Below are 1,150,383 nucleotides of genomic sequence, written 5' to 3'. Positions count from 1 at the left end.
TCTCTTGCAAGCTATGGTCAAGGCCACAGCCCCGAAGTTGAAAGAAGAGTTGCGATCCTTCCTGGGACTCGCAGAGTACTACGTGAGGTTTGTGCCAAGGTTTTCAGAGACTACTGCCTGTTGAGAGAATTACTCAGGAAAAGGGCACAGTACCAATGGGGCCAAGAACAAACAGCTGTTTTCGAAGAAGTCAAACTGAGAATAGTCAATTCCCCATGCCTGAAGCCATTCGATCAAGCATGGGAGACGAATAGCACCACGGGTGCAAGTGCCTACGGACTGGGGTATACGCTAACCCAGATGAAAGGTGACGTTGAATACATAGTTGCGTTCACGTCCAAGGCACTCTCTGAAGCAGAAAATAATTACCCCACGGTAGAAAAGGAGACGCTCGCCTGCGCCTGGGCTCAGGAGTATTTCAGAACGTATGTATGGGGAACAACATTTCTGTTAGTCACTGGCCACAAACCCCTGGTCCACATGCCAAGTCCAGGAGGCACGAAGGCCTCAACGCCGAGACTGGTGCGGATAGCAGCCAAACTGAAAGAATACACCTATGAAATCATGCATTTAGCATGGCCGAAGAGTGCACAAGCGGACTGCATGTGACGGTTGCAATTAGAGAAAACCACTGGAAGGAGGAACTAAGAAAAGATGAGTCCCTGAAGAAAGTGGCCATGTGGGCCGGGAATGGGTGGCCCAGTGAAAGAGCCATTCCCGAAGGATTGAGGCCCTACTGGAAATTCAATGAAGACATCTTCGAAGCCAACGGGTTGGTGATGAGAGGGGATCAGGTAATGCCACTAGCAGGGATGCAGAAGGTAATTCTATGCAGGGTGCACTTGGGAAATCTTAGCAGCAACATGACCATGGGAAAAGTGCGAGAGGCATACTGGTGGCCGTGCATGGACCAAGACAAGGTGCCATGAGTGTGTGAATAGTGACAAAAGGCTTAAAGTGTGGTAAGCACCTATGATCCCCACCGAAATTCCAACAGGAGTATGACACAAAGCATGCCTTGATTTCATCGGTCCGTTGGACACCATGGAAACTATCCACACATACAGGGTTTTCATATTTGTCAAAATGGGTGAGGCAGAATGTGTACCCAACATCACCATACCCACTGTCATTGAAGTTTTGAATGAAATCTTCCAGAGGGAAGGCCTGCCTAAAGAAATAGTGACTGACAATGGCATCCAGCTGGTGTCAGGAGAAATGGAGGAGTTCCTATGGAAGTACAACATCAAGCAAAACAGAGGCAGCCCCTATCACCCCCAGGCAAATGGGCTAGTGGAGAGGACCAACAGGTTCATAAAAGGAGCCCTGCAACTTGCGGCAGATGCAGCGATGGATCCCTACAAGACAGCCAATTAGGTGATAGCATCTCATCGTCTGACCCAGAACGCGATCACTAGTGTGTCGCTGTTCCAACTGTTGAGAGGGAGGCGTGCCGCGTCCACCCTAGTACCCCCGTGGTTGTCTCGAGTGAGGCAGGATGACGCTGTAAACATGAAGGATATGGTTTGGAGAATACAAAAGAACAAAGACAGACTGAAAATGCAGAGTGACATCCGAAGGGCAGCCCTAAGAACGGAAGTTGAGGAAGGGGACATGGTGAAAATAAAACTGCCACACGTGGATCCAGTGACGGGATCCAAGTACAGTCTACCCGTAGAGGTTACGTGCAAAGGAACAAATCACATCTACACCCGAGATGGAAAAAGGTGGAATCTGGAGAGGGTTACTATGCTCAAAAGATGCCCCCCGGAAAGAAGAGAACAATCTGAAGGGGAGCCAAGTCAAGAAGATCAAGAACCATATAGAGAACAAGAGTCAGTAGAAACAGAGAGCGGTGTGGCGGACATTCAAGAAGAGAGTGGCAACAGATATGCTACCCAAGGAGAACGAGAACAGCACCAAGAGAGAGTCATGTCACCTCGTCACCACAGGTCCAAGAGGGAGCAAGAGAAGCAGAAATCACAACTCTGAGATCATTGGCCGCGGAGAGTCGTCCTCAGCGAGTGAAGAGAAGACCCACCAGGAATTTATTTTTGAACCCCCCTTTATGTAGGGGGGTTTAGAATATAATATTAATATGGAGGGAATGCGGGGGGTCTCCCCCCACATATATATGTGGTGTAAAGGGTTAAAAAGTCATCATTTTCAGCCGTCGCAATAATCACATAGATCCGTATTTTGCGTTTTTGGTTCGGGCATTGCCCTGTTTCCCTATAGGCCAGTCCGAGCTTGCTTGCAAGCCCCGTTGTCTTCGCTTTCTAACACTATTACGGGAAGGATCCCCTTCGGCCTGACGAATGGAAAATAACAGACTTTTTTAATCCCATAGAAGATTCCTCTATTCTTGCAGTCATTGATGACATCGTCCCACCTGGTACCTTTTTTAGCAGAAACTGACTATGGATACCCATTGCCTTTTATGGATGAACACCTATTCACTCTTTGCAAATCTCTGCTCCTAATGGAATTGCTAGTGAGCTTTGTGGAGAGACTGCTAAACACTCGGATTTCAGCTCAGCAATGCACGAGCCAGATGCCTCACTTGCTAGATCGCCTTGCCGTTTTGAAAAATGCTCAAGTTTTTTAACCTTAGGCCTTTTTCTATCAGTCGTCGCCTACTCCCTTAAACTCTCCAAGGCTACTGAACTTACCTTCCCAATCACAGCACAGTGAGTCTGTCACAAGGTTTGGTTTGAACATTGTATTAAATTCACTAGTCAAGCTGTATGAACATATTATCTAAAATAACAGAAATCCATCTTAACTCTGAATTCAAAGCTCCGTTTTTGGAAGGTTTTATTTGCCCACGGCCCCCATTGACTGGCCGGAGTGAGCGGGCCACAGGGGCTACACTTATTAATTTCTCTACTTAGCCATTTTCGTTAGACATACTCAGGAGTCATGCAACCATTGCCCTGAAGCACCAGAGAGTCCCTTTTCACTTACAAGAGCTAGTGGACAAGGAACTGGAGAATCTGGAGAACTTGGACATAATCGAGAAGTCGGAAGGCCCGACGCCCTGGCTGTCACCCATCATGATTGCTCGAAAACCCAAACAGCCTGACTCTGTCAGGATTTGCGTCGATATGCGATTGCCAAACATGGCGATTAAAAGGGAGAGACACCTTACCTCGATGATTGATGACATCATGGCAGAGCTGCAGGGTGTGAGGTTTTTCTCCAAGTGAACTTGAGGGCTGGATACCACCAGGTTGTGTTGCACCTGGAGTCCAGGTACATCACGACATTCACGACACACCGGGGACTGTACCGATACAAACGCCTGCGCTTCAGTGTGTTGTCAGCTGCTGAGGTGTTCCAGAACTTGATACGAGGGGCTCTGGCAGACTTGGAGTCTGTCTTGAATATCAGTGACACTATCCTAGTGTTTGCCAAGCTGGAGGTAGAGTACATGGCACGCCTGGTGAGAACCCTAGAATGCATACACGCACTGGGCTTAACGCTGCATCGGGAAAAGTATGGGTTCCTGCAGACAAGCATTGAGTTCTTTGGCTTTGTGTTTAAAGAAGGAGGGATGTCTCCTGACCCCCACAAGATCAAGGACATAATGTAGGCAAGGCCCCCGGAGAACGCAACAGAAGTTCACAACTACCTGGGCATGGTGAATTACTACGTTCGGTTCATAAGGAACCTGACCATGCGGTCGGAGCCCCTAAGGAGCCTCTGAGGAAGGATACCACCTGGCAGTGGGCCCTATTGAGCAGGCAGCATTTGAGGATGTAAAAAGGGCCCTTTTGGCTGAAGATACGATGGCGTTCATTGACCCGTTTCTTCCGTCTGAGGTGGTGGTGTACGCCAGTCCATTTGGTCTGGGAGCGGATGGACACTGAAGGAGAAGTGAGGCCCATTGCTTATGCCAGCTGCGCTTTGTCGGAAACCGAACAGAGCTACTCTCAGATTGAGCACGAGGCACTGGCTGTGCTGTGGGGGTGCCAGCATTTACAGCTATATGTGCTAGGCAGACCGGTGGTGGTGGTGATGGATCACAAGCCCGTGCTGCCCATCATGGCAGGTTCATCATCAAAGCCACCAGCCCGGATTGAAAGGTGGATGCTGGCGCTGTTGTAATATGGCATATCGCTGGTGTACCAGCCAGCGGCAAACAACACGGCTGACTATTTGTCACGCCTTCCCCAGGATAAAGCTGAAGGGGAGGATGCGACCAGTGTCAAGGAGGCAGACGAGCACGTGCAGCTCATCGTGGAGTCCGCCACCCCGAACGCAATGCCCATCGAGGAACTGGAGAGGGTGTCAGAAAGTGACGAGTGCTTCCGGATCCTCAAAGATGCACTGCAAAGAGGGGAATGGAAGTCAGTCCTGGAGGGCCTGGGGAAGAGAACTCTGCAGGCTCGAGTGACTCTGGAACAGCTATGGAGAGTCTGAGATGAGCTGACCTTCACAGACTCAGGGCTACTGTTGCGGGGGGAGAGGATGGTTGTACCCGCCAGGTGATTGATCTAGCACATCAAGGACACTAGGGAATGGCCAAGACCAAAGCCCGACAGTGGCTGAAGGTGTGGTTCCAGGACTTGGAAAGGAGAGTAGAGGGGTTTGTAGCGGCCTGTGTGTGCTGCCAGGCGGCATCGCCGGTGCAGAGGGACCCCCGATCGAGTCCATGCCTTGAGGAACACAGCCATGGGAGGTGATACATGTGGATTTTGGGTCCATGGTGAGGGACGTCTTTTTCCTGGTGGCGGTGGACTGGTGATCAAGGTACCCCGAGGTTAAGTTTTGGATTCTGTGTGGTTCGACAACGTGGCTGTGGCGCTGGAGAAGAATTATGCTCGGACAGTGCACCGCTGTTCCAAGGGAAAAGCTTCGGGCAGTTTTTGAAGGCATATGGTGTACAGTCTGGTATGTCATGGGCCAACAGCGAAGCAGAACGGTTCATGTGGACCCTCAACAAGGTATTTAGGAGCATCCATGGGCAGGGTCAGTGCCTTCTTAGGGCCTTATACCAGTTCCTCTGGGAATATCGTGCAACTCCCCGTTGCTCGACCGGAGTAGCCCCAGCGGAAACAATGTTCAAGAGATGCCCGAGGGGCCTCTTGCCAGACGTAGGTGACCGGGAACCAGCTGCAATTGATGATGCCCCGGTGGAGGTGGAGAGGACATTCCGAAATGAGGGCGAGAACATGAGAAGGGGGCTTCGACAGCACCAGTTAGCCCTGGGAGACAAGATGATAGTAAGAAATAGGCAACCCCAAGGGAAACTGATGTTGACATATGAACCGAGCCCCAAGGACATGATTGTGATGAAGGGGTTGATGGTGACAGCTTTGGATGGAAACGCCACCGTTACCAGGAATGCCAGTTTCCTCAAGAGGCTGGGAGATGACCCCCGGCTGGGGGCTTTCCCGGGCAGAGATTGTGCTGAGGAACCTGATGAAGGTGGTGGGGCTGACTGATCTCAGACTCCCCCAGACCGAGGGGACGCAGGTGAGGGGAGGTCGAGCTGGGAAGGGGACAGACGGTATCCCCAGCAAGCTGGAAAGGGGAGACCTGCCCGCCTGAATGACTATGATCTGGACCCCCGAGTCAAGCAGCTGGGAGTTGCTGGAGACTGTTTCACCTGTTTTAGTTTAAGGATGTGATTTGCCACGTGTTTTGTGTGAGTGGTGGTTTTGTGTTGTTGTTATGAAAAATTAGGAGTGTGGTGTCCCTTTAACAGGCACACGCAGTGGAGTGACGTAAGTCTGTAGCTTGTGGGTTTAAATAAATGGGGCATTCCACGTGCGCTTTAGAGCACATGTGCAGCCCGGATGGGAAACAGAGTCTTGTGTGTCTTCTGTTGGCCGGGGGGCTCATGGTGCAATCGGAGGCCTCATAGTAGGGGGGCCCTTTCCACAGCCTCTCGTCCCAACATACTGCTCCAGACCTGATTAGACACTCTTAATATGAGAACTGACTGAAAGTGGAAGTGGTGAAACACCTGAAACACACCCATGAAGCTACGCCTCCGGGAGAGGTGTATTCTTATTACTACTTGTGTTAGTAAGCAATGCAAATGTATGGCTTGGGCATAACATATTCTCACGCTATTGCTTTACCAAAGTACTAAAGGCCCTGTGGTATAGGAAGAAAGATCAAATTAATGGGTCACGTGTGTTTCAAAAAGATACTTGCCATGCATTGTTTGCCTAGACAAGTACTACAACAGTAAAAAAGCGTGATGAAATACCTTCTGCTGACTCAGCCCTCACACAACCTCTAAACCAGAGTGATCCCAATCATAAAGGTGAAATTGGTAAGAGATATACCACCTTCGTCCTTTGCGGTAATGTGGCCTGAGGGCAGGCTTTACTCTTAATAGATGTGTGAATGTGAGCAAGTGGCAACACAACCAGCAAAGTACAACAGTCCAAAATAAAAGAATGTCCATTCAAAGTTCTATAAATATATATATACTCTAATTAAACACACACATGCACAAATAATTGATTTCAAAACACAACTTATTTTATTTTTTTTATTTGTTTTGGTTAAAGAAAAAAACCTTTACAAATAATTTCTTCAAAACATTGACAAAATATCGGCAGTTAAACACAAGCAGATAATTTAGTAAATAAATACCTAGACTCAAAAAGTATAACAAACAAACCATTAACAAAAAAAACAAAAAAATGACAAAAAATTAAGAATGTACAATCAATCATCACACAATTTTAAAATCAGAATCTTTTGCTCAATTCATAGAAAAGATAAAAGTACTAGATAGAATTACATCCATCCGCACACAAAAAAAATGTATACAAAATTTCAATCAGACATTAGGGTTTAGAAGAGAACATTAAACAATTCATGTAAAACATCAGAGTCTAAAAAGATAAAAGTACAATGTGTTGTCCCAAGTTAAGAAAAAATGCTAAGTGAACATTTCAGACCATACAGAAAGTTTACCTAAGCAGCTTTAAATAGTGCCAAATACACAAAAGAATAATGTCATTAAAAATTATTTCTCTGTTGAGTTATTTAATTAATTAGTTAGGCTTTTGAAAAGTGAGTCATAGGGTCAAATTATTTCTCCGATTTATTTTTGGATCAAATCAGAACCCAGCCCACATACTTCTGATAGAAATGTCATGGTGGCTATTTTCAGTGGTATTTATTTTCCATGTAGCATCTCCCACCAAAGCGTGTCCAGATCAACAAATTCTGGATTAGGGACAAACTTAATAAAGGCTTTCATACATTGGGGTTTTATATTGTCACATTCTAGCAAAAGGTGCTTCAAGGTTTCTATTACAGAGGGACATTTACAAAAACGACAGGGTATATGTTTTCCTTTTTTTCCGCTGTCTCTAACTTATTTTATCTCCCCCGTCAATAACACATTGAACCGAAATCCTAAGTAAGCAATACGGAGAACATGATCAGGAAATTTAAGTAAGTATGATTCAGGAGTTCCCATGAGTTTCCCGTGGGGGACAAGATGGTAGTAGGTCTTAGATGCTCGTACAGTGTCCATAGTATGGCTCCAGTCATGATATCGTAGGAGTTGCTTAGCTTTAATCAGATTTAACATCAGAGTGTTGTGATTTAAGCCAATTTCCTCTAATGCTTTAAGACAGTCTACCTTTAAGGTCAGTAACCAGCATGACTCAGAGCAGCCCCTTTTCAGTTTAGCCCCTAATCCAGCATAAACGTTTTTATGGCCAGCCATAATCAAATTTCTGTAGAGTGCCATTCTTCTCCATTGAGTCATACATACCAGTGACAGAAGTCCCCGCTGACATCGCAGGGCATTTAGGGGCACACACTTGGGTAGATAGTAAATGACTTTACGGCAAATTTTGTTTTCCAATTTCCTCAAGAATAAAGGTGAGTAAAAAGGCAAGATCTCTAGTCCGCAAATAGGTTTTGCCATGACTTTTAATTTGTAAAATCTCAATAAAGGGATCAGAGAATATTTACAATACTTATGTGCCACCTGCTCATCTGCGATATCAATTGGGCACCCTGTCTAGAATGCAATTCCAATGCAGGTGTTTCTTACTAGAATCAAATGCAGGAAAACCCAGATAGCGCATTGATCTAGTTCTAAGGAGGATGTGTTTGTTTAATACCCATCTAAATGAGACTCTTTTTTATGATTGGTTACACACATTATAACTGTTTTTTTTCGTTAATTGTTAGGCCATTCTCTTTAGTATATATTTCAAAGGCAGTCATCTTATGTTGGAGACCTATGGAGTGCCATCTACTAGCAAAAAGTCATCTGCATATGCACACCAGTTGGTATTGGAGCCTTCGATTCAGGGAGATATCAGAGAGTTAACTTCCAGGATCTTCCAGGCATCCAACATGTATAAATTAAAAAGTGTCGGAGCAAAAAGGCAACCTTGACAAAGTCCATTTGCAGTTTTTATTAGGCTCGAAAGATCTCCCTGTAGATTTAATCGAACCTGGTCAAAGAGCCCTTGTGGAGATGAATTAGTATAGCAAGGATGCCCCACGGCATCCCAAGATGGAGAAGCCTATTCCACAGCCGGGCTCTATCTACTTTGTCAAAGGCTAAAGAGAGATCAACCGAGGCCATATAAATAGGAGGAGCTGAAGGTTTACAGGCCTTTTCCAACAGAAAGGTAAATAACAAACCTCCGATTTCTGTTCCCATTCCTTTATGGAAACCAAATTGTTTATTAGATAGAATATCACAGGACTATGTCCATTCAACTACATGTTCAAGTACAAGTCCCGTTAATATCTTTGATTCCGTATCCATAATCGCTATCGGATGATAGTTAGCAGGAAGCCTCCTATCACCTTTCTTATAGATTAGAATAATATACGAGATATTCCAAGAAACAGGAATTGTCTGAGTTATTTTTATGTCTGAGAATAAGAGAAAAAGCCCTTTCGTCCATACCTCTGGATTGGCCTTTAGAGCCACCTTTGCCAGCCCATTTGGACCAGGAGCCCTTGATGACCTAGATGATTTAATCTGATGCTCAATATCAGAGATAGTGAAATTACAGTCCCAAGAATGGGCTTTTACTTTCTTCAAACTCTGCGACCTTACGGCTCCACCTTCATACAAAGAGTTGCCATGAGCAATCCATGTGTTTCCATTATACAATCTGACTGAATTGCTGCCTGAGAGCATTCCAAGTGGTTTATTAAGGACCAAAATTGGCGCCTGGAAGTCTCCCTTAAAGCCTTCAGCATTGCTTCATTATCTGCTTGGAGCATGTTTACTTTATGATTCCTCAGCCAATATTCAAATTCTGTTTTAGTAGTGAAATTTGTTTCTGTTTTAGTGACCATTCTGTATTAGTATTCAAGATTCTTCTAATATTTCGATTGGTCCAATTTTTTCTGGATCTAACTAGTGGATCATATACATGGGTTCGAGGGGCATGAGAAATACACTTTTCAGAATCTTTAATAGAGTGTTCTATCATTGATTTTAAATATTCAGGAAATTAATCAACCCAAAACAAACACTGTTTTTTATTCCAGGGATAAGTTTGATGTTCATGCAAAAAAAGTAGCAGTTAACTTGTTCACATTGCCCTGGTGCCATGTAATTCAATTACCTCTAGGATTTGTTTCCATGCCTTTGACCATTTTTGCCGATTCGGTATACCTTAAAGCCAATAACACTGTCATTTCCAGAAATTTATGGTCACTGAAACTTGAATCCCCCACAGCAAATTTTACATATGCGTCCAACATTTTTTTTGACATAAATACCTGATCTATACAGGACATTTTGGATCCATTGGTCCATGTGTAAACATCGGTTGATGAATTAAATAAAGAATTTACATGAGAGAGACCCCAATTTTTAAACAAGTTGCACCAGATATGGCCATAAGCAATTTTTCTGTTCGAACCACAAGGAGCTCCTTCAATAGTCTGGCCATTAACTGAATTTAGGGGCGTAATTGAGCCCAGATTTGTAGTCGAAGCCAATTCCATGTTTAATTTCAGCATTAAAGTCACCTGCCACTATAACATGCAAGCCTTTATATTTAATCAGCATAGTAGTCAGACAGGCGTGCACCTGGTGTACCGGGTTTTCCAGGTCTGCAGTCAGAATCCAGTAAATGTTAATGACCAGAATATGAGAGACAACGCTCTTAATAAGTATCTCCAAAACCACCATCACAGCAACCGTAATTATGTCCAAAGGATCTGGTATAATGGTTCCTACCGCATTTCTAATTGCAATTAAAAGGCCCCCTGGTGGTCTGCCTTGCCCACCTTTTCTAGCTAACTGATATAAGGGTAAGGGTAAGTCCAAGTTTGAAGTAGCAATAGTTAGAGGAGGAGGGCCTTCACTGATACTGAGGAAAATGGTGTGAGAAATAGGCCAGTTTGTTTGTACAAGTTTATGAGGAGTAGAGTTCAATTCCTCGACCTCAATACAAGGTAGTGAAATTTGCGCTTGAAGTTGACAGTGCATATAGGCAAATTCCACTTCTTGTAAAAGCTCCAATTTCGCACTTTGGATGTCTGAGAAACTTACAGGCATTTCCTCTTGAGAAGCCAGGATATGCGGTTTGGATTGACATGATGCCTCTCTGACATCCATGTTTGCTATCACATAGTTATTTAATGATAACTGGTTAGGTGGAATAGGAGGTGGAGCAGTTACAGGTAATTTACATAGTTTACCGCTTCTAAGCTGAGTGGCCATAATTCCCCTAAAGTGCCAAATTTCATACAATGAGCAGAATTGTGGCAGGCAGAAGGCTATGAAAAATCCCCTTACTGCCAATGCAGTTCGTTGTATTTGTTAGTAACTCAATTTACCTAAAAGGCGCGGTTCACTGTATGCAGGGAAAAATCTGTTAACCGCTTCCAAATTTACAGCATATATGTGCAAGCATGAATCAGAGAGATACAAATAATGCCAACATTTATACAAGAACGAATACTCCTGGAAAATGTAACGGACATGCAGTCAGTTACGGCTCAATCTGAAACGTGGTGGAAGCTCCTCCCTTAATTAGATCTAGTAATTCTTTATCGTTGTCCATCTAAGGAGATGTTCAGCCTTACCGAAATAAACATCAATCATGTGCTTTTTTGCCGTCAAAAGAAAACTTTCTTACAAAACCCAAAATGAATATGAAGTGTCCCCTGCCCCCTGAGACTCAGATGCCGAACAGCCAAACAGCCACTTGCGTGCCACTTCCGGGTGTGCGCACGGGTGCCGAAGGCCGGGCTGTTTAGTAGGCGGGCGGTGAGGCTAGGGTGTGGGGTCACAGCATGGGAGACGCTACAGAAAAAGAAAAAAAAAGGAGAAGCAAGTTACAAATGAAACCAGTAGTCCCAGCACAGTTGTCCAAAAAGAGTCAAAGATATCAGCAGGAGAAAGAGTCAAAGATATCAGCACATAAAAAAAATGTTAAGGTCTTTACTTATTCAGTAAATCGAGCATGTTATGTGTGCAATAGGTGCACAGTAACTTCCATTTGCCGACTCAGTGTCAGCAGGCTCCAATTGTCGAGGTGTTGCAAATAGACGAAACGCTGCAGCAGACAATATCCTCCAAAGAGTCCCACGCCAAACAGCCACTTGCGTGCCACTTCAGGGTGCGCGCGCGGGTGCGCAAGGCCGGGCTGTTTAGTAGGCGGGTGTTATGTTCCGCCCTGCGTCCCGCTACGCGGTGACGCAGGGCGTCCTTAATAAAAGCCCCGCCCCCGCGTTCGGGAGGCAGTTCCGGGCAAACCGTTATCCAGCGTGGGTGTGAGTTATTGCCAGCTCCCGCTGGAGCTGCGCCACAGGCCGCGCGGCCTACCCGCGTAACGCCAGCCCCCGCGCGCAGGCCGCGAGTCGGCATCACAACAATGGCGACGAGGAGAGACGAGCTCCACAATAAGCTCGGTGCTCTGAAGGCACCACAACGACATACAGCCATCGCGGCTTAATTTTTGGACACCCGGTGGGGGTGCCATCACACACGTGACCCCCCACCCCAAAAAAAAAAAAAAAAAAAAAAAAAAATTTTTTTTCTCTGTCTCTCATCTATTCATGCGCTCTGCCTCCAAGACCACAGCTCTTCCCATCCAACACAGGAGAGCAGCACCACAGAGTGTGGGGAGTGCCAGGCCAGGAGTTGCAACACGGCGCCTGGGCACGGCGGCACCTCCAAGGCAGGCAGACGACGCAGCACAGCATTGGTGGCCGTCGGAGGCACCTACGACAACACGGATCAGGTACACGCCAGCATGGCGGCCGGCACATCCACGCCTGGGCCCTCCACGCCGTCCAGAATTGCGGCAAACCTGTCCATGACGCCGCCTCCACCTCGAACTCAAGGCACTTCGTCGACACTGGTCCAACCGTTTGACCCATTCACGGATCCGTCGTCATGCGGACCCAGATGGCAGCTATGGATCCAGAAGTTCGAGATGGCGATGGAGTGCAAAGAGATCACTGCGCCCAGGAAACTGAAGGCACACCTGCTACTCAGTGTGGGTGATGAGGTACTGCACATTTTCAATTCGCTGAACGTTGATGATGGCCTGGATGGGTACCGAAGCGCGAAAGACGCCCTCACCGATCACTTTCTCCCTCAATTAAACCCAGACTATGAGACGTTTCTCTTCTGCACCACATTACAGACAGCGGAGGAAACCCTTGATGCGTACAACACCCGCCTGAGGAAGTTAGCCATGTCCTGTGAATTCACAAATGTGGAGAGGGAAATCAGGAGGCAGATCATCAACGGGATTCATTCGGAAAAACTGAGGCGCCTGATACTCAGCGAGAGGGGTATCCCCCTACAGCGTATCCTTGAACTAGGACGTCAGAGGGAACTGGCACACACCAGAGCGGCCAATATGGAGGCCACGCTACACAGGCTGCAACCTGCTCTCAACACGGCTATGGTGGCCCGCATCGCCAACAAACAATCCTCGAGAGACGACAACAGTGGCGGATACGGACAAAACAGGTGGCAACCGCGTATTCCGGGACCCACTGAGTGTGGTTGGTGCGGTGGCCCACGACATGGCCGTCGCAACTGTCCTGCTCAAGGCACCACGTGTGGGGCATGTGGCCGGAAGGACCATTACGCGAAGGTATGCCGATCAACGGACACCCCCATACAGCCTCAGCAAAGCCAGCCGGAGAAGATCGCGACCAAGAAAAAGAAGCAAGCCAGTGCCAGAAGGGTCGCAGTGGCCAGCTCTTCCACGGAGGATGAAGGGGACGATGTCTCGGCAATGCTGCAGGCCCCCTCCAAGGACACAGACAGGAAAGGAAGGAAGGTATACCTGGTGTCTGCACTATGCCAGGACCGTGGACCTCGAGGAAAAGCCACCCGAAGGCGCAAATGCATGGTCACCATCCAAAATCAGTGCGTTCAGATGACCATCGACACAGGCGCTTCGGTGAACGTAATGCCTGAGAGCATCTTCCTGACTCTAAGTCCTCCACCAGAGCTGAAAAGCACCGACACTCTGCTCTATGCATACGGCTGTCGAAAGCCCCTGCCGGTAATTGGCAGGTTCCGCACCACGCTGGAACACGGGGAAAACAGACTATGGTCCAAAGTTTATGTTGTGAAGGCAGGTGTTGAGAGCCTCCTGAGTGGGGACGCAGCGGAGGACTTGGGAGTGGTCCAATTCATCTGCCATGTCAACGAAGAAATGGAGATCGAGCAGATGCTTAACCAATACCCTGACTTGCAAGAAGGCATAGGCTGTCTAAGAGGCAAAACCATCAAACTGCATATTGATGAGACTGTGCAGCCGAAAGCCGTCCGGCACCGGAGAACGCCGTTCCACATGAGAGAACAAGTGGAGCAGGAACTCAAGGCACTGGAAGAAGCGGGTATCATTGAGGAGGTCACAGGGCCCACACCGTGGGTCTCCCCAATGGTAGTCACACGGAAGCCCAAGCAGCCTGGAAAGGTGCGGATCTGCATAGACATGCGCCTCCCCAACACCGCCATTAAAAGGGAACGCCACATAACCCCAACAATCGACGAGATTGTGGCTGACCTCACAGGGTCGAAGATATTTTCAAAGATTGACCTAAAGGCGGGGTATCATCAACTCAAACTCCACAGAGACTCTCGATACATAACAACATTCTCTACGCATCTGGGGCTGCGGAGATACAAACGCCTAAGTTTCGGAATATCATCAGCTGCGGAGGTGTTCCAGCAGACCATCCAGGAGGTCATCCGGGGCATCCCTGGTGTCCTCAACGTGAGCGATGATATTCTGATCCACGCCCCCGACAAAGAGACACACATCAAGAGGCTTCACGCCCTACTGGGCCGACTACAAGAGGTTGGGCTCACAATACATCGGGAAAAGTGTGAATTCCTCAAAGCGGAGATCACGTTCTTCGGATACAAGTTTGGCAGCACAGGCATCTCCCCGGACCCGCAGAAGGTCGCAGACATCCAGGCGGCTAGCCCTCCGATGACACCCACGGAAGTGCGCAGTTTTCTAGGCATGGCCACCTACTGCGGGAGGTTCATCCGAAACCTGGCCACACTATCTGAGCCGCTGCGGGAACTCACGAAAGCCAACGTCAAGTGGGAATGGGGGCCAACATGCCAGGACTCGTTCGAAAGCATCAAGGACTCCCTCTCAGCTGACACCAAGATGGCCTACTACAATACTGAACTGCCCACAGAACTATTCGTAGATGCCAGCCCCGTGGGGCTCGGAGCCATCCTAATGCAAGTCACGAGGGAAGGGGAGAAAAGACCGATCGCGTATGCATCGAGAGCCCTCACCGAGACCGAACAAAGGTACTCACACATCGAAAAGGAGGCCATCGCCGTGCTGTGGGGGTGCCGGCATTTTCACCTCTACCTATATGGACGTCACTTCACGACGATCACGGACCACAAGCCCCTTCTACCAATCTTCATGGGAACCTCAGCACACCCTCCGGCACGAATAACCAAGTGGCTACTGCACCTCCAGCAATATGACTTCAACCTCGTCTACCAACCAGGCAGCGGGAACCCGGCGGATTTTCTATCCAGGCATCCGCGAGAGGCCACTCAACAAGAGATCCAAGTAGCGGCAGAAACAGAGGAACACATATGCCAAGTGGTGCGAGCAATGAGGCCCAGAGTGGTGAGCATCGAGGAAATCGAGGCGGAAACGCACCAGGACCCGTGTTGCGACTTGGTGAAAGATGCCATCCTGTCCGGTGACTGGAAGACTTTCATGAGACATACACACAACAGAACAGCGGAAGCAAAGGGGTTTTTGTCAGGCATATTCACAGTGCGGCAAGACTTGTCAGTCACGGAAGGTGGACTGTTACTTCGAGGAAACCGCATCGTGATCCCTCTCAAACTACAGGACAGAATAGTGGCCCTAGCACATGAGGGACACCAAGGACTGGTAAGGACGAAAGCCCGCATTCGGCACCGAGTATGGTTTCCCCAGATCGAGGAGCGGGTCGAGACACTCATCACCACGTGCCTAGCCTGTCAGATAACAGGGGGGCCGCCAGACCCGGAACCCATCATATCGGCAGAACGGGGCCGCTCTCGCTGGGAGGCCATCAGCATTGACTTTTGCAAGCTCCGGGAGGGCCTCCACTTGCTGGTGGCCGTCGATGACCACTCCCGCTACCCAGAAGTTGAGATAGTTGAGTCCACAGCAGCTGAAGTGGTCATTCCGGCCCTAGAGAAAATGTTCGCAACCCATGGACTACCCATTTCAATCAAAAGCGACAATGGCCCGCCGTTTACGGGAGAGGATTTCAAAAAGTACCTACAAGATCTCAATGTGAAATATCACCACATCACTCCAAGACACCCCCAGGCAAATGGGGACGTAGAACGATTTATGCGGACTATCAATAAGGTACTCCGAGTGTCTAAGGCTAACGCCAGCCCCTGGAAGGTTGACCTCTTCCGATTCCTCCGAAATTACCGGGTCACGCCTCACAGTACAACCGGCATACCGCCTGCGGACCTCATGTTCGGCACCGTCATCAGATCCTCGATCCCGCATCACCCAAGCAGAACCCCGGACACGGTGAACGAGGAACGCACCGAGAGAAGGAGGAGGGATGCCAACGAACACATGAGTGGCAAGCGGAGAGCGAGGCCGTCCCATCATCAAGTGGGTGACCAGGTTATCATGCTACGTAACCCTTCCAAGTCAAAACTTGACACAAGGTACGAGGAACTTCCATGGACCGTCAGCAACCGGCATGGAACCATGGTCACTGTGACACGAGGAAACCGCCAAGTGACGAGAAATGCGTCATGGTTCAAAGCCATACCCCGTACACTATGGACTGATAAGGAATGCCATCGGGAAGGCATGGACAATCCACCCAGCGAAGAAGAGCCGGAGGCCATCCCTGAGGAGGATGGAGCGCGGGATGGAAGCTGGGAACCGGTGGATGAACCTGGCCTCGAGGACCCGAACAGCGACGATGGAACCGAGTCTGAAGCAAGGGGGAAGGACCCCCGCGAAGGACGATACCCCCTGAGAACAACGACGAGACCGCCAGCCAAGCTAAGTGACTACGTGTGGCAACTGGTGCAATAGTGCCATGAACCCCAATGGCAAGGTGGCTGAGTGTTGAAGACTGAGCGTTTATGCTGGACTTGGCCGGTGTTCGGCTGTTAGAGTTATGTGTTTTGTTTTGTTTTATAATAAAGGAGGAATGTTATGTTCCGCCCTGCGTCCCGCTACGCGGTGACGCAGGGCGTCCTTAATAAAAGCCCCGCCCCCGCGTTCGGGAGGCAGTTCCGGGCAAACCGTTATCCAGCGTGGGTGTGAGTTATTGCCAGCTCCCGCTGGAGCTGCGCCACAGGCCGCGCGGCCTACCCGCGTAACGCCAGCCCCTGCGCGCAGGCCGCGAGTCGGCATCACAACAGCGGGCAGTGAGGCAAGGGGGGCGGGCTCACAGCGTAGGAGACGCTACAGAAAAAAAAAAGGAGAAACAAGTTACCAATGAAGGCCGCAACCAGTAGTCCTAGCACAGTTGTCCAAAAAGAGTCAAAGATATCAGCAAGTGAAAGAGTCAAAGATATCAGCAGTTGAAAGAGTCAAAGATATCAGCACGTTAAAAAAAAACGTTAAGGTATTTACTTATTCAGTAAATCGAGTGTGTTACGCGTGCAATAGGTGCACAGTAACTCCCACTTGCCAACTCAGTGTCAGCAGGCTCCAATGGACGAGGCATTGCAAATAGACGAAAAGCTGCAGCAGACAAGATCCTCCAAAGAGTCCCACGCCAAACAGCCACGTGTGCACCACTTATCAAAACACTACACAAACCCACCCCGTGGAAAGAACACCGAACATGGATAAGATAGAATGATGCATTACTGTGGTTAATGAAACTGGGCTGAAAGTCAACCAACGACCACATTGTTCTTAAAAGCATATGCTCTTGAGTGAAAAAAGGGATTAAAGGTGACCTAGACACACTATAGGGCCCAAGGATGGACATGATGGGCTGTTATCAGTCAATGATACTTTCCTGATTTTTCCTATTGGTTCACCAGCAGTGAACCAGACCTTTCAGTGCTGTGCGAGCGGTTTGAACGGGGCTGGAATGCACAAGCCCTGTTATTCCAGACAGGGAGCAGGTGTTGATCTGGGGTTGAGTGATTGTTCCACCCTCGATGTGGATCAGTGACAAAGATGCAGGCTGTTCGAAAAGCAGTCGAACTTGGAGGTTGCATCCATGAGCTTCTAGTTCAAACTGGGGCAACAATGCACTTGGCTGGTGTGGTGCGACAGTGAACTGGTTTGAATGTGTGGTACAGGGGTTTGAAGATTGGTAGGTGCCAAAGGCAGCTCTGGAGGGTCCTGTTGACGCAAAGCTGTTCAATGGTGAAAACACAGGAATACTGGCTGTTCAGGGTCTCAGGTTGATGTGAGTCCCAATCCAGGGCCTCATGGACAAGATAGGTTGTAGGTTCTTGTTCTCGTTCTCCCAAATACGGGGGAGGCTGGCAAGCACCTGCAGGCGTCCTTGACCGCCAGTGAGGTCCTGGGTATTGGTGTAGCTGGCAGAGAGGCAGGTCTTTCTCGAGCAGCAGTTCCCACCTCTTCCCTCCAATGTGCTCTGGGGGATGGTTACGGAGAGAGCTTGCCTCTGCCTTTGGAGCATATGTCTTCACCTCACTGATGGAGGACTCTGAAAAGGACTGCTCTCCCAGCAGGATCCACATGAGTTCTTCTTAAAGGATTCAAGTCCAGAGAAGAATCAAAGAAGGAATGGGAGACCCCCTCTTTTATAGGATAAAGCGAACAGGCCATTGGAAAAAATTAAGCCTGTTTTAAGGGGTCCAAACCCTGTCTTTGTTACAAGTGGTCTTTGTATTTCTGCATCTAGCAAGGTGAGCCCCCCCTGACTCCTGAATACCTGTGTGTCAGCTTTGATGGTGGTCCAGGATAGGGCTGGGAAGTCATGCCTGTCCGGTCCTGTAGGCAGGGCGATGTGGAAATCCACCTCCTGACCCCAAACCAGAAGGTGATAACTAGTGAGGGACAGGAAGCAGTTCCCCAGCACCACAAATGAAAGACTCCCCACGATTAACGTGTTACGAGGCAGTGCAAGGCACTGAGCGTGGGAGATCTGAATTAAGCAAAGAAAAGAAGTTCAAGAATAGTTGCAGTAGGAAAATAACTGAGATATCCAGCACTCTTGAAATAGGTGCAGGTAAGAAGGAAATAACAGAGACTAGACTGGCCAGCTAGTAAGGAAGGAGACAAGGGTTGCAATCCAGCAAGAGAGCAGCAGGTTCCAGGCAAGGCAGAAGAAGGACTAAGCAGCGCTCAGCAACATTTCCCCAAGAAAAGAAAAGGTTGCGGCACACCATGGTCAGTGTTCGCATTGTTTATATACTGTGCAGCATTCATTGGAGTCCGCGCACTTGTTTCCATTTTTTGATGGCAACGGACCAAGCCGTCCGCACCATGCATGCGTGGAAGTCAGCCGCTGGTCCCAGAAGCATGCGTGTAGTGACCAATATGGCAGCCCCGGGCAGAGGGGAAGACCGAGCCGCATACGCCAGCAAAGGTAATTGCGAAGCTGCCTTCAAGTCCACCACAGAAGGGAGTCGTGGCAGGCCAGCTGGGTAAGTGTTGTTACAGCATCATACACAAAGTGCTTTGTGATAAAGGAAGTGAATGAGACAGGAAGGAAGGAGAGGTACAGAGCGAAAAAGGTGGTGGTACCCTTCCCCCTTTGCTGAGCTCTCACTGACTAAACTAACACTGCCCCCTTCTCAGACCCACACCACCAAAGGCCCTTTGGTATGCAACACTCTGCTTCGAGGTTCGTGTTCGGATACAAGTTCAGGTCCCATGCCAACCCAAACGATTTAGATTGAGGAAAATATAATAGTGCACAAGGAAATGCATGTGCACGACTGTAGGGGATGGGGCATGCAACGTGGGAATAACAAATGTAGTGTTTTTTAATAGTCATGGCAACATAGGTATTGCCCTTGTATAGGGCATGAGTGAAGGTAAAGTATAATAGGTGAACTCTAGTATGTAACAATGTTAACGTAGGCCCTGGTCTCCGCCGCAAGAAATACTGAGGTACCGCCATATTCAAAACAAGGCCTAGTCTGCCGCAGGCCAATGGCGAAAGTAGCAGTATAACATGGCAATGAGTTCCAAATCACTTTCCAATCCCAAGCCCCAGCAGGGAAACTAAACGTAGATGCCTTCAGACCTGATAGACAAAATACTATTTTCTCGTGTTGCATGCCTGCGAAACCCGAAAGGAATGTAAATGACTGAACATTGGCAGGGGTACACCCGTCCCGAAGGACAAACCCATGGGAGCCGGGCAGAGGTTTTGAGCTGCAAAAGGCCAGGTCTAGAGTTAGGGCACTAGCCCCCCCAGATTAATTATAATCCCTTTGGAACTGCCATATGCCCACAAACAAGACCCCTAAATCCTTTCCGAATGTGGCTGATTAGTGTAGTCTCCAAGAGGCCCAGGAAGAGCTCCCAGGAGGGGCAGCCGATAAGGGGAGAGCAAGGAGTGAAACATTGTGTGATTTGTACTACGAGGAGCAAGGGGTGATGCCAACAAATTTAGCCCTGGAACGGGGTAGCATGATGGGGCATCACCCGTATGCCTCGGATCAAGAGAAGCTCTTATTTATCACGAAGGGCCAATTTGACCTTGAAAGAATCAGCTGAGCTCATGTTAACGATCAGGTGCACGCCATGTGACTAGGCCCGTGGGGAGGGTAACATATCACGTAACCTACCAATCAGGTAGCGGCGAACCAAGGTCACGGAGTAGAAGACCCCGTGTTGGGGGCAGGGATAGATGAAGATGTGGCCAATCGGTCGAGGGTCTATAGGAGACTGGTAGTCTGTATATAGATGGTAGCCAATGAGGGTGGTGGGATAACACTGTACACTGTTAGCATCACAAGTAACACCGTTTTGGTATTTAACTACTTGCATTTATTGAACTAACTCAGTGAGCTACATGGCAGGTGGGTTCTACAGCACCCTTTGTCACCTTTTACCTTTTTGTATACAAATTAGATCTTGTTTTCCTTGCAAAGAGGTGCAGAGAGCTTTTTTCCTTGGAGAATTGATTTTTCTCTGGATGGTTGTCTGGGGTTTTTTCGTATACTCGTCCTTTTGTGTAGGGTGTGCCCTTTGATTCCTATTTCCCAGGACAGCTCATTCTGGGAGTCTGTCCTGATGGAGAGAGGTGTTACCAGAACTCACAAAGGATCACAGAGAGGCAGAGTCTTTCAGTTTCTTGCCCTGCAAGTCCAGGCTGTCTGATCAGAATACACACAATCCTTTCACATTTGGCCTGGGCTCAGTGTTGACACATGTCCGATATAAATCAGAAGTGGAGCAGAGGTGCAGACTTTAAATGCAGCCTCTTTGCTGTAATGACTTGGCTATCACAACATCTGTCAATAGGGCACCTATGACCTCTGAACTGGCTCTATACAACTGGAGAGCAAACACTACAGACCAGGAGACTGATGCAGCAGTAGCCATGTGTCACTATGCTTCTGGAATGAAACGTATTAAAGGGGGATCTGGATAGCAGACACCCTTTGTGAGGTGATATTACCCACATCATTTTATTAGTTAATAAAAATCAAAAATGCAAGGACTTCTACAACCTTGCCAGATGGCAATTCCTCACATAAAGATACACACTTCCCCTCCCCCAATGGCAGCTGCTAGCCGGAATAGGCTATGTTTACATAGGTTCATAAATGCTCAATGTTGTACAAAATTAATTACTTGTAATCCCCAACTATAGCATTTGGGACACCACGATAAAAAGGAAAATAGGGGGATACTGAGAGGTATGGGTGCCCTGCTCAAATTATTTATTTGAACTAATGTGTTTTTTCTACATAATGCTGAAGTCCACACTTGTTTTTGCTCACAAATGTGTGAAACTCTGGATCAAACTGCTAACCTACCAGACACCAGCTTCTGTGCAAGTATTGACCTTCCATTAGGGCCCGCCACAAGAGCAAATGCCGCTGATAAGGAGATAACAACCCTTTTGCCCAACATCTCGTTGACACAGAAGCAGATCCTCTCTGTCGTGTTCTCTCTTGGTTACAATTTCATATGCTTATGAACTAGAGATCATCATGTGTCAAGAATAGACTGATTTAATTGGCACAACACCAGATCCACGTGAATATGTTCTCTCTTTTTGAAGCCCTAAGTACTTTGATTACCATTGTTTTGAAAAAAACAGTAGCGGTTGTGAGGATTTTGGTCACAAACACCCACGCACATACACCCTGCTTGCGCACAAGCACACACACACCCATACTCTCTCAAGTTGTCAATGGCCCTCATTACGACCCCGGCGGTAAATGAAAAACGATGCCCGTAAATGATTACCGGCATCGTTTACCGCTAGGTCCGATCATGACCCGTGAAAGTGCTATTAGCGGCATCGTAGTTAACGGTGCCGCTAACAGCACCAAGCTTGCGCGCACGAGACCTTCCACGCCGTAAGTACTGGCACTGCGCAAAGGTAGGCAAATCACGAACCAAGCGGCCATGCTCTTAACGCCATCGTGAAGGCCGTAAAGTACCTTACCGCCATGGTGCTAATTCCGCCATCGCGAACCAACCGTAAATGGCCATGTGCAGTGTTCCCAGCTGCCACAGGTGCACAGAATCAGCACATGTGGAGGCAATACAGACTCACCAAGTACAAAAAGAGCACACCCCACCCCTTCCCACACCCAGTCACACTCCACAATGATTCCAATACGACTAGCAATGTTGGGGCTGGAGGACCTGATTGCAATGCAAGTGCTACAACTACAACAACAACAGGCAGCACAGAGGAGACGCAGGAGGAGAAGGAGGTGAAGGCAGAGCCAGCAAGCCCCACCAGCACAGCCAGTGCCACCACGCAGGCAGCCCCCAATCCCACGCATCCGAGCCAGTCCATTCAACCTCACCGCTGAGCAGATCCATACCTTGTACCGTTTGGACCGGGACACCATCACCACCATCGTTGACATGATACACAACGACATCGTCAGCATGATAGAAACACCCACCGCCACCCCCCCCCTACTGAAGGTAGTGTCCGTGCTCCACTTCCTGGCCACAGGCACCTACCAGCACACAGTGGGGCACTTGCATGGCATTTCACAACCATTATTCTCACGTACACTGATCCAAGTGCTCGATGCCCTCCTCAAGCACAGAGACAACCACATTTCCTTACCACGGTCTGCCCAGGAGATTGCAAACACCAAAGTGGGTTTCCATGCACTAGCCGGCATACCTGGTTACATTGGTGCCATCGACTGCACCCATGTGGAATTGGTGGTCCTACATGCCATTGAGGTAGCGTACCGCAACCGTAAACTATTTCACTCAATCAACGTGCAAATGGTTTGTGACTCCAACAGGATCATCACACATTGTTGTGGCCGATTCCCTGGATCAACCCATGATTCAATGGTCCTGCGTAACTCCACAATACCACGCTACATGGAGCGACATGCAGGGCCAAGATCCTGGCTACTCGGTGAGTCTCATGTCATGGCCATGGAAATGTGAAGTGGGTAGGTGATTGACGTACCAATGCATACTTTACCTGGCTGAAAGGGGGGGGGAATGATGCATACTTTACCTGGCTGAAGGGGGTGGGGGGAATGATGCATACTTTACCTGGCTGAAAGGGGGGGGGGGTGATGCATACTTTACCTGGCTGAAAGGGGGGGGGATGATGCATACTTTACCTGGCTGCGAGTAGCAGAGGCTATGGAGCCAGCTCATACCCTAAAGCAGCCCAAACGTCAAGTGACACCTGTACAAATAATGCCCGATGTAAACAGCCCTACCATGTGAATGAAGGTGTGTCCCAACCATGACACAACCATCTGCAAGTGCATTGTACCGATTCGGACCACATTGACCTCAACGAAATGCACCTACATGCAATGACTTTAGCCAATACACGGCACCAAACACCATCAACTGAAAGGCCAGTCCCCGATAACTGCGCACATAGGAGGCACATGATGGACAAAACCATCAATACACCACTACACAGACACCAAGGCCCCAAAAATGTGCCTATCAACATTAGTAGTGCTCAGTGGGGTCATCATGAGGCTGACAGCAATGTTGCCATGATGAGAGCGTTGATATCACAGGGCACCTGCCAGGTCACCAAAACAAACGCCATGAACGAACACAGTGGATGGGCACTCACAAGGCAATTGACCCCCATGCATACATTGGTTGATGGCATGCAAAACAGTCCATGAGAGGAATACACATATACCGGTCACATGGTGTGAATCCATTTGTGCATGTAAAAGTGGTACAAAGTAACAGTTGAATGTATGCCATGGTGGCACGTCATGATTTCAGATTTGATGTCATGACTGACACATACATTGTTGCCCACATACAGGTGATGCAGGCTATCCCCTGAAGAGGTGGCACCTTACACCAGTCCGGAACCCACAGAACCAGCACGAGGAGGACTTCAATCGTGCACATACACGAACCCGTGTGGTAATTGAGCCGACATTTGGCCTATTGAAGGCACGGTTTTGCTGCCTCAGCAGGTCTGGTGGGGCACTCTTGTACCGCCATGAGAAGGTGGCAAAGATCGTCATGGCATGTGTCATGCTACACAATATGTGCATCAAACGGAATGTGCACCTGCCCCCTGACGCTGAAATGCAACCACCTGACGATGAGGATGAGGAGGGTGGGGATGGGGCAGCACCTCAGGGAGGCAGCGATGCACAGGAGGGGCGTAACATGCGTCGGACTCTGATCAACCAATGTTTCTAGCACACAAGGATGGGGGGTGTCACATGGAGATGGCAATTGGGGCACTGTGTGTGTCTGGGATATGCACACTGTGGACTGTTCACCAATAAATCACACATACGCAATGAGCAATGTCCACACATGTGATTTGTGATCAAGCACAACTCCCCAATACACCCACTGCCCCCTCCCCCCTCATCTCCCCAACACACCCACTCCCCCCTCCCCCCTCAACTCCCTGCAAAAGTGCGTGGATGCCTGTGTTGAAGTGCCTAATGTGGAATTGATCCACTGGGTGGCCTCTATTGGCAGCCCCCTCTGCCGGCCCCCAGGGCACCCCTGCCTGTACTCCGCAGGTTCCTGGCCGACCTGCGGACGGGGCTGCTTGGGGCAGAACTGACAGCGGAGGAGGTACTTGGCTGCTCACTAGGACGCATGTTCCTCATTGTCTGTACAAGCTCCGAGAGCACGTGCCGCACCGCGGCAAGTTCGGCACAGATGTCCTTGGTGGAGGATTGTATGGCTGCCTTCACAGTCTCTGCACATTTTTGCATTTCAGCACTTGCACCTCCACAATTGGCCACATGCTGAGTGAGGAGTGAAGACAGTTGGTTTTGCCTTGTTAATATTTGGTCCAGCGACTGTTGGTATTTTTGGGCATTGGATGATGCCATTGGCGCGTTCATTGGGCTACTCCCCTCCTCCACACCTTCCACTGGGCATGGAGTGGCTGGCCATGAGTTATCAGGGGATAGCCCCTGTGTGTTATCAGCATGCAGGCTACATGGGTACAGGTAGGGGGAATGAGGGTGGGCAGTGGGGGGACTTTCTATGACATCCTCATCATTCCCCACATCCCTATCAGAGCAAGCTGCAATGGCAGAAGTCTCCCCAATCGTACTGCTTCCTGCAGACACAGTCCCTTCAGTGGCAACCAGTTGTTGAATGTCTCTTGCTAGTGGTACCATGCTGCTTGCCTTGGTGCTTATCGTTGCCGTGGCCTGTGTTGTGGCAGTCGATTTTGGCTGCTGTGTTTTTTTTTTTGGTCCAGCAGAGGTGGAGGGTTGGTGTGGTGTTGCCTCGGGCTTGGCCTTCTTGGCAGGTGTGGTGCCAGTCTCGTCCTCGCCTGGGTCCGAATGGGAGCCTGTGGTGGAGCAAAGGAGGGAAAGTGTTATTGATGGGTCTGCGGACATTGAGCAGGCATTGTGTTGACTGCCATGATTTTGATGACTAGATGGTGCACTTTGGAGGCAGTGACATACAGGTTGTCTCCGTTTTGGGTGGGAGACGCATGCAGGAATGTGGGTGCCTACAGTGAGAGTGTGCATACTGCATGTGTACAGGGTGCAGGTCAATGATGCCTGTTGGCATTCTTCTGCTGATGTGTTGCGTTAACCCTATTAGGCAACATTGTGCTTCCCATGAAACTGGACTTCAGGAAGTTTAGCATGGCTTAATTTGAAGCACCTACCTGCGTCACCTGATGTCGGGGCTCCTCTCTCCATTTCACCAACCCCCTCGATGCTCTCGATGCCAATGGTTGTGGCACATATCTCCTCCCACGGCTCCATTTTAATTGGTGAGTCTGCTCCCCCACCAGTTGCCATGCCCAGGTTTCTGTTGGCAGACAGTATGCTCCTTACACAGAGCCGGAGGTCGTCCCACCTTTTCCGGCACTGTTTTGTGGTGCGGGGTGTTGTTCCTACTGCACTGACCTGCTGTGCGACTAGGTCCCATGTGGCCTTCTTCCGTGCTATTGCCGGTCTGGTCATTTCAGTGGAGAATACGATGTCCGCGTTTTCCTGTAGGGTTTCCGCCAACATGGTGAGCTCTTCCCTACTGAAGCGCTCCTGCCGCAGCCGATCGCAAGATTTTTTGACAACTTTCGGCATTCTGACGATGGGTGGATGTGGGTGAAGATTTGTGGCGGGTCTCGGGGTCAGATGTGCACTGGTTGTGGAGGATTGCAATGGATTGTGTTTTTAAAGATGGCCGCCATACTCTTTCCCTTTCCGGTGCGATGGCATAACTTCCGGATCCGCTTCTTTACGGTAACCGCTAATAGCAGTCACCGCTATTTGCGGTGATCGCTAATATCGGTGGGTAGGGTGGCGGTGGGGCAGCTTGCACGGCATACGATGCCGGTAGGTGACGTTTTTGGGACGTTAACGGCATGGCGCAGATTACATTACCGGCATGGCGCAATGCTCGTGCCCGAGAGGTCGTAATTTACTGCTTTTAACGGTTTCAGGCCAGCAGGGACACGTTAGTTGCGCCATGCCGGTAATTTCCATTACTTACCGCCGGGGTCGTAATGAGGGCCAATGTGTTGTTTGTGTTGATGTCTATGATTGGGTGTATCTACATAGGAATTTGTAAAATATGGAATAGGGAAATTGAAAATGCAGAGATAAGTTACCCTATGTTTGAATGTGTAGTTTATTTTGTTGCTGCTGTAATGGCCTGATGAATGCTATTAGTTATGAGAAGACAGCAACTGGTAGAGAGCTTTCAATATATCAGCATCATTACAAGTTTTAATGCAGTGTCATAGTGAATATGATTTTAGATTCAACATCTTTATACTGCTACTGATGGCAGGATTAAAAACTGTTATTTCTCTCGGGATAACAATTTTCATAATGTTACACCGTTATTTCACATACAAAGTGGCTATTTAGTGTGCTTGTGTGACCAATTATAGAGATTGAGTCCTGTGATAGATAAAGGGATTTGTATGTAAGGATAATAATTGAGAACCTTTGATTGATTCTTTTTCTTAGATAAACATAAGAATCTAATCAGGTAGTTTTCTATAGCCAGCACACAACCATAGTTTCTCTAGAGCCAACTCACCTCTTTCTTGCTGAGGGATAGGTGTAGCTTTCCTACACTTGTTGTGCCTATTTAACTTTTATATTTACCATTCCTTCTAAGCGTTACCAAAAGAATGGGACTTCAAGAGCTCCAATTCTAACTCTATCCTCCTTCATTTTCGGAAGGCACAAGGCAGAAGAGGTTGGGCAGATGGGAGGGGGCTCTGGAAGATACGTTCTCCGGGTTTGATATCACGTAGCTTGTGGGCATTAGGTATCCTCTAAAGTGACTTTATAACAAATACCTAGCAATGCTATGTACACAGTTACAATAGGGCCACAACAGAGCTGGAGGCTACTAAAAGATCACTGGGGGCTGTAACGTGTCTGGTGACAGTCCTTGGCAGGGATATCATAGGCTCTTTAAAAGTAAATGTGTGCAATTGAGTACAATATGAAGGGCAGCAAATACATGGTGGCAGCAGTGTGTGGAACTCAGATAACGAAATTCAGGATTGAGGGTCAGCAAAAACATGCATCTGTGTTAAAGATGATGTCCTGCACAAGAGGTTGATGTGGCTCAAATAAAGCCTCAAATACAATCTTCTTATGGGGTGACTGGGCAGCCACAGTGGTCCTGCACGGTGTTCCATAATTCAAGTGATCTGGGACCCATCTAGTGGCACAGTGCAGCACAAGGGGAAGTGTGCTTGTACTTTGTGAACCTTGCGGATGATACCAGATTTCTACAGGCTCTAGGTTCTTGGCTTTTCTCTTTCCCCTGCAGTTACATTTGTTGTTGGGTTCTGCTCCTGGGTCTCTCTGGATGGCCTGCACCTTCTGCTTAACATTTAACATAATCATCCCTTATGAAGGGAAATCAAATCTTCAATTGCACCAAGGTTCTACCAAATGTTCTACCATTTCCTCTGTGACCTTCTAAGCTAGGCACAGTTTGGGACAGTGAAGGATTCTTTATTAAGTGAATTTCATCAGCTGGATTTCTTGCTATTGGGAGTCAGTTCTTAACCCATATGCTATCTCCATCTGCACTAGGTTATATATAGTGACTCCTCACTGCATAGAAACCTGACCTCCTACAATCCTATTATCTTTAGTTACATCTTTCTCTTTGAGGACTAGCATTTTGGCCAGCACTTTACATTTTCTGTAGCAATTTCAATACACTTGTGATACCCATGTTAATGTGCTTGTTGTGAATATTCCTTGGGATTTCTTTTTCTGATCATTTCTACTTTTCCTACCCAGTCCACAAGAATGATGGCCTAAGACAAAATATATGTCCTCTTTTCCCATTTTTATTTCCCAAATTGGAAATCCTATCCTCTCCACCATACAGGATTAACTAATTTTCCTGTTGCATACATTTCCACTTCCCAGTATCTCAGTTTAGCTTTGCTTCTCAACACCCAACAGACACTGTCCCACTTACTACTTTCTTCAGTTTCTTTGCCTTTAAATTCAGGTACTTGGTGCCTGTTAAGAAGTTGTAAAATGACCCCTTTTCCGTTTGATAGTATTAAAAATAGACACTTGGAGAGAAGAATCAGATAGGAAACCAGGGCGACTAGCCCCACACCACTCACCTTTCTTTCGTTCTATATGATTCTCCTCTCAGGGTCGGACTGGGCCATAAAATTACCTCGAGCACCAATGAAAAAGTGGCCCACAGTTGCAAAGGTCTATTCATTCCTTTTGTGGCACTGTTTGAATAGTACCCAGGGAGGAGTTTTTTGTTTAACATGTGATACAAATTGGGCATTTTAAAGAATATTTATTCAGCTGCACTGGTCAAAACTACTAACTGCATAGTGACGTAACGCATCAAACTGACCCACATTGGCCAAAAAAGTGACCCAATTTGACAAATATAACTACCTCACAGCAGCACTTTGCGTTTTTAGTTTGGCCATGGGCGTATTGCCCTATAGGCCTGTCCAAGCCTGTCTCCTCTAACAAACCATACTGTCTTCTGTCTTCAAAATAAACTGCCTTTAAATTACCTCTTAAATGCAGGGACATAATTTCACCAAAAGGCCAGGGGTAGCGGAAGTGACATCACACAGTCCTTGACCTCTGATGACATCACAGGAAGTGATGTCATTTGACCCCAACCCAAAGTGATATCGCAGGACGAGATGGAACACAACATTTCACCCCTTGACAAAACAAAAAGTGGCATCACATAGCATTGTTCCTAAGTACACTATGAAAAATATGGTTAATGTATCACTATAATGTGATGTACATTTCATACAAGAATAGATCGCCATATTTATCATTAAGATCAGTGTGTATAGACCCATATTACTAAATTACTGTGAATGCCAGCAGACGTCCATGGCCAAATGATAATGATGTGTCATTAAATAGCACTTACGCTTAAGCGATTTATATAGAAAAACCTTTATATAGAAAAAAAATACATACAATATTACCCAACTTGTGCTGGTACTCATTTATTGACCTCAGAAGGATGAAAGGCTGAGTTGAGGTGTTTAGGAACAGACTAAATCAGTGACTTACTACATGAAGTGTGCCTGAAATAAACCTTTAATGCGTCTAGCAATTATTGTATAGAATTCCAGAAAGACACACTATGTGGTATTCCTTTTCTTTCTTATTTAGGGTCACTGCTGAAAGTATTAGACTTCTGGAACCCATGTTCTTTTTTTTTTTTAAGCGGCATGATGAAGAAAGCCAGCCACTCCAAAAGCAAAGAGCCACATGGCACTGGCCACAGGCCAGTAGCTTGCATTAAAAAATTAAAAAATAAAATACACTTTTTTAAAAATGTTGTTTTAGGGGTAGCAAGGGAGACCACAGGGGTAGCAAGAGAGACATCAGAGGTCACAGTTGCGACTCCTGGTGATCCCTAAATAACGTCCCTGCTTAAATGTTCATAGTATTGCAGTTATTTTCTATACTGAGCGATCTGGGCAATACTATGGAATATAAAATATGAAAGCTGAGGTGCAAAAAAAGTACACATGTCTTGCAGCATAAAAGAGAGCCGCAAACATACTTCATTCACTGTTACATTACATCAAAGGGCGTTCCAGATCTCTTTCTCCTTGAGGTCTATATGCCCATTTAACAAAGTTCAAGCAGAGACCAAACCTCTTACAATGGGTGTTGCAGTACTAAGAAAGCACTACAGCGCTAATCCCTTCAGCTATTTAACCCATTCTCGGTGAGTGTCTTTCCAGCCTTATCCACCACATGTTTCCATTGGACACCTATCACAACACATAGGAATGGATGATGTTATTTTACACCAGTATGGCACTGTCATTGCATTTAAAACGGGCATACTGTTGAATCATTAGTTACATTAAATCATTTGAATCGTTTTAAAATGCTATATTTCTTTCACTATCCCTTAATTATAATGTGTTTAGTTATGCAAATAAGTGTGGACTGCCCTTGTGGGTGGGACAAAGACTGATAAGCAAATGGATATTTCTCCTCTGTGAAGGGTGCAGTGAGCTAAAACGTGGTTGTAGACCCTCCTGAGTGGAAGAAATCCAATAGAAAAGGGTATTTGACCCATGTTAATTCTCAGTAGAGGCACTCCCACACTTCTTTGTAACTTTGTAAAACTTGGGGTTTCACCCTAAGTAACCCAGGTTAATCCATACGTGGACCCCTTGCTCACTGTGTCTTAGAGAGGCTAAGCTTCACCTCACTGATGAGGCCTGACTAGGCCAAAACACGTATTTGGGGTTGCTGATGGTACTCTTGTTCAGAAGAGATTTGCATAGCATTTCAGTGCTGCACAGCCTTGTGGTTGGGACAAAGACTGATATTCAAATGGAAAATGTTTCCTCTGTGAATGGTGCAGTGAGCTAAAACGGGGTTGTAGACCCTCCTGAGTGGAAGAAATTCCATAGAACATGGTATTTGACCCATGTTAATTCTAAGTAGAGAGTCTCCCACACTCCTTTATAACTTTGTAAAACCTGGGGTTTCACCCTAAGTAACCCAGGGTAATCCAGACATGGACCCCTTGCTCACTGTGTCTTAGAGAGGCTCAGCTTCATCTCACTGATGATTCCCTACTAGGCCGAAACATGTTTCTGGGGTTGCTGATGGTACTCTTGTTCAGGGGAGATTTGCCTAGCATTTCGGTGCTGGACTGCCCTTGTGGTTGGGACAAACACTGATATGCAAATGGTTATTTCTCCTCTGTGATGGGTGGAGTGAGCTAACATGTGGTTGTAGACCCTTCTGAGTGGAAGAAATTCAATAGAACAGGGTATTTGACCCATGTTAATTCTCAGTAGAGGGGCTTCCACACTCCTTTGTAACTTTGTAAAACCTAGGGCTTCACCCTAAGTAACCCAGGGTAATCCAGACATGGACCATTTTCTCACTGTGTCTTAGAGAGGCTCAGCTTTACCTCACTGATGAGGGCCGACTATGCTGAAACACGTGCCTGGGGTTGCTGATTGTAATCTTGTTCAGAGGAGATTTGCCTAGCATTTCAGTGCTGGACTGCCCTTGTGGCTGCCAAAAGACTGATATGCAAATGGATATTTCACCTCTGCGAAGGGTGCAGTGAGCTAAAACGCAGTTGTAGACCCTTCTGAGTGTAAGAAATTCCATAGAACAGTTTATTTGACCCATTTTAATTCTCAGTAGAGAGGCTCCCACACTCTTTGTAACATACTAAGTATTATTTATACATTCATGGCAGCCAAATATAAGGGGAAAAAATTACAGAAAGGAGGTCTTAGAGTTAGGGAAAATGGTGGAGGATTTGAACGACGTGTCTACAGAATCCATTAAGATGGTGAGCGAGGTGGCCATCCCTTGCGCCCTAATAACAACTATGCCTACCACCTTGAGTGCCCCTGCACCCCTCATCATGGTCCCCCACTGTCCCCGTTAGGATGTTATCCTATGCATGCTGCATCAGGATATATGAATCCCACATATGCCTTATTACCCTCCACATCTCCCCTGCCACCCATGCCGGTCCAGTACCATAATCTCCATAACCATATAGCGGCTGCTGCCGTGAGGGGCAAAATACCACCGGAGAGGATGATACAAAACTACAGAAGGAGTTAGTAGATGCACTAAAGAAAGTGGAAAGTGAACTGGCATGATTAAAAGTAGATAGGAGAGATGGGCAGTGCATACTTGTGGGAACAGATGAATGGAGGGTGGGAGACATTTTCTTTTTGAATAGAGATTACAGCTATCAAGGATGTAAATATAGAGGAGGACAGAGAGGCGAGGAGGAGAGAAGATGAGAGCTTGGATTATGGTACAGTACGGTTGGATGATGAGTATGACCGTACGTGAGAGGAAGAGGAAGAGTGGGACACTGTAGATGAGTTGTAAGAGGAAGAACAGCCACCTGCCATTTCCACACGAGTGGAACGTTTGTGGGAACTTAGGTCATGAACAGATATGGGGCAGTGGCTAAGAGATTGGTGACAGGAAAAAATAAGTGGTGAATACGGTATGTGCAGAGTTGCCATTATTACACAAGGGACCTGGGAGAGTGCAGTATATATACCATATGCCCACATGGATAAAAACAATCTTATAAAGGCACTCCTGTCTCTCACCGCTGGAGCAGGGAATTGGTTACATCCTTTTGAGAAGCAAACAGCTGATACAACTTTGGCCGTGGGAGATCTGAAAAGCTTGTTTATTTCGACGATAGGAGATCAGGCTGACCACATATGGGTTAAAGCTGGGTTACCCGAGTGTGAAAGTTGGATGATGATAGTCATTACGGGAAACATTTTAGTGATATTCGTCCGCAAGTGTGGGCAGTGTTATGGCACACATATTTCAAAAAAGTTAGCAGGCACTCCTCTCCATAAAGAACATGGCATGATAACCTGTTCTGAGATGAGAGTTTGCAGCACACGCTTTTTGCTCACTGTACCTTTCACAGATGGGAAATATCCATTTACATATCAGTCTTTGTCCTGCCCACATGGTCAGTCCAGCACCGAAATGCTATGGCAATTCCTCTGAACAAGAGTACCAACAGCAACCCCATACACATGTTTCAGCCTTGTTGTGCCTCATCAGTGAAGTGAAGCTGTCCTTCTCTGAGCATAGTGAGCAGGGAGTCAACGTCTGGTTGCCCCCAGGTAACTCAGGGTGACCAACCCCAAGTTCCTTGCAAATATTTCAAAAAAGGCACTCCTCTCCAGAAAGAACATGGCATGATAGCCTGTTCTGAGATGAGAGTTTGCAGCACATGCTTTTTACTCACTGTACCATTCACAGATGGGAAATATCCATTTGCATATCAGTCTTTGTCCCGCCCACATGGGCAGTCCAGCACTGAAATGCTATGGCAATTCCTCTCTGAACAAGAGTACCAACAGCAACCCCATAGACGTGTTTCAGCCTTGTTGTGCCTCGTCAGTGAGGTGAAGCTGTGCCTCTCTGAGCACAGTGAGCAGGGAGTCCACGTCTGGTTGCCCCCAGGTAACTCAGGGTGACCAACCCCAAGTTCCTTGCAAATAACATATTTGCAAGGAAATTGGGGTTGGTTACCCTGAGTTACAGGCGACTCTTCGGATCGAGTGATTCCATTCTTTTATTATGTTGTAAAAAGGGGACTTCCGAAGGAAGTACAGAAAGCCCTCAACAAGATAGTGAGGATTGATGCAAAAGGTTGGGCGGAAATTCAGTCTATTATTAACAGCCGTTGTAAACGGTTGAAAGAAAAGGAGAAGGAAGCAGTGCAGCGAGCGCAAGCAGAGGAAGCAAAACTTTTTCAAAAGGAGTTATCAAAAGTTGCGTTGGAGGAGGCCATAGTGGCAGTGCAGACAGAAGGATCGACAGAGCTCAGTGCAGGTCAGGTTGATGTGCGAGTGGCGCTTGTGTGGGGAGGTGAAAACGATTGGGCAGGTGGATCTCAGCCCCAATATCAAAGGGGATTCCCGGGCATTTTCAGTGAGGAAGAGGGGGATTTTCTGGGGTCCAGGGAGGGTGAGAACGTTTTGGAGGCATGGGCCCTTGAGGTGGAGGAGCGGGTCAGTGTTGGACATGTGGGCAAATGGGCCATTTTTCGAGAGGGTGCAGGAGTAGACAATTGTTTGCATATCCCCCAGAAACAAATGTATCCTTAGCCCCAGGGAGGTCCGGCCCCATACCCCCAGTCATACAGTCAACCACCCCCAGCAGTTTTTTATCGTGCGATAGTATCCTTTGCCCTGCCTGCACCCCCACTGTCATTTCTACAGTTGCCAGCTCCAGTAACATGCCACCGTATGTAGTGCATCAAGGGCAACAACAGCGCCCTCAGATACTGAACAGTAATGCTGAGCTGAATGGCACAGTGACGCATTACCAAGGAGCCACTGTGGTCGGAGGAAATTCAATTTGTCTTCCAAGTAACAAACACATATCCGCATTAGGACAAACCACAGATAGCCTAAGTGTGCCCATTCCTATCGGTCACTGGCGAACCAGAAGAGGAACCCTTGGTGGACGTGGAGATAGGAAAAAAACAATTTATTTTTATGGTGAACACAGGTGCGACCAAGTCATGAATTTGTGAGGGAGGATTCTCTTTGTCAGGCAAGGTCATGGACACATAGGGCTTCTCTGGGGGAATTCAATTGGTTCCTTTCACAAAAAATGTTCCAATTAAGGTGTGGACGGGGCGTTCTGGGTCCCTTTATTGTATTCTACTGCAACCCTGATAATTCTACTGTGAAGGGACATTCTGTGTAAGCTCAACATGACCATCTCGTTCATCAAAAAGGGCGTGGTGTGTTCAATGCCCGGTATGTGTACTGTGAGGGTGATGTTGACTTTACACACATTGGGTATTGAATTTGTAGTGAGCAGAATAACAGTGGCCTCTCATCTGTTCATATACAGTTTCCCAATACTGCTTAGTGTAGTACCATATGTGGCTAACAGGTACTGGCGAGTGCCCTCTGAATTCTTGTTCAGCCCTGCCCAACCTCGGTAGGTAGTTGCAGGAACTATTAATATGCTTGACATGGAAGGAGTTGCAGTGTCAAAGGACCGGATTGTGTTGATTGCAGTTGATTCTGATAATGGGGAGTGGCGCAAAATGTTGTGTATTGACCCTACCATACCAATGAAAGATAGTTCAGATGAGGACCTCTTTGAGAACAAAGGAAATGAGGGAGAGATAATATTGGAAGTGTGTATCCTGTGTGAAATAATGATACAATATAAGCATGTGTCTTGTTCCATATCATTGGTAGGGAATGCCCCCACTTTTGCTTCAGGAGACTTGTCTCAGGTACCTGATAAGTTGTGGATGAGTAATCCGCATGACTAAGGACTGTTGCACCAATACGTATCACGTTGACACCTGGCCATGTGTGCCCAGAGCTAAACAGTATCCCTTACAAAAGGCAGCAGAGGGAGGGATGTATGACACCATTATGGCGTTCTTGCATTAGGGTGTCATAGTGCCATCTAATTCACCATGTAATATAGCTATCTATCCCGTGAAGAAGTCAAAGTGGGCTAGTTGGAGGATGATTCAGGGTTTGCGCCTCCTCAATGATGTGGTACTGTCAGAGTTTTCAGTGGTTCCAAACCCTGCAGCAATACTGTGTAACATACCTGTTGAGGCAAGCCATTTAACTGTGGTGGATTAGAAGAATGCCTTTTTCTCAGTGCCTCTGCATCCAGACTTACAATATCTCACAGTATTTATGTTTGCCGGGAGCCGATTTCAGCATACTAGGCTTCCCCAAGGGTACTGTGAATCCCTGAGTATTTTTATTTAGGGTCTTACATGAGGATATAGGAAACATTGATGCCCACAGCACTATTATGCAATATGTGGATGATCTGTTGGTATGTAGTCCTACCGAATAACAGTGCAGGGAGGACTCAATTGCCTTGATACAACTACTGGTTCGCAAAGGATATATGGTGGACAGAACAAAGCTGCAATACTGCCAGCAGGAGGTGCTGTATTTGTGTCAGTTGATTTCTGGAAATGGTAAGACAGTGACTCCAGAATGGGCAGCAGCATTGCATGCTACTCCCCAGCTAGTGACGGTTAAGAACATGCAAACATTTCTTGGTCTGTGTAATTATTGTAGAGCATGGATATTTGAATACATGTCATATACTTGACCCCTACTCCAGGCCCTCAAGAAACACAACAAACAAAAAATATTATCTTGTGGACTGATGAGATAGTCAACAGTGTTCTGGAGCTAAAATGAATGTTATCTCCTCTGCTCCTGCACTGGCAACTAGTTATGACGCAACACATCACTATGAGTCATAACTATCTAACATATTGCAGTGGCATGCTAAACTCCATTATGCATGGACAGTTCCTGTGTGAACAGGCATTGGCTGCTGCTCATTTTGCCATTGAGACATATGTGACTGTTGTTATGGGGTGTTCATTGATGTTGTACGTCAAACACGCCGTATTTGCAATATTGGAAAGGTCCAAATCCACATTGACTACGCAGATAGCTTCAGCCTATGAAGTGATTCTCTCAAGCCCATCTGTTCACATTGTTTGTTGCAAAACAACAAATTCAGCTACTTTTCTGACCGCACCCATTACTTATGATGACATGTTGCATGACTGTGCTACGTATGAGGGTCCTGAGGATGATATTCGCAAAGCACACACCTATGCTTTAGATGACGGAGAAGTGTTTTATGTTGACAGGTCCACAACTATTGACTAGGAGACAGGTCAGCGACATACTGGTGCGGCAGTGGTGCGATTAGTGGGCGGGGAGATTGAGGTTTTTGTGCAGCGACGGTTACCAGGCCACTATTCAGCACAGGCAGTGGAATTGATTGCTCTCATTGAAGCACTTGAGGAAGCGCAAGGATGTTGGGTTGCAATTTATTCTGATTCGGCTTATGTTGCCACCACTGTTCATTCAGGGTTGCCGAGATGGACGAGAAGAGGGTTTCGTAGAGCAGATAGTCCCCAGTTCAGAACATGGCCCTTTTGGTTGATTGATCCATGCCCGGTCACAACCCACAGTCGCTGCCGTTGTCAAGTGTGCCGCCCACGCAAGTGGTGCAGACTTTGTTTCCCTTGGGAACAAAGCCGCAGACACACCAGCAAAACTGGACATGTACTCGCCAGTACCAGAAAACCCAGAGCATCCAAGTTTGATAAAAATGCAGTTGCAGGTTCCATATACTGCACTTCCCGCCACCGAAATAATTGAGATACAAGGCCAAGCACTGCAAAGTGCGAAGTTGTTGTGGCAGAAAAGGGGGTGTGCTCAGTCCCCAACTGATTTAGTGTGGAGACAGACTAGTAGAGGAAAGGTGATGATGCCCCAAGATTTGGCCTTAGTGGTGTTCGATCAACTCCATTAACCCACTCATGTGTCCAAACAACATTTTGCCGCGGACATACAAGAAGATTGGGATGTGCCCAATATTCAGGAATTGTTGTCTATGTTTAGGTCCAATTGTGCTGTCTGTCAGACATATAGCAGTGGCCAGACATTAAAAACATTGAGAGGAAAACTGCCTCATCCTATTGGTCCCTTTAGAGAATTTCATATAGACTTTGCAGATATGGGTGAAAGATGTAATACCTTCCGTTACCTCATGGTCTGTCCATTCTCCCATTGGATTGAGGCTGGTCCATGTGCACATCCTGATGCCAAATCGGCCACCAGGTTTTTGGTGAGAGAAGTGTACCCTCGATGGCGGGTGTGCGACACGCTTAAAAGTGACAACGGCACTCACTTCTTTAATGAGTTGTTCAAGGAAATTGCAGCCCTTTTGGGAATTGAACACAAGATGTGTACCATTTATCACTTCCAAGCCAGCGCCATAGTGGAAAGGATGAACAGTTTATTGAAGACCCAGTTGTCCAAACTTTGTGTGACACTAGAAAGGAATTGGGTGCATTCCCTCCCTCTTGCCCTATTCAGTTTGAGGACCCATCCCTGGAAGGATCATCACCTCTCCCTGCATGAAATAGTAATGGGGAGATGTGTGCACATGCCACTGTCTCCTCTGCGTAGTGCATCTGATGCTCACAGGGCTACATCAATTTTGGGTGATGAGTTTCATTCATATTTGACTCAGTTAACAAAGTGTATTAAATACCTTTCCCAACAGATTGCTCCATGTCGGACGGAAGAAGGTGAAAACAGCGCTGCAACAGAATCTGAGAATTTACCACCATTACAACTGTTCCCTGGGAGCAGGGTTTATGTTAAAAACTTTGTCCACAGGTAGAGTGAGTCTCAGTACAACAGCCCTTACACTGGGGTGTACGCTACTCCACTTGCAGTCAAGGTGAAGGAATTATGGTACTGGGTGCATTTGTCTGATGTTAGGAAGGCACGACAAACATCACCCCCAACTAGCATTTTATCAGAGTTGATGTTGTACTCTATGTGACAATAATATTTGCAGTATATCCTTTTTTTGAAGTGTTTTCACGTTCTATCATTTGAATGCTTTCTGGATATTTCATTTGAGCGATTTTTTCGAAATTATGTTTTTTAACATGTATTCGCAAGTTTTAGCATTCTTTAGTGGTACGAACATTACAGGTTTTAAGGTTTTTTTGTCGCAGGATATTTTGTCTTCTTATGTGTGGATCTTTCTTTGGTTCATTTGTATACTTCTCTTGTGAAGTTATATGGTAAGGTCATATAAATGGGCTTTGGGTGTAACATAAGGGGATATGATATGATTAGTCATGATAAGTCATATATAACGCACCTGTACACAAGTATTTCTAGGCTTGACAAGACAAGGGAGGGAAGACAGAGCGAGGACAAGACAAACAATCTTACTAGGCCTTGTGTCTTTTAGATCGTGCAAGTGCGAGAGCGATAAGTGCAAGGGGAAAGAGGGGAGAAGTGCAGGGCAGAGGGACCGGGAAAACAGGGCAGCAATAAGTGCAGCACAGGGCAATGCAGCTCTGGGTAAGTGCAAGGAGGCAAGGGACTGTAGAGGTTACAGTTACAGCCCCTAAGTGCGCGGAAGGCCTGGAGGCAGTGCAGGGGGGGTGGTGACTGATCAAGAGAGAGCCTGATACCCAATGAGACTCTGAAGGTAGCCAAGCAACCAGTCGTTGTGGCAGACAGGTAGCTCAGTAGGGGAGGGATAGAGAGAAAGCAGAGGCGAAGAGGAACATTTTGATCTGCTCTGGAACTTCAGGTTGTCGGGCTCCAGTTTGAGAGGGGCAGGAGGCCATTACTGAGGGATAGAGAGGAGAGAGATCTACCCTCACTCTCTGCCTGGAAAAGCGTTGGAGGTAGCTGAGTGAAGGGCTTGAGATGGAAGGTATTAAGGAAGAGAGTATTGGATGTAGTGCGGGCCACGGTCCCAGAAAACCTTGTCGACAATGCAAAGGGTCTTGAACTTGATCCTTGCAGCCACCGGGAGCCAGTGGAGAGATTTCAGGTCTATAGAGATATGGTCCCTGGGCTTGAGGTCAAGGATACGTCAAGGATAAGTCTTGCAGACCTGTTCTGAATTAGTTGCAGAGGGAGGAGAGTAGCAGAAGGCAGATTGAGAAAGAGGCTGTTGCAATAGTCCAGCCTAGAGAGAACCAGGGCTCTGGAGAGGGCCCAAAGATGGCCGCCAGAGTGAGAGAGGGAAAGCAGGAGCTGGAGTCCCAATGAGAAGGATCTCCGTCTTACTGGCATTAAGGCAGAGATCATTGGAGGTGCACCTGTCCAGAACGGTGGATAAACAGTCAGGAATGAGCGAGAAAGGAGAGGAGGCTGAGGGGAGCCTGAAGGAGAGCTGAGTGTCATCCCATAAAACTGAAAGTTAGAGGAGACGGTAAAGATGAGGTGGGCCAAAGGGTAGAGGTTGAAAACCAGGGTGAGAGGACAGAGCCCTGGGGAATGCCACAGGTGGAGAGGGAGGTGGCATAGAGAAAGGAACCAAGTTGAACCTGGGAGGGGTGGTCCAAGAGGAAGGAGGTCAACCACTCTGGGGCCTGATCCGTGATGCCCATGTTCTCACAGAGTCAATTGATCAGGATGGTTGGTTGACCATGTCAAAGGCAGAGGAAGTATCAAGGAGGATGAGGACAGAAGGAATTTATTTATTTATTTATTAAATTTATATAGCGCGCAGGCAGCCCGGGGGCATTGTGGCACTGTTACTTGCAAGGAAGACTTAGTTACAATGTGAGCAGGTTGTGCCTTGGGTTACAGTAAGGCAGTGACCTGTGATCAGATATATCACATAATACAACATAGAATACAATTATGAGGGCTAGGCCATGTAATTGTTAGATGAACAGGGTCGTTTTCAGGGTTTTCCGAAAGGCGGTCAGTGAGGGTTCAGAGTGCAGGGAGCTAGGGAGGGTGTTCCAGTGTACGGCAGCGAGGTACGGGAAACTGGAGCCCCCTGCTCTGGTCCTTTTTACCCTGGGTACTGAGAGCATGCTGGCATAGGGTGATCTAGTGGGTCTTGTGGAGGAGACCAGGTGGATCCTCTGCGAAAGATACATTGGGGCGGCAAGATGGACACATTTGTGGGTGATGCTTAGAGCCTTGAATAGGATCCTCTCCTTTATGGGGAGCCAGTGGGAAGCTTTTCTGGCAGCGGTGATGTGCTCTCTCTTGGCAATGCCTTGTGCAGCGCGTAGGGCACTGTTCTGTATTATTTGGAGCTTCTCAAGATTTTTGTTGGAGGTCCCAAGGAAAAGAATATTGCAGTAATCAAGTCGCGAGCCGGTTATGGCCCTGGCTATGTTAGTGCAGGTGTCTTTTGACAGATAAGGTCTGATTGCGTTAAGGAGTTTTGCATGGTAAGCGGCCGAGGAGGCAATGGCGTTTACTTGTCTGGTCATGGATAGATTGGAGTCTAGGTAGACGCCTAGTGTTTTTACCGTGTCAAGTACTGGGATCGTGACTGAGTCAATGGTGAAATGGCTGAACTGAGCGTCAAGTTTCTTGATGGTGTCAGGGGAGCCTACGAGTAGGAGCTCAGTTTTGTCGGAGTTAAGGCAGAGGCCGTTGATAGCCATCCACATTTGAATTGTGTTGTAGATGTTGTTGAGGGTAGCAGAGTCCGTGTCATAGTCGCCTGTCAGAGTGAGAAGGATCTGTGTGTCGTCGGCGTAGTTGGTGTAGTTGGAATCAAGGTTAGAGATCAGATCTTCACGGGTGTTCAGAAGAGCAGTCTTTGGTGCCTCTGGCAGCTTTGAAGCCAAACTGACGGTCATGGTGATAACCAACAGATTCAGTATGTAGAGGAAGCTGGGAGATGGCCAGCTTTTCCAGGAGTTTGCCCAGGAAAGGGGTGATAGAAATTGGGCAATAGTTTGCCAGACATGTAGGAACGGCAGACAGCTTTTTGAGGAGGGGTGCACCAGGGAGTGCTTGAGGAGAGAGAGCAGAAATTTCCAGTGACAAAAGAGTGATTACAGAAATCGGCCAAGGCTGGAGTGAGGGTGTCAATATGGTCCTTGATGGTTCTGGAGGAGCAGGGAGCACCTGTTTGGACAACACTTTCATAGATCGGATCTGTCTAGAAACCTCGTCAGGTGTTGTCAGAGAGAAAGAGGAGAAAGGAGGAGGAGAGGGAGAGTTGACCAAAGGGAGGCTGAGGAAGAGGAGATAGAGGACAGGATGTACTGAGTTTTAGTGCTGAAGTGAGAGGCCAGAGCTGTACAGAGGGCCTGAGAGGTGTGATAAACCTAAAGGTTCTCCCTAGCTAGTCCCAAGGGATCTGTCATCCAGGTGGACAGGACACTGCCATCGCTATTGGATCCAGTTCCTGGGGGTGGATTAGTGAGGGACAATCACCTGGAGGGGGGATCCTTGGGGAGTGGGAGTGGAACACTGATGGGTGAGATGCTGTTTCCCCCTTCTTTAAACACCTTTCCCCATCCTACCACATAGGATATTCCAAAACACTGCCCCTTTTTACAACATGAACACTTTCGCACAACACAAAAGACAGCAGACTAACACCAGAGCTGTTTAACTGACTTGTCCTAATGCAAGGGTCAGGCAAAGTCAATCAACTGACCAGAATCCCACACACCTGACGGCCCTTTCCCTTCCCCACAGGGATAAAAGGTGAAACACAATAGCACAGGACAGGCAAGGCAGACCGCACACCGTGATAGCTAACTCAGCACGGCAATTCAAGAGGAGGCAAAAGACGACGCATACCGACCAGGAGAAAAGGTGACCTTGCCCTTTCCGAGCAAGGCCCTTGAAACCTCCACATATGGAAACATAAGACTGTGAACAATAGCCAGCGTGTGTTGCAGCAGACATCAATGGTACACAAGACCCTCCTCTGCTGATTACCAAGCCAGGGAGAGATGCTTGATTCTGTGGTACGAACCTTGACTCCAAAGAGAGAGAAAGCCAAGCGGTTCATCACAGCCGGTGAGTCGAGGGGAGAGACGATAAGAGACAGAACTGTGTTGAACAAAAAATAGCTAAAGGCTAAATGGAACTGTAAAACGCTTAAAGAGCAATTGATGAAGAGGGGGAAACAAGCAAGAGAGATTTTAGGGAGAATTCTCAGAAATGTGCTATTTCCCTTCTACCTTAGAGACCCCCAGCTCTTTCTGCTGGACTTTAGGACTTTTAATTTCGATCATGGGGAGAACTTGGAAGAGATGCTTGCTGCAACTCTTGGACCGTTGATTGGCCTGGTGAAGCCCTGCTGCAGTGCTGAAGCTCTGAATTCGGCTCAACTAGAGAAGCCCTGCAAAGGACGACTTCTCTCCTTGGCTTGGTGGGACCAATCGACCCCAAGACGAACTCATCTGGAAATCCTCTTGGAGCTGGCTGTACTTCCATTGCTGCTGCAGGAACCGATTGCCAGGGAGAGGAATACCAGAATCGAGTGTATCATTTTTAAGTAAGACCCGAGCTCCAGGAAGATCCTCCAGACTCCCTCGAAGCAGGGCTAACCATGCCTGAGCCACCTGAACAGAGTGCTAGACCCGATAAGCAATGAAAGCCTGCAAGGTATCCGAGAACCGCAGTGGTGCTATTTGCGAGAAGCTGAAACCCGAAGTGCTGCTGATCTGAAGTTTGTCCATTGCTGCCGCCGACTTTCGAATCGTAGTGCAGGAGTCCCCAGACGTCAACCCTCTTGTCCCAATGGCTGAGGCCCAGGAACAACCGGATCTGCCATACTACAACAGGAACAGAAGCCAGCTGGAACCAATTTCTTCAGACCAAGGGCACTGTAAACTAAGGGGTACTTACCTCTTGCTGTGTAGCATTGCTAGCTCTCAGTTGAGACTTGCCTTTGTTACATTTTGCAGAGTTGCTTGCAGCTTTGTCCATCACAAGCCTCCCAGCTTGTGGCCCAACAGTGATTTCTTTTTCAACAAAAACTCTCTAGAACATTGTGCAAGACTCATTACTTATCGTCAACTCCATCTCCCCTTGACTTTGCTCAATTGACATTGGCTCCCTCAAGACTCTTCTTACCCTGGAATTTGCGTTTTGATCTGTCCCTCCAAAGAGTCACACATTCTTTACTTGTGTGGCTGGGAAATGGTTAATCTACATTGAATTAGGGGGGTTAAAAGTGCTTACCTGTTTGAGACAATTGTTAATCATTGTTTTCTCCCTTAACCTTTTCCTTTTGACACCAAACTCAGTATTGTTCTAAATGTACCAGTGATATATCAATGTCCACAGTGTCCTAGTTATTTAAGTCACCCCAGGGTGTAGGAAGTGTCTGTGTGCTATCCCAAATAGGTATCTACTGATTTGTTGAAACTGAGAGTGTTTATTTTTTAAGTATATTTAAGTGTTACATATTTGCTCCTTTCTAAAAAAGGCTTATTCAAACTGACTATTAAATTAATAAATAATTGTTTAATCAAGAAACTTGAGTGTAAGTGTTATTTGGATACTTATCACTGTGAAACTCTATGTTGCAACCCTACAGCTCACATTGACCCAACTTGAGATAAGCCTGGCTGCTCAGTCACTCTACCAACTTGTGTAGTACATGCTTATACCAAAGGTTGGGTTAACTATTGCCAAGAGGACACGGCTGGTCAGTCTCTTATAGGGTACTGCATACAATCTTGCCTAACAAGAGGAGCCCAGCACCACGTGGGTGCTCACACAGGAAACTCTTGGCGATTACCCGATGGTACAAACTACCATAACCAAAAGGCCTTGGGAAAGGCAGAAAGAGGTCAAAGTGGTCATACAGGGGTCTGAGTAAAATCCTTAGCGCAGTCGAAAGTCTTTTACCATCAGACGATTGTGAAGAAAAGGGAAATGATTACCGTTTGGTGAAACTAGCGTATGAATAGTATGTTGTAAAGGTTGGCAGGAGTGAACCCGAAAGGAGGCATGCTAACTAGAAGGGCCGAAGTCTAAAGTCTCGAAATACATCATGTTGACAAGAGTGAACCTGACCGAGGTCCACAGTGAACTGTTTAGTAAAAGTTGGCAGAGTGAACCCGGTGGAGGCATGTTAAAAAGAAGGGGCAAAGCGTGAAGTCCCATGAACAGTGTGTTGACAGTAGTGAACCCGACTGAGGGATGTCCACAGTGAGTTGTTTGAAAAGACATTAAGGTTCATGAATGTATGGAAGATTGTAAGACCAGGGGAAGTGGATTGTCCCCCTTGGAAGTTGGCACCAGTGAACCCGGCAGAGGGAAGCCAACCAAAAGGGGCAAACCCTGAGGAGCTGTTTAAAAAGACATTGGGCCTCACCACGAGTTGCGCGGTAGCCCTTAAATGTGGAGGTAACGCTATTACCGCTGCATTTAAGGGCCCTCCCAAACATGGATCTGGCTGGTTTACCCCCAGCTGTGAGCTGTTTAGCCCAGGAAATATTGCCCTTGGATGCCCAGTGTTTGGTGCATTTAGCGCTGTGTCGGGTCCGCAGTCTATTCCAGGGGCACAAGGTACAAGTTGTACTAATGGATAAAGATGAAGAGAAGTGTGCCAAAGACGACAGGGCACCTCAATGCAAGCCACGACCCATGTTGAAAATGGACAGAGTATTGTTTGTGTCAAACTGATGCGAGAAGGCAGTTGTAAACTGCGTGGCAGGGGGCCTGGCAGGGTTCGGAAAAGAAGTTAGATGCAACATCAATAAGAACTGTTTCACAACATGAACTGCATACATACCAAAGCTATCCCAACCTCCCTCCAAGAAGAAGAAGAAGCGGTCGGTGAAGCAGCGAAGATGGAGGTCAAATTATTTGTCTGAAGGTTCATCCAAGTTACTCAAAGCAATTCCAGACAAATACAGGTGTGGGAGTGTTTGCTGTGTTGGTTCGGAAAAGAAGTTAGATGCAACATCAATAAGAACTGTTTCACAACATGAACTGCATACATACCAAAGCTAACATGGCTAGAAGCACGAGAAACGCCAGCAAAGGTTGAACCAGCAGAAGAATATCAGTTTTGTTTTCAAGGGCATGGGACTGTTCCTGTAGGCATGAACAACAAGTGCAACAAGACAAGATTCATTCCAGATCTTGCAAAAAGGAACAGTGGCTCTGATGGACCTGTACTGGGTATGCAGTCAACAAGTATACTTTCCTCTTCCTCCTTCCTGGCGAGGCACATGTAAATTAACAACATTGGACTCAGCTATCCTAGTGCTGCCTGAAGCTCACCTCACAATAGCATCCAAGCGTGGGGTGTCGCAATCTATCCCAGCCTCCCTCCAACCCTCCGGGATGAAGAAGAAGAAGCGGTTGGTGAAGCAGCGAATATAGAGGTCAAATTATTTGTCTGAAGGTTCATCCAAGTTACTCAAAGCAATTCCAGACAAATACAGGTGTGGGAGTGTTTGCTGTGTTGGACACTCTTGGCTCTAACTTGCCGTGGAGTACCTGCTGTTGACGATTTCTTCCACTTCCATTGCCAGGAAACTAAGAACACATAAAACCCCACCACCTGACACGGAGCATCGCAGAGTGTGTGGGAGTGTTTGCTGTGTTCGCTGGGTGAGCGAGAGTGCGAAGAAACCAGTCAGAAGGAAATTACCTCGCTACGATCTGGCACACTGCAGCACTCAGCGGCGACCCACGCTGTAACCGGAACTACAAAACTGCAAATAAGTGATGCAAATGTGATGAGATTTATCACTGGCGTGGATGTAGGAAAGGAAATGACTGCGCTTAATGGTAAGCAATACAACACAGACGTGTTAAATAACGATCGCCTAAATTCCTAAATTCCCTCTCCTTTTCCCACCATATTTCTCTTACCTCTCGCACCTGTCGCTATCACCTCTTCAATATTCGCAAAGTCCGCTCCGTCCTTACCTTCCATGCAACAAAACTCTTAATTTCCTCCCTTATCTTCTCTCGCCTCTTCTATTGCTCCTCCCTATTCTTTGGACTACCTGCTTCTCATCTTGCCCCTCTCAAATCTATCTATCACTCAGCCGTCCGTACCCTCTGTCTCCTTGCCCCGCATTACTCCATTTCTTCTTCACTGTCATCCCTTAGCTGGCTTCCCTTCCACTCCCAACTTAAATTTAATTTCCTCTGCCTAGTCTTTAAGTCTCTCCATGACCTGGCTCCCCCTTATCTCTCCTCTCTTTCTATAATCCCTCCCGCTCCCTTCACTCAGCCAACCACTTCCTTCTCACCGTCCCCTCTTCCCCATGTGTTTCCTCCCGTTTCCACTCCTTTCATCTCCTAGCCCTCCTGCACTGGAACGCCTTACCTCTCTCAATCCGCTCCATTCCCAACTTTTCCTCCTTCCACTCTTCCCTGAAATCTCTCCTTCTCCATTTTCCGCCATGATACCTTCCCCACCTCTCATTCTCTTCCCTTCCCTTGAATCTTCACTATGTTCCTCTCTTCCCTCCCCCTTCCCCTTATCCTCCCGCATTTTCACCCTATTCCCCTCCTGTTTTCTCCCTCCTCCTTCCTTCCTCACCCCTTCCCCCTCCCCCTCTCCCTACAGATGAATTGCTCGACTTTCTGTTTTTATTGGTTCGAGTCATGATTGTAAATTGCTTCTACTGTTATATTGTTTATGTATTCTGTTGTTTAATGTAAAGCGCTTTGGATGAAAGCGCTCTATAAACTAAATAAATACAAATACAAATACAAAGTATAATCCTGAGAGAACACGCACTCCGAGTACTGGAGACACCTCGCCCAGTTGTAATCAACCTAAGTCTGATGCAAAAAGTACGTGCAGTCAGACACGCGAGCTGTGGCTTGAGCTGCCTCCTTTACCGGAAAGACCAACCGGAAACGTAACCCCCGCCTCTAAACTTGTCCTCAACCGACCCTTCTCTACCGGTGCAAGCGATTGCAGAGAGAAGTTGCTGCAGCGATCCTGAGACAAATGGAGATGTTGAGAAGGTGAGAGTTTCGGAAGGGGAGGTGGAAGCGCCAGGGAGGACCTTTTCACATAAAAACCAACTACCACATGGAAACGAGCCAGACAACATAACAAAATTGCAAAGTGAACACAGAATTGGCAAACCAATTTGCCAACTACCACAGCAAAAGACGGCACAAGGTGCTCAGATGCAACCACCAAAAAGACGAAGAAGAGACTTAAGCCCCACAACGATGCTCATGTGCTCACAAAAAAGAAGCTACAATGCTGCCTCTGAAAAAATAAAACAAATTAAACAGCAGCCAAGAGACCATCAAAGAGCACAACTGAGCCTCGAGTAGTGTGACTCCTCAGACTCAGAGACTGAGACATCAACAGACTCTTCAATTATAGAAAGAGACTACCCAAAGAAGTGGTGTACTAACCTAGTGGAGCAAGTCATCAACGAGCTGCGACCAAACTTAACATCTGCTTTGACCATCACAGTAGCCCTGTTGATCAAATTGTATGAGCAATTAAACGAAACAAGCAAAGACCGAAACACGCTGATAGCACTGCTGAATTCAAAAACAGCGAACTTAGAAATAGAGATTCAGGACATGAAACAACAAGCTAAAAACAATGTTAAATCATACGAATTGATGACTATGCTGCTAAAGGAACAAATGAAAACTAACGCTGAGGACCAACGACACTTGGCCGAAGTGGCAAAAGAAGCTGTTCAAATGCTGAGAAGCCACCTCCTATTGACAAACAATCACTGGTGGACGGGGAGAGTGAAGACTTAATGAGACACAATGGGAGCTACAGACTAGAAGAAGAACTCCCATATATCACCAAGAACTTGATGATAGTCATAAAAGTGACCCAAAGATAGTGCACCACATTATAAAGAAAATGGATTTAAAGAACGTTTCAGAAGGTGTTATTGACCTCGAGTATACCGACACAAATATACGGAAGTGCGAATGAACTACTCTCGTGCCCTGAACCTGAGGTCATACCATCTGAATATGTCAATGTGCCTGAAAGTCTACCCTCAACCTCAGCCAACGCAGTTGGACTGGAGGTCATGCCTGAATCTGAGACTGTCCCAAAAGAATGTCCAAACAAGACACCAAGCAGGATTTTCCCAATTTTCAATAAGACTAGCCATGATCCTAACTCAAAAGAAAACTCAGACGACAAGGCGAAGCCAAAAAAACAGACACAGAAGACAAAAAATATGCCTACACGAAAAAAAACAACCAGGCAAGGAGCTCTTGCAAACCTTTGAGAAACGTTAAAAACCTAAATGCTCTACTACAGACAAACAGAGAAAAAGAAGAGAGGTGCAACCTCAAAGAAAAAACAAGCTCCCCCAACAAAGATGAAGGAGAGCGATTAAAGGACAAAACGAAGGAACTGAAAAGTCACAAGCTTCAAGAAGCGGAAGATGCCGAGATGATCGAGCTCCTGGTGAATCTATCTACGCATGATCCAGACATGGCTAACGACGATGACAACAAACTTGACCACTCAGAGGAAGAAGTGGTAATGGAAGAAGGTACAAAAATTGCTATCCAAGTACAGAGAGATATTGGGCCTTATTACGAGGCAGGCGGAATGGGTTTAACGGCGCCGGTAAAGGTGCCAGCGCCATTAAACCCATTCCACCCTATTACGAGGTCCCCTTGCGGGACGCACTCAGGACGTCTGGTTTTAAAAAAGGAAAGAAACATAAAACGTATGTTAAGGGATCGTGTTTTACCAGACGTACTGAGCGGGTCCTGCGAGGGGACCAGGGAGGTAACAATGGGCCCGTTACTGACGGGTCCGTTGTTAGCTCCCTCCCATTCCCATTGAGCCCTATGGGGGCTCAAATGAGAATGGGGATGGTCCGGGTCCGGGTTCCCTGAATGGGGAAATACCGGGCCCTCCAAGGTCAGAATGGCGCGGTATTTCCCCATTCAGGGAACCCAGACCCTTATTAAGGGCATGGCTATCTCCAAACTCCTAATGAGGCCCATTAAGTCTAACAAGCAGAGCGAGGAGCCGGTAAGACGTATCTGTGAGATAGTACAACATGAAAACAAGGTTGCTAACGATTCCTCGAGACCTGATATACCGCAAACAGCAGTTAGAAGATTTACAACTCTCGGCGAGCGATGGGCACACTGGGAAAAAACACCACAATTGCCTACCGCCAAAGAGGTTACTGAGCTTAAAAGAGATGAGATTGATACACACCCGCTAAAGACTGAAGGTGGTCAATACAAGAGAGCAGGAGGCACGAATTTAACACAAAAAGAAAACAGGCAGCAAATGCTGAATGGGGAAAAACATTGGACCCAAATCTACCGCCAGTAACAAGAAAAAAGACTCCATCAAAAAGAACGAAAACTAGCGCAAATTATTGCTTGATGTTTGAAATAGTCCACGGTAAAGACACACTCATATTAAATAGACGAAACGTCTTGCAGCTTTGTAAACACATACTACAACTACGATCCATTGACACGGAGGACATTAAAACAGTGGAGTTCATAAAAGTAAGCATAATGGATCAAGTATTATTGCACATACATTCAAGGATTGGGAGAGATTGTTAAGCTGGGTATCTCGTGAGTGAAGCGTACCTGAAGACTTGGAAGAAGATCTTGACGTGGCAGCCAGACTGACGATGAGCGTATGACGCGAGGAACCGGCCTCTCCGCCACCCAAGGTTTAAACAGGGTGGAAGATGGACCGACTCCCAACGCCACGGGACGCACTCTCCTGATTTGCGTGGCGTCAGGACAGTGCAAGCACTGACAGGAGAGGCAGATGTAGTAAGTCCAAAGACTGCAAAGTCCGAAGTTTGGTGGTAGAGTCGAACTTCCGCAAACACTGGAGGAACAGGGATCGCAGGCAGATGGTAGATCCGACTGAAAGCAGCTGGGAGACTCAATGCTTCAAAGAAAACAGGCGATGACTCAGGCAGAGTGTGGGAACCTGACCCCCAGAACAGGACTGGGAACCCAACCCAGGAACTGAACTGGAAAACCAAACCAGGAAAAGGACTGGGAAACCAACCCAGGAACAGGACTGGAAAGCCAACCCAAGAACAGGACTGGAAAACCAACCCAAGAACAGGACTGGAAGACAACCCCAGGAACAGGACTGGAAAGGACTGAGAAGGGGAACCCAGGGAAAACTAAACAGAACCCCAGGGAGAACTCAGAAGCCCAACAGGATCCCGAAGACCCCAAAGGGAGAAGGACCAGAAAAGCTGCAGGTACAGGAACCCAGGGAAGGATGCAGGCTGAAGCTGGAGACTGAGCAGAGCCAGAACAGGTAAGTAGCGTAACGAGCGTAACCACGATCAGGGCAAACCGCGTTGAGACGCGACTTGCTCCTGATCGAGGCTCGCTTTATAGGATGGCCGGCACCTAAGAGAGGCTTGAAACGCAAGCCGCCTCGTTACTGGGTGCCGGCACATCCAAGGCGAGGCTCGGAACGCGAGCCCTTGCTGAGGAGAGAGCCCAATCAACTGCGCATGTGCGGAATCGAGACCGTGGTCTCCCGCGCATGCGCAGAGGACTCCCGACGGGAATCCCAGAAGCTCTCCCCATGGCGGATCCCCGCAAGCGGAAGCGCGTGTAGATCCGCCAAGAGGGAGGAGAGCGAGTTGGAGCAGAGGACCCCGGTCTCCAGGTAAGTGGCGTGACACTATGACCCATCCCAGGAAGACCCGGGGCCCCAGGCTTCCAAGGGAACTTCTCATAAAAAGCATGCACTAGACGAGGTGCGTGTACGTGCTGTTGCGGTTCCCAAGTGCGGTCACAAGCTGAGTATCCCTTCCAATCCACTAGAAAGTGCAGTACCCCTCTACGATAGCGGGCATCACAAATCTCCTAAACCTCAAATTCGGGGACACCCTGAACTAAAACTGGGGCCGGACGAAGGGGGGAACGACCAAAGGTGTCATTGACGTGAGGTTTCAGAAGGGAAACATGTAAGACTGGGTGAATATGCCAAGAACGTGGGAGCTCAAGGCGAAAAGCTACGGAGGACAGGTGCTTGGTTATTCTAAACGGGCCGAAATAATGTGGAGCCAGCTTAACCGGCAAATTGTTAAGTGGCAAATTCCTAGATGATAACCAGACCTTATCCCCCACCTGGAGATCTGGTTCCACACATTGCCTTCTGTCAGCCTGAACCTTCATACGACTCCTTGTATACTCCAAAGTCTTACGTGCCACTTCATGTTGTCTCTGAATGGAAGACACCAGGTCATCAGCAGACAGAACCGTACTAGTGGGTACAGGATGGAAGGGCATCAGTTTCGGATGCTGGCCAGAAGAACAGTAGAACGGACTGATTCCAGTAGAGGAATGGATGGAATTATTGTATGAAACTTCGGCAAAATCCAGACACGCCTTCCAGTTGGACTGAGTAGTGTTGGCAAAGCAGCGAAGATACCCCTCTAGGGTCTGATTGGTCCGTTCGGTTAGACCATTGGTCTGCGGATGATAACCAGAGCTCATGGCCCTATGAATGCCAAGATGGCCACACACCCTACTCCAGAAAGACGACACAAACTGCGATCCCGGATCAGAAATAATCTTTTCTGGAAGGCCATGTAAGCGGTATACTTCATGCAGGAAGGCTGATGCCATCTGTAAAGCCGTGGGTATCTTGCTAAAGGGAATGAAATGAGCGTATTTAGTAAAGCAGTCAATTACCACCATTATGCAGGTACATCCGTCGGAGGGAGGTAGGTCTACAATAAAGTCTGTGGCTATGGTGTGCCACGGGTACCGTAACAATTCCGTAGGAAGAAGCAGTCCTAGAGGCTTTCTTCTCGGTACTTTCGTCTGGGCACAGACGGGGCAGCTCTCCACATACTTCTTGACGGAACTGGCCCAACCCGGCCACCAGAATTGTCGGGACACTAGTTCTTGCGTAGCTTTAATTCCTCGATGTCCCCCAATCAAAGAGTCATGAAAACCATGTAGTATGCCATCACGGATTGGCCCTACCGGAATATACAACCTCTTCTGAAAAAACAGCAAACCGTCTCGTTCTGACACCAATGATTGCTGCAGTAGGTTCGCTCGTTCTGGATCCGCTTGGGTAGCATCAAAAATGGCTTGCAGGTGAGGAGACAATGCCAGCAAGAAATGGTGTGGAGAAATCAAACTCCCACCAACCTCTCTCTCCACCCTCTCCAGAGAACGAGATAACGCATCTGCCTTCAGATTGGCGGTACCAGGGATGTAAGTAACATGGAACTGAAACGGAGAAAAAAAGAAAGCCCATCTAGCCTGGCGAGGCGTACGGCACTGTAAGGAACGTAAATACTGCAAGTTCCGGTGATCTGTACGGACCTCTACAGAAAAGCGTGCCCCAAGCAGGAGATGTCTCCATTCTTCAAAAGCCATCTTAATGGCAAGCAATTCCCGCTCAATAACCGCATAGTTCCTTTCGCTGGAATTCAATTTTCGTGAATAATAGGCTACTGGATGTTCAACAGAGGTCTTAGGATCACACTGCAGAAGGACCGCTCCAATGGCGAAATCGGAAGCGTCTGCCTCCACAATATAGGGCAATTCGTCCTGGGGGTGACGCAGAATAGGGGCAGTGGTGAAAGCCGTCTTTAAGGTGGCAAAGGCTTGTGAAGCTAGAGAATCCCACTTGAAAACAGTCTTGTTGCTGGTCAACCTTGTGAGTGGCGCTGTGGTTTGGGAAAAATGAGGAATAAAGCGCCTATAAAAATTGGCAAAACCCAAGAAGCGCTGCAGAGACTTTACATCATGTGGCTGCTTCCAATCTAGGACGGCCTGGACCTTCTTGGGATCCATCTCAATACCGGTATGATTGATCACATATCCCAGGAATTCGATGCTGTGTTGATGAAAAGAACATTTCTCCGCCTTGGCGAACAGCTGGTTAGAGGATAAACGGAGAAGGACTTCACGAACGTGTCTCACATGTTCCTCAAGAGATCTTGAAAAAATCAAAATATCGTCTAAGTAGATCCAAACTGAAATTCCTATTAAATCACTGAAGATTTTATCCATGAATCTCTGGAAGACAGCTGGAGCATTACTTAGACCGAAAGGCATCACCCTGTACTCAAAGTGTCCCAAGGGGGTCTTAAATGCGGTTTTCCATTCGTCTCCATCTTTAATGCGAACCAAATGGTAAGCCCCTCGTAAGTCAAGCTTAGTGAAGATCCGAGCTGTGTGGAGGGTTTCCAGGATGTTACGAATCAAGGGTAAGGGATAGCAGTCCTTAATAGTTATATCGTTCAATTGACGATAGTCTATGCAGGGTCGTAAAGCGCCTTCCTTTTTCTTTACGAAAAATAATGGAAAGCCCCCAGGTGACTTTGAAGGGGGCAATATATCCCTTACTTAAACATTACGATAAGTAGTCTTGTAGCACTTGCCTCTCTTCCTGGGATAACGTATACAGCCGTCCATGAGGAATTTCAACGTCTGGCAACAAATCAATTGAACAATCAAAAGAGCGATGTGGGGGCAATGGTATATTTCCTGGTTCTGAGAACACATGACCAAAATCAGCATATTCCTGAGGAACATGAGATATGGAACAAAGTCTCGGACTTCTGCCAATTGAATCCAAAGGTGTAGAAGAAACAAGAGTCTGGGTTGGCAGGTTGCAGTTCAGGGAACAGAAGGTGGAAGAGAAAGACAAGGTACAGGTTCTCCAGTTAATCACCGGATTGTGGCATTGCAACCATGGTAATCCCAAAACCAACTTGTGGATGGGTGACTTGATCACGTCCAAGGCCAGAGTCTCTAAGTGATCATCAATCTTCAGTACCAGTCCCACAGTATGAAGACGGACGGGTCCAGAGGACAGAGGTGAACCATCGATGACTTCAACCAGTAGGGCTGCCTGTTTGGAGAGCAGGGGTATACCGTTGCTGTTGGCAAATGATTCGTCGATGTAATTACCAGAAGCTCCGCTATCCAGCAGTCCGTGAACTTCCAGAGTCTTATCAGGCAAAGATATCCCGATCTTCAGGGTCAATAAGACAGCTGGTTGCATGGGGTGAGAAGAAAAACAAGATGCGGTAAGGCCTGAGAGAGAGGCTGGACCTGTTGCTGCCCTTCCATTACGCAACAGGTCTCCTAGTTTTCCGCCTTCTTCTTCTGAGGTCGTAGAGGGCATGAACCCAGATAATGCCCAGCCGCTCCACAATAGAGACATAAGCGCAAGGTTCTTCTTCTTCTCCTTTCTTCTTCAGATAGAGGTCCTCTCATGGCCCCTAATTGCATAGGTTCAGAACCAGACTCTGGAGAACCAAAAGATCCGACTGGTAAGTTAGGCATCTTGGAATGAAACTTCTCGGACCGACGTCTCTCTGCCCTTCGCTCCGTAAGTCTCTGGTCTATCCGGAGCACTTGTTCAATTAGACGTTGGAGGGTCTCGGCTCGGGAATATGGAGTAACTCGTCCTTGTATTCATCTCTCAACCCTCGACGAAACAAGGTACTTTGTGTTACTTCTGGCCATTGGGAGTCGGACGCCAGTTGACGGAAGCGGCTTATGAAAGTTATTATGTCAGCACTTCCTTGTCTCATGTCCATCAACTGGTTCTGGGCTACGGAAGCCAGGTTTGGTGATTGAAACACCTCCAAGAAAGCCTTTTCAAAGGCCATGAAGTCATTCAAAATTGGACTATTGGTGGCCACCAATGGAGTGGCCCAAGCAAGAGCGTTTCCAGATAGATTCCCCAGGATATATCCAATCTTGGCCTTGTCGCTGGTAAAATGAGATGGTCTGAAGAGAAAATGGACTTGGCAATGATTGCAGAATTCTGCTACATGTCGGGGGTCTCCATCGAACTTGATCTGAGTAGTATGTGCCAGTGAACTCTCTCCTTGCGATGCACTCATAGCCCCCTGCGATACCATTTGACGTAAAGTCTGATTTTCCTGACGTAAAGCCGTCATCTCAGCACGAAGAGCTTGAAGTTCTTCTCTGATGTCTTGACCGTCTTCCATCTCCAAATCCGAAGGTAGGCGTCTCAATCTGTTAAGCTGGGTATCTCGTGAGTGAAGCGTACCTGAAGACTTGGAAGAAGATCTTGACGTGGCAGCCAGACTGACGATGAGCGTATGACGCGAGGAACCGGCCTCTCCGCCACCCAAGGTTTAAACAGGGTGGAAGATGGACCGACTCCCAACACCATGGGACGCACTCTCCTGATTTGCGTGGCGTCAGGACAGTGCAAGCACTGACAGGAGAGGCAGATGTAGTAAGACCAAAGACTGCGAAGTCCGAAGTTGGTGGTAGAGTCGAACTTCCGCAAACACTGGAGGAACAGGGATCGCAGGCAGATGGTAGATCCGACTGAAAGCAGCTGGGAGACTCAATGCTTCAAAGAAAACAGGCGATGACTCAGGCAGAGTGTGGGAACCTGACCCCCAGAACAGGACTGGGAACCCAACCCAGGAACTGAACTGGAAAACCAAACCAGGAACAGGACTGGGAAACCAACCCAGGAACAGGACTGGAAAGCCAACCCAAGAACAGGACTGGAAAACCAACCCAAGAACAGGACTGGAAGACAACCCCAGGAACAGGACTGGAAAGGACTGAGAAGGGGAACCCAGGGAAAACTAAACAGAACCCCAGGGAGAACTCAGAAGCCCAACAGGATCCCCAAGATCCCAAAGGGAGAAGGACCAGAAAAGCTGCAGGGGCAGGAACCCAGGGAAGGATGCAGGCTGAAGCTGGAGACTGAGCAGAGCCAGAACAGGTAAGTAGCGTAACGAGCGTAACCACGATCAGGGCAAACCGCGTTGAGACGCGACTTGCTCCTGATCGAGGCTCGCTTTATAGGATGGCCGGCACCCAAGAGAGGCTTGAAACGCAAGCCGCCTCGTTACTGGGTGCCGGCACATCCAAAGCGAGGCTCGGAACGCGAGCCCTTGCTGAGGAGAGAGCCCAATCAACTGCGCATGTGCGGAATCGAGACCGTGGTCGCCCGCGCATGCGCAGAGGACTCCCGACGGGAACCCCAGAAGCTCTCCCCATGGCGGATCCCCGCAAGCGGAAGCGCGGGTAGATCCGCCAAGATTGAGGAGAGCGAGTTGGAGCAGAGGACCCCGGTCTCCAGGTAAGTGGCGTGACAGAGATCTGGTTTTGAACAACAGCTCTGACCTAAACTCACTAAGCTTTGATGTCTGTGAGATAACAGATGATATGACATTGTCAAACGAAACCGAGAAGAAATACCTTCAAAGAGCGAACGATCAGACATGAAACAAACACATGGCATGTAGCTCAAATGATGAAAGGACAGATGAGAGAAGAATGATGGAGGAATCCTGCAAAAGAATAATTAACAAAAGTGCCTTAACGATCTGACAAGACATGACAAAAAATACCATAAAGGATTAAATTAGAATTACTATTATGCAATCAGAGAAAGCAGGAGATGAGACACCTTGTAGCTCCATGGGAGACGACTTGAAGATGGAACTAGCTAGGTGGAATTGGATAGCCGAATCAATGAATTGCAATCCAAGAAGATAATGTCAAAATAGCCCAATGAAGGAAGTCATAATATTGGGATCGTGGAACACTCGAGGGTTCATTCATTTGTACAGCACTTGCCCGAAGGAACTTCAAGATCCGGATATAATTTGACATGGATGCTAACCTTACCTAGTTCCGTAAACTATGAACTTGCCTTCAACCCAGCAATAAAACAACCTAAAGGAAGAGCTAAGGCGGGCTTACTAACATTAATAAAAACAGGGAGAAACATACATCTAATCTCCTCTGTAAATCCATCTCCCTACATTCAGGTGTCACAGATAGAAATGTATTCCGCCCGTGCTAAAACATTCAACATACTACACATAATCAACATCTATTGGCAGCACAAAGCCACAGATGAATCAGCTTTCTTGGATCTGATATGTCGAATAACTGATACAATCAACGGGGCGGAAATAAATGCTGCAATCATCCTATGTGGGGACCTGAACATGGACTGTGTTCTCATTGATCAAAAGAAAAAAAAAACAGAAAGGAAAAGAAATGACCAATATCAAATTAACTCTGCATGGTCTGAGGAGATTAAAATAAGGAATATGATACTACTGAACGGCAATGTGACCAGTGACATCCCTGCAAAACATACTTGGGATAGAGGCCAAAGCAAATCTATTCTATATTGCTTCTATGCTTCAGAGACTATAATCAGCGCTGTGACAACATTAAAAGTCATACGATGGCACAAAGTGATCACAATCTAGTTACATTATATCTGGAGATGGCTCAAAGAGAGAAAATAGATGCATGGAAGAATCCGATAACGGTTGTTCCCGGAAGACATAGGGTTCGGCTTGACGAGCGAAAAATTAACAACATGGCAAATCTACTCGTCGATGCAATAAAATCCATAACCCTTGACCACATCGACTACACTACCTTGTTAGACAAGTACACGGAACATCAAAGCGTAAACCGAAAACCAGCGTTTAAACATCAGCTCGCTTACGATGAAAAAATAGTGCAAATAAAACGCAAATTACGCTAAATGATTAGAGCCATCAAGAAAGCCGGAGAAGCTGACTTTTGGTTAGAAATTAAAAGATGTAAGAAACCTTACACTGCTTGGCTAGCCTCACATAAATATAACATCTTGCAACAAGATGCTGAGGTGATGCTAAGTCTGGTAGCAAACAGAGAGGTGAGCAGATTCTGGGCTACAATAAATAACATGGAGGCACCCCAAAGAGCACTCCTCTCGAGTTCTGTAACCGAAAGCAAGTGGATTGAGCAAGTCACAGAACTATTCAAAAAGCATAAACAAATAGTATACGTGCAACCTGATAAGATGGATGAGTGGCCCGCAATATCACCAAAGAGGTCATCCTTCTAAATCTCAGAAACCTAACTACTTCCAGGGCCCCAGGCCCTGATGGTCTAACAAACATACTCCTCAAACAACATCCAGAGGCATGGGCTGTATTCTGCCACAGTCTCTTCCACAATATCCTAAAAGAAAAGAGAGTGCCAAAGTCTTTGAAGATGGCAGTGATTGTGCCGGTGTTCAAAAAAGGCGACGGAGCAGAACCAAAAAAATGTAGATCTATAGCACTGCTCGATGTCATTGGGAAGGTTTTTGCCACACAGCTACTTAAACAACTAGGGGCCTGGATCAAAGAAACAGAAATGTTTGACAGCCGACAAACTGGCTTTGTTAAAGGCATAGGTTGCTCCGTAAACCTATTGATGCTCAACCTGTTAAAGATGGAAGCCATAAGGAAAAAAACAAAAGTATATGTGGCATTTGTAGATCTGGCATATGCCTTTGACAGTGTGGACTGCCAGTTACTTTGGTCCAAGATGACACTAATGAATTGCCCCCCCCATTTGCTGATGGCTATTCAGGAACTATACTCAGAAATCACCATTAAAATCAGGCGGGACACGGCAGGCTCTCTATCTGCACCAAAAAAACGGCAAGAGGTGTAAAGCAAGGCTGCTCATTGGGGGCAACGCTATTCAGCCTGCTGACGGCCAACGTGAGACACGACCTAAATGAAGTTAGATCTTTTCCTCTGAAGATGGACGGTCAAGAACTAGTACACATGGTTTATGCTGATGACATGGTCCTATTCGATCAAACACCAATCGGCCTACAAAGGAAACTGACTGCCTTGAAGATCTACACCGAGAAAAATGGCTTAGTGATCAATGCCAATAAAACCGAGATTCTGGTGCTACAGAATCTAAATGGAGCAAAAAAAAATTGCACTCAACAATAATTGGACAATTGGAGGTGTTCCAATTGCGTGCGTAAATCAAGTGCAATACTTGGGAGTAACAATAAACTCCAACATAATAGACAAACCAATGGTACAGAGAATAAATAGGAAATGCAGCATGCTGGGGGCTCAAGCAGCAGCCATAAATCGAAAATACGGCTAATTCAGCCTAAAGCCGGTAATGGAGTTCTACCGAGCTAAAGCAACTCCGGCTCTGATATTTGGTCAGAAACAATGTTGGGGTGTTCATTCAATGTTTGGACATGGTGCGAGAACATCTTTTTGTCCAAGATTCTTCAACTCCCGAAAGAAGCACCAGTCACTTGTTTGTGATCCGAACTAGGCCTGCTATCAATCAATGCCAGAATACAATGGAACACATTCACTCTGTACAGGAAAGTTCTGGGGGCCGATGCCTTACCACAATTCAAAATACTAAATATATCGAATGAAACAATAACAGACTCAATCTTTACACATTGGAAGGTAAACTGTGAAAATCGGCTAGGGCAACTCGAAACAAATGCCGAAACCCTGATGCAAAACCCGAACAAAGTGAAGAAGAAGCTATGGGAACTCGATTGGTGTGAATCCTCTGCTCAAATAATGAGTTACAAACGTATGAAAGATGCGACCCCCGAAGCAAGGGCCTGTAACAAGCTCCTGAAATATCTTGAACGATTTCCCTGTACCATTAAAAGAAAATGATATATTATGTTCCGTTTGAACCTATTCCACACCAAGGAGGTATTAAATCTTTGGCAGAAAGCTGAACTAAGTGACGATCTGTGCCATTTTTGTGCGAAAGATGAAGAAACCTTGAAACATTTGATCCTAAACTGCACAAACCTACAACAGCTACGATCCACACACCTAGAAAAAGTGAACATCCTTAAGACATGTCAGAATATTGATGAAGTATGGAATTTAATGCACGAAGGAACAAACAGACAATTAATATTTGTATATACTGCTTATTTGGGAGAACTGGCAAAGAGACTAGATGCCAACGTATAGGTCCCGAAGTAAGAAGGATTGCACATCAGGGAAATTATCTACTATTAGATTAAGCAGCGTGATGTAAAGGGGAGATCGAGGAACATCGAAGAATTGACTTGGCTTTCTTTTTTTTTTTTCCTTTTCTTCCTTTGATTTTCTTCTTTTTAAAAGTTTGTAATGAACTAAATAAATAAAAAAAAATACAGGCTGTACACCAAGACAGAGGTATTCGTTGCATCCCTCCAAACACCAGGGATACAGATTGCAGCGAATGCCAAGTGGTTGCAAATTTTCCAGTGGGAAGTGATCCTGTTGGTGAATGATACAGAACAAGGCCTAAATGTTATCAAATTGTGAGCTGAGGGCGATCCGGTTGATGACGCTTCAAACCCAGTATGTCCTCGATCTCTTGACGGTAATAGAGGGGGGCACATATAATAAGAAAGGGTTATCCTGCTGCAATTAAATACCCCCAAATGACAGAGAGAACAGGTCCCTGATGCACATCATAGGGGCCCTGCACAACTTAAAGACTGACATGGGAAGTGAAGCAGGTGTGCAGGCTGAATATTGGTTTGACACGTTTTCCTGGGCACCATCCTGGCTTGGGGCAGTGATGAAGATACTGGTTCCGATTGTTTTGCTCCTACTGGTGCTGTTCTGAATGTATGTGTCCTGAAAAGAGGATCCAGAGGGCAACATTTGTAAGAAAGTATCAAAATTATTTTTTTAGAATGATACAAAATTGTTTATGAAAAAAATCATGAATAAATCCAAAAGAGCAACAATTCAATGCACGTAAAATCAGTTAAAAAAAAGACATAGAAGGTGAAAAAAAAATGTCATTCACATCCAACAATCAGAAATGATCTAAAAATCGGACCTAATTCAATCATCCAATAACAACTCACCAATCATATTTATACAAAGCAATGAGTAAAATGTCATCTCATTTCCTTTCAACACCAATACAATACAATATTCAACATCATGTCTGTGTTTTCTTTTTCTAACTTGGAGTAGACCTTAATAGTTATCAAAGGTGGACCCAAGCATATTTCCAAGACTGTAACAAGACTGTTCTGCATGTACCAGATGATGCTTCAATGCTGTGCAAAGACTATTCTGAACAGTGCAATGATGATGGTTGCTATTGGGGCAGGAATGGCTCTCCCAGGTAGAAAGGATGGGCAGGCTCAAACAGAGGACCCCAATAAACCATGAATCGTGAGGATTGAGAATCCCATAGATCCCACGGTAACACTGACTTCACCCTCACCAGACCCAGAAAATTATGTAGAGCACTGTGTCGATTTAGCAGGGGATAGAGATTCTCTTTACCTCACATGTACCCAAGAAAAATATGCCAAAGATGGGGGAGCTTGTGTCATGTACGTAAAGTGTGGGTGCTGTGAGAAACCTGATGGTGTTCTCCCAACCACTCCTTCGGGATCTTCCATTCAGGTGGCATGGGAAGGGCCATTGCTTTTGGATCCCGACCGTGGGGTTGGACAAGCGAGGGAGAATCACCTGAGTGGAGGGGGATTGGGAGGAGAATATTTGAAGGCGAGACATGGTATTCCCCCAGTCCTAAAGATACCCTAACCAACTCTGCCTCAGATTTTGTAGGGTGTTTACAATCACACATCATCTCCCCCTCCCCATTCTTAACGCATACTGAGACAAGGAGGAGGCTGCGAAAATCCTCCAAGATTACCCATAGGAATAACATGAGGAAAGTAAGTGCAACCAACTGCAGAATGAGCTTAGATTGTCCCACTAATATGGTCAGGCAGAGTCAGGATCTCAATAGTGACTACTCGCACCTGAATCCACTTGACAACCTGGTTCATTATAAAAGGTGCAGTCATGTACAGATGAGCGAGCGAGCTGCAGAAGCACAGTGGACCCGAGATGCTGAGAAGCTGGGAGCAGCAGGAGGGAGGATCCGCAGGAGAGCCGACGTGCTGGAATGCTAGCCCGGTGTGCAGGGAGGGCTGCAGCATGTCAGTGGAGCTGTGCCTCCTACCAGCCGGAGCATGGCAGCTGGGACCCTGCTGGCAGGGTCTGTACAAGTGCTCGTTTCCGTGGTCCATGTGCCGGGCCCAAGGGTGTCAGAGGGGCGGGTGGTGAGACCCTGACCTCGACCAACAGCACCTGGGAGAAACCGCTTTCCAGCGTTGCGCTTCCCTTTGAGTTTCGCATGAGAGAGAGAAACTCAGGGAAGCGCGAGTGGCTGGAGTGAGGGAAAAGAAAGAAAGCCAAGTTGATGAAAGCAGCAGAAAGCAGCGTAAAATTAAAGGTGTGCGCAAGTGGCACAAAAAGCAGAAAGGACAGAAAGCAAGGCAATTTGAAAGCGGCAAGTGGCACGAAAGTAAACTCAGAAGTGGACAGAGAAATAAAGTGGGACAAGTAGCCTGAGAGGAGTGAAACCAATAGAAAAGCAAATTGGAAAGTAGGAAGGTGCAAGAGGCACGAAGCAGGGAAAAGGAGAAATGAACAGTGCAAGAGTGCACAATAAGGCGAAGAGAATGAAAGCCATCAAGTGTGTATGGAAAAGGCATGAGAGATACCAAGCAATTGAGAAACCAAGAGAGGTCCAACAGGGTGAGAGTGGTCGTGCCTAGGAAAAGCTAAGTGCCTAGCGTATTCAAAAGCCTCTGGTACCATCCCAAGAAAGTGGTTTATGAAATGGAATTGTTAAGCAGAAGATGTACACATGGTTTTGTGGTTAGGAATTGAAAACTTAAGAAATCAAAGTGCATCCTGAGCAAAAGTGTTTTTGTGTTTGAACATTGAAAGGGGCCTGAAATTGTGGAAGGGAACCTCGAGTGGCCTGAACAAGTTGAAGACTTGCCATTTTTGTTCTGTAAAAAGGGTTGAAGCGTGGGAAAAGGGAACCCCAAAAGGCTTACAGAAGGAACTGTTTTATAAACTTTTATGGTGTTTTTGGAACTTGACTGAACTGAACCTTGGGAAAGGAAACACCAGGGAACTTGAGAGCTTTGATCATTGCAATAGGCCCGAGAGGAAGGTCTTACGAACAGCTCTATTGATTGAACTAATTTGTGAAACATTGACCAAGCAGCACCTGGAACCAACCCCGGTTCACCTTTTTGTTGAACCACTATTTTTCTTATGTTTAGAAAGACTTCCTATCACATTTTTGTATGGAGTGAGGGCAAGCATAGGTTCCTACAGACTTTTGTTTTGGACTATTAGACAACAACGGCCATTAGAAACATCAGTTGAGGCAATTATCCCTTTAGAGTTAGGGCCAGTTAGGCAGTACACCAACCCAAAGTTTTTAGTAAATTAAGGTTTTCAAACGAACCCTTTTAAGTCAGTGTCACTCTTGATACCATGCCTGTCTCATAGTGCCCAAAGATGATGATTATAGTAGAACGGAATGAGCTGGGTTAGTTAATAAAGGATTAACTAAAGGGGGGAATGCTGGGATGCATGTTCAGATTACCGCCCCTCCCAAATGATTTAGATTGCGGAAAATATATGAAAACGTGGAGAATGTGCAGATGGTGGTGTACGGGGCATGGGGGATCCTATGGGTGGAAGTAGCTTGTGGGTGACACATGTATCTTGGGAGTTTATACAGGGGAAAACTAACCATTTGCCCTGCGATAGTGTCATGTAGAATACATTGCATGTGTGTGACATTTATAGTATGAATTAGTGCCGCATTTAACAGCAGGTCTGAATCATCGCAGGCTGTGTTGGAGACACAGAACAACGAGGCCTCATCTGTTGCTTGATAATCACATTCCAATTGCCAGGCACAGGAAGGAATACACACGTATACCCACATATATATGGACCAAGTTAGACACGTGAACAATAAGGGAGGCATGCGAGAAGTTGAATGGGAGAAGAGCTGCGGACCATTATGAAGGCCATACTCATGGGAGCCTGGCCAGAGGGCTTGAGCTGCCAAAACAGGAACTGAGATTTAGGGCACTAGCGCCACACAGAATAATGGTCATTCTATTTGAACTACCAGATGTACACAAGAAGCTCTCTTAAATCCTTCATGAATTGGATGGATTAGCGGGACACTAGCTCTACCACCTGGGAGGGATGACTGATACAGGGGGAGCAGGGCACACCAACGTCCGTACTTTGGTCCAGTGAGAGCAAAGGGCGATGCCAAAATTGTAAGATTGCAACATGGAGGCATGATGGGGGCGCCAACCTGTCTGGGATGAGAAAAGAGTTTGCAAGGACCAGGCTGACCTCAAAGTCATCTGCCGAGTTCATGTTGACGACGAGGTGCACATCATGTGGCAAGGAGTGAAGATAGGGTAGTGTCTCTTAAGCTTAAACAATTACCTTGCAGTGCTCCAAGGTGAAGAACCTGCTACCCACGTTTGGAGAAGTTGGAAGAGAAGATGACACAACCAATCGGCAAAGGGTCCATATGTAATCATTATCATGTAAATCGGTGGTAGCCAATGCGGGTGGGGGATTAATACTGTATATTGAATACGTAATGAATGACGATCTGTGTGTTTATAAGACAAACATCACTTTGATGATGAGACAGAGCTCTGTGGCAGTGGACTTACCCTATTGCTATTACCTTTTTGTATACAAAATAAATCTCTTGTACTTGTTGATAAGAGGTGCACTTAGCCTTTTTCCATGGTGGGTTGTTTTTTCTATGTCTGGTTGTTGTGGAGTTACCCTACATTATCAACACATAGAATAGCATCAATTATTCAATACATTTCTAATAGAATGTTATCATTCCAAGATGGGCCATGTGTTACACTCCTAGTCTACCCCTTTTAAATATCCCTATGAGAAAGGGGAAGGGGACAAATAATACTAGCGAGGCTTCCAGCTGCTTTGCATACGATTAAAGCATTTTAGAAATTCAAGAATGACCACTGTTAATTATATTTTACAAATATGTCTGTGATAAAAGAGTTGAATGGTTGAATCAGGAAGTATATAATGCACAGTGGGCTTGGTTCTCAATACATTTTTCACAACACTGACCTTAACGTTAAAATATTTGTAAAATGTAACCATTTATACTGATTTGGAGAGCTTGAGGATTTAAATGTGAGAGTTGAAGGGGTGTGACATCACTCATTCCATTACAAATGTTTAGCCACTACTCTGAGTAAGGATGGCTGCGCATATATGCTCATTTCCCAATGCACAGAGACCTTAAGAGAATTATATATGAAGAATATATATCTATATATAAATGCAAAAAGTAGGCAACTTGTTACAGCATATATATTTGTTTTTCTCTGTGGCACCAGGTAGAGGCATGGGAACAGTGCTCAGTGAATCTCTCACTGGGCTTTTTGGAGACCCCTTATGTGTAGTAAACACTACTGCGTAAAACTCAAACCAATTGCTTCATTAGTTGAATTTTAATACAACTTATGAGGTTGTGTCCAAGTAATACTCTTCAACTGTTCATATATCTTTTTCAAGTATTTTTTTTATTTTGACAATTTTTGTCATTATAGCAAAGACCCCAGCCAATGCATTTCGGACATACTGTCAATCCTCGGGGCAGGTTCTTTGTAGGCTTGTTTCCAAGAAGCCAGATTGTTTTTTGGTGCTTATCAGCCCATAAAATGTGGATGCTGGGGAACTGCATGGCGCCATCACGACAGTCCATTCATTCTCTGCACCATCTCATATATAAGGCGGCAGAGGAATGCAGGCCAGGGACAGCAGAGAGTGACTTGGGTTGGGTTTTAGAAAGAGGCCCAAAGGGTGGTAGCAAAGAAGTGCATGAAGTTGGGTGATGCTGGGGCCAGGGAAAGAATGTAAGTAATTTGAAGGAGACATGGGGAGCGCCTGATACCATTCTTCAACACTAGCTTTGAGACTGTAGCTAAAAAGTGTGCTTCAGAGATCAACGTGTATATGTGCTGTACTAAGTTGCCTAGATCATTTCAATTTGAAAAGTTTTGCACATGTTTTGTATATTTACTGTGGCAAACCAAAAGGAGGATTCAGACTCAAGGATGTGTGACAGGCCAGAAGGAGGACGCTGACTCTTTTAGGACATTATTCAGCAAGATTTATTAAATAATAAGGTGTAAACCTAACTATCCTTATGGCTATGGGGTATTCCCTGCCAAAAGGAATAACTAATGTGCTTTTCCAATGTCCAAATAGAAGTTGTTCACTGTCCAAAAACAAACACTATCTGACCCTATCACTATTCCAAACTAAATAAAGGGGCAGGAGAATGACTCAGTGCTTCCAGCACTTGTCTTCTCAATATGTGCTTTTTCAATAGTTCTTGGTAACTTGTTTATCAGTTCATTCAATTCTTTCCTCATATTTCTATATGTATTCTTCACTTTAAATGTCGATTTACTTGGTTCGGACTGATTTATCATAAAGACCGCTTTGGTCTTCATATGCTCTCTTTCTTAGGTCTCACTCTTCTGCTTGGGACACAGGTATTTTCTTTCTTTCTTTCTTTCTTTCTTTCTTTCTTTCTTTCTTTCTTTCTTTCTTTCTTTCTTTCTTTCTTTCTTGGACAAATAGTCACTTCAATACTCCCTGTTTCTCTGTGTCTTGCTGTCTTTTTGTTCAAAACATGTAATTAGTGTTGACGTTAAGCTTTTCTCACTCTCCTTCACCTCTCATTTTGGGATCATTATTATTCCTTTTCTTGTATGTGCACGATTTGGTTTTAACAAGGATATCCCATTTCCATTCTTCTCTCTTTCATGAATCAATATAGTTCTCTTTCTCAGACTGTCGCAGGTCACATTCAACAAAAATGTTTGACTTCCATTCAATTCTCCTTTAGAGAGTGGTATTGCTCTCCTCTTTGCCTTATCACAGTTCAAATTCAATAGATTCACCTTCAGGGTTTTTTCATTAGTACTGACACAAGTTATTTGTGTTGTATAATACTCGTCAGTGATCTTCCCATGCCTCCCCTGCCCTCTATTACCTTCGGTCTCACCAGAAAACAGCTTCAGGGATCTTACAGGTCTGGCAACGGTTTTGTTTCTCCACTACACAATTGAGCTGACTTCCTCAATGTCTCTCACATACGCTTGCCGCTCCTCTTCCCGGTTATTCAGAGTCTCAACAGGGAGCTGCTCTGTTTGTTGCAGCTTCTCTGTGGTGGTATCAGGGTAGTTGCGTGTGCTGGCTGCCCACAATGATTCTCTCGCAGTCATGCCACCACCGATTCTTGAGCCTCATCTTGTCCTTTCTCAGGCTCTCAGTTCTGCTGGCTTCTCAGTATTCTCTTTGCTGCTTCCGAGTAGATTTGGATTTTGCAAGCTCTGCAACCTCCTTTGGCTCTTCTCTTCCCAGGTTCATGTTATCAGTGTACCTTCCCTGAGTGTATACAGCTTCCTCCCTTGCTTCTCCTCTCCCTGTTTGCCTCATACTTGATGAGTATTCCTCTTTCAATCCACTCCTCTCAGTGGATTGGTCACTTTTTCATAAGGAGACAGTTTCTCTTTCTTCTGAATGTAACATTGGTTATCTTCTTCTTCGGCCTAGTCCTGATAGTTGACTGGGTTTGACAGACCCATGTATGCCATCATGGAACAGGAGTCCTTGTCCCCTAAGGGGGAGTCTCTCCCGGGGAGGTCCCACTTGCCTCTACCCCTAGGGAGGGTATTGTGAAGCTGATCACTTCATAGCCTCATGGGGGGGGAGGCCCCTTTGGGAAGAAGCGACAAATTCCCTTGATTCATCACAGATGACATTTCAAGGGTGTTTATTCAACTAAAAAAGAAAATGCCTATCTATTCCTACTGCTGATAGAGATTTTCCATATCTACAAGACTAAGCTAAGGGTGCTCGTCCGTCGTTAAAATCAAAAGTAGTTCTCAGTCCAAACCTAATCGCTATCTGGCCCTTCCACTGCAGAAAAAACAACATTAACATATAATCCAAAGTGATAGCCTCTCAGCTTAGACTATGTCTGGCCAAGTGCCCTTTTGATGTCTCTCTGGAGATGGTTTCCAGTACAGACAAAATAGTCCAGAAAGAAAGTGTTCTAAGCTCTCCTGTTAGCCTCTTCAGATAGACTTGTTAACCTCCATATATATACCTCAAGTTCATTACATGGAGGAATGTTTCCCTTATTCCTTTTCCACCACCTTGACCACTTTCTCTCTATTGGCTCTATATCTAGAGCAGGTTGATTGAACCCTCCAGGTTCCTTCTCTTTGTGATAGCACCAATGTCACTTATTTCCTCAAGGGTTCTCCAGGCCCCTCTGGCTTTCAACTTTCGTTATCCCCTCTGGATGGGTCTGTGTTTCGGGACAGCCTTCGATACTTGGGTTTCGAAGGCTCCCGTAGCCAAAGCGTCCCAGCCAGGCAAAAAAGGTTCAGGCTGAGAAAAAAACGATTAGTACGTGCTACAGTGTGCTTGTTGTGTTCTGCGTGGCAGAAGGCACATGTGTCCCTTGTAGTTCATTTTGACATATAATAGATACTTCATTAAGCAACACAGAATAGGCAAATAATATATTAATGTTGCTGGTGCAGAGGTTATAGATTGGGCAGTGTGTTATAGGCCCTGTGTTTAGAAGCAGTATACAAAATCACATTTTCATTGAGGTGTGAGAAGGGAGCTGAAGTATGTCATGTTATGTTACTGCTATTTGTAGAGCACAGGTCGCCCAAAGGCATCATGGAGCTAGAGAGGATGAACTGCTGAGCCGGTAGGTGGAAGATGGAGTCAGAAAGGCATTGTGCTAAGAGCGATATCAGCGGGTCGGCATGGCAAGAGTGCAAGAGTGCAGTCATATTGGATGTTAAATCGTAATAACAGATGAGCAGAATGAAGGCCCTGATGTGGAGTCGCAGTTCTGTTTAGCTCAGTCCCAAGACGCCAAGGTCAGAGGCAGCCGTGCTGCTCAGATAAAACCTAATCGGATCCAGCTGCAGCAGTGGTAATGAAATGCTGGATGTGGGGAGGGCAGCTAGGGCTGTACTCTTTGAAGGACAAATTCATGAGAACAGGGCATAAGGATTTGTGATACCCACAGGCCAGATGAAGATTTAGAGCACTACTGCCCTCACCCAAAGAGCGGTCATCCCATTTGAACTACAAGTAGACGCGTAACCAGAGCAAATACATCCCTGAAATTGAAGCCTAAGAGTGCTGCCCTGGTCACGCCACTACTGGGCATCTCAGATTTGAAGGAGCTAAGGAGGTAGCTGTGTCTGGAACGTTCTGTGATTTGGGATAGAAGGAGCAGAGGTGATGCCAGTAAATTTAGTCCAAAGTCGAGGGTGCAGCTTGTGTGCACTGCAGAGTCGGGTATAATGACAATGCCTATTGTCTTAACAACGCAGAACTGGCCTCACCTGTCTCACTTTGAATGTGCCTGGATCGGAGGGGTGCACATCACGTGAAGTTCGAGATGTATTAGTGTGTCAATATTCCTGCATCCAAACATGTATTGGGACTCAATCATGACAATCTAGTGGGCCACTTGCTTAGGGGAATAGCTTTAGCTAATGTGTGGCCAATTGGTCAAGAGAATATAGCATGTCATATAGGTGGTGGCCAATGATGGTTGTGGGATGACTTTGTAACCTATGTATGTTATTATGTGTTTTTCCACTATATAACATGTAACTTCTTGGGACTTGGAGAGCTCTGTGTCAGTTCCAGTCTACGGGACCATCTGAGACCTTTTGCATGTAAACCTTGTTTTCCTTTGCAAAACTTGCAGTGGTTATTTGGCCTTTTGGATTATATTTTATCGTATGGGTTTTGGGTCACATCTCCCTTTACAAAATTGGTGACCCTGATGTGATGCCACACTCTCCGTAAGGATGGGGATGTCCCAGCCACAAATCCTCTGTTTCGGTACCCGTATGCAGTGACCAGTCTGCTGTCCACAACTTGAAGAGGTTTGCAGGTGCCATGTTGCTAGAAGGCATGCCTGCTCCTTGGAGTGGGATGCTGCACCCTGTTGTGCAGGCAAATAGGTGTGGACCCCGTATTGGAGGCGCTCGGGAGAATTCATAGATGTAAGTGCACCTTTGCGGGATAAAACAATGAAGGGAGAGTGCATATGGAGTGAGTTGTTCATTGTGAGTGCGTGGATTGTGAAAGACCACTTGGCAATGTATACATTGGTTTTTGTTTATATGGAGGTGGCCAAAGGGATCTCCTCCGCTGAGAGTAAAGGTGACATCACAGTAGTATAGTGTGAGAAAAAGAGAAGATAGAGGAAACAGGATTTCCTCCATTATGGGGGAAAGGCAGCGCTGCAGGTAGAGTAGAGGTCCAGTATATGCAGGACCTGAGATCCTGCCACTCGACAAAAGGCAGTGTGACAAGGGGAAATTGCCTCGTCCCGAGGCAAGGGGACAGAAGAACGGTCTAAACCATTGTGTAAATAAGTGCAATTTTGTTGTGTAGGTCCATGTTATGGCGAACCTGGGATCCCTTTGCCAAGCATAAGGGGGCGTAAGGATGTAAATCCCCTCGTCACGAAGAGGATGCTGAGGAAGTGTCTAAACTATTGTGCATATAATTGTGTTTTATTGAATTATGGTTTACAGTCTTTATGGAATTGTTATACCGTGGAGTAGTGGGGTTTGAGTTGTGTGAAGAGAGGTGTGGTGTGTGGGGCGAGTAGAAAGAGGAGGGGGATGGGGAGTGTGTTTGGCATTGGGAGGGGGCGGTAGAATGGCACCACTGGACCAGCATTTATGGAAACATAACGAGTGCATAACCAATGTACTACTACTTGTGAATGCATCATGAAGTAAAACACAGACAACAGACTTAAAGTTAAAACAATAATGCTTTATTAAATCAAATTCCCTACCTGAATGATACTAAGGAAAGTTTGAGTCAAAGAGTTCAACTTAAAAATATGTATGTCTCCAAAACCTATACTTGCCCCCACATCGAAAGCTAAACAATGCGTATGTATGTCAATAATACAAGAAATAGTGTTCACCTCAAATTTCTGAGCTTTTTTCAGCTCCTGGCTCTCTTTCAGCTCCCCCTCCCAAAGTGAAAGAAAGTTCCACAACCACACAGAAATTCTCAATATTACCTTTCTCCAGTTCATGGCAACACAGTTCGAAACAATCCTCGGGGTTCCATTCCCTAGGTTTCAAGCAACACAGTTCAAACACAAAAGGTCTTGAGGCTCCGTCCTCAAGACAACACGTGTGGTTTCTCAAGTCTCAGGGTTGCCTTCCCCAAGACTTTATCTTCACCACTTATGCTTGCTTCAGTCTTTTCAAAAGGTTTCACACAAAGCAAGGCCTACTTGACCCTCCTTCTGGTTTGCCTCACCAGTTCCCTTCTAGTGCTTTCATTGGTTTGTTTCACAATGTCTTTGGTATTGAGCATTCAGGGCTCACTGGTCTAGGCACAGTTGTCACACCACACGGTCTACCCATCACTGGCCACGCAACCAGGACCAAATCACCTCCACTTAGTGCCTATTTGTTGGCCTCTTGGCTTTATGTGTTGTATTTCAATCCTCTGGTTTTCCTTTGTCAACCTCTTGGCTCTGCATCACGTGTCACACACCTCTTGCCAGTCTTTGGCCTTGATGCATTGCATCCATTCATAAATGTTCACTTTGGTGTATTTTGTTCCTGCCCCACACACTTGCACCCTACTTGTCATTCACTTTCACATGGGCACTTGGGCAGTTCTCTGTTATTTGCTTTGCCCATAAGGTTTTATTCCATTTAATATTCAAGGTGTTTCGTTTCAAGGTTTCAATCAAATCATTGTTCAGTATATTCAGTATTCAATATGCACTCATGTTGCTTAATTTTAAGTTTCCATTCAGTACGGCATTTAATATCCATTTATTTTGCTTAATTTGAAGTTCCCATTTAGTTTTAAATCACAATCCATTGTACCCCACTTAGGCACATCACATCGCTCTCGTCTCTCCTCAAGAACATACACCACACATACACTCTCAAGACCCATACTAGGAGCCATAAGGAAAGCGAGACTTTCCTTCCATACACACCTTGAACCCATACTTAAAAAGAATTATAGTATTCCCCCTTCCAGTAGCAATCCAGTCATGAACCAAACTCCTAGCACCTACAAACCTGCCACCACCACCACAAGACCTCATCCCAATCCCATAAACCCACATCAAAAATCACAGTGTGACACCATAGCACCACCACTGGCTCCACCAGTCCAAACCCCTGATTCTCCTTCTCCTAAAGCACAATTAAAAGGTGCTCTACTAAATGTAAGATCCTTAGGCGCTCACACTATCGACGTGCACAACCTCATTCTGGAATTCCAATTAGACTTTCTAGTAATGACCAAATTGTGGCTCCACCCAGCCTCAGGACCACTTCTTACGCTAGCCATGCCACCTGAATATACCATATTCAGAGCTGACCGTCATGATGCCACCGGAGGAGGTGTTGCCATCATCTCAAAAACCACTCCCAAGTTTAGAGAATGTAAAACGGAGTCCCTATCAGGATACAAACTATTATCTCTCAAACTAACCACCGATCCCAAAACCACCATTCATTTCCTAGTAGTGTACAGAGCCCCTAGCTCAACTAATAACCCAGACATTGACCTACCACTACTCATCACCCGCTCCTCAAACCCCAAACTAAACTCATTCTGTTAGGAGACATTAACCTGGGCTATAACAATATATCAGATCACAAAGCCACTGCCTTTCATAATGCAATTCACGCATATTTTCAATGTCCCAACCCACTCAAAATGCAGAATCATAGATTGGATTCTAACATTGAACACCTCAGTCATCCTAGAAGACATCCTAGAGATATCCTGGACTGATCACTTCCTAATTAAGTTCAACATAATTATGACCAATGACCCAGTCTCATCTACCACCCCTGCTATTCCCATCCTGATGAGAAATACACAGAAAATCACCCCGGAAAACCTGACCTCCATTCTGAACAAATTACTCAATGCACAACCCTCAGACGATGCTAACCCTGATAGTATCTCACTACATTACCATAATTGCCTGAAAACAGCCACAGATGAAGTAGCTCCTCAAAGATCTAAACTTCCAAAGTCCAAACGCCGGAACCCTTGGTTCAACGATTAACTCATTGAACTTAGAAGGAAATAAAGAGCCCTAGAACACCTATCCAGAAAAAAAACCCACCAGTGAATCCAAAAAATAACTCCACTTAATTTCCAAAACCTACAAACTCAAAGTGATTACCCATAAAGAAAACTCTCTGAATCTACGCATCACTAATGCTGCCTCAAATAGCAAAGAGCTGTTCTCTATCATTAGCGAACTAGAAACACCCATTATACCTCCCAGCCCAGCCACAGTGAGTAAAGCGTGGTGTACTACCATCCAGGGCACACTAGCATCCAAAGTAAACACTCTTCAAAGCAAAATCGCTCTACAAAGAAAGCTCATAGCACATACCCTTTCTCGTCAGACTCTACCACCAGCATACCTCAATTTCACTTCACTCCAGTGACCACTACCCAAGTTCTTAAAACTATAGCCTCTTTTAAACCCTCCAATTGCAAAGGAGACAACTTTCCTGCTAAATTAGTTAAGGCCTGTGCCCCCACCCTAGCACCCACCATCACTAACTTAATTAATACTTCATTCACCTCCAATTCCATCCCAGCTAATATCAAAGAAGCTTTGGTTACACCACTTCTTAATAAACCTACCTTAGACCCCACTACCCCCACCAATTACAGACCCATCACCACAGTCCCCTTTCACCTTAAAGTCATAGATAAAATTGCCTATACCCAAGTTCAATCCCACCTTCAGAACAACCAGCTATTAGGGGGCAGACAATCAGGTTTCCCTCCCAGGCATAGCACTGAGACAGCCCTACTGGACTTAAAAAAAACAGATGGAAGCCATCAGAGAATGAGGAGACTTATACATCCTACTACTACTTGATCTGTCCACAGCATTTGACTTAGTGCACCAAAATAAACTATGCCTAACACTAGCAAATAACTTTCCCTTCTCAAAGGAGGCAACCACCTGGATTAAACCATTTGTGTCAGACCACACCTCTATAGTAGCCATCGGTGATGAAGCAGCAGATCCCATAACAGTCCCACTGGGCAGCCCACAAGCATCCTGCCTCTCCCCCATGCTCTATAATGCATACACTAAACTCCTCTTCTCTGCCCTTGAGGCGATGGGAGTAATATATACCAATTTCGCTGATGATACACAGATACTCATCCCAATCCCAGGCAATCTTGAATAGGATACTATCTGTGTAAATAAAATCTACACAATAATCTAGAACTGGATGGCGACCAACAGCCTCTGGTTCAATGGAGAAAAAACAAAGATCCTCATAATAGGTACTCCAGCCCGCCTAAAAAAGCTTCACCCAGAGTACACATCCATAGTTATAGATGGCACCCCAATTACCATTTCTAACCAAGTCAAAAGCCTTGGTGTTTACCTCGATTCAAGCCTCACCATGGGTAAACACATCAGCTCTCTTGCTTCCACCACTGCATTCACAGCCAAACGTATTGCTTTGAGTCAACCTTTCCTCACACCCCAAAACTGCATCACTCTGGCAAGAGCCCTCATCTTGACCAAGATCGACTACTGTAACATACTACTAATAGGGACTTCAAAGAAAAACTTAAACAAAATGCAATTACTACAGAACAAGGCCCTGAGTGCAGCGCTAGGTATAAATAAGAGGGACCACATATCCCAGTACAGGAGAGAGGCACACTGGCTGCCCATACAAGTCAGAATACTACACAAAACACTCATCATCACGCACAAATGCATCACAGCTAATGCCCCTATCTATCTTAACCAATGCCTTACACGCAAAACAGCAGCCAAAACACTCAGATCCAACGCCAATACGCACCTACTCATCCCCCGCTTCAAAAACGCTAGAACAGGTAGATCTAGCTTCCTGGTAGCATCCCCCAGAATCTGGAACTCACTCCCACCCAACCTGGTTCTTTAATAAATTCTAAGCTCACGCTAGGCACTGAATATGACATCTGCCTGCCTTCCTGGCCCTGTGTATATTATTGTAAAATGTATATATTATCTATGCTCCAACCATGTTTACCGTGAAGATCAGCAATCCTACAACTACCATTGTAACCATTTCTAAGTCTCTCTACCATGCAACAAATAACCTTGTAAGCCATCTTCTACTGTTTTTCTTATCTTGTAACCATTAAATGTGTAAAGTATATTTGTAACCTATGCTGTGATACCCACGGGTTTGGGCGTACAATTCAATGCAATAAATAAATAAATTAAATAAAAGATGGCATAATTCTGTTCACATGTTGTCAATTTATGAGAGAAGTATGCCACTGGGTGTAGAAATCCTTCCCCATCTGCCTGTGACAGAATTTCCCCTATGGCCAGATTAGAGGCTTCAGTCTCCACCTGAAACAGTTTCTCCAGATTGGGGTGACAAAAATCAGGGCCTCTGGGAATGCAGCCTTTAATCTCTCAAAAGCACCCTTTGCCTCCTGATCCCACTGAAACTTGGTAGCTTTCTTTAAAAACCTAGTAATGGGTGTGATCATTGCAGAATAATTGTGGATAAATCTTCAATAGAAATTGGCAAAGCCCAGAAATGATTGAATGTCCTTCACACACTGGGGTGCCGGCCACTTGGTCACCGCCTGCACTGTCCTATCATCCATAATTACTCTTGATGGTGTCAAAATGAAACCCAGAAATTCCACGCTGGTGGTATGCAATTCACATTTCTCCAATTTGGCAAACAAAGGATACTCCTGTAATCTAGTAATCTAGTCAAGACTGTTCTGACATGCAGTACATGCTGTTCCTCAGATTCAGAAAAAAATCCAAAAATCATCTATGTACACAATTGCAAACACATCCAAATATTCCTGCAAAACCTCCTGCAGAAAATATTGGAAGGGAGCAGGAGCGTTGCATAAACCAAAAGGTATCACCAAATATTCAAATAAACCAAACTTTGTCATGAAAGCCGTCTTCCACTTGTCACCCTCCTTCACCCTGATGAGATGGCACGCGCAGCTCAAATCAAACTTAGTATAGGTCTTAGCCATCTTGACCTGGTCTAGCAATACACAAATTAAAGGTAATGGGAACCGATTCTTAATGGTTACCCTATTTAGTGCTCTATAATTGATGCAAGTCCTTAACGTGCCCTCCTTCGGCACGAGAAACAAAGGAGATGAAACGGGCGACTTAGAAGGTCTGATAAACCCACATGCCAACATCTCATCTAAGTATTCCTGCAAATGTTGTGTCTCTTTTTCAGATAAGGCATACACTCGACTGCAAGGTAGCTTCGCCTGTGGTTTCAACTCAATCACACAATCGAATGGCCTATGGACCGGTAACTGAGATCCCCCCCTTTTTCAAAAACATCAGCAAATTCTTGATACATTACTGGCAGGGAGGTAACTACTGCCCCAATCTGAACATGCTGACTAACTCCTTCAACCAAAAAGGCAGTTGGACACCCCTATACCTGTCAAATGAGAGGTAACCAGGCTCCTTCTCAAAAGTCAAAGTTCTTCCTCAGCAAATCTATGCGAGGATTATGTGCCACTTACCAGGGCATTCCCAAAATCACACAGAATTGAGGAGCCGCAATCAAATCAAATGTGATTGCCTCCTCGTGACCCTCACCACACCACATCCGCACTTCTTGAGTCTGAGTGTGTCACAACTCCTTCTGTCCTTGCTTCCACCAACCTTAAAGAAAAACCACACACACACACGTTCATAGAGCCCCTCATGGGTTATTTAGATCTCTCCAATGTTCATCTAGCACCAGGGAACCCAGTTGGACCAGAGCATGGCGCTCTTGGATCCAATCACAGTTTAACATGGAGGAGATATGAGGCAGCAGTATACTTGGGGGCCGCAGTCTAGTCTCTTCACTCCCTGGGTGTGGCTGACTATTTACGCCACACCCAGGCTTCAATCCACGCTTTGCGTTGTTTCTGTCTACTGACAGCGGAGCGCTCACCGCATTCCTCCGGCCCCGGCACCATCTCCTGCAAGGCAGCCCCTCGCTTCTGCAACCCACTTCTAGCCCCCAATACTTACCTGGACCTGTCCCGCGAGGGCCCGGCTGCCAGTTACTTCCACGGCTGCAGCATCCATTTCGGGTCCGCGGCCCCTCCCACCAGCAGCATCCACGTCGGGTCTGCGGCCCCTCCCGCCGGCAGCATCCACATCAGGTCCACTGTCCCTCTGTAGGCGCAGCCCGCCATACTGCTCCCCACGGCTCCGGACAACACCTGGAGAAGAAAGCACAGAGAGCGCACGTTATTAAAGTAAGAAACATCCATGGACAACAGGCACACTAAGATTAAAGTAAGAAAGGAAAGGAAGCACAAGACAGCCACGAACACCAGGCACAAGAAGAGCAAGAAAGAAAAGGAAAGCATTAGCAGCCACGGACATCAGTAGAAAGGCTGCACAGCAAGGTAAAGACAAGAGGAGAGAAGCACTAACCTTGCCAGTAGATATTGGACAAGACATCAGCCAGCAAATTCTGGCTAGGACACTGTGCAAGGCATAGAGTAAGACATTGAGCAACAACGCTTCAAAAGCGCAGAGTATCCAAGCCACAGCAGGTCTGGGCAGAACCATTGAGTGAAGCAACTGGTGCAATTGGACAATTGCACCCCTGCTACAGAGTGAGAGCAAGATGGAGGGAGGGGGGTTGCAGCTACTTCAGATCCTGGTTTTCACCACAGTTTCACTTACTTCCCCCTGCAGGCACAGTCCTCCTGGCAAGTAGAGAAGGTTCCGAAAGGAGGCTCCTGATACCCCCGCAGAGCTAAGGTGAGCGTGACAGAATGCAAAGCCAGCTTTGAAACCTCTGCCAGGGTATCATGGAGACTTCCGATACTGACCAATTAGCACAACTATTAGGGGAATTACGGGCCGAGGTCCATGCTGCCTGACAAGAGACAAACGCCTTGCAGCGAGAGCTAGTTGTAAACAGACCGAACAGAAGAAATAGCACGACAAATGCTGCAGCACCAAGCTGGACAAGCACCATTTCCAGGCACCCAGCCTTCTCGCCCCCTCAACAGCTCTGGTGCAGGTGGTCCTTTCAGGGGCGGTACCTCTAGCTACTCCCGAACGCTTTTCCGGAGACCCTAACAAATTTGCGGTCTTTATGAATCAGTGCCGTCTGCACTTCCTATGCAGGCCACGGGCGTTTCCTAATGAACAATCACGAGTTGCCTTCGTTTTGTCTTATTTAGGGGGAAGCGCAGCAGATTGGTACATCCCTCTGGTGAATCGGGATGACCCATTGTTACGAAATTTTGCTGGTTTCCAACGAGAATTGGAGAAGTTGTTTGTCCGATACACTAGGGGCCAAACTCTGGACAACGAACTCCTGTCACTACGACAGGGACACCAAGACCTTTTAACATATATAGCCACGTTTAATAGACTAGTAGCAGAGACTAACTGGCTGGAGGAAAAGAGGACCACTCTCTTTCATCGGGGACTACGGGGGGAATTAAAGGACGTTCTAGCCCAAGTCGTGAATCCTCCCGACGATTGTGCAGAATTTATTGACCTTGTGGTGCGCCTTGATCACAGACTGCAAGACCGGAAGACTGACCGAGCCCGGTCAGAAGGAAGGGCCATGTTTGTTCGCCCTCGAGAATCACAACCTCATCAACCAGAGAACCACCCAGAACCCATGCAGATCGGCAAAGTACAGGGCCCCTTAACAAAGGCAGAATGGGAGAAAGGCGTCAGCAACAACTGTGTTTATATTGTGGCAAGGCTAGACACTTCCTGCGGGATTGCCCGGTGAAACCACCTAGGAGGACGCTAGGAGTACTGGACGCTGAGGAAACTAAGTCCGACTCGGAAAACTCCAACACCTGGCAGACGTAGTGGTTCGTTTGTCGAGCAAGGGGAAGGATCCACAGACCTCTCATCTCGTCAGCCCAGTAATCTTGATTAGTTAGCAGCAGCCCTCTCGTATGCATGCCCTCGAAGCATTCATAGATAGCGGGGCCGTAGGCAATTACATAGATCAGGATCTTACAGGCCAAATTGGTCTTCTCACTCATCTAAAGGCTGTATCGGAGAACGTAACGGCGGTAGATGGTACCCAGTTGTCCTCTGGACCAGTAACCCACTGCACTGAAGTCGTAACAATCCTTTGCCAGGATGGCCACAGAGAAGACATTGCCTTCGATTTGATAGGCGCCCCTCAGTTTCGTATGATCCTGGGGATTCCGTGGTTGGAGGCCCATAACCCGCAAATCGATTGGCGAGTGAGGGTGTTAACCTTCTCTAAGGAGTGTTTTAGTTCCTGTTACAAAGACATGGTGGCACAGGAAGATCAAAGACAAAGCACCCCAAGAAAGAAAGAAGTACTCGGTCTCCTAGGCGTTCTGCCCTTCGCTTATGCTGATTACCAGGACGTCTTCCAGAAAGAGCAGGCTAACACCCTGCCACCACATCGGGCATATGATAGCTAAATTGACCTTGTTCCTGATGCCCAGGTTCCATGCAGCCGGATTTACGCGCTGACCGAGCAGGAGAACACCCACCTGAAGACCTACCTAGAGCAGTATTTGGCAAACGGTTTTATCTGACCCTCTAAGTCCCCGGCAGCCTCGCCTCTTTTCTTCGTCCCGAAGAAAGAGGGGGATCTTAGGGCTTGCATCGATTAACGGTTATTAAATCAGGTGACGATCAAGAACCGGTAACCCCTGCCACTCATCTCGGAGCTGTTGGACCAGGTGAAGGGTGCGCAAATTTACACCAAGTTGGTCCTACGAGGGGCATATCACCTGGTGCGGGTCAAAAGTGGGGATGAATGGAAAACAGCATTCTGGACAAAATACGGCCTTTACGAGTACCAGGTAATGCCTTTTGGGCTATGCAACGCCCCCGCTGCTTTCCAAAATTTTATGAACGACGTACTAAGGGAATTGCTAGACGTCTGTGTCGTGGTTTTCATCGACGGCATCCTGGTATATTCAACCACCGAACAGGAACACGCCAACCATGTGCGGGCAGTCCTTGATAGAATCAGAAAAAATCAACTCTACGCAAAACTAGAGAAATGCTCCTTCCATGTGTCTGAGGTGGAGTTTTTAGGCTTTATCCTGACCCCTCAAGGAATCAGAATGGACAACAGGAAGGTGGATGCAATCGTAAACTGGCCCTCTCCCACCTCCATCAAAGGGATCCAAAGTTTCCTAGGCTTTGCAAATTTTTATCATCGGTTCATACCAGGTTTTTCTCAGGTCGTTCATCCGATCACCACCCTGCTACGAAAAAATAAATGTTTTGACTGGCCCATAGAAGTGGAAACAGCTTTCCAGACTCTGAAATCAAAGTTTATCTCAGCTCCGATTTTACGCCACGCAAGACCCGATCTTCCTTACATAGTCGAAACAGATGCCTCCAGCACTGCCATGGGTGCAGTTCTTTCACAGAAAGACCCCAATACCGGCCAGTTACATCCGGTCGCGTTCTGGTCAAGGAAGTTCTCTCCAGCTGAAAAAAACTATGCAATCACCGATAAAGAACTATTGGCAATCAAAGCAGCCTTCCGGGAATGGAGGCATTACCTCCTAGGAGCCCGACACACGGTTACCGTCATCACTGACCATCGTAATTTGCAGTACCTAAAGTCAGGTAAGGCAGAATCATCTACCAAAACCATGGCCCAGATACAAAGAACCTATTGGTGGCCCACCTGGTGGAGGGACGTCATTCCATTTGTGCTCTCATGCAGCGTCTGTGCACAAAACAAATCCCAAAAGCAGAAACCAGCAGGCCTCTTACGCCCATTAGCCGTTCCGCCGACAGCATGGCATACCCTGTCCTTAGATTCCGTTACCGCCCTTCCTCCCTGTAATGGCTATAATACTATACTGGTTGTGGGGGACCTGTTTTCAAAGATGTCCCACTTTATACCATTGAAAATACTTCCCACAGCACTCACCTTGGCAAGAACCTTCCTGGAACAAATAGTCAGGTGTTACGACCCTCGCCCAAAACCCCCTCTGGCAAACCATTGGCCAGGTGGAGTCAGGACTCGGGCATCTAGAGCCTGGCATCCTCTTCAAAAGCCCTCATGGGTCCAGTCCTGGCGCCTATGGCACCAGGCTCATAAACCATGAAAAACAGTGTGCTTGGGAACTACTTTATTGTATTGTCAGCCAACATGGAGGCATTCACATAGCTCGGTTCCTAAGGCTACCTCGAACTCTAAAGAATTATTTAAAATTCTAAAAGAACAAGAGACTGTCCCAGAACCTGCAGTATCGACGATTATAAAAAATGATGACTGGTGCTTGAATATTCAGAATGCCATGACCAATAAACTTAATGGCATCTGAGAATCTATAGCTACCAAAAAAAGTGCACTTGATACTCAGGGCACCCACTCGGCCAATAACATCTTTACTAGGGATCCAGACATCCCAATCTTTGACTTTGTTCCCATATCAGAGGTGGAACTTGCCTCCATTATCGACAAACTCAAAGCAACTAATTGCACAGGTGATCCATGTGCCTCTACTATTATTAAAACATGCCCCCCTACTTTGGTACAAGTGATATGTAAATTCGTTAATGCTTCTCTTCGGAGTTGTACAGTTCCAAATGACCTGAAACAAGCCTGGGTTACTCCATTATTGAAAAAACCCAATTTGGATCAAGGAGTACCCACTAATTATAGGCCAATAACTAATACCCCGTTCTTGCTAAAGATACTAGATCGGGTTGCCTATACTCAGCTGGCACAACACCTTAGCTCACACCCTATTCTCAACCCTTTCCAGTCAGGGTTCAGACAAGGTTTCGGCACCGAGACCTCATTATTGGATATCAAGTCACAACTGCTCCAAAGAATGGACAATCAGAAGGTCTCCCTCCTCATCTCTTTGGACCAATCGGCAGCGTTCGACCTTGTCGATCATGCCATACTGGCAGAAAGGCTTATGTCTGTAGCCAACTGCTCGCAGTCCGCCACTAACTGGCTACTCTCCTTTCTGTCTAATAGATCTAGCAGAGTTTGTGCTCATGATGCCAAGGCTCCTGCAATTAAGATACATTTTGGCGTGCCACAAGGAGCCAGCTTATCACCTTGCATATATAATATTTTTATGACCCCTTTCTTCGCCCACCTTGCCCAGGAAGGCATTCTATTCTCTAATTACGCAAATGACACGCAATGTGTCATCCCCCTCACTGGTCAGCACAATCAGGATGAAAGAGAACTAAATTGCATATTCACAATCATCGAACACTGGATGATGCTGAACAATCTCGCCTTCAACCGAGGAAAAACGGAACTCATGGTTGTGGGTTCTGACAGTATTTTGTCTAAACTAGACCCAGCGTATAAACATTTTCAGTTGGGAGATGCTCTCATTCCCTCTCTTCCTAATGTAAAAATTCTAGGGGTGGTGCTGGACCAATCGCTTACCATGAATTCCTATGTGGCTAGTACCTTGTCCTCGGCCACCTACTATATCAAACTGCTATCCCACATGCGACCACTTATCTCTCAACCTAATGCAGAGTCCATTGCTCGTGCCATCATAGGATCTAAACTGGACTATTGCTGCAGCCTCCTAGCAGGTGCAAGCAAAAAGACCATTAGTCACCTGCAGGTGGTGCAGAATGGAGCGGTCAGAGTTATCTCGGGTCTGGCCTACAGAGCACATTTGTCTGAGGCACGTCGAGCGTTGCACTGGTTGCCCGTGGATGCGCGTATTACCTTTAGACTCATGGTCATTACCTTTAAATGCCTCAAGGGCATTATGCCCACTTACCTTCAAAGATACATAAGAATAAAATCCAATGGCAGAAATCTTCGCTTCGACAATCAGAACCTGCTTCATCAGCCTAAAGTCAAAACCAAAAAAGCACAATGGGGTGCCTTTGCCTTTGCGGCACCAGCTATCTGGAACACCCTACCAGTTCGGTTGAGATACTCTGTCGATCTGACCAACTTCAAGAAAGACCTAAAAACCTTCCTTTTCAAGTAGCAGCACTTGATCCTCAGTCTTCCCTTCTGCTTCCGGATCTACCTATATGCTTGACCTTTTTGTCCTGTCTGCGCCCTCACACCTATGGGTTTATGGTTGCGCAATATAAATAAAATAAAGTAAAGTAAAAGTAAAGAACCAAGCTATGCGGTCTAGTGTTTTGGGTGTGGTAGCCTAGGGACTTCTTTACCTGGACTATTTTGTTGGGGCTTTTTAAATCACACCCGAGCAAGACAACACGCTTCGCGTTACTTTGCAGCTTGCAACCTGACGCTCACCATGTCCAGCTATTCCCTCGAACCTCAGAGAAGCAGAACCTGCATGGAGACAAAAGGAACATCATTAGCAGCAGCATCTTACCTGCAGTCTTCATCTTTAAACACTCGCAGCTACTGAGAACAGCTTCCTCGAATCTGCACGCCTCCCGGACAGAACGACCTGAAAGAGGAAGATAGAGGCAACATTAAAGAAAGCAGTAGAGACATTTACAAATTACAAACTGCTCAAAAAGGTTACCTGGCTGGTCGCCTCTCGGCTGCCACCACTCCAGACATTCCACTCATGCTGAAGAACACCGCAACCTACGAGGAAGGAAAACACAGGTTAGCAAAGGCAAGACTTTGCAGCGCTGCGCATAGCGCTTACTTACTGCATCATAGCGCTCTTATTGCGCCTTCATTTACCAGCGGGGCTCAACCAAGCCAGTTCGCCGCGCTGAAGCTCTGCATACCTAAGGGAGAAAAAAGAGACATTTTAAACAAAGAAAGGCATGCAGGATAGCAACAAAACTAAAGAACATTCAATAAGACCTACCTGAACAATATCAAACGGGCCGTCGTCAGTGAAGTAACTGGACCGCACTTGCCCATGAAAGACAACGCGCCCCTGCAAAGAAGGCAAATTCTACCACAAGGCAGAACCTTCCCCGCAGACCACATCAGAGCAAAGCTGAGAAGCATACCAGCGAGTAACCCGGCTGGGTGGCGTCCCTGTGGATACCAGGTGAGCGTAACAGAATGCGAAGCCTACCATAACAAATCCACCTGGGCACCATGGAGACATCAGAAATGGACCAATTGGCCCAATTACTAGGAGAGCTTCGTGCAGAGGTTCATTCTGCCCGACGAGAACTAATGCCCTCCGGAGAGACCTAATAGTGACCAAAGAACGCACTGAAGAGATTAGCAGGCAATACTTGCAATCACAGGCAGGACAGACGCCTCTACCTGGAAGCAATCCAATGATGCAAAACCCTGCCATACCACCCACTCCGGTACAGATCACGTTACCTGGAACAGTGCCCCTGGCACACCAGAAAGGTTCTCAGGCGACCCACGGAAGTATGCGGTGTTCATCAATAAGTGCCGCCTTCATTTTCTTTGTAGGCCTGGAGCATTTCCAAAGGACCAAGCTTGGGTAGCTGTGTTTTATCATACCTGAGTGGTAGCGCAGCAGATTGGTCGGTGCCGTTGGTAACCTATGACGATCCTCTATTACATGACTTTGGGGGATTCCAGAGAGAAATGGAAAAACGTTTTGCTCGCCATACCCAGGAACAATCAGTAGACAATGAACTCTTGTCCCTCTGACAGGGGAATCAGGACTTTTTAACTTACATTGCTACCTTCAACCGACTGGTTGCCGAAGCTAGGTGGCCAGAAAACAAAAGAACCACATTTTTCCATCGAGGCTTACGAGGCGAATTAAAGGACGTCTTAGCCCAGGTGGTTGATCCACCCAGAGACTGTGCAGAATTCATAAATCTGGTCGTGCAGCTAGACCACCGGTTGCAGGACCGAAAGGCAGAGCGGTCTAAGATGGACCCTCGGACCGTATATGTTCGACCAAGGGAAAACACACCCCGTGTACCTGAAAGTGCTGTAGAACCCATGCAGATTGGAGGGATACGGCCTCCAATAACAAAACAAGAGCGAGACAAAAGAAGCCAACAACAGCTTTGTTTGTATTGTGGGAAACCAGGACATTTCCTGAAGGACTGTCCAGTAAAACCCCCAAGAAGAACAGTCAGGGCCACAGAGAAGGATGAAGCTAAGGAATCGGAAAACTACCAAGCTCAACAAACGTAGAGGTCAGTTTGTCGAGTGAGAAGAAAGAGTTGCTGACCTCGCACTTTGCAATACCAGTGATCTTAATTAACCACCAACAGTCGTCAAGAATGCATGCCGTTGAAGCATACATCGATGGCGGAGCAGTTGGAAATTATATTGATCAAGAACTGGCAGCAGAGATGGGGCTTCCTTTGTGTTCTAAGCCAACTATGGACAAGGTAACCACCGTGGATGGGACAGAAATTGCTTCCGGACCAGTAACCCAGTTCACAGCCAGGGTAGCCTGGCTGTGCCAGGACGGACATCGGGAGTCTATTTCATTCGATTTCATCAAGGCACCTCAGTTCAGGCTAATACTAGGGATGCCATGGTTGGTTGCTCACAACCCTTTGATAGACAGACGGGCATGAAAATTAACCTTCCCCGGTGACTGCTCCCCTGCCTGCTATTACCAAGAGGAGAAACCCAACGTCTGTATCCCCATGACTCCCGGAGCGACAGTATCAACGCTGGGAGCAACTAATACCTTGGCAAGTGAATACCATGATTTCCAGGATGTTTTCCGAAAGGACCAAGCCAATACTTTGCTGCCGCACAGGCCCTATGACTGTCACATCGACCTTGTTCCTATTGCGCAAATCCCTTGTGGCAGGATCTATGCTCTCACAAAACCAGAAAACCTTCCTTTGAAATCCTATTTTGACCAGTACCTTGCAAACGGATTTATCTGTCCTTCGAAGTCCCCCGCAGCCAGTTCTTTGTTCTTCGTACCGAAAAAGGAAGGAGACTTGAGAACCTGTATTGACTACCGCGCATTGAACCAGATCACCGTGAAGAACTGCTACCCCTTGCCACTTATCCCTGAGATGCTAGACCATGTTAAAGATGCCCAGATTTATACCAAATTGGACCTTCGAGGAGCATACCACCTGGTCCGAGTCAGAAAAGGAGATGAATGGAAAACCGCCTTCCATACTGCTTGTTTGAATACCAAGTCATGCCCTTCGGGTTATGCAACGCTCCTGCGGCATTACAGTATTTCATGAATGACGTCTTAAGGGAGTTAATTGATGTGTAAAGCCTTAGTGTACATAGACGACATCTTAGTATACTCAGCCTCGGAACAAGATCATGAAAAGGTTGATTACGGGTGCACACCTCAAATTCAATGAAGATTATAATATAATTTGAAAATTGTTTGAGGTTTGTTTTAGGTGCGGGGAGGAACTGGGGCCATGGCACAAAACCCCAACATTAAAAGACAGAAAAGCAGATGATTCAGTCTAGGAACCCTCCCGTCCCCTGCACACTTTCAAATGTGTGGACTGGGTCCACTACTAAATTTAGGTATTAATATCAAGAAAAAATATAAACCAGAGGATCCAGTTCTGTAAGATAAAGTGAGAATTTATATCATAAGTATATAGTCAATGTTCATTCACAAAGATACATTATAAAGTAAAGAAGCAAAAAGTGCATCAATGGGTCACAGCAAATTTGAAGAAATGGTGGAACCCAATTCAAGTGGCGACGCGTTTTGAGGATACTTTCCTCTTCTTCATAAGGCCAAAATTGAATTCTTAATGCAAAAAGAAAGAAAGGGACATTTGTACAAAATTGTCATTGTTACCTTAACATAGGCTATAATGCATGTGCTGTACATTCAAGTGTCATCAGTTAACATATCTATGTCATTTTTGTATGTCATATATTAGACAAAAGAACATCAATTTAGTTTACCCTGTACTGGGTGGGCACATTGACTCAAGATTCAAGGTTAAGTGGTGCTGGTTAAATTTTATAGCGTTAATCTATTTATGTCCACAATGGGGATTCACTCAAGACGACGATTTGACAGACAAGCAACATGAACACCCAGTGACTAGAAGAGTTTCAAGGTGAGTGTGTCTGTCCTAAAGATCCATATAGCCCACAATAAGGACAGTGAGGGATAGTTATGGAAAAGTCTAATTACCAACAAAGGCAGTGTATTCCAAACTCAAGGTGTAGAAAAGATTGAGAATGGTGATTCAGCTAGTGTGATTAACCTCTGTGGGTAAGATCCTCCAACTGGAGAGCGTTTAATTACTGTAGCGACAGGAGACATAAAAGAAGATAAATGGTATGTAAGTAGGAACAAGCTGATGAACAGTAGAAGTAGAACGGCTAGTGCATATCCAAAAGGTATACCTGAAGAATGAATGTAGACAGTGGATTGGTCCCTAATAACGGGAATAGTGAGAAACGGACAGTCTCAGATTCAGGCACTCGCAAGGCAGCGGGGCTTCAGAAGAACAGCCTGTTATAAGTAGACTGGTCTGCAAGTCCAAAAAATATCAGGGGCGTACCTTAACAACCTTATATATAAAGTACAACGATAATCTGAGATAATAACTTCTGGAAGTCGGTAAATAAAATACCTTGTGAATATGTCCTCAAAAAAATGATGTAGCATGGACAGTCACGCTCCATGAGCTGAGTATACAGATGCGCGGTCAGGCGGTCCGGCGGCTGTAAATGCGCCGATCAGATTATGTACACATTCGGATGTTAAGCAGCTAAGTGAGAAAACTCACGATATGCCCATATGCACGTATTAAACCCTGCAAGAATGAAACAATAGGTTAACCCCGCTAACGGGTCAGATCTGTGATGGATGTACTATCTCGGGGAGGGGATAGTGTAGTACTGCAAGCACTTGCCTTCATCGAGGGGGACCGATCTGAACAGCAGCTGCTGTGAGGTTAAGCGTCTTTCCTTTGCAACTATGGAGACGGCGCGAGTTCTAAGATGTCTGATAACAGATATGGCGATAGGAAAGGGACTGTAGGAGTCTCATCGGAGTTCGGCCATCTTTGACCGGTCTCGTAACATTAGAACAAGATGTTTGCAAACGCAAATGTGATAAAATAGAGAAGTAAAAGTATGAAAAGATAACAAGAGGTGGTACGTAGTATGGGTACCAGGATAAAGATCAGATAAAGATATATGAAGTTCTAAACAAGATGGAATGAATGACTGAAAATAAGAATAGGATTAGATCGATATATGTCAATGCTGTCAAATCGTGGGGCGAGGAATTCTCCAACCTCTGTGGGGCTAACAAGAATTTGTTTTGGACAACCCAGAGGGTCATCTATTTGGTGCAAGGAATGCAAAGATTCACCAGCATAGACATGGATCTAGTGCATATGTTTTAAAGCAACAAGTCAGAATAATTTTACACAATTTAACCATAAGTAAGACATATCTTGAGAGGATATCAGAGTAAATCAAAGATTACAGTACAAAGTTACTTATTGACACAAAGTTCACAGTGGAATGGTATGTACATAGTTTGATCATCCCAAAAAACCATAGGTCTAACACTGGTAGTCTAGCTCCGTCAACATCGCTTGTTTGCTAAGCTTGAAAAATGCTTTTTTCATGTCACCGAAGTAGAATTTCTTTGTTTTATCCTTACTCCAGGAGGCATCAGAATGGACGTGCACAAGGTAGATGCCATTCTGAAATGGCCTTCACCGACGTCTCTGAAAGGGGTACAAAGCATGCTGGGCTTTGCGATTTTCTACCGCCGGTTCATCCCAGGCTTCTTTCAGGTTGTGCACCCAATCACAGTACTATTACGAAAAAACAATACAAAGTTTGCTTGGACCGAAGAAGCAGAAGAAGCCTTTCAGGAACTTAAACAAAGGTTTACCTCTGCTCCAATCCTGCGACATCCTCGTCCAGACCTCCCTTATGTCGTTGAAACTGATGCGTCCAGTCTCGCAATGGGGGCTGTCCTTTCACAGAGAGACCCAGAAACCGGCCAGCTACATCCTGTGGCAGTCTTGGTCGAAAAAGTTCTCACCTCCAGAGATTAATTATGCCATCACGGACAAGGAACTCCTGGCTAACAAATCCGCCTTTAAAGCCTGGAGGCACTACTTTCTGGGGGCCAGACACACCATTGTAGTCATCACAGACACCCGAAACCTGCAATATCTCAAAACAGCCAAGGCCCAGTCCTCGCGCCAATTACGGTGGGCACTTTACTTTGCCGAATATGATTATGTAATCACATTTCGACCAGGAGTCAGAAACGGAAAGGCGGATGCCTTATCTCGCATTGGCATAGATGAAATAGTATATACAACTCCAGATCCAGTACCTATTATACCTGAAGACAAACTCTTGGGTATCACGACAGTCTTAACACAAGCAGAACTACAAAAAGAAATCCAACGGACAATGAATCCTGATGCCTACCTTGCATGGCAAACTCAAGGAGAACAATATACCATCAAGGACCATCTACCCTTTTTTAGGGATCGCCTATATGTACCCAAGAAGGAATTACAACAGCATATTATTTCAAACTATCACGATTCACTGATTGAAGGGCATCCTGGGATCGCCAAAACCCTAGCGAAGGTGAAAGAGAACTTTTGGTGGCCTACCTGGCGTAAGGACATCATTCAGTATATTCAGTCCTGCAGTGTCTGCACACAAAATAAATAACAGAAACAAAAACCATCTGGTCTCCTGCAACCATTGGACATTCCTCCAGTTTCATGGCACACTCTTTCCCTTGACTTCATCACTGATCTACCTCCAAGCCAAGGGTTCAACACCATCCTTGTAGTTGTGGACTTATTCTACGAAGATGGCCCATTTTATTCCTCTCAAAGGCCTCCCAGACGCAGCCACTTTAGCAAAAGTGTTCCTGGAGGGCGTGGTTAAGCTACATGGCTTCCCTTCGGTTCTGGTCTCTGATCGAGGCAGCCAGTTTGTTTCAAACGTCTGGGAAAAATGTTGTACAATGGCGCAGATCGACGTTCGGCTATCTACCAGTCACCATCCCCAAACGGACAGCCAAACCGAAAGAACTAATCAGACACTCGAGTAATATTTACGGTACATGCTGCACCACGAACAAAGGAATTGGAAAGACCTACTATGGATAGCCAAATATGCATATAACAATTCTTTTCATTCAAGCGCAGGACAAACGCCCTTCTATACCCTTTATGGCAGACATCCACGTACCTCTGAACTAGGCCTTCCAGCCAGCTTGGAAATCCATTACTCAGGCTTTCAAAAGGGCAAAGGAGCACCTTAGTCATGCCAAAGAAAAACAAAAGAGATTCGCCGACCAACACCGGAAAAAGGCCCCTGATTATCAAGTAGGAGACAAAGTGTGGTTAGCTGCTAAATTCCTACACATCAAGGAAACCCAGACCTTTCATCCCAGATTCTTAGGAGCCTATACCATTAAGGCAATTATCAACCCAGCAGCCGTGAAACTGGATTTACCACCTAATCTACACATCCACCCGGTATTCCATGTGTCCCTCCTGAAACCAATGCAACCCGGCACACGGATTGGGACACCACCTAAGCCCATACTTGTTGACGGAGAACCAGAATTCGAAGACAAAGATATATTGGACTCTAAATACTCTATGTCACGCCCTCACACACACCCCATCTCCCACTTCCCCCTCACACCTGTCTCTCCCATCAGGCGCTTCTCGCCGTCGTGTTCTCCATTCACATCAGCGGGGGAAGCACGGCAGGCGGGATACCATGTTGGGCGGACCCGCCTCTTTTTGCCCTTTTCCGCGTTGGCGGTTGCCATGGCGCCTCCTGCACAGCCGGCGACGCCAGGATACCAAGAAGTGCCGGCAGCCCCAATCGCTGGCCGCGTTGCGCTCCACGTAACGCGTGCGAGCGGTCACGTGATGCGTCACGTGACGCCGCTCGCTGCTTCAAAAGAAGCCGGCAAACAAGACACTTTGCTTCACAGCTACTTCTACGGAGGACTGCCAGGCGTTACCTTTGCTTCTTGTTACTCTCCTTGCCTCGACCTTGGAAGGTTTCACTTGGACCTGCTCTCGCATTACCCTTGGACTCTGGCGTGCTCTCTGATCTCCCGGACGCATGACACCTGTTTGTACTCTGGACTTGCCTTTGGATTACCCTTCTGTTTCTGCAAACCTCGGATTGCTTCAAGTTTTGCCACGGATCAAGTTCTTGCTCCACCAGGTGCTTTCAGGAGTGCCAAATACATCATCTCAGCCTGCTGTGGGTTCCCCTGCTGTCTGTATAGGTCTCTTACCTATACTCCACCCCTTTTAGGTAAGCTGGTGTCACTGCATCTTGTTTGCTCCCTCTGCCAATTGCCTTTTGGGTGTTTCCTTGATTATAACCCTTTGCCTTACAGCACTCAGGGGTCCTTCCGGCGTTCCCGGTACCAGGCTGACGACGACACTCCCACCTGTGGCCTCAAAGATTGCTAGGGCAGTGTTTACATTCTGCTCGAGCGGTACTTGGGGACAGAGGCATTACATAACTGCACGACCATCAAGTCGGACCCATCAAGTTAGAACAGAAAAAGAAGCCGGCAAACAAGACACTTTGCTTCACAGCTACTTCTACGGAGGACTGCCAGGCGTTACCTTTGCTTCTTGTTACTCTCCTTGCTTCGACCTTTGAACGTTTCACTTGGACCTGCTCTCGGATTACCCTTGGACTCTGGCATGCTCTCTGATCTCCCGGACGCCTGCCCCATGTTTTGGTGTCTGATCGAGGCACGCAGTTCACCTCCCGTTTCTGGCGGGCCCTCACCTCTCTGTTGGGTATTGATGCTCATTATTCCTCTGCTTACCATCCAGAGAGCGACGGGCAAACCGAGAGGGTCAATCAGACATTGGAGCAGTACCTACGCTGCCTAAAGTTACAGTATCAGGACACTTGGCTTAACCTCTTGCATCTCGCCGAGTTCGCTTATAACAATACACTTCACTCTGCTACTGGGTTCTCACCTTTCTTCGCCCTCTATGGCCAACACCCCCGTACTCTCCCCATTCCGGACTTCTCCTCTTCTGATACCCCCGCCGCTTCGGCCTGCGCTCGGGATTTGGTCTCAGTCCATGCCCAAACGTTGGTCCACCTGCGCAAGGCCCAGACCTCCATGAAAACCGCTGCTGACAGGAGGAGGCCGGATGCGCCTGCTTACAAAGTGGGGGACCGGGTTTGGCTCTCTACCCGCCATTTGCACATCCCTGGCTGTCGCAAACTTCTCCCTCGCTTTGTGGGTCCATATGAGGTGGTCATGGTCCTGAACCCGGTGGCAATGCACCTGGCGGTGCCTCCCGCCTGGCGGATCCACCCGGTATTTCACATCTCCCTGCTTAAGCCATGCCCTGGCCCTACCCGGTTGGCTGCCCCTCCTGCCCCGGTCTCTGTCTCGTCCCCCGATGTATTTGAGGTTCCGGCTATTCTGGGTTCCCCTATATACAGGGGCGGGTTGCAATATCTAGTAGACTGGCTGGGTTACGGCCCTGAGGACCGCTCCTGGGTTGCTTCCCGGGATGTTCACGCTCCTCACCTAGTGGCCCGATTTCACCGTGAACATCCATCCAGCCCACGCGGTCGTGGACCTTTGAGGGGGGACTCTGTCACGCCCTCACACACACCCCATCTCCCACTTCCCCCCTCACACCTGTCTCTCCCATCAGGCGCTTCTCGCCGTCGTGTTCTCCATTCACATCAGCGGGGGAAGCACGGCAGGTGGGATACCATGTTGGGCGGACCCGCCTCTTTTCGCCCTTTTCCGCATTGGTGGTTGCCATGGCGCCTCCTGCACAGCCGGCGACGCCAGGATACCAAGAAGTGCCGGCAGCCCCAATCGCTGGCCGCGTTGCGCTCCACGTAACGCGTGCGAGCGGTCACGTGATGCGTCACGTGACGCCGCTCGCTGCTTCAAAAGAAGCCGGCAAACAAGACACTTTGCTTCACAGCTACTTCTACGGAGGACAGCCAGGCGTTACCTTTGTTTCTTGTTACCCTCCTTGCCTCGACCTTGGAACGTTTCACTTGGACCTGCTCTCGGATTACCCTTGGACTCTGGCGTGCTCTCTGATCTCCCGGACGCCTGACACCTGTTTGTACTCTGGACTTGCCTTTGGATTACCCTTCTGTTTCTGCAAACCTCGAATTGCTTCAAGTTTTGCCATGGATCAAGTTCCTGCTCCACCAGGTGCTTTCAGGAGTGCCAAATACATCATCTCAGCCTGCTGTGGGTTCCCCTGCTGTCTGTATAGGTCTCTTACCTATACTCCACCCCTTTTAGGTAAGCTGGTGTCACTGCATCTTGTTTGTTCCCTCTGCCAATTGCCTTTTGGGTGTTTCCTTGATTATAACCCTTTGCCTTACAGCACTCAGGGGTCCTTCTGGCGTTTCCAGTACTAGGCTGACGACGACACTCCCACCTGTGGCCTCAAAGATTGCTAGGGCAGTGTTTACATTCTGCTCCAGCGGTACTTGGGGACGGAGGCATTACATAACTGCACGACCATCAAGTCGGACCCATCAAGTTAGAACACTCTAGGACCAAGCTATATTATCTTGTCGATTGGAAAGGATTTGGACCACAAGATAGATCCTGGGAGCCCAGTGAGAATATCCACGCACCACGCCTAATCAGGAAATTCCATCGGAACTTCCCAACCAAACCTGGGCCAGACAGAAGGAACAACATGAGAGGGGCCTTAGGGGGGAGTGATGTCACGACCCTCACCCAAAACCCCCTCTGGCAAACCCATTGGCCAGGTGGAGTCAGGACTTGGGCCTCTAGAGCCTGGCATCCTCTTCAAAAGCCCTCATGGGGCCAGTCCTGGCGCCTATGGCGCCAGGCTCATACACCATGGAAAACAATGTGCTTGGGAACTACTTTATTGTATTGTCAGCCAACATGGAGGCATCCACATAGCTTGGGTCCTAAGAACCAAGCTATGCGGTCTAGTGTTTTTGGGTGTGGTAGCCTAGGGACTACTTTACCTGGACTATTTTGTTAGGGCTATTTAAACCACACCTGAGCAAGACAACAGGCTTTGCATTACTTGGCAGCTTTCAACGTGACGCTCACCGTGTCCAGCTATTCCCTCAAGCCACGGGGAAGCAGAACCTGCAAGGAGACAAAAGGAACATCATTAGCAGCAGCATCTTACCTGCATTCTTCATCTTTAAACACTCGCAGCTACTGAGAACAGCTTCCTCGAATCTGCATGCCTCCCGGACAGAACGACCTGAAAGAGGAAGATAGAGGCAACATTAAAGAAAGCAGTAGAGACATTTACAAATTACGAACTGCTCAAAGGATTACCTGGCTGGTCGCCTCTCGGCTGGCACCACTCCGGACATTCCACTCAAAGAACACTGCGACCTACAAGGAAGGAAAACACAGGTTAGCAAAGGCAAGACTTTGCAGCGCTGCGCATATCGCTTACTTACCGCATCATAGCGCTCTTAATGCGCCATCATTTACCAGCGAGGCTCAACCAAGCCAGTTCGCCGCGCTGAAGCTCCGCATACCTAAGGAAGAAAAAAAGAGACATTTTAAACAAAGAAAGGCATGCAGGATAGCAACAAAACTAAAGAACAGCAATAGGACCTACCTGAACAATATCAAACGGGCCGGGGTCAATGAAGTAACTGGACTGCACTCGCCCATGAGAGAGAACACACCCCTGCAAAGAAGGCAGGATGGAGAGCACGTCTAATTCTACCACAAGGCAGAAACTTCCCTGCAGACAACATCAGGGCAAAGCTGAGTAGCATACCAGCGAGTAACCCGGCTGGGTGGCGCCCCTGTGGATACCAGGTGAGCATAATAGAACACATCAAGTCTCCCACCGAGCTATCCTATTTTGGGTACAGTCTCATTTCCGTACCTGTGAAAGATTCCCTCCATCGACAGTGACACCTCCTGTGCTAGGAGTCATTAATTCCCCTGAGCTTGTGCTTTTCTGTATTTGCAAAGGTGACTGCTGCGACTGCCCTTGCAGCGGATTCATTGGCGGCTGCTGTGTTTGTAAATGTTGCTGTTCTCTCAGTACTTGAGTCTGATGTAGTATCTGCTTTTGAGCAAACCCATCTCCATTCTGCTGCGAATATGCAGGCGGGATTAACATCCCCCTCTCAAAAATGGATTGTTCTTTATAAATCCTTGATTTCCACACATATGTGCATTATGCCCTGTCATTCCACATGTCCAACATACAGGAGGTCGCCTAATCTGTCCTGCCTGCATGCCTTGGTTATCATTCTGTATGTTCTGGAACCCACTCTGATTATTCTGGAAGTTTCCCTGATTATTTTGGATGCTTCCCTGATTATTCTGGAAGCCTCTTCCTTGAAAACCTCCCTTTCGCCATGGTATAAACCCATTATTACCTTGGTCAAACTGTCTTTGATTATTCCCTTGCGGCATGTTTGCTGATTGCTGTGAACCAGATCCGTCTCCACTCGTCAGCATTTCCCCTTTAATGGCGTACTTGGAAAGTTTTTTATGCACTACTTTGGCCTCTTTGCCTATCCTATTATCATCTTTCTTTCGATTCTTTTCTTGCAGAAGCCTGCAATAATGTGCAATGGTCAGCTGAATCTCTGACCATGGCTTGGCTTCCATGCCCACTAACTTCTTGAGCTGCTTTTGTGGCGGGTCTGGCATACCTTGGCATAATATATGATAGAACACAGGTATGGACTTTCCCCAAGCCTCGCGGGTCTCCAAAGCCCATTGCTCTTGCAAATTCAGAATGTAAACAAGCAGATCATCCCCTTCTTGCATCTTTTTGTCCTTATAGCTCCCATAACTGATGTGTCCAGATATACCACTCTAAGCGCCTGCCAAACTGCCGCTCTGCATTTGTTGAATGGTGCTCCATCATGAGCAGGGTTAACCGTGGCAACACTAGAATATCCTGCTCTGGACCAGACATCATCAGCTCTTTCCACAAGAATAGCAATAATGAGACCCTTAATGTCCCCATAGCTAATATATCCACTCCCCAGCACCAGAAGTTAAACTAGGGAGTTTGCACCTTAAATGATCCTTATCCATTTACAACCACAGTATATTTATTTATTTATTTATTTATTTGGATGTGTATAGCGCACATCTGCCCAGGGGCATTGTGGGGCTGAAAGCAATCTTACTTGTTACAGGCGTACATGGAGTATATATAGAAACAGTGCAGAGCATTTTGCATATTTACTTACAGTTGTGCTTATTTAAATACAGTTGTGAGGGTACAGTAGGATTGGGTGGAGTTAATTAAACAGCGTGGTTTTGAATACTTTGCGGAAGGCGTGGTATGAGTTTTCGTTCCTTAGCGCGGTAGGGAGTGCGTTCCAGTTTTTGGGTGCTAAGTGTTGAAAGTTAGACCCACCGGCTTTGCTTCTTTTGAATGTGGGTTCATAGATCTGGTTCGTCAAGTGTGACCTAGTGGGTCTGGTGGATGTGTTAAGAGTGATTCTTTCAGAAAGATAGGGGGGAGCCTTGGCGGAAAGGCATCTGTGGGTGATGGCCATGGATTTGAATAGTACCCTTTCTTTTATGGGTAACCAGTGGGCTTCTTTCCTGGCTTGAGAGATGTGCTCCCTTTTAGGGATTTAGGGATGCTTAGGGCTGCTCTTAGGGCATTGTTTTGTGTGACTTGCATTTTTTTTAGGTTTTGTGCAGACGTGCCCAGGAAGAGAGTGTTGCAGTAGTCCAATTTGGTGCCTACTGTGGCTCTGGCAACGGCCAGGCAGTTTTTTGTGGATAGGAAAGGTTTAACAGCGTTGATTACTTTAGTGGTAAGTGCAGCAGAGGAGGCTATGGCATTGACTTGTCGTGTCATGGAGAGAGTGGAGTCAAGGTATACTCCTAACCTTTTAACTGCAGTGGAGACTGTGATGGTGGAGTTGTCTATGTTAAAGGATTTGTACCGCGGTGGGAGTTTTTTTAGAGTTTCTTTGGTGCCAACTAGTAGGATCTCTGTTTTGTCCCCATTTAGGCAGAGGCCGTTGGCTGCCATCCAGGTTTGGATGGCTGTATAGATCTTGGTTAATGCCGCTGCGTCTTGTTCATAGTTCCCTGTGAGACGGAGCAGGACTTGCGTGTCGTCAGCATAGTTGGTGTAAGCTATGTGACGACGGTCCAGGTCATTGAACAGTGGGAGGGTGAAGATGTTGTATAAGGTGGGGGCAGTGCAGGACCCTTGTGGGACGCCACAGTGGATAGTGGTAGGGGTAGCGCTCACCGAGTCAGAAAAGACCTTCATGAGTCGACCCTCGAGGAATGATTTGACCCAGAAGATGGCTTCTGGCGAGAAGTGGGCTTCATTTTTGAGTTGCGTGCCTAGAATATCGTGATTGACCAGGTCAAAAGCGGCAGATAGGTCTAGCAGGAGCAGGAGTGCAGGTTTGCCTTTGTCCATGATGTCATTTAGTTGGATTTTGAGATCTAGGAGGGCCGATTCGGTCCCATGTCCCGGGCGGAAACCCGATTGCCTTTTTCCTAATATGCGATTTTCTTCCAGGTATTGCTGTATTTGTGTGTATGCAACTTTGTCGAGGATCTTAAGCAGGAAGGGAACGGTTGTGATGGGTCTATAGTTGTTGGCGTTTTCAGGATCTAGAGTGCTTTTTTTGAGAAGAGGGCGCACCCAGGCTTCTTTTAGGCTGGTCGGGACTGAGTTTGTGTTGAAGGATGCATTGATGAAGGTTTTAAGAAATGGGGCTAGTGTTTCTACGCAGTTTAGCGGGGCAGGCGTCACCTTTGCAATTAGAGGGTTTGATTCTGTTAACGATATCGACTATCTCTTTTTCTGAGTCTTCTCTAAATTTGAATGGGGTAATGGGATTTGTCTTTTTATTCTCAGTCACTGTTTCCGTATGGGATGCTAATAAGATGTACTGAGTGAGATTTGTGTGATGGTCTAGGATTTTTGCTTGGAGGAGTTCAATTTTGTTTATGAGGGCGGACTGTATGGTGTTACACCAGGCTTGGTCCTTAACAATCTCTTGAGACTGGCGTGGATAGTTCCTTGAAGATGGCGAAAAGCTTTTTAGATTCTGATGTGGCGTTAGCGATTCTTTCATTGTAAGATGTGGATTTGGCTTCTATGATACTTTTTTTGTATTGGGTGGCCAGTGATTTGTAGGCGGATAGTGATGATGCGTTAGGCACACTTTGCCATAAGATTAGGGCTTTGCGTTTTTTGGTTCGTAATTCTTTTAGTTCTGCTGAGAACCAAGTATTTGAGTGTTTGGTATTTTTTGATTTTTTCTTTTGTAGAGGGGCGATGATATCTAGGGCAGTGCTAATGGTGGATTTGTAGATATCCGCCAGAGCAGCAGGGTCTGGTGTGGCAAGGAGGTTGGTAGTGAGGGTCTCTAGGTAAGGGGAAATGTTTTCTTTGGTGAGGTTATTGGCGCTTCTGGCTAAGGCTGGCGGTGCTGGCTTGAGTTTTTTTATCGAGTTGTTGGGTGTAGGGATGAGGAAATGAATGAGAAAGTGGTCGGGCCAGGGGGTGGGTGTGACGGAGCTGAAGTCGATGCCACAGTTATGGTCGGCTATCCAGTCAAGAGTACGTCCTTTGTTGTGGGTAGGATGGAGTACTTTTTGTTCAAAGCCCATTTCTTGGAGAGCATGTGCTAATTTAGTGGAGGGTCTATCTTTTAGGTCGTGGAATCCCAGATTAAGGTCTCCTAAGAGAATAGTTTTGGTAGTAGTTTTAAGGTTTTCACCCAGCAGATCTGAGAGGTTGTCCTGAAAGTCCAGTTTTGGGCCTGGGGGGCGATATACTAGATTAAAGGTGATGGTGGTATTGGGGGAGAGTGCGATCTTGGCCGATAGAGCGTCTATGTTCTCGCCTAGTTTGGGGGAGAGTTGTCTTATTTCTAGGCGATCTTTGACTATGAGGGCTACCCCCCCCCACCTGTGGACAGTGTTCTGTCCTGTCTAAGGATGGAATATCCTTGGGATAGCTAGGGAGATGGCTGGGCCTGCGGCATTGTGTAGCCAAGTTTCGGTGATGGCGAGAATGTCAAGGTCGAGGTTGGTAAGAAGGTCATGAATTTCTGTAGCGTGGGCAGGGAGGCATCTGGCATTAATTAGTGCACATTGTAGGTCTGGGCGTGGCAGTGGGGGTGGGGTGGTAATCCGCCCTTTGGCTGCCTTCTTGGTATTGGTAATTTTGTAGTGTTCGGAGGTAGGTTTGTTTTCAGTTTTGGCTAGTGGGGTTTGTGGTGCGGATCTGGAGCGGAGGCCCAGTATTTGATTTCTAGAGTCAGTAGCTCTAGGGCCCGTCGAGCGAGAGCTAGGCTTGTGATAAGTGGGTTTGGTGAAGAAGGATGGAAGGAAGGGCGTGGGGGGGCTGGGTGCGGAGGGTGGCGGTGTGATGTTGGCCATGGTGGGAGGGCACAGGGCAGCAATCAGCTATCAGTTTTGGGCAGGGCACCAATCAGTTAGCTGGGCATATGCAGTACAATGACTAGGCATGGGCAACAACGTGGCTAGGCATGGGCAACACAGTGGCTAGGCATGGGCAACACAGTGGCTAGGTATAGGCAACAATGGCTAGGCAACAATGGCTAGGCATGGGCAACACAGTGGCTAGGCATGGGCAACACAGTGGCTAGGTATAGGCAACAATGGCTAGGCAACAATGGCTAGGCATGGGCAACACAGTGGCTAGGCATGGGCAACACAGTGGCTAGGTATAGGCAACAATGGCTAGGCAACAATGGCTAGGCATGGGCAACACAGTGGCTAGGCATGGGCAACACAGTGGCTAGGCATGGGCAACACAGTGGCTAGGTATAGGCAACAATGGCTAGGCATGGGCAACACAGTGGCTAGGCATGGACAACGCAGTGGCTAGGCATGGGCAACACAGTGGCTAGGCATGGGCAGTGCAGTGGCTAGGCATGGGCAACACAGTGGCTAGGTATAGGCAACAATGGCTAGGCATGGGCAACACAGTGGCTAGGTATAGGTTATTAAGTAGTATGGCACAGTTATTAAGCATTGGTCTTCAGAGTGCACTCCAATCACTTAACAGTAAATAGCAATCTGTACTGGTGTATTTAACAAGGCAGTTATCGAGAGACTAGCAAGGGTAACTCATTGTCTAATCATCTATATGTTTTAGCACGTCAGGTGCATCAGGGGCACGTAGAGCGGCTTAGCAGCGTTTCTCCTGATTGACAGTGTGCTTTTACTTACAGTTCCCGCCAAGGACTTTCTGGAACTTGCAGTAAAATAGAGTAAATGGGCTTGAAGGTTTGCAGCGGGCACGCCGCAGACAGACGCAGACAGGCCCTTAATGTTGCAGCCCTTGCTGGAGCGGCCGGCTTCCGCCTCCGGTTCGGGTCTGCAAAGTAAATATTGGCGCGCGGCCAATCAGCTGTGGTGGGCGGGGAGAGGAGGAATTAGCTGTTCTCCGACGAGAACATGGCCATCATTGTATGGCTCCTGCGGGCCTCGATCCTGATGCTGGAGGCCGTGATGCACAGGGATCGGGTCGAGTGAAAGCAGATGCTAGCTTTCCTGTATGAAGGGGAGGCTTCCTTCTGGTGCTGGTGCTAAAGTGCACCGCGGCGATGCTTCGTGCGCGGAGATTAGCGCACGTTGGTGCAAGTGGTGCCACGGGTGAGGGGGCTCTTGCCCTGCCCTGGGTGGCTGCCTGAATGAGTCGGACAGACGCAGACAGGCCCTTAATGTTGCAGCCCTTGCTGGAGCGGCCGGCTTCCGCCTCCGGTTCGGGTCTGCAAAGTAAATATTGGCGCACGGTGGTCTTGTTCTTCCCTTCTCCAACAAAGGAAACTGTGAAACCCCAAACTCGCATTCGTCACTCATCGTTTGCCTATTCATCGCCGGAACAATAGTTCCACATCTCCTTCTACCTGGTAGTGATCTTAGCCTACTCACATATGGTGGCAAGTCCCCCCTCTGACCATGGGATTTCTCTTTAGTTCGATTTAGCCGCGTCACGGAATCTGATGCCCGGGATGTAAGGAGGTGTACATCCGACCATCTTACTTCCTTGTCCATTGACAAACACCCTTCAGGTCCACATATATTGCTTTCTTCTCCATAAGTGGATTTTCTATCTTCATATGACATTTCTTGTCCCCAACTTATGCGACCTCTCTCTTCGTCACCTTTGTTCAGAGTCAGTCTATCTAAAGACACCTTTGGTTCAAAACTTCATGAGGCTCCTTCCTTATCGTATAACTGCGTACTCTCAAGTCGATCATTTTTATCTTTCCCCTGCAACGTTTTCTGGGACTTCATGTCATGATAAACTTTATTGATTGCCTCTCCAGTACTTCTACAGTCAAACTCATCCTCCAGATTTGCTCCGGACAGACCTGCTATCAGGTCATGTGCTGGGAAGAACTCTTCTAAATCCTCCCATAACACTACTGGATTAGGATCCATTACCTCCTTTTCCATGCGATCAAGATTGCGTTCTCTGTGCCTTCTCCTTCGTTCCATTTCATAGTCAAATTCCTTTTGCTTTCTTGCTTCTTCTCTTACTCTATCTTCTTCTTTCCGTTTCATGTCCCTTCTCTCATTTGCGCTTCGTATTTCTTCATCTCTTCGTCTTTGCATTCTTTTATTCCTCAATTTCTGTTACTCTTCTTCCCTTCTTTTCCTTTCTTTTCTTTCTTGCTCTTCAATCGCTCTCTGCCTGTTATCATATTTTCTCTGTTCCTCTGCTCTTTACTGTTTTCTCAGTTGCTCCTCTTGGTATAACTCTTCCCATCTCTGTCTACCCTTTCTTTTTGTTCTATCGTCTTTTAATCTTTCCTCTCTTTCCTTATTCTTTTTGTCCTGATCATCTTGATCTTCTCTTTGCCTTACGTCCTCAATGCTCTTACCATCGAGTTTGAGCAAAATCTTACCACCCATCCGTTCGTGCTGTAAAAGTGCTAACTCATCAGCCTTATCTTTTTCTCCTTTCATCTCTTTATTTCTCGTCCTATACCTACAGATGTACTTGGTCGATCACTTTTCTCCTTATCGTGTCTCTCCTTGTCTCTCAGGACCTTAAAGATTAAATTTCTCTCAGTGGTTTTCTCCGGGCCCTCGTCGCTAGTTTGCGCAGGTGACTCATATGCCAGGTTGCTATATCATGTTGCTGCCTTGAGATCCCTCAGTGGGTACAGCCCTTCATCTTTCTTACTATCGCCGTCTTCTTCAGGCGTGGTGGGTGGAGCAGAAGGCTCTTCACCCCCTCTGTGCATACATTAAGTAACCAATCTACAGGAGGCAGATCTTCTCTCTCCTCCTGGTACATCTTCCAGAGCTCTAAGCTCATTAGTCGGTTGTCTAACTTTTTCCCTGTATATGCAGCATGCAATTATGTTGTCATGTGCTGCAGGACAGCCTTGTGGCCACGGCATGAACATCTTGTCCGTGGATCCTTTAACCCATTCCGCACTACACTGTCTAAGCTTGGATGTATGTTTTGGCAATTGCTTGCAAAGGTGTATAAGCGGAGTAATATCCTCCATTTTGATACATCACTCTTTGACCGTCAATACTTACCGTTTACTCTTTGCAAATTATACTAATACTTTTTAATACAGTCAAACAATATGAGCAAGCACCAATCGTCACAAGCTCAAAACCTTTTATAGTTTTGTTTTTTACTTTAATCTGCTAAAAATATCATCAACTCAAATTTGTTAAATATATGCTTAGTTCTTAACAACTCTTGCGTTTTTCATCAACTATGTTTTTATCGTTTCATCATTTTTTCTGCAATCACATAAAACAAACAGACAGACAAACACACTCGGCCGACCACATATACTTCTCGTCTTCTCTCATAAGACTAATTCTGCCCCTAAAAATACCCCATACGGCGTGTGAACAGCCCTCATTAGGTTCACCTTTAATCGAACCCGTCTCCTACGGCTTCCTCTATGGGATTTTAGGTGCTGTTTCTTCTGTTATGTTCTTTAAAATGCAGGCACTAGGCATACTGTCTATCGGGGCTCCTCTTCACGATTTTCCATTAAATTGCTTGGCCTCCCCTCAAGTAAATTTTTACACAATATTTAACACTACCTCCCTCCGTTTCTTGTTTTCCCTTTGATCACTTTCTTCACCCACTGCCCATTCACTCTTTTGCCACCTCGCTCAGTTTTTTACTCACCATTCGAATCTTTCAACTTCCGAATCTCGGGATTGTACGCCTCCTCAGTGGCCTCTTGAACTTTTCGTCCGTTCAGCTTCCTGTAGATCCGGGAGGGGTTTCTGCATGAAAACAAGGGGACTCGTCTAACCTGGCTTGCAAGACTTTGCGTTATCCCCAAAAACGCTATCTATAGGGAGCCTCACATCCTTTCAGCCCAATGGCAGAGGTTGTTCGATATTTCCAGGACCTCAAAAGCTTACTTAAGTCGATGGATTATCTCACCATCCTCTGCTACCACATGAACTGGACTATCCAGCCCTTTAAGATGTGATAGCAATACCCTTGAGATAGATGGGGATGCAGAATTGTATTCATACATGAATAATGAAAACAACTCAGGTAGTTGGAAAAAGGATAACTGTTTTAATATCAATTATCTAAAACAGGGAGTACAACAAACATCAGCAGACGTCTCTCATCACGATCTCAAAGCATTTCATAAAAAAATCACACTTTTATAGTAAATATTCGTCATTGATGATGTTAACCTGCATATCACCAACGTCATCCTATGTGGCAAAACTTAAAAACCTATGGGTGAATTTGATAGGGTCTAAACAGATCATCTAGTTATACGATCCATACTCGTTTGGGCAGTGAAATAAAGTGATAGACTTCTAAAGATCAGGTGGGGCAACTAAGCCCTTCCCTAAAATATGTCACTATGAACCTCACAAAATATACAACATCTTATTGGCTACACAGCTATAGGACCATTGATCCTGCGGTCCCCTATCATTGGTTACTTTCTAACCTCCATCAGTACCCTCCCAACCTATGTTACCAGCACGCAGGCTGAGCGTCCAGGTGCAGATAAGTTAATCTTAACCATAGCTTCACACCAATTAACATGACCATCCATCATCAACTCAGTGGTCTGTTGTCAATTAAGGCTTTGAATTCGTCCTTGGAAATGTTCCTTGCTACTGAAGAAGCCAGGGGAGTGAAGGCACACTCTGCCCTCGTGTGTAGGTGTGACCATCATGCTCGTTCGACTTCTCTTGCCACGTAAATGAAGACCACGAAATTCAGCTTTCAGTGTATTAAAATGCTATTTTCTAATAGACCTCTGACGTCTTCTTGTTTTCGTCCATGCCTTCTGAAGAGGAAGCTTCGTTCTTTCACACGATTTGTATTTAATGTCATCTCACCCCAGTCTGATAAGGACTTGACTTCTTGGCTCATCCAACCTTGCCTTTCTGAGTCTTTGCCTGTAATTCACTTGTTTTTCTATGACAAAATGAAAAAAACAACCTTCCTTCTTTTGCTCAGCACTGCTATCGTACGTAGTGGGAACATCCATTTTCTACTGACTCCAATATATATACATATATGTACATGTTGGTGCATGCTGCACTCTATTTACTATAAAGCTAGCCTCAAGATTACTTCATCTGCTTGCATTTCTTTCCATATTTACACATGTGAAATTGCTTGGTATCTCGATACTTTCTTGATGCCTTATAGAATTTGTCTACAGCCTCTGGTCTCTTCATATCTTCTCTGTGTACGTCAGTTTTGCATTTGCATGACGTCATTATTTCTCTTTGTTTCTTCAATTTGTCCCGCTTTCTTCCGGACTATCACTCGGACAGCCATCATACTGCCTCACATGCGGGTATGGTTGTCTAAATGGGAACCTTGCTTCCAGGATTGTCCTTGGTATCTGTAATTCAAATGGTTTTTTACGAGTGTCATATTCGGTTTTCCAGCAGATAGGCAATATGGGTGACGGGATTGAGGTGGGTCTTCTCTACACTGCTGTGCCATATTCCCCGGTTCAACCTATGACTCCATGGTGCTGCCGAACTCCACGCTGCCAGGGTACATGGCACGTCACAGCGGAGAGCGTACCTGGCTGTTGGGTGAGTGTATCTACCAAAGCATGTGCACTGTTCAGGGGAGGCAGAAAACACCATAGCATACTTGGCTGTGTGTGAGTGTATCTACCAAAGCATGTGCACTGTTCGGGGCATAAAAAACCACAGCATATCTGGCTGTTAGGTGAGTGTATCTACCAAAGCATGTGCACTGTTCAGGGCGGGCAGACAACACCATTACGTACCTGGCTGTTGGGTGAGTGTATATACCAAAGCATGTGCACTGTTAAATGGGGGTATGTACAACACCTATGAGCAGTGCATGTGCACAATGCACAGTAATAGCATGCCTGAGTACCAGGCCTTGACTGGCGTGTCCCAATTGACCAAACTGATCATGTGCATGCATAACAACATCAAATCTGTACAGCAACATGTACCAGAATGCATCACACCAATGCCCCAAAACCCACCACAAACACAATCAGTACAGCCCACACCACCTGCTGCACAGAATAATAATCCTTATGCATCAGAACACCTCACCTCCATACCACTAGTGTCCCGCACACCAAGTAGCCAGGTCCCCTGTCTGTTTGAAGTGCACATACTCATATGCATGTGACCTGAAGCATACATTTTACCACACATATCTATGATTGTGGTATATGCCCATCATAGAACTATTGAATTGGACCACAATAAGAACACACACCAGTCTCATTTGTGTGTGTTGTAGTGAAAGGGTCAGAGGTTATGGTGGGTGTGAATGGGACATGTCAAAGTGACAGCAGACCACACACCCACCACGCATATTGACATGGCGTATTGGCTTGTTGGCAATCATTAGGCTGTCATCGCCTTCCCCAGCCATCCAATTCCTCGTATGGTATCTCTCTGTGAATATGTCCACATCCATCATTTTTGCATAATCATTGATGCTGTTCAACCACTCCCATGCAGCACGTCATGTACCTCAGAATGCAAGTACGCCTTCAGGATTGTACTGATTCCCAAAAATATTTTAAATCTCATCTCAACGCAGATTAATGTCCTTACCTGTGTCAGCCATGCCGACCAGGTCTGCGGCCCCCGGTAGGGTCTGCCCTGGCAGGCACTCCAGCTGTGTCAGGCCGAAGGCTATTTAGCAGGCCCGAAAACATTGTCACCCTGTAACGGCACCCCCACACCTACACCCGGACAAGCCACAATTGCATTTAACACTTGTCATTACATTGACATTGAAGACTGCAGACATATATCCCAAGGCTCACCCTGGTCCTATGCAAAATGGTCCATACAATGAATGGACATCCATTCCCACTGACAATGCACATTTTAACATGGCCAAATATGACATATGCTACGTCAGCAGCAGTTAGCATGTGTAATTTTTCATTGTTTAGTCAATACTATACAGACTGTACCAACATGATACGGGCACAACTATGACATTCTACCCTTTCTGTCGCTCCCGTGCAGGTGATGCTGGATATCCCCTGATGCCATGGCTGATGACCCCCGTGAGGCAACAACACAACTGGCATAAGCAGGAATACAACTGTGCCCTAGCCGTACTTGTTGTACAATAGAGCAGACATTTGGCTTGTTAAAGTCAAGGTTACGGTGCCTGAGCAGATCAGGGGCGCACTTATGTACAGCCCTGTGAATGTGGGAAAGATAGTCCTGGCCTGTGCCATGTTGCACAACATGTGTGTTAGGCACAACACCCCACTGCCCCCCAACATGGACCTGCACCCACCAGAGGTGGAGGAGGATGACAGTAATGATGAACTGCCATTTGCACATCACTGTGTTGGCATGGATGGCAATGTTGCACGCAAGGAACTGATTTAACACTATTTCTGATCACTTCACACACGCACGCACGTAGCATAAGCCAGCTAACACACTGGGAACTGCACAGTAAATAAATCACTCACTTACACTGAAATAGCAATGTCCAGTCATGATTTCTATGCAACATCAACTGTAATGTGTATAATGGAAATATTATCGGCCAATACTATCCCGCCCCACTCACTCTCTCCAACTATCCCTCCCCACTCACCCTCCCCAATTGTCTCTCCACAAGTCCTGTCATGTTCTGCAAGGAGTAATTGCACAAGTCACAGACAGGGAACAAGTGTGTCCTGTGCCTATTTACGTCCCCTTTTCGTGTAAGGCATGTGGCTGTGTGCCGAGCTGGACAGCTGCATTGAACACCTCCTTGGACTGCTGGGCACAGAACAAGCAGGCGTTGTACTGGTGGATGGTGCACGGGGGAGTTACATGGGCCGTCGGTCTAGGAAGGCCTGGAGGAACATAGCCATTGTCTCAGCTATTGATGACATAACACTGTTGCAGTCCCGTACCCTCCTGGACATCTGGACTATGTCTCTCGTACAACGCCCAAATGCACGGGCATTACGACACCCACTTGCCTGGACACTCTAACGCATCAATTGTGCCTCCTGGAGGTGCTGGTGCACCAGGGCAGACAAGGCATCCTGGTGTTGCTCCATGTGGTTGAGTCTGCCATCAACTTCCCTCACATTGGGGAAGGGTGGGCGTTGTGGGCTAATTGGGGCCATGTGGCTGGATAGCAATGGCTCATCAGTGCTGTGGTTGGTGGTCTCCCCTGTGTCCACTCCACCGATGTTTGCTATGTCCTCTGCACTGGACATACGTGCACGTGCATGTGGCTGTGATGGTGGTGGTGGTACTGCTGCAGCTGAGGCTGCTTGGGTGGGTGCAGCTTGTGCAACCGGTGGTGGCTGAACGGGTGCAGCTTGTGCAACTGGTAGTGGCTGAATGGGTGCAGCTTCTGCAAACGGTGGTGGTTGAATGGGTGCAGCTTCTGCAATGAATGGGTGGATGAATGGGTGCAGCTTCTGCAACCGGGGGTGGCTGAATGGGTGCATCTTCTGCAACCAGTAGTGGCTGAACAGGTGCAGCTTCTGCAACCGGTGGTGGCTCAACAGGTGCAGATGGGGTGGCAGTGACAGTTGTGCCTGTTGAGGCTGTGGTGTCCTGGGTGGAGGTGGTGGTGGTGGTCCGTTGGGTCGTGTGGCATCGATGGCTGGTGCCCCTTGAGGTGCTTGGATGGGCCTCTTCATTGTCAGATGATGTGCCTGAGGGAGTGAGAAAGGCAGATTGTCAGTGAACAGTGTGGATTGATGAGGGAGAGATACATGCATCATCTTGTTTGTGCCTGTGCTGTGTCGGGGACATGGTGGGGTACATGGCATGGCACACACATGCTTGTGTCATGCATACTGTGCAGGTGGATGTCTGATGTCCGTACATGGTAGAGTGGTGTGCTGGAGATACTGTTGAGGTGTACTGACAATTGCTGGGTATGGTGTTGGGGCTGTAGCCTTCACGCTGCCATGGGCCTGCTGCCTGTAGCACCTACAGGGGTAGGTAGGCATTTCTGCTCATTGGTCGGGCTGGCTGGGACGAGGGAGTCACATGTTTCCTTTGTGTGTGACGCTGGTCATTTGTGGGTGAGAAGGGGCTTAGCACTGATGTGACTTTGTGCTAGGGGATACACGGCGGGCACACGTGCATTTAGCTGTGGCAGGGTGATGGGTGTCTGTGTGGAAGCAGAAGCATGTTCTGTTGGCTGTACATGGTGCCTGTGCTGTTTCTAGTTGTATTAGTGGTATGAATCATATTTGGGTGGGGGGGTGTACATCAGTGTATGCACCCAGGTTGTTGGTCTCTTGGGGAGGGGCATGCAGGGGTTTATGGGTGTTGTGGATGATGCACTTGACATTCATGTCATATGTTGCTGCATTAGTGGGTGCAGAGTGGACAGGGAAGTTGACATTACATTGGGGTTACGTGTCCTCAGCAGCCTCTTCAGGTGTCCCGGCTATGGCCTCTGCAGCACCAAACTCTTCGATGGCCTTGAGGTGCAGCACACTGCTGTATGTCTCCTTCCAGGGCTGCACACATATTGGGGATGTTCTCCCACCACCTGTGGCCATGCCCTGTCTGTGCTGGGCCGAGAGGAAGTTGCGCACCCTCAAGCGCATGTCATCCCACCTCTTGTGGCATTCTCGCACTGTGCAGGGGGTTGTGCCGACTGCAGAGACCTTCTGGGCGACCTCCTGCCAGATATTATTCTTATGCAGCTGGGCCTGCCTGCGCTGGTCATTTGAGAAGAGCTCTGCAGCAGGATGGACAGTGGTGTCCAATAACATGTTCGGCTCTGCCTCACTGAAGCATGGCTTGCACTTTCGGGTGTCATGATGATCTCTGCTTCCAAGAGATCAGGACTTGCCCGACTCCCTTGGAAGCAGACCCATAACCCCGGTTCCGAGTGCCAGCCAGTCCCAATTGGGACCTTTTGGACCCTGTCCTGGCGCCAGTGGCACCAGGCTCATAAAGATGCCCAGTCCCAGCGCTGGAAGCGCCGGGCTCATAATGCTTGGGTGGACTTACCTGCAGCAGACCATGCTGCTTACTTACCTGCCAGTTGAGCCCCTGATCCTCTTCTGTTTGGGACTACTTTTCCTGTTGGGTGGGGCAGGAGCCACTCCCTAGGTTCAGAACACTGGAACTCTTCTGGAAAGCAGGAACTCTTTTCTTACCTAGGCGAGGCTGTGGAAGGAGACACCTAAGCACTACAGGAGGCTATTTAAACCACACCCGATGGATGAATCTTGCTTTGCGTTATTCTGCATTCTCTGCAGCAGAACGCTCATCGTGTCTTCTGCTTCTGATCCTGGGCCTAAGGGAACAAAGGCTTACCATCCTGGAATCCAGTCTTCAGCAGCACCTGTAAAGACAAAGAAAGAACAGGTTAGCACTACGGTCTTCAGTGGCAGCGCATCTCTTACCTGGTCCATCGGCTGTCACCAACGCCTCGCGCTGCATTCCGGCATCTGAAAGACAAAGGTTTACCTACTCTTCGCATGCTCCGGAGGTCTTCGAAACTGCATCCCGCATCTGAAAGACAAAAGAAGGTGCGTTTAAAGACATTGGGCAACTTTATTACTCACGTGCCATTACTCCTTCCCACGCCGAATCCAGTGGGTATTCCAGCACCCTTCAGCTTCTCTAAAGCGCCGAACTTGTACCTGCAAGATAAAAGGGACAGTTAGTGCGCATCGTGAAGCAGGCTCCAAGCGCTTACTTACGTGCTTCCAGGCGCTTCTATTCCTCACGTGGGTTCGATCCTCAACTCTCATCAGCCCGCCATCCGCCATCGCCGGAACCCTGCAAAACAAGAGATATCATTACAAAAGACTTTTAAGACATTTGAAGTGCCCAGAACTTACCGTTCGTGCAGTTAACGACGGACAGCAGTCCTCTGAGGTCAAGAGGCCTGCACCCTTATCCAGTGAAGAAACTGGTTACGGCACCCTGCCCCGAGGCAGATGGAGAGCTCGGCGTTCACTTACCTAAGACATCTTACTCTTCGAGTCAGACATACAGTGCACAGAGGTCCAGCCCAAAGAGCCAACCGTGTGTTACACATCACCTTTGAAGATACAGCATTCACCCAGTCAAGACCGGCGCCTCTGCGGGAATCAGGTGAGCGTTACAGAACGCAAAGCCTACCGCAAAACTCCCACCCAGGCGCTATGGAAACCTCGGATACCGACCAGCTAGCCCAGTTACTTGGGGAACTAAGAGCAGAAGTGCATGCAGCCCGTCAGGAAACGAATGCTCTAAGAAGGGAACTGATTATTTCCAAGGAGCGAACAGACGATCTCGCTAGACAATTGCTACAGTCACAAGCCGGACAAACTCCGTTACCCGCATCAGGGGCAAATCTTCCTTCAACATCCTCTACGAACCCAGTGCAGATCAACCTACCTGGGAATGTACCTCTGGCTCCGCCCGAACGATTTTCAGGTGACCCAAAGAGGTTTGCAGTATTTATTAATCAGTGCTGGTTGCACTTCTTATGCCGGCCAGCAGCCTTTCCAACTGATCAAGCTAAGGTAGCTTTCGTGCTTTCGTACCTTAGTGGCAATGCGGCAGACTGGTCGATCCCTCTAGTTAATCAAGATGATCCGGTTCTCCATGATTTTCAAGCTTTTCAGCTCAGTATGGAAAAACTGTTTGCAAGACATTCACAGGGGCAGGCCTTGGACAATGAGCTCCTTTCATTGCGACAGGGTAATCAAGACCTTTTGGCTTATATTGCGTCTTTCAACAGACTGATAGTGGAAACTCGATGGCCTGAGGACAAAAGGATTACGCTGTTTTATAGAAGTCTACGTGGAGAGCTCAAAGATGTGTTAGCCCAAGTAGTGAATCCCCCGTAAGACTGTTCAGACTATATTGACTTAGTCGTTCAAATTGACCACAGACTGCAGAACAGGAAGGCCGATCGTTCCATGTTTGATGCTCGAGTATTTTCCAAACCACCAACTCCTACCAAAGGAGTAGACTCCGGGGAACCCATGCAAATAGGGGGCCTGAAAGGACCACTAACACAAAAGGAGCAGGAAAGGAGAAAACAGCTGCAATTATGCCTCTATTGCGGAAACTCGGGGCACTTTCTTCGAGACTGTCCGGTGAAACCAGCCAAGAAGGCAGTAGGAGCTGCAGTTACCAGGGTCACAAACTCTGAGCAGGGAAACAACCTCGCCCGACAAGAATAGAGGTCCTCTTGCCGAGCGTTAAAACCAGTTCCGTGACCTCGCATTTCGTGATACCTATGGTCCTCATTAGCCCTGAACATCCGGATCGATTACATGCGATTGAAGCTTACGTCGACAGCGGTGCCATCGGCAATTATGTGGATCATGAAATGGTTTTGAGGATGAATCTGACTCTTTGTCCAAAGGCTGTAAAGGACGTCATTACTACGGTGGATGGTACGGAGATAGCCTCCGGACCAGTAACGCATACCACCCAAGAAGTGACGCTAGTAAGTCAAGATGGACACCATGAGAAGATCGTGTTCGATGTGATCAAGGCCCCTCAGTTCCAGATTATTCTAGGAATTCCTTGGTTAGAGAAGCACAATCCTCAGATCGATTGGCGAGCAAGAACGGTTCAGTTTCCAGAATGTGTCTCTACCTGTCACCCTCGACCTGGTGTTGCACTGGCAGCAATTTCCTCGGAGGCTCCCCAGTTACCTCCTGAATACCTAGAATTCCAAGATGTTTTCCGGAAGGAGCAGGCTAACTCTCTACCTCCTCATAGGTCTTATGACTGCCAGATAGACCTGATACCTGGATCTACTCCTCCTTGTAGTAGAATTTATGCCCTCACCGAGCCTGAGAATCTTCACCTCCGACAATACCTGGATCAATACCTAGCGAATGGGTTTATTCGTCCTTCCAAGTCCCCTGCTTCCTCAGCTTTGTTCTTTGTCCCAAAAAAGAAGGGGACCTTAGAACTTGTATAGATTATCGCGCCCTGAACCAGATCACCGTTAAGAATAGATATCCGTTACCTTTAATCCCTGAACTCCTGGACCAAGTCAGAAAAGCATGCATATATACAAAGCTGGATCTTAGAGGAGCCTACCACTTGGTACGAGTAAAAGAGGGCGATGAATGGAAGACGGTCTTCCGCACCAAGTATGGGCTATTTGAATATCAGGTCATGCCCTTCGGACTTTGCAATGCCCCGGCCGCCTTTCAATATTTTATGAACGATGTCCTCAGAGAGCTCATAGATGTGTGTGTTGTTGTTTACATTGACGACATCCTCGTTTATTCTTCATCGGAAACTGAACATCGGAAACACGTGAAAATGGTCCTCGAGAGATTGCGTCAACACAAACTTTTCGCTAAGTTGGAAAAATGTGTTTTCAACGTGACTGAAGTTGAATTCTTGGGATTCATATTATCACCTAGCGGAGTGCGTATGGATTCAAAGAAGGTCGATGCAATTCTCAAATGGCCATCGCCATCCTCCGTAAAAGGTGTTCAAAGCATGTTAGGCTTCGCTAACTTTTACCGCAGGTTTATCCCTGAATTCTCTCGAATAGTCCAGCCCATCACCGCCTTGTTAAAGAAAAACAAACGTTTTGAATGGTCTACCGAGGCGGAACAAGCTTTCCAGAATTTGAAGACTAGATTTATCTCTGCACCGATCTTAAAACATCCTCGCCCAGAACTCCCCTACATCGTTGAAACTGATGCTTCGAGCCTAGCCATGGGAGCAGTTCTATCACAAAAGGACCCAGTAACCAATCAGTTGCATCCCGTGGCATTTTGGTCCCGCAAATTCTCGGCTCCTGAAATCAATTACACTATTACTGATAAGGAACTTCTAGCTATCAAGTCCGCCTTTAAGGCTTGGGGGCATTATCTTCTGGGGGCCCGACACACCGTTACTGTGATTACAGATCACCGAAACCTGCAATATTTGAAAACCGCAAAAGCTCAATCCTCTAGGCAACTCCGTTGGGCACTATTCTTTGCCGAGTTTGACTTCATAATTACCTATCGACCTGGTACAAAAAACGGTAAAGCTGATGCCCTTTCTCGGATGGGAGTGGAAGAACATTTGATCAATCCTAAACCTGTACCTATCATTCCCGAACAAAGAATTCTAGGTGTAATCGCCACACAATCCAAAGAGGAAGTTAAGGATAAAGCCAGGCTACTGGTAACTCCAGCAGACATACAGAATTGGCATCTGCAGGGAAAGGACTTTACGGTGAAGGACAACCTATTATATTTCCAAGAACGGTTATACCTGCCCAGCACAGATTTACAGAAAAAGGTAATCTCTTGTTATCACGATTCTTTAATGGAAGGACATCCCGGTATGACCAAGACCTCGGAAAAGATCAAGCGCTACTTCTGGTGGCCGTCTTGGAAAAAAGATATCAGAGACTTTATAATGTCCTGTGGAGTATGCGCCCAAAACAAGAGTCAAAAGGAAAAACCAGCCGGCCTCTTACGCCCTATTGACATCCCACCTCGCCCTTGGCATACGCTTTCTATGGACTTCATCACCGATCTACCTCCATGCTCCGGATACAATACGATCCTAGTAATCGTGGACCTATTCTCCAAGATGGCGCATTTCATTCCACTCAAAGGCTTACCAACAGCAGCATCTCTGGCCCGAGAATTTCTCGAAAACATCGTCCGACTGCACAGTTTTCCTTCAGTTCTAATTTCGGATCGAGGTAGTCAATTTATTTCTCATTTTTGGCGAAGTTGCTGTCGGTCGGCTCAAATTGATGTGAGACTTTCGACCAGCCACCACCCTCAAACCGACGGACAAACCGAGAGGACCAATCAAACTCTGGAACAGTATTTGCGCTGCATACTACAATAAACTGAAAAAACTTGGAAAGATATCCTTTGGATAGCCGAATATGCCTACAATAACTCTGTCCACTCGGGAACGGGGAAGACCCCGTTTTTTCTTTTATACGGTAGTCACCCTCGAACCTCGGAGTTGGATCCACTCCAAGATCTTGGAACACCAGCAGTAGACCACCTGCATTCTACAATCACCCAAGCCTTAAAGGAAGCCGTTTCTCACCTTCAAAGGGCTAAAGAACAATACAAGAAAGGAGCAGACCAACATCGGAAGGAAGCCCCCCAATATCAAGTAGGAGATCAAGTCTGGTTATCCACCAAATATCTACCTCTAAAAGGACCACGCACATTCAACCCAAGATACCTTGGTCCCTATTCCGTCACTACCATAGTAAATCCAGTAGCGGTCAAGTTGGACTTGCCCCCTCACATGAAGATACATCCGGTCTTCCACGTCTCTCTATTAAAACCCGTGCAACCTCAAACCCGACTAACTAAATCTCCAAAACCTATTCTAGTTGATGGAGAACTCGAGTTTGAAGTCAAAAGCATCCTGGATTCCAAGATCTTCAAATCTAAACTATTTTACCTGATTGACTGGAAAGGCTACGCTCCCCAAGAAAGATCCTGGGAACCTGCAGAATATGTCCACGCGCCTCGCATAATCAAAAGATTTCATCGAACATTTCCTAACAAGCCCAAACCCCCGGAGAAGCCCGGTTTGGGAGGGGCCTTGAGGGGGGCTGCTGTCATGATCTCTGCTTCCAAGAGATCAGGACTTGCCCGACTCCCTTGGAAGCAGACCCATAACCCCGGTTCCGAGTGCCAGCCAGTCCCAATTGGGACCTTTTGGACCCTGTCCTGGCGCCAGTGGCACCAGGCTCATAAAGATGCCCAGTCCCAGCGCTGGAAGCGCCGGGCTCATAATGCTTGGGTGGACTTACCTGCAGCAGACCATGCTGCTTACTTACCTGCCAGTTGAGCCCCTGATCCTCTTCTGTTTGGGACTACTTTTCCTGTTGGGTGGGGCAGGAGCCACTACCTAGGTTCAGAACACTGGAACTCTTCTGGAAAGCAGGAACTCTTTTCTTACCTAGGCGAGGCTGTGGAAGGAGACTTCTAAGCACTACAGGAGGCTATTTAAACCACACCCGATGGATGAATCTTGCTTTGCGTTATTCTGCATTCTCTGCAGCAGAACGCTCATCGTGTCTTCTGCTTCTGATCCTGGGCCTAAGGGAACAAAGGCTTACCATCCTGGAATCCAGTCTTCAGCAGCACCTGTAAAGACAAAGAAAGAACAGGTTAGCACTACGGTCTTCAGTGGCAGCGCATCTCTTACCTGGTCCATCGGCTGTCACCAACGCCTCGCGCTGCATTCCGGCATCTGAAAGACAAAGGTTTACCTACTCTTCGCATGCTCCGGAGGTCTTCGCACTGCATTCCGGCATCTGAAAGACAAAAGCTTACCAGCTCTTCGCACGCTCCGGAGGCCTTCGGCGCTGCATCCCGCATCTGAAAGACAAAAGAAGGTGCGTTTAAAGACATTGGGCAACTTTATTACTCACGTGCCATTACTCCTTCCCACGCCGAATCCAGTGGGTATTCCAGCACCCTTCAGCTTCTCTAAAGCTCCGAACTTGTACCTGCAAGATAAAAGGGACAGTTAGTGCGCATCGTGAAGCAGTCTCCAAGCGCTTACTTACGTGCTTCCAGGCGCTTCTATTCCTCACGTGGGTTCGATCCTCAACTCTCATCAGCCCGCCATCCGCCATCGCCGGAACCCTGCAAAACAAGAGATATCATTACAAAAGACTTTTAAGACATTTGAAGTGCCCAGAACTTACCGTTCGTGCAGTTAACGATGGACAGCAGTCCTCTGAGGTCAAGAGGCCTGCACCCTTATCCAGTGAAGAAACTGGTTACGGCACCCTGCCCCGAGGCAGATGGAGAGCTCGGCGTTCACTTACCTAAGACATCTTACTCTTCGAGTCAGACATACAGTGCACAGAGGTCCAGCCCAAAGAGCCAACCGTGTGTTACACATCACCTTTGAAGATACGGCATTCACCCAGTCAAGACCGGCGCCTCTGCGGGAATCAGGTGAGCGTTACATCGGGTCTCACAAACTCTTGATGACATGGTAAAGGTGGAGTTTCTGTGGTCATGAGTGGTGGATGTCGCCTGTGCTTTCAGGATTGCAATGGATTGTGTTTTTGTAATGGCCGCCGGTCGATTTCCTGTTCCGCGATCACTGTGTTTCTGGTCACAGTATTTGTGGGGCCGCTCTTACTGGTGCTGGTGGCTCTGGGACCATGCTGCTGGATTCAGAGTCACCGGCACCGAGGACAACAGTGTTGGCATTTTTGGACGGTTTTGATGTTGTTTCCGGGATGCCGGTAACGCCGTTTCTGGCATGCCGGAATGTGCGTGCACGCTAACACGTAATCTGCCGGAGATTCTGGCAACACGGGTTGCCGGACACGGTGGCACCGGCATGCTGGAATATAATTTTTCTTACTGGCATACCTGTAATGAGGCCCAATGTCCCATATGAATATACTAGGTTTTTCCTAGAACATTTTGGATCAATTATAGGTCTTTCTTAACTATATGTATTTGGTTTGTGTATTCAAGGAACTTTCAAAGGAATATGATGCACTGATTGAGTCAAGAAGACTACACGTACATACTGTAAGAGCACCCTGATGAATGTCTGACAGAATCAAGCCTTGATGACAGAAACTTGAACAAGTTGGGCTAGACGGGGAGTATAGAATTGCATACTATCTGCATACTACTCCCTCTCTCTCTTTTTTTCATTAAACAAAGGGGTGTATTATGACACAGCTGTTTTTAATACATGTTTTATGTTTCAAGAAATGAAATATTTTTCTACTATATACTACAATAGGTATCATGAAAGATGAAATGTGCTTCTATTCTTCTGGCTCCGGTTCTTCTGTACCATTGGTCCTGGACACTATCTAGAAAAGAAGACCATTTCACAGGATAACTGTAAGTCTATTTATAATTTGTCAAATTTGAAAAGATTGATCCCTTGTTTAAGATGTCTTTATGTGCTCGTCATTCTTCTCGTTCTTGCTTCTTGGTCATTAAACGAGTCAGCATGCGCAGAACTACTTCTCTTGCTTCACTGCGGCCAGCTGCAGGAGGGGTCAGTGTTTCTCCTTTGTATGGCTTGATATCATGTAAATGCAGCCATGCTCATGTCTGTCACGCTCACCTGAATCTCCGCAGGAGCGATGGAGTCCACCAATCTCAGCCCTGCTTTTCCACTCCACCCCGGGTAATGGGAAGTCTACCTGTAAGGAGAATAATGGGTTAGCGAGTGGTGTTAATAAGACCCTGGGAGCCCTCTTCCCCTAGTTCCCTGTGTGCTGGAATACTGTGGTTGAGTGGCTCAGCTCTTAGTTTAGGATGGTGGGCTCTCTTTCCTGCATCTGCAGGAGCGCTATGGTTCGGAACCCGATGACCGGTGATCTGGCTTGGTGCAGGTTTTGCTTGCTGTCGCGGTTGCACTGCGGTGTAAAGCACTGCTGTTTGGTTGCAGCGAAGTGGCCACTGTAGAATGAATGTGCTGGTTTGGAGGAGTTCTGTAGTTCTCCTGATAAATGTCCCGGGAGCCAGTTACCTCACTGGATCCTCTGAGCTTACGAATAGGCAGATGAACACAATTGGATCACTGAATTCAGATTCAGGTAAGTGCAGTATCCCTGCGGTCCCCCAGTTGTCTCACTGGGTTAGGGCACGTGGATAATCCAAGTTCTAACCTGTTTTCTCTGATGTTCTCTTTTGCAGGTTTTCGGAGAGTTGCTGTGGAGACAGATGCCTGAATGCGGCTGAAGAGAAGGCAAAGCGGGAGCGACTCGCCGGTACGCGAGTCAAAGTGAGAGCTGTGGGAGTCTCCGAAAGTCGTGTTCCACAAGCGGCCGCTGGAGAGGTAAGTGTAAACAGCTGGGTTTTAGCAGCGGAACTAACGTCTTCTTTCCTTCTTCTTTCAGGCGCAAGAGTTCACAGAGGAGAGCGGTGGCTTGCCGGGCCACGAGCGCTGCGAAATGCTGTAGAAAACTCTGGAGTCAGGAACAGGTAAGCGTGTGCCTGAAGCTTACAGAATGCATGCGAAGCATGGTTTGTTCATTGGGTGTGGCTTTTATAGACAGCCACGCCCGGAGACTAGAGCGTGCAAGATAGTTCTGAACTGGCACATAAGGATCCATTTTGTTGGAAACAGGAAGTCACATATTATTGTATGGGCGTGGGGAATTCCTATGCATGAAATGGATGTTAACCTATTTCTTGCTCGCCAGTCTCTCACCCACAATGTTCCTGCCTGTTTTCCCCCTCTGCCATCATGAATTAAGGACAGAGGTGACTTGGTCGTGCTAATCAGGCCTGTACCCATGACAGTCCTCCGCCTCAAGGCCCCACCCAATGGTGTCTTCCCTGGACCTGGCTTGGTGGGATTGTTTCTTTGGAATTTGTGTAATAACCGAGGGGCATGGATGTTCTCGCTTGGGTCCCATGATCTATCCTGGGGCCCATATCCCTTCTAATCCACTAGGTAATACAGAGTGTTTCTTACCACTTGGGAATCTAGTATTTGCTTGACCTCGTACTCTGGTTCGCCACCTTCTATTACTATGGGGGCTGGTGGCGTTAGTGTTCTAGTCCCATCCCAGGGTGTACGGGTTTCAACAAAGAAACATGGAAAACCGGGTGTATGCGCATTTGTGGAGGTAAGTTCAACCTCATGGCGACAGGAGTGATCACACTTTCTATTGTGAAAGGACATAAGAACCTGGGTTGTAATTTCCTGCCTCCTTTTAATGCTATATACTTAGATGCTAACCACACCCAATCCCCTACCTGGTAGTCTGGGGCCTTTTTATGGTGACGATCGGCACACCTCTTTTATGCAGCCTTAACATACTCTAGATGTGCCGCTGCATCTTTGGTTGCTTGAGTGATCATTTCATGTAAAGTCTTGATAGCTGGCATTTCGATAGCCTCTGGTGGGTCATATGTTGATGTCCTTGGGTTGCATCCATACAGAGTGTAGAAAGGAGTCATGCGTGTAGAAGCATGTGTTGAGTTATTGTATGCGTATTCGGCCATCCACAGGATCTCCTCCCAAGAGCGTTCTGTTTGGTGCAAAAGACAATGGAGGTATTGCTCCAGAGTTTGGTTTGTGCGCTCTGCCTGTCCGTCTGTTTGTGGATGATGGCTGGTGGACAACCGGATTTCTACTCCAGCCAAGGCGCAACATTGTTTCCAGAACCGTGACATGAACTGACTGCCCCTGTCAGAAATTAGTACGGTTGGGAACCCATGCAACTTCACGATATTGTTGAGAAAGACTTGGGCCAAGGCCTGGGCAGATGGGATGCCTTTTAAAGCTATGAAGTGGGCCATCTTGGTGAATAGATCCACCACCACAAGAATGGTGTTAAATCTGGAGCTGGGAGGCAGGTCCATGACAAAATCCATCAAGACGGTGTGCCAGGGAGTAGGCGGTACCGCCAGTGTTGTAATAAACCGGCTGGTCTTTGTCTTGAGGCCTTGCTTTGAGCACATGTCCCACATGAGTTGACAAATTTGGTGGCGCGTTGTTGCCAAGTTGGCCACCAGTAGGATCTTTCAACCTTTTCTGCAGTCTTTGCCATTCCAGGGTGCCCTTCAATTGGCGAATTGTGGTAATTGGTGAGTATTTCTTCCTGCAAAGCATGTGTCGGAAGATAAAGACGATCTTAGTTATATGGTAGGCCGTCTTTGATGGAAAAGTTGGTTCCTTTTTTGCTCCATGTTTGTAGTTCCCTTGCGGGCAGGTTGTTTTTTTACCTTTTGCTTGAATGCCTCCCATGAAGAAGAATCATCTCCATAGAGACCTAGGATCTTTTCCCTGGAATGATGTCTACTGGGTCAGAAATGTTGTAAACTTGTTCCCCTTTGCCGATACATGATAATGCGTCTGCCTTGATATTTTTTACTCTGGGTCGGTAAGTAATCACAAAATCATACTCCGATAAGAACAGAGCCCAACAGAGTTGTCGGGATGATTGCGCAAGTACTGGAGATTTCGATGGTCAGTTATAATCGTAATTGTATGCTTGGATCTGAGTAAGTAGTGCCTCCATTCCTTGAGGGCTTCTTTGATAGTGAGCAGTTCCTTATCCGTAACTGCATAATTCAATTCTGCTGGGGAAAACTTCTTTGACCAGAAAGCCACAGGATGTAGGTGACCAGTATCGGGATTCCGTTGGGATAGGACCGCCCCATGGCTACACTTGAAGCGTCAGTCTCAACGATGTATGGGAGATCTGGTTGTGGGTGTTGTAACACAGGGGCTGATGTGAATTTGTTCTTTAGAGCATGAAAAGCCTCTTCTGTTGCGGGGTTCCATTTAAATTTTTTGGTGCTTGCGTAGGAGGGAAGTAATAGGGTGTACCATGTGCGAAAAACGGGTTTAAAGCGTTGGTAAAAGTTTGCAAAGCCAAGAAAGCTCTGCACTCCCTTTAGGGACAAGGGTGATGGCCAGGTGAGAATAGCCTCTCCTCTCCTGTTGTCCATTCGGATGCCTTGTGGTGACAATACGAATCCTAGAAACTCCACTTCGGTGGCATGGAAGGAGCATTTTTCAAGTTTGGCATATAAATGGTTTTTCGCGTAACTTGTGGAGAGCTGCCCACACATGCGACATATGTTCTTGTACAGTGGCCGAGCTGATGAGGATGTCGTCGATGTATACTACAGCACATACGTCTAGCAGTTCTCGCAGGACATCATTCATGAAGTGTTGAAATGCCGCAGGCGCATTACATAGCCTGAACGGCATTACCTGATATTTGTAGAGGCCATACCTGGTGCGAAACGTGGTCTTCCTTTTGTCACCCTCTTTTACGCGCACCAGGTGGTAGGGCTCTCAGAGGTCCAGTTTCATAAACACTTGCGCTTGTCTCACTTGATCGAGCAACACAGGGATCAGAGGTAACGCGTACCTGTTCTTTACCGTTACCTGGTTTAACGCTCGATAATCAATGTATATTCTTAGGTCCCCCTCCTTCTTGTGTACAAAGAAGAGGGGAGAGGCCGCCGGAGACTTAGATGGGCGGATGAAACCATTTGCGAGGTAGTGGTCTAAGTAGGTTTTTAGATGAGTGTTCTCCCCTCTCGCCATGGCGTAAATGCAGTTGTATGGAACTTTTGACCCTGGTACCAGGTCAATTTGGCAGTCATAAGAACGATGCGGGGGTAGTGTGTTGGCTTGTTCCTTGGCGAATACATCTTGGAACTCCTGGTATTCGGTGGGTAGAACTCCTAGTATCCCCAATACTGGTAGTGTCTTTGGGTTGTGGGTATTGGGTGTTCTGATGTCTGGCCTGTCCCATAACAGTGGCTGCAGTCACTGTGAAAAGTTAGAGTTCTGTCACGTCAATCTATGAGAGGGTTGTGTTTCTCGAACCAAGGTATACCAAGGATCATCTGGAATTGTGGAGCCGAAATAAGGTCAAATGAGATATCTTCCTTATGTCTGTCTTGACAGAGCAGGATAACCTTTGCTGTACAACGGGTTACAGGCCCCGAAAGTAGCTGAGTTCCGTCGACTGCGGTTACATTGTCTACGGTATCCTTTGAGCAAACTGGTTACCCAATCCTGTCCGCCGTTTCCAAGTCCATGTAATTTCCGATGGCTTCACTATCCATAAATGCTTCAAGAGCGTGTAACTTGGAAGAATATCGTTGGTCCACGATGATTACCGGGATGGTGAAATGACAGGTCAGGTGAATCTTGGTTGCGCTTGACAAACCAACCTCTATGTCTGTTGGGCATTGGAGTTTTCCATCTTGGTTGCTTCCTTCCCCCGTCTATAGCTCCAACAGTTTTCCGAGGGGGCTTAGCCAGGCAGTTACAGAGGAAATTACCAGATTGTCCACAGTACAAGCACAACTGCTCTTGCCGTCTTCTGTCACGTTCTGCCTTGGTGAGCGGACCTCAGACTCCACCCAATTGCATGGCTTCATGTTGTGCTTGCACGGACTGATGAAAAGATGTCTCCTTGGGCCGCATGTAGAACATTCTGCCCTCTGAACTTGCGCCGTCGGCCCTCTGGGTTTGTAGTCAATGATCGAGCTGGATTGCCAAGTCAATGTATTCCGCACAACGGTCTGGGGGATTGACGACTTGTGCCAGGACGTCCTTGAGCTCTCCTCGTAGGCCTCTGTAGAACAAAGTTGTTTGTTTTTCCTCGGGCCAGTTTGGTTCGGCTACCAGGCGATTAAAAGTTGCTACATAAGCCAGGAGGTCCTAACTTCCTTGCCGGAGGGATAACAACTCGTCATCCAAGACTTGTCCTTGTGTACTACGGGCAAAGAGTTTCTCCAACTCACGCTGGAAACTAGCATAATTCTAGAGTAAGGGGTCGTCCGTGTTTACTAATGGCATCAGCCAGTCTGCTGCATGACCCCCCAAGTATGACAACACAAAGGCCACTTTTGATTGGTCTGTAGGGAACAACACCGGCTTGCACAGAAAATGTAAATGACACTGGTTCACGAAAGTCCCAAACCGTTTTGGTTCTCCTAAGAACCTCTCCGGTGGGGCCAATGGTATGTTGCCTGGAATAACTACTTGTACTGGTACTGCAAGGGGCTGAGGTGGTAATGATGGAGTTGCTGTGGCCCCCCCTGGCAATGGGGCCAAACCTACTTGGGTCTGTAATAATTGACGGGCAATCTCGTCTGTTTTTTCCCTGTTAAGTACCAATTTACGCCTCTAGGCGTTTGTCTCTGCACGAGCTGCGTGTACCTCTGCCCGCAATTCCCCCAATAACTGTGACAGCTGATCTACCTCTGAGGTCTCCATCGCTCAGGCAGAGGAGGTTTAAGGTAGGCTTCATGTTCTCTCACTCTCACCTGAATCTCCGCAGGAGCGATGGAGTCTGCCGATCTCAGCCCTGCTTTTCCACTCCACCCCGGGTAATGGGAAGTCTGCCTGTAAGGAGAATAATGGGTTAGCGAGTGGTATTAATAAGACCCTGGAAGCCCTCTTCCCCTAGTTCCCTGTGTGATGGAATACTGTGGTTGAGTGGCTCACCTCTTAGTTTAGGATGGTGGGCTCTCCGTCCTGCATCTGCACGGGCGCTATGGTTCGGAACTCGATGGCCGGTGATCTGGCTTGGTGCAGGCTTTGCTTGCTGTCGCGTTTGCACTGCAGTGTAAAGCACTGCTGTTTGGTTGCGGCGAAGTGGCCACTGTAGAGTGAATGTGCTGGTTTGGAGGAGTTCTGTAGTTCTCCTGATAAATGTCCACGGAGCCAGTTACCTCACTGGATCCTCTGAGCTGCCGAATAGGCAGATGAACACAATTGGATCAGTGAATTTGGATTCAGGTAAGTGCGGTATCCCTGGGGTCCCCCACTTGCCTCTCTGGGTTATGGCACGTGGATAATTTAGGTATGTAATATAAAGGTCTACGATATTTCAACTTAACGATGCACTCCAAGTTCTAACCTGTTTTCTCTGCTTTTCTCTTTTGCAGGTTTTCAGAGAGTTGCTGTGGAGACAGATGCCTGAAGGCGGCGGAAGAGAAGGCAAAGCGGGAGCGACTCGCCAGTATGCGAGTCAAAGTGAGAGCTGCGGGAGTCTCTGAGAGTCGTGTTCCGCAAGTGACCGCTGGAGAGGTAAGTGTAAACAGCTAGGTTTTAGCAGCGGAACTAACGTCTTCTTTCCTTCTTCTTTCAGGCGCAAGAGTTCGCAGAGCAGAGGAGTGGCTTGCCTGCCCGCGAGTGCTGCAAAAATGCTGTAGAAAACTCTGGAGTCAGCAACAGGTAAGCGTGTGCCTGAAGCTTACAGAATGCACACAAAGCATGGTTTGTTCATTGGACATGGCTTTTATAGGCAGCCACGCCCAGAGACTAGAGCGTGCAACATAGTTCTGAACTGGCACATAAGGATCCATTTTGTTGGAAACAGGAAGTCTCATGTTATTCTATGGGCGTGGGGAATTCCTATGGTTGAAATGGATGTTAACCTATTTCTTGCTGACCAGGCTCTCACCCACATTGTTCCTGCCTGTTTTCCCATCCTGCCATCATGAATTAAGGACGGAGATGACTTGGTCATGCTAATCAGGCCTGTACCCATGACAGTGTCCTTTTAACTTTACTGAGGTGGGACTAACTTCCTCTACCTCGTGTGGACCTTCAAAATTAGGTGTGCTCCAGGTACGCACACATTTCCATACTAGCACCTGCTCTCCTGCATACAAAACAGGTGTCTTTATCGCTGCTTTTTGAGCCCTTCCATCTGTGTTTGACCTGTTGAGACATGAAAGAAATACTTGCAGTCATTGTTGTTAGGTAATCATGCATCACATCACCTAATGTCTTTGCTACACTGAGGGCATCAGTTCTTACCCTAGTTGGAAGAATAAGTGGGGTTCTCATACAGCGTCCAGTCACCAACTCATGAGGAGTTAGATGGTGATCTGAACCAGGATGATTTATCAGAGCATATAGGGCAAGGAGTAGACAATGTAGCAATCCCTTTTTTATGGTCATTTTGAGTTTCGTTATTCTTTCCTTTAATAGTCTGTTTAGTCTCTCACAGTTCTCATTCACCTGTGGGTGATAAGCGGAAGAAAACTTGTGCTTAATACCTAATAGAAGAACTATTTGTTCAAACATCTCATTTACAAAATGTGGTCCATTGTCAGACCGCAAAACCTTGCACATCCCCTATCTGGGGAACACCTTGCGTGCAAGGAACTTGATGACACACGTGGCATCAGGGTGCGTGCATGGGCCTGCCTTGATCCATCTAGAAAAAGGACATAATACGACCAGCATATATCTGTAGCCGTTGCTTGTCTGGAACATATCCAGATAATCTATAAGTAGATGCTGAAATGGGCCATTGGGTCTCGGAATTCTGCCTCTTACTGTACGGAAAGTTTGCCCCGCAGTACATTTCTACTACATAATGCAATTTACAATAAACTGTGCCACATGCTCTAACAGATTGGCCGAGAACCATTCTTCTGCAATTGTAGCAGCAAGACTCTCTCTAGTCGTGTGTGCTGGGTAGTGAAGCTGCTCCATTGCCACTCTCAATAATGCTAGAGGCATAACTGGCTTTCCATTGCTATCTTGTGTCCAGATTGCCTCAGTGGCGGATAAAGAACACCCCTGCTTTCTCCATAAATCCTGTTGTTCTTGTGGGGCTCAACCTTGTATCTGAATTAACTGGACAATAGACAGAATGTCAAAGCCCTCCTTTGCTAACATGCATCGTCCTGTCATCTGTTTAACATTTTCTACTTCAAAACTAAAAATGGGTGGATAATAGGCTGCTTTTTTGGCCTCTAAATTTGTGGCTTCATTTCTGCAGGAGATTAAATCTGTTCTTTTGGAATGCGCTCCACATTTTACGATGGCTAGGGTCAATGGGAGACTTAATGCTTCTATAAGCTTATCCAATAGGGCTGTATGTTGCACTGGAGTGCCCTCTGCACGGAGGAAGCCCCTCCTTTTCCAACGTGACAAACCTATGTGTGCAGTTGATGTCACATAGGCGGAATCACACCACACCGTCACTTCCTCATCCTCAAATCTCCTCAGCGATTCGATGAGCGTCACTTATTCTGCAGCCTGTGCTCAATAATTAAAAGACAATACTTCTCACTACTTCAAATTTACCTTCTCGATTCAGCTTTACTGCTGCTGCTCCATTATGCCTTTCCCCAGTTGTGTGGTAAATTCATGATGACCCATTAATTAAAGCAACTTCCCCGCTCCTGAGGGCATTTTCTCCAGCCTGGGGAATATCATTATAACATTCAGCATACATTGTGCAATCATGTACATAATCATCCTCTCCTACTGGTTCTGCTATGAACGTTGCTGGATTTACTGTCTTACATCTAACAATTTTGATCACAGGTTGGAATAGGGTTGGAAATAATCACCTCATACCCTGATGCTCTTTGTGTAGTCAATGTACTTTTGGGTTTCTCTAAAATCGCAAATAATGCATGTTCTACAAATAACATTATTGAACACCCCATTGTTATGCTTGAAGCCTTTTCAATTGCAAATGCTGCAGCAGCTAAAGATTGCTCACAATGCCCCTTCATAACTGAATCTAAAATCCCACTGTAATAAGCCAACAACTTATGTTCATATCCTAATGTTGTCTTCTATGTGAGAACTGCTGTCATAACTTCTCCATTTGAATGGGAAAATAAATACAACTCTTCATTATAATCTGGGATTCCCACACATAGGCTGCACTGATTTTTAGTTTTTTAATTCTTCAAATCCTTCAGTCATCTCATCTGTCCATGGTGTTGTGCTCTTGTCCACCTGTGCTTCTTCAAGTCCTTTTAAAAGTTGTCGAATATATGTACTGTAATTGAAAACACAGGCTCTGCAGTAATTACATACGCCTAGAAACTGTCGGTTTTCTCCCTTCATTAGAGATCAACTGTTCTATGTACACTACATCTTCCTGACAGTATGGTAACTTTTCCTTGTCTACCTTGTTTTCATATCAATATTTTATTGAGTTTTACAGATAAGCAAGACATCAACAACACTACAGTGATCGTTAATTGCTTCGGCTCGGAAAGACAGAATCATATAAATGTCCAGGGATGTATTGATGGCAGCCTGCACTCTATTTTCCGTGAATCTGCTCGATCCTGGTGATTATGTGGAGATCCATGTGTTGAGTGGCTTTAGTTTAAGTCTGTGGGTTGACTAATAGAGTGGCCTGCTTTGTAGCCATCTAGTGAGTGGTGGCCTTCTAGTTAGCGCTAGGAATCTGGCTGCATAGTCCATAAATGGATCCCAGATGTTTAAAGTCTTGTTGAGCGTACCTGATCTAATTGCAGTTACCTTTTCGGTTACCACGATGTCCCAACATTTGGACCACCATAACTCTACTGAGGGACCGTCTTCGTTTTTCCATAGGTGGGCAAGTGCAATTTTTGCTGCAAGAAGTAAGTGCTGATATTGGGAGTGCTCCCCCCCCTGTTTCGCCCAGTAGGATAACTCCAGGATCCCAAGGTATGGATAGGCCAGTAATTTCCTTGATGTGTTTTATCACCTCCCTCCAGTATACCTCCGCATGTGGGCAAGCCCATACCATGTGAAATAGGGAACCAGGGGTTGAGCAGCTGCGCCCGCAGCAGTCGGGGATATTCAGGTTGGCCCTATTGAGCTGGACTGGGGTCACGTAGTATCTACAGCAGAGTTTGTAGCCTCCCTCCCTGTTCGTGATACATTGTGAGCTCTTATGCAATCTGCTCCAGATTTTTGCCCATTCGTCAACCTCAATTTCCCGGTCCAAGTCCCTCTCCCACTCGAGCATGTACCTTTCTTTTTTCAAGGGGTCAGCCCTATCTAGTAGACAATACAGAATGGAGGTTTTGCCTGATTTCATTGGGGTTGTGAGGGTGGTTTCCAGAGCTGTCAGTTCTCTGGCACATCTATCACGGACCGTCCTGTGAGATAGCCAATGCTGAATTTGACCGTACTGGAATCTTTTTCCTTCCCGCTCACCCACCTCAAATTTTGATTTGCATCTTTCGAAAGAGATGGGGGATCCCTCCTCTAAGAAGTCTCCTGTTTTTAATAGTCCACCCTCCCTCCAGGATTGAAATCTGTTGGGGTGATAGCCTGGTGAAATATCTGGGTTGTTCCAGATGGGAGTTAGGGGCCCAGAGCACCCCGAATACCCCATTTCCTGGCTGCTGCCTTCCAACATCGCACAATTGTGCTTGTGGCAGTTAGGGGGCCACTATCTGCTTGCGATTTTATTTCTGGCAGATGAGGGAGTTCCGCAGGGTTGACCGGGCACCAGGCCTCTTCAATCTGCATCCATTTTGGTGTATCGGTTTCTTGCACCCAAGAGAATGCATGTGGTAGCTGAGCTGCTAAGGTGTATCTAGTTATGTCTGGTACTCCCAGCCCTCCCTGGGCCTTACCCCTAAGCATTATTTGTTTGCCAATACGAGGCTTTCCCCCCCATACAAATTCTTGAAGTTTCTTCTGTATGTCCCTCAATGCTGGGCCCGGGATACGGGTCGGTATAGCTGTACAGTAATATATCCATCTAGGGATCAGGTTCATCTTTATGGTGGTAATCCGCCCGAACCATGAGATTTCTTGGGCTGACCAGTTCTTTAGGTCCTTTCTGAAATCTTTGATCAGTTAAGGGAAGTTCGCTGCATACAGTTGGGACGGGTCTTTAGTTATAGGTACCCCTAGATATTCAATTGCGTCCTTCGCCCATGGTATCGGCATTAGGGGACTGAGGCTGTTTCTTTCCTGTTTCTGGATATTGATAGCCAGGCTGATGATTTATCTGGGTTTATTTTGAACCCTGATAGAACCCCAAACTCTTTAATCTCCTCCCACAAGCACTTGAGGGATGTCACCAGATTTGACGCTGTTATTCATACGTCATCCGCGTATAACACAATTTTATATTTGCTGTTTCCCACCATGACCCCCTTTATTCTAGCGTTCTTTCTAATTTTGGCTGCAAAAGGCTCCATGGATAGAGCGAAAATTAAGGGAGAGAGTGGACACCCCTGCCTAGAGCCCCTTGTTATATGTATTATCTCAGATCTGATGCCGTTAACCCGTAGTTGTGTAGTGGGAGTTTGGTAATTGGCCAGTACCCATGTGATAAAGTTTGGGCCGAAGCCGAAGTGTTTTAATATTGCCCGCAGGTACCCCCAGTCCACCCGATCAAAGGCTTTATGAGCATCCAACGATATCAGTGCCATCCCGTCCCCAGATCTATGGGCACTTTCTATGATGTCTATTGTTCTCAGAATATTATCGTGAGTCCCCCTCCCTGGTATAAAACCCGTCTGATCGCTGTCGACCCGGCTTGGCAGGACCGCACTCAGCCTGCCCGCCAGAACTTTAGCAAAGATCTTACCATCATTGTTCATGAGCTTAATCGGGCGATAAGAGGTGGTCAGTTCGGGTGCTTTACCGGGTTTGGGCAGCAAGACCGTTAGCGACTCCGCCATCGATCCAGTGACAGATCCAGATGACAGAAAAGGGTTGAATAAGGTCTTCTGGAAACTACGATTCTGGAATATTTCTTGTAGAAGGCTGCGGATAGACTGCCTGGGCCGGGGGCAGTGGATTTAAGAGATTTGATGGCTTCGGTTACTCCCTCCGCCGAGATGGGTGCTTCGAGGTGCTCAAGCTGGGCCGAATTCTGAGCGGGCACAGACTGCAGATACTCTGGTAGGTTGTCTAATACTGTTGGTGTCCCTTTCATAATGTCTGAGTGGTACCTCGACAGTTCACCAATTTTGTCAGCTTCTGAGTAGAGCATTTTCCCATCCGCCCTCCTAATTTGGGTATGTTGTTTCTGCTGCGAGTCTTTTTCAGTTCTTGCACTAATACTTTGTTCGCTTCATTTCCTTTAATATAATAGAACTGCCTCGTGTAGGCTAGAGATTTGGCGGTGTGGTCAGCGCAATGCATTTCCAGTGCTGTCTTGGCCTTCTTCAGCTCTCTTTCTACTTTTCTGGAGTTGCGTCGTTTCAGTTCGGTCTCTATTTGGTTCACTCTCTCCTCCAGTTTGGCTGTGGCGATGTTTGAAACTCTTCGCTGCTCTGCTCTCGCACTGATCAGAGTGCCTCTGACGACTGCTTTCATTGCATCCGAGATGATGTTGATAGGAGAGGTCTCCGTGGTGTTTTCCTTGAAATAGTTGGCTATTGTGTCCTCGACTTCCATTTTAATGCAGTCATCTAATAAAAGAGAGTCATTCAGCTTCCAGTGTTCCTGAATTGGGTGCTTTTGACCCGATATGGCCATTTTTGCAGACACTGGGGCGTGATCCGAAATCATGCAGGTGTGGATTGCTGTCTTATTTAAACATGGATAGAGGACTCCTGATATCAATATGAAGTTGATTCTCGAGAACCCTATGTGGACACAGGAGTAGTGAGTATAGTCTCTGGGGGTCCCATTGAAAAGGCTTTAGGCATCTACGACCTCCGTTTTCCTGAGTAGTTTAGCTAAAGCTAATGCTTGTACGAAGTCGGAGTTTGTAGGTGGTAGGGTCTTATCAGTTTGGGGATCTGGCATGGCATTGAAGTCCCCACCCATAATCTGATGACCTTCTTGAAAGGCTAGGATAGTTGGGATTAGGTCTGAAATAAAGTTGGCTTGGGCTGTATTGGGACCATAAATTGAAGCAATGGTAATGGGGAGTTCCTCGAATAGCCCCTTGATTAAGAGGAAGCACCCGTTCAGCTCTCTTTTTATGGTCATTTTTTATAGAGGGATCCTGTCACTCAGGAGCACCGCCACCCCTCTTTTCTTCTGACCGGAAGTGGCAAAGTACGCTTTTTTGTATCTTTTGAATTTCACTCGGTGTTCATCTTCTTGCAGTAGATGGGTTTCCTGAAGGAGTACTATGTCTCCAGATAATTGCCCCAGCCTGTGTTCGACTGATCTCCGTTTCCTTGGCGAGTTTAGGCCTTGAACATTCCATGAAAGGATTACTATCTTGCTTGTGTTAGCCATTCTTCTTCTTTAGCTGCATTTGGTTCTGTGCCAGCTGATGGTAGCTGAACTTCCAAGTCTGAGGCTAGGTCGTTGCACTTATGAGACTTCCCTGGTGTTGCTGATAGGATGCCTTGTGATGTTGAGCTCTGGGTCGAGTCAATAGTGCCCCAAAGCCCAGGATTTATGATTGTCTCTTGGTGACCCCCTCTCCCCCACCTTGAAAACAATTAGTAGGAATAGCCACATCCTACTGTCACTGGGAAACTGGTGGCACCAACGCGCCATGAGTGGCATCTGGTATAGATGTTGGGATCCCACGAAGGCGGATATTATTTCTTCGGGAGCGATTCTCAGCGTCCTCTTGTTTGGCCTCTAGGAGATCGCATCTCGCTTCAAGGGCTGCAATCCTGTCCCTATCACATACCTCTGATTCAAGTACAGCTGTCTGTATTTCCACCTCGACTACTCTCTTGTCCAGGGAGTTTATTTTTTTCGTTACCTCTTCCGTACTCCTTTGAATTTCTTTCATTAATGCGGTTAGTAGCTCCTGAAGATCCACCTTAGTTACCATTTGTGATGAATTATGAGCTGTTGCGGAGGTGGTAGATGTAGTATAGCTGACAGGGTCCTCAGACACGTCCCCCTTTTTTGGCCGCTCAGTGGAGGAGCTGGCCATTAAAGCCAAAATGTCTGATTGTTTGGACGTCGTCCCACTTCTGGACATTTCCTTATTGCTATGTACTTTCCGCTTTTCCCCCTGAAAAATATTTTGCTTGCACAACTTTATGGGGGAGCCCGGGGCCAGACTTGTCTCTAAAGTCCAAGTGGGGGGGGGGGGGGTGAGATGACTGAATAAGATAGTCTGAGCCTCTGAGGGATCCTGGTGGTTTGTTGTTGATGGCACTGTTAAATAAGATTGCTGGTCTGGGATTCAGCAGTAGGCACTTAGGAGGAATTGCTTATTTGGAGCCTCCAGGATATGGGGACAGAGGCGACCAGCGTGTAGCCGGCTAGGAGCCTCCTATGATTCCCTCAGGCCTCCCTGTGTCAGCACAGTGCAGCCCCCCAGAACCCTGACCACCCACCTCTGAGTGAGATGAGCCCTGGGTGGGAGCACGGCGAGCCGACCCCCACCGTGGGTGCTGGCCTCAGATGGGACTCAGTCCGGGCAGTTCTCCGGGTGATGTCGTCTGCTCCGGACGGAGCCTCGATAGCTGAGGGATGAGTTGCAACGTCGGGGCCATTGGTGGAATGGGCGGATGGAGGGCGCCGGAACTCCACAGAGCCACTTCGAGACGCTGCCCCTCAGCTCCCCCGTACTCAGCTCCATAGTCAGGCTCTCCTCATCTCCGTTGCGCATCGTGTGGCCCCTCACCAGCGTCTGAGTTAGCCCCTTGGCAGGATGGTTCGTTTTTTTCAAGGCAGTGCGGTGACATGTTCAAGACTTTAGGCGGTGTGCGCTGGCTGTTTCCATGCGCCTGCTCCTCCCCCTCATCACAGCTCCTTGCAGTTTGGAGTCCCGGCTGCCATCTTGCCGCCGGACGATTCCCGGGCACCGAAATTGGATCTGAACTCAAGGATCCCGCAACCAGCCCGGTTCCAAATTTCTGGGCAGCTGCAGAAGACCTTCCCCTGCATGGTGTCACATTCCCAGCGAGAATCGGAGGATAGAAATGGCGCAATTGCTGTCAGCGCGTTGGGCCATGCAGGAGCTCCTAAGAAGGCATGCCGTTTGCGGCAGCTAAGAGCCACGCCCCCCCTTGTCTACCTTTTATCCTTTCTCTGAGAGTATAGTCATGAGTTTAACTGAGTCTTCTCTGCATCTTTCTTCCGTCTGCGCACCAAAATGTCATCCACCTACTGGATTATTGAAATTTTGAGTTGGACATTACCCAGCTCCATCTGGAGGACTCTGTTAAAGATCGAAGGGGACGTGCAGTACCCTTGGGGCAAACATTCAGGCGGGTATTTCTATACAAAAAGGAAGGCAAATCTTGTGAATCTTCATGAAGGGGAATCAAAAAGAATTCATTTTTTAAATCTATAACTGAAATAGTTGGCCTTAGAGGGGATGTTACACAGTATTGTCGCAGGATTTGGAACTAAAGGAAGCTCAGCTTCAACTATATTGTTTAGGGGTGAATGTCCTGTATCAATATCCATGACCTCCCTTTGATTTCTTCACGGGGTACACGGCTGTGTTACATGATAAATCTGATGGCACTAATATGCCTTGCTGCATTAAAGCGGAAATGGTCTCAAATATACCTTCATCCGCTTCTCTGGACATGGGATATTTCTTTGATCATGGCAAAAGAGCTCCTGGTTTTAGTTTGAATGCAACTGCTCCTATCCCTTTTAACAGACCCTCATCATATGGGCTTGTGGTCCATAAAATCTTTGTAACTTTTTCCAAGTCTTCCTGAAAGAATGACGGTCTTCTTTTTACCAGTGCCATTCTCTGCGGTATTTCTATATCCCCTACTGTAATCCAATAAGTGAGACTTATAAAAAACCCTATTTTATATTCTGAGTATTCATCTCTAACCGGTTCTTCCATCTGTCAAATATGTAAACCTGTATCCTTCATTGAGGGCTATCACTGTTCTCTATCCTCTTCTTTCATCATCTGTCCATGAAGCTCTCTTCTCTGACCACTGCTGTTTCTAATTTTAAGGGGATAATTTGCCCTTCTTCATCGTACATGGGAATCTCTAGCCTAAACAAGAATTAATCAGGTATTCTAAATATTTTATCTACCAATCTGGGTAACTATGATAATAAAACATTCACTCCATACAAAATACCTCTGGATCTAAAGGAACTTCTCATAATGCCTCCTGGCCTGTAAAGGGTAATATAAACTCTCCCACATTCATCTAGTGTATCCCTGGAGTAGAACAGACTATTCCTTCATTAGTAAAGGATATCCTCATGTTAAGCTTCGCCATCAAGTCATGTCTTAATATGTTAACTAGAGTCTGCCTTCAATATAGCAATGGTATTGACATATCATGTTCTCCTATAGAGATTGGCAATTCATCTGTAAAAGGAACGAAACTCATTGCCCCAGAGAATTTCTGAGCATTCATGGCAGTACATGACATTGGGTATTTTCCCTCATTGACAAAGGAATGAGTGTCTCCAGTGTCTACAAGAAATACAAATGTCTGCCTCCTATCATTACCCTGACCCTTGGTTCCTCTTGGGGGTCTGGTGTCACCAAAAGTACTGAACACATCAGGTTGCTCGGTGTGCTTTCCTGTTGTGGGTATAAATTCATCCCCGTACCTGTGAAAGCATTTTCTCCTATAGCAGTCACATTCACCAATTTGGGTGCAGATGCTTGTTGGGCTCCTGGGGTCATGTCCCATTGTGGTACTATAGCACAGTATTTCTGTGCCTGCTGTGCTTGCATGGGTGCTTGCTGTGATTGCCCTTGAGACAATTGCATTTGCAGCAGCGCTTGTTGAATCTGTTGGGGTGTGGCGCATATGTCTGAGCCTGTGTGTGATCTTGGGAATGATTTTCCTGTGGTTCTGTATTATATTGTGGAGCATAACCCATCCCCCTTTTTGGAGCTTGCCAATTCTGTTGCCTGCCACCTCTTCTTCTGAATGTTTTGGCTATGTGACCTATTCATCCGAATTCCAACATTTTTGCGGCTGGCCATGAATTGTACCCACCCTGATCAATGCGGTACGCTATGTTGTTTTGCTGCACTGCTTGCATTTCCTGTATCACCACACCCTCGTTACTTGTAAATACTGCTCGCTATATAGCGAGTTTAGATAACTTTTCGTGGACTAACTTCACCTCTTCCAGCTTTCTGCCCTCAGCATTCTTTTTTATTCTTCTCCTGTAAAAATTGGCAGTGATGCACAATCATCAATTGTATTTATGTCAATGGCTTTGCTTCCATTCCCAACTGTTTCTTTAATTGCTGATGCACTTGCTCAGGCAGCCCTTGTCACAAAATGTGGTAAAATAATACCACTGTTTTATCCCAAGGTTCATGCATCTCAAGACGCCATTTCTCTTGAATATCTTGAATGAAAGCAACAGGGATTTCATGCTCCCCCATTTTTCTAGTCATAGTCACACCCATGCCTGATGTATCGGGATACTGTATTCTGAGCGCCCACCAGGTTTATAGTGATTCCATCGAAAAAAAGCAACGACAAACCAAAGCATCTAATAAAAAGCATGGACTGCCAAAGCATCAACAGGCTATTTTTTACATGTAAAAGTGCCTTTCCATCTAAATCAGTCCATCGAAAATATGAATGGACTGATTTCAATGGAAATGCACTTTTAAATTTAAAAGATAGCATTTCAATGCAGATTTTTGTAACTTTAAAACTTTACTTAATTTTTGGCAATGTAAAGTTTTAATTTTTTTTGTATATTGTGGGGGGATGGTTAGGGTCCCCCCAAGCCCCAACCCCCTCACCTGCCCCCCAATCCTAACCCTAACGTAACCCTTAATCTAACCCTAGCACCAACCCTAACCATAATGTAACCCTTAATCTAACCCCAGCCCCAACCCTAACCCTAATGTAACCCTTAATTTAACATTAGCCCCAACCCTAACCCCCAACCCTAACCCTAATGTAACCCTTAATCTAGCCCACCCTAGCCCCAACCCTAACCCAACTCTAACCCCTAACCCTAACCCTAATCTAACCCCTAATCTAACCCTAGCCCCAACCCTAACCCCACTAATTTCGATGGATCCATTAAATTATATACAACGAAATGGCTATTCGATGGAATGGAATTTCGTGGCATATAATTCGATGGTTTGGTATTAGATGCTTTGGTGTTAGATGGATTGACCAGATACTGTCCATCATACATCTGCTCTGCAATTATTAATGTGTCATGTTTTGTGTGGTCACACCTGCGTATCATGCTCGCTTCCAAATGGGTGCTAGCAAGCCTTTTATGTCACCTATATCTAGCGTCATCCCTGATGTCATCCTTTCTAACTCATAAATCCATTTTCCCACCCCAAAAGTCAAACTCAGCAATTTACATCTCAAATTATCTCTGTCCATTTGTAGCCACGGTATATATTGTGGTCATCCTCCCCCTTTTCCAATAATGCGAATTGTGAAAATCCCAGTGCATAACCATATTTGCCTGCACTCCTCGTCTTGCAGGCGGGGCTAGTCTTGCCCATTTGTCTCCTTCCTGGTAGAGACCTTAATCTGCTTACATAAGGGGAGGATAAATCTCCTGTACTGAGCTATCGTGCTTGTGGTGGCTCAATGCATGGTGTCGGTTCTGGTGTTTTTTCTTTAGGGTTCTCTAGGTCTGACCATTTTACCCCTTTTTGTACTCTTGATTCTTTTGAAAACCTGCATGCGCCTTTTCTTCGCACCCTCGTGTTCACCTCCCTTTCTTCGTCTGACATCAATATGCCCCAGCTTGTATGACTGTTGTCCTTCTCCAAGTCATCAAGATCTAATCTGTTTAAAGACAACTTTCTGTATTCGTCTGTTATGATGTCATCTGATCTACCTTCAATTCCCCTTGATAGAGATCCTATTACATTCTCTTGGGTGTTATGCCCATCTTTATCCCTTATTTGCCTGTATACATTCCCAAGTCTTTGCACTATATCTTCTGTTTCCTGCTTATCAGCCCATGCTGATATCAGAATCACAGGTCTTCGGGGCTGTATGACCCTCTCTCTTCCTTCAATCATTTTTGTGCATCAATTGGTACTATGCTCTTATGACATTGATATTCTAAATCATCATCTTTTAAACTCCTAGTACTGTTAATCTCTTTTTCTCTTCTCCTCATCTCCCTCAATTCATCTTCCTCTCGCCTTCTTTGCAACCTATGTAATTTCATTTGTTGGGCTACTATCTCTTCTCCTTTCTTCTCTTCTAATTTCTCCTTTTCTTTCCTTGCCTCGTATCTTCTTTGTTCTACCCTTCGCTTATATTCTTAATTCCTCTCTTCTTTGCATGCTCTTTCCTCTTCCTTCTCTTTCTTTTCCTGCTCTTCCCTTTCCTCTCTTTCTCAATGCCCTTATCATCCAACTTAAGTAATATTTGTCCTCCCATTCATTCATTCATTCATTCTGTGCTATTGTTATTCCCTTAGATTTATCCTTTATTTCTTTCTGTTTCCTTGCTTCTTCCTCTATCTGTCTATCCTCTCTGTCCTTTCTCACATAACACTGTTTATTTTCATTGTGTTTTGATGTATATTTGTGTTCTCTTCTTTTGCTCTCTTCTGTGTTATCCTCGCTGCTATAAGTGAGGGGTGCATATATTGGATTAACATACTCCGCCGCTGCTTTTAATTCGATTCTTTTTTTTATCAAATATACCACACCGATCAATTGGTGCAGGCACCATCAATCACTGCTTACAATCCCCAAAAATGTCAATCAGTGTTCAACTTGCACTGCTCGAATACATATGTATTGCCAAGGCTGCTGCTACTAAGAAGTGGCAAACGTTGCCTACCAACTCTGTGTGATTTCCTTCTGTGAAGTTCGTTAATTGAATTTGGTGCTAACTTGCCATTCAGAATTATACATTTTAAACATTTGAACATCTTTGTTTGAGTATTTTAGAATGCTTCAATGGTGCCAACAATGTGTGTTCTATATTTTCCTGTGATGTCATTGTTATGCGAATAATTATTTTTGAAACTTGAAAAATTCTACATCTTTTTGGGCACAGAATGTTGGCAAGTATGCTCGTCGGCCCATCCTGGAACCTGGAATCGAGGTATCTACTTCTTCTCTTTATAATCTTGCAGAATATCCAGTTACTTTGTACGTATTAATTACGACACAATCCCTGTCCCTATTTTTTGCCACCTTTGTTGTTCTACTTACATCTGTGGCTCAGCTCGAGTCCCCTGACTCTCCCTCAACTGACCAGTTCGCCTTCTGTCCATGGAGCACCTGCGGGGTACGGACAGGAATTTCATCAAAGGGGGAACCTGCCAACCGTATCTTCTTATTCGTGACTCTCTGTGCCGATCTCCACAGGAAGCTACATGGTCTTCTGGCTAATGGTGGGAGCAGCCACGCATCTGAGGGTCTGGATCTGGCCTAGGTCAATTAGATCGCAACCATCCACACTGCTACCAAAATGTGCTCTAGCACCTTGAAGCGTCTCTTGTGCTAGATGGAGTTACAAATAAAGATCTCAGACGAAATAACTGGACAGACTCAAACAATACGGCAAAGTGATACTGTATTCTCATTTAATAAAGCAGGGAGAACTGACAGGCATTGGACTGATGCATGCACACTCTCACATTAACTTGACTACACAGAGGTCTTAAACACCAGTATGTGTCATCTATGGCATCATTCTATGTGCCAAAGTGCCAAATCATAAAACCTTTCGAAGAGAGGGATTGGTTAGGGGAACATATAAACATTACAAGGCCTGCGGTAGCAGCCATGTAGTTATGGTTAAGTTGCTAAACCCATAGGAAGAGCACTTTTTGGGTCACTTACAACTTTGCCCAGGCCTGCAAATAAAGTATATGGCCCACTCTGAATCTGTTTGCAAAGTTTGGTGAGGTTTGGTCGAGGGGGGGCAAAGTTATAGGGGGGTCCCACATTTGTTTTTTCCATAGACTGAATGGAGAAGAAATTTCCGTCATGCCTACAGCTCAAACCGCTGGACGGATTTTCACCAGATTTGCGGCAGGAGCGGCGGCTTGGTCCAGAAGGCATGCATTTGTTAATTTGGTGTAAATCCGTCCAGTAGTTTTTGTTTTAACGACCAAAATGTAAGGTAGAAAAATGTGTGATATCTATGTCCACTCCGCGGACTCACTTCCCTGCTCGGTCTGCAGACTGGCCCCTGATTGGCCAGAAAAATGTGCAGACTTTTGCACGGTCTGCGGACATTGGGGCACGGCTGCTGATTGGGTGGTGAGAAAACATGAAATGTGTCATTTTTCCCGAAACGCCTGCTGTCTTGGATTTGCAGACTTTTTTGGGGTCCGTGGACAGCATGGTGAAAACATTTAAAAAAAGCAACATTGCACTTGTCAAACTCAACAAACAATCTCCGAGGATGTGGGGGGGGATGAGGATGGGATGGGATATGGCCATAAGAAGCCAGAAAACGGGTTTTTTAACCCCCCGACAGTCCGCGAACATTCCAGATGTCCTGGGGCAATCCTGTCTTGTTCGCGGACACTTCAGATGTCCTTGGACATCTGTCCCTATTTCTGCATTACAGGGTTCGGGAAAAGCTGTTTTTGGTTGGCTTATAACTTTTGCGCCACTCAATGAAACTGCATGTAATTTTGCAACTTTACTCTAGAACTAATCCTGAATGGGTTTGCAAAGCTTTGTGGGATTCTGTCAAGAGGGGGCAAAATTAGAGGGGCAGTCCTAAAATATTGTAAAGGCATATAAATGTGGTGTCATTTGAAGAATCAGCACAACATTTGGCAAAACGAATTTGGATATAGATATAAATGGTATTCTAAAGTTTGGTGAGATTTTCTAAAGAGGGGGCGAAATTATAGGGGGGTCTCAACATTTTTAGATGGCTTATAACTTTGTTGCTATTTGAAGAATGTGGACAAATGTTTTGAGAAAGATTATAGACCCAAACTTCAATGTTTGTGTAAAGACTGAATGGATTTTGTCAAGTGGGGGCTAAATTATATGCCTATTGTATGTACATACATTTTGACCCTTTTAAAAAAATAAAACTTGGGCGGATTTCGAGCACACTCGTGAGGAGCATTGGCAAGGACATTAAAGCATGATTTTACAAAGTGTCATAACGTGGGTACAAAAAATAGTCATATACCTTTGGTGACTGAGGTATATAGCCTGTGGACATGGGCAGTAGCCAGATTGTCTGGGTCATGGCATAAGGTCATGATGCAGAAAATCTGGCTACTGGCCAGGACCTCTAGGGACGAAAAATGGTGCTAAAGTGGCGATTTCTTCCTGGGACCGGCTATGTGGTAAAGTTATTAGAAGGTAGGATAGGTTTGAAAGTGAAAACAAGTGTTTGTGGTAATATGTTCATAGGGTTTTGTAGGCTGCCATGGCAAGGGAAGAGGGGCTGTGTATGGAGTCCCGCCTTCTCTTTCCATGTTGGCTGTCTTGGAAAAGGATTTTTCTTCCTTGCGGCTTCCCGCTATAGGAAGAAAAATCTATGTTTTAGCACCCTGGGTTCCCGCTTTGGGAACCAGGGGTGCTAACGGCCTTTATCTCCCATTTCAGGGGCTGCAATGGACGATAATGGTCCGTAGCCCTCCTTATTTATTTATTTGTTTATTTATTTATTTATAACGTGCCAATGCCCGCAGACATCAGGCTGTGTGGTTACAGTATTTGTTGAGGAAGATGAGGTGGAAGAAGACAGCTTACTACTTGCTGAGAAAGGAACAACCTTTCTGAGAGCATTGCGGTCATTGGATTTGGTGTGGCAGCGCATGGAGGTGGTAAAAACCTATGAAATTCAATGGAAAAACATTGTTACAGGGACGTTATGGTCACAGGTAAAACCGAAAAACCTCAGAAATTCACCAGTTATGGTAAGCTAAGCAACCATAACTCACGCCACCACCGTGCACTGCTAAGACTAACACTCTGAACATCAAAGATGACATCGCAAATGTAATTGATGACATCACTGATGACATCACATATCTGGCTCACTTATTTTGGTTCACTGAAAAATCTAGGCCAGGTGGTTTTATTCACTGACAATCAGAATATTAACATTCAAAAGGTGCTGTATATCAAAACGCTAACCTTATCGTATGTTCTTAAAGTACTTTCCTTAGGGTTTGGTCTCAGCTTATGGTGCACATGTCTGGAGCAATAGCAGGCCTCAAGCACACAATTCATTTGTATACAGGAAGATAAACTTTAATGCTATTAACATTTTCTGATGATTTTGTTTCTTTCTTCCTTACTTAAGTTTCCATGTATGTGCTGATTTATATGCATTGTGGGTCTTCATATGTATTGTTTGTACTATCACAAGTGTGTAGTAAGTCTTGAATTGTTAGCTAGCTACTACATGTTTAACATTACACAATCACCCCTGCCATCTTGTTACCAACATAATAAAAACAACCCCTTGTAGGTAGAGACTTTTCATCAACATTAATTTCACATGTGATGTCATCAGTGATGTCATCAATGACATTTGTGATGTCATATTTGATGTCCTGGGTGTCAGTCTTAGCAGTGCACGGTAGTGGCATGAGTTATGATTGCTTAGCTTACCATACTGGTGAATTTCAGAGGTTTTTCAGTTTTACCTGTAACCATAACGTCCCTGTTACAATGTTTTTCCATTGAATTTCATAGGTTTTTATTAGTGCAACTTAACCATAACGTCCCCTTAACTACGTTTTTTCATTGAATATATACTATGTAAGTACTAATAATATTACTGGATGCCCCTTATCTGGTGGGCACGCCTTTAACTACCTGATTATAGCGGCCAAAATAGCAGCGGATTGGTCTATGCAACATTGTATACCAGGTTGCCCCTTATACCCACTGGTTGGTTGGCATACTATCCCAACCTTTGACTTTTGGCTCTTTAGCAGCACATACGTGAAAAGAAACCAAGGTGCTTTGAATTGCGTCACATTACTCCCTGTTGTCCCAATTAATCCATCATCCCTCATCCGTCGGCCATAAGCCAAAGTCTTTCGTCCGTAGTTGACCTTGTAGCCTGCTCACATACCTGGAACATTTGAGGGAGTGTGAGCACACCAGTATCTTCATCCGAGGCTCTAATGAATAGCCCTTGCCTTCAACTTCTGAGGCACATGTGAAGAGACCACATATTTGTCAATTTCAGCCTCTTATTTACTGCTATTTGATTCAATTATGCAGGGTGCTGTTGCTCCTCTTGGCCTCTAGTGACTTGCTCAGTCTATCTTGCACAGACATCATGCACCTTTAATTGTCCAATACTTTGGCTGTTGCAGATTTTTTCTTCTTCCTTAATCTAAGAGGAATGTCTCACGTTCAGGAATTATCCGTGTAACTCCCCTTCTGACTTGCAATTATTTCTTAAAATGTTATCCTTCATCCTAGGCCAACCACGACTTCATTGCTGTTTTGCACAGGAACTGTATTTCCAGCACCTCCTGATTCTGCAGCCTTGGTCTGTCTTTGAGGTAGCTTGGTTAAATTCGACATGAGCCAGCGTCCATTTTTCTATCTTGACCATCCTTGCCACATTATATATAACTCTATAGCAAGCTTATATATGTCTCATTTATCTTGCCTTACTGCGTATTTACAGTTATCAACCAGTAAGTTACTTCATTCCTTTATATCCATGAGTACTTTAGGTTTAGGTACATATTCTTGGTGCTTCAGTTACATTGTCACTCTTAAGTATTTTCACATTGTTTCAGCATAGTTTCATATATATTCTTCATGACATCACTCTGTCCTCATCAGATTTCACTTAAAGCGCCATGATGTCCATAGGTGCGTGGTGACATCCTTCCGCGCAGCATCCTTCCATACTTTCAATGAAAGGGTACATTCTATATGGCTGTCTGAGTGCATAATGTCTCTCATATACTCGTTGCAGTAGTGGGATTATACAAGGGGTCCCAGTCATAGTCTTTTGTCTGCTGTTCCAATATGTCGGTGGTGAAGGGGCAGGAACTAGTGAGATTGCATTCACCTGCTCCTCTACAATACTTATCCGAGTTCCTTGAGTCAATTGTCAACAATGGAATTCTTTTCCCAGAATTCTCCAAATAGTGGGAATAGGAGGAGGCATCGAGCAATGTGGAGAAAAAGAGACTAGAAGCTCAGTGTGCGCTCTAGCCTACACATGTGCCTGGGAAATTTAAGCAGCCAAAGCAGAAAGCTGAGTTCTGCTGCTACAGCTACTGGAGAGAGAGGGTTGCACCTCTCTGCAAGGACTGGAAAGGCTGGGGCCGGCGTGGTAGAGCCAAGTGGCTCACAGATGGAGAATAAGTAAGCTGCTGCCCCAGGACACGTTGAGGGAATGCCAGGAGCCGGCGAGGAACTCCTGGGCTTTCACAGGTGCAAGAAAGCAGTGCTTGACTTACTGAAACCAAGAAGAAAGCAGACATGTTAACCAGCAGCGGCGGGAAATAACAGCGGTCATGAGAAGAAAACAGACAGGAGCCCTTAAACAACAGACCACAAGAGAATCCTTGAACGCCAACAGGAGCTTGTGAGTCCACCTAGAAGCATCGGGGCTACCGGGGAGTATCATCGAGCATGTAGAGTGCAAATATTTGTGAACAATGTAACAGAGGGAGAGGAAAAGAATGGACATATTGTAAAAGGTAAAAGGGGGAATTCAATTACAAACAGCCGCTCTTCAAATGTGTGAATCCATATAGTGCAAATATGTGGGAAACACAGAGAGGATACTATATCACAAAGACACATTATCCAACAATATATATAAACAACTATGGGAGTGGGCAAAGACCCTGAATGAACAGAAACACTGGCAGGAGAGTATACCGGGCAATTGCAAGTGTGTGAACAAGAAGTCCTGGCAGGAAAGTATACCAGGCAATTTCAAGTGTGTGACCAAGAAACCCTGGCAGGAAAGTATACCAGGCAATTTCAAGTGTGTGAACAAGAAACATTGGCAGGAAAGTATACCAGGCAAGTGAGTGAACCAGAAGTCCTGGCAGGATAATTCACCAGGCAGTTAAAGGATTGTGTTGAGAAGCTTCAAAGAAATCCTGAGAAGAACCGTCATGATTAAGAAAATTGTTGTATCAGTTAGACCAGGAGAAGTCCTGAGAAGGAGTATCAGGACTGGGAAAAGGGATTGTGTTAATCAGGAGAGAAGGAGCAACATTATCTGGCAGACTGAAGGAAACTACAGTTATAAAGCCAGGAAGTTTTGAGTGCAAGTGGTGATGTTGGGCAAGAGAGGCCCAAGGAACAGTTGTGTATAAAACCTCAAGGAGTAAAGAAGAGTCAAGGCGAAGGAAACAACCCTCTGGAGCAAAGACATTTATCCTTGAAGAACTTTTTGTTGAACCTTTTTTCTTTATGAACACTTTTCTAAACCACCCAAGGCTAAATACATTTCCCTCTTCACCTTACAGCTAGGTTTATAGTGTGTGTCAGAATAGAACTTTGGACACTGGGTGGTTTTCTCATTTGGTCATTCCGAGGCAGACAGATCCGTAGTTTGGTATAGCTAGGGAAATTCCTTTTGGAAAGCAGGGCCAGAGAGGAATTTTCCCAACCCCTTTCATTTTTAATAAAGGTCTTTAACCAACATCATGGCTACACTGTGTCTGACTTTCATTCTTGACTCCTCACAGCAGCCATATTGGATGATATGGCCTAATAACAGATAAGATGAATGAAGGCCCTGATGTGGAGCTGTGGCTCAATTTAGCTCATTCCCAAAACAAATCCCCTTTCTATCCCAGAAGGGAGGAGCTGAGGCCAGAGGCACCCGTGCTGTGCAGATAAATGCTAAGTTTATCCAGCTTCAGAACTTGCAGGCAGAGGGAATGGAATGCTGGATGCGGGGAGGGCAGGTTATGATGCGCCCCATGAAGGAGAAATTCATGAGAACAGGGCACATGGTTATGTGATGCCCACAGGCCAGACAAAGATTTAGAGCACTACTGTCCTCACCCATTTGAATTACAAGTAGATGCGTAACCAAAGCAAATAAATACCTGAAATGTAAGCCTAAGACTTGTGCCCTGGCCACATAACTACTGGGGTTTGAAGGAGATAAAGGGGGAGCCATGTCTGCAACGTGCCATGATTTGGGATAGGAGGAGAAGAGTTGATGCCAGTAAATGTATTCCAAGGTCGGGTGGAGCTTGTGTGCCCTGCGGTGTCTGGTACAAGGAGAATGCATATTGTCTTATCAAAGTAGAGTTGGCCTTGCCAGGCTCACTTTGAATGTGCCTGGGTCAGAGGGGTGCACATCATTGATGGGTGAGATCTATTAGTGCATCAATATACCTGTAGCCAATCATGTATTAGAACTCAATAGTAACATTTTAGTGGGTCACGTGCTTAGGGAAATTGGATTTGACAAGGTGTGGCTTATCGGTCAAGGGACTAGAGGGGGCTATTAGCATGTCATATAGGTGGTAGCCAATGAGGGTGGTGGGATGACTTTGTAACCTATGTATACCTAATACAGGTTTCTTTTGCATTATAACCTGTAACATCTTGGGGCGTGGAGAGCTCTGTATCAGTTCGGTTCTACAGGATAATCTGAGATCTTTTTGCATGTAATAAACCTTGTTTTCCTTTGCAAAATGGTGCAGAGGTTATTTGGCCTTTTGGATTCTTTTTTATGGTGCGGGTTTTGGATCACGTCTCTTTTTACACCCTCCTTGTCCATTTCTTTCTCTTTGAGTGGTTCTGCTCGCCTCCTTCCACCGTGGGCAGCCCTGGTACCTTCTCTGCCTTTGGGTGTGCTCCATTGGGATGGAGTCCCAGCGGGGATGTTGCAGTTCACCCCTCTCCATGGCATCACCTGCATGTAAGTGTCTGCTTCTCTGCTTCTGCCTGATTCAGCAGTCTCTTTGGCCCTTGCATTCCAGTGGGAGGAGTCGTTCTGCTGTTCTGTCCTTGCCTCAGCATAGCTTCCCGGGGCTCAGACCCATCATAACTGCAGGTAAAATGGTCCTTCCATCACTGTCTCTTACTTGGCTGCATTGCCTTTCTCGGTGCTGGCCCTCCAGCGACGCTATCTTTTCTCTGTGTTTCTCCACGCCACCAGTGGCTCTGCAGTGTACGCTCCTCCGCTGCTCCGGGAAGTCTGTATGTCAGAGGCCTGCCGCTGCATAGGATTCTTCCTTCTCCATCGTCCCTTTATTCTTGCTGACATACCTCAAAGGGGCATGTTGCTTTCCATCAGTTGCTGATGTCAAGGGAATGCCAGTATTACCTTGAGCCATTGATATAAAAGCAATGTCAGAATGTGTTGGATGCAAAACAGAAGAGAGGAGTCACTCCTGTTGAGGTACCTCTTTCCCTCACCCATAGGGATGGTCTTCTTTAGCGGGCTTGACTCCCTAGCCTCAAAGGGAGTTGCTCCTTCCTGGGAAGAAGGGACACATTGTCCAGATTCATAACAATACACATATATATATTATGGTTAAGTTGCGCTACTAAAGACCTATGCAATTCAACGGAAAAACATTGTTACAGGGACGTTATGGTTCCAGGTAAAACCGGAAAACCCCAGAACTTCGCAAGTTATGGTAAGCTAAGCAACCATAACTCGCGCAACCACTGTGCACTGCAAGGACACTAACACCCATGACATCAAAGATGACAACACAAATGTAATTGTTGACATGACTGATGACATCACATTGGACATAGTTTTCATAAACAGCCTCCACAAGATTGTCATTGTAATGTTGGCAGAAAACTACCAGATATCATTGGAAGAACTATCATGTGATAAATAGTTCATTAACGAATGCATTGTTATGAACACCATTGCATTACAGAGTTCTTTCCAGTACATGACCCCACTCATGTAGAAAGGTAGCTATTGTCTACAGCATGCATCATACAGGTGCAATAATCAAATTCTTCGCATGTTGGATAGAGTTTTGTGTACTGTGAAATATGTAATAAGTAGCTAAGAATGCCTCTCTTACTACATAATTGTACTACTGTGCACAAAATATAAAGGGAACACAACGTATACAAACATGAGCATACACAGGGAAAGGAAAGTAAGCAAAAAAGTAGCAGTACTACCAGAAAGTGTTCATACCATAACTGCTTATCTTCATGCAAAGAAATGATTGCTGTGTTTCAGGTTTGCTTCTTCCCCTATGTATATGTATGTGACTGAACCCTAAGGAAAGTAGTGTAAGAACCTTTTGAATTTTTAGTTCTTGACTGTCAGTAAAGAAATGCACCTGCTGTACATATGTCACTGAACAAAAAAAGAGGGAGCCAGACATGTGATGTCCTCAGTCATGTCATCAATGACGTTTGTGATGTCATCTTTGATGTTATGGGTGTTAGTCCTTGCAGTGCATAGTGGTTGCACGAGTTATGGTTGCTTAGCTTACCATAACTTGCGAATATCTGGGGTTTTCGGTTTTTCAGTGAATTTCATTGGTTTTTAGCAGCATACCCTTAGTTTGTAAAGCTGTACTGTGCAACATAGTGAAGCTTCTGGCACCATGTTAATGCGAACAGCAGTCGGGGACTATGCGTCTGGTTGCGGACATCGGGTGGCATCCAACCAGCTCAGGAAGGCAGGTGCTCTCTTACATAGAGGTACCAATCACCAAACACAAAGAACATATACAAACAGCACCATGTACACGAATTGCAAGGGAAAATAGAGTAGTTGTGCAAACTGTGTACTTTTGAAGCAAACAGGACAAAGGCATAGGGAGTGCACCATAATGGAATGCATCAACAACAGAAGTGACATCTGCCTTCAGCAATCTTACCGCACTGCTACTGTACATGGGAACAAAGAACAAATAGCCATAGTAAGGACTGGAAATACTAAGACCAGCATGCCACTACAATGTATTAAGCACACTTTCTGATAATTGCACAAGTGCTGCGGTATCCAATAGTAGCAAAGCATAACATTTCTTTTTTTACGCAGCAATGGCAAGCACGTTAGAGTGGCTGGAAGGAAATTTCCCTCATGACGCGATGACTTACAATACTAACACCATTGGTACTCACAGTAGTGTGAAGAGTAAATTATGTAATATATATTGCTACATGTACACCAAGTACATTTTCTTTTCTGTAAGAGAGCATATTGGAAAGAAAAGCAAGGCAGCACAAGCAGCAACCCTTCCACAACAGCATACGGCCACAGGAAAGGAAAGAAACTCTCTGCATAGCAAAATGGACAGCCTGGAAGCCAAAGTTGAAAAATTGGTGAACAAATGTGCCGCCTTAAAGGTTGCGTACACAGGTATATTATGGACAAAATAAAACAGCACTGGCAGACCTGCACGTGTACCCCTTCCCCATGTCAGAACCCGCCATCCCCTCAAAATCCATGTGAGCTGAGGCGCTACAGTGATACCACAATCTCTTCCTCCCCCCACAACCAACTTGTGCAAATCCACAATTCCCCACAATAAGTATCCACTTCTACTACCCCTTCCCTTTTCTAATGGTGTGTATGAATGTGTACAAGTAAACATTAATATTTAAAATGTTGTTGTGTGTATATGTAGTATTGTTTTTTTTTTTTAAATGCCATTCTGACTCAGCGGCACAAAGTACTCATTGGAATGACCGCAATTAAGGAAAAGGTACGTGTCCTACGGATACCGCAGCTGCCCGGCCTATCGACAAACACAATGGAGGCATCCGTTCGACGCCAGCATGCTCTGCATGTTGTCCTTCAATTTTTACTGAAGTATGGGCAACGCTTCGTGCACAGTGTACTAGAAAATGGTATTGCCAATGGCGTTCAAAGAAATGCCATTTGCATGGAAGCAGTGCATGTTTTGGAAATTCATGCTCTCATCGTGGGTGGAGAACATCCCATCAGTGCACATAAATGCAGACATGCCTCTGTTCATAAGACAACGTCCTAGCTGTGGCTGGGGACAAATTACACCGGCATGGTCTCATAATCCTCTTGGGGAAATGGGTGAGAAAACGACCTTGGCAGTGGGAAAAATCTTCATTCATCAACTTCTTCAGGTGATTGGGCAAACGTTCACATGACATATAACCCAAATGTAGACCTCCATAATGCACCACGACAACTTCACCAGTAACGATAGAGGCCACATATCTGCAAAGGTGAACCATCCCACCAAAACTGCACGCATCGAGACTGGCCCACAAAGCGTCCACTCCTTCCAACTTGAAATTAGCAGCAACGCCTCTCTGCACGGCATACCTGTGCAGATCTTGTACAAATGTATCACCCACGATCAGCACTGTGTGTCTCTTCATGTCAACCAACCTCATTACACAGAGAGCATTGGGATAAAGTAGTACCACCCCTTCCTGTGAACCACACCTTTGACACCTGATTCCATAATGCCCACAGTTCTGTTTGCATGCCTACCGTGCTGAGAATGGCAGGATGTGGCGCATGCACTCTCCCTGTTACAGCGAGGACTACACTGCAGTAAAGCAGGGACAGTCCTTCTCCCCTCTCCACTGTTCTTCTTCCAGCACTCCCTTATTGAGGACTGTGAAATATTCATGCATGCATGCTGCAATCACAGCCAAGAAGTCTGCATCCAACACTATCATTTCTGTACAGCACTCCATATTTACTGTTCAACACTCTGAGTACACGTCGCGTGTGCTTCCGAAGCACCTTCCGTACAAAGGTGTGGAGAATTAAACATGATTTCAGCATCCAAAAGCATCCAGAGCAGCACCCATCACACTTTTGACCATGTATACAAGAGTCTACTTCTTGCCAACACCCATCACAACATAATGGAGCCATGCATGAGAACATGTGGCCATAGACCGTATCTTCTCTGCTGTTCCCCTAACCATGGAACATGAATATTGTCTCATCTTTAATTATGTGAACTTGTACCTAAGAGCTATACCTATGTTTAACTTGCACCCAAGTGAATATTCTGTAACAGCGCCATGATGCCTGAGGACAGTTGTGCGCTTTATAAATGGAAATAAATAAAATCAATAAATAAACCACAATCCACAAACGCAACATAGCCAGCAGCACTTCTACCAAACCCCAGCACCATAAACATGTAACAGTTAGCAGATTCCACGAACATACCACTGACTCCACCACCCTTACCCACTTCCATTCACAAAGTATTATGTCACTGGCAACCAAACGGCACAATCTTCACAACATTGGGCCTACTCCCAGTGAGCTACACAAACCAGAATGTCCAAGCTCATAGAAGATTCACTTCAACCCTACCCTCTTCTATACTGACAGGGTTCCAACACTGCATCTAGTGGGCACACTGCAAGACTTTTTACTGCACAATCTCCAGCCATACACTGAAAACCGTAGGATGTTCTAACAATGACCGCACCCATGGAACCAACAATGTATGCATGTCAGCGCACTTCTGGTTCTCTGTGAAGAGTAAAATGTGCTCCACAACCATTTTGTGAAGGTGACTACACTCTGAGAGATGCAGTAAAAACTGCATTGTTGCGGTGGGTGTGGTGAAGGCCTTGGTGGTCAGATGCATGGCCTACGGCCTACGGCCTTTGGCCATGCACCCAATAGTCTAGACCTTGGCCACACCCACCGCAATGTAATCCAGCCATGCATCGCAACATGTCACCAAGTACCACAATCCACACACATACCACAGCCACTGGCACTCCTACCCAAGGTCTGCACTGTTATAGGGCTATGCATAGAAAGATTCAACTTCTACCAGAATCTACACACTTAACACAGCCTCCAGCACCCGGAACCACTTTCATTCACATACAATGGTGTCACTGCCAACCAAACCAACCAACAGTATATGCATGTCAGCTGACTTCTGGTGCTCTATAAAGTCTACAATTTGCTCCACAACCATTATGTAAAGGTGAGGAGTCTGTGACAGATGCAGTCTAAACTGCATTGTTGCGGTGGGTGTGGACAAGGCCTATACTATTGGGTGCATGGCATACAGCCTTTGGCCATGCACCCAATAGTATAGGCCTTGCCCACACCCACCGCAATGTAATGCAGCCATGCATGGCACCATGTGCTCGCATACCACAATGCACACGTACCACAGCCACCACCACTACTACCCAACCTCCACACCGTAATAAAGCTATGCATGGAAACATAAAACAACCTCCTGCACCCATACCCACTTTCATTCACATAGTACGTCTCCCAGCTCTCTATTCAGTACACAAAAGCAATATGTCATTCTGCAGTACAGTAGTCACCACTACGCAATCCTATGCGACATGCAGTTTAGCCCTTATCCACTTCTATGCACACACTATTGAATAATTGCGCCCACTTTACACACTGCAGTATCCATGCACATAGAAGGTGCACTTTACCCCTACCGTCTTCGATACTGTCAGTATTATAACACTGCACTCAGTGGACTCACTGCACAATTGTTCACTACAGTAGCTGCAGCCATGGAGTAAACACTGTAGACTGTGCTAAGAATCACCACACCTATGGAATCAACCATCTATGCAATGCTGACAAACCACACACAGAAGGGAACAATGTGAAACCTAATTCTAACCATGGCCAATAGTTTTTGCTGCAAGGCCTCCATCCATACAACACACTGGAGTACACACTATCTTACAATGTGCATGTCATGTGCAATGCACTCCCATTCTGCAATTGAGCTCCCACCAGTCACCACGGGAAGAGGTCTCCGCACCAGCTATTGTGCTTTAATGAAGCCTGTCTGAATGCAGCACACATGTGAGTCGGCTGTGTAGAGACCTGCAAATTGGCGCTGTTCGCAAGGACACTGCAAGGACACTGCAGGCACATCAACGTCTTCGTCCACCTATTGACATATCTCAGATGATTCACTTCTCACTCCCCCACCCTTTCCAACCCTTCTTACCACCACCACATGCCGTAATATATGTTTTGCAATGCACTCCCGTCTGCTATTCAGGTACCACCAGTCAGCACAGTAAGAAGTTGCGGCACAAGCTATCGTGCCGTAACGAAGGCTGCCTGCATTCACCACACATGGAAGTCACCTGTGCAGGGACCAGCAAATTGGTGCAGTACACACAGATACTGTAGGCACACCACCGTCTTCGTCCACCTAATAATCACATATCTCTTATGAACCCCTTCTCTCTCCCCCACCCTTTCCATTCCCTCTTCCCACCACCACATACCGTACATTATGTTTGTCAGTCCCTTTGGCACTGCACTGTCCTCCATACACCATGGCAGCGTTTCCCAAAAACATTCACGCTAAGCACGCTTCCCTCCAGTCAACCACCGGCCGTGTCCAAAGTTTGCCGACAACACGGCGTACTGCAAGCCAATGAGCCTTCTGTCCGCGGAGCAAACAGGGAAATTGGTTCGTGGAGCGGAGCTAGATATCACACATTCTTTGAGACGTACATTTCAGTTCTTTGCAACAAAAGTACTGGTCGGATTTCCACCAAACACACAAAAGCATGCTTTCTGACCCAAGCCCCAGCTCCTGCGGCAAATTTGGTGCAAATCTATCCAGCCGTTTGGCCTGTAGCCGTGCGCAAAGTTTTCGCCCATTCAGTCTATGAAAAAAAAAATGTTTTGGCACCCCCCCTATAACTTTTCCCCCCCTACACGAAACCTCACCAAACTTGCCAAAATTCAGAGTGGGCCATATACTTTGTTTGCAAAGTTTGGTGAGGATTCCTCCAGGGGGAGCAAAGTTATAAGCCGCCGAAAAAGTGGTCTTCCTATGGATTTAGCAACTTAACCATAACTACACGCCCACTACCGCGGGCCGTGTAATACACTTAATTGATGGTGCAAATGTTTTTCTTGAAGTGATTAAGCTATATGCTATTTTGCATTTATTTAATCGATTCTTCTTTACACCCACGTTTTAGCAATCTTTCTCTGTAGTCAATGTTTAATCTTGCAGCAAACCTGATCCACTTACCATTTGAACCCAAGGTTTTATGTAACATAGTCAATCTAATTTGGAAGGACAACCTTTTGTTTTCAGCCAATGCCTCTGCAAGAGGTATAGATGAGCGACATACTTTCGTCTTCAAAAGACTCTTACTAAATATGATTTTCAACAAAAAATACAGTTGTAAGTGCCTTTTTTGGCCTAATTTAGTGACATGCTTTCATCTGAATCTGGATATTGGGCCTCATTACAAGTTTGGCTGGTATTTTGGTGGTAATTCAGCTGAAAAACCACCAAACAGATATACTGTTATCACAACTTGGCCCGGCGGAATTTCTTCCATATTACAAGTTACGGTAGGCGATGTTAGTCCCCATAATTCGACTAAATAGGATTCCATTGGAATTTCAGTGAAATTACCACCTTCAGTAATTCCACTGATTTTGCAAATTTTCTGCAGTAAAGTGGCAGATTTACCTCCCAGCTTTTTGCTGAAGGTGAATTCTCCACTTCACTGCATAACATTTAGTAAGGCGGAACGGTAATGCAGCGGTAACGGAATTACTGCTCCATTACCGCTGTTTTTAATGCGCCGCCATACTTGTAATGAGGCCTATTATCATTGTATTTCATTCTATTTCTCTTACCTCATGCTCACAGCTTTGGTAGTTTGCATAGCGCAGCAAAAGTCTTTCAGAGATTCCAATCAAATATTTACACCACTTAGTGCTCTTTAGGGCAGGGGGATATCTCAGTGGGGATGCACTTGTCTTGGAAACAAGACAATGCAGATGAGTACAGGCTAGAAATACGGTCCTGTGGTCCCGAACTAGAGCCTGCAGCTCTCCTGATGTTTTGTGCCACAACTCTCATGGTTCTTCACCATTGGCTATGCTAACTGGGGCTTATGGAAGTTGTACTCCAAAACATCTGGAGAACTAAACTACCAACCCCTGCTCTATAGCGACATCACCACCATTATTCTATAGGTAAGGCAGCATCAGAGACCTTTCTGAGCCATGTTCGTGTTTTGAAAAATTGTATGGGCTCCACCTCTTTAATTCTGCAAGTAAGTCTCTTTAGATGAGATTCCCGGAAAGATGCTTCATTTGGCAAAGAAGGGATTAACAATTAATGATTGAGGCCTGGTAGGTATATGGTCCTTTATGCACTTAGTGCCATTTCTGACCCTATAGTCTGGTCCAAGCTGGGGAGAAGGTAGTGCACCAAAAGATGTGGTATGAAAAAGAATTCATAGTGATTCAAGTTACGTAAGACCTCAATGCCCTTCCCTTACAAAACCAGCCCCACAATAAGCACATATCGTAATCCAGCTGCCTCAGGGATTGGGTGGGGGTTTTGGTGATGAACTGTTTATCATACCACTGGCCACTAGAGATGGTGCCAGCGTGAAGGCCTTACATTTCAAATTTTGAATTGACCCCTTTGGAGACAGATTTCAGATCCCTGCTTGAAGACCACGGCATAGGCCAACCAGCTGAGAAGGAACAAGAGCTCCCAAATACTTTCCACGTGACTATGGACTAATAGCGCTTTGAATTGCTTGGAAATCGTCACTTCTCATTAGCTGAGCTGATCAGAACGTTCTTCCAAGTGTGCTAAAGTATTGTTCTGGGCCCCATCTGCATTGCAAGACAAACACCAATCCATATTATCCCAACATGTTTCAGTTTTTAAGCCTACTTCAGGGCTTTTCTCAGGAGGGATTTCTCGTTCCTCAGAGTCATTGCTGCAGGGTCAATCGTGACAGTGAACGGCTACATTCACAATGTGTTAATACAACAATACATTTAAGACAGGTTGCACAAAAGGTCATGCAGAGGTTGTGTGCTCCTATAACTGCTTCTGCTACATGCTTCTAAATCATTATCTAGAGTCAGGAACTAGTTCCCAGAACACAATGTTTGGCCATTAGCCCAAACATCTCACGTGGACAGCAGAATACCAGCACCAGACTCGGTGACAGTGAGATCTAATTATTCAAGTGAGGTATTTTATCTGCAAACTGACGAGTCATGCACATGCTTGTCTGACTAACAGGCCACCAATGTTCATTGGAGGTGAATTCCAGATTCTAATTGATTTAATTGAATGTCTTAACACACTAATTCATTCAGTCAATGGGCCTCATTACGAGTCAGGCGTTAAGGGGTTAAGGGCGCCGTAAACGGCGCCGACCCTTAACGCCTGATTCCGAGGTCCCTTTGCGTCATGGTGAGCTTAACGCCTGCTTTTTGCAGGCGTTAAAATCCATGGCGCTAAGGGACCATGGTGCTAATTACGCCACCGTAATTTACGGTGGCGTAATTAGCGCCTTGCCCACTCCCATTATGACCTATGGGGCAAAAATGGGAATGGGGAAGGGTAAATGGGAAATGGGGATTTACCGCCCCACTCACCTTGGAATGGGGCGGTAAATCTGCCATCCACCATGGTGTAAACTTAGTGTACACCATGGTGGTAAGGGTACGACCCAGGCGGTAACTTACCGCCTGGGTCGTAATGAGGCTAAATGAGTCTGGTTTTGGGTGTAACCTAAGTAAATACTGCTAATGTATTTGACAGGGTGTTTGTTCATGTTTACCTCTTTATGCCTCAGACTTTTCCTGGTACCTCATTTTTATAGAATGATACTCTGCGGTGGAGCTGAAACTTTAAATGAAATGTAATGTCTGGGACAGGGGTCTGCAACCTGCCCCTCACAAGATGTTTTCGACTGAGACTCAGAGACGTCCTTTCACCAAAATGCCAGGAGTAGCAGAAGTGACATCACACAACCCTTGACCTCTGATGACATCACAAGAAGTGATGTCATTTGACCCCCCACCCGAAGTGAAATCAGGGGAAGCGATGGAACATGACCTTTCACCCCTTGACAAAACAGGAAATGGCATCACATAGCATTGTTCCTAAGTACACTACGAAATAAATATGGTTACAATATCACTGTAATGTGATATACATTTCATACAAAATTGGCTGACCATATTTACTGTTAATATCAGTGTGTATAGGCCGATATTAGCAAATTACTGTGAATGCAAGCAGATGTCCAAGACCAAATGATAATGATGTGTTATTATATAGCACTTACCCTTAAGTGCTTTATTTAGAACAAATATACATACAATATCCCCCACCCTGTGTTCATACTCATTTATCTACCTCAGAAGGATGAAAGGCTGAGTTGGCCTTGCCAAGATTCGAACCTGAAACCTGCAGATCACACACACACCTCGCAGCAGCAAGCGTCCAACCCCTTGAGCTATTTTACCGGCTAAAGCTAGTTTACCGGCTATAGTAAAATTAGCAATTACATGTCTGAATGTTGTCAAAGTCAGAAAGCAAATTACACTCTGTTGTGGATACCATTAAACTGGTAACTGAGATTTAACAGCAGGTCAGTTCATCTGCAGGTCTGGTGCAAAGTTGGCCACATGTCAAAGAGAGCGCCAGGGGACCACTCCGGTGGTGATAGTGTGCGGTACAAATATCCTTTAACATTAACATTAACATTAACATGTCAAGCCTGAGTGGATCTACTTTTCAGGCTTCAGGGGTTGACAGAATACATACCATTGGGAGGGTTCATAAGTGTGTATTAAAGAATTTAGAGTAGCACAGGGAAAGCAGTGCACTCACACGGCCTCCAGCACTCTGGGCACTCGTTACCTCCTACATGCAAACAAAAATCCTGAACAGCATGCCATGGAGATAGGAAAGATAGGCGCATTACAACAAAGCATTAATTGCAGCGAAATGAGATCAAAGGCCACTTTATGTGCTATGGTCAAACATTTCTACATTGAACACAAGCTTTAAAGCACAAGGATGTTGTCAAGAGACAGAGGACACCAAAATGGAATGTCTTGTGATAATTTAACAGAGACAACTGTCAGAAAAAAACATGCTATAACTGCATTTTGCGAAAAGCAAAATACATAGGGCCTGATTCACAGAAGCGTTTTCTAGTGGGACAATCCAATAGGAAAACACTGTGAATCAGGCCCATAGTCCGAAATGGATGCTTATTCTACTCTAAATGCTTTTTGGAGGTTCTTGTCTGCATTGTAAATTTGAGGTTTGCTTGTTTGTTTGTTTGTTTTATTATTTATAATGCGCGCCACACCCAAAGGTATCAGGGGGCAAAAGTAGAAAGAAAATGTTCAGCTTCGGTTACATTGATGTGCAGTTATATACATATATAAACAAATATACAAATTATGTACAGAAAAATGAAGGCAGAGGAGATGGACAGGGAAAAGTGGTGTAGGAGTGGGGCAGTCTATGCGTTAGCGGTCGTTTCCCTTATTCCAGTGGATGGCGTTGTGCCTAAAGTGTGGGTATGTTTGGTCTACTCTTAAGGCGTGAGGGAGTTCCAGAGTTGGGCGGCTTTCACCGGGAAGCTGCTTCCTCTGGTTTTTTAGCGTTTAAATCTGGGCACCGTCAGGAGGTTGGAGTTGGCAGTTCTAGTAGGGAGGTTGGAAAACTGTCTCTTGAATCTGTCTATGAGGTATCGTGGGGCTGCGTTATTGAGGCATTTGTGTGTGAGTGAGGCTACTTTTAGTGAAATTTAGTCCTTTGTGGTGAGCCCGTTGTTTGATCTCCTTATTTCAGAGATGTGGGCTTTTTTTGGGATATTCAGTGCTGCTCTGAGAGCATTGTTTTGTAAAATCTGGATTTTGTTGGTGATATATTTGTTCGTCCCTAGGTACAGGGCGTTGCAGTAATCCAGTTTTGACAAAATTAAGGCTTTCGCCAAGGTAGTGCAGCTGTTGGTGGAGAGGAAGGACGTGGCCGCTCTGATTATTTTACATTTGTAGGCAGTAGAGGAGGCCATGAAGTTGACCTGTCTGTTTTAGGTAAGGGTGGCATCTAGGTAGACTCCTAAAGTTTTGACTTCTTTGGCTACTTTGATGGTGTGACCATCTATGATAAAGTTGGTGTAGTAGTGGCCAAGTATGTTGATGTTGGATGAGGTGCCGAGGATTATAAGCTCTGTCTTGTCATCATTCAGGCATAGACCATGAGAGGCCATCCATTCCTGGATGATGAGGTACACTCTACTCACCAAGGCTAAATCCTTGTCATAATCTCCCGTCAACGGTATGAGGATCTGGGTATCATCGGCATAGTCGGTGTAGGTGATACCAAGACCATCAAGATCATCAAAAAGGGGCTTTGTGAATATATTGTACAGAATGGGGGAGACAAATGATCCCTGGGGCACTCCACAGGTAATAGGGATGGGGGTCAGTGGACGCTGAGGTTTAGAGGACGCGCATGCTCGTATTGTTTAGGAATGATTCAGCCTATTGCTTCATGCAAAAAGTGTGCGGCCGAATCCAGGTGGTTACAGAGCGTTGTATGGTCTACTAAGTCAAACGTTGCTGATAGGTCGAGTAGTAGTAGTAGTAGTGCGGATTTACCATTGTCTCTAAGTGTGTCAATTTTCAGCCTTGAAGTCGATTAATGCGGTCTCAGTCTTGTGTTGGGGTCTGAAACCGGACTGGCGGACTTCAAGGAGGTGATTTTGTTCTAGGTATTGGTGTATTTGGAGGTATGCTACCTTGTCTAAGATTTTGAGCAGGAAGGGGACTGTGGTGATGGGTCTGTAATTAGTGGGTATAGAGGGGTCCAGTGATTGCTTTTTAAGTAGTGGGAGGACCCAAGACTCTTTGAGGTTGCTAGGGATGGTACCAGTGGAAAAGGAGGAGTTAATAATCTTTCAGATAAACGGTGATAGGTCTCTGGCTGTGTCCTTTATGATTTGAGATTTGGCATGGATCGCCTTGGCAGTTTGAGGGTTTAAGGGAGAGTATTACTTTTTCAACCACTAAAATGGTTACTTTGGAAAAAATAAAGCGGTGTGGGGGTTTTTGTGAGGGTTTTGGCATGTGCTGGGACATGGGGTTGAGTGGTGAGGGGTTTCTTTTTTGTTGGCAATCTTGACTTGGAGGGCTGCTACTTTATTGGAGAGGGTGTCTTGGATACTGGTGCACCAAATGTTATCCTTTACGCAGGTGTCTGGACTGGAATAGGGGTTTCCAGTTCTTTGAGGATTGTGAACAGCTATTTTATACTTGAGTTCGCTTGAGAGATTCTCAGGTTGTAGGAGTCATGCTTGGCTAGTAGGATTTCTCTCTTGTAAAGGGAGGTTATTTTACTAAGGTTGAGCTTGTCATCTGATGGTGATTGTCTCCATATCAAGTGCCTATTAGGTTTACTTTTTCTAAGTTTGAGTGGAGCGATAGAGTCTAGTGCATCGGTCATTATTTTTTTATATTCATCGACAAGGGTGAGGGGATCAGTGGATTCTGTTAGTGAGTTCAAAGTTGGTAAAATAAGAGGGACAAGTTTTTTGGCCGTAATGTTTCTTTTGTTCCTGGTGGTAATGGCGGGGGCCAGAGGGTTATTCGTTGGAGTCAGTGTTATGTCCTCGAGTGAGAAGGTTATGAGGTGGTGGTCAGACCATGGCTGAGGAGAGATGGAGGTAATTGAAGCATAGCAGCTGAAGTCAGCTACCCAATCGAGAGTTCTCCCTTTGTTATGGGTAGGTAGAGTCACTTTTTGATTGAAGCCTAATTCTGACAGGGAGCCAGTGATTTGTGCGGCATACTGGTCATTAGGGTCATTGAACCCCAGGTTGAGATCGCCTAGAAAAAGGCTTTGGGACGTGTTTTTTAAATTGTCGGAGAGGATGGTAGTTAAGTCCTCCTCGAATGACCCCAGGAGGACTAGGGGTCTGTTAAGAAGATGGATGGTCAGAGCTTGGGTGTCAGCAATGGGTAATTTGGCTGTGAGGGATTCACAAGATTCAAGGTTTTGTGACAGGGAGAGTCTCATGGTTAGACTAGTTTTGGCAATTATAGCAAAGCCTCCGCCTCGGGTTTTAGTTCTATCCACTCTAAGTATCGTGTAGGCTTCTGGGATTGCTAGCATAAGGGCAGGACCTACTGCCGTGTGGAGCCATAATTAAGTGATTGCTAGGAAGTCCACTTTTTCTTGCTGTAAAAGGTCAGCTATTTCTGTTGCATGTGCTACGATGGAGCTGGCATTTATAAGGGAACCTCTGATGTTTTGGATGTTAGTATCAGTAGATGCTTTTAGTGGGGCTTGATTGTTGAGATTATACTTAGGAGGAGTATTGTCTTGTTTGTTCTGTTGAAGGTTCTTGGGTAATAGTGGGTGAGGGAGGTGGGTGGTATTAGGGGGAAAGTTGGTGGGTTTGGCTTGAGGGCAAGGTTTCCTGATGTTTTCTGATTTAGTAGGGAACGTGGACCTGGCAAGGTGCTCGAACAGTTTAGGTAACCTAGCGCGGAGTCTGAGGTTTCTGAAGGTGGAGCTACACGGACTGGGAGTGATAAGTAGGTTGTGGCTGTGGGCGTTGGGTATAGATGAATGAGCTGGAGTCATGTTTTTTGGTGGTGGTGCTACTGCGTCGGGAGCTGATGAGATGTGCAAACTTGTGTGACTGGAGAAGCAAATCAGGTCAAGAATGGTCCTTAGTAGGACTGTGTAAATGCCTGGCACATACATAGTGCAGTAGAGTTATGATAATGTGCAGGTAGTTCCAGATTATGGGTAGTGCAGTAGCTGGGCAGTCTTGGCAGGCAGGTGTGGCGGATTATGAGGACAGTTCGGGTTGGTACAGTGGTACAATGCAGTTATTGTGGTAGGCTTATCAGAGTACGCTAGGGTGATTACCGTTCAGTACTAGTGCACACAGTTGCTGTGATAGGCTAGTTCAAAAATACATACAATTGCTGTGATAGACTAGTTCAAAAGTACATTAGGGTGAGTACAGTTCGCTACTAGCTAAAATCAGTTATGGTGGTGGGCTAGTTCAGGGTGCCCTAGGCAAATACAGCTAGTTCAAGTACACTAGTTACATACATATAGTTGCTGTGATGGGCTGGACCAGAGTACACTAGGGTGATTACAGTTCAATACTACTGCATACAGTTGCTGTGATAGGTTAGTTCAAAAGTACATTAGGCTGAGTACAGTTAATACTAGCTAAAAATAGTTATTGTGGTATGCTGGTTCAGAAAGTCCTACGTCAAAAACAGATCAGGATTCATACACAACAGTTACAGAGATAGGCTAGTACACTAGGGGGCATACATAATCACACTACTACAGTAGAATTACTGTGTATGGCTAGATAAAAATGTACAGACAGGGAAATACAATTCAGGGCACATTCGGTGCAAATGCTGATGTAGGCAGGTTCAGTTTGCACAGGCTGGGGAGAATACAGATCCGATGCGATGTGGTACATGTGTAAGGCAGTAATCACTCTCCGGCATGAAAGGAATCAGAGGTGTTTTGGAACAGACTAAATCAGTGACTCACCCCCTGAAGTGAGCCTGAAATAAACCTTTAATAATGAGTCTAGCAATTATTGTACAGAATTCCAGAAAGACACATTATTTGTTATTCCTATTCTTTCTTATTTAGGGTCACTGCTCAAAGTGTTACACTTGTGGAACCCCCTGTTTTTTTTTTTTAACAAAGTCTGATCAAGAAAGCCAGCCACTTTAGAAACAAAGAACCACATGGCACTGCCCACAGCCAGAGCTTCAATTTGTAAAAAAAAAAATCTTTTTAAAAAAACACATTTTTTCGTTTTTATTTAGGGTTAGCAAGGGAGAACACAGGGGTAGCAAGGGCGACCCTCAAATAACTCCCTGCTGAGACTCCCACGATCTCTCTCTCACCATTGACTAAGCTGGACAGGGCTGATGGGAGTTATAGTCCAAATCGTCTGCGGAGCAAAAGGTTGCAAACACCTGCACGGTCTGACTCATACTTTGGCATTTAACTCTGTCTTGCTAAGAACTATCACTGTATTCATAAATAGACAAGAGAGAGGCACACATTCATAGCAACAAGCATTCGGAAACGAAATATTACGCTTCTTAACTGAGCTGAAGCACAAACCATGTATAAAGAAATAATCGAGAAATGAAGAGAATGCGACAGGAAAATGAAGAGAGGACAGTTTGATATCAAAATTATGGAAATGCATTGTTTCAGCACACGATGTTTCCAAGTAGAAAGCAGATTGGATTTTACTGTACGCGCGCGGGCACACTGGCACACTGGCACACCCTCATTAGCATGCCGGATGCGCAGATGCTTTCCAGAAATAGAAAGTACTATTTCAAATGAAGGGTCCGCCATGGAATCCTCTTGAATTAGCGGACTAAAAAAAAAGGTTCTATTTTTAAGGCCGCCTGAGGAAAGCTTCGTGTGCTACATTTTTCCTTTTTTAATCGCGCGCACTAATTTCGGAAGATATTTTATTAATGGTGTTTTGTAAAGTGAAACAGTGGAACGTTCGTTAATTTTTATTCAGTTTGTCCCAAGCTGGCATACTTTTCCGTTGTTTCTCATTTCCGCTTTTCTGTTATTGGCGTTGCAGTCTAGTGGGTTTACCTGGAAATGGAGATTAAGGTACTGGTGCACATCATCCTATAGAATGGGGAAGCGCCTGCGTGGGTCCGCCCACGCTTCCGATAATTAAGAAGAAGAAGAAGAGATTGAGGTTATGTGATCAGCAAGGGTGAGTCGAGGGTTTGCTGCTGACTGATTGTTGTACGTGATTAAGAACAGGCACGCGGAGGAGCGGGAAGAGGGTGGAAGGGGAGGGGACAAGGGAAAAGGGGCATTTATGATGTAGACTTGAATAAAGAATGTTCACTGTCTAAATGGCTCCGTCTATCTGTTTCGTATGACCATGTGTGTCTGGTGAGAGCCCCAACAACTGGCGACGAGGCCGTCACAAACCTTTGTGTAACGGCAGCAGATCGGGAGGGCCCGTGCGCCCAGCAGTTCGAGTGGGCCCATGTGCCCTGCAGTTGAGGAAAGGCCCGTGTGGGAGAGCCTGCGTGGCCAACGCATCTGAAGGGGCCAGTGCGCCCAGCTACCGAGGTGGGCCCATGTGCCCTGCAGCAGAGTAGAGGCCCGTTGCCCTACAATAGAGCAGAGGCCCGTGTGCCCTGCAGCAGAGTAGAGGCCTGTGTGCCCTACAATAGAGCAGACGCCCGTGTGCCCTGCAGCTACCTAAGGCCTGTATATCGGGACGACCCCGAGTGCCCAGCGACCCAGAGTACACGAAGTAACAGAAGACCCCATTCCACCAGCGTTAAGAAAATCATGCAAGCCTTCCCTGCAAAAGTGTAATGTTGTGGTAACCACCCCATGCAGGATGAGGCAGATATGGTAGTGCTGACAGGACCTAAAGAGGCACATCTAGAAGCTGATCTTCAGTCACCACCGGTAGTCTCGAGCCAAAGGAGGTGCTCAGCACCACAACAAGCCATGTCAGGTCAGAGTGCTCTGATACCCACCATACCCAGAGGAGAGCCTAGTCAAAGCACTCTATGGCACAGCTCCCCCGTCAAGGGACATGCACCATGTGGCAATTGTTCTATGTGTGCCCAGACCTCCAGGACCACAGAGATAGACATAGGTTGGAAGACCCCCTGGAGACAGAACACCTTCACTAATTGCAACACAAAGGGTACATGCCCTTGCAATTTAAGGTACATAGGCATGACCACTAGGCCAGCCCGCACACACATGATCGAGCATCGATCATGCATAAGAACCAACAAGCTGACTGCTCCCTTGGTGCCATATTTTGTAGCTGAGGGACATACCGTGGACCAATTCAAATGGACCATCATAGAGAAGATTACACCACCCATAAGAGGGGGCAACTTCCATAACATCCTGTTCAGGCGAGAACAGATGTGGATTTTTAGACTCAAAACATACTCCCAAGGCCTAAAGGAAAATATTCAGTGGCATGACCTAGCGGTGTTGGCATAGGGCTCTCCACCATGGCCAGACCCTTGCCAGTCATTTGTGTTCTCCAACCAGCACCCCTACCTTGGGCCACTCCTGTAGGGTGCAACACTGGTTCATTTTTCAACCTTTTTTCCATCATCTTTTGTAAGAGGTGCTCTGGTGTCATGTTGGGTATGTGTCCATCTAGTGCTCCCACCCAGACTGCAGGGTGCAACACTGGTCGTTTGCCATGTTTTGGCATGTCCAACTTGTGCTCACACTTGGGCTTCCTTTTTTCCCTGTGAACCACATGTTCTCCCTCACTTCTCCCCCCCTGCTCCACTAGCACCTTTTTTTCCTCCCTCCACACCCCACCCTGGCTGCCCATACATTGGTACACCGTGGTACACGCATCCCCTCCACATCCGGGCTCCAGGCAGGTTTTTGGAGGCAATCAGGCTCTTTTTTTTTAGAATGAGCATACGGCTCACACTGGGCGTTACCTAGACGCCCGTCCGCGTCACAGGGACGCTAGCGTGACCACGCTCTTGATCTGTTTTAGAGGCGATGGGGCACACCTTTGCACGTACGCCTCCTGAGCTGTACATCGCAGTACAGCACCCGGCACCCACAGAGCCAGCAGCTTGAATCAAAAGGTACATCTTTTAGAGCCTGCCTCCATTAGACCTACTGGTATCTCCCCTTAGCAGGTCATTGTTGGTTGACCTCCAATCACTCTTGTTTTTGCAGCTGTTTAATGTAACACCACTCGACAAGAGCGGCTCCCCTCCATCCTTGTTTTCCATTGTAGAGGTAACTTTTTTTGATCCACCAATCTGCCCAGCATACCCCAGCTGCATAGAGCACTCAGTGCACCGCCTGACTGCCTGACCCCATCACATTTCAGCTAGTGTTTGACAGAATGGTGTGCTTCAGCACCATCTTATGGGGACCTGGGTTCACCTCTTGCATAGCCCTTCCCTTCACAACCCCCCGCCTCTTTTGACAGTGAGACCCGCTTCACTGGTGACCAGGCACCTTAAACCATTCCTGTAATTCTTGCCAAACTATTTGGTTTCCTTTCGCTCCTTCAGATGAAGGATGACCACCACTCCCCCAGTGTTGTAAATCTCCCCCCCGTCTCACCTGGGATCGCTTCTTGCTCTGTTCTGCGGGAGGATTCCTCTTGTGGACGGATCGGGTCTTGTATAGGCTCGCTCGTGTCTCGTCCGGCTGCAGAGCTCGTTCAGAGTTCCGGGAAGGCCGCTGTTCCAGGATGTCCAGGAAAAAGGTAGCGGTCGCTAGGAATCAGGATCCCGGGAGCAAATTAGAGGAAAGGGATGAAGGGAAGGAAGAAGGAACCAGGAACAAGGAATAGTGGATTCGCCGAACAGCACACACACGTCAAGTCACTACCTATTGATAGCGTTGAGACGCACGGGGCCGCAGGGGCGTGGCCAATTTATAGAACGTGCCGTGTGCGACGTGAAGGCTGGTGCGAGGCAAATCGCTTGGCGCAGCCATGTTCGGAGTAACAAAGAATACAAGCCCAGTCGCGATAAGGACCAGGAAGTCCAGAAAGGGCAAGTTCTATGGATCATGACAGCATGCCTCCTCCGAAGACCTGTTCCACCAGGTTTGCCCGGGTGTATGAGATGGAATCTTCTAAGCAGTCGAGGGGTATATAAGTTAGAAACTGGTTCCCAGGTTCTCTCGCTAGGAGGATATCCTTTCCATTCAACCAGGTATTGAAGTCGACCCTGTTTATACCTGGAATTGCATATTCTGGACACTTCATATTCCAGCTGATCGTTCACAACAACAGGACTGGGTCTGCAGGATTTTCGGGTGGATTGGATGTAAGGTTTCAATAGGGAAGTGTGAAAGACTGGGTGTATTTTCTTCCAGGAATCAGGTAGCTTGAGTCAGAATGAGACAGGATTGATGATTTCCTTTATGGAAAATGGTCCATAGTACCGAGAGGCCAATTTGTTTGGCCGTAGATGTCTCGGTGATAGTTTCGAGGACAACCAGACTTGATCACCAACAGAATAAGAAGGCGCTGGTCTTCTTTTGGAATCCGCATAAAGCTTAGTGCGTGTTTGAGCCTCTTTCAATTGTTCCTTGGCTTCCTTGTGTATGTTGATGAGAGTCTGTATCCCTGAGTTGAGAGTAGGTACTAGAGTGGGATGTGGAATGACAGAAGGTAAAACGGACGGGTGAAAACCTTGACTGCAATAGAAAGGGCTGAACTTGAGTGCTGAGTGATCAGAATTGTTGTAGGCAAACTTGGCCAGGGTTATGAGGAGAGACCAGTCATCCTGAACCTTGGTGGCAAAACAACGAAGATATTGCTCCAGAGTTTGATTTACACGTTCCGTGGCTCCGTTGGTTTGTGGGTGATAACCTGATGAGAGAGCGCGTTGGATCCCTAGAATATGACACAGATGTTTCCAGAATTGTGAGACGTATTGAGGTTCTCGGTCCGATATGATCTTGGAAGGAAGTCCATGAAGACGGAAATATGTTCCAGGAAGATTCCAGCAAGTTCTGAGGAGGATGGTAGTTTATACAAAGGTGTAAAATGAGCCATATGAGTGAACAAGTCTATGGTTACCATGATGGTCGTGTATCCTCGGGAAGGTGGTAATTCCACAATGAAGTCTGTAGCAATAAACTCCCATGGTCTTGTTGGCAGCGATGGTTGCAGTAGAAGACCCGCCAGTCTCTTGTTATCATGTTTGTTTTGACTGCAGATAGCACAAGCCTTGACGTACTGTTGTACGTCGGTCTTCATTCGAGGCCACCAAAACTGCCTTTGTATAAAACGGAGGGTGTTAGTTATACCACGATGACTGGAGTGAAGGGTATCATGGCAGAGGTTTATTATCCTGTGTTGTAATTTCTGCGTAGGAATGACCAGTGCATTGTCCTTGAATAGATATTCTTCCTTAACTCTTAGATTCCATGGATTCTTCCTTGAAATATCCTTCCAGAGGTCAGAGGACTGGGTTTGCACTCGGATTTCTTCCAGGAGGTTAATTGCTTGAGCTACAAAGATGGTGTGGGGAAACATCTTAGGATAGGCCTTGTCCTCAGTGGCTACGTAGTCAGGACATCGAGATAAGGTGTCAGCAATCATGTTTTGTGATCCGGGAACATGAGTGATTTGGAATTGGTACTGGGCAAAGAAGTAGGCCCAATGCGCCTGAAAACTGTTCCTGCACTCCAACGACTGTAGAATTTGGAGATTCCGATGGTTTGTGCGGATATCTAGCACCCAGAAGTAGGTGTTGCCATTCAGTGAAGGATTGGCGAATGGCCAGCAGTCCCTTCTCCAGGACGGAATAGTGTGTCTCGCTGGGAGTCAAGGTTCGTGAGAGGTAAGCAATGGGGTGCTCCAGTCCATCCTCGAGTTCCTGTTTCAAAACCGCCCCTATGGCGTAGTTAGAGGCATTCATTTCCACTAGGAATGGGCGATTTATGTTGGGCTGGGTCAGGATGAGGGCTTTCCGTGAATTCTGTCTTGAATCATTGGAATGCTTTATCTTGCGGCGTAGACCAGATAAAGGGGGTGTCTTTCTTTAATAGAGCAACGATCGGCTGAACAATCTCGGAAAAGGTAGAAATAAACTTCCGGTAGAAGTTGGCGAACCTCAGGAAGGATTGAACTTGTTTCACAGATGTGGGAGCGGGCCAGGCCAGTATGGCCTTTACCTTTGAAGGGTCCATACCAATTCCTTCTGGGCTAAGGATGAATCCTAGGTAGTGAACCGAAGTAACATGAAACAAGCATTTTTCGGGTTTGGCTAACAGTTTGTGTTCACGAAGTCGTTGTAGTACTGCCTTTACATGTTCTTCATGTTTTAGAGGATCCTTGGAAAAAATCAATATGTCATCCAGATAGACAATGACGAAGAGGAACAACATATCAGAGAACACTCTATCCATAAAACGCTGAAAGACTGCGGGAGCATTGGCAAGTCCAAAGGGCATGACTAGGTATTCATAGTGACCAAAGGGTGTTCTAAAGGCTGTCTTCCATTCGTCTCCTTCCTGGATACGGATGAAGTGGTAGGCACCCCGGAGATCCAACTTTGTGAATATTACGGCGCCTCTCACAGCTTCCAGGATATATGAGATCAGGGGTAGTGGGTACCGATCTTTGAGGGTGCATTGATTTAAGCCTCGATAATCTAAGCAAGGTCTGAGTTCCTTGGTATCCTTCTTGGGGACGAAAAGCAACGAAGCACCCGCTGGAGATTTCGAAGGTCAAAGGGTGTTCTAAAGGCTGTCTTCCATTCGTCTCCTTCCTGGATACGGATTAAGTGGTAGGCACCCCGGAGATCCAACTTTGTGAATATTACGGCGCCTCTCACAGCTTCCAGGATATCTGAGATCAGGGGTAGTGGGTACCGATCTTTGAGGGTGCATTGATTTAAGCCTCGATAACCTAAGCAAGGTCTGAGTTCCTTGGTATCCTTCTTGGGGACGAAAAGCAACGAAGCACCCGCTGGAGATTTCGAAGGTCTTATGGTGCCGTTTTCAAGATTGGTGTCTAGGTATTCCTGAAGGGCCTTTTTCTCAGGTTCGGAAAGAATGAACATTCTGCCAAAGGGAATTACAGCTGAGGGATCTGTATCTATGGCATAGTCTTCGGGCCTGTGAGGGGGTAAGGCTTGGACTATGGCAGTAGAAAATACATCAGCATATCCCTGATAGGCCTCTGGAACTTGTATGATATTGGAAACAATGAGTGGTGTTTCTTGGTCTCTTGGTGGTTCTTTAGGAGTTATCGAGGAGGGATCCAGGGATAGACAGTGGGACATACAGAACTCTGAGCCCAGGAATAATGATCCTGCTGTCCAATTGATATACGGATTGTGCTTTTGTAACCAGGGCATATCCAAAACCATGGGGTAATGGGCTGACTTAATGATGTCGAATGTAATCCGCTCTTGATGATGGTTTATGGAAAGTTGGATCTCTTTAGTCTGCAGGCTTATGGGTCCTGAAGAGAGGGGTCTTCCGTCAATTGCCTCCACCGGCTGCATGGTGTTTCGTGTCTCGTACGGAATATGATGACTAACAACCCAGTCTTGATCAATGAAAATTCCCATGGCTCCGCAGTCCACCAAGGCCAGAATGGGATAGGTCTTGTCTTTGGAGGGCGACAGGAAGGCCTGTAGTATCACCAAATTGTTTTGTCCAGGAGAGTTCAAGGATGGAATTGTTGTGGAGCTGTTACACTTCAGACTTCCCCGCGGGCATCCTTGCAAAATACAACTTCTTTACAGGCTCCTCTATGGTCCAGGTACAAGCTACCATGGCGTCTATACAAACGTCGACGTACTCCAGGTCACCTGACACGTATTGTACGTGGAAGACGTACAGCAAGCCACGCCTCTCTTACGACTATAGAACCACCGTCTTCCAAGGGGCTTGTTGCTGCTAATTAGCGTTACCAGCTACACACGGTTTTTGTACCGTTTCCTCTTCGTGTTTCCTTACACAAATCCTTATCTGAACTCCTGGTTTGGACCCTTTGCCTGACTTTTGGATTGCCTCGTCTCATCCTTTATTCCTGTCGTGCTCATCTGGTTTTTGGATTCGGAACGCTACTGGATACGGCTCTCTTCTGTGGCGGTTCTTCCCAGCTGCTGCTCTACTATTCAATTGCCGTCTTCTATCCGGATCATCTCAACAGCTACTCAGTTATACTCATGTACTCAGGTACATTCCTATTGCCTTCCTTGGATATTGTCTTCTGTTGGATTCTGGGACATTGAGTGACTTTTCTTGTGATTGTTCTTAAGTGCACATGAACGCCCTCCTGAATTGCACCAACCCGGCACTAGTGCGTCCCTCGTGCCGTTCGGGGTTACTTACCTGTACTAACTTCCCTGTTTGTTATTTTCTCCTATCGTTGTCTTCAGAATCCTGGACTCCTCTTACTCTACTATCTTATTTCAGATCATTCCCGAAATTCAACTCCACTCCAATATCTATATAGGTAGTTGTCCCATTATTTCATCTGTTCTAATTACTTGCATAATATCAACACTGTCTAATATCTTGGCATTCTTTTGTAGCATTGGTATTGGCGGTGTGTGTTCTCCCCGCTCTTTTATTCAATTGACATCTCTGTCTGTTCTAACTAAAACAGCAGAGAGGTACATTGTGGAAAAGAGCCCCTCTCTGAGGAAGCCTGAGTCGTGTACTCAGGGGAGCTGGGATGGAAGGCTGAGTTGGAAACTTATACCACCAACATCTCCAAGGCATTATCTCTGTATCTTCGGCCTACTCGGAGTGGTGAGTAACAGAATTAGCAGCCTTAAAAAATGTCCACAGAGGCCAGTGATGTTTTCAATCAAATCGTGCAAATGGTCAGCGATCTACGTACCGACTTGACAAATGCACAAGAAGCACTGCGCCAACGCATGGACGCCATTCAGTCTTTGGTTACCACACCAGCGTCACAGATGGCTGGTGCTGGAGCTACAGCATCAGGTTCAGGGTTTCCACCTCTACAGCAGGAATCAAACCCGATCATGCTTACCACCCAGTTCCCTCTAGCTCCTCCTGAACGCTTCCTAGGCGACCCTAAACAATATCGAACCTTCATTAATCAATGCAAATTGCATTTTCTGTGTCACCCCGCCTCATTTCCCACATCTACAACCAAAGCAGCTTTTGTTTTGTCTCATTTGGGAGGCACCGCAGCTGCATGGGCTAACCCATTGTTAGAATATAATAGTCATGTTCTTTACAATTGTGATGCCCTTCTTGCTATGATGAGTAAAGTATTTGATACATGTTCTACTACTCAAGCTACTGATTTGGAACTTTTAAAACATCGACAAGGAAACAATTCTTTATTGGTTTATTTGGCACGATTCAATCAGTTGGCAGCAGAAACTGACTGGCCTGAAGAAAAGAAGACAGCTGTCTTCTATCAAGGCCTTTCAGATGAATTAAAGGACATTCTCTCCACTTTTCCTGTAGTTCCCACAGCATTCGGGGAACTACTAGACTTAGTCCTTCAGATTGATGCTCGCAAGTCTGAAAGACGCGGTGAAAAGAAAACAGCATTATTCAGCACGGTTTCAGCAGAGGCCTCGTCTTCGTCATCTCCTGTGCCTGAACCCATGCAGATTGGGGCGGTTAGGGGACCACTTACCCCTGCTCAACGAGAATATCGTCGATCACACAATCTCTGCATGTATTGCGGGGCCTCTGATCACTTATTACCTGAGTGTACCAAAAAACCTAAAATAAAGGCGGGAAACGCCAAATCCCGACAGTAGACAGAGTCCCTATGTCGGGAAACTCACCCTTGGACTCTACCTTACAGAATCCGAGTCATTTAGTCCGCCTACCAGTTACATTTTCCTTCGATCATGGTGTTTTATTCCAGACAACAGCTGTGATCGATTCAGGTGCAACAGGAAATTATTTTGATCAATGTTTTGCCGCCATGTCAAGAATACCACTGGTTCGCAAAACTATACCTGAAACAGTGAATGCAGTGGATGGTTCACTTCTTGTCTCAGGAATGGTTACTCACCAAACACTTCCATTACTTATGAGTACTGATGAAGGCCATACTGAAGACATATCATTTGATATCATTAAAGCACCAGCTTACAAAGTCATTCTGGGAATTCCATGGTTGAAACTTCATAATCCTGCCAGCGACTGGTCGACATCCCAGATTCAATTTCCTTCCAATATGTGCAACACTCGATGTACTACATTACTCGGTATTACACATGATAGTCCAGTCAGGGCGCTAGTTTCGCCTACGATGCATATTGGAGCTGTCTCTAAAAACGTTACCTCTGTGATACCTTCTCAATATGCAGATTACACAGATGTTTTTGCAAAGGGATGGCAGAGACTCTACCCCCACATAGAGCTTATGATTGCCCAATAGACCTAATTCCCGGAGTAAAAATACCATCCGGCAGAGTATACTCCCTCACTCTCAAAGAAGACAAAGTCCTTAAAGATTACATAGACAAGGCTTTGACCATGGGATTTATTCGTCCTTCCAAATCACCATTTTCATCTCCACTTTTCTTTGTTCCTAAGAAGGAAGGGGATCTACGTCCTTGTATTGATTATCGTGCTTTGAATTCAGCAACCATAAAAAACCAGTATCCTCTTCCTCTGATTTCTGTCCTTCTTGATCAATTGGGTTCTTCCAAGATATTCACTAAACTGGATCTCAGAGGAGCTTACAATCTCGTCCGCATGAGAGAGGCGGACGAATGGAAGACCGCATTCAAAACACGTTACGGTCTATTTGAGTATCTTGTCATGCCTTTTGGCTTATGTAATGCCCCGGCCACTTTTCAAGCTTTCATGAATGATCTGTTTTATGACATTCTTGATCAATTTGTTGTTGTCTACCTGGATGACATTTTGATTTACTCTCAAAACCAGGAAGACCACGAAAAACATGTCAAGACAGTACTCCAACGGCTGAGAGAACATAGATTGTTTGTTAAAGCCGAAAAGTGCATATTTCATGCCTCAGAGGTGGAATTTCTGGGATATGACCTCACTAACAATAGTGTGCGCATGAGTCAATCCAAAATTAGTGCGATCCTAGAATGGCCTGTGCCCAATTCACTCAAATCATTACAATCATTCCTGGGATTTGCAAATTTTTATAGACGCTTCATCAATGGCTTTTCGGAAATATCTGCACCACGTACCTCTCTGACAAGTGCCAAAGTACCATTTGTATGGTCTTCAGAAGCTCAGAGAGCCTTTGATCAATTAAAATCAGCATTCACTTCTGCTCCTGTCCTCAAACATCCTGATCCTGAGCTTCCTTTTTTTGTTGAAGCTGATGCTTCAGGTTATGCCATTGGGGCGGTATTTTCTCAAACCTGTCCGCATTCGGGAGAGATCCATCCTTTTGCCTATTTCTATCGTAAATTGACAGCTTACGAAAATAATTACTCCATCACAGAACGCAAACTTTTAACCATCAGAGATGCATTCTTGGAATGGAGGCATCATCTTTTGGGGGCCAAACACCTTGTAACTGTATTCTCTGATCACCACAGTCTGTTAGCCTTCAAATCTATGAAATGTCTTACGGCTAGACAGGCGCGGTGGCATTTATTCTTTTCACAATATCAATTCGTTATCACATACCGTCCTGCTAGAGCCCAAGTTCCGGCTGATACTCTCTCACGCTTACATGCGGATGGTCAGTCTCAACAGCTCGAAGCTCTTCCTCTTCTACCAAACAAGGTTGTTTGTGGTTGTTCGGTTCAGCCCTCTTTGCGTTCAATCATCCTTGATTGGGTTTCAAAACATCCAAAGGAGATCATTGACCTCAATCTAGAAATCATTCAAGGTATGCCGTTTATTCAAGGACGCGTCTATATACCCTCAGGTCAAGCTAGAGAATTAGCTCTTCAATGGTCTCACGATTCCTTGATTGCTGCACATCCAGGAAGTCAAAAAACTCTTGAAACCTTACGGCATTGGGCTTGGTGGCCTTCCATGGTTCGTGATGTAAAGGATTACATTTTGACTTGTTCCATATGCACTCAGTGTAAAACTTCGAGAGCCAAACCAGTTGGATTGTTGCAACCTCTTCCTGTGCCGTACAAACCTTGGCAGATGCTGTCAATGGATTTCATTGTGGAACTTCCAGACGTTCAGGGCTATGACACTATTTGGGTAATCGTTGATTACTTTACTAAATATGCATTGTTCATACCTTGTTCAGGTTTGCCTGCAGCTCCAGAATTGGCTAAACTGTTCTTGACGAATGTGTTTCGTTTCTTTGGCTTACCCTCGGTTATTGTTTCCGATCGTGGCACACAATTTACGTCACGATTCTGGATGGCTCTTACAGCTTCTTTGGGTATTGAGGACAGGTATTCCTCGGCTTACCATCCTCAAACGGATGGGCAGACTGAGAGAACTAATGCTACCATCGAACAGTATCTACGCTGTTTATGCCTTCAGTACCTACAGTCTTGGTTTACTTCTTTACCTTATGCAGAATTTGCATATAACAACTCTATGCATACATCAACTGGAGTTTCTCCTTTTTTTTGCCCTGTATGGTGGTCATCCTAGGGCACTTCCACTTGATCCGGTATTACCGGCCATTAATCCTGCAGCAAAAGATTGCATCAGAGATCTCGATAAGATTCATCGGGACGTACGCTGTCATTTACTCCGAGCTCAAGATCGTGCCAAGAAGTATGCCGATGTACATCGATCACCTGCTCCAGTCTATCGCAGTGGCATGAAGGTGTGGTTATCGTCCCGCAATTTGCGAATTGCAGGCAAACGCTCGCTTCTGCCCAAATTTGTGGGACCCTGTGTCATTACTGATGTCATCAATCCTGTGGCAGTTAAGCTTTCTCTGCCGCAATCTTGGCGCATATATCCAGTCTTTCACGTCTCCTTGATCAAGCCTTTCATCCCTGGGACCCGTCTGCCTACTCGTCCTTCGCCAATCTTGGTGGATGGTGAGGAGGAATATGAGGTCTCGCGTATCCTGGACTGCAGGGTGTCTAGGGGTACGTTGTTCTACCTCGTGGATTGGAAGGGGTATGGTCCTGAGGATCGTACTTGGGAGCCACTCTCCAATTTGCATTGTCCGGTTCTTCTGAGGAGCTTCCATTCCGCCAGGGGGTTGCCGGTGTCTTTGGGGGAGGATGCTGTTACACTTCAGATTTCCCCGCGGGCATCCTTGCAAAATACAACTTCTTTACAGGCTCCTCTATGGTCCAGGTACAAGCTACCATGGCGTCTGTACAAACGTCGATGCACTCCAGGTCACCTGACACGTATTGTACGTGGAAGACGTACAGCAAACCACGCCTCTCTTAAGACTATAAAACCACGTCTTCCAAGGGGCTCGTTGCTGCTAATTAGCGTTACCAGCTACACGCGGTTTTTGTACCGTTTCCTCTTCGTGTTTCCTTACATGAATCCTTATCTGAACTCCTGGTTTTGACCCTTTGCCTGACTACCTGAGGTAGAACGACAGGTGTGTTACTCTGTACATGGTACTGGAAAAGTGAAACTGTCCTTTATGCGCTGTATCCAATTGCAAGTTCGTTCCATGTGTTGGTTATTGCAGGGACTGTTAAGGTCTCGTTCAGTTGCTTTGGGTGGGCATCCTGTCTAACTGCCCAGCTAAGTTTAGCTTTGAGCAGGGTTTTTTCGTATTAGAAGAAGTTTGTGTTAAAATGGTAGTAACCAAATTGATCTTTTACAATTGACCTTTTGTCCTAATTGACTTAATAATAGTGGTCCTAATTGACCTTCTGCACAATTAACCTTTACCTTTATTTTACTTTATATATATATATATATATGTGTGGGGTGGGTTTGGGGCAATAAATAATATAATGGGATTGGGTAAGGGGTTGCAGGGGGTTTTGAATTGAGTGGGGGGTTGCGAGGGGTTTCCCCCTGCATATATGTCCTAATTGACCTTCATTTCGCGATCAATTGTGTAGAAGGTCAATTCTCCTGCGATCAATTGTGAAAAGGTCTATTAGTATACATCCGTTAAAGTATTTGCAATGGTGAATCTGAGTTCGAATGGATGATTTTTCATTTAGATTTTATGTGTGAAAACTCTGCGTGTTTGAAGGTGGTGGAATGGCAGATTTTAATAGGTGCGGTTTGACAACCTTCACATGGACAGTGTTTCTTTAGGTATTTTCTGTGCAATGTGTACACACGTAAGAGGCATTTGGACCGTTATGGCAGGTGCATTGGAACGGTGAGTACATTCTTTACACATAGTTTTACGCACATCTTTTACACTCTGAAGACTTGGAAAAGGACCATCAAAATGCTTGCAAGCATCTCCTGCCAAGTACTTAGCTGAAACACATGAAGCATGGCATACAGAAAAAAGGCCAAACTCAATGTTTTTAAAACTCAATTTTTAAGTCCCTGGAGCGAAAATAAAGGTGCTAAAGACAGGAAAAGGGGTGTCACACCTGTTTTATCACTTTGATTCATGCTCTTACATCTTTTTTTAATTTGCAGGGGGACGCGGAATGCTGGTGTAAAACAAATGGACATTGTTTAACAATGTTCAAATAGGATTCACGACTTTGAAGAATGAATGTGATATGAATGAATTGAGAGCATATATGATTTGGATCAATTGCAATAATTGCTACCTTGAGATGGTTTTGTTCATTGTGGTTTTACAGAAAGCACTCCATTCTTTAGGATATACTGAAATGAACCAAAAACGATTTGAATTTATTTCTAATTTTTGATCTTTCATTGTGGTATTTATCTGTAAAATAAATACATTTTGTTTACACAAAAGTTTCTAGGAGCAAGCCCTCTTCTTTTGAAAAAGTATATAATTCCCCAGCTTCTGGAGTAGAAAAGGGAAAACCCACAGTACATATATATGCTAGAGGTTTTGTGCAATCAAAAATTAATTTTGAAAAGTTCTTTTGGTAATGAATGGACGTATGTAGGTGATTTATACATCACAAACCGAACTAGAAAGCAGCGGAGTAAACACATTTCTTGCTAATATTCTGGCCTCTAATTAAAAAAAAAACTCTGTTGGCGGCACAATTTAAACATTTTAATTATCTTTAAGGACATTTTATCCTGTTACCACTGCAGTGGATATGTCAATAATAAATTATTCACATCATTTTGTATGTCCCAGAGTTTGAAATCTGTGTCAGTTGGAATGGCTTGAAAAAGATGGACACATGGATTTGGAGATCACTGCTAGGCCTACCACAATCGATGCTCTGTGCAGGCACTAGGATTGAATTAGGTGCAACCTCTTTAAGAGGTTCAGCTAAATTCTTGTAAATGACCCTATATGTCAAACTTAGAATAGCTGAGCCTTTGTCTTCATTACATGATATAAGTAAAAAAGACATTGATCGAACATCTTCAATCATTAATAAGTATATGCAAACCTCTGCTAAGATTTAATCAGAGAAATACACTGTGATCCCACACAATGCAGAGAAGCAATGTTTATGCAAAAGGTAAGGTGCAAAAGAAAAATTATGACAGATGTTATAGCCAAATGGCATTAAATGAATTAGTGACAATGGACCATTATATAACATCTATACCAACATTTTTTTCAATCCAAAAAGAAAGGAACTTTTTGGGAAATGTTATTTTAACCATTTTAACCAATTCAACACTTTGAATGGCTAACAAGAAATTAAAGAAACTGGAGATTATGCCTGGACAAGGACCCACTGTAGACATTAAAAAGTAGGGAGCCCAGCAATCAGAACATCAGAAGAACACAATTTTGCAAAAATGTGTACATTATGCTGCCACAGTGGAGACTGATCGTTTTGTGGGAAACTACAGGGAAAACAGATGTCTTTAATCATTGGTTAATAATTTATGTAACTTTTGTAAAAGGGTTTTTAAGAAATTGGAGAAAATTCCTTCAGCTAAATTGTAAATGTAAATTGAGAATACTTTTTAGACATATTTGGGACGATTGTTCCACTTTTAAATGTTTTTGCTCTTGATTGTCATACAGTTAACTCTGGTGTTATTTTTCATATTTTAAGAGACCACCATGTGGGAAATTTGACAATTCTTCCATTCTATCTGTTTTTTAAAACATTTTTTAATAGTCTTATTGGAGATTTATTTTGCTATTTTAGGATTGACAGCAGAGCTTTCTAAAGGTAGAATCTTTTGAGGCACTGTATTCAGAGCTAAATGTGGAGTATACATATATCAAAGAATACTATGCTAGGGATGCCAGCCTTTTCTCTGTTTGTGTTGAGGTCTGCGAGTGTATGAACAAGTGAGGATGCCAATTTACTCATATTGTCTTTGAAAACATTTGACCCTAAATCCACAAGAGGATAATCACATCTGAGGCCTTGTGGCTTCTAAATCGTAACCAGAGAAAGAGATTTTCTTTTACCTTCATATATTGAAGAGGAAGCATTGTTCAGATGATCAGGTAGTCATTTTGATTTTGCTCAGTTTTCAAACTTGACATTGGCAAACCAAATTCCACTTGGTAGGGATATGGCTTTAAGCCATTCACAGGACCTATTAGCCTATTTACCAAGCAGTGGCCTATGCCCAGAGTACATCTGAGAATTATAAGCAGTTAAGTCAAAAAGACAGCACACTCTATAAATCAGCTTTGTAGGACAACTACTTTTCCATTTGATTGAGGCGTACAGTGAGTTGTTGGTAATACGCTGTATTACCCCGTGTACGGTTAATTGATCCCTAGATTTGATATAGGTAAATGGCTGCATTTCATTTTGAAGCATGCTTTAATGAAATTGAGCACTCTGAGCCAATGTCAACATCGAGCAAATAGACTTGGTGAGTGGCATGTAGCCAATCAAGTTCAACAACAGACAGACATAGAAATACATAGTTCAAGTGAGGTTTATTATGACTATTTTCATTATTGTGTAAAATAAGTACCACAAAGCAATGTAAGCTAACGTTCAATAACAACAACAAGATGGCTTCTTCTTTGGTTCAACAGATCCAAGTCTCAATCGGGCTCCCTTTCCAGAAAGGTCACTTGACTCACAATCTTGGAGTTTTGAAGTTTCCAGACACTTCTTTCCTGTATCCTGGTTCCTCTGGCTTTGGCCATCTTCTTCTTATCAATGTTGCAGGAAATCCTCCCTGGGGTTCTCCACGTACATCTGTACCTGTACAATAGGCTTTAAAGGAGACTGAGATTGGGGCTTGGTAAAGACTGACAAAACCCTGAGCTTCAAATAGGGAATTATTTGTCTGGTTCTCTCACTTGGTTCTCACTCGCTATCATTGTCACAGGGTACAAGCAGTATCGCCCAAAAAACAAGTCTTGTCTTCCTCCTTGAAGAGTCACAATGGCCTCATTCTGAATAGGGGCTTTATTTCTTCTGATGCCTCTTCTTCTCCTATTAACAGCCACCCCATTAACAATCCTTGGAGCCCCTTTCTCGGGTCTCTCTGTATTTTACTCTTACGGTTCACTACCACCTCCTACACCGAACTCCTTTCCACAACCCTCCTGATATTGCAATCAGTCCCCTTCTTGGTGGCCCCTCCTACTTTCCCCTTCTAATTTCCTCTTCACAGCTACTGCCAACCTCCTCTCTGATGTTCATTTGCCCACCTTCCTCAAAACTCCTTGTCACCTTCACACTTTTGTTCTTTTCACCACCCCTCAAAGCTTTCTACCATCCCCTATACATTGCTCTTTCCACTACCTTTCCCACAACTCCAATGGTATTTCCACCACTTCCTTCACATTACCAACTCTTAAGCTGAAGCAGCAAGTTCTATTACTTTTATGGGTCACAGTCCCTCCCTCTGGTCTGTGTTTCTCATATGTGAATACATCTGCTTGTGACAATTGGTTTGAGACTGTGATAGGTCTTTTAGAAAACTCTACTTCTGTGCATCTGATATAGGTGTAGTTGTGCTGGACTTAGGCGGAATGTTGACTGAGCTTACAAAAGGCTTTTCCGCTATCTTGAATTGGTCATGTACCTTCTCGATACTGTTGGTTACATGTCCCCTGCTCCATTCGCTGCTCCTGAGGAGTTTCTGCCAGTATGTACAGGGCTGAACCAGCATCCAATATTTCTTTAGCAAAAGTAAGTTATTGTAAGGACCTTTATGGAACATATTTACATTTCAAGCATTTGATTTTTTTTTTTTTACAGAGAAATATCCCTCATCTAATAACTTCCAATGCAACAATCCCACCCCCAAAATATTGGACAATAAATAGGCTGTTTTTAATGTGAACATTCTGTTTTATTTAAAGTAATAGAGCAAGAAATGAAAGTTCTATATAAAGAAAAATGCATGACTATTCTAGATAAAAATGGAATCTCCTAATATCTTTAGATACTCAAATCTAAACACTTAATTTTCTGTTTGAAATGTCAAATAACACAAGAAGCAGTTCAATAATATGGGGAAAATAATTCTATTAGTCACTTATCAAATTATATAAGCAAACTAGCTAGACTTATTTTTGGTCTCAAGCCCAGGTACTGCAGAAAGACCTACCCTTGGCCTCATGCCCAGGGACCACATCTCTCCAGCCCTAAAATCACTCAATTGGCTCCCGGTGACAGCAAATATCAAATTCAAGACCCTTTGCATCATCCACAAGGCTGTCTGGGGCCAAGCAAATCTCTACATCCATCTTTCTCTCTCTAAATATCTCCCTGCTAGAGTTCTTCTGTCCTCTAGCTCCAACTCTCTGCAGGTGAGACGTTCTCCAAGCAGAGAGTGGGAGGTAGATCCCTTTTCTCAGCAGGCTCCTCCTGCTGGAACACCCTCCCTGCCCCCCTCAGACTTGAGCCAAATCTTAAGTTCCGGAAACCTCTCAAAACCTTCCTTTTCTCATTTTCCTTCCCTCTCCTCCTCCTGTGCTAATGTCCCGCTGCCACTGTGACTGGTCCTTTCTGAGTCATGTAGGGGCCAGACCACCCCCAACCAGTCCCCCCAGCATCCCTTACCAACACTTTCCTTCCCCAGACTAGCTTGAATCTGGTCCAACCTATCCATTGCACTTATCTGCCCTTCCCCTTTTTATTTTCTCCAGCACTTTTCCTGGTTGACCTCCCTCAGCACTTGCTCACCCCCTTTGAGCCCACTGTGCCCCACTCCCGCACTTCTCCCCCTCTTATCCCTGTCCCCTACTCCTACCTCCCGTGCACTTATCATCTTTGTCTTTGAACTTGAACAGTATGATTGTTGCAAGGCCAATATGACCGTCATTGTTGTTTTCTTTCTTCTATGCCCCCATTGTTTGTCTTGTGGCACCTGGAAACACTTGTGTATAGGCACCATACAATTTCCCAATAAATAAATGAATAGAGTAAAAACCATGGTGTCTAAAAGAAAGAAATAAGTTCCCTATATTTCACACAGTAATTTCTAAATGATTTTCACTAAAAATGATAAGTTGTTATGCAATTGCCCAATGATCTAAAAAGTTGTTATACCTGTAACATAGGCAAGGCATTTGGAAGAGTCTCGGGTTTTCTTGTTGACATATCTGGAAATCACTACCAGATATTGGCATTTACTTTGGAGAGTAAAATATCTTCATGTGTTAAAAAGTCACACAAGCATGAGATTATAAAATTGAAATGGAAGAAGAATTGAAAACCTCATTCTAATTGGCATTGGGAGTCCATTTGAAGCAGAATCCAATTTCTCTGTAATGCTATTTGGAAAAATGATGTTGGTTATTTAAACTGACATTAATTTCTTAGGAAGTAATAGGAAAAACTAACCTCCAGCCTGGTGTCAATGGTGAATCCTAAGTAGTTTGCAGAATCCAAGAGTTACAGATGAAATCCTTCTAGCAGCATATCATTGAGCCATTGTTGGACATGTTGCTGTGTAGCAGAGGAGCAGCCAGGTGGACCAATGAGGAGACATTTAGCCTTGAATGGTTTAAGTGTAATGTAGGCATTAGACATCCAGGACTGAAAGATGGCTAGGTAATCACAGAGATGATGTAACGCTCACCTGATTCCCGTAGAGGCACCGGTCTTGACTGGGCGTATACCGTATCTTCAAAGGTGATGTGCAACGCACGGCTGGCTCTTTGGGCTGGACCTCTGTGCACTGTATGTCTGACTTGAAGGGTAAGATGTCTGCAGATAGAAAATATGGGATTAAGGAACTGGGTTATTGAATGTCTCTCTCTTCTTCCCTTTCTCTTCTCCTGTAGAACCCCAAAGGTTAACGCTCTCACCTTAGGTAAGTGAACGCCGTGCTCTCCATCTGCCTCGGGGCAGGGTGCTGTAACCAGTTTCTTCACTGGATAAGGGGAGCAGGCCTCTTGACTTCAGAGGACTGCTGTCTGTCGTTTACTGCACGAACGGTAAGTTTCGAGTAACTCTAATGTCTTTAAAGTCTTTAGTAATGATGTTTCTTGTTTTGCAGGGTTCCGGCGATGGCGGATGACGGGCTGAAGTGAGTTGAATATGGAGCCCGTGTGATGAATAGAAGCGCCTGGAAGCACGTAAGTAAGCGCTTGTTGCCTGCTTCACGATGCGCTCTAACTGTCTTTTTATTTTGCAGGTACAAGTTCGGAGCGGCTGCAGGGTGCCGGAATACCCACTGGGTTAGATGTGGAAAGGAGTAATGGCACGTGAGTTTTAAAGTTCCCCAATGTCTTTAAACGCACCTTGTTTTGTCTTTCAGATGCGGGATGCAGCGCCGAAGGCCCCCGGAGCGTGCGAAGAGTTGGTAAGCTTTTGTCTTTCAGATGCCGGAATGCAGTGTGAAGACCTCCGGAGCGCACGAAAAGTAGGTAAGCCTTTGTCTTTCAGATGCTGGAATGCACCGCGAGGCGTTGGTGACAGCCGATGGACCAGGTAAGTGAAGAGCTGTCACTGAAGACCGTAATGCTAACCTGTTCTTTCTTGTCTTTATAGGTGTTGCTGAAGACTGGATTCAGGATGGTAAGCCTTTTTCCTTAGGCCCAGGATCAGATGCAGAAGACACGATGAGCGTTCTGCTGCAGAGGATGCAGAATAACGCAAAGCAAGATTCATCCATCGGGTGTGGTTTAAATAGCCTCCTGTAGTGCTTAGGTGTCTCCTTCCACAGCCATGCCTAGGTAAGAAAAGAGTTCCTGCTTTCCAGAAGAGTTCCAGTGTTCTGAATCTAGGGAGTGGCTCCTGCCCCACCCAACAGGAAAGGTAGTTCCAAACAGAAGAGGATCAGAGGCTCAACTGGCAGGCAAGTAAGCAGCATGGTCTGCTGCAGGTAAGTCCACCCAAGCATTATGAGCCCGGCGCTTCCAGCGCTGGGACTGGGCATATTTATGAGCCTGGTGCCACTGGCGCCAGGACTGGGTTCAAAAGGTCCCAATTGGGACTGGTTGGCACTCGGAACCTGGGTTATGGATCTGCTTCCAAGGGAGTTGGGAAAACCCTGACCTTTTGGAAGCAGAGATCATGACAGTACCCCCCCTCAAGGCCCCTCCCAAACCGGGCTCCTCCGGGGGTTTTGGCTTGTCAGGAAATGTTCGGTGAAATCTTTTGATTAGGCGAGGAGCGTGGACATATTCAGCAGGTTCCCAGGATCTCTCTTGGGGGCCGTAGCCTTTCCAGTCAATTAGGTAAAATAGTTTAGATTTGGAGATCTTGGAGTCCAGAATGCTTTTGACTTCAAACTCGAGTTCTCCATCAACTAGGATAGGTTTTGGAGATTTAGTTAGTCGGGTTTGAGGTTGCACGGGTTTTAATAGAGAGACGTGGAAGACCGGATGTATCTTCATGTGCGGGGGCAAGTCCAACTTGACCGCTACTGGGTTTACTATGGTAGTGATGGAATAGGGACCAAGGTATCTTGGGTTGAATGTGCGTGGCCCTTTTAGAGGTAGATATTTGGTGGATAACCAGACTTGATCCCCTACTTGATATTGAGGGGCTTCCTTCCGATGTTGATCTGCTCCTTTCTTGTATTGTTCTTTAGCCCTTTGAAGGTGAGAAACAGCTTCCTTAAAGGCTTGGGTGATTGTAGAATGCAGGTAGTCTACTGCTGGTGTTTCAAGATCTTGGAGGGGATCCAACTCCGAGGTTCGAGGGTGACTGCCGTACAAAGAAAAAACGGGGTTTTCCCAGTTCCCGAATGGACAGAGTTATTGTAGGCATATTCGGCTATCCAAAGGATGTCTTTCCAAGTTTTTTCAGTTTGTTGCAGCATGCAGCGTAAATACTGTTCCAGAGTTTGATTGGTCCTCTCGGTTTGTCCGTCGGTCTGAGGGTGGTGACTGGTCGATAGTCTCACATCAATTTGAGCCGACCGACAGCAACTTCGCCAAAAATGAGAAATAAATTGACTACCTCGATCCGAAATTAGAACCGAAGGAAAACCGTGCAGTCGGACGATGTTTTCGAGAAATTCTCGGGCCAGAGTTGCTGCTGTTGGCAAGCCTTTGAGCGGAATGAAATGCGCCATCTTGGAGAATAAGTCCACGATTACTAGAATCGTATTGTATCCGGAGCATGGAGGTAGATCGGTGATGAAGTCCATAGAAAGCGTATGCCAAGGGTGAGGTGGGATGTCAATAGGGCGTAAGAGGCCTGCTGGTCTTTCCTTTTGACTCTTGTTTTGGGCGCATACTCCACAGGACATTATAAAGTCTCTGATATCTTTTTTCCAAGACGGCCACCAGAAGTAGCGCTTGATCTTTTCTGAGGTCTTGGCCATACCGGGATGTCCTTGCATTAAAGAATCGTGATAACAAGCGATTACTTTTTTCTGTAAATCTGTGCTGGGTAGGTATAATCGTTCTTGGAAATACAATAAGTTGTCCTTTACTGCAAAGTCCTTTCCCTGCAGATGCCAATTCTGTATGTCTGCTGGAGGTACAAGTTGCCTGGCTTTATCCTTAACTTCCTCTATGGATTCTGTGGCGATTACACCCAGAATTCTTTGTTCGGGAATGATTGGTACAGGTTTAGGGTTGATCAAGTGTTCTTCCACTCCCATCCGAGAAAGGGCATCAGCTTTACCGTTCTTTGTACCATGTCGATAGGTAATTATGAAGTCAAACTCGGCAAAGAATAATGCCCAACGGAGTTGTCTAGAGGATTGGGCTTTTGCGGTTTTCAAATATTGCAGGTTTCGGTGATCCGTAATTACAGTAACGGTGTGTCGGGCCCCCAGCAGATAATGCCGCCAAGCCTTAAAGGCAGACTTGATAGCCAGAAGTTCCTTGTCAGTAATCGTGTAATTGATTTCAGGAGGCGAGAATTTGCGGGACCAAAATGCCACGGGATGCAACTGATTGGTTACCGGGTCCTTTTGTGATAGAACTGCCCCCATGGCCAGGCTTGAAGCATCAGTTTCCACGATGTAGGGGAGTTCGGGGCGAGGGTGTTTTAAGATTGGTGCAGAGATAAATTTAGTCTTCAAATCCTGGAAAGCTTGTTCTGCCTCGGTAGACCATTCAAAACGTTTGTTTTTCTTTAACAAGGCAGTGATGGGCTGGACTATTCGAGAGAATTCGGGGATAAACCTGCGGTAAAAGTTAGCGAAGCCTAACATGCTTTGCACACCTTTTACGGAGGATGGTGATGGCCATTTGAGAACTGCATCGACCTTCTTTGAATCCATACGCACTCCGCCAGGTGATAATATGAATCCCAAGAATTCAACTTCAGTCACGTTGAAAACACATTTTTCCAACTTAGCGAAAAGTTTGTGTTGACGCAATTTTTCGAGGACCATTTTCACGTGTTTCCGATGTTCAGATTCCGATGAAGAATAAACGAGGATGTCGTCAATGTAAACAACAACACACACATCTATGAGCTCTCTGAGGACATCGTTCATAAAATATTGAAAGGCGGCCGGGGCATTGCAAAGTCCGAAGGGCATGACCTGATATTCAAATAGCCCATACTTGGTGTGGAAGGCCATCTTCCATTCATCGCCCTTTTTTACTCGTACCAAGTGGTAAGCTCCTCTAAGATCCAGCTTTGTATATATGCATGCTTTTCTGACTTGGTCCAGGAGTTCAGGGATCAAAGGTAACGGATATCTATTCTTAACGGTGATCTGGTTCAGGGAGCGATAATCTATACAAGTTCTAAGGTCTCCTTCCTTTTTTGGAACGAAGAACAAAGCTGAAGAAGCAGGGGACTTGGAAGGACGAATAAACCCATTTGCCAGGTATTGATCCAGGTATTGTCGAAGGTGAAGGTTCTCAGGCTCGGTGAGCGCATAAATTCTACTACAAGGAGGAGTAGATCCAGGTATCAGGTCTATCTGGCAGTCATAAGACCTATGAGGAGGTAGAGAGTTAGCCTGATCCTTCCGGAAAACATCTTGGTATTCTAGGTATTCGGGAGGTAACTGGGGAGTCTCTGAAGAAATTGCTGCCAGTGCAACACCAGGTGGAGGGTGACAAGTAGAGACACATTCTGGAACCTGGACCGTTCTTGCTCGCCAATCGATCAGAGGATTGTGTTTCTCTAACCAAGGTATTCCTAGAATAATCTGAAACTGAGGGGCCTTGATCACATCGAACACGATCTTCTCATGGTGTCCATCTTGACTTACTAGCGTCACCTCTTGAGTGGTATGCGTTACTGGCCCGGAGGCTATCTCCGTACCATCCACCGTAGTAATGACGTCCTTTACAGCCTTGGGACAAAGAGTTAGATTCATCCTCAAAACCATTTCATGATCCACATAATTGCCGATGGCACCGCTGTCGACGTAAGCTTCAATTGCATGTAATCGATCCGGATTATCAGGGCTAATGAGGACCATAGGTATCACGAAATGTGAGGTCACGGAACTGGTTTTCACGCTTGGCAAGAGGACCTCTATTCTTGTCGGGCGAGGTCGTTTCCCTGCTCAGAGTTTGTAACTTTGGTAACTGCAGCTCCTACTGCCTTCTTGGCAGGTTTCACCGGACAGTCTCGAAGAAAGTGCCCTGAGTTTCCGCAATAGAGGCATAATTGCAACTGTTTTCTCCTTTCCCGCTCCTTTTGTGTTAGAGGACCTTTCAGACCCCCTATTTGCCTGGGTTCCCCGGAGTCTACTCCTTTGGAAGGAGTTGGCGGTTTGGAAAATACTCGAGCATCAAACTTGGAACGATCGGCCTTCCTGTTCCGCAGTCTGTGATCTATTTGAACGACTAAGTCTATATAGTCCGAACAATCTTGTGGGGGATTCACTACTTGGGCTAACACATCTTTGAGCTCTCCACGTAGACCTCTATAAAACAGCGTAATCCTTTTGTCCTCAGGCCATTGAGTTTCCACTATCAGTCTGTTGAAAGACGCAATATAAGCCAAAAGGTCTTGATTACCTTGTCGCAACGAAAGAAGCTCATTGTCCAAGGCCTGCCCCTGTGAATGTCTTGCGAACAGTTTTTCCATACTGAGCTGAAAAGCTTGAAAATCATGGACGACCGGATCATCTTGATTTACTAGAGGGATCGACCAGTCTGCCGCATTGCCACTAAGGTACGAAAGCACGAAAGCTACTTTAGCTTGATCAGTTGGAAAGGCTGCTGGCCGGCATAAGAAATGCAACCGGCACTGATTGATAAATACTGCAAACCTCTTTGGGTCACCAGAAAATCGTTTGGGCGGAGCCAGAGGTACATTCCCAGGTAGGTTGATCTGCACTGGATTCATAGAGGATGTATAAGGAAGATTTCCCCCAGATGCGGGTAACGGGGTCTGTCCGGCTTGTGACTGTAGCAATTGTCTAGTGAGATCATCTGTTCGCTCCTTGGAAATAATCAGTTCCCTTCTTAGAGCGTTCGTTTCCTGACGGGCTGCATGCACTTCTGCCCTTAGTTCCCCAAGTAACTGGGCTAGCTGGTCGGTATCCGAGGTTTCCATAGCGCCTGGACGGGAGTTTTGTGGTAGGCTTTGCGTTCTGTAACGCTCACCTGATTCCTGTAGAGGCGCCCCAAACTGCAAGGCAGAAACAGCAGCTGCCCTGATGATTAACCACATCTTTTCCCGTTTTGGTCTACCTCAAAGGATTGAGTCAGACAGGGGTAGCCACTTCACCAGTGAAGTAATGACAAAGATGTGGGAGATACTGGGGGTCAAAAGAAAGCTACATATTGCTTACCGGCCAGCTTCTTCTGGAGCAGTGGAGAGATATAACCGAACCATTGTGAGCATCTTAAAAAAGTTTGTGGCAGATTCTGGGCCAAGTTGGGATATCCGATTACCTCTGGTCCTAATGGCCATCAGATCTACCCCTTCATCTGCAACCAAAATGTCACCCTTTGAGTTGATGACTGGACGCAAGATGGTGCTTCCCCAGCATTTGCTCTACAGAACCCAAGAGCAAACGTTGATAAATGCATCCACAACTCATGAGTATATGGAGAATTTAAGGAAACACCTTCAGCATGCTTTTGCCTATGCTCAGCGGAATCTAGAAAGATCAGCCGAGAGCATGAAGACCCACTATGATTTAAAAACTACCTGTAACGCTCACCTGATTCCCGTATAGGCGCCGGTCTTGACTGGGCGTATACCGTATCTTCAAAGGTGATGTGTAACACACGGCTGGCTCTTTGGGCTGGACCTCTGTGCACTGTATGTTTGACTCGAAGGGTAAGATGTCTGCAGATAGAAAATATGGGATTAAGGAACTGAGTTATTGAATGTCTCTCTCTTCTTCCCTTTCTCTTCTCCTGTAGAACCCCAAAGGTTAACGCTCTCACCTTAGGTAAGTGAACGCCGTGCTCTCCATCTGCCAAGGGGCAGGGTGCTGTAACCAGTTTCTTCACTGGATAAGGGGAGCAGGCCTCTTGACTTCAGAGGACTGCTGTCCGTCGTTTACTGCACGAACGGTAAGTTTCGAGTAACTCTAATGTCTTTAAAGTCTTTAGTAATGATGTTTCTTGTTTTGCAGGGTTCCGGCGATGGCGGATGACGGGCTGAAGCGAGTTGAAGATGGAGCCCGTGTGATGAATAGAAGCGCCTGGAAGCACGTAAGTAAGCGCTTGTTGCCTGCTTCACGATGCGCTCTAACTGTCTTTTTATTTTGCAGGTACAAGTGCGGAGCGGCTGCAGGGTGCCGGAATACCCACTGGGTTAGATGTGGAAAGGAGTAATGGCACGTGAGTTTTAAAGTTCCCCAATGTCTTTAAACGCACCTTGTTTTGTCTTTCAGATGCGGGATGCAGCGCCGAAGGCCTCCGGAGCGTGCGAAGAGTTGGTAAGCTTTTGTCTTTCAGATGCCGGAATGCAGTGTGAAGACCTCCGGAGCGCACAAAGAGTAGGTAAGCCTTTGTCTTTCAGATGCCGGAATCCACCGCGAGGCGTTGGTGACAGCCGATGGACCAGGTAAGTGAAGAGCTGTCACTGAAGACCGTAATGCTAACCTGTTCTTTCTTGTCTTTATAGGTGTTGCTGAAGACTGGATTCAGGATGGTAAGCCTTTTTCCTTAGGCCCAGGATCAGATGCAGAAGACACGATAAGCGTTCTGCTGCAGAGGATGCAGAATAACGCAAAGCAAGATTCATCCATCGGGTGTGGTTTAAATAGCCTCCTGTAGTGCTTAGGTGTCTCCTTCCACAGCCACGCCTAGGTAAGAAAAGAGGTCCTGCTTTCCAGAAGAGTTCCAGTGTTCTGAATCTAGGGAGTGGCTCCTGTCCCACCCAACAGGAAAAGTAGTTCCAAACAGAAGAGGATCAGAGGCTCAACTGGCAGGCAAGTAAGCAGCATGGTCTGCTGCAGGTAAGTCCACCCAAGCATTATGAGCCCGGCGCTTCTAGCGCTGGGACTGGGCATATTTATGAGCCTGGTGCCACTGGCGCCAGGACTGGGTCCAAAAGGTCCCAATTGGGACTGGTTGGCACTCGGAACCTGGGTTATGGATCTGCTTCCAAGGGAGTTGGGAAAACCCTGACCTTTTGGAAGCAGAGATCATGACAGATGACTGATCTGATGTGGGCTTTTCTCTCATGTACAACTGAATATCATCCATGTATTGGTGGATGGCCATATTGGGATCTTTGAGGAGTGTGCCCAGATGCTCCATGTAAAGGTTAAAAAGGATTGGTGAGAGGATGGAGTCTTGGGGGACACCACAGGAGAATGGGAGTCGGTCAGAACGCAACGTGATCAACTGGACGGTCTGGTGTATGCCGAGAGGTAGGATGTAAACCAGTTTAGGACAGTTCCAGAGAATCCTCTTCCTGTCAGTGAGGACGGAGAGGAGGAGGTTGTGGTTGATCATGTTGAATACTCCTAAGAATACAAGTATGATGAGGAGACATGAGTGGCCTTATTCTTGATTTTGAGAGCATCATCCATTAACCAGATGGTGGCTGTCGCGATGCTAAACTTGAGGTGGAACCCAGACTGATAGTTGTTTAAGAGGACTACTTTTTCCAAGATTCTGTTACTAAATGAGAGGTTTATAGTGGTCTGGTGGTTGGCCAGGCTGGCTGGGTCATGGGTAACTTCTTTTTAAAAGAGATTTGGCCTCATTAGGAGGCTGGCGGCAGCCCTGCCTGTAATACAGGCACGGCTGCCACTGGTATTTATTTTTCCGTTGCCCAGGAATGGGCAATTACCAGGCCATTACTACCTTGTCAGACCCGGTAATTGCCCATTTCTTGGCACCGGAAAATATTGTTCCCCATTCTCATTTGAGCCCCATAGGGCTCAATGGGAATGGGGAAGCCGCTGGCCGCAATGGAACCTGCGAGCAGAACTCGTAGTATGCCGGTCCGGGAATTACAGTACCGGCATGCTTACCGGTACCGTAGTTCCCGGACCGGCAACCTTATAATGAGGCCCATTATATGAGATCAGTCTTGAGGGTGTCCTGTAATGACCTATCTGTGAGAGAGCCATTAATTATGCTGAGGAGTGTAGAGGAGGTCCCAAGTACCACCCGCACTCCAACTGTCCATTTTGAAGTACCAGGAACGTTCACGCCAAAGTATGTGACGTATGATGAGCAAATAAACCAGCAGAGAGCCGCAGTGGGGCTCTGTCCAGTACTTATTAGAAGAACAGCACCTATTGAAGTGCCGACACCAAAGAGAACATGGACAGTAAGTTGAGAAAACCATATCAACAGATGAAACGGAATGAAGATCGTCTGAGTACAGTCCCTGAAGAAGCCAAAAAGTTCTTAATGGAAGACGAATGGTGATGTCACAAGAACCTGGACTGACTCACATATAGAAGACATGATGACCTGAGAATGACGTAAAGAGAGAAAATGCCATAGACAAGGGACATCGTGAACCTAAAGTGAAGGGACGATGTCAAATGTAAGAAGCTTATGCCATGAGCATGATGAAGATATTAGACCAGTTTACGCATGTACATATGCTTGGAACCGCAAGAAAGCTAAGAAAATCGTGCAGCTTTCTATGCTTAATAGTAAGATAGATTGCAGCAAGCGCCACCTATACATATCTACCTCAAAAGAATCACGTTATATAAGTATACTTCCACTATGCACAAGAATTAAAGTTACCTTCCTAGAACCAATAGAATTGCATGCCAACATTTAAGCGTTACACATTAGTGATGACGAGTTTTCAGTACAAATGATGTGTTTCTTATGAAGTTCGTTGGAGTTGTGAAGCGAGAAGGAAGATCACGCATCTGCTGATATTTATGAAACTCCTTGTTTTTTGTACATGCCATTAAACGGACTCCCTTTGCCAAACCGTTGGGTTGTCATTATTGATTTGATGCTTGAGTATTAATCTGCATCCCCATCTATCTCACGGGTGCTGCTATTCCATCTTAAAGTTCTATGGGCCGGCTGGGGTCCTGGTGCACACTTGGTAGTAGAGATAGGATGGTTTATCGATTAGATAAGCCAGCCATTGACTGTCGACATAAAGTAACTCTAGGTCCTCGGCAATATCACAAGTTCATTGCCATTGGCTAAATAGGCCGTGAAGTTCCCCGTAGATAGTGGTTAGAATAAAGAGCAAAACCTGCAGGTATAGTTCTGAAGGGAGCTGTGTTTCTCCCACAAATCCCCTTCCCACTTCTACAAGCAGGTGAGCGGGTGAACAGCAGGAGAGGCAGTGACAAAGGCGCTGATCCCGAGCATCCAGAGAGGAAACATGCAAACGGTGAGTGAAAAAGACTAAATGCTTTGGCAAAAAAGTGCATGCCATAGAACAAGTAAGGGAAGGTAACGGAGGGAGGCAGGAAAACAAAAATATAGTTAGAAGTAGAGTGAAATGTATATATACAATATATATTTATACAATATATATTAAATGTATATATAATATATATTTATATATATATTCAGTAAAATACCTTTGTTAAAGGGACGTTATGGTTAAGTTGCGCTACTAAAAACCTATGAAATTCAGTGAAAAAACTTTGTTAAAGGGACGTTATGGTTCAAAGTAAAACCGAAAAACCCCTGAAATTTGGCAGTTATGGTAACATAAGCAACCATAACTCGCGCCACCGTGCACTGCTAACACTAACACCCAGGACATCAAAGATGACATCACAAATGTCATTGATGACATCACTGATGACATCACATGTGCATTTACTTTTCATAAAAACTCTGTACAAGGGATTCTTATAATGCTGACCAAAAACTGTCAAGGATCATTGGGATAAATATCATGAGCTGATTAGTATATTAAGCAATGCATTGATATAAATAGCATTCTATTATGAAGTTCTATCCAGTATACTAAGCTACTCATGCAGAAACATAGGCAGTGTGTGCAGCATACATGATGAAGGTGCCATATTCATAATCTTGCCATGTTGAATACTGAAATGATAACTGCTTTCTTATTAGAGTTTTGCGTACTGTGAAACATGTAATAAGTAGATAATAAAACCCACTTAATACATAATTATTACACACAAAGAGACAACAACACATACAAATATGAATATATACAGCGACAGTGAAGTAAACAAAAAAGCAGAAGTAGTAGCAGAAAGAGTTCATAACCTAACTGATTGTCTTTATGCAGAGAAACTATTGCTCCGTTTCAAAGCTGCTACTTACCATATGTATGTGTATCACATGATGTGACTGCACCCAAAGGAAAGGAGAGTGAGTATAATGTATACAAATATGAGCATATACAGGGAAGGTAGAGTAATAAAAATAAAACTATGAGAAAGTGCTGATAACCCTAATGATTATCTTCATGCACAGAAAGGATTGCTCTCTTTGAAGCCTGTGTCTTCCGCTATGTATATGTTTCATATGATGTGACTTGACCCTAAGTCTACAAATACAGTACCTTTTCAATTTTTACTTCTTGACTGTTACTGAAGAAAACTATGTGGCTTCGATATGTCAGTAAAGGATAAAAAGGGAGAGCCAGCCATGTGATGTCATCAGTGATGTCATCAATGACATTTGTGATGTCATCTTTGATGTCCTGGGTGTTAGTGTTAGCAGTGCACGGTGGCGCGAGTTATGGTTGCTTATGTTACCATAACTGTCGAATTTCAGGGGTTTTTCGGTTTTACTTTGAACCATAACGTCCCTTTAACAAAGTTTTTTCACTGAATTTCATAGGTTTTTAGTAGCGCAACTTAACCATAACGTCCCTTTAACAAAGTTTTTTTACTGCATTTCATAGGTTTTTAGTAGCGCAACTTAACCATAACGTCCCTTTAACAAAGTTTTTTCACTGAATTTCATAGGTTTTTAGTAGCACAACTTAACCATAATATCCCTGACTTCATATACATGTAACAGAGAACATACAAACCCCCTCGTAGTGATTTTCATGTCCGCGGACTACCGCCATGTCCGCAGACATATCGAAAATCTGAGCGTGGTGAATGTAAATTTAAATAGTGTGCCCCATTTCCCCTTTGAAGTTGGCTCTGAAAAGAGCCGTTCTTTTTTGTTTTTTTTTACAGATGCTTGACAGACACCTGTTATTTTATATTTATTTTCTTGTTTTTTTTTTCTTACTTTACTCCTAAAATCTTCACATAACCTTCTCCAAAGCAACCCTTACATTCCAAAATAGAAAGGCATTTCCTGTAAAAGATAAAGAAATGCCATCTTCTTTAAAATTAACAGCATTACTGGCATCAATATTCTCATTGTTACAGAAGAACATACCAACTCTAAGCATGAAGGCACACATGCCTCGGTTGATGACACACCTAGCAATGTTTTGCTGAGGGCATAAAACTGAACTATTGTCCCATATTGCCTTAGGTAGTAATCCAGAAAAAATTACTTTCGCATTTTGAAGGATCTTCATTATGGCTTGAACCAAGCGTTCCAAATCAGCCAACAAAGTAGGGGCACTGACGTTGCCCAAATGGAAAGCACCATAGTGCAAAAATACCACATGCGGACTGTTCATCGTGGCCATATCCTCACAAACTTGTACAATTCCCTGTACATTGCAATCAGGCGCAGTGCTCCACACCACCTCCACTCCTTTCACATCAAAGTTCTTTGCAACATGCCTGCATTGAGCGTACTGTTGTAAACCATACACAAACATATCTCCAATCACCAACACCCTGACTTTCTCTACTTCTGCCATCTTCACCACACACAGTCTCTTTCAACACAAATCCACAACCTTGACATCTGATTGGCTGATCCGTACAGTCTTCTTTCCATGTTGGATTTCCTGGAAAAACCCCGATGTAGCACGCCCTGTCCACAAACAGCCCCGGTGTCCGCGGACCGCGTCCACTTTACTCTCTGTGCCATTCCCTCATTGCATAAAGCTAAGCAATCACACAATACGAATAACGTCCTCAGAACACCCCCATTTTGTGAATTTTCAAACATTTCAGGACAATTATCATTTCATTATTCAACATATTAACATTACAAATATTATACTTTCATCTTGTACTCTGCACACAATGCTATGTTTCTCCATTAGTAGCTCAGTATACTAGATAGAATCCGATAATACAATGCTATTTATATCAATGCATCGTTCAAAGCACTAATAACGGTATGATATTTATTGCAATATCCTTGACACTTTTTTCGCAACATTATAATAAAAATCCCTAGTACACAAATTCCATGAAAAGTACATACACATGTGATGTCATCAGTGATTTCATCAATGACATTTGCGATGTCATCTTTGATGTCCTGGGTGTTAGTCTTAGCAGTGGACGGTGGTGGCGCGAGATATTTTTCATAGCTTACCATAACTTGCGATTTTCAGTGGTCTTCCGGCTGTACTTAGAACCATAAAGTCCCTTAAACAAACTTTTTTTAATATCACGCAAACAATATGCAAACATGGCGTGCAAAAACCAACTTCTCACAGATGGCTTTACACAGAATGTTGCAAAGTAAGAATTTATGCTCGTTCACAGTGAAGGTCAGCTGCTTCCATTTTTTTCTCGGGCCCCGGAGAGGCTCACGAAGCGGACTATAAGGTTGTATTGTGTTTTGACCTTGACAGACAGAGATTGTGATGAAAGACTTCTCTTGAAGGAGTGTTGCTAAAACGTAAGAAAAGATAAGGATGAAATTTCTGAAACGAAACCACTTTTATATATTACATCACTATGCGAAAGATCGTTGGCACACGCAGAGTCATATTTTGGGACTGCACTACTCGTAGACAATGGAAATTGCAATTGTACTGTAAGTAACCCTTTAGATTATTTTATACCAAATATAATTACAATAGCGTAGCATTAAAGACCGCTCAAGTTGAACTTGTTCGTTGAAAGTGGCATAATGTTTTCTACTGCGCACTATCACCGCCGAATTGATCCCCTGTCATTTAGAGGGCTCTGAAAAAGGCAGACGACACAGGGTGGGTTAATAGAAATAATTTAACCAGTCTATTGGCGGTCAAGCGCTCTACTCGCTGTGCCACTTCACTGTAGCCTGTCAAGTGGCACAGCGAGTACAAAGCTCGCTTTGACATCCGTGCACAGCTTGCTAACGCAAGTTCTAATCCCGGCAAGGCCAAACTCAGCCTTTCATCCTTCCGTGATCGATAAATGAGCACCACACACCGTGGTTAATAATAAGCACTGCTTAGATACCTCATGGTTCTTAGCGCTATATGAATGGGAAAATATTATTATTTTATTATTAACATACTCCGTTGCACTATCTTTGATAGCAAATAGTTTCACGCCCTAATAAATAAAATCATGATTTTTAATGAAGATCGGCTGGTGAGACTAATTTATGTTTTTTAAAACAGGTATGTGGCACCATTTTGCCTATGTCACGATTTACAGACTCCAGCGGATGGGGTCTTCAACTGCCAGGTGCAGGTCCAAATATGCAACTTCATGACCCTCACCATTTTATGGGACAATCGCCAAGGACCAATATGCCCTTACGCAGTACTAGCGGCTACAAACAACATACCAACCAATAGGGTGGTCTAATGGCTCATTGTTGGAGCAACCTTCCGATTATCAGAGCGACCATTTACTGCTTTTATCATAAACCAACAGTCTATCTACCGCAAAGGAACAACGCGTGGCTCAAAATAAACTTTTGCTGATCGCCAGCAGAGACAATAGCAAATCGCTGAATATTCACTAAACATTTCATGTGAAATAAATGTACTTTACCAAATGTACAATCCTGCTGTTTACTTTTAAACCACAGTTTCATATTCCGAATTGTGGCGCACTGAGCTGTAAGCTGATCTAACACCCTCTGTACTGCAAAGGAACATCGCGTGCCTCAACATGAACTTTTGCGGATCGACAACAAAGACAAATGCAAATTGCTGAATGTTCTCTAAATATTTGATGTCAAATAAATGTACTTTACAAAATTTACAATCTTGCTGTTTGCTTTTAAATCACTGTTTCATATTCCGAATTGTGGCGCGCTGTGTTGTGACATAATATGTGTTGTCTTCCAGGTTCTGTGTAAAGTCACTTAGGACTGCAGAGAACTGGGTGCGTTTGATGACGCACCCTATAACGTCACGGAGAGAGGCGGGGAATATGAATGCTTTGATAATATCAGGCTTAGGGGCGGGAGATATGATTTAGTGTCGCAAAAGCAAGTCAGCCAGGTCAATAGCGCTAGTCATAGGATTATCACATAATGTCGGCGCACACCAGCCGGATTTATCGTTTCTTTAGTGGACAAAAAGTCGGTTGACGTCCATAGGAAATTGGACTATTAGCGGACAAAAGGAGTGGTCTTAAAACACTTTCACCCTGACAACGAACAATACAAACAACGTTCTCAGAACACCCCCATTTTGTGTAATTGCAACCATTTCGGGACACCGCGAGTGTTCTTAGAACACATTCAACTAGACAGATTACAATACAGACAGCGTCCTGAGGACACTCCCAGTTTGTGTATTTACGAACAATTAAGTACACCGTGAGTGTTCATAGCTCATTTTTACCTTCCTTGTGAACATAAATGACACATACTCCGTCCTCTAAACACCCCACCATTTAGTTTATTTACAAAATGTCAGAACAGCCGTGTTCTCCACGGACAAATCGAGCGCAACAAAAACGTCTAGCATATAAAAAAACAAAACATTAAACCTATCTCATACTCCCCCACCCTCCCCAAACACTCTTGCACACCAATACAATTTTTTATCCACGTTTCACCGCGCTGTACGCAGTCGACGGCGAATACAAGATGGCGGGCGCCACAGAAAATCTGACGCGCTCCATGCCCCTCGCCGTCCAATCAGCGGACATGACGCAAGGCCATGGGCCAGTCGGGGTGCTGTCCGCAGAGCGAACAGGGAAGTCCGTCCGCGAAGCGAACACAGATATCACTCATTTTTTTGCCTTACGTTTTGGTCATTTTATAAAAAACTACTGGACGGATTTACACCAAATTTGCAAAAGCACGCTTTCGGGACCAAGCCCCCGCTCCTGCTGCAAATTTGGTGTAAATCCGTCCAGCGGTTTGGCCTGTGGCCATGCGCAAAGTTTTTTCCCATTATGTCTATAGGAAAAAACAAAAGTTTTGGGACCCCCCTTATAACCTTGCCCCCCCTAGACCAAACCTCTCCAAACTTTGCAAAAAAAAATCAGAGTGGGCCATATACTTTTTTTGCAAAGTTTGGTGAGGATTCGTCCAGAGGGAGCGAAGTTATAAGCCACCCAAAAAATGCTCTTCCTATGGAAACACCAACTTAACCATAACTACATGGATGCTACTGCGTCCATGTATATATATATATATATATATATATGGATGGAGAAGGAAATAGTGACTCAAAGGGTGACTGAGTAGTAGAGAAGAATACCAAGGAGGACCCCCGAGAAGAGGAGAATACCAGGAGGATACCTGACTAGAGAGAGATACTGGGGGGACACACAAGAAGAGAGGATATGCCCAAATTCCTACACTTAATATAGTGGTTAGAAGAAGCCTGCATCCAAAGTCCTGAATAAAATAGGAATAAATAGAAAACCACAGCGGTTAAAGACGCTTGTGAAAGGGATGGGTTTACACCATGTCGGTGTAAAATTTAGGGGCAGAGATCTGTATGGCCAGCTGGATTTTGTCTAGTCTGTTAACGTCTGTTTTATGTATTGTTTGTTGTGACATCATAGGATGAAATTTTTCCTTCTAGGAACTAGCATAAAAATTACGTGATTGAGTAACTGAGATATTGTAGAATACGAATTGATGTTTGTTGATTGAAAAAGGAGGTATACAGTTTTGTGAAAAAAACAGGATTGGAGCTTGCGACGATTGGTGCTCGCTCATATTGTTGAAGTTGTTTAAGAAACGAAAGACATAACAACTGTTATATGAAGAGAAAGTGAACAGATGTAAGCATGGAAGACATGACTCTATTAGTACACCTGTGCAAACAGTTGGCAAAACATTCACCTAAGTTAAAAAAGTACAGTGCACAATGGGTTAAAGGAACCGCAAATAAAATGATTGTGCCATGGCCCCAGGGTGGATTGCTATCTAAAATGTTCTTACAGCACATGACAACATATTCAACATATTTGCACGCCACATACACAGGCAAAAAGTTAGACAAAAGCCTAGTTAGTTTAGAGCTTTTGAAGATGTACCAAGAGGATAAGGAGGAGGAGCCGCCGTTAAATTGGATACTTAACGTATGCACAGAGGGGGGTGAGGCGTCTTCCGCACCACCCGCCCCATCTGAAACGAAAAATGAAGTCAGTAAGGACGAAGGGTTATACCCGCTAAGAGAACTTAAAGCAGCTACGGGTATAGCAACCCGGCATACGAGTCACCTACGCAAAGTAGTGACGAAAACCCAGGCAAAGAAAGAGATAGAAATATCACCTACAAAGTCCCGAGGGACAAGGAAAGAAGGGAGAATGAGAGAAAAGACCAGGCACAAGCAAGTACATCTCTTGATACAGAGAGAGAGGGCAAAAGATGGAAAGGAAATGAGGTTAGAACTGATGAGATAGCATGCACACAGAATGAATGCATGGGTCAGATTTTATTGAAACTCGATGGTAAAGGCATTGATGATGCGAAACAAAAAGGGAAGCTAGACGATTTACAGAAAAAGGAGAATGAAAAGGAAAAAGGATTGAGAGACGAAAGAATCAGGAAAAAAGATAGGCAGAGACGTGTGCAGTTATATCGCAAAGAGCAAGAAAGACAATGCAATCATAAGCAGACAGCAGCTAATGATCAGGACAGACAGGAGCAGCGGAGAATAGAAGAGCAAAGGATACGGGAGAAAAGAATAAAGAGATGAAGGGATGAGGAAATTTGAAGGGCAAATGAATGTAGAGATGCAAAGAAAGAGGAAGAAGATAGGGTCAGAGAGGAAGCAAGGAAGCGCAGATAATTCGATGACGACGTAGAACATAAGCGAAGACAGAGAGCACGCGATCTTGAACATATGGAAAGGGAGGTTAAAAAACCTGATCCAGTAGTAGATTGGGAAGACATAGAAGAATTCTTTCCTGAGTACGATTCAATACCATGCACGTCTACGGCAAATATCGAGGATGACTTTGACACCAGAAGCGTCAGAGAGATCGATAGAATATATGATGAAATGGAGCTAGAACAAGTACCCCAAGGGGAGGGGGAAGACAAGCGCCCGGAGAGCAGTCAGCTTTACGATAATGAGGACGTCTCCCGAAGTAGTAGAAATAGAGAGCTGTCCCTAGATAGGTTCAAAATCAGTAACAACAAAGAGGATGCGAGAAGTTGTACAAGTTGGGCACAGACAATGTCAGACACCGAAAGAGAGGAACATGAGGAAAAGGAGGAAGAGGAGAGACGCGAAAAACGATTCTCAGGAGGAAGAGGGATAAGATGGTCAGATTCTGCACCTAGGGCATCAGAGTCAGCCACACAGTCAGACCGACGCGAAGAAATATCTTACGGTCAGAGAGGGGTGTCTCCACCACCCAATGTGAGCCGATGGAGGACTCCTGCAATAGACAGAAAAACAATGAGAGAAGAGAGAGAGGGCTATTGTTAGGCAGAAACCTGTGCAGTTCCCTCTGGAACCACTGCAAAAAGTTTAAGTCTACAGGAGTTAGCAGTAAACCCAATTGGTAGCAGTCTGCACCACCCAGATTTACCTGGTAGCTGTGGCTGAGCAGTCAGACTTCTCTCAAGATGAGTTAGGCAGTATTTGGAGTATACAAGATAGGGCAATTTACACAGTAGAACAAGCAGACACTGATCAGACTTGGGTGTAAAGATATATAATTATTTATTTAAAAACACATCTATGAAAAAAACACTGGCACTATTATGGCAAAACACTTCAATCACAATTACTATAAGTATATCAATCCTCTAACAATACTTGAACAAGTCTAGGTTCACCGGCACCACTTATTTGCAGACAGAGGTGAATGCCTTAACCTAGATGGCACTCTAATATTTGTTAGAACGGGAGAGAAAAAGGCAGGGTATGAAACCAACTCGATACCAAGACTTTTACGAAGCAAATGCAAGACAAGCAAGACAGGGTCTACGGTAGATCACAAAGTTCAGAGGCCAGGCCCACTCGGAGAGAAGCAAGGCGGTATGTCCCAAAAGTATCACAGTGGAAATGCACTTCGAGTCTTTGTAGCAAAATGTCACAGAAAGGTTGGACCAGTTTAGAACAAAAGTTAAGAAGGTCTGGAGGCGACCCAGTGGAAAGGTAAGGATTTAAGACACCTCACGCTAACCGTCACAAGGGAAGCCAGGCGGGCACGGTACCTTGAAAGTGAAGAGACAGCTCCGGTGGGGGCAGTTGTTCCTGGTGGTGCATGCAAGTCGGGACTTTGCCAGAAGAAGAGATGCTCTCGTCGTCGAGGAAAACGAAGATCGTTGCACCACCAGGGAAGAGACCAGCCGCGGAGTGATCAGTCACAAGGCACCACCTTTTGGTCGCGGTACAGTGGTTAGTGGCTATCCGGTTGCCGGGGTGCTCAGCACGGGCAATTCGACCACTACGTCCTGGAAGCGAAGAAAAAGCAAGGGACCGGTTGTTCCCACCAGTCAAGGGAAGAAGACTCTCCAGCAGGGAGATCTCCTCTGTCGTTGGGAAGTGGTTCAGCAGGGAGGTGTCGTCATTGCAGGTCGGCTCAGCTTTACCCTCGTCGGATTCTTAGGTCCTGTGGCGACGTCTGAAATTCCAGTCCCAAAAGCCCTGCTTTTATGCAGAAAACCCCCATTCATTCAGCCTACGTGTCACTCAAACATGCTAAGTGGTGAGGGGGGTGGCTCACCACTTGGGCCAATCACACCAGAGTGCGACTTGAGTTGGCAAGACAACTCAGTCCAGGGTGCCTAAACCCCCTCCCACACCCACTGTGGTACCCAGACAGAATGGCACCACTCTGGAGGGCTTCTGTGTAGACGCCCGCCAAAAGTGGAACAAAGGGCTCAACCTTTGGTTTCGGAGTTACAGAGGCGAACACATACGCCATTTTAAAAACCGAGTTCCGGCAGAAAATACCAACCGGTGGATTTATTTAAGATAAATAAACCGGTGGTATGTTAGAGACCAATGTGAAAAAGTATTAGCCTCCAACAATGGGAAGAATCCCATAGGAATATCTTTGCGGTCGAATATAAAAAGTAGTTTCCACTGCCACCAGCCAAAACTCGACGAGGGGGGACGGGACAGTGCCCCCTCGAATAACAGACCCAGGGGTAATCGAAGTACCCCTACCAGTACGTCCACAATAGGATGGTTTGTCCTGGTTCTGTTAGTAAATTTAGGTCTAGTAAAGCCAATGGTGACTTTACATGCCCTGGGAGACAGTAGTCAGTCCCAGGGTATGGCGTCTATGGTGGGGATCCTCTAGGACACCCCAGTGTTACGGCACGGAGGGTGCGGTGTAACACACATAGCAAAACACATGAGGCCCCATGGAGTAAAAGACCCCACCCATAGCCCATAGAACACATTGACATTCAAAGGAATCAACCACATTCATGTCCAAGAGTGGAAAAAAAAGAGTCTCACTCTTGGCAGGATGAAAAAAACAAACTCCAGAAATCCAGCAAAGCTGCTGGGGGACTCACTAGGTTAGGAAATTCAGCCTAAACAGAGAATTCTCCCTAACAGCTATGCATCCCAATTTCCATTGCTCGAGAAAGGAGGAACGAGACCACAGTATATTCCATGGCCACACATCCATCGGGAAAACCTGAAAAATAAGCTTCCAATGTTGACATCGGGAGCCGGAAAATGAATACACGAGCTAGTAAAAATAACAGGGGGAACACGTTAGCTATAGGGGATATCAAAGGTCTTTTAATCGCCATACTTGGTGATAGAGCTGACGATGTGTGGACATGGGCAGGTTACCCTGGTGTGACTACAGTTAATACTGTGCATAACGGAGCACCGTTTAACAATTGCAGAGTCGTGTTATGGTAAGCATTACAATTGCTATATCCCGACACTTCAGACATGGGAGCCATAATGACACGTAAAATGAAGGAGTCAGAGGATCCTTTGCTTTACATTCAGAATTTCCAAGATGCCTGGGTGCTGGAAACTTGTGAATCTTGGGGGAAATCTATATCCGTGTTCTACCATATATTATGCCAAGGGCTGCCAGATCAGGTACAGAAACAGCTCAAGAAATTGGTGGGAATTGAGGCCAAACCGTGGCCTGAAATCCAGTTGACCATAGCGCATTATTGCAGAATTCTGCAAGAGAAGAATCGCAAAAAAGAGGCTGCATGAAAAGGTGAAGAAAAAAAATGAGTGCAGAAGAAATTGTTAAAATATGCCATTGAAGGGGCAATGATAACTAGCACAGATGGACACAGAGCATGCAGCAGGTCAATAATCTACACCAGAGTAATCAGGGCAATAATGGGTTTTACCCCAGAGGGAGAGGATTTAGAGGAAGAGGATGGCAGAGTAATCAGGGAGGCTTTCAAAACATGAAAAATGGCAATCAAGATATGTCAAATGGGCAAATAATCAGACCACCGCCAATATGTTGGGTGTGTGGGATGACAGGGCATCTAGCACACACATGCAGAAGTCAAGGCATGATGCAAAATGACCAAGGAACAAGAGCAGGTATGGAGAATCCACCGTTGTTTTTACAACAGGGAGAACATGGAGTTGCACAGAATCACACGGTGCAACAGCAAACTCCAGGAGCACAGCAAAGCTTGCAACCTCAGAATTTGATGAATTTTCCACAAGGACAGTCTCAACAGTCGCGGATGCAACTGTCACAGACAGTAAGTGCAGGACAGGCTGTGAACTCTGGAATGAGAGCTAACACTAGTGATGGAGGAAGTCCATTCACGCAAAATGGGACAAAGTTGTATATGGACTAGGACAGCTCACTGGGAAACCTGATGTGTTCTATCCTATCAGTGACACCAGACCCTCACCAGGAACCAAGGGTGGATGTCGTTATAGGGGATAAAGAGTATTCCTTCTTAGTCGACACGGGTGTAAAGCGTTCGTGTATACGTGAAGGCAAGTTTTCCTTATCCGACGATGCTATAAATACTCAGGACTTCACAGGAGCTTCAAGTCATGTTCCTTTTACAGATGCACTTCCAGTCTCTAATGGAGAATGTGATATGAATGTACCACTATTATATTCAAGACAAACCCTTGTAAATATCTTGGGGCGAGATCTAATAACAAAGTTGAACATGACAATTTCGTTCACAGAGAAAGGCATAGTATGCTCAACTCAAGGAATGCACTATTTGAACGTATGCAAGATGATTAGAGCTTACGCAGGACACACAGCTATGAGAGCTATCCCGTTAGAGCCAGAAATATTTGCATATGGGGTACGTGTGCTAAAGGCAGAGCAGCCAGGCCTTGCAGACAAAACCACGAGGAATCCCAGATGAATTTCTCTTTAGGCCAAGAATACCTATGTACAAGGAAAAGAGACAAGTATTTGCTTGGTGATGCACACAGCCATAATACGAGGGAAAATGGCTTTGATCAAAGGTTGTGATGATGAGGGCGATCAAGCAGATGGGAAAGAAACAACAGTTGAGGTAAATCTCACTTTCTGGGTGAAAATGATCAAACAAGAAGTGCCCCAGAGAATGATGTTGGCACAGGATCCTGAATATTTTGAGGACAAAATGGCCCAGGTGTCTGACTCAATATGGACCACAGGCCTCTATGACTTAGGCTTATTGAAAGGAGTCAGAGAAGTAAAAATTAAACTGAAGCCAGGAGCAATTTTACCAAAAGCACAATAGTATCCCATGTCTAGGAAGGCAGATGAAGGAATTTTCAACACAATTTCGGCTATGATGGAAAAGGGCATCTTAGTGACGTCAGAGTCGTCATGTAAGAACACGGTTCATCCGAATAAAAAATCAAAGGGAGGGTCTTGGAGACTAATTCAAGATTTATGCCCGATTAATGATATTGTAGAGGCCGAGTTCCCTTTAGTCCCTAGCCCGGCTACGATTCTATGTAAATATTTCAAAGTGATTCATTTGAAAAATGCATTTTTCTCAATACCATTGCAATGAGACTCGCAAGATCTGACGTCATTCACATTCAGACAGATGCGTCTGAAAAGCACAAGGTTACCCCTGGGGTACTGTGAGTCTCCTTCAAATTTCAACAGAGTTCTGCAGATGGATTTAAGCAATATTGCATTAGAAAGTGTTGTCTTGCAATATGTGGATGACATCTTAATTTGCAGCACTACAGAGGAAAGATGCAGACGCGATTCTATTCAGCTATTGACTATATTGGCTGAAAAAGGATATAAAGTTGACAAAGAAAAGTTACAATATTGTCAATGAGAAGTGCTGTACATAGGCCAGTTGATCTCACATGAGGGGAAAAGGGTTACCCCAGAAAGGTCTGAAGCCATACTGAACACAGCTAAGCCACACACGATAAAACAGATGCAGAACTTTTTAGGTATTTGCAATTATGTCTGGGCATGGTTCTTTGACAACAGCTCATATACCAAGCCCTTGTTACAGGCCCTAAAGAAGGCAGAGGTGACGAAAGGAAAAATCGACTGGTCTGAGACCATGGAAGAAGGGTTTATTGAACTCAAGAGAGCCATTTGCACGGCACCAGTTTTAGGGATTCCCAATTATGCAGAGGAATTCTACTTGTTTTCACACACGAATGGCAGCATTATGACGGCAGTGTTCACCCAGAGAACCACATTGGGGTACAAGCCCCTGGCATTCTACAGTGGGAACTTGGACCCAGTGACGAGAGGCCATTTCCCTTGCAAACAAAGTTTAGCTGCCGCAGCGTTCGCCATACAGAAGGCTACAACTATTGCGATGGGATGCTCCATGACGTTGTATGTCGAGCACACACTATTTGCTAGCCTAGAGAAACCAAAAGGCACATTGACATTACAGAGAGCTTCTGCCTATTAAGTGATCATATCGAATCCATCGATTAAGATAGTTCGATGCAAGATAGTGAACCCAGCTATGTTCATAGCAGAGCCAGTCAGTGAAGAAGAACAGATCCATGACTGTGCAAATTATGAAGAATTCTATGATGAGATTCCCAGAGTGAAAGAAAATGCATTGGCAGAAGGAGAAATTGTCTTCGTTGATGGTTCCTCGAGAATCGATCAAAACGATGAGCAAAGATATGCAGGCACTGCTGTGATGAAGCACACAGCAAATGGAGAATTTGAGTACTCATTAGTGCACGATTACAATCTCACTACACAGCACAGGCTGAAGAATTATTGGCATTGATACTCGCAATTGAGAATCACGCAGACCAGGAAGTAACGGTGTACAGTGACTCCGCTTAGCGCTCTGGAAAAGGAGGGGCTACCTCTGAGCGGATGGCACGCCAGTGCAGCACGCAGCCCTATTGGATAGGTACATTAAGGCACTACAGCTCCCAGTGGGCATAGCAGTCGTGAAATGCGCCACCCACACAAAAAGGACAGATTTTATCTCACAAGGGCATCAAGCAGCAGACACAGAAGCCAAGCGTATGGCATACAAGGGCAAGGGCAAGTCCATCATGAAAAAATGAAAAAATGATTGTTGCACGAAGTGAATCTGAAAGCTACAATAACATGGGGCAAACCCAGTTAATGGAACTCCAAGGGGAGGCACCACAGGAGGAGAAGAATCTCTGGAAGCGGCGAGGGGGATCTTTAAACCCCTCCAAACGCTTGTGGCAACAAGACAGCACTGGTAAACAAGTAATGCCTATAGCCCTGTTAAAAATCGCATTGGAACAGTTGCACTATCTAGCGCACATGACAAAAGAGAATCTCGCGGCAACGCTTGCTGAAGACTGGTTTATACCAAACTTAGCAGAGCACATTGCATTTTTTATGGTGAACTGTATAATCTGCCAGCAGTTCATGGCTGTGTAAGAGGATTCAATTCAACACTACAGCCAAGTCAATGCCTAGTCTGGGATGCTGAATGGAAACCCTTGTTGATATATCTTTATGTCCAGTTCATGAGTTCTGGATGACTACCCCTGTATAACACCCCTCTCTTAGAATCCCCCTGACCAAACTGAGCCAAGAAGTAGTTCTGTTTTGCAAGTTTAAAAGGTTTATTTGAGAAATAAAACAAAATATAGATACCACGCTTTTATAATAAATTAATAATCGATATCGCCCTTATAAATATAATGTTAATCAACAATGGGTAATCTGACACTAGCACACTTCTTTATAATCAATGAGGAGTTAGTATAGGATGGATAAAGTAGCAAAAATACTTTTATGATTTCAAGGGAAAAGCAATGAGGAATAAAATGCAGTACAGAAATACTTGATATGATTTTAGCAAAAGATAATATAATCACTTTTTCTCTGGAAATTCACCCCCCTCCCCTATGTAATGTAAGAAATGGAAGGAGATGGAAAGAGGAGCACACAGTTCTCAGGAATGCAATCAAATACAATACGAAATTCGGTTCCCCCCCAGCAAGCTTAGAGGAAACAGGTAGGAGTTTGAAACACAGGCCCAAAATGCTTTTTAAATGTGATGGCAATGAAGTGAGAAATATGCTGAAAATGCTCCTAATTCCCTTTAGGAGGTGCAGGGTGAGTGAGAGATAGTTGGGATGAGCTCAGGCTCACTTTAGCAATGATTCAGGGATGGTTATTAAGAGGCAAACAAATTTTTAGCAAAGGAAAGCAAAAAGCTGCTATCTTTTTACAGGTAAAGAAATCAGGCCAAATCGCAAATCGCGGCAAAATTCGCAAGTGCGTGAATCGTGATTACGGCAAAAGTATAAGGAGTAGCAAGTCGGTTCTAGGTTCGTTGGAAAGCTGGAAAGTTAAATTTCGTTCCTAGCCCAAACGGTTCCAGAGATACGGACGATTAAATAAAGGTAGATTTTCGGATTTAAGGTAAAACTCAAAATGACAGGTGACAGTTTGCAGCTTCAGAATTGACAGGTGACAGTTGTGCAGCTTTACAAATGACAGATGACACGATTTCTAGGAGGCTGTTCTACTTAGGTTAAAATAGTTTGGATTAGATTATTTTAACTAAGAGATTGGTTCTCCACAGTTCTGCTAGGTACTCACAATATATTTTGTGCAGGAATGGGCCTCGCCACGGATCTGGTCAGGTTTTGGACTGGACTCCGGTTCTGGTCTCGGCACTTCACAGCGATCTGGGTCACTGGTTCTGCTCACAGCGGTCTGGGTCAGCTCTGCTCTGCTGGTCTAGCCCCTCTGGATTCAGCGGCCTCTGGTTCTGGATACTGCTCTGCTTTCCGGTCCGGATCAAGTGGAGTCTGGATGTAACACTGCTTTCTGGGTACTGGCAAGAGTTCTTGGCAAAAGAATTCAGACAGCTTGCCCGGCTGTGGAAGAGTTTGCAAATGATTTTGAGGCCTGCTGACAAATACTTTTGCTTGCAGTGGGCCTTCTTGGTTCAAAGTTCTGTAGTCTCTGTTTAGCTTGGAAGTCTAAGTGTTGGATCTCTGGATGTGAAGTCGTCGGTCAGCATGCTCCGCAGCAAATGGAATTGAATGTCTCTACCTGTCCCAGCAGTCTTTTTTTATGTGTTTTGGAAAGTGGGTGTGTGCATTGGTCATAACTAAACCTGCCCCTCTCACTTATCATTGGCCAATTCCTCCTCTCTCCATTGATTGGGGGAAGGAAATGTGAGTCAGAGTGATGCTGTAGGTTTTATGGTCAGAGGAACCTCCCCTTGTCAGATTGCACACAAATCTATTTCTGACCCAAATACATATATATCTATGCACCATTTTTCTAATATTATAGGTCCAGTTAACATATTTTCTGTAGCACCAAACCATCCGATCCCCGTCTTTGTACGATGTTGTGTCCACTGATGACAGAATTCTCCCCTTTTCATCCAGATAACGACCTCTAAACCTTTCCAGATTTTACACAAATGTGCACCAGGGATATGGGTTACAGATGATAAAGTGTCAGATTTTTAACATGAATACATTTGGAGTGAGACCCTATTTTCCGCTAGCAACCCCCCAGAATACACCACAGGGTCCTAACGCCTCTTAAAATGTCCACAGAAAAATCACAAAAATAATGATATTACTTATATAATTCTGACAAGTCCGCACTATGAGTTATCTATCTTTTTAAAATTATGCCCTTGTCAAAAAGGGGTGTGGCTTCCCACATCACAGGGTGGAATAACTGGTTTATCCACTTCCCCCAAGCTCAGCTGCTAGCAGAGGCACTGCCCCTCCCAGTTTCCCCTAAGAGGAAGCCACTTTACGGCCCCCCAATATAACATTTTCCTGAGTCCAGGACAGGCCTTTTTTCAACTCCCTGTAGTCCCCAGCTGCTCCACCCCTAATCTAATCAGAGAGGTGACAACTCCTTTTGGCAAGGGGAGTGGCTGAGCAGGTTTCTACTCCTGTCGGGGGTAGTTGTCAGGCAGAATCCAGTTTCATTAAGCCAGGTTTCAGCTAAATGTCACTTTTTGTTCCCAGTTTTCTACATTCAAATCAAACTGACAATTTTTACATATACATTAAATAATTACTTCCTTCAAGTCATTTCAGAATATAGTTTTACATTGTATCCACCTCTAAGCAAATTTTTCCTTGGTCTGGTTTTGTTTCATTTGTTCAGTTTTACACAAAAGTCTGGTGGTTTTAAAACGCCGGCTTTCTGATAGTGGTGAGTACTGGTAATGCAACCATTTTTGGGATTAAGAAAATGAATTCCCCACAGTTCTGAGTTGCTTTTTTGGCAATCAGCATTGCCATTCCTAATGGTTTCAGGCTACTGTGTGTGTAGCCCACTGGTGGTTTTAGGCAGTGCCCTCCTGTGCTCACAACATGGGCAAAAATGGGTGGCAGCCAATTCTTCATGTTTTCCCTGTGCACTCTCTGGGGAGTTCTGGCCATCATGATGTTTTCCATGCCAGTACTGCACAGTTTTATTGTAGGGCTTGGGTGCATGGGTAAAAACATCCCACAAGCCCCCCCTCTTGCGATGGCCACTCTCTCCTTTCACTGATGGAACTCGCAAGATCTGGGATGTTCGCCTCCTCTTCTTCCAATTCCATAGGTGGCACAGTTCAGCATCTTTTCCTCCCTCCAGTCAATCAATCAATTCTCCTTGCTGGTCCTGATGGGAGGATTGGGCGGTAGCCCGGGCCCCTTGGGTCTCTGCTCCCGGTCTCCGGATCGTCCTCCTTGGCCAGTCTCCAGGTTTTCTTTCTCCTAGGACGACAAAGGAAAAGTGGCAATACCTATTCGTAGACATTTTTCCATCACTACTAATGGTGTGGCAGACATATACATTTTATACTTTAACATACCTAACATTTTACTTTTGAGATACAAGTTATCATTCAAAGACAGTGGCTTACAAGAGTATAATATTTTAGAGACCATATGTGGGATATTTTAGGGTTGGAACTGAATTAATCTGGAGCGGTCCCCTCTGGTATTGCAGAGGACTCCTCCAGTTGCTGCAAAGTGTGCCTGGGATGGCAACACTTTAGCTGGTTAATATGGACCCACTTGTCTTCCCCTTCCGCCAGACTGCCTTTGGGGATGCAGATCTTATAGGCAACAGGGGAGAACTTGTCTATAATTTCAAACGGTCCCTTCAATGTAGGCAAGAATTTTCGCTGTTTGGCCTGGTTCCTTTGGAAATTGTATAGATAGACCCGATCACCCACTTTATATTCCTTTCGGGTAGTGTCATGATCTCTGCTTCCAAAAGGTCAGGGTTTTCCCAACTCCCTTGGAAGCAGATCCATAACCCAGGTTCCGAGTACCAACCAGTCCCAATTGGGACCTTTTGGACCCAGTCCTGGCGCCAGTGGCACCAGGCTCATAAATATGCCCAGTCCCAGCGCTGGAAGCACCGGGCTCATAATGCTTGGGTGGACTTACCTGCAGCAGACCATGCTGCTTACTTGCCTGCCAGTTGAGCCTCTGATCCTCTTCTGTTTGGAACTACTTTTCCTGTTGGGTGGGGCAGGAGCCACTCCCTAGATTCAGAACACTGGAACTCTTCTGGAAAGCAGGAACTCTTTTCTTACCTAGGCGTGGCTGTGGAAGGAGACACCTAAGCACTACAGGAGGCTATTTAAACCACACCCGATGGATGAATCTTGCTTTGCGTTATTCTGCATCCTCTGCAGCAGAACGCTCATCGTGTCTTCTGCATCTGATCCTGGGCCTAAGGAAAAAGGCTTACCATCCTGAATCCAGTCTTCAGCAACACCTATAAAGACAAGAAAGAACAGGTTAGCATTACGGTCTTCAGTGACAGCTCTTCACTTACCTGGTCCATCGGCTGTCACCAACGCCTCGCGGTGCATTCCAGCATCTGAAAGACAAAGGCTTACCTACTCTTCGTGCGCTCCGGAGGTCTTCACACTGCATTCCGGCATCTGAAAGACAAAAGCTTACCAACTATTCGCACGCTCCGGAGGCCTTCGGCGCTGCATCCCACATCTGAAAGACAAAACAAGGTGCGTTTAAAGACATTGGGGAACTTTAATACTCACGTGCCATTACTCCTTTCCACATCTAACCCAGTGGGTATTCCGGCACCCTGCAGCCGCTCCGAACTTGTACCTGTAAAATAAAAAGACAGTTAGAGCGCATCGTGAAGCAGGCAACTAGCGCTTACTTACGTGCTTCCAGGCGCTTCTATTCATCACACGGGCTCCATCTTCAACTCACTTCAGCCCGTCATCCGCCATCGCCGGAACCCTGCAAAACAAGAAACATCATTACTAAAGACTTTAAAGACATTAGAATTACTCGAAACTTACCGTTCGTGCAGTAAACGACGGACAGCAGTCCTCTGAAGTCAAGAGGCCTGCTCCCCTTATCCAGTCAAGAAACTGGTTACAGCACCCTGCCCCGAGGCAGATGGAGAGCATGGCGTTCACTTACCTAAGGTGAGAGCGTTAACCTTTGGGGTTCTACAGGAGAAGAGAAAGGGAAGAAGAGAGAGACATTCAATAACCCAGTTCCTTAATCCCATATTTTCTATCTGCAGACATCTTACCCTTCGAGTCAAACATACAGTGCACAGAGGTCCAGCCCAAAGAGCCAGCCGTGTGTTACACATCACCTTTGAAGATACGGTATAAGCCCAGTCAAGACCGGCGCCTCTACGGGAATCAGGTGAGCGTTACAGAACGCAAAGCCTACCACAAAACTCCCGTCCAGGCGCTATGGAAACCTCGGATACCGACCAGCTAGCCCAGTTATTTGGGGAACTAAGGGCAGAAGTGCATGCAGCCCGTCAGGAAACTAACGCTCTAAGAAGGGAACTGATTATTTCCAAGGAGCGAACAGATGATCTCGCTAGACAATTGCTACAGTCACAAACCGGACAGACCCCGTTACCCGCATCTGGGGGAAATCTTCCTTCTACATCCTCTATGAATCCAGTGCAGATCAACCTACCTGGGAATGTACCTCTGGCTCCGCCCGAACGATTTTCTGGTGACCCAAAGAGGTTTGCAGTATTTATCAATCAGTGCCGGTTGCATTTCTTATGCCGGCCAGCAGCCTTTCCAACTGATCAAGCTAAAGTAGCTTTCGTGCTTTCGTACCTTAGTGGCAATGCGGCAGACTGGTCGATCCCTCTAGTAAATCAAGATGATCCGGTCCTCCATGATTTTCAAGCTTTTCAGCTCAGTATGGAAAAACTGTTCGCAAGACATTCACAGGGGCAGGCCTTGGACAATGAGCTTCTTTCGTTGCGACAAGGTAATCAATACCTTTTGGCTTATATTGCGTCTTTCAACAGACTGATAGTGGAAACTCAATGGCCTGAGGACAAAAGGATTACGCTGTTTTATAGAGGTCTACGTGGAGAGCTCAAAGATGTGTTAGCCCAAGTAGTGAATCCCCCACAAGATTGTTCGGACTATATAGACTTAGTCGTTCAAATAGATCACAGACTGCAGAATAGGAAGGCCGATCGTTCCAAGTTTGATGCTCGAGTATTTTCCAAACCGCCAACTCCTTCCAAAGGAGTAGACTCCGGGGAACCCATGCAAATAGGGGGTCTGAAAGGTCCTCTAACACAAAAGGAGCGGGAAAGGAGAAAACAGTTGCAATTATGCCTCTGTTGCGGAAACTCAGGGCACTTTCTTCGAGACTGTCCGGTGAAACCTGCCAAGAAGGCAGTAGGAGCTGCAGTTACCAAAGTTACAAACTCTGAGCAGGGAAACGACCTCGCCCGACAAGAATAGAGGTCCTCTTGCCGAGCGTGAAAACCAGTTCCGTGACCTCGCATTTCGTGATACCTATGGTCCTCATTAGCCCTGATAATCCGGATCGATTACATGCAATTGAAGCTTACGTCGACAGCGGTGCCATCGGCAATCATGTGGATCATGAAATGGTTTTGAGGATGAATCTAACTCTTTGTCCCAAGGCTGTAAAGGACGTCATTACTACGGTGGATGGTACGGAGATAGCCTCCGGGCCAGTAACGCATACCACTCAAGAGGTGACGCTAGTAAGTCAAGATGGACACCATGAGAAGATCGTGTTCGATGTGATCAAGGGCCCTCAGTTTCAGATTATTCTAGGAATACCTTGGTTAGAGAAACACAATCCTCTGATCGATTGGCGAGCAAGAACGGTCCAGTTTCCAGAATGTGTCTCTACTTGTCACCCTCCACCTGGTGTTGCACTGGCAGCAATTTCTTCAGAGACTCCCCAGTTACCTCCCGAATACCAAGAATACCAAGATGTTTTCCGGAAGGATCAGGCTAACTCTCTACCTCCTCATAGGTCTTATGACTGCCAGATAGACCTGATACCTGGATCTACTCCTCCTTGTAGTAGAATGTATGCCCTCACCGAGCCTGAGAACCTTCACCTTCGACAATACCTGGATCAATACCTGGCAAATGGGTTTATTCGTCCTTCCAAGTCCCCTGCTTCTTCAGCTTTGTTCTTCGTTCCAAAAAAGGAAGGAGACCTTAGAACTTGTATAGATTATCGCTCCCTGAACCAGATCACCGTTAAGAATAGATATCCGTTACCTTTGATCCCTGAACTCCTGGACCAAGTCAGAAAAGCATGCATATATACAAAGCTGGATCTTAGAGGAGCTTACCACTTGGTACGAGTAAAAGAGGGCGATGAATGGAAGACGGCCTTCCGCACCAAGTATGGGCTATTTGAATATCAGGTCATGCCCTTCGGACTTTGCAATGCCCCGGCCGCCTTTCAATATTTTATGAACGATGTCCTCAGAGAGCTCATAGATGTGTGTGTTGTTGTTTACATTGACGACATCCTCGTTTATTCTTCATCGGAATCTGAACATCGGAAACACGTGAAAATGGTCCTCGAAAGATTGCGTCAACACAAACTTTTCGCTAAGTTGGAAAAATGTGTTTTCAACGTGACTGAAGTTGAATTCTTGGGATTCATATTATCACCTGGCGGAGTGCGTATGGATTCAAAGAAGGTCGATGCAGTTCTCAAATGGCCATCACCATCCTCCGTAAAAGGTGTGCAAAGCATGTTAGGCTTCGCTAACTTTTACCGCAGGTTTATCCCCGAATTCTCTCGAATAGTCCAGCCCATCACTGCCTTGTTAAAGAAAAACAAACGTTTTGAATGGTCTACCGAGGCGGAACAAGCTTTCCAGGATTTGAAGACTAAATTTATCTCTGCACCAATCTTAAAACACCCTCGCCCCGAACTCCCCTACATCGTGGAAACTGATGCTTCAAGCCTTGCCATGGGGGCAGTTCTATCACAAAAGGACCCGGTAACCAATCAGTTGCATCCCGTGGCATTTTGGTCCCGCAAATTCTCGCCTCCTGAAATCAATTACACGATTACTGACAAGGAACTTCTGGCTATCAAGTCTGCCTTTAAGGCTTGGCGGCATTATCTGCTGGGGGCCCGACACACCGTTACTGTGATTACGGATCACCGAAACCTGCAATATTTGAAAACCGCAAAAGCCCAATCCTCTAGACAACTCCGTTGAGCATTATTCTTTGCCGAGTTTGACTTCATAATTACCTATCGACCTGGTACAAAGAACGGTAAAGCTGATGCCCTTTCTCGGATGGGAGTGGAAGAACACTTGATCAACCATACACCTGTACCAATCATTCCCGAACAAAGAATTCTGGGTGTAATCTCCACAGAATCCATAGAGGAAGTTAAGGATAAAGCCAGGCAACTTGTAACTCCAGCAGACATACAAAATTGGCATCTGCAGGGAAAGGACTTTGCAGTAAAGGACAACTTATTGTATTTCCAAGAACGATTATACCTACCCAGCACAGATTTACAGAAAAAAGTAATCTCTTGTTATCATGATTCTTTAATGGAAGGACATCCCGGTATGGCCAAGACCTCAGAAAAGATCAAGCGCTACTTCTGGTGGCCGTCTTGGAAAAAAGATATCAGAGACTTTATAATGTCCTGTGGAGTATGCGCCCAAAACAAGAGTCAAAAGGAAAGACCAGCAGGCCTCTTACGCCCTATTGACATCCCACCTCGCCCTTGGCATACGCTTTCTATGGACTTCATCACCGATCTACCTCCATGCTCCGGATACAATACGATTCTAGTAATCGTGGACTTATTCTCCAAGATGGCGCCTTTCATTCCGCTCAAAGGCTTGCCAACAGCAGCAACTCTGGCCCGAGAATTTCTCGAAAACATCGTCCGACTGCACGGTTTTCCTTCGGTTCTAATTTCGGATCGAGGTAGTCAATTTATTTCTCATTTTTGGCGAAGTTGCTGTCGGTCGGCTCAAATTGATGTGAGACTATCGACCAGTCACCACCCTCAGACCGACGGACAAACCGAGAGGACCAATCAAACTCTGGAACAGTATTTACGCTGCATGCTGCAACAAACTGAAAAAACTTGGAAAGACATCCTTTGGATAGCCGAATATGCCTACAATAACTCTGTCCATTCGGGAACTGGGAAAACCCCGTTTTTTCTTTTGTACGGCAGTCACCCTCGAACCTCGGAGTTGGATCCCCTCCAAGATCTTGAAACACCAGCAGTAGACTACCTGCATTCTACAATCACCCAAGCCTTTAAGGAAGCTGTTTCTCACCTTCAAAGGGCTAAAGAACAATACAATAAAGGAGCAGATCAACATCGGAAGGAAGCCCCTCAATATCAAGTAGGGGATCAAGTCTGGTTATCCACCAAATATCTACCTCTAAAAGGGCCACGCACATTCAACCCAAGATACCTTGGTCCCTATTCCATCACTACCATAGTAAACCCAGTAGCGGTCAAGTTGGACTTGCCCCCGCACATGAAGATACATCCGGTCTTCCACGTCTCTCTATTAAAACCCGTGCAACCTCAAACCCGACTAACTAAATCTCCAAAACCTATCCTAGTTGATGGAGAACTCGAGTTTGAAGTCAAAAGCATTATGGACTCCAAGATCTCCAAATCTAAACTATTTTACCTAATTGACTGGAAAGGCTACGGCCCCCAAGAGAGATCCTGGGAACCTGCTGAATATGTCCACGCTCCTCGCCTAATCAAAAGATTTCACCGAACATTTCCTGACAAGCCAAAACCCCCGGAGAAGCCCAGTTTGGGAGGGGCCTTGAGGGGGGGTACTGTCATGATCTCTGCTTCCAAAAGGTCAGGGTTTTCCCAACTCCCTTGGAAGCAGATCCATAACCCAGGTTCCGAGTGCCAACCAGTCCCAATTGGGACCTTTTGGACCCAGTCCTGGCGCCAGTGGCACCAGGCTCATAAATATGCCCAGTCCCAGCGCTGGAAGCGCCGGGCTCATAATGCTTGGGTGGACTTACCTGCAGCAGACCATGCTGCTTACTTGCCTGCCAGTTGAGCCTCTGATCCTCTTCTGTTTGGAACTACTTTTCCTGTTGGGTGGGGCAGGAGCCACTCCCTAGATTCAGAACACTGGAACTCTTCTGGAAAGCAGGAACTCTTTTCTTACCTAGGCGTGGCTGTGGAAGGAGACACCTAAGCACTACAGGAGGCTATTTAAACCACACCCGATGGATGAATCTTGCTTTGCGTTATTCTGCATCCTCTGCAGCAGAACGCTCATCGTGTCTTCTGCATCTGATCCTGGGCCTAAGGAAAAAGGCTTACCATCCTGAATCCAGTCTTCAGCAACACCTATAAAGACAAGAAAGAACAGGTTAGCATTACGGTCTTCAGTGACAGCTCTTCACTTACCTGGTCCATCGGCTGTCACCAACGCCTCGCGCTGCATTCCGGCATCTGAAAGACAAAGGCTTACCTACTCTTCGTGCGCTGCGGAGGTCTTCACACTGCATTCCGGCATCTGAAAGACAAAAGCTTACCAACTCTTCGCACGCTCTGGAGGCCTTCAGCGCTGCATCCCACATCTGAAAGACAAAACAAGGTGCGTTTAAAGACATTGGGGAACTTTAATACTCACGTGCCATTACTCCTTTCCACATCTATCCAGTGGGTATTCCGGCACCCTGCAGCCGCTCCGAACTTGTACCTGTAAAATAAAAAGACAGTTAGAGCGCATCGTGAAGCAGGCAACTAGCGCTTACTTACGTGCTTCCAGGTGCTTCTATTCATCACACGGGCTCCATCTTCAACTCACTTCAGCCCGTCATCCGCCAACGCCGGAACCCTGCAAAACAAGAAACATCATTACTAAAGACTTTAAAGACATTAGAATTACTCGAAACTTACCGTTCGTGCAGTAAACGACGGACAGCAGTCCTCTGAAGTCAAGAGGCCTGCTCCCCTTATCCAGTAAAGAAACTGGTTACAGCACCCTGCCCCAAGGCAGATGGAGAGCACAGCGTTCACTTACCTAAGGTGAGAGCGTTAACCTTTGGGGTTCTACAGGAGAAGAGAAAGGGAAGAAGAGAGAGACATTCAATAACTCAGTTCCTTAATCCCATATTTTCTATCTGCAGACATCTTACCCTTTGAGTCAAACATACAGTGCACAGAGGTCCAGCCCAAAGAGCCAGCCGTGTGTTACACATCACCTTTGAAGATACGGTATACGCCCAGTCAAGACCGGCGCCTATACGGGAATCAGGTGAGCGTTACAGGTAGTTTTTAAATCATAGTGGGTCTTCATGCTCTCGGCTGATCTTTCTAGATTCCGCTGAGCATAGGCAAAAGCATGCTGAAGGTGTTTCCTTAAATTCTCCATATACTCATGAGTTGTGGATGCATTTATCAACGTTTGCTCTTGGGTTCTGTAGAGCAAATGCTGGGGAAGCACCATCTTGCGTCCAGTCATCAACTCAAAGGGTGACATTTTGGTTGCAGATGAAGGGGTAGATCTGATGGCCATTAGGACCAGAGGTAATCGGATATCCCAACTTGGCCCAGAATCTGCCACAAACTTTTTTAAGATGCTCACAATGGTTCGGTTATATCTCTCCACTGCTCCAGAGGAAGCTGGCCGGTAAGCAATATGTAGCTTTCTTTTGACCCCCAGTATCTCCCACATCTTTGTCATTACTTCACTGGTGAAGTGGCTACCCCTGTCTGACTCAATCCTTTGAGGTAGACCAAAACGGGAAAAGATGTGGTTAATCATCAGGGCAGCTGCTGTTTCTGCCTTGCAGTTTGGGGCTGGGAGACATTCCACCCACTTGGTAAACAAGCATGTAACGGTCAACATGTACTTGTTTCCTCTAGACAAGCGAATCACAGGGCCTACAAAGTCGATTTGCAAATCTGCCCATGGCAGTGTCATCCCCCTCTTTTGGAGAGGCGCACGGTGTGTGAGGGATGATGGCTGAAATTGTGCACACACAGGACACCCCTTCAAGTATTGGTCGAGGTCAGTATGCAACCTCTCTTAAAATTTCCAGTGTTGTGTGAAACCCCCTATGACGGGCGGTGGCCGCTTCATGGGCGTGACTTAACATCAGGCTTCGGAATGAGGTAGGAACCACCCACTGATCATGGCCAGCTTGGGATTTCCTTACCAACAAACCGTCTTGGATTCGGAACCATTTTGGACATTTTATCAACACTCTTAGGTCCTCTTTTCCAATGTAATCGGTATCCGTCAGGGGAAAGTTCTCAGGGTCCTCAAGGTGTTGGTAAAACTTACCAATAATTGGATCCCCCTTCTGAGCTGTAATTAAATCAGCATCAGGGGTCTCCTTACTCCATTGTGCAGTTGAAAGATCATTGTGAGCATTTGTCTGGGACCTAGTGATAGCAGTGACCTGGATTTCCCCCAATAGGGACTCTATTTCTATTAGATCCCCTTGGATGGCCCCGGTTTTGTCCAGCTGATCAGCTAAGTCATTTCCAGTTTTGTCTGGTCCCTCTACTTTGGAATGACCCTTGATCTTTTTCCAGTAGATGGTCATCCCATTCGATGTGACCAGATCATCAATGTTTTGGATTAACTTCCCATGTTTCAAGGGTTTGTTATTAGCACATAACATGCCTCTGGTTTTCCAATTAACCAGGTGCTCCACGAACCCTTTCCGTACATAATCCGAATCTGTGATTATGACCAGTTTGTGGAGTTGATGTTGGACAGCAGTGAGGATGGCCTGATGCACAGCCATCAATTCTGCCTCCTGACTACTTCGGGGACCAATTTTGTATCCAGTGGAGGGTTCTGGGAACTCCTTCACCCATGCATTCCCTACGCCAGCCACCAGTTCTTTCTCCCCGTCGTTGTCAACATGGTAAGAGCATCCATCCACATAGACAGTGGGGATTCCCTCACACTTGTCTTCTTCAAAGACTTTGTGTGGGGAATTAAGGTATGCCTCCATGTTGTCCTTGATTTTTAGACTTTCGTCCTCGAGACAGTTTTCTCTGGCACAATCATGCAAGTCAGCCAGATCTTGCGCGAGGGGACTCTTCTTGTTTTGGCCATATCTGACCTCCACAGGAAAGCCTTGCATTGACAGAATCCAGGAAGTAATTCGGGAATTACTCACATTTCCGGCCCGGATTCTGTCACTTTGGAGATATTGCAGAGGCTGGTGTGGAGTCTTCACTATGATGTGTTCCCCCTGGATAAACGGGCGGTAATTCTTCAATGCCCACACCGTTGCCAGGAGTGCCTTCTCACATTCGTTGAATTTTTTCTCCACAGAGGATAAAGTTTTGCTCGCATAGGTGATTACTTTATTGACCTTGTCATGCTTTTGGTATAATACTGCCGTCAAGCACGTATTAGAGAACCCCGTCTCCAGGAAGAACTCCTTGTTTCTGACAGGGTAAACTAGGCAAGGCGCTTGTGAGAGGCTTCTTTTGAGTTGTTTTACTGCCTCGGATTGTTCTGGACCCCATTCCCACTGGACCCCCCCCTTCAAGAGATGAATCAGGGGTCTAGTGATCTCTGCGTAGCCTTCAATGAACTTTCTGCTGTAATTAGTCAGTCCAAGGAGGCTCCTTAATTCCCGCAGAGTTGTGGGGTCTTTCAGTTTCTGGAGTGCTTCCACTTTCTTTTCTTGGGGACAGAGACCCTGAGGAGTAATCTCATGCCCCAAGATATTAACACGGGTTCTACACCACTGTGCTTTCTGGAAGGAAAGTTTTGCTCCGGCGGCCCTCAACTGTGCCAGAACATAGCGGATCTCCGCTATGTGTTCTTCCACAGATGAACCTTTGATGAGGACATCATCTACATAAGCTAGGTTACCCCTCGCACCCAGGTCGGGCATGGCCTTATATAGGAAAATGTTGAATTCATTGCCAGAGTTGAGGTATCCGAAGGGAGTCCGGGTCCATGTGTACTGCTGGCCCCCAAAGGTAAAAGCCAGTTTGTATTGGTCCTCCCTACTGACAGGCACGGTCCAGTATCCATTGGTCAGGTCTATTGCTGTGAATACCTGTGACCCCTGAATCTGGGCCAGCCCTTGGTCAATGTAGGGCAGAGGCCATCGGGAAGTATGGACCCGTTTGTTGAGCTCCCTAAGGTCGGCGCAGAGTCTCCACTGGCCGTTTGGCTTCAATATTCCCAGCACCGGATTATTGAAAGTGCTGCGGACTGGACAGATTATTCCCCGGGACTCAAGGTTCTTAATTATTTCAGTAAGGGACTCCATGGATGCGAGAGGCAAGCGATATTGCTTCACAAACACTGGAGTCATTCCAGGGTCCGTGGGAATTGTTGTTGTGTGGATGTCGGTGCGACCACAGTCATATGAGTCTACCGCAAAGAGATCTTGGAGATCCAAGAAAACTTGTTTCAACTTTTGCTTCTGTTCCAGAGTCACACAGGCATCAGCTAGGTTGACTCTCTCTTCCACCATCTGCCTGAAGCCTGGAAAGACTTCCGGTTTGGCTATCTCAGCGGCCTCCTCCAGCTGGGTGGAGAAGTCCCTGGTCAGAGTGCTGATTTGGACTGGAGGCTTCAGGTGGGGAAGGCAGCCCTCATGGACCTGGAAAATCACCTCATTCCTCCTGAAGTCACAAGTCACATCTTCCTTACCATAAGAGCAAGAAGTGTACACCAGGAAGTTCCCCCCATGCCGGGTGAAAATCCTGTCTGGTGTTGGGTTGTCATCACTGTCACTGTCAAAACAGTCCTTGGGGATTGGTCCTAACAGTTCATTTCCTAAATCAATGGAGAAATGTCGGTCATCAACCGCCATTCCAATAATGGTGCCGGCGGCTAGAGTAATACTCTTTAAGTCGCTGTTATCCACCTCTATTGGAATGGTGTCATGTTCTATGTTGACTAATGGTGTTGGGTTTACCCCTAACCCTTGCTGTTGGAGAGAAGCATTTAGATGTATGTAAGCATCAGGGCTTTTCAATTTTTGTCCTCTTTTAACTTTCACTTCCAGGGAGAATTGTCGGGTCCTTTCTGGGATGGTGACTTCCTCTTTAATCTGAATTTCAACTGCATAAGGTAGCAATTGAGCTGACCTAAATGCTTTTTCTGAATCATCAAAGCCCATGGGATAATCCGCTAATCGGGACCAAGCTTTAAAGTTTATTAGGTCCAAACTAATGGCAAAGCGATTGACAATGTCACTGCCTAAGTAAAAGGCGGCAGTGACGTCTCGCACGACCCAACAATTATGGACTATGCTCTTGTTGCCAATGGAGATTTTGAGCATACACCTGCTTGGCAGGAGATGTTTGGAATTGGGTGCTTCCAGGTCCATTTCCCATTTGTCTATCAGTTTGAATGTGGGGATGGCTGGATTTTTTGGGAGTTGGCGGAACATGGCTTCGCTGATGAAGCTCTTACCGTTGTTCACACACACTCGAGCGAGAACAGAGTCCTTCCCATCATTTAACTGAACAGGGATGAACAACTGATCTCCAATTTGCTGAATATCAGCCAGGCTCTGAGCTGATTTCACATCTTTCTGGACTATAGGAGTGGGAGTGTCTGATTGTGGATTGGTGAAGAATTTCAGAGTGTTTCCTTCCAGTGTGGAATACCACCTTAAACTGGAAGGAAGGTTGATTTTCAGAAATAGAGAGGACCCCCCATCACCAGTCTGTTGTCCTACTGCTATTACTGTCACGTCTGGAGTTTGGTTGTTCTGGAAGTGAAATTCTACTTGGTCAGATTTTTGTTGGCAGGTGCTGTTTAAAGTAACATGGTTCACACTCTGTTTTAATTTTATTGGTCGACTAGTCTGGGTCCAGAGGACCTTGTTTACGCAATCTATTAGGGGTGACAACCTTCTCAGGAGGTCATTCCCTAGTAAACAAGGTGTGCCCTCTGGAGTCACTACTATGACCGGGTGTTTCACCTTGTGTCGCCCAATTTTGATGTCCAAATCTGCAGTCCCCTCGACAGGAATTTCCTTCCCGTCAAAGTTCTGCAGTTGTCCAGGAAGAGAGGTGAGGGGAATACGGTAATTCTCCCCCCTTCCTGCATTTAGTTCCTCAAAGGCCCTTTTGGACAGAAGGGTAGCTTGGGATCCCGTGTCCACCAGTGCCAAAATTGTACCCTGCCCCTGTACTTGTACCGGGGCATAGTATCTTCCCGCCTTCTCCTCAAGGGGGCACAGATAATGCACATTTTTGGACAACTGGTGGGCTAACTTTCTGGTTTTGGACATTGCTAGCGAAGAGATTTGGGCAGAATTCTGTGGAGAGCCTTGGGAATCTGAAAGAAAAAGTTGGCAACTGGAGATCAGAGCCATTGTGGGTTCCCCTGGTTCCAGTTCTGGGCCGCCCCCCCTTTTTGGAGGCAGTCACCAGGATGGGTTTGAACCAGGGGATTTTGGTATTGTCGGTTCTGGGCTGAGATGATGGGTGGCGGTAGCTCAGTCTCCACATCTCCCCAGTCTGGATTGGAATCCCTTGGGACCCATTTTTCCTTGGGAGGAGTTCCCCCATCTCTGAAGGAGACGATCCTTTTCCCAGGATCTTCTGAGGATCCCCCTCCCTCAAATTGGAAGACCTGTACCTCCTCCACAAAGTGGGTCTGTTTGGGTCCTTTGTTTCTCCTACCTCCCCTCTGCTCCTTGGGAGGCAGGCTTTCAGGGGTAGGAGATTTTGTTTCCGGTTCCTGGTTTTCCAGGGGCTGTTTACAAGTTTGGAAGGAAGCTTCCTCCAAGGCTTTACACCCCCTTCCCCTTGTGCCTCCTCCCTGGGAACCGGTGGGTTATCGGGGTGCTGCCCTCGTCATTGTTCTGGAGCACCAGGTCCAGAATTTGGGGCATTCTGCGGTGGCATGCTCATCTGAGGGTTCTGTTGAGCCCTCAGTATGTGACCCAGATCCCGTGCCATATTTTGGACCTGGCGCTCAAGTTGTGAAACCCGCTCAGGCTGATACGGGGCTCTATTTTCTCCCTTGGGCTGATCCCGGGAAGGGTAGCTATCCCTTCTTTGGTAATACCCTGGGTTGGGAAGATTCGGGTACCCCTCCACCCTTGGCCTCCCCTCTCCCGGATTAGGTTGTCTGGGCTCAGGGAATTGGGGAAAGAAGGATGGATGGTTTTGGGGTTGGAAATTGGGTGGATACCTGGGAAAAAAGTTCTACCCAGGATTTGGTGAATTTCTGCCCTCCTGGGGGAAGTTAGGAGGGAAGTTCCCCGGGTTGAGTGCTTGGCTGGATCCCCCCCCTTGGGCTGGAGGAGTCCACACATAACCCAGGATGGGTCGGTTTCCCTTGTAGCGGGGACTTACATAGTCAGGGGAGCGGGGGACCCCATTTGTGGGACTACCTCCTCGACTCCCTGTCTGTGACTGGCCCGAAGGCCTTCTGGGCTGTGAATTATTTGGTGCAGGGGTGCAGGCAGGTTTTTAGGCCCCCCCCCATCTCCAAATCTAAAACAGGGGCAACCTTTACCTCTGCCACGTTGGCAGCAGCAGAGGTGCTGTTGGTTTTGGGGTTTTTCGGCGCGTTATTTTTATTTTCGATAGGCTTCTGCACCTCATAGATCCGGGTAGCCTGTTCAATGACCCAGTCTAAAGATCTTTTCTCATGAAAATCTCTCACGAGCTGGGTCATTATGTATTTGGGTAAGGCATGGAAAAACGTATTGATAAATTCTCTGCTATCCGTGCGCACCCTTCTGGTGGTCTGCGCAAAAGCACACTTTAATTCTTGCACAAACTCTTGTGGGGCCTGATCCTCCCCACATTGCAAATTGTAGGCTGCCTTGCAAGCCTCTTGATGATTTCTGTGAACAGAAAAATGTTTCAAGATGGCCGCCTTATAGGTGGACCATCTTAAATGATTTTGGTCCTCCAGCTCCGCAAAGAAACTGGAGTATTCTGGGGAGAATGTCCATTTGACGTACTGGATGCAGCTACTGCTGTCCTTCAAATGGAAAGTCTCCATCATTTGCTCATAGAGCTCCAGGTGTTCCCAAACGGAATACTTGGCGTTCTTATGATAAGGAGTGATGACACTCCTGATTGCCTTTATTTGTTTCAATGGGTCTTTAAGCAAGGCCCTTTTTGCCTTATTGGCCTTTTTGGTTCGGGTAACCCTGGTCCATTCATCCTCTGACTCAGAAGCACTGCTCCCAGAGGTGCCCGTCTGATCTTCCAGGTTTTCCCGGATTCTGCGAGCCTGGGAATGGCTGGCAGAATGTGGGGACCTGGTCTCCTGTGTCCTGTAATGCTCAGAGGAGTCTTCAGACCCCTCCTTGCTGCCAGGATTTGATGGGTACCCCCCCACACTGACCTAACTGGGCCGAGGTTTTCAGGATGCCCTTAATGGGCCTACTCTCCTGGGGTTCCCCACTAAATTGCACTGTGCTTGGGTGCCCATACCCGGATGCCCGCCCATCCCTTCCTGGGAGGTACTGGCCTATGAGCCCCATACTTCTAGCTGGATAGTAATCTGCCTTCTCCGTGGCCCTGGGCTCATGTGCGCGAGGGGACATGGGGGTGGCAGAGTCCAGGGACTGGGAGAGATGAAGGCCTCTGGTACCAGGGCTCCTGAGGTTATGCTCAGGCGTTTCCCTTTCCCAGCGCACCTCGTCTCTATCAGCCCCTCCTCCCTGTTGCAATGCAAGAGCCTGCGCTTTCAGTTCCTCAGTTAAGGCCTTACTAGACTCTATCAGTCTCTCCTGCATCGCTACCTGTTGCTGGAGCCTATCATTGTGCTGACAGAGAGCCTCATTTTCTCTCTGTGCCTCCTGATTGGTCCTGGAGTACTGGGCCAGTCTCTGCTGCAGGAGGGTAACCTCCTGAGCTGTGTCCCTATTGGCCTGCTCCTTTCTTGCCAGAGCATCCTCCACCCTCCTGGTGTGCTCTAACAAGTTCTGGTGTTCTTTTTGGAGGTCACCCAGTCCCTGGAGGGCCAGGTGATTTTCTTCCATTTTCCTTTTTAAGTGGCAGACTTCCTGGCCTAAGGTATCCCTTTCCTGACTAAGAGCCTGCATCTGTGCCGCCAGGTCGTCCCTTTGCCTTTGGAAGGCACCAGCTTTCTGGCGCTCCTGGTCAAACTCTGCCTGGGTATCCAGGTCTTTCAAAATCAGTTTATTGCTCTTTGCCTTCTCCCTATCTAGGTGGCTTTGCAGGGTGACTACCTGCTCGGCACATGCCCTATTGAAATCTAATTGTTGCTCCAGCTTTTTCTGGCTCTGCAGTAGGGAGTCCAAACCTTCTTGGTACTCCTTCTGCAAGGCCAGTAATCTGGTATCCTGGTCCGCCTTTTCCTGTTGCAGCACATCCATATCCTCCTTTATTTTAGTGATGTACTGTCTGCTGTCCTTTTCTGACTCCTCGCTCCTGAGCAGCCTCTGCTCAGAAGAGTCCAGATCAGATTGGGCCTTCTCTAACGCCATCTGTTGCCTATTTGCCAGATCTTGGCCTTCAGCACATTTGTCCTGTATGGCTCCCATATATAGATACAAATATGCCGCTATCCTGGCAATCTTATTATGTTCATCTTTGGCTTTAGGGGCCATATATAGTTCACTCAGGGCCACATGTAGGGGACCCTGATCTCCCCATATATCTGACCCTGTTTCAGTGACCTGTTGCGCGATTGTCTGCAACCAGACCGTTTGGTCCTGATGAGTCCACTCACCTCTCACAAATAGCTTATGTAAGAAGTGCTCTCTGGCTATTTTGATGTCTACCAGTGTCGTCATTCTGGAATTTGAGTTCCTTCCTGACTTACAGAAGTTTGTATTTTATTTTTGCAAAACAGACCGTTTCCTTAGAGCGTTCCTTTGAGTAGTGCTTCACAGCGTAACACAGCGTGGTGATCCGACCGGATGTATGTATCTTGTCAGTTAGCACACTGTATTAATCTACACAAGTGATAGATCTAATCCGGAATCCCCGGCTACGAGCCCCCAATTTGTAAGAGGATTCAATTCAACACTACAGCCAAGTCAATGCCTAGTCTGGGATGCTGAATGGAAACCCTTATTGATATATCTTTATGTCCAGTTCATAAGTTCTGGATGACTACCCCTATATAACACCCCTCTCTAGAATCCCCCTGACCCCACTGAGCCAAGAAGTAGTTCTGTTTTGCAAGTTTAAAAGGTTTATTTGAGAAATAAAACAAAATATAGATACCACGCTTTTATAATAAATTAATAATCGATATCGCCCATATAAATATAATGTTAATCAACAATGGGTAATCTGACACTAGCACACTTCTTTATAATCAATGAGGAGTTAGTATAGGATGGATAAAGTAGCAAAAACACTTTTATGATTTCAAGGGAAAAGCAATGAGGAATAAAATGCAGTACAGAAATACTTGATATGATTTTAGCAAAAGATAAAATAATCACTTTTTCTCTGGCAATTCACCCCCTCCCCTATGTAATGTAAGAAATGGAAGGAGATGGAAAGAGGAGCACACAGTTCTCAGGAATGTAATCAATTACAATACGAAATTCGGTTCCCCCCCAGCAAGCTTAGAGGAAACAGGTAGGAGTTTGAAACACAGTCCCAAAATGCTTTTTAAATGTGATGGCAATGAAGTGAGAAATATGCTGAAAATGCTTTTAATTCCCTTTAGGAGGTTCAGGGTGAGTGAGAGATAATTGGGATGAGCTCAGGCTCACTTTAGCAATTATTCAGGGATGGTTATTAAGAGGCAAACAAATTTTTAGCAAAGGAAAGCAAAAAGCTGCTATCTTTTTACAGGTAAAGAAATCAGGCCAAATCGCAAATCGCGACAAAATTTGCGAGTGCGTGAATCGTGATTACAGCAAAAGTATAGTCGTTGGGAAGCTGAGATTCTAAGCTTTCAGAGGAAAGTTAAATTTCGTTCCTAGCCCAAACGGTTCCAGAGATACGGACGAGTAAATAAAGGTAGATTTTCGGATTTAAAGTAAAACTCAAAATGAGAGGTGACAGTTTGCAGCTTCAGAATTGACAGGTGACAGTTGTGCAGCTTTACAAATGACAGATGACACGATTTCTAGGAGGCTGTTCTACTTAGGTTAAAATAGTTTGGATTAGATTATTTTAACTAAGAGATTGGTTCTGCACAGTTTTGCTAGGTACTCACAATATATTTTGTGCAGGAATGGGCCTCGCCACAGATCTGGTCAGGTTTTGGACTGGACTCCGGTTCTGGTCTCGGCACTTCACAGCGATCTGGGTCACTGGTTCTGCTCACAGCGGTCTGGGTCAGCTCTGCTCTGCTAGTCTAGCCTCTCTGGATTCAGCGGCCTCTGGTTCTGGATACTGCTCTGCTTTTCGGTCCAGATCAAGTGGATTCTGGATGTCACACTGCTTTCTGGGTACTGGCAAGAGTTCTTGGCAAAAGAATTCAGACAGCTCGCCCGGCTGTGGAAGAGTTTGCAAATGATTTTGAGGCCTGCTGACAAATACTTTTGCTTGCAGTGGGCCTTCTTGGTTCAAAGTTCTGTAGTCTCTGTTTAGCTTGGAAGTCTAAGTGTTGGATCTCTGGATGTGAAGTCGTCGGTCAGCATGCTCCGCAGCAAATGGAATTGAATGTCTCTACCTGTCCCAGCAGTCTCTTTTTATGTGTTTTGGAAAGTGGGTGTGTGCGTTGGTCATAACTAAACCTGCCCCTCTCACTTATCATTGGCCAATTCCTCCTCTCTCCCTTGATTGGGGGAAGGAAATGTGAGTCAGAGTGATGCTGTAGGTTTTATGGTCAGAGGAACCTCCCCTTGTCAGATTGCACACAAATCTATTTCTGACCCAAATACATATATATCTATGCACCATTTTTCTAATATTATAGGTCCAGTTAACATATTTTCTGTAGCACCAAACCATCCGATCCCTGTCTTTGTACGATGTCGTGTCCACTGATGACAGAATTCTGCCCTTTTCATCCAGGTAACGACCTCTAAACCTTTCCAGATTTTACACAAATGTGCACCAGGGATATGGGTTACAGATGATAAAGTGTCAGATTTTTAACATGCATACATTTGGAGTGAGACCCTATTTTCCGCTAGCAACCCCCCAGAATACACCACGTGGTCCTAACGCCTCTTAAAATGTTCACAGAAAAATCACAAAAATAATGATATTACTTATATAATTCTGACAAGTCCGCACTATGAGTTATCTATCTTTTTAAAATTATGCCCTGGTCAAAAAGGGGTGTGGCTTCCCACATCACAGGGTGGAATAACTGGTTTATCCACTTCCCCCAAGCTCAGCTGCTAGCAGAGGCACTGCCCCTCCCAGTTTCCCCTAAGAGGAAGCCACTTTACGGCCCCCCAATATAACATTTGCCTGAGTCCAGGACAGGCCTTTGTTCAACTCCCTGTAGTCCCCAGCTGCTCCACCCCTAATCTAATCAGAGAGGTGACAACTCCTTTTGGCAAGGGGAGTGGCTGAGCAGGTTTCAACTCCTGTCGGGGGTAGTTGTCAGGCAGAATCCAGTTTCATTAAACCAGGTTTCAGCGAAATGTCACTTTTTGTTCCCAGTTTTCTACATTCAAATCAAACTGACAATTTTTACATATACATTAAATAATTACTTCCTTCACGTCATTTCAGAATATAGTTTTACATTGTATCCACCTCTTAGCAAGTCTTTCCTTGGTCTGGTTTTGTTTCATTTGTTCAGTTTTACACAAAAGTCTGGTGGTTTTAAAACGCCGGCTTTCTGATAGTGGTGAGTACTGGTAATGCAACCATTTTTGGGATTTTGAAAATGAATTCCCCACAGTTCTGAGTTGCTTTTTTGGCAATCAGCATTGCCATTCACAATGGTTTCAGGCTACTGTGTGTGTAGCCCACTGGTGGTTTTAGGCATTGCCCTCCTGTGCTCACAACATAGGCAAAAATGGGTGGCAGCCTATTCTTCATGTTTTCCCTGTGCACTCTCTGGGGAGTTCTGGCCATCATGATGTTTTCCATGCCAGTACTGCACAGTTTTATTGTAGGGCTTGGATGCATGAGTAAAAACATCCCACAGCTGGGCACATACTATAAGTAATTAGAGGAGTCATCCCAAGGCCAAATGGACCTTTTCAGCACTGTCATGTCGATTACGTCGATATGATTCAAGTATGTAATGGGTACAGGTATCAAATTGTTGTGATGCGTCCATTCTCTAGATGGATAGAAGCAGGTCCATGTACACACCCAGACTCTACCTGTGCGGCCACATTTCTAGTGAGAGAGGTATTTCCCAGGTGGGGAGTATGTGACGTCATGAGATCAGATAATGGGGCTCACTTTGTCAACAAGGTTTTTGAACAGATTAGCTTGTTGCTTGGTATAAAGCACAGGTTTTTGTCGGCGTATCACCCACAAAGTAATGGGATATGTGAAAAGCTCAACGGCTTGTTAAAGGAAAGGATAGCCAAGTTGAAGCTTACTCTAAGAAAGGGATGGTTAAACTGCCTTCCTTTGGCACTGTTTGCACTCAGAAACCAACCTGGTTCTGACCATCATCTTACGCCGCACGAAATAGCAACAGGGAGAAGGACGCGCACTCCCCTGACACCCCGAGACAGAGCTAGATGTGATGCCCAGCCGACAAGAGAAATCTTAGGGTCTGAAATGCAAAATTACTTGAATTGCATGACATCTCGTCTTACTGTAATTTCAGGCCAGCTGCAGCTATGACGAAAAGGGTGCAGGGCAGCACAGAACACAGAGGAGATACTACTGCAGACACAGCTCAGAGTCCATGTGTTCCATCAATCTTCCCTGGAGACACGGTCCTAGTGAAGAATCACTCGAGAAGTGGGACAAGCCAAGGTTTAACTGTCCATTTACACTGGAAGACGTCACTTCCTCTGCAGTAAAGTTACAAGGAAGAAGAGCTTGGATCTTTTTAGGTGACATCAAGCCATACATCGGAGAAGGCCCCCTACCTGCCCCCCAATGCGTAGAGACTACAGACGACGGGGAAGAACTACAGCACATGCAGACAAGGTTCATGACGAGGAAGAAGTACGCATGACCAGCAGACAAGCAAAGACAAGGAACTTTTGTGCAATGTTGTGGCTTCATTTTTTGAATATTCCTCTGAACAGAAAAGAGGTTGAGGACATAAAAATGGACACTCTGTGCATCCTAGTTGCAGGGTGAAGAAGAAAAGTGCACATATAAGCCACAACATAGTCTGTTAACTTTCAACTTTGGCCTAAGGCACAGTGAAGCCTTGATAAGAAAAGAATATGCCAAATTTGGATTGAGGACACATAAATTAGAATAAGATACAGCATCCAGATTCTTCCAACACAGAGACTTTGTTCAGACTCACTTCTTGTGTCCCACAGTAGTGACATCACTAAGGACATTTTGATATATTTCGAGCTAGTATTGAGATCGTACCCGTCACTGAATACCTTCAAGATCCTGAAAATGAAAAGACGATAAGGAGCCTACTCACTGTGATTGCCGAGCAGTTCCTCCTGCTTCCGGAGTACAGTGAGAAAGAATTAAATGTCCCAAGCACAGGAAGAAGCGAATAGGCTTATCAACGTACTGTTCTTTCGCCTAATTGAAGACTGTCCAGATCTTGTCGGGAGAACCGAGGATGTTTTGACATTTCTTCGAGATCCTGCAAACACAGAACGTTTAAGTATAATCCTGAACAGAATTATCATCCAAGTTGCTCTCCATGCACATCAAAATTGCAGACACTGCTCACAGTGAGTAAGCGCAAACAGTTTCAAACTTCAGCAAGGGCAGGACAAATGTCCCTGTTACCAGAAGATAGCAGATTGGCAAGTAATGTCTTTTTTTGCCTAATTGAGGATTCCCAAGGACTTGTGGGGAGACCCGCTGGTGTTGACATCCTCACATTCATCAGGGACCCAGCTAATTTTACACAGATGAGCATGCTCTTGCATGGTATCGTAATGCAAGTCGAACTTTCTAACCATCAACAGAACTATCTGAGAAGATTTTAAACTTTCCGCCGAGGGACGGATCAAGAAGGTACTGCCAGAGACTTCACGGTTATTATACTGACAAGAACGACATGTCTTCTGTAGTGAAGCAAATGAGAGGCACCGATTGGGAACTCGTGTACTTCGAACATGCACAGTAAAGAGACTTACTGAAGTATTACTCGATTTTGACATTCCCTCACACGTAGAAAAAGAAACTGTATCCAGAGACAATAGACAATCCATTGTTCAGGCAAGAGGGACAATTGTTTCAGTACCTGCAACCCACAAGCAGAACCAGCAGAATCCAGAAATAATATTGTCTAAGAGTGTATTAAAAGTTAGTATCTTTCAACAGATGATCGAGAAGGGGAATCAAAGTAGCAACCTTGTCCTCCCTAAGGAGGAGAGACGCTCTAATTTTTCCGGAAATAAATGCTGTAGATTAACCTATAGGGGTATCATGTATTTATGTATTATATTCATCGTTGTTTTACTGTCACTGACGATTAGAACTGCATTTTTTATTGGTGCACAAAGCATTCCAATTCCAGTGCACCCACCTAATGATGCACGCATGAAACCTATGAAGGCACCCAGACCTTATATAGTCATTCCAGTCCCTAGGAGGTCCAATAGTGGAATGAGTGAACTTGAGATGGATGTAATTAGCAATGACACACACACACATTTCTGGTAACAAGCAAATTGAAAAGCCGGAGACAGGGTTGCCAGAGTATGAATGAAAGAAGTTTACTGACAACCACACGCATGCAAACGATGAATACACCCACACCAGGTCTAGTGTCAATGATTACAGAACCACAAACCAAGGAAGAAAGGAAGATTGGACAGCCAACAATGAGAAGCTCTATGATCAGCGAAGTTAAAAGCCAAATGGAGAAGGCTGAGCTCTTGAAAAGACAACAGGTGTTGGAAAAGAAACCAACCGAAACAACAGTAATGGAAACTCTTGATACAGCACTGACGGAGGCAATATATTTGTAGACATTTTTGGTTTCACTTTAACTCTTTTGTGAAAAGCCATGGACAAGGGACATTGTGAACCTAAAGTGAACGGACGATGTCAGATATAAGAAGCTTATGCCATGAGCATGATGAAGATATTCGACCAGTTTACGCATGTACATATGCTTGGAACCGCAACAAAGCTAAGAAGATCGTGCGCCACCTATAAATATCTGCCTCAAAAGAAGCACATTATATAAGTATACTTCCACTATGCACAAGAAGCAGAATCGACCAAAGGTTACTAGAGGCCACATGAGGAGAGCTTCATATTTAACAAATCAAGAATAAAAGGCAGAAACAAAATTCAGCAGAGACAAATCATGCAAAAAAGCCAAGGTCGTACCAGCTAAAATAGATGAACAGTAGCTACAATTAATGAAGCAAAGAACAGAATATCCTGCTCAGAAAGGTCAAGATAAGAAGCAGAAGGCAGGTGGTGGGCAAAATGAAAATCAAATACATGAATTACATGGAGAAGAAGGCAAATTTACGGTGTCTGCATCACGTGACCAGCCGAGCGAGGAGAAGGGGGACTTTCACACCTACGTATGGCAGTGGCCAGGCGATGATATCAGAACTTTTCCAGACAGAAGATGAAGTCTTGAGGCATCCACAGTGAAATAATTGACACATGACCACTAAAGTGATGATTGATTATAGCAATAATTGGAGAAAGGCCGGGGGAGCTGAAGGGCACCCTGTACATTGCCGACTATTCTGCATGCTGCTAGGCAAAGTGGAAAAGTATGTGTGGGGTTGGTGCCAACCCAATCATAGTGGACCAAGTAATCTAGGGTCCTAAAGTTAATAGAACCAATGGGATGTCGTACTTTTAGTGACGTCTACAGTAGCCATTTTAGAAGGAAGAGGTTAGACGCCCCACCTGACAGTGTTTACCCAACCCCCTTACTCCGTTACCATATATAGATATAGTACCTATATTAAAGTTACCTTCCTAGAACCAATAGAATTGCATGCCAACTTTTAAGTGTTACACACCAGTGTTTATGAGTGTTTAGTATGAATGATGTGTTTCTTATGAAGTTCGTTGGAGTTGTGAAGCGAGAAGGAAGATCACGCATCCATTGATAATCATGAAACTCCCCGTTATTTTGTACTTGTCATTAAACGGACACCCTTTGCCAAACCGTTGAGTGGTCATTATTGATTTGATGCTTGAGTATTAATCTGCATCCCCATCCATCTCACGGGTGCTGCTATTCCATCTTAAAGTGCCATTGGGCAACCCCAAGTCCTATGGGCCGGCTGGGGTCCTGGTGCACAGGAGTGCATTGAGAACCAGATCAATTGTTTAATGATGGAAGCTGGGATAATATTGTCAGAGCAGGAAGTAGGTCGGCAGGAGGTAATTGTTTTTAGGAGGTAAGGGGAGAGAGAGGAGATAATTCAGTTCAGAGGGGCAGTGTGTGTGATGGAGTGTAGGGGGGGAGGCGAATGCTGTGGTTGGTTGATTTGATGGTCTGCTGGATTTTGTCTATTTTCTCACTAACAATTTTGTAGATTCCATTGCATTTGTCCTGAGTTGCTTGCATCTCATGGTCTGGTAAGGGTTTGGTACAATGATTTAATTCCTCAGAGAGGGTTTTGCTCTTCTTAGAGGCTGCTGTGATGGTGGCGGTGTAGTAAGTAGCTTTGGTCTTGATAATCAGAATCCTATGGTTGGGGCAGAGTGATTTGAGGTTGATAAAGTCCCCAGGGGTAGGTCTTCTACGCCACGGTGTATCTAGTGTTCTGATTGAGAGTTTTTGGAGGTGACTATGGGATGTCTGAAAGGGTGGATGGCTAGTTATAGCATAGTTTGTTTTTAGGAGGGCATGAGTGTTGAATAATTCTAGGGGGCATGAGGCATTCAATGTGGTGGAGAGTTTGCTTCTAGCTCATTGACTTCTAAGGCATTGAATCAGCAGTGCTGAGTGAGGGGCATTTAGACTGATCTTTGTCAGCTATGTTTGAGTGGGTGATTGACAATGGGATGGTGGTATGGTCACAGCAGTCGGGGCTCACCAGGGCGCTTGGCCATTGAAACCCTAGCGGGACCAGGATAGGATATGGAGGGAGGGCACACCTGGTGGTATGCTTTGGCGAGTTACTACCTTAACATTATTATTTCTAATATATTTGTAGACATTTTTGGTTTCACTTTAACTCTTTTGTGAAAAAGTAGTTCAAATAAGGTCCATTTTATTTACATTAGGTAATGGTGTATTCATTATTTTAAAGTACTATTAAATCTGGTAAATTATGACATATAATTACTTAAAATATATTAATGTTGGCTGTAACTGTGTTAAGTTTAGCTGTCTAAAGTTTGATTTGTATGATGGCCTCAACACCACCCCTCACACCAGTCCCCTACCTCCAAAGTTAACAAAACCATTTAAAAATAGTTAAAAAACCAAATTTAACATTTTAATCATTTCAATCATATTGCCTTCTTGTATAATAGTGTTTAAAAAAATACCAATACAAGTTTCTTTTTGCATACACCTTACAACATGAATACTTTTAAGTATGTATCAAGGTTTTTCTGGGAATTATTAAGAAAATTGCCAGAAATTGAAGAAGTATGTAAAAGTATACTTAGATGTTATTAATAAAGACATATTTTGAATATTTAGTTTATTTTTGTTGTTATTACTTAACTATTAGATTGTTAACTTGCTGTTGTTCTTTTTAATGAAATGTTGTAGGCATCTTTTAAATTCCCTGGCAATCTTTCTTTTATGGTAATTTACTCATCATTACATTCAAACCATAATGAATCTTGCCGTACATATATTATATAATGACTGCTGTTTGTGGTGTTACTGTGATGATAGATTATACTTTCAGTTTTATAATTGGTTCCACAAATAGAAAGTTGGAATGTGTATGATGTGTAATTATAGTATTTCATTTTACACCAGCTCTATGTGTTAATTACATTATAATAATGTAGTTGGAGCAATGTATAACTTGAATTGATTTTTACTTCATACATAATTGTATATTTATAAGACTGAACACATTTTTATCTGGGATCTTGCTAACATTAGGAATATTCAACAGTAGAACATTTTCATTATTAATTGTTTGCAAAATATATACTGATTTATATATATATATATATATATATATATATATATATATATATATATATATATATATATTATACCTATTTATTTATTAATATTTGTTCCAGCTACATTTTAAAATATAGACAAAAATACTTCATAATAAAGTTGCTAGTTGGTGGTAAAATACTTTTTTTGTTAAATTGTATCAATTCCTCTAAGTATAGGAGTATAAATATGTGATTTTTGTGCATTGTGAGTAATGTTACTTATTCATGATTTTACCTTGTTACTTGTAAGCTTTACTTCATCAACACAATGTTATACTTTTAACAGCATATGCAAAGTTACATTAGCATAACAATTTACTGCAGTATGATTAATTACTTTCTTTTACTGTAGTATTAATTTTCTACTTTGATTTGTAACTTTGGGATGTACTCATTGCAATTTTGAAACTCTGTTTTTACCTTTTAATGTTACTGATGTTAGTATTATTGGTATATGAATTGGAGGTAAGTAATTACCATCCATTAAATGCAGTATGTTGTATTCTTTTATACATGGAATGCGATTATTTTTATTCTATAAATAAACCAGTATGTGTCTGCGCTCTTGATAAAGCCAAATATCTCATCTCATCTGTAAAAACTTCACTTTTATGTATTGTTACTGCATATGCTGGAGTTATTGGACATTATTTGCATACTAAGGGGCCAATTCATGGAATCCAGTGCAGAAGTCTTGCAAGTGCCTCACGCAGAGAGGGAGCATGCTCCACCCATATGCCAGGCGCAGCGCAAAACACCTTTTTTGCGCACTGCGTATTCATGGATTTCCCGAGCCAGTACCAGCTGTGGCGCAGTGAACATCCAGCAGTGCCAGTTGCGCCCCCAACACCGCCCCTTGTGCAGGAAAAAGCCAGTGAAATGTCCAATATGGCGCAAAGGCCTGCGCTATCCTTGGCCCAGCACAGAGCCCCCCTCCATCGTAATCGCATGAAAAATCGGAGCGTACCCTGCTTGCGGCAGTCAAATGACGTGAAAATGACCTTGCGCACACCCGTGAAATCCTGTACATCACCCGCGCTTGGCAAATCACGTGAAAAAGGCCTACCATAACCCAGTGAAAAGGCATACCCCCCACGCAATCCAAATTTTGTGAAATGGCCTTGCATACCCCCGCGAAATCCTGGACCCGTCTGCGCCAGCCAAATCGAGTGGAAAGGGCTGTGTATGTGGATTTTGGGGGGTTCCATGTGGTGTGTGATGCCCGCAGGCCATGGTCATGGGTGCCCTATGGTGTGGGCTACCTGCGGGGCATGGTCATGGGTGATGGGGGGGTCCCCTGTGGTGGGGGCTGCCGGTGGTGCATGGTCATAGGTGATGGGAGGACCCCTGTGGTGTGGGCTGCCTGTGGGGCATGGTCATTGGTGATGGGGGTCCCCTTTGGTGTGGGCTGCCTGCAGGGCATGGTCATGGGTGATGGGGGGTCCCCTGTGGTGTGGGCTGCCTGCAGGGCATGGTCATGGGTGATGGGAGGGTCCCCCGTGGTGTGGGCTGCCTGTGGGGCATGGTCATGGGTGATGAGGGTCCCCTGTGTTGTGGGCTGTCTGTGGGACATGGTCACGTGTGATGGGCTGCCTGCGGGGCATGGTCATGGGTGATGGGCATTCCCTATGGTGTGGGCTGCCTGCAGGGTATGGTCATGGGTGATGGGGGTCCCCTGTCGTGGGGGCAGCCTGCGGGGCATGGTCATGGGTGATGGGTGTCCCCTGTGGTGTGGGCTTCCTGGAGGGCATGGTCATGGGTGATGGGGGTCCCCTGTGGTGTGGGCTGCCTGCGGGGCATGGTTACAGGTGATAGGGGTACCCTTTGCTGTGGGCTGCCTGCAGGGCATGGTCATGGTCACCCCCTCTGGTATGGGCTGCCTCTAGGGGGTGTTTGCAGCTGATAGCAGGATGCGAGGGACGTTTTCCGAGATTTGCGAGTGAGTTGCACGATTTTGGGGGGTACGTGAGCCAGTTTTCACATGATTTGCCTGGCGCAGGTGTACATGAGGGCATTTACATGTGATTTGGCTGGTGCAAGCGGGTTTGCACGATTTCGGGGGTACGCGAGCCAGTTTTCACGCGATTTGCCTGGCACGGGTGTACGCAAGGGCGTTTTCAAATGATTTGGCTAGTGCGAGCGGGGTGTGTGATTTAGGGGGGTACGCAAACCAGTTTTCATGTGATTTGCCTGGTGCGGGTGTACACAAGGGCATTTTCACGTGATTTGGCTAGCGCGGGTGGGGTGCGCGATTTCAGGGTTATGCAAGCCAGTTTTCATGCAATTTGCCTGTTGCGGGTGTACGTGAGGGCATTTGCACGCGATTCGGCTGCCACGAGCGGTGGTGCGCAATTTCCGGGAGAACGCGAGCCAGTTTTCACATGATTTGCCTGGCGCGGGTGTATGTGAGGGCATTTTCATGCGATTCAGCTGGCGCGAGCGGTGTGCGCGATTTCAGGGGGTACGCAAGCCAGTACGCAACAAGTTTTCACACAATTTGCCTGGTGCGGGTGTACGTGAGGGTGTTTTCATGCGATTGGGCTGGCGCTAGCGGGGTGTGTGATTTCGGAGGGTACGGAAGCCTGTTTTCACGTTATTTGGCATGCGCGAGTGGTGTGCACGATTTCGGGGGGACGCAAGCCAAATTTCATGCGATTTGCCTAGCGTGGGTGTATGCAAGGGCGTTTTCACGTGATTCGGCTGGTGCGAGTGGGGTGCGTGATTTCGGGGGGTACGCAATCCAGTTTTCACATGATTTGCCTGGCGCGGGTGTATGCAAGGGCGTTTTCACGTGATTCGGCTGGTGCAAGCAGGGTGTGCGACTTCATGGGGGTATGCAAGCCAGTTTTCACATGATTTGCCTGGCGCGGGTGTAGGCAAGGGCGTTTTCACGTGATTCAGCTGGCGCAAGCGGGTGCACAATTTCGGGGGGTACGCGAGGGTGTTTTCACATGATTTGGCTGGCGCAAGCAGGTTGTGTGATTTTGGGGGGTATGCAAACAAGTGACTGGCGCAGGTCTACACAAGGGCATATTCACATGATGTGGCTGGCGCGAGCGGGGTGTGCAATTTCAGTGGTACACAAGCCAGTTTTCACACAATTTGTCTGGTGCGGGTGTATGCAAGGGTGTTTTCATGCGATTTGGCTGGTGTGAGCGGGGTGCACGATTTCGGGGGGTACGCGAGTCAGTTCGCGAGCCAGTTTTCAAACGATGTGCCTGGCACCGGTGTACGTGAGGACGCTTTCACGCGATTTGGGTGGCGCAAGTGGGGTGCACAATTACGGTGGGTACGTGGGGGTGTTTTCATGTGATTTGGATGGCGTGAGCGGGGTGCGTGATTTCAGGGGGTACGCAAACAATTTTTCATGCGATTTGCCTAGCGCGGGTGTATGCGAGGGCGTTTTCACATGATTTGGCTGGCGCGAGCGGGGTGTGCGACTTCGGGTGGTACGCGAGCCAGTTTTCACACGATTTGGCTGGCGCAAGCAGGGTGCGCGATTTCAGGGGTACGCAAGGGCGTTTTCATGTGATTTGGCTGGCGCGAGCGGGGTGCGTGATTTCGGAGGGTATGCAAACAAGTTTTCACACGATTTGCCTGGCGTGGGTGTACGCAAGGGCGTTTTCACGTGATTTGGCTGGCACGAGTGGGGTGTGTGATTTCAGTGGTACACAAGCCAGTTTTCACGCGATTTGCCTGGTGCGGGTGTACGCAAGGGTGTTTTCACGCGATTCAGCTGGCGTGAGCGGGGTGAGTGATTTCGCGAGTCAGTACGCGAGACAGTTTTCACACAATGTGCCTCGCACAGGTTTACGCGAGGACGCTTTCACACGATTTGGCTGGCGCAAGTGGAGTGCGCGATTTTGGGGTGTATGTGAGCCCGTTTTCATGCGATTTGCCTGCCGCGGGTGTACGTAAGGCCGTTTTCACATGATTTGGCTGCTGCGAGCGGAGTTCACGATTTAGGTTGGTACGTGAGCCAGTTTTCACACGATTTGCCTGTCGCGGGTGTACACAAGCATGTTTGCACGCGATTCAGCTGGCACGAGCGGGGTGTGCGATTTCGGGGGGTACGCAAGCCAGTTTTCACGTGGTTTGCCTGGCGTGGGTGTACGTGAGAGCGGTTTCATGTGATTTGGCTGGCGCGAGCGGGGTGCGCGATATTGGTGGTACGCAAGCCAGTTTTCACGCGATTTGTCTGGTGCAGGTGTACGCGAGGGCGTTTTCACGCAAGTCGGCTGGCGCAAGAGTGGTGCATGATTTCCAGGGGGAACGCGAGCCAGCACGCAAGCCAGTTTTTACACAATTTGCATGGCGTGGATGTACGTGAGGACACTTTTATGTGATTCGGCTGGCGCGAGTAGGGTGTGTGATTTCGGGGGGGTACACGAGCCAGTTTTCATGCGATTTGCCTGGCGCGGGTGTACACAAGGGCGTTTTCATGCAATTCAGCTGGCAGGAGCAGGGTGCTCAATTTCAGGGGGTACACAAGCCAATTTTCACATGATTTGGCTGCTGTGAGCGGGGTGCGCGATTTCAGGGGGTACTCAAGCCAGTATTGATGCGATTTGTCTGGTGCAGGTGTACATGAGGGCGTTTTCACGCGATTTGGCTGCGGAGTGGTCCCCCCATCACCCGTGACCATGCCCCGCAGGCAGCCCACACCACAGGGGATCCCCCATCACCCATGACCCTGCCCTGCAGGCAGCCCACACCACAGGTGACCCCATCATCCGTGACCATGCCCCACAGGCAGCCCACACCACAGGGGACCCCATCACCTGTGACCATGCCCTGAAGGCAGCCCACACCACAGGGGACCCCATCACCCATGACCATGCCCCGCAGGCAGCCCACACCACAGGGGACCCCATCACTCATGACCATGCCCCGCAGGCAGCCCACACCACAGGGGACCCGCCATCACCTGTGACCATGCCCGCGGGCAGCCCATCACACGTGACCATTTCATGTAGGCAGCCCACATCACAGGGGACCCCATCACCCATGACCATGCCCCACAGGCAGTCCACACCACAGGGGACCCCCCATCACCCATGACCATGCCCCGCAGGCAGCCCACACAACAGGGGACTCCCCAGAACCCATGACCATGCCCTGCAGGCCGCACACACCACAGGTGACCCCCATCACCCGTGACCATGCCCCGCAGGCAGCCCATCAACCATGACCATGTTCCGCAGGCAGCCCATTACCTGTTACCATGTCCTGTAGGCAGCACACACCACAGGGGACCCCATCACTCATGACCATGCCCCGCAGGCAGCCCACACCACAGGTGACCCGCCATCCCCTGTGACCATGCCCGCGGGCAGCCCATCACACGTGACCATTTCATGTAGGCAGCCCACATCACAGGGGACCCCCATCACCCATGACCATGCCCCACAGGCAGTCCACACCACAGGGGACCCCCCATCACCCATGACCATGCCCCGCAGGCAGCCCACACCACAGGGGACCCCCATCACCCGTGACCATGCCCCACAGGCAGCTCACACCACAGGGGACCCCCATCACCCGTGACCATGCACCGCAGTCAGCCCATCACCTGTGACCATGTCCTGCAGGCAGCCCACACCACAGGGGATCCCCATCACCCATGACCATGCCCAGCAGGCAGCCCACACCACAGGGAACCCCCCATCACCCATGACCATGCCACGCAGGCAGCCCGCATAGCACCATACCCCACAGGCAGGCCCCTACACATGTCCCCCCACCAGTGACGGTAACCTGCAGGCAGGCCCCGACTCATGTCCCCCCACCAGTGATGGCAACCTGCAGGCAGGCCCGGACTCATGTACCCTCCACCCCCACCAGTGACGGCAACCAGCAGGCAGGCCCCTACACATGTCTCCCCCACCAGTGACAGTAACCTGCAGGCAGGCCCCGACTCATGTCCCCTTACCCCCACCAGTGACAGCAACCTGCAGGCAGGCCCCTACACATGTCCCCCCCACCAGTGACAGTAGCCTGCAGGCAGGCCCTGACTCATGTCCCCCCACCAAACACATTGTCCCAACATGCAGGCAGAAAATGTCCCCCAAACTGCCACCACACGCTGCCCCCCACAGTGCAACTGAACACCCATCCATTGGCCCCACTCCCCAGTACATGCCCCATGGCATGGGAATCATAAATGCACAAATGTAGGCACCCAAAGACATGACCAACATTGCTACACAGCAGTGACACATGACAGAGCCAATGCCGAGTGACACATGCACCAAAACATTGAGAGCATACACCACTTAGATCAGATTGAATAAAAATGTATTAAACATAGAAATACACACCAAACGAAAAATGAACATGATACTGAAGAGGAAATTAATGTAAATTGAAATGTAATGCTAAAACAAAATGGAATCCTGAAATCAAAAAATGAAAAAATCCAGCAACTTGTCCATGTCCAAAAGGAAACCTCATGTCTAAAATGTAAATAAAAATAAAATCCCTTACTCCATGGTGAAAATGAATGTCCCAAAAATATACAAAGTGCAATTATTTACAAGGATAAAGGGTCCATGATCCCAAAAGGCAAGAAATTGTACATAAAAACCATTTAAAAAAAGTAAATATATACACATTCTGGAGCAATGTCCATGGACTCCAAATAAAAAGACAAATGAAAGGAAACCTAAGACTACAGAACTATTTACAATGCCGGCGGGCTAGTCCTACGACTCACCGATGTTACCAAGAGTCTTGGCCAGGGCATCATCAAACTCTGTGTCTATCTCCCAGAGGCGGGACTCAGCTCTATCCTCGAGGGCTCGCAGGGACTCCGCCATGCTCCTCTCCAACTCCCTGCGAGTTTCCTCACGGAGCTCCGCCCACCTCTCTGCATGGAGTTCTCCGACCTGGCCATGGTGAGTCGTGCCCTCCGTGCCTGCCGCCACTCTGCATCTATTTGCTGGCCCATCCGCTGCCACACAGAAGACACACTTGTTCCTGGGTCCTCCTGCTCGTCGGCCGATGCCTGCCCCCATGATGTTGTTGGCCCTGAGTCCTGATGCCTCCCACGTTGAGCCTGCTGCTGCCTTGAAGCCCTGTGTCTGCTCCACCTGGACTACCTCCAAGATGATGACATCCCCGGGGGCAGCCATGCACGTGCCTTGCTCGAAGGTGCCTACACAACCTCCTTTGCCAGTGGTCCTGTTGCTGGGGTGACCACCTCTGCTGAACCTCCAACTCCCGACTGTGGCAGGGATGTGATCTCCACCAGACTGGCCGGGGTGGTTGGGACCGGTCCACAGGGGGTCCTGGCGGCATCTGGGCTGGAAGATGGCAGGGAGGACGACTGGTGTATAGTGGAGGAAGAGGAGGAGGGGGTCGCATAAGGGCCCAGTACATGAAACAAACCGCAGCAATGAGTCGTGCTAGCCAGTCCAGAATGGCACAGACCTCTTTGTGATGACGTGTATGGTCCAGCCAGGAACCAAGCATGCCATCATGAATGATGGCTGTGTGCATCAAGACACCAACTAGCATGGGCTCAACCCTGTCAGGGATTACCAGGTCTGCAGGTAGAGACGGGACAGTTGACATGGACCCATCTCCTACCTGCAGAATTGCCTGGATTGAGGCATGCCTGCAGGTACTCACTGATGCAGTCGCAGGATCAGGGACAGGATTAGTCAAAGGCCCCTCCGCGGTGACCTGTACTGCCTCCTGCCTCTGCCCCTGGACTGCACCAAGTGCACCGTTGGCATCACCCACTCCAGGCCCCATGTGCTGTTTTGATGCGGCCTCCTCCTCATCCACCACCAACCTGGATGCCTCTGCACTGTCTTCCGCATTGGATTGCCCCTGTGGGGGCTCACCTGCCCCTTCTGCTGCTGAGGAGCCCACGTCCAACCTCGCCTACTTGGGCATCCCCTCGGCAGCTGTGGCCGTAGTCGCGGACGCAGCACCAGACCCTCGCTCCCGGAAGGTGTCGTAACCTGGGAGGGTGACCGGGCCTTGCATCTCCAGCTGGTGGAGGCATCCCCGTCACTTTGCTCCACAGCGCTGTCTCTGCCCTCTTCCTTCATCAGCACTGTAGATAGGGAGACATTGATAACAAGCATCAGTGCACCAAACAAATGTCTGCCAGACACAAAGCAAATGCACATGAGTGGCACTGTCAAACGTTATAACCATCATCCCCCTCCATAACACACGGGTCAGTGCAAGCAACACACATGCACAAACAAGCATGGCAGATGCAACATACATTTGCATCCATGTTCAAGGCACTGCGGGAACTTCAGAAGGGGGGCTGGACCTCACATGCATCATGGGACATGCATATCACATGCACCCACACCACCGGACAGTCATGTATCTGGCCATGTCTACCTCACGTCACAGTGAACTCATGGACAACTGTGCTGCATCAGTCAATCACACATTGTGATGCTCATATGTCATGCATCCATGGCGTTTTTCAGTCACACACTCACTATTCAGATACATGCACATCTACACCATGCATATCCATGAAGGGGAAATAAGCATCCATGTCTCACACCCCTCACATGGCCAAGTCCAGACTCAGGCATGCAAACATGTGTGCATCGCCACAAGCTGGTGGAGATCGTGCATTGCAACACAGACACCATTGATGTGGAACAGGCTTGACTGGACTCACATGCAGCACTGTCATGGACATGCACACAGACATCCGTACATGTGGCATGCCAGACATGAGGCCAAGGTGCACACTCCAGCCACACCTCAACATGCACTACACTGGACAAGAACACATGGACATTTACCACTCGACTCTAGACGGGTCTGCAACAGTAGAACCTGGTGGTAAAGTGCTGGGAGTATGCTCTCTAGGACCCTCATCTGGTTGTTACTGAACTGGGCCTGGTGCCCTACTTCATCCTCAGCCTCGACGAGGCACCGGGTCTTGTTGAGGGTCCTGGACCTGAAGTCCTCCCAGTGCTTCAGAACATGCCTGTAGTCGCGGGGTTCCACCCACTCCTTGTGGATGGCACCTAAAATGTCCTCCCAGATCCTCCTCCATCCTTCCTTGTTGGTGCGCAATGTTGAGAAGAGGGCATCATAATGCCCCAGGACTTGCTCCACCAGGATGCCAACTTCATTGGCAGTGAAGATGGCAGCCCTCTGCTTCTCTGCCGGGAGGTTGCCACTGGCCCCAGATGGTGTTTGCTCCGACATTGCAATCCCCGAGGCAGGTGTGGGTGGGCAACTGGGTTCTGGGGCTGCGCTGTGGAGTGATGCTACAGCAGTCGGGAGTCTTCTGTTTCAGCAGAGGTGGTCGCAGCAACAGGACCTCTGGCAATGTCTTCCGTGCAGGCACCAAATTGCATTGCACGTTGGCAACAGGCACACTGAGTTGGCTGGCAGCAGCAGATGGCTCGTATGAGGCAGCTCGGGGCATTGGGGGGCAGGTAAATAGCCTTGTGGGCAGGAGTGTGGTCTTTTCGCGTGGCCAGCTTGATGCAGAGTGACTCTGCATGTGAAAAAACAGTGCGTTAGCGTGTAATCCGAGGAAAGGCCCTTAGCACGTAAGCGCGTGATGTGACATGCATGGGTGTTGACTTCGGTATGGGTTAAAGGTCCGTGTAGGACACCAGTTGTTCACTGTACGTGCTATTCGTGGGGACCAACGCGTGCGTTACTTCTTCTTGTGGCTTCACATGCGATATCTTCACTGCAGTTACAGTTCGTACTTCTTGTTTTGGCGGGGACATTTTTCTTTTCCACGCAAGGCAGATGGTGCACGTTTGTTTTGTTTTTCGGGTTGCCTGAGCGTTGCGTGACCTGTCCCTTTTCCCCAGGGGTCACAGACAGCCTTGCAGGAGCACAGGGGTGCATCTACCATCACATACCCTGCCCCCTTCACCCCAATTGCCCAGGAAAATTGTTGTGTGCACCAACTATTCGCACTAGTCCTTCAGTGCCTTGGTTGGGAGGCCACCAAACGGTAAGGGCGGCAAAGCTGGGTGACCTCCCACAGGTGAGTGTGTTGGGGCATGTGGCCAGGGAGTCCAGGGAGTCCAAGGAGTCCAGGGAGGCCAAGGTGGCCGTTGAGGGGGAGTGGTCAGGGCATTCCACAGGGCATGATGTCCAGCCACATGCTGGGACAGCTGTGCCACCACCCCCTGCAGCTCGAGGAGATGCTGCTGCTGCAGACATCCTCGGCACCCATCTGACCCGACTGGCAGTGTCATCTGCTGTCACGGGCCCCCAGGTAGTGGAAGCAGTAGCTGCGGCTACCACCACCCAGGCTCAGGGTCAGCCAGCGCAGGCTGCATTGGCACAGGAGGACTCCCAGTCAGATTTCAAGATCAGGTAGGTCAAGCCACGTGTGTTTAAGGTTGCTGTGACCAAGCCACATGTTTCTGGGGCAGTGGTCACATCTGCTGTCCCGAGCAGCGAGGTGGTGGAAGCTGCAGGGGCAGATGCAGCCAACACCACCCCGGCTGTGAGTCTGCTAGCCAGGACTGTGTCAGCCACAACCCTTGGCACCGAGGCAATCATGCTGCTGGGTCCTGGTGACAGCACCTAGCAGCCAATGACTCAAGTCAGTCCTTCAGTCCTCATGCCATTGCCTACTCCAATTGGCCAGTCCACCAGCGCCCCTGCCCCAGTGACCAGAGCAGCAGTAGCCACTCAGGGTCTGCACAACCCACCAAGAGGAGGAAGGGTGTTTCTGTGCAAGAGGCTGGGACCCTCAGACATGGCTCAGGCCTCCGGCATGTCAAGGAAGAGAAGTTTCAATAAAGTGGAACTGGACGCACTTGTCGGCTACGTGTCGGGACTCGACCGCGAAATGCTGGTGGGGCCAGGGTGCCAAACTACGCCTGCCCAGCGTTAGGCCCACTGGCAGTGCATTGTGGAAATTGTCAGTGCCATGGGATTTGAGAAGCGCACAGCTGATAATTGCTATAAGCGTTGGACTGACCTATGACGCTGTGCAAAAAACAAGCGGGCTTCCAATTATGCCTCAACTCTGCTGACTGGCGGTGGGCCAGCATCAGTGGGCAACATACTCACTACTCATGAGCAGATAGCTTCAGGGCTCATCGATGAGGCTCTAATCCAAGTAGTGGGAGAGTTACCGGATTTAAATGCAACGTCCGGTGAGTGTTGATGCGTGTGTGTCCAGCCCATGTGTGTTTTGCTTTTGTGATGTGTTGTGATTGACTGCTAGTTCAGGCAATGTATTCATGAGTGCCATGTGTGACCCATGCAATGCTTGACTGATGCATGCTTGTTGTGATAAAGTCTGCATGCAGGCCATGTGCTGCACACAGAGCCAGTCCTTCTCTAAACACCTGCACCCTCCTCACATGCAAGACACTCGGCAGTCTCTCTTGTCCATATCCTTGCTCCCAGACATTTTTGCTGATAGCCTGTGCTGATCTTCCACTCAACACTCAGCCTATGTCGTCACATGACTGATTTCTCTGTGAGTTCACCCTGCGAGCTGGTCCCCCTCAGGGGCATGCTTCCTTGCCTCTCTATCCCCCAGCAGCTCATTGTCTCCATGGTACTGGTGATTCACATGTTGGACTCATGAAATGGCCTGTCCCAGAATTCTGTGTATATGCACACTTCCCTCTGCAACTCTACCAGACCTGTACTGTGTGGTACATCCTTTTTTCTTGATGCAGGGTGTCTCACTTGCACTGTGCAGATGGCACAGGCTCACAGTGGACATGTGTGTTCATTCATGGACCATGCGCATTCCCAGCAAGCCCCTATGAGTCTGTGTCAAGCTACTCATTCTACTCCATCTCCGATATTTCATACGTCTCATGGTATTTGGTAATCCCTTTCATGCTCACTCAGGGTCAGTACCTCATCACGCCCATTTTTTGGGTGTCCTCATCTGTCTGGAGTGTACGACTCCCTCTGGTACAGCCTCCCTGCCTCTAGGCAACTAGTGTTGTAGCTTCTCTGTTTCTTGGTGAACTTCTGATGATTACTCATGTGTTGTGCTTTCTGTCCTCTTCTCTATTGATGTAGTCTCAGATGACTGAGATGATGCAATAGACACCTGCCAACACTGTCTGCTACAACACAGTACTATTGTCCACCTTTCTGAGACATACACTGCCTCCCAGCCATTCCCCAAAGGGGGTGGGGGTTACTGTATCCTGACAATCCACTGCCAACACTTTGTACATGATGACTGCAATTGCCCTTACACTGCCATCATCACACATTGACATGACTGTGTTTGTGTTTTGATTGACAGTTGAGACCGTACACATATACTGCACTGCATCCACACACTTCTGAGCCCCGTTTCAACCTTCTTCATTTGTGTGATGTCAAGGTAACCTAGCATGTATGTATCTATGTGCCTTCCTTCACTGTATTGCAACCCACTGGCATTGTTGCATCCTGTGACACATGTGTGCTTTTAGTCGTAGTGATTGACATGTAATGTACAGTGACATGCTTTCTACATGGGCCATGGCCAGTACTATTTGACTTCCATCTGGGGCTGGTTGACAGTTTTGTCATGCCTATGCTACATGCCATATGTTTGTTGGCATCTGTCATTTTTGTGTAAGGTCTATGCAATGCAGGAACTTGTGTGTGATGCAAGTGCTATGCAGCACGCAGTACATGTGTAGGCTTCACATTTGACACTCATCCATGTCTGCTTTCAGGGTCACCTTCCATTTAATTTGCAACACATGTATGCCAGAGTTTGTGTCATGTGTGACATGGCTGCTTTATGTGTTGGCTGTCAATGTTGTGATGTCTATGTGTGTGGTATATGCTGGTGACATGTGTACTCATGTGTTTCTTTGTTTTGTTACAGTTGATGAGGTATTGGAAGCAGAGGAGGAGGAAGAGGAAATGGCAGAGATGGTGGAGGGTCCAGGGCACCAACCAAGCACCAGTGGAGGGAATGGTGTGGTAGGCCATGAGTATCCATTGGTGCTCCAGACCATCCTGTCCCGGACTGGCTCTGGGTACACCTCAGAGGATCTCTTTGACTCTGATGCTGCATCAGATGTTCATCAATCCATGCCGTCGCAGGTGAGTGATTCTGCAGTGGATGCTGTTCTGCCTGATACACCTGTAGTGGGGTAGTACCCTCAAGGGGCCAGTCAGGGTTGGAATGTCCGCCTGTGGCGGTTACGGGTGCAGGGTCATGCTCCTCACCAGTTGCTCCTGTTCCTGGGGCAGCAGATCGACGGAGGAATGCAGTCCTGAAGCCACAGGCAGTGCCAGCACAGCAAGGACCAGGGCTCCTTGGACCAAATAGGTGTGCTGTCTGGCAACGTGGTGGCCATGCGCCAGCGGGGAACACTGTGTGGGAGAATCACATGTATGCCATTGCACAGCAACAGGGGGCAGCTATTAGGATGATGGCTTAGGGCATGGAACATGTGGCCGATTTCATTCTCCCCCCTGGTAGGCGGGTAATGCGGTCCACATGCCGCTCACACTGGCTGGACACGCTGGCCGCTAACAGGGACCGACGGGCTGAACTGGAGGCTCTGCGCACAGCCATGGCTGCTGAGGCAGAGGCCCACAGGGAAGCCCTGATGGAAGAGAACATCTCCCTCAGACACACTCTGGCTACACTTTTGATGGGCCAGGGTACGCAGGCAGAACAGTGGATGGAGCAGCTGGAACGCACCATCTTGGCTGAACTCCATGCAAGCCATGAGGAGGTCCGTCTGCCACTAAAGGCCATGCAGGCAGAACTCTGTGCTACACGCGAGACCTTGCAGGAGGAACTCTGTGCTACATGTGAGGTGCTGCATGGGGACCTCTGTGCCATCTTCCTGCAGGACCAGGCTTACCAGACCCACATGCTTGTTGCCATGGAGGGGCATGCCGGGGATATGCGTGGGCAGGTACCCTTACCATTCACACCTCCTGATATTCAGCCAGAGGGTAAGAACAGTGACGACTGATCTCTCACTTCGGCCTAGCCGTGCAGACCATGAGCCCATGGAAGATTTTTTTTTGTTTCAACATCTACGCATGTGGGTGTTGAGGTGTACCATGCACCTCCCTCCTCCTGGGTGAAACCAACCCCACCCCCCAGTCGACAATGGCCATTTTTATTAATTTTTCCTTTTTTTGTCTATTGTGCATTCATGTCACAGTGTGTTGCTTCATGGCATCCGAAGGCAATCACTGTGTGTTCTGGCTGCGCCCATACAGGCTTGTCTAGTGTTAGTGTTTGTGGCTTGGGGTCCAGACACATATGCCAATACTGCTTCCCCTTTCCTTGGACTCACAAGGATGGCACTGTGTGACAGTAACTTACAAAGTGGCATTGGGCTTCCGTCATATCTGTGGCCAGTCTGAAGTCCAACATGTGTATACACCCCTAGTGGGGATTCATGATAGTTTCCCCAGTGCATGGTTGGCCTGCATTTTGGTGAGTATATTGTTAATTGTGCATATTTTCATGTTGCTTATTCATGCATTGCCTTGCCTGTTTAAATTATTGATGCACTTCATGCTGTATGCAGTACCCTGGCCCCTTTAGCTGTCAGAGCCACACTGAAGATGGAAGGGGGCCGGGTGGTAGCAATGTCATATTGAGGCACTTGTGCTATAGTAATTGGTCACTGTCTGACATTGTCACTGTTGGGTCCTGTGTTCATGATATGTTATGCTGGTAAAAAGATAGTCCAGTGTTGGGTTTGCTTTTGATGTGTCCGGAGAATCGGGGAGATTTTCCAGTTGCCGATGAGTCCACAATGGAGTGGTTCACATGGAAATGTACGCAACATTGCAGGTTCGTACATTTCACATGCAAACATGCATTGAATACCCCTGCAAACCCACACCCACAACACACACACAACACACCCCCATCCCCAATGTCAGCCCAACATACCCCCAAGCACACACTACTTGCCTTCAGTGATATGTTGTGTCACTGCTACGCAGGTTCAATTTCACTTTCGTGATCGGGTACTGGCACTGCAGGTTCATTTATTTTGATTATTTTTTCTGCAGCTGCAGGGTTTCCAGCCCGCAATCCCTGCTCACTTTACTGTGTAGGGGAATTGATTGCATGAAATGCATGCCACCAAAGGTTCAAACTTTTGCTGTTCTAACCTTTGGTGGCATGCATTTACATCCTTTTGGTATAGGTTGGATTTTTTGGATCAGTCTTTTTGTCAGAGTCCATGTCTGAGCGAATTGTCTCTGGCCTGTTTCCATTTGCCACGGTGCACTTTGTGACAGTTGTGTCATGTGTTGTGAATTTATTTTGGAGTTTTCACATTGCATGCCATGGCATGGTGTGTTGGGCGGGTGACATGGGTTTGAGGGGGGTTTATGTGACATATCAGGATTTTGATGTGCTGTTTCGCATGGGAGTGGTGGAATCTGTAGCTTGCATGTGTGCCTTTTGGTCACATGGGATTGTGTTTGTTTCAGTGGCTAGGGATGCACACAATGCTGCAATTCCGAGGACACATTCTCAGGGTGGTAAGGTTGTGGCAGTTGACTGTCCCTTTGTCATCATCGATTGTCACCTGGAATGTGCCAGGCCTGTGGGCACTCCACAAGGGTGGGAGTTTAGTTGAAATATGTTGCCACAAGCTGGATACGGGCTGCCTCGCCACATGCCCTTTCCCCTCCCATGACCAGCGGGCGTACATGTGGTTGGGGATGTGGGGGCACCACCATGTCCACCGGTACGCCCCGCTGTGTTGCAACGTTGTGCAGGACACATGCTGCCACAATCATCCTGCACACTACTGGGGGTGCATATAGTAGCTGCCCACCAGAGTGTTCAAGGGAGTGGGAACGTGACTTGAGCACTCTGAATGTGCGCTCCACTATGCCCCTGGTTGCAATATGGTCTGCGTTATATCTTACCTGTGGTGGTGTGGTGGGGTTATATATTGGCGTTATCATGTAGGTGCTCAGAGGGTAGGCACTGTCCCCTGGGGAGGTGATGATGGTTGTCATTAATTGGGTTTGTGTATTTGTCTGTGCGTGACATGCATGCATGTGCACAGGCATTTGTACTCACCAATGAGCGATGTGTTGCCATGCCCCCCAGCTTCCAGGTCCTGGTGTAGGGCTGACATTCTGAATATGAAACTGTAATGGGTGGATGCGGGATAGTTTGCATAGACAGAGGTGATGATTCCCTTGGCATCGCATACAACCTGCACGTTGATGGAATTCCAGTGCTTGCAGTTGCAATATATGTGTTCAGTGGCCCTAGGTGACGTAGGGCCACATGGGTGCAATCAATGGCACCAAGCACTCTGGTGAAGTGTGCTACCCTGTAAATGTCCTGGACCACGGCCTGCCTTTCTGCGGGTGTTTTAGGGCATGTATATGTGCCTGCAGACTGAGGGGCGTGCAGTCATGATTGGCAACACCTGGTGTAGGCCATGTGACTGCGTGGGCTGTGAGACGCCCCCAACTATGGCAGTTGGCCGCTGAAATGACCCAGTGCCCAAAAAATGCAGGACATTGAGCACCTTTTACAAGGGGCTCAGTGCTTGGGAGCACAAGGTGGGTGATGTGAGGTCATCCTCCCACTCAGTGACCAGGTGTAGGATGATATGGGGGGGGAAACCTATACCTGCCATAGACCTGGTCATCAGGCATCCCAAAAAGGCTGGTTCTGGGTAAAACAATGCAGGGCCTGGCTATCCTCCTCCTCCTGCGGTGTCCCACGATCACTGCTGTGAGAAATGGAACATTCATCGTATCTGTATATGCTTGTTTGTTGTTTGAGCGCACATTTATGCTGCGTGGGGGCGCTTACGCCTGCTTTCGCCTGGCGTACGTTTTCAGGCTTTGCGCGTCTTTTGGCGTGCACGGGTTTGCCCTGTTCAATTCCATGAATACATGTTGTTAGCGTGCATGTGGGCGTTGTGAGGTTTTCGTAGTGGGACTTCCCTGTAATGCCCACATTGTTGCATGTTGTTTCCCATTCTGTGTGTTCTGCCCACTTTTTAGGTGTGTGCGGTGTGCGCCTTCTCTGGGTGTCTCGCACAGGGCTTCCGTGATGTCGCAATGACATGTGGAAGCCACGCGGATTCAGCACAGGTCGGGGTAAGCCACGCACTAGGTGTTCCATGAATATGGGAAAGGGCGCTTGCGCACGTTTTGCACATGTGCGTTGTGACGGGCGCTTGCGCCCCCGATTTATGCGCACATTATTTCCCTGAATTACCTTGGTAATCTCTTTCAAAAGGTGAAAGTGTACAGTAACCCTTTATAGTTCTTGCCTGTCTTTAATATTATCAAACCTCATTGCGATATATTCAATGAATAAATTGCTAGCATGATTTTTAAAACCAACTATGTCGCCATTGCTACATTGACTAAGCCTATTTGTACACTAACATTTATTTTTAAAATTTCTTTTGCATTTAAAGAAACGTTTAAACAACTATCAAGGTCAGCTGTTCTAAAAACAGTATGTTGTAATTCTTTTAAACATATTTTGCATTTTCGTGCAACTTTTCAGTTAAAGCGGACTGTTCCACTTTGTCTAATGCTTCCAGTGAAATAATGTTTTGACTTTCTTTAGAATCATTACACAATTACATGTTTCACAATCTGCTAAATTGGACATGGAACATATTGGTTTTTGGCCTTGTTTTACTAAGGCCCTATATACTTGTTATGTAGTTTTTTCTTTTACATATACAAAATGTATTTGCTGTTCCTGAAATTTAATTAATGAGCGGCCAGTTACTGTCCCACTTCTAATTTTTTTAAGCATATTACCATAGTCAATATCTTTGCTTTGTCACATATTTTCCATTAATTCAAAATAATTGAAATAAATCCATACATTTACATTGCAATGCTTCCAATGGCTTTTACACTATCCTTTGTTTTCATTGTTTTAAAAACAGGTTCACCATTTACTGGTGTTAACTGTAACAAATCACCAAATATACTAACATGTTTGCCACCAAATAATGTATCATTACATTTTAGAATTGTATATAAATGCAGAAACTGTTGTAACACATGCTAACAGATTACTAAATGTGCCACACACAAATTTGGATGTAACTTTAATTAGAAAACGTTTTCCAGTACCTGCTCCTCTACAAATATATATGAGGGCTGGTTTAATAAGTAAGACTCATTACGTGTAAAAGTTAATGTTCAATATTAGCAACAAAATCAGGGGACACCATCATTTGTTCTATATTTTTAACTGAGCAACAAGTTCTATAGTACAAGCTGTTGGTTATCTTGTTGCAGTGCAGCCAAATCATCATGCATTTCTTATTGTGCTTCATTTCTTTGTAGTGGTTGGCCAAGAGGACTGATTACATTTGAATTTGGATTAGATGTTGGTTGTTATGTATTTTTAACTAATTCTGTTGCTAACATTAACTCTTGTTTGATTTCTTCATCAAGAATTTTCACGTGATTCTTTAAAAGAAGGATTTTAATGTGTTCCTTTTGATGTCTAAATGCTGCTTCTAAACTATTCTAATTTTCAATCAATTCTGATTCTTTACAAAAGGGGAAACCAGTTTGTAGTAAGCAATAGTAATATAGCTCCCTTTTCTGTAATGAATCACATGTTCTTTTTATTTTTGACAAAACTTGATGTTACACGCTTGATTAAACAACCGTTTTTTAAACTTTTATAATGTCCCTTTCCAATAATTTTTTTTCACCACCTTCATGATAATTGTATTTCATAGAGATGCAAATCTTCTAAATGGTCAGATCTATCAGGGTACTGGTTATCAAGGATGCATTCCTTTACTATATCCTCCCTCACTGTCCGAGTTATGAGGAGCTAACATTTCTATTTGATGATAAGATTTTAAAAATCTACATCTGCTTTCTGGGTAGCCAACACTGATCCACTCAATATGTACACTTTTACCATAAAGGTGTGATCCTGTTAATCTATCTGCTGCTTCATATGTCCCACATTCACGGTGTGAAAGAGTTTCTACTATTAAGCTAATTCAACACGCAGTAAGTGACCTTTCATTTGTAATTTCCTCTCAAAGATTTTGGATTTGACCTTTTTCTACTTTAATTATGTATGCTTTTATGTATCTACTTACAGCCATATAATTGTCAGCTACAAATTCAATATCTATGTTTGCATTCTACATACTTAAAATGACAGGGCAGTAGTAATTTATATTAATGCCTTTTGAATCTATTTTAATTTCATATGAGTTTTATGTTTAAGATGGTGTCTAATAGCTTAAAGGTGGCCATTAATTAGTCTTGCTTCATGCTCTTTTCTTGGAATTTTAAATCCACATCTTTGTTAAAAGAGCTCATTTGATTTGTATGTTCTTTTACGGTAAGTTGTGCCTTACATTTTCATGTAAATTTGGGCTTTTATCAGAGTTTGGAATTGTGCAGGTTAAATATTTTCCTGTAAAGTTGCTTACTGTTTTATAATAATCTTCACCAAATCGGGGAACACCTTCAATGCATAAAACCATATGCATATGCGCTGCTCCTTGAGCTTGATATTCCTTTCTCCACAAGTAATATGTAACTTTACTTAATGTTGGGCACTATGTGCTTAAAATAAACTTTAACATAGCAAGGAATTGGTGACTAAAATGTCTTGATACAGTTACTGGATCAAGTGCACAAAGTTCACTTGGAGTTAAACTGTTAATGTTAGGAAGATGTGCATTTGCTTTTTTTTTTAAAACTCTAATAGTTCTTATCGTGCCTATTCTGCACAGCCTAAATTAACAAACCATGTTGGTGGACCAAGGTTTCACAACATGCAATTTTCTTCTGATACACATCTATAACAATTTGCTCCTGTTCTTTGCATGTTTGCTAAAAATGTTTGCAATGCTACATTATAAAACTTTATCTTTAGCTTAAACCTTTTCAACTAATGTTGTAGCTGTCGTATTTCAATATTGTTTTTCTTTATTGCGGGTATGGGTGACGTCATAACATAGGGTTTCTAATTCACTTCCTTAAAGCAAGTGAAACATACATTCCCCATTTAGTCTACATCTAGAGTCTGTTGTATACATGCAACTTGTTCTATATTCTGAAGTAGATATTTGTACCAGTCTGCCATCTAATCTTCATCGAATCTTCCATCCTCTCCTGTTGGAAACAATTAAGCAAAGCATGCTTCTTCGAAGTATTTATACCACCCACGTAATAATGTGTCCTTTGCTTGTCTCATTGAAATAATTATTCTAATTCACCTATAACTTCTTTTGAATGTAAAGGGTGAATATTCTATTCTTCATATACATTTTCTGTATTTTGTAGTTCGCCCTTTTCAAATCCTGTTTTTTCTGTTACATCTCAAGGTTTAAATTTGTATATTCTTCAACATTATAGGCAGCAGCTCCCCGTGGGGATCAAAGTATTGATCCCTACAAGGAGCTGCTGCCTATTATAGGCAATATACAATTCTTGTAATTACCATCACACATCGAATTGGATAACAGATTTGCTGTCTGATGAGTCCTGCCTAACTTAGACGCCATTAGTAGTTTGCGGCTGAGATAATGTATCTGCACCGCAGATGAGGCAGACATAATATGAACGACATTGCTTAATCTATTATTACACTTTTCAATAAGGACATAGCTTAACGAGACACAATCATCCCAAACAGGCCTTGAACATGACCAGGTGGTCGAAACACGTGTTGGCTGTGCACACTATGGAATAAACCTTACATTCCAGCAGAAAAGATTGTTATTTGTTTACCGTTGATGAGATTACTCCACTGTTAAGAAATACTACACCCAGAGCGCGAGTCGCCCTTCCCAACCCATAGCTTCTTGCTTAAATACCTTCTATTGAATAGCTAATGCTTTGGCTAAAACTATTTGAATGTTTTTTTCCACATATACCTTTGTGTATTTGAACACGTCTCATTAACTTTGTAATTATTTTAGTTTGTTTTGCTAAAAAACATCTTTTTTTATTGTTGATGTTTTTGAAAAATGAAATAAGTATCTTTATTTGCATTTTTTTGTTTGTATTTTATGTATGGTATTTGATTATTTTTTGTTGCATTTTTCCAAGTCATTTGATGTATCTCTTATTGTGCTGGTTAGGTGTTGCATCATTTAATGTTTTTAAACATTTGTAGTTGTTTTGAGTATGTACTGGGTTGCTTTATGTAAAACTTTATTTTGTTTGAATGCATGGAATCTTTTACATGAAATTGTTCTAGACATTTGTGTTTTTTCCCATTGTAATTCAATTGCCTGTAAAACATTTTTACAAAAAAAATATTGTAGATTGTTTATTTTATACCTTTTTTGCAATAAATGTATGAATAAACTTAATATATTGATGGATTTGGAAACTGTACAACTATGATGTATTTACACATAATCAAAAACTGTATAAGTACAATAGGTTTTACAGTAAGAAGATTATTATATATTTGTTGTATGCTTTTGTGCATTATTTTCAAATGGTATACGCATACTTTTTGTACTAATAATAACATAGACGTAACTTTACCTAAATTAAAGAGTAATGTAAAATAGCAAAGTACATGAGAATTATATTACGTGATTAATGGCATATAGCATTAGTAGTGGCAATGTTAGTTTTACACTTTACAAGTGGTCACGGTATTACCAATACTATGTTTTCTAATTATTATACAAAATGTATGATGTACGTAGTAGATATTTAGTAGCACTAATGCCCTTGTAATGTAACATTATGAATATGATAACGCACTTAATGTGTGTTTACATATAACATTTCTCATGTATGACATAACACTGGATGTAGTAACATTTACAGTTGATGTGTAACATACTATTTTTAATGTACATACATTACATGGTATTTTTGCGCTCTGTATGTATAATCATATTTTAGTGTATTCTGTGTAAACGGTACATTTGTTTAGGAAATAGTAGTATATTACATTGATGTTTTAATCTAGCATGGTCATGGTTTGTATGACAAACTTTTTTTAATGTACATTTTAACAGTATATAAAAGTATTTTAAAACACAATCTCTTTTACAATAAGTAATATAAAATAAGTTATATATTAATATATTTGAAGTGCGTTATTAGCCATTTTTACATGAATAAAAAGTAAAATTATGAATACATTATTTGAAACTTATCTAACATGTTCACGGGAGTGATTGTAGATGAAAAATGTTCATCAAAGTAGGTTTCCTTGTAATAAGTATAGAATTTCCTACTGTCTCAAAGGTTTTGCAGAAAGAGAGTTAAGTATTAAGTAACATGTACTTTTAAGAAACATGTTTTATAATGGTTTTAGGAATCAATTAGATTGATTTGAAGGTGTGTCTTTTAAAAGAAGGCATTTTTATACACTGAATTTTAGTTGCTGCATTTCAAATGCATTGAAACATTCAAGTCATTGGTTGTGGCACACCTAATTTCAAAGTATGCAACATTTGTTTAATTTGATATTTATTTAGAATATTTAAATAACTTGTACATTTTACATTAAACAGTTTTATATTTGAATAATGTATTTAATGTTTTATACACATTTTAATACATGTTATAATATGTTGCAGTAACATAGTACTTGTATTTTTTATATTAGGCAATTGTTCATTAACATTGTATATGCTGTACATGTTTAACAATTTAGAATATAATGTGAAATTGTTGAAATGACATTAGATTTTATTTTATTAATGTTTTACATACACTTGAGTGGCTCTTATTACTTACTCATAGTCTAAGTACGTGTTTTGTACAATGTACATTTTAAAATACGCACATGGTGTATTGCAGTGTTTCATTTGTTTAGTTGTATTCATATTGTTTGGAATCCACATTTAAAAGGTTTAAAATGCAGTGTGTATTGTTTTATGAAATATTGAGTTGTATTTCTTTTATTTTTAGCGTAATTGCAAACATGATCAGACCAGATGTAGAATTATAAGTAACATGACATTTGTATTTGTAAGTAATGTGATGTATGTTTCCTTTTAGATTGTGTAGTTATCAAGAAAAAATACATTGCTGTATGCTTACATATAAAGTACAATTACTTACTTGAACGTATTGTAAAGTCAATTTCTTTTTACAATTTCTCCTAGCATACGAATGTACTTTTAATTATATGAATTCACCCAAATGTACTTATGTTATAATTCTTTATATTGCACACATATATTCACTGTGTGCATTATATTTTTTAAAATGTACACACTGTTTGGATGCGTATTTGTATTATTTTGTTATTTGATATGGTTACTGAAAGTATTTCATATTAACAATTGTATACATATTTTTATAATGCAAATGCTTTTATTTGTATATAATACACATTTTTGCATGAAACATACACCCAACCTGTTAACAGTACTTGTTCAATACGTATACTTTTAATAAACCTTTGCATATTTGTTTTATGTACAGTTCCAGGATTTTTAATCGTAGAATGGAACATACAGTTATTTGTAGAACAACTCTAAAACAAATACAGGTGAAGTATATTTTTTATTACACTTTACAAAAACAAATGTTTTAAACAAAGTACTAAAAACATGGGATATTGTAAACACTTATGTTACTTTCACATATGAAAACTGCTAAATTGTACAAAGGTACAAATGTATGAACATTATTCAAAGGTTTAATGATAGAGGTTGCAACATAACATGTTTTCTTTTAAAAAAAGAGCCTAATGTGCAGGCATATACATTTAAATGTTTACATATATACAGCATGTTCTACACACAGATTTTTACTTTTTCAAAGTATGTCACAATTGGTGGTATTTTAATTTCAGCAGATGAGTAGCAGCATTTGTTTATCCTAATCTAATAATAGTTCCACATTTTAAACATCCTACAAAAGCATCACTGTCTGAAAAAGTTGGAAGCACCACTGAATCACCAATTTCAGAAGTTTTAGGAATTTTTGAAAGTAGACGTTTATTGAATTTTTGAACTGTTTCACTTTCTACATGTTTTCTTTTCATAGCATGTTTTTCACCTTTGTTAACTAAAGTCGAACTGGGAATTTTACTTTTACTGCCTTGATTTGATTTATTTTCATGAATATTTTTAAAATATATGTGCTCATGCCTATTAGACATGTGTGACACCATTGAATAATTGATATTTTTGGGGGTTACATTTTTTTAAATGTGATTTGTAGATGGTGCAGATGTCTTCCGCACCGTTTTGGACATCATCCATATGAGTAGTTTCCAAATGTCATTGTTCCAGAGGTCGGTATATTTGTTTTGTAAATTTTTACTTTCATTAATTACAACACTTAAATGGTTCTATTGCTGTCAGTGGTGGGGACATTTAGATTTGATGTTTCTTCTCTAGGTGAAGTTTCAGATGTAGAAATAGAAGACACAGAAGAAGTTCCAGTAATTTGTCCATTTGCATTCTTTGAAGACCAGATATGTACTAACCTTTGAAAGACTACTACCTTTAATAGTCCCACATTTGGAATATGACTTGGTTTAATAAAACTAGCATTGGTGGAACTATTTTGTTTTCAGACTAAAAGGAGTTGCCACAGTTGAAATGGTACTACTAGAGGTAAAACACCCTTGTTTGTAGCCTGTGAAAGTTTGCACATTTTACATAATTCTTGTAACAGTACTACAGGATGTATTTGTTTCATTTTGTAGACTATTTAGACTCTGCACGGTTGTAATAGTACTACCTCCAGTAACAGGTGATTTTTGTTTTTCATTTTCTCATGCTACAGTACTGTCAACTATTGTAAGGTTGTCCACTCTCCCCATTGCTATTTGGACTTGTGATGGAGCCTTTAGCCATAAAAATCATAGAGGATCCCATGATTTAATTTGGAGAGGCTGCCCAAAAACTATGGATATATGCAGACAATATGCTAATGGTGTTACAAATTGTAGACACATCTGTTCCGGCAACGAGACAAATTGATACCTTCCATGGTCTCTCAGGATACAAAATAAACTGCTCAAAATCAGAAGCTATGACAGCTTCACAAGCATGTTCCAGTTGACAGCTGAGTAATTATGGCTTCACTTGGCGTCCAGAGAGAATGCAATATTTAGGAATTTGTCTGACAAAGGACGTGGATCACATGATGGATGTACATTTGAATTGTGCAACTGAGAATCTTAAGGATGACCTGCGTAGGTGGAACAAACTGAGGCTGAGTTTTTGGGGGAGAGTGACTGCAATTAAGATGACATCTGCTCCACTTATTATTTATATCCTGAGTATGGTTCCTGTGACAGGGAAAAAGAAGGTAATAAAGAAGAGAGAGAGTTTGATACAGTCTTTCTTGTGGGACGGGACACAACCATGTCTGAAGTTGTGGAAGCTGCAAATATGGACTGAGAAAGGAGGTCTGGGAGCCCCAGATTTTGCAAACTACCACATGGCCTTCGTGGCAAGACACTTGCTTCCATTCATAGAAAATTCAACGGATGTTTGGACACAGGCGGAGGCATGTAGGTGTAGATCACTGGCAGCCAGGGCCCTGCTGACAGCAGAAGATGCAAGTGCATGCAAGTCGTATGCACCGACACATTCTTGAGAGAATGTTGTCATAGCCCTATGATGCTCACCAAAGAAGATGTCTCCTGTTCCAATAAATCATCATTATGGCTGAACCCTGAGATTAAGTTGAAAGGGAAAATGCTGTTCTGGCCAAATTGGTTTCTGAGCAGTATCCAATGGCTAGGTTATCTATTTTCAGATAAAACATTGATTACTTTTAATACATTAACTCCTGAAAGGGGTCTAAAAGATTGAACATTTGCAGAATATTGAAGAGGGCTGTTGGTGAGAGAATCCCAGAAGAGTACAAAGATTGGACAGAGTTGTTGCAAGAAGTCAAATTGGAAGGGCACTTTGCTTCGGAGGTCTATAGACACCTGGCTAAATACAAATATATTAATGGAAAGCTACTCGATAAATGGACATAAGTAATAGGCTCAGAAATGAGTGTGTGCAGATGGGACAACTTGTGCTGGAATGTGACCTTGAAATCATTAAACCTGGGAGAAAGGGCAAGACAGAACAAAATGTTGAACAGAGTGTACTGGACACCACAGAAACTCTATGAAAAGGGTTTGCTAGAGTCAAAGGCATGTTGGAGATGTAACACATAGTGGGATTGTTTGAACATATGATGTGGGAGTGCAGCAGATTGAGGGAATTCAGGAAAGAAGTTACATTGACTATGAACAAAATATTGATGCTTGATGTGGATTATGATTTTACAATCACTGTCTTGGGGAAGGAGGATTTAATATGTCAATCCCACAGCAATGGTGGTTCTTCAGGGCATCGTTATCTGCAAAGAAAATTATACTGCAGCAATGGAAGAGTGAGCAGTTGCCCTCTGCCTCTGCTTGGTTAAGGGATTTACAGCAAATGTCTACAACGGAGAGGGTGATCATGTACAGGAATATGAAAGGCAACCTTTATGAACAAATCTGGAAGAGGTTCATGGATTTGTGAAATCTATGCATTCAAAGACCTTTATATTCATAGTCATGTAGTATGAAGATATTGATGAAGTTATGTTAGAGATGTTATAATAGTTTGTTGACTGCAACTATGAAGGAAGGTAGGGTTGGTCTATTTGTGTATTCTGTAAAATGTGTCAAGTTTTGAATGCCATGTAAATATTTTTTAATAAATATGTAAATACAAAATAATACCTATTGTAAGATGAGTGCAGGTAGCAATAGGCAATGTGGGAACAGGAAATGTACATTATTTGGTGATCATGATAGGAGAAGTTTGTACTCTAGCGAAATTGGGTAATTTAAAGTGACTCATTTTGTTATACATTTTTATTTGTTAATTTTAGTTGTGTGGGAATCAAATTGATGAGGTGTGATACACACAACTTCACATATAACATTTACAGTATTTAACGGTATATTGCTATTTTGGTTGTTTTTTTAAAAAAAAAATAAAAAAATCTTTTGAAGAAGTTGTGGAGACTTAAGGATAGACTTCATCAGCAGACTCTGTGCAAAAACAAAAATGTATCAAAACAGTGTATTAATAGTTATTTGTTATGCTAAATCACAAACTACTTTAATTGTTTACTAACCCAATTAAACAGTCCAAATAGTTAATTAATGGTTTGCAAGCTTTGAATATTTAAGTTGTATTTCTCTAAATGAACATGTTTTAAATAAACTGCTAAAACTATGTACTTTTTTATTTGCTATATATTAACATACATGTACTATGTTGTACTTCTTTTTGAAGAGGAAAATGGCTGTCATCTAATTCCGCTGTAATAGTCTGTTGGGTAAATTCCCTTTTTAGTTCCTGGTCAGAAGGTATAATAAGTAGTATAAGGTCTCCATTTGGTTCAGTTGCAATTATTATGTCATCAGGAGTGGTGTCTCTGGGTGTCTTCCCTTTTCTGTTTTTCATCCTTTTTAGAGGAATGTTTGCGGTGTTTTGCGGGACAGTGTTTCTTTTCTTTTGCACTTCTTTTGTTTCATGCTTTTGTTTTCCAATCAAAATAAATTACAAAGGACAGCACTTTTTAAATTAAAGGTGAATGTTTGTTTAACTTTTCTTGAATTTTCAGATTTTTTATTGCAAAAGGACAATGTTTATTTACTTTTATTGTGTTATTAACTTTATTGTAACAGAGGACTATTTTTTGGGAGTAAATACTCTTTTTTAACTTGTGTAGACATTGTTCTTATATATGTTTTTGTTATGACAGTGAATTGTACATACATGATTTAAGATGATGGTTATGTTTCTTTTTGTGGTCAATCTCGCTGCCAGATTTTCATCCTGTGTTAATGTTGATGTTTCACCTATAAAAAATAAAAGATGTTTTTAAAATGGTTGAATTATATGAATGTTAATAACAATGCAATATTTTACATTTTTGAAAATATTAAAACATATCTATTCATTTTGATAATGATTAAGTTTTGTTTGAATAAAACCTTTAATAGTTTTCTTTTTGTGTACAATATATAAATGATCTACACAGACATACTTTAGTATGCTTAGTTTATATTAATGGGAAAGCTTATTAAAAGAACAAATGTACACATCTGTATTTTATATTTATAATAACGAGTAGGCTTTTGGAATGTGTTCATAATATGCACATACATACATACATTTGTATGTTTTCTTGGTGCTAACACCTTTTGCATTAGAAAATGAGCAGTAGTACCAAAATACATACACAGGTTTTATAGGATCATACTATTAATGTTAGTATTGCAATATTACGTAAAGGGTTTTTTAATTTGTGAATACTACAAACACACCCATACACACACCTACATCGGTATGCTTACTGTGGGACTCATTACGAGTTGGGCTGTATCCTAGCTGTAATACCACCCGAGTGTAATAGCCCTAGCCCCGACCGGTCCGGCAGTATTACCGCTGGATCAAGATATGGGTGTTAATGGTAAATCCCCATTCCCCATTGGTTCCTTTGGATTCAAAGGGGCATTTCCAGCCCTATTTATGTGGGTTAATACAGCCGGAGGTAATAAAGCCGAAAACAGGGAATTTTCACCTACAGAGAAAGGCTGGATGTAAAACAGCCCATTTAGCGCCCAACTCGTGATAGGGCCAGCCCTTAAATGCGTGGTAATACCGTTACCACCGCATTTAAGGGCTACAGTCCAACTCGTGATGAGGCCCTTTGTATTTACTTAAAGGCTTATTGATATTAAAAATCACACACATGGACATGTTGTGCTCAATTTATAATAACAGGAAGGGTGATTGAAAGTATTCATTGTACACAATCAAATACAATCGTAATTTGATACAGAGAATTTTTGCATTTCAAAAAAAGTAACCAAGGGTTTTTTGATGTATTAATTCTAAGCACAAATATACATTGGTGTGCTAACTTCTTATAGCAATCGGAAGGGTTATTGATTGTATGAAGAGCATGCATGGACGTACATTGTTATGTTTAGTTAATAATAATGGCAAGGGTTTTTAACGGATCAATAGTACGGAAATCCATACAATGGCATCTTAACGGAATATGAATGGGTTTTTTATTGTAATAGACCCAGAAATATTTTTGGATGCATTCATACTACGCACAAATTTACATTTGTATGCTCACTTCATGTTAATGGGAAATGTTATTTTTTTAAGAGCACCCATGGACGTACAATTTAAAAACTATGGAGACACATTCATTCATATGTTGAGTTCATATTGATGGGAACGGCTATTTATTCTCTGAAGAACAAGTATGCTCTATGTGTGGGTTAATAAATGTGAGTCGGACACAAAGATCATGTTTTCTCCAGGTTTGCCATTTATTAAAGGAAAAAGGGTTGTATAAATGCCTGTCTTTCCCTATCCTAATAAGGAGATTCCTTCCTAGCAAACTAAGACTGAAGAAAAATGACCTAATGTCCAAAACATCTCTGACACTCACACTAATACACACAAGAAATATGTACAAGGAAGAGAAAGATCACTTTTAGTTCAATAAAACAATTTCTAAATTCAATCTTAAAAGTTCTTGAAAGCACTTGGAACACAGTTCCGTTTTAAAGTTCTGTTCAAGGTAACACAAAAGGTGTCTTCCAACCACTGTATGCTTCCCTGGGACACAGCAAATATCTTTCCCACAAATGTTTGTTCACAATTCAAACCAACTGATGTTTTCCACAATATGCTTCTTCAAAAGGCAAATGTCCTTCTTTCACAATACAAGATCAAAAACAAAGCAATTGTTCTTTTCCAAATGTTCCACAATGATTAACTTATTTCACCTTCTTCAAATGAACCAGTTTTGTCAGGATAGCACATCAACATTTCTTGGCACAACTTCTTCAAATAAACTACTGTTGTCAGGAAAGTATAGTTCATCAAACAAAATATATGATTAGTAGTTCTTTGCTTCAACAAAGGTCTTTTCACTACACTTTATCAACGTAGATATTCTTCATTAAACCATCTTCTAGTTTCCTGGTACACTTGCGTGCCAGCACTAACTATTATTGATCCTTTCTTGGTATACTCGCCTGCCAGGAAGAAAACTCCTACAACTACATTCCGTTTTGATGGCATTAGTGATTCCAAGATTCCCCACACCAATATCTCTTAGAATCTCTTGACTCTTTGTAATGTGTCTTCCAGTTTTCCCCAAACTGATAACTTTTTATAGAAGAGTAATTTCCTAAGTGCCTCTTAAATGCTTCTTGCTAACCTTTGGACTGTTGGCAGTTTGGGTTACATGTTTCACCCAGTCATTATCCCAAAAAGGGAGACTTGTGCCCTTGTCGCCTCTGTATGGTTTCACGTCTCTTGGCTGTTAGCAATGTGAGATATAAGCTTTCCCCAATCTGTGTCTTTTGAAAGGGCCTTTATACATTTGTTGGTTTATTGTATCTTTCTCACAGCCCCTTGGCTGTTGGTAATGCTAATTGTAAGCTTTCCCCACTCATAATGCCCAGAAGGGAATTCACATTCATGTCACTTCTGCTTTACTTCTTTAATTGCTTGGTATTTGCAATTAGAACATTTCTGCTTTCTTTAATTAAGTATTCAATATTCACAATTATTGTATTTCAACTTTTCTACATTAATTGTTTGATTTTCAAAATATTGTAGCTTTTGCTTTCTTTCTTTAACAGTTCAATATTCAAAATCATTAATCTTTAATGACTTTCCTTTATGGAGTGCCCTGGGGTTAACATTCACATTTAGCCAACTCGCTGGTTGTATTCTGTCGCTCCATCTCACGGTCAGGTGTTACAGCAGGGCCTCTGTATTCTGTAACCACATACCTTTGGTGAGTTGCATGTTGGTCTTAGGGAGCTCTGACAGCTCCATTGATCTTCTGCATCCTTTCTCTCCCCGACATGCTGTTTGCTGAATAGGGAGCATGTGTCCTCTTCAGCTGCGCCGCTTCTTGACACGTTGCTTCCCACTGCACATATTCTGTAATCTGCTGAGCCTCTTTTTGACTCACCACTTCCTTCTGCGTGTATTCTTCAGTCTTTTGGGGTTTTACCATTTGTGACAGGTCCCCTGGCATTCGTCTTCCCGTGGATGCTTCCAATGGGTCACTTCAGCTTCATCAGCTACGCCTCCTGCATGGCATTCAACTCTGCCTTCCTTTCCTTCTTGCTCTCTCTTCACCCGTGCCTTGTTTTGGTATTTAAATATCACACTCAGGTGCCTTGTTCTATAACAACTAGACCTCACCTTTTGTTCAAGAGTACTTGAATTTTCATTGCCTCTGGGTCCTTCATCCTCGTCCCAGCACCATATGTATTATGGTAAATGATGCCCATATCAGATAATGTAATATTAGTTTGTTTAGGTACTGATAATTATTAGAAACAAGAGAGGTTGTAAACAAAGTTCTGTGCTTTAACTTTGTAGTGAGGACTTCCACTTAAGGTGGAATTAGGATAATTCAAAGGTTTCATTTTTAGTTCTTGAACCCCTAAAGCATCAAAATTATTCTATCCAGATGATTTCCCCTGACAGTTTCTTGGAGTATTTATATGGGAGGAGCTTGCACACTGATAACATGCCATTAGATATTTAGGAATGATTTGACTTTCATCCTCAGAAGAAGAACAATACCTAGTCTCTCCTAGCAGAGTCATCTCTTCCCCTTGATAGCCGTTTCTTCCATGTGACCCTCCCCCTGATACCAACCCCAGGGCTGGGATCAGGTAGCGGCTTCCTTCCCACGGTCACATGGGAGGAGACTACAGGCTGGGGTTTGGTGATGACATTGCAGGATTCATCACTACGTACATTCAAATATTTAGTTCATATTTCTTGGATGTGGTTTAATGTTCTACTAATATGTATACATTCATATGCTCAGCTGATATTAAGTGCAACTCGTTATTAATAAATAATATACAGCAAGGGTACGTTTTCAATTTTTCAACATTGGAAAGATCCAAGCAATTATTCTATTGAATAGTAAATTTATATTTGCAAATACATTTTAATTTACCTCCTTCTGTAGAAAACATTTTTTATGAATTGTACATGTTGTAAATTATTAATACTAGTGGGTGTTTTTTAAATTATTTTGAAAGTTTGTAAAAGATACTCACTTCACATCTGCAAGGATCACCATCTCGAACCAAAATGCTCATTAATTTTAATAGGCATGGTTGTACATGGTTGGTAGCATTGATGGCACATGCATGTGTTGTGAAACAGGTTCAGCTGAGTGTTTCTGTTATTTTATTGGTGATTACTATAGCAACATTGCTGTAGTTTACATGATGCATACACACTTACTTATTATTTGCACGTGTATATTTGAATTAAAAAGTCCTATGTAGTAATTTTCTTTTATTAATACTAACAGTGGTATGGGTAATTTAAAAACAAATGTATTGTGAGTGTATTATTTGCAGTGGCTTTTTGTTTATTTATATTTTATTACAATTGTTTTTATCTGGTGTTCTGTATCTTTTATCTTAATGATTTGCATCTGCAAAATGGCTTTAAGATGCTTTAAGTGCACATGTGCTTCTGCCTACTGCCAAAAGTAAATTATGCTTGCGCTTGTAAAGCCCATGAATTGTAGATTAAGTTACACATGAGCCTATGCTTAGTGTTATGTAAATGTTTACAGTGTGCATGTTCTTGGCTGCCACGGGTGTATGGTGATTAGAAGTGCTTACATTCAAAAGATTTGTTTCGGTGCCACTTTATAAATCAAATGGAACAGCAAGTAAGTTTTCCAAGTTTTCTTGTTTGTGTGTATATGTAGTTTGATTATGTATATAATGTATAGTAAAGAAAATTAATTGTATTTTACATTTCGTATTTCGTAAATTTCGTATGCGTGTATATATAGTGTTATGTGTGTTATGTGTGTATTTTTGTACGGTTTGTAGTTTGTCTTTAGTTAGTATGATTTAAGTATAGTATAATATGCATAATTTATATTGTGCATGCACTTCTGATTAGCTACTTAATGTAAACTATGCATGCACCTGTAAAGCACATAAATTGTAGTTTAGGTAACGCGTCGGCATATGTATAGTGTTATGTATGTTTTTACAGTATGCATGTGTTTGGTTTCTAAATAAGTTGATTATAAGTGCTTATCTCACAAATATTTCTGTGACAGTTCTTAATCCAAAGGAAACAACTAGTAAGTGTTGCAAGTATTTGTATGTGTATTTCATTTGCATGCTTTCACATACACCTAAGTGTACTGTGACAACGTAACTAATGTATTGTAAAGCAAATACATTTTTGTTTCCATTTTGTATGCAAGCATGAATAGTGTTGTGTGTTGTTTAAACTATGCATGCCCTACCATCTTTAAGGTATTACATATTTTTTTTTTCTTTAAATATAGGGAACGACTGTGTTAGTAATTGGTGACTCCTGGATTTTCTGGCTTGAACATTGTGAGAGATGAGTGCTGACTCTCCTGACATTCAGAAATGTGAATGTGGAATGGCATGACTATCACGGTGCAAAACGGAAAGACACAATGGAGAAACTTGTTCTGTATTATGAAAGTAGCAAAATACTGGATGTAATTTTGATACACGCTGGAGGCAATGATTTGGGATAACGAAGAGGAACTGAATTGTTATTTGAAATGAAAACGTACTTAGTCCGAATAGCAGGATTGTTTACAGGAACCAAAATTGTATTTTCATTGTATTTTCATGCTTGGTATCAAGCAGAATTTGTATGCATGTGCTAATTATCGAAAAATGAATTGTGCGGAAATTTATGTATATATACATTTTTAGTTCAACATGGCCTATATTATATTTTTCCCTGCAACGTAAACAGTCCCAATGAAATTATTTGTAGAGTTTATGGAGAATATTTAACTAATGAGGGGAATAGTTTATTTTTAGATAATATTATTGAAGGCCTACATAATATATTGGGATCGGGGTTATAAGCCCGAGCTAGAAATCTTCAAGGGAGAAAAGACTGCAGATTATTTTTTCCGAAATAACCTACAGTCTTTTCTCCTCAGAACATTTCCTACTTGGCCCCTGCCCCACCCACACCCCTACCCACACCCCTACCACACCCCACCACACACCCACCCCATCCCCTACTTACCTTGCTGCTGACTTGCTGTGTCCCTGCGATGCCTGTTCCCTTTCATGTCCGTGATCGGGAACTAGCGCTGCAAGGTCCTTTCCTTTTTTATTCTTCCTGGGGACGGCTGCGGGGGACACCCACACAACCCCTGCTCACAATATAGTGACCAAGGTTGTGGGGGACACCCCCGCAGCCCCCAGTACTAAATGCGTGATTTGGTCAAACTTTTCGACCAAATAACGCATTCAGGCTTTTGAACTCGGTCATTTTGGACGATTCCATATATTGCAGTAATGGACTGCCTCACTTTTGTTTGTTTATACAGCATGGTTCTTTTTTTGTTAATAAATTAATGTATTTCATTGCTTTAGTGTATGTTGTAATGTGTATCTAGTTGGTGTGAGTGCATATGTTATGTGTGGTCATGATAATGTGACTGCATATTGTTGCTTGAATTATGTTTATCCTTGCTTTAGTGTATGTTGTAATGTGTACGCAGAAGGGGTGAGTGCATATGTTGTGTGTGGTTATGGCTACTGTGGCTACTGTGCGTATGGTTGGCTGGGTTACTGTGCTTATTGTTGCCATATAGTTTGTATTTTGTTTGCATTTTTTTGGGTCAGAAACTCAGAAACATTGTTGTCATTATTAATGCGTTATATATAGATACACCTTAAATCATTAATATCTCAAAACTGGCCAAGTCAATTTTCAAATTTTTCTTTTTCAGTGCCCCAATTCCAGATGAAATCTCAGCCCTGCAAAACATTGTAAAAATAGAAGTGGACAATTTTGAGATATATGGGCAAAAAAAATATGTGTTTCCTATGAGAAAATTGCTTGTTGAAAGAAGTTCAAAACACAAAGTAAATATTTTTTAAACTATGAAGCGGTTAATTTACAAAATGTGAAATTTTGCATGCATAGGCTGCTACCTCAAAATATTACTATGGAATATTTTCAGATTTTCTCATGCAAGCGTTTAAAGTTATTGAGAAAAGTCATTTTCTTAAAGGCCCTGGAGACTTTCTCTTGACCCAGATCATGCTTTGTGCTAATGTGAAGGCAGAGCATAATATATATGTTCAAATACTGCTGCAGAGCAGTAACGGAATGAGTTGCACTTTTAAGAAGTCTTCCGAGTCGTAACAACAGGTCTGAGTCCAATGTTGCCAAAAAAGCAGTCTTTATCGATGAATCATACCCGAGTTAAAATACGTCCAAATACGACATTTCCAGAAAGAAAGATCAAAATCGAAGGTTCGGCACCTTCATTACACGTTTTGCGACTGGCACGTCGCTTGTTTACATGAGCTGCCTGTGTGAGTGAAAGTATACATATAGAAGGAGTCCTGGGTCAGAGTGCAGCGCCATAAACACAAAGAATGGACAAATGCTGTAAATTGTATGCTGTCGGCCATGCAAGGCTTCCCAACTTGCTGTATTCCATATATATGTACATTGTAGCCTTTAGGTGATTGTCTGTTTCAAACAATTTACATACATTTAACGACATAGGCAATTGTGTGTCTAATATTCACACTATTAGTGAGTAAGGTGCAACAAGTCATTAAATTAAACAGTCACGAGCGCAGCCCGTATTTTGTAATGTCAGACATGGAAAGAAACTTTAGCTCAGGAACAACAAATCAGTGTGAGGTCCTGCTAGGTCTGAGAAATGGCAGTGTAGAGTGCAAATACAAACGGAACATCAAGGAATCTGTGAAGGTGCTAACTGCTGTGCAACCTCGCATATGGAAATGCACATGCACAGTAAATAGGATATCCGATGACATCTGGACTCGTAACGTCCTCAACCATGCCATTACTTCGATGAAGTGCAAAATAGCAGGACAAATTGCATGTGCAATGCAGGCATCACAGAACCTTTTTAAAAGTGGTTAGTGCTGTGCAAATTCGTAGAATAAAGTGCTAATGCGAGGTCATTTGTAAAAGTGCTAATGCAAGGTATTCAGAATGGTTCATACCAGAATGCTGTGCAACATAGCAAAGTAAAGTGCTAATGCATGGTAAACAGGATGCCCATATAATATGAAATAAGTATTGCACGATATCTTACAAAATGTTATGTAACAGGAAATCCTGAATATAAAATCAAGTGCTACAACTGGATATGTCTCTGTGGTGGCCTTTAAAGACAACAGGATGCTTCAATGGGTTCTAACTGTCTTTATTACAAGACAAACAGGTGAACGTTAACTTGTCCTCATGCAAGGCAGGGGAACTACTCACAGTTCAGTTCAGGGCCTTCCAATTACTTCACTGGGGGTAGGTGTGCACATAGATGGCGCGCTGCAAGCTTCCAGGGCCCCCATGTGGCCTCCTGTGGCTTTGGACTTATGCCCTGGAAGCTGGGCTGTGTAGGCTCTTCAAGGCCTCACTTTTGATGGCTCCTTATCAGGAGCAGCGCTGTAGGTCGACCGCTTGGTCTGGCGCTCCGCCAACATTCACGGGAATGTTCTCTCGCGGAGCGCGGGTCCGCGAGATCTCGTTATGCCGAGATCTCGCGAGACCGCGCTCCTGCAATCACGTGATGTCCCCACAGTCTCCGAATGGAGTCAGTACCTCAATGTTCCAATAGCCAATATCTAAAATAGAAAACCAGTCTAGATTCTGCAGATTAAGAATAACAAAGTGCTAAGTGCTATATATGGTGTACAATATAAACAAATTGTGCTTATGAGCATGAACAATATAGGGCATGTATGGAACAGAGATATAAATATCGATTCTTCCTTAAAATCCTGAAACTATAATATCTAGTGCAATCCAAGTAAAGGAAATGATTGGTCCCATGCTGATCATAGTGCACAGACAAGTAAAAAATAACATAAATGAGTACTAATGTACATAATACTGCATTACATGTCAATGTAGCTATAAACGTTGTCAATGTGATCGTTGATAACTGGACCGAATGGTTCAAATGCTCAATGCAGGTACCATAAAATAGAAGTAGCAGTTTACAATGCTTGTGCTTAGTCAAATAAGAAAATGAGTAAAATAACCCACTGCACATTCAACAAATGAATCTACTAAGAATCATATAGGCTTTAAAAACCCAGCAAAAGTGTTCTGTGGCGACAAGTAGACCAAGACAGATCCAACTATGTGTACCCAAAATTCGTAGAAACAGAAAAAAGAAGAACACTGAGATGAAAAAGAGGGTTGAGAAATAACCAATACTGAAAAACCCTGCCACTGAACCATGAAAGTGAAAAATCAAATTGGAAATAGCAATGCTAACAGTGAGTGAGACCTGTTACCACAACCGTGAAAGAAGAAGGAAGAGAGAGAGAAAAGATCAGCAGAAAAAACAGATTAACAAACGTAAAGCGGATATATGTGGGAGAAAACACATCTTTCATCGTGAACGGAAGTACAAGCAAAACAAAACCTGATCATTCACAAGAAATGGTCCAACCACACTGTATAAAACAGGAAGGTTGTGGAGTCAGCACAAGGACGAGAAAGAGAAATATCATCATTAAAATACATGTACATATTAAAGCACATGTTCAGCAGTGTTTATTACACACAAGGGTTACTTTCATGAAATGATATTACATTTTTAAATATCACGTGTTCATAAGTGATTGTCACTTATGAACACGTGATATTTAAAAATGTTTAGTTCAACTCGACGATCACATTTTCCAAAAAAAGTATACTATAATGTTTATACAAAAATCTGGATATATGGATAAAATACGTTTTTTTTTTATTGCAGTCTGATATCTTTAAAACTTTAATCGGCAGTTGGTGAAGACCGTTCTTCACTACACAGAATCGGCACTTTTACATAAACATGCAGACAACTCTATCACAATGGGAGCCAAACGGACACGTTAAATGCCCTTTTTCCTAACGGGTGAAAGGGTACCTGGATCAAATTGCAAGTGATACATTTGAGGAAAGTATGGTGAGATGTAAATCCTCGGGGATCTGTATGTCGGTTTTGTCAGTGTCTATGCATTTATAGAATCCAGTTTAAGTTCATCAAAGTATTCATGATTGGTGTCATACCTACCACTGTAGAGGGCGCATTCAATTCCATGGCTGCTCTTTTGAACAAATCCCAAACTTGAGGTGACTCTATGTGAGACCCCATGCTAAATCAAGCAGGTTGAACCGTGTTCAGTTTATCCATGGTACAAAACCTTCCCTATGCCTGTGTAGGAAAATATGAAACAGTTGTATCTCATGTTATAAAGTAGATGTTAAATGTTCATGTTCCATGATTACACACAATGTTTGGGGTAGAATGTTGGCTGAGGGTTCGAGTGAGAGCAGTTGAGGAGGAGGAAGAGAGGTGCGGAGCAGAGCCTCATGTATTGCACTTAATAAAATAGTGGTTTGAACCCTTACCTGTCTGGAGGAACATCTTTTAACAGAAAGCATATCTTTAACAGGCCTCAACTTGGACATCAACAGATTTACATTCTTCCTGTAGCAAGGGTTGATGTTATCCAACATCTCTTGAACATGCACATCAATGTTTGTAGGCAAAGCCAGTGGAGGGGGTGGAACCCAAGTGCCTACAGACTCAGGATTGATAAGAGGCAAGGTACATCTCTCCTACTCACCTTGGCATCCATAGACCAGATGTTTCTGTGGAACAGTGTTTTAAAGGGTTAGTTTGGCATGTTCTGACAGTTGAGGACCATGGTCGCCAAGGAATCCAAGTAGTTTGTTATTGTTTTCCAAATGCTGCAATCATCCTCAGTGGTTGAATAACATAGATTTTCAACATGCTCCATCAACAGAGTGTTAGAAGACCTGTGATTAGTGGAACAGCTATGCCCTGAACACTACTTATGATGCATCCTGACAGTTTTACCAATTTAGTTTTATACTTAATAGTGATTATTTTATTACATAGCTTCTTGATAACGGCTGTTTTCCTTTTCTAAATCCGTAAGGGCTTTGGAGATAACAGTACATTGCCGTTAAGGGTATTTAGGAATATTGCTGCAGTGGCTTTCACCAAGTCATCAAAGGCTGTGCAGAGGCGAGTGTTTCTCTTTTGTGGATAAGCGGTGGCCAGAAGGTTTAATAAAAGGTTCCACCTTAGACGCACCGACTTGTTATGAAAGGGAAAAGTGTCACGCAGGAATGATGCATTTGTGTGCAGATGCTTCATTCTTTATAACAACCCCTGGCTTCTTAAGGATGTCTACTGTAGGAAAGTTGTGTGGATAAAGACCTGGTGGCAGCCTATAACCCTCTGAAGTGTTGGCTTTTAAATCAACTAAAACATAACGATAGGACATGTTGGTAAAATCCTCAAAGGATTCCAAATAGAGCTGTAGTTTGGAGGGGTAAGTCTGCCTACCCTAACATTAATCTGGATTCTACCATAGGGGTTCTTAAATAATACAATGTAGGAGGCGTTAAGGTTTATGAATCTAAAGCCACGTCCCTTCAGAAATACATGTTGTGACAGGTAGAACATGGACATGTTTCTATGACATACATATTGTGTGAACACCTTTTAAATTTCAGGGTTACCGCAGGCCTCACCCATTACGTCATCCACTATCACCAGGTTCACATGCTCAGAGGGAAAAAGACTGTCATTGTTAAAAGTGGTGGGCAACCCCTAAACATTTTTTATAAGTGCCATCCTGCTTGATAGTTCCCTGTACATCTTTTTCCAACACGAGTATATACAAATAATGTTGCTCAGCAGATGCTAAAATGTGCTCGCCACACTTTCTAAAATATTTTTTATAAAGTAACTTTTACTGTAATTATACAGTCCCCCCTTGATGCATGGGAAAGTGTGTTGTAAACAACAGTCCTTGTTAAAATGGTACTGCCTCATACTAACACTGTCAGTGCCTGTAAGGGAGCGTTTTATAACAGGCAATGAAACGTCTTTTTTTATCAACACAGCACAAAGGGTCTTGTGTAAGAGCTTTGCGGCTATCTGCAATTGTTTTTTTTTAACTCTGACACTGTAAGAAATTTGAATAGTTCTGGCATTTTTAAGTCCCCTACTCCAGAGTATTCACAGACCATCTGTTTTAAGCTGTCAAATGTTATCTTAATGCGAGTACAGACGTTTTAAGTAATCCCTTTAAACGTCATGCTTGTCTAACCATAGAAGAATGATAGGCATATGTCTTTGGGCACGACTAGACAAATACAAAAAATTGCTCACTGGGGGACGGCTCCCTCGTCAATTTGCCACCTCAAAAATCTTCGACTCTGTGTCATGGTATATAGGCACCTGTCTTGAATACAACCTATTTTATTTTTTTCTCCTCACCTAGGCCTGGATTTCACCTGCTCACCTAGGCCTGGAGGTAAGTGATCCAGCTCCCACCAGTGTTTCTTTGTTTAGAATAGCATTTTGTGTTCATAAATGTTCCCCTCTGATGGCTGCTTTGCTGGGTCTGCAGCCTGTTTTCCACATTTGGCTTCCCCATCCCCTGGTCCCCCTCCCTGCCCCAATTGGCTGAATCCATCGTCAAATAGGAACCAAGGACCAAGTCCTTTGTTTCACTGATCCTGCCGTGCCACTCTTTAGCTTTGTGGCTGAGGTATGTGAGACGGCTCCCACCAGTGATTCTTTGTGTATAACAGCATTTTTTGTTAGTAAATGTGCCCCTGTGAGCGCTGCTCTGTTAGGCCTGCAGCCCTCATTCCTTATTTGGCTTCATTCCTCATTGACTGCCTTTTTTTGCAAACTATGCCTTTCTCCCACTTTTAGGAGTCTCAAATCTATGTGTGATTTTTCTCATTGACTGCCATTTTGTGAAACCTAGGCCCTTCTCCCACTTTTAAGAGTCTCACATCTAGGTGTGCTTTTCTCATTGACTGACATTTTGTGAAATCCAGGCCTTTCTCCCACTTGTAGGAGACTCAAATCTAGGTGTGTTTTCTCAATTGACTTCTGTTTTGTGAAACCTGGGACTTTTTCCCACTTTTAGGAGTCTCAAATACAGGTGTGCTTGTTTCACTGACTGCCATTTTGTCAAAACTAGGCCTTTCTCCTTCTTTTAGGAATCTCAAATATGGTGTGTATTCTCATTGACTGCCACCTTGTGAAACCTAGGCCTTTCTCCCACTACTAGGAGTCTCAAATCTGTCTGTGTTCTCCAATTTCCAGCCATCTACAAATCCGAGGCCCACCCTGCACCCAGAAACGCCCATTGACCACTGAAACGACAGCCAGGCCACTGCCCGGGTTATCCAGGAACCCTTAACCCACCTCCCATATCCAGATGAGTTGCCCTCTTCCAATGCATAGTACCCCACCAGAGCCCGCTAAGACAGGCCATCCATAGCTAAAGGAACACCAGAACCTAACCACTAATTGGACAACCACCCATAGAGGGCAACCAGCTATCACATTGCAAGAGGATAAGAGTCAAAACCAACCAAACCACACAAGGCCCTATAGCTGGGCTACCACCCCTGTAACCTCAATACCCTAACTATCCTACTACCAAGACACCCAGCTATCACATCACAAGAGGATAAAAGTCAAAACCAACGAAGTCACACAAGGTCCTACAGGCGGGCTACTGCCCCTGTAACCTACATACCCTAACCATCCCACTACCAAAGATCACAGAATGCATCGACACAGAGTTGGACGCTGCCAAAGAGAAACAGAACAAGGAACAAACTGAACAGATCCACACCCTCCTCCAGTAGAAACCACTACAAATACAGAACGCATACCAACAAACACTACAGCCAACAGAACAAACATTGTGAGATTAGAAAATTCCCTATATTTTATACCGTACCTTGCAACAACCATAACACCTCGACACTTCAACACCACTGAGTCCAGACACGTTGCAAACCAACTGGAACTCCACAAAAAAATAAGAGAGGACCCCAGAAGAGAAAGGTAAAAATCGAAAGTCCCCACTCCGTACATCACAAAAACAGAAGGGCACTGCCAGCAACTCCATCAAAATATAGAAGATGATGAAGCAGAAAAATTCATCAACACAACCATGAACCTAACAGACCACCTTAACGATGAAGCAGGCTCCACAGATCACCAACCAATCTACAACAACAATACAGAGGCACTCCAACTAAAGAAGGCCAAGAAAAGTCTCACAGTCCTGTTCTGGATGAGTTGCAGAGGGCGGAGAGTAGAAGCAGGAATATTTAGAAAGAGGCTGTTGCAGTAGTCCAGCCTAGAGCGAACCAGAGCTCTGGAGACAGTGAGCTTCTGGGGGAAGGAGAGGAAAGGAAGAATACCTCTAAGGAGGTGCAGCTGGTAGTGTGACTTCTCAGAGACGTCAAATATGTGAGGAGAGAATGAGAGAGTGGAGTCGAAGATGGCCCCAAGACTTTTAGCCTCACAGGTGGGAGAAGGAAGAGGCCCAAGAAAGGCCAGCCAGAGAGCGACAGGAAAGGACAGAGCAGGTGTGCCGATGAGGAGAATCTCAGTCTTATGGGCATTAAGGCAGAGATCTTTGGTGGCACACCACTCCTGGATAGTGGACAGACAGTCAGAGATGAGAGAAGGGGAAAATTAGCAGAGTGTCATCCGCATAGCACTGAAAGTTGGGGCAGAGAGCGGCAATGCGTTGGACAAGAAGTCCCAGGCATTGGTTGAACAGCCAGGGAGAGAGGTTAGACCCCTGGGGAACACTACAGGTAGAGATAGAGGAGAGGAAGGACTCAAGTTGGACCTTGGAAGGTCGATCGGAGAGGAAAGAGGTCAGCCAAGCCAGGGCCTGATTGGTGATACCCAGGTTATCACGGAGATGGTTGAGCAGGATGGCATGGTTGACCGTGTCAAAGGCAGAAGAGAGATCAAGTAAGAGGAGGACAAAAGGGGTATTGGAGTCAAGGTTGGAGTGCAAGTCTTTATGGATGTTCAGAAGAACAGTTTCTGTGCTTTTGGCAGCTCTGAAGCCAAACTGATGGTCATGGAGACAACCAAACAATTCAGTGTGAAGATTGAGCTGGGAGTTTGCCAGCTTTTTCAGGCGTTTGCCCCGGAAAGGAGTGATGGCGATTGGGCGGTAGTTAGCAGGGCAAGAAGAGTCGGCTGAGGTTTTCCTAAGAAGAGGGTGCACAGGAGAGTGCTTCAGAGGGAAAGGGAAGGCTCCAGTGGTGAAGGAGTGGTTGCAGAGTCAGCCAAAGCAGGAGCCAGGGAGTCAATGTGGTCCTTGAAGGTTTTAGAGGAACATGGGAGAACCTGTTTTGACGAGTCTTTTATAGATCTGACTTGTCTAGTAACCTCGTCTGGAGACAAGAGGGGAAAGGCAGAGAAGGGGGGAGGAGAGGTGGCCATAGCAGTGTCAGAGGAAGAGAGGGGGTAGAGGGAGGAGGAGGAGAAGAAGAGAGAGAGGAGTTTTAGAGATGAAATGAGAAGCCAGGGCCGTGCAGAAGGCCAACTAAAGAACCGCAAGACAAAACAAGGAATTAAAAACAAACCTAACCACGTCAAGAAAGAGCCATTGCAACCTAATCAACGCTAGATCAATGTCCAAGCATGCCACAGAGATTTACGACCTCCTGTGCAGTGTACGTATTGACATCTTAGGCATAATGGAGACATGGCTAGACGACAACTACAAAATTACACTTCATAACTGCCTTCCCGACAACCTCAAGTGCACACAAGCAAACAGGAAAAATAAAAGAGGTGGAGGACTGGCAATAGCATACAAGGAATACCTGAAAATTGAAACTGAAGACACACTAACCATCAAAAAGTGTGAATCCTTAATCCTTCGCCTAACAGCAAACCCCAAAACAAACCTCAAATTCATCATTTTATACAGACCACTGACATGCGATGCAAACTTCATGGACGCCTTCACTGAAGCCATCACCAACCTAGCTATAGACCAGGAACATCGGATAATTCTTTGAGATGTCAATATCTGGTTTGCTGAAGAATCTGCTAACTCACAAAAATCATAAGCCAAACAACTGAAGACAATGAAACTACATCAGCTAGTCAAAGGAGCAACTACACAGCAGGACATGCACTAGACGCAATATTTGCCAACAAAAACCTCACCACCACGGTGCCACCAATACAGATCCTCTGGAGCGACCACCTCATCATCCCCTTTGTAAACACGCTAGCGACATCAACACTCAAACTACCTGACAAGCTGTCGACTAACATGAAAAGAAACTGAAGGACCATCAAAAATAGCAACCTACTAGAACTACTTGAAATGAACAAACCACCAGCAAGGACTCTGGATAAAGCTGACCTGCACAGAAAAACAGAACTACTACACAAATGGATCACAAGAACAATAGGCAATGTCTCCAAGGAAAAACCTTTCACCCCATCGTGCAAAAGAGCAACTGCAAAATCCCTGCTACTCAGCACCATAAAAAGAAAAAACAGGAATCTTGAACTAGAATGGAGAAAAAAAACGACCTGGTGAAGAAATTAAAATTCCAACAACAAATCCACTCATACAACATACAAAAAGGAAATCCATAAAGCCAAAAAGAAATACTATGACAGAATCACCAAAGCCGCCAATACCCTAAAATAACTGTTTCAAAATCCAAAGCAAAATGAGAAACCCACTTGGCTGCAACAAAAACACCAACACCGTCACTGAAATTATTGAATGACCTTGTAGAGCACTTCAAAAACAAAATCAGCACCATCCAACAGATCGTACAAAGCAGAACAAGCAACTACAACATTCAACCTACCCAGCTGCTGAGGATCACCAGAACAAACTCTGAAGCTTCCCTCAAATATCAGCAGAGATATTCGTCAAGCTGGTAAGCAACAGCAACAAAGCTGGATCCCCCATGGATCTCTGCCCCCCAGATATACACAAATCAAGGAACAACTATGGAATACTACAGAAACCTTTTCAATAAATGACTTTCAACTGGGAAAGTACCAAGATCATTCAGATCGACATACATCAAGCCGCTCAAGTGCACAGCAGGAAATGTGGAGGACCTCTCCAGCTACAGACATCTCAAACATTCCGTATCTACTGAAACTACTCGAAACATAAGTCTATAGAATAACACGATAATTCATAGAAGTAGGCTTCAGACCAATGACAGGAACAGAAACAGCACTGGTCTCAATCTGGGACGATCTAAAGGCTAATGCAGACTCAGACAAAAGCACAGCTCTAATATTTCTGGATCTCTCCGCAACATTTGACACAGTAAACCATGACATTCTTATCGATAGAATGGAAGAAATAGGAATCACTGACCAATCCTTACTTTGGATTAAATCCTTCCTAGCCAACAGAACATAGCAGAAACTGTAGGGATCTTTCAAATAAACTCCAAGAGAATCCACCTGTGGAGTACCACAAGGATCCTCCCTATCCCCATTGCTCTCCAACATAAACCTGGTGCCACTAATTAAGCTCATTAAAAAACACAGCCTTACAAGCTACAACTATGCTAATGACACACAGATCGTCTACAAAATACAAGATACACAGGAAGGAAAGACAACACTGGAAGACTGCCTGCAAGAACTCTACGGCTGGAGGACAACTAACACCCTCAAACTGAACCCAGCAAAACAGAAATAATGATTGTATCCAAAAGCAGGGAAAACAATCACTACACCCCATGGGCAACGGAACTAGGAACATCACTGACTCCATCAACGATTGTAAAAAACCTGGGAGTCTTGATGGACAACGAACTAACACTAGAACCACAAGTCAGAATTTAGGGTTGGTGTAAGACTCAGCAGTCTCAAGGTTCACATCATCCTCTTCATAGCTTCAGGGTAGGTGTGAGAATCTGCAGCCCAAAAGCGCTCATCAGCCTCTTCACATGGCCAGGAGCAGATATGATATGGCATTTATAATGCGCATATACCAACTGTTTCAAGGCACGACGAGGCAAGTGAAGGGGAACAGAGGGAAGACAAAGACAATGATCTTACTAGGCCAGGTGACATTGAGATTGTGCAAGTGCAGGGGAGGGGGAAAGGGAAAGTGTGGGGTGAGGGGGCAGTTCAATACACAGGATCATCAGTAAAGAATAAACAAGGTAAATAAAAACAATGGGTAAAAGTGCGGCCAGTTTGTGGCAAGTGCAGGGGTAAGTGCAGACATCAAGTGTCAAGAGCTGGGGGGACTGTAGGGATACAGAACCAGCCCCCGAGTGCAGGGGTTGCCCGGGAGGCAATGCAGGTGTGCAGCTGGTAGGGGAGGGGACCTGGGCCCGAGTTAAGAGGGTAGCCAGGTGACCAGTGCAGTTTCAGTCAGGAGTTCAGCAGGGGAGAGAAGGAGAGAAAGCAGAAGCAAAGAGGAAGGTCTTGAGGTGCTTCCGGAACCAGAGATGGATCTCCTCAAGTTTCAGGGAAGCAGGGAGGCTGTTCCAGAGGGAGGCCCCAGACGAAGAAAGAGATCTACCAACAAATTGTTGCTTGGAGAAGCGACTGACCCTGAGGGAGTTGGAGGCGGATGAGCGAAGAGCTCGAGAAGGAAGATATTTAGGAAGAGAGAGTTGGAGGTATTGAGGCCTCAGGTCCCAGAAGGCTTTGTGGACAATGCAGAGGGTTTTGAACTTAATCCTCGTAGCCACTCGGAGCCAGTGCAGAGATTTCCATCCTCAAGAGATACAATCCCTGGGCTTGAGGCCAAGAAAAGTCTCACAGTCCTGTTCTGGATGAGTTGCAGAGGGCGGAGAGTAGAAGCAGGAATATTTAGAAAGAGGCTGTTGCAGTAGTCCAGCCTAGAGCGAACCAGAGCTCTGGAGACAGTGAGCTTCTGGGGGAAGGAGAGGAAAGGAAGAATACCTCTAAGGAGGTACAGCTGGTAGTGTGACTTCTCGGAGACGTCAAATATGTGAGGAGAGAATGAGAGAGTGGAGTCGAAGATGGCCCCAAGACTTTTAGCCTCACAGGTGGGAGAAGGAAGAGGCCCAAGAAAGGCCAGCCAGAGAGTGACAGGAAAGGACAGAGCAGGTGTGCCGATGAGGAGAATCTCAGTCTTATGGGCATTAAGGCAGAGATCTTTGGTGGCACACCACTCCTGGATAGTGGACAGACAGTCAGAGATGAGAGAAGGGGAAAATTAGCAGAGTGTCATCCGCATAGCACTGAAAGTTGGGGCAGAGAGCGGCAATGCGTTGGACAAGAAGTCCCAGGCATTGGTTGAACAGCCAGGGAGAGAGGTTAGACCCCTGGGGAACACTACAGGTAGAGATAGAGGAGAGGAAGGACTCAAGTTAGACCTTGGAAGGTCGATCGGAGAGGAAAGAGGTCAGCCAAGCCAGGGCCTGATTGGTGATACCCAGGTTATCACAGAGATGGTTGAGCAGGATGGCATGGTTGACCGTGTCAAAGGCAGAAGAGAGATCAAGTAAGAGGAGGACAAAAGGGGTATTGGAGTCAAGGTTGGAGTGCAAGTCTTTATGGATGTTCAGAAGACCAGTTTCTGTGCTTTTGGCAGCTCTGAAGCCAAACTGATGGTCATGGAGACAACCAAACAATTCAGTGTGAAGATTGAGCTGGGAGTTTGCCAGCTTTTTCAGGCGTTTGCCCCGGAAAGGAGTGATGGCGATTGGGCGGTAGTTAGCAGGGCAAGAAGAGTCGGCTGAGGGTTTCCTAAGAAGAGGGTGCACAGGAGAGTGCTTCAGAGGGAAAGGGAAGGCTCCAGTGGCGAAGGAGTGGTTGCAGAGTCAGCCAAAGCAGGAGCCAGGGAGTCAATGTGGTCCTTGAAGGTTTTAGAGGAACATGGGAGAACCTGTTTTGACGAGTCTTTTATAGATCTGACTTGTCTAGTAACCTCGTCTGGAGACAAGAGGGGAAAGGCAGAGAAGGGGGGAGGAGAGGTGGCCATAGCAGTGTCAGAGGAAGAGAGGGGGTAGAGGGAGGAGGAGGAGATGAAGAGAGAGAGGAGTTTTAGAGATGAAATGAGAAGCCAGGGCCGTGCAGAAGGCCTTGGAGGGGACAGGAGAGGTAGAGACTGCTGCAGGATTGGCCAGCTCCTTGCAGATTTTAAAGAGTTTGGCCGAGTTGCTGGATGCCGCAGAGACATAGGCTTGGATGATGGCTCTCTTCTTGGTGCGGACAGAGAGCTGGTATTGCCTTTGGGGCAGACGGCAGGCCAGTTTGTTAGAGGATGTACAGGAATCACGCCATTTCCTCTCAGACACCCTGACTTGCGTTTGAAGGTGACGAGGTCTGAGTCGTACCAGGAGTTGCACTTAGCTTGGGCTTCAAGCAGATTCTCATGGCAGGGGTAAGAACATCAAGAGTATTAGATATAGCAGAGTGGAACATAGAAAGGGCTGTGTCAGGGTGTGAGTCAGCCGAAGGGGGAAGAGGGATGAGAAAGTGGTGGCGAAAGCTTCAACTGACACACGCTTTATGGGTCAGATAACCGAGAAGGTAGGTGGCAGTGCTGGAATTGGCTTGGCCTGAGGGGTGGAGAGAGTGAGCTGTGAGGAAAGGAGAAAGTGATCACTCCAGGAGAGAGGAGTGGTGAGAGGGATAGAAAGGGGAACGTCTGTAGAGATCAGAACATCCAGAGTGTGCCCTGCAGAGTGAGTCAGGCCAGAGGGGAGGATAGAGAGTGAGAGAGAATCGCAGAGGTTGTGAAAGAGTCCAGAGGAAGGACAGGAAGCATTCAGGTGGATGTCAAAGTCTCCAAGTAGGAGGAGTTGAGTGGTCAAGACCAGGAGTGAGGAGGATAGGTCCAACACTCAGAAAGGAAGGAGTAGATCTGACTAGGTGTTCGATAGATGGGAACCATAGTGACGGAATGGCTCGGAGAGAGAGCCTGCAGACGAGGCATTTGAAAGAGGAGTAGGCCTGTGTAGGAATGACAGAGGCAGAAATACACTCAGGGAAGATCAGGGCTACTCCCCCCCCCCTGAATGATTGGACGTTTGCGCGGAGAGGATCTTGTAGCCATCAGGGAGGAGAGTGTCAAAGCTCATGACAGAGCTGGCTGTGAAGCATGGCTCAGTGAGACTGAGGACATTGAGGTCAAGTTCTTCAAGGAGGCGGCAGATGTCAGAGGAGTGTTTGACAGCTAAGCGAGAGCTTAGAGTGTAAATATGGAGAGTGTTGCCGTCATTGAAAGACTTGCAGAAGGGGTTAAAATCAGAGGTATGCCCTGCAGAGGTGTAGATGAAGCCTGAGGGGGGCAAAAGAGGAACAAGAAGAGGGCAAGGAGGAGACGCCAGGGGGAGGCAAGGAAGTCGTGGAGGGAAAAGAGGGGACAGCAGGAGAAGAAAGGAAATTGATGAGGCGTGGGAAGTGTCTATCAAAGAGGAGAAGGTTAGCCTGAGGACCTTGGTCCAAGACAGTACCATTCAGGTCAACATTAATGATGACCTTAGAGGAGTGGAAGGAGGCCAGGAGGGCCTCCCACCGGGCGACGCCATTAATGGGAGAAGAAGAGACAGGAGAAAGCACAGAGACCATATGGATAGTCCATAGGTCTGGCGAGGGAACGACAAAGAGGATGTCAGTGAGGGTTTACCTGGAGGAAGCAATGGTATAGGTGTCAGCGATAGGAAGACCTGGGTTGGAGACCAGGATGTCCTTTTTAAACTTCTTCCTGCCAGATTTTGTGAGGAGAGCAGGATAGTCGATAGAGAAGCAGTTAGAAAAGATAGGAGAAACAGAGAGCACCATAGAGTCGGTAGGAAGAAGAGAGAAGAGGAAGGGAGTGGGAGGGGTGTGGAGGAGGAGAGAACACTAAGGGGAAACACAGGGAGGGGGGCACATGCAGACGAGACAACAAGAGACGAGACAACTGTAGACAATTGAACAAGATGAAAGGGGCTCAAATAATAGTAGAACAGTTTGCTAGATGAATGCTTTGCTAAGAAGGCAAACCAAGAGAACAGCACTACTTTCACAATGCAATTTAAATATCGGAAAAAAACACACCTAGGTCTGAGAGTCCTGTATAGTGGGAAAAAGGCCTAGGTTTCACAATGCAGTTTTTAATTACTTTCACAATGCAATTTAGATACTTTCACAATGCAATTTAAGTATCGGAGAAAAAGACACCTAGGTCTGAGAGTCCTGATTAGTGGGAAAAAGGCCTAGGTTTCACAATGCAGTTTTTTAAAGTTACTTTCACAATGCAATTTAGATACTTTCACAATGCAATTTAAATATTGGTGAAAAACACACCTAGGTCTGAGAGTCCTGCATAGTGAGAAACAGGCCTGGGTGTCACAATGCAGTTTAAAAAACGTTCACAAATGTCACAGCGCTAGAGGTTATCGTCAGCAGTCTCAAGGCTTCTGGCAGTTTGGATCAGGGGCTAAGTACCACAGGAGCACATTTTTATTATTTTTGCTTAAATCAAACTGTGCTATTGGGTGACACTCATTTGCATTGCCCATCCATCAACACTCCTTCAGCCACATCCAAGTTGCATATACTTAGATGGTTTCTGGAAGTTCACACCACGCCTGGCCAATCGGTCACAGGTAGTCATTGTGTTACTGTGCTTGGTCACAAATGGTCTTGTGAAGTTTGGACAATTGACATTACTTCACACATTTTTGCAGCTCAAAGCAATTGTGGCCAGAACAATCATCTGTGAATTGGGCACTATGAGTTTAAAGCCTAAACATTTATTTTTGGAGGCTCAATTGAAGATATACAAGATATAAATAAGAAGGGTTTGACCCACAGTAATTTGAGAATGCCAATTATTTGAATAGCTGAATATCACACTATTAGTGAAAATAAATCCAGCAGCAATATGGCCGGTTCATGAGCCAAAGGTAACTCCATGCCTTGTTGCTGTTAGTGCTAGGTTCCTGGAGAGGAACGTTAAGAGCCAAACCAAATAAATTTTATTGGATTGATTTGCCAGTGTTTGGAGGTACATTGGGAATTTGCCAGCCAATGGGGTGTATTCCAGTACTTTTAATGAAGGTAACTGCGATTGCATATATTTGATGGTTGGGAAGAGCAGTGTGTGTGCGGTAAACTTAAAAGAACATGTAGTCCTGAAACAATACATTCTAAACAGTCTGTGTAGAGGATTCATCCAACCATCCAACTGAAAGTTTGGGGCATCTCCCTTTTTTGTAAAATAAAAAATGGATATCACTGAACTTGCATAGAAAATATGGAAATGCATTGCAGTGAATGATTATTAACTATCATGTTAAATCTGAGGCTTATTGGAAACGTTGAAAGAGACATAATATTTATTGGAAATAATGGATGGTGATTAGTTGAACTTAATTTTAAAGCATATTCCGTCTTGACAAGTGTGTAATGGCTTTTATTTTTTTAGCTTTCCAGCAACATGGTAATATTCTCTAAATTACATCTTTACTTCTGTTAATTGTGATGTATTTTGGTGGTATAGAACCAACACTGGTGCATAGAGGCACATTTAGATAGGTATCCACCATTGAGTGGGGTGGGGGATGCCTGTGAATTAAATGTGTTCTCTATGCAGTGTGAAGGCATCATGAAGTAGACACAGACAACAGATTCAACAAAGAAAAAAACATCCTCTGACCCTACGTGCCCTGCCAGCTACTACCCTATTTGCATTACCCCCTTCCTCGGGAACTGCTTAAGAAGCTGGCCTTGCCCCAACTCAACTCACCCACTGAACTTGTTGGCAGTATCCACGACCATCAATATGGATTCTGAGCATCCAGGGGCACGGAAACTGCTCTTCTGAATACCTGTGAAGTACTGCTTGCTTCTCTGGACTCCAACTCCCCAGCTCTCCTTATCCTTCTCGATCTCCCCTCGGCCTTTGACACAGTCACCATTCCATCCTCATGCAAAGGCTCCACAATACCCTTGGTATCTTGGAACGGCCACTAGACGTGGATGATCTCTTTCCTCACTAACAGCTCTTCCCAAGTCATCCTGGGCACCTTCTGCTTTCCTACTTCCCTCTCCACCTCTGGTGTCCCCCAGGGCTTGATACTCTCCCCCTGGCTCTTTAACATCTACCTTGCTCTCCTTGCATGCCTCATCTCTTCTTTGTCCTCCAAATGCCAGTGTTAGACAAATGACATACAGCTCTTTTCAAACTCCCTGCTGACCCTCTTGCACACTCCATCATCCCTGACTGCCTATCTGCCATCCAGTCCTGGTGTGCCTCCAACAATCTAGGCCTCAACGCCTGTAAAACTGAGATCCTTCCCATAGGGACCCCTGCTCCCTCCTTCTTACACTCACTCTGGCCTTCCTCCTTCGGCTCTCCACCTGTGCCCTCAACTGAAGCCAGAAGCCTTGGAGTCATCTTCAACTCTTCGCTCTCCTTCCTCCCTCACACTCAGAACATTGCCAAGAAGTCCTACTTTACAAGAGGTCTCATGTTCAGCTTTCACTTCTCAAAGGAATTCAGCATTTCTCACTTTCCCTCAGAGGCCCTGGTTCTCTCTAGGCTTGACTACTGCAATAGCCTCCTCCTGAATCTACCATCTTCCACTCTGTGACTACTCCAGCTAATCCAGAATAGGACAGCAAGACTTATCCCTGGTCTTAAGCCCAGTGACTGCATCTCTCCTGCACTAAAAAAGTCTTCACTGGCTCATGCACGGATTAAATTCAAATCCCTCTGCATCACCCACAAGGCTGTCTGGGCCACACTATCTTCAACTTTATCGCACTAAATACTCTCCCTCTAGACCACTATGTTCCTCTGGCACCAACTCTTTGTGTGTAAAGCGGTTTGCTAAACAGAGGGCAGGGGGTTGTTCACTTTCCTCAGCGGGCTCCCTCCTATGGAATAGCCTCCTTCTCCCCTTTGCGTCTTGAGGAGGATCTTCTCAAATTCCGGAAACGCCTTAAGACGTTCCTCTTTTCCTCCTCCTTCCCTTCTTTCTCCTCTGCTAATCCTGCAATTGCTGAATCAGTGTCCTGGGCCCTTATGCATCCTTGGGGCCCTGACCTCCCAAACCAATTCTGCCCAACTCCTGTCTACCCACAGCACTTGCATCTGCACTCCCTCCACCCTGGAGGATCGCACTTCCACCTCCCGTGGCCAGGTCCATGTGGCACTCAACATTCCTGGTACTTCATCTGTGGCTCACTTATGAGCTTGGACTCCTCAGCACTTTCCCCCATCTTCCTTGTTCCTTGATGCACTTGCACCTTCTGAACACTCACAAGGCATAGTAGGTTCATCCCTTCTAACTTTTTCCCCTAACTGCTATCAAATATTGTGTTTCAAGCGAACAATAAATACATAAATAAATAAATAAGTTCTCAAAAGTTTTATTAACTTAAAGGGCAGGATGAAGTAAGGCCTAACTCTTGCCCTATGCCAAGGTGTGATTTCCCTACCTACAGAAAACTAAGGATAGTCTGTGTCAGGAAGTCCACATCAAATGTCTATCTATGTCAAAAACATATACTTGTCCTCACAACCAACTGTATACAATGTGTAGGGATGTCAGCACCAAAATGAATAGTGTTTAAAAGAAAGTTCACACTCTTGGCTTATGATCAGCTTCCCCTTCCCCAAGTTCAAAACAGTTCACAACATCTCGGGGTTCCCTTACCCAAGAGTTCTAATCTTCCAGCTTTCAAAACAACACAGTTCCTTCGGACACTTCCCAGCTCCTCTAATATCAATACTAATTCACATAGGCAGTCCTGTTTCTTAACTTCAAAATCACATTCAAGGTTGTTACAAAACACAAGCTTCTTTACGTATACTTTCATTGGCTTTTCCATGCAGGGGACACTTGGTCTAGGCGCAATTGTCGGATCACATGGTCCACCCATTACAGGTCACACAACTGATACCCCTTGCCTGCTTGCATCAAAAATTAGCCACTGCTTCGGTTTGACAGAAATGTTTAGTTGCTTCTCCAGTGTCATAGTCTTCTGACACTGTACCATGGCTTGGTTGGCCACCATGCACTTTATTACCCTTTTCTGTATTCTTTTGGCTATGGCCAACACAGGTTTCCTCCTAACCTGCAATTCCTGGACCCCTTTTAGCTTTGGGCTATTATTTGGATTTGCATTTCATGCCCTTCTTGGTATTCTCTTGACTTTGGCAATATGTGTGCTTCATAAAATACATTCTGTGGTATCTGGTTCATGCACCACTTTGCTTTCATTCCACTCACGAGTGTTCAACTTGTTTTTTACTCTGTGCGACATTCAATAAGTGCTTACAATAACTTTCAATTTGTTCGGTATTCAAAAGTACTTGTTTCGGCATTCAAAATTATTTGACTTGTTTCAGCATTCAAAAGTACTTGCAATAACCTTGAGCTCATTTGACATTCAATGAGACTTTGTTACAGGTTCCTGGAGCACCCTGGTATGAGTGTTTCTTTGGTTTCCACTCACATGTCATACACAGCAGCTCCCTTCTGCTTGTTGTCCTTCGCAATGGGCCTCTCAACAGTCTTGTTCAGCTTTACGGCTTCCCCAAGCTTCGCCTTTCCTTTGCGGCAGCCACAGACAGCACTGCACGCTCTCCTGGTTTCCGGCAGCTGGGGTTTGTGGGAGTGCCACAACTCCTGCTCTGTGGACCCTGTAAGGAGGGTAGCAAAACCTCCAAACCCTCCTGTGGCCGAACTTGGCCTAGGTGTCTCTCTCTCCTGCTTGATACAGCTCCTGGCACCTGGGTCTCCAGCTCACTTCTCTCCAGCCCACCCTTCCTTCTTGCATGCAGCAAGCTTTGTATGTGTTAGGAGTGTTAAATAACCCCAGGTGTGGGTCATTAAGTCTAATTGCCTGACTGATGAAACCCATTGAGTGGACGTGCCTGGTTGCTCCACCTGTGTGCCTCCATAGCCTTCTTCCTCACCCCAGGATTGAGGTGGTGTTTCTGGGGGACAGTTTTGAGGGAAGGAAAGGGAAGAGGCTGACAGTAGCCAACAAAGGCTTGAGGATAGAGGGTTAATTCTGAAAAGGGAACGGGGGATACTATGTCTCACCTAAGGATGTCCTCTCCCCACTCCCTAAGATCCCTCCACCTAGGCGATCCTCCCTCACATATCCACCTTCAGGGTCAGGATCCAAAAGCGATAGCCTTTCCCAGGCCACCTGAGGGGTGGATCCAGGGGGAAAAGCAGTGAGGACGCCCCAAGGTTTCTCACAGCAGGTAAACCTCTACTTTCCTGACAAAATGAACTTATGTTATAGGAGACAGCACCCAGTGTTCCCAGATTGGAAACATAGCATTTATTTCAATTTAAGTGCAAGTGCAACTAAATGCATATGTGAACCAGCATTTTAAAGAAGCATATTTTCAAAAATGTGGAAGCCCCTCTATTCTGAACAAACACGGCCAGATGTCCTGTTCGAGGAGGGTAAACAACCATGTTTTAGCTCATATTAAAATATTTCCCTGGCTCTGTGAGCTCTACCTGCTCTTTGCTTGGCCCTATAAACCAAACCTTTATAATTGCTCACTACTATCTTGAATCCTTACACATGTGAAGGAAGAAGCGGGTAAATTGAATGACCAATGGGTGCATTTTCTCACACACAGCAGTTTGACTTCTTTTTCACTGTTTCTTGATGCTGGGACGTTTGAGTCCGAAGAGGGTTTCTTTAATAGGGGCAACATTGTTGCAGATTTGAAGGTGGCAGAGAAAGAGTCCTACGGAGATAGAGAGAGGTTATAGAGCTCAGAGAGATAAGGGCAACTGATCGAGACTAAGGCCCTCATTACGACCCTGGCGGAAAGTGACTGACGGGACCGCCACAGCGTAAATAGCGTTTCCGCCAATGCACGATGGAGCAAAGTGCGGCTCATTCCGACCCATCGGGCACGAGCACCACGCCATGGCGGAAGTGCAAAGTCCGCGATGGCGGAAATGACCCCAAAACGGCCCACACCGCCGCCGTACGGCGCCCTAGGTGCTATACCGCCACCCATCTTAGCGGACACCGCAGTGAGCGCCAACCGGAAAGTACGGTGACCGTAAATATACGGAAACGGAAGTAAAAGCATGGTCCCGGAACGGGAAACATCACGCCGTACACCTATAAAACCACAAAATCCACACAACCATTAAAAATACTACCCTGAGACACATCCCAACCCGTCATCCACCCTAGTGAAACCAAGAAAAATGGGAAAAGTAGCGAAGAAAGCGTGCGACCTCAAGCGGCAGGTCCACTTCTCCCGTGAGGAACTCGCCGTGCTCACAGAGACCCTCCAGGAGAATGCTGCCGCCGTCTTCTCCACGCAAATGACCAGGACGGCACTTGCGAACAAGAAGGCCATATGGGCCCTGGTGGCACAGCGGGTAAGTGCGGTGGGGACCGCACCCCGCAACCCACAGCAATGCAGAAAGCGATGGGACGACCTGCGGATACGCGTCCGTAGCATACTTTCTGCCAACCGCAACATTGCCACAGCCACCGGGGGAGGATCGGAATCACCCATCAAGTTGAGCCCCTGGGAAGAAATCTGTGCCTCCACCATAGGAATGGAGAGCATAGAGGGAGTCGGAGGGATGGAGAAAGGAGTGCAGACATCCGAAGAATCAGGTAGGTGGCCCAAATAAAACAATGCCAAAACCACAATGTCCAATCATGTGAAGTACCACGTGCCCACATAGTGCAACAGTAACACATGTCCAGGAGAACGTCCACCTACATAGGCCTGATAGCACACTTCAAAACTCACATCAAATACATAAATAATTAAAAATCCTAAAAACACCCTCTACACGTGCAGCAGGCACACCCTAACTGCAGGCTGCCAAACAACTGCACCCTCACTCCACACACAAATGAAACCACCTCCAAGGCCCCGACCCAAATCACCCTCAGGTACCACCCCAATGCATGTGATACATTGCCATTCCAATTCCCACAGACCCATTAATAACGCTCGCCCTCCTTTACTCCACCACAGGGTCCGATCCAAACGACGAGCTCCAGGACACCCCTACCAGCACACCTGCAAAGAGGGCCAAGACCAACGGCCAAAGACCCTCCACCTCAGCTGCACGCATCAAGACACGGCAGCAGCACAAATCAAGTGGCAGCACAGAGGAGGGAACTCCAACAGGCACCCCAGCAGCCAGCATGCCCACAACACCACCACCACAGGTCCCCCCAATGGATGCCACAGTAGGCACTGCTTCTGGTGGCAGCAGCACCATAGGTGACACTGCATTAATGGCAGCATGCTCCGACACAGAAAACGGGGATGTCGAAGTCAGATCCATCCATGACCTGTCCCAATCCCCCTGTCTGTTCCATCCCGTACACCATGAGGATACCACGCAGGGGCACCCACAAGACGACGACTGGCCATCCCCCACAAGCCCTGTGGCAGGGCAACATGAGGCGAACAGCCACTCTGTGACACCACCGCAAATGGCCATGGCCCAGCAGAGGCAACAGTCCCTCGACCAGTTAATCGTGCAACAGCAGCAAGTGGCCACGCTCCTCAAGGACCATGCCGATGAATGTGGGGGCACTAAGGCAGACATAGAAACATCAACTGAGACACTTAGGGCAGAAATGGAGAGAAGTACAGAGACACTAAGGGCACAAATGGAGAGTAGCACCGAGAGCCTGAGAGTCCAAATGGAGAGTAGCACCGAGAGCCTGAGAGTACAAATGGAGAGAAGCACTGAGAGCCTGAGGGGGGAACTGCATGCGACGTCCAAAGACGTATGTGCCGAACTTGCCGCAGTGCGCCGTGTGCTCACTGAGCTCTCACAAACCCTTAGGGACATGCATGGACGTGAGCAGGCAGAGACATCATCCGTTGCAAGTTCCGTCCAGGGCAGCCCCCAACGTAGATCTGGGAGGAACCTGCGCTCCACAGGCAGGGGTGCCCCTGATACCCGCAGAGGGGGCTTGCAATAGCGACTGCCCACTGACAATGAGCATCTTTGGACACTGGTGTTCGGGGGGGAGGTAGGAGTGTGGGGGGGGTGTGTTGGGCTCACTTGGGTGGCGGGTCGATAGGGTGTTTAACATGATATCACATATGCCATAAACAATGCACGATCAACCAATGAGATGTGTGGACATTGATCTTTGTGTACGAGGCCATTATAGGCGTACAGTCCATATTGTGCATGTACCAGACACACACAGTGCCACGAGTCCCGTGTCCATGTATCAGCCACCAGGCGTGAGTGCTAGAAGCATGCATCTATGAGATGCTGACAAATGTCATGGCCCTCCTGTGCCTCGCAGACTCCTTGAGGTGCTGCCACATCCCCACCCTCATCATGACCATCTTCAGGTGCTTGCAGTTCTGCGTCAGGGGGCATGGGCACATTTCTACGTACGCACATGTTGTGTAGCATGACACATGCCATCACCATCTTTGCAACCTTCACATGGCGGTACAGGAGTGCCCCACCAGACCTGCTGAGGCATCGGAAACGAGTCTTCAGTAGGCCGAATGCCTGTTCTATGACTACACGGGTACGTGAGTGGGCATGGTTGTAGTCCTCGTCATGCTGGTCCCGTGGGTTCCGGACTGGTGTGAGGAGCCATCTCTTCAGTGGATATCCGGCATCACCTGTATGTGGACGATAAACGAATTATGTGGAATGCCATTGCTACGTACGCCCCCCCCCCCTTCCTGCCAGGTCATTGCCGCATCACATACCCCACATCATCATGCATGAAATGAGACTCACCGAGTAGCCAGGATCTGTTCCCTGCGTGTCGCTCCATGTAGCGTGGTATTGTAGAGTTCCTCAAGACCATAGAATCATGGGTTGATCCAGGGAATCGGGCACAACAATGTGTAATGATCCTGTTGGAGTCACACACCATTTGTACATTCAGAGAATGAAATTGTTTTCGGTTGCGGTACTGGGCCTCCATGGCATGTGGGACGACCAATTCCACATGGGTGCAGTCGATGGCACCAATGCAACCCGGTATGCCGGCAAGTGCATGGAATCCCACTTTTGTGTTGGTAATTTCCTGCTCCGAGCGTGGTAGAGAGATGTAGTCGTCTGCGTGCTGCACGAGGGCATCGAGCACTTGCAATAGTGTCCGTGAGAACAGTGGCTGTGAAATGCCATGCAACTGTCCGACTGTGTGCTGGTAGGTGCCTGTGGCCAGGAAGTGGAGTACAGACACCACCTTCAGTAGGGGTGGGATGGCGGTTGGGCTATCTATCATGCTGACAAGGTCAGCCTGTGTCATGTCCACAATGGCGGTTATGGTGTCCCGGTCCAAACGGTAGAGGGTGTGGATCTGCTCATCAGTGAGGTTGAACGGATGTGCTCGGAGGCGTGGGATTGCGGGCTGCCTGCGTGGTGGTAGTGGCTCTGCTGGCGGCCCTTGCTGGCCCTGCCTTGCCCTCCTCCTCCTCCTGCGTCTCCTCCGTGCGGCCGGTTGTAGTTGGTGTTCGTCTTCTTCTTGAAGTTGGAGTACTTGCAGTGCTATCAGGTCCCCCAGGGCCAACATAGCTAGTCCTGCCGGTAGCATTTCGGAGTGGGTGTGGTTGTGGGAGGAGACTGGGTGTGCAATTTATGTGTTTTCAGGCTGTATGGCCTCCACCTGTGGTGATTCATTCCACCTGTGCAAGCTGCTCTCCCCTTTGGGCGAGCACGTCCCGCACACAACGCTGCAATTCGACGAATGGCATCTTGCTATTACAATCATGTATTTGTACCCGATGGCAGTGTAACATTGGTTGATTTGTTCATTCGGCTATGGTCCCATTGTTTCACATACTATCTTTGCAGTCGCGAACAGACTTGTGAAGGGTCAGTGGAACGTAGTACTCGAGTAACGGTGGACCCTCATGCATCACTGTACCGAGGTTCAACGACGGGCGGGGCGTCCCATTTGTGAGTGAAGGCAGTTGCCATTTTCACACACAGCCGCACTAGATGGATTAATTTGTGATTTCAAGCGGCCACAGATGCCTTTTCGACGTGATGTTGCAAATGAGGAATTCAAAGGGCGGCGCTTTCGGTTTTCAGCTAGCGGCGAGGAGATGCCCACAGGTCTGACTGCAAATATAACGTTCTATTGTTCAATGTCCTTGGGACAGGGGCCATGGCGAGGATGCAATGATTGATATGAATAGTTTGGGATGCGCAATAGCGAAGTGGACGATGAGGCCGGACGTTCCCAAATACATGTTACTTCACAACACTGGAATTACGGGCTGGGGCACAGTGGATTTTGCAGGCAGCATAACGCACAGACTCAATGGAAATTTCACATGTTATGTGAGTATGGAAATAGGCGCTTTCATTACGGGATGAGGGAATGATGAATGGATGCATGGACAGATGATTTGATACAGAGTTTGCCATGTACAGGGCTTCTTGGAATCTGTCTGCCTCCCCTGCGCTATGTGATGCAGGGCTGCCATAGTGGGACCATCGTCTATCTGGCCTTGTTGAGCCCTCCCTGTCTCGACGCGCCTTCAGACACTTGTGTCTATGCACGTTACCAATCCCATCTGATGGATTCTGTTTTAACAGACGCATGCACAGGTACACTCGTTTGTGATGGTGTTTTCACCTCGATATAGATAGTTATGATTCGCAAGTGGTTTTTGGGTGGTGATGATCCTTTGGAGTGGGCTAGCATGCATATGGCTGTGGATTTGGTGTGATCATTGAAGTGAGTACGCAGTACTAGTGGCTAGGAGCAACATTTCGGCCTTTCAGCTGGACTAGTGCCTCCCTATTGGGACGGCCCTGCGGTTCTAGGCGCTTCCATGTTGCCTTTTCGTACGAGAATGTAGCCCCTGTGTACCATGAAGGAACAGGGCGTCACACAAGAAGTAGCTGGTCATTTATTGCGGATGCAGCCCACAATGGTGAAATGTGTTTTGGAGTTCATGGCCTAATGGCTGTATGGGCTTGGTGAATTTGTTGTGCATTAAATTTCTATTCTGATATGGACCGTGTAGCGTTCTTCTTTGCAAGTGATGTGGCATATTCCTATTTGGGGAGCGATGTATTGTGAGGAGATCTGCATTGGGTTCCAGCTTCGGAGTATAGTTGCGTGGTACTGTGCTGGGCGCGTTTGCCTACGAAGCCCAGTGATGTCAGGGATAAGGGCTGCCAATATGACTGTTTTAATGATGTCATGCTCAGGGGCGGGGGATTAGCTTTTGTGTAACAGATGCCGGTCAGCCAGGTGGATTGGTGGAATGATGTGATTTTCGGAATATTGCTGGTCACAGGTGCCTGTGTTTGCGTGCGTTTCTTGGTGGGAGACTGAGGTCATGTCCATTGGAATAGCTTCTGTATTTGTGCCATCTGTGCCCTGCAGCTCCCATTGGCCCCTCTTGAGATTCATTTGTTCGTTGGCAGGCATGGATGACTAGTACATTTCACTGGTTGCATTGTGTGACTTCATTGCACCTACGGGGAGTTGTACAATGTGGCCAGGGAGCGGTGTACAGGCACTCAGTGGGGCCGTTTACGGTTGGTTCGCGATGCCGTACTTCTCACCATGGCGGAATGGTACTTTCCGCCGTGCTTGATGGCGTTAGGCGCATGTCCGCTAGGGTCAGAATTCACGTACCGTTGCGCCATGGTGGTAATTACGGTTTGGCATGGCGCGCGCGCGTACTTGGTGCAGTTAGCCTTGGCGTTCACTACGGTGTCGCTAATGGCATCGTACTTTGCGGTGACGGGTCATAATCGCACCGAGCGCTATTCGATGGCGGTATTGCATTTCCGCCATCGTTTTTCGATTTCCGCCAGGGTCGTAATGAGGCCCTAAGTCTTTGACCTTTTGGGCAACCAAAGGGTTGATGGGAGTACAAGACAAGATGGCACTATGAAGGACAGGTGTGAATTCAGTAGGAGAGCGGTAAGGGAGAGGTAGTTGAGGGTAGAAGAGGTAAGGGGGTGAGGTGGTGGACATAAGTACGGTTAGGGAACGATAGACAGGAAGGCTGTTTGAGTGGCACGAAGGTTAGAGATTATAGATGAAAAGTAGTGAGCAGAACAGGACAGAGGCAATGAATATTGGTTTTTGCAGCGGTACAGTAGCTGGTAAATTGTTAACTAGAGGGCGAGCAGGGTTCAAATGCGGCACGGCCCTAGGACTCATGTTCTAACCTTGTCTTTCTTCTTCTTCACAGGGTCCGAGTTTGTGGATGCGTAGTGTGGTGCTGCTGCGTCAGGATCAAGATCACTGGATGTCAAAAGATGAGTCTGCAGATGAAGTTATGAAGCACCAGTTTCCTGGAGGTGAGTATGCAGGAGAACACCTGGTTTCAAAGGTAAATAAACTGGTCCAAGCAGCAGTGAGCGTCACGTTGTACCCAAGTGCACAGTAACGCGAATCGCCGGCCTTAAGGATGGAGCAGCTTATATAGCTGAGCTCCTGAAGCCACGCCCACCAGGTTCAGCCTGCCTGTCACACCCGATGAGTCAGCACATGAAGACCAGCCCTAGGTAGCCACACCCAATGAGTTAGCCCATGAGGATGTTCTCTGGAATAAAGGCATTCAGCTCCTGGAAAGTTCTTGTAAAATAAAAGCACTCCTTCACTGAAATAAAGTAAAAGCACTCCTGCACTGAAATAAAGTGTTCCTGCTCGCAAAGCCAGCCAGGGCCCCTGTGTTTATAGGTCCCAAAGGGGCATAAGTGAGTCAAGTGACCCATTGCCCCCATCACTAGATGGTGTGATTTTTGTATTCTGGGGCCTGTGGCCATGACAGCACTCCCCCTCAAGGCACCTCTCATGGGTGGTTCATCCCTGGCCTTGGTTTAGTGGGGTTAATGCAGTGGAACTGCCTGATTAATCGTGGAACGTGGACATGCTCACTCGGTTCCCAGGTCCGATCTTGGGGTTCATAACCTTTCCAGTCTATAAGGTAGTATTACTTGGACTGGACCATCTTAGAGTTTAGGATCCTTTTAACTTTGTATTCTGGTTCTCCTTCAACTATTTCAGGATCCGGTGGAGTATCGATCCGCGTACCTGGTCTCAATGGTTTTAGGAGGGAGACATAGAACAACGGGTGGATCCGCATGTGGGCCGGTAATTCTAATTTCATGGCTGCAGGGTTGATCACAGCCTTGATAGTGTAGTGTCCCAGATATCTGGGATGGAACGCCCATTGTCCTTTCAAGGGGATGCTTTTGGATGCTAACCAAACCTTGTCTCCGACTTGGTAGTTGGGAGCTTCTCTTCTGTGTCGATCCGCAAACTGCTTCTGTTTCTCTTTGGCTTTGGCAAGATGCTCTGCTGCTTCCTTAAAAACCTGGGTGATGGTTTTGTGTAAGGTCCTTACAACAGGCATTTCTAATGATTCGAGTGGGTCGAAAACGGATGTCTGTGGATGTCGACCATACACTATGTAGAATGGGCTTTGTCCCGTACTGGTGTGAATGGAGTTGTTATATGCGTTTTCTGCTAATCAAAGTATGTCCTTCCAGGTATCCTCGGTTTGTTGCAGCATACACCTTATGTATTGCTTAAGGATCTGGAAAGTCCGTTCGGTCCGGCCGTCGTTTTGTGGGTGATGGCTTGTAGATAACCGCAGGTCAATTTTGGCAATTTTACAACACCTTTTCCAGAATGTAGAGACAAACTGAGTTCCTCGGTCTGATATCAATATTGATGGGGACCCATGTAGCCGGACAATATGTTCCAAAAACATGATAGCCAGAGTAGAAGCAATTGGGAGATCTTTCAGGGGAATAAAGTGGGCCATTTTGGTAAACAGACCTACGATGATTAAGATGGTATTCTATCCGTTACAAGAGGGAAGGTCTGTAATAAAATCCATTGATAGTGTATCCAAAGTTGCTGGGGGTACTTCGAAAGGACGTAGCAGACCTGTGGGGCTAAGTTTTTGGTACTTGTGTTGTGCACAGGTGTCACCGGTTGCGATGAACTGGACAATGTCCTTTTGCCAATTTGGCCACCAGTAATATTTCTTTATTTTAGCTTGGGTTTTGGCTATTCCCAGATTCCATTCTACTAATGAATCATGATAGTTTGCGATAATTTGATTCTGTAATTTCTTATCCGGGATGTATAATCGTCCTTGGTAGTATGGTAGGTTGTCCACGATCATATACCGGTCTCCCTGGCCCAGCCATTCCTGTTTCGCTGGTGGACTCATCAAGTGTTGCAGGTCAGATTTTAAGGTGTCTAGAGTGGTGGTTGTGCCAATCATACCTTGGATTTGTACTTCAGGGATGATGGCCACGGGGTCTGGTGTAGTGAATACCTCTTCTCCCTCACTCATGAGAGACAAGGCGTCCGCTTTTCCATTGCGTACTGCGGGTCTATAGTGATGACGAAGTCGTATTCCGCAAAGAAGAGAGCCCAGCAGAGTTGGTGTGATGATTGTGCTTTAGTGGTCTTCAGATATTGTAGATTGCGATGATCCATGACAGCGGTGACTGTATGTCTAGCTCCAAGAAGATAATGGACCTCATTCCAAGTAGGGAGCAAAGGGATACCAGGCACCATTAAGGACATCGGTGCCAGTAATCCTTTTGTGCCCCACTACGAGGTCCCTTAGCGGGTCCTGCAATGGGCCCTACTACGAGGTCCCTTAGCGGGAGCCGCTAAGGGACCAGAGAGCTAATAACGGTACCGCAAATTGCGGTACCGTTATTAGCTACTTCCCCATTCCCATTGAGCCCTAATAGGGCTGAAATGGGAATGGGGAATGTTTTTTTCAATGGGGACTTACCGGTCCCTCCAAGGTCGGAATAGACTGGTAAGTCCCCATTGAACCAGGGAGGACTCGGTACCGGTATGGGAGGTAGTCATGGCACAAATAGCGCCATGATTACCTCCATACTCGGACTGAGGCCCGATGTCTCCAGGCTTTGAATGCTGCCTCAATTGCTAGCAGTTCTTTATCAGTAATTGCATAATTCAGTTCAGGGCTGAAAACTTGCGAAACCAGAATGCCACGGGATGCAACTGACCTGTTTTGGGGTCTCGTTGTGACAGGACTGCTCCCATTGCTATGTTGGAAGTATCAGTTTCGACCATGTATGGTAGTTCTGGTCGAGGATGCCATAGAATTAGTGCTGTGGTAAATGCTTGTTTTAGCTCCTGGAAGGTTTTCTCTGCCTCTGCGGACCAATTAAATTGTTTATTTTTCCATAGTAAAGAGGTGATTGGGTGGACGATCTGGGAGAACCCGGGAATGAACCTGCAATAAAAGTTGGCGAACCCGAGTACACTGTGTACTCCCTTTATGGATGTCGGTGAGGACCAGTTAAGGATAGCGTCTACCTTGCGCATGTCCATGCGTATGCCCCGTGGTGTGAGAATAAAGCTAAGGAATTCTACCTCTGTCCCATGAAAGAAGCTTTTCTCCAATTTGGCATGTAGCCGGTGTTGCCGCAGTTTCTCCAAAACTGCCCGGACATGGTTGACGTGGTCCTCCTTGGTGGTCGAATAGATAAGAATGTCATCAATATAGACAAGAGCGGAGACGTCCAACAGTTCGCGGAGCACAACATTCATGAAAAATTGGAACGCCGCTGGGGCATTACATAGTCCAAAGGGCATAACCTGATATTCATAAAGACCATATTTCGTGTGAAAGGCCGTCTTCCACTCGTCTCCTTTTTTTACTCTTACTAGATGGTAGGCCCCTCGTAAGTCTAGTTTTGTATATATCTGAGTGTTTTTGACTCGATCCAAGAGCTCGGGGATAAGCAGTAACGGGTACCATTTTTTTTTACTGTGATCTGGTTAAGTGCTCTGCAGTCAATGCAAGTTCTCAGGTCTCCCTCCTTTTTAGGCACAAAAAAGAGGGGCGAGGATGCAGGGACTTGGAAGGACGCATGAAGCCATTTGACAGATACTGATCGAGGTAGGTTTTTAGATGCTGTTTTTCCTGTTCTGTTAGGGCGTAATTCCAGCTGCAGGGCACTTGAGCTCCAGGTACCAGATCAATTTGGCAGTCATATGGTCTGTGCGGAGGTAGGGTGTTTGCGTACTCTTTTTGAAAGACATCTTGGTAATCCAGGTATTAAGGTGGCAGTGAACTGGTGAGGCCCAGTATGGTTTCTTCCTTCGACGAACCTGGGTTGGTAAGACCTTTTGATGAGAATCCCTTGCTATAATAGGTGACGGCAGAGTTTTGGAGACAGGTCAGAACTCGTTTATGCCAGTCAATCCTGGGATTGTGGGTCTCCAACCGGGGCATTCCCAATATCATCTGGAACTGAGGAGCGCCGATGAGATCGAAGGTGATGTCCTCTTGGTGACAGTCCTGACACAGAAGCGTGACCTTCTCGCTGTAATGCGTCACTGGGCCGGATGATAGCTGAGATCCATCAACTGCTGTGATGATTTCCGAAACCTGCCTCTGTCGGAGAGGAAGGCATATCCGGGTAGCCAGATCTTGGTCCATGTAATTTCCCACAGCCCCACTGTCAATGTATGCCTCCAAGGCATGTATTTTTGACGGTTGCTTGTAGTTTACCAGGAGCACAAGGATGACTAGATGTGAGGTGTGTATAGGTTCTGTTTCACTGCTCGACAAGTGGACCCCTATGCTTGCCGGGCGTTGGAGTTTCCCGAGTCCTGTTCTTCTTCACCCTTGTCAGTTGCTCCAACTGCTTTGCTGGGTGGTTTCACCGGCATTCTCAGAGATAGTGACCTGCCTTACCACAGTGCAAACAAAGCTGCTGCTGTCTCCTTTTCTCCCTTTCTGCCTTGGTGAGTGGGCTCTGCAAGCCTCCAATTTGCATTGGCTTGGACTGATCGTGTGATTTGGTTTGATTCTCACGGGGTCGCACGTAGACCGACCACCTCTGGCCTTTGCCCGATCTATCTTACGATCCTGCAATCTGTGATCGAGCTGCACTGTCAGGTCGATGTATTCAGCACATCTTTCTGGGGGAATTTACTACTTGGGCTAATACGTCCTTAAGTTCCCCTCGCAAGCCTTGGTAAAAGAGCGTAGTTCTTTTCTTCTCTGGCCAGTTAGTTTGTGCTATCAGACAATTGAAGCGATATATGTTAGTCGGTCTTGATTGCCCTGCCATAGTGATAACAGTTCATTGTCCAGAGCCCGCCCTTGAGTATGCCATGCAAATAGTTTCTCCATTTCGCTCTGGAAACCTCCAAAGCCTCGAAGCAAAGAATCATCCTGGTTTACCAAGGATATTGACCAGTCCGCTGCACTACCTCACAAATATGAGAGTACAAATGGCACTCTCGCTTGATCGTTGGGGAATGCTCCAGGTCTGCACAAGAAATGTAGGCAACATTGATTCATAAAGATGGAGTTCTTATTTGGATCGCCTGTGAGGTGTTCTGGTGAGGCAGGGGAAAGCCCCCTGGAAGAACCACCTGTACTGGCGTGGGCTGTGGAGGTGCGACAGGAGGGGCATACCCCGGCAGTAGGACCTGGCCTGCCTGTGCCTGGAGCATTTGCCTTCCTAGTTCATCTGTCCACTCCCAGTTCACAATTAGATCACTCCTTAGGGCATTGGTTTCCTGTCTTGAGGCATGAACTTTGGCCTGTACCTAACCCAGGAATCGGGCCAACTGGTCTGTTTCAGAAGTTTCCATAACGGTCAGGCAGAGATTCAAAGAGGCTTTGCGTTCTGTTACGCTCACCTGGTCTCTGCGGAGGCGTTGGGGCATGGTTGCAGCCCTCCCGGGGATGAGGTCGCTCGGGTCTGACTTCACCCTCTGCGCTTATGTGGTGACTGGTGGTAATAGGTGATGCTGCTCGGGACTGCTCCTGCGTGGAGAATAGGGGGCATGAGTATGCCAGCTTGTGCGCCTGATCCCCTTCCAGACCCCTTCTTCCAAACCGTGGTACCCATGGGATGCGCTGTCCCTGGAAAGCTCACCTGTTGATTAGTTTTGGCGAGCACTCCGTCCTGCTGCTTCTGGCAGGGGTGCTTGTATGATCTGGACTGAGTTCTGTCACTGGTCCCTTGCATGTGGTAGTCGAGTCCTGCTGCGACTAAGCCACTATACTTCAGGTAAGTGTTCCTGTTTGCCTTTGTCTTTCCTCGTCTGTTTTTGTTGTATTGTAAAGTTTGTTGTCTTGTATTGCTGTCCATTCACTTTTGATATTTGCTCTTTTGCTTTCTTCCCTTGCAGGTGATGTTGCCGGCCCGGCAGAAGCTGCGGAGCTCGAGGCGACAGCCGGAGGGAATGAGGAATGAAGCTGCAGCGGTAGAGTAGCTGGTAAATTGTTAACTAGGGGGCGCACGGGGTTCAAATACGGAAAGGCCCAAGGACGGATGTTCTAACCTTGTCTTTCTTCTTCTTCACAGGGTTTGAGTTTGTGGATGCGGAGCGCTGTGCTGCGGCATCGGGATCAAGATCACTGGATGTCAGGAGATGAGTCTGCAGATGAAGCGATGAAGCACCGGTTTCCTGGAGGTGAGTATACAGGAGAACGCTTGGTTTCAAAGGTAAGTAAACTGGTCCAAGCGGCGGTGAGCATCACGTTGCATGCGAGTGCACAGTAACACGAAGCACCGGCCTTAAGGATGGAGCAGCTTATGTAGCTGAGCTTCTGAAGCCATGCCCACCAGGTACAGCCTGCCTGCCACACCCTGCCACACCCGATGAGTCAGCACATGAAGAGCAGGCCTAGGGAGCCACACCTGATGAGTCAGCACATGAGGATGTTCTCTGGAATAAAGGCTTTCACCTCCTGGAAAGTTCTTGTAAAATAAAAGCACTCCTGCAATGAAATAAAGTAAAAGCACTCCTGCACTGAAACAAAGTGTTCCTGCTCACATCTTTATATGAGCCTAAGTCCAGCCAGCGCCCCTGTGTTTATAGGTCCCAAAGGGACATAAGTGAGTCAAGTGACCCATTGCCCCCATCACTAGATGGTGTGGTTTTTGTGTTCTGGGGCCTGTGGCCATGACACTTGCAGAGTGCAGCCACCATCTCACCTAACATTTGCAGGTGAATCATTGCCCTCAAAAGTATGCTACCCTTGTCTCCTACGGGTGGCCCATTGCTCTGAACAGTTTGCTACCCATGTCTCCTACAGGTGGCCCATTGCTTTCAAATGTTTATGTCATTAAGCAGCCACAATAACACATCACCCATTGAGTGTAGGTGCATACGTCCTCCAGCCTAAGGGGTTTTTGGAGGCTGGCTGAGTGTGCCAAGCACCGCAGATGATTTCTTCCAGCTCTACGCGTCTGCCCGCATCATCCTGGCAGGGATCCTGAACTTTTGCATCATCGTTTCTCCGGTCTACCGGGTCCTTTAACGATTGACACTCAATGGAACATTTGGGCATAAGACCCCAATCTCCACAGTGTTGGACTGTTAAAGCTAGGAGAAGCGCTGCTATTTCATTATTGAATCTTAATTGTTTACAACATGTTGCTTTTACTTACCATGGTATTTGCTCTGCCTCAACCTACATCCACCATCCTGCACCCAGACACCAACACCTTCCTCAACTTATCTTGGGTCTACGGTGACCTGATGAATGCCTCTGATTGCTATTTATTCTCCCACACTCCTATGTATGCCAGTGGGGGGATTCCCTTCATCCCAGTCCCATGTAATCTTGCTAAATAGTGTTATGACCTCCTGATCAATTACTCTTTTTGTCCCAATATCACCCATCCCTTTACCTGGGGATTCTTCTTCGCCAGCTGTGCCAATGCATTACCTCCCAGGTTTCCGACTACAAGTGAGATCTTTGTGCCTATCCACCCTATCTATAAGTCACTGGTGTACCTGGGTATCTTTGCCTGATGCTATACCCCAATCCTTCTCCCTGTGGTCTATGCCCTGTCTTAGGGACGACCAAACAGGGGCTTGATGTGGCAGGATTGTTATGCTATGCTATGCTATGCTATGCTATGCTATGCTATGCTATGTGTGAGGAACTCATGGTGGCAACAAGTAAGACAGACACAAGTGATCACAGTTCAAGGGTGTTTATTGATCAATGAATGCTGTATGCAATTTGGAAAAACGCCTATTTGAAACCTAAATCTAGGATGGGAGTAAACGTCTACCATCAAATGAAAAATAAGGCAGTCCTAGTGGTGTTGTGTCAAAATGAAAAGGCCTATACTAAGAAACATATTTCCAAACCTCACAACTAATACAAAAAGGGGGTATGGGATACTTCTAAAGAAACAAAAGAAGTGTTCTCAAATAATATGTCAGGATGCAGTAGCCTCGGTCTCCTTCTCCGCGTTTTGGACATGGGGTAAGATGGGAGCTCGGAGCACAGTACAGTCTCATGCATCTCCAGCGCGACACAACAGTTCTAATGGCAGCTCCCAGGACACACTCTCGAGCTTTCAGCTATCAGGACTGTTGATGGCCAAGTTTCTTTTCACTTGAAAGTCTCTTGCCTTCGAGGACCTGAAATGTTCAAATAACAGAACAAACGTTCCTTTAACAAATGAAAAGTTTTTTCCAATGTTTGCTGGGTGGTGGGTCCACCACTGGGGCCCCTCTCCTGAGCGCTAACCCTTCTCAATTGTGTGTCACAGTTTCACGTAGGGTGATGGCTTAACCCCTGGGTTCCCCTCTTCTGGGCACTGACCCTTCCTGTATCATATACCATAAATCTTAATGTTTTTTTAAACAGTTCCAAACACACTGTTTCTTGGGACTTTCACTTCCCTTGTTTCTTCTCACTGCAGGATTCACTTCCCCTTATTTCACTTAGATTGTAGATCAAAGTCTTTCGGTTGTACAGGGATTTTGCTTGACCCTCAGTATGACCACTTTGACCTGTTCCGCTGACTCTCCTATGGCCTTCTGATATCTGTAGTTTCTCTCATATGCGGCTTCACCAGAGTCTCTCGAGTTAGCACCCATGAGGTGCCGGTCTCCCTTTGTAGCTGGTCTTCCCTTCAATAGTTGTTACAGTTATTTACACAGTTAATTGAACTTGGTTCATATTTGCCAATTTGCGATTCTCACTCAACACAACCTGGTTCTAATTGTTTTCCCTTTCGTCTCACCGGCTGTGATGAACCGCTTGGTTTTTATTCTTCATTGGAGTCAAAGCCGGTACCATGGTCGCGGGAGCTTCCCACGCTCCTGCTTATTGGCGTCGGCTTGCCCTGTGCACCGTTGACATCTGCTGCAAGACACTTGTTCTATTTTATTCGCGGTCCTATGCTCTCTTCCATGAAGGTTCCATGGTTCTGTGACAAAAAGGGCAAGGTCACTTCTCTCCACGCCACCCTCTCGATTCCTGCCGCCTTTCTCCTTTGCTTGAACTGCCACACCTGATTAGCTGTCTCATTGTGCTGTCTGCCGTGCTCATACTGTGCTCTCGGCTCCACTTTTTATCCCTGTGGGGAAGGGGAAGGGAAAGGGCTGTCAGGTGTGTGTGATTCTGATCAATTGCCTGACCTTTGCATTGGGACATGTCAGGTAAATGGCTCTGGTGTTAGTCCCTGCTGTGCTGTGTGAAATTGTTTGTGTTGGAAAAGAGGGTTGGGCTGTGGTTTTGAATGTCCTACATGAGATTAGGTGGGAGAGGTGTCAAAAGAAGGGGGATATCACGTCCCACCTGTCGGTGTCCCACTCCCCGAGGACCCCAATCCAGGTGATCCTCCCTCACTGGTCCACCCCCAGAAACTGGATCCAATAGTGATTGGCCATTTTCTGGCCACCTGGTTGACATACCCGGGGGCTAGCTTGGGAGACACCTTCAGGTTTCCCACATATGCTATGGAACGAGTATGATTGTGCCAGTAATGATTCACGCGTGACTCTCTCTCTGCAGGATTACTGGGACGAGTATGATTGTGCCAGTAATGATTCAAACTTGACTCTCCCTCTTCAGGATAACTGGAACGAGTATGATTGTGGCAGTAATGATTCACACCTGACTCTCTCTTTTCAAGATTACTGGAACAGGTATGATTGTACCATTAATGATTCACACTTTACTCTCTCTCTCTTCAACATTACTGGGACAAGTAGGAATCATGTATTCATAATGTTCGTTTACCCTCCTAGGTCTCAGTCTGTCCACGTTACCTTTTCATCTTGGGGTTAGCATCGCCGGGCCTGTCTGCAACTCTTCACTCTCCTACAGGATGGCATCTCTCTCCTCTTCAGTCTGCCCTCTGCCTCCACACCTGTTCCACTGTGTCAGAGGCTCAGTGGTCTCAGCATCGTTATCGGACTGCGCAGTCCACCACTCCTGATTATGCCACCACTCACAAACTGCTTTCTTCTTTGGGTGTCCTCTTCCCCAAATCTTCCTGCGTTCAGCTCTCTTTGTGGTTGCCTTCCATGTCAGCAGGCAGGGTTCCTTGCGGTCTATCAGCTCCCTCAGCATTGCCTGCTAGAATCTCACGGGCATCTCTCGAGGCAATGCAGGTATGAAACTCCCGGGTCTCTCTCTTCTCTTGGACTCCTCCTCTTTTTATCACGACTAGCCAGGCCTTCCCCAGGGTAGGATCCGAGTCATTCTTCTCTTTCTGTTGAGTACTCTCTATTACTCGATCACTCTTCTTCCTCACAGTCCTGACACTGACCTGTTCTGCATGCATCGGTCACCCTTTTTCTTCACAGTACTTGATGCTGGAGTGATCTGTATTACTCTCACATTCTTCTTCTTCACAGTATAATCAAAATATACTTTCTCATAATATACTAGTGGTTTGATATCACAATAACACATATTGGCTTGGTCTTTCTGGAGTTTAGTCATCACTGATGGTTTATGAATGAGCACCTCAGGGAGTTCCTGTGTGTGGGGATTCTCTCCCGATGAGGTCCTTCTTGCCTCTACCCGTATGGAGGGTATCACATAGCAGGCTCACCTCCCAAGCCTCTCAAGGAAAGGCTTCCCCATGGGGAGAAGTGACTGAATCCCGCAATTCATCACACTACACTCACCATCATCTTCATGTATATATCTGAAGGGAAATCCTTTCGAAGAAAAGTATGCAAGAAAAGAAAAAGTGCCAGCTTAAAAAGAAATGTGTGAGCTGCATTCTGTTTACAGCATCTGAAAAAAAACATGCGCGAGGGAATGTACAATGTTTGCAGCCCATCCAGAATAAAAGCATATTGCCAACGTTATCGGACAAGGCACAAAAAGGAACTGTTGTGTTACATAAAAGTATCCAGAAACCTTTGTTAAAATTAAAAACAGTCCCATCTGAGATGAGCAGAGCATGAAAAAAAACTGAAAAAAGGAATTGGGCATGCATTCTCTGGTTGTATTTGCTTTTATTGCCTTGCAACATTTAGAATCAGCATTGTAAAAACTACCGATATTTAAATATGTAAAGTCATTGATAGGACTGTAATAGGCGAATACTATGTTATAATGTTCTGTTGAAACGACAGTTGCAATATGGAGAATAAATTCTTTTAAAGGAATGAGTTGGGTAAATAATACCTTTTGGGAATAGAAAGCAAAGTAACATCTTCCTGACCGTCCCCCAACAATCCTACAGGACATGGGGCTCGCTTCCCATGAAAAAAATGAAACTAAAGACTTGTTCTATAAAACCTGATGACTCTCATGAAGCCAGGCCCTGCAATAAAAAACAATGGTACCCATTTAAAACTTAAATCTGCCACAGGATCTGTGTTAAAGATGAAATAGCCCCTCTACAGTGATCAGTACTGGTCCTTCTTAGCTAATCTGATAATTCAATCACACAGTCCTCTCCTGAAGAAAGGAATTTAACACCTCTCAGGAGTGGTGGTCTCACCCAAATGGACTGCTAGGTCCAGCAATCACCCAAGGAGGCGGGACTGAAGTCATAAATTACTCCAACAGTCTAACTACAAAAAACATTTACCATGGTAACAGACCACTGGGTCATAAATACCACAACTCTGAACTAATAGGGTAGAACACCAGATGTTTGGTTGCTGGGCAGAAAAACTAGTGACTGGCATGTATTATTTTGTAAAGTTGAAGGAAACAAAATGCCCTTTTAATGTTACTTTGGGATTCACTATTTCACTTACAACTTTCAAACAAAAGGTTGTAGAGACTTAATTATTTTAAATGTTCAGCTTGAAAATCCCCAGTAGAGGGCTCTAAAATTATATTTTTGTGATGTTATGTTCATTATGTAAATTAAGTGAATTTGTATTTCATGACGCAGAAACGGCACATGCCAGTGATTCTCATATATCCCAGCTTTCATGCTGGTGAGGCCATTATTTTGGGATGAAAAATATTTTGTGTATAAAAGCATGAGTGAGTCAAAAGCCAAAAGGTTTAACTTGCTTTCCATTTGTCCTGATGAGATGAACATTGCATTGTTTGGTTTGCCTAGGCAACAACAATCTGATGATCTGATTGGTAATGTGATTACATGTGTTGATATGCTATTTTAATTTACAATGTTCAATACAGAAATCTACAAGATGACATCACATCAAATGAGAGGGAAACTCGGTTTGGAAGTTATGCCCATTAGACTGCCCTCTTCATTAATATGCCCAATGACCATGAAGTGGTTGGTTTAGTGTGATTAGAAACAAGATACACACCTGAATAGAGAGTGGTTTCAGCTCCATAGAAGCTGCAACCCATAGATTCTAGACAGACTGTTAGGGAGAATTCTCCGAATGACTAATTTCCCTTACCTACTTAGTCCCTCAGCAGCTTTGCTGGGTTTCTATGATTTTTATTTTTTCACCTGGTAAGAGTGCAAGCCTTTTTTCCCACTCTTACCTGTGTTTCGCTGTGTGTGTGTAACATTTTTGTGTTCATAGACTGTGGAGCCTCACCTACTCCACAGGCATCATCTTTTTACTGTGTGTTACACAGCACCTTCATTGCAGTGACACAGGGTTTTCTTTTAGACTTCCCAAACTCAGACTCCATTTTCTGGGACTGACTACTGTCTCCCGGAACATGTAAAGTTGCCATTGACTTTATTAGTCTCTTAAAAATCCACAGACCCGTCATGATGCCTGCCTCCAAGGAGCCAGGTCCGACCCAGCAACCCCAGAGGCAGGCATCATTTCCCCCAGGGGAGTGCCAGCGGGCCCAAGCTGGGGACCTTTGGACGCAGTCCTGGCGCCTTAGGCGCCAGGCTCATGTTGGACCTCTGTCCTGGCGCCTTAGGTGCCAGGCTCATAAAGCTAGACATGTGTTCAAGTGTTTTAATGTGCACTTACCTGATGCAGACCATGCTGCCACATCCAGGCCCTCTTGAGGCCTGAATGGAACTACTTTACCTGTGGGACTACTTTCCACCCGGGTGTGGTCGGGGAAGGATACATACCTGATCGGAGGAAGGATACACACTTGGAACTTCTTCCAAAGCTATTTAAACCACACCCGATCAGCAACTCACGCTTCGCGTTGTTCTGCTCCTCGCAGCTGGACGCTCACCGTGTCAGCTCCTGCATCTGGACCTCAGCCACGCCTGTCAGTATCCTGGGTCACCTGCAAAGGGAGACAAAAGACCTTACCTGCTAAATCAGCACCACAGAGACATCACACCGACGATCCTGAAAAGGAAGACATCATTTTAAAAGCATTTCGCTACGATCGCTGCAGCGCTGCATTTCACTCACCTATCCTGGACGCCACCATCTTCAGCAGCGATCATCCGGATCCACAGCCACTTCCCAGAGCCTAGAGAGAAAAAGACAAGAACAAGGTGAGAGAAGGAAGGGAATAGGAAAAGCTCAGTTTCCTTCTAAGTCTTACCTGTTGGGTCTTTCCCATTTCATTTCGGGTCTTGCCGCTTCCTGGCATTTTCCGGACCCCGGCCCCTATGGGGAAAAAAGACAAAGACATTGAATGAGCGAATGCAAAGACATTACCCGAGCGCTCATCCAGAACTTACCTGTCATTTACTGGAACTGCACGTTTCACTTCGGGTCGGCGCCATATCTCCGGCATTCCGAACCCCGGCCCCTAAAGGGAAAAAGACAATGAAAATTATTATTAAGCTTGGACTTTTGAACTTGCAACAGAACTTTTACAGAGCCTTACCTGAATAGTCAAGCTTACCTGAACTCCCATCAATCCTCAATCCAGTGAAGTAACTGGGTTTCAACGCGCCCCTGCATCAGAAGCAGGATGGAGAGCTCATCCTTCCTGACCCTAAGGTGAGAATTCACGGGGAATCATGGAAGGGTATCGTAGAGGGTTGGAAGAGAGTGGGAGGCTTGAGCATAACTCAGTCAGTAGGTAATACTCCCTTTTCACGCACAGGGGAATATTCCTGCGAGCCGGAGAAGCCAGAGCAGAGGGGCCCTTCCTGGCCATCTTCAGAGTCCTGCGCTTCACCATTGAAGAAGCATCAGCACTCGAAGCCAGACCTGCGCCTCCGTGGGAATCAGGTGAGTGTTACAGAACGCGAAGCCTACCCACAATTTCCCACCCGGGCGCTATGGAGACTTCCGAGACTGACCAGCTGGCCCAGCTTTTGGGGGAATTACGGGCAGAGGTGCACTCAGCCCGCCAGGAGACTAACGCTCTCAAAAGAGAACTGATCTTATCCAAGGAAAGAACAGATGACCTAGCCAAAAGGTTATTACAGGCCCAGGCAGGGCACACTCCTTTACCTAATTCCGGAGACATTTCCACATCAATGGGTTTGAGTAACCCGGTACAAATTAATCTACCTGGACACATGCCTTTGGCCCCGCCTGAACGTTTTGCGGGGGATCCCAAGAAATATGCCGTCTTTATGAACCAATGTCATTTACACTTTCTATGCAGACCCGGAGCCTTCCCGAACGACCAGACCAAGGTAGCCTTTATACTATCTTACCTCAGTGGCAGTGCTGCCGATTGGTCTATTCCATTGGTAAACCAGGATGATCCCATTCTCCAGAATTTTCAGGGCTTCCAGGCCAGCATGGAAAGATTTTTCGCTCGACACTCTCAAGGACAGGCCCTTGATAACGAACTGCTATCCTTACGACAAGGTAATCAGGATCTTCTGTCCTACATTGCCACCTTTAACAGACTGGTTGTGGAAACTGGATGGCCAGAAAACAAAAGGATCACATTGTTTCATCGAGGCCTGCGCGGAGAGCTTATGGATGTTCTAGCTCAGATAGTAAACCCACCCCAGGTCTGCGCAGACTACATAGACTTGGTGGTTCAACTTGATCACAGACTTCAAAATTGAAAAGCAGATCGGTTCAAGTATGAAAACCGAGTACCGATCAAAACCCACGCTAACTCCAAGAGTACCGACGTATCTGAACCTATGCAAATCGGTGGTGTTGAAGAACCATTAACGCAGAAAGAACGAGAGAGAAGGCAGCAAATGCAACTTTGTCTGTATTGCGGGACTTCCGGTCACTTTCTTTGAAATTGTCCAGTTAAACCACTTAAGAAGGTGGTTGGAGCTACTGATAACTAAGTATTGACACCTGATTCGGGAAACGACCTAGCCCGACAAGCGTAGGGGTCCGCTTGCCGAGCTTGAAAACTAACTCTTTGACCTCGCTTTTTGTCATGCCAATGGTGCTCGTGGACCCAAAACAGCCTCAGCAGTTGCATGCTATAAAAGCATACATCAACAGTGGAGCTATTGGAAATTACATAGACCGTGAATTGGCTTCCAGGATTAAGCTTCCTCTCCGCCCGAAAGTAACCCAAGATGTCATTACTACAGTAGATGGAACCGAAATAGCCTCAGGGCCTGTAACGCATTCCACTGTTGAAGTGACACTGGTGGGTCAGGATGGACATCGGGAAGCAATCGTGTTTGATTTGATCAAGGCCCCACAATTTCAAGTAATTCTTGGAATTCCTTGGTTAGAAACACATAATCCCAGAATTGATTGGCGAGCAAAGAAGATAAGTTTTCCTGATTGTGAACCAACTTGTTATCCAAGAAATCCAGCTATGGGTCTAGCTTCAGCAACTTCCACCCCTGTACAGCTACCGTCAGAATACCAAGAATTCCAAGACGTTTTTCAGAAAGAACAGGCCAACACGTTACCTCCCCATCAGTCTTTTGATTGCCAAATCGATCTGGTACCCAATGCTCAACTACCTTGTAGTAGGATTTATGCACTTACGGAACCTGAGAACCTGCATTTGCGTCAGTATTTAGATCAGTACCTAGCCAATGGTTTTATTCGCCCGTCCAAGTCTCCTGTCTCTTCAGCTCTGTTCTTCGTGCCGAAAAAAGAAGGCGACCTTAGAACGTGTATAGATTATCGCGCCCTAAATCAAATAACGATTAAGAATCGTTATCCTCTGCCCTTGATCCCTGAGCTTATCGACCAGGTGAAAGACGCTTGTGTGTACACCAAGTTAGATCTCCGAAGAGCTTATCACCTGGTGCGCATAAAAGAAGGCGACGAATTGAAGACTGCATTCCGCACCAAGTTTGGGCTCTTCGAATATCAGGTGATGCCCTTCGGTTTGTGCAATGCACCTGCCGCCTTTCAGTACTTTATGAATGATGTTCTTCTGGAACTTATCGATGTCTGTGTCATTGTTTACATTGCCGACATCCTGGTGTACTCGTCTTCAGAATCTGATCACAGAAAACATGTTAGGGCAGTTCTTGAGAAATTGCACCAGCACAGACTATTTGCAAAATTCGAAAAATGCGTTTTTCATACCACAGAAGTTGAGTTTCTCGGATTCATCCTGACACCTCAAGGAGTCCGAATGGACTCGCGAAAGGTGGACGCCATCCTCAAATGGCCCTCTCCTAGCTCGGTGAAGGGAGTTCAGAGCATGCTCAGCTTTGCCAATTTCTATCGAAGATTCATCCCGGAATTTTCCCGAACAGTCCAACCCATCACCGCTCTCCTAAAGAAAAACAAACGCTTTGAATGGACTCTTGAGGCCGAACAAGCCTTCCAGGACCTGAAAACCAAATTCACCTCTGCACCTGTATTGAAGCACCCGCACCCAGATCTCCCGTACATAGTGGAAACCGATGCATCCAGTTCGGCCATGGGAGCTGTCCTGTCGCAAAGAGACCCAAAAACTAACCAACTACACCCAGTGGCCTTTTGGTCCAGAAAATGTTCTCCTCCTGAAATCAACTACGCAATTACCGATAAAGAGTTAATGGCCATCAAATCTGCTTTCAAGGCTTGGCGTCACTACCTTGTCGGGGCAAGACACACTATTACCGTAATTACGGACCACAGAAACTTGCAGTATTTAAAGACGGCCAAAGCTCAATCTTCACGACAACTCCGATGGGCTCTATTCTTTGCGGAATTTGATTTTGTAATTACCTATCGCCCTGGCTGCAAGAATGGAAAAGCGGACGCCTTATCCCAGATTGGCATGGAAGAACCTAATTCGAGCTTAGAACCTGTGCCCATCATACCTGAGCAAAGAATCTTAGGCTTAACTTCATTGCAAACTATTGAGGACATCCAAACGCAAGTAAAACAACTTCTAGACTCTTCAACCTTACTGGAATGGAGTCAAAAGGGTCCTCATTACACCGTTAAGGATGACTTACCTTACTTCCAGGAGCGGTTGTTTCTGCCAAGTAAAGAATTGCAAGAACTTGTTATTGCCCATCATCATGAATCTTTAATGGAAGGACACCCTGGTATCGCTAAAACGGAGGAAAAAATCAAACGCCACTTTTGGTGGCCTTCTTGGAGAAAAGACATAAAGTCTTTTGTTCTGTCTTGCGGAATTTGCGCCCAAAACAAGGCTCAAAAGAAAAGGCCAGCCGGCCTACTTCAACCCTTGGATATTCCACCGGCACCATGGCACACCCTGTCAATGGACTTTATAACCGACCTGCCTCCTTGTGCTGGTTACAACACAATCCTTGTAATTGTGGACCTATTCACCAAAATGGCCCACTTTATCCCTTTAAAGGGTTTGCCTTCAGCTTCCACCTTGGCCAAGGAATTCCTGGAGAATATAGTTCGCATACATGGTTTCCCTTCCATATTAGTCTCGGATCGTGGAAGTCAATTTATCTCCCATTTTTGGAAGAAGTGTTGCCAACTAGCTCAAATAGATGTGCGGTTATCCACCAGCCACCACCCCCAGACCGACGGACAAGCCGAGAGAACCAATCAGACTCTCGAGCAATATCTTCGGTGCATGTTACACCAATCCGAGTTAAATTGGAAAGACATCCTTTGGATCGCAGAATATGCATACAACAATTCAGTGCATTCTGGAACCGGACAAACCCCCTTTTATACTTTGTATGGTCACCATCCTCGGACCTCTGACCTAGATCCACCTCTGACCCTGGAAATGCCCGCAGTAAATCATCTGCATTCCACAATAACCCGAGCCTTCAAAGAAGCTGCAACTCATTTACAGCAAGCCAAGAAGAAGTATAAAGAAAACGCTGATTTGCACCGAAGTAAAACTCCTCCTTACCAAGTAGGAGACCAGGTATGGCTAGCAACTAAACATTTACCCCTCAAGGGCCCACGAACCTTCAATCCCAGATTCATTGGACCTTATCCCATCAAGGCTATAATCAACCCAGTGGCCTTTAAACTGGATCTACCGTCCAACATGCGTATTCAACCAGTTTTTCATGCATCACTTTTGAAGCCAGTACAACCAGGAACCCGATTGTCCAAGCCTCCAGATCCAGTTCAAATTGAAGGGGAATTAGAATTCGAAGTTAAAGACATTTTAGACTCCAAGGTGGTAAAGTCGAAACTCTTCTATCTTGTTGACTGGAAGGGATATGGACCTCAGGAGAGATCGTGGGAGCCTAGTAACCATGTCCACGCACCTCGATTAGTACAAAGGTTTCACCGGAGGGGCCTTGAGGGGGGGGGGGTACTGTCATGATGCCTGCCTCCAAGGAGCCAGGTCCGACCCAGCAATCCCAGAGGCAGGCATCATTTCCCCCAGGGGAGTGCCAGCGGGCCCAAGCTGGCACCCTTTGGATTCAGTCCTGGCGCCTTAGGCGCCAGGCTCATGTTGGACCTCTGTCCTGGCACCTTAGGCGCCAGGCTCATAAAGCTAGACATGTGTTCAAGTGTTTTAATGTGCACTTACCTGATGCAGACCATGCTGCCACATCCAGGCCCTCTTGAGGCCTGAATGGAACTACTTTACCTGTGGGACTACTTTCCACCCGGGTGTGGTTGGGGAAGGATACATACCTGATCGGAGGAAGGATACACACTTGGAACTTCTTCCAAAGCTATTTAAACCACGCCCGATCAGCAACTCACGCTTCGCGTTGTTCTGCTCCTCGCAGCTGGACGCTCACCGTGTCAGCTCCTGCATCTGGACCTCAGCCACGCCTGTCAGTATCCTGGGTCACCTGCAAAGGGAGACAAAAGACCTTACCTGCTAAATCAGCACCACGGAGACATCACACCGACGATCCTGAAAAGGAAGACATAATTTTAAAAGCATTTCGCTACGATTGCTGCAGCGCTGCATTTCACTCACCTATCCTGGACGCCTCCATCTTCAGCAGCGATCATCCGGATCCACAGCCACTTCCCAGAGCCTAGAGAGAAAAAGACAAGAACAAGGTGAGAGAAGGAAGGGAATAGGAAAAGCTCAGTTTCCTTCTAAGTCTTACCTGTTGGGTCTTTCCCATTTCATTTCGGGTCTTGCCGCTTCCTGGCATTTTCCGGACCCCGGCCCCTATGGGGAAAAAAGACAAAGACATTGAATGAGCGAATGCAAAGATATTACCCGAGCGCTCATCCAGAACTTACCTGTCATTTACTGGAACTGCACGTTTCACTTCGGGTCGGCGACATATCTCCGGCATTGCGAACCCTGGCCCCTAAGGGGAAAAAGACAATGAACATTATTATTAAGCTTGGACTTTTGAACTTGCAACAGAACTTTTACAGAGCCTTACCTGAATAGTCAAGCTTACCTGAACTCCCATCAATCCTCAATCCAGTGAAGTAACTGGGTTTCAACGCGCCCCTGCATCAGAAGCAGGATGGAGAGCTCATCCTTCCTGACTCTAAGGTGAGACTTCACGGGGAATCGTGGAAGGGTATCGTGGAGGGTTGGAAGAGAGTGGGAGGCTTGAGCATAACTCAGTCAGTAGGTAATACTCCCTTTTCACGCACAGGGGAATATTCCTGCGAGCCGGAGAAGCCAGAGTAGAGGGGCCCTTCCTGTCCATCTTCAGAGTCCTGCGCTTCACCATTGAAGTAGCATCAGCACTCGAAGCCAGACCTGCGCCTCCGTGGGAATCAGGTGAGCGTTACAAGACCCAGTACAAACTATTTTACATAGAGTACTTGAAAGGGTTAATACTTATCCCTTTTTGTCTGTTTATCTTGGAGCATTATTTCGCTCCCTTTTCATCAAGACTTGGCTGGTGGCAGTGGTAACTACCCTATTTTTCCTACCGCGGTTATCTTAAATAACCTTGGTATTGTTTTAGGCTATCTTGGTAGCCTCGAACTTAAACCCTCTAGACCATATATGTTTTTATACGGTTCCGGCTGGGTTTATTTGCCATTTATTTTTTGAAAATGTCTTTTCTCGTGTTTTACTCCGCGTGCCAAACCAGGTTTGGTTCCTTTTTTCATCGTCTTTTACCGGGCTTCTACGCAGAAGCCCTCGTTAGACGCCTGAAAGTCTGACTAGGCAGGATGAGAGGGAGGGGTTTTAGGACACCTGCCATGCGTTCCCTTGGTAAGCCAAGTCGCACTCCTGTTTGATTGGCTAGGTGACTATCCTGCCAGGACAGCCACCCTGCTGTGTGATTGACAGCCAGGCTGTGTGAATGGGGGAAAACTGCATAAAAAGCAGGTCTCTGGGGCTGGAAAGGCAGAGTCGCCACTGGAACAAAAGAACCGATGAGGAGCTGACAGAAGAGGACCCCTACAATGACTGAACTGCCCGGTGAAGACCTGCTGCAGGTCCGAATCTTCAGACTCCAACGACAGAGAAGATCTACCAGGAATCTTCTTCCCAGTTTGCCCAAACTGCAAACCAGGACTCCCTCCTCTGGTTGAATTTGCTATACAGAGCTACAGTGAACCAGATAGCCAGGAAGGTCAGACCCTGCTTGGGTTTTAAGGAGCGCACCTTTTATTTGTTGCTTTGCTCTGCTGCTGGTTTCTTCCGTGGGCAGTGTTGGACCCTCCAGTCTTCCTACTTCGTGTCAGTCCGACAGTCCCTTCAGGAACCGTGAGCCTGCAGGACCTGCCAGGAACGTCCGCCTCAGCTACAGCTTCTTCTCCATTTAAAGGTTCTGTGCAAATCCGGTTGTTTGTTTCGTCCATCCGCGGTGTAGTTGTGTGAAACCTTTCGCCAATCCGAGGGCTTGTCCTTCTCTACTCTTTAAACTAACTTTTCTACCAACCAACTTCGTCCAGAACTCTTGGCAAAGACTTAACCGCGAACTACCCTGAACAGTGTGATCTTGAGGAAAAGACTTTTGTCCTATTGACTTTGGCCCTAAGCCCTTTTGATTTGGTTCCATCACTGTAGTTCCTCTTTCTAGATTGCCCTGTTTACTTACCTATTTGTGCTGCTCAATTTGTGTCTAACTTTGTCTTTCCCTCCCTTTTAAATTGTTGGAGTGCCATTTTGCTCACACTTCATTTTTTAGCTTAACTTGTCCAGACTCTATTGGGAGTGGTGTGGTGTATTAAGAGTGTGATTTTTCTACTGCTTTACTTTAGTGAGATGTTATACAACTGATGTGTAAATAAATGTATATTCTTTTACTCAGAAACCTTGAGTCAGTGTTTGTTTGAATCATAGTAATTGCTGTCCTTTGTGTAACTATTGATACTGCTCACTTGCTCTTGAGATAAGTCTGGGTGCTCAGCCAACGCTACCACTTTTACTGTGTAGTAAAGGCTTGTACCAAAGGTGAATTTGTACTGTCACTTCTAGTCTTAATTGTGTGTGGTGTTCCCAAAGGGTACTGCATATAATTCTGCCTAACAGAGACCCATGGAATGATGGGGAGAAAGAAGGAAAACTGAGAATTGATAACAACAGGACAGAGACTGAATAGATTGCTCCTCTTTTGGACCCGTTTTGGATTATTAACAGAGCTAAATAAGTAAAGACTACCTAGAATTAAAGCCCCATGCCTTCTTCAGTGGAAGAGACAGCAGACAGGCTGTGGAGGGAAGCTGATCCCATATTCCTGCCTGATGCAGTCTTTACCCACCTGTCCGTGAGACAGCCAAAATAAATTCATATGGAAGTATGACATAAGGGGGAAATAATCGTGAGGGGAGCAATATTATAAAGGCAAATAGATTCATTGCTGGTCTGTGTTATTTGTAAGTACTGAAGGGTGGGCGTATATAAATTGACTGTACATCCTGGAAAGTAAGCAAATATTTCAGAAGCGTATTTGCTTTTATAATAATAGAGTTGATGAAATAGAGCCTATTGTATGTATACAAGTGGATCCCCTCATTACTTCTCTGTGCAAAAGGCATTTAGTGCAGAAGAAGTATTTTTGGGAGTCAAATGGACATCTCACTGTGTGCATACCTTGAGAAATAATGTAACTGAAGTCATTCCTTGGGCACACCATCAAGCAGAACCCTGTTATTAGTGCTGAATTGCTTGAGGCAAACAGGAAAGGGTGATTATGTGTTACCCATTTTCCCTCTTTTAAGTTTCCCATTACAATTAGAAAGGTACCCTTTCACATGTTAATGCAATAGAAACACCACTGAAGTGAAGTTAGCAAACATGTGTTGAACATGCATTTTCCTTTTTACAAATAATTTACATGCTGGAATGTCAAGTGGCCGGTTGTTTAAATTGAGATTTCTAGAACGATGTGAGTGTCATGCCTAATAAATAAGGGGGACGTATTTATTTTCAATGAAGGGAAAGTAGAGTGATGCATGTGTGCCCAGGCTAAGCTCAATGCACATATGGTGAGGTGTGTATGTGTTACAAAAGTCTCTAGTTCTACAAATGTAGCATTGAAAACTGAGGTGACTAATACATTGATCATTCTTTATCATTGTCATTGGAACTTTATGGATGCACAAGTTTATCTTTACATTGATTCAATTATTTCTATTGTATTAATAAATAGAAATTCTGTGCAACACTGAGTGTTTCTTGTCGCAAAAGGGGGGAGGCTGTAGGGAATCAATATTGTTCAATTGGGACTCCCAGGTCATTAAAAGGAACTTTATCAAATAAAGGAAAATTGTGTGTGTCTAGTCTGGAGTGGGTGGAAAATTCCCCTGAATTAGATGTCGCCTGATTAAAACATCCTACATTGCCGATAGTTTTTCATTTCTGCATGCACATCTTGTAAGAGGACAGGTGCCACCTTGCATTACATTGATGTATTCATTCTGGAGTTTTATTACCCATGTGTTCTGCAAGCATCGAGTCATTTTTCAGCAGATTTTGAGTTTTGCACTAAAGCCTTGTTATGTTGGCGTTTACACATACAAATACATGAGAGCCTATATCACTGAAGTGCTTGCGTTTGGATGACAATGATTGATCTATATGCATTTCACCTTCTCTAACTTCTGTCAATGATTGCACCTGAAACTGGCAACAAAAAGTAGTAAATGAAAGAAATGAAGAAATGAATGTCTAACACTGGTGCGGTAATTGTATATCTGCTTTATAAATATGCAAATATTTGTGACGACATTGACTTCAGAGTAAATGTTATTTGGAGCAGCTTTCTAGGGCTGAGAATATATCTCAGATAGAGATCATGGAAATTAAAATCAATTTATAAATCAAAGAGATATTGAAGATTTTATGTATGCCATTGGTGGCCATCTTGATGCCATCCTCATTATTATATATCACGCACCATAGAACGACACCATGAGAATTATTCATCTATAACTAGTTTCTCATTATACAAAACCAATCCCACCTATTCCTCACTAAAACTGGCACCAAGCATATTTATTCTATATAATGCTCGTTTATTATATGCGTTGAGAGGATCAAGTTGTTTTTGTTTGTAAAAGCTTGCTGGCCCAAGGCTGCACAGATCTCACACTGGCACTGCCCTGTGATATCTCAGTGTTCAGATCCTGAGCCCTCTCATGATTTCCAATAGCGCAGGCGTAGAAAGCCACGCATTTTGTCCTCGCAATTCTTGTACTCTTGGCTATGCCTTTGTCTAATTACGTATGCTGACTGACCCTCAGCTGTGGGGTGAACCCTCCCGAGCTCCCAACCATTGGTGACGTTAGTTGTGCTGAGGAGTGTGGGCTAGTGGCAAGCACGGGCATCGCTGCCCTGAAGCAGGAGAGAATAGGTCCAGTGCAGGAAAGGGTTACATTTTACATTGCCTCTTGTAGCCTAGTCACGGTCCTATTACCTCACAGGGTGACTTAGAACAGTGGTCCATCCACTGACAGGTAGATGATGACGTTGAAGCAGTAAGATGACCAACTTAATTATTGTCTCATAATTGTTTCAACCTTATAAACTGTTTAAGACTTTCTGTAAACAACGTTTACTGTTTTTTTTACCAAGCAGTATGTTGTACTTTATTTTGCTTGCCTGTCTGTGTTGGTGTGTGTGTGTGTAACCTTGGGTAAGTGACACCGGTATGGTATCCTCAGTGTTCTATGTCAGGGTTCCCTCTCCTAAAGGTGGGCCAGTTGCTGGTATTTAGATTGAGTGTAGTATGGCTGGTACCTTTTCTGTCATCTGGTTTATCCCTGATATACTGGAGTGTCTTACAATAAAGGTACCCAACTGTGGAATATGCCTCCTGTCATTCTCGGCCTCCCAGAGTTTGCCATATTTCACTGAATTTTAGTTGGATATTCGCCGCACTACCTGCAGCCGCAGGAGTAAAAAAGGGGGATGAAACTATGTGTGGGGGGCTGCCAACAGAGACTATCACCTATCCAGGGGACCATCACAGCAGTGTGCCTTCAGCCTGGATCAATAAAGTGAGCGATCTGTATATACACCCTCCACTCACAATCACATGCTCCTAGAGGAAGAAGGGGGAAACTAAGAGTTTCATTCCTGTGTCCCTAATCCACAGGTCCTATATAACGTCCAAGAGTCACTACAAACCACAGCAACTCAAGGCCTCGATGCAGCAATTTCTGCAAGATGGTATGCCGCTTACCAAGCCATTCTGGCCTTTATACCTGCAATCCCTGTTCCACTTCAAATCAGGGGTCAACAAAGTTAGGAGTTGGTTTATGCCCTGCACCTCAACTGCACCTAAGCGAGTGGAGGATTCAATATTGAGGTTTCTTCAGTCTCCTCATCAAAGCTCCTGCTTTGTTCTCAACTACTGTTTCACATCCTCCAAAGCAGACTACTTCATGATGTTTCAACACCTCAACTTACCTGCTGCATCTATTACAACTGTACCTCATCCATCCTGCTGTTTACACCTTCAGGTGAGTGTGTACTGCTCCATCACCCTCTATCACCAACCGGGGGAAAACATAAAGAGACAATGGCGCACATTCCTGCGGTTCTCCCTCTATCCTTGTATGTTGTTGTCATGCTTAATGGGTCCTTCGCCTGCCATTCTTGTAGATGCTGATCCCATTGTGCTTGCACAGCACCGCGATACGGGCACTTGGCACTTCTCTGCGTGTGCCTCTGACCCTGCTGGGTGCCTTTCTCTTGCTGCAACTCGTCTTGAGCGTAGCAGTGTGAGGTCTTGTCCATTGCTGATGCCCAGGCCTTCTCTTGAAACCTAAAAGGATTCCTTCCTCAAGTGTGTTCACTCTTCAGGCACTCAGCACTTCACCGCACTTGTTGCCTTTAGCACGCTCCCTTTCTCTAACATGGAAGGGCACTGTGAGCACGTGCTCTACGTCCATTGTACGTCTCCCCTCGTGCTTTCCTGCATCCCGCTAGAAAGGCGACAGACACTGCTATGTAAGCTCACTGGTTAACAGCCTCGGCTGCTCGTTTCTCATCGTTCTGGAGTTGCCCGACCTGGTCAACATCTGTCATCTTCCGGTTGGCATGCTTGTTCTTCAAACTGCAAGCAGTTCTTTTCTTTTCCAGTAGCTGTTAAGCACAGATGTGCATTACATTGTTGCTATGGCTGTCGTCTTCAATAAGCCAAACTTGTTTCACCCCGTTTTGCCTCTGGCTCATTCACACTACCATTTACAACTTGCCTTGTCATAATGTGTTCATAATTTGGGAAGCACTGAACTTCTAGCTTCATGTGCGCCTGGCTCTTGCCTGAAGTATCCATGGCAACTGACTTTCTGTATTTCACACACTGTCCTAGGAGGGAGCCCTTAGCACCACAAGTGGGATCAAAGTGCTTACAAGTGGTCTGCCTTTACATTTGTTTTTCCCTGGTTCATCACTTCTAGCCATGGATCAATTCAAACGCTGTTAATTCACCCATGTTTCAACCTCTTACCCACTGTAGGGAAAATATGTAAATACATTCAGAATGGAAATGGGAAATGTAACTGCAAGTCGACACAATACAATCATGGAATGTGTGCTCATGCGAAATTCGAGGCCTCAACTTCGACAAGAAATGGAGGACATCTTGATTAATATGCATTCAAGTTGCATAGAAATGAAATGATTTGCAAATAAGAATGCATTTACTCACATGCTTGAAACTGCTGCACCAACACAATCATTTGGACGAATGCTTTCATTGTAAAATTATATTGAAGTACTCTTACAGAGAGTCTGTCTGAGCTAATGTGGCTAAGAAATGGCAATGCAGAATTGTACTTGTTTGTAGCTGCAAAGTTGTCTCGTGTAGACTTAGTGACCTGGTGTGTCTTGGATGTCCTGGCATCACTAAGTCAGGTATTTTACTAATTGGAGTGGGCTAGGCCCACCACAATGATCCCATGTCAATATTCCTATTCCTATTCCTAATGGAACAAAAAAGACATGAAGAGGAGTCATTTTAGGCGCCGGGGATCGCATATTGGAATTGTACTGGGATATGCATGTCCCTGTGTTCTTATTGTCTGTGTTTTCCTGCAGCATTGCTATTAAAGATTTGTTGAACGATTCTCACCCAAAATCCGGTTCAGAGAGGGATTTCTGCAACAATTTGGTGTGGTGCGGCCCTCCGATCCTTCGGCCGAGGAGCACCTAGAAGAATCATGACTCAAGTCTTCAGAAATGTCCCAGGGCCCCTCAAAGAAGGTACACACATTTTGTCCTAATGGTGAGTCCGTTGTCAACTAGAGGATGAGATATTTTTATTCAGAGGTTAGCTTGGTAAATATGTAAAATGTTGACCAGTCTGTATTTGTTTTATTGTTACTTTCTCTGTTAACTGTCACCTATTATTATGGGTCTGTAAGAAAGAGTTTTCTTAAAGTTTCCTCTGATCTGGGAACGGTAAAATACTGCAGAAAGCACTTGCATCTACAGGCTACACCTATAAGGACTGTAGTGTAGGGAATCAGTCTTTTTGCATGATCCATTTTGATTGAATGTGGAAAACATATCTGGTCTATGACAAGTGGAAACCATCAGACAGCCTCACACCTGCCCTTCTAGTGCTACTGAATGTTAAAACTGGGGATAGTTTGTTGTTAAGGGCCAATGGCAGAGCATTCTGTATGGGTTCCAAAAAATGACCATGTAGAAGATTTAATTTTGACTGCCAATCACCCCTTTCCAAACTTCAATTCCTATGTGCAGCTATAATCCTGATGGTATAGCGTTCTTTCATCGATTACTGATATTTCTATGGTTTTTTTTCCGAGTGCATTTTACCAAAAAAACTCATCGAAATTTTTAGGGGGGTTTAGAAAAGTATATATATGGGGTGGGGATGGTTGGGAATAGGTACAACATAACAGGGGATGTTGCTTCGTGGGGGGAACCCCCAAAAATAAAAATAAATCATTTTCGATTAGTTTCATCCTTAAAGAATACTCGGGGGAAAAAAACCCATCGAAATTTCTCCCATCGGTGAAATGACATAGAACTATCCTGATGCCTTGGCATAGTTGGATTTGGTGAAGACTTGAGTTCTTTCCTGAGTTGCATTAGTTCTGTGCTCTCTATTGGAAGATGCCAGTGACACATATTTGCCTATCCCAGCCCCATTGGCTTCCATAAGGTGATAACAGTGGCAGAGAAACTCACCTGGTCTTTGTTATATTTCTATATTCCTACCTTTCCTATCCTAGCAGTGGGAGCTCATCAGGCTTGTCAGGTTTTCACCCTCATGTCTTTGTAAACCCCATCCCTTTTCTACCTTGTCTCTGAACTGCTATATGAATAGAAACTGTTTCTTGATGCTAGAGCATGGGCATGGTAAACGAGTGGAAGTCATGAGCCACTCTTGGCTCTAGTGTTCACTCTGCATGATTTCGGGGGGCATTGTGAAGACACCCTATTAAGCCAACCCTCATATTACCCCTGTGAGAATGGGGAAAAGTCATTTGAAGCAAGTGTCACTCCCTCCTAACTGGAGTCCAGCCTATTTTATGTACATACATTGTTTACCCAAGACTTGCACATTTTTTTGGGTCAGTGGCACTATTTATCCCAGAAGAAGGTCTGTTTGATATAGATAGGATTGTGTATTTAGGAGGGGCTCTAGCGTTCTGTGGGTCGAAGGTCCGCCAGAGGCAGCGAAAGATGCCAAGAGAGGCACAGAATCCCCAAGCCCTAAAAGATGCAAAAGGAAAGATGCAGGAGCAGTGGAAGGATTGAAAGTCCAACAGAGAATTTTGGCAGTCCCTTAAAAGAGGAAAGGTTATAGTCTACTTTATCCAGTGCTCCAAACGGAATTCACGGGAAAAGGCTCTTGCAGGGACATCCTGGATTCTTATAACTCTGCCATATTGAATACTTTAAATGATAAAGAACTCAATCAGCCCAAGTCACCAGCATCTGCTCCGTCATCTGTGCATGAAGGGAAGATTGAATTCTGGAGCCCAGATTCATCCCTTAGGCAACTGCTGGTATATAGTAATTCTACCTCTGTACAACCATTCCACGGTTACACCTCACAATCGCTTTCAGCCCTTGACATATTACGTGATAAATGGACAATGTCTCACCTTTTTGGTGCCTTACTCAGAAGCGGATGCATCCTTCAACTTTGAAGGGTTCCCTCACACTACTCCACAATCCAATGCTGCAGCATTCCCCTTAAGACAAATGCCCAGAACAGAAACCCAACAGGGATTGTGCATGCACCATGGAATACCACTGATTTGTTTAGGATAACCCAAAGGTTCCCTAAAATAGGTGAAAATCATGTTAAGTTACAGAAAGAGCTTTAAGTGATTATAGCTATTACCCTACCTGTGCTGATCTCAAACAATGTCTATGGCCCTCTATGCCTCGGGACACTTTCACTCTATTACAGCAGAAAAGTAATTACCCATTACAAGAACCCCCAAGAGTTAACCTTAAAGAGTTCATGGATAGATTTATCTGTGCAATTATTTTAACTGTGCCCCGAAAAGACAGATTGGACAAAATTCAACTCCCTCAAGCAGTTTAAAAATGAAAATCCATACGATTACCTCAAGAGGCTCAAATGATGTTCGGTCACAATTTGTGAATCCCCAGTGGGGCTGAAATCATGGAGCAAGTCGAGGCCTCAACATTCATAATAGGGCTGCAGCCCAAAGTTGCAGAAGGTATGAAGAGAGTACTCATTGGTTGTGAAGGCACAAATCTAACTGAGGAACTGTTAGCTGTGTAACATTTTCCTGAGGATGAAGAAAGATATAAACTCACCACCAAGAATAGGCGTATGGCGTCACAGATTCAGCCTCCCAAAATGAGGATAAGCCACCGGGTGGGCCAAGCCCCGCTTGAAGGGGAAACTCTAGGAAAAGAGGAATTCTTGTCAACATTGGACGAGGAGGAAATCAAGATTGACATATTTGACATTTGTACAATAATCAGTGTAATTATTGAAAGGAGTTTGGACATAGGAAGTCAGAATTTCCAAATTGATCTGGTCAACAGACTTCCTGCCTGGCCTCCTCCTGATCCTCCCTCTTTCTCACAATTGTTTCCCCATTTAATTCACAATGGGGTCACCAGATGCCCAACAACGTTATTATACCACTGATTCCACTTGATCGATCTGCCCCTAATGTAGAGGTTATGGTTAGTCAAGAAGTGTGACCTATTTAGTTGTTAGTGGAGTGTCTCGCTCATGTGTGAAAGCCTCTGAATTCACTCATGTTCCATGTTCAAGTGAAGGGTTTAATAAAGTGGGAATTGGGGGTCCGAAAATACCCCACCTGGTTAAACGACCTCTGACTGTAACCTTGCATTCTATTTGTGTACACCATGCTTTATTGCTTACTCCAGCTATTCAAAATGCCTTGCAGTAGTAATTAATCTCCTCATAGTATTTCTTTGGATGTCCCTTTGTATAGAGAATTAGACTTTTTGGCTGTGTTGCAAGATCCTCTAAATCAGATGGGCAAACATGGGTCAACACTACTTTGTTGCAACAGACACTGCTAGACAGTGTTTCTCTGCATTTGTGGTCCATGCATTCAAGTGAACCTGTGAATATTACTCTGAACCCAGCCAAACCCCTTCCATATATCCCATAATATGCAATTTCCAAGGAGGATGAAAATGGCATAACATCTGTTAACACTATATAAAAATTAATGAATACAAATACAAATTAATAAATCCCTGCTTCAGGAAGGTATTACTGTTCCTACTTTCAGCCACCGCAAAACACCTATTTTACCTGTGTTGAAACCTGGCAAGGAGATTTATCGATTTTTAACACAGCCTCCGTGCTGCCAATGCCGCTGTATCCCTGTAACTGTAACTGACTGGTGGTCAGCATTTTTCTCTATGCCTGTGCATCCGACTGGTCAATATTTGTATGCTTTTTCATATAGCTATTTGCATGTGCAAATTCACAAGACTACCACTGGCTTGTTATCACCGTCAATGGATAATGGGTTATGCTTCAATTGAGAAACGGCTACAAAACCATACCCTTGATTGGACTTCTTTGCCCCTTTCTTGTTCCGTGTTCTCTCTAAGCAGATGAGTCATGTATTAAAATAAGAAAAGAGCTGTCCAATGCTCCAGGCTTGGGTTTGCCAGGTTATGAAAAGCCATTTATTCTTTTGGGTGATAAATTGGAGGGGTTTGCTTTAGGAGTGTTGACCCAAAAGCATGATTATAAACATTGTCCAATGCTTACTATAGTGTAGCACTGGATCCCGTTGCAGTGGGTTTGCCATCTTGCTTATGTTCAGTTGCTGCAACGGCTTTGTGTGAGGGGTCAGAAATGAGGGGCGGACACATACCTATGTTATTCACAAAATCAGACATTTTATTAAACAAAAATGGGTTGGACACATGCTTCTCTAGCCCTATTTAAAAGAGGATTCTCCCTACCTGACAAACTAAAACTAAAGATCTGTCTGTGTCCAGTAGTCAGTAACGTAAAAGCTGTCCTTGTGTCCACAACATTCTAAACTGACCCTCACACTAGAAACAAAACAACAAAGGGTGTATGGAAATGTCTTTGACTTGATATTAGCAAAAAGTATTCACAACCAAAATATAAGGATAGCTCCAACAAAAGGAGTTTCCAAGGAACGATCCTTGGATCCAGAGGGTGATGCCCCTCCCCTTGATTTTTAGGTAGGACGACAAAACGTGTCTCTTTATCCAACAATTTCCCTGTGTCAAAAAGTATCTCTTTATCCAATAGTTTCTTTGTGTCTTTCGAAATGGATTCACAAAGTTCTTATTCAAACAATAAATACCAAAACAGTTTTTCTTTAGCTCTTCTTGGTATTATTGCAGATTGTCTGGTATCCTCCCTTGCCGGGCATCCTTCTACAGCGTTTCCAGATCCCCTGGTATACTCCGCTGCCCGGTATCGTCCCACATTGTCAAAATCTTTATATAGCTTCTGGTGCCTAGTATACTCCTTTACCAGGACTTCTGCAAAAGTTCACGAGGTGAGGGTTCCTCCATTCTCCCCTCTCTTTACCTCTCCGGGCTTTGCTTCCCAACTGCCTGGTGTGTTTGTCTGCCAGGAGTTTTGTAAATGTTCACGAGTGTTAACACACCACTTACTTGGGGCGGGGGGCGTGCCTGCCGGACCCGGTGCACCCCGTCCTGGCGTCTTTATCCCCGATTTAGGTTGGGGGTACCACGGCCTTTTGCGGCACTCGCCGTTTCCGGGTTTCCCGTGTGCGTGGGCTCGCGCATGCGCGGGAGGCCGTGTTTCAACCTCCATGCATGCGCCGTCCACAGAGCGCTTGGGAAGCCGCAAGCTTGCTTCCCAAGCCTCGTTTTGGGCGCGTCGTATTTAAGGGCCTGTTTATTGAAACACACCGCGTCTCAACGCGGTTTTGGTTCTGATCGCGTCCTCGCCCGTGCAACTCTCTGAGTTGCGCCTTGCCTGCTTCTGCCTGTTTCCTTGCCCCTTCTTCTGGTCTCTCTTGCTGGTTTCTGTGGGGGTTGTTTCCTGCTCCCTTCCTTCCTTTTGGTTCTCTCTGGGGTTCTCCCCTCCTGCCTCTAGTCTCCCTTTTTAGACTGCCCTTGGGTTCCTGACCCTGCCCAGTCCTTCTCAGCCTACTGCTTCTGGCTCTGCTCCTGCCCCCTCTGTGGGGGGTCCCTGCCTCTTGTCAGCCTACTGCTTCTGGAACTGCTTCTGCCTGCTGCCACCTCCTGGAGTCTTCGCTGTAGTATTCTGCTGCGGACCATCATCGTTGTGTCAAGACTCGCCTTCCCTGTTAGTGCTTGCACTGTCCCAACATCACGTAAATCAGGGAAGTGCACGTCCGTGGCATTGGGAGCCAGTTCACCTCTGACCCTGTTGATTCCAGGGAGGGGGTTGTGCCGGTTTCTAGCGTTACACTTTCTGCAATCATCAGTCGGACAGCCTGGCGACTTCACCCCGACCGGAATCCGGAAGTTCAGGTACTCAGCGCCCACAAGACGCTTTCCTTAACAGATTGAGACGCCTGCCTTCTGACTCCGAAATAGATGAAGCCCTGGAACTTCGGGAAGAGGCTCCGCCAAGAAAACCTTGGTCTAAGACCGATGGTGACACAAGGTACTGGGGCCACACCTCAGGTGGAAGGAGCCATGTCTCATACTACACCTATCAAGTTTGATGGAGATTCAGGACGTGTGGCCGAGTTTTGCAACCACTGCAGAATACATTTTCTCTTCAGATCCTCTTATTTCAATTCAGACAAGGCCAAGATTGGATATATACTGGGTAACTTGACCGGAATGCCCTTGCGTGGGCAGCCCCCTTGGTGTCTACCAATAGCCCCATTCTTAATGACTTGGCAGCCTTCGAAAACGTGTTCCTAGAGGTTTTTCAATCACCAAATCTGGCCTCCGCAGCACAAAACCAATTGATGGACCTCAAGCAAGGAACTATGGACATTATACCCTACATTGGTTGCTTTCGACAATTGGCTTCCGATTCTCAGTGGCCTGAAGTAACCCAAAAGACTCTGTTTTGTCGAGGATTGAGAGAGGAGTATAAGGACGAGTGATTGCACATCCCAGAGCCCGACACCCTCCAGCAACTTGTAGAACATGTTTTGCGGATTGAACACAGATTGGCAGAACGAAGGGAGAGAGACGTCAAGCAGAGAGGATGTTCTCTAGACCACCAAACACTCAGACCGGGACTCCTGGGTCTTCAGACCACGATCCAGAACCCATGCAGTTGGGTGCTGTGAGGGGTCCGCTATCTGAAGCAGAACGGAAACGCAGAAGAAGTCTGAGACTTTGTTTGTACTGTGGGGCCGCCGGGCACTACTTGGGTACCTGTCCTCTATGCCCCCAAGGGAAGTCAGAAAACTAGAAGGCCTGTCATCTATAGGAAAGGCAACGACAGGTCCTTCCTCGTACTCAGTCCTTTCCGGCCCCTGCTCCTTGCTTCAGCTCATGCAACCGGCTGTCTTGCTGGTTTTGAAGATCAAGTTGACATGGTTAGACAAAGAGGCGGATGCTCTTGGCTTGTTGGACTGTGGGGCCTCTGGAAACTACGTTGATGAAGCTTTCGCAGCACGTCATGTCATACCTTTGTTCGCCCGGAGAAATGTCCTGCCTGTAGAGGTGATCGATTGGACTCCCTTATCCTCAGGGCCAATACGTCAACATACCATGTGCTTACATATCCAGATCAAGGAACATGGGGAAAGAATTACTCTGGACGTCATCAGATCACCCTCCTATCCAGTGGTCTTGGGGTTACCCTGGCTTCTGCACCACAATCCAACCAAAAATTGGGGAGCACGCACCTTGGATTTTGCTTCCGCTTATTGTCTTCGTAATTGTGGCTTGCCCGGCATGCCCCAGAATGACATCACCTCCATACCCCTTGCAAGGAGTAATGGTCCACCTGGGTTTTGCTCATTGTCACCAATCCCTCAGGAATACGCCGAATTTCAGACCGTGTTTTCCGAGCCTGGGGACATACCTATGCCACCTCACAGAACGTTTGACTGTTCCATTGATCTGGTACCTGGTTCGGTGATACCTCATGGGAAGGTGTACGCCTTGTCCCTAACCGAGAAAATGGCCTTACAGGAATATTTGTCTGACTGCATCAAGAAGGGATATATTGCACCTTCGAAGTCACCTGCTGGTTTTCCTCTATTTTTTGTAAAGAAGAAAGAAGGTACTCTACGTCCCTGTATCGACTATCGTCAACTGAATGACATCACACGAAAAGACAGGTACCCACTGCCCTTGATCCAGAATATCATGGAGTCTCTTCGAGCAGCCCAAGTTTTCACCAAGTTGGACCTTCATGATGCCTATCATTTGATCCGGATAAAAGAAGGCGATGAATGGAAGACGGCCTTCAAAACTCCATTTGGGCATTACGAATACTTGGTAATGCCATTTGGGTTGTTTAATACCCAAGCCGTCTTCCAGCGCTTTATGGACTACATCTTTAGCGACCTGATTGGCATCTCGGTTTGGATGTACCTTGATGATATCCTCATCTTCTCGGCTACCCAGGAACAACATGTGGGACATGTTCGTGAGGTGCTTCGACGGTTGTCCCAGAACCAACTATATGCAAAAGCAGAGAAGTGTTCTTTTCATCAGGAAAGCATGGAGTTTCTGGGTTATGTGATCAGCGGCACAGTTGTCTTCATGGATCCAGTCAAGGTACAAGCCATTCAGAACTGGACTCAACCTTCCGATCTGAAGTCTCTTCAACGATTTTTGGGATTCGCCAATTTTTATCGGCAGTTCATACCTCATTTTTCACAACTCACGGTTCCTTTGACCCAACTAACCAGCAGCAAAGTACCCTTTCTTTGCAATTCGCAGGCCACCATGGCCTTTGACACCTTGACGCAAGCTTTCAGCACTGCACCCATTCTGCGTCATCCCAAAGACGAGATACCATACATCGTTGAGGCAGATGCTTCCGACTTTGCTGTTGGTGCTGTTCTCCTGCAAAAGAAATCCGAATCAGACATGGAACACCCTGTGGCATATTTCTCCCGCAAACTCACTTCTAGTGAACGGAATTACGCCGTAATTGAAAAGGAGCTGTTGGCCATAAAAGCAGCGTTTGAGGAATGGAGGCATCATCTCCTTGGGGGACGGCATTCCGTGGAAGTACGTACTGATCACCGTAACTTACAGTATTTGTGGTCTCTTCAGTGCCGAACCTCTTGTCAACCCCAGTGGGCCTTCTTTTTCTCACACTACGATTTCCATATTACGTACATTCCCAGTGCTCAGAACGTGAAAGCCGACGCCTTATCCGTTCTTTGGAAGAAGACGTAAGAAGTGAATGTAAGGATATGCCACTAATCTCTCCAAAGCATTTTCTATTCACGCTCTCGCCTCATCTCCAGACTATTCTACAGGACACAATATCAGATCCAGCTCGGGCAAGCCTCCTGAGGCAATCACAGATCACTGAACGCAATGGGTTGCTTTTTTATTGGAACAAGCTATATATTCCCACAGTCTCTCTTCGGATTCTTGTACTTCATGGGTTCCATGATTCCCGAGTAGGTGAACATCGTGGTGTAAAAGCCACCCAAGAATTAGTATCCAGGCAATTCTGGTGGCCGGGTTGGGCCGATGAAGTTGAGCGGTATGTCAAGAGCTGTCCTGTGTGTGCCCAGACTAAGACACCAAGGAAGAGACCACTGGGGTTGCTTCATCCCACAGAGATACCTCCTTACCCGTGGCACACTATTGCTGTCGATTTCATCATTGAACTTCCCCCATCGGATGGATATACCTGCATCATGGTTATTGTGGACTGCTTTACCAAGACTGCCCATTTTGTTTCATCTCCTAGAATACCCACAGCATCCCAGATGGCTTTGGCGTTCCTTCAGGAAATTTACAGGCTACATGGATTACCAGAAAAGATCATATCCGACCGTGGATCCCAGTTCTTGTCCTCTTTCTGGCGCCAATTGTGCAGTCATCTTGGCATTCACAGAGCCCTTAGTTCGGGCTATCATACTCACACTAACGGCCAGACTGAAAGAACTAACCAAACTCTAGAACAGTACCTTCGGTGCTTTGCCAATGCCACTCAATCCAACTGGAAGATGCATCTGGTTCTGGCTGAAGCCTCCTATAACAACACGATACATTCTGCTACCGGACTCAGTTCGTTTTTCTGTTTGTCCGGTCAACATCCTAGGCTGGTGCCTTTTCGTCCCGTGCTACACAGTGCGGTTCCATCTGCTGGTCATCTAGTCGCTACCATCCAAGATCAACACTCCTTGGCACACAGAACTCTTGCAGAGGCACAGGAGCGCATGAAGCAATGGGCTGATAAAGGGCGAACCCCAGAACCCGCTTTCCGGGTGGGAGATTTGGTCTGGTTGTCCTCTAAGAATCTGCCAGTGCGCAATCTACCTACCAAACTGGCTCCTCGTTACTTTGGTCCATTCAGGATTACTAGGCGTTTATCCTCAGTGGCATTTTGTTTGCAGTTGCCTTAGTCCTGGTGGGTACACCCTGTCTTCCACGTCTCCCTTTTGAAACCATACGTGGTTGATTCTTTCAGGCGATCTTCCCTTGTCCTGCCTCGGTTGATGTCCGGGGTGCTCCAGAATTTGAAGTGCAGGAGATTTGTGATTCGCGCATACGACGGGGGGTTCTCCAGTACTTAGTGGACTGGAAGGGCTATCCTGCCTGTGATCGCACTTGGGAACCACGCAGTTATATGCACACTCCCCGTCTGGTCCGCGATTACTATCTCTGTTTCCCTTGGAAGCTTGGGGCCCCTGGCCTTTCTGGGAGGGGACATAGTGTTAAGACACTACTTACCTGGGGCGGGGGGCATGCCTGCCGGTCCCGGCGCGCCCTGACTTGGCGTCTTTATCCCCGATTTGGGGGGACCACGGCCTTTCGCGGCACTCGCCGCTTCCGCGTTTCCCGTGTGCGTGGGCTCACGCATGCGCGGGAGGCCGTGTTTCGCCCTCCGCACATGCGCCGCCAACAGAGCGCTTGGGAAGCTGCAAACTTGCTTCCCAAGCCTCGTTTTGGGCGCGTCAGCACCCGGGGACAGCTCGGCTTGCGTTCCAAGCCTCCCGGGTGCTGCCTGCCCTATTTAAGGGCCTGTTTATTGAAACACACCGCGTCTCAATGCGGTTTTGCTTCTGATCGCGTTTCGGCCCGTGCAGCTCTCTGAGTTGCGTCTTGCCTGCTTCTGCCTGTTTCCTTGCCCCTTCTTCTGGTCTCTCTTGCTGTGGGGGTTGTTTCCTGCTCCCTTCCTTCCTTTTGGTTCCCTCTGGGGTTCTCCCCTCCTGCCTCTAGTCTCCCTTTTTAGGCTGCTCTTGGGTTCCTGACCCTGGCCAGTCCTTCTCAGCCTACTGCTTCTGGCTCTGCTCCTGCCTCCTCTGTGGGGGGTCCCTGCCTCTTGTCAGCCTACTGCTTCTGGAACTGCTTCTGCCTGCTGCCACCTCCTGGAGTCTTCACTGTAGTATTCTGCTGCGGACCATCATCGTTGTGTCAAGACTCGCCTTCCCTGTCAGTGCTTGCCCTGTCCCAACGTCACGTAAATCAGGGAAGTGCACATCTGTGACATTGGGAGCCGGTTCACCTCTGACCCTGTTGATTCCAGGGTGGGGGTTGTGCCGGTTTCTCGCGTTACACTTTCTGCAATCATCAGTCGGACAGCCTGGCGACTTCACCACGACTGGCAACCGGAAGTTCAGGTACTCAGCGCCCACGAGATGCTTTCCTTAACAACGAGTTGAGGGGGTTTTCCTTTCTCCCTCCTTTTTCCTCCATCAGGCTTTGCTTCCCAACTGCCTGGTGTGTTCATCTGCCAGGACTTCTGCAAAAGTTCACACAGTGAGGGTTCTCCCCCACCCCCCTTTTTACCTCTCCCGGGCTTTGTTTCCCAACTGTCTGGTGTGTTCGTCTGTCAGGACCTCTGTAAAGGTTCACGAGGTGAAGGGTTTTCCTTTCTCCCCCCTTTTCTGTCTCTTGGGCTTTGCTTCCCAACTGCCTGGTGTTTTCACCTGCCAAGACTTCTCCAAAAGTTAATGAGGTGAGGGTTCTTCCTTTCTCTGAACCCCTTTTCCTCTCTCAGGCTTTCCTTCCTCCTCGTTCTGCTTTCTTCTGCACTGCCTCTGCTATTTTTAAAGGTCCTACTTACTTTAGGTCCAGCTAAACAGCTAGCCTGCACATTAGACTGTAGGCTTCTCTTGGTCTGCATAAACTCCTTCCCCCTCTTCCTCGTCTCAGTACCTGAGGGTTTATGGGAGTTAAAGTTCATAGATATTACTGGATTTCTTGGATGTGGTTGTTAAATAGTTTTACATAGAGACACATCAAAACCAGAAGATGTTATATGTGAGGTATGGGGGTTTGAGTCATAAATGGGGATTTGACTGGAGTGATTTAGAGGAAAGGTTTTCTGACTTTTACTATAGAATGGAGCTGTTAGATGACAGTAAGGCATTAGGGTCTTGGGTATTATAGAGTCTTCCTCAAGGCAAAGGGGGGAATACCATATCTCATTTCATGGAGTCAGCACCTCCCCAGCAGCCGTGTCCTCCCCTGTGATACTCCCTCATATAGCCACCCCCAGAGTCAGGATCAGTTAGCGGCTGCAGTCCGCTGGTCACCTGAGAGGACGTCACCGCCGGGGAATCAGTGATGACTCCACCGGATTCTTCACATTTGTTAGTGCAGACAGTGGACACTGTAGCAGTTTCCCATGCTGTCATGTTACTCTTGAAAGGATGCACTCAGCACATCTTCAATTCTCATTTAAATAAATATGAGAAGCTGTTATTGTCTGATGCCAATGTGACTTTATGCCAGTGCTATGTTGTAAAACCTGCTTCCTTCCTCCCGACACCTTCTGATGGTGAGCCCAATGATGGCCTAATAATCACTGAAAATATTTTAACTCCTAGAATTGATCTGAAAGTTGTACCATTGGAAAATCCAGAACTGATCCTATACATGAATGGTTCGTGTTTGAGAAATTCTCAAGGAAGACGTACCTCAGGGTATGTAGTATGTACTCAATTTGAGGTACTGGAAGCATATTCATTACCAAATGCTCATTCATCCCAGATTACCAAATTGGATGCCCTCACACGTGCTTGTATTCTAGCAAAAGGAAAGTGTGTTACATGCTACAAAGATTCCCGCTCTGCACATGACACAATTCATGACGTTGGTATATTGTAAAAGCAAAGTAGCTACCTGACTTCAGCTAGTACCCCAATATGTAATTGTCCCTATGCTGCTTGTTTTGCTAGATGCACTCGTACTACCTACAGTCCTTGTGATAGTGAAATTCAGGGCTTGTTGGTACAATTGTTACTACTGATAACACTTTTGGTGATGAATCAGCACAAACTGAGTCCCTGAAAGTCCTTCTGGCTCCTAATGATATCCTCATCTGTGTTGCAGCGAATCAATCTCCAAGTGCTGAGCTCTCTAGCTTACTGCTAGGATCGACTGCCGGAGCAAGAAAAGGCGTAGTGTTCTCGGAAAATTATAAGTAGCACCAGGGCACTTTATGTTGCGGTCCGTATTGCCCTTGGTAGAGCCAAGATCACATTGACCATACTTTGCTTGAATGGCTCACTCTGTGGCCCATTCTGGGAAAGACTTTAGTAGTCATTAACTGTGATTGGTTTGCGCCTTACTTTCCTAGTGTGGTTCAACATTATTGAAATACTTGACCTGTTTGTTTAGGCCACAGTGTGGGTCAAGCTGTACATTATTTGCCCACTGCACATCCTATTCCAGAGATCTCATTTCCCAATGTTCAAATAAATGTTTCATTTGGTTACCCAGACATCTATCCTATGAATACTGTATAATGATAGTCTGTGTGTGTTGTAGAAAAGCTACCTCTGCCATAAAGACAATTCTTAAAGAGTCAATTCCTTGGTTTAGTCTTCCGGCTGCAATGGGCATGGACAGAGGTATACCCATTTGCAGGCCATGTTCTAAAAGATATTTAAAGAGCTCTGAACATTTCCCTGTACTCACATTGTACCTACCATCTTCAATACTTCAGCATTTTGGAGCACGGAATTCTGATATTAAGAAACATATGTCAAAAGTCTGTCAATATACTGGTCTCAAATGGCCCCAAGGCTTGCCATTAGTTCTGTTTTATATTCTTAACAACCCCAATTAAAGCATGGGCTGTCAGCTCACGAGATTTCGACAGGGCATCCTATTGTATGGCTACAACCGTGCTAGCATCTTCAGGCAGCCTAAACATCCATTTGGAAGCAGAGACTACTTTGAATTATTGAAACTGCCTTATAAAGGCTATCAGGCTCCTCTCTTCTCAGTTGAAAAAGGGTTTGTCAGAACCTGTTGATGGAGCCTGCCAATCTCACAAACCAAGGGGTTAGGTTAGGTCTCACTATGTGTGCAGCAGAACAAGTCAGCGCTTTAGCCACATTGGCGGGGACATTTCCAGGTTCCTGTCCAGACAGCTGCCAAATGTGAGTGAGATCTGGCATGTGTACATGCCTATTCCTGTAATAATGTGCAGTGTCCAATCAATGCATCAGAACTAGATACTTCTTCTCCACTCACACCTGAAGAGATTGTTCCTTCAGCATCATTCTCAATCAAAGCTGATCCCATACAGGATCCCACTGCATTTGATGCTAGTGTTTCATCTGGTGTTCCAGATAGTGATGTGCCTGCAATGCAGACTCCATCTCCAGCTTCAGTCGACAATGCAGTCTCGCTGGAATTAAGTGCTGACATGGATGCATAGATCGATCATCAACAGGCCTCTGCTCTCCAAAGTTCTGAATCTGCTTTCGGCTGTGGGTATTCTGATAATTATGTCTCTTGTTAGAATATTGCACCATGATGAAAGAATAAGCCCCATTGACCTGTGTTATGATTGTGGCTAAAGTCCCTGAGAGCATAGAAAATTGATGCAAAGCTGAAGGCAACTCTTCTGTTTAAGCTACCCTTACCTGCCTTTCTATACCATTATCATTGCAGTATATCATTGCTCACTGTTGGCATACTAGTGTTGGTTTGTGTGTATAGTGCTATCTGAACAGTGCAAAACATTGCTAAGTTTCCAGTTCCACTATTTGCACATCCAGACAACATTCTCTGGTTATGGTTGGCATTGCCTTTCTTCCTGCATGTGAGTATGTATGCTGCATATAAACATTTTGAAAGCCTTTCAAGGTTGTCCAAACTCCTGAACTGCATCTGTAATCCTGTTTAAGAACTGATCCACAAACGGTACTGTTTATCATGTGTTCATCAAACTTGCTGATTCTATTTTCTGCAGTGACTGTAAAGGCTTTCAACATTTCCTGTCGTCCATCACAAGGTCCTGATGCACATCCTTGGATTGAATGCAAGAATAGCCTCCAGCATGCCACCTAGCAATATACCCCTATTCACAATGTGTCCGAAATCTGTGTGAGCGTCCATCTTCCTCATGGCACTGATTCAGGCTTTTCTATGGCACCAGTACCTTTTAAGTGGGGAGATAGTTGGTGTGACTTGAATTTAGTTTCGAAATCCATGGTCCAAGACCCTGTTCTGGTCATTACTCTAAGTTGGGTTTTACTTGACTACCTTAGTTTTTCCCCTGGTGAGTAGCTTCATGAAAAAATGGCCATCATAAGACTGCCATCTCCTGCAAAACGCTTTCTCTGCTACATCAATCATGTTACAATGCTTATGAGAATTAGCACCTGTAAATAATCTCTGTCCCCTGAAAGAAATGTTAATATTAATGGTGTGCTTTCTTCTTTTCCCAAATAATGTTTTCACTGAAACCGTTATGCAATTTATCATGGTAGTTACTTTAATTGTGAAACGTCTGCTTATAACTGTCTTCCAATTAATTGGGATGGAACTTGCTACATGGGTTATTACTTTACTAAACTACTGCCTCCTTCTAGATATGGATGAGAATCAGGTTGGGAGACATTTGTTGAAGGCATGGTTAATCTGATCCCAAAAGCAAGCATCAAGTTGAATTGTGACAAGCTTCTTAAACTGCCAAAGTAGCACATGATACTCCAGATTCTCTATCATTAAGCAGTTAGCTTTAAACACTGTGGTCTTGTAAAACAATATTGCCCTGGCTACCATCCTGGCCTCAAAGTGAGACATATGCAACTTGGTTGGATCAGATTGTTGTACATTTGTTCTGAATGCTGCTGATAATCTGACAGTGATTGTACATCACTGAGATTAGAAGGTCTGCTTCTATTCTGCATAGAGAAAGCACGTGAATAGGTTGGTCACAGTGGCCATGGCACACTGAGTCTATCGGTTCACTGGGAGCCTCCATAATTCATGGAGTTCTGCCAGTGCTGGCTATATCCTTGTGGATGTATTGTTTATATCTACCGATCAGATTTGTTTTTACTTGCTTTGACAAAAATACAGCGAGTACTTTGAAGGTTGATTACAGGTTAATGGTAATGAAAGCCACAGGAGAGATGTTTTTCAAAAGATAATCGTTAATTAGAATTGACTATTCGGAATGAATGAGATGTTGACGTGATGCTGTTTGTTAACATCTCCAATTGTAAGAGATTTGTAGAGGAAATATGCAAATAAATGTGCATTCAGAATCTAGATAAGAAATGTAACTGCAAGTTGACATAATGCAATTATGGAATGTGTGCTCATTTGAAATCTTAGGCCTCAACTCTGAGCCATCATGGGTAATGTACATTCAATTAGAATGGAAATGAAAAGCTTTGCATATAAAGGCACATTTAATCATACTCTTGAAACTGCTGCACCAGCATAATTATTTAGAAAAATGCTTCATTGGCAACTATATTAAAGTACACAGATAGAGGCTGCTTCCTTGTACCATAGCTAAGATATTTCAATGCTTAATGTACTTGCTGTTTGCAGCGGCAACATTCTCTCTCCCAGACTTAGTTGTTGACCTTTCTTGTCTGGGATGGCCTAGCTTCACAAAGTCAGCTATTTAACTGTCTGAAGAGGACAAGCCCTCCCCTTACATCTCATTGTAATATGGCACTTGCTGCATTGAAGCCTATGCAATTAAATAGGTATTAAGAGGAGTCATTTCAAGTAGGCCAGGATCACCAATTGGAATTGTAAGGGGATATGCATGCCCATGTGTTCTTCTTGTCTGTGTTTTCCTGCAGTGCTGCTATTGAATATGTTAATGACCATATCTCACCTGAAATGGAGTCCAGCATTTCATTTACACACAGTAGCTCCACTACCAGTGATTCTTAGACTTGTTACCTTCATGTTCTGAACCATTTTCCAACATGGATATTGTGTTCTGGCACACCAGAGACATTTTATTGTGCATAATCCTCTAACATACACACATGCCTCACCTTTTCCACACCAATATGTACTCGCTTAAATCATTAATTCATCTTTTGCACATGCCCACTTGCAGACTTTATGCATTCACCTTTCTGCATGCCTCACACTTACTACTTACTTGCATGGCATTGGTCATTCATCCATCAGAGCTCCCTTCACGTGAACACACTAATTCATGCACAAAGATGCCATCATTGGTTGGGAGCTGCCGGCCAATCAATGTTTCTATGCTCTTGGTTCTCCTACTCCAACATGAGCTATTGCACACTTCCAGCTTCATGTGTGCTTGGCCAACTTGGTGGGGCTAAGACACCATTGCCATTCACTTCAACAACACTGGTACTGTTCACCAGTCACTGCTGGAAGCCTGGCACCACCAACTTCTGCTTTGCAGGTGTCATTCACCTCCATGTTGTTTGTACAACACTGCCACTTGAGGAACCTTTGTAGTACTCAGTTGCATTCTCAATTCAATTGTCACAGTTGCCTCCTTTATTATTAATGTTACTTATGCTGAGGCACAGTTCCGTTCAACAACATGTTCTGCTTATATTTTGTCACCGGTATAGCGTTCTATTTCCCACATGAGGGAACAGGTTCAGCTATTCTTCATGCAAATGGCATCTCTGGTCTATATGTTTCATCTTGTATTTTGTGTCATTGTCTTTCCTTCTTGTGCGCCACACGTCTGGCTCCTCATCCCTACCAACTTCCTTTTGTGCTTGACCTTCCCATCATGTGTGGCATCCTCTGCTGGTTGCTTTCTCTCTCAGCTGGAGTCTCGAGGACACTCACGCTTGTGTGCACTATTTCCAGTGTGCTTCCTTTCCTCTTTGCCTCCCATGCCTTCCTTCTTGCAGGCAATGAAGAAGGCCTGCCTCACTTGTCCCATCTCTTGTTTGTGTGCGGCTGGTGTGCGTGTTTCCAGCTTGTCAATCTATGCTCCTCCTCGGGTCTTCATCTCTCTTGCAGCCTTCCCTTTTTATTCAAGTGTAAATAGGGAAGAAGTGTTGTTTCTTGTCTTGCGTGCATGCTTGGGTGTGTGGAACCCTGAGTGAGTGACAGCTGTGTGGATTTCTTTTTTCAGTGTTCTATGTCAGGGTTGCGCGTCCTATAGTTGCAACAGTTGCTGCCATTTAGACTCGGTGTAGGGTGCTGGTACCTTTATTATCATTTGACTTACACTTACCTGTACCTCAGTGTCTTGTCATAAAGGTACTCACCTGCAGATGGCACCTCCTGTCATCCTTGGCCTCACAGACTTTAATACATTTCAAAGTAAACTAATCCTTTTGGCACAAAGCTAAGATTGAAACTCTGCTTGATGGAGGACTTAAGCTGGCAGCAGCTTACAAGATCTCTGATAGTGATTGTTTCAATTGCCCCTTTTAGGGATCTGATCCTTCTATGGATTTAGATCTACGATCCCATGTTCATGAGGTTTTTATGCTTAATCCTGTAACACTTTTGGAAAGTGTTTTCCTCGTACACTGTCTGATCAGTTTTTCCTTTCTTCCCTGTGAAAAGCAATTACCCATTATACATATTGTACGTTGATTTACTTTTATTCAACTGGGTTTCCTGGGGTGCCTTAATAAATCAGGTGGAGGTGCAAGCATCACAGATACCAATTTAGAGTTTACGTTTATATGGAATAAAACTAGCCACTCATAGTGTATAGTGAGAGCTCAGGATGAATGCATTAAGTTGCTGACTTCTCTACTGCTTTCACTATCACAGTGGTTTTTGGCAGTCATTTTATTATGTGAATCAAGGTGGCTGCAAATAATGTCCTATTCATTTTTATAGTAGGGATTTTCTTTAGCTATACAATTTGGAATTTCATGACAGCAGAGGACTGTGGAGAGATCGCAAGCTGGATTATTTACTAGTCTATGTGCTCCAATCATGATGCTTTTACATTGGACAAAATTTGCTAGTTTACAAGTCGCCTCTTGGGTGGGTTATGTAATGTTCCGCAATTAGGACTTGTATACTTCTATTTTTTTAGCCTCTTTCTATACTGGTTTTAAAGATTTTTTTTTTTTTGGGTGAAGCAGCTTTTCTGTTCCCACTTATACCTTAGTTTGCCGTTGAAGCCACTTTTCCATTTGGTTTGAATTTCCATTTTAAATGGAGCAGATCGCCTTTTCCCATTTTTCCTTTGGAAATGTTAGATTCGAAGGTGTTATTGAGGGCTCTCAAGAGTACCTGTTTTGTTTATTAGGTTATATTCTTTTATTGGTATTTTGTAATGCAATACCTTCTCTTATGAAACTGCTTCAAAGTGCAGAAAAACGTAGACGTGGGAAGGAACAGGGAAAGACATGGCAGGAAAAGAGAAGCCCAGAAAGTAGACCGCTTGGCCTGGAGGAAGCATTCCAGTTCCAGACCAGGGCAAGGTGATACTAAAACAGGGGCAGCAGAAAAGAAGGTAGGAACTGTCCTAACCACTCTAAGAAGCTGCATCCCAGTTTCAAACTAATGCTAAGAGGAGCTGTAGGGACTTGAAGACATGTGTGGGAGAGGAGAAGGAAAGGAAGACAGGGATCCAGAAACCTTCACAGCTAAGGGCAGAGCTTGCTTCCTTCTTCTCATTGTTGTTATGTTTGGTTTTTGTGGTAGCTTAGTGTGTTTCGGATAGGACCAGGTTTTGTAGGTGGCATGCAGTGAACGAGCTAGAAAATAGCCAGTGAGTAATCCGACTATAATTGTGGCATTGTCTTCTGGTTGGTAATTGGCATTTGGCATGTAAACATCCCGTTTATTGTTCAGCTAATGTCTTCATCTGCACGTTTGGGAGCAATAATAACTGAAGATGTTCCATGCGCTAGAGATCTTGGGCTTATTTGCGGGTGACAGAGCTTATCCTGAGGCAGTGGAGATGCAGATCTATATAAATCATCTGGTCCAGGAACTGCATGTCATGTGATAAACTGGATACAGCAAAGACATTCCAGGAAGCAAAGGTGGGCTGTGGGTGGACCACAACAGGAAGTGGATTTCTGAAGACCATACAGTCTTGAAGCTCTGCTTTAAAGGCATGTACAGAACATTCTACGAGGAGACACAAGTACAAACACTATAATGAAGAACATGCCGATACAGTAAACATCTGCTCTGGAGAAGTGCACTTTGTTATATGTAGGCGGGATACAGAGAGAGGTCATGAGAAGCTGTGCCTGTAACACTATTGATATCGAGCATCATTTTGCAACCATTAAAAAAAATAATCTACCTCTGCCATTTCCAACAAATCGATAGCAAGAAGGTTGAACGTGAAGAATATCGGATCGGTTTTGCTCCACGGTATCCAAATCATGTGTTTGTGGGTGCCAATGTGCTCACCTGCGCTTCATTGATATGTTGCCTCACCACCCACAACCTCCTTGTGACAGACAAAAAATGAAGGATTAGATGGAAACATTGGTAGAATCCAGGAAATTCACCTTCAAAGCAATGGCCTTGCTTCCATTCCATGAACTCGTTAGTAAGAGTTGATGGTTGGAGTTGTAGGGTTTGTGTGGGCCTTTGCGTTGAGTCACTTTTCCACACTTATAAATGCTCCCACTGAAAGTGACAAGTCAGTAAGAGCAGCAGACCAAAACATGGTGGCTTAAGATCAAATAACAGAAAACAAAGAAGCGATTCAATCGTTTGAAATCAGTTATGTTTATGCGAGCCTTCAACAAGTAATGTGAGGTACAGTTCTTATCCGACGGCATCTACTTCCAAAAGATGTCAAAGCTTTGATAACTAGTATAGACAGCATGGCAAAGAATTGGTGCCTCCCAGCTTCCATTTTGGATTCAAGGATGGACACATAAACACTGGTTGAAATCAGTTGCTCTGGGATTTTCTGCGCACATTACATTTCAAACCTACATGTGCGCAAATGCTCCTTCACGAAGATCAGCATTTCACACACCCCATTTCATAATTTGTGTACAAACCATTAATTTTTTGATAGACCCTGCAATGTCCAAGAGTGAAATGTGACTCAATTTCTGCTGTAGAAACAGCATTGCTTCAAATGGTGAAGCCTTTGGCGCAGTTTGAATTTCAAATGGTAGAACTTAGTGGCTATGGGAGGGTTTCGGAGAACATTGCAGTGCAACTCATTCAATCATAAGTATTTATAGTGCATTATTAAAGAAAACACCCATCAAACAAATTAGCGATGAATTCTCAAACGTTCTTTGTTTTGAAAAGCACAGTCATTATATGATTATGTTTTTCCAGTGCTTTAGGCTTCAATACAAAGGATGGCTTTCATTTATGTGGCGTCAGAGTAAACAAAATGATATATGGTTTTACAAGTTTGAGAACAGATTGTGCCAATTTTAAGTACTGTGATGTATGTATGTCTTGACAGCTCAGTGGTCCAATTTTGTGTTCTGTGTTAGGCCCAGTGAACATAAAGCAAAACATGAAATCACAAGCAAACATGTTAAGATTGTTATCCCATTGTATCGCCCCCCTCTTCCTTTCCTCCCAATTCCACCACACCTTCTACCCACAGGCATATTTGCAATTAAGATGGCGGAGCATAACAGATGCAGTGGTTATGGCTTACAGTCTGCGGATCGCTCAAAGTGCCTTGAATGAAGCTTCCAATGAGTGTATCTGGTTTCCCTTTTTTTGTCTACAAAATAATTGGCTGAATAATTCTCCTTGGTTAATTCTGCAAAACTGTACAACACATAGAAAATACAATCCAACACTTTCAGAATAGAAACGTCGACTTGAATTTAGTGTGAGTCACTGACAACATCCATGGATCAGGATTGCAAATAAACACAGAAGACAATAAACACTCCAGCGCTAACTCCTGAAAGGTTGACAAAGTCATTAAAAAAAACAAAAAAAAAACAATGTAAGCAAAGTGCCATAGAACTTCGTAGAAATTATAGGAGCGAGATGTCCTGTACAGAAACTGAAAGCAAAATGTACTTTTAGCATTTGAGTTAATGACCAGACATCATTTAAGAGACCAGAAATTTTAATCATGACCTGCAGATTTCTATTTCAGCTACTGGTATTTATATCGTGTTTTGTTATCTTCAACCCTTTAGAAGGATATGCAATTGCTTATTTTGATTTTTTGAACTGCTAGACCAGAAATAACCATGAGGTGAAGATTTGTACACGGACATCAAAAGGTGTGTGTTAATTAGTGGCACCGTCGAAATGATATTGCAGTGATTCCTAGATGGCTCTTCCAAGTCGGGCCTTGAAACACTTGTGTAGAGGCGCGTTATAAATGCCATATCGTATCAATTAACTGGTATGTAGGGATCAATGGAGTTGACAGTGCTGACCGAGAGCCATTTAAGCATATTGTTGATATTGTATATTTGTAAGTATGGGGGTAAATATGAGAGAAAGAACGTCAAAAATATTGCATTAGGTTTATGGATTCCATGACCCCGGAACAGCTCAGACACTGCACATACTCTGGCTGATTTCCTTGGACTCTATCGTGGTTCTGCGTCTGTTACTTGTACATGTTTATGGTGGCATTAGAACATACAGTCAAAGTGAAAGTAGAAAAATAACACCAGGTATGCCAGGTATGCCCATATCCCCAGAGTGTGCCATCCTAGTGGGCCTATTTAATCTTAATGTGTCCTTCCCCTAACTTTATTGGCCATTAAAGTAGTCTTATTCTGATGCTTTGCGTCTCACCTCTTTTCCATGCATAGACATTTTACACTAATCATCAAGGTTTTACCATCTCCTTCTTGCCAATGACTTAGAGTCCATTGCCAAGATGGGAGGCCATCATCCCAAGTGCTCTTTAGACCTGCTGACTTATCAAAATCCACGACAAACATTTTTTCTGGGAAAACCAATGCTATGTTTCTGATTCATGCCACCGCTGATGTGGTACCTTGGCGAGGCTACATACGCGTGGCGGCCCAGAACCCTAACAACACGACTCATTAGACATGTTCTATCTTCCTGACCAACCCACGCACCCGCCAATCGGCCAAAATCTCTGTCATTGTAGTACATCTTGCTAGTTAGCCATGCCATTAAGACTCTCATATACGGGTCAAAGGACTGCATTGGTGTCACCCACTCCTTTTCCTCCTCCTTTCAGTTTTACCGGCAAATTGAAAATTTACTTTTAGGGAGAAAAATCATGAACTCTTCATTAGTGGGCACAAGGGATTGGGGAGTACATGTAAGATTTATGCCATAGAATAAGCTGAATGCAGACCCCCTCCCTTTTTGTGTCGCAATATTTTTGCGGGGATATTAACACATGGAACCCTTCCTTTATCGATAATACGATTGGGTTGCTATGCACTGGACATAGCCCTATTTGAATAATTATGGCAGGCAATTAGGCAGTAACCCGCTCTGGAAACATGACTAGAAAAATAAATGTTCTTTTGCACAGTGTTATTTAGAAGATGGGTGTAATGCAATGTTTTAAGAAGTGCCACTTATCGTAGCCATTTGGCACGATTCATGGCTATCACTCGAGTCATATTTGGTATGCCGTTTCATGGTCGGCATGGGACAATGTCTTTGTTGGTAGAATTTTGGCAATGTTTATATAAAATATTAACCAGCCTTCACACTCCTACCTCTGGTCATTAAATTATGCCTAGTCTCATGTTCTGCATGTTACAAATGCATTAACGTCGTTTATGCAAAGCAAAAATGCAATGATTTATATCACAATAAATTAAAAAGAATCTACCTGTTCACACTAACAAACATATGAACGAGAGTTCAAACAGAAAGCATGGTGCGTGACGTGAGATGCTTGACGTAAAGGTTGCGGTTTTGCAACATAAGTCTGTACAAATCCTCCAGGCAGCATGCTGTGAAGGAAGTGCCTGTGCCCCCGTAAACTTTTTTTCCATATAAGTTCTTGATACCTTAGCTTTCCCAGCCCCCTAACTATGTACAAGTCTTTTTCCCTTTTTAAGCTTGACGTATCTTCCTGAACACCCTTTTGTAAGCATGCATTGACAATGAATCCTTTCTTGTGCAATTTCTAGAAATCATAGGAACTAAGAAAATGTAAAATAGTTTAAAATCAGTCTACTATCCGCAGCAGTGAAAGGATCACAAGTGCCGGACGGCGCATGGCAGGTGCTCCCGCTAGAGGGGTCCTTTATTGTACTTATTGGTCTTGAATCCTTTTCCTGTTACAAAATGCAGTCCTGAACTCTATGAGTGAACAGTACTTCCTACACTAGACATCCCATCATGCCATGCAAAAGTAACAGTTTACTGTCTGCACTCCTTTTAGGCTTCTGATTTTTAGTTCACAGGCATTACCGACCCTGTCGCTTTTGAGAAAGAAGTCTTTATTGCTCTGGTAACTAGTCACATGCTGGTTTCACGAGTGGGGCAGTAACCTGTTTCACCGGGATTCGAATGAATTTCTGGGGAATAGAGATGGTTTTCCATCTTGTGTGCCTCTTGAGCATTGTCTGTTTGTGCCTCACCCCCTGCAATGTAAGGATTCTGAGTACAGTTCTGACTCATTTTTTGAGGGGACGAAGACACAACATTGGCTTCTTCCACTAAATGTTTTCCTTCAATGTGCGTATCCACAAAGCAGTTTTTCTTGATATTGTGGGGTTCACGCTTTGCTCCGTGAACCTCCAAGAAGTCTTCATCTTCCCCTGTGTCTATTTCGCTAAAACTAGCTTTCCTTTTGGAAGAGGCACCAAAAACATTCTGCTTTGGAACAGGAGTGGGGGAGGATGTTTGGGATCCCTGGAAAATACTGGATACACCTGTGCCTATAAGTTGCCTTTCCCCTTGGCAGGAAAATTCTTTGAGGAGATGCTGAGGTGCGGACGTTGAATTGTCTGTATCTGCCAACGGCAACGGTCTAGCAATAATGATTGGAGTTTGTGGAACGCTGCCCTTTATTTCTGTAAAATTCACTTTGAAGGATTTTACTTTGAATGGGTTGTTCATTTTCAGAGAGCGTTGGGGGCTCTCTATGACAGTGTCAAGCTGTAGAGGACAGTGCATTACAGCCTGCGAGCTACAGTCATCGCTGTTCATGTCCGGAGGTGATGCGTTATATTCGAAAGTGACATCTTTCGGTGCAAAATTCCTGTTTCTTGAGCGAGGGAAGAACTGTGAACTCTTTGTGCAAGGGTTCTCTTCTTCTGAGAGACCTGTGGGTGGAAACCTCATTTCGGTGGCACTGCCAGAAAAGGGTGGGATGGGAGATCTTTCTGTTTCTGTGAAGTCAGTTGCACAGCTGGCAAAACTATCAATACTGGATACACTTCTCATGTCTGTGATGACTTCTGTGTTGACAACCGACAATCGATTTTTGTTGGATGAAACCTCTTCCATTTCGATCTCTTCTTCGTACGCCACCGGAAGGTTGACAGCTGGATCCTTGCATGCTGCGTTAAGATTAGGCTGCGACTGTGTCTTTGTGATTTCGTTGTACAGCTCTTGCAGTTTCTGTGCACTAAGATGTTGCGGACTTGTCGAGGCATTGTTCAAGCGTTCTTGGGAGTCACTTTGACTGACTTCTTGATACTTGTTGTCGAACGACTTGTTGGAACTTGTCTCAGACATTGTCCTTCGTGCCCACTTCCAGCGGCTTGGAGAAAGATGGTTGTCATCTGGTTTGTCTTTTTTGTCCTCAGCCTCAACAGGTTTTTCCACCACTATATCAATCAACTCCATACTGCGAGCAAAAGCATCTTTTAAGTTCATGGAAACTATGCTCCCATTTCTTTTAGCACGCTCCAGGGCCTCCCGTCTTTTGATTGCCTTTTCCTGACGCTTCTGCTCTTTGTAAAACTCAGAAAAGTTATTCACTATGATTGGTATAGGTAACGCGATCACCAACACTCCAGCAATACAGCAGAGGCCACCAACAATTTTCCCAAGCAATGTTTTTGGATAAATATCCCCGTAGCCGACAGTGGTCATTGTGATGGTTGCCCACCAAAACGACGCTGGGATGCTAGTGAACTTGGTGGCATCTTCGTCTTTTTCTGCAAAAAACACCAGACTGGAAAATATCATTATGCCCATTGCTAAAAATAATATTAACAAACCTAATTCATTGTAGCTCCGTCTCAAGGTGAATCCCAGTGACTGTAACCCTGTTGAATGTCTGGCAAGTTTTAGAATCCTCAAAATCCTCATGATACGAAAGATCTGCACCACACGTCGGACATTTTGGAATTGCAGCACACTCTTGTTTGACTCTGTGAGAAAAATGGTGACGTAATATGGCAAGATGGCCAATAGGTCAATGACGTTCAAGGGTCCTTTGAAAAACTTCCACTTATTTGGCGAGGAGAGAAAACGCAAAAGGTACTCCATGGTAAACCAGGCAATGCAAACTGCTTCGACGTGTGCCAATTGTGGGTTGTCATTGGGCTGGCCAAATTCGTCAATTTCTTGAAGTTCAGGTAGTGTATTGAGAGACAAAGCAATAGTTGACAGGACGATGAACAGGATGGATATAATGGCCAGAATCTGTAAGAGAAAACAGAAAAATGGCAATTAATTTTTTTAACCAATTTTGCATAAACCCATTTGCAAAGGTGCAGATAACAATACCAACATACATTAAGTGCTACCCACGGCAACCTGATACTTTATTTTGAATTAATTACTGCTTGCAATGTGCTTGACTGGCAACCATTTAAGTTTCTTTTTGGAAAAGAAATATGTATGGATATATTAACACCAGTTTCTTACAATGCTCTTAATGTTCGCCAATAATGCTTTAAAGGGCTGCCATAGTACTTTCATGCAAGCCAAACTTTATGGTAGTTTCGAACTTTGTTGCTACATTGCCGGTCTTGTGTGACACATTAGTTAACATGTATTTGGTGGTAATTTCACATGCCATAGGTTGAGTTTGTGTAAAACAATGGCATTATAACGCTGATTGGCAATGCAATGGCTGTTACCATCCTTTTACATTGGACACATACCCACAACAGATGTGTACCTTGAAAAAAGAGCCAGCCATGTGGACAAATGTGTCACCACCAACCAACCTAGTTCCAAACGCAGAAAAATACAAGAGCAAAGACAATGGAACAAGGACACTGCACGCATCCCCATTCAAATGCATAACATTAACATTCAATAATCGATGCCACAAAGGAGCAGTTGTGCAGAAGCTAGCGTGTGGCACGCTTGGCAATATCACGTGTGTTTAATGAAATGCCCTTGCCCACGAAATTGAATACATCTTGTGCTCATACACAGAAATGACTGAAAGGGAACATCATATTTTTAATGAATCACATTAATATTTCACTCGAATTTGCTATTATAGCCGCTATGCGCTCTATGTATTGAATTAAATATATTGGAAACATTTACCAAGGAAAGTGCGTGATAAAAACTTAGCATGCCATTAGAACTCTCATCACACAGAGCTTGTTGTCTATTGAAAAAACAAGGTCATGGTCTACTGTACTCAAGGTGTGGACCCCAAAGCCTGCCTTCCCACAACATACCACTGGGCCATACGCTCTACAACACACATTAGAGATTTCAGGATACACACAGCTTAAACCATTGTGGGTAAGTGACACCTTTCTGAAGCTATCCGCATTCTCATTTTCTCTGGATGCATTTTGGCATAATTAAGTAATATTCTGCTGTGTGTAGTCTGCTACGTTTGCCTTTTGTGCGGACACTACGGAATAGGCTCTGGTGCACTTGGGTGGATGCAGGCTGCTGGTAGTGGGGTTCCGGTCTCAGTCCGCGCCCAGGGGTGTGTTTGGTTCCTATCAGCCGACTCAATACCAGCGTGTTGCCCCTTTGGGGCTGAGCGTGGTGTCTGGACAGTCTATGCATTGCTGGCTCCCGAGGATTCTGTAGGAGTCAGCTGTATTAGCACATGTGTCATGAGAGTGCTGCCAGGTGCAACATGTGTGAAAGCATTGATGTCTGCTTCTTGTGGCGAATGTTGGATGCCCTTTTACTAGTGGGGCAGGTTCCCTTAGTTTGCTAAACAGAAACGTTATCAAGTATTTTGGGGCCCTTTTAAAAAATATGTTAATTGCATGCATGGGGCCACCAATGCTTGCCCTTATGTGCTGTTGAGTCCCCTTCATACCATTTTCAACACTCACAAAGGGGAGTGTAATTGTGAAGAGTAAACGAAGGCAAAATTGCCTTTACTGTTCACTTTTACACTCGACTCTGTGAGAGATAAAACGGTGCCCACAAATTACACTTTGCAGGTGGCCTTTTATAATGGATTCCAGTGGTGCTTTTCCAAGACAGGGAGGAAACAAAACGCAGAGCAGCTTGTGTTGCTCCACAGCGTAATTTGATGGCGGGGACCTGCTACATTTGCATTTAGGTGTAGCCAGGTCCTGGTTCGCAAAGGTGGCATACACACGTGCAATGCCGCCTTTTGCACCAAACTTTTGCACTCCTCTGTGCAAGGTGAGCAAACGATGCTTACCATGTTCGCATGGCAGGCAGTGTTCACAATTACAATTAAATGCTGCCCAACATGCTCGCATGTCAGACAGCATTTAATTTTACTTGTGAACACTGCTTGCCAAGTGCTCATGGTAAGCAGCATTCACAATTACAATTAAATGCTGCCTGATATTGTACACGCTGCCTGCCATGCAAGCATTTAAAACACTACTCATTAGTAAATTACCCCTATTTGATTTAAATTATATACTAAATGAAATGCTGCATAGAGCCCCCACCTGTATATTTCTTTAATTCCAAAAATTGTCCCACCTTTTTACCACATGTCTAGTTTGTGGAGCCTTCTTTTTCTCACGGGAAGGAACGCAGTTCTGGGCCCTAAAGCTAATACATTTCCCTTCTTTCTGCAAAAGCACTGTTATATCACATACCACCCATGCGCATGATAGTAACAACATTCATTTAATGATATGCTGGAGAGAGGACAGGCTTCAATAATAATTGCCCATTGTGGATTTGAGATGTGTCTTTTTTCTGACCGCCTCAGCCAAAAATTCCTCGATTTGTAGGGCGCACCAGGTGGTAATGGCCCGCCACCTGAGTTGACACATTTTTGTGAAACAAGGGCTTTTGTAATTAGCACTCACATAAAGCAGCTGCATGCTCATGATAAACCCTTGATCGTGGGCATCAAGGACACTGAGTTAAAGACTTCCCAATCCAAACTGGCTGCAGGTGCCAATCGAAAAGGAACTTCAAGGACGTGAGTGCCTACTAGTCTACATTTACTACGGCAAATATGATGCAGAGGTGGAGTGGTTTGAGAGGAATGGAGCAGATCAACTTGGAGGATACACTTAGAAAGAAACAAAACATAGTATGATGTGGGCAGGTGGGGCTGGGGCCTAGGCCAGAAGAGGGTGAGCGATAGAAGGTAGACAGGGAAAGTCTGACCTAATGTGAGACCAACTAAGCTGCTGCAAGGGAGTTGGCAGAAAAGGACAGAATGGTGGCTGTCACCAGGATACACAGCCTGGAAAGTGTACTCGGAGATCGGGCTTGCGTCCAGTAACAGGGTGCTAATGTTTTATAGACGTCTTCAAGTCCCACCGTTCCAAGCCCCGAGGAATGAGGTTGCAAAGTATTTTCTATAAATGTGATTAGTTATCCGCCTATGATCGATCCAATTTTTGCTATAGCCTCAGGGGATTTTTCACACTTACCGATTTTTAAATGTTGCCATGTGATTATGATAGGATATATTTTGCTATCCTAATCAGAAAGAATTAGCAAGCGTTAAACTCATTCACATTAAAAGGGAACATTACAACATTTCAAGTCTGAAAATGAACATATGAGCCAGTAAAAGAGCAAACGCGTTGAATGCAGACGCTTTCCGCAGCAGCCTGTCTTCAAATGTAATCATCACTTTCTGCTAGTGGATGTAAACTTTGTTCCCAATGATCTTAAAACTTGAAGCAACATCTCATAGACTAGACACCGTAAAACCTTTCAAGCCTGCAGATGAACCTGTTTCCTGGGTCATCATGGTGGCTTGTTTCATTGCCCCTGTTTGATGCCTCCTGCTCACATGAGCTATGGTGCCCTCTTCTATTTAGCATTGACTAGTAAATTGTGCCCGTAGGGTGGCATCATATTCGATAGACACATTGGGCTTGTTTGGAACCGATGCCTGCTGAGAACATCAAGACTGAATATCTCAGCAAATACCAGGTCAAGGTGACAGATTCTGGGCCCTCTGTTTGATTAAGACAGGGTTTTCAGGGTCATCCTGAAAGAGAGATGGGTTGGCAGGGATCTGACCTAGAGAAGGAGGCTGGTCAAGAGACTAAGGGCTTGCTAACAAAATATCTATGTCATGTGTCCGCAGGGGTTATGCCAACCAGGAAGTGGTTGGATGAGTTGAAGGGTCTGTCCAGATGGCAGACACAAGGGTATGCTGGTTCACAGAGAGTGCTTAGCCTTGCATATACTTTTAGCCTAGATAGATGTTTTTGAATTTTAGCTGGGCCCTCACACAGAGCCAATGCAGCCTTTGAAGGACAGGCCTCTGCAGTCAGTTCTGCTGATGCTCTAGGAGGTGGGTACAATCAATGCACTGTAGCCATGTTTGGCAGGGGCCATTGTAGCCAGTGCTTCCTGACGTGGTTGTGTGTGTCCATGACCTCTTCCTTGGCTGAGTTATTCAGCCTTGATGTTGTAAGCAAGCACATGTTACAAACAAGCCCAATGCGTTTACAGTTCCTGATTCCACCCTACGGGCTAATTTACTCGTAGTCCCTGAAATGCTGAAAGCATGATGGCTCAAGCAGGCAGGAGTTCTGAAATAGGAGTAATGTAACAACCAGTATGGTCACAGCGCTTGCTTCTGTGGACGTACTGAAGTCACTCGCCTCATCGACACCTAGGTTCTTGCTGGGGAATCAAAGGTGTAGGCTGAGTCCGGAATCTGAGCATGCGTCCTTGAGGATAGTCCATACTTTGGTGACGTCAGCTACATGGGCCTACTCCCCATAACTAAAGTAGAGTTGTGTTTAATTATTATAGGAGTGGAAACAGAGCTGGTACCTCCTGCTTATTCTACCTATAAGGGTCAAGTAGATACTGGAGGACAAATGCTCAAGGAGGACAGTTTACATTGTTGTTACATAGAAAGGGACCTCATGGAGGGGAGGGGATTGTCAGAAAGGGGTGGAACATGTCTTCAGAATGGTCAAAAAGGGCGGCTGTTTTTTGCGTTGTTTGGGGAAACACCTAGTCACCACAGACAACGCTACCAGAAATGCACTCAACATATACTGTGAAAGAGAACATTGTAGTCGTTTTACACAGAGCACTCTTAGAGAGTATGAGGGGTGGTAAGAATTGGGTGGGATATATTTTAAAAATAGCAATACAATTTACAGTACACAGTGGCCGCGAATAAACACACCTGTCGGTGGAGTGCTGGTCTCGTCCCCAGGCATGTTAAAGCTAACAAAAAGGAACCTCAGGTGGAAGTGGGTGTGTAAGTGGTAGCTCTGGTGGTAGTGCTGTGAAGACGTTTGCTGGTCTTGTCCACTGGCACTTACCACGCATTTATTCTAGATTTGTAAAAATGCAGAGAAAGGTGGGAGTACTTGCATGAGCAAGTAAGTATGTTGTTAGTTCTGTAAAGAGGCGAGTGGGTCTTGTCATCATCAGTGCCCGGGCAAAAGCTCAGTCAGTAGTTCTGGTGCTTCAACTACATATGGGAACAATTTGAAACGGTTGTGCTATTTGCAGAGGGGCTGAGATTACAGATGATAGGTGAGGTACATTTCTATCCGTATATGTCCATGGCCATAGTGCACTGTCCGCAGACAGCTTGATGAAGCCAGACAGGCACCCTTCATGCTTTGGCGTTCATGCTATGCACAGTCCTGTTTTGAAGTTGGCAGTCATGATGGCATCATAGGCTTGTCCAGGTCACTAACCTATGGCTGCAGATGAATTCAAAATGCATCTCAGGACCGCAGAACATGGCAAGCAGAATATAACAATCACCCGTGAGTAAGGGGCGCTTATGGTCGGTAATGGCCCGTCAGCTGGATCCTAGGCAAGGCAGAGTGAAGCAAGGGCCTCGTTGAAGGCTGTGGGCCATTATCGACCAGGTACGCACCCCTGAAAAGGGCTGTGATAGCTATTCACACCCTGGTGTTTGCCAGAGTGCAAATAGTTTACATTTGTTTCAGGAGATGGGCTGAGCGCATATTCTCCTGAGAGAAAACAAATAAAAAGATGGCCACCACCATAGGAAAAGGGACTTACTCCCTTTTCCATTTCTATGGTGGCAGCCGCAGGCAGGAGGAGCACAGGGACCAAAGCACAAAGCTCTGGTTCAGCAGGTAAGTGGGGACGGACAGAGAGGGTGCGGAAAGTATATGTTTTGTAGTGTGGGGTGAGAGGGAGGGTGGGGAGGGAACAGAGAGAGGCACCCTGTTTCCTTCCCACAATCAGGATGGCGTCACCTGAGGAAGGGCCTTGGGTGACTGGAAAAAGCAGGCTGTATACAGTGTTTTCTTGCCCGCTCTTCCAGCCACCTGATTGTCTGAGCACCCATCCCCGGGTGTGAATTATAATTCCAGGCCTATCAGAACTCTGAGTAAGGCTAAACTTGGAGTCAAGCACTAGGCACATGCATAGATATAAAGAGTATATGTAGAGCATTGGTGCATGCAAATCTGATACACTGTCAGTTCTCATTTGGTGAAGTGGAAACAAATAAGAAGACCACAGCATGAACCTAGAATTAGAATCAGTCATCATGCATAAAAGGTATACAAATGGTATCTTCTGTCGTGTCCTGGTTATATGTTCGTTGTATGCGCATCTTCACCACGGGCCAAATCCTAATAAAACCAGTCTATTAAATAGAAATAGGCAAAATATGAAATTTGTAATATGCATTTTGCAGTTTAGTTAAGTATAAGTGTAGTGTATTGTATGGTGTAAGTGATTGTGCTAATGATTTGTGTATTCATTTAGTTAAGTATTAAGTGCAGTGTATTGTATGGTGTAAGTGATTGTGCTAATGATTTGGGTATTATGTATTGTGTATTGAATTGAAATCTGTTATTTTATTTAGTTTATTGTTTAAAGTGTGGATCTACCTTGAGAGCAGCGGAGCGCTTTACATGGTTTTGGAAGCCAGCGTTTGGGCTGGAGTCTTTTAACAGTAGCGTAGCTGTTCCCTAGGTAAAATACGCTATTCTAGCATATCTTAAAGGTCAATATCAGTTGGTAATGCCTAGGCTCACTTCTGCCCCCCTTCTTAAATATCAGAATTACCACTGATCGCTTCCAAGAAGGGGGCATAGGTCCCTGTGACCTATTAATGGTCATTGAAATGGCTAAATGTATAGGTAACTGTCTTCTCTTGAATTTGAAAGGCATAGTTGTATCAGATGGAATGAGGGGTATGTGCGGTATAAGAAGAGTATCTAAGTTCCATCGATTACACAGGCCTCTATGATGTGTCTTCACTTGCAGAGTCCCCGTGTTGGCATAAGATTGTGTAGTAGCATAATTACAGCACCTACTGTAGTGGAGCAGGTGGACGCATTGTCCCTAATTCCCAACCCCATAATTGAACACTAGAAGGGCCCTATATGTGACTCAATGAGTTATGCCTATAACGCATCGAGTGTACGAGAGAAGATATGCACTCAGACAACCGTATCAAATGTATCCTCGCACCGAAGGAGTGGTAGGATGTCATGTGGAGGGATGTCAGCTCGCACCACTGGATATCATGTAGTGCTGATTGAAATCTGATGTGGGCAGAGTGATGCTATAAAGAAGATATGAACGGGCATGCTGAAACGCTATGAAAATACTAAAGAGTAATGGTGTAACTGAAGTGATAAGGGAAACATGTACGGAAAGATAAAGTAATCATATATACAAAGAAGAATGAAGTAACTTGTTGACCAATGAGTGTAAATATGCAGCAACGCAAAGGTAAATGAGACACATAGGAGCTTGCTATAGCGGAAAATATAACATGGCAGGGACGGTCATAATAGGAAAATGGACGCCGGTTAAGGCAAAGATTCAATTCAGCTACCTCAGAAACAGACACAGGCTGCAGAGTCGGGAGATGTTGGAGAATTAGTTTTGTGTGCACAATGAACAGGAGTCTATGTTGGCCTGGGATCAAGGATGCTATTTCAAAGAATAGCTGCAAAACACAAAGGGAGGCAAACGCATAAGCCATGGACATGAAACATATTTCTCTTAGATTAAAGAAGAAGAAAACATTTGCAAGAGCTAAAGTATTGGGAAATTAAAAATGAATAAGGCTCATACAAGAAGAAGTGAACAAGTCTCTAGAGGCCAATAGGAGCAATGACACAGAGCATAATTAAATAAAATAGTAGTAAATAGGAGGTCGAAATGGACACATTTGCAGTCTCCTCACATGTGATGCAGAAGTCGAAAACAAGGGTTATTCATAAAGCTGTGAATGAAGATAGTGATATGCTTACACTTCCTTGAATGTCCCAGAACAGGGAGAAGGCTACAAGGTCCACTGCAAATGGGAAACTCTGGTTTATGGCTGGACTGATGACAGATGATGGACTCATTGGGAAAGTGGGGAGTAATCTGACGTGACTCAAGCAGCTGGGTTTTGTTTTGCTTATGTGCTGCTAGCCGAGTCAAAAGTCCAAAGTTGGGTGGGAATGCCAACCAATCAGTGGGTCCATGGGGGCAGCCTGGTATAAAATGTTGCATATACCAATCCACTGCCATTTTGTCAACTATAATCGGTATTATAGGGATTTAGAGCTTGTTCAGGGCGAGCCTCAAAGATAAGAGACAGCCAATGAAGTAATAACCCATGTTTTCTATAAGTAGACATGTTCCCCTAACCAATCTCTCCCGTCGATAGGCTTTATAGTTTGCTAGATAGGATGATGTCATAGATAACTCATGTTGGGGTATAAAACCTCTGTATAATCATGTTTGTGTGTGAGTGTGCATGCATCAGTCCGATGTCTGTCAGTTGACCCTATTTATTAAATTGAGAATAAAGTAGTACTTTGCCATATTCTTTGAGTCCGTATGCTTATTTGGTCTGAGATCTTTATTGGTAATCCCATCTAGCACAAGAGATGCTTCAAGGAGCTAGATCACACTACTTTCAGTTTTAGCTTGTGAGAAGGCGTTCGTCCTACTGCATTTTGCTCTTTAGAGACTGAAATGTTGAGCCGGTAATTAACTGTTCATTGACACTGGAACAGCCATGCACTGTTTGAACAGAAGTTGGGGTGGAAAGAAGTAACTTGAAATTATTCCGCATATTTGTGCTAGTGGAATGTGAAGGTGACTGCGTAGAACCATGCTCATTCTGTTTGTTAAAATGATAGCTGCCGTTGAAGTGGAAGGGCACAGAGAGGTGCACTTTGCAATTTGGACAGCAGAGTGCAACCTAACACTGAAAAATTGCATCAGCTGAGTACGGAAACATATCTAAGCATTTTATATCTATAGATATGTGTGTGACTGTATACAAACATTTGTAAGCAAAATGAATGAAAAGTCTAACACTGTTAACAAAGACTATCTATACTAACTTCCTTTCTGCATGAACCATTCATGGGAAATTCCTAGGAATACTATATGTTTCATACAGGACACATTGAGGCTCAAAATCTGATTGCGAGTAGTAACAATATGTTACTGGATATAAAAGCACAGATGCAGCTGACATACAATTTTGCGCTGCTTTTGTAATGTTTAATAGGAAAGACACAACTATGCTGAAACCCCCCAAACATGCTCCAAGCAGACATAGCAGGTATTCTGAGTAACACTGACATTTCATTTTGATTTTGAATGAGGTTTTTTTTCGCTAAAGGAGCTCAGTGCAATAGCTCCACAATTGTCACATGCTTACGATCTTTGTAAAAAATCAGGATGTAAAAATGTTTTCTCTGCAATTTATAGTACCAATGCTGCATGGCAGCGATGCAGTGTGTGAGTAGCATTGTGGAACATTTGTGTATGCGGCAAAGTTTTTTAAACATGCACAAATACTGTTTGGGAAGGCCCAATCACTCGACCCCCCGTGGAAATTCCCTGGCAAGCACGAACACACCATAATATGGCCCCTGCTATAAAGACAGGGAGTGGTTTTACAAACACTTTACAGTCATGCAAGTGCACAAATTGCCCTAGTGAATAAAACATATTCTTTCAATGCATTTTTGCAACAGAGAAAAAGACTTGCTAAGGAATACAATCCCTGAAAGAATATTTTTTGGGGTGCTGGGACAATTTTTGCCCTACTGGTAATTGCATGTACACCTGTGCAAGTTTTCTGCAATGCCACCTTTGGTTCAGCGTGGTGGTCAAGGAAGGAATGCAAAGTTCTCCTTTTTCTTTAACATTGATGAAAAGTTCATTTGACTGTGACCGAATGTATAAAGTAGATAGTTCAGCACAGCTGGATACCTCTGTGATGGTTAAAAGGACAAATATAGAGATGTCTATTCCGAACCCTATTATATTAATGTAAATGATTGCATGGGCAATTATGCTCACACAGCCGCTCCGCTGCGCGCTCGAACTGGAGCCAAAGTGGATTGGCTAAAAATAGCTTGAAGTGCAATGCAAATTTCTTTCAGGCTTACGCAGCCTCCGCACGCATTTCAGAATAATGCAGCCTTGGTGCACGCGACTACGCACGTAAATGCACTTTGAATTCAGGGCCTCGCATTGTGGAGGTTAGTTTCCTAATGCAGAGCCGAGATACGGGCAGCACTGCGCAGCCTCATCAGTGCAGAATATACACACGTGGGGACGCCGACACTACTGATTTAATGAAATGGAACTGATCTAGATGGACATTAACCATCCATAAAGCTTTGAAAGAGTTTGTGTGGGGGGTGTGGCAAGGTTTAATCATTACTTCTGAAATGAACAAAGATGCATTAGCTGAGGGTCCACTGGCACTGCGCTGTGCGCAATGACATTACCACAACAATGCATGTCTGAGGGGTTTGCAGACGGGTGGCCTGATTGGCCAGTCCGCATTGAGGGGACCTGGTATAAAGAGGTCGCATTTGTCTTTGCCTGCGCCTCCATTTCTGGCCTCCAGAAGGATTCAGGCTCGTGGCGTTGGCAGGATCCCAGGGTGGCCATTATAAAAGACACAGCACTGAGTGTGCAAGTGACCCTGCACAGGGTGATGTAAGTCATAGGGCTGCTCCAATAGAAGTATGCATCTCTATTTATTTAAATTGAACAACAAAGAGTGTCACTGACTGCAGCAGCCACCACTGTGGGTCAAACATGTCAGAATAAGGGCTTGCTTTAAAAAAAGAAAAATGGTTACTTAGTTCGGCGACAGCTGACAACTGCCTGATAGCGGGAATATTGTTTCACTATTTAATAAGAGTTGCTGAAATGCCTACGTTAAATGGAATAGTAACTTTTTATTAACTTCATAAGTGTTTACTGATTTTAATTCTCCAGCAGCCTTTTGTGTACTGAGATTGTCTAGAGATTGTATTTGCAGGTCTGTATCCACCTTGTCAATTACGAAGCAACAGTCTCTGTTTTTTTGTATTTTAATTTGTAATGATTGAGAGCTATGCGCCACAGCGCTTCTAGAGAGACTGCAGAATAAAGCGATCATTTTCCGTAAAGAAGAGACCATCCTATTTACTGGGAATCTTTTTCTCACTCTGTTTTACAATCCCAAAAATATTCGGAGTTAAACCTGGGTCTCTCCTCAACCCCAGGGACGTCATTTGGGGGTCGCCAGAGGTCGTAACTGCGACCTCTGTGGTTCACTTGTGAACTCTAAAAAAATAAATATATATATATATTTTTTGTAATGCCAGCTTCTGGGCTGTGTCCAGCACCATGTGGCTCTTTACTTCTGGAGTGGCTGGCTTTCTTGTTCAGGCCCCTTAAAAAAAAGAAGACAAATAAGAACAGGGGTGCCACACGTCTGACACTTTCAGCACTGACCCTAAATAAGAAAGACTAGGAATACCAAATAATGTGTCTGTCTGGAATTCTATTCAATAATTGCTAGACTCATTAAAGGTTTATTTCGGACACACTTCAGGGGGTGAGTCACTGATTTAGTCTTTTCTTAAACGCCTCAACTCAGCCTTTCATCCTTCTGAGGTACATAAATGAGTACCAACACAGGTTGGGTGATATTGGGTGTATATTTTTTCTATATAAAGCGCTCAAGTGTAAGTGCTATATACTAACAAATCATTATTATTTGGTCATGGACGTCTGCTTGCATTCACAGTAATTTGGTAATATGGGCCTATACCACTGATCTTAACGATACATATGGCGATCCATTCTTGTATGAAATGTACATCACATTATAGTGAAATCGTAACCATAATTTTTTCGTAGTGTACAATGCTACGTGATGCCACTTCCTGTTTTGTCAACGGGTGAAAGGTCGCGTTCCATTGCTTCCCGCGATATCACTTGGGATGGGGTCAAATGACATCACTTCCTGTGATGTCATCGGGGGGGGGGGTCAGGGGTCATGTGATGTCACTTCCGCTACCCCTGGCATTTTGGTGAAATGACGTCCCTGCTCAGCCCTTAATCAGAGTCATCAGAACGACCTCTATTCTGCCAACAGCCACCGTGCCATGTTCCTTTGGGAACTGCTTTGGGAATGCAATAAAGCAGACCTTATCGAATTTTCCTGAACTGTAACTGTGGTAAATATGGGTTTGCGGCTGCATTTATGGAAGCATTCTATTGCCCACATTAGGGAGCTGACATTCTCCAAATATATTTATGAATTCACTTCATAAATGCTAAACTCACAGCCACTAATTGGGTCATTTTTAATGCCCCTGGTAAATGACCATATTGTAATTAATTGATGATCCATGCTTTCTCATCCATTTGCAGATCAAGGCTGTGGGACGGAGTGTAAAATCAGCTTATTCCTCACCCAGCAGATCTGTGCTGCGTTTCTGCCTGCATTGAATTTTCATTCTCTTTTCATTGCGCCTGTTTTTTGCACCTGCAAAAACCACTTGGAAATCCGGAGGTTCATAGGTGAATGTATCCTGCCATGCTTATATATGACAGGCTGCATTAAAAATTGTTTTGGGGAAAATAAGTAAACAGGCATGGAAACCCCAGACCTCCTGGAGTTCTATGCCTGATTTACACTCAATTCCAAACACAATGAAAACTGCGTGGAGAAAACTGAGGACATACAAGTCTTAGGTTTTCATTACATGTTTGGCAGTAATTCAGGGGTAAACCCACTGAGTTACCCTGACAACAGATGACGGTTACCACCACTTGGTCCTGTGGAGTTACCACAAGTTTATGAGCGGTGGCAAATTGATGTTTATCCCATTTTTTTGCAGTTCATAGGACTCCATGGGGATTTTGGCTGAATTACCACAGGCAGTAATTCTGCTGTGGTAATGCCAAGTAAAGTGGGGTATCTACCCTGGAGGTAAATCTCCCACTTTAAGGACAAACTCGGAATTCGGTGGTGCAGTAAAAACAGCATTAATTCCGTTACCACACAAGGAAAGTGGCAGTAACGGAATAACCGCCTCTTTTTTACTGCGCCGCCGAATTTGTAGTGAGGCCTTAGCATTTTCATTCCCCTCAGTGCAATTTACCTTGTTTTCAAATGACCCCATAGTTCTAAACATTTCTGAACTTAAGTCGATTTGCCCCCAGAAATTGTCTTTCTGCCTGGCCAAGTGTCCCTCCAGGACTAAAAATGGTTTTCTGAGCAGGTCTGTGTGCTTTTTGATCTATGCCCAGGATCGTGGCATCCTTCAGGTTTCGCATTGGCGTTGTGGGAACCGACTTGCTCGTTGAGACTAAATGCCTGAAAGCCTTGAAGAATAGTGTCTGATGTCCTCCACGAGCCAGCCCCACTGACCATGATGGGAGCAAGATTCATCCAGCAGAACCTGGAAAGCTCTCCAAAGATACCCGAGAAGGCCTCCCTGTAGCCAATGATCATTGCCTCCAGGATTTCCTCTGCGACCACAGTATGTGCTGGAGGTTGGCTTTACGCACTTTTGTGCCAGCGTTTGTAATTTGGTGGAGTTGGACGAAAGGAAAGTATTATCAGTTGAGCTTATCAACGTTGGCCACAATGTTCACCTAACTTCAACAGACTATCACCACTTCAAGAACTGTCAATCCAATCACATTGTATATTATGCTTGTACTACCTTGTAAGTAATTGGTCATGTCATAGTGCCTGGATGCCCTCGTGCTTTGTGCGCTTTATAAATGTAAACATAAATGAATAAGTGCCTGGTTCCTACATGAACCAAGCTTGCCTTGAAGTAAGTGTAGCTTTACTGAGCGCTGCCCTTCAGACGATTCCATCAGGAGTATTGAGCCTGCTTTGAACCCATCCGTGACCCGAAATGGCTCTAATTCATCTGGATCGAAAGTTCTCCAATTACATGAACTGACCTGGGAACCTCAACGGATCCAATCTGAGGCCCTCCCCACCTACATTGTGAAGCAGCCTGGGTCTCCCATTAGAGCTCCGTCATCTCATTCAGTCACGTTCCCTGAGAGCCGCTGTCAAGTGGATCTGATGTGCTGGGACCTGCTTCAGACACCACCTGGGATTTCCTCCTGCACAAGTGAACTGAGCTTTGCTATAACTTTGATGCTAATTTAAACGTGTATTTACGGCGCTTTTTATGATTTGTGTTGCCCTCGTTTGTTTTGAAAGTGCCTCATTTGTATCATGTGGCGACACCCCAGGGTTAGAGGGCCTGTATCTGCAACCCTACAGTCCCTTCTCTCTGCATTTATGAGCCACCCGCTGGCTGCACTTGTGAGCTAAGTGCACTTCCCCCTTCCCCTCCCCCCTGGCACTTCTCCCCTTGCCTCTTCCCCGCATTTCCGCGATCTGAATGAAACAAGGCCTTGTAAGATCATTATTTTGTCCTCCTTGTTTCTCCCTCCTAGCCTTGTCGCGCCTAGAAAGACTTGTGTACAGGCGCGTTATAAATGCCACATCGTATGATTTCAATCTAAAAATGCAAAAACCGCGAAAGGTAGCCTTTAAATGCAACAGGCAGGTGGAGAACCCAGGTCTGCTCCTCACTTTAAAGAAAGCTAGAATTATGAATGAGTTCATCTGAACTCTTCTTCACACACAGGTTCTAAAGGTCTATGTGCCCACCTTTGGCAAAAATGAATGCTTTTCAGCTGCTTTCCGTGTAGTTCCTCTATGCATACGGATGGGGACATTTGCGAGGAAGCTTCTAGAGGACCCGAGAAGATAGGGGCACAGTGCGCTCTTCCTGGGCTTGCAAACAGTCTCTGATCCAGCCACCTCTTGTCACAGAATGAAGCTAAGGCTTGTTTGCGGGCCCGTAACTCCTCGTTGGCTAGCTGCGGCTGAGCTTTAAGCTTATCACCGTCATTGCCGCAGGGCTATGGAGTGGACAAGTGGCATGGTGAGGCTGGCTGGTATGAGTCTTGACCCCTGTAAATTAGCCATGCTGGTAAGGTGAGACGCCCAATGCTGCCCTAGTCATTGGTCTTACCCCGCACCACAATATCAGGGATGGGCTAATGTATTCTTCACAAATAGCTCTTCAGACTTTAAGATTGTGAATGTAGCATTAAAAACAGACAGAGTATTTGCCTGGATTGGTTGATGACACTTGCAGGACTTCTGCAGTAAAGAAGGCCGCCTTGAAATAAACACGAGGAGCCGGAAGTACGTGTTATCTCCTTCTTTATTCAACTCCGTACTGCACTTCCTCTCCCAACTCCTCCCTTTCTCGTCTCATGTCCTGTGTCCCGACCCCAACAGGGTCCCGCCTCACACAACGACGAGGCCTGGCTTATGTGGGACACTAGATCATGGCCAATGAAATGATGCAAAGTGAGCATTCCGTTCTAAATACAGCTCATAACAAACTGCATTAGTTCAGCAAGGGTTTAGTTTAGGCCGGAAGCTGCTGCTCGGTTCACTGGCAGGAGGGGTAACACTGACGCGCCTGTGGAGCAACCGCAGTAGGTCTGTTTATCGCAGTGGCCTGGCACTGTTTCTGTAATGTGCTCTGAGGGTCTATTCATAAGTCACATTAAGGCGCATATTGACACCGCACACAATTATTCACAAGTAAATATGCACCGTTGACATCTTACCCCCTGACTTTCACACGCCTTAAAATGGGGTTCCCCCTGTATGAATAAGGTGGGCACACATTTGCGGGCCAATGAGACTTGCTTGAATTTGAATGTATTCACAAGCAGCCCACTGTGTACACACACACATATTGTACTTTTCCTTTCATTAAAGGCAATGATTTTTGTGTGATGCTCGGCATGTGCAGCACTGAGCTCGATTCAGTTTCCCTATTGTATGAGTTCAGTGCCTTTCACCATCACCAAAGGTGGGCAGAGGCCTCTTTCAGGCCTTGTAGAAGTCAAGGAACAATCAATGACGACAGTACATTTAACCATTACCATTAGAGGCTAAGGGAAGGCAGGACAAACGAGCACAAGTCTTGTACAGCGGGCTAGTGTGAGCATGCGCAATCCCATATTGCAGATGTGCAAATGGCACAAGAACCAAGGCAAACACAGTGCAGATGTATTTGTGTTTTTACTAGTGCCCTTTATGCATGTGCAAAATACATCTGTGCATGCACACAATGCTTGTCGCACAGTGTATTGCATTGCCACTGATGATTTGGTAGTTATTAAACTGCATGCAAATCAGAATATGGAGTTTAATAGGATTCCCTCATGCAGGGATGCTTCCCAAACGTGTGCTATGCAATGTCTGGCAGCAGCCATGTTTATCTTCAGACGCTGTATACATTTAATGTTGCCCCGTAAGCAGCGGCATCTCACACCTAGAGCCTGTACATGGCCGAGTGTTCCGAGTAATGCAACCCCGTGCAAAGAAAAGTTGCAGCATGAGACTTTTGTTGAATATGTCTGCCAATGTTTGGGTGGTAAGTATCATTGGACCTCATTACATGTTAGACGTTCCAGATTTAACGGTGCCGGTAAAACCGTACCAGCACCGTTTTCCATACCAGTTTTGTGGCCGTGTGGTGTTACGCCCGCCAGCCGCAGACGGACGTGGAAACACCGGCACCATTACTGCATGGTGCCGGTGTTTCCACGGCCGCCATTCCCAGGGAGTCCGACTCCACGGGAATGGTGAGTAACGGAATGCCGGCTCCGGAATAACCGGACCACAAGGGCTGTAATGCCCCGGTAATTCCGGAAAGTCCGGAGCCGGTAAATCCCCACGAGTCCGGCGGTAGCCTGCTGGTTTTACCGGCACGGCTACCGCCGGACTCTTAATGAGGCCCATTGTCTTGTAACTCCATTGACTGGTGAAAGCAATGGGAGGGCCAGGCTACATACCCTTAAACATATCATCATTTTTTACCCAGAGTCTTACATTTTTTTTCTAATTTTGCAATTAACAAGGGCGCCATTGAGCTGAGCTGAATGGGAGCAGAATCCCAGTGGCAGCGACATTATGAGAACATCAACGTATATGGGACGTGTTATCCAATGGTCACACTCGTACATTGAGTAGGAACGGTGACACTCCAAGTGGTCATCCCTATATGGAAACTTGGAAGACTGTGTTGCGCGGCCATTCAAGCCTAATAGGCAGTCCATGATATAAATGAAAGGTGCAAGGTGCTTCACATGGCCTCTTAGGCGCTTGCGGCACACCGCACCCCTTAGGCTCTACAGTAGGGCCTTGTTTTTCACTGCATCGCACTCCACTAGCAGGGCAATGTCCTACAAAGCTGATCCAAGGCCATGTGGGCGTTACCTGTCACACTTGGAGAAATCTGTTATTTGAAAGCTGGCTCAAGAATACAATATGTATCTGCCAGCTGACTGGCGCTTCTTCACCTCAGATCGCAGCTTGACTATCCTGAGTGGATTAAAGGCCGCAGAATCCACGTTGTAAATTGCCCAGTGCCCATCAGGCAAAACTGAGCTTCAAGAAAAGCTACAAACAGTAGACCCGAAGACCAACCTAGTCCACTACTGTCCTGGCTTCCAATTGTTCCCAATTCTGCCAAAAAGACCCCTAGTTGCTCTTAGAATATTTTCAAACTTTTCTGGCCTCTCTCAGACTTCCAAAGGCCCCCTTTGAAGGCAAATATACCAATGCCTCGACTTCCTCTTGCAATAAAACAGATAAGGTAATTTTTAGTTTCAGCTATTGTGTAAAGTGCCAACTGTAAGTCGCAACTACTGCATCAGAGTAAAGCTATACGGGTGATGTGATTTGAGCTCGTAGGTGCTGTTTGGATAGTTACCCAATCATTGAAAGCCCATGGCCTTACTAATCCCTTTGCCACGTCCACCTACTTCCCACACCTCCTCGCCCACAGCTCTCGGTATCTCTTTGAACTAGCTTTAGTAAGCAGCAACATCAAATGTTGTGCTCAAAGTGAGTTAAAGGTGTAATCTGAGCTGTAAACGTGCTATAATAAAGATGCCTTAATCAAGTGTGCCCGTAGCCACTTGATGTATAAGCATATTTGTATCCATCAAAGAATTACTGTTAAAAACAAGCATTGGCTAAGCTAACAGTTCTGAGTTGTGTGTAGGTATTTGCTAAGCATTTGCCAGATGCTGCTATCATATGCCCAGGTACTGGCGCCATGTTTCAGTTACTACCATTTTATTACCACTACAGCAGTTTGGCTAATGGCTATCCCATGCTAACAGAGAAGCCCAAAAGGTTGTCATTGCCAGTGTTGTTATTTTTGTCTTTTTACCCCTGTTTCTTTAGTGGGTTCTAGTTGGTTATTACTATAATAATATTAAACTTCCTTTAACTAATAGGTTTTTATCTCTTGCTAGATGTAACACATTGAGATTGTTGAATTCTCCATTCTTCAGCTCATTTGGTGTAGTTAAGTCATGTGCTGATCTTATGTTACCTACAGGCGAGCCACAAGTGTGTCACATAGGCTTTTTGAGTGCTTCTGTTTGTGAGTATTTGGATTGGGTGTTGTGGAAGCTCCACTAATGAACATTAAGTTCCTGACCCCACCCATTTATATCCTTCCAGTGCCATCTTCACAAAAACTCCGGAAGCACCCCCGCCCCCCACAATTTACACTCTATGTTAATATATACAAGTGAGACGAGGTTTGTGAATGTACGTATGTGCAAAGTAGGCTTTACATAACAGCACCCCACAGTGAGGAGGGGCGGGGTGTGGAGCAAATGCTTTTGAGTCAGCTACCCACTCCCTACTGAGGACAACACCACTCAAACCAGGCACACACCTGTAGTGAGTGTTGCAGCAATAGGGCATATAGGTGTTACTGCCATAGGAGGAATGGTGCACACGTGATTTGTTCATAGCCACTATTCCGGCCTGGGGAAACCTGTGGGTAGTTCTATGCTTAGCACAATCACACCACTTTCAGCGCTGCTTTGAGGGTTGGTTTAGGGTCTGACAGGCAGAACAGTCAAATGTGTGAACAGTCAGGTTATGGTGGTGATTTTCAAGTCTGTGAAGGGTGCAGGAGGTGAGGGTATTGGATGCAAAAGCAGAATGTAAGTGTTGTGCCACAAGGTGCTTGCCAAGTATATGTCCAGCTTGGTTCGCTCTCCTGCCAGGAACATGTCCTCTCATGGACTATCTTCATACCTCTCAGAATCCCAGACCCTCTTATTCTTCGGCTTTCATATGGGTGCATGTCCCAGACTCTCAAAGTCCTTTTGCCATGACTTGGTTTGCACTCCTGCCATGCATGTGCTCCTTTCTGTATTGTATCTGCTTTATTCAGGGTCCCAGACGCTCTTTCTCTCTTATTCTTGTGTGGGTGCGGTTCCCAGACTCGCAATGTGCTGTTGCAAAAGCTTGGTTTACTCTCCTACCAAGCATACACTCCCTTCTGCACTCTCTCTGCTTCTCCAGAGTCCCAGATCCTCTGACTCTCTTGTTCCTGTTGTTCCCCGACTCCTCCTGGACCTTCAGCTCTACCCTCATGCCTGTATCTCTGGTGCACGTCTTCTGGGGAGCGGTGCTTCCTTCTGGGGCTACGGCAGCTGCTTGCTTCGGTCAGCGGCCTGCCCAATCATCAGTTTCACTTTGGTTTCTCATTGGAAGCCACTCCGCCAGTCCCTTCTCCATTGCATGACAGGGCTATGCTTCCCCGTGGCTTCCCCGGCTTTGGAACACACAGAGGTTCATTCGGGCAGCGCACAAAGGAGCTCCTCATGGGAATGGGGAGGACGGATGCACCGGCACTGTGTGCAACAGTGCCGATGCATCCGTCAAAGTCTGCGAGCGGGTGCCTTTCTGCCTGCCAGCTCAGACCGGGCACCCGCCCGCAGAACTCGGAGTGTGCCGGTCCAGTAACAACGGTGCTGGTAGCTTACCAGCACCGTTGTTACTGGACCAGCATACTCATAATGAGGCCCTTAGCCTTACAATAACAGATAGTAACACTGCCTGGGAAAGTGAGGGAGAACTTCATCTGGGGAAGGAGGGAGGGGCTATTAAGACGATGGGATACCATGCTCTCTGGGAAGGGTTGTCCCTAATCGCGTCAGGGGATTTCTCTCCCATGTGATCCTCCCTGATACACCACCCGCAGGGGGACAATTGTAATGTGGACGCACCTCCCTAGTCCCATAGGGGAGAAGAGACGACATCCTCAGATTCCTCACAGCCCCTAGACTTAACCAGAAATGTGATGGAGAAATCAGTTTCGTAGTGGCTGGCCCCTAGGACTTAGCCATCTTCCAATCGAACTCAGAGAGCAGAAGAATCTCATACACTTTAGGAAAGACGTGAAAACCCTCTTATTCAACACGCCTTCGTGCTATAACACCCTCATTCCTCTGCCCTTCCGTTTTCCTCACTTGGTACCCTCAGCAGTCCTGCCTATACTTCCCTTTCGACAGGAGCAACCTCTCTCATCTCAACAAACCCATTTTATGTAACCTGGTGGCCATAAACTCCCAGTTCCCTCATTGCACCCTTAGTCAAAATGGCGTTCCCCTTCTGCCCAACTGCCACCAGTCCACACTCCAACTTTGATCCTCTTTACCCAGTCTCCCTCTGCCCCATGGTAGCACCCCACTCCCTTGCCTTTATCCCTGTTTATCCACCCTCTGGAAACACAACCCCTCCACCCCCAAAAGCCATAGTCCAAGCACTTAATCTCCCCGTCAATTCAGCCCTCAAAACGAGATACATCCAAAATAAATGAGGCTCCTTAAATTTGCCAATGGAAGAGCTTTAGGGTTGGGGCCCCATTTAGAGTCTCAAACAAGTTTGCTTCCACTCCTCACTGCCCACTTGCATTAGAGTCCCAGAGTACAACAGTTTATGGGCTGCACTGAACATGATGACTTTCCTATTCATCCCAGTCTAAGCCGTCTGGTCTGTCCATCTTCCCCTTAGCCCACCCAAGCCCTTTCACCCCGATCCCTATTCCTTTCCCCCAACATACCCCCAATCCTTTTCTTCGTTCTCCATCTCCTTTTCGCATTCCCTGAAAAGCTTTGCAAAGTAGTTTCACAAAATGTGAGGTGTTGTGCAAAACATCACATATAATAAATAATACATCGATGCTATCAATGAGCTTGGTGCACAAATGTCGTAAGTGCATATTGTGTGCACGTTTCATCTAAGGTGCCTAATTCCCTGTTAAGTTAGTTCATGCCTTGTTCAAGCGTGAAATATCTAAGAATGAACAGAGGCATTGGCCCTCATTACGACCCTGGCGGAAAGCGACTGACCGGAGCGCCACAGCGTAAATAGCGTTTCCGCCATTGCACGAAGGAGCAAAGTGCGGCCCATTCCGACCCATCGGGCACGAGCACCACGCCACGGCGGAAGTGCAAAGTCCCCGATGGCGGAAATGACCCCAAAACGGCCCACACCGCCGCCGTACGGCGCCCTAGGTGCAATACCGCCACCCCTCTTAGCGGTCACCGCAGTGTGCGCCTACCGGAAAGTACGGTGACCGGAAATATACGGAAACGGAAGTTAAAACATGGGCCCGGAACGGGAAACATCCCGGCGTACACCTATAAAAACACTAAAACCACACAACCACTAAAATCACTACCCTGAAACACACCCCAACCCGTCAACCACCCTAGCGAAACCAAGAAAAATGGGAAAAGTAGCGAAGAAAGCGTGCGACCGCAAGCGGCAGGTCCACTTCTCCCGTGAGGAACTCACCGTGCTAACAGAGACCCTCCAGGAGAATGCTGCCGTCGTCTTCTGCACGCAAATGACCAGGACGGCACTTGCAAACAAGAAGGCCATATGGGCTCTGGTGGCACAGCGGGTAAGTGCGGTGGGGACCGCACCCCGCACCCCACAGCAATGCCGCAAGCGATGGGACGACCTGCGGATACGCGTCCGCAGCATACTCTCTGCCAACCGCAACATTGCCACAGCCACCGGGGGAGGTCCTGAATCACCCATCAAGTTGACCCCCTGGGAAGAAATCTGTGCCTCCACCATCGGAATGGAGAGCATAGAGGGAGTCGGAGGGATGGAGAAAGGAGTGCAGACATCCGAAGATTCAGGTAGGTGGGCCAGATAAAACAATGCCAAATCCACACAGTCCATCCATGTGAAGTACCATGCGTCCACATAGTGCAACAGAAACACATGTCCAGGAGAACGTCCACACACATCGGCCTGATAGCGCACGTTAAAACCCACAATAAATACATAAATAATTAAAAACCCCTAATACACGCACTACACGTGCAGCAGGCACACCCTAACTGCAGGCTGCCAAACAACTGCACCCTCACTCCACACACAAATCAAAGCACCTCCAAGGCCCCGACCCAAATCACCCTCAGGTACCACCCCAAAGCATGTGATACAATGCCATTCCAATTCCCACAGACCCATCAATAACCCTCGCCCTCCTTTACTCCACCACAGGGTCCGATCCAAACGACGAGCTACAGGACACCCCTACCAGCACACCTGCAAAGAGGGCCAAGACCAACGGCCAGAGACCCTCCACCTCAGCTGCACGCATCAAGACACGGCAGCAGCACAAATCAGGTGGCAGCACAGAGGAGGGAACATCAACAGGCACCCCAGCAGCCAGCATGCCCACAACACCACCACCACAGGTCCCCCCAATGGATGCCACAGAAGGCACTGCCTCTGGTGGCAGCAGCACCATAGGTGACACCCCATTGATGGCAGCATGCTCGGACACAGAAAACGGGGATGCCGAAGTCAGATCCATCCATGACCTGTCCCAATCCCCCTGTCTGTCCCATCCCGTACAACATGAGGATACCACGCAGGGGCACCCACAAGACGACGACTGGCCATCCCCCACAAGCCCTGTGGCAAGGCAACATGAGGACAACAGCCCCTCTGTGACACCCCCGCAAATGGCCATGGCCCAGCAGAGGCAACAGTCCCTCGACCAGTTGATCGAACAACAGCAGCAACTGGCCACACTCCTCAAGGACCATGCCGATGAATGTGGGGGCACTAAGGCAGACATAGAAACATCAACTGAGACACTTAGGGCAGAAATGGAGAGAGGTACAGAGACGCTAAGGGCACAAATTGAGAGAAGCACCGAGAGCCTGAGGGGGGAACTGCATGCGACGTCCAAAGACGTATGTGCCGAACTTGCCGCAGTGCGCCGTGTGCTCACTGAGCTCTCGCAAACCCTTAGGGACATGCATGGACGTGAGCAGGCAGACACATCATCCGTTGCAAGTTCCGTCCAGGGCAGCCCCCAACGTAGATCTGGAAGGAACCTGCGCTCCACAGGCAGGGGTGCCCCTGATACCCGCAGAGGGGGCATGCAATAGCGACAGCCCACTGACAATGAGCATCTTTGGACACTGGTGTTCGGGGGGGAGGTAGGAGGGTGGAGGGGGTGTGTTGGGCTCACTTGGGTGGCGGGTCGATAGGGTGTTCAACATGATATCACATATGCCATAAAAAGTGCACGATCAACCAATGAGAAGTGTGGACATTGATCTTTGTGTACTAGGCCATCATAGGCGTACAGTCCATATTGTGCATGTCCCAGACACACGCAGTGCCACGAGTCCCGTGTCCATGTATCAGCCACCAGGCGTGAGTGCTAGAAGCATACATCAATGAGATGCTGACGAATGTCACGGGCCTCCGGTGCCTCGCAGACTCCATGAGGTGCTGCCACATCCCCACCCTCATCATGACCATCATCAGGTGCTTGCAGTTCTGCGTCAGGGGGCATGGGCACATTTCTACGTACGCACATGTTGTGGAGCATGACACATGCCATCACCATCTTTGCAACCTTCTCATGGCGGTACAGGAGTGCCCCGCCAGACCTGCTGAGGCAGCGGAAACGAGTCTTCAGTAGGCCGAATGCCTGTTCAATGACTACACGGGTACGTGAGTGGGCATGGTTGTAGTCCTCCTCATGCTGGTCCCGTGGGTTCCGGACTGGTGTGAGGAGCCATCTCTTCAGTGGATATCCAGCATCACCTGTATGTGGACGAGAAACGTATGATGTGGAATGCCATTGATACGTACGCACACCCCCCCCCCTTCCTGGCAGGTCATTGCCAATTCACATACCCCACATCATCATGCATGTAATGAGACTCACCGAGTAGCCAGGATCTGTTCCCTGCGTGTCGCTCCATGTAGCGTGGTATTGTAGAGTTCCTCAAGACCATAGAATCATGGGTTGATCCAGGGAATCGGGCACAACAATGTGTAATGATCCTGTTGGAGTCACACACCATCTGTACATTCAGGGAATTAAATTGTTTTCGGTTGCGGTACTGGGCCTCCATGGCATGTGGGACGACCAATTCAACATGGGTGCAGTCGATGGCACCAATGCAACCCGGTATGCCGGCAAGTGCATGGAATCCCACTTTTGTGTTGGTTATTTCCTGCTCCGAGCGTGGTAGAGAGATGTAGTCGTCTGCGTGCTGCAGGAGGGCATCGAGCACTTGCAATAGTGTCCGTGAGAACAGTGGCTGAGAAATGCCATGCAACTGTCCGACTGTGTGCTGGTAGGTGCCTGTGGCCAGGAAGTGTAGTACAGACACCACCTTCAGTAGGGGTGGGATGGCGGTTGGGCTATCTATCATGCTGACAAGGTCAGCCTGTGTCATGTCCACAATGGCGGCTATGGTGTCCCGGTCCAGACGGTAGAGGGTGTGGATCTGCTCATCAGTGAGGTTGAACGGATGTGCTCGGAGGCGTGGTATTGCGGGCTGCCTGCGTGGTGGTAGTGGCTGTGCTGGTGGGCCTTGCTGGCCCTGCCTTGGCCTCCTCCTCCTCCTGCGTCTCCTCCGTGCGGCTGGTTGTAGTTGGTGTTCGTCTTCTTCTTGGAGTCGGAGCACTTGCAGTGCTATCAGGTCCCCCAGGGCCAACATCGCGAGTCCTGCCGGTAGCATTTCGGTGTGGTTGTGGGAGGAGACTGGCTGTGCAATTTATGTGTTTTCAGGCTGTATGGCCTCCACCTGTGGTGATTGATTCCACCTGTGCAAACTGCTCTCCCCTTTGGCCGAGCACGTCCCGCGCACAACGCTGCAATTCGGGGAATTGTATCTTGCTATTGCAATCATGTATTTGTACCCGATGGCCGTGTAAGATTGGTTGATATGTTCATTCTGCTGTGGTCCCATTGTTTCACATACTATCTGTGCAGTCGCGAACAGACTTGTGAGGGGTCAGTGGAACGTAGTACTCGAGTAACGGTGGGCCCTCATGCATCACTGTACCGAGTTGCAACGACGGGCGGGGCGTCCCATTCGTGGGTGAAGGCAGTTGCCATTTTCACACACAGCCGCACTCGATGGAATAATTAGTGATTTCAAACGGCCACAGATGCCTTTTCGACGTGATGTTGCAAATGAGGAATTCGAAGGGCGGCGCTTTCGGTTTCCAGCTAGCGGCGAGGAGATGCCCACAGGTCTGACTGCAAATATAACGTTCTATTGTTCTATGTCCTTGAGACAGGGCCCATGGCGAGGGAGCAATGATTGATATGAATAGTTTGGGATGCGCAATAGCTACGTGGGCGATGAGGCCGTCCGTTCCCAAATACATGTTACTTCACAACACTGGAATTACGGGCTGGGGCACTGTGGATTTAGCAGGCTGCATAACGCACAGACTCAATGGATGTTTCTAATGTCATGTGAGTAATTATTCAGGCGTTTTGATCCCGGGATGAGGGAATGATGGATGGATGCATGGGCAGGTGATTTGATACAGAGTTTGCCATGTACAGGGCTTCTTGGGATCTATCCGCCTCCCCTACGCTATGTGATGCAGGGCTGCCATAGTGGGACCATCGTCCATCTGGCCTTGTTGAGCCCTCCCTGTCTCGAGGCGCCCTCAGACACTTGTGTCCATGCACGTTAACATTCCCATCTGATGGAATCTGTTTTGACAGACGCATGCACAGGTACACTCGTTTGTGATGGTGTTTGCACCTCGATATAGATGGTTATGAGTCGCAAGTGGTTTTGGGGTGGTGATGATCCTTTTGAGTGGGCTAGCATGCATATGGCTGTGGATTTCGTGTGATCATTGAAGTGAGTTGTTGGAATGTAGTTCTGATGGCCATTCTGTTCTTTTTCTTTTCTTTTGGTTGACAGGTATCTCCTCCCCTTTTGCCACTGCCATCTGTATGCCACTCCTGCAGATGGATTTTACTCCCGACACCTGCTGCTTTGTGTTAATCAGTGGAGCAGCATTACGATCTTATGGGACGATCGCCAATGGCCCACATGCCCTTACGCAGTACTGGTGGCTCGGAGCAACATTTCGGCCTTTCAGCTGGACTAGTGCCTCCCCATTGGGACGGCCCTGCGGTTCTGTGCGCTTCCATGTTGCCTTTTCGTACGTGAATGTGGCTCTGTGTACCATGGGGGAACAGGGCGACACACAGGTAGTGGCTGGTCATTTCTTGCGGAAGCAGCCCACAATGGTGATTAGTGTTTTGGAGTTCATGGCCTGATGGCTGTATGGGCTTGGTGATTTTGATGTGCATAAAATTTCTATTCTGATTTGGCCCGTGTAGCGTTTTTCTTTGCAAGTGATGTGGCATATGCCTATTTGGGGGGCGATGTATTGTGAGGAGATCTGCATTGGGTTCCAGCTTCGGGGTTTAGTTGCGTGGTACTGTGCTGGGCGCGTTTGCCTACGAAGCCCAGTGAGGTCAGGGATGGGGGCTGCCAATATGACTGTTTGAATGTTGTCATGCTCAGGGGAGGGGGATTGGGTTTTGTGTAACAGATGCCGGTCAGCCAGGTGGACTGGTGGAATGATGTGATTTTCGGAATATTGCTGGTCACAGGTGCCTGTGTTTGCGTGCGTTTCTTGGTGGGGGACTGTGGTCATGTCCATTGGGATGGCTTCTGTATTCGTGCCATCTGTGCCCTGCAGCTCCCATTGGCCCCTCTTGTGTTTCTTTTGTTCGTTGCCATGCATGGGTGACTTGTACATTTCAATGGTTGCATTGTGGCTTCATTGCACCTACGGGGAGTTGTACTTTGTGGGCAGGGAGCGGTGTACAGGCACTCAGTGGGGCCGTTTACGGTTGATTCGCGATGCCGTACTTCTCGCCATGGCGGAATGGTACATTACGCCATGCCTGATGGCGTTAGGTACATGCCCGCTAGGGTCGGAATTGGCGTACCGTTGCGCCATGGTGGTGTTTGCGGTTTGGCATGGCGCGCGCGCGCGTGCTTGGTGCAGTTAGCGTTGGCGTTCACTACGGTGTCGCTAATGGCTTCGTACTTTGCGGTGACGGGTCATAGTCGCACCGAGCGCTATTCGATGGCGGTATTGCATTTCCGCCATCGTTTTTCGATTTCCGCCAGGGTCGTAATGAGGGCCATTGTGTAGATTTCAGTAGAACGTGATGTAAGTCCCGATTCAGGTTGGGTTGTTGTTGACCCACTTGTTTGTTCTTAGGAGCAAGAGCACCCATCCCTGCTGTTCCACTGAGCATGTTTAACATGTCCTAAAATGCAATGTTTGTGTCATATTCTGAAGTTAGCTATGCCCAATCAGAGGCTTTATTTAATATATACGTGCATGGAAATGACTAGGCTCCGGTTGTATTCAAGTGGATAAGGGCCTCCTTGTTGTAACCCACACCTCAGGGGCACACTTCCACCACAGTGCCGCACAGCCCCTGAGAGATCTCAGCGTTACCTGCACAGGCATGCAGACTAGGACCTGGCATAGCCATGCACACCGCAGCCCACAACTACGCACATTGCAACCTGCAGAGTTATTTGCAGCTGCAAAGGTATTCAACTGATCATGCGATGTCATGTGGATGACAGAGTAACCCAAGAATCCACTTGTCCAAATGCACGCCAGTGTGCTTGAAATAACATGTGCATTGCAGCGTTCGAGCGGGGCCCCTGAAGTGACATGGACCGTTTGGGAGTCCGCGCCAGTCTACAACCGCACTACGACACAGACCCCAGCATTGCAAGGCCCTGCTGTGAAAGTACATGCGTGCACTGAGGGGTTTCAAATCCCTTATTTTCTTGCAGGTGAACGATTTGCTGGAGATACTGAGCTCTTGCATTTCCTGTGGCCATGAGTACGAAGACCATCTAGCCCTGTTTTTAGTTTGTGGTATTGGGTGGCGCTTTGGCACCTCCTATAATCCGAACTATTGCATTAGAGTAGAGATCGGGAGAAATTGCTTACGCTGTGGGAAACAAAGCACGTTGGTGTTGTTTGGCTATTTGCTACCCATTGACTGCCCATGGCCATGCTAATCCCTATGGCCATTCCCACCCAGCTCCTGCCCAAACACTTCCCAATGGAAACTCTCTGAGCTCACTGCTATCAAGCCTTCCCATTAAACTTTACAAATTGCCTGCCAGTGTTTTCACAAAGCAGTCTTTTGAGAGTTGTCTTAATTGGAGTTATAAATGCCCTACTGGTGTAACAAAGAGTTAATAACCAGTTCCGCCTCCAGCCACTCCATTTATAAGCACTATGCATGCCCTTCACTGAAGTCCTTTTTAAAACCAGCATTGGCCAAGCCAACGGTTTTGGCCTGTGTATAAGTATACCGTATTTGCCAGGCACTGCTATTACATGCCCAGGCACTCGCACCATTTTTGACCTGCTAGCATCACTATCCAGTTAGTACGCTACAGCAGCGCCTTTCCCATACCTATACAAAAGCCCAAACTGTTGTCATTGCCAATGCTTGTTTTTTTTGTATTCTGGGACTTGTAGTTATTTATTTCCTATTTGAAGTTGAGAAAAAAAAAGAATTTCCAGAATCCAAATAAAAACAGGTCAAGATGGCGCCCTCAAACTTGAGCGCTCTGGATATATATCCTTTGCCTGGATGCATTTCCCTGTGAGGTGGCCTTTCTGGGTGAAGAATTGGAGAGATACCACTTGGAGTACTGTGGACATTTGCATATTCCAAGTCCGCACACGGATTCCGGAAGCTTTGTTCTTGTAAATAGTAGCCGTAAAATGAGCGAGGCCGTCAGCACCGTCCTATTTTCATCAACCATCGGACGGATATTGACCTGCTTCCTGTCTATGGATAGCCCGCCTGCTTCTGCCCGTGTTGCGCAGTGACCCTGCGCATCCACTGATCGGTACCTTCAGCCGGCAAAGGTTCCGGGCACAGAGCCGTTCCCCGCCCTGCTTCTCGGGAGGTGGTGATTTGCAGCATTTGGTGGCAGAAGCAAGACTTCAGTAACATGAGAGGCCGCATTAATCAGAAGGCAACCAGGGGGCACTGCTTCCCGAGCTGTCAGATACACTGATGAATTACCACCGCTCCGATGCGGGTCAACGCAGGAGTGCAATATGAGCTAACTTTCCCAGTGTACATTTTAATCCAATATATGCTTCATGCAGTACCCCTTGATTGGCCAGGAATCCAGTCCTTTAATCCACATTGAATTAAATGTGCTTATACATCCTTTAAATAATGACCTGGCTGGGTATTTGCTCACTGCTGTTGACGTGGATATTGTAGAATGAACAGTTTAAATGCCAGCTAACTGCTCAGGTCTACTTCAAATGCATTGCATGGGCTCAGGCGATGCCTCATACATTATTATTATTATTATTATTATTATTATTATTATTAGTATTCTATTTATTGAGTGCTTCACATGTCAAAAGGGGGAAGTAGTAAAGAAACCTGTAAGAAATGTTGGTAAGTGAAGGAGCTTGCAGTCTTTTCACAATTCTCCTAGATGGCCAGCAGAGGGCAACACGGGACTGCAGGGGAGAGGCAAGTTAATGCATTTGAAAGGGAGGCACAGAGATGCAGCAGGAGGTGTAATGGAGCAGGAGGACAGGGTGCGGGGGATCCCTGGCTCCAGAGGCAGGCCTGGCGACTGTACGTCGTATGGAGCACGGGCAATCAGCAATGAATAAAGCCTGTGCTCCTAGCCAGTTGACTGGTCGCTAACTGGCCCATGAATGCTAATGTACCTTTGGACCGAGTTCTATGTGGAAAATTGATTTTAGTGTTTAACAGTTGCTTGGAAGTGTTGCAAGACAAAAACGGCACATCAAACCTTCTCTTTTGGTGAACGATCATGCCTTAATGAGATATTATAACATTGTGTATCTTCACACAGCTTTGAGAAGGACCTCACGAAGCACATTGACCACCCATCATGTGACACACCAGAACTATAATATGTAAACAAGCAAATGCTCAGGCATATTCTACGGTATTGTCATTTCGTAACCTGTAACCACGGCAACATCACCCATTTCTTGGGGGTCATCTTATACCGTGGAATCGCCAACTTCTTCAAAGTTCTAAAGCTTCTGCATCCAACCACGTGCGGCCTTTGGGCAGATTTTCACTTCCTTCTGTTTGGCACAAACTTTGCATGTGGAGATGAGTTGCGTCCGAAGTTTGCTTTGACAGTTAAAGTACCTGGGGCCAGATTACAGAAACTTTGCACTAGTGCAAGTACAAGTTTGCACGGTATTAGCACTAGGGCAAGGTTTTCCCTATTTCTAAAGACACTTGGACCCATTAGAAAACCTTTTAACCATGACGAGAGCTATAAACAGCAGGGCAATTGCCCTAGTGCAAAAAAAGATGCATTTTCAATGCATTTTTGCACCAGGGCCAAGTCTGCCCTAGTGTGAACACCAATCCATATTAGTAGAGGGAGGAGAGTAAAAACCCTCCTATAAGATATATGACACGGAAGAAGGCCAGGAGTTACCGTGAACGCCCATACTATTTCGGACCAATTCCTAGTGCTCCAATGATAGATGAGTATGTCGAAAGGTACCCTCTCAGCCAGCCCTACAGGCCGGGTGCAGTACAAGTCTACCCCAGAGTGGATGAGGAGCCCCAGGCTGCAACTAAAGAGACCTCAATTGACAGTATCGATTAAAGCATCAAGAAGCCACGTTACTGATGTTGTTATAGACACCGCGATTTAGCAGCGTTAGACATGAAGCACGCATGCCATCCACACAACGGGACACAATCACACACCCTAATACATGAAGAACACGAGAGTACAGTTCTGCAGATAGAGGACAGATACATATACATAGTGTCATTGCCTTTATTATTTGTATCATTAGCTGAACGCAGCAACGCAGAAACCACAAGAAGCAAGAGATTGTGAGTGAAGCTTGCAGCTGCTCACAAGCAAATAACCTTATGTAACTGCAGGAGCACCTATGGGGTCTGACAGTGCCAAGTGTGACGAACATATGGACAATATAGAATAGCATGGACATTGTAGGAACCGCATAATGGTTTAGGAAAATTACAGCAGGCGACAAGCCTCTCAGCAGGAGCTGAGCTGAGCTGAATTCAGGTTGAACAAGAGCAAATGTGTGAGACAGGACCCACTGCCAAGCCCACCAGATATGAGTGACATTCCATTCCCTGAACAGAGGTAGCACCAGCTGCAATACATGTAAATAATTATTCATAATTCAGAACTGCAGAGCTCCAAATCATGGTCTCCAAACACGTGACCCAGCCAATTCAGACAATGGACAGAAACCAGCGCTGGGAAAGGGAGTTGATCTCACGCCGCGAGTCAGAAGCTTGCAACAAAGTTGTTACAATGTGAGACAAATGATGCACGAGATGAAAGAGCACTCTCATAGTATAAGGTGGTACACACGAGTTACAATACAGACACATTGGGTTTCATTACAAGTATGGAGGTAGCCATGCCGCTTTTAGCGGCATGGCTACCCCCATACCGGGTACCAGGTCTGGGTCCCGCAAAAGGGGACTTAACGGGCCACTCCGACCTTGGAGGGCCTGGTAAATCCATTTCACCGGACCCAGACCCGGTACATCCCCATTCCCATTTGAACACCCATAGGGCTCAATGGGAATGGGGAGGAGGCTAACAACGGGCCTGTCAATGACGGACCCGTTGTTAGCATCCTGGCCTGCTAGCGGGCCCTGCTAAGGACGCCTGGTCTGACCAGGCGTTCCTTAGCGGGACCCACTGCAGTCCACATAATAGGGCGGCACGTAATGAACGGTGCCGGTCCCTTACGAGCACCACTAATTCCACGGCCACCTAGGTTGTAATGAGGCCCATAGTCATTCTTATTACCTTGAGAGAGTACACTAAGAGCTGAAAACCTTTGCGGATCCCAGGCCTTGAGAGGTCAGCCCTAACAAATCACAGTTTAGGCTCCTAGGGGTGGGTAGCAATGGGCAAGAACCAATGGTAAGACCCTCACACTGCAACATTGTTAGAGATAGCAATTTGGGGATAGACCAGGCCAATCACCTGAGATGTGAGAGCCAGTAGATTAACATGTTTACTGTCCACTATAGGTGGACTATTACTCAGTATCCAATCCAGTAGTTTGTTGGGTTTTCTGTAGAGGGGCCCAGATTGTGATGTCACTATGATGCAACTTTAGGACATAACTGGCCTGTGAGCCAGGAAACGTTAAGTGGTCCACGGATTTCTTCTATTATTGTACTGAACCATATTGGTTTTGCTGTAATAAACTGCAGTTTGAACTTGCTGCCTGACTGGGTCTTCATTCCTTTTGGGGGTAGGTGTTGGGCCTTCCAAGAGTATGCAAACTCCTAGTGGCCTTCTGACCTACCTGGGGGTCTATCCCAACAAGAGACTGGAATTAACAAAGAGAGAGAGTAGAAGGAAGGGAGAGGAAGCTTAGAACCTCAGGGTGAGGAGTACAAGGGTGTGAAAGAAAGGAACAGGTGAGACCAAGGTGGCTGGGAGGCACCTCTTCTTGCAGAACATCGATTTTATTTTTAGTACCCAGATTAGGATTTCACCTTGATTGATATCAGAGGGAGCAAGAGCGAAAGGGTGTTCACCTTTAGGCCTTCATGATTAGTCAGTCAGTGATAAGACAGTAGGGGTTACTGATCTGCAGACACCATCGTCGAGTTGAGGGACAACTCGGCGAGGAAGAGAACTGTCCACATTAGGCAAGAGAGAGAGGAACGGCTCTTTGTGAGCCCCATTACAGATTCTTTAATAAAAGACCTTTTCCTGTCTTCGAGAGTCAGTGTCGTCTTGAGGCCATCTGTGACACTTTCCCTTCTTTTCATGATACGTTTCACCCTCCTCTTAAATTAACACTTAGCATAGTTTCACATCACTTAATTTTAGACATCTGGTTGTATAATGAAGTGTAACTTTCCAATCAAGGTTGTCAAGTTCAATTTAATACAATCATAATTGGTATGTATAACAATTACTCTCTAAGAAGGCCACACACACAAACAATGTTGTTGTAGGGATGTGGGACCGCCACACATTTCAGTGCATTATCTAACATGTAAGATGTGAGCGCATGTGGCAACCTGAATCCTGATTTACAGGGATTACACACAACATATTGTAGGATGTAGCTGATGATGCCACCCGCCAAGGGTCAAGAGATCTTGCAATGTCCACCCTGGAGGAGAAAGATACCCCAGCTCCTGTTGCCCTCCACACCACACATACAATCCGACCCCAGCCCTCATTTGCCATAGTGACCCCACCACCAGCACACATTTTGACATTGTCATAGTGGGTGCCTATGTAAACCAGCAGTTGAGGCCAGCTTTCGGTGGTTCCTAACCAGGAAGGCAGATTGACCTTGCTCTGGTGCACCAGAGACCTGCACAATGATGTTCCTCCTGACCCCATTCCCTCACGCACCCCTCCTACCTTCTGAGAATCCAGATGAGCAGAATGGGAGGAGCCTGGCAGCTACATAGATCTCGATGTGGCAGGCCTTAGTGACGGGCAGATGCATCGAACACTAGAAACTGCAGCCTAACAACATCCTAGAGGGGACTATATTGGAGGAAGTACATGAGGCATGATAGGAGTGCTATAGGGGTGTGGAGGTAGAAGCCTTTGCTCAGGCTGAATCTGAGTCTCTCGGGATAGGGAGGTTACACTGTGGAAGAATTCGTCGAATACCAATTCGATGAATTTCTTTAATCGAATTTAACCCAAATGTGGGCGGTTGGTAATTGTGTTAATAAAGATAGGGGAAAGTGGGAGAGGGGGTGCTGGGGGATTCCCTCAAATATTTTGTCAGCCAAATTGAATTTTTAAAAATTGACAAAATCGTATTCAACAAATTCTTTTCGATGTAATCACATAGAACCGAGTCTCCCCAGGTCCAAGTCAGGGCTGATGCAGACGTCCAGAGGCAAGCGACTCAGGAAGTTGCCCCGGCAATCTGACAGCAAGAATCCAAACAAAATGGCGTGCTCATTCATGGTAAAAGCAGCACCTGGAGAGCCTCATAGTTTTGTATGCCCCAACCTTTTCCTTTCCCACCAGATGGCTGCAGCCAGCCTCTGCCAAGCAAATTCACATGCAGCCTTGACAAGGAAGGAGCTGATCCTCCTCCAGGTGCAGGAGTTCTTAAACCACAACAATGGAACGTTTACTCATGGTGTTGCATCTTCCTCCACCACCCTGTGGTGAGGGGCCTGTGATTATTTTAACCCTGACCATTCTATTTAATTTTTAAACCCCCTTTACATTTCCTCACCCCACGCCATTTGCGTTTTTCCGCAGATATCTTTTTGATCCCTTTTGTTTCACCCACTCTTGTATGCCTTTTTTATAGTGTCGGTCTTGCTACAAAATATTCTATTCTTCCTTTCCGGAATGTTCTTTTTTTGGTCAAGCTGCTCTCTACACACCATCCTCAAAATAAATCCTCCTGTACAAACAAACAACATGGTGCGAGCCCCATTTTTCACAATCAATCAGTGGCCGGCTGAGTGCTGGGGGCTTTCCAGAGTCATTGAGACATCAATGCCCTACTGTAATAATGTATTACAAACGCATTTAATGTGCATACAATGGGCCTCATTAGGACCCTGGTGGTCACGTAATGAACGGTGCCGGTACGGGAATGTCACCGTTCATTACGGGCTGCCCTATTACAAGGACTGCTGCGGGACCAGCTAAGGAACTCCTGGTCAGACCAGGTGTCCTTAGCAGGTCCCTCTAGCAGTCCAGAATGCTAACAACGGGCCCCAGGCCCCGTTGTTAGCATCCTCCCCATTCCCATTGAGCCCTAATGGGAATGGGAATTAATTTTTGCCAGGTCCCAGAAAAGGGCAATTACCGGGTCTGCCAAGGTCGGAATGACCCGGTTATTGCCCTTTTCTGGGACCCGGTAAAAAATCATTACCGGCGGCAGCCGTGCCCTTAATAAGGGCACGTCTACCGCCTGGGTCGTAATGAGGCCCAGTATCTGCTACACACACTTGTAAAGATGTTTATCATTACAGTCGAGTTATGACATCACCACTCACCGGCAATGAAAAACTAGCATTACATCACTACTCACCTGAAATGACAAAAAATAACATCACTACCTGACTGCAATAACTTAGTACAGTTGGTTTGTGATGTCACAAGGCAGCTACGTGGGCAAGCACAGAAGAGAACTGCAGCTGCCACCAGAACATTTATTTAAGGGCGTGCCCAGCTTTTCCGATTCCTTTCGTTTAAACTGTGAGTGACAAGTCACAGCCATTAGTTCATATGGGGACATTCATAATAATGAGGTTATTGAGTGGACTGCTATATGCATGCACCAATCATTTTAAACCATGCAAAAAGATGCGAAATTCAGTTGAATACATCTGCTTACAGTATGTGTTCGCATCGGCAAAGAATCAGCAGACCCAATGCCCGTCCCTGCAGGTGTGCCACAAGGCTCCTGCCTATCCCCCACTCTGTATAACGCCTACACCAAGCTATTATTTGCAGCCTTGGATGCCCTGGGTGTCATCTATACTAACTTCGCCGATGACACCCAAATCCTCATTCCTCTCACAGGTAACCATGAACAAGACTCCCTCCTGGTTAACCAAATCTACTCACTCATCCAAAACTGGATGGCTAACAACAGCCTTTGTCTCAACGACGACAAAACCGAACTCCTCATACTAGGCTCCTCCAGCAAAATCAACACCCTTGAGCCCGCCTTTAAATCATTCACCATCGATGGAACCATAATCCCTGTTCTTAAACAAGTCAAGACCCTCGGAGTATACCTAGACGCCACACTATCCATGTCTAAACAAGTAAACACATTAGCCTCATCCACTTCCTACACCTCTAAACTCATCTCCCTCAGCCGTAAATTCCTCTCCACCAACAACTGTGTTACTCTAGCCAGAGCACTCATACTGTCTAAGCTAGACTATTGTAATATCCTATTCCTTGGCACTTCCAAAGCCAACATAGCTAAACTTCAACTTATGCAAAACAAAGCCCTCAGAGCAGCTCTAGGCATCAAAAAATCTGAACATATATCCAACACCAGAAGAGACCACCACTGGCTCCCCATACAAGCCAGAATTCTATTTAAAACCCTGAGCATCACCCACAAATGCAGGGCTAACAAAGCACCCAAATACCTCAACAACACAGTCATGATGAAGCCCCAGACCAGACTCCTCAGGTCCAACAAAAACGCATTCCTTGAAACCCCCAGATACAAAAGAGAGAAAGCAGGGGGCAGCAGCTTCAAAACATTGGCCCCCAGACATTGGAATGCGCTACCTACCCACATCATGAATGAAACCTCATTCCCCAAATTCAAAAGCCTCTTGAAGACCTGGCTCTTCAACAAGTTCTAACTGAACCAGTGCACTAATCCCCTCCAATCAACTATTTTACTTGACTGCTTTGTATATTACTGTATATTTGATTCCTATTATGGTACATTTTTGATTGTTATACCTGTACACCACTATGTTCATTCTAAGATTGCATTTTCCATTGTCTGTAACTACGCCGTGATACCCCCGGGTCTGGGCGTATAACAAATGTAATAAATAAAATACATGAACATCTGTGTTTTGGTGATTTTTTGCCAACCTCAGCAGATTTTACATGGATTCCACTCATCCAAAATGTGAAGAATCCTTTATCAGTGTGAGTATCAGACCAGGTAAGGAAGGGGTTGGGGTACTGCACGTCACCTCCCCTAGGGGACTTGCTAAATCCATGCAATGTCCAGTAGGGGGGATTTTCTCCCAAAGATCCTTGAAACTGATATCGGTTTGTTCGGGGAAATTCGTCTCCTAAGTGTATTATTAGAGCAGAACGATGCATATCTAGCTTGCTGGTACATTGTTTCCCCATTTACGGTGGGGCTGATCTATTTTGGGAACCTGTGCGTCACCGGAAAGCAAGCCAAATTCAGCGTGAGGTGCAGGGGTCACGGAAGACACCCCGTTCAAAGCACAGCCATTCCTTCATTTCATGCCAAGGCCCGCCTGTGAGAAACAGACACCCGCGTGACTTGACACTGGCTTGAAACCTCCTGCCTGCACTTGGGGTTGCAAATGCACTTTCATTCAACGAGACTGATTTTTTTTTTTTTAACAAATATTCTTCATATAGATTTTCTTTGTAAGGAACTCCAATGCAGGCCTATCAAATTATGCGAGGTAAAGGTTTTGCTGAATGTAAAACATCGTATTACATAAGTGATTGACTTAAATAGGGCTACAGCATCAGTCGGCGGTTAGGCTTTCCGCTTCCAGTCAGAATTTCGTGGATGTGTCAGGTTCCCGCCAGCGGTGAAAGGCTTGCAATTTTCTGTGACTGAGCCGCACAGTGACACAGCACGACACACAGGGGATTCCACGGTGCCAGAATGCCTTGCTAAACTTCACTGCCATAATGCAGTAGTTTCTGACACTGCTCACATCCTGGGAAGAAAAACTGCAGTGTGATTTTCAGTTCTGCTCCTGCGAGGCTACCAATTAAAATCTATTTTCATGTTCTTTTGCAATACTGCTTTATGACGCACTTGCTGTACATCCCTGTTGATTTCCGTGCTTGGCGTAGTATCGCCATGAAAGATGTTCATGCGCCTTTCTGGCAATATGAACCTTTGGCTGCGAAAGTCTGATGTGCACTTGTGGCAATGCAAGACATCAAATCCCGAGGGAGCAGCTGGCTAGAGAGTAAACTGAATAGCCATTTACAAAGGGGAACGCTTCCATTTGCTCTTGCTCCTGCAAAAGGTCCCCCTCTGTGCAAGTTAAAACCGTTCAAACATGTAGTGTAAACGTAATGTATAAAACAGACGGCATCGCTGTTACGCCTCCATTTTATACTAAGGCCCTCATCCATGACTAGCACCAATACCGTTACCGTGTCCGCCCTCGTTCAATGGGGACTTACCGGTCTAGTCCGACCTTTGCGGGACCGGTAAGTCCCCATTGAAAATGTCAATCCCCATTCCCATTGAGCCTAATGGGGAAGGTGCTAATAACGGTACCGTAAATTACAGTACCTTTATTAGCTCTGAAGTCCCTTTGCGGATCCCGTCCATAACACCTGGTAAAGGCAGGCATTAAGGACGGGGCCGCAAAGGGACCTCGTAGTAGGGCGCAAAGGGTTTACCGGCACCGATGTCCTTAACGGTGCCCGGTATCCCTTTGCGCCCTACTCAGAATGACCCCCTAAGTGTTTGAAAAAGCGTACATGCCTCCCACAATGAGCGATTGCAGGAGGATACTTGTGGAATGCGCCTGCTTTCAGCAGTTGATAAACTCATGGGGATTCCGCAGGGATGGATACATGGCATTACTATCAGGATGAAAGTCACCTGCTGGCGGTAACACGTACGGAGCAGGAAAAGCAAGTGGACCTGCTAAGACTGCTCTACACCCCAGCCCTGCCCGACAAATGAAAGACAATCTGGTGCAGTGGAAAAAGTGCACCACTACGTTTACTACTGCTTTTCCATCTTCCAACCAAACAGACACCCATTGTCTTCTTCACTCACTGAAACCAGTGACGTAATTTACCAAAATGCCAGGGGTAGGGGAACTGACATCACATGACCCTTGACCCCCTGATGACATCACAGGAAGTGATGCCATTTGACCCCACCCAGAAGTGACATCATTGGAAATTATGAAACAGGACCTTTCAACCCATGACAAAATAGAAAGTGGCATCACATAGCATTGTGCCCAAGTACAGTATGCAAAATATGGTTACGATATCACTATAATGTGACATACATTTCATACAAGAATGGATCACCATATGTATCGTTAAGATCAGTGTGTATATGCGCATATTACCAAATTACTGTGAATGCAAGCAGACGCCCAAAGCCAAATGATAATGATATGTTATTATATAGCACTTATGCTTAAGCGCTTTATATATACATACAATATCACCCAACCTGTGTTGGTACTCATTTATCAACCTCAGAACGAATAAAGGCTGAATTGAGGTGTTTAAGAACATCAGTGACCCACTCCCTGAAGTGGGCCTGCAATAAACCTTTAATGAGCCTAGCAATTATCGTATAGAATTCCAGAAATATTGTTATTCCTATTCTTTCTTATTTAGGGTCACTGCTCAAAGTGTTACACTTGTGGAGCCCCCTCTTTTTTTTTAAGAGGCCCGAACAAGAAAGCCTTCCACTCCAGAAACAAATAGCCACATGGTGCTGGACACAGCCCAGGAGCTTACACCTAAAAAAAAGAAACTCATTTTTTATTTTTTTTTAGGGGTAGCAAAGGAGACCACAGGGGTAACAAGGGAGACCTCAGGGGCGACCCCCAAATGACGTTCATGACTGAAACATCACTCCTAGCCTAAATCACTCTGAACCAGATCACTGAAAGCTCTCCTGGTCTGTCAAAGAGTGTGCTTTGTACATAGTATGCGTTTCCTTCTACCCATCATAAACATACACAACGATGGATTCTGATCATGGATCTTACATCCAGCTGTCGAGAATATCAAATCAATAACTTAATTTACTTCTAAATTATGATTCTGCCTGTCAATTATTATATCCCACAAGAAACATGAACATTAAATAATAAATAATTTTGTGCTCAGTATTTAAGCAATAATGACACATTCTGAGTGCATTGCCAAGAGGTAATGGCCCTGAAGGACATTTAACCAAGGCAAAGGTGCATTACCACCAGGTAATGGCCTGGGGGGGCATTATTGCTCTTAGACAATTCCAGCTAATGAGGGTAGAATGTTGTGTTTAAAAAGTAGAAACATTAGAATACTGGGACAAAGGACATTTACCAGTAATTATTGCCCTCTGCCAGTACATTGTCAGTGATGGAATTGCCAGCACCCCAATGTTCTAATTATATGTTATAGACCCCACCTGAGGGCTTTATTGGGAGTTATGGGCCCTGAAAGTATATAATATCAGCTCCATGCTGTGTGGTAGGGACTGGCTGTGGATTCGTTGTATGTGGGGGACAAATGTCACTTTGGTGCTAGCTTTGGTACGCTTATTGCATATAATTTACGTAGAATTACAGCAAAAGATATCTGCGTCCTGCCGACCATTGTGCTAAATTAAATTATGTAACTTGTAATGCCATCCAATCTTTGAAAACATAAAAGGGGAGACATTTGCTTTATACAATCGAGCAGGGTATATCCCGGCAATATGTGCTTGAGTAATAACTTTGTTAGATGCAGATGAGGCTTTTAGATATTCATGTATACCTCATTTCATGGAGACCATTGGACATTTGGCATGGTAAAGATATGAGGTCGTTGGGATTTTGTTATTAGCCTGAAAAATGCGCACACAGGGATAGAACCTTTGTATCTGTGGGGCGTACACACGATCTATAAATGGAACATGCCCAAAAGCAGATTATACTGGTCTACACAGTGGATATTGTTTGTATTGTACTGTATAGGCATAGTGAAGAATTGAACCATGGCAATATTGTTAGCATTATTTGTTTCTGTGAAGTAGAAAGATTTTGGATGTGAGGAGTATATTTGTAATTATTTTAAATAAGATTTTTATTTTTTAATTGTATATATGAAAAATTGATGAAGTACTGTAAAAATGGGTTAAAAGTAAATTGAATTGTTGTAAGAGTTTGTTAAACGAACTAAACACAACAAATAAATAAATAAAACAGGCAAAATAAAAAAGGCCCGGGCACAGCGAGGGTGTTTAATGCGGTTCAAAGGCCCATATGGCCTGGTACGACACAAGGGCGAGGTCTATAAAGCTATTATAACCTGTGTTGCTTATTAAAAGTATCACCTATATGTAGATATTAATTGCACGGCCAATAACCTGCTACCACATAGGTAGATCTAGTAAATCTGCCTGGGTGGTCGCAGGGAATTGGTTGCATGTACTACCGCATTATGTAATGTCCTGAAAATTCTGTAGGCTTTAACATAAATTCTATGAACTATATTGAGGCCATATGCCCCGAGGTGGAGGGCAGACCCTGTAGATAATAGCCCACCACACAAGTTAAGGGCCTGAGCATAGCGAGGGTCCCTTAACGAGGATGGCAGACCTTTACCTACAGGATCAGCCCACCACTGAGGGGCATATCGCCATTAGCACCCGTGCACTTCCCTGCACGGACGCGAATGTGTTTTTTTTTTAATAAATAAAGAAACGCATCTTTCAAGCGCTGCCGCGCTGCTGAAATCATCAGTGAATTTTCTATGTTGATGACTTTGACGTCTTCACCTTGGAAAGGGACTGAGGGGACCAGGGCTCAAGTCGAAGGTACACGTGGGGGACGGAGTCCCCCCACTTTATTCAGAGGGTGGACTCAGTCCCCCCAGCTAAAAGAGAAAACTTGGATGTCCTCTTGGAATTTATTAATTAAAGCAGACCTCGGGGATCAAACTGCAGTCGTCAGGTTTGTAGGCCGGGCACTTCACCACTGCACTGTACAAACTGATCGAAATCAAACAACTAAAGGTGAAATGTCCCATTTCAGTACTGCAAGTCCCAGGGAAACATTTGTATTTGTTCTTGGAGTTTAAAACACTATTAGAAAAAAATATCCTCTCTTGGTTGTGTGTGTGTGTTGAGTTTATGAAAGGCAAATGCCATTTGTCCTGTTCAATTTAGGTGGTTATGCAAAGCCAATTTAATGAAATGTACGTATTTCACCTTGATATGCTAATTCCCGGTGACGTCACATCCCATTGTGTTTTCTGATGAGTCCCCCCACTTTAATTTTCAAAACTTGACCCCTGGAGGGGACAGCAACACTGCTGGCGTCGGGCCACGCAGGAAAGGTACGTTTAAAAAGAAAATCCATCTACATGGGGCCTATGGTGAAGAGGGAGCAGGAAAGGGGGCGCTGGCTGCCCAGGCAGCTTGGAACGCTGGCTTGTACTATGCAGCACAGCCCACGTTGCAAGCCTCCTGATTGGCTGCCACCCCCCCCCCCCCCACCCTTGCAGGGTGCTAATGGTTGTTATAAGCCGCAGATTGTCCAATGAAAATACTCATTGAACATTCAAAGGGTTATAATTGAGCTTTATAGACTGTGCCCAAGGAGGGTCATACAAGCACTGCGACCCTGAAAATGCTGAATCCGAAAGTGCCAGAGTTGTATTTGCAGATTTCGCTGCAGTTGTGTGTGGGGGGTGGGTTAGGGTAATATATCATGTTGGTGGAGTTTGGGGGTTTGTGGGGGGTCGCCCCCTGGTACAATCGGGAGAAACAGAAAAAAATAAAAATGTGACTTATTTAAATTCAGCATTTAAAAGTGGCACTGATCACATAGATACCCTGAGCGCTATACCAGGATTTATGGGCCCTGAAGATTGAGTTCAAGGCCTGAACACCTTACAACCTGCGCTACTCTTCAATATATATGGTTAATACATAAGTATATAGTATACAGCATTACAAACATCCACCTGATTGCCACAGAGCTTTGACTGTGGGTACCCTCTGCGCTGCTGGTTGCCATGGAATGCCGCAATAAAACCACTCTGCAAGCTCTACTGGTTCTTATAGCCTGAAGATTGTCCAATGAGAATCCCCTCTCATCATTTGAAGGTTTTTATCATGTTATGATACAAGGCTTTTATACTGTGCCAAATCACCACCGTAATCGGACTCAGAACAATTGGCCCGTCTGGAGGTTGGTGGATTGTGGTCCTGCCAGGGGGAAAGTGGGTGAAGTGCCATAGATGTAGGGAAGTGCTGATGTAGAACTCGATAAGGAATACTTTCTAATAGCTGAGGTGCATGTGGATTCTTTATGGTGGACCACGATCAGGATCGCAGAAAGGAACATCTTTTTTGGAATCAAATGGACTGCCTATGTGAAGCATCTAAGAATCACTAGGTAGTTAATAATACAGATCTGCGTCATTTTTCTGTCACGGAAAAGTCAGCGACGGAAAAGTTCACATGAGAAATGTGCAAACCGCAAAAGGTTTGCATATTTCCCTTGCGAATATGCATTAAAAAACCCTACATACACATACCCCCACCCACACCCACAACACTCCCCCACCCGCACCCTCAACACACCCCCACCCACACCCGAACATAAACAAACCCTACTTACCTTTTTTACACGCTGAGTCCCTTCGGCACCAATTCCCTTTCACTTCAGTAATCGGGAAGCGGCGCCGCAGGGTCCTTTTCTTTTTTTTCTTTTTTTTTTGGGAGCTGCAGGGGCATCCCCTGCAATACCCCGCTCACTATACCATACAGTATAGTGAGCCAGGTGTTGAAGGGAACACCCCCGCAGCCCCAGTTTTTAATTTTATTTTTATGTTTCGGTTGTGCTGCACTGAAGGACCCCTAATTTCCGAATGGCCAGTGCTATAGTAGGGAAAGGTGGGTGACCCGGAAGACATTTCCAGGCTAGGGTTGTTTATTACCTGAGAAGTCGTCCTCCCTGCAGACCTTTGTAGATTCCTAGGGCGTTGTGCAATTCATGGGCTTCTATGAGAATAACCTGGATGTAAACCACACCTTTCCAAATATTTCCTTGAGCTGCAGTTGCCTACTTAGGTTAACAGTTGATGGTAAGTGAATACAGATAGATTTGGAAAAACAACTCAGTTCACTGGACAACCTGCTCTTTGTACAAAACTGAACAATCTTTAGGCCCAAATTACCAGCACAGCCTTCAAGCACAATGTGGCAGGAAATGGCTTGATTTACAAATTAATTGTCTACACCGTGGACTCACAGGGAGGTGAAATAGTAATGTGAACAATTGATATACTTAGAAACCCATTCAATAAAAACAGATGAGATTGCATTTAAACTTGTCTATTCACAAATTATTTTTCTCCATAGCTGACTCCCATGCCTAGGCACATTGCTAGCAGATGGATAAATGGGGATTTGGGCAATAGCTGGTGTTTTAAATCCTTCACAATCCTTTCCCAAACTCCAGCTCGTTTGCATGAAGTGGAAGAACACATAAACATGGAGGGTCACATGATGTATGTGCCTTAGCAGATGCAAAGTGTTGAACATACGTGTGTGTCTGATATCTGCCAGTAGATCATTGCGTTTGCATTGCAGGGGTCACAATATTTACAGAGCGAACGTTCTTCTGTCACTCTTCCCATTGCTATGCATTACAGTTCCTATGGTGAGTACCTGTCCCCTAGCTCTCACTACAGGTACCACAGTATTGATAGAAGGGGTTTGTACGTTTTTACTGAATCTAAAGATTTGCATGTACAAAAAACCCGAAGAATGCTACCACCAAAGGTTTGAACACCAAAAGTTCAAACCTTTGGTGGTAGCATTGTAGGTAAGTATATAAAAAAAAAGACTGCGGGGGCTGCAGGGGTGTTCCCTGTTCCTTCTGTCTCAGTGTGTGCCCCACAGAGGTCTGCTCAAAGTCATGCGGGGGCTCCTTGGCGGGCTATACCATAGTGTATCCCCTGAGACCGCGCCACATATGGAACATTGACCGGGAGACATCATGCACAATCAGAAGGATGCCACCGTGCAGTGTCATGAAATGAGAACAGTAACACCGCTGCTGACCTGGAATATCACAGAAACACAAATAAATGATGCCATCCCAAACGTCAGCTTAAGAGTCTTTAAGCATTTTCTTAACCAATTGTGGGTGGACTTTTAAGCACTTAATCAAACGCGTATCAAGGTTCTAGAACGCACTTCCTACTTCCATCCTTCAGCTTCTAAAGGATGCAATATTAGGGGTTGTTATTTCTCAAAGGAATGATATTCAATTTATTGACGTCAGCAGGATGAGGGTCTGAGGCAGCCCAATTGTGATTCGAGTCTGCCAAGTGCAGGCATGCCTTATGTCCGAGCGGTAGTGCTTAACCCGTAAGCTATCCACCTGTCATGCTTATAACCTGTCAACTTGACCTAAAGTTTACATGGGCATTCACAACCATAGAGACATTCTTCTTTGATTTCACAGCTGACTGGTAACATTGATGATGCATCAATTTCTTTAGTAATTACATTTTGTTTCATTTAAGATAGACCTAGGCACAAGGTCAAGCCCATGATAAGCGAATATACGTGATGAGAAACTAAAGAAAAGACTGTTTTTACATTGCAGGCAGTCTAAGTATATTTATGCTGTGTCATATTAATACTAACTGCACAGCAAACCATTGTCAGCATGGTGCCGCAAGGTGCTAAGTAGTTGTCTGCATCTGACTGGAAGTGGTCTCATCAGGGAGAAGCCAGTTTTCTTAAAAGTGCGCTTCAATGTATTTTAGAAATTGGAGTAATACATTCCAGAGCCAGGGGACCTGGGAAGAAAAGGATCAGCCACCGATTCTGGCTCCTCTGAAACATGGAGTTACGATCAGCTTCTCTTTGCTAGAACTTAAAGTACCGTTGTTAAGATACCGGGTTAGCAAGGACCGAAGAAATGTTGGGCTGCAATTGTACATTGCCCTGTGAACAATGTACATTGGCGCCCGTGGGAGAGGCATCAATCAAGTGGCCAGAAATATGGGCTTTATTAGACCTTAGTAACCGGCTCAGCAAATTACACTGGATACACTTAATGTGGATTGGCTGTTTCCGAGCCATACCACAGTGTAATCCCGTGGACGAACTTGCGAGCATCGCACGCTGGGTACACTCAAGCTTCCTCCGTATGCTGCCATCCATTACTACGGACCAACTTAGCCCAAAATGGCACTGTGTTGATCCGTAGTAATGAAGCAGTAAGCTCGTCCTAGTGTTTCTAGAACTAGCGCATACTGCTGCGACCACCTTTTCAAACGCCAAAAGAAATGCCGCTTGAAAAGGTTTTGCTAGGGCATTGGTATCACAGGGCTACAAAGCCGGTTCATTACCGCCTAATGGTAATGCCCACAGGGCCCCCGTTAACTTTGGCCATTACCTTAGGTGGTAATGGCCCGCCGGCTCGGGAGTTATTGCCACAATAAAAGCCTGCATTCCATGCCAGCCACAGTCTGCACTCCCAAAAACCATCATCTTTGTTTCAGCTGAATGTCCCGTGTATCCTCTCACACATGGGACATGTGCCTCCTAGTCCTCTTAGACCTTTTTGCTGCATTAGACACCATAAACCATCAGACAATCCTCATGCTCCTCACTAACTGGATGGACTTCGTTTGCACTGTGCTAAAATTAATATCTTCCTGGGTGTTGCTAGGTCTGGAAAAGATCCGGGGTTACACTAATGTTGGGACTGTCGGGACTCAGGGATGGCTAGCCTTTTGGTTGTAGCCCCTGAGCTTCTATCCTAGGCTATAACCAAAAGACCAGCCCCCCAGCCCACCCCTAGCAACGCCTCTGTTGCTTCCTATCTTTCCAGCAGACACTAAGCCGTACAGATGAAATAATTCTGATCCAAACGACTCTAAAAGACCTGTAGAGTCCTTCAAGTTTCCATTCTCTTCCCAATAATCTTTAACCTCTATATGGAACCCCTGGAAATGTTCCTAAAAGACCCCACCACAGCCATTCATCAATACCCGAAGACCCCAGCTGTACCTTAAGATCAGTGGCCCCCAGGACATCCCCCACCTCCATGAGTGCCTGGACACAATCCAAAACTGGATTTCGAACGCCCTCTTCCAAAATCACCTGGCTCAGAAAGCCTAAACGTCATGCCTACAGATCGACACACTCGGCAAAATCAAACCCTTCATCCCCTATATGACTTCTGCACAGCGGTTCAGGCTCTTGTGATCTCCTATATGGATGAGGGAGATGCCCTCTTACCCGGGCTCCCAGCAATGCATCTGGGTCCCCTCCAAGATGCCCACTACCCTGCAACCCTCCTCATGACAGGCGCTTCAAATTCAAACAAATTGCCACCTCACAGCACAAATTCAAGAGTCCCACTCCCCAACAGGACCCTATTCAAAACTGCTTGCATCCTCTACAAAGCAGTCTTGAACGGCACACCAACATACCTGGTGACTAAACACCACACGCCTGGAGGCTCTTGTGTTTCCCATAGGAAATCTATCAAAAGGATGGATCCAATGCTATGCTGCAAATGGAAGTCCAGCAAGCAGCCCTTCTCCTCGCATGGGCGGACACTCTAGAACGCTTTCCTGCTGCAGGTTCAGAATGCCTGCACTAGCCTCCGGCCATCCTCCTAAATCCATGTTTTTTCCACTCTTCCGCAAGCAGTACTGGACTACTATCCAAAATTCCCATGACCAACAATGACTTTGACACATATTAAAGTGCTCAGCTGCTCTCAAGCCAGGATCACACTATAAATGATCAAATAAAATAAAATAAACGTGAAGATGTTTATCCTTGAAAAAAGGAAATTATCACCCTGGATTTTTGTCTGAGGTGTTAATAGCATCCATGGCCATAGGTGTGGGCGTACCAAGCTGATAATGGCCTTAAGCCCTTGGTGAAGACCCTGGCTTCCCCTGGGTCTCACTTCAGGCTTGTGAGCCATTACTGGCCAGGTAAGTCTGCCGGTTGTATGTCTTTTTTTCGCTTTCTGAAGGTTGCATATAAAAAGACCGACTTATTTCGGTCGATTTCGTGCAGCCCTCAGAAAGCGGAAAAGGGACATGACCGAGGCATTACTCCAAATATCGGTCTCTACACAAAGAGGGGCTACAGAAATGGAAATGGGGGATGGGTGTGTAATCGCTACTTCTATTCTTCAAGCTGCGGTTAATAACTGACATACGAAGGGTCAGGGGTGTTGCTAGGTCTGGCAAAGATCAGGGAATATGCTAATGTCGGGACTGGCGGGACTCAGGGCTAGCTAGCATTTTGGTTGTAACACCTGGGCTTCTATCCGGGGCTACAACCAAATGACCCCGGGCTATAGCCCCTTTAGCCCCCCCCTAGCAATGGCTCTGCGAAGGGTCATAGCCATGCGTGGCTCAGGCTCATTTGCAGCGATTGTCTGAAGGTGGTAGGGGACTAAGAGGGGACTATCTTTTTCAGATGATAAAATCACCCTCTAAGCGCAGTCGTACCCAAGATTATCATGTGACACTGGGGTTGGAAAATGGAGGCTCTTGGGTCGTATGCAACATCAAGTTATACATTGGTAGCGTTCAGCTGCGGTATTGCACGTCTGAGTTATGAGGGGCTTCTTAGACAATTGGAGCTTTTCGCTCATTGTCTATCAGAGGTCAGTCAGAACCTTTACATTACTTGATGATGACAATGGCTTGCTATACTGAACTATTAACTACATCTATTTCAAATTCCAAATTTCTGCTACTACTGCACTGTTTTATATCGTTTTGTCTGGCCAGCATATGCATTACGCTCCCCTTCCATGCAGTCTTTGCTATATTTACCGCCTGCCTCCAGTCTTTGCTATATTTACCGCCTTCCTCCCTTTATAGCATGGATTCTGAATCACTGCTAGGAAGTGATATCTTTATGGACGGAAATCTCTTCACGTATTCTTAGAACGCTGGCTTGTCATATACGTTCTTGATAAAGTCCCGCAAGTCACTACAATCGTTTGAAGGAGCAGCCACATCTAAATTACCAACAAAAGTAGATACAATCGCAATCAACCTCATTTCAGTTCATGGAGTTTGAGGGATTTATAATGTCGTGTCACATTTGATGGTTTTCCAGTACTCCCCAGGATATTAAAAAGAAAACGAAAGCAAAATCATATTGTTTTGTGGTGGTACGGCATTGACCAGCTGTGTTGAAAAAGTTATTACTTGTTATGGAAATCATCTAAAACACACACACACACACCGCTGGTTTGTCGTATTGTGTTCTTGGAAGGCCAACAGTTCTTGGTAATTGCCTTGAGCCCATGCGAGGCCCTTGCTGGGCTCGGTCCTACTCGGCTGGGGTTGGCAGGCCATTTTCAGCTTTGTCAGCCCCTCATTTCGGGGTTGATCACTAATGGAGAAGCTGGCATTCTGTGCCCTTTGGTCCCACTTGAATAAAGTCTGATTGACATTGGAAACTCAACTCCTTTTACATGTATTCTTTTACTCCATGTTCATATGAGTTCACCAACATGTTATTGTCCCAGTTTTGTTTGACTTTTGGAGCTCTTCTGATTTCCCCATTATTCCATGACACTTTTCAAAGATTTTATCTCAGGGATTACGTTTTAGAATACCCATTATTGTGCAAACTTGTGCCTTTTACTCTTATAAACTGGGTTTCCCTGTCTCTGGATTACCGAACATGAATTTTGGGACAATAACCCCTGCTTCGTTTAGGTTATCAAATTAACTTCTGAGTGCACACATAATGTAAGGTACTTTACATATTTTGCCACTGTGCCATGCCCAGACCAGAAAATGTAAAACTAGTCATTCAGATTTTTGGAGGACCGCTTCAACCTCCTGTTTATTTCATGCTAGCACCTCCTGCACTGCCTCACATGTTTAATCTACTAGATAAAGCATCACCTGAGTAGACACTTTCAATTTGCAACAGCACATAGAGTAGTACCACCAAGTGGTGCATGTCAGAGCGTACTGTGCAGCTCTTCTGCTACCATTTTACCTCTGTGCTCATATTCACACCCAAGAATCTACACCGCTCCTATGAATTTGGCTATAATGCAAGTGAAATTTCCTTGGCTTGAGGTCTTCTGTTATTTGTAAAGATCGATGTCTCTTCTATGCCAATCAGAAGCAACAGTCCATGAATAAAAAATACATATGCCAGTCTTTCTTCAGTTTTCATTAGCACCTTAATTCTGTAGCATAAATAGACAAATGTAATGACCAGTTTTACACACTTCATGCACTTATATACTGAGTACAGGTTGGAACACAAAGAAGATCATTTGAAGACAGCATTCCTTTGCAAATTCCTCTCCATCCCCTCTTCCTCTCCCACTCTTCACCTCGAGCTGGAGCCCTGCCCTCTTCCCTCCAGCACCCTCCATCTGCGCTGGACTGATAATCACACGGCGCTATGCTGGGGGTAAGGTATCTGGAGACATTATCATTGACTTTGCGTGGCAATGCGAGTGACTTTTCATCTTGGTCGGAATGCTCACGAATTCGATCGTGAATTTGAAACATATGGCTGCTGTGTCCAGCATGATGCGTCCATCTCACTAGTTGCTGCCTGCACCTTTTGTTTCATGTGTTGCCCTGCTAAATGCCACCTTGTCGAGGCCCTCCAAGATGGCCGTTCTTTCGTTTTGTTTGCCTTTTTGAGGAATATGTGATTTGTTTCCTGCTTTGGTGGGCCAGCCCCTGCCCCCTTTCCCATTGGTTGCAATTGGCCCCTTTAGCCAATGGCTGCAACCGGGAGGCGGGAGCCGGCCGCACCACCTAAGGCCCACAACGAAGGCCCTGTCTACCGATGTCCACTGCGGTATGCCGGATCGCAGGCCCCCCTCCGTGAGTGCCTGTGTGCCCCCCTGCCCCTCCGTGAGTGCCTGTGTGCCCCTCTGCCCCTCCGTGAGTGCCTGTGTGCCCCCCTGACCCTTTGTGAGTGCCTGTGTGCCCCCTGCCCCTCCGTGAGTGCCTGTATGCCCTCTGACCCTTTGTGAGGGCCTGTGTGCCCCCATGCCCCTCCGTGAGTGCCTGTGTGCCCCCCTGCCCCTCCGTGAGTGCCTGTGTGCCCCCCGCCCCTCCGTGAGTGCCTGTGTGCCCTCCTAACCCTTTGTGAGTGCCTGTGTGCCCCCCTGCCCCTCCGTGAGTGCCTGTGTGCCCCTCTGCCCCTCCGTGAGTGCCTGTGTGCCCCCTGACCCTTGGTGAGTGCCTGTGTGCCCCTCTGCCCCTCCGTGAGTGCCTGTGTGCCCCCTGCCCCTCCGTGAGTGCCTTTGTGCCCCCCTGACCCTTTGTGAGTGCCTGTGTGCCCCCCTGCCCCTCCGTGAGTGCCTGTGTGCCCCCCTGCCCCTCCGTGAGTGCCTGTGTGCCCCTCCGTGAGTGCTTGTGTGCCCCCCTGACCCTTTGTGAGTGCCTGTGTGCCCCCCTGCCCCTCCGTGAGTGCCTGTGTGCCCCCTGCCCCTCTGTGAGTGCCTGTGTGCCCCCTGCCCCTCAGTGAGTGCCTGTGTGCCCCCCTGCCCCTCTGTGAGTGCCTGTTTGCCCCCCCGCCCCTCCGTAAGTGCCTGTGTGCCCCCCTGCCCCTTCGTGAGTGCCTGTGTGCCCACCTGACCCTTTGTGAGTGCCTGTGTGCCCCCCTGCCCCTCCGTGAGTGCCTGTGCGCCCCCCTGCCCCTCCGTGAGTGCCTTTGTGCCCCCCTGACCCTTCGTGAGTGCCTGTGTGCCCACCTGACCCTTTGTGAGTGCCTGTGTGCCCCCCTGCCCCTCCGTGAGTGCCTGTGTGCCCCCCTGACCCTTTGTGAGTGCCTGTGTGCCCCCCTGCCCCTCCGTGAGTGCCTGTGTGCCCCTCCGCCCCTCCGTGAGTGCCTGTGTGCCCCCCTGACCCTTTGTGAGTGCCTGTGTGCCCCCCTGCCCCTCCGTGAGTGCCTGTGTGCCCCCCTGCCCTTCCGTGAGCGCCTGTGTGCCCCCCTACCCCTCAGTTAGTGCCTGTGTGCCCCTCTGCCCCTCCATGAGTGCCTGTTTGCCCCCCCGCCCCTCCGTGAGTGCCTGTGTGCCCCCCTGCCCCTCCGTGAGTGCCTGTGTGCCCCCCTGCCCCTCCGTGAGTGCCTGTGTGCCCCCCTGACCCTTTGTGACTGCCTGTGTGCCCCCCTGCCCCTCCGTGAGTGCCTGTGTGCCCCCCTGTCCCTCCGTGAGTGCCTTTGTGCCCCCCTGCCCCTCCGTGAGTTCCCGTGTGCCCCCCTGCCCCTCCGTGAGTGCCCGTGTGCCCCCTCCCCCCTCTGTGAGTGCATGTGTGCCCCCCTCCCCCTCCGTGAGTGCCTTTGTGCCCCCCTGCCCCTCCGTGATTGCCCGTGTGCCCCCCTTGCCCCTCCTTGAGTGCCCGTGTGACCCCCTGCCCCTCCGTGAGTGCCCCCCTCCCCCTCCGTGAGTGCCTGTGTGCCCCCCTGCCCCTCCGTGATTGCCTGTGTGTCCCCCAGCCCCTCCGTGATTGCCCGTGTGCCCCCCCGCCCCTCCGTGAGTGCCTGTGTCCCCCTTCCCCCCATGAATTGCCTGCTCCACCCTCTTTGCTCTGCGTTCCACCCCCCTTCCTGCCTCCTTCCCTTCCCACCTCCTCACATCCATCCTTTTCTACTACCTTCCTACTCCCCACTCCTTCTCCTCCTCTCAGACTTCCCCCTCCTAGCACTTACTCCTATCATTTGTTCCGTGACTCTCGATAGCAGCTTGTCTGTCCCCCCACCTCCCCCCTTGTTCTCTCCCCCCTACTTTCAAATTTGTCACCGACATTTTTGTTCAGTATCGTGCCTTGTTCTCCTTTCCCCTCCGTACCCTTGCCCCCCCTCCCACCCCTCCTCTTGTTACCACCTGCACTGCGTAAATTGTCATCAGACATAGTAATGTTACTGCTTGCTTTGTTCTCCTTCTATCCATCACCTCTTGCCTTACTTGTTCTATGCACTTGCACTATCAGAAATGTCGACAGGCCTATTATGATAGTTATTTTTACATTCTGTACTGCTTCAAGGACTTTTGCTGAATGTAACTGTATTTTCCTTTGTTCCCCTCCCTCCTTGGAGCGCTTTGAAACACATTGTGTATAGGCGCTATATAAATAAACTATCATATCATATCAATAGTAGAAAATAAACAACAAGAGTAGGCAAAGTATGGTTGTAAATATGCAGGGGCGATAGAGGACCCATTTAGCATTCCCCAAAGTGGTTCATATGTTGTTCCATCCCAATCTAGCAAGGTATTCCGCAAAAGCGAATGGTGTTCTGGACATATTTTTGTACGTATCATGTGCAAAAAGGAACAATATTCTACAACACATGGGGCCTCATTCCGAGGCTGGCGCTATCCATGGAGTAAAGAGCACCATGGTAAGCAACCATGGAGCTATTTACTCCATGGAAATCCGGCATGGTGAATGGAGTAATTACCGGTACATTCCAAGGTTGGAGGGACCGGTAATTCCCCATTCACCATACCGGTTCCCCATCCCCATTCCTGCCCCCATAGGGCTCAATGGGAATGGGGAAGGAGTAAATTACGGCACGGTAAATTACGGTGCCGTAATTTACTCCAAGGTCCCTTTGCGGGTTGGATTTAAATGCCAACCCGCAAAAGGGAACTCGGAATATGGTGGTAAGTGTTAACGGTCACCGTTGCCATTAACGGTGACCGTTAACCCTTACCTCCAGCCTCGGAATGAGGCCCATTATCTTATGTGCTATAGATTGCCCTGCTACCATATAACAATCGGAATAGATTTTGTGCTGTGAAATGGAGTGTCATAAAATACAATTTTAAAAGAGCATTTAGTTTTATTTTAGAATAGGCTGCTTGCTAACATAATATTATACCATTAAGCAACATATACAGGCAGAGAATTCCATACTAATGAGATCAACATATCTGGTCCCAATGTCTGTGTTCCTTTGCATGCACTATAGCAAACCTAAGTGATTTCTGATGTCACGCATTCTTAGGGAAAGACGTTGTAGGCACTGCCCCCCATGATTGATTTGTTTTTTGTGGGTGATAGAACTAAAAGACACTAGGGCCCTTATGCATTTTGTAAACAAGATCTCGGCTATTAGGAGGAAAGCTTTAGCAGAATATTGTTAGCAAGGGAGCGGCAGACTGATTGTAACTCTTTAGGGAGTGGCGGTCAGCTATCATGATTGCACGAAACCGTACAGATGTTTTAAGCCGTGTGCATAATCGAAGACTTGATGACCTGATTATTTGTATATATGTTTATGGATTATTCAAGCCAGCATATATGATTGACTGATTATTGTTACAGACATGTTTAACAATTTGAATGTTATCACATAGGCTCAAGACGGGAGCAGGAAAGGACATTTCCCTTTAAGTATATGTAATGATCTTGATCTATAATGCCCATTGCAATATTGCATGTGTATGTTTTGGGGATTTTATGCATGTTGTTGTTTTATTCTATCGATAGGTTTCATGGATTTTCACAGAGTGATCTGAATTAAACTTGGACTTGACTTGACAGTGGCGTTAAACTGGACAGAGTAATATTGTATGTTGTAGTGTTCACTGTTTGGAAAATGATGTGATCACTCCCGAAGAGAGCATTTCCATGTAAATATTTATAAGTGCATGACTTTTAGTACCCAAACTGGAATTTAGTTAACAATGAAAACTGGAAAGATCACTGCATTGGGTGGCGCAAGTTAATATTGTTATATGAAATTGTGTATCTGATTTGCTACCGATGTGCTAAATATCACAGGAACATATTGTACAAGATGTTGTGGTGGGTGCTATGGTCCCTTGTTGCCATGGTCCCCCTTTTACATGCATTATTATTGTTTTTGTTTCTTATCTTGAGGGGCTAGACAATTTGTTGTTAGGTTCATTGGGCAGGAGGAGCTGGGAGTTTCTTTACAGTAGCAAAAGAGATTATTTATTATTAGTTACAAACAATCTGATTGGCCCTCACCAGGTCCTTAGCCGATGGACAAAAACTCACTGCGTTCTGGTGGCTGCTTTTCCAGAGCTCCCGGTCCCGCAGAGTTCCTTTGCTTTCCTCGGTCAGGCCGCCATGGGCCGCGAAAAGGGACTACGTGTAGTCCCTTCTCCCCGATCCCTGGCGGTAATTTTATTTTTCTCGTGTTGAGAAACGGTTGCAACGCCATTTCTTAACTCCAGAAAGAAATGCTATTAGTACCCCGGTACGATGTGCTGGGGGTACTAATAGCAATAGAACCCTTGGAGAGGGGGCATTACCATTTGGGTAACGCCCCTAGAGCTACGTTGAAGCCCTGGCTTTTCACAGGCTTGTAACTATCGCCCTGGGGGCATTACCCAACCATTAAAGCCCCCCGTCATCGGGTTCTATTGCTTTAGTGATGGGGCATCTTGCTCATGTCATGTCATACCACCTACTATAGGTAACCCAGACTTCGAGGCCATGGATAACTTCAGAGCTGCAGCAGTTAAAATGACCCTGCCTTCTTGTACAGATCATTTAATTTTTTGTACCCTCCAAAAGATTAATAGGAAAGAAACAATATGTCAAACTGCAGTCAAATACAGCGTCCAATACAAGTGCCATGCATGACGTCCCACAACAGCAATACAGACACACCTTCCCTTCTGACTAAACAACATACAAAACGAATCTTCAGAAATAAAGTGTATGCCAAAACGAAATTGTGCCAATTTTAGCAACTACAGGAACATGCTATTTGAAGGTGACAAGAATTATGAAAAAAAGTCAATTTCTATCACTGACCCCAACATTGTTCACTTTTCTACGCATTGGATCAATTTGATCACCTTCATGTGGTTATTATTTACTATGTATGTAAGTGTGCACTATTGATCAACTTTCAGCTGAATGCCTTCGCACAGAGTTATGCTTGAAGCTGCTCAAGGTGCAAAATAACTGTATTTATCATTGAAATAGCAGACCAGCCCAGAGTAAACTCTTGACTCCAAGAAGAAAAACTGTAATGATACAGAAATATCAGTGTTTTACTTAAATGTAAAATAAGCTTTGACATGCTTTAGTATAGGGGATTTTAAGAAAATGAAACAGTGTTAGGTATGCCTGGTAATCTACAAATTACCCATGTTTTGGCACCCAAATGTTAGCATGATTACAAACCATTGCATCCCTTTGCAAACACATACTGTGCGGTGTGATTATCTATGCTCAAAAACAGATAAACCATTTGAATGTTGGTGTTGTGTTGTCAAAGCCTCAACAAATAATGTTGTATAGTCTATGAGCACAGCTTCAAAAGATTACATTATCTGACACAGAATATCTGACCATAGTGGGGGACACAGTCATTCTAAACAGTAGAAATCAAATGTCATCATCTGTGGTATTGAACTGATTATCTGTGCCTTGAACCGTCAAGTGAGAGAGTTCCTAAAACTGTTGGATTAAAACATGCAACCTGTGGAGAGACTTTCACTAGGTCTGGCGGGTAGACTGTTTAACAATAAACACAAATGGACATTGGAGTGTGAGCATGTATGGCTCTGAGACAATTTTTCATTTAATAGCTTTCACGAAAAATGAGATCTGTCTGGGTCCATGGACTGGTAACAAATGGTCGTATAGGGATGGATATATGTTGCCCGTGTATTTCAGACAAACATTAAGAAGACTAATGGGAGTATAGATTCCATCCTGTACGTTTAGATTTCTACAAATAAAACAGGCTTCCAGTTTGTGCTCACTTTGTGTACATTCGGGCTAAAAGCTGCTGTTTGCTGAAGAGGAAATGACATCTTTAAAACAGACATTTTAAACTGTTGCATTTACTATTTAGAATTGTCTATAAATCAGGAACAGCTAATGCAAAATCACCAGATACATGTATGCAATGAGAAGAACATTGGCTTTAAGAAAATATCAATGCTATATAGATTCAAGCAAGTTTTGACAAAATATAAACAATTTGACATCTTTTGTTTCTATTCATCCTCGAGAAACACAAAACAGATGAATGAAAACAGGTCATTCGTATGAATCCAATGTTACTATTTTTCAGACAGTGAAGTGTATAACTATCATGTTTCTTAAAAACAGTTATTTGAACAAAAGTGTTATCTTGATGTCACTACACACGGTGAGGGATGGGCTTGGTGAATGCTGATATCTGAACCCAAGCACACACACACTGTGTGGCATCCAACAACATTAAGAGATGTTGGATGTGACATTTGTAATATTTGCCGTAAGGGGACTGACATGCCATAATATCTGCCGAATAGAAGTTACCCTGTATCACAGCATCTCTGAAATGGGAGACAAGTGGCATTATTTAAATTGAAACCTTGCCGGTGATAAGTGCGTCAGACATAGAGCAAGGACTACAGACAGACAACGGAAGAGAAACAAGAAACAGATCTGTAGAAGAGACATAGAAGCCAATTTTTGAGGGCCCTCAATCCAGATCGAATAATAGTAGTGTTAATGTAGTGCTTAGAAGTAGAGCCATAGTGAAAACAAATGGATTTGCTACCTTGTGCCAAGTTGTAAAGTTGCCAGAGAGAGCCACCCAGATTGACCAGTCTGCGCAAAGTCTCACTGACTTGTGTCTAGAATTTCTTTTTTTTAAAGTAAGTACACCGAGGCCCTTAATGTAATTTATATATTACATCTCAACCGAGGAAAACCAACTGTGGATGGCTCAAAGGTTTCAAATAAATCATAACCACTGGCACCGCTCTGGGCAACCTTCCAAACCATCGTTTTTCAGCCTGCCATGCCATTACAGAAGGATTAGAGTAACAGGGTGCCTTATAAGGTGGCGTTGGCTGACCCTGTGAAGGCCTCAGAGGTCTACTTGTTGGAACAGGGATGGGAGCAGCGTACAGTCGCTGCTGGATTTCAGCAAACAGTGTGTGCATGGTGGTCAAGATGTCCAAAAACATGTCCCTCGGTGCAGGTGCAGGAGCAGGAGCCAAGCGTGAACCCTGTGGAGGCTAAACTGCCATGAAGGCCAGTGGGCTGGTGACCCACGTTGGGGCATAGGCAGAATGGGGTCAGGTTCCCGTTGGCCCCCTTCCTGATTCGAGTAAAAGTCTTCTGGCAGGTCTTCTTCTGAATTGGTGTAGATTGCTGGAGACCTCCTCGTTGATCCCAGAGATGCCAGAGTGAAGGGTGGTGCAGCATTGGTAGTCCTAAGCAGGAATTCCTGAGCTGGAGGGATTTCTCTCACCAAACCAGAACCCTTAGGGAAAGAGGCAACGACTGCAGCCTGCAAGGGAGAGCAGTCTTCATAGACGGGGCGACGGTCTTGGTGGATGAAGTCATCGACGAGGCTTACGTCGACAGCGCGGTCAATGATGGTAGAGTCGGTGACGGGTTCTGTGATGACTTGCTCTATGACGAAGACCTTTGCTTGGCCGCTGAGGCCAGCGATTTTCTCAAGGACGGAAGCAGCCCACCTGCCAGTAGACTAACCATCAACAGAGCCAGTGCTGGCAACTGGCCTCTCTCTGAACTTGGTCCAATAGCCACAGCGACCAGTGACAAGGAAGGCGATGGAGCATGTGAGTTTATGTTCTTTGGGATCTTCACCAAGGAAGCTTCCCCAAAGGACCTGAACCTCTTTTTCTCAGAGGGCGCACAGTCTTTGCGCCTGCCGGCCCTGGAAGAGGCATGACTATGCCAGGAGGTCCCGTCAGAGGCCTTCACATCTTTGATCCATGCCACCAACTTTCGATGGCAGTTATTCTGTATCTTCGAGGAGAAGGATTGGCAAATTGGACATCCGTCCCCATCGCAGTAAGGATGAAGACAGTAAATGCACCTGAGGAGCTATCCTCAATGAAGATATTCTTCAGGCCGCTGATTTCACAGTCCCTGAAAAGACTTTTCTTCGAGACATCCGCCATGGTGTTGAAGTAAAGGCCCAAACCTGGGACTGTGGCGCCATTAGCTGGAGATCCGACAATGGTTGAAGGTCTCCTCTGGCAACGGGTTCCTGCTGCCAGTAGTCACAACATGAGGGTAGACGATGATGAGATGAAGAATTTTCACATAAAAGGCAAGAAATAGCTAAAAGCTAACAAAGTTCGGGGAGCAAAGCACAAGGATTCCCAATGCATGAAACGTGCAGTAAAAATGTGAAGATGGACACCAGGGGTGGAGTTTATGAGGAAGAGTTTCATTGGCTGGGGCAGTATGCCCCAAAAGTGACACTGATAGACTAAAGAGGAGACAAGCAGTTTTAGTTTAAAGCTAAACTGCTTTACATTTATTGAGTATTTCCAGCCTGACGACAGGGAAATATTCATGAGCATTTGAATCCATGCAAGACTCATGCTGGAGTAGAAGAGTTACAGGTAAATAACTAGTTCCTTCTGCATGCTCCCATCGCCGTTTGTGTGCAGATTCAATGCTAGGAAGTAGCATAATTGTAGAATTGGGAAAGAAATAAAGAAGGAAGGAAAGAAAAAGGGAAAGAAAGGAAGGAAGGAAAGGAAAGGAAAAGGAAAGGGAAAGGAAGGCAAAGGAAAGGAAAGGAAAGGAAAGGAAAGAAAAGGAAAGGAAAGGAAAGGAAAGTAAAGGAAAGAAAAGGAAAGGAAAGGAAGGTGGTCCTGGACCTATGCCATTATTTTCTGAAACATGTGCTTGTAGGAAGCATATTCTCTTGATCTTTCCAATATGGAAGCAGAGTGGAATTCTCATCATTTGCGGTACTCTAAGTAATGGGATCTGAACAGGTCAATCTGCACAGCCATTTAGGAAGCATGGGGTATTTTCATAGTGGGACATTTTGGATTGTTACAGTTCTGGATACTTGATCTAGGGTCAGGAGCCACTGCCAATTTCTTTCAGCTGCGGCTTAGAGTGAGGAGCTTTGTGCTGATGGTCTGAAGCCTTCTGATAGTTACTCCATAGCTCAGTCTGGGGACATGGGCCCCAAGGACTAACCATTGGGCCTTCCATGCATGAAGGAGTCAAGGTTTTTGGTGCCTTTGAACAGGGAGACTGTATCCCATAGCTGTCCTTGAGCTCTGTGTGGTTACAATCCTCCTGCACACTCACTCCAAAGGAAAATCGTGCAGGTTTGTTAGATCTTAAAGATCTGTGGTGGCCTCAGGCCATTGTTCATTGGAAGACTCCTCAATTAATATGGATCTGCTCATCTGCATACTATTAATTTATGATGTGTTTTGTACAGTGCCACATGTAGTGGGAATCACTTCAGAGTGCTGGGGAACGGGCACAACAAAAAAGGGCAAAGAGGGGCAAACTAAGAATTAGGGTGAACAATGAAGGATGGGATGAGGTGATGGTGTAGACCTCACCAATACAAATTTCCCAAAGGATGAAGTCCAAGTGGTAAAGTGCCATGCCAAGTGGAGATGATACTATTTCAAGTGGTGAGGTAATAATCATTCTGAGTGTGGCATGGTCGATTGTCCCAGTTCTTATAGGCTGGGTTCATCCTCAGTCGGGGTCTGGTTGGGCCTTCTTGGATGACTCTGTGGGTGGAGAATCACGAGGTAATGGCAGGAAACCTTCTAGTGGAATCTCTTCTAGAACAGTGGGGATACACAGCTCTTCCTGAGTTTGGGCTGCACTCTAAGAGTGGAGGAAGGCAAGTCCCTTCATTTGGGCCCCACTTCACTAAACTGAATGCCCACTCTCCAGACAAATTTGATTCTGGGGACAGAGGGGTGACTGGTGCTGTCAGATTTCAAGTTTCTTTGTAGTGGGTGCTAGTTCAGTTAATTACTAAGGTAGGTGTGTCTGGTATCCCAGTTGTTTCAAAGGAATAAGCAAAACAATAATTTCTTCTTCGGAGAGCCAATGGAGAATCTTCAGTGCTGAATAGACACCTTTTCTTCTGCACTTGTGAAGTTGCTAAATGTTTTGGGCTGTTCTATAGTCCTTTTATGTGTCTCGTGGTGTTCTTGAAGATGTCTATGTTAGACTACTCCAGGTTGCAGATGAGATGACCAAGGCTTGAATGACCAAGAAAGGTAAACTCTTTTTTAACCTGCTGGAAACAATCGCTCTTGGAGTCTGCAGTAATCTCAGGCTGGAAGGAGAGGGTGACGTAAAGATTATCCCTGATTCCAGGTTTGCCAGGGGAATGGCAATATATAGTTATATATTAGTGCTGGTGTTTAGGCTGTTTGCATTATTTCTGTCTGGTTTCCATTCTGGCAGCTGTTTTGGATTTGAATGAGGACATGTGTTATGTTGTGGTGTCTGTCTATAATTTTGTCAAGGTGAATCAGTATTTGGGAATCAGTCCCAGGCATACATTGAGGAGACACAGGGACTATGCAGATTGTTGAGGTACTCTTAAGGGGAGGGAGGGAATGAGTTTCAGAAGTGTGGGGTACAATTATGCTACTTCCTAGCATTGAATCTGCACACAAACGGCGATGAGGGCATGCAGAAGGAACTAGTTACTTACCTGTAACTCTTCTACTCCAGCATGAGTCTTGCATGGATTCAAATGCTCATGAATATTTCCCTGTAAGGTACCTGCAAAAATCTAGTTTTCAGGAATGAGGTAAGCAATGCCAGGGCAGGGCTGGAGAGGCCCAGCTCCCATTCTAGAGGGTGATAATGGTTGCATGGTCCACAGTGTCATACATGGTTGTCAGGTGTGATTAGCACTGTTTGGTTGTTGATTACGTTCTTATGGATTTCCTCTCTGATGTTGATGAGAGTAATTTCTGTCCCTCTCATGGGTAAGAAACCCAACTGGTTGCTGTAAGATAATGCCCCAACATGCTCAGTGACTACTGTGGCAAGATCCACTTCCACCCCCAAAGAGTGACACTATTTCACACTCCCTCAATTTGGTAAAATTAGAGTAGATGCAATATACAAAGAGGAAAGAGACTCAGAAGGACTTTTATGGTATTACTTACATGGACATGGCATGCAGTAATTATTGATACTGCCCATGGCACCCTAAGGTGCCCACAGAAATATGATTTAACCACCACTAGGGCAGTAAAGTCATGCCATAATACTGCATGTAGTGTTTCTGAAATATCACCATGTCCAATTTTCTAATATGCAACATAAATTCACTTTTATCCCTTTTGATTGGGTGGAAATGCATGTTATTATGGTATTTAATGAGCGTGGAACTAACTTCAGGAGGCAACAAAGTGCTTAACAGAAGTGGCAGGCCCGAAGTAGGACTCGGACTTTAGGACATCATTTTCATTTTTATTGTCTTGTTTTACAATTACATGAAGATCTGGGGTAACCAGGAAGTGGGTGCGCTGCACCTATAGATACATGAATATTTAGAAAATCCTTTGACAGCTGCAGTCTATGGAACTGTAGGTTACTCCCACCTAAAGTGACAATAAAGATATCAAATGTGTTCCATGTACATGCGCTGGCATAAACAAAATTTGATGACACAAAATAACACTGTATAATTACAGTATTTATTCAATAGTCAATACTGTAGTTGCCTTAGTATTCATTTCATGATCAGTACTGGGATTGCCTGCACGTGTTTCGACCGATTCTGGTCCTTTTCAAGGAACAGTAACTAATCTATATTAATAGTATTATGTATGAGCGCTCTTGAGTTTCATTGGGAGATCAGGTTTTGCATGAACTGTTGGAAGCGAGGAATATATGTAGCAGCAAGCTGCGCACGTTAATATGCTGGCCGGATACAGGAAAGAGCGCAGATATAGCAGATCTTACAGGATAAATAGGTAAAATGAATGAAATCATGCAAAACCTAATCTCTCAATGAAACCCAAGAGCGCTCACACATAATTTGTGTCATCAAATTTTATTTATGCCAGCGCATGTACATGGAACACATTTGATATCCTTGTTTTACAATGAGTTTCACCTCTTTGTCAGTTTCAAAGAAAAAAGCACTTTGAGTTAATTTTCATTATTTTAGTTTAAGTTTCCTATTCTAAAACTCAAATATTCAAGGAAAAGATATTCTTGTCAGGATGTATCCAAAACATAAAGTCCCTAGCCCAAATCCTATACGTGCCTACCACGTTTATAGAAATACTAACACACATAAATCTAAAGGGTTTAACAACTAAAACGATGCTAGACCGTTGCTCCTGTAACACGTTTTCTCCCCTAGATATAAAGTTCTTCAGATGCCACCATAATGGTTAAATGTTCCAAATGTTACTTGAGGTATTTTGATCTCTCTGTCTCCTGAAACTTCGTTGTGCCATTTTCACTCCTGGGTATTTATGTTCCCCTCCAGGGCTTCACACACTCTTTCACACCACTTGGGGTATTTCTTACTTCTTTCTCTCTTTCATCCCTTTTCCAGAGTGTCTTCCCTATCCCCCTCTTTTGGGGTCTCTTGATTCCTGTTCCCCTCACTTTGGGTATCCTCACCCTTGCCTCCTCTGTACTCTCATCCCCTTTTCTTGGGGTATCCTGACTCTCATTCTCTTGACTCTCACCCACTTTTCTTGGAGTATCTTCACTCTTACCCCCTCTCTTGGGGTATCTTCACTCGGAACAAAGGGGATGAGTCTATTATGTGACTCCTTCCCACTAGGTGCACCCCTTGCGTCTCTTGCCCTCCAGGGAACAGATGATCAAATATTTGCACTGGTACAAAAAAGTGGAACAGATGAATTTAGCATACATTTTGCTGCTCTGATACTGGAGAATGGAGCAAACAGGTTTAGTCCCAATCAGTATTATCTAAAATAAAATTCACTGGGGGAAATTGGAGCAGGCTGTTTTATTTGCTATGTAACATGAAAAGAAATGTAGTAGACCATTTTTGTTGTATGCTATGCAGCAAATATAGTGCAAAAAACTGCCTGATACATTTTTGCCCCAGTGCAAAGGTTTTTCGATAATATGGATTGTGACAAAATCTGTTGGCTCCATTTTGCATTATCAAAGCATTTTCTCACCTTATAGCATTAGTGCAAATCTTTGATAATCAGGCCCCAGGAGTAGTCAGGCTGTGACAGTCCCTTCTTCACTGGGGAACTTTAGGTTGGCTGGCCCTTCCACAGGCTAGGATTGGCTGCCTTTCTTCCAGCTCCTCTGGGCTCCTGGATCAGAGGGGTTTGAGCCTCTTCTCCCCTCTGGGTTCAGCTTGGCGCTCTCTACAGCATAGCAGGGATAGCTACCAGGCACAAGGAAGCCTTCCTTCTGATTTTCCTTTACCAGCAAGATAGGGAACCAGTCCTCAGATGAGACAACTTGCAACTGAGCTGCCGCTCATTTTAGCTGCCTCTAGTTTTATTCAGTCCTTTCTCCCCCACCCGACTACTGATTGGCCAAGCTGTCCGGCTTCACCATTGGTGAAAGTGGTGATAGTAGTGCTTACATCATAGCCTCCGAGGGTAGGCCATCCCCTATTGGTCAGTTCCCCTACTGGTTAGTTTATATAACAGTTGAGTCAATTAGGAGTTCCAATTAACTCTCCCATATAAGAGCACTGTTCCAGTCCATCTGGTTTGCTTCTCCTGTCTAGATGGTAAATAAGGCTCTCCGTGCTACTCTTGCTTCACCAGAGAAGGTTTTATTTTATTTCCCCATGCCTTTGTGGTGTTGTAGATGTTATCTCATTAATTTAGACTCAGTCTACCCACAGTCCTTCATGGGGACTTGAACCCGGGTCTTCTACATTGGACGTAACCATTCTACACTATGCTATTTCAGGTGTTCTGCTATTCAGTGGTGAGGGAGGCTTACGCCTTTTCCATGTAGCTGATAAGTGATTTTCCTATCTCCATATTGGCAGCATGTCTCTCTGCATGTTTCCAGCTTGACCAGCTGCTCCTCTCCTTCGCTGCCACAGGGATTCAGGAATATGTTATTTGTGTTGAGTCGAGGAATAACCTCGATTCATGACACAGATCATGGGGGAAGTACGTGCAAGATAAGCAAATTGAAAGGAATTAATACAAGGGAGAAAGGAGCTAACAGCATGGGGGTAGTGGGTAATTGGGTAGCAAGGGATCCACAAGCAACCAGGAGAGAAAACAGATCACCCAGTCTCAGGTTAGGGAGCGAATAGTGGGGGTGTAGACCTAGGTGTTTAGGAGGAGCCATTCCTTGATGAGGAGGGTTGTGAGCTCCTTCCTGAAGGATCGAGGTGACAAGTCTGGTGTTGAAGGGGATGAATTGCAGGGTTTGAGGTGTAGACAGAGAAGGCCTGTCTTCTGCTTCTTTCCTTCCTGCACTGAGTTCAAGCCTGCACATGCCCTGACTTCTGGTTGATTGTAGGCGCCTGGAGATGTTGAGCTTCTTAGCAGACAGCTTGGGGGCTTGAGGGTGGTGGATATTGGAAAGCAATGAATCACACCATTGCTATCACATGGAGAAAAATGTATGGACGTTTTATGAATGCCCCTTATGTACATGGTGCACTCCATGAAAAACGATGCTCACATTATCACTCCCTTTGTGACACCCTCTGCATCTTTCAGGTCAGAAAGTGAAGGGGATACTTTAGTTAATTCCTTCACTTATCGGAAAAAAGGTTTTGCAAATGGGTGTGAAAAAACTATTATACCTCCACCTTTTAGAGGACAAATGGCCTCATTAGGACCCTGGCGCTAAGTGTTTAACGGCGCCGTAAAAGGCTGCAGTGCTGTGAAACACTTAGCGCCTTACTACGAGGTCCCTTTGAGGGACCCCACCTGAACGGCTGGTCTAGACCAGCCGTTAAAGTAGGGACCCGCAAAGGGACCTTGGTGCTAAGTACGGTACCACAATTTGCAGTACCAAATTTAGCGCCTTCCCCATTCCCATTGAACCATGGCGGACCCGTTACAACACCGGCACCAACCATGGTGCTAATAGCGCCATGGTTTAGCGCCGGTGTTGTAATGAGGGCCAAAGTATGGCGTGCTAATACCTCTAAATTGGGTTAATACCTTACAAATCATAATTCTTAAGTTTGATAAAAACAGACAATATTTAAAATACTGGCCCTCACTATAACTCTGGCGGTAGCCGTGCCCTTATTAAGGGCACGGCTGCCGCTGGAGTTGTTTTTTTTCTGGCACCCGCGAATCGGCAATAACCGGGTCATGCCGAATTTGGCAGACCCGGTAATTGCTCATTCGCGGGTGCCGTTATGGCTGGCCTCCCGATCCCCATTCTGCCCGACGGGGCAGAATGGGGGTCGGGAGCATGGTTGCACCGGCACCGTTTATAACGGTGCTGGTGCAATCATGAGTTCTGCTCGTGGGTGCTGGTATGCATGCCTGGTCAGACCAGGCATGCAGTCCGGAACCGGCGAGCAGAACTTGTAGTGTGGTGGAGAGGTAACAACGGCGCCGGTAGCACTACCGGCGCCGTTGTTGCCTTTCCGCCACACTCATAATGAGCCCCACTGTCTTGTTTCAGAATTACCACCAGGAATACTACCAGAGGTTCAGGAAAGTACTGAAAATATCCTTTATCAGACAGGTCTAGTGTTAGTAAAAATGTTTTGTGGGATAACAAGGTCTCCCTTTCTGATTCAGGTGCGATAGGGCATAGTGTCAGGTGCAGCAACATAGACAATGGGCTTCATTACGAGGTGGGCGGTAAGGGATTACCGGCATCGGTAAGGGCACTGCTGCCGGTAATTCCTTACCGCCCTACTACGAGTTCCCTTTGCGGGTCCTTCCTTAACAATTTGCGGTACCGTTATTGCCGCCTTCCCCCTTCCCATTGAGCCCTATGGGGAATGGCCCTGGTGAATGTGGAATGACCGGTCCCTCCAACCTCGGAATGGACCGGTAATTGCTCCATTCACCAGGCCGGAGTTGGAACGAGTTTGGAGGCAGCCATGCCGCAAATAGCGGCATGGCTACCTCCAACCTCGTAATGAGGCCCCATGATTCAAACATCACTTACTGGCACCCACATTGGTCCATCCGAATCAACAACACTCAACCTGTGTCTGGCATGGCTGCTCCCACGGATCCAATGTCTGACTTGACTGGTTAAACTGAATGCATGACCACAATAGTGAATAAGATTTTTTTCAATTATCTGAGGATGATATGGGTACCTTCATTTAGCTTAGCATGATGCAGGATCCTTCAATACATTGGGCCTCATTACGAGGCTGGCGGTAAGGGGTTAACGGCACTGGTAAGGATGCCGGTGCCGTTAACCCAATACTGCCGCATTCCGAGGTCCCTTAGCGAGCCGCTAAGGGACCAGGAAGCTAATAACGGGCCCGCTATTTGCGGGCCCGTTCTTAGCTTCTTCCCCATTCCCATTGAGCCCTATGGGGGCTCGAATGAGAATGGGGAATGGTTTTCAGAATGGGGACTTACCGGGTCCTCCAATCTTGGAATGACCAGTAAATCCCCATTCCGACTACCCGGACCCGGACACGACTTTGCAGGCCGCTATGGTGCTAATAGCACCATGGCTACCTCCAAACTCGTAATGAGGCCCATTGTATAGACAATAGGAAATATATCAAAACTATATGAATGATCAGTACTACATCCCATGCCTTCTCTTTTCAATGCTTGGAGAGACATTTGTTGCAGCACTGCATGAAGTGACTGGCATTTGCTTGTCCGTTATGAAAGCCTATTTAAGAATATTATATGATATAACTATTTGTACCTGGAATATAATATGCTGATCTATCTTGGATTCAATCTATGTATCTCTCTGTGTGGCCATGATTTGCTTTGCCAAGTGTGCGCTTGCTAGAGCCACCCCACCTGTTGCATGACCAGAGAAAATACGCTGATTTCTTGTATGGGATACAGAAAAGAGAGCCTCATTACGAGAAGGGTGGAATGGGTTTAACGGCGCCGGTAGAGGTGATGGTGCCGTTAAACCCATTCCACCCTATTATGAGGTTCCCTTGCGGGACCCTCTCTGGACGTCTGGTTTTACCAGACGTCCATAACGGGTCCTGCGAGGGGACCAGGGAGCTAACAACGGGCCCGTCATTAACGGGCCCGTTGTTAGCTCCCTCCCCATTACCATTGAGCCCTATGGGGGCTCGAATGGGAATAGGGAAGGTGCGGGTCCGGGTTCCCTGAAAGGGGAAATACTGGGCCATCCAAGGTCGGAATGGCCCGGTATTTCCCCATTCAGGGAACCCGGACCCGAGTTTGGAGGCAGCCATGCCCTTATTAAGGCCCTGTAATTTTCCCCCCCTAAAAAGCAGATATTCACTAATGGAGTATTTAATTGCACTAACATTCATATATGGCTCTTTTTAAAATTGTATAATGTTAATTTCTAATGATGACTTCAGGTATTTATTGACGTCATAATAATAAGTTTACACATGTCTGATTATGCAACGTGTATTATCTAAACCTAAAATAACAACATACATTATTTTCTGGTAGGTTATCATTTCAAGGTGGAAAGTCTGAGACACTCCTATTGTACTTTTTCAAAATACCCTATGTGAAAGGGGAATGGGGCAAATAGAACCAATCATGGTTCCTTGCTGCTTTACATAAAATCAAATAGCATTTTTTGGAAAATAAAATAACATCAGATCATTCATTTTTAACAAATATGTCTGGGATAAATGAGTTCTATGCTTGAATCACTAAGTAATTAATGAACATTGGGTTTGGTGATGATTTTATGTTTTACACCCCTCGCCCTAACATTAATAATTTTGTAATTATGAACCACATATACTGATTTGAACAGGCTAATTATTTGGATGAAAGGTTAAAGTGAATCCCGAGTTTGATACTCAATTGTGCTCCTAGTGCTGGTCTTGCTGTTTGCTTCTAGCTAATTGTAGGAGATGAGGGTCTTGGTTTCATTGTGCGCAAACCCAGCCTCCAGTGCATATAGTACATAGTAAACTACATAAAAGTTCACAACTGCAACACCCTTCAGATCTTGTTGGGAGATGCACTGAAAATTAAAATGCAATCTGTGTCTTTAGCTAAACAGAGTTCAATAATTTAATATTTCAAACCGGAACATTGAATTATCGTGTGTCTGTTTTAGTAATCTAATATCTAAGCTCATTTCATTGGTTAGGGCAGCATTAAATGGAATGTTGATCTGTTATTCAGCTACCTCCCTAATTATAGCTCTCCCCAGACATTTCCTCTATGCCACGACCTTCATTGCTGGAATTAGCACAGCTGTGGACAAGGAAGTGCTCTCTTGCCGTGCAGTAAGCAAACCGTATGTTCACGCGAAGCTCAAAGTATATCAAAATGGAATACTGTGAATGTTGACCTACTTAGATATCATTTTAAATTTCAAACTGGTGGATGTGAGCATTCTGGTGATTAAAACCCATCAATCTCCCCTAATTTGGAGGGTGTCATTCTCCTTGTTCACCGTCCCAAATTGTCAAATGACTCCCATAGAATTCAAAGTGGTTCCCCTCAGAAAAATATGGATCTCCATTTACAAAAATGGGGACACCCTCCAAAACGAAGTGCCTTGCCAGCCTTGTGAAATTCAAATGTTAAGAGGAGGGGTGTGCGATTTTAGATTTACAAATGTGTGCCATACGCATATGTGCATTCATCTGTGGAACTGGAAAGGGCTGCATGTCTTAACAAATTACAGATGTAAAAATCACAGAGCTCTTGAGAGCAGGGGTCTGCACCTGCGGCTTTTCAGATGTCATTGATAATGCTACCTAGGGATGATGGAGTTGTACTCCAAAGCATCTGGAGGGTCACATATTGCAGACCTGTGCTCTAAAGACTGAAAAGGTGTTGCAAACGATGACATGTGATTGCTGTCCTCCATACCAGCAGGGTGGAAATGGAAATATTGATACTATCTCTTTTATAATAAAAGGGTCCTTATGGAAGCTCAGGGAGTGCATTAGGAGGCTGCCTCTGCATTGAAAGAACTCTTGAACTACCTGCCTCACGACAGTGAAGTAACTTTGCTGAATATGTTGGGGAGACATGACATCTGAAGAAAAGGTTCCCCAGCCAAATGAATGGGGACAAAATGGTGTGCCATTAAATTTGGGGGGGACAAATACCCCTGAGCCCCCATAAAATTACGCCTATGGGCTCACCAATCACTCTTTATTTCCTGCTGAAAAACAGCATCCTAAAAACGTGTTTACACTGGACCAAAGTTGTCAAAGGTGAGTGTAATCAATTTACTATGCCATGCAGGTTGATTGGCAATGTTATGTTATGCTATGTTACTGGGATTTATAACGTGCTCTCATGCCATTTGCACAGTGCACAGACTCTCTGGTGGATCTGAAAAAGATGGCGGTGGATTAGGTTAGTGGGGAGAAGGAGAACATCCTGGCTAGCTTTGCAGTTGTGTTGATGCATTCAGGCCAGAACTATCCTGACCTCTGCATGTGGGCCTGTATCTAGGTGGTCTGTTTTGGGAGTGGAGAGGCATTTGCCGCAAGATGGGAGCCTTGTGTGCCCATGGAACTAGGATGCATTGAAGGAGACAGCGATTTGTAAGTTGATTGTAGAAGTGTAGTGCTCTGATATTTGATGTCTGTTTTAGGGTGTTTCAATTGTTTTTATGCGTGGCTTAGTTGGTATGCATATAAGGGATTTGAGCATAGCAGTAGAGTATATTAGTATGAGTTGTTTAGCGGAGTGCCCAGTGGGCATGTTGGAACATACTTCGGGTGTGGGCATGACAAAATGTTGGTATAGATGTTTCCACAGGCAACATCTCCATACAGGTTCATCATCGGCGACGTCTCAGTAATAGTGTCTTTAGGGTAATTGCGAGTTTCCCTTAAGGTGCCCTTAAAGGGGAAGAGATCTCTGGTAATGGCAAATGTGCAATGACTGGTTCTGGATGAGAGTAGATTAACATAGGGATAGGTGGGAGACATTGGGAGCATGCAGCAATGGGTAGTGGGTAATCATAGCTTCAGAGGTAAGTTCAGAGCAGGGATTCCAGAATGGGTAGAACTTGAGAATCTACCTTGCACATTACAGGGATAAAGCCAGTGCCACCCCTGTTGATTTCTACCCAGGGGGGCAAAGTAGCTAAACAATTCAAAGGGATACCTATCACAGCATTTCCCTTCTATGGTGGCCTTGAAGAATTTCAGCTGAACGACTCGATACCAAAAATCCCTCCTTCCTGAGGTGCCTCTTTAAAAAGTACCTCCTGGAGAATTTCAACAATAAATACCTAGGCTATGGAAGGCAGATGCACCATTCAGAGATCTAATTGATCAGGCCAATTGGTCACCCGAAGAGCGAGTCAGATACAGTGGGTTAGACAACTGAGAATGCAATTAAACGGCATACTCAGCTACAGATCTGATCATCCGAGCAGGCTCCTACGCATCCCCCATTTAGCACAGTCATTGCTCATTGACTTGCACAATGTGCAAGAGGCTTATCAAGAGGGTGAAGATATCACCAAATTACTGGGCATGAAAGACAAGCAGGCCCAGTACTTGTCAGCTAATTGTCATGAAATTCTAAGGGTAGCCACATCCGTACTTCCACCATAGCAGCCAGAAGGAAGCTTTGATTGCGCTAATTTCCAGAAAAAAACTTCCCTTGCACAGTTACCATTCCTGAAACCCTCAGCTTTGGGTCACAGTTGGGCTCATTCCAAGAAAAGCTGTCCAATGGCAGAAAATATCCAATGTATCTTACAGCGTGAGCCCAAAGTAGGTAGCAATTACACCTACAGAGAGAAGCTCCTCTGTCTCAAATACAACCATCCGGCATACTCCATTTCACGCCTGAGGAAGAGGCACTGCGGGTAGTGGGAGAACCCAGCCGAATTCTGTTGGAAAACGGCCTGCAGTCCCCCCACAGTCTAAAGCATGGCTTCCTGTACTCTCAGAGAATCCAGTGAGGGGAAGAATCAGTAGGAGCATGGCTGGATGCCCAGGATTAGTGGGTGATGAAGAGTATTCCCTCTAGTTATGTCATTGAGATCAACCAAGTCTCACCACACAGGAGTCATGTCACAGGAGGGAGTGCCGAAACAAGCTTTATTGGATTGAATCTGCAAATTGTTAGAAAAAAGGGTATCTTCCAAGTCCCTCAGCATGAGCAAGATTGGAGTTTTTTCTTTATCTTGGTTTGGGCAGGAATCCCTCAGGATATCATGGACCAATGATGGATATCAAGGACATAAACAAATACACCCATTACCAATGCTTCAATATTGAAAAAAAACACACCATCTCACTGATACATCCCAATGAGTGGCTTTCTTCAGTGGACCCAGACAGGCCTACCTGTATATTCCAATACTTAAGAGTCAACGTTAATTTTTATGGTTTAGTATCAAAGGAGTGATATGCCAGTGCAGGGCACTGCCCCTTAAGTTATTGGCTGCCGGGTCAAGAGTATTCAACTAAGTATTGGCCCCTCTATTTGGTGTTCTCCATGCAGAAGCTATCAGAATGCACCTGTATTGGGACATGCTTCTGGTCTGGGCCTCGTCTCTTCAACATTTGGCACCATGCATAGCTCAAGTACTCAAGACTCTTCAGAGCCATGGCTTTTTGGTGAATTTCCAGAAATTGCACATTGATCCACTGCAGGATTGGGTCGTCATGGGAGACCACTTCCTAACAGCTGTAAAGAAGGCATGTCATCCAGTGTCCACTTGGCATCTCTCCATGCCCATCTGAAGCTACTGCTTTCCGAGGAGCAAGCACCAGCCCATCTGTGGCTCCGATCCCATGGGTATATGGCAGTCTGTACCAGCATAGTGCCCTATGTCAGATTACATATCCATCCATTGAGGTAGCACCTGATTAACCACTGCCTGTGGCTTTGGGATTCTTGGACAGATTCCTGGGTCAACTACCTTACAACGCAACTACATTGGCGGTTTGATGACCGCAACCTCTTGAAGGGAGCCAAACTGGATCTTCCCACCCCTTTTGTCATCACAACCCATATAAGCCAACTCAGTTGCACAATGACCCTGGGAGACTGGACTGCACATGGTAGATGGAACCCGACACTGGAAAATAGACATTGGAGGGGGCTGTAGAAAGTCAAGCTAGCATGGTGGTTCTTCAGACACTGGAATTAACGGGAAAGGGTATTGATTTGAACCGACAACCAAATCATGATAGTTCAAATGAACAGACTGTTGTATATGAGATCTCAACCTCTGGAGATTACAGCAGCAAAGATAGGCGACTGGGCCGAGAAACCACTCCGCCTCATATTGGCGGTTTATCTGCTAGACATGGACATCATGGTGGCTGGTCAGCTAAATTACCATCCTTGGCAGAAGTCTTGTTTGTGGTCTGACTCCTCAAAAGTTTCGAACAGCAGCACCTGTCTAAGTATCTCTCTGTGTGATCATGGGATCTGCCATTGGTCCTCCAACAGTCGCAGAAGGCCCTCTTTCAGCCACATGTTTCAGTGTGCTTGAAGGTACTGACATAGATCACCTTCCTCATTGCCATTACATCTAGTAAGTGATTAGGGGAACTAGAGGATCTACTGATGACTGAACCATTTCAGATTTTGTTTTCCAGACAAAGTGGTTGGTCCAGGCTTCATTCATATGATCTGCTTGGTCTTTCACATGGACAAAGACATTGAGTTACTGGCGTTCCACAACAATTCAGGCACACCAGAAGGGAAGCACCTGCATTCCCTTGATGTGGCTGGATCCTTATTAATCTACTAGGAATATATGGTTGCCGTCTGGTCAGTGGCAAGCCTTCAGTTGTCATTCAGTGGTCATGTGAAAGGGAAGAGGTTGATGCAACCACAGTCAGCAAGTTGATCAAAACCACTGTCATGGAATGTTATGTTGAGATGGCTGTCACTCTCTAAGTAGGATTGCAAGTAGACTCCATATTGTAATGTGCTTTTCCCCTTGGGTCTGCGCTGTGAGCATGTGAGCTGTGGAATGCCTGTGGAATGCTTGGATGTAGAATGTTCTCTGAGTGTTTTCCTTTAAGTGTTCTGTGAACGTCAGTTGGAAGTGAGCTGCCTGAGAGAGAGGGTGCAGTTGAATGTCTCTTTGTCCCTTTAACCTAATGTACTTACCTGATATCTGCAATCCTGATTACTTGTTACCTGAAGCTGAAGTAAAGAAGTCTACTAACTTACCTGAGGCTGGAGTGTCATCTTTGAAGGAAGCATCCCTTTTATATTTGCAATGACCTTGAGGGACCCTGTGTGCAGTTGTCCGAGGGGGACAGAGAAGAAACAGAGACCTGAAGAAAGGAGACATCCACTGGCCCCCGGTGCCACAATAGGAAGCCCTTCTCTTTAGAGGAAATTGGGCGGCAGCAGTCAGCGTTGTTTCGGGCAGCCAGGCTTCGGCTGCTAAGGACCCTTGCGGCACTAGTGGAGGTGACTGCAGGGTGAGTGAGGTTTGCCGCTGAGTTGCTGCTAGGAGCAGTTGGGCCAAGGCGGCTGGCTGAGATGGCAGGGGGGCAGCCTAATGAGTGAGTTGTCACCGGCCGTGAGGTGCAGCCTTTACATCCCTGCAGGGGCAGGCAAGCCGAGGTTTGAGTGGAGAGAGACTCAAAACAGAACTACAAGGTGTGGCTGTACAGAGTTGCAGGGTGCAGCTAAGCATGTCTGCAGGGGGCAGACAAAGAAGTTCTGCAATCTACAGAGTGTCAAAAGCTGCAGGCGGGCAGCCCTGCCCATGCGACTGGGTGTCGGGCCGAAGGCGGCAAGAGCTGCTCATGGAACCGCTCATGGAAGCTGAAAGCAGAATGTGGGATGCAGACAGCATTGCTCAGCGGGGTGGCAGCAAGAGGTCCACTCTCCGCTGTGCTGTGCTCCGAGTGATGATGAACTGGATAATCTCCAAACAGCCCTTTAAGATGAGTAGCAGTACCCTTGAGATAGATGGAGATGCAGATTCATACTGCATCAAATAATTAAGACAACTTAATAGTTTGGCAACGTGAGTCCGTTTTAATGACAAGTTCATGAAACAGGGAGTACAACAAATATCAGCAATCGCTCGATCTTCTCGCTCTCTTTACATTTAGAAAAAACACAATATTTATAGCAAAAACTCATCATTTCTGACATACAACCTGCGCACGTACTAACGTCATTCTACGTGGCAACCTTAAAAACCTAACATGCAACGTGATTGGTTATAGGAAGGTAAGTTAATATAGGTACTATATCTGTATATGGTAATGGGGAGAGGGGATTGGATAATCAATGTCAGGTGGAGCAACTAAGCCCTCCCTTCAAAATGGCCACTATGAATGTCACTAAAAGTACAACGTCCCATTGGCTCTACTCACTATAGGAGCCTAGATTACATGGTCCACTATGATTGGGTTGGCATCAACCCCACTCATACTTTTCCACCTACGTCTGGCAGCACGCAGAAAGAACATCCAGGTGCAGAGAAGCTTGTCTGCACCCCAGCTTCCCACCAATTATGCTACAATCAATCATCACCTCAGTAATCATGTGTCAATTACTTCTTTGTAGTTTGGCCTTGAGTCTTGCTCTGTGAACTTTTAAGGAGTATGGGCATGGCGGGGATCCATGCGTAGGTGTGAAAGCCTCACTCTTCCAGCCTGTCTTTGTCACGTGACTGGACACCGTGAAATCAGCTTTTCTCCGTGTCTTTTTGTATAGTTGATTTAATTCTACCAGTTCTCTGATGTCTATGGCTTATCTTGACCTTTCTGAACATAATCCTCTGTTCTCTTTTCTCTTTAATTGTATCCAATGTCAGCCCATTCAAGTCAGATAAGACCTTAGTTTCTTGGCATGGTGATCCTTACCTGAGTTTTGCTCTGTCTCGGTTCTCAATTTTCTTGCTGCGACACACTCCATTTGAGGCCTTTTGTAACCTTTGTTCAATTCTGCTCATATGCATAGTGGACTTGCAGTCATACATAAAGTGTTTCTTGAGGTATATACTTGTAAACGTTGGTACTTGCCGCAATTTATTGACTATTAAGTATAAGCTAGCTTGACGATTTCTTTGACTCTTGCAGTTACTTGCATCTGTACACATTTAAACTAACTAAATATCTTCATCATGTATGTGGCATAGGTTTCTTCATCTTGACATCAACTTCTTCACCTTGGGCTCAAGATGTCACTTATCCATGGTATCTCCTTGGTATTTCGTCTCTTGTTAGTATTCTCAGGTCATTATATCTGCATCAGTCTGATTTCTTATGACATCACCATTCATCTTCCTTCATTATCTTCTTTGCATCTTCGAGTATTTTATTCAGACAACCGTCATATTGTTTAGAATGTAGGTATGGCTTTTTTGATGGATACGTTACTGTCCAGGTCTTCTTTGGTGTCGTTATATTAATAGGTGCTGTTATACTGATAGGTACTGGGCAGAGCCCATGTGCTGCTCTCTGCTGATTTAACTGTTCTTCATATGTCACATACTTTGGTGTGAACTCAATAGACAATTGGAAGGGGGCTACTGGCTTGGGGGCGATACTCGACACTTCCTCTTCAATGACATTTTTAAACATTGACCAACCGTGTGTTCCAAATCAACAGGCCTGGTGCGTGCCCATGTCGCAAGGACGTGGCAGGGCTGTTGTTTGATTGCGGAACCGAGGGCGAGTGCTCAATGAAGATGGCCTGATCAATGAGAAGAGAAGGTGTGAAGGTTCTGAGGATTGTGCTGGACCACACTCTTGGACAGAAAGGAGAGCAGGGTTCATGGTTGCAGCAGGGGATTTCTGCTGTAAGGATTTGCGGTCATGGTTAAAGGTACTGTCTGCCGGTTGCTGTTAAGGTTTGGGGGAACGATTGGCATTGGCAATTTGTCCAATTTGTCCTCTTTGCTGAGTTATGGATCTGGAATGTGGCGCATGTCTGAAAGTTTATCCGGCAAAGGGAGGAGAGTCTTGCTGCATCTTGTGGTGCTGTTAACAAGGCATTATTTTGTGAGGTTCGATGGTGTTTCAGTGTTGGTGGTACCGTCGGGTGGCTGGCGTTTGGGGGGCCAAGTGATCAATGGGGTGTTGTCAACACATTAGGGTCCTTGATGCGACCTTGGCCTTTGCTACATTTCTGGATGGTGTTGAGTTCAACCTTGGTAGATTGAGATGTGAGGCCTGTACAGGATTCTTGTATGCACATATCTGGATGGAGAGGGTGCAGATTTTATGACTGGTGTGATTGTATTGACATGGCCTCTTTAGCAGGAACAAAACAATGTGTGAGAATAGGACAGTTTTAAGTTTTTTATTAACCTTTCCTTCACAGGAAACCAACAGCATCGGGCGGACTTAAAGCTAGGACATGGACTTGGTAAGGACAGGGTTCTTCAATTACTGTGTTCCTGTATTTGCTTTATTATACTCCGTGCTGTGTGATGAGGTTGACTGTTGTCTGACTTGTGTTGTAGGCTTATATGGTGGCCTAGCAATTCACCAGATAGGTTGAGGCGGCCAGTGTTTATTGTATTGTGGTAGACTGGTGCCAGCCGTTGGTGGATGCGGCCTACCTGCGTGCCGCTTCAGGTGTGTTGGACACCCGGCATGCTGTGGGGTTGGTGAACCCATGCCAGTTGAGCTCTGGGAGTGTTGGACACAGTGGTGGGAGGTATGCATTGGATGCCTAGTTGTGTTAGGGTGTTGGACACCTGTGAGTTGTTTTTGCCTAGTTGTGTTGGGGTGTTCGACACCCGCAAGTTGTTTTGGTGAGTTGGAGACCTCATTTGTCATGGGGGAGGGGGTTATGCCATGGTTGTGGCTACTGGGGAAATTTGCCCTGATGGCTGTGTTGGGTTATGCCACCCTGTGGCCTGGCACTTGACGTGCTGCCGTGTCTGGTGTTCTTGGTGGGTGTTGTCACATTGCGATTTGGTTTTGCCTCTTGTGACAACCAGAGTACTTTTGTGCACTATCAAGTCATGTATATGTCGGTGAGGGCTTGTGCTTGGAGTAGTGTCAGACACCAGGTGCAAGATTTTTGTGCACCACTGTGTTGTTTTGGGAATGGTCGAAGGGTGATGGCTTAGTTGTTTGTAAGTGGGTAGCCGGTAGCAGTTCAGAGTGTTTAGGGCTGGTTCCCTCGTGTGAGTGTCCTGCTGTTTGGCCAACATGCAAGGACTGTGGAGTGGTTTAGTGTAGTTTGTCCTGTGGTGTTCAACATGTAAGGAATGTGAGGGATTGTGCTTGAGTGGGAGCTTCTTTCCTTGTTGTGGTGTTGTGGTGATGGAACGGAGTTGAATAGAGTTGGCTGTTTCAGAGACATTGGTATTGGTGAGTTTAGAGACTATGGTCTTGGTGAATTTAGAAATTCAGTAAGTTCATTTTGCTTTCGCTCTGTTCGTTTTTTGGTTTAAAGAATGGAGGTATGTTGTAACGTGCTTTTCCCCTTGGGTCTGCACTGTGAGCATGTGAGCTGTGGAATGCCTGTGGAATGCTTGGATGTAGAATGCTGTTAGAGTGCTTTCCTTTGAGTGTTCTGTGACTGTCAGTTGGCAGTGAGCTGCCTGAGAGAGAGGGTGCTGGTGGATGTCTCTGTGTCCCCTTAACCTAATGTACTTACCTGATAGCTGCAATCATGATTACTTGTTACCTGAACCTGAAGTAAATAAGTCTACTAAGTTACCTGAGGCTGCAGTGTCATCTGTGAAGGAAGCATCCGTTTAACACTCCACCCAAGGGTTTGAAGTATCCTGGGCTGAGGCTCAAGGTGTGTAAATGATGTACATCTGTAATGCCGCCACATGGGCATCACCCTCAACTTTTGTGCAACACTACATACTTCTATTAGGGACGTCTATCTCAATGGCAGGACTCTGTTTGGCCCTTCTGATGTGTTTGACTGCAACCCCCCTCAGTGCTAGCCAACAAAATCAATGGTGAGGGATCATGGGAGTTATAGTCCAAAACATCTGGTGAGCCATGGGCTACAGTCCCCTGCTCTACAGCATGTGCACACCTACATTATGTTCATCTGATTGAGTTGCAGGAATACAATATTGGCTCGTTTTGCTTCAGCTCTGGGTCGGGAGTCTTCTTGAAACATGCCCAGGATTCTGGTGTGTAGATCTTCATTTAGCAAGGTCTGTGGTGAGGAGGTGTCTCCTCACGACCCACCGCAGTCCTCATGGTCCCTACCTTTCCCCCATGCAAGCTCAGAAGGATAGCTCAGGGGCAATGTGCTCGTCTTGGAAACAAGATTACGCGGAACATCACAGGTTCGATCCCCGGTCCGCGCTTAGAAACCTCTGGGTATCAAGCGCGTTATAAATATTACATTACCATTGCTAGCGTAAGGGTCTGCTCAAGCTGAAATATCCAGGAAGTTTGTTTGTTTGTTTGTTTGTTTATTCATTTGTTAAGCGCACCAGACTCGTGAGTAAAAGGGCGCAGCAAAATGGAAATGCAAGACTTACATAGTTTTGTATCCACAGGTTACAATATTTACATGATAGCAAAATATACAGTTTTTTACATGAATACAGGATATATACAATGTACAAAATAGGACAAAGAAAAAATAGCCAATGAAATTAAATAAATGAACAATAGGCACTGTACAAAGGATGAATGTGCCACGTGGGGCCCTTTGTAAGATACTAGGCTCCCGAATGGATCACAATGCACAAGGTCTTTAGAGATTAATGTAAAACTCAAAAGTAATACGGTAGTCCGCTGTTACTGCAGGATGACCAAGTCTCTGTGGGAGTGGGCAAGTCCTCTGAGGCTAATGGGAGACTAAGTGGTAGGGGAGGGGCAGGATCTATTTTAGCGGGGAAGGAAGTAAATAGATGCATTGTTCTTATAACTATAAAGCTCTGTGTAGCACGTCTGGCCAAGGTCAGTGTTCCTTTTCATGTAGTGCGGACTGTGGTGGGTTGTGAGGATGAAAGAACAATGGCGACCATATATAATGAAAGATCTGGTCGCGTCCATTTAAAAATATGGCCTTTCCAAAGTTTCCCTCCACTCAAATGGTCCTAATCTGCACATTATTAACTGCGAAATGAACATACGTTGAAATCGAAACCTTTTCACAGATCGCATCAGGAAACAGGGTGCTTGACTCACGGTTCCTATCTAATTCCAAGGCCTGGACATTTCGACAAAGCCATCCACCTTATTGGCTAATTCACATACTTTATTTTAGAGTTCTTATTGACTGGCCTTCTTGTATAGCTTAAGGGATGCAGTCGGTCTGCCCAGGAGAGCTCAGATGTAAATAATGAGCATGCGCCTATAATTTCCTGCACGTGCCACAGCTGTGAACTCGTTTTTGAAGGAAAATCAGGGTCCCGCCGCAGCACACACGGCGCGCGCCTTAGTTCAGAAAAGGGTCCCGGAGAAGAGAGAAGCCGCCGATGGTTTATCCACCTGCAGCAGGAAAGAATGACTAACTGCTCAGAGTGGCTTCGCATCCTGGCTATATATAGAAATCCTATTACAATTACCCTTAACTGCCCTCTGCCTTCCTGTGCCAGCCTCCTCTGAGTCTTTTGTATCTCCTGAAATAAATAATGTACCGCTCTCCTCTGCGCGAGCCCTGTGTAAGCGATGGCAAATGCGCAGTAATTGAGCTCAGCACTCTCCCAGCCAAAAGCCTGCCTTTTAAACCCATTGTTGGGCGCTATTTGTAGATGAGGGAGGGGGCAGCGGGCATTTCAGCTTTCAGGTAAAGAGAAGGCATTTCGGAAGGTTGCCTTTTTACAAAGTAAAAAAAAAAGCAAAATTGAGCCTCATAACAAGCCTGGCGGTCTGGAAATAAGGGCGCGGTAGCAACGAACCGGCACCCTTTGCGGACCGCAAGACTGCGAGAATGTCTGCAGGGTCCGGTGCTCCCAGCAGGTCCCACCTGCCGGGAGCACTGGCCCCTGCAGGCATGGTTTTTACGGAAGCACCAGTGCCGGTGCTTCCATGTCCCCATCCACAGGAATGGGGACTACACTTACCGCCGCCTGACATCCCGGCCCAACACCACCTGGAATATCCCGGTGGCAACGGGATATCAGGCGTCGGAACAGTGTTACGACTTCGCCGGTAAACCGCTGTTACCACCAACCTCGTAATGAGGCAAAATGTCTTACATACAGAACTGTTCTCATACATACATGAAGCCTTCTGCGAATTCTGGAGTTATTGGTAGTGGGCAAGGCATCGGGTGGGAGGGCAAAGAGCATAGGAATAGTGTTGTTTGAGGAGGTCACCGGTCTCAGCCCACAAGACCTCAGAAATCAAAACCGGTTCAAGCGACCAACCTGGCTAAGGTGTGAGTCCCTGCTTCCAGTGGCAGCAAGACTGCAGAGCGTGTGTGGTGAGTGAGAGTGGCTGTGTGAGTGCCCGCCCTCGTTAATGATCGTCACAGTAATCTTTAAATTCAGTATATTCTACAATGACTAGCGCGTTGAAACCAGATTACAGAAACTTTGCACCAGAAGCACATTTGCACGGTATTACCACTAGGGTCAAAAAACATTGGCTCCATATTAGAAAACCTTTGCACCATGACAAGTGCAAATTTGCATGGCATTTGCAGTTTTTTCCCTATTGCAAAAAAACATATTTCAATGCAATGTTTGCACTAGGGCAAAGTTTGCCCTAGTGTGAATACCATTCCAGTAGCACAAACTTTGTCCTGATGCCAAAATGCATGGCACGCATAGGTTTTTGCCCAAGGGCAAACATTGCCCTCGTGCTAATACCATGTAAACTTGCACTGGTTATTGTGCAAATGTTTTCTAATATGGCCCCAATATTTGCTGTACTAGAGCAGAGCCAATTAACGTGCAAATGTGCACTTGCACCGGTGGCAAATTTGTGTAATCTGGCCCGGGGTCGATAATTGACTTTGTTGTTAACTTTAATTCTGATTTGTGTTACGCGCCATCACAAACCTGAATCAGCGCATTGCCAGCAAATCCCTGCACCAAAAAGTGACAACTGGTAAAAAGAGAGAAAAAGGAGCAAAGCACACATCATTTCGAATGTACGTATACATGTAGATGGGCTTTATAAAGCTCTGGTGCCCCCCAGAAAGATATTTTGGCGCTATGCAACTCAGGGAATACATTTCCAAGGTGGGCTGGCCGGCTGAAGATAAAACAGTGTAGTACTTACTGTATTAAACTGAAAAGAAACGTTTTAAGTTTTTTTCTGAACCCTAGTTATGAGTCGATCCATTTTTTGGAAGCAATATGTCTTTTTTCAGTTGTGTACGAGATAAAGTGGTCAATTAAAGCATCAAAGAAGATCTTCAGCAGAGCTGCCCGTTCCTCTCGCCTGACCCAGAAGGCACACTTGTGCAAAGCTGTGGAGTGAAGAGGTTTTTGTGGTACAGCAAGGAGGTGGACATGAAAAAACGAATTCCAGCAGATGATATTTTCATACTCAAGTGCTGTGTGCTTCCCGTCTCTACTGCTGCACCCCAATCAACACTGGAGAATAGTGCCCACCCTGAAGGTCCATATGTGAGGACCCTCAGGTCATGAATCTTTTGTAGCGTCTCATGCATTTGAGCCTGCCTGATCTCATCCTGTCTCGGGACGAATCTTGGCATATGTGGTGCTAGTAATGGAAAGCAGATGTGATGGCGTGTCATGGCAGGCTGGATGCATTCTGCTTATTGATAGCTTTTACACGGCACCGCCATAAGCTGTGGTCTAAGTATGTGTGTTGATGGAGAGTCGTTTACGCTCTGCGGTGGTGGGTCTGGCACCGCCATAAACTGTGGTCTATGTATGCGTGTGGAAGGAGTGGCGTTTAGGCTCTGCAGTGGTGGTTCTGGCACCGCCATAAGCTGTGGTCTATGTATGCGTGTTGATGGAGAGTCGTTTACGCTCTGCGGTGGTGGGTCTGGCACCGCCATAAACTGTGGTCTATGTATGCGTGTTGAAGGAGTGGCGTTTAGGCTCTGCAGTGGTGGTTCTGGCACCGCCATAAGCTGCGGTCTATGTGTGCGTGTTGATGGAGTGTCGTTTACGCTCTGAGGTGGTGGTACTAGCACCGCCATAAGCTGTGGTCTATGTATGCGTGTTGATTGACGGTGGTGGTTCTGGCACCTCAGCAGGTCTTAACTCATTTGCGGTGACCAAAGGCAGTGGCTTGCAGGAGGGGAACACATGTAGTGTTTGTGACTCTCTCCATCCAAGCACCACCAAGGTGTTCCGGACAGACCATGGTCCTCTACCAATATGGCAGCTCCAGTTGCCACACACACTCTGCTACGTCCAGATCCAGGAGAAACATACAAATATGGTGCTTCCAGTAGCGGGCCAGGCTGCTCGCTGTGAAGTCAGAGGCACTCTGACCTCAGCGGCTGCAGGCATAAAAGCAGGATGGAGTTCCACAGCTCAAAGCGCTGAAAAACTTTGAGTCTTTCCATTACATTGACTACTTTCATCAGTTTCAAGGCCCAAAAGCCTAGAAGTCTTTGTTTTTTTAAAATGTTTCCTGTGGTGGTGTATAGTTTAGGACCTTGCTTTCTTACTGCTGTTTCTCTTTTCTTTCCTTTTCCTCATTTTTAGTTTTGGCTATATAAGGTGGCACTGCATTGGTGCAGAACAATGGTTGTAGTGGTGTTTGGTTCTTATTTACCCACCCAGTGGCTGCCCATGGCTCTGCTAAAACCTAAGGCCATTCTCACCCACTCCCTGCTCTTCACTGCACAAAACACACCCTCCTGGGATCTCTTTCAGCAAGCCTAAGCAAGCTTTAACATCAAAGTTTGAACTCAAAGTGCCTGCCAGTGTTTCTTCAAAGCAGTGTTCTGCAACTTAATGGCTTACATGGATCTGTAAATGCGCCATTGGTGTAATAAACATATGTTCGGCCGGTCTGAGTTCAGCAAGTATGCGCGCCCTTCACTGTAGTCCTTTTGAAAACAAGCACTGGCAGAGCCAACAGTTTTGGCTTGTGCATAGTTATTATATAGTCATTTGCCAGGCACTGCTATTATATGCCCAGGTACTTGCACCAGTTTGCATTTGCTACCCTTAATGGACAGTTAGTACCATTACGGTAGTGCCTGGCAAATGCCTTTCGATTGTCTAGACAAAATCCAAAACTGTTGGCATTGCCAATGGGTGTTACTCTTTCTTGTTGGTTTGTTCTTTCTCCCTTTTGCCTTCCTTTCTTCTGGTCGTTCCCCTTTTTGTCACCTTTGTGTTGTTTGTTGCCTTGTGCTCTAAGTTTACTTATCCCATTCTTCTTCCATTCCATCTTCTTGTTTTTTTAAGCATGTTGCCTTTTCCCCCCAAGTGCCTGGTCCTTTCCCGTCGTTCACCTTGAACACTGTTATGATCCCCAGGGGAAAAGGGGTCTGAAGGGACCGGCCCCCCATATCTACAGGTCCACCCTGAGTAGGTAAGGTTGCTCTTGGCAATAGCATGTGCAATGGTGTTTGTATGATGTGGGAGAGGTAGAGGAAGGTTCAGATGTTTGGCTGTTGAGGGTCTAGGCATGGGAAAGGCTGCACAGGGTTTATCTTACACATGCACCCCTGATCTACTTGCCTGCAGCCGAAGAGAGACTACATATGCTTTCTGTTGTACAGTTGCAGTGCCGTGTGCTCATGTAGATGGTTGCAGCCTTACATTTACATATTTGCAGACATCTACACAGATGCAAACTATATTGCTACTGAACCCCCACCACTCGAGATTCTCTGTTGTTATTAGGTATCCCGTGCGCCTCCACCCACCACATATCATTCAAAACGAACCAATAGATTGTAAGGCTCTACAAGGAAAGGGACATGAGTTAATTGGTGACATAACAGAGACATGTCTAAGTGCGTAATTCTCACATAATCACTTCTAAATGGGTAAAGTTTCTAGGATATTATACATGCAGCCAGACTCTCAAAATGTAACGCCAATAGAAAATGTGCAGAGGATGCACTTTTTTAGTTTTCACTATTAGGTGGTGCTTAAGTGGTTATGAGCTGTGGTTATGGGACTATGCTCGATTGTCCCCTCCTTTTCTAGACACAAGTTCAGTTATTTTCCACTTCCCCCGAGTTCTGGGGGATAGAACCTCAGCTTTCACAGTGGAGGTAGATGCACAGGTTTGGTGAGCTGGCTGAGTCAACCTACCTCTTTGGAAAGTATTTCTGAGACTCTAATGAGGCAGTAGTGCTTGTTGGAGTGCTTCGCACTGTAGAAGCGATGCTTACTATCAGTGTTTTTTACAATGGTCTCATCTAATAAATAGCCCAATTGAGGGTAAACTACTAGCTGGATGGGGTGCGGTTCTTGTCATATGCTGATTAGGTAAAGTCTCAGCAGTCACACTGTCTACATTGTGGTGAACCAGAAGAAGGACTCGGACTATGTAGTCATAGTTCATTTTTTTTCTAAACACAGACAAACATGCCTTACTAACCCTATCGCTATGAGGGAAGTTCCCTACCTTACAAAAGTAAAACTAAGGGTACTTGTCAAGCCCAAATAAAAAATCCTCTGTCCAAATCCTACGTAGCTAACTGGCCCTGCCGCTTTAGAAAAATACCTTACTCAAAAGAAAAGAGAGGTTTGTTCCATAGCCGCGTATGGACTTCTGCCTGGCCCAATTGTAGTTGACCTGTTTTGAGTGTTAAATTCTTGTAGATTGGCTTCACAAACTTAGTACAAAAATCCTTTTGGAAAATCAACGACTATCTTCTGGAATGCTTTCCCTCTTCCTCTGATAAGGAAACAGTTTCTTAATTTTAAATGTTCCAATCTCTCACGGACGCTCTTGAAAATAAACATCCTTCTTCCCTACCTTCGTAGCATTGGGACTTCCCAAAAAGTCTGTTAAAGTCTGTTAGCTCTGTGGTAAAAAGTCTTATCTCTCAGTATACAATCTAGGATTCTTGCCCAGTCGAATAACACTGCTCCCCTGTGATTTATACACTATGTTGTCCGTGTTTTAGAGTATTTGGCTTTCCTTTACGCTATCTTCAACATGGGACATTTGTCAGTGCTTCCTTGATATTCTTGGTGGTTAGGTGAACTTTTAAATACAGTTCTATATCTTTTCGCACTCCTGTTTAGTGAGGGCCATGTGCCCGTCTCATTTTCTTAACTTGACATACTTGGTCGGCTATTCTAGACTTGTATTATTCTGTTTGCACCCCTTTTCTCTATGAAACAGAGGGGCCGAGTGCTGTTACATTCTCTTGACTGTTCATAGTATTTGCAGCCTCTCAGTACAATGTTCGTATTGTTTGTTCTCTGGCTCAATGGGGCTGGGTGTCCATTACAATTACTCTGGGCTTCATACCTGCACCAATTTGTGTGCTCCTGGCAACACACAGTCATGTACCTCAATCGCCTCCAGAGGCCTGTTGTGTTTCTTTTCCTGCTGGTACCTCTTGTGGTGGGAAATACTTTGTCGGCGGGAGTTCAGGATATCAGGCTCCTCTTTCCTTTTAGGTCTCTGCGTTGGTTGCTGGGTGCCAGGCCCACCACTGCTCTTCAGTGATCATGCGGCCCGGGAAGATGGTTGTCTTTCTGTCCGGTGCCTCGCCTTGAATGGAGCCGCCTGCTCGGTCAAAGTACCCGCAATCCAGCCCCCAGCTAGCAGGATTCTCACTCAGCTCATCACCGCTGGCTCTGCGGCTTGATGTAGCTCTGCCCCTCCAGGAAATAGGTGCTTGTCTCTGCATAGTTCTTGCTCTCCTCTCACCCTCTCCATTCACAAAATGCTTGTGTCTTATTCAGGTCATTAGAATAAATGAAATGATGTCCGTATTCCATGATTATGGCACTCAGGTGAGGTTCACCATTACCTGAAGCCAATATGGTCAAAGAAGGATCTTTGTGATTAATAGTTGTAACAGGGAGTGCAACTGTTTTTCTGACATCCATATATGCAGAAAGGGTTGTTTTGAGAAGTTCCATGCTGGAATGGTAGTCCTTATCCCCAAGACAGTAGTCACTCCTAGTGAGGTCCCACTTGCTTAGACCCCTAGGGAGGCTCTTGAGTAGCGGGCTCACCTACCTAACCTCAAAGATGGTGGCTCCCCAATGGAGAGAAGGGATGAATTGTCCAGATTCGTCACACCATGCAATGTTCTCTTGGACAGCACTACACTGCAAATGTCAATCAAGGAGGCTTCAAGCATACTGGGTTGCACAGAGAGCTATCAGCCTGTCATGACAGCACCACCACCAATCTTCCTTGAAGTGGTGGAACACTTATATTACCTTAGAGGAGCTTGCTTGCTCGCTACCTGCTCCCACCACTGCGTACCACAATGCACTGCATCTAACGCTACTACTGCTCTTTGGCCTTGGGAACTTAACATCCAACTCACTCCCCCTGCCTCTGTACCACCTCTTAATCAGGGTACCCACCTGCATGTAATGCTGGTCTTGACCAGTTGGCTCGGCCTCTTCCCCATTGGACCAACTCACCTGCTTCCTCTTTTCTCCACCAATGCACTCTCAGTGCCCTTAGGCTGTTTAGTGCTGACAGCTTGGGGGTAGAAGTCCACTGTCTTTCTAGCCGAGAAGCATGCAGAAGACTAAGTCCACTGGGAGGTGCACAACACATGCAGCTTTGGGGGCATTCCGGCTTGCTAGGGGCACATGAGAGTGCTCAGGAACGTGTTTATCACAGTACAGTGACAAGAAGCTGAGCAGGTGTGGTGAAGCTACCAAGCTGCACTGCCAGACATGGCTGCCTTCTCTGCAAGTTAAGTTGGGGAATCGAGCAGAGCAGGCAGCTAGGGGTAAAGCAGATTTGGAGGTAAGATGAGCTATTATGTCCTTAAAAAAGACATTTTGTACCACTTAATTTAAAATGTTCGATTTTATTGTGTTAACATGTAAGAGATTTTCTTGAGGATGTATCCTGTGAGAATCAGAGCTGCTTATCTGCCAGACAACATAGATTCCATTTCTTTGCTATGAGAAAAAGTTTTACCGTCATCTGCAAACCATTATCATGTCCTGCTGAACCGCATGGAATTTCATAAATAACTATGAAGCCTTTAACACCCACACGCATTTCTGCTTAATGGAAACACTAGAAACAATAGAAACGCCTAGCAACACATGTGTACAGGTGCGTTATAAAAGCAATATCATATAATTTCCTAGCATATTTTTCATCAAAGGCTCAATTTTCCTGAAAAAGCCTAATAAACATGCCTAATAAACATGTTATGATTAATGTACTAATGGTTAATACAGGAGTGACATGTATTGTGTGATATTTTCAGTATGTGCTTGTATTTTTGTACTTGAAGTTATTTTTTTCAACCTAGCATCTTTCTATCTTTCTCTATCCTTTGTGTGAATATCGAATACCCTCGGCTGCTGTGATCCTTTGGTAGTGGCCGTGCCTCTGAATTCCCCTTCACAGGATAGAGGGGGGAGCTCCATCTCTTCTCCCTTAGACATCTCACTGATTCCTAACCACTACCCTAGCACGAATAACTCTTTTGTGTACAAAACCTAATTTCATAGCCCACCCTACCCCTTTTCTCCTCCCTTGAAAACAGCCATTTTATTTTCTTGTATTACCTTCTTGTTTGCAATGTTCTTAAATCTATGATTGCCTGTTCCACCAGGCCTAAGGATGCTGTTGTTGGCTTCTCTGACTGCTTCCTCCATTCTCATCCAACTTCAGCTCATCTCTAATAAGTAGAGCAATGAGTAAGGGAAGAAAGTAAATATATATGAACCCAACTCACCCCTTAGTTTCATTTAACTGTCTAACCCCTGACTGCTCCCCTACCTTTTTAAGCAAGGCATTTCTGGCCCTCATCCTGTTTCACGCTATGACTTTTGGATTTAGCGAAAAAAAATCCTCTGACCTTGATTTGATCTCTTGCCAATGGTTCCAATGAAGTTCACAGTGCTTTTTTGGTCTGTATGTTTTTCAGAGAGACCCTCAAATCAACTTCTCACGGCATTAGCGTCCAATGGACACAGGCACACACACTGCCCCTCTGGACTGAATGCTCTCCTTTCTCTCCCTTGGATGTTCTAAAAAGGATTGCCTCCCTCAAACCTACTTCTTACTCTGATGTTATAATCCCAGTCTCCATCATTAAACAATTGATGGGCCCAGCGGGCAATGCACTCCTCAGCATCATTAATACCTCCCTCATCGAAGGGTAATTCACGCACACCCTCAAGACTGGTCTCATAGGACCTCTTTTGAAAAAAACAACCCTAGATCCATAACACCTGGCCAAATACAGTCCCATTACGAATCTCCCAAAATCTTGGAGAAAAATGTTTCTACACAACTACTCGCCAGAATCAAACAACTCCAGCTCCTGAATTACTATCAGTCAGGGTCCACCCCAAGTGTAGCACCGAGACAGCCACCATCCAGGTGGTGGATATGCCCTCCAAATCATTACTAAGGGCTACTCATGCCTCCTCATCCTACTTGACCTCTTGGCTGTATTCGACACTGTTGCCCACGGTATCCTTCTCTCCCTCCTTGGCGACAGGATGGGGTTCTGGGGCACTGTCCTGGATTGGTTCACTTCCTACCTCTCAGGCAGACACTAGGCCATCCAGATAAGATTGTTGCATTGTAACTGACTCCAGGTGTCCTGCATAGTCATCCAATGTCCATCCTCTCAGCAATCATTTTAAACCTCTACATGGTGCTCTGAGGACTATCCTCAAGATCCCAATATAGCCATCCACCAATACGCGGATGATACTCAGTTGTACATGGGAGTAAACAGTGTGCAGGACTTAATTTGTCTCTGCTATTACCTAGCCATTATCCAGTCCTGGATGTCGACTGCCCACCTCAAAATAGACCCATCTAAGAACAAATTAGTTCTCATCGGTCCGCTTGCTTAAAAATAACTTGTCCAACAATGGCTCAATGATATGCATCTAGAAGGATTTGATCCACAACTCTTGGACTCTGCAAAATCCTCAGGCTTCACCATTGACAGCAGCCTGTCCTTCCTGAAACACAAAGCCAAGAAGACCCAAACAACCTAGCCCCAAATCTCTACCCATTGGAAAATCAAGCCCTTCATCCGGTCGCAGGTCTTCTGGCACATTGATGGGGTAAATGCTCTCCTGACAGGGCTCCCAACTGTTCACTTGGCTACCCTAAAAGCAGTCCACCACGCTGCAGCAGGTTTTATTATGGGTGCATGCAAATGTGTGCAAATCACTCCCATCCTCTGTGATCTACATTGGCTTCCTCGCCGGGCCAGGATACTGTTCAAGACTGCATGTTTCATCTACAAGGCAGTCACAAGTAGCACACCAGCTTACCTGACGGCTAAGCACCACATATCTGGTGGCACACGCTACTCGCGCAGCAAATTGACCCACCGGCTTGAATCACAACTTGTCCTTTTCTTGTCATGCACCCACCCCCAGGAGCTCAATCCTGGTGCCGGCTTGGAATGCCCCCACAATTATCCAATTCCGCAAATATCTCAAAACACAGCCTTTTTCATCAATACCTGACTAAGGACTAATTCCAATGAACACGCATACTGATGCCCAGACCCCAATTCACAGTACTACACTACTGTTAAAAGATCAAATTATTGTGAATTACTATCTACACAGGCTGCGCTTGGTAACCAACGTAAAACCACTGATGTGCAAAATTTAAACAAGAATGATGGGGAATTAATCACAGAGATATTCTACTGGTTTATTAGTAACAAAGAGCAAAGTTGTTCATTCACAGGTAAAGTGTAACACATTAATTGTGTTGAATGAGTCTGAACTTGGATGAATTACACAGAGCAATTTATATGCAATCAATAAAACACCCACAATTTATATGCAATTGCGCAGCATATTTGTTGAGTACTTCAAAAACCAAAACTTGAATGAATTACATTGTTTGAGATAGGCTTATTCGCCAAAACACACACAATTTATATGCAATTGCGCAGCGTATTTCACATTAAAGAAAAGCCAAGAATTTTCCAAAACATGCCGCCAACACGTGTTTCAACCAAAGAGGTCGTCCTCAGGGCATACAAATGTAGTTTACCATTTGCATTAATCTATAATTATTGAACCTTGGCTTAAATATGATTGAAGTTTCCTAATACTTGATTCAACTTTCAGTAGTTGAGAGATTTAGTGATTTCTACATGCTTGACTGGACAGGGTCAGTCTTGCAATCAAGAGGTAGTTGTCGTTCGACTGATATGCCGCTGTTGCAGTATAATTGAAATGTAACGCACGTTTTTAGCGTGCCTTGCCTTTAAATTCGGCCGTAATCGGCATGCGCTCCAAAAGTTGATGTGCTCAATGGCCGGTTGTTTCTCAATACTGTATTGAGAACAGCGGCATATCAGTCGAACGACAACTACCTCTTGATTGCAAGACTGACCCTGTCCAGTCAAGCATGTAGAAATCACTAAATCTCTCAACTACTGAAAGTTGAATCAAGTATTAGGAAACTTCAATCATATTTAAGCCAAGGTTCAATAATTATAGATTAATGCAAATGGTAAACTACATTTGTATGCCCTGAGGACGACCTCTTTGGTTGAAACACGTGTTGGCGGCATGTTTTGGAAAATTCTTGGCTTTTCTTTAATGTGAAATACGCTGCGCAATTGCATATAAATTGTGTGTGTTTTGGCGAATAAGCCTATCTCAAACAATGTAATTCATTCAAGTTTTGGTTTTTGAAGTACTCAACAAATATGCTGCGCAATTGCATATAAATTGTGGGTGTTTTATTGATTGCATATAAATTGCTCTGTGTAATTCATCCAAGTTCAGACTCATTCAACACAATTAATGTGTTACACTTTACCTGTGAATGAACAACTTTGCTCTTTGTTACTAATAAACCAGTAGAATATCTCTGTGATTAATTCCCCATCATTCTTGTTTAAATTTTGCACATCAGTGGTTTTACGTTGGTTACCAAGCGCAGCCTGTGTAGATAGTAATTCACAATAATTTGATATACTTCAAGGTGATAGTGGCAGATCATCTCACTACCTACACGACAGCAGCTCAACCACAATTTTACTTTACTTCCTTTCATGAAAATCCAGCTGTGCGCATTCCTGACTAGGGCTTCACTTCCACATACCGTATTTTCAGTACTGTTAAAAGATGCCAAATGCTAGCTACCCACACTCTTATGCAGTGCTCCGCTGCTCTCGAGAACTGATTGGTTCTCTTTTTTTCTCCTTTTTAAATGGGCCCTAAACCATCTGATAGCTCTTGACCCTGTAGATGTACCATTCCTCCATTGTAAAAGCACGTGGATGAGGCCTGGTCCATGGTTTAAAAAAATCTGCATAAATAAATAAGTAAATACTTGTAGATCTTCAATCATATCCGATTGATATCAACGTAGTACTGTTGTTGGCACTGGGATGTCCAAGTGTTACCCAGTGTTTGGTATTGTAGTATTTGGTATTTTATATAGTGTGAACCGAGTAAGGAAGCGATCCAGTCTCTGTCTGACATCACAGTGACTACCACTATACCTGTTTCACGTAGCCCTGGACAGAGGGAAGACGTCCTTCACTGGCTTACACTGTGCATTACATGTTTGGGATGTGTGTATGTAGGGGCCGTATAAAGTGCAAACCTAGCCGAGAAACAAAGGACATGTGTACGTAGGGGACACTGAGCCATGAGCTCACTTCAGCAACAAACTGCCAAGCATGTATAGGAGGGATGGGAGTCTGTGTGGGAATCTACACAACCAGCTACACAACGATGTCTATGTAATTGGATGCACTGACAAACACATCCTAGTTTTTTAAAACAATCTACAGAATGTGTGTGTGTGTGTTGTATATATCTCTATGTATGTGTGTCTGTACATAGGTATCACTGGTTGGCTTGTGCATGCGTTTCTAGGTCTTTATGTGTTCTGGGTGAGATTGTGCTCGTGTACGCGTTCTGTATGGTACCAAACAGAACATACTACCTGTAATTTTAAAGAGATTATTGTGTCAGTTACCTTGGAGCTCTGGCGGCGTGTTTTCTTGTGCTGTAGGATATCACCGAACTCATCCAGAACACTGAACAACTTACTATCAGTACAAGATCATACATCGTACACGTATTGTATGATTTTGTGGAGTACATTTATGCAAATGTAGTAAATAGGAAGTGTGGGTTTTCTCTAATATCTCTGTGTGCCCCTGCAGCTGTTTTATGAGTCCGCCATTTGGGACAAGGAAGACGTTGGAATGATGTTAACATAAGTAAGCAACCACCATCCTCTGCCCACCAGGATTTCTCAGTAAATGTCAATGAAAGCAATGTCGCAAGGTTTTACATATCGCGACTTCTACTCTGCTGGCGGCCATTGCAGCCTGGTGGGGCTTGCTCCTAGCTCAGCAGAAGGTGTCGGGGAGAAATAATCAGGCTGTGCACGCTTGTGTACAGGAGGCCATTAGCGGGCAAACAAGATTAAATGTGTGTTTGCTCATGGAGGTTTCCCTGAGTGTTGATGAGCTTAGAGTGGCCGATGAGTGCAAAGTCCGGACATTACAAGCACCGCAGGCAGGTGCACCATACATGGGGCTCCTCGAACAGTTGAAGTGCAGGCGCTAAGCACCCAGGAGAAAAGAAGCGTATGTGTAAGCACAGGTGTGTTGGTGAACACAGGACACATTCAGAATGAGAAGTACCATGTGACGACCCAATATCCAAGAAGAGTATGTGCAACATAAGTGTGTGGGTGAACACAGAGCACATTTAGAATGAGAAGGAGCCTGTGAGGGCCCATGAGACAAGTAGCATATGTGTAACATAGGTTTGTGGGTTAAGACAGAACACATTCAGAAGGGAAACGCCCGTGTGAGGACCCATGAGAGAAGTAGCATATGTGTAACATAGGTTTGTGGGTTAAGACAGAACACATTCAGAAGGGAAACGCCCGTGTGAGGACCCATGAGAGAAGTAGCATATGTTTAACATAGGTGTGTGTGTGAACACAGAGCAGATTGGGAACGACACAGTGAGGACTCAGAGAAAAGTAGCATATGTGTAACATAGGTCTGTGTGTGAACACAGAGCAGATTGGGAACGACACAGTGAGGACTCAGAGAAAAGTAGCATATGTGTAACATAGGTGTGTGGGTGAACACAGGGCAGATTGGGAACGACACAGTGAGGGCCCGGAGAAAAGTAGCATATGTGTAACATAGGTGTGTGGGTGAACACAGAGCACATTCAGAATTAGAAGGACCCTGAGACGACCCATGATACAAACATAGGTGTGTGGGTGAAGCCAGAGCTCATTCCGAATGAGAAGGACCCTGCCATGAACAGAATCCTTCCCTGCGGCAGGGGTGCTGCTAGGTCTGAAAAAGACCCAGGGCTAAGCTAATGTCGGAACTGTTGGGACTGGGGGCTAGCTAGCCTTTTGGGTGTAGCTCCTGAGATTCTATCCGGAGCTACAACCAAAAGACCAGGGGCTATAGCCCCCTTAGCCCCCCTTAGCAACGCCTCTGCCCTGCGGCTCGTTCCAACGGCATATCTCGGACAGGCCCGTGGCCTTGTTACAGGGCCTTGCTCTGCCATCAAGCTCAACGCTCCTTAGCCATCTTGTCATGTTCCTGTCAAGGAGCCCAGTGCAGTGTGCCAAAATGATGCTCACAGATTTGTGCTTTTTAAAATAATGCTAGACTTCCACTGTCACGTGGGAATAGAGGTGAATTAAACCTGAATACAGTATCTACAAGACACCAGTGACTGGATAGCACAATGCGCCGACGCTGTACAGCCGCCTTTACGCTGGGTCTGCAGGTCAATATCACATTGTGACATTTAGCAGGGAGATGTGCGCTGACCTTGCACTTGCAAATCAGGGCTGGCATTTACAACTCCGAGGGGATTCCTCCCACATATAAATTAGTAAAAATCAAGGCGCAAGTTATTTATCAAGGGCATGCTCGCCCATTTGCCCCCACGCAGCCCTGATGGATGGGCACCTCATACAAAAGGGGGACGGAATCTGCGATCTATCGCGGCGATAAATCAGTTCCAGGGCCGGGAAGTGTTTGGGGACTGATGGGAAAGAGCCTTGACGTGAAAAAAAGAGACGTCTGAGGCCGGGGAATGGCAAGAGGAGCCAATGAATCTTTGAAAATGTTGTGAACTGCAGAAAAAAACTGTAGTGAGATTATTGGAGACGAATTCCATTAACTCGGCCCCAGTAACATCAAAGCAGTGCACATAAAGAAGTAGTGGAACTATGTTCCCCGCTGACCTGCCCCTGCTCCCCGCAAACCCCATTGCCATGCCCCGTCTCACGCGCAATCCAAATCCCCAAGCACACCTGCTGTTTAAGGGACGGCTCAGTGCAGTGCACACGTTTCAACTTCTTCCTACACTTGCATTTTAAAACGAATATCCTGTTGTAGACATGGGATTCCGCTACTGACCTTTTCATGACTTCACATTGCTTTCTAAAGGGCAAATCTTCCTGCGACTCACGAGGCACCTGTAGTCCTACAGTTTCTGTGCCCCTAAAAAGACCCTCGGTCCCTTCCTGAAATGCTAAGGATTTTCTATTTCTTCAATGGATGATTTCGCTCTCGCAATCTTTCATAATGTTTTGTTGCAATTTGCTCTCGCTGATGTGCAACTCTCCCATGTTTGTGAGGCCCTGCTCTGGGCTACATGAATGCATTCTATATATAAGTTTGATTACATTAGTCCCTCAGAAGTTTCTTCCTTTTATATAATGAAAACACTTACAATCACAGAACTGAGTTAAAACATGCACGATAATACTTTGACTTGAAAATACAAGGATATCAACACATTTAGGTTTCTGCCTTTTTAATTTCCATTGTATACTTTTCTGTTTTATTCATATGTTATAGATCCCTCGGATGTCTGTTAAATCCTGTCTCGCTGGCATACTCGAAAAAGGGCCATTTCTACCATGTACACATTTTGTTTCTTTTTTGTACTACTTCTGTTACTATTACTAATGCTTTTACTAATACTACTACTGATACTTTGTTGCTGCCACTTTCTTCTCTGACTTCCTCAATGACAACCTAAATTCTGCTTCTTTACTGAAACTAAGCAGCCACCGCGAGGAGACCATGAATGGCTGTGTGCAACACTAACCCACTATAAGTGAACATAATCAACAGAAATAATGGCAACATACCCTGGGGTCAACAATACAAGTAATTAAGCAGGGAGACTTTCTGTAGAACCCTGAAGATGGACTTGTGGCCCATCTGGTCAAGCCGCCATCCTTAGAATCCTCTGATCTTGACTACTCATACCCAAATATTAGCACACCCCACTTTACGACAAATTTTGGGAAGCCTAAATATAACCATATTACACATGTAGTTATCCAATGGAAGTTCCTAAGGGAACCCCAATAAGACTCCAATCCGGGATGCATCACAGAAACTTCCACGTTCACGGTGATAGATCGCTCTGGACATTTCATGAACAACGCAGATACCTCTCTCTTTGCCCTATTTAACTTCTTTCCAGCATTCAACAATCAATCAACGAACACCCCTTGAATTTCTGCAACACCTCTCTTAGATAGTCAAACTGGAGAGACTCTTAAGTCAGTCCTATAACAGTGTCTTAGAAAGTTCTGCAAGGTTCTATCATCTCATCATTGCTTTTTACTTTTCACATGAACATACCATTGGAACCCATATTGATCGTTTGTTGTTCGCAGTCAATGAATACACCGAAGATACACAACGAAACCGTAGAGTGACAACAATTAATGATAATACATTAAAGCAAATATTTGGAGAAAATTGAGTACTGGCTGACTCAACACACCTTCATACTGAACCACCAAAAAACTGAATTTCTGATCCTAATTTCTCAACTCTATGTCCGGGGCTGGTAAACAGTGACTGAAATCAGCCAGTTCATTCCTATGCTACACAGTAATTTAAAGTTGCTGAGGTTATTACATGGCTGCAAACTATACCTGCATCATCATATCAAACACTTTCTACAAAAGAAAAAGATGTCATCAGCCTGGGTGTATTTCTCCTCAGATGCGTAAGCATTTAGTAATATGCAGTAGTGCCCAGCCTGTGACCCACAAATATTTTACTAAGGGGTCTCTCCTTAAAGCTTTCCAACATATAGCTGCTCTCCTGATGTCTGGGTCACACCATAAAGATGGTTCTATGTTCTTTTGCCAACAGTAATTACTTTGTGGTACTTTACCACAAAGTAATTACTTAGAATTTTTCAAACCAATAATTCTTTTCAATTTGTGGGGGTTCCCCCATACCCTCCTTCCCTTTCCTTATTGTCGCTACCCCAAACCCCTCCCTACCCCATTTTTACCTTTTACCCCACAATTCCCTAAAACATTCAATGACAATTCGAAATAATTACTTTGTGGTAAAGTACCACAAAGTAATTACTGTCAGCAAAAAGAACGCAATACCGTAAAGATCACATCACACAATTCTTCATCTCCCTAGACTGGATGCTCTCTGAATGGCTGCCATTACTTCATACCACTTGTGTGAACTACATTGCCCAGCACAACTCCCTTTCCTATCAGGAAACAACGCAAACAGTTTTGATAAATTACAAATGCTTCAGAGTAGGAATCTACTCTGTAAAGTTCAACCACCCAATGATCATATATTGATGGTTCTCCAAAGCCTGAAATACTCCCTGATGGTGAAACTGTGCCTGCTGTCCAACATCAAGTGGGCCAGAGGGATCTATATGCTTCCACCGAAGCACAGCTCCCCGAGATCCCCACCAATAGAAACGTGCCCATCAAGCCCCTCTCCACCTGCCAAACTAGTTATTTGTCAGGTGAGATGTTAGAAGCTGTAGGGTAATGTGACTAACGTGTACATGTTGTTCATCCTAGTCCCTCTGCCTCCCTTTGGCTTCTTCCACCCTAACCAAGGCTTCGCTGTCACCCAGTGTCAGTATGAACACTAATGAACGGGATCCCCTACTGTATAAGACAATCTCTCTACTGTGGGAGGGCCTAAAGGCCAAGGCCTTATCATTCCCTCTGGGACTTAGTAAGGGTACCCTTCTCTAGTGTTCCAAAATGATGGTCTTAATGATTTCAGATGTTGCCTGGGTTTACTCATTCACACTTCCCCTCACTCGCATCCTCTCATTCTTCTGCCTGATTTTATGTCTCCTTACCCCTAAATCCCATTGCTTCTCCTATTCCCGCTCTCGCCTTCTTCCCTCCTACTCTCCCACCTTATACTATCACCTCTGTGACAATTCACTAAATGTCTTCACTTCTCCCTGAGGAGGAACCCCTTCCCATAAGGCCAGGGAGGTGAGGCCGCTACCTGATACTCCCCCTGGAGGTGGTTTAATCAGGGAGAATCTCATGGAAAGGGACTTTCCCCCTAGGGAGAAGAACAACCATCTAAGGTGTAGCCCTTGTAGGAACATCACACCCCACACACTCCAGCCTCTTCTTCTTCTTCTGCTAATCTCTGTGTAGAGACTAGGCCTATGTGTTGTTGTAAAGTAGACTACCTCAAGCTCCTGGAAAATACTGAGATGAAGAAGAACACCAGGAACATAGCTAACCCAAGTACTGGGACGATGTGGGACACAGGAGCAATCAAGAACAATGCTAAGAAGAAACTGCAGCAGTATCGATTTCCATGTAGGCGTGGTCCCGCTTAAGTGATAAAGACCAAAGTAGGACTGCCTATCGGAGGGAAGCAGCCAACCAGGGTGAGAGACTGTGAAGCCCGGGAAGCATGAAGTAGATGCGGAGAGAGCTGAGGGAAGTCTGCTTCCAGAGTCTAGAAGACAACAGGATTCCTTCACCCCAGAGCATCCAGACAGTACTGGGAGGCTGGAAGATGGTGACGTGAACGGAAGAAGCTGTGTCCATACCGTCCATACCATCCAGGGCACGAGATCTGCAAGGCAAATGAACCAAGATGCAGAAAGGCCTGCACAACACTCATAGTAGGTGGTGGACCCCAGGAAGAACCAGCCACACCTCCCGGGTACAGACAATGTAACGGGAAGGCATGGGGACCGGTAGGCAAACCATGTACCAAGATTACGAGCAGGACTGTCTTCCTTGTGTCAGCACTTGGCAAGTGAGACAGCCAAGGGGACCTAAAGAGGGGGAGAGAATCCGTGATCGAGGGTCCAACCCAAGAGACTGATATGAGTCATCTTCCCCATGGCAGTACTTGGCAGGGAAGTGCACCAAGTGGGCCAAAACAAAGAAGAAGAGAAGCAAGAGTCGAGGACCCAAATCAAGTGTGCAGTATGGGCCATCTTCCACGTGGCAGCACTTGGCAGGGAAGTGGACCAAGTGAGCCAAACCAAAGAAGAAGAGAGAAACCAGAGTTGTGGACCCTCACAACACTCACAGAGTTGGGTGTTGTAAGTGCGAAACCTAATAAGAAGAAGACCAGGTGAAGGGAGCCATTCCCCCTGGTTGTAGGAGACTGTGCCATTACTACCAGGAGAAGGGAGTCATTCTCCTGGTAATGTGGACTGGGGGAAGGTCCAACAATCCTGGGGAAGAGAGTCATTCCCCCGGGCTAATGTGAGACTCAGACCAAACACCAAGGCATGGGAGGCATTCTCCTAGTTTATGAAGTGCCTGTTATTTTGGACCCGTCTGACCTAGGGAAGGGAGCCATTCCAAAAAGTTACTTTGCAATTGAATGCCATGAGAAGGGAGGCGTTTTCCTGGCCGAACAAGGGAACATTGTGTATTATTTGGAACTTTGTGAGCTGGGGAAGGGAATCATCCCACCAAGCTTATTATTTTTAAATGTATTTGGAACTTTGTCACCTGGGCAAGGGAGTCATTACGCCAGGTTATTTGAGAATAAACAGCAGGAGAAGGGAGGAATTCTCCTGGACCACTAAGGAGAAATTGTGTGGAATTTTGCCAATAGGTCATGAGAAGGGAGGCATTGTCCTGGGATCAACACAGCGCTGCTTTATTTATTAGTTTATAGTGTAAGGGACAGAAGTAGGGTTTTCTTGACACACGACAGTGGACACTTTTACTTGAACAGACATCTTGACAGTCACCTTAGATCTTTAGTTGAGGCAGGGAAACTCCTCTTAGAAATAGGGAAAGCTAGGCTTTCCCTTGCTTTACATATGGCCCCAAATATGCCACCTTTGTGTCAGAGTCCTTCTTCTGCACCCTTGCACCTTCCTCGCTCCTTCCTCCTTCTCTCTCTCTCTCCTCTTCACTTCTTCATCAACTAATCTATCCATCCTCCAATCTTCCACCTACAACTCTTGCCTCCCCCTTAACCCCACCTTTCATAGCCACTCTCTGTCTACTGCTCATCTCTTTCTCTCCAATGTCCAGACCTCTTTAAAACACTCTCTCTCTACTCTCTTATTCACCTTCTACACTCGCCTCCTATTCCTCTCATATCTCTTACAGCCCACTCCACTGCTACTCACTCTCACAATCACAGCTTTACTCTCTCCACTGGGTACCACCTCTCAATCACACAATTCCTCAGCTGCTCTCCTATCCAACTTTGCCACAGTCTCTTCATCGCTCTGTTCCACCTTTCATCATTCTCCTTCTCCCTTGGTCTGACTCCACACCACTTGACTTTACCCGAACACCCTTCACTCTCTGTGGCTCCTACAAGTCTTTTATATATCTGTGACTTACTGTCTTTAGTAGCCCTCTCATTGGGACTGATTTTCACTTGGCCTTGGGGCCCAATCCAATGCTTCCTTACCCCAAGATTGAGCTATTATGGTGTAATATTACAGAAGTCGTGTTTAGACCCACCCACTTTTAATGCACAGCAAATTCAGTAGTCTTTATTTGCTTTGCTGGATCTTGGGTCAGTTTGTCGCTCAATTCAAGCTGCAATGAGTAATGCTTCTTCCAAATAACAGGCACTGGAACCTCAGAAGCTGCAGGAAAGGAGCCGTCTCTCTAGCAGTCCACTGGGTTTGCTCTGTACGGTAGTGCATATTGGTCCTGGTAGTTCTGCAAGAAATAAAACAAAACTTGGGCCAGAATTGAGGGGGCATGGCATTGGGTGATTGTAGTGGTCCCAGACTTTTCATTCAAGGCACATTCAGGGGGTTCAGGACCACGGCCCTCCAAACTCCCTACCATAATGTCTGTAGTAACACATACTCTGGCAAATGCCCTGGTAGTTCTCCTAGCCCAGGCTGGGAGAGTTCCCTGTTCCCCCGATAGTGTTAAGCCCCTGCTCCTGTCACAGCCCCTGTCACAGCACTCAGTAACATCGACTGAATGTCTCCAACCAACTCTGGGATTTCTTCCTGGCAGTGACTGATAACAATTATAACATGCGGGTATGCCTCGCTATGTGGCCACTGGCATTCACTCCTCCCTCGTAGTAGCCTAAGAAATATGGCATGCTCAGTTACAGTCACTGAATGTAATCTCCTTCCTGACGACTGACTGGAGCTGCGAGGTTTAAGAAAACAATCGAGCTTCTGGGCATGTGACTTCTCAATATTGTACCTCTCCCTGAGCTAAATTGTGTTTCAAACCTCTACCTCTCCCTCAAGTACCCTAGCAACCTCCAGGCTCTGATTACAAGACTGATCACAGTTTCTTACTGGGCATGCCCTACATTATCTGTGAATCACAGTATGTTGGATTAAGTTTGGTCTGGCCGATTCATCTGCAAATCGGGTGATATACCTGACTAATTTTGCATAACACTAGGACCATACTTTTAAAACATGGAAATTGCTTAATGAGCCTGCACTGAAAGTGAAGGCAATAGCTTTGCGGATAGGGTGGTAATCAGCCCTTGCATGGAGAAGAATAAAGGTCTGTAGGGCCTGTACAGATGCCTCAAGACATTCATACTCTCTTCTTTTCCCCACTCTGCTGGGAAACAGACAAGTGATGGAGAAATCCAGTGCTCAAATACCAGCATAGTAAAAAAATGATATTTTTGTAACAACACCCCCTTTGGGAGATATTCAGAGGGTTGTGATGTAAGTATGACAAGTGCTAGCTCTTAAAGTCTGAATACATACATTCCCAAACAATGGGGTTATCGGTAAAGGTGTTCAAGGGCCATAGGTGCACTAGAAATGACAACTTTGCTGGGCCCGGCAGAGGTGTTGCTAGGGGGAAGCTGAAGGGGGGATAGCCCTGGGTCTTTCGGTTGTAGCCCCGGATAGAAGCTCAGGGGCTACAACCAGAAGGCTAGCTAGCCCCGGTTCCTGACAGTCACAGCACTAGAGTAGCCCCGGATCTCTTCTAGACCCAGCAACTCCTCATCCATCTGATGAAGTGAAAAAATGGTGCTCATGCTGGCTTAGCCCTTACTCGGCTCCTGGTGGAACCTGATCCCAAATGAAGCACACTTGTAACACTCTTTCATCCGTCCTCTGTGTCGTTACACTGGCCATATTACCACCGAGTTAAATAGCTTCCATTAAAAGAGCTGAGTTGAACGCAAAAGCTGGCCATGGCCACATGCTAGTCGACTATTCCACAAGGGATCTGGTCCCTGTAGAACACAGGTCATGATCATGCAGAATGATCATTTAGATACGTTACAAAGCAACCACATTAATTTCCACCCATTCCCCATCCTTGTTACAACTCTGACTATGGAGTTTGGAAGGGGACATAAACAGAGGATAGCATGGGGGCAACGTGCCGGTCGAGAAACAGAGGTTCGAATCCTGGCTCGGCGCTTAGAAACCGAACTCAGGTACGGTATACAGTGCGTGATAAAATAAATAAATAAATAAACAATTAAATAAATAAGGATCCTTGATTAAATGGTGTTGATAACACTCTACAGGCTCTCCAACTGATCAGATTCCTTATTTCTAATTAGTTGGCTTGTGGAAAGGTGTGTCAACCCTGATCCTGGAAGCTAATTACCGTAGACGGAGCACTTCGCTCCCAGCATTGCAAGCTGCCAATTCCCCAAAGCGGCAAATGAACCGGAGGAAACAAGCCACTTGTTTCCTTCCATCAGAGGTACCCATTTGGCCCTTGAGCTGCACACGGCCACATGAGAATTCAAACGAGGCCACTTCACATATCATAAACACTGAGCTGCAACACAAAAGCACTTCATGTTTTGCAATAAAGCTGGAACTTCGGCTACTTAAGATTTATATATTCCATTCAATCACGCTTTATATGTATTGATGCTGGCCATTAAGACTCTCAGTGGAACGACGTCGTAAGCAGTTCTAAGCTCCTTCAGGGCCTAATCAGTTTTTTTTTCTTCCAAAGACTTGCTTTGTAAATGGAGTTCAGCAAAATACTCTAAATCTAATGATGGGTACTTAAGAGCACTCGCTAATCCCTTTCTATGTTTTCCTACTGCATTCAAGTACATTATAGGAAAGTATCTACACCACACAAAATTGCTTAGAAATCAGATCATGAAGACCTGCTGTCCTTGGGGGTCTTCTGCTGGGATTAAAAGGGAAGACACTTGCTTCCTCTCTAGTGACAGCAGAGGTTAAGGCAAGGAATCACTGATGCAACCCATGGACTCACCAGTGCAATTAGGAAGGTCATATCGTGAAAAATCACAGGAATGTAGCTTCAATGGGAGCAGAACTCAAGACCCATCAACTAACGAACTAAGACCGAGACGGTCTTTGCAATCATAGCCCATATTTGTAACGCTCTGTATCCTCTCGCACCATGCCCGTCCACCAGGGGTGTTGCTAGCTCTGGAAAAGATCAGGGGCTGAGCTAATGTCGGGACTGGCGGGACGCAGGGCTAGCTAGCATTTTGGTTGTAACACCTGGGCTTCTATCCGGAGCTACAACCAAAAGACCCGCGGCTATAGCCCCCTCAGCTCCCCCTAGCAACGCCTCTGCCGTCCACGTGTACTGTTGATGCTCTAAAGGCCTGATGTACAGAGCGTTTTATAATGACGCAATCCCATAGGGAAACACTTCCGTGAATCAGCCCCAAAGTGTATCCACATTATCCTACTCGATCACTGTATCTTCTTGTTGTACTATGTTCTGTTGCTTCACAGCTGGATTTGAACTATATAAAAACCAACACAAGCTGCACATGCAAGAGGGCTGCTGCCTCTTTGGGAAGCATTGATGTTGGTTAGGGGCATTTAGTACCCTCTGCTTATGCTTTGTATCATCTGCCCCACAGCTTCTGAAGTAAGCCACCAAGAGTGTAGTGGTAGCCTCCTGGGCATCAAGGCAAACAGGAAGGTTCTCCTGTTAACCAATAAATGATGTCTAATTCTTGAAGGACATTTTGAATAAAGCTCAATTTATAGAGTTGTGGTAGTATTTTTAACACTGTGGCAGTCATCACTGTGGTGGTTTAATAGCTCTGAGCAAGGGGGGGGTGGGAACAAAAAGAGGCTGTGGGGAAAAAAATGTCAATGTGACCCTAGAGTACACATTTTCAGCAAGACCTACCCTTGTCCTATGGGAACATGTGGAAATATCACACAAAAGAGGCTCAGGGTGCAGAGGCCTACTGGGAAGTCTCCAGAGTTCCCTAAAGGCCCGTCCACCCCTGGCTCTGAGGCTTTTCTACAAGGAGGCGTATGTTGTCTCCCCCAGGGGTATCCAGACTTCAGTCTGTGGAGGAAGGGAAACAGGGGATCAGAGGAGAGGAAGAGTGAAAGGGGGGAGAGGGAAGAGTTAAAGAAACAAGAAGGATTGGCAATGGTAAGAGAGGGGAAGGTAGGGGTGGAGCTGGTGATAGCGGGCATGCCTGTACCAGCCTCGTGTGAACCTATGACTGACGTGGCATTGTTAAAGGAAATCTTTAATAAAGCCCAGTTCTGAGTGCCATTTTATAGAGGGCAGAGGGAGCTACATTAAGCACGAGAAGTCGGTTCACAGCAGGTGTATGTTAACCCACTGCATGGCGGCAGATTTGCGATTGGCTGGTGCCTTTGCCAAGGTTCCTCTGCTGCCATGCGCTCTGTGCTCCAGAACTTGGAGCCACGACAGCAGAGTCGATCTTCATGTGTCACTGGGATTTGCACTCCCAGGAGCGAGCGCCGGCACGGGGTGCACCTGTGCTCCTCAATCAAGGTGCATCGATCACTTCCACCGCAGTGTCCCCCCGCCCACCGTTTTACAATGATCCCATGTTTGTGTAGATCAGTCCCGCCTGGACACAGGCCGGGAAGCATTTCGTCCTCACTTGTTGAGGCTGCGAGGGCTTCGATGGTTAAAAAAATGGGGATCCTATGAAAGTCGCAAAAAGGACTTTTATATTTGCAAAAGTGACGGAAAGGGAGGACATTGCTGTAGAAGAAAAAAGGGTGTGTCTCGGGTGAAGCGGGCACATGTTGCGTTTTCCAAAGTAACAGTCTCTTTAAAGACAATTCTTAGGGCATTGAGGTTTTGTATGTTGGCTGCAAAATACTATGTTGTGGCGCAAAGATAAATATTTGTGTTTATTTTTTTTCTTAAAAATCAGTTTTCTTTTTCGATAAATGTCTTTGTTTTAAGTGTGTGATGCTTCCAGGCGGTTAGGTTCAATTTACGGTATTTGTTGCTCTCCGTGGAATGTTTTCAATGACTGGACTTTGTTATTTAGGCACTGTTTCAGTTTAGGTCACTATTTTAGTGGTCTCTGTTTGTGTTCGAGATAACATGGTCACCTAGAGCCGCCAGTCTCTCAAAGCCAATCCTGTTCTTTGCATAAGGTACACAGGGCAACGTTGCACATATTAACATGGATGTGTTCTTGGCGCGAAAGAGTCTTGACATTCTCCGTAATTCCCTCTGGGGTAAAGCCGCTTCTGCTATTATTTGAATGAAATCCCTGAGACGCCACGAACCCCCATTTACTTTTCGGTTCCAGTGACGCTGTGCGTTTTTCCAGTTCCTTTGTTTCCTGTCCAGCTCATTCCGAGGCTCAAGTTCTGAAGAGGAATATGTCTCAGCTGTGCCTCAGCTGTCTGGCTATGTCCTTATGCCGCCCTTGTCCTGTCATCGTCCTGCTCCTATTTCAAATGTGCCCTTCTCTGGAATTTGGGATCAGCCATGGAAGACCTTTGAACATTCCGCTGTGTGCCCAAGTGGAGACGAGAACCCATTTCTAGTATGCCAATGCATTGACTATTCCCGCCTGCTCACAAATGATTGACACAGTGGGTCTGATTCGCAAAGCGCATGCGTGAGTGCACGCAAGCGAAGATTTGAGGAAATGCACGAACCTGGCTTGACCCAATTCTCGCCCCATGATCATTATCAAAGGGATGTGCTGCCACAGCACTCGCTCACAGTTGGCTCTTTCTTATATCAACTCCAATTTGGCATACGTGAGAGCGGAGAAGACAGCGATCAACTGCAACCACCATCAGTTTTGCAGCTGCAGCATCCATGCATTGCTTGACACTTCTGCATCCGTTTTATTTGTGCACCTTTGGGTGGTGTCAAAATAAATGTCACTGACTACAAGGAACATGAGAAAATGACCCCCTAAAAACTTGTTCTCAGGATATTGCTTCTGCACAATTATGCGTGGAGGATGACCGGCAGCTCTCCATTCCAGGTGTGGAACCCAAGAGTAGAACCTCCTGCACGCAGTTGTGGAAGGATATATGATATGATATTTTATTTATAGCGCACCTAAACACAAGTGTTTCAAGGCGCGACGAGGCATGGGAAGGGAACAAGGAGGAGCAAGACAACGATCTTACTAGGCCCAGTGACATTGAGATATATATCTGGTACAGGTCCATACCTTTGTGAATCTGGATCAATGTTCTACTAAACATGTATTCTTCAGATGGGGTTGACCAATCAACATTGCATGCTGTTCCTATTACTACGCCCATATTTCTTGATATCTCAATACTATGCTGGTCTACTTTGCCATCAGCAGACTATTATTCTGCAGAACGGGCCGATCTTTTAATGCTCCTTTTCTCGGCAGCCAGATGAGTAATACTTTTCAGCCCCCTCAAAGTTTAGCCTTACAGTCTACACTTGTCCTCAAGTGCCTTCCTGAAAAGCAATTTGAGTATATTTTCGGAATACACACTTTCAGCAAACAGGCGATACAAACCCTCTGCAAAGGAGGGCTGGCTCGTTTTGGCCCAACTGTAAGTACAAGTTAGTAGTCCACGGTGCAAGGTCCGGGCCACTGTGCAGAAACCTCACCCCATCACTCAAATTAAATAAGATGATTTGCACAGGATCGCATCATTTGTGTCACATAGCAAAGCTAGGATTGTATAGCAAACAAGGTCCCCTAGTTGCCATTTATGTATCTTCTGCTGGACTGCCAAGGTGGGTGTGACCAGACTGATTTGCAAATGGATATTTCTCCTCTATGAAAGGTACAGTGAGCTAAAAACGTGGTTGGAGACCCACCCAGGTGGGACCCTACCCAGAGAGCAGGTTATTTGGCTGTGTCCGTTCTCAGTAGAGGGGCTCCCAGACCTTTTGTTTATATGTTTAGGGACTTGGGGTTTCACCCTAAGTTACCCGGGGTAATCCAGATGTGGACCCCTTGCTCGCGGTGCTTAGAGGGACACAGCTTTATCTCAATGATGAGGCCCGACTAGGCTGAAAGACATGTCTGGGGTTGCTGTTGATACTCTTGTTGAGAGAAGACTTGCCTAGCATTTTGGTGCTGGGCTGCCGAAGTGGGTGCGACCAGACTGATATACAAATGGATATTTCTCCTCTGTGGAAGGTACAGTGAGTTACGTGTTGGTAGACCCTCCTGATTGGGAACCTACCCAGAGTAAAGGTTATATGGCTGTGTTCCTTCATGGTAGAGAGGCTCCCTGACCTTTTGTGTATATAGTTATAATACTTGCCCAGGGCCAGGCCGCTCAGCAAAGACAGCAGCTGCAAAATGGAACCGTTTGTGTGTGAATCTCAGAGCTCAGCGAGTGAGGCGGCAGGCCATTTGTGCATCGTCACAGACTCTCCAAATCAACTTTGTATCATAATATGATCAGTCTCTTTTGAAGTCACTAACCTGCAAAACAGTGCAAGGTGGAAACTTTCCACATTCACTTTCAAAATCTCTCCCCTGGATAAAAAAAATCCCTTATGAGGCTCATTACGTTTTCAGCACCTATGGGCTCCTGGCTCGTCCGCTGGCTCTTCCATGCAATGAGGATACTGCAGAGGCACATGCATGCGGCAGAGCCCAGGATGGACACACGTACATCAATGTTTTCAGCCCAACTGGATTGAAGGGCCTCATCAACTAGGCCACCTAATCGCATCAACCTCACCCCTCAGTTTTTTGAGTCCGCTTGTCTTCATTTTCCCTTTGCAATGCCTTTGTCTGTCTCTGCCATCCCAGGAATATGCAAACTAGACCTGCTATACCAGTCCAGTGGCAATTGCCCAAGTGCCCCCTCTGCTAGGCCAGCACGACACAAGGCCTCTACGGTGTACATGGAGTCGTTTTGATATAGCTATCAGGAGCTTTATTCACACAGGTCTCGCTTGGCCAAGGTTGTTTGCGTGTGAAGGTTTATGGCAGAAGTAGGTCTTAGTCATGGACTAGGCTGTGCCTTTGTATTCCAAGGACTGAAACCCCCTTCCAAATCTTTAACCGACTGGTGCCCTCCATGATACATCACTGGAGTACTGAGTTCGGACAAACTGCAATAGCACGTAAAGATGTGAGTGGGTGGTGGAGGCAAGTACATTTCCCTTCTCGTCAGGTGGAGATGCCGCCATTACAGGATGTCACATAATGGCAGTGGTATGCATGCAGGTTTAATTCTATTTGGCTGCCAGTCTTAGAAGGATTTTGGCACTGCGACATAATGGTCATAGATTGGAACCTTATCCAAGCCTGCATCTCTGCGGCATCTAACAATTCGACCGAACTCTTTAAAATCTGCAAGGAGCTGGCCAACCCTGCTGCAGTCTCCACCTCTCCTGTCCCCTCCCAGGCCCTCTACACGGCACTGGACTCTCACTTCATTTCAAAAACTCAGGACATCCTGTCCTCACTCTCCTCCTATCACCTCCCCTCCTCTATTCCCTGCTCCCCCTCTGGCCCTTCTGCAGCCACCCCTCCTCCCTCCTTCTCTGCCTTTCCCCTTTTTTCTGCTGACAAGATTTCGAGACAAGTCCGATCTATGAAAGTCTCGTCAAAACAGGTCCACCCCTGTTCCTCCAAAACTATCAAGGACCACATCGACTCCCTGGCGCCTGCCCTGGCTGACTTCTGCAATCACTCCTTCGCCTCTGGAGTCTTCCCATCCCCCCTCAAGCACTCCCTTGTGCACCCCCTTCTTAAGAAACCCTCTTCCGACCCCTCCTGCCCAGCTAACTATCGCCCAATCTCTATCACTCCCTTCCTGGGCAAGCTCCTGAAGAAACTGGCCATCTCCCAGCTTGATGTCCATGCTGAATCTGTTGGTAGTCTTCATGACCATCAGTCTGGCTTCAGAGCTGCCAGAAGCACGGAAACTGCTCTCCTGAACATCCGTGAGGACCTGCTCTCAAACCTTGACTCTTAACACCCCTTGTGTTCTCATTTTGCTCGACCTCTCTTCTGCCTTTGACACTGTCAACCACACCATCCTGCTCAACCGTCTCTGTGATAACCTGGGTATCACTGGTCAGGCTCTGGCGTGGCTGACCTCCTTCCGCTCCAATCGACCCTCCCAGGTCCAACTGGGTTCCTTCCTCTCTGACATCTTTTTCTCTGCCTGTGGTGTCCCCCAGGGATCTAACCTCTCCCCCTGGCTGTTCAACCAGTACCTGGCACTTCTTGCTCACCACATCGCCGCTCTCTGTCCCAACTTTCAGTGCTATGCGGATGATACCCAGCTCATTTTCACGCTACCCTCGGCCTCCTCTTCCCCTTCCCTCATCTCCGACTGTCTTTCTGCTATCCAGGAATGGTGTGCCGCCAATGACCTCTGCCTTAATGCCAGTAAGACTGAGATTCTACTTATCGGCACACCCACTCCCTCCTTCCTTGCAGTTCTCTGGTCGGCCTCCCTTGGCCCTCTTCCTGCTCCTACCTGCAAGGCAAAAAACCTCGGGGTCATCTTCGACTCCACACTCTCTTTCTCTCCTCACATATCTAACGTATCTAAGAAGTCACAGTACCAGCTACACCTCCTTAGAGGTATCCTTCCTTTCCTCTCCTTCCCCCAGAAGCTCACTGTCTCCAGAGCCCTGGTTCTCTCAAAGCTGGACTACTGTAACAGCCTCTATCTAAATCTTCCTGCCTCTACTCTCCGCCCTTTGCAACTCATCCAGAACAGGACTGCGAGACTTGTCCTTGGCCTCAAGCCCAGGGACCGTATCTCTCCAGTACTGAAATTGCTACACTGGCTCCCAGTGGCTGCGAGGATTAAGTTCAAAACCCTCTGTATTGTCCACAAGGCCTTCTGGGGCCTTGGGCCAAAATACCTTCAACTCTCTCTTCCTAAATATCTTCCTTCTCGAGCTCTTCGCTCACCCACCTCCAGCTACCTCAGGGTCAGCCGCTTCTCCAAGCAACAAGCTGGGGGTAGATCTCTCTCCACAGCAGGGGCCTCCCTCTGGAACAGCTTTCCTGCCTCCCTGAAACTTGAGGAGAACCATCTCCGGTTCCGGAAGCTCCTCAAAACCTTCCTCTTTGCCACCGCTTTCTCTCCCTCTCTTCCCTGCTAAAATCACTGAACCTGCAATGAATCTGCAACTGGCCACTCACCGATCTCTGTCCTTGGCCCAGCCACTCTTCCCTGCACTGCCTACCTGCACTACGGGTCTCTCTCTGTATCCTACAGCCCCTTCTCCCGGCACTTACCTTGCACTTGCCACCAGCTGGCCGTATTATTTATGTTGTATTCTACTAACCATGTACTGCACTCTCCTTGCACTTGCCACCAGCTGGCCCTATTACTTATCTTGTATTCTACTAACCATGTACTGCACTTCCCCTCTCCCCTTCCCCTTGCACTTTTCCCAGTCCCCCTACCCTTGCACTTGCGCGATCTGAATGACACCTGGCCTATTAGGATCGGTGTCTGTTCTCCCCTTGTCCCCCCCCTTGCCTCGTCATGCCTTGAAACACTTGTGTATAGGCGCGTTACAAATGCCATATCATATCATATCATAACCACAAGTGCTGTCTGGGTGAGACAGCAAAGCAGGTAAGGGGTCTACTCTGGCGCATGAAACCTGAATACACAAACTGCGGGCCATGAATGCTTGGAGACTGATGACACATGATGGTCAGTTTCCCGGCGTATTCATTCATATTATTTAACAGTTGGCACGTTTCCCAGTTCCATGTGTGACACTTCGCGACAGACCTGATTGTTCCTATTGCATGCTGGGATTGGAGTTTCGTTTTTACCATTGTAGGTTTGGGTCTACAATTCCCAAAATGAAAGCTGGAAACCCAGACTTGGTCGAGGGGCCACCCATGGAACTTGGAAACTTGGCAGCTGCGTTGTTTACATCCTTTTGTTGTTTTCATCCAGGAAGTTACTGTACTTGTGTGTTCTGTGGAGAATTGTACAGTTAAAGTTAATCCCTTATAGATTTCATGCTCTCAGCATTTCTTCTTCTTTGTGCCTGCAGTGCCTTACCTCGCTCAACAGGCATTCCCATGACGTGTCAACAGATGATGTTAACTACCAACATTGAACATTGCTGTTGATCGTCTGGTCTTCCAACAGGTTTTTCATTTCCTTTGCAAGTTCTATTTCATGCTTTCTCTCAAGTTTACATTTCATGTATATTTTGTATTTTACATTTACTGCCATGGCATTTACCTTTCAATTTCTAATTGCATCAGCTTTGTTCAAGTAATATTGTATTGAAAGGCTTACCAGAGGGTCATTTAAGATGTATTATTATGTGTCTTGTCTTTCCCAATAGTTTAGTGATGTATTATTGTTGTAGTCATTTAATTGCTCTTTTACTTAAGGACGTTTTCACCTAGTTTCGCAGTACCCATTTCAGTTTTCATGTTCTGTGTGTATGCATGTCTCAATCCATTATTCGATTTGCCTTACTATTTAGGAAGTTACTTCCTGGTAATTGATTTGATAGTAGGATTTGATTGGTTGAGTGCATCCTGAATGAGGAATGATGGTTGCTGTTATCCTGGATGATTGGTGGACGTGTACGTCTGGTTGTCTGCTATGAATGCTTGTTGTCTATCGAGGAAGTGGTTGCCTGCATGTATTTTAAGGTGGCCCGAGAGTTGGCTTGTGTCGAAAGAATGTATATTCGTGGGATTTTGGATTTCAACTGATGTATGCAGAAGGTGGATATGGTGCATATGTTGGCACCCTCTTTCTGGGTAGTTGCACTTGGCTTTCATATTTCATCATTAGAGGAAAGGACGCATGTCGTCTCCTGCCTGCTCAGAGGATGTATAATGTTGATCTATGATGCAAGCAGGGTATGTGTCAGTGTTCCAGGTTTGACAATTAAGAGGATTTGAGACGATGGATGATATAGTGGGTGATTGTTATAGAAGCTTTTACATTTCCTGCATTCTACTGAACCATTAGAGCTAGCACTAAAGGGCTCTATTGTTTGGTAGGGCACTGCCACCCATGTTAGTGGTCCTGAGCCAAGGGGAGGATTACTAACATGGGTGAAGTGCCATGGCATTTACATTTTACCTTGAATAGTGTCCAGTGTGTATTTATTACAAAGGGAGGCTTGGAATGTAGCTTTCATGGGCGAATAGAGTCTTCATTCGAAGCTTGGTGATTGACTAGAGAGTTGGAAGCAGTTACAAGAAGAAAGGATAACCATAAAATGCGGGTTTCTCCTGTGGTTAGAGCCTGGAATCCACATCTTCTCATTGACCAGGGACATCATTTCACCAAAATGCCAAGGGTAGCGGATGACATCGCATGACCCTTGACCTCTGATGACATTGCAGGAAGTGATGCAATTGTACCCTGCCCCCAAGTGACATCACAGGAAGTGATGGCACACGACCATCAGATATGTCTAACACCTGTGTTTCCAGTCGCTCTCATTTCAGCCACATATAAGAATCAAGGCACAGAGGCATGATTTGTCCACGGTAACACATTTGGTGAATGTCATTTTCCAGATTCGATGTGTGGCCTATATGTAAAACATACATAATGCAGTACTTGTAACAGGGTAACTGAAATCTCTACCGTAGGCTACAGCTAGTGTATGAAACTATAGATCAATGGATACAGAAGTACTCGTTATCCATGGTATTTATGCGTTAAACAAGGATAGGAACAACTATCATTTGTAGAAAACAGAACCGTTGATAATCAGCATGGATGTCACTCACTTCAATGCAACAGGGCCCCTGCAAGAATGAAACTAGGCTCTGGAAAAACAGTGGCTATGCCAGTACAGTGCCTAGAAAACCACACGTCAGGACTATAGGAGAAAACGCTCAACAGTGCAGCGGATGTAGTGCAGCAGGGCACAGTCTATGGTTAAACAGCAGACAGCCCAGAAATGACTAGAAAACCTTGAATCTGGCGACCTCTATAAACAGCGGGTAGCTCTATACACTGCAACTGAAGTAATGCACGAGAAGTCTAGGATAAACAGAAGGTAGTCCAGCGCAGTGACGATTTGAACAAGCGGCGCACATTCCTGGTCTAGAAAACACAATCCTGCTAAGAGTGCCACTGAAATAATGCACCCGGAGCCTGGGGCTAGATAGCAGAGACTGCCCAGTAGAGTGAACATAAAACATGCCTCAGAGGTTTGGTGTAAACGTCCCAGTATAATAACTAAGTAGTGTTTAACCCCGCACACTTCCATTGAAATCATTCAGCAGGGGTCTGGGTTAAACAGCAGACAATCTATTGGTTCTAAACAGTGGCTCAGTCCAATACAGTGCCACTGACATGATGCATCAGAAATCGTGCATCGGGAGTCACGGATAAACAGCCGCTAGCCCCATGCAGTGTCTCTGATATAATGGACCAGAAGGCTAGGATAAACAGCAGACAGGAAGTCCAGACTCTACAAACATGCCTTGTGTGATCCAGAAAAAGCAGCATTGGACTAAAAAGGGCACCCAAGCCCGACTGAAGATATGTGGGGGTCCATTTCAACATGATGGTTGGGGGACCACTCTTGTTTGGAGCGAGAAATATCTGAGGCGCCCGTGGAATGCATACATTCTAAATGGAGACAACTACAGAAGGGGGTTTATAGCCACCGATTGTGACGGTGATCCAGCAGGGGGCTTAAAGACTAAATGCCCAATAAAAAGCTACAAATCCTCCTTTGTCAGCAAGTGGCTAATGTAGAAGAACAAGTGTTGAAAGGCAATGAGATGTTAACACATCTTTTATTAGTATTTATTTTTTTATTTTTTTATATTTATAAAGCGCACTACAGCCCTCGGGCATTGAGACACTGTGAAGGACATGGATGAAGGCATGATTCAGGGTTACAAGAATGCGGCCCCACAAAAGTACTTAGAGCAAGGTTAATTGCATAGTGATTAGTTACATTAAACATTACACTGAATCATACAGTGTGTGCAGCTGTTTACGGCTGTGACAGGAAGACCTGTCATACAAAGAGCCTGGTCTTGATAGCTTTCCTGAGTTCTGTACACCCTGAAAGAAGTGACGGCCTAAAGGTCTCCAACAAACGTTGGCGAGCACTGAAAAGTGCACATTGACTCCCTAGAAGGAAAGTAATACGTATATGAATGTATTGCCGTGGTATACGATTGCTGACTGTCAGGTGGAGGCAGTTGCTGGGGCCCCCCTGAGGCTCGAAGCCCCTTTGAAAGGCCCCGACACTGTCCTTGAGTATCCCTTGTCTTGTGATTTTATATGTTTTGTCCCTTCGTGTATATGTCAGCACCCTGATGCTTGCGAGCTGCTGGCGCTATATAAACTAACAAATAAAATAAAAATCTCTCAAATAACACATCATGCATCTGCAATTAAAAGTCAGTAGAGTGAACATATACCCATGTCTCAGGAGTCTGGGGCAGAATCCGAACACAGTGGCAACAAAACCACGAGTAAGGAGTCTGCAATAAACAGGAGACAGTCCAGTAACAGTTCCTATGAAAACTTGAATACAACAATGGCATGCCTAGTCACGTGACTCGAGCACCGGATCTTCAAAGGGCTCTATTGGCACAAAGCGTATCCGCATGACGTGCTTTCCCTCTTACACAGGTCCGCGTCTATAAAATGTCACTACTGAGGCGAGTGCTGCTACGGTCAGGTGTATGCGTCTATGTCATTCCATTATGCTGCTGACATGTTTACATTTGCAGTGCAGTATCTTCACTATTTGCACGCGTGTGTTAACCATCTTTAAATGTACAGTTTTCAAATAGTTCCGTGCTCGATCGGCCATACAGAATCCCATGTGCGCCCCCTCGCACCTTGCATTGCCTCCCCAGTGGCTGAGTAGTAGTCTGCATGACCTATGAACAGGCTTTATAGAAACACAAAGGTGATATGGACAGTCTGAATGGCAGTTGGTCCGCCTCCTTGACATGTGTGGTTACGCACATAGGCCCACACCTCTGGGCCCCCTTTGTCCGTAGACAGACATTTGGGGAAAGGAGGAAGGCGGCTCTTGGAGGGAGAGGCGAGAGGCGAGAGGTCTAGGAGAGTGGGGATGGCTTCGGGTGGTTGGTCTATCAGCCCATAGTTGAGGTCATTGTTAGTGTGTGAGTCTGATTTATTAATTATTTTTAAAATTTGTAAAGCACACTACAGCCCAAGCGCATCGAGGCGCTGCTGTTGCAAGAAAATGTCTTAGTTACAGGTGCAAGGCTTTGCTAAAGGTTACAGATGGCAAAGGCTTTAAAAAAAAATGAGGTGCTCCAAGTGCATGCTTCGTTGAGTGTTACAAATGGAAAGTTGGCATACAGCAGCAGAGGGCAATACGACCATTCAGGTCCATTGGTACAAACAGCATGGTTTTGATAGCTTTCCTGAAGGCTGTGTGCGAGCCAATGTTCCTCAAATGCGGTAGTAGAGAGTTCCAATGGGTCGCAACTATGACAGGGACGCTAGATCCTGGTGCCCAGGGTATATGCCTTGTTGGTGCAGACTTGCCCTTCAATAAAACAAACATGCGTGAACCCAATCATTGCCACTAGTTATGTATTCTGCCAATGTGATATATTCACCTTGAAAAAGTCCTCAATTGGGGTTGCTATCAAAATAACCCAATACAGTCACTGTGTAACACCACCCCGCACACCACCTGGAAACTCTATGCACTTACTCAAAGCCCTGCAGTTGTTGATCATTTCTTCCCGTAGTAAATAAGATTATTAGCCCAAAGCTATTTTGATGGTGTATGATGTTAATTAACACGAGGAAACAATCTAAGGTTCTCCTAGCGAAGTGTGAAACATGTATTCATCCAGTCCGCTGGGTCCTTTCACTGCCACAGTGGGAATGCCCATGGCGGCGATGCCGCAGCAGCGCGGCAGAGCGACTCTGCCGCCGATTGCTTGCATCCTGTCATGGGCCGGGAACGTGATCTCAGGCCGTCTCCCTGTGAGGGCAGCATATGTTTTACATTCTTACTCTAGGCAGGGTTTGTGGTATAATTAGTCTACACAATATACCCAAGGCTGCTTGTGACCTTATTATCAACACCAGAGCTCATTTGACTCCCACAGCAGGCCTGCTCCAACATTGCCTCCCTGCCGCCGATTGCTTGCATCCTGTCATGGGCCGGGAACGTGATCTCAGGCCGTCTCCCTGTGAGGGCAGCATATGTTTTACATTCTTACTCTAGGCAGGGTTTGTGGTATAATTAGTCTACACAATGTACCCAAGGCTGCTTGTGACCTTATTATCAACACCAGAGCTCATTTGACTCCCACAGCAGGCCTGCTCCAACATTGCCTCCCTGTGTTTGCACACGACGGAAGAGCCTGACACATTGCTTGTGAATCACCGGGGACCTTCTGGACTGATGATTAATACACCCCTGAAAGAAGAAACGTGCATGTACAATATCGCACTAACACCTCCTTCCCAGCATCCATTACACATAGTCCATCAGCCGAGCTTGACTGTTTGATCAGTTTGATCAGTGTGTGTACAATCCTGGACTGGGGAATCACACAACATGAACACAAGCACAGGATGGGGAGAAATGTAAAGTAGTCTTTACATGAAATTCTTAAATTTCAGAACGAATTAAAAAAAAGGGCAAAAAAAAGGGCAAGCTCTTCAATCACATACACATTTCTTAAATAATTCTAAGCGGGCATTTCAGCTTGGGTAAATGCTAGTACCTGTGGCACTTGGGAAGTATTGGCAAAACAGCACGACGTTCTCCTCTGCAGGCCACCAGCTGCCTGGTGGGGGCAGCGCAGGACAGCAGAGCCCCCACTGCACGATGGCATCATGGCCGCATTCTTGCCGCCATAGGGAGTTGGGACAGGAGGGAGGCTGCCTTCTTCCACCCTCAGCAGGTATTCATTGACTGTCCAGGGGTGTAGACCTATCTTTTTCCCGGGGGGGGGGAGCGTAGGCGGATTAAGGGGAGCCAGCGGCAACAACAAAAAGTCCCATTGTAACCTATAGGGACTTTCACACAATTGTGCCTCCCCACACATACAAACAGATTGGAGCACGCTTCATAAGGCCTGTGGCTGCTGAACACTTGAGTAGGAGCCAGGAAGTACTCTTTCCTTCATGGTTCCTGTTCGTGCTGTACAGGAGCATAACCCCGGCATTCGTCCATTTTTCACACATTAGTGGAAAACACTCAGAAGATGCGGCGACTGCTCTGTGTCCAAAATAACCTGCTTCCCCCTTTCCTTCCCCAAGAGTCCAGAATAGGCCCAACTCTCCCAACCTTTGCGTCCGAGCCTCTCCTGCCCCTGCAGGCGCTCCTGGGCGGGGAGAGTGCTGCTTCCTTGGGGGAAGCTGAGCCCTAGTTATTCCCCCCAGACGCCCCTCCCGCTTAGGCTCCCAAAGGCCGCTGGTCTGAGAAGAGCGAAGACCCTTCCGGCTTTCTCATTGCTCATCCGGAGTCTGTCTCATGTGTTTCTTCGGCCAAACACCGCCACACCGCCTTGCCGTCCTGCGACGTCGACGACCAGGTTTTTCTGCTTGTTCTGTTCGTAGGGTGGGTGGGTGGAAAATGAAAACGTCTTCCTTCCTGTAGCGGGCGGGCGTCCTTCTGCGGCGGCTGGATGATGCCTGCAGTAAGGAGCCCGCCTGTTATAAAGGGGAAGCCCCACCCCTTTCTTTTGCTGCCCTTTGCAGGCTTTCCCCAAATTTCACTGCGCTTTCTCCTTCGCGGGCTTTCCCCTTCCTTTGCCGCACTTTGGTCAGCGCCTCCCCTTCTTCCCAGGAGGGGGGAGGCCAGGAGGAGGACACTGCCCGGGTTATCAGGGTGCCTCCTCCATTTTGCTTTGCCTTTTGTTCGTCGTCACTGGCATAACCCCGGCATTCGTCCATTTTGTACCCAACACATATCAATAGCTCATTCCCTTTTCCTCCAGAAAAGTGTAGAATGAGTCTTGTTTGTTTTTTGGCATAAAGGGCCACAGATTTATTTCTACAATATCATAAAAACCACACTGCACACATTAGTGGAAAACACTCAGAAGATGCGGCGACTGCTCCATGTCCAAAATAACCTGCTTCCCCCTTTCCTTCCCCAAGAGTCTAGAATAGGCCCAACTCTCCCAACCTTTGCGTCCGAGCCTCTCCTGCCCCTGCAGGCGCTCCTGGGCAGGGAGAGTGCCATTTCCGTGGAGGAAGCTGAGCCCTAGTTGTTCCCCCCAGATGCCCCTGCCGCTTAGGCTCCCAAAGGGCGCTGGTCTGAGAAGAGCGAAGACCCTTCCGGCTTTCTCCTGGCTCATCCGGAGTCTGTCTCATGTGATTGTTCGGCCAAACACCGCCATGCCACGGGTGGGTTACCGTCCACCGTGGCTCCCCCCTTGCTCCTCTCCGTACATTTCCAGGATTTTTGTGCAGAGATTCCAGAAAAACAGCTCCATTCCCAATGGTGATAGGTGCACCCCATCCTTGAGAAATTATTCCGGAGATTTCAAATTAATCAGACAGTGCCTGATCTGCCCAAAACCTCTGCCCATGCAGAACTTTCCCATTGTGCAGTTTAGCTTCCGCCTGGACTTCTCCACTGCTGCGTGATTATCCGCACCTCTCCATTCTGGCCTCGGGATTATCTCTGACCAGACGATCTCTGTTTCCCCCAGTTGTCCCGCCAGCTCCTGTAATGAGAACATCATTTCCCGAATCAAAGCCTCCCGCCTCAGACTTGTCAAATCATTACCCACCAAGTGAATAACCAATATGTCCGGCTTTTGCTTGTTGTCCAGCAATCTGCGCACCTGCCCCTGCAGTTGCACCCATTTCATACCTGGCACCCCTTGCCACCCAATGCTGAACTGGCCCGCCGTCAGTTTTTCCTGCTCCGCCGTCCAGCTTGCCCCTTCCCTAGATACAAATGAGTGTCCTATTACCCACACTGATCTTCGGGCTGGTGCTGGTGGGGAGAGAAGGAGGCATGTCAACCTTACAGTTTTTCCAGCCTGATATATCTCTTGAAACAACCTGATTTCCATCTCCCAATCTGTTTGATTGCCATCTCCCCCATGCCCACGGCTACGGCCGATGTAGCGGCCCCAATCCGGAATGAGTGTGTCCCAACGACCCCCTTTAGCTCCCCTATTCCTTCCAGTGCCAGCTCCATTACCCTCCTGAATTGAAAGCGACTCAGTGCTGAACCATCCCGGTGAATGAGTAGCGGATCCCCCCCTACCAAGGGAGGTCTTAGTTTGAGGAAGCCTGACACTGCCTTGACTGGGCATACAATGCTTCCTGAGATGGGATGTAGGGACACTGTGCACCCTTTCCCTTCCTGGTCCGCCTTTGATCTTTTTAACCACAATGTCACCTGTTCCTCTGAACAGTGCACATCCTGTACTTGAGGAATCTCGTACCTTTCGCCCCTTTGTTCTCCGGAACCAGTTCACGCACCCTGAATTCCCCGAAGAATGCTAACGTAAAAGCTGCCCTGAATAATGACACTTCAAATCCCCCGTGGCAGATTTGCTCAAGGCAAGACACTACCTACTGCAGCTTGACTACATCTATGGGCCTCCTTTCATCACTTTTAGGTATTCCTTGCTTGGCCCAACCCTTCATGGCCATAATAATGTAATGTTCCTTAGTAGGGTCACCCTTCCCTTCCAGCTTAGAAAAATGGGCGATGGCTGCCAGGTGGTATGCCATCCATGACCTGGTTTTCCCTTCATGCCAGCCCCAGCCCACAAAGGCCCTCACCGGCATTTCCTGCTGGCCTTCCCCCAATACCTCTTGTTTGAAATCCAGGTACCGTTCCCAGCATGCCTTGTATATCCTTGCCGTGCCTGGTGCCAGTGCCTTCTGAATCAGGGTACTCAGATTGCCCCAATCATGCCCCACCACTCTGTTTTGAACAGGGACATCACTTTTTCTGCTCCAGGGCAAGTCCCTCAGAATTTCTCCCACTACAAACGAGAGAGAGCATCAGCTGCCGTGTTCTGAACCCCAGGCATGTGTCTTGCTCGTACTTCGATATTACCTCCCAGCATGCATCTATTGAGCTCCCTTAGCAACCGCAAAACCCTTGTGCCGCTGGCAGAACCTTGGTTTATGATTTGGACTACTGCTAGGTTATCTGACCAGAGCATGACTTTGCTGTTTTTCAGCTGTTCCCCCCAAGGTTTAAAAGCTACCACAATGGGGAAGAGTTCCAACAGCGTGATATCCCTGGTGACCCCTTGCTGATGCCATTCCTCTGGCTATGCCATGCCGCACCACTTGGTGTCAAGGATTGCCTCAAACCCCAGGGCCCCAGATGAGTCTGTAAACAACTTGCACCTGTCTTTGTTGTTCCTTTCGCTTCTCTACATTAGTACCCCATTAAAGTTGTCCAAGAATGTGTCCCACATGGCCAAGTCCTCCCGCACTACGGACCCCAGCCTGACATGTTGGCCTGCATGTTGCAGCCCTACTGTTTTCAGCTCAACACTCCTTGCGAATGCCTTACCTACTAGGATGACTTTCCCTGCAAAATTGAGGTTGCCCGCCAAGACCTGGAGTTCCCTGAGGGTTGCCTTCTTCTTACACCTTAGCCCCTTGATGATCTCCTTCAGTTTTGCTACTTTGTCCTGGGGGAGCCTGCATTCTCCCTTCTCTGTGTCAATTTCGAGCCCCAGGAATGTCAGACAGGTCACTGGAGCTACTGTTTTTTCACAGGCTAGAGGAACCCCCATTACCTTCATCAGCCTCTGAAAAGTACCCATGAGGGCCTCACACTCTTTGGACCCCTTTTTCCCGATTAACAGAAAATCATCCAGGAAATGTACCACTGCCCTTTCCTGACACTCTTCTTTTTCCGCAAACTCTAGAAAGGTGCTAAACGCTTCAAAATAAGCACAGGAGATGGCGCATCCCATCGGTAAACATTTATCATAATAGTACAGCTCCTGCACCTTAAAACCCAACAAATGTTGACTTTCTACATGAATGGGTAACAACCGGAATGCCGACTCGATGTCAGCCTTTCCCATAAGGTCTCCCCTCCCGGCCGCTCTCACCACTTCCACTGCCTCCTCAAAGGATGAATAATGCACTCTGCACATTTCTCCACTAATCCCATCATTAACTGACTCCCCTTCTGGAAAAGAGAGGTGGTGGATCAGCCAGTAGTGCCCCTCCTCCTTCTTAGGGACCAGCCCTAGCGGTGATAATACCAGGTTTAGCATTGGTGGTTGCGTGAATGGTCCCACCACCCTGCCCAAGTTCACCTCTTTGGCTACTTTCCGTGCCACCATCTCTGGCATCCCTAGCGCTGACCGTAGGTTGCGCGCCTCCATGCCCTTTTTTACCTCTGCACATGGGATCCTGAACCCCCACCTGAAACCTTCCCACAACAATCTAGCATCTTCACAGTTATGATAAATATTCAACCACAGAGTCATTGCTTGCAGGTTAACCGGGGTTGGCAGCCCAATTTTAATCATACTATTACATATTCGTTTTGGGGTTGACCTTGACATCATGTTCTTAACCTCATTCCTTTATGACCTTATCCTTTCCTTTGGGGCTGCTCCTGCGTCTCCCTTTGCTGGCCGAGGAGCTGCGCTCCTTGTGGCTCCCTCCCCGAGGGTGCTTAAATCGGCATGCTTTGCCAAAGGGGCAACCCCCCTCCTCATTGACCCTCCAGCAGTCAACTTGCTGCCCCTGGTAGCTGGCTCTGCTGTTCCAGGAGGGGTACCCACGAAAGGACGCCCTCGCCCGCCGGGTGAACCCCCTCTGCCCCTCCATACCTGGGGCTTCTCCCCTGGGGATTTCCCCCCCCCTTCTCCTGTAGGCACTAGTTTATCCAAAAACCTACCCACATCCATTTCATCCCAGGATAACGCTGGCCATACCTGCATTTTTAAACGGAATACCCGATCATACTGTAGCCATCCCTCACCCCCACGTTTCAAATAAAGATCATGGATGTTTTTTACATTTTTATTTTTATTTTGATATAGCTGAATAAATCAACTTTTCAAAAATTAAAACAATTATTTCATATTACAATTACAATTTTCTTTATAATAGACTCAGGATTAAAACATTAATATATACAATAACAAAAAACCATTTTCTTTTCCCATTGAACTGGAGAATTGTAAAATGTTGTTACAACTTTATATCGGCAGGCAAAACATTTTCTAGAAACTGAACTAGAGCTTTTATCACAGAAAATTTTGCATTTGAGATTAGTATTCTCCAGATCTGATTTCCATCTAGTTCTATAATCAACTCTAACATGTTTGAAAAGAACTTGACCCGGTGTTCATTCAACTTTCCACAAGATACCACCAGATGTTGTAGTGTCTCTTTTCAGTTACAATCTCACAGTAACAACAGTAATTCATATCAGCTGAAATAACATTACGCCTAGCAAGCACTTCCCTAGTTAAACATAGGTTCAGTCTAAGGCACAAGAATTTGTTCCTTATTGTTGACGACGGGCATTTCAACAGATATCCTGCAGTTTGCTCTATTTTTTTGTTATTACTGAAATCTTTATAATTCAGACAGGATTCCCTGTTTTTTATCCAGTCCCATTGATGTAACTTTTTCTTGGCTCGTAAGGGGTTTTCTATTGGGAGAGTTAGTGTTCTATCAGCTTCGGCCATGATATTCAATACATTTTTGTGCCATGTGAGCGGGAAGAAATGATTTGACGAGGAGAAATAATGTGCAACAGTGCTCAAAATGTTATTATTTTCCAAGCCCAGTAGACATTTTCTGAAAAAGGCACACATTCTCCACTTGACTGTGCACGTTAATGAATTTAAGCCTAATTCAAATCGCAGAATTGGCATGGGTGTACAGTTCGGGAGATCTAGTACCTTTTTCCAAAAGTTAGCCTCGAATTTCTTCCACATTTTGTCATCAGTATATAATTTCGATTCTACTCCATAAATCATAACAGGGAGTACCTTTTGTTTGTAGAAAAGAAGAAGGTGTTTCAACGTGAATTTCCCATATTTAAAGATTAAGATTTTAGCCTGTGAAATTAGGCTTATGAGTTTAGACTGGATGTCAATCACGAAAGACTTGTCAGTGACAGTATTTTGTATTGTGAGCCCCAGATACTTATATTCTGATACTATTTCCAAAGGCTCATTTCTAATAGACCAAATACAGTTACTGATTTTGTTTTCACCTTGATTTTTGCAAATTAATATTTGAGATTTATCCAAATTTATTATTAGATGATTCAATTCAACATAAACGGATGAAGCAGTTAATAGGTTTTGAAATCCCTTAGGGTGTAAGAGGATTCAACTCAGCACTACAGCCAAGTCAACGCCTAGTCTAGAATACTGAATGAAAACCCTTATTGATATACCTTTATGTCCAGTTCATGCGTTCTGGATGACTACCCCTATATAACACCCCTCTCTTGGAATCCTCCTGACCCCACTGAGCCAAGAAGTAGTTCTGTTTTGCAAGTTAAAAGGTTTAATTGATAATTTAAACAATAGGTATATACATCACACTTTAGAATAAATTAATAATTGAATAGCACACTTAATCTGATATGATAAAGATTAACAACGGAGAATCTGGCACTAGCACACTTCTTTAAAATCACTAAGGAGTTGACATGAAATGGATAAGATAGCAACAATACTTTTATGGTTTCAAATGGATGCAATGTGGAATGAAATGCAGTAAAGAAAATAACTTGATAGGATTTCAACAAAGACAATGTAATCACTTTCTTGTACAATTCACCCCCCCTTTTATGCTATGCACGGAAATGGAAGGGAGGCACACAGTTCTCAGAAATGCAATCAAATGTGATTCAGTTCACCCAGCAACTTAGACTACAGACGTTGAAAACACAGGCCCAAATGCTTTTAAATGTGCTGGCAATGTAGAAAAAAATATGCTAAAATGCTTTTAATTCCCTCTAGGAGGTTCAGGGTGAGTGAAATCAAGTTAATATTAGTCCAGGCTCACTTTAGCAAGGATCTAGGAGTAATTGGTAGGTTAAACGAATTTTTGGCAAATGAAAGGCAAGCAGCAGCAGATTTTTACACGTGAAGAAATTTGCAAATCGCGGTAAAATGTCAAATCGCGGCTAAATTTGCGAATGCGCCGAGCGCGATTACAGAGGAACTACAAGGACTATCACTATCGATTTGGGGTCATAGGAAAGCCTAGGATCTCAGCTTCCAGATGAAAGTTACTGCAAGTCTCTAGCACAAACGGTCACGGAGATATGAGCGATTAAATAAAGGTCGTTTTTCAGATTTGAAATTTTAAAGTTCAAAAAGACAAGTGCAGCTTGCAACTAGAAAATGACAGGTGACAGCTTTGCAAACGACAGGTGACAGTTAGGAGGCAGTTCTATTTAGATTAAAATAGCTTGGATTATATTATTTTAACTAAGAGATTGGTTCTGCACAGTTTTCTAGGTACTCACACTATATTCTTGAGTTAAATGGGCCTCGCCAGGGATCTGGTCAGGTTTTAGACTGGACTCTGGTCTCTGCACTTCACAGTGATCTGGGTCAGCTCTCTCTGCTGGTCTGGTCTGGGTCTCTGGTTCTGCTAACAGTGATCTGGGTCAGCTCTGCTCTCTCTCTGGTTCTGGAAATTTGATAGATTTGAAGTCTCTATGTCTGCTCTCTGAAGGTTGATGGATTTGAAGTATGGATTTTCCCGGCAGAGCTTCCAGCTGCAAATGGATTTGAAGGTCCCTATCTGTCCTGTCTGTCTGCTTTTATGTGTTTTTTTTATGGGTGTGTGTGCAGCATCACTAGACCCTACCCCTCTCCACTTATCATTGGCCAAGCTTTCATTTCTCCCCTGATTGGGAGAGCTAAGTTGTGTCAGAGTGATGTCATTTTACAGCCTGCAGAAAGTCCACTCCTCCTGTCAATTGCACACAAATCTAGATTTGAACCAAATACATATTTGCAGAGGTACATATTGTTTTAAAATCATATGCACCCATCATGCATTACAGGAGGTATACCCTGTTCAAACTCTGCTCTTCCTGGGGGCTTGCATTCAGAAATGGCAATATTTTGCACTTTTTAACTGGTTTGCAATACCGGACATTACCCCAAATTTACACACATGTGCGCAAGGAGTATGGACATTAGTTGATGAAGTGTCAGATTTTTCACATGCACACATTTTGAGTAATATCCTCTTTTCCGCTAAAACCCCCCTGAACATACCACCGGTTCTAAAAACCTCTTAAAATGTGGGCAGAAAAATCACAAGAATTATGGTATCATTTATAAAATGTTCACATGTCCGCTCTATGAGTTATTCATCTTTGTAGAGTTATGTTCTGGCCCCAAAGGGGTGTGGTTTTCCTCCAGCACAAGGTTGAATTTCTGGTTTTTCCAGTTCTGCCAAGCCAGCTTGCTTCTCACAGGCAGTGCCCCTCCCCTTTGCTTCAGGAGGAAGCTACTTTTACGACATCTGCAATAAACCATCTGCCTGGGTCAGGACAGGGCTTTGTTCAGAGCTCCTGGATTCTGTGGGGGCTCCCCTTAATTCAATTATCAGAGAGATGGCATATCCTTAGTGTGGCCAGCAAAAGGCAGATAGGCCTGGGAACACAGCTGTGACTCAAGTTTCACTCCTGATGGGGGTAGTTGCCAGGCAGAATTCAGTTCCTTAAGCCAGGTTTCAGATAAAATGTCACTTTTTGTTACCCAGTTTAAGTCAAGACAATGTTTACATATGCAGCTAGAATGCTGATTCTAAGTTTAAAACTATGACATTTAAACAATTGCAACCTATGTGACACTCAAAGTAGGTCACTCATTTCTTTTAAACATTTAAATGTTTAGTGTCTTTCAGTCCAAATTTACTTAAACTGCTGAAATCCACAGCTCAGCCAGTCTTGTTATAAACCTTCAAGTCACTTCAGAATATAACTTTACATTGGATCCACCTCTCAGTAAGTCTTTCTTTGGCATGTTTTGGGTTCATTTATTCAGTTTTACACAAAATCTGGTGGTTTTAAAATGCCGGCTTTTTGATAGTGCTGAGTACTGGTACTGCACCCCTTTTTGGGATTTAAGAAAATGAATTCCCAACAGTTATGGGTTTGCTTTTGGCAATCAGCATTGCCTCTCTGAGCTCACAATATAGGCGAAATGGGATTTTCCTGTGCATTTTCTGGGGAGCTCTGGCCATTATGATGTTTTCAATGCCAGTAATGCACAGCTTTGGTGGTAGGGCTTGGATGCATGGATAAAAACATCCCACAAGGGGTTTGTGATATAAAAACTAAATCATCAGCGTACAAAAGCCAAGCTATTCGCTGGCCACCCAGTTCCGGAGCATCAGAGACAGCTTGGAGGAAAAATGTGCCCATGTCCAATATAAAAAGATTGAAAAAAATAGAGGCCATGATGCAACCTTGTTTTAGGCCTAAATGTTTACTGAATGATGAGGACAAAAGTCCCTCTAGGGATAATCTCACCTGCATAGGTGTCTCCGAATGCAACTGAATGATCAACATTAACAATGACGCTGGACAACCAAAGAGTTCTAATTTTCGAAAAAGTAATTCACGATTGATTGAATCAAAAGCTGTCCGAAAATCAATAAATGCTAAATACAGAGTTTGTTACCGGATAGCATACTGGTATTTAAGCATGTTAACAGCAAGCATATTTAGTAATGTTCCCAGCCCACTAACAAATCCAGATTGGAATGGATCTCTCTTAAGAAAATTCTTAGACTAGTTGTTCAGGTCTCTTAGAATTATAGCGCAACATTTTTTTCCAGGGGCATCTAACAGGGATATGGGTCTATAATTGGCCAGAATATCAGCCCATATATTTGGAAATTGTTTCATTGTCATATTTGACAGCCCGTCCGGACCAGGCGCCCTGGAGCAACTAGCTTTATTGATGAAATATATAATATCATCTTTATCAAAGCTTAGATGGAATTTAGTATGATTCAAGGGCTCAGATGGGCTTAATTCATATGTTGGAGCAGAATATAGATTTGAATAATACTGAACCCACATCTTCTCAGTCACATCATTAGTCTGAACCGCTACTTGGTGACCTGCAGTTACTTGATTTATAGTTTTCCAGGATTCTGCAGTATTTTTACTAGCCAATGATTTTAACATATTACTATCGCATTGATAAAGTTTAGCCTTCATACCTCTCATCCAGTTTCTATATTTAGTTTTGATTTAAGTCAGAGCAAGAACTTGTTGGTCAGCAGGGAGTTTATAAACCGCCCTCCTTTCTGACCGGACCAAATATTTTTTATGTTTTAATTCATGGTCAAAAACATGGAGGTGAGGAATTTGTTTTTGGCTGTGTCTGGACGAGGCTGGCTGAAACAACTGCACTCATTCGTGATAGATTACTAATGAGCCCTGTGTCCCCATAGTTTCATACTTTAACTGAGCATCATAACATGACCTGAATGCTTCCAAAGAAGCCTATGTCCAAGTTAGTCTATTCCTTGCCGAATTTACTGTGATAGTACCCTTAATATATTGAGGTTGTCCTTGAGTAGTATCTAATCTAATTTAGATGTCCAGATGTGCTCACGTTTGCTTCCCCTAGCCGCTGTTTGTAGCGAGGTCATCCTGCGCCTCGCTTACTTTTCGGTCCGCCTCCGCCTTTCCTGGGACTGCCTCTCCCTTCAGCTGTTCCTCCTTACTGGACAGCAGAGGCGGTGTGTGCGGCGGGGGCTGCGCTGCACGTTGGCAGCCTGGTCCTTTCCCCCGATGGTCCCTCCACATGCGCCTCTGTGTTCGTGTGTGGCTTTCCCAGGCCGCTGTTCGGGGAGACCTCGCCCAGGCTTCTCACTCACCTTCCGGCCCGACTCGGTATTTGCGGAGACTCTGGCTGCTACTCCGCTTCTCCTGGTACCACCGCTCCCTTCAGCTGTTCCTCCGGCAGCTGGGCACAAGGCGGGTCTCCTCTCCGTTCCGTCGGCAGCTGTGCCAGTTGTTGTAGCTGATGCCTCCTGGTACCGCCGCTTCCTTCAGCTGATCCTCCGGCGGCTGGGCACACCGCGGATCTCCTCTTCGTTCCGTCGGCGGCGGTGTCAGCTGCTGTAGCTGATGCCTCTGACCCGCGCTGCTCCAAGCTTCTCTGCAGTCTCTCTGTTTCTCTGTAGCAGGCGGGCCCCCTTCTGTGCGGAGCTGCTGACGATCCTCTCCAACAACAAAAACAAAAACCTCTTTCTTCGTGTAGTGGGCAGGCGTCCTTCTGCGGTGGCTGGATGCTGCCTGCAGTAAGGAGCCCACCCGTAATAAAGGGGAAGCCCCTCTGTTTTCTTTTGTTGCCCTTCACGGGCTTTCCCCAAATTCCGCTGTGCTTTCTCCTTCGTGGGCTTTCCCCTTCCTTTGCCGCGCTTTGGTCAGTGCCTCCCCTTCTTCCCAGGAGGGGGGAGGCCAGGAGGAGGACACTGCCTGGGTTATCGGGGTGTCTCCTCCATTTTGCTTTGCTTTTTGTTCGTCGTCACTGGCAGGAGTACTCGGAGGATGCCTCAGTACTGGAGCAGAAGGTACATTAATTTAAATATGTGTATTTATGTCTGTATGCTTGTGTTGTGTGCAATGAGTTTGTGTATGATGATGGGTGCGCATTTGAATGTGCAAGTCCATGCTGCGTGTGAAGGAGAGAATGAATGCTGTGCGAATGTGTGTGTGTTTGGTCTGGGTCGGGGAGCTGATTTTGGCCAAAATCAGCTCCCTGTACAAGGTGCTGAGAGGTCCGGCAGGTAGGCATGACATTTTTTACTGGGCATCGATAATAGAACATGTCATGCCTCCTGCCCATGTGCCCCCCAGGACTTGCACACACACATAATGACAATGCAAATATGTGTGCAGAAGAGGTGCTGGGGGATCCAGGGAGATGGCATGGAGGTTTACACTGAAAATGCATGCTTAGTTAAAAAGCGCCATGGCTGTCACCTTGGCCTTTGAGCTCCATACACATATGATCTGCCTCTGGTCCCCAGAGCGCCTTAGCATGCATACATAATCATTCATAATGGATATGATTATGTGTGTGCACGAGGCCCTGCGGGGCTTAGGGGACAACGATGGCATTTTTGCCTGGGCATCTATGATAAAGAAAGCCTAACAAGTGTTATTATGTGCCTAGACTGGCATTTTGATGCATTCAGTCTAGCCATTTCTTACTGTGGCATGATATTTTGCATTGGCCATCTCTGATAAAGCAAGCAGGATTTGTTATTACATGCTGAGACTGGCATTTTGGTACATTCAGTTTGGACATGTTTTCATACTGTGGGATGGCATTTTGAATGAATGGCCAGGAGTATGTGTCACGCCACTTACCTGCCATCCTGTGTGGTGGCTGGGGGCTCGCAGGATCCCGTCCTGGTGCTTGCATCCATGGTGGCAATTTTTTCTGTACCGTTCATCAGGGTGCCACCATTATCCCGACGCTGTGCATGCGCCGATGGCCGTGCTCAGCATTCCACACATGCGCAGTACTGAGGGCTACGTGATTGCTTCTGTCTGCCCTCCAAGCCTCGCTTTTTCACCCTGCAGCTCTATTTCAAGACCTGGGCGGTTTGCTCAGTGCGTCCCAATGTGGTTCCCGGCTAGTCCGTTTTCCGCTTCCTAGGCTTCTTGTGTTCTTAGTTTTGCCTTGCACTGCCTTGCCTTACCCTGCTTGGCTTCTGCCTTACCTAGCCCTTCTAGGTCCTTCTTTCCTTGTCCAGCCTTCTTCCAGCCCTCTTCCTTCCATGTCTGTTTCCTCTGTTCCTGGCCAGTCTCCTTCCCTGGGGTTCCTAGCTCAGCCTGCCTGCCTAGCCATACCCAGCATGTGACTACGAACCCATCTTCATTTGTTCGGCTCCTTCGCAGCACTCGGTTACTGAAGCATATTTGTGGGAAATATTTACACCCCTCCAATAAAAGAAATAACCAGCCGGCATTGCTCTCCACTCCTAGTAGAAAGCAGACATATAGCCAGGGGAAACACTGTCTGGCACATAGGAACACTCAGTTTCCTGATGAAAGGGGTCATACATGAAGCGTGCATATCTAGCAAATGAAAACTCATGCAAACTGCAAAACACATAAACATAAAGCTATACATATGAATAGTGAATATTGAAAGAAATATTGAATATTGTTCTGGGTATTCACTCTGCCCTGCCTGGACAGTCTTTTGTCTGGATACCTGTCTGCCTGGATACCCACCTTTCCTGCCTACTCCATCTGCCAGTGTACCTGTGGAACCCTTTCTGGCTACACCCACCATTTTGTTCTGGCTCCACCTAAGTGACCATCTGCCTACTGTACCATCGGATTCACTGTGGCCTTCCCTGTCAGTGCTTGAACTGTCCTAACGTCACGCAAATCAAAGTGCTGTCATGTGGTGTTGGGAGCAACTCAGCAGTGACCCCTGTTTCTGAATCAGGGGAGGGAGTTGGGTTGGTTCCCTGCTCTACATCATCATCTCGACACCACCGTTGGCAGTCAGGCTTCAAGATGTTAGCAAGAGCTCATATGAACAGGTACACAGCACCAGCACGCCACTCAGTATAACAGTATGTTTTTACGTGGGGGTACTGCCGTATATTGATAGAACCAGTGTGGATATGTTTTCTTATAGTATCATTAATGTCATTATGCGCAAAGCAAACATGAACATGCTCTTATATGGGAATACTGGCATATATTGGTGCAGCCAGTATGGAAATGTATGGGCACAGCCAGAGTGAACATGTTTTTATACTGCAATATGTTGTGGGCAAAGGCATCATGAAAATGTGTTTGGTAAATGCCCCTGTGCACTGTTGGTGACTTTCATCTATTGGCTTTTTCCTGAGTTACCCTACAAAACCAATTGTGCTTTGTTTTTTACCCAATTTTTCTAAAACATGCTGTAAAAAGACACCATTTTAACCTATTATTTTAAAAATATTGTTGTGCGGGGGACCACTACGAACCCATCTTCATGTGTTCGGCTCCTTCGCAGCACTCGGTCACTGAAGCATATTTGTGGGAAATATTTACACCCCGCCAGTAAGAGAAATCACCAGCCGGCATTGCTAAGCACGCATGTGTAGCACACGCATCTCCACTCCTAGTAGAAAGCAGACATACAGCCAAGTGGAAGCACTGTCTGGCAAATAGGAACACTCTGTTTCCTGATGAAAGGGGTCATACATGAAGCGTGCATATCTAGCAAATGAAAACTCATGCAAACTGCAAAACACAAACATAAAGCTATACATATGAACAGTGAAAGCCACATGTTAAGGAGACCTACAAAGGAAAACATGAAAAACGCTGTTGCATGTGACCCGTAATATGCCTTAATGTTAATAAGCCTTCTAGGAAACAGTTAGTCCCTCATTTTGGTTACATCAAATAATATGATGGAGTGGCGTAGGGTCCGATACACGAATGCTTCCACGGTCCACTACGCCAGATTTCCTCCTGTCCGACACGAGGCGCATACGAGCACAAGAATACAGGCGAATCCCGGGTTCCCGGGCCATTATCTGCCCCAAGTGGACAAGGCACTGTGATATGACCAGTAATGGCGGTCGCATCTACAAACATTGCAGCCATCATTCAGTGGCGCCCCCGACATTTTTCATAGGGGTGGCCTGATGAGGTCACTAGGGCGGCAAAATAAAACAAACACATAACCGGCAGGCGGGCCGGTGAGGGGCCCAGCGTTTTTATAAGAGTGGTTGTGGCCCCCCTTTGGCCACCCGTTGGTGGCGCCTCTGGCTTCTTTTTTTTACAATGTAAAAAAGTAGGTGTCCATAGTAATCCCAGACTCTCTGCCGACATCGAAATAAGATAGGGGCAGAAACACTCAAGATTTCCCTGCCCTGAGTGGAGCAGCTCACGCAGTGGGTTTCCTGGTCCATGCTATGCCCCATCTGGGGACTCCAGATCAAAATGATGTGGAGGTGGGTAAACATGCACAGAGCCTGCCTTCACATGTCTCACAGCCTCTGGGAACATGTGCACCATAATGAAAATAGGACCCTTAGCAGGGACATGAAAGTTAGCCACTCACAGTACATACAGTGGGATGAGATAGCACTAGAAGACACAGACACACACATACACGCAAGCACGCATGCACACCCTCTCTAAACAGGATCAGGAATTGATTAACCCAATAGGTTGTGGCTCTAATATCTGAACTGCATTTTTAAATTCTCCAATAATGGCATCATATACTAATATAGCCTGTGCCCCCTAAGATATAACCTCCACATGTTGAAGCACTGCCATCATATGTTAGGTGCTGCTGCAAATGTGCCAGTGATTCATTCATATGCCTGGTACACCATTCATATGCCTGGTAAGCTGGTCAGATGGCACAGCGGGTAGAGCGCTTGCTTTGACATCTACGGATGCAGGTTCTTATTCCGGTAGCACAAACTCAGTCTTTCATCTATTCCGGTAGCGCCAAACTCAGCCTTTCATCCTTCCGAGGTCGATAAATGAGGACCCCACACCGAGGGTAATAATAAGCAGCGCTCAGATGCCTGAGGGTTTGTAGTGCTATATAAATGCAAATAATTATTATTTATTATTATACATAAGGTATAGACTTGTAGGTGCCAGCAAAATGCCAACCGCAGCCTCATATGCCACAAAATTAAATAATATGCCTGGAAAGTACGTAAGCTTTAAAATTGTAACCTCCTAGAGCAGAGGGCATCCCCTTTTAGGGCCATAGGCATGTTTCTTTTTGAAGGACCCCCCAGGTGCTGATAATAGACATGGAAACTAAAATATGTTTCATGGCCCTAACAATGAAAGAAATACCTCCAAACTGCGGAAGGAACGCCTTTCCCTTCAGTGTTTACTTCTAAAATAAATGTTAACTTCATGAAGGGGAGGGAATCCCCACAGTGTGCAGAGACCAGTTTTCATTCTTCTAAAGAAATGCCCCCGTGAGACACATATATCACATTGGTACTAGAGAGGGGCTTTAGAAACAGTGAAGAAGAATATGCCTGCAAACTTGGGATGGGGTGGGGAGGGTCCACTCTTGAATGAGGCTTTAAATAACTTAAAGAGTTGAACATCAAGAAACACACTTTAAACATGTGCTCCTTTATTTCCCCTCCTTGCTGGGATTCTACTGGAAATAAGGAAACACATTTCAGATATGCCTTTATTTGTTCCCCTTACGCGAGTGGTTCTTTATTTTCAGTGCAAGATCAATAAATACATGGTTACGATGAACGTTAATCATGACTTCTAGAATCAAGTTCATCTTCCTGAATGAAAGGGGATCCCACCAACCCCCATAGGTCTGCAGCCACGTTTCCATTTTTCTGAAGACCTTAGTAAGTAGGGCCAAAGATATCACATCTAATGACACCCCCGGGGACCTTTAAGAACAGTGATGGAGAAAATGGCTGCACTACTCAGCGGGTTACCCCAAGAGACTCCAAATAATTGTAAGGATCGACATTTTTAAAACATGTGTTTCGTTACCGAAAATATGGAAAAACATTTTAAGAAATGTGTTTATTTATGTCCCTACCATGCGTGGTCTCCCCCTGAAAATAAACAGCTTTCGCACACGTGTTCCTTTATTTCCAGCGCAAGGGCACGCCATAAAGGAAAACAAAGAAACATATTTAGGCCTTGAAACATCCAAATATCAAAAGAACCGTGCTCATACCCCGGAAGTCACTTAATACATTTACAAGATGCATTAGTTCTCTACTAGATTGTGGAGGTGCACAATGTCTACTCGTGCAATCAGTAGGCGCTTTTCATATCAAAATATGGGCAACGGCTTCCATATTTAATTGTCATGAGATACTTCAGGACATAGATGAGGTGGCGTCGCCTCACAGTGTGTGATGCATCCCATAGGGGATCTCATTACTTTGGCTTGTTAAGCGCTGGTGGCAATTAGAGTCCGCTCGTCCTGGACAGTGCAGTTGACACTGCCTCGCCCCCCTGCTCCCATCAGGTGTGCTTCTCGCCGCACTCTACTCAGGTCACAGCAAAGTCAGCCGGGAGTGGAAAGTGTAGGCTGGGCAAGACTGCAGAAGGCATCACTGCTCCTTCAACCAGTATGGTAAAGCGTTTATTCACTTTTTAAAGTGGAAATCATTAAATACCACTCCTACACACCTGAGGCCGTTCTATTACATATATGTAATGCACCATGTCCCTGCCATCCGTTGGGTTTGCATTTGGTTGGCTTTGTTACTTTGTCTATGTGAAGCACAATAGTACAGGAGAGTAGTGGGGGACCCTTGAAAGTGTGAATCTTATCACCCAGATGGCTACGCGTATGCTCTGCCCAGTTTTTACCTCCAACACCACCATCTGCCTTACTTAGTATACAGCTCTATATTTACTTTTACAATATGAATGTGTCATGCATTGTTAGCTAAGTAGCTATATTTGTTACGCAAGGACACCCAGACACATCTACTCTACTCATGCACATGTCTGCATAGACACATCTACTCTTCTTGTGCACATGTCTGCATAGACACATCTACTCTACTCATGCACATGTCTGCATAGACACATCTACTCTTCTCGTGCACATGTCTGCATAGACACATCTACTCTACTCATACACATGTCTGCATAGACACATCTACTCTACTCATGCACATGTTTGCATAGACACATCTACTCTACTCATGCACATGTCTGCTATACCAAATTGCATCCTTACATGCCTCCATAGACACATCTACTCTTCTCGTGCACGTCTGCATAGACACATCTACTCTACTCATGCACATGTCTGCTGTACCAAATTGCATCCTTAAATGCCTCCATAAACACATCTACTCTTCTCGTGCACATGTCTGCATAGACACATCTACTCTACTCAGGCACATGTCTGCATAGACACATCTACTCTACTCATGCACATGTCTGCCATACCAAATTGCATCCTTACATGCCTCCATAGATACACCTACTCTTCTTGTGCACATGTCTGCATAGACACATCTACTCTACTCATGCACATGTCTGCATAGACACATCGACTCTACTCATGCACATGTCTGCATAGACACATCTACTCTACTCATGCACATGTCTGCATAGACACATCTACTCTTCTTGTGCACATGTCTGCATAGACACATCTACTCTACTCATGCACATGTCTGCATAGACACATCTACTCTACTCGTGCACATGTCTGCATAGACACATCGACTCTACTCATGCACATGTCTGCATAGACACATCTACTCTACTCATGCACATGTCTGCATAGACACATCTACTCTTCTTGTGCACATGTCTGCATAGACACATCGACTCTACTCATGCACATGTCTGCATAGACACATCTACTCTACTCATGCACATGTCTGCATAGACACATCTACTCTTCTTGTGCACATGTCTGCATAGACACATCTACTCTACTCATGCACATGTCTGCATAGACACATCGACTCTACTCATGCACATGTCTGCATAGACACATCTACTCTACTCATGCACATGTCTGCATAGACACATCTACTCTTCTTGTGCACATGTCTGCATAGACACATCTACTCTACTCATGCACATGTCTGCATAGACACATCTACTCTACTCATGCACATGTCTGCTGTATCGCGGTGCATCCTTACATGCCTCCATATTGCTATTTACATTCGTTTATGAATGGATCCTAATTTTTGGAAGCTCAATAGCAACAAACATTTCCAGAGACATTAGAACTGTTACATCGATAAGAAAACTGTGTAGACTAAAGCTGTAGACTAGGTCATCCATAGAAAGGTATCTAAAAAAGGTTATGGCTTAAAATCTCAGAGGATCGGCTCCACATTTCATCCATTAACTGGTGATAAAATGTGCATCACTGAGTTCAGAACCATCTCCTTGCTTGCAACACCATACCCCATTCTACATCTAATTCTTTACTTCAACTGTATGCCTATAGTATTCACTTAATGGAACCACACCATCTGCTCATTTTCAGACCTGCTACACCGCCATGCCTCCAATTCACACATATGAAGTGCTCAATATACAATGAGAGCGGGTAGCTACCATGTCCATCTAAATTGCATATTTCCTTGCTTCATGCAACATCAGACACTCTAATTAGTCTCCAGCTCTGACTTGGCTTTAACATTGTAAACCAGGAGATGTGGGGAATTTCATAACTTTAGACACTTGCACAGCATAGACATGTACTGTACTAGCCTGGAACCTCCTTGGACACACAGAGGGTCTGTGCTGTTGGCTTTAGAAACTAGCAACTTTCCGTACTATTGAAAACAATGATAACACATTTCAATGAAATCATGTTTGAGTGTGAATCAAGCAAAACGTGTGAAAGTAAACCCTCGTATACACTTGGTCACAGAATATGTATGCCTTCAATGCAGTAGACATCCAAGCACACTTTCAGCATCAGCAGAAGGACATTCTCTTGCCAGCTTTCAGCAGAAGCCAGTCTTCTTACAAAGAAAACCAGTCTGATCAAACATATCATGCAATTTCCAATGAAAACACGATTCAAAAAGACAAACTCAATGGCCAGTCAATATGAAAAGCAAGCTTAGTGTGAGTTCTACTATTGCCTATCAGGCGCAGGAGTGTTTAGAAGATGGGAACACCGTCACAGTAGTGTAGGTATCTACCAATATCATTAGTTTAGGCCCCAATTTAGGGGGATGTTGCACCACCTATAAGACTACCACTAAAATGTGGCATTGGATAGAGTGTGCCCTCCATTTAAACAACGCTGCACCATGAAAACAAATAATCACATACAATGTGTCATCTTCAAGTGGAAAACTAGGTGATACATTTGTCACAGTGTAACAATAAATGAAATAGGTATGCGTTTTAATGTGTACATTAATGGGAGACTTTATTTACACCAAAAATACCATGTGTAAACGCTGAAGTTTTGTTATTTAGTGAAACAACACCTTAGTTGTAGCAATAGTTGTAGTTATATGTCCAAGGCTTGTAGTGCAAAACTCCACTGGACTTATTGTGACACATGACCTGTACATTCTGTCATCCTGTGTGCTACCCTGCAGAGTCCAGTCCATGTTGCTCTGCACGCCATTCACAGAGCAACTTCAGATGTTCCGATAGTCGATCACACTTACCCCACCAGTTCCATACTCCAGATGCATGTCTTCTGATGCTTCCTTTCTTACTGTCATTGGGGCCTCTCACTGTGATGCACAATTTGACCACACATCATCACCATGCGTTCCACCCCCACACCACTGCAGCAAGCAGTTGCACATCTGTGGAGGAGCAGGTTATGTCATCTCTAGTGCCCGCCCATCCACCTCTGTCATACTGGAAGCAAACCAGGAAGACTCTGTGCATGCCACCAGGTATTGTCCCAATACCACACCAAGTGTACGAGGGATGTTTTGCACTCAGACAACCATATCCTATGTACCCTCACACTGACGCGGTAGAAGGATGTTGGCATACACCATTAGACATAGAAGAACTGTAAGTGCGAACAGAGGAGAGTAAAGTGACTTCATAAAAGGAAGACACAATTAAGCACAGAAATGATATGAGAATACTTAAAGAATGAAGGTGTTATCCAAGTAACAAAGTAATCAAGTATAAAGAGATGAAAAAATCATCTATACTGAGAAGACATGTGAAATGAAGCTCAATGAATGTACATCTGCAGAAACGCAAGGTAGATGAGTTACATAGAAGATTTCTACAGAAGAAATTATAGTGTAAATAGCGCGGCCTTGATGAAAAGATAGACGTCGGATCGTGTTGAAAATATCTCAGACACAGACCAAGGCTGCAGAGCTAGGAGATGCTGCAGAAACAGCTTCTTGCGAGGAACAAAGAATATCTGTTTTACTAAGACTAAGGATGACACAGCAAGGCATCATTGGAAAGTACAAAGGGAGTGAACCAGGATAAGCTATAAATGAATGGCACATTTCTCTTAGATTAAGCAGAAGCTAAAACATCTGCAAGTGCCAAGTATTGGACAATCAAGGATGCGAAAAGCATATGTAAGATGGAACATCCAAGTCTCCAGGGGCCAAGAAGAGTAATAGCACTCAGCACAATTAAATCAAATGGCAATAGATAGAAGGATAACATTGATACATTTGTGGTCTACTAATATGTGATATAGAACTGCAAACAAGGCTTATTCATTAGGTCTCATGCAAAGATAGTGGTGTACCCTGACTCCCTTAAAAGTTCCAGAGAGGAAAACAGCCAGCAAGGTCAACTATAAAGGAGAAGCCTTGGCTTGTGGCCTAACTGGTGAGCGACGGTAGGCTAATTGATCAAAGTGAGCAGTGGACTGACATTGTTCTCTGCACTTGGGTTTCGTTTTGTTCACATGCTGCTAGTGAGCCGAATGTCCAAGGTTCGGAGGGTATGCCAACCAATTATGAGTGGCTATGAAGCAGCATGCTATACAATGTTGCAGAAGCCAATCGGCTGTCAGTATTTTTACTATAATCAGTATTATACATATTTTAGAGGTAGTTGGAGTCATACCCACCTAAGGGGCAGGCAATGCTGTTATTAACACTTACACATATTATAAGTATAGATGTTCCCCTAACCAATCCCTCCCCTCAATAGGTTTTGTTGTTTGCCACGTAGGATGACGTCATAGCTGACGTACATCCAAGTATAACGTTTTTGTGTAAGAGAAAAATAAGCGAGTGTGTGTGAGCTGCGACTAGTTATGGTTGCTAGATTTCCCTACTTTATTTGACCTCACAATACGGTACTACTTTGCCATATTCTTTGAGTCCGTCCGTTTTTTGGGATCTGAGGTCATTTTTTTAATGGTAATTCCATTCTGCCCATGAGATACGCTCCAAGGTGCTACTGCACACATCCATCATTCCAGGCATGAACACCTTGTGAGTTTCACTGATCTCAGAAAAGTGCAGCCTCGCCATATGCTAGTCTGAACATCAGTCATGGTAATTGACTCTGTTACCATAGTGATGCTCTCTCAGCCAAATACTGCTAGCAACCTCCACAGTGGAACGGACACAGTACAAGTCGAAGGGACATTACATGTATTTGCTGATATCCATTCAATTTCTAATCACAGACAACACACTGAAGTTCATAGAAGATTCTCTGCAGCATGCCTAAGCATCTAGAACACCTGGGCACACCTGCTCCAAACTGCCAGTTATTGCAGGGCAGGAGAGAGTTCGGTAGCTTGCTTACCTGGTTATTACTTAATCTAGTTCAGACCTCCTAGGATGAGGACGGTTGCCTTCTGGAAGGGGGACGACGGGTAAGGGCGGGTCAGTGGATGTAAGGTCTTCACTGCCCAATCTTACCACTAGGGCAGATGTCGAATCTTAGCTTATCTTAACATCCAGTGTTGTGTTCGGAAGAAGCCCTCTTGCAGACGGAGCACACAAGAGCCATTTGTACAGGCTAGTAGTTTATTCATGTGGTTACATAAAACCTTGTTTAAGTACCTCAAAAGGGAGGACCCACCGGGCAATCCACTCGTCGGCCACTGTGTCATTTACAGAACACTCACTCACCATGCACTTTCAAGTCAGATTACAACACACCTACTGGTAGGCAAAGCCAATGCCGTGATGGACAGGCTCCGCCAACTGGTATGCACACCAGTAGGTTCTGCAAGGATGTATAGCATGACATGGGGCGTGTGTGTGTTTGTGTGCAGAGGTTTCTGCATATATTCTGTCATGACATATCATGATCAGTTGCTCCAGGCCCTGATACTGAACAGGTGGGAGCAGGGCTGTTGCTAGGTCTGGAAAAGATCAGGGGCTAAGCTGATGTCGGGACTGGTGGGATTTGGAGTTAGCTATAGCCTTTTGGTTGTAGTCCCTGAACTTCTATCCAGGACTACAACCAAAAGACCCGGTGTCATAGCCCTCTCAGCCCCCCCCCCCTTCCTTGCAACGCCTCTGGCTGGGAGTCCTTTCTTCTGTCTAATTACCCTTGTGCTTGCCACATTTGCGGCCTTGTCCCTGTTATAGCTGACTTCCATGGCTCATCATTAGTCCCCCATGCTTTCGATTGGTCCCATTTCCCCCCACGCCTCCAGCCACTGTATTACTCTTCCCCATATGTGTCCATTGGTTTCCCCGTGTCTTTCCATTGGCCGCCTCTTGTGTCGTTCAGTGCAGCTGTGCAGCATCTCTCTGTCCACTTGGCTTGGGGAGACAGGGGCCGACATTGAACACTGAATGTCGGGAATGCAGGTGGAAGGGCTGATTAAAAACATGTGCTAACAATTGTCCGCAGGAAGTTGCAAAAACTAAAAGTATACTTACTTTCCAAAGATCAGCAGCCATATTGGTTAAATCTCTGGGCTTTCAAAGCAGCCCACGGGGGTCCCAGGCAGCAAGAGAGCGGCAGCATGTGCAAACCCCAGGGGCCGTGTAAATGGCGCATCTCATCATGCGACTAAGTAGCAACATTGGACATCATGCGCATTATTCCGTTATATGGAACTTTTACTACTGACCACCATTCATAGACTTCGTGCACCGGTTGCTCTCCAGAAAAGGGCATATTTACATTCCAAATCTTCGTATGATGTACATTCCAAATCTTCGTATGTTGCACCTAAAATGACTGATTTGTGCTCTGCAAAAGAGTTGTGGTTTATACCTTCACGCCGGATGACGTTTCCAGACCAGCATGCTAGGCCTTGCTGTCCTGAGACCTTTCCAAGGAACATCCATTTTAGCGCCTGGATGATTCGGTGTAGAGCCAGAGGCAGCGCACTTAGAAGCACCGTCGCTAGGAAGGTCTGCAGCCGGCGCTAAGTGACTGAACATTGCATTTGACACGCGGAGATAAAAATAGAGGAGGGGGTGCAGTAAAACCCCGCGCCAAGGCCTCCCCTGGGGAGCCAGAAATGTCTTGACATTTGGGAAAGCCCTTGATGAGAAACGGCGCGCGGTTCCTTTCAGCTTCAATGCTTCCTCCGAAGACATGAGAGTAGCAGTGAAAGGTCTCCGCCGTGGAAGTTCCTTTCACTCGGCCCCTAGCATTAAAAGCGTATGATTCTCTCTCTCGGAGCGGAAGCCGAGGCCTCCCCCACGTGACCTCTTTGTCAAGCAGTACAATCCTCTCTCCGGGGGTGTTCTGATCGGCAAAGCAACTCTGATGAACGACTTGCTGTGTATCTCCCGCGTGACCGCCCTGCTGCAGCGCCACTCACTTCCCTACCCCGCCTCGACTTCTTTCCTCTAACCGGGCACGTGCCCATTGTCAAAGCAGTGGATGGCCACTGAAAAGCAAATACACTTTACTCGTCTGGCTGTGCACTGAAACCGTGTTGCGTGCTATCCCACGCATCAGTGTGGAATTTGTAACGAGGAGTTTGCTTTACTTGACCCACAGCATTGCATTCTGTTGATACAAATGCGATTGTTTCATTAATTTGCCCTAGTGCTTTATCGTACCCCAAAATGTTGAAGGCTGGTTCTGGTGTTTGTCACTACTAACCACTCTCTTGAGTGGGCCGGGAACGGTTCTTCTCGTTGACTGAGTGCAATTTTGATTTCAGTTGAACAAACCCACTTTCCAACAGAAATGACTGTGGTGGGTGACCTGCCATTGACATCCGGCAGGCCCCCATAGTGCTACACTCATCGGCACCTGTGGGGTTTGGGGCCTGCCCTGGTCATCCGGGAGGCCCCCATAGTGCTACACTCATCGGCACATGACAGGCCCAGCGCCTGTGGGGTTTGGGGCCTGCCCTGGTCATCCGGCAGGCCCCCATAGTGCTACACTCATCGGCACATGACAGGCCCAGCGCCTGTGGGGTTTGGCGCCTGCCCTGGTCATCCGGGAGGCCCCCATAGTGCTATACTCATCGGCACATGACAGGCCCAGCGCCTGTGGGGTTTGGGGCCTGCCCTGGTCATCCGGGAGGCCCCCATAGTGCTATACTCATCGGCACATGACAGGCCCAGCGCCTGTGGGGTTTGGGGCCTGCCCTGGTCATCCGGCAGGCCCCCATAGTGCTATACTCATCGGCACATGACAGGCCCAGCGCCTGTGGGGTTTAGGGCCTGCCCTGGTCATCCGGCAGGCCCTCATAGTGCTATACTCATCGGCACATGACAGGCCCAGCGCCTGTGGGGTTTGGGGCCTGCCCTGGTCATCCGGCAGGCCCCCATAGTGCTATACTCATCGGCCCATGACAGGCCCAGCGCCTGTGGGTTTTGGGGCCTGCCCTGGTCATCCGGCAGGGCCCATGGTGCTAGGTAACACCAGCACCATCGGGAGTGGGAGCCGTGGCTGCCGTACCCCTGACCATGCGGACCTCTGCCACTGTGCTGGCACGAGGGTCCCAGGCCGGTGCCCCCATGTGTAGGCCTGAAGCCTACATGGAATGAGACACGGACTCAGGAGTTCCTCTTCTGGAGTCTGCAGCCGTTCTGTCTCAGGTGCCTGCAGGGCTCCCCTTTATTACCTTGGGCCATGACTGAGTCATGGCCCATCTTAAAAGGCCAATGTAGTTGGCAGGGACACATCCCCTTAAAGGGGAAACACACACACCTGGGAGAGTTCACCACACAACAATGACAAGTTTTGTATCACAGTTGTTTACTCGACAGATTTGCTTACTTTCAAGTAGGGGCAGTAAGCAGGAGGCAGGAGGATAGCTCAGCGGCAACGTGTTCGTCTTGGAAGCAAGAGGACATGAAGCAACACAGGTTCGAAGCAACACAGGTCCGATCCCCGGGTCCATGCTTAGAAACCTCTGGGTATTTAAGCACGTTATAAATATGCAACTAAGAAAATAAAAATACTAAATGTAAAACAAAATTCCTGTAACAGCACCTCGATGCCTGCGGGCTGTGTGAGCGCTTTAAAAATGCAAAAAAATAAAATAAAAGAATGCTTGGATGGCCTTCTCCAGAGCAGTATATTTGCCTTGAAGTCACTTCAATCTGCTTGTCTGCTAGGATGGTGGTTAGCTGGTGTGATTATCTGACCAGCTGATGGAATATTTTGCCTGGTAAATAAACTGTATAATGCAAGTTTACTCCAGTTTGGAAGTTACTTGGCCTCAGTGCTTGCCTACAGATCATGTATGTTTGGATATGGGTCGGTAGGATAGCTCAGGGGAAACCCGTTTGTCTTGGAAGCAAGACAACACCGAGTCCCGCTTAGAGGCTGGACGCCGGCATGAATGTAACTACGTTTTTAATCCCAACATCTACATTGCCAGCCTGTGCTGTCCATAGAGAATGCTCCACTGGTGTCTTCTCCGTCCACCACTTGCTTCACACCCTGCCCCCCATTGACCACTGTGAAATATTGTAAAGTCCCCCCCACCCTCCCCAGTAAAGGGATTGCACTGCTTACTAATGATTTGCTTCTGCGCAGCATTTCTCACCAAAGAAAGCTCAGTTGTCTTCAGTAAAATACAAATGAACTACAATAACGTATCCCCTCGTAACACAGCGAAACAACACAACACATACATATGCCACAATCATCACACGCTTCCATGCCTCTATGCTCAAACCTGTTAATCTCAATCAACCAATAGGCTCACATTATGCTTACTCATGGCCCCCCACTGAACTCATACTCATTCACCCAGCACCTCCCTGATGTCCTCATGGAATCCTATGGCAAATTCAGCAGTCCTGCCAGGCTCACAGAATGATGTCATACATGCAAATTCACACTGAAGGATGCCTACTGACTGACCCAATCTGGAAATGTCAAGACTTGAATTATCTTCTGAAATGTTAGACACCTGGGTCAGTGTTACAGAATGTTACAGAATCCTTCCACGGGTGCAAGCGTATCAACAATAGGCCCTAGCCCCCCCCTCCCCCCCACCAAAACATTATTTTCAATGCAGTTATTCACAGGGCAATATCTGCCCTAGCCGTGTTCTAAAAGGGAGGAGTATTAACCCCAGGGCAAAGATTGCGTTGGTGCAAACATGCATTTAAAGAATACGTTTCTTGCAGTTGGGCAATTTAGCTTCAGTACTAATACCGTCCAATAATGCCCTTGCAAGGGTGCAACGTTTCTGTAATAAGGACCCAGGCGGCCAATTAATCAATGCCGTGGCTTGGATGAAAATCTCAATAAAGACATTATTTTTTTTAAAAAAAAGAATAATAATCCAGCCCTGAGTCATTTAACAAAGTGTCCGTTTGTTTCAGTTCTGCAATGATTACATCACGTGACCACGCACACACTTTATTTCACCATTTTCAGGATTGCTTCTGAAATGTATGGACATTGTGAATTGGATGGTGTTCGTGATCTCCTCTGAGGTCATGTGAGGAGTGCACAGTAACGCACTGCACAGAACTGTTAGAAAGCAAGTCAGCGGCGGTGCATTAAACATTCAGGGTGCACAGAGGAGGTGTTGCACAATTCAGGGAGTGATGAAGAAGGTGCTTCAAACATTGCAAAGCCTTCATCACAGGCAGAGCCATAGCCTAGGGCGGATGAAGAAGAATGGGGTGGGGGGGGGAGTGGGTGCACCTTATTTAGGGGTCACTTAGGTTTCACTTGCGACCCCTGTGCTTTCCAAACTTTTTGGATGTGATATACCCTGCCTTTACAACATCCATGTTTGCGCAGCGACGATGCAGGTGGTTTCGTTGTGTCAGCTAAACTAATCGTGCACCCTAAGAAATGAGTGATTAAAGTGTATTCTTTCTCTTGCTCTCCCTCTCTCTTTCAGAATTCTCAAATATAACACAAAACATCAATTAAGCCAAAGAACCACACGTTATACTTTGAAGTTGCATTAATAAGTCAACTAACCGTGAGGATCGTTCAACTTTGATTTGTTAAATGTTAAATGTTAAAATGTTAAATGTTAAATGTTAAATGTTAAAGGTATTTGTACCGCGCACCATCACCAACGGAATTGGTCCCAAGGCGCTCTGGCGGATCTGTAAATGATAAGGTGGGGGTGGGTTAGTAAGGTGAAGAGCGAGTAGGATAGTGAGAGGAGTGGTGTTCTGTTGGCAGCTTCAACTCGGTATACACCAGATGCTGAGCTTTGGTGCGGGTATCGGGTCTGTGATAGGCCGAGTGTGCTGTTGGTCCGGCTTATGTGTTGTTGCCGTGTTGTGAAGTGCGTGCGGCTTGTTGTGCGAGAGATGGTTGTGTGAGTTTGAGTGAGATAAGTATGCAGAGTTTGAGCTTATATTGGTTAGTGGGTTACCTGACCTTTGGCATGCTAGCATTTGCAGTTCTGTCCCAGTGTGGCACCAGTCGACCCCCACAACTCTATCCGAATGCGGCGGATTCCTTTTTGGATTCCTTTTCTGTAAAAACGATAAGAACAACAATAGAATGGCTATAGCATCTAATTACTGAGAAGGTGCTGCCTTAAAATGTATACTTTTGTAATATTTGTAGTATGATGGACTACTTCACGCATGCGACGTTTTCTCCCTGTTAAAAAGTATTTTATTTTCAGTAATTCCTGTTTTTTTTTAATAATCTTGTAACTGCTGCAGTATTTCCTGTAAGTGTGGATTTTTCAAATGTGGTTAGTGCTCCCGAATACAGTGTCCGATTCCCGCCGATTCCTGGGCATGCGCAAAGAAATCAGTTGTTGGTCATTCGTGTGTTTTGCGCATGCGTTTTCCGTTTCCAAGCAATCCAGCTGCCATTTGCACGTCTGTAGGAGTTTGTGCAGCGTTATCCATACAGGTGTATGTGCATTTTCGGCTCCTTCGTGCATGTCCAAAATATGCACATGCTACATTAATATCCACCAAGTAACTACTTCTAAGAACCGAGTAGGCGGACTGAACTCCACTACAGCATCTTATAAGTTTGGTTCACTTCCGTGCAAAAGAGGAGGACAGGGATTTGCAGCCCAGGGTTCCTTACTATGGAATTAATTTCCATCTTACATTCCTGGCCAGAGAAAGGATTATACTTTCAGAAAAGGCTTAAACGCCTGTTGATGTGGTAATGGGAGAATGCCAGCCGTAAAGCGCCCTGCCACTGGGTCAATACTAGGCCTGGTTTGCATAATTTTCACATAACAGGGTTCCAAGCTGAAAGAATCTATGAGTAGACCCAACACATTGCTGATGATGTCATACTGGACCTGTCCTTGTAAGGTAAAGACTTTGGGCCCGATTCATGGAATATTTGCCCGGTTCAAAGTCAATTTGCACTGCTGAAAAGTGACTTTGCACTGCCGACACAAACCCTGATTCATGGAACCATGCAGTGTATTTTTGCCGTGCAAAGTCCGGCCAAAGTCAGCGTATAGTCATTTCTGCAGTTCAACATTACTCTGCCCGGACTTTGCACCTCAAAAATACACTTTGCACGGTTCCATGAATCAGGGTTTATGTCAATAGAGCGAAGTCACTTTTCATTAGTGCAAATTCACTTTGAACCGTGCAAATATTCCATGAATCGGGCCCTTGAAGTGTGCATATTTTGCATTTCTTCTCCTTTCTATTCCAAGAAAGACCACAATGAGAAGCCGCTCCTTGTGGTCGCCGTCCTATCTTACGTGGCACCACTCATTTGCATCGAACGCTTCCATGAAGCCTTTTATACGCATATCCTTTCATCTTCATTTGTTGCGTGATTATAACTTTGACAAATAGCAACAAATCCACATGGAATGTGATGTACAATTTCTCCGAACCCAATTCTTTCTGCAAGCTAACTTAGGTGAAGGCTAGCTCAGGTTGTAAAAAGTTGTATGTAGTGTTTTGCAACCTTGCAACTTAGTGTTTAACATTTTTTTAAATATGTTTTATAATTCACTTCAATAAATGATTGTCAAAGGCATTGAAAAGTTCATATCAGCCATTGTCTGTACATGGGTCGTGAACTTTGACTCATAAATGTAGTCTTCTGCAAAAATGTGTCCAAAGTGGTATCTTTGTGTAGTATAGGGTGTGGCCCATCTGTATTATGCACCGGTCACGAGAGTTGGATATTCCCTGTCGGTACTGGTCATAGGATATGGCTGTGGGCCATGTGTTTTGTGCAGTAGAGAGAGGTAACGGCAGAAGGTCATGCTCTGCTATGCTTCTACTATGCACAGATATTGCTCAGGACATAACCTGAGTTTACTATGCCCATAGTATGCCTGGATATATTGTTCTTTCTGTGCTATGTGAGGGAAAAGCTGCAAGTCTTGACCTTTCTATAATTTACACTAGTCAAGGACAAGGTCTATCCCTCCCCGAAGTATTTGCAGGGATTAGCTACAGGGCATGGTGCATTAAAAATGCAGTTTCAGGATGATTGCAGTGCATGCCCAGTCAGTTCTTTATTTAGTTTATTCTTGCACACAGCTCCCTGTGCACTATACGCACGTCATGGTATAGACGGTGCTGGGAATGCCCCGTCGCTACTATGTTAACGGAACAGACACATTCCATGCACTGTCTGTACTGAGCACTGGTTGTGGCACAGCAGTGATAAGTAGCGAGACATGGTTCTCTTTCTCACTTGTCACCACTGATGGTAGATGGCCATGACCGTTGGGTGCCATAATGGGGCTGAAAGCTCAAGCACAATGTGCTTTCCTTGGGAACAGGACAATATTGTGTGACATGAGCTTGATACCCCAGTTGGGCAGAATTTCAACCCGCCCCCCCTTATCAATAGATTGAGTCCAATGAATGGGTAATAATAGTGACACCGTTTATGTCAGCACTTAGAAGCTGGTGGAGTCTGCTGTGACTTGCCATATAAGTCATGAATTAATTGCTATTCATTCATTGCTCTTCACAGTTCTTCATTCTGGTCCTTTATGTTTGTGACTTTAGTAACTTCTCTGTGACATCATCATTGTAAGATTACTTTCAACATTATAGAAATGGCAGCTATATGCATGGATTGCGTTTGCTGAGGTTGGGAGTTGTGGGGTATTTTCACCCCCATGATAAATGAACTGCATCAGGCTAGATTAGGCCCAAAGGTGCAGAAAAATGGAACACTAACTGACAGACAAAAGCCCAGCGACAAGGCCCGAAGGTACATGGTTTTTTCAACAGATGACTGATGCACTTGCATTCAGCTTTTCCAAAAGAATGAACTAAGAAGGAGAACTCTGTGCATTCGGCAGAATGATTGAAAAATTAACATTTTAAAGATGAAAGTACATTGCCAGAGTAATTCAAAGATGCATTGTTATGTAGAGTTGGACACTGATGGCATGGTGCAGAAGAAAAATGTACATTTAGTAATGCAAGATATTGGTGCAGGCCACATGTGGAAAGCAATTGCAGCAATTTATAAAGCACCATTTCTGTTCACCGGAGCTGACTTAAAGCTGCGCTGCGCCTAGCCCAGAGACCTTCCCCCATTCAATCACACAGGGTAATCACTGTCTGCCCCCATTACATTTGCTATACTAATTCTGTCAATCTCTTCGAAGTTTGGCAGAGCCAGGAAGGGGGCGGAGTTTGGGCCTGGGACAGAGGTTAATTGGGGTGGACTGGTGTCCACTGAGCGAACACAAGTGCAACCCATGGATCCTGAACTTTCTGAAATACTCAAAAGTGAATTCAGTTTGTGGATGGTCTGGGGCCTGAAACCCGTTTGACATGCAGCAGCAGATCATATGATCCCAGGGGGCAGAGTTGTAGTCCCTCTTTCCAAAGAAATAAGGACACACATGTTGAGGTTATTAGCCCTGGAAGAATGTAAAGACGTTTTATTGCAGACTATGTCAACAGAAGGAAAAACCAGGCCGGGTCACAGGGCCTGGGAAGTGAAATATGATGTTTTATTGAGCAAAAAGTATGCATATAATTAAGAGGATACCATAGGTCTCTATAGAAAATCATATTTGTCCCATAAACTCGGGAACCATAATAGATACAGAGATAGTTCCTATCTCGGAAATCACATAAATCTGTCATTCAAATCTTGCCGACACCAGACTTAGTTAATTGTGATTGGTATGATCAGACCAATTTATAAATATGAGGTTGTGAGCCTTATTTGAAAATTGGAGGAAAGTGTCATGTTGAAGATTTTGCAACTTCATATTTGAGTTGTTCAGAAATACAATTTCAGATGGGTGAAGTAAGAAATCCCAGAAATGGAACTTGGAGTCCTGATGAACAATCATTGGGAATAGGCAAAGGCTTTGTTGAGGGCGAAAAACAATAGATGCCCAATCAGAATAATCAGTGAATTAGCCGATCCATCCTAATTTAGATATTCTGGGGTGTAGCTAGGAGGTTTTAAAACTGGCTCACAGTGGAAAAAGGCACACTGGAAAAAAGAGAGAACAAACATTTACAGGAAGAAAGGTGCAACTAATAGAAGAAGGGCTGAGCCTGGAGTGTCACCCATGACAGAGACCTGGAGAGACAGACAGAAGGGTTGATGCTGGATTGTCATCCATGACATGAGACCAGGAGAGGCAGACCAACCAGGTGCCTATGCTTCCCAGGAGATGGAAGAGCATGGCTTCCTGATGCTCCTGTGTAGAACCAAGAGAGATTCAAAGTAAGTGCATTCTTGCAACAGAACAACCCATTTGTGGCAATCTATTTGCATTAATATTGTCCCCCTATGTAGACATTAATGAGGTGGGTATCCAGAAGTAGATCCCTTGCATTTCCTGATTAATTAATAATATAATTAATTTCCACATAGCCAAAGGGACACAGGGATGATCTCTGAGAATTTCGAAATCACTGATATCTTTCTGATTACTGATAATGGTATAGTCACTTAAAGTCATTGTGGCTCACCTATATCCCTTTTTGCCAACCCCAGAAACTCCCCTAAAGGGCAGGGGTGCCTTTAACAATGACATCTGAACTGTTCAACACTTCCCGAATCCCGCATTAGAGCAGATGGAGTCACCATGTAAATTGAATCTCTGGGTCAGTGCTGTGCAGAAAAGTGCCTTCATGGTTAAAGAAAGGGAGAATAGCTGATTTCTCTATAGAGAGTGAACAAGGAACTCTAAATTGAAGGGGGACATTCCCACTGTATAGTGGTAAAGGAAAGGTTTTCATTATTTGATGAGAATAATACGTCTTTAAATGTTTGTCTTCCTTGAATATAGACAAGAAATGAAAACTTTACATGTGCTTGTGCTTTAGATGTTCTGCGATTTGTGTTACAAAAACAAACTGTATTTGCAACTTGTCGATAGTGTGAAGTCTTAGCTAGGCAGCGAGAGGCTTTGTGCCACTGAATGAAGTGATGTGTATCTTGGTTATCATTGTGTGAAGAAGGATTTTGTCTATTAATTAAAGAGAAATCAATATATTTTCTTGCTGCACACCAGCCGGGTTCTTGGCTTGCATATTGAAAAAGGGGTTAGGGTTTGCAGTGGTGTTATTTGCATCAAAGGAACAGCTAGTCAAGAATCTGAATGATTTAGTAATTGGTGTGGCGCTCTTGATTGGAGGAAAGGAAACTACCTGAACTAACTGTTGTCCCATAAATATATTCTACAGAGTGTCTGGAGAACGTTGCTTTGCGAAAGATCTGAGATGGCCACGTCAAATGGGAGAGTTTTGGAATGTATGGTTTGGTGTTCCCCAATTGAATAGATATTTGGGAAATGTGGGTTACTATAAGAAGAGTGGTGTGGCATTAAATGAGAAGGTAGTGTGTATTTTGAGTAGTGGGCGAAGAACATAGTGCTATATATGTCTCCTCTGTTATTCTTACTGAGGTCAGTAGAAGGACTGTTTCCTGGTCTTCTCTCTGCATGACATTTTTATTTGAAGCCTTTTGATGGTCTGGCTCCTGTAGGAGCGTGTGCCGCCAGATGCGGTAAGTTTGGCAATGCGTTGGGCAGTCCTTGAGGTGGAGGCTGCCTTGCATGCGATACAGGTGATATTGAAAAGAATGCTGGTAGGGATAGGTAACTGTCAAAATGGGGGTGATGTGGTTGAATTTCTCAGGAGATGTAATGAGGCATGCCGCTGCGTGATGGACTGTCTTAAAAGGGGCCATGTGCACAGCAGGGAGACCAGTGAGGGGGATGCTTCCTGCATCCATGTGTGCAATTACGAGGGCCTGTACCGCAGTCTGGCAGTTCTGTGGTGGGAGGAAGGGCTTAAACCTGTGAAGCAGTGTGAGCTGATACCCCAAGGTATGAGCCCTTCTGAGTAGAATTTAGTAAGAGAAAGAGGGCGAGCATGGATGATGAGCACTTATGAAAACAGAAAGTACGCAAAGCGCAGACTGGCTTCACCACATGGAGACCTGCGTATACAAATGCGGACATGACTGATATGTTAATTTTCTGCACAAAAGTGTTGAATGCCTGCGAGCTTTATGTTCATTTCAGTACATTCCATATTCACAAAGAAATTGACAGCAACGGGACACCCACGACACCCTTGTTCATTAGCAGAAACTCAATGCTGCTACAAGACCAAAGGGGTCAATGCCGATCGCAGTATGCAGCGAGGTGCTGTTGGTGAGCAGAATGAGCCCAGATCCTCAGGGTGTTCATCAAACTGGGTCACTCATTCATAACTGTCTATTGGAGGCAATGTCAAGCGTGGGAAGCCTCGCGTCTGACTGCATACATCCGGACATTAGTTCTATTTAGTTGTGGTGCATCCCTTCATTCTGGGATCATGCAGTTTGTTGCAGCCAGTGAATGACTAGTAGATCCTCTGAACCTCATATTTTATTTTTAAAGTGAAAAATGCATGACTTAAAGTTGCCATTTTCAGTACAGCCTCTCAGTAGCTGGTGGTGGTGAGATTCAGGATTTGCCCTTTGTATGCACAATCCTTTGCTGCATGCAACTATTTGCCTGGGTGGAAAACAGTTTGTGATCTAGTGCGGATGCTTTTCTGCCTTCGCCTTTGTACGGTTGGAAGTATGGTTGCTTACAAGTGCAGAAGGGTCCAAGGGAGATCAGCATATCAGCTTTATTTTAGGGCCATATTACAGAAACTTTGCATGGGTGCAAGTGCAATTAGCACTAAAGCAACATGTGCCCGAGTGCTGAATGCATATTCATTCTTGCACCACTTGAAATGATTGAGACTAGGGCAACCATACGCTGTTTACATTAAGGCTGATAATTGCACTTGCACCTCCTGAATGGCAAAGGCTTGCCTTTGAATGCATTCAGCTCATGCTGATCCCAGAACGCCAATGATCACATGATGGAGGACAGCTAGGTTGTGGTTAACCTGCGCTCAATACTACACATACAGGCATCAAGTGAGAGGGCTGCCAGACCAGAGCCGCAAGCTGAGCTCTTAGTGAATGTTGCCCTAGTGCACACAAACTATTCTTTCAGTGCATTCTTCCATAAGAGCAAGGTTTGCCCTAATCCTAGCACTAGTGTGACATTTTCCATGGTCCAAAACTGCTTTGAAAGAATGTTTTTTTGCACTAGGCCAGTACCAGAACTACGTCAAAGTGTAAAAGTACATTGAAAGAACAAGGGCCATAGCCCAGAAATGTTGCACCTATCGCAAAAAAAAACATACCTTCAACACATTTTTGCATCAGGGCACGTGAGGTACTAGTGCTAAGTCTAAGGCAAACGGTGGGATGGTCCAGAAAATGCATGCATGCATGTATTGCTACTCTGCAGAGGGCACTTGCAGCAGTGCAAAGGTCGTGAGATATTGCCCCAGGTTAGAGTCACTTTTCAGACTTTGCCACCCCCTGCTCCAGAATCCGAAGGGAGATGTTGCACCAGATTTCGAGAGAAGGACCCGAGCTTGTAGAGCAGTGATTCACTTGGGAGAGGTTTGTTTTTATATATTTTTTTTTGTTCCGCTCTGGCAGCTTTTAATCTCATTAAGAATCAAATATTGATGCTTCCATGAAGATAATTTGCTGACGACTGCTTGCAACCTTGTCAGCTCAGAGGAAGGTCACGTCTCCCACCTCGCCCCCCCCCCACCGTTTCACTGGCTTGTGAATGGGATCTAAGTGGAGACGCCGCATACCCTCCAGCCCCCCACCACGGCACCTCCCCTCCTCTGCCTCCTTTTGTTGCGTGGCCGCCAAGTGCAAGGGGGATTATCTATTTCTGCTCATAGTCTAAATTATGTCATGTTTGCATGATAACGAGATGGCAGCCTCTCATTTGTCTTGCTGAGCGGTTTCCTGCGAGGCAATAATTACTGTCAAGCGCACATTTGTTACTGTTAACTAGGGTAGGAGAGGAAGAGGCCCGCAGAAGCGGCAGGCGGCATGTACACAAGGGCAGGAGCACTACACACTCAATGCTGTTATCTCTACTCTTACAGGAACATCAAAATGTGATTTATTTCCAAGCTTTCGTGTGCAAATATCTGCCCCAATAAGAAAGAGCCTATTTAATAGGAAGTATCAACAATTCTTGTAAGAACTGGCTTATAACCCCCTCCTTCATCTAAGAAATAGTATGGCTGTGATTGACACGTCTCAGGCGCGCGCAGCTGTTCGGATGCAATCCACATCCTTCACAGATTTCACAATAATGGAGGGCACAGGCAACTGAGACCTGCCTGACACCGTGAATGTCAGACTGTCTAAAGAGCTGAGTGGCCCACGTCCCCCGGAAGGCAGAGGACACTAGGGACGGCGTAGAGCAGGGGTGCACAACTGATTTTGGCAGAGGGCCGAATGCACCCTACATTTTGCCTATAGTGGGCCAAAAGGTAAATGTGTTTGGGAAGGGGCGTTAGTCAGGAGGGGGAGGCGGGTGGGAGTGGTCAGGGTTAGAAAAGTATTATTCAACACATGCCCCCCCCCCCCATTCCTGCCATTCCCCATCAAATGCATGGCCCTGGTTTCCCCTATTCTCCCCAACCAACCTGCATGGCCATGGTCCTGCTCTAAAAAAATGGGAGATCCCATGTCCCTTGAGCCCCCACCAAACTGCATGCCCCCACCCACCACTAAACCACATGTCCTGTGTTCCCTTACCAAACTTCATGGCCATAGTCCCCCCTATGCCCTCCAACCCCCTCCCCCATCAATGACAGGGCCTTGTCCCCTCATATCCTCCCAACCCCACCAAACAGCATGCCCCCCCCCCCCTATTCCTGGCATGGCCCTGGTCCCCACCCTATTCCCACCACCAATGACATGGCCCTAGACCCCCCTAACACCACCACCCCCAAATGGCATAGCCCTGGTCACCCCACACCCCATAAATCACATGGCCCTGGGCCCCCCAAAACCCACCTCCTCAACCAAACACTATGCCCCATGACCCCTACCCCAAACAAACACTATGCCCTATTACCCCCACCCCAAACCAAACACTATGCCCATGACCCCACCCCCAACTAAACACTGCACCCAATGAACTTCTCCCCAATGAAACACTATGCATAATGACCTCCACCCCAACCAAGCACTATGACCCATAACCCCTACCCCAAGTAAACACTGCCCGATGACCCCCCTCCCCAATAAAAGGCCATCCCATGACCCCCCATTCTCCCCCAACAAAATGACATCCCATGACCCCCCAACAAAACCCCCCAACAAAAGACCATCCCTATGTCCCCCCACTCCTTCAACAAAAGGAGATCCCAATGCCACCTCACCCACCAAACAAAACACCATGGCCCTCATTACGACCCTGGCGGAGAGGGGTTTACGCCAGCGTAATGCATGGCGTACCTCTCCGCCAGACTACGACATTCCGTAGCGCCATGGAGATTTTTACGCCTGCTTTTTGCAGGCGAAAAATCCATGGCGCTACGGGACTTGTTGTTAATTACGCCACCGTAATTTACGGTGGCGTAATTAACGCCTTCCCCACTCCCATTATACCCTATGGGGCAAAAATGGGAATGGGGAAGGGTAAATGGGGATTGGGGACTTACCGCCCCGCCAACCTCGGAATGGGGCGGTAAGTCCGCCAACCCCCATGGCGGTGTTGGCAGCTCTGCGCCATGGTCCATGGTGCAAATTGCACCATGGACCTCCGCCAGGGTCGTAATGAGGGCCCATGACCCCTTTCATTACCCCAACTAGAATACACTTACTTGAGTTGCACTGGCGACTGAGTAAATGGATATGGAAAGGGGCGGGTTAAATATAGATGGAAAGGCACGGTTTAAATGCAGATTGGCTCTGCTGTAAAGGACCTCATTAACATCATACATTGGCATCAGTCCCAAATGAGCTCTAGGAACCCCAAAAAATGCGCTATCAGCCAAGCCATACATCAAGACGGCATTTAAATTATTTTAATATTGCTTTTGCTATTTTTGAGCATGCTTTATTGCGGACAGCAGGTATATCTGTGTGTTTGGCTCTTAACAGTGCATGTGAGCACATCTGTCTCTCAATGCACAAATCCCGCTTAGCCCCAGCTCAGAATGTTTGTTTCCCAAGTTAAAAGAACCATTGGCAAAAAACCAATAACGTTGGCTAATGTGTAGACATTGGGATCATATCCGCCCCTGTACTCAAACCTTTGAGTCAGGAAGAACCGTCATGTGTCAAGTACTCACATGACGTTCTCTGTTATTTACACCAGGTAAGGTACCTCTTGGCACTTGGACGTGGGACCTACAAAAATAAGTTTGATTCTGAGTGGGTAAGTATGAGCAGAGGAAGCAATGCAGAGCTATTTATTTTACAGGAAGCAATCAAACTCTTCAAAAACAAATTCATAAAACTGTCAAAAATATGCGTTAGAAAAGTCAAAATCATCTGGTTAAATCTATCCAAGATCTGCAGGACCAGCGTCAAAAATGTAACTTACGATTTCTGTATTTAATAGTCAAACAATGAAATAAAATGCTTTAAAATTAGCAGAAATATTTATTTGCCATATTTTTGCTAGCTTAGCAATGCAAGAGTTTCTGCCCTGCACACATTACGATGGGCATTGTATTAGATAATAAAATACAGAAGCGTTACTATTTCTTGCAAATAAGAAAAGAAACAATACAAAAAGAAGGAAAGCGAGGGAAACAAACAATACAAATATAAATCTAAGAGAAATTCCTTTTAATGAAGTATTCAACATTATGAAAACTCAACGGATTTCAGGCTAATTTATTTAAAAATGTTGAAGCTGTCACTTCCATTGAGGAAAACAGAAGTGCCAGCTCGTTGTCTTTCAACACTGGATCCTCCACGTCAGCCACTTGTTTACAAAGAAGTATTCATTGCTACTCAGCTGGCATTTAGTGTTTCAGCTCCCTGTCTTCTGTTTGCAAGTGGCTAACTTCTGGCTCGCCTTTTCGTGATAATTGGTGGCTATTAACCTTATTTTTAGCCCCATTCAAATGTATGACCCCCAGGGACGTCATTTCACCAAAATGACGTTTGTGATGTGACCTTTGATGTCCTGGGTGTTAGTGTTAGCAGTGCACGGTGGCGCGAGTTATGGTTGCTTATCTTACCATAACTGCCGAATTTCAGGGGTTTTTCGGTTTTACTTTGAACCATAACGTCCCTTTAACAAAGTTTTTTTAATTAATTTGATAGGTTTTTAGTAGCACAACTTAACCATAACGTCCCTTTTAACAACGTTTTTTCACTGAATTTCATAGGTTTTTAGTAGCGTAACTTAACCATAACGTCCCTTTTAACAAAGTTTTTTCACTGAATTTCATAGGTTTTTAGTAGCGCAACTTAACCATAACGTCCCTTTAAGAAAGTTATTTTACTGAATTTCATATGTTTATAGTAGCACAACCTAACCATAATATCCCTGACTTTATATACATGTAACATAGAACATACTGAACCCGTAGCTAGTGATTTTGATGTCCGCGGACTACCGCCATGTCCACGGACATATCGAAAATCTGAGCGTGGTAAATGTAAATTCAAATAGTGTGCCCCATTTCCCCTTTGAGGTTGGCTCTGAAAAGAGCCGTTTTTTTTGTTTTTTTTGCAGATGCTTGACAGACACCTGTTATTTTGTTTTTTAATTTTTTTGTTTTTCTTACTTTACTCTTAAATTCTTCACATAACCTTCTCCAAAGCAACCCTTACATTCCAAAACAGAATGGCATTTCCCATAAAAGATAAGGAAATGCTATCTTCTTTAAAATAAACAGCATTACTGGAATCAATATTCTCATTATTACAGAAGAACATACCAGCTCTAAGCATGAAGGCACACATGCCTCGGTTGATTACACACCTAGCATTGTTTTGCTGAGGACAAAAAACGGAACTATTGTCCCATATTGCCCTAGGTACTAATCCAGAAAAAATTACTTTGGCATTTGGAAGGATGTTCATTACTGCTTGAACCAGGTGTTCCAAATCTGCCAACAAAGTAGGGGCACTGACATAGCCCAAATGGAAAGAACCATAGTGCAAAACTACCACATGGGGACTGTTGACCCTGCCCATATCTTCACAAACTTGTACAATTCCCTGTACAATGCAATCAGGCACAGTGCTCCACACCACCTCCACTCCTTTAACATCAAAATTCTTTGCAACATGCCTGCATTGAGGATACTGTTGTAAACCATGCACAAACATATCTCCGAGCATCAACACCCTGACTTTCTCCACTTCTGCCATCTTCACTACACACAGTCTCTTTGAACATAAATCCACAACCTCAACATCTGATTGGCTGATCCCTACAGTCTTCTTTCCATGCTGGATTTGCTGGAAAACCCCGGATGTAGCACGCCCTGTCCGCAGACCGCATAACTCTTAGACAGCCCTTCTAGCATTTCCACTTCATTCTCTGTACCATTCCCTCATTGGATACAGCTAAGAAGGCACACAATACGGAGAAGGTCCTCAGAACACCCCCATTTTGTTTATTTTCGAACATTTCAGGACGCCGCGAGTGTTCTTAGAACACATTCAACTTGTCAGCGAACAATACGGACAACGTCCTCAGAACACTCACATTTTCTTTATGTACGAACATTTCAGGACACCGTGAGTGTTCTTAGAACACTTTCAGCTTGACAACGAACAATACAGACAACGTCTTCAGGACACCCCCTGCGAACATTCCAGGACCCCACGAGTCTTCTTAGAACACTTTCAACTTGACACCGAATCCATTCTGCTTACTTATGAACATTTCAGAACAGCCGTGTTGTCCGCAGACAAATCGAACACAACAAAAGCGTCTAGCACATAAAAAAAATACAACATTGCACCTATCTCATACTCCCCGACCCTCCCCAAACACTCTTACACACCAACACACTCCACTAAATACAATTTTTAAACCAAGTTTCACCTCGCTGTCCGCGGTCGTCCGTGAATGCAAGATGTCGGGCGCCACCAAAAATCTGACGCGCTCCACGCCCCACACCGTCCAATCAGCGAACACATCGGATGTCCGCAGACATCGCGCAAGCCGCTCGGGCCAATCAGGGCACTGTCCGCGGAGCGAACCGGGAAGTCCGTCCGCGAAGCGAACGGAGATATCACACATTTTTTTGCCTTACATTTTGGTCATTTTATAAAAAACTACTGGACGGATTTACACCAAATTTGCAAAAGCACGCGTTCGGGACCAAGCCCCCGCTCCTGCCGCAAATTTGGTGTAAATCAGTCCAGTGGTTTGGGCTGCAGGCATGCGCAAAGTTTTTTCCCATTATGTCTATGGGAAAAAACAAAAGTTTTGGGACCCCCCCTATAACCTTGCCCCCCCTGGACCAAACCTCTCCTTTGCAAAAAAATTCAGAGTGGGCCATATACTTTTTTTGCAAAGTTTGGTGATGATTCGTCCAGAGGGAGCGAATTTATAAGCCGCCCAAAAAGTGCTCTTCCTATGGAAACACCAACTTAACCATAACTACATGGACGCTACCGCGTCCATGTAATGTATTTTTTAGGGGTAGCAAGGGAAACCTAAAGTGTGGCAAGTGCGACCCCTGGGACCCCTAAATGACGTCCCTGATGACCCCCGCAGGTGTGCCTCAGACTGCTTCTCTGTTGTAAGCAAAGGAGCGGGTCATACATTATAATGGAGATAAAGTTAAGGTTAATAGCCGGACCAAAGGAGGTGCAGGCTTTTGTGACTGCCTGGCAAACTGTTTACTTATCTAATGAAATGCGGCTAACTGCTTGAAGTGGGCAGCATCTCATTACAAAAGTAAACTCTCTAGGTGTGCTGCAAATCACAGTGCCGCATTTGGCCCGCGGGCCGTATGTTGGGCACCCCAGGCGTAGAGTGAAGGAGGGTGCAGCAGAGAGAATGTGGCAAGAGGAAGTCATTTTATATTGGTTGCCGCGCACTAAGGGTGACCAGACGTCCCGGTTTTGCCAGGACTGTCCTCGAATCGGGTGCTCTGTCCCTCTTTCTCAAGATTATTTTTCCATTGGAAAATGCAGTGGTCCCGGTTTTTGGTAGTAGGCCTTCATAACTGGCAGGCAGGAATGCACAGTGTCACACAGAAGAAATGTTGCATTTTACGAATTAAAATAGTGGTAGGTTGTGATACATTAATTATAATATGTGTTTATTGCACCAGTGACACTTAAACCTTCTTCACCTCCAATTGCCCTGTCCCGGTTTTTTACTTTTTAAATCTGGTCACCCTATGCACACTTCCTCTTGTGGCCTCAAAGTAAAGAACTGCCAAGGAAATTAAAGTAGTTAGAGAGGGGAGGAATGAAAGGAGGGTGCATATTTGTTGCTTGTTTATGCTTTTTACCACCCTGTGCTGATTGTAAAAAGGAGACAGAGAGGGAGGAGAAGAGGAGAGAGGGAAGGTGAGAGCAACAGCGGAAATGACGCATCACATTGCTATATTTCATGGAAAAAGCTTTTTTTTTACTTGGTCCTTATGGATTGGGCTGCCTGTGCCAGAATTAATTGGCATTTATGTATTTCCCCATTCGATTCAAATAATATCTGCTCAAGTATGCTTCAGTAGTCAACACAACATTTTAGCTACAGTAATTTGCTTCTGATCAAGTCTGATAATAGCTTCAATTTCTTTTACAAAACCTTGCCACCCTCTGTGACCATTAGCAATGTTTTCCTAAACTACTCTGATCAATGAAATAGGACCATATGGAACAAATAAAACACCTTTTCCTTTAAATTAGGGGCTCAGGTGGAAGTTGCCCCTGTCACTTATAGGATTGCCAACTGAAGATATTAAGAGCCCATAACCAGCGCTGATGAGATGTATAAAATTACCCCAAATTCCTCAATTTGTACAATGGTATATGTTATGCTGTTATTAGTGCTTTTTTCTAGTATTGACCATCAAAGGCATTTTATCCATTTATATCGATTTCTTTTAACACTCATATGCAAAGCAAAGATCGCTTCACAGTGTAGGGTTTTGGCAGAGGGTGAGTAGGGGACTAGGGAGAGTAGATGAGTAGAGGAGTTTGGCAGAGTAGTAGAGGGTGCAATACCGAAGGTGACCATCAGTACAGAAAAAGATTTGCATCGGGGACCTAGGCCATGAAGTGCGGCTGATCAAGCAGAAACACCCTGTTCTGGAAGTGGGAGAGCTTGGGGTTCCTGAGGATGCTAGTATATTGGCATCGTAAAAACTCCTTTGCAAATTCCAGTGTTCACAAATCCCCCCCCTAGGAAAACTAGGAAAACATGTTGAATCAGCTCAAGGAGGGAAAGATTATAGAGGCAAACCAAATTGAGGGACACGTCAACGCGCCACACTGAAGTGGACGAGGGAGAAGTAGTACATGCAAATTGGTGGGCATGTGGTGCAATTCTGGGAACCGAGGTTCGGAAACCCCCTTAAAACTCAGGCAGAGAGGCTGAGGTAAAATGACAGGTGAGTGAGTGGTGGACAGAAGGTGCCAGCCAGGTGGGAGTATGTAAGAAAGAAGGTAGGGCGAATGGGGAAATGAGTGGATGAGGGAATGGCCTGGGAGGGAGGCGGGGGAGGGAGGTGTGCGCTGTCAGTGTCCAAACATGAGCAGGACGGTCACACGGTGCGGCTGTGGACTGTATTTTAGAAGGTGGCCTCTGGGGATTCTAGAAATAGGAGGCGCACTGACAATGACAGAAAATCAAACTGGCTGTACGGGGGCTTTTTGGCAAACGTATTGATGACACGGCAGCACTGGAAAAGCTAACCCGTTGACATGATGATGGATAAGACTCACAGGAAGTGTAGGGGCGGTGATAGATTCCCTGTCCCTGCTAGAACCCCAAGTTTACTATTCTAGCAGCTGTGACACTTGCCAGCCACCTTTAATGATGCCCAGGGCTTGGTGGAGGCAAGATCCCCCTTAAGCTGCCACTGCCTATGGGGATAACCCAGTGGCCGAAGTGTACGAAAAGAAGCAGTGGAACTCCCTACTGGCCTGCTGCCACTCCCTACAAACCTCATCACCACACTCCCTCCCATGCACAATACAAACCCCCCAAACACATGTGCCTGCTGTTTAAGGGAACGTTCAGTGCAGCACGTTTCAACTGCTTCCTACACTTTTATTTTAAAAACAAAACCATTCCGGAACGGTTTCTTTTTCAAATAAAAGTGTACGAACAGTAAAAGTTAATTTAAAAAGTAGAGGAGCACTGCACCCATCCGCTCCCACCCACTTCAACCTCTGGGATAACCTGCATATAGATCGTGTGTTTGTATCTGTGTTTGTGTGTGTGTGGCCGAGGAGAGGAACGTTGCAGTAGTCTTCCGGTTTGCTGAAAATCAGAAAGAAATATGTCATTGAATCTGTCCAAGTGAGGGGAGCAAAGAACAAAGAAAATACTTCTTCCCAACTCCATAGAAAAGCCCCCATTTCCTCCCCTCTATCCTGTGCCATATTCACAGATTGCCACTGAAAAAATCAGAATGGCAAACTGAAAGGAAACTTTAGCGGAAAAGCAGAAGGGATTAACACAACCTCCCGGCCCAACTCCTAAAACCCCTACACGTCCGTCCACCAAGGCATAAAATCTCTCGGCACAAATGAAGAAGCAGTTCCAAAGTTCTGAATGGAATTGCTAAGTCCATTAGAAATGTGTTGAACAATCAACAACATGGGGCAAAGCAAAATGGGATCCATGATAGTTCATGTAGAGGATGGACTGATCCAGGCAGGAGCCATGGTTCCGTCCTATGGGACAGATTACATAAACTACTGTGGGTGAGGCTAGTTCATGTCATGTTAAATTGTAACTCTATTCTATTTTACCTCAGTGGTGCTAAATTGTGCAGGGGAATGGTGCACATTGCACTGAAGGGGAGAAGTCTCTCTGACTTGCAGCTGCGCAGGTGAATTGAGAGGCTCCCCGGGTATTCCTGGAAGATTTGGTGGCCTTAGGACCCTGGTAAATACTTCTGCGGTAGGCAGAAATCCTCAGGAAGCCAGAAAGCGGTATGAAGAATGGGAAAAACAATTTCAAAAACATTCAAAGCCTCTTTGGCTTATAATATAGTTTTTATTTTCAGAACACCTATTCTATGAATTACTTGACTAATTAATGGATGGTGCAAACCGATTTTTCACACATTTTGCTAATACGTAAATGATGAAAATCATCTAATACATTTTTTCTAAGACTTAGTCTTATCTTTGAAAAGTGTACAAAATATTGTTTATCAATGATAATGTCGACAGAAGAAAGATTTTACAAAATCATTTTGCCGGATTTCTTTTTGGCATAGTGCAAAATATTATAAATACTATTATTTGGAGCATGTCATGCTTTCCCCATTGCCCAGTAGATGAACAGCAAATGTGGGGCCAATAGAGTAGCCCTGGTGCTTTTTGAGGGGGTCTCTTACTATACAAATACGCTGGATAGTAAGAGACCCCCTCAATCTATGTGTGCACACTATTGTAATTTCAGTAGTTGTGCAGCAAACTAGAAGACATCTGTGTCAAGGAGTTTGGCCGCTGGGGGACTGCAACCTCTGGCTCTTCAGATGTTTTGTACTTCAACTTCCATCATCTCTAACCAGCGCAGTCAATGTTGGGGGATAAAAGGACTCCTAGTCCAAAACATATGGAGACATGCAGGTTGCAGACCCCTGCAGGTTGGCCATAGTCACATTACATTTAGAAACCACAAAGGCAAATGCAGAACACATTTGACTCTTAACATTCCTTCTACACAGCACCCTACATCAATGATGACAGACACAAATAAGTAACAAAACCTGTACAGTTTCTATTGTTGCCATTAACATGATTCCCTGTTATATGCACTACGTTGGTATGCCATTGACCCTCTATGGGCATAGTCAAATAAACCTGCCCTTTCAATGCATTTTTGAAGCAGGACAAAGTTTGCCCAGTGCTAATTCCTTTCCGCATTATCACTAGGGCAAACTTTGCCCTTTTGCTAATACGGTGCAACTTTGCGCTTGCACTGGTGTAAAGCTTCTGTAATCTGGCCCCTGATGGGAAAGTATTATAAGCACATATGGGTTTCGACCTCAAAAACACCTCTCACCACCTCGCGCTTCACAAACATCTGACATGTTGCGGCTGATGGAAGAACTAGCGGATTGAGCATAATGACGGGTTCATTAGATATATGCAAAAAGTTCAGAACACAGCACCTTTTCCAGGCAAACAATAACACTCGTCTTAACTGTGCAGAAAAATAAGCCCTCATTATGTAGAGAAATGTATCCAGAGTCTTGTAAAGAGCCATATCTATGCCATGTTTATCAGCAATTTTAAAATTGGACAGGTTTATCAGATAGGAACAATAGTTTCCAATCTTGCCCTTTTTTTCAACAAGCAAGAACATGTCTTTTAACAACTGATGGAAGCATTTCGGTCAAAGTCCTGGATCAAAGGTTTTTTTTAAAGCAAATCCCTGAACTGGACATGTGTGCCCGCATTGAGGCTGAATCATCTGGCATTTCTACAATCCTTCCGAAAGGACAGACAGCTGAAGTTTGACTCCAGTACACTTAAGGTCAAGTCACAGCAAGTGCAAATCTGCACCCCAGAAGGGGCATACTTGCATGCAAATGCCAATATCCTTTCATGGGCCACATTCAGGAAAGCACAGTGCAGCCATTGGTCTGATGTGCATTATAAAATATAAAATCAGTAAAATAGTAATTTCAAGTTCTTTATCATGTTAAACAGCAAGAGGCTTATTTTTATCCCTGCCCCACAAGTACACAAGCAGCGGTGCAAAGAGCGGACTTAGGAGACAATCTTTAAAACAATGAGCATGCATGCACAAAGACATGGCCTGCTTTGGGCTCTTCTTTCCATCCTTTATGCCAGGCTACTGCTGGGTTCATAAGGCTTTCTCTTTCCTGCTTCAGGATTACACAAGCGCGCACCAAGTCATCAATAGTTTCCACCCTCTCATCCCAAGGTCTGTGCGCTCTCTGATCACGAGTAAACCTGGCCAGTGTTGGGAAGGAGATGGTCCTTTCCCACTCCCTCCTTGTCGCATTTGCGGTAAATAACCCACGTATAAGTCAGGAGGGGAGACACATCCACCCCCACAGTAAATACCCACACAACATAACATAAAGAATTACATGTATGACATAGCTTATGCACCTGCTATGAGACGCCATCTTTTACTAGGCCCGAAAACCATCCATCAGTAAAATCACAGCTCTCCCATCCCCAGAATATCACAAAGGGACCAAGCCATTCACACATTACATCAGCTCTGCGCCAACCTTGTTCTCATGTAAGACCATCCGCTCGCTTTCCTTTCAATATTATGATTCTCTAGTATCATTCTTGCACAGAATACACTTGTTGAGAAGCGCGGGACAGGAACAGGCTGCAGCACAAATGCCCATTCATCTCCACTAAACTGCCCATGACCCCTTACCCTCCACCCCACCAGACCGGAGCTCGCCTGCCCCAACCTCACTATTCCTTTCATGATAACCATCTTGCCCCCTCAGGCTTCGACCCTTCCAGAACACCCACAATAGGCCTAATCCAGGGCAGCAATATATTCTTCCAAACAATAACACATGTCCGTCCGTATCATAGGGGACCAGAGGGAAAGGTAGTAAACTAAGCCCACCAAAGGGGCATGGAACGCACAAGGTGCGGTATCAACGAAGCCCTGAATGTGGAGGTTGGCATGCCCAAATATTATCTCCCCTTTACAAAGAACCTTTGTCTCTTGTGAGGTTCAGGTATTCAACAGTCTTGTTGTTTAGCTGAGATAGCCAGGAATGTTTCTCTCTTGTTTGACCTGACCTTCACTGTGGAGATGAGTCCAACTGACCCACGTGCCACAGGATCGACTGGGAAGCAGCAGCCAATTAGAGCCAGGCAACGCCTATAGAGCAGGCTGTTCCATATGACCACTCCAATCAGCACTGTGATTTTTGACTATATGTAGTGATGTCATCCATGATGACATTATTTTTTATAATGTGCTACCCATGTAATTTTTGACAGCGCGCTCTCAGTCAGCAGAGTTCTTTGCTTGCATATAACTTTATATAAACTTTGTTATCCTTGCAATTTCTCTCTTGGTCTTATTCCCCCTGATGGGGTGTGTAATTGTCGGGACACGTGTTGAGGTTGTTGCCTTCACCAGCAAGGTCTGCTGCAAGATTGTGATGTTGATTGAAATTAAATTTCATAAAACCTTTTAATAGATTCCCATCAGACATTTTGGTCATGTTTTGCTGTGTATGAAATATTTATAACAGTCCTAGCTGTCCCCGGCCACGCGTTGCTGTGGCTCAGTCTGGTTAAATGGAAAAGAAAGAAAACAGAAAGCGCACGTTTCTAATATGTTTAATTTCACAATGCTTGTGGGTATACAATATTTTTGGTTGTTCCATTGTCTGTGCAGGTATGCTGGCTGTAGAACACGCAACATATAATGTCCATGTGAGAAGCAATCCGTGTCTAGATCTAAACCGCACAATTCTAACGATTGGCCTTGAGCTTTGTTTATGGTGATTGCAAACACAAGTTGGCATGAATTGAGCTGTTATGATTTCTGCGCCGAACGACGTCATTAAGAAGCATGAGTTGTATTTCCTGAAGTTAGATAGGACATGCTTTGATTCGGCGGTATATCCGGCAAGCAAAGTTTTTAATGGCTCTGGCGGTTCTCCAAGTTGAGGCAGTTTAATTTTCCCAGCGGCGCAACATATTCCTTTTGTTTCTCCATTAAATTTCAGAGCCTTGCAATAAGGACACACTTCAGTCATTGTGCCGATGAGAACATGCTGGCTCAAACTATAATCATCAGTTGGGTTGTGCCGGAATGCAAGGCGATTGTAATTGCGTGATTGCTGAGCACGGAGTCGTGTTTGATGCTGATCTACTGTTTCTCGTTGACTTCTTTCTGCCACTCTCAGCCTGTCGCGTTCATTCTGTTGAGAACGAAGCAGATCTGAAGCAACTTTTACGTCCAACAGATGGTGCTGTTTTTCAGTAAAATATTTAGTATAGCGTGTGTTGCTTTTACGTCCAACAGATGGTGCTATTTTTCTGAAAGAGTATGTTTTTATCTCTCACAGGTGTGACATCTATGTATAGTAGGTATATAGAAATATGTGCCTATTTGAATGCAATGTTGTGTCAGAATTTCAAAGCAATCGGTGAAGAACTTTCGGAGATTTAAGATTTTGAACAAACAAACATTTACATTTTTATTTATATAAATATATGTTCCGGCAAGCACACAAGATCTTGTTTAATTGTAAGAACAGAGGGTTTACTCTTACACATTGGTTTAGGTTCTGCAGAATTCATATGTGCAAGATCAAGCGGATTATGATGATCAATTATTTGCCAATAACCTGTAGATTTTATTTATTGTTTTATTCATTTTATTCTGGGTATTCACTGAGTTCCCACCATGCTGTAATACACAATAGGGTGCTGCAAATCACTGGGGCTAATGATATACATTTAACACGCTAGATGCCCATATCATTGGGCAGACACATTCAATCTTTGTACCCTATGGTTACCAAATCCTCTCTGGCAAGTTCCGGCAAGGGGTTTCATGTCACTTCACCGACAGTAATTACCTTGAGGTAATTTACTTTGAAGTAATTACTTAGAAATGTTACTTCGATTGTTTTTTTTTATTTGGGGCCCCCCACTTTTCCTTCACTACCTGTACCCCAAACTTTGCCCAACCCCCTTTCTACCCTTTAATGCACATATTTTATTCTAAGCAATTCTGAGGTAATTACTTCAAAGTAAATTATCTCAGAGTAATTACTGGTGTTGAAACCACAGGATACGCTGGCAAGGTCCTTTGTCAGCATTCAGTAATATGCCCCAGAATGTTAGACAGGACTGAATTTCTGACCTCCAATCAGGAAATAGGCTTGGCTCACAATGTCTCAATTGCATCGCATTAGCACATATTATGTACCCCGAATTCAGCTTCCATGTTTATTAGAGGAGGTAACTTGAGCCTAATAGATTCATGCCTGGGGTTGAGTGACAGGCCCATCTACATCTTGTCAAATAATCTCAGACCCCAAAATAGATGTAATGTTACCTTGATTCAACTCTATGGGCCTCTTTATAAGTGTGCCGGTCTGGAAATAATTACGGAAAAAATGCCGGTAATTCTGGCTCTGGCATTTTTTACAGACGGGCATACTGCAAGTTTGCCAGAGGGGGCCAGAGGTCTCCTGCCAGGCCTGACCTGCCAGGAGCTCAGGCCCCTACCAGAAGATAAATGCCTTAATCACCAGCACCGTTACTAACAGTGCCGGGGATTCAGGCACTCCATCCCAAGGAGTCCTTTGTGACTCCATGCGGTTGGAAACTTACCGGCTCTCTGCCGCCCGAAATATCTCAGTGATACTAGGATATCAGGTGACAGAGAAGGGATACCTGTAAACGTATAATGAGGGCCTATGAGTTCAGAGCTGGTAGAAGACAACAGTGATAACATTATTGACTGCAGTATATCTAAGGCCTATGCCTCGATATGAGATTACTCCAAATTAACAGGAAACACGTCACTGAAACACAGTGCTTTTTAAATACCTACTGAGGTAGATATATTAATGGTGATATGCCTATTTTGACTTCATCTGCGATTTCAAAATTTGAAAAATTGGAGTTCTATTGGTGGGAGAGGTATAGAAATGCTTCTGAGGTGGCAGTAGTCCATTGAATTGTTGTCAGGTGAAAATAAATTCTTCCTGTTGGCCCTTCCATTGCAATTGTTCCAAACTGTGAATGCTTTCCTTTTCCAGGAATCATAATGTTGTAATGGTTTATCGAGAGGTCACCCCCAACATGGGAGTTCCTTCCCTCCCCAATCAAGGTGTCACCCAACAAATTGTTAAATGTCAGTTCTTTATTCAGACCTATTTCTGATTCATCTCATGCCCCATGGAAGCCTCCCCCTGAGCTACCAATGAGCCAAGAACCAGGCAGATGTATAGGAAATATATTTGTATTTATGTGAATGATAGATAATGGAGATCACACTAAAACAACACATAGCTCCTTCTTTGTGGCTCACAATTAAACTTCTTGTTACATAAATAAATCACACAAGTTGGTTGGGAAAAAAAGCAAATCACAATACTTTACTTTATCCCAATTTCACTTCCAGAAATAATCAACGCTGGTCAATGAACAAAATCAATGTATATCTGCAGTGGAAACAGTTGATTTGAGGAATGCCAGGCGTATGACGCGCAAGGGCTAAGGTATTAAAATGTACACTGATCTGAGACTAGTGCCAACCGCTGCTGCACCAGAGTGGAACAAGTAGGCTCCTCACGCCTATTCACACAAAGTACAAAAATGAAAAACTGTGGTTCCACTGATATGGTGCGCTGCTTATATGAGAATTAGAAGCGAGACACATTAATGGAGCAAATATTACTGCTGTTAATCAGATGACTGAGACAAATGACGGGTTTATAATAGAATCCTGTATTATGTCTTAGGATAAATAGCTGAAGCTAGTCTGCGAATCGTCCGACGCTAAATCGGTCTGCTTGTATGGCGCCATACAAGCAGACCGATTAAGCGGTGGACGATTCGCGGGTACTCAGACCGTTTATTATAGCAGAGACTTTTTCCCTCTACCAACTGGCATCATTTATATCCGTATCTATCGGACAACCTTTACAGGACTAGTCCTCAGTCGTGCTTTGAGAAAGACCAAGGTACAGGTCGAAACACATGTCCGCAGACTAGCTTCAGCTATTTATCCTAAGACATAATACAGGATTCTATTATAAACCCGTCATTTGTCTCAGTCATCTGATTATCAGCAGTAATATTTGCTCCATTAATGCGTCTCGCTTCTAATTCTCATATAAGCAGTGCACCATATCATTGGAACCTCAGATTTTCATTTTTATATCTTCAGTGCTGTGCAATTCTGACTTTCCTACGTGTTTAAAAGCCTAGCCGTTTGGTTTCCAGATTGGAAGAGACACACATGGCAATTAGGATTTCAACCACAATTTTGCTTTAAAATAAACACAGGGTGATTTAGCAGCTTGTTATTCAGACCCCACCTCCCCACTTTGGTCAGTGTTGGGGAAATCGGACAGAAAAATTGGGATGATTTGGGAATTTTGGATTTTAGAGCCCCTTCACTTAAAGGCATGTGTTGGGGAAGTTGGACAGAATGAAATTGGGATATTTAGGAATTTTAGATTTCAGATCCCCCTCTACTTAAAGGCTGGTGTTGGGGAAGCTGGGCAGAAAGAAATTGGCATTATTTAGGAATTTCAGATTTCAGACCCCACTCCACTTAAAGGCCTGTGATGGGGAAGCTGGACCAGTGCGATTATCCAATTAAATTACAGTCTATAGTTTTCCAAACACACGGGGAATGAGCTTTCCTAATTTTGAATTTGATCACAAATGTGGTGGTGTTCTGCCAAGTGGAATTCATTAAATTCATTTTTTTAGTTTAATAGGCTAAGGCTCTATACAGTTGTGCCTTCCCCACCACCAACCCCACTATAAAGGGAAAGGATTTAAGGCTAACAGACTCCCCAAACTTTTAGTTCCAAATGGCTCAATTCTACTTACATTTAAAACTTCTGTTTAAAGTTCAGGAAAGCCAGCTGCATTTCTGGACCCTCTTTGAGGAAAGGGCAGGGGTCTGGTCACTCCACTCTCAAAGATGGTCCCCAGCTCTTCGCCATAGGGGCCAATCAGCTTTTAGGCATCCCCAGCAATAGACACCTACATCAAGATGCAATTTCAGCAATCTCCTTTGGTGTTTCCTTGCAGCTGTCAGGTGGTCATTTTTAGCAGCTCTCCTCTTCCCTCATAGAGCATCCACTTTATATACCAGGCCATCAAGATTTCAATGTTGGGCAGTGCCCTGCAAGAATTCCTGCACCTTTGATTGGTCCTTCACATTCCTCTCCAACCCCCAGCCCATCCCTGTCTAAGGATTAGCTCAAGAATCTAGAACATAAATATTGCAACTCCCCTTAGAAATTCCCCTTTTTTCTTATGTAAACTTTAGCCAAAAAGTAGGTATATGGCAAAACGTTCTGCTTTACTAGTAGATTCCATAATGTATATATATTCTGATTCAGCTAATCCGGATGATTAGCCGGCTTGGGAACCCATCCCAGTGACTGCCGGGGTTTGCCCCCGGCTAGCTCATGCCCACTTAAAGCACTGGCTGCAGTCTCACAAAAGCCCCGAAATCTAGACCTGGCAATGTTGCAACCCACTAAAAGAACTAGCCCGTTGTTCCCAACAGGTAACCCTAAATGCATTCCTGCGTTAGTAAATCCCAACATTTTTATAATAAATGTTACTAAAGTTGAAATACAAAGACTTCCTTGTTTTCAAAACAAGTTTCAAAAGTTAGGAAAACCAAACGTTCTTGATTTCAGTAAAAGTAAATACTGAGTGCTTAATCATCACACTCAAAAAATATTCAAACACCTATAGAAAATCAAAGTCTTCTCTTTGATTCTTAAAGTGCATACAGGTGGAAGTAACTCACATATACAATAAGTATGGTGAAATCACTTAAATTCATAAAAAAACAATAATTTCCATAACATAAAACAGCTTTAGTTATCAGTCCTAGAGGTATATATGGCTGACACTTATAGCTGCTGGCGAGTTTCGGATGGTACATCCATTCTCAAGGCTTTCAAGCTGCTTTTTCACTGAAATAATTCACACTCCTCTGTGAACCTAAAAAGTGTAATATACTAATAGTAACCTTTGAATAACGTGTGTCTGTATCTTAAGCCGTAACATTATAAATTACTGACTTCTTTAATTCACTTCATCAAACACGTTTGTACCTGAAAGCAAACAAACTTCAATCAGCACCCAGTTCCATTGGAGATGAGCATTAATGTAAGTGCAACATTTGAAACAATAAATGCACACAACCGCATCCACAATTTCTTATTGCACCGGGTCATATGGCGAGAAAGAACCTCGCAAGGGTAGTGCTTTTCAAGCTGTAGTGGATTAAGATGGAAACGTGTGAACCCTCCCCTATATGAGTTGCAATTGCCCCTCACTCCTCACCTAGTTACCTCGTCACAAATATAGCAAATTCTTAAGGGACCAGCGGGCAACAGACCCAAGAAACCACTTGGGTGCCCTGTGTCTGTGTTATAAATATATATGTGCCGAGCAATATATATGAGGAAGCCTGGAGAGGTGCTCCTGCAGGTGGGAAAGTTTAGCACTAAAAAAGCACCGGCCAACTCACCCGAGCACAGAATCAAACCGTGTGTTGCAGATCGGCTGCAGGATTGGACGGGGAGCCTTACAGGCAGGGGGTCCAGATTAACATTAGAACGTGTGAGCTGCATCATGGAGTGTGACCCGGTGATTACCCCATCTTTGTTTTCCTTCTCGGATTGGAATGAAGAATTCTAAATTCCGAACCTATATAAATTGTGTGACAGCCATCTTCTCTGATTCATTGGACAGGCCAAATGCCGCCCGTCCAGGATGCCATCTGTGCTGCCAGGCAGTCCTTGGAACATCTGGCCATACGGGCTTAAAGCAGATTATTCCTGCGTTTGCACTCTCTTCCTTTAAACAGCTTAAGGGTTGCTGTTTAAATAGTGCAACATTCAATTTAAAACACATAAATACCAGTACAGAATCAGACAGAAAAATAAAGCCCCATCACGTGTAACACGTATTGAAATGCTCCTCCAGATTTGCATTTCCCCCATATTACTAGGTTCTTTGACAGATGTGTATTTAACATTTCTTCTGCTTGGCACTGTGCACTGATAACTAGACACTGATACAAGCGTGCGCTATAAAGCACACTCCATGTTTGACAGCTGCTGTATGGCACTGGTGATTAATGACGTGGGGAATGTTACTGAGCTTTGACCTTGAATCCCATCACGTGATGCATATATCCACATGCTCTTCCGGATTTGCATTTTCCCCAAATTACTAGGTTCTTTGGCAAATGTGCATGAAAGCTTGGTTTGACTGGGCACTGCACGCTTATATTTAGAAGCTGAGCAATCCATGTGTTGTAACCCATGTTGCAGGCTGGACGAGAAGTGCTGTGTGCATGACAATGCTCCTGGGCTTTGGCTCTGATTGGTTGGAATGTGACTGTTGAGTGTTAGAGCTGGTTGGGAGTGCATGCTCCCTTTGACTTGTCCTGTTTAACTGCTATTTTCATTTCCTGTAATCAGAAGAGCTAAGAATAGTGAGTTTCTGAGATGGGGCTCAGAATTATTTCTGAGATGGGGGTTTTCCTGGGGCTCAATAAAGTCCCCTGCTAACTCAAGCCTACCAGACTGCTAGAAGGCAGGGATTTTTTCTAAAGCCTGAAGCTCTCACGTGCAAGCGAGAACTGGAGACTCTAGAAAAAAAGCCCTGCATTTTCATTGTGTCACCTACCCCCTACAAGGCACCCCTTTCATTAGAGATGCAGAGGTGATGATCCCTGCATCTTTAATGAAAGTGGTACCTAGCAGGGGTTTGGTGACACAATGAAAAGGCGAGGCATTATTTTTGTAAAGCCTGATGCGCTTGCGTGTATGCAGAGCTTTAGGCTTAACACAAAAAGTCTTGCCTTTTCAGAGGGCAACAGGCAACATTCAGGTGAGGTAAGTGTTGCCTCTAAATTGCGGTGACTACCCACTATCAGGCTGCGCCCACTAAGAGCCCCGGCTCGAGTTTCAGGCCACTTAAGGCACTGGCTAAGAATAACATCTATCATTTTTTTCCACATCCAAGACCACCGAGACCCTGTTCCAGATTGTCATATTACGCTATCGCTAAGTCATTAATAGCGCAATAATGGTTTATTCGCTAGGTGGGCTTGTTTCTGTTACGGCGCCCAATTCATTCTTTCACCGTCTTAATTTCTGCTGCAAGTGCTGTGTGTGCCCTCGATTCCTTTTCACATCATAATGCCATGAAGCACGTCCTGCATTTGGCGATAGTATTTTTGCCGCAATTCACTTTCCATTATTAGCAACGAATTTTACTTTAGGAACTTCCCTGTTTGCTCGCAGACCAGTTAGCCCGAGGCTCATTTGGTCGTAAGATTTTTACCACATTTTACAGCAAACTATAGATGGGTGCGGGGTTCAGTTATTTGGAAAGGTAGGGGATGCGGTAGGGGTGGAGGTGGAGTTGCGGGGAAGGTTTGCAGGGGGTGGGGGAGGGGTTCTTCCCCTGCATTTTGTTTGGTAAAAAGTTATATTTTTGTCGATCAAATGGCCCTCAAGAAAATTGCTAGGAAGAAACATCACAAATCTGTGGCCCTTTTTTTACTTCATATGCAGCAATGATATGATAGGATATTTATAACGCGCCTAATACCCAGAGGTTTCTAAGCGCGGACCCGCTCCGTGTCATCTTGCTTCCAAGGTAAGCATGTTGCCCCTGAGCCATCCTCCCGAAGACTCTGTCCACCAACTTTCACTAACTACAAAATAATGGGGAAAGTAACGAGTAACGTCGTGCTGTTATCTCTGTCAAATGCTGTGCAACGCTAGCAACAACAATTAAAAAACACGCAAAGTGCAATGCAGGCACAAGCGCCGTTCATGACTTGAATAAGCCACCTGACCTGAGAGGTCATTGCACAATGCAGTTACATTGTTATTTTTGATTGCGCCAACAACATATCTTGTGTTTCTTCATGAATGACTTTGGCCTAGTCAGAGAAACAATAGAAGGTTCATACTTTTCATGGTGTTATAGAATGATGTCTATTCCATGCAACGAAACCTGGAGTGGAATAAAGGATTGGGGAAGACCCTGAGAAGCGGCCTCCTCAAATGAACAATGCACAATATGCCCCGCCACCAGCCCTGCGCGCTGATGTGAGCCTATCCGGTCAGTAACAGGATCCTTTGGAAAAGATCCATCGGAACACGTGCTCCCCAACACCAACGCTCCAACTCACACCACGAGCTGTAGAACATTCCCCGATTCTCATTAATCGGTCCTAAGGGCACATTAAAGAGCTACCCTGAGGGAAACAGGAAGCTGTGGAATGGAAAATGAGGTTTTCTTTGTGGAGCTTACAGCATGGTTATCGTTGCCAGGGTAACCTCGTTCTTGGTATGTTTGTGTTGCGAGCAGTCGCTATGCAGCAAGCCTGCTTTACAGAAACACTTACTATAGCCTATGCTGTAATGTTAACATGCACTTTTCTAAAAGGACTAATGCACTTGAAATCCAAATGAATTTAAAATAATCAAATCAGAATGTCAAAATGGTGGTCTCCTTCACTATGTAACGACACTGACGTAATGTCATCTAATGAGAGTCCCCTGTGTCACCGACTGATTAAGGGGCTTCTGCTAATGATCAAGGATTGAGAGTAATCATCCTATTTGCACATTCATTCTTTTTGTAAAAGTAGTATTGAGCCTTGACATTAGGGGAGTAGAGAGCGAGATTAAGCGGGACATATAATATACCGGCCACCTTTCAGAGAGCACTGCAGTGCCACTTCCTTCCCACGTAGTGTGCTTTCTGACAATAGTGCCCTGAAGGTGACAATGCTGATATAAACTCGTATCAGTTTCATGACTGCAGCATTGGTAGTGTAGAAGATTAAAAAGTCTATCTGGAAAAAGGGAGCAGGCATGAAGAATGCTTCGAACCTCTGCTGCAATGGTTTTTTCTTATGGACTGTGTTGACCCAAAGCCGCTTGTGTTGGCCTACAGTAAGACAAATATAATAATATGATCAGTTGTACAAAGCATAATGTTATATCTTAACAAAGGAATGCTTGAATATACATTTCTATTTTTGCTCTACAATGGCCTACACCTAAAGCACACTGTTTGATTGAAATATGGTCTATTATAGATTGCCAGGCTACAAATGGAAACATACAGCATAGGTTACCATAGCAGTCAGCAACTAAAAGGTAGGAGCAAAGGGAACACCTGCAAAATCCATGGTCAGTCATATTCCAACCTTGTGACCAAAGGAAGTTGTATCTCCTTCTCCCCAGGTGGTAAATCCCCCTTCCTACCAAAGCGGTCACCTACCAAAGGACCGAGGTCATGATAAGAATGCATTTGTCTTAATAGGCACAATAGAATTATGTTGCAAGATTGCACAGTGATGGGAAGGCTGATCACTTTCACAGATCTTTGTTCACTTGCCAGTGCCCCAGGGCAGTATGCTCTCCCCTCCAGACGGCAACCACCCCCACCGCCACCATCAACTTGCTTACAATTGACATCTCCTGAATTAATATGAGGCATGTGGTGTAATTGGGGGCAGGGGGCTGAAGGTGCAGTTAAGCAGTGATTACGCAAGACACCCAGCCATCAGCAGCATGCCATGGAGAGTTTATCTTGAAAGCGTGGATAACACCTTCCAGGACAGTTAGTGCACCGGAGATCAGATGGCAGAGCAAAGAGAGAAATAAAACCGAGAGATGGGGGTCAACCCTCACCTGTACAAGAAAGAGACCTTCGTGCATGGATGCTACAAAGGATTTTCAGGCTGCTGGTCAACATTTGCCCCACTTGAAACACAAATGCAGTTAACACAGAGTAAGGTGGGAGACAGATGGGCAGAGACTAGCCACACATGTAGGGAGATTGTTTATACCTTGGAAGACCTGAGTGCACGGTCAAATAAAGTCAGCATCTGCTGGAAAGAGCTGTGCAGTGTTTTCAATACTTTTATATTCAGATACATTTTGAAAAATGAGCATGGAAAATAAATAATAATTTTAAAAGCATTTTGGGGCTGATATTATTTATTGTATTCAGTTTAAGGGACCAAGGACTACAATTCCATATTCCATATTGAGGAGAAAAGACAGCTCAGACTGCTGTAGTACTTGTGTGGGGAGATTAGTAGCAGCTAGCCACAGCCGAGCCTTTGCCAAATATGTTTGTGTTTGGGCTGATCTGACCGCTTTGAAATACTGTTTTTGGCTGATCCTTTTTCGAAAATAAATCTAAACATTGAGTGGACGAACATTGGTTGACCAAAGCGGACCCAAGAAGGGAGCTATAGATTAATTTGGACTAACAATGTCCTTTTGCAGCACACATTACAGGCATTGGGTCTAGAAGGGAGAAGACTTGGGACCTACTTGAAATATTTGAATTCCTACTAATAATGACATTTTCGGGATTTAACCAGTTCCCCTAAGTCAAACATGCTCTGCCTGAATAGGAGAATCAAGTGTTAAGACTCTGGTTTCTAGTATGACTTTATTAGCAAAGACTTAACTTAATGTGGGCTGAAACGATTGGCTGACCAGAATAAACAAAAATAATGAAAGGAAACTATTCGTGATGCAGAGTTTGATCCTGGAAAACAAACGTCACAACACCCTATACTAAGAGATAATATTGGCGAGTCAACAGTACTCAATATTCTTGTGTAGGTGCCTTTGTTGAATGGCTGAAAAAATAACATTTCAAAATAAACTAAAAGTAAAGCAAGCGTAATGAGGCTCGAACCCAGCACTCTTGGCTTCTCGCTTAGTCCCCGGGGGAGTGTTCTGACATTTGGTTCACCAGTGCTCTTGCCGAGACGCGCGCCCAGAATGGTTATGTTTTGGACCGCAATGCGCCTGCGTGTGCTGTGGTTGGGGCAGCCATCGGCAGGTGCTTTGACCCCTGTATAATGAATGATAAGGAGACACCTGGCAGTGAAACGATAGGCAACATCTTGCAGGGCCGTCGCAGTCCTGCATCAGGGATACTTTGGGGCCCTTTTATTTCTACCCATACACTGCATATATCTTTGAGTCAGCTGCCCTTACATAGAAAAGCCAAGCAACAGTGCTTCAAATAAGGATAATGTGATCCCAATTCATCAAATTCGCTGTGTGTGAGACACCAATCTGCTGCCTTAGGCATTATTGTGATGGCACTGGCATGGATTTCTGACTTTACATGAGAACAAGTAACAGCAGGAGCAGATCCTGTTTCCCAGCAAATGTTCTTTGGTGTAAGGTAGTGAGAATAGCAGAGAACCAAGGATGGAAAAATGACAAGCATATGCCCAAATATTATGATACCAAGAATGTGTTGTCACTGGTATATGTCCTATAAATAGGAATGCCTGCTCCCACCAGGGCTTCTTTCAATGTGAGAGGTTCTTATGATTTCAGCAATTTCTGTTCTGTTATGAATAATACAGGTAACTTGCATTTAATGCTCTGTTCTGTTTGAGTAATTTTAAGCCTATAGTTCGTAAGAGTCGGGTGACTTTTGTGTTACTCAGATGAAAAGGCACTTTGCAAAAAGAGAAAAAACTAAAGCTTTGATAGGCTAACTAATATTTGGTTGATAACTTTCAAGAACACAGTGATACTTTCATCAGGTTGCTGTAAAATAAGTGGAAAAGATCCACCTTTTTAGGCAAGAGCAGTCCATTTACACTTCACTGTGCATGAATGGCAAACATGCACATGATGGAACAAGCATTGGTAAAGCCAACACTTTGGGCTTTTGGGTAGGCATGGGATAGGTGTTTGCTAGTCACTGATATAATGGTATTAACTGGCAATAAAATCAAAACAGCTGCAAAATGGAAGGATTACCTGGGAATATGCTGTCAGTACCGGGGACATGCTTATCTAATACCACAAGGCAACACTGTTGGCTTTGTCGTGGCTTGTCATTAACAGGACTTCAGTACATGCAACAGACATAAATATAGTGCAATTGTGTAAGCCATTTTTATTACACCAGTAGGCATTTAGAACTGCAATTAAGACATTAACTCTCAGCAGACTGCTGTGAAAAAACCCAGGCTGGTTAAAGTTTGATATTACTGCTTGATAGAGCAATCTCAAAGAGATCCGAGGAGGATGTGTTTAGGGCGGGGAGGGGCAGGTAGTCGGTGGGCATGGATACAGGGATTACCATGGCCCTGATCCATCGATGGCTGGGTAAATAACCAAACGTCACCCACAAGCTCAATATCCCTTCTTACATGCCATCTCCATCCTAGTTGTACCCCAAGGCAATAGTTTCGGCTTATAGGTGTCACTTGAGTAACACTTAATAGCCCAAACTAAAAAGAAAAGTAGGAAACATTAATGTATGTGTGTTGCACACAGTATGATTGCAAGTTACATTGTGTAAAAGAGAAATGCAGGTTTCGTGAAAATGGCAAACATGGGACTTATATACTGTGTATTGCGTTCAGCTATCTTCAAAGCTGTCCCCTGCAAAAGGGGGGGGGGGCAAGATAGTCAATGCGCCTTCTTGTAAACAGCCTTCTTGCCTCGTCACAGTCACATCATCATACACCAACACTTTGCCTTCTTCCACTGTGTAATCTTCTACGTGCACACAACATTGCAGAAATCCTGGCCCCAATTCTGTAACTTCCTCTTCCATTCCCTCCTTCATTTTCCATACTGCAACCTAGCAACCCTTTCAACATTCCATATTCTGGGCCAGTTTGAAATTAACTATATTTACAAAATGGAACTACAGATCTCTCACACTTCTTCTGTCATTATATCTCTTTAGTATGTGAGCCTACATTTCCCCCCAGGTTTGTGCACTTTCAAACAAATTCAAAAAGGACTCCATGCTTATTTGTAGGGTAGTTTTATAAAGCACAATTATAGACCCAAAGGCAGCCCGGCGCTATAGGAGAAATAAAATTGAGAAAGTGAGATGAAAGAAGTGTGAAGTCTACTTCAACATCACATCAGAAGGACTAGATCCTCAGAGTGTGAGACAAGAACGGTTTTTATAGATTTTCTGAATGCAAACAAATTAAATGTTTGTCTGGTGGTGGGAGGCAGATTATTCCAGAGTTTCCAGGCCATGTACCCAAAGGTCATACCACACATCCTTACTTTATTAAACTTAGGGAAGGAGAGATGATACAGATTTTGGGATTTCAATGATCTAGATGGTCAATAGAGCTTAGTCTGTCAACTAAAGGATTACTGTGACATCCATATACAATTTTATGGAACAAGCACGTTCATTTGAATGTAATCCTCTGTTTCACGGGTGACCAGTGCATGACACGCAGGCCAGGGGAGATGTGATAGAACTTTTTGCAATCTGAGTAGTACTCTCCCAGCTGTGGTCGGTAAACGTTTCAATCTGGAAAAATGTTTTGCGCTCAGACCAATATTGTCACTATTGCCAAAATCTAATGTAATCTGGATGAGATAAACACATTAATAATAATGATTTGGTGATTAAAAGTAAAATAAGGTAATATTCTCTTAAATTACCTGAACTGAAAGAAACAGGACAGACACTGAGGAAACGTGTTGGGTGAGGGACGAAAGATGGTGGCACTGGGCAATTCCCAGATGTTTTAAGACAGAACGTGTTATCCCAAGGGCAGGCATTTGCATTAGCAGTGAACACATCAGTCTTTGTAGGATTCACTTTGAGATAGTTAGAAACAATCTATTTCTTTACAGCCATCAAACAGGTCTGGTGGTTGTGAAACTTCTATTTCCAGGCAACTTCATGAACAGTTCAGTGTTATTCAAGAAAAATATGCCATAGCTCTTAATGATGTTGGCCAGAGGTGCCATAGAATTAATAAAGAGCAGGGGGAAAGGGCAGAACCCTGAGGAACCCCACATGTTAAAGATTTCTTTGGAGATGTGAAAATATTGAACTTACCTGTTTGTGATTGATTTGTTAGGAAGGATTCAATTAATTTCAAAACCTGACAACTGATGACCTGTGTATGCAAGTGGGACAACCATATAAAGTGAGGCCGACAGATCAAGTAAGACCAGAGCTCCAGCACCCCGTCTCTGACTTCCTCCTATATAATATCGAGCATTGTAGTGGTTACGATTCCCGTACTGTAATGCGGTCTAAATCCTGCTTGCATGTGGCCAAGTAGCTATTCCCTTAAAACAAGCAATTGAAGTTGGGTTAATGATATGCACTCTAGTTCTTTTGCTAAAAAGGGAACCTGGGGAAATTAGATAGACATTGTTTAGATCAGTGGAATTCAAGGTGGGTTTCCCAAGTGAAAGGTGGACAATCGCTTCTTTCCAAGTAGTAGGTACTTCACTGGAGATGAACAAAGTATTCAAAATATGGAGTATCTCTGAGAAGTCATAAGGAAGGATTGATTTAACTAATGTGGCCGTGGAGTAGGATATCATAGATGAGCCTGCTAGCTTGCCTTTGAAAGCTAGATGAAGCGGTGGTCCAAAGACAAGATTAGGGGAATAGTATGATTTACTGCTGTCTGAGTACAAGGGCTGTGTGGTATATGAGGCCAGACTTTGTTTAACTGATGTAATCTTATTCGCTAAAGGATTGGAAAGAGAGTCCACTAGTCTTTTGTGGGCCTCTTCATCTTCTCCAATACTGGTGCCGCTCAAGCCTGTCCAAAGGGCATGCATGGGCACTGTATAATATAGTCCTGTACAATTGTCTTATAGTTTCTCACAAAGCCGATTCCACTGGTGAACTATCTGAGTTTATGAATATGGAATGCATGAGCCATTGAAACCTGCCCCGTCCACCAGGAAAGACTTTGGAGTGCATCCTGACTACCCAGGGCCATTTTAAGGAATCTTGGGGCCCGGGGAACAGACTCCTTTGGGGCCCCCTCTGAACCAAAGAAATTCGGGATACAAAATCCCTGGTTGCCGCCCCCACATCGCAATCAAAACCCCCAGCTTGATATCTGTCTTGCAGCAATGAAAATATGCATGGGGTTCCTTACCAGTCTTCCATACCCTCTTCAGACTAGCTGGAATCTTAATAATAGACAAGGTTAGTTGTGTTCAAGCATAGGTACAGGAACATTTTTGGAAATAGCAGCCACGAGAACGGTGTAGTTCAAATGCAGGGCACAGATAAGTAGCTGCATGAAAAAGGCACACATACCCCAGCATAGATAGATGCCTCAGGCTATGGTTTTCAAGAGGTTTTGCGCTTAGTCCGCAAAGAACAAATTACTTTGTGGTGTGCAATATATCAATGGTCACGATTATTATATACAATTCAACACTGTAGGCAGTAAAACCATGAGTGAGACTTTTTTTGAAGAGCATATGTTTAGAGTGGCTCCTAGAGGCCAAACTCCCGATTCTCGGCTAGCTCACCTAGGTGTAAATTGCCAAAAATGTCAATTAGGTTTTACCAACTTGTTCGGTAATTAACAGCTATTATGATGGTCTCGGATTTCAGTGAGGAATGCACCAGTTCAGGAACCTATGCGCCCGTTGCCAGCAGTGGCTTGAAACAAACCTGGCAATCACCAGTTCTGTAAACAGGGCATTTGCACATGGATTCTGGTGTTACTGCTTCACATTAGTGACAGTGTAAAAATGTCAGACACACACACTAACTCCTTTGGTGGTGGTCCGCTTATTGCACTAATGCCATTGTGGAGAAGTGTGACCAGAGAAAAGAGGAAAGGTCAACCATCCCCCTCGCAGTCACAACCTACCTTACACATCTAACTAGACATGTGCCTTTGCACTGGGCTAAACCAACAGATTAGGTGCTTCTCAACAAAAACAAAATATCTCATAAGTAAGCCTGATCCTAATTGTGCTGGTTTAAGTAGATATTTTGCACATAATTGAAAATAACTCTGCAACGTTCCTATAATAACCGGATTATTGTTTTGTGGGGTGTTGGAGGGATGGGTTGGTGAGGATGGCTCCACAGTGCTACAGAAAACTTAAAACTAAATGGAATTCAAAAAGTGGTGTTTGGGCAGCGCTTTTGTTAAATTGCGAATGTTGTGCAATTATACGAAACTGCTGCTGAAAACTTGCAAACTGCCCATTAATTACAAAAACAGGCAAAATGCAGACCATTTGTGAGCAGTATCATCCTGTGTGCTGATGCCCAGGATCCCCTGAGAATTAGGACAGTACCTGGGCATCACGAAAAGGCGCAATGAGGCATGGTGTTTAGCACGCTCACTGCACCTTGAACAGAATTGGGCCCTGAAAATGTTCAACAGTTTACAGACTGGAAATGTGGACAAGTTAGGCAAAACAAGATTAAATGAGTTGCCCAGGATCACGCATGTTGGTTAAGAGGTGAAGCTGAGATTTTAGCCAAATCTGCAATTTCTGTACTTGACCACATTGTTTCCCAGTTCTTATCATAGAGCAAGGTGGAATTATTTGTGTTTCACTTTAATGAACTAAAATAATGCCTTATTGTTTTAAGAACTGACTTGGAAAGCATGCATTTCACATAATAACACAATATGAAGTATTTTAGGCAAAAGGACAATGATTCTGGCTTCATTTTCACTATCACCAAGGCAAGTATATTAGTACCACAATATTAATTGATGGAAGCGTTAACGGCTTCATCTGGGATTTTCAATTGTATTTTAAAGCTTTAGTATGTGCACAAGTACCTTTCAAATTGTATAATAAAGCAGACTGTTTTTAACCAAATGAGCAGACTAGAAAATATGTTTGCCAGAGGTCTTTGACATTTGGTTGGCTTGCTTCTGTCTAGAACCCCTTGCGCTCAAATGACGTACATGAAAAGAATGATCAGGCACTAGGCTAAACAACGCCATCCGTAAGTGAGAAGGCAAACGTTTTCACAGGAGACAGCACAGCACAATACAGTGGCATAAAATGATTTGTCCAGGATCAATGTATAATCAGCTGGAAAAGCCAGGATATGAGCCTCTACACTTTGGTGGTTCCAGTGTCTCAGGTTTGACAGCCTAATCACCTCGCCCTACTAACACTTTATGTTCCTCACTGGGAAGGGGTTACCAGTTTTAACAACACTCATTTTGAGGAACAATGCTCTAGACCTGCACCAGATGGATGCTATGTCACTTTCTAAAGCTGGCGCTAACTGGTTCACTTGTATTGCTGTGTAGCACACGTTAAGTGTTACTATCACAAAAGTATATATACATGCACATTTATCAACCTCAGACATAGGAAAGGTTGAGTCTGCCTTGCTGGAATTTAGTACTGTGATTTGGCATATGAACACAATCCTCTGTAACCAGTACCTAACAAACCGCCCCATCTTCTGAGCAATCATGGCACTCAAATATATCAATATGCATTTCAACTTTCTGTATGGCACATTATCTATATATAACCCACAGAAGTGTGGGAATACTACAGGTGTTGTGCTATAATGACTGGACAAAATGTGTATTACAGTGAACACAAAAAGCATTATAGGATTAATTGATGGGACCAAATGTACTGGTCAGCAACAGCCTGGCTGCACGTTTGGCACCTCAGCAGCGCACCATACATGGTATGGGTTATTTTAGTTTTGTAAAACAAATGGGCACTGACTGATTTCAATCAGGCAGCCATATGGGGGCCACCTCCAGGGTGGGGGCCCGGGGCATGTGCCCCTTTTGCACTCCCATAAAAACGTCTCTGTGACTACCTCGTCAACTATTTCCTTTGCCATGCTGCCTGAGACCCGGACGCTCTGCTGTTCTGTCCCCGGGTGGTAATATGATCTTGAATTCTGCCCAGCGATTCCACTCCAGAATTAGTACACCTATAGACGATACATACAAAACATTGACTTTTGGGCTGTTTGTGTATTCCGCACTAAAGACCACTGGACAGGTACTTGGCACGGTCACATGTGCTCACTTCTGGTTTTAATTTTTTCTCAAGCAGCACAGTGTACAAACAAAGACCCTAGTTCCACCACGAGGGACCCCTTTATTCCAGCAATCTGCACATCTGCACCAATGATCTTGACAGACAAGTCGTTTGAGTCATCTACCAACAGAATCAATTCTTGTGGACTGCCCTCCATCGCCTTCCCTTCATCTTCTTTTGGGGGTTCTGCCAGTGGAGCAGTGTTGCCACCAGCAGGCCGCCTGCTTGAGTGTAAACAGGATCAAGCAGAACAGGTAATTCTCCCACACAATGACAACCTTTAGCCACACGGTGCGCAGTGCCTCAACATTGAACTATGGCATTTGCCACCGTGCAGGTAAGATTGGTTCCTGGGCTCTTGTGTCAGATTACTCAGCAAAGGTTGGCTAGAAGCTCTGTTACTAGTTGCCACTTTATTCCTTGGTCTTCCCACTCAACAATCAGGGTTTGTTGTTCCCAGCAATCTTTTCTTCTCACGTGTTACTGTCAAACATCATTCCATCAATAGTTGCACACTGTGGCTTGTTGTATGGCCTGGTGTAATGTCAGGTCACCAGCCCCTTACAGTCATTCCCAAATGTGCTTACTATGTGTATGTACCATCAGTTCCTCTGCCATGGCCTCGTCTAGGAAAGCTCCCACATGGCACGTAGCAGGTACCATTCTCAAGACTGGCACGTTTCAATGTACAGATCCACTTATTACTTTCATATGTGTCTCAGTCGGTGTCTCTCCATAACCACGTTCACATTGTGTAGGCAGTACTTGCCCATGCATGCCACCATGCCTTCCAACAGGTTTAGTGGCTCTGAATACAATGGCACTGCAGTGGGTGGTGCAGTTGTGTCCCTGACTCCAAACAATACATGCAACCCTCGTCTTCTTAATTACTAAATAAGGTGGACCGTCAGTACTGTGTTAGTAGCAATCCTTGGTACAGTCCACGCCACCTCCCCGGCCCTCACCCCACTTTGGGTCTACAATGCATGTTATTCAGGTCAGGGAAGCACTCCCATAGCTGATGGTGACTTCCCACACTGCATTATGCATGTGTTTGCAATGTGCAATGTCACGCAGGTGCATGCATGAGATTCAGGCCACACGTGGTCTCTGTATTGCACGAGTTCCTCTGGCATGCACTGCTGTGTGCATTCAGTGCCACGTAGCTCTTTTGCTCTGCCCTGCCTCTCTGCTCTCCTGGCTGCTGTCTCACTTCGTGCGCCTTCGTTGTTCTAGCGACGATACGTCAAGTAACGTATCTGTTGCCAGGGAGACACCTAGGCTGGACCCTTCTTTTGTTTCGGTGCCATGCTACAGCAATGCCACCAATCCACTTCCCCGAGTGGACAGACACTGGGGAGAGCTCTGACAGGGTGCATGCACAGCACTGAATTGGACAGCTCTTGTTTTCTTCTCCCCTCTCTGACTTACTGTTATGGGGTCATGCTGACTTTTTTTGTGGGCACCATTAGGTTCGGTAAGTCGGCTCTCAGCAGTCTCCCTTGGGCAGAGGAAAAGGACTCACTTTGGGACCTCTGGGGGTTGTCCATAAGAGTCCATTCATATTTTGGTCACTTTATTCAAGCTACTTCTTCAGTGACCATGCCTACATGTGCGATTTGAGGTGTTTAATGCGTAAAAGGCAACAATAACCTTTCATCTCCAAACCCAGCAGCATATAACAGAGCATGCAACGCTTGACCTCATATGTTAATTGCCAGAATCCCTTTGTGGTGACTAATACATAAACCGTAGACAAGCACGTTGAATATCTAACTGGTTAGTATGAAACAGTTATCTCCAACATTATACTCTTCATAAACTGTGCGTATTTGCTTAATAATTACTTCCACAGTATTGCCGGTGACATGCATATGTCAAGATGCCACCATCCTACTTCTCATGTGCTTTCTTCTAGTTCATGTGCAAAGAGAGAAGATATGGTATATCCTAACACTTCTGTGTACGCGGGACAATGGGCCTCATGACACGTTTTCCGCTCCGGCAAACTACGTGTTTGCTTGCCGGAGCCACTGTGCCTGACAGGTCTGACCCTGCCGGGCACAGCGGTCACAGTAAGCAAACCCGTCACGGAAGCACTGGCACCGTTAGCAACGGTGCCAGTGCTTCCATGTCACCCCTCCCATAGAGTCCTAAGTCTTTTTGTCTGTGGCTGGATGAATGAGATCACTTGGAATGTTTGATTACACAGTGCATGTGTCAACTTTATCTGTCTCTTTGAATGCACTTAATGGCTCCTCCCTAAGACCTAGGACCACACCCCCTCCACTCCCCACCTAATCAGAGACTGGGTGATCTTCTCCCCACCCCCTGTCTGCACTCCCAGTTGCTTATAGATCACTTGCTGCCAAATTGCCCAACCACCCCCATTGTTAGCTCGCCCCTTTTTTTTATCTCTGGTTCCCTCACCATGTCCTTCCCTCTCTCACTTGTAAAGTGATCCATTGCTTCCTGAAGCTAAGTCTGCGCTCAATAAATACCCTCATAATAAGAACAATGATAAAAAGCGTGCAAAAAGACGTCAACTGAGGGGCTTAGTCATCTGTTTGCTAGCTTTGCTAAACCTACCATATTTACCTTCGCAGCAGGTCTAGCCAGATTGAGTAGCCACGTCACTTCCTGCTTATATTCTTAGTGAGCCTATCAAGCTGGTCTTTTGAGACTCACATGCTGGAGAGGAAATGCCCGGGCCCAAACATAAGCACATCAGTCTTTCCAGCTAGATTTCCCCTTCATGTCATCGGCAAATGCTCCAATTGCCTTTTTGGAACAGATTTTAAATGTTAACTGAAATTGAAGAGAACCAGTGATCTTTTTCATGGGCCTAATCACCCTTTCCCTTTCCATTTAGATGGCCCTCTTCTTGCAATGCTTACGTAGAGTAAAATCTCATTAGCGGGAACATGAGACGCCCCATAAAAGAAGGTCTATTTCAGTCCCCGGAAGCATTCCGACAGGTGGAGGTAATTGGGGTTACTTAGCACCCGCAGAATACTTCAGAAATCTCACAAGTGAGAAACAAAACATGTGTTATTCATGGCAGGCATTTGTCTGTATAAAAGCCCAGTGCCATGAAATGAAATGTCAGGAAAAATCTGATTAAATGGCAACATCATCCCTCTGGGGAAGAAAGACTTCAATTAGCTCAAATTGCCCTAAAGTGGTTATTTCCGTCACCATTTCATTCGCCGCTTCATGCTATGAGCTACCCTTATTTTAGAATAACTACCGAAGACATGTCACCACTGCAGAGGTCCTCAAAAGGAGGACTTTTTAAATAGAGTTCTTTTGATGCATGGCGTCACTCCGCTCCCAGTTATCTAAGCGGTGAAGCATTTCTCAAATGACACATGTCAAGCTCCCACGATTTTAGACGTCTCGTCTTCTTCACGGGCAAATCTGACATGCCGTTTGACAGTATTTGCGCCCTTCCTCCATTCTGGATAATAAAGCTGACACTCGACTTTCAGGGGATTCTAGCAATTCGTTTCCTCTAGGTTTTTCAGTCGGGTCGGCCATTTTGATCATTAGCTGCTTAGACAGGATGGGAACAGAAGCTCTTAAAAGCTGAGTATTCTATACAAATAATGAATACTTTGGAGACTTTGGGTTTCTTTTCATTTTTAAGGTAAACATGAAAACTAGCCTTGTGCAAACTGCATGATAGTGCAACATTGCACGATTGCCGGAAAAAGAAACATTTAAAATAACATAATTTTGTTTTAATCCTAAAATCTTAAAATTACTGGCAGTTGGGAAGAAGGTTATAATACTGTAGGTTATGAAACTAACCGCCTTTTGTTGCAATGCTTGTTGTTAATGGCCAAAATAAATTTGGAGTTAGACACATTGTTTGGGGTTAAACCTTATAATTTAAACACTGTAGGTAAAATAACTAATTTATTTTAAAATGTGAAAAGAATTGGCCGTTTGGCATTGATGTACTGTACAGGTGTACTGAGGTGCACTGCAGACGCTGCGGTTTATACAGAGAGGGAGACCACAGATGGAAGGAGAGAGATCTATGTGAAAGATCGGTCTAATCTCAGCCTGTAACAAGGTAAAGTGACCAAGGAGGGAAGTATTATCAATACAGAACTCCAGCCTGACTAAACTTGCATACTGAACAAGCCATATTGATAGTGGGATACGTGGTTACATTTACCCTTAACATTTCGATTGAGATGTGCTGAATTGGAAACATCTCATCTTTCACCTCCTGTGTCCATCGGATAGGAGATGGTGTGGCTCACGCTAACATATGTGCCAGAAAATTGGTTGTTTGTCCTGAAGAAGGTTGCCATACAACGAGAGCACTATTGATGATGTTCGTTGAGAGCAACTGAAACACGTGTCGACGTGAGAAACTGTGGGAACAATACAACACAGACTTTTTTGGAACCCCAAATTGATGGGGATTTTTCTTTACGAATTGTGAATGTACAAAGACGCAACAGACATATGACTGTTCCTTTATGTATAGACCAGTTTTCAAAGAAATAAATGTTTGTGATAGGTTGATGATGACAGTATGAATGTGAATGAGTGAAAATGAATGAGCCACAATGTTTTATTGAATGTTTAATAATTGTTTTAGACTTGTGTTTTTGAATAAAATAAAAGTCTTGGGAATATAAACCAAGCCTAAAAAACTGTTTGTGTATCGCGCCATCTTTGCTTTGTCTACTAGTCCACTTCCCTTGTTGTTTCTGAGGTGCAGTAGCACATGGTTTAACTTCAACAGTTCCCAAAGACTTTTCCGGATATCATATTTTTGTGAAGAAGATTCAATGAGCATACATGCAATTTAAACCTTGGTGGAAATTCAAGTTTACCACTTACAAATGGCTTCCACCTGGTCTAGTTCCTGGCATATAGGTTGTGCTACTCCTTCTGTGATGCCAAAGGGACATTTCCAGCTCAGTTTAATCCTATCTTGCAGCTAAATGTTGACACCGTATGGTGTCCCTTGGTTTTAGTTGGAATTTCCATTCCAGCGGCAGGAGTTTCCCTTTCTTTTCTGCAGGAAGTATTTAATCCATAAGCCGCAATTGGATTCAGTCAAATTCATGAGTGGCCGGTCTACTAGGATTTCAAGGAGAATAGCAGTAATGAAAAACAGACAACGTGATCAGTTTACAAAACACTGATAAAATCATGCTTAGCAACAGATTCCGCCTTTCTAAGGGTGACTCTTAAGTGCGCACTTGTGAGGGTGAGGGTGACGCCATCTCCCTGTAAATTCTTCCAAACTCTGGAGCGATTGAGGATACTGCATGACGATGGTTAGAGCCGCTTGACGATGAACATGTCGGAGACTAGAGAGATGGAGCACTGGTGCACTTCTACTGCCTAGGAAACCTAGAGGCGGCTCACAGCTGCCCGACCCTCTTGCCTTAGTTCCTACGGAAGAAAGCAGTAGCCATTTCCCTCAAATCAAAAGACCCACTGCAGGAGGGCACCTGCTCTCCACCATCTGCAGACAAGGTGAGTACTTTTCTTTTACATTCAAAGGATTATTCATTACATAAGTTAGCCATGAATCACTGAATAGCCTTGTGGTAAAATGGCGCGACGGATCTTGTATTCTAAGCATATAGCCTTGTCTATTCCATTGAGTCTACTGGTGAAAGTGAAGGAAGTCAAATTTAACGCTCATACCTAGAGATAAAGAATTAACCAATTCCATAAGATATCTGCACATCATTTCTTTCACTGATATTTCAATGGAAGTCCAGCAAGTTGAGCAACTTCTGTAACGTGGCGCATATCTGTCTTTCGGAAGTTGAGGTTTTAACTCATGGAGCATGGTTCTGGGAAAAGTGGTACTGCGACCTTCAGCGGTAAGTGGTAAATAACGTCAGTGGCAGATTACCCTCAATTCGGGAAATGCTAAATGCCACTAGATGGGGAAACATGCTTCGTCAGTTTCTCAGAATTTCTGCCAAAATACCGCTGGTGGTAAAACAGCACCACATAAATACCTGTCACAGGAAAGTTTGATGTCTAAAAATGGTACTTCAAAATACCAACAGCAACCAGGAAACCATGTTTAAAATAGCTGATCTGTAGCAACGCATTATGGGCAATGGAACGGTATTTTACACTGCTAGAGGGTTTTGCAGTATGAGTTTTATGAATTTCTGATGGCTGACCCAGTTGCCTAAACACACGCTGCAACGTCCTTCTCATTGCATGGGGTGCAATCTTAAAGTCAGCCCTTTCCATCTTCCGAAGTGGCTGGATGAATAATTATAGTTCTTTTATGACGTGCTTAATACCAGAGATTGGTTCGCAAGCTGGGATGGGGATTGAACCTCTGTTGCCCCTGAGCTATCCCATCTCGCCATAATGGCCCTTATGTAAGGCACCTAGAAATATACACCTCCCCTGGCAAAGAGAACATTAAGATCCAATTCTTCGGAGACTGTGCGACATGTTTAAATACATAGTCAAATGCATGCTGACTGCATTACTGCTGCTTGAACAAAAATAACATTATGTATAGAACACAGTCTGATTTACTCGTGCATTAAAAGTAGGAACGTTGCTTTTTAGCCACACCGGAGCAAGCATGGCAATTATGCACCCAGCTCTCATTAGGGCTGCCATCTTAAGAGGCCTGGAGCTGATCCATCCCATTTTAATATAAACTCAACGCTTCAAAAGATTGCAGCCTTAAAATCCAATTAGAGATGCCTGCGCGGGCTCCACCTTGGACTGATACTGGCATCAGGAATAAAAGTAATATACCATACTTATCTGTCAAGGATTTATTTCCTTTTGGATTCATGCTGCATGCCTTTCATGAAGGTAGAATATGCTGGGGGCTCAGTTTGTAAGAAAACAAGGACACATTTTGGCCAATTTGCTTTCAGTCATTTGTTTGTAGCTGAAATTAATTTGGTTTCTTCAAGTCGTTGAAGTAGAGGACTAGTTATCCTCTGCATTTCCTGCTGATTACAAAAATTATCGTCCCCTCAAGTCAGATGGAAATGCAAGAATTTCAGGCAGTGGAGCGAGTTATCAATCCCTTTACAAAATGATGGCCTACTATGGACAGTGCTCCATCAGTTAAGGGACAGCATTTATTCATGGGATCAAAGTGAAGGGACATGCAGGGCTTTAAGTGGGCCGGGGCTAGCTGGGGCAGAGATAGCCATACCGTGGATGCACACCATGAGCACACTAGGTTGTAGGAACCACATGTGGAGTGCATGTCGATCTCGAGTTACAAACAGAGAGTAGCAGTTTATCCCTTCGTGCTGCAAGGTTGGTAGGGGGGGGAGTTGATTTGCTGGAGGGAAGTGGAAAAGTTGCTCGACTAGTCTGACCATGGTGCTCCTGGTGTTAAATGGAAAAGTGTAATTGCTTGATCAGGATCATCGGTGCATATTTCCATAAACGTTGATTCACCAACAATTTGTTACTGATTTATTTGGAAAAGAGAAATCTTCAGTTATGTGCATTTCCATGTTGATGACACTGGCCTGATTTACAAAAGCTTTTTAGAAAGCAAATCGGGCCCGCAATCTTGTTTCAGATGATTGTTATAGTGTTAACGCTTCACGTTGCAGCGTGCACATTTTTTCCGCCACAGTTGCATGCCACTTTGGAACTGGGGAGCCATAAGTAATGCTCAGCAGGATGCTGCAATTGTCATTCAGAGACAACATGTTTCGGGGGAATATAGCTTCCTCAGGATGCCCTGAGAAAGTTATATCCAGATGAAAGGCACATACGGGATAAGAATAATCTTTACTTTCCAAACAACCATTCTGATGCATAAATGACACGTACAAGAATTTGTAGCATCGCAACTGATGATTGTAATTAGGCAAAACTTTATCTATATTCCTCCGATACAAAACTGATACGCAATTGTTGTTCCAGTTGACATTTGAAGCATAAAATCATTACAAATCAACTTCAATCTACAGCAAATCTTAGTGATCCTCACAGTTGTATGGCAAAGAGGAGAATACATTAGAAGGTTCATAGTTTTACTTCCTTCAAATAGTTAAAAACAGAAACCTCTAGCAATTACAGAGTAATTATAAAAACTGACACCTATTGCAAAAATTGATGAATGACGCACAGGGCTGCTTCAATTAGAATGTAATCAATTGCAAAGTATCATCTAGCAAGCTGAATAAGATGAATTTCAAAAGACAATTTCCAGATCAGTCATTGATAGTCATTTCTGCAAACAAGGGATATTTTCTGGAAAGATTTAGGGTGTGGACCCACCCGTCCCCCACCGCCCCAACAGCAGCAGCAGGCGTGCTTCGGCTTTCATCGTAGAGCCTATAATAACTGTGTTTGCTAATACTGGCTGTATTTCTGTATTCGCCAAAGATCCCATTGCACACTGGTTAGACTTCACATGATTCAGGATAAAAATAAGAAAACCTGTCCTAGATGTGATGCAAAGGGGAACTGGGAAAGTATGTTCTCGTGAAACATTGCCCTAGTGCACACACATATTGTCTGAATGCATTTTTGCGGCAGGGCAATTGAAGCCCGGTTCACATGAACAAATAGTACTGGAGTGTGCATTGTTCCGGTATCATCATGGGTCTACGCCTTTTAGTTCGGTCATGCTATTATTACACATAAAATGTTTAGAAATTAATGTTCTCAGTTGAAATTCACTTTTCTATGGTGAGCTACTTTCTGTACACATGAAAGATGTCTTGACATTTGCAGGAGAGTTGATTGCTAGAAGGACTACAGCTGACCCTGAGAAATGAAAGTGAGGCTCGGAAACCGAACCCCTCGTCTATTTCCTTGGCGGACCAGGGGCATTAGAGGAGCAGCGCAGCAGCGTCAGAAACTTAAAGATAAGTGGTGATAGGAGAGTGCAAAGGAGGGAGGAAGCAGCTGGGATGCCAGGCAGCGCGTGCTGATATGGTGAATGGGGGGCAAGCAGTGTTAAGCTTGCAGAGAACACAGGGTTGGATCATGAGATTCAGCCCGCAAGCTGATGATCTTGATTGGCTGCCGCGCCCACACCAGGTGCTCATTACCAATGTATTATTTACGTAGTATACTGATGATGAATGATGCCTTAACAGTGTGATTTGCAAAGTAAAAAATGTGCATAAAAGACCGGTAACATAAGACAACTTAACATTACATAACATAAATATTGCATAGAACTCTAAGAGAAAACATTTTAGAGTCACATAATGTAGCTCATCACTAGGATTGAGGTATAGCGATGAAGACAGGCACCTTAATAGAGTGATACAGGGACGTTCACATTTGGATAAGAGCTGAGTAACGTAATGCAACATAACATAACATAGATAGTGCAAAAATATCTTTAGGATGACATAACGCGTACAACTCTAAAACTACAAGATGAATGTTGACTGGCCAAAATGCTGCACTTCACTGCCAGCAAAGTATAACAATGATGAATTGCTTCTTAAAAGAGTGACTCAGAGAACATCTAAACTCTTATTAAATTGGAACAACGTAATATATCATGAATGGCACATACACCTCTAAAAAATATCACTTCAGAGGTTCAGCAGTAGCCCTCATTTTCAGCGAAGTACACTGATGTGGAATGATACCCTAAAAGTTTGGTTTAGGGAAGTTTGCAGTTTGCATTAAAAGGTGAGTGACATAACATAACATAACATACCATAACATAACATAACGCCAATAGTAGATAAAGCTCCATAAGATGGCACTTCAGAGGTCCAAAGGTAGTTCACTATCAATGAGTTTACCTATGAGCAATGCCACATTAAAAGTGTGTTTCAGTGAAGTTCGCAATTCACATTGAAAACTGAGTAACTTAACATAAGGTAACATGAATATTGCATGCAACAGCATCAGTTCATATTTCTGAGGTTCGGAAGGAGTCACTATCTGCAAATGGAACTGTTTAGGAAGGTTGGTTCCAAACTGTAAGTTAATGAAGTCTGAAATGTGTATAGTTATTGAGGAGGCAGAGTTATTAAAAATCGTATACCTACATTTTACCGAATACAATTTTACCTAAGGAGAAGTGACCCAATTTATTTCACAGAAAATGGTAGGTCAAGTGGTATATGTTTAGTGCATAATAGGTGGGGTGTGGGGTAAGGGTTTAGGGTAGGGAGGGGTTAGGGAAGGCTGCGGGGGGCGGGGGGAGGTTACCCCGCATTATATAAAAAAAGAAAAATAGAAAAAGTAAAAAGTTAATTTCGTTTTTCGGTGAAATAAATTTGGTCACGTCTCCATTAGGTGAAATGTTTTCGAATAAATCACATACAGCCATTAAAAATATCAAGTCACCCGAAATAGGTCAGACCAACTATACTCTATTAGGGAATGTGATGCTGAGTTCCAAAATGCAAACCGTTTTCACCTCACATGCCAGGGGCAGAGGTAAATCGCATGAATGGCATGAAACACGTAGATGCATTTATCATTTACAAAGTTCTTAAATGATCATGCATGGACTTCTTATATTTACTTTTGCTGAGCCTACTAGGTTCTAATGGCTGCTATTTTATGGCAGAAGCATTCACTTAATTCATACAGGTCAGGTTTCGGGGTTCATTGAGCCTCACACCAGCTCTTATGATTTACACAATGCCCACATGTGTCTTCTTTATACTAAACAACCTCTTTTTTTAAAATACTTTTCATGTGTTTCATGACCTATTTGCCCTTTGGGCTCCATTACACGTTTGCTCTTGGATGTCTGCTAGCATAACATTCTTCTTATGTGGCATATACATACAACAATGAAGCTATGGTAGTGGAGTTGAGGTCACATGACAGTTAAATAATGCATTTTCATCTGCTCCATTTGGAATTGGGAAAGTTCCAATACTGCTGATTCAGATCTCAAGAACTTCTCACATTTAAGCGTGCCAGACTTTACACTCTTGCCAAAATGTGCCATTTGAATCGTACCTCCCCTTCCATTCACTTTCCAACATAATGCATTTGTTAATAGCCCACACTCGGCCCTCAGGCTTGGCAGTCCCAAAATTCATATTCCAGAGTTTGACTTGGGGCATAATTTAAGGGTAGGCCTCGGCAAACAAGCCAATAAGGGACTCATCATGAGTGGGTGGTATCCCGGCGGTAAATCCGCTGGGATACCGCCCCACACAAATAGCGTTACCGCAACTCGGTCCGACGCTATTAGTGCCAGATCCCGAGTTGTGGTGGGGTGGCAAGTCCCCATTTATATTTGGCCCATTGGACCCAATGGGGCATTTTCGGCGCAAATACTGCAGCTCTAACAGTGCTGCGCTAATTGCGCCAAAAATGTAAATCTGCCGACTTTCCTCCCAACTCATAGTTGAGTGGAGCGGTAATGCAGCGGTAATAGCATTACTGCTGTATTTTTACCGCTTCGCCCCAACTTATGATGAAGCCCTAATGTTTTGGGACTGCCTGAACGCTAGGCAAGCTCTACATGCCCCCACAAATGATATAGTGTACTCATTAGCATATCCTTTAAATCTGCCTTCTAACACATTCCTATTGATTCCATACACTTAGGAATAAACCCATCTCTTCTAGATGATAAACTCTATGGACTACCTAACAAGACTATCAGGGGGTCCATGCTCTCACAAAACATGTTTTCCTCGGGTCATCTCTCTGCCCCCGACCCCCCTTTTTCTGTGGCACGTTTTCCCTCTTTCCCACCCTCTTATCTTCACCCTGAAACCTTTTCTTCTGCAGACTAAGGTTTAGATAGCCAAGGTGGGGGCACAATAGGGCAACTCTGAGACAGACCTAAGCAGTTGAAAAAACAATTAAAATACCACAGCATTGAAACGAGGGGAATCAGTTTGCACCCAAGAGTGCCTCTCTGGTGGCAGAAATCTATTAGCCCCACATTTGCCCAGTGTGATTTCATCGTGTCATTTCTTTAACACTGCGAACCTTGCTAGGAAACCAAGTGGGTAAGTTCTTGAGCGTAGTCCAATAAGATTGCACGGTGACCACGTGGCCGTGTCTGCCATGCTGTCAGTTTCCTTCTGCTGTGGAGCAGTGACTGACTAGTCCTATTGCCGCATCGTGTTTTCGTCATCTGCCGCCACGCTGCTGTTGCATCCCCTTCCAGGCCCGGCTGCCTCTTCCTCCTGCACTCAATCGCTGCCTTCAGCTGACTGGCACAGAGGTTTAAACGACTGTAATTGCTCACGACAGGTAAACGACGCCCCCTCATCGCGATTGTCAAGCAGCAGAAACATCCACATTTGAAAAGCTGTTTTGCCGGTTGACTGGGAAAGGAGCTGGTGTATTGGACAGGCCCTTCACACAATCAAGAAAAACGGTGCCACTTAATGAATCATCGGCACGCTTATCTCAGTTCAGTCACTTGCCCTGTACAGGAAGGCAAAGGCCGTCATCTACCAGGGAAATGCTCCAAAGTGGCCATTCACGGCGGTGCGGTGTTCAGCAGTGCGGCCCGCCTGTGCTGTCTGCAGATAGTTCCTACATTTTCGCCTACCACACGCCTATCATGTCGTGACAATCTCTCCGACCAGCTAAAGTGGCGATGGACCTTCATTCTTAGAGACTCCTAGGGCTTCATTCGCAAAGTCATTATTCAGTTTGCACAAGCACTTATTTGCACACGCAGAAATGGAAAAATGGCTAAGAGCCGAAATGGAGTTTTACAAACTGGAACTTACATGTGCGAATTCGTGAGGCGCTCGTTGCAGTTGCACATGCGACCTCACAGTTTTCTATACATCCAGGGGTTTGAAACAGGGCAGCTGAGAGCTATTTAGCTCTTGCTTGCAGCCCAGAAGAGCCTGGTTAGCAGCTGGACACCAACTGCTACCAGGAGCAGGGTCAGATTGGGTCACATTTTCTTTTTCTTTATTTTTTTCAAAAAGCCTTTCATCCTTCTTGGGTCGATAAATGAGTACCATATAGGTTGGGTCATATTGTATGCATTTTTGTTCTCTAAAAAGAGCTTAGGCGTAAGTGCTATACAATAACATATGATCATTTGCCTTGGACGTCTGCTTGGATTCACAGTAATTTAGTGTACTTAGGAAGAATGCTATTTGATGCCACTTCCTGTTTTGTCAAGGGGTGAAAGGTCGTGTTTCATTGCTTCCCGGGATGTCACTTTGGGGTGGGGTCAAATGACATCACTTCTGGTGATGTCATCAGATGTCAAGGGTCGTGTGGCAAGGGGTGGGCTACTTTTTCGAGGCGAGGGGTGGGCCACTTTTTTCTGGGTGACCGGGCCTATTTCTTGTCCTAGTCCGACCCTAACCAGGAGCTACTTTTGGCTCATCAGGCCAACTGATGCTGAACAAACACCCCTATGTGACATTAACTCCATGCATTTAGGACAATCTATAAATGAGGTTTAGGACAGCTAACGTCATCTTACATTAAAAGTGAGTTTGTGGAAAGCTATAAACTGGCTCCTCATTCCCCAGTGGTAGCTCCTGCTCATTGGTTAATGCTGGATACCCAGGGGGCTTCTTTTAGCGCCAGCTCATCCATTCTTAATTGCCATCCCTGTACATCCCATATGAAAATACAGGATATGCTCACAAATTTGAGAAAATACACTAACATTCAATAATGCTTGTTTGAAGCAGGGGCTTGGGAAAGCACAACACAGAGAAGGGTTATGCTTAACCCCTCTGTGCATTGCCCTACTACGCAAGAAGAGATTTATCACTCTGTGTTAGGAGTAGACATTCTCCATCATTTTTTTCATTTCAGAACCGTTGTACCTTCAACACATCAGTTCTTTTGGGATATATCCACTGTTTTGTGTAGTTGCAGACTGTGTAGGACTTCGCTACATTTCTGAACGTAGTCTTTGATGTTGACATTAATCACATCGTTTTCACAGTAAAACAATACTAAAGGAAACATTCTAAACTACGGTGATGTCATCACTTTCAGATCATTATCTAATTCGAAGCCGCCATTTCACGCACCTCTGTTTCTACAGCATACAGAACTGCTGCTGGATTGTCTTCATCCTGAGGGTTGCCTCCTTTTTTGTCTCTCTGGTGCCACAACTGATCCTAGCAAAAGGCACAGAACATCTGCTCACTCACACTCAAGTGAAGAGAACAGCACTACAAGCCACACTCTTAATGTGCTTGCTCTCTGATATTCAGAACTGAGAAACTGCATATCAGAGCGTACACTTCCTCAACCTGTGATGGTTCCATGCCTTAAACTTGCTCCCTTCTACTACATGAACTCACCTCAAAACACTGGCAACATAATGGAGTGCCTCCAGGAAAAGGCAGTCTTTCAACATTCACACACCAAAGCAAAAACAAAGAGGTGATGTCTGGAAGGTTTAGAATGAATCTTAACCACTGGCATTGCTCTGGGCAACCCTCCAGAGCATCGTTCTTCATCTACCAAGCCATTAAAGAAGGGGAACGACCATTTGCAAATCAGGTTTGCTCCCACCCAAAAAGGGGCAGTCTGGCCCGAACTGCTAGGCCACATCCATTCTGCACGAGACCACAAGCATCCCCAAACATGTTTCGGCCTTGTTGGTCCTCATCAGTGAGGAGTAGCTTGGGTCTCTCAAACACCACGCATATCGCCACGCCCAAGTCTTCCCCTTTATCCCTAAATGAATAGACTCATCTTACACCTGTTTCCTAGCCTGACCATGTCATCCTGATTTCTCATTTCAAATAAAGGGGACTAATACATTTATAGTAGGCTAACCGAGCTATAAAAGTACATGCCCTTGCAGCGTTTAATCTATTTCTCTAAGTACTTTTAGAGAAAACATAAAAAAAGCAGGATATAACACACCAGGAACTTGGAGCTCTGCTCTCCCAATAACTTACTGCTGAATGAAGAACATGTTGGAAAATAATATCCAAGCTTTTTCCAAAGCATATTTGACAGGAAGCAGGACTCAAAGTTACGAGCGATGAGCAGGCCATGAGCAGTTAAACTAAGAGCAATCATGTCTAGCCCACGGGGACTATGCCAACAGAACTGCAATACAACAGTGGCGAGTAACACAATCAGAGCGGCGATCACACGACAAATGCCTAGCATATGTGTTCTGCAGGGCACGAGCGCCATGGACACGTATGATACAGCCAGAAGCAATGGGGTCTCTAGCCCTAACACAATACTCAAACCATTGAGTACATGCAAGATTGGGCCAGAAACACAAAAGAAAGTGGCCAGGGAATACAGCCTTGCATAATACAACTCAACACGAGCTCTCATGGTTGATGACAACACATGGCAGAGTAGCACAGCACGTGTGTTCATTACACACAACAAAAATCCTTCCCAATATATGTGTCTTGTTCGCTTACTGGCACACAGGAAACGAGACCCAGGGCCCCCGAAAACATTCAGGAGCTTGACACCACTCCAGCAACAGGGTGGACGACCAGTGAACAACAGCACTGGGAAGTCTTGATACAATGTGTCCCTGCAATTACAACACAGAACTACTGCTCCTTCTTCTTTTTAAGCAACATTGTAACTGTTATCACTTTTCACAAACTCCAGTCTTACCTCCAATTGACCAAGGAGCTAACACTGAATGTGGTAATCAAATGCATGTAGAATGCAATATGACGTGTGTAGTTTCAAAGAGCACTATTTATGTATCTCTGTTGTCCTCTACAGGTTGTGCAATGTCCAGAGCACAAAGAAATTATGCTACGGAACAGTGCCAACGGCAAACAGAATAGACAACTAAGGTGGTTCATGATAGAAGTGTGAACTGTCCGTTGCGAAGAAGGTGGTAACACTTAACTCTATTACATCGAAACTGGTTGATGTTATAAATACAATGTGTGAAGGAAAAAACACACACCTAGAGAAATTACCGGGATAATACATTTACAAGTGACAGTCTCCCCCACTTGCTTTTTTCTATTTTGCCACGGAAAAAACATCCCTTTTTGAACCAATCTATTTTAAGATGTTGGTCCAACGGTAGACAATAAAAATGAATACTGACTAATTAGGAACCCTTTCTATTTGTAGAACGATCACAGATAGGCACCGTTCCTCTCTCTGTCTTTCACCTACACAAGCGGCCCACTACCGCACACTAGGGACAGCACGCCAATGCACGGGGACAGGTGGAGTCTGTGCAGGTACATTTACCTAGTGATACAGGTTATATAAATGAACGTCATAAGTCCTCTCTCTGTGTTTTCATGATAGACCAGGGCACACGAGAGGTACTACGCCTTGCCCTACAGGCGTATTGCGTTGCCTTTGTGAAATAATATCAGACACTTTAATTGACACGTAAGCTCCAGAAAATCCCCATCCACTGACCCTCAGCCTCCCCAAAAGGTTCTCAAAGCGAATGACCCTCTGCTACCAAAGCAAAGGCGAATTTACAAATAAAGCCCAACTGCTGAGGACTGGGGAGTCTGATCAGTTATCCTGCAGCTGGACTGTACTTGCTTTCATCACCTTCTACATACATCTCCTTAATAGCATCCACTTCCATAACATTTCCTTTTCCTTGTACACTGAAATAAGAAATGATTGAGCCGGGAGACACAACCCTCTTGGCCCTGGTGGGAGTTCTAGTCAATGTTAGAAAAAAAAGCACAGCAATCTGTAGTGGATCCCTTCTACTTTTTTTTCCTCAAATATTAATGATGTTCCTTGACATTCTACTGGTATTGATCCATGAAAACTGTGGTGAGAAAGCAACAAGTGGATCTCCACAGAAACCCAGTGATCATGCATTGACTCAAATGGAGCCACTAATTGCACTACTGCCATTGAAAGGTGCACACCTTCTGAAAAAGTGCACATTCCGCGCCACAGAAATCTGCAGTTCAAGACCGGTTATGCAAAAGATTCTGAACAAAAACAACCACTCATACCGTCCAACTGTTCCAATCACTTGTCACACGATTCTACTCCAGCATCAAAACTCCCCGAAGGCAAATCCACAATGTGCACTCGTCTTGTGGAGCATCACTGCAAATCCAATAGGACCCCTCACTTACCAACACACTCTTTACACCAAAGGTTGGGGTCGTCTTTGGAATCAACTGCATCTTCAACACATCAAGCTTAACTGTCAATATTTTTTAATCAGCATCTTTGTGAGCAAAATAAAGTATTTTCTTGTGTCTTCTTTCATAATATGATTGCATATTTTTTAAATGTATCCATTTGAATTAACTCTTAATGTTAGTGTTCAAATTGTTTTGAATTAATAGTTCTTAACGTGCGTTATGGTCGTTTTAATATATTAAGAATAAGCTCATGCAATAATTTAACGTAAAATATAAAGCCATTTTAATAGCTGCACAATTTCGTCTTTTTCATGTTGCTATTATACAGAAGAATGTCCCACTGACCCCATGAGATACATTATACGGATACTAAGGGTATCTCTGACGTATGTGCCTATGTAAAGCACTTGGCCCACGGCCTAGTGGTTTATGACACTGTTACTGATTAATACAATCTGTGCAATGCACCAAAACTGGTGCATGATTGTGCGCATGAATTTGTACTTTAAGAACCTCAAAGCAAGCAAGACTCACTCAAAAGTAATTATAAGCGCTTGCCTTCAGTTGGTTCACAGCCTACATGACATCATTGAAAAACAGATGCTAAAGGCTTCAATTAGCCTGCGAAAAATAAACAACAAACCTACATCACCAAAAGTGACATTTCAAATTATAATAATCTCTTTACACAAAAAATAACTAATAGAAGAAATATCCCTATTGACCTGTTGAAAATCTTCTCCTCGACTCTGAACCAACCTCTGCAGATCTTCGGACTAGGGCATGTCCAAATTCTTCATAGAAAGAATCAAGCCCGCAACATTGTCTACACAATTCCACTGAATCTCAAATCCCTTAGGTCATGGAGCTCCTGGATTGACCCGGAACTGAAGACCAACTAACAATCTCCATGTAGGAATGTGCCCCTTCTTATCAACGAGCACCACAAGCCTACTAAGAATCTGCCATGATTACACTTTATCCAGTAACATCACACACACCCACAGACACACACGCACACGCGCTTGCGCGCCCGTGCTAATGATGCAGTGCATGAATCATGCACACTGATCAGCATCTAGGGTTTCCTGGGACGTTATATCAATGACAGAAGGTGTTTTTAATGAAAGAGATTTTCCGCTGAGGTGTGATGGTTAGATCTGGCAAGAAAGTGCTCTCTCCGAGAGCTCATGGAGGACTACGATAGCCGTCCCTGGTGTCAACAAGCTGCAGCGCGATGAAGAAAGTGACTCTGGTTGACCCACTGCATCACAACATCCCATCCTCCCTTCTGCGACTATTCCTTTCACTCTTTACCATGGGCTCCCTGCCTAGCTTCATGGTAATTCCTTTCCCCTCCCTTTCATGCAGAATCCTTAAAAATAAAAAAATATTGAAGGTGTTGGAGGAGGAAGGGAAGGCAACCAAACAACTTTAGATATTGTTTCTGTTTTTGAAAGAACAACTTGTTCCCCTTAGTAATAGAAACACGCATGTGCAAAGCCAATAGGTCTGACTTTGTACATGTAGACGGCACGATTATTTTCGTTAAACCTGCCAGCAGATAGAAGACAAAAATCACAATAGCGTCTATATTTAAGCAGCCGAAGCCACTGCTGTTGCCAAAGTTTAGTTTTCATACCAGGGATCAGGGGTCATCAATGTGAACTAGAGCTCTGCAGAGGTGATGGGATCAATACAGCGGTGCTTCACTATCTGCTTGAGAATGACCTGGTGTCTTTTCAGCATTCCCATTTGTCCTGGAACCTCTCCAGCTCAGACAGGTGTCCCATCCCACAATTGGGGGGTTGAGGAGGTTTCACCTTAGGTGAAGTTTTCTTATAAGGTCTCTCAGCTTCTATAGACAATACTGCAGGGAACGGACAGCCTGTTCCGAATACTGCAAAAATGATATAGATAATCATGCATTGTAACTACATATGGGTAGGAGGGACTGCTTCTTCAGTTGGCATAGCAACACTTGCGTTATCTTTATTAGCAATACAGCCATGGATGTGCTCATTCATGCTCTATTTATTTTATTCATTTGCACTTTGTATGGCACGAGCTGCAGACATGGCCACTCAGTAGCACTTTGAAGGTAAGGGCAAGGGGAGCGGACAGAGACATTTCACAGGTCTGGGTAAGCAATCTGGGGCCAGATTACAGAAACCTTGCACTGGTGCAAGCGCAAAGTGTGCACGGTATTAGCACTAGGGCAACGTTTCTCCACTGTAAGGGCGTGTCTAGGCTTATGATATATTCACTATGGGTTCATCCGTGATTCCAGCACGCTCACCCTGTTCCATTGAAACCGTTTTATTGCCTGTTTGGATACTGTCTAAAATGTTACATTAAACAAACTATAAAGTGATATCACATTACATTGCTTTTATCATCTACCGCCAGTCTCGTTGCTTCTCCCCTGGACTCGTCCCTCTTTGGCAGAAGCATTTCACCTGTGGGAAGTCGTATAGAACTCTGGGGGGTGAGTGTCAGGTAGGTTGACCCTGTAGTACATGCTGCTTAGTTTCATTTACTATGCTAGCTTCCATGAGAATTCTGATATGAAAAAGTGTAGCCCCTTTGCACCTTCCTGCTGCTCCGTCGCTAGAAAACTAAAATATGAATACAGAACGTGAAAGAAGAATTGTATCTAAATGATATAGCATACACATTCCGAGAGCACTGTTTAGTGCGACAAACACAAAAAGAAAACCGAACAAATAGAAAAAGAATCCAAGTAGCCCATGATAGCTGTAGGCTTGCGAGGAGTGCCATTGTTAATGGTAGATACGTTATTTTATGTATTTATTGGTCATTTATATAGCGCCTATACACTTAAGCATTTTAAAGCGCTCCAACACAGGGAGGGTGAATAGATAAGCAAACAGAATTGACATTCTTAATAGGCATTGGAACATTCAGAAGGGACAAGTGCTATATATTTGGAGGTACAACACAGAACAAGGAGGAATACAAACTGTTTACAACATATGGCATAATTATTATACCTGCCTGATGGTCGTTTCAATAATGCAAGAGGTATACAATAAAAAAAGGAATAGGGGAATGAGTGCATCATACCTGCCTGACAGAGTTTCTGATAGTGATAAGTGCATGAGACATGTTGTAGGAGAGGAGGCGAGGGGTGGCAGGGAGAGAGAGGCACACTAGCCATACAAAACGAAAGTGGCTGAAGAGGAAGGAGGAAAGTAAACAAAGGGGGGCAGCACTGCACATTCCTAGCCAGTCTCTAGGAGGCCTCATAGATAAGGAGGACACAACTGCACAGCATTAGGTGGGGGTGCCAGGGATGTATTCAAAAAGGATCACAGTGAGTGCAGTGCATAAAAAAGGGGCAAGATGTAATAAAAGCACGCCCTGAAAACTAATTTAAACAGAGCACAATGCAATGTAGAATGGATGCAGTGATGAAAAAGGTACAACCACCCAGAATCGAATTTTAAACAGAGCACAATGCAATGCAACATGGATGCAGTGACAGGGAGAAGAGGCAAAAAGGGTTCAGGATAATGAGCAGTCTACAAATCTGGCTCAGAAGGGTGCAATGCTGTACAACAAACCTAGGCCAGAAGCACTCAAAATCAGTACAATTGGGGCAATGCAAGATGGAGAAAGCACACCTAGATTCGAATTTGCCAGAAGCACTCAAAATCAGTACAATTGGGGGAATGCTAGATGGAGAAAGCACACCTAGATTCGAATTTGCCAGAAGCACTCAAAATCAATACATTTGGGGGAATAGAAAGCACACCTAGATTAGAGCACGCCTGAGTGAATGAATCCTTGCAGGACTGTCAAGGGAGCAGGTAAGAGCAGGGAGTAGCAAACAGCGGACAGGAGGAAAGTTAAAGCACACAGCCTGTAAAGCGAAGTGCTTACCGGCGCATGTTGGCGATGTGTGGATCCAGCTTCAGGGTGCAGGGTGCAGAGGGAAGTTTGAAACAGGGGAGACAGATTGTAGAGGAAGCATGGGGGGACGCCTACCCATGCCAGACAGGGCCAGATAGGAGTCATTTGTGCTGGCTGGTCCTTCGTGTCGGGCCGGCTTTTCAGCGCGCCGGCTCCTGATAGGCCAAGAAGGCTGAAGGCCCAATCAGGAGCAATGTTTAGGCGGCTCCATAGCAACCCTCGGAGGCACTCTGGTGCTGAGGATGAGGGCATCCATTTGCAGATGGTAAAGTTGTACAGAAAAGGCCCACCCTGCAGGGGTGGCAAAAAGCACACAAAGAACCAGGGGGTGCAGTGCTGAAACGGTGCTCCACAGATGGATGTGTAGAAGAAAGCAATATGAAGCGCTCGATGGAGAAAGCGCGCACAGGAACTTACCAGTGCAGCAATACAAGTTGACGTATCTATAAAAGGCTGCAAAGCCCGGGGCCTTTGCAGCACGTGACACAATCTGAAGAATGGCACTGGCTCTAAAGGTTAATTGCTTTTAATTTTTAATTTTCATGGCACCGTAAGTTCTATGCATTGCTTGTCTTCCCTAATTAGATGCTTTGTGGCCATTTGATTGGTAATCATTTGCGATCTTGTTTGCTTGCTGGCGGGAGGCCACGGCCCTGCTACTTGCCCATGAATCTGCTTGCTGCTTAGCATTCAGCACGAGCACAGCAGAAGTGCCACCCTTTAGCTTTACATGCAGTGTTCATGGCAAAAGCACTGTAATGTCAGGACAGCTCATAAGTAGGCCAAGACAAAAGGGGTCTGGTTATCTCTACCGTGGGGGGGGGGGGTATTGGATTTGTGGGGTCAGTCAGGCTACTGTTTTTGTTTATATATGTTAGTTTTGTAAAGCGCTCGAACACCTCTGGGCTTCTTGGCACTGATATTGAAAAGCCGGGAGTGAAGCAGAGAATATGCAGCTCTTTAATGCCTCCCTGAACAAGAAGAGTCAGAGGAAGGGAATTCCACTGCTTGGGCTCCAGATGGAGAAGGCAGAACCTCCTTTCCTCTTCTTGCTAAGAGTAAGACTCGGGGGCAGTAGTGTCGTCCTAGTGGGCCAGTAAGGCTGCAGCTTACCAATGAGGGAAGGGAGGCCTTGCTCATAAGCGACTCCCTGGAAATACACAGGCCCTTGAGGGTGACATGTTTCTGCACCAGCAGCCACTGTAGTCTGTGAAGTATAAGGGGGGGGGGCATCATGGCATCTGTTGATACCAGTTGCATTTTGGATCACTTGGCAGTGCAGGTCATGTACGCTACACCGCCCACGCATGAGGAGTTGCCATCATCGACTCGAGAAGAGATGGAGGCTGTGACGACAGTGGCTTGATTAGACGTGTAAGGGAATGGTGGCCGGTACTATCCTGCGAGGATCGTGGCAAATCAGAATCCAGTTTATATCCCAAGCAGCCTCGGACTGGCATATAGCACAATAGGGCAATGCCCGAAGCAAAAATACAAAATGCTAGTGTGGGCCAGTTTGATGAAATACTTCACCATGCCGCTAGTAGTTTTGACCAGTGTTACTGAATAAATATTCTTTAAAATGCAGTTTGCATCACATTTTTTCTAAAACCTTCCCCTTGGGCACTACTGAAACAGTCTGTCACAAAAGGAATAAATTGCCATTTGCAACTGTGGGCCACTATTTCATTGGTGCCCGAGACAATTGTATGCTCCAGTCCAACCCTGATCCCAGGTCCTTAAACCAAGAGACCAGTGACAAACAACGGTCCATCAATGGAGGTCAAAAGTCTGGGGTGCCACAGGCTAATAACTTCTTGATCTTTTCAGAATGCTCAGCCTATTACAAGTTAATTATACTGATTCGATTCAGTCATCGGCCCTATGAGGTTGGAAGGCATGGCCACTAATTGGCATACCCTATGTTCTTTTATGTTATGCTATGTGGCATTTGTACAGCACTGATTTGCCAATGATGTTGCCTTGTAGCGCAATACATGCACTTGAGGGAAGAAGAGTGTGACAGAGAAGGCTATTGTGATAACCTATCATAGCAGCCTGTAGAATACTTTGATAGAATCTAAGGGTATCCCTTTACTGGTTTCTCATTGGATGGCAGTGCATGGTCCCGGTGAGTTGTGTGGTAGTATGCATCAGTACCTAAAGTGGAGTGAGTAAGTAGGTGCATTGTGTCATTCCCATTTGAGGAAGGAAGCCGAAACATGATGATGATAAAAATAATGATATGAATTAACCGATTGTGGTGCAGTGCATTCTGATGAACTGATTACATGCAATTATAACTAATGAAACAATAACTAATGAAAAAATAACGAATACAAAATAACTAATTCCAAAATAACGAATTCATTTTTCGGTGTTTTTGGGGGGCCACCCCCTCCAAAGCCCCCTTTTTTTAATAGTACTTCCCCCACCTCCAAAACCACTATTTCCTCTCACAACCACATTTTTAGTTTTTTCCAAATTAATTATTTTGGAATTAGTTGCTTTTTCATTTGTTGATTTGTATTTGATATAATCACTGCATAACTGATGGAACTCAGCTCAGGATGATGCTCTTGCTTCTGTGATTACATCCTGGACTCACTTTCTTATTGTTTGTGTACTTTGTAGTCGGTCTGCCAGCAGACGTGTCATAAGCAGTGGTTTGGAAATGTGAAGACTGTGTGTTTTCAGTAGACTTCCCTTATGGTGTCCTGTAAGGTTACAGGTGGGACTCACTTGCAAACTCTGACTACAGCTCTTCATCTTCTCCTGAACGTGTGGCGTCAAGTCCTGCCAGAGTGGGTTTTAGAGACAGAGGGTGGAGGTGGGGGCGTGAAAAGGTTTATTTTGAATGATCTGTCACATTTAAAAGAGACCAACTTCTAACCCAATGGTGTTTTTTCGGAAGTGGGGAGGATAACCATTGCGGTAAAGGCTTACCTTGTTTTTCTTCCTGTTCTTCCTCGTGACGGAGAGCCTGCAGGGACATTATTTGTGGCAAAGTCTAACTTTGCCTAACTGCATTACATCCATTTTAAAGTGTCAGGGGGTTGAGTAAATGATAGCAGACCTACTCCGCGGTGTAGCTAGTTAGGTGCTACACGCAGTCACTGTCTGGAGGATTTTGCAGAGGAACTAGAAAGTGGCTGCCCTATGGACCACCATATTGAGAGGTCGGTCACCATCAACCCTCCCGTTATTATATCAAGAAGCTGGACTATAGCGGTAGAATTTGCCTCATGTTGGTATTCCTATAAGGCGGGCTCAGATCATTTTCAGCAGTGTTTCGGTGTCATTATTCACTAATGCAGCATCCTGTTATTAAGGTCGTGTCAGGGGATCCTTGGAGATAAAGGGGCTTCTGGCAACTCCCACCCAATATGTTCTTCTTTGTCATTCAGACCCTTCTTTGATGGGTTAGGGGGTCGGGGGATCAAGGATGTTAATCCATTGGAACTCTTATATGCAAAAGCATCTCAGTGTTGCCGCTGCGTCCTCATCATTTTATTGTGTCAATTACAGTCCAGCCGAGGTCAAATATTTCAATCCTAGCTCTTTCGACTGGTTGTTCGGCCCCTGGTTTTTTACTTGTTTCAGGGGTCAGTCATGAAGGGTCCTGTTTGGTGACTCTCATGTGATTTCAAGTTCATGCTGTTTTATGTCTGGGGGGGATTAAGCCCTCACCTTGTCTGCCGGTGTTTTTGTCATGTGACACACCATGCGCTAGTTTTTCTATCAGCGGCCCTAAAGCATTAGAAGTGCCTCTTGTCATCATTTAGGATGACTTTATACCTCCAATATCTTTACAGATCCTCTTAGCAAATGCAGCTGTTTCTGCCCTAATAGTCTAATAATCATCTCTCTTAGAAAAGCCAAGAATTCAAACTTGGAAAGGTTAACATCACTCGGGCAGCTTGACACCCAATGCTTGTATTCTATCCAGGGTCTTATGATGGCAAGATGGTGATGGGTATAGGCTGTACGCGCTTGGCCTTCTCTGTCTGGACCCCAGAGCATCGGTGTCTGCACGGGGGAGATGGTGATGCTACTGCCTGCGGCTTGTTCCTCCACTCTGGGCAAAAGCATCCATCAAAACAGCACTGACAAACATCAGTGTAATAAATAGCTTATTCTTATTAAAATGTTACCAGACTACCTTTCATCAATTCTTAATGAAGCATCACTACTAGCCAACTTAAATACTCTGTGCCGCCAATCCTTATTTCAAATATATTTGACTTTTTTTGTTTGTTGCTCTTCTTACTTTGTATTTTCACTTCCCGGCTTTTAGTACCTGCACTTTTGCACTGACTCTAATTTATCATTTCTGTTTGCTGGTCCCCATATTTGGCCCATATAATAACATAACGATGTCCGCAATGTCGAATGTCAAACTCACCAACTAACTGGAAGAAAAAAAACAAGACCAAGGACATTTCAGGAGTTCTGTACAAAACCACCAGGACTGGGCATCCATTGATGCCATGGCCAACGGGCTGCGCCTTAGTGCACAATGATGCATTTAGCCCATTGAAATCCTTCTGCGGTTAATGCAGCCCCATTGGCATCTTTTCTGCTGGCCTATGTACCAGTCCACCCTCGTTGGATGTGCATTCCCATCATATTTCTTTTCTTTTTTTTCTCTCATATGTTAGGGAACCAAATGTGGGAAGATGGCAAAGGAACTGGGACACAGCGAGGTTAAGTGGTTTGCCCAGGAGCACCCTCAAACATGAGCACTTACGTGTTGCGTTTTATATGTTGCCTGGATGGGGGGCGAAGATGCTTAATGGGAATGATTTGTACCCGGTGCATCATATGCCAATCTAGCGCTCTCTCCCATACCATCTCTCTCTCTCCCTTTATCTCTCTCCATCTCTGTTGCTATGCCTCCCTCTCCCACTCGCACTCTCTCTGTGTGTGCTATCGTCCTCTCTCTATGTCTCCCTCTATCTCATCATACGCCTCTTTCTTTTTCTAAGTGAGCGCGAGTTCCATTATCAGGCATCCGTTTACTGGAACCACCCCAGCCTCTGCTGACAACTACTGTACAAGAGGAACAAATAACAGATAGTCTGACAGTTGGGGGCAATTTATTTTGTGCAAAAGCATCTATTTAAAAAAAAAGAAAAACGGCGAAATTATTTATTTGTACCAACTTGTAAACAAGCCCTTGCTAAAATATTACAATGTTCATTTTTAACGGTTTATATTTTAGTCAGAGTAAGAATGTTTGAATTGTCTAACTGAGCAAAGTGAATAACCACATGACTTTTTTTCTAGGTTATCGTTCCAAGATGATCTGCTTCACTCCAATATTACTCTTTTAAACTACTTCTATGAGAAAGGCAAGGGGACACATGATACCAGTGAGGCCTCCAGCTTGCTTTTGCCTAAAATCAAAGAGCATATTGGGAGCATAAAAGTGGCCACGGATTTAGAAATTTGACAAGTATGTCTGTGATAAAATGGCTGCATGTTTGAAGCCCTATGGTACATGATGCACACTGGGCTTGCTGCCCATTTCGTTTTTCACAACACTCATTCGAACATCAAAAGGATTGTAACATTGAAACATATATATATATATATATATATATATACATATATATATATATATATATATGTATATACTCATCCAGACAGCCTTGTTGTTTGGATGCAAAGATACAATTGCCCTGGTCAGTCATTCCGTTGTGGTCCAATTGCTCTCCAGAAATAATAATTCCTTGCCCTGCAGAATTGTATCCGTCGTTGAGGTAAGGATGGTTGCACACGTGCTCCTTTCCCAATGCACACACTAAGTGAGTTATACATGCATAACAACTCCCCACCCTACCTGGCGCTCATCGATCTGCTCCTCAGTGTTTCCTCCCGTGGTTGCTTGTAGATAGATCCCTTGCTGCTATTTGCCTGCCCGCCCCTGTTAGCTCCCCGCTCCCTTTTTCGCTGCTTCCCTCACTGTGTTCTTCCGCCTATGATTATAAAGCGCTCATTGCCTCCGGAAGCTAGGTTTGCTCTCAATAAATACCCTAATACTAATACTGATAATAGAACATGGGCCATATCTTATACCAAATGCACATGGCAATAGCACACATGAAACTACTCTGGTTCTTACATGAATCCGCTGCAGGCCGTTACTTGCAGTTAATGCATGTGTTATGTTCTCATTATGGAAGTGTGTCCGTTTCTCCGTGCTCCCAATCTTGACAAATAAGGGAGCACTGCCGCAGGAAACTAAAGGGATTTTCCCAGACGGTGGCTGGGTGTGAGAGTCAAGGTTTAAACCTCGATTGCCTGGAACCACAGCCAGCAGCCCAGCCACAAAACAACATGGCCTCCAAAGAAGCAGATGTTTGCTGTCATCTAGAGAGAACATCACCTTTCCACCAGATGCCAGACTGACGTGACCCTGACTGTACCCCAGCCCCATACGCCTTTGCATATGATCCAGCGGAAAATAAACTGATAATGGCCCGTGGATCACTACTGAACGGAGTAGCTACCTGGACATTTGTATATGTTACTTGTATTTCAGAGGCCACATCCAGCACCTGGCTGTTTCACATGATTTCACTGTGCATAACCTGGACTAGACTCTATAATAAATATCTCTCTGTGTACTACATAAAGGATCTGCATGATGCAGCTCTGGTTCTAATACATTCTTTTTTGACATATTCATTTGTGTTTTATACTTGCATATTTGCATTTAGACCATGTTTTAGTATGCAGCATTTCTAAAGATAGGGGAGCAGGTAGGTGAAGACATTGCCCCAGTCTCACGCAACATGGTGCAGAGCCAGGAGCAGAGCCATGGTCGCCTGAGACCCCAGTCGCCAACTAGACACATGTGGCTCCTAAAGATGGCTACTGGGCCATAGATGAATACTATATATCCGAACAGCTGGCACTTATGGAAGGCAGGTAGGTCTAGGTTCGAGTCAGGCACGTGCTTCTCTTGATGTGTTGGAAAAGGAAGACACAGGAGGGATCCACCCCCTGATCTCCTAGAACCCTGCTTGGATCCCCTACACCACTGCCATTGTAAGCCAGCGAAAGAGCAGGGATGCCATCCTCCTCTATCACACCTCTCTGCCACTGGTCAGGAGAGGGACAGCCCTCTCTGCCTGATCCCCTGCTGGGCAAATATTAAGATGGCATGGTCGTTCCATGCCACTGTCTGACAATTGATGTGAGTCTATTGGCAAACAATGGAAACACCTGGCAAATGGTGGGGGTATGTCTCAATGTGATGGTATTACTTTGCAATGAAGTGAGTACCCAGCACTCGGATGGCAATACTGTTAAATTGCATTGAGTGTATTTATGTTATCTCTGCATCTAGCTTTCTCTGGGTTCTATCCAGTGGAGGCTGTACCCCTTCAAGGGTAATTCTAGAGGCTTTTGGGGGACTGGATGGCAGCAGGGGCAGCTGGAGGCATTCCCCTGGGGTAGGGCGTTGAGGTGTGCCGTGCTACTCCTGGGTGCTGGCTGAACCCATTTTCGTTTGTCAACTGGCTTTATTGGTTACAGGCTATTTTCTGAGGGCTGCTGGTGAGGCTGGCATATCTTTTCTGTCCTAATGACTACACAGTCATTACGGCAATACGTGTCAAAACATAGGAGTAGTTGAGTTGAGAATATCCTGGAAGTTCCTGGGCAATTATGGGAATACCTGGTCAGTACCAGGCATACCATGTAAGTGGCATATGATGTCAGTCTTTGGACAAAACAAAACATTTTCTCTCTACAAAAGCCCACACCGCTTGCTTAATCAATGCTGGTTTTTATAGTATGTGATACCGGTGCTATACCTGTTTCCATGTCCCCACGATTCAGAAGATAAGGAAACTGAGGTGCAGGGAGGTGCAATGGCTTCCTCAGAATCATTCCATTTTGGTCATGTGTGGAAGATTGCACTGAACCCCACGTCTTTCGGATCAGCCATTGGCAGCTTCTTCTCGACCGCTCCTGATTCACTCGACTTTTCTTAGACATTCCCTAATCCTCTCTTGGTTTAGTGATAGGAATCCGAAAATTACAACATGAAACACACTTCCACAGAAGTAACCCAGCCTCCTGTAAATGCAGGCATACGGTTCTCTGATGCCAGGATACCATAAAGTTGAATACACCCAAAAGGAAAAGGAACTGCAAATTCCGAAATACATCAACAATATGTTGCTAGTTTGTGATACCTCATTCAATCTAAAAATCAAATCCAACTTTAAACAATGAGTACTTTGAGATGCAAATGCTATCATACAAAGCTCTATGGAACCACAAGGAACCTGGGAGGCCAGGTAATGTATTGAAGAGTCAGGAGTAATATAACCTGCGATTAAGATTGCGCGAGATAGGCAACAATCAGCCCCCTGGCTTTGGTAAAGCGCAACATCCTCAAATGCAACAGGAAAATAGACCGCTGCAGGGAAAAGCGATGCTTCCGAACAAATCATGAAAAGGCATTGGAGCCTGAATGCTTTTCCATCCAATGTTTAAATATGCTGCAGCCTTGGGTTTGAAATAAAGAAGCAAACCCGGGGGCTTTCTGCAGGCCCGGCAAGGAGAAATAATGAGGTCAGTAACATGCTACGGAGGCTTGATCGCTTATTGATTCCATGATTGAAAACAACACTTAGAATTGCTGCAACGGACCGGTGCGTTCTAGTCCACAGTGCAGGCCACTTGCACACCAAGCTGAAATGAGGAGTCCACGGGGTCCCTCACTTGATGGTGACCGGTTCATTCTTGAAGCGTGTATGATGCATTATTTTATATTGAGAACGTAAGACACATACGTAATTGTCTTCTTTAACCCAGCCCTACAGTTCTATTTTATCGACTTGGTAGGGACGAAAGGACACGCAAGGAGAAGTTAATTCTTTTCAAGTGTGCAGCGGTGGAATTGAGCCAGGGCAAGACTGAGGTGTGCTGCGATGCACCATTGAGGCCCACGGACCAAACTCCACGAGCTAGCTTTCAGCAATTTCCAAGAGCTGAGGCTCCCTCTGTCACGCAAAAGCAATTTAAGAGCTCTCTGCAGAAGATGCCTGCACTCACTGCGACAAATCAACTTCTGGGGCACCAGTGGTCCAGGGATGAATATCGCTTTCTAAACCATCAATCAGCCCCACACCTCTAGTACACCAGAAGGGATCCGAACAGATTGGAAGCACTAGTCAATTATAAACCTCAGTTTCCAATTTTGGTAACATGGACGGAACGGCAGGCTTATTTCTGCAAGGTCGTGGATCGTTGGTTAGTTGCAATACATCGAAAATACAATTATTACCCAATGATAAAAGCGACTATCCAGTCATGGTTGTATACAAATATATACTTTATTATTACAACAGACAGTTCTAGCACACTACAAAATACAACCCCCACTGTAAAGGAACACAGAGGACAGACAGTTTCATGAAGGTAAGGGAAGCACCCTGGATACTGACAGGAGGGTAGTCGGTAAGGCAATCAGTCTTAACTGTTGAAGATTATTTGGTTTCAGCACCAAGGGAGCAAGGGGTCGTAAATGTCACTAGAGGCCTTCAGAGAAGTACCAGGGGGACAGAACCACAATGTACCTGGTGCTTGAGATGATCTTGATGCTCGACAGCATCGAGTTGGTTCCAGGGCACTTTGCAGCTCTTGCAACAGAGTTCAAGAGCTGCGGGTATCAGGCGGCATGCAATTCGGCAAGCGATTCTGGATGGATGGCTGCTGGCTGGCCTACACGGTGGCTCAGGGTCAAGAACCCTTGTCTCTGTGCTGGTTGGCAGATCTGGAACGCTGCCAGATGCGTCTCAGATGGCTTCAGTGACTGCGTCGTGACAACAGTCAGTGGTGCAGCCGGTGGCGGTTCGAGGGCTCGACTGTCTCAAAAATGTCCTTAAAAGATTCACGCTGGTGGATGCTTGTTGTGGCACTCCTCCTAGATTCTTTTCAGGGCTTGTGTCATCCTTTAAGGTGGACGGCCCAAAGCTGATGAGAGCGTTTGCAGGCAAGGGCCGTTTTTCAGAGACTCTCTGGCACTTACCACCTAGGAAGCTTGCCGGCAGAACCTAGCAGGGCACGGTGTGTGCTGGCTGGGTACTGGTTTTGGAGCTGCTGGATGGTTCCTCTGAGGTCGGTATCTCCCTCTGTTCCCTGGGAGATGTTTAGGAGAGGGATCTTGCTTCCCTCTTGGAAATTCTATCCTCCCTTCACCGGCAGAGGCTGTAAGGCAGACATTACCTTCAGCCAGGGTCCAAATGAGTCCTTCTTACTCCTTTCAAAGTCTTCAGATGATCTACCGAAAGAGGGGCTCATGCCTCTTTTAAAGCCAAATGGGCCCCATTGATTGGTGCAGGCTAAGCCTACTTTAATGAACCAATCCTGGGCCCCCACCAACGATCTTCTGTTATAGGTGAGGTCATAACCAGAGTGCTTTGCAACAGGGGTGGCAAAATGTACTGTTAAGCCCCACACATCTTCCTGTCTGTTGTGGATCAAAGTGTCTCTCTGGTTAATTGAGCTCTCTGTGACTCCTGATCAAAGAGCAGGTCTCCCTTGAAGTTGGTGGAGAAAACAGACTTTCTGTCTCCATCAAATCACAAACTTCTTCCCTCTGAAAGGGGGATCCCTGCAGGGGTTGCCTACTGTAAACAGTTGTCCCAGACATGACATTCACTGTCCTTTATACAGAGGGGTGGGAGCTAGCGTAAAGTTGACACATTGCATGTCAAAGAAGTGTTGGGGTTTCCTGTCCCCTTTTGTCAGTTCTGTGATCAGGCCTATTGCAGGCCTGTTTCAATTAACTCTCATCAGTATGCGCTGTCACCAGCATAACTTAGATAATATAAAGTGCTGATACATGGAGGCTTTGATATTTTAATTAGGTTGGCCAAGTTCGCAGGAAGGTGTTGCTATCTTGGGAGGATAGCTCAGCGGCAACGTGCTTGCCTTGGAAGCAAGACAACAAGGAACAACACAGTTTCGATCCCCGGGTCCACGCTTAGAAACCTCTGGCTATTAAGCGCGTTATAAATAACCTATCATCATATCAAACCCCTTCCTGAGAGGCTTTGGTGTACCCATAGCTGTCATATTCCAGCTAAATGTAACAGGGAGGACTGTGTTTGTAGGCTGTGTCTCCCCAGAGTGCACATGACTATGTGTTTGTTTTGCAGTGAAAAGAAGAACATTTATGTGTATTAGCCCCACATATTTTCTAAGGTTGATCTCCCATCATTCATTTTAATTACAAAACTTCAAAAAAGCCCAGTCGAGCGCACACTCCCTGTGCGCATGGTCAAATTCCTCACACTCACATCGACTGAAAGTCTGTCCAAATAAGCATATATTTCGTGTGGTTTGCAGTTTACTGTTAGGGTGACTATTCTGACAAATGAAAGCAGTGAGCTCAGTTTACATTACTTGCTCATAAGGGTAATATTTCAAATACAAAATGATGTGCTCATTCACATGTTCCCAAATGCTCTTTACTTTTATGCAAATTGGCAGTATTCAGTTTTTCGCAGGTGCAACCCAGGCAGACTTGATTCATTTCCTGGAGGAGATTGGGTGCTACTTGACATGGGCTGACCCCAGCCACATCACTATGACAACCCTCCACCCTGTAGGTGGAGGAGGCAGAGTGGAAGGTTCCCAGAGTACATGTTTTCCATTTCCAGTACTGTGTCAGTTCTGCAGTGTCATGTAGACCTGCCTCTTAAGTGATAGGATGCAGCTTCAAACCCTCTGATGGCTGTTGACCTGGATACTAGTTATGCAACGATGAGTCCAAAGTCTACGTCGTGCTCACGTTCTGCCATTTCTTTCGCCTATCACATGGGCAGTTCTAGTTGTCATGTGGCCACAGAGGATGACATGAGTCTATTACAAACTTGAGGCTCCTGGGAAACGATCGCCTGCGGACTGCTCCAAAATGTCCATGGTGCTGCACCATTAACTTGTATTCCAGAAATGCCATCAACATTGTGAACAGATCAGAGTCATTTTACCATCGCATTCTTTGTGGAGGCAAACTCTTCACCTGCTATTGATTCTGCTCACTGATCAGGGGCATGTGCCTCGTTTCCTTTTGCTTACCTGTCTTAGCTATCACCAGGAAGACTCCCCCTCTTACCGCCAATACCTCGAGGCATCCCTTTTTAGTTTTGGCTAAAATCTGGTGCTCCAGTACCAGCTATATGCTGAAACTATAGTACCGGATTACAGCTAGGAAGGAGAGGACAATTGTTGAGGGAAAACACAGCTTCTGGATGTTGTCTGGTTATTTACCCAGCCAATGACTGCCCAGGGTTATGCTAATCCCTATTTGCCGTTGACAAATATCTACCGTTGGAATGTGTTTGCACTTACGACTCGAATAGTAGAAATGAGGCCATATTCGTCACACAACTCATGCATACATTTTGCTACAGGTCATTGTAAAGATTTAAAACTGCCACCGTCCAAAAATTAAACCTGATTTTTAATTGATGTTTAATATTTTTGAGGTGTCATCTTGCAGAATACCTGGGGCTAGATTACAGAAACTTTGCACCGGTGCATGTACAAGTTTGCACAGTATTATTTATTTATTTATAGAACTATTGTATGGCCCCTATACAGCAGAATATGTTTCCAGGCGCCAGAAGACAAAAGGGGGGGTGGAACAAGGGAGAATACAATAATGGTACTACTAGGCGTTGTGACATTCGGATCATGCAAGCGCAGTAACAAGAATCGGGCAAAGTGATGGGATACAGAGAAGAGGAGGAAGGGACAGAGGACGGGGCCCCAGAGGCTGAGCAAGTGCTGGGGGAGCCCAGGAGGGCAAGTGCCAGGGAAACCAGCAGTTTACCCTATTTTTAAAAACACTGGGGCATCTTAGCAGAGGCATAGACAGGGTAGGGCCTAAGCGGGCAAGGCCCACCCAACATCTGTAACTGCTCACTCAGCAGCGCTGTGTGGGCATTTACAGATGTTAATGTCACTGTGCTGGGCCCAACTAAATTAACTTCAGGCCCCACTTGTTAGACAATCCTGGCTATGCCTCTGCATCTTAGAAAACCTCTGCACTGTCACAAATGCAGTTTGCCATGCAATAAGCACCAGGGGAAGCATTTCCCTTGTACAAAAAGATACATTTTCAATGCATTTTTGCACCAGGGCATAGTTGTAGGTGCGCCCGGCTGCTGAATCATGGTGAGCACAGCAAGAAGCGCATGCACTTAAGAGTACATCAGGTGCAGTCCGTGTGCGTCAGCAAAAAAGATACAGTAGGAGATGGAATAGCATTTCTCTTGCCGGCTGCTCTTTATTCGAGAATCAATGCAGCAACTTTCATGGCTAATGGATTATAATGGTAAGCTTCCCTTGACTGCAGTAAAAAAAAAAAAAAAAAAAAAAAAAAGTGGCCATAAATCAAATGGTCTGAAATAAGGCTGTCTGAAGCAGGCAGGGGTTTTCCGCCTGCCACAACTCATGTGTTCAGATTGACATATAGAGTTATGCCGCTGACACGCCAAGGCGCAAGTTCAGAGGAAGCCATTTTCTTTTCATTATAAACAGATACGCTTTCCCCTCGGTGTTCAATTCCTCTGAAGAAGCGGCGGGGTGAGCCTCGGCAAAACATTGCCCCCTTATGTGGCGTCAATAAAAGTGCATCCGTAAGGCGAGTCATCTCTTTAATTCACTCGTCCTTATATCCTTGTAGTCTGGAGCGGGAGGATGCATTTCAAGAAAAGAGTGGGTTAAAGGGACCGAGTCAAAATCCCTCCAAAGATTAGTGAACACTCCCATGTTCCAACAGATACCATTGAATCCTAAACCAATGAGCCACATGCAGGTATCGAACCCGTGCTGGTTAATTTAACGAGGAATTGAAAAATATCACAGCTGTACCACATCAGATCGCGTGATGATAGAAACTGTTAGAAGCGTGCAATCAAAATGTTTGTGAGAAAAATCCATTTGTGACATCTGTAATGACAAGGAACTCATTTTCAATCTAGAAGATATGTTCTATTGCTGAAAGTCCCCGGCGTATTTGCACTGTAGGAAATATGGGGTCTGATGAGATGACAATTGTTCTCCAGCAGTATAGGGATGAGGAGCGGATCCAATTCCCACTCAGTCCCACCCTACTACTAAACCAACAGTGATCCTTATTATAAAGATAAAACAGGTGCAGCCGACAGGTATGTGCCCTTCGACCCCTGGATGTAACGTGGGCTGAGGGCAGACTACACTCCTTAGTAGGGATGTGTACCAAAGAAGCATCCAAACGTTGATAGCAATGGAGTACTAAAATAAAAGTGCAGCTATTGTTCTATACAATATGGTAGACTTTAATTGAAAAAACAAAAAAACACATTAATCAAAACAATTAATCTCTGTCAGAGAAGGAACAATATGCAAAGACTTTAAGAATCTGAGTCAAAGGGCAAGGGCGGAGAAGCAATTTTGTCAGCAGCAATACTCATGCTCAATGACTAATGTCTTTAAAAAGGTGAGGCATAGGGTTTTAAATGTCACCATGGTCCTTTCAGCAAGGCCAGCAGGACAGAACCACTACAAATACAGATGAATCGAGAACCGTGGCAGGGAGTTTATCTGATTAATACGCATTAAGGGGATTGAACCCAAAGACTTGCACATCTGAACAGTTACCCATAATCAATTATGTCTGGATGAAAATATGTACTTTAAGTGCCCGGATTTGAGAAAGGCTAGCAAGCCGAAACACGTGTCATCTTAAAGGGCATTGGTTAAACCTTTGTGAATAATTAAAAAAAATGTTTTTTGTGGTTTTGGCGCAAGTGTCCTGGAGTTATCTTTCTTGACGATTATGGATGTTATGGTGGCTCAAGACTTTCCATCCACCTACTCCGGAGAGACGTGAGAACCTCTTTAAATTGACACCAACTAAAATATATTGAAGAAACATTAGTGTTGCCAACAAGAAACCAGCTCTACGGGAAGTAAGCTTTTGGTCCACTACAAATACATTTTAGGCTTGTTAATGGGTCTTGACAGTGTTAAGACAGGCCCCTAGGCACCTTACAATGGATCAAGTTGGCATTGAGATGGTTGAGTCGGTTGTTCCCAATTAATTGAGTGCATCAAGACGGGGAAGCCGAGGGGATAGGTGTCCCAAGTGTAAGGCAGAAGAGGGCACGTACATCCACATGGTCTGCTCGTATACTAAAATAAGTGTCCTTTGGGCAGATGTGCTCAACCTTCTTGATACCTGGGTGGAAGATGATTTGCCCATGGATCCAAAGCCATGCTCATTGGGAATATGGGGTGACACTGCGCTTACGGCATACAAGAGATCCCTTACAAGTCTTGCATTCTCAAGAGAGGTATAGCAATGAAATGGGGGGGCTGGAAGGGCCCTTTTTTGAACAGCTCGGAGATGCATCGGCATGGTGGAACTAGTATATAGGAACCGGGGGTGCCCGCAGAAGCATAAGAAGATCGGGGGGAAATTGCTGAGAACAGTGGACGGATCTGAGGCCTAAACAGCACTAAATATTGTTCATGGAGATCCAGCTTAAGGGAAGCATGGATGGCACCGGGTGGCCAGAGGAAGGGGACAGGGGGGACATGGGTGGAGGGGAAGAGGTGGAGGAGGGGAAGAAGGATGGCAAGGAATCCGTTTTTAAAAAAGGGGGTGGTGAAGTTATTATGTTGGCCAATGTTATTCTTCCCTGATTGGCGAGCAGTCCTGCCACCCATCTGTAAAGGGGAGGACTGCACTGTGTTCTGATAACCAGCGAGGATATGTTGGAAGGTGCATATCATGCCGGATATATGATTGCGGAGAATGGTTTAACATAACTGTCATGTACTTATACGCAATTCATAACAATAAAAACATGTCATTAAAAAAAGGACAGGCAGGGCAGCTCGAGTCTAGCAATGCAATGCAGTCCTGCAGCACTGTTCGGCTTGACTTGAAATGATTGGGCCTCATTACAAGTCCGGCGGTAACGCTGCCGGTGCTATCGGCGGGTTGCTGACGGACTTGCAATATTTACCGGTGCCTGGTTTGCCAGAATCACCAGGAGATTACGACCCTGGCGTTCCGGGAAGTCAGACTCTGGTAAATGTTAATCCCCATGGAAATGGGGACCACGGAAGCACCGGCACCGTAAATAATGCTGTTGGTGCTTCAGTGAAACTCGGCGGGTGGGTGCCGCTCCGCCCGCCAGGTCTGACCCTGGTGGGAGGGATGGCACCCACCCGCAGAGTTGTACTATGCCGGTCCGGTAACAATGGTGCCGGAAGGGTTACCGGCACCGTTCTTACCGGACCGGCATGGTTGTAATGAGACCCCTTGATATCTTATCGGGATTAGGCTTCATACCCTTTTCCGAAACACAAAAATGGCTCCCGTTTTCCCAAAGTAGATTTTTTACCATGACCATTTTTAGAAAAGACACCACTGCTTCCATAGGCATGCCTGGTGGTAACTTCCGACTCTGCGGCAGAGTATTTAGCCCAGCCACAGTCCCAATATTAACAAACGCCACACTAGCAAAGGTCATACAGCCCCCCACTTTATGTTTGCTGCTCCCCATTTATCATCTGAGTCTTTTCTGCGCACTGCAAGTTCAAATCAGCAATTGATGTATTACTACCTGAATTCTTAAACCCAATAACAGCAGGTACATTATAATTTTTCGAGCATACATCAGAGCTATTTCTGCTCTTAAGAGTGTCCTGAGTTTGAATGCTCACATCACATTTCCTTAACTCTTGATTCCTACTGCTACTAATGTTCGTACCCACAGCTGAATTCCTTTCTCCTGAGTCCTCTTGGGATCTCCTAGGTTCTTCAGCCATCTCAACCAGAACATGGCGGTTTCTTAAGCATTTTGATTGGCACGGTCATGCATGCTTTGCCTCTTTTCTTGAACAATAGAAACTTCCAATCTGACTCTGGTAGTTGGTAGCATGCATGTAGCTGCGTCTGCACTTACACCAAGACAAGAGAGGAGGTGCTTGGAGCCTTGCCAGTACATTCCTCGGACACTATTGCCGCTTCACAAATTTCTTTTAGAACTTTGGCTGAAGGATCCACCCGACCTCCTACCTTAGATGCTGTTCTCAAGCCATTTAATTTGTCCTAATTTTTCTCATGCTCTTTACTCTCCAGTGATTCCTTTAGCATGAAAAGTGTGACTTGGATTTTGCTTAGCTGCAATATATTTGCGGATAGTTTTAACTTTAGAGAGAAACAGGTAAGTTGCTGCGCTAGGAAATAAGACAATAGATACAGTTCGGGTACCTGCTGATTAGGTATGTTTTCCTACTTAGAGCCAACATAGACCTGGTGGTGGCACGTGCTTCTGTTTCACCCATTATCAGGCTTTGTCAATGCATTGCATCATATCTTGGATAGTTTATGGTCCATGTTGGCTCTAAATAGGAATGTTTCACAGCACCTACTATTCAATTTGGAACCTAGAATAAATATCTATTCAGCAGGCACCCAAACCGTTGTTATTGTCTTAGTCCCTTACCTGTTTCCTACCTTCTGACTGACTTAAAGTGAATATCTGTGCCAGTTAGGCCCCTGCAGCAAGGATCCAGCTATTTTTTACATACCCACCTATCCGAAAAAGGGTGGCGCACAGGCACTATATTTGCTTTACCCTCCAAAAAGTTTTAACTTTATGTTCTCATAAAGGCCCACGAAGGAGCTCAGGACTAAGTTTAAGGCAAAGCTTGAGGGTGCAGTGAGCTTCACCCTCTCATCCATCTCGGGCACTGTGCGATGCCGTTCATGACTCTGCTCCGGACCTGGGAACACAATTGAAATGAGAGACAAATGTTCTGTTGAACAGTGATGGAATTTCATCCAAATGTATTTGAAGAGCCTCATGCATTGCCTCATCTCCTGGCTGCATCACATTTGATTCCAGAGGGCAAATAGAAGATGCCACCTTCCTCTATGATGGTTGCTACCTCCAAGATGCTGCCATCATTTAAGCAATTGATAGCAGGTTCACCTTGCAGCGGATGTGCAGTTGGAAAAAGTCTTTCATACTTTTTTGTTGATTAACTCTTGCAGGAAAAAGAGGTATAGATTTTATACAAGAAACCAGACTCTTTGCAACTACACTCTGTTCCGTTAGTTCAGCAGTAACCGTTTGTGCCTTCTGGTCAACATTGTTTATAGCCGACGTATTTAATTCACTAGCCGTTTCCAACGGTGTGCTCCAGTTTCCTCCTAAAACCGTGGGGGGTAGATAAGACTGCTACATCCAGAGGCCGCATCAGCAATAACGCGACCCATTCGTCCTTCTACCAGCCGCTTCTCCTTGCTGCTCCGTACTAGAAGACAGTAATGTGGAGCACGACCGAGGACTCACTATCATTAAATGTGGCTGCATTGTAAGGGTCTTGGGAGGTGATTTAACCGTGACCTGACCAATCCACAAACCGTACATTATTCGGAGAAGTGAAGTACATACACGAAACAGGCAGGAAGTGGGATTTTCTGATTCGAACCTTCTAGATCTGCTCAACACATAGGAAGAAACATAGCTGCATCAATTGTCCATTGTGAAATGTCAGAGGTGGACAAAGTCTCGCCACATTTGTTTTGTCCCTCCCTGCTGTGGCGCCTTGCAGGGGGGGTTAATCACTGGAATAGGATGCTCGTAACGCATGAGCGTCCTATTCCAATGAAAACCTCCTCGCTCCTCGCTCCCGAGAGATAATCATCATGTGAATAGGGCGCTATCAGCACCATATTGTTATTAAACGCGCCCCGCCGTCACAGGAGCTTTTAATAACATAAGGGCACCTGCCGTGCCTTCTCCCACTACACTAGCTCGGGGAGCCCTTAAAAGACTCCGCCGAGCTGGTGTGGCGGGGGCTAATAGCGCCCTGGGAGTCATGGCACCCCGGGAAGTTGCTCGGCCCGCCCTGCCCTAAGGCCGGCTCTGCTCTTACCTTTGCAGGCTGCCACTTTAATCTTCCATTCAGGATGGGGAAAATAAAGCTATAATCATTTTCTTTTTGCTCAACATGTTTCTATAACAATGTTTTTCCCTTTTAGTGTCATGGGTCATTGGCATACTTTTCAAGGCAGTGCTTTGAAAAGAATCATTATTTAAGCTCTTGAACCTCAAACTACAACAAATACTTATTTGAACTAAAGATGGGAATATATGTGGTCCAGTGCTTACGCGAAGACAGGGCCCAAAGCTTGGTTTCACCACTTATGCAAAGTGCATGATCCTGGGCAAACCGTGTAACCCTATTCTGTCTTAGCTGCGAAAATTGGGAGTCCTTAGCAGTGATTCAGTTTGCAGCCTTTTCTATAAAAATATTCTTGGATGGTTTACCAAACCATAGAGTTGCTACATATATAATAGCGGGGACCATATTTTGCACACTCCAAAGTTATTTCCCATTTGGCTGACACATGGGAACTGCTCGGCCATAGATGCCCTAGCCTAGACCATCAAAGACTGATGTCACTCCTTGTAACATCATTTTCTGTTCTGTGACAATTTCTGGTGATGTCATTACATTTGCACGTGCAAATTAGGGGGGCTGTATGACTTATGATTCGCAGGGCCTTAGAGGACATGGTCTGCAGAGAAATCTAACAGGTTGTGATGTTTATGTGTTAGCAAGCCTTTGCCACCGATGTTAGCATAACATGGATAACGGGAGGGAAAGCGGGGCACACATTATGCCATATGATGCTTCGGCTGCGCCGTGAACCATGTTGTAACGTCAGGTGACACACGCTACAATGAGCACGCCCTTGTGGAATCCTGCTGATCCCTTGAAGGCACGTTTGAGAACGTGAACCACCAGTACCGAGGAGGAGTGCTCGACTTTTCAGTTGGTGTATCTTTATGTGCGGAGTTTCACACTCAACACAACATGTGTGTTGCTGCTGGAGGACGGTGTGGTAACTGGCTTTTGTGTTTCCTAGGGGAGGAGAAGTGTAGTAATCTGGCTTGCAGATTAGCTCTGAGTGTGAGGTCATCTGTAGTGGAATGTTTGTGTGGAATGTTTGTGTGGAGGTGTTCTGCTGGTGACGGTTGGAGAGGAGAGTGAAGCAGTGAGCTGAGAAGATGGGTGTGGGGGTGAGACTGGTGTTTCCCGTGTCATCTTGTGTCCCCTACCATCCCTGTGTCTTGTGGAGGAGTTCAGGACATGGACAATAAAGAACCCTCGAACTTACCTTGATGTACTGGCGGCATTGGAGAGTGAAGCAGTGAGCTGAGAAGATGGGTGTGGGGGTGAGCCCGGTGTTTCCCGTGTCATCTTGTGTTCCCTACCATCCCTGTGTCTTGTGGAGGAGTTCAGGACATGGACAATAAAGAACCCTAGAACTTACCTTAATGTACTGGCGGCGTCCATCATTGTTACACTGGCGACGAGGATGGGATGGTAGGTGGATTGCCTGTCATTGGCGCTGCTGGGGGGGGGTGCAGTCCTCCTGGAACACCGCCCCCGTGAGGTCCCCCCACACCCAGGCGGGGCCGTCTCAATTTGGCCCGCTTTGCGCAGCTTGTGCCCCTTTTGGGTCCTCCTGCGAGGTCAAGGTCTGGAGTTCCTGGCATGGTACTGGAGGCAACGTTTGAACTAATGGGCAACAAGTTGGAGCCCGGACACTTGTTCGGTGGCAAGGGTAGCGGCGCAGAAGAGGAGCCGTCCAAGGGCTGGCGTTCCCCTGACCCCGAGTGGGTTGAGCGCCGTTCCTGCCATTGAGGGGCACATCTCGCCTCTGCGTTTCCCCGTTTCATGAGCTGCTGCGACGGTTAGCGGGCCTGTGCTGTTTTTTTCCCTCTCGGCAGGGGTCTGTGTGCGGCGCTGCCCTTCGGGAGAGGTCCGCGCATTTCTCTGCTGTGTCGCGGCTTGTCCTGTCAAGTGGGGCGCTGACCTGCGCTGCCTTGTCCCAGACAACCAGGGGTCTGTGCGTGGCCGCCGCTGACTAGGAGTGAGCTGCCGCGGTGGAAGTAATCCGATCCACCATCAGGGACATTTGTTTGTGGCACTGAAGGTAACGCTGCGGCTGGTCTCTGACTTTGTCGAGGTGTCTGTGGAGGCTGTCGCAAGTTGTCCCAAAGGAAGTTGTTGGGACTGCAGTTTACTGCGAAATGATGACGTATGGGCTGGTGGAGGCGTTTCCAGTCAGTCACGTGCGAGGGTTCCATGCTCTCTTCCTGCGGAATGTAAACATGAATGCGTCGGGGGACGTGTGTCGACTTGCGAACTTGACTTGGGAACTTGCTGATGCTCGTGTCCGTGGCCGTGTTCAGACTGGAAAGGAGATTCTCATTACAATTGCTGATCGCGGGCCTGGCCCTAGAGTTTGGCGCAGGTGGAGCATTCGCTGGCTGTCATAATGTGTTTGCCTTTCCGTTGGAGCTGGAGTAGTGGAGCATTTCTTTACAGCCTAGCCATGGGACATTTTCTGGTCAGGTTAGTGTTTTGGGCCGTGTGCGTGAGCATGAGTGTGTACATGTTGTGGCCCATATTAGAGGGTTAGGTGTTGGGTGGTCCCATTTTAGCTTCCGGAGTAGGATAGGGGTGTTACTGAAGGCCGTTGTCAGTCCCCTGCGGTGTCCTTGTGTCGTGGCCTTTCATGGGAAATAGACCTCTGTGTGTGGGTTTAGGTTTTCTTTTGCAACTCACAGGTGAGGGGGTGGGGGGTTTGAAGTGCAATGGAATCTGCAATGTAATTGAATATGCAATTGAAATGTCTATCTCTTTGCTTTGTTTCATCTGGGGGATGGAGTGTTGGTCCAGGCAATGTAACCCCAAGGAGTGTGGATTGGGGGTGAACTTACTTATGCAGGAAATGCATCGTGAACTTACTTATGCGGGAAAATGCAGTAATGTGACTTTTCACCTAACACTGACTTTCATGCAAGTTGTTATTGTGTGGTGCCCAGGAGCCCAAGCTGGTGGCATTGAAGGATGGGTTGGGGTCTTCATCATCCAATGTTTTCACATGTGATGTTTTGTTTCACATTTGAACATGTGATGTGTATTTGTGATGTTGCATTCAAATTCCATCCTTGTTATGCAATCTTATCAAATGGCATTTATGCATGCTTGATGTTGTCAGTGTTGGGGTGTGAATGTGTGTGCGGGTGCATGCTGTGGTTTGGCGCTTCTGTAGTCACGTGTTATTACAGCATTGGAATGTTTGCGTCTTGTATGAGTGGCGTTGTGGTTGCTGTGTGGTGTCATGGGTTGAGTTGTTTTGCCCGTGTGTTTTATGTCTTGAGTGCATGGTCAGGAGTGCATGGGTCCTTGTAGTGCCTGGTTTAAGGGGGGGGTTGGTCGCTATGTTTTGGCACTCAGGGGTGCTGATCTCGTTATCTTGAGTTTCCTTCTAACTGGTGTGTTCCAGGTTAGGTGGCGGTGGTGTTTGTGTTAAGGTCTTTAGTGCCTGGTGGGTCAGGGTAGGTCGCTATCGGCCTGAGCGGTTGTTGTTTCTGGTGCCTTAGGTTGCAGGGTTGGTCACCTTTGGCGTTCTTGTACCGTCATTAGTGGCTGTGTTGTCAGGGTTGGTCGCTTTTGGCGTGGGTTGTGTCGAATTTTAGATCATTCATGGTTTCCGGCCCATTTGGCTCAGATGGGTTACTATGGTTTGGAATTTAGCTTTACCAGTGTGTTTCCTGATTCCGAGTGTGGTAATTCAGGTTGTCTCGTGGTGTGTTCAATAACGGTGTTTTGTAGGTGGATGGAATGACTAACGGTTTGTGCAGAGGAGCGGTATTGGGTTGTGGTTCTTCCTCATACTGCGGTTCGTGGTTCTTCGTGTGGTTCCTCGGTCATTGACAGGCTTTTGTTGTTGCTTCCTTTGGGGGCGGTTGGTTAGTGCTCGGAGGGGCAGCTCTGAGACTTTGGGGTGGCAGACCGAAGTGGAAGGTGATTTGTGCTAAGGTTGTAGTTGTGTTAGTGTTGGCTAACAATAGTTTGGCTAGGGGTGGCAGCCCTAGGTCCTGAGGGGCAGCTCGGGGCAGGCGTAAGTGCTCTGTTTGATCTTTTTGAGGCCTCAAAGTGTGGACCGAGGGATTGGTGAGTTCTTTTTAGGTTGCATGCCGTTGGCGTTTTCTACTTGGTCCGAGGGTGTGCTGCAAATGTTTTCCTTTTGTGTGGTTTTCATTATTGGTGTTACCAGGGGTTCTGTACATAGGCAGCTGCTGCGTTGTGGAATTTCTGATAGTGTGTTGTGTTGGGGTGTTAAGGTCTTGTGCTGGTCACATTACCTTGTCATTCTTTTGTTTTCCCATGGAGGGAGTGGTGTAGTAACTGGCTTTTGTGTTTCCTAGGGGAGGAGAAGTGTAGTGGAATGTTTGTGTGGAATGTTTGTGTGGAGGTGTTCTGCTGGTGTTCTGCTGGTGACGGTTGGAGAGGAGAGTGAAGCAGTGAGCTGAGAAGATGGGTTTGGGGGTGAGCCCGGTGTTTCCCGTGTCATCTTGTGTCCCCTACCATCCCTGTGTCTTGTGGAGGAGTTCAGGACATGGACAATAAAGAACCCTAGAATTTACCTTGATGTACTGGCGGCGCCCATCATTGCTACAGACGGATATATGTATTATGCAATGTGGGTTAGACTTACGGGGGATTTAAGAGGCGAGCGTGTATGTAATGCGCGGGTGACTCGCCGCGCCTCCTATGGGCGGCCTGCAAGCTCACGAATCTCTTCAGATGCGTGTAGCGTGTCCTTTCAAGTAAGCCAATCCCGGCCTGCTTTCTACGCACTAATGAAAATGCGCTCTCCACAGCGCAAGCTGTCTACCTCGCTGTTGCGAGGGTGCCTTCCCGCCAGCTGTTTGGCAGGGGAGGTGGGGAAGGGGGATCGTGAGGCGGAAGGGCAATAGCTTTTTCTAGAGAACCGGGCATTTCTTGGGAAACCCTGAAATCGACGTTGCATTGATTTCTCTGAGCAGAAAGGTAAACGCAGCGGTGCAGAAGCAAAACGATATGAAATAATGAAAAGCAGCGAGGTCTCTGTGTCTAGTGTTTGCTTCAGCGACTAAACCCCGGCTGGCTTTGTGTGCCTCTATGTCCACAAACAAGTCACAATACCGCAAACAGGGCGCAGTATTGTCTCGCAGTATGTGTCCTTGCTCCATCTCACTGAACATGAGTTAATGGCTTACCAGGATTCCAGGTAATGTCCCAGCTCGCACATGGAGACAGAAATCAGAGGAGGGGAATACACGGTATCTATGGCCCGGGTAGCCTGGCAACAATCTCTAGGGCCTGGGGCGCTAAAAATAGCTTACATGGTCCTGCCACTCAGGTACGGCTGGACTTGACCATCTCGCGGACAAGAGGTCATTTGTCCTGATGACACGGCGGCATGACGATGGATCACTCGCTCATGCTTTCAACAGTGGAAATTGTGTGAAACCTAACAAACCACTTTGTACATTCAAGTTATCTTTAAAAATCGACACACGATCTTGCATAACATGTTTTTCATCCTCCTGCACTCCCCGACAGCCAGAGATCTTTACTGACATCGAGTGAGGGTCTCTGTTATGTTCACTCAGCTCTTTTTGACATATGCACAGGGCATGCCCTATGATTTGTGGGGCCAAGTGCTGCAAATTAAGTGCACGCTCCTTAATTTGCATTTGATGATATCACAGCAAGTGACATCACAGGAAGTGACATCACAAGATAATGACCACTACAGGTGTAAGTAGGAGCAAAAACATGGTAAAAAACAAATATATAGATACATAATTTGAGAGGAACATTTCCAATAACTACAGTAGCAAAGTATAAAAGGTGCCCACATTTTAAGCCCAACAATTTATAATGAAATATTCCAAAGAAAACAAAATCCAAGCATGAGATGTGTGCTTATATGGCACTTTTATGGGTTCTTGTGGGAGATGTGTGCTTATATGGCACTTTTATGGGTTCTTGTGGGTAAACGGCTGCCTTGGAAACATGACCACCTGGTGTGAAATCTAGCTGAACACTTGAGCAAGCAAACTTTTTTTTAATGCTGACCTCAAAAACACAGAACCGGGATTTCCGTCCACCCGTTGAAAAAAGTGGACAGACGCTGTCCACCGACATCGACTTGTGCCTTGAAAATCAGTACGGGGCCAGAACCAGAGAAAATATCCCCTCCAGTCTCCAGGATGACAACCTCTCTTGTCACATCCATGGTAAATATTCATGGCTCACTTGCAGGCTTCATATATAACGTGAGGAAAATGTTACATTCTACTTAAACGCTTTTTGGCATGGGAAATATAAACATGTGGAAATAAGGAAAATAGCTAAAATGGTTTTGTGGGATATGTCTAATTGCGCTGGAGGAAGCCACAGATTTTAGGCAGCTAAGTACTGCTTTGCATGTGCTTTCAAAATAAAAATGCCCCCTTGCAGTTCTTAACACGTTAAGAACGCCCTGTCTACAACAATGTTCTCTTAAATAGGCCATCACTAATAAATCGCACCCACTTTTAAAGTGATCAGCAATGCTTACGAGGGGTCCGCAGCACCTATTGGGCAGCTGGGAGGGGGGCATTTCTCGCAGCAGGAGGGTGACCCGCAACAAAAGATTAGCTTCCCCTTCATCATGCATGCTGCAGCGTGTGCCGCCCAGGCGCTCAGAGTGGACTGCAGCAAGCATAAGGGACTCTGAGCACACGGCCCACGCTGCAGCCTGCAAGAAGCGGGATCCAACGGCACCCTCGGCACAGGGTCCTCGAGCCGGCCCTGTATGTGCATATGTGCTGAGTCTAGCAGAGCTGGCTTTAGGCATGGGCAACCCCGGGCAGTCACCTGGAGTGCACCATTAGCCTCCTATTAGCCCACCTGCCACGCCAGCTCTGGGAACTCTTTCAAGGGCTCCCCCGAGCTGGCGCCTTGGGTGAAGGCGTGGCATGCGCCCTATTGAAGTTAAATGCACCCAGCACTCATACTGCCACGGGGTGCTGCAGCACGGGAGCAGGGAATTTTTATTACAATAGGGTGCTGCTGCCAAACCTGTATGGGACATCCTTTGGCTGCCCGAGGCTGGTTTGGCAGTGGAGTGCTATTGAAGTGATTATCTCCCGGCACCAACACGGGAGTGGGGAGTTAATAGCTTAATTAAATAGAGCGCCGTTGCGGCTGTTGATACAAACTCGCGGGGTGTTAGGTCCGCGTTAAACACAGGGCAACCGTCACAGGCTCCAGTCAGAGTTTCTTCACCTCGGGCACCGCCAGAGCTAGGGCCTGCCCAGGGGTCATAACAAGAAAATGTAACATATCCACGTTTACTAATTAAACTAATCAATTATATTTTGCAGCATTGAGTGGGGCACTGTGACATCATCAATGGTCAATGTACATAATCCAACAGCTATTCCAGTCACAAAGCCCTGAGGCTTAACTTCAATATGTCTTGGTCTGTGAGTAACTGCAGCAAAGAGTTGTAAACATGAGGATCATGTTGGGGTGACCCACTGAGCCGCCAATTGGGTAAATGCTGTGTAAATGTATTAGGGTGATCTCCCAAAGCACATTATTGGGAGACAGGCGTAGGTGTGCACACAATAGACAGCTTAAACCATCACCTATAACTTGTCCCGCCCCTTACCTGTCTCCAAACCCTGTTCTCCTGGGTTCAAAATCACCCTGGTGCACCTCGCTAGAAAGGTGGTAAGGGTAGGGAAGATCAAGGATTAGGGCAGGCAGGTACGCCAAATACCCCATAGGAGAAAACACAATGTCAGATGTAACTGGAGGACAAAAGGAACGGCGGATAAAAGGAATTCTGGTGTACGGTTCTTTAGTTGTTTAGGGCTTCCTTTTCCTCTTCCAGTACACCTGCAGCGTATTTGAAATTGTTTTTTATACAAAAAGTCCAAAACACAAGACACTATGTACACATTACCACAAACCTAGAAGCTGCGTAACTAAAAAATAAAACACAAAAATATAAATAAATAGTCCTTTAAAAATATAAAAGTGTCTTGAACAATATATACAAAGCCTATACAGTGCACTGTATTAAAAACTATTTATAATGACCTTACTTGCAAGACAACCTGGCCAGGGTTGTCTCAAGGTCCTTTCTGCTGCTCTCGGGTTCTTCTTTATTCCTGTGTACTTCGGTGGTGGCTCTTGTGGCAGTAGGCAGCAGGCAGCAGCAGCAACAGTTTGGGGACCCACAAAGTACTTCTTTGGGCTGGGACGGTCAGTAATCCAACTAAGTCAATGCTTAGTATGGGATGCCCAATGGAAGCGCTTATTTATACATTTTTATGTCAAAGTTCTTTAAATCTGGATGATGAACTCTTATATAACGCCCCTCTCTTTGAATCTCCCCGACCTCACTGAGCCAAGAAGTAGGTTTGTTTTGCAAATTAAAAGGTTTATTTGAAGAACTGAACAATATATTTATCACACTTTTATGAATAAAATAATATCTGAATATCAAACATATGAATATGAACAGTGATCAGCAATGGTAATATTACAATATCAACAATCTCTTTAATCAGTTAGGAGTAGGAATAGGAAGGATAAGGTAGCAGAGAATTCTTTATATGTTCAAGGAAATGCAATGGTAGGAAAGAATGCAACACAGAAATAACTTGATATGGTTTAAATCAAATGATAATGTGATCACTTTTTCCCCTGTGACTACTCACTCCCCCCCTTTGCAATATGAAGAGATGGAAATGTGGGCACACAGGTTTCAGGAATACAATCAATAATGCAGTTCAATCCCAGTTCCCCCAGCAAGCATAGAGAGAACAGGTATAATTTTAAAACAGGCAAAAATACTTTTGAATGTGATTGTAATGAATGGGAAATATGCTAAAATTATTTTAATTCACTAAAGGAGATTCAGGATAAGTGAGAGTTACTTTGGATTGGTTCAGGTCAACACTAGCAATGATTAATGAATGATTATCAGATTAAAAACGAAATTCAGCAGTTGTAAACAAGAAACAGCTATTTTGACAAGTGGTGAAATGGAGCTAAATTGCAATTCGCAGCAATTTTTCTGCGTGCGTGAAATGCGATTACAGCTAAACTATAAGGAATTGGAATGTCATTTTAGGTTCGTTAGAAAGCTTAGGATCTTAGCTTTAAAATGACAGTTAAATTTCGTCCAAAGTTACAGAGGTTTTTGTGAAGGTAGATTTTTCAGAAACAGAATCAAGATTTCAAAAATGACAGATGCGCTTTAAAGATTTACCAACAAGAATAGGCTTATGGGAATAGGAGTTAAGAAGAAGCAAGACACTCAACGGGCAGACACCAGAACAGCGGCACCTCCGCTCGGATCTCTGTCTGTCAAAACACTTGTCCCTCTTCAGAAAATATCAGAGCAAAGATGATCATTGCTACAATTATCAAGAATTATGTGGAGGGGAGAAGAATTAAGGATAGACAAAAGAGGTTCTATAATGCAGTCCTGGACAGGTTAAAATAAATGGAATAGGATTACTTTAAACTAAGAGATGACTATGGACAGTTCTAGACTAGATACTCACTCCTATGGCTTTGGAATGGAGTGGGCCCCGTCAAAGATCTGGTCGAGGGTTTGGCTGGGATTCTCTCTCGCCACCGGACAGGTCTCAATTATGCTCTCAGCACTGCACTGCGGTCTGCACGGCCTCTTGGACTGGATCTGACGGGTTCTGGATACAGCTCTGCTTTCTGGTCTGGATCTTGGTTCTAGAACAGGGTTCTTGGCTAGAATAGCAAACAGCACAGCCTGGCTGTTGAATGTGAGAGCCCCTTGGAAGTTTAGGGGTTAGAATCAGGTTGTTAGGTTCTGCAGGCCTGCTGAGAAAGGTTCAGCTTGTGGGTTAGGCCTATCTGCTTCAAGGTTCTAGAGTTTGGTTCTAGAGCTTGGTTCTAGAGTCTGGTTTCTGGATCTTTGTCTGGAGTCTGGAGTTTTCCTGCAGGGTGCTTCACCAAGAAATTAGTTGAGAAGTGGAAAGTGTGTGTCCTATCTGTCCTCAGCAGTCTCTATTTATGCATTTCCAAAGTGGGTGGGGAGGCTGATTCTACAATGCCCAACCCTCTAAGGATCTGATAGGTTGGAGGATTCCCTGTCCCCTGATTGGAGAAAGGATCAGCGTGTCATCCTGTGTCATCTTTATGGCTTGGGGAAAAACACTCCCCTTGGTCTCTGTACAGCATATCTTATTTTTCATAAAACACATATTTACAATGTACACAACTTGTTAATACTACATAAATCACATGACAGATTAACTAAGGTACATTTCTGTTCAACTCACATCTTCCTAAGAGCTTGGGTTCAGAAATGACCACTTTTTGCACTTTTGGTGGATTTCTCAATATTATTTCTGCACCAATTTTTAGATATGCATGCACACCCCATCTGAGCACAATTCTGTAATTTTTTAGGTTCATAGCATAAACATAGTAGCTACAATATGAATAATTCCGGGGTTTGGTCTCAGAACATCGCACACAGTCCAGCTTAGTCTTAAACTGTGAGTGAATTTTTCATTTTAACAATCTCAAAGTTTCACATTTTGTCAGTTTGTTACAATTTGTTATAAGCATGTTTCTAAAACATATATTTAACCCAATGTTAAATCCACATTTCAGTCTGGTCCGCCCCCAGAGCTGTGCTGACTCAGAGGTCACATGTCTCTCCTTCCTGGCAGCAGTTTGTTTTCAGTCACACCCGAATTAGCATTTTCTATTCAGCCCAAGGATTCCTTTGTCTGCACTGAGAGCAACAGGCCCGGGTGCCACTCCCAGTTCCTTTTGACACCAGCCTGTCAATTTCTTAGCCAAGGAGGGGGAAGTCCCCTTTGTCCAGGGAGAAGGTGTGGAATTCGTTTGAACAGAGTGTGGGAAACTTTTAACTCTTAACCCAATGTCTAAATAATTGTCTTTTCTTATAATATAACCCACATTTTTAACACATACATTAAACAATTTCTTGCTTCAAGCCTTTTCAAAATGGTTTTAAAACGCCGGCTTCTGGTAGAGGCGAGTAACGGTATTACACCCATTTTTGACAATCAAGAAAACGGATTTCCACACAGCTCTGTGTTTCTTTTTGGCAATCAGCATTGCTTTTTCAAGTGATTTCAGGCTACTTTGTGGGTAGCCCAATGGTGGGTTTTGGCAGTGATCTCCTGTGCTCACTGACATAGGCATAAGTAGATGGTGGCCTATTTTTCAGATTTTCACGGCACACTTTCTGGTGATTTCTGGCAAGAAGCATGCTTTCCGGCAGCCATTATGATGTTTCTGCTGCCAGCAATGCACAGTGATGTTGCAGGGCTTGGATTAGTGGGTTAAGACATCCCACAATGGGTAGCAAGCAGCTGCCAAGCACTAAGATGCAGCGTCGGGAGCAGACCCCCCACAACTCCAATCCCCCTGGGACACACCTGACAGGTGTGGCCTATGGAGTTCAGCTGGGCCAACTGGCAGGGGGTGCCCTCTTCTTTATATTCGGCCCCTCCGGGCTAAAAACACATTGAAGGCTCCCCAACTGTGGGGAGCACTGGTAATTCAATATGTGCCCCGGACCCAGCAATCACTGGACACCTGGGAGGGGCAGCAACACAGTGTTCACAGCGCTCCCCTAACAAGGGGAGTGCCAGCATAGAGGACTGGGCTTCGGCAGTGTTACGGTACAGAGCAGAACCCCACCATTACCTCAGGCGCTACGCTCACACCGGCCACAGTCTTTTCTTTTGTTTATAGAGTAAAGGGACCCTCACGTCCTTTACTCCAATTTTGTCCTTATCATGATCCCCGGCTCAGCTTTGCACCGGGGTATCAGATTTTCTTTTTTTTCGGGTGGGATCCCTGGCACGGGATCAAGCCCTGGGGATCCTTTCTTTCATTCCCTCATGGGGGTTACATCAATCTCATTGTTCCACCTGGTTGGCGTCTTGGACAGATGACCAACCCTCACCCAGACCCTTGGAAAAGCAGTTAAATTGCAAATGTATACTTTCTAGCGCTTACATGTCATCTGAATCCTATGGGGCCCCATCAATAGATTCTGGAGGGCATAAATGACACCACACTCAATTATGTAATTAGACTACTTGAGTTGGAGGTTTGTAGCTTTTGGGAGACACTGGGGCAGACCGCTGAGAGACACGACCATGGATTCTGAGCCTTGCCTACCATGGTTTCTGGGCCCTGCCTCGATCATTCGCTACAACCTCTGGTGTTGCCCCAACTGACAAAAGTCCCTGCAGGCCATTGATCGAAGCACCTCAGCAATTAGAGTGAGGATCTAGGTGCTTCTCAGTCTGACAACCAACATACTAATGAAGGTGGAACCTCCATTATCTCAAGCAGGCCTTTCTCTTAACCCGTAGTTCTTGTCTCCCATAACCCTTTGCATGTATCCTATTGTCATGAGTGGAGTCTTTGAACTGCCCGCTTCCTTCATCTGCAAATTCCCAGATCCTTGTTGAACATGGGATAGACTGCATCTATTTGAGAGTTGAAAGAGACAGAAAGGGAGAGAGCAAGACAGAGAGTGAGAGAGAGCGCACGCAAGAGAGAGAGAGATAGTGAGAGAAACAGAGAAACAGAGAAAGATAGAGAGATTGACAGTGACAATTGCAAACAAGAACCATGACCTGTCTGCAAGAGGCCAATTGTAGGAGTTAAGAGGGGAAACCAGGATGTTTTGCCTTGAAGGCCTGCAACTTTCTTCCACCGGATTAACCAACTCTTCTCTAATATTTTCTACTATCTTACACTACACACCCAAATACCACACAAGTGGTTGCCACAGACCTAGCGGTGAGCACAATATTAATTCAGCTCTCCTGTTTAGCCCTATCATGCTCCCCTTATATCAGCGTCTAACCAGACTCAAAGTGCTGTTGTCTATCAGATCTTGGGCACTCCCTTTCGGACAGCATACTCCCAAGTGTCTCAGTTAAACTTAAAGAATGCAGATTGCACACAGGACCTAGGGGCTTGTAACCTACACCCAACAACACCACAGTTTTCACATTTGCCTCTCCCGCTATCCCACTAATGACCCCCTCTTATCTTGCAGAGCTACTTCATGTGAGGCCAACAGAAATGGTAGCAAGGCACTATAAAGGACCACTTGTTCCTCACATTAAATTAATTACCAGACAATGCTTCCTACAATATCTCACAAGAGAAAACACCAAAAAGTCTGAAACATGATAAATGCAGCAATACAATACACAACATATGATCATACACGTTTTCAAAGTTGGGGTACTTAAACTTGAAATGAGCAATGGGTAAGTAGACACATTGGTATCTCTGTTGCAAGGAAGGGCCTGTTTTGCTGCCGCTCATAATGGGGATGGCCTCAGTACCACGTCCCCTTTTAATGTATCAATTCCAGTAATGAAAGCCAGGCTGTAAGAGGGGGCCTGTTGCCTACATGCCCCGAATGAAGAAGTCGATAGATCCCCAACATAGACCACGCAGCAGTCTTTTATTGTACACCACCTTTTCAGACCTCTGCAGTGTCTCCACAAGGGGCACACAGGCACAAAACTGGGCTTTCAGGTAGTAATTAGATGAGCAGTGAGCTTGGATATAACATAGATGCATTAATTTAAATAACGATTCACACCGGGAAGGAGCCATTGACCAATCGGGTGGCTAGAGCAGCGGGCGAGAATATACATTCTGCGCCCGCTGTTCCAGCCACCCGAGGGCCTTCGCCGAGTGGCGCCTTTTTTATGTGGGGAGGCACCCCTTCCCTCCCCATTTACCTACATGACCATAGCTCAATGCTCTGGTCCGCCGCACCTCTTTCTCTGGCTGCCGCCACAGAAATGGAAAAGGGACGTAGTGGTGAGGGGGCATCTTTGTTTATTTTTGTCATCCTTCAGAAATTGGCGTTGCTTGCAGCACCAATCTCAAGCGAAAAAAAAACGAAAACCATTTGCACCCCGGATGCACATCAAGGTGTGAATGGCTTTCATGCCCTGGTGGTAGGGTGTATCAAAAAATGTGGGTTCCTTGTTTGGGACCCTATTCTGCCCAGGAGGGCTGTACAATAATCCGACACAAGTGAACAGGGTCAGGGAGAACCACCCTATCAGCACAATTCAGACCAACACATCTCGGTTGATTTATCAATAATTTTTAGTCAGAGACAAAAGTATTAGTATCTACAGTTGTGACACATCACAAAAAACCCTTTTGGTACAGGTGTGGAGCACTCAGAGTAAGTACAAAGCCAAGATGATTAGCTTGGGGAGAAATACATACACTCAAAAACAATACATATCCTACTGTCAAGTACGGCATATGACAGGGATCATCACAATTAACATAAACAATGCTGTGTACTATTTAACACAATCATAAAACAGAGTGTATTCTTGAACACTGTGACTTAAAGTCAAAAAGTCTACACATGGGAGTTAAGGGGCTAAGGTATACGCCACTCTTGGATGGGCCTTCATTAGGACTGGAAGACTAAAACATTGGTGTGTGTGTGTCAGCACAGAGGTGGTCCACGGGAAGAAAAGGAATGCAGACCCGTGATCAATCAGGTCTTCCAAAGTGGAACATCAATGGTCCAGATCAGAGTCCAATCTGCAGACCTGCAGCGTGATAAGTGCCAGGTCTTGTGGCAAAAAATGAGGTGGTGATTAATGCAGAGCGAGTGGTGGTCACATCTGCAATGGGTTCGGTCTTGCAGCAGCAATTGTTGTGTTGACCTTATTGCTGGTGAAGGATTCTACCAGACTGTAAAGCTGCGGCACCGCTGGATGAGACGTGTAATCACAGTTGTGTGACCCGTGATCGCGGCTGCCGCATGTGCAGTGGGTTAGACTTCAACTGTAACCCGCTGTGAAAAAGCACGTTTTGATCTAATCGGTCTGTCGGCTCTTTCATATCATGGAACACCCATTGCAGACCTGACCACCACTCGCTCTGCATTAATCACCACCTCATTTTTTTCCACACGCAATAACATAGCTATACTGGGAACCACGATGTGCGAGACAGAGAATTCCACATACCAGGACTCTGAAAGAAAAACCCCATCCATCAATAAGACTGAGCCCCTCCCTCGTGAGCACTAGAAAGGGAGTGAAGGTCCTGCTTTTCAAAGAACACTTCATCAGGCTCGGATAGTGGGATTTCTGATGGCCTTCCTATATCACAGTTACTCCCCCTTTGTTTAACTCTCTACTCATCTTTCCCCAGTTTAGTGATAGGTAGCAAATGGGGTTCTTAAAACCCACAAACCCATGCAACCCGTAGGCATTTAGAGTCAAGATTAAGGCAACATTTTGGTGATAACTTGGTATCAAAACAAGGAACGTGTGCAAGTCTTCCAGGGTCATTGAAGCTATGCTCTGCTTACTGTGAATCCTGCTAGCTGTGGTTGGGAACGCTCTGCCTGATTGAAACTGTGTCACATGTACCTGTATGGAGGATAATCAGAAGATGACTTTAGGTGCACTGCACACCACTCCAAAGAAGAGCCAAACCCCTGTATTAAACTATTTTTAGCGGACTTTTGATGTTTGAATACCAGACTAAGACAACCTGCCCTATCAGTATGCCAAAGGCACAACTTTACCAGCATCCAGCAGTTCCAGCTCCCACTCGAAGAGTATTGTTCAATCAGATGACTGCTCCTCAGGAAACCCCTTGAATGTGATCCAGTCTTGGGGAGCACTGGCTGGACAGTTCCTGTGACTAGCATTTGCTAAAGAGTCCTAAGCTCCTAGAACTGTGTGTTCTGAGACTGATCAATACTAAAACAACATCTGCCATGAGTAGTCCCCCAGAGGGTGTCTCATTTATTTATTTATTTTGTTTTTTGTTTGCTTGTTTGGCGCTTATACAGGAAACACATTCTGTTTCAAAGCGCCCACAGGGCAGAAGGGAGGGAACATGCGATAGCAGTACAATTCATACAAAATAAAATACAGTGGGGGAAGGGACGGTCGAACCTACTTTGCCTTGTGATTATTCAGAACGTGCAAGTCCAGCAAGGAAGAGGGCAGTGAGGTAGGTGCTGTGGTGTCCATGCTCGAGGGTGAGCTGCAGGCGAAGTGCAAGGTATGGTAAGAACTATGCGGCCAGGAGCCGCGTTGGGTGGAAAGTGCGAATCTCCAGTGAGGAGGGTGTACTGAGGCAGGTTTTGAAGGAAGACATAAGCTGGGGAGATTAGGTGTGAATGGTCAGAGGCTGAGAGTGCATAAGGGTCCAAGACACCAATCAAAGCAACTGTGAGATTAGCAAAGAAGAAGGGAAGGAGGAGGAAATGAGGAGAGTCTTGAGGTGCTTTTCGGAACTTAATAAGATCATGTTCAAGGCGCAGAGCGAGGGGAGGCTGTTCAAAAGGCAGGATCCAGTTGAGGAAAGCGAGCAGCCTCCTGTTCTCTGTTTAGCGAAATGCTTTACACACAGGGAGTTGGTGCCAGAGGAGCGTGTAGCTCTAGAAGGAGAGTATTTGGTAAGGGAGAGTTGCAGATAGTGTGGTCCCCGGCCCCAGACAGCCTTGTGGATGATTCAGAGGGATCTGAATTTGATCTGTACAGCTACGAGGAGCGAATGGAGGCTTTTAGGGCAGGAGCAATGCGGTCCCTGGGCTTAAGGCCAAGGATAAGTCTCGCTGCTCTGTTCTGGATTAGCTGAAGGGGTCGCAGGGTGGAAGAAGGTAGACTGAGGAGGAGGCTGTTGCAATAGTCAAGCCTAGAGAGAACCAGGGCCTGGGAAACATTGAGCTACTGGGGAAAAGTGAGAAATGGGAGAATTTCTTTGAGAAGGAAGAGTTGGAAGTGGGACTTGTTGGCCATGTCCTGCGTGTGAGGGAGGAAGGAAAAAAGAGGAGGTCAAAGATGACTCCAAGTTTTCTGGCTTCAGAAAAAGGAGCAGGGGGAGAACCCCGGAGAGAAGGGAAGAAAGAGGGAGCATGGGTCCCAATCGGAAGGATCTCAGTTTTGCTGGAATTGAGGCAGAAATCATTGGAAGAGCACCAAGCCTGGATAGCAAACAGTCAGGGATGAAGGAAGGTGCAAGTGAGTCAGCAGGAAGTCTGAAAAATAGTTCAGTGCCATCTGCATAACACTGGAAGTTGGGGGAGAAGGAGGAGATGAGGCGTGACAGCTGAGCAGGGTAGATGTTAAAGAGCAAGGGGGAGAGGATAGATCCTCGAAGGAAACCACAGGTGGAGAAGGAAGTAGGAGAGGAGAAGGTGCCAAACGTGACATGGGAAGAGCGGTCAGTTAGGAAAGAGGTCAGCCATTTCAGTGCCTGTTCCGAGATACCAAGGGTATTGTGGAGCCTTTGTATGAGGATGGAATGGTGTACAGTGTCAAAGGCAGAAGAGAGATCAAGTAGAATGAAGACAGCTGGGGAGTTGTAGTCAAGGGATGCAAGCATTTCTTCACAGATGTTCAGAAGAGCGGTTTCCATGCCTCTGGATGCTCGAACACAGATTGATGATCGTGGAGACCATCAACAAGTTCAGTGTGCGAGTCGAGCTGGGGCAAGGCCAGTTTCTCCAGCAGTATCCCCAGGAAGGGGGTGATTGACATAGGGTGGTAGTTGAATGGACAGGTAGGGTCTGCTGAAGGCTTTCACAAAAGTGGGCCCACAAGGGAGTGTTTGAGGGAGGAGGGGAAAGAGCCAGTGGTGAAAGAGGGGTTGCAGAAATCAGCGAGTGCAACGGCAAGAGAGTCAATGGTATCCTTGAAGGTTCTGGACGAGCAGGGAGGAACCTGTTTGGAAGAAGCCTTCATAGAGTGGACAACTCTGGTAACATCATCAGATGTGCAGGGGTGAAGGAAGAGAAGGCGGAAGGAGGAGGGAGAGTGGCCAAGGGGGTGTGGGATGGGTTTGGTGGGTGAGTAACAAGGGTGTTAAGGATGTCCTAACTTTTGGTGGCAAAGTGTGTGACAAGTGCATTGCAGAGGACCTGGGAAGGAAGAGGAGAGGACGAGACTACGGATGGGCTGGCTAGCTCCCTGCAGATTCTGAACAGTTCAGCTGTGTTATTTGATGCACCTGATACCTGTGCCTGAATGTGGACCCTTATCTTGGCACGGATAGCGAGTTTGTACTGCCTTTGGAGCAGGCGGCAGACCAGTTTGTCAGAGGGTGAACCTGAGGTTTGCCACTTCTGCACCTCTGCTCTGCACTTTCGTTTCAGGGCTGCAAGCTGGGAGTCATACCAGGTGTTACGCTTAGAAAGAAGGTTTCAGGCGGATCTCATGACTGGGGTAAGGATGTCAAGATTATTGGTGATTGCTGAGTGAAGGTTGCTGAGAGCAGAGTCTGTGGTGGAGTCTGAGGTTGGGGAGAAATGGGGGATGAAGGTAGAAGTCAACGCATTTGAGCTGAACTCTCTCCAGACAATTTCTACAAGCAGAACTCACAGAGAACATCCGAGTTCTATACTCAACCTTTTTAGGGAATCAAGTCCAAGTGACAAGTGAATTTGTCCATCTACCAGCAGTTTTCATTTTTTCCAACTCCCGCAAATCAGTAGTGTCTGAATTAAATTCTTACAGCTTCCGTTACCGACTGCTTCATGCCTGCCTAGTGAACTTACGGTTCACCCTCCGGGTGGGACTTGGTCCTTCTGAAAAGATTACACTTAGATATTTACCGATTTCCCACAGGCATGACTAGGCGTCCACTGTCTCTCATTTCAACAGTTGCCCTCTGACCCACGTCATAAGGGTTGACCCAAAAGGCATTAATGAGAAATGGCTAATTGTATTTGCTCTTTTCGATTCGCATCTAGATCTGTTCATCTTGAGTGGGGGCTGGTATAATGCACTGCAACATTTGTATTATATGCTTGGCATGGACATTGCATTATTTAACTTAAGAAACTGCCATGCCCGTTGCACACAAGCCTTTGGATTTGGATTGCGTTGCAAAGAGTGAGCCAAGGGGTGCCTGAAAGGGACTTGCTGTTCTGCCTTTGTCTGCAGAGCCCTGGGTGGGGCATTGCAGCAGTACAGTTAGAGCATGTTATTTCTGGAGCCACTCCCACTCCCAAGGCCTCTCCGTTCATTTCTTTACAGATGGACAGGCAGACAAATCCCAGGACAGACAGGCAACCCGACAGACAGACAAGACGGAAGGCAGGCTAGATGCCTATACAGTCAAAGGGACAGACTCACAGAGACAGACTGACAGAAACACAAAGGCGCAGATAGTTATGTTGATGGACAAACATCTTTTCCATGGCATCCTCATCCTGGAACACTGAAGCAGTGGGGATTACACGGAAAACAAGGTCCAGGGGTCAAGTCCTAAAAATTAAAGTGGGGGGCCTCATCAACAAACGCAATGGGATGTGACGTCAACAGAAATTAGCAAATCAAGGTGAAATATGCACATTTCATTAAATTGCCTTTGCATAACAACCCAAATTTAACAGTACAAATGGCATTTGCCTTTCATGAAATCAACACACACACAAAACCAAGACAGGATATTTTCTTCTAATAGTGTTTTTGAAAACGTTAAAATGTGTGCATGTTTTAAAATCCAAGAACCAATACAAATGTTTTTTTCCTTGGAACTTGCACTACCGAAATGGGATATTTTACCTATAGTTTGTTATATTTGATCAGGTTATAAAGTGCAGTGGTGAAGTGTCCAACCTGCAAACCTGACGACTGCAGTTTGATTTCTGAGGTGTGCTTTAATTCATAAATTCAAAGAGGACATCCAATGTTTCTCTTTTAGCTGGGGGGGACTGAGTCCACCCCCTGAATAAAGTGGGGGGACTCTGTCCCCCGCGTGTACCCTAGACTTGAGCCCTGACAAGGTCCCTTGTCATATCCCAATGGAGATGTGGTTGGATGAATTGGGAAAGTGCTAAGAGGCTGCATAACAGCCTCGTTATCAAGAAACATTCCAGGGGCATTTAAAAGATATTGGGGGCAACTTTGTTATCTTTATGATGCTATGTGGAAAGCTATGAAGATGCACGTGCAGCAATGTGTTATATTATGAATGATTTATAAAAGCGCTTAGTTGCCATTGGCATGGCCTTGCAGCGCTGAGGTAGTCTGGATTGCTATTGCCTTACATAATAAAGCAGAACATTGCATAATATGGACAATTAGGATAGCCGGGGTGATTATACAGATCAACATTTAGTAATATAAAGAAATGTATTAAATGCCCGAGTAGAACGGGCAATGTATATGGTTAGGTTATCATGGTTGGACTGGGGGATAAATGGACATCAATGAAAATGTGGCCCACAGTCGGAGATGGCAATTCGTTCCTTTAAAAATCTGTTTGACTACTACACAAGGGGGAGTTATTTGTTCAAATGTGTTGCAAATTGTTTATTTTTTTTTTTAAAAAGATGTATTCAGTAACACTGATCAAAACTACTAGTTGCACAGTAACACATCAAACTGGTCCACTTTCTCCAAAAAACGGGCCCGCACCAGCATGCTATTGCCCTGTCGGCCAGCCCGAGCCTGTAGGTTGCGCCCTGGATGAGTGAGGAGTTGCAAATGAGTATGACCCTCAGCCTATTTAGAGAGAGTGCATGGAAGAATAACGGGTGCATGGTAAGGTCATATGACAAATAGTGGCCCTGGTACAGCTGATTTCAGCTCTGTGCTCGGAAAGATAGACACATATGCAGGGATGTCATTTCACCAAAATGCCTGGGGTAGCGGAAGTGACATCACACAACCATTGACCTCTGATGACATCACAGGAAGTAATGTCATTTGACCCCAACCCGAAGTGATATCATGGGAAGCGATGGAACACAACCTTTCAACCCTTGACAAAATGGGAAGTTGCATCACATAGCATTGTTCCTAAGTACACTACGAAAAATATGGTTACAATATCACTATAATGTGATATAGATTTCATACAAGAATGGATCACCATATGTATCGTTAAGATCAGTGTGTATATGCGCATATTACCAAATTACTGTGAATGCAAGCAGACGCCCATGGCCAAATGATAATGATATGTTAGTATAAAGCACTACGCTTAAGTGCTTTATATGGAACACATATACATACAATATCACCCAACCTGTGTTGGTACTCATTTATCGACTTCAGAAGAATGAAAGGCTGAGTTGAGGAGTTTAAGAACAGACTAAATCAGTGAATCCCCGGCTGAAGTGTGCCTGAATTAAACCTTTAATGAGTTTAACAATTATTGTATGGAATTCCAGAAAGACAAATTATTTATTATTCCTATTTTTTCGTATTTAGGGTCACTACTCAAAGTGTTAAACTTGTGGAAAACCTTTTTACATTTTTTTGTTTTTAAGAGGCCTGAACAAGAAAGCCAGCCACTCCAGAAGCAAAGAGCCACATGGTGCAGGCCACAGCCCAGGGCGTTGAATTAAAAACAAACGGAAAAAAAATGTTTTTACATTTTTTTAGGGGTAGCAAGGGTGACCAGAGGGGTAGCAAGGGAGAACTCAGCGGTTGCAGTTGTGACCCCTGGATGCCCCTAAATGACGTCCATGCACATATTTGAGTTAATTCAATAGATTTATTTCCAAAATAGCCAGGCAGCAGATGCACACGTCTGTGCCATTGCACAAGGAGAAAGCAGACAGATGTTTAAATGCACTCCTCCCCCTCGCTCCCCCAGCACACATACCCCAAATACCTCCAACCAACCAGGAGGAGCTACCCTTGCTTTTATTTTAATGACTTACGTACTGGCTTTAAAGAGAACCAGCTGCAATGCTGAGGTGAGGATGCGTAACTGTTCATTTCCCCTGAGGCATCCAGTTCACCACATTGTGGGCAAAGTGGATACACCGAAGGGAAAAAGAAGAACACACACACGGTACATGCAGACACTGGCAGGTAGGTTACTTGAGTAGCACCAAACTAACTGCTAGGCTGTGTTGAAGCACTAAGGTGAACAAGAACAGTGTCAATGGTATAGGTGTTTTGTATAGTGAAAAATACAAAATACACATGTTTTGCAATCAAATCGAAAAATAGTTACTTTGTAATATTGAAGTAGAACATGGAGAAAGCGGTTAGGAAGAAAAGAGAATACATATTGGCAATACCAACCTATTTTCCTTTTGTCTAGGTGCTGGTTAGTTATTTGTCACGCCCTGCCATAATGGTATCGCCTGGTCATAAAATGAATGGCAACAGCTGGCAAATGATGTGGCTACTTGGACATATGATGGCAGTACCTGTCAAATAAATACCTCATGTCTAAACGAAAACTGTTAGCTTTGCCAATGTTAGTTTTTCACACAAATTCAGTGCAAGGAAAACATGCGAGGACACACATAACATAGCACATACAAAAGTAACCCAAAAGGCCCATAATCGGACTACCTGCACACATCTAGACTTCTAAACGTATACGCATAATTTCCCCATAGATTTTGACACTTGTAGCAATCAGTGAGATTGGATGATCATTTTAAAGGAGTTCTTTACTGCCCTTTTTGTAAATGTTTACAAGTATTGCTGAATGCCAGCAGCTGGTGACCGCCCCACCAATGCCATACCATTAAATAATATCTTACAGAAAAGTGCCCAAATCTTAGGTGCATCCTTAAAAAAATCAGCTAGCAGAAGAATGGGGTCCAACGGTTTGTTCGAGGACTGGCCTCTTCAACCTCACTCATCGAGAAAGTGAGGGTGAGGTCCCTTTCGGGTGCCGTTAACAACCCGTAGGGGTGTGAGATAATTTGTGTTGGTGTTATCATATAGAGATTTAGAGCACCTAGACCATTCTGCAGGAGAGATAGTGGTCTCAAAAGAATCTCCCTCTCTGGCACCACCGATCAATACAATCTTCCAAAATGCACGAGGCTCATTCCTTTTACATGCTGTCCCCAGGGCTTTCCAATTCTCATTAATACATGTTTTTTTCTTCTTCATTGCATTCTTATATTCCAATTGTGCAGTGCTAATTTCCATTCTGTTAGCATCTCCTTGGGGTTTTAATATATTTAACGGCCTGACCTTCTGTGACTGCATCCTTTGTCAAACCATGTATGCTTCTTTACCATAGTTGCAGTATATATGTTACCTACTTTGGAAAAGAATGAGCCCACTATTTCTACAATTTTATGATAAAAGTCCCAAATATCTGTCACCCTAGAGTGAGGGGTGGCTGGTGTCGGCTTTAACACCAGTCTCAACCTTTGATACAGTATTGGTAACTGCTCTTCCTTATTTTGAAACATCCCGTCTTATCCTCTTACGGTTAGTACTACTTTCATGGATGCTCGACCAGCCAATTGCTTGATCAATATCCGGCTCTCTGAGTTTCAGGCAATAAAGTAGCCTTACTGGGTCTTGGTCGCTTTCGGCTCTGTCCACAATCTCAAGAGTATGAACTTGTTCCAACAGCAGACATTAATCAAAATATAATAAAGGTATGAGATGTGCCCACCCACTTGAAGGTAGTTTTTTCTGGTCTATCATCTCTGACATATATGAGAATCTCCCCGAATAAAGTACATTCATTCTGCCCTCTCCTGCCACTAGCTTCCTCAAAAACATTGCTCTTTCTGTTGGATCCTCCTTCAAACTGATGCCCTTGCTTGTGAGATCACATTTTCTTCTATGCCACTTTGCAACTGTGAAACTTTCTGCCAATCAACATTCCAGTATTAACTCTTGCCCAGGCCTTTTAAAAATCTGCCAAGATTTTCTGATGGTTTGTGCCATCTTCCTTGTGTGCCATTGGTCTACTCTTCATTGTAGAACACTGGTCTAATCTTCATTGTGTGCCATTGGTCTACTCTTCATTGTGCACCACTAGTCTACTCTTCATTGTGTGCCATTGGTCTACTCTTCATTGTGCACCACTGGTGTACTCTTCAATGTTCACAACTGGTCTACTCTTCATTGTGCGCCACTGGTCAACTCTTCATTGGGCGCCACTGGTCTACTCTTCATTGTACGCCACTGGTCTGAGCTTCATTGTGCACCATTGGTCTACTCTTCAATGTGCACCACTGGTCTACTCTTCATTGTGCGCCATTGGTCAACTCTTCATTGTGTGCCACTGGTCTACTTTTCATTGTGCACCATTGTTCTACTCTTCATTGAGCGCCAGTGGTCAACTCTTCATTGTGAGCCATTGGTGTAATCTTCATTGTCTTGTGGTTGGTCAGGGTCAGTTTTAATTGTAGACAAAGGCCTATGAAATAGAATGAAATTAATCTGATGTATGAAACTGAATGTTTTATTTTAATGAACAGAATACGTTGTGGGTCATTTTCTAATCCAATGTAGTAAAGCAAGTTTTAGAAATAAGGCAAGAAGACTTATGCCTGCTTAACGACTTATTTTACCTCTCTGGGAAATTGTGTAGGTTGTAACATGCCCAGTGGGAGTACGTAACTGTATTAACATTTCTGCATTCCTTTTCACGCTCTGCCTCACAAAATCGAAAGGTTTACCAGCAACATAAGATTTCCATGCTGGTAGAAAACCATTGCATTCTTCAGAGTCTGCCTGCTTTTAGCATGACCTAAAAGCAGACAAATTCCATAGGAATCCATTGTAAATGCATTCCGGTATACCTACATGGCAGCTGCCATTTTCACTTTTTCCATCATGAAGTGAAAAAAAGTGTTAACCTGGTTTCGCCTGATTTAAGGAATGGTTCGGTCAGAAATATTATTGTCCCTATGGTTCAGCCATGTGTTTTTAACCATAAATTGATCAATTGTACAAACATTTCCTATGCACCTTACTGAAGTTTTCATCTTTTGAACACAAGCGAAATCAGGCAGCAGGGCGCGGCCATCTTGTGATAATCTCATCAGTTGCTGCATCGCCCTGGGTGGACTGCCTTTGCGGCACTAAATCATATCCCCCGCCCCTGAGCCTGACATCAACAAATCATTGATATTCTCTGCCTCTCTCCGTGACGTTACTGGCAGCGTAGCCAAACGCGCCCAGTCGTCACCTAGGCGACTTGACGCAGAACCGGGAAAACAACATACATGGTCTCACTACACAGCGTGTCACAATTCGGAATATGAAACTGTACTTAAAAAGGAAACAGCAATACTGTACAATTGGTAAAGTACATTTATTTCACATTAAATGCTTCGAGAACATTCGACGATTGACATATTCAATCAAAACTGAACTTTTTTTCTTTGCTCTCGATCCGCAAATGTTTATCATGAGTCACGCGCTGTTCCTTTTGGGTACACAGGGTGTTCGTTTTGGGTAAAAGAAGCACTTTGGTCGCAGGGTGAATTGTAAGGCTGGTGCATCAACTTGGCACTAGACCACCGTAAAGGTTGTTATGTTGCTCCTAATTGATGGTACAGCGTAAGGGCATATCGGCCCTCGGCGATCGTCCCAAAAAAGAGCCAAATAAATCCAGTGATTGACATGTAGCTGCAGCTGGCGGTTGAAGAAACCATCGGTTGGGGTCTGGAATAGATGACAATCGCAGAATGGCAGGATGTACCTGTTTGCAAAACATAAAAATAGAAATGTGTCTCAGTAGCTGATCTTTATTACAAATAATCATTTTACTTATTAGAACAGATGTGACACAATGTGAACCGAGAGAACACAACGTGGAAAGTACTCCGCTATTTGCTTCCGAGGATAGTACAATGGAGTATGTTCAGCTCTAAACTGAATGCGTAAACTGAGGCAACAATTCGAGGTGCACAACGAGTGGTGGTCTACATGCGTGTTGATGCTGGACTGCCCACTTGCCCGGTAGAAAGGCCAGCACACAAAGGTTGTACTTGCGCTTCATTGCAATATGCCACACAGAAAGAATGAGTACAATGTAACCCAGCAATAAGGGTCAGCTATTGATATTTGGACTGGTTTTGGTATAAAATCGTCTAAAGTGAAACTTACATTATATTCAGCATTTCCATTCTCTTGGCGTAATGCAGACCGTAACGCAGACTCTGTTCGTGTCAACGATTTTTCATAAACTGAACTTACATGTAAATAAGTCCAGTTTTGCAATGGACAACCTTATCATATCTTACGTTATTACACCCCACCTTCAATTCAATCCCTTTCGGAATGGTCCCTGTCTCTCAAGGTAAAAAACAATAGAACCTTATACTGTGTGTGTGACACGTGGGCCTCCTCAGCTCCCAAGCAAAAATTCAAAGCTGGTGACCTTCACTCACAATGAACATACATTCTTAGTTTGCAACATCTCGTTTCAACGCATTCAACTGGAATTGTGAAGCACGGTCCCTGGAGGAAAAATGTGGGGGCTGTCACTTCTCGCTGTTCGTGGCGCTGCTGAGGGGTGGGGGAAACTTGCCAATGACAGAATGCGCCCTACTCCAAAATTGTAGTCGAGGAAACACAAAAACTGTGTCAAAGTGTGTCTAGTAATAGCCCCACCTCTGCTTATCTCACGGCCTCCTACCCCATGGAATGTTTTCACAGTCAGTACTTCATGCGTGCCTAGTATTATGTAGCCTAGGTCTCATCCCTTTTGTGTGATGAGCAGTTATTCAGCTGTTTGGGGAACTGGATGGTAAGGCAACTGCCGAAACCCAAAGATTCTTACACACTGTTATCCAGGCCCTACCACGATAAATGAAGGTCCCACAGTAGCTCGAAGAAACTGTGAAATGTGAAAGCACAGTGTTACATTGTATGGCAATCATAAAAATGTTACTATTTTTAAAAGAAAAAGACAAAGAGGATAGTTTTCAAAAGAGAAATTGCATACTTTATTAGAACACTTTATAAAAACATTTTTGGCAAAAATAAAAACAGATGGTAATCATTTGTACCGGGATTTGAACTGTTGAACAAGCTCTGCTTTGAGTGGACATGGCACATTGGCAATGTTTTGTGGTGTATGTGTGCTCTGGACAGATTCACGTGCAATTCCATGAGTATGCATCTCTACGACATTAATAATAAGATATTTAACAAAATCGAATTCCATTTCCTCATAAACTGGTTTGACCACCCATTTTTTGCTTCTTTTCATAAAGGACATAGTGTAGTGAAGCATCCCTAAGTTTCCTGCAGTCCTAGATTGTTCACGTCCCACATTCTCGTTATGCGCTAATACCGCTAGTAATGTCCTATGTTTCATCCCTCCAATGCCGAAATGCAATCTCTTTGGCCTGTACTTTAGGCACATATTGTGGAACACCTCCAAATCTCCTGTGTCACAGAATTCTGTGAGTCCCTTCAGATCTCTTGATAGAGTTTTTATCAAACAAGATCTTCTCCAGGGCTTTGTGTGGAGGTGAAGATGGAATCAACCATTTCTTCTTCCGTGCCTGCTCCGGGGACAAAGGGCCATGTTCACATTGGTGGAAATGTTGGTTTTCTGTCCAGTGGTGAACGATGGAACAGTGGTGCATTAGTGACCGGCATTTTTCCAGTAGAATTTCCACAGACCCATCACATGTTTTGGAGCTCCACCAAAGATGGTTGCTGAAAGACTGAGACCACTGTGAAATACGTTCCAAACCTTTTTTTTCCCTGCAGCCGAGATTTATTGTTGATTGACTTAGCAACATGCCGTACATCGAATTGATGTTTAATATTTGGAAACTGCTCTCTCATTGTCTTGGCTATTGAAACGTGTCTGTCCGTGGCTATGAGGTCGATTTGCATTCCCCTCAATTGCAGATCTTCCAGTGATTTTATAAAACCAAGTTTCTCCATGGCCACTGAGGATTTACATTCAGACACCTGCACGACCACCAAATTCACATTTTTTTTACTTTCCACGTCCTGAAAGTGGTATGTGCAGTACTTAGCAGAAAATCCAGGGCTGTCACACTGTCCATAGCCGGCTAGCCTGAACCGTTTGTCGTAGAATGTACTTTGAATAGACAATTGTTCAATTTTCCAAGCTTCACTAATGGCAGGGAATAGATAATCACATTGCTATTGGTAGTACTGCGTTTTAGAAATTAAATGGAGTCCCACAAACTGACAGAAACTGGATAACTTCCTGAAACTAGAGCCACTGAAAAGTAAAGCTGCTGCACACAGTAGATTGCCAGCTGGCAGTTTCCACAGCTTCGGTTGAGCGGACCATGAAAACGTTTTATGTAACATTTCACAGGTGGCATGTATTTTGAGGTTACTGCCTTGTGTTAGACAGTCACATTCACCAATGGCTTCCCACATACTTCCCCTTTCACTGAATGCACACATTTCAGCATCTTTATAATCTCCATCAAGCTGCTGTCGAATACTATGTATTTGGCCTTTTTTATTAGACTGTCATCCTGCATTAATGTTGTTTTGGACTGAACCGTTCTCGACATATCAGCCAAACTGGACATACTATAGTCGAGATCTTTGTCTAGTTCGTCGGTCAATTGTGTTGATGGTTCAGTCTCTGTCATTTCAACATCTGTTACTTGACTGTGAATAGGAGAAAACATCAATGTCGACTGCTTTTTGGGTGGCATTTTTTTGGTGGATGTCGATTGTGTCAAGTGCTCTGCAACTAATTCAAAAGTATCTTCAATACATTCAGTTTCATCTTCTTCTGGTGGTGCAGTCACATTTTAGCAATGGTCCAAAAACACTTTGCTGGATTCGCCAGTCACATTAAATTCATTTTCTGGCCATTGGACAAAGGCATCTCGAGTATGAACACGCCGCGCCTCAATTATTATTTCCTCCATGGTGAAAACAGTTTGGCAAGCAGCATCTCTCATTTGTGTCGCTCTCTGTGTCTGCATAGTCCGCACTCCATCGGGCAACTACAGGACAGATAGGAAAAAGGATGTTCAATGTAAATCCAACATATACAGTAGTGTACAATTTATATTAAAAAAGCATATAATGAAGGCCTCAGCACAAAACAATTGCTAAAAATAGAAACTGTTTATAAATAACCTTATTTTTCTTTCTTTTCGTTGAAACCTTCTTTACTCTAACATCACCAACAGCGGATCCACATGCCTCCCGTTCAATATACGGATCTTGTATACGTCCCTAGAAAAGAGTATCCATTTAAAATAAGTAATTTGTATTACAAATAAAATTAGACCGACTTTCTTTCATTAGAGGGTGCTGTCAGTACGCATATCTATGGCTCCGGATCAACTACAAGGGATGATGTAATTGTAGAGGAAGCTCCAGCAACTCCCTGAAAAACAGTACTTGCATTAGTATGGATGAAAATATTGGAAACTGAACACACTCTTTGGGACGACGACAAAGGTACACATAAATATTAAACCACATATGAAACGTTGTGTAAAAGAATTGCACGATATGTAAATATGATCGGATTTTCTCATTCTATGGAACTGTCAGTACGCATACCTCTGGCTCTGGAACAACTACAAGGGATAATGTAATTGTATTGACGCTCCAGTATCACCCTGAAACACAGTACTTGCATTAGTAAGATTGAAAATATTGGAAATTGAACACACACATTGGGACGCGGACAAAGGTAGATATCAATAGCAAACCACGAATGAAACATTGTGTAAACAAATGACACGGTATGTAAATATGATCAGATTATCTCATTCGATGGAACTGTCAGTACGCATACCTCTGGCTCTGGATCAACTACAAGGGATGATGTAATTGTAGTGGACGCTTCAGCATCTCCCTGAAACACAGTACTTGCATTAGTAAGGATGAAAATATTGGAAATTGAACACACACATTGGGACGCGGACAAAGGTACATATCAATAGCAAACCACGAATGAAACATTGTGTAAACGAATGAAACGGTATGTAAATATGATCAGATTACCTCAAATTCCATGCATAAAAGAATTCCGGAACTGAATAGCTAAGTAAGACTACCTGATACGCGCTCAAAGTGGTTATTGACTCCAGGCAAGACATGGATGCTGAATCTTGCTCCTTCATATTCAGTGCACAGTCATGGAGTTGTAAAGGGAAAATATTATTTGATTTAGAAATGTTAATCTTAAAAATTGGCATGTAAGTAGACAGATTACGAAAACATTATGCTTATTTCAAATGACACTATAGCATAGTTATTAGTGACATTTACACCTAAAATACCAATCAATCCATTTGGTTACTTGCACATTACCGCAAGGCCTAAAGCTAAATCCGGAAGCGTGACTCACCTGTGGCGGCATGTGAACGAATAAAGTCGGAATAGCGTTTTGGAGCAATTTTCGAGTCGTTCTCAGTTGATTCTTCTTTGTGTACAAGTATGTGTCGTACATATTGGGGTAAAGTGCAGGCTGCAGGTGCGGTATTGATCACCCCTCTTGTCCTCCAAGACTTTTTTCACTCGAATTTCAAGCTCTGCCGGTGCATATCCGCAATATCTGACCCATTCTCTAATTCAATCTGCAGTCTTCGGGAATACATGCATTGTAGTGCCTTCAGATTTCTCATGGGTCTTCGAAGAGCAACCGAAAATCGAACATGCAGGCATTGTTGTAAATACTGCAAAAAAAGTCAACATTATTCGAATTTTACTTTGCATACAAATGTGAGAAAGAAGGAATTAGATCATACATTTTTCAATACAAGCTTTGTTTTGGTCACCACAGCAAAACAAGTGCAGCGTGGTCGGCTGTATTATAGGATATCTTTCATAAATAATTCATTGATGTGATGAAAATCAGAACATGTTAATCGTCCCTTGAATGTACTATTGTGCATGAAAAGGAAACATGCTTATATTATAGACACGATCTGCGAAGGATGCAATTCGATGCCAATTGACACTGACGAAAAAAATTGATATATCGATAACGTAACAAATGAAACTCAAGTCAATAGTAATGAGAAGAATGAACATAGCACTACTCAGTACGTTAGTTCGAAATAGATAGAAATTTACAGATGAAGGAGATATGATTAGGATACATGCCCTTACCTTGACCAACAAGCAGTTAGATTCAGCCAGCAGAGTAGTAAGTGGCAGGAGAACAGGGAGATGTTCACAGGTAGCACACTGACGAGTTGACTCGCAGCGGTCACAGAAGTTCACAGATAGCACGACGACGAGCAGATTATTATCGGTCACCGGGGTTCTCAGGTGGCACGTTCACGAGTTGACTTGTAGTGCTCTAAGATTTTCTCATGATAAATATCCAGTGGTTTATAAAGAATTACAAAAAGGGGTGTGTATGTGAATGAATGACGTTTATATGTCGTGGTATTACTTGGATTGCGGGGGCGCGGCCTGCTTCAAGGGGAGCCTGCCTGGAGACATGGGTTCTGAGGACGGCATGTGAACAATGACCCCTGTGCGAAAGATAGCTTTGAAGTGTACGTGGTGTTTGGCACCTTGGCCGTTCGCGCCCCTGACAGCACCCCTTGGCAGTGCACATCCTCTGGTGCCAACTGCCTTTGATAGTGGAGGGTGGATGGATGGGCCTGGGGTGTGTAGACAAGGCACCGGAACACTGCTGAATGGAGACACACTTATGTGGATTGCGGGGGAGCGGCCTGCTTCAAGGGGAGCCTGCCTGGAGACACGGGGTCTGAGGAGGGCATGTGAACAATGACCCCTGCGCGAATGATAGCTTTGAAGTGTACATGGTGTTTGGCACCTTGGCCGTTCGCGCCCCTGACAGCACCCCTTGGCATCCACTGGTGCCAACTGCCTTTGATAGTGGAGAGGGGATGGATGGGCCTGGGGCATGCAGACAAGGCACCGGAACACTGATTCACGGATTCACTGAAAAAATGAAACAACCATTGAAAAAAATATGTTGTGTTTTATTTTGTTTCTTATTTTGATGGCACAAAACTACTACACATTGTAAAGGTCTGGTTGCAGTACAGTGAGGGAAAATCCCCTGTAATGACGGCTGTCACTGGGGAAAGTTTCTCTAATGGCACAAACGACACAGGTGGGTATTACTCATCAAACGCGGTGTCCAAGCCTCCCATGTAGCCACCATGTAAAAGAACGATAGGCCACCAGCCGGTACCACCTGTGAAAGAGAAAGATACAAACTGTTTTTAAATGACCAAGATAAGTGTATTAAACCTTAGTTGTCAATGACAATTCTTGTATCCAATGGCATTTTTGCCAGGATAAATGCTACCTAGGCACTGCACAATATTGAACGACTTTTATACCACTATTATTAGAGAATTGCAAGACTAAATTGATATGACAATGATATATTGAAGTTACGAGAATATAGGAGACAACCGTAAAATAGTAGTGGCCTAACTGACATCACAACCAGAGTATACTTACTCGTTACTTGGATTACGAGGGCAAACTGCTGCGCGAAGTTCGTGCATAAGCACCATCAAAATCCTCAACACGGACCGTGTGAGGCAGGTTGCCCTGAAGTCTGGCAGCTCAGTAACGCATTGCGGCCGAGGCTCGCCGTGCAATATGTAGGACAAGCATCCAGAGTTTTCTCTGCAGCAGCAGTTCTCCAACTCAGTTGGCATTAGCATGAACCGATCGCAGATACACCAGGTGGAGATGCCGTCCATGCGACTAGGCTCAGGCTCTTGATCTGTTGAATCGTCCTCCCAAATGTCATCCGAAGCCCCATCGTTTCCGCATCTTTCTCTTTCCAGTAATTCCTCCTCGGAATACTCGGGCTCATACTGGTAGGGCATTATTGTTGCCATTGTGTGGTAAACAAACGAAAATAATTTATAGCCATGGTACTGGTATCTGTTCGCACAGGCTACAAGCAACGAAGGTAGCTGACCAGAGCACAGAATCAAGTCACAGAATACTCAAAGAAATACAGTGAGAGGAATGGAATAGAAAATCCAACGCTTTGGCGTTGTGAAATGGGCAGTACGCGTCTAGTGATGTCTGGCTCAGGGGCGGGGGATATGATTTAGTGCCACAAAGGCAGTCCACCAAGGGCGATGCGGCAACTGATGAGATTATCACAAGATGGCCACGCCCTGCTGCCTGATTTTGCTTGTGTTCAAAAGACGAAAACTCTGGTAAGGTGCATAGGAAATGTTTGTACGATCGATCAACTTATGGTTAAAAACATTTGGCCGAACCATAGGGACAATAATATTTCTGACCGAACCATTCCTTTAACACTGTTTTTTGCACTGGACAGATGACGCTAATTGCACAGAGGTGGACTGGAGTATATCAAAGTGCACATGCTGGTGCTCACATCCATGCAATTTACACTTGTAGCACAATTCTCCAGTTTGTGTATGAAAATCCTGGTAAATTACTTAGCAAAAACTCCCAAAGGCGATATGTCCAAGAGGAAAGTCAAGACTTGTTTTTGAGACTTACTTGTGTAAATAACCCCAATATGAGAACTGATCCGTCATTTTTATCAGGGGGTGATTTTGCAGTGTTAGGCAGAAACCTGTGCAGTTCCCTCTGGGACCAGTGCAAAAGATTTAAGACTACAGGGGTTTGGCAGTAAACCCACTTGGTAGCAGTCTGTACCACACAGATTCACTTGGTAGCTGTGGCTGAGCAGTCATACTTCCCTCAAGAAGAGTTAGGCAATATACAGAGTATTCACAATAGGTCAAAAGAACATAGTAGAACAAGTAAACACTGACCAGAGCTTTGTGTAAAAGAGATATAATTATTTATTTAAAACCACATCTAGAAAAACACACAGGCACTAATAGTAAGCAATTCAAAACCACGGTCACTAAAAGATATACACTCCCTTAAAAGAATATTAGACAATTCTTTAGTAAAGGCCCACTTATTTTCAGACAGCGGTGAGCGCTTAACGCAGATGGCACTCTAATAATTTGTTTTAAAAGGGAGAGAAAAGCAGAGTATAAATTGAAACAGACCCCAACACTTTTGCAAGAACACAACAAGAGAGGAAGGCAAAGTAAAACCGTGAGTTTAGAGTTCAGTAGGCCGCATCCACTTTAAGAGGATCAAAACAAAATGTGTCCAGGGTCACACGGTTGCAGTGCACAAAAGTCTTGAAAAGGTTCAAAAAGAGTTGGACCAAAGAAAGGGACCAGTTAGAAGGTCAAGGCGGCCAGCCCAGTCCAGAAGGTTAAGGGATTATTATTACCTTGTAGCAATCTTTAGAAAGGGAGGCCTGGCGGACACGGTACCTTAAAGTGGTGAGAATACTCCAGCGGGGGCAGTTGTTCCTGGCAGCAGATGCAAGTCGGTGCTTCGTCCGGGGGAAGAGAGGATCTCGTCGGGGATGAAGACAGGAGTCCGTTGCACTGCCAGGGAAGAAACCAGCCGCGGAGTTCTCAGGTAAAAGGAGCGGTCCTTTTATTCGCGGTCCAGTGGTAAGTGGCTATCCGGTTGCCGGGGTGCTTGGCACGGGCAATTCAACCACAAGACGGCCTGGGATGCGAAGAGAAGAAGGTAAACTTGTTGTGCCCACCAGTCAGGGGAAGAAGCCTCTCCAGCCGGGAGATCTTCTCTGTCGTCAGGAAGTGGTGAGTCGGTTCCGCAGGGCTCCACCGGTGGTGTTGTCGTGGTAGGTCGGCTCAGCTTCTCGCTCGTCGGAAACTCTCAGGTCCTGTGGCGACTTCTGAAGTTCCAGTCCCCAAAGCCCTGCTTTTATGCAGCACACCCCCATTCACTCTGCCTAGCTGTCTATCAAACATGCCAAGTAGTGAGCCGGCCGGCTCACCACTTGGGCCAATCACACAAGAGTGTGCCTAAACCCCCTCCCACACCCCCTGTGGTACCCAGACAGAGTGACACCACTTTTGGAGGCTTCTGTGGAGAAGCCCGCCAAAAAGTGGAACAAAGGGCTCGACTTGGGTTGGAGTCACAGAAGAGAACACAAACGCCATTTTAGAATCGAGTCCTGGCAAAAAATACCAACCGGCGAATTAATATTAAATAAATAAACCGGTGGTATGTTCGAGGCTATGAGAATTAAATAATTAAAGTTGGTAGCCTCGAACGATGGGAAAATCCCATAGGGATATATTCGCAGTCGAATATAAAAAGTAGTATCCACTGCCACCAGCCAAAACTCGATCAGGGGGGATGGAGACGTGCCCCCTCGACTAATAGACCCCGGGGCAATTGAATTGCCCCGACCAGTACGTCCACAATATGATGGTTTGTACTGGTTTCTGTTCATAATTTGGGACTAGTAAAGCCAATGGTGACTTTACATGCCCTGGGAGACAGTAGTCAGTCCCAGGGTATGGAGTCTATGGTGGGGTGTCACTATGACACCCCTGTGTTACTGCACGGAGGGTGCTGTGTAACACACATAGTAAAAACACATGAGACCCTATGGAGTAAAGGACCCCATAGCCCATAAAACACATTAACAGTCAAAGGAACACCATAAATCATGTCCAAGAGTGGGAGAAAAAGAGTCTCACTCTTGGCAGGAGAAATAAAACAAACTTCAGAAATCCAGCAAAGCTGCTGGGGGACTCACTAGGTTAGGAAATTCAGCCTAAAGAGAGAATTCTCCCTAACACGCAGGAAAGTGAGTGGCGTTTGGAGCCATATTGATAGTGTGCGCTGGGCTTCAATGCATGGGTAACTTCCTGTCAATTGGAAGGATAATCAATGCAATGGGTCTCTTTTGACCTTGTTCTGGCATTTTGTCACGAAAGCCTCTTAGTGCTGGTGTTCTGTGCCGCTATATGGCTAGTAGACGTTGCTGCTGCACTGCCTCTGTCTCACCGGTGCAGAGGCCCTGGGGAAAGTGATGTTTCCAGGTCAGGCTAGATAGACTATGCCAAATGTTTCATGGCCTACAATGTACATTCCATGGCATTATCATCATGGGTGCATGAAAACTACAAAAATAAAGACAATGTGTAAAAGGGGGCGGTAAGGCTGGGCGATGCATCAGGCAATTTAGCTAAGTAGAAAGGTACAGGGTCTACTAGGTAAGGGTGGGCGCTCTGGCTGAAAAAGTTAGAGAGGGACTCCACTATACATATGTTTGACTGCAGCAGACGGTGGCACAACTAGGTGAACCCCTGCCTTACATAGAGTGTAGGAAAGCCTTGGAGATGCCACAAACAATGCGCTTGTACAGAAAAATAGCAGAGGACACGTGCAGTTTTGATTTGTATTAAAGTCAATCACAGTGACATCATTACTACAATATTCTTGCCCTTCTTGCCAACACGTGTTTCGACCTATGCAGTCTTTTTAAAGGCAATAACATCACATAAATGCCTGATCAAACCATTGAATCCTTTTTGCCCGCGGGGGACTGTGTAGTGATCGAAATTGAAGTTAAGAGATTGTGCCAGAGGGTTTACGTTTCCCACGAGATCGAACCGTTTTGTGCCTTCGTAAGTCTTGTTCGTAAAAAGAATGTCCAGAAGTGAATGCTGAGATGCCTGGCGCTTGTCTCTTCTAATCTCACAGTCATGCACTAGTGCGCATTCAAGTGTGCTGGACTTTGTGCGTATATAATCATTACGGGTTCCTGTTTAGCAACACCTGCAATAAGAACATTAACTGCAAGGCTGCATTTCTGACAGTGTTGCAGCCTGACACCAGTGGGCCTTGCCAAACACTCTCACACACTGACATCAAAATGCATGCACCACTGGCCAATTTTACCATAAGCTGCAAGGGTTATAAGTCTGTAATTCTTCACCACAGGGCATTTTGCCCTGGCATAGAAAATGCTGCTTCACTTCCGCACAGCGGAATGTTATGTAATAGCTGTTTTAATGTTTCAGGTGGGGTGGAATGGCTGCAGGAAATGCTTATTGACATGCAAGACCTACACCTGTAAAATGAAGGTCCATTCCCATCTGGGATACCAGGGAATTAAAGACAGTGTATGTGTCCCTTTCTTCTGCAGGTTTTGTTATGCGCGTTAGGGTCTCCAAGGAGAGGCTGGGAATGCAATGTAAACTGCCCCCACCCCCACATAAATGATCCATCGCAACTCAGGTGGAGGACGCGTGGCAGAGACAGTGCGTGGCATGGGGGAAACGTCTACCCGCATCTGCCCAGGCCCACCCTGCCATTCTGGCCACAGCTCAGCTAAGCTCAAAGCAGTTTCTGACAGCTGATGAGGGTGCAAATTTGCTTTTTTGATGCACACAAAACACGGTAAACATTTTGTGAAGCTGCAAATGTCACGCACGTTATGTGAAAAATAAAACATGCTTCATGCCTGCGTCAAAAAATGACTACAATCATGTGAGTTTTTCACATAGGTCCAGGGGTGTGTTTAAATCTTGAAAGCAGTACAACTCATTGGACAGATCTCAAACTGTCAATTGCTAGGTGTGAAATAATCAACCACTCTTAGCTTTTAGGCTCACAACATATAGCATTCCGCATCTTGGAGTTGTGTATTTATAACCTGAGCAGAAATGAAAAATATATTAACAATCCCACTACTTATGGAACATGATTTGGGAGTTCTTTTTCACCATATTTTTACGAAACATGAGCCTGAATGAGGGAGCTGGGTAAGAAAAATGGTCGGCGGTTTGTCTGCATCACTAACTTTATAATGTCCACACTCAGCTCTTATTTTCATGCATATAACTGTTGTGGTGCAGAAGAGAAAACGTACCTATGTATGGTTGGAGTTTACAAAGCAGGACCTTAGCTACAAAGCAAGGTAGTAGAGCTTTACGCAAAATGTAGAAAATACAGTGAGAGCCGGAGCAAGGTAGACTGATTGAGATGGTACATCCCATAGGTCCAGGTTGACATATAAGTAGATTTCCAGAGACTTTTTGAAACGTGCAATATGCTCTAATTCTAACAGGGCTCTTTCTGGCTTTCATTCTCATTTTTATTTATTCATTTATTTTGAATTATTTGGTTTTTATAGTGCACCTATACACAAGTGTTTCAAGGCGCAACAAGACAATGGGGAAAACACAGATTCTCGAACAGTTGATGACATGAGCAGGGACGTCATTTGGGGGTCCCGCCTGTGACCCCTGTGGTCTCCCTTGCTACCCCTGTGGCACTTCTTGTGATGTCATCAGAGGTCAAGGCTCATTTGATGTTACTTCCGACACCCCTGGCAATTTGGTGAAATGACGTCCCTGGACAAGAGAACCGTTTTGTTGAGTAATTGTAACTTCTCTTATTTACAATTCAATAAAGACAGCCTATAAAAGTTGAAACTTCCTTCTATTCGCAGGAGTGTGCTAAATTAAGTACCATTTTGTTGGGTAATAGTAACAGCTGTTATTTACAATGCAATGAAGATGGCCAATGAAAGTTGACATTTTGGCCCGGCAAACACTCAAATGAAGTAAATATATCTCCTTTACTTTATGAGGATGCCTGCCTTAGTCCCAAGCGCATAAGCATCCAATTCTGGCTACACCAATGGTGATGGCAGATTTGCAAGGCACTATGGGTGAATCCTTGAACTGCCTCTGGCGTGCATATGGTGTCCATTCATTGCGTCAATCAGATCCCATTTCTAGGAAACGTATATATAAAAATGCACACATTATAATAAACTTGGCATGCATGAGTTTCAGAAAATATGCTATGTAATAGCACACGTTTATTGAAATTAGCTGAAGGATCTCGACCCGATGTCTTCAGCGATTAATATTAAAATAGATCTATGTGACGCCTAATGCCGAGGGAAACCCGGTTTACAAAGAGGCTTACCATTGTCCTTTCTCAGGAATGCCCTTCCTGTTATGTCACGTCGCACCGGTGGGGGCGAGCAAAGGCAAATCATGCTCAGCACATGGGCGGAGAAAGAAACCTCCCGCCGGAAAAAATTAAAATAACCAGCCAACTGAGTTCTAAAATGCCGCACAAGCAGTTCCCAGATTGTGGTCATACCCAATTACAGCAGGGAGGCTGATGGACAGATCCTAGAGGCGCGCGCGTCACGCCTCAGCTGAGTTATCCTTCCGGTTGTTAGGCACGCATGGAAGCTTCTACAAGAAGCGGCGTCCCCCGTATGGCAGCAGAGGGTGCGCTGGGAGTCACGTGACCTTCCAACATGAAACCTCCTCAACCACACTCCCGGAGCCAGCAAGAAGGAAGTGCTCACCCCTCCCCCTGCCAGCACCACACAATATATACTGATGCTTTAGCAGTGGAAAAGCAACAAAGCTGCTTTTCTCCCGAAACAGCACTCACATGTACTCGACAGTTTTATGTGACCCATACAATCTGTCAAATTAAAACATGTAACCATGCTTTTGGCAAAGATAAATGTATATCCAGTGCTGGTCATTGGGACAGCTCTCGGCGGATCCGAGGTCCAGCACCAGATATGGAGCCGGCTCTCGTGATCCGGCCAGGGTCAGCCGCCCAAGCCCATGACCTGCACTGGAATATTTAAAAAACAAAAAAAGCGCTGCAGCGGCAGCATTGCCTTTTACCGCGACTTTGGCACTCGTGTGTAATGCACAATGCTCACTACATGTACAACTGATTCCTTTCAGTTGTATATAGCGAGCATTGTGCACAGGGGAGTTGCTAGGTCTGGAAAAGACCCGGGGCTAAGCTGATGTCAGAACTGTTGTAGGGTGACCAGACGTCCCGGTTTTCCCGGGACAGTCCGGGGAAATCACCCTCCGTCCCGGGGTCCCGGTAGTTTTTACATTTTAGAAACCCTGTCCGGGGTTTGCACGGTTCAGTGGCTACGGCATTTAAAAATTGTAATTTTTTCTCACAACGCTTTCATAAAGTTGAAGTTGGAGCAGTGGCGCGAACCCCCACCCTATCAGGTACAATGCACAACACTTACTGACTGTGCCACAGAGACTGATTTGAAAATGACGGTACAGCAAGCCATGTTATATCCAGTAGAGCAAATGCCTGTTTTGAATTAACATGCCAATATTCATAGACAAAACTGCACAAATGAGATCATATACAGTTTACAGAAAGGAGAAATGTTCGAAACATGATTGGGTGGTGGTTGTGGGGGCTTGTGGGGGGAGGGGCGGTAATTGGTGGGCTGTGATGGTGTAGTCCCTCTTTTATGTTGTTGGTCGTCCCGGTTTTTCGTTTTGGAAATCTGGTCACTCTAAACTGTTGGGACTGGGGGCTAGCTAGTCTTTTGGCTGTAGCTCCTGAGATTCTATCTGGGGCTACAACCAAAAGATCAGGGGCTATAGCCCCCTTCGCCCCCCCTAGCAACGCCCCTGATTGTGCATTAGACACCAGTGCCAAAGCTGGCAGTAAAAGGCAATGCACGCAGCAAGCATTGTGCATTACACACCAGTGCCAAAGCCGGCGGTCAAAGGCAATGCTGCCGTCACAGGCGCTTTTTTTGTTTTTTAAGTATTCCAGCATTGCTGGATGTCCAGTACGAGCCCCGCCTCCCCTAGACCATGCCCCCTCGTCCATCCCCCACCCCAAACTCCTCTCCCACCCCGGCCCGTGTGTTGTGGGATCCCCCACCACATTTTTCCCATTTCCACCACTGTGTATATCTGAGCAAAATCCGCTTCTAAATCAAATGCACTACAGAAAATCAATTCACCCCATACACACAAAAATCACCCCATACACACTCATACACAAAACATTGTGACATCATTACCGACTAAAAGACGTGACTTTTTTTTCCGAACTGAAGCTGCCAACAGCACACCAAAGCTCTCTTGCTCTCTTGCACTCTCCCTCTCAGTCCCTCCTTCCTTGTCAGATCCACCAGAGCGGCTGTAGACCATGAAAATGACAGGGGTGTGCACGGTATACATCACAATAACATAACATAACAGACAGGCTGAAAGGAGGAAAATGTAGGGGGTGTGTGTGCCTGAGAAAGAACTGGAGCCTGGCTCATCCTATCAATATCAGGAATGCTAGAACCAACTTCTACCAAAGCGAAATAACGTTTGTATTAATGTGTGCTTGCTCTCCTTGAATTATTGTTGAAGAATAAAATAATTAGTTGTAAACTAAAACCTGCTTGCGATTGGTCCTCCAGTGTAAACTTTGCCCCAGCTACCTTTTGCCAGCCTTTCAGCCCATTGGCAGAGAGTGGTAAAACAGTAGCTGACTGTCATACTTCACCTTGATTGGCCCAAGAGCAGAAACAGTTGGAGCAAGTCACAAACTTAATTTTGGAGGCACGACTGCAGTCCCATAATGCAATGTGCTACATATAAGGCTGAGCTATGGAAACTCGCCTTCTCGTTGCCCAAATACACATTCTGTGGTGTGTTGCCTGCAAATTATGTTAAGCTACATCTATCAGAAAATGGTACTTAATGCTTTGTTATTTCATGCATGTTTTGGTGCATGCTGTTAACGTGCCCCGGGTACCGATGCAGCAGCACTTGGTTATTGCCATAGCCTAGATCATGAGGCAAAAGCTGCAGACTTCCAGCATTGCCCTGGCAAGATGGTCAGAGGGATGCAGCCTCCCCTTAAGGGAGCGGCCGGCAGCAGCCCAGCATCCCAGATCCCACACTTTCCACCGCTCTTGCAGAGGGTGCACCGGAGAGCTGTCGCAGGAAATGCATGATGTAAGATGGCCAAAGTTCATTTGCTTCCCCCTAGAACAGTAATATTCCATTTTTGTTTATGGCGAGCCCCCCACCGAGTAAAAAAGTGTTGCCTGTCAGGCCCCCACAGATGACTTCTCCCCATCTGCATCTGCTGAACCTTCTCCAGTCCTTTGTGGTGTCCTGCAAGGGTCTTGTGTCTCGCCCACACTTTATAATGTCTTCACAAAGCCACTCTTTGATATTCTTGACTATTGGGTGTCACCTACACCAACTACGTCGATGACACCCAGATACTCATCCCTATCACTGGTGACTACGTGACTGACTCAAAAGCACTTAATGACATTTACTCAGTCATCCAGGCCTGGATGGCGAATCATGGGCTCTGTCTAAATGATGAGAAAACCGAGTTACTCATCCTCGGTTCTCATCACAGACTGAATAGACTGGACCCTGCCATCAAAGCATTTATCGTTGATGGCAACACTATTAAGGTGCCCAATGATACTAAAACCTTAGGAATCTACCTCTACTCTACCCTATCCCTCACAAGACAAACTAATGCAGTGGTCTCAGCATCAGCATATACATGCAAACTCATCACCACTTGCAGGCCCTTCCTGATTACAGCCAATTGCAGTACCCTGGCGAGAACACTTGTCATGGCTAAGATCGATGAATGTAACGCCCTATATCTCGGAGCTAACCAAAGGAATATCAACAAGCTACAAGTAGCACAGAATAATGCGATAAGAGCTGCCCTAAGCATTCCTAGAAAGGCCCACTTCTCTGACACCAGGCATAGTCTTCATTGGCTCCCTGTCACACACAGAATATCCCTCAAAACTCTGGCACTGACTCAAAAGTGCCAATCCAACTCGACCCCTGCTTACATAGCCAACCGCTTTACTGCTCACTCCTCATCACGCCCAATGAGATCAGCTCATGTTCACACATTATCCACACCCAGATTTAAATTGCAATAATCCGGAGGGTCTAGCTTCCCCGTCCTTGCAGCCCGACTCTGCAGTACACTTCCCAATGCACTCTGATCTAAACCCTCCTACTTTACATTCAAAAGTAAGGCTAAAACATGGCTCTCTACCCAGGACCACACCCATACATGACCTTAACTTCCACCATCTCACTTCTAATGTACTATGATTACTTACTTGTATATAACCTATTTGCTCTCACTGTTTACTACTCTACCTCTTGTGCACCTTGTATATTTGCTGTCCTACTAAGTGACTCATGTAACCATCACTACCTGTACTCCTGCTTTGTAACCATGTATATTTGAACTGCTTTCTCCGTAACCATGTATACATTTGTACCTATGCACCCAGATGCCTCTGAGCAAGGCACGTAATACAAATAAAATAAATACAATTACAAATACAAATGACCTATCTATTTTTTTTTTCTATGGAAAGCGGTCATCGTACTCAGTTTCTGAAGAGCCTAGCGCCGGCCCCACCGTTTGAAGACAACTGCCTAGGACAAGTAAATCTCTGCCCAATGAAAAAGTGTGTCACCATACATTTGGCATCGCCGTATTTGGCATTCACCAGTATGCAGAGGGTACGCCTATGAAGTTACCAGGGCCGGGGCAAATAACCCAGAAAATCAACTGAACACACTTCTTACTTTGCAACAGCCAACGCTCTGCCGGCTAGCTTGAAAAAAAAACGAACCACTCAAGGTCGCTTCCATCCTATATGGTCTTGTTTTCGTGCGCATGATCAATTACTGTCAAGTAGATGAGATGATATAAGTAAGACAGGAAGCTGTCTTTACTCTAAGGAAAGCCATGGCGGAGGAGACAAGGGACCAGCGTACGGCCTGGCTCTAATGGCTCTCGCAATGCAAGCAGAGTACTCCCGAGATCTCTGTTTGCAATGGCCCCAGTAAAGGTACACTTATCCGCACGGAAGCTTCCGCAGCATATTGGCACAGAGATGAACTGCCCTTCACGTTCCGCCTCCTCGCGCACTCAAGGGCAGAGGGACATATCAGGCATCAACTCAACTGGGCCTCACACCCACAGCAGAACTGTTTTTTGGAAAAGGCAGTCAGTGATGGATTAAAACAAACTCGCAAGTCTTCCTTCTCTAAAAATAATTAGCTTAATCTGGATTGCCATCTGGCGATTAAATTAGGGAGGCGTACCGTCTTGCGGGAGAGCCGCAGTTCTCTGTTTTGATTTAGGATGCATATACATTGCAGTGGTCCCCAGGAGTTGCTTTCCTAAGCCTCATTTCCAGTATCTAGAACCATGTTCTACGACGGTCTGTGGACAGGCAGCTTTATTTATTCCAGTTAACCTCTTATGTGCAGGGGACAAGTATGCTTGTCCTAATTGAATAGACATGCATAATAGCCCAGCAGTTAAACGGGAGGCATCATTCTGAGAAGGTGCCATCATCAATGGTGTTAAAGGTCACAGAGAAGTCAGACCGGATAATAAAAGGCCCGTGCTTAATATTAATCCTGGAGTTAACTACAGTGGACCCATTCAACATCTATGCGATTCCTCTGTAGATTGCTTGTAATGGCTGGGTGTAGCATTGACTACCTTCGCTGATGACATGCATAAGTCATGGATGTAAAAACCACAGCTGTGGGGCAACCACATTTACAGTGGGTGCTGGGAGGTTGTGGCCTTCCATGCCCACCGCAATAGTGACAGTGTGCCGCAGACCTGGTTGTGCAGGTCCTCGGAAGTTACGTTTTAAAAGTTACCAGGTAAGCCAATGGTTGATTGTTGATTGAAACATGGTAAGTCATACGTTACTAGTTAAATTAATATTGTCTGGGTGCAAAGTAACGGTTCAGAATAAGCTCTGTGGAGACAGTGCCACCACTGATAGGTTCCTATACAGAAACACTTGGGTTTATAAAAGTGCTAACACCTTCAACCGATTGTAAATCAGTAGAGAATCACAGAAAAGGGCAGGCATAAAGTCCTATAGTGTGCGTTTTGCACGTCTCAAACACAACAATAGGAGTCCTGCAGCGGTGCAGTGGTCAGAATGCTGGGCATGCCTATCACTGCCCAGTGAAGAGTAAATTGGTTGTGTCTAGTGACCCGCACTATCGCGCTACACCTAAAGTATTAAAAGTATGCTGCAGCTTATTGTGATGTAGTGTATATATTCACAGGCATTAATCACAAAAGCGTTATTGTGCACAGTTTATTGATAAATTCTGTCAGCCGACACGTGTTTCGACATTCAAGTCGTTCTCAAGGCCTACTTCTTGATATTCTCAAACAAAATTATTGTTCCTGACAAGGTATTCTGATCGGCGATATGCCATCTCCTAATGCTGTCATCATGAAAGGGGAAATCTCAATTACAATACATATTCGCAATGTTATTAGCCCCCTAATAACATTGCGAATATGTAGCTGGGGACGAAGCCCTTTTATATTGACAAAAGACAGAAACTACACAGTTTTTTGGGGAAGTTAGAACTACACAGGCATATGGAACTAAATAGTAAGAAATACAATTGAGATTTCCCCTTTCATGATGGCGGCCTTAGGAGATGGCATATCGCCGATCAGAATACCTTGTCAGGAACAATCATTTTGTTTGAGAATATCAAGAAGTAGGCCTTGAGAACGACTTGAATGTCGAAACACGTGTCGGCTGACAGAATTTGTCAATACACCGTGCACAATAACGCTTTTGTGATTAATGCCTGTGAATATATATACTACATCACAATAAACTGCAGCATACTTTTATTACTTTAGGGGTAGCGCGATAGTGCGGGTCACTACACACAACTGATTGTAAATCAGGCCAGTAGTCAATTGCACGTGCGCGTTACAAGTGTTCATAACATAACATAACAGGATCCTAAAATCTGATTGGCTACAGGTTGGTCAATATCTGCCTGGAGAATGAACAAAGGGTCATGGTATCCCTATTCAAATTCTTGACAGATATGTCAGAAAGAGCAGGAGTGGAGGACGCACCTCTTCCTTGATGCAAATAAACAGTCAAATTTCATACAGAAAGGACCCCTGCAGCCGTGCAATGACCCTCTTCAGCAAAGCAGTATATGGGGAAGATTCGGCTACTGAGCAGGTAGGGGGCTTGCTGCAAGAAACACCCCTTGCTCACGCAGCAGGCCATTGCCACTGGCCAGTAGCCAAATAACCAATACAGTGCCTTGTTCCGCCTTCTCCGCCAAAGTAATGGCACTCTTACTTCCAGTCGTAGAGAAGAAAGAGGAGCTTCCCCAGCCCCGATACTATTGGAAATTGGCTCCCTATGAGTGTGGTAGCTCCTTCTGAGGGCAGAGGGCCAGTAATGCACTAGTTCACAATAGAAGTTCCGGCTCAGGAATATAGCTCTCCCGGATAGGCAGTGGCCAAGATTTGGGACCCTCGATTTCACCTCGTGACTCTTTGAGCTGCTCTGGTCAATACCTTCATGGGAGGGCTATCTGCCTCAGCACCTGTAGCTTTATAAGCTGTGGAGTTGGGCAATCACACTAAAGAGCACATGGACCTTACTCTTACATTCCTCCAAGACAATCCAGATTCATGGCTTTCGGGCAATATTTGCTGCTGTAGACATGGGCGTTCTAGGCTCGTAGAATTCCAGATACTATGCTGGGTGCCTGCCATGGTTCTCACATGCTCCCTCCATTCTCCCTTCTCCGATCCCGCTTCATCCATCCAAGCAATGCCCTGCTTACTCGTATCCACCACCACTTGACCCCCAAACCCCCGCATGCCCATTTGGTACTGTCTCTTGCACCTCCCCACTCATGGAGCCAGCTGCCAAACCTCCTGTCCTTGCCTCGCTCAGTGCCAGGAAAGTAGATGACAGGCCTCCACCTGCGGGCCGCCGATGGTCCATTGCTGGGCAGCTTTGAGAAATTGGTCTTTAAGTATATTAATTTCCCACAACGAGAAGATAGCAATACCAAGCACCCGGCCCACGTGGCCCACTATTCTGAGGCCCATATATTCGGCTTCCGGTGGTCTGTAACGGCCTCTGGCAGCAAATCGTAGTTAAAAACTACATTTTAAGTATTGGCTGTGTCCCACTCTCAAAGTTCTAATTAGGGGGCTAATAGTAAACAGTGCAGCGAAAATTGTTGAGGGTTTTCAAAAAAATGTGTTTGACGTGCAGATCAACAGTTCGAATCTCTACAGGGCTGGGTCTGCCTTTACTCCTTCGGAGGTTGTTAAAATTAGGACCAAGTGACTAAGTGACTAGAACATCCGGACTGAATGTCTGGCTATTCTGACATTCATTAAAACAAACTCAGGTTAGAGTACAACAGAAATACGTTTTGCTCCAGCTGGTACTAGAAGCATCTGAGAACATTGCTGACGCCAGACAGCTCTACTCGGATAGGCTCGGCGAGTACAGCCTTGCATGGCTTGATGTCTTTGTAATGGTTTCTGTTAAATGAGCCGCACTAGGTGCGGATTTCCGTGGAGAGAGGTTTAGTGTTGCTAATTTATGCTATTAATAACAGTAGACTGCAAATAACCTGTGAGCGATTTGCGGCAATTGGTAGTTTCAATTGTTTCGTAGACCTTAAAACATGTATCATGTAGTTTTGACATAAACGTTTGAATACTCTTGACTCATTTTTAAGCTGCTACAGCATCTCAAAATAGAATTTCCGTTAGCATTTCCATTTGAACATGCAAGTGTGTAGTGTGCCGCTTGCATTGCTGCATGTAATGCACGCCCCTGGGATGCTAGCAGTAGTGGAAGCCCGAGTTCCGGCATTGTCCTGGGGATGTCAGTGAGGACAGTCAGGCTGGGAGTCATAGCTAGAAGGATGCATTTACCTGACTTCTCTCCCTCCTTCACACTATATGCCGTGGAACACAATAAAGCTTCATCTACTTGTATACACACCGGCTCCTGCGTGCTTCTGTGATACCTGAGGCGGAACACTACCAACAGTCACCACGGCGGGTGCATCATCTGCATACGCAGCGCATGTAGTCACACACATATGCAGCGCATGTAGTCACACACATTTATTTTCAACAATTACCTATGAGAAGTGTTCAGATTTCAATTTAATTTGTGACATTTAATTCAAGAGCGTGCACCTGTGTCATGCTGGTTTTGGACTGTGACGACTGGGAGTCATTGTCAGCTTCCAAGGAGATGAGGGCATAGACTGGCTGCACCATTCTACCGGTAGCACATGTGGAAGATTCTCCCCTGGATGCCAGTTCCTATGGATTAGGCTTGAGATCTACCACTGTTACTTCTAATTGTGGGACCAAAAGAAATCTACCGTGAGAACATGACAGGGCACGCACCCTCTACCCACCACTAGTGAAGAAGTTGATACTTTTGAAGTTAAGATGGCAAGTGTGGAAACAGCAACATTTAGAGTTGCACTGTCGTTTGAATATGTAAAGAAACAGCGACAACATTCAAGGACCCTCTGGAAACTGCATTGGCGGGAACAGCGGAATTGATCCCCTTCCACCCTTAAGATACACATTTTTCTGCCCCTGAGGAATGTCCGGCCTGGTTCAGCCACAAAGGACAGAAACTTATATAAATCAGGCGTAGGTAATCACAGTGTGAGAACTGAGTGGCTCAAACCAACACTATGTGCAATCAAGTCATAGGGACTTGATATTTCATGTGTCAATTGCCTTCACAGTGTATCATGTTTGTATTAATTGGAGTATTAATTTTCACGCTATCAGGTGTTGTATACCAATGAATGTAGATGTTTTTAACAAATGATTTCTATGTGAAATAGCAGGTAGCTACACCCTTGATTTGATGTATTATTAAATAAAATTGATTAATGATTTTGTATGGAACATCAGTTTGATCTTTTGATATCAACCTATATTTGTTTTGATGGTTGTGTTTCAGAGCGTCATGAGGATTAGATGGGATACATATTTAATTTGTGTCTTGTGACCTTCTTTTGGTTAATTGTATATACACACTCCCACTTAGTAGGAAGGTCCAACACCCTAGAGTGAGAATAGTGAGGTTTTTACCAGGTATCATCAGGACTAAAGCTCAGTTGTTAATCATTTGTAAATAAAGACAATTTATTGTTAACAGTGATTTGAAGTTTAATAATGTGTAATTTCTCTTGGGGAAGGTAGAGTTTTTTGTAGTGTGCACGGACTCGTGGGAAGACCTGCACTGCATGCACAAAGTAGAAGTCCCCTGTGGCAGTTCCTGCGGGCGAGCTGTGCACTGGCACCTAGGTGGCCACCTCCTTTACAATAGTATTCCATCAGGCATCTCATTCATTGGACAAAAGGAAACACACTCTGACATGATCTCAAAGTGTGACCCTTGGAAAACATAAATGGGACTCTTTCCTGCACCTGCCGTGTGGCCTGATCAATGTGTTTTCTTACACTGATTTATCCTCTTTGAACATTTTCGGAGGTGGAGGTTTGATAATACATCTGGAATTTGCTCCTGCATGGTTGCCACCTACTATAAACACAAACATTGGCAATGCCAACAGTTGGAGTTTTTATGTAGGCATGGGAACAGCACTAGCCAGGCACTGCCATGGTGTTATTAGCGGGCTATTGATGGCAGCAAGCGCAAAATGATGCGAGCATCTGGGCATTTAATAGCAGTGCCTGGAAAATGCCTAATACTTATACACAAGACCAAACTGTTGTCTTTGACACTGCTTGCTTTTGACAGGACTACAGTGAAGGACACACCTAGTGCTTATAAACCAAGTGGCTGAAGGCAGACCTGGTTAAGACATTTCTATTACACCAATAGCGGGTTTACAACTCCAATTAAGTCATTAACTCTCAGACGACCACTTTGAAAAAACACAGCAGGCACTTCCAGTGCAAAGTTTGATGGTAAGTCTTGTTTAAAGTGAGCTCAAAGAGTTCCCAGGAGGAGGTGTTTTGGCCAAGAAGGGGAGGAACTGGGCGTGAATGGCCATAGGGAGTAGCATGACCATGGGCATTCAATGGGTGGGCATATAACCAAACAACACTTACAAGCTTTGTGTCCCTCCTCATGTGCCTTTTCTCCATATTGGTACTATAATTCAATAGTTTCAGCTTATAGGTGCCACTAACATGCCACCTAAAAGCCCAAACTAACAAGGTGTGGACCTCGGGGAGAGCGATTTAAAAAACATTTTTTTATTTGCAGCGCACATAACCCGTAGGTATCTAGGCACTAGTTTTATTGAATTGTGCAAATGCAGGTTATTTATAACGCGCTCGGTCTTTTCAAGCACAGATACGGGATTTGAACCTGTGTTTGCTCAGCGTGGTCTTGCCCCCAAGGCCCGCGTGGTGTCACAGAGCTATCCTCCCATCACATTGTATGGGTAAACTGCATCGGTTTATGTCCAGTGGTTGGAGGTTAATTTGTCAGTTTGCTCAACACTTGAGAAACTATTACCCTTTAAGTACAAAGACAATAAAATATGTAAAAGAAAAATAGGAAGGAATCGAGCAAAACATGATGATGCAAAGCTACCCATACTTATGTTAACAATGAAAAGGATGCTTATTGTGGAATACACAGCAGTCCCTGACAAAGTGGTATCTTGTCCCCCTAGGTGTGTGAAACCAAACTTGTTTCACTGTGTTATATGGTGACACAGGTGTTTTTAACCTGCCTTACCATCATAATATCAAAGACCTGCCATTGCTTTAGGAAAGGGAAGTGGTGCTCAGAGTTGTGGTATCCCTTCAGGAAGTGGAGCCAAGGATTGATACCTACACGCCCTCATCTGCACACTACTCTGGCAGACCCAGCAGTACCTTGTACCTAGACTGCTCAAGATAAGGCCAACGTCACTCTGCCCTCGTCAGATTTCACTCAGCGTTACACGATGTGCATTGGTGACATGCTGACATCCTTCCACTCTTTCAGTGTGAGGGTACATTTGGTATGGTTGCCTGAGTGCATATCGTCTCTCGTGCACTGGATGCAGCATAGGGACAACACATGGGGTTCCACATATAGCTCTTCTCCCGCTGTCAGGGCCTTCATTTAGGGGTTGCCAGAGGTCTCCCTTGCGACCTCAGTGGTCTCCCTTGCGACGTCTAAAAAAAATAAATAGTTTTTTTATTTCTTTTGTAATGCAAGCTCCTGGGCTGTGGCCAGCACCATGACCAGGAGTGCCACAAGTGTAACACTTCCAGCACTGACCCTAAATTCCAGATAATGGCCCTCATCACAAGGTTGGCGGAATGGGTTTACCGGCACCGGTAAAGGTGCCGGTTCCGGTAAACCCATTCCGCCCTACCACGAGGTCTCCTCGCGGGACCCGCAATGGGCACCTGGAAAAACCAGGCGTCCATACCGGGTCCCACTAGGACACCAGGGAGCTAACAACGGGCCTGTTATTTACCGGCCCGTTGTTAGCTCCATCCCCATTCCCATTGAGCCCTATGTGGGCTCGAATGGGAATGGGGATGGACCGGGTCTGGGTTCCTCGGACGGGGAATTACCGGGTCCACCAAGGTTGCGATGGCCCGGTAAGTCCTCACTTGAGGAAAGAAAAGCGGTATGGTTACCTCAAACCTCCTGATGAGGGCCAGTGTGTCTTTCTGGAATTCTATACAATAATTGCTAGACTCATTAAAGGTTTATTTCAAGCTCACTTCAAGGGGAGAGTCACTGATTTAGTCTGTTCTTAAACGCCTCAACTCAGACTTTCATCCTTCTGAGATCGATAAATGAGTAGCAACACAGGTTGGGTGATATTGGGTTATGTTGTTTCTATATAAAGCGCTTAAGCGTAAGTGCTATATAATAACACATCATTATCATCTGGTCATGGACGTCTGCTTGCATTCATAGTAATTTGGTAATATGGGCCTATACACACTAATCTTAACGATACATGTGGCGATCCATTCTTGTATGAAATGTACATCACATTATAGTGATATGGTAACCATATTTTCGTAGTGTACAATGCTATGTGATGCCACCTCCTGTTTTGTCAACAGGTGAAAGGTTGTGTTCCATCGCTTCCCACGATATCACTTCGGGTGGGGACAAATGACATTGCTTCCTGCGATGTCATCAGGGGTCAAGGGTCGTGATGTCACTTCCGCTACCCGTGGCATTTTGGTGAAATGACGTCCCTGTCCGCTGTTCCAGCATGACAGCAGTGAGGGGGCAGCAGCCAGGGAAAACGCATCCACCTGCTCCTCTACACCACTGCTACGGGTGCACTATCGCCATTTGTGTAATGAGAACTGAGGAGACTTAAGTCATCCAACCTGGCTCTCATGTCATCGGCGTTGAGAGGAAAATTGGGCAAACACCGATCTAGCCCATCATGAATTCCTTAAAATGGCTTTTAAGAGTACTTGAGCGTGGGAGTACCGTCCTCACCTCTCTTCCCTTCCAGTGATCTCTGAGTCCTCTCATACTTTAGGTTCGCTTTCACCACTTAGAAAGGGAATGTCCTCTTTAAACACGACAGCTTATGTTGGCGTGTAAAAAAAGAAGCTGTCGAGCTAAATTTTCACCGTAAAATAAGGATAGCTGTTCCTAATAATTGCAGTCATAGTATTTGGAAGCACCCGCATTTATCATCCTTACCTTTCAAGGGAGTGAATGACTCAGCCTCCACGAATGAGTTTTAGATTGCAAGTAACACAGGCATTTTTAAAAAATGTTTCAGTAACTTTATTGCTGTTTTCAATTACAATGAATGCGTACATACACAAGCTGCAAATGCACGCACTGACACAGTAATTAATCTTAATAGGGTACATGGAACACGGCTCAATTAAACTCCAACCCCATGTTCGCCTCCTGAACGCACACCTTGCTCCAACATTCCTACATTTTCATTTCAATGAAAAATGCACACAATTCAAACCGGTGGACAAGTCTAACATACTTGCTTAGCAAATATGACAAGCCACCTTCTGCCATTCGTTGTTACTATTCTCAATCATCTATTTATTAGCTGCCCCAGTGTCTCAAATGTGGATAGTAATAGACTTTTCTTGTATATGGCGGCTTGTCATCATAAACACAATCAAATAGTAGGTCTCAAAGACCAGCCAGCGGCAGGCACTAGTGGTAGTCCATACAAATCTCCACCGGGAAAGGCCGAAGAGAGCTGGAGGTCATTTTAAATGAATGTTAATGTTAATGGGACTTGGACCGTGCATACGTTGCCACTTGTGTGGTGGTATCTCGGCACTCTGGCAGATCTGAAATTGAAGGAGGGTTGGGGGGGGGGGGTTTGTTAGTGGGATTGAGAGGGAGAAGAGCAAGAGCTTTGACGTTCTGTTGGCAGCTTCCGTTCAGAAACCGGTCACTGGGCCTTGGTGTGAAGGTTGGGGAATGGTGTGAGAGGCTGGGGTGTGGTTGGGGATGGGTGGGTTTTGTTAGAGAGGGGTGAAAGGGCAAACCCTCCACCTCCAAAGAATATGAGCTGTTCAGGGGGGATTTGCTCTCCCACTCAACCAACTTGGCTTTATCAGTTTGAGATTTTACGTATTCCCTCCTCAGCTACTTTCTCCCTCAACATCTGAACATAATATCAGTGGATGTATGTGATTTCTTTGAAAATATTTCACCTAATGGAGATTTCACTGAATCCATTTCAAAGAAAAACCAAATGAACATTTGACTTTTTCTACTTTTTTTTTGTAATGCGAGGGGAGACCCCCTGCAGCCCCTCCTTACCCCTCCCTACCCTAACTTATACCCTTACCCCACACCTCGCCTATTATGCATTACACATATACCACTTCACCTAACATTTTCTGTGAAATATAGTCAGTAAAATCTCATTAGGTGAAATGGTATTCTGTGAAATCGAAATCAATCTACGGTAACGCATGTCAGTTCCACTGCCGGTGAACGAAGGTTGCAGAGTTATGTTCATATCTTCTTACTATGTCATTTCAGGTTTGCCATTATCTGCTGCATAAACAGGCGCAATTTCTAAGTGGTGGAATGATAAACTAAGCATAAAAGCAAGGCTTAAAGTGCTTATGCCTCGCTTGACTGCTCTGGGATGTTTTCTTCAATCTTGAAAGCCAAGAAGGATCACAAAGTGGAACTGACAGTTCATCCATGCTTTCCTCTTCTGCCCCCAGTTAGTTCCTGCTAAAAGCAGGCGGATTCCATAGAGCTATTGTAAATGCCAGCTGCAAATTGACATTCTCCAGAAGTATTTACATGTTTTTACAAAATGGAACGTAAAGCCAAACAGTGAAGGAGATGCTGCCTGGTTTTAATGTGTTGTTTTGCATTGCATTTTGTAAAAGATTACAATTGCATGCAGATGAGCATTCAAGTGGTGTTGGTGGTTCCCAGCATGTAATTTGCATTTTTAATAAAATAACCCCCATGAAGTGTCTCAGCATAATATGATCCTGTTTCAGTAGCAGGCCTGTCAGTGTTAAGAATCCCAAAGTGATTCTTTTGATCCGCGCGTTGTTCATTCCCCCAGCAAAGCATTGCCTCGGGTGATTGCATGTTCCTCAAGTTCTTCTGGAAATGTATCCCAGAATGTCTTGCATTTAGCTGCAGCAACAGCATAGGCTAGAAACTGTGCATCGTGCAGCCATCATGTTGGAAACCCATCACTCTGCTCTTCCTCTATGGGTGTCGCTGACCTCGAATGCTGCTTTGAGTGGAATTGATGTATTGATTGGTCACACTTTCTTTTGTAGCATGAAGACACCTCAAGGGATCTCCAGGGATATGTCCCAGCCTTCACATGTATCCTGCTTCTCCATTTCCCCACAGTGGTAGTTCAGGCGTGTTCATTGTCTTATGCGCGGCAGCGTCAGTGAACTTTCACCCTCCCCTTTGTATCATTTGCACAAATGAAGGGAGGGAATACTCCTGCACAGAGCCGGCCTTAGGGCAGAGCGGGCCGGGTGACCACCCGGGGAGCCCTGCCATTAGATCCCCACCATGCCAGCTCGGGGGAGTCTTTCAAGGTCTCCCCGAGCAGGCATTGTGGGAGACCTTGTGACTGCCTATTGAAGATTTTGACGCTCCCCCACTCACTGCCCCATGACTAGGGGCACGCGGATGGAGGGGAGGGGCACCAAATAGTTCTTCTGCCCCGGGTGCTGCGATTTCTAAGGCCGGCCCTGCTCCTGCAGAGCCGTCAGCAACCTTACATTCATCATCTTACTTGGTGGAATGGTATCCCTCACATTTCCCGAAATATGCTTTGGCCCAATTGTTTCCTGCATTTCTTACCGCTTTTCCCCCTCCCCTGCAGGAATTCCGATGGTAAGTTGGCTAAGGTATATAGAAAGGGGGGTGAGAGGGAGGGATGGGTAAGTGGCATCTCTCCTCGCATTTGGTGGTAAAAAAGTGGTAAAATCAGCAAAAAGAATTCAGCAAAACTCTATTTCAGCAAACAGAAAATCAGGAAAACCTCCTAGATCTGAGTCGGTCACCACCATTATCAGTCTAGTTGCTAGATCTTCAGTACCACCGTTTAACCAAGGTGCGCTGAACTTGCGATGCAGCGCATCACACCTCTAGCTGTGGTGCCCCCATACCCCTTGTTCATAAGGTAACGGGAGAATAGCTCAGGGGCAACATGCTCGCCTTGGAAACAAGACGACACGGAGCAAGACAGGTTCGATCCACAGGTCGCTGCTTATAAACCTCTGAGTAGTACGCCCGTTATAAATAACCAATTACAATTACCACATCAATGAGTCTACGCCAATTCTAGCATGCACAGTATTTTCACGTCTGTACAAATATAGGTGTAATAAACTGGTGTTATATGTTTACACCCGGCTTTGCACCAGTTTTTACATTCATCCGGACTGCAAATTGTTGCTCATGCAGATTCGGGGCACGGAACGGGGTGATCCTTTGCCACTCTGTCAGCAAAACTGCATGATTTTATACCACCCTGACTTTTTCATCCTGGCGTAAATCCAATGGATTCCTATGTAACCCACCTGTTTTTTTGCACCTGTTAAAGCAGGCAGATTCCCTAGGATTCCAATGTAAATGCTGTCTTGGATGCATAAATGATTGGTGGTATTTACACTATTTTGTTCATCCAGTACATAAGGATATTCAGCAACAGAGTCCATGCACAACAATTTAGTGAGTGCATCTATCCAACACCGTACTGACAATCTGTTTCACATTAAAACAAAACTAATAATTTTACTGTTCTCTATGTTACTGCATTTTAATTAACTTTTAATAGAATATCCATGTTACAATCAATGCTTTAAAATCAATCTAATTTAACTTAGGTCAGCTAATTTGGTCTCAGCCGATCCGCTTTTATCTGTCAACAGATATGCACTCGCTAAATGGTGGAACGTACACTCTAGATTTGGGATCTGTATAAATGCAAGAGGCAGCACACACACTCCACTGGTACTTTTGGATAAGCGAGTCCCTAAATACTCAATCATCGCCCACGCAACACCTTGAACTGAGTAGTAGCCACATGGATGGGCTACCATAAATGCGTGAAACCTGCACCCTACTCTCACACCGTGCACGCAAAGGTGCCGTCACCTCCATCCAGCCCAGAGTTTAAGATAGTAAAGTTATTTGATCCCGCTTCATTGCTTGCAAATCAATGTAATTGTAGTAGGGGACGTCAAAGAAGCAAGAGCGAAGACTCACGGAAACTGTGGCCCCTCTTCTTGACTCCGCTGGGTTTCCCTTCTTTAGCTTCTGTGGACCCATATTTGGATTTCTGGCCAGGCCAGAAAGTGTCTCTCAAAACCCTTGTGGTAAAACGAACTCCCTGGATCCCCAACTCTCCTTGCTTAGGAAGATCCAATCTCATATTCGACACTCCTGCCTTTCCTCTAAGAGGGTCGAAGCAGTTCAACGACACCCACATGCTATAGAAAGTCCAACATGGGTGACTATCAAGCGAGGAGAAAATTCCACCTCAGGCTTCAGAATCACATCCTAGATATCAGATATGACTCTGAACCCCTCAGTGGAATATCTTTCCTGTAGCGGATAGTCATTCATATGCAATTATGTATGTTGTTAAATAAGGTAAAATGCTATCAAATGTAAATTTCAACTTTATACAGCGCTTTTGCTCTTTTGTTTCAAAGGTGTACACTGTCTTCTTGGGATCTTGAAGAACTAGTACTTTCCCTTTTTTTCTAGTTTCACTGTCGCTGGATTCAACAACCCAAATTGAATATTTGTCCTCCTTAATAGTTTCTTGACTCCCCCAACTATGTTCCTGTTCTTTTGGGTCTCAGCTTGTAAGTCCAGGTAGAAGGATATCCTATTACCATGTCTTTGTAGCACGCCTTGTTTGTAGACCTCGGAAAATATCCTCCATGTATCCTTCTGACCGAGGAGTTTAATCCTCATTGTTCTTGGTAATAATCCAGGAGGTTATCTCTGTGTGTTCGGTCTAACTGCAGTACCAGCAGCTATCCCCATCTATGAAGATGACTGGTAGGAACAGGTCTAAAAAGGATTGTACAGATCCTTTTTCAGTGCCCTCTGGCATACACAGCAGTCGAACATTATTTAGATGAAATCTGTCATCTAATCCTTTCAGTTTTTTCGCTTGCCCTGCGCCTCTCCGTCCATCTTCATCAAAATGGCTGATTGCTCTCCAGATGTGTCGTGTGGAGTAGACTCCCTCGGTTTCAGTGAGGAATTTCTTTCACATACAATTCCATGTCATGTCTGATCTGCCGGAATGACCTGGTGAGAATGTCTATGTCCCACATATTTCCTTCCATTTGAAGAAGCTTGAGACCACAGGGACTAGAGACATTTCAAGAAGCTTTTTTATACAAAGTCACCCTGGTACTGTATTATCCATCAAAGGGTTTTATACATATCCATGAATACACCCTGCAAAGAAATGCTGTAAAATAGAACATGTTTGAAAAGGTAGTGTCTTAATTTGTGTGGATCTGACCCTACCCCCCCTTTCCTTGTACAAAATCTCGTTAAATGTAGGACGCTCATGCTCTGCATCTAGCACAATGTGCCAGTGTCTATTATAACTGGGCTTAGTGGGCGCCCTGACCTACTCAGGCCACTTTCTGCATGAGATATCAACCCCTTACCTGCTGAGCTCTATGCAAGCATAGTCGCCCTTAGCACTTAATTGGTCACACTCCATTGGTTGCCTGGAAATCACTTTTTACTAACCTTCAAAAGGTCAGCACAACATTTCTGTGGAGGGCTGCATAACTTTCAAGACATGATTACGTCATCGGGCTGGAAACTTAACACTCAGAATCTGGACTCACCTACCTCCTTAAAGGCCCGCCCCTTCAGTCCGTACTTCTGAGAATATATAAAAACTCTTCAAAGGACCCCCGACTGGGGGCAAATTCATCTCCCCTCCCCGCCCTATATTGCACAGCACACCACTGCTTGCTGCGCCTGAGGAATATCAGAACCCCTGTATGCATGCTGTGGTTGAAGCGCATATCTGCCAGATGACCCTATGCATGTTTATCCAAGCATTCACTCTCTACACGGAACAAGACCTGCTTTTCGACACATGTCAAAGTTCATACTATTCCGCGGAGCCTTCTTTTTGTACACTCGATTTATTCAACAATACCCATTTATCAGGGAGAGGGACTATTTCTGTAAGGGTTGTGGTGGGCTATTAAAAGGACACACAGCGGAAAGGTTGTGCCAGTGGGTGGGCTTACGGGAAGCTACATCACAATTTGACTTGTTTAAGAGAAATGATAGTGGTTTATAGTTATTTTACCACTTACTGATGGCTTCTATATACGTATGAGTAAGTCCTGTACAGGGCCTCACTCCCTACTTGGGCAGGATTAGTCAAGAGGATGGCCAGCAGCTGACAACGTTTACTCTACTGCCGTTTCTTTGCTATACATAGGTTAAGACTATGTTTTTCTCAGGATGGTTTAGTGAAATATTTGGGTGTTTCAACATTTGCATTTCATTCTGGAGGAAGATCTGCTTGTCGTTGCTTCTTTCTAGGGACTGCTCGTGTTGCTTGTGTAACTGAAATGCAACTTTATGCAGCCATGCAGAAACTAGGTGGAAAAAACGTTTCAGCTCTTTTATGCCATGATTGCAAGGTTGTGCAAGGTCCCTTCTTCTGCATTCCTTTAGATGCTTTTGTCCAGTGATGTTCTCTGATTTTCAGCCACACTGGCGTGCTTTGACGGGAAAGCCCGAAGGCGGCTTCTCACAGAGTTTGAATGGGCTCCCAGGAACAGATGCGTTGTTTGGCCTGTCACCCTGGGGTGCCATCCTGGATCAGAGTGTCATAGGACCACTCTAATGTATCAGAAGCTTCTCTTGGTATTATGGAGTGAGATATGACATTTGATGCGTGCGCCACTTGCTGCTTGAGATACCAAATGTGGTGAGACGGCATGAGCGAGATGGCGGATGGGAAGTTTGACGACCCGTGGAGTTCCCTAGGGTTCCGGCTTGAACATTCATTGTGAACCCTTCCAGACTGCAAGCGGGTTAATATGGGGGTGGCTATTTGGGAAATCCAGCCTTTTCTGCAGGATGCTCTGCTTTGCTCTATGGTTCAGCGGCTGAGGGTTACAGGAGCAATAGTAAGTCAACATTGATAAGTTAATTTAAAAAGAATGGGCTGGAAACATCACAGTCTCCACAGGAGGGGTCAATCTTTTGAAATTGGTGGGCTTCTATTTGGATACCAAACTACTGCAGAATACAGAAATCATATCAAAGGTTGTCAAAGGATTATGGAACAAATTACAGCAGGTGACGTACAGGACAAAGAGCCAATGGCAGATGATATTTAATCACCCAATCTCACACCACACAGTGCTCCTTCAGAGAACGGTAAAACCAGGGGTGTTGCTAGGTCTGGAAACGATCTGGGGCTATGCTAATGTGGGGGTTGGGTCTAGCTAGCCTTTTGGTTGTAGCCCCGATCTTCTATGCAGGGCTTCAACCAAAAGACTTGGGGCTATAGCCTCCCCACCCCACCTTGGCAACGCCTTTCGGTAAAACCACATCGGGGGAAGGAGTGGTAGGACAATGTACTGCAACTACTCGTATAGATGTCATTTAGTGGTAGCAGTCACTATACCTGTGTTGATGCCTACAAGCCCTTTGGCCTGTGGTCTAACCATTCTGGCAAGTGACCAACACAACTTTACAGTACTTTAGTTATAGCATTGGGAGCTATTTGTTAATGCCGGCTCGCAATCAATGATTCATGAAATGCTGAGTCCTTCAGTATTCAATTAAAGGTGTTGAAAAACATCCATTTACTGGCCATTAGGGACACAAGATATGTAACATTCTGCAACCCCATTGGGGACCGCAGCCCTTTTTAAGAGGGCGGAATGTTCATTACTCAGCCCACCTAATAGTAAACGGCATTTTCCAAAATGTGATGTTCCACTGAATCCAAAACAGAAGACAGCTGCCCGAGAAGGTCCTGCCTGCTCTTTGAACCCCATCCCTCCAGCTCCTGAAATATACCTTTGAAGGCTAGGGTAATCACGGGGCCTCCACCTAAGCAGAGTTTTAAAAGGCGAACATTGTTTGAAACACGACTCCTTAAAAGAGCATTACGTTAAAGGTGTGCATGGGGGGATAATGATCATTTCAATCTCTGTCAATTACTGATGTGTTTTAGTAATCAAATAATTATGTGTATATTGGCAGCACAATTTCATGTTGCAAATGCCTATCTAATGCTTACACATACGCCGAAACTGTGTCTACATCAAGTGGCTGAAAGCAAAATTTGTTAAGACATTTTTATTACACCAGTGGTGCATTTACAGCGCCAGTGCAGCCATTAACGCTCAGAAGACTACTTGGAAATATTACTGGCAGGCACTTCCTAGTACAAAGTCTGATGTTGCTGCTTGATAAAGTATTTCAAATCGACCCCAGTAGGATCTGTGTTGGGCAGAGAGGGGCAGGAAGTCGGTGGGAATGACCATTTGGATTAGCATGGACACAGGCAGTCAATGGGTGGATAAATAACCAAACATCACCTACAAGCTTTGAGTCACTCCTCTTATCCCATCTCCTACCTGTACTCCAATGCAGTAGTTTCATTTTATAGGTGGTGCTTTATCCCTCCCTCATAGCCAAACCTAAAACAGGTTTGCCTTCTTTTTGCCGGCCTCTTCTGAAGATTGCTTATGCATTTACATTGCATTAACTTCGGTGTGAAGGGTGAATAAATGTACGATAACATTGTAAATCTAAACCGTAGAACCACATATTTCGTCACTACAAGGTACAAGGACCTCCCCTTCACATCATAATTTATGTAACTAACAGCTTTCACCGCTGCTGGATCTTGGTCAGTTGTGGGCCGACAGTGGTAAGGATGCATTGTTACGCCACTAGAAACCAGCTTTGTCAATAGCCAAACATACCTACCAGATTTCGAGGGAGATTGACCACTTCTATGCAGAGGTTTCGGTGCCCTCCAGGGCAGAGGATACACTAGGATCCTCATTAAAACACATGAATTACTGCATCAGTATGGAGACTTTCGGCACCCACAATGCTGACAACCTCATACATCATAAGGATACAATGGGTTAATGCAAATTCCCTGTATCAGTAGTTAAAAATAAAATAATGCAGATAAATAGTCTTCAAACCTTGGCAAAGACTGTATCTTCAATGCCTGCACATTTAGCGACTAAGTGAAAGATATGGATGTCATAAATGTGCACACCGATATGACGAGGAAGATAATGTTCTCCCTGAAAGAACATTGCAGCGTTTTATTAATAAGGGCACTTAAACTCCCTTCCATCGGATGACTGGCACGTCGGTTCCGTAGCTTTGGCAAATGCAAGAAGAGCTGAAACAATACCTGATATCTGACGGGCCGCAGTGTGCCACTGTATGTCAAAAGCACTCTACTGGCTCAGCAGGCACCCTATTGAGATGTATGGCCATTTCAGAGAATATAGATTACAACCGTGAGAGAGCAAAATAAATGTGTGATGTAACTTCCAACCTCTTGAGAAAGCGCTCTTTAGCGTGAAACACATCAATGACTCATTAGCACCCTCGGCGAGGGAGCCAGCCAATCCGGAGGAATGGAACGTGGGCTGACACTGCTAGTGTTAGCCTGCAGTCCAAGCCGCCTGATGGCCGGTTCCCCCACCATCATCTTCCCCCCACCGACCCTGCTTTTTTTTTACACCCTCCCCCATTCCCTTTTACCTGATTGCTGCTGCAGCAGGACCGCCGCCGTAGCTCCTGCAGCTCCTGTCCCCACTCCATTTGGCTGCCATGGAAGTGGAAGAGGGGCTCCATAGGGAGCCCCGCCTTCCTAGTCCATGGCGGCCATGTTTGTATAGTATTTTCTCTCCCGGCTGCTACTGGCGATATGCCCTGAGGTGGCGGGCCAACCCTGTAGGTAATAACCCGCCACCCTCGTTAAGGGCCCTTCGCTGCACTTGTGCCCTTAACTAGGTTGGCAGGTCATTACCCACAGGGTCAGCCCACCACTGTGGTGCATATCACCTCATTAAAGCCCTATCAATGTGCATCAAGTGTGCGGATCCAGACGGTTCCTCTTCTGTTGTTCTGGGAGTCGCATGCTGTGGGATGCAGTTGGATCCTGCACGCAGAGCATCCTCCCTGTCCACTACTTCCTCGCCTGGCTGTGAGGATCTGTCCTGCACAGTCCTTTTCTTCAACATCTTTTACGTTCTTTTACTGCCACACCCTCTATGTAATGATTACCTTCTTCGATTAAACAGAAAAAGCCTTACAGTCTCTTGTCAATATTTTCTACATCGCTGCGCTCATTTCAGGGAGTTTGCAGTTACCTGTCCATTGTATAGATTCTACGAGTTCCTTTCATCTGTACACAAATTGCCACATCACACAGTGCAAAACGATCTCTGTAGTGAGATTTTTAAACAGTTCTTCATTTTTAAGTTTGGAGAAGGCAGTGACATGTAAAAATGCGCAAAAGAGTGCGCTAGCAATAGCCTGCATCCATTATCCTTTACTCCATTGGTTGGAATTACTCATTGGAGTGCATTGAGGTATGTGGCATCCACTTAAGGATATTGGCATCATTTTGATTGCAAACTTGTGTCCACGAGTAACTATAGGTGTTTTTTCTGCCTTTTACTATCACGTATTATGCACAGGAATTAAGCAAGACAAACAAAATGGATGCAGTTGTCCTTGCATTCCAATGATCTTAATCCCAATGCATCTTTTTAAACACAGCTAGGTGGTCAAGTCTCTCTCCTGGTCTCAGATTTAGAGGTTATTTCCTCTGGCCTGAGACAATTTTTCTGAATAGACCTGAATATTTGCATATGTCTAGTTTAGATTCTTGAGATGACTGGTACTGCCACTGACCACCGGTACTGACACTGACCACCGCTCTCCGTGATCACCATAACACTGTGCATCCGCTTCAGTGAGAGAGCACGACCAGGGACATGGAAGTCTTCCAGACACATACACTGGATGTACTGTCCTCTTCCTGGTGCTTGCTCTTACGCCAGCATCATCCAGTGAGGGTGCTAGTGCTTTAATAAGCACTGCAGAAAGCGGGCGTGGGCGCGAAGATCCATCGAGAAGAAACAATGACACATTGGCACTCCTCGCCATGGGCTTCATCCAAAGAGTCATTCACCCTACCCATGTCAAAGGGCGCATACTGAACTGTATAGCTGACCACAATTGCGCTGTGGACATCAGCACTAACACACCCAGCCCGTGGACCAACCACCACCTGATCCACTTCCACATCCCCACCAAAACCAAGTCCAAGCCCACTGAGCTAGTACCCCAAGCTATGGCGAGATCCTCCAGGCTCCTCTCTAAGGCCCCTCCTAAACGCAATCCCAACCCTGACGCCCCCATTCTCCACAGACCCAGTAGCATTGGTAGACACGTACAAACAACCATTAAAACAGACATGGATGCCATTGCGCCACTAATGCTGAAAAAAGCCAAAAACAGGAAATACTCGAACTCCTGGTTCACACAAGAGATACTAGACCTTAGATCCATGAAGCGAATGGCGCTTACCACATGGAAAACCTGCCTGTCCCCCACCACTCTAGAAGCATGCAAAACACTTGACTCACAGTACAAAAAAGAAATCACCATAGCCAAATCCTCATCCTACAACTCCAGAATCGCCAATGCGAAATGGGAGGCAAAAGAACTGTTCGCAATCTACAATGAGTTGGCGCCCCCGCCAACAAACACTCAGGAAACAGTAAAAGATGAAACATGGTGCAACAACATACAAACGGCCATGCTAAATAAAATAAACACCCTCCAAGAAATAATAAAAGCCCACCTCAACGCCCTGCTCAAAGCCAACCCACCCCCCACCTCGGCCTCTCACCTGTACAACAAAGACATCAAGCTATTCTCGTTCAGAGAAGTTACCCAAACTGAAGACTTAGATCTCATGAAAGCCACCAAATCCTCCTCCTGCAAAGGGGACTCCTGCCCCGCGGCCCCCATAAAAGACTGCACAGAACCTCTAGCCCCATTCCCCACAGCCTTCATCAATGCCTCACTCTCCTCAGGCATTGTCCCCCTGCCCTCAAAGAAGCATGGGTACACCCATGTCTAAAAAAACCTTCCTTTGATCCTGACCAACCAAACAACTACAGACCAATAACCACTGTTCCTTTCTTGCTAAAGATATTAGACAAGGCTGCTTACCAACAGATTCAACACTTCCTGGAAGACAACAACATCCTGGGCAAAAGACAATCACGTTTCCGGCCACTCCAACAGGACCAAACCCCCCCCCCACTAGATTTACAAATTCAGATAGAGCAAACCATGGATAAAGGGAAACCAGCACTGCTCCTGTTCCTAGACTTGTCTGCTGCTTTCGATCTTGTAGATCACAAGACCCTCTGCAAACACCTCAAAGATGCAGCACAATGTTCCAAACAAGCCACCTCCTGCATCACCTCTTTCCTGGAAGGAAGACTCATGAAAGTATTCTCTGACCAGGCAAGTGCGACACCCACCCCCATCCATTGTGGCGGCCCCCACGGAGCGTGCACCTCACCCACCCTCTACAACATTTTCACCCTCCCACTCTTCAATGATCTTGATGATCATGGCATAGCATATACAAACTATGCTGATGGTACTCAATTACTTCTCCCACTCTCCGGTTCATATGAACAAGACGTAGCCACACTCAATAAGATTTACGCCATCATCCAGGCCTTGATGGCGGCTAATGGCCTATGTCTCAATGGAAACAAGATAGAAATACTACTGGTAGGTCCCAAACAAGTCCTCAGAAAACTGGATATTAAGTACACATCCTTCAACATTGACAACACGACCAACACCACCGCAGCGGCAGCCAAAACTCTAGGGATATACCTATATTCCGCACTCTCCATGTCACGACAAGTAAATGCTATTGCCTCCTCAGCCGCACTAACAATAAAGATTATAAATGCTGTCAAATCCTACCTCTCCCCCGAAAACTGCCTGTCCATAGGCAGAGTTACCGTAGGAGCAAAGTTAGACTACTGCAACGTCCTGTTCCTAGGCATATCATCCAAAAACATGAATAAACTACAAACCACCCAAAACAGCACACTCCCAGCAGCCCTCAGCATACCCAAGAGAGAGCACATCTCTCAGGCCAGGTGGGATGCCCACTGGTTCCCTGTGAAAGAGTGCATTCTCTTCAAAACTCTCTCCATCACACGCTACTGCCTATCCCAAACAGCTCCTCCTTACCTATCAGAAGCCATTCACCGAGCTACCTCAAAAAGACCCAAGCGGACACAACACTGCAACCAGCTCACTGTCCCAATATTCAGAAGACACAAAGCAGGAGCCTCTAGCCTCTAGCTTTACCGTCATAGCTCCCAAGAACTGGAATGCACTTCCACCCGCCCTTAGGAAAAAGACATCCCTAACTTTGTTCCACAAGGCACTGAAAACACAACTTTTCTGCTAGCCCCCCCGCCATATGCATACATACCACTACCACTACTGTATCACACCAGGACACAATACTACGGAGCGCTCTATGTAACCGGCTGCTCACATAAGTAAGCATACTGTACCTCACTATGTAATTGTATTTTGTTCTTCGTCTAACCAGGTATCCTGTAACAGCGTCACGATGCCCCTGGGCCGTTGGCGCTTTTTAAATCTAAATAAATAAAAATAAATGAGCTGGCATCTTTTAAGAGTAGTGCGGTACTGTGAGTTTCGGTCTGTACATCCATTGGGATTAGTTCTTGTTCAGGTGTTGTTGAAAAAGCAAAGTTAGGGTAGGCACCAACGCGTACATCCATCCTCCTCTGTCTGCTCTTCCACCAAGTCTCCCCACTAATCCATTTCAAACATGGTGATGTGGTCAATCCATTTCCATACATGACGATGCTTTCTGTAAATAACTTTTCTCTAAAGTCAACATGCCCATTTACACTGGAACCACTAAGATAGAAACTGTCCAACAATATCTATAATTTGCAATCGTTGTGCAGGGGTGTTGCTAGGTCTGGAAAAGACCCGGGGCTACGCTGATGTCGGAACTGTCGGGACTGGGGCTAGCTAGCCTTTTGGTTGTAGCTCCTGAGATTCTATCTAGGGCTACAACCAAAAGTCCACGGGCTATAGCATCCTGAACCCCCCCTAGCAACGCCTCTTCGTTGTTGTAAGCCGTGTGTGCGTGGACACAGTGTGCGTGACTGTGACCTCGAACATATGGCAATATCTTTGCTGACCTCAAAGCTTGCTGTTCCCTGTAAAATCTAAAATCTTACATGCTCAAGCATTGGACAAAGATTTGCCATTTGTTTCCAATCCAGGGATTCATTCCATGTAAGCTTTGTTCTTGCCAGTTTACATCCCGACCAACACCCAAGGATGCGTGATAGCGTCATCGTCTGGAATAGTTCCAGGTGCATTTGGATCTACTTCATTTGAGATATTATGATAAAATGACAATGCCGATCAGATGCAAACATGAGTCATGTATTTGGATTGAGTCATTCCCTTTGGAAGCCGCACATGCTGAGCCGTGTCCTACGCTGCGAATGTTGGCGACGCAACAGCTATTCCGCCATAACATTGCATGACCAAAAATACTGAAGTCTAACCAAGCCTTAATAATTCCAATACTTGGGGAGTAAACGTCCTCCAGCATAAAAAAAAGCCTGAGCTGTAAATGGATGGAAGTTTAGGAACAAAGAGTAGAACGAGATTTGCACAGAGGTGTCTAGGATTAGAAAACCCTCTGCTGGGCAGTCTAAAGACACTTCGGAGGCTCCACAAATAGAAGTGCTATTTTAAATACACTGAACTCTATGGGAGTCTTTAACTTACTGGATGAAGTATTTGGAAGTGTTAATTGTAGATTAATATGGCTTAAAAAAACACTTGGTGATCGCTCTTTCTTCATGATAGACACACTCTCAATGGCTGTTTCACTGAGAGCTCCACACACGATTCGGATTTCTCCCTTGGTGCTTGTTCCAAAATTGTTCATGAGCAAACTTCTTTTTCCAAAAGAGCCATTGCAGTAATCCTAATACCCCTATTGCTGATCAGTTTCTTCTGGCATTCTATCCCTATCCTTAATGCATGCTGTGATGCTGGCAATTTACTGGAAAGTTACAGGCATGTATGCATACTTGCAAGAAATCCAGCTCCGCACGTGCTATCATTTTGCACAGGACTGCAATGTAGGTGCCATGTGCTGCCTTATAGTGTGGGCATTCTTTCCTCCTTTGCTGGCAGACATAGGACTGCCCTCGCATAAGCCCATGTCTCCACGAAACACACATTGTATTATACACAAGATACTACAGCAATTTTCTGGAGGTAAACAAGCAACATTTTATTACAGAAATTGTTTACAAATCCTGGCAGGGAACCTACGTGTCTTTACATCAACCATAATCGGTTACCATGACCTTGAACCTGGCAGCCCAGCTGCCGGTTTGCCCTGTCCCAGGGTTACTTGCAGAATCCAATGTCCAACCAGACAGTACAACGCCCAAGCCTGGACTACATTTCCACCCAATGGGCAACCTGAGTGGCCACCCGACCATCCACAATGGTTTGGCCTATTGGACACGAGTGGACCCCTCAATCCACAACCCGGACAGCAAAATCATAGTTTATCGTAGTTTAACATTTTGGTCATGGTCTGAACATTTTCATAATCCGCTAACTTCCTCTGAGGCACGAGTGGCGGTGGGAAAGAGGATGATGAAGGGGCTCTCCCCCTTTATACACAGCTGCCCCCAGTGGATGCAGGTGAGGAGGTAGACCCTCACTTTGGCCCCCAACACTCCCACCTCTCCTCATTGGCCCATTCCCCTGGAAACCACAGCAGTACGGACCTTGAAGCCCCCTGTCATGGCCCACAGGGCAGTCCCCAATGGCGTTGCTCCAGCAGGGGCATGGCGGCACCTCCCAAAGTTGGGGAAAGACTATGCTGATGCACCGAAATCTAGGTAATTCCCACGCAAGCCAATAAATGGGTCTGCTGTTATTGTTGCAGACAGCGCGTTATCCGACATCAACCATCCTTCACTGTAGATTTTTCTTTTTTCAAAAATCAATGATTCATGGCCAGCCTATGAATCATTTTTGAAATGCTATCATCGGATGCCGATAGCGGCTCATCAATTCATCCCACAGTGGCATACCGGCAATCTGGAGCCACCGCGCTGCAGGTGTGACTATCCAAGTGCTCTGATTTTCTCCACTCACTGCAAACTAAAACTGAATGGCTCCTAATGTTAACATGGCCATGTTGCTTAGCAGGTGCAGCTAGATGCTGTGGCACCATTGTGCATCTTGATAAACTTTGTTAGGCATACATGATGCTGACTTGTAGGTGCACATGCATGATGCTCAGTACTGAGCAGTGGAGTTCAGTTGGACATGCAAGATTTCCGCAAGAACATGAATAAAGTATATGTACCCTAATGGATCTCAGTGAATGTGCTTACCCTGGAGAAAGAGAAATGCTTGCTTTACATTTATGAAGCAGGTGGAATGTTTAAATGACAGTTTCCAACCCAGTGATAAGGAGTTCATTCATATCGCAGCCTCAAGAATCGACAGTAGAAGCCAATACCTGGTCGAGCACAAAAACAACAAATCACCACTGATCTGCTAGATACGTATAATGCACCACTCCGGTGGACACTGGACACAGACATGGCTACCCACACACATCAGAATACAGCAAGGACTATGACAAAATGTGTTCATGCTGTTCCCATAATTCTCCTCCTACATACACCAGACTACGCCTTAACACCTCTGACATCAGAAGGCAGCAAAGACCTATGATAAATTCAGGCATGCTGAACACTTAGCGAGTCTCTAGCACTCACGCCATCTCGTGACATCTCTCGGCACCCATCCACATGCCTGACAGCATGGGTTGCCCTCTACCGGAGCATGTCCAACCCTGCTAAGCCTTATATGGCCAAATGCACGCACACATTCTAATCTTACTCCATGACCTCCAACACTCTGGACTTCGGTTCAACCGAGGGCGTTCCCACTACCAGTGCACTGAGACTATAATAATGGAAAAAAGGAGCTATGTAAATGACGAGTAAGCATTTACTTGAATTCAAATTTAATTGAGTAAATAACTTTGACAATGGTTAGCTGATATATACAGTTTTCCTGCCATGTACATGCATGGGTAGTGCTTAGTAAATGCTTAAATAGGGATTTTGGAAGCAGTATGCATGCTTAGTCAGTGATTAAGAAATGCCTTTCTTTTTGACTAGGGTACTTAAAAGTGCCAAGGTTGAGTATGCTTGTCCTTTTTGCATAGACTTGCATAATAGCCTGGCCGTTAAGGGGCTAAGCATCCGCTGAATATACTGAAGCAGCGCGACCCAGAAGGAGCAACATTGAGTGCCATTGAGGGAAATATCTGGGTCCCCTATGTCTGTTAGTCGATGGCACTGGAGCCACGACTAATACTCAGGTAGAAAGGAACCCTCTCTTCCCCCTATTTCTATTGCAGGTATGGCCAATTATTGGGGGACAAGTCTATCCACACCCTTCTGCTCCTGACCCCGAAGCGAGAGCTCCCTACTGCACCACTTCCTGTCCTTCGCTGGCCACAGGAAGTGGGGTCCCATTGCAAGGGCTGACCTATGGCCACACAACCAGACCCCCAGTCTGCTTCCGATGACATGGCCAACTAGAAGATCAATGAAGAGAGCAAATCAAAATAATAAAAACGGTCAATATTTAAACGAACTACGAGGCGCAGAAGTGAGTGTCTGCGCTCTTGACTCCTGGCAAGAGAATGCAGAAGGCCCTGCACGAGTGTAATGGTCATGGGTGGCCATGTAGGCGCCATGCAGGGTTTCAATGGCTGTGTGGTGTCACAGAGCGTGACAGAAGTGTTTCAGTGGCTGTGTGGATTGATAGCCCATGACAGGACCCAATGGTGCAAGGCACACCAGAACTCACAAATAGTTAAACACATTAACAATGTGTATATCTAAACCACACGTTCAAGAAAACTAAAAGACTGGTAAAAGAAAAATTGTTCTGCAAAGTGTGTTGTTGCATTTGAATCGGTGACAAACATATGTAGCATCTGCCTTTGGCGCCAGTGCTGCACAGAACGTGTTGTTAGGGTTTCAGCTGAAACGATCATTGTGCCAAATTGATTTCTGGACTGGTAGTCGCCAGTGAATGTATAAACAGCTTCTGCATTATTCAATTTGAACTGTAAATGACTCCAATCAAGCAATCCCACTAAGTCAGTGCCTTGTCTGGGATGCCCAAGGGAAGCCCTTATTTATGTATTTTTATGGCAAGTTATAATCTGGATGATGAACCCTTGTATAACACCCCTCTCTTAGAATCCCCCTCGACCCCACTGAGCCAAGAAGTAGGCTTGTTTTGCAAATTTAAAAGGTTTATTTGAAAAATTAAACAATATATATATATATATATATATATATATATATATCACACTTCTATAAATAAATTGATAATGGATAGTACACTTGTGAATATGAGCAGTAATCAGCCAGAGGTAATCCTACAGTAGCACAGTTCTTGGTTACTTATGAATAGGAACAGAAGAATAAGGTGGGAAAGAATGCTTTATATGGTTCAAGGAAACGCAATGATGAATGAAATGCAGTACAGAAAATAACTTGATATGGCTTCAACAAAAGACAATGTAATCACTTTTCCTTGACAATTCACTCCACCCCTTTATGCAACATAAGGAGATGGAAAGAAGACACACAGTTCTCAGGAATGCAATCAAATATAATTCAGTTCCCCCCTAGCAAGATTAGAGGAAAACAGGTATGAGTTTTAACACAGGCAAGATACTTTGATGTGGTTGCAATTAAGTGAAAGATATGCTAAAAAGGCTTTTAATTCCCTATAGTGGGTTCAGGGTGGGTGATATCTAGTTTATATTAGTTCAGGCTCACTTTAGCAATGCTCTATGAGTAACTAGCAGGTTAAAACGAATTTTAGCAAAGGAAAGCAAGGAGCTGCTGATTTTTACACGTGGCTGAAATTGTGCAAAATGTCAAATCGCGGCAAATTAGTCGCGCGCGTCGAGCGTAATTACCGAGGCACTATAAGGAGTAGGAGGTTGGTTCTAGGTTTGTTGGAAAGCTTAGATTCTAAGCTTTAAAATGACAGTTCCTAGGACAAAGGGTTCCGGAGATACGGCCAATTTAGTCAAGCTAGTTTTTTGGATTTGAAATTTTAAAGCTCTGAATGACAGGTGACAGTTTTCAGTTTTAAAGATGACAGAATGACACGATTCTAGGAGGCAGTTCTAATAGGCTAAAATAGTTTGGATTAGATTATTTTAAACTAAGAAATTGGTTTGGCACAGTGAGTACTCACACTATATTTTTGAAATAAGCCGTCAAGGTCTGGTCAGGTTGGACGGGACTTCCGGCGGGTGGTTCTGAAGTCCCGGCTATCTGGGTCAGCTCTGCTCTCTGGTCTGTCAAGCACCGGTTCTGCTCACAACGGTCTGGTTTGTGGTTCTCTCTGGTTCCGGATACAGCACTGCTTTCTGAATACTGCTACAGGTTCTTGCAAAAGTTCTTGGCGAAAAATTCAAACAGCTCGCCAGGCTGTTGAATAGTTTGGTTGGTTTTGAGGCCTGCTGAAGAGGATTCAGCTTGTGGATTCAGGCCTCTCTGCTACAAATTCTGGAGTTAATTTCTGCTAGAGGTTCTGGAGATTGATGGATTTGAAGTCTGGATCTGTGGATGTGAAGTCTGACGTCTCCCGGCAAAGCGTCCCGCAAGAAAGTGGAAAGTGAATGTCCCTACCTGTCCTGCACTGTCTGCTTTTATGTGTTTAGAAAGTGGGTGTGTGCGTGGCATAACTGAGCCTGCCCCTCTCTACTTGTCATTGGCCCAATTCTCCCCTCTCCCATGATTGGAGAAAGGAAATGGATTGGCATCATGATGAGGTCTGTTTATGGGTCAGAGGATCCTCCCCTGGTCAATTTGCCCACAAATCTATATTTGATTCAAATACATATTTCCCAGATACACAAGTGGTTGACATTACATGTACATATTACAGATGAATTAAGACATGTCTCTGTTCAAGCCCCATGTTCCTGCGAGCTGGGATTCAGAAATGACAACATTTTGCGTTTTTTGGTCGGTTTACCAATATCGGACATTTACCAAAAATTACACAAATGTGCGCAAGGAGTATGGACATTAATTGATGAAGTGTCAGATTTTTAACATGCAGACATTTGGAGTAAGACCCTATTTTCTGCTAGCAACCCCCCAGAATACACCACAGGGTTCTAACATCTCTTAAAACGTCCATAGAAAAATCACAAGAATAGTCAGTACTATGAATTATCCATCTTTTTTAAAATTATGCTCTGGCCCAAAGGGGTGTGGTTTCCCCCAAGCACATGGTGGAGTTTCTGGTTTGTCCACTTCCCCCAAGCGCAGCTTGCCCTCACAGGCACTGCCCCTCCCAGTTTCTCCCAAGAGGAAGCCACTTTACGGCCCCCCCAATATAACATTTGCCTGAGTCCAGGACAGGGCTTTGTTCATTTTCCTGTAGTCCCCAGGTGCCACTCCCCTAATTCAATCAGAGAGGTGTCATCTCCTTTTGGCAGGGGCAGCAGGATGCAGCTAGGCCTGGGAAGAGTTGTTGAGCCAGTTCAACTCCTGTCGGGGGTAGTTGTCAGGCAGAATTCAGCTAAATGTCACTTTAGTTCCCATTTTTTCTACACTCAACCCAAACTTACAATTTTTACACATGCAGCTAGAACACTGATTCTAAGTTCAAAACTATGACATTTAAACAATTGAAACCTATGTGACACTCACAAGTAGGTCACTCTTTTATTCTAAACATTTCGATTTTAGTGGCTTTACCCCCAAATTCACTTAAGCTGCTGACATCCCCAGCTATTTTTTTTATATATACATTAAATAATTACTTCCTTCAAGTCATTTCAGAATATAGTTTTACATTGTATCCACCTCTTAGCAAGTCTTTCCTGGGCCTGGTTTGGGTTAATTTGTTCAGTTTTACACAAAATTCTGGTGGTTTTAAAACGCTGGCTTTCTGATAGTGGTGAGCACCAGTATTGCATCCCTTTTGACATTAATAAAATGAATTCCCCAGAATTCTGGGTTGCTTTTGGCAATCAGCATTTCCATTCCCAATGGTTTCAGGCTACTGTGTGTGTAGCCCAATGGTGGTTTTAGGCAGTGCCCTCCTGTGCTCACAACATAGGCAAAAATGGGTGGCAGCCTATTCTTCATGTTTTCCCTGTGCACTCTCTGGGGAGTTCTGGCCATCATGATGTTTTCAATGCCAGTACTGCACAGTTTTATGGTAGGGCTTGGCTGCATGGGTAAAAACATCCCACAGAACCTATAGGTTTCCCACTCAGAAAGCCGGTGGAGGCCAGCAATCACTGCTCCCTCGCTCCCCCCGCTGCCTCCCTGCCTCCCTGCGGCTGTGTCTGCATGAAGACGGAACATTGCCATGTCCACGCTATTTGCCCTCTTGTGCCCCAATGCGCCCCCTATCCTCCCGCCGGTGTCCCATTATTTTATTTATTTATTTGCATTTATAAAGCGCTCACACAGCCCAGGGGCATCGAGGCGCTGTTACAGGAATATGTCTTAGTTGCATAACAAAGGTGGGTGGTTTACATTAGCCCACATACATGTATTATTTACAATATTTACAATATTTAGGTGATTGGCTTGGTTATAATCGACCTTCATTTGTTAGATAAGCGAGAATGGTTCTCTCGTTACAGTGTGCGGCTGGCTCCACTATGAGGTAGCAGGGTTACATTTCAGCTGCAGTCATACATAGTCCAGTTTAAGGCAAACAGTCTGGTTTTGATGGCATTGCAGAAGGCGAGGTGAAGGGGTCACTTCTGATGGAATGAGGCAGTGAGTTCCAGTTTCTAACGGCAATTAATGGTAAGCTTGCGCCTCCACCTCTTGCACGTTTGATTCTGGGGACCGGCAGTAGGTTGGTTCTAATGGGACCAGCTGCCGGAGGCAGGAGGACTCTGTGTGAGCGGTAGGGAGGTGCTGTGTGGTGGATGCATCTATGCGTGATGGCAAGTCTCTTGAACAGTATGCCCTGGTGGACAGGAAGCCAGTGTGCTTGTCTGGCTGCAGAAATATGTTCCCTTTTGAAGATGCCAAGTGCTACACAGAGGGCATTATTCTGAATGGTTTGTAGTTTGTCTAAGTTTTTTGCTGAGGTTCCTGAAAATTATATTATAGTAGTGTAGGCTTGAGCCTATGATGGCTCACACAATTGATAGACTGTTTGTGGTGGATAAGTACGGTATGGTGGCATTGAGGAGTTTGGAATAGTAGGCTGCAGAGGTAGCTATAGAGCTTACTTTTCTGGACATGGTTAAGTGAGTGTCTAGGTAAAATTCACTGATTGGGAGGCAGGGATCCCCAAAAGCTGCCTCCACCACTCTTTTTAGGACCACCCTGTTAGTCAAGCATGGCTGCTCCACTGATAGAACACGTGGGAACTTTATGCAGACAAGAGAAACAGATGTGAAAGGCTGCAGGTGAACTATAACATGAGGCACACTGTGGGGACAATGTGACCTTCGCTTGCTGCTGTGTTGTTGACTCATTTTCTACTGGTCTCCAATGGGATTTTTTATGCATATAATGAGGGACCTCTTGGTTTTACTTTGCTTCCATTATTAATAAAGACTGACTATGGTGGTTTTCTTTTATCGAGTGCTACAGCAAACAGCTTGGGGATTTTGGATCTTTGGTTTTCAGAAGTCTCAAAAACCAGGCTGCATTTTGTTATGAGGGCAATTGGGCCGATTGCCTTGATCCGGATCGCAAGGCTGATTACAATTATAGGGTGTTGTTAGTCACTGCTAAGGTTTGTACTTGTAGCACACATCTTGTGTCACTTAAAAGGAGCTTGAGTGTGTGTGCATGGTTTACAGGCAACGCTAGACGTAACTCATTCTTCATGTATGGGAACGAGGCACTGGTCTGAGTGTAGGATGTTGAGCTGCTGGCTGAAGTCCAGTGTTGTTGAATATGCACGGGTCTGTTGTTTTCTGTTAGCGGGTGCACTGTTATTTGTTGCTGATCTGAATGTAGGATGTTGAGCTGCTGGCTGTGTTGTTGAGTATGCACGGGTCTGTGGTTTTCTGTTAGGGGGTGCCCTGTTCTGTGTTGCTGATCTGAGTGTAGGATGGTGAGCTGCTGGCTGAATTCTAGTGTTGTTGAGTATGCATGGGTCTGTTGTTTTCTGTTAGCGGGTGCACTGTTCTGTGTTGCTGATTTGAGTGTAGGATGTGGAGCTGCTGGCTGAAGGCCAGTGCTGTTGAGTATGCACGGTTGTGTTGTTTTCTGTTAGCGGGTGCACTGTTCTGTGTTGCTGATTTGAGTATAGGATGCTGAGCTGCTGGCTGAATGTGTTGCTGATTTGAGTGTAGGATGTTGAGCTGCTGGCTGAAGCCCAGTGTCATTGTGTATGCACGGGTCTGTTGTTTTCTGTTAGTGGGTGCACTGTTCTGTGTTGCTGATTTGAGTGTAGGATGTGGAGCTGCTGGCTGAAGTCCAGTGTCGCTGAGTAGGCACGGGTCTGTTGTTTTCTGTTAACAGGTGCACTGTTCTGTGTTGTTGATTTGAGTGTAGGATGTGGAGGTGATGGCTGAAGCCCAGTGTCATTGGGTATGCACGGGTCTGCTGTTTTCTGTTAGCGGGTGCACTGTTCTGTGTTGTTGAGTATGCACAGGTCTGTTGAGACCAGCGTGTTGCCCCTGTGCTATACTCTGTTCACAACTGGAGTGATGAGATGTCTTTGGTCAGCATGTGGATTGAGGAATTGCTTTGCCACCCTGACAGGTGTTTGGTACTGGAATGTAGAATGCTCAGTGAGTGTTGGAATGCAGGAGCATCAGTTGATGATAGCCCACCTGGAGAGTGGTGCGTTGCTGGCTCGTGCCATCGTGTATTTCACTACTTATATTCTCTGTAAGAATAAATAGGAATAGTTCCCTTTTGGGCTATGCTATGTGATATTTGCACCTAACGGCCTTTACCAAGTCCTTAAAGCGTTTTAGGTTGGCTGGGTGGTGAAGTGAAGGCTAAAGGGAAAGCAAAGAGAGGAGAGTGAATGGTTGAAAGTGGTGAACCATATGACGGAATAAGGGAGAAAGGTGGGAGAAGAGAGTTAGGGAAAGGGGCCAAAATGGGTGGTGAGGGGTGGGGAATATGCAAAGTGAAGAGGGAGAGACGTGGAAAGAGGGCAAATGGAAGGCTGAAGGGCATGTATTGAGAGGGGAGGGTGAGGGGAGAGGGGCGGGGGAACAGGTAAGGGAGAAAAGAGGGTGGAGTGGAGAAGAGGGTGAAGAAGATGGGAGGGTGAAGTGGCGAAGGAAGTGTTGAAGGAGTGAATGGAGTAGGGAGGGTGAAGAGAAAGAGAAAAGGAGGTTGGAGAGGATATAAGGAGAGGCGAGGAGGATTAACGTGTGGAAAAGGGTGTAGGAAGAGGCAAGAAAGGAGGTTGAAGTGAGTGAAGGGAGGGTGAACAGTGTGGGCCGGGTGAATATGGAGAAGAGAAGAGGGTAAAGGGTGATAGTGAAGTCATTGTACAGGGGAGAGGGACGAGGGGAAATGTGAGAGTAGGGTGAAGAGGGTGAATGCCAAACAACTGTGGCAGCAGCTGTTGATTACAGGCCAGAAGGGGGCAGCAGGCACAGGAGCTGGAGAATGCAAGAGAGCAATGCCGCGCAGATAGAATGCACAGCAAAACAACTAAACTTCACGTATGCGTGTGCAGAGCATGCCATACACCAGCACCTTGAGCTCTTGTTTGCCACCAGGAAACATCAAGGAGAGAACATGATCAGCAAGAAAGATGCATAGTGAAGGAGGGATGGAGAGTCCTCTCTCAAGGGGACCAGTGCGGACTTGCCTCACTCCTTGCCACAGCCTGGCCGATGAAGAACCCATGGATCCTCCCTCTTACATGCCAGCATGTTGCCACTAAGGGTTGCGGTACACCACTGGTTTCTGCTCTCCCGCCTCTTCCGCTGCCCCACCCAATTCTTTCTCTGTATCAAATATATGGCCCCAAATAGATGACCAATGCTCTTTTCCTTTTATTTCCTGCTAATCTGCATGTCCAGATACGTACTGCCATGCCCTCACGGCTCTATTACCATTCCCCCTGCTAGTTGCAGTGATTTGTGTTTGATGTGCAGGTCGCAGGTTCAAATCCTGGCAAGGTCGACTCAGCCTTTCATCCTTTCGAGGCCAATAAAGCTAGTACACATTTTCATTGGGTAATAATAATAATGATGATAATAAAAATAATATAAGTAAATATGTCCTATGTAAAGTGCTTTGGATAAAAGTGCTATATAAATGACAAATTAGTATTGTTATTATCATGGCGATGGGGAAACAATAAATACATATGTCTTGCTGAGATGCAGGCTATTGAACCACTGAGCAGGGCACATCCCTTGTCAGCTGTTATTACTAATGCCAATGAAAAGTAACGTATGTTACGCATCAGAGTATGATCTGAACAAACCAACAGTGATGTATACAAATGTTAAGAAGGGAAACAATTGATGAATAAAAAGTATGCGTTACCTAGTGAATCTCTCTGTTTAAAAAAGAAATAAAAAATGAACACCTTTGCCTGAGATGCCCGAAAATAAAAAAGGTGCATAGACCATCTTTTGACAACCTACAAGCTTGATCACTCTTCCATAAAAAGGTGTTTTTTTCAACCCTGCTAATGGTTTTCTAAACCTCAGTTTGAAACTGGAACGTGAATTAATCTTGGCAACAGTGAGGCGCCTTAAGGATACTGCATCCTCTGATTGCATGCCGCCTCTTTCAATAAAAACAGCGATTCTACCTTAATAATTGCTATCTTTACCTCTCTGCATAAGCAACAGAGCCGGTTCATTGGGCTATGTAGGTAGATTTCTGAGAGGAAGCCATCTTTATTACAGATACAAAAACCTGACTGCCTTCCTCATTCTACAGAAGACTCCTGAACTTGGGTATCGGTATTACACCTTCCATTTTATTAGCAAATCAAATACAGAGATGACAGCATCCATGTTTATTTTAATCACATCATTTGTTTGTATAATATGAACTCTCAAAGCCTAAGGTATACAGGGTGGTTTGTGTGGTGCTTGGGTGTATCGCTTGTGTTCAATTTACAAGGCGGAATTGTACATAGTTCAGTCATCAGCTGGCAGGCTCTGTTGATACTGCAGACTATATGTAGGATTGTACAGTGAATCAGAAGTAGACAAGAGTTCCAGTAGTCGAGTGGGGTTACTGCACCTGCATTACCAGGACCAAGTTATTGACAAAGGGCCACATTAGGACCCTGGTGGTTCTGTGATGAATGCTGCTGGTACGGGACTGGCACCGTTCATTACGGGATGCCCTATTATGAGGCCTGCTAGCAGGTCCCGCTTTGCACGTCTGGTCTGACCAGACGTGAAAACCGGGACCCGCTAGCAGGCCAGGATGCTAACAACGGGCCCGTCATTAACGGGTCCGTTGTTAGCATCCTCCCCATTCCTATTGAGCCCTAGTGGGCTCAAATGGGAATGGGGATTGATTTTTACCGGGTCCGAGAAAAGGGCAATTACCAGGTGCCCATAGGTCGGCATAACCCGGTTATTGCCCTTTCCTTGGCCCCGGTAAAAAATCAATACCGGCGGCAGCCGTGCCCTTAATAAGGGCACGGCTACCGCCAGGGTCGTAATGAGGCCCAAAGACCCCCAAAGACCCCCATCGTATACCTGTCCATCCTGTCGCAGATACCAGATTGTCATGTTATGTGTCATTTGTATGGTACATGTCTGTCACTGTCATGCCTTGAAGTGCCGTGGGTTGTCTGGGACTTGGTAGACATAACCTCAGCAGTAGACAGTAAAACAGAACATTACATTGCTGAAACAATGTTTACATTGCAAGGAAATGACAATTGCTTTGGCAGATAAGCATTCCACTGTGACATGATCTTCAGCATGTTGTATGTGTTTGATGGAAATTGCTCTGCCCTTCACAATGCCAGTGAATATGTGATTACTACAATGATAGCCAAGGGATGTTGCATTTAAATGTGGAGTGGACACTTAAGTCCAGACATTACTATTTCAAAACAACTGATGGCAGCTGTGGGCTGTGCAATTACATGATCAACTGAACATTACATTACAAGCACCTTTTAGTAAGCTGCAGTGTGAGCATTACATGATAACATGTAAATTACATTGTGGGGGGATACCAGAACATGATTTACTGTACATTAGATTGCAGGAAATAAAACTGCTGGCACAGATTAGCAGGACTGAAGGGGGGGGACTACTGTCTCGTGGACACTGAATGCATTTGTGGGTTGGGCAGGTGCATGATAAATAATCTGTGTATGAAAGCTTTCATTTGATATTTTCCTTATGATCAAAATGAGTAGTTATCCTGTTTTTATTTTTATTTTCTGAATTTGATTTCTCTTTACAGCTATGGCCCTTGTGGACTCGCTGTAGCGATACCCCCTCACATGCACGAATCGACTAATTATGTTCTGGCACATCTAATTTGATTCATAATGAGAGATTGTTTTATTTCATCTAAGCGATTTTCCCTGTTTTTCACCCATGTTCACATTATGGACATAGGACTCAGGCCATAATGGTCACACAGAGGATGAGTCCAGGCATTCTTAGTGTGTTTTTCTTGTTCATGCTTAGAAAATAAATGTCTTTTTTCTAACCTCATATCGTGTTTAGCAAACACAGATGAGTGGGGAGCATTGACAGAGCACAGACATATGCAAACCATTGCTACTCTTCAGGAATCAGAAGCACATGGAGAAACCCATGCCAAATCCAGTCCAATAATCCCACACATTGAGGAGGTTGCTCTTTAAATGCCGCCCAGCCATGGCGTCTGAATGTCATTCTAGTCTAGATGTTGTTATGCTCATCGTGCTTTATTTCAACTTGAAAATCCTAAATGTGATTCAGTTATTCAAATGCATTTTTAATAGAAAAAGAAACATAGCATCGCCACTTCATACCTATTTATGCAGTAGTACACATATATATGATACAATTTAAATTAATATTTTTTCAAATACAAGGGAAGAGAAACACCACCGGCTCTATCCAAGTCAGATAGCAGCACTAATATATCTAAAATAATTTAAATGAGTCAGGCTGTTATCCTTCCAAAGGCAGGCCCTCTTGAACATTGTTCAAGTAGTGTTGCCTCTGTCGCCATGCACGACGCTGAAACCTAGCTACTACTCCCCACAAACCCCATCACCACGCCCCCTCCCACACACAACACAAACCCCCAAACGCATGCACCTGCTGTTTAAGGCAACGTTCAGTGCACTGCACTGAAAGTGCAAGTTTCATCTTCCTACAATTTTATTTCATAACGAATCCACTCCGGAACGGTTTCTTTTTAAAATAGGGTAGATTGACAAAATTGTTCTGCCTCACAAAATGTCCTTATTTGATTTTGTCTCAAGTGGGGTTTTACATTGCAACATCTCATGTGAACATAATTAGGCCAAAAAAACAGAAATGCTGACGGGTTTCCTGTTGGCCGACACAGAAAGGGAAATCCGAATTCCAATGTGCAAGGCAAAGGGTGTGCATTTCCTTTCATACAGTGTCATCAAGCTATGTTCCATACTGTTGAGTGGGTTTAATAGGAAGATATGCTCGAATCATTGCACTTGGTGTTCTTATTTGTAGGATTCCTTCAATCATCATATCTCCAGAATTGAGTGTGCAGCACACTTTTAGGGCTTGATTCAAAAACATTTTTTAACATGCAATGCCTAAAATAAGCAGTGATGCATAGAAAATTGCTATGCAATTCTGTAGTTATGCTAATTACATTTTTTGCTCACCCTACATTTCAATCTTGCTCTCAGATCTCACACTGCCTTCTTTTATCTTTTCACTGCAAGTTCAAAGGGGCTAATGGAGAGAGAGTGCAGCAGTAGTTGTCTCCTCCAATCTTAAAAGTGCCAAAGCGTTGTGTGGGATGCTAGGCAAGAACAATTCTTTGTTTTTCAAATAATTGCAAACCAGAAGAAATCTGTATGGTACTTTTATTAAGCCAACTACATCCTGTCTGGCAAAGACTAGTATGTGTTAACTTACATTTTTGTAAAGACAGTCCTACAATTATATTCTTAACATGCATTGACAATGTCAATAGTTTTGGCGTTTGTGTAAGCATGGTATAGGCGTTTGCCAGGAATTGCTATAATGATACCAGCTGACCATTAATGATAGCAGCTGCAAAATGCTGCGAGTACCTGGGCAATAGATGCGTAATACCTATAGCCATCAAAAACCGTTGCCTTTGGTAATGGTCGTTTTAACAGGACTTTGGTGCAATGAACAGATGTGAGCACACACATACTACATTTAATGAAGTGACTGAAGGCACACTTAGTTAAGACATATTTCTTACACCAGTAGAGGATTTACAGCTGCAATTAAGCCATTAACTTTCAGAAGACTGCTTAGAAATAGCATAGGCAGCCTGTATACAGCACAGAGATTAATGTTACTGCTTGACAGGGCTATCTCAAAGAGATCCGAGGAGAGTGTGTTTTGGGAGGGGCAGGGAGTGGGTTGAAATGGCTTTAGGAATAAGTCTGTGGGTGGGTAAATAATCAAAAACACCTAAAACTTTGTGCCCCTCCTAATATCCCACGTACATTGTAGAGCTGTACTCCAATGCAATCATTTCGGCTTACAGGTAGCCAAGACTAAAAAGAGCAGTGACACATTACTGATGCATCCAAGTAAAATGAAATGGCAGAAGAATCAGTGACCCTCACTTCAAAGGAGGCCAGCGGGGCTGCAGTACCACTGACAAGGGTGTACGTTATTTTGAGGAATTCGACCATGCACACAGGGGGAGTGTACTTGCCTGGGCTTTTTGATTTTTGTTTATTTAAAAAGAATGAATGATGGGAGATCAACCTCTCGAAAATAAGTGAGGCCATTCCCGCACATATTTTTCACGCTCATCGCACAGCAGAAAAATAATCATGTACTGCGGGAGGACACACCTTACCAGCGCCGCCCTCCCCTGTCATGTGGAGCTGACACCTGACAGCTGTGGGTACATCAAAAGCCTCTGGCCGTGGGGAGACTGATAAGCATTTCAAGGCCCCATGGATTTTCATCTCCATTGTTACACCTTGCTGGTGGAGGCAAATACTGAAGAATGTTAATTAGCAGGCCTCAGGGAAGGCCTGGGGACAGGAAGTGACAATGAGACCAGAGACCAACACCTCTTTTTAATGCAATGTGTCAACTTGGTACTAACACACCTCCTTGGAATGAAGAGGCAGTGAATGCCCTGTTTGGAGCCACTCCTTTCACAGTAGGGAAGTATGTGAATTGTAGGAGATGAAAGTCTGCCTGCAACCCCCTACTTCAAAGGAGGCCCATGTTGTGACCAGGCACAGCATAGGACTCAGTTAATTAGGTAGACACTTTGATGTACAGCAGACAGGAAGATGGTTGGGACTTAGACATATATGTTGTCATCCTTCCCCTGTCTGTTGCCAAGCACTCTGATTCTGACCTGAAGCATCACTGAAGATTGTTGGTGGGGAGCCAGGATTGGTTCCTTAAGGTGGGCTTAGCCTGCACCAATCACTTGGGCCCGTTTGCCTTTAAAAGAGGGCTGAACCCCTCAGTGATCAGATCATCTGAAAACTTTGCAAGGAGTAAGAAGAAGGACTCATTTGTACCCGAGCTGAAGGTACAGTCTACCTTACATCTTCTGCCAGTGAAGGAAGGCCCGAAGTTCCAAGAGGGAAGCAAGAACCCTCCCTTAAACATCTCCCAGGGAACAGAGGGGGCTACCAGACTCATAGGACCCATCCAGCAGCTCCAGAACCGGTACCCAGCCTGCACAGAATGTGCCCGGCTAGGTTCTGACAGCAAGCTTCCTAGGTGGGAAGTGTCGAGAGTCTCTAGACAAAGGACTCTAGACTCAAGGACACGGCTGTTGCCTGCTAACACCCTCCTGAGCTTTGGGCTGTCCGCCTTGAAAGGAAACAAGACCTGCGAAGAAGCTTAGAGGAGTGCCACACAAGCATCATCCAGCATCAATCTTTTTAAGGACAATTTCGAGACAGTCGAGTCATCGAACCGCATCTGGCTGCACCGCTGACTGTTGTCATGCCGCAGTCACCAGAGCCGTCTAAGATGCCTTGACCAGCATTCCAGATCAGCCAACCTGTACAGAGACAACCATTCCTGGCCCTGAGCCACTGCGCTGGACCGCCTGCAGACGTCTGTATAGCCTCGCATGCCGAACTGCCTGCTGCCTGGAACCTGCAGCTGTCTCCCACCACTAACTTTGGCTCACAGGCTGCAAAGTCTCCTGGAACCGCCTCGACGCTGTTGAGCACCAAGAACTTCTTCAGCACCAGGTACATTGTGGTTCTTCCCCTCCCCCGCTTCTTCTCCGAAGGCCCCTAGAGTCAGTTATGACCATTTGCCCCTTTGGTGCTGAAACCAAATAATCTTGACCTATACGACTGATTACTTTACCAGCTTCCCTCCTGTCAGTATCCAGAGTGCATCCCTTTCCTTTGTGAACTGTCTGTACTCTGTGTTCCTTTACAGTGTGGGTTGCAATTGTAGTGTGCTAGAACTGTCTGTTGTAATATTAATAAAGTAGATATTTGTATACATCCTTGACTGGACAGACCCTTTTATCATTGGCCAATAATTGTATTTTTGCTGTGTTGTGATTAACCAACGATCCATGACCTTGCGGAGATCAGTCTGCCGTTCCGTCCACGTTACCAAAATTGGACAAGGAGGTCTTATACTTGTATTCCAATCTGTTCAGATCCCTTCTGATGTACTAGAGGTATGGGGTTGATGGATGGTTTAGAAACCTCTATTCATCCCTGGACCACTGGTGGCCCAGAAGTTGATTCATCACAGTAACAGAGCCAGGCAGTCCATGGGTAGGTCTGAGGCGGAGCCGAAACAGGGGTCCGACCTGACTCAAGATTTAGGAAAACACAAAATGGACAAAGTCCCAAATGCTCCAGGGACACCAGCAATGACACCCTCTGTACCATTTTAAACTTTGCATCACCTCACCCTCAGTGGTATCTGACATTTTGGCTTATCAGACCCTCTTTATATGCTCATTCGGTTCAGTCTCGCCCCTGCAAGGTCACACTCTCTTCACAGTGAGAGCCTCTCTACATCAGTGCCATCTGCAGGGTCTCAGCACACGCTTCACCCTCTGAGATAAGTACCAAAACAAGTTGAATTTCCAATTGTTCTTCCAGCGGGAACAGGCACAAGTACATGATCTCACCTCGTTACCTTGCTCTAATATTGCACACACGTAGGGCCTCCGGAGAGGATGCCAATTGAACTGAAAGTACCCAAAAGCCTGGAGTGAACAAGTGCCTTTGCCTGCACCTACATAAACACAGGAACTCTTTCAGTAAATGTATGCAATTTGTTCACTCTCACGATTCAGGCAACGGAACCGCACAGGTTTAATACATGTTCCTCACACTCACTCAAATGCTTTCCGCAGAACCGTCTTTAAAGCCACAAGGAGACAGTGTGCATGAGTATTGCACTGTTCCCAGGGAATATTCCCGAATCCAAACCATATATGTGGAATCTTGTGTGCCTTCAAATTCAAGGGGCACTCAGGAGACTTTCAGAGCACGGTGGAAGAGGTAGGTAAAGGGCCGGAAATGAGGGCAGGTGGAGGTCACAGAGGAAGGATTAGTCAACGACAAGCTGAGTAAATAATACCTGACTACTGTGGGGAATTTGGCAACATCTGCGAGAAACTGAGCATTCATCCTGCAACACTGATTATGAATTCCAGCTGCACAATATATTAAAGTGACCCACGGTGTATTTTTTAACCCAAGAATGCACCATAATCTGTAATCGGCGGAACACTACCCATTCTCCGCCAGTCGACTCATCCCGGGCTTTGCCCCCTCACACAATTAGAACAGTGGTTTCACACCTCCGCTAAAAAAGGGGATTTTTTTACATTAAATTGAGTACTTGGGTACGTTTCCTGCTGCTGTTATATGCCGCTGGGTTCCTGGCAGTTGCAAAATCCCGGGGCACCAGATGCAACACTCATCGGGTGCTCTGTTATATTCTGTGCGTGTCCTGTCACACACACATGTTCAGCACTTGCATTCTGCCTGCCTGTGTGGTCCTCACCTGACTGAGCAGCTCTCTGGCAGATTTCCCACAATCAGGCGTAGTTTGAAGCCGGCGTCTCTGCCCAACCACTGCCTCCTCCCAGTTGCTCTCCCTCTCGCCTGTCTTCAGCTGATTCAGCATTCCTCAGCACTTCCTACAGCAGCAGTGCCTGGACTCTGGTGAACCTATCTTCGGTACAATCCAGGGCTTGAATTGCCGATATGGGTCCTCCTCCCCTCAATCACCCTGGTTTCAAACTCCGGCAGTTTCGGAGATATCCTCACCCGTGATGAAGACTGGGGAGGCCATGATTCTTCCCATCCTGGTGCACAACAAGGGCGCTTGAGCTTATTGCGCTTGGAGCGTGCATTTATAGCTGGATGGGATTACGCCAGAATAATTCCAAATAACCAGTCAAACTCAAGAAGATGGCAAGTTGCTGTTTTATTGACAATTATCTAAAACAAGGAGGTTGCAACGAACATCAACGGACGGACACTCAGTCTCTCAGTGATTTTCACAAAAAAACACAATTATATACTTCTTTATGCATCAGAGTAACGTCATACTACGTGGCAATAGTGAAAAACCTATCAAGGGTTGGGATTGGTTAAGGGACACATCTAGATATACAATCATATAGGAGCTAGGTTAGTTATTGGCTGTCCAATATCAGGTGGGCAACTTATGCCTACCTCTTCATATGTGTCATTTTAGGACAAATCAGTTACAGTGTTTCATTGGTTTCTCAAGCTATAACACCCTTCGTTATACAGACTAATACAATTGGTTGGCACACTTGTGCCGTGTGTGGAACATTCTACTCTGAACTAAGTCCCACACGCCCACCACATACTTGTCTGAAGCTCTGACCTACCTTTGGGAATCAAATACACAGTGCTTAATTTGTAAGAAAATAGGTCACAAATATTTTCTAGCACGCTTGTGATGCTGCAGGCAGGCATTTCCCCAACATTGCTGCCACCACCCACAGCGGTGCCCCACAGTGTCAGCACATGTGGGGTTAAACTACAGCTCACACCTGCTCATTAGGGTGGATGGTTGCTCCGGCTATCATTACTTCATAAACAATCTGAGTCTGAGAAAATAAATGCCAGGGCTCAGAAATAAGTGCCGGGGCTCAACCCTGGCAAACACCCCCACAAATTACACACTACAAATAAAAAGTAACCTAATTATTTGTGCCTTCTTTTCCTAGCTCAAGCGGGAGGGGCTACCGAAGGGAGCAGGGATATCCCTACTCCGAGCAACAGAAGTACCTGCCTTCCACATTTAACCTGTAAGATTTAAGTCCCTATGTACAGAAGCATCCCTCTAATGTGTCCATGACTTGCACTATCGCTTATTCAGTGCCCCCACCTTGCAAAGCTCTTTGACGTTCCTCGGCCATTGTTGTACGTGGGCCAAAAGTAAATGAGGAACACTTGGATGCGATTATAGCAATAACCATGGACTCAATGCTTTTGCAGAAGATCACCCCAGAGGCTGCAAGATATATTTTTTCATTACACCCCATAAAAGAGATATGTATCCCCTTTTGAAAACTAAAGCCCACAACCATGAATCATTTTCATCGACAGTGGCTGTTAGAGGCACAGCAGCGGTAAACATGTACATATGTTATGTGCTGTCATTTAGAGCGAGCACAATCTCTCCTCCACTTCTACCACATTTGTGTACAGCTGAGGTGGATTTTGAGAGCTATACTTTCTTGTTTACAACCCTTTTCTCTGTGCTCTTGCCAAGTTCACATTCTCAATTCAATTAGTATTACACGTGTTTGCGTATCGACCAAGTGCACAGCGATAACAACATTAATTGATACTTAGCAAAAACATAATTATAATAACAGAACACTGGAAAAAAAACATTCATGCATGGGCGGACTGAAGAGGGAGGGGCTGATTGACTGGCTGGGGGAGCGGTGGCTGCTATTTTATCTCCCATTCCCTGGAACTAAGGACAACTAAGGACATCTGCTTTTCTCAAATTTGAAACAGGCATTGGCAAAGTCAACAGCTGTGGCTTTGGTTTTGGTAAAGAGAACTATTTTATTTATTTATTTAACCTTTTGCACAGCGATGACCTTGCAAAGAGGATCTTGTAGCACTTTGCAAAATTCAAAGGGAGGAGGTGAAAAAGAAGTTACAGTTTTGCAGAGCATGATAGGAAGATAAGGGATAGATGACATGGCACAGGCCTCCTCCCATGGCTCAGGCAGAGAGAAAGGCCAAACAGCCATTATTTCAGAAGCTGGCTATATCTCGAATTATCTAATAGCTATCTCAGGACAGTGATGCAAATTTTTTCCAGGTTCAACTTAAATTATCATTCATATGCAGATGACACGCAAATATATATCAAATTCAAACCTGCACCAGAAGCGACAGAGAGTGTCGTGGCTTGTGCAAATGCTATAAAAAACTGGATGGTGGAAAGCAAGCTTCAGTTAAACCCCACCAAATTGAGGTTATAGTATTTGGTCCAAAACATCGTCTTAGTAAATACCATGCCTCTACTTCCTGTCGGGCCGTTTTTGCCTCAGCTACATCCTTCTCCTATCAGGTTAAAACTGTAGGTTGCATTTGGCAAGCATCTTTGGGCTGTAACGCCCAAGTTTCAGAGGTAGTTAAATCTGTCAATTTCCAACTTAGACTTCAGAAAACTATCTTGCCTCTTGTTTCTGAATCAGACCGTGCTATGATCCTAGGAACTATGGCAAATTCTAGATTGGTCTACTGCGGCACGCTGCTACTTCGGGCTGTCAACTGCAACGACTCCAGATAGCCCAGAATACTTCTGTCAGATTGGTATCCAATCTACCAAAAAGAGCCTCCATCTCCAGGCACTGTCAAAAATTGCACTGGCTGCCAGTTCGGCAAAGAATTGAGTTCCGACTTCTATGTCTGATTTTTAGGTGCATTTAAGGAACTGCACCTAGGTACCCGATTTAAACAATTAATGCCTATCAGCCAGTGCGCACCCTGCGCTCCTCTGTTAAAAATCTGCTGGCTGTCCCCTCCTCAAAATGTCTTTCCCTGGGAGATCAATGCTTTTCCATCAGGGGCCCTCAACTCTGGAATGCACTCCCATCGGAATTGTGGAATATGTCATCCATCACCCTCTTTTGGAAAAAATTGAAAACGTTTTTATTCGGTGATTAATAGGCTTCTGTGACTGTATCCCGATGGATGTGAGCAAAGGATTTTAACATCTGCCCCTAGATGCAGTTTACTGCTCGGTTCTGGAAGGATATGCGTCTTATAAATCCCTAATGTAATCTTCTAAGCAGCACTGTCACATCCCTGCGCTCCCCTGGCCTCACCTACCTCCCCAATGACTTTCAGTATGAATTGTCTGTTGCAAGTCATATCGCTGTCATCTTAACCAATGTTCTTGGCTCCCTATATTTGGTGCTAAGAAACCCCCCAAGCTAAAATGAATGTTATGTTATGTTATTTTAACAGGACTTGTAGAGCGCACTTTCACCCGAGGGTATCATGGCTCTAGGATAACATAGAACAGGCAGAACCTAAGTCCTAAAAAAGAAAGGTCTTCAGAGATCGCCTAAATTGCAGATGGTTATTAAGATTTCTAAGTGTGGGCGGCAATGCACTCCACAATTGCGCAATAGCCACAAAGAAGGCCCGACCGCCCACTCTAATGAGACAGAAAGAGGGCACACATAACAAGCCAGCAGACCCAGACCGAAGCTTCCACTTCGGGAGGTAGCAGACACATTTGTCACACAGGTATTCAGCCCCACGACCAAGAAGGGCGTGATGAACCAGACAGAGAGATTTAAATGGAATAAGTTGGGCCACAGGCACCTAGTGTAATGCACGACTACAGGAGAGATCTGCCCTCCATACGGATCTCCTGCGGCAACTCGGGCAGAAACATTCTGAAGGCACTGAAGTCGCTGTACAAGATCTTTGGGCTGGGCCATATACAGCGCGTTATAGTAGTCCAAGCGGGCAAGAACAAGGACAGCAACAACTGGTGGCCGGAGTTCGGGCAGAATAAGGGGGAGCACTTTCCGCAAGATCTTCAAGTGGAAATGCCCCGCCTTACAAACGGCCGATACCTGATAGTCCATCGAGAGGGTGGAAGAAAGCATAACCCCAAGATTCTTGAGAGTAGTGACTGGAAGAGGGAGAGACCCAAGCACCGTTGGCCAGAAAGAGGACACCTAGAGTGCGGCATCGGGGGGGGGGGGTACCCACCACTAGTACCTCCGTCTTGTCTCTGTTGAGTTTCAGACAGTTGTGGTTGATCCAATCTTCCACTGCAGAAAGACACTGAAAAAGGCATGACAACATTTCAGGATCGGCGTGTCGTCAGCATAGGAGTAGCATCTAATGACAAAGGAGCGGATGAGACACACAAGTGGCTGAATGTAAATGTTAAAAAGTATTAGAGATAAGGCGGAGCCCTGAGGGACCCCACAAGAAAGGGAACAAGGACATGAAGAGAAGGGAGGAAGGGCGAGTACTTGGCCTCTCTCGGCTTGGAATGAGTTGAACCAGGCCTGCACTTGGCCAGCAATGCAAGTGTGGGCAAGCCAAGCCAACAGGGTGGGGTTGTCGACAGTGTCAAATGCTGCTGATAGATTGAGTACAATCAGGGCACCCAACCCACCTGCATCGATCAGCCTACCCATATCGTCCTGCACTGACACCAGGACTCTGGCCTGGTCAGAATCCTGACTGGAATGAATCGAGGAAGCCTGAGGCCTCCTGATAGGAAGAGAGAAATGGAGAGATCAATGCCTCTAGAGGTTTCATAAATAAGGGCAGCAATGAGATCGGATGGAAACTAGAGGGAAGTGAGCGGTCTAAAGAGGTCTTTTTGAGAAGAGGAATACCAGTGGCTTGCTTCAGTTCCTTAGGGATGTATTCTGACTGGCAAGAGCTATTGATAGCCTGGGTGATCTCACCCAAGACTTCAATTGTTATATCTTTCATCACCGATAATGGCACCGGATCAGAAGGGGCAGCTGATTTAAGTTTCTGTATTGCTGCGCTGATCACTGTCAGAGGGAATGATGACCATTTGGGGAGGTGTACAGCCGCGGAACTGGCTGGGGCAGTACTAACTTGGGTGGTAGACTGGTTAGCCAGCGAGATGTTAGCACGAATGGTATCTATCTAAGGGTGGTGCTAAGGTGACATATATGAGTAAAATCAAATAGTGGCACTAAACTGAAAACTATGTAGTCACACTAGGTGGTACTTAAGTGCCACATATGGAATACGTCTAATGGTAGCGGCAAAGCACCACTGGAGCTACAGGTAATGGTTAAGATTAAGCACCACTTCATACAAAAAAAATGACGGTGGTCAAGTGCCATGTTTGACCTCAAACTAATAGTGCATGAGTATTGCACTGTTCCCAGGGAATATTCCCGAATCCAAACCATATATGTGGATTCATGTGTGCCTTCAAATTCAAGTGGCACTCAGGAGACTTTCAGAGCACGGTGGAAGAGGTAGGTAAAGTGTTGGAAATGAGGGCAGGTGGAGGTCACAGAGGAAGGATTAGTCTGCGAGAAACTGAGCATTCATCCTGCAAAACTGATTATGAATTCCAGCTGCACAATATATTAAAGTGACCCACAGTGTATTTTTTAACCGAAGAATGCACCATCATCTGTAATCGGCGGAACACTACCCATTCTCCACCAATCGACTCATCCCGGGCTTTGCCCCCTCACCCCATTAGAACAGTGGTTTCACACCTCCCCTAAAAAACATGTGTCGAAACTAATTGTGGTACTCAAGGAACGACTTTGAGGCAACACTAATACCGATGCTACAGCACCTCCTACAAAACCAAAACAAATGGTGATGCCAAAAAGCACCTATGACCGAAACTAATTCTGGTTCTAAAGCCCCACCTGAGTGAAAACTAATCATTCCAAGGAAAACTGAGGATCTTTCTGTCCCCAAATTTGGCACATTTCACCCGTAATTTCTATTCCAATAATTTTTTTCTCAGTAGGTAGCACCAACACACCATCTATAAATCAAACATTTTAAAAATAGAATATTTTGTCTCATCCTAATCGGAGCAATTAAGCCACATGTTACTGATTACATGTCAAAGCATTTTTTGATGTACACTCATAGTAACCCAAAAGACTGTATTAATTCGTACGAATTGTACAAAAGACCGAAAAAGGCCTGTACCATTCATACGAATGGGAAAATACCGAACATGAGGAGCAGGGGAGCGGGGGTGTCCCCTTTTCCCCATCTTCAGCATTTTTCGATTCAGGTGTTGCTGGGATGTTCCCTGCATAGGGGACACCCCCGATGTAAAAAGAAAATGTAAAAAAGAAAAAGGAAGGACCCTGCAGCGCCGGATCCCGATCATGGAAGTTAAAGGGAACAGGCATTGCAGGAACACAGCGATTCGGCGGCACACGGCGAATTGTGCCCCTGCAAAGTAAGTAAGGGAGGGGTCATGTATTTATTTTGGGTTGTTTTACCTTGATGGAAAACATTTTCGACCACAAGTTTTTCCGTCATGGTAAAACAACCCAAATCGCACTCACATATGAATGCAGTACAGCACATGAGTTCTGCGTTACAAAGTGAATATGAATATTGTTGTTTCTCACAACATCTTTCAAAAGGAGCCAATGTAATGCTGACACAAGTGGTCTGGAAACATTTGTGGCACCTCTGGTGCATGCAAAAAAGTAAAAGGGGAAATATTTGTCTTCAGGTGTCTCAATTTGCAGGTGTTGAATCGGCCCTGCCTACCATGGTGGCACTTTTTATAGAAGCCCCAAAGGAGACAAAGGGGCCGCTATGATATCCCCATGTTATGAATGCAATGGTTGGCGTCCCGGAGACTGATCAAATGGCGTAAGCTAGAAATTCATTACCTCATTACCACATGAAACCTGGGCTCACATTGGGGCAGCCATCTGTGTACTGTACCATGGACGTGGGATTTAATTGAAGGATGGATTGAACTCCTGAGAAAGTAGAGCTTTTGCAGCATCTGGGGCATGAAGTTCAAGGCATCAGCAGGAAACTGATTTCTTCCAGCTCATTCTCAATAGGTAGAAAATGAAGGGTGAGAAAAAACATTTAATCACATCTTTCTTTTGGATCAGTAGTTCTACTTCTCGCAGTCTGTCCCCTTTGTCCTTCCCAACATTTTGACTAATAACCCCATTGCCAGTGGTTTTATACATTCCCTTTCTGACATTGTGCTCACATAAGCTTAAGAACAATGCTCATTGATCATTACTAGGCCTACTCTTATTTATTTATTTATTTATTACATTGGTAAAGCACACTAAACCCTTGGGCATCAAGGCGCTGGTTGCAATTACAAGGCAAGCATACACACATTCATAGTATCAATAGTGTCAAATGGCAGACATTTTGTGAGCGGTTTCCTATGTAAAGTGCCAAGTTTTCAGCTGTTTGCAGAAAGACCAGTAAGATTGCTCAGATCATAAGGAGAGTGGTAGTGTGTTCCAAAGTTTAGCTGCAATGACTGGGAAAGTGGTTCTGCTGACGTTAATAGTAAGTCATGAAATGGTGCTGTCAGAGTAGTAAAAGATCACCAAGTGGGCCTTGATGTTTTTCCATATAAAATATAAATTTCTTGGATGATCCATGAAATCCCTTTTTGTCTATATACTTAGAGCGACATTTGTATATACCGCAGTATTTTACTGCATGGAAAGGCCATCGAATCAACACATCTCACCACGATATGGTCCCAAGCCACCATTTCACTAATAGGTGCCTTCAGGTCTTTTAACAGGGGCCTGCACCGGCATCTCCTGTCAAAAATGCTGATAGGCGCATAAACTTTCAGGAATGTACCATAGTCGGAGCATTGGTGGTCTAAAGGTTTTTACACTCTCATGGGAAAATAAACAGCTGTACTGAGATCGACCTCATCAACAATGTTCTTCATTTTCGTCATCTATTGAAGTAAGGCACGACTTGAAAGCTGATGACCTGACTTTATGTAGCCTGAGCTAGTTTACTGTCATGACTAAAAAAACTGAGAAATAAATAAACATGTTGGAGGGGTCATTTCAAAACAAAAGTAGCACCTTGGTTGGCAGATATTACAAATGTCAACAACAAGTACTATATAATACTGCAGAAAGTAGCGAAATAGCATGCTGTAGACAAGCCATGGATGTGCCCAACATGAGAAGTGAAAGTTCCCTCCTGGTGAGGCTGTTACTTATCCGGCCCATTGCAGTTTCTGGAGAAAGTAAAGAATACATGTAGTACATCTGAGCATGTGAAAAAGTCTGTCTCAGATGTTCCAAAGGTTTGCAAAACAGATACACGTCTGTGTTGAAAATGACCATGGAGAGGATGATGCCAGTTGCGCAGTACCTTTAATTGAGAAAGACCAGGGATTTTGCTACTCCAAATTAGCCACATCCTGGACATATAGAAGGAACAAAATTTTATGACATGTGTTGAGATGTCTTCAACAGAGTGTAACAGCTGTGGTTGCACAGAGTTGTTTGCTTAGTTTCTACATGATGCTCCAATAGGAAAAGTGGCTTTATGACTGTTCCCTGTTGGACATTTCCCAGGTTCGGCTTTGGCACTGAGGGAAACCCTTTGCTGGTACCACTCCACCCCTGGCCCCTTCATTAATATGGGTATAGCCCCACAACTCCTAGAGGCTCAACACCTCCCTTCCTCAGCCCAACTCCCTCACCTCATGCAGGGAGCCCACTGAGACCCAGGGTCTCCTGCCGGCCCTCTCACTCCGCTCGCCTTTCACGCTGCCCATCTACTCCTTACCTAGCCTGACTGCCACCACCAAAAAATTACCACATGAGCTATTCCCACTGGTCGAAGTGTACGAAAAGAAGTAGTGGAACTATGTTCCCTGCAGGCCTACCCCCGCTCCCCACAAACCCCATTGCCACGCCCGCTCCCACGCGCCATACAAACACTAAACAAATGCGCCTGCTGTTTGAGGGAACGTTCAGTGCAGTGCACTGAAGTGCTACTTTCAACTTCTTCCTACACTTTTATTTTATAACTAAAACATTCCGGAACGGTTTCTTTTTAAAATAAAAGTATAGGAACAGTAAAACGTAGTTTAAAAAAGTAGAGGAGTACCGCTCCCAACTGCTCCCACCTCCTTCGACCGCTGCATATTCAGAACAGTCCACCAATCGAGAAAAGCAGTCTGGTCGGAACATTTTTAATTATAGTGGGTTGAACAGTAAGAGTAGGCACATCTTCCCATGTTTCATATGCTGTATAGGTAATCTATCATGGTGTTCAGTGACTAGGGGGCACAAACGATAGATGCTCCCGGTTGAAAGCCTCAGTATCACTACATAATAGGGTGAAGGACAGTAGATGTCTTCCACAGTTGTAATATTGGTCGAACCACAATGCAGCCTTTGCTGAGAATGAGACACAGGGACTCATTACGAGTTTGGAGGCAGCCATGGAGCTATTAGCTCCATGGCTGCCTCCAAACCGGGCTCCTTTACCGGGTTCCTGCAATGAGGAATAACCGGGTCATTCCGACATAGGAGGACCCGGTAATTCCTCCTTGCAGGAACCCATCCCCATTCCCATTTGAGCCCCCATAAGGCTCAATGGGAATGGGGAGGGAGGTAACATCTGGCCCGTTATTACCTCCCTCTTCCCCTCGCAGGACCCGGAAAAGACGTCTGGTCTTACCAGACGTCTGATCTGAGTCCCGCAAAAGGGAACCTCGTAATACGCGCACCCGGAATGAAGGGGGCCGGTCCCGTACCGGTCCCCATCATTCCGGGTGCGCAAGGGTCGTAATGAGGCCCGCTGTGTCTCAGCGAGTGTCCTGAGATGTATTCATTCCTTTTTTCCACATAGATGATAGGCCTAAAAAGAACCAAACTGCACTACGGCACTTTCTACATGGTGGGCCGCAATGCTTCTATGGAGTTCAGGCATACAGATTTTGGATTCTTAGGGGGTTAGGACACATGCCCTTCAAATGAGGTGCAGTTTTGAGAACTGGGTTGGAATACCACGTCTGTCAACACTTTTCTTTAGTTTATTTTATGTTATTTTGGCAAATAAAAAAGAAAACGTACATTCAGGAGTGAATATGGGATCGAAGCTTATATATGATAGGAGTAAGAGTCCTTTTTAGGTTCAGTTTCCACAACCTCTAGAGGTGTGACTGGCGTGTGACATATGAGGATGCATTAAGACTCACCTGCGATAGAGAAGCAACTAGCCTCGTGGCTTAGATAGTCGTGCGGTTCTGCGTGCTCACTTGCTAACTGGCGACAACGCTTCCATCAATCAAATTGACCAGCGCAGCTTGAAATAATCTGATCAGGGATCAGATACTGTAGCACAGGTTTGTAACTCCTGGACATACAATGCTAATGATACTAATTGGCACAGTTGAAATCCAGGGTGGACCCAATCCTCCAGAAACAGTTCGGACTTTCTTTTAATTTATTTAATTTGAATGTTTGGCTGTTCAACGTTCTGTCTGCACAGAGTGCATGGTGACATTATGGTCAGCGTCTGTGTTGCCAAAGGGGTGAGAACATTCACCTCTGTCAAGAAGCCATTGAGCTGGGTTTCACCCTGACCTCCTCCAATTTTCTATTGATTTTTTAAAATTGTTATTTAGCTTAATTTTCTTGCTTTTGTAAGAGATGGCAACATGTGGTCAAAGGTTGTTCCCCAAACAGTATACACAGGAAACAGAAATGTAAACAGTAGGATTTGCAGTGAGTCTTGTGTATTACAGTCCAATCTCCAATACGATTATCTCTTGTCGCGCCAATGCTCTGTTTATGGGTGTCCAAACAGATAAGGACATGTCCACCGCCTTCAGAGCACCAAAAGACAACGTTGGTCTCTTGCAAAGTGTTCACACCTTTTCATATGGATGATATCTGTCCAACCAGCATGAAACATGTCAGTAGGCCCTGATTAAGGTGCCAAGCATTGATGGCTATACTTAGGAGGGTGCTCTATGAAACAATTAAACCCCATGCATGTATCTATTGCTCTTCCTGTCCAGCTCCTGTTAAAGGACCCCGTTTTGAAGAAGACTGTGCAGTTCTGTGTTGGGCATTTCAACTTGTGAGCTACTTCACGTGCTGTAATTGCTATACCTGCGGTACCTGCCATGCTTAAAACGACTGAGTCGGAGAGGAGTTCCAAGTTGGCGATTTGGCACTGGGCAATCCATTAAAAATAAATCTAGCCATGGCTTATTAGTCTCGGGATTTCCCTCACACACTCTGCATCTACTATTGCACAGCGGGAAAGCTCCCACAGAAGAGAATTATGCATGAGAATGAGTACGCGTTATAGAGTACTCCTTGCCATAGTAGGTGGGGGTGCAGTGGGGTGTTGAACTGCACAGAGTAGCAAGTGGGGGTACGCATAGGTTCAAACCATCTCTTTTTAGGAGATTTACTCTTCGTTGTGTAGAGTAAAATGCTGCTGTTTTTCATAGCTTTGATCTTTCTCCCACCTAAATGTGTGATGGACTATCCCAGCTTTGTATGCACATTGTATCTGCTTCTCTTTTCATATGCATTCTACCCAATCCTAACTATTGAGTGATATAAATGAGCCCAGCCACAGTACCAGTCCAGCGCGTTCAACCTTGCACACATCCCCTTTTTGCTTCGGCCTCACTTTAACCATCCTTGCAAGATAACATATAAGCTGCTCCAAGACCTCGAGAAGAATACTGCATGACAGCGCACGTCAATCTTGTTGCAAGAGCACAGGATCAAAGTCAATGATGGTGTCATCTCCCAACCTCACCGGCCACTGGGGTGAAAGTGGCGGCCATCAAGGACAGTTAACAGACGTTTATGTTTATCCATCTTTCTGTCAATATGGAGATGAGGTGCGTGAAGGGAGGAGGGGGCAGCAAAGAAGCAGAGAAGGAGGCAGACCAAGGGCTCAGAAAGTGGGCAGTGAACAGGGTCAGAAGCATTGCCCCTAAATGTCATTTTTTTTATCAGCACTCACCAAATGTTGTGGACTTGCGCTCATAACAGCTCCAGACGTAAAATTGAATGAGGGGAGGTGGGGAGCTCACGTGATCGCATGACCTGCTTGTACTACAGCAACTTAAAGCTCTGCTTCCCTGTCGTCATTAAGCACAGTATGTGCACTCATGTCTGTAACTGACCAATGGTAGAAACAGAACTGCATCTTCAAGTGACTTCTTCTTATAATAGGGTAAAATAACAAGCACACTTATAACAATACCTATCCAAAAATAATCAGGCGATAAATAACAACCATATATGGTAAACAACGAATTGAAGGGGATACATTACAATAAATCAAATAATAAATCAATAGCACAGGTTAAAAATGTACTGTTTACTGAGAGGTGACAATCGTTGGGTGCATCTAATCAGGAGCCCCAGCTGATTTAGGGCTCACCTATTTGATGAGTGGTTTGCCAAGTTGATGAGGCTCACACCTGGCTCACACCCGGGTACCTAATCTATCACAGTTCCACCAGTTCCGTTTTCAACTTCGTAGCCACCACTGCAAGTGACAGATGTCTAAATGCCTATGATCATGTAAGGACAGGTATGTTAACCTATCGTAGAAACACATTTAGAAACATGGACTCTGTCTCAACTGAAGTAAAGAGGTGCCAAAATAATGCATCACTTCATTTATATGATTTTTCACTAGAACAAAAAAGGCGCACCTATAGAATGCAGGTTGTTGCCACTAGCTGAGAGTCAGCACCCAACCACAAGGCAAAGCTTTCCACATGTCAGCAACAGCACTGAACTTAAAGATACCAATGCATTCAGGCCCCAAAGTCTGGGTCTGAACAACTTTGAACTGACAGTATAAAATGCAAAAAGTCCCAAATGTGTCAGGAATGTGATTAAGCAAGAGAACACAGTCTATTTTACTGAAATATTCACTTTAACATGATAAAAGCCAAGCAAGTTATCTTGTGATGTTGTAGGATGTTGTCATGTTGTTAAAAGAAGAACTTTTCTTCTGCACACAAAGACATTACCTAAACGTTGTATGAGAGAAAATATATTTAAAAGATGACATTTCATTTAAGCTGCCATTGTGTAGGCATTAAATGTTACAAATACATTGACACATTTACATGGTATAATATGATGTGTTGTGGCTTGCCCAACACTTGTTTTCCTTCCAGCCCTTTATTGAGCTTGGTAAAATAGCTGATCAGAGTTTCAACCCAGGATGGTTGTTGAGGATGTGGGAAGGCTCATTCATCACATCAGAGAAATCCATGAAAACCCAAGAACAAAACACCACCTGGAACAAGCCTCTGATGGAAGTGGTCAGTCCCAATCATATGGTTTTCGTTGAAGGTTACATACTTGAAAATACAGTTAATTAAATTCCAGAAGAGGCTGAAATGTGGTGTCCTGAGAGACAGCAATCTGAAAGGACCAGATTGTCAGAGCTCTGTTCTCTTAAGGCCCGGCTTCAAAGAACACATTACTGCATTAACGTGTCATCTTTGGCATCATTTAAGGCAAGAACCAGATCAGATTGTTGAATAAATGGAAACTCAACCAATGAAGGCCCTATGTCAGCAGATCTAGGATAATCATTAGCTGAGGGAGAGACTAGATAAACATGACTTTCCTGACTTTAAAAGCACATCATATTTTGCAGCTTGACATTTTAAACACAGAAAATGATTTCTGCTTATACACACACAACCAAATCACTTAAAAACAAACCAAAAGATGCACTATGACTGTGAAGTGGCCCTCAATCAAACAAACCCATGATAACACAATATGTCTAGGATTATTACAAATTAATGAAATCATTCATATTAATAACTTCATGAAAATGCGATGTACAAATTCTCGACTCATGCCCACGCTCCTGGCTGGGCAATGGAATTACAGAAATCTGTGTCATTAATGTGTCATATTGCTGCAATTACATATAAAAGAAAAACTGTTTTATAATTAACTATTACTGTGATTTGGCCCCACCTTTTTCATATTCGGACACATGAACATACAACAGAGATTGAGGGGTGCTCTGATATGGGAGGTTAGACTGTTAGACAAGCAAATGGGAAGGTTTGGCAAATCAAAAAGTGGGACATAATCAATGACAAGGTGTGTGAATAATTCCAGTGATAAAAGCAATAACACACAGGGAATAGGGATATCTGACTCTGGAATCAAAAGTTACATAGAATGGATACCACCTGTTCGAAATGGATGAGCGCTGAACTTGGACATGATCTTGGGAATTGCGACCTACTCATGAGGAAAATATTACCTTGAGCTGACTTGCTTTCTAAGGGGGATAAGAGGCTGACTAGGAGTTGATTGGAAACTCATGAGGGCCCATTCTGACCCAGCACCTTAAAGAATATATCAAGGTGAGTATAATGAGACTGAACTCTGGACTTATTTCAGGACTACTTTAAAACCTGCTGTAACCTTGGGGCTGATTGAGGCTTAAATCAGTCCTTTGGGAATAAAATAATTGTATCTGTATATTTATCAAGCCTTTACCATTTGTATGTGTTTGCTTTTGTTATTAGAGATTGGAACATTATTTATTGAATATATTTGGAGCTAGCGCATTGGCAAAATAAAAAGTACGTATGGTTTAAAAAAGAAGGCTAAGGGTATTACCGCCATTCATTTAGCAATGCAGCATCCATACTATTTCCTGAGACTAACCACACACTATATCGGCTATTCCTAACTGTTGTCTCTGGGGTAATTCTAATAGTGAGTCAATAATCAAAGATTCACCAGGTCAACAATTGACTCCAACTTGGTTGTATCCTCTAAAATGGGTAATAATAACTGCCATTATTGCAGCACTTAGAGCACAGTAGGCGTATTTGTTGCTAAGCTACATTAGGGGGAACTTGTAACTTCATCATCCTGAAACTCTGTAGCCCTGAGTTACGGTCGGCCGCATGAAGCAACAACACTTATGACTACAGTCAGTCAGATGACCTTAAAGAACACTACACAGAAGGTCACAGTAAAAGTCATTTAAAAACAGAACTTAAGAACATACCACTTAATATGAAAAGGTCAACGGATTAATGTGCATAATACAAATACAAATACAACGTTCTATCTTGGTTTCGTTCTTTCTTTCAAACCGCTCTCTGTACGCCTCTCTTCCTCCTTTTTATTCTTCTGTGGTGTCTCTGACCTCGGGCTTTCCTCAAGGCTCTGCTTTTTCGCCCACCCTGTTCAATGTCTACATTCAACAGCTTCTTGCTCTTCTCCGCTCCCACGGCTTCAGGTGTTAGTCGTATGTTTATGATACTCAGATCATAGTTCGCTTTGATCTGCTCTATCCTTCCCATGCTACTCACTTTAAGGACTGGCTGGAGGTCGTGGGAAGATGGATAAGCAGCAACTGGCTCAAATTGAATAGAGGTAAATCTGAGGTCATGGTGGTTGGTTCTGCAGCTTCCTTTTGGCCTTCTTCTGCTGGATCTCTTCCTGTCCCCGTTGCAGCTGTCAGAAACTTGGATGTCAAACAGAAGCGTTGCTGGGGGGGGCTAAAGGGGCTATAGCCCCTGGTATTTTGGTTGTAGCCTCGGATAGAATCTCAGGAGCTACAACCAAAAGGCTAGCTAATCCCCAGTCCCGACAGTTCCAACATCAGCGTAGCCCCGGGTTTTTGCCAGACCTAGCAACACCCCTGAATCCCCGTCTATGGCTACTCAGATTTGCTCAGTCTGTCAAGCTGGCCTTTATCAGTTGAAGATTTTTAGAAGGGTTTAGCAGTTCATCCCTCAGCACCTTTCTGCCTCGGTTGTTGCAGTCTTGGTCCATAGTCTGATCGACTACTGCAAATATCTGTATCAGACACAACCTTCTTTTTTGCTTCAATGCCTGCAGATTCTACAGAATGCCGTGGCATGGTTGGCGACCATGCAATAAAGCATTTAGGGATCACATCTCCCTGGTTCTCTGTGCCCTTCATTGGCTCCCAGTGGCTAAACGTGTTCATTTCAAAGCTATGTGCCTAGTTCATTGGGCTTTCCGTGAAGTGGGACCGGAATATGTTCAGCATAAGTTCCACCCGTATGTACCCTGCCAATCCCACCACTCTGGAGACAGATTTTGTATCTCTGTGCCCAGATTTTGGTACATCAGCATTGGTGGGCGATCCTTTTCAGTGGCAGCTGCCACACTGTGGAATGCCTTGCCTATTGCACTGCGGTCTACGTTGGTGCATCTGCAGATTTGCCATACACTGAAAACTCTGCTTTTTTGAGAGTTGGTGTTGTGCTAATGTAGCTTCTCTGGAAATCTTGTAGCGCCAAGTCTCCTTCTGCTGTTAGTTGCGCGGTACCCTTGTGGTACGAAATGGATAACATAACATAACAAATGTAAAGAGAGATTCTGTACTTTTGGAGGAAACATGTTTGCATTACTCTAAGGAACATATATTTAGAAATACAAGGATTTATGGTACAAATAATGCTTGAATATTTTTTGGCGTTTTAAGTGGCACTATTGGGTACCCAATTCCAATATTGCGACCCCTTGTGAATTGAATGTAAGGCTGTGAACAAGCTCCTATGAGGAGTGAAACATGCGTTGTTCTTTTAGAGTTCTCTCGCAGTTAGAGTGATGCAATAGTTGCTGCGGATTTAATAATAACAAGCTATTAGAAACGTTGCATTGATGATACTTCTTTGAAACTGAACAACCATAGCATCTGATTTCAGCAATTATTCTCAGTGAAAGAAATTATTAAAGATTTCGATTTTCAAACATACAGAAAGTCAATTCACATTTTATTTTTAAAACATGTGGGTTTATAACTCAGAGTATATTCCTCAATGTTATAAAAAAGTATACATTTGTTTCACATCCTGGGCAACAGTGAATTCAAGTGTGAATTGATGGATAAAGCAGACAACTTCATAAGAAAAGACATTCTGCGTGGGGGGGGGGGCAAAGTGTTGCTTTTTTTGCTCCACGTTTGAGTCATAATATTTACATTGACAACAAAGAGCATTTTTGAATTAGGTAATTGACATTAAAGCCCCCCCCCTTGCAGGTTATTTAACTTCTGTCTACAAAATTTGTTCTGATAATAAGGGAAAGCATTTCTCTTATAAAGCTTAATGTAAGCATGCGTTTCGTTTTAAAATAACAGTGTAGGAAGTAGTTGAAGCTTGCACTTTCAGTGCACTGCGCTGAACATTCCCTTAAACAGCAGGTGCATGTGTTTGGGGGTTTGTATTGTGTGTGGGAGGGGGCAGGGCAATGGGGTTTGTGAGGAGCGGGGCAGGCCAGCAGGGAACATAGTTCCACTACTTCTTTTCTTACACTTCGACCACTGGTAGAGCATCTTTCATGTTAGCAAGTGTGGGAAGACATAACAATGACATTGCACTGGAAACGATGGCAGTACAGAGATGATGAAGGCCCAGGTATGAGCACAAGGCAGGTCCCACGAGGGGGTTTTAACAAAACATCAAAAGCAGACAACTTTGATCTCACAAAGCTGCATGAATAAAGCTGGCAGCGCCACAAGATTAAAACGTGTGCATAACATTCAAAGTTTTAATCACGTTGAAAAATAAATAGGTCAGTCTGATAACAAGGCATTTGCCGGCAGGTAATAACATTGCATGTCTTCACGGTGGATAAGCTGTGGGGCCTGAAAGCTGAATACGTTTCATAGCCATGTACCAATACTGCATTTGGACGTTCAGTGGGGGCCGTAGCTGAGGACCATGCTAGGCCACAATCGGCTGGGTGCAGTTCTCTATTTATTTATTTATTGTTTATTTGTAAAGCGCTTATACACAGGTGAAGTGCTTCAAAGCACTTGAAGGTGGGAAGGGAACACAGGAATACAGTAATCATTCTTAGGCCTTGAAGATTCCGAATGATCTAAACAGAAAACTAGCATACAAGGCCTGACGACATTTCTCCTAGTGCAAGTGCATGAAGTGGTACAGTTGCGACCAAGCTCGTTAGGGGGGGGCGAAAAACATTAGGGGGGACAGGACAGACGCATTAACTGGTCCTAGTACATTTAGGTCATGCATACGTACAGAGGTGCAGGGATGGGTGTGGGGGCTACAAAACGAGTCTGGTCCAGCAGGGCCCTGGGTTAAGTGCAGGGAGGTTTCCCCCGCTCAAGGAGCGTAAACTGAAAGTGCAGTAATATTGAACAAAGTGCAGCAGCCCAGAGGCAAGTGCAAAAGACTAGCAGGGGAGCCTGGGACCTGCAGGCTCTGGAGGTGAACCAGGCAACCAGTCAGCAAAAACTGAACAGAGTTAGGGAGGAGAAGGGAGTTGGAGGGAAAAGAAGAGTGAGACTAAAGGAGGAAGAGAAAAGGAAGGTCTTGAGCGGTTTCCGGAACTTAAGCTGCTCCGGCTCAAGCTGGAGAGAGGCAAGGAGGCTGTTCCAGAGGGAGGCACCTGCAGAGGATAAAGATTTACCCACAAACCTCTGTTTGTGAAAGCGGCTCACATGCAGAGAGTTGGAGGAAGACGAGTGGAGGACTCTAGAGGGAGAGTATTAAGGAAGAGAGCGTTGTAGATAGTGCGGGCCCCGGCCCCAGAAAGCCTTGTGGATTATGCAGAGGATCTTGAACTTGATCCTTGCAGCCACAGGGAGCCAGAGGAGGGATTTCAGCGCCAGAGAGATGCTGTCCCAGGGCTTGAGGCCAAGGATAAGTCATACATGACGTGACAGAAATCTACATCATGTATGACTCCACAAGGAAGAATGGAACTATTCTACATCTTTCCTCCTTGGGAAAGAATCATCTGTTTTGTTAAGATGTAACTCACTCACTCTATTTTGATGTTTGTGTTGTGTTTAATATTTTGAAATGATAAAAAATTAAAAAAAAATAAAGCCAGAATGCCAAAGCCAAAATGGTACCACAACATTGTGAAGATGGATCACATAGGCAGAGACCGTCTTGTGAAGGCCTGCTCGCGTCAGCTTTGCATAGATTTAGCTTGGTGGGTTCATGCATTTGTTTCTTTAAATACTTGCGACTTGCCATAATGGATCATTTGGTGTCTAGTGCTTGACCTTTCACCCTGGCACTGAGCACTGTCATTTTGGAAAGCTGTGTAATATGGCCCCAGAAAGTGTCTTGTGCGCATCATGCATTGCACCACAAACAATATAAAGGGTCCCCCCAGGGACAGAAGCAGCCCTGCTTCCACGCTCCAATTGTGCCTACTGTGTCTTCAGGGGCAGATGAAGAAGTAGGTGTGCACTTTAGGGATATCCTTTATATTTGTATTTCCTGATCTGCTTGTATTTATTGAATACAATGGATTTGATTTCTAAGAGGACGCGTCCCGATAGTGCAGCGAGGATAGAGCAAGCCTTTGTGCTCTGAAGTGTGATGCTTCAGATTCATTGCATCACAGCCATGCTGGCTCACAAGGTTTGGCATGCCCTGGACCCTACTGCGGGATCACACGCTTCCTCTGCTCTGCATCATGGGAGTCCCATATTGCTGGCAGACTGGCTCAAAGGTTCACACCATGATAACGCGTGCATCCATTCTCCTTCAGTCAGGACTTTTCCAGCTCTCTCTCATGGATTGAAACTCTGAGCCATTTCCCCACCCTCCCCACCCCGCCAGTTTTGACTTACTTTAAACATTCCGCTTTCCTAAAACGCTGACTTACTTTAGAATATAATTTGGTTGTTATTCTTTGATTTATTTCACACGAGGGTCAAAACAAAGCCCCTTGCACTTCCACGTCGCAGCCGGTGGGGGTACTGTGTAGGGCCCACCAACTCAATCATGTGATTGTGAGTGTGGCACCCCTAACCACCTTTTCCAGGAGCCCCCTTCATTTTGTTTTCTGACACACTTCCAAGCATGGCTCCCACTAAGTCCAATAGAGCCGGCTTAGATGATTGTCTGGTGACCTTCGCAGTCATGTTGCTTGATTTAATAAAACAGGAAAGCACGCAGCAGCAAAACACGTGAAACAAAATGAAACCACTGGGTGCATTGGGTTTCTGAAGAGTGCAGACACTCCCCGTTTCCTGAGCATATCTCAGCGTGTCTGTGTGTGTCTTCACGGTGTGTTATAGATGTGTTAGAAGAGTGGGGTGAATAGGCGTCTATTCTATGGAGTCTTTGGGTCAGAAAAGCCTAGTTCACTGACATGTGGTGAGGAAAAGCGATGCATGTAGAACACGACCTTTGAGTTACATGGAGCATGCGTCCTGTGTAGTCTGTCACCATTCACAACTCTGATGACTTGTGCGACGAGTTCTGCGTGCAGAAGTAAACAGTACAAGCCAACAGTGGCTTCTCCGAGGTCCCCTATATTTTAATACCTAGTAGGTGGATTCATTGATGTCTTGCAACTAAAAATACATTTTGATACCAACTTAATATGCCTATTGCGGTGTTCTGGGGTAACATGTTCCAGAATAGGCCCCTGGCTGTTGCCTGTTTTGTGTCATGCAGAGGAGTGTCGGTCACCACCAGAAACCCCACCAAGAAGCCGGACTGGCTGCAGCTGTGCTGGACGCCGCCATTTCATTCGCTCTGTGGCCTTATATTCCCCGCCTGAAGGGATTCATAAAGAGAAAACACAATGAATGACAGGATTTCCGGCCTAAGACTGACAGGAGACTGGGGAAAGGTGCAGCCGCCCACCTGAATGTACATGCACTGGATGTGGGGATGATTCAAATGCATTCATTTCAATGTCCTAATGCCTTACCTCAAAAGGAAATATGTTGAGTACCGCAGCCATAATGTATCTGCATCCCATGGATACATTATCATTTTTTGAAATTCTGCTTTTAATGTCTGTTGACAAATGAAGCCTGTTTTAACATGCACTGAACATTTTGGCAGGAGGCATAGGCAAATCTCCTCCCCTCTTCCCCTTACTTTCTTCTATGCACTTACTCTATTAGAATTGTCCCTGGACCTAGTATGATAGCAACCTCGTCTGTCTCCCCCCCCTCGCTTGCTTATCCCCCCCTCCAGCACTATCTGAAATGTCAGTTCTAGTACGATAGTCGCTAGTTTTGTTCCTCCCCTCCCTTTCTGCACCCCTCTCCCTCACCTTTTGTTTTTCTTCGGCTCTACCTGAAATGTCGTCAGGCCCAGTACCGCAGTCGCCTGTCTGTTTCCATTTCCTTCCCACTCTCCCCCTCCCTTCCTTATCTATGTCTTAGCTCTTGCACTATCTGATATGTCATCAAGGCCTAGTACGATAGTCGCTTGTTTTGTTCCTCCCCTCCCTTTCTGCACCCCTCTCCCTCACCTTTTGTTTTCTCCGGCTCTACCAGAAATGTCCTCGGGCCTAGTACGGTAGTCGCCTGTCTGTTTCCATTTCCTTCCCACTCTCCCCCTCCCTTCCTTATCCTTGCACTTTCTGAAATGTCGTCAGGTAGAGTACGATAGTTAATTTCACATCCTTACTGTTCATGGCCTGTAAGAATGTCATTGTATTTCCCTTGTTCCCTCCCTTGCCTTGAAGTGCTTTGAAACACATTGTGTATAGGCGCTACATAAATAAACTATCATATCATATCATTATCATATCAGTGAAGCATTTGTGTGCATTTTCTGGCCCCACAGTCTGAATATGAGGATACAGGTCTAAAACAGGGGGTCATTTGCTTTTAAATTAGAGGGTGCTGGGCTGAACTTGCTGCTGGGCCCGGGAAGGTTTTTCAGCATAGAATGGCAATGTCCTGGGAATATGGCACTTTTGCTTAATGGTTACAACATTCAGAAGAGGGCGGAATCCGATATGAAGCACTATATAAAAAAACACATTATACTATTATCGATCAAAAGTAAGTACACATTGAACTTTTTTGGTTTTAAGCCAGAATCACTGTTCCTGTTATCAATATAACATGTTTTTCATACAACTTATTAAGAAAATATACATTGTCCAATGATTATGGCCGAGAATCTTGTGATGTCACTTCTTTTGGTGTCGCTATTGTGTGAAGTCACTTCCCCTACGAGTTCATGGAGATGATTCACTGAGATGTGCACCAACGGACCCACTGACACAGCACCGGCTCAGCCATGAAAAGGACAGGATGGTTACCAGCAAGAATCTGCCCCCGGCGCAAGGTCGCAAATTCACCCCAAGATCCAGCTGAGAGGAAACGTCATGCAAGCCGGTAAGATGGCCTCCCTCCACTTAGCTGTAAACATCTGGTAAAATGCTGGCAAAGTGGCAAATCCGGGTGTTTCATCCTGTTGCAGAAACCGTAACCTCCTGCTGAACCCATCAATCATCAGAGCAATCATTTGGAAAAGTCATTAAATAAGTTAAATAAAATGATAAAATGTATCCTTCGGGGAGGCCCCTATTCAGATGCACCCTCCTTTAGTAAGCCCATAGCCACCTTCCTTTCTGCGCGATGGTACCAATTAAATCTGTGTTGCAGGGGAACTAGCAATTTGCTGTCTATAAATATCCCTATTAATTTGCTCACTCACTAAACCAACACTCATCTGGAGCCGTGCCCAGGCTTTCATCGTGTGGCCCTGCACTGTAGGTAAACAGGCTTTACCTTTTCATGTAGACATAATGAGTAGAACAGTGATGACAAACAAGCCTTGGCGCTTTTTGCAAGAGCATCGCCAGCACTTTACCTTCTGCAAACCTTTGACATAACCGTGTGTGCAGGGCAATAGCCTCAAGACTTGTCCTCAGAACTGAGATATTGGGACTCATTACGGGTCTGGCGGTAACCCTGCCGGTGCTACAGGCGGGTTGCCTCCAGACCCATAAATATTTACCGGCACCTGACTTCCCGGTGGGATTACAACCCCCGCGGCCTGGAAAGTCAGGCGCCGGTAAAATGCTGTTCCCCATTCCCATCGGACTCGATGGGAATGGGGTCATGGGAGCACCGGCACCGTTGTTAACGGTGCCGGTGCTTCCGTGATGAGTTTGCCTACCGGGGCCGCTCTGCCCGGCAGGTTCAGACCTGTTGGGAATGGCGGCTCCGGCAGGCAGACCTGTAATATGCCGGTCCGGAAACAACAGTGCCGATAAGTTTACCGGCACCCTTGTTATCGGCCCGGCAGGGTCTGAATTAGGCCCATTGTGTTTTTGGTGCGGCCATTCCGTAATGAAAGCAAAGGAAATATAAAGGAGGCACTATTTCCCTCTTTTGAATCTGGAAATTAGTGATGGACTCTCAAAACCTCCAATTAGTAAAAGGCAGTTAGGCTTTTTCAAATGAAAAACCTTTACAAATGATCCGATCAGGAAATGAATGACCAGCACATTTTTCCTCAAACACATTCATTGCGGCTAATCCAACCTAACCGGAATGGAAGGGACGCCTTATTGGGTCGCGAAACGGAAACATATTACAGATGTTATGGTTTGCTTTGACTCCTGGTCTTGGCCAGCGTGCTCGAGCTTGAAATACGGTATAGATGTAGTACGCTCCGGACTCCCAAATTATAATCCATAATCATTTGATTAGTATTTGGCAGTAACCTATATAGCCGACCAGCCTATTAGAATTTAAAATTGACAGTGAATTTGAACACATTCAATCCGATAAGTTCTGAGCACTACTGTATTTGGCAAAGATTGTCATCCTTACTGCGGTGGCCTATCACCTTTGGCTTGAAGTGGGGAAACAGGTATAGTATAATTTGTGAAAATGGGCTGTTAACTTTTGAAAGGAAACTGTTAAACTATGTTTGTTGCCTGTTCCAGTTGTTATTTTTGTTGTCCTTTTTTGTGTCCTTTTTAGGATATGGTTTATTAATTATATATAACTTTTGATGTTCTGTATTTTTTTATGTTCTTAATCTGGTATAAAAAGGTTTTTTATACTAAACCAAAGATACCGTAAAAAAAAAATGATATATAAAATAGGTGTAAATTATGACAGGCCTCCCTCCCATCATAGGCAACAATGCTTACGTTCACTGGAATTGTTTTTAAAATCTCGATTTTTCTCCTTATTGGGCATTTTGCCTGTTCCACTCAGCCATGGAATCCTGTGGAATACTTTAGCCATCACCCAGGCCTCTAGCAAACCCCCTTGCTTTACGGCACTCCGACGCCAATGATACCTACACTACTCGTAGACATTAGAACTGGCGGCGTTACGTCACAGGTAGAACTGCTTAGCCACTCAACCAGCCGAGAGAATGTATGGCTTGACACATGGATCAGCTTTCATTCTTCTGCCATCCTCTCTCTCTCTCTCAGACATGGTGATGGCACTGCCCTGTCCCTGCAGCGCGCTCTAGACCGGGGATTCCAATCTGAGTGCTTTACTTGCCCGCAAACGCGAACTCCCATTGAGCCATAACCCACGATGCTTTAATTTAAAGCACCAAGCAGTGCTCGTGGGAAACGTTAAGCCGGCATCACAGTTTTTATTATTAAAAGTGTGGCTCTGGTAAAAGGGATCGAAGCACACCATGATTGTTATGTAATACCAAATTCTAAAGTTGAGCCGAGAACATTTCTAGCAATGCCTGACTATGGCCTAAATGCAGTTACTTTGCATCGCTGTCTGTTCCCTTCTTCTATGCACAGGTTCTGCGTTTTCCTGCCCTTCAAGGGTCTTAGTGAACTGGTGGCACTCCCCTGAGAAACACCATAAAGCTCCAGACTTAGGCTAATAGGATTGCCGAGAACGCTGGAGGAGGGATCTTTGACAAGGCTGCCCATCTAATTGGCCCTTTTCCTTTAGCGGCCTCTGATCTAACCGTGCCAAGTCACAAAAGCCTGGCGTGCCCACGATGCTTCAGCTGCACGTCACCTTCACTCTTGTGCTTTTGGCACGCAATGGATATGACCTCAGCCCCTGTCCTTCTCCCTAGGTAGCCCTGTGGGAGGTATACGTAATGAGCTGGTCATGGTGTAACTTTGCGTCTGTTCCTAGAATCATTTTCACCAAAGCAGCCCCAACCAGTGTTCAAAGCTTTGCCTCAAGTACGCGACTGCAATAACTTCTCACACGATTTGTTATCAATTATTTCTCACCATCAATACCAACTGGCTGCTGCAAAAAATAGCCCACTTTTTAGGCGTTTGCTTTTACTATTTTCTTTTTCTTGAAGCCTTGAAGCGATTCGCCCACAGTTCCCCTATATCTCTGGGTTGGTTTTATTCTAGTCTTTTCCTGAGTAGAGTTACCTTAAGTTCCACTCTTCGAGGTTCCCAATCATCATTCTGTACTTACAATGGCTTCCTGTGCCTTCTCCTGGCCGCCATCTGGACAATTCCTTTTCACACTTAGAAGCATTTTGTCCAGCTGGCTCTCGCATCTGCTGGCATCTGCTGGCATCTGCTGGCATCTGCTGGCATCTGCCTTCACTACTTATGCTTGTTTTCTTGCTTCATTCTGGTGTTCTACATTTGCTTCCAGTTCACACAATATAACAAAAAGATTCTCCCAAGAAGTATGTAGTCTCATCACAGCATAAATGTTGTTTTTTACAGAGTACTCTTCTAGGTGCCTCATCCTCAGTTCCAGGGTCTGATGTTTAGGGCGAAAGTGCACCCTAGTTTCTTCCTGCTTTGAATCGTTGACTCCCTGGCCATTTTACCAGATCCCAGAGTCATAAATCATGAAATCCTGTTGTCTTTTTGGCTTCTGACGTTGCAATCTTCCTTCTCCTTCCCCTCCAGCATTGAATGAATACTCACTTATTTGTATGTTTGCGCCTGCCTCTGAAAATACGTACATTTAAACGAGACAAGCTTGACTATCCCAACGAAGTATACTCATGGATAGACAAATACAGAAATCAGTTTCATCGTAGAATACCACAGATCATTCTAGTTCAGATTCAGATACCCCCCCACAGCACAGCAGTAGGAGGGACGGCCTCACACCAACAAATAAGAGAAGATACAGCAGTAGCTAGCGTAGACACAGGAAATAGGCCCAGAGAGAGACCAATTACACCTCCAAGGCAACCTTTTTTTTTAGGTCTGGACACGAGAAGAAAAGAACCAGGAGGGAGAGAAGGAAGAGGAGGAATACAGAGACCACAGAGCCGATTTCCGAGCAGGAGAACCTAGTTGTTAACTTGTCTGACAGAACTCTTAGCTGTTCAGAAACTCAGATCCTACAGAAAGTTTTGAACTTTGTTCCAAGATATGGGACCTATTTTGTTAATACCAAGGTGGAGATATTCAAGACTATTCGCAAACGAAAACTTAAGACATACTTGGCCAACATGCATCTGGATGAAATGCAAGCTGAGACAGAATACCTTGAGCTTAAACCTAAGAGCGACTGCCTATCTCCATTACCTCATGGCACCATTGACGTGTTCCATGAAGCCAAATTGAAAGATTTGAATAACTTCTCCTATAAGACTCCAAAACACAAGAATCTGAGCAAGAGTGACTTTCCAATATCAGGAATCAATACGAGGACGACAACATAGTAATCTGACCCGCTGACAAAGGAGGAGCATTAATCATAATGAATTTATAGAAAGCGCTCTGGATAATTGTGCCTTTCCATAGATATGCACCACACCACATTACTTACATTTACCCTTTTCTACAGCAATACCACTTCAGTGCACACAATATTAATCAGAGATATTTGACTCACGACAGGATTACCATTTCTTTCAACGCCATTAGGCAAGATTGTGAATCGACTTAGACAGGTTGTAGTTCCATATACCAGACCATTAGGCTCAACATGTTCTTCCCTCATTCTCCTGAGTTGCATCATTGCTTTACAGGAAGACCACACAATCATCACTACAGCTGATTTTATTAGCAACTTTCAAACAAGGTTATATTTCTATAGTCAGCAATGGGTGGAAGCCTGCTTCATTTTTGCAAGACGGGTATGACATAGGCCCTCATTACGACCCTGGCGGAGATCGTGGTGCAATATGCACCATGGAGCACGGCGGAAAGCTGCCAATACCGCCATGGGGGTTGGCGGATTTACCGCCCCATTCCGACCTTGGCGGGGCGGTAAATCCCCAATCCCCATTTTACCCTTCCCCATTCCCATTTTTGCCCCATAGGGTATAATGGGAGTGGGGAAGGCGTTAATTACGCCACCGTAAATTACGGTGGCGTAATTAACAAGAGGTCCCGTAGCGCCATGGATTTCTCCGCCCGGAAAAACCAGGCGGAAAACGGCTCCATGGCGCTACGGGAACTCGTAGTAGGGCAGAAGGGTCCGCCGCGAATACCGCTGGTGTAGACCCACTCCGCCAGGGTCGTAATGATGGCCATAGTCTTTTAGTATACAGTATCCATATTGCTTAAGAGAAAAACTGCGAATTACAAGTGTATGTAAGAGGTTAGACCCTAAGAATATGAGTCACATTATGTATTTATAGAACCTCCCCTGAAGATAGATGTTTCAGTGTGAAATGCATTGGCATTGGTCTTTGCACTCAAAATCATGAAAATAAAATAAAAGAGCACCCTAGAAAGAATTATCAGCAATTTCTGTTCCTTTTGTTGCTCTCGCAATGATTAATTAAATATATTAAGTATGCAGTAGTATTTACTACACCCCAGGTGTCCCCAGGATTAACTGGACACGCTTTGCTCTAGTCACTTCCCTGATTTAGTGTATATCAGATTTGGATGACGCCTTTAAGATTGATGTAAATATGTTTAAGTACCAATTTCGGTTGGGTGATATTGTATGTAAATATGTGCTCTGTAAAGCACTTTGGATTAAGGCGCTATATAAATAACACATCATTATCATTATCATTATTATCATTATCATTGCCCACCACATCCACATACTACTTATGGCACTGCTTTCCTTCCCATTCCAACCAAAGTGTTTATCTCTCGATCAATTCCTACAATATCCCTCAACTGTCCCTACAACCTTTTTCCTTTGTTACTAAATGACTCGATGTGTCACTTTTTTCTGCATCTAGTCAGCCTTTCCAACATACTGTAGGACCAGTACAAATATATTAAACAAACTCCAGTTCCAGAATATGTGGGGAAAGTGTTGGATAGTGGGAGTAAATAAACATTGTTGTCCCAGCGATCTTTATTCCAGGCAATATTGTGACTGTATGCCTTTTGATTCATACCCTCCGCCATCCCCTTCAGTCTGCCCTCAAAAATGATCGCATCTCTACTGATAATAATATTACCTCTAGTGATCCCTCTAATCTTTTGTGTTCCCTGTTCTCGAAAATCTTTTCTCTGATGTTGCCTGCCTACTAAATCCTACCTGAAGCTCTTCCTTCTATTGGTGTCCTTCCAACTGCCCTTGTGTGCTATCCTCTTTATCTCTGTACCAGCTCCTATGTATTAGGCTCTTCCTGTTCATCTTTCCCTCTGTTCTTGGTTCTTCAAGTAAATCTAAACGAATACATTTATTTCTGAGATTTTGTGAGCATGAATTGAGTCTTTACACTGCATTCAGATAATACACTGGCATGCCCAGACTCTTTTGACTGGGGTGGCCCAAGTGGGGCACTGATTTATGCAGGGGTGGCATGAAGTATGAGCACACACACACACACACGCACACACACACACCTCTGAATAGGATAATTGGGTGGCACTTGGGGTGGGCCAATCAGAAAACAGGGGCAGCACATGCCACCCCAAACCCCTCCCTAGATGCCAATGAGATAATATGCATGCAATTTTTCACAGGGGGAGCAATAACTACTGGATCAACTGCTTCTATCACAGTGAATGGTGCTGCTACATTTGCATGCAGGCTAAACAAACACACACACAAACACACACACACACACACACACACACGCGCGCGCGACCCCATGGAGCAACTGATGTAATGTGGAAAGGGGCTGGAAACATTAAAGAAGATGTAGATCTATTGAACTATAAAAGACAAGCAGCTCAACCAGATTTTGCTACATATCCATTTATAAATTAAAATATCTAGGAACATGAGTATAAGTCTGGAAAAGCGAATAGATCAAGCGCAGAGGTTGCACATCACCGACTGGATACATGTTGCACTCTCACAGCATGTGAAAACTGGAGGGTCCTTTTTTACAGATTGATTTTTATTTTCTTTTGTGGATTTAACCTCTAGAGTGCGAACAACCCCATTTTGACTGCTGATTGGTATCTGTGATGCTGGAAATGCATCGGAGGGATAGGGCTTCCGTATCCTTGTCCTTTACTGCTTTATATTGTGTGTTCTGTCGTGTTTTCCATGCAGGAGTTCATGTGGGACTCCTGGCAGTGCAGATCTCTCTTTTGGTTTGGTCTACAGACCCATGGGATACCCTTATAGCACCCATGGGTGCGGGTACAACCCTGTGCCCCTAGTGTATGTTTTTGGGCACCTGTGGGTGGCCCACAGAGCATGGTATGGGTTGGTGGCAGCTCCGTGCTGAATTGACCGGTGCCCTGAGCGTCCTCCATTTTGGAATGCCCAGGCTCTGTCATTGGAATCGGTAGATTCCTGATGGAGAAAAGATGGCCCCCGTGGCCTCCATCACCTGTTACCTTGATCTTCCCGAAGTCTTGGGAAGCCCTGACTCTTTCCCTTCTCCCTGACTGGCTGTTGGGTGGAAGTTCCATATATGGTAGTGTGGGGAAGTGCCGACCAGACTGGCTGGAGCCTTCCCAATGACTGTATGTTGTGGGTACACCTGTGGGTGGGACCTGGGTGAATGGAGTGTGTGACGAATATGCACTTCTTGTTGTGGATGTCTGGTTTCTGGTGTTTGACACAATGACTGAGACAGCCCTGCCCAAAACTGGTATAAATGCAGTGTGTAGTGTTGAATGGCATGGTACTGGTCAGAATCCACATTCTGTGTTGTGAATGTCTGGATGGAGAAGAATGGCCTGAATGCACTGTGCGCTTGATTGGCTGACTGACTGCTGAATGCCCTTCATAGTGATTGGATGCCTGAGTGTGAGCCAGTAGAATGAATGGGAGATCAACAGTATATCTGGGGACCTCTCACTGCTAGGAATCGTGTTCAGAAGTGTTCAGAAGTGTTCAGGAGCTGAAGTTCAAACTACGAAGAGTAACTGGAGTGAAACTGAAGCTTGACCTTGAAGCCCTGCTGGAAGAGAAGAATTGCTGTTGCTCTTCTTCATCGATTTGAAAGCAGCTGTGTCTCCAAGGACTAACCCAGAGAGGACCTGGTAAGGTGCCCTCTTCCCGAGCTACGAGGGACCATCATGCACCAGCTGATCTTTGCCAAAACTCCCTGGTAGACAGACCTACGAAAGGCTGCTGACTGGAGATGGGGACTGCCGCGGAATCCCAAAGAGAAGCACCCAGACTGTTGTCCACCACCGTCGACGGCCGCCATTGCTGACCGGAGCTGCCGTGCTCCCGTTGCCTAAGTACTTTTGATTCACGGACGCGTTCGTATCCCACCGGAGAAGGCCAGGCCGTCGACGCGGCGAGGAGCATCTGCCGGTGGGTTTCCCGCCACCCAAAGACCACAGAGACGCCGACGACTTGACGCTCTCGCTGGGCCACAGATCTTCAAAATCTTTGCGGTCCAGAACTATCGACATCAAGGTGCCCCTTGCAGGAAGTTTACGCTTCCCTGTTGATGAGCACCGCTAGGAAAGAAGCTGCCACTTCACTGCCGTTGTTCACCCTGTTCTTCGCCGGATGTTCGACAACCCGTGACTCCTGCCTTAAAGGGAGGGCACTCAAGAAGGGCCGTCGATTCCCCGACGAGGAACGCTACAACCCCAGGTACTTTGGGGCTGCTGAACTGTTGAAAAGACTCTTGTGAACAATATACGGACTGGGCTTGTGATATCTTTATTCTACAGGTTGCCCAGGTGGGGGTATCTCCACACAGAACTGTGTCTAGCGGTAGGGGCCAGTATTCTGCCTATTGTTCTAACCAACTGCTTTCCTCTTATATCTATTGTTGGTTTCCTTTACGAACTGATTTGTGTGACATTTAACCGTACAGTTGATGCACTTTAAAGAGATCGATTAGTAATTGTGGTACCATGTACAACTATATAGATTTGCCATTATAGATAACTGAGTACAAAGTGAGTTATCGTGATATTGTACATAACCTTGAATATCAATTATATAAAGACTGTGTTTTAACTAATACAGTGTGCAGACATTCCTTTGTGGGTCCTTGGGGACTATACTATACTTAAGAAACAGCCTGAATCACCTCCTGAGAAGCTAGGCCTTGATTGCTCGAGCACGTACAAATAATAGAGAATCTTGGCTGGGGTCCTCTGTGCCTCTCCTCTGCCATATAGAGCGCAGAGGTACAGACACCCCCCTCCGGTTTTTACAGTATCCTATTCTGATATGATATCTTTACGGAACAGCAGCATATCATCAATAAGGAAGACTCTCGATGTCTGAGTGTTACACAGCCAAGTGTTTGGCACCAAGAGTGCCTGCCCCCCCACCCAGAACCCTGGGCAAAATCAAAAGACACTTCTTCTCGGGCTGGTATTTCATACACAAATCTGCTATGAATTGAAGGATGATTTAATTATATGCCTTGCAGGCTGTAAATAAGTGTCTAAAAATGATGTCAGGCATTGTGGCACCGTAATAGCGGGGGTGGGGGGACCTTCTACAAGGTGCTCCAGGGTGCTACAAGGTGCTACAAGGTGCTCCAGGGCTGGATGCGTGATTTTACACTCTTTGGAGCATTGATCGGTTCTTCTTACGCAGACCCGGATACAAAGAATTCGGGACACACTGTAATGGAAGTCCTCACAAAGCCATGGGAGACGGATGTATGCGATTTCTTTGAAAATATTTCACCTAATGGAGATTTCACCGAATCCATTTCACTGCAAAACTAAATGAACCTTTTACTTTTTGTACTTTTTTAAATATAATGCTAGGGTAAACTCCCCTGCAGCACACTCACACCCCTCCCTACCCTAACTTATACCCTTACCCCAAACCCCACCTACTATGCATTACACATATACCATTTCACCTACCATGTTCGGTGAAATGGTATTGGATGAACTCTACGGTAACGATGGGAGACAGACACATTTGCCTCCCCGTTGATTTTGGAAATAGAGGAATATTTTGGTTTCTCGCAGCCTTAGCTTTGGTGCAGTCTGCTTTAATGCACCCAGCAATGCTTTATCCTGGATTTCGTATATGTGTGCCGCTATGAAGCTATTCCGTTGGCGATTCGGACTTTAGTTACAGTGCTCTTGATGGAAGAACCACTGTATTTGGCAACCAGCCCAGGATTCTAAGAGAATGGCTGCGCGCAGATAATTTAAAAGCTGCGAGCATGTATTTCATCAGGATTGTACAAGATGATTGCAGCAGGGCTTGAATTCATATAATCATAGAGTGTGTCATTCGGAAGGGCCCGCCTGTATCATTTTGCCAGGCTTCTCCGGGGCGGTAGGAAGCGGCGCTATGCTTGCGCCCCATCACATTATCAGCGTTTTGTTTCAAGCCTCACACGCGACTATACATGTAGAAGCCAGACACAAAGCTTTGAAGACACTGGTAATGCATTCTCCTAACCATTTGCTCCTTCTAAATCCATCAAGTCCTGTAGCTAACTAGCATTGCTAGCCCAGTAGATGTCAGACATTAACATGGGATGCTAAGACATTCCAGTTCTAAAGAGAGGGAAGGCAACCGCCTCTGTGCATCCTTCAGATGACAGTGAATTGCTTGGAAATTGGCTAAATAACAGAGTTGCCATGGCAATAGCCTGCTCTGGGGAGTGCTCGTAAGCATCAGTCTCCCACTGGAAACAACTACACGAAAAATACGTCAGCGTGGAAGTGGCAGTAAGGAGGGCAAATAAATGCCCTATGATCAGCTCGCGCCAGCATACACGATGTTTTTATTACTGGTAGGTTTTTTTTTAACAGAGGTGCACCCGTTTAAACACTTGCAGCTCCGTACTTTGAAGGATTTTGCAGGCACATCCTAATGACCTTTCCATGACCCTAGAGCAGAGCTCTGGCTCCTGAGGAAGACATTTGCACCTGTCCTTGGAAATGGAGAATGGTGCAAGAGAAAGGCCACGAGGACTACCTGCGAGTGAGACCACGGGTTAGCTCCCGAGCAGGTCTGGGGCCCGGAAAGGTGACACATGTTAAAGACTAAAGGCGCTCAAATAAAGGTTTAACAAGCAGGAGATAAAACAGCTCCTTGCTACCAGTGTCCGATGGTGATTTTCTAAATTATAGGGGGGCGTAAATATTCCCCACAAATATACAAGATCGACCACCTATAGCGAGGGAGCATGAACCAACCAACTAGCGTTCAGGGGGGTTGGGGGGGAACCACCCCAGATTTTTATTTGATATCGGGTTAATATGGTGCATTATGCAGCAGACTTTCTGTGAAAAACTGGGTAAAAAGCCAAACAGCTTGCAATTGGTTTTGTAGGGTAACTCCAATCCAGAAATGCAATAGCTGCAACTCACCAACAGTGCACAGGAGCATTTCCAAACGCATTGTCATGATGGCTTTACCCACACCATATGCCGGTAAAAAAAATTGTTCACACTGGCTGTGCCCAGACATTTCCATGCTGGTACCAGCACTTTCATCCAGAAGTCCCATATTAGAACATACCTATGTTTGCTTTGCGCATAATGGTAGTAATGATACTGTAAGAAAACATCTCCACACTGGCTCTACCAATATATGGAAATATCCCTGCAAAAGAACATATGCCTATTGGCTTTGCCTTTAAAAATGTCATGACAAAATAAGAAAATATGTCTTAACTGGCTGCAAAATTTAGACCAGTCTGGACACGTAAGAAAACTTAACATGCTTGCTTTATCATATATGCCTAGAATAAAAAGCCATGCCTCAGTAAGAAAGGGCTAGACTGGCTGCCCCAAAATGTCAGTCTAGCCAAGTAACACATATCATGCTTGTGTTATCATAAACGTCCAGAATAAAAACAAGGTTTGACAATGCCAACAGTTTGGGCTTTTGTGTAAGCATGGGAAAGCCTCTTGGCAGGCAAAGCTGTATTGATATTAACTGGCTATTGATGAAAGCAGGTGCAAAATGGTGCAAGTACCCAGGCATCTAATAGCAGTGCCTGGCAAATGCCTAATACTTATACACAAACCTAAACTGTTGGCTTTGCCAATGCTGGTTTTTAACAGGACTTTAGTCAAGGACATGAAGAGTGCTTATAAATCGAATGGCTCATGGCAGACCTGGGTAAGATATTTTTATTACATCAGAAGCAGGTTTAAAACTAGGGCTGGGTGAAATTGTGAAATTCTGTTCCGCCAGCATAGGAAGAAAAATCTAAAAGATTTTGATCCATTCTGCAAAACTCCATATCAAAAGGAGTGGCAGAAAGTTTCTTGTGCCGTCTCGTGACCCGAAATGAGCCGCAGGAAGTTTCTTGTGCTGCTGTGCAAACCAAGCATAGATCTCAACGGGTGGTGCAGAGTTTCTTGTGCTGCTGCTCGAACGTAGCACAAATTGAAAAGAGTGGCATGAGGTTTCTCGTGCTGCTGCCTGAACCTAGTATGAAACCAATAGAGTGGCATGCATTTTCTTGTGCCGCTGCATGAACTTAGTGCTAATTGGACAAAGAGCACCACAAACTTTATCGTGCCGCTGTGCGAACCTACCACAAATTGAACAAAAAAAATGCTGCATGGAGATTCTTGTGCCACTGCACAAACCTAGTAGGGCTTGAAAACATGTGTGAAGCTTCTCATGTTGCAATGCAGAGCTAGTACATAATTAAAATAAAGCTGCACAAAGTTTGTCATGTCGCTGCATGATACTAGCACGGATGGTGGAAAAGTGCACACATTTCTCTCGACCTTATTTACAACTCAAATTAAGCCATTAAATCGCAGAAGACGTCTTTGAAAAATCAATGGCAAGCACTAAGCGCGCAAAGTTTCATGGTCAGGCTTGATTAATGCGAGCTCAAAGAGTTCCCATGAGGAGATATTTTGGGTGGAGAAGGGCAGCAACTGGGTGGGAATGGTCATAGGGATTAACATATCCATGGGCAGTCAATGGGTGAGCAAATAACCGAACAACACCTACAAGATTTGTGTCTCTCCTCATATGCCATTACTCCCTATCTGTACTCTAATACAATAGTTTCGGCTCATAGGTGTCACAAGCAATACCAGCACAGTAAGAAAGGGCTAGACTGGCTGCTCCAAAATTCCATTGTAGCCAAATAACACATATCAAGCTTTGTTTATCATAGAAGCTCAGTAAAATAAAATGTCATGCCACAGTAAGAAAAGGCTAGACTGCCCCAAAATGCCAGTCTAGCCGAGTAACACATGTCATGCTTGGTTGAACATAGATGTCCAGAACAAACCTCATGCCGCAGTAAGAAAGTGCTAGAATAGTCTCCTCAAAAAGCCAGTCTAGCCAAGTAATAACACATCATCCTTTCTTTCATGAAAGAAACCCCACCCACACTCCTATTCTCCAACGCTTCCAGGACCAGCACAAACACATGTGCATACATATCCAAAAACAGCATGCACTCATTCACATGCGCATCCATGCATTATACACTCATTCATTCACACACACATTAACATTATAATATGAAAATATAGAGATCGTACCTGCACGCAGCTCCGGTCCGGAGTCACCTCTGCCTCAGCCTCCACTCCTGGCTCCTGCTAGCCCATGAACATGAACTGAGAAGCAGAGTGCTTCCTGGTTCCTGCTCATGTGTGAGCAGGAGTCGGAGCGCCAATGACAGGGCAAAACACTCAGTTTGTATGTGCTTCGAGGCACAGGATCTCTCCCTCGCACATTCAAACATGCAGTTCCCCAGATAGCATTCCCAATGGGCCATTCAAAGTTGGGGAAGTAAAATGCCTCTGGTCTTCCATGGCTCGTTGAGCATGCACAGCTGGGGAACTGAACTTTAAAAGGGAAGCTGTATTTCACTTTGACAGTTCAAGCCAGCTCAGGCGCACTCCCTTGGCTGCAAGCAGCAGATGGAGCGCTCCTGGGCTGACGTGTCTTCTCCATAGTGGGCAAAGGGTTTGGTGGGTCGACACCCCCTCGCCCATTATGGACGAACCGCCCCTGCTTGCTATCATGCCTCAGCCCGTGGGCAAGAGGCACCTCTAGGGAAGGAGGACCTTACACATGGTGTGATGTAAAACTAGCTTCCACATGGGATGCAAACATAATGCATGTGAATACACAGTCCCAACACACACAGTTCATATAACATAGGCTGGTTGTGTGGCACAAGTTGGCCTGTGGAGTCAAAAGCAGCGCCTGGTAGTAGCGGGTGTCAGGTGACCAGGTTCTTGCAGGCTACATGCAGGAGCTAAATATCTCCCATCTCTGACTACTCTGATCCTGGACTGTTAACCCTGGTTGACCTCAGAGGCTCACATTCTCAAACAACCTTTGTGCTTGTGAGTTTCCTAGATGCATTTCAATGCTTTTCTGGTTTTCTTTTAAGTCTCTAGGTGATAGGCCTACGGGCCTATTAGATGGAAATGTAGCACTCAGTCACAGAGTGGGTGAGTTCACTTCTGAGAGCTTCACTGTTAGACTGATGTTGAAGAAGACAACTCCCACTCCCAGAATCACCCAGATTCTTTCCCTAGTTGTGAGCGCCGACTGATGCCCTGCCTTCTCTCAGAGAACAGTGGGATTGTATGCACAAGCAGGAGCAACCCCCACTGCCCAAGAAGAAACTGGGAAACAGCTTTTAGATCACCCTGAAACCAAGAGGCTGCCAAAAAGGCACACGTTCTGCTATACAAGAGTATTTTATATTAGCATGCTAGCTTCGGCACTGGCGAATCAGGATGCTGGAAATGTGGGCTGTATTCACAGGCACAAGCTCATCATCAGAGCAACCTGAATGCTGATAGGCCTGTGCCCCTCACCCTCACTCTTTCCTTGTATCCCACACAGCTGTGAATACCACATGTTAGTGCTGAGGGCTTTTTTGACACCCTTAATAGAGAACTTACCAGCAGGATCCCTGAACACACAGACCTTCCATAGCCTCTTTTCTTTGTGGGTGACGTCATGGTCTCCAATATGTAAAACAGACTTCAGAACTTTACTGCGGCTTCAGGAATCCTGAAGGTGCATTTCTTGTGTATTTTTTTTACAAATGAGCGTCTAGCACTCATGTGTGGTTTTTGCGGTGCTAATGTATATGTTATTGCGTAGTGCGCCAGCCATCTTGGTAATGGCACTGCTACACTTGTTAAAGGTCTGAGCGGAACTCGGGTGAATGGCTGTTACTGACAGGGTCAACCCATACCTGGGTTGAGTTGTCTCATCACGTCACCATATATCATGCTAGAGTGATGATGAACAATTGTTCCTCCCCAAGCCCTGAACACATCTGTCATATTATTCGCTTTAACTTTAGCTGTTTCGGAGCTATGCACCGAGTGGCTCTGCCATACAGCACAGGCACCATTCCAAGGAGCAAGGGGCCAGCATTGAAGTACATATCTTTCTGTAAAACTCAGCCTAAAAGGCAGTAATAACACCAAAATAGCCACACTTATTTTTTAAAAAGTGAATTAAATCAGACAGGGGTAAATTGTTGGTGTTAAATACGTTTACCTTTCATTTGGGTTCTTGTAAAAGATCTGTTCAAACCCAAAAGCCTACCTCCTCGTCTCTGAGTTACCCTCTTAACCTACCTCTCATCTGCCTGCTAGCAAACATTTGTCGCTCGCTGCTCACCTGCCTCTGTCTCTCACTTCCTCTGCCTCCATGCTAGCACTTCGTCAATCACAGTCACGTCCCGAGCACAGCTGGCCATACCACCTACCTGCACTTAAAAATGTCCAATGTTGGTTTCCTTAATCTAAGTATGTCCACTTATGCATTGTCCCCGGTGACTGTTCCATTTACTCCCCTCCACAACCTGGTCAGAATGTCCCCCAAACTCACCCCATTGTCAAATCTGATTTCACGTGAATCCATTCTGTAAAACTCCATATCAAAAGGAGTGGTAGAAAGTTTCTTGTGCTGTCTCCTGACCCAGAATGAGCCACAGGAAGTTTCTTGTGCTGCCGTGCAAACCAAGCATGGATCTAAACGGGTGGTGCAAAATTTGTCGTGCTGCTGCCTGAACCTAGCATGAAACAAGAGTGGCAAGAACTTTCTAGTGCCACTGCGTGAACCTAGTGCTAATCGAACAAAGAGCACCAAAAACTTTATTGTGCTGCTCTGCGAACCTACCACAAGTAGAACAAAAAAGCTGCATGGAGATTCTCGTGCCGCTGCACAAACCTAGTAGGGCTTGAAAAAATGTGTGAAGTTTCTCATGCTGCAATGCGAAGCTAGTACATAATTAAAATAAACCCACACAAAGTTTGTCATGTCCCTACATGATACTAGCACGGATCGTGGAAACGCGCGCACATTTTGCTCGACCTTATTTACAACTCCAATTAAGCCATTAAATCTCAGAAGACGTCTTTGAAAAATCAATGGCAAGCACTAAGAGCGCAAAGTTTCATGGTAAGGCTTGATTAATGCGAGCTTAAAGAGTTCCCATGAGGAGATATTTTGGGTGGAGAGGGGCAGGAACTGGGTGGGAATGGTCATAGGGATTAGCATGTCCATGGGCAGTCAATGGGTGAGTAAATAACCAAACATCACCTACAAGATGTGTGTCTATCCTCATATGCCATTTCTCCCCATCTGTACTCTAATACAATAGTTTCGCGTCATAGGTGTCACAAGCAATACCTGCACAGTAAGAAAGGGCTAGACTGGCTGCCCCAAAATTCTTGTGTAGCCAAATAACACATATCATGCTATGTTTATCATAGAAGCTCAGTAAAATCAAATGTCATACCACAGTAAGAAATGGCTAAACTGCCCCAAAATGTCAGTCTAGCTGAGTAACACATGCCATGCTTGCTTGAGCATAGATGTCCAGAACAAACCCCATGCCACAGTAAGAAAGTGCTAGAATGGCCTCCTCAAAAAACGAGTTTAGCCAAGTAATAACACATCATCCTTTCTTTCATAAACCATTGGTTTTTGAAAGAAACCCCACCCGCACTCCTACTCCCCGCACTCCTAGGATCAGCACAAACACATGTGCATACACATCCAATAACCTGCGGAGTGCGCCAGCCATCTCCTCGTCTCTGAGTTACCCTCTTAACCTACCTCTCATCTGCCTGCTAGCAAACATTTGTCCCTCGCTGCTCACCTGCCTCTGTCTCTCACTTCCTCTGCCTCCATGCTAGCACTTCACCAATCATAGTCACGTCCCAAGCACAGCTGGCCGTACCGCCTACCTGCACTTAAAAATATCCAATGTTGGTTGTCCTTGATCTAAGCATGTCCACTTATATATTGTCTCCTGTAACTGTTCCATTTACTCCCCTCCACAACCTGGGCAGAATGTCCCCCAGACTCACCCCATTTTCAAATCTGATTTATTATCTATCGTATCTATCTATTGCAAACTTGGCTCTTTTCACATGAACTGCGAAATTTGTCTTGATTAGGAGTCAGCGCAGTACTGTATCTTCATCTAGGATTAAGGCAATTTAAGATGACAATTTAATCAAGCATCTTGTAAATGTACAATCAAAAAATAGTCCATAGGCGCACCTCTGCGGGAACAAACATGGCTAAATGACATGTTCTTTGGGAAGGTACCCACTTGAGAATCCACAGCCACACTTTAGCTCACTGTAGCTTTCACAGAAGAGAAATATCCATTTGCATATCAGTCTTTATCCCACCCACATGGGCAGTCCAGCACCAAAATGCTATGGCAATTCTCTTCTGAACAAGAGTACCAACAGCCACCCCATACACATGTTTCAGCCTTGTTGGGCCTCATCAGTGAGTCGGAGCTGTGCCTCCCTGAGCAAAGTGAGCAAGGGGTCCATGTCAGGATGACCCTAGGAAACTTAGGGTGACTAAACCTAAGTCCCTTAAACAATCAAAAAATAGTCCATTGACCAACCCCAAGTAAGTAACTTGGGGTTGGTCACCCTAAGTTACCTGGAGGAACCCAGACATGGACCTCTTGCTCACTGTGCTCAGAAAGGCACAGCTCCACCTCACTGATGAGACCCAACAAGGCTGAAACATGTGTATGGAGTTGCTGTTGGTACTCTTGTTCAAAGAAGGTTTGCCTGACATTTTGGTGCTGGACTACCCCTGTGGGCAGGACAAAGATTGATATGCAAATAGAAATTCCTCCTTTGTGAAAAATACAGTGAGCAAAAAGCAATGGCTGCGAACTCTCAAAGTGGGGAAAAAAACCACATAACAGGTTATCATGCCGTGTTCTATCTAGAGAGGGGTGCCTGCTACCCTTTCTTGTATTTTTATAAGGAATTTGTGGTTGGCCACCCTAAGTTACCTGGGGCAACCCAGACGTGGACCCCTGCACACTGTACTCAGAGGGGCACAGCTCCACCTCACTGATGAGGCCTAACAAGCCGGAAACACGTTTATTGGGTTGCTGTTGGTACTCTTGTTCAAAGGAGGTTTGCCTGATATTTCGGTGCTGGACTGCCCTTGTGGGTGGAACAAAGACTAATGTGCAAATGGAATTCCTCCTTTGTAAAAAGGACAGTGAGCAAAAAGCAATGGCTGCAGACTCTCAAAGTGGGGAAAACCCACAGAACATGCCATGCTCTATCTAGAGAGGGGCACCTGCTACCTTTTCTTGTAATCTTGTAAATGTATGTCACTGCCTATGTATATACGTAACTATGTAACTTTTATGCCTGCTTTCTGCTTTATCTAAGAACAGCACCTCAATGTCTTAGGGTTGGGTGCGGTATACAAATTGCAAAATAAATACATTGTACGTTCTTTTGTGATCAAAAAAACATTGTTCCTCCTGTATTTAAATAAATAAATAAAACTAAATCCCACCTTGGAACAATATTAGCAAGGCATGTAAAAGGGGAAATGCCTTGTAGGTAATATTGTATTGCACTTCAGTGATGGCCTTGATTCATATGTTCAAAGACACAGAAAGCCAACAACTATGTGCAGATTTCGGCTTCCTCGGGATTATTAATAATATGGCATCAGGTTTTTATATATCATTTCTTACTGGATTCCTCCCACTTCGAAACACTGAAATAGTAGCTCCTATTACTACTCAGTGGGCCTCATTACGACCCTGGCGTTAACCATGGCGCTATTAGCGCCATGGTTGACGCCGGTATTTTACCAACTCCGCCATGGTGAATGGCGGAATTACCGCCCCATTCCAAGGTTGGCGGGGCGGTAATTCCCCATTCACCATTGTCCCTTCCCCATTCCCATTTTTGCCCCCATAGGGCTCAATGGGAATGGGGAAGGCGGTAATTACGGTACCGCAAATTGCGGTACTGTAATTACCTCAAAAGTCCCTTTGCAGGTTAAGGTCGGGACCCGCATAGGGATCTCGTAATTAGGCGGTAAGGGTTTACCGGCGCCGACACCTTTTACGGCGCCGTCAACCCCTTACCGCCTGGGTCGTAATGAGGCCCAATGTAATGATAGTCAATGCATCGAATTTAGAAGGATGGCGTGTTCAGGCAGCGCTGCCAGGTTTTGAACTTGCAAAGTGCAAAATGGCCTCATGTAAGATGCAAGTGCTCACTTTGTTGCTCTATGCACCTAGATTTAACATGTGGCACATAAACGCAATGGCTTCATGAGGTTGTCGCTCTTATCTTCTCTGACACGCCATTAAGTGATGATGGGCTCAACTCTCAATCAAAAAGGGGCTGTCGCACTCCGATGATGCTCACGGTAAGCATTGATGCATTGAACCGGCTCAGTACACACTACTGGGGGGCAGAATGTTTTTGGGACCAGGCTGTGAGTGTAGCTTGCACAAGTGTAACGTGTGTAGACTTGGGCGAGCCAGGTAATTCAGGGGTAGGGTTGAGCAAGGCCTGAGCATGGGGGTCTGGTCTGGCCTGTCTCTTAGGGCCAAACACGAGCCAAGCCGGGGAAAAAGCCACTCAAAAAGGGGCAGGTGCCTGTGTAAGAGGCTAGGGGCAAACAAAGTGGCTGTGGACAAGAAAAGGGGCTAAAAGTGTCAAGGGTGAAAAAAGTGGCTAAAGGAGAAAGAACAGGGCCTAAAAGGGACTGGGGCAATACATGGGTATAAAAGGGGGTAAAAAGGTCTGGGGCAACACAAGGGTCTAAAAGGAGCAAGAAAAGGGCATAAAGGGACTGGGGTGAAGAAAAGTGGCTTAAGGGGTTGGGGCACGAAAAGAAAGAAGGAAAGGGGCTAAAATGTGCTGGAGCAAGAGACTGGGCTAAAGGGTGCCGGGGCAAGACAAGGAGCTGGGGACTGATGTGTAGGGCCGGCGCAAGTGTTTCGGGGAAAATGGGGTGCAGGGAAAACAGGATGGCAGTATTTGGGGGTGGGGAGCGCTTATAAGGGGCGCGAGCGTCAGAGGAACACAAAGAGTTGGCAGGCAGTGCCTACCAACTCTTTGTGTTCACTTACCTTTTGAATTTGCCACAAGGCGCCAACCAGTGCATGGTCTCACAGGGAAGCAGTCCTGTCCTGGCCCAGTCAATCAATAAGTGGCTGAGGCGGGACAGGAAGTAAGGCAGCAACTAACCGGAAATCAGGCGAGGGTGTGTTTTGCCTGGGTGGGGGCAGCCTGTGGTACTCATGGCCAGCCCCTTCTTTGGGCAGACACTGACCGTAGAGGAGGTTCAACCTATAGCCCAAGCTGTGAGCCGGGCTCACCCAGCTCTAAACGCGTGGAGTTTCCACCTTGCACAAAAGCATGTACAAGTAGCTAGTTTTGTGAAATGGCGCCTTTGTGTCTGATGACCTGCACATTTCATTATAATGGGCCTCATTACGAGGTCAGTAGTAACCCGACGGTGCTACCAGCGGGTTTGCCGCCGACTTTGTAACACTGTTTCTGCCCCCTGATATCCCCATGCCACTAGGATATTACAACGCCCGGCGGCCCGGGATGCCAGGCGGCGGGAACTGTACACCCCCATTCCTGTGGCGTCTCATAGGACTCCACGAGAACGGGGACACGGAAGCGGAAGCACCAGCACAGTTGCTAAAGTTTCCGGGGATTCCGTGAAAACCGTGCTCCAGGGAGGTCAGACGTGCCGGGAGCATCAGCCCCTGCAGGCATACTCGTATTCTGGCAGCCCGGAAAGGGCCAGACCGCCAGGCTTGTAATGAGTCCCAATGCCTTCTGTAAAAATGTAAAGGTGAATTCATATCTGGTGCCAGCGATCAGATGAAAACGGCTCCAGCACAGCGGCAGCCGTCCGAATGCTGATTTGTTTTACAGACACAAAACTGACACAAGTAAGGGCGAGTAAATTCTGCCCTTCTACTGCAAGTAAATGCGACTCAAACATCCCCTACCTGTGTCTCACCCCGACATTAGAGATAGCAGAGGAGGAGCGTCTGGATCCTCCACTTTCCAGACTACTGCTCGGTGTCTAAAAGGGCCCTCAGAACTGTTGACAAGAAAAGGGCTGTGGAGCCATGAAGCGCGACCAGGGGAAGCCATCACACCTAGCATTGCCATGGCAACCTGCAGGTCTAACAAGGCAGCTTTCCTTGCGTGAGGCTGGGTATTTCAAAGCAGAATTCAGGCTAGAATTCTGGCTGCCGCCCACAGCGCCGAATGACAGCGCAGGTCAGTCTGCCTGCGCCTGTCAGTCTACATCTGACACAGGTGCTCACAATTAGTTGTCAAGTGTTGAACTATTGGAAGTTAAGCTTTAAATCTTCCCAACCACAGGTGTCAAACAGGCCTGGCGCACATTTTCAGGTGCGTTTGCAATTGAAAGGATGTGGGAAGGATGTCATTTTCGGGGGTTATGGTGGTGGGTGTGGGCAGAGGGGGTCCCATGTTATATTATGTTGACAAATTTGGGGCTGATTCATGGAATTATTTGCGCCAAAAAACGGGGATTTGTGCGCCATTCTGCCCGGAAATCCCTGTTTAACAAATGGGGATTTGCGGGCAGAATGGCGCACAGATCCCCATTTTTCGGCGCAAATAATTCCATGAATCCACATGTAAAGGCCAGTAGATTGGGCAGTCAACATGCCACAAATTACATTAGATTTATTTGAGTTTATAAAGCGCTGCATGGTTTGCATTAAAAAAACACGTGAGCTATGAAGGGCAAACGAGCTGAAATTCCAGTCCTAAGGATGGCGGGTAGCTAGAGGAGGAGCTTTTAGAAAGGCTCGGAAAGATTTTTATTTTATTTTATAAAATAGGAGCGGAACCTATAGATTAAGGAGGATCATTCCAATGTTCCGCATGGACAGGCCATCCAGCGTACAGCAGGAACCTCTAGAAAATTCCCCAAGAAAAGAATATTCTAGGAGAAGGAGCCAATCCACAGCAATGGATATGATATGTTATGATTTGATTGGTTATTTATAACGCAGAGGTTTCGAAGCGCGGACCCGGGGATCTCACCTGTGTCGCTCCGTGTCGTCTTGCTTCCAAGGTGAGCACTTTGCTTTTGAGCTATCTTCCCGAGGCAGGGAGGGTAACATTATCAGGATTTAATGGAACCGATCATTTCAGATTCATCCAATGTTAAGATCTCTATCAAGAGCTATTCTTGTTACTCATTTTACCAGCTTCAGAAGCTTCAGGGTCCAAGACTGCAAAGTCAGGATAGGAGCCCCCAATGGGCAGGCTTTCCAGTATCACAGTGCTTAACCCCTGAGCTATCCATCCCGGGTGTAGGGAGCAGAGTTCTTGGAAGGATGCTGTAGGAGCAGATCCAATGACCCCGTGATGACCCGATGAGGCCCCACGTGCAAGGAACAGAATGAAGAGGAAAGACTTACCTCTGTATTTAACAGGACAGCACAGACTGTGTTACCATGGAAACCTCCATGGAAGTGTGATCTGACGGTCGAGGTATCAGCGTTGGGGCAGAGTGGCCTCCTATCTATGGCACGTTCCTCCACGCTCAGTTGACTGGAGGAAAGTGTTTTATCTCCTCTTAGTGAGCATTTGTAAGGAAGGCCCTGAAATCTAGTGCCTCGAGCCATGTGCTGTGCAAACTTGAGAGCAATGGTCATAGACACGCCATGACCGTATTTATTTACAAAAACTGCATTCCTAGACGTGGTGTAATGTATAATTGGTTATTTATAACGCCCTTAATATCAAAGCTGTTTCTAAGCGCAAACCCGAGATTCGAGAACCTGAGTTGCTCTGCATCATCCTGCTTCCAAGTTGAGAACGTTGCCACTGAGCTATACTACCCGTGCTAAATCAAAATTATTTGTCAAGTAGTTGTGACCTTGTTCAATTGCTTCGCCCCCTGCACCCACCAACTGTGAAAACCTAGACCAGAACACGTGAGTGGTTTAAATGGAATGGCTGGATTTTTTTTTTTGGTTGTTCATCTTGCTATCAGAGTGTTGTCAGTGACCTTCTAAAGGAAAGCAAGAACTTTCCATCTTTTCTGCAATTATGTACGTGATCTGCATGATGCATGGGAATACGGGAAGTAGATGCAGTGATTGGTCAATCAGTTGCTGCATTGCTGTTTCTTACACTTCCAAACAAAGGTCTTCAAAGAACATTGAGCGTAGTCATGGGGGTGAGGAGCAAAGAAAGCTGGGGCTTCATCTTTACTTTAGCAATAACGCTTAAGGTGATGGGTTTGCTGGTGTGATAATGGCCCAGGGTACAAGCCACTGGTGTGAGGGAAACGAGGGCCTTACAAAGGGCTCCAGTGCCATGGAAAATGGAGAAGGAAACTACTTTTAGACCCTTTACCATTTCCATGGCGGCCATCGGAAGGCTGCCGCAGAGTGGGAATGGGAGCGCATGAGCTGCTGCTTCTTGAAAAGCCTGTCAGGTAAGTGCTGGGCCATGGGTGCTGTTGGTGGTGCTGGGGGGTCAGGAGCAGGGTAGTGGTGAGATGAGCATGGTTGACTGGAGGCTGGTGCTAGAACCCTTTGGGGGACACATTTTGGCTTTGCGCTGCTCAGGGGCCTCGGAACACAGGCAACAACACCATGAGGTAAAGTCCACCTTGTGAGCTCCTTGATTGGTTGGTTGGTCTCATTAGATCACCCCTCCCTGGGTGCCAATAAGAGATATGCCTTCACAGTGTCCCAGGATTCCATCTGATTATTTTGTTTGTGGAGGACCTTTGGAAGGTCTTTGCATAGTTTGGCACAGGCACTTCCTCCCCAAAACAGTAAACCGAGCAAGAAAACAGCCATTGGAGAACTAAGGGAAAGGGGACGGATCATGCATTGTCTGGAGAGCAACAATGAGATGGAAATGGAATGGTTCTTAGATACTGATTAGCTTGTTACTCCTTGTATAAATAGCACACGGTGAAAAGAGTATCTTTACGAATTCATGGTGACATTTTGCTCAAATGCGCAACAAAGATGCAGGTACCAATTCACACCAAATGTTGCCTGCAACGATCAAATATTATGTAGACGTCCTTTTCCCTAAAATGGCAAGAGGTTCAAATGTGTAACAAAAACATCTTAAAAAATTGATTTGAATATCCACATTACGTGTTTGCGCTGTTAACTCTCTGTATGAGTTTAGTAATAAGCGGTATTAGACACATTTACACTGTTACGCTTTTAAGCTCAACTTCCTCTACCAAGTGAGCCAAAGGGTCCATCAAGTAGTCCTTTTAAATGACTTTGGTTCTATTAGGCAGGTATTTGTGGGAGCTCTGATCAAGCTTGCAATCGCCCTAGCCCATCCTTCCACCTCTTATGCCGCAGACCTGTTCCTTACAAAGTACAGGCACCAAACGCGCATGCGGTGCGTGCATGCACCGATTAATAGAAGACCGTGGCAAATGTGTCACAGTATGATGTGCACGAGTGTGTGCATTTTTAGTACATATGTTTGTGTGTGTGTGCAACGGGTGGGTAACCATTGCATCTGTAGGTCGGCAGAGCATTTGGAAAATCCATGTGCATTAATGCAAGTACCTTGCGGCATCGTGTCCCGAAATATTGCCACACATGCATAATATTTGCTCACGCTACCTGCATCTCAAAGTCATCATTGCCTGTACTGTGAGTCTTTGTGACAGCAGGGACCGTAGGAGAATCCAGAATTAAAGCACCACAGCTGGATGTACATTAAAAGAGCGTTAACGAAAAGCTGGAATTGCAAAATACCGAAGCCCACTCTGCCGCATTTTGCAATTCAAGCATTTCTTTTTTATCCTCCCCATTGTTTCTTGTATGCGGGGGACACCCCCGAACTCTAAAATACCAAAGTAGGAGTGCGGGGGACACCCCCGCAACCCGCGCTCACCTACATCAGTATTTCCTCGCTGTGTCCATCTTGATGACCAAAAGAGACCACTCTGTGAAAGTTCCCATAAGACTGATTCAAATATCTGTGTGGTCCAGGGCGCTCTGCAATATTACGGGCATCCTAAAGGGATCAGCAGCTGCGTGTTTTGGGCTTGAGCCTAGTCCGTCTGCCCAATGGCGGCCATTTTATCAGACATTTTAAAGCGGATCAAAGAAGTAGTGCTGACCCCTGCCTATGCCTAACGCCTACAATTCAATCTTAGTGACTAGAGTGGCCTGTATCCTTCCAGCTTCCAGGATTTGATGATTCTAAACTCAGACCCAGAAGCTGTTTTCATGACATGTAAAATATAAGGAAATCTCAAAGCCATACAATCGCCTGTAGGGAAATCATGCATTTAAATGTAAAAAATAAGCTTGCAGATGACACAGACATCATGAGGCATTCAGTGGGAAGACGGGTGCTAGAGCCGGAATGCTAGCATTTACTGGAAAGAGGAATGCACCTGACTCATGCAAGCAGCACACATGTTCTGAAATCAAACTATATCCCTTATTTGCTAGGCCGCTCTCAGGAATAATGTTCGTTCAGCAAACGGTGGAATAATATTGATTAGCGAGGTATATACAAGATGGTTGGAATGATGAAGCCTGCAGTGTTTATACTGGGCTGTATTCTCTGGGCATTTCAAGAACATAAAACATCAAGCGGCAAATATGAATTTTTATTTAAAAAATGTTTGTCTCAGAAAATATTTGCATTTATGTTTTTCCAACTAACAGTGTTTAATTTCAAAACTGAAGTCAGAAAGTATACGTAGCAGTTTGAATGGCACATTAATATCTCAAGACAGATATAAATGGGAGATATGTGCGCTTCCAAAGGGGAAAGCCCACTTCTTTCCTGGCCTGCTAACCATATCTACTTAAGAACACAGCACTGTCAGTGACTCATGGGAAGAAAGCTAACCACGCATGTTCCCTATCAGTCCAATGCCAGCGTTTTAATTAGTTGATCAGAATCCAAGACAACACGGAAAACCCTACACATGGAAAATAATACAGGAAAGAGAGAATGGCAGGAGGGAAAGGAAAAGAGACATCTGCCAGCATCTATATGCATCTGCGAGACCTTTTTTCTGGCAGAAAAGTACCCACGAGCAGGGGAGTTGCTAGGTCTGGAAAAGATGCGGGGCTAAACTGATGTTGGAACTATTGGGACTGGGGGCTAGCTAGTCTTTTGGCTGTAGCTCCTGAGATTCTATCCGGGGCTACAACCAAAAGATCAGGGGCTATAGCCCCCTTAGCCCCCCCCTAGCAACACCCCTGCCCACGAGGCCATAGTATTGGCGCTTCGCTGCACCGGCCAGCCTAGTTCTGGGTACGAGGTCTGGGTAGGAGGCCTGGGTAGGAGGTCTGGGTAGAAGTACCTATTGGTTAGATAACAGCTTAATGGAAAGGATACAGTGCTTATCCTGGCTGTAAAAATGGCATGCGTGTCCCAGGGGATGAATCCTATATGTAAGGTACTGTGGCAGTGCATGACACATGATCAAGGCACAGCTAAACATCATATGTTCTAGATTTCATGGAAAGTGTTAAGCTTCCTGAAGATTGACTAGCTTGTTTCTTATCCCTAACATCCATGGGGCAGCTCCCTCCCACATCCTGTGGAAACAGTCACAGTGGTGTTACTGGGATGGTCAAGGTAGAGATGGCATATGCTTGATCAATCCTAAAGCTGTGGGTGGTTCCCCACCATCACCACTTCCCTGCCACTTTGAGTTAATTTCTGAATCAACTTAAACATGAATGTGCAAATTAATAAAACATGTCCTTGTTATGGTGGCTCTTACTTGTTAAGGAGTGTTATGCTGGTAACACTCCATAGAGAATGTCAAGCAAAGTATGTGTCATTTGTTTTTTTGTTCCAGGCACAGCAGTTGGTGGAGAGTGGCCAAGGGGGAGCTGTGCTGGGGGTCTGTTCTCATGTAACTTAAATAAATAAGATATAAACCTGCTAGCCTCTCTGTGGTGTATACCTCTTAACATTCCTTTACCTCTAAAGACTGTTGTCTTGGTATGAGGCTTCAAGGAAATGTGACACTGCTGAACACAAAGGTGCAAATGTTTCTCACGGGGCATCATTCAATTTTTTTGTTTTTTGTTTTTATCGTTTTTTTCAGTTTCGCATTTAATTAACCAAAAGAATGGTTTTTGATTTCCGTTCATTAAGAAGGATGGAAATTAATGATGTCAAGAGTTTGAGGTAGGCCGTGATCAGTCAAACCTTTGACAATGGAAGTGTCCTGGTTGCAGCCCTCTGATTTGTTTTCCATATCTATCATTTTATTCAACTAAAAAGGGCCTTGGCTCCTAGTAAATTTTTCCTTTTGCAGAAATATGTCCAAATTCTACCTTGTGTCGTCGTCAGATTCTCCTAAATGATACCCAGCTTCTGCAATCTATGGGAGTGAGCATGTCACTTGCATCAGTGCTTCAAATGTGTCTTGTTTCCCATTAACCAGAGCATTCGGGTTAGTGTCCTCTTACCCGATCTCATGGTCAAATCTAAATACAAATAAATAAAACTATATGGACCATCAAGGCGCTGATCTTCCAGGGGCATTGCAAGAGCCTTTGCACAGCCGATAGTAACTCAACAGCAGATGGACCTTTTATGTATCTGCCACACGCTCATCTGAGAACTTTGTGCCCACTCCGCTTTGACACACGTAAGCTTCCACTTTTTGTTTAACACAATCAGATATTCACTCAGTGTATTCTTAACAACTTTGGCTTCTTTACAACCCGTAAGACTGCTTCACTCATGCCAATCACCCTCTTCGCCATGCACGTTCTTCTTAAATTAACACAAGTGATCATCCACATCCCATCCAGCAGATGGGATGTGAGTGCAAGGCAGAGGATGGAACGAGGGGGGAATAATGTGGGGGGGGGGACTAACACTAACATTAACATGGTGGTAAACCTATCTGTGTTGTGAGAGGGCCTGCAGCTGATATTTCTGAGATGGGGAAATCATAGCGCAGGAGCATGGAAGGTTTGGGTGCTAAGTAGACTTGCCATTGCTACCGATGGTACAGGAAGAGGCTCCCCCTACATGTAGGGGAAACTGCTGGTCCGATCTCCGTATATGATTGTGACTCCACGGGTAAATTAAAGGAACCGGAGGAAGCAACTGTCGGAAGCGTAACAGCCAGCAGACATTAATGGGGACCTAAATGACTAACCTGGAACTAAAAGAACAACCTAGACAGTATAGATCCGTTGGTGGTGGGAATAAAAGGGTGAACAGCAGCATCACACACAGATGACTGTGAACTAAACAAAATGTTTAATGCTGATGCATTGCCAAAAAGGGGACACCCCAGTCTGGAGAAGTGGAACCTGGAAACCAGAACATCCGAAAATATCATTATGGGACATTGCAGGCACAAAAGCGAAATTAAGGAGTATTGACTTGCTATGTTTCATTGAAGAAATCCCTATTCAACCCTACAGGAAATATGGTTACAAGAACCCTAAAGCATAGCTCGGGTGCAAACCCCATACATTGCCGGAACAGAGGACAATTAAGAAAATCAGGGGGCATGGGCTCAGTATCAGCGCAAATAAGTCTATAGAATCAAAAAGGAATATAATGCACCCAAACTACATCTGGTGGCTGCACTGAGAGTCCCAGTGGAAAAGGACAATAGTGTAAGAGGTGTATCTGAACAGCGCACGGCCACTCCCAGAGTGGTGGCTTGCCACTATTGGAAGAGAACAGATGCTTATTGTTACCCCCCAACTCAACTGTACTCCTTTTATCGACCTCGGAAGGATGAAGGGCTGAGTGGACCTGCTGTGAGTCCATCCTGTGACTATGAGGTCAAACACAAGCCCTTTAGTGGATGCTCTAGTCCACTGAGCCAGAGACCCGGCTTTCAATGGACATCTATAAACATTTAAATACAAAAATATTCAGAGGGGTTTTTCACGCCATGAGCGGAGAACGGGGAGGGAGGAAGAGCTCTAGATGAATGCTATGAATAAAAGAATGGTGCGGCAAATACGGATTCGATGCATGCGTCCTGCGCGAACGCTAAAAAAGAGAGATGTTAAAGAAATCAGTCTTGAATTGGCACCAGAATACAACACATTCAACCTCGCACCAAGAACAGTGCCCATTTCATGTGTTCGATTTGTTGTGATTTACTCATTCATAGTGGGCATGAAAGGTGGTAGCAAAAAAACACCAGTGCGAGGTCTAACCGCAAGTGACAAGTGATCAAAATCTATTTACGTTTCCCTAGAATCCCGAAGTGGAGACACATGCAAAAGATACTGTTTGATGGAATACCTCTGAATATGAGTCACCCAGAGACCCTAAGAAGATAAAGGGTGAGCTGGACATGGGAAATCCTCGGGTACCTCCCCAGAGGGTAACGGAGCAGTGCCAGGATCCATTTTGTGCACTTAGCACAGTAAGGCCAGATACTATTGTTTACAGATAGACCCCTGGTACCAGATTCCATGCTGAGCACCCAGCAAAGGAAGGAACAGGTCCTTTATGCTTAGTAAGCACAGCGTGTCCTGATTCCATTATGGCCAGTTACGTCAGCAGTGCCAGATATCATTATACTCAGCATAAAAACAAGCCCAGCTTTAATTTAGCCCAGGTCCACAGCAGGGCCATATGTCACTTTGTTATGCCAGCACAGATGTGTCAGTGTCCTTATGCCTAGTTAGCACAGAATCTCAATGTTTTAGTGATCAAGTAAGCCTGTGAAATAGAGAAGTGGCGAACGGAAAGAACGACATATTCAAATTAAGGGGTTGGTTGGACACAGTCAGGAGTTCAATATGGACCTTTTTAGATTGTGCATAAATAGGGGGATCAACGCCACAGCTGTTGGAACATATTTGCAGACAGGCAGTCATTACTAATTGCAGATATTATGCGGGTGCTTGCTTACACACAGAAAACCACGAAACTGCATGTGTTTGTGTTTGCTGTACAAAGTCAGGGATTCCGCCCCCATTCTTAAACTGACATGGCGGTATCATTGACGCTCTCCACGCTTCCTTTGTGAGTTGCCACTAAAGTACAACGCAATGCTGCACCAGCCCACGACATAAATATGAAGGGGCTGAGTCGCCGAGAAGAACACTGCAGGAGCCTGCGCGTAGAAAGAAAAATGCGCACAACGCGTATTCACCGAATTGTCTGCACAAAGTAACCATGTTTGCAAGTCACGGCTGGAACGGCCCCCGACATGCCCACACGCAAAGCAGGAAACTGATCAGCTACCTTCGTCACCCAGGCACAAATGCACCCACCCCTAAAACAGTGCATGGGGTCCCAGCAATAACTCTGGAAATGTGCGTGCAAACCAACGTAAAACATTCTTATACCCTGCTACACAGCGTACGCACCCCTATGTTACATTGAAACCCTGATTGAGTACACACACTCGAAATACGACATGTGCTCCCACCTGCACACTGAAAATCCTACACACAAATGCCTTTACACCCGCCTTCGGATGGCAGATCCTATGTAGGATCCTATGTAGGAATTGTGTGGGCATTTCCCAGCCGAGACATAGCGCGATCAATTCCATGAATACGTCTCTTGCAGTGCAATAGTAGGCATGCCAGGGACTGCCTGCAAGCCGTTTCTCGGAGCGCCCACTTCTTCGCAAGTTAGTCCCCATTTATGGTTACCCCCCCTTCCCAGCCCTCTGCGCAGGCCACGCCCACCCTCTGCTTGGAGCTTCGGACAAGGCGCTCAACGACTCGCACAGGTGGCCAGGAAAAGTGCTGCACATTCGATTCCATGAATTAACATACAAGGTTGTGTACACAGATTGGGGACAAGTGCCCTATTTTCTGCACAATAAATTCCATGAATCAGCCCCAAAGGGTGTATTTAGTTGGCAATACTCATGTTACATTGATTATGGTACTGGAAAGGAAAAGCAGACACAGGTGAATGGATATGTGCATAGAGAAGCTGCTGGAAGATGAGAATAAGGAACGAGAAAGAGAAGAACAGAAGAACGAACATTAAACGGGAACTGTGTTTTGCAAACAGCTGCTTTTTAAACACAGACTGGGATTCCCAGGATGCATGCGGTTGGGGATGGCAGCACACATAGTTTTGAACCTGCCACATGTCTTACAAGGGACCTTCTGTCAGTTCTGGTTTTTCACAGGCTCATATATTCAATGGGAAAATAAAACTACAAGCCCCAGCATGCAACGTGCAACACCAGGACTTGCAGAAGGAATTACATAGGACAATTAGGCAACGGTGGGCACAACACACGTTATTTCAGAAAGCATACAAAATTCATGCGGGCCCCTTGTCTGGTGGGCTCCTTTAAATCGCACAATTCATTATCATCCAAATGAAGTAGCTTAATGAAAAACGCACTTTCTATCATGTTTTCTCACATGCCTAGATGCTTTAAATAATTTTGATTTCCAGTCGCACTGAATGTCTCAATTCATAGAAGTTGGCGAATAAGAAAACAACTTCAGAGTCATGCACAGAGCGCAAGCATCAAACTCTCTGGAGAGGCTCACACTATGGGACTGATTCATGACATTTTTTGCACGGTTCAAAGTGACTTTGCACTGATGAAAAGTGACTTTGCACCGCCAACACAAACCCTGATTCATGGAACCGTGCAAAGTGTATTTTTGCAGTGCAAAGTCTTTGAAAGTCATTTTGTACTGCAACAATGTGCACTAACCTTGCATGTAATTTGCACTGCAAAAATACACGTTGCACGGTTCCATGAATCAGGGTTTGTGTTGGCAGTGCAAAGTCACTTTTCAGGAGGGAGTGCAAAGTCACTTTGAACCGTGCAAAAAAAACCCATGAATTGGGTCCTTAATATCTATCCAGGGGAATGAGGGAGGCAGAGAGCAAGAGGGAAGCAGAAGGGAGGCAAAGGTATGGCGTATAGCGAGGAGCAGAGGAGGGGAAAATGGACATTACTTCATAGAAATTCAGTCTTTCTGTCATTAGGGACTAGAGGTAATAGCAGGCATGAAGTGATAGGCATATTATTCACCCAATCATGATATGGGGCAGGAACATCCTATCTGGATGAATGCTCCACAGGAGAGAAACATCCAGTCAAAGTATTTCTGTATCCTTGCACAAATTCAAAACACACACAATAGGGTTAACTTGGACATGGATGGATTTGCCTCTTTTTTCAGCTGTGAAAGGAATAAACCAGTATCATACCACCCTTTTAGTCTATTGATATGATATGATAAGTAATTTATAGCATGCCTTTACACAAGTGTTTTTAGGCGTGAAAAGACAAGGAAGGGAAGACAGGTGGAGGACAAGACAAACAATCTTACTAGGCCTCGTGTCATTCAGATCGTGCAAGGGTGAGAATGAGAAAGTGCAAGGGAAAAGGGAGGGGGGAAGTGCAAGGGAGAGAGGAAAACAGGGCAGCAATGCTCTGAGTAAGTGCAGCCAGGGCAGAGATGCTCTGAGTAGTACAAGGAGAACAAGGGACAGTAGGGTTACAGTTACATCCCTTAGGTGCGTAGTAGGCCCGAAGGCAGTGAACGGGGTGACTGAACAAGAAAGAACCTGGTACCTAGTGAGACTCTGAGGGTAGCCAAGAAACCAGTCGGTACAGCAGTCAGGTAGGTCAGTAGGGGAAGGAGAGAGAGAAAGCAGAGGAGAAGAGGAAAGTTTTGAGCTGCTTCCAGAACTTCAGGTGGTCCGGCTCAATTATGAGAGGGGTAGGAAGGCCATTCCAGAGGGAGGCACCTGCAGAGGAGAGAGATCTACCCACTACTTTCTACCCGGAGAAGCGTCTGATCCTCAGCGAGTTAGAGGTAGTTGAGCGAACGGATCGAGAAGGAGGTTATTATGGAAGAGAGCATAGGAAGCAGTGCGGGCTCCAGCCCCAGAAAGCCTTGTGGACAATGCAAAGGGTCTTGAACTTGATCCTTACAGCCACCGGGAGCCAGTGGAGAGATTTCAGGGTTGGGGAGATACGGTCCCTGGGCTTGAGGCAAAGGATATGTCTTGCAGTCCTGTTCTGGATTAGTTGCAAAGGGCGGAGAGTAGAGGAAGTAAGATTGAAAAAGAGGCTGTTGCAGTAGTCCAGCCTAGAGAGAACCCGAGCTCTGGAGACAGTGAGCTTCTGGGGTAAAGTGAGAAAGTGAAGAGTCCCTTTCAGGAGGTGCAGCTGGTAGTGGGACTTCTTGGCGACATCTGAGATGTGAGGAGAGAGAGTGTAGTCGAAGATGACACTAAGGGTTTTTGCCTCACAGGAAGGCATTGGAAGAGGGCCCAAGGTGAGCAGCCAGAGTGAGAGAGGGAAAGCAGGGGCAGGGGACCCAATGAGAAGGATCTCTGTTTTACTGGCATTAAGGCAGAGATCGTTGGGGGTGCACCAATCCTGTCAGGAATGAACGAGAGAGGAGGATGAGGGGAGCCTGAAGGAAAGCTGAGTGTCATCCGCATAACACTGAAAGTTAGAGGAGAAGGTAGAGATCAGGTGGGCCAAAGGGGCCAGGTAGAGATTGAAAAACCGGGGTCAGAGGATAGAGCCCTGGGGAACGCCAGAGGTAGAGACCGAGGTGGCCGAGCTAAAGGGACCAAGTTGGACCTGGGTGGAGAGTCCAAAAGGAAGGAGGTCAGCCACTCCAGGGCCTGATCCGTGATGCACAGATTCTCATGGAGTCGATTGATCAGGATGGCATGGTTGACCATGTCAAAAGCAGAGAAAAGATCAAGGAGGGTGAGGACAGAAGGAATGCTGAAATCAAGGCTAGAGAGCAAATCTTCACAGGTGTTCAGGAGAGCAGTTTCTGTGCCTATGGCAGCTCTGAGGCCAGACTGATGGCCATGGAGACAACCAACAGATTCAATGTGGCAAGTAAGCTGGGAGATAGCAAGCTTTTGCAAGAGTTTGCACAGGAAGGGGATGATGAGATTGAGCAATAGTTTGCTGGGTAGGTAGGATCGGCAGACGACTTCGTGGGGAGGGGGTGCACAAAGGAGTGCTTAAGGAGAGAGGGGAAACTTCCAGTGGCAAAAGAGTGATTGCAGAAATCGGCCAAGGCTGGAGCAACGGTGTCAATGTGATCCTTGAAGGTTCTAGTTGGAGCAGCGGAGCACCTGTGTGGACAACACTTTCATAGATCAGACTTGTCTAGAATCCTCGTCATGTCTTGTCAGAGGGAAAGAGGAGAAAGGAGGAGGAGAGGGAGAGATGGTCAAAGGAGGGCTGAGAGGGGAAGAGGAGATAGAGGACAGGATGTCCTGAGTTTTAGCAGAGAAGTGAGAGACCAGAGCCGTACAGAGGGCCTGGGAGGGAACAGGAGAGGAAGAGACTGCAACAGGGTTGCCCAGTTCCTTGCACATTTTGAAGAGTTTGGCCGTGTTGTTAGAGGCCGCAGTTATGCAGGCTTGACCCTGTGCTCTCTTCTTGGACAGGACAGATAGTCTGTGTTGCCTTTGGAGCAGGCGATAGGCCAGTTTGTCAGAGGATGCGTCCAAAACCCTCCACTTCCTCTCAGTCATCCAGGACTTGCGTTTCAGGACGGCGAGGTCGGATCATAACAAGAGTTGCATTTGGAGGTAGGGTTCAGCCAGATTTTCATGACCGGGCAAAGATGTCCAAGGTGTTGGAAATAGAAAGATGCAGATTAGAAAGGGCTGTGTCAGGGTGTGAGTCAGCCACAGGCATAGGAGGAGCAGAGAAGGTAGAGGCAGGACTTTCGATCAGAAGATGTTTACCAAGTTTAACTTGGCAAATGTACAGGAGTCAATAGAGGACATTGGAATACTAGCTTTGGTCCAAAGTGGCTTTCACAAAGACATGTTCAAAATAGCCCACATTTCCACCCTTCACCTTATCAAAAACATGCAGCGGATAAGAATCTGCTCCTGCCTATTACCTTTCTTGACTAGAGCCAAACCACTGGTGCAGTGGGCAGATTGCAACTATGGCGTAAGCTTGAACAACAGAAACTCTACCCTGAACTAATGCAAGATGCAATCATGCATTTTTGAACAAGCAACGCAATGCAGGTCAGCATCGGACTGAATGGTTAGCATGAAAACCAAAATTGGCCTCTATCCCCAATTCTATATAACCTTTATATTCATAATCTATAGACAATATTAAAGGTAGTCAAACCAGATGGGCACCAGTATTAGCAGATGGATGTCATCACTGACCTCCTCACAGCCAACAAGGATGTTTGGAATGAAGTCAATAACTACTGACATTCACTGCATTCTGAATTTAGAAGAAAAAAATATGTTCTCTTCGTACTCTGATCTACATGAACAACAATCATGAATTCAGAAAATGAACCAGCACTGGAAGTACAACTAGTTCAATTTACACCATTCCTGCGTAACCATATTCAACTTAAACAAAAGCGGAAGAAAATCATGTCACCAGCATCATACTCAGGGTTCAGAATTGGTGGGCATTAAGAGCTATTTGGGCCTGATTAGAAAAGCGATTTTCAAGGGGAAAGGCCCATTCAACGTACTAACACTTCAGGAGACCAGAGGAAATTGCAGGTGGCTATCCTTATAAATACGCAACATAAAACTATTAAACCCCTTCACATGTGTTATCACATTGGTGGCATTATTCCAACACATTCTTTATTCCATGCAATTTGGATTATAACCCTTGCTTTAACAATATGTATTCAATAAATGCTAAAAATACAATACACATCACTAATAATATTAATACATTCACACAATGTCATTTGGGATACAACACACTTTATTATCACTATTGCACTTGCCCTAGTGCCCTGATCTACCATTCCATCTGATAGATTAGTAGTTTGATTGATGGTGAAGGTATGAATGATGGACAATAAGGCAAGTTAATGTTAATGTTAATGTTAAAGTACATTTGTACCGCGCACTATCACTACCGGAGTGGTCCCCAGGTGCTCTGGCAGCTCTGAAAAAGGGAGGGAGGGTAAGTTATTGGGAGGAGGTTGGAAAAATGCAAGCAAGAGTGCAGTGATGTGCTGTTAGCGGCCTCAGCCAGTTGTGTCCGTTGGCTGGCACTGGGGTGTTTGCAGCCGGTAGTCGACGTGTACTGTTGTGCAAGTCTATGGGCCTCATTACGACCCAGGCGGTAAGTTACCGCCTGGGTCGTACCTTTACCACCATGGCGTAAACTATGTTTACGCCATGGTGGTTGGCGGACTTACCGCCCCATTCCGAGGTTGGCGGGGCGGTAAGTCCCCAATCCCCATTTACCCTTCCCCATTCCCATTTTTGCCCCATAGGGCATAATGGGAGTGGGGAGGGCGTTAATTACGCCACCGTAAATTACGGTGGCGTAATTAACATCAAGGTCCCTTAGAGCCATGGATTTTAACACCTGCTAAAAGCAGGTGTTAAAACCTCCATGGCGCTAAGGGACCTCGGAATCAGGCGGTAAGGGTCGGCGCTGTTTACGCCGCCGTAAAACCCTTACCGCCTGAGTCGTAATGAGGCCCTATGTGTTTTTTTGTTTTGTTGGTGCGGTGTAGTGAAGTTTGTGCGGTTTGTTGTGCTGTAGATTTCTGGTTGTGTTTGGTTTGTAGTTTGAGCGGTGTAAGCAGAGGAGGAAATTGTTAGAGGAATTGGTTAGTTGGCATCTCTATCCTGAATTGATGATTTGGGCGTGAGTAATCTCTCAAGATGGGGTGTAGGCCACCCTGTGCCTCTGGTTAGGTCTGGGCCAGTCCTGCATTCGAGGTCCTTTTCACGTCTCGCTGCCACCTCCACTAGCCTCCCTAACAACCCAACATGTTCCTCTCCCCCACCTACATGGCCAGTGCATCTGCCAGTGTCCACAACTCAGTTAGTGTGGTGATTGGTAGTATCTGGACAATTCCACAACACGGTGGTACCTAGTAGCAGCTAAGGGGCGGGTGAAGATGTTGGATGGGATTGGCTGGGGTTGTTGACTCCGTCTCCTTGGGTGTCGCCTGTGTTCCACTCTGCCCGATGTCACCCGTCCAGATGCCGTGGGTGCTTCTCAGTCGGTTCTGGGAGCTTGAAAGTGTCCTTTCCGGTTTAGTCAATTCTTTTTCCATTCTGATGTTTCGGTTTTCAGTTTGAGTCTGTGGTGTTGAAGAGCCAGGTTTTTAGTAAGTTTCTGAATTTTAGGTGATCTTCGGTGTTTCTTATTTCTTTTGGGATGTTGTTCCAGGTTTTTGCGGCTAAGTGGTAGAAGGCGGTGGCTCTGAGTTTTTTCTTAATGTATGGTTTTAGTCCCAGGTGGATTTTGAGGGGTCTCGTTGGCTTGCAGATTGTTATTTTCTTTTGTAGGAATTCTGCTCCTTGTCCACAGATTGCCCTGAGTGTTATGTACATTGTTTTGAAGATGAAGCAATGTTTTACTGGGAGCCAGTGTAGTGTTTTTAGAGCAGGGGTGATGTGGTCTCTTCTGAATAGTTTGAGGAGTAGTCTGGCTGCTGTATTTTGGATCCGTTGTAGTTTCTTCAGGAGGTATTTTGGTATTCCGAGGCAGAGGCTGTTTGCATAGTCGATTCTTGACATGATGAGGGCGACGATAGTGTTTTGTGCGTGACGGAGAGGAAAGATAGGATTCTTCTTGTCGTGTGGAGGAGGAAGAAACATTTCTTGACTGTTGCATTTATTTGTGGTTCTAAGGTTAGGGTGTTGTCCATAAGGACTCCCAGATTTGTTTTCTACCTTAGATGTTGATGGTGCGGTTCCCATTTCCGTTGGCCACGAGATGGCGGTTTCGATCTCTTGGTTTTTGGATACGATCATGATTTCTGTTTTTTCTGGGTTGATTTTCAGGTTGTTTGCATTCATCCAGTTGAAGACTTCTTTTAGACCGTCGGTTAAGTTTGAATGATCAGCTTGGGTGTCTTTGATTTTGTAGATGTTTTGAGTATCATCTGCGTAGTTGTAGCATGTAATGTTGTATTTCTTGAAGATTCTGATAACAGGGGTCTGGTAGATGTTGAAGTACAGTGGTGATAGTGAGCATCCTTGTGGTACTCCACATTCGTTAACTCGTGGGGAGGATTTGAAGGGTTTAATCCATACGGTTTCTGTTCTGTCTGCTAGGAATGATTTAGTCCAGCATAGTGCTGTGTCTGTTATGCCTTTGTCTATGGCTAACTGTGTCGAAGGCTGCGGAGAGGTCGAGCAGAATAAGGGCTGTGGTTGTATTGGAGTCTGCATTAGTTTTTAGGTCATCCCAGATGGATAGTTGTGCTGTTTCCATTCCTCTTGTGGGTCTGAAGCCCACTTGAGCTTGGTCTAGCAGCTGGTGTTTTTCAACGTGTTCTTGGGTTAGTTTGTATACGTAGGTTTCCAGGAGTTTTGCCGGGTAGGGGATGTTTGAGATCGGTCTGTAGTTGGAGAAGTCATCTACGTCGCGGCTTGTGTTTTTCAGAAATGGTTTGATGTGGTTTCATATTGCAAGTGCAATATTAATAAAGAGTGGTGAATCCCAACTGACACTGTGCAAATTTATGAATGATTTTAGTGATGTGAATAGTATATTAGTCATGTATTTTTAAGATTTATTGAAAAAATATAGTTTTTTCTTTTTTTTTACAAAACAAATTGAAGGGGTTTAATAGTTGTAGGTGTTTTATTCAAAATCCCATTGGACATCACTTTGTTTTTTTTAAATGTATTTTTTTCATTTTTTATTGGGTTTAGGGATGCTCTGGACATCACTTTGTAAATCAGCCGCATTTAGCTTTAGCTTCTGCTTGTAGCCAGGTCTGCCTGACACTAACAGCTACCAGGAGCTACTTCTGACCATATTATTTTTCCATATTCATATTCCAAAGTTATTTTTATAGCTGAGCTTTCTTATATTCCAAGCATATTGTGTGAGTGCATACACCTCCTCATAACGTATTCTATGTGCAGGGATTCCTACATGAAGGTGTGTGTGTGGGTGTTGGTGTGCTTACTTGCATTTTTAGTATATTTGATGTGGTTACATATATTCCAAGCGGATTCTTGTGGTGTGTGCATGTTTGTCTGTTTACGTGTATGCGTGTGTGTGTGTGTGTGGGTGTGCTATGTTTCAGTAGACTTTGGGTTTTGAGTGGGATCTGTGTTAGGGGTGGATGTGTGCTCTGTTTGTGTGTGTGTGCATGAGGGTGCATGTGTGTGTGCATGAGGGTGCATGTGTGTGTGCATGAGGGTGCATGTGTGTGTGCATGAGGAAGTTTATGCATAGCATTCCGAGCGTATTGACAATGCTTTCATTCCAAGAATATTGTCTTTGATTATTATGCTTTCTGGTATTCCGAGTTTATTTTATGTTCATATGTATATTGTGAGCATATTACTGTGTGTGTGTGTGTGTGTGTGTGTATGGGTGAAGGTGCATGTATAATCCACAGTTAGGCCTATTTCTTTGTACTACTGACCTACTGCACACGTCCATATTATAGATCCAAATTTTGGGGAATTAAAATGAGAAATTCTTGAGTTTGGATGATTTGATTTGATTTACCAAATCTTTGGAGAGTTCACCAGTACAAGGTAAGTCCTAGCTGTGTGCTGGACAAGTGCGAGAAATGTGTCACAAAAAGCATGTTTTCTTTGGGTCTGTTCAAAACCCAAGGCAAATATGATGAGTTTTTGCACACTGCTTTTGTAATGCAAAGGGCTTGTTGACCGCATGTGGCATATGTTTGAATGTGGCAACCTATTTGTTTTACACATTTGGTGAATTTCCATGGTCCAGGGCAAACGTTTTCACATGTTCCTATGTCACATGAGAAAGAATGTTTCTGCTACTAATGTGGATGCCCCTTACTAGGTTTGCGAGCACAGGGTCGGCTTCCCTGGAAAAGTGTCTGCATATCCGAGCACAAAGTAGCCAATCAGGTTGTCAATTGGCAATGTGTGGGTCTGCAGACTGTACAGGGCGAACCGACATATAACAAACTGACTTTCACCTACTTTTGAACACGTTTAACGGTGGATTTCCGACGACGCACCACAAAGGGATGGCAAGTAAGCCGGACCTGAGGTCCTTGCGTCGTTTTGACATGAGTCTGCCCAGCAGGGAAGGCTGCCAGTGCGACCTTAAATATTCATCTACTGTATGGAGAATGAATGGGAAACATTCCGTTTTGTGTTCCCCCATAGCTATGCCCGCTTAGAAAAACCTCACAAAACTTTCCAAATAATTTCAGAGTTAGTTATTCATTTATTTGTGAAGGTTTCCTGCAGATTTGACAAATGGTTCTAAAGTCATAAACTGGCCAAAAAGTGCTCTTCCTACAAGAAGACCAAATCAACCAAAACACTAAAATTGCTATTGCCAACGCCGTCATATAGCCATAACCATGTCAGTTCCCTGCTGTACAACTATTTGGCTCACCTCTGCGGCTTTACTGCTTATCTGGTGAGCCTACTATATTGTTCTGCTATTGTCGGTACAGCACAAGGATGCCTCATGGACCTTGTTCACATTTTTATAAAACCCTCAAATTAAAATAGATACATACATGTCTTTGAAAGGTTAGTGTCATTGCGTAAGTACAGTATGTGTGTCTAACAATGTGTATGAGAATCAATTTAAAGTAGCGACACAGAGTCCTCATGATGTATTTTAGGGCATATTCCCAGGATCCTTGTGGGACTCCATTTGAGGACATGAGAGCCAAGAAAGATGTGTGTGTCATCTGTCTGAGGGCACAGCCCGTAGTCCTCAGAATTCGTGGGCAAAACCCACACAACATGCCAAACCAGGATGATGCCCTTTGCAGCTGCAGCTGCAACTGTTCAAAAGTAGACAGTAACTTTTGTTTTGAGTCAATTACATTTTACCCAGAATGGTATGTTGATGAAATAGCACTATGTGGTAAATACTCAAATAAACCACATAGGGTAATGACAGAATATGAAAGCAGAACAAGAGAGAGGTGCTTCCGAGAAGGGCACAGAGCTTGTGGTTTTCCACTGCCTTGTCTACATTGCCATGCATTAATATGTGTGGGGGAAGCGTGACGTTGGGAGTGAAAATACAAGTGGGAAACTTGAGCCCCAACTTCTATTTTTTCTGCCAAGCCAGAAACCTTTCCTTTTCTGTTGAGACCTACTTGTCTTAAACTATGTTTACTATTTGAAACACTAGGCTTTAGCTCAGCATTTGTATACATTTCCATTTCAGTGTGTTAAGCTAAGGCCTCCCACTATGATTCAAGTAAGCAGCCTGACTCCTCTTAATGGATAAAGAAAGACTGCACAGTATCACGAGCTGTGAGCAGCTCATTTAACATTAAACAGAGGCTGCATTAAGTAGACGAGAACAGAAAGCCTCATTTACTTCAGGAGTAACTATCTGGCAGGCCTGCGTCAAGCTACGCATGCATTGTCGCGGACAAAGCACCATGCAGCACGCCATGCTTCTTCCAGAAATGAACATGTTTATAATAATATTACTTGTATGACCTGCGGTTTGCTTTCATCATGCTGCTTTTTATGAATAAACATTGCCTTTTGCTGCAGTTCCACTGCTTACAATTCGCAGAAGCCTTGAGGCAGAAAAGAAAGAAACCAATGTGTAATCATTGTCTTAAAATATCATTCCAAGCATTTCCATCGCACCATTGATATCAATACTATTTTTCAACAAAGTACTGGTAATAAATTCACCACATTTAAGGAATTTGACAAAAAAGATCAATGCCATGACATCTACATCTGCCAATATTTCAGTGGGTTCAGAATTTGGAAGCATTGTGCACACTAGCCTACCTGTAGCTGTAGGATATCAGACTAAACCGTCCAAGGTATTGATATTCCCTTGTTTCTGCTCAGATGATAAATCATAACTGTGCTGTTAAGATAGCAAAGCATTACTGATATCGTACAACAGTGCTGCCATGATGCAGGCGCTCAATGAGATCGCCGCATTGAAAGCATTCAAAAGTGCTCATAAAGGAGCATGCTGCAAGATAATACTCTGGCAACCTCATCCATCTGCAGGATCAGAAGACAAAGATGAAACAAAGTGACAAACACAACTCTTGATCTACAGGGTAGACTATCTAAAGGTCAAGAAATCCACTATATGCAATATGTACTATGTACAGTGCCCTCAAGAGAACATTTCAAATTCATTCAGAACATCACAATCCACCCACATGCAACACTACGTCAACATCATCACAATTCTTGAAGATTCAAGAGCACTTTGACAAAAAGCACAGCTCACCAATACCCCAGGACCTGGGAGCCTTTTACCTCTTCATTGTGCAAGAATTATGTGAAGACAGGGAACTTTAACAACCCAGTGGGTTCACTAGTGCACCAGTGCTCCACAAACATCTACAAAAATATAGCACAAGAACTAGGGATTTACTATCTCTTGCAATCCCTTTTCTAACTCATCCACGTAACAAGGAGCCATGCTGCTGGCCTTCAAATCAGCATACATTAAGGGCCTCATTACACGGAATGCGGTAAACCATGGTGCTATTAGCACCATGGTTGCCGCCGGTACCATACCGGTACCACCATGGAAAAAAGGGGAATTACCACCTCATTCCAAGGTTGGCGGGGCGGTAATTCCCCCTTTCTCCATGGCCCTTCCCCATTCCCATTTTTGCCCCATAGGGCTCAATGGGAATGGGGAAGGAGCTAATTACGGTACCGCAAATTGTGGTACCGTAATTAGCACCAAGGTCCCTTTGCGGGTCCCAACTTTAACGGCTGGTCTACACCAGTCGTTAAGGTCAGGTCCCGCAAAGGGACCTCGTAGTAAGGCGGTAAGGGTTTACCGGTACCGGTGCCCTTACCGGTACCGGTAAACCCTTACCGCCTCCCGTGTAATGAGGCCCTAAGTCTTTTTTGAAAACCACCAATACATACCCTAACAACCCAGCAAGCTACCACTCTGTTTCCAACTCTCCATACCCGGAATCTGCCAAAATCTTTGGGATCACACAGCATCGCGACAACATGGATGCAGACCAATACTTTGAAGGCAATCAATACTCTCATCCATTTGGGACATATTAAAGATAACACTGTGTTCTTATCACCTGGTATGTCTTGACAGCATTCCATGCAATAAGCTACACATTTGTAGGGGAATCATAATACACTGGGTACTGAGAAAACGTATGTGCCTTATTTCAATCCTGCCCCCCCAATCCTGAATATCACCTGGGCAAACCACATAGTTCTAGTCTGTCTCCCCCACTCTTCCACATCTGAATGGCCCCACATAGGGAAACCAGTAGCAACTCAGGCCTCATCTCGTGCAATTATACCAGTGACACATCAATTGACTACAATCTAACAAAAGACTTAACCAAATATCAAGTGGTGGTCGGCAATTGCCTCTCAATAACAGGCTCCTGGATGACCGCCAACTGACGGTAACTTAACCAAACTTAAAATGAAATAATGTTCTGCAGCACCGAAACAACACACCACACAACTGGTCCTTGTCATGAAGAAATGGAAAGCTGCTCTCCACCAATCGCAGTAGTAACAAGTATCAGTGCCTCACCCTGGAACCACAAGTCGATGGAATATCCACAAGCTACTTCTTTCAAGGTCCAGTCCTGACATAATTCCAAACCTGGTGTTACTAAACGGAACCTTGGCTGTGATCACCCTAATATGATCAAGACTTAAACCCTGACAGCCTTTACCTAGGCCTACCAGACTATGGGGCTCATTATGAGTCCGGCGGTAACACTGCCGATGCTACTGGCGGTTTGCCGCCAAACTCATGACATTTTACTGGCACCTAGCTTGCCGGAGTCACTGGGACATTACAAGTCCCGTCAGACCGGCAAGCTAGGTGCTGGTAAATGTTGTTTTCCATTCCCGTGGCGTCTCATAGGACTCCACCGGAATGGATCACGGAAGCACCCGCACCGTTACTAATGGTGCTGGTGCCTCCGTGATCTGTCTGCCTACTGTGATAGCTGCGCCCGGCAGGGTCAGACCTGTTGGGTGCAGCGGCCCCGGCAGGCAAACTTCTAATTTGTTGGTCCAGAAACAAGGGTGCCAGCGAGCTTACCGGCACCCTTGTTTTCAGGCCGGAAATGTCGTAATGACGCCCTATGTGTTAGGCAATTGGCCAAGAGTGTAAAAGCCAGAAGCTAGACTCCTTCTCCAAATGGAAAGAAAGATGGGAGCACATCACCCAACTATCTCCGACCCTTCAGAGGCTGCCAATAAAATGTAGGGTACACTTCAAACACTCAGCATTTCCCACCATTCCTAACAAGGCAGGGGGCCGAAGCCAATGCAAAGAAGTTAATTCCTACATTCCTGATAGGACTCATCAAGCCATTAATGCTTCTCTGGTAACAGTCCCATCCTCCAACAGGTGAAAGTAATTGCCCATTTTCCAAGAGAGGGTTCTTGACGGAGCAAACCAACAGAGCCAACTGGTATCTCTTAGTCTTCCCTATGGTAGCATGGGCCATCAAGGCTTTTTCATTAAAGGTGTAAGATGTGCAACTCGTTCAAAACCTCAAAAAGAAAACACTGCAAAATATATCACAACCAAACTTGTACAAATCACAATTTTTAAAAATGTAATTACCATAAACTGATTAGACAGAAAAAACATTAAATAAATAGCATTAACCGTTCCAATGAAGTCAAGGGGTTCACAGTTGATATGTGTTCCTCTCTCGGGCAATGTTAATCACAGAAATGTGTCAAAACATGAGAGACAATGACCCTGTTGCTGGCATGTAGCATACATCTCACCAGTAGTCTAAGCGATGGTTTCACCCAGGGATCCATGAAGTTGGACAGACCTGTGGATGCCACTGGGTCAGTATTTCCTGTCATGATGACATCCTCACACAGGCACTAATCTGTTAGAGTACCCAGTGAGATCACTCCGTCACTGGTGAGGCACAGGGACATTGATCCTTGCTGGTTGTCATCTGCTGTTTATGCAGACTCACTCATGGTCAACCCTTAGCACTTGTAAATGGGTAAAGGTCCCTGTAAATGCTCACAGCTTCTTTTGTAATCCTTTAGGTACTGGCTCTGTACAACTGGTCCAGAGTCTTCGACGAATTGCTGACTGTCGCTGGATCCACCTTCCGTTCATGCACCAGGACCCCACAGCCACATGATGATATCTTTGGCAATGCATTCTCATCAATGCAAGAAGGATCCAGTAAATGTTCATGTCACAGTTGTCCTTGATTAGTGGGGGCTGTTGCCTCCAAACATGACAATCAGTCTGGCGGCAAGCAGGGAGAAAGTCCTTTTCAGAGTCTGCTGCTTTCAGGAAAAAATTCCTTCTGACACACAGCTCAATCCATAAAAATCAGAGGTGGTTAAATATAGTCTTCTCTGAGCAGGGAATCCATGATATTACATCGAGAGGTTCCACCACACTCCTACCTAAAATAATGTTTGTGGTAGAAACTCTGAGCAATCCCGGTCCACCGGCAACTAATGTCCACTCAAATTCATACGGCTTGGCTTGGCTCTTGGGATCCTGAAAGGAACCTACCACCCCCTCTATCGAGTCCTGTGTAATGATGTAATAGTGTAGTTTTGAATATTTGTACAGTACTCTTCCTTAGTTTGAAGCACCTGCCCTCCCAGGTTAGGGTCACTTGGCTACCTTGATGCAAGAGAAAATAGACTACTTCAAGTTAATGAGGAAGTTGAAATTTACAGATTTCTTTGAAAATATGGAAGAAATAGATAAACCAGAGCCACCTGAATTCCTAGAGATTAAACCAAAAAGTAATTTTTACCCTCATGTACAAAACCTAATTTTAACAACATTTCAGAAATGAGTCCTTGAGGGTCTGAATAAAACTAAATTCAAGCCTAACAAACACATGCATTTTACCAAAAGGGAGAGACAGGCACTCAATGGTCTCCTAGATAATCTAGAGACCATAATCAAACATGCAGACAATGGTGGGGCGCTAGTCCTGATGGATAAAAAAGATTATCCAAAGGAGATTAGCAGACAACTGAATGACATAGAAAGATACAGAGTCCAACACGATCCCAATGAGCAAGTAACAGCTTTAGTAAAAGAAGGGGTGGAGGAGGCCAAGAAACAAGGTGCTATAACTGATCACACTAAAACATTCCTAACGGTTGACCATACAATCATGCCAGTACTATATATACCACCAAAGATCCATAAAAGCCTAATAGATCCTCCTGGAAGACCGATTATTGCAGCAATAGGAAGTGTGCTGGAACCACTAGCCCAGTACCTTGACAAAGTAATACAGCCATTGATACAAAACAGCCCGACTTTCCTATTGAAATTAAAGGATGTAGATTTTGTCCAAGGATGTGACCTACTGTTTATCATGGGCGTCTCATCACTAAACTTGAATATTGGACACGCAGCAGGGTTGGAAGACATGGAGTGGCTACTGCTTTCCAAGGATGCATGCAAGGCGGATAAGGTGTTTGTTATGACTTTGTTTAAGCTAGTACTGACAAATAATTTTTTTAGGTTTGAGGATCGATATTATGTTCACATATCTGGCACAAGTATGGGGGCAGCGATGGCCCTGGGTTATGCGAATACGGACATACTGTATCTTGAGACGGAATTTGTTTTGAAATCATAAAGATGGCAAAGGAACCTGGTGCTCTACACAAGGTACATAGATGACATATTTGGGATCTGGAAGGGCCCGACTGACGAGCTGGAGAACATTTTGTCAATGATGAATAACATGCACCCCTGCATTAAAAAATGTATTACAGAACAAAGCTGCAGCAAGGTTCACTTTTTGGACGTGGAATTGTATGTGGAGACCAACACGCTTAATACTAAGATCTTTACAAAAGGCCCTGACAGGAACAGTCTACGTCTTGTTACCAGTTTTCATCGTAAATGTACACTGGAGAGTGTTCCGATCAGTCAATTAATGAGTTACAGCGGGAGAGTACAAAACCCAGGCAAAGCAATGAAAACAAAAATTTGCTCAGAGGAAATACGATTCGGAACTAATAGAATCTGTATCAAACAAGGTGGAACACATTCCTCGAGAGGATTTACTGAAATCCAAATCAACTAAGGAAAACCCATCATTGGTTTATGTCACTACATGCTCAGTGCAAAGCCAGAAGATCCAAGGGATAATTAAAAGGAATTGGGAGATTATGAAATTAGACAGTACTGTTTAGAAACTGTTCCCAGAACCGCCAATATTTGCCTACAAGAAAAGCATGGCACTGAAAAACATGTTGGTGAAAGCTGAATTTAAGGAACATCACAGCAAGGTCAAAGATACAGGTACACAGCCGTGCTACAACTGCCAGCACAGTTGTAACATTCTGAAAGGTGAATGTATCACACCCCCCCTATGCAGGCAACAAAATTCCCTTGAGACATTCGACCAGTTATGACTCCGCCAACGTGGTTTACGGCCTAAAATGCCCATGTGGCTTTAATGACTTAAGGATGACAGCACTTTAGGCCAACAACTGTTGGACGGAGCACACGTCAAGTATTTGAGCAATGACTTTAAAGTCCCCGGTAGGTAGCCACTTCCTAGAGACAAAACAATGCACAACAGAATTTGTAATGCTAAAGAAAGGGGTTATGCCTAAAAAAGAAAGGGAGTGGTTTGAAGAAGAGATTGCTGCAGAGGGAGATAAGTTGATAGAGAACCTGGATGCACTGACCCCACGGGGTATGAATACAGAGTGGGATCTGTCAAGCTTTCTGTAGAGTACAAGCTTGTGCAATAGATTATAAATGGACCAGAGGTTCTGGAGGAGAGGATATGCTGAGGAATCAGCTGGGTATGACAGTACTTACCTTGTCAGCATGATATAATTTTCCGAAGAATTTGGAGATTGTGACCAGAGCCCTGGTCTGGGAGGCATTAAGAACTATTGATGTGTTAACAATCTCTACAGATGTTATACCATCAAGCAGGATTGGGCACATTATGATTAGTGGTAGAGGTTTGGGATAAGAAAAGAATGGCCAGAAGAGGATAGACATGCTAGAGGTTGACTATAGTGGGCCGGTTGTAAGGTCTTAATCAATGGAGCCTCAACCAATGGATTGAATATTTAAAGCTGGTTTAAATCGACTGTCATTTTTGGACACAATGACAAGTTTGTCTTTTTGATTTTTAATTTGAGATAATTGAAGTTGAAAGAGCAGGGAGTCTTGAAGGTGGGCGACTTATCCTGTTTTGTAAACAAATGAAAATGCACAAAATGTAACCCACAATAAAATTTGAATGTGAGACATATTATTTAATTTTTTTTTAGAACGTCAGTGATTGGAAATAATTAAGAAACCACATCACTGTAGCCCCGGAAGAAGGGTATAAAAATCCGAAACGTGTGGGCAACAACATCAAAAGATGAAAAATATATATATATATATTTTTGTTTTGTTACCTCTTGATGAGGACATGGATAGACATTAGTGGAATAGTATATGTAAGAATCACTGAATCTGTAATTGACAATAAGTGACTGAGTTAACTGTGCAATGTTGGTTCTTGAGTCTTTACGACTCTTTACTTTGTATATACATGTGTTGATGGGCAAACATTTTGTGAAGAATAAGAAACTATTAAACATGTATTTTGAGAATAGGCATTACTGAATGTTTTTTAATGTAGTAAGTATGTTTTATCGGGAGAGTTCCCAATCAAGGGTGCACTAGGACTACTTGTTGGCAACAACAGTGATTTGCTGATTGGCCTTATCAGTCAGTCAGAGTTACATATTTTATCCAAACTATACTTTAGGAACACATGGGATTTCATTTGAAAGCAGGATATTTCCTGTAAACTGAACCATATAATCCTTCTGAAAATGAAACTTGGAGCTGATGGCACCAGTAGCATAGAAATGTGTTAAAGTGACTGCATCAAGCTCCCTAGGTGAACTGGAGGCTTTCTCAGACAACACTCAGAGTGCAGGCTATATGTCTACTGCCAGCGATTAAACCTAAGTCTGCACACTTAAATATAACCAGTCTTCAGATACACATGATACAGGGCACTGGAGTCAGTCATTCTGATTGCACAGAAATGCAGAGGGGGCTGAGACAAGTCTTGAGGCCTCATCTTCCTACTGGAGTCATTTCAGCATGCAGGAAGTTACACCTCCAAACATAAAAAATGCTAGTTGAGCAGCAGATGGAAGATGGAATATATCACACCCACCACCAGCCTAAAGATGAGGGAAGAACTACTACATTTCTTGGTAGTCTTTCCCATCCAGGCAGAAATACTGGGCGAGACAATCTCTATTTAAGTTGTAACTGCCCAGATTGTGTTCTACAGTAAAGTACACCCCATAGGTTCTCAACTTCTGTATCAATATCATTAAGCAGGCAATCTCCAAAGCAAGCCCTATGACCCAACCTAAATATTATTTCCAGTCTTCAACATCAACTTGAACTGCAGCGTCCTAGTGCTAGGTTGAAAGGGACTCCCGAGATTACCACCATCCCTAAGGAGGTTAGTCATTCTATTCCATGAAAGATAATTCTATGCAACCAAGGTCAGCATGCAGAAGGGAGTTCGGCATAGCAAGCTGAAATCTCACCAGATAGCGTTTCCCAGGGCACATAACCCAATATTTAAAGTCAATTAGTTTTAGTTTGTAGCAGTAAGAAACCCACATAACCTTGAATGCTAGGTGCAAGTAGCTACCATGACAATTTCTCACGTAACGAATGAATAAACAGCGCCCTGAGTAGCTGCCAAAGGAAAGCATACACACACAGTAGAATGGCAGAAAATCCCATAAATAAATGAAATTGAGCTTCATATAATAGTACCTTATCATTTGACTGAAACAATGAAGATTCATGCAAGAGCCAATTAGATAGCACACCTGCTATTTCCTTAGCACATCCAGACACAAAGGCAGCATGCCAAGGCCACAAACAAGACTGACCATGAAAATCCTGGCCTGGGAACGAGTGGGGAGAATCTACTTTAACTAGATTATAGAGGTACCCCCGTCTTTTCTTCCTCACCACAAAACTTGGCACTGCTTGAAGGTGGCCAAGGCCAAGGCCGATGAGCTAAGACCTGTCCAATCATCTTGTGTTTTTCTTATCGACTAATGTAGTATTGTGGCAACCGGTGAAATGCTAAGTAGAATTGTGGCACTGTAGGATGTTGAACTTAGGAGGAGCCACTAGTTGTAGAAGAACCAATTATAATGTGGTGTGCTTATAGATAACCATTTATCCTATATTCTCCAGCCCAATCCAGGTCTAGAACAGAAGGTTTATTATAATAGCTAATCGTGACATTGTTTATGATGCGTTTTGAATATAAAAAGTTGTTGTTTCTATTATCATTTTGAGAGTGTATTTCATACGCTCTCCCAGTGGCAGTTTGATTTTGAATAAAGCTGAGTTTTCTCATATATTGAGTTATTTATTATATTAGTACATTTTGGGCCTATCTAAACAGAGAGTATGAGAACAGTGCTGACCAGACTTCAGTGATCAGACTGCCCAAGTCACAAGTCCAAAATAACTGCTGATCTCAGAAAATGAAAAGTGCCACATGGGCTTCACCATTTTACTTCCTGTTCAAAATATAAAGCTGGCATCATGGATTCATGATGCTGCTGACTTGACCTCTCACACTACTCTGATTCCTACAATACAGTTCCCCACAATTGTAACACATAGGAATTAGCTGCTGCTATAAACCCGAAATATCCCCTAGAACCAGTTCCTATGACAAACTGAGCTTTGGAGACAAGATAAGCTGTATGGTAGGTGGAGATGTCTGTAGGACATATGGGGGAAAATAATAGAGAAATCAAGACTGCCTGAATCTAAAGTGAGAGGCAATGAAATAATGCTTCTCTTTATTCATATGTAGCGTCTTTCTTCAGCTATCATGAAAAGGGTGCACCTGCGTGATTCTTCTAGTTACCTGCTCATCTGAGGGATAGCATCCAATATATGGTATAGATTTTGTCACACACAGGAACATTCCTTTGAACTGTATAAGTGAAAACTATTTTAAGGCCCAAGGAGGGAAAATAAATTACCACAAGATATTTGTAAGCCATGGCTGTTGCACTCTCAATATAAAAGAAGTAAACAAGCCTTTGATGTATAGGAACTCATGATGTTCTGGACTGACCAATGTTGTTTTCTTGCAAATTGTCCAGGGAACCTGACAACAAAATGAATGTATGGTTAGCCCTGCATACATGGTTGTATAGGCCTGGTTATATGGCTTCATGGATTAGCTTGGCCATCATGACAAACCAGACATATATAATTCAAGTAATCAAATAAACCTATTAAACGTTCCAACACAATGTTGATATTGTCAAGAAATCTCACTTTCAGCTTCACCTCCTCAGCTGCATTCTCCCTTTCTTTACCTTCCCCCAGAAACTCAATGTCTCCAGAGCTCTGATTCTCTCTAGGCTTGACTATTGCAACTGCCTCTTCCTTAATCTGCCTCTTTCCTCACTCCGCCCTCTTCAACTAATCTAGAACAGTACTGCAAGACTTATCTTTGGCTTCAAGTCCAGGGATCGTACCTCTCCAACCCTAAAATCTCTCAACTGGCGTCTCTGGCTGTAAGGATTACATTCAAGACCCTCTGCATATCCACAAGGCTTTCTGGGGCGTGGTACAACACTACATTCAACTCTCTCTTCCTAAATGCCTCCTGCTAGAATTCTCTGGTCTCATAGCTCTAACTCTCTGCAAGTCAGACACTTCTGTAAGCAGAGAGTGGGGGGTGAGCTCTTTCTTCTGCAGGAGCATCCCTTTGGAATGGCCTCCTGCCCCTCTCCATCTTGAGCCGGATCTCCTTAAATTCCAGAAGCTTCTCAAGACCTTCCTTTTCTCATCATCCTTCTCGCTCCCCCTTCCCAGCTAGTTCCCCCTGCCTCTATGCCTGGTGGCCTGTACCCCTCACAAACCTTACTGAGGCAGGCCTTACTTTGACCAGTCTCCCCCCTTACCCCTTAGCACCTCCCTTCTCGCGCACTAGTAGGCCCCTATCCCCTTATCTGTGCACTTGCCCTCCTGGGCATCCCTTAGCACTTGCCCATCCCTTTGGCCCCCTCCCTCTTGCATTTCTCCCTCTTCCCTTCTCCCTGCACTCCCTGTTATTGCATTTGCACGATCGAAAGTCACAAATCCTAATAAGACTGTTACTGTTATTTTCTCCCTTATACCTCCCTTGTCTTGTGGAAACACTTTTTGATGTGTAGGTGCCATACACATGCTCAATAAATAAATGAATGCAAATAAATACATGTTCAAGGCCCCTCATTAAGATTTATCCAACTCTTATGGACTCATCTCAAGGAGCAATATATTTACATTCCAGCAATGATGAATCCCCTGTCTTCTACAGAGATAGAAATCTGAAGTGGCCACATGGTCAGAGCCCTGTTTTCCAAACTCCCCTGTTTCAATTAAATATTTTTGTGCGTACATTTTGAACTTTGAAACAGGCCTTACAATAAAATGTTCCAGAATGAACAAGGCATGTCAGCAAACCCTTTTAATCAGTAACTGAAAGGCATGTCTGAGGCATGCGTGAGCATGAGGGTTTCATAATTCAAGAATATTAAACTTAATATGTAACAGGCCTCAAAATTATTTTAGCCATAAGACCACAACCATGTTACCCAGACCCAAAGGAAAAGTGTGTTTCCAACTGTGTTATTGTCCTCTACAAAATTTGTTTAAAAACACTATTTGTTGGATTATTCAAAATGTATAAAATTACTAGGGGGGCTCTGCTCGCCATGGCACCTTCGGCACTCAACCCCTCAGCGGCTTGGGGGCTTGTAGGGATACTCCACAAAGGGCTTGCTTCATTCATACCCCCACCCCCTTTGGGGAATTCGAAAGTTGGACAGTATACCAGCAAAGTTGGAGAAATGTGGGATAGAATGACATCAGACCCATATCTTTAGGCCACACAATGATCCCAATTCAAAGCGTTACGGTACCGTCATTTATCACTGACACAAGTTCATCACACAACTTCATCAGTAATGTACTTCAAACTTATTAGGAATTGCAGTTTGGACAGTATACCATTAGAGGTGGCAAAATGTGGAGCAGAAAGACACCAGACCATTGTCATTAGGATATACAATGACCCCAATTTAAAGCATAATTAAAAAAGTTACATAAAATCGTCACTTATACACAACATCATCCGTGAATAAACTTCAAATGTCTTAGGAATTGCAGAATGGGACAGCATGTCATTAAAGTGGGCTAAATGTAGAATGGAATGACACCAGAACCATGTCTGTAGGACATATGGTGACCCCAATTGCATGCATTACAAGAATCGTTGCATAAAAAACATTACAGAAAATCATCACTTATGATTGTATATTATAGGGTAGATATATATTAGTAAATGTCACATATTTTATCACATGTTCATGTCACATATTTGTGGGGACCATAGGAATCCAGAACTCTGTGTTTTATCGATGTGTCATGTTGCTACAATGAGATATTGACTAAAACATGATTTTGAATTCAAAAGTGTCCAGCGCATACAGCCTCCAACGTTTCATGTATTAAGAAACATGATCAACATCTCACAATGAAGTGGTGTATTCTCTGGAAGTGTCTGCCTATTAAGCAAGCCAATGAAAATACTTGATCAATCAAAAAGTGTGTGACAATGATGACATAGTGTGGACACTATTCCGTTTTTAAAACATGGAAACACACAGGAAATGACAGAGATCCAGGATTTTGAAAGCGTCCTCAAGCTATTTCTGCTAAGTGCTATGAGTGGGTGAACAGGGAGGGATTTCCACTATGGGGAGCTCATTGCAACTATAATGATTGAGCATGTGAAGTGGGAACTGAGTTTTGCTGACTCACTGTACTCAAAACCAAAACCAGATTTGTTTTACATGGGAAAATATAGCATTTCTGTACATATAATGCACAGCTCTTTGTTAATCCAATGCCAACCAAATGAACCCCTGCAGATTTTCACAGATGTCTTCTAAAACCAGATTTGGATAAGGGTGCACATTTACACATTTGAAGGATTGACTGAAAATGCGTGAATAGTGAAACCATATATATTTAAAAATACAGAAGGGATGAAAGGGAGCTTAGCTTTGTCACTGCCATTTCCATAGAAAAGATGCACTTCCAAATAAAAACCAATGTTTCACCAATTATCTTTTGCTGAAGTCAGAGGTCCCCTAACTAAAAATACCCACATAATTCAAGGGTTTGGAGGGGATATTTGTTGTCCTTTCAGAAAGCCAGAATCTGGATGGATACATACAGTAGATAAATAAATTACACTGTGCATTCTGAACTGATAGCACAGTGACCTAAACACATTGCTGTAGACACTAATGAAACCTACCATAGTTTTTAATTTTATTTCTTTGAATCTGCAACAACCCCATGCCGCACATCCACAAGGAGGGACATGTATTTAAATATATTAATGTCATTTTTCTGGGCAACCATTCTCTGATATCTAAGCTTGCTGTTGATACTCGAAAAAAATGGAATGTTTTAATTTGTTAACTGAATACAATTTTATCACACTGCCCGATAAGGAGAAATATGATCATCTAATTAAGTGTGCTCATTGGAGGTGGAATTGTATTATTTTGAAGTATAAATGTTAGAAATATAATAATTTTATATATGGAGAGACTGCATTTGTGCACGGTTTATTAGTGAAAACCACACGTGCAGGTTAATTCTTGTTTCTGAAAACCAGTCATAAATGTGTCAATAATTTGTTGTGGTGATGTCCCCAGCATAAAGTTAGGGGACCACCTTTCAATTAATTTCATTGAATACAACACAATTTTGATTCTTAATACAGCCTGATTCTTGTCCCAGAATTGTGTGCTAGGATTGTATATTAGAGGTAATTAAAGTAGGTGATGCATATATCAATAATTGAATCCAAAACAGATCCCACAGACACAAGGGATAACGTGTTCATGTTATTGGTATCAGAATTCTGGGAGGAAGTCTGGGCAGATGGACGTAATTGTCATGTTTGAAAATTTGCACTGCACTGTCTCCCTATAAATCTGCGTTTTCCAACTCATTTCTTGTGTAGTTTGTGGATAAAACGGTGTCAGCCTGTGAGGTTGAGAATCAGTCTCCTGGGTGCAATTTAGGGAGACCTAGTATATGATGATAAGAGAGCTGGCATAGTGGTTGTGTACCTGTAAAGGTGCCTTACATCTGTACTGAGGTGAAAGATGTGCTAGGCATAGAAACACACACTAGCACTTTGATAAAACATTCCTTGTGCCCCTTGTGCCACGTGCACCATCTAACAGCACCACTTCCCTTTTCAGTAGTAAGGGAAGGCTAGCCAATGGCATCAGAGTAGACAGAGCAGACAGAGGCACAAAGAGGGGCTGTACAGGAGAGCGTCTCTGCCCGGGGCGATGTACATAACAGGGGGAGATGACATCTGACAAGTTGTCTCTGTGCATTGCTATTGCAGAACAAGTTGCAGCATCACACTGAGATGTATAGGCTGCAGTGCGATGGACAACACAGACGTATTTACACATAGTTTGTGATTAGCCACAGGACCAACAAATGTTTCCCTGGAAACAAGGAGGACACAGAGCTGTGCAGATAGTGCTGTGAATTAGTGGCAATGTTTAAGACTAGATAATGGTGTGCTATGAAGCCAGTGTGATTTCTTGGGGGGGGGGGGGTGGACAGGGGCACTATAAACCGGCAGATTGAGGAAATGCAGCTGAAGTACGAAATTCATGCAAAATTGCATGTGCAAAGCATCGGGGCAGGGAGATGCTTGTGGCAATAACGAAAAGGAAAAAGAGAAACTGTGATTAACCACTGTGATAATTGCAGGTTGCTGGGGTGCACATCTGGCTGCAAAAGGAGAATTCTATAGATCCATGATGAGTGAAGTCGCCAGAGCTTTTGGTATCACCTTGGAAATCAGCCCGTGTGTGGAAAATTGGTTAAACAGATTTAAGATGTTTCTAGAGGCACTGGATGGTATAGAGTTTAGGCTAGCAAGGAAAGGACCTATGTCGATTCGTCGTTTGGTGAATGCCTTTTTTATTTGATGACTTACCCAGTGCTTTAAGTTGGATAAAGAATCAAAGTGGGGGCGCTAATGAGTTGCAAAACAGCATTTGGGAGACAGTGGCTAAGGAACCTTTAAAGTACTGGTTTAATAGACATGGTTGAGTTTTTGTACTGAGAATGTATGGGAGTAAAATGTATTTTAAAAGGTGCTATAACTATACCATAATTAATCAGGAAGCACAAAAAAAAGTAAAACTATTGACATTTAAAAATGTTATTAAATCAAAATTTGTCAACACAGGTTGCTCAGATCTTGTGAACGAAATCCATAATTCATATTTATTGATTGATTTCATTAAATTATTGTAATGGAAAACCTTCAATATGATATTTTGTAAACATCAACCAATGTATTCTCTATGGTATATTTTCCCTTCATTGTATTGCACAACACATAATCTAACTGCAAAGATTCGTAACTGATGATGTGGTTCTAAACATGGCTGGTGCTGACATCTACTGGTGAAGAACTGTATTGCCTCTCCTCTTTTCACTGACACAGGGAAATCAGGTCATGGCGCCCTGCCCCCGATCAAGGACACATTTTGGACCCTGCAGAGGCTCAGCCCTGGCTTGCCCCAGTCCACCTGTGGTCCTCAAATCTAACACTGATTGAGGAGGAAGAAGAGGAGCCGGTTTACGTTTCTAAGGATGCTATTCCCAGATTAATATTGTACATTTGAGAGGCACATAAACCAGTTTAAAACATCACAATGTATATTCTCGCCGCCATGACCGAATGAGATAATTGACCCAAATGTTGCAGATTTACACTCTTTGTCAGATTCATGGGATGGAAGGCACATCAGAGATAAAGGCGCTGATTCACAATGCATTTTTCAATAGGATCGTGCTTGTAAAACACTTTTGTAAACCAGGCCTAATGTGTTTAGACATCAGATACCAATGTGCACGAATGAGTAGAATATTAGAGAAAGTTTGCAGATGAGTCCTCATTTTGAGACAACCAGAGCAGTTGTAAAAAGCAGCACAATAACAGAGAAATGCACCAACAAATTAAGTAATGCATCTCGAAGCAATGTTTTCGAATTTAGAAAGGCGGGATCAAAGATCGTAGAAATAAAGGACAATGACAAGCCTTATATGGTGATTAAAATGCCCTGGTCTGGGAATGGTGTCGGCCTAGGATGCACCGTGGTGAAGGCATTTGCAACCTGAGCTCAGGCAAAGCTCCTAAAGGATTCAATGAGTGGGATCCAAACTAGCAAACGTCCGACCACAACTACGCAGAAAGCGACGCGAAGAAATGGCTGCCGCCGCCTCAGCTGCACAGAGGTTTCTTTGGCAGGTCGTAGGTGATTATTCAGAGATGACATGTTTTCCTCATCATGTCCACAATGCATCTCTTGCAGAGCGACAGCCAGACTGAACAGCACGCAACAAAAGAGAAGAGAGGAGGGGATAAGCACCTTTCCCCTTGGAAAGGAACAACACATATGACTGCATTTCCAATTGGTACCTTTCAGTTTCATTAACGCCGATCAAGCAAATCAGTATCGATTCCAATTCTAATTCCAGTCAGAATTACAATTCTGTACTGCAGGTTTAGTTTGAAATATAATTTGGGTGACACCACATATATTAGACATCTCTCCTGACTTGGTTATTTTCAATACTTTTGTTTTGCTCACAACACAAAACTTGAAACATCCACGGGCGATAAACAGGCAGCTTTGGGGTGTAGCTCAGGCTGATATGCTCAAAACCTCGGCATAGGTGATATTTCAGGCGATCAGAAAGCAGCTCAACTTTGGTGACAAAAGACAGGGTTGAGCCTCCTACAGAGTGACGAGGCATCACAGGATGTCCCATCACCAGAATGGCGACCCTTTCAAAGTGATGCTTGCTTAGCAGTGACAATAATATTGATGCCCTGTGATTGGGCAGGTTGTCTATTTAGGGCAGAGTAGCTAAATCCCCAATCTGACCACCACAGCAGGGCACATCACGTGTGTTTGTGCCCACGTGTGTAAAAAGTAATTTCATATGTCCTTCTGCTAGGAATGGTACTCTCTTTGACACTACTTATGGAGTCTTCAGGGTTCAGGTGCAGTATCATTAGTACTGCCTAGCGGATTCCCTAGGGCTGCACTTATCGGTATTATCACCCAATTTCATTGTACTCAGTTTATCAAACTCAGGACAATACACGATTTAGGCCCTCAATGCGAGTTGGGCGGTAGCCCTTACATGTGGCGGCAATGCTAGTACCTTACACGCAGCGGTAGCACTATTACTGCCGCATTTAAAGGCTGGCCCAATCATGAGTTTGGCAGAAAGTGGTACTTTTACCTCCAGAATTTAGCTTTAAGTAAAAAAGGCCCCTTTCCTCTCGTTTTCGGCGCTATTAGTGCAGCGCTAACTGCGCCGGCGCTAATAGCACCACCCCATACCGGACACAATGGGGAATGCAGATTTACAGCCTTGCGGGTACCCGTAATCCGGTGTTCACCGAGTAGCAGTAACGCTATTTGCGTTGGTGGTTGTATCCCAGCGCAATTACTGCCGGGACCAACCTTGTGATAGAGCCCTAGGTATGCCAGGATTCCTGCTTGCCTACTGCAGGTTGGACCCATGTCTGAGACAGGACTGGTCATGTCTTTATAAGAAGCCAGCAATATTTTAAGTTTGATGCGTGCGTGTGCGTTCTGTTGTAGGAAGGAAAACCCTTTTTTTAGCACCCCGAGTTGCCGCTTTGGGAACCTGGGGTGCCAATGGCCTTAACACCCAATCCAGCGGGTGTTAACGGCGTAGGGCCCTCTTTAAACGCCAGCCGGATCGGTGTTAACGCCACATTAGAGGTTATTCAGATGTTATGGAATGCTGGTATTTTCAGATACAAAAAGGGTCGACTCGCAAAACTTATCTAGACATAAGTGTGTTTAGAAATGTGCAAAATATAGGAGATTCACAAAAGGCGAAATGAATATAAATTACGAGTCCCTAATGTACGTAAAAATGCCTGCATTCATGGCATGTAACTTTATTTCGGAACTGCATAAGTGGACTTTCTCAGGTGAGTGTTACGGGTTAGTTGAGGGCATTGCCCTCGACTAATCTTGGGCTACAAGGTCTGGATCATGACTGGGATAACTGCTCCTCTTTTGTTCCACTTTTATTTTAGAGTGATTTACCACTTTAAGGCGGAAACCAACTTTCAGGAAGCTTAGTGTGTTGATTGGCCAGGACTGGACCACCTAATGACCCCTGGCTCTGCAGATACATGCAGGTTCCTGCTCAGAGAATCTTCATGCTTTGCAAAGAGAGTTCATACATACTGTCACTATTGGTTCTTCTTACCTATCACTGGGCCACTTTTGAGTGCTACGTTAACTTCTATATATAACATTAGCTCTACCTTACCGAAAATTGCAAACTACCATTTTACTGTAATTAAGTTACAATCATCCTCTTCGGTTTTACATGAAATCAGTGCTACTAGGTACACTGGATGACCACCGGATGGCTGCCAATGTTGGTGGTGTCATCGTGGTCACCACTTTATTTTTTACAGCGCCTCTTGGCAGCTGGGATTGGTCATTTGCCTTTTGTGTGGGTGCACGCAAAGAGTTGCCCATGTCCCTTTTTTCCTCTTCCATCTCCACTCTTCTGTGTGGTTCCCGAGGGCTCAGCCCTATTGCTTCTTCTCTTTAATTGTAATTTCAGATTCTTTTCACCCGTTACTCATGGCTACGTCCTAGATGTCTTCTCCTGTGCTATTGATGTACATACAATTCCTGGTGTTCTTGGACCATGACCTGGGATTCAATCTCTTTCAAATCAAGGACCTTATGCAGGATGTGGACCATGGCACTCAAGAGCCATCCAGATAAGATTGAGGTGATGATCATGAGCGCACAGACTGATCTCTGGGGTGCACACATCTTGCCCCTGAAGATGGGACCACCCCTGGCCCAAATCCCACTGGACTGTAACTTGGGATTTTGCTTTGATTGTGGTAATATCTTTTTACCTCAAGTCACCATGCTCACCAGTAGCTGCTTCTTGGTTCTCAAAATCCATCATACAATTTGAGCCTCTCTCTCTCCTGTTTTTACAGCCACAGTGGGTTCAGAACTCGTATCTTCATGCCTTAATTACGGTAATGCACTTCATCTTAACCAACAAGACTTTCTGATACGTCGCCTCGAGGTGAACCAGAATGTTTCTGCCGGATCTCCTTGTTAGAACATTACTGCACACATTCTTGCACAATTCGAATTGCTCCCTTGTCAAAAGGAGTCTTTCTGCTCTCTGAAATCCTATATAGTTTGCATGATAATGTGCCCCCTATGTTTCCTGGCCAGTCCTAGTAGCAATGCAACTATTGGTGAATGCGTGCGCAGCTTACATAGGTAGTCATGTGTATGTCTCACATGTATTTGCATGAATACCTTACAACTGAATGAGGGAAGTGGTGCAGAGAGAGGATACGTGGTACAGTGAATGCATTACTTGTAGCATGCTTGCAGATAAGGACACATGTTAAGGGGAAGCATGTGCAGCCTTGCAAACGCAGGTTATGCAAAGGTTCCAGATATTTTTCAGTGAATTCCAAGGAAAGTTGAAATGTACCAGCACATAAAGGTCAAACTTGCACACAGTGTAAATTACACAATTGCTTACTTTTGTGTACCAGTCCAAAACAAGATTTTATTCATTCTCACTGGAGTCAAAAAATATAGACACATTTCTCTGGGCCACAGTGTTATTTTAATAATGTTATGCTGAAAAAAATCCATCAACAAAATAAAATGGAAATTCATTTGTATGGGTGGGGGACGTGGCCCCCTTCCTTGAGTGGCAGGTAGCACAGTGCGCATGAAAAGAGTTGTCTGAGGGAAGTATAGATGCACCAGTGAAGGAGAGAATGCATGTTGTGTGAATGTTTGAATGAGCAGGTTTAAAAGTGAGAGTGTTGTGTACTTTGAGACTGTGTGCCTGTGCTCGTGTGCAAAGGGGGTATGGAACTCTAATTTTAGGGCTGCTACTGGTGGCATGGCATTTATACTGGGCATCAAGTGTTAAGCAAACACGAGGAGCACTATTACATAGCTAGACTGATCTATTTTGGTGAAGGCAGTCTATTTATCTTTTCATATAGTTACATGTCATTTCTTTACTGGTATGAAGGGTAAAGCCAGCTTGATAAGTGTGATTACATTGCTTGGTACATTCAGTCTGGATCTAATTATTTATTGTGGCATGCCATTTTTTACTGGGCATCAATTGTAAAGCAAACATGATGAATATGTTTACGTAGCTAGATTGTTTGAATTTGGTGTAGCCAGTCCAGTTATCTTTTCACACTGTAGCATGGCATTTTGTACTGGTATGAAGGGTAAAGTCAGCATGATGAGTATTATGTTGCTGAATTGCTTTCCCTTTCTTGCAGCTAGCCTGGATCTACTTACTTACTGTGGCATGGCATGTTTACTAGGCATGAATGCTATAGCACGCATGGTGAGAGTTATTGCATAGCTAGACTTACTTTGATGCAGCCGGTCTAGATATGATTTCTTTTTGTGACATGGCATTTTCTATTGGTATGAAGGGTAAAGCCAGCATGCTGAGTGTTATTATGTTGCTAGACTGCTTTTCATTGGTGCAGCCATTCTGTGTCAACCTTCTTACTGTGGAAAGGCATTGTACTGGGCATCAATGGTAAAAAAGACATGATGAGTTCTTTGGTGCAGCCAGACCAGTTTTTTTTTTATTGTGGCATGGCAGTTTTGTGCAGATATGAAGGGCACAAGCTAGCATGGAGAGTGTTATAACGTCACTAGAGTGCCATTCATTGGTGCAGCCAGTTTAGATGTACTTTCTTACTGTGGCATAACATTATGTTACTGGGATTAAGGGTAAAGAAAACATAAGTGTTGTTACATGGCTAGACTGACCTACATTAGTGCAGCCAGTCTGGACATGTTTTCATGCTATTTTTCTGTGGAATGGGATTTTTTACTGGCAAAGCCAAAAGGAGTTAATTTGTATATGGTAACAATAGCATACATTGATGCAGCCTGCGTGGATGTGTATGGGCACAGCCAGCAGGAACATTTTATGTCTACTGGAATATATTGTGGCAAAGGCATCATGAAAATATGTCAAAAATACTCCTGTGCACTGTTGGTGACTTGCATTTATTAGATATTTTATAGTGCTACAATACCAAGTGGAAACTGTTGGGTTTTCCCCCAATTTTTCACAGAAAGTGTGCTAGAAATTTACCCATTTAACCCATTATTTTTAAAATGTTCTTGGAAGCAGAAGCCCCCTAACCGAACAACCCAGGGTTGGTTTAGTCTCACACACTGCACTCAGTCACTCCCGCATATTCGAGGCAAACGCCCCTTCAATGAACATATTCACCAGCCTTCACTGCCTAACAGAACCACGTTGACACATTGTTCAGACTGTTATGAAAGCATAACCATAAAACAGGAACAGCCACCATAGCATGCAAAACCATCCTTGTATCAGTGACGACACAGTTTGAGCAGGAATGCACAGCAAGATTCCAGAAAGATGCAGTAAAGGGGAAGGTTAAAGATATCTCTGTCGCAACTGTTCTCGCCTCTGCCGCTTGCTAGATGTTTGGCTGAGTCCTCGTCTCGCTTCAGTCCTTCGGAAAGGTTTATTAGTGCTGCTGCCTGTTGGTGCTCGGTGGAGACGCTGGCTGTATGCCCAGTTCATGTTAACGAACTGCATTTTCAGTTCGAATTCTCTAAAACGCCATTTGTTCTCATTACGAATTGCAATAAAACAAAAGGGCAATGAGGAGGTGGCAGGGAAAGGACTTGGGAGGTGCGAGGGAAAGGGGAAAGGTGACGGGGCTCCAGGGAAGCAATCATCGTTGAAAGGTTGAGGTGACCATTATTGCTAGATGTATATTCAAGATTGCGATGTTGCACCTGTTAGCAGCATTACTTTGCAAAATTACTGTGTAGTCACTTTTGTATGGTAAAGTAACTGGGTGCAGTGATAACAAGGTTTCAGCCTGCAGGAAGAAGTGAAGAGCCTACCGCTTATGGGAAGGATGGTTCCGGTGAGGACTGCCTTTCATCTAGGAAGGATGAGTCTTTGGGATGAGCTTTTATTTGGAAATCATGAGCCCATGCACTTTCTCCGGAAATATTGATTGACTGAAGGGTCCGATTCTTGGAATATTTGCCTGGTATAAAGTGAATTTGCACTGCTGAAAAGTGACTTTGCACTGCCGACACAAACCCTGATTCATGGAACCGTGCAAAGTGTATTTGTGCAGTGGAAAGTCTAGGCAAACTCAGTGCATAGTCATTTTTGCAGTACATGAAGGTTTGTGTCGGCAGTGCAAAGTCACTTTTCAGCACTGCAAATTCACTTTCAACTTGGCAAATATGCCATGAATTGGTCCCTAAATGTTTGTCTATCGAAAGATAATTGTCACTTTTAGGGTATGGGGTCTTGAGATTTTCTCATGGACAAACACTGGCAGGCAGGAAAGAGGTAAGTAGGGAAGGGGGATGGTGGGTGGGGGTTGGGAGTGCGGGGTGGGTTGGTTTAAGCACGTTTGATCATATGAAAAGTGATTGCATGTTTTTTTTCGATCAGTTTGCTGTAATCACTTTTCATACGATCAAACACCCCCAAACCCATTTCACCCCTAGGAAGTATAGATCCTGCCCGTTGTTCCATGGACAAAACACTGCATTTCACCTGTTAGATCCTGGGCATTGTCTCACTCAAAGGAAGTGTAGTCTAGCACATTGAAGTGCCTCATGTGCTTGATGGAATTGCCAATAATGATCTCCGATCCAAATAACCTGAGAGACTCAAAGAATATGGCAAAGTACTACGTTATTATCAGCATAAAAATAAAGTAGGACAATCTGGGAAATAACAGGCAGCAATTTGCGCACTCACACCCAAATGTGATTATACAAAAGTTTTATACCTTGATATGCATCCTCTATGAACCTATTGAAGGGAGAGATTGGTTATGGGAACATATGTACCTATAGTATATATAAGTGGCAACAACTTAATTAGCTGCCCCTTATTTTATTTTTTATTTATTTTATTTATTTGGATTTATAAAACGCCCAGCAGCCCGGAGGCATGGTGGCGCTGTTACAGAATATTCACTTAATACATGTTAAGGCTAATATTTAGGAAACAGTGGTACAACAATATTAGGATCGATATTTCATAGACAGTAATACAGGTTCAAAGACAGTGTTGAAAGTTTTTCCAAGGTTGCAACAGAGCAGTGTTGTAGACTGTACATCTTGGACGTGGTCTAGTTAAATAGCTTAGTTTTTAGCACCTTTCTGAATACTGTAAGGGATTCTTCTTTTCTTAAGCTGAGCGGAAGCGCATCCCAAGCTTTTGGGGCTAGTACTTCAAAACTGGTGCCGCCCACTTTAGCTCTGTTGAAAGCTGGGACTGAGAGCAGGTGAGAGTATTGGTCGCTAAGTAATGTAGGGTGATTACTCTCATAGAGAATGTTTTTAAAATAATGTGTTGGAATGGTGCATATTTCAGCACATTACTTCTGAAAAAGGGGTAAAAAGACATTTTCATTTACTATTGGTTCTCTATGGTAACACATGAAAAAAGGCAGTAGATGTGAAGGTGAGGGGGGCTCTGACAAGGGGTGCAACTAAAGAGTGATGGGCGTGGCCTAAAAGGGGAGCCAGATGCCCCAAACAATACATAATGAGGCCCTGCATACAAGTATGTTGGTCTACTCACCGTGGTCTCTGGTAGCCTGGTTTGCAGCCAGTCTGCATATTGTAAATACATCTCACTGGTCCAGTTTGTGAATAAATCTCTGTCTGTAAATAAAACACTCTCACACTCAGTAAAGAAACAATTAACCAGTCAGGCTAATTTTGATAAAAGCGTAAATTGCGTGCAGGGGACCACCGATGTACACACTTATGTGCTCTTTGGTCCCCTGTCATGCAAGTTTTCATTTTTACAAAAGAGAGCAAAAAGAAAAGGTAAAGCACTGTTACTCTTATAAAAGCAGCCTACAATTTGCATTTTGCAGAGTACATATAAAATGAATTTTTATGAATCTCATGCAGGCGTAAAACTAGATCGTTTTGCAAGCGGAGTGGGAATGAGGAGGAGGAAACATATATTCCTCTCCTATCTCCCATTCTGGCTACCAAAAGTTTTTAAAGAATTCCCCAGACAGTAAAAGAAGTGTAAAGACTGGCATAAGACTTGTATGTCTTATTTTTACACTATTTTTATAACACTACTGCTTTTAACATTAGCTGCATTAATTCAATTACCTAAACAAATAAATGGGAGATGGACACAAAGGACCAGAATGTTTTGCATAAACTAATAGAGCTTTTTGGGAACATTAGAATTACTGCAAGTTATGTTTGACATATATGTCTATTGTGTCATTTTCGCTGCCGCCCTCCGTTTTATGTCTGTGATCTCTATTTAGCCTCTCAGTTTTTCTGTCTGCCTTCCCCACCCCTTGCTTGCCTCTTTTTCTCTTTCATCACACCCACCTCTATTCAGTTTTCTTCCCTTCTCACCATCCTCCACTCTCCCCTTTGCCCCATCCTTTGCTATATTAGTGCACTTACTCTATCCGAATTGTCATTTGACCTAGTACGATAGTAGTTGTCTGTCTTCCTCCCCCTCCCTTCTTGTTCTTCCTCCCCCTCCAGTACTATCTGAAATGTTGTCAGGCCTAGTTTGATAGTTGCTTGTTTTGCTCTTCTCCTTCTCCCTTCTCCTCCCTCCCTTACCTCTTGTTCATTCTGGCACTACCTCAATTGTCATCAGGCATAGTAAAATAGCCACTTGCCTGTCTCATTCTCCTTCCCTCTAACCTTACCCTCCTACCCTACCCTCCTTTATTGTCAACTGCATTTGCACTATCCAAAATGTTGCTAGGCCAAGTATTATAGTTATTTCTCATTCTTATATGTATTAAGGACCTGTAAGACTGTCACTGTATTCTCCCTTGATCCCTCCCTGCCTTGAAGCACTTTGAAACACATTGTGTATAGGTGCTATATAAATACACAATCAATTCAAATTCAATTCAATTCAATAGTGATGTAAGCTGAAATCCTTTTGAGCATGTAATGTACACTGGGTTAGTTGCACATTTATTTTATTACAACACTCACCCTAACAGTAAAATGTCTGCAAACCATTGGACATGTATACGTTTTTGGACAGGCCTTGTTCTTGGCAATAACATCTTGTCCAGAGTACTATAACCAGCTCTAAATCCTGTTTGCTGGCAAGATAATCATTTTTCTGTGTAAGCAAACAATGAATTTTGCCTAGCAGTTGGGTGGAGAAGATCTTTGAACAGGAATCGTTCATAGCCAGTATACAGTAGTTTGCTGGTTCTGCCTATCCTCCTCTTGAACATGGAATTTCTCTTGCATTACATCAAGCAGGAGGCCAGTTATTAAACAGGATGACAGTGTATATCCATGCATTATAAGGAATACAATATCTGATACTGTACATAAAAATGATTTGTGGTTATCGTTAGGTCAATAACTGTGCCAGGATAATGGATAGTAGGATTTTTATATATAAAAGTTGTATTGAGTTCTGATTATCAATTATCCCGGTGCAGTACTTGACCTAACTATCACCACAAATAGTCTTATATTTAGACTGACTAAAGTGAATACCAGTCTTAGGCAACTGCAGTAATGGTACATTTACAATTTCCAGACCTATCAAACTCACCACAGAGCGGCGCACAGGCACACTATTCACTTCATCTTCCTGTACATAAAAAGGACCTTATTAGGACACAGAGCACCTTGGAGCTCTGTGGCCTAATAATGGAACTTGGCCTTTGGCCTCGTTGCTCTGTTTATCACAGAACTCGTCAGTTACTTGCAATATCCTTATAACATAAAGTAAGGGATACTTTATTCCACGTAGACACTATTCTGCAATATTGTTCAATAAAGGAGTTTTTTGGCCATAAACCCTGAGGCACAAAGGAGCTTATGATGCTGGAGAATCCAGAGAGTGATAACGGTACAACAGGGTGTCAATTAGTGTATTTCCTTTAAGTCATACGCTATTTACAAATGTTATTTCTGCAGATAATTGTTTTATTCTGTATTGTATTATTATTCTTATATGATGGTTTTCAACCTTCGAAATAAATACTAGAAATTGAATTGAATTGGCAACAAGATGTTGGGTGCTCCATCATTTGATGTTCAAACTGGAGGGCTATTCGATAGTCCACCATGTGACCGATTAATGGAGGCATATGGGAGCATCCACATTCTCAGCACTCCCTACATATTGTCTAGGAAGTGAACGTCCACATCCTAGATCTGCCGTGGGTAGGCGGTTTAATGTGGCTGATATATAAAGACAGGAGTTCATTGCTTGTCCCTCCAGAATTCTTGGCACCTGCTTTTGAAGTTTCACGCAAACACCACACAAGATATTGGACTTTCCATCCAAGACTTCCGATAGAGAAATGTCATCTCCATACATGCCAGCGTTTTAGATCAGCTAGGAGGAACGTTTCGTTTGGTATTGTTGGTGTCAAAAATCCTTTTATGTACGTATCATCCTATTTTTATCAATGTAATAATTTCAGCTCAAGTATTCATGGAATTAACCCTCTGGGAGCCCTTACTAATTTGTAACAGTTTTACATTTCACACACAGCTATAAAATATGAGTATGTCTGCTTATAAATTTGCCACATTGTAAATCTGAAATAGAGGATAGCAGTTCATAATTATATGTATACTAGCTCCACTCGACAAATAATGTGTCAATCCAGAGCCCTTTCTCCCTCTCTCTCTCCCTCTCTCTGTCTCTCTCTCTCTCTCTGTCTCTCTTTATCTTGCTCTCAAAAACATCTAGTTACAATTGATTAATTCCATTGCTCTAACATTGCAAACTGTCTCTTTTTAATATTGTTGAATGTTCTTTTTTAACTGTCACTTCCAGATTATATTTTAGTCATTATATGTATGCTACACTTGTCTTACTGAGTAAAGTACATTATCAAAACCACCAATAGCCATATAACATTCAATTTTGAAAAGTACACTCCTATTGTACCCTTTCGAAATGGCCCTATGATAAAGGACATGGGGACAGATAACCCCAGTGGGGGTTCCTGACTACTTTACACTATATCAAAGTGCATGGTTGGTAGTGTAGAACATTGTTTAAAGCAAGCATCCTGGATAAGTTGGCAAATTGAGATGAGGAGAAGTGTCCAGTTGAATTGTAAAGAGAAATTGTTAGGCTGTGTACATCTCATTAGGTCTTATCTTGGGTTAGAAGGGTACGCTACAGCCATGAGTCGATGAGTCGATGAGTCTTAGCTTCACACAGAACAATGGATCTACTGACTAGCTTCATCAGTGTTACGCATAAGGCTCCACCGTCACTTTCAACAATGTGTTTTTATAGGGGTTCATTAATGTATTTGCCATACTCAGTAGAGTGACCTTCTGAAAGTTAAAATGGCTTTTAGGCAACAGCTCTGATAGAATGTGTTCATTAACTGCTGTGACCAAATTACATGTTGTTCATCTACATAATAAGAATCTCGCAGAATTGTTTTCCTTTCAATTAAATGATATGCATATATGTAACCAATTTACCACAGACATGCCCATCAATGACCCAGAATCTAAGCAATGTTCTTGTTGATGTCACTCAGCACTGTATATTCCTATATGTCTTCACTTGTTTGTATTGTGCAAATATAAGCTCTGATTCTTTTGATTAACACACATTTCGGATAAACCACATCACATAACATTTTGAGCATTAGAAGCTGGAGTTCAAATGTATTTATTTATTTATTTATTTTTACATTTATAATGCACACTAAACCAGAAGGCATCAAGGCAATGAATGAAGCTGTCACCGAATTATGTGAGGCTAAGCATGAAATATCGGAAGGCTGTATAGACCGCTGTCTTGTTAAGATCATGACAAGTGAGTGGCGGCTGCTGGAATGTGTTTACAGTGTAATTATGTGACTGAGTGTGATGGTTCACTTCTATAAATAATGCTTATGTGAAAATATGACTTTGCAGTACTTCCTTTACTACTAGGGTATATCTGGAAGTGCTTCTGCATGGAATTATATATATATTCACTGAAAGAACTTTAGTTTAAGGGCAGCTAAATTGACCCAATTTAACGCAACAGAACCCTTGAAATTCAGCAGATGTGGGAAGACACTTGCTAGAACCCTGATACTATCCAGGATTGACTACTGCATCCCCCTCTTCGTAGGTACCAATGCCTGTAAAATAAAACACTTCAGATCATTCAGAATAACGCTGTAAGAGCACTGTTAAACATCTCTAAAAAAGACCACATTTCCACAGCCAGACAAAGCATCCACTGGCAGCTGGGCCAAGAACCCATCATGTTTAAAACACTAGGATTGACCCACAAATGCATCTCAAATATCGCCCCCATTTACCTGTCCAGACAAATTTCCATGGCACAATCCTCCAGACCTACCCGAGCTGCTTACTTGCATCTACTTGACATTCATAGATACAGGTGCCAGAAAGCAGGAGGAAGCAGCTTTCCGGTGATCGTGGCCAAACTCTGGCATGCCCTCCCTCTAATTTAGAGATCTGATGAATTCTTCTGGTCTTTCCGCAAAGGCCTCAAAACCTGGATCTTCTCACAGGACCCCCAAATTTATTTGAACCCACCAAACCCTATAACCCTTGGCACCGCCATCTCCAATTTGTTAGTTGTTTAGCTATATATAACCTGTAGGTATCACTTCTGCTCGGAACCATTGCAACCTGTACCGCTGTAACCATTACTGTAACTACTGTATTACATATATATATAACGCGTATGTATCACTGATTCTCTGAACCATTGCAACCTGAACCATTGTAACCATTACCTGTAACTATTGTATTATTGTATTACCTATGATGGTAACTTTCATAACCTAGGGCAACCACTTCCCCCATGTAAGCCAGCGCCCAGATGCCCACGGGTTTGGTGCATTCCAGAAATGACAAAATAAACAAATAAATAAAAACATTGTGAATCCCTTCTCTTATAATATGTATGTGCTCATGGGCTTTGCAATGGGAAAGCGCTAATTTAAGATGGTCATGACTTCCCATATCCAAAATGGACAGTTCGGAACACTCCTATTTTTCTGTTTAGAAAAACCCTGATGAGAAAAAGGAAGGTGACAAATATCACAAGTGAGGGCTCCAGACTACTTTGCATAAAACCAAAAATAATTTTGGAAACATAAGAATGAGCTCAAATCTTTCTATTTGACAAATATTTCTATTATAAAAGGGTTGTATGCTTTGATCATTAAGTACTTAATGCACACTGGGCTAAGTGCTCATTACATTTTCTCAATGCTCACCCTAACAATAAAACGTTTGTAGCATTGAACCCTATATACGTATTCAGACAGCCTTGGACTTCTGATGTGAGCATAAAATGTTTGGAATATCAGTCACCTCATTGAGGTCCAAAGGCTGACACAGATAATGTTTTCTTTCGCCGTGCAGAATTGTATATGGGCCTCAAGGCAAGAAAGGTTGTGCACATGCTCAGTTCCCAATGCACAGATATCCTAGGTGAAATGTATATATATATAGATAGCCACCTGTAAATCAATTGGCATAGGCAGTGTTAACAACAGCCATGAACACTAAAGATGGACTTTCATAATTTCTGGTGTGATCATAGAGACGGTATAAAAATGTAGAGAGACCACATGAGTTTTGTATGTGAGCAAGCTACAAGTTTGTAGCGAAACCCATAATATCTTGATGATTTCATCAACCTTGATTAGGGGATTTATTATTAAAGGACTTTGTACCGAGTACTTGGATTGCTGACTTTCTTGCATCAATACTGGAACGAGTCAGCTGAGTGCATTAGCAGGGTACTCATGCACCAGTTTTGTGGTATGATGATCTCTCTCTCTCTCTCTCTCTCTCTCTATATATGTATATATATATATATATATATATATATATATATATATATATTCCCTTTCTGGTTTCACCGATCACTAAGTGAACATTAAGCAGCGCTCATGGAATTGCCTTTTAATAAGGTCCAACAAAGTTTCCGCAGTCAGATGGTGCATAAAAAGTAAATCCTTTATTTTCAAAAAATATATCCAGGTTAAAATCAGTTTGCAACCTGTGCCCAGTTTACAAACAAGGGAGACCACAATGGAGATGAATATATATATATATATATATATATATATATATATATATATATATATATATATATATATATATATATATATATATATGTGGATTTGTGTGTTTGTGGCTTCTCGTATGTTCCTTATACAATTCCACACCAATCTGCACCAAATTTTGCACAGTCACCTGTTATGACCCTCCAGATATTACTGTCTACATGACATTTGGACTCCCCACCCTTTTCCCGGATTTCAGCAAAAGTGAACATGTGGTTGTGGGTTTGAGGCTTTGCATTTGGTCCCTTTCCATTTCCACACTGTTTCACGAATCTCGACCAAGTTTTACACAGTCACCTGTTAGGATCCTCTGGGCATAACTGGCTACATGACATCTGGACATCGCACCCCTCTCCCCGGTTTTCAGCAAAAGTGAACATTTGGGTGTGGGTTTGTGGATTTGCATATGTTCCCTATATAATTCCAGAATGTTTCACCAATGTGCATCTGATTTTGCACAGTCACCTGTTAGGACCCTCTGGACATTACTGGCTACATGACATTTGGACACCCCTCTCTGTTTCCTGGATTTTAGCATGAATCCAAATTTGTTTGTGGGTTGGTGAAGCATTGTTCCTCACAATTCCACACTGTTTCACACTGTTTCAGCAATCTGCACCACATTTTTCATGGTTACCTGTTAGGACCCTCCAGACATTACAAGCTATATCACATTTGGACACCGCACCCCTTCCCCCAGATTTCAGCAAAAGTCAAAATGTGCTTTTGGCCTGCCGACAAAGCTGTAAATCATGTTCACCGGGAAGGGAAACAAAAAGTGGATGAGAGGCGAATGGACACTAGAGGAGAAGGTGAAGGCAGGTAGCATTCTAGAAGTTTCCAAATTATTTCAGCATCAGGTGCAATTACTTTTCCAGAGAATGTTTGCAAGATGCTGCCTACCGATAAAGCCGTAAATCATGTTCACCGGGAAGGGAAACAAAAAATGTTGTTTCTAAACAAGCCTTACAATGTCGTAAACCATGTTCGCTGGGAAGAGAAACAAAAATGTTTCTAAGCAAGCCTTCCAAAGAACATGTTCTCTAGTAATATTGAACTTTATGTCCATAGATGTTGACACCATCACCATCATGTCACCATCATGCTGCTCAGGAATCTCCATGTTGTTCTCACATTATAATAACCTGGGCAACGCTGGATATATCAGCTAGTGTATATATTAAAAGGCCTGCGGTAGTGGCCCTGTAGTTATGGTTAAGTTGCTCAACTCATAGAAAGAGCACTTTTTGGGTGGCTTATAACTTTGCCCCCTTGCACAAATCCTCAACAAACTGATTTTGGGAAGTTTGGTGTGGTTTAGTCCAAGGGGGGAATAGTTATAGGAGGGGTCCCAACATGTGGGCAAATCCTCATAGATGCAATGGAAAATAAATGTTCCACACGCTTACAGCCCAAACCGCTGTACAGATATTTACCAGATTTGAGCCAGGAGCTGTGGATTGGTCCAGAAAGCGTGCTTTTATAAATTTGGTGTAAATCCGTCCAGTAGTTTTTTTTTTAAATGGCCCAAAAGTAGGTAAAGAAGTTAGTGATATCTGGGTCTGGTCCGAGGACTCATTTTCTGATTCAGAGTCCGCAGACGCCTCTGGACCAATCAGAGAGCAGCATGATGTTCGCGGACATCATACATGCTTGCTTATTGGTTAAATAAAAACGTGAAGCACATCAAAACAGTTGAAACGGACACCATGTTGGATTAGTGAACAGTGCGTAGTCCACGGACATTGCAGTAAAAACATATTAAAAAACACAACATTGCACTTATCAATCAAATCAAACAATCACTGCGGAGGTGAGAGGTGATGAGGATGGGATGGGATATGCCCATAAAAAGCCAAAAATCGACAAGGAAAAGTGTTTACTGTGATTTTCCTATTGGGGAATGCGGCATGGCCAAAGCCCATTCCCCACGGATTGTGGAGACTGGCCATGGTTGCAAGCCATGAGCACTGGCCATTGGTCACATTATGAGGGTATAGTGGGCACTGAACTAGGATACAGGGTAGCTGCAGTGAATAACGGAGGTGGTTTGGTGGGGTTGGTGTCATGGTTGAGCCTCATGCCCTAGGCAATTCAACCATGACTTGCATCCCCAGCATGCGCTGCTGATAACAACAAAAAATTGGAAATAAAATGTTTTTTAAAGGAGGTTTACAGTTCTTTCATATATGTTAAAATAGGAATTATTAATAACTTAAATACAGTGATGTAACATCATAAAAAATTTTCACTCATAAAAACCAATGAAATTTACAGAAAAAACATTATTGAAGCAACGTTATGGTTAAGTTGCACTAAAAAAAACTATGAAATTCAGTGAAAAAACTTTGTTAAATGGTTATTGTTAAGTTTCACTAATAAAAACCTATGAAATTCAGTGAAACAACTTTGTTAAAGGGGAGTTATGGTTAAGTTGCACTAATAAAAACCTATAAAAGTCAGTGAAAAAACTTTGCTAAAGGGCCGATATGGTTACAGGTAAAACCAAAACCCCCCAGAAATTGGCCAGTTATGGTAAGCCGAGGAACCATAACTCATGCCACCACTGTGCACTGCTAAGACTAACACCCAGGACATCAATGATGACATCACAAATGTCATTGATGACATCACTGATGGCATCACATTTGAAATATAATTTTGATGAAAAGTCCCTACGGGGGGTTGTGCTTATAATGTTGGTAACAAGATGTCAGGGATGATTGGGAGACCTATTGTGAACTACTTAATGTATTAAAGAATGTACTCATCTAAACAAAACATTATATTGGTATGTTGTTGTTAATACAGGAACCTAATCATACATACACATTGGCAATGGCTGCAGAATGCGCCATAGAAGTCTGAAGAAATGCTGCCCACACCGTCATGAAGGTAGGGAAACACCAAGTTTATTGCTGATCGGACCTCGGCCACCCAGCCGCCCTTCAACATTAACGGATACAGAATGTGGAACCCTGGAAGTAAGCTAATGCACCAAGGTTCCATTACAACACTTCTTCCCCCCATAAGGTGGAACCAATAAGAAAGGAAAACAGGAATGAAAAAAGAGAAACAAGGAAGAAATAAAACCAAAGAAAGGAGAGGAAACAACTCCCAAAATGAATGTAATAATGAATAACAATAAAAATGCAAACACACTTCCTGGAACTCCATAGTCTATACATTTGGTGGAGGTAACCTAATCCTTGAAGCACGACCTGAGCCGACTTGTTTCCCATCAGAGTTCAGGTCCACCCCCTCACTCCCAGACAGGGTAGAATCATCACACCTACCCATCTCCCCATCGGCGGCTATAGGCCCACACACTCTTCAATACCTGGGGCAGCAACCGGGACAGATGCCCTCTTTGCTTCTCTGCAGCCCTCATTAGGTTCCCAAACGCAATAACCCAGCACTATGGGAGCTTACACGGATGCGACAGTTGAGTCTCTCTGCACTATCAACCTTTGTTTGCTCCACCCCAAACCATCATCAAGTACAAAATAACCTGCCCCCACCTTCACTACAGTGTTCAGAGCCATGTACAAACCTTGGATTTTTCACCCACACAAAATCACCAACCAGCACTTCAAGAGACCTCCTGTTCCACTGCTGTAACCTCACCCTCTCCTGGCAAATACGCACCCTCTCCAAAACCTCAGCCATATTCACGTCTGTGCACACGCCCCACCAAGGGCAACACTTCTGAACTTGGAACCAGCCTTTCTACCCCTCATGAGTTCAAAATGGGAATGTCTGTTGATAACTGATGGTGCACTTCTATAAGCAGACAAGGCTTCTGACAGGACTTCAGTCCAAACCAGTCCATTGGTGACAGTGAACTGAATTGCATCCTTGACAAATCTATTAATATTTTCCACTAACCTGTTGGCTGAAGGCTTGTACAAAGAGGTCCTGTGGTGCCTTATCCCCAAATTCTTAAAGAATTCCTGCATGCAAACTGCCAAAAATTGCACCCAATTATCTGTAAAAATACCAGTTGGAATTCCTTCCCTGTCAAAAACCTTACCCAGGAAGAGCACACTTTTCTTAGCAGTTACTGTCTCCAAAGCAGTGGCTCCTACCCATCCTGAAGTATAATCTACGAGAACACAAACCCCAACTCTCCTCCAAGCATGTCCATGTGGCTTAATATGTCCAACAACAACTTTGACCACACATCCTTGGGAACCTCCACCGGGTATACCGGCTTTGGGCACACAACCTTGCTCGTATTGCTTACTGAACATGCAACACAGTCCTTCACCACCTGCGTCACATCGACATCCATCCCTGGCCACCAATATGACTGCCCCAATCTTCATTTAGTCAGGGATCTACCCAGATGTCCTTCATGTACCAAATTCACAAGCTTGGACATTAAGCTGAGAGAAGGAACTAACCTTTCCCCTCTCACAACACCCCACAGCCCATCAGATAATTTGTTCAAAATACGCACATATACTTTCCCTTCCTCCTTGCCGTTCTGATCTTTCCACCCAATTCTCAAACCTTCCTTAATCCATGCTAGATCCAAATCCTCTGCACACTCCTTATCCCACTCATCCTTATCAATGGCTGGAAGTATGTATGCAACTTGGGTGTTTTCCCCATCCTCCTCTAGTTTATGACAATCCCTGGGCAGACGGGACAAAAAATCCACCACTACATTCTTCGACCCAGAGATGTGTTCCACCCCAAAGTTAAATACTTGTAAATCCGCCATCCATCTTGCTATCCTAGGCGAGACAGATCCCATGCCTTTAGTCGTTAACACAAAAATGGAGGGTTTGTGATCTGTCAAGGGATACCTCAAAAAAATGCCCAAAAATGTTTAAATGCTCAGGTGACTGCCAATGTTTCTCTTTCTATGACTGCATAACGCTTATCAGCGCCCCTCAGCACTCTAGATGCAAAAGCAATGGGCTGAAACTTGCCATCCTGCCACTGCTCCAACAATGCCCCAAATCCAACATCACCAGCGTCCACGGTAAGTACAGTTTTGCTCCTGGGATTGAACGAATCCAGAGAAGGAGAACGGTCCACATCATCCTTCAAATTGACAAACCCCTGTTGACAACACTTACACCACTCAAACCTGATGTTCTTTTTCAATAGCGCATGCATGTGCATGGTCTTTCCCGCATAAGATGGGATGAACCTAACGTTGTTCACCAGAGAGGGTGCCTCTCTCATCACTCACACTAACTCCTCCTTGGGACTTATTTCCTTTCCATCCAACGTATGGCCCATATAAGTCGCAGTTGGAACGCCACCATGGCACTTCGCCAACTTGACAGTTACCCCACTTCTCCTCAAAACATTCATAACTTGAGCCACCCTCATGGCGTGCTCTTTACGGTCCTTGCCCCATACCAACATGTCATCTTGGAAATAATTTACACCTTCTACCTCCCTGAACAATGTCTGCACCACCCTTTAAAAGACAGGGAAGACAGATGCTAAACTATAGGGCATGCAGTAAATCGTTATGCCCAAAAGGTGTGACAAAAGAAGTTTGGTGTCGGGACTATTTTGTGGTAAGCAGATGACAGGTCAAATGTGGAGAACTGCGTTGCCAGTCCTACAGTTGCCAAAAGTTCATTTATGTTGGGCAAGGGATGATGGTCAACCCATATAATGCTGTTTAATTCTCTGAGGTCAATCCACATCCTGAGACTGCCATCTGCCTTGCCTGCCAAAACTACTGGTGACAACCATTCTCCGGACTCAATTTCCTCTATTATTCCTCCTTCCATTAGTTTAGCCAGTTTGATCTTTTGTCCTTCCCTGACCATTACTAGCACCCTCTTGACTTTGTGAGCTTTGGACTCCACCCCTCTCTTCAACACAATTTTATGGGAAAAACTTGTCAGCATTCCTAACTTGTCTGAAAAAACAGTAGGAAAGGTATTCTTCAAATACTCAGCAGGCACAACACACTCAGTTTGCATTCACTAACCCTCCTCCACACATAGCACGGGAATGGCTTTTTCTGGGCATGTTTCAATCTCTAAGGCAGCTTGCTCATCCCAACCTAGGACACTGTCACTCTTGTGTGCTACAAATAACTTCCTTTCAGTAGTGTATTCAATACGCACCCACTCATACCCTAGAACCTTCATGAGTATCTGACCTTAAGCACATGGATTGATATCAACAGGTTTGAGAGTAGATAATGCCTTTCCATAGCTCTTTGTGTATAATTCCAGAGATATCATGGTGTATGGTGACCCCAAATCCACTAGCATTTCAATCTGTGCACCATTTATAGTGAGCACATCCCACGGCCCTTTCGTGGGAGCTCCTCCCTCATGCAATAACATGCCTTTGCATGCTCCTTCACTCACATACCCTACCACTCCATCCACGCTTCCTTCACCCTCCACCATCGTCAAACTTTGTCTTCCTTAAGCATTCGTTCAGCACATACGGGCAAAGTATCCTCTACCATTACATCTTCTACACTCAACATTCCAGGCTGGGCACTCTTTCGCTCCTGTGGAGTGACCCGTCCATCAACATCTCCTGAAAGTCTGTCTGCCCACAGTTGGTCCTCTGTTATTCTTGTTTACACTGTTCTCTCTGCTGTCAAATCTCTGTTTCATCTCCTCTCCATTTCCGTTGGGTATGATGGCTTGTACATCTTGGCCCGTCTTGTCGTTTTTCTCAGTCAATGCATGTACACTGACTTACGATTCTTCAATCTCTCTGGCAATCTCGATCACCTTCTCTACGGGAGGGTCTCTGTCAATCCATAGTCTCTCTCTCACATTGGCATTTCTCATTTTCATCATGACCTGGTCTCTTATATTCCTCAAGTACACCAGTGAACTTGCAATCCGAGATGAGCGTACTTAGTGTTATGATATAAGCATCAATTGATTCACCAGCACCTTGTGCCTTCGAAAAGAAATGGTACCTCTCTAACACTACATTGTGCCTCTTGACAAAACCCCCTTCCAACATTTTCAGCATGGTTTCATACATGCTCACCATCATCTCTCCTTCTCCTCCACTTGGGACACATACATCTTCGCCTGGCAGATGCATGAACACTCTCAGGACTTCAGTTTCTAGGCAGTTCAATAATGCAGCTTCTTTTTCATTATCGGAGTACTTTGCTCCAACGGCTGTCCTTAAATACACTGTGAAAGCGTCAATCCAAAGGTCCCATGGTGTTGGGGGTTTTCCAGGGTTTGCCATGAATGCAGGTGGGGTGGGAGCTGCTTTGCTGCATGATAGCACTTTAACAAAAAGCCCCTGTTAAATCTGCCAACAAGTTGGCACCTCATTACTGTTTCTGCCAGCAAGGTGAATGTACCTCTAGGGCTCAGGGACTCGGGTATGCAAGTTGCAGGGACAGTGTAGGGTCCTTACCTCAGACCTTTGCTGCCTCTTCAACGAGCATGCAGGGAAGGCTGTGCTCGTGCTTCAACTTTTGGGGAATGAATGCTCTCGGTGCCCCCTTCCTCCACAGATCAGACTCAGGATAGTCACTGATTGGCCCTACACTTGGAGCATGTAGAGGGAGGAGAATTGAACTCCGATTGCGGCTGAGTTCTGGGTGCAGCATGATGGGTGTGCCGTAGGACGCATGCCTAGAGGTTCAGCCGATGTCAGTCTACAATGTGTCTTGCCGCCTCATCACCAGTGAAGAAATGCTGTCCACATGGTTGTGAAGGTAGGGAACAACACGTTTATTGCTGAATGGACCTCGGCCACCAAGTCTCCCTTCAACATTAACGGATACAGAACGTGGTCCCTGATTGTAAGTAAATGCACCAGGGTTCCATTACAATAAAGTACAATATTTTTAACCTGGTAATTTTGGATAGTAAAATAATGAATGCTACTTTATCAGAGTTTTGAGTAATGTTAAACATGGAATAAATAGCTAACAATTCAAGACTTACTACAGACTAGTGTTAGTACAAATAATACATTTGAAGACCCACAATGCATACAAATCAGAAGCACATACAGGAAAACTGAAGTAAGGAAGAAAGAAACATCACCAGAAAATGTGAATACCATTAAAGCTCATCTTCATGTATACAAATGAATTGTGTGTTTGAAGCCTGTGTATGTGCTGACAGACAGAATCAAGTCTAGAATGAAATTCCAAAATTTCATGCAGTTTCATTGAGTGGCGCCAAAGTTATAAGCCATCAAATAACTGCTTTTCACCAGCCCTGTAATACACAAAAAAGCATAGATGCCCCCACACATCTAGGATGCATGCAGACATCACACACTGTCCTGGACAATTCGCGGACAATGGGGAAGAAAAACGCCAGTTTTTTGGCATTTTAAGGCCATATGCCATCCCAGCCTCATCACCCCATACCTCCCCAGAAATTGTTTGATAAGTTTGACAAGTGCAATGTTGTGTTTTTTAATATGTTTTTACTGCGCTGTCCGCGGGCACCAGCCGGTGTGTGCAAATCCAACATGGCAGGCGTTTCCAAAAATCTGACGCACCTCATGTTATTTATTGACCAATCAGTGGGAATGTCCGATGTCTATGGACATCACGCCACCCTCTGGGCCAATCAGATGCCCGTCCTTGGACCGAACAGGGAAATGAGTCCGCGGAGTGAACTCAGATATCACTCATTTTTTTTAAACGTTTTGGTTGTTTAAAAAAGAGAAAAAAAGACGGATTTAAACGAAATTTACAATAGCATGCTTTCTGGACCAAGCCGCCGCTCCTGCCGCAACTTTGGTGAAAATCCGTCCACCGGTTTGGGCTGTAGGCATGAGCAAATAATTATTCCCATTGCATCTTTGGAAAAAAACACAAATGTTGCCCCCTTAACGAAACCTCACCAAACTTCGCATAATCAATCTGAAGGAGCCACATACTTATTTTGCAAAGTTTTGTGAGGATTCATCCAGGGAGGGCGAAGTTATAAGCCACCCAAATGGTGCTCTTCCTATCGGTTTAGCAACTTAACCATAACTACAGGACCGCTACAGCAGTCAAATCAATACTCTGCATTCATTACCCCATTCAATGGGTTTTTTTTGGTTTCTTTTAGGAGAGAACCTCCAATCATCTATGGAACACTTTCATGTTACCGCTTCGGGCTCTCAAAATTCGTATGGATTTCCTACTTATCTGAGTCTATCCAACTAACTATAACCCCAGTAAGCAAGAGAATGTTTTTCTTTTTTTCTTTCTTTTCCCAAACCCGTTACTTATGTGGCCTAAAAATCATATAGTGTTAAAATTCACTTCATCTTCATTATTTTTATCAGCTTGAATTCCGCCAGCTGCATTTATTCAAGCCAGGTCCTAATTGATGAATCCAATGCTTCAGGATCAGCCACTACCATGGACATCTTAGCAGCTTCTTTTACAAAGGTAGACACACACCTACATTATCTGTTACATCCACTTCAGCCTTAGCTTTAATTATCTTTTTACTGAAAATTTCTTTACATTTTTGGATTTACAGATCCCATTGATGAATGTTGGTCCGTGATCATTCATGTGCTGTGTGCGCCGGGATGGACACTAGGGTGACATCTGCACCTTGCAACTTTGCCTAGAAGAATTCCCCCCTATATTAATTTTGGGTAAGGTTCCCCTTCTGACAGTTGAATTCAGTAGTCATTATTTAATTTTGTTTATAGCCTTTGTTTAGGCACCAGGACAATTTAGGACAGTCTATTGAGAATCATATAAGAAGCCCATATGCTGTCTCTTTTAAAATTTGGTATTTTTTCGTTTTGTCTGCTTCCCTTGCAGGGGTTACTACCTCTTACTCTCGCCCTGAGGAAGGCGTTGTTCTTTGACATCAAGGGCCTTACAGGTGGCTTTGCCGAAACGTCATTTTGGTCTCTCTTCGTTGGAACTCAAACCAGATTTTTTATGAGATCATTTCTCTTTTCGACATGAAGTAATGTGAAAAGTTAACGTTGGCAGACCTGTTTTTATGCATTTATATTCGTGCACAAATGTATTTCTCTCATCTAACTATATATTTTTTTCAAACTTTGAACATTTTATTTGTGCCTCACTTAACTGCTCAAACTAAGGTGCTTTAACTTTCTTTAGGCACCATGCTATCACTATTACCATTGAATGTTAAATTATGATTATGGTTTTATTATGCTGCCCCTTTTTTTCTTTGTTAAATAAATCTGTTTTCATATACATTGGCTTCATATTGTTTGAGAATCCCTTAGATTGTCCTCAGTTGCCACTAGGTAGAATTTAAGGATATCTTGTGATACCTTGTCCGTAATTATTTGAATTAAGACCTTAGTCTACTAATTGTATGCCTTACAGCTTTTGAAATGTTTTTGTTTGTTTGAAGGCTCTGTAATATATATACAGGAAATCGGTGAAAAAAACACTGTGGAACACACTTCAGGGGATCAGGAACAAAAACACAAAATAATGATGTAGAAGGGACAACTCTTCATTTTCAATCCTCAAGTGCTCAAAGAGAAAAGAGGGGCGCACAACCCGTTTCACAACAAACTCGTTGCTTGATCATGTGACACGTTCCTATATATGTAAGATTTTGTAAAGTCACTCAATGGGACACATTTTCTAATAGTTGCTATGATAAAGGAAACCTGCTCTTTTACATTGATAAATCAATATACAGTTCTAAGCTAATTTTTCTATTAGAAAGTGCAAATCTCATATTCAGTAGCAGGATTGGTGTGTTAATAGCAGGATTGGTGTGTTATTTCTATTAATCATATATCAATTAATAATGTATGATGAAAAACATTAATTTGTGAATCTGTTTCTCAAATCTTTAAACTTGGAATATTAAAGCATGATATGAATGTCATAACAAATTCCCTTTAGTTCAATGTCATAATACCATCACAAGACATTTTGACATTGATTGTCAATGACATAACTGCGCTGCCTCTATGTATAGGGACCCCAGTCTGCTCGCCAATGGCTACTTGCACAATCTTCATTTTCTCTGTTGATCCTTGAGTATCAGCATAATAAAAGCCTAGGGTACATGCCAAGCTGTGTTAAACTAACAGTCCCAAAGTCGAATATGAGTACCGTAGCATGGGCTTCAGTTGACTTACCTTAATGTCCCCCTTGACAGATTGCCTTGGTCAATACCCTGAACAGATACATGATTTACATTATGGTATTTTGGAGTGATATGTTTGGGTCACCAAGCTATATCACAAACATATTGATTAAAACACTGTAAGGTGGTGCTGGCTAATCAGGATCCTCGAAACATGGGCTGAACTGTCTTGTACAAGCCAGCGTTCAGAGCAGCCTGGGTGCAGCTAGCCATTGCCCCCTTCCACACTACTCCTTCCACACCCCCTTTGCCTCTTAGCACCCATGCAGTTTCCTATGTCAGTGCTAAGAGTGTGTAATCTCGTTTTCTTTAAAACTTACCTGGTCACAGCCATCAATATTGAAAACGCACTTAGGAACCCCGGCCTATGCAGCAAGGCGTTTCTTTTCTTTTAAGTACACACCATTAGCACCCACGTAGGGAATAAACGGGTGCTAATGGCCAATAATGGTGTTGCTGCTTTGCTCGGGCCCCTAACTTGGGCGGCGGACGGTTACTGGTAGGGATGGCCTGCCGCCTCGGGTTATATCACCCAATTATTTCCATCTAGTGTAAGGCAGTGATTGTGATTGCTTTTTCTTAGGTGGAATAAGGTGTATGTCCTCTTTGCCAGAACCCAGATAGCTGGAACTGAGGTAGCCATATTCATAACACTTCAACTATTGCACTGATGGGGCCACCAATGGAAGATTCCACTTGCTGGTTCAATCTTCAGAGATCTTTCCGGAACAATTGGAGAAAGAAAACTGTTCCAAACCGACACATTAGGGGCAAGTTGTTTACTTCAAGGTATGAAATGAGGGACTGCAGCATGTGCTCCTGACTACTCGAAGGCACAGCGACTCTCTCATCTAAAGAGTGAAGCATGCAGGAGAACAGCAGTGTGCTGACAGGTGGCAATGCTAGACTAAAGCTGCAAAACAGAGAGAACTGGGGACCAGACTAAAATGTGCAATCTCACAAAAAAGGCGGGATTGCTTCAAGTTTTTGGATGGCTGCGATGACATATCCAGCTGTATTCTGAACTGAAAGTAATCTTTTGATTTGACAAGACCAGCAAACCCAACCGCCTGCTGTTCATGGGGAGAATTTTCTTGAAAACCCTGAGTTGAAGCGTGACTGAATTTGTGAGTTCAAAGATAAACGTCTGCACTAGTGCTAATATCATGCACAATTGCAGTGTCGCTAGTGAACACTTTCTTTACCGAGGTCCATGGTGAGTTAGTATTTTCTTTGCATTTCCAAGGTAATCGCAGAGTAAGAGCAAAAGCAAAGTTGGAGACTGATAGGCTATGCTGCACCTCCCGTTTAGCTGAGGATGACATGTAGTAATGCTGGATCTTGAGAGCTAAGGTGCACACAGGGGACCTTCATTACAGAAACGGAACCAATGCAAGTGCAATTTTGCTTGAAATTAGCAGTGGGGAAAAAATGGCCTCATGAAAATACTACAATTCCTTCCCTAGTGCTAATGATATGAAAATAGCACTGTACAATTGCAAAGTTCGGTAGTGAGGGTGAGGGTGAAGGTGTTTGAAAAAATAAACTAAATGTCACAGTATATATTCATGATTAGCACATGCAAATCGGTATTGACCTCCTCTCCACCAATCAGATTGTTTACAGTGCGGTCAATAACTATTAGTATTGACTGCATTCTTCAGAATCAGAAAGGGAAACAACAACACAATTTCCTTGCAAGGTTTTGTTTCAACAAGAGAATTCCCCTCTGGTAGGACCTTTCTTTGCAGCTACATTATTTTTAATACCATGAAAGAAAAAGATAAAACATTGGAAAATGCTTTCACTGTCTTATAAAACGTTTACTTTTACATGACACCTAATGAATGTTGTTGTTAAACCTGTTCCAGTTCAACCAAGTTGCAATTAAAATGCTTAACTTACAAAAACATGTTATGCAAATACCTCAAAATAAAACCACATGTAATTCACAAACTCATTTTGTCTATTTACTTTACTCACTCTTAAAGCACCATTTTTAACTTTACCAAAAAAACTCCAAAAGATGTATTGTTACTACTGCCATGTGCTAATAGCCTGATAGATCTTGGGAAAGTCCATTATCGCTGGTGGTGGGTCATTATCCCATGATAACGACCCCTCCCTCAGTCTATGAGGCTATATAATTTTCATTGTTTCAAATAATTGATGTTGTTTAAGAAAGAATGACCAAAGTGTGAACCCTTTGTATGTGTTTCGAAATGCCTAAACTAAGTCCCTGCTTTAGACAAAGATGCTGCTGGAGAATTGAACAGTACCACATAAAAGACGCAGCACACATAGAGAGCTGTGGAGTTATCCCAATAACAGGCTGTGGTATGCAAATATATATAGAAATGTTGCAATACAATAATTAAGTGCTATTTCTCGAAAACAGCGGGTCTGATTTTCACTGTTGTGGCAACGTGCAGCCGTTTCTCTATTTATATATCTCCAACAACCTCATCGACACCAAGTCCAAAAACAATAAGTCCAGAAATCCAAGCAAGGATATAACAGTGTTTTAGCGTGGCATCTGAAGAGGTCAGAAAATACGTTGTGAGGCATCTTTCCATCACTTCATACCTTAGCTGCCTGGACCTGATGGAGCTTACCATTGCTCCGACTACTTGGAACAGAGTTGTCATGAAGGAGTATACAAGTTATCGGTCCCCCTCAGATATTTCAGGGCTGTGCTACACTGGACCTGGTGTGTTAGTATAAGCCTCTTCCAGCTGACTCATAGAGGGAGACAGCGAAGCCAGTGGAGAACAGAGGATGTATGATTACACCTGGAGGTATTTGTAACAATCTTAGACATGGTATTCCACAGACTCAGAAATTGCTTGGAAATAATTGTACAGGCTCCCAGGGACTTTCATTGCCTGTTGTGATAGTTGGAAAATGCTGCTCAGATAAGAGGGGTCTCAGATGGTGTTGGAGCATAAATTATAATTAGTGCTGCCGACGAGAGAAATTACATGCGTGATCATGAGTAGAGTGTCGTTAAAGGTAATGCCAAAGGTTTTTGGTTTTGATGAGGCAGGAATGGTAATACATGCAATGGGGACAGCTATAGAAGCTTCGTTTTAATGCCATCATGTCTGCTATGGAGTAATAGAAACTCCATCTTGATTTGATTCAGTCTAAGTTAGTCGTTAGTCATCCATTGTTTGATTACTTTGAACAGGTCTTTCACCTGCGCCTCGTTTACCATACGGTCACCTCTGAACTTGAGAAAATAAGTTGGATGTCATCTGCATAGTTATGAAATTGGAATCCCTGTAGAGGGGGGCGGTCACGAAGAAGATCGATTACAAAAATGAACCACAAGCGTGATGAGCCACAGGCCTGAGGCACGCTGCATCCACCCAAATACACAAATGATTTATGCCCACCCAGAGTGGCTATGATTTCCTGCCCACAGCAAAGGATTCAATCTAGCCCTGCCTTTGCACCCTCCCCTTTGCCTAGTCTCTCCAAGAGAATGTAGAGGCTGAAGGATTCGTAGGAAGCTGACAGGTCCAGAAGCATCAGCAGGCTGCCTTCTCAGTCATCCACTACCCAGCCCTGGTGGACTAAAAGCTAGACTGCACATATCACAGAATGGTGTGCTCCTCGGTCAATGCTTCTAACTGGATAAAAGCCGCCTTTCCTACAATCGTGAACATAAAAGTGGCAATCAGCTTATAGGTCCACCAGACAGAGGAGTCTGTGATCCGTGCTTTTGAGGAGTAGTGGGCTCCTAAAAAAAGAGAGGTGCATAATATTCATGATGGAAGGTGCTAAAATAGTCCTGCAATGTTTACCATACCTACACGGATTGTTGAGACTAGATGTGAAATGCCAAAATGGATCCAGAAGTGATATTATGCATGTTTGGTAAGAATTGCAATGTAACCGCAGTACATATTGAAGAATCAAGGGGAGAGGGGTCCTAGGGTATGACTTGCATGGCAACTGTATGTGGCTCAAGTCTTGATCTCAAGTCTTACAAGCATTGGAAAGTATGATGTAAGCATATCAACTGTATATAAGGTTTCTATCAATACAGTGCTTATTGAAACTACTTATTGTAGGCAACAAAAGAAATTAGATCAGATAGAATGGGATCATGTAGTCTACTAAATGGCTCCATGTAAGGTCATTACGAAGCATGTGATCTTCTATAGAAACTGAGGACGAACTGAGTCGCTAACAATATGTGGGCTGTGTTTTATATTTTGTAATCCCGATGAAGCCCTCTGTAGAGTGAAATGCGTTCCTTATCTCTATATGACCATGAAATATAATCTTGGACAGGTGACTACGTGGTCCTGGAATAATTTTGGGAGTGCCGCCGCCTCACAGTGGGATTGTGTTCCCTGCCTTTTCTGTATACGTAACACAAAGAGTAGACTGGCATGTTGACATGCACCCACGTGCCGCGGTATCTGCCGGCCCTGTTTGCTCTTTAGCTGAACGCATCTACATACAGACTACTTTCCACAAGGTATATTGCAATATTCTTTATATTTATATTCAGACGCTTAAAAGCTGCCTATTTCCCAGCGCCACTACAACCATAAAAGTGATGGGCGGAAGGTTTTGAATTATTATGAACCACTGGCACTTCTCTGGGCAACCTTCCACACCACTGTTTTTTTAGCCCATCTGCGTCATTGCAAAAGGGGTCCAGCCATATGCAAATCAGTCAGGTACTGCCACCAATGGCAGCAGCCCAGCCCGAACTACTAGGCCAGGTCTCCACTGCACGGAAACACAAGCCATTCAAGAGCAACGCCAGAGGTGAAGATTAATTCCAAACCTCCGAGCCATCACCTCTTTTGTTTTGCTGTTTCCCAGCTACAAGGACCATGGTGATTACAAATAGAGAGGCAGGTACGTGGGACGTCTCTTCTCTCTTGCAGTCGATGCATTCACCAGAATCCTGAACACGCCAGTGTTTGCCTAGCATCAACTCTACAAGCTTGGAAGCTGGCACAAAGCCCGAAGTCTCATCAAATAATAACAGCAGATGAAAAATGCACAAAAAGACAGGACATGGCTTTTACCAGCGACGTCTAATGTATAATCTATAAGCTCTCCTTAATACGCGGCGTCAGCTGAGCCGGGACACAGTTATTAAATAAAAGCCTAGTGAAAACTATTGTACATCTTTCATCTCAATTTTGAAAAAGGGATGATTGGAAAGTACAACCAGAGAACTATTAATTTAAGTGCTGGCGAATTCTTTTGAACAAAGGCGCTTAGAATTCAATGTGAAGACTCCAATATACACAAAACTCAGTACATGTGTAAACGACATCTAATTCTTAAGCTAAGTGATTATGCAGATGCATAATGTGTGCTCTACACACTATATGACACGCTGCGCTGCACGATAAATTCATCGCAGCCACGGGGTACTGCACGACTTTCTCTCGCATCACCCTAATTAAAATGGAACTTTGGATATCTTCCCAAAGGCCAATTCTTTCCGCTCCTTGGGCTGCATTTTTACGGAGTGCAAATGTATTTAATTATTAAAATAATGACTTGTTCAACCGGTAGTGAATATGATTAAAATGCAAGCGAACATCTCTTGAAAGATAATAATATTTCATGTTCTCCGGCTGGGACATGGAGAAACATCATTCCTGGGCAGGCGTGAGCCGTTCACTGGCACCACAAGTCTTCACTTCCTTCAGGAATTTGATATACTCTGCTTCTGCGAGGTGATGGGGAATTTTAATATCAAAGCCTTTGGATGCAAACCTATTTTGAACGTGATCCCTGAAAAGTAGCCTCTACAACAAGAGGAAGAGAAATACCTTTGATACCCGTGTAAGGGCTAGTCGTAGGGTCAAAACATAATGGCAAACTGCAAGGGTCTATATTTTCAAGCTTGAGTGGTAATGGTCTGCCAACCCACCACAGCCGTTTCACCACATTTGCTGAACGGCCATTTTACTGCATATTTTCACACCATTGTTATAGTTGGGGCGGGTAACGGTATTGGCGTAGTTGACCTATTGCCCACGTGACCTACTCTGATTTGACTGCATATTTTTGGTCAAATTCGGTAGGTCAAATGGTATATTTTAATAAAAAAATAGTTTTGGGGTGGGGTAACGGAATAGGTTGATGTGAGGGGAAGTCAAGGGGAGGTTTTGGGGGCCTCCCCCTGCATTAAGGGGGATTGCGGGGGGTCTTCCCCCACAGCAGGTCAAAACGAATTTGACCACAAAATTCAGGCAAATCGGTAGTAGGGCAAGTTTTTTTAGGTTAAACAACCTATATCCGCGGCAACAGTATCATTTTTGATGTATTTTAGGATAACGGGCATGGGGTGAAGAACAGGGATCTTTTTTGCTGAATGCCGCAGAAAATGCAGTGACTTGTTCCAGGTCGATGAAGACCTTTGCTACAAGCAGAAAGGGTTAGGTTTTAGGTTTCTAGGCACAGAGGGTCACGAGGAGGCATTAGATATTGAGCAAATTCATGCAGCATACTCCGCTACACACACAAAGGCGTGCCGCGGAATGCAGCATATGCAGGTATGCTTATTGCTGCTCTTGTTCATGGAGGGGGAATAAGCCTTGTACACAAGGCCTGGCACATTTTAGTAAGGGCATGGCGGGACAGAGACTGGTATAAACTCATCTGTACAGAGGTGTGCAAATGCAATGAATGCTCACAGGTTCTGGTTGATAATCATGGCGTGATGGCATGTCCTTCACCACTCATCGCAGCTGCATTTGTAAGTCCTCTGTAATATATCTTGTGGTTGATATTCGCAATATCTGTGCTTAGGCTTCACATCGGAAATAATCAATAGTTCACATTTGCAGCAGTAATGATTTGCTTTGTGGAACTGTGGAGGGACGTCCAGCCTTTCTTCTGCTATTGTTATGGTACAGATTTCTGAACCCCAAGAGGAAATGTGCTTCATCAATACCTATTCAGTTTTATTGCACTCCTTAGTAAAAATGTTCTTGAAAACAATGGTCCATGCCTCCATTGCTGAAATTCACTGTCTGGGTCCATCCTCTCAGGACAGTGCTTACACCGTTCTAATTGGATAATGTCCATGCCATATTAGGTGGCTCGCACCGTCTTGATTTTTTAATTCCCGGGCGATCCCCTCCCCATCGTTTACTCCCCGGCTAGAAGTGCCCACGCCCCCTCTTCCTCGATCAAACCCATCATTGTATAGACCCCAAACGTGTAGAAGAATCTGCTGCTTCCTTCTCCGGTTTCTGCTAAAGTAAAAAGCAAACAAATGCAAAGACTAGAGTTCCTAAAGGGACACTGTATCTGCACTTTATTTAATTTTTATTGTATTTTTTAAAGCATGGACCTAGCACAAGAGGAACGGAGCGCTCCACAGGGTGTGGATAGGTAGCATTTGGGCTGGCATCTTTGAATAGTAGCGCATTCCTGCGAGTTACGGTCTGCACGTCGGTCTGTGCATTCATTGGGATTAGTCCTCGGCCAGGAGTTGAAAAAGCCACATTTTGAGAGATTCAAGAAATTGGAGCATTCTGGGGAAATTCCAGTGCTCCCATTCAGTCAGTGTTTTGTTTGCCCTCCTTCATTCTTTTGAGAACAGGGGTTCAAAGCGTGAATTTAATATCTAATACTCCTCACTATCTCATCTTCCCGAAAAGCCGAACATGTGTTGCGTGTCACTTCTTTTAATGTATCTTAAAATGATCATGGAGCCAGCAGTGATAAGGTTGAGTTGTATATTATGGTTGTATTTAAATATATGCTTCATAGTTATCGAATTGTGTGCTTGTCTTTTTTTCAAAACCCTGCTTTGAACAATCATAAGTAACTCACTTTGTGAAACCATGGGCTTGTTGAGTGTCTGCATTGTTGTACCATCATCAACATGTATGACGCCTATTGTACTACTGAAGAGTAGATTAACATAATTTGAAAGACTGAGCATTCCACATCCAGTTCAGGTCAACAATCGATGCCAATAAAGACTAGTGAGGGTTGTCCAACTCCAGGCCTCGATGGCCAGAATCCTGATGGGTTTTCAGGATATCCCTCGTTAATATTCTTGAGGAAAAGCTTCAATTTAAAATCATTGTATGCAAATGTATCTCATTAATATCAATTAGGGTTATCCTGAAAACCGACAGGGATCCGGCCCTCGAGACCTGGAGTTAGACAACCCTGGAATGGGTTGATGTAGGCATTGGGAGTGCAGCATCTTGCCTGGGCGCTGGTGGTGAAACCTCCTTGGTTCCTTGGTAGAACTATGAATACCAGGCAGGCTAATCAGAAAGGGCAATCTAAACTGTTGAAAGGACTACAGTTCCTGTCAAAATGCATCACCTGGTGAAGCTGCTTCATTTAATCATATTACAATACGACAAGCTATGTGTAATTACAGAGTTTCACACCCAATCCTCACACTGTATGAGCATCTCTTAATGCTGAATAATTAAAAACAACTGTGCTCAATAAAAATTGCTTGTCACTCTAGGCAGTCCTCTCTCATGGTCTTGACACTGTCAACCACACTCTTCTTCTCTGCTCCCTTTCTCGTCTTGGTTTCCATGGATCTATTCTAAACTCGTTTAAATATAATTTTACTGACCACACTTATTCTGTTTCATGGACTGGCTAAATCTCTCCTGTTCTTCCTCATCACTATGGTGTCCCTCAGGGCTCTGTCCTCAGTCCACTCCTCTTTTCTTTATACACCATTCCTCGTGCCTTACTTATTTCAACTTTTGGTCTTTCTCATCACTTTTATGCTGATGATACTCAGCTCTTTCTTTCTTTTTCTTAATTTTACTTTGTATTCATTTGGCTCTTTCCACCGGTCTTCTTGCTATTCAGTCTTGGGTGACGGCTCACTATCTCCATCTAAATCCGCCGTGATTGAAGTTTTTTTCTTTCCTGTCTGTACTATTCCACTGCCTATGCCTCACCCTTATTTCCACCTTCTTTCCTTCCTATTTCCTCCTCCATCAGAAATCTTGGTGTTTTCTTTGACTCTTACTTATCGTTCTCCTCCCATGTCTCTGTTGTTGCCCGTTACTCTAGCTTTCATCTCTATAACATTCATAAGGCTAGACCTTCTGTTTCTTTTATCACATTTCAAAATCCTTGTCTCCTCTTTGATCTTCTGCCGTCTGTTCTACTGTTCCTCTCTTCTTATTGGGCTTCCTGCTACCCATCTTGCTCCTCTTCATTCTATTTATAATTTATCTATTTTCCTCCTCTTCGCTCTAGCTTCTTTTGACACATTCTCTTCTGATCTAGTCTCTTTGCACTGGCTCCCTTTTGAATCACGTCTGCATTTCAATTTTCTTTGTAAGGTTCTTAAATGTCTCAATGGTCTTGCCCCTCCCTATCTCTCCTCCCTTATTTCTTTCTATGCCCTGTCCTTTCCCTTCACTCTCAATCCCTCTTTGTATTTAGAGTTCCCTGTCCCCCATTCTAAATATCATTTTCAATCTGTTTTTCTACTTGGCCCTGTATATTGGAACGCTCTTCCTCTTCCTTCCCCCTCGTCTCTTCCCCTTTTTCGTTCACGGTTCAACACCCATTTCCTCACCTCTTATTTTTAATGCCTCATTTTATTGTGTGTCCACTTGTTGATTCCATTCAATTTATACCGTTTATCTCTTTTTGTACAGATCTTTGGTGTATAGTGTTCTATCAATAAAATTCAAATAAAATAATTTCCAAATTGGACTTCTTTCGATTGCTTTCCTTGAGGACTGAGAGTTTTGGCCAAGTTCACCTATTTGTGTTTAGATATTAAGGACTATGTATGTGGGGGATTCTAGGGCGGTCTGATCATCCGTTACCAGGGCACTATCAAGGAATAATGTCAGCTCAAGTGAAATGCCATTTTGGCATGCTCCACCCTTGCAATTGGGCAATATGTGCTGCGTATAGGTGCTCCTCTGCAGATAGCACCCAAGTCAGTCTTAGATTTGTCTTGCACAACACTTCCTACCTCTCACATGAACATGGGTCTCTGTCTAATCCATGCACTTGCAATCTTCTTGGCTGTAGCTGGACAACTGCAGGAAATAAAATATCGGCAAGTTCCATAGGGGCAACTGCAGTTAGGATCCTGGAAGAGTTGCAATCTCCCTTCTGCCCTGACAAAGCCTCCTTGTACCAGCTTAGTTGGGAAGTTTGGGGTGACATAAATGAAATGGACGCATCACTTGTCATGTTCTAATAGTATACGTCTTGCTAAACCCCATGATTTCTTACCAATCTTCTATTCTCTTGCACTATACAGGTGGTGGGCAGTGGGTAGAAGAACAGCATGTACAACTCTGTGTGGTCCTCACAGTAGGAGCACATTTAAGCATGAGCCAAACCTGTCCTTTGAACGCTGGAATATGGTCTCGGTACCTCTTGTAGAACTCTGCAGGCAGGTTTGTTTTTTTGTTTGTTTGTTTTCTGATTTATAATGCGCATCATACCCGCGGGGTAACAGGGCGCAGCAGTTACAAGTATATGCAAGGCTTAGTTACAACAGAAAACATAACATTTTCATATAGGTTATTAATAACAAGAAGGTATATACAGAAGGTACCTAACTTCAGACGTGGGATACAATAGGGTATATACAGAAACAGACATTTACAGAGGCAGTATAAGCAAGGGTTACAGGTGTTTATGGCTATAACCAAGTGAGGGGGGATAACTGCAAGTATACAGGTAAATAGAAGGGCAGTTGTAATTACCACGGGGTAGCAGGTCAAGAGACGCAGGAAGGATACACTCCATACAGGCTTAAGGTACCGCAGCAGTGAGTCCTAGCTGCTTGCTGAGCAGGAGTTGTCAATTAATGGTCATTAGATTTCAGCCACATAATGATGTTGGATCTGAACTTTTGGTAAGATTGGTCTATTCTCAGTGTAGGAGGCAGGGAGTTCCATAATTTGGCTGCTTTCACTGGGAAGCTGTTGCCTCCGATGGTAGACCATTTGAAGCAAGGTATGGAGAGGCAATCTCTGTTAGCTGATCTAAGTGGTCTCAGGGAGCTCTGTTTATGGAATCTCTCGGCCAGGTAGATGGGGGTAGCATTGTTTTGAGATTTGTGGGTGAGCGACAATGTTTTGAGAATGATTTTGTCGTTGGTTGGGAGCCAGTTATTCTGTCGGCTGCTCTCGGAGATGTGATCTCTTCTGGAAATGTCTAATGCCACTCTGAGGGCATTGTTTTGTAATGTTTGGATTCTTCTGATAGTAGCTCTAGTTGATCCTAAATAAAGGGCATTGCAGTAGTCCAGGCAGGATAGGTCAGGATGGTGCAGCTGCTGTCAGACAGAAGTGGCTTGCCGGTGCGAATAGGTTTGCATGGAGGTGGCATGGAGCAGCTCTTATACACGTAAGGCATGCTGTTGGTCAGTGTGCTAGAGCACAGAAGGTTAGATCAGTCATCAGAACATGAGGGTTAACGTTGTGCTAAAGCGTGAGAGACCCTGGGATAGCTGAGTTCAGTAACACTCTTTCTTCAGCAACTGTTGGGTTGAGCGGCCTTGTGCCTGCCAACACTTAGCAGCTACAAGGATTACCTGTGACTTTCAGCCACCTGGAATACTGGGTTTGTGAATCTGTCCAGCTAAATGAATTTCAGTTGTTACCTTATCCTGATGAGCTTCAAACTTTTAAGGGAAGTGACACACAAAACAGATTAGCATACAAAATATGGAAGAGAGATGTCACCAGGACATGCCCATTATCGTCCCACAAGAGTTAACCCTATGGTTGTTTTCTCGTGCCTAGTCTAGATGGCAGATGCAGTTCAGCTGTGGTTAATGGACTTCTACAAAGATCTGCTTACCGCTGGTACTCTTTGCATTGCAGCGTCAGTCGTCATAGGTACCTCATCAGTCTGCCATGATTTTGTTGTAGACTTCATCAGCCTGTGCTTTATTTTCCTAATCTGTACCTGCTGCTACCTTCAATCCAAGTTCATCTCAGAAGAACTCAAGTCTAGCCTGCTGTCTGCAAAACGTTCCTCCTCTGTAACAGTGAACACTGCCAGACACAGTGGTGGGAGGATGCTGGACAAGCCTGCTTTCTAATTACTCCACATCTTTCTCTTAAGCGCCACCATTGTTCCACTCTGCAGCTACCTCATCCCTGCTTGCCTCCATGTTCCGAGGGAAAACAACCCCCCCCTCCCCTGTCCTGTACAGGTGGTCTGTCCCACTCACTTTTCCAATGCATCTTGTTATCTCCTGAAGAGTTTTTGAAAGGTGATGAGCTCTTTGCCAGCTCGTATCAGTGAGTCAAAGCTTGACCCTGTGTTCCATCACTGAATACATACCGAAACATACACAGTCCTTAACTCTAAAATCAAAATGAGAGCATACAGCTTCTGCACACCAAGAGTGGCTTTTCCCAGGGTGCTATGGTTCTTTTCCCGTCAACTCCTCCACAAACTTCTTTCTATCTGGAGCACTTGAGTGGGTCGATAGCTCTGCCTATCGGCAGACCAAAGCTCTATTGTGGCTGGTTCGGTTAAAGGGGCTGTTCCGGATCAACATTTTAATTTGAAAGCTATGGTATCTCAATGCTAGGCTATTTGTCATCATTGATCAATCTCGATCAAATCCTGTCCCCATTTTTATGACCATGGATGCCATTTTTGTTTTGATTTTGTAGTGGTACATGTTATGCTAATCCTAGATACTACTTTTATTTTCCAGAACAGAGTAAGGAAGCACAACGTACTGTGGTACTGTGGCTGAAAAAAACAGATGCACTCATTCTTTGGTGTTTGGTACGATTTATATTCCACGTTTCTTCAAAAGTATTTCTTACAAAACATAAATGTGATTCTTATACCATCTGCCAGAACACACCAACGTTACACTGAACCGCTGGTTATGACTCCCATCGGTATGACAGAGAGGTATTTCCTGAAGTTGACTACACGTTGTGCAATTATGAAACATGCCACCATTTGTAAATATCGACCCACTAAGACTAAGTGTTCTCGTGTCATGCATTATTTCTCATGGTGCTGTATTATGGTATCCTGTAACATCTATGAAGGTGTGCATTAAGAAGAGTGCCGTCATAATTGCAATTAACAACGGAAATGCAATGCTGCATCACTTTGGAAGAGGGAAACACTTAAAAAAGAGATGCTCGAATTATAAGTGAGAAGAGTAAATGGGTGATCCCTCAACCTCTTCCAACATAATAGCCGAACAATCACTTTTGGCAAGAAGCAGCCATGAACCATTAGAAAGGAAAATGAGCACTTTGCATGTTAGATTTTGACAATGAGATAAATAGTTTATCAATAATTAACTTCAGAAGAGCGGTGCAGAATAGAATCGCAATCTACATATGAACAAAAAACAGGCATGCTTATGGCTCAAACAATCATGAGGTGGAAGAAGACAATTGCAATCATTCAAAATTCATGACAGTTGTGAGCTAGTGTGTTGATGCCCTAGAGAGCCCAGCCCTAAGTGGATGCAGGACACTAGGTTTTGAAGAAAGAGATGATTTTCCAGGGGTCTGCAACCTTTGGCTCTCCAGATGTTTTGGAATACAACTCCCATTAGCCCTAGCCAGCATAATCAATGATCAGGGATAATGGGAGTTGTAGTCCAAAACACCTGGAAAGCCGAATGTTGCAGACCCTTGATTTGGGCTATTCTTCATTGTGAAAAATGTGGAAAAGTAATTCTCTAGTTGTCTAGGCTTTTTTATGGTGGGTTATTTGCAGTACATAACTTCCGCAATTTCATTAACATGGTCCTTAACACTGTTGAAATTGTTCCAAGGGGCCGCCATGCCCACGTTTTTGGCTTTAAAGACAACTGGTTCATAGGAAGTGAAAAATGTGCTTTCCCAGGATCACACAATGTGGTGAAGTGGGTAAGTCAGAACTCCCTTTTCCAATACGGTCATGGAGCTCTGTGTATTTTGTGTAATACGCCCATATAGAGACCTTTTTCTGCAGGAAATAGCCAAGGAAAGGTGGGAGGGCTGGCCAGAGGAACCACAAGCAGACCCCCTGCTGACCCTAATGTACAATTTAAATGATGGCTGGAGGCCGGTCTCTCGGCTGTACAGTATGCTAATAGACACGCCTAACCCCAAGAGCATAGCACTGAGGGAGCAATGGGAGAAGGACCTAGGTGCAGACATAACAGAGAAAGCGTGGAGAGAATTCTGAGCTTTCCCAAAGCAGTATTGAGAAACCACAGCTTTAAACTGATTCAACTGAACGTGCTATATCACACATACATGACCCAGCACAGGATAGCTATATTCAACAAGAACGCAAGCTTGCATTGCCCATGGTGCGACGGCGAGAATGCTGACCTGCTATGAATGTTCTGGGAGTGTGTGCGTGTGAGAAGTTTCTGAGCGCGCATAGAGTGAGCTTGCAGGAAGGCGGGCGTGACAAGGTATGAGTGGTCACTGAAAGAATGCCTCCTTGGTGCCTACCCCAGAACCAGCAAATACAAACATGTAATTAGGTGTATGGACCTGACATGCATACTAGCCAAGAGAACAATCGCCATGGCTTGGAAAGCTACTGCGGGGCCACAATACCGAAAATGGCAAAAGGAATTTGAAAGGTGGGCAGAGGCTGAGACCAGGGTATGGGTGGAGGGAGCGAACAGAGTGGAACCTGATGGTAACGACAAGTGTGTAGCATGGAAAGCGTTAATCTGAGACATGTTTCATCCATCTGACGACAAACCCCCATGAAAGCACCTATCACAGCAGGAACTGCCCACTACGCGCTCAGCCAACCATTTCACAGGACTCAATTGACACTGGGCAACCGGCAGACACGAAGAACGCAAATGAGCTAGGCCCCAGACACTGAAGACTTTGCCCTCAACTGATGTTATAAAACGACACATGGCACGTGTAGGAAGTTGTTTGTTGTTATTTGTTGTTATTAATCTAAATGTAGGCATGCGAAAAGAAAATTGAACTGCACAGCTGTAATCATATAAATGCCAATAAAAACATATAAAAATAAAAATAGAGACCTTTTTCTGCCCAATAAACCTTAGACACTTTGTTTCTGAAAGCCGAAAAACAACAGTGCAGTGTTTCTGAATTTACAGGAAATATTGTGGTGGGACGGCGAGAAAATGGCATTCGATCAGGTGGCTCATTACAAACGAATCTGCATAACCGCCCCCCTGACTCCCACCCCACCCTGTTCACCTACCAAAGATATGGAACTCTCAAACTAAGAATAAGAAACAGCAATCAGAACCAGCTACCATATAACAAACTGAAGCAGCAGCATGGAAGGGCACCAGAGGCATAGACAGGGTAAGGCCTGAGTGGGCATGGCCCACCTAAAATCTGTACATGCCCACTCAGCAGCGTTGTGTGGGGACTTACAGATGTTAACGTCACTGCAGTGAACTCAACTACATGAACTTCAGGCACCACTTGTTAGACAAACCTGGCTACGCTTCTGTGGTAGGCACATTATTTCTCACTAGTTGCCTTAAAGTAGAGGCCTGCAGCAGGCCAGGGCATATCCCTCAGCCACTGAGTATGCACTGGAAGGTAAGAAGTAATTTTGCAGTTCTGTCAGCTGCACAGGGTTGCCACATCTGCATACATGAAAACAACACCATGAAACCATTTCACATTTCCCTTGAGTGGCACCTCTCTTCTTTAAAAGTGGTTCTCATCTTCTCAACCTCTCTGTTTGCGTCAAGATTCTGATGTTTGTGGAATGACTCCTTCTGACTGTAGATACAAAATCCTGCAGGTCTCTGATAGGGCGGTGATGTGATGATCTCGACTTTTTTAAGAAAATGTAAGTGTGGTCAGGTAGGTCCAACAGAACATGACATTCGGCTTCATTCGATTGTTCAGTACCATTTTTAAAATGTTCCGCCTTTATGTGGTGTGAGTTCTGGAAAATTATGGATTTAGCTGGTCATGCCGTTGAGAGGCACTGTTCCGTGGCCGCTTACAGCAGCTTCTCAATGGATGGCAAGGAAGGCATCTTCACCAGGATGCCTTATTTTTCCAGAGTGGGCCAACACTGTTGACTTATTTGATCTGGAAGGAAGACAGGGTCTCCTCAGGAAGTAGTGACGTAAAGAGCTTCCCTTCTTTTGAAACCATCAGACATATATTGTCTAATTGAGACCAATTTTCCGAATTCTCACATTTCAACTAAAGCAGATAGGTCTACTCACGCGAAGTTTCCTATTCAGTGTGGATTTGTCAGATAGTTGAAGACACCTCTTTGATCACCTCTGGGTCGTGAGGATAGCTCAGAGGCAACGTGCTTGCCTTGAGAGCAAGACGACACAGAGCAACACAGGTTCGATCCTCGAGTCTGCGCTTAGAAACCTCTGGGTATTAAGCGTGTTATAAATAACCAATTACAGAATTACAATTACCTTATACTGGTTGCATACTGTTACTTCTAACAGTGTGAGATCAGCTCTAATTTCTTTCAATTGTTGAATGTGAGACTAACCACTTCCTGTTTAAGGTTTGCTCTCATGCAGGAGATGAGATCATCTCTTGAGAATGAGAGCTGCGTCGAGGGAAACATGCCCCCTGTGCCATGCCTTGCAAGAGATATGCACTGCATCAAGCTGGATCTGAGGTTTCCTCCTTTGCCTTTTGCTCCAGGAGTCTTCTGCAGAAAGAAATACATGCATCCTTGGCTCCACCTTTTAGTACATGTTGTCATTAATTTCAGGGAAATTCTCCCTAGGGGTTACCTCAAATATGCAGCTGCCTTGCAGGGATGCCTATAGGTCAAGAGGATGGCTGTGGGAAACCTCATCATATGCATACCTATAACCTCATCCATTTCTGTAGCAGAGAGTGAGTTTGAAGTAGACCGATTACTTGGCAATATACTTGTAAGGTCTGATTATTTCAGAAGTGGGCCAAGGCAATGAAGGAAGATTCATCGTCCACATCATGAAAATGGCACTGCCAGCTTGAACCAGCAGCCCCCAGCCTTTACAAATGACAGGGTGGCCACTGCCCAAGAGGCAGCATTGTACTCTCTCCTGTGGGCAGCAATAGAATTCCTCCCACGGCCAAGGTAAACAGATCTCCCTAAAGGACTGGCAAAGCAGGCCTAAGCTACCCTTCCTCCCATTTGTTCTGCATGACCGCTATCCCCGGTTACCTTGAGAGCCAGATAATGCCCCTCTATTGTGCCTGCGTTGTTTTGGTCATCCTTCGTAAGGCAGTTTGCTATGGTCTCCGAGTCACTCCTGGTAGGTGGGTCAAGGGCAGAGTGACCTTTATTTGTTCCAAGTAAGCCCCCACAGTTAGGTCCTCCTCTCCCTACTCATTTTTCTTTGTCCAAGTTCACAGTGGCCCTTCTGAGTTTAAAAAGTTCCATTTGTGCCACATGATATCTTATTTATATTGCGCTCGTACACAAGTGATGTGGGCATCTTCCAGCAGAGAACATCTTCTTTCCCCAACCAAGACATTTGGACCAGAGTCATGACTGGAAGCTCGACAGACCACTTTGGAGCACCAATCTATCTTCTCCACACTGAATCAAAGCGGTTAAGTTCAGGGAAGACTCTTTCACACATAAGGACTCAAACACGCATGCAGTATTTTCCAAAAAAGGATATTTCAAGTGGCACCGCATGTGCAGAGCCTTACATCCCTATTGTGGCCGGAGCCACTGGCATTGCAAGATCACATCCAAAGATGGCTCTAGTACTGTTTGTGATGGAGTTTGACAATCGGAAAAGTGAATGGATTTTTTTTCACCGCCTCATCGGTGCCTCAAACTTATTCAATTTAAAGGGTCAATGTTAGGTCTGGGATGCAGAGCTCATGTAAGTGTGACAGAGTGGGTAATGCGCGATACAAGTTGCCTCGGCGCATCCTTAATGATAACTGTAGAGAAAGAAGTCTTTTTGAAAATCATGTCTTGTCAAACCTGCACCGGCTGCTGCTAATTAGCCTGTGTTGATTGAGTCATCAATGTCGCTGTATCCCTGGCAGCCAATAGCAGTACTGAGTGCCTTCAGAACGCCTTGGTGGGTCGAAGCTGCCCCCTGGGCTCCATCGCAAGCTAAGTACCACCATATGCTTGCTCATGTCCTCCTCGATAAAGCACATTTTCAAGTAAATCTGTTCATCATGCAGCTGAGATAATTGTTTGTGCACTTTTTCATGTGTGGCCGTGTAACAAATCCATTTGGGTGCCATCATCTTCCTTTTACATCTATACCAGTCAGCATGGGCAGATAGCAAGCTGTACTGTTTGCTCGAGTATTGCCTTGGCTTCGGCACCCCACATGCCAAGGCCAACAAATAAAATAGCGAACTACAAAAAAAAATACAAAGAATTGCAAAAAAAGGTTAGGAAATCTGCATGAAAAGGGATTGGGAGATGCTCATATTTCGAGGTTGGTAGCACACTACTACAGTCAGAATGCTTTCTATTTCTTTGTAGAGTGCCTGTATCCTGCAAATGGCCTCTTGGCTCTAGATGTGAATAGCCCACATTGCTAATATGGGAAATGTGAAGTTCGAACAGCTCGCCTAGACTGAAAGTGCGCCTCAAGCAATCTGTTGTTTAATTGGCAATATGCGCTCCTTTGTACTCATGGACACACAATGGAGCCAATCCCAGTAAATACGCAGGGACATACCACACAGGCTTGATGGCTCGGTATTGATGGAGGCCTCAGCTGATGCCATGACCTAATTACAGGGGTCTGCAATTTGTGGCTTTTGAGATCTTTTGGACTACAACTCCCATCAGCCATTGGTAGCCCAATTAATGGTGAGAGATCATGGGAGTTGTAGTTTAAACATTCATGTGGACACAGGTTAGAGACTGTTACACTATACAAAGTACATCAACTTCACTCAGAAACTGGAAGTCAGTGCAAGGGGTGTATATTTGGAGTGTGTTATGTATGCTGCTGCACTTCACGCGATCAGGTCCACCTGTTATCTCATGCACTCTTCTTACAATGCGGACACAGACGGAGTCATAGGAGGTATACCTTCTTCTTTATTTCCCTATCCAGATCTGACTTACCGGGCTCTAGTAGCCCCTCTTCCTTCCCCTGTCCCATGTGTCCCCAGCGCTGTTGCGCTACCCTTAAGGTCGTTCCACGCAAGGAGGTCCTGCATAAATGTCTCCACAACATGTTCCACCTACTTATCACCAAGCTACCTTCTCGCCCTTCTGCTTGGGCGCTGGGGTAATCCGATGGTCTGACAATTTCTCCAAGCGGCTGAGGTCTCTTTCTTTACTACCCTTTTATCCCATCTCCTGCTCGTCCTCCCGGTGGCCGTGGGTGTTCTCTGTAGTCGTCGTCCGGCGGATCTCCCTTCCTTCTGCCCTCCCACTGGTGAAACTCTCCTTTCACTCTACGCATACTCCTCTGAGGGCCCATCCTCTATTTTGGTGGAAAGGGGATCCATTCCCTGCACACACGGTCGAAGTGATGCCAATTCCCACATCAGGCACATTGATACCCTATCACGGGGCATGGTCCACTGTGGGGAAACCACAACCCACACTTCCAGCACATACTGTCTTCCCTGCCTAGCTGGGGTGTGGGGCATGGCAGTGTTCTGTACAAGCTTGCTTGCCCTCGTGGCCCCCTTGTGTGATGTGTGTATATGGCAGCTACTTGCCCACACTCCTTTGGCTTTTCTATTTCTGTGGCTTGAACAACCACCCTCTCATAGACCCAGATCAGCTCCAAGATCTCTGCCAGTCTATTTATGAGGTGCAACCCGCTATTATTCATAGCCTAATGGCCTCCTCATCCGTAAAATTTGCATAATGGCAGTGCGCACTCATCTTTTGCAATCTGATGACGTAGTATCCTATTGCCTCTTGCAGCAGCTGCTGACATTTGTTGAACAAAAACTGTTCAAAATCTTTGTTGGGTCTGGTAAGTAACTTCTTATTGAGTGCTGTAATGTCCATCCCATACGTCGCTCTCTCTTCTGGCGGGATCGTCTTCAACACCTTTTGACCTCTCTCCCTGCAATGTTCATAAAGACGGCCAGGAGTGTTGTCAGATCCTTCTCCCCAATAGCTTTCATCTAGTCGGTAAACTCCTCCAGCTATTCCTTCCACTTGGGCCCTCTATCCTTCTGCGGCTGCAGCTGAAAAGTTTGCAGTTGTCTGAAAAATGCCACCCTGGCTGTACCTTGTGCATTGCCCATTCTTGAGATCTCCTGTTCTTCGACCATCCTGCACCAATAGTCGACCTTCTGGTCTACACAGTGGCTCCCTTCTATTGATTTCTTTCCCGTCCTTGCCAGAGCAGATACTCCTACCCCGAGCAGTTGATGTCACAGCAGGCCACAGACCCTGCCCCCCTTCTTCGCTCAGTGTTTCTGGCCACGGTTAATTCCCCTGGTCCCCTTGACAGACCCCCATTGTTGCAGTAGGCCTGGCAGTGGATGGCCCACTTGCCTGTGAGTAGATCACCCCTCAATTGCTCCCAGCATGCTGGGGCGGATTGCGCACCATCCACGGTGTGGATTGCCTTCCAAATGATGTCCTGGGCGCGATCGGCACCTCAGGTGGGCAAGCCGCCCACTTCCTCACAGGCAGATTGCCCTCGCTCCTCCTCATTGCTAGGAACATCCACCAAGTAGGCAGAGTGCCTTGCTATGCCGACACGCGTGGTACAGCCCCTCAATTAGGCTAATTGCCCACCTATTATGGGCAGAAGGCCCTCATTCCTTCACATCACTATTCCTTCCGTGGTCGTTTCTGTTTGTCGCCAGATGTTATGTGTGCTGCTGCACTTCACACGATCACGTCCACCTCCAATCTCATGCACACATCCTCAATCCCCCCATAATTACTACCAGGTACCACACTGTTATAGAGTTATCTAAATGTTAGCAATCACCACACTCGAACTGAGTTGTGGACATTAGCAGGTACACTGGTCGTATGAGTGGAAAAAGGAAGGCAGGTAAGGTTATGAAGGAAGAAGATGGAAGTGGAGGCCAGATGTGAAAGGGACTGTGAGTACCGGACAATCCCAGATCAGGACAGAGGCGCAGAAATGCTCCCACACCCCAACTGGGGAGATTACGCAAACCCAGCGCCTCACTTTGAGACAGAAATGCCAACTAACCAGTCCACTAACAATTTCCCTCTCTGCATACACCTCTCAAACTCCAAACCAAACACAACCACAAATCTACAGCACAACAAACCACAGAAACTTCACTACATTGCAAGAACAAAACATTAAACACACATAGACTCACACAACAGTACACAATGACTACCGGCCGCAAACACCCCAGCCCAGCCAACGGACCCACCGGGCTGAGGCCTCCAACAGCACATCACTGCTCTCTTGCACTTTTCCAGTTTCCTCCCACTAACTCACCCTCCCTTTTTCCCCTCTTTCAGAGCCGCCAGAGTGCCAGGGGACCACTCCGGTGGTGATAGTGCACGGTACAAATGTCCTTTAACATTAACATGAACTCTTCTTACAACACAGATACAGACGGGGTCATAGAAGGTATAACTTTCTTCTTTATTTCCCTCTCCAGATCTGACTGAACGGGCTCTAGCAGCCCCTCCTCCTCCTTCCCCCGTTGCACTTGTCCCTAGCGCTGTTGCGCTTCCCTTAAGCTCGTTCCACCCAAGGTGGTCCCGCATAAATGTCTCTGCACCACAGCGCAGTGTTCATGCCTTCCCGTTCGCTTGAGAAAATGTACTGCCGCTGAAGCACGTCAGACCTACAGTTAAGTTAGCAAATCTAATAAGTCCAGCTTTTTATAAGTGAAATTACTTCTTGTTTATTGATTTTTCCGTTTTGCATGTGTGATTCTGTGGTTGGGAGAGTGCATTAATGGATGGGCGAGCTTATGTGCATGTGTGCGTGCATTGCTTGGGTGGACGATACGTGCATGGTTGGATTTGCATATGCATGGTCTTGTAGGTTCGTCCTTGTCTTTCGTATTGTGGACGGATGGAGAGAACATGTATGAGGATAGACAGTGTGTGTCTGTTTTACACATATGGGAGTTGGCAGTGAAATCAAAGGATCCTGTGTGCATAAGGCTTCGGTGGCTGCTGCATGGGCTGGGTTTGGGCAAATTGGGGGGAGTTGATGTGGTTGTGAATGGCAGGTTGACCGAGTAGGACAACTGAAGAGGAGATGAAACAGGCTCAGGAAGAGAAATGGAAAGAGGACCGGTTCCATGGCAGGTAGAGATAGAGGACTCTATAGAAAGGAGGTGGCGGAGATGCAGCACCAGAGTGAGAATTTACAGCACAGTCGGTAACCGCTGGGTCGCGGGACTCCAGGGATCTTCAGGGGCATCACGTGCCTTTTATCTCAGATCCCTCTTCATATCAATTAAAGAGTTTGCCCTCCTGACCATTCACTCCTTCTGCACCTCGATTTTAGTTCTCCCACCCAGCGGTACCAATCTGCTGTTCACATGTGGCACATTTTGAAGAGGTCGAGAGGGGAGACTTTTGGCCTCGTATTCCAATGGAAGCTCTGCACCTGCCGCCTGGACCACCATGTCGCAGCTCATAGTGCAGAGGTTATGGACATAGAAAGGAGAGCAAGGTAAAAAACGACCATGTTGCAAGGAACATCCCATAGAAACGAACATGCACTAATAAGGTGGAAGTAAACACTGGCCCCAGTGTTGCTTCCTGAAAGATGCAGCTGTTACATTAAATGGATTCCCCCACAGCAAGATTGTTAACAGGGGGAGGTGGGTGGCGCTGTTGGAAGAATATCGGATTCTGGGTGGAGCTGCGAGAGAGACAGTGCCACATGAGAGGCAGAGATGAGGAACTTTAAGATTTGAGTAATAAAATAATACTGTAAGGGCCATGCTTACAAATGGCAACACACTACTCAGCAAAAGGGGCCCTTCCAATACAAGGTGGCTTATGGCGAACACTAACACCCACTGACAACATTCTGCGTAATAACCAACCACTGGAAAATAGGGCAACATTTAGTGATAAAACGTCTTGCACAACAATGTATTCGCTGTTAGGCCCCCAATGCAGCCTCAATGAGGAATGCAGGAGACAGGGAACGTTCCAACCTTCTCTTTATTTCTCCTCCTTACAACTGCCTTTCCTTTCCTCAACCCCTCCCGTTTCTCCCTCCCCCACCTCCCGCCCATGTCCACCAGTCCATCCTTCTTAAAGGAGCCCTCCTCCATTTCTCCACTGTAACATTCGTATGTAAAAAGCAAAGACAACGCAATGAAATCTACATTCCCTAGATGACCTCGGTATTTTTTTATATCATTGGGAGAATTAACGCTCTCTCAGTCATGCCCGAGCAAAATGCTGCCACAGCCCGACTTAGATAAACCCTCAGCATTCATGATGGACAACAAGTGAGGGAACAATAGCTCAGATGAGATTTTCCCGAGGGTTCTCAAGTGAGAGAAACAGGTGCCAGTAAGAGAGGATTTGAGGGACCAGGAACGTCTTGCATGGAGTACAGTGTCTAGCTCCCGGGTCACCGGAGTGGGCCACGCAGTTGCTAAGATCACCGGGATAATCAATCTGGCTGCGATCATGCAGCAGAGCGGACTGCAGGGGGCATCCTGCGGGATATAGAGCACCAGATCGTACACCAGTGCTGGGGTGCCCAGTAGGCCTCAGCTCTAAGGGCACACAGGACGGGGCTGGAACAGAGGCGTGATCACTCCGTCGTCAGCCACACAAAAAAGACACGGATACAAGAGTTGCCACTTCCTTGGTCTCTGCTACAGTGTCTGCACCTGCACGCAGAGGCCCCTTTTATTAGCACGAGTCATGCGCTAATTAAAGAGGCAACCCACCCCCAGTTAAAGGGGCGCCACACAACATGGAGGATAAAACCCCAAGTTTATTTACAGCAGACTCAATGCCTTGTTCTCACGGCTGTAGAGCTATGTCCATGAATCCAGGGGTGTCCTAAGCTCCCAAAGACTCAGCTTTGGCATGCCTATGTTTTGATGGATAGCTAAAAATCAGTCTTTTCAGAAGCAAAATTGCAATCAAAGGCAGCACCTGCCTCAGCTGGTACAGGAGACATATTCCCCAACATTCATTCGGTAGAGCCTTGGCAACGGCAATCAATACGCTATTTTTACCCTATTGGCCACCTAAAGCCAAAATGGATATCAGACTACTGGAAGAATCCTGCACAGGTTTCTACCCGGCAAACAGTCTTGCCACAACCTGGACATACAAGCTCGTAACAATGCAACAACATGCATTGCCGTAGCTGGACAAGTGGGCGAGTCGCAAATGGCAAACCACACCGACCGAGCCATTTCTGTAATGTGTCAATGAGAACTACCGCTATGGAATGTAAAAGCCCTCTCCACGCGCCGCACTACAGCCAGCAACGAATAGGTTAAAGGATAGAAATAGGGACCGGGCGATTTCAAAATGTAAACTTCAAACCCAAACACCATAATGTTAACACAGTGATATCAGTGGCTTCCAGCCTGAACGGTGCCTCTGGAGGAATAGGTGCACTGCACTGCAGACCGGCCCAAGATATTGTCTCAAGGACAGTAAAAGGACAGCAAAAGGACAGCAAAGGGGGATTTTGAAGAGTCCAAGGCAATTTTGCAACATTTTCACAAAGCACGTTATTTAAAGTCTTCTGTTTGACGCACACAGCAATTCACGGCCAGGCCTCACCTTCCTTTGCCAATAGGATTCAACCATACACCTCAGAACATCCCCTTTATTCGATGGGCTCTTTTCTGACCAGTACGTCGCTAATGAAGTGCCAATGTACAGGTGGTTGCACGTTTTACTAAGTAGGCACTTAGGCATGTAGGTCCCGTCCCATTTTATTCATATCCACTCATGCACACACGTGAAGAAATATATGTGACCTTTCTAGAGCTATTTTCTTGGAATGCAGTGGCTCGGAAATCTAGCGCCAAAAAGCCTGTAGTAGGTGCTTGTTGCACTCTATGAACATGAATGAACATTAATACAGGCTTCAGGGTTTTACAAACATGCATTGAATACTAATGAGTCCATTTTACAACGCATTTAAATAGAAGCCTTCACTGTAATGCTCGTTATTGACACTAATTGGGATTTCCCGGCCCTAAGCAAGCGCATCAAAAAGTGACCCATTCATATTGGTGAGTATTTGTGCCTCTCTTGGGGCCAAGGCTTTTAGTGGGCCGGTGCTATCTGAGGCAGATCTCTGACAGTCTCCAAAGAGTGCTGCTCACCTGGCGTTCCCTCCACTAGCCCTAGCTTGCACCCAAGCCTTTGTGCGCAGGTCTTGGCCGAGGTGGAGCGACAGGCTCATAGTAAAAATTCCTTTTGCTGAGCCCACTGCTCCTTTTATTTCTTAATCAGAGGCGCCATCCCTGGAAGGCAGCCCTTTCACGACAGAACAGCGACCATGTCTGTTGGATGTGGAAGGGCTTGGAAGGAGAAGATTGCAGCTAGGGCTGAAAGGCCTGGCAGAGGGGGTCAGCATTGCAGGTGAAGAACCAAAAGGAGATGCGGTTGCAGAAAATGAATGGCAGCAATGGGCCCGCCTCTCGCATGGAGATCATTCAAAAAGGCACTCCCGCCTCCTGACCTCCCCACACCAGCCAAGAACGTAGGCCCTGTCCCCTTGTTAGAGCCCCCATCGATTTCTCACCCCAATTAGAGCCCTTCCTGGGGCCTCAGAATCCTGTCAGAAGTGCGTAGTGAAATTTGGAATCCGGAACCCGCTATCCGGCCTACCTTTGGGGATGCAAACGAGAAAAAAGAAAACATGCCCACGGCCTTCAAGTGCCTCTACTAGTCTTCCACACAACCCACACTAGGAATAGTGTTTTGTTATGTTTCTAGCACTCAACAAAGAGGGATTAGAAAACAAAACAAAAATGTGCCCCACTGCCCATCAAAAGCCTGGCGCACAGTGCAGATGTGAGCTGATGCTCATCTGTTGAGATAACGGTAGCGTTTTTTGATTTTGAGGAGAAATGTGAGGCATCTTTTGTGGTATTTTATGCAACATAGAGGTGCTTGAAAAGAATTTTTGTGGCAGTGGTGTAGTGACGTTTAACGTGTTGTCAAAGTGCTCTGAACTTATACATTGCAAAACAACCTGGAGTTAGCTTAGCAACCATTCAGGGACCACCAGACACATGCAGTGGGACGAGGGCGTTGATAAAATTACGCCACAGCCAGAGGAGAGCATGAATGAAGGGTGGATAGAATTTTCTCAGTGTGGGTTTGGCACCAACACATACACAAAGCACCTGCAATGTTCTGGTCTCCTGGAAACTGTTCATCGTCCATGATGCATTCGCCTGCCGGACGGTGCCATTTGTTCACCTCTGGCCACCGGGAAACATCTTGGACATGGCTATATGGAAAGCTCAGTACAGTATATTGGAACTGCTTTGGCAAAGCTTGTCGGCATGATACAGCAATCTGGAGTGGCAAAAAGATACATTTCACAATATGTTGGCCACGTGGTGCTCAAACTGCAGTGCAAGTTTAGGAAGAGAAGGGCATTATCGGGATACTACTGTAATTTCTGTATAGCCGTGTTATCAACATTTGTAAAAGTGATAGAGTGACAATGTGCTCTTTTCCCCGATAGAAGACCCTTTGCCTGTGAGAGTGACCTGTGCTCAATGTATTTATGTTTTCCCCATTGCTGATAGGCCTAAAGAGAAACTAGCGGCAGCTCTCCACGCTCTCTACGGTGTGGCGCTAGATGGAAATCATACTGCAAATATGCAGAGGGTACATGGTGATGAATGATGACGTGCCTGGCTGTGTTACACCTTAAATGCACTTTTACAGACTTAATCTTTAGAATGTTAGGGGGCAAATATTTTATTGGTTTGGACACTTGCCTCCAAAAAAGGGATCAGTCATTGAAGCTGAGTTTGAATAACACCTCCTACAATGCCTTTTTAATTTTGACTATTTTAAAATGTGTTTTATTTTATTTTGTTGCTTTTGTTTACTCGATTAAAAGTCCAGCAATACGAGCACATATACAATAATGTCTTCAAGTTTATATATGTGTGGGGCAGTAATAAGCCAAGTAGCCTGGTGGACATGGGGATATGTCAGAGCCTGTGCACTCGATTGAGAGCTGTAGGAGGGCCCCTCAGTACCAGTGTCATTTTGTAGTTCCCTCTTTACAATCACACTTTTATATTACTAAAGGGGTACAAAAATCATGCTGCTTCATTGAAATGCATGACTCTGTTTGGGCTGCCTTTTTAATTCCTTTGATTTCAATGTTAGTTTGTGTTGTTGTGGCATGAAGGCAAACACCTTAAAACTTGCATAGTACATCAGAATACGCATATTACTTTGTGTGCCAAGGCTTGAATTGTGTCAAGAGCACTGCATATTCTAAAGTGCTCGATGATTATTCCTACTAATCCTTTTCTTTTGAGCACCACCAAATTAATTTGTACACTTTCTCTAATGTGACCATCCTTCATCTTGAATGCATTGACTTCTAAAGTAGCTTCCTTTTTTCTCCCAATTTGATACTTTTCTGAATGTTATAATGGTGTATCTTTATTGAATTTTTGTGGGGTCAGGGTCCCCCCTAGCATAATGATGTTAACCTCCTGCAGAGTGCTCAATACAACCTCTAGCCTCTTGTATGGTGTTTTCACATTTCCACATGGGCATAATCTGTCTCTAAAAATAAAAACATCACTAGGCCCTTATTAGGGCAGCAAATGTTGACAGCTGTGCTCAACATGGTAGTCTAGGAAACAATTCAACTCCAGAGTTTTACATGCGTTGTGCACCTTACACCTCCCATCTAATTTTAGAGCCAAAACAAAAACATGGCTTTCCAACAAAAATGCCGTTTAATGCACTTTCTCTCTGCTTGCCTTTGTTGACCACCTGTAACCCGGTCTACTAAGCCGTTGTTGTTTTTTCACAATCTGTACTGTATATTTTTGCCATGCTGTAACTGTTTTTAAGTCTCCGGCGCCCAGCTACCCCAGGGTTCGGTGCGCGGTACAAATAAATAAACTAAACTAAACTAAACTAATCCTATGTACAATGACTGTACCGTTTATTTGTTGCAATTTCTACTTGTGAGCTATTTCCCTGCTGAACATGCTGGACTCTTGTCAGGTGTTTTGTGGATTCAATTGTAGATATCACTATGGATCATCCCCTATTTGAATGCCTCCTAGTATACAATCTCATCCCACAATTCTGGGGAAAGAAATAGGCTGCATTAGGAATACAAATCTTGTTTTATTCAAATAAAATCACTTGAAAGGTGGTCCCTGAAGTTTATGCTGGAATGTCACCACAATGACATATAAATACAGGTGTGACAGGATTGCAGAAACAAACATTTATGTTTCTGAGCCATTCTCACTGATAAACCATGCACACACACAATAGATCAATCAATTGTATTTCTAAATCTAATTCTAATAGGACAATGTCATTTCTAAACAACCCAATCTAAGCCCATAATCATATCAACATTTCTTTGGCCTATGTATTCAACTAAGTTAAATCTCAAACGAAAGCATTTTATTTAGTCCACTATCAATAGCAAGTATAGGTATGAAAGAATGTTTGCATATAAAAACAACATTAATGTAAAACACATTTGAATGAAAGAGTTGAATGCAAGCTGTGGTGAGTTGCATTCGACTCTTCGGCATGTGTTTAGGTGACTGTACTATCAATTTAAAACACACAATATAGGGATTCATCCACTCAACATTGAAATAGTTTTTCAATTTTCTAATGAAAGAATACGTACCCCTTGCACTTTACTTTGCAGATTGGGTCCCACTGGTGCAGGATCCTTGCCGTATTGTTCTATGTTGCGAGTGAGCAATTGTAATCTATTTTGGCATCATTTTCATTGGAAATGGAAGTAACACAGCTAAGCAACCTCTCATCCCCTGTCTGTCTTTTTAAATATCTATCATTTCCACAGGTAACAAATTATTAATCAATCCTGGACATGTGGGAATGTGCCTGCAGACACCCCCTCGGTGGTAGTGGTGCGCAGTATAAGTCATCATAACGTAACATAACACCCTTGCACAATTCCTGTGTCAGACTACACCTTTGAAAATCCACAGGGTTTCATTTGGTTGGCTTTGGATTTACAAAGAGTTGCACTTTAGCTGTGCAGAAATGCAATATTTCCCCTTGTAAAAAACATCTAGCTTGGATTTGAACACAGTGAGAAAGCAAAGTGTAGTTCCCACTTTACATGCTCAAACATTCCATTTGGAATGTGCTCCCTCTAGTGGATGTCCCTACCACTCTAGCCACTTTCTGGGACTTGCCAGATACATTATTCTAGAGTGCCTATGTCCCATTGCATTCAGGGATTTTCATACTCAGTTTTGAATAATTCTTTAAGGCTCAGAGCCAGCAGAGACCCTCACATTTCCCATGGAATTCCCAATTAGCCTGTTCCTTCTGGACTCATTCTCCCTCTTCTAGGAAAGGAGGTCTTCCTCGGGTACAGGTTTTCTAATGGATAAGATGTGATCACCTCCAGACAATATCCAAGCCCATTTGGAACAGGTGTTCTCATTTTCTGCAGCCTTCAATTTCAGAGTTCTCCTTTATTCCGTATTTCTACTTTTATAATTGGATTTATTCCCACACTATGTCACCATGATCTCACCATTTTTGAGCAGTCAAGTTTTTCCGTTTGCTTGCTAAACAGGCAGACACTCCCACAGAATACACCCCTTAATTTTCATTGGTTGCTCATATTTCTGAACATGCGAGAGGGTGGGGCTGCATACTCTGGACACTTCTGAATCAAAAATCATACATCATCCCATATCGTATCATAGCTACATGACACATCAATGAAATAAGAATTCTGGGTTCCCATAGTCTGTATGAGTGCAGGGACATAAGGCATGTGTCCATTACAATATGATGTATTCATATTTACAATGTTATAATTGTGTTCATAATCCTACAAATATGGTTCGACCCATTTGATAGAGGAGAATCACGTGGGTACAACACATCCTTTCTTTTGAACCTCAGTAATATTATTGTGGAGTTACCTTGAACACTCAGAGGCCACTTTGTCTGAGATTAAATTTGTGCACATCTGGTGTCTGCTAAGCTGATGTCAAGAGGTGACACTCTAAGTGCATTCTAGGTTTTTGAAGCTGGGAGGTTTGGAAAACAGAGCTCTCACCATTTTTATTTAGCTAGGATTGTATCTTTGCTGAAAAATTGGTATTTAGCCTTGCTGGACTTCAAACATATTTTTGCTTAAAAATATTTCCCTTGAGATGGAACTATATGTGTGGGGGGCATATCATTTTCCAGGGGCCTTGAACAGATGGTTTTTGCAATAGAGATTTTAATAGGCTTCTATGATGTAAGATAAATAAACCTTGCTTGTCTCCAGATGGCCAGTAATCCCATTAGAATTTCAATCCCGCCCCCATGAACAATGTCTGGAGGGCTGGACATGAGCTAAGCTTGTTGTCCGGTTCCCCGGAGAATCAGCATTGGCAAATCCATATCAGAAAACCAATGATTTTCTATACATTTAAACAATAATGTATTCCCTATTTTAAAGCTTCATTTCCATGTTTATTTCATAGTGTTTTTACACTAGACCTCTATTCGCATTTACAAAGGTATCACCTTATGAAATGAAAAGGCTGTGCACTTTGATGCTTCATTTTGAAACACATACCAACACTTCGGATTATAAAATTACAGGTGAATACATTAAGCACTGTTGAAAATGTAACAATATTTTCTGGGTAATGTAGAAGCTGGAACTGAATTCTCTTTTATGCTTGGCAATATTTTTTAAATAACATATTAACGAGTGCCAGTCCATGGCATCATTTTAGATGACTGCAGATCATTTTATTTCACCAAAAAAGGCTTTCAGTATTTATTGCTGTGAGTTTCAAGTTGGTTAAAAACCTACTCGTTTTATCCTTGAGCACATTTGTTTCTGCTCTACATTTTTATGTTGCTTTTTGTTTTCTTTCCCTGGGGTTTCATTCCTGTAGTTCATAGGAATTCTCTGGCTGTGTGGCAAATCCTTACCATTTGCTGGGTGCTATCCCCCAGGTGATCAGGTAACTACCTACATCCCATAGGTGCATCTTATTTTTAGCATTTGAAGATAAGCATGGCACGTGAAAAGTAGCGATGAATTATTCTGGCGCCTCTCACTTTAGATGTATCCACTCCCCATTTCTCTTTCATTCTCGTCTTGACTCTCTACTTTTCTTGTACTGTACAATACCAAAACCCATTGGCCCAGAGATGATATCCAGTTTATGGCACTTTTTGGCACTGCATATTTCTTTAGAGAATTACAGCAATGGCTAAGAACTCTTGGGATATCCCTTATGCTGTCTGATATTTAATACCATACCAGTGGGAAAGCACCCCCACAGAAGTAGAGAATTAAGCATGGAGATAAATCTGTGTTGTTCTGTTTACTGATGGAGGTCTGGGTGCTATATTTTGGAGAGGAGACTTTGATTTTTAGACCACATTTTGACATGTTACTTTCTTCCTCCTTTCTCCCAACCAAAATATTGCGTATACTAATAAAAGTCAATGGGCACATTCATCTCCCATTTTCCTTCTCAAAATCTCCCACCCAAAATACTCTGATGGCTGATCTGAAGTGGCACGTAGCATAGTGAGGCTTCTGTATAGGAAGTCTATTTATTCTGTGATTTATGCATAGCTAAACACTAACATTCCTGTACATGGCTTTTATGCTATGTATTTTTATTGCCTGTGTGAGATCATTGCTTCTACGAACAAAGAGGATGATAACCAAACTGTGACGCAGGCCAAATCTCTGTTGTTCTCTATTCAGGGGTTCAAATTACCAGTAAGTCATTTACCATGCTTGGCGAACCGAGATTTGAAATAGAAGACTTCAATGCGAACTTCTGGTGCCTACACAGTCCTGGTCTTTGTTTATATTCCTGGACTTGTTATCTGGGTTTCAAAGTGGGATAAGCAAACCTACAAGCCCCAGAATGCAAGGAAAAAATCAAACAGGACTGGACAAGCACCTACAGATTGGAATGGATCATGTTGGAAAGTATGCGCAGTATGGCATACCACTCAACTCACCGCCAGGTGGGCGGAGGGTGCCACTTCACTTAAATCCCCCCAAAAATTGTAAATTGAGGGGGTAAACAAGTTGACTTTCTTACACTGTCTTCTGACACAGTTCAGTAATTATGTATTTTGGGTTAAGACATGCGGTACTGGAGCCTTTGGGCGGGTGGGGATGTAATCCTAAGGGTTCAAAAAGCAGTCTTACATTTTGTGCATTGTGTAAAGTCATTGTGTTTTCAGTGTGGTGATGTTGTTTTTTGTTATGTTCTAGGTCGTCATCTGTGATACATGACATGAATAAGAAGAAGAGGGCATGACATGTGACAGTGGCTCAACACAGATGAGGACTCCATAGCATGCTCTTCGTGGACAAGAAATCGTTTGCACTTGATTCATAAAACCAGATGGTGTTTCAGAAAAGAGGGCACCTCTTTGGTCGACCACTGTCAAACCACTCATTGAAAGCATCTCCAAGTAATGTTCATAACTGTTAGCCATTTTTGAAGGGATAATGGACACAGAATGTTTGAAAGAGGATGTGTCTCGAGATGCTATTCAAATGGTCTGCGCGCACCTGAAGGTGGGCTCATAAACCCATGAACAAGACTGAGCTGATACATGTCATCAAAACGTTTTGGCTTGAAGAACTTGCACAAGACTGCCGTAGAACTGCCCAGGTTAAAAAGGTCCTACAAGTGGTCAAGGAATGGGCCAGCGCTGAATATGTAATGTGTCAATTTTATGTGCATTTTAATCCATGTTCTTAGAATTTTGCTATGTTTTATGACCTGCAACGCTGATAAAGTAAAAGCAATTTGTGATGCTGTATCAGCATACTGTATGCCATTCTCATTCTAGAACTGTTTGGGGGGAGTTGCATAGTGGAGTGGGGTGGAGTAGAAGGCTGGGGAGGGACTTTGGCAATGTAACTACTCCTCAGCCATCATGATGCAAAAGAGATGGAGTAGCTCTAAGGACTTGAGTTCATCCTAAAATAAGTCTGTACAAAAACATAGACAGGGAGCCAGTCACAGTTAAAAGGAGACAATTGTCTCTGAGGGGGCGAAGATGAAACTTTACGCTGCAAAGTCCATAAAAAGATTATTCAAGCGCATTGGGGTGAGGTACTAGCTAATATTGCTCTACAGATGATTAATAGAGCGATAGGCTTAGTTAAAAGGCATACATTGTTTCTAGGGAGGTGCAGATGATGTTTCGGCCTACACAGTCCATTGATAATCAGCCTGGACCATAGGATGTGGGGGCAGCACAAAGTATCCTTGATGCATGGCTTGAGTACCGTGGTATAGCTCTTGGCAGTCTGGTGTGAATGTGTGGGGGAGCGTGCTTAAGGAGCTTAAAGTAAGAGGGTCACCAATAAGGACAGCCAACGAGGGAGGGGGGGTGTCACCATGTATCCATGATTCTGGGGAATGCACCTAAAATTCGGTTTTTGCAGTGACAGCGGAAATGGAGTACATCGCTTCACACTGAATCTCTTAGCACCGTCCTTGGAACACGTCCTACAGGTGCTTCAGTAACCTATACTTTATCGCTTCGCAGACTCTTTGGAAACAGGTTCTACAGCATCTCACTGTTGGAGGCTGCGTGGCTGCCGCTCAACTACTGAGGCACTGCCAAACTCAGCAGTCCTGGCTTTTTATAGTCATTTATATGAATTGGGCACCATGCGCATGTCTGTCTTATAAAAACGGCAACAAAGATGGTTTGCTATAAAAACATGGCGATAGTGTCACGGCCCCAAATGATTGAGAGTTTCCTAGATCTGTGTCCTATTCATGACTCTGGTGTTAAATGTGCTGTATCCTGAACACATCCAGCGGAGACCTATCCTTACTGTACATCCAACTAAGCTGGAGGAGTTGAGTGCGCAAAAATATTAGATTTAAATAAAAATACGGGTAAAAGCCGTTTGATATCACTTCATTCAGGACATAGTCCTGGTACATTGACCTAGGAAAAAAACAGGTGATAAGGAAATGACTAACTGTAAATAACTGTAAATGAAGACAAAATACAGTAGGCTCAGAAGCATCAACTGCATATGACAAAATATGAAGGATTCACAAGGATTGGACGTTAATTCCCAGAGGTGTATGGGCACCCCAGGCAGGTGCTCCCCAGCACATTCACTGTTGTCACAGAGAACGACGGGCGTCTCAATGCCTACGTGTTTGAAAGGACGTCTATGTCACACCCTCCTCCTCACAGTGCATTTGTAGCCAGGACATGAAGCCATTTAGTGTCAAAATGATAAGCAGAGTCACGGAAGACTTTGATTGGCATGTAACTGGAATCAATTGAGGTTACAATAGCGTCAGAATGAGCCAGCGAGGTGGCTAATTCGACCAATAAAAAGAGTGATATTTACCAAAGTCACTCCACAGTACAGCGCAGAGTGTGGGAATGGCCCTTTGAAACTCATAAATGAATCCAACAGATACAACATGAACATGCGTACATTAATCAGAACAAAATGAACTATCTTTTGCTGTTTCAAAATATGTTTTTTTGGCTTGCACCTGATATTTGAACCCGAGATGGGATGAAGCACACATATAAAGGACAGGGCACACATAACTAGCATTAGTAACTGGGAGGAGAGCTGTGACCAATCAGCTTCCTCAGATTTGCTTAACAGTTCTGAGCACCTAGTGGGTTTTTGCACACCTCCCAACTCCTCTTCTCTTAATCCTCTCGGTCGTTGATGGGGCTTCTCTGTGCATCCCCTTTTCCTTATTTTTCTGCGGACCTCCACTGTCCTGAGCGGTTCCCCCTTTAACAATAGAAAGCTGCATGTCTGCTTCAAAATTGTAGTTTTTACATTTCTTGGCAGCCATGTTGGTCTTGTGTCTGTGGAGTGGGGAGCAAGTTTGCGCTCTGAGGCCATAGTGTTCCCTTTGCATGCAAGAGTCCCACAGTGCAAGCAAATCACCTGGGCAGGTGGCTCGTGTGCTTATAGCCTGTACCTGAGTGCTATTCCACCTTTTTATAATCACTGAGCCTTTGTTGAGCACACTTGCTTTGCTCTGAATGGCTAACTAGACTTCCTAACTTATAGCAGTCAATATAAAACACGGCTGCAGATTGCACTATTATAGTACTGGCCAGCTCCAAGAACAACAATACTGTTTTTGCATTAATAGACCAGTACCGCCACTTCATTCATCCCGCTCACACCCACCATCTTCTCTCCATCAAACTTCATGCCTACTCTTCCTCCATAGTCACTACAACAACAGACATTATTCACGTCTGCCATCTTGACGGAGCTAGTAGCCCACGGGGTATGAAAGGGAGAAAGAGAAAGGGAGAGAGAGAAGGAGAGAGTAAGCAAAATGAAGAGCGAAAGATACAGGGAGTTAGAGAATATAACACTGGGAGAATAGCTCAGAGGGAACGTTCTCTCCTTGGAAGCAAGACGACACGAAGCAACGCAGGTTCGATCCCCAGGGCCGCGCTAAGAAACCTCTGGGTATTTGAGCGCGTTATAAATACGCAACTAAAACAAAAAAAATAAATTACGCAACTAAAACAAAAGCAATCTCTGTAACAGCCCCTCGATGCCTGCGGGCTGTGTGAGTGCTTTATAAATGCAAAAATAAATAACAGAAGTAGGTGCACTAGTCAGACTTTTGTACTCTTGACGATTGCCATTATATGATAGGCTATTTATAATGCGCTTAATACCCAGAGGTTTCTAAGCACAGACCCAGGGATCGAACCGGTCGTGCTCAGTGTCCTCTTGTTTCCAAAGCGAGCACGTTGCCCCTGAACTATCCTCCATAAAGAAGAATGTTGCTCAATAATGGTAGTGGCGGGTCACCTTTCAAGCATTGTGATTTTCTGGCATACGTCATTATTTTTTCCTAGGTTCACTCCTTACTTGGACACATCAGACAAAGTCGGAGAACCCGACTCCCCTGCCATGATTTCCGTCTCTTCCTGGTTGTAGTGTCCTGCTGAATGTTGTCCCATCCTGCGGGCCATCTATTGATGCTGTTAGAAGGTGGAAGCCAGTGTGTGACTGACAGAAAGTTGATGAGCGCTTGCAGTGTGAGTATTCTCCATGAGCTAGGTGGGGCCTGAGCTGGAGTGCATGAGCCTATCCGGTGGGTGGTTGCTCCTGTATATACCATCAGAGTAGCTGGAACCCGTAAGGAACTGTATATATGTATAATGGAGTTTTACCCAGACGTCATAACTAAGAGGCTTACAGCTGGTCTGTGTCTGGAATGCCACCTATTGTCTTTTGGTTGCTGTGCCATGTGACACACACTCATTGCTGCAGTAGCGCTCACCCCGCCAAGCTATGTATCCTATAATGCCAGGTGCCCTTTATAATCCCTGGAACACCACCGGCCTTATAGAACACTGCCTCCTCTCCACCTTACATGAAGGCATAATGTGACCATTGCAGTGTCTGAGCTGCAGCGTGAAGCTACTATTCTTATCTGCCCGCTCCTATGCGACTCACACCACTGTTCAATCCTAATACCCGTGGGCAGGTGAGGGGCGCCCCCTTTGATGAGATCGAATGAAAATGTGAGTGTTACACCACACTGGATTATGCAGCGATTCACACCGTGTTCGTCGGTCTATTTTGGACACTGCACAATGGAAACTGTTCTCAGAATAGACGTCTAATTTCTGGACAGATTAAACACAACCAAGCTACTTTGCTGTTCATTTATCTAATGCTGCTAAGCCATGGCGTCACAAGCACCCCCGTGAGCTCTGCCCCAGGAGATCAGCTCGTCAGAAGGGGCTCACGGGCTGCCTGAAGGCGCAGCGTCTGCTCAGCACGCTGCTGCTTCCACCCACACCCAAGGATCGCCCATCGTTTACATTATTAAACGTACTGTTCCTTTCATAAACAGCTGTAACTAAATGCTTCTTTCTATGTTGTTTTATGTGGTTTTTGAAATATTTCGTTATTAATGAAGAAACGTACTGGATCCGCAGGTATGGTTCAGGTAAATCCTTTAATTAGTTACATGCCACGTAAGTACAAAGTACATGCTCGAGGAGGAGCAACCGATGCCCGCCATCCGCGGTGGAGCACAAGCGGTAGGCACCTTCCACGTTAACTCACATGACATCACATATTCTGACATCACACACACATGCATCCACACAGACATACAGGAACAAGGGGCGCCAGATAATGCACACATCCCTTCCTGGAGGAACTCGTGGGGGTGCTAATCGCTACGCGCTAGAGTGAATCGACAGTGGAAGCGATATGGGTCGCATTTAGTCAGAACATCGTGGGTGGTAAATGTACTGGCAGTAGCTAACCGTACTAAACACTCACCAGTCTGCATACATCTTCTCAAACTCTGAACTAAACACAACCATATCTCTACAGCACCGCAAATCGCACGCACTTCACAACACTGCGACAACGAAACATATTGGTTCCATGTGTTTATAATGACACCATAAAAACGACACACGTTTTTAGTGACACCTAAATAATGAAAACATTTTGTGTTTTTTATTTTATTTTTATTGGGGGGTCCCCCAAACTCCTGCTTCCCCCGCTTTACTAACCCACCCAAGCCCCCACCCTTTTTTATCCCTTACCCCACCCCCCACATATACTGCTATTAAAAATGCTGATTTGTTTTCGTTATTCAGGTGTCACTTAAAATGTTTGTCGTTATTTATTTTTCGTTATTAACACTTTATACCAACAAAATACACATAACCTTGCCCAACACCACATGGCGCCTACCGACCGGAAAAACATACCTACGCTCAGTGACCAGTTTCTCTGAACTGAAGCGGTCAAGAGCACATCACAGCTCTCTTGCTATTTTTCCTGCTCAGCCCTGCAAACATACCCACCACCGTCGTTGCATTACAGATCTACTAGCGCTCCAAGAGACCACGCAGGTGGCAACAGTGCACGGTAGAGGAACCTTTAACATAACATGACCTAACTTATCAAAGCAAATGCACCTGCAACCAGCACGACAAACACTTCACCAACTATCTCCCATTACAACCACCAAGGGCACATCGAAGTAGACGCAACCTTCGGCTGGCCTGTTCTGGAACCAGCTAGTGGAGTAACACCAGCTTCCAACCTCACACTGACACACACAAACAAGCAAGACAAACCTGAGCCATCCTCTATGGAAAAAAAAAGCAAAGGCGGTGAACAGGAGAAAAGCAGGCTCAATACTACCCACCCACGCAGGTGCTCAGGAGCAAGTGCAATTTCATATGCCAAAGGCCCCCAAACAGAAACAGGAAAGAAGAGACCACCAAGATACCCTGACCCATCCCCCGCATTCATCCACAATGAATAGGCCGCAGAACCAGCACCCCTCACTCACTCACACAAAACATAAAGTATGACCATCTTGGTACAGAAAAGTCGGTTCAAGTGAATTCACCCAAGACTTTTATTTGAGTACCAGCGTGCTGGTGCCCCCATACAACGTTTCCGAAAGGTGGGCTAAGCAATTCAGCATTTCACCTGCATGCAACAGGAAATAAAGCGATAAGCTATCATCACCCCCAACTTCCTGCCTGCAACCACTTGTTTCCAGATCATAAATAACACTCATTTTACAACTCAGTGTTATCGTCAAATGTAGCAATGTCCAGGCAGCTTTACAATTACCAATATGTTTTTTCTCTCCATATCAACTATCAGGTCAGGTATCCCGCCATCTCTGGCTGCTCTACTAGCTGCTGGATATTTCTCGGTTTGTTTAACATATGCAGCCATTCTTGTTTCATTTCCTATTTTTCAGACTCCATTTTGTCTGGCTCTCGCCCACACCTCTATATTTTGTGACGGTCCGCTTGGCCATTCTAGCTCCTCCTGGGCAATATACGGTATTTCTATAGGCCCAACGGAGCTGCAATCCTTCTTCTTTTCCATATAGCTGGGCATCTTGGCGCTACATTGTGCAGTGAATGATTCCCTCTTACTCCTAGCATACCCCTGTGTAGTTCACCCTGGTTGGGCACTTAGGCCTTGCACTTTCAGTTGCTGGGCCCCATTCCTACCTTCACTCCTGTGGGCTTCCTTGGGTGGTACTTGCCCATTGATTGTTACGTGTTTCACCTGTATTTGTGACATGCTTACATTACTCCTGTTGGCTTTCCTATGTGGCGGGACTTTCTTTAGTGGGCAGTGGGTCCAGTGCTGGTTCTTCACCCCAACGCAGCACACTTGGTTGGTTTCCTGGCACTCCTGGAACTCTTGTATGAGTAGGACCCACCAGTGCCCACCACCTAGGTTACTCTCCAACAGTCAATTGTGGAACACTAAGGGCAGGGACATCGACTCACACGACATCACACACACTGACATGAAGCACACAAGTATCCACACTCATAGAGGAACAGGGGAAGCCGGACAGCAACGTTTCGTTATAGTTATGTACAATGTTTTATTCAATAAATGCACGCATTCAGTAATACCCAGCCAGGGGTGTTGCTAGGTCTGGAAAAGATCCGGGGCTACACTAATGTCAGGACTGTCGGGACTCGGGGCTAGCTAGCCTTTTGGTTGTAGCCGCTGGGCTTCTATCCAGGGCTACAACCCAAAGACCCGAGGCTGTAGCCCCAACAGCCCCCTCTAGCAACGCCTCTGTACCCAGCCTCCTTTTGTAATAAAGCTTGGCTTTGCCAGGGAACACTGGTTGTGTTTTTCCCCAAATTTTAATATTCAATTCACGAAACACAAATCCCTAGGCTGCAGCTGTTTCCGGTAGAAGCCCATTCCTCCTGGTGAACTGGCATTTCCAATAATGGGGTCTGCAACGGATACAAAGGGGGCTGATGCTATTTGGTTATCATAGTGTGGGAGTGCCCCACTAGCTGGCACTGGTTCTCAGTCAGCAGTAATGAAAGATGGAAGTGAAAAGAATTACACTGCATCATCACCTTCAAGACAAAAAGACTACCTATAGGGACAACAACAACACAAAGCGGGAGACGTGGCAAATGGAGGGACATTCCTGGATTCAGGGCGGAGGGAAGGCATTCTGCACTCTGACTGTGAAGGATCATGTGACACATCCTTTCAAAAAGCCTTTTTACTGCTATTCTAAGTCCGAGCTGAGCTATGCTAGCATTATCTCCCCAGAGTGTGGGCCAGCACAATGCTGAATGAGCTATGAATTATTCACACATGCTTGGAGCAGTGAAGCTCCTAATGCAGTCAGGGTTCTAAGAAGGCTTGAGTGCAAGAAGGCGTGCACAGTTGTGTGCCCGCTCTTTCACATGTGTGCCTATATATATGCCCATGGGTGTTGTGTTGCACCTAGTAATCTGGCTGCTCAGTGTATCAGTGTATCATGCACACACACTAATACACTTTGGTCTATGATCAGCGATGTGTAGCTGCATGAATAAGGCATTGGTCTCTGGCATGAAGGAAGTCTGTACTGTATGTTCACATTCAGCAGAAGAGCTGACTTGACCTTTCATCCTACTGAGGTCTGTGAATCAAGTGCCGTTAGCAGCTGTTATTCCAGTGCTTAGACGTTTGAGTATTCTGTCAGGAAGAACTATATACACAAACAATGTCATTATGTGCAGGTATTACAGTCCTCTGACCTCACAGGAATGAAATCAGACCCAAATTAAACCATTCGGATCGATTCGGGAAGACGGTTGTGTTCATTAGTCACAGTCCTTTTTCTAGTCATTTGAGCTTGTGTAAAAAGTTACCCTCTTACTAAGTAATTTGTGATTGCAATTATCCCAAATTATCAATAATATAGAAACATATTTTTAAATTGCACAGCATTTAAAGAGTGTTCAAGAGGTCTCTTATATCATGTGCACTTGGCCCATCACTGGGCGGGGCACTTTGTCTGAATCAGTCATGTGCTAGGTCTCTGATGACATAGTATGAGCCCCCAATCCCCTGTCCCGGTGTCACTGTCAGTCTCAGAAGCGTTCTCTCTAACTCTATAGCATGTGACCGGCCGGCCATGAGTCCCCCTCAATGGGTGGTGCAGTATGGGTATGCCCTCCTAGATGTAGTCCTCTTTATGCCAATCAAGGCCAATGAACAACACCTTCAGCCCCTGATCTAAGTGTAGTCCCTGGCACAGCTCAACATTGGCAATGAATCAGATAGTCTTCTCCGGGAGGTCCCTGTTAGACACAACGGCCATGGCGTGACATTGGAGTGTCGATGGAACTAGCTTGGCATCAGACTATGGCCTCCCTCCAGGGTCCACATTGTTCTTTTCGCTATTTGATAAGACACATTTTTGTGGACTGTTGCTCAAATGTCGTTGATCAGAAAGAGCGCTATAATTCACAACTGGATTGGAGAGCCTGAATTCCACATGTGAGCCTGTTTTAGACTGGCATGCTGTTTTAGAAAAGGGTTTTAAATACAGCTGCAACTGATAAATATGGCATAGGGAGTTTTTGCTGCAGTAGATTTCATCAAGGTAGGAATCATCACATTTTTAACTACATATTTTGCTGCAAATATATGCAGGGCGTGGGTTGTGAATAATTAATGCAGGGAGGTTAAGGGGGCGGCTGCGGGGTGTATCCCCCAGCATATATTTCTAGAAAGATCTAGAAAAGAACAAAATCGATGAAAATAATTTGAAGAAACCACGTAGAACCCACAAATATCAAATTGGCTTAAGTAGCTGTCATGTTTGTGATATGTTGTCACCCGCAGTGAGGACAAACATTTAGTCTGCTCGGCTGTGCTGTAAACGTTGACCAGCCAATTACCTTCAAGGCTGGCCTTGCTAATCTAATGGATTCAAGGCTTTCGGTTGCTTTCTTCTGCCTTTGGTGACCTTGGGTTCGATGCATGACCTGCCCGCTTGTGGCCCAATGCAGCCACTGCTTGTGTTGCTTTCCTACCACTCCCATGGTTGCACTAGCGAGGAGCTGTGCACAATGGGCCACGCGTGACTAACTGCCCGTGAGCATGAGTGGGAGAAAGTGGACATGAAGGGACAGTGGACTTCTTCCGCTTGTTCACGTTGAATTATGGCCAGCATTGCAACCCGTACTCCCTAACAAGACTGAGGTCAGTATGGCCTACAAGGGGCATATTCTGAAGCAATTCTAGCGATGAAAAGGAGGTATTGGGGCACTGTTGGCTGCTGCCACGCTACTGTCAGAACCAAAAGCCAAAAAGACATTGCCCCCATGGACAACTTCGACTATGTTGATGAATATTATATGTCCTACTAAGAAAACCTAGTGAGAAAGGGATAGGCAGTTTTTGCCACAGTAGATTTCATCGCGGTAGAAATCATAGAATGTTTTACAATGGATTTTGCAGCAAATATATTTGGGGGTGGGTAGGTTGAGGTGAATAATTAACGTAAGGGAATTAAGGGGGCTCCACGTGGTCTCCCCCATGCATGTATGTGTAGCAAATTCTTCCAGTAAAAAAGAAAATGTTGATTTCTACTTTGATGAAAAAAATGCAAATAAATAATATAGAACCTGGAGAAATATACCTATTTGCACCTAGAGAGGGGGAGGAAGCCAATCAGCTCCCTGCAGGCTAAATTGGAACTGCCTGTAAAAGGCAGCGTTCGGAGGGGAACTGTTTCCTGCCAGTCTCCCCTGTCGGCTTCGGAGCCGACACCCTCACTCCATTCAAGGAAGGGAATTAAAAAAGAAAGGTTCCCAAAGGACAGTTCAGCAGTGGACCTGGCCTTTAATGACTTTGAGCCCTCCTTGGGGACTAATGCACTCGGTCGTGCAAAGGCTGGGGATGGAATCCGTTAATGGCCAACTTCTACACTGTACGCGAGGCTTAACAGTACGCGAGAACATTGAAATGTTGGCAGTTCCATTACATGGTACAAGTCTTCTCTTCAAACATTCCCCTGTTTATGGTTTGTCTTTCTTTGTTTTAAACAGAACAGTCTACACTCATTGGGCGGATTTGTTCTAGTAAAATGTCCCCTCTGTTAGGGAGAATTCTCATTTATGGCTAATTTCCCTCACCTAGTGAGTCCCCCAGAAGCTTTGCTGGACTTCTGGAGTTTATTTTTTTTCCACTTGTTAAGAGTGTGAGCTTTTCCCCACTCTCACCTGTATTTTGTCAGGTATATTTCTCTGTTTTTGTGATTGTGGACTCTGAAGTACACCACTTCAGTAGCCCCCTTCTTTTGTGTGTCACACAGCAACTTCAGTGCCGTGGCATGGGGTTGTCTTCGAGACTTTCCCCCGATTCCATTTCTGAGGCTGACTACAGTCCCCCAGAAAAGGGTAAAGTTACCATTAACTTTACATAGTCAATCTACCACAGATCCAGTACACCCCATCTTGCATGGAGTTCTGGAAAGGGTTACTTTGTATCCCTTTTTATCTGTACCTCCTAGAGCATTGTTTCACTCTTTTAACATTTAGACTTGGCTGGTGGCAGTGGTATCTACCCTAACTTTTCTACCGCGATTAACTTAGATAAACGTGGTATTGTTTTTGGCTATTATGTTAGCCTCAAACATAAACCCGCATGACCAAATTGTCTTACTTTTGGTTCCGGTTGGGTTTATTCGCCATTTCTTTTTGTTAAAGTCCTTCTTGTGTTTTACTTTGCGCTGCAAACTAGGTTTGCCTTCTTTGTTCACTGTCTCTTGGCGGGCTTCTGCCTAGAAGCCCTCCACCAGGCGCCTGGATGTCTAGGTGGGCTGAATGTGAGGGAGGGGTGTAGTCACCCCCTGCACAGGGTCTCCTAGGAAACCCAAGTCACACTTTGTCATGATTGGCTGAGGTGGCTGTCCAGGCTGAACAACCCCCCTGCTGGGTGATTGACAGCCAGGCTGTGTGAATGGGGGTTTTGCGCATAAAAGGCAGGTCTCTTGGGCTAGAAGTCAGAGTCGCCACTGGAACTATAAGGAACAGAAGAGAAGCGGAGAGAACGACGACTGCTGCATATAACCCATCCCGGTGAAGCCCTGCTGTAGTCCTGAGCTATCTACCCTTCAATGACTAGAGAAGATCCAGTCCGGAGTCTTCTTCCCTTGAGCCTGGTGGGGATAACCAGCTCATCTTCTTCAGCCAGAGGTCACCTTCGTGGTTGAGATCGCTGCAGACTGCTGTAGTGGTCCGGATAGCCACCTGAAGAGCCTCTCCTGTTTTTAAGGAGCACACCTTTTATTCATTGTCGCTGCTGCCGGCTTCATCCCTGTGTGGTGCAGACCCCCTTCAGACGTCCTCCTTCACCACGAAGCTCCAGGAACCGTGGGTCTGCGGGACACCAACAGGAACAACTGCCAGGGCACCAGCTGCACCATTGGAATAAGGTACTGTGTTCTGCTTGAGGAAACAGGGTGAACCCCGTTTCTTCATCTTCAAGGCTTGCCCTTGTCTTCCCGCCTTCTTATAACTTTTGCTTCGGAATATTGACAATATCGAAGTACTTTGGGCTACGTTGAATCGTGAAATGTCTGTGTAACCTTTTGGCAACAGGTCCCAAGTGTCACTTGACCTTGGCTCCGGCCCTTTCACTCTTGAACTCCTGTCTCTGAGTGTTTCACGATTCTGTCTGCCTAACCAAAATATTTCCTGTAATTTTTGCCTCCAACTCCCTCTGGGTATCTCAGGTGCTAAGTGTGTTTTTGCCCCGGTAGCATTTCATGTCACAGATACGCGTTTAGTTATTAGACCGAACTGTCAAAAAGTGATCGCAATCCTATTCACGGTAACATGCTTTGTTCGTAACACCGGTCCGTTCAAACACAGGGTACTTACCTTGAGACTTACTGTACAAAGTGAATTGGTTAGTTGTAGTATATTTTTTTGTGTGGTTTTAAATCTAATATAAGTGTCGTGTTTACAACAAATGGTTTAAAAATAAATGTACTTATATTTTTCTACCTGAAACCTTGAGTCAGTGTTTGCTTGAGTCACAGTAATTGTGGTCCCTTTGTGTAATCTTTGCTACTGCTCATATACTCTTGAGATAAGCCTGGCTGCTCCGTCACTGCTACCACTATGGCATAGTAGTACAGGATTGTACCAAAGGTAAAACCTGTATTGCCACCTGTAGTCTTAATTGTGTGTAGTGGTCCCTAAGGGCACTGCACAGGATTCTGCCTAACACCCTCCTCAGAAGATTCTTAGGTAGTAATTGCCCTCATTATGAACTTGGGCTGAGGCCTGCGACCATTTAGTAATGCCCCTCTCCCCCACATAAAGCAGAATTACTTCTTGAGTAGACAGTCTCTCTGTGCAGAAGGCTAGCACCTCTTGACACTTATAGCTTGTTATTGTCATAAGACGTAATAGTGGTTTCTGGAGCAAGGGGTAATTTTGTCTGGTGGCAAATAGTCTCACTCAACAAGAACAGGGGCAACGAGACTCATTGTGCCATGAATCCTAAACTCAAAAGCACAAGTCTGATGGGCTTGCGGGTTGGCAGCTGAGACTGATTTGTGTGGCTGTGAGCTTCTAAGCACATGATGCACAGACTACTTGATGTACAGTAGTTTGGAACACATGTGCAATGGTGGCAGGAGGAGCAAATATGGTTCCACTACAACGTGCACGACACATTTGGCTACCAAGCATATTGTGGCGCATATTAATTAGTGAAGTAATAAAACCCAACTGAGTGGTTATTCATCAACATAGCACACATAAATGACCAATTAAAAAAAGAAAAACACGTGGCATCACTATCTCGGTTACTGCGTGGCTGATTGCAAAGCATGGCTCTTAATTAAAAGGACGCGCTGATAAAGCACGGTTTATGAGTAGTTTGACGCAAAACGCAGATGAAGAAGTTCTGGGTGCACGGCACAGATGCATCCCTATCGATTTAATAAAAACGCAGAGGCTCCCCTTAAGGGGCAGCAACAGCTGTTCACACTTGGACTCGGCGAGCGTGGAGCGTGCGTGCAGTGCACACCATGAACTGGGTCAACTTTAGTGGCTTTCTCTGTGGTAGAGCAGGTCAGGTGCTCGAGGAGGTTAGATGCCTCAGCTCACATAGAATCTGAAATTACCCCTTCATCCGCCAGGACGTCAATGATTTCCTGAGGGAATCAGCATGGACATATACACGTTCTAAAACACAAACACTGGACTCGCCCCTGCCCCAAATGGAGTGTGTAGATTTCTGCAACTTAACCCTACTCTCTTCATGAGCTACTCTCTGCATTAATCACGTATCTGTCCAAAAACGTATTTTTCTGCCGTCCTTTTTATAACATTGATTGTTTCATTTATTTCATACGTTACTACGAAGCTTTTCAGGTTTCCGTTTCTTCTTTTTCATGTGTGCAGTAAATCCTGCTTTCCCTGGGGTAAACTACAAGCTGGCCAGATCCCAATGGTGCTTACGGTACTTGGTTTCAGCTTCGGAGTTTTGGGGCGCAGGAATACACAGAGTGGAAAAAACAAGGAGAATTATACTAGCCATGGACACCACCAAAGGAAGATGGCAATCAGGATGAGAAAACGCCCCCAAAATGGACCTGTACATTTTTACAGGTCACCGATCCAACCGTTTTGTGACGTGCACAATTTTGCGGGTCACTTTTTGGGTTGTGAACCAGCCATCTAAACCAGCCCACAACTGCTCCTCATGGTTGGAGGGACCAGATTTGCAAAAACAGCAACAACAAAAAAAAGGGATAGGCCACCGATATAAAGGTAGGACTATGCATTGACAGTGGCTGCCAGGACTACACTTAAGAAGAGCAGAACATTGTGTGTCTGTAGGTGGGGAGGGGGATTCCAGGAATTCCCCAGGACATACACTCTGGGTTAGTGCTCTGACTGTTAATTGGAAGGATGGTGATTCGAGGCCATCCACGGACGGCTTTAAGTATTACAGTAAAATCAACAAAGATAAAATGTATTGAGAGTATCACTACTAAACTATTCTCTTAATTTGTGTGCAAGGTTTATCTCTCTTGCCGGCACTGCAGCCACAGATTAAAAAAAGGAGCACCCAATTCCAGGACAGTCCAGTGAAAACTGTGACGACTCTTTGCCCAAACCAGGCCCTCTCGCTTGGCTCCCAAGAATGGGCTACACCAATGGCTTGAAAGCGAAAAATGTTTAACATGCCCTCTGCCATGAGGTGGCTTTCCAGGCTCCAGTAGGGCACTGTAGCCTGTTGTCCATCGCAGGGCCATCATATTTTACTCGTTGGCGACCTCAAACAGGTCCAGACGAATTGAACCACCCACAATTCGGGTAGCTTAAATTATGCGGGAACTAGTTCACCCCACCCTTATTAGGCACCAATGAAACTGCAACTGATTGGACTATGTGTATGTGGCAATTCAGTGAATAGCTAAAAAAAACAAATGCCAGCGACTAATGCCGGCAGAATATGTAAACGCCTTGAAACACTTGTGTATAGTTGCGTTTTAAATTGCGTATCATATCATATCATATCAATTATAGTTTCCAACACGATTATCGTATACGTTTTGCTTCAAAGGTGTCTTTTCCTAAATTTAATTTCTGATAAGTTACACATTTCTGTATTTTTCTTTGGTTTTAGTGAGTTTATTGACATAACAGCTTCCTCAGCTCGTTTTATTATACACTATTCTCCTTTATTTTATTTTTCCAAGGTATACGACGTGTGGCTATCTCCACTACTGTAGGCACTCTGATGTGGCCTCAGATGCAAGTAGCATTACAGTAAACTCATATACAGGCGTACATGGTCACTGCAGCACTGGATGGAACTACTCTATGGGAACTCCATTACTGTCACAAAAATCCTCATCATGGAAGATCTCAACCTAGATTCGTTCGGGCTCCTTCGCTATGCTCGGTCGCTATGGCATTTTTGGGGGAAATAGTTATTCCCCTCCACTTAAACAATTCACCGGCCGCCACTGGCCCTTGGACTGTGTTGGGAACGTGATGGGGGGAACCCAGGAACTGTGGTGGGAGCAGGATGGTCGAGGACCATAGGATATTGGTGGTTGCTGGGTGGAAAGAGTCAAGGGTGTGTGATGGGGTGGGGAGAGCACAGGGACTGGGTAGGAGTGGGATGAGGGAGCCCAGCAGACTGTGATGGGAGCAGGTGGGTGAGCCCAGGGACTATACTGTGAGTAAGGTGCGGTGACGGCGTGCAATACATACTGTACACTTGCCATTTTTGGGGGGCCCAGCCTGCCCAAATTTTGCTCAAGGGGGGCCCAGGCCAAAAAAGTTAGAAGACCACTGACCTAGGGCTTGAGTGCAACACTGATAAGGACACACCATCATTTCTAAACAACAACACATCCTCAGGTCCCACATACCCAGAAAGACATGCACTACACGTCCTATTCATCCCGGACTTAGATGCAGTTGAACCAAAGTTCACCAAACAATGTTGGTCTGACAACATTTTGGTCTCCAATGAAATATGACTAATGGACAAATATAACAGCCCCAAACAAATATGAAACAAAACTTCAGTAGGGAGACCTCCAAGACCTATCAGAAATCATAAAGTGTTTAAAAAAAGGAACATGTGCTTTCTATGTTCCATCAAACAATATTGCAATCCCTTTTTGCATTCATTCAAAATACTCTTTCAAAATGGCTGCCACAAAGATGGAAGATGGGGATCCAAGCTGAGCCAGTCTTCCATTTCCATGGCAGCCTGAAGGAAGACAGAGCAGCAGCAGCAGCGAGCAGAATCAGGTAATTTGAGGTGGGAATGACGTGTAAACTAAAGATAAGGGAAGGGAAGGCAGGGGGAAGATGGCATGGTGGGAAAGTAGCTGTTAGGTTGCTCAGAGCCCGGCTTGGATTGTGGAATTCAGCCTGCGATGCAAGCAAACCTGATTGGTTGCTCCACCCACCCTGGGTGCTAATAAATGCTACAGCCTGATATTGGATGTAGAGGAAAGAGAAGGACGAAAACTGTAAAGAGAACAATGAGCTTCAAATTCTAAAGAGGTACGCTATCCTACAAAATAAAGGTCAGAGAATACCATTGTACTATACAATAATCAAAGTAGGAGTACTATAGTCACAGAATCATAAAAGCCTCAAACAAAACAAAGTTATGATTTCCAAGACCAGAGAAATTAGAAAATCCCCTGCAAATCAACTGCAATCAGAGGCCACCCTTAGAACTGACATAGAAGCTAGTATCCTTAGAACTGACAGAGAAGCTCCCATGTAAATCAAAATCTCAACTATTGGCTCAACTCTCAGGCTAGTAATAACTACCCTCAATGTCTTTCAAATAGTATGAGAGGGAGGCATCTTAAAAACAGTAAGTAAAATGAAAGCACCCACCACATTGGGATACCCGTGTCCACCAATACGTTGTCAAAGTGAGCAAAGCATCATTTCAAATGGGAGTAGTACTGATGGTACTTAACCAGGCAATGATCCAGCTTCTTCTGAAGAAATGTCAAATGATGGCCAGAAAGAGCAATCCAACTATGGGCCAATCTGCAACCTTTTATTACCAGTAAAATTACTTGAAATAGTAACAACTGTACAACTCCAAGCACACAGTGATTCATAAGGCCTTTTCCAAAACAAGCGATTAGGCTTCTAGCCGCAACAGTACACAGAAACCACACTAAAAAACACTGAAGACTTCATCCTCAATCTGATGGATAATAACAATATGCCCATTTTAATTCTACTGGACATACAACAAGCAGCGTATGGTACAGTGGGCAGTAAGATTGTACAAGGTACAATTAACAGTTCAGTGGGTATAGGGGAAGGGGCACAAGGCTGGATTGAGTCTTTTGTTAAACAACAGGTAAAAAAAAGTACCATTAGGCCAATTCCTTTCCAAGATTTATCACTAACCCGAGGAGCACTGTCATTTGTTTTATTATCACCCTGGCTCTTTAATTAACACTGGGTGTATACCTGGAACCTAACCTATCTATGGACAGACAGGTCAACGCCATTGCATCCACCTCTGCCTACCACTCCAAACTCATCAACACAATAAGACCCTTCCTGTCACAACAAAATTGCCTTACCATTGCCAGGGCCATAATCGGATCCAGATTGGACTACTGTAATGCCCTCCTGGTAGGCACCTCAGCCAAGAATCTTGCTAAACTACAAATTGTTCAGAATAATGCTCTCAGGGCCGCTACTGGACTCTCGCGTAGGGATCATATTTCCGCACTTAGAAGGCAGGTCCACTGGCTACCAGTCAAAGAAAGGATCATATTCAAAACCCTTGCCCTGACACACAAGTGCCTTTATGAACAGGCACCCCCCTACCTGGCACAGAGAATCTCTAAACCTCTTTCCTCCAGGCCTACCAGAACCCCCTACTCCAACTTGATTGCTATTCCTAGAACACGCAAAGTCCGGGCTGGAGGCACCAGTTTCCCAACTATGGCAGCCACCCACTGGAATTCACTCCCCCCTCACATTAGGACTATTGACTCCCATGCAGCCTTCCCAAGGCCATCAAAACCAGTCTCTTTGTATGACTTGCATTGTGCAACCGCAATCCCCGCAATGTACCATGATCTAAATATGTATGTAACCCTATACCATGCATTGTATCGTCACTAAGTCTATCTACCTGGGCGGCTTCACTGTAACCCTTAAGCGAGCCTTCTTTGAGTACTGCTATAGCGCCGCGATGCCTGTGGGCTGTAGTGCGCTCTACAAATACAAATAAATAAAAAATAAAAATGTCTGTAAACAATCATTAGCATACGTTACTGCCACCTAAACAGATGAACTTTAACTGTATGTTGATGAAATCCATCTAATGTTTAAGCTTAATGACAACTCTGCAGGGATCAGCACTTTCTCAGAAGGCCTATTTCGGTGATAAATGGGATGGTATCCAACAAACCGTGACTTAAAGCAGGAAAATATATAATGATGAACCAAGATTTTAAACCAAACGTGCATACTCTGTTGTTCAAATGATCAGAATCCCTAGACAATCTTCTTACTAAAATGGACAAAGCTAAAAACCAAGGAATTGTTTTTGATGCAAAACTTTCCTTCGAACAGTAAATAAATGCCAGAACAAAGAGCAAAACAAAAGAGGTGATGGCTGGACGGTTTAGAATTAATCTTAACCTCTGGCATTGCTCTGGGCAACCCTCAAGACCATCGTTCTTCGCCTGCCAAGCCATTACAAAAGGGGAGGAGCATATGCAAATCAGTCTTTGTCCCACCCCAAAAAGGACAGGCCAGCCCGAACTGCTAGGTCATATCCCTTATGCACTATACCACAAGCATCCCCAAACATGTTCGCCCTTGTTGGGCCTCATCAGTAAGGGGTAGTCAGGGTCTCTAAGACCGGCAGGCGTGGGACCCACGTCTGGGCATACCCGTCCCACTCGGGGTGACTACAGCAAAGCAAAAGAGGTGATGGCTGGAAGGTTTAGATTTAATCTTCACCTCCAGCATTGCTCTGGGCAACCCTTCAGACCATCGTTCTTCACCTGCCAAGCTGTTACAGAAGGGGAAAGACCATACACAAATCAGGCTTGGTCCCACCCCAAAAGGGCCAGAACAAAGCGTACACACCATTGAATGTACATGCTGATAAGAATCATATCCTTTTTAGGAAAGAACCAGAAGATAGAACTCACACAGGAGCTAATAGTGAGCAAACTTGACTACTGTAAATTGTTGTACACAAGTGTCCAGTTCTACTACATGAAACAGCTGAAACGTGTACACAACTGGGCAGTCAGCTTAATATATGGCCAAAAAAGCAAAACCACTCTACGTCAATAGTGGCATTCTTAAAATGGCTACCAGTTGAACAAAGAATACAAATAAACATACTTTGTGTCCGCAAAAAAAAACCGAACAGAAGAAGGGACCCAAGAGCCTATCCACACACGTATTGCTTTGCCAGCCATTAGGATATTGAGATCTTTCACAGCTAAAAGATTACAAACTCATCAGACTGAAAACATACAGATTGGTTCATGATTACCAGCACTACAAGGCTTTTCCGTCTGGAAAAGAGCCCTCTGGAACTATGTGAGCAGCATGGCGCAAGATTCAAAAGAGAACTGAACAGAGATTGCCTCGAATGGATCGTTATGGAGCTATAGCAAGAAGCGTGTTGATACTTTAAGATCAACAACCTTTACCAGAATCTAGATTTAAACTGCCTCATAATGAGGTCAAAAAGGTTCAGCAGGAATATGATGTACATACCTCTGTGAATGCAGAGCATATTCTCTTCTTTTCCTTATCCTCATCCTCTTTTTCTTCTTCTGTCTTTGTGTGTGTGCATCATGAAGCTAATTTATTTTGCATGAGACACACATGAAAATTAGACTTAATAATAAATATATAAATGCATAAATACATAAATAAATGAATAAATACATACATACATAAATAAATGAATATATACCTAAATACATAAACAAGTACATGTAGGTAGTGTGAGGGGTCAGAAATGCAGGACGGACACAAAGGTACATTTTCTTCAAAATTTGCTGTTTATTCAAATAAAAAAGGGTTTGGATAAAGGCTTAACTTTCCGTAACCTAACACCCTCACGCTTATATACACAATAAAATTACACAAGGAAAATATGGCTCATTTTTGGTTCAAGAAAATAGTTTTGTAATTCAAACTCAAATGTTCCTGGAAATATTCCTTATGACCAGGGTTGTGTTCCCTTCCCCCAGATAAATTCAGGAATACCCAAAGTATGGTTCTGGTTCAAGAAAGTTCCATTCCAGAGAATTTGAAAAGTCTTTTTCAACCACAAAGTCTTCCTTAGAGAAAACAACAAATGTTCTTTTCACCATAGATGGTTGACAGTCCAAACCACTCAATATCTTCTACAATATCTCTCTTGAAAGGGAAGATTAACTTTCTCCCCCAAAACACAGGTTCCAAAACCAAATGCAATAGTTCTGTTATCATATGACACTTTCTTCAGAAGAAAACTTATTTTTGTCTAGATAGCATGATACTCTTTTTAATACTTCTTCATAAAATGAAACTTTTTTGTCAGGGTATCAAAAAGCAGTTTGTCTTTGTTGATTCCACTGCTTATTGATTAATGATAAAGTACATATATTCTCTTCACTGAACAAAAGTTATTTCTACACATATTTCTGCCAGAATTATGGTCCCTTGCCTGCCAGGACTAACTACTATACACCCTTTCCTGGCATACTAGCCTGCCAAGAAGAAATCTCCAACTAACTTTAAACTGGATGGTATCATTGGTTCCAAAATTCTCCACACCAATTGGTATGGTTTCACAACTTCTTGGCTGATTGACAGGGTGAGATATACCTTTTCCTAAAGGTATACCTCCCAAAAGGGTTTGTATACTTCAGTTGATTTCTAAAGGGGTTTTCATATCTTCTTGGTTGTTGGTAATGCTGGTTGTGAACATTTCCCAGCGTTTGTCTTAATCTATATTTCTCATAGCCTCTTGGCTGTAGGTCGTATTGGTTTAAGGCTTCCTTCGCTGGTATTTTACCCAGAGTCTTTTGACAGCCTCTTGGCTGTGGGTAATGTTGTTCACAAACTTCCCCTCATGTATTCCCTTATGAGGAAAACGTCCTCTTTGCCACTTTGTTTCATCTTCCTTAACCTTTTTATATTCATCAAATAAGTTCTGCTTTGTTTTAGCAATAGTTTGGTATTCAGAAATCTGTTTCTGTGATTCAAATAAGTTCTGCTTTGTTTTATCAATAGTTTGGTATTGAAAAATCAGTTTCTGTGATAGTCTTAGAGCACGTAGCGCCCCGGTGATAGCATTACCTCAGTGCCAACTCACTGTTCCTCTGCGTAAGCTCCTGCTGGCTCTTCGGCTTTGCGGCAGTCCTCCTGATTCAGGTCAGCTTTCTTCCTTATCTCTGCGAGTCTCTGGTAAGAAATGCGGCAGTCGCCAGGAGCAACGACTGCCCGCTGACCTTCAGCTGCAATGCCTGTCTGCCGCACGCTGTTCGGGAAGCCCGTCTTCTCACCTTGGCTGCCTTTTAGTACACTTTCTTCCGCTGCGCGTACTCGACAGTCCTCCTGTTTTCCCTCATTCAGGTGGCTCCTATGAGCGGGCTTCTCTCCTCGGCTGCCTCTGCACCTTGGATGATTGTAGCTTTCCCAGCTACACTTCCCACATTGCCATCAACTGCTCCACAACCTTCTTCTTCTGCTTCACCTTCACCATTATTTTCACTCTCCAGCTGGGTTTTATCTCAGGGTTTAAATATTCCGTTAGGTGTTTCAATTGGCAATGACTTCACCGCACATTTGAGTATTCACCATTCTGAGTCCTTATTGCCTCTAAGCTTCTCTTCTTCGTCCCAGTACCTTTAGCATTGTAGGAATTGAGGTCCATAGAAAAATATGTAACATTAACAGCCTGATTCATGGAACGTTTTCCTATGGGATTACGTCATTATAAAACACTTCCATGAATCAGGCCCTAAATTGGTCCATTTTACAATAAACCATTCTCAATTTTGGAATGATCGGGGGATTGTTCGATGAGGAGATTCCTACTGTCTCCCAGCATGAGTCTACTCAGGAGAGGATGACCATACCATGTTCCTAGTGAGAATCTCATGGGATTCATCACATTAGCCATAAAATGTTATAACTGCCAATTTTGCATTCTGACATTGTTTTATATCGGTTTAACATGGTTGTCAGCCATGATCTCCCAGGGTCCTTGCCGAGTATTTATCAACTTCAGGATAGATTTGTTTTTCAAATGTAAATATATCATGCAAACAGATATGACATGTGGCTCCCTGTACTGTTGATGTAACATCAATCTTTTGCAAAGGAAACAGGGCACAGTTAAACCAGCGGTCGAGGAAGTGTGTGTTATGAATTTTTGGGGCAACACAACATCATGCAAGAGTATTTTAGTAAGAGCTCTGCTAGTGAGTATTGAGAAATCAGTGTGAATACACATTGGTGAGGAGAGGACGGAATGGTGTGGTGCTTTCTTTAATGTGGTTCTGGGGTCTGGGATTTGAGAGGATGGCATCTAGATGAGCCAGTGACGTGTCTAATGAGTTGACCATGCCGCTGTTATGGCCCTTCCTGTAACCACGTACTTGGCTCTGGCACTTCAAACGGTCTGGTTAATCCGTGAGCTAAGAGGTTATCCTGCAAGAATTTTGGGTCCAGTCTGATCTTCTTGAGAACAGCCCTGAGGCTAATTCTCTTCTCACTTGAAGCCAGTTGATACCACTGCAGCCAACAGTGCTGCTTGTCCAACTTTCGGAAATGGTGACCAGCACGTATATAGGCTATTCTGCATGGTGTGAAACTGCCTGTTTTGACTCCACATGAGGTTATGGTAAGAGGTAACTTTGTTGATAAGAGGCTTTGGTGTCCACCTCATTCATAACCAACGCCTTTTACTTTGGGCACATTAAATTCTGCTTCCGGGTACACCACTCTGTATCCTTTATGAATGTACGAATCTGTTCATGACCAAAACCCTTCCATATTGAGAAACCCACACATAAGTAGCAGCTCCCAAACGTACTTTAGTCTCCTTTCTCTGCCTTGAGAAGGTTACTAGTCTTTGGATGCCAAAGACTTTCAGATTAGCCTTGCTCCACATACTGTGCTATACAAATACATAATACCCAAAAGCAGTGGCGATGTTCTTTCCTTAGGACTGATAGACTTGTTGTTAAGAAGAGCCATTCGTAAATCCAAATAATGAGTGTTTAGGGCACAGGAAGGAAAGACGGATTGTGTTAGTGGCATTGGATTTCCAACAAGAGGATGAAGCATGTGCATTTACTTTAAGCGAGAATGGTAATGGCAAAGATGGTGGTCACCGGGTAGGCTTCTGTACAAGAGTGGGGCCTGGTCAAACAAACAGAATATGTTTCCTCAGAAAAGGTAGTGAATACCTGAAGAGGTGAAGGTAAAACTAAAAAGGGAATTGTAATTGCACATGTTGATGCTGTCGAGGTTGACCAGGCTGCAGACATTTCTTTGGTGGCAGCACGCCTAACAGAATACTTAGCAGCCCAGTGCTAGAACTTATCACACTTGCATGCACTGCAATTCATGTCTATTGCACATTTTTGGAAACATTTTCTGGGCAGAAATTGGCAGTGCATTTGTCTGGCAATGAGCACATGCACAGTTTGTTTCATACGCATGCCAAGTACATGTTTGTGGCTAGCATGCATCAATAACATTGTCACTCTTTCAGTTGGGCTAGCCAGAGCACATCCCATAATGTTGCCCAGACTAACAAATTATGACAGGGACATGGAACCAGTACTCACAGGAACATAAGGATACAGCGAGAAGAGCAGCCTTCTACCATCTACAGAAGGGTTGTCCAACTGCAGGCCTCGAGTGCCAACAGCCGGTCAGATTTTCAAGGTACCCCTTCATTAATATTCATGAGATACATTTGCATACAACGATTCGAAATGAATGCACATTTTTCTCATGAATATTAATGAGGGAGATCCTGAAACTACAGGGTGACGAAAATGCAGGGAAGAGAAAATGTGCTGGAAAACGCTATTCCCCTTAAAAGGCTTGGTTTTATGGTGCAGCTTTCTGTATTATGCAGGTAGGGGAGAACATGAGACTGCAAGACAGACAATAACTGCGAACGGATAGTGGACCTACTGGCAAGACATCACCCAGGACATGTGTGGTAGCACCACTGCGTGCTACCTGAGGCAGTACCTCTCTCACCTCTAGAAACCAATGCCAGATGGTCCACTGCTTCTGCCTTTAGATGGTTTTATTATCCATCATTTACCATATTGCTTATAATACTGCTCTGTACAGATCTTTATAAAAAAAGATACATTGAATGGCATCTAAAATGATGGAAATAAAGCAAAACAGTGAACATTTGTTTTAAGGTCAGTCTTTAGTGCTTTTTTGGGGTTATGATGTCAGGAAATATTGAAGGTAGAAGAAAATGCCATGGAAAAGGATCTTTTTTTAAAAAAAAAAAACAAGCAAAAAACATATGCCACAGTATGAACAGATGTCTCGTTAGTTGAGACTTGATGTACATTTGCATAAACCCTTGCAGGAAAGTTTCTTAAGTTCCTACATCGACGCCACAAAACTAAGTTATTCATTTAATAACAGCCAAAGCAGACACAATTAAATGTAAATTTAGACAATCTGCTTCAGACTTCACAAGTTACAAATTGGGATGCCACAGGAGGTTGGCACCCGCACATGCAATCATGAGCGAAGAGTCTGGGTAAACAGCCAAGCCATGCGGCGTATCACATTCTTGGTGTCATTAATTTGCCACTACATCTAGAAGAATTGTACACCTTACAACTATATTCTCAAAGAAAATAGGTGTAACTTAGTACCGTTGAGAAATCCATCTCAGTTAACAAGAAAGGCCCACTGGGGTCATGTTTCGAGTTCTGAGGTTGAGTACTTTTATCCTGGGCTAAACTTACTCCCTCCCAGACAGGAAAGAAATTACATTTTACTTAAAAACATTGTAAGCGAATTCTTTCAGACTTTAAAATATGAAATAGATTAACTATGTTAAGGATAGAGTGAGAGACACTTCTAAACGTTCGTAACTACATTTAAAGTTACACTTTTGCCAGTGCATTCTTGCTGCCCATTCATATGCACCCTAACCTCCTCACAGCTACCCGCCCGGCATGTCTCGCAGAAAGCTCCCTTTTACTGGTCCAGTAGTAAGTTGCACATGTGTAAATTATGCAGCTGTGCGTGACCTATGCGGAAATGTATGCCAATCCCACAGTAATAACCATTTTTATGAATCGGGCACACTCCCTTTTGTAGATTTTGTAGCTAGGAGGCGGAACTGCTATTCCGTAGCACTGCTGTTGGATTCACTCCACTTCCCCAACCTACTACGTGTCCCTTCATTTGACTATCATTCCTCCTCTCTTTGTAAACACCCGCCCGTGTCATTTCACATTCTTTGTTAAACCGCTGGCCATCCTGGACTTCTAAGATGAACTAGCCTCTCCTGTTTCCTCTCTCTTGACTCTCACGTCTTCCTGATTCCTTCTCAGGAACTTCAATCTCCATCTTACCACCATACACTCTACCTCCCCTCTCCCTGACTCTTATCATTTAACACAGCTTCCCTCTCCTTTTTCTCATACTTCTGGATCTTCTCTTGATATTATATTTACCTCAAATCTACCATCACCACTGTATCTGCTCACTCTATATATTCTTCGGATCATTTTCATTTTTCTTTCTCTCTGTCTCTCCCTTCTCATCTTGCTCCTTCTTCCTCCTCAACAGTTCTCTTTCATCATGATCTACATTCTTTTGTTTCACCCTCCTTTATCTCCACTCTTAACTTTTCCCTTCCCTCTCTGAATAACTTTTCTCTGCTTTCCTCTGATCTTGTCCCTCTACACTGCCTACAACACCCTTCTCCATACTTGACCATCTCATCCCTCAAATCCAACGCCCTGGCTCACCTCTCCATCATCTCTCTTAGCTGCTCCCTTCATAGGTCTGACCAGCAATGGAAGAAGTCCAAATCCCCCCTTTGTCTCGCTACTATTTCCTTTCTAAACTCTTCCTACCACTTATCCATAATGGCCACCAAGAAATGCCACTTCACTGACCTTGCTAATTCCTTTATAGATTATTGTTGCAATAAATGAGCCAATGAAGGTAAGCACAGTTGGTGTATATTGGACCTTGCAGAGACCACCACAGCACCCTTCCATGACACAATAAATGTACAAAGAACCTCCAGCCCCAGCGTTCCAGTAAGAACAAGTAAATTAGAATGCAACATATCTTCCTCCCATAAAAACTCAAAGCTTCAGAGGAAAACAGAAAGAAGAACGTGGAAACAATCATGGAACAACAAGGAGGAATAAGGAACTGGAAGAAAACATCAAAACACAAGGCAACATTGCTCTAACCACACAGGATTTCCATGCACAAAATTACAGGGTGCTGTGAGACCTCATCACACACAAAATCCTTCCACCACAAAAAGCTCTTCCTGGCCCGCTCACTTGCTCGGAACCTGCACTCTCTCACTTGCTCGCCATTCTTCACATTATCACTTACAATATCCTTACTCTGAGACTCGTCCACACCCTTGAAAGGTGTCAGTCAACCTGGTCATCGACCACACCTCTCCATCTTCAACAATCATCACCCCAAACCTCACAGCCAAAGTCCTTTTGGGCCCCAAAAATGTACTCTCTTGACATTCATGACCAAACCTAAGTTGTGGACCCACACCAAATAACCAACTCTCCAGTCCGCTTCTATGACCTTTTCCACTTTGTCAAAATACTTCCTTATAGAGCTCTTGCCCTTCCTTGATCATTTTAAGCACCTCCTCCCTATCCACCAACACAGCAGTGGCAATTCCCAACCAACTGGGACACAACATTGTCACCTGGCTCTCACCTCTTTAAAGATACAAATGGGACACCTTTGTTACCGAATGCGAAAATGGTGCAGAAACCCCCATCATATGTCATAACACAACCAGCCATGACAACCCAGAAGACATTGCCAGCTGAATGCCACCCTTGGAGAATCTGTTCATGTGCTCCACCAAACCAATTGCCATGGGGTGGTACGGGGCAGTGTGAACATGGTTGATGGAGTACTCACCCAAAACACTCTACATGACTTCAGAGCAAAACTGCACTCCGTTATCTGTTACAATTTGCATAGGAAATCCCTCCCTGTAGAAATACAACCTCATGAAATTTGCTTAATTCCACGGTGGTTGCCTCCCTGACAGCCTTCCATGCTGCCCACTTGGAGAGATAATGCACAAGCACAAACAAAAACCTGAGGTCATTACCTAACCCACCAATGGGTCCCACGACATTGACAGCTACTTTGTCACAAGGCTTGGTGGGAAACACTCACAGGTATCAAGGCCGTTTTGCACACCACTTTAATTTTGTAACTAGCTGCGCATGCCAAACACACTCTCAAACTGCCCTCCACCTAACTGTCCATTGCCGGCCACCAAAAACTCTGCCTTAGCCTACACTTTGTGCCAAAGGCCCTTAGGTGCCTTGAGGCGCCCATTTGATTAACCTCTCCCTGTTACTCCCCGGTAGAATGACCTTGCCCCCCCTTCTGAGTCTGCCACCTATCAAGGACAACTCACCCTGCCTCAAATCACACCTCAAATTCCTTATCCAAAACCTCCCTGCAGGGCCAAACAGACACTGTTCATTTTCTGATGCATTTGTAGACCTCATCACAGTTTTCTGCCGATTCCCACACCTACTATCCCACAGGCTCTTGGTCCACACTGACCACCAGAGCTTCATTCCCACGCAGCTCCTCGTCATGTTCAACTGCATTCACAGGAAACTGCGACAGCCAATCCGCCAGCAAATTCTTGTTACCAGGTAAGTAGCACACCTAAGAAATTATAAGACTGTAGTCCTAAAAACCACCTAGAAACTCTGGGTGATGCATTACTCCACCCACTGCTAGAGAGCATCTGTACCAATGGCTTGTGGTCAGTCCTCACAATAAAATGCTGACCCCACAAGAAGAACTTAAAATGCAAAACCACCCAGTAAACAGTAAGAGCCTTTCTCTCTGCAACTGAGTAATTCCTTTCTGCACCCTTCAAAGGCCTGGATGTAAAAGCCACCACCCGCTCCTCCTTGCCCTCACCACACTGGGTCAACGTTGCCCCCAAGCCAAGCATGCTGGCATCCACTGTGAGCACTGCCAATTTCACCTATATTGATATCATGTCTAACTCCCAGTAAATGCATTACCTATTTCTTTGCATATTGTGTTTGTCACAAATCTTACACAAAATAGTATACTTAATTCATTAGATCTCAAGGAATTGACAGGACATTACCAATAGCAAGTGTGACACACATGTCCTATTCCTCTTATATCGAAACTAAAAAACAAATTAGTACTAAATTTAACACACTGCAAACCCTTAGCGCACATTAAAAAGTGAATAGTTATTGTGTTAAACCATGCAATGTATTCAATACAGCACAAATCCATGGCAATACAGAACAGTAGAGTTCGTTTACAGTTCTACATTTTAATACATGTATTAATACCACAGTGACAAATGTGTTTGTGATATACACCCAGCAGTAAATTAATGAGATCATTAAATCTCTGACAGAGTTTGACTAATTAAGTAATTACCTCTCAAATTGGGGCTTGGGGGTGGAACTACCGCTCCGCTTGGTAATGGCAAGATTCCCAAATAACAATACTGTGAGGACCTTCATTTGCTCCACAACAATGTGATAAGCACTGTATAGCTCATGGCACCCCGGCAGGCGTCTAGGGTGCTAGTTGTTTTGTTTTGAAATTGTGGAATGGTGTAGTGGCCATGGAAAAAAAGGAGACGTGCTACTACAAGTCCCTTCTCCCTTTTCATGGCAGGTACGGGTGGATTGGGAATGGACACAATGGCATGGGAGAAGGTAAATCTGGGGGTAGCAGTGGGTGGAAAGTGTGGGCACTGGTCAGCTGGAGTTGGAGTGACGGGGATGAGATGGGATATAGGAGGTTAGGGGGCCGAGCAGGAGCTCACATGAAGGGAAAATGGTGGTGGTGGTATATCTCAATTCTGCGTTTATTTGCGTAATCCTCTGACATCTCAATGTTCTGCTTGTATGCAAAACCGTGTTGCTTGAACCTAAAGCACCTCATTGCTAAGAGGTTAGGAGCAATCATTGATGGCTATCCAAAACACGTGCTTGCGTGTGAGTTTGTTGTATTTGCAACAACCCCATACCGGTTTGCATTCGTGATGCATCAATCTGCTTTGTCCTTGTATGTTGTTCGAAAAAGCTTGACACTGTGTGGTTGCAGGTGATCTATACAAATATAACACCAGATGGATTAGCACATATTTTACAACAAAGTGAAACTAGGCTTATAAGCCTTGGAGGGGTCATTATCACTTGGGAAAACTGACCTGCCTAGAATTTGGCTCTGTACTCCACCTCAAGTCATAACTTGGAGTTAAGTAATTATCTCAAAATAATGATCACTCTCATGATATCTAAGGCTTAAATATAGATGCAGAACTGTTCAGTTGAAATTAGCACTGCTGTGACATCAATATACCCACCCTTCCCTCTTGGTAGCCATGGTACTTTCCTACCGGACTCTGTCACCAAGTAGAGTGTAAATGATTTTGCATGACGAAAAATGTCCCATTTGTGATGAAATCCTAGGGAGTGAAGGAGTATAGATATATGCAATGGTGTATTACAAAAAATCCCTTTGGAAGCAACAAACATTCCCTTTTTCTTTCCATTATAGTGCTTGGCCATTGATACTGAATGGTACGTACGTAGACCATAATAACATGTCGTTTATCAAGGAGTTTTTTATTTATATGAGAGGAGCAAGGCAGTATAAGACAGTGAAAATGAAGAAAGTAGTAACTGGGAAGCAACTGTATGTAAAGGCAGCTGCGGTTCAGCTCTTCTGAGAACGTGGTGCTGGGAAGCATTAATGATAGGGCGGAAGCGGCATGTACTGTGATGAGACGTTGTTATTACCAATGCTTCCGGTTGTCCTTTGTCGGTGTGCTTCATTTTTTGGCAAATGAAGATTTGGGGGCCTATAACCCTCAGAGAGGAACCTCCTTTGATTTCGGGTGTTCTAAAGAATAAAATACCTCTACAGTAGAAAGTTGTATGGTGATACCTTAGTATTCTTTTACATCGCTAAGTCAAGACTTGCCCCTTGACCATGCTATCTGTGATCACTTGGCTCTCCTTGGTAGTTTTATACGGATAATATAGTAACGTTATGGTTTCTTTCTCCATTATATATAGCATGGAAGGCAAGTCATATTTGTACATAATCCTTAACGTCTGTATTTTTTATATCGGGCTAGCTCTCACGTTGGAATTAAGCATACAAGCCAATTTTAAAGATATCCCCTTTCCTGTAATCTTACTCATATAGTTCACAACCATTAACTCAGATAGATAGATGTCATGTGACTTCTTCCTGCATGTTGTAGTCCACTGCAACTGTGCTCCAGAGTTGAGGCCAATGATCTACATGCTCATAACATTGGACATCTGCCAGCAAGGCTTTCAAAGTGGCTTATGCAGCAGTGGCATGTCCAGGGAGTGGCCTGGGGTGGCACATGCTATCCCTAGAATCTGATTGACCACACCAGGTGCCACCCCATTATCCTAAACCATGATCATTAAACTTTAAACACAGGAATGTAAGACACTAATGATAGTAAAGTAGATATGGGTAGTGGAGACAAATAGTACATTCATGTTATTCAGACGAGTGTGTGTGTGTGTGTGTGTGTGTGTGTGTGTGTGTGTGTGTTGTGTGTGTGTGTGTGTGTGTGTGTGTGTGTGCATGATCATAATTCATGCCACTCTAGTATATGTCAGTGCCCTACTTGGGCCACCCCATTCAAAAGAGTGTGTACACGCCACTTTTACGCCACTAAATCCAACTCTCTCTTCCAAAACACCTTCCTTCTCGAGCCCTTCACTCAGCCACCTCCAACACTCTAAGGGTCAGACGCATCTCCAGGCAGAGAGTGGGGGCTCTATGTCTCTCCTCTGCAGGTGCCTTCCTCTGGAATAGCCTCCCTGCCCTTCTCAAACTGGAGCTGGACGACCTGAAGATCCAGAAGTAGATCAAAACCTTCCTTTTCACTTCTGCTTTCCCTCTCTCTAGCCCCTGCTGACCTACCTGTTTGCTATGCTGACTGGTTGCGTGGTACCCTCAGGGTCTCACTGGGTACCATGCTCCTCCACGACCAGTAGCCCCTGCACCGCCTCCAGGCCCACTGTGCACTTAGGGGCTATATTTGCAACCCTACTGTCTCCTGCCTTCTTGCACTTACTCAGAGCAATGCTGCCCTGATTGCACTTCCCCCTTCCCTCCCCTTGGCACCACTCCCCTGCACTTTGCTTATCGCATTTGCACGATCTGAATGACACAAGGTCTACTAAGATTGTTTGTTTTGTCCTCCCTCCGTCTTCCTTCCCTATTCTTGTCACGCCTAGAAACACTTGCGTACAGGTGCGTTATAAATTACTTATATCATATCATACATAGGTGCCTGCCACACCAGGATACTGCATGTTCACCAGCATGCAGAATTTTGATCATGTTAGCAGAAGCAGAATCATGACAGAAGACAAATTACAAAATCACAAACATTGGACAAGGGAGATATTCACCAATTTGCAGAGCACCAACAGGCCAGCAATCCAGCGCTTGACTTTCAAAGGCGAGTTGGGATGGAGCTACTAAAGCTGGGTGAGGGAAAAGGGGAGGTGGCAAATTAAAAGATGGGAGGTAGGGCATGTTGAACCGTGTTGAGCGATTGACAAACCAGGTGGCTGGAGGGTTAGGTAGAAGTGGGGTGTAGGAAGGCTGGGACGATTTGGGCAGTTCAACCCAATTGACACGGGTGGCTTCTGGATCCAAGTGGCAGGCAAGAGTGACGTTCGAGTGCGATACACAATGGAACTGCAATATTTAATGCATGTATGGCACATCATGAAGAAAAAACACCCTCCTGATGGGGTTGCCAGCTGATTACTTGGCTCCCCTGAAAGCAGTCCACATGCTGCAGCAGGCCTTATTATGGGTGCGTGAAAATTTGTTTGAATCACCTCCGTCCTACACAAACTACTTTGGCTTTCTCTCCAGGCCAGGATACAGTTCAAAACTGCATTTAAAATCTACAAAGCAGTAACGAGAAACACATCAGTGTACCTGGCATCCAAGCAAATCGACCACCCGGCACAAATCACAACTTGTCCGCAAAGTGACTACCAGCAGAAAATCCTTTTCTTGTCACACACCCGCCCTCTGGAACCTGATCCCGGTATTGACTCAGAGTGTTCCTACAATTCTTCTATTTCACACATTTTTCAAAGCGTGGCTTTTCCAACTATACCTGACCAAGGACTCATCCCAATAGATGTACACACCAACTATAGACAGCAACTCACAGTAGTGCGCTACTTTTGAAAAATAGTAGCCCAAATGCTGGCTACCCACACCTGGTACAGCGCTCTGCTACTCTCGAGCTAGGTTCGAGGTGCAAACAATAAAACATAAATGTTAAAAATAAAATATAAGGGAGTGTTGAGGATGAGACATATGGGGAAACCAATGGCAACTGGAAAAAAAGAGGAAAGTGGCAGCCGTACCATTCTGCACTTTAAAAGTTGGCCAGCTGTGGACCGCACACCTAGAGAGAAACAGTAAGTGTTCTCTTTGGGTGCAGGTGAACGTGCGTCTTCCACGAGACCAAAGCAATGCCCAGTGGGAACCTGATAACCCGGGAGCACAGCATCGAACAAAGGGCCCTGATCTGCCACCACTTCCAGCCTGCAGACTGCACTGCTATTGTCCAATACCTGGAGTACACATTTGTACTATAGATCCGCACATCACCGGATTCAGTCGCTGAATATGAACAGTGGGATGATGGTTGGGGCAAGGTGCAATGATTTCTCAGATTTTATAAAATATATATATCTATTAGAATACATGCAAAAAAATTAAAATTCAGCTCAGAATTCTGTGACCTTCAATTAGTTTCGTTTTTTCAATCAGCTTCCATCAATATGCAATCAAGAATGCAAAAAACATTTGATCCTAATTCTCAAGCATGGCACATCCCATATTTGAAAATGTTATTCCCTTTGGGAAGTCTAAAATTACAGGGTGCAAACTAATTGCCTTTGCAACTAGTCTACCAGCAGTAGCAAAAATGGCTGTGCAAAAATATCTCTAGGGCAGTTGTTCTAAGTGAAGGCTCCCAGTGACCTTTGTGAAATCCGTGTTAGAAAAATACTGGTTTGATGGATTTTGCCCTCAGATCATACATATCTGGCTAAAAGAACAAAAAGGGTGCAGGATTACACTCTCCACCCATGGCACAGGGATGTCACAAGATTACGCCATCAATACGTGTCCCAACACTTGACGCAAATATACTCGATCCCATTTGAATAATTTCCGAGCATCTGGGGTAGTGATCAATTTAGACTTCTAAGTCAAATGCGTTCTTCATCTGTCTAGAAGTGCTCCGTGATGGGTCAGACTGCATCTTCTCAAGTCGCTGATCTCAATTCTTCTCACAGGCTGCATTTTGATAACAGCCTTTGCGGCTGTACTGTCAAAATGGGTGAGGGGCCATTTTAATTTCTGATTAAGTGCAGCCTGTTTCCAATCAGCTAAATTCATGCCAGCGGGATTGACCCAGCTGAAACCATTTTGATTAAGTCTTTTACAGAACTAGTCTCAGCCACGTCATGTTGCAGGCTGTTTCTTCTCTTTACTCCATGTTGCTTTCAAGACCCATTACAGGAACGAAGCCTGTTGCCCCGTGGCTAACAACATCAATCTAGCCTAATGTATCGCTTTCACCATATTGCACACACATTCCGAATGTCCTGCCGTGCCATCATAATGTACTGTACCACAGCTGAGGGGAATTCCGGTCCATACATAGTAACAAACCGCCTTGCTATATGGATTTTAGCAAGATCATATATTTCTGTAACGCTCACCTGGTATCCACGGGGACATCACTCAGCCTGTGCTGACCTCTTACGACCTCGAACCCTTCCCTGGAGTCGACTCGACTGGAGACTGGGCCTGAAACACAGAATTGGTAGAGTTTAACTCCATATTGTCTCTGTGTGCTTAATCACTTGTTGCCCGGGGTCCAACCCTTCCCTTTGATCCACAGCTCACCTTGTTTTCTTGGAAAGTGTGCTCTCCGTCCTGCTTTCAGCGCAGGGGCGCGTTGATTGATGCAGGCTCGTTGCTGCCTAGTTACTTCACTGGCAAGAGTCCGACAGGTAAGTATAATGAGTCTTTTGAACAGTTCTCTAACTTTGTTCCTTTCCTCCTTAGATGATGGCCGGCGTCCGGGGATGGCGACGTGTTGCTGAGATGAGTAGCGCTGAAGGTGAGTGAGAGCGCAATGCGCGATGCAACCCTTTCGTATTTGTATTGAACTGAGTTATTTTTCTGTGTCTTTTAGGTGCCGCAACGTTTTCAGCGTGGATGCTGGTTATGAAGAAGAAATGCGGTGAGTAAGCGCGGTATGCAGCACCTCTAGATGTTTCCACGCTAACCTGGAGTGTCTTTTCCCTCTTGCAGATGGATTAGAAGTTCCGGAGACAGAGTTCCCCCAGAGCGGCTGGGATTCAGGTAAGCGTTTGAAGCGCGTACAGTCTTTTCAAATAAGTGAAGATTTTCTGAATGCTTACTAATGCCTTTTTTCTGTTCTTTTCCCTTTTTCCTTAGGAAGCGGCGTGCTGGGATGGGAATGACACCGCCGAAGATGCCCGCAGAACAGAAGAAGTGATGAATGATGGGCAGAAGCGCCAAGGTAAGGCTGTTCCTAACGGTGCTCTTGTTCTTGCAGTAGCTGAGCGCAGAAGAAAGATGCAGGCCTACTGGAGACCGATCCGAACACGGTGTCACGCTGCAGGTGCAGAAAACACAAAGCATGTTTCTCAGCCTCGGCGTGGCTTAAATAGTCTCTGGGTATCCCAGGTGTCTCTGGGCTGAACCACACCCACAAAACTAGACTTCACATGCAGTTTTGGGAACCGAAATTTGTGGGGGCATCCATCTTGTCCCGATCAATGCACTACAAGTCCAATCCCCAATGTTATCCTATGGGAGTGAGTGAGTCTGGTGCCACAAGCACAATGTCTGACTCCAAGTGAGTCTTTTGAGGGATGGAGAGGCCATTGAGGGCCATGTAGGTGATCGTGGCCTGGCTCCAGCCTGACATCTTGGAGGGCTGGGGACATGAGGGGCAGGAATCATGACAATTTCCTTCATTTGGGATTTCACCGGTCAATTACATCCGGTGTGTGACTACATAGGAGAATATGTTCTACAACACACACTTCTGGGTATGGATAGCATGCTTTCAAGTCTTTGCATTCAGTGCTCCCAAATGTTCCAAGATGGCGGCATTAAGCAACAGAGTCCTGTCATTTGCGCAAGCTTTCTTGTCGTTTTGCTTAGTGTGCAGCTAAGCAGCTCAGGAGGGTGGGACCAATCAGGTGCACCATGCAGAAATGCCTGGCATTACTTCCCACAATGCCAACAAGGGGCCACTTTGCAGTTAAACTTAAAGATGTTGTTACTCAAATTAGGCAATATGTTTTTTGAGAGAACATTTAAGTAACATGATTCAGGAGTGACATGTTACGAATATGTGAACTTATTTGAATTGTTATTGGTGAAATTAATGAAAAGTCATTGGATATCTTTAGGGAGAGACACTTTATGTTTTTAGGATACCTTTTACTCTTAAGCATAGTGCCTGAGATCCTTGTTGCTCCAATTGAATCATATTATGTAATATATCAGTCAAAACTCAAATGATGGGTTTTATTCTTTGTAGAGGAAGGTACACACTTTTTAATGATACAACAAATGTGATCATATTAATTGAAACCTCACTCCCAACTCTAAACAAGCCAAGTCACCTCACTCCCAACATTTAATAAGACAACTCACCTCACTCACAAATCATAACAAGTGAGATCACCTCATTCCCAGCTCATAAGCCAACTCACCTCACTCCCAACTCTTAACAAGCCAACTCACCTCACTCCCAACTCTTAATAAGACAACTCACCTCACTCCCAAATCATAGCAAGTGAGATCACCTCATTCCCAGCTCATAAGTCAGCTCAACTCACTCCCAACTTATAACAAGCCAACTCACATAATTACCAAATTTTAACAAGCCAACCCACCTCACTCCCAACTCATAACAAGTCAACTCACCTCACTCCCAACTCATAACAAGCAAGCTCACCTCATTCCCAACTCATAACAAGCCAGCTCACCTCACGCCCAACTCATAACAAGCCAGCTCACCTCACACCCATCTCCTAATGAGCCAACTCACATAATTACCAAATTTTAATAAGAAAACCCACCTCACTCCCAACTCATAACAAGTAAACTCACCTCACTCTCAATTCATAACAAGCAAGCTCACCTCATTCCCAACTCATAACAAGCCAGCTCACCTCACACCCAACTCCTAACGAGCCAACTCACATAATTACCAAATTTTAATAAGAAAAACCACTTCACTCCCAACTCATAACAAATCAACTCACCCCACTCCTAACTCATAACAAGCAAACCCACCTCATTCCCAATTCATAACAAGCCAGCTCACCTCACTCCACACTCATAACAAGCCAACTCACCTCATTCCCAATTCTAAACAAGCCAACTCACATCATTCTCAGCTCCTAATAAGCCAACTCTCATCACTCCCAACTGATAACAAGCCAGCTCACCTCATTCCCATTTCTTAACAAACAGACTCACATCATTCCCAACTCTTAACAAGCCAACTCAAATCACTCCCAGCTCTTAACAAGCCAACTCACCTCACTCCCAACTCATAACAAGTGAACTCACCTCACTCCCAACTCATAACAAGCCAACTCACTTCACTCCCAACTCATAACAAGTCAACTCACCTCACTCCCAACTCATAACAAGCCAACTCACCTCACTCCCAACTCATAACAAGCCAACTCACATCATTCCTAACTCTTAACAAGCCAACTCACATCACTCCCAGCCCTTAACAAGCCAACTCACCTCACTTCCAAGTCACAACAAGAAAACTCACGTCATTCCCAACTCATAACAAGCCGCTCACGCTGGTCCCAACTCAGAATCCAACTCATCAAAAATGATTTTTTTGCCCATTTCACCTCAAGCCACCTGATTGAATGTTAAGATGTTTTCCTCCTCTTTTTTTTGTTATTTTCCACCCTTCTTTATAGCAAAACAGGGGAAACACTTGTTATGAGTCTTTTCACCTGTCTAATCCCCTCCTCTGCTTTATCTCCTCTTTTGTTAATCTTTTTTCTTTCATGTTTCCCTCTCTTATTATGCCATTTAACCTTTTCTATTAAGTAATGAATGTGTTTATTTAATGTTTATTTATACAGCGCTTATACACAGGTGAAGTGCTTCAAAGCACTTCAAGGTGGGAAAGGACCAAGAGAATACAGTAGTCATTCTTAGGCCTTGAAATTTCCAAATGATCTAACCAAAAAATAAATAACAAGCGTACTAGGCCTGACAACATTTCTCCTAGTGAAAGTGCGTGAAATGTTTCAGGCGCCACCAGGCTAGTGAGGGGAGACAGGACAAATGAACATTCAGGTACATGCAAGTGTACAGACGGAAGTGCGAGGGAGGGGAGGGAAATGTGCCGAGTCCAGCAAGGCCTGGGTTCAGTGCAGAGAGGTTACCCCTCTCATGGAAACGAAATGCTGAAAGTGCAGTAGTGCTGATCATAGTGCAGGGGCCTGGAGGCAAGTTCAAAGGCTGGCGGTGGAGCCTGATACTTGTGAGTTTCTGGAGGTGAACCAAGCGATCAGTCAACAAAAATTGAGCAGAGTTAGGGAAGAGCAGACGGAGGTGGAAGGCAGGAGGGAAAAGAGGGAGGTTAGCAAGGGAGAGGGAGAGAGAAAGAGGAAGAGAAGAGGAATGTCTTGAGGAGTTACTTGAATTTAAGGAGCTCCGGCTCAAGACAGAGAGGGGCCAGGAGGCTGTTCCAGAGGTCATTACCTGCAGAGGATAAAGATCTAACCCCAAATCTCTGTTTGGAGAATCGGCTCACCTGCAAAGAGTTGGAGGAGGACGACCGTAGGGCTCTAGAGGGAGAGTATTTAAGAAGAGAGCATTGTAGATAGAGTGGGCCCTGGCCCCAAAAGGCTTTGTTGACTATGCAGAGGGTCTTGAACTTGATTCCTGCAGCCTCAGGGAGCCAGTGGAGGAATGTCAGCGCCAGAGAGATGCGGTTCCTGGGCTTGAGGCTAAGAATAAGGCTTGTGGTTATGTTCTGAATGAGTTGTAGCGGACGGAGAGTAGAAGTAGGAAGATTGAGAAAGAGGCAGTTAAAGTAGTTCAGCCTAGAGAGAACCAGTGCTCTGGAGATGGTGAGCCTTTGGGGGAAAGTGAGAAAAGGGAAAATACCTCTGAGGAGGTGTAGCTGGTAGTGGGACTTTTTGGATATGTCCGATATGTGAGAAGAGAGTGGAGTCGAAAATGACCCCCAGATTTCTAGTCTCTCTAGCAGGAGGGGGGCAGTGCCAAGGGAGGCCGGCCAGAGGGAAAGAGGGAGCAGGGGTCCCAATGAGGATGATCTCTGTCTTACTGGCATTGAGGCACAGATCATTAGCAGCAAAACAAGACTGCGGACAGACTGTTAGGAATGAGCGAAGAGGAAGAAGAGGCCGATGGTAGCCTGAAAGAAAGCTGCATGTCATCCGCATGACACTGAAAGTTAATGGTGAAGATAGAGATCATGTGGGCCAGAGGGGAAATTCAGACATTGAAAAACAAGGGAGATAGGTTAGATTCCTGGGGGACACCACATTTACAGAGAGTGATAGAGGAGAGAAAGGACCCAAGTTCCACCTGGGGAGGACGGTCAGAGAGAAAGGAGACAAGCCACGCCAGGGCCAGATCTGTGATGACCATGGTCTTGCAGAGACGGGAGATCAAGATGTTGTGGTTTACTGTGTCAAAGACAGAAGAGAGGTTGACTAGAATGTGGACCCAAGGAGAGTTGGAGTCAAGATTTGAGGGCAGGTCTTCACAGGTGTTCAGAAGAGCAGTTTCTGTGCCTCTGGATGCTCTGAAACCAGACTGATGGTCGTGGAAACAACCAACAGATTCATTGTGGAGAGTAAGCTGTGAGATAGCTAGTTTCTCCAGGAGTTTTCCCAGGAAAGGAGATATAGAGAGTTAATACTCGTAAAACACTTGCTTTTTTGATGCTTCTTTTCCCCTTTTGTGACATTTGAATGACATTGTCATTGAAACCAGAGTGCCCATTTTTGGCGAGTTGGCCTTCCATTGAGTTGGGATTTCATTGGGATCTGATTTTCTGAAATGTCTTGTGTTGAGTTGGGTAGAGTGGAATCGGTGGTTACCATGAAAAACAGTGGGCAGATTGTCTATACGATAGCAATAGCAGACATAGAGTGGCAGCCTGGGAGTAAATCCATTGTAAAGATGCAGATGAAGTGAGATTCAAAGTTAAAGCACGTGAAACGTGGAGCCTTGCTAAGAAGGGAATGCGTGCTTTGATGCAGACACACCCAGGAAAACGGTCGTGTTGACTCGTTCCTGTAGTAAAATGTTGGGTAAAGCTGAAACCCTTTCCCGTCACTAAAACGTGCATCACAAATGCATATGAATACACTCCGAGATAATGAGGTGTAGCTGTGTGGATACAGGAAATGTGGTCGGATGCAGGAAAGAGGGTTGGCTTTAACAGGAACCGAGTAAGCACAACACCCATATGTCTACCAACCTCTCCAGTGTTTACTCTTTCTTCACATATCACCTCTTAATTCCCCAAAGGCCATAACGTCCCATCATCCCATCATACCCTGTCTTGCCTTCTGACTACTGTCCATGCCGCTGATAAAAGTGCATAATTACATAACGACCCAAGAAATGGGAGCATTTAAAAGAGTTAACTCTTTGCATGGAAACAAAGGCACTGCTTTGATCATGGATGTGTTTTTGTAGTAGTGACACGTCACTTTCAAGTGTTGCAATAAAAGGAAATGGGACATTAAAAAACTGAAAGCGGGCACTGAACGCTAATAGTGAAACGTGTAAAAGAATAGGTTGAATGGCGACGTACAGAGTTCCAGAAAAAAGGAAGAGGAAATCATTGGGGTTGAAAGGTTTACATATTTGGAAACACTTTCTGAGAAATGAGGCCAACCAAAAACCATCATGGAAGATGGCTTGAGGGGCGATAGGCTTTTATCAAAAGAGAGTGATATCGTCAACATAATTTAGGATTGACACATTCTGTACCACTTAACTTCGGTGAAATAGGCATAGCAGAGAACCTACACTCACTGGTAAACTGCATGATATAAATGGACAGAGACCCAGTGTAAGACCAAAGGTTCTAAGCTGTAGATTTGGAGCATTCCACTTTTATTTTCTTGTAGCTATACCTTCCTGATCATGCAACTCTTTCTTGATAAGTTCTAATATGTGAAAATTGAAAAGGGTGCATCTCTTAAATCGCGCTCCACAGTTCATTCGTATCCCAGTGGCAGCGGTTGATCGATAACACAGTGTCATTGCCCGGTTGAGTATCCTCACATAACGGGCTGCAAGAAGCCGACCCAGTGAGTTGACGTTTCGACCATTTTCAGACAGTGCGGAATGCTGAACATCTACGTGGCACTGTGTGTGGGTGTGTGTGCTTGAGAGATATACACAAACAGGCATGGCCATACATGGTCATGGCTCACCTGTCGAGAATTTCTAGAAACAGGTTGAGACAGGACCACTTCTGGCAAATAAGACTGCAGAATAAAAGGCAGGGCATTCCAAATAGGTGGAGCAAGGACCGAAAAAGACTGGTCCCCAATTCGGGCTTTCTGAAAGCGTGGAATTTTCAGCAACGTTTGGGACTCTGATCGTAGACCCTGAGTGGGCTGGTAGCACTCTCATTTAGCTTGGAGATAGGCTGCACCAGTAATATAAATAGCTTGATGGCTGATACACAAAATCTTAAATTCAGTTTGAGCTTTCACGGGCAACCAATGGAGCTGTCATAGCAGAGGAGCAGAGGGACTAAACATTGGAGCATCTAAGAACAATCACCCTGCAGAGTTCTGGAGAACTTGCAGGCGTTGACTCTGGAAAGCCGGTTGGCCTAGGTAAATTCCATTATAATAGTCAATCAATCCCATGATCGATGAGGTGAGCACCTTAAACCGACAGTCTGTGGGTAGGAAGGGGAGTACTTTTCTAAATACTTTAAGTTTTGCAAAGACGGTATTGCTGACTGCAGTAATCTGTGCCTCTCTCGACCCTGACGAGAGAAGCTTCACACCCAGCCTCTTAACAGAGATGCTGGGGGGTGGGAAGGGCCCAAGAGAGTCTGACCAGTATTCAGCATTCCAGCTGGCTTTCGTTGTCTGAGAATCGATTACCAAGACCTCGGTCTTCATCCCATTTAAATTTAACCTGTTGTCTGACATCCAGCTCGCAATTGCTGATAGGCAGTCTATAAGTTTATGTGATGGCTCTGCTAGGGGAGAATCCTGACAAAACACAAGAAGTTGTGTATCGTCAGCATATGTATAAAAATGGACTCCATATTCAGAGATGAGATCCGCCATAGGGCGCAAATAAAGACTGAAAAGTAAAGGTGACATGCTGTGACAAATCTAACATCAACATCACAATGACACTGTAAAAGTCATCAACACTAAAGCCCTGAACATTTGCTAGCTCTCGGATGAAAGCTTTAAAAGACACCCAACCACAAGGAACCAACACAATTGTTTGACATCCTGGAAACAACAGTAGAAGGGTCTCGTTCACAAGGTTCCATGTGCATGAGTGTGTTGCTTTTGAGTCGAGACAGAGTTGTTGGCCCAGATTTTGGCATACAGATCAACTCTTTAAGTGGGAACTATAAAAAGCTGGGCTAGGAGAAGCCATGCATCCCAGAACCATGCAGTAACTAAATCCATGGCTGTGTGCCCTTCTATTGATGCCCATGCAAAGCAAGCTCAGCACCTGAACGAATTCCCACTCAGCCATTTAGCACAAGGGTGACTTCAGGGTTCTACCCTGAGTGATCACAACATTGCGATTGGGCGAAGAACTATTTAATGGACCCCAGGAATGACCTTGCAATGGCGTATAGACATTTCGAGTACTGGTAAGATTCTAGTCCTGCTGAGACCTCATAGTTGACCTTAACTCTAACAGCTAGCCATTCTTAAATGTTTAAATAGAGACAGGGAGTTTTTCACTAGAAAGTATCACTGCTTCTGAACATAGTTTTCCTATGTGAATTATAAATAGATAACAAATGTAACCCAGGGCTCTACCTGAACCTACATTATATTTTAAATGATAAAAGGTTGCACTGTATATTGAACGATCCCACTCCCTTCGTGAGAGCATTGGCTACCTTGCAGGATCACACGCCCACAATATGTTCACAAAGAACAGCTTCTGACGTCCTGCATGTTTGCTTCGAGACTACTGCCCAGCCTCTACCACAGAGGCTGGAATAAATCCTGGCACACCCTCTTGTGTTTAGTAGACACATTCCGACCGAGGGTGTGTATATAATTACAGCATTGCAACAGTGCTTCATCAACATATTGGGGTCCCAAAATGGTTTCAAACAATCAAGTTATATGTATTCATGGGACAGGAAGGATCTTGTAAAGGAAAACATTATCGAATGAGTTAAGAAGCGCCTCAGTGGCTTGCGTGAAAGACAGGAGAAGGTTGATGTTGGCGAGGGATAGATGTTCATCTACAACATTGCACTGAGGATAGACCAACATTGTCATCACTGACAAAGAAGACTGGTTGAGACAGCCAGGGTCACATTCACACTGTGCACAGTATGCTATTGGTGATAGTCATCACTACAGATAAGGAGTGTATCAGCCACTTCTACTCCCTAAAACTAGGCAATTACCCCTCCTCCCCAACAAAGTATATATATTCCCAACAGAAAATAGGAAACAGACACACAGGACCTTGTGCCCCTGCGTTCACCCACAACTGCATGGACAGGTGTGTATCAGTAGTACACTTAGCACCACAGGAAGAAACTACTTATATGACTGCCTGATACAAAGATGTAAAAATGAATCTTTTAATATGCATGAATAATCTACAAAGAAATATTTATGGCAAAACCATTTCTGTTTTACATGTAAAACTAATTTGTACTTGCTTTTAAAATACTCCCTACGAAACTACGAAATCATTTTACTCCCAACTTTAAAAAAATAGGGAGTAAAATACTGGTCACAGTGTGTGTTTGCCAATTATTGTCAAATTATAAATGATCCTCCATGGATGCCCCATGGAAAGGTTATGCTAGGTGATATGACAAAACAAGTTGCCAAGATCACTAGAACTCAGGACACTTTCTGCTCTAAAACTCTAAAGCTCGATATAAAGATATCATTAAATAATTTGAACACAGGAATTTTCTTCTTTGGTAGGATGCAAGAAAATTGTCTAATGCAGGGGGCAATTTGTCTCAGTCTCAAGGATCCACATTCTTGTAAGCAGTCCACCAGATGGTTGTCAGTTTACAAAGGACTCAAAGAAAAGGTTATCTGTGCAGATGTCTGAATGTTTGGTATCTGTAAGATTGTGTCAACGACAATCCTTGAGGCTCCTGAGTGCTGTGAGAAACCTGAGGCTATCCTTACTCCTACTCCCCCTGGATCCTCTTCTCAGGTGGCCAGGGAAAGGCCATCGCTCTAGGATCCGTAACGTTCGGGGTGGAGAAGCAAGGGAGGATCACCTGGGTGGAGAATCATTAGGGATTGGGAGTGGAGGTGTCCAAAGCATTACATGGTATCTCACTTTTCCCATTTAAGACCAACCTATCCCTTTCCCGGCCTTTATAGGCTACTGTAAAACCTTTCCCCTCTTTTCCCCACCTTTAAGCTCTGACAGTACTGGGACGAATAAGAGGCGACTAGGAGTGATGAACACTAAAACCTAATTTCACCACTCTAGTACTGGGACGAAGAATATGTCTGCAGAGTGCTTTCAAGGTCAGGCATGTCCCTTTAATTATGGTCAGGCAAGCCCAATTGAACATCCACACCTGCAACCTGTCAAGTGATTGCAGGTGTATAAAGGGAGAGACAAAGAGCAGCAAGTGGAGCAACATGGAGGCCTGTGTGGCATAGACCAACAGGGAACCCATGTGGTGAGGAGGCAGCTGTGGTGGGACCTGAGAGGAAGCCAGGATGCCGGCTGATGTCCCAGAGACCTGTGGAGCCCAGAGAAACATTTTGTTGAGTACCATTTATTTAATTATTGACATCCCTACACATCGTTTAACTTTAGTTGTGAGGGCAAGGATAGGTTTTGGACACAGACAGACTTTTAAGTTGAACTCTTTGATTCAGACTTTCTTTAGCTTCGTTCAGTTAGAGAAATCGCACCTTAGCATAGGGCAAGTTAGGACTTCTACCATTCTGACATTTGATTTAATAAACCATATTCTTTTCAACTTTGAATTTGTTGTCTGTATCTTGCTTCATTGTGCCTTCACAGAGCACACAAGGACACTGTTGAGGCAGTGAGTGAATTCAGGAATCACACTGCTATGCCTGATTCCTTCATGCATTAAATTTGTTAAACTTGAGTTTGGTGCCAGTTGTCCATTCCTGCTTTCAAAGAGAAGAAAATGACTTATCCAGATAATAGGGAGGAATTGTATGATTGTGTCTGTCTGAATCATGTGTGCCTGTAGAAGATCCTTCCCTGATAACACATTTAGTTATTTAATTTAAAGCAAGGAAGGAGGCTTCTAGAATGAGATGGCACGTGTCGTGTCTGGCAAGGACACGGGTAAAGAAGCGCAGCTCCCGCTGTCACTACATGGTCAGCTAGTGAGGAAGGCTGTGCCTCGCAATTGCACAATACTCGGATTCACAAGCTAAGGCAGTTGCTGCAGCAAAGGGAATAAAGGGAAGTTCTTGCATCGCAAGGCTCCATGAGTGTATTTTCACGCCTAGAGGATGTTCTGTGTGTGTGTGTGTGTGTGATTCAGAATCAGACAATGGGGAGAAAGGTTGCATTCTTCTTCTACATCACTGTCCCAAGATTATTGTGCCAGCGAGACACATAACTACAGATACATGAACTACACATCACATCATGATACACCCACAGTATGTCAGAACAGGAATATCACCCTGAAGATGACATGCCACGCTGAGTGCATTTCGCAGGCGAGTACCGTTCGACATTCAAGATCAAGAGTCGCTTGGACCACAGTGGGAGAGATGGATGCAGTGATTTGAAAACTTCCTAGCCACTCATGATGAGCATGCAACTGATCGGTTTGCGAGAAGGCTTGTCATGAATCTCGTGAGAGACGACGTAGAAGATCTCATGACCACTTTCCCACCAGACGAGGTTAAAATGTATGTCTGTCACAAAGAGGCGCTATGCACCTATTTCGATCTGCAACGAAACATTGATCATGAGCGGCACACTTTCAACACAACATATCAAGTCACAGGTGAAGCCATGGATGTGTTCGCGACCAGGCTTTGCAAGCTGGTGGCACACTGTGATTTTCATTACTTCACAAATGAATAAGTGATACGTCTTAAGGATTATAGGTGGCTCTCTATCCTCATCATTCAGAAAGAAACTGCTATGATAACCGCTTCCTCTCACCATCACACTGCAGATGGCCAGGACGGAAATAACGATGCACCACCTGCGGCAGGGAAAATCACTTGGCCATTGTATGCAATGCCCCCCCTGAGTCGACCTCAAAGACCAAACTATAACCTGCGAGACAACAACAAAGTATAGGGAACATGACCACAAGAAAGGACATGTGTACCCGAAGAGATGTATGCATGTATGCCAGGTCGTGGGGAGATCTCCCTCACCCCGTCATCGGGAGAAAGAGAGGCCAGTGACTATGCATATATGATTAATGTGGTGACAACATCTGAGCGACGTCAATTTATTGATAGGAGATCACCCAGCAAACTTCACAATTGACACTGGTGCTACTCTCAATATTATGTGTATCTCGGAATACAAGACGATGACGAATCCTCCACGTCTAGTCCAATCGCATCTGAAGGAGTTGGGCAGCGAAGGGACCGATGCACAACCATGGGAAATTCTCCATGACCCTCTGGTACAAGGGATGGCATGCATCCACAGAACACAGAACTACATGTTTTACAGGGTGAAGTCTCTGGGAGCAACCTATTGGGTCGTCCTACTGCTCTTGACATTATCATTTTTGTTCAAAGGCCTGGCATCTCCCAAAGGAGAATAACTCTACAGATCAATTAATCTGTCACTCTTGTCGCTCAGCACCCAAGAAGAATACATTTTCACCTTCAAGCACAGGTGAAAAAAGAGATACAATGCCCGCTCAAACAGGACACAATTGAACCGACCGTTGGCTATACCCCCTGGTGTCTCACATGGCGGCCGTTCCCCAAAAATGTACACCTTGTGCAAAACGCATATCTGTCGACATGAGACAGGCAAACAAAGCCATTGGCCGCGAGAGACACCCCGGGATGCATCTAGACAACATGATCAGTCTACAGAATGGAGACAAGATGTTCTCAAAGCTCAATCTCAACAAGGGCTACCATCAGATAAAGATAGATGAGCAATCAAGGTACATTATCATGTTCACCAAAAACGTTGGACTCTTCAGGTACAAGGGGTTACATTTTGGAATCTTCTTGTCAATTGAGATATTCTAGGGTAGTATAGGGAAGGTCATTCACCCCATCGAAAATTGCTTCAATTACAGCAATGACATCCTGGTGTTTAGGGACCCCTCCGAGGGGCATGATGAAGCACAACATAAGGTGTGAACTGCATTGATGGAAGCAGGGTGAACTCTCAATCATGAAAAATGTGCCTTCCGCAAGTCACATCTCATGTTTTTTGGACACATATTCTCGCAAAGAGGGATGAGTCCCAACCCAAGCAAGATATCTGCCTGCTGCCATAACAGACATTTCACCAACGGGGGGATGTTTGTGATGTCAGATAGTTCCTGGGAATGGCGAGCTACTGCAGCAGTCTCTGTGACTTTGCCACCATCGGTGCACCTCTCGGACAACTCACAAAACAAGGACTCTCCTTTTAGTGGCCTCAAGAGTGCCAGGCATCTTTTGCACAGATCAAGCAGGGCATAGCATCTGCAGAACACATGGCATACTTCAATCCAGAACTGTGCACCGAATTAACAGAGGATGCTAGACCGGTAGGACTAGGAGCCATCCTGGTGCTGCACCGCCCGGTAAGAGAAACACTAAGAACGTTGGTTGATTACGCTAGAAAAAGGTTATCGGAAGTAGAAACAAGATTTTCTCAGCCCGAAAAGGAAGGGCTTGCAGTTGTGTGGGCATGTGAACACTTTCAAATGTTTTTTCTGGGGAAGGCATTCACCATTATAACTAACCACCAAGCATTAGTGATCATCTACAGAAATCATCACTGCAAGATGCCTCCCAGTATAGAAAGCTTGGACCTCAGATTACAGGATTTCGAATGCACCATAATACACAAGCCAGGCAAGGGTACCCAGTCAATATATCGAAAACATTAGAGTGGTACATTTCAGAGTGGATCATAATACCAAATACACCAAAAACATTAAATACATATATAAAGGGTAATGGGGTAAAGGGGCTAAAATGGGTCAGGATGGGGTTGGGGTGGCATTATAAGGGTAAAGAAATGGGGATATATAGGGGGGCCTCCCAAATGAAAACTAAAGTGTTTTTCAGTATTTTGTCCGCGATGAAATGTACCACTCTGTAATGTCCGTCGGTAAAATCACATATAACCCAGTATATTCCTGTGGATTTCATGTTGCGTTATCCGCTACCTCATGGCTCAACAGAAACATACATGGCAGAAGAATATGTTAACTTTCTCATGCAACAAGGTGATTATGACCAAAATACTACAAGAACACACTCAACAAGATGGTCTTTTCAGAGAAGTTACAAAATCTAATAAAAGTCCAGAAGGTAGGGAGTAATAAACAGTGTAGGGACCAGAGACATAACAGAAGACGCAGCGGGGCTAACTGTGTTCAAACAAGTGCGAGGGAAGCTGCTGATATCGGCAGATGGGCTTGTGAGGCAAGGCCACAGAATAATAATCTCAAAGGGTCTGTCCCAATCTTTTGTTGATCTCACCCATGAAGGACATTGGGGGTTGTGGCAACCAAACAATAAATCAGGCCCACCATGTGGTTCCCCGGAATAGACGAAATGGTGGAGTGCTCCATCAGTACATGTCATCTCTGCCAAAGCACATCGAGAGCAAATACTCCTGAACCACTTCAGATGTCTAATTTTCCGGAACTACTCTGGACACATCTAGACATCGATTTCCTTGGGCCATTTGGGGAGAACAATTACTGGATGTTCATCATGGATGAATTCTCACGATTCCCCCTTATTCAGCTGTTATCGTCCTTGGTAGCCAGCTCTGTAATACCATTGCTTGACAACATCTTTTCAGAGTGGGGCATTTCTAAGGTGTTGAAGTCAGATAATGGGCCAACTTTCAGCAGCATAGAAGTTACCCGATTCATGGGTCAAATGGGCATACATCACAGTAAAATAACCCCTTTATGGCCTCAAGTGGATGACATAACCAAAAGATGTATGGGCAGTCTGAAAAAGGGATTGTTCTAAGGTGAGTGCGCACTACCTGTTGTTGGTAGAATGATCTTCTTGATCGTCAACTTACTTTCACTAAATTCAGGGTGCAAACCCGCTGTGAGGAGTGCCTCCGTGGAATGGCACTGTGGGAGACTGTGTTCAATGACCTTGGCCGTGAAGCCAGCGGTGCGGGCTGCACTCCTATAGCCACTAGTAAGTGGAGTCTTTAAACTTCAGGTACGTAATCTTTCAAAAAGACAAACAAAAAGAATCTCTTTTCAAGTGTGGCTGTATTTTATTCTTAACTCTCACGAGATCTTAGGTCTCTTATTCCTGCAGATGCCTATACGGGTGGCCAATGCATTTCGGAATAAATTCCTTCATCAGGGCCTGGTAAAACTCAATGCAACACCCATTTAAGTTGAAAAATCACCAAAGAGTTAAAGAGAACCCCCATTTTAGACCCAATGTTGTGTATCCATTATGCACCAGATTGAAAAGAACCCCATACATTTCACATATAAGAGCACAGTTCAGAAATGCGCGTGTGTATATATATCATTAGATAAAGCATTCCATAGAAATTACATTATATCAGCATGTAAGTACAAAAGAAAAGTACATACGGTTAACGATGGAAGTGTGTAAAGACAGCCCAGCGATTTGGAAACAATAAGCAAGATCAGAAAAAACAAAACGAAAGGAAACCAAGAGTTAGCAATCACTCTTTACATTAAACGCTATCTGTGTTTATCTTCCGTTCTAGCACAAGGAAAATTAAATCTGACCTGGTTTCCTTGTGAACTTGTATGTCAGCGTTTTTTTCGCTAGTCTTGTATCACTCAGCTTAATCTGGTCTGTGAGTACGTGGTAGACTCGTGCTCGTCACAAATCCTATAGAAGACATAAGAACGAGTATCTTTAGCCTATCTAATGGCTCAGCGTTACAGAACAACGCGGAGCGTTGTACTTCGCTTACCTTGTGTCAAATCACAGTGCCACGAAACTTACAGAGAATCGCGGGTGCGCGCGTTCCTCTGTATGCTCAGTTGTTAAAAGTTACCATGGTAACTTGATCATGTTAAACAAGGAGGAACCGCCGGTGCGTACGGCAGCCATGTTGGAATGGACTCGATCACTTAAACGGTCAGTACAACAATTGGGCACAGCAGCCTAGTGATTACCTTTCCACTATTGCAGGTCACTCTATATTTAAATGAAAGTATGCAAAATGTCATTACTATAAATATAGTGACCGGTACTGTGATTAATTTCTCTAAACAACTTCTGTTAACAATGTGTATGTCTACACTTTTTACGTTAATTTATGTCACAAATCCTGCTTCAAACCTTTAGTTTATCTGATAAATTTGGTTCAAGCATATTCCAAATCTAAATACCCTATATTTGACACGTGGTCTACTCCATTATTGTATAGAATGCGGTTCTGCATAATCTGTCATGTGAATGTACATAATGAAAGAAAAATTAGTCATGGATACAATTACAAAAAACAACTAAAATCAAACTCTTCATTAATTCCATCCGGTGCTAGGGAATCCAGTTTGTCAATCCAAAAAGCTTCCTGTTGAGCCCTCCATTTCTTCATATCCTTGTCACACTTCCTGGTGGATTGTAGCTCTAGTACTGCGAATTTCAATTGCGTCACAGAGTGCCCTTTTTCTTTAAAATGTCTTGCTACTGCTGAAGTCAAGTTGTTGTTTCGAATGCAGGACTTATGTTCGTTTATCCTCACTCTTATTTTCCGTGATGTCTCTCCCACATAATATATACCGCATGGGCACTTAATTGCATATATTACGTTTTCTGATAGACAAGTAGCATGGTACCTAAGCTTGATTTTGGCTCCAGTTTTGGGATGCGTAATGCAGTTGCCTTTGATCACGTTATTGCAATTGCTGCAACTCATGCAGGGATACGTGCCCGGATGTTTGTCTGGTTTTCTATTAGAGTTCTTGTCTCTCGTATTCACCAACATGTTGCATAGGTTGTTGCTTCTCTTGTATGCAAAGACCGGTGGTTGGGGAAACAAATCCTTGGTTCGTGCATCGCTTGTGAGTATACTCCATCTATTCCTGATAATATCTTTGATTTTATTACTTTGTATCGCATATGTGGTGATAAACACCAAATCTGGATTTTTTCGTTCGGTTCTTTTGGTGAGCAGTTGTTCTCTTGTCCGTGTACTAGTCTTTTCTCTTGCTGTTTGTAAATCAGTTTGAGGATAACCTCTTATTTTCAACCTTTCTTGAAGTAGTTCCAATTGCCTTTCACAGTCTTCTGTGTCACTAACGATCCGCTTTATTCTCAGCATCTGCCCGAATGGTAAATTACGTAACAGATTCGGCGGGTGGAAACTCATGCGGTGTAGTAGGTTGTTTCGATCCGTTTGCTTTGTATACAGTGTAGTGTTTATCCTGTTTCCATTGATTACTGTTTGCACATCTAAATAATGTACGTTAGGGTCACCAACTTCTAGGGTGAATTGTAGCCGTGCATCTATCCCATTCAGGTATATCAAAAACATATCCAATTCTTCTCTTTCTCCAGACCATACTCCAAAGATGTCGTCAATGTACCTCACCCATGTTTTCAAGTGAGGCTTCCATCTGGCATTTTCCAGGATGTATTTACTTTCAAAAATATACATAAAGCTGTTGGCATACGCGGGTGCCATAGTAGCTCCCATCGCTGTCCCGGATATTTGTTTGTAATACTTCTGACCGTTCTCGAAAATAGAGTGTGTGGCGATAAATTTCAGTAGGATCATTAGAAACTCCTTATTTGCTCCAATCTCCCCAGTTTGTAGTAGGATGGTTTCTACTGCCTCTTGACCTTGTTCGTGAGGTATACTTGTGTAGAGGCTTGCGACGTCTATAGTGAACAAAATATCATGTTCATCCAATACAATTTGATTCAAAATTTGTAGAAAGTGTGTGGTGTCCTTAACAAAGGTGGATGTTTTTTGTACAATGGGTTGCAAGAAGTAATCAATGTACGTCCCTAGTGGTTGAAGTATACTCTCAGTTGCTGCCACTATTGGTCTTCCTGGTGGTTTCTCCATCCTTTCGTGTATTTTGGGAAGGATGTATAGGTGTGGCATTTTGGGGAATACTGTCTGAAAAAGGTCCTTCTACCAAATGAACTAAGGTCCATGTTGCTCAATCAAGCTGTCTGTAACATGCTGTGAAATTACAGAAACTCGCTGCACGGAATGAAAGGACAATGCCCACCAGAACTGCTATTCAGAAGAAAAACATGAACGAGGTTACCGCATAACGCAATTACCCAGACCAAAGAAGAGGATTAACTGTGAATGGTGGACACACTCAAGAAAAGGGCCATGAAAGAATACTCCGATGCCAGCCAGCAGGCCAAGAGATCAAGCATTCAGTGCAGGGACAAAGTTCTCATGCGCCAAAGACAAGGCAAGAAAACAGACTGCAGATTTTATCCTACACACCTGGTCATCACTCAAGTAAAGGGTCTGATCATCGCTGCCAGGACTCCCTGCAAGGTAGATCATCACGCTGTTTCTCATTTCAAGTTGTTCAACGAAGAAGAGCAGGACAGCGACGTGGAGGAGAGCAGTCCAATGCTGCCGGAGGAGAACCCAAGAGAACGAGAGACATAAATGACACGAGACGTTGCGACAAGACCTGTGCATTGCATCAAAAGCCCGTATGTCTGATTGAAGAAATCGAACAATAAACGGTGAGTGATTCTTTGTTATTGTTTGTCAGAAAGGGGAAGATGTCATGTCTGGCAAGGACATGGTTAAAGGAGCGCAGCTCCTGCAGTCATGACTCGGGCAGCCAATGAGGAAGGCTGTGGCTCGTGCATGCGCAACGCTCAGATTCCCGAGCTAAAGCAGTTGCTACGTGTAGAGAATAAAGGGATGTTCACACATCTTAAGGCTCTGTGAGTGTATTTTCCCGCCTAGAAGATGTTGTGTGTGTGTAATTCAGAATCAGACAGTACATGTAACAGAGGAAGAAGGCAGACGTTGCAGCAGAGGAGTGTAGTTAATAACAGAAAAGAGCGAAGCAGATATGATGCAGATTTAATTGCTGGTTAAAACCACATGGTCAGAAGTTCTTCTTTAAACCAGATGGTATGAAGAAATCTGGAGCAGACTAGTGCCAATGCCAGTTATAGCAGATAGTGTTTCCTGTCCAGCTACAGTAACGAGGTCAACACTCCACTGATCTGCTTCCTATAATGATGTCAAGATTCCCATGACCTGCTTCCTGTCATTAAAGGCATTAGAAAAAAAACTTGGCATTACATTGCAGATAAGCAAATAATTATATTTCAAACTCAAGAGCTCTTTCAATTGTTCCCATATTCAGATTAACATTTAAAAATACCCTTTGATGATGTAACAGCGCCCCCTCTTCCAATGAGTCTTGAGGAATCTTAATGGTCAGCATGCTCCACCTGGTGCAAATAGAAATGTGAACCTCTGCTCATAAGGCACTAGAGCGTAGAGATGGATAACAACTTTCAGAATCCCATCCAGAAACTAATGTTACAATAGAAGGGGAATAACAGTCTGCTCAAACACACATCTAAGGAGTAAGTACTCAGGCAGTAAAGCGGTCCAAATAAACTGCTTCTAGTGCCAGTTTTACTGGGACTGTGGTCAATATTATCCGTCAAACAAGGTTTCTCTCTTCATGTGTACAGCATTCTGAATCAGGGTATAGCGTTCGACTTTTGATGTGGTGGTCTGAATCAGGGTTACCGACTTCATGTTTCCACGTGGGGTGCCGGTGCCCATAAAAAAATCAACCTTTTAAAGTATAGGGACTTTTACGCAGATGGCCTTTCCCAGGGGGTGCCCGAGATCCGGAGCACCCGCGTACTCGGCGCCCCTGGTCTGAACTCAGTCGGAGAACACCGCCAGCATCACGCAATTGAGAGTTCTGTGTATGGGGTACTGCTAGTAACAGCTGAAATGTGAACATGTAAAGGTGTGATGATTGCTTGCATGGGTATAGGGCAGAGGGAAAGGGGACGCAGAATAGAAAATCTGTGCAATGTTCAATCTCTCAAGAAAACCTAGGCCATGGGGATTCTCTCAAGAAATCTGGGCAATGTGCGAGTGCTCAAAGAGAACTGGAGAATGTAACTTTTCTCAGGGAATCCTGGGCACTGTGGATTCTCCCAATACATTCTGGTCAGTATGCAACTGCTCAAGAGAACTTGGGAATGTGCATTAACTTAAATCCACTGTAGGTGGTTTCTATAGTGGTTAATTGCAACCAGAGTTCCCTCATTGTCAAACCTTCAATTGCATAGAAGGATACACTGAAAACACAAGGACGCACAGCAAGTGGTGCCTGTTGTTCAAAGAGTGATTTATTAGATATGAATATTATCAGACCATGTGGATTGCAAGCTCTGTAAAAGCACATAAATACAATAGAGCAAATTATTCAAGAAGAAGAGGTGGAGCCGTTTACTCTGCTGCACACTGAAATGACTGCGATGCCTTCGCTGATCTCATCAGTCTTATACAGTGCTGGTGTGTGGGGCTCCTGGTATATATCCCGTTTTTATGTTGTACTGATACTTCTGTTCATCACATGTCAAGGTCTTCCAATAGTGGCATGTAAGGCAGATAAGACTCTGGCAGGTAAAGTTGTTTTCCCAGATTAACACGGTTTGGTCCAGTGGAGAAGATGTGATCTGATCTCTGGGTTCCACAGTGAACAATATTCATAACCAAAATACTTATTTTCAAGGCAAATTCCACCAATGAGAACTGAGAATGCTGGATAAATGTTACCACAATGCCCAGCGACATTGGCAATTTAAACTGCAATTTAAACTGTTGGCTCAAAAAATGTATGCCAACATCCATGTCAATTATTCTACAGGCTACAGTGCTCATGATATCTTAGACTCTTCTCTGAAACAATATGTTTCCACTTCAGTCTGAGAACTAATCAACTATTGTTCAGCTTAATTACTGCAGTTGTTCACACACCAAATAACAATAATTTGTCTGCTCCCCTGGCCCTCGCTAGAAGTCCCTTAAAGGAAAAAGCAGCGGCACCCATTTTAGGGCAAATGATGGTGCACCAGGATTGTGGGCAAACTTCAACAAATCCACACTACACCTTTTATATTTCATGCTCCTCATCTCATCAGCCTCCTGGTGAAGAGCCCCATGCAGGTTTCAGCATCATTCTAAAACCTATGTAAGGGAGGAAGGTGGGGGAATTTGAGTTTGGTCCCGTATCTGAGCAAGAGAAAGTGAGGATTTTTGGAAACATGGTGGCATACTTCAGGGAGAAGCAATAAAGTATTCTGGCCACTTCACTGAAAGCTTGAAGCATGCGCCTGGCAAATGGTGGCCTGTTGAACAGATTGAAAAAAGTCCCAGCAAACCCGCTTAGCTCAACACCTGAGTAAGTTAGCAAGTTCGGCTGAGCTTTGAGGGTTTGAGGATGCTTCTAGCCTTCCAACCAACTTACTGTGAAAGGTGAAATGTGAACCTAGTGTCTTCATATCGCAGGCAGTATGTTTTCTATAACCAGCCCTACAGATAAGGGGTGTATTAGCCATTTTTACTCCCTAATAATTGGCAAATACTCAAATAGGGAGTACAAATAACCCCCAACAAAAAAAGGACACAAACACTAAGGACCTTGTGCCCCTGCTTTCACCCACACTGCTGCATGGATAGGTGTGAACCAGTAGTGCACGTAGCACCACAGGAAGAAACTACTATTATTACTGCCTGATTCCAAGATGTAAACATTTATCTTTTAATGTGCATGAATACACTACAAAGAAATATACTCCCATTGGGAATAGGAACTAATTTTGTACTCCATAAAAACATCATTTTACACCCAACTTTATAAAATGGGGAGTAAAATGCTCCCATTTCAAAATCTTATCTGGAGTACTGCCTATACCCTTAGCACTTGTCTTACTGTAATGAAGCAGCCTTCTGTGGGATAGTTTGACCCATTCCAATGTGACCCATTGTATCACTTTACAAATGGGGAAAGAAACAGCCACAAATGGATGCGCTTACACCTGTGCGTGCAAAAATCTGCAAAACTGCGTTTGGGTCACAACCACGAAGGCTGCACACCCTGCTACACACAGCCAAGGGGGGGTGAAAACAGAATTCTCACTGCAGGAGCATGCCAGTGGGTTCTGTTACATTCAACATGGAGCAAGGCAACAGAATTGTCCTGAAAATCGAAAATGCCTTTTAAAATATAGCTTTGCAACCTTCAAAGTGCTGTTTTGGCGCTAGATCCAGTTATTTTCCCGTGAATACTTGAGAGTAAAAGGGTTACAGATCATCCAGTGTGGCTCAGAGGTGCCGAGCCTCATTGACTGACAGCAGCTAAGAAATGTATCTCATGAAAAACCAGCCCAACAACATTTGTTTTCAGTTCCACTGGAAAATGCGGCTAAAATGGCAACATTTCAACTCTGCAGACAGAAACTTCAAACAAAGGCTGGATACATATATCCAGACGGCAAGCAAATCCCAGCACTACTGGTGCTGAATAAAATGTGTGTGCTGCAGAGGGACATCTGATTTAAAAGACTCAGTTTAAATGTGCTTTTTCATGAAGAAAGTGCAAAATCACCTGTTTAAAAGCATGTTTTGGTTGAAAGGCATAATTCTGTAAGAAATGTCAAAGGATTTCTAAATGTCAGAATCCACCTATAAGCTGTGTGCATTTCATATGTTTAATGAAAGATTCCGGTAACTTAAAGTTAAAACCCAGTCCTGAGTTAATTAACTATTTAATTCTGATCTGACACCCTCAGCCTGGGAATGGTTGACACCTCACTGCTGGCAGGAAAGGACTAATTACTGCTGGGAGGTTTTCGCATACTCATGACAAAGAACTCATCAGACTTTCGTCTGGGCCCGAGCCAAATACAATGGCAGGCTTCAACACTCATCCCTACAGGGGAGGGGCAGGAAACTTCCCTCTCAAGAAAGAGGACAACCAACCTGATCAAAGGAATTTGACAGCTGTTGGCAGTTGAAAGACAAGTAAAAAAAAACTGCTAAGGACTTTTGGTGGTTAAATGCCTATTTGTAATTGAGGTTTAAATACGTTTAACTTTGCCACAAGAAGTAGACTAAATCTAAAAGCTGGTAGTTGTAAATCTAATTTTATGCTCTTTATTTGAAGACGTGATTGAACCTGTTACTGCATAAGGATCAAAAGTTGTACAAAAACACTAATTGCACAAAGACTATGGATGCTGCAAATCTAAGATTGTATACCCGTGTTCTAGGGGTGATTCCACAGATATGTACCGAATTAGGAATTGTTAGGCCAAATCTTTATGATTAACATTGACAAAATTCCACAGAAAGACAAAGCCAGGTCTCACTGACGTGGGAGTTGGATGTAAATGTAACCCACATATTTGTAATGTATGTGTCCAATTTTATTAGAGGGCATAATTATGGAAAGGTGTATTTGTGGGAAAGTTACATTTTGGTCCAAATAACTGTGGGAGTTTCCCAGGTCACATCATAAAATATGACAGCCCTTTCTGTCTTCCAACCAGAAAAAGGCAAGTGCCTTTGACCTATCACAGCATTGTGGGTGTGGGTTGTAAGTCTGCCTCTACCATAAACTTAGTGATGTCACTTGGCATGATAAAAAAGGGAACCTCACAACACTCATACACACTGATTCCTGACTACATCCTGATTTCTGCGTGACGCTCTGTTCCTGACTTCTCATCATGTTCCTGAATTCTTCATCTTGACCAAGCCAAGGCCTCAGCATTTGCTGAACTCTTTTGCAGCGAGGCCCAAATCCTGAACCATCCCAAACTTCAGGGAAACAATTCAGATCCAGTTTGGCTTGCTACCATTCATGCTTGCCTGCTGAAACTCGCCATCCCACTGATCTACATTGTCCAGCAACCAGAAGGGGCTCATATTGTAGCGTATGTTTGTTAGGACCTGTTCAGTGTTGCTCTCATAGGAATCTATATCAATTTAAGGATGTTTGCACACTTTTCATTGTTTTCCTAAGCCATTGTCAACTGTCATTTTAAAAGCATAAAATTTCCAAAAGAGTTTTTTTTTCTCTTGTTTGAGGAGGGAAGATTACATTCAAACCCTGTACACTGTTCTTCATTCCTGAATACCTGCTGCTTACTTACATCTGTGTAGAATTGCTCATTTGTGAATTAAGGACTTTGCAGGGGGAAATCTTAACCTTAGCGCTATATTTTCAACACGCCAAAACTGTTCTTTTCCATGTGTTTTACATTCTATGTTGCTAAAAAGTGATTTCACTGCATTACCTATTTTCTGATTTGTATTGTCACCACATTAGTGATTGCTGCCCCATATATTAAAACTTGTGTTTGATTTGAATTTTAAAGAAATAAATAAACATTACCTTTATTAACCAGCCTGATTCCTGGTCCATTGTGACCTGGGGGGTATTTTGAGAAGGGTGTGATATGAGTGGTATATCACTCAGAATATTGAACCTATAGACACAATAAATAAGTATTTCATTTGGGCATTACATGCTAGGCGAGACCCGGGTGCATTGCCTGGTTGAAATCCTTAACACTTCAGACTGCCCCCTGCACTCATCTGCCAATTCCTAGATCCCGATTGTTCTGTTTCTACAGACTTCCTACCAGAGATCGAGGTTAAAGGCAAGAATGTGGGAGTCAACAAGAGACAGCATTAAAAGACAGAGGGCAGAGAGTAAAAGTGACACTGAGGGAGATACAATGTGTGAAAGGCACAGAGAGAAAAGCAGTGAGACAGCTCTTTAGAGCGAGTGAGAGTAAGGGAGCATGAGAGTGAAAGAGCGAAAGAGAGACAGAGAACTGCACATGCTTAGGATGCATTTCTGATCAGTTGAACACTTTCTGGTATTGTATGTTAGGCTACAAATGTACCTCATGTCTGATGATTTAATGGCCAAAAATGATATCCGATGCTGCATAGTAAATAGTGTTAGTTTACTTGACGGCTCTATAATGATGATGTTGGTTTGCTTACAAATGTACCCATATATGCCAGAGAAGTGCATGTTAACATATATACCGGATAATTTAAATGCCTCATAATTAGCTACTCTATCAAATAACAAAGCTGACAGCTCTACTTCAAAACTAATAACTATCTATCAAGAACTTGGCATTTCTCGCTCAGGGGGGCCATCTGAGAAATGTGCCCATATGTTTGTGTGACTTGCAATAACACACCCACTTTTATTGCACCCCTTCGAACATATACCGCCATCAAACAGTCTACGCTCAAGTGAGATGCTGTTACGCGTGCTCCAGACTCTTTCTTTATACGTGGGACCCTACGCAGCATTGCAAAGTAATGGCAGAAAAGCAACAAAAGTACTGTTGCCCAACACCAGCCCAATGCGGCACTCAGTGAGCACAATGGCATAACAGGAAGTGGTGTCACATGACCTTTGACTCTGATGATGGAGGTGGCCACATCCTTCCCCAGCCAATAAACTGGCATGAAGAGCTACCTATGTAAATGTGTTGAATATACATGTTATGCCCAGACCCTGCTTTACATGCCCAGGTACTGCCATAATATTAAAAGTGAAGCATCACATGGCCGACCATATGGCAAACGATGCAAGATGCAGCCATCATATGTCCAGTTCCATCCTAATCTTAGATACCACCTCTTATGCCCAGGGTAAGCCTTGTGAGCCCAGTAGAGCTTAGTGTGTTCATGTGTTACCACCACATGCTGAGTGCCACTTAATACACCAATCATCATATGCCAGATTATGATAGCATATGCCCACACACAATAGGGCCCATCACAAACTCAGGTGCAACCATCTTTTGGCCATACACTCCCTCATGTGTCAAGACAACATGTCTTGAAGTTCTGCTGGTACGTGCAAGTGCAGCTTCATAGACACAACCCTCATAAGCCCAGATGCAGCCTCATATACTGTGGCACAATCATCATGTTCTGCGACGCCCTGCCTCATCTGCCAACATCACAGATAATGCCATCACATTCCCAGATGCAGCCTCGTCTGTCTATACAGAACCACCATTTCGTTACGCCTAACTATCTCATCCCCAGTCTTGTGTCCAGAACCCCTTGTGTACAGAGTATAGTCAGATCTGTATGTCAAATGCAGCTTCGTATACAACAAGCATTTACACACCACATACAGACAGATTTATCATATGTTTAGTAAGAAGCATCTTGTATCCAGGCTCAGTTTCATGTATGTAGTGTGTCCTCATGTGTCCCATACATTCTCCTGTGCCTAGGTTTTGCCATCACATGCTAGGTCTAGCTTAATGTATTCAATCTTCATATGCCAGAAATATTCACTTTATGCCTAGACACAGCCACGTCAAGGATCGTGCGTCCATGCAGCATCATATGTCTAGGTGATTCCATCATACACCCAGACATATCATCCTATTCTCTGGGTGACCACCATATGCTTACGTTAAACTATCTTTTGCCCAACCACATGCCCTGGCCTAGCCTTATGTGCTGAGTTCAGTCAAATGTTTACAGCCACTGCTACCATAGGCCAACTGCAGCTGTGTATACCAGGGGTAGCCAGTCATTCCATCGAAAATATTTCCATCAAATCATTATCCATCGAAAAGCATATTCATTGAATCAATCTCGATGGATTTCCAACTCAAACATACCTTTAAAATAGATGTATGTTTGGGTTGGAAATTCAATGGGTTGAGGAAAGGGTTCATTTTTGAAAATGGGGTTAGGGGGGATAGGAGGAGGAAGACCCCTGGGGGTTGAGGGAGGTTTGGGGGAACCCCCCCCCAATAAACAATAAATGCCACAAGTTACAGGGAGCTGTCCAGTGCTGAAATATATTAAAGATTTCAGCACTGGACAAGGGTTACATTTCAAAATGGAGGCTGGGGGGTTGGGGAGTAGGACCCCTGGGGGTTGAGTGGGGTTTGGGGGGGCTAATTAAACAAACATTTTTTAAAATTTTGTTATACAGGTTTTCGATGGAAAGTGGTATTAAACCACATTAGATGAAAAAGAAATTGTTGGGAAAAATTAGATGGAAAATCTATTCAATGAAAAAAATGTGATGGAAAGACTAGTATGGAAAGACCAGATATAGGTCTACAACATGTTCAAGCAGAAACATTGTATGCCCAGTTCCAAACTTTTATGTGCAGTGTAGCCGCATGTACTCATTAATCAGTACATCCTAGTGTGCCCATATAAAGTACTGACATCCTATGCAATGTGCAGGCAGCTTCATAGAGGTATCCACCTTATGTCAGGTGCAACCATATTATGCCCAGGCCTTGTGTTATGGGGCAATATTAGCCATGGGAGTCTAGTATGTCTTTATGTGTCTGACAGCCAAATTCATATAGGTAGCTATCATATGCTAGATACAGAAATGATATTGGTACAGACCGTTGGGCCCACCATATGTTCAGACACAACCCTCTTCTTCCCTGGTTGGCCCTAGTTTTGCCTGTACAGCCTCATTTGTCCCAAAAGAAATGTCATATGCTCGTGAACAACTCCCTTACGCCCAGGTTCATCTGCCTAGACTCAGCCCCATGTATCAACCACAGCCTTATATGGTTATGTATTCAGCAACAACCGTTTTAGGACGGGCCCAGGTCTGGGCATAACATTGCTGCCTATGAGCACATGATGAGTGCAACTGGCCACGTTAGGCTGTTTTACTCAGAATAGGTTGGACTAGGGCATATGAGGCTGGCATCTTCATGTACTCAAGCCCAGTCTAATGTAATGCAACCTCCTGTGCCCAGCTACAGGGAAAGAATGGGGGCAGCATCGGAAGTGAAGGAAAGGAGCCCTCTGAATATGGATCCTCTCAATGTGGCATAGTTGTCACTATCGCTGCACCTGCCAGTGAGTCACGGAAAGGACTCAGGTGTGGCATGCCATGCTTACTGTTTCCTGGTTGTGCCAGGGCACGGCGTGACCTCACTTGATAGTCGTTTGCCCCTCTTATATGTGCAGACAGATGAACATTTCTAACCCTTGTACGTCCCTACCCAAGATCAAATAGGACGCTGCCGAGTGACTAAATGAGGGACACAAGTGGATTGTTCCCACGCCGTCTTGCATCCCTATCCCTCCCCGCCAAAAGCCGCTCCCGCAGGAAGAATGATTATTCAATAATTGAGAACAGGATGAACATTTCTGATATAAACACATAACTCATTTGCAAAACAGCTTAATGCGCACTTAGTAATAATTTCAGTCTATATTATTGATATAATTGCTCGCTTGCAAGAGCGATCATCATTAGTAAACTAGACTACTGCAATGCTCTCCTCATGGCCCCGCTGCAACACACCATGCCAAACTCCAACTTCTTCAAAACAAAGCCCTTCGAGCAGCATTGGGTTTACGTCGTTCAGACCACATCTTAGCAACCAGGCGAGAGCTTCAGTCAGGGCTCAAGTCGAGGAGACACGCGGGGGGACGGAGTCCACCCACTTTATTCAGAGGGTGGAATCAGTCCCCCCTAGCTAAAAGAGAAACATTGGATGTCCTTTTTGAATTTATGAATTAAAGGAGACCTCAGAGATCAAACCACAGTCGTGAGGTTTGTAGGCTGAACACTTCACCATTGCACTTTAGAACCTGATAAAAAATAACAAACAACTAAAAGTGAAATATCCTATTTCGTTACTGCAAGTCCCAGGGAAAACCTTTGTATTGGTTCTTGGAGTTTACAAACATGCACACCTTTTAACGTTTTCAAAAACACTACTCGAAGGAAATATACTGTCTTGGTTTTGTGTGTCTATTGATTTTATGAAAGGCAATTGCGATTCGTGCTGTGCAATTTGGGTGGTTATGCAAAGCTAATTTAATGAAATGTGCATATTTCACTTTGATATACTCATTTCTGGCGTTGCCACATCCCAATGCGTTTGTTGGTGAGTCCCCCACTTAGATTATTTGGACTTGACCCCTGGCTTCACTGGCTGCCCATCAAAGCCTGCATTGCATTTAAAACTTTGATCTATAAAGAGGCCCCCCTTACCTCAACAACAGCATTGCACTGAAACACCATGTGCACCATTCGCAGTCATCCGCCAGTCTCACCCTGTTCCTGTGTCACAGCGCCCTCGCTTTGGAATTCTCTACCACCCAACATCAGAAACGCGTGCTCCTACCTACCTTTTGGGAGACTTGTGAAAACATGGCTGTTCAGCAAATAGGATGAATGCTTCACCTGCTTTATTTACTGTTATCCTACCTCTGTACACACGCTCTGATACCCCAGGGTGCGGGCGTTACATGAATGCAATAAATGCAATAAATAAATAAATATAGAGGCCTTCAGGTCTGGAGAGGAGTGTGACGAGGAACGTCCTCTAACAGTTGTGAGCAGCACTGTGTCTGGGGGGAAAAGCACAAAGTGCGTGTGCCTCCTAAGGGGATTCTGTTTGCTTTCGGACTTGGTGCTGGTGCTATGAGCTCTAACCCAGAGGATGAAAGGGTAGCACAGCTATTTTCAAGGGGGTAGCACCTGTCACTCTGAAAAACCCCTAAATGATGTCCCTGTCCATCCCTCAATATGTTTACCCTAAGAATGCTGTGTTTTGCAGAGTGGTCTTGCCTGGACTTCATGAGACACCACAGCCCTGGCATTGGAAAGGATGTACTCTGGTGGCTGAGCACCCATGCCACTTCTTGTTTGACTTACACTCATCTTTCATGCACACTCATAGAGTTCAGTGTGCCCATCCTGTGTAGCAATTCATTGCCTGATCTGGCCTAGCCACGATTAGACAGCACATAGTTAAATACATATATAGCATGAACCACAATACCACAACTACTCCGGCTCACCCTGAACAGCTGTTTGCCTTTACAGAAAGGTCGGTTATTTAATGTGTACATGATGGTCACACAATGATACTCTGTGTGTAACACGGTCAAGGCTGCTATGGGTGGACAAGGCAGCTCTACAATGGACAGAACCCATTTCCATTGAGCGATGAGAAAATAGTTTGCCTATGCTGGTTGGTCAATAATTCGAGGACATGCACACGCTAGGATCTACTGCAATTTGAACTTGCGGCTTGCTTTTAGATATGCCAAGATATTAGCGAAACTAAAAAAAAAACGGGATTTGTAAATGCTCTTTTATGTAAATTGGTCTTAGCTTTTTCTTTCTTTTTTCAATATAGGTTTTATTGTTTTTTCCTTCTTTGGTCTTAGTTCAATATTGGCACTACACCATGATAGAGAAACAATTGACAGTTTTGTGAAAAAAGACCTTTAAGCACTAACAGCTAAGCTGTTTACAGCCTTTTTTCCGGAGGAAAGTGGAGAAACATGTCTCAGTGGGATATAACTGAGTTATTTGCCTCTTCACACTGACTGTAATTGTTTTCTAGGGGTACAGTGTGATTTCAATTTGAACTGCCCGAGCTGGCCTTGGCAGGAACTTACTGTCGTGCTTATTTTGATGCTATGTCCAGTCCTTTGTGCAGGATTGCATGTGGGTGTTGTTTTCTGGTTGACTTCTTGTTGGTACAGTTTATTTCACTTCTATAGCACGCACCTCTAAGTGTTTTACAATCATTAGTGAGTTTGTACAAGTAGAGAAATGATGGAAAATTAATCAGCACAGACAGAGCAAGAACAAAGAAACCCAAACAGAAAGAAAATGTAGAGATGATCCAGTAAGAGCAGAAAAGCTAACCGAGCGCCCCTGGTCCGGCGTGGGACGTGGCAGACGGGTGAGCTGGGCTTCCACACTGATGAGCGCATCAAGCAACATAGACGAAGGACAGGGGAAGCAGTGTAGCGGCAGGCCGCCAACCTTCACATGGCCGGGGTGTTTGCGACTGGCTGTGGATGTATTTGATTTGATTTCTACTGATACTATTTATGGTATTGTGGGTCAGTGTGATTTTCAATTATGTTATTGTGCATTTTCTTTGTGTTGGGTGGCCAGTACATTAAATGGACCTTTACTACATGCCTGTCAATACTGCCACTTCTTTGACTAGTTTGAGTACTGTCAGTTCATTGAAAGACAGGGATGTTGCTAGGTCTGGAAAAGATCTGGGGCTATGCTAATGTCGGGACTATCGGGACTCGGGGCTAGCTAGCCTTTTGGTTGTAGCCCTCGGGCTTCTATCCAGAGTTACAACCAAAAGACCCGGGCGATAGGCCCCTCTAGTTCCCTCTAGTAATGCCTCTGCTGGAACAGAGTGCCTGTCGCCAAGTGTGTTGTGTGGAGCATAAAGTTTGAAATTGCATAAGCCAAGGCTATTCCATACTGTACTCAAAATTTCCAGAAAAGGGTACTGTATTGGGACGCTGCCTCCTTTTGGAAATGTCTACCCCCTCTGCTGCCAGAAGCACATAGTCCCTTTCTGCCTTTCTCCACATGCTGCAAACTAAAGGGAAGAGAAGCAGGCCTGCACCATCCAGGATTGCTTGCGTGAAGCACAGCCAGTGCCGGCCAAGTATTGAGGACTTTTTTGGCTAACCAGTTCTATATAAATGTGTGCAGTCTCCACAGTTAGCTCAGAACCAGTCATTAGATTAGAAACCTGCATTCCCTGGAGTATGGCAAACAGGGACGTCATTTCTCCAAAATGCCTGGGGTAACGGAAGTGACATCACATGACCCTTTACCTCTGAACAGGACATGCTGCCATTTGACCCACCCTGAAGTGACATCACAGGAAGCAATGGAACATGATCTTTTACCCCCTTGACAAAACAGGAAGTGGCATCACATAGCATTGTTCCTAAGTACAGTACGAAAAATATGGTTACAATATCACAGTAATATGATAAACATTTCAAACAAGAATGGATCACCATATGTATTGTTAATATCAGTGTGTATAGGCCCATATTACCAAACTACTGTGAATGCAAGCAAATGTCCAAGACCAAAAGATAATGATGTGTTATTATATAGCACTTTCACTTAAGCGCTTTATATAGAACAAACATACATACAATATCACCCAACCTGTGTTGGTACTCATTTATCAACCTCAGAGGGATGAAAGGCTGAGCTCGCTTTGCCTGGATTCGAACCTGCAAATCTCACACACCTCGCAGCAGCAACCGCTCAACCCCCTGAGCTACCTTACCGACTATAGCTAGCTTACCAGCTATAGTAAAAAGAGCAATTACATGTCAGATGTTGGAAAAATACGTACCACTGGGAGGGTTCATAACTGTGTATTAAAGAATTTAGAGAATCACAGGAAAAGCAGCGCACTCACACAGCATCCCGTACTCTGAGCACTCATTACCTCCTACATGCAAACAAACATCCTGAAAAGCATGCCATGGTGATAGGAAAGATAGATACATTACAACAAAGCATTAATTGTGGCACAATGAAATTAAAGGGCCACATAATGTGCTATGGTCAAAGATTTCTACACTGTACACAAGCTTTTAGGCAGAAGGATTTTATCAAGTGATCGCGGACAACGAGATGGATTGTCTTTTGCTGATCGTAACAGAGACAACAGCAGAAAAAGAACATGCTATAACTGCAACTTGCAAAAAGCAAAATACATAGGACCTGATTCACAGAAGCATTTGATAATGGCGCAATCTCATAGGAAAACGCTCTGTGAATCAGACCCATAGTCCGAAATGGATGCTTATTCTACTCTAAATACATTTGGGAGGTTTTTGCCTTCATTGTGAATTTGATGTGTTAAAGAACAGACTAAATCAGTGACTCACCCCCTGAAGTGTACCTGAAATAAACCTTTAATGAGTCTAGCCATTATTGTATAGAATTCCAGAAAGACACATTATTTGTTATTCCTATTTTTTTCTTATTTAGGGCCACTGCGCAAAGTGTTACACTTGTGGAGTCCCCTGTTTTTTAAAAAAAAGCCTGAACAAGAAATCCAGCCAGTCTAGAAACAAAGAGCCACGTGGCACTGGCCACAGCCCATATATATATATATGTATATATATATATTTAGGGGTAGCAAGGAGACCGCAGGGGCTGCAAGGATGCGACCCCTGGCAACCCCCAAATGACGGTTCCATGTAATAATGTTGCCACAAAAATATCGCCATACAAAAATATCGGCGAAAAATTGTCGTTTTTTGTGGCGACATTATTGCATGGAACATGCGAGGGACACCCCCGCAACCCCCACATTTATTTATTTATTTTTTACATTTTTTTTGCCCCTATCGTCACATATATGGTCACCCAAATAATATCGCCACGACATTTTCGCGGCGATATATATGTGGCGATATTAATACCTGATACCCAAATGACGTCCCCGCCCGATGGCAATCCTTGCAACCTCTGAGGCTTTGGAGCATTTGCACTCAGGTCAGGTGACAGCTGGCGGGTCCTTCAGGGCAGGCGCATGGAAAGAATAGTTAACCTTTAAATCTGTTTCCATTGCACCTGTCTGTGGACTTGATAACATCAGAAGCTTCTTTCATCACAGGCTGCTTTTTGCAGGTTAATGTTTAACAATGCCTGTGTGTTTTGTTTAACGTCCTTTATTCGATTTTGAATCAGCTGGTGCAAGTAAAAAAAACAGTGTGAATGCACCGCAATTAAAACCAATAGTATTGCAACATCATTACACCAGAGATAAAAAGCTAAAACACACAAAGCACAAGGTGCTCAACTGCGACCCTTCAAGTGTGAAAGGAAGGAGCCCTCCCCAGCCATGCTCGATGAGTATGCCTAGGCGCATTCAGGCTCAAGGTGCATGTACAAAGGCCCACGGGAGTTGCCTGACCCCACCACGCAAAAAAAAGGGGCTTGGGATACCTAATGCTCAGAGGTTTCAAGCTTACACAAATTAGCATACCATGCCTCAGGGACTCTTCTGCAACATCACATAGCAAACAACTAGCACCGGGTGTTTTTTTCTTCACCAATTGGTGAATTTACGCTTTTCCCAACAGCCCATACTTAATCCTAAAAGTGTATGAATGAAGCTTGCTCTGCTTCTGCCCAAGATGTAATGAAATAATAATAATAATAATAATAATACATCTATTATGTGCGTGATGTCATTGTGCACAGTTGCTTTTAAGGCTGCACTTTGATGAGGGCAGGAAACGTACACTAAGGGTGAACATTGTGTACCTGTTCCATCTTAGAAAGATGTTTCCACTTCTGTTACCTGAGTCGTGCGCGCGGGCTTGTGTGTGTCTGAGAGAGAGAGTGAGATGGAGACTTGCTCTGCTGCTCTTTGGGTTGTATGTGCTAACTGTGCAGGGAAGACCTGCATGTATGCTAATAACACATGTTTTTCAGAGAAAGTCGGTTGCACAGCTACTTTGTGGCTGTTTTCGGTGTGGGGAAGCTTGCACTTCAGCTGCTAATGCCAAACCTGTTCTGTGTGTGACAGTAACCTCAAGTGGAGCTTCCCATGCTGTATCATATTGCTGCCCAAGTGGAGCTTACTCTGCTGCTGTTCATGCAATACCGCAGAGTTTGCGCTGTGCTTTACCAACTATGTGGCCAAAGGAAGCATTCACTCTGCTATCAATGTTGCATCAACTGTGACAAGAAAGTGTGCGCTTCTGCTGCTCATGCTGCATGAGTTCTGTGTGTGCGGAGAGTGTGCCCTTCTGCTTGCCATGCTGAATGCGTTCTGTGTGCGCGGAAAGTGTGCCCTGCTGCTGCCCATGCTGCTTCAGTTCTGTGTGTGTAGGAAGTGTTCCCTGCTTCTGCTCATGCTGCATCAGTTCTGTGTGTGATGAGAGTGTGCCCTACTGCTTACCATGCTGCATCAGTTCTGTGTGGGCGGGAAATGGGCCCTGCTGCTGCTCATGCTGCATGAGTTCTGTGTGTGCGGAGAGTGTGCCCTTCTGCTTGCCATGCTGAATGCGTTCTGTGTGTGCGGAAAGTGTGCCCTGCTGCTGCCCATGCTGCTTCAGTTCTGTGTGTGTAGGAAGTGTTCCCTGCTTCTGCTCATGCTGCATCAGTTCTGTGTGTGAGGAGAGTGTGCCCTACTGCTTACCATGCTGCATCAGTTCTGTATGGGCGGGAAATGGGCCCTGCTGCTGCTCATGCTGCATGAGTTCTGTGTGTGCGGAGAGTGTGTCTTAATGCTTCTCATGCTGCATCAGTTCTGTGTGTGCGGGAAGTGTGCCCTGCTGCTGCCCATGCTGCATGCATCTGTGTGGGCGGAGAGTGTGCCCTACTGCTTCCCATGCTGCATCAGTTCTGTGTGTGTGGAAAGTGTGCTCTGCTGCTGCCCTTGATGCATCAGTCTGTGCGAGTGAAAAGTGTGCTCTGCTGCTGCCCATTGTGGGATGTATTTACCCATGCATCCGAGCCCTACCTCAAAACTGTGCAGTATTGACATGGAAAACATCATGATGGCCAGAGCTTCCCAGAAAATGCACAGGGAAATGCATGAAGAATAGGCTGCCACGCATTTTTGCCGATGTTATGGGCACAGAAGGACACTGCCTAAAACCACCATTGGACTACCCACACAGTAGTCTGAAACCATTGGGAATGGCAATGCTGATTGCCAAAAGCAAACCCATAACTGTTGGGAATTCATTTTCTTAAATCCCAAAAAGGGGTGCAGTACCAGTACTCACCACTATCCAAAAGCCGGCGTTTTAAAACAACACCAGATTTTACTTTTTGGAGAAAACTGAATAAATTAACCCAAAACATGCCAAAGAAAGACATTTTAAGAGGTGGATCCAATGTAAAGTTATATTCTGAAGTGACTTGAAGGTTTATAACAAGACTGGCTGAGCTGTGGATTTCAGCAGTTTAAGTAAATTTGGACTGAAAGACACTACAAATCTAAATGTTTAAAAGAAATGAGTGACCTACTTTGAGTGTCACATCGGTTGCAATTGTTTAAATGTCATAGTTTTAAACTTAGAATCAGCATCCTAGCTGCATATGTAAAAATGTTTAGTTTTATTTGAATGCAGAAAACTGGGGAACAGAAATGACATGTAGCTAAAAACTGGCTTAAAGAGATTCCAATTTGCCTGGCAACTACCCCCCATCAGAAGTGAAACTTGAGTCACAGCTGTGTTCCCAGGCCTATCTGCCTTTTGCTGGCCACACTAAGGATATGCCATCTCTCTGATAATTGAATTAAGGGGAGGCCCCACAGAATACAGGAGCTCTGAACAAAGCCCTGTCCTGACCCAGGCAGATGGCTTATTGCAGATGTCGTAAATGTAGCTTCCTCCTGGAAGGACAAAGGAGGGGCACTGCCTGTGAGAGCAAGCTGGCTTGGCAGAACTGGAAAAACCAGAAATTCAACCTTGTGCTGGGGGAAAACCACACCCCTTTGGGGCCAGAACATAACTCTAAAAAGATGAATAACTCATAGTACGGACTTGTGAAAATTATTTAAATGACACCATAATTCTTGTGATTTTTCTGCCCACATTTTAAGAGGTTTTTAGAACCGGTGGCATGTTCAGGGGGGTTTTAGCGGAAAAGAGGATATTACTCAAAATGTGTGCATGTGAAAAATCTGACACTTCATCAACTAATGTCCATACTCCTTGCGCACATGTGTGTAAATTTGGGGTAACGTCCGGTATTGCAAACCAGTTAAAAAGTGCAAAATATTGCCATTTCTGAATGCAAGCCCCCAGGAAGAGCAGAGTTGGAACAGGGGATACCTCCTGTGATATGTGATGGGTGCATGTAATTTCAAACCACTGTGTAGCTATGAAATATGTATTTGGTTCAAATCTAGATTTGTGTGCAAGTTGACAGGAGGAGTGTACTTTCTGCAGGCTGTAAAATGACATCACTCTGACACAACTTAGCTTCCCCAATCAGGGGAGAAATGAAAGCTTGGCCAATGATAAGTGGAGAGGGGCTGGCTAGTGATGCTGCTCACACACACCCATTTTAAAAACACATAAAAGCAGAGAGACAGGACAGATAGGGACCTTCAAATCCATTTGCTGCGGGACGCTCTGCTGGAAAATCCATACTTTACCTCCATCAATCTCTAGAGAAAGCTGTGCAGAAAGATCCAGACTTCAAATCCATCAGGCCAGACCAGAGGCAGAGCAGAGCTGACCCAGATCACTGTGAAGTGCAGAGACCAGAGTCCAGTCTAAAACCTGACCAGATCCATGGCGAGGCCCATTTAATTCAAGAATATAGTGTGAGTACCTAGCAAACTGTGCAGAACCAATCTCTTAGTTAAAATAATATAATTCAATCCTATTTTAATCTAAGTAGAACTGTCTCCTAACTGTAACCTGTCATTTGCAAAGCTGTCACTTGTCATTTTCTAGTTGCAAGCTGCACTTGTCTTTTTGAACTTTAAAATTTCAAATCTGAAAAACGACCTTTATTTAATCGCTCATATCTCCGTGACCGTTTGTGCTAGAGACTTGCAGTAACTTTCCTCAGAACGCTTAGAATCGTGGCTTTCCTATGGACCTAGAACCGCATTCCTACCCCCTATAGTTTTGCCGTAATCGTGAAAAACGCAGTCGCGAATTTTCTCCACGTGTGAAAACAGAAGCTTCTTGCTTTCATTTGCCAAAAATTCGTTTAACCTACCAATTACTCCTAGATCCTTGCTAAGGTGAGCCTGAGCTAATATTAACTAGATACCACTCACCTAAACCTCTAGAGGGAATGAAAAGCATTTTAGCATATTTTTCACTTTATTGCCAGCACATATAAAAGCATTTTGCCTGTGTTTTCAACTTCTGTAGTCTAAGTTGCTGGGTGAACTGAATTACATTTGAATTGCATTTCTGAGAATTGTGTGCCTTCCTTCCATTTCCCTGCATTGCATAAAAGGGGGGGGTGAATTGTCCAAGGAAGTGATTACATTGTCTTTTGCTGAAATCCTATCAAGTTATTTTCTGTACTGCATTTCATTCCACATTGCATCCATTTGAAACCATAAAAGTATTGTTGCTATCTTATCCATCCTATAACCACTCATCATTGATTATAAAGAAGTGTGCTAGTGCCAGACTATCCATTATTGATTACATATCAGATTAAGTGTGATATCCAATTATTAATTTATTATAAAGCGTGATATAATATATATTGTTTAAGTTATCAAATAAACCTTTTAACTTGCAAAACAGAACTACTTCTTGGCTCAGTGGGGTCAGGGGGATTCCAAGAGAGGGGTGTTATAAAGGGGTAGTCATCCAGAACGCATGAACTGGACATAAAGATATATCAATAAGGGTTTTCATTCAGTATTATAGACTAGGCGTTGACTTAGCTGTAGTGTTGAATTGAATCCTCTTACAAATTGGGGGCTCGTGCCGGACGTTTGGATTAGATCTATCACTTGTGCAGATTAATACAGCGTGCCAGCTGACCAGATACACATATCCGGTCGGAGCACACGCTGTGTTACGCTGTAAAGCACTTCTCAAAGGAACGCTCTAAGAAAAAGGTCTGTTTTGCAAAAATAAAATACAAACTTCTGTAAGTCAGGACAGAGACCAATCTCTAGAATGACGACCTTAGTAGACATGAAAATAGCCAGAGAGCACCTCTTACATAAGCTATTTGTGAGAGGTGAATGGACCGAACAGGGCCAGGAGGCGTGGTTGCAGGCAATCACACAACAGGTCACTGAAACAGGGTCAGATATATATAGAGATCAGGGTCCCTTACATGTGGCCCTGAGTGAACTATATATGTCCTCTAAGGCCAAGGATGAGCACAACAAGATTGCCAGGGTAGCGGCATATTTATATTTACATATGGGAGCCATGCAGGACAAATGTGCTGAAGGCCAAGATTTGGTGAGTAGGCAACTGCTGGCATTACAGAAGGCCCAATCTGATCTGGACTCTTCTGAGCAGAGGCTGCAGAGGAGCCAGGAGTCAGAAAATGATAGTAGGCAGTATATCATTAAAATAAAAGAGGACATGGATATACTGCAACAGGAAAAGGCTGACCAGGATACTAGATTTCTGGCCCTGCAGAAGGAGCACCAAGACAGTTTGGACTCCTTACTGCAGAGCCAGAAAAAGCTGGAGCAACAATTAGACTTTAACAGGGCATGCACGGAGCAGGTAGCCACCCTGCAAAGTCATCTAGATAGAGTGAAGGTAGAGAGCAACAAGCTGATTTCGAAAGACCTGGATACCCAGGCAGAGTTTGATGAAGAACGCCAGAAAGCTGGTGCCTTTCAAAGGCAGAGGGACGACCTGGCGGCACAAATGCAGGCTCTTAGTCAGGAAAGAGACGCCTTAGGCCAGGAAGTCTGCCATTTAAAAAGGAAAATGGAAGAAAATCACCTGGCCCACCAGGGACTGGGTGACCTCCAAAAAGAACACCAGAACTTGTTAGAGCACACCAGGAGGGTGGAGGATGCTCTAGCAAGAAAGGAGCAGGCCAATAGGGACACAGCCCAGGAGGTAACCCTCCTGCAGCAAAGACTGGCCCAGTTCTCCAGGACCAACCAGGAAGCACAGAGGGAAAATGAGGCCCTCTGTCAACACAATGATAGGCTCCAACAACAGGTAGCGATGCAGGAGAGACTGATAGAGTCTAGTAAGGCCTTAACTGAGGAACTGAAGGCACAAATGCAGGCTCTTGCATTGCAACAGGGAGCAGGGGCGAATAGAGATGAGGTTCGCTGGGAAATGGAAACTCCGGAGCATAACCTCAGGAGCCCTAGTACTAGAGGCCCTCATACCTCTCAGTCCCTGGACTCTGCCACCCCCATGTCCCCTGGCGCACATGAGCACAGGGCCACAGGGATGGCAGATTACTATCCAGCCAGAAGCATGGGGCTCATAGGCCAGTACCACCCAGGAATGGAGGGGCGGGCATCCGGGTATGGGCACCCAAGCACAGTGCAATTAATGGGGAACCCCAGGAGAGTAGGCCCATTAAGGGCATCCTGAAAACCTCTGCCCAGTTAGGTCAGTGGGGGGGGTACCCATCAAATCCTGGCAGCAAGGAGGAATCTGAAGACTCCTCTGAACTGCGCAGGACACAGGAGACCAGGTCCCCACATTCGGCCAGCCATTCCCAGGCTCGCAGAATCTGGGAAAACCTGGAAGAGCAGACAGGAACCTCTGGGAGCAGTGCCTCTGAGTCAGAGGATGAATGGACAAGGGTTACCCGAACCAAAAAGGCCAATAAGGCAAAAAGGGCCTTGCTTAAGGACCCCTTAAAGCAGATTAAGGCGATCAGGAGCGTCATCACGCCTTACCATAAGAACGCTAAGTATTCTGTTTGGGAGCACTTAGAGTTGTTTGAGCAAATGATGGAGACTTTCCATTTGAAGGACAGCCAAAGCTGTATTCAATATGTAAAGTGGACCTTCTCCCCGGAATACTCCAGTTTCTTTGCGGGGCTGGAGGACCAAAATCATTTAAGATGGTCCACCTATAAGGCGGCCATCTTGAAACATTTTTCTGTTCACAGAAATCCTCAAGAGGCTCGCAAGGCAGCCTACAATTTGCAATGTGGGGAGGATCAGGCCCCACAAGAATTTGTGCAAGAACTGAAACGTGCTTTTGCGCAGACCACCAGAAGGGTGCGCACAGACAGTAGAGAATTCATTAATACATTTTTTCATGCCTTGCCCAAATACATAATGACCCAGCTCGTGAGGGATTTTCATGAGAAAAGATCTTTAGACTGGGTCATTGAACAGGCTACCCGGATCTATGAGGTGCAGAAACCGGTAGATAGCAAAAGTAATGCCCAGAAAAACCCCAAAGCCAACAGCACCCCTGCTGCTGCCAAGGTGGCAGAGGTAAAGGTCACCCCCGTTTTGGATTTGGAGATGGGGGGGCCTAAAAACCTACCTGCACCTAATAATGCTAGGCCCAGAAGGTCCTCGGGCCAGTCACAGACAGGGAGCCAGGGAGGCAGCCCCACAAATGGGGTCCCTCGCTCGCCTGATTATGTAAGTCCCCGTTACAAGGGAAATCGACCCATCCTGGGTTATGTGTGGACTCCTCCAGCCCAAGGGGGGGGATCCAGCCAAGCACCTAACCCAGGGAACTTCCCTCCCAACTTCCCACAGGAGGGCAGAAATTCTCCAAATCCTGGGCAGAACTTTTTCCCCAGGTATCCACCCAATTTCCAACCCCAAAATCATCCATCCTTCTTTCCCCAATTCCCTGAGCCCAGACAACCTAATCCGGGAGAGGGGGGGCCAAGGGTGGAGGGGTACCCAAATCTTCCCAATCCGGGGTATTACCAGAGAAGGGACAGCTACCCTTCCCGGGATCAGCCCAGGGGAGAAAACAGGGCCCCGTATCAGCCTGAGCGGGTTTCCCAGTTAGAGCGCCAGGTTCAAAACATGGCGCGGGATCTGAGTCACATACTGAGACCTCAGCAGAACCCTCAGATGGGCGTGTCGGCGCAGAACGCACCCAACTCTGGACCTGGTGCTCCAGAACAATGACGGGGGCAGCACCCCGATAACTCACCGGTTCCCAGGGAGGAGGCACAAGGGGAAGGGGGGTGTAAAGCCTTGGAGGAAGCTTCCTTCCTCACTTGTAAACAGCCCCTGGAAACCCAGGAACCGGAAACAAAATCTCTTGCCCCTGAAAGTCTGCCTCCTAAGGAGCAGAGGGGGGGTAGGAGAAACAAAAGACCCAAACAGACTCAGTTTGAGGAGGAGGTACAGATCTTCCAATTTGAGGGAGAGGGATCCTCAGAGGATCCTGGGAAAAGGATCTTCTCCTTCAGAGAGGGGGGAACTCCTCCCAAAGAAAAATGGGTCCCTAGTTATGCAAATCCAGACTGGGGAGATGTGGAGACTGAGCTACCGCCGCCCACCATCTCATCCCAGAACCAACAGCAAGAAAATCCCATGGTTCAAACCCATCCTGGTGACTGCCTCCAAAAAGGGGGGGGCGGCCCGGAACCGGAGCCAGGGGAACCCACAATGGCTCTGATCTCCAGTTGCCAACTTTTTCTTTCAGATTCCCAAGGCTCTCCACAGAATTCTGCCCAAATCTCTTCGCTAGCGATGTCCAAAACCAGAAAGTTAGCCCACCAGTTGTCCAAAAATGTGCATTATCTGTGCCCCCTTGAGGAGAAGGAGGGAAGATATTATGCCCCGGTACAAGTACAGGGACAGGGTACAATTTCAGCGCTGGTGGACACGGGATCTCAAGCTACCCTTCTGTCCAGAAAGGCCTTTGATGAACTGAATGCAGGAAGGGGAGGGAATTACCAAATTCCTCTCACCTCACTTCCTGGACAACTCCAGAACTTTGACGGGAAGGAAATTCCCGTTGAGGGGACTGCAGACTTGGACATTAAAATTGGGCGACACAAGTTGAAACACCCGGTCATAGTTGTGACTCCAGAGGGCACCCCTTGTTTACTGGGGAATGACCTCCTGAGAAGGTTGTCACCCCTAATAGATTGTGTAAACAAGGTCCTCTGGACCCAGACTAGCCGACCAATAAAATTAAAACAGAGTGTCAACCATGTTAGTTTAAACGGCACCTGCCACATGGTTGAACAAAAATCTGACCAAGTAGAATTTCACTTCCAGAATAGCCAAATTCCAGACGTGACAGTAATAGCAGTAGGACAACAGACTGGTGATGGAGGGTCCTCTCTATTTCTGAAAATCAACCTTCCTTCCAGCCTAAAGTGGTACTCCACGCTGGAAGGAAACACTCTGAAATTCTATACTAATCCACAATCAGAAACTCCCACTCCTATAGTCCAGAAAGATGTGAAATCAGCTCAGAGCCTGGCTGATATTCAGCAAATTGGAGAGCAGTTGTTCATCCCTGTTCAGTTAAATGATGGGAAGGACTCTGTTCTCGCTCGAGTGTGTGTGAACAACGGTAAGAGCTTCATCAGCGAAGCCATGTTCCGCCAACTCCCAAAAGATCCAGCCATTCCCACATTCAAACTGATAGACAAATGGGAAATGGACCTGGAAGCACCTAATTCCAAACATCTCCTGCTAAGCAGGTGTATGCTCAAAATCTCCATTGGCAACAAGAGCATAGTCCATAACTGTTGGGTCGTGCGAGACGTCACTGCCGCCTTTTACTTAGGCAGTGACATTCTCAATCGCTTTGCCATTAGTTTGGACCTAATAAACTTCAAAGCTTGGTCCCGATTAGCGGATAATCCCATGGGCTTTGATGATCCAGAAAAAGCATTTAGGTCAGCTCAATTGCTACCTTATGCAGTTGAAATTCAGATTAAAGAGGAAGTCACCATCCCAGAAAGGACCCGACAATTCTCCCTGGAAGTGAAAGTTAAAAGGGGACAAGAGTTGAAAAACCCTGATGCTTACATACATCTAAACGCTTCTCTCCAACAGCAAGGGTTGGGGGTAAACCCAACTCCATTAGTCAACATAGAACATGACACCATTCCAATAGAGGTGGATAACAGCGACTTAAAGAGTATTACTCTAGCCGCAGGCACCATTATTGGAATGGCGGTTGATGACCGACATTTTTCCATCGACTTAGTAAATGAACTGTTAGGACTAATCCCCAAGGACTGTTTTGACAGTGACAGTGATGACAATACAACACCAGACAGGATTTTTACCCGGCATGGGGGGAACTTCCTGGTGTACACTTCCTGCCCCTATGGTAAGGAAGATGTGACTTGTGACTTCAGGAGGGATGAGGTGATTTTCCAGGTGCATGAGGGCTGCCTTTCCCACCTGAAGCCTCCAGTCCAAATCAGCACTCTGACCAGGGACTTCTCCACCCAGCTGGAGGAGGCCGCTGAAATAGCCAAACCAGAAGTCTTTCCAGGCTTCAGGCAGATGGTGGAAGAGAGAGTCAACCTAGCTGATGCCTGTGTGACTCTGGAACAAAAGCAAAAGTTGAAACAAGTTTTCTTGGATTTCCAAGATCTCTTTGCGGTAGACTCATATGACTGTGGTCGCACCGACATCCACACAACAACAATCCCCACGGACCCTGGCATGACTCCTGTGTTTATGAAGCAATATCGCTTGCCTCTCGCATCCATGGAGTCCCTTACTGAAATAATTAAGAACCTTGAGTCCAGGGGAATAATCCGTCCAGTCCACAGCACCTTCAATAATCCGGTGCTGGGAATATTAAAGCCAAACGGCCAGTGGAGACTCTGCGCCGACCTCAGGGAGCTCAACAAACGGGTCCATACTTCCCGATGGCCTCTGCCCTACATTGACCAAGGGCTGGCCCAGATCCAGGGGTCACAGGTATTCACTGCAATAGACCTGACCAATGGATACTGGACTGTGCCTGTCAGCAGGGAGGACCAATACAAACTGGCTTTTACCTTTGGGGGCCAGCAGTACACATGGACCCGGACTCCCTTCGGATACCTCAACTCCGGCAATGAATTTAACATTTTCCTACATAAGGCCATGCCCGACCTGGGTGCGAGGGGTAACCTGGCTTATGTAGATGATGTCCTCATCAAAAGTTCATCTGTGGAGGAACACATAGCGGAGATCCGTTATGTTCTGACCCAGTTGAGGGCCGCCGGAGCAAAACTTTCCTTTCAGAAAGCACAGTGGTGTAGAACCCGTGTTAATTTCTTGGGGCATGAGATTACTCCTCAGGGTCTCTGTCCCCAGGAAAAGAAAGTGGAAGCACTTCAGAAACTGAAAGACCCCACAACTCTGCGGGAACTAAGGAGCCTCCTTGGACTGACTAATTACAGCAGAAAGTTCATTGAGGGCTACGCAGAGATCACCAGACCCCTGATTCATCTCCTGAAGGGGGGGGTCAAGTGGGAATGGGGTCCAGAACAAGCCGAGGCAGTAAGACAACTCAAAAGATGCCTCTCACAAGCGCCCTGCCTAGCTTACCCTGTCAGAAACAAGGAGTTCTTCCTGGAGACGGGGTTCTCTAATACGTGCTTGACGGCAGTATTATACCAAAAGCATGACAAGGTCAATAAAGTAATATCCTATGCGAGCAAAACTTTATCCTCTGTGGAGGAAAAATTCAACGATTGTGAGAAGGCACTCCTGGCAACGGTGTGGGCATTGAAGAATTACCGCCCGTTTATCCAGGGGGAACACATCATAGTGGAGACTCCACACCAGCCTCTGCAATATCTCCAAAGTGACAGAATCCGGGCCGGAAATGTGAGTAATTCCCGAATTACTTCCTGGATTCTATCAATGCAAGGCTTTCCTGTGGAGGTCAGATATGGCCAAAACAAGAAGAGTCCCCTCGCGCAAGGTCTGGCTGACTTGCATGATTGTGCCAGAGAAAACTGTCTCGAGGATGAAAGTCTAAAAATCAAGGACAACATGGAGGCATACCTTAATTCCCCACACAAAGTCTTTGAAGAGGACAAGTGTGAGGGAATGCCCACTGTGTATGTGGATGGATGCTCTTACCATGTTGACAACAACGGGGAAAAAGAACTGGTGGCTGGCGTAGGGAATGCATGGGTGAATGAGTCCCCAGAACCCTCCGCTGGATACAAAATTGGTCCCCGAAGTAGTCAGGTGGCAGAATTGATGGCTGTGCACCAGGCCATCCTCACTGCTGTCCAGCATCAACTCCGCGAACTGGTCATAATCACAGATTCGGATTATGTACGGAACGGGTTCGTGGAGCACCTGGTTAATTGGAAAACCAGAGGCATGTTATGTGCTAACAACAAACCCTTGAAACATGGGAAGTTGATCCAAAACATTGATGATCTGGTCACCTCGAATGAGATGACCATCTATTGGAAAAAGATCAAGGGTCATTCCAAAGTAGAGGGACCAGACAAAACTGGAAATGACTTAGCTGATCAGCTGGCCAAAACCGGGGCCATCCAAGGGGATCTAATTGAGATTGAGTCCCTGTTGGGGGAAATCCAGGTCACTGCTATCACTAGGTCCCAGACAAATGCTCACAACGACCTTTCAATTGCACAATGGAGTAAGGAGACCCCTGATGCTGATTTGATTACCGCTCAGAAGGGGGATCCAATTATTGGTAAGTTTTACCAGCACCTTGAGGACCCTGAGAACTTTCCCCTGACGGATACCGATTACATTGGGAAAGAGGACCTAAGAGTGTTGATGAAATGTCCAAAAATGTTCCGAATCCAAGACGGTTTGCTGGTAAGTAAATCCAAAGCTGGCCACGATCAGTGGGTGGTCCCTACCTCATTCCGAAGCCTGATGTTAAGTCACGCCCATGATGCGGCCACCGCCGGTCATAGGGGGTTTCACACAACATTGGAAATCTTAAGAGAGGTTGCATACTGGCCACACATGGGGCAGGACCTCGACCAATACTTGAAGGGGTGTCTTGTGTGTGCACAATTTCAGCCATCCTCCCTCACGCACCGTGCGCCTCTCCAAAAGCGGGGGATGACAGTGCCATGGTCAGATTTACAAATCGACTTTGTAGGCCCCCTGATTCGCTCTGCTAGGGGGAATAAGTACATGTTGACTGTGACATGCTTGTTTACCAAGTGGGTGGAATGTCTCCCAGCCCCAAACTGCAAGGCAGAAACTGCAGCTGCCTTGATGATTAACCACATCTTTTCCCGTTTTGGTCTACCTCAAAGGATTGAGTCAGACAGAGGTAGCCACTTCACCAGTGAAGTGATGACAAAGATGTGGGAGATACTGGGGGTCAAAAGGAAGTTACATATTGCTTACAGGCCAGCTTCTTCTGGGGCAGTAGAGAGATATAACCGAACCATTGTGAGCATATTAAAGAAGTTTGTGGCAGATTCTGGGCCAAGTTGGGACATCCGATTACCTCTGGTCCTAATGGCCATCAGATCTACCCCTTCATCTGCAACCAAAATGTCACCATTTGAGTTGATGACTGGGCGCAAGATGGTGCTTCCGCAGCATTTGCTCTATAGGACCCAAGAGCAGACACTGATAAATGCCTCCACTACTCATGAGTATGTGGAGAATTTAAGGAAACACCTTCAACATGCTTTTGCTTATGCTCAGCGGAATCTAGAAAGATCAGCTGATAGCATAAAGACCCACTATGACCTGAAGACTTCCAGGAAGGAATATCAGGTGGGGGACCGGGTCTATCTATACAACTTCCAAAGAAACCAGGCAAAACAGCGGAAATTTTTGCCTACGTGGAAGGGACCCTTTGAGATCATCGACAAGATCTCCCCTGTAGCCTACAAAATCCACATCCCCAAAGGTCCTTTGGCAGAGGGGGAAGACAAGTGGGTCCACATAAACCAGTTGAAATGTTGCCATCCCAGGCACACTCTGCAACAACTGGAGGAATCCACTGGAATCCTAGCGGGTACTGTCTCAGACTAATTCAGTTCCAACCATAAAACATACCACATCTAGTCTCTAAAATATTGTGATTTGCATGAAGCTGTCTCTTAGTTATACTGTTTTTTTTTTCAAAATAAGAATGTACTGTTTCGTTATGATGAAATGCATATGCTGCCCCACTATCTCAACAGTGGTGGAAAAATGTCTATGAATAGGTATTGCCGCTCTTCCTTTGTCGTCCTAGGAGAAAGAAAACCTGGAGACGGGACAAGGAGGACGATCCGGAGACCGGGAGCAGAGACGCAACGGGCCCGGGGTACCGCCCAATTTTCCCATCAGGACCGGCGAGGAGAACCGATCGATCCGACCGGATGGAGAAAAAGATGCTGAACTGTGCCATCTATTGGAAGAAGATGAGGAAACATCCCAGGTCTTGCGAGTCCCATTCGTGAAATAGAATGGCCATCGCCAGAGGGGGGCTTGTGGGATGTATTTACCCACAAAACTGTGCAGTATTGACATGGAAAACATCATGATGGCCAGAGCTTCCCAGAAAATGCACAGGGAAATGCATGAAGAATAGGCTGCCACTCATTTTTGCCGATGTTATGGGCACAGAAGGACACTGCCTAAAACCACCATTGGACTACCCACACAGTAGTCTGAAACCATTGGGAATGGCAATGCTGATTGCCAAAAGCAAACCCATAACTGTTGGAAATTCATTTTCTTAAATCCCAAAAAGGGGTGCAGTACCAGTACTCACCACTATCCAAAAGCCGGCGTTTTAAAACAACACCAGATTTTACTTTTTGGAGAAAACTGAATAAATTAACCCAAAACATGCCAAAGAAAGACATTTTAAGAGGTGGATCCAATGTAAAGTTATATTCTGAAGTGACTTGAAGGTTTATAACAAGACTGGCTGAGCTGTGGATTTCAGCAGTTTAAGTAAATTTGGACTGAAAGACACTACAAATCTAAATGTTTAAAAGAAATGAGTGACCTACTTTGAGTGTCACATCGGTTGCAATTGTTTAAATGTCATAGTTTTAAACTTAGAATCAGCATCCTAGCTGCATATGTAAAAATTTTTAGTTTTATTTGAATGCAGAAAACTGGGGAACAGAAATGACATGTAGCTAAAAACTGGCTTAAAGAGATTCCAATTTGCCTGGCAACTACCCCCCATCAGAAGTGAAACTTGAGTCACAGCTGTGTTCCCAGGCCTATCTGCCTTTTGCTGGCCACACTAAGGATATGCCATCTCTCTGATAATTGAATTAAGGGGAGCCCCCACAGAATACAGGAGCTCTGAACAAAGCCCTGTCCTGACCCAGGCAGATGGTTTATTGCAGATGTCGTAAATGTAGCTTCCTCCTGGAAGGACAAAGGAGGGGCACTGCCTGTGAGAGCAAGCTGGATTGGCAGAACTGGAAAAACCAGAAATTCAACCTTGTGCTGGGGGAAAACCACACCCCTTTGGGGCCAGAACATAACTCTAAAAAGATGAATAACTCATAGTACGGACTTGTGAAAATTATTTAAATGACACCATAATTCTTGTGATTTTTCTGCCCACATTTTAAGAGGTTTTTAGAACCGGTGGCATGTTCAGGGGGGTTTTAGCGGAAAAGAGGATATTACTCAAAATGTGTGCATGTGAAAAATCTGTAACTTCATCAACTAATGTCCATACTCCTTGCGCACATGTGTGTAAATTTGGGGTAACGTCCGGTATTGCAAACCAGTTAAAAAGTGCAAAATATTGCCATTTCTGAATGCAAGCCCCCAGGAAGAGCAGAGTTGGAACAGGGGATACCTCCTGTGATATGTGATGGGTGCATGTAATTTCAAACCACTGTGTAGCTATGAAATATGTATTTGGTTCAAATCTAGATTTGTGTGCAAGTTGACAGGAGGAGTGTACTTTCTGCAGGCTGTAAAATGACATCACTCTGACACAACTTAGCTTCCCCAATCAGGGGAGAAATGAAAGCTTGGCCAATGATAAGTGGAGAGGGGCTGGCTAGTGATGCTGCTCACACACACCCATTTTAAAAACACATAAAAGCAGAGAGACAGGACAGATAGGGACCTTCAAATCCATTTGCTGCGGGACGCTCTGCTGGAAAATCCATACTTTACCTCCATCAATCTCTAGAGAAAGCTGTGCAGAAAGATCCAGACTTCAAATCCATCAGGCCAGACCAGAGGCAGAGCAGTTTTACAAAGGTAGCGGGCGCCCCTCTCTCGCAAGAACAGACATGATAACCTGTTCAGTGGTTATTAACCACTTGAGAGTTCGCAGCCACTGCTTTTACTCACTGTGCCTTTCACAGATGGGAAATATCCATTTGCATATCAGTCTTTGTCCTGCCCAGGGGCAGTCCAGCACCGAAATACAATGGCAATTCCAATCTGAACGAGAGTACCACCAGCAACCCCATACACGTGTTTCACCCTTGTTGGGGATCATCAGTGAGGTGAAGCTGATGCCTCTCTAAGCACAGTGAGAGGGAGACCACGTCTGGTTGCCCCCAGGAGACCTAGGGTTACCAATCCCAGGTTCCTTAAAAAATAGTTTTACAAAGGTAGCGGGCGCCCCTCTCTCGCAAGAACAGACATGATAACCTGTTCAGTGGTTATTAACCACTTGAGAGTTCGCAGCCACTGCTTTTACTCACTGTGCCTTTCACAGATGGGAAATATCCATTTGCATATCAGTCTTTGTCCTGCCCAGGGGCAGTCCAGCACCGAAATACAATGGCAATTCCAATCTGAACGAGAGTACCACCAGCAACCCCATACACGTGTTTCACCCTTGTTGGGGATCATCAGTGAGGTGAAGCTGATGCCTCTCTAAGCACAGTGAGAGGGAGACCACGTCTGGTTGCCCCCAGGAGACCTAGGGTTACCAATCCCAGGTTCCTTAAAAAATAGTTTTACAAAGGTAGCGGGCGCCCCTCTCTCGCAAGAACAGACATGATAACCTGTTCAGTGGTTATTAACCACTTGAGAGTTCCCAGCCACTGCTTTTACTCACTGTGCCTTTCACAGATGGGAAATATCCATTTGCATATCAGTCTTTGTCCTGCCCAGGGGCAGTCCAGCACCGAAATACAATGGCAATTCCAATCTGAACGAGAGTACCACCAGCAACCCCATACACGTGTTTCACCCTTGTTGGGGATCATCAGTGAGGTGAAGCTGATGCCTCTCTAAGCACAGTGAGAGGGAGACCACGTCTGGTTGCCCCCAGGAGACCTAGGGTTACCAATCCCAGGTTCCTTAAAAAATAGTTTTACAAAGGTAGCGGGCGCCCCTCTCTCGCAAGAACAGACATGATAACCTGTTCAGTGGTTATTAACCACTTGAGAGTTCGCAGCCACAGAGCTGACCCAGATCACTGTGAAGTGCAGAGACCAGAGTCCAGTCTAAAACCTGACCAGATCCATGGGGAGGCCCATTTAATTCAAGAATATAGTGTGAGTACCTAGCAAACTGTGCAGAACCAATCTCTTAGTTAAAATAATATAATTCAATCCTATTTTAATCTAAGTAGAACTGTCTCCTAACTGTAACCTGTCATTTGCAAAGCTGTCACTTGTCATTTTCTAGTTGCAAGCTGCACTTGTCTTTTTGAACTTTAAAATTTCAAATCTGAAAAACGACCTTTATTTAATCGCTCATATCTCCGTGACCGTTTGTGCTAGAGACTTGCAGTAACTTTCCTCAGAACGCTTAGAATCGTGGCTTTCCTACGAACCTAGAACCGCATTCCTACCCCCTATAGTTTTGCCGTAATCGTGAAAAACGCACTCGCGAATTTTGCCGCGATTTGCAAATTTCTCCACGTGTGAAAACAGAAGCTTCTTGCTTTCATTTGCCAAAAATTCGTTTAACCTACCAATTACTCCTAGATCCTTGCTAAAGTGAGCCTGAGCTAATATTAACTAGATACCACTCACCTAAACCTCTAGAGGGAATTAAAAGCATTTTAGCATATTTTTCACTTTATTGCCAGCACATATAAAAGCATTTTGCCTGTGTTTTCAACTTCTGTAGTCTAAGTTGCTGGGTGAACTGAATTACATTTGAATTGCATTTCTGAGAATTGTGTGCCTTCCTTCCATTTCCCTGCATTGCATAAAAGGGGGGGGGTGAATTGTCCAAGGAAGTGATTACATTGTCTTTTGCTGAAATCCTATCAAGTTATTTTCTGTACTGCATTTCATTCCACATTGCATCCATTTGAAACCATAAAAGTATTGTTGCTATCTTATCCATCCTATAACCACTCATCATTGATTATAAAGAAGTGTGCCAGTGCCAGACTATCCATTATTGATTACATATCAGATTAAGTGTGATATCCAATTATTAATTTATTATAAAGCGTGATATAATATATATTGTTTAAGTTATCAAATAAACCTTTTAACTTGCAAAACAGAACTACTTCTTGGCTCAGTGGGGTCAGGGGGATTCCAAGAGAGGGGTGTTATATAGGGGTAGTCATCCAGAACGCACGAACTGGACATAAAGATATATCAATAAGGGTTTTCATTCAGTATTATAGACTAGGCGTTGACTTAGCTGTAGTGTTGAATTGAATCCTCTTACACCATGCTGCATGTGTGTGCAGGACGTGTGCTCTGCTGCTGCCCTTGATGAATCAGTCTGTGTGAGTGGGAAGTGTGCCCTGCTGCTGTCCATGCTGTGTCAGTGCTATGTGTGAGGGAAGTAGGCCCTTCTACTGTTCAGTGTACCCTGATACTGCCCTGGCTGCATCTCCTCTGTGTGTGCGGGAAGTTTGCCGTGCTATTGCCCATGCTACATCCGTTTGTTGTGTGTGGCACGTGTACTCTGCTACTGCCCGTGCTGCATCCATTCTGTGTGGCAGGAAGTGTGCCCTGCTGCGCCCTGTGCTGCATCAGTTCTGAGTGTGCGGGAAGTGTGCCTTGCGGCTGCCATTGTTGCATCCGTTCTTTGTGTGTGGGAAGTGTGCCCTGCTGCTACCCATGCTGTGTCAGTTCTATGAGTCTTTGAAGTTTGCACAACTGCTGGCCGTGCTGCATCGGTTCTGTGTGTGCAGGAAGTTTACCCTGCTGCTGCCCATGCAACACCCGTTTGGTGTGTGTGAGAAATGTGCCCTGCTGCTGCCGATGCTGCTTCAGTTCTCTGTGTGCGGGAAGTGTTTCCTGCTGCTGCCCAGGCTGCTTCCGTTCTGTGTGTGCGGGAAGTGTGCCCTGCTGCTGCCCAGGCTGCTTCCGTTCTGTGTGTGCGGGAAGTGTGCCCTGCTGCTGTCCATGCTACTTCTGTTCTGTGTGTGCGGGACGTATGTGCTGCTGCTACCCATGCTATATCAGCTGTGTCTACCAGCTAAACTTGTGCTACTGTTGCTCATTCTTCACATGTGCATTGCCATTATTCAAAAGTGAGAATGGTGCTATTGAAAAGAATACATTGCAGGTCACTCATAAATGTGAATTGACTGCATGCACTTGAAACTATGTTAACTCAGATGCACTCGGGCATCTGTATATTCTGGACTACTTATCGGCTGAATATTTCAATTGGTTGTTTGATCAAATGAACTGTAGATTTGCGTTGATAGCAGACACATGATTCTATGTGGGTTGGATTTACACCAGACCAGAGTAATCTGAAATTCCCTACCGAAAAATTACCACATCCCCATGGGGACATGCTGTGATGCGCTAGTAAATTAGGTGTGTCTAGCTTTCCAATAAAGCCCAGTTCATTGTGCAGTCATTGCTTTCCACCGGTCCAACAAATGATTTCAAGTTTTGAAAAGTGGAAGGGGTGAGTTCTGGCGCACTTCGCGCATATGGAGTGCCCACTGCCTCTTGCGCATCATTGCTTTCAAGTATTGTGATCGGTGTCCATGTAAGGGAAGGAGGCCTAGTGGTGCCACCCCCCATTAGCCCTCCCTCCCACTTTCTGGGGGCCGGGGGGGATCAGACCATAGACCATGACCCTTCATACCCAAATAATGGACAGAAAATAGTTCTACATTTGGAAACAAAAAGGTCACATTTTATTGGAGCATAACAATAGGGGGGCAGTCCCAGCCCTAAACACATCATGGTTCACGACCACGCACTTCTCAAGGTGGCCCAAAAGCGGGGCAATGTTATAGTTCTGAATGTTCGGGTGTCCCCTTGCCGCCCACGGCTTTAGCAAGGCACCGGACATACGCGCCAGATTGTACTGTACGCAATACTTCCTCCTCGGGCCAATCAATCTTGCAGGTGAGGAATCTCAAGTGTCCCATAAGGGACTCAGTGCCCATCATCCGAATTTGGCTCAAGTGTGGCCATCTGGAAACGGGAGGGGACTGGAAGAGAGTGAGCTCAAGTCCCCCCGCCTTATATGCCATCCCCAGGGCGCGCCAGATGGGCCGGCCCTGGGGACGCCCCTTCCTCCCGGAGGAAAGGTGGGAGTTACCTGCAGAGGGGAGGGGTGGCCAGAGGGGCGTCCCACTATGTGGGCTGTCCCTCTAGCACTCCCTTTGGGGGCTTGGACATCCCCAGAGTAGTCGCAGTGCTAGTCTCCTTGTACAAGAGGCCTACATCTGCTGAGCAGGACTTCAGTTGGATCATTAGTGTGTATGACTGTGGTCCAGGCGTGCCATGCCTTGGTGAGCTGCGGCAGTTAGCTCAACACCAGCTTATGAAGCACTGAGGTGAACCACAGCACACCGCCTCATGCTGCACTGGGTTTCCCAAGACATACAGCACGCAAGTGGCCCAAATCTGATCCACATCAAGGCCCGCTGATGGACAGCACAATTGCCAGCAATCCATATGGGGCTATCTAGGAGGGACCTGCCTCTGCGCTCCTGACAAATGGCTTCCTGCACTGGCAGAGATCCACACTAATGAAGGTACAGTTTACAGGAAGCAAGGCATCGACAAATCAGTTCATCACTGCAGTGGACCTCGTTTCCCTTTCACAAAAAACAATTAAGCATGGATAAAACATCTGCTCCTATCACAAGTAATGATGAACAGCAAATGAAATTGCATTCTGCGCTGCTGGCATCCAGAAATGCCAAACCAAGGGCCATGGCCAATTAAAGTGATTACTCTTTATTTCAAGGAACTTTGCACGGCTTCCCGCTGAGCTTATAGGGCACCCGGGCAATTGGCCTCTGATCGTTGCAAATGGTTTGTCAAAGGTAAGGACCGTTTGTCATTAGTGTTGGCTCTGAGATTATTGTGCACGTCACAAAAGCATGGCACGTGTTTCTGTGCCCTGCTCCCGAGGCGCACCGTGGGGCTTACTGGCAGGTTAGAGAAGCCGAAGGCAGGAAGGGGACGCCATTAGGATGCAAATCTGCTCAGGAGAGAGCGGCTTGCTGCACAAATATGGAAATGCGCAGCACTCTACAGCGCGCGCTGCTCAGCCTCCTTATGAAGACGGCTTCTGTTATCTGTTCTTTGCATATGTCACTTGACAGCTGCCCGACGAAAGCGAACAATATAGCAGGGAAGTGCGCGCGCGCGAGTCACAACAGAGGGACGGGCGCGCCACGCCCTTACAGAGAAAGGCAGCTGAAAGCCATCGCTTTGTCTCCGGGGCGAGCGTTGTGATTTCGGAGAACACAGTGGGAACTTTTAAAGGTCTTGATTGCACCTGACAAGTTTCATGGGTTGTCTCCCAATGTACTGACTCTTTCACTCCTCATTGCTAAAAGGCAGGGCTCAAGTCGAGGGTACACGCGGGGGGACGGAGTCCACCCACTTTATTTAGTGGGTGGACTCAGTCCCCCCAGCTAAAAGTGGAACAAAGAGGATGCCGTCTTTGAATTTATACATTAAATCCCACTTCTGGGATCAAACCACAGTCGTTAGGTTTGGAGGCTGGACACTTCGCCACTGCACTATATAAAGATATATATATATATATAGCATGATGAAAAATAACACACAACTAAAGGTCAAATAATCCATTTCGGTAATGCAGGTCCGAGAGAAAACATTTGTATTGGCTCTTGGAGTTTAAAACATGCACACCGTTTAACTTTTTCAAAACAGTATTAGAAGATAATATCCTTTGTTTTGTGTGTGTGTTGATTTTATGAAAGGCAAATGCCATTCGTCGGGTTCAATGTGGGTGGTTATGCAAAGAGAATCTCATGAAATGTGCACATTTCACCTTGATATGCTAATTTCTGGCGACGTCACATCCCATTTTAGGACTTGACCCTGCTAAAAGAGGAATATGTTTAGAAACTGACACTAGGCCCGATTTATGGCATTTTTTGCAGGTTCTTAGTGACTCTGCACTGCGGAAAAGTGACTTTGCACTGCCGACACCCTGATTCATGGAATTGTGCAAAGTGCATTTTTGCAATGCAAAGTCAGTGCAAAAGTTGTTTTTGCACTGCAAAAATGCAGTTTGCACAGATCCATGAATCAGGGTTTTTGACGGCAGTGCAAATTCACTTTTCAACAGTGCAAAGTCATTTTGAACCATGCAGAACATTCCATGAATGGGGCGCACGGTTATTATTTTCAATTCATCCATCAATACAGGGCTGTTTTCCGTGTCCAGCTATGTTAAGTGATACTGGGCGCAGAAATTTGGATGGGGAAAAAGCTAAGAAACAATGAAGCATGACTATAAAAGAAGGCTGGATAGATGGGACTGGAGTAATGACTATTTACATATCTATCAGAGATCTCAACCATACTTCTCCAGGGCCCGGATCCAGCAATTGATAGGCTGAGGCTTTTGGTACGCACTAACCAATGAGCACTATTGGAAACACGTGGTTCTCAGTTGTAACTGGCGCGTGAGTCCAGACTTGGTTGTATATGCAAGCTGCCAAATAAGTTGGGAAACCCTAAGTGTTCAACTCGGTCCACAATGCATGTGTACCATGGGCAAATGTGTTCATAATCACGATGCATTTGTATCTCAGGAATTTTGGAATTACTGTTTTAACACCATCTCAACCTCCATGCACATAGCACTTTATCGATTATGGACACACATTGAGAGATACTTGAATGAATGATAAGAAGAGAAAGATGCTCATGAAGCGGGCAATAAGAAAGTTGAAGGGGTTTTTAAGTGGATGAAATAGAACGTTTATAAATATATTTACACATATATATATATATATATATATATATATATATATATATATATATATATATATATATAAATTGATATTATTTGATCTCTGTAAAATTTATTTGAACGTTAGCACTGAGGTTTATGATATGGTGACTTAATAATTTAGATGATTTTTTTTCTTTAGGGCAATGTATAGTAAAATGGGATTTTATTTGTGAAAAGTTCTAAATGAACTGAACGCAATACATACAAATACATACGTGAAGTGACACTAGATGTTTTAGACCAAAATGCACACGATTCTTCACTGACACCTATGCTGGTTAGGTCTGATACCTGGAGGGCCGCATGGGGAGTAAGTATAAGCTATAGCTATACTATTCCAGATTGGATATTAAGCACTGGCTATTACACTACATGGAAGCTGGAGGAGGTTGGCATAAAAGGGTATATAAGAATTCAGCATCATTATTAATATTACTATAGGGAAATAGATTGCATGTGTCTGATGCTGTAATGTACAGTAGTACTGCAACACACCCCTCTCTGCAGTGTTAGGCCTCAGCTCCTAGTCATAAAAGAAGTCATAAAAATAAGTATGTTCAAATATATGTAGGCTCTATATATATATTTTTTAATATTTTTATTTATTTATTGTGTTTTGAGTCTCAAGTAAAATACATGAGAAACTTTCACAAATACAAAAATAATTAGGCTGTATAAGGACCAACCATCCTTGTCAAGATGTGAGTTTCGAAATCCCTGTGATGACTTGTGTTCACCTTAAATACTTTCTTGAATACGTTCTGTTGAGATGTGTCTTCATACGTTAAAAAAAGGCAATCTCATGCTGCACTTTAATTTCAATGTAGCTTTAATCACTGCATTGGGGAGTAGTGCCACTGAACACACTGCCTGCAGGCGGCCTCTATGGTGGTCTCTGCTGTTAGCTGTGGCATCCACCTCCACTGGAGGCCATGGAGAGCTGGATTAGGGGAAGTGTGCAGTATTAAGTGGAGGGACCGGAAGGGGGGTGTCTGGGGGAGGGAAGGGCTGCTGGCCACTTTAAAAAGAGGTGCACAGAGACAGGGCCTCCTTTTTGAGTCTGGTATTATTCCATTCTCCCACCTTCCCACCCCTTAAATTGCTAAGCAGTACTGTCGTAATTTCTTGATACAACTTCTAACTAGGCTGTTCTTCGTTTCTCCAATCCCAGAACTGTTGCAGCATAGTTACATGGTGCTTCCAATAAGCAAGTGCTGTCAAGAACCACAAGGGAGAAGCACAGCCACCAGCTTGGCCACAGCGCTTAGGGTTGCTATAGCTCTGTAAGGCCACAGGATGTTGAGGAGCAGCGGTAGAGGGGCTTGGAACACCTTCCGGCCCCATAGCTGTGGTAGGGAAGTTAAGCGTCAAAAACATATCTGAGAATAACCAAGTAAAGTGATAGAAAGTCAAAGCGAAAGTTGAAATGATGGGATGTAAATAAAGCGAAGCATAGAGAGGGATGTTGAGGGAGTTTTAGATCGGGGAGACCCTTGCGAGGAATAGGAACCTATTCTTTGCTCGAGGGCTTTTAGAACGCCAGCACAGCATAGAACAACTGAATCTGTGATATTAAGTTACGGATCACCTGTTAGATAACTCCTGCCTACTGAAGCAGCTGCGGCCTACGATTTTGCATGTTTGTTATTTCACTGGTGGGCAGGGGATGCAGGTTAAACGTTCATGTATGTATTATGTGTTGTCGAAGGTCAAGTGTGAGTTGTCACTGCTATGATCAATGTGACTAGCAGCGTGATCCGCATCCTTTTGGGGAGGTATCGGAAATTGAGCGCTGGCTCAGTGGCTTACACTAGTTGAAGCGTATTAACATCTGCTCTAGGAGAACGTACTCGAGAAATAGAAAGAGGTGGAACAGGTGGGAAGTTAAGGAGTCTACAGTGGGAAATGGGTCTGTTTATCAGCAGGACTTAGAGCAGTGAATAGGAGGCATGGAGGCAAGACACAGGCGGTTTAAGATGACGGGAAGGTCGAGGAGTGTTTGCGCGGGAGCCTAGGACATGTAGTATGTAGAGTGGCAGACTGTCACAAAGACAGAAGAAAGAGCCGGGAGGATAGCTAAGCGGCAATATGTTGGTCTTGGAAGCAATACAACACAGAACAGCACAGGTTTGAATCCCAGTCCCGCGCTTAGAGACTGGTCTCTGGTGTTAAGCGTGTGATAAAAGTTTATTAACTAATTAAATGTGGTGTGAAGAATGGCGTGGTGAATGTTAATGCAGAGAGCCGGTACTGCACCCCTAGCTAAATGGAAACTAGCATGATAGTGCAAGATGAAAGCTCGGGGAGCAAGTTGGACACAGCAGAATGCCGGCATTCTCAGTAGGAAAGAAAGCGGATGAGTGAAGTGGGCTGCATTGTTAGGAACAATAGGAGGAACAACAGGTTTATAGCTGCAGAGGTAGAACACTTTGTATAGGCCCACTGGTTCTCTAGTCAGCAAACCACGGATGCTAATGTTATAAGTAATGATTCATCTTTTCCAGGCCCTATTCCGCCACCATCTCCAAGCTATAACCATAAACCCACAACATTTATGAAACAGCACCCCTCTCTATTCCCCAAGAACAAAAGGCACCTATTATCAAGTAGAACAAAAACTCTCTTTGCCTGGCAGTTGGTTTGGCCTTGGACTGCACTGTGACAAGCCAACTCTTCCATCTGAGCTGTTGCTCAAAACCACCTTCCAAAAGGACAGCTTTGGAAAACTGGGAGAGCCCTGAACATTAACAAAGAAACTCCTTCCTTTTTCTCAGTGGTGCGCCAGCGGATGAGCTTTGCAATGAGCAACACAGCACAGCAACACTCACCGAAGCATGATCTGACTTTCAATATTCACAAGCTGTAAGTACTGAGCCATTTAAACATCCCAAGTAGCAAAGTGCAGCCAAAAAAAATACCAAGGTTAGTTTCCATAGAATGGTCCAACCATGACTGTTTAGGATTAGTGAGGGAGTTCTAGAATTCATGAATCACGGGTACCTAGATGGGTTCTCCTTTGCCAGGGGTCTGACACCTACGGCTCTCCAAATGTTTGGAACTAGTCCTTCCATGATCCCTTACCATATGGCGTCTAGAACTGGTGGGATTTGTAGTCCCATCTGGAGGGCCAAGGGTTGCAGACCACTGTCCTATTTCATGCGGATTTAAGTTGTGACAAAAAACTGCTTTTGAAGCCTGTGGTTTGTTCTTCTAGTTTTGGTTGACCTCAATTCAAGCTTTTTACATTATGGAGGGTGCCTCACCCTGCCCCCCTATCCCAGGCCTCCACCCTCTCAGCACCCACTTCCACCTCTCTACTCCCCTACCCCCACATACACATATACATATGTATGCATATGTATACGTATTTGGTCGAATTGACCAAAACTGTACAATGCACTGCAGATTGTACAACAAACTGCAGATTTTCGAAAGACAGTCTAAGTATCAACAGGGTACCATGTCATGCTACCCCAAGATTCAATTACATTCCTTTTGCAACCTTTCGCTTTCTCTTGGAACCCTTTCTGCACTCTGTCATGCTGTGAGGAATTCAAACATCCGCACTGGGTGAGTGCGCTCACCTGGACTTTTTGATTTTTGTTTATTTAAAAAGAATGAATGATGGGAGATCAACCTCTGGAAAATATGTGGGGAGATCCTGCACATATTTTCCATGTCCACCGCACAGTAGAAAAATAGTCATGTACTCTGGGAGGACACAGTTTACCAGCGCTACCCTCCCCTGTCATGTGCAGCTGACACCTGACAGCTGTGGGTACATCAAAAGCCTCTGGCCGTGGGCAGCCTGATTAGCATTTCAAGGCCCCATGGATTTGCATCATCATTGTCACACCAAGCTGGTGGCAGAGACTCCTGAAGAATGTTAATTAGCAAGCCTCAAGGAAGGCCTGGGTGCAGGAAGTGACAATGGAGACCAGAGACCAACACCTCTTTGTAATGCAATGTGTCAACTTGGTACAAACACCCCTTCTTGGTCTGAATGGGCAGTGAATGTCCTACCTGGAACCACTCTTTCCAGAGCAGGGAAGTGTGGGAATTGTAGAAGACAAAAGTCTGCCTGCAACACCCTACTTGAAAGGAGGCCCATGTTTTGACCAAGCACCGCGTAGGGCTCAGTTAATTAGGGAGACACTTTGATGAACAGCTGACAGGCAGATGGGTTGGACTTAGAAATATATGTTGTCATCCTTCCCCTGTCTGTCTGATTCTGACCTGAAGCGTCACTGAAGATTGTTGGTGGGGACCCAGGATTGGTTCATTAAGGTGGGCTTAGCCTACACCAATCACTGTGGTCTGTTTGGTATTAACAGAGGGCTGAGCCCCTCACTGATAAGATCATCTGAAGACTTTGCAATGACTAAGAAGAAGGACTCATTTGGACCCGAGCTGAAGTTTACCTTACATCTTCGGCCAGTGAAGGAAGGCTAGAAGTTCCAAGAGCGAAGCAAGATCCCTCCCCTAAACATCTCCCACACAACAGAGGGAGATACCGGACTGAGAGGACCCATCCAGCAGCTCCTGAACCAGTACCTAGCCAACACACAGCATGTCCTGCTAGGTTCTGACAGCAAGCTTCCTAGGTGGGAAGTGCCAGAGAGTCTCTGGACACAGGACAAAACTGTTGCCTGGTAAAACCCTCCTGAGCTTTGGCCCGTCTGCTTTGAAAGGAAACGAGCCCTGCAAAGAAGCTAAGAGGAGTGCCACACAAGCATCATCCAGCGTCCATCTTTTTAAGGACAATTTCGAGACAGTCAAGTCCTCGAACCGCATCCGGATGCACCGCTGATTGTTGTCACGTTGCAGTCACCAGAGCTGTCTGAGACACCTTGGCCAGCATTCCAGATCCACCAACCAGCACAGAGACAACGATTTTTGGCCCGAGCCGCTGCGCCGAACAGCCTGCAGAGGTCCGTCCAGCCTTGCTTGCCGAACTGCCTGCCTCCTGGTACCCGAAGCTATCTCCCGCCACTTACTCTGTCTCACGGACTGTGAAGTGCCCTGGAACCACCTTGATGCTGTCGAGCACCAGGAACTTCTTCAGCAACAGGTAAATTGTGGTTCTGACTCCCTGTCCTTCTCTGAAGGACCCTAGAAACAGTTACGACCCTTTACCCCTTTGCTGTTTAAACCAAATAACCTTGAACAGTAAGACTGATTGCTTTACCAACTACTCTCTTGTCAGTATCCAGAGTGCATCCCTTTCCTTTGTGAAACTGTCTGTACTCTGTGCTCCTTTGCAGTGTGGGTTGTAATTGTAGTGGGCTAGAACTGTCTGTTGTAGTAATGATAAATAGATATTTTTATACAACCTTGACTGGGCAGTCCCTTTCATCTTTGGGTAATAATTGTATTTTCGCTGTGTTGCAACGAACCAACGACCCACGACCATGCAGAGATAAGCCTGCCGTTCCGTCTACGTTACCAAAATTGGACAAGGAGGTCTTATAATTTACTTGTATTCCAATCTGTTCAGATCCCTTCGGATGTACTAGAGGTGTGGGGTTGATTGATGGTTCCCAAACTGATATTCAGCCCTGGACCACTGGTGCCCCAGAAATTGATTCATCACACATGCTACAGCGCCGATCCTTCTGAGGCCTATAGTCTACCCTTTCTTGTTATTCGCCCTGCTTTCTCTTAGTAACAATTGTGTTCACTGCACCGGTCATAATTTTCTCGCAATAGATTCTCAATGCATGCCATTCTCTAGAGTAAGGTCATGTGCATCACACACAGAAATGTAGAACATTCATCTTTCCGTTGTACATATTTTATTGCCGGAGAGACTAATGACATTACCGAGCAACGAGCTAGCCCGGCCACGCTGACCTCTAAACAGTTACCATACACTTGAATAAATGACCTGAAAGCTTAATAAATAATCATGGTAACTTTTCTGCACAACGATCTGAGCCAGATCCGTTTAGCCTAAAGTGCAAAACATGACTTTAAAAAGCCCTCATTTATTTTTAATTCTTAATGAGCGTGTTTCTGAGGCATTTATAGGGAAGCCTGCGGCTGGATTTTGGCCGGACGCAGCAGTCACTCCTCTTTCTTCTCCGCTGCCATTAGAGGGATCTAATGCAGCCCTCTGTGCCGGTGCCCTGCTCAGCAAAAGAACGCCACCAAATTACAAACTTGCTACAGATGACCTCACATCTTGGGTCAAACCGTCTAAAACACTGCACAGACGATGGCACTGTATATTCCCTTACTTTTTGTCACCCACAGCAATGTGCTTGAACAGCAAAGAAGGGTACCTGGGGATTCGAACCTCTGGCCTGTTGGGCACACTCTTGCGTCACGTTTTGCTGAGCTATCCTGCAAGCGCAATTTTGCTTTTGTTTATTTGAGTAGCCTGCTTGGGGCATATAATGCCCATTCCTGAACAAGCACAGAGCCCTGCACCCCAAGGATCAGCTTCAGCTTTTGTTTTCTGCAATTACGCATGATTAGCATGGAATTGTAGCAGGAACAGCTGTGTGTGCTGGTGATGGGAGCTGGCAGTCCTGGGCATGTTCCTTTCGAGGTGTGAATGGTGGGGGATTGGAAAGGGGGCGGTGCTGCATACAGCTGCGTGCTGTGGGGGACAATGACTGAAAGTAAAGTCATTTGCTGTCACTCTGATGCTTTCAGTGTTAATACTACAGTTGTTAAACACAGTGTTGGGTGTTGGATTGAAAGAGAGGCAGGACCCAGGCATAGGGCCTGTCTTGATGGGGGGTAGTGAGAATGGGTATGGGGTCGGTGGGAGCAGGAGGAGGTGGGGGGGCAGATGGAACAGAGATCCAATACTTTTGTAACACCCCTTGACCCCTGCAGCTGATTACAAGAGATTGAAGACAGCATGACTTGAAATAGGTAGAACAATGAAGTCAAGGATAATGAAAGTATATGATGTCAGCCATTTTGGTTCTACCAAACAATCTCTCAACAGCCATTTTTATTACCACACTTTTTTAAAACCACTTTTTGTATCAACACGCATGTGGGCATACCCCAAAACCCCCCTCCCCATTCAATATTGTCTCACCCAAACCTACCATCTACTTTTAGCAGGAAAATATTGTGAAAAAAGTGCAGTAAAGAATGTTCAGTGATTCTTGTTCGATAAAAAGACCAGATACCATAATTTGTATTGTGACACTTCAAGCTGAACTGTTGGAATGGGTTAAGGTGGCCTGGTAGTTTTATGTCATTGGTACAAAACTTCTTCTTCATGGCTTTCTTGTTCAAAAGTGATGTATTCTGGACTTCAATCACACAAATTGATCTTAAACACCTGATATCAGGCATTTGTGAAAGGAAAGCTAAAACAGATGGGTCCCAGCGCCATTGGGTCATCTGGTCCTCCTGTGATCAGGTCTATATAAAAGTATTGTAAACCTGCCCCAAGGGTGCCCACTTGATGCACCAAGAGAGGGAAAGCTGAGCCATTCCACCAGAGTGTGTCTCCGTGATCCTCGCCTTGCACACAGACTTGTGGAGTAGGCTCTTTGACCTACAGAACCAGCTGACTGATTTAAATAGAAAGTGTTAGTGAATGTTGGCAAGCAGGTGTTCATTTCAGTTTGAAGGCACAAATACTTTATTATTAGTCTGAATTGTCAAGGCATGTCTGTGTAGTGATAACACATAATCATTAATTTTAAATCCAACTAAGCTCTCTTGAGGCTGTGAGCCATGTTGGCACGGAGAGAAGGACGCAATGCCACGGGAAGCACAGAGCTCTCAAGTTCCCCCTGGCAATGTCCAAGAAGGCCATCCAGCTCAGTTTTCCCTTTGAATTCTGAGACTTGTGCATCCCCCCGCCGCCCAGTTTAAGTCTAGTAAAACTACAAGTCCCATCACTCGTGAGTCATCTCACGCATGGCAGCGAGAAACTTTAAAACCTCCGGTTGGAATATCAAATGAAGAAAGGCCAGGCATGCATAGTCAATAATTATGGGCAAGCCGCACGAATGTGCTCTCATATGATTGCAGCTTGACTGGTCGCTAGGTTCTTATCCACATTTAGATATGGTAAGAGCTACAATGAGTTTAGTAATCCTCTTTAAAAGGATGTTCCACATGCCACCCTTAGAGCAGAGTTGGCCTTGGGGCCGGCGCATTTAATTTCAAAAGGGCGTCTGCCGCGACTTCTCCCACCATGCCGGCTCAGGGAAAACCTTGAAAGACGCACCGGAGCCAGCATGGCGGGTGGTCTAATGGCACCCTGGGCACTCGCCCGGGCGACTCTGCCGTAAGGCCGGCCTTAGAGCATAGAAATGTCACAAGCCTGTAGGCACAGAAGACTCACTGTCATTTGCCGGGAATGTATGCTGCCATACTAGGTGCATGGCAAGAAAAACAGCAGAAGGTTGGAACACATTCTAATTCCATACGTGTGATCCGAATGAGAAAGAGAAACCCGTATTTCTGTACTTAACTCCCTCTTTAAAGATGTACTATTTTTAATTGATTGTGGACATTTTACTGCCAGCGGTAAAGTGGGTTAGGATGGCTACACCACCAACATGCCTACACACACAAAATATAAATCCAGAGGCAACCGGATCACATTGCGCCCAAGCGTTAGGGCTGCCCAAAGTAGGATTTATTTTCTCCGAAGCGCGGATTTCATGTGTTCCCTCACAGTCTGGAAGGAATAGGGAGGTGGGTCTGGTTCCTGCTAGCACGTGAGATGATTCTATCCTTCCACTTACAACAGCTGCTGCCGCCGAACCCGCCCCGCGCGGCTGCCTGAGGGTGCATGCATTCCGCGTGGCATTTGCTGTATCCCCATGCCAGCCCATCTGCCGAGCGTCTTGACGCTTTAAGTAAATTACCAGTCATGGAGATCTTCAAACTGTTTGACAGTGGAGAAGATGTCATTAGCAAACACGCTCACAGAGTGACATTCACCAGCAGCTCTTTGATTGGATGTGTGGGAATCCCGGAAATACACAATGACCCTAGGCCTGCAGAAGATGCTGCTACGGCTGCCGCTCATGCTGGCCCGTCCTCATTTAATGACAGGGGTCTCATTGCTATATGAATAGGGTACAGGTGTGTAAAAAAGAGGCAATTACTTGCAACGTAGTCTTTTTGTCAATGATGGGCAAGTCTGTGCTGGCTGGAGAGCAATTGCAAAATGTTACCTGTTGCATGCATACATCTGAACTTTAATATCCCCATTTGTTTATTTATTATTCAGTATTTTGTAAGGTGCAGTGGTGGATCATCCATAATGGGCAAGGGAGCACTGACCCGACAGTACCCTGGATGCTGCACGCTCTCTCAGCTGCTTTCTGCATCTGAGGGAGTGCTACGGGGCTGGCTTAAACTATCAAAGGGAAATTAGGTTCCCTTTGGCAGTTTCTGTTCGCCAACACGCACGTTCAATGGACCATGCAAGACCGGGGGCGTTTTGCTTCACCAGCCTTGCATGACCCATTGGGGATGCGGGCTGGGGAACTGCACCTCTGAGTCTGCATGCAGGGTGCCCCCACGCCTCCCTGCACTGTCAGACTGGCTGGGGCAGTACAGAACCAGGGAGCACTGTTTGCTTCCGGGCTTCTGGGAGCTGGAGGGCTTGAGTGTTCCCTGGAAGGAGGTGGCTCGGCGAGGAACAGCATACCGGACCAAGGCTGAAGATAAGAGCTTGAAGCATAAACTATATGTTTATAAATTCGTTTGTGAAGGAAAGTGTAAGTGTATGATGCATGGGTGGGTGAGGGTATGAATGTGGGAGTGTATGATGTATGGGCGTGCAAGTGAATGCAGTGTGATTGAGCAAGTGAATGTTGCATGTTGTGTGCATTATTCACATGTGTGTTTGTGTCAGTATGGGCTACTGATTTTGGGTGGAGGGGTATAGAAGGGCGTTGGGGAGGTGGTTTGGGGATACGACAGCATCAGGGAATGGCATCTAATAAAGTAAGCATGATAAAGTGGCTAGACTGGCATTTCGGTGCAGCCAGTCTAGCTTTTTCTTCAGCACAATTTCTGTTATTGGGCATCTATATAAAGCAAGCATTACAAGGGTTATTACAAAATGCCAGCCATTAAAAGAGCAAAGGAGGATATTCCCTTCTTGACAAATGCAGTTATTTTCAGCAAGAGAGATGGCATAACAGTTCCATTCACACACACAGCTCAATTAAGACCATTCAGTGCTGAGTAAGCGGCCTGATCATTCGGGCAGCAGCAGGAGATGCTCGGGCCTCTTCTGGGTTTCATGTGCTGTTCTGAGTTTGAAGTGATGGATCAAGTCTTAGCAGCCTCCTGAGTGAGATCCATTAGACTGGACCAGCAACTGGCAGTTGGCGCTTCCAAGATTTCGTAAGTTTTTATGTAGCCCCTGACAGGTTGGTGGAGATGCAAGCACCGAGCCATCTTTGTGGCAAATGTATGTGGAACCTGTTGATATATTCGTAGCTTAGATTCCTTACACATTTTCTGGCGAGGCACAAAGCTTTGAACGAGATGCAGAATTATATTTCAAGTGGATTTTTTGTGAGCCCCAGATATGCCTTGTTTAGTCCTGGTGTGCACTGTTTAGCCTGAATTCAATTTAAGAGCAGAACATAAGCTAATTTCTTTCTAAAAAGAAATGAGCTCGCTCACGAATAAAGCAAAAGCCGTATCTGATTTCTGCATTTGGGCCCGTGACCGATCGGTCTTGCTTTTATAAACAATAGTTTTGAAAAAGAAGCAAAAAAATTAATTTCAAACAAAATCCTAATGCAGCTTTGTAAGGTCTCTCTGCGTGCAGTTCATTTGCTAAAGCACAAGAGATCAGACAGTTTCCCAAGGTCACGTAGGGAGTGAGCGGCTCAGAGAAGATTTAAAATGACGAAAGTTCGTCTACATTCAGTAGATTGAATCCAAAAGCACAACTCCAGCAAAGACCATGGCCTCGACAAGAGGCACGCTGTAAACAGACGCCAAGCCCCTCCAAAAATGCGAGTGCTGAAATCTCAGACATGCATTTGGTGCAGGGACACCAGCAGCTTCATGAAGGCTGTCACTCAAAATGGCGGCAGATCTTGCTTTCAGCTCGTTTCCGGAAGCCAATTCGCGGTCTGCTAGCACGCATATTTTTATCTACAGTAATGGCTTATCGTTGCTACTCCAGTGAATGATGACCACTTGAGCATGCATCTTTATAGAGGGCTGCGGCCATAGCTCTCAACCATTTCTGTTGCAATGGTGGGTGAAATCACCCGATTTTGTTTTTGGCGGGTGAGACGCCCATTGAAATGAATGGGCGTGCAGGAGGCTTGGCGGGTGAGTCAGCCCTTTACAAGGCGGGTGACACCCGCCAAAAGCGTGTGAGTTGAGAGCTATGGCTGCGGCGTAAACAAGGTGACAAAACAGAACGCCAAGTAGCAGAGCAAAGATCAGGTGCAAACCTGAGCCAATACTGCACCATCAGTTCAGAACAAGGGCAAGTACTTGACATAACTGGCGATCTCAGCCCACGTTCCAAGCCACCTGATGGCTAGGTCACCCTCTCACCTTCCTCCCCCCACACTGCGTCAACTTTAAAAAAAATATCCCACCTTCCTCACGTACCTGATAGCAGCCGCAGCAGCTGCTATCAGCACCTTCCGCTCCACTTCGGTTTGGCCACCATCGAATTGGAAGAGGTACTCAGTACGGAGCCCTGCCTTCCTATTCCATGGCTGCCTTCTTTAAACAGGTGTTTCGTTCCGTGAATGAGACGCCGCATGGCAACCTCTTCACGCAATGGAAGTACTTTAAATCAGCCCCGTCTCACGCCTATGGGACTGGTGCTATTAGCGTTAAGCACCCGCTCCAATGGCTGGAATGGGTGGTAACGTCCCGGGGCCCTCGTTAAATGCCCTTGATATGATATGATGATATGATAGGTTATTTATAACGCATTTAATACCCAGAGGTTTCTAAGCGCTTACCCGGGGATCGAACCTGTGGTGCTCCGTGTCGTCTTGCTTCCAAGTGTAGAGGAGGTCCCAAATAAAACCTGCACTCCAGTCGCCCATTTTGAAGTACCAGGAACGTTCACACCAAATGATGTGACGTATGATGAGCAAATAAATCAGCAGAGAGCCGCAGTAGGGCTCTGCCTAGTACCTATCAAAAGAGCAACACCTATTGAAGTACCGATACCAAGAAAACCATGGGCAGTGAGGTATCCATTAAGGAAACCTTACCAGCAAATGATACGAAATGAAGATTGCCTAAGTACAGTCCCTGAAGAAACCAAAAAGGTCTTAATGGAAGACAAATAGTGACGTCACAAGGACCCGGACGGAAGTACAAGTAGAATAAATGACAACCCGAGAATGACACCCAGAGACGAAACGCCATGAATAAGGATATCATGAACCTAAAAGGGGAGAATGATGTTGAAATACAAAGAAGCTTAAGCTGTAAACAGGATGAAGATATTCAAAACAATGCAGCTTGCAATGCTAAGTAGAAGAATAATACGGCTAGCGCCATTATACATAATGTACCTCAAAACGAAGCACAGTATTATAAGTGTAATTCCACTTTGCAAATTAAGCAAAATCAACCCAGGTTACTAAAGGCCGACTGAGCAGAGATTCATATTCTAATAAAACGAGAAGAGATGGCTGAATCGAAACTCGGCAGATGCAACTCGTGCCAGGAGAGCCAAGGTCATACCAATAGAAGGAACAAACAGTAGCTACATATAATTGAAACTTAAGAACAGCATATCCTGTCTCTGAAAGGTCAAGATACGGAGGTGTAGGCAGGTGGCATGCTGAATAAGAATCAAATGCACAAATTGAGAGAAACAAGACAAATTCATGGTGTGGGAAGCACGTGATCATCCGAGCAAGGAGAAGCACGAGTTCACACCTACACTTGGCATCCTCCCAGGCAGAGATATCGGAACTTTCCCAGACAGAAGATGCAGTTTCGAGGCTAACCACAGTAACATAATTGACACATAGTTGTTGAAGTGATGATTGATTGTAACCTTAATTGGAGAAAGGCCGGGTAACTAGGGGGCACCCTGCACCTGGCTGACCATTCTGCATGCTCCTAAGCAAAGTGGAAATTTATACATGAGGTTGGTGCCAACCCAATCACAATGGACCAAATAATCTAGGGTACTATAGTTAGTAGAACCAATGGGACGTCGTACTTTTAGTGACGTCTTCAGCAGTCATCTTTGCGGGAAGGGCTTAGACACCCACCTGACAGTGTTTACTCAATCCCCTCACTCCGTTACCATATACAGCTATAGTACCTATATTAAAGTTACCTTTTCCTAACCAATAGAATTGCATATTAACTTCTGAGTGTTATACGTCAATTATGACGAGTTTTCAGTATAAATGCTATGATTTTTATGAAGCAAATTGGAGTAGTTGGAGCGAGAAGGACGATCGCATCACTGATAATTTCCATGACTCCCCGTTTTTTGTACTTGTCATTAAATGGACTCCCTTTGCCAAATCATTGAGCTGTCCTTATTGATTGGTGTTGGAGTAATAAAGCTGCACCCCCCATGCATCTCAAGGGTGCAGCTATCTCGTCTTAAAGTACTTTCGGAACAAAACTCGGCTCTATGGGCCGGCCGGGGGTCTCCGGAGTACACAAGGTGAGCACGTTGGCCCTGAGCTATCCTCCTGAGACTTCGCTCAGGCCTTTAACTCCAGCCGCCAGGCCATTACCACCCATTTATTGAGGGTGTTTTAAAATGCTTCACATTGAGTACCTTTTTCATATCCTAAGCACTTAGTATGTGTTTATTGCATGACTGAGCAGACAATGAAATGGGTTCACAGAAAAAAGAAGATCTTTGTTGCGCTGATTACCAGTTCCAGAAGAAGAGTAAAGAGAAGTTCTCCTTTATGTATATTAATTGGTTGGGAAGTGTTCAACATAGCATCTGATGTCATGTGGACATTTTGAGTCCAAGGGTAAAGTGTTTGGGAGCAGCAAGGGTTTAAGGGAAACATTACAACATAATCAGTAGGTTTGTTCATGACATACGTGGTGTATGAGCTACTGGCTGTGCGGGAAGAAGAGTTGTGGGACCCATTAAAAAACTCTTTGTAAATCATATCTTTTGAGTCTCTTATGGTTGAAATGTGGTGCTTTAGGGTATGTTTGACCCACGCAGGTAGTGGAGACAGGTGTTCCAGTGCATGGCTGTGAGGTGTGGGGAAGAAACCTGATTCTTAAATGGAGGTTAGACGGGGTGATCACTTTGTGATCGAAGTTAGTGAACAGGCGGTTTAGAAGCAGATAGCCCTTGCAAGGAAAAGAGGCACAGCTGTTATTGCACTTGGGGATTAGTACGGGAAATTCTGCTGACAAACCTCAAAATTGTTCACTTTTCATGTGCCTTCATTTTGAACGAAGTAAGCAGTGTTCCCCTTTGTGATGCAACTTCAAACCGATGTGTTCTTTCTGAATGCATAGTACTGTAACTTTGTATTTGTGCTGCAGACAATGAAAAGAACACGTTTATGAAAGGGCATGTACGTATTCCTGCAATGTTAAGGGCAGCACATAAAGTACACGGGGCCTAATCTCTTAAAAAAGCAACTTACTCCTCTCCAGCTTATCTGAAATAATTCACCTTGGCAGCAGTGGAACTGTGTCAGACCTGCAGCATACTTAGAAACGTCCTAGAACTTAGTTTCCTTTTGGAAATCTATAGAGGATGCTCTAAAATAAAAATAAGTGGCTTAATAAAATCTACCTTAACAGAAAGGGTGAACGACCGTGTGGTTCTAAGGCACAGGAAAAGGGAATTTGATTTTATTTGATTTTATTTAATTTATACCGCGCTTCACTGACACTGAGGCTTAAGAGCGGCAACATACAAACAATTACAAAGCAAATAAATGTCTTCAAAATGAACTCAAAATCTATAATAAATAAACAATTAAGAACGGCCACATGGAAAAAACTTACAACAGAATGTTATACAAAAATATCCTTAAGAAATAAACAGGTCAATTTAGAACAATTCTTAACTTAGTAGAGGAATTGGGGCCCAGATTTGTCAATCTATTCAGAAATGAAGGTAGAGTACTATGGCCACATCAAAAAACAATCCATTCAGTGTTAATAGTGGAACACCACTTGTTTAACTGTATCCTCCATGACAGTAAAAGGGTCCCCACAAAGTGTGTGCCAGGATTGTGGCATGACCTTCCTCATGGTAGTCGCCTGCCTTTCCCTGAAGCAACGATAGTGAGTGATCCATTCTGATCATGTGGACATTTCCAATGGATATCTTGGGGCCTAAACTGTGCATCAAACTGGGCTCCCCTTTATAATGAAAATCTCTATATTACTTTCCTGAATTCATTTTCGGATACAACCCCCCCCGACCCCCCTGTCAGTTGAAGAGCTTTCCTACTTGCCCACGTCTTTCGAGAGCAGCTACGAGTGCATGTGTGTATCTATGTATGAATGTGTGTGTTTGTTTGGGGGTTGGGATTCAATGTTTGTGGTGGGGGATCAAAATGGAGTTTCAGGTGTTGGGGGAGGGCCAAAACCCTGTTGAAAACAGAATCTTGTCAGCTTGGAAGATGGTGGGTTGGGGGGCGAGTTGGGGGAGCGCTCCAAGGTGAGGTCAGGGGCACGGGGGAACACCCACCCCTGAAATCAGCATTTGTTGCCTGTTGAAGGCCGCTCCAAATCAGCCTTAAAAAAGTTGCCTTTTGTGGATGCAGCCTTCAATGGGTGGGTTGTAGACATAGAAACATTGTTTCAGAAGAAATCCTTTTGATAATGCCACTCCACTGAGTGGCCAATCCAAGAGTTAAGGGCATGATGTATTACTTCTGATTGTATGCCATGAGTGTCAGTGGTAAATACTGCCACTGTTAAATACAGTCTGTGCTACAAATATCAATAACATAACATGTATTCCTGCGAATGACAATGTTAAGCAGATACACATAATGTGGCCTCCCTGCCACTGGTAGATGTTATAGATGTCAATTGTTGATGCACATTTCTGATGCCGGCACAGGACCATTCAAGAACAACTAACCAGTTCATCTTTCCGGGAGTGTTTGTTGACCACATCGAACCTACACTTCACAAACCAGTAGCTGATTCTGGTATTCTGGTTATGACCTGTCTTGTGTGACAAGCCCAAGTCCTTTATATTGTCAGCTAGGGTAACAAACCCTTTGTCAAGAGTTGTGGGAAGTCCGGCGAGGGAGCCAGCCCTAGAAAGGGAGGAGGTGGGACTTGATCCGTGAGACACAATGGTCCATTCCTGCACCCTTCCTTCACAGCATGTAGTTGTGCAGAATAATGTCTCCAGCCTTGCCTCTGGCTGCCTATGCTCACCAGTGTTATTTTGCCATTTCAGATGCTGGCACATGAGAGAGAAGAGACCAGGAAGCAAGAGGAAAACCCGGGAGAAAAAAAAGCAGTTACCTGTCTGAATACAGCTGTCATGCTTTATCTTTCTTTCCTCCACTGCAACTGGCACTTCAGGTCCCTGCGGGGTCCACACTTGATTTGCAAAGCTCGCCCTTCATTGCCCTTTTAAAGATGGCCGCTGTAACAAACAAAGTGCCCATTCCAAAATGGTGGCAATTCCGTTTCCGGCCTAGCGGACCGCAATGGCGGTACTTAGTTTGGAGTTCTTGAACGGTATAGGGCTGCCTTATTGCATTCATTGCCTGATGTGTTGGAATCCCTATGGTTCAGGATATACTTCCTTCCTGCTTCATGCTTTTTTCTTTGCCATTGAAATCATTAACTGCTGTTTGCTTCTTTCTGTGGGGAGATTCAATTCCTAAGTGCTTCCTACTTGCTGTCTTCACTTCTCTCTGACTGCCACCACTGAAGATGGTTCATCTTTCTTCAAGAGGTTTTTTTCCCCTTTGGGGTTTTCCCTCCAACTCTTGAGTGCTGCCCTCGGGGCTACCAACCTAGTTGGAGTTGATCCGTGGGAAGTTGGCTACGTTGGACAGCAGACCGTATTTCAACAGAAAGAAATCAAAGGCAGTAGAGGTAAGGCCTCCCATTGAAAACAGTGGCTGGTGAGAATGAAACACCAATCCTAGCTATGCGAGAGCATAGAGCAGCCACGTCACAGCATGGAACAGCTGTACAATGAATAGGACCGGTAAAGCACGCTGGTGAAACCGCAACAAAAAAACATCCACTCACCATGGACTTTTGAGGGGAAGCATCCTTGGGCTTACCTTAGGGGTCCCTGCCTCTGTGACATCGAAAACAACGAACTTTGACATTGGTTTTCCTTCACCGACAGATCTCCCGGATGGCAAGCCCGCGCAGAGAAATTGGGTGGGGCTAAGACCCACTTTTCAGCATTTTTGCACACACACACGCCCCGGGTATATATAAGCAAGTGGCAGCAAACATGAGGTGTGGGTGTATCGGATGAGTTCAGAGGAAGAGATGGACGGCGACTAAGAGACCAGCAGGAGGCATGGAGGGAGTGACAGATTGTGTAAACAGGTTTTGGAGCAGGTGAGGCATTTGTGATAGTGTGTTTTTAGTGTGAGTGTGCATGTTTGTGAAGTGTGTGCGTAGAAAGTACAGTGTAAAGCATTAATGTGAGAAGACTGGTACACATTGAAAGGAGGGTTACTCAGTAGTACTGTGTGAGTAGTGGTAGAATGGGAGTAGTTGAATTGTGGGGGAGGAGTAGTAGTGTGGGAGAAGGGGTAGTGGTATCGAATGAGGAGGAGTAGTAGAGTGGAAGTAAGAGTGGTAGTAGTAGCAATAGGAGGAGTCGGAAGGGCTTAACATTGAAGGGTGGAGGCATAAGAGAAGAGGCGTGAAACATTGAAGGGTCGGGCAGTTGGTGTGCAGCAGAGAAGGCAAGTGCAGGTAGAGCTGAAGGGAGAGGTAAAGGTGGGTATGAGTGGAACCAGGTATATCTTGCACAAAATCCTATTTTGCCATTAGAACACTAACTAGCGGCGAGAGTAGGGAAAGTTAAGAATTCCCTCAGGGAGTTAGTGAGCCTCATTTTAGGGATGGCACCATTAGTACAAGCTCATATCAGACAGTAGGGGGTCAACAATCAATAGAACTGGGTTCAGAAGCTGAAGTCGAAGCTCAAGCAAAAAGAAGCTGTTTAAGCTGTATGTCACCAACCTTAGATATCATAGTACCTGTCACCCCAGAACGCTCATTGGGAAGGGACATCTCTGATCCTGTCTTGTCACTCTTCTCACCAGCAGTGACCTCCCTAATAGGAGGTATAAAGAAATATGCTGAGAGGGATGTTGACTGCACAACATCTTCTCCTGAAACTTTAGCAAAGGGCACTAAGCTTTTGCTACCCAAACCAATGATACTATTCTTTCCCAATTTCTGCCTCCTAAAGCGAGTATCTTGAAAGAGCTACATCAATGTCACAGCCTACAGGATATTTGATCACTAATGGACACTTTGAACGACTTCGTCCTGACCACATGCCCTCATATTGAAAGCAGTGTAACTCAGACTCTTGCACAACCTGATACAGTTGTGTTGAACAAGGCAAACACAACAGACATTGGCTGTCAAGCCAACCTTCTAGTGGAGAGTTTGGATCAAGCCTCCCAAATCAACCTTATTAGAGGTACCCCTCAGGTATCCTCTGGGTCCTTACCTACATTTAATGGCAGGGCCAATCTTACCAGCATTGACCCAAGGAAACATCATCTGGAACCCCGATACCGGATTATAATCATCACAAAAATCCTAATGCACGCCTCCATGCGGGATGTGCGATTAAAAAAATCCCAAATGCCAAGTATTAAGAATATTAATATCCATGCCTTCATTATGGACAAACAAAACTTTTTTATTTCTAACATTGGAAAAGCCCCTGGAACAGAGACTAGAGAAGCCTTGCGCAATAAAGTTTTAGCCTGATTACGCCTACATACAGGACTGGGTGTTGTTAGACCTTCGGACCTGAAGGTCATACGCCGAACTGACCTGAGCGCGTGCTCAGGTGTTTTACATTTGTGCTTACATTTGGGTGTTTTACATTTGTGCTCTGTTAAAAAAAAACGGGCCTTTTCCCCCCTTCTAGGAAGAGTTGAATTTGAGTGTTTTTCATTGTGCTGTGTTAAATAAATGTGGCCATTTTTCCCCGTTCCAGGAAGGTTGAATTTGGGTGTTTTGCATTGTTCTCTGTTTAAAAAACTTGGCATTTTCACCCCTTCTAGGAAAGTTGAAACTGGGTCTTTTGCATTGTGGTAACTGGGGCAGTATTACTGGGTCTATGTTGATCTCTTCCCAATCCAGAACCCCCCCATGAGGCATGCCGTTCACTGTTGTAGTTATGTGTTCTCCTCCCGTGTCTTCCTTTGCCGTGAGCCCAGCCCCCTCCACTATGTGCATCCTGAGCTGTGTGGCACATGGCTGTGCGGCTCACTATCTTCTCTTACGCCCTTCTCCTCTCACCTATCCCCCTTCGCAACCTCTATGGTGTTTTCTGTTTCTCTCATCTACCCTAACTGCCCCTCTATCTCCTATCCTATCCCTCTCACTAAGTCTGGAAGGCAGAAGTTCAAGAGGGACCTCCTGGTTGCCAACCCTGGCCTCCCTATCACTGATACCTACATCAGTGCTTCCTCCAGACAGATTCTCACAGATAGCTTCTTTGCCGTTCCCACACCAGACCTATGGACCCTTCATATGCACTTGGCTCTCTTGCCTATCTCCTGCTCTCCCATTAATGGTGGCACTTGTTGGGAGGTCCCCTTGGCCTTCTTCCACTCACCATCTTGGTCCAGGGCCCTCAGCCAAATCTCCTCCTTTTCGATAGGTGCCTTCTGCATCTTATCAACTTTCTCCCTTCTCCTGCTACCCCTTTCACCTGCTCTCTGGCACCCTCCTCTTCCTCTTCCTCTCCTTCCTTCTCTGTCCACCCTTGGGCCCCTCTTCCACCTCTGCAGGGCGTACCACAAGCCTGTACTCCTCCACTGGAGTCTTTCAAATGTGCAACCTGCTCCACATCGTTACTTTCAACTCTCGTTCTGCTGTCAAACACTCCTCTGACATCTGTCACCTCCTTGAAGAACTTGACCTAGATGTCCTCGCTCTCACTGAGATATGGTTCCCGGCCATCTCTGTCACAGGTTTTGACACACTCCTCCCAGAGGGCTGCACGATTTATTTATTTTATTTATTTATTGTTCGCTTGTTAGGTGCTTGTACAGCAGGCAAAATACTGTACAAAGTGCCCACAGGGCAAGGGGAGGGAACAAGGGAGTGAAACACATTAAAAAACACAATATTTAAAAGAACTGGAAGGAAAAAGGAAAAAAGGATGAGTCTACTATGCCTTGTGAATATTCAGAACGTGCAAGTGCAACAAGGAAGACGGTAGAGAGGGTAAGTGCTGGGTTGTCTGGGCTCATGGGTGAGCTACAGATGAATTGCGTGGTATGGTGAGTGCTACACGGCTGGAGCCGCCTTAGGTGTAAGTGCGAACCTTCAGGGCAGAGGGTGTGCCTAGGCAAGTGCTGAGGATGACAGGAGCTGGGTCGATTGGGTGGGGGTGGTTAGGGGCCCAGAGGATGCATAAGGGCACAGGACACCAAACAACAATCACAGCAACTGTGAGAAGTAGCAGAGGAGAGAAGAAGGGAAGGAGGAGGTAAAGAGGAAAGTCTTGAGGAGCTTCTGGAATTTAAGGAAGTCCTGCTCAAGACGTAGAGGGAGGGGGAGGTTGTTCCACAGGAGGGAGCCAGCTGAGGAAAATGATCAACCACCTCTGTTTAATCCTCTCTGCAACCAGGACCAACTGATCTTCAGTAGCCCTGATCTTTCCGGAGTGGATCCCTGCCTCTGTCATCCCTACACAGGCATACTCCTCCTTTGAATGCCTGATCTGCAGCCTCTCTTTCGCTCCTGGCTTCTCTCTAAGTATGGACACCATCTACAGGCCACCTGGCTAGGCCACCCTCTTCTTCTCAGAATTGGCTGACCTCTTTGCCTCTCTCCTTTCCTCTACATCTCAACTTCACCTACTTGGAGACCTCAACTTCCACCTGGACGCTTCCAATAGCTCCTCGGGGCTCTTCTGCAATCTCTGTGACACTCTCTCTTTCTGTTCTACCCTCTGGCCCAGCACACTCTGCCAGGCACACCTTGGATGTCCTCATCTCCTCTGACATCCCCCTCTCTACTCCTCTCACCGCTCCTTTCTCTTGGGCGGACCACTTTCTGCTCTCCTTCCATCTGAAGCTCTCTGTCCCCCAGGTAAAGCCTACCCGAGTACTGCCACCAACCTTCTCGGTCATCTGGCGGGTGAAGTGTGTGTCAGTGGAGGCTTTTTCTGTTACTTTCTCTCCACCTTCTACTCTTGCAGCTGACTCACACTCTGACACAGTGCCCTGTAGCCTGCATCTTCCTATCACTAACACTCTTGATGTCCTTACCCCTGTCATGAGAATCCCCCTGAAGCCTACCTCCAAGTGCAGCTCTTGGTATGACTCAGACTTTGCCACTCTAAAACGCAAGTGTAGGGTGGCTGGGAGGAAGTGGAGGGCATCAGGCTCATCCTCTGACAAACTGGCCTGTCGCCTGCTCCAAAGGGAATACAGACTCTCTGTCCTGTCCAAGACGGGAGCTCACATCCAAGCCTGCATATCTGTGGCCTCTACCAACACTGCCAAACTCTTCAAAATCTGCAAGGAATTGGCCAATCCTGTTGCAGTCTCCACCTCTCATGTTCCCTCCCAGGCTGTCTGCCCGGCTCTGGCCTCCGATTTCTCCACTAAAACTCAGGACTTCCTGCCCTTTCTCTCCTCTTCTCTTGCCTCTTCCTCTCCCTCTACCTCCTCTGCCCCCCTTTTGGCGGCCTCTCCCTCTCCTTTCTCCTCTTTTTCTCTGATCACTCCTGATGACGTTCTAGACAAGTCTGATCTATGAAAGTGTCATCCAAGCAGTTGCTCCCCTGCTCCTTCAGAATCATCAAGGACCATATTGACACCCTTGCTCCAGCCCTGGCTGATTTATGCAATCACTCTTTTGCCACAGGGACTTCCCCCTCCCCACTTAAGCCCTCCCTTGTGTATCCCCTCCTGAAGAAACCTTCTGCCGATCCTTCCTGTCCACAAAACTACCGCCCGATCTCTATCACTCCTTTCTTGGGCAAACTCTTGGAAAAGCTGGCCATCTCCCAGCTCATTCCCCACATTGAATCTGTTAGTTGTCTCCATGACCATCAGTCTGGCTTCAGAGTAGCCAAAGGCATGGAAAGTTCTCTCCTGAACATCTGCGGAGACCTGTTCACTAATCCTGACTCTAGCCTTCCTTTTGTCCTCATCCTCCTTGGTCTTTCCTCTGCTTTTGACATGGTCAACCATGCCACCCTGATCAATCGTCTCTGTGAGAACCTGGGTATCACAGATCAGGCCCTCACTTGGTGGACCTCCTTCCTCCTGGACAATCCCTCTCAGGTCCAACTGGGGTCCTTTCTCTTCACCGCCTCCCTCTCCACATGTGGTGTTCCCCAGGACTCCAACCTCTCAACCTGCCTTTTCAACACCTACGTGGCCTCTTTGGCCACCCTCATCTCTACTTTCCCTTCTAATTTTCACTGTTATGTGGATGACATTCAGCTCTTCTTCAGGCTCCCCTCTGCCTCTTCTCCTCTCTCGCTCAATTCTAACTGTCTATCCATGATACAGGAATGGTGTGCCTGGAATGATCTCTTCCTGAATGCCAGAAATACCGAGATAATAATGATTGAGACCCTGCTCCTGCCCCCTTTCACTCTGGCCGTCCTCATTGGGCCCTCTCCCATGCCTTCCTGTGAGGCATAAAACCTTGGGGTCATCTTCAACTCCACTCTCTCCTTCTCTCTTCACATCACAGACCTCTCAAAGAAATCCACCTACCAGATGCACCTCCTCAAAGGTATTCTTCCTTTTCTCACTCTGCACCAGAAGCTCAACGTCTCAAGAGCCCTGGTTCTCTCTAGGCTGGACTGCAACAGGCTCATTCTAAATCTTCCTGCCTCTACTCTCCGCCCTCTACAACTAATCCATAACATGACTGCAAGACTTGTCCTTGGCCTCAAGCCAAGGGATCGTATCTCTGCAGCCCTGAAATCTCCCCACTGGCTTCTGATGGCTGCAAGGATCAAGTTCAAGAACCTCTGCATTGTCCACAAGGCTGTCTGGGGCTGGGGCCGACATCACATCCAACTCTCGCTTCCTAAACATCTTCCTTCTTGAGTCCTTTGCTCAGCTACCTCTAACTCTCTCATGGTCAGACGCTTCTCCAAGCAGAGAGTGGGCGGTAGATCTCTCTCCTCTGCAGGGGCCTCCCTTTGGAATGGCCTCCCTGCCCCTCTCAAACTCGAGCAGGACCACATTTGGTTCAGGAAGCAGCTCAAAACCTTCCTTTTCGTGTCTGTTTACTGTCTTTATTTCCTTTGCTGACCCATCTGTCTGCTGCGCTGACTAGTCACCTTGCTACGTTCGGAACCCTATGGGCAACAGGCTCCTCCTCGACCTTCAAGCACATTCTCTGCCTCTGGGATGGATCTGTTACCCTTCAGTCCCCACTCCCCTCTTGCCCTACCCAGAGCTGGCTCCCCGGGCCGCACTTACTCAGAGCAATCGCTGCCCTGACGCACTTCCCCTTTCCCTCCCCTGGCACTTCTCCTCTCTCTCTCCCCCTGCACTTGCACGATCTGAATGACACAAGGCCTAGTAATATTGTTGTTTCATCCCCTATGTCCCCCTACCTTGCCTTGTTGCACCTAGAAACACTTCAGTTCAGGCGCCTTATAAATAACTCATCACATCATATCATATCATAACTAACGAGGGGTTATGGACACCTGGATTAGTGAGGAGGTTCATGGGAAATTCACTGAGAGAAGCACGGGCATAGTCCTAACAAAGAATTTAATAAACATCCTTGAACTGTTCTTGCGACTCACAGTGTTTTCTATGCCATTTGTGACAGTATCAGCCAAGATCTGCTATTTTAACTGGTAATCAGCACCATTTATTTGTAATTGGGCATACAAGTGTACAAAATACAACTGCCTCCAGTAGCAATGCGTGTACCACGAGATGTGTGGGTAGGATTGCTCTGTGTAAGAGATGACTATATATACATGTGGCTCATGAAATGCCAGAACACAAATACATACATTAACCAAGGAGGATATTTTACCATCCTGCAACAGGCAGACTTGCATCTCTGATGCTAATTACACAATAGGACGCCTGTGGTACTCTTGCCATCTGTTCCTTCAAGGGTTCCAATTTTGGATGCCTTACGCCAAATTGTTCGAAAGAGGACTAGCCGACCCCGTTGGCCTTGATCTCACCCGTGTTTGAAATCTTCATTCAGTGTGTGGTGAAGCTTTTCTGATCCGTCATGGCCTCCCTCATTCTAAATGACAAAATACTGAGCAAGGAGCAGCTCTGCCCATTTACAATTTCTCATTTTTTTGTTGTTAAAAAAAAACATATTGTCATTCTTAATCGACACAAATTGGCTTCTCGTTTGTTTATTCATTGTAATCGAGCAGAGAGGCAGGGCTTGGGCACCCTACATCAGAGCGATTACAACAAAACAACCGCCATGAAACAAACAAATCAGCATTTTCAAGAGGGAACTAATCATAGCGCATATGCAAGGCATGGAAAACAGCTGCTCGTGGCAGTGTTCTAGTGCTGTGATCCGTGGCGCGAGAAGGAAGGGAGCCAGAGCCCATTTAAGCTGTTCGTCCCTAACACATGAAGCTGCTCTTCAGTTCAAATTGATTTACCTTTAAACACATTGGGCCTCATTACAAGCTTGCCTGTCCGGATACAACAGTACCGGTAAGCTTGCCGGTACTGTTGTATCCTGACCGGCAAACTCTGAGTTGTGTTCGCGGGTGCCTTTCACTCCACCAGGTCTGACCTGGCGGAATGAAAGGCATCCGCGAGCACAGCTGTCGGATGCACAAACACCGTTATAAACATTGCCTGTGCATCTGGCTTCCCCAATCCCATTGAGCCCTTGGGCTCAATGGGAATGGGGAAGAATTTTTTCCAGCGCCCAAGAATGGGCAAATACCGGGTCCGGCAAGGCTGCAATAACCCGGTAAATACCCAGTAAATATTACCGCCAGCCTCCTAATGAGGCCCATTGGCTTGAAAGAATGCTCTAGAGTGACTTCCCCAATGAAAAATAACCAAAATAGCCTATTCCCAATGTATCCTGAAGAGGGCATGCACACATCATGCCACCAACTGGGGTGCTCACGCCCACGCCCCTATAAGTTGATGGGCCTAGTTATCTAACTTATCAAACATTCCGAAATCCTCCCAAGCTCTATGCCCACACAGTGTGGCTTTGAAGCTATGTGTTACAGAGTTCCCGGTCATTGCGCAGTATTTTCCAGGTACTTGCTACAGCAAGGACCTCACCCTAACCAGAGCACTAATGAAGAACTTTGATTCTTACGGGAACATCCCAAACATGTCTCCAAGTCCGGCTCCCCATTCCATGCTTTCAGGACATCCATACAAAATAAATGCGAATGCAGTGATCGAAATGGGGCTCTCTTGCTCCCACCAAAACCAGGGGTGGGTATGGTTCCCAAGGACCACATTCGGAGACCCCTGTTACATATGTATTTGACTCTTTTATTCTCAACTTATAAGGGCCCCTCTGCGAATAGTCTCGCTTTGTGGCACCCAAGTTGAGAGCGGGTTTGAGAAACTAGGACGAACAAGTGTGCTGGGTGCAGACCTGCATGGCTCCTCCACGTGTTGGTACTAGACTGCTGCTCACTGTACAGTTTATTTTTTAAAACACGTATATTGCACAGATGTATAATTGGAGGCACTGTGAAATAGAGTGGTGTCTTACACTAACTCTTGCCTACTTTTCAAAGCAGTTTTGTTTAGTTTTGTTTATTAAATTTGTTGGGAAAAAGTACACCCTGAAGGGCAGCATGGCATTAGGTTGGCAGCAAACATTCCAAAACCAATGTCACCAACCAAGTTGTATATTCCAGGGTCATGAAAAAGCGATAAGTGTAGAGGAGAGAAAAGTTTACAGCTTTAAAAAAAAAACTACAAAAAAGATGGTTATTTATCTAATTTATTTGTTTTTCTAGAACACACTCAATACCATACCTGACTTCGGTTTCTAAGCGTGGAGCTGGGATTCGAACTTGTTTCCAAGACCAGTGCGTTGACCCTGTGCTATCCTGCGTTTGAGCAATTGCACCAACCGGTTGCACCCGGAAACGCAAATAATCTAACAATGCAATATTTGGGGGAAGCTAAACGATTTGGAATGCAGAGGTGCTTTTGAGAACATATTTTTTAAATGTGTTAATGAGAAAACCAGGACCGTTAGAATAAAATTCGTTGTGAACTTGGCATAAGTTTTTCAAATGAATTCTTTCAGCAAATGAAAGCCATGCAACTAGGTGCCTTGTAAAGACCTGGCCCAGAAGGAATGTGTTGTTTAACTGGCATATGTGACAGTAACCACACAGTTCAGAAATTAAATAAACTCTGCCTAAACTGATGCAAAAATAAGGACCATCGAACACGCCTACCCAATAACAAGATAGTAACCAAGGCCTTTAGTGAAAAGATATTCCGTATAATTAAGCCTTCGAAACCGAGGAAGGGCTAATAATTGTGGGATACTGACCCACTCCCAGCCCCACCCACCACCCCGATGTTATTTTCCAAGAAGAAGCAAATGGCTAAATGTTGAGGAAGGGCCATTATCCCAAGCGATAATGTCCCCCATCCCTGCGCTCTGTACGGCTTTAAGGCTGTTAGCACAAATCGGGTCGCAACTAAAAAGGCACGTGTTTTTATTGTGGGGACAAAATGAGCACACGCAAGTAAATAGTAATGTTATGCTTTGTCACTGGGATTTATGCCAAACAACACTGCCATTTGCACGGTCTCCAGGTGCTTTGACGATCTGAAAATAAGAGATGGGGTAGGTTTTGTTAGTGGCAGGTGAGGGAGAGCGCAAGAGTCCTTATGCTGTAGTGTTGGTAATTGCAGTTCGGAAAAACCAGTGACTGCGTGTGGGTTTGTTTTTAGGTTGTATAGATTAGTGGGCGTGCCGGCGCTTGAGTCCATATGGGAGGCATTGTGTTCTCAAGGTGCAAGGATGCATTGGATGAGTTGGCATTGTGTATGTCTTTGGAAGAGGTGTGAAGCTCTGTTGTTTGGTGCCATTGGGGGAGAGGGCTGTTTAGATTACGTGTGCATGGCATAGTTGTGTTGTGTGTGGTGTGTTTGCAGGAGTATGGAGAGTTTTATTTTGAGTTAGTGGGGGAAGAGGGCTGTCCTCATGGCACAGCGCTAAATCAGTCACCCGGGTAGTTTGTTGAGAAACTGATCCAAATTGTGCCATGGTCAACAATGTTTGGCCTCTCTTTGACAATCACCCATGGCTTGGCGAGTTAGCTTGGCATGTTAAAGAGGCATGTTTTAACAGCTTTCCTGAAGGTCAGGTGATATGATATATGATATATGATATGATATTTTTTTTATAGCACGCCCATACACAAGTGTGACAAGGTGTGACAAGGCAAGGAAGGGGTACAGGGTAGGACAAAGCAGCAATCTTAGTAGGCCCAGTAACATTGAGAATGCACAAGTGCAGGGGAGAGGGAAGGGGGAAATTGCAAGGGGCAGGGGAGGAGTGGAAAGTGCTGAACACATGATCGAAACAACAACAGCAACAGGTAGTGCGGCCAGCAGGTGACAAGTGCAGGAATTAAGCGCAGACAACAGGTGTCTAGTAAGTGCAGGTAAGGGGACTGTAGGGTTGCAGATAAAGACCCAAGTACAAGGGTTGCCAGGAGGCAGTGCGGGTATGCAGCTGGGTGGGTGAGGATCTGGGTGGTAGCCAGGTGCCCAGTGCAAAAATAGAACAGAGATCAGCTGGGGAGAGGAAGAGAGAAGGCAGAAGTAAAGAGGAAGGTCTTGAGGTGCTTCCGGAAATGAAGATGGTTCTCCTCAAGTTTCAGAAAGGCAGGGAGGCTGTTCCAGAGGGAGGCCCCAGCCGAAGAAAGAGATCTACCATCAACTTGTTGCTTGGAGAAGCGACTGACAGTGAGGGAGTTGTAGGTGGAGGAGCAAAGAAGAAGGTGTTCCTCTATTGTGTGTATTCCCTTATGAGTGAGTTCCAGAGTTTTGAGATTTTGGAATAAGCCGATTCACTGTATATTGTTTTCAAATAACATTCTGGTTCATTGAGTACATCATTGCTAGACCTTAAGCTTCTATGTGGTCTGTAGATGGTGAATTATCCTTGCATGAATTCTTTGGATGAATTCTGCTCCTTGCCATGAATTGCTCTGTGAACAATGCAGAGCATGTCGATATAGATCCCTTTCTTAATGGGTAGCTAGTGTAGAGATTGTAGTGCTGGTGTGATGCATTCTCTCTTGCTGAGCCTTAATTGTAGTTTATTTGTGAGATATCCGGCAAACTAAGATGCTTTTGGCATAGTCGATTCTTGACATGACAAGTGAGATAATGGTGAGAGTTCTGTGTGGAAAAGTGGGAAAGGTCAGAAGCCGTCTGACAGAAAGTGTGGAAGAAGCATTTCTTTACCACTGCATTAACTTGAGGTTCCAGTGTTAGCTCATTGTCCATCAGATTTCAAATATTCTGTTGGACTTTAAAGGGTTCCAGTTGGTTCCCATTTCCATAGGTCATGGTATAGGTGGTCGCAGAGGAGGTCTCCAGGTGTGATCATGATTTCAGTTTTGTCTGGGTTGAATTTAAGGTTGTTGTTACCCATCCAGGTATTGATTTATGAGAGGTAGTTGATGAGGGGTTGATCTATGACCTTGCTGGTGGTAATTTTGTAGATGGTTTGAACATCATCAGCATAGCTGTATATTGTAAGTCTGTGTCACTCAATAAGGTTCATGGGAGGAGCCATGTAAATGCTGATGGATAGTGGTGAGACGGTTAAGCCTTTGGAGTTTGTGTGAGGTTGAGCCGAAAGGGGATAGCCAGGTGGTTTTGGTTCTTGCCATCTGGAAGGATTTCATCTGTAGTAGTGTGATGTTGCTTACCTCTGTTTCTTTTATTCTTTTGATGAAGGTTGCATGGTTGACTGTGTCAAAAGCAGTTGAATAGTCTAGTAGTATCAGGCCAGAGGTGGTAGTGGATTTTGAATTCATTTTTTGGTCATCTCAGATGGAGAGTAGAGCTGATTCAGTCCATTTTATAGGCCTGAAACCCACTTGTGCATGGCTCAGTAGGTAGTTGGTTTCCACATGTGCCCGGATTTATCCATAGGTTTCCAGCAGTTTGGTTTGAAATTGGCCGGTAGTTGGGTTCATCTGTGCTTCCCATGGGATCTTTAGGAAGAGGTTTAATGAGGGCAGATTTGACACTCCTAGGAATGTTTCCTGCTTCCAGTGAATGGTTCATGAGTTTGAAAAACTATTGTGCAGGAACGTCTTTTCTGAGGCTTTTCTTGTAGATGTCTGGTTGGCAAGGGCAGGTCGCAAGGCAGCTGTGTTGCTTTCCTTCACTAGTTCAGTAAAGTCTTCTGTGGAGATCGCTGCAAAGTGGTTCAATCTTGTGGTTGCTTGTGAGGGTGGTTGCTGGTGATATCATTGCTCATTTCCTCAGTCGGGTCATAGAACTAATGGCTTGCTGAATGTTAATGACTTTGGTTTTTAAAGTGGTTTACAAGGTCGCCACAGAGTTTCTGAGAGGGAATGTGACATTATTGCATGATGTCAGTTTTCTTAGCATGCTGATGATGTTGAACATCTCTTACTGTGTATTGTTTCCTTTCCCGATTCATTCAGCATAGTGGAGTTTCTTTGCTTTTAGGACTTTTGCCATATCTGCTGCTGGTAGGAGATTTGTTCTGTTTGTAATGATGCTTCCTTCCTCCATGATTGCTCTAGTTTCTGGTTTGTTTTCATCAATTCTCCGAGGTAAGGGCTAAACCATCTCGTGGCCTCTTTCTTCTGGGAGGGGACGAAAGGTTTCTTTAATTTAATGAATATGGAACTACTCACAATAGACATTATGCATGTTTTACCTAATTGCTGCTTGCTAGTGTGTCGAATTGAGCTGCACAGGCTCCTCTCTGACACTATACAGATGAGGAATAATATTTCTGTGCTGCCAGTCTCGTGCTCAAACCAGAATTTCAGGAAAGATGTATCTATTCTAGGCATTCTGATTGGCTGAGAGGAGGTGTGTAATTAAATATATGTGCTAAATAAGAGATAATGGAATCTGGCAAGGGCTATACCATTTGGTAACAGCCCGCCAGCCATAGGTAATGCCCAATACAAAACATGCTAATTACCCAAAGGAGGCGGGCCATTACCATGTGGTACAGTTGCCACCAGAGTCAATTATTACAATTAGAAGTAAAGGGGGTGCGGCAGAAATGCCACATAGACAAAGGAATGGAAACAGAAATCAAAGGGTAATGGTGTGTGCATGTAGAATGCTGGAAGAGTGGGAAAAGCGATGTGTGAGTGAGTAGGGGCAAATAACAAGGGGGGTCCTGGGAGACTCTCTGCCAGACATGAGTCCTGGTTACAAGGGCCTTACCCAGAGTCTTTAGCTCACTATCTTTCACAGAGGAGAAATATCATAAACATATCAGTCTTTGTCCTGCCCTGGGGCAGTCCAGCACCGAAATTCTAGGCAATTCTCCTCTGAACAAGGGTACCAACAGCAACCCCAGACACGTGTTTCGGTCTGGTTGAACCTCATCAGTAGGGTGTAGCTGTGCCTCTCTAAGAATAGTGAGCAAGGGGTCCACATCTGGATTCCCCTAGTAACTTAGGGTGAAACCCAAAGTTACTTGAAATATGCAAATAACAAGGGGGGTCCTGGGAGACTCTCTGCCAGACATGAGTCCTGGTTACAAGGGCCTTACTCAGAGTCTTTAGCTCACTATCTTTCACAGAGGAGAAAGACTCTGGGTAAGTCTCTCGTAACCAGGACCAAAACACGTGTCTGGGGATGCTGTTGGTACCCTTGTTCAGAGGAGAATTGCCTAGCATTTCGGTGCTGGACTGCCCCAGGGCAGGACAAAGGCTGATATGTTTGGGATATTTCTTCTCTGTGAAAGATAGTGAGCTAAAGACTCTGGGTAAGTCTCTCGTAACCAGGACTAATGTCTGGCAGAGAGACTCCCAAGACCCCCCTTGTAAATTTGCATATTCAAGTAACTTTGGGTCTCACCCTAAGTTACTAGGGGAATCCAGACATGGACCCCTTGCGCACTATTCTTAGAGAGGCACAGCTCCTCCCTACTGATGAGGTCCAACCAGACCGAAACACGTGTCTGGGAATGCTGTTGGTACTCTTGTTCAGAGGAGAATTGCCTAGCATTTCGGTGCTGGACTGCCCCAGGGCAGGACAAAGGCTGATATGTTTGGGATATTTCTTCTCTGTGAAAGATAGTGAGCTAAAGACTCTGGGTAAGTCTCTCGTAACCAGGACTAATGTCTGGCAGAGAGACTCCCAGGACCCCCCTTGTAAATTTGCATATTCAAGTAACTTTGGGTCTCACCCTAAGTTACTAGGGGAATCCGGACGTGGACCCCTTGCGCACTATTCTTAGAGAGGCACAGCTCCTCCCTACTGATGAGGTCCAACCAGACCTAAACACGTGTCTGGGGATGCTGTTGGTACTCTTGTTCAGAGGAGAATGGCCTAGCATTTCGGTGCTGGACTGCCCCAGGGCAGGACAAAGGCTGATATGTTTGGGATATTTCTTCTCTGTGAAAGATAGTGAGCTAAAGACTCTGGGTAAGTCTCTCATAACCAGGACTAATGTCTGGCAGAGAGACTCCCAGGACCCCCCTTGTAAATTTGCATATTCAAGTAACTTTGGGTCTCAGCCTAAGTTACTAGGGGAATCCAGACGTGGACCCCTTGCGCACTATTCTTAGAGAGGCACAGCTCCTCCCTACTGATGAGGTCCAACCAGACCGAAACACGTGTCTGGGGATGCTGTTGGTACTCTTGTTCAGAGGAGAATTGCCTAGCATTTCGGTGCTGGACTGCCCCAGGGCAGGACAAAGGCTGATATGTTTGGGATATTTCTTCTCTGTGAAAGATAGTGAGCTAAAGACTCTGGGTAAGTCTCTCGTAACCAGGACTAATGTCTGGCAGAGAGACTCCCAGGACCCCCCTTGTAAATTTGAGTGAGTAGGGGTACATGGCAGCAGGAAAAACGAGGCAAGATGGTGGGAGTTTGGGCAGCATGACACAGGAGAATTGGGAGCCAGGCAGAGAAGCGATGCTGTAGCGATGGAACGAAGTCATCAGAAAAGTAGGCACGGGGACCGCCATGAAATGGTGGCTGCAGATAAAGCCTGGATTCTTTGTGTCCTGAAGACGGCTATTACAACTAGCATTATAGCCGCAGCGGATGGGTATACAGTTTGTTATAGACCTGCTCCATGCGTTACATGCCCAAGTTGCATACAATGACCCATAATGAAAGGCAGGTATAAAGATATAAAGCTTAGGAAAGTTATTTAGTAAGATAAGTGGTAGAACAAGAGCAATAAGTCTACTCACCATTACACCCCATTGGTATCCCACTCCCTCCTCTCTTTTTCTCTCACATCTGCTCCACCTTTCTTCCACAACCAAGGTCTGGTTCAACCTTGCCGGGGACAGATCATGCCCCACTTTAACGACAAGTCTCAGCACCATAAGACCACTAAAGTTGTGTTCGTGGCAGTATAAATAGTTTATGACACAACATAACGTATCATCATTTGAAGACACAGAAAATGACATAGGAGAAATCTTTGAATTTTGGTAAATAATCATAATAAGACTTCACCACTCTGTTGGCATTAATGCCACTCTTAAACTTCCAATATTCTAAGTATTATTCTTTATTGTGTTTTAGTTCAATTTGAACTTTTCACACATTTCATGAACAATACATACAAATATATATATATTACACATATTAAAAGAATTAGAACAAAGAAACACGCATATAAATATACAAGATAAGGACATTTCCTACAATTAAATCTAAATATACGCATACTGTTTTCCTAAAAAGCTAAAAATCATTACAAACCATTTACTTACAGTATATCATGTTTCTCTTCATATTTCTAAACGTATACTGCCAGAAGCATACTATGAAGACCAATCATTGTATCCTATCCCCAACTGGGGTTAGCCTCTTCTCTATTATGCACCAAAAGTGATATAAGGCCATATGGACCGAAGTAAGTCTGGAGTTTAGGCCCCAATGCCAGAACTCATCTGGTTTAATTGCCTCATAATTATGCACCAGGTGCCCCAACATACACATGTAAACTGAGCAAAACCCCACACACTCTGTAAAAATGTGTTTCACAGTCTCTGGGACATGCCTCAGTCTACACATGCGACACAATCATTCTTCTTGTGCCAGATTAAGCTGAGCACCTCTCACAGCCAACAATGGTAAGTTATTGGTCTGTAGCAGTAGAATCAGTCGTCTGATTGACTGATCAGGACATAGGCATAGATAAGGTGGAGCTTTCTTGAATTGATGTGGCACAAAAGAAAGATGGGCATAATTGTTGGCCCAGTCCCAGTTCTCAAGTTTTTTTAATTAAAAACCAGTTTGGCAGCAATGTAACACACACCCAGTGCTAAATCATGAGTCCAACCAATAGTTTCATATAATTCCATGTTATGTGTTTTGAAGAATTACCCTCTATGAAACTTTTCGGTCTTATGGTGCTCACCCAATTTGTCCAACAGCGGGCAGTCTGGATGCAGTATCGATTTGATATATAGCTCCCCCCTTCTTCTTAACGCCATTCCACATAGAGAGATAATCTCCAGTTCAAGCCTAAACTACTCTTTAGGGAACGACTGAGGCAATCTTAGACATCTTTGCCAAAACATTACCTCAAGGCCATTCAACCATGTTAGGTCACCGATAGTGGGGACATCAAACCCATATAGAATCATCCGGCAATAGCATTGCCTGCATACCATTAGCACACCTTCAAGTGAATATTCAGCATTACTAGCAGCACATTTGGATACCTGTGCAATAATAAACTTTGCCTTTCTAGTTTTCATCTCCATTATATGTCCATAAGTCCCGTCACTTCCCATCTACAGACCCAAATAGAAGTAATGGTCCACATAGGCCAATTCTCCCAGTACTGTCTTCAATAAAGGCCTATCGATTTCCTAAATGGATAACACCATAGCCTTTGTTTTGGCAAGGCTTATTATCAATGTATTCTCTGCGGCATAAGCGGCCAGCTCATATAACATATTTGCCATACCCAAAGAGGTTTGGTTGAACAGCACCAAATCATCTGCGTATAGCATGGCTGGTAGCAGCAAATCTCCCAATTTTGGAGGACAACTGGCCTTTTCTCTCAGGAGCATAGGTAATTCCACTAGGTATAAATTGAATAATAGCGGAGCCAAAACACACCCTTGTTTGTCTCCCCTATAAACCAACACTAATTCTGAGACCCCGCCTGAGTCATTCAGGTGCACACAGACTTTGTTGTTACTATATAGCTCTATCATTATCTGTAATAGCCAGAGGGGACAGCCCAGCCTTTTTAACTTACTCCATAAGATGTTCCTGTGTATGAGATCAAAGGCAGACTTGAAATCCACAAAAGAGATGTACAGGGTTGAGCTATTCAAACCCTTACCCTCCACCGTGCCCTGTGAATGACAGAATCAAGTGATCTGATGTTATGCACTGTGGAAGACCTGGCACGAAAGCTGATCTGAAACGGATACAGAAAATCCTGCTGTAATGCCCATTTCTGAACTTCTTTCAATACCATGGATGCGAAAATCGATCCCCCCACATCTAATAATGACAGCAGTCTGTAGTTCTCAGTACACAGACGACTGTCTTTTTTGTGTACCGGGATGAAAACCATCTGTTGCCATGAGGAGGGGATCCTCCTTTCTCCGCAAACCTTAGTGAACAGATGGCTTAGAATACTGGCCCAATTAACCAAGCCTCTTTTCCGAATAATGTTTGCGTGACCATTTGGGCCGGGGGCCCTCGAGCTACTCAATGTATTTATTGCCCCCACTATCTCCCCTGTATCCAGGGACCCACTTCTTTTCCACTATACACATTAATCAGGTCAGCATCAAACTTAGTGGAAGTTATAAAGCTCATCCAGGATTCCGAGGAAATTGGGTTAATCAGGCTTTTTCCTTGCCCACTTTAACAGAGGCAAGTATCTGCCAAATCGCATGGGAAATCTGACTACACATTGTCTTCACAAAGTACTGTCAGATACCCTTTTTGATAGACCGCTTATGGCAAATTAACCATTTAAGATACTCCTTTTTAATACCCTTCTTAAGAGAGAAGGGCTTATTACATGTGCAGAACAAAAGATTAGTGACATAGCATAACATTTGATGAAAATGTGGATTGCATTTCAGACAGGATGTAAATGAATCATGTGGCATTTATATACTAAAACAAATTCACACTGAACTCCTCTGCACGTACATTCAACCTAACTTCATTGACACTGCACCCTGTATATGGTATGATAGGTTATTTATAACACGCTTAATACCCAGAGGTTTCTAAGCGCGGACCCGGGATCGAACCTGTGGCGCTCAATTTCATCTTGCTTCCAAGGTGAGCATGTTGCCCCTGAGCTATCCTCCCAAGACAATCGATCACTTACACTTAAATCCACTAGACCCACAGTGCACAACAACAAACTCTACTTCATGCTCAATGTACTCTATAATAATTCAACTTCACCTTACTGAAGTGTACACATCCTATCCTCTCTGCACACACAGTGCCGCCCTGAGCATGTACCCCAAAACAATGTATCAAACTGAATTCTGTTGCACACTTCTTTTACTCCAATGTACTTACATTGCTTCATTTTGTGCTTAAACTGCAGACCACAGTCGTGTTTGTCCATGCAACCTCTTTTAGCCACCCCTTCAAAACCTGTCTACATCTCTCAATTTCTTGTGCTGAGACAGTGTAATGCAACTGACCATTTTTGAGGCATGCGTGGGGGGTGAGAGTGGTTCTCAAGAGGTTCAGAATATTTATTGCCTCGCTTGTAATGACACATCAGTAACTTCATCCAGACAAAGACAGCCTCTTGGTCTGAAATAAAGCACTACAAATGACTACATTTCCACCATACTACCTGATCCTGTACACTAGGTTACGCCATTAACCTATCAAGAACTCCATCGTTCATGTTTTCATCAAACCCTACCACAGCCCTGAAACCCGGAATTACACCCTGTCCCTACCCCATGTCTACCCCTGGCATGGATCTATAAGAGTAATATTCACCATCATAAAGAAGCTCCCATGAAGAGTTGCATGTGGTGCATGCCTACGGCTCTGTGCCGATGAAGAGCAGGCACTGCACATCAGGATATTGATGCAGCATGGCACATGTGTACACTATGCTTTCGGCATGAAGTTTGAGGAAAAGGGGGTCTAGTTAGCAGACTACCCTTTCTGAGTTGGAACTACCCTTATTATTATAAAAAAAAATGTCAGGGCTTCTTCGCCCTTGCCAGATGGCAATCCTTTACAGTCACAACATGGTAACTGCTGCCAGAAGGCCTCCAACTTTCTCTCTGGTCACCTACACAGTCCTTGTCTCATACAGTTGCTTCTGCTACCTACGTACACTCAAAGGGTCTAATTACAGTAGCTATTTAAACTCCAGATGGAAAAAGACAGATATTAGCACATTATGCATGATGTCATAGCATGATTTCTAAAGTGGTCTAATTATTTCTTAAAATATTCAGCCTATGAAGGGCAAACATATTCTGAAACAAGCAGAAAGGTTAAATCAATTATGTGATATGAGAATGTGCTTGCATTCATGCGCAATTAATGTTTACATTAAATTAACAATTCTGTCCCTGATTGCAAGATAAAAATAATGACAAAATATGATTAAAATGAAAAATACTAAACATTTTATTTAAGCAAAATAAAATGTAGAGACATTTTTGGATTGTGAACTGGGAATGCCCTATTTTCCCAATTTTGTCTGAAAAATATGATGAAAAAAACATTCTCCAATAGAATCTCTGCAGACTCTGGATAATGTACCCATGGGGATTGTGTACATATTAGCAATTAGTATGGGGCACTCATTTTGCAGCCACAATTCAGGCGCAGACAAATAATTAGAGTTGGGGAAATGCAAGAAAATCTGGACTTCTGCACCTACAACAGAAAGAGCGTGGCCTAATATGCTTAAGACTGACATCTTCTCATTCAAATGTCGGAAACTACCTGCACCCTAAAGTTGAAATTAATGAAAAGAATGGACGAGTAAAGGAAAATATGTCCAAGTGTTGGTGGTTAGGTTGCATATCTTCATACATTATTCTATAAGTATATGCACAAGAAGACCTTAGCTTTGGCAATGTTAACAGTGTTTCAGCTCTTGTATTGTTTTTGTCTTCTTCTTCAAGATAGTATATCACATGTGTTCCCTCAGACTATTTACAAGGGCTGGTTTCTGGCAAAATAAATCTTTCAACTACTTTCACCAGTTCATTTAGGGTACACATCAATTTATTTCCAACGGATCTACTCCAGTAGCTAAATAATTTCATCGATAGGGAGGGTACTTAGTCTTTACGAGGGACTGTTTTGATTTCATAGTTAGAATTACAGTCTCTACTTGTCAGATATCTCCATTGTTTTTTATTATTTATCTATGTATCTACAGGAGGAATAATGCTCCTTTGATTACAAAAGAACGAACAATAGATAAGAAACCAGATTTGACGGGAAGCAGTGAGCTTCTTACGATGGGGTGAGTTTGAGGGACATTCTGACCAGGCTGTGGAGGGGAGTGAATGCAACAGTCACTGGGTACAATGCATTAGTGGACATATATATAGATTAAGGACAACCAACATTTTAAGTGCAGGTAGGCGGTATGGCCAGCTGTGCTAGGACATGACCATGATGGATGAAGTGCTAGAATGGAGCCAGACGAAGTGAGACACAGAGGCAAGTTAGAGGTGAGGGAAACATGTTTGCTAGCAGGCAGATGAGAGGTAGGTTAAGATGCTAACCCAGAGGCAAGGAGGTAGGCTTTTAGTTTGGTTATGAACAAATCTGTGTGGCCTGTTTTTGGATATCCAGGGGAAGAGAATTCCATGCATGTGGAGCAAGAAGAGAGAAAGAGCGGAAGCGAGAGGAAGCACTGGGAGGGAGAGAAGCCACACGGGTAGTTAAGGAGGCAAAGAGGAGAGATAATAAGGCTTATAGAGTTGGATAGAGGAGGATAGATACAGTGGTGCCTCACCATGGATAGATTTGTGAACCAGGAGAAGACATTTAAATCTGGCCCTGCTTTGCATTATCAGTCTCCAGCCTGGTGACGTTACAAGGATGTAGGTGTGAAGTGAGGGAGGTCAAAGAGAGTCCTGGTAGGTAAGTTAATGATCTTGTCAAAAGGACATAAAGCATAGTTGGGGATACCAAAGAGGATGATGGCACAGCAGTCCAGTTTAGAGAAGACAAGAGTGGTTAAGAGATTCTTGGTGGTGTTGAAAGGAAGGAGGTGCCTGATTTTCCTAATATTTGGGAGGTTGAAAGGAGCTGCTGTGCCAGTTTTGGAGATGAAAGTAGAGAAGGTGTGAAAAGGGTCATAGATGATGCTGCGATTTCTAAATGAAGAAGAGTAGGGGAGAGGGTCAGGTGAGAACTGGATAGGCATGGAAAGAGATGAGAGAGAGCAGAGAGTGCGAAATCATCTAATATTTAATGGCAGAGAGACAGTTGGAAAGTTTGATAGAGAGATCAGGAGAGAGTTCAGGAAAAGAAAAGATGTGGGTGTCGTCCGCACGGAGTTGTTACGAGAACCCAAAGGAGGAGATTAGTGGCCCAAGAGCAGAAGTGTAGAGTGTAAAGCAGGACGGGGCCCAAGACACCAACAGTTAGAAGAGTGAGTTGAGAGAGTGAGTTGAGAGATGTTGCTTCAGGAGACAGATAATTGAAAAGGTACAAGGTACGATTCTATCCAGGCAAGGGCTTGATTGCGAATCCCTAAAAGAAAGATAGTATTAAGGAGTTCAGAGGGATTGACAGTGTCAAAGGCAGGGGATAGGTCAAGGAGAATTAGGATAGAGGATATGTTGGATTGCTTAACAGAGGCGATGAAGTTGAACACATTCATGAGATCAGTTTCCGTGGAGTAACAGCCGCGGTAATCTGCTTGTAGGGGGTCTCAAAGATTGGGGAAGTCTAAGAAATTGGTAAGACGGTTGAACACAACCCTTTCAAGCACTTTAGAGAAGTGCGGAAGGAGAGACCCAGGGCGAAAGGTAGCCAGTAGGTTTGGGTCAGCCCCTTGCTTTTTTAGGCGAGGGATAACCATGTTTGTTTAAAAAAAGAGAGGGAAAGCAATCAGAGTTGAAGGACAGGTTGAATAGTTCAGCAAGGTTGAGAGGCCACAATAGGGGCAATAGGCTTGACTAGCTGAAGGCCAAGAGGAATTAGCCTTCATCAATAGAGATAGCCCTTTTGTCAGTATTAGTGTGACTAAAGTGGGAGATGGAGGCGGAGGATGATGGTAAAGTAGACATGGTATAAAATGTAGGAGGAGGGAGTGGGATGAAGGTCATGAGAGAGTTTCTAATTTTGGAAATATTTGGAGCTAAGTATTCGGCTAGGTCATTAGCTTTGAGAGTGGAGTTGATAGTAATAGACTTAAGCGGACTGAGGAGTGAGCTTACGTTGCCCTGTAACCGGTGAGGATGGTTGGAGTGAGAGTCAATGAGGCCTAGGTAGAATTCCCTTTTCGCTCTATCACCTTGATTTGTGCAGAACCCGATGCATGTCTGTGCAGAGAGAGCGTATGAATTGGATGACACATGGTTGAGGATGCTGACAAATAGGGGTGAAAGGAAGCATAGGGATGTGAGAGGAGAATGAGTCATATAGTAGGGATAGGAAGTTGGAGAAGGCAGTGTTGGTGGAAGAGGTATTGGGTGTGAAGGAGGAGAGTAAGAACGGCAGGTCAGAGAGAAAGGGCGTAATGGCAGAATGTTCACACTTCCTTTTAGTAATAGGTGAAGCAAGTGGTGAGGAAATGTCAGAGGGTAGAAAGGAGATGGTGATGGAAGTAAGTTAGTGATCCGATATGGATAATGTGACATTAGTATTAATGGCTGAGAGAGAAGTGGAGATGAAAAAGAGATCCAAAGAGTTACACGCTGTATGGGTAGGCAGGTTATGGATAGATTGGAAAGCACAGTCACTAAGTCACCTAAGAGAATGAAGAAGTTGCCCAACATTATCAAAGAATGGTCCAGTGGGACCAGGAGGGCGATAGATGGAGATGATGTGAACTGAGTGAGGCTGAGCAATAGTAGAGATGGTGAATTCAAAAGAGGTAGGAGAAGACGTAGCATTGTAGATTTGTGAGGCATTGAGGTGGGCAGAGAGTAGGTGTCTGATGCCTCTATCTCTGCCAGTCAGTTGAGGAGAGTGAACGAAGGATAGTTTGGTGTTGTGTAGGGCTACCAGAGTGGCAGTGTCAGATGGAGAAATCCAGGTTTCAGTGATAGCAGGAAGGTCTAGGGGAGGAGGGCTGGAGTGAAAGTAGTCAGTGATGAAGGAGGTTTTGTTGCATTCAGTCTGAGCATTCCAGGGTGCAATGTTCAGTTGATGAGGTAAGGAGGAGTAGAGAAGTTAAATCTTAGAGGAAGATAAGCAAGGTGAATAGGTGTTAAAGGAGATATGGTTAACTTGTCGGCCTTGTTTGTTGGAAGGAGGTGGAAGAGAAATGGAGTAGTCGAAGTTTTGAGTTGTGAGTTTTATAATAGGGATAGGAAAAGAGGAATTTGTAGCATGATTGTAGAAAGTGTAGGGAGAGGTGAGCAGGAGTGCATGCATTATAGGTTAGTAGCACAGCGTGGAGAGACAATAGCATTTTTTGGAAGCTTCGCGTACTAGAGGTGCAACAGGGAGGGATACAAGAGCAAAGGCTCATAGGTTAAGAGGCAAAGAGGCTGGTCAAGGGCTGGTTTTCACCCTTCACTGTTATACCCTTAATTGGGACACCCTGGATGGATGCCCCTAGGAAGTTTAGAAGAGATGAAACACGCTCTTGTCACCTGATCACCTAGTCAATCAGTGGTTGGTCTATCTGATATTGTCCCTTTTGTTGCTGGGGTGAGGTGATTTCTTTTTGATGGGTGTTCCCAGAGGAGCCTCTTCTGGCTTTCGCCTGGAGATGGGGTTGGTCCAAGATGGCCGCAGGAAGGGATATCAAGGATCCAAAATGGCCACCGGAAGTGATGTCACAGATCCAAGAAGGCCACAGGAAGTGATGTCATGGATCCAAGATGACCGCTGGAAGTGATGTCAGTGACCAATCTAAGTTGGCCACTGGCAGGCAAGTTCCAGACAGAAAGTGAAGGTAAAGCCAGAAGGAATGACACAGACTCTTGTTACCTGATTGCGTAGTCCATCAGTGGTTGGTCTCTCTGATATTGTCCATGCTATTGCTGGGATGAGGCGTTTTCTTCCTGATTGGTATTGCCAGAGGAGCCGCTTGTGGATTTTGGCTGCAGATGGTGTTGGTCCAAGATAGCCACAGAAAGATGTCCATAATGTTCACTATAATGGTTCAATATAGTGCATTTATGGACAGGTCCTAACCTTGAATTAATCGCTTTTCTCATGTAGTGCAAGTTCACCAGATTTACATTAAGTGTGTCCCTCGTCTCCCCTATCGCATCCAAAAGGTTTGCATCCAAGTTAAGTCATGGAGTCGCAGTTCACATGGTGGTCTTTTATTTTCTTCTATTCCAGCTGCACAAAATGATACATGTCCATGAACTATATATATTTGGTTGAAGCAAAACTCTCTAGGACATTCAGGGATGTGGCAAGAAGCTTTGCCTCATAAAAGCCAAAGCATACATGCACATCTTTTTTTTTCCTATTAATGATTTGCAAGGAATTTTGTTTCAGGATGCAGGTTGCTAACATGGCAGTTCATCCCATAAGGTATAGACTGCAAGCGTTGCACAGGAACAGCAATGACGCATTTGTGATTGCTGCCCCTCTGCATACATTTCCATTGATGTAATTTGGTCACGATTGGATATTTTATGTGAGTTTATTGATATTCTGTGCAGAACATTAAAGTGCACCCTATTGGGTAATGCTATAAAGGAGATACCTTGCCCTACTTAATAGGACATTATGATGAGTGCCTGTAATAAATGTGATGGATGTGCTGAGACAGAAGAAATCAATATTCCTGCTTTAGTACCAATTCCTCTATGGTACTGGTTTTAGGAAAGGTGGATAGTAGGCACATTTACATATGATCATTCATTTAAAAAAACATGAAGGTCTTTCCAAATATGTTTTCTTAATACTGTTCTGGAATAAAATGTGAGCATCTTTTGGGAAGTGAGAAAGTGAAAGAATTTAATGTCACACTATAAATAGCACCTACCAGCATCACATAAAAGAGAAAGGGCAACAGTCAGAGTTACAAAGTAAAGGAGTAGAGTAAACAGAACAACAAAGTAGCATACATTAAAGTGTCAAAATGGCTTGGTGCCCATCTACATAGATTATGTAGGTTCTGGAGCTGCTATGAAGGAAAATGAACTCAGGTGAAATGCAGTCTCTTACAGAATCCCACTGTATCCATGCTCTTAACCATGGAGATATGAAATGCCCATCATGCCTTGCATCATTAATCCACAGGAACAGGAGCCACGTTATCACAACTATACAATTGCTACAGAGAAGAGCATATTTGAGGACTATGAGGTGGAATGCAGGACCTAGGTAAGGGAGGATGAAGAGCCATACACTTGACAGCATACTTGTGGAGCCTTGTATTACTTAGCTTCCAACTGGGGCAGTGCTAGGAATACTAAGTAAGGGAAAGAGAGTCAAAAAGCTTTACATTTCTGGGGTCAGTTACCTTTAGAATGATGCCTTGGAATTAAAAGCCTCAACAGCCTGGGGAGCCAGACACACATAATCTTAAAGTTGTAGCTGTTTCCTGGTTAAACATTATTTTTCAAAACTAAAAAGAGATGAATTTCGATTTGAACAAATCATAACCACTGGCATTGTTCTGGAAAACCCTTCAAACCATCACATTTTAGCCTGATATCCAATTACAGTAGAAGATATTCAGTTTTGTTCAGACCTCATAAGAGCAGTCTAGCTGGGGCTGCTAGATATGCGTCCTTGCTTTTTCTGGGTTTAACAGTTTGGTTGCTTTTAAATTGATTTTTTCTCCCTAGGTTCTGGCATTTACACAAGAGGATGCAACATTTTAGAAACCTTCACATTAAGCTAACTCAGAAGGAAGGCAATCATGTGTATAGCCCTGCCCTCCTAAACATGTACCTTTCTCTCCCTCATGTAATCCATGAACCTGCCACAAACGCATTTGTTGAAACTGTCTGCTTATCTTTTCTGATGTACCTGTGTCAATCTAATCCCTCAACCTCCACAAACACTGTAACTAACTTAACCACTGTTGTGTAATCCTTACCTGTAACTTGACTAAGCAAGCTTTATAGCAGCGCCTCGATGCCGCCGGGCCGTTTGTGTGCTATATAAATGCAAATAAATAAATAAATAAATGTGTCAGTTTTGAATAATTAAGGATGCCCTCTTCAATTTAAGTAGCAATCTACTTCTTGGTTCTTTGTACCAGGCAGAGTGAAAGAGAAAGACACATTCCAGAGTTTCCAAATGTGAACCATCACTGAGCCATTCTCCCTTTTTCATTTTCCAACACATTTCCAATTCAAATGTTCCCACAGATTTGTTGTGGTTATTACAAGTGTTATTCATTTGCTTTTTAAGGTTTATCGACGCTCAGTACTCTTGTGGATTTGATTGGAATGTATGCACCTGACTCAGAGGGATCCATTAAAAAAAAAATGTTGTGCACCGACATGTGGGGTTTAATCAAAGGCCCAAACATACATAACTGAAAGGCCCACTGGAACACCACTGGAGAAAAATGACCTGCCAGCCTTTACAGATTTTCACACTGAAATTGGGCCTATTAATGTAGACTGTGTGTGCTTCTGCAAGTAACACAAGGAAGAGATATGTGAATGGCCAAGCATTGGAAATCAAAATTCCTATCTTGCATTAGAAAAGGAAAGGTTGAAATGAAGAGCAGCCTTTAAGTCGCATGTGCAGAAGAAGTGCAAATGCCACTTCTATATGAAAAACAGGAATTTCAAACACTGAAACTAAAATGGCTTTGCATGTGCATTTTGCAGTTTAAAGCAAGACATGAGAAAAATGTTCCCCATCTAAAAGAAAGATATCAGGGAAAAGACTTGGTGTGTGTTGACAAGAAGCAACATATTAAATATATATTATATTATGCTTCACATGCAAAATACTAGCAACAATTGAAAAGAAAAGCCCACTTTGTTTCCAGGGGTCACATGTACATTTCGTTTAGGCTCAAAGCAGACCCTGTTTTTGTTGTCAGGCAGAATTCACAAATTACTTTCCCACTGCAGGCCTGATGGCCTCATGATCTGGAAAGGGGATGCCTTTGAAGCTTGTTCATACCAGTTATTTACAACTGTAGTAAAGTGACTATAAGCCCTCAGTGGGGAAAAATACAAAACAATCAGATTTTGAGATCAAAATTGTGGTCAACTTCAGATAACAGGACAAAGTGCTAGATGTCAGCATATCTTTGGATTAAGACGCTTTGGATTAAGGTGCTATATAAATAACACATCATTTGTCCTTATTGCATCAAAGGGCTGAGGTGAATTGTCTGCTGTATAATAAGTATCTCCCCAGCCCACCAACTTGAAACAACAAAGAGGCTAATGGCATTTAGTCCAGGAGTCTCTGGTCAAGTGGTTTCCAAGAAATGGAACTCCTCAGAGCTAAAGTGAAACTAGTGGTGAAATTAATGAGAGAGTATACAAATCATGTATTTTGTCATTTAATTGCCCATAGGACCACATTGTCGTGATTTTCTCCATCATCTTAAGGACTAGAAAAGCCATTGAAGTGTCATTTGAAAGCTAATTTTAAGGTGGTTCTGTGGGGGGTAATTTACCAAAAAGTCAGAATTTCAGACCTCTGGTATCCAGCTAACAAGTAATCACAGCTCCCCAGAAATTAGGAAGAAGCTGAAACTTGGGACAATAGTGGCTAAATGTATCATATACCTGTGGTAAAATTTGATCATAATCACTGCTATCGTTTTCATGTGATTGAGAAAAAAACACCAATTGTGCAGGCAACATGGTACGAACATGAGAGAGGTAGATTTGTTATGGTGAGAGGAGCACAAAAATATATACATTATGATGGTTATTTGTAATATAAAAGTAGGTACCGTGTAGGGACCTTTTTAAGTGAAAATTTACAGAGTAAAGCATCCAAAAATGTCACTCTAGGCAGTAGCCTTATCCCCTCCCTTCCTTTTTCCATTATTTAAATGTCACCACACCCCAACCTATCAGTGGTCAGGGGGTGGAGAGCTAAGGGTAACTGTCCACTCCTGGTTGTGAGATAATAAGTTTGCACCTCCTTATTTTATTAGGTTTGTGGGTGTGATGAGTGGGATATAAAGTTGATGCACTATGAACAGACAGCTGGCAAAAATCAACAAAGGAGATCTGTTGAAAATTGCATCTGGGTTGAAATATTGGAAGAGGGATGGAGCAGTCTACTGGCAGGGAGACTAGAAAACAGTGGCAGCAAGTCTTCCCTGGAACCATAGAGGGAGAATTGCTGTGGAATTCCATTCACGGAAGTGCTGACCAGAATCCTGTTTTTCCCTAAGAGTGAAGTCCTGCTCAGTCTCCATAAGTACAGAGCCCAGGGATTTCCAAAAGTAAGTAGATCGTCCAACCAAATGTCAGCTTGGGGATCTATTTAATTAACCCATTCCCTTTCATAGTAGGTTTTGTGAAACCTCATGTATCCAAGACTGAACATGTGATGTATGTCTTGTTTTCAAATTACCCCTGTGTCTATTCCTAAGCTACATTTTGGTGTAATATTTGCCACAGGCATCTTTACCAATCTGTAATTTCAACGGCTAGCATTTTGAGTGTGTAGGGAACTCTATATCTCAAGCCTTGAAGGTGAACTAGTTTCGAGAAAACAAAAATGGTGTTCATGTGTTGATACTAAACCTCTCAGCCAGTAGTGTTGAAGGATTATGTTCTAGCATTGTGCCATATTATTATTATTGGAATTCATCAAATAACAGGATTCATGGGACAAGAGCTTGACAGTTAATTTAGGCTATGTTCCATTTTTGTGAGACAAATGTAAATACAGCAAAAGTGTGCTTTGTAATTGAAACTGTGTTTTCTGCCACAAAGAAGGTGGCCTGTATGATTAAACAAAAGTATTGTTAGTTGTGCTTATAATTAAAATAAATATATATTCTTTCTATACCCGGGCCTGGCTCTTGGCTCACTGTGGGAACGGGGGCAGGGAAGATTTATGAGGTTCTATGTGAGTGTTCAATAAGGCCAGCTTTAAAACAAAACTCAAGCAAAATATTGTAGGGCACCTTGATTGAGGGGGGTACTCCTCAGGTTAAGGGTGGTCTCTCAATATAACACAACAAATTCAAATACTAAGCAGGGGAGAGATTATTATGGGTCTCATTACACAGATTCTTTACAGCTTTGATTTTGTATGATTAAGGGACTGAACAGGTCTCCTGGTAGGGAGAGTCCTTAGCTTTATTGCTAATTGAGGACTTTGTATGGCTAGTCATTTGCAGTTTTACTTGTTAAGCTCAACATTTACCAACATGATTGTTTTGTATGAATATGTACTCATTACCACTTAACATTTCACTTGCATTGCAGCATACCCCCATCTCCCTCTACGATGGCTGTTGGAGTGGCTCAGGACAGCTTGATAAGATTCTTGTACTGTTTCCTCTGGATACATCCTTGCCTTAATGCAAGGACGTAACCCTACAATGAGCTTATTTCCGCTCCCAGATTGACATCTTAATCTATTTTGGTTTACACTATGTATGGAAGGTAAGTTATCAAGGAGCCCTAAATTGTTTAGTACCCATGCAGATTTGCTTTGCTGTCAAATCCTCTTTAATTGCAGATAAATACAGCTGGGCGTTCTGGGAGACCCAGGGGTATAAAGACGGTAACTCCTACCATTGTTCCATTGTCTCCACTGCTGCTTGAGACTGGAGTCCCATGTCATGATCTTGTGTTGAATGGTCATTTCTTCATCCAGTTTTCCTTGCAGTAGGCATCTGTGGTGGTAGAAAGGTGCTTCTGGGAATGCATGGTTAAGGCCAGCAGGCCTGAACTATCCACGTAGGCAGAGCTGGGGGTTTCTAGTTGCCGATGTTTGGGGTTTTATTGGGCGACCGTTCACAGGTGAAGCTAGCCAGATGACAGTATTGTTTTCCTTACAACTGGGTAAAGAGGAAACACTCCTCACTTGACCTGAGCTTGTATACCTCAGTTATGTTAATGAATTGTCAGACAGCTCCTGAATCAAGGAAGCAAGATGCTTACTTGTCAAGTTTTTTCCAGAGTGTCTTACTGTTGATTAATTTGAAAGTAGATGAAAATTCCATGGGAACTTCAATGAATAAATATGCTTTTGTTGTACAATAGATTCTCAATAAAATACTGGAAAATGGAAATGGTCAACCAACTCAGTTAGAATCCTCTCTGAAATATTTTGCCCGAGTTTAACCAGTCTTGCCTATCTATGGGAGTGAATTTAGTACAGAATTTGAACTCCATAACTGTTATGCTTGTTAGTTGGTATTTTTTTGATTCCATGGTGTTTCCTTTTACATACATTGATACAACAATACCACTGAATTGAGAGGCAGGAAAGGGAAGCTCAGCCATACAGCAGGTTTCAAATCTTATAGGAACATTACCAAACATTCCAAATGACTTCTGATTGGTGGACAATTGGCAAAAATGATTAAGCCATGCATCACTTAATTTTTTAAAGCTCATCCAGACAGCAGGGTTACACGCATTTTAAGCACATTACCAAACCATTAAATATGACTACTGATTGGTGTCAAATTGGTTACAATTGGTCAAACCATGTAGTGCATAGGATATTGAAGCTCATCCATACCACAGGGTTACAAGTCTTGTAGGAATGGTACCAAACTATGACTTCTGACTGGTGGAAAATTGGTTCAAAAGGATTAAACCATGCATCCCTTTGGACTTCTAAGCTCATCTGTATCACAGGGTTATACATCTTGTAGGAATGGTAGCAAACAATGCATGACTTCTGACTGCTGAGAAATTGGTCCAAAATTGATAAATCATGCAATCTTAAGGATTTTGAAGCTCTTTCGAACAGCATGGGTACAGGTCATGTAGGAATTCTACCAAACATTCCATATCACTTCTGATTGGTGGAAAAATGGTTGAAAATGGTGAAACCACGAAGCCCTCATCATTTTGTTCTCAAGCTATTAAGTCCCCCAGTTATTCTGCAATCCTCAATCTTCAAAAATCTTGTAAACGTTTTGGTGTGCTGTCATGTCAATTTCTTCTAGTTTTCTCTTCGGTGCTTCATCTTTTGATTAAAATAGGTCATTATATTTGTTTCTAACTTTTATCAATGTTGCTGGTATTATGTCAGCCCTTACAGAGGCCTTTAGTTATTTATTAGAAGGCAGACTCCTCGTCAAGCTAGCCAAGGGTTAGCATATGTTATTTACAAGTTTGTCTGCTCTTTGATGGAATGTTATAGAATTATGAAAAGTCTACTGGTCAATGTTTGTGGCCATATTTTCAAAGCATGATAGTTTTTTCTTCCAAGTCACACACATTTGTGTTTGATTTAGGGTCCTTTTTTCTTTGTATTCTTTTCCATGTCTTCGCCTATTCCCTGTGATATCAAAACTACACCACATCTCAGTAATTTTAGATTATGGGCCTACGGAGCCGGGTTGTGCCCACCCTACATGTGATTCTATTTGGTTTAAGCTTACATTCAAGAAACCAGCTCACCATTGCTTCGCTTAAGTGCAGTGAAGTCTTCAGATGGATGAATATGAAGTCTATCAGTAAAATGAAAGGAGTGATGTCTAGAATTTTTTGAATTCAGCTTAATGTGTGGCATAGCTCAGCACAACCCTCCAGAACATCTTTCTTCAGCCTGCCAAGCCATTACAATCAGCCAAAAGACCATATGGAAATCAGACTTGGCCCCACCCCAAAAATGGCAGTGCAGCCAAATTTGCTTGGTTACATCCCTTCTTCTCTTGACTATAAGCATCACCAGGCATGTAGTCAATCAAAATGCCCCCCCACAATTCCAGAATATTGGAATTAACTGTGGTTGTACTGAGGCATCATGCTGTAGGTATCAAAGGAGAGCAAATCAGTTCCAGAAAAGTTGTGAATGAGACACTTACATTTGCTCTTATTATTTGCTCTCAGGTACACCAAGAATAATTTTCAAGACGCTTTGTGTTACTCCCAAATTCTTCTATAGCTCGGCCTGGCTTAAATGTGTAATATGTACCACCAGTATTAACCTTCCATAGCACTGTGCTCTGCTTTGGCAGGTTTCCTTGTTACCCCCAAATTCAGATTCAAAAGATGGGGGCTGCTTATTTTCCAAACAGGTGGCGCAGATCTGGAACTCCCTGCCTGTGGCCCTTCTAGACATTTCAAACCACCGAGACTTCAGCCATAAATAAAAGAAGTTCTCGATCCTGCTGTGATGCTAGTATTCTTAGCTTAGGTTACGGGAATAGGGACTGTCTCTTGAGGTTTCTATGTTCTGGATTTTCTTTTGTTCAGTGCTGTGGTTTCATTTTAAGGTGGATGTTGTGCTTTGTAAGTGACTATACCATACCATATCAACACATGTGTAGTCAAACAAAATAAAACAGTGGTGGTGCAGTTAGGGCGTATAAAACATGTGAAATGATCCACTTACCCTTTCTCCAAAATAAACTGTGCCACACAAATATTTTAGTACCTGCACAAACTTGCTTCTTGAGACACCTTTTTCTTAACGCTGAATCTTCTAATGGGCATACTTGTTATACGCACCATGATATAAAATTGCCAAACGCTGTCTTTTAAGTGTTAAAACGCAACATTTAGTAAGGGAAAGGTTTTGGCATGAGAGTGCATACTGAGGGGAGATGGCATATGAGCAGGGCAGGTATACACAGCCTGTGGTGTTGCTTGGCTATGGCAAATGCAGCAACCATTTTGGAATGGAGACTTTCCCAGCCTAACTAAATGGGTGCTTCTCTATTGTGACATATCGAACTCAAAATGTTGTTTAATTTGTTCAGATCAATATTATCCCACATATATCATTCACTTTTGATGTCTGTGCATTTGGAACTGAGCATGTGCACAGGCATCCTTAGGCTGTAACAGAACATAAAGTCAGTGGGCCTCATTCTGAACTCGGAAGTAACCACGCCGCTATTTGCGGCATGGCTGCCTCCGAACTAGTCCAAACTACGGCCTGGTGAATGGAGTAATTACCCGTCCATTCCAAGGTCAGAGGGACCGGTAATTCCCCATTCACCAGGGCCATTCCCCATTCCCATTTGAGCCCCCATAGGGGCCCCATAGGGCCCTTCCTTAACGCCTGCTAAAAGCAGTAGTTAAGGAAGGACCCGCAAAAGGAACTCGTAGTAGGGCGGTAAGGGTTCATTACCAGTGACCGTTAACCCTACCCCTCTACTCGGAATGAGGCCCAGTGTTTTGAGAGCCTTTGCTATTCAATCCTCACATCCAAGTCCTGGGGCTGTGTGGATCGGTATATATGGTTCAATTATTTGAAACAGGCGATGAACACCAAGCCCAGGATTGCTCAGGGGCGACGTGTTTGTGTTGAAAACAAGACAACGCCGAGCAGCACAGATTTGAAAGCCGGTCCCGCACTTAAAGGCTGGAACCCTGCATGACACGAGTTATTTAAAAAAAATAAACTTTTCAACACAGGCCTATTTGTCAAATGGAACGATGTTTGGTCACTCTTAGGTTCCCAACATGTTGTATGGTTTTATGTGAAGGTAATTAAGCTAGTGTGATTTGTTCCTTCCCCTTTCACGGAAAGCAGGTAATAGTTAATAGTAATATACATAATATTGACATTTGGCAGGATTAGGCGTCTTTACATTTGGTAAGTATTTACAGTTATTTACATTTGATGAATATTAACAGATACAATGACCCACAATTATTTACAGATACAGTAGTCATAATTATTTACAGATACAGTATTAATGTATAATGATGATGCTGAAGAAGTGCTGTATGCATCAGTGAAAGCCCAAGTCACTTTCGTATGAAACATGTGTTGACAAAGGGCGGAAAGAAGTTTCTGAAAGTCACTACAAAAAAAAACTGCATTAAAATTGGATGGGAAAATGGATTTTACACCCATGCAATGGGTGTGCATGCTCACAATGCACATGCACCAGCACACTGCACATGAATCCTCACAATGCACATGCACCAGCACACTGCACATGAATCTTCACAATGCACCAGCACACTGCACATGAATCCTCACAATGCACATGCACCAGCACACTGCACATGAATCCTCACAATGCACATGCACCAGCACACTGCATATGAATCTTCACAATGCACATGCACCAGCACACTGCACATGAATCCTCACAATGCACATGCACCAGCACACTGCACATGAATCCTCACAATGCACATGCACCAGCACACTGCACATGAATCTTCACAATGCACATGCACCAGCACACTGCACATGAATCCTCACAATACACATGCACCAGCACACTGCACATGAATCCTCACAATGCACATGCACCAGCACACTGCATATGAATCCTCACAATGCACATATATCCACAGAATGCGCGTGCACCTACACACTACGCATACACAAACACATCCGCACACTTGGCATATGCCACACACTGAATCTAGAGCGGTGCACACATTGCACATGAGCTGACGCTTAATACAGGGCTAATACGGCACAACCTTGTTACATCGCCAGGCTTTTTTGCGCAGATTTTTTTGCTGAAGATGTTTGGCTAAAACAACTCAGCAAAATAATACAGGTGTGGGGGTGGGTAAGGGGATATAACGCGTAGAGGGTGTGGGGAATAGGGACTAGATAGTAGGGAAGGGGGTCTTGAGGCGAAACCCCCTGCCCCATACACACACAAAATGTCTGGTGAGTTTTTTCAGCCGAAGATTTATTTTCAGAAAAAAACTCAGCGAAGGGAAAAACCTTCCGATATAAGATCATAGAACCGCCAAAACAATTGACTTTACTAATGCGATTTTTGCTGTGACGCAATTGAAACACATTTTGGGCTTTTGCTTTGATTAATCTGACAGTTACCGTCTCCTCATGTGGTGTTCAGGTAAGTTGGCTTCATTTGTTCTTCACAACATTTTAAATTGGCACAATCAGAACGTTGTACGTGTGTCTACAGGAAAGCTCGGGGCTAAAGCCAGACTTCCCCTTTAGGAAGCAATCACAGTGCAAACATTTCTGAAGCAGGGGAGAAACCAACGCCGGGAGTTACAGGCAATGAAAGAAGACCACGGGGAAAAGCACAACCGGGGGCAGTGCAGGAGGGGAGCGCTAGAGCGGCATAGCAGTGCAGGAGGGGAGAGCTAGAGTGGCATAGCACCGCAGGAGGGGAGAGCTAGAGCGGCATAGCACCGCAAGAGGGGAGCGCTAGAGTGACATAGCAGTGCAGGAGGGGGGAGCTAGAGCGGCATAGCACCACAGGAGGGGAGCGCTAGAACGGCATAGCACCGCAGGAGGGGAGCGCTAGAGCGGCATAGCAGTGCAGGAGGGGAGAGCCAGAGCGGCATAGCACTGCAGGAGGGGAGAGCTAGAGCGGCATAGCACTGCAGGAGGGGAGAGCTAGAGCGGCGTAGCACTGCAGGAGGGGAGTGCTAGATCGGCATAGCAGTGCAGGAGGGGGAGCTAGAGCGGCATAGCAGTGCAGGGGGGAGAGCTAGAGTGGCATAGCACCGCAGGAGGGGAGAGCTAGAGCGGCATAGTAGTGCAGGAGGGGGGAGCTAGAGCGGCATAGCAGTGCAGGAGGGGAGAGCTAGATCGGCATAGCAGTGCAGGAGGGGGAGCTAGAGCGGCATAGCAGTGCAGGAGGGGAGAGCTAGAGTGGCATAGCACCGCAGGAGGGGAGAGCTAGAGCGGCATAACAGTGCAGAGGGGGGAGCTAGAGCGGCATAGCAGTGCAGGAGGGGGGAGCTAGAGCAGCATAGCAGTGCAGGAGGGGAGAGCTAGAGCAGCATAGCACTGCAGGAGGGGAGAGCTAGATCGGCATAGCAGTGCAGGAGGGGGAGCTAGAGCGGCATAGCAGTGCAGGAGGGTAGTGCTAGAGGGCATAGCACTGCAGGAGGGGAGTGCTAGAGCGGCATAGCAGTGCCGGAGGGGAGTGCTAAAGCGGCATAGCAGTGCAGGAGGGGAGCGCTATAGCGGCATAGCAGTGCAGCCTCTTTGGTCAAAAAACACTGACACAATTATTCAGATAATCGGCAGCATTGTTCGCTAAGTCTGCCAATACAGACTGCTCCTCGCCCCCATAGCATAAGCCCTGACCCTCCTGAAACTAGAGCCTTACTGGTGCCTGCAGTAGGTTTGAGCTCAGGTGGGGCATCTAAAACTAGTGCCCTAGGGCTTGGTTGGTGCCAGGGGTGTTGCTGTCTGGAAAATATCTGGGGCTACGCTAATGTCACGATTGTCTGGACTCATTGCTAGCTAGCCTTTTGGTTGTAGCCAGGGGTCAAGTCCTGAAAATTAAAGTGGGGGGAGTCATCAACAAATGCAATGGGGTGTGATGTCGCCAGAATTTAGCATATCAAGGTGAAATATGCAAATGTCATTGCATTGGCTTTGCACAACCACCCAAATTGCACGGGCTCTGGGTTGTGCTCTTGCATGCAGTAGGTTTGAGTAGAGGTGGTACTTCCCAAAACTAGGGCTCTGGGGTGTGCTGTTGCATGCAGTAAGTGTGAGCAGAGGTGATATTTCCGAAACTTGGGCTCTGGGCTGTGCTGTTGCATGCAGTAGATGTGAGCAGAGGTGGTACTTCCCGAAACTTGGGCTCTGGGCTGTGCTGTTGCATGCAGTAGATGTGAGCAGAGGTGATACTTCCGAAACTTGGGCTCTGGGCTGTGCTGTTGTATGCAGTAGATGTGTGCAGAGGTGATACTTCCGAAACTTGGGCTCTGGGCTGTGCTGTTGCATGCAGTAGATGTGAGCAGAGGTGGTACTTCCCGAAACTAGGGCTCTGGGGTGCGCTGTTGCATGCAGTAGGTGTGAGCAGAGGTGGAACTTCCCGAAACTATGGCTCTGGGCTGTGCTGTTACATGCAGTAGGTGTGAGCAGAGGTGGAACTTCCCGAAACTTGGGCTCTGGGCTGTGCTGTTGCATGCAGTAGATGTGAGCCGAGGTGGAACTTCCCGAAACCTGGGCTCTGGGGTGTGCTGTTGCATGCAGTAGGTGTGAGCCGAGATGGAACTTCGCGAAACTAGGGCTCTGGGCTGTGCTGTTGCATGCAGTAGGTGTGAGCAGAGTTGGAACTTCCCGAAACTAGGGCTCTGGGCTGTGCTGTTGCATGCAGTAGGTGTGAGCAGAGGTGGTACTTCCCGAAACTAGGGCTCTGGGCTGTGCTGTTGCATGCAGTAAGTGTGAGCAGAGGTGGCACGTCTGGAACTAGGGCTTTGCGAGTACTTACAGTAGACGTGAGATTAGACAGTACTTCCGGAAGCTTTGCTGCCGGATCTCACTGCCAGCCACACCCCTCTAATGAAGAGGGAAGAGAGGCTTTCACTCTTGCTGCAGTTCCGTCTCTTCCGCCGTCAGAACAATGATTTATTAAAACAAGAAACGCCTGGTTTGAGAGAACTGTCGTCTACTAGGAAAATGAAGGTGGTTCAAATATCTTAGTTCTGGTGAGAAATTAATTCTCTTTTGCACTTTCAGAAAAAGATGACAACCCCGAGGAATGGCACAATCTGAGGAAGCACACATTTCACACTGGCAATTATAGTACTAAGCAAAATAACTTAAAAAACTACGCACCTTGCACAACCAAATCACCTTCTCTGATAAAAAAAATACCCCCGTCACCACCATAACAAACCCCGAGTGCACTTAGCCTTATTGTAACTGTTGTTATCATGCCTCTAAGTAATGTATTTACTTGAAGCCTCAAATTGTAACCATCTTCTTAAGTCTCAGTGCCTAGATGCCTATGGGCTTTGCTCGCTTTATAAATGTATAAATAAATAAATGGATAAAATAAACTCACAGCGCAATAGAAAACTCTCCCAGAGTAGCATCATCCTACAAAAGTAAGACGTACAGGTTGCATACCAATCATAGAAAACGAAAAGCAAGTACCAAGACATTATCAATTCTTTAATGCAAAAACAGCAAAGATCTCTATCGGCAAGGAAAAAACATTGCCATCAAATGACTTTGAAAAGGAAAACTGTCTATGCAGGGTATCACAAAGAGAGATAGACCATTTCACCAACAGAAAACATGCACCTTGAACAATTTAAAATACTCTCCCAACCAGCATTAATATATCAATATGAAAATCCTCTTCCCATCTTTAAATCACATCTATTCAAAACCTCATCAAGGCCATCCCAACAATTCTGTGATGAACTGCCTTAATGATTCTTTCCCATAATCACCAACATCTGCGAAGCTAACCAAGAAGTCCTCAAGGGCCCCCCACTCAATACACCCAGAACTGAATGCAGTGAGATGGATCAGTGACTGAACATGGCCTTCACACTGACATGGATCCTGAAAGCAACAGCCCAAAACACGTCGCCAACATGACACAGCTTGCCCACCGACAACACGTTGAAGGTGCATGTATCACACAACATAAGCATGAGTTTGGTCCAAAAGACAGAAAATAAAGACTGCATGCCCAATTACTGTGCATTCAACCTGGTTAAAAAGACTGAATTCCAAAATAACTAACAAGTGGAGTTGGGGCTGTGGAAGTGTCCCCAACTACCCTAGTTTGGTATTATGGGCTTTCGGAATCACAAGGGTTTCCCCCACATACATAACATGCGTGGCAAGGGACACACAAAAAAGATCGAGTTACAAAATGCGAACAAGTGGGGTTCATAATTTTGTAATACATTCTTCTGGGACACGATCTTGAAATGATATGATATGATATGATATGGCATTTATAATGTGCCTATACACAAGTGTTTCAAGGTGTGACGAGGCAAGGGAGGGGGGGGAACAAAGGGAGGACAGACAATGATCCTACTAGGCAAGGTGTCATTCAGATCGCGAAGGTGCGTGGGAAGGGGGCAGGGACAGTGCAGTAAATGGCAAAGATAACAATAAGTAAATAGCAGCCAGCATGTGGCAAGTGCATGGATAAGTGCAGACAACAGGTGTCAGGAGCTGGAAGGGGGACTGTAGGGATACAGAAACAGTCCAAAAGTGCGGGGGTTGCCAGGTGGCCAGTGCAGGTGGTGCTGAGATCAGAGGGTGTAAAGGTAGCAAGTGCAGTTCTAGTTCCAGTTAGGGGGTCAGCAGAGGAGAGGAGGAGAAAAAGCAGAAGCAAAGAGAAAGGTTTTGAGGTGCTTCTGGAACCGGAGATGGTTCTCCTCAAGTTTAAGGGAGGCAAGGAGGCTGTTTCAGATGGAGGCACCAGGCGAGGAAAGAGATCTACCACCAACTTGTTGCTTTGAGAAGCGCTGACCCTGAGGGAGTTGGAGGCGGATGAGCGAAAAGCTCGAGAAGGAAGATATTTAGGAAGAGAGAGCTGAAGGTATTGAGGTCCCAAGCCCCAGAAGGCCTTGTGGATGATGCAGAGGGTTTTGAACTTAATCATCGCAGCAACTGTGAGCCAGTGCAGAGATTTCAGTCCTGGAGAGATACGATCCCTGGGCTTGAGGCCAAGGACAAGTCTTGCTTTCCTGTTCTGGATAAGTTGCAGAGGGCGGAGAGTAGAAGCAGGCAGATTTAGAAAGAGGCTGTTGCAATAGTCCAGCCTAGAGTGAACCAGAGCTGGGAGACAGTGAGCTTCTTGGGGAAGAAGAGGAAAGGACGAATACCTCTCAGGAGGTGCAGCTGGTAGTGTGACTTCTTAGAGACGTCAGAGATGTGATGGGAGAAGGAGAGAGTAGAGTCGAAGATTACCCCAAGGTTTTTAGCCTTGCAGGTGGGAGCAGGAAGAGGGCCAAGAGAGGCCGGCCAGAGAGCTACAGCGAAGGAGGGAGGGGTGTGCCGATGAGGAGAATCTCAGTCTTACTGGCATTAATGCAGAGGTCATTAGCGGCACACCACTCCTGGATAGCAGACAGAAAGTCAGAGATAAGGGAGGGAGAGGAGTTGGCCGAGGGTAGCCTGAGAATGAGCTGGGTGTCATCCGCATAGCACTGAAAGTTGGGGCACAGAACGGCGATGCGGTGGTCAAGGAGTGCCAGGTATTGGTTGAACAGCCGGGGAGAGAGGATAGACCCCTGGGCGACACCACAGGTAGAGGAAAAGATAGCGGAGAGGAAGGACCCAAGTTGGACCTGGGAGGGTTGGTCAGAGAGGAAAGAAGTCAGCCAAACCAGAGCCTGACCAGTGATATCCAGGTTGTCACAGAGATGGTTGAGCAGGATGGCATGGTTGACAGTGTCAAAGGCAGAAGAGAGATCAAGCAAGATGAGGACGCAAGGGGTGTTAGAGTCCAGGTTGGAGAGCAGGTCTTCACGGATGTTCAGGAGAGCAGTGTCCATGCTTCTGGCAGCTGATGGTCATGAAGACAACCAACAGATTCAGTGTGGAGATTAAGCTGGGAGATGGCCAGTTTCTCCAGGAGCTTGCCCAGGAAGGGGGTGATGGAGATTGGGTGATAGTTAGTAGGGCAGGAGGGGTCGGCAAAGGGTTTTCGTAAGAAGAAGTTCCACAAGGGAATGCTTCAGGGGGGATGGGAAGACTCCAGTGGCAAAGGGGTGATTGCAGAAATCAGCCAGGGCTGGAGCCAGGGAGTCGATGTAGTCCTTGATAGTTTTGGAGGAACAGGGGTGAACCTGTTTCAAAGAGACTTTCATAGATTGGACTTGTCTAGAAACCTCATCTGCAGAGAAAAGGGGAAAGGCAGAGAAGGAGGGAGGTGGGGTGGCTGCAGAAGGGCCAGAGGAAGAGCAAGGAATAGTGGGAGAGAGGCAGGTAGGACATCCTGTCCTGAGTTTTTTTAAATGAAGTGAGAAGCCAGTACCATGCAGAGGGCCTGGGAAGGGACAGGAGAGGTAGGGACTGCCGCAGGATTGGCCAGTTTCTTGCAGATTTTAAAGAGTTCAGCCGAGTTGTTAGATGCCGCAGAGACGCGGGCTTGGATATGAGCTCTCTTCTTGGTGAGGACGGAGAGCCGGTATTGCCTTTGCAGCAGGCGGCAGGCCAGTTAGTCAGAGAATGAACATGAAGCACGCCATTTCCTCTCGGCCACCCTGCACTTGCGTTTTAGAGTGATGAGGTCTGAGTCATACCAGGAGTTACACTTGGCTTTGGGCTTCAGGCGGATTCTCATGACAGGGGCAAGGATATCAAGAATATCAGATATAGAAGAGTGGAGCGTGGAGAGGGCTGTGTCAGGGTGAGAGTCAGCCAAAGGGAGAGGAGGGGTGAGAAGGTGTCGGCGAAAGCCTCAACTGACATGCGCTTCATGGGTCGGATGACCGAGAAGGTGGGTGGCAGTGATGGAGGTGGCTTGGCCTGAGGGGTAGGGAGGGTGAGGTGGGAGGACAGGAGAAAGTGATCACTCCAGGAGAGAGGAGTGGAGAGAGGGACAGAGAAGGGAAGGTCTGAGGATATCAGAACATTGAGAGTGTGCCCTGCCGAATGAGTCGGGCCAGAGGGGAGAATGCTGAGAGATAAAGAGTCGCAGAGGTTGCGAAAGAGTGCAGAGGGGGGACAGGAGGCATCCAGGTGGATGTTGAAGTCTCCAAGAAGGAGTGGGTTGAGTGGTTTCAATGTACATCCCGTAAACATGTCTTTTAGTGAATCCCCAAACATGGTATTGCCATTGATGGCCACAAACATTCAAAGGGCAATAAATCCAAAACCGAAATGCTTTTTCCCAATTCTAATTGAACTGACTTTAGGAAAAGTGATCATCCATTCTCCAAAAAGAAAGCACTAGGAGCCACCTTCAACTCCGCAATACTCCACTGATGCAGAGACAATCAATCCTACTTAATCCAAAATCACAAAAATATTTAAATTGACTAAACATCCAGATCAGTTTCATGGTCAGCACATCCCACTATCTTAATCCATCTCTGTCTACGTCGACACACTGGTATCAGTACAAAATACAAATATATGTTTACTGCACCTTCGCAGTAAATTACAATGCCGAATCCCCGTTATACTGTGCAAGGGGATTGTGGGTTCCCCGCAGTCGCAAGGCCTGGATTTTGCCATTGCACAATGAATGTGATAGCTAAGTGATCACTGCACACCTGCATTTCTGCATTTTGGAATTCACGTTTGTGATATTTTCTGGCCACACATTGATCACATAGATCCATACTTTGAAATGCAAGGATCTCTTAAGGTACCTTTCTGTTTGACATTCCTACTAGACACTTCCCTCATTAAAAGATAACACAAACTGCCCATTTGTGAATTATTCTTGAGCCTACTACATCATTCAACAAAGAGTACCTTCAGGTCTTTTACTTTGTGAAATTGATCTTTACACCTCTGTGCATTGATTCATGTAAAGCTAAGAGGAGCCTATGAGATAGGCATGCATTAAAGCAGCCACCTTTTCATTCAGAGTTGACTTGAAGGGCCATGGCACCTGCTCACCCATTTCTCATAATGTCCAGTCCCACGTTTTATTTAGTTTATCTGTTCTGTATTTGCAAATGAACACAACATAACATAAATAACATAACATACATAGTGCGCATTACTCTAAGGTAAGATTTTAGAGGTCAAAAAGTAATTCCCTCAATCTCAGTGATGTATACTGATGAGCAATGACTTCTCAAAAAGTATAATTTGGGGAAGTTCTAAATTCACATGAAAGATGGTTATAGTAACATAACATCACATAGCATGACATAACATAACATAACACTAGTAGGCAATTACTGTGAGTGGAGTATACTGATGAGTACTGATAACTTCAAAATGTGATTTGGTGAAGTGTGAAATTCATATACTTAACAAGGGGGTAGACAAACTGCATTGTGATAGGGAATTTGACGGTGACTCAGAAAACACAAGCCAAACTCACCTCACATGTAAGGGGTAGAGGTAAATCCCATAAATGGCATAGTTTGCATGAATTTTTAAATGACTTCCCAAGTTACCAAGTTCTTAAAGACATCCTCTCATATGGACCTCATAGGTTCTAATTACTATTATATTAGGGGAATCGCTGGCTTAATTGTCACGGCCCATTTTCAGAGGTCTCATGTCAATTTTTCCATTTACCTATTGAACATGGGTGTCTTTTTTATTTTTCATAAACTCTTTTAAGTGTTTCATGACTTATTTGTACTTTGGGCTCCATTGCTCGTCTTTTCCATGGGATGTTTGCCAGCATAGCATTAATTTCATGTTGAATTTCTGCCTACACAAAGCAGCCAGCCCACAGTAGTGGAGTTGTGTTTGCTTAGAGGTTAGGTCAGGGACGTCATTTCACCAAAATACCAGGGGTAGCGGAAGTGACATCACACGACCCCAGGCCTCTGATGACATCAGAGGAAGTGATGTCATTTGATCCCACCCCTAAGTGATTTCACGGAAAGTGATGGAACACGACCTTTCACCCCGTGACAAAACAGGAAGTGGCATCACATAGCATTGTTCCTAAGTACACTACGAAAAATATGGTTACGATATCACTATAATGTGATATACATTTCATACAAAAATGGATGGCCTTATGCATCGTTAAGATCAGTGTGTATAGGCCCATATTACCAAATTACTGTGAATGCAAGCAGACATCCATGGCCAAATGATAATGATGTCTTATTATATAGAACTTACACTTAAGCGCTTTATATACAACAAATATACATTTAATATCACCCAACCTGTGTTGGTACTCATTTATCGACCTCACAAGGATAAAAGGCTGATTTGAAGTGTTTGAGAACAGACTAAATCAGTGACATACCCCCTGAAGTGTACCTGAAATAAACCTTTAATGAATCTAGCCATTATTGTATAGAATTCCAGAAAGACAAATTATTTGTAATTCCTATTCTTTCTTATTTAGGGTCACTGCAGAAAGTGTTAGACTTGTGGAACCCTGTTTCTTTGTTTTTATTTAAAGAGGCCTGAACAAGAAAGTCAGCCACTCCAGAAGCAAAGAGCCACACTGCGCTGGCCACAGGAGATTGCGTTTAAACAATAATAATAAAAACATTTAAAACACTTTTTTGGTTTTTTTTCCAGGGGTAGCAAGGGAGACCACAGGGGTAGCAAGCAAGACCTCAGGTTTCTTTAGACTTGAAGTTTCATATAGTAAAGATGGCATGTTAAAATCATTGTGCATTTAATCAGCCATCTCATATATGTTTACAAATGTGTACAAAAACATCCTTCTTTGTCCTACTTCCTAAACTGCAGTGTTGGGTTTCTGCGTCAACATCAGGTATTCCTTCCGGTGCCAAACCCTAAGAGGTGAGAGGAAAAAACAGTGCTCGCCATCAAACCCCCAAAAGACTCAAAAAGCACTCAAACATTAAAGAGATCCTCCCACATTTCCGACGTCATTTTATGCTGTGCCTACTTCCTGCCAATCTTTGCATGATTTTGTAAAGCACTGCCGAGGTGATTTTCTGTGGCTAAGACAATGCAACAATTATATATATATATTGTCAATCGGGGTTACAAAAGGAAGGTTGTAGCTGATTGCTTTGATAACGCTAAACAGACCAACAGAATGGATCTGTTTAAAAAGCAAGTAATCAAGAAGAATGATGATATCAGATTCATCACCAATTTTAACCATCAGGCTAATAATATCAAACGGATAATGAGAAAACACTGGAAGGTACTTCTATCAGATCCAGACCTTACTAAAGTATTAGGCACTGGCCCGAGTGTTGCTTATCGCAAAGCCCCCACTCTCAAAAACATTTTATCCCCTAGCATGGTTATCACAGACACTAACATGAGTGAAAGTCATTTCATGACACAAGAAGTTGGCGGTTTTCGCAAATGTGCTAACTGTAAAATGTGCAATTTTGTCGCAAAAAAACCATTTATAAGCTGTAATGGTCTGAAATGGAGATACAAACACAGAATTACTTGTATTACAAAATTTGTAGTCTCTGCAATCACATGTGAATGCGGGCTACACTACATTGGTTCAACTATAGGAGTCCTGAAACTGCGTATATTTCAACACTATAGAGCTATCAAAAACAGGGACCTCACTAATCCCCTTACGGGGCACTTTATTGAAAAACACAAAGGTGGTGTCAATGCTATGACATTTGTGGGGCTTGCCCATATCCCAGTACACAAAAGACTGGGGAATTGAGAGCTAAAATTGCAACAGTTAGAAGCCACACTAATCTGTAAATTTGACACACTGAGGCCCCTAGGACTAAACATTGACCCGGAGATGTTTGTGTTTGTATAACAACTACATATTATGACATTTGTATTAGCACTGTTGCATCTGCCTGCTCTGGAAGTAATGGATGCTATTATGTACACTGTGTGATATGTTTGAATCAATGAAGATGCACTGGCACTTTACTAAGTAAGATCTGCTCTCAAAATAATTGATGTTGAATACGCACTATGCACTTTTCAATCTTATATATAGATATATTGTTGATATATATATATTTTTTTATTGTGAACCTGGGCCACTAAATATGCTTATGTGACATGTCGTGATACTACCATTATGTACTGGCTCTGTATTAAGAGTATTTGTCCTTTTTAGGGGGAAATTATTGCTGCTAGATATGCACCATGCACTTTCTGGTTTGCTGTTTACTTAGGCATTTATTTTGCACGTGAGGTCAAATTAGTTGAGCTCTTTGAATATTTTCGCAGTTTGTGCTGCTCGTGTACCTCTAGCGTGCAGTTCTTCTCTTTTTTAGCAAATGTTACGTGTATAGGAAGGTCATGACACATAATTTGAGGGAAAAGAGGAATGCACTGTACTTTTCTATGGCTTCAGTAGAGGACACTCCGCACAATGGAGTGTAATGGTTTGTGGTTTTCATCATGTAAGATGAAACCAAGCCATTTAATGATATTTTAGCGCACTGGCGCTCAACAACACATCATTATTGTTTTTAATGTTTTGTCAGGAAATAGGGTATAGCATCTGGTATGTGTCTTCTCCCGCGCTTTCCATTCATTTTCCATTATAGCATTAGCTGATATGGGATTAGCGCCAATCGAAATTTAGTCACCTTGAATCCTTTCAAAGATGGCCGCAAATTTGTGAGTTTACTACCACTGCCTCTTGCGATCACATGATCGGTAACTTAAAAGCAAATGGGAGGAGTTTAAGACCGATGCTGACCCGTTTCCTGTTTATAAAAGTAATGTGTTCTCACGTATTTGGGAAGTAAATAGCCTGAGGAAGCTTGTTAATCAAGCAGAACGTGTGGCGATTTCCACACTGGTGGGGTGAGTGTTCTTTTTACCTGATTGTCAGCAAGGGAGGCATGGTCATTATGTCCCTTTTAAGCCATTAGGCAGTGTTGGTTGCACGAGTCTTTTTGAAATGCAATAAAATACGTTTTTTGTAGCAAGCGGTTTGGTCGTGTGTGCAGGGTTTATTTTCTACATGTTGTGGTTGGGTTTTTTTTGTAGTGTTACACCTTTCCTTCACACATGTGTATTTTTACATATATATATATATATATATATATTTGTCCGTGCAACTTTTAAAATGAAGAACAGATTCATAAGCAGGATAGGTTTTAGATGACAAAACACCAAAGAAAGTAAAATACGTGGTATGAAACGCTGTCCCAATACCGATAAATGGACTCATGCAGTTTAAATATCCAACAACAATACTAAAGCAGTGGTCTACTTCTTGAATGAGAGAATGCCTGAAGGGTAATGGGTGCCCTGCTTACGTATAGTTGGGAGTACCCAGTTGTCAGAAACTGGACAACAGGCTTGAATGGTTAACTTTTCAAACTGGCTGTGTCCACCTGATCAATGATTTACTAATGAGTAGGTGTCCAAAGATACAAGGTGAGTTAGGTGGAGGGGGGTGGAACACTGGTGTTGGGGGTGGGGAATCTGGGGTGAGGGAACAGGCTTTGATTGTGGTTAGCACGTTAGGCTGGTTGGGGGTACTCAGGCAGGAAACCCACTGACAAAGAGATAACAGGTCTGGTGGTGGTGGGGTAAACAGGTTAACAGAAATGCACCGTGAAGTTGGGCAAGGGGCGGGAAGAGATGGAAGACATTGGGGATTTGGGGAAGGCAGGAGGGAGGGGTTTGAAAGGAGAATTAACAGGGACTTGATGGTGCGGGAATGGACTGAGGGGTCCGGGTGGATCCTCCCTGATGAGAACATAATAGTCAGGGTAGCGGTGAGATAGGGTAGGGGGTGAGAGTTGGTAGGGAGGTATTGGGTTTTAGATCTGATAAGCAGTTCCAGAGTTAGGCCATTATACAACCGCTCATTGGATTTAGAAAGTGATGATTGCCTTGAGGGGGGGTATAGCAGAGGTCGAACAATAGATCCTACAACCAACAGGGGCCAGTAACCGCCAGACGTGGATGTATACAAATGGCGGGGAAATGTGGGAGGAGCTCTTTAATGGTTTTGTGCTTTTTGAGTCTTTTGGGGGTTTGATGGCGAGCACTGTTTTTTCCTCTCGCCTAGTAGGGTATGACAAAGGAAGGAATAGCTTATGCTGACACACAAACCCAACACTGCAGATTTGAAAATAGGAAAAAGAAGGATGTTATCAATCTGTAAATATACATGAGATGGCTGATTAAATACACAATGATTTTAATATGCAAACCTTATTTCAGGTCTAAAGAAACCATGTTCTTGTAGACGGTGGAGATAAAATTCCATCCAACAGTTCATCTACTACTCCTGCACCCTATCTGTCTGCCGCACATTGATTCACAGTGCGGCAGACGCAGGAGTGGGTTAAACACCCTTGTTGCTGCAATGAGCCTGCAGAGAGCCGGGTAGTGAGAAAAGAGAGACACAGCTGGAAGTATACTGGATCCACTGCAAAATGACCCTGAGCGATCAGGTCTCCTGCTTCTCTTTACTTGGAACTACCTGGAATCGCACTGCATACCTATGAAAAGGCGCATTGTTTAATTGATAACCATGCTGCGAAGATGCATTTTCCATTGAGCAGAACTGACGCCAATATTAAAGACACCAACATTAGTTAGACTCCCATGCAGCAAGCAATCAATTTGGGCCGCACACAGTGCATGGATCTCCATGCATCACTCTGTTGGGCCCGAGTGGGAGATGATGCATGGGTAGCCAGACACATAATGATGAACCATTAGGTCCCAGTCTATATAGATGGCAGGACACTTCGGAGATAACAAAACAATGGCGAAATGTAATGACTTGCAATTGATTTTCTGCTCCTCCTGAATCTTGGCACGGCGCTCTGTGGGGACATGCAGGCCTGATTAGAGAATCTTTCAGAACCAGATAACAGAGAGCCCTTTAAATCTTGGCAGTGACAAACCGCACAATTTACACTAATGGCCAAGAGATGATTCAGCCTTCAAGAAAATAATCTGCAGAGCTTAGAGTCCTTGCTGTGATCAACCTGGTCCCGAGTGATTTGTGGACCCATCTAATATAGCACCGAAAGGAAAAATAAATGGACACTTTCTCTGTATAATGCTAAAGGCTGCGGTTAACTAGTTTCTAGGTGAGACGAGGCAGCAGGAAACACATGTATTATCCCTCAGGAGAGGTGCTGCCAAGGAATACCTTGTGGGGCTAATTTTCTGCTGCAGAGGTGTGTGTGCCCACTACTTGCCAGAGGTTTCAAATTCAGCTTGTTGACTCGACCTTTCATCCTTTTGAACTCTTTACAGTTAGTTTCATTGAGGCGGGGCATATTGAGACCTTTGGTAAGTCTCCCGCATAGATCTACTCACAATACTTGAACACTTATAAAAGGTGCAGAATGCCACTAAATGAGGTCCCTTTGCCTGTGTGAAGTCCAGGATCGATTTGAAAGTGTTCTGATGAACACATGTCATGTCTGAGACCACCCCCAAACTTTGGGACAACGTCTGCCGGTAGATGCCTAAATGATACCTTCACTTTGACATTACACCCCCTACTCAATCTCTCTCTCTCTCTCTCTCTCTCTCTCTCTCTCTCTCTCTCTCTCTCTCGCTCTCTCTCTCTCTCTCGCTCTTTCTCTCTCACTCACACACAAAAACACACTGCCTCTGTTCCTCAAACAGATACATTGTGCCAGATTCTAAAAACCTTTATAGAGCAAGTGAAGAGATGTGCTATTGCACCTCCTCACTTGTGCCCAAAAAGGAGCAGCCAATTCACAAAGGGCATCTGAATGGGTGCATCTTATAGGAGCTCATTCAGAAGCCCTTTTTCCCTTTTTCCCTTTTAAGGGTCCATCTCGGCGAAATGCGCCCCCAACACTAATGTATACGAAGGGGCTGGAAAGCGCATCTTTGCGCCACTGGGCAGCTCCCCCATAAACGCTTAGGTCACCCTTGAGAATAAGGTGACCTGCGCATTTCAGAAAGTATTTACATATGAAATGAGTGCATTCTTTGTGCTCCTTACATTTGTGCTACTATTTGAGAATTTGGTCCATTGTATCCCATGAGCAAGAAAGACCAGAAAATTGGCGGGAGAGAGCAGGGTGCAGTCAGAAGACTCCACTTATTACTATAAGCTATATGCTCAGGAAAGCACAGAGCCAGAGGACAACATAAAACGCCCCCAACCCTCTGGCCCACACTCATCGGGTGCTGAGGAAGCTCCATCACTTCAGTTTTAGAATGATGCTGACAGCCTATAGGGGGTCCTTCATGATGAAACGAGGACCAGGAAAGTTACAAAGTGGAGAGTACATTCCTTAATGAGCCGCACAAAGCTGGGGCTAACATGTCTTGCCCTAAATGGGTTTCAGTGGCGGCAGGAAGTTGAACAGACGAATGCTGACAGTGAAAGAAAGAGAGTTTGGATCGTGGGATAGGATGCACATTCCAGTAACTCTGTAATCTTGGATTTGTAGTATCTCTGGCCCCTTGCTAGACCATGATCTCTGCCCAAGCTTCATGGAAAACGTTTTGCAACAGCTAAATAATGGAACCAGAGAAAAAGCAGGCATGCATTGGTCGTCACACTTCAAGGGCTGCCCTTCCAGAGATGGGGAGGGGCTGACAGGGATTAACATATACACAAGGTGTGAGCTGTTCCCACAGGGGGTCCCCTGGGGCCAAGAAAGTAGTGATTAGCAAATTAACAGCTACAAAATCGAGAGGAAGGGTGAGAAAGAGGGGCTGCATTTCTAGAGTCAGGTGGGTTTGACTGATTTGTGGTGTAATATTTACCCTGCTACACAATTTTGTACGATTTCTTGGATGAGCGTCAGAAAATTGTTTTTGTGTAATTATAAACCTAATTCCACAAGCTATGAAAAGACATATATGGGCTTTGTTTGGTTGCCTGGTCATTTTCTGGCTTCTGGTGACATATTAAATCACAAAAGGAGGAGGGAGTGGAGGAAGGGTCACAGATTAGCCTTTTTGGAGTAAAGTACAGTTCACTGATTTTTTCCAAATAATGTACACTTTTACACAATATGGTATGATTTCTAGGATGAGTGGCACGTTGTTTTTGCCCAGTGGTGAAATGTCTTCCCAAAGCTGCAGAATTACATTGTTTTGGCCTTGTTGGCTCAATTCGATTGCCTGTGTTTTTGCTGCCCTGTGACACATGAGCCCTTCATGGTCTCTGGCTTTACCCTTGCTAACTATTGCTGATCGATTCTGTCAGCAAATGTCCTACCTTCTCTAGCCACACAGGTCCTCCCATTACCAAGACATCTACAGAGCTCCATCGATTCACCTGTATCCTGGCCACAGCATGCACTCCTTCCCCGATACCTCGATAACCAAAGCGGTCATGCGATTGATCTCTATCCTGCTTGGCAGCAAGCAATCCAGTCCCATTGCCGGACACCCACAGGCATCTGGCTTTTCACCTCATTGTTCACCTGCCACCGAAAATACGCCCATCCCTTTACCAAGATGGTATCCTCAGAGCTTCAGTGATACAACTCTGTCCCTACCTGAAGTATGCCGTCCTATCCCACTACCCAAATACCAACAGAGTGTAAGGGATTCACCTACTTCCTTACCTGGACTGCGCACTACCAAGACACAGACAGGACTCCAGCGATTCACCCCTGTCCTGACCTAGAGTATGCAGCCCTAGCCCACAAACAAGAGACACTAACAAGAAATGGGAAAAAAATACACATTGTACATTTTGCAGGCAATACTAGCATCCCAGGGACACACTACTTCAAGCTATTCGTGAGTTGGTAAACTAAAGCTTAAATACTAATCATGGAAGACTTCTGAATGCCATGAGTAAACCTTATGTACATACACGGAATGTCTATATATACGTTCAAATACACCATGCATCAGGCAAGTTAAGGAGCTGTGGCAACAAGTAATACCGTGTATGATTGCAAAAGGACATTGTGAAGCTGTTCTTCAGAAACTGCAGGCGACCCTGCAGCAGAGTGATGGATGGCAGCACTGAGGAAACGGCCATTGGAAGAACATCATCGTGTACAGTAAAGACTCCTATGCTATATCGTGCATACATGTGCATGTGCTTATCCCTCAAGATGGCTCTTTTTTATTGTGTTATGATCAAAACTATGATTGTTCACTAAGCACCAAGATATTACAATACACTTAAAATACAATTTCAGTGAAAATGTAAAAAAAGGATTAAAAAAAACGAATTCCATATTTCATAAGAAATTGAATTCCTTCATAATATTATTCCAGTTACTATCCATGTGCATCAGAAAACATTATGAAGGCTAATAAATATGAATATCACAACAATTTATCTAAAATGTATATTTCATGTAACATTTAAAATAGTCAATTCACGTAACATTCTCACAATTTCAGCCGTTAGAAAAGGTTAATTGCCTCCATTCACACGATTCCATATGTCTTCTCTGCATACATATTTACTTAGTCTAAAGAAATGTCCTAAGTATTTCGTTCTGACGTGTACTAGCATTGGACATTCGCCTAAGATCTGTTTAATCGTCTGAATAACACCTAGCTCCTTACAATACTCACATATATTACTGCTTAGATTATGATCTTTAGAGTGCACACATATACGATCTCCCTTGAGGGCAACAGATTTAGTTAAAGATGCAGAAATTGTTCTCTAGTTGTTGGACAGGGATATTGATCAAAATACTTAGGCCGATATCCCAGAGCTTTATCTACTCATGCAAATATAGAGTGCAATTTGTAGCTCTGAGTTTGTGCTACAGTATCCATCCAATCCATTTCTTTGATATTTCTTTTTACCCTTAGTGGATGTTCAACCAATTTAGTGCCCCCTCGCCTGCAATTATCTATCGTAGCAACTATGTATGATTCCATAATGGCCAATAGATTTGGAGAAGTTTTGTGCAAAGTCAATTGGTGATCTACATGAAGGGTGCTTTTAGAGGGTGAATACATTTTTCCTAAAAGGGATACCACTCTCCATTGAAACCAGGCTTGGAGTGATAAGAGACTGAGCTCATAATGTAATGAGTCCCGGGGCATTGAGGAGGGCAGGTTCAGGACTCTCTTGCAGACCCTGTCCTCTTATCTTTCCCATGGCAAACCATAAGCCATTGGCTCAATCTCTAGTCCATATAACACCTTCGGGATGACCTTCCCAAGATAGAAAGTTAACAATGGCTTGATGGAGAATTCACAATATTTACGATCGTTTTTCTTCATTTGGAAGATTAGTTGGTCTATTTTATTCTCAATTCTTTTAACAACAGCTTCCTTGTTTGGTTGCATTGTAAAACAGAAGCCTAAAACGATGATCTCCCTCATGGCATCCCTGCCTTAGACCCCTTGTTGTGGTAAACCGATCTGTCAAACTTCCAGATGCATTCAGTCAAACTTTTTACCATTGTGTCATTATGGATATATTCCAAGATGGCTAACAATGGAGGAGGGATATTCCATTTTTTACAGTTTGTAGAGAGGAGTTGACGATTTTCCATGTAAAAGGCTTTAGAGAAATCTATCAATGTCGCATATAGAGACGAGATGGAAGATTTCTCACAACACCATGCCTTATCCTTCATCCCTGATAAGATCAAACCAATCAAAGTAATTGCCATCCCTTTCCTGAACCCAGTCTGGAATTTTGAGATTATTCCATTTTGCAGTACCCAGAATTCCAGTTTTCAGAATCAAGTCCACGAAAATCTTACCGCCTGAATCCAGTAAAGCTATGGGACTATAGTTACTTGGATACGCACGATTACCTTTCTTATAAATAGGTATTATTTCCAGGTTTCTGGCATTAAGCAGTGTCTGAAAATGTCCTTGAAAAGATTGGTTAGCAGTGTGGTCAACCCATTTGGTACCGCAGCTCTCAGTCCAAAGATTTTGTGATGAGTCTTCTCTCTCAAATTCTATATCCCAAGTAGATTTGTTGGGTGTGTTCTTGATTGACTTAATTTCACAATTCATTTCAATCCAGTGTAAAAGGCAATTAGTTTCACTCAGCCCATTACGAGATTTAATTTGCGAATTACCTAAATTATTAATTATTGACCAAATAATGTGTTTATTCCTTTGAGGGGGCGCGTTGAGCATTATCTCACCCTCTTTTTGTACCATTGAATATCTATGGTTATGGATCCAATGTTTATATACTTTGGCAAACTCACATTTCTTTTCATGGTATTTCTCTTCACTTAAACGATTAAATTTGAACTGCTGAAGATGATGTTGGTAGATTTTCTTTCTTGCCCATACAACTCTATCAAATCGATGCACATGGGTAGTGCTAATGTTTTGTAGACATTTTGGCATTTCATTGTCCCATAAAAACTCCTTAAACCCCTGACTTGAACATGCAGCTGTCAATTCCCCCATAGAAGCATTATTGATGAATTCTTCAAAATTCTAGTCTTTCCACTTTTGAATTTCTGGATCCAATTGCTCCCACAATTGATAACCAATTGCCTATGACAATTAGAAGATTTTCTTTTTACATCAAACTTAAGCGATGTCAGCAGCATGTTATGGTCACTTAAATGTGTGTGTATCACCGCAAATGTGCTACATGTATCAAAGATGGCTCTAGATAGAATCACATAATCAATGATAGATGGCTGAGCCTCCCTTTTCCATGTTGCCATTTTCTGTAAAGCCCCACTCACAATACCATTGAAGATCATCAAAATCACATAGGGTTCACTGTCAGACAGCCATGAGCCCAATATCTCAGATATTTCGTTTAGGTATATATCTAATGCCACTATTGCTGGGTTCCAATAAAGAGTTAGCAGGATAATGCATAGCTTCTTTCCATTTTCATCAGTCTCCACAGAGACATCTAGAACACGAGGAAGGTTCTCTGATATTATGCTCATAGATTTTATCTTGGAGTTTCTAGTGGCTATCAACTGACCTCCCGAAGGTCACTCACCATTAGATTTAAGGGCCGGTTGCTGAATTACAGTGAACCCGTCTAAGTAAATTCTAGTTGAGACCAAAACTATATCGCTAGCATCAAAATATGATTTTGATCTTCATTCTTCAAAGAGCTATTAAATCCTCTTGTATTCCAAACCAGTAAGCATGTTTCATCCAATATCAGAGGTCATTATTGGTACCTTCTCCCTTTGTCCATTCACTCTTGAGAGTATGCAACAGCCATGACCAATTCCCTTGTGCATCAGCCACACTTAAATTGCTCAGTCTTTCTATGAACGTTCCTACTTTTCTCACATCATTGCTTGAGCTACCATCACCTGACCGATAATCTTGTACTTGTTCACCATATGCACCATAAAGTATGTTATCATTCCTTTCTAACAGGGTCCTTATTTCTTTCCTCTCTTAAAATATCATACACCCAAGTTTTAACAGTTCGTTTTTTCCTCTAATAAGGACCTTGTGATAAAGTGAACCTCCACTAGGTCTGTGCGAGCCTCATATGGAAAACGGATGTAATCGATGTCTGGAGTGGAAATTCTCTCTAAGCAGGAATATCACACAGTAGTTTCAGTATGTTTGCCTGATTAAGAACTATATCCAAATTTATTTGTGGTCGAAGTTCAAAATGTAAAGTCCTGTCTTCTTCATACTTTTTAGTTCTAGAGTCCCCATCCCAAACACTTTGCCTGGAGGAGTTTGACCATGTTTCTTATGTTTTTTCATACACTTGATCCCTCTTTGGTTGAGTTCCTTTGCTTAGGTGCAAATAATTTAATCAGAAGCTCTCTGTCCCCATCATCCCATTCCGGAGTGGTAAATAGCCCGGGGACTGTACTGATAATGCTGCAAACTTTAGTTAGAGGTCACAATATCCATACTCTTATTTACTTGTGGGTGTTTCCCCATGACAGTGGATACCTGATCTGGGCGCATAGGCATGTTAAAAATTGCAGCCCATTGTTCTTTCCCCCTCCAATTTTTCCCCTTTTTCTAAATTGACTTGTTCTATATCAGCACTCTTTTTATTAATACCGATGAAGTCAGTCATAGATCTATTCTACTTCTGTTAATCTGTCACCGTGTTAGTTCACAAATCTTCCTGAACCATTTGATCAATGAGATCCTCTCTAATTTTCCTAGTCTGTATGGTCTTAATATTGATTCCAGAGTCCCCTGGGGTTATAGCATCATTAGTTCCCACACAGGACAGTGCTTTATTAGCTTGTCAATCCTTTGGGATATGGATGACAGGATTATTAGTAGTTAAATCAACAGATTCAATGTAGCCCCTTTCTGTTTGGCTTGCCATGTTTGAATATAGCGATGAGATGGGTCCTGAAATTAATCTCCTTGCCTTTTCCTGGGAAGCACTCTTAATATTAACACCATCCTCCGAATCATCCTAAAAATTGAGATTTGTGAGAAACCTTCTGGAATTCTGGAAAGCTAGTTTCTCCTCCAATATTTAGATTTTTTCAATGTTTTTTATTGCTTTCCTAATGTATGAGGATCATCTTTATGCCCTTCTGTTATTATCAGTTCTCTATTCTTATTTACAGGTCTCTTAGTGATAAGAGGATTATAATTTATTTCTGTTTGTTTGTCACACCTAACATGCAGTTCATCTCTGTGCCATTCTGGTATAGTCTGCTCTTTGATATTGTTTGCAGAACTCTTGAAGCTGTCAGCATTATCCATAGCTCCCACTTGTTTATCACATGTAACTGTGATAGTTTGTTTTTGTTTGATTGCCCAATTACTTAATATGTCAATGTTTACAATCAATTCAGTTGATATTAGGGTATGTGCTTTTATCTCATCTCTGATGTTGTCATAAAGCTCTACAGATGTACCAAGTATGCAATTTAATGCCGAAATTGTGCATCATTCTTGGGCCGCCAATGTCCGGTCTCTGTGCTAGATGCTGTTAGTCAGGAGTTATGACAACTGCAAGGGGGAACCAGGCGTTATCTCACAGTTAATTCTTGCGATATCCCCATCCACGATATGCATCTTAAAGGCTGAAAATGTTGTTTGCACCGGACATTCCTTTTCTTTAGAGCTAGTCTGATCAATATCAAATATTAGGCATCCAGTGTTTTCCACACCCTCAAGTACGCTAGTATCAGTTGTATTCCTGAAACCTTCCATAACATATGCTCTAAGTGGTTCAAGATGTCTAATATCCATACTGGACCCTGCCCGTGGAAAGAGGTTGGTGATATTCTGACAGCAACAGCTGTTACATTCGGCTGCAGAGATTGTCTTAGCATAGATCTTCATTTTAATACAGCGCTCAAGCTTTTGGGTAATGTACCTATTAGGCTAATACAAGTCGCTGGAGCCATCTGTTCTTCTATCTGCTCATTCTGCATTCCCAAATCAGTACAGGTAGTTTGTACTAACTCGTCTTCTGTATGGACTTGCATTTGAGATAAATTGGGGATTGTATTTCTTTGAATTTCCATTGTGGTTTCAAGCAAATTACTCATCTGCGACAACTCCTGTATACCATGCATGGCCAGTGACTCTGAGACAGAGTTTTTTTTAAAGTACTTGCTGCCTATTTCTGGTCACTGTGGGTGACATGCTTAAGGTTGCCTGATGAGTGAAACATTTGTGAACCTATTGCAATGTTATCAGATATACGAAGTGCTACAGTAGTTTTGAGAAAGTCTATATTGTCTAAACACTTTATTTCCCTCAAATTAACTAATTCTAAGAGAATCCAGAGGGACCAAAAGACAGTAGCCCTCAATTACTCTCACTCTAATATAGCAATATGGTCATGAGCTACATAAACTGTGAATGACATACTTTTCTTAATACAGTAATAGGCCTGGTTACTTGCGACTACAATTGTTACTTTCCGAGAGGTCAACCTTTCAAAGACTCACAGTCACCAGCAGTTACTCTCGTCTAATAACGCAATTAATCAGTTGTAAGCAGGAGTAAGCAACAGAGGTACCCGGCAACCAAACTATGAGAAATCGAAATGATAAATGTAAGGAGATTGGTCTTTTCATATAACACAATGAGCACAGCGTCTCTTTCTTGTTAGATTCAATTAGTTTCAATTAGACATGTTCCTCTGTCCAATTATCGGGATTTGCTGATTATGCATGGGTTCAGAGACAAAATAGCCCACAATCAGTCCCCTCTTAAATCGCCGGGTCAGAAATTGCAAGCAAGAATAATTAAACTATTTAATCAGGTTCATTCAGTAGGTCATTATAATCAGGTCCATTCAGTAGGTCATTAGATCTAGTTTCGTTTCAGGTTCCAGGTCTAGACCGCCATCAGATAAAGTCCCAGTTGGAGTTACGGCCACATAGATTGCCGCACAATGACAAAGGCAGAACTGATAACCAAAGGAGCTCAAAGGCATTCCCATGCAGTCACTAATTCACTGGCACCAATTGCCGGAATTGTGGCCCCAAATATGTAACAGGTGTAAAGCAGTCAAGTCCGACAACCAAAGGAGCTCAAAGGCGTTAGCGTCACTCCTTCGCTGCCACCAATTAGCCGGTATTGCGCCCGCAGTTTAACACATTCAGAAACGACAGCCAAAGGAGCTCAAAGGCATGAGCCCGCAGTCACTGCTTCGCTGACACTGCTGACACTGATTAGCTATAGAAATATATATGAATGTTCGTTGTGAGTTTACGATGGACCTTTTGAATTTTAGGAACTCGGACTACAGACGTCCATCCGTCCACCAAACACCAAACACTTGGCTTCTACACTATGCGCGTGCTTCACGCTGGCTTTTGGTTATGTAGTGAAGCACCTCCTCATTAGCAGTTAAAGGGCAAGCTGCAGTGCACACAGCCAAACAATTCCTGGAAGTAAATCCTCCGAGCACCAAACATCAAACCCTACCAAACACTTGGCTTCTACACTATGCGCGTGCTTCGCGCTGGCTTTTGGTTATGTAGTAAAGCACCTCCTCCTTAGCAGTTAAAGGGCAAGCTGCAGTGCACACAGCCAAACAATTCCTGGAAGTAAATTCTCCGAGCACCAAACATCAAACCCTACCAAATACTTGGCTTCTGCACTTCGCACGTGTGCTTCGCTCTGGCTTTTGGTTATGTAGTAAAGCACCTCCTCCTTAGCAGTTAAAGGGCAAGCTGCAGTGCACACAGCCAAACAATTCCTGGAAGTAAATCCTCCGAGCATGAAACCCTATCAAACACTTGGCTTCTGCACTATGCGCGTGTGCTTCGTGCTGGCTTTTGCTTATGTAGTAAAGCACCTCCTCCTTAGCAGTTAAAGGGCAAGCTGCAGTGCACACAGCCAAACAATTCCTGGAAGTAAATCCTCCGAGCACCAAACATCAAACCCTACCAAACACTTGGCTTCTGTACTTCGCGCGTGCGCTTCGCACTGGCTGTTGGTTATGTACTAAAGCACCTCCTCCAAAGCAGTTAAAGGGCAAGCTGCAGTGCACACAGCCAAACAATTCCTGGAAGTAAATCCTATGAGCACCAAACCTTACCAAACACTTGGCTTCTGCACTTCACACGTGTGCTTCATGCTGGCTGTTGGTTATATAGTAAAGCACCTCCCCCTCAGCAGTTAAAGGGCAAGCTGCAGTGCACAAAGCCAAACAATTCCTGGAAGTAAATCCTCCGAGCACCAAGCACCAAACCCTACCAAACACATGGCTTCTGCACTTCGCACGTGCGCTTCACGCTGGCTGTTGGTTATATAGTAAAGCACCTCCTCCTTAGCAGTTAAAGGGCCAGCTGCAGTGCACAAAGCCAAACAATTCCTGGAAATAAATCATCCGAGCACCAAACCCTATCAAACACTTGGCTTCTGCACAATGCGCATGCGCTTCGCATTGGCTGTTGGTTATGTACTAAAACACCTCCTCCTTAGCAGTTAAAGGGCAAGCTGCAGTGCACACAGCCAAACAATTCCTGGAAGTAAATCCTCCAAGCACCAAACCCTACCAAACACTTGGCTTCTGCACTTCGCGCGTGTGCTTCGCACTGGCTGTTGGTTATGTACTAAAGCACCTCCTCCGTAGCAGTTAAAGGGCAAGCTGCAGTGCACACAGCCAAATAATTCCTGGAAGTAAATCCTATGAGCACCAAACCTTACCAAACACTTGGCTTCTGCACTTCGCACGTGCGCTTCACGATGGTTGTTGGTTATAGAGTAAAGCACCTCCTCCTTAGCAGTTAAAGGGCCAGCTGCAGTGCACAAAGCCAAACAATTCCTGGAAGTAAATCCCACGAGCACCAAACACCGAAATCCATGAAATATTTGGCTTCTGAACTTCGCTATTTTAGGCATGCATGCACGTGGGCTATTGACATCCATTTTTAGAATCTCCATCGTGTTGATAAACTGCATATCAGCCTCAAAGGAAATCATGCTAATGTTCACGGCATGGCCATAACCATCTTCACACCAGCCGTATACCGCATGATTTTAATCCCAGCACTAGGGTAGAATTCCTGCTTTAGAAAACACAGGCCGCACATACAGAGTCACATGATGATGTGATTAAGTACAGGTATAATTGACAATAAACACAGCAAAAGAAAAAGACGTAAACTGAAGCATAACATTTAAACACAGAAATTCTCTGAATGTTAAGGGGGTGGGGGGCACATATTAGGCACAACCCCAACAATGTCATTCTTCATGGTCATGCAATGCTCTGTATGAGTTTATTCGATGCTTCCAGCGATGTTCTCATGCGGCCAATGTCATTTCCATGGAGCCACCCGTGTTTTGATGCGCTGCTATTTCAAACACACACCGTTCGATGTTGTCTGCAGTGTGGATTAACCAGTGTCCTACTAATGTTGCCGTCACACGTATTTTTGATCTGTGGTCTGTGATTCATTTTATGGTGAGTTTTCCCTACGTATTGCTCACTACAGGGTCCACTGATCACATCATTGACACATGTGTTCTAATATTTGCTAGGTTTACCCATGGCCATTTTTTTTTACACCAAAGTACAAACAAAACAGTGTTTTTAAGGCGAACCTTTGCCACATGGCAAATGGCCTTTTACATAATTCCGATAACGTTGTGCCCTTAATTTTTCTCTCATGCATTGTGTGGACAAGTAATTGTCATACAATGGCACTTGTTTTTCTTCAGTATTGGCATAAATAATTGTGCCAGATTCGGAGCAAAAGTATATCCTTTTATTTTTTTAAATAATGCATTTTTAAACATAAGATATTTTTACTCAAAGCAATACCAAAGGAAATGTAGTAGGTACTATTTAGGATGTTGGATGTCCATTTAAGGATTCTCTAAGAACTCCCATAGCTTTATCTTGAGGAATATTCGTGTAAAAGAGTGCGGCTACTCACGTTTTCTCCTTGTAAAAACTCCAATCCTTCGATCAAACATATCACATCTCTTGAATCGGCCAAATAAGGCGATGTTGCTCTCGCCAATTGCTTTATACAAAAATCTATATTTTTACTGAAGGGTTAAAACCGACAGTAGCCACATGCTGACACAGTTGTACAGCCATGACAATTAACCCGGTATTTATGCACCTTTGGGCAAAATGCAAATCACCACAATATGCAGATTCTTTGGAGACAACGTATGTTTCCTAATGTATGATGGCTTCTGATGGCCACTGCTTGTGACCCTCGCTATTTCTCTTTGGAGCACAGGATACACAAGAGGCCACAGATCAACAGAATGAGTACATGTGAGTGCTTGTTCCAATTTCATAATATATTTACATTGGAAATGTGTTTACATGTGTGTATGCATTAGTGCTTGTGTGTGCGCATGCAAGATGTTGGTTGTGTGTGTAGTGACAGTTGGGGTGGTATATACCTGCACATTGAATTGTGTTTGTTTTATGCTGCTTCCAGCAAACTACATTAGGGGAAACTGTTTCTGCCTCAGCCGGACAGAGCAAAGCAATTAAAAGAATACATAGACAAGATGTGTACTCTAACCGTGTTTCGGTCATTTCCTGCATACACTCCCACACAGATGGTCTTATTGTGCTTATTGGGAGGGGGCCCCAATATGAAGCCTGATTGGGAGGATAGAGGGAGAGAGAGAGAGAGAGAGAGAAAGAGAGAGAGAGAGAGAGAGGGAGGATAGAGGAATAGAGAGAGAGAAAGAGAAAGAGAGAGAGAGAGAGAGAGTTAGAGAGAGAGATAGAGAGAGAGAGAGAGAGAGAATCGGGTGTGGGGGCAAAATGGGACACTGAGATTAGAAGACACACTTGTTGCCATACTAGAATACACTTTTTGGGACACCCTATATTTTCCACAGCAGAGCATGAAAGCCAAATAACACATTGTATTATCTTGTGTACGTTTTTTCAAAATGTAATCCAAGGAACACATACAAACAGATAAGAGGGAGGGAGTAGGCTTTTTTTCAATGGAGCAATTGTAGAACTGTTGTAACTAAAGAGGTAACACGGTGGTGTCAGATAGAACGTGTTTCCATCAACACATTTAGATAGACACATATTTTGAGAGGAAAGGACACAACTTCAAAACAGTGTTCATGATTATTACAGAATTCTTAAGGGAACACATTTGCAGTTATAGAATTGCGAGAAACAAACTTCGAGATCTTTCTGGAGTAATTAAGAATTGCATTTAATGGCAAAACAGAAGTAAATATTTCCCATACAGGTGCTCACAGTCTGGAAAGAAAATGTGCCTGACAGATAGGGAAGCATGGCTTGGATGAGAGTCTGCCAGATAGGGAAGCATGGCTTGGATGGGAGTCTGCCGGATAGAGAAGCATGGCTTGGATGGGAGTCTGCCGGATAGGGAAGCATGACTTGGATGGGAGTCTGCCAGACAGGGAAGCATGGCTTGGATGGGAGTCTGCGGATAGGGAAGCATGGCTTGGATGGAAGTCTGCCAGACAGGGAAGCATGGCTTGGATGGGAGTCTGCGGATAGGGAAGCATGGCTTGGATTGTAGTCTCCCAGATAGGGAAGCATGGCTTGGATGGGAGCCTACCAAATAGGGAAGCATGGCTTGGATGGGAGTCTGCCAGATAAGGAAGCATGGCTTCGATGGGAGTCTGCCGGAAAGGTAAGAATGGTTTGGATGGGAGTCTGCCGGATATGAATGCATGGCTTGCATGGGAGTCTGCCGGAAAGGGAAGAATGGCTTGGATGGGAGTCTGCTGTGAAATATGCTCCGTTGATAATGCAGCAGGTTGTATCATTTTGGGTCCACTTGGCTGGGGAACTATGACGTCTCAATACTAATGTCGGTGACAAGGACATCCAGATGTCAGCTAGCTGGTCAAGTAACTGGTCAGGGACTCCGTTTTTAAGGAGTTCATAGCTCTCAACCTTTTGTGCTGCAAAGGCGGGTGAAATCACCCGATTTTGTTTTTAGCGGGTGAGATGCCCATTGGAATGAACGGGCGTGCAGGAGGCTTGGCAGGTGATTCGGCCTTTTACAAGGCGGGTGACACCCACCAAAAGCATGTGAGTTGAGAGTTATGGGAGTTCTATTTTCTATTCAGAGGGTTCTTCAGAATTGCTGCACAATGTAGATTGTACAAGCCAGTGGACAGAACACGCTTGATTCTGTTAAAGGCACGAGGGATTTATTATCCCACCCAGATAAGTGAAGACACACACTCAGAACACGATTGTTGCGCATAGGCAAGCTATGTGATTCGCACACGTTACAGTCATATGTATAATTAGTACCCGGCGAGTGTCAAGCAGAATGCAACACAAATTCTGATTGGCACTCACCGGGTCGTTACCCGGCTGAGAATCCTTCGATTCCCGGCTGGGATTCCAGCCGCCTTGTCCTCGGCAGGGGGCGTGGCAGCCCCTCAGCCAATGGCCCCACTCTGAGCCTCCCAACAGCTGAGAGGCTGCCTTCGCCGCCTGCCGGGGACTCGGTTATGTTTTTTTTTTTCCCTTTTCCTCCCTCCTCCCTGCCCTCCCCACCCCCACTTACCATCTTGCTGCTTCGTCCCCAGTGGGGGACGATGGTAGCCTCCAGCCGTGTGGAGACTCAGAGTGGGGCCATCCCCGCTCCGTACCTCCACATGGCTGGAGGCTTCCATTGTCCCCCGCCGGGGACGCAGGTATGTTTTTTTAAAATAACTTTTTTTCTTCCCCTCCCTCCTGCCCTCCCAACCCCACTTGCCTTCTGCTCCTCTTTTTTTGGGAGCGGACGCGCTTGGAACACTTCTGTTCCCAGTGTGTCCGCTCCCGATGGCCACCATGGAAAGGTAAAAATGACTCCGTTTTCCCTTTCCCGGCGGCCATTTTCTTGGCCGTTTCTTTTTTTTTTCTGTCCCGAAACGCTGCAGTGTTTCGGGACAGAAAAAAATGCTTTTAGTGCCCCAGTCAGGCAGATATTGCGGGCGGGGGTACTAACAGCTAAATGACCCTCGCGGCGGGGGCATTACCGACTCAGGTAATTCCCCGGGGTCTTCGTTAACTATGGGCCCCAGGGCATTAGCGCCACGAGGGTCAAATTGCTTTAATAGGAATGTTGCATTTTCCTCCCATGATCCAAGTAGGTTTTTGGATGCTGTTTTTTTTCAGTACCATGTTTTCAACATTCCAAAGTGACTTCCTGTAGAAACTAAGGATTGAATACGATACAGTGACAGCTACACACACAGCCTCCCCATATGAATGGAAACAATTCTAAACTGTCCTCTAGAGCTACGGTGGACTGCAGGTGTAGGCTAACAGGAAGTGGACGTAACTAACTGCCTGTCGCAGAGGAAAGCATCAGTGGCTATAGTAATGCTAGGACCCTCCCAGCGGTGATGTTTTGTCACCAAGTCTAAAATTAAGCACACGTGCTGTGGGTTCTGCAGGTCTGTGCGCTATCCCTAATATTTCCCCAGGGAGCGCTCTACAGAGTTAACATTATCCCAGAGGCACACGACAGCCCGCCTGTTTCCCGGGAGCAGGAGGTCTGCACTTAGGTTGATTGGCTGCCTTGGGTCGATGGCCCACACTGAATAAAGCCATGCACAGACCAGCCTGGAGCATTACCAAAGCAGGCTTGCCTAAACCTTCTCATCATTCTAGCATACCCATTGGATTAGAAGAAGGTACTTAATGATCTGTCAGTGTGCACTTATGGCATGCATGTGTTTAACATTTAGATGTACAGCTAGTGCTCGTTGGATAGGGCATTGTTGTGAGTCTTTCGTGAATTTTACTAGGAAAGCATCTAATTTTTCTCAAGATAAGGAATTTAAACTTAGCCAAATATTCCATGTTTTCAGGATCAGTTTTTTTCCTATCCCGACTTTTCAGCCAACAGTGCTTTGCATGATGGTGCTTGTAGTTCCTCTTTTTGACATAATAAATATTGAAGACAGCATGCATTGTGTGCTAGACGGAAGCACTAGAACTGAATATAGGTGACTCTTATAATATGGGGGGAGTTGGCAACTTTGAACCTGTAGGAAAAACAGGCTTGGCTTTTATCTTGCCTATAGATTCGTAAATGCAGTCTCTCCTCCAGCTGTATGAAATCTCAAGATATCAGAAGAACGACGATTTGGTCTCACATGATCTAAATGATCTAGAATATATTTCTGGAAGTGCAATCTCTCTTAGTGGGCTCAAATGAACACTTGACCGCAAAGTCTCCCCTAACCCATCCAAAATGGTACAGTCTTTACAAAATGCAACATGGTCAGTTGTGACACCCAGATTTAAACAACCTATCTTATTTAAACTGGAAATAATATCACACTTCAAAAATTAAGGTAAACGTCACTGTACAGAGACAAGTGCACTGTGTAAGGAGCAGTGATGAAAGGCAAAGGAAACAAAATGGCCGCCACCACGAAGAAAAGGCCATGCGCAGAAGGTTGGAACGATAAAGACCCTTCAAGTCCCCTTACCCGCATACACTCATCCCTCCAGGCAACAAGACTGCCGACTGTCAAATGATACTTATAATATATGGTGGATACGCAAGCTAATGGTGGGTTGCAGGGGTGATGACACATAGATACCACATTAGAGGTAGGTTGCAAAGGGGCATTCATGTATTAGCAACATGTAACATGTAGAACATTACTGTTGGGGGCTGCTCCGGTCCACCGGGCATCCCCATACTCGTGTCGGGTAGCGCCCGACACCACAAACTGAAGAGCGGCGATCACGCCGCGGTGTTCATCCCACCGGCTCAGGGGACACCGGAGCTCCACACAGGGGGGCAGGTCCACCTGGCCCCCTCGGCCCCGGCTCTGGGGGCACCCAGGCCGGGGTCGCATTCCCAACCTGCCTCACATGGTTGGGGACCCACTGGGACGGTGTTGCCTGGCAGGGGCACCGTCCGGACGGGGTTGCCCGGCAGGGGCACCGTCCTCAAGCTGGGCCCCGTCCTTGGGCCCAGCACACGTGGTGAGGCGCCATCCTGGCGCCAGCACAACACACACACGCGGAGTCAGGTTCACTCTTGACTGCCGAGCTGGAAGCGGCTCGGTCCTTTTATTAGGTTGGTCACATGGATAACCATGTGACCACGCAACACCGTGGAATGTACCATGGCCCCTCACAGGGGTGCCATGCAACAATTACTACAGTACAACAGAGGGTATTTTGTGATGAGTCATGCAGCAAGATGATGTTATTGCTAAAAAAATAAATAAAACCTGCAGCATTGACCCGCAAATGCCCTCTTTAAATGTGTGTTACACATTGCTGCTCGAACCCTGCTTGCGGTAGTTAAAGCAATGTGAACACGCCTTTCTTGTTTATCTTTGTTAGGTGGTCTCCTATCCCGCATGTTGTAATATGCACAGCAAATCCCAACAGAGAATTGGGTTGGAGCACTCTGCAAAGCATACTTGATGCCACATGTACGCAACCAGAACAAAGCTATGCACGATAGCGAATACAGAACAAGAAATAACACACTAACACAGTTGGCTCCCAACCAATGGTAATACACCCACTCATATAATATCACTAAAACACCCGTTTTTGTTTCAGGCTGACTCAAATAGAAAGGCCTGGTTAAATCAAAGACAAAAAAACAAGAAACAAAAATCACAAGCAAGGAACACAATAAAACAAAACTAGGTACAACAGTTAATGTGACACAGAAAGATGGACAGATGTCAACAAACGGACATGGGGTTAATGGTCCATAATCGAATAACTGCGAGTGATATACAGGCATGATGTCACTTTGACATCAGAAGCAAGTCCTACACAATGTGGTGTGGCGGATGGACACATCATGCCGGCGTTGGACTGTCTTACCCATGGGCACTTGATCCACAGATAAGCAGGTACCTAGAGGGTATGGTCCATCAGGTGGGCACCCGGAGTAGGAAGCAAGTAGCCAGGATTACTTACAGTGGTACCTTTTTAATACATACATATGTATTCAGTAGCAAACTGAAAAACAAAAAAAATCAAACTCGTATAGACCCTCAGAAGAAGAGCTGGGCAGCAGGGAGTGCCAAGCCTGAGATGGAGGTGTAGACTCTATTAGTATACTCCAGAGCAGTGAAGATGGTCAGCGCTGACCCCTATACAACCTTCTCAAAGTACTCCTGGGGGGTTAATGAGGCATGGCAAAAGCACTATGCAGTATGATTGGTCAGAATTTGGTGAGAATGTCCTTTGGCCGATCAACTATCCTTTTTCATGGGCAATTATGATTTCAATAAAGGCCCTTTACACATTGACACTGGGCACAGCCGCATCCAGCATTATGTGAGGGTTTTCAGAGTCACAAATATATTGAGGTGTGCACGGCATTACCTCAATAATCATTTTTAAATAATTGTCTTCATTAGCACTGAGTTAGATTCAATTTCATTCTGTGCTTCCAATTGAGGTTGTATTAGTCTGTGTGTGTATGCATGCATATGTGTGTGTGTGTTTTTGTGCTGATGAAGTTGGGCAAGTGTCATCAGTGATGTTAGGTGGCGCCGTCTATCCTCCTCATCCGTTCCTCTTCCTTTGCCGTGAGCTGGGTTAGGGATGGAAACCTTTAAAGATAAACATGTCTGTTTGTCATCACTGGGTAGTCAGAAGCCCCTCTCCTCCTGCCCCGAACCCCCATTCTACTTGTTCCAGTTCGGTCTGGAGGCTTGTGGTGGAAGATAACCATCTGCCTAGAACGTCCCCACTTCCTTGAACAAGGAATAATGTGAATCCCTGGCTACAATCAAGGATACGACATGCACCAATTCATAAGTCTCAAATCCCCGTAAAGATCTGGGGAACACAGTTTACTGGTGGGGTACACATCTTTCTGCGCAAGGGTTGGCAAATGCTGCCGAGAGCTACAGGCGACGCTGAGGCAACTTTCATGGAAAGGAAGAAGATCTTTCCTGAGCCCGTTCTGACAGGCTATCAAGATCTACACGCAGCTGGTTCACACCAATTTCGTGTGGCTGAGACATTTTGGAAGTTGTATGGGCATCAATCATCTTGGAGGCTCCCCCCCCCCCACCCGGATGTATGTGCTACTTGTCTATGTGCTGGAGTAGAAGTCTTTTGCATTCACAGAGTTGGAGTTCTTGGTCTTCTTTCTTATAGTAGCCGAGCCACGTTGCTAAACAGAGATGCCCATAATACCACATGTTTCCCCGGTCTCTTTCTCGTTGAGAGACTCAGCCACGAGAAGCATGATGTCAGTTTGTAGAGGCAAAGCAGACCGTCCCCTAGAATTAGGTTAAATTCTGACCTAGCTCGATCAAGGTGGCTGTTTTGCTTTCAGTGCCCATGCAGGAGTCATGAGCAAAGACTCGAACCAATTAAGCTCAATAAGATACAGTAGGAAGAAAACGTGTTGGAGAAAAAGAGCATCAGTGGGAGCTGCTGCTCTCTGGCAAGTCGTCTGGTTCCCAAGGTGGCCATGTTGAATTTAGCTATCCCCCTGTCGCCTTGAAAATAAATATGGTATTAGATAGCTTTAGATTACACTGACAACTTTCAAAGCCTTATTCAATTTCCTCGTTATCACATGTAATTGACTATATAAGCAAAGAAAGGCAGAGTCCACAATTTTGTCAACAACTACCTTGGTAACAACTTCACTACGACCTAATTAGACTCAAGCAAGCACACAGTACACCACGACCCTACGCAATCTTCACATTATTAAATACTTGAAAGACTTCTGTCTATTGATGATGGAATTACTCATCATTAATAAATGCAATGGATGCAATCTTTCAGGCTACGGTATGAGCAATCCCAGTTAGATGCAGATATGCACTCACTACTTGATGGTCACTCAGCGATATGAGGTCGCACCAGTGGCATTCTAGTGCTTTATAAATTCTCAAATAACATTAGGACGCAAGATGCTAGCAAGTGACGCACACGTTAAGCGAGAAATTAGGCAAGAAAAGTATACTACATTATTCCTATTCTGCCGCCACTATTGTTACACTGTGTTAGTGACGGTGCACCCGGACATTAGTTCCTGATCTAGCCATGCTGTCACATACGTGAATTGTTTCTAAAGTCCTGAGTAGGAGTATCGGCAGTGCCGGATTAAACCCTGTGGAGGCTGCTATGCAGTCGAAATATCGGGGTCCCCCTTGCTACTGGCTTGCCCTATAAATTATGTCATTTTGTAAAGGCGGCAGCGCCCTGCTAGTGGAATGCCGCCTCCATCGGCAGTATTGCCATATGTTCAACATGTACTTGGAAACGTGTCTTGTATGAAAAATACAACTAATCATGTTTTTGTGGCACATCGCAGAATAAATAGTCTCTTGACAATTGGTTTTATCATTACCTACCTTAAGCAAGCCGAGCGAATCCAACACCAGAGAGGACGGGGAGGACTGAAAAACGGGTTCCCTTTTGAAGCCGCCAGTGCCGTGCTGGTCCTCTGATGAATACTAGTCCTGCTCCTGCCTGCCGGTGCACACCAACTAGGGCATGTCTTAGACTTACTAAGTCTGCGTTTGGGCCCTGGCTGACACGCACGAGCATGCAAGCAAAATAAAAAAACTGAAATGCAAGTCGGCGGGAGGGCGTGGTCACACGGGCGCGGTGGGAGACTGATATGATTTGAAAGAAAAAAAAGAATGGTAACGCGTCGCAGCACACCAAGGCCTCTGCCTTGCTGCTGCTGGCAACAGCTGGCCTGCTCAGCAGAGACGTGCCGGTTGCCAATAAAGAGTGCCGGTGTCCAGTCCCGGCAAACTCACCAACACAAATTAAGCACTGGCTGGGTCCCAAAAAGGAGTGGGGCCCATAGACCGGTGCCTACTTTTGCCTATTTGGTAATCCGGGACTGTGTATCGCGATGTTTTGTGGTGAATGATTTTCCGTCCTACTTGCTGACACCCCTGTGGTTATGCCTGTCATTGGCTCATACTTGTCTCGCTTCATGGTGAAGGTATCTGTGAATAAGTGGATACAATGAAGCATAATAAATGCCAACTCAAGAGAGTCACGCCAGCAATCCCAAATTACAATGAGCCTCATGTAGCACTTCTTTACATTACGATAGAAGGGGCAAGCAATTTGTGTTAGTGCATGCAGGCTGCTGGTAAAGACAAAATGGAGGCTGTCAGCAGACTGTAACAACTAGGTCAAAGCAAATCGCGGTTGGGTCAGGATGGGATGGGACGGGTAGGAATCCCAGGGCTAGCGATGCTCATGTAGGCACAGAATTCAAAAAGGTTGAGTTTAAGGAGGCCACTAAAACGTTCCCAACAGTAAAGTGACCAACAATTGTATCAACTACAAGAGGCTATAAATTAAATTTACAGTAAAAAAAAAATGTAGAAGCAGCTCCACCATGAATGCACGTGTATGGTCACTAGAATGCATCAGAATGCCTGGGTTGAGGAAAATGTGCACATCTGGAGAAGTACTGCAGATGATGGTGAATTAGTCTCAACAGAAAGATGTTAGGCCGGCTTGAACAAAACATTTCGTTTGCACTGCTGCGTTCTCAAATAACGCGAAATAATTATTTGAACAGGGATAAGGTCTAAAGGACGAGTGATTCTCACGGAAGTTGCGTGACGGACCCGAGAGTAGGCTGTTTTCAGCGTGCTGTTCACAGATGTGGAAAACAACCCTACTTTAGAACCATACATTTTTCACAGCTTAAATGACAGGTATATCCCTCAGAACGTTGAGAGATAGCAGCCATTGACTAATCCCCACGCTATACGAGCCAATATAGCTTGGAGATTCACAGATGGCCGCTCTCGCTCAACCTTCTCCCCGCTGCATCTGCCATGCAGGCAGGACTCTCCGCGGGGCCCTCCTTCTCACCGTAGCCCATGCTGCTAGCTCTACTCCATCATCACCCAGGCTGCTCCTGTCAGATGCGGCCCCGATCTTCAAGGCCACAGGCCCTCCCCAAGCCCTCACTGATCCTCACCTCTGCCTCAAGTCGCTACTGAAGACACGACCGGGGGCTATGACTCTACCCCTCCTGGCCCCCCGCTGAGGCACAGATCCTTTTCGAGGCCACACCTAGCAGATGCAGCCTGGGACTTACAGTATACCTGCCCCTCTCATGCAATCTCCTCAGGACCGGCTTCTATCTCCCACACTACCAGTTCAACATGCTCCATCCCCTCGGCCAATTCCCTTACACCACCCAGACAGATTCCACTTCCCCCAACCATCGGCTCACTCAGGTTATTTTGAATTCCCAAATCGGGATGTAAAAGGTTTCATGGACCCTGCCCTCAGCCTGCACCAGGCATTATAGCCCTTTAAACCTCCTTAAACGTCCTTGCCTGTAAATCAGTCTTCAGGACCCATAACGCCCGTTGAAGCCCTCATGCTAGTTCTAAGAAGCTTAATTGTGTGATTTAATAACAGAAAGCATATCACCAGCTGCCATCAGGCAGGTGCCCTGCTTTGGCTTTTCATTTGGAGCAATTCATAACTGCACAGTAATAAGGTTGAAGCAGATATTGAAAAATGAAATGTTCTGAGCCAGGTTCTGTGCAAAAACTGCTAACCGCATTAAGGTTCTGTAGTCACTACTGTAAACCCAGTTACAAATGTTTCTTTCCTGGACTTTTTCACACTCTTTCAGTCTGTGATAATTATATAAATATTAGTGCATTGGTTTATGGACGTTTTTGTAAACTACGCCTTCAATGCACTGTCTAATTCTGCCCCTTGCCATCATTGCACTGTCCAATCCTGCCCCTTGCCATCATTGCACTTTCCAATACAGCCCCTTCGTCGTCACTGCACTGTCCAATCCTGCCCCTTGCCATCATTGCACTTTCCAATACAGCCCCTTCGTCGTCACTGCACGGTACAATCCTGCCCCCTCGCGGTCACTGCACTGTCCAATCCTGCCCCCTCGCCGTCACTGCACTGTCCAATCCAGCCCTCTCGCCGTCACTGCACTGTCCAATCCTGCCCCCTCGTCGTCACTGCACTGTACAATCCTGCCCCCTCGCCGTCACTGCACTGTCCAATCCAGCCCTCTCGCCGTCACTGCACTGTCCAATCCTGCCCCTTGCCATCATTGCACTTTCCAATACAGCCCCTTCGTCGTCACTGCACTGTACAATCCTGCCCCCTCGCGGTCACTGCACTGTCCAATCCTGCCCCCTCGCCGTCACTGCACTGTCCAATCCAGCCCTCTCGCCATCACTGCACTGTCCAATCCTGCCCCCTCGTCGTCACTGCACTGTACAATCCTGCCCCCTTGCTGTCACTGCACTGTCCAATCCTGCCCCCTCGCGGTCACTGCACTGTCCAATCCAGCCCCCTCGCCGTCACTGCACTGTCCAATCCTGCCCCCTCACCGTCACTGCACTGTCCAATCCAGCCCTCTCGCCGTCACTGCACTGTCCAATCCTGCCCCTTGCAGTCACTGCACTGTCCAATCCTCCCCCTCACCGTCACTGCACTGTCCAATCCAGCCCCTTGCAGTCACTGCACTGTCCAATCCTTCCCCTCGCCGTCACTGCACTGTCCAATCCAGCCCCTTGCAGTCACTGCACTGTCCAATCCTGCCCCTTGCAGTCACTGCACTGTCCAATCCTCCCCCTCACCGTCACTGCACTGTCCAATCCAGCCCCTTGCAGTCACTGCACTGTCCAATCCTTCCCCTCGCCGTCACTGCACTGTCCAATCCAGCCCCTTGCAGTCACTGCACTGTCCAATCCAGCCCCTTGCAGTCACTGCAGTGTGCAATCCGGACCCTCGCCATCACTGAAATGGATCAAATGTGTTAATGCTGCTTGCCCTTCTAGATTACTATATACTACTGATCAACTATGGGTTTCTACTGTAGAAAAGCATTTTTGAATAGGATTAAACCTCCTAAAGCAATGTTGATGTTTAGATTATGATACCACATCGGCTACCTTTTCTTTTTCTTTATTATTATTATTATTAGTATTATTATTATTATTATTAGTATTATTATTATTATTATTATTATTATTATTATTATTATTATTATTATTATTATTATTATTATTATTATTCCAGTCAGCTTCTGAAATCCCAGAGCTAGCCCCTGTCTGTGCAGCGCTGTGTTTGGATCACCTCCACTTTAGAAAGTTCCTAAAAACATCAGTCTCTTGACAAGTATTCCAGCAACGATCCCCGGGCCCAGATCCGGCAGTCTCTAAAGTTAGACTTTGGCAATGCCTTCTGGGGGCTGACAGTGTCCTTGAGTGGCCTTGACAGTAAGTTGCCCATTTTCAACTGTCGTTCGCGCCCCTAAAGCAGACCCACAGAATTTGAAATACATTTTAAAATGCTACGTTTTAGGTCTGACAATCGCGAGCATATCTCTCGCTGCTTGCAAACTAGGTCTTCAACCCAGGTCCTTGAGAGCCAAACTCACTCCATCAGTTTAAGAAATATACACAAAATAGCTTTGAATGCAGTGAAGCTGATTGGGAAGTTTATAAAGAACAGGATTGTGGCTCTATATTGACATGGGGACCCTGCTATCGGGAGCTACGCTAAAAAGGTCCTTGTGTGGTCCAGTCTAATGCATAAAATGTAGACCCTTAAGCTATTAATTCCTTCCCCACCTGAGCGAGTTGTGTGATCCTGAGACTCCGACTGAGACATTTTGGCCAAGATTTGAAGATCTCAGAATCTTAGAAATGATCTGACTGCCACCTTCGCCCTTCCATAGTTGCTTGTTATTTATGAAAAGCCAAGTTCTGTGGGCCTTGTCGAGTTGTGAAAGAGTGCGCCTCAGTTCGGCATGGACCTTTGAGGTGGATGCCTTAGCCGTGAGGCATTACACAAGGCTGGACGCGACACATTTCCTTCGTCAGCCCTGGAAGCTAATTCCACGCATCGTTTCACAAAGGGAGCCATGAAACACATGGTCCCTTTCAAGTAGACATCCCCTGGACCCAAGAATAGTACGCGAGCAAACAGTTGGATCCGGAATTTCCGCCATTCCAGACATGTGCTGTGTGGAGGATTCAGAAGCGGAATTGCTGTGGATTAAGCATGAAGACCGCACAGTGACACATCCCCGCTTATGGCTCCGCTCCATGGGTGAAAAGCATAACAAAATAGCACGCAGTGCCCTGTCGCATGAGGGCATTGGACCGGCAGCAGGATTTACAGGTCAGATTAGTTGCAGTTCATTGGTCTTGGCTCTGGGGGATGAAAGAGGCTCGGATGCCTTGAGGCAGGTGTAGAAGAGTGAAACATCAAATGGCAACACATCTAAGTGCATACAAAACGCCTTCGTTAGCGTGCTGCACATGCGCAGAGTTTTGTAAACAGCCTCACACACTACCGCTGAATAACAGGAATAGTTGTGGTTCGTAAACTACACTAAACCAAACTAAACTAAACTTCGTCGCATCAGCTTGCCCAGACTCTCTATCTCATCCTGTACGCTGGTAGAAAAAACAAATTCTTGACCAATTGGGAAACCAGAAAGTTCCATGTCATACACCACATAGGTTTGATTATACGGTCATAAAATCCTCCCTAGAGAGACAGAGAAGGAGACTATATTTTCCTTTGTAGTAAGCATTAGTTGAGTTGTCTGGGCTTTGGAATTTGTGGAATTTAACTCTGACACAGTCTAACAAAATCAGTGGCTGACGGAATAACGTGGAACTTGTAATAGGCATGCATACCAAAGGGTTCTAGTTGATTATTTCGAAATTAAAATTAAAACTGTTTTTACCCCATATCAATACAAGGGGAAACCCCCACAATCCCTCCAATACAGCTCAAGCTTTTTCATTAACTTAACTCACCCCTCACATATATATATATAGGATAAAATGGGAATCTCAGAATTCGGTATTTTGGGCTTCGAAATGTTTTCATCCTTTATTTTGGTATGATCCCTGCCAGATCACTGAAATGTGCTGCACGATTGAAAGCTGTGTGCAGTCAAATTCTCCTCATCTGGAGACGTTTCTCACTCTTTATGTTCTGAGGAACCTGCGTGTGGGCACAGCTGACTTCTGGGATGCGATCCATTACACAATAGGGGTGTCACGGTATTAGTTTTATGACGGTACGATAACCTTCTTGCCAAATGATGGTATATCATGGTTATCGCGGTATAGCAGGTGGAGTTAACTAATCTTAACAAATATTTTCTAAAAGGTCATAAATTGACAGATTTATCATCACAAACAAAACCAGGCACCCAGGGCCAGAATTGGGCTTTTCAACATACTTTCCACTGAAATGCCTTGCTTCCACCAAACACAAACACACGTGTGGAGAGGAGGAGGGGGGGAGCCCTGCTGCAACTGGCAAAGCAAACTAGAATAGCTTTTCTTAAGTGGTCATTTAGGCTTTATGCTCCCCCACTGGCTACTGGTGAAGATGAATATGTTGCCATCTTGATAACCTGCATGCCACCGATCAATGGAGGCTGATGGTAGTATACGCTTGTGCGCATATACACACACAGACACACACACAGACACACACACACGCACACAGACGCACTCTCTTTAGGTTACAGCCTTTAGTTTACTTGCGGGCCAAAAGGTGTTCAGTACTCACGGACATGTTACCCTTTGGTATGGCAGCAGGGAATACCCACAGAGATGAGTGAATTTCGCAGTGTGACTTATTATATGTAAATTCAATGATAGAACCAGGGAAATCCCCCATTGCCATATGTTTAGAGAACATTATCCATTATAAATATATAAACCCCAAAGCCGCCAACCCAAAGTAAACCCTTTTCCTTCTTGGCACTGTATCTATTCTTCCTATTGCTAACATATTGATTTTGTGTCAGGCACGTGTGGTTTATGGAATGGCATTAAAAACTGCTCCAACTGAAACTACTTGGCAGACAGCACATCCAACAGTGCAAGACCAAGACTGCGCAGCACTTGCTTACTGCAGCCTTTCCAAATCAGATTGAAAAGCACACTTTACGGTATGAACGGTATAACGGTATAAACAATGTGACGGTTATTATTGTTCAATTAAGTGGTTCACGGTATCTTTAACGGTATACCGTTATACCGTTACATCCCTATTACACAAGCTGCACCAGGATCAGGTGTGAATGCTGCATTATTGTTTGCCAAAGGCCCTCCTGCTTGGTTGTATGTGTGGCCAGGGCCTCACCTGAAGTTGGCAGGAGAGGATGGGCAACCTCACCACGGAGTCCGAGCTGAAGACTTACGGGATCTCCTTTGCCATCCCCCTGAAAGGCCTAGACATGGCAAGTGGAAAATATATCCCAATGCCCGGCATTGCACGCAGTCCGATCCTCGGTTAGGCACTTTCTTGGCACTGTGAATGTTCCATAATGGGACATGCCAATAGACGAGGAACTGGGAACTGCACCAACGGAATGCCCAAAATGATGGATTTCTGTAGTTTTACCGCAACACCATACATTGCACCTACTGAGCAAATGTAGCAATACCGGCACTGCTGCCCAAATATGGAATAGTGAATGAGGAGCCCAAAGGCCGCTGTCAGGTCAGCCATTTATGCTTTAAAATGTGACAGTCAGAGAGCCCAATGCTTAACATATGGTTTTATCTTCATTTGGGAGCCGAGCCACAAAGCTTTTTACAGGAGTACACTTCATTTTTTCATAAGTGAGTGTGTCCATGAATATCGGTTTCTAAACCATCAATCAGCCCCACACCTCTAGTACATCTGAAGCGATCCGAACCGATTGGAAACACAAGCTAATTATAAACCTCCTTCTCCAATTTTTTGAAACGTGGATGGAATGGCAGGCTTATATGCGCAGGTTTCTTGGGTCGTTCGTTAGTTGCAAGACATCGAAAATACAATTACTACCCAATGATAAAAAGACTGTCCAGTCAAGGTTGTATACAAATATCTACTTTATTATTAATCAACAGACAGTTATTGCACACTCCAAATACAAAGCACCCTGTAAGGGAATGCAGAGGACAGACAGTTTCAAGAAGGAAAAGGGATGCACTCTTGATACTGACAGGAGGCAATTAATCACAATAGTTCAAGGATACTTTGTTTCGGCACAGAGCGAGCAATGGGTCATAAAATGTCACTAGGGGCCTTCGGAGAAAGACCAGGGGGACAGAACCAAAATGTACCTTGAGCTTGTAGAAGTTCTTGGTGCTCGACAGTGTAGAATTGCAACAGAGTTTTAGACAGGAGAGAGCTGTCGGTATCAGTAAGCAGGCAGTTCGGTGAGCAAGGCTGGACAGACAGATGCAGGATGGCCTACACAGCAGGTCGGGGTCAGGAATCATCTCAATGCTGGTTGACGGGTCTGAAGCACTGGTCGAGGCATCTTGTACACCGTTAACGATTGCGGCGTGACAACTGTCAACAGTGCAGTCAGTTGAAGCTCGAGGGGCTCGGCTGGCTTGAAAATGTCCTATAAGGTGGACAATGGTTGATGCTTGTCGATGCACTCTTGCTAGCTTCTTCACTGGGCTTGTGTCTTCCGTTAAGGTGGATGGTCCAAAGCTGAGGAGAGTGTTGCAGGCACTGGCCTTGTCCTGGCTTTGGTTCAGACACTCTCTGGTACTTCCCACCTCGGAAGCTTGCTTGCAGAGCTTTGCAGGGCATGCTGTGTGCTGGCCGGGTACCTGCCGGCTGGGTACCAGTTTGGAGCTGCTGGAGGGTCCTCTGGATTCAGTATCTCCACCTGTTCCCATGGCGATATTTAGGGTAGGGATCTTGTGTCCCTCTTTGAAATCTTACCCTTCCTTCACTGGCAGAAGCTGTAAGGTTCCTTCAGCCAAGGACAAAATGAGTTCTTCTTGTTACTCCTTGAAAAGTCTTCATATGATCTGCCAAAAGAGGGGCTCAACCCTCTTTTAAAGCCAAATGGGCCACAGTGATTGGTGTAGGCTAAGCCTACCTTGATCAACAAATTATGGGTCCCCACAAACAATCTCCTGTGTGTGTGAGGTTATAACCAGAGTGCCTTGCAACAGAAAAGGAAAAGGGAGGAAAACATAAATACTAAGTCCCACCCTTCTTCGTGTATGTTGTGGATCAAAGGGTCTCTAGTTAATGGAGCTCTCTGTGGTTCCTGATTAAAGTGGCAGGTCTCCCTTGGAGCTGCGGCAAGAACAGACTTTCTGTCTCCTGCAAACCACATTCTCGTATCTTCTGAGTGGGGTCCCCCTGCAGGGGTTGCCTTTTGTAAATACATGTCTCGGACATGTCAATTCACTGCCCTTGATACTAAGAGGCAGGAGATGGATTCAGATTGTCACAGATGCATATCCAAAGTTGTTTGGGTTTCCTATCTCCTTTGTTAAACCTCTGCAGCAATGCCCCATGTGGGCCTGTTTGAAGTATACTCTATTAGTATGTTACTTATGTTAATTGCTGCTACCATCTGCTGAGGTTAAACAAATGGACAGGGTGCATCATGTACTCCACCTGTCAATTCCCAACTGAATATGACAGGGAGGACTGCACCTGAAGGCTGTGCCCACCCAAAGTACACAGGTCTATGTGTATGTCATGCAGTGAGCATAGGCAAATGCGTGCAGACAAGCCCCAAACATTTTCCGGACGTTCACTTACCATCATTCCATTTCTGTTAAAATTTTAAATAACCCAGGTGTGTGCCCACCCCGATGCGGATGGTCGAATTCCTCACAGCGAGCTACTCTGAATGCAAGAAAGACCATTTCAGTGTTTCACGGAAGAATGCAGGCCCAGACTGGCCTATACGGCAATAGGGCAATGCCCGAACCAAAAATCATAAAATACTAGGGTGGGCTCATTATTTTGGTCAAAGTGGGCCACTTTTTTGGCCAATGTAGGTCAGTTTTATTAGTTACTTCACTATGCGGCTAGTAGATTTGACCAATGTTGCTGAATACATATTTTTTAAATTGCACAATTTGAATTAGATTTGATCAAAAAACTCCCCCTTGGGTACTATTCCAACAATGTGTCGCAAAAGGAATAAATTGTCTTTTGCAACTGCGGGACACTTTTTCATTGGTGCCCGAGACAGTTGTATGCCCTAGTCCGACCCTGGAAGAATGTATGGCTTTTCTAATGGTGTACGTTGTGTAGTCAGTCACGCACAAACGTGTAACTCACACCTGCATAACTTACTGCAAGTCGTGCTCCATGGACATTCCCTGGGGTGCGCTGGGGACCTACGGTGCCAAGAGGTGGATGATTAGGAGAAAGGTGCACCCCCAAATAGGTGTATTCACAAAACTTCAAAGTTGTCTTCGAATCTTGTGTGAGCATGCTTAACTTAAACCTGACACATCAGAGGGTATGGGTGCATTCGAGGTGTGGAAGTAAATGAAAGTCCATGCACATCTGCGGGATGTGTGGAGTGAGGGGAAAAGATGTATTATTGGTTTAAATGTGTTTCCTTGTGTGAGGCACGGAACAAGTTATTCAGAGCAAGGGGCGCAAAGTGAGAGCACCGATTATACTTGAATCTAGTGCTTTTTCTGGGAATCGGGGGTAATGTACACACATTTATAACAGTAGTCTGTTACACCTGACTTATTTATAAATACCATTCAAGTTGGAATGCAGGAGTAACTCATGGCTGGCTTGACATAGGCCAAACATGTGATTCTTGGACCATAGGCCTCTTGGAGGTTGGATGAGGGACAGAAATTTTAGCAAGAACTTTAATTGCACATGTACGAAGGGCAGGAATCGGCTGCCTCAGCACTACAACGGATATAGCAGTTGTGACACAATTTGCACCAATTTCAGCAGCAGAAAATAGAAGCAAATGGCACTGAAGACACAATCTGCACCAAATATGAGATAGGAACTCCTTCATGAAAATAAACAGACACTTTCATACAAAAAAAAAGAACCTGTTCAAACATGAAAGTACAAATGATGGTCTGACACAAACCAGAACTGAAATGACATGCCTTGGAGCACTCGACGCTCTGATTGACATACGCGTTCGTCTCTTTTCTGTGACAATAGTTGTTTGTTGCTAAGGACTTGATAAATGCTGTGCAGTCGATCGTTTTTTTTTTTGCCTGCTGCGCCCCATGCCAGTTTCACGCTGGGCTATTTGGTGTCATTTTTGTTGATTTCTTTGCACCCTTGCCCCCTCCAGGTCCATTCCCTTAATTGGCATATGCACCACTGCAATGTTCCCTATGAATTTGATTTGCAGTGTTGCAATCTGAAAGCCCTTCCCCTAGAGAGCAAGCATGTCTTTTTCAGCACCAAGCTCTCTCTAATTGACCCCTTTGGCTCACTTTTCTCCACGTACAGTCTAGGCATTGTGACGTGTTCAGGTGAGGACGATCCTGAACCTGCCTGCTTCTAGGGCAGGAGTCTGCAAACCTTTGGCGCTCCAGATGTTTTGCACTACAGTTCCCGTCATCCATAGCCAGCCAAGCCAATGGTGAGGACCATGGGAACTGTAGTCCACAACATGGAGAGACCCCCTGCTCTAGGGTGCCAGCAGAAACTAAGATGCTGTGTTACAATGGCAGAGAATCCGCAGCTCGTACAGAAACATGTTCACGTGGAAGCATTGAGGTGGACAAGAAACACATTAATAGACAAACAGCATCCAGGACATGCAAAGGGTATTCCCAGGGTCAGTGTATGTAGAAAGATCGGGAGGGGGAGGGGGGAGTAGTCACCTTTGTGTAACAATGTACCAGCAATACATTACCATAGCAACAACAAACAGAATATCCACCATGCCTCTGCTAGCCAACAATGAATAGCAGACCATGCCATTTTCTCCACCCATTCCATCGCAATGTTGTTAAGAGGTAGTGCTTGTTTCTATCCAGTCAAGACATGCAGCGAATGAAAACAACCAGTTTCATATATTTTTGCTTTTCAATCCACTTATTTCTTTCTTCGTCCTCTTTTTCAGTTGCCAATGTCTTATTAATAAGGAACAATTTGGCAATAAAAAATGGGGTTAACCCATGCTTTGCCCCACACAGACCACCTGCCTCAAACAGTGCTGGAGAGCCACCCCTACTAAATGGCTTCCCAAGTTCTTGCAAGTAATTCCTACTATACTTTGATCATTTCCACACTGTTCCACGAGGATAACATTGTCCTCATTTGATCATGATCAGAGGAAGGGCTGCATATTAAAGCGCCCCACAAATTCCCATTAAAAAAAAACGCGAACCACATCAAAGCACAGCGGTAAGGGAAGGAGCATCCCGATTCAATTATTTTATTTTCAGAAGCATCCTCACAAGAGTTTCTCCATTGCTACTTCAACTTGAATTAAATGGCGAGGTCAGTGCACCCTGCACTAGTCTTTGAATGCATCGTCCAGATATCCCAATCAGAATAATACCTGAAAACTCATAGTTTGTCCTAGTCTGTTCTCTACAGGTCCACCCGCATTGGTCAATGCTGAGAAATGTAAGTATTTGGTCAATTATGAATCATCTCATAAGGGGCGGCCAATGGGAGCAGGCAATACGCTGAGGCAGCATGGCTGATTACGCATTTCCTTTTACAACTTGTTCACTAACCTACAAGCATTTTCTGCTGCTGTTGGGGGAGATAGGCTGCTGTTTTGTCATTAGAAAAAAGCTCTATAAAATGGGGTCTTAACTTGCAGAAACACACCTGTTTTTTGCTTATTCAAAATGTAAATTAGCACCCTAGAAGGGGCACTGGTCAATCAGGAAGCTCGGAACACGGGCTGTATTTTCTGGTATAAGCCTGAGTTACGAGGAGCCTGAGTGCTACTAACTAGCTCTTCCTTCCCTTACCCACTCCCCCTTCCCTTCCCAGGCCCGGCTCACCTTTTAGCACCCATGTAGTTTCCTATGTGGGTGCTAAGAGAAAAAGAAACGTAACTTGTGGTGTTGCGCGACACCACGCATTGCCGTAGTCTCCCAAGTCCGTTTCCTTGTTGATGACATCACGGTCATCAACATTAAAAATGGACTTCAGAAACTACCCTGAGCCACGCAGTAAACAGGCTCGGACTGGCCTATAAAACAATAGGGCAATGCCCGAACCAAACGTGGAAAATGCTAGTGTGGGCAAGGTTAGTGGGTCAAAGTGGGCCCCTTTTTGCCCAGTGTGGGCAGGTTGATGAGTTACTTCACCATGCAGCTAGTAGTTTTGAGCATTGTTGCTGAATACGTATTTTTTTAATGCACAATCTGCATCACATTTTATCAAAAAACTCCCCCTTGGGTACTATTCAGTCTGTCACAAACGGAATGAATTGCCATTTGCAACTGTGGGCCCTTTTTCATTGGTGCCCGAGACAATTGTATGCCCCAGTTCGACCCTGGCAGTATATTTCTTATTTTTTATATACATTAAAGACCATTATCACCCGCATAGGAAACTAAACCATGGGTGGCAATAACGCTGCGCTCGTGCCCTTAATTTGGGTGGTGGACCCTTACCGGCAGGGTCGACCTGCTGCCGCGGTTCACATCGCTTCAACATTAACTATAATACAACGATCACAGAGCAGGAGGCTAGACAGTGTGGCCTCATTTTGAACAGCAGGGTCCATCTCCCAAGTGAGTAAAACATTTAAAGCTGACCATGAACTTAGACAGCAAATAGTGAGTAGTTCTACCCGACATTCTTGAACGACTCCATGAAAAGAGTGCCCACAGAATGCTCTTTCTCAAACATGGGCTCTAATGGAGAGTGGCCAGCAACTTACCCAGGAAGAATCCTTTCCCTTCACCCTGGCAGGCTACCAGTTTGCACCCGAGGACAGTTTCTAAGGGCCAGAGGCAGAGGATACGACAGCAGACTTTTCCATCTACTAAACATGTGGATGGGGGCTCTGCTGATGCTTTACAAACAATGGCCGGGGGCAAACTACGGGTGGTAGCCTTATCCTTTGCCCCATGCCAAGATGCCAGCCCAGAACTGAGAATTAGATAACACTGCCTGCGCTTATCTCACATACACTGGGGACCATAGTGCTAATGGGAGAATCGGAGCAACCTCTGGAAAAAGACTCCTCATGGAGCACCCCGGGAACAACTCTCCTCGTGTAACAGGTGCCAGAGCAGCACCTTGACCAAGCAGAAGGGTCCAGATTACGACCTCTTTTAGGGCTGGGTTGGCATTGTGGGTGCTTGCATGACCGGGGACCTTTCCAGATCCCCCAGTGGGTGGATGATCACAGTTGTTCTATGTCTCTGCCTGGGGCATTTTTCCGGTCATAGGTAGATGGCTCTCTAGCACCTACAAAGAGGTGTAGTCTTCTCAATTCCACTCCAATTTTGGAGCCCGTTGGGTCCAGAAAAAGTTCCCAGGGTCAACCCAAGGCACACATTGGAAAGAAACTTCACAAACTGTAATACTCTGTAGTGATGTGGCAGGAAAACAGGAGGAGTGCACCTGCCCTAACTCTTCCGTCTACAGTTGTATAATGTGACGCACTGAACATAACAATGCAAAGGGTGTATGAGTTATATTGCATACAACACTTCAATGTGCACTCTGCCCTTTATGTCTTGTCTTCCCTAGAATAGAATTTGCACTGGTCCCGGCACCATGGGACGCACCGTTTGGAATATGCATGTGTGGTAGGTTTCTAGGTTGTGGCTAGAGTATCAGTTCAATATTAGTATCATAGACAGAAAGGCACTTTAGAGTAAGCACTATATCCCTGTAGAAGGAACATTCTTGAGTGTGAAGCTCAAAATCGGCCCAATTTCCTGTGATTGCCTCATAGTGAGGATTCTCCCTTGCTTAAATGTGGCTATGTTATTATTCAAACAAGTGAATACACGAACTACACAGGGGTGACAAGGATGGCAAGATTATGGGCCACATTACGAGTTTCCCATTCAGCAACGGTGGTAAGTTCCCATTCCATGAAGTCCGACAGGACTATTTCGGTGCTGGTGCTTCAGTGACTTTTCTGCTGGTAGGGACCTAAACTGCCAGCAGGTCAGACCTGACAGTAGTTCACTGCCCATACAGGCAGACTCTGATCTGGAAAGAATCCCGGAGTCGGTAGTCCTGGCCATTTTACTGGCACGGATTACACACAATGACCGCCATTGACTCCAAACAAGTGATTACACTGTCCATACAGCAGGGGCAGGGATGCCAAGACTTTGGCTCCAAACAAATGATTACACTGACTTACCAGGCGTGACAGGGATGGGAAGACATTGGCTCCAAATAAGTGATTACACAGTCCATGCAGCAGGGACAGGAATGCCAAGACATTGGCTCCAAACAAGTTGTTACACTGACCATGCAGCAGGGACAGGATGCCAAGGCATTAGCTCGTAACAAATGACTACGCTGGCCATGCAGGGAGGGACAGGAATGCCAAGACATGTGTTCTGTGTAAATGGCTACATTGCCCACACTGTGGGAGGAGGGATGCCAAGGCATTGGCTATGAAATGAAAAAGTGATTACAATGTCCATTCAGGATGGACATGGATTCTTAGATATTGGCTCCACACAAATGATAACAGTGACCATGTGGGCTACCAAGATGCTAAGAATTTGGCACCAAATAAGTGATTAAACTGGCCATGCATGGGGACAGGGATGCCAAAACATTGGCTTCAAACAAGTGATTACACTGTCCATGCAGCAGGGACCAGCCTACTGGTAGCCATGTCCTGAAGCTGCGGTGTCACCCTTTGGTGAGCTAGTTAGAGGGGTGCACCATCATGCAAGGACGCTCGTAAATCGCTGATTTTTTTCAAGTTGTCCACCATTACTTGCATTGCAGAAGGTACCCATTACTTGTATTTAATGCTTGGGAAAACTGTAGATCCCAATAAAGAGCGAAACTGATTAAGAATCGACTTTGCTGTCACAACCATGTGACTATTAAAATGTCAAATGCACTTACATAGCGCAAATGATCCTTTGTTGGGCTTACATGCATGTCAGCATTTTTTTTTTTTTTACAAAAGGACAAATGTTCAAGAGACAAAGCACTCATTTGTATCAACCTCGGGAGTATGATTTAACGCACTGGGATTTGAATATGTCTTGTGCTTGAGGCAAACAGATCCCTGCAGCAGATGCATTAATCCACTGAGCTATCCTATTAGCAACGACTTGCGGAGGTGTATACTGAAGCACTGGAGTATTATTAACACTGACGACTTTTCCATCAATAAACCGCGGTTTGCCTTCCGCCGGATCCCTAATCTGAGAGACAAATTGGTACATACCTATAGAACCCCCATGGATGGGCATTCAAGCCCCCAACCGACATTGTGGAATTTGCTACCGGTGGTGGGTCATTACACGTGTGGCAGATGTTCGGTTTGTAAATTAACATCAAACATGAAATATGTAGAGTTGAAAGGTAGAAAGTGGGAACTAAGAAACTTCACCAACTGCAACTCTAAATGGGTGGTGTATGGTATAAGGTGTCCGTGCGGTTTGTTGTACATCGGCAAAACCAAGAGACCTATCCGGCAGAAGATCTGTGAGCACAGATCCTGTGTGAAGAACCAGGTACCAGAGAGACCCCTGGTGGCACACGTTAAGGGTGCTCACCATGGTGTGGATGACATCCACTGGTTTATTATTGAGCTGATACGTCCCCAACCAAGAGGAGGGAACAGAGACTTATAACTGAGACAAGCCGAACAAAAATGGATCTATTCTTTGGATACCGTAAGGAACGGTTTAAACATTTCAATTGAATGGTCTCTATTCATCCATTACAAAAAATAGTGGGTTAAATTACGTAGCTGGGTGTCACGAGATATGATATGATCATGACTAAATATGACATTGAAGTAATCCACATACGTGTATATTGACAGTGCACATGGTGCCTGACTTCTTATTACATCTAGATAAAAAATCTGGACTGGGACATACGATCTCTTGTTTACGGGCTATTGTCAGTTGAAGTGGAGTATTGAGCAAAGTATGGATACTGCTCCAAGATGGTGGACATGATACCCATACTAAGATGGCCGCCGATCACGTGATAACATGACGCACACGTTAGCGTGTGTCTCACGTGATTCGAGGCACTTTTCGATAAATAGCCCAGTACAAATAATGATCGTCCTGCCGCTTTGACATTCCAGGTGACAGTGTATGGCACGGATAGGAGACTGGAAGCGCACATGCCTTTTCGCAAGGTAAGATGAATGCGCTAAGAATAAATATCCTCGGTTTGCCCGGAGAGAAGAAATTTCATTCCCCTCTTGTTTTCGTTTGATTAGATTGCACGACAATACGGGCAGTAACATCCAGTGAGGTCTTGGACTCCACATGTCCTTTTGAAAAGCGAGACTCTGGGGAGATATTTCAATTGGTAAGCCTTATGTGAAATAGGGCGTAGAAGTGCAGTGTTTTTCTTGATAGTCCCCAGTAATAGGGGCTTTTACTTCTTTCTGTATAGAATATCGTGGACAGCGGATAGGTACTCCGCGTAGCCCCCTCCTTGGAGGAATAGAGGAGTGAAGGGTGGAACCGTACAGCTAATACGGAATGGTTACCAGTGCAACGTTGGTTGATCTCTGGAGAACCAGCAAGAGGTAAACATTCACATAAGGGTACGCCTTGTTCTGAACGATGGGGATGTTTTCCTCTCCCTTGTAGGACATGTAAAATGTTGAAAAATTGTATGAAATCATGACATTGTACGAAATCAGGATATGTAAAATGTTGAAAAATTGTGTAGTAGTGGACAGTAATTAGACCACGATTGACCAAATCCCTCTGCTTACATTAGAAATGGAGATGAAGTTGAAAAAGATGCCATGCATGACTTGTGTAAAAAATTGAAAACCATGTTTTTAAGATTAAATGTTTGTTTGTTTTTTAGAAATATTGAAACTATGGCAATTGGCACGTGAAGATATACGTGAGAACCAGTATATAACAAAAATTAAGTACCCTGATGACAGCACCGACAGGATATACAAATGGGATTTATTCCTGTGTTTATTTTTGAGATTCATGTTGGTTCTAGAAACACATTCTTTAAGTGTTGGCACAGTTTCTTTTTCCCGTATGAATCAAGAAGGGTATCATTAATAATAGTAGAAGGTTAAATAGAGACACACCCTCCAGTTAGGCACAAAAACGGATTTGAAATGTTTGCTTGTTTGCCATTTGTAGAATATGTACACACACTTATATGAGTTCCAGCGTGTGTTTTAAACATATTGTTGTGTTGTTTTAGAGAAATATATTTTAATGTGTAAAGTGTTTTTGATAAATATTAAAATGTGTATTTTTGATAATTACTTGGTTATTCGCCCTTTTTTGGTTAAGGGGTGAACATGACTAGGGTTGCATGCATCTAGGAAAACTCACTCTTAGCAGAAAGGGAAGGACGCTGTTCTGTGGGATTCTTTAGATTGTATGCTCAATTAACGACAATGTAAAAAATATATAGGGATAAAACCCCTTGTCTGGATCTCAAGCAAGCGTGTGGACTCATGGCTGCACACAGTCATTTCTCTCACATTGAAACGAGGAGCGTCTGAGCTTTGCAAATTGATGAAGAGGTCTATTCAGATGCACCCTCAAATTGCAGTGAAATTATTGTCCAGATGTTTGAGCACGCCTAGATTTAATCAACAAGCATTTAGTAATAATACTAATAATACTAATGTCCAGTTTATATATAGCACTTTTATCATGGATTCCGTTCACTTCTAAGTTCTGAAGAAATGGCTGTTATTATTGCCCAATTCAATGGTCCTCAATGCATCCACCCTAGGAAGGTGGGTGCACTGAGTGCGCGTGAGGTGCAAGCTGCTCTATGTCAGATGTGACGGCTTAACTCGCCGACATATACTCCGGACCAATCACCATTGCTTTCCAAAACATTGATGTTCAATATCAGAATGCCCAGCATATACATCGAAAAGCAAAACATGTAAAGCTTTTGATACATTTTGATGGCCCCATGTCAGAGAATCAAACTCAAAATAAAGTAAGACCAAGTAACGGCCAAACATTATGCCTCTCAATTCATTTCAACGTTATTCTAAGTAGACTAAGTAGTCGAAATAGACTTGCGTCCAAATTTCCCTTTCAAGGAAGCTATTTGCAGCATTAATACGGAGCGGTGTCCTTGACCATGCTCCCCATCCCACCTTTGGCCTGTACCCTTTTTCCTCCCCTTCTTCCCTCACACCTATATTTATTACGACATAGTTATTTCCACTCATTTTAAACAAGCCAATCGGGGATAGGTTTGCTCAACATGAGGCCCACTGAGACACACTCTATTGTTCTCCGCCAAAGGTGGCCCTCCCTTTCTCCTCCTAGTCACCATCCCAGCTCCTCAGTAATCCCTGCACCCTACCTGTAACTCCCTGAGTATACCCCCTAATTCCCTAGCACAATTACTTCCCTGGTAGGTGTGTGCTTTATAAATGCCATACATACATGCACACCCACCCAAGAGGCCACACCTCACCGCCCGCGGCTACACCCAGCGTCTGGACTGACACACCCCAATGGGTAACCATCATCCTAACAGATCCTTGCTACAGCATTATCTAACCCAGGTCTACATGACAAGCCATCTGTTTGTCACTCCTATTGAACCAAAACCACCAATCGGAGCCCATGCAGATGGAAAACACATCCACCACACCGGGATCCAAACCAACCCTCTCCCAGCTCCAAGGGATGGTAGTGCTCCGAAAAGGTAGCGAGGTGACATGTTTAGAGCTTTACAAGATCCTTGATAAAGAAACACATACATGTATTTGTGCCAGCTATATTTGGAAGTCATTACTGTGACCTGTCATGTTCTGAGGATCACATACTCGAATTAAATGTTTGGGGCAAATCCAGATTCTAGTGCCCTCAGGCACAATACTATATTTATTAAGTTGGGTTATGTTGCAGTAAGGATATATTTTGGCCTCCCCCAGAACCTACATAAACATCAACCATTAAACAACTGTTAATCCTAATGAATGCGCTCACCCATAATATTGTGCAAATTAATGATTTACTCAGTGAAATTAACAAAAAGCATGAGTTCAATACAAGGTTCCATAGGATCAGTAATCCTGAATATCACAATTTAGTATTTGCCTAGCCGACAAATGTTTTGGCCATGGTCCTTTTCAAGGGTGAAATTTAGCATAGGACATTCCCCGATTTGTTAAATACAATAAATGAACACTTTTCCAAATTCAACATTTCAACATGTTAGCTAACAGTCAGAACGCTGTTGCGGGTGGATGATGCTGAGAAAGGGACATCCTTTAATACAATGCTAAGGAATCCATCAAGAGCAATACGCACACCAATCATTAATCATCATTAACTGTGAGGGGTGACATCATTGATGATACTAGGTAATTACCTGGTCAATTCAACAACCAAATGATATAAAGGAAGCACCGTATTGAATTTGGAGCTAGGTTCATTTATTGTATTTAGCAAATTGTGGAGTGTCCTATGCTAAATTTCAGCCTTGAAAAGGACCAAGGTCGAAATACGTGTCGGCTAGGCAAATACTAAATTGTGATATTCTGGATTACTGATCCTATGGAACCTTGTATTGAACTCATGCTTTTTGTTAATTTCACTGAGTAAATCATTAATTTGCACAATATTATGGGTGAGCGCATTCATTAGGATTAACAGTTGTTTAATACTCTAATTAAATGCCTTGTTCTAGCAAACTGATCAGCTCCTGAGGGATTGTCCTCCTGAGAACTGTAGGTGTCAGGATCAACACCATGCACAGCATTTCCTGACAAAAAGAGGATGTGCGGGTGAAGTCGACAGTCTTGGTGCCTCAATCCCCCTGCCCTCTATTAGGGAGAAGAGCAATGTGTACCATTAAGAGCACGTATAAAAAAAAAACAGATGCCCCCATTGCTGGTCCCGGCACTTGCTCGACCCTGCACTGTTACGGTGATCCAACGTTCGGGGAACACCCCCTTTAAAAGAGCCGAATGAATGTCTTTCTAATGGAGTCCTGAGATCGATGGCCTGTATGAAGGGCTGTCAGAAACAGCTAGCCCCTCATCACTTCAACTTCATGGGGCAAGGAGGGAGTGGGGGGTGGGCAAAATAAAGAGCGATGGCTTTAATGCTGAGGCTACATTTTATTCTAGTAAAACTCACAGGATGTCAAACCCACGTGCTTTCAAATTATGCGCAGGAAATTAGCATGGACATGGAGATTGCAATTCTATTTTTCTCTCCAGTTTCATGCTCCATAAAGCAGGCTTTGGCTTTAAAATGAAACTAAATGATTACCAGGGGGAGCGTAGAGAGGAAGAGAGATTAGGGAAACTGTGAGGACACTGCACATTTGTAGAAGGAATACAATGAGAAATCTAGCACAGTAGACAAGAATACATACCGCTACTGGAAATGTTTGTATTCCTTAATTTTGTCATTAGTGTGGCAAATTAACATATGCCTTATGTTCTTCTGAGGAAACATGTCTCGAATGAAAACAGACTACAGAGCAAATGAAGCTCAAGAAAGAGTGTGTGCTTAGTCGGCCCAAACCCTGCAAGTAAATTAGTAGTTATATATTTGCCAACTGGCCACATTCTATGACGGGGACCTTCCGCTAGTACAGACTCTTCAGCCTAGGGTGCTTTGTATTCTGGGACTTGTAGTGTCGTTTACTCCATTACAACTATGAACCTGCAACCCTATGCATGCAACGTGCTGTAAAGCCCACCCCTGTAAAGAAAAGACAGTGAATGCCATATATAATGGTGCAGCAATAGGAAATTCAGGCAAGACATTCAGTACAAATGCAAAAGGAGATGTCTTTCAGTGGAAAATGGTGCCAAATGGACTTAGCCAGTCTCTAGAGTACCACAAAGTGGACAAGGGTGACAGATTCAACTCAAAGTGCCCTTATCCTGATCGAATGATTCCAGGAGTGTTTTGATGATCGAGCGTGTTTTGAGATGATGAGTACAGCTGGCTTGGGTCGATGAGTGGCATGGTGATCCAGCAGTTCCACACAAGCTGCAATGCAAATTCCTAGTAATTTGATGTCTGGATTGATATGGTAATTCATTGTCGAGTTATTTATGTGCTGGTGCTCAAGCCGGAGAGGCGAAAGTGCTCTTCTGGAGTGAAATGGCATTGAGCGGGTTCAATGATGCAAGCACAGTGGTTCGAAGTTGAATGTCAAAAGCAGCACTGGCAGTTCCTGTTCACTCAATGGTGTCCAATTTGAACCAAAGATAGCTCAACGAGGTCCAATTGCAAAAACAGGCATCCTGGTTGTTCTGGCTCACAGAATGCTGCAGGGTCCACTGCCAGGGCTCTAGTCCAGGTTTGGTGCTTTCAGGTGCTGCTCTCCCAGCCTAGGTATCTCCTGGTCTTCAGCAAGAGTCATCCCCAATGTGCGTGGGAGTCGGTAGGGAGAAGAGCTAACCTCTGCCTTGGAACCCTTCTTCTTCACAGCAATGACCGAGAGCATTGGAAAGGTCACCTCCCCCAAAGGAGGTCGAAATAAATTCTTCCTTATGTCCTGGATGGCACAAAATGAATCAATGAAAAAGTGGGAGACCCCATATTTTATAGGCAAAGGTCCAGAAGTGATTGGACAAAAACAAGCCTGCTTTAAGGGGTCCCAACCCTGTTGTTGTGGCAAGTGGGCTTTGTCTGCTATCATACCCAAATGGCTTTGCTCTAAAGGAAGTGGAGGAGACAGGAAGGAAAGAGAGGTACAAGAAAAACAAGATGGTGGAACCCTTCTCCACATGATCTGAGCCTTGTCTGTCTACAATAGGCCTGCCCCCTTCTCAGACCCATTGCATCAAGGGCCTTTTGGTATGCAACACCCTGGTGTGAGGCTAGTCCTTTTTTTATAGGGTGTGCCCTTTGATTCTTGTTTGCCGGGACATCTCCTGTTGAGAGGCTGTCTTGCTGGAGAGAGGCGTTACCTGGTCTTGCAAAGGAACACAAGAGAAGCAACTCCCACTGGCTCCTGCCCTGCTGGTTGCAGAAGAGACAGCTAGAATAGGGAGAATATGCATACCCTTTCCATGGCTGCCTGGCTCACAGTGTTAACACTTGTATTAAACAGATTCAGGTATGGCTTTAATAATTATGAGAAATACAACCAAACATAACCCTAAATTTAGATATGGCTTATGCTTTAAGGTCATAATTGCTACCAGAATGGTGATTTCTTGTAATAATGTAGTTTGGTAACAGAGGTGCATATTTTAAATGCAACCCAAATGCTGAAGTGACTTGCTGTTACTGCAGCTGCCAAGAGGTCCCCTTTAGCCTCCAAACCTGGTACGTGTCACTGGAGAGTGGGCTCTACAGATCAGGATACTGATGTATCAGGGCACAGGTGCACACTATGCTTTTGGAATGGAGTTTGCTGAAGGGGGTATGGTTAGCAGGCCACCATTTCTGAGATGGAATTACCCACCTCATGTTATTATTAATACAAATCAAAAGGCCAGGGCTTCCACACCCTTGCCAGATGAAAATCCTACACAGGGACCCCCCCTTTGAAGAGGTGGATTGGGATGGGACCGGGCGACGAGCAAAGGAACTTCAACATAGCTACATCATGGTAAAGACCTATGCACTACTTACATGCAAAGTAAAGACTCTGGACCAATGTTATATAATAATAAAGTAAAAAATAGAGAAATACACTATAACCAAAAGTTATGTCTTTTCCAGTTTTAACAAATGTAAATGTATAGGGGGTGCCAACCCCCACCCCTCAACTGGGTATAGCTAACATGATAGGCAGATCAAATGGTTCTATTATTGCAGAAATCAGGATTATAGTGTCATCATTTAAGGTAAAAAGTGCACATGGCACTGAGTATATTTGGGTTAGGATGATGCAGTAAATTAAGTGGGCTTTAAATATCACACACATACCATGTGTAAAGATATATTATGAATAAGGGATACACAGTGAGAGATGCTTAAATAAATACATTATATCTCCCTGAAGAATTAATACAGTATCGGACAAAAATGTATATTTCAAAATGGATAACTCAAGTACAAAATGGTGTCCAGTACTAAGCCAGGTGTGAAAAATTATGACTCATGCCAAGAGTTTTCAGACAAGCAAGAGAGTCTGATACATTATAGATAGTCTTTGCACAGTGAGATAAATGGAACTTAGCAGGAAAAGCAGACAAGATTAATGATGAAGCCAGATAAAGCAAGGGAAACTTGATGTTCATAATGAGAAGGGCACAATGCGCTTCATGTAGACCATTTTGAGAGACCAGCTTATTATTTAGTACCATATAATAGAGTTTATCTATTTCTCCACAGTATAAGGCACTAACTAACTTGACAGGACCTCAAAAATCAGATCACGAGTAGACATTGATGTGATGAAGGAGCTTTTGGCAGAAGTTGAGAACTGTCGTAAATGTGACCAGCCAATTCTAAGATAAGCTTATGAGTTTTGTGCGTCAGAGAAAATTGTGGATGCCAGCTATGCTAATATGGACTTGGTGTACACCAGATAAGCCATCCAATGATATTAAAGGGATGTTTTTTCTCTGGCTAAGAGGATCTATCAGAAGCATACTTTGAGTGTGTCCAGAGCGTTTCTTGTAACTGCAACTAATAAAGACTGCTGAGAAACTGACAGGTGCCTGATTTTCTCTCGTCTCTCTCTCTCTCTCTCTGAAGAATGTCCATGGATGCTGGGTGTTTGATGGAGGAAAGGGACACGGGCCCTCAGTTCATAAACTTTCCAGCGCAAAGGTCCGGCTAGACCACCTATTGACAATCCAGCCAACCCCATAAATCTTTTAAGGTACATATGGCATTTAATAAAACACTAGTGTGCACCTTGCAAAATTGAAACCTCAAAGTGTTACAATTATTCTGGAGGGTGGGGGCAGTGAGCTGTGCATCACAGGTAAGAGGGGCTGGTGTTGGGGGACAATGGGAATTCACTAAGGCCAAGTGGCAGTGTGAGGGGGAATTGGTGGTTATTGGAGATACTGGGATACATTTTGGGAAGAAACAACAAGGGATTTTGGTCCCTTTTCCAATCACACGGTGAGTGCCTGACAAATGCTCTTTGTTGGCCTGAAAGGAAAAAGAATCAGCAGGCCCATTTAGTATAGCATCTGGCCAAGTTAGAGTGGGCTTGATATGGCTCTCAGCCTACCCACAATCATACTAAGGAAGGTGTAATGAGTGATTGGGGATTTCATATTTCAGCCTGCTCTTTCCCCGAGCCGAATGTTCATGTTTCCCATACCCCTTAGCACTTAGCTTGTTGTAATGATTGGAGTCTCCAGACTTCCTCTTCCTCTCATCTAACAATTCCCAGATCCTTGCTCTATGCGGTGTACAAGGTGTTGAGAGAGAAAGAGAGAGAAAGAGAAGAAGAGAGAGGGAGACAAAAGAGAGAGGGCGGCAGGGTTTGACAGTTGCAGAGTGAGAAAGTGAAATAGGAACTGTCTGTAGAGACCGTGGGTAGGATTCCCTCATACCCAAATTGTTTCTAGCTTTAGGAAATGTGCATGCAAAGCCCTCCTCTGCAATCAGTTGCTCTAATAATAAAATCCACCTTTTATTTCAGCATTCTTTACCCCTTGGCTGCGTGACATGCCAAATTCAGCCATCTTGCAGGGTTCGAAACTGAAGAGAGCTGGGAGCTATTTCGCTTCTGCTTGTAGCCTAGAAGAGCATGGTTACCTTCACACCAACAGCTTCTCAAAATACCTTTGGCTCCCCAAGCCAAGTGATGCTGGGCAAACATACCTATGGGTGTTTGGGACAATCTATAAACAAGCATTAGTACATATCTATATTACACTTAATTCATAAGGGGAAATAAGTATTGGACACAATCTTAATTTACATCTTACATGGAAGTCAGATTTGCGGAACACTATGTACTAGCTCCTTGTGCCACAGTGGCAGCACCTGCTCTCAGGTTAATGTCGGTTACCCAGGTGCTGCTTTAAGCTCCTGTTTAGCCAATCTCCATGTTGATCCCTGATCACAAATTCACTCACATAACAAAATCACACAGCACTCTCCATTACACAGATATGTTTAACGCTAAACATAATGCAAAATGCTAAGTAGAGTGCTATATAATCTGTCATCTCTGACAAAAATGAATAACATTGGACACTGCACATCTTCTGGAATGCAATGTACTGTTTATAATTTCCATGCAATCAATCAAAAATGCATGCTATCATCTAAGGCACTTCTATTACGATTCAGTCTACTATTTATCATGTATTTTCAGACTGCATTCTGCCGAAAGACAACTATCATTTAAACGTCTGTACGCAACTTCGATGAAGATAAATATCTGTCAAAGAAGTTCAACAATTGCAATGATATTGTGGACTATTTGGAAGTATTCAACATGGACGATACAGGGTAGTATACAAACATAAATGAAGTGTGGTGTGCGTATGATTGATCTTACAATTGCGTTGGAAGTTGCTGGAGACCCTCGCCTAGACTGAACCAGGACAATCACTGCCTACATTCTGTGTGTGTGTCTCAATCAAGGAAAGAGATATATGAAAGATATTAACCCAAAGAAGTCTGCCTACATTATCTGGGTACCCTATGGAGCAAGAGAAAAAGATGAGTTAAAGATTAGAACTGCATTGCTTTTTTTAACCAGAGGGATTGGGCGTGTGCAAAAACCAAGTGCACGGGACCATTCTGAGTGCAGATTAACTAATGGATTATAATGTTTTTAATAAGGCATTTGTTTTAATTAAGTGAGACAGTTAGAGGCAATATTCACAAGTTGGAGAGAAGACAATCATTGAAATTCTATGGTGCAATTAAAGAGAATAGGGGACAAGGTTGAGACATGAGGGACCCCACAGTTCAAAGGAAAAAGACACACCGTGATTTGTTGCCTTTTTTAAATAGAGAATAAAAACATTTTAAACAAGATAACAAAGGCACATCTGTGACTCCCTTCAGCAAAATATCTTGGTGGATGGTGTTGGATGTCGCTGTCGTGCCCAGAAGGAACAGAGTGATGATACCATCCCTATCCATCAGCATATGCAAGCCTTCCACAGCAGAAATCAGGGCATGTTTAGTTCCGTAATTGAGGCTGACACATGTTGTTGGAAAAGTGTCATTCATGATACAACTTGGGAAACGCCCTGTGAGCAATATCCCCCTTCCTTCTAGATGTTCTCACTTCGACCACACTGCTAAAATGAAACCACCCTGTCAGCAATATCCCCTTCCTTATAGATGTTTTCACTTGAACCACACTGCTTGAATGAAAACACCCTGTCAGCAATATCCCCCTTCCTTCTAGATGTTTTCACTTGGACCACACTGCTTGAATGAAATCACCCTGTCAGCAATATCCCCTTCCTTCTGGATGTTCTCACTTCAACCACACTGCTTGAATGAAACAACCCTGGGAGCAATATCCCCCTTCCTTCTAGATGTTCTCCCTTCGACCACACTGCTTGAATGAAAACACCCTGTCAGCAATATCCCCCTTCCTTCTACATGTTCGCACTTCGACCACACTGCTTGAATGAAAACACCCTGGGAGCAATAACCCCCTTCCTTCTAGATGTTCTCACTTCGACCACACTGCTTGAATGAAAACACCCTGTCCGCAATATCCCCTTTCCTTCTAGATGTTCTCACTTCGACCACACTGCTTGAATGAAAACACCTTGTCAGCAATATCCCCCTTCCTTCTAGATGTTCTCACTTCGATCACACTGCTTGAATTAAAACACTCTGGGAGCAATATCCCCCTTCCTTCTAGATGTTCTCACTTCGACCACACTGCTTGAATGAAAACACTGTGTCAGCAATATCCCCCTTCCTTCTAGATGTTCTCACTTCGACCACACGGCTTGAATCAAAATACCCTGGGAGAAATATCCCCCTTCCTTCTAGATGTTCTCACTTCGACCACACTGCTAGAATGAAAACACAGTGTCAGCAATATCCCCCTTCCTTCTAGATGTTCTCACTTCGACCACACTGCTTGAATGAAAACACTCTGTCAGCAATATCCCGATTCCTTCTAGATGTTCTCACTTCGAACACACAGCTTGAATGAAAATATCCTGGGAGAAATATCCCCCTTCCTTCTAGATGTTCTCACTTCGACCACACAGCTTGAATGAAAACACAGTGTCAGCAATATCCCCCTTCCTTCTAGATGTTCTCACTTTGACCACACTGCTTGAATGAAAATACCCTGGGAGAAATATCCCCCTTCCTTCTAGAAGTTCTCACTTCGACCACACTGGTTGAATGAAAACACAGTGTCAGCAATATCCCGCTTCCTTCTAGATGTTCTCACTTTGACCACACTGCTTGAATGAAAACATTTTGTCAGCAATATCCCGCTTCCTTCTAGATGTTCTCACTTTGACCACACTGCTTGAATGAAAACATTTTGTCAGCAATATCTCGATTCCTTCAAGATGCTCTCACTTCGACCACACTGCTTGAATGAAAATACCCTGAAAGCAATATCCTGCTTCCTTCTAAATGTTCTCACTTCGACTACACTGCTTGAATGAAAACAGTGTGTCAGCAATACCCCCCTTCCTTCTAGATGTTCTCACTTCGACCACACTGCTTGAATGAAAACACGGTGTCAGTAATATCCCCCTTCCTTCTAGATGTTCCCACCTCGACCACACTGCTTGAATGAAAACACCATGTCAGCAAGATTCCCCTTTCTTCTAGATATGCTCACTTCGGCTTAATTGACTCATGTAGTAGCACTTCATGGAATGACCACCTAAGTCCCCAAAGCCTTAGGCTCAGAGCTGCAATGTACAGTCTTAGCGTCACGGCTGCAAGGCAAAGCCTTAGAGTCATGGCTGCAATGTAAAGCCTTAGAGTCATGACTGAAATGTAAAGCCTTAGAATCATAGCTTTAATGTGCTTCACCTTTTGTCATATTGGTTTTAAATGACTAGACCTTTTTACTAACTTGACTTTATTTAATATACAGTGCTTATTGAGTGTTTAATTGTCATGATGTCTCAGTAGACTACGTCTAAAAAAGACATCGTTTTTATTGAAAACACAAATGCCTTGTACACTATTTGCCCTTTTTTGTATTGTATTTTCACTCAATTCAAACCTTAAGGTATTTTTTTGGTTAATAGCAGTGTGCACCGGTGTAGAACTATGCAGTAGGTGTGCATCGTCGTAACAATGGTAGTGGAATATAAATGTTTGAGTAAATAGAAATATAGAAATAAGTATTGAGGTGCCTTTGGCAGACTCGTTCGTGCATTTAACACCCCGGGGTAGACTGGGTTTTAAACATTTAATTAACTTGACGTGTTGTTGGTCAATTGGAGCTGGTCAATATGAATGCCTTGAAAGTGAGAAGAGTAAAATGGCAGACACATGCACACACACACCACACTCCCCCAATCTCCTCAAGGACAATGCACATGTGCATCAATGCTGTAGGGTCCTCTCCTCAGCCTTAATAAGGAGCAATAGCAGTGATCATGAGGGCAGGCACGTTGCCCAATGAGTGCCAAACCCAAGATGAGGCAGAGATTGATTTATGGATGATGAATGAATGATATTGTTCTAAGCGCTGTTCACTGTGCGCTACACTTCTAATGCCCACATCTGCCATTGATACGGCCTTCTAGTGCCTTTGTTTTGCCCGACTGATTGTGGTCTGTGTGGGTACATGTGAGAGTGAGTGATGCAATGCCTCCTGTAATTGGGATCTGTGGTGGCTGTGCACCTGTCGGTACCAGTACCGATAGGAACCTTGTTCTGTTAGTGTTAGTGTCACGTAGTTAGCTAAAGAACTTCATAAAATCAAAAGATGTTCTTTGATCTTGACTACATATCGAAAAAAGTACATTGAATGATTTTGTTTAAATTCCTAGACATTCTGTGTGTGTAGCCCAAATGTAGCCCCAGAACAATTATGTGTCCAGTAATTAATGCTTAAAGGGAGCCTGCTAATTTTATTATGACCACAGAACAAAAAAACAGGAATGGCACCCACCGCTGCCATCTTGCACTGGTGCTACCAAAGATGCATGACTGACTGTGGGGGTTTTAACTATAATTGGTAGAGCCCAAGAAGTGGGATGACAGAGGTCATGGTGACACGCAGTAACAGGGTATTCGTCAGATGTTATGCAGGAGTAATGGAGGGAACCGGCACATGAGCAAATTGGACCATAGACACAACGAATCAATCACCAACATACCCTCCCCCCTGCAAAATATACTCTCTCAAGTAGAGCGAGTCAACGACCAACACACCTTCCCCACTCCACAATATACTCTCTCAAGTAGTGCGAGTTAACCACCAACACACCCTCCCCACTCCACAATACCCTGTCAAGCAGAGGGAGTCAACAACCAACACACCCTGCCCACTCCACAATATACCCTCTCAAGCAGAGGGAGTCAGCAACAACACACCCTGCCCACTCCACAAAATACCCTCTCAAGCAGAGGGAGTCAGCAACAACACACCCTGCCCACTCCACAATATACCCTCTCAAGCAGAGGGAGTCAACAACCAACACACCCTCCCCACTCCACAATATACTCTCTTGAGTAGAGCGAGTCAACCACCAACACACCCTCCCCAATCCACAATATACCCTCTCAAGCAGAGGGAGTCAACAACCAACACACCCTCCCCACTCCACAATACACCCTCTCAAGCAGAGGGAGTCAACAACCAACACACCCTCCCCACTCCACAATATACCCTCTCAAGTAGAGCGATTCAATGACCAACACACCCTCCCCACTCCACAATATACCCACTCAAGTAGAGCGAGTCAACGACCAACACACCCTCCCTACTCCACAATATACCCTCTCAAGCAGAGGGAGTCAACAACTAACACACCCTGCCCACTCCACAATATACCCTCTCGAGCAGAGGGAGTCAGCAACCAACACACCCTGCCCACTCCACAAAATACCCTCTCAAACAGAGGGAGTCAACAACCAACACACCCTCCCCACTCCACAATATACTCTCTTGAGTAGAGTGAGTCAACCACCAACATACCCTGCCCACTCTACAATATACCATCTCAAGCAGAGGGAGTCAACAACCAACACACTTTGCCCTCTCCACAATATACTCTCTCAAGAAGAGGGAGTCAACAACCAACACACCCTCCCCACTCCACAATATACTCTCTTGAGTAGAGCGAGTCAACCACCAACACACGCTCCCCAATCCACAATATACCCTCTCAAGCAGAGGGAGTCAACAACCAACACACCCTCCCCACTCCACAATACACCCTCTCAAGCAGAGGGAGTCAACAACCAACACACCCTCCCCACTCCACAATATACCCTCTCAAGTAGAGGGATTCAATGACCAACACACCCTCCCCACTCCACAATATACCCACTCAAGTAGAGCGAGTCAACGACCAACACACCCTCCCTACTCCACAATATACCCTCTCAAGCAGAGGGAGTCAACAACTAACACACCCTGCCCACTCCACAATATACCCTCTCGAGCAGAGGGAGTCAGCAACCAACACACCCTGCCCACTCCACAAAATACCCTCTCAAGCAGAGGGAGTCAACAACCAACACACCCTCCCCACTCCACAATATACTCTCTTGAGTAGAGTGAGTCAACCACCAACACACCCTCCCCACTCCACAATATACCCTCTCAAGCAGAGGGAGTCAACAACTAACACACCCTGCCCACTCCACAATATACCCTCTCGAGCAGAGGGAGTCAACAACTAACACACCCTGCCCACTCCACAATATACCCTCTCGAGCAGAGGGAGTCAGCAACCAACACACCCTGCCCACTCCACAAAATACCCTCTCAAGCAGAGGGAGTCAACAACCAACACACCCTCCCCACTCCACAATATACTCTCTTGAGTAGAGTGAGTCAACCACCAACATACCCTGCCCACTCTACAATATACCATCTCAAGCAGAGGGAGTCAACAACCAACACACTTTGCCCTCTCCACAATATACTCTCTCAAGAAGAGGGAGTCAACAACCAACACGCCCTGCCCACTCTGCAATATACCCAATCAAGCTGAGTGCTATGGCATTGATACATCAGCACATCACTGTTACGCCACCGGTGGGCTTTTGGCTAAGGCCTCCTCTTCTCTTGCTTCTGACGGGACTGTTTACAAATCATTAGGTTGCTTTTCAAAGTTTGGGCATATTCATGCACTTTAAAATTGCCACAAAAACACTGTGCATTAAACTATATCACCACCATTTATTCAACAATCTGATTGGCTTAGCATATCAGAAAGGAAGATTTCTGAGAAAGGTGGGCACTATTAGCCCATAGTTGCTTGGAATTCCCCCTTTCACACTGCTTTGGTCGATCAGGAGGTCCCTGTTGCCTGCACCCCCACCCTCTCTTACCTGCTCCTCTTGAGAGCGTGGCCGCTACTCTCTCCCACCCGCATCATTCTGCCCTGGTAGGAGTGGGTGGGCTCTTCCTACCTGCTTCCTATGCTGATGTCTCCGGGCACAGCGTTACATGCACGGCACGCTGTATGCGGTGTGACCCTGCCTGCCATGTTTCAATAGCTGTGCAGTGGACTGGGGATACCGCAGCCCTTGTCTGGGCTATTTTCTTAGGGGAAGGGAGAGCAATTCAACTGCCCCAGGGTGCTGAAATCCGTAGCATCTGTGAGGGCAGGACGTTCTGTGCCCTATGCTCTCCTTAACACACTGGCTTCGCGTTGGCTGTTAAATTGGGCTTCTGGGCACCTAATGCCTGGGAATTCCTACCCACCCAGGCTCTAAGGCTTGAACAGCAATGTAATGAACTTGTGGAACTTGTGCACAAGACAAGGTGGACGTACCAAGTGTTACACAGGCGGGGGAAAGCTGCTCACCCACACTGTTGCATAGCAGACTGGGCCTAATGCATCAGTGGAGAGGTGACAGAGAAAATTCATTGTGTACATACCTCGTCGGGCCTCGGCACAAACAAGCACACATTCCTAACTTTAAGCACCTGGCAGTACATGTAAATAACAGGATGCAACTCTCAACGCTACGACCTTACACTTTTATGTCAAACCTTGTTAAGACGGCAAGGGTCACAGTTTTCAGGGGGGTCTATAATAGAGCGAGGTGATGTTTTCAGAGACATGGTCGCCTATGCGGCAGTGTAAGTCCCAGGACAGTGATTAGATCTATCTACTGTGTGAGGGCCACATGACCCACGGATAAGGTCATGGCGCAAACTGATGACGAAGGCTAACAAAGACACCGTGATTGGATAATCAGACAGACCAAGCACCAGGCAATACTGTTTCCCTGGGAAGTGGTCTAAGTGCTAGAATTTTCTTTTGTGAAAGGATTGAAAAAATGTTATAGTCATTTCCTTGTCATCTAATTTGATATGGTTCGTCGCTGGATGGGAGTTTGAAAGAACTGTCAACAGGATCCTCGTCTGCATTTGTGAGCCGGCAAGACTCTCTCGAAGGTGGTGGGCGTTGCTTAGCAACAAGTGTGGCGTGTACAGTTGTTTTGACTCAGTTCAGCTACTTCTCCCAGCTGTGGCCACGGTTTAATTCAAACTGATATGCGCGCCCCGTTTATTTTTGGTTGAAATTGCCTTATGAAACGGGTAATCGCTGCGCGGTTGCGTTACAGTGTCGCCCGCCTTCGCATCAATGTGTGTGCACAGTGGATGTTCACTCGAACATGACTTGGGAGAGGAAGGCCAAGGGACTCGGTGGCATATTTGCTAGCACGGGGCGTGCGCAACCAGTGTGTTCTTAATTGGGGATGGATTCATTGCCTTCGCCCCTGCCCAGAACCCCACAAAGCTTCTCATCCAGCCTTGACTCTCAACATTTATTTATTTATTTATTTATTTATTTATTTTATCCATGTATAACGCGCGCATCAGCCCGTGGGCATCGTGGCGCTGTTGCAGAAGTCCTATACATATGTTGCAGGTGGGAGTCGTGTACAGTGGCACTTGACAATCAAACCATGCGAGCTTGATCATCACTTGATATGCCTGCATTAATCAGAACAGGCAGGAAGCAGGAAGTACACGCCTTAGCTACAGTGGGAAATCGCAGCATCTTGTCAATGCAATCATGTGAAAAAGCAGCACCGGGGAAGCATGCCGCCAACTCACCAACGCTCCAGATGAAGGCCGACGGGGCATTGGGAAATGTGCGGATCGCCACCCTCTCCCGCCGCCGCGCTTCAGAGAGGCATCTGGAAAACAAGTGACCACATCCGGAACTGGATTACTATTACATGGCTGCCCTTTGCAGGGGTCGGGGCGGCCTCTGCAGTGCCTTTGCTATTTTTAAGCACTGTGCGGCATGGGCGGGTGCTGCAAGACTCCACAAAATGCTGGGAGGTGTAGGCGGGATGCTGCGACCTCCAGATTTAGGATAAGTGCAGGGAATGACAGGGCCGGTGACAGGGTTTTTAGGAAGATATGTTAAATGGCATTTAAACACACCCAGTCCTTGGAATCTGCTACATTTGATGATGGCATGGGCATCGATTGCACAATGTGTAGGCCCTCGGCTGGTGATGACCTAGCCTCAAAACCTGCTCTGGTTAGATAGAGCACAAAAGTCTAGCTTTCACTAAGGAACAACTCTGCAGGGTCATTTAAACTTGGCAAACTAAAGGATACAGCCATTACTCAAATGTTGATCCCAGGACGAGGCTGTTAATGCATTCAATCACATTGCAGCTAATTAGGGCCTTGGACCCTCAGCTATTTCATGTCAGCACAATGCACTACACATCACATTCAGGTGAATGCCAATTGAAGGGGCATGCAGACACCGGTACATGCGATCTGGTGCCTGTGAGATAGTACAATGCAGGCCCGCCCTGCGTAGCGGTGTGCAGTAATCCTCTGTCAGATTGGTCTGTTAGTGCTGCAATGGAATCTTAAACTTCTCCAACAAACTAGTGATGTAACATGAACCCCGAGGGCTCTTGGAGGATGCCCGAATCAAGAAAAAACTGTGCATGTGGCAACCATGGAGCACTGCCTGATGTCAAACACATGCCAATGTGTGTTTAAGTAAAATGCATATGCCCCAATTGGATGCACTGTCCTGCTTGTCATTGTCGCTCTGATGCACGTGGGGTGCTGCTTTCTTCCACTTATCTTATGGCTGGGGCCCACAGAAAGACTATGGACTTTGGGTAGGCAGCCTGCCAGGTGCCCCAAACACCACAAAGGCCATGTCACATTTTGGAGAAGACAACGAGGGTAGGAAGCATAAGGGACTAATGCAGAGGCGTAGACAGGGTAGGGCCTGAGCGGGCACGGCCTACCCAAAATCTGTAAATGCCCACTCAGCAGCACTGTGGGCATATACAGATGCTAATGTCACTGCGCTGGGCCCAACTACATTAGCTTCAGGCCCCACTTGTTAGACAGTCCTGGCTGCGCCTCTGACTAATAGTCAGACCCAATGGCGTTTATTGACCCGTTGATGGGTACAAACAATGGGGCGGCCACGGACAGATACGGGATTGTACCACACCTTTCATCATCCCGTGGGGAAGAGCCAGCTATAGTTACCATGTGAATGTTATGGAATGCAAAGTGGACTCATATATCCCATGTTGAGGGCCTCTAGGTGCCTGATTCTGGAGGGGAAGGAGATGTGGAGGTTAGTGGGAGGACAGGGGGAGACAGGTGTGACTCCCGAGAAGTTAAGCGCTGCAGGCCAGATGTGCTCTGCTGCTGGTGCTCTCTGATCAATACCTACCATCCACACTTTGAAGGAGATTTCAGTTTTAAGAAAGGTTCTATTACTATATTACCAAGGGCTTGGTGCGCACTATCAAATTAATAAACAAACAAACAAACACCCATATTTGGAATTTGGAAGGGCTGATATGGGAAATAATCAGCTGAGCATATTTATTGGAGAAATATCCTGACCGTACCCTTGGCGAGGGTAAATGATGAAGATTTGGATGTGGCACCTTCTTATCATGGCCACAATCTCACATATAAAGTGCTGTATAGTTTGACTGGTGGTAAGTGTTGGATTCCTCCTGTAGGTGAGGCGCGCAGCGGTGGGGGGAGGTTCGTAGCTGTAATGTGATCTTGGCAGAGAAAGGCACAAGAAAGGCTTACATGTCTCCAGTTGGTATGAAAGGGTCCTACATATTCCCGCTGAATATTTTATCCACAACCATACACGTGACCTATAGATCATAAACATCATGTATTTGGGCCAGTAAAATCAAGGGACGTGTGGTGTTCACGAGATGCGCAATACCTGCGCAGACCTTTACAATTAAGGCCAACTCAGGGCTGGACTAATGCCTTGCATAGGGGGGGTGCATGGGAACATCGAGTAACATGGTGCACAGTGCCTACGTGCATCACTGACCCTGCCATGCTGTAATAAGGAGTTATGTACGAATGTATCCCCCAGAGGCAGCGCATCAAGGCAGGTGGTATTTGTTCCAGACTCAGGAATACATTTGAATAGTTGTTAGGAGGGAACACAGGCAGATAGATGGGCGGGGAGCCAGAAGACCTGACATCCACACCCCAGATGGTCCAGGTGAAACTGACCTTAGTTACTGACACTAAAGGGACCCTGTGAAGAACACCCTCATGAAGACTCCACAGCATCACTCTGCTAGCTGCACACCCAACATTCTCACCACAGGGAGACAGACACCACACCACCTGAGATTAAAACGTTACGTGTTTACCTGGAGGCATCCCTTGGGGCAGACGCACATTTAGCGCACTTTAAGAAAACCTGCCAATACTATCAGAGATTACTCAAACGTATTAGACCTGTTCTGAATGATACAAATTGCACCAGCATTGCTAGAGCCCCAATTCTCTCTAGTTTGGATTATGGCAACACTTTACTGGTTGGAGCTACTAAGGGCTGCATTGCGCAATGACAGACCATCCAAAATAACGCTGTGAGAACCATTAGAATGAAAACAAGAAGAGAACACATCACTGAGGATAGGAAGTCTCTCTACTGGCTAGCCTTAGATGATCATATTAACTTTAAAGCAGTGACCATTGTACACCACTGCATTTATGGTTCTGCTCCTGCATAGTTGAAAGAATAAATAACCTTCTATGAACCAGGTCGGTCTCTGAGATCTGAAGCTCAAGGACTGGTGAAAATCACACGCACAAAAAAAGCAAATGAACTTGGTCGCTCCTTTGCAGTAAAAGCAGCAACAAAGTGGAATGAACTCCCCTGCTCACTAAGATTAGAATCGAACTACTTGATATTCAGGAAGAAACTCAAAACTCTTCTGTTTAAATAAAAGATTAGCCCACTGTGTTAATGAATCTGCTGTCCCATTTTCTTGAATTGTCTGTGTCTTTATGTTCACGCCCTAATGCCTGCAGACTCAGCGCGTTATAAATAAATACATAAATAAAAATCCAGAGGCATGGAAACTGCTCTTCTGAACATCCGTAAAGAACTGCTCGCATCTCTGGATTCCAAATCCACTGCTGTCTTCATCCTCCTTGATCTCTCTTCTGCATTTGACACAGTGAACCATTCCATCCTCATAAAAAGGCTCAATGAAACCCTTGGTATCTCGAAGCGGGCACTGGACTGACTTACCCCCTTCCTACCTGACCGTTCCTCCAAAATCATTCTGGGCCCTTTCTCCTCCCCTACTTCCATCTCCACCTGCGGTGTCCTCCAGGGCTCTATTCTTTCTCCCTGGCTCTTTAATATATACCTTTCTCTGCTGGCACGCCTCATTTCCCCCTTCTCCCCCAACTTCCAGTGCTACGCTGATGACACACAACTCTTCTTCAAACTTCCTACTGACGCCTTGGCACCGTTCTTCATCCCTGACTGCCTCTCTACCATTCAGGCCTGGTACACTGCTAATGCCAGCAAAACAGAGATTCTCCCTATTGGGTCCCCCGCACCCTACTTCTTCCCTTCACTCTGGCCTTCCTGCATGGGCTCCCCCCTGCCCTCTCCTCTGAAGCCAGGATTCTCGGAGTCATCTTCGACACCTCCCTTTCCTTCACCCCTCATATTCATGGCATCGTCAAGAAGTCCCACTTTCAGCTCCTCCTTTTCAAAGGAACTCTAACCTTCCTCAACTTCCCCCAGAGACTCAATATTACCCATGCTCTGGTCCTCTCCATGCTAGGCTATTGTAATCGCCTCGTCCTTAATCTTCCTTCATCCACCCTGTGACCCCTCCAGCTAACCCAGAATGGGGCAGCAAGACTTATCCTGGCCTCAAGCCCAGAGACTGACTCGCCCCTACCCTACAAAGCCTTCACTGGCTCCCGGTCTCAGCACAGATTAAATTCAAAACTGTCTGTATCATCGACAAGGATATCTGGGGCCGGGCACTACTCTATCTTCAATGGTTCCTGACCAAATACTTCCCTTCTAGACTCCTGCATTCCTCTGGCACCAACTCCCTGCGTGTGAAGAAGTTTGCTAAACAGAGAGGTGGTGGTTGATCACTTTCCCCAGCGGGCTCCCTTCTGTGGAATAGCCTCCCTCTCCCCCTATGCGACTTGAGCAGGACCTTGTAAAGTTTTGAAAAAGCCTCAACACCTTTCTCTTTACCTCCTCCTTCTCCTCCTCTCTTCCCTGCTAATCATACAGTAGTGTGACTGATATGCAGGGCCCTTATGTATCCTCAGGCCGTTATGTATCCTCGGGCGTGACTCCCCACATCTCTCACCCCAGCCACTGTCTATTTTACTGCACTTGCTTAGGCTCCCACGGGAGGTTGCACTTACATTCTTCTCTTATTACGCACTTCACTCTGAGCACTTCTCCATGAGCACCACAGCACCTATCCCTTTCCCCCCCTTCGACACTTGCACGCTCTGAACACTCACAAGGCATAGTAGGTTTGTCTTCCCTCCCTGTTATTCTCATTATTTGTTTGTACTAATAATGTACTATTAATTCAATTTTTTATCTGTGTTGTAGTCTACTTTCCCCTGTTCCCACCCTGTTGCCCTGTGGTCGCGTTGAAACCGTTTTTGCTAATTGTATAAGAGCCTAACAAATGACCAATAAATAGAGAAAAAATAAATAATGACCCCTCTGAGGTCTAGAATGCTATTAACACATGATGGTGGTAGCAATACATGCTTTGGAGTTTTGGTGGTAAAGTAAAAAGATATATAATTTATAAGTGAGTAGAGTAAATAGACTGAGTTAATACATTAAATGAGGTTTTATTTTGTTAGTATTTAAATAAAATGGTTGTTTTCATAAGTTAAGCATTTTAATCACAACTTGGTTGAACTGGCCGAAGCTTAACATGAGCATGCATTAGACGGATGTAAAAGCAAAAGGCTTCCCTATAAGAAAGTCAAAAAATTTCACATTATTCTAACTTTGTCTTTTGTGTGTTAATAGCATGTTGCAGCCAAAACAGCCCTCTCAGAGTGGAAGTATTTTGTTGGAGATAGAAAAAACTTGCCTGGATATTCCGTTGTTGTATCCCTAGACTGAATGCTCAGAATCAAGTCAATTCTAATAGTTATTGACTGCACTATAAACGTTTTGATTGTCTGAGAGGAGGTCAATAACGATCTTCATGTGGTAATAACTAAGACTGCTGGATTGTCATTGACAAAGAGTGCAATTTTGTAGCACTACAGCTCCATGCATGTCTTCACCGCTGGCTCATGAGCACATTAGAAAAAAATGAGTGAAAGTATTATTTCTATAAACATCCAAATATTTCGAGAAGAAATACTGCTTGAGGGGAAAACCTGTCTTTAAATTTCAAGGCCAGGCCTGTTTTTGGGTAAGCAAGGTTTGATGTCAAAGCCCATTTACTAATAATTATGCACATGTCTTCCTGGAATGATGGCTATTTCCAAAGCAATAAAACGCTTTGGGCTTCTGTGCACTGCCAGCAATGTTGTTGCAACACCTGAATGAGGTTAAACATAATGCCCTTCACATCTCGCCAAAAGGGCCGTCAACAACAGAACTGTTACCATTGAGGGCCTAATTCATGGAAAGGTTAGTGCGGAACAGAGTGACTCTGCACTGCCAACAAACACGTTCCATAGGGCCTGCAAAGTGTATTTTTGCAGAGCAAAGTCGCTGCACTGCAACAGTACTCTTTGCACCTCGTTAAATGGGCATAGTTCACAATAAAAGGACTTTGCTCTGCAAAAATACACTTTGCACCGCTCTGTGAATCGCGTGGAACGTGATTGTTGGCAATGCAAAGTCGCTTTGCTAACATTCCATGAATTAGGCCCAAAGACTTACATCCTGAATGGTAGTGCAGTGAACATTGGCCACACCGTCTCTTCAATGCTAACGTTGGAAATGGGAAATGGCTTCATGAAGGCCACTCCTAGTGTAATGCAGACGAAATTAGGATTATTAAACAAACAGTCAATATGTGGGCGCTAATTCTATGCCAAGGCTCGGAGAGCTGCAACGACAGAGCTACTCAAAACTTGTCTTTCAACGGTCCAAGTCCAGTTTGATTGATAGATGGACACAAATCCAGGCTTTATTCATCAGCGAAGGCCTGCATTATGAGCTTGCTGTCATCTTCTGCTCTTGCTCCCAGTTGTCCTTGCAAACGCCTCTTCTTCTCCCTTGCAACACCCAGTCTCCTGTCGATCATTTTCATCTTGTATTACTTTGTCATAATGAAGACTGAAAAAAGAGCGAGACTACCCGGGAACAATGGGGAGGCAGAAGAACACATGGTCTAAGGTATGTTTTCCAAATTAACAGTACACTCCCAGGTGCTAATGGAAAGAATGACTCACCACGTGAGCTATTTTAGCCGGTAATGACCTCCCCAAGTCAGCAGTAAGTACCCTTACATCACTGGGGTCCTTAACTTGGACAGCAGGCAGTTAATGGGCAAGACAGCACATACACTGGGTTATTATTGCCTATCAAATCACGTTGAAAAACAGCAGACCCAAACTATGGGCCTCATTATGAGTTTGTCTGTGTAGGATTAAACTGTGGTAAAATTACAGTAACGGAATTACCACCCCTTTACCGTCAGTTTCGTGCTTTGCTGAATTCCAAGTTCACGGTTAAAGAGGAGGATTCACCGCCAGCAAAAAGCTGGAGTAGAATCCCCCACTTTACCTGCAAAATCATTGAATTTACCAGGGCAGAATAACCTGTCGCAGCAAACCCGACAAGATGCCCATGCAGTCCAATGGACTCCAAAAATGAGGATCACCGACAAGATACCCATGCAGTCCAATGGACTCCAAAAATGAGGATCACCGACAAGATACCCATGCTGTCCAATGGACTCCAAAAATGAGGATCACCGACAAGATACCCATGCAGTCCAATGGACTCCAAAAATGATGATCACCGACAAGATACCCATGCAGTCCAATGGACTCCAAAAATGAGGATCACCGACAAGATACCCATGCAGTCCAATGGACTCCAAAAATGAGTATCACCACTGACGTTTCCCATCCATAATCCCAGGGTAAAGCTGCAGGACCAAGTGGCGGTAATGGTAAATGTGCAGGGTGTTAATTACATCAGAATGGCTGCCAAACTCGCAACGCAATGAAAATACACATAAATATCTTAATGAGTTTCAATGAATCATTGAAGGCTTGCTTTCATTGCAATGAATTTGATGTGTGTGTTTTTTTTTCTAATCATGGTCCAGTGCTGCCCTTTTCCTACTTTCCATGGGAGGAGGGCTGCCCTCCCCTTCCCCCGCTGCTGACATAGCGCAATCTTGCAGGGAATGCCCTTGAGATGTCAGATTCTATTTTCTTGTAAATGGAATGTTCGCCACTGACAATATTCCAATTCAGGCCGTCTCACAAGAATCCTGCACAGACAGGCAGCCCTCATACAAATCTATCTCGGCAGCTCCTTAGATGAAGGGATCACGCTGCTGTGGGCCAGGGTGTTGCTAGGGCTGGAAAAGATCCGGGGCTACGCTAATGTCAGGACTGTCAGGATTTGGGGCTAGCTGGCCTTTTGGCTGTAGCCCCTGATCTTCAATCCGTTACAACCAAAAGAGCCAGGGCTGTAGCCCCCTTAGCCCCTCCCATCCCCCAGCAAAGCCTCCGGTCATGGATATTTCAAAGGCACAGGCGTTATGAATCCTGCAATAAAAACACCGGATTGAATCTAGTAAAAACGGCCTCAGAAACCCTACTGCAATCAGATTTGATCTTATCAATCAGCGTCCAGCGTTTGAGCATGTGTTTAATTGAACCTTGGACCCCTCCACAAATATCTAACATACAGGACAATGCAATGGGTAGTGACTGACTAAAGGCCTCTCTGGTCATGACGTGTGTGCAGACATTGATTATATGTATCTCTGGACTGGGAAACAAAAGAGGCCCTGGATTTTTTTTTTCAAAGTGCCCCTATATTACACATTTTCAGCAAGCCCAACCCTTTTGCTATGGGGACATTTTGAAAACCCACACAAAAGAGGCTCAGGGTACTGAGGCTCCCTGTAGGCCAGTCCACCCCTGTCTCTCAATGATCCCCACTTGGGCTACTCCAACCTGAGCATTTTGTCACTCCATGCCAAGGGAATTTATGCGGTTACCAGACATTTAATCGAAAAAAATTGGTTGACTGGACAAATGGTCGAACCAATTTCGTCGAAAACCAAATGGTCGAATTTTTTTATTTTTTATTTTTACCTTTTTTTTTGGGGGGGGTCTCCCCCCCACCCCCTTTTTTTCTAAAAAACTCTTTTTTTCCCTAAACTACAACCTTAAAAATAAATATATAAATTTAAACCGACCATTTGGTTTTCGACGAATTTAAGTCGACCAAATGTCCTGTCGACCAATTGTTGTCGATGAAATGTCCGGACACCAATTTATGCACAAACAGACGCTTTCTCACCAAGCCGGTACAGCCCATGAGCCCTCTCTCCAGGGACCACAACTCCGGAAAGGAGTGGGCCGTATTCCCTGTGCTTTACCTGAGATAGGAATGCGAGGGAGAGCTCTGCAAAGGGGCATGACCAAGCTGGCATGGCCTAAAGGTGGTGGAGGGCCAGGTGGCTTGGGCATGGGCTGCCTGCCCCAAACAATACATCATGAGGCTCTGCAAACATATATTTTGGGTTGCTCAGCATTGTCTCGGGTGCTCTTGTCTGCATACTATAAATAAAGCTCCCTCTGGTTTAATTTCTAAATCTTTTTCTGTCTGCAAATGAATCAGTTTCTCACTCAGGATGTGGACGGTAAAAGCAATAAGTAAATCACCTTAATTTTTTAAAATAATTGATCAAAGCCCAGTGTGCTTAGAATTAAGCTCTTGTTGTGAGGTAAGGAACATGCTTGGGGAATAATAAAGTTCAAGCAGAGGCTCATGTTATGCACACTCCGTCTTGGGAGGATAGCTCAGGGGCAACGCGCTCGTCTTGGAAGCAAGACAACACAGAGCAACACACCCGGTTCCGCGCTTAGAATCCTCTGGGTATTAAGCACGTTCTAAATAACCTATCATATCATAATCTGAGGTTAAATGACCTGCTTGAGATTGCATTACAAAATGTACCCATTATAATCTGTGCACCACACAGAATGGTCAGAAGGGGTAGTTTGGCTGCCCTCCTTGCATCTTTAGCCAGCCCTGACATCACCCATGAGAAAGGTAAGGAGGACACAGAGAACCACTGTAAACTACTTTCTGCTTTGCATAAAATAAAAGGATATTTTAGGAACATAAGAAGGAATTAGGGTTACAAGATGTCCCAGTTTTGCTGGGACTTTTGCAGAATTGGGCCCTCTATGCCCCCATCCTGAGAGTTTTAATTTTTTTAAATTAAAATTCTCATCTCGGTTTCTGTCAAAGGGAGGGTGGACACTGAAAAATTCTCAGGTAGCCTGAAACAGTTATGAACTAAATAGACATTATCATACTTTCATAATTGTACACTATCACTTGAGCCAGCTCTTTGACATCACAGGGATAGGCTCAAACCCACAAACTTTCAGGTAACAGCCACATGCTTTAACTGATTGCGCCATGGAGACTAGTTGTGAAATAGACACATATTCTGTAATAGCAATTAGACAAATAAAAAACATTTGTTTTTAACATGCTTACATTCACAGCCGAATCTGCGCAATATATATCCATTAGCGGTGCTAGAAGTGGAAATAATTTACTGTGGGATCCCACCAGTGGGGGCGGGAGTTATTTTCAGGGACGAGTGGGAGTGTATTCCTACTTTTACGTTTGTTCCAGTGCAGGTTTTTTATTTAAACAATCTGGTCACTCTAGAATGAACACACATGTTTAAATATGACATATCTGTGACAGTGGTTCATGCATGAAACTCTTCTGAACACATACCGCACACTGGACTTCCTGTTTGCATTGTTCATTATAATAACCAACCCACTAACAATTGCACCCCTCTGCATACACCTCTCAAACTCTAACCAAACACAACCACAACCCTAAATCACAACAAACCACACAAACTTCACTACACCACTACAACAAAACAAATCACACATAGCTTTGCACAACAGCACACAAAGGCTACCGACCGGAAAGCACCCCCAAGGTCAGCGAACGGTGTTAACCGAACTGAATCTGCCAAGACCACATCACTGGTCTCTTGCACTTATCCCACTCGTTCCCACTAACTCACGCTCCATCCCCTTTCCTTTTCAGATCCGCCAGAGTGCCAGGGGACCACTCCGGTGGTGATAGTGCGCAGTAGGACTGCAGTTCATGATCTTGGTCCGGACCTTGTAATTGTAATTTTCTTCTTGTTATTTTTCTCTTCGCTGTCTGTCCGTTTACTTGTCTTGAAACAAAAGTCTTTTCTTAAATGTCAAGACTGTAGTTTTTCAATAAAAAAAGATAGTGCGCAGTAGAAATATCCTTTAACCTTAACATGCCCTGACAGTAAAATGAATGCAAAGCACGCATCATATACATGCATATGGAAGCCTCAGCCTTTGAGAGTCAGCTGTTGGCTCTTCTGCTTTAGTGGCATCCCTCTTCCCTGCACGTGCTGCTGTTAGAGAAGGTAATAATAACTTGATCAATCCCAGTGCCTGTTCTGTGCTCTCAGGCTCTTGACGTGCACTCATCCAAACCTGCGCCAGGGTGCTTACTTGTGGGGGACTGAGAGCCCCCCACTCCATGGGAAGTTATTGGAAACTTCTGAGGCTCTGACCCTGGCTAGCTCCGGCCCACTTCAAGCCCCGCATATTCCTCTGGACAATCACTTTTATTCAAACTCTCCAGTTCTGGTGGCCTCTACCATACTCTCCTACTAATCAGAACACACATTCATGATAGAAACTATTTCCCAATCCCGAAAAGGAAGTTAGCTCAGCAGCAGCAGTATAGTGAGCACAATACCTTCAAGTGTACATATTATAAAACACCTAAATAGCTACATACATGCTGCCTTAGTAAACCTGGCATAAGGCACAAATCCATTTAGGGCACCCTATCATGAATTTCTGTGCCTGATTCACGATATACAGAAATCACACCTTCCTTCCGCAGCAGATGATTTCTGCCCTGACGAAGCACACATGCAAACGTGAAACACGTACTGGCAAGATCATTTTTTGTTGCTGGTATTGATATTTATATTTTATTTGTATTGCGCTCATACACAAGTGTTTCAGAGCGCGGCGAGGCAAGGGAGGTGAAGAAGGGAGAACAAAACAACGACCTTACTAGGCCCAGTGACATTGACAACGCGCAAGTGCAGGGGAGAGGGGAATAAAAGTGAAATTGAAAGAACCATCACTAACAAAACGTTAACTGAAAAACGGCGTGTGCGTCATCATCCTAGGATAGACTTTTAGCCAGCAAGATTGGAGCAAGCGTCTTATACAGAATTATTTTCCCTGACAATTTCGCAACGTAGTCGTCTTCTCCTTTCCCAGCTTTGTGACGCTTGTGCTCCAAAATATATATACACGCGCCAGTGCAAACTCTCTGCTTTGCTGCTTCAACTTTACTTGCCAGCAAAATAGATGCATCAATATTGCATGCTCACCACCTTGATGATTTATTCAGCAGGCACATTTTTTTTTTTTAAAAAACCCTGCATAGGCACCGCATTCTCGAATCATACATAATTTGCAGTGTTGTCATTTGGGGGCAGTTAAGGGTAACTGTTACGAGGTCCAATGCTGCTGCTTATCACTGTGAATGCACTAATCGGACTATTTGACATTGCAAAGTGAGCGCGCCTTTGTGTGTTGCTACTGTTGGTAGCAGACTGTGTGTGCCTGGGATCAATCGCTGTTTATCGACATTTTTTATTTATTTATTTATTAGTTTGTAATGTGCCGAAAGCCCACCGGCATCGGGGCGCAGACATAAAGACAAGGTACGAACAAACAAGTATGACATAAGACAGGTGATAAGTCAGCCCGGTGCGACCTGGCTGGGGGGAGGAGGGGCACTGGGTCAGTGCTTTCACTTGAATAGTCTAGACATGTAAGCTATCAATACAAAGTTGCATGCGACCTCAGGTACCTTTGCTTTGGTGAAAGGAGGCCACTTGCCTTTCTGCTCAGATTTCAGTTGATTTATTAAATGTATGTAGCTCTTATGCTTTGCATCACCAAACAACAACTAAATGAACCCTGGATGCTACGATAACCCTGAACATCCGCAGAATCCTAGGCAGGGAAGCCGGGTATGCGGGTGCTGCGGGCGCCCGGACAGCCCCCTGGAAAATCCTCTCTAACGACGTCAACACCCTTTCAATGTCCCTGTCCTAAAATCTGGGCCGCGGCGCCCGCAGTGAAGTTCATAAGATGCCCCCCCCCTTGTACTAGCGTGCTCGTTACACAAATGTGACACCTACACAAACAGCCCCTTGTGTTATTTGCCCTACAGGGGCTGTCATTAGGTCTTACTAAAAACTCTTCTAAATGTCTTCTGTGATACAAAATGCACGCAGTGCAAAAGCAGAGTGTCCGCATCGCAAAGGAGGGGTTATGTATGATCATGCGAGATACCTCATGAACTTGTATTTTTATTTTTACATTTGTATAGCGCGCAAACAGCCCTTGGCCATTGAGGCGCTGGTTGTCACGTGGGAGGTGGTGAGTAGGCACCTGTACCCAGAACATCTTCAAAGGGGGAAACACTCTCTAGGGGTGCCTGAGTGGCACTAGCCATGCTACAATGAGCACTCTGGAAAAGCTGAAAGCAAGAAAGAGCATGCTGTAAGGCTCCGGGGTTCCCCGGGTGTGGCCAAGAGCTGCATAGCTGCTCTTTAACCAGGGATACACCCCCATGCTGTGATTGGTGCTCCCTGTGTACTCTGTACCTATCACACCAAGGGAATGTGTTATTCTGGCTCTAGCTTGACAGTGCACATATTCTTTACCACAGTCTGCCAAAACACCAAGCCTCCATTCCCCAGGTGGGTCAGAAAACTGCAGCAAGACTGGTAGAAGGCTAGAGGCTCTGGGATTGTGTTGCATTGACCCTGAAATAACTACGCTGGCTACAATTATAAACCAACTCCTGACAGAGCTAGATGGACACGCATAGTGTCAAATTAAGGAAGCCCTTATAGGTGTGGGAAGGGCAATACATCGTTCGATATCATCTGGAGGCAATATCCACAACGTGAAGAACTACTTACTGTATTGGGGGTCACTGCATAGCCCAGTTATATGATAACATTCTTAATTGAAGCCTGACAGAGCTAGATGGACAGGGGTAGTATCGAATAAAGGAAGCCATTGTAGGTGTGGGAAACTGGGAGTGAGTACAAATGAAGATTTTGGGGGGATCAGTGAAGAGGTCTTGGAGTACCCCATTAGGACAGGACAAGATGATAGTATGGGCCATGGTAAGCATCTCAAAGTGTATGTAAAAGGGTAACACTGTGCCAGTCAGACAGAAAGTACAGTTCTAACCTGGAGATAGGTCTTTACTTCATGATTAGTTCTGTCTGGCCCTGGGGTTTTACACAGTCTGCACATACATCCAGACTAGGTACATATTTCTTGAATTCTGCATTAAGTATCGCATGTTTTTCCTTGTCCTATGGCTGCTAGTTCAGCAATTCTCTATGAGCAGCCCTTTGAGGATTGCTGTTTTTGCCCACGTTATTTGCGCCACTTCAGACAAGGGCGGAAACAGAGTAGGAAGACCAGATGAGACAAGGGCGTCCACAGAGTAGGAAGACCAGATGAGACAAGGGCGTCCACGGAGTAGGAAGACCAGATGAGACGAGGGCGGCCACAGAGTAGGAAGACCAGATGAGACAAGGGCGGCCACGGAGTAGGAAGACCAGATGAGACAAGGGCAGCCATGGAGTAGGAAGACCAGATGAGACAAGGGCGGCCACGGAGTAGAAAGACCAGATGAGACAAGGACGTCCACAGAGTAGGAAGACCAGATGAGACAAGGGCGGCCACAGAGTAGGAAGACCAGAGGAGACAAGGGCAACCACAGAGTAGGAAGATCAGATGAGACAAGGGCAAACCCGGAGTAGGAAGACCAGATGAGACAAGGGCGTCCACAGAGTAGGAAGACCAAATGAGACAAGGGCGGCCCCGGAGTATGAAGACCAGAGGAGATAAGGGCGACCACAGAGTAGGAAGACCAGATGAGACAAGGGCAACCCAGGAGTAGGAAGACCAGATGAGACAAGGGTGTCCACAGAGTAGGAAGACCAGATGAGACAAAGGCGACCCGGAGTAGGAAGACCAGATGAGACGAGGGCGGCCACGGAGTAGGAAGACCAGATGAGACAAGGGCGGCCACGGAGTAGGAAGACCAGATGAGACAAGGGCAGCCATGGAGTAGGAAGACCAGATGAGCCAAGGGCGGCCACGGAGTAGGAAGACCAGATGAGACAAGGGCGTCCACAGAGTAGGAAGACCAGATGAGACAAGGGTGACCCCGGAGTAGGAAGACCAGAGGAGACAAGGGTGGCCACGGAGTAGGAAGACCAGATGAGACCAGGGCAGCCATGGAGTAGGAAGACCAGATGAGACAAGGGCAGCCACGGAGTAGGAAGACCAGATGAGACAAGGGCGTCCACAGAGTAGGAAGACCAGATGAGACAAGGGTGACCCCAGAGTAGGAAGACCAGAGGAGACAAGGGCGACCACAGAGTAGGAAGACCAGATGAGACAAGGGCAACCCCGGAGTAGGAAGACCAGATGAGACAAGGGTGCCCACAGAGTAGGAAGACCAGATGAGACAAGGGCGACCCAGAGTAGGAAGACCAGATGAGACACTGTTGAAACAGCACCTGTTATGAGAGTGTGAAAGATGTGTCGGCTCATACCTGATGTGACTGTGACAAACGTTAATGGCTGACAAGAATTGCCACTGCTCAATGTATAAATATGCTGCATTTGCACCCTGATAATGAACCCCTAATGGAACAATCTTTAAGGAATCTTGCACAGGGCCCTGCACGTAGGAACTCCAAACTAGAACCCATTTTATGAATGATTCACAGCAATCACATTTTGCATGATCCAAGCATTTTTGAAGGGTGCATGGCTACCACAGTCATGACGCCTCTATGGTAATCCAGTGACTGTCTATCAATGTAACATGGATTAAACTACTTTGATCAGTTCATCATGGGTCCCACAAAAATGCATACCTTTGTGCCCTCTTCATGAATTAAGAGTAGGCCCCTCAGGTAACTCAGTTGTGCCCTGACCAATCACAGAATGCATACATATAGCCAATGCTGTTGTTATTTTTTCAGTATAGGCACCAACGCTGTCATGAAACCTGCCCTACGGCCTACAAAGATAATCCCTATTATAAATGAGGTTCAGCCACCATCGACATAGATCTGGGATCAATCAGCCATCAATGTGGTAAGTGGGCCCGTTTTTATCAACTTGACATAGTGATGTGGCAGGATTGACCTGATACTATACCTCCTAGCAATCACCCTCCCCTTTGAGGCCCCAGATCCTTCACTATGGCTCAGCCTGAGGCCTCTTGCTACATACTGCTCTCCTGACATGCCCAAACCCCGCCTTGGCTCAGCAGGCCATGACCTAATGCTGCTCTTATGACCCACGAGGCACCAGCTCCCGAACCTTTCCCTATCTGTGTAGAAATACCACCCTATCAGGAGCATTCCGGTGTTTACGCCAAAGTTGCGTACTGATCTTGTGACACAATGTACCGTGCATATAACTGCCAGTTTTCTTCATAAATGTCTGCTTCCTAGTATTACCAAATGGCTACAAACATCATGGAAACTTGCCAGGATATAGAAGGTGAGCTCTGACTGAACACCGAGAGAGCTCTCCGCCACCTGCCCCTTGTCATTCTGTATTACTGTATTCTGCTGTTTGTCTTTCTCTAATAATAACTTGGTTTACATCTCAGCTGTGTCCTGACTCTTTATTGCTACATCAATAGATAGACTCTCTATAATCTCTGCCTCTCTTTTAATTAAGCACAACAATCTCAAAGTACTATATGGATGTGTAACCTGCTTGACACACAATAGCTTTCCAATGCCCTAAAGCAGGGAGTCGACAAGCAGAGATCAGATCAGGTTTGAGAAGCCTGTGATATCGGTGCACCGTTCTCGCAGGGGTTCCACATACGTTCTCCCTGTGTCTGGCTCGGTCTGGAGAGAACATCAGCACAGGACACTGTCTATCGACACCATGCAGACCCAGCTCTGTGTAACTCATGAAAAGCACATTGTCAGTAAAGGCACATCAGTCACAAGTGCTGATTCCAGTGATCTCAAATGGATACTACCAACGAAAACTGTGGACAGGTTCCGCTTCATCAATCAGTAAGATACACTTCGGTTATTGATAATGCAACAACGTGCCCATAAAGTGTTCTGCCAAGTCACCTATGCATGCCCCAAGCAATATCCAACCATTAGATCTAACTACATTTGTTTGATGTCAATAAAATTGATGGTAAACTGGAAGGACAAACAGTGCATCCATAATATTGGTTCGCTTTAGCAAGAGCTGGAAACAGGTCTATGCTACACACGCCCTGGATAGCTTTAGCTATTTTAACCTCATCTTCTTGTGTACAAAAGATGCAATCTGCTCACAGCAAGCCATAGATTTCTCAAAATCTGCATATTGGACACTCAGAACATCACAGAAGATTCTTTTTTTCTCTTTGTCATTATAGTTCAGGTGGAACTCATCACAAATATACAGACACTGGTCACTTTTAAGGTTCTAGTGCAACAGCATGATTGTAACATGCTGTAGCAGCCAATCTGCCCCCAACGTCTGCCTTCTCTAACTCTGCGTTTTACGACCATGAAAGATAGTATTTCCTCCCTGTCAACTGTTGGCATTTAGGTGCGTCTGCATTTGATGACTTTATCATTCATCTTCCAATGTGAACTCGTGCATCTTATTTGCTTGCACTGCCAACACAGCCTTAGCACCTCGGTCGTGTTCAAATTGCAAATGTGACTTACCTTTGCTGCAACGGATGAGTTGGGCTTCTCGAGCAGGTCCCAGAGCTTCTTCCGTTTGTCCGGACAGCACGTGTTGTCAAACTCTTCCCCTTCCCTTTCTCTCAATGTCTCGGCCTCGCGCCGCAGCTCCTCGTTCATCTGTTCCTTCTTCTGGTGATATCGTGCCTGGCAACAGGACTCCAAATAGATCTCGTCGATGCCCCAGTAGTCAAGCTCTTGGCCAAAAGAAAGGGCGCACATTTCCTCCATCATGTGCAGTTTCCCTGTCCTGTAGAAATTCAGTATGGAAGTGAAAGCACCTGGGTGTCGATCGAAGAAATATTCATTCTCATTTAAGTTATAGTCATCGCATACATCCAACAGGGTCTCGTGAGTGTTGCAGTCTCGCAGTTTCCCTAGCCTCGTCCTGGGCAGCCTGTCCAGGGTCCTCCATAGGACTTCATGGTTCAGCCCCCCTACATTTATTTTGACTCTCCTTGAGCAAGCTTTGCTCCGGATGATCTCCACAGGCTCCGGAGGCAGGGAAAGGGTCGACCTTGACATCTTCCGATTCAGCCCTGGAGTTGCTTTTTCAGCCATTTTAAATGAAGTGCAGGTGCAATGCCACAGTGATGGAACGACGAGTCAAGCGTTGTATTGTACAGCCAAGAGGTCCTTTAGGCAGGGTTGCCCATGCCTGAAACTACAAAACAAAGCATTAGATAGATTTCAGACACAGGTTGGACATTTCTTTATACAGTCAATCAAATCAACCAGTCATCCGACATCATACAATTGAAACAGAAATGTAAATAATTGCCATCTGATATTTAATAATATTGAACATTTCATGATATTATGAAGGACAAAGAACGTGATATGGCATTAAACATTCTCCTGAAGAAAGTGAGCTGCAAAGACACACCCATTAAAGCATATTCCGCAGAGTAGGATCTGACACGGAAAACAAACATACAGGTATCAAGTATTTACAATTTCAGCGCCGACCCATCTAGGCAACACACTGATTCTCTTTGAATTCACAGGAGCCAGAGCACTAAATGACCCATTCAGCTGGTCAAAGCGATTACCAAATGGACAAGTGTCACTTTATGTTATGTAATGTTATGTTATGTTACACAGGATTTGTGTAGCACACGTCTGCCATTAACATGACCTTAACTTAATGTTTCCAAATAGTAGTATTCAGTATACAGCACCGGCACAAGAACATGTTTGATAAAACGGTAAAAGGCCCTTATTTATTTATTTATTTATTTATTTACTTATTTATTTATTCACATTTGTTAAGCGCACAGCAGCCCCTGGGCATTGTGGTGCTGGTTACAGTAGATGTTCATATCTTAGTTACCCTTGAGCTTGATATGTTTTGAAAGAGGCAACCAGCCTCCACTATAATAGAAAATCAGCCAAGGTCTTATTGCTGACTCAATACTTTTATTATACTTAATAGTTAGTAATCATGAGGGAAAGGTGGTGAGCGTAAAAAGAGTGTGGGGGTGGTGTGGTCTATGTAGTGTGAGAAACCTGAAGTGTCTCCCTAGCTAGTCCCCGGGGATCTGTCATCCAGTGGCCAGGACACGGCCATCACTATTGTATACAGTTCCTGGGGTTGGACCAGTGAGGGAGGATCACCTGGATGGGGGGTCCTTGGGGAGTGGGAGTGGGAAACTGATGGGGGAGACACAGCATCCCGCTTCTTTCAACATGTTTTCCCCATCCGCAAACATAGGTTATTCCAAAACACTGCCCCCCACCATTTTCTGACATGAACACTTTCGAACAACACGAAAAACAATAGACTAATACCAGAGCCGTTTACCTTACGTGTCCCAATACAAGGGTCAGGCAAAGTGAGGCAATTGCCCAAAATCACACACACCTGACAGACCTTTTCCTTCCCCACAGGGATATAAGTTGGAGAACGAGAACACAGGACGAGCAAGGCAGACCGCACGAAGTGAGAGCTAACTCAGCACAGCAGTTCAAGAGGAGGTGAAAGACGGCGAATGCCGAGCGGGTAACAAGGGGAGAAGTAACCTTGCCCTTTCCTATTAAGGCTTGTGAAACTCCGCAGACGGAAAACATAAGACCGCGAACAATGGCCCGTGTATGTTGCAGCAGATGTCGATGGTACACAAGACTGTCCTTCGCTGATAACCAAGAGCCATGACCAAGATAGCCACTCTGGTCTCTGTGGTACCAACCTTGACTCGAAGGTGAAGAAAGCCAAGAGGTTTATCACAGCCGGTGAGCCGAGGGGGAGTCGATAAGAAACCGGGCTCTGTTGATCAAAAAGTGGCAAACCGCTAATTTGAACTTTGGGAAGTGTAAAAGAACCTTTGAGAAAGTGGGGGAAAGCCTGTAACAGAGGCGTCCAGCACCACGTGGGTGCTCATGCAGAAAGCTCTAGGTGATTACCCGGAGGTAGAGACTACCATAACCAGAAGGCTTTGGGAACAGGCGAAGAGAGGTCAAAGTGGTCATACAGGGGTCTTGTAAACCATCTGTACCGTCGAAAGTCTTTGACCGGCAGATGATTGTGAAGAAGGGTAATGAATCCTGCATGGTGAAATCAGTAAGGAACTGTGTTTCATAAAGTTGTCAAGAGTGAACCCAGTGGAGGGATGCTAAGGACAAGGGCCAAAGTCTAAAGTCCCATAGTGAACTGTTTGGTAAAATTTGGCAAGAGTGAACCCGGCAGAGGTAAGCCGACAACCAAGGGCAAAGCCCAATGAATTGTTTAAAAAGACATTGAAACCGTTGAACGGAAGAAAAACCACAGTGAACGCCGAAGGAGGGAGGTGAAGATCTAAAAGGGGTCCGAGCCCAAAGGAGGGAGATCCTGAGTGGGAAGTTGTCACCCAAAACCCATTGAAAAGGAACTGTTTAGTTGTTTTGTGGAATATGATCGGTGAGGGGTCTGTGCCCAGAAGAGGGGGACTCAGGTGTGGAGTCCTCACCCAAAGTACATGTGGAACAGAACTTTGTGTTTGTTTGATGAATGCACCAGGCCCTCAAAGGAAAGAGGCTTTTATTGAAAGGAGACTTAATTCTCGAAGAACCTGATAGCGGATATGTAAATGTTGGCTCATGCTGAGATTGCTCGCGTTTGTGCTGTGCTCCAAAGTCCCACCTTGTCCCGTGCTAGACAACGTGGGGAAGGGAGACAACTGGAAATCACATCCTGACTTTTTATTTGTGAACACTTCTTTCTTTATTGAAAACCCTATCCAACACTCTTTCTGTAAATAGTTGTAATGAATTGGCAATAGGTTTTTGTTAGCATAGGCCCTTTTATTTTGACACAACGCCACAAGGACTGCCGTATTTTCATTTGATGGTCAATGCTTGCTCCCATCTTAGATTTAGGTTTAGGTTAGGCGTCTTTCCGTCCTGCATTTACAGTTTAATAAACACCCTTGAACTGTGATCACTTGTGTCTTTGTTTACTGTTGCCACCATGAGTTTCTTTCAGAACATATATTCCTCAGGAAATACTTCCAGGTCACAGGCCTGCAATTTGACAAGGTGGTTGTTCGAATCTGCTGGCGGCCACCGTTTGCATTGCACGGAAGGGCACACATGAACAGACAGTTGTGATACAATTCCATAACAAGTTGCGTAAACTGCCTACTATCAGAAGGAATGTACCTGAAAGCTAGTGTATATATTGTAGTTCTAGAATTGTATTCCTGCTCCTAAGGCTGCCCTCCATTTTAACTTAATGAACACTTATTTGTACCTCTTGCACAGATATTACATATCTAGTGGTATTGGTGTACTGAGTAAACCTATTAAGGTGGAATTTGGGAACAAGGGGGATGCATTTATCCTACAGCACCAAACTTACATTGTGAGGCACACCCATGGTCATTCTAATTCAGTGGTGTGAGTACATGACCTAATGCCAAAAAGCAGCAATGATGCTAGTTCATGAGCTTATGCTGTCAATACCCTGGTACATGAAATGTTTGCCTGCCATATGATGTTCCATATGATGTAAGTATCCAGGCATGGCATGGCAATACAATGCAAATGATGGCACTACATGTTCATAAGGTTGCAACAGCTTGCAAATGGTTTAACAACCAGGACACGTGAAGGCACATTGGGGTAAATTACTTTACACTGCCTATACAAAAGACAAATCTGTTGGTTTGGCCAGTGCTTGTTTCTCCTCATTTGCAGCCATTTGTGCTGATTTCCCCATCTTTTACTCTTTCATGTTGATGTTCATAACTTTCAAACATAAGTATAGATGTATCCGGTGGTCGAAGTGTATGAAACGAAGTAGTGGAGCTATCTTTCCTGCCGGTCTGCCCCGTTCTCCACAAACCCCATTGCTGCACCCCCTCCCACACCCAATCCAAACCCCCAAACAAACACACCTATTATTCAAGGGTGCGTCCAGTGCAGTGCACTGAAGTGCAAGCTTCAACTTCTTCCTACACTTTTATTTTAAAACTAAACCGTTCCAGAACGGTTTCTTTTTAAAATAAAAGTATAGGAACAGTGAAACTGAAAAATAGAAAGTATAGGAGCACCGCTCCCGACCGCTCCCGACCGCTCCTGCCCACTTCGACCTCTGGATGTATCTACTGGAAGACCTAAAATATTCAAACAATGCTGCACATCTTGGGGTAGAGCAAGAGGTATTTGTGACAGGGCCAAGATCATGACCCTTTCAGAGGGTAGAGTTATAAAAAGTAGTCCCCAATTTCTGAAATCCCCTCATGTGCCATGCCTGTCATGCCTGATATTAATGATGCCACCCCCTGTCACAAAATACCTCCTAGCAGTTTTTCTGGCCAGTGTTCTTTTTCTATTCTCTTCCAGACCCACAATTCCCACAATACACCTGGTAGCAGCTGGAAAAACCTATACCGGAACCAAACGAACAGAACATTTAAAATGCAGCAATTACTTATGAACCGGTACCACAATCCAACAATATTCAGCACCTCAGAAAATCCAAGAACTTACCACAACACCAGAAAACCGAACTTCCCATCCACAGCACGCCAAATAAACAGCAGGGAAACCACGAGAGACTATTTCCAAAACAATTCTGGATAAGGGATAGGGGCTTAGAGGGTTTTTTGAACCTCTCACCTGTGTAATCCAGACAGGCACACATCAGTGCATAGAGTCAGGTGAGCGCCAGGGCCATTGGAAGGGGGGGGGGAGACAGGACCAGCAGAACCGCAGTGTACAAGAAGGCAGAATGAAAGTCAGAGTGTGGGTTGTTTGGGTGAGGTCATAGGAGGCAGACCAAAGGGGTAGATGCAGGAAAGATGGTGGATTGGAGCGTATAGGCAGGAGTGTGCTACCTGTAAGTGAATGGGCAGCAGTGAATGAGAGAATGTTTGTTAGGGTAAGGGTAGTAAAAAGAGGAGAGCGGGCGATAGGAGTTCAGTAGTAGGGGGAGTAGGCAGAGGGAGTGGGAGCTGGAAGAGAGTAAGGATAGTAGAGAGAGATTGAGTATGGTGCAAAGAGAAAGGTGCAGTAGAGAAGTGGGAGGCTGTGAGAAAAGAGAGAGTGAGCGTATTGGGAGACTGAGCAGGGCACTATATCCCTGGAAGGATGAGAAGGGTGCCCTATCCCTGAGTGCAGGATGAGGTGAGGTGCGTTGAGAGAGAGTAGTAGTAGTGCAGAGAGAGTAGTAGTAATGCATAGAGAGTGGTAGTAGTGCATACAGAGTGGTAGAAGTTCTGAGAGAGTAATGGTGCTGCAGAGAGAGTGGTAGTAATATAGAGAGCGTAGTAGTGCTGTGGAGAGAATAAGAGTGCAGAAAGATTAGTATTAGTGTGGGGGAGAGAGTAAGAGTGTATTGGGGGAGTAATAACATCGGAGGGTGGAATCAGGTGATAGTAGTCGTGAGAGGCTTTGGAGGGAAAGAGTAGAGCGACATGGGGGTAGAGGGAGGGTGAAGTCAGATGGAGGAGAGTAGTGAGTGGAGAATAGTCACCAGAAATAAGGAGAGGAACATCTGTGCGTGAGAGTAGACCAATTGGGACTTGAGTGTTTGTAAGGCACAACCCTGCAATCCCTCTAGAGCTAACATGACTGATAGTATGAAGCCCTCATGGGAAATCACATTGGGAGCTTAGACAGCTAATGCTTTTGCCTTAAGGGACTCCTCATAGAGAATGTAGACTACAGTATCCTGTGCGAGAAACACTTGGCATCTACTAGCCTGGGTTGGAGCGGAGGTGCTTTCTAGTTAAAAGAGAGAAGGACAGCCCAAAGCGAGGCCAACAACACCCCTTTTGCAACCCGGTGCACTCAAATGAACCACCAGCCTGTCATATACTGAAAGCTACCTGTTGATCAAAAGAGCCGTTAATAAAACCCCAGAATCTTCCTGGAGACCCTGCAATGTTTTGAGGCAATCTGTGACAAGGGTTGCAATGCACAGGCAAAGGCAAAATGAGATGAACAAACATTATCAACGCTTATAAGTCTGGCCTTGTAAGTGTAGAGGGTAAGGTGTTTTACAAAGCAACCATTTGACAAAAAAACATTACCGCCTACATTAGCAAAGTGAGACCTATTGATTCTGCCAATGCTTGTAATTGTAGATGTTACACTGAAGAGAATTACCAACGTTTCGAATGAATGATATCTTCCAGATTGCCAAGTCCCCCTTTTGATTTGCAGCTTTATTTGCATTGTTGCTTCTCTGCCCAGCACCTATAATGTCATAGATAGAAATCAGTGAGATATCATGCCCATAGCCATGATGGTATGTTGTTTGGATGCTGCTTCTCTCTTTCAGCAAATTACGTTATATTGCCACACAGGATGGATTACAAACGGTTGAATTGAGAGCGTTGAACAGTGGGCATGGTCATCCCACCAGCAGCTCTGTAAACATTTGAAAATAATTACACTGTAATGCAAGAACACTGATCTGTAAGTGAAAATGCCCTCTTATAATGAAGAGATGTCTAACTATACTGTATCATTACATGTCACAGCTCAAAGGTGTGACACACAAGGAAAATAGACACTGAAAACAAACCTTGGTATAGAGCTGACACACATGTAAACGATACTAACACCACACTCTTCCTACCATTCCAAGATACCACTCCTACAAAATACTGCTTTAGTTAAGATGCAATGGCCCAATGAAAGGCACAATGCATTCTGGAGCAGTTGAATGTACGGGATCAGGGACATTGGAAGTAGCGTGGATACTCTGGAAAGCAACATTCAACAACTCTTTCTCCAATGTACATAACTGCATGAGCTTCTAAAAATGTCTGACACCATAACTGAGCTTTCAGCAACATGCACTCTTTCTGTATCACTGGGCAGCTCATTTAAAGCACAGAACAATCCATTTGTCTTCAAGAGCTACGGAAGTGAGCTGAAGCTCTGTAGTCAGACCTAAACATGGGGCATGGTTCCCTAATGTATGTAATAATAGTAAGGCATCCTCTGTGGTGTTGTGACTATTACTAAAGACCACATTTACAATAGGATAACGAACAGGCTGGAATTGTAAAGGCTACACAAATGACAGGCATGTTTAACTATGAATAATTTGATGATTGGCTCAAGAATACATATGGAATAAAGTACATCCATCTTACTGTACGTTATAGAGATAGTACAAGTCCGAGAAGAGTTTCGTGACAAAATAGAGGACAGGGGCTGAAGGCAAAGCTCCATTATAAGATCATATGGTTGTTTATTTTTCTTTTTTTCCTGTACACTGTCAACCCCTTTAATACTCTGGGCCTGATTCTGAGCTTGCGATAAAAAGTGTGTGGAAATACATAAGTCTCCCCTCCAGTTTCCAGCACCATCATCCCGAGGTGGGTGGAAATATTGGAGGAGAGATGTCGTGCTTTCCAGCAGCAAAAGCTGCTAAAATCACGCGTTTTGTGGGGGAAACATGTGCAAGCATTTCTTAATAGAGTGCCACTTTTCTAGTTTAAGAAAGCTTTTGGAAACTTTCATTAAACTAGAAAAGAGGTGCTGCAGTCTCAGAAATGCATTGTTTATTAAGGGAAAAAGTGTGCAATGGAGTTTAACAGCACCTCAAATGTACCATATGTTTACTCCTTTTTTGTCGTACTGAAACAGTGCTGCTGGGAGGAGAATCCCCTCCATGTGGCTGCCCTGCATACCTGATGGTTGTCAAGCCATAAATCAGGCACATGCTAAAGCTGAAGCTTTCATGTCCCTACACCACATTCTTTCTTCATCAGAATATGGTGTTTGTAACTAAAGTGTTCCTCCTTCATGGAGGAACACTTTCTTACATGTGCACGCACCTCAGGATCGGCCCCTCAGTCTCTTGCTTACCCTAATGCAGCAGATCTTCAGTTGCTCATATATATCATTAATGTAACATATTTTTAAATTAAAACATATTAACATGCAGATCGTAATATGTTGCAAAATCAATTTTAATAGTCTAATACAATGGATTTAAAGCTGTTTTGTTATTGTACTTTAACATAAGTGATATGATGCACATAGAGTCCTGTTTGCCTGTATTAAACTGCCACAGTGCATACAATAAACATTATACAAACTATAAACAGTTTTTTTATTAATTAATGGTTGTAAAGTATTTCAGAAATGTATTTAGCAAGAAAGGAATCTGAAAAGCTAGTCGTGCCTTTATTTAAGTGCCCCAGTGGCAGCTGAAATTGCATATGCTGGCTCAAGAATCTGGCATTGTGACATCAAAACCCAACTGCAATAAGTTATTACAATTAATTTAGTGATGTATTTTCTTAATGCACTGTAATATGGAAATTATGTATAGGCATGTAATAAGGAGCAATGCTAAGGAAGTTATATTAGATGAATAATACATCAGTAAAAGAACAAAACAGTTTAAGAGGCAAGCCTTTTTCAGAGAAAGAATATGCTAAAACCCCAAAATTAAATAAATAAGACTTAAAACATGTGGTTCAGGATTACATTAAAAAATATAGGTCACTGAAAGGGCAGTATATTACAGGGCCTGCACGAGCAACCCTGTAGTTGTGGTTAAGTTGCTCAACCCATAGGAAGAGCACTTTTTGAGCGGCTTATAACTAGACCTCTTCTGGGCAAATCCGCACATAACCTTGCAAAAAAGGTATATGGCCCCATCAAATGTATCCAGTGAAGTCTGATGAGATTTTGTGCAGGGGTCTGCAAAGTTATAGGGGGAGTCCCAAAATGTGTTGTTTTTCCCATTAAAACAATTGAAAAACAATTTGCTAACATCTACAGGACAAACCGCTGGATGGATGTTTTCCAAATTTGCGGCAGGAGCAGCGGATTAATCCTGAAAGCATACTTTTGTAAATTTGGTGTAAATAAGTCCAGTAGTTTTTTTAAATGACCAAAAAGTAGGTAAAAAAATAATTAGAGATATCTGGGTTTGGTTTAGTCCGAAGACCTACTTCCCTGTTTGGTCTGTGGGTGGTCCTCCGACACTCCCAGGGGCCGACGTGAAGTTCGCAGACATCGGACGCGCCTGCTGATTGGATAGTGAAAAGCGTTTGGTGCGTCAGATTTTCTGAAACGCCCGCCACGTTGGATTTGCAGACATCGCCCGTTGTCTGTGAACACCGGGGTAAAAACATATTAAGAAACACAAGATTGCACTTTTCAAACTAGTGAAACAATATCTGGGGAGTTAAGGGGTGATGGCATATGGCCTTAAAAAGTCCTAAAATGGGTGTGTTCTTCCTCCAGTGTCGCAAACATGTTCCGGTTATCATTTGGATTGCAGGGGGCTGGCGATGAGTTTCATTAGTTCACTGTGTATGATACGTATTTGGTATGCAGTTAAATGTGTTGTGGTCAGTGGCTAGATTCTGGGGAATATGTGCACTGGGCACAATGACTACAGTAGTAAGATGTGTATTGTAATTATAAGTAATGTAGTAGGAGCAAGGCTGGAATGATCAAAGTAGCAATATGTTTGAAGTAATTGTTCATAACATAGTGGGAGTATAATGTGTTTGGGCCTTTTGTGTTATTGCACCCTACTCCCAAGCTTGTTGGGTTGTTTGTCTAATAACTACTGACACATTGTAGGTAGTGTTGGCAATAAAAGGCAGTGGATTTTACTACATAATTACATATATGATAAAAACATTTCACTGATAACATTTTGCATTAAAAACATGAAAAAGTCCTTTTGAGCATGAGGGCAGTGGGTGGAACCCTTGGCCCGTGCTGCTTTGTTTTCCCACGACTGTGTGATAACGTTCCTTGTACTGTCCTTCTTTTTTGTGTCTGTGTTTCGTTTCATTTTTATTCTTATTTTCTAAGGTGGGTGGGTGGCTTGGGTGAAAAAGTAGAAGTGTTCTGTGGTCGCAGAACAGCTCCTTTGCGCTCTGTTTGGAGTTATGTACAAATTGGAGTCTGTTGCTCGCAGGGCTCCTTTTATTCCAGTAGTAGTATGTGTATTGTAATTATAGGTAATGTAATAGGAGTAATGCTAGAATGATCATAGTAGCAATATGTGTAAAGTAATTGTTTGTAATGTAGTGGGAGTATAAAGTGTTTGTAGTATGAGTTATTATGAAATGGAATCATTGGGAAAAAAACGGTACTGGATAAAAAATAAAAAACATAAATACAAATATTACAAATAGTTGCAGGTAAACAGTTGTGAGACATTTTTGTAAGTGCAGTACACAAACATATAAGCATATTGTTACATAATGGTGTGCAATAAAACATGCATTGGTATATGGCAGTCCCTAACCCTTACATAACCCCCCGTCGAGTATAAATGACAGTTGGCAGGGTATTATGCAAATTTACCTTTTACAATTGACCTTTTATCCTAATTGACCTAATTATAGTGGTCCTAATTGACCTTCTGCACAATTGACCTTGATATTATTTTAGTTATTTTATATATGTATTGGGTTGGTTTTGGATTATAAATAATATAAGGGGATTGGGTGGTGGGTTGCGGTTTTTGTTATTGGTTGGGGGCTGAAGGGATTTCCCCCACATATATATATCCTAATTGACCTGTTAAATTAGGTCAATTCTCCCGAGGTCAATTCTCCCGAGGTCAGTTGTGAAAAGGTCAATTAGTATACATCTGTTGGCAGCTGTGATGGTGTGCTGGAAAGGTGGCCGAGTGGATGGAGACGCTAAAGGTGTGGTACACCATGTGCACCATAAAGGTATTTTATGCACTGTGACTATTGTGGAAACGGACACTGCAGTGCTGGTGTGTGCAGACTCCCTTTTGAAGACCTTGTTTCTGCAATGAACATATGTATGAGTCCAATGAATGTTGTCCCTGGCCTATTGCGCTTATCCTATAAAATGAGGAGCAGCGATGGCACCCTGGGCCTTTTGTGTTATTACCCCCTATTCCCAAGCCTGTTGGGTTGTTTGTCCAATGACTACTGACACATTGTAGGTAGTGTTGGCAATAAAAGGCAGTGGATATTACTACACAATTACATATATGATAATAAAATGTTATTGATAACATTTTTGCATTAAATTCATGAAAAGGTCCCTGTGAGCACGAGGACAGTGGGTGTAACACTTGGCCCATGCCGCTTTGTTTTCCTGTGTGTGACAACGTTTGTTGTACTGTCATTGTTTTTTGTGTCCGTGTTTTTTTTTATTATTATTTTTCTGGGTGGGTTGGGTGAAAAAGTAGAAGTGTTCTGCGGTCACAGAACGGCTCCTTTGCACTCCATTCGGAGTGATGTGCGAATTGGAGTTTGTTGCTGGCATGGCTCCTTTTATTCACTTTTTGTGGGCTTAGGGCATTGGTTTCATGGTGGCATTGCTGCCCTTGCCATCTGGCTGGTGCCAAAGATTTTGCATATGCGTGTGTTACCCCCACCCCCTGTGCTCCTATGCCTCACTTGCTTCCCTTCCTTTGTTGTTCTGCAGAGTGGCATATGGGCCCTTTTGGCACCATGGTGTGAGATCCTACCTTGCCTTTTGCTTCCCCCGATGGTCTTCTTTTTGTATTGTTGCTTAAGAAAAGGGGAGGGCAAGAGAAGAAAACATAAACTTAGGTGGGAAAAGGGGGGATGACAAGCACTGTAAGTGTTGTGTACTTATTGTGCTGTACTAATGTTGTACAGCTTCAGCATCACTGTATTCGCTGTATGGGTCCCCGCAGCTCCTGCTTATGTTCCGGCATCTTCTAGCTACATATGGTGGCCTCATTTCGCAGCGTTGGTCCTTGTTACGTGTGCAGAGCATGGTACTGTGGAGGCGGCCTTGGTAGTTGAGTTAAGTACATGAAGGGTAGCATTGTTATGTGGCAATCGAAACAATGCATTAAGAATTTGTTGGAGTAAATGTGTCGTCAATCTGCAAAGAAATGATAAGATTCACTGTATTAAAAGCAGAAATTAGAAAGTAAAGTTTGTATTTTAGAAAACTGTGTTGTGAAGCAGTTTGTTGTGTACAACATTGGAAAAATGGATTCGCAAAACACAATGTAAGCAACATTTTACATGAAAGCTATTGAAGTGTGGACTGTCTGCCATATGATGAACGCTGTGATGCATGGATATTGAATTTGCCGCAAAGAGTAGACGTAGTACAGGTTACAAGAAACTTTAAATTATAGCCAAAATATGAATATACTTGTATATTAAATTGTAAAGTCTTTACTGAAATATGTTTTTTGTCTTCTATTTCACATAGTTATATACTCCCGCTGTGTGCGTGTCATGGGTTCAGTTTACCGGCCAATGTTTTTTTCAACAGTGTTTGGACAATAATTATCAACAACGAATGTGTCGTCAACATTGTGTGGGATGATCGCAAGACAACAATTTGTCCTTTTGCCGTTGCAGTCACAAGAAGCAACATGGTCACATGTAAGTTCTGGAAAAGTGTGGATGTGAAAGAATTGCATTTATTTTAATTGGAAAGCAGTATTTTGTTCTGTGTAATGGAGCGGCATGTGCACAGATTATTCGTCGCTTATGGAAAATACATTTTTTTGGGGAATGCAAAGACTTGTATGGATGGATCGATGATTGGATTTGGCAGTAGAAGATTACAGTTGTGAGTTTCAGTGAAAATGTAAACATTGTGGCGTTCGGTAACTATGAACTGGTTCAGAAAAAGTTAACAACATTTTTGTGAACTTAAGTGAATGTTTTCATTGCTGTGTCAAAATAAAATGTTACTCTCTATCGACTCACTCTGCAGGGCACACACTGCATGTTCTGATCTCCTCATACCTCCTCCTCTTTATCCCCCTCACCACTCCTCTCTCCTGGAGTGATCACTTTCTCCTTTCCCCCCATCTCTCCCTCTGTACCCCAAAGCCAACCCAACTCCAGCACTTCCACCTACCTTCTCGGTCATCTGACCCATGAAGCGTGTGTCAGTTGAGGATTTTGCCGCCACTTTCTCTACCCTTCCTCCTCCTCTGGCTGTCTCCCATCCTTACACAGCCCTTTCTATGATCCACACTTCTATCTCTGCTACTCTTGATGTTCTTGCCCCTGTCATGAGGAGGCAAGTGCAACTCCTGGTATGACTCTGACCTCGTCACCATTAAACGCAAGTGCAGTGTGGCTGAGAGGAAATGGCTAGCCTCCTGCACATCCTCTGATAAAATGTCATGCCGCCTGCTCCAAAGGCAATAACGGCTCTCTGTCCCCATTAAGAATAGAGCCCACTTCCAAGCCCACATCTCTGTGGCATCTAACAACTTGGCTGAACTCTTTAAAATCTGCAAGAAGCTGGCCAATCCTGCTGCGTTCTTTACCTCTCCTGTCCCCTTTCATGGCCCTCTACACAGCCCTAGCTTCTCATTTCATCTCTAAAACCCAGGATATCCTGTCCACCTTCTCATCTTCTCCTCCTCCCTCTAGTCTCTCCGCTACCTCTGCCCCCCTTGTGGCCACACCTCCTCCCTCTTTCTCTTCCTTTCCTCTGTTCTCCCCTAATGAGGTTTCTAGACAAGTTTGATCTATGAAAGTCTCTTCAAAACAGGTTCTTCCCTGTTCTTCCAAAACCTTCAAGGAGCACATTAACACCCTCACTCCTGCTCTGGCTGACTTCTGCAACCACTGCTTTTCCACTGGAGCCTTCCCTTCCCGTCTGAAGTAACTCTCTTGTGCACCCTCTTCTCAAGAAACCCTTAGCCGACCCCTCCTGCCCGGCTAACTATTGCCGATCTCCATCACTCCTTTCCTGGGCAACTCCTGGAAAAGCTGGCCATCTCTCAGCTTAATCTTCACACTGAATCTGTTGGTTGTCTCCATGATCATCAGTCTGGCTTCCGACCAGTCAGAAGCATGGAAACTGCTCTCCTGAACATCCATGAAGACCTGCTCTCTAACATTGATTCTAATCTCCACTCTGTCCTCATCTTACTCAATCTCTCTTCTGCCTTTGACATGGTGAACCATGCCATCCTGCTCAATCGTCTCCATGATGAACTGGGTATCACCGATATGGCCCTGGCATGGCTGTCCTTGTTCCTCTCTGATTGACCCTCCCAGGTCCAACTTGGGTCCTTCCTTTCCTCTATCTCACTCTCTACCTGTGGTGTTCCCCAGGGTTCTAACCTCGCTCCCTGGTTGTTCAACCAATACCTTGCATCTCCCGCCCACCACATTGCCGCTCTCTGCTCCAACTTTCAGTGCTATGCAGATGACACTTAGCTCATTTTCACGCTCCCCTCTGCCACCTCTTCTCCTTCTCCGATCTCTGACTTTCTGTCAGCTATCCAGGAGTGGTGTGCAGCCAACAATCTGTGCTTTAATGCCAGTAAGACAGAGATTCTCCTCATCCACAAACCTGCACCCTCCTTTCCTGTCACTCTCTGGTCGGACTCCCTTGGCCCTCCTCCTGCTCCCACCTGTGAGGCTAAGAACCTAGGGGTCATCTTCGACCCACACTCTCCATTTCTCCTCACATCTCTGACATCTCTAAGAAGTCAAACTACCAACTGCACCTCCTCAGAGGTATTCTTCATGTCCCCTTATTCTCACAGAAGCTCACTGTCACTAGAGCTCTGGTTCTCTCTAGGCTGGACTACTGCAATTGCCTCTTTCTAAATCTACCTGCTTCTACTCTCCGCCCTCTGCAACTCATCCAGAACAGGACTGCAAGACTTGTCCTTGGCCTCAAGCCAGGGATCGTATCTCTCCAGCACTGAAATCTCTGCATTGGCTCCCAGTGGCTGCAATGATTATGTTCAAGACCCTCTGCATTGTCTACAAGGCCTTCTGGGGCCTGGGTCTTCCATACTTCCAATTCTCTCTTCGTAAATACCATCCAACTCGAGCTCTTCACTCCTCCACCTCCAACTCCCTCATGGTCAGTCGCTTCTCCAAGCAACGAGTTGGTGGTAGATCTCTTTCTTCGGCTGTGGCCTCCCTCAGGAGCAGCCTCCCGGCCTCTTTGAAACTCGAGGAGAATCATCTTCAGTTCCGGAAGCACCTCAAGACCTTCCTCTTTGCTTCTGTCTTCTGTCTTCCTCTCCTCTGCTGATTTCCTGTCTGATACTGCACTGGTCACCTGGCTAAACTCTGATTTTGGGCCCAGGTCCCTACCCGCCCAGTTGCACATCTGCACTGCCTCCCAGCAACCCTTGCACTTGGGTCTGTACTTGTAACCCCACAGTCGCCCTACCAGCAATATTGGACACCTGCTAGCTGCACATACCCTTGCACCTGCCACCTGCTGGCCACACTTCCTATTATTGTTTTGATCCCATGTACAGCATTGCCCCCTACCCTTTCTCCCTGGCACTTTTCCCCTCCGCCTCCCCTGCACTTGCGCAATCTCAATATCACTTGGCCTAGTAAGATCGTTGTCTCTGTTCTCTCTCTGTTCCCCCTTCCATGCTTCGTCACACCTTGAAACAATTGTGTATAGGTGTGTTACAAATGCCATATCATTTCAGTAAAAAAAGTCCAAGGTTTTGCATTTGTTATAGATGTTTGTGTTTAACTTCCGTGTTGTGCGTAACATAAGTTTATGACATTGGTGATGACTTTGTACATTTGGTTACGGTGCCCACTAACGTCATCGAAGTAAGTGGAGCTCATTTTGAACCTATATTGATGTTTGCCTCAGTGGCGGGCAAATATAATCAGTGCTGCACAGCTCTTTGAAGTTTGGCTGATAGAATCTTATTGAGTTTGGATACTTTTTTGAATATGCATAGTAGATGAATTTTATAAGATTACTTTGTGAGTTTTATTTTGTAACTGTAAAAGGTGGTTCCTACCGGAACAATTTTTTTTGTTTTGTTTTTTTCACCCCAAAAGGTGGCAATGTAAAATGGGGTGGAAAATAAGGGAATAGGCACCAAGCACTAATATGGAGGGGCAGGTGGTCCGGGGAAGATGTAGCACGTGTGTGACATGTAAGGTAGTTAGGCAGTGTTTTTCATGCGCTTCGGTTACAGCTTGAAAAGCACTTCGAAATTGTTCTCCCCTGCAGAGTGGTGTGTTGCAGTATATACAGAGCACTGTTGTCTTCAAAAGATATGGATCAACAGTCTCTTTTATTGCTTGCAAGGTGGCTGGTGGAATTTTGTGTCCCACAGAACTAGGCTCTGTGGTTATAGTACTGGTCGATGATGATGAGGTGGAGGAAGACAGGCTCTTACTTGCAAAGAAGGAAGAGGCTTTCTGAGAGCATTGCGATGGTTGGATTGGGTGTGGCAATGCATGGATGTGGGGCCCCTGAGGAGTATTGTCCAGGTAAACCGCGACTGAGAACAATGTTGCACTCAGTGCATTTCACTTTGGTAGTTTTAGCTTTTGGTACATTTCCAACAGTGGTAAAGAACTGCCACACCCATGATTGTCTCTTAGTGGTAGAGGTAGGTACTTTCTCTACCTCATTTTCTTGGTCCTCTTGTTTATGATATGATATCATATGATATGGCATTTATAACGCGCCTACACACAAGTGTTTCGAGGTGCGACGAGGCAAGGGAGGGGAACAGAGGGAGGACGGACAGCGATCCTTCAAGGCCAGGCGTCATTCAGATCGCGCAAGTGTGTGGGAAGGGGGAAGGGACAGTGCTGTACATGGGAAGATGATAACAAGTAAGTACACAGCCAGCAAGTGGCAAGTGCAGGGTAAGTGCGGGCATCAGGTGTCAAAGGTTGGTAGGGGGGCTGTAGGGATACAGAAACAGTCCCCAAGTGCGGGGTGGGGGGTGTCAGGTGGGCAGTGCAGGTGTGTGACGCTGGCAGGGGAAGGACCTGGGCCTGAGATCAGAGGGTGTCCAGGTAGCCAGTGCAGTTCAGGTTACAGCCAGGAGGTCAGCAGAGGAGAGGAGGAGAAAAAGCAGAAGCAAAGAGAAAGGTTTTGAGGTGTTTCCGGAACCAGAGATGGTTCTCAAGTTTGAGGGAGGCAGGGAGGCTGTTCCAGAGGGAGGCACCAGCCGAAGAAAGAGATCTACCACCAACTCGTTGCTTAAAGAAGCCACTGACCCTGAGGGAGTTGGAAGTGGATGAGCGAAGAGCTCGAGCAGGAAGATATTTAGGAAGAGAGAGTTGAAGGTATTGAGGCCCCATTGGAAGTGCCACGTTTTTTTGTTGTGCTCGTCCTGCAGCTGGTAGTGGCGATGGTGGCTCTTGGGGATGTGGGATGGCAGAAGGTGATGCCAGTTTCAAAATAAATAGCAGTTTTGCTAATATTCTTCCAAGGATGTGCTGTGTGCCAGATTGTTAGTGGATAATGAGTAAGAATCAATGTAGGAGCTGTGCGAGTGTATGTTTTGAGGTTGAAAGTTGCCAGACCAGTAGAAAGTGCAGTTCCGAACTGTTCGTGAAGCCCAGACCTGATTACAAAGTGTGGGCACATTCACGGACACGTCATCATGCAGTGCACACCCGTGCGGTCATGTTACACTGTCTGGAAAGTCTGCAATGAGGTCAGATGTTTACGGACATGGACGAACGCAAAAACAGTGGGAAAGTTTGCTAGAAGGTGGGAAATGGCAGGGTTTTAAGGTGAAACTTTCTAAACTGGTGAATAATATTGCTATATTGGGGTAAGTGTGATATTAATAATTTGTAGGAAATTAGCATGCACTGGTAAAAAACCGTGAAATTCATTGGAAAACTTTGTTTAAGGGACGTTATGGTTAAGTTGCACTAATAAAAACCTATGAAATTCAATTAAAACTTGTTTTTGTTCACTGACATATCTACATTAGACGGTTTTGTTCACTGACATTTAGAATATGAAAATTGAAAATGTGTTCTGTATCTAGACGTTAACCATGCTAAAATCCTAAAAAAAAAGTACCTTAACAACATACAACAAGGTTAATGTCTAACTATGTAACACCTTATTATTTTTTGAATTCGTCTCTATCAGTGAAGAAAACCACATGGCCTATATATGTCAGTGCACAAAAAGAAGTGGTCCAGATATGTGATGTTATCAGTGATGTCACAATGACATTTGTGATGTCATCTTTGATGTCCTGGGTGTTAGTTCTAGCAGTGCCCAGAGTTGGTGTGAATTATGGTTGCTTAGCTTACCATAACTGGTGAATTTCAAGGGTTTTTCTGTTTTACTTGTAACTACACATTTTTTTATTGAATTTCATGGGTTTTTGTTAGTGCTACTTAACCACAAAGCCCCTTTAACAAAGTTTTTTCAGTGAATTTCATATGTTTTTATTAGTACAACTTCACCATAACGTCAGTTTAACAATGTTTTTTCAGTGAATTTCATAGGTTTATATTAGTGCAATTTAACCATTATGTCACTTTAACAAAGATTTTCAGTGAATGTTATAGGTTTTTTACTAGTGCACCCTTAATCTGCTACAAGTACCTTATATTATACTCATCTTCAGTGTGGCAGATATGGAGTCCGTGGACAGTACAGTATTCCGCGGATGTCGGACGGCATTCACAAAACCCAGAATCAAAGGGGAGACCCAAAAATGTTGTACCCATCAACCAACAAACGCATGTATATACCATCATTACTAATGTTTACGACACGCAAATATACCTTTTTGTGCAAACAATTACTTAACAAAATATGAATTATTTTTCATTTAGCACAGATTATAATGGAATGCACCAATCAGAAACCATAACTGTATACGTAATATAATCTCCTCAGTAGAATTATGCATACAGATTGAGAAACACCAGGTGCTTATTGGAAAACACATTATCACTAAATAGTAAGTGCATTGTATTATTTCTCTATTATTAGCATTCATTATATAAACATTTGCTATAAGACAGAAGCACTTTTTTTTCTCAAAGAAATGTTATGTTATGTTAAAGGTACTTATATAGCGCACCGTCACCAACGGAATTGGTACCCAGGCGCTCTGGCAAATCTGTGAACAGGAAGGAGGGCGGGTAGGGTTAGTCGGGAGGACGGGAGTAGGAGAGTGGGAGAGGTGGTGTGCTCTTGGCAGCTTCAGTTCGGTATACACCGAGTGCTGGGCTTTGGTGCAAGTTTTGGATCGGATGAGACCTTGTGTGCTGTAGGTGCTGTTTATGTGTTGTTGATGCGGTGTGGTAAAGTGCATGTGGATTGCTTGGAGAGAAATGGTTGTGTGAGTTTTGTGTAGGTTGAGTATGCAGAAAATTGAGGGTTCGGTCAGTGGGGTCTGTATCCTGATTCAGGTACTTCTGGTTCAGTTTGAGCTGTATCCTTATGGGTGGGGTTGTTGCTGGTTCCTTACAGGCCGTCTAGCTGTGGTGGTGCTGCGCGGATCCAGCTGTATCATAGTGAGTATTGTATGAGTCATAGGTGTTTCTGAACCTTTTCTTCTGGTGTGGAACTGGGTTGGTACTATCTATTCTCTTGTTATCCAATGTGACACTGGTCAGTTGAAGCTTTGAATGGTTCAGGGTTAGAGTGCTGTTGATGAGGCGTCCTAGTCCATCCGTCTTAGTCAGCCTCTGTATTCCTCCTATCATGACTATCTTTCAGTTAGTTCTTTGGTTTCCGTGGGTTGACTTCCACAGGGCTATTGTTTGGTTGTAGTCTTTGTATGATGGCACATTGTGCTTCCCGCAGTATCTTGATGAGCATTGTGTAATGTGGGTGCTTATTTCTGTTTCTTACCCTCTGGAATGGAGCTAATGGTATGGGGTTTCCCATTCCCTTGCTATCCGCCGTGATTAGGTCTTTTGGGAATGGCTATAATTTAGGGTCAGGGTCCTGATGATGAGTTGTCCTGGTGTTTCTGTCTTCGTCTTGCTATGTATTCGGTCTTTGGTCCTATTACGGGTGTCTCTCGGTTAGTCGTTTGGTATGTCGTGGGATATTTTCCTTAGGATTCTTCCGTTGATTGCTTGGTGTGGATTAGGGTCTGTCTCTTTGTTCATCGATGTTTTAGTTGTGTGTGTGCCCCTGTGGTCGGTCTTTCTAGTTATGATGTGAAGAGCCAAGTTTTGAGTAGTTTCCTGAATAGAAGGTGGTTTCTTGTGTTACGTATGTACTTTAGAATGTCGTTCCAGGTTTTCAGCGCTTGGTCAGAGAAGGAAGATCCTCTGAGTTTTCTTTTGTTGTAGGGTTTCGGTTCCAGGCGGATGTCAATGCTGATCTGAGCGTTCTTGTTGATTGATGTACACACAGTTTGTCTCTCAGCAACTCAGCGCCTTGGTTGTATACTGCTCTATGTGTGATGCACATTGCTTTGAATTTTATTTGTTGTTTTATTGATAACCAATGTAGTGTTTTCAGCGCTGGTGTGATGCGTTCTCTTCGGGGTAGTTTCAGAAGCAGTCTGGCTGCCGCATTTTCTAAGTGTTGTAGTTCTTTTTAAAGTAATTCAGGCATACCTAAGTATAGGTTGTTGGCATAGTCTACTCTGGACATGACGAGGGCGATGATGGTGGTTGTTTTGTTGGCGAATGATAGTAATGGTAGGATCCTCTTTGCCGATTGTAGGAGAAAGAAGCATTTCTTGAGAAGAGCGTTTACTTGTGGCTCTAGCGTGAGATTATTGTCTATCAGGACCCCAAGGTTTTTTACAATTGGCGAGGGTGCTGGGGTTGTCCCGAGTTCCCTTGGCCAAGGGATGAAGTGGTTTTTTCCTCCATTTTTTGTGATGATCATTATTTCTGTTTTGCCTGTGTTGATTTTGAGGCAGTTGGAGTTCATCCAGATGAATACATTGCAGAGGCAGTTTTCCAGCGTTGAGTTTATTTCCAGGTTGTGTTGTATTTTGAAGACTATTTGTGTATAATCAGCATAGTTGTAGCAAGTGAGGCCGTGACTTTTGATGATTCTGATAAGTAGATATAGGTAGATGTTAAATAGTATTGGGGAGAAGGATGATCCTTGTGGTACTCCACAGGTGGAATCTCTCGGGATGGATTTGAAGGGTTTCATCCATACGGTTTCCATTTTGTATGTTAGGAAAGATTTGATCCATAGTAGGGCGGTGTCTGTTATTCCAAGTCCTTCTTATCTCGTTATGAGGGTGTCGTGATTAACTGTATCGAATGCTGCTGATAGGTCTAGGAGTATCAAGGCAGTGCTGTTGTCCGAGTCTGCGTTCATTATTAGGTCATCCCATGTTGAGAGGAGAGCTGATTCCGTTCCTGTCAGTGGTCTGAAGCCAACTTGTGCCTGGTCTAGTAGGCTGTGCTCTTCTATGAATTCTTGGGTCGTTTTGTATATGCACGTTTTGAGCAGCTTGGCTGTGTACGGAATGTTGGAGATGGGTCTGTAGTTGGAAAGGTCCTCTACGGTTCCCGCTTTATCTTTGAGTATTGGCCTGATGTATGCAGATTTGAAGGCTTGTGGCACTTTCCCAGTTGTGATTTAAAGGTTGAGGATGTTCCTGTGATATTCCATGGGGGTTCCTTGTTTAAGAATCGATTTGTATATGTCTGGCAGGCAGGTGTCTGATATTTCTGGAAAGCTTTGTAGTTTGTTTTGGTGTTTCTCTTGAGTGTCGGTGGGGATTGTAGTCAGATCGGGTGGGCAGCTGGTTTGTTGGATGCTGGTGATTTTGTTTTTGAAGTGGTCTGCAAGGTCATTGCATAGTTTCGTAGATGGAGTTGGTGTGTTGTTGCATCCTGGAGGATTTTTAATTTCATTTATGATTTTGAAGAGTTCTTTTTGGGTGTTTGGTGCTTCAAATATTCGGTTCTCGTAGTGTTTCCTCTTTGCTTTTTGTATTTCCTTTTTGTATGCGTGGTTGTGTTGTAGGAATTTCAGCTTATTCGCTGCGTCATTTTGTTTTCTCCAATCAAGTCCTAGTCTTCGGTTTTTCCTTTTCATGGTGCTGAATAGTGGGGGTGAACCATTTTGCCATTGCCTGTTTATGAGAAGGATTGAAAAGTTTTTCTTTGGCGATGTTGTCTATAGGTAAACCAGCAAAGAGAAGAGCGTGGACTCCATGCAGCACTCACAAGAATACCTATACCCAAGAGAATATGGGAGGCAAAGCACCCACAGAGGAAACCAATCCCGCATCCAAGACAATACGACGGCCACCTGAGCAAAACTCCCGAAGAAGCAGAGAAACCAAATGGCAAAGATGAATAGCAACGTCACACAAAGTTGAATCGACACCCATATAGAAGGATAACCGGATCAGAGAGGCAGACGATTCATAAAGCACAAAGAGGCACCAAGGACAAGTGACATCCCTGGATCAAGATGAAGAGACCCACGCCACAGACCCAATGAAGATCCCCAGCTAGTTCAAACGTGCACAGACGCAATGAAACGCAAGCAGCAAAGCAATCACGAAGCCTGCCAGACACCTCTAAATAGATTAGACCGCGGCAAGCGCTAACATGTATACATCTATAGATACATATGGACAAGCAGAGGATGAATGTTTGAGTGATTGAGTGGTCAGAGCAGAAGTTCCCAAAAGAAGAAATGAGTGACGATAACATCTCGAATGGTACACAATACATATTTTAAAGTAAACAAATAATGTAATTTGTACACACCTTACTAAAATAATAATTTCTGTTTTTCTTATAGTACATTGTTTTCATGAAGAAACCACACCGCAAATGAATTATACGCAATCCCAAGAATCACAGAGAAAAGCCCTATCCCCAACTGTACATAATCTAATTATAAACTTGTCTACAAAATTGGAAGAACTAAGTAATGATTTTAAGGAACGTTTACAATATGTCAAAAATCATGTCATTAAAAATGTTCCCTATCACTGTCCTTCTTGCACCTTCCCCCCTTGTACCCAGCAATCATCCCCATCAAATTCCCAAAATTTAAATGAAAGACACTTTGTTGAAACCTCATTACCTTCCTCCCCTCATGATTATTGTACCGAAATTCCTAATTCTCCCATTTACATTTCACATTCTGATACCCCATCTCTTTCTTAAATAAATGTATGTATTATACTGTCATTATTTGTGTATACTGCAATGTCACCTTTTTTTTAAAACCCCCAATTTTGAGTCCGCAACCACTATGACTGTCCAGGGTGTCTGCACTCAAAATGGACAGGCGCAATGTCCAGACATGTCTGCTTTTGTGTGACGCACTTATAATTAGTTTGTGGACACCAGGCCTGTTCTACGGACACCCAGCGCATGCGCCTTGTGATTCCCACCCAATGGGTGTCCGCGGATGGATATCATTGCCGCGGACGTCCCTGGACGTCATCATGTGACTGCAACCGTGCAGGGTGATGGGGGTGTCCAGGAATGGTGTTCATGACCGCGGACAGTATAGAACTGCATTTTCTGTCAATCTAGGGCTCTTCAAGATGAAAGTTTACCCTTCTAGAGCTCCTAGACCCAATGTTAGTTGATCTGGCCACTTTTTACATCTTTCCAAGGCCTGTTTTTGACTCTGTAGTCCACAGACAGGCGTGCGGTCCGCTGACCCTTTTTCTCATTCTCAATCGTGCTAATCAGGAGAGAGCACCTGCTTGAAGTTCCTGAGTTCCTGCTTTGATGCTCTGTAGATCTGTTTTGTGGAGACCATCTTCTGCTCCCTAACCCCCCCCCCACCACCACCAACACCATCTGGAGTGCCTGGAGAGGGGAACAGACGCGATGATCCAGAAGAGTAGGATCAAGAAGAAGATCAAGATGAAGTAGATGAACTCCCTATCTTCAGCACCCAGAGTGAGTCCTGGGTGTGGCAATTTTTCACCAAAGCAGGTCGTACCAAAGCTTCAGGCAGTCAAGGTTTGATGGACTCAAAGTTGTACTCAATCATGGAAAAACGGGCTTGTACTCCTATGGGGCCACCTCCATGGGGCACCACACCAAGTCCAACAACCCGGTGGCACTGAGGAAGGCAGTACCTTTCTCAGGGAAAAGTAGGTTGCTGCCTTCTACCCCATCTTCTTCAACTGCTCCTGTCACCACAAGGGATACTCCTTTGGGGAAGAGGATCCCAACGGCCTCCTCGCAGGCCATACAAAACACGGTTGACCCTTACCATTCGAGGGTCACAGTACTATGTATGTACTGCGATGCACCGATCTGTAGGGGGAGCCATTTTGGAGTGGTCAAGGATCATAAGAAACACTGCCACCTACCTGATTAAGGCCCACCCAACATCTTCCTCTCTCCACTTGCCCCTTCATCCCTGATGTTGGTGCCCCTTTCCTGCCTTCCGTCCCCTACCTTGCCTCTCCTGCAACAACAAAAAAAGCCCAAAAAAACAAAAACAAAAGAACACAAAAAAGGTTCCTTTAGGAGCCACCTTTCACAGTTAAAAAAAATAGAAGTGAGAAAAAATGTCCTTGTCCACGGACAGCGCAGTATTCTGCGCACATTGGAAAAATTCCAGGTGTGGTATGGGGGCATGAAAATTATTTTAATTGTTTTGCATTCAAAAATGGCGGCTCTTAAAAGAACCTTTTTTTGTGTTTTTGGCATTTATATATTTTTCTTAATTTTAGTTTTATAAACTGAACTAACAGACATTTTACTGAATTAAGTTACTTCTTTTAACTTTCACAAAAACGACTTTAAATTATTTTGAATGTTTTCCAAAAAAATCTGATTACCCACATCAGTTAGATGGACTTCATCTCTCCGATAAATGTTGCCAGTATCAAATGTAATGTTCTCATTATGAAAAGATGTCATGCTAACATCTCAGAGAAAAGAACACACAGCTTTATTGACGTTGCGCTTCGCTTTCTCCATTTGCAGACCAAATAAACTCAAACGCATACACATCTGTCTCTGAGCAATGCACTTGGAACATTTGCTTCAACTTTCCCGATTACTCCTTCATTGCAAACTGAAATGAAATTCCAGTCACATAACCCAAACTGTTCCCTCCATAATGAAGAATAATAATGTCCGGATCTTTCAATTGAACCATATTTGCACAAAATGGGAACAAGTCCACCCACTTCATCCCCCACACTCCACACAATAACACTTCAAATTCATGGAATCCAAGACTTCTCACCAATCCACACTGCTCAGCATAGACCTTTAAGCAATGGACCAAAGAGTACCCCAGCATTCACACACTTTGCCATCTTAAAGACAAAGCCATAGCCATTGTTAGTGCTCTCACAACTCCTGCTAACAAAACTCCTGCTACCCTCTCTACTTGTACACCACACCCAGGAAACCTGATTGGCTGATCCCAATGCCCACGGACATCCATAACTCTCCACGGTCTCTGCAGTCCCCTTTCCATACCAGGCATCCATAACAGACCTGGATGTGGCACATGCTGTCCGCAGACTACCGCAGTGACCATGGATGTTGCAGCCAATCAAAGGGGTGGATGGGAGTGTAAACTCAATTTCAGTTATTTATTCTTGAGTGGTGGTTGTGAAAATAAAAATTTTTGGGGGGATTTGTTGGCAAATACCTTTTTTTATCTTTTTTTTGCATTTATTTACAGCAGAACAGTACAGTCTATATCTTGAAACTACATGCCGCAAAACATCCACTTCTGCCAATCCAATACTTCCAAAGATGCCATGATTTTCAGCATACACATTCAATGACTGAATTGAAGAGTCCCCCCAACATCCGCACACTCTGCCTTCTCAAACACATAGCCGCCACAGCCATTTTCAGTGCTCTCACAACTCCTGCAAACAAATCTCCTGCTACCCTCTCTTCCTGTACACCACACCCAGCAACCCTAATTGGTTGATCCCCAAAAGTCCCCTTTCCATATCAGGCATCCTCAAAAGACCTGGATGTGGCACGTGCCGTTCGCGGATAACCGCGGTGTCAGCAGACCTTGAAGCACAGGGGCAGCCCTTCTACCTTTTACATTTTGTTGTTTCTAACACTCCCTCATTGGTTGCTTTCAAACTGTCACACATCAATCACCAACCACATCCAAAACCTCTACACGTAATCCTGTCATCTCAGTTCAACACTTCAGATGTGCACTTCAACTGTGACAATACATATCTCCTGTTAATCAAAGGCATCAGCATCAAGAACTGATGTCAAACTGTCCAAGATTTCTATTTCCAGATTTAACAAGATCTACATCTAACAGGACATATTATAGGTATGCTCATATTTTAAGAAATATTTTCTTCAACTCTTTCACAAACATATATATACAGAGGGTTCCTGCTACTTAACATGGAATAAGCTTCTCAATAAGCATATTCTCGTTCTTAACCACTCTAGCAAATGCCATGCATTGCAGCATTCATCGCCTGCTCAAATGAAGCAGCAAATAATTAGAATGCTCTGCATTTCAAAATGTTTCTTTTTAGAAGCATTTTGATGAAAGTTAAACACATTGTTCAAGCTTCATCTGGAAAAAAATACAAAAATCCTACCAAGAGTTAGAAACCATAGCCAATAATGATCCCAACAGCCAGGAGATGCTAAAAAAACTATTGTATTGACACATACTAAACAGAAGAACTGCTTTGGAAAACATGTGTCTCTACGACATAGCCCAAAACTACACCTACAAAAAACAATGTCACACCAAATGAGACAATTGGCAAACATACAGCCTCGACTTGTTAAGGAAGCCTTTTGAAACTCACCAAACCCAGTGTAATTGATCATATAACGTTATCATTTAAATATCCACAACAGAACTGTATTACATTGCCCTACTCCAACTCTTTAAACCGTGGAGGAAAGAAGAATTATTAGCCGACTATGGGCCTCATTACAACTCACCCGGTATGGAAACAACGGTGGCAGTAAACCCGCCGCCACCATTGTTTCCATACCGGGTGATCACATCTCCTGCAGGCGGAGGCGTCAATCCCGCCAGGTCTGACCTGGCGGGTTTAACACCACCCACCTGCAGGCGGACGAGGAAACACTGGTACCATCACGAGATGGTGCCAGTGTTTCCATGATGCCCAAACCAATTGAGTCCTATAGGACTCAATGGGAATGGGGATTTACACCATTCCGCCTCCGGAATTCCCGGGTCACCGGGGTTGTAATGCCCCGGTAATTCCAGGAATCACGGAGGCGGAATGGTAATACGAGTCTGGCAGTAACTAGGCAGTTTTACCGCCTCAGTTACCACCAGACTCGTAATGAGGCCCTATGACTCATTTGAAGCTGCATTCAAAGCAAATCAAAGCAGTATAGGAAATGACAATTTCAAACAATACAAAGAAATGTTGGACAATGAACACGAACAACAGGAAGAAACTGAAGCTCAGCTAGATAAATACACTCCTGTGGGCAGTCAGCCTTCCCTCACAGGAAGCCAAGAACCACTTGGAGAACCATTCATTCTAAATGAAGCAGACATAGCCATGAATGAGGTAGAACATACCATGTATCGATATAAACAATCTGAGGAAGACTTGTCAGTGCTCGAATCACAGCTAAATAATGAACAACTCACCATTTATCTAGAAGTCACTCAAGAAATAGTTTAAACCTGAAACTAAAACCTGTAGTTGTAAAATTATAAGCCTCTGCTCCTGTATGTAAGTGCTGAAGTTGGTTGTGGTAAAACATTCTTAATTAAAATAATCTTCAAATTACTACAAAACTTAACAAACAACAACCTTTCGGCTGTAGTAACAGCCTGCACAGGTGTAGCGGTCTACAACATAGGAGGTGTAACTTTACTTTACACTTTACACCAACTACTGCTCCTCCCCTTAGAACACCAAAACAAATGAGAATACTACACATTATCAGCAGATGCTGCTACTGAAGTATGCACAATTCGGAAACAAATGAAAGTGCTCCTGATAGATGTAGTAAACATGGTTTCCAACCTCATGTTGGCTTTAATTCATCTAAGAATGCAAGAAGTCCTAAAAACAAACTACGAAGAATTGTTTCGAATGAAAATATGGTATTGTCTTTGGGGACCTCCTACAATTAACACCAGTAAAAGGTCAACCTATTTTCAAAACATTAGGACACAAACAATGCCGCAATATGCTTGTCAGCATTGGAAATGTAAATCTCTGGAAACATGTCCACTACTGAGAACTAACTCAAAACATGCACCGTTCTGCAGACATCACCGATGCTAACATTTTTTTTATTTAAAAAAACATTAGAACTGGTCTCCTTACTATAGATACAACATCCATCTTAAATAGTAGACTAATCCATGAACTATATGGACAAAACTAATCTGCTCCTGATGTCATGGAACAATGAACTCAACAAAATCTAAAATGCATGTCCTCAACGCCAAGCCCCGCAAGCTGTAGTCAATTCAATGAGATAATGTTGAAAAAGAAAATGCAACCCATGCTGCATATCAGCTCCACAAACTATAAGTGCATGGCATGACACTTCCTATGTGTCCACAAGCAACAGCACAACTAAATAACTTAGATAAATATATCTCCAACACAGCTGGATTGGAGAAAATATTGACTTAGTGTATAAACTGCACACTAACTTTAAAATGTAAACTTGACGTAGATCAAGGTTTAGTCAATGGAGCAATTGCTACAGGTGTTGGCTTCCAAGCATATCCACATGACAACAACATTGAGTTTGTACAAAATCCACTTTGGCATAAATAAATTGGCCGTGCAATAGCGCATTTCCTTCTTTTCAAAGAGATTAGGTACACAGAGAACAATTTTCACTATCTCTTGCATATGCGGTCACTATTGACAAATCACAAGGTCCTTAAAGAGGGTTTGTGTTACTTAGCACTTTCACGTCCACGCACACTCAATGGCCTATTCCTAGAGAACTTTGATACAAACAAAGTCACCGCTGCCATTCCTTGCATCCTGGAATACAACAGGTTACATGCACTATACACCCCCATCTAGATATGTACCCTGTAACTTAAAAAAAGAAACTTTTAAGAAGAGAACAAATGCAAACAGAATCTATAAAAGATCTCCCAACAATACCACTAAAGAAACAATGACAACCTCTTTCTGTATCAAAGAATACAACCACAATACTGCCTAGTACAAAGTCAACTGCACTTCCATCAGAAAGCACAGACACACATGTCTAATCTCCAGAAAACTCTGCAGGCCCATGGATCCACCAACATAACTCTCTGGTCCATTTAACATCAGCAGCACAACTGGAGTAAATTGTTATGCTAATGTAACAATCAATCTTCTCTTTCAATTGCCACCAATTGTTCACAACATTTACTTAAACAGCTCGGACCAGTTGTGTTTGCAAATGCTCATCCTTCATAGAAATGCCACAAATAATCCTGACAACACTAACAGTGTCTAAGATATAAGGCAAGAATTGAACTACTGTGCAGGAATAGTCAAAATGATGTAACAGCGCCTCGATGCCCGAGGGCAGTTTGTGCGCTTTATAAATGGAAATAAATAAACATTTACAATAAACACACAGGACTATCCACAATAATTCCTAATGTACCTACTAAAATTACTGCAAACCAAATACATCCCTATAAATGACATCTTTCAGATTTCATACATATGGAAACATACATGCACTCTCTGCAACCATGTTTCACAAGAGCACATCCCTAATGCATGATTAGTATATGTATCCATACTAACTTCTGAATCCATTGCATTTCATCGACTTCTGCAGAATGCAAATCATGCATAGTATGCCCGTTTTGCAATTGAGACAATCGTTCCACCACACAAATGAACTCACATAGCCAATATGTCATACTAATGCTTCTAAGGTACAATGCAGATGGTACCAAAAATAACTGTCAACTTACAGGATTCACATTCAGTCAAGTATCTCTTGGAAAGACAACCTTCACAACAGTAGGTATAATATACCACACTGGTGCCACAACCACTTCAGGACACTATACTGCATATGTCCCAAAAATAAAGTGGCTGGTTTGAATGCAACAACACCTCCATTACTCCAAAACATAGGTTACCAGCAAATCTAACAAATGCCTGCTTAATATTCCTTCAACCCAAAAGTAGTCACTTAACTCTACCACAATTAACCGTTAGAATACACCACAAGGTGTCTAATTACATCCATAATACTACAATAGTACTTTAAAAGTCAATATAGTTAGAATATGCCAACAGGTATCAAATTACTTAAAAAAATACCCTTCATTGCAAAACACTTCAAATACACCATGACAATTCTTATACGACAAAACATCTTCTAAACTCCAATGTAGTTAGAATACACCAATAGGTATCTAACTTTTTTGAGCCGTCCCTTAATCACAACATACTTCACACAAACATACTATCACACTTAAACTTTATAATGTTTATCATTTTTTAAAATCCATTATGGATTTTTTTTTTCAATGATCCAATGATTATTTAATGTCAATACAACAGCAGTGTGACATACACTAACGTTGCACCAAGCATTGTACTTAGAATGTACAGTTTATGAGGGTCTAAAAAAGTAAATGTATATGTAAAACTGTATACAATTAAAGCTTTTAAACTATCCTGCTTAATGATTATACTGTTTTTATTCCACAGAAAATTAACCAGAGATTCCATTTTCATAACGCTATGGAACTAAGTAACATACCAAGTATAATGAAATCCATATTCTATAAGCACTATCCTCAAATGAACTAAAATCATGTACAGTTCAATTATATAATTACACCATATTACAAACACTTTTTACTCCCACTACATTACGATTAATTACTATACACATGTTACTACTGCGATGATAATGCCCATACTCCTACTACATTACCTATAACTACTATACACATATTAGTACTGTGGTGGTTGTGGTCAGTGGACAGGTTCTTGGGGCCAAGGCCTACTTCCATGCCCCCCCAGAATCTGGCCACTGGCCACAGCCACCATGATATAATTAACCATATAGCAAGTATGTACCATACACCGTCAACTAATAAATCTCAACCTGAACCCCCTGCAATCGAAATGATGTCCGCAGACACCAACATTGACCGTGGACTTGGCAGCATCTGTAAACCCTTTTTTCCACCTATAGAAACAGCTCCATACCATCTTTATTCCACTCCCCTCCCTACCCTTTCGAAACCCTCTTTCACCCACCAAATAACTCTAAACGTGTTTGTCAGGTCGTCCGTTCACGGCTCTGTCTGCAAACTACCATGGTGTCCGCGGACTGCTACAACACCTGCACGCCCTTATTCCACCTAGTAAAATAGCCTCATATCATCTTTTTTTTACACTCACCTACCCTTCTAAGCCCCTCTTTCCACCACCAAATAAACCAAATGTGTTTTGCAGACTTTTTACCCACTGCAATTTCTGCGGTCAGCTGCTACTGTCCGCGGATACAACATGGTGAGCGTTTCAGAAAATATGACGCACCTCACGCTTTTCACCATCCAATCAGCGGGCATGTCCAATGTCTGCGGATATCATGCCATCCTCTGGACCAGTTGAGGCCCATCCATGGACCGAATAGGGAAGTGAGTCAATGGACCAGACCAAGATATCACTCATTTATTTTGACCTACTTTTTGGCCATTTTAAAGAAAACTACTGGACGGATTTACACCAAATTTATTTACAAAAGCATGCTTTTGGGACCAAGCTGCGGCTCCTGGCATTTTGGTGAAAATACGTCCAGCGGTTTGGGCTATAGGCAGGAGCAAAACCTTTTTTCCATTACGTCAATGGGAAAACCCACACATTTTCAGACCCCTTGTAATTTTGCCTCCACTACACAAAACCTGGGTGAAGTTCATAAGCTGCTCAAAATGTGTTCTTCCTATTAGTTGAGCAACTTAACCATAACTACAGGGCTGCTACCCCAGGCCCTGTAAAATATATATATATATATATATATATATATATATATATATATATATATATATATATATATATATATATATATATATACATATATTCAATGAAAAAACTTTGTTAAAGGGACGTTTTAGTTAAGTTGCGCTACTAAAAACCTATCAAATTCAGTTAAAAAACTTTGTTAAAGGGACATTATGGTTACAAGTAAAACTGAAAAACCCCTGAAATTCACCAGTTATGGTAATCTAAGCAACCTTAACTCGTGCCACCACCGTGCACTGCTAAGAATAACACCCATGACATCAAAGATGACATCACAAATATGATTGATGACATCACTGATGACATCACATGTGCATTTTATTTTCATAGGAAGTCCCTACAAGGGGTTGTGAATGTAATGTTGGCAAAAAAGTGTCAGGGGTCATCTGGAGATGTGTTATGAACTACATACTTGATTATGCAATGTATTGCTCCAAAAATCATTCCATTGCAGTGTTGTTTCTAGAACAGGAACCTACTCATACATTGGCTGCAGCATACACCATAGACATGTAATATTTCTAATTTTCCCATGTTGGATACTAAAACGGTGAATACTTCTGTATCACACTTTTGCATACTGTGAAACATATACTAAGTAGGTAATAATGCATCACTTACTACATGCTTGTACTACTACACAAAACATTAAGAGACCACAATGTATATAAAATATCGGGCTTATACAGGGAGAGTAAAGTAAGTAAACAAGAGGCAGTATCATGAGCCACTGTGTATAACCAACATGATTATCTTTACGCATATAAATGATTGCTGTGTTTCAGGCCTGCTTTTTCCCCTATGTATGTGCATCATAAAATGTGATTGAATTCTAAGGAAAGTACTGTAAGAACATGTGAGAATTGCAACATCTACCAATGTAATACCTTTTGAATTTTAAGTTTTTGACTGTCAGTGAATAAACTCACCTGGCCTAGATATGTCAGTGAACAAAAAAAGAAGGGCTAGACATGTGATGTCATCAGTGATGCCATCAGTCATATTTGTGATGTCATCTTTGATGTAATGAGTGTTATTCTTAGCAGTGCACAGTGGTGGCGCGAGTTATGGTTGCTTAGCTTACCATACCTGGCGAATTTCAGGGGTTTTTCGGTTTTACTTGTAACCATACCGTCCCTTTAACAACGTTTTTTTTACTGAATTTGATAGGTTTTCAATAGCGCAACTTAACCATAACGTCCCCTTAACAAAGTTTTTTCTTTGAATTTCATAGGTTTTTATTAGTGCAACTTTACCATAACGTCCCCTTAACAAAGTTTTTTCGTTGAATTTCATAGGTTTTTATTAGTGCAACTTAACCATAACATCTACGAACATCTGACTTCATTGCGAACCTTCCGGAAAGTGCCACATGACCATATGCTGGCATGCAGAATGATGACGTGTCCGAGAACTCGTCCGCACTTCACGATGAGATCCATGCTTCGCGGACAGTTCGGAACTGCATTTTCTACTGATCTAAGAATTTTCAACTTTAAAATTTCTCTTGCACAGCTCCAACACCTAGTCCTACTTATCCATTAACAATCTAGTACACAGTACTTACTTTTAGCAAAACTGCTATTTATCTTAAAATGGAATCAGCTAATGCCATCCCTTCTCCCCAAGAGACACCACCACTGCTGTAATCAAGGAAAATGAGAAACACTGCCCTCTACCTTAGAAATAACACATGCGCAACATTTTCCCCTGTCCACCTGACCCTCCATATTAGTGTTTGGTGCCTCTTCCGTCATTTCCCTCCCCACGTTTCGTTCTAAGCTCTCCTGCCAAAACAAAAAATGCATCCAAAAACAATAAAAGAAATGTTCCTTTAGGAACCACCTTTCACAGTTAAAAAATAGAACTAAAAAAAAAACGTATAGACTCCATCTACTTTATATTTCTCAGTAAAGTACATAGACTCAATAAGATTTTCCAACATTTCCATTTGCATTTTGTGTTATGCTAATGGCAATATTGTGGCATTTATCCTCCGTTGCAGGGATGGAATGGTGGATACCGGCCTGGCAGCCCAAGTTATCAGCCCAAGCGAAGCGATGGTGGATAGAGAGGTCTCTGGACCATTATCCCCCCATTCCAGCCCCTGTAATGGGGGATGAAGGCCATTAGCACCCTAGGTTCCCAAAGCGGGAACCCAGGGTGCTGGATTTTTCTTCCTATACCGGGACGCCTCTGACGTCCCGGTGTAGGAAGGAAAATCCTCTTCCAAGATGTCCACCATGGAAAGATAAGGCAGGGTTTCTTTACAGGGCCCCTCTTCGCTTTCCATGGCAGCCTGCAGAAGGCAAAAAGAGAACTCTCTAACCATATTACCACGAGCAAATTTTTCTTCCTTTTCAAATCTATCCCAATTTCGAATAACTTTACCACAAAGCCAGTCCCAGGTGGACATGGACACTTTAACCCCATGTTTTGTCCCTCGTGGTAATGGCCAGTAGCCAGATTGTCCGGATCATGACCTTATTTCATGGCCCGGACAATCTGGCCACTGCCCATGGCCACAGGCTACACCTCAGTCACCAAAGGTATATCGCTATTTTTTGCACCTACATTATGACACTTGTCAAAAAATAAAACACGGGCACATTTGCAAAAACATGCTTTCATGTCCTTCTCAATGCTCCTTGCACAAGTTTGCTGGAAATCCACCCATGTTTTATTTTTTTCAAAAGTGTCATACAATCGTCATATAACCTATATAACCTAGCCCCCACTTGACAAAATCCATTCAAACTTTACGAAAACATTTATATCTAGATCTATAATCTTGTTGCAAACCTTTGTGTAGATTTGTCAAATGGCACCACATTTATAAGCCTTTACAATATTTTGGGACCCCCCCTAATTCTGCCCCCTCTTGACAAAATCCCACCGAACATTGCAAAAACATTTGTATCTACATCTGTTATCAGTTTGCCAAATTAAGTGTAGATTCGTCAAATGGCATCTCATTTATAAGCCTTTACATTATTTTGGGACCCCAACTCTAATTTTGCCCCCTTATGACAAAATCCCACGAAACTGGGCATACTCACTCACAATCAGTTCAGAAAAATACACGCAAAGTTTCCTGCAGTTCAATTAAGTGGCGCCAAAGTTATAAGCCATCCAAGAACTGCATTTCACCAACCCTGTAATGCTGAGGTGTCTGCAAACTTTTCAGGACTGTTCACGGACTTTCGCGGTACAAAACAGCCATTTTATTGCTTCTTGCAACCATATTCCATCCCATCCTTATCACCCCTCACCTGCCCAGAGATTATTTGATAAGTGCAATGTTGTGTTTTTTAATATGTTTACTGCAATGTCCGAGGACACCGTCCGATGTCCCAAGATGGCGGGCGTTTCCAAAAATCTGACGCACCTCACGCTTCACGCCAACCAATCAGCGAACACATTGGGTGTCCGCGGACATGACGCAAGTCAATTAGCCAATCGGTGTCCTGTCCGCGCAGCGAACAAGGAAGTGTGTCCGCGGACATATATATCACAATTTTTTTTGCTTTATGTATTGGTCATTTTAAAAAAAAACTAGTAGATGGATTTACACCAAATTAACAAAAGCACGCTTTCAAGACCAAGTCACCGCTCCTGCCACAAATTTGGTGAAAATCCATCCAGCCGTTTGGGCTGTAGACGTGAACAAAGATTTTTCCCATTATGTCTATGGGAAAAAAAAGACATTTTGGGACCCCCCCTATAACTTTGCCGCCCCTGGACCAAACCTCACCAAACTTTGCAGTAATTCAGAGTGGGCCATATACTTTTTTTGCGAAGTTTGGTGACGATTCGTCTAGGGGGAGCGAAGTTATAAGCCATCCAACAAGTGCTCTTCCTATGGGATTAGCAACTTAACCATAACTACATATATATATATATTCAAGGAAAAAACTTTAGTTGCAGGGATGTTAAGGTGAGCAATACATTCTAACAAAACCCTTGAAATTCAAGGACAAATCTTTAGTTGCAGGGATATTATGGTGAGAACTTAATGCAACAAAACCCAAGAAATTCAGCTAAAGCCACCTTAACTTTGCGCCCCCTGTTGCGCAGCCGATGACCACAATGATGACATCATGGATCACATCACTGATGACTTAACTAATTACATGTTGTATGAGAACACCGATGACATTAGAAATCACATCACTGATGCCATCACTGGTGACAATGCTAATTGCATTACAGAAATAACTGGCCTTAAGCATGGCCTTCCGCACCCCCCACTCCGTAAAATGTTTAATTAACTGCAGCATGGAATAACCCCTAACCACTCATGGCATGCCATTCAATGTGTCGTGCCTAAGTTGTTTCTGACCTGGTCCAAACCCGTCCAGCTGTTTGGGCTGTGCACTTTGGCAAAAACTTTACTTTTTTGTCTATGGGAAAATGAATGGGAAGTAGGCCGCACTTTTGGTGAAAAAAATGTTTTGATGCTTAATAACTTTTTGATTTTTGTATCAACTCATTACGGAACTTTGCAGTCTGGGGGGGCACAGACTTTTAATCACTTTCGAAATTTCTGCAAAATCTGTTACTCGAATCAAACGTTAATAACAATAGAATTTTGAGGGATTCCTATGTGTCTCTGACTCACTTTAACTATAGGCCGGCTATCGCCGCCCTATATTATATATATATTCCTTGAGAAAGACGTTGTTAAAGGGACGTTATGGTTGCCAGGTAAAATTGAAAAACCAAAGAAATTTGCCAGTTATGGTAAGCTATCGAAGCACAATTTGCGCCACCACCATGCACTGCTAAGACTATACCCATGGCGTCATCGATGACATCACATATAGGGGGGGGGGCGTTTTTTTTTGTTCAGTGACAGTAAACATTTTGAGCAGAGGACTTGAGCTGGTAACACTGCATTGAAAACATCATACATATAATCTAAAAGTGCTATATTTGTAGACCTTAACCATGTGCTATGTTCTTGAGGTACTTCCCTTAAGGTTTGGCCTGAACTCATGGTGGACATACATTAAACAATAATCAGGCCCCAGAAAGACAATACAATTTCTGTACATGATGATGCACTCTAATCTTGGTGTCATTTTCTGCTCAAGGTATTTGTTTGCTCCTTACTAAAGTTTCCCTGTATGTGCCTCGGTATTGTATGCATTGATGCTCTCTATGTATATTGTTTCTACTAACACATATATGTAGTCATTCTTGCGTTATTTGCTGTTAATACCTAGTTTCACATTAGTCAAGATTGTGATAGGCGTGGACCTATGATTATATTGGCCGAACATACCAGATTTAAAATACTCTACTTCCATGGTCCATGCTTCAGCCAATGCCTTTGTGTATGTATTATTAGATTGGGGTATTAACTACAAAACCTCAGTAGAATGTTTGTTTTTCAATAAGTACATTTTGTGTAGTTCATGAGAGGCCTCCTGATCAGATGTTGCATATGTTGCTAGCAACACTTTAAACAGAACCCCTTATTGGACTTTCCATCAGGATTGATGCAATTTGTGATGTCATCAGTGATGTCATTGATTATGTCATTTGTGATATTAACTTTGATGTCCTCTGTGTTAGTCTTAGCAGTGCATGGCAGTGGCGTAAGTTATGGTTGCATAGCTTACCATAACTGGCAAATTTCTTTGGTTTTTCGATTTTAGCTTGCAACCCGGAATTTCATAGGTTTTTGTTAGTTCAATTTAAGCATAACGTCACTTTAACAAAGCCTTTTCGATTAATTTCATAGTTCTTTTTAGTGCAACATAACCATAAAATCCCTTAACAATGTTTTTTCAGTGACTTTCAAGCGTTTTTAGAAGTGAAAATGTTTTGTGATGTTGCATTTCTGCATATAATTTATGAATAATTCCTCTTTTAACATATATGAAACGATTATGAACCTTCTTTAACAACCACATTTTTTTGTAGCGCATACCGATGTCTTGCGACCCCCCCTAAATGTGCCCCCTCTTGAGGTAACAGCACCACACTTTGCAACAACATCCTACACTGTTATTGCAAGATTTCATGCAGTTTTGTTGAACAGTGTCAAGTAAAAAGCTGCCTAAAACTGCTGTTCACCGACCCTGTATTGCACACATACGCAAGATGTCCATCCCTGAACTTCGGAGATGTTCATGGACATCAGAGAAGACAAAAGACCTCATATTGGGCTTTTTCTGCACAACCCATTATTGGGGCAAAACTGGATTATTGTGACAGCCTTTTACTTGGCTCTTCTCTGGGTATCATAGCCAAACTTCAGACGTTACAGAATAGTGCTTTCAGAATTGTCAACCAACTTAAATGCAGAGATCACATCAGTGACGGTCGTTCTGCTCTTCACTGGCTTGCAGTAGGGAGCGTCTTGCTTTTCGGCTCATTGCTATCACCCACAATTGTCTGTACGGGAATGCTCCCATTTATCTGAAAGCCAGATTAGTTCCCACACCCAGTCTTCACGTATTGCGATCTTATAATTCCAACCTGCTGGTTAAATGTTATGCTATGCTAAAATTATTTATTGAGTGCAGCGTTCACCAAATGGGCATATTGGCGCTAAGTCCAGCGACCAACAAAGCAAACCGAGTCTAAAAAAGAAAAAAGTCTTTAGGGCTCGACAAAACAACAGGCTTTGTGATTTGGAGCCACAAAGGCAGGGAATTACACAATTTGGCAGTTGCCATAGAAAAGGCGCAACCACCAACACACGACAGTCAAAGCCTAGGCACTTGGATAACAGCACTGTCCTGAGATCGGAGGGAGTGACAGCAAACATGCAGGTGACATTTCTGCTACAGATACTCTGCCCCAGAGCTATAGAAAGCCCTGTCCACACTACACAGGGACTTAAACTGGACCCGTTTACCAATCGGGAGCCGGTGAAGTTGGCAGAGTGGGAGAGATGTGGGAAGCAATCAGGACACAAATCACAGCCCATGTTGCAGTGTTTTGTCCAACTTGGAGCCGCCATAGCAGATATTGGGGCTGAGCTCAGAAGAGCCAGTTGCAGTAGTCAACACAGATCAGGACAATGGAGGCCACCACAGGGGCATGGAACTGACAGGGATAAAAAATAAGATTTTACACTAAAGCTTTTATCTAAAATGTCCAGACTGACAGACAGCTGCAACCTCAACTTCTAATGACAGTGAAGCTGAAAATGTAATGCCAAGATCCTTCACCATCGTTACAAGGCATAGAAACAGCCATGGGAAGCAGGCCAAAAGTCAGGGGTGCAACGAGAAGCAGCGGAATGAGGACCCACCACCAAAACCTCTGTCTTGTCCCCATTCAGCCTGAGCCAATCATTGCATAAACCACGAGCTAAACTTGTAACAGCTGGGAGTTTGGCTTTTGATTCCATAGCTCCTTGTCTCTGGAACAGCTTACCGCCTGACCTTATAGAAATACATTCACTGCTAGTCTTTAAAAGGGCCCTGAAGACTTATTTCTTCACTTAAATCTGGTCCCTTAACTGGTGGGACATTTAATGTAAATATGATCTGCTATCTCTAAATGTCTAAGCGGGTGTTTTTTGTTTTGTGTACTTGGTTATGGAGGTCTGTTGCTATCTTTGTCCATTATGTGTGCCTTTTTGCATATGGGATGCAGGCAGTTAATACATATTAAATAAATAAATATCCCATCCCATCCTCATCACCGCTCACATCCTCAAAAGATTGTTTAATTTGTTTGGCAAGTGTAATGGTGTGTTTCTGAATATGTTTTACTGCAATATTTATGGACTAGGGCACAGTTAGCGAAATGTTTTGACACAGCTCACGTTTTTCCATTGACCAGTGGCCACATACGATGTCCGTGAACATCACCCAGCTCTCTGATTGGCCCTGAGGCGTGTTCAAATGTACCTTCTCCAAACAAACGCTGCTTGTATCAAACGTAAACTTAGAACCTGCCGAGAATTCACCGGAAACCCAACAACCTCTCATCTTTCCCGCCATTCAGATATGAAATAACTTGAGCCTGTATTTCACTGGGTAGAATCCCATAGATTAGAACCGAAATCAACAGACATGGTGTTCCAGCCCATTGATTGCAGTTGCCAGAGCTCTTCCGCATGTTGGGTAGCGCCATGCAAATGAGCTCTACCATCCTCTCAGAAACACAGAGCTTAATAGTCACCGTGCACCGTTATTCTGAACGGGCATATGGCTCACCAAAGTTTAAAGCGTCGGAGGGGTTTCATAAACTTTGCTAGGTTATAGGTGGTAGTGGAGAGAGGGGTGTCAAAGTGATACATCAGATTCTGGTGGCCTCCCAGGGAAGTGGTGTTCTCCTGTTGAGCTAGTTTCTGGTTATGTCCCTACATGTGCATTAAGACGGGTTACATCATCTATGTGTATGCAGCGGTGCCCCAGCACCACATCATATGTGGGGGCAGCGCAGGGGACCTATTGGTTGGGGTACAGTCTTTGACTGGTTCTACCTTCGCCGAAGCGCTGGTGAACCCATTAATGAAAGCGTAGCATCTTCTGAAGCACATTATTTCATTGTGCAAGGTGGCATTTTGTCAGCATTCTCTGCGATATGTGTCTCCAGCAAAATGTCTCAGCACACATAGAATGCAACCTGGCCTGGGCTGCACATCACATAATGGAGCTGTGCCAGGTGGTAGTGATAACTGCACACTGCACTGTTCAGACAATGCAATTATGTATTGCCCAAGCTATACACAACACAGCCATGTGTCATAAGAATTCAAGCTTACCAATGTAAGTAGGCCATGCAGGTATTCAACAGCTGGTGCAGTCTTGTAGTATTGCAACTCTTCTATATTAGAGTATGGGCGAGCTCTGACTAAACGACTTCTGCTGAGACAGCACACACATGTGATCTCATTGCAATCCCCCCGCTCAGCTGTCTGTATCCCAGCAGTCCAGCAATGGCAGGGGTGACATGCCTGCAAGACGAGGAGGATGTTCCTCTGATAATACTCCTTTATTTGAAATAATGTATAAACTGCAAATACGATGTTCCCATTTAAATCAATTGCTTTCCTCTCGTGTTTGTTTTTAGTTTTTATTAAGGTGGCACAGATGAGAGCAGGCACATAATGACACTTTTGCTGGCAGTTTCAGCGAGCTGACAGAGTATATAAGCATAATGGAAAGAACATGTATTCTTAACATTTGCATTTTTAAATGATTGTCAGTATTTATTGAGGACATACTGGCTCACCAAATCTGATGCTATCAAAACAAGCGTCTTCATTTCTGGCACACAACCTGGGGATGATTTTTAGTTTGGCACCTCTAGGGACTGTGCCCCACACATACAGTCTGTCAATTTGGGACTGCGCGTCAGCATCCAGCTGCGGCGATTGGGAGTTGGGCCGGGGGCTGTACGTCAGGTGGTACATCAGTAGCGCGGGCAGTGAGAAATATCCCTTAGGGGCCAGATTATCAAAACTTTGCCCATGTGCAAGAAAACGGAACACATACATTTAACACCAATTCCGCCGCTTAGATAATATGGAACGGAGCAAATAAGTCTAGGCCCAATCAGTATTATCTAAAAAGTTTTTCACTAGGGCAAGAAAGGTGTATGTTATGCAGCAAGCATCATACAACACACAATCGGATAAGTGTTTTCTCTAGTGCAAACATTTTCAATGATAAGCCGACCCATCCCCAAGAGAGCTTTGGAGTATACTGGGCAATCACAACATGAAGCCACTAGGGGTCGCTGCGACAAACTCGCAGAGACATTGCGTGGACCTACTTTTAGTAAGGGGATCAAGCATCTCCCTGACTGATACAGTGCCCATCTCCTGTTTGGATCATTTGGCAGGATGTTCCTATTTTGTCAACGTAACAAGGAGAAGTGCCCTCAGTCCGCTACGAGTGCGTTCATGTACCGTAGCACCAAAGATCTGGATACAATATCTGGAATGGAATTTGGAAAAGTATTGCACGAGTTTGATCTGTCAGTGGACTGTGACACTTTCTTTGGGAAAGGAGCAGAAGTGACGGGTAATATCTGTGGTAGGATGGCCCCCTTTAAAGTATGAAGCCATCTAATCCCTGGTACTCGCAGGGCACTACATAGACAGTTGAGAGTCCAGGAACAGAAATGGAGAATTAATCACCTTCGAGAACTGCCAAGGTCAAACATGTTTTGAAAGAGAATAAAGTAGCAATTTTTTGAGCCAACGCTGATTTTCTGCATAAAACAATTCTCGATGCAGACAATCAGTCAAGAGAACATCATTTCTCATTTTTGCTCTCCAACTTGTGCCTCTATTCCCTCTGAGGCATCTTTACTACAGGCTAATGCTCACAATGTATTCTTTAAAAGAAACATTGAGGGTATTCACGAACAGCTTAACGGCAAGAAAACAGAGGTGACCACTCGTGGCCCGCAACATCTCTTCGGAGCAGTTAACTGCCCTCAGACACCTCACTTTTTGGGAACGGATCTTCCATCAGCCACCAAGATTAAGTGTTTGGACTGCATATGGGCAGAGAACCTGAGCAGTGAGGCTCATGTGAGTGCCAAGGTGCAGTCCGTGCTTCAGCATCAGCCAATGCCTTTTGTACCATAGGACAAGCAGGCTGCAGTGGTCGCAGTATTAGCAAATGCTCAATTAGACTACGGCAATAGCCTGCTTGCAGGAATTCCACTTGAGCAGTGCCAAAGACTGCAAAGAACTCGGAATGCGGCAGTGAGACTGGTGGTGGGAGCAAAGACGTTTGACTTTATTACAGGATCCTGCCGGTCCCTGCATTGGCTATCTGTAAGGGACAGGATTGATTTTGAAGTGCTGTGTCTTATTTTCAAATGCCTTAACAATCTGGCTCCGGTCTATCTGGCAGACAAGATTCATAGATATTGTCCATCTCATTCGCTCCGGTCCGGGGTGAACTGTTATTAAGTATTCCATCTTCATCCTGCATGTCCAGGGGCAACCGAAGTTTTACGGTCTATGGACCTAGAATCTGGAACAAACTTCCTACAGAGATTCGAGCAATCAAATGACTGAGTCTGTTTCGGAAAACGGTTAAAGACATGTTTATTCAAATGAAGCTTGCCGTTCACAGGTGATGTATGGTATGGATCGGGTAGAAACCCTACCCATTGTATATGAGTTGAACTCTGATGATTATGCTTTTATATGATTATTATTTTGTTTCTGATGAGTCAGCTGTGCCAAAATACGATTAAGTTTGTCAGGTTCGTACATTATAAATACATCAAATCAAATAAGGATTGTAGCAAAACCAGTTTGTTGCATTCCATATGATCTAAGCATGCGCTCCCTTTTTTGAACACCCTTTCAAATGTTAGATAATGCGGCCGCAGGAAGTCATGCTCTTGCTCATTGCAACTCCATGGCCGCAGGAGCAGCACACCTCAGGTTTGAACACAGGTGGGGGGGATGATGGGGCAGCATGGTGTTTGAGGAAAGTTGAGATGAAGCTTTTGTTTACTAAAATAACAGCTCACAGACACCATGCACAGTCCTGGAAATTGACATTATTTACTGTGGGATCCCACCCACAGCGACACTGCATGAGGTGGAGGGGGCAATGGAGGTGGTTGCAGTAGGGGGAACATTTTTCTCACCCGCCAACACAGTTACAAATGTGTCTTCCAGGAGAGGTTGATCATGAGCAACCTAGAAAATAATCTTTGAGGGGAACCTTTCATTTCCTATAATGTTGCAAGCAAAGTTGAACAGGTGCACACATTGTAAGCCTTAAAAGACTGCAGTTAAGTATTGTCTTCTGCAGAACACTATCGTAACAGGCAATTTCACATCCACCCTGACCGGGTGACAGGTGGTCTTGTGGTTTTGAATCCAGCAAAACATTTAAGCGGGTCAAAAACACTGAAGCCCTTGAAGGCTGCAAAAAGATTTCCCAAATCCGAGATTCTGCAAGACATTTTTTGGCCAGTTCTCAGATCATGTGAAAATCCAGCCCAATGACCAGCACTGACCAAGCACACATCTGTTCCTTCTTTTCCTGGGTAAGGAACTGTAGTTCATGTTTTTCCACTCGTTCTGCTGCAAGAAGGGGAGAGAGGCACAAATCAGAACTGAAAATATCTTATACTAACTTTAAAAAAGTATAACCTACCTACTATATTTATTTATTTATTTATTGTTTACCTGTTTGGCGCTTATACAATAAGAACATACTGCTTCAAAGCACCCATGACTAGTGGGAGGTCGCTGAGTGCATTAGTGCCACCACACAACAGCAACAACGGGTTTTTATGTCACAATACAGCGTCACTAAATGTCCAAGAATGGCAGAGGTGCAAATATTAATTACCACCTGGAACTACGATGTTCACTATGAAAGTGCATGCATGGTTACCACGCCGAAATTGCCAAGCCTTTGATTTGAGAAATTCTATTGTTTCTTACAGCATCTACCAGGAGCTAGATCTAATGACAATGCAGTTTTGGAACTCGTATTCAATGGGATGAAGCCAGTATTGTAGCCCACTTGCATAACCGAGGTCGGATGCAGAGATTGGGACGAACACTAAAATGTGTGAAAGACAGTAGTGCAGCTCAAATGCATAACAGAGGTTTCTGCATATATTGGGGCAGCCACTGATACTGAGATAGAAGCTAGGGTTAGTCTCTGCAGAGCAGAAGGTAACACAACCATGCATACAATTGCTAGAGATTGACAAAGTGTCGGTCATACAACTGGTCTTAAAGTTAACAATACAGCAAAATGAAATGCAATGTTAAAATAGACTGGTTTGAAGTGGGTATTCTCCCTGTGAAGCAATAAAAGGAGGAAAGCCCTAAGTTGTGACCCTATTCCAGCGTCCCTGTAACTTTTTTGTTTTTCACTAACCGGTTGATAACTTTTTATTGTCCAGACTTAACCCTAGAGCTCAACAGGGATAACATTCCAGAAGGGAGCTCTGGAGTTTTCCCGCTAGGCCTCTGCACCCTGGGCCTCTCCTGTGTGGTATTTCCAAATGTTCCCATATGAAAAGGGTTGGGCTTGCTGAACATCTGTACTATGGGGCCACATTGAACATTATTTCCAGGGCCTCTTTCGGTTCCCAGTTCACCCCTGTGTGTCTGCTCAAGGATGATAGGTTCTCAAGGGAACACACAATGCATCATAGGTTACCCAGGTCAATACCCACACCTGGCTGACTTTAGGGTATCCATTGTTTGTGAGCCCCTGTTATCAATTTCAAAGGCACCCTCCCTATACACTCCAGGACAGTGTCCTGCATTCGGGCAGTGTTCCTACAATCTGTGTGAGACATGAATGTGGCCACATAGGCTCATTACATGCCTAGCTGGGATTTACAAAAGTCACTGTGAAACAAGTCCTAGTCTGTAGAACAGGGATGTGAATGCATTTCTTCCTGAGCTTTTACCCAGGAACAACTACCATTAACTGGGCGGCTGCCAGAAAATGTGAGTGAAGACAATGCCGTGAATGTGACCTGAGCCCACAACTCTTACCTCAAGTAGCTATGAAAGAGTAGGTGCTGCTCCATTGAAAGTCGTCTGTGTTGAAGTAGATGCATCCCTTAAAATGGAGTGAAATGAGATGCAAGATTTGCTAAGCGTTCTTTATGCGGAAAAGGGCCAGACTTCCATTTTGAAAGGAACGGCTAGGATGGAGTCTCATCAGCTGCCATTACCCCTGCTTGCCATAGACAGTCACAGCCATGGCCTGAATGTTGCTGAAGAAGACATTTGTGAACCAAGAATCCCCTCTTTTGACAGAGAGAGAAACCTTTAGATATGAAACCTACTTCTGACTACAATTAATAGTTCTACCTGGTCTTTGCCACCACTGCTAGATGTCTTAGTATCAAAGTTTCTTGTTCTCTAATGAACTGTAGAGGCTACTGTGAGGAATTCGACCATCCGCACAGCCAATGGGCGCTCGCCAATTTTATTTTGAAATTTTAAAAGAAAATGAAGGATAGTAGATTAACCTCCAGAAAATGTGTGGGGCTAATCCGCGCACATTTTCATATGCTCACTGCATGACATACACATAGGCCCATGTAATCCATGCGCAGTCCCTGTGTGGAATTCAACCATCCACACGGGGAGAGTGCGCTCGCCTGGGCTTTTTGATAAATAAAAATGAATGATGGGAGATTAGACTCCAAAATGTGTGTGGCCATTCCGCACCCATTTTATCTGCTTCCACTCAAAACACATAGCTACATGCACTCCGGGAATGCACAGCCTACAGGCACTGTTTTCCCCTGTAATATTCAGCTGGAATGTGACAGCTCTGGATACATCAACGCATCTCAAGTAGGGGGGAAGGCACACCTTCCTCCAGTCATGGGCACCCTAATTTAAATATCAAAGGCTCCATGGATCTGCATTCCTTCTGACTAATTCGGCTGGTGGCAGTGCATACTAAGGAGATAATTGAAGCAAGCCTGAGAGGCTTGGTTGCCAGAAGTGACAACAGGAAGGGTGGACTGACACCCCTTTGGTATGCAATGTGTCAGCTTGGAGCTAGTTCCCACGTCCCTCTATGAAAGGCAGTGAATGGCCTGTATAGGTCCACCAGTTACCACAGGTGTCACATTCAGAGCAGACCCCTTTCAGAGGGACAACGGATGTGATTTGGGAGAGTCAGGAAGTCTGCTCCCACCACAAACTTCAAGGGAGACCTGTGCTTTAATCAAGAGTCACAGAGGGCTCTGTTAACCAGAGAGACCCTTGATCTACAACAGACAGGAAGATGGGTGGGACTTAGGTACATGTTGTCACCCCTTGCTTGTCCTTTTGCAGAGCACTCTGGTCCTAACCTCATGCATAACAGAAGATTGTTGGTGGGGACGCAAGATTGGTTCATTAAGGTGGGCTTAGGCTGTACCAATTACTGGGGCCCATTTGGCTTTAAGAGAGGGCTGTACCCCTCACTTGGCAGATCATCCGACGACTTTTGAAAGGAGTAAGAAGGACTCATTTGGACCCTTGCTGAAGGTACAGTCTACCTTACATCGTCCACCAGTGAAGGAAGGCCAGGAATTCCAAGAGGGAATCAAGATCCCTCCCTTAAACATCTCCCAGGGTACAGAGGGAGATACAAGACTCAGAGGACCCATCTAGCCGCTCCAGAACCGGTACCCAGCCATCACACAGCGTGCCCTGCTAGGTTCTGCCAGCAAGCTTCCCAGGTGGGCCATTGCCTGCAATCACTCTCCTGAGCTTTGGGCCGCCCACCTTGAAAAGATGATACGAGCCCTGCGAAGAAGCTAGGAGGAGTGCCACACAAGCATCATCCAGCATGCATCTTTTAAGGACATTTTTGAGGCAGTCAAGTCCTCGAACTGCATTCGGCTGAACCGATGACTGTTATCAGGCTGCAGTCACAAGAGCCGTTCGAGCCACATCGACCAGCTTTCTAGATCCACTAACAAGCACAGAGGAACGATTCTTGCCCCCGAACCATAGCGCTGGACATCCTGCAGACATCTGTCTTAAGGGCTGTGAAGCACCTTGGAACCGCCTCAATGCTGTTGTCAGCATCAGGTACATCGTGGTTCTGCCCCCCTGGTCCTTCTCCGAAGGCCTCTAGAGACAGTTACCATCCTTTGCCCCCTTGGTGCTGGAACCGAAGAATCTTGAACAGTAAGACTGATTACTTTACCAACTACCCTCCTGTCAGTATCCAGAGTGCATCCCTTTCCTTTGTGAAACTGTCTGTTCTCTGTGTTCCTTTACAGGGTGGTCATATTTGTAGTGTGCTAGAACTGTCTGTTGTAGTAATAAAACAGTAGATATATTTAAACAGCATTGACTGGACAGTCCCTTTTATCATTGGGTAATAATTGTATTTTCGCTGTGTTGCAACTAACCAACGATGCACGACCTTTGGGAGATAAGCCTGCCGTTCCGTCCACTTTACCAAAATTGGACAAAGAGGTCTTATAATTCACTTGTATTGCAATCTGTTCAGATCCCTTCTGGTGTACTAGAGGTGTGGGGTTCATTGATGGTTTAGAAACCGATTTTCATCCTTGGACCACTGGTGCCCCGGAAGTTGATTTGTCACAGTCCCCCTGTCATATTTAGTTGGGATATGACATCCAGGATTACACAATGTCACCTAAAAAGGGGGGACCTTCCCTCTGCCATGGCCCGCCATACCATCAAAGGCTCCATGGATCCACTCTGTCTGTTTGTTTACCTCTGCAGATGGTGGCAGCAATTAACATAATTAACATACGCATAGAGTGTACTTCAAACAGGCCCACATGGGGTCTGGCTGCAGAGGTTAACAAAGGAGACAGGAAACCCCAACAACCTTGGATATGCACTCTGTCAGCCTGAAGCCAGCTCACACCTCTCGGTATCAAGGGCAGTGAATTGTCATGTCTGGGACAGCTGTTTACAGTAGTCATCGCCGCAAGGTGACCCCATTCAGAAGGTGCGAGAATGTGGTTTTCAGAAGCCAGAAAGTCTGATGACACTGCAGCTTCAAGGGAGACCTGCCGCTTTAATCAGAAACCACAGAGAGCTTAATTAACCAGAGACCCTTTGATCCACAACAGACAGGAAGATGTGTGGGACTTAGTATTACATGTGTTCACCCATTTACATTTTCTGTTGCAAAGCACTCTGGTTAGGACCTCATGCTTACAGGAGATTGTTGGTGGGGACCCAGAATTGGCTCATTAAGGTATGCTTAGCCTACACCAATCACTGTAGCCTATTTGGCTTTAAAAGAGGGTTGGGACCCTCTTTTGGGGAGATCGTCTGACGACTTTGCAAGGAGTAACAAGAACTCAGCATTGGACCCTGGCTGAGGGTACAGTCTGCCATGCATCTTCCGCCAGTGAAGGAACACCAGGATGTCCAACAGAGAAGTAAGAACCCTCCCCTAAACATCTCCCAGGGAACGGATTGAGATACTGAATACAGAGGACCCTCCAGCAAGCTCCAGAAGTGGAACCCAGCCAGCACACAGCATGCCCTGCTAGGCTATGCAGCAAGCTTCCTATGTGGGAAGTGCCAGAGAGTCTCTGAACCAAATCAAGGACAAGGCAGCTGCCTGCAATACTCTCCTCAGCTTTAGGCCATCTGCCTTAAAGAACGACATGAGCCTAGTGAAGAAGCTAGCAGGAGTGCATCGACAAGCATCTACAAACGTCCACCTGAAAGGACATTTTGGAGCCAATCGAGTCTCTCGGTCTGCAACTGATGGCACTGCTGACTGTTGTTACGCCACAGTTGCTAAAGCTGTTTGAGACCCCTTGACCAGTGCTTCACAACCACCGACCAGCACTCAGACAATTCCAGACCCTAAGCCACTATATAGGCCAGCCTGCAGCCATCTGTCCAGCCTCGCTCACCGAACTGCCTGCCGCCTGATACCTGCAGCTGTCTCCCATCTTGAACTCTGTCGCAGAAGCTGAAAAGCACCCTGAAACCGACTCTACACTGTTGGGCACCAACAACTTCTACAAGCACAGGGTACATTTTGGTTCTGTCCCCCTGGTCCTTCTCTGAAGGCCCTAGTGGCATTTTACAACCCATTGCTCCCTTTGTGTTGAAACCAAGTATCCTTGAACTGTTGCAATTATTTACTATACCGACTAGCCTCCTCTCAGTATCCAGAGTGCATCCCTTTTTCCTTCTTGAAACGGTCTGTTCCTGCATTCCCTTACAGGGTGGGATGTATTTTGGAGTGTGCTAGAACTGTCTTTTGTGATAATAATAAAGTCGATATTTGTATACAACCTTAACTCGACAGTCCCTTTTATCATTGGGTAATAATTGTATTTTTGCTGTGTTGCAACTAACCAATGATCCACGACCTTGCAGAGATAGGCCTGCCGTTCCTTCCACGTTAACAAAATTGGACAAGGAGGTTTATCATTTGCTTGTGTTTACAATCTGTCCGGATCCCTTCTTGTGTACTAGAGGTGTGGGGCTGATTGATGGTTTAGAAACCGATATTCATCCCTGGACCATTGGTGCCCCACAAGTTTATTCGTCACAGCTACACTATTCCCAAGCCACTCACTCCATGGCTTTTCACAAGCTCTGATGCATTCTAGGACCGCTTCATCTTCTGCATGCAAGAGTAACATCGAGAGGTTCCAGCTAGTGCCAAGCCCTATGGAACTGCTCCCAAACTACAGCAAGAGTAACTGGCCCAAGAAAACGACCAGCAGCCCACTGGAAGCACACAACCACAAGGTAGTACCACAATAATGTGACAGCTGGGCCCAACAACAGCGGAACTGTACACACTGTGAGGTAACTTCCACATTGCTATGTCTGCTTTTGGTTATACTTGGCTTATTTTATCTACGTCTCCCTTCTGCTTGTATAAGTCTCCCTTGTGAGAAATTGAACCATAGAGAGAGGCATCCGAAACGTAAGTGGCAGCCATATTCCAAAACCAGGTACTGGCCATCTATGCCCATTCTAAACCCAGTCAGCATAGGGAGCATCTCCCACTAAACAAACCAGCCAGTGCATGACTAAAACCTTAGATTTGTAAGAATAGCTCAGGGGCAACGCACTCACCTTGGAAGTAAGATGACACAGGGCAACACAGGTTCGATCCCCGGGTCTGCGCATAGAAACCTCTGCGCACGTTATAAATAGCCTATCATAATCATAAATGACCAATCATAATCATTCGGAACCATCCCAATTCTGTGATTCTGCTGACACTGTATATGTGAAGCACTGCTATGATCACATGTGAACGTGAAAGACCCACAGTGATCCCTGGAACTCAGTGTTTCACCACTACCGTGATTGTTGATGACTGTGGAACGTGTGAACCTACAGACATGTCAAAAGGCATTGACGTGTTCTTTTCCTTTACAGAAAACATTCTAAATACACCCAACCTGAATAAAGTTGGTAAAACCTTTCCTTGATAGTACATGTACTCATTATGACAACATGTTTCTCTATACTTTACACTTTAAACCTGCACTTTCACTCTTGAGGGCTAAGCCTGACAGCTCAAACACCACCACCAATAGGTGAGCAGAAACAGCAGACGGAGTCCCACTTGCATAAGTCAGACACTGAACCCAGACTCTACCACAGAGTATCAGAATAAAAGGGGGACATGAAACGATTACTGCTCAATGAAAGTAGAAACCCTTCAGAAGGATGAAAGCAGAAGTGCACTTCGCTGGAATCCCATCCTTTCATCGCGAGAGTTGAATAAATTCCCAGACCCTGGATCGTGGGCTCTCACCAGATTACCAAGCTGCCGCATGGGCTTTAACGACAGCTGTGAGACCTCAGGGTACTGTTATTGGAGTGAACTGGAAAACGGGGGTTAGTTAAAACGATGGAGAATGGCCGCCACAAGCACATTATTATCAGAACATGCATACAGGCTGATACTGGAAGCGATAGCAGCATGAAAATTGTATGTGGATGCTATGTTGAAATCAGGGCTCAAGTCAAGGACACACGCGGGGGGTCGAAGTCCCCCCCCCCACTTTAATCAGAGGGTGGACTTAGTCCCCCCAGCTAAAATGAGAAACATTGAATGTGCTCTTTTAATTTAAGCCAACCTCAGGGATCAAAACGCAGTCATCAGGTTTGCAGGTCGGACACTTCCCCACTGCACTATGTAACCTGATGAAGAATAACAAACAACTAAAGGTGAAATGTCCCATTTCGGTACTGCAAGTCCCAGGGAAAACATTTGCATTGGTTCTTGGAGTTTAAAACATGCACACCTTTTAACGTTTTCAAGAACACTATTAGAAGAAAATATCCTCTCTTGGTGTTGTGTGTGTGTGTTCATTTTATGAAAGGCAAATGTCATTTGTCCTGTGCAATTTTGGTGGTTATGCAAAGCCAATTTAATGAAATGGGCATATGTTACCTTGATATGATCATTTCTGGCTACGTCACATCCCATTTGTTTGTTGATGAGTAGTCTCCCCACTGATATAATGCTTTAAAAAATGCTAGTACGAAGTTATGTGAGTATAGCCCTAAGATCAATCCACAAGTGAAGATAATGGCGCTCCGGGGTTTAAAGAGACAAATGTAAAAGTTCGGAGTTTAGCAATGCAGGTTCAACAGTCTAGCAAGATCAACGTGCCCAGTAAAAAACACCCTAAATCCCAAAGGGCGATCCCTCCAACACATAATGGGTTTAATCTTTCAAGGAACATGTGCATTTCTGAAATGTGTGTTGATGGATCCTATTAAAAGAAGCTGCAAACACATCACTGTTTCTTTCATAAAGTAAATGTGCCATTTTGTCTCAGGTGCTCTCGAGACAGAATAGGACGGTTTTGGGCAGGTGTGGTGTGCATTCATTCATTCATTCATTCATTCGCTCGAGCTGTGTGGTGCACCAGCATTTGCCAGCACACATCACTTTCCCGCTGCAGTGTCTGTGCGCATGCACTGAAACAGGAACATTTTGCACCAGGGTGGGGTGGGCTCCATTTACAACAGCTATGAAGACATATAAGTGACGCATAACTTCCATCTCACATGCAGGAACGCTTTGCACTCACGTCACCATGGCGTGGTAAATGGGCGCTAAAGTCCCTGGCATCATTTGGGGTTTGGATGCAGGATAAGGGCGGTGACATTTAAGTTTAGCTCAGAGGGCCTCATTACTTCCCCCGCAGCAAGCGGGAGGATAGCTCAGGGGCAACTAGCTCGGCTTGGAAGCAAGACGACACGGAGCAACACAGGTTCCAACCCTGGGTCCGCGCTTAGAAATCTCTGGGTATTACGCGCTTTATAAATAACCTATCATATCAGATCAGATAAGGGCATTGAGCACCGCTATTCATTACCCTTGCCATTGGCAGCCCTTGTGATCAGTTAAGCAATAATAACCTTTCCTAGGGGTGCAGGACACATACAGCTGCAGAATTGAGACGACCGCCCTATATTCACGACATCCTCCTTGCATCCCATTACAAGAAGGGACTCGCCTGCTTGGGGCCCACTCAGGGTTTTTGCCGGAAAAGATCCTGGGCTACGCTAATGTCTGGACTGTCGGGACTCGGGGCTAGCTAGCCTTTTTGTTGTAGCCCCTAAACTTCTATCCCAGGCTACAACCAAAAGACCCAGGGTTATAGCCCCTTTAGCCCCCCCACCTCCCCAGCAACGCCTCTGGGCCCACTCATTGGGAAATATGTCCTCCAGATATCATGCAGCAAAGGGGGCTATAAAAGTGGGTGATTGAGCGCACGCCCTCCTTTGCTTGCGTAAATGCACTTGCCGCACCACGGTTAACCTTGCACCGGTTAGGCAATGCCGCTCCCCTGCAGTGGGTTTGCCTCAGTGGTTGGCCTCTAAGTCGAAGGCCCGGGAGTTCCATCCTTCAGATAACCCAGAAGCTTTATTTAGAACTGAAAGGTATCTGTGGGAGGTGGAGCGGCATGATATTACGGTAAGCAGGGGAGAGATAATATCTATAACGTGTAACCTGAGAGCAATGCAGTCCCACACTGTGGATGCATCTCCCTGCACTGGCCACGTAGGACTGCTTTTTGCAAAGCATTGCTAGTCCCTGTTAGGTGGAGAATTGAAGCACTGTGATGCATAAGGACTTTCTTCTTTTCAAGAATTCTGTGTGAACATATTTGTGTGGAGCGTGAGTAGTTTGCCATTAATTTAATCCTCTGAAACCCCCATAGCATCCTGAAGCAAATCCATTTGCTTTGGAAACCCCTCACCCACCAGTCTACGTGTCGCCTGCCGCCACAGACCCACTTTTTCCCACTTTAGCTTGGGGACCACCAGTGGTCACTGGAAGCTGGTTGCTTCTATTCAGACACAGGACAGTGGGTGGCAGAAGTTCTCAGAGGCCTGTCCATTTGTGCTGAGGGCTTGTGTTCTCCCTGCTCTAATCTTGCCCTGGCAGCGCTTCCGCGGCGCGGAACAGGATTACTATTGACTGAATTGTATCTTCCTGGAGCCCTTGTTAGTTCCAGGCCTCGGGTTTGTGTTTACTTTCCGGGGGGAACCCCGAAGCCCCCCTCTACCGCAGCCCGTTTGGTGAAGCACCTGGATTTCTAGCTTTCACTTGTGTGAACTTGGAGCCAGAAAATCATTAGCGGCGAATTTGTGGAACGCTACACGGTGCTGCTTTCCGCCAATCGTCACACAAACCAACCAGGGTGACTTCCGAGGGGCAGCCGGAAGAGGCGCGCCGCCCATACAGACGTGGAGCACCGTGTGCTCCCCGCTCCACTCTGCGTGGGCAGGGTGTGTGGAAGTCAACAGAAGTACTGGAGCGGAGTGAGAGGAATTCCTTCCAAAACAGCCTTAATTAGACGGCTCTCGCGGACCCTAGAATGGGGGGTTGAACGAAAGTGCTGGGCAGCAGATACAAAGCATTGCACGTGACGATTTATAGGCGCTCCGCACACACCCCAAAAAAAAGTCTGATTGAACTCTACCAATACATCAGCACCTGGTGCAGGGGGTCGAGGCTGAAAACATGATGCACGTCAGACATATATTTCGATAAAAATGAGCATGGGCTATATGCATATATTTACTCACACATAACCGTACACGCTCATAAATACAGACACATAAATACATTAAAATAAATAGGCGTGTGGACGGTCGTTTTTAAAGCATGCACACATGCATTTGCGGTGCACTGTTTACATGGCTCGCACGGGCTGCCCTCTCGCCTGCTCCTGTGGCTCTGCATTGGTCCTGGGTCGTGCAAAGTGTACCCCAAGCGCAACCCCGCATCGCTCTAACGATATTCATTATATCCCAAAAGATTGCTATTCTCTTAAATCCGCCCTGCCATATGGACATTGCTCCAACGCCGTCGTCGCCGCGCTAAAGTGGCGATGATTCATTCTTGAAGGAAACCCCCCTGCCGTTCGGTGAAGAAGAAAAAAAAAACCTCCACTTACCTGGACGCCTTCAGCATAAACAAGGGCCGGAGCTCCACGGGGAGGCGCGGGGATTCCCCCCCTTCAGGGACTGCGCTCCTCGGAGGTCATGCTGTGGGGTGAATCCTCTGCGTTGGGTTAAATCCTACATCCCTGCCTCGGCGGAAATATGTCCCGGGTCTCCAGCTCCACAGAACGGCCTGTGTGTTTTTGTTGGGTGGTAGTAAAGGATAAATCAGTGCGGAGGTGGGAGGGGTGGTGGAACGGGGCCGGTGGGCTCCCCGCTGCCCCTGATGGCGTGGACGGCTCTGCTCTGCGTTCCGCCGAGGGGGAGAGTGGAGGAGCAGCAGAAGGCAGGGAGCTGAGCAGGGAGCATGGAGGGAGCTGCAGAGACCGTCCACACACGGACGGACGCACGCACACACACACACACACACAGACACACCGCACGGCACGGCACAGTCGGCTGCACAGACACTCACAGGCAGAGGAGGCGCAGGGCGCTGCCGGCTCAGAGCTCTAGAGCTGAGAGCTAATTGGATTGGCTCCGCCGAGCAGCTACCAAGGACAGCAGCAGATCGCCCGGATCCCTCGGTCAGCCTGCACACGCCGCCCGGGGCAGCGGGGAGCGCACAGAAGAAGCCATCCCCGCGTCCGTCTTAGCCCATGCCGCCTCAGGTGGCCGCCCCCGGGTGGTCCTCCCCGGTCAGGGTGCACACACGGGAGTCGCCAGTCACAGATGGAAGGAGAAGCGCCTCTGCTCACAGCGGCAACAGGCGCATATCCAATGGCAGCCGGCGAGGGAGGACCCCCGGAGCTCCCTCCCCGCCGCTCCTCTGCACACAGCGGCCAGAGCTTCGGTGTCTGTCACGATGCAAGGTTTATTATCGCAGAGTGGAGCGCCAGGAGCCAGAGCGGTCACCGGTCCTTCCCGGGGCCCTCCTCAGTCACTCCAAGGAGGTTGAGCTCGGCTTCCTCGCCTAGAGATGGGGAAATGGCCCCCCTCGGGCGGCTCGCCTGCCATGTGCTGATTCTTCGGCCCTTTCTCCACGCTGGAGGATGCTGGCACGGGGCAGAGGTGGGCACCGCGATGCCAGCTCACACCCGACGCCTCATATTCTTGGAGGTGATGGCAAGGCAGTGGGCGTGTCCCCGTGGGAGCTTTGCCAGTATCAGGAAGAGCAGAGGAGAGGACCACAGTACACTAGTCTATTTCCTGCTTCATTTTCTACACTTGAACCAATGCAGTCATCTTCCCACCGGTTGCGAGGAAACGCACGGCTCCCTGGAAACGGTGCGTCTTATTCCGGATTACAGGGGGTGCCTCTCGTTCGTGCCTTCAGAGCCAAATTCCCAGGCCTGGGACAGAGCCGGCTGCTGGTGCTTAGCCTCCCAGCTGTGTCCTGCGATGAGCCATTTGCCAAGCTAATTTCCCCCGCCTCGCTCTCCTTAAAAGAGCACAGCATCGGGGTTTTGCGCGCACACCTCTTCCTGATATCACCCGCGATGGGTTTGCCTGTCCCTGCAGCGCTGTCATCCCACCGAGGCCCCATTAAGGAAGGGCACGAGGCTACCTGCGAATCTCCTTCTGTAAATACTAGTAAATCACAGGCTAGGTGGGGGTTAAGTAGCTTGGGCGATTTAAATGTCTGCCTCCCTGATTTGTTTTTACCCAGTGGGACAATACTCGTTTGGCTCCATTACATGAAAAAGCACCATTCGTCTTCTTTTACGACTCGCCGTCTTGCCTTAGCGCAGCGGACAGTGTCGCCAGTTTCGATTGCGCGACACGTCCGCTGATTCTGCCACCACTGAAACAGTCTATTTAACACTGCGTTAGACAATTGCCAGACAATGGTCAAATAGCAACCAGATGTCCCCTTTATACATAAACGCTTGTCAATAAAACAACCGGCATCAAATGTGTTTCTACTCCCTGCTCCAATGTGGAATTATTGAAGTTTTATATCATTATCATGTACGTTAAGAATTTTTCTTTACTAAAACTGCTAGAAAATAAAGTTGCATCCCCTTATGAGAAAAACGCCCATAGGCCTCCTTCCCTGCTACATAAGTGGGTACATCAATGTTGTTTCCCTGGTTACTGTGGAGAGCTTATATTCGTGCTGCGAGCATTCAAGCGTCGCATGTAGCAGCTTCTCCCATGCAAACCACACCATAACAAAATTGCAGCTGCTACCCCGTGGTTCTGCACCAAACCTCCGAGCACTGCTTTCAACAGTGTTTTGCAGCAACATTTCTGAACTATTAAAAGTTAGTGCAACTTCAGATTTTATATCGGTAGACGTGTGTGTGTGTGTGTGTCTGTCTGTTACTAGTTATGTTATGCTAAAGCTGCTTATACTATGCACTGTTGCCACCCGCATGGTATCCTGGCAACCTGGCGGATCTGTAAAGCAAGGAGGGAGGCAGAGTTTGTTAGTAGGACTGTGTGGGAAAAGGAGCGAGAAAGCTGTGATGTGCAGTTTGTAGCTTCAGTTTGGTGACACCGTTCACTGAGCATAGGTGTGTTTTTCGGTTGGTAGCCAGCATGTGGTGTTGGACGAGACTGTGTGGTTTGCTTCATTGTTGAGGTGTTGTGAGGCACGTGCCTTTTTTTGTGCTGTAGAGGTATGGTTGTTTTTAGTTCAGAGTTTCAGAGGTGTTTGCAGAAGGGGGAGTTTTTAGTAGAGTTAGTGGAAGTACCTTTCCTACCCCCGCTGTTCTGACTAAATGTGGCCCATATCCCTTCCCCTATCGTACATTCTGATGTGCATCAGTTACCACCCCCACAGGTTCCTCCAGGTGTGATGTGTCTCCTGTCCCCAGCGGTCCATCGTGCGAGATACGATTCACTAGCACAAATGGGCTAAAGGTGAAAATTTGCTCCCTAATAGATAGGCTAAATGCAAGATTTAGCTCAATGACACAAATGGACTAAATGTGACATATGGCTCACTAACACAAATGGGCTAAATGCGACATATGGCTCACTAACACAAATGGGCTAAATGCGAGATAATGCTTCCTAATACAGATAGGCTAAATGCAGATATTGCTGTAGAGGAGCAGGTATATGCTAAATTGCGAGTCCCTGCCCCCTCACCACCGTCATATTGGAAGTCGGAGAAAAGCAATAAATGACACCTCCTGTATGATTCTCATACCACATAAAGTGTATGAGAGACGTTATGCACACAGCCAGCTATACAGAATGTACTCTCACACGGAAAGTATGGAAGGATGTCGGATGGAAGAATGCTACATGGAAGGATGTCACCTGCCAAGATCTCAGAATGCATCACTGAATATTATGGACAGACCTTAAAGTGAAATCTGATGAAGACAAAGTGATGTTGTAAAGAAGATATATGAACCTATGCTGAAATGATATGAACATATTGAGAAGTAACGATTTAACTGATGCACTAAGAGTAACATGTACCTAAAGCTAAAGTAATCATGGATTTAAAGAAGATGAAGGCCAAGGCTGTAGGATCAGGAGACGCAGAAAAACAGCTCAGTGTGCAGAGCTGACAATGAGTCAAGGTTGGCCCAGAGTTAAGGATGCTATTTTTAAAGGATAAGCACAGAGCACAAAGGGAGTACATGGATAAGCTGTGAATGTGGGACATTTCATAGATGAAGGAAGAAGAAAGCATTTGTGAGAGCCAAACTGCGGGTCAATTAAAAGTGTAAAAAGTTTCATATGAGATAGAGTGAGCAAGTCTCTAGAGACCAAGAGGGGCAACATCACCGTGCATAATTAAATCAATTAGCAGTAAATAGAAGGCTGAAATGGACACACTGGTGGTCTCTACACATGTGACTCAGAACTTGAATACAAAGGCTATTAATTAGAGCCTTAAGTTATGATAGTGGTGTGCTCATACTCCCTTGAAAGTTCCAGGATAGTGAACAGGCAAGAAGGTCAACTACAAACGGAAGACTTTGGCTGATGGCCTACCAATGAGAGACGATGGACTAATTGGCAAAATGGGGAGTAGTCTGATGGGATTCAAACACCTAGGTTTTGTTTCACATACGTGCTGCTAAGCAGCCAAAAGTCCAAGGTTGGGATAGTGTGCCAACCAATCAGTGAAGTCGAGGGACAACCTAATTTGCAATGTAGCATAGACCAATCCACTGTTGTTTTGTCCGCTATAATCCGTATTATACGTATTTAGAGGTTGTTCAAGGCGTGCCCTACAGATAAGGGGTAGCCAAATAATGCACTAATCCTTATATGTTTCATAAGTAGATATGTTCCCCTTAACCAATCCCGTTCCTTGATAGGTTTTGTATTTTGTCACGTAGAATGATGTCATAGATGACACATATTGGGGTTTAAACCTCTATGTAATCAAGTTGAGGTGTGAATGTGCATGCATTAGTCCGATGTCTGCCAGTTTGCCCTGCTTTATTAAATTGATAATAAAGTAGTACTTTGCCATATTCCTGGAGTCTCTCCGATTATTTGGTCTCATTGGTGGGCTAAAGTTTTTGTGATGTCACTTCTGCTGCTCATAAGAGTCTGTTAAAATTAATTTTAAAAAGAGTCTGATAAAATGTTGCTGCTGATCATCAGTTGCTTATTTACACAAAGAGACAACCTGGCTGAGGTGAGGGAGTGTGAGGATTTATGTCTCCTAATCAGACTGAACTGCATCTGATTTCTGTCATTCAAATGCGGACCATATGAAGAAGTAAAAAGTCAGCATAACAAATATGTTTTTAAGGCCTTATGAAAAGTCAGTAATGTCAGAAGTGGTCAGATATTGTGAGGAAGAGCGTTCCACCACAAGGGGCCATCGACCAAAAAGCTGCTATCACCTCTAGTTTTACATTTTGTTTTAGGCACTGCCAGTAAATAGGAGGTTAGAGAACAAAGTTCTCATGTAGGTTGATAAGGTAGAATCTGACAAGATAAGTGAGAGCGAAGCCATTTAGACATTTGAAAACGAGACAGAGAATCGTTATCTGACTGGCTACCAATGAAGGGCTTAGTGAAAATTATGAACAGAGTCACAAGTGGGAAGATTGAATATGAATTAGATTGCTAAATTTTGAATATATGAAAGGAGTTCTAATTGATAATGAGGAATAACGGTGTTGAGTGTCTTTAAAGGAAAGTTTCACCCACGTGTTTAATTGGATCAATTGTAGTTCCATCCTCCCTGGAACACATATCAATGTATTAGAATTTTCTTTCAGCAGTTAATTTCCATGTATCACACCTGTTCCTATCCACCATCTTGTGATGATGTAATTTCCACCGCAGTCAACTTAATTTCAAGTGCACTGATAGCAATAAATCACAGAATGCTCCTCTACTTGTGACATCAACTGCCACATCTGCAAAGCAGCGCCCCTGGTGGTGACATTAGTGCATGGCGGAGCTAAACATAATGTCTGGGAATTTACGTAATCACGTGTCTCTGCACAAATGTGGAAGACACTCACTCATGCAATTCATAATCTCATTTATTTCGTTAATTGGCCTGGCAATTTATTTTTTCATTATTATCGTATGCAGCATACATTAAAGAAGCAGAGACATTAATATATCTATATGGTTTTTATTAAAATTTAAACTGTGAAATACATTGATGGTCAGTAATAAAACAGCAAACTGTCATCACAATAGCAAAACCATAACATTTTGATTCCACTTGGCTATAGATCCCAACTCTACACGCAAGTCTGTATGTCCAATTATATAATTATTATCTCTTTGTTGCATTACTATTAGTTTCCACCTAATCTGAATATTTGTACTCCTTGTAAATTCCCTCTAAACGCAAGGGGGCATTTCCATTTGTTATACGAAATGCCTGAATGCAAGAGCACAATGAAACCATTTATTTAAATGTCTTTGGAGATGCATCATTCCACCTCTGGTCTTTTAGGTTTTCATACTCAATACACCCATAGCCAAATTTTGTTTGTATCGACCTAGCGTAGGTGTGTGGCTTTTGATAGTCAGGAAAGCTAACGGGCATGCATGCCCTGCTGGAACTTGTCATTCTAATGTAACCATCCGACCATTAGGTGGTAGTACATTCACATGCTGTTTTAAAATCCCATCAGGCGATGTATATATACCTTCTGCGACATTGACAGGGTGCGGATGGGCCTTTAATCACATTAACACAGACAGGCCGACCACTTAAGAAGTGAGTACACGGTTGTAGATAAAGCAAGTATATTGTACCATTTTTCATGGAGCAGTTAGATGCTACCGTAGGACCAAACCAACCCAAGTCTCAACAAATCACATCAGTTGACATTGTTTATACATTTTTGCAACAGTTAGAACACTCCCAGATACTTTACTACAATCCATCTCAACATATTATTGGGAAAAACCCTCTCTGAAGAAATCATATCTTTCACTAATTCCTATGTTTTCATTGGCCAGTTTTATCTTAACTATCATCTTCAGCTCATGTGTAGAACACAGCTCTTCTTAGGATTCCTTGTGGTGAGTCATGACCTCATTATTTAGTAAAACATTTGTATGCAAACATAATTCATTACTAGCAATAACTGGCCTAAGCCATTTAAATCATAACTCTTAATTTGCACATGGTTCGTGTAAATATTCCCAGCGATATGAGGAAGGCTGGGCAAATCTTTCTCTTTAAGGTAGTGATGCTAGCTCGTTCCCCAGGTCATTGACATCATTGGAAAATTCCAATCTAAATACCTATCACTTTATTGCACATAGCTCATCTGATAATACAATTGCAACCCCATGTTTCTCATTAGTTAGCCTTGGGCATTGGCTCACCCCGTGTTTTACTGCTAGCAAAAACAAATAGTGAAATCCCTTCTGTCACACTCCCATTCACCAGGAGATTACCTCTGCAATCTGCAATGTTTATCAGATCATGAAACTCATGGCCAGATTCTGCAGCTGAGCTGACCGTGAAGGTTGCAAAGTTGCTTAATCACCCATCGCCTGGCTTCCAAAACCTCACAGAACCAGGTTCAAATTTCACTTTGTAAAGCAGCCCAGATTAACGTGTTTTTGATTTATTTATAAAAAAGCCCACTATATTGAGATTAATGAATTCCTCATGCATGTGCATTAATGTGCATGTATGTTTTCATATTTGGTGGGTTTAACATTTAATCTTTCTGTGCACGTGCAAGCTAATATGTATCAATTCTATAGAACAGTAACACTAAAGTAATTTATCCCATCCATAATTAACTACACTTCGATACATATGAAATTGCAACACTGCATCCAGTACGCCACTGTTAGGGAGAATTCTCTGTTTAGGCTGAATTTCCTAACCTAGTGAGTCCCCCAGCAGCTTTGCTGGATTTCTGGGGTTTGTTTTTTCCCTCCTGCCAAGAGTGTGACCCTTTTCCTCTCACTCTTGGACATGTATGTGTGGAATTCCTTTGAGGTGTCAATGTGTTCGATGGGCTATGGGGTCTTTTACTCCATAGGGTCTCATAAGTTTTTCTATGTGTGTCACTCTGCACCCTACGTGTCGTGACACGGGGGCGCCCTAGCAGGTCCCCCCACCATAGACTCCATACCCGGGGACTGACTACTGTCTCCCCGGGCATGTAAAGTCACCATTGGCTTTACTAGACCTAAATTTACTAACAGAACTAGTACCAACCATCTTATTGTGGACGTGCTAGTAGGGGTAATACGATTACTCCTGGATCTGTTACTCGAGGGGGCACTGTCCCGTCCCCCCTCGTCGAGTTTTGGCTGGTGGCAGTGGAAACTACTTGTTATGTTCGGCCCCGAGCATAACCCTAGGGGATTCGTCCCATTGTTGAAGATTGATACTGTTTTTCGTTAATCTCCAACGTACCACCGATCTACTTATCTTAAATAGGTTTATCGAGTGGTATTTTCTGCCAGAACTCGGGTTGAAAAATGGCGTCTGTGTTTCTCTCTGTGACTCCGAAACCAAAGGTTGAGCCCTTTGTTCCACTTTTGGCGGGCCTCTGGACAGAGACCCGCGAAGGTGGCGCCATTCTGTCTGGGTTACCTCAGGGGTGTGGGAGGGGGTTTAGACACCCTGGACCGAGTTGCCTTGCCAACTCAGGTCGCACTCTGGAGTGATTGGCCCAGGTGGTGAGCCTTCCCGCTCACCACTTAGCATGTGTTGATTGACAAGCTAGGCTGAATGAATGGGGGACGTCTGCATAAAAGCAGGGCCTTTGGGACTGGATCTTCAGGAAGTCGCCACTGGACCTAAAGAATCCGACGAGGGTAACGCTGAGCCGACCTGCACGACAAAACCTCCGGTGGAGCCCTGCGGAATCGTCTCACAACCTCCCGACGACAGAAGAGATCTCCCTGCCGGAGAGGCTCTTTCCCTGGCTGGTGGGAACAACCAGTCTTCTTCTTCTTTGCGCTTTTTGGTCGCCCAGGACGCAGTGGTCGAATTGCCCGTGCAGAGCACCCGGCAACCGGATAGCCACTACTCCTGCATCGTGATCGAAAGGTGGTGCCTTGTGACGAAGCACTCCGCGGCTGGTTTCTTCCCTGGTGGTGCACCGGACATCTTCTCTTCGACGACGAGAGCATCTCTTCTCTTGGCCAAGACCCGTCGTGCATCCACCTCCAGGAACAACTGCCCCCGTCGGAGCTGCCTTCCCCCACAAGGTACCGTAAACCGCCTGGCTTCCCTTTTTGATCGGTTCGTGTGAGGTATCTGATTCCTCTCCGTTCCGTTGGGTTGCCTCCAATCTTTATTCACTCTTTGTTCTGAACTGGTTCAACCTGTCGCTAAACAATTTGCTAAACAAGACTTGAGTGCATCATCCGTAGAGACTTTCCAGGACATCGTGCCTTGCCTCTCACCGAGTGGGCCTGGCCGCCGAACTGTATGATCTAGTGTGATTAATGCTTTCTTGCCTTGCATTTTTACCCGCTTCAGTACGAACCGTGTTGACTTCGTTACCTGCCTTTCTCTTCTCTCCCTTCCTCACTAAAAATATTCGAGTGTCATCTGGGTTTAGGTATACACCTCTGTCTGAAAATAAGTGGTGCCGTAGAACCTAGAGTTGTCGATATAGTGTTTCGGGGGGTTGAGCTTTATTCCACCCTGCAGAGTAATTGTATTTTGATTTGTTTGCCGTGGTTCACTTTAGTATTTTTCGTAGACATTCTGTTATTAATAAATAACTTACTATCTTTATACTAAAGCCTGGTTGCGTGTTTACTCGTTTTGCTGCGAAGAATTACCCTATCTTGTATACTCCCTATACTGACCAACTTTTCTTGAGAGAAGTCTGACTGCTCAGCCACAGCTACCAATTGGATCTGTGTGGTACAGACTGCTACCAAGCGGGTTCATCGCAACACCTGTAGTCCTAAATCTTTTGCAGTGGTCCCAGAGGGAACTGCACAGGTTTCCGCCTAACACTGGTGTACAGCGGTGGGATTAGTATCGAGTATACAGTTTAGAGTGTTTTTCGACGCTGTAGGACGACTAACCACAAAACGTTACAAAAGCAACTTTCAAAAAACATGTCTACAATGGAAATGTACAGCCAAGAGTCTTTGTCGGATAAAAATACTGAGAGTCTGCGAGCTCTCTGTAGACAAGAGAATCTTCCTGTAAAAGGCAAGAAGTTAGAACTGATAGAGAGATTGCTGGCGAACCAAAGTCTGGGTACTGGTTCAGAGGAACCAAACTCTCCAGCAACTGTAGATAACAGTAATGGTGTTGATCTGAATCGTAATTCTGATGATAGCGATGAAGAGGCTGACGAGGACGGCGAGGCTAACGAAACTGTCTCACCTGTTCCTCTACCTGCCTTACCAACTGTGCCTACGGGGCCAATACCAGGTCCCACAAGTAACCCTGCTTATTTTGAACTTGAAAAAATGAAGCTCGAATTAGAATATAAACGGTTCTTGGCTCAATCTGAACGAAACCAAGAGCTCGAGTTCAGACGAATGAATGCCCAGGCTGAGCAGAAACAAGCTGAGTTAAGACTCAGGGAAATAGAGCTTAATCATGAGTTACAAATGAAAAAGTTGTCTATGGAAAATGCTTCTCTCTCCTCTGGTTCCTCTAGGAGCTCCAGTCCCAAAAGACCCCGGATGCCGAAGGAATTAGTGGGTATGTACGAACCGAGATTGGATGTGTTGGATTGGTTGAAACTGTTTGAATACAATCATGGGCTCCAGGACATCACCGGGAATGCGTTGCTTCCCTGGTTGTTCTCTAGGCTTCCTCCTGTTGCGACTGATGTGGTAATGGAATTGGGGGAGGTGGATAAGACGGATTACGAAAGTGTGAAACTAGCTTTGATAGCTAGATTCGGGAAGACCCCTTCCCAGTATCTTAAGAGGTTTAGAACCCTCAAAAAGCATGATGGTACCCCTTGGGCTACCTGGGTGAGTGAAGGGTTGAAAAACTTAGAGGGATGGATTAAGGGTTACAAAGTTGACACTTACGAGGGTATGCGAAATCTTTTTATGTTGGAGTCGATTTATGATGCCTGTTCTCCTGAGCTCAGACAGCACTTGGCTGATTCGAAGGAATTAGATTCCAGGGCTCTAGCTAAGGCTGCTGACTTGTGGGTTGCCAACAGGGCTACTCACAAGGATTCTGGGGTAACTCAGAAAAAGGACGAGGGAAAACAGCCTAAAAAAGACTCAAAGGAGAATTCGAATAACTCACATTCCAAAGAGGGCCCCAAACAAAACCAGAAGGGTAAGCCACCGGGAAAACCACAGCAGAATAGTGTGTCTTCTGGTGCCAAACCGGAAGGAGGTCAGAACAAGCCACCATTCCAGAAAGCATTCGGGAAATGCTTTGGTTGTGGCTCGACTGATCACGTGAAAGGAGATCCCAGATGTAAGGGTAAACCTTCAGGGGTCCAGCTTGTCTCCTTAGCCTTCGCTCCAGAGGAGGAAGTCCAAATGGCAAGTGGAAACTTTCTACTGCTAGCTGACGAACCCATTGGAGTCTCAGCCAGCGTTTCTTTAGTATCTCTGGGGTTGTGGGAACAACAGAATTTAGACGTCTATAATTCTATCCCCGATAATACTAAAGAGTATTATAAGGACAGTGTCCAGGTGAATGGTCAGGAGACGCCTGCCATTAGGGACACTGGGGCCAGCATAACTGTGGTGGATAAATCGTTTTTTCAGGCTGAGGATGTTGCTAAGGCACCCAAACGCCTCACCAAGTTAGCTGGAGGGCCTGTGCAGATGCTTCCCCAATTACCAGTTCTCATCCAGTGTAACGACATGACTGTAAAGATACCTGTCAGCATACAGAGTGAGGTACCAGGACGCGTACTGTTGGGTAACGATTTAAAAACTCTCGGAGTTGTATCGCATACTCCCAGACCTCCTAGTAAACGGTTACAGGAGCTAACCAGACCTGCAAGAGAGAGGACCCTGCGCGGTACTCTCGGGGAGATGATGAAGAAAGAAATCACTCCTGCTCCATTGGAAATGGCGGCCGCTGTCTCTAGGAACACAGAAGTCAAAGGGAAACCTAAAACTTCTAAACCGAAACCAACAGCCCACATTCCGATGCAGCCGACACGGACTTCCCCGCGGTTGTCCAATGTCACACCCGTAACTCCACCTCCAGCTGAGGCTGAGGGGGAAGTACAACCCTGTATGGTAGAATTAGACTCTGAAGAAGAGCTAATGGAAGGCCCGGAACTCATTGGAGATCTGGATCCTGTTGACCATCCTGAGCTGCAGTCGTTACTGGCAGAAGGTGGACCCAGCAGGGCAGACTTCAGTAAGGGACAGAGAGAATGTCCAACTCTGGAAGGTCTTCGCCGTCAGGCAGAAACTCAGGCTGAAGGGCAAGAGCCTGGGAAACATAGGTTGCACTGGGAAGATGGCCTCTTCTATAGTGAACCGACCGAGTCTGCACCTGGAGACTACAAACGCCTTGTAGTACCCCAAGAGAACAGACCACAGTTCTTGCAGTTAGCCCACGAGATTCCTTTGGCTGGTCACTTGAGTTTCAAGAAGACTAAGGAAAGGCTCTCACTCTACTTCTATTGGCCAAAAATGGGGGCCGAAGTAGAAAAGCACTGCAGAAGCTGCCATACCTGCCAGATCTCTGGTAAGGTTGGGTCCAAGAATGTGGCACCGTTAGTGCCTCTTCCCGTTGTGGGAGTCCCATTTGAGAGAGTAGGGATTGATATCGTTGGTCCCCTTGATCCTCCAACCTCCTCAGGCAACAGGTTTATACTTGTTGTAGTAGACCATGCTACTAGGTATCCTGAGGCAATTCCTATGAGGACTGTTACAGCTCCGGCTGTGGCTAAGGCCCTCCTTGGTATTTTTACTAGGGTCGGATTTCCTAAGGAAGTTATCTCTGACAGGGGGTCAAATTTTATGTCCCACTACATGAAAGCCATGTGGAAAACCTGCGGAGTAACTTACAAGTTCTCAACGGCTTACCACCCACAAACCAATGGGTTGGTAGAACGGTTCAACCGAACCATGAAGAGCATGATAGGTGCTCTAGAAGAACCCCTTAAGCGTAAGTGGGACCTTCTATTGCCATGCCTTCTTTTTGCTTATAGAGAAGTCCCTCAGGAGGGAGTAGGCTACTCTCCCTTCGAACTGCTCTATGGTCATCCCGTCAGAGGTCCATTGGCCCTGATTAAGGAGGGGTTGGAGAGTGCTCCTTCCCCCAAGCCAGTCAGAGTGACTGACTACGTGATAGGTCTCCGGAGGAGAATGTCGCACCTGATGACAGAAGCAAGCGATAACTTGAAAGCTGGACAAGCATTGGTCAAGCACTGGCACGATCAAAAGGCTAACATGGTTGAGTTCGCTCAAAACCAGCTTGTGCTTGTTATGATCCCCACAAGGCAGAGGGCCTTGCAAGATAAATGGATGGGACCCTACCGAGTAGTGGGTAAGCTCGGTGAGGTTAACTATCTGGTGGACTTGGGCAACCCCAAGGAGGCTCCGACAGTCTTTCACACCAACCGACTTAAAGCGTATGTCTCACGACCTGATGTAGGAGCGTTGCTTCTAGCATCGGTCGAGGAAGAAGAAGAGAGTGAAGCTCTTCCAGATCTCCTCAGAGGCCTACCGTTAGATGGAAAAATTGAAGGAGTAAATCTCTCCTCCAATCTGACACCCGAGCAACAAGAAGAGTGCAAGTCTATGTTGAATCAGTTTGCCTCCCTGTTCTCGCTCTCACCAGGCTTGACCCCTTGGGGCCAACACGAGATACTCACTGGTGACTGTCTGCCTGTCAAAAGCAGAGGATATCGCATGTCAGAAAACGTAAGAACCCACATCAAAGGTGAGGTCAGCAAGATGCTTGATCTCGGGGTAATAGAGCCCTCTACTAGTCCATGGTCTAGCCCAGTTGTGTTAGTACCAAAGGCCGGATCTAAAGAACTTAGATTCTGCGTGGATTATAGAGCTCTTAACGCAGTCACCACGACTGATGCCCATCCTTTGCCAAGAACAGATGAGTTGGTGGATAAACTTGGCGCCGCCAAGTTCCTCAGCACATTTGACTTGACGTCAGGCTATTGGCAAATAGCCCTGACCAACCATGCCAAGGAGAAAACTGCATTTTCTACCCCCGTTGGTTTATACCAGTTTACGGTAATGCCTTTCGGACTAAAAAATGCACCTGCTACGTTTCAACGGATGGTAAACCAGGTTCTAACCGGGATGGAGGACTTCTGCATGGCATACTTGGATGACATAGCAGTGTTCAGCAATTCCTGGGACGAACATGTAACCCACCTGAGAGATGTTTTGCAGGCTCTTGGACGAGCCAATCTGACCATAAAGGCGAGTAAATGCCAAATTGGACAGAGTAAGGTAGTCTACCTTGGGCATGAGGTAGGCGGTGGAGAAATAAGGCCTTTGCTCAGTAAGATTGAAGCTGTGCAAAATTGGACAACACCGACTACTCAGACTCAGGTGAGAGCCTTCCTAGGCCTCACCGGGTATTACAGGAATTTCATAGAGAACTATGGGACCATAGCTTCTCCACTGAATGTCATCTCCTCGCCCAAATTCCCTAAAAAGGTTAAATGGAACGAGGAGTGCAATCAGGCGTTTGAAAACCTGAAAAAGGCTCTTTGCCAAGCCCCAGTACTCAGAGCTCCTGATTACCGCCAACACTTCATTGTGCAGACAGACGCTTCCAATGTAGGGATAGGTGCCGTACTCAGTCAACTGGATGGGAAAGGTAGGGAGCACCCCGTTTGCTACATTAGCCGTAAGCTGAAGGATCCTGAAACAAGGTGGGCAACAATCGAAAGAGAATGCTTTGCTATCGTGTGGGCTCTGAAGAAGTTTAGGCCGTACTTGTATGGTTCTACTTTTGTTATTCAGACTGACCACCAACCCTTGAGATGGTTAATGCAAATGAAAGGGGAAAACCCAAAACTACTGAGATGGTCGATCTGCCTGCAAGGGTTCGATTTCACCATTGAGCACAGGTCAGGGTGTCACCACCAAAATGCTGATGGTCTCTCTAGGATGTATATCATCGACTAGAGGTATGAGATTCATCCAGGAGTGGATTAAATCCTCCTGTCCCTTAGTCTGGGGGGGGCGAGTGTTAGGGAGAATTCTCTGTTTAGGCTGAATTTCCTAACCTAGTGAGTCCCCCAGCAGCTTTGCTGGATTTCTGGGGTTTGTTTTTTTCCCTCCTGCCAAGAGTGTGACCCTTTTCCTCTCACTCTTGGACATGTATGTGTGGAATTCCTTTGAGGTGTCAATGTGTTCGATGGGCTATGGGGTCTTTTACTCCATAGGGTCTCATAAGTTTTTCTATGTGTGTCACTCTGCACCCTACGTGTCGTGACACGGGGGCGCCCTAGCAGGTCCCCCCACCATAGACTCCATACCCGGGGACTGACTACTGTCTCCCCGGGCATGTAAAGTCACCATTGGCTTTACTAGACCTAAATTTACTAACAGAACTAGTACCAACCATCTTATTGTGGACGTGCTAGTAGGGGTAATACGATTACTCCTGGATCTGTTACTCGAGGGGGCACTGTCCCGTCCCCCCTCGTCGAGTTTTGGCTGGTGGCAGTGGAAACTACTTGTTATGTTCGGCCCCGAGCATAACCCTAGGGGATTCGTCCCATTGTTGAAGATTGATACTGTTTTTCGTTAATCTCCAACGTACCACCGATCTACTTATCTTAAATAGGTTTATCGAGTGGTATTTTCTGCCAGAACTCGGGTTGAAAAATGGCGTCTGTGTTTTTCTCTGTGACTCCGAAACCAAAGGTTGAGCCCTTTGTTCCACTTTTGGCGGGCCTCTGGACAGAGACCCGCGAAGGTGGCGCCATTCTGTCTGGGTTACCTCAGGGGTGTGGGAGGGGGTTTAGACACCCTGGACCGAGTTGCCTTGCCAACTCAGGTCGCACTCTGGAGTGATTGGCCCAGGTGGTGAGCCTTCCCGCTCACCACTTAGCATGTGTTGATTGACAAGCTAGGCTGAATGAATGGGGGACGTCTGCATAAAAGCAGGGCCTTTGGGACTGGATCTTCAGGAAGTCGCCACTGGACCTAAAGAATCCGACGAGGGTAACGCTGAGCCGACCTGCACGACAAAACCTCCGGTGGAGCCCTGCGGAATCGTCTCACAACCTCCCGACGACAGAAGAGATCTCCCTGCCGGAGAGGCTCTTTCCCTGGCTGGTGGGAACAACCAGTCTTCTTCTTCTTTGCGCTTTTTGGTCGCCCAGGACGCAGTGGTCGAATTGCCCGTGCAGAGCACCCGGCAACCGGATAGCCACTACTCCTGCATCGTGATCGAAAGGTGGTGCCTTGTGACGAAGCACTCCGCGGCTGGTTTCTTCCCTGGTGGTGCACCGGACATCTTCTCTTCGACGACGAGAGCATCTCTTCTCTTGGCCAAGACCCGTCGTGCATCCACCACCAGGAACAACTTCCCCCGTCGGAGCTGCCTTCCCCCACAAGGTACCGTAAACCGCCTGGCTTCCCTTTTTGATCGGTTCGTGTGAGGTATCTGATTCCTCTCCGTTCCGTTGGGTTGCCTCCAATCTTTATTCACTCTTTGTTCTGAACTGGTTCAACCTGTCGCTAAACAATTTGCTAAACAAGACTTGAGTGCATCATCCGTAGAGACTTTCCAGGACATCGTGCCTTGCCTCTCACCGAGTGGGCCTGGCCGCCGAACTGTATGATCTAGTGTGATTAATGCTTTCTTGCCTTGCATTTTTACCCGCTTCAGTACGAACCGTGTTGACTTCGTTACCTGCCTTTCTCTTCTCTCCCTTCCTCACTAAAAATATTCGAGTGTCATCTGGGTTTAGGTATACACCTCTGTCTGAAAATAAGTGGTGCCGTAGAACCTAGAGTTGTCGATATAGTGTTTCGGGGGGTTGAGCTTTATTCCACCCTGCAGAGTAATTGTATTTTGATTTGTTTGCCGTGGTTCACTTTAGTATTTTTCGTAGACATTCTGTTATTAATAAATAACTTACTATCTTTATACTAAAGCCTGGTTGCGTGTTTACTCGTTTTGCTGCGAAGAATTACCCTATCTTGTATACTCCCTATACTGACCAACTTTTCTTGAGAGAAGTCTGACTGCTCAGCCACAGCTACCAATTGGATCTGTGTGGTACTGACTGCTACCAAGCGGGTTCATCGCAACACCTGTAGTCCTAAATCTTTTGCAGTGGTCCCAGAGGGAACTGCATAGGTTTCCGCCTAACAGCCACCACCCTCAGTCATTAATACGGTGCACACAACATGAACCCCTTGTAATCATGGCAACCCTTCCTGGCTACCCCAACATTCTCGCCTTTAGTTAATACTTAAAAAAACTCATAATCATCTTCTTGGGGAACAAACCAGCAACCATCTCTCACACCGGTCTCAATAGAGGCATACTCCTCTGCCAAACAATCCCAACTTGTCCCCCCACCATTTCCATAATCTATCCGCTGCTCCATGCACGCATGCCGATTTGGTGGAGGACACAAGACTGCTCCAGTCCGAGTACCCATATGGCATCAAGTGGTGGTGACCCTAGCCTTGGACATGGTTACAGCCGTCATGGCACCAGCTGCCGGTACATGAGCAGGGCTGCATCGTAAGAGCATTTGACAGGAACAACAAAGAATGAGAATGAAGTCAAAAAAAGGCAGCAGAATTTTTGCAGTGAGGCTCAACCAAGAAAGTACCCAAGAGAACAAGGAGTCGATCCACAAATCATTGGTTATCCCAGCCTCAGTCTCCTTGATCACTTTCAGTTTATGCAAGGCAGCAATAGTTTGCATGTGGGTACCCTGTTCTGTATCATCGGGCGGGCACAAACATGCAGCAGGTGTACTCCTGATCTTATGGCATACTCCTCCCTCCATTGCTGTCAGGAGGTCGAGTACATACCGGCTTTGCAGAGACATAAGCCTAACTGCCCTCAATTCTTCCCTGATTGCTCTAAATGCTGACTCCCTTACACCGAAGTGTTCATGAAAAGTAATAGTTCGGATCCGGTCACCTGGAGCCATATGGCATTGGCCACTGCTTAGGTGGCAGGTGCCATAATGGATGCCAAAAACATCTTGGTATGGCTAAACAGCCGGTATTGATTGGAATGTCCGCTAAAGCCTTTGATGATGCTGCTGAAAGGTAGTTTGATCTTCTCCTTCGTTACAATTATTTGTGATTCCTGCCGTTAAATATACTCGTTGATTTGTCTTATAAGGTGCTGAAAGGGACACAAGGGACACGGGCTACAAAGGAGGGAAAGATATATCTTCAGGTTTGGACGGGACAAAATTAGGTGTTCTTCAAAGATTACAAGGATAGGCACATGAAGAGTAGAGAAGCTGCACACATCTCGCCAGGCTGAAGGCAACTGCCTATACGCATTCTTTCCACAGTTCCAAAGTTATTTAAAAGAGCAGCCGTACTACCAGCCAGGTCTGCGATGCGAAGCGTGCAGCTGCAGTTCCCGCTTTGTGCCATTGGGAACCATGCCATAGCCTTTAAAACACAGAGGAAAATGAGTGAGTGTCTGTATCTTAACAGGTTTTCTGGCTCTTTGAGCCACATCAGATCTTGCAAATGATTTCTCCATTCTGTCCCATACTCTTGATTTATTTGTGCCACCCCTTCTTCTAAGAGTCCACTCTCTCCCCCAGATCTGCAACTATTCACCCTTTGCTCCCACTGATTTCTAGAAAAAATAGCCCCTTCCAATGTTGATTTGGCTCTTTGAAAACACCTGGTGCTTTTCTGCTCTGTTCCATCGACAACCGAGCAACCTTTGTCAATTGGTAGGATTGATGCCGTAATTGACTGTGCTTTAAACTGCCCTTGGAGCCTGTACAGGGCCAGGTTCACTAGACACAGCGCATCTGCTGCTTCTACCTCACACAGGATAAATACCCTAGGAACAACAAAAACATGGGGGGTGAGAGAGCAGATGTAGCAATATCCTAGGGATCTCTCCCTCCCCACCTTCTTCATATGAATTAACCATATGCTATCCTCTGCGAAACCATGTGCATTCATTGTGGGATCCAGTTTATCATCCACATTATCAAAAAGATCATTGTCAACATTTCTTTTTCCTCTTAACATAGGCAATTTTAAAATGTCTGCATATACACTAGTTGTCACCCTCAGACATGATGACATTTACAGGGTAATTCATAGAATTTTGCACAAAAGTGGCGCACGCGGCTGCCGCACAGTGTCCCCGTGCGATACACTGCGCCAGCCGCGTGCGATAAAATCCTTTTCATCGCACAGCGTATTCATGGATTTTAGCCTCAAAAACCAGCCATGGCTCAGAGTGGCGCAGCGACCCTGCAGCAGCGCCAGTTACGCCCCCAAGAATGCCCTCGCGCAAGGAAAAGCCTTCAAAATTCCCAAATCATCGCAAAGGGCTGCGCTAACCCTGGACCAGTTCAAAGGGCTGCCAAACAGCAAACGCCAAGCGGGGAACGTGTATTTCAGCGGTTCACAGGAAGTTTCACACGCGATTGTCCTGGGTACGTGTACATCAGGGGTGCGCGGGAAGTAACACATGCGATTCCATCAGGGCACGTGTATTCCAGGGGTGTGCGGGAAGTATCACACGCAAAAACAGCAGGGTGCGTGCATTTCAGGGGTGCGCAGGAAGTATCACACGTGATTCCATCAGGGTACGTGTATTCCAGGGGTGTGCGGGAAGTATCACATGCAAAAGCAGCAGGGTATGTGTATTTCAGGGGTGCGTGGGAAGTATCACACGCGATTCCATCAGGGTACGTGTATTTCAGTGGTGCGCGGGAAGTATCACACGCAAAATCAGCAGGGTACGTGTATTTCAGGGGTGCGCGGGAAGTATCACACACGATTCCATCCGGGTACGTGTATTTAAGTGGTGCGCGGGAAGTATCACACGCAAAATCAGCAGGGTACGTGTATTTCAGGGGTGCGCGGGAAGTATCACACGCGATTCCATCAGGGTATGTGTATTTCAGTGGTGCGCGGGAAGTATCACATGCAAAATCAGCAGGGTACGTGCATTTCAGGAGTGCGCGGGAAGTATCACACGCGATTCCATCAGGGTACGTGTATTCCTGGGGTGTGCGGGGAAGTATCACACGCGATTCCATCAGGGCACGTGTATTTCAGGGGTGCGCGGGGAGCACTACACGTGAATTGGCCGTGTGGGTCCTCTCAGCTGTTCCCTCTACACCCTCCACGGCTCCTGCAGGCGGCCCAAACCACAGGGGACTACCCTGCACCCCTGCACATTTCCCGCAGGCAGCCCATCCACCATGGCCATGCCCCCCAGCCAACCCACATGTCACCTTGCACTACTGCCCACCAACGCATGTCTCCCAGCACCCCCACCTCCCAGCATCCAGGAGCACCCTCCACCAGGCCCCCACTCATGTCTCCCAGCACCCCCAACCCCCAGCACTGTGGGGCACCCTCCACCAGGCCCCCACTCATGTCTCCCTGCACCCCCACCCCCCACCAGTCAGGGGCACCCTCCACCAGGCCCCCACTCATGTCTCCCAGCACCCCCACCCCCCAGCACTGTGGGGCACCCTCCACCAGGCCCCCACTCATGTCTCCCTGCACCCCCACCCCCCACCAGTCAGGGGCACCCTCCACCAGGCCCCCACTCATGTCTCCCAGCACCCCCACCCCCCAGCACTGTGGGGCACCCTCCACCAGGCCCCCACTCATGTCTCCCAGCACCCCCACCCCCCAGCATCCAGGGGCACCCTCCACCAGGCCCCCACTCATGTCTCCCAGCACCCCACCCCCCACCACTGTGGGGCACCCTCCACCAGGCCCCCACTCATGTCTCCCAGCACCCCCACCCCCCAACACTGTGGGGTACCCTCCACCAGGCCCCCACTCATGTCTCCCAGCACCCCCACTCCCCAGCATCCAGGGGCACCCTCCACCAGGCCCCCACTCATGCCTCCCTGCACCCCCACCCCCCACCAGTCAGGGGCACCCTCCACCAGGCCCCCACTCATGTCTCCCTGCACCCCCACCCCCCACCAGTCAGGGGTACCCTCCACCAGGCCCCCACTCATGTCTCCCAGCACCCCCACTCCCCAGCATCCAGGGGCACCCTCCACCAGGCCCCCACTCATGCCTCCCTGCACCCCCACCCCCCATCAGTCAGGGGCACCCTCCACCAGGCTCCCACTCATGTCCCCCTGCACCCCCACCCCCCAGCACTGTGGGGCACCTGCCAGCAGGCCCCCACTCATGTCCAACTCATGTCCCCCACCACCCCCACCCCCCAGCACTGTGGGGCACCCTCCACCAGGCCCCCACTCATGCCCCACTCATGTCCCCCTGCACCCCCACCCCCCAGCACTGTGGGGCACCCTCCACCAGGCCCCCACACATGCCTCCCTGCACCCCCACCCTCCACCAGTCAGGGGCACCCTCCACCAGGCCCCCACTCATGTCCAACCCATGTCTCCCTGCACCCCCACCTCCCTTCATCCAGGGGCACCCTCCACCAGGCCCCCACTCATGTCTCCCAGCACCCCCACCCCCCAGCATCCAGGGGCACCCTCCACCAGGCCCCCACTCATGTCTCCCAGCACCCCCACCCCCCAGCACTGTGGGGCACCCTCCACCAGGCCCCCAATCATGTCCCCCTGCACCCCCACCCCCCAGCACTGTGGGGCACCCTCCACCAGGCCCCCACTCATGTCCCCCTGCATCCCCACCCCCCAGCACTGTGGGGCACCTGCCAGCAGGCCCCCACTCATGTCCAACTCATGTCCCCCAGCACCCCCACCCCCCACCAGTCAGGGGCACCCTTCACCAGGCCCCCACTCATGTCCTCCTGCACCCCCACCCCCCTGCACTGTGGGGCACCCTCCACCAGGCCCCCACTCATCTCCCCCTCCACCCCCACCCCCTTGCATCCAGGGGCACCCTCCACCAGGCCCCCACACATGTCCCCCAGCCAACATGTCATCACAATCTAGATCCCTGGCCCTTATGGTCAGCCTCCAAATGCCAAACACCCAACCGAGTATTGCATCCACCCACTTAGAAATGGCAATAACATGATAGAACCCCAATTGCAAGTTTGGAAATGAACACATGTCCCTCACATACACCGAATGGGTGTCAGTGAATGTCAAAACCCATATCATGATATGCATGAAATCAATGAGATGATACTAAACATTGAAGTTTGAAGAAAAAATATGTATTAAAAGCAACATAAATTGAATCAAAAATAAACAAACAAAAATGGGAATAATAAAAAAAAAACAGCATGTCCGTGAAATAATGCAAAACCACAAATCATAATCCAAAGGAAAGGTGTCCAAAGTCACAGTCCACAAAAGTAAATCCAATGGAAAATTAAAATCGAAAACCATTGCTCCATGGGTAAATCATAAAAAAAATGAAAATCCAACAGTCAACTATATACAGATAAACAATCCAGGGTCCATGATCCCAACAGAAGAAATGAAACCTATCTAATAACACTACCTAATAAAAAAAAACTATACACAAAAATGTGACCCATTGTCCAAAAGGTCCAAAAAAAATGCAAAACCAAAGGAAACCTAACACTAACTACAGAACTATTTACAAGGGCAGCGGGCTAGTCCGACGGCTCACTTCAGGATGTTCCGGGCCAGGGCATCATCGAACTCCTGCTCAATGTCCCGGAGGCGGTCCTCCTCCATGGCCCCGAGGGTCCGCAGGGGCGTCGACATGTTCACCTCCAACTCCCTGCGGATTGCCTCGAGGCACTCGGCCCGCCTCAGGGCCCTCCGCATGGAGTTTTCTGCCCTGACCATCGTGAGCCGTGCCTCTTCCGCCCGCTGCCGCTCCGCATCTATGGCGTGGCCTAACCGCTGCCACACGGAAGACACTTCCCGTCCTGGGTCCTCCTGCCCTCCGGCCGATGCCTGCCCCGTCCGATGTCGAAGGCCCCAAGCCATCATGGCTCCCACCACGTTGCTGCTGCTGTGCCTCTGCCCGTGCACTGCCTCCTGCTGCCTGCACATCCTCCGCTGGCTGGGGTGCAGTCGTTGATGTGGCCACCCCTGCTGGACATCCGACTCCCGACTGTGGCAGGGATGCCTCCTCCACCAGTCTGGCCGCACCATCAGAGGCAGCTCCACAGGGCACCCAGGTCACTAATGGGTGGGAAGATGGCACGGAGGACGACTGGCGCATAGGGGATTCAGTGGAGGAGGGGGTCTGAGCAAGCCCCATCAAACGGAGGAATCCGGCCTGGGTGACCTGTCCCAGTGGGCCGACGCGGTCAACGAGCCATTCGAGATGACGTGCAGTCTCCTCATGAAAAGACTGCAGGTCACCTCACATGGCCCGTTGACTCTACGCCACACCAGTTAGAGCAGGCTCAACCCGGACCCGGATAGCCACATCCGCAGGCAGAGGAAGGCCAGTTGTTGTGAGCTCATCCCCTGCCTGAAAACGGGTCTGGACGTAGGCATCCCTGCTGGTGCAAGATGATGCAGTGACAGGATCAGGGACGGGATTGCACACAGGCACCTCCGCGGCGGCCTGTGCTGCCTCCTGTCCCTGGTCCTGCACTGCACCACTAGCACCAGTGGAATCCCCACCTCCAGACCCCGTCTATGTTGATTGCACGGCCTCCTCCTCCACAAAACCCCCCACCAACCTGGATGACTCCGTGCCATCTTCCCCCGTTGGGCCCTGTGGGGTCCCAGCTGCCCCTTCTGCTGCCGAGGAGTCCAACTCCAACCGCTGCCTCTTGGACCTCCCCCCGGCAGCTGCGGCCTGGGACGCGGCACCGGACTCCTCACTCCCCGACGAGATCACAACCTGGGAGGGGAGCCGGGCCTTGTGTCTCCGGCTTGCGGTGCGATCCCCGCCGCTGTGCTCCACAGCACCTTCTCCGCCCTCTTCATCTGTTGACGCTGCAGACAGAGAGAAATAAAACACAGGTATCAGGACACATACACACATGACAGTTGTACATGAGTGGCATTGGCAAACCTCAGACATGGCATCACAATCGCCAACACACATGTCATTTCTACTTGCACACATGAGCCAGACCACAGCCATATCGCAACTGCCAGCACCATCCATACACATACAACAGCATGAGCAGGCAAAGGTGAGCCAGACATCACATGCAACACAGGGAGTGCACTACATATGCACACACACCACCACACTTGCATGCATGTGTACACCTCTGCCAACTGTCGCAGTGTTCAGATGGGCATCCATGTCACATCTGCCAATCAGGCTTCCACATCCCGCTGTCACATGCATCCATGTTGCACTGTTGCACCCTTGTCAAATACACACACATGCACATGTACACAGTGCTGATACATGCAGCTGAAAACAACTTACATGCGTGACATCACAAACATGCCTACTTACATACACATTCATCCAAACATGTGTGCCCACACAACTGCATTTGGCATGCAAGCCTACACACACAAGCACCATCCATGTCTCACACATGACAGCCCTCGCATGTGTTAGCCTCACGGCCCTGTACACCCCCACCCATACTCGGCCCCATACAAACAGATGTGCAACCTGCACACTACTGGCACATCACCACACGCACAGCTTACAATCATGATGCATGTACACTTACCGCTCGACTCCAGACGGGTCTGCCTCTCAAGGACCTGGACGTGGAGCGCTGGGGCGTTCAAGGACCCTCATCTGATCTTCCGACAAGCGGCCCCGGCGCCCCTTAGCATCGGCTGCCTTCAGGAGGCCCCGGGCCTTGTTGAGGGTCCTGGACCTGAAGTCCTCCCAGCGCTTCTTGACATGTTGGAAGTCGCGGACTGCCACCCCCTCCGCGTTGATGGCAGTCACGATGTCCGTCCAGATCCGAGTCCGTCCTTCCTTGTCGGCGCAGGAACTTCCGAAGAGGGCATCATACTGCCCCAGGACTTGCTCCACCAGGACACCAACTTCGGTGGCAGTGAAGCTGGTGCCCCTCTGCCTCTCTGGCCGGGGGTTGTCAGTGGTGCCAGATGTTGCAGTGCCCGACATGACAACCCCAGAGGCGGAGTGGGTGGGCAACTGGGTCCTGGGGCTGGGCTGTGGAGCGATGGAATCCCAGTCGGGAGTCTTCGGTTCCAGCAGGGGTGGTCACAGCAACAGCACCCCTGGCTGATGTGCAGGCAGCAAATGGCAGGGCACGTGGGCAGCAGGCAGTCAGGCAGCAGCAGATGGCAGGTGGGAGCGTGCTCGGGGCTCAGGGGGGCAGTAATTCGGCCTTCTGGGCAGGAGCGTGGTCTTCCGTGTGCTTACGCGTGGCCAGCTTGATACGGAGTGATTTGGCACGTGAAAATCCTGCACGTCTGTGTGTAATTCGAGGAAAGGTCCTTAACGCGTATGCACGTCAGCACGCATATGCGATTTCATTGGACCAAAGGCCCTTAGCGCGTAAGCGCGTCTGTGACGTGACACACGCGGGTGTTTCCCTCATAACTCGTGATGAAAGAGCACACAGGGTAAAACTGCACCTCCAAGTGTCATCGCGTGTAATCGGAGGGAAGTGACGTACACGCGATTGGCCTGGGTACGTGTACTTCGGGGTGTGCGGGAAGTTCCACACGCAATTGGCCTGGTACGTGTATTTCAGGGGTGCGCGGGAAGTTCCACACGCGATTGGCCTGGGTACGTGTATTTCAGGGGTGCGCGGGAAGTTTAACATGCAATTGGGGGAAATCCACGTGGGATCTGCAAGCCCTGCCAGGGCAACGCCCGTGCACCATATGTCACAGACACGCTTATGCGCTAGGGGCCTTTGGTCCAATGACATTGCATATGCGTGCTGACGCGCTTACGCGCTAAGTGCCTTTCCTCGAATTACACGCTGACGTGCAATTTTGTCACGTGCCAAATCACTCCGTATCAAGCTGGCCACTTGAAAACACACGGAAGACCACACTCCTGCCCAAAAGGCCGAATTACTGCCCCCCAGGGCCCCGAGCAGCCTCCCACGAGCCATCTGCTGCTGCCTGCCTGCCTGCTGCCACTGTGCCCTGCCATTTTGTGCCTGCACATCTGCCATCTGCAGGGGTCCAGTTGCTGTGTCCACCCCTGCTGGAACAGAAGACTCCGACTGGTATACCATCGCTCGACAGCCCAGCCCCAGGACCCAGTTGCCCACCCACTCCTGCCTCTGGGGTTGCCATGTCGGGCACTGCAACATCTGGTACCACTGGCAACCCCCGGCCAGAGAGGCAGAGGGGCACCAGCTTCACTGCCACCGAAGTTGGTGTCCTGGTGGAGCAAGTCCTGGGGCAGTATGATGCCCTCTTCGGATCATCACGCGCCAACAAGGAAGGACGGGACAGGATCTGGGACGACTTTGTGGTTGCCATCAACGCGGAGGGGGTGGCAACCCGCAACATCAAGCAAGTCAAGAAGCGCTGGAAGGACTTGAGGTCCAGGACCCTCTTAAAGGCCCGGCACCTCGTGGAGGGGGGCCGGGGTCGCATGAGTACCATCCAGCTGAGGGTCCTGGAACGCGTACGCCCAGCGCTCCACACCCAGATCCTTGAGAGGCAGACCCGTCTGGAGTTGAGCGGTAAGTGGCCAAGCATTGCTGTGTGAGACAGGGCATGTTGCAGTGCGCTGGTTGTCTGATACTTGCCTGTATGTGTGACATAGGCCATGTATGCATGTATGTGTGCAGGGACATCATGGTCATGCATGTGAGGCCAGTAATGTGTGTACCACATGGTTGGTGCATGTGTTTAAATGCAACATGGGGAGCCCTATGCCGAATGGACACATGAGAGCATGCCAGTCTGTGTTCCTGGACATGGGTGGGGGTGAGGGATGGGTGCTGATGCCATGTACATGTATGGTGTCCATGTCTGTGTGTCTGACCTGCGTGTCTGTGACTTGTGAATGCCATGGATGCATGACACATGTCTGTGACAATGTTCAGATTCAATGATGCAGCCTAGTTACCCTTGTATCCACTGTGTCTGGGGTGTACGAGGCCAGATGGATGAAACTACGGTGAAGTGTGTGCATGTGATAGGCATGAACCATGATGCATGTGAGTTCCAAAACAACATTGTATGTTTCAAGAGTCCCTTGGACATGTATGCTAATGTCCATAGCATGCCCCATGCCTGTTACTGCATGTGTCTTGCCTGTACTGACCCATGTGTTGTGGAGGGACATGATGGAAGTGATCTTTGACAGTGCCACTCATCTGCTATTGCTTCCTGTCTAGGGGACCATTGTACAGTACCCTGATGCTTGTGTTCTATGTCTCCTTCTACACAGCGACAAGTGAAGAAGAGGGCGGAGACGGCGCTGTGGAGCAAAGCACGGGGATGCCCACACACGGCTGCATCGGAAGGGGTGGGTGAGCACCCACAGGCGCTTGCAACGGCGGAAGACGGTGTGGAGCCATCTAGGTTGGTGGTTTCCACAGAGGAGGAGGAGGCCGCTACTGAGCCGCACATGGGGCCTGGTGGGGGCATCCCTGCTGGTGCAAGTGGTGCAGTCCAGGGGCAGGGGCAGGTGGCAGCACAGGTCGCCGTGGAGGGGCCTGTGCATGTCACTGTCCCTGACACTGTGACTGCAACACCATGCACCAGCAGGGATGCCCCATCCCAGGCCCGTCCGCAGGTAGGAGGGATGTCCATGTCATCTGACTCCCCTCCACCTGCGGACGAGGGGACCCCTGGCCGTATGGAGAAGGTCCTGATTGGTGTCGCGTTGCGCACGGGTGTCATTCGTGATGACGTGCGTGCTTCACGGGTGGAGCACGCACGTCATCACGAAGAGCACCGTGCCAATGTGGCCCAGTTGGGACTGGCCATGGTCAGGGGTTTCGTACATGTGTCGGCCACTCTGGCAGCTCTCTCCTCCTCTGTGGAGACTATGTGCCAGTCGTTCTCCATGCCGTCTTCCGGCCCAGATGCCACCAGGGCCCCTTGTGGACCTGCCCTGACCAACGCAGCCAGCTTAGTGGGGATCCCAGCCCTGCCACAGTCGGGAGTTGGAGGTCGAGCAGGGGTGGACACACCAGCAACTGGACACCAGCAGATGGAGGATGTGACGGCATCATCAGGCAGGGCACGTGCACGACAGCGTCGGTGGATTCCATCAGCCTGGATGCCGTCGTGCTGGCAGAGGCAGTTGCATCAGAGGCAGCGGCAGGCTCGACGTGGGAGGCATCATGGCTCGGGGACATCTACATCAGAGGGACAGGCATCGGCCGGAGGGCAGGAGGACCCTGGAATGGGAGTGTCTTCCGTGTGGCAGCGTTTGGGCCAGCAGATAGGTGCGGAGTGGCGGCGGGCGGAAGAGGCGCGGCTCACAATGGTCAGGGCGGAGAACTCCATGCGGAGGGCCCTGAGGCGGGCCGAGTGCCTCGAGGCAATCCGCAGGGATTTGGAGGAGAGCATGTCGTCATCCCTGCGGACCCTCGGGGCCATGGAAGTGGACCGCCTCCGGGATATCGACCAGGAGTTCGATGATGCCCTGGCCCGGGACACCACGGAGTGACCCGCTGGACTTGCCCGCCGCCATTGTATATAGTTAGTTAGTGTTAGGTTTCCTTTGTTATTTTTTTCTTTTGGTTGTGCTTGGACTATGCACCACATTTTTGTATATATTTTTTTTCTTAGGTATTAGTTTTTGGTAGGTTTCATTTAGTTAGTTGGGCTCATGGACCCTAGATTGTTCATTTGTACATAGTTCAACATTGGATTTATCTTTTCCTGATTATTTTTGGTTTCACCATGGAACAATGGTTTTGTTTATGGTTTTTCCCTTGGATTACTTTTTTTTTTAATTTGATTTTGGACTACATTCATTTGGATTCTGATTTCTTGTTTTTGATTTCAAAAGGGACATGCAGGTTTCATTTTTTCATTCCCACTGTTGTTTTTTTAATTTCATTCCCATTCATGTTTTTCTAAATACAGTTTTTGGATTCATACTTTGATGTGTGGTATCGTCTCATTGGTTTCATGCATGTCATGATATGGGTTTTCACATTCACTTGCAACCATTGTGTGTGTGTGACGGACATGTGTTCATTTACATACTTTAGATTGGGGGTGTATCATGTAATTTCCTTTTCTATGTGGGTGGATGGGATACTTGGTTGAGCCTTTTGGCTGGGGAGGCTGGCCATAACAGCCATGATTGAGGATTGTCAGGACCTGGGTGCAGGGGGACATGAGTGGGAGCCTGGTGGAGGGTGCACCACAGTGCTGGGGGGTGGGGGTGCAGGGGGACATGAGTGGGAGCCTGGTGGAGGGTGCCCTGCACTGCTGGGTGGTGGGGGTGCAGGGGGACATGAGTGGGACATGAGTGGGAGCCTGGTGGAGGGTGCCCTGCACTGCTGGGTGGTGGGGCTGCAGGGGGACATGAGTGGGACATGAGTGGGGGCCTGCTGGCAGGTGCCCCACAGTGCTGGGGGGTGGGGGTGCTGGGAGACATGAGTGGGGGCCTGGTGGAGGGTGCCCCACAGTGCTGGGGGGTGGGGGTGCTGGGAGACATGAGTGGGGGCCTGGTGGAGGGTGCCCCACAGTGCTGGGGGTGGGGGTGCTGGTAGACATGAGTGGGGGCCTGGTGGAGGGTGCCCCTGGATGCTGGGGTGTGGGGGTGCAGGGGGACATGAGTGGGACATGAGTGGGGGCCTGCTGGCAGGTGCCCCACAGTGCTGGGGGGTGGGGGTGCTGGGAGACATGAGTGGGGGCCTGGTGGAGGGTGCCCCTGACTGGTGGGGGGTGGGGGTGATGGGAGACATGAGTGGGGGCCTGGTGGAGGGTGCCCCACAGTGCTGGGGGGTGGGGGTGCTGGGAGACATGAGTGGGGGCCTGGTGGAGGGTGCCCCGGATGCTGGGGGGTGGGGGTGCAGGGGGACATGAGTGGGAGTCTGGTGGAGGGTGCACCACCGTGCTGGGGGGTGGGGGTGCTGGGAGACACGAGTGGGGGCCTGGTGGAGGATGCACCATAGTGCTGGGGGGTGGGGGTGCAGGGAGACATGAGTGGCAGCCTGGTGGAGGGTGCCCCACAGTGCTGGGGGGTGGGGGTGCTGGGAGACATGAGTGGGGGCCTGGTGGAGGGTGCCCCTGGATGCTGGGGGGTGGGGGTGCAGGGGGACATGAGTGGGAGCCTGGTGGAGGGTGCACCACAGTGCTGGGGGGTCGGGGTGCTGGGAGACATGAGTGGGGGCCTGGTGGAGGGTGCCCCACAGTGCTGGGGGGTGCGGGTGCAGGGGGACATGAGTGGGAGCCCGGTGGAGGCTGCACCACAGGGCTGGGGGGTGGGGGTGCTGGGAGACATGAGTGGGGGCCTGGTGGAGGGTGCCCCTGGATGCTGGGGGGTGGGGGTGCAGGGGGACATGAGTGGGGGCCTGCTGGCAGATGCCCCACAGTGCTGGGGGGTGGGGGTGCTGGGAGACATGAGTGGGGGCCTGGTGGAGGGTGCCCCTGACTGGTGGGGTGTGGGGGTGCAGGGAGACATGAGTGGGGGCCTGGTCGAGGGTGCCCCACAGTGCTGGGGGGTGGGGGTGCTGGGAGACATGTGTGGGGGCCCGGTGGAGGGTGCCCCACAGTGCTGGGGGTGGGGGTGCTGGGAGACATGAGTGGGGGCCTGGTGGAGGGTGCTCCACAGTGCTGGGGGTGGGGGTGCTGGGAGACATGAGTGGGGGCCTGGTGGAGGGTGCCCCACAGTGCTGGGGGGTGGGGGTGCTGGGAGACATGAGTGGGGGCCTGGTGGTGGGGGCCCCTGGATGCTGGGGGGTGGGGGTCCAGGGGGACATGAGTGGGAGCCTGGTGGAGGGTGCACAACAGTGCTGGGGGGTGGGGGTGCTGGGAGACATGAGTGGGGGCCTGGTGGAGGGTGCCCTTGGATGCTGGGGAGTGGGGGTGCAGGGGGACATGAGTGGGGGCCTGCTGGCAGGTGCCCCACAGTGCTGGGGGGTGGGGGTGCTGGGAGACATGAGTGGGGGCCTGGTGGAGAGTGCCCCTGACTGGTGGGGGGTGGGGGTGCAGGGAGACATGAGTGGGGGCCTGGTGGAGGGTGCCCCACAGTGCTGGGGGTGGGGGTGCTGGAGGACATGAGTGGGGGCCTGGTGGAGGGTGACCCACAGTGCTGGGGGGTGGGGGCACTGGGAGACATGAGTGGGGGCCTGGTGGAGGGTGCCCCACAGTGCTGGGGGGTGGGGGTGATGGGAGACATGAGTGGGGGCCTTGTGGAGGGTGCCCCACAGTGCTGGGGGTGGGGTGCTGGGAGACATGAGTGTGGGCCTGGTGGAGGGTGCCCCTGGATGCAGGGGGGTGTTGGTGCAGGGAGACATGAGTGGGGGCCTGGTGGAGGGTGCCCCTGACTGGTGGGGGGTGGGGGTGCAGGGAGACATGAGTGGGGGCCTGGTGGAGGGTGCCCCACAGTGCTGGGGGGTGAGGGTGCTGGGAGACATGAGTGGGGACCTAGTGGAGGGTGCCCCACAGTGCTGGGGGGTGGGGGTGCTGGGAGACATGAGTGGGGGCCTGGTGGAGGGTGCCCCACAGTGCTGCGGGGTGGGGGTGCTGGGAGACATGTGTTGGTGATCAGTAGTGCAAGGTGACATGTGGGTTGGCTGGGGGGCATGGCCATGGCGGATGGGTTGCCTGTGGGACATGAGCAGGGGTGCAGGGTAGTCCCCTGTGGTGTGGGCTGCCTGCAGGGGCCATGGAGGGTGTAGAGGGAACACCTGGGAGGACCCACACGGCCTAATCACGTGTAGCACTCCCCGGCACCACAGAAATACACGTACCCTTCTGAAATCGCGTGTGAAATTTTCCTGCGCCCCTCGGAATACACGTACCCTGCTGAAATCGCATGTGGGACTTCCCGAGCACCCCGAAGTACACCTACCCAGGCCAATCGCATGTGGAACTTCCCGCGCATCCCGAAACACACGTACCCAGGCCAATCGCGTGTGGACCTTCCGCGCACCCCGAAGTACACGCACCCAGGCCAATCGCGTGTGGAACTTCCCGTGCATCCTGAAACACACGTACCCAGGCCAATCGGGTGTGGAACTTCCCACGCACCCGGAAGTACACGTACCCAGGCCAATCGCGTGTGGAACCTCCCGCGCATCCTGAAACGCACGTACCCAGGCCAATCGCGTGTGGAACTTCCCGCGCACCCCGAAGTACACGTACCCAGGCCAATCACGTGTGGAACTTCCCACGAATCCCGAAACACACGTACCCAGGCCAATCACGTGTGGAACTTCCCGCGCACCCCGAAGTACACATACCCAGGCCAATCGCGTGTGGAACTTCCCGCGCACCCATAAACACCCGCACCCGCTATTTTTCACACAGCGGGTGTCCGTGTTTGTCGGTACCCCTTTGCACCTCATTTGTCCTAGAGGGCCACTGTATGGACCATTCATCATGGCTGTATATGGGTGCTTTTTGTTAGCGCACATTTTGGCGCACATTTATTTCAGGCGCAGGGACGCTACCGCCTGCTTTCTTGTGGCGTACTTGTTTGGCCCTGTGCGCGTCTTTCACCGTGCGCTGGTTTGCCCTATTCGATTCCATGAATACGGGTTGTAGGCGAGCGTGTGGGCGTTCCGCGCACTTGCCTCCTGTACTTCCCCCGTGACGCCCATATTTTCACGCGTTGTTCCCCATTCCGAGTGTTACGCCCCGTGTTCCGCCTACTTTTGTGATGTGCGCCGCGCTATGTGCGATTTCACAGTGGCCGTGGCGCATGCTGTTGGATGACCTGTGCGCCGGCGTCTGCCGTGCACTTTTTCAGCGCACATCCAATGTTTTTCTCGCGCACGGACTTCCATGAATCGATGTGCGCTGGTTTCCCTGTGATTTTCGCAGTTGCACTGCGATTTTCGCACTTTTACTGCGATTCGCACGTTTTGGCACCTCTGCGCGGGAATTTTCGGCGCACATTAATTCCATGAATCGACCAGTTAATCTTAACACTTTTTGTTAAAGCCCTAAGGTACTCACTAAACTCCTCTCCTCAGACCGCTGTGGTCTTGTATGCATCTGATGGCGTGCGTGTAGGTGAGAGAGGTGTGTATAACCTACACCCATCATGATTTCCAGAAGGCTGAAGTGGTGGTCTTTCCCTGGCTGGTTTCTTAGGTAAAATAATGCCAGAGGGATGAAAACATACCATGATTTATTCAATTCTGCACATAGTTTGGCTAAGCAGGCCTTAAGGACCCCATTTAGCCTTTTCATGTTCCTGTTGGCCTACGGGTGGTACAGCAAGCACAACCTATGCCTTATTCCTAACATCAAAGTGATTTCTGCGAACAAGGCATTGACGACATGGGTTCCATTATTGGATTTTAGGGCCTCACAAATTCCCCATTGCGGGAACACCTCTCTCACCAGAAACCTTGCTGACGATTTTGCATCAGGATGTATGCAGGGACCAACCTCAAGCCAGTGGGACAATGGACAAGCAGCAACAATTAGATATCTGAAGGTACTGCACCTTGTGATCATGTCCACATAATCGATGTGGAGCTCCTTGAATGGACCAGAGGGCCTTGTCAAGAACCCCCTCACTGAACTCATGGTTTTTCCAGGATTAAACTCCTTGCAAAATAGACAGTTCCCTACAAATCTACTTACTTGTTCTTATAAATTAGGGATAAACCAGTCCTCCTGGAGCTCTGCTGTGATTTGCCATCCAGAAGTATGCGACAGATAGTGTGGTTGCTCTAAAGCCAAAACAAGTTGTTCTGCAGATATTACTACCTTCCCCATCACCTCCTGTATCCAGAGCAAATCTGTGGATGAGAGAACACATCCTTTCTTTTTCCAGAGCTCCTGTTTTTCTCTAGGGGCTTTCCTTTGCATTTCTATTATCTGGAGCACCGGGACTGCAGTGTACGGGTCTGGCAACTGTATCTGTTGGGACACAGTTTACAATTTCACAGAATCTGTGAAACGTATATATGCTGCTTCCTTCACTGCTTTGTCTGCAGCATCATTTCTGAGAGCTATTGAATTAGTGTGGTTAGTGTGGGTATCGCATTTACCTAAAACTGTCTCTGCTGGTAAAGTTAACGCTTCAAATAATTGGGATAGAGCACAGCATGCTGGGCAGGGGACCCGTCAGACTGCCTAAACCCTCTTCTCTGCCATCTTAATAATCCAGAATTGACGGTGGAGGTGACATGCGTGGAGTCAGAATAAACATTCACTACCTTCCCCTTAGTCATTTCTAACACCTCTCTGAGTACCACTAGTTCCGCCACTTGCACAGAGTAATGAGAAGGTAACTGTCTCTTCATTCTGACACCGTTCTCCCCATCCACAAGACCCACGACAGCTGCACCCGTATGCCTCTCACTCGTCTCCTGGTTGATGATCGAAGACCCATCAACAAAAATCATCTCACCCGTCCCCACTGCATCCTCTTTCACATTCATCCTCTCTTCCTCTTCTGACTCAACTGTGGCACAATTGTGAACAATGTCCTCGGGCTGCATTGGCTCAGCTACAAATGTCACAGGATTGACTAGGTGACATCGTACAGGATGAATCGATGCATTTGACAAAATGACCTCATACCTTGAAACTCTCTGAGTCATTAACGTGACTGCATGCTCCATGTACAATGTCACTGGGCAGCCCATAGTAAGGGCTGTAGAATTTTGAATAGCAAAAGCTGCTGCTGCTAGAGCTTTCTCACAAGCAAACTGTTCCTGCATCACTGGGTCTAGGAGTCCGCTATAGTAGGCTAAAGGTTTGTGGTCTAGCAATCTTTGCTGGGTCAGGACCGCTATCATCACCTGCCTATTCGAATGGGAAAACACAGAAATAATGGCTTCTTGTAATTCAGGGTCGCCAAGACTGGAGCACTGCTAATCGCAGCCTTGAGTTTCCAAAAGCAAGTCCCCATTTCCTCAGACCAGTCTATCGGATCTTTCACCTTCTGCGCTGTGATGCTGGAAATGCATCGGAGGGACAGAGCCTCCGTATCCTTGTCCTTTACTGTTTTTTATCGTGCGGTCTGTCATGTTTTCCGTGCAGGAGTTCATGTGGGACTCCTGGCGGTGCAGCTCTCTCTCTTTTGGTTTGTTGAACAGACCGTGGGCTACCCTTATGGCACCAATGGGTAGGGGTACAACCCTGTGTCCCTAGTGTATGTTTTTGGGGCACCTGTGTGTGACCCACAGAGCAGGGTACGGGCTGGTGGCAGCTCTGTGCTGAAATGACTGGTGCCCTGAGCGTCCTCCATTTTGGGATGCCCAGGCCATGTCATTGGGAATCGGTAGATTCCGGATGGAGACAAAATGGCCCTCATGGCCTCTTGCCTTCCATCACCTGTTACCTTGATCTTCCCGAAGTCCCGGGAAGCCCTGCCTCTCTCCCTTGCCCCTGACTGGCTATTGGGTGGAAGGTCCGTATATGGTAGTCTGGGGATGTGCCGACCAGACTGGCTGGAGCCTTCTCAACGACCGTATGTTGTGGGTACGCCTGTGGGTGGGACCTGGGTGAATGGAGTGTGTGACGAATATACATTCTATGTTGTGGCTGTCTAGTATCTGGTGTTTGATACAATGGTTGAGACAGCCCTGCCCGAAACTGGTATGAATGCAGCTTAGAGTGTTGAATGGCTCGGTAGTTGTCCCAATACACATAGCTTGTTGTGAGTGGCCCTCATTACGACCCTGGCGGATTTTTACCGCCATCGGCGGACTTTTCCGCCATGGCGCAAAGTCCCTTTACGCCATGGCGGATGGCGGACTTACCGCCCCATTCCGAGGTCGGCGGGGCGGTAAGTCCCCATTGACCCATTTACCCTTCCCCATTCCCATTTCGGCCCCATAGGGCTCAATGGGAGTGGGGAAGGTGTTAATTACGCCACCATACACTACGGTGGCGTAATTAACACCGAGGTCCCATAGCGCCATGGATTTTTACGCCCGCAAAAAGCGGGCGGAAAAATGACCATGGCGCTCTGGGAACTCGTAGTTGGCGGTAAGGGGTCGGCGCAGCTAACGCTGGCGTAAACCCCTTACCGCCAGGGTCGTAATGAGGGCCAGTGTCTGGAGAGAAGTGAATGGCCTGAATACCTTGTGTGCCTGATTGGCTGCCTGACTGCATGAATGCCCGTAGTCGTGATTGGATGCTTGAGTGTGACCCAGCGGAATGAATGGGAGATCAACAGTATATCTGGGGACCTCTCACTGCTAGGAATCGTGTTCAGAAGCTGAAGGCCACTACGACGAGTAACTGAAGTAACTGAAGCTTGATCCTGAAGCCCTGCTGGATGAGAAGAATTGCTGTTGCTCTCCTTTGCAATCTGAAAGCTGCTGTGCTTCAAGAACTGACCCAGAGAGGACCTGGTAAGGCGCCCTCTTCCCGAGCTACGAGGGACCATCGTGCACAGCTGATCCTTGCCTAAGCTCCATGGTAGACAGACCTTCGACAGGGTGCCGACCCGATACGGGGACTGCTGCGGATCTCCAAGGAGAAGCGCCCGGACTGTTGTCCGCCATTGTCGACGACCGCCGTCACCGACTGAAGCTGCCATGCTCCCGTTGCCTAAGAACTTTATTGATCCAAGGATGCTCTTGTCCGCATCATCGCCGCTGTATCCTGCTGGAGAAGGCCTGACCGTTGACGTGCCGAGGAGCATCCACCGGTGGGTTTCCCACCACCCAAAGACCACAGAGACACCGACGGCTCGATGCCCTTGTTGGGCCACAGTTCTTCAACCCTTCGCAGTCCAGAACTATCGACACTGAGGTGCCCTGCATGCCTCTTCCTGGCAGGACGTTTAAGCTTCCCCGCCAACGAGCACCACTAGGAACGACGCGGCCACTTCACCGTCGTAGCTCGACCTGTTCTCCGTCAGACGTTCAACAACCCGTGACCCCTGCCTGAAAGGGAGCACACTCAAGAAGGGTTGTCGATTTCCCCGACGAGGAACTCTACAACGCTAAGGTACTTTGGGGTTGCAGAACTATTGGAAAGTCTAGTGTGAACAATATAAGGACTGCGCTTGTATCTTTCTTCTACAGGTTGCCCAGGTGGGGGGATCTCCACACAGAACTGTGTCTAGTGGTATGGACCAGTATACTGCCTATTGCTCAACCATCTTGCTTTCCTTCCTCTCTCTACTGCTGGTTTCCTCTTTATTTTGATCTGTGTGTCATTCTGACCGTATGCACTTTAATAAGATCTAATAACGTTAGTGGTACCACTTTAGAATTGTACATAGTTACCATTGTTGATTTTCGGAGTACAAAGTGAGTTATTGTGATCGTGTATATGACTTTGAATATTAATTATATAAAGACTGTGTTTTAACCAATACAGTGTGTGGACATTCCTTTGTGGGTGCTTGGGGACTACACTGTACTTAAGAACCAGCTCGCATCACCTCCTGAGAAGCTAGGCCCTGATTGCTCGACCACGTACCAATAGTAGAGAATCTTGGCAAGGGTCTCTGTGCCTCCCCTCTACCATATAGAGAGCGGAAGTGCAGACCCCCCCTCCGGTCTTTACAAGCGCTCCCTTGAGTCCTTGCAGTAAGTGCCTCACATAGCTAGAGTAATCAAAGATCCATGATCTACAATAGTTACAGAGCCCCAAAAACTGGTGCATTTGTTTCATCGTGACTGGCTGAGTTGTATTCTGAACTACGGTGGCTCTCTCCGGCATTACCTTTCCTCCTGCTGGTGATAGTACTTCCCCAGGATATACTACTTCTGTCTGTCAGTACTGCAATTTTTCTTTGTCCACTTTGTACCCCTTCTCCACAAGCAGGGTGAGGAGCGTTATTGAGTCTCCTCGACACTGCTCCTTTGAAGTGCTGCAGACTAATAGATCATCCACGCACTGAATTACGGTACTGGACACGTATAAATTCCCCAAATACATTTGAACCACCCTGGTAAAGACACTCTGAGATCCGCAGTACACCTGGGGCAACCTTGTGTGCTCGAATCTCTGACCACAATACGTAAACACCATGGGGTACTGAGAATCGGATTACAAGGGAACAGAGAAAAATACATTTTTTAAGACAATCACCATGAAGTGGGTCGATCGAGTAGGAATGTTACAGAGAATGGTGCCAGGATTCGGTACCACCGAAAATTCAGCCTCAGCAATGTTATTTAGGTGGCACAAATCCTGGACCATCCTCCAACTGGGCCCCTTCACTTTTTACACAGGGTAGATGGCCATATTGCATGGGGACCACAGAAAGTTGTATTATTCCTTGCTTTAACAGTATCATAATGGTCTCGTAAATCCCTTCATCTGCCGCCCTAGACATGGATTACTGCTCAACTTGTGGTAATATCACACCGGGTTTCAGTTTTATCCTCACGGCTCCAACACTCTTTAGCAGCCCCACATGATAAGGATTGCTGGCCCACCTTTCCCAAATCCTCCTTCCAAAATGTCGATGCATTTTTAATGATGAGCATGGTCTGCGGTACTTCCCTGTGCTCTATTGCTATTTGGCAAGATAGCCCAATTTCAAAGACCAGTTCTCGTGTGTTCTCAGTGTCTTCAAACAATTGCTCGTCGCACACATCCCTCAGTGACAAGGTCAGATCGATGCACAGAACTGCATGCGACTCTCCGCCTTCCTTATCTGTGCCTGAGAAAACAGCACTGTTCTTCTTAATCACTACCTTATCTAGGAGAACCGTAACAATGGTGCCTGGCATAATTTCCTGCAGCACATCAAATCGAAATAAAAACTCAATCGGTACCTGGCAAGTCTGATTTTTGATCCCCGGGACACAACTTAACAAAACCATCACCCATAAAGAAACAATGCTGAATGCACGGGAAACCCTCTGATCGTGTTTTTGCAACAAAAGGCCTGAAAGCACACTGCTTCCCTTAACGGACACAACCCTGGAGTCGAGCATTCAGTACCTTCCACCGTTAAAACAATCAACATGTGAAACTTGCTCAGGATGTCCCTGGCAAAAGATTTTTCTGGGGCGTCCATACAATACAACAAAGGAGCTAATACATTTTGAGTATCTACTGTGAAGGCATCATGAAGTAAGACACAGACAAAATATTCACATTTCTAAAAGAAAATGGTTTATTTCTCAAATGTCAGGATGGAGTAAGGCCTAACCTGCCCTATGCTTAGATGGGATTTCCCTACCTAAAGACATGAACGATAGTCTTTGTCATTAAGCTCAACTCAAAAGTTCATCTGTGTCCAAAAATTATGCTTGCCCTCACAACTTAAGATGTACAATATGTAGGGATGTCAGCAACCAAAGAAACAATTTTCAAAATAACGTTCTGAGCTTCTTCCAGATCCTGGCTTGCGTTTCAGATTCCTCTTCCACAATTTCAACAAAGTTCCACAAAAAGACCTCAGGGTTCCCTTCCCCAAGTTCAACACAGTTCAAAAAGGCCTTGGGATTACCTACCCCAAGAAGGCAGTGCTTCTAGCTTCAAAACAACAGTCAATTCAACTATCTCAGCTTTCAATAATGATTCCAAATTCATTTTGTAACCTTTCAAACTTTTGAATAGCTTGTTCCATTCTTTAATCACTTTAACACTGGTTATTCGGTCTAGGCGCACTTGTCAGACTACCCGGTCCACCCATTATAGGTTACGCAACTGATAACCCTTGGCACCTTGTTATGTTCACTTGTTTTCCTTAGTTCTTTTCACAAAGGACTTACTCGGTCTACACACAGTTTTTGGTTTTGGACCACATGGTCCACCCACTACAGGTCATGCAACCAATAGCCTTGAGAATTTGCTCACCAACTTGTGTTCTCTCTCTTATGAACCTGTACTCTTTTCCAGTCTCTGGGCTTTACTAACATGTGTTTTCCATACCTTAAGTTTCGATGAGCTTATATTTAATTTCAGATTCTCCCTGTCCAACTTGTATTTCATGGAATCCTTCAAGACTTCTGGCCAACACAGGCTTCCTCTCTGAACCTGTGACATTAGTCCAATTTCACTTCTATGGGCCTCATTACGTGTCCGTTGGTAACCTTGCCGGTGCTACCGGCAGGTTGCCACCAGAGCCATAATAATTTACCGGCACCTGACTTCCCAGTGCCACCGGCTCATTACGGGTCCAGTGGCCCGGGAAGTCAGGCAGAGATAAATTGTAAGTCCCCATTCCCATAGAGTCCATACGGACTCTATGGGAGTGGGGACATGGATGCACCGGCACTTTTTCTAATGGCGCCAGTGCTTCCCTGAATGGTTTGCCTACTGTGACCGCTGAGCCCGGTAGGGTCAGAACTGTTGGGCATAGTGGCCTAGGCAGGCAAACACATAGTATGCCGGTCCGGAAACACGGGTTCTAGGTGAGCATACTGGCACACTTGTTTCTGGACCAGCAAACCTTGAATGAGGCCCTATTTCTTCTTGGTAGCCAAAAACATCTTGGTATGGCTAAACAGCCGGTATTGATTGGAATGTCCGCTAAAGCCTTTGATGATGCTGCTGAAAGGTAGTTTGATCTTCTCCTTCGTTACAATTATTTGTGATTCCTGCCGTTAAATATACTCGTTGATTTGTCTTATAAGGTGCTGAAAGGGACACAAGGGACACGGGCTACAAAGGAGGGAAAGATATATCTTCAGGTTTGGACGGGACAAAATTAGGTGTTCTTCAAAGATTACAAGGATAGGCACATGAAGAGTAGAGAAGCTGCACACATCTCGCCAGGCTGAAGGCAACTGCCTATACGCATTCTTTCCACAGTTCCAAAGTTATTTAAAAGAGCAGCCGTACTACCAGCCAGGTCTGCGATGCGAAGCGTGCAGCTGCAGTTCCCGCTTTGTGCCATTGGGAACCATGCCATAGCCTTTAAAACACAGAGGAAAATGAGTGAGTGTCTGTATCTTAACAGGTTTTCTGGCTCTTTGAGCCACATCAGATCTTGCAAATGATTTCTCCATTCTGTCCCATACTCTTGATTTATTTGTGCCACCCCTTCTTCTGAGAGTCCACTCTCTCCCCCAGATCTGCAACTATTCACCCTTTGCTCCCACTGATTTCTAGAAAAAATAGCCCCTTCCAATGTTGATTTGGCTCTTTGAAAACACCTGGTGCTTTTCTGCTCTGTTCCATCGACAACCGAGCAACCTTTGTCAATTGGTAGGATTGATGCCGTAATTGACTGTGCTTTAAACTGCCCTTGGAGCCTGTACAGGGCCAGGTTCACTAGACACAGCGCATCTGCTGCTTCTACCTCACACAGGATAAATACCCTAGGAACAACAAAAACATGGGGGGTGAGAGAGCAGATGTAGCAATATCCTAGGGATCTCTCCCTCCCCACCTTCTTCATATGAATTAACCATATGCTATCCTCTGCGAAACCATGTGCATTCATTGTGGGATCCAGTTTATCATCCACATTATCAAAAAGATCATTGTCAACATTTCTTTTTCCTCTTAACATAGGCAATTTTAAAATGTCTGCATATACACTAGTTGTCACCCTCAGACATGATGACATTTACAGGGTAATTCATAGAATTTTGCACAAAAGTGGCGCACGCGGCTGCCGCACAGTGTCCCCGTGCGATACACTGCGCCAGCCGCGTGCGATAAAATCCTTTTCATCGCACAGCGTATTCATGGATTTTAGCCTCAAAAACCAGCCATGGCTCAGAGTGGCGCAGCGACCCTGCAGCAGCGCCAGTTACGCCCCCAAGAATGCCCTCGCGCAAGGAAAAGCCTTCAAAATTCCCAAATCATCGCAAAGGGCTGCGCTAACCCTGGACCAGTTCAAAGGGCTGCCAAACAGCAAACGCCAAGCGGGGAACGTGTATTTCAGCGGTTCACAGGAAGTTTCACACGCGATTGTCCTGGGTACGTGTACATCAGGGGTGCGCGGGAAGTAACACATGCGATTCCATCAGGGCACGTGTATTCCAGGGGTGTGCGGGAAGTATCACACGCAAAAACAGCAGGGTGCGTGCATTTCAGGGGTGCGCAGGAAGTATCACACGTGATTCCATCAGGGTACGTGTATTCCAGGGGTGTGCGGGAAGTATCACATGCAAAAGCAGCAGGGTATGTGTATTTCAGGGGTGCGTGGGAAGTATCACACGCGATTCCATCAGGGTACGTGTATTTCAGTGGTGCGCGGGAAGTATCACACGCAAAATCAGCAGGGTACGTGTATTTCAGGGGTGCGCGGGAAGTATCACACACGAATCCATCCGGGTACGTGTATTTAAGTGGTGCGCGGGAAGTATCACACGCAAAATCAGCAGGGTACGTGTATTTCAGGGGTGCGCGGGAAGTATCACACGCGATTCCATCAGGGTATGTGTATTTCAGTGGTGCGCGGGAAGTATCACATGCAAAATCAGCAGGGTACGTGCATTTCAGGAGTGCGCGGGAAGTATCACACGCGATTCCATCAGGGTACGTGTATTCCTGGGGTGTGCGGGAAGTATCACACGCAAAAGCAGCAGGGTGCGTGTATTTCAGGGGTGCGCAGGGAAGTATCACACGCGATTCCATCAGGGCACGTGTATTTCAGGGGTGCGCGGGGAGCACTACACGTGAATTGGCCGTGTGGGTCCTCTCAGCTGTTCCCTCTACACCCTCCACGGCCCCTGCAGGCGGCCCACACCACAGGGGACTACCCTGCACCCCTGCACATTTCCCGCAGGCAGCCCATCCACCATGGCCATGCCCCCCAGCCAACCCACATGTCACCTTGCACTACTGCCCACCAACGCATGTCTCCCAGCACCCCCACCTCCCAGCATCCAGGAGCACCCTCCACCAGGCCCCCACTCATGTCTCCCAGCACCCCCAACCCCCAGCACTGTGGGGCACCCTCCACCAGGCCCCCACTCATGTCTCCCTGCACCCCCACCCCCCACCAGTCAGGGGCACCCTCCACCAGGCCCCCACTCATGTCTCCCAGCACCCCCACCCCCCAGCACTGTGGGGCACCCTCCACCAGGCCCCCACTCATGTCTCCCTGCACCCCCACCCCCCACCAGTCAGGGGCACCCTCCACCAGGCCCCCACTCATGTCTCCCAGCACCCCCACCCCCCAGCACTGTGGGGCACCCTCCACCAGGCCCCCACTCATGTCTCCCAGCACCCCCCCCCCCAGCATCCAGGGGCACCCTCCACCAGGCCCCCACTCATGTCTCCCAGCACCCCACCCCCCACCACTGTGGGGCACCCTCCACCAGGCCCCCACTCATGTCTCCCAGCACCCCCACCCCCCAACACTGTGGGGTACCCTCCACCAGGCCCCCACTCATGTCTCCCAGCACCCCCACTCCCCAGCATCCAGGGGCACCCTCCACCAGGCCCCCACTCATGCCTCCCTGCACCCCCACCCCCCACCAGTCAGGGGCACCCTCCACCAGGCCCCCACTCATGTCTCCCTGCACCCCCACCCCCCACCATTCAGGGGTACCCTCCACCAGGCCCCCACTCATGTCTCCCAGCACCCCCACTCCCCAGCATCCAGGGGCACCCTCCACCAGGCCCCCATTCATGCCTCCCTGCACCCCCACCCCCCATCAGTCAGGGGCACCCTCCACCAGGCTCCCACTCATGTCCCCCTGCACCCCCACCCCCCAGCACTGTGGGGCACCTGCCAGCAGGCCTCCACTCATGTCCAACTCATGTCCCCCACCACCCCCACCCCCCAGCACTGTGGGGCACCCTCCACCAGGCCCCCACTCATGCCCCACTCATGTCCCCCTGCACCCCCACCCCCCAGCACTGTGGGGCACCCTCCACCAGGCCCCCACACATGCCTCCCTGCACCCCCACCCTCCACCAGTCAGGGGCACCCTCCACCAGGCCCCCACTCATGTCCAACCCATGTCTCCCTGCACCCCCACCTCCCTTCATCCAGGGGCACCCTCCACCAGGCCCCCACTCATGTCTCCCAGCACCCCCACCCCCCAGCATCCAGGGGCACCCTCCACCAGGCCCCCACTCATGTCTCCCAGCACCCCCACCCCCCAGCACTGTGGGGCACCCTCCACCAGGCCCCCAATCATGTCCCCCTGCACCCCCACCCCCCAGCACTGTGGGGCACCCTCCATCAGGCCCCCACTCATGTCCCCCTGCATCCCCACCCCCCAGCACTGTGGGGCACCTGCCAGCAGGCCCCCACTCATGTCCAACTCATGTCCCCCAGCACCCCCACCCCCCACCAGTCAGGGGCACCCTTCACCAGGCCCCCACTCATGTCCTCCTGCACCCCCACCCCCCAGCACTGTGGGGCACCCTCCACCAGGCCCCCACTCATCTCCCCCTCCACCCCCACCCCCTTGCATCCAGGGGCACCCTCCACCAGGCCCCCACACATGTCCCCCAGCCAACATGTCATCACAATCTAGATCCCTGGCCCTTATGGTCAGCCTCCAAATGCCAAACACCCAACCGAGTATTGCATCCACCCACTTAGAAATGGCAATAACATGATAGAACCCCAATTGCAAGTTTGGAAATGAACACATGTCCCTCACATACACCGAATGGGTGTCAGTGAATGTCAAAACCCATATCATGATATGCATGAAATCAATGAGATGATACTAAACATTGAAGTTTGAAGAAAAAATATGTATTAAAAGCAACATAAATTGAATCAAAAATAAACAAACAAAAATGGGAATAATAAAAAAAAAACAGCATGTCCGTGAAATAATGCAAAACCACAAATCATAATCCAAAGGAAAGGTGTCCAAAGTCACAGTCCACAAAAGTAAATCCAATGGAAAATTAAAATCGAAAACCATTGCTCCATGGGTAAATCATAAAAAAAATGAAAATCCAACAGTCAACTATATACAGATAAACAATCCAGGGTCCATGATCCCAACAGAAGAAATGAAACCTATCTAATAACACTACCTAATAAAAAAAAACTATACACAAAAATGTGACCCATTGTCCAAAAGGTCCAAAAAAAATGCAAAACCAAAGGAAACCTAACACTAACTACAGAACTATTTACAAGGGCAGCGGGCTAGTCCGACGGCTCACTTCAGGATGTTCCGGGCCAGGGCATCATCGAACTCCTGCTCAATGTCCCGGAGGCGGTCCTCCTCCATGGCCCCGAGGGTCCGCAGGGGCGTCGACATGTTCACCTCCAACTCCCTGCGGATTGCCTCGAGGCACTCGGCCCGCCTCAGGGCCCTCCGCATGGAGTTTTCTGCCCTGACCATCGTGAGCCGTGCCTCTTCCGCCCGCTGCCGCTCCGCATCTATGGCGTGGCCTAACCGCTGCCACACGGAAGACACTTCCCGTCCTGGGTCCTCCTGCCCTCCGGCCGATGCCTGCCCCGTCCGATGTCGAAGGCCCCAAGCCATCATGGCTCCCACCACGTTGCTGCTGCTGTGCCTCTGCCCGTGCACTGCCTCCTGCTGCCTGCACATCCTCCGCTGGCTGGGGTGCAGTCGTTGATGTGGCCACCCCTGCTGGACATCCGACTCCCGACTGTGGCAGGGATGCCTCCTCCACCAGTCTGGCCGCACCGTCAGAGGCAGCTCCACAGGGCACCCAGGTCACTAATGGGTGGGAAGATGGCACGGAGGACGACTGGCGCATAGGGGGTTCAGTGGAGGAGGGGGTCTGAGCAAGCCCCATCAAACGGAGGAATCCGGCCTGGGTGACCTGTCCCAGTGGGCCGACGCGGTCAACGAGCCATTCGAGATGACGTGCAGTCTCCTCATGAAAAGACTGCAGGTCACCTCACATGGCCCGTTGACTCTACGCCACACCAGTTAGAGCAGGCTCAACCCGGACCCGGATAGCCACATCCGCAGGCAGAGGAAGGCCAGTTGTTGTGAGCTCATCCCCTGCCTGAAAACGGGTCTGGACGTAGGCATCCCTGCTGGTGCAAGATGATGCAGTGACAGGATCAGGGACGGGATTGCACACAGGCACCTCAGCGGCGGCCTGTGCTGCCTCCTGTCCCTGGTCCTGCACTGCACCACTAGCACCAGTGGAATCCCCACCTCCAGACCCCGTCTATGTTGATTGCACGGCCTCCTCCTCCACAAAACCCCCCACCAACCTGGATGACTCCGTGCCATCTTCCCCCGTTGGGCCCTGTGGGGTCCCAGCTGCCCCTTCTGCTGCCGAGGAGTCCAACTCCAACCGCTGCCTCTTGGACCTCCCCCCAGCAGCTGCGGCCTGGGACGCGGCACCGGACTCCTCACTCCCCGACGAGATCACAACCTGGGAGGGGAGCCGGGCCTTGTGTCTCCGGCTTGCGGTGCGATCCCCGCCGCTGTGCTCCACAGCACCTTCTCCGCCCTCTTCATCTGTTGACGCTGCAGACAGGGAGAAATAAAACACAGGTATCAGGACACATACACACATGACAGTTGTACATGAGTGGCATTGGCAAACCTCAGACATGGCATCACAATCGCCAACACACATGTCATTTCTACTTGCACACATGAGCCAGACCACAGCCATATCGCAACTGCCAGCACCATCCATACACATACAACAGCATGAGCAGGCAAAGGTGAGCCAGACATCACATGCAACACAGGGAGTGCACTACATATGCACACACACCACCACACTTGCATGCATGTGTACACCTCTGCCAACTGTCGCAGTGTTCAGATGGGCATCCATGTCACATCTGCCAATCAGGCTTCCACATCCCGCTGTCACATGCATCCATGTTGCACTGTTGCACCCTTGTCAAATACACACACATGCACATGTACACAGTGCTGATACATGCAGCTGAAAACAACTTACATGCGTGACTTCACAAACATGCCTACTTACATACACATTCATCCAAACATGTGTGCCCACACAACTGCATTTGGCATGCAAGCCTACACACACAAGCACCATCCATGTCTCACACATGACAGCCCTCGCATGTGTTAGCCTCACGGCCCTGTACACCCCCACCCATACTCGGCCCCATACAAACAGATGTGCAACCTGCACACTACTGGCACATCACCACACGCACAGCTTACAATCATGATGCATGTACACTTACCGCTCGACTCCAGACGGGTCTGCCTCTCAAGGACCTGGACGTGGAGCGCTGGGGCGTTCGAGGACCCTCATCTGATCTTCCGACAAGCGGCCCCGGCGCCCCTTAGCATCGGCTGCCTTCAGGAGGCCCCGGGCCTTGTTGAGGGTCCTGGACCTGAAGTCCTCCCAGCGCTTCTTGACATGTTGGAAGTCGCGGACTGCCACCCCCTCCGCGTTGATGGCAGTCACGATGTCCGTCCAGATCCGAGTCCGTCCTTCCTTGTCGGCGCAGGAACTTCCGAAGAGGGCATCATACTGCCCCAGGACTTGCTCCACCAGGACACCAACTTCGGTGGCAGTGAAGCTGGTGCCCCTCTGCCTCTCTGGCCGGGGGTTGTCAGTGGTGCCAGATGTTGCAGTGCCCGACATGACAACCCCAGAGGCGGAGTGGGTGGGCAACTGGGTCCTGGGGCTGGGCTGTGGAGCGATGGAATCCCAGTCGGGAGTCTTCGGTTCCAGCAGGGGTGGTCACAGCAACAGCACCCCTGGCTGATGTGCAGGCAGCAAATGGCAGGGCACGTGGGCAGCAGGCAGTCAGGCAGCAGCAGATGGCAGGTGGGAGCGTGCTCGGGGCTCAGGGGGGCAGTAATTCGGCCTTCTGGGCAGGAGCGTGGTCTTCCGTGTGCTTACGCGTGGCCAGCTTGATACGGAGTGATTTGGCACGTGAAAATCCTGCACGTCTGTGTGTAATTCGAGGAAAGGTCCTTAACGCGTATGCACGTCAGCACGCATATGCGATTTCATTGGACCAAAGGCCCTTAGCGCGTAAGCGCGTCTGTGACGTGACACACGCGGGTGTTTCCCTCATAACTCGTGATGAAAGAGCACACAGGGTAAAACTGCACCTCCAAGTGTCATCGCGTGTAATCGGAGGGAAGTGACGTACACGCGATTGGCCTGGGTACGTGTACTTCGGGGTGTGCGGGAAGTTCCACACGCAATTGGCCTGGTACGTGTATTTCAGGGGTGCGCGGGAAGTTCCACACGCGATTGGCCTGGGTACGTGTATTTCAGGGGTGCGCGGGAAGTTTAACATGCAATTGGGGGAAATCCACGTGGGATCTGCAAGCCCTGCCAGGGCAACGCCCGTGCACCATATGTCACAGACACGCTTATGCGCTAGGGGCCTTTGGTCCAATGACATTGCATATGCGTGCTGACGCGCTTACGCGCTAAGTGCCTTTCCTCGAATTACACGCTGACGTGCAATTTTGTCACGTGCCAAATCACTCCGTATCAAGCTGGCCACTTGAAAACACACGGAAGACCACGCTCCTGCCCAAAAGGCCGAATTACTGCCCCCCAGGGCCCCGAGCAGCCTCCCACGAGCCATCTGCTGCTGCCTGCCTGCCTGCTGCCACTGTGCCCTGCCATTTTGTGCCTGCACATCTGCCATCTGCAGGGGTCCAGTTGCTGTGTCCACCCCTGCTGGAACAGAAGACTCCGACTGGTATACCATTGCTCGACAGCCCAGCCCCAGGACCCAGTTGCCCACCCACTCCTGCCTCTGGGGTTGCCATGTCGGGCACTGCAACATCTGGTACCACTGGCAACCCCCGGCCAGAGAGGCAGAGGGGCACCAGCTTCACTGCCACCGAAGTTGGTGTCCTGGTGGAGCAAGTCCTGGGGCAGTATGATGCCCTCTTCGGATCATCACGCGCCAACAAGGAAGGACGGGACAGGATCTGGGACGACTTTGTGGTTGCCATCAACGCGGAGGGGGTGGCAACCCGCAACATCAAGCAAGTCAAGAAGCGCTGGAAGGACTTGAGGTCCAGGACCCTCTTAAAGGCCCGGCACCTCGTGGAGGGGGGCCGGGGTCGCATGAGTACCATCCAGCTGAGGGTCCTGGAACGCGTACGCCCAGCGCTCCACACCCAGATCCTTGAGAGGCAGACCCGTCTGGAGTTGAGCGGTAAGTGGCCAAGCATTGCTGTGTGAGACAGGGCATGTTGCAGTGTGCTGGTTGTCTGATACTTGCCTGTATGTGTGACATAGGCCATGTATGCATGTATGTGTGCAGGGACATCATGGTCATGCATGTGAGGCCAGTAATGTGTGTACCACATGGTTGGTGCATGTGTTTAAATGCAACATGGGGAGCCCTATGCCGAATGGACACATGAGAGCATGCCAGTCTGTGTTCCTGGACATGGGTGGGGGTGAGGGATGGGTGCTGATGCCATGTACATGTATGGTGTCCATGTCTGTGTGTCTGACCTGCGTGTCTGTGACTTGTGAATGCCATGGATGCATGACACATGTCTGTGACAATGTTCAGATTCAATGATGCAGCCTAGTTACCCTTGTATCCACTGTGTCTGGGGTGGACGAGGCCAGATGGATGAAACTACGGTGAAGTGTGTGCATGTGATAGGCATGAACCATGATGCATGCGAGTTCCAAAACAACATTGTATGGTTCAAGAGTCCCTTGGACATGTATGCTAATGTCCATAGCATGCCCCATGCCTGTTACTGCATGTGTCTTGCCTGTACTGACCCATGTGTTGTGGAGGGACATGATGGAAGTGATCTTTGACAGTGCCACTCATCTGCTATTGCTTCCTGTCTAGGGGACCATTGTACAGTACCCTGATGCTTGTGTTCTATGTCTCCTTCTACACAGCGACAAGTGAAGAAGAGGGCGGAGACGGCGCTGTGGAGCAAAGCACGGGGATGCCCACACATGGCTGCATCGGAAGGGGTGGGTGAGCACCCACAGGCGCTTGCAACGGCGGAAGACGGTGTGGAGCCATCTAGGTTGGTGGTTTCCACAGAGGAGGAGGAGGCCGCTACTGAGCCGCACATGGGGCCTGGTGGGGGCATCCCTGCTGGTGCAAGTGGTGCAGTCCAGGGGCAGGGGCAGGTGGCAGCACAGGTCGCCGTGGAGGGGCCTGTGCATGTCACTGTCCCTGACACTGTGACTGCAACACCATGCACCAGCAGGGATGCCCCATCCCAGGCCCGTCCGCAGGTAGGAGGGATGTCCATGTCATCTGACTCCCCTCCACCTGCGGACGAGGGGACCCCTGGCCGTATGGAGAAGGTCCTGATTGGTGTCGCGTTGCGCACGGGTGTCATTCGTGATGACGTGCGTGCTTCACGGGTGGAGCACGCACGTCATCACGAAGAGCACCGTGCCAATGTGGCCCAGTTGGGAGTGGCCATGGTCAGGGGTTTCGTACATGTGTCGGCCACTCTGGCAGCTCTCTCCTCCTCTGTGGAGACTATGTGCCAGTCGTTCTCCATGCCGTCTTCCGGCCCAGATGCCACCAGGGCCCCTTGTGGACCTGCCCTGACCAACGCAGCCAGCTTAGTGGGGATCCCAGCCCTGCCACAGTCGGGAGTTGGAGGTCCAGCAGGGGTGGACACACCAGCAACTGGACACCAGCAGATGGAGGATGTGACGGCATCATCAGGCAGGGCACGTGCACGACAGCGTCGGTGGATTCCATCAGCCTGGATGCCGTCGTGCTGGCAGAGGCAGTTGCATCAGAGGCAGCGGCAGGCTCGACGTGGGAGGCATCATGGCTCGGGGACATCTACATCAGAGGGACAGGCATCGGCCGGAGGGCAGGAGGACCCTGGAATGGGAGTGTCTTCCGTGTGGCAGCGTTTGGGCCAGCAGATAGGTGCGGAGTGGCGGCGGGCGGAAGAGGCGCGGCTCACAATGGTCAGGGCGGAGAACTCCATGCGGAGGGCCCTGAGGCGGGCCGAGTGCCTCGAGGCAATCCGCAGGGATTTGGAGGAGAGCATGTCGTCATCCCTGCGGACCCTCGGGGCCATGGAAGTGGACCGCCTCCGGGATATCAACCAGGAGTTCGATGATGCCCTGGCCCGGGACACCACGGAGTGACCCGCTGGACTTGCCCGCCGCCATTGTATATAGTTAGTTAGTGTTAGGTTTCCTTTGTTATTTTTTTCTTTTGGTTGCGCTTGGACTATGCACCACATTTTTGTATATATTTTTTTTCTTAGGTATTAGTTTTTGGTAGGTTTCATTTAGTTAGTTGGGCTCATGGACCCTAGATTGTTCATTTGTACATAGTTCAACATTGGATTTATCTTTTCCTGATTATTTTTGGTTTCACCATGGAACAATGGTTTTGTTTATGGTTTTTCCCTTGGATTACTTTTTTTTTTAATTTGATTTTGGACTACATTCATTTGGATTCTGATTTCTTGTTTTTGATTTCAAAAGGGACATGCAGGTTTCATTTTTTCATTCCCACTGTTGTTTTTTTAATTTCATTCCCATTCATGTTTTTTTAAATACAGTTTTTGGATTCATACTTTGATGTGTGGTATCGTCTCATTGGTTTCATGCATGTCATGATATGGGTTTTCACATTCACTTGCAACCATTGTGTGTGTGTGACGGACATGTGTTCATTTACATACTTTAGATTGGGGGTGTATCATGTAATTTCCTTTTCTATGTGGGTGGATGGGATACTTGGTTGAGCCTTTTGGCTGGGGAGGCTGGCCATAACAGCCATGATTGAGGATTGTCAGGACCTGGGTGCAGGGGGACATGAGTGGGAGCCTGGTGGAGGGTGCACCACAGTGCTGGGGGGTGGGGGTGCAGGGGGACATGAGTGGGAGCCTGGTGGAGGGTGCCCTGCACTGCTGGGTGGTGGGGGTGCAGGGGGACATGAGTGGGACATGAGTGGGAGCCTGGTGGAGGGTGCCCTGCTATGCTGGGTGGTGGGGCTGCAGGGGGACATGAGTGGGACATGAGTGGGGGCCTGCTGGCAGGTGCCCCACAGTGCTGGGGGGTGGGGGTGCTGGGAGACATGAGTGGGGGCCTGGTGGAGGGTGCCCCACAGTGCTGGGGGGTGGGGGTGCTGGGAGACATGAGTGGGGGCCTGGTGGAGGGTGCCCCACAGTGCTGGGGGGTGGGGGTGCTGGTAGACATGAGTGGGGGCCTGGTGGAGGGTGCCCCTGGATGCTGGGGTGTGGGGGTGCAGGGGGACATGAGTGGGACATGAGTGGGGGCCTGCTGGCAGGTGCCCCACAGTGCTGGGGGGTGGGGGTGCTGGGAGACATGAGTGGGGGCCTGGTGGAGGGTGCCCCTGACTGGTGGGGGGTGGGGGTGATGGGAGACATGAGTGGGGGCCTGGTGGAGGGTGCCCCACAGTGCTGGGGGGTGGGGGTGCTGGGAGACATGAGTGGGGGCCTGGTGGAGGGTGCCCCGGATGCTGGGGGGTGGGGGTGCAGGGGGACATGAGTGGGAGCCTGGTGGAGGGTGCACCACCATGCTGGGGGGTGGGGGTGCTGGGAGACACAAGTGGGGGCCTGGTGGAGGATGCACCATAGTGCTGGGGGGTGGGGGTGCAGGGAGACATGAGTGGCAGCCTGGTGGAGGGTGCCCCACAGTGCTGGGGGGTGGGGGTGCTGGGAGACATGAGTGGGGGCCTGGTGGAGGGTGCCCCTGGATGCTGGGGGGTGGGGGTGCAGGGGGACATGAGTGGGAGCCTGGTGGAGGGTGCACCACAGTGCTGGGGGGTCGGGGTGCTGGGAGACATGAGTGGGGGCCTGGTGGAGGGTGCCCCACAGTGCTGGGGGGTGCGGGTGCAGGGGGACATGAGTGGGAGCCCGGTGGAGGCTGCACCACAGGGCTGGGGGGTGGGGGTGCTGGGAGACATGAGTGGGGGCCTGGTGGAGGGTGCCCCTGGATGCTGGGGGGTGGGGGTGCAGGGGGACATGAGTGGGGGCCTGCTGGCAGATGCCCCACAGTGCTGGGGGGTGGGGGTGCTGGGAGACATGAGTGGGGGCCTGGTGGAGGGTGCCCCTGACTGGTGGGGGTGCAGGGAGACATGAGTGGGGGCCTGGTCGAGGGTGCCCCACAGTGCTGGGGGGTGGGGGTGCTGGGAGACATGTGTGGGGGCCCGGTGGAGGGTGCTCCACAGTGCTGGGGGGTGGGGGTGCTGGGAGACATGAGTGGGGGCCTGGTGGAGGGTGCTCCACAGTGCTGGGGGTGGGGGTGCTGGGAGACATGAGTGGGGGCCTGGTGGAGGGTGCCCCACAGTGCTGGGGGGTGGGGGTGCTGGGAGACATGAGTGGGGGCCTGGTGGTGGGGGCCCCTGGATGCTGGGGGGTGGGGGTCCAGGGGGACATGAGTGGGAGCCTGGTGGAGGGTGCACAACAGTGCTGGGGGGTGGGGGTGCTGGGAGACATGAGTGGGGGCCTGGTGGAGGGTGCCCTTGGATGCTGGGGAGTGGGGGTGCAGGGGGACATGAGTGGGGGCCTGCTGGCAGGTGCCCCACAGTGCTGGGGGGTGGGGGTGCTGGGAGACATGAGTGGGGGCCTGGTGGAGAGTGCCCCTGACTGGTGGGGGGTGGGGGTGCAGGGAGACATGAGTGGGGGCCTGGTGGAGGGTGCCCCACAGTGCTGGGGGTGGGGGTGCTGGAGGACATGAGTGGGGGCCTGGTGGAGGGTGACCCACAGTGCTGGGGGGTGGGGGCACTGGGAGACATGAGTGGGGGCCTGGTGGAGGGTGCCCCACAGTGCTGGGGGGTGGGGGTGATGGGAGACATGAGTGGGGGCCTTGTGGAGGGTGCCCCACAGTGCTGGGGGTGGGGTGCTGGGAGACATGAGTGTGGGCCTGGTGGAGGGTGCCCCTGGATGCAGGGGGGTGTTGGTGCAGGGAGACATGAGTGGGGGCCTGGTGGAGGGTGCCCCTGACTGGTGGGGGGTGGGGGTGCAGGGAGACATGAGTGGGGGCCTGGTGGAGGGTGCCCCACAGTGCTGGGGGGTGAGGGTGCTGGGAGACATGAGTGGGGACCTAGTGGAGGGTGCCCCACAGTGCTGGGGGGTGGGGGTGCTGGGAGACATGAGTGGGGGCCTGGTGGAGGGTGCCCCACAGTGCTGCGGGGTGGGGGTGCTGGGAGACATGTGTTGGTGATCAGTAGTGCAAGGTGACATGTGGGTTGGCTGGGGGGCATGGCCATGGCGGATGGGTTGCCTGTGGGACATGAGCAGGGGTGCAGGGTAGTCCCCTGTGGTGTGGGCTGCCTGCAGGGGCCATGGAGGGTGTAGAGGGAACACCTGGGAGGACCCACACGGCCTAATCACGTGTAGCACTCCCCGGCACCACAGAAATACACGTACCCTTCTGAAATCGCGTGTGAAATTTTCCTGCGCCCCTCGGAATACACGTACCCTGCTGAAATCGCATGTGGGACTTCCCGAGCACCCCGAAGTACACCTACCCAGGCCAATCGCATGTGGAACTTCCCGCGCATCCCGAAACACACGTACCCAGGCCAATCGCGTGTGGACCTTCCGCGCACCCCGAAGTACACGCACCCAGGCCAATCGCGTGTGGAACTTCCCGTGCATCCTGAAACACACGTACCCAGGCCAATCGCGTGTGGACCTTCCACGCACCCCGAAGTACACGCACCCAGGCCAATCGCGTGTGGAACCTCCCGCGCATCCTGAAACGCACGTACCCAGGCCAATCGCGTGTGGAACTTCCCGCGAATCCCGAAACACACGTACCCAGGCCAATCACGTGTGGAACTTCCCGCGCACCCCGAAGTACACATACCCAGGCCAATCGCGTGTGGAACTTCCCGCGCACCCATAAACACCCGCACCCGCTATTTTTCACACAGCGGGTGTCCGTGTTTGTCGGTACCCCTTTGCACCTCATTTGTCCTAGAGGGCCACTGTATGGACCATTCATCATGGCTGTATATGGGTGCTTTTTGTTAGCGCACATTTTGGCGCACATTTATTTCAGGCGCAGGGACGCTACCGCCTGCTTTCTTGTGGCGTACTTGTTTGGCCCTGTGCGCGTCTTTCACCGTGCGCTGGTTTGCCCTATTCGATTCCATGAATACGGGTTGTAGGCGAGCGTGTGGGCGTTCCGCGCACTTGCCTCCTGTACTTCCCCCGTGACGCCCATATTTTCACGCGTTGTTCCCCATTCCGAGTGTTACGCCCCGTGTTCCGCCTACTTTTGTGATGTGCGCCGCGCTATGTGCGATTTCACAGTGGCCGTGGCGCATGCTGTTGGATGACCTGTGCGCCGGCGTCTGCCGTGCACTTTTTCAGCGCACATCCAATGTTTTTCTCGCGCACGGACTTCCATGAATCGATGTGCGCTGGTTTCCCTGTGATTTTCGCAGTTGCACTGCGATTTTCGCACTTTTACTGCGATTCGCACGTTTTGGCACCTCTGCGCGGGAATTTTCGGCGCACATTAATTCCATGAATCGACCAGTTAATCTTAACACTTTTTGTTAAAGCCCTAAGGTACTCACTAAACTCCTCTCCTCAGACCGCTGTGGTCTTGTATGCATCTGATGGCGTGCGTGTAGGTGAGAGAGGTGTGTATAACCTACACCCATCATGATTTCCAGAAGGCTGAAGTGGTGGTCTTTCCCTGGCACCCCCACCCCCCAGCACTGTGGGGCACCTGTCGAGCAGGCCCCCACTCATGTCCAACTCATGTCCCCCAGCACCCCCACCCCCCACCAGTCAGGGGCACCCTTCACCAGGCCCCCACTCATGTCCTCCTGCACCCCCACCCCCCAGCACTGTGGGGCACCCTCCACCAGGCCCCCACTCATCTCCCCCTCCACCCCCACCCCCTTGCATCCAGGGGCACCCTCCACCAGGCCCCCACACATGTCCCCCAGCCAACATGTCATCACAATCTAGATCCCTGGCCCTTATGGTCAGCCTCCAAATGCCAAACACCCAACCGAGTATTGCATCCACCCACTTAGAAATGGCAATAACATGATAGAACCCCAATTGCAAGTTTGGAAATGAACACATGTCCCTCACATACACCGAATGGGTGTCAGTGAATGTCAAAACCCATATCATGATATGCATGAAATCAATGAGATGATACTAAACATTGAAGTTTGAAGAAAAAATATGTATTAAAAGCAACATAAATTGAATCAAAAATAAACAAACAAAAATGGGAATAATAAAAAAAAAACAGCATGTCCGTGAAATAATGCAAAACCACAAATCATAATCCAAAGGAAAGGTGTCCAAAGTCACAGTCCACAAAAGTAAATCCAATGGAAAATTAAAATCGAAAACCATTGCTCCATGGGTAAATCATAAAAAAAATGAAAATCCAACAGTCAACTATATACAGATAAACAATCCAGGGTCCATGATCCCAACAGAAGAAATGAAACCTATCTAATAACACTACCTAATAAAAAAAAACTATACACAAAAATGTGACCCATTGTCCAAAAGGTCCAAAAAAAATGCAAAACCAAAGGAAACCTAACACTAACTACAGAACTATTTACAAGGGCAGCGGGCTAGTCCGACGGCTCACTTCAGGATGTTCCGGGCCAGGGCATCATCGAACTCCTGCTCAATGTCCCGGAGGCGGTCCTCCTCCATGGCCCCGAGGGTCCGCAGGGGCGTCGACATGTTCACCTCCAACTCCCTGCGGATTGCCTCGAGGCACTCGGCCCGCCTCAGGGCCCTCCGCATGGAGTTTTCTGCCCTGACCATCGTGAGCCGTGCCTCTTCCGCCCGCTGCCGCTCCGCATCTATGGCGTGGCCTAACCGCTGCCACACGGAAGACACTTCCCGTCCTGGGTCCTCCTGCCCTCCGGCCGATGCCTGCCCCGTCCGATGTCGAAGGCCCCAAGCCATCATGGCTCCCACCACGTTGCTGCTGCTGTGCCTCTGCCCGTGCACTGCCTCCTGCTGCCTGCACATCCTCCGCTGGCTGGGGTGCAGTCGTTGATGTGGCCACCCCTGCTGGACATCCGACTCCCGACTGTGGCAGGGATGCCTCCTCCACCAGTCTGGCCGCACCGTCAGAGGCAGCTCCACAGGGCACCCAGGTCACTAATGGGTGGGAAGATGGCACGGAGGACGACTGGCGCATAGGGGGTTCAGTGGAGGAGGGGGTCTGAGCAAGCCCCATCAAACGGAGGAATCCGGCCTGGGTGACCTGTCCCAGTGGGCCGACGCGGTCAACGAGCCATTCGAGATGACGTGCAGTCTCCTCATGAAAAGACTGCAGGTCACCTCACATGGCCGGTTGACTCTACGCCACACCAGTTAGAGCAGGCTCAACCCGGACCCGGATAGCCACATCCGCAGGCAGAGGAAGGCCAGTTGTTGTGAGCTCATCCCCTGCCTGAAAACGGGTCTGGACGTAGGCATCCCTGCTGGTGCAAGATGATGCAGTGACAGGATCAGGGACGGGATTGCACACAGGCACCTCCGCGGCGGCCTGTGCTGCCTCCTGTCCCTGGTCCTGCACTGCACCACTAGCACCAGTGGAATCCCCACCTCCAGACCCCGTCTATGTTGATTGCACGGCCTCCTCCTCCACAAAACCCCCCACCAACCTGGATGACTCCGTGCCATCTTCCCCCGTTGGGCCGTGTGGGGTCCCAGCTGCCCCTTCTGCTGCCGAGGAGTCCAACTCCAACCGCTGCCTCTTGGACCTCCCCCCAGCAGCTGCGGCCTGGGACGCGGCACCGGACTCCTCACTCCCCGACAAGATCACAACCTGGGAGGGGAGCCGGGCCTTGTGTCTCCGGCTTGCGGTGCGATCCCCGCCGCTGTGCTCCACAGCACCTTCTCCGCCCTCTTCATCTGTTGACGCTGCAGACAGGGAGAAATAAAACACAGGTATCAGGACACATACACACATGACAGTTGTACATGAGTGGCATTGGCAAACCTCAGACATGGCATCACAATCGCCAACACACATGTCATTTCTACTTGCACACATGAGCCAGACCACAGCCATATCGCAACTGCCAGCACCATCCATACACATACAACAGCATGAGCAGGCAAAGGTGAGCCAGACATCACATGCAACACAGGGAGTGCACTACATATGCACACACACCACCACACTTGCATGCATGTGTACACCTCTGCCAACTGTCGCAGTGTTCAGATGGGCATCCATGTCACATCTGCCAATCAGGCTTCCACATCCCGCTGTCACATGCATCCATGTTGCACTGTTGCACCCTTGTCAAATACACACACATGCACATGTACACAGTGCTGATACATGCAGCTGAAAACAACTTACATGCGTGACTTCACAAACATGCCTACTTACATACACATTCATCCAAACATGTGTGCCCACACAACTGCATTTGGCATGCAAGCCTACACACACAAGCACCATCCATGTCTCACACATGACAGCCCTCGCATGTGTTAGCCTCACGGCCCTGTACACCCCCACCCATACTCGGCCCCATACAAACAGATGTGCAACCTGCACACTACTGGCACATCACCACACGCACAGCTTACAATCATGATGCATGTACACTTACCGCTCGACTCCAGACGGGTCTGCCTCTCAAGGACCTGGACGTGGAGCGCTGGGGCGTTCGAGGACCCTCATCTGATCTTCCGACAAGCGGCCCCGGCGCCCCTTAGCATCGGCTGCCTTCAGGAGGCCCCGGGCCTTGTTGAGGGTCCTGGACCTGAAGTCCTCCCAGCGCTTCTTGACATGTTGGAAGTCGCGGACTGCCACCCCCTCCGCGTTGATGGCAGTCACGATGTCCGTCCAGATCCGAGTCCGTCCTTCCTTGTCGGCGCAGGAACTTCCGAAGAGGGCATCATACTGCCCCAGGACTTGCTCCACCAGGACACCAACTTCGGTGGCAGTGAAGCTGGTGCCCCTCTGCCTCTCTGGCCGGGGGTTGTCAGTGGTGCCAGATGTTGCAGTGCCCGACATGACAACCCCAGAGGCGGAGTGGGTGGGCAACTGGGTCCTGGGGCTGGGCTGTGGAGCGATGGAATCCCAGTCGGGAGTCTTCGGTTCCAGCAGGGGTGGTCACAGCAACAGCACCCCTGGGTGATGTGCAGGCAGCAAATGGCAGGGCACGTGGGCAGCAGGCAGTCAGGCAGCAGCAGATGGCAGGTGGGAGCGTGCTCGGGGCTCAGGGGGGCAGTAATTCGGCCTTCTGGGCAGGAGCGTGGTCTTCCGTGTGCTTACGCGTGGCCAGCTTGATACGGAGTGATTTGGCATGTGAAAATCCTGCACGTCTGTGTGTAATTCGAGGAAAGGTCCTTAACGCGTATGCACGTCAGCACGCATATGCGATTTCATTGGACCAAAGGCCCTTAGCGCGTAAGCGCGTCTGTGACGTGACACACGCGGGTGTTTCCCTCATAACTCGTGATGAAAGAGCACACAGGGTAAAACTGCACCTCCAAGTGTCATCGCGTGTAATCGGAGGGAAGTGACGTACACGCGATTGGCCTGGGTACGTGTACTTCGGGGTGTGCGGGAAGTTCCACACGCAATTGGCCTGGTACGTGTATTTCAGGGGTGCGCGGGAAGTTCCACACGCGATTGGCCTGGGTACGTGTATTTCAGGGGTGCGCGGGAAGTTTAACATGCAATTGGGGGAAATCCACGTGGGATCTGCAAGCCCTGCCAGGGCAACGCCCGTGCACCATATGTCACAGACACGCTTATGCGCTAGGGGCCTTTGGTCCAATGACATTGCATATGCGTGCTGACGCGCTTACGCGCTAAGTGCCTTTCCTCGAATTACACGCTGACGTGCAATTTTGTCACGTGCCAAATCACTCCGTATCAAGCTGGCCACTTGAAAACACACGGAAGACCACGCTCCTGCCCAAAAGGCCGAATTACTGCCCCCCAGGGCCCTGAGCAGCCTCCCACGAGCCATCTGCTGCTGCCTGCCTGCCTGCTGCCACTGTGCCCTGCCATTTTGTGCCTGCACATCTGCCATCTGCAGGGGTCCAGTTGCTGTGTCCACCCCTGCTGGAACAGAAGACTCCGACTGGTATACCATCGCTCGACAGCCCAGCCCCAGGACCCAGTTGCCCACCCACTCCTGCCTCTGGGGTTGCCATGTCGGGCACTGCAACATCTGGTACCACTGGCAACCCCCGGCCAGAGAGGCAGAGGGGCACCAGCTTCACTGCCACCGAAGTTGGTGTCCTGGTGGAGCAAGTCCTGGGGCAGTATGATGCCCTCTTCGGATCATCACGCGCCAACAAGGAAGGACGGGACAGGATCTGGGACGACTTTGTGGTTGCCATCAACGCGGAGGGGGTGGCAACCCGCAACATCAAGCAAGTCAAGAAGCGCTGGAAGGACTTGAGGTCCAGGACCCTCTTAAAGGCCCGGCACCTCATGGAAGGGGGCCGGGGTCGCATGAGTACCATCCAGCTGAGGGTCCTGGAACGCGTACGCCCAGCGCTCCACACCCAGATCCTTGAGAGGCAGACCCGTCTGGAGTTGAGCGGTAAGTGGCCAAGCATTGCTGTGTGAGACAGGGCATGTTGCAGTGTGCTGGTTGTCTGATACTTGCCTGTATGTGTGACATAGGCCATGTATGCATGTATGTGTGCAGGGACATCATGGTCATGCATGTGAGGCCAGTAATGTGTGTACCACATGGTTGGTGCATGTGTTTAAATGCAACATGGGGAGCCCTATGCCGAATGGACACATGAGAGCATGCCAGTCTGTGTTCCTGGACATGGGTGGGGGTGAGGGATGGGTGCTGATGCCATGTACATGTATGGTGTCCATGTCTGTGTGTCTGACCTGCGTGTCTGTGACTTGTGAATGCCATGGATGCATGACACATGTCTGTGACAATGTTCAGATTCAATGATGCAGCCTAGTTACCCTTGTATCCACTGTGTCTGGGGTGGACGAGGCCAGATGGATGAAACTACGGTGAAGTGTGTGCATGTGATAGGCATGAACCATGATGCATGTGAGTTCCAAAACAACATTGTATGTTTCAAGAGTCCCTTGGACATGTATGCTAATGTCCATAGCATGCCCCATGCCTGTTACTGCATGTGTCTTGCCTGTACTGACCCATGTGTTGTGGAGGGACATGATGGAAGTGATCTTTGACAGTGCCACTCATCTGCTATTGCTTCCTGTCTAGGGGACCATTGTACAGTACCCTGATGCTTGTGTTCTATGTCTCCTTCTACACAGCGACAAGTGAAGAAGAGGGCGGAGACGGCGCTGTGGAGCAAAGCACGGGGATGCCCACACACGGCTGCATCGGAAGGGGTGGGTGAGCACCCACAGGCGCTTGCAACGGCGGAAGACGGTGTGGAGCCATCTAGGTTGGTGGTTTCCACAGAGGAGGAGGAGGCCGCTACTGAGCCGCACATGGGGCCTGGTGGGGGCATCCCTGCTGGTGCAAGTGGTGCAGTCCAGGGGCAGGGGCAGGTGGCAGCACAGGTCGCCGTGGAGGGGCCTGTGCATGTCACTGTCCCTGACACTGTGACTGCAACACCATGCACCAGCAGGGATGCCCCATCCCAGGCCCGTCCGCAGGTAGGAGGGATGTCCATGTCATCTGACTCCCCTCCACCTGCGGACGAGGGGACCCCTGGCCGTATGGAGAAGGTCCTGATTGGTGTCGCGTTGCGCACGGGTGTCATTCGTGATGACGTGCGTGCTTCACGGGTGGAGCACGCACGTCATCACGAAGAGCACCGTGCCAATGTGGCCCAGTTGGGAGTGGCCATGGTCAGGGGTTTCGTACATGTGTCGGACATCATGGTCATGCATGTGAGGCCAGTAATGTGTGTACCACATGGTTGGTGCATGTGTTTAAATGCAACATGGGGAGCCCTATGCCGAATGGACACATGAGAGCATGCCAGTCTGTGTTCCTGGACATGGGTGGGGGTGAGGGATGGGTGCTGATGCCATGTACATGTATGGTGTCCATGTCTGTGTGTCTGACCTGCGTGTCTGTGACTTGTGAATGCCATGGATGCATGACACATGTCTGTGACAATGTTCAGATTCAATGATGCAGCCTAGTTACCCTTGTATCCACTGTGTCTGGGGTGTACGAGGCCAGATGGATGAAACTACGGTGAAGTGTGTGCATGTGATAGGCATGAACCATGATGCATGTGAGTTCCAAAACAACATTGTATGTTTCAAGAGTCCCTTGGACATGTATGCTAATGTCCATAGCATGCCCCATGCCTGTTACTGCATGTGTCTTGCCTGTACTGACCCATGTGTTGTGGAGGGACATGATGGAAGTGATCTTTGACAGTGCCACTCATCTGCTATTGCTTCCTGTCTAGGGGACCATTGTACAGTACCCTGATGCTTGTGTTCTATGTCTCCTTCTACACAGCGACAAGTGAAGAAGAGGGCGGAGACGGCGCTGTGGAGCAAAGCACGGGGATGCCCACACACGGCTGCATCGGAAGGGGTGGGTGAGCACCCACAGGCGCTTGCAACGGCGGAAGACGGTGTGGAGCCATCTAGGTTGGTGGTTTCCACAGAGGAGGAGGAGGCCGCTACTGAGCCGCACATGGGGCCTGGTGGGGGCATCCCTGCTGGTGCAAGTGGTGCAGTCCAGGGGCAGGGGCAGGTGGCAGCACAGGTCGCCGTGGAGGGGCCTGTGCATGTCACTGTCCCTGACACTGTGACTGCAACACCATGCACCAGCAGGGATGCCCCATCCCAGGCCCGTCCGCAGGTAGGAGGGATGTCCATGTCATCTGACTCCCCTCCACCTGCGGACGAGGGGACCCCTGGCCGTATGGAGAAGGTCCTGATTGGTGTCGCGTTGCGCACGGGTGTCATTCGTGATGACGTGCGTGCTTCACGGGTGGAGCACGCACGTCATCACGAAGAGCACCGTGCCAATGTGGCCCAGTTGGGAGTGGCCATGGTCAGGGGTTTCGTACATGTGTCGGCCACTCTGGCAGCTCTCTCCTCCTCTGTGGAGACTATGTGCCAGTCGTTCTCCATGCCGTCTTCCGGCCCAGATGCCACCAGGGCCCCTTGTGGACCTGCCCTGACCAACGCAGCCAGCTTAGTGGGGATCCCAGCCCTGCCACAGTCGGGAGTTGGAGGTCCAGCAGGGGTGGACACACCAGCAACTGGACACCAGCAGATGGAGGATGTGACGGCATCATCAGGCAGGGCACGTGCACGACAGCGTCGGTGGATTCCATCAGCCTGGATGCCGTCGTGCTGGCAGAGGCAGTTGCATCAGAGGCAGCGGCAGGCTCGACGTGGGAGGCATCATGGCTCGGGGACATCTACATCAGAGGGACAGGCATCGGCCGGAGGGCAGGAGGACCCTGGAATGGGAGTGTCTTCCGTGTGGCAGCGTTTGGGCCAGCAGATAGGTGCGGAGTGGCGGCGGGCGGAAGAGGCGCGGCTCACAATGGTCAGGGCGGAGAACTCCATGCGGAGGGCCCTGAGGCGGGCCGAGTGCCTCGAGGCAATCCGCAGGGATTTGGAGGAGAGCATGTCGTCATCCCTGCGGACCCTCGGGGCCATGGAAGTGGACCGCCTCCGGGATATCGACCAGGAGTTCGATGATGCCCTGGCCCGGGACACCACGGAGTGACCCGCTGGACTTGCCCGCCGCCATTGTATATAGTTAGTTAGTGTTAGGTTTCCTTTGTTATTTTTTTCTTTTGGTTGCGCTTGGACTATGCACCACATTTTTGTATATATTTTTTTTCTTAGGTATTAGTTTTTGGTAGGTTTCATTTAGTTAGTTGGGCTCATGGACCCTAGATTGTTCATTTGTACATAGTTCAACATTGGATTTATCTTTTCCTGATTATTTTTGGTTTCACCATGGAACAATGGTTTTGTTTATGGTTTTTCCCTTGGATTACTTTTTTTTTTAATTTGATTTTGGACTACATTCATTTGGATTCTGATTTCTTGTTTTTGATTTCAAAAGGGACATGCAGGTTTCATTTTTTCATTCCCACTGTTGTTTTTTTAATTTCATTCCCATTCATGTTTTTTTAAATACAGTTTTTGGATTCATACTTTGATGTGTGGTATCGTCTCATTGGTTTCATGCATGTCATGATATGGGTTTTCACATTCACTTGCAACCATTGTGTGTGTGTGACGGACATGTGTTCATTTACATACTTTAGATTGGGGGTGTATCATGTAATTTCCTTTTCTATGTGGGTGGATGGGATACTTGGTTGAGCCTTTTGGCTGGGGAGGCTGGCCATAACAGCCATGATTGAGGATTGTCAGGACCTGGGTGCAGGGGGACATGAGTGGGAGCCTGGTGGAGGGTGCACCACAGTGCTGGGGGGTGGGGGTGCAGGGGGACATGAGTGGGAGCCTGGTGGAGGGTGCCCTGCACTGCTGGGTGGTGGGGGTGCAGGGGGACATGAGTGGGACATGAGTGGGAGCCTGGTGGAGAGTGCCCTGCACTGCTGGGTGGTGGGGCTGCAGGGGGACATGAGTGGGACATGAGTGGGGGCCTGCTGGCAGGTGCCCCACAGTGCTGGGGGGTGGGGGTGCTGGGAGACATGAGTGGGGGCCTGGTGGAGGGTGCCCCACAGTGCTGGGGGGTGGGGGTGCTGGGAGACATGAGTGGGGGCCTGGTGGAGGGTGCCCCACAGTGCTGGGGGGTGGGGGTGCTGGTAGACATGGGTGGGGGCCTGGTGGAGGGTGCCCCTGGATGCTGGGGTGTGGGGGTGCAGGGGGACATGAGTGGGACATGAGTGGGGGCCTGCTGGCAGGTGCCCCACAGTGCTGGGGGGTGGGGGTGCTGGGAGACATGAGTGGGGGCCTGGTGGAGGGTGCCCCTGACTGGTGGGGGGTGGGGGTGATGGGAGACATGAGTGGGGGCCTGGTGGAGGGTGCCCCACAGTGCTGGGGGGTGGGGGTGCTGGGAGACATGAGTGGGGGCCTGGTGGAGGGTGCCCCGGATGCGTGGGGGTGGGGGTGCAGGGGGACATGAGTGGGAGCCTGGTGGAGGGTGCACCACCGTGCTGGGGGGTGGGGGTGCTGGGAGACACGAGTGGGGGCCTGGTGGAGGATGCACCATAGTGCTGGGGGGTGGGGGTGCAGGGAGACATGAGTGGCAGCCTGGTGGAGGGTGCCCCACAGTGCTGGGGGGTGGGGGTGCTGGGAGACATGAGTGGGGGCCTGGTGGAGGGTGCCCCTGGATGCTGGGGGGTGGGGGTGCAGGGGGACATGAGTGGGAGCCTGGTGGAGGGTGCACCACAGTGCTGGGGGGTCGGGGTGCTGGGAGACATGAGTGGGGGCCTGGTGGAGGGTGCCCCACAGTGCTGGGGGGTGCGGGTGCAGGGGGACATGAGTGGGAGCCCGGTGGAGGCTGCACCACAGGGCTGGGGGGTGGGGGTGCTGGGAGACATGAGTGGGGGCCTGGTGGAGGGTGCCCCTGGATGCTGGGGGGTGGGGGTGCAGGGGGACATGAGTGGGGGCCTGCTGGCAGATGCCCCACAGTGCTGGGGGGTGGGGGTGCTGGGAGACATGAGTGGGGGCCTGGTGGAGGGTGCCCCTGACTGGTGGGGGGTGGGGGTGCAGGGAGACATGAGTGGGGGCCTGGTCGAGGGTGCCCCACAGTGCTGGGGGATGGGGGTGCTGGGAGACATGTGTGGGGGCCCGGTGGAGGGTGCCCCACAGTGCTGGGGGGTGGGGGTGCTGGGAGACATGAGTGGGGGCCTGGTGGAGGGTGCTCCACAGTGCTGGGGGTGGGGGTGCTGGGAGACATGAGTGGGGGCCTGGTGGAGGGTGCCCCACAGTGCTGGGGGGTGGGGGTGCTGGGAGACATGAGTGGGGGCCTGGTGGTGGGGGCCCCTGGATGCTGGGGGGTGGGGGTCCAGGGGGACATGAGTGGGAGCCTGGTGGAGGGTGCACAACAGTGCTGGGGGGTGGGGGTGCTGGGAGACATGAGTGGGGGCCTGGTGGAGGGTGCCCTTGGATGCTGGGGAGTGGGGGTGCAGGGGGACATGAGTGGGGGCCTGCTGGCAGTAGTGCAAGGTGACATGTGGGTTGGCTGGGGGGCATGGCCATGGCGGATGGGTTGCCTGTGGGACATGAGCAGGGGTGCAGGGTAGTCCCCTGTGGTGTGGGCTGCCTGCAGGGGCCATGGAGGGTGTAGAGGTAATACCTGGGAGGACCCACACGGCCTAATCACGTGTAGCACTCCCCGGCACCACAGAAATACACGTACCCTTCTGAAATCGCGTGTGAAATTTTCCTGCGCCCCTCGGAATACACGTACCCTGCTGAAATCGCATGTGGGACTTCCCGAGCACCCCGAAGTACACCTACCCAGGCCAATCGCATGTGGAACTTCCCGCGCATCCCGAAACACACGTACCCAGGCCAATCGCGTGTGGACCTTCCGCGCACCCCGAAGTACACGCACCCAGGCCAATCGCGTGTGGAACCTCCCGCGCATCCTGAAACGCACGTACCCAGGCCAATCGCGTGTGGAACTTCCCGCGCACCCCGAAGTACACGTACCCAGGCCAATCACGTGTGGAACTTCCCACGAATCCCGAAACACACGTACCCAGGCCAATCACGTGTGGAACTTCCCGCGCACCCCGAAGTACACATACCCAGGCCAATCACGTGTGGAACTTCCCGCGCACCCATAAACACCCGCACCCGCTATTTTTCACACAGCGGGTGTCCGTGTTTGTCGGTACCCCTTTGCACCTCATTTGTCCTAGAGGGCCACTGTATGGACCATTCATCATGGCTGTATATGGGTGCTTTTTGTTAGCGCACATTTTGGCGCACATTTATTTCAGGCGCAGGGACGCTACCGCCTGCTTTCTTGTGGCGTACTTGTTTGGCCCTGTGCGCGTCTTTCACCGTGCGCTGGTTTGCCCTATTCGATTCCATGAATACGGGTTGTAGGCGAGCGTGTGGGCGTTCCGCGCACTTGCCTCCTGTACTTCCCCCGTGACGCCCATATTTTCACGCGTTGTTCCCCATTCCGAGTGTTACGCCCCGTGTTCCGCCTACTTTTGTGATGTGCGCCGCGCTATGTGCGATTTCACAGTGGCCGTGGCGCATGCTGTTGGATGACCTGTGCGCCGGCGTCTGCCGTGCACTTTTTCAGCGCACATCCAATGTTTTTCTCGCGCACGGACTTCCATGAATCGATGTGCGCTGGTTTCCCTGTGATTTTCGCAGTTGCACTGCGATTTTCGCACTTTTACTGCGATTCGCACGTTTTGGCACCTCTGCGCGGGAATTTTCGGCGCACATTAATTCCATGAATCGACCAGTTAATCTTAACACTTTTTGTTAAAGCCCTAAGGTACTCACTAAACTCCTCTCCTCAGACCGCTGTGGTCTTGTATGCATCTGATGGCGTGCGTGTAGGTGAGAGAGGTGTGTATAACCTACACCCATCATGATTTCCAGAAGGCTGAAGTGGTGGTCTTTCCCTGGCTGGTTTCTTAGGTAAAATAATGCCAGAGGGATGAAAACATACCATGATTTATTCAATTCTGCACATAGTTTGGCTAAGCAGGCCTTAAGGACCCCATTTAGCCTTTTAATGTTCCTGTTGGCCTACGGGTGGTACAGCAAGCACAACCTATGCCTTATTCCTAACATCAAAGTGATTTCTGCGAACAAGGCATTGACGACATGGGTTCCATTATTGGATTTTAGGGCCTCACAAATTCCCCATTGCGGGAACACCTCTCTCACCAGAAACCTTGCTGACGATTTTGCATCAGGATGTATGCAGGGACCAACCTCAAGCCAGTGGGACAATGGACAAGCAGCAACAATTAGATATCTGAAGGTACTGCACCTTGTGATCATGTCCACATAATCGATGTGGAGCTCCTTGAATGGACCAGAGGGCCTTGTCAAGAACCCCCTCACTGAACTCATGGTTTTTCCAGGATTAAACTCCTTGCAAAATAGACAGTTCCCTACAAATCTACTTACTTGTTCTTATAAATTAGGGATAAACCAGTCCTCCTGGAGCTCTGCTGTGATTTGCCATCCAGAAGTATGCGACAGATAGTGTGGTTGCTCTAAAGCCAAAACAAGTTGTTCTGCAGATATTACTACCTTCCCCATCACCTCCTGTATCCAGAGCAAATCTGTGGATGAGAGAACACATCCTTTCTTTTTCCAGAGCTCCTGTTTTTCTCTAGGGGCTTTCCTTTGCATTTCTATTATCTGGAGCACCGGGACTGCAGTGTACGGGTCTGGCAACTGTATCTGTTGGGACACAGTTTACAATTTCACAGAATCTGTGAAACGTATATATGCTGCTTCCTTCACTGCTTTGTCTGCAGCATCATTTCTGAGAGCTATTGAATTAGTGTGGTTAGTGTGGGTATCGCATTTACCTAAAACTGTCTCTGCTGGTAAAGTTAACGCTTCAAATAATTGGGATAGAGCACAGCATGCTGGGCAGGGGACCCGTCAGACTGCCTAAACCCTCTTCTCTGCCATCTTAATAATCCAGAATTGACGGTGGAGGTGACATGCGTGGAGTCAGAATAAACATTCACTACCTTCCCCTTAGTCATTTCTAACACCTCTCTGAGTACCACTAGTTCCGCCGCTTGCACAGAGTAATGAGAAGGTAACTGTCTCTTCATTCTGACACCGTTCTCCCCATCCACAAGACCCACAACAGCTGCACCCGTATGCCTCTCACTCGTCTCCTGGTTGATGATCGAAGACCCATCAACAAAAATCATCTCACCCGTCCCCACTGCATCCTCTTTCACATTCATCCTCTCTTCCTCTTCTGACTCAACTGTGGCACAATTGTGAACAATGTCCTCGGGCTGCATTGGCTCAGCTACAAATGTCACAGGATTGACTAGGTGACATCGTACAGGATGAATCGATGCATTTGACAAAATGACCTCATACCTTGAAACTCTCTGAGTCATTAACGTGACTGCATGCTCCATGTACAATGTCACTGGGCAGCCCATAGTAAGGGCTGTAGAATTTTGAATAGCAAAAGCTGCTGCTGCTAGAGCTTTCTCACAAGCAAACTGTTCCTGCATCACTGGGTCTAGGAGTCCGCTATAGTAGGCTAAAGGTTTGTGGTCTAGCAATCTTTGCTGGGTCAGGACCGCTATCATCACCTGCCTATTCGAATGGGAAAACACAGAAATAATGGCTTCTTGTAATTCAGGGTCGCCAAGACTGGAGCACTGCTAATCGCAGCCTTGAGTTTCCAAAAGCAAGTCCCCATTTCCTCAGACCAGTCTATCGGATCTTTCACCTTCTGCGCTGTGATGCTGGAAATGCATCGGAGGGACAGAGCCTCCGTATCCTTGTCCTTTACTGTTTTTTATCGTGCGGTCTGTCATGTTTTCCGTGCAGGAGTTCATGTGGGACTCCTGGAGGTGCAGCTCTCTCTCTTTTGGTTTGTTGAACAGACCGTGGGCTACCCTTATGGCACCAATGGGTAGGGGTACAACCCTGTGTCCCTAGTGTATGTTTTTGGGGCACCTGTGTGTGACCCACAGAGCAGGGTACGGGCTGGTGGCAGCTCTGTGCTGAAATGACTGGTGCCCTGAGCGTCCTCCATTTTGGGATGCCCAGGCCATGTCATTGGGAATCGGTAGATTCCGGATGGAGACAAAATGGCCCTCATGGCCTCTTGCCTTCCATCACCTGTTACCTTGATCTTCCCGAAGTCCCGGGAAGCCCTGCCTCTCTCCCTTGCCCCTGACTGGCTATTGGGTGGAAGGTCCGTATATGGTAGTCTGGGGATGTGCCGACCAGACTGGCTGGAGCCTTCTCAACGACCGTATGTTGTGGGTACGCCTGTGGGTGGGACCTGGGTGAATGGAGTGTGTGACGAATATACATTCTATGTTGTGGCTGTCTAGTATCTGGTGTTTGATACAATGGTTGAGACAGCCCTGCCCGAAACTGGTATGAATGCAGCTTAGAGTGTTGAATGGCTCGGTAGTTGTCCCAATACACATAACTTGTTGTGAGTGTCTGGAGAGAAGTGAATGGCCTGAATACCTTGTGTGCCTGATTGGCTGCCTGACTGCATGAATGCCCGTAGTCGTGATTGGATGCTTGAGTGTGACCCAGCGGAATGAATGGGAGATCAACAGTATATCTGGGGACCTCTCACTGCTAGGAATCGTGTTCAGAAGCTGAAGGCCACTACGACGAGTAACTGAAGTAACTGAAGCTTGATCCTGAAGCCCTGCTGGATGAGAAGAATTGCTGTTGCTCTCCTTTGCAATCTGAAAGCTGCTGTGCTTCAAGAACTGACCCAGAGAGGACCTGGTAAGGCGCCCTCTTCCCGAGCTACGAGGGACCATCGTGCACAGCTGATCCTTGCCTAAGCTCCATGGTAGACAGACCTTCGACAGGGTGCCGACCCGATACGGGGACTGCTGCGGATCTCCAAGGAGAAGCGCCCGGACTGTTGTCCGCCATTGTCGACGACCGCCGTCACCGACTGAAGCTGCCATGCTCCCGTTGCCTAAGAACTTTATTGATCCAAGGATGCTCTTGTCCGCATCATCGCCGCTGTATCCTGCTGGAGAAGGCCTGACCGTTGACGTGCCGAGGAGCATCCACCGGTGGGTTTCCCACCACCCAAAGACCACAGAGACACCGACGGCTCGATGCCCTTGTTGGGCCACAGTTCTTCAACCCTTCGCAGTCCAGAACTATCGACACTGAGGTGCCCTGCATGCCTCTTCCTGGCAGGACGTTTAAGCTTCCCCGCCAACGAGCACCACTAGGAACGACGCGGCCACTTCACCGTCGTAGCTCGACCTGTTCTCCGTCAGACGTTCAACAACCCGTGACCCCTGCCTGAAAGGGAGCACACTCAAGAAGGGTTGTCGATTTCCCCGACGAGGAACTCTACAACGCTAAGGTACTTTGGGGTTGCAGAACTATTGGAAAGTCTAGTGTGAACAATATAAGGACTGCGCTTGTATCTTTCTTCTACAGGTTGCCCAGGTGGGGGGATCTCCACACAGAACTGTGTCTAGTGGTATGGACCAGTATACTGCCTATTGCTCAACCATCTTGCTTTCCTTCCTCTCTCTACTGCTGGTTTCCTCTTTATTTTGATCTGTGTGTCATTCTGACCGTATGCACTTTAATAAGATCTAATAACGTTAGTGGTACCACTTTAGAATTGTACATAGTTACCATTGTTGATTTTCGGAGTACAAAGTGAGTTATTGTGATCGTGTATATGACTTTGAATATTAATTATATAAAGACTGTGTTTTAACCAATACAGTGTGTGGACATTCCTTTGTGGGTGCTTGGGGACTACACTGTACTTAAGAACCAGCTCGCATCACCTCCTGAGAAGCTAGGCCCTGATTGCTCGACCACGTACCAATAGTAGAGAATCTTGGCAAGGGTCTCTGTGCCTCCCCTCTACCATATAGAGAGCGGAAGTGCAGACCCCCCCTCCGGTCTTTACAAGCGCTCCCTTGAGTCCTTGCAGTAAGTGCCTCACATAGCTAGAGTAATCAAAGATCCATGATCTACAATAGTTACAGAGCCCCAAAAACTGGTGCATTTGTTTCATCGTGACTGGCTGAGTTGTATTCTGAACTACGGTGGCTCTCTCCGGCATTACCTTTCCTCCTGCTGGTGATAGTACTTCCCCAGGATATACTACTTCTGTCTGGCAGTACTGCAATTTTTCTTTGTCCACTTTGTACCCCTTCTCCACAAGCAGGGTGAGGAGCGTTATTGAGTCTCCTCGACACTGCTCCTTTGAAGTGCTGCAGACTAATAGATCATCCACGCACTGAATTACGGTACTGGACACGTATAAATTCCCCAAATACATTTGAACCACCCTGGTAAAGACACTCTGAGATCCGCAGTACACCTGGGGCAACCTTGTGTGCTCGAATCTCTGACCACAATACGTAAACACCATGGGGTACTGAGAATCGGATTACAAGGGAACAGAGAAAAATACATTTTTTAAGACAATCACCATGAAGTGGGTCGATCGAGTAGGAATGTTACAGAGAATGGTGCCAGGATTCGGTACCACCGAAAATTCAGCCTCAGCAATGTTATTTAGGTGGCACAAATCCTGGACCATCCTCCAACTGGGCCCCTTCACTTTTTACACAGGGTAGATGGCCATATTGCATGGGGACCACAGAAAGTTGTATTATTCCTTGCTTTAACAGTATCATAATGGTCTCGTAAATCCCTTCATCTGCCGCCCTAGACATGGATTACTGCTCAACTTGTGGTAATATCACACCGGGTTTCAGTTTTATCCTCACGGCTCCAACACTCTTTAGCAGCCCCACATGATAAGGATTGCTGGCCCACCTTTCCCAAATCCTCCTTCCAAAATGTCGATGCATTTTTAATGATGAGCATGGTCTGCGGTACTTCCCTTTGCTCTATTGCTATTTGGCAAGATAGCCCAATTTCAAAGACCAGTTCTCGTGTGTTCTCAGTGTCTTCAAACAATTGCTCGTCGCACACATCCCTCAGTGACAAGGTCAGATCGATGCACAGAACTGCATGCGACTCTCCGCCTTCCTTATCTGTGCCTGAGAAAACAGCCCTGTTCTTCTTAATCACTACCTTATCTAGGAGAACCGTAACAA

General features: G+C 45.5%; 1 protein-coding gene across 3 annotated transcripts; it reads right to left on the bottom strand.

The window, feature by feature from the left end:
• Positions 1-343,753: 343,753 nt before the first annotated feature.
• Positions 343,754-1,080,019, bottom strand: KCNB2 (potassium voltage-gated channel subfamily B member 2). Of its 3 annotated transcripts, none has more exons than XM_069621204.1 (3): positions 1,078,475-1,080,019; positions 1,023,448-1,024,129; positions 343,754-349,589 (listed from the first exon to the last, which is right to left on the bottom strand). In XM_069621204.1, exons 2-3 carry the CDS (start codon positions 1,024,024-1,024,026, stop codon positions 347,451-347,453), a joined length of 2,718 nt encoding a protein of 905 aa, XP_069477305.1. In that variant the 5' UTR covers positions 1,024,027-1,024,129; positions 1,078,475-1,080,019; the 3' UTR covers positions 343,754-347,450. The 3 variants fall into 3 exon arrangements, with proteins under 3 accessions (XP_069477305.1, XP_069477306.1, XP_069477307.1); XM_069621205.1 differs by having other exon boundaries at positions 1,078,936-1,080,019; XM_069621206.1 differs by lacking the exon at positions 1,078,475-1,080,019 and adding an exon at positions 745,625-745,707 and having other exon boundaries at positions 1,023,448-1,023,580.
• Positions 1,080,020-1,150,383: the final 70,364 nt, after the last annotated feature.

The sequence above is a fragment of the Ambystoma mexicanum genome, chromosome 5q, assembly GCF_040938575.1.
Source record: "Ambystoma mexicanum isolate Mex_15411 chromosome 5q, UKY_AmexF1_1, whole genome shotgun sequence".
Taxonomy (NCBI): domain Eukaryota; kingdom Metazoa; phylum Chordata; class Amphibia; order Caudata; family Ambystomatidae; genus Ambystoma; species Ambystoma mexicanum.
This window is presented reverse-complemented; position numbering and strand designations above follow the sequence as displayed.

Excerpts from the sequence above, each read along its gene's own strand:
- KCNB2 (XM_069621204.1), bottom strand. The coding sequence starts at position 1,024,026 with ATGGCTGAAAAAGCAACTCCAGGGCTGAATCGGAAGATGTCAAGGTCG. Across the intron at positions 349,590-1,023,447 it reads ACTCATCCGTTGCAGCAAAG|ATTCTGGCCATTATATCCAT; the intron begins GTAAGTCACATT and ends TTTCTCTTACAG.